Here is a 1,153,433-nt window from a genome sequence, read left to right on the forward strand (position 1 = left end):
AAAGTGGTGCTCACTTCTTTGTCTACATCTTTTCCTCATTATGACTATTTTCATATTCCTTAGGTCAGGGTGACTTGTGTTAACTTGTCGCCGCTAGAGTTCTTCCTTGGCTCTTGTAGCATTTGCCACTTGTGATTGTAACTGGTTGTTTTCAGCGTGTTTCCCCTTCAAAACGCTAAGCTTTATGAAAACAAAGACAAGTATGTAAATCTTTTGTTGTCCTGTCCCCTGGGATTGGCATTATCCTGCAGTGGTTGAGAGCTTGCGATCTTGGGAGGCAGACTGCTTGTTTAAGCTTACAACTCCGCTCCCTACTGTGGATGTGCATTTATTCAGGCAAGTTACTTAAATTACCTCTACTTCAGTTTACTTGCCTGAAAAATAGGTATTTTAATAATAGTGTTTACCTTTTAGAGGAGATTAAATATGTGAATATGCATAAGCACTTAGGCCAGTGCTTGGCACAGAGCAAATAGCTATTAAAATAGGTGCTCAATAAATATTTGATGGATTAAAAAATGCCACGGTAGGTCCAGCCATCAGTATTCTGTAGACATCATTTAATCAATCTGAATAGTCCAGCTGCTTTCAGACTCTCTTGATTCTTTTTTCACATATTTTTTTTCGTTTACTGCCTCCCAGGCTTTATTGTATTTGTGTCAAATCCACTTGTCTAAACATTTAAAAAAGCAAAATACTATTACATAGTTTTAAAAACCATTATAATTTGACTCTATGGATTTCTAACACTTCATATACAAGTACTTAATTGCCTCATTCGTGATTTTACATTGCTGATGAAATTCACTCATTTAACAGATACGTAGGAATGGGGTGTGTGAGGAGTAAAGGAGGATGCTAGGCCTGTGTGTGGTGTGTGTGTGTGTATGTGTGCCTGTGTATTTTTTTATGTGTGTATGTGTGTGTGTGTTTGGGTTGGAGCTGGCAATGTCAAAGATGAATAAGATGAAGTTTCTGCTCTACAGAATCTTAAAATTTAATAAAAGAGATAACCATGCAAACAACTAACTAAATCACAAAGCACAGTCCTCTGTGAGCCTCTGAGTGTCTGCATCCTGCTCTGGGAAAGTGGAATAATCTTTCTGCATGTCTATAATTTTACCCAGGCTGGCATCTGAGTTAAGATTGTAGGCTCCTAATGTTTCACCCTATCAGTTTGTACTGTGCCCCACAGCTCTGCATGCTAAAATAAAATGTTGCCATTAGTACAATGTGAAAACAATTTTATTTTTCAAAAACAGTGCTGCGAACCTATAGAGAAAGGTAAGTCTCTCAGTAAAAAGACTTTCGCTGGAAGGATTTCCTAAGGAACACTTGAAGATATTTAAACAAACAAACAAACAAACAAACAAACAAACAAATAAAATAAGACAACTGAGGAGTGTTTAAGCCTGTGCCCATTCTGTATCCTTCAATGCTGGTTCTTTGGACCTTTAGTGAATCACTTCTTTGAGTTATTTATTTCCACCCCCACTCTGTCATAACACTAAGAGAATGCCCAGAGGGAGACTATAGAAGTCCGTCAGCAGCAGGGTTTAATCTGGCAGGAAAACCATTCTATAAAAGAAAGAAGAAATGGATTTCCTCTCCCTGTAGTTCAATATTCTCCTCCTCTACATATTGGTTAAATTCCTCCATCCTATTTCCTCTCAAATGTCAGGGTTGGGTTGTCCCACTCTCAGACAGCTCTCTTCATTATGATTATCAGTGTTAATGCCGTGTCATTAATCCTCATGGGTATACGAGGCCTTACACTGAATGAATGGGGAAGGTCACCATGGAAACATTTGTCTCCATATCTGACTCACCGCAACCCCATAACTGCTGAACCACATCCTGTCTCCCAGTTGCGCTGGATGAAGCCACAAATTTGGCATCTTCTATAGGACCATATTCTTTTTTAAAAGCTATTAAAAATCTATGCCAGGGAAACGTTCCTTATGCGCATAGTAATACTACTATTTGCAGTGTGTTTAAGTGGGTGATGCTATGCAATTAGTTGTTAACACCTTTTAATAAATGCACACAGTAAATATTACTTCTGGTTTTTCAGCTCCTGGTTTCTGCGCAGTGTTGTTGTCTCTGGAGAGAGGCACTGGCAAGGAAAAAAGTGCCCATGTAGAAAATAAGCAAAACACCTGCACTCTCATATTTCAGAAATGATCCTCCTTAGGGGTTAGTGTGGTCTATCAACCTGTATCACAGTGAAGTGGAGGGGAATAAAACGATCTTTGCTGGATTTTTTTTTTTTTTTTTTTTGCTGCTTCGGTGAAAAAAGCAGGTAAGATAACCCATGTAGAAAAACTACACTTGAGGACTGCAGTATTCACAAAGCCTTATGAGAAGGCAGGATATCAGCATTTCCTAGATGGGAAATTAGGTCTATACTGGGGGATATCAGCATAGACCTTAAATAAAATCACGTGAGAACTACAGTGTACCTCGCAATCGCCTCAGCATAGCTAAACTGAGCAATCTGTCTAGGGTTGCTATGATTAGAGTTGGCCATAACTATGCACACCTAAGCTCAGCTGGAGAAGCAAGCATGGGCGTAAAAAAGGAATGGACAACTTCCCAAACAGTGTACATCCACTGGATCATCAAAGAGGCGGGTTTTCATTTCTTGTTTATACTTTGAATCCTAGATGGATAATTCTTGAGTGATAATAATGGTAGACATTTATATAGCACTTGCCTAAGCATATGCCAAGCTGTGCATATATTAATTAGCTCATTTGATTCTGTAACTGATCATAGGATGTAGGCAGTATTCTTTACTTTATTTGATTAGGAAACTGAGGCATGGAGAAATTAAGTGATTTCCCCATGGTCACATAGCTCTTAAATGGCGGTGCTGGGACATAAACCTATGCAGTCGGCATCCAGAGTTCATTTACTTAAACATTAAGCCCTATCTCTGCCTCTCATGAAGTCATATTTATTCATTCTCCCTACTCCCTCTCTGCTTTCTCCTCTCCTTCCCTTCTTAAGTCTCTTTCTTATCTTTTTCTTACTGCTCTTCCGTACCCGCCAGCCACCTCTCCTCTTATGCCCATGCCCACTTCCCACCTCTCTACTCCCTCTCTCCCTCTCTGGGCACACCTGGCCCCAGGAAAAGGAAGTCTGACTTCTTCCCAACTAACTCCTACTTGTAAAGCAGGAAAAGCTGCTTCTTTCCTCCCAATCTTCCCTTCCTATCAACCCCCCTTTTCCCTCTCCCATCTCCTTTCTTTTCCATAGGCATCTAGTTCTCCTGCACTCTTTAACAAAATTTTTCTTAGGAAACAATGGAACATCTTAAAGCCATCATATAGTAAATTCAATCTTTTTGTTTGTCTTAAAGTGTTCCCACTTTATGGACATTTGCTTTTTTTCCCCTTTTAACTTTGTTATTGAAGTGCACGATACCACAATAAATGGTGCTGTGGACTGAACTCTGTCTCCCTAAAATTCATATGTTGAAGCTTTAACCCCCAATGTGACTGTATTTGGAGGTAGGGCCTTTAAAAAGGTAAATGAGGCCTGCAGAGTGTCCCTAATCCAACATGGCTGGTGTTCCCATAAGAAGAGGAAGAGACACCAGGGATTTTCACAAATAGAAAACAAGCCATTGAGGACAGAGAGAGAAGGCAGCTAGAGATCTCAGGAGAAACTAAACGTGTACTTTCATCCTCCAGAATTTCATGAGAATAAATTACTGTTGTTGAGTAGTCTATGATATTTTGTTATGGCAACCCTAGCAGACTAATACATATGGTGAAACATACAAAAATACACATGTCTTAAGTGTACAGCTTGATGGATTTTTACACATTTATAAACTCCTGAAATCACTACAGATCAAGAAACAGAACATTTCAAGTATCCCAGAGAGCTCCCTCCTGCTCCTTCCCACTCACTTTAGCAACCTGTGCCCGTATTTTGAGATCTGCTTGCGTGCAGACAGGGTCCTTCACTTAGGACCTTTTTTGTCGTGCTGGAGAGCTCTGCTTCTGCAGGTGCCCACTGTGCCTGGGCCTGATGAGTGAGTTGATTTCTGGGGTCAGGGTTAACACGGCCACTTGGCCAAAGATCTCATACAACAGTCTCCAAGCTATTTCACAAGTGATAGGATGACATTATGATCTTTATCTGATTTTTGTGTCTATTTCTAAATCGTTTCTGAACTGGGGATGGGAAAAGGGTATTATTAGCTCCTTAAAACCTAACATCTTGGCTGAACCCAAGTTTGTAATTTAAAAAAATAGCTTACTATTTATATTATAAAATATTTTAATATTCAAAAATATAGATACTAATATAATGAACCTACCATCCGATTTTAATAAAACAAGACAATTTACTGTATTTGCCTCTGAAAAAAATTTTAACTTAAACTATTCTAGTATTAAATAAATCAGAGTTTCTTCTATTATTTTTGATATTTAAGAGTTCTGGGTCTTACAAACAAGTAACAGGTGCCTCTAACAGAATCTGATAAAAAACACAACAGAAAGTTCTCATAATTGTTAATCCTATTTTTTATCTAATGCACTTCCCATCATGTTGCATACCATCTGTTCATCTAATGAAATGCTCCAAGGCTCAAATTGATAAATTCAAAAATTTTTCTTCTTTTGATATGTGATTGAGGATTCCATCTTGATTTGGATTAGAGCTTCCATGTAGGAGTAGGGGCAACTGAAATGTATGCAGATTTGGGGCTGTCCTGAATCACTAGCATCATTTGTCTCAATTCCCAGCCTCCAGGCAGGAATGGGTTTTGCAATCCACTTACTTGCCCTTCCTTCAACCTTACAGATAGGAAGAGCACATGGTGAGACATACCTTGACGATAGGGCAGATACACCAAAAGGTTTCAGAAAATCTGAACAGATTTGAGAGGGGAAGAGCATCATAAATTCTTCAAAAAAATGGCTGAATGTGTTTAGAGATGACAAAGCTATAGTGGTGAAGAGTCATCACGAAAAGTCCTGTGTCCTGAGTAAGCATGCTCAAAGATGAGAAAATGGAGGCTTTAAGGGAAGATATAGACAAACTGAAGCATTCTTTCAGGTGTGCGAGGCAGAAGATTAAGTACAAGAGCGGAAGGGGTAAATTTGTCCATGTCGGGGGTGAAGTGAACAAGTTCACTCTGCCCGATGTCTAAGTTATAGTCTCCCATCACCTTTGTAAGTAATAAAGATGATATTTTGATGTTATTTGATCCCAAATTTGAATATGGAGGAAAGGAATTTTTTTTTGACAATACCCTCAGCAATATCAGCTTTATTCCATAAAGGATTTAATAGAATTAAAATAAATTTGTAATAATATACAAATATAAATAAATGAAGCATCAATAACAAATATATGAATTAGGATAGGACACATTGACTTGGGCAAGTTGGGAAACAGAATGTAAGGTCTCACATAATATGATCCTGTTAATGACTGACATTTACTAAGTGTTTATTCTGTCCAATTAATTTTGGTAACATTGTGAGCCTTATTTATTTATTTATTTATTTTTTTGACAAGGTCTCACACTCAGTTGTCCAGGCTAGAGTGCAGTGGTGTCATTATAAATCATTGCACATCAAAGTCCTTGACTCAAGCAATCTGCCTGCCTTAACTTCCCATGTAGCTGAGAGTACAGGTGCATGCCAACACTCCCAGCTAATGTTTCCATTTGTTGTACAGGCAGGGTTTTGCTATGTTGCTCAGGCTGGTCTTTAACTCCTGGACTCAATTGATCCTCCTGCCTTGGCCTCCCAAAGTGCTAGGATTACAGGCATGAGCCACCTCTCCTGGCTGTGAGCCTCATCTTTTGAATGAGGAAACTGATGTGTAGCAAGGGTAACTGATGACAGCCAATGACAGGTGGAGACTGGATTCATAATGAAGGGGCTTAACTCAGAGTGGGTACTCTTGACTTACAATACACTGGAACTTTATTAAAACAAAATAGTCTCTGAACTTCCTGGAAAATAAAACTGTTGTTATCAATGCTAACACTTTTTTCCTTTTAATACTCAAATACATTTTGCTAGGAAAAAAATAAGTTAATGAGCTGTTAGGACATCCTGCCAATGTATACTCCAGAAAGTTTCCCCCAATTTATCCTACCACTAAGAGAACATAAGTGTGCAATTTAAATCCACCTTGTAAAAAAAGGATGTTATCACTTTTTACATTTTATTTCAATCAGGATAGGTAATGTTATTTACCTACAGTAACAAGTAGCCCCAAAACTTCAGTGCCTTAAAACAACTTAGGTTTATATCTTGCACAAACTACACATCTTTTCCTGCCTGGATGGCTACTCTGTTCTGTATCATCCTTTCTCTGGATTCCCACTCAGAATAGCTCTGGAGGGTTTTGCAGCAGCTATTAAATGTTCTAGTCCAGAAACGAAAAATATCACTTTCACAATCCTATTAGTCATAACAAGTCATATAGCTTCACCCTATCACAAGTTGCCCAGGAAGCGCAAATCTATCATGTACCAAAAAGGAAGAGAGCTAGACAACACTTTGTGACCAGCATTAGGATTGCTACACATTTTTAAAAGTTTCATAGCTGAAAAATGGCAACTTGCCTTATTTGGCATTTCTACTACCTGAGAGGTTGAGCAATTTTCTCTTTTGTGAATTGTTTGTGCATGCCCTTTTTGTCTTACATATTAAAATGGGTATGTTGGCAGAGTCCAGTAGGAATGTTGCTTGAAGAATTTAAGTTGTTCTCAAGTTAGCAGCAAGGTTTATTCACTGCCTCTCCCAGCTACCACTCCCTGACCCCTCTGATCCCCAATCCATATAGGGAAACATTCTGGAGTGTAGTGACCACCTGATCTGCAACACACTACAAGTAACGTATCTTAGAATGGTTTCTGACTATTGGCACTGGGCACTGGGCCTACCAATGGGCACTGACCATTAACGATGTTTCATGACCTATGATTGATTCATAGGTAGACCAAGATGACATAATTCAGCCAATCTACTTGAAGTACTCTGTCAAAGATGCCTATTTTTCCAAGGTATATTTGCTAGACCTCTCTCAATTGGAAGTGACAGAATTCCAACCTGAACTAGTTTTTTAAAAAAATAAAAAGGTGCATCCTCAAGTAAAAGTTACAAGGGTTTTCTAGGTTTAGGCATGGCTGGATATGTGAGGTCAATAATATCATCAGAAATCTCTTTCGTTTGCTCCAGCTATCATGTCTGTTTTCTTCTGTTACCTCTGATCCTTGACAGGTTTTCCTCTCAGGGCTGTACAGAGAACCTTTATACCTCATTGGTAAGCTTCAAACCTATATCATAGTTATAACTAGGAATCTCAGAGAATAGGGTACAACTTTCTTTTACCACAGTTTTAAATTTTATTTTTAATTGTCAAATAATAATTGTATGTATTTATGAGGTACAATGTGATATCTTAACATATGTATTCTTTCTGGCATGATTAAGTCGAGATAATTAATATATTAATCACCTCACACACTTATTTTTTTGTAAGTGGTAGGGACATTTAAAATCTACTCCCTAAGCAATTTTGAAATATACATTATATTATTATTAACTATAGTCACATGCTATGCAATAGATCTGCCGTCCCCAACCCCAGGGAGCAGACCAGTACCAGTCTATAACCTGTTGAGAACCGGATCACATAGCCAGAGGTGAGTGGGGGGTGAGCCAACAAAATTTCATCTATATTTCCAGCCACTGCTCCCCATTGCTCGCATCACCGCCTGAGCTCCACCTATGGTCAGATCAGCAGCAGCATTAGATTCGGCATTATGGTGAGTTGTATAATTATTTCATTTACATTACAATGCAATAATAATAGAATTAAAGGGCACACTAAATGTAATTTGCTTGAATCATCCCTAAACCCTCTTCCCCCACCACTCCCGGTCTGTGGAAAAATGGTCTTCCATGAAACCAGTCCTTGGGCCAAAAAGGTTGGGGACTGCTGCAATAGATCTCAAAACTTATTCCTCCTGTTTAAATGAAACTTTGTACCTTTTGACTCACACCTCCTTATTCTTCTCCCACCCACCCCAGACTCTGGTAACCACCATTCTACTCTCTGCAAACTAGAAAACTAATATGTATCCCCGCTCTTGCAGTGGGGGTTACATTCCCATCCTGCAATGGGGTAAGTATGGCCCTTTGATTGGCTACCCAACCACAAATTCCAGAATGGGATACAGGCTGTCCTCAAAAGGAAAGGAGAGAGTCCATGAATTGAAGGAGAGAGGAGAGTCACCAATCCATGTTGTTCCAAAATGTCATGATTTCTCAGGACTATTCTGGAAGGAACTTTATTATTTATGATGGATTCCTTATTTAATGTTCTAAAACATTTTGCAACTTAACTTCAACAACCACAATTTGGTATAGGTTGGAATGGCAGCAAAACATAATGTTCACAAGGCTCTTGAGTCAGTCAGGTCTTAATTTGGATCCCAAACCCATCATTTATGCTAAGATTACCTTGGGAAGTTATTTGAGTCTCCATTTCCTCATCTACAAATTGGGGATAATGATTACTTTTCTCCTGAAGTCGTTGTGAGGATTCCTTAATTAATTCATGCAAAATTCTTAATACAATGCCTAATGCAGTAATAGAAATAAATATTGCCTACTATTGTTCTTGCTACATCTACTATTACTGCTATTGTTATATATATAGATTGTTCAATATACTGAAATGATCTAATTGCATTTAAGTCATTCAGAGATTTGAATATAGTTTTACTGTTATCTTTAGACTTCATCTTTGATATACAAATGAAGATGATGGATCTAAAAGATCTTAAATATATCCTACAGCAGATTTAAGAAAGAGTCTAGAAACTGAACTTGCCAGATCCCACATATCTCAATGTTGAATATGTTGAATTTGAAGTGCCTGTGTGGTAACAAAATGGATATATCCAGTTTACAGCTGGAAGTTTGATTCTGTAATTAAGGGGAGAGGTCAGGATAGTAAGCACTAATTGATGAGTCATTTGTTTATGTCAGAGATTGCAAACTAGCAATTTGAAGGAATGGGTTGTGTATATTTTTCCCTCCTAAGAATATTTTAACAATTAATAGGCTACTTTAATATCATATCACATAAAAATAAAAAATTGAGCTTTAAAAAATAAATCAGATGATCTAGGCACAGTGCTTGTCATTTTCACATGGCAAATATCAAAGTGAACTGAGGAGTAGCTGCTTCTTTTGGCCATGATTTCAACTCTTCACTCAGGGTATGTGTGCACACCTATTCCTCATTCATTCAGGCCACCTTCTTCCCATAAGGAGGAATTTGAGCACTGAATCCAATCAAGGGCAATTAAGCCCTTGATGAAGTACATTGTTAAGGCCAGATTTGTTGGTGAGCTTGCTATTTAGAAACAGAAGGAAAAGGGGCCTTCTGGAAGTGGGAAGAAGAGAAGTCATTCAAGGAAAGTGAGAAGGATCAGTTGATAAGAACACCATGTCAAAGTAGGAGATAGTGTTAATTAGAGTGGAATTGTCATTGCCACACCCCTCCCCCCAAATCTAATAGGCTGAGTAAAATAATCTACTAATTTAGTCAATTAGAAGATTATCGATGACATACAGTAATGAAAGCAGTTTCATTCTTGTGATGGGGCAGAAATCTACAATGGATAGTGGAGGCGAGGAATTCTTTTTTAAATTATTTTTAATTTTTAATTCTTCTGTCTAATGTAGTTATGAGAGGGTTGCTTTTAAAATTACAGAATCACAATGTTTTATTAACCAACTAGGAAGAAGTTTAAGGAGGAGATACTGCAAATAGAATGAAGGTGGAATCATACAGTATTTGTGTTTTTGTGACTGGCTGGCTTCACTTAGCATAACTCCCTCACGGTTCATCCGTGTTCTGGCATATGTCAGTATTTCATTCATTTTTCAGGCTGAATAATAATCCATTATGCACCACAGTTTGCTTATCCATTCATCGATTGATGGACATTTGACTTTCTTCCACCTTTTATCTATTATGAATAACGTTGCTATAAACATGGGTGTACAAATATTTCTTCAAGACTCTGATTTCAATTCTTTTGGGTATATACCAAGAATTAAAATTTATGGGTCATATAGTAATTCTATTTTTAATTTTTGAAGACTTGTCATACTGTTTTCTACAGTGGCTATACTATTTTACATTTCAGAAACACTGCAGAAGTATTTCTATTTATCCACATTCTTGTCAACATTTGTTATTTTCTGTTTTTTAATTGTAGCTATCCTACTGGGTGTGAAGTGGCACCTCATTATAGTTTTGATTTGCATTTTCCTGGTGATTAGTGACGCTGAACATCTTTTCATGTGCTTATTGGCTATTTCTATATCTTCTTTGGAGAAATGTCTATTCATGTCTTTTGCCCATTTTTTAATCAGATTTTTTTTGTTATTGTTCAGTTTAGTAGTTCTCTACATATGAGTTGCCTTTTTACTCTATTGATTTTCTTTAAAAATGTATTTATTAAAGAATTTCCCACCAGGTTTATTAAGGTATTATTGACAAATAAAATGGTATATATTTATGGTATACAACGTGTTTTGATATATGTGTACATTGTGAAATGATTAAATCAAACTAATAGACATATATATTACCTCACAAACTTAGTTTTTAGTGTTGAGAACATTTAAAATCTACTCTGTTAGCAATTTTCAAGTGTGCAATACTTTATTGTTAGTCACCATGCTGTACAAGATAATGTCTTCTAATATACATTTTTTTTTATTTTCATGAAGTTCAATTTTTTTTCTATTTTTTATTTTGTAACCAGTGCCTTTGGTATCATTTCCAAGTACTCGTTGCCAAATCCAACATCATGAAGCTTTTGTCCTATGTTTTCTTCTAAAAGGTTTATAATGTTAGGTCTTTCTTTTTTTTTTTTTTTTTTTTTTGAGACAGAGTCTCACTCTCTTGCCGAGCAGAGTGCCGTGGCATCAGCCTAGCTCACAGCAACCTCAAATTCCTGGGCTCAAGCAATCCTTCTGCCTCAGCCTCCTGAGTAGCTGGGACTACAGGCGAGCACCACAATGCCCGGCTAATTTTTCTATTTTTAGTCCAGACGGGATCTCTCCTCTCTTGCTCAGGCTGGTCTGGAACTCCCCCCTCAAGCAATCTTCCGCCTCAGCCTCCCAGAGTGCTAGGATTACAGGCGTGAGCTATTTCACCTGGCCTCAAAATATTTTATATTTTACTTATGTTATTGATTTCTAACTTCATCCCATTGTGCTCAGAGAAAATAATTTGTATGATATCTATCTTTTAACATCTATTGAGACTGAATTTGTGACATAACATATAGTCTATCCTGAAAAATGTCCCATTTGCACTTCAGAAGAATGTGTACGCTGTTAATGTTGAATGTTCTATATATGTCTATTAGATCTAGTTGGTTTAACATGTTTAAGTCTTCTACTTCCTTACTTATCTCCTGTCTGATTGGTCTACATTATTGGGGGGGGGAGGGCGTTGAAGTCCATATTATTGTAGAACTACATTTATCCCTTCAATTCTGTCAGTTTTTGCTTCAAATATCTTGATGGTCTGTTATTAGATGCATGAATGTTTATAATTGTTATATTTTCTTGCTCTATTGAAACTTTTATTAATATGTAGTGTCTTGTGAGCTATAGTTCTATATTTAAAATATATGTACTGTCATTCTTTGTCTCTTGTTAACTTTCTTGATTTAAAGTATATTTCGTCTGGTATTAGTATAACTACCACTGCTTTCTTTTTATTATTATTTGTATAAAATGTCTTTTTCCATCTTTTCATTTTCAATCTGTTTGGATCTTTGAATCTAAAGTGAGTATCTTGCAGAAAACATATAGTTGGATCATGTGTTTTTGTCCATTCTGTCAGCTTGTGTTTTGATTGGAGAGTTTGTTTAGTCCACATTCATTTGAAGTAACTACTGATAGAGAGAGACATCTGTCATTTTGCTATTTGTTTTTGTATGCCTGATAGCTTTTTTTGTCCCTCATTTCCTACATTACTGTCTTTTTTTGCGTTTAGTTGATTCTTTATAGTGAAATGTTTAAATTTATTTCTCATTTCCTTTTGTGTATATTCTGTAGCTATTTTCTTCATAGTTACCATGGGGATTATATTTAACACCCTAAAGTTATAACACTATAATTTGAATTTATACGAGCTTAACTTTAATAATGTACAAAAATCTGTGCCTTTACAGATTCATCTCTACCCCCTTTTTAAATTTTTAAAAAAATTTTAATTATTATGGGTACATAATAGTTATATATATTTATAGGGTATATATGATGTTTTGATATAGGCATACAATGTGTAACCATCAAATCAGGGTAATTGGGGTATCCATCCCCTCAAGCATTTATCATTTCTTTGTGTTAGTAACATTCCAATTCCACTCTACCCTAACTTATTGTATACTATAGTTTATTTGTTGTGTTATCAAATAGTTAAGGTTCATTCTATCTAGCTAACTATATTTTGGCACTCATTAACCATCCCCACTTTATTCCTCTTCCCTAATACCCTTCCCAGCCTCTGGTAATCATCATTCTACTCTTTGTCTCCATGAGATCAATTATTTTAAAATTTAGCTCTGGCATATGAGTGAGAACATGAGAGATTTATCTTTCTGTGCTTGGCTTATTTCATGTAACATAATGTTCACTTCCTTTCATGTTGTTGCAAATGACAGGATTTCATTCTTTTTTGTAGCTGAATAATATTCCATTGTGTATATGTACCACAATTTCTTTATCTATTCATCTGTTGTTGGACACTTTGGTTGATTCTAATTCTTGGTATTGTGAGTAGTGCTGCAATAAACATGGGAGTGCAGATATCTTTTTGATATAGTGAATTCCTTTCTTTTGGATATATATATCTAGCAGTGGTATTGCTGGTTCATATGGTAGTTTTATTTTTATTCTGTGGAATCTCCATATTGTTTTCCATGGTGGTTGCACTAATTTACATTTCCACCAACAGTGTACAAGTATTCTTCTTTCTCCACATCCTCGCCAGCATTCATTATTGCTTGTCTTTTTGATAAAAGCCATTTTAAGTGGGGTGAGATATCTCATTGTGGTTTTGATTTGCATTTATCTGATGACTAATGATGCTGAGCATTTTTTCAGATACATACTGTTGGCCATTTGTATGTCTTCTTTTGAGAAATGTCTACTCAGATCTTTTGCTCATTTTTTAAATTGGATTATTTGATTTTTTTTTCCTATTGAGTTCTTTGAACTCCTTATATGTTCTAGTTTTTAATTCCTTGTCAGGTGAGTAGTTTGCAAACATTTTCTCCCATTCTGTGGGTTGTCTCTTCTCTTTGTTGATTGTTTCCTTTGCTGTGCAGAAACTTTTTAGCTTGATAAAAACCCATTTGTCCAATTTTGCTTTGGTTGCCTGTGCTTTGGGAAATCATTGCCCAGACTAATGCCCCGAAGGACTTCCCCAATGTTTTCTTTTAGTAGTTTCATAGTTTGAGACCTTAGATTTTAGTCTTTAATCTACTTTTTAATCTCTTCAATGATCCACTTGTCATTCAGAAGCATATTGTTTAATTTCCATGTGTTTGTATAGTTTCTGTTCTTCCCCTTATTGACTTCTAGCTTTCTTCCATTGAGGTCAGAGAAAATACTCCAATTCTTTTGAAATTTTTAAGACTTGCTTTCTGGTCTCACATATGGTCTAATCTTGACAATGATCCATGAGCTGAGGTGAAGAACATGTATTCTGCAGCTCTTAGATGAATCATTCTGTAAATATCTGTTAGGTCCATTTGGTCTATAATGCAAATTAAGTCCAATGTTTCATTGTTGATTTTCTGTCTGGATTATCTGTCCAATGGTGAAAGTGGGATGTTTAGATCTCCAGCAATTATTGTATTGGGGTCTATCTCTCTCTTTAGCTCAGATAATATTTGTTTTATATATCTGGGTGCTCCATCCAGTGTTGGATGCCTTTATAGTTAGAATTGTTATAACCTCTGTGGATTGACCCTTTTATCATTATATAATGACCTTCTTTGTCCCTTTTGCAGTTTTTATCTGAAATTTATTTTACCTGATAGAAATATAGCCACTCCTGCCCTTTTTTGGTTTCCATTTGCATGGAATATCTTCTTCCATCCCTTTATTTTCAGTCTATATGTGTCCTTAGAAGTGAGGTAGGTTTCTTGTAGACAACATATAGTTGGGACTTTTTTTCCCATTCTGCCATTCTATGTCTTTTGATTGGAGAGTTTAGTCCATTCACATTCAATGCTATTATTAATAGTTAAGGACTTACTTCTGCCATGTTGTTATCTGATCTCTTTTTTATTTTGTTGTCCTCTCTTTCTTTCTTCCTTCCTTCCTGTCTTCCTTTGTCTAAAAGTGATTTTTCTCTGGTATTTTTTTTTAATTTCTTGCTTTTCTTTTTTTTATGTATCTGTTGTAGGTTTTTTGATTTGAGATTACTGTGAGGCTTGAAAAAACATTTTTGAACCAATTATTTTAAACTGATGACAGCTCTGCTTACAAAAAAAAAACAAAAAAAACAAGAAAAGAGAAATCTGAAAGAAACTACACTTTACTCCACCTCCGTGCCTTTTGACTTTTTGTTGTTCCCACTTATATCTTTTTATACCATCTCTCAAAAAATTGTTGTAGTTATTGTTTTCGATTGGTTTTTCTTTTAGTTTTCCTACTAAGTTATAAGTGGTTTATTCACTGTGATTATAGCAATAGAGTATTCTGTACTTGTGTACTGTTACTAGTTTTATACCTTCAGATTATTTCTTATTGTTCATTAACATCGTTATCTTTCATATTGAAGAACTATTTTTAGTATTTCTTATAGGACAGGTCTGGTGTTGATAAAATCCCCCATCTTTTGTTTATCTGGTGAAAGCTTTATTTCTCCTTCATGTTTGCAGGATATTTTTTGTAGGATATAACATTCTAAGGTTTAGGTTTTTTTCCTTCAGCATTTCTAATATGTCATGCCACTCTCTCCTGGTCTAGAATGTTTCCACTGAGAAGTCTGCTGTCAGATGTATTGGAGCTCCTTTATATGTTATTTTTCCTTTTTTCTTGCTTCCCTAAGACCTTTTCTTTATCTGTGATCTTTGAGAGCTTGATTATTAAATGCTTGAGGTAGTATTGTTTGGATTAGATCTGCTTGGTGTTCTATAACTTTCTTATACCTGAATATTGATATCTTTCTCTAGGTTTCGAAAGTACTTTGTTAATATTACTTTGAATAAACTTTCTACCCTGGTGTGTCTCTCTACCGCCTCTTTAATGCCAATAACTCAAACTTACCCTTCTCAGGCTATTTTCTAGATCTTGCAGGCATGCTTTTTTTTTTTATTTGTTCTCTTCTGACTGTGCATTACCAAATTGCCTGTCTTCAAGCTTATTAATTCTTTCTTCTGCTTTACCAATTCTGCTATTGAGAGAGTCTGATGCATTTTTCAGTTGTCAATTGAATTTTTCAGCTGCAAAATTTTTGGTTTTTTTTAATTATTATTTCACTCTTTGTTAAATTTCTCTGATAGGATTTTTTCTTTTTCTTTTTGTTTTTTTTAGACAGGGTCTTCCGCTGTTGCCTGGGTAGAGTGCAGTGACATCATGATGTCATTACAGCTCACGATAGCCTCACACTCCTGAGGTCCAATGATCCTTCTTCTTCAGCCTCCCAAGTAGCTGAGACTACATGCATATACCACCACTCTCAGATAATTTTTCTTTTTTTGCAAAGATGGGGTCTCACTCTTAGGCTGGTCTCGAATTCCTGGCCTCAAGTGATCCTCCCTCTTGAGCCTCCCAAAATGCTGGGATTACAGGTATGAGCCACTGCACTGGATCCTCTGATGAGCTTCTGAACTCCTTCTTTGTGTTGTCTTGTATTTCATTGAGAAAATCCTTCAGACCAGCTATTTGGAATTCTTTGAAAGATCACATATCTCTGTCACTCCAGGATTGGTCACTGATGCCTTATTTAGTTTGTTTGGTGAGGTCACATTTTCCTGGTGTTCTTGAGGCTTGTGGATGTTCATCAGTGTCTGGATATTGAAGAGTTAAGTATTTATTCTAATCTTCACAGTCCAAATTTGTTTTAACCCATTAGCTTTCTGAATATTCAAAGGAAATTGAGTGTTGTAATCTAAATCCTTGGTCAGTTCAGCTGTATCAGTACCAGGGATGGCCCAGGCCCATTAACGCTATGAGTTTTACAGACTCCTGCCTTGGGTACTGCCTTGGTGGACTTGTGTAAGATACAGGAAAATTCCCTGGATTACTCAGCAAAGCCTCTCACTCTCTTCCCTCACTCTCTGTGCTGGGCTGCTGGAGTTGAGGGAGGAGTGATGTGGGCATTCCTTAATGGCTACCTCAGCTGGGACTGTGCCAGATCACACTTGAAGCCAGCCTAGTCTTGCCCAAATCCCATGGTGACTGCTGCCTGGCTACCTCTGATGTTTATTCAAAGCCCAAGGCTCGTTAGTCAGCCAGTGGTGAATCCTGCCAGGACTGGTTCCTTCCCTTCAGGGCAGTAAATACCCTTTGGATCCAGGGTGGGTCTAGAAATGCAATCTAGGTACTAAGGCATAGAATCAGAAGTCTTCTTGGTACTTTATTTTACTGTGGGAGAGCTGGTACCCAAGTTGTAAGACAAAGTCCTTAGTAATCTTCCCATTTCTTTCCTTAAGTGGAAGAAGACTCTCCCCAACTGCACCACCTGGAGTTGGGGGAGGGATGACACAGGCACTCACTTGGCCACCACTGTTGGTGTATCACAGGGTCACATGCACCCCATGTCCACTGGCTCTAAGGCAGCACAGCCATAGGACTTGTCCAAAGACTACAGACTTTGTTGCCCGACTGCCTTTCAAATTATTCTAAGCCTAAGGCTTTTTGTCAGCAGTGGTGGAGCTATCCAGAACTCATGTTTCTACCTTTGGGGCAGAGGATTTCCCTCTGGCTGGGCTGGTCTAAATGCTCCCTCTATGGGCACTGGCAGAATTCTGTCCTGTGCTGTGTTCCTTTGTGACAGGGCAGCCCTGAGTTCCAGTGGAAAAGTCCCACAATCACTTCACTCTCCCTTCCCCAGGCACACAGATTCTCTCTCCATGCAGTGCTGATGTGGTGCTTCTGGGGGATGGGGAAGAGGTGGTATAGGTGATACAAGACTGTCTTTCCTGCCCTCTTCAATGCTTCTTTCCTTGATATAAAGTTAAAACCAGGTACTATGATTGGTCACTTGATATTTTGATTCTTCTGAAAGTGCTTTCTTGCATGGATAGTTGTTGAATTTGGTGTTCCTGTGGAGGGATGATTGCTGAAGGGTTTTATTCAGCCACCCCCACCATTTTGTTACCACAGAACCAGCCCAATCTAGTTTGACTTGCCTTTGTGTAATAAACTGGTGAGTTGTTTCTCAGTTGCCACAGACCCCCAAGTTGTAAGTCACATAATCTGAGCATGCCCAGATGAACCAAGTGTGTAACGATGGGCAAAACCTAAGTGCTTGGACTGAGAAATGGGGGCCAAATTAAGAAGTGGACACCACATAGCAGGATCTAGCATTCAATCTGTTCAAGCTGTGGTGTCACTCCATGACAGGATCCAATTAGATCATGCCTCCCACCATTACCTCACTGCAACATTCAATCAGGTCATGCCTCATTACCCTGAGTATAAAACCTGCCCCAAACCCCAGCTTGAGGAGACAGATTTAAGCCAGGCTCCTGTATCCTTCCTTGGCAGCCCTGCAATAAACTTTTCTCTCTATAAAAACCTGGTGCTTTGGCGTTTGGCTTTCCATTGCACAAAGGGAAATGGACCCAATTTAGTTCAGTAACACTTTCAGTTGTTGATATCACAAAATTACATCTTTATATCATGTGTCCCAAAACATAAGCCAATAATTCTTGGAAATGCATTGGTATTTTAAATTATGTAGAAAACAAAAAGTGGAGTTATAAACCAAAGTTACAATAATACTAGCTTTTAGAGTAACAATTGTTTTTTAAAAAAGTATTTGTCTCTTAAATCATGTAATAAACAAAAAGTGAACTTACACATCATTCTTACAATAATACTGGATTTTATAATTATCCATGTATTTACCTTTATTGAGATCTTTATTTTTTCATATGGCTTTGAATTATTGTTTAGTGTACTTTCATTTCACCCTGCAAGATTCTCTTGAGCATTTCTTGCAGAACAAGTCTAATGGTAATGAATTCCCTCATTTTTTGTTTATCTGGGAATGTCTTAATTTCTTCCTCACTTTTGATGAACAGTTTGGCTAGATATAGAATTTCTGATTGACAGTTTTTTCTCTTAGTACATTGAATGTATTGACCCCATGCCTTCTGGCCTCCAAAGTTTCTAACAAGAAATCTGCTTATGAGATTCTCTTGCTACTTTCAAGATTCCCTCTGCCTTTGTCTTTCAAAGGTTAGAGTTTAATGTGTTTCACTGTAGGTTTCCTTGAGTTCATCTTACTTGGAGTTTGTTGAGCTTCTTGGTTGTTTATATTCATGTCTTTCATCAAATCTGGGATGTTTTCAGCCTTTAATTCTTCAAATATTCTCTCTATCCCTTTCTCTGTTTCTTCTGGAATTTTCACAATGTGTATATTGGTCTGCTTGATGGTGTCCCACAGGTTTCTTAGGCTCTGTTCATTTTTCTTTGATATTTTTTCATTTTATTTCTCAGACTCAATTTTTTCTATTTTCCTATCTTCAAGTTCACTGATTCTTCTGCCTGCCAAAATCTACCTTTGAATCCCTCTAGTGAATGTTTCATTTCAGTTATTGTACATTTTATCTATAGAATTTCTTTTTGTTTTCTTTTTAGGTTTTCTGTTTCTTTATTGATATTTCCATTTTGTTTATATATCATTTTCTTGACTTCCGCAACATCTTCCTTTAGTTCTTTGAGCCTCTTTAAAGTAGTTGTTTTAAAGTCTTTGTCTAGTAAATCTGCCATCTTTCTTTTTCAGGCATAGTTTCAGTCGATTTATTTATTTTTTCCTTTGGTTGGACCACATTTACTGTTTCTTTATATGCCCTGTGATTTTTGTTTTTGTTGAAAACTGGGTAATTGAACCTAATAATGTGGTAACTTTAGAAACCAGATTCTCCTCCAAATCCAATGTTTGCTGTTTTTTGTGATTGCTTATTGGTTTTTGTTTTTGTTTGTTTGAGTGTCCTAGGCTGTGTCTGTGCCACGGATCAGGCTAAGATATAAACTTATCTTATCAGGTCTTTTCTGAGCCTGTGCCTTTCCCTGAGCTTGTATGGCTACTTTCTAATTTTCTCCGTCTCTGCAGGTGCTTTTGAATATCCCAGTATTTAATGTCTAGCTCCCTAAAATGAAAAAAAGAGAAAAAAGAAGAAAGAGGAGAAGGGACACTGGCCCTTTAAGTTCCTTGGACATTACTTCAGCTTGGTGGGGAAGAGGGGATGCAGCCTTGGGGGGAGGTGCAACAATAACATCTGCCTGCTTCTTTACACTTCTGAGACCAAAAGCAGCAAATCAGCAATTAAGCACAGATCCTGATATTTTCAGGGCAAGATCCTTATGCCCACAGTTCCTACAGCTGTATTTAAGCTACTCTAGGAACATTTGCATGTCTGCCTGCCAAGGAGCTGCATGTGGAGGATGGGTAGCTGCTCCTGTGCTAAGAGCTGAAATTGATGAAAACTAATAGCTGTTCATTGTACAAGCCTTCCTTTGGAAGCTACAATACTTCAGTAGACTCCAGAGTTCCAAAACAGTTACATCAGACAGATTCTGCCAGTGCAATTGCTCTAGGTGGGAAGATAGATTTCTGGTTCTTCCTACTCTGCTGTCTTCCCAGAATCATCATCAAATTATTTTTTTAAGGTGGATTCATAAAAAGTAGTTCTCATAATTACAGGTAACTAGATTTTTTGCACATAAAATTCTCCTATTGGGAAACACATTAGGTGTTAGTAGTCATATTTTTAGCCAGTAACTACAGTCAGGAGACACCCAGCTCTAACAGGTCCCAGCAGATCTCCTTTCCCTCCTTGTTCCTTGGCCCAATGGCCTGGGTCCTTACCTGAGGACACCCAGCTCTAGCAGACCCCAGCTGGCAAAGTCTCTCTTTTTCCTTTCCTCCTCCTTTTTTTCCCTCCTTACTTTCTAGGTGGGTGCACAGGGATAAAAAAATCCCTTCTAACACCCATTTGGGGCATATTCCCTCAAAGTGGGACAAGATTTATCCAGACACTCTAAAGAAGAAACATTTACTCCTCTTCTGCTCAACTGGCCACAGTACAAGCTGGACAGTGGAAAACGGTGGCTACCACATGGGACTCTAAATCACCCCACCATCTTACAATTGGAACTCTTTTGCAAAAGGAAAGGAAAATGGGCTGAAATACCATACATACCGTCTTTCTTTTATAAATCCTTGGTGGTACAAGGTGTGTTCCGAGCCAAGTAAGACCATGGTGTTAAGAGATCCTCCTCAGGTTCCCACCTGTTCTGAACTGGCCCCATAGCCAGGGAGGCCTGAAGGGGGCCTTACAAAGGGGGAGGTGGTGCTGTCTCTACCTCCACCAGGGGGAAAGGTGGCTCAGCTTCTACGTTTGGTGGAAGCAGCAGGGGAGTTCAGACCAACCCTGGTCCATAAGCCCTTAGTTTAGTAGATTTAAAACAAATAAAACAGGATCTGGGAAGCTACAGTGCTCACCCTGATAATTTCCTTGCTCACTTTGTTACTTTGCTTCCTGGGAATTCTAATATTGAGTCTGAGCCTCATAAATTTTGTAAATAAATTCATTTCATGCCCCCTAGAGGCCATCAAGCTAAAAATAGTCCTATGATCTCAACCAACCCCAGCACCTACCTCCTCCTCACACCTACAACCACAACTATCTACTGAGGAAATATACCAAAGTACCCTGGAGAACCTGCAAGAGGCCACCCTATTAGGAATCGTCATCCTCATTCAGCAGAAAGCAGCCAGATGAGCCAAAGCCCCTACCCAATGATTTGGGGCTCTAGAATAGAGTGTGGGGAAATGTTAGATAGATAGCAAGGGACCTGCAACACTCCTAGGGACAAAAGCAGGTGCCTCAGCATGATTCTGCCTAGAGCCATTGCCCCACCTGGGGAAGAAAGACAAAGGCTGGCCCCTGTCTTGGTGCTGTACCACCTTAATCCTGACTGAGCAACTGCCACTCCTGGGAATAAGGACAAACCCCTGTTAATTTGCAAAAGAATGCAGGGAATTACCCAGCCCAAGGGCCAGGCAGTCCAGGGAAATAGGATCTGGAAGGTGAACTAGAGTAACCTAAGGCTAATTATCATGTCATTAACTGTCCTTCAAAGTGGTTCAGTGCTGACATCTGAACCACAAGGAGGGCCCAAACCAGACACTATAAAACAAGACCCCAGACCATTACCAGAGCACTTTTATTATGACAGGGCAACCCATTAATCATCTGTGGTGAACGTATCTGCTCTTGCTCTGTGAACTTAATCTTGTCCTTCCTCAGTAAACTTTGTTTCATGCTTGAAAAAAAAAAAAAAACCCAAAAGGACATATTTTCAAATTCAAATGTTCAAATGTGGTTCTGAAATGTGTAACTTATTATTTATATTTTCATCAGTGCCAAATGCAATGGTAGTTTGTGCAAATTAACACTCACGGTAATACTATTGAATAATAGCAGTGTAATTTGAAAGGTAATTTCATTATGGCAAGCATCCTGGGAAAAACAAGTGGTCTGCCTGTTATAAAATTTGGACTCATTGTTAGAAATTACAAGTTCATTGAATAATAAATACAGTAGTCTCTTGGCCTTTAAAGATGAAGTTTTGAATTAGTGGTAAAAGGAAGGATTACCTTCATTGTCTCTTTTCTTCCAAATTATCAAAACTTTACTTGGAAATAAAAGTGAGTTTTGAAAGGATGAAAGGATAACTCTTGTTCAAGTACAAATAATAACTCTTTTAGTTCTTTCTAAGCATTTGCTTTGTTCCAGGGCAAATAAGATATTTTTTAGTCACTGTAATTATAATAAGTGATTGTTAAAATCATAAGAACATAAAATGCCATTGTTATTCAGGATTATTCTAGAAAGTAATCAGTACAAGTAGATCTAGGAAGTACTGGTTACTAAAATCCAATGTAAGGTCATATGAATATTATTGTTCATAGAACTTCATTTTTATTTCATCTTTAGAGTAATATCTCATGAATTTGAATTGACAATTATATAGAATTTATAAGTCAAACATTTTAAACTGCAGTTTGGTTTATTTCATTATTTTATAGAGTTGATAGTAGAAATAAAATTTCAGAACACTTGTTTACTCTACGTACACAGTTTACAGAAGAAAAAAAGGCATAGATCCTATTCATGGAGTTAATTCCAATTATTAATACAACAGAATCATAGTTCACCAATAATCAGGTTTATGTTAGTATACATACTTGCGTGTATGCAACTACATTTCTTTTAAAATATCATGGAATCTTAGTTTTCTTTGTTTTGTTAATTTTAAAAAATTAAACAATAAGGTGTAAGTAGATAGAATTTAAAAGATCAATCTTGAAATTTTTCTGTTGGAAAAAAATGCCTCCTTAAGTTAATGTGTACAGATTCAAAATAGGAGATTCTGGGAAGATAGCAACCTGAATTGGGTGCTCTTCCCTTCTACTACCTACCTACTCCAATACAACTGTCTGCCTCTCCTGAGAAAAATGGCTTCTGGGACCTATGAAGGGACTGAGAGGAAAGAAATTCCTTATTTCTCCCCCTTTGGTGGGGTAAGTGCCCAATAACCTCCAAAGAAGCTTTGGACTAGATTGTTTATCACTGGATCCTGTAGAGAGCCTGGCACTTAGAGTCTAGTGGAAACCCAGTGGAAGGTCAACATGTTTGTGGGCCTGGTTTTTCCTGGTTTCCAAAAGGGGAAAATAATTTTTTTTTAATAAAGGAGAGAATATTTCATAATCCTTAGACTTCCCCCATGTCTAGGCAAGAACGTCTCATGCTTTAACAAGGACTTACTTCTATACTCCTGGTAGACCATGAGAGAGCTCTCTTCATCTTTTAATATTTGTGCTACTGTAATCATTTGGGACTCTGCAACTAGCCTTGTCACTGAGCAGATAAGTGAAATGAAACCAAGAACATCTAAAGTGGTGCAGTAGCCAGGAGAGAAATAAGAGTCAGAACAAACAAAACACATGCTAATCAAAATTAAGCTCCTAGAGGAGATGGAAAAATAAATAGAGTGTTCAAGGATATTCAAGTCCTTCTCAAGAAGCCTTTTCAGAGGTAAAACAAACCAACCATCAAAAAATTCATCACCACTATCTCCCCAAAAAGAAAAAAAACAAACAAAAGAAAAACATAATTTTCTAACTTAACAATATACCAGAAGAATGAAGGCGTGGTGGTCTTTGGTGAATGTGACAAACAGCTATATGTTCCATCAAACATGGCTCCTTTTTTTCCCAGGGCATGTAGGTAGATTACATTCCCAGCCTCCTTTGCAGTTATGAATGCCCATACCATTGCATTCTTGCTAATGGACTATGAATAGAAGTAATGTGCACCAATTCCAGAGCTGACTAACAAACTTCCAGTGGCGCTCCTCCACTTCCCACATCTGCTGGCTGGATATAGATGCCCAAGATGACCTGGGAAGCCCTATGTTGAAGATAGCAAGTTTCCATTAGACTGAGTTGATTGAGTTACACATACTCTCCCTAACCTTTACCACCTACACTTTATGTGATCACAAAATATACTGCAATTGTGTTAAGAAACTGAGTTTATCTATTATATCTTAATGAGCTCACAATTAGTGGCTTGGAAGATCAAATGAGAGAAACATCTCAATGCACACATTTTATAAGTAGATTTATGGAAATTATAAGACACTTGGAAGGTAACTAATATGTGAACAAATGGAATTCCAGAAGGAGGAAAAAAAAGCAGATAGAGGAAACAAACTAATAGTAGAAAACTGCTTGACATAAAGAAAGACCCACAAGAACTTAATGGTGTTCAAGTATAACTGATGTGAAAATACATGCACCTCAGAATTTCATGATAAATGTTTAAAGTGAGATCCTTATAAGCATCCAGCCTGAAAAAAGAACACAAAGTATTAAAAAGGAAAGCAAATTTGTCAATGACCTTCTCATCTGTAAAAAGTAAATATAGAAGAGAATGAAATAACACCTTAAAGGTAAAAAGACTGCAAGCCAGGAATCCTATGACCACTCATAAAGATATTCATATTCAGACTGAAAAAAGATATTTTTGATTATGAAAAATCATGTACTATATACTGCATTGGAATAAAATAAATGAGAAAGGGTTGTATTCAAACCATAAGTAAAATAGAAGAGAGAGCCCGTAATAGAAGATGATTATAAATAACCATATAGCCATAGTTATATAGGCAATAATATCCCACTGGTAACACAAATGTTAAATATAGGGTCTTGAAACTGAAGGGCTATATCAGGATTGAATATTAGCCTACAAACAAACAAAAGTACTAAAAATTATTTGAGCAAAACCGTAGAGTTTAGAGTTGATTGTAGAGACAAAAAGTGGGAATATTTAAATAGTTTTATCTGGAGCATGCGAAAGAAGGGGAAACAGTACAATTCACTGGTGTGTTTAGTATGTTTGTACGTGTGTATGTGTGTATATATTTTTGTGTATGGTTGTGAGTAGGGGTGGGAAAACAGGAAGCAGGGTAGAATTAGAGCATTTTGGTTGAAGGAAGAGTTATTGTCTAATTTTTAAATAGTAGGAAAGAGTTAAGAAATAAAATATGTCTGATTAAGAATCTCATTAATGTAATCATTAAAAAGTAGGAAAATATAGAACATACCAATTCACATGAGTAAAAAAATGAAATGAATTAGAACAATTCAAGCAGAAAAAACAAGGAAAAGGAAAAAGAAGGAAAGATAATGTAAAATGCAGCCACTTCTACCATAACTCAATATGTCCATTTCTAAAAATGGTTGCCTTCTGCAAAATCGTGCAATTAAACAATGGCAGGGTGTATGAGGAAAATGAGGTTAGAAATACAACATTCAAAAACCTTGTCAATGACATATTTTAAAAGATAGGAACATGGAGGATGGGCATGCTTGTTGGGCCGTGCAAAGGCAATTATGTAAACAAAGCATCTGTACCCCCGCAATACTCTGAAATTAGAAAAAATAAATAAATTTTAAAAAGTTGAAATTTAATGTTGTCTGTAAGTGACCCTATTGTAGAAAAAAGAATATAGAGGAAAAAAAGATAGAAACCTAATAAAAACTGTAGGACATTTTTTATGTATGTTAATTGGTTAAAAATACATATCAGTAGAACAATAAATATGGCACTTTACCTTGAAAAAGTCTGCAGTTTGCTTGTGAAAGTGAGAGTTGGAAGGATTTCAGTTCCTAAGTTATATGAAGTGGTGGAAGGAGGGTTATCAAAATTTGCAATCTTTGCAGACTTAAATTCTGGGACAAGTTTGTTTGTTTTCTCTTTGAGATGCAGGCCCTTGGAGGCATGTGTTTATAATAGATACTTATTTCATAAATATTTAAAATTTGATTTAATGCATAGACTTCTCCTTCAATTTACTTCAGTATCACTGCTGGAAATCCTCTGTGGCTTTCTCATCTGCACCCACAGCTTTACCAACATGAAGGTTTTGGGAGTTGTAGTGGTGTTGGAAATCACCAAACCAGTTGCTAGTAGCACTGAGAGGAGCCAATTATGCAGGATTTGGTGATAAGGGTCTTTGTTTATAGATAGTGCTTTCTCGGTGCTCCTGATCTTTGCACTATTTGGTCTTGTATTCACATGCTCAACAATTTTTCAATTTCTTGTATTTCTTTAGTTCTTATTGACTTCATAGTACTTGAAATCGTTCCAGACATAGATATTTATTTTTGAAGCGTTGTCTCTGGTGGTCCACAATGTGGATTCCTTTATGTTTGTTGCTCTGGAGATATCACATATTCTTTTGTCTCTTTCAAAACACTTTAGTTCAAGATTCTAACCAATACTTATAGCTTTTGTTTCATATTCATTGCTTGCCGTTTTGGAACCCAGATGCTTAGATATGTTTGAGAAGTTAATTAAAAGAGTGTTTTTTTTTTTTTTTTCTTCACATAGGAAAGTTCAAAAGCATAGAAAAACAGAACTATGTAGGCTAACACACATTGTGGACTGAAGTAGCTGGTAGATGGTTCAGGTGTGAGTGTATGTGCGTGTTGTGTGTTAATTACCACATGGCTTCGTTGAGCCATGCAGTTTTCTGCCTTTTCCTAGTGTTTCTTGAGATGAAATAATTCATAAGGAGACACAAAATTTGTTTTTATGCTCAAATTTTTCCCTAATATGTCAATCATGTTGGAACAAATTCTTGTTTTAAAACAAGTGCTATAGCAGAACTGACTGTATGTGATAAAAAGAAAGTTAAAAAAGGAATAAAAAGTTGTATCTGTCACTACACTGTGTTAATTGACTGAAATCTCACTTTGCAAGGAGACCATCAGATTGAAGTAAAAAAAGCACAGCTATGTACTGCCTTAACAGGGAACACATAATAACAAAGAGATGAACAGAGATATATGTGGTAAATGCAAACAAAATAAAGCAAGAGTGGTACTGTAAATATTAAAGAAGCTGAAATGTATGGATAACAGCTCTAATCAGGATAAAGAAGGACATTATATATAATAATAAAATTACTATAGATGGAGATATACTAATTACAGACTTTTATATAGGAGGATAGAGGCAAAATGGCAGACGAGAATCACCTCCAGCCAGAGGGGCTCAGCAAGAAGAAAGATTTTAGATGAAAGTGAAAAAAACAAACAGGCAAACAGATCAGATGAGGGTTAGAAGGAAGGGTGCCTGAACCTACAGTAGACTCCAGGAGAAGATGATGCAGAGCAGAACTGGAAGGAGAAAGATACTGGCACGGTCTAAACCCTGAGAGACTTGGAGACCAGCGACAAGGGTAGGCGGAACAGTTAAAATTCCCCTCCCTTACATCTCAGACTGCTGGTGGGCTCCCGAGCTGCTGGAGAGACCTGCCGACACCAGCTGACACCAGCCCAGAGACAGCTGCTGCCAGTGAGCCGTGAGCCTCTTGCAGATAGGGCATCAGTCTCCCAGCTTCCTCTAGACACATCCCACCCCACAGACCCAAGCCCATCTGCAGGTACCAAATAGCTTCATTCTCCCCTTCCCCTCTACCACCCATGGCTGCAGAGAGAGACAATTTAACCACCACCCGGAGGCATCCACAGGGAATGGGATCTTTCCTTCTGGGACTCTGCAGTGGATTGAGGGGTACTCAGACTATGAATTTCCTGCCTATAGGCCTTCCCTGGTGCTGCTTGCCTGGTGACTCCAGCAGAGCGGGGCAAACCCCAGGACAGAGAGACATTGATCCAGTTTGGGCACCCCGTGGGTGACTTGAGACCAGCATTCTTCTCCCTAGCAGGGTCAGGGATTGATCTGATCTCCGGGGCCCAGGGACAGGCCTGCAGGCCAGATCCCGTACATCCAGGTCTCTATCGCATTGCCAAGGGGCATAGAAGGGATATTTGTGAACTAGTCTACTGAGGTGTGTGTGCCTTCAGGGACAGATCAGAGTGGGTCCTAGCTGCAGCCTACTCAAGGGGCAACCCTTCTCCCAGGGAGGGCCACGCTCCCAGGGAGGGCCTTCCTTGATCCTGGGCAGGAAACCTGGCTCGCATCACATTCAGAAAAGCTCCCCTGGCTTGAGGTCCTGCCTGCTAGCAGAGGCCTAGGAGAAACCATGGAATAGGGGAGGGTGGAAAGGAGCGAGGCTTGCTCCAGACTCCCAGACTGGGGGTCTCAGACGGCCCCACCTCCACACGCAGACTTTCTGGCTGAGTAGGGTCATTTCAGCCCCTCCCTGGCAGCTTTGCCCAGAAGCAGAGAACAGACCTTTGACCCCTGCTAACAACATTTGTGGAGCTTGAGGGCAGGCTCACCCAACCCAGCCCTGTATAGCCTCACTCCCCCACCTGACCCTGCTGAGGCGCAGAATAAGGACACACCTGGAAATCCCAGGGCCCCACCCACTACCTGAGGCACTAGAGTGTCTTTCCAGAGGAAGGAGAGCTGGTTACTGGACCCAAAAACAACATTGCAGCTTGCTCCTCCCAGCGAGCTCCACCTACTGACAGGGAGGTCAATTTGCACACTGTTTTACTGCATTTACTGACTCATCATACAAGGTGAGGTCGAATCTCACCCACAAACCTCTATGTACATAAACTTGAAAATGTGGAGGAAATAGAAAAATTCTTAGAGACAGAGTCTCTCTAGGCTCAATCAGGAAGAAATAGAATTCCTAAATAGACCAATATCAAGTACCAAAATTGAAGCAGCGATAAAAAACCTTCCTAAAAAGAAAAGTCCCAGACCAGACAGTTTCACATCTGAATTTTACCAGATCTACAAAGAAGAACTGGTGCCTATCCCACAGAAATTATTTTACAATACCAAGAAGGAAGAAATGCTCCCTAATACGTTTTATGAAGCCAACATCACCCTGATACCAAAACCAGGAAAGGACACAACAAAAAAAGAAAACTACAGACCAATATCCCTTATGAATATGATGCAAAAATTCTCAAGAAAATCCTAGCAAACTGAATTCAGGTGCTTATCAAAAAAATAATCCATCATGACTGAGTGGGCTTCATCCCAGAGATGCAGGAATCGTTCCACATACGCAAATCTATAAATGTAATTCAATACATAAATAGAAGTAAAAATAAAGACCATATGATCCTCCCAATAGACACAGAAAAAGCATTAATCAAAATTCAGCACCCTTTTATGAAAAGAATGATTAACAAAATAGGCATAGACAAGACCTACCTAAAAATGATGAAAGCCATATATGACAAACCCATAGCCAACATCATACTGATTGGGGAAAAATTAGAAGCATTCCTGCTTAGAACTGGAACCAGACAAGTTTGCCCTCTATCACCGCTTCTATTCAACATAGTGCTGGAAGTCCTAATCAGAGCAATCAGACAAGAGAAACAAATCAAGGACATCCAAATGGGGGCACAAGTGGTCAAATTATTGTTCTTTGCTGATGATATGATATTATATTTTGAAAACCCCAAAGATTTTGCCATGAGACTATTGGAATTGATAAATTTAGCAAAGTCTCAGGTTACAAAATCAATGTACAGAAATCAGTAGCATTTCTATACATTAACAGCAGTCAAACTGAGAACCAAATCAAAGACTCAATACCCTTCACAATAGCAACAAAGAAAATAAAATACCTAGGAATATATTTAAGTAATGAGGTGAAAGACCTGTACAGTGGGAACTATGAAACACTGAGAAAGGAAATAGCAGAGGACATAAACAGGTGGAAAACCATACCATGCTCATGGGTCAGCAGAATCAACATTGTTGAAATGTCTATACTACCCAAAGTGATCTACAGATTCAATGCAATCCTTATTAAAATATCAACATCATTTTTCACAGATCTAGAAAAAATAATTCTACATTTCATATGGAACCAGAGAAGACCCTGTATAGCAAAAGCAATCTTAAGCAAAAAGAACAAATTGGGAGGCATCAACTTACCAGATGTCAAGCTATACTACAAGGTTATAGTAACTAGCGCAGCATGGTACTGGCACAAGAACAGAGACATAGACCAATGGAACAGAACTGAGAACCCAGATATAAAACCATCCTTATATAGCCACTTAATCTTTGACAAAGCAGACAAAAACATACACTCAGGAAAAGAATCCTTATTTAATAAGTGGTGCTGGGAAAATTGGATAGGCACATGTAGAAGACTGAAACAGGATCCACGCCTCTCATCTCTCACAAAAATCAACTCACGGTGGATAACAGACTTAAACCTAAGGCATCAAATTATAAGAATTCTAGAAGAAAATGTTAGAAAAACTCTTATAGACATTGGCCTAGGGAAAGAATTTATTAAGAAGACCCTAAAGGCAATCAGAGCAACAACAAAAATAAGTAAATGTGACCTGATCAAATTAAAAAGCTTCTGCATAGCCAAGGAAATTATCACAAGAGCAAACAGACAACCTACAGGATGGGAGAAAATATTTGCACGCTACACATCCAATAAAGGGCTAATAGCTAGAATCTATGTAGAACTGAGGAAAATCAGCAAGAAAAAAATCAAACAACTCCATTAAAAAGTGGGCAAAAGACAGGAACAGAAACTTTTGAAAAGAAGATAGACTCTAATGGCCAACAAACATATGAGAAAATGCTCAACATCTCCAGTGAGAATGGCTTTTATCAAAAAGTTCCAAAACAATAAATATTGGCATGGATGTGGAAAGATAGGAACACTCATACACTGCTGGTGGGACTGCAAACTTGTACAACTTTTATGTAATATAATATGGAGATACCTAAAAGAACTAAAAGTAGACCTACCATTTGATCCAGCAATCCCACTACTGAGTATCTACCCCAAAGGAAAAAAAGACATTGTATAATAAAAACATCTGCACTAGAATATTCACAGCAGCACAATTCAAAATTGCAAAGATGTGAAAACAACACAAGGGCCCAACAAGAAAAAAATCAAACAACCTCATTAAAAAGTGGGCAAAGGACATGAACAGAAACTTTTCAAAAGAAGACAGAGTAATAGCCAAAAAACATATGAGAAAATGCTCAACATCTCTAATCATCAGGGAAATGCAAATCAAAACCACAATGAGATATCACTTAACTCCAGAGAGTGGCTTTTATCAAAAAGTCCCAAAACAATAAATGTTGGCATGGATGCGGAGAGTTAGGAACACTCACACAGCTGGTGGGACTGCAAACTAGTACAACCTCTGTGGAAAGTAATATGGAGATACCTCAGAGAGCTACAAGGAGAACTACCATTTGATCCAGCAATCCCATTACTGGGCATCTACCTAAAAAAAAAAAAAAAAAAAAAAGACATTCTATAAAAAAGACATCTGCACTAGAATGTTTATAGTAGCTAAATTTACATTTGCAAAGATGTAGAAACAACCCAAGTGCCCATCAACACATGAGTGGATTAATAAAATGTGGTATATGTATACCATGGAGTTCTAGTCAGCCGCAAAAAACAATGGTGATCTAACACCTCTTGTATTAACCTGGATAGAGCTGGAGCCCATTCTACTAAGTGAAGTATCACAAGAATGGAAAAACAAGCACCACATGTATTCACCATCAAATTGGTATTAACTGATCAACATCTACGTGCACATATAGTATTAACATAGTATTAACATTCATCGGGTGTCGGGTAGGTGGGAGGGGGGAAGAGGGTATGGGTATGTTCACACCTAATGAGTGTGGTGTGCACCATCTGGGAGATGGACACACTTGAAGCTCTGACTTAGGTGAGGCAAAGGCAATATATGTAACCTAAATATTTGTACCCCCATAAGATGCTGAAATAGAAAAAAAATGAAAAAAAAATAACAAAAAATCCCCAGAAACTTTTATATACCAAAGATAGTAATTAAGCCTATAAACAAAAATATTAGTAATTAAATTAAAATCTATTAAAATTTATAGTTATAATAAAACTTTAGGATACTACATTTAATTTTGAATAGGCCCACTAGGAAAAAAAAGATACTTTGAATAAAATAATATTATATATACAGAAACATATACAACACACATATATACATGTACATGATAGCAAATAAAACATTTTATATCACTTATCTAGAAAAAATATAGATCAGTCTTACATTTTAACGGATAGGTAAAAAATAGAAATTAAAGATTTTAAAAACAATCTTTTAATTCATCAAAAAATAACACATGATGATAGAGTTTTTATTTTAGAAATGAATCATGATTCATTATCAGGAAGTCTGCCACCAGAATTTAATACAAGATTTAATAAGAACTTAAAGAGAATAATAATATGGTTATAACAATAGATGATGACAATGACATTTAAAAAATTTATCAGGGATTTCTAGTCAAACTTCAAGGTAGAAAAAACAGAAACATTTTAAAATAAAATAGGCCATTTACCAAAATCACAGCTGATTTTTTTCTTTCCTAAATGCTTATATACTAAAAATTCCTCAAAAATCATTGAGGGAATATGTTTCCAAATGAAAAACTGGACAGAAAACATCAATGGGAAATTCATAGGACAACAAAACCCAAAGGCCAAATGATGATCAAATTCACCAGGAGTCAGGGAAATACAAACTAAATTGAAAATGAGATATTACTATGCACCTGGTTAGATTGGCCAAGATAAAAAGGGCCCTTATCTTCCTACTGTTTGTGGTGGTATAGAGAAAAGAGTAGTTCCAAATATTGCCAGTAGATATATGAATTCTTTTCTTTAGGACAGGAAATCTTGGAATGGGTATTACAATTAAAAAGCAAACCAACCAACCTCATATACCCTTTGACTCAGAAATTCCAAACCAGAGATTTAGGTCACAGATTCAAACCATCAGTAAGGATAATTATATCAGGATGTTCAATTAATACTTTAATTATTATTGTTCATAATAGCAAAAAAATGAGAAGAAAAATATTCTTTGTAATGGTTGAATTATGATACTTGCATATAATGAATTATTCTGTAGCTATTTAAAATGAATTAGAGCAATATCAAGGTACTTTGCAAAATTTCCATGAGGTACTATTTAGTAAAAAGGAAAAGAAGCAAAAAGTATGTATAAGATTTTATTTTTATATGCCAAATAATGAAAAAATGTATATGTTTATGCACGTATGATATATGCTGACAATATGGTAGAATAGCTACTACATTTTTAACACGATTTTCTCCGTGAAGAAAGATGGAATAAATATATAAAGTGGTGAAGGGGGAAGGTGGTGTCAAGAATAAAGAAAAACAAACAAATGATAACAGACTACAAAAGAAAAAATAAGATGTCTAATATATGACCACATTTATGCTTTTGTGTAAATTAGTATTCTGCTAGCCTTATGCTTTTTAGAAGAACAGAAAGATTGATATTTAGCAATAATAGGCTTAATTATAAATGCAGTAATGTGGGGAGCGGTCTAGGCCTCCTAGTGTACCCGCCCAGGACATGCGTAGTCAGGCCCTCCACCTATCCCTGTGGGACACGCCTGTGGGACACACCTATCCGGGGCTATAAAAGCAGCTTGCATTTCCTGTTCGAGGTCTCTCGCCATGTAACTGTTGTAGATGCCTCATTAAACTACTGCTGGAAGAACTCCAACTGGTCGTGTCGTACTTGCTGGCAACTGCGGCGCGACAAGTGGTGCCGAAACCCGGGAACTCTCGCACCAGGCGGAGACGACCTCATTAGAGGTGAGTTCAGAACCGCAGTAGTAGAGGTAGAGTTGGACCCCCACCTTTGATCGTGCTTCACTATGGGAAATTCCCCGAGCGCCCAGCTGCTCCGTGCTCTACAGGAGCTTTTGGCTGCACGAGAGTTGAAAATCCCCGAGCGTGTCTTACGGCATTTTATGCAGGAAGTAGATCGTGTGGCACCATGGTTTCTCCACTCGGGCTCTTTCACCGTTCCGAGCTGGGATAAATTAGAGAAGGACCTTCGCTGTGCCCATGCTACTGGGCTCCTTCGAGAGTGCGTCCTTCCTATTTGGGCATTGGTGCGCACCTGCCTAGAGGACTCTCCTTGTAGTATTCAAGTGCAGCAGGGGCAGCAGGCTCTGAGTGACTATCAAGATAGTATGTCAGAAAGGGATAAGGGTGGTCCGGACCGGCCGGGGCGTTCGAGAACCCGGTCGGAAGAAAAGCGGGGAGCTGCCCGCAAGGGAGGGCGCTCAGGAAGGCGACGGGGACGCCCGTTGCCCGGCCCGTTATCTAGGGAGGACGTGGCTTGTAAAATGGCCGCCCTCCGTCTGTCTTCGTCTTCTTCTTCTTCTCCCTCTTCTTTGTCCCGCTCTTCTTCCTCGTCTCGCGAGAGGGAGGCGGAGCTTTCTCCGGCCGATGAGGCGGACTTGGAGGAGGCGGTGACGTATGAGGCGGAGCGTTATCGCCCGCCTCCGTATGCCTCCGCCCCTCCCCCACCAGTTGATGGCGGGGGAGGTACATCTTTAATGTCCGACCGGGTTCGGAGAAAAGTCAGCCAGTGCTTTCCTGTATTTGAGGATGCCATCTTTGTCATTCCGACCCTTCATATCTTCACCGTGCTTATGCCACTTTGTGTGCCCATTTCTCTTCCTACGGGCTGCACTTAGCACCCGAAAAGGTTCAGGAAGGTGATATAGGGGAGTTTTTGGGGGCCCATATAAGCCCCTTGTCCATTCGTCCTCAAAAAATTACTATTCGGGTAGATGGTCTTCACACCCTAAATGATTTCCAAAAGTTACTAGGTGACATCAATTGGCTTCGCCCTTATCTTCGCCTGTCCACAGCACAGCTGAGCCCTTTGTTCCGGGTGCTGGAGGGTGATTCAGACATATTGTCCCCTCGCGTTCTGACTCCTGACGCACGACAGGCCCTTCGGCTGGTCGAGGAGGCGATACAGCACGCCCAGTTGGTTCGGATCCAGCCTGATCAGCCTTTTTCTCTTTGCCTTTTGCCCTCTTTGGAGACACCTACTGCAGTTCTTTGGCAGGAGGGCCCTCTGCTCTGGATTCACGCGCATACCTCTCCGCGACGGGCCATTGAGCACTATCCTACCGCGGTTGCTGATCTCGCGTTGTCTGCGCTTAAACTCTCCTTAACTCATTTTGGGGCCCATCCTTCTGTTCTCCATTGCCCCTATACTAGAGCTCAAGTACAGATTCTCTGTGCCTCGGTAGACAGTTGGGCAGTCCTTCGATGCTCTTTTTCTGGTGTTATAGACAATCATTTCCCCAAGCACCCTCTTCTTCAGTTTGCTCTGCGACATCAGATTATCTTCCCCCGTGTCACGTCTTCTGACCCTCTTCCCAATGCTACTACAGTTTATACTGATGGGTCCTCTAATAGTACGGGTAGTTATGTTGTCAATGGCCAGGCCTTCACCGCTTCTTTTCCTTACTCTTCCCCTCAGCATGTGGAATGTGCCATCGTTGAGTTGGTCCTCCGTACTTTCCCAGGACCACTCAACATTGTCTCTGATTCTGTCTATGTCGTTCAGGCTGTTCGGTTGTTAGAAGTGTCTCATGCCTTGAACCCACGGAGCACAGTATTCTCTTTATTCTGTGCTGTCCGGTCAGCCATCCACTCGCGCAGTGCGAGGTTCTTTATCACTCATATTCGGGCCCACTCGCTCTTGCCTGGACCTATGGCTGCCGGCAATGCCCTGGCGGATCGGGCCACGAAATTATGTTGGCTTGCTTCTCCTTTGGAAAGTGCCCGCAACTTCCATTCGTTGTACCATGTCCCAGCTTGTACTTTACGCCTTAAATTTGGTCTCCCCCGCGCCTCTGCGCGGGAAGTGGTCCTCCAGTGTGCGGACTGTGCACCTTTCCGCTCACAACCTTCCGTGGGCGTCAACCCGCGGGGCCTTCGGCCTCTCCAGGTGTGGCAGATGGACGTCACTCACATTCCCATGTTTGGTAAGTTGTCTTATGTTCATGTGTCCGTAGACACCTGTTCTGGGATTATCCACGCCACTCCTTTAGCTGAAGAGCGCGCCTGTCATGTCGTCATGCACTGTCTAGAAGCATGGGCTGCCTGGGGCAAGCCTGAGGTCCTTAAGACTGATAACGGCCCGGCCTATACTTCCCAGGCCTTTCAACAATTTTGCCGCCGTCTCGGCGTTACCCATCGCACTGGCTTGCCCTATAACCCCCAGGCCCAGGGCATTGTAGAACGCGCCCATGGCACAATCAAAGTCTACTTACAAAAACAAAAGGGGGAGGCTGGGGCTTTGGGCGGTGGCAGGTCTCCCAAATCTGCCCTATCTCTTACTCTATATACTTTAAATTTTTTGCTGCTGGATGACCGTGGTCGCTCGGCGGCAGATCGCCATGTGGATCCTGGCCCCCCCCTTTCCGAGCGGGTGATGTGGAAAGATGTGCTTTGTAATCAATGGAAAGGACCGGATCTGATTCTCAGCAGATCCAGGGGAGCTGTTTGTGTTTTTCCACAGGACGCCCCGGACCCTATCTGGGTTCCGATACGCCTCACGCGACGCCTCAGTCATCCTGCTGCTTCCTTGCCGGCTCCTGACGACGATGCTGTTGTGGCGGATTCTGCTTTCCCTGACCATGACCCTCCTCGCCCTGGGAGTGCTGTCCAGGGCGAAACGTCGTTGGGCCATCCTGCCTGTATTCCCGAGACCCCTGCCGGTGTCTCATGATTCGCAGATATTCCCCCGGTTCTTTATTACCAATGCTTCCCTAGGACTTCCCTACCTCCCGTGGTCCAACGAGTCTGGAGCGGTTCCCGGCAATGAATCCTATATCCTTGCTGGGTCCTTGTGCTTTACTACCATTATCCCGACTAACGGCAACCTGTCCTGTATACTTCTTGCCAACCAGACGGGTGCTTGGGTGGACCGGTCGCGTCCCCGCAACGGGACCTTTGCTAATGGGACTTTTGTGACAGGGATGTGGCCTGCGTTACACAAAACTGTGAACATTTGAGACCGCTGCGTCAGGCGCTCAGTTTTCCAACGTGACCTTCGGTCCCACGCCTGTTTGTCTCTGGCCTCCATTCATCTGGATTGTGGCCCGCCTGGAAAACCATACGGCCACCCTTAACTGCTCAACCGTAAACTGCACGTATACACGTTGCTGGAATGCCTCAGAACACAGGATGGCCGTGGTTGCACGCATGCCCCGGTACGTCCCCTGGCCGGTTGACGCACCGGATTCGTTGGTTCTCTTTCGACATCGTAGGGACTTTGGCGTGACAGCTCTTGTCTTTGCTATTGCAGCGGCCTCCGCTGCGGCCCTTACCGCCGCTTCAATCGCGGCGGCGGGCGCCGTACAAACGGCACAGGTTCTAAATAACCTGTCAGCAACGGTAGCAACTGCCTTGGACACACAAAGCTGTATCAACTCACACCTGGCGGGAGGGATTATGCTCCTAAATCAACGTGTGGACTTGGTTCAAGAACAGGTGGACAGTTTGGTACAGCTCGCCCAGCTTGGTTGCGAGCGACGACTGCCGGGATTGTGTATTACTTTGATCCCGTATTCTAACCTTTCCCAGGCGGCCAATCTCTCTAAAGAGCTTTCTCGGCTGTTACAGGGCTCTTGGTCTGCCAATTTCTCCAAGCTAGCCACTCAGTTACAACTAGAAATCACCCATATTAATTCTACCTGGTTAGATCCTATGCTTACTGATGGCCTCCTCCCCACCTTTTTGTCGCTTCTACACGGGGTTCGGGAATGGGCAGGTCTTGGATCCCTGGGCCTGCTGGGATGTCTTGCTTTTGGCCTCGTGTTCTGGATGCTCATGTGTGTCCGTTGGCAGCAACAAAGGGATCGAGTGGTCATGGCTCAAGCCTTTGCTGCCTTTCATGAGGGCTCTCCTCCTGGAGTGTGGATAAGCATGTTACATACGGACGGCAACTACCGCTTTTCCCCTTGACAGCATGGCGTGGCCCTTGCACCCCGAGGGCTTGTCCCCATTGCACCGGGAAGGGCGCGCGACCCCTGTTTTGTGGTCAGCCCTTGCACCTTCATGAGCTCTCGCTCATTGCACTGAAGAGTGGTGACCATACGCCCCTTGGTGAACTGTGACCCTAGATCCGGACTGGGGCTTCCATTCACCATGAGGCAAAAACAAAAGGGGGAGCTGTGGGGAGCGGTCTAGGCCTCCTAGTGTACCCGCCCAGGACATGCGTAGTCAGGCCCTCCACCTATCCCTGTGGGACACGCTTGTGGGACACACCTATCCGGGGCTATAAAAGCAGCTTGCATTTCCTGTTCGAAGTCTCTCGCCATGTAACTGTTGTAGATGCCTCATTAAACTACTGCTGGAAGAACTCCAACTGGTCGTGTCGTACTTGCTGGCAACTGCGGCGCGACACAGTAAAAGCCCCAATAATGGACAGCCTCACTCTGTCAGAATATCAGGTTCCAGAAATGTGCAATTACATGAAAATTTGGGATTAAAAAGGGTGTATTTTGTCTAGGTTACACTTACATCCTACAGACCAAAGAGGGCACAGGCAAGATGCTGACTTTACCTTGCCTTAAGAATAGTAGTGCTGGGTTGAGGCCTGCACATTTCAAAAAGAACCAGTGAGATTATATTTAAATGAGGGTCATATTACTCTGCTTTGCCTTCTCTGCTGATCACTGGAGCCAATACCTTTGAAGGTTAAGGCAGCAGCCTCTTCTGCATAGGAATATGAACAGTTCCTACCTTACAGAAAGTATCCCTAGGTCTAAAAAGAATTCTGATGCCTGGGTCTCAACTTCAGAGATTCTGATTCAATTGTTATAAGAGGAGGGGCTGGGTTTCTTAGCTAGTTAGAGATAGAGTGAGAGAGGGTGCTTTACCTTCCGGGTCATTCTATTGCTCAGTGAGAATCGTAATCCATTTCAAATCTATCTAAAGTCTCTGCCGTTACAAATGATTCCATGTTGGGCTTAGTTACCAAATGGAACAACATACAGCAAGAGCTGCATTATTTAATTCTCATCTGTTAGTAAACTAGGACAAAATAGAGTAATTAACTAATTATTACCCCAAGGGCACTAAAAGAGGGGATAAAAGGAAATGGTGATGTTTGTCATCAAGTAAATATATATGAGGTGGAACACAGACTAGAAGAGATGAGCCTTTGTGTGAGCAGCCTGATAGGACATTGGAATCACCTGGGGAACATTAAAAAATAGTGATGACCCCCAAATTCTGATGCAGTTGTCCTGGGCATAGGGATTTTAAAAGTTACTTATGCAATTCTATTATGAAGGCAGTATTGAAAACCACTGACCTAAAAGGAAATAGCAGTGAAAAAAAGTATTTGTGTAGCGGTGCAAAGACCCTTTGAGATGGACGTCACTCACTCATTCATTTATTTATTCAGTTTAGGTATTCAGTTTAGGCATTCTTTTCATCACATTGAATTAATTCAATATTTATTAAGCACCTACTTTGTATTTGTCACTGAACGAGAAGCAGAGATTCTCTACCCAATCCCCAACCTCACCACTTATAGCTAAAATGTGAATTTGTTTTTACTAATTTCTCCTTGTGCCTGGAAGGCATCTCCTATTTGGGCTCTGGCTTTATTAGAAAGAAAGGCAAGTTTTTTATTCTTTTCTCTTTTCTTTTCCTTTTTCTTATTTGGTTTTAGTAAAGTGGGAAAGAGAGGGGTACATAAAAAAGAGCCTAGGAAACTTTTATTTGGTTCCTATTCCATTAGGCAAGGGTTTCCTTGTCACAGTTGGAATCTCACAACTCCATGAAGGAGGCTTTATTAACTCTATTTTATAAATGAGGATACTGAGACTCAAAAAGATTAAGTAACTTGTTTCAGGCAAAAACAAACAAACAAAAAAAACCTACTTATTGCAAAACTAGGATATAAACTAAAAAGTGCTTCCCAAAACTTTTCATTCCAGTTTATCTAAAGTCAGAGGAGAGTAAATTATGTCCCCACTGGAAATTGTGTTTATATGCATGTATTTGGGGAGGTATCTGGGAATGTAGTTTCTTTGAAATTTTTTCTTGTATCTTTAAAATTCACTGAATTTTTATTTGACCTTCTATATGTTAATTAAAATATAAAAATTGTGTTTAATTTACTATTAGGAAAAAAATAATCTGTTTCCGTGTTAAAGGGTACAACTGCATTGAATTTACGATTTCAGAAAATTGTGCTGAACTAAAGAATACTGACTCTACTTAAAGGCTCATCCTCTAAGCGATTGCTCTGTTCTGGCTTGTAATCACTACATTTCAGGAATTCATACTAACATAAATCTGGGGACAAATGGCAACCGACTCTGTTTCGCTATGCTTCTGACTGACCAGTCTTGCTGAAAAGAGACCTTCAAATGCTGCCTGAATTGAAAAGGCCTCTGCATCCACTGGCCAATTTCATTTACTCACTGATGTAGATCTTTATTTTCCCCTACTGGCAACACTTGTATCCCCTTTATATTTTGAGATTTAAAAAAAAGGACTCTCCAGTGACCTATTATTCTCCAGTCCCTATTATTAACTCTCGTCATCCAGTTAAAACTTCATTTTCTTTGTAGTGATCCTATATATATTTCAACCATTCGGTTTCATCACTTATGTACTCTTGCAATTATTTATTTAACTCTTGTAATTACCTGTTTAATATGTCTATTTTTGGCTGGTGTAAGATCTAGGAAGGTAGGAACTTGGTCTATTTTTTTAACTAATATATCCCTGACACCTAGCATTTAATATTTGTCAAATGATTATATTATGGGTTTTCCCAAATAGTTTACTCCTAAGATATGCTTTTTACACATCAAGCTTCCTGACCTTGAAGAAAGCCTGAAGTAATTTTTAATTTCATTGATTGTACTTTTTTTACCATATTCTTCTATTCAGAATTTCTTTTTAGTTGCAAAAATTCTGAAATTTTTCTTTAGAGATTTATTTGAAATGTTGTGATAAGACTGATGATATACTGTTTTTGCCTAGGGATTTTTAAAAAAGTCTCACCCGATATTCAGAATTATTTATAGCTCTTGATAATAAAAATATAAATAAGCATCAAAATTTATCAACACCTTTAATATTAATAGCTTCTATGTTACAACCAATTCACAAGTTTGGGTTAGGAAAATGTCCTTTGGTTGCTCCTTATGTCAAGATCATCTTGGGGACATCTGAGGGATAATTAACCATACTCTCAGATTGCTATACATTCCCATTGCCTTGTATATGTCTGGTTTCAGGCTTATTTTCAAATTACTAGTTTTTAAATCCCTGTCAATACTGCCAGTTGAAGACATAACTTAAAAATTATTTCCCTTCTTGAAAGTAAATGAAAAGGATAATAAATTCCCTTAACTACCCACAATTATCAAAATTCTCATGTAAATGAGGAGCTCATAATATCAAGAACTAAAACAGTATCAAACTTGCCCTATGTGTACTAGTATCCAGATACATGCAACCACTGTATTTCATTTATGATATTATTTCATATCTATTCTTTATCACATGACATTGTGAGTGTACTAATTGAATTGTTCACTGTAAAATGGCAATCTTTGTTATGTGAATTTCACCTAAAAAGAAAAGTATAAAAATTAAAAAAATAAATTATGTAATTTTATCACACACACGTCTATATTATTTTTAGTAACACATGACAATTATATATCATTTCATGTTATCCTCACATTAACGGAGAAGATACTTGTTGGAACTTAAAAAATAAAACAAATAGCAAGAAGCTGAGAATACTGAGATTTAGTCTTGCCCAAGGTCACATACGGTCAGACAGAGTCAGAACCAGTTACAGGTCTGCACTTTGTCGGGTGCTGTCTATTCTGATTTCCAAAATAGTGGCTGCTGTTCACTCTCTCCTATTTTAATTTCAGAGTTCTGGCAGAATGGGAGGAATATAAAGAAAATGGTTCACTGCTTACTGTGGTATACACTTTATCTTGTGAGAATTTATGGTGGGTGGTGTTGGAGAACAGTGCCTGCATGGCAATTCTTGCAGCATCTCTGCTGCAGTATATCATCCCATTTTCTCATTTGCCACACTGTAAATCAGCTTTGCAAATAGCCACTCGTACAGGGAAGTAACACTTTAGGCCGGATAGTATAGTACTTTCCAATCTCGTATATGGTTTAGTAAGCTATATTTGCTAAATATGCCACATTTTTCATCACTGTCATCTCCAAACCACAATTAATATTAACCAACAAGTGGTGGATCAAGGGAACAGTCTCAAAACTCTTTTGGCAAAGAAATGATGCTATTGTAGCACAACTTTGTTAGATAGGATGTTACGTAGGTAATTAATACTTGTAGGGATTATCTAAATAAGTAGCATTTCTGTGGGGTTGAGGTAGAAAACTTTCACCAGCAGTTGGCCAAAAAAAAAGTAAAAACAATGCAGTATAGTAATATGCTGCTGAAAAATAACCTTGGCAGAAAGCAGAACGGGCACAAAGTATATATTTGGAGCTCTTTTCAAGAAAGTTTTGAGCTGATCCAACTGAATATAAAGTGGAGCTACATGCTCAGGGTAAGGTTCTGCAGAAAGCATTGGCTGTGTGTGTGTTTATGGTTTTCAAAGCTAAGAACTGGCTACCATGCCCATGGCTTTGACAGCTTCCGGTAAGTGGGAAAGAGCGTGAGTCATTGAGGGGGCATTGGACTGGCCAGGGCACCCCATATTGACTAAAGAGCTGACCTAGCCTCTTGCCTGGGGCTGGGAAGCTACAGCTGGCCTAGATCAAGATACTAGGGAGGAACTAAGCAGGTGGTTTGATCTGAAAGACTTGAACTGGCATAAGGTCAAGTGGGTCAGACAGGTGAGGCAGAGGCAGGCGTGGCAAGAGCTCCATGAATCTGTGGTTTTGAGGGTAGACGCCTGGCCTTGGTTCTTTTTGGTTAAGGGCTACTCTGTTGTTTTTTACCTTTTCTGCTCCCCCTCGGGTGGAATTTGCAGGTCTAAAAGGCTCAAAAGTTAGGAAAAGCCCCGTTACCTGGAAATAATATCATATTCTTTTCTGGGAAAAGTCTTTGTGTTCTGAATTAGAACTTGTTATCCATCTTTGTCTTCATTAGTAAAACCATTCCCTGGTGTTAGGGGAGGGGGAATTTGTTCTAGGGAAAGGGGGAAATCTTAAAGCCAAGGATGCATCTGTCCTTAAGCAGTGAAATCCTAAGCTGAGAGGATCTATAAAATCTGCAGCTCTCCTTACTTTGCCCTTGACTGTGTCAGCTCCCTTACTTTTAAAAAAGCAATGTGGGGCAGACTAAGATGGGTTCCCTAGAGGATATCCACCCCCTCTTCCACCTGACTGTGGGTTGGCAGTTTATGTAACACCAACTCTGAATATGTGGAACTGACAGTTGTCAAATTAATATTTATACAGAATTTGCTCCAAACGTGAAACCAGTCAGGCTCAAGTTTTAAACAGGGGACACTGGTTTTATAGTTTCTGATGCTTTAAATATCACCCTGGCATGATTGAACTTTACCTTGGCTTAGAATTGTGGTAGTATAAGTGCTGGGCCACTTTCAGTGCATAGTAATTGAGTGTCTCTTACAAGATAACTTTATTATTATCTCTCAAGATAACTACAGGATTTTTAAAACTCTTCTTCCTTTTCTCTCCTATCTAGCTCCAGCCACAAATTCTCACAGAAAGGAGTCTTAACTAAATGTTCATTTTCCCCAGAACTTTTGTACAACTCTATCAGAGCTTCAGCATTTGGAATAAAAGCTCCCTTTGGTCAGTCCATTCACTGACCAAGTTTCTCTTCTCTGTATTTACAAAATAGACGATAAGCTTATGGTGTCATTACTCCAAGAAATTGAACAAGCTGAAAATAGACCCATAATTAAAAGGCATATATAAATATTTAAAAAACATTTAGATATATCTGAGCAATGTCCCTGTTACTTGTAAACATTATGGAAGACAATTACTCTCATAGTATGTCTCAATGGCAGTTAAATGGTCAGAACCGACACACCTGGAACCATGAAGATGTCTGAGAAACAAGGCTTTGGGAATGGGCAGTTCATGAAAAATTTCTGAGCAGAAAAGTAAATAACACTAAGAGAAGTTAAGAAAGAGAATGCAACAGAACAAGGAAGAAAATTCTCTTTCATTCCTCATAAGATATCTTTATCATTTTATATATTTTCCCCTTATGATACTTGGTAAGTTTAGAATTATATATATTTGAGTCTTTGCATGAAGCCTATTTCCCCAAATAAACTATAAAATCCACAAGGTAGGGACATTGCTTATTTTCCTCATCTTGTATCCCCCATACACTGTCCAGAGATCCTGCACAAGGTGAATACTCAATATATTTTTATGAAAGAATAAATGAATGGATGGAAGAATGAATGAGTCTGGCAGATAATTAGAGGTAGACAGCAAGGAAGTAAATCTAAGGATGCCACAGAGAGTCAGAAGAGTTGACATTGAATAATAGACTGATGATTTTTTTTCTGTGCTCTGATTTATAGCCTGTTGGACACCAGTGGCCCTGAGTGCCCAGGTGTTGACCATGGCCAGGAAGCATTGTGAGACCTGAAGGTGACTCTTTTCTCTGATTATGTTGGTGGCACAGCAAGCTGTTATCTTACTCTGGATTCCAATTACATACTATATATACAGTAATTGTGTAACAGGCCAGGTGAGCATTAAACAAAGGCTGTTTTTATTTCTTAAATTCCATGTACAACTCTTTAGCATAAAGGATGGTAAACAATTTTGGCAGACAGTCAAATGTTTTAAACATATTTTTAGGGTGGTCATTAATACATTATTATTGTAATTCCTTAAAGTTTATGGTAACTTTTAATTGTATGTTCAATAGGAACAAATCCAAGCTGACCTGTCTAACTAGTTGGCTGTGTAATAGTTATTATACATAACAGAGACATTAAAGGACCATCTTAGCTTATAATAGCAAGCTTATCTTCCCTAAGTGGGCTATTTTTTTTTTCCACAACAATTTGCAATATAATTTATTTAGGCTAGTTTATGTTCACCAATTTTCCTTATATTCTGTCTACTAGAAGCAATTTGTCTTCTTTTCTTAATAGGCTTATAAATTTGAGTTTTAAAGCCAATTAAAGAAAAAAAAGGCACCAAATTAACTCAGCCTAATTTATTTAACTAACTGCTTTTACAGAATAAAAAATATATGGAATTTTATGTCTTAATTTTGTCATTAATGACTTTCATTGAAGTACCTTAGACTTCAGTGCTCCTGTTTCATATTTTTTTAGAATGGAATTAGTAATTTAATGGCTATCTAGAAGGTCCTCTAAAGACTATCAAACATGAAATGTTCCAAACCAACTTGTATTAAGAAATTTGTTTTTACCTCTTATTTATTAAAACATTTAAAAAATTGTTTTAGAAAACATTTATTCAAATACCAGGCTAGATGTTGAGGATATAAAGGTAAAACATATACTTTGTTCTCAAGAAGTTCGCTGTATATTGGGACTATAGATAAGGAAGCCAAGCATTTCATTACAGTGCAATGAGTGATATAATAGAGGCATTCACAGAATATTTAAGGATGAGAGCAGAGAATAGAGGCATGTTTTTTAACCTAAAAATTTACTTTGTTGTCAAATAAGTTATTCTAAATGCAACTATACTTGATCAGTTTCCTTTTTTTTTTTTTTTGACAGAGTCTCACTCTGTTGCCCTGGGTAGAGTGCCGTGGCATCAGCCTAGTTCACAGCAACCTCAAAGTCCTGGGCTTAATCAATCCTTCTGTCTCAGCCTCCCGAGTAGCTGGGACTACAGGCATGTGCCACCATGCCCGGCTAATTTTTTTCTATATATATTTTTAGCTGTCCAAATCATTTCTTTTTATTTTTAGAGACGGGGGTCTTGCTCTTGCTCAGGCTTGTCTCGAACTCCTGACCTTGATTGATCCACCCGCCTTGGCCTCCCAGAGTGCTAGGATTACAGGCGTGAGCCACTGTGCCCAGCCTTGATGAGTTTCTTGAAGGAAAAGAAGATACCGGCCAAGAAGAAATGTGTTTAGGGGTTTCTGTACGTTCAAGGGTAGTAGCTTGGGTATTTCAAGTACGTGCAAAGCACATGCAAAGACATTAAGCCATCAAATAGCACTTTCTCACTTGTAGTTTTATGTTGTATTTATGTTTAGTAACCATTGATGGAAGAAACTTGTAAATCACGCTAAACAAATGTCTCTTTAGTCTAAGTATAACATAGATTTGCTGAAGAATTTTACACAACTAGTTTTTTTCTTTTCTTTTTTTTTAAAGAGTACACGCTGTCTTTCAAAATATATATAAAGAATATGCCTCCTTTAAAAGATTTTGAAGTTCAAAATAAGCATTATTTCTAAGAATAAAGCAATTATAATCTCTGATAAGATTTTCCCAATTATCTATCATGAATATGATTTGCTTAATTAAAGAAATCTCCGTTCTTTTACCCTACTCCTTCCCAACACTTAGATGGGATTATTGTGTGATATACTTGCAGTCACTCAGTTGCAAATAACTGAAGATTCAGGATCAGTGGGGAAGGTGGATAGAGAAATCTCAGAATAAACTTGGGAGGTCTGTTAGCAGGCGGTTGGGTATTGCAGGTAAGAATGATGAGTGCCTGTGCTGAAGTTGCTGGGGTAGAAACTGAGAGAATGGGATTGGTGTAAGAGATACTATGGAGGTTGGATCAATAAGACTGGGGGATGGAAAAGACACAATGGTTAAAGTTGACTGCCCAGTTTCTGGCTCAGCCTATTGGGTAGATTGTGGCCCATATCATAATGTTTTGAAGGGATGAGTACAGAAAAGAAGTAGGAAAGATGGTGAATTCAATTTGGATCTATTGATTAGAGATGAATGATGTGTAACTAGCATATGTATATATGAACTGGAGCTCAGAAGGGAGATCTGATAAAAAATATATTAATAGATTTGAAACTTATTGCTGACTAGGTAGTAATGTAACAGCTTCCACTAACACGTTCCAGGACAGATAGTTAACTGGAATCAGAAGAGTACAAATAAAGAAACCTTGGGAAAAACCCATATTTACAGGGATAAAGAGGAAGATAAAACCTGGACAAGATTGAGAAACAGCAGCCATAGACACAGAAATTAAACCAAGACAGCAGAATACTGGAAGATGATGGAGGGAATAATTTCAAGGTAGAAGAAATAGTCACAGTGTCAAAAGTGACTGAGATGTCATGTAAGTTGAGGAGCTAGTGTCCAATTTTGGAATTAAAAAGTCATTGTTGGCCAGATTGCCTCATTTCTGAAAATTCAAGTGGCGTTTTAGAAATTTTTATTAAGCAAAACAATTTCTCTTTGAGAGATAAAACCAAAGCAAACCCAAAATACTCTGATATCATAAAAGCATTTCCTTTACTTATTTTTCTAAATATTATAAGACCTTTTGGTCATTTGGTTAAAAAAAAAAAGGAAAGAAAGAGGGAGCATTATATTTGCTGCATTAATATCCTTATTATTCCAGTCAATTGTTGATTTTAGTAAAGCCATATACTGAAAATGACAAAAATTGATCTCTCAGATCTATTTCTCTTTCTTTTCATGACATCACTTGTATTTCTTTTATAAATTAAATAATTCTGCGTGGTTTTCTAGAATAGCATTAATGATTCTACATTCATAATGTAGAGATCATAGTATGAAATTTAACATCAACTTTGGAAGGTAACTTTAAAAAGTATAACAAAAAACCATAGCATGCCTTATGAAGAGAGGCTGTGGGCTTTTCCAAGTTAATCAATAAATTAAAATCAAGGAAAATTTATTCAGGTTTTCTAGTTCAATCATTAAACACAGGAAACAATGTACATGAAGTTTGAATTTGGTGACAAGAAAGACCAGAAAGAGGAGGGAAATACAAAGACCTACCTTCATTACTTAACAGTATTGTTGTAAACAACAGGCAAACTTCTATTTCAAAGTGAAGTGATCACAAAAGTTCAAAATAGCCTTGGGCACTATAGGAGAGCAGAGAAAGCACTGAACTGGATGCCAAGAAGGTATCGATGAGAGGAAACAGGTGAGAAAATGGCAGCAGGAGTTACATTGTGGGCCTAGGAAAGACTGGAATGGTTCCAAGGGACTACTCACTCCCTGAGACAGGATCGTGTGAATTATGATTCCTAGTTATACAGCACCTGCAGTGTATAAAGTTAGAAATTTTGGAGTAAAATTGCTTATTTCATTACAGGTCAATGCAAACATTTCTCAATAAATAGAACATCTCTACAATGCACAAAAGAAAATTCCAGAAAATGTAGCACTGCCTAAGTCAAGGTCTCCTTGGTGAATAAGTAGTTCACTCAAGGGACAGAGACAGGACCCATGAAGAGGGTTTCTATAAATTTAGCAGAGATGGTTGGAGCCTTTGGTCTTCAGAATATCCACAGAGCAATGATGTTCTCCAAACCAGATTGTAGGGGATAGAAGAGCTCATGTCTCTCCAGAGTCAGAGGGCATTCTAGATATGCTAGAAGGTTATAGGCACAAAAACTTTCCAGAAATCCCCCATGGAACTGTATCTGGAAGTAGTCAATTCCTTTCTAATATGACTTAAAAATCTCTCAGTTTGGAAACAAATTAGAGTTTTTACCTAAATGTTTCAATAATCTAGCACTGTGCATCCCACATAAGATAACTTTGAAAATCAGTGTCCACATGAGCGCATGGCCACACACAAAATTTGGAGATTTGATTCAAGATATGACTCAGGGAAATGAGATTAAAATCTGCCATGGAAAGTTTTCAAGTTTTGATATTTGTATCAACAGCATAAATTTCATCTTGCTAGATGTGGGTAAATAATTTTTAAAATAATTATGCAACGGTGCTTTGGAAAAGAGGCACACTTCTCTAAAAAGGTTGTCAGCCAAATGATAACCAAATGTTATCAACTAGGAACAGAGGATTGCTCAAATTTCTATGATCTTGTGAAACAGCACAGGAATGACTAATTATTCCATAAAATTTATCTCCAATTTTAAATATGTGAGGGTTGCTGGAAACAAACAGTGTTGTAAGCATATCAAAATCTCTTTTTAGAAGGAATAAAATTTCCACTAGACATGTTGAGGCAGTTCCTTAGGTCCTGGTTGTCAAACCCTGACTTCTTCTGAGGGTGACATCTGTTCTATTTTTGTAATTTTTAAGTTCCTAATAGTTCTACTTTTATAACTTTTAAATTAATTTCTAAAAATTGATTGTATATTATAAAGTAAATTTCACTTTACAAAAATGATCTAAATTTTTTTTTTCTTAAATATACTATAAAATCATCTCGCAATTTTAGGTTCAGACTGATTCAATTTAGTAAGCAATTTAAAATTCGCTTATAGCTCCCGGTAAGGGTATGAAAAGGCAACATCTCCTTATTTGTTTATTTGTCCAGGTTATCAGTACTTCTTGACAATTCATGGAATATTTACTTCTATCTCATTTTAGTCTTGGTTAATTTCTCATTGGAAGAATGTGGGAGACAATGAAATCTCATTTTAGGAAAGAAAAAGAGAAACTAATTCTTATTCAATACCTGTGCCAACCGCTGTGTCAGATACTTTAATCTCTATCCTTTGAAGTTGCTAATTTGGTTTGTTTTTGCATTTATATGGTTGAAGAAACATAATATCAAAATGTTAAGTAACTAAGTTAGAAATAATCTAAATGACTCAAAGCTAATAGGTTCAATAAATTATAGTACATTCGTGTGGTACAATGCAAAAAATGAAAAATTAGTATGCTATTATTTGGTGACACAAAATACCTCCTAGATATTGGTAAATTTAAAAAAGAATACAAAATTATTTATATATCCGTGTTTACGTATATATGTAAACACACATTTTTTAAAAAATAAGTTAAAGACACGCAACACAAAGACTCAGAAAATCACATAAAGATAGAGAAAAAATTAACCTGGTAAAATTTGCTTTAGCACTTAGGGTAATAGATTACAGGTGATTTTCATTCTTTTGTTTATTTACTCTAAATTTCTGACAGTGAGTATATCTCAGTTTTATATTTTAAAAAAGCAACATATCAGTCAACATTCTTAAAAAGATACATACACAAATGTCACCCAATTGTAAATATTAGAGGTCAGATTTGAAATATAAGCTTATATTCTTTCTGCCATGATCGAAGACAGACTACCTAAGGAAAACACTCATACACTCTTGTCGGTGTGCGTGCGTGTGTGTGTGTGTGTGTGTGTGTCTGTGTGTGTGTGTGTGAGAGAGAGACAGAGAGACAGCAAGACGGAGAGACAGAGAGTGAGAATACTAGAGAGCTTGAGTTTACATTTGACTCTTCCTCACGTTAGTCTACCTTCACATTGTGCCAATGTAAAAATCCTTCCAAAATTGCCTTTAAGGATAGTTTTTGAGTTCTACTGGCTGCTCTTACAAAGTCATCAAGATATTTATAATTAGTTTCAGTCAGCTAAAAATCTACAGTTCCAGGGAAATATGGGTATAGATTCTTTTGGAATAGCTGGGCCAGCTGAAATTATGATGAGGTTAATATTCAACACAAGGGAATTTGGTTCTTCCTGTCCAAATGACAAATTTAACCAAGGTCCAGTTTAGAAAATTCCAAACCAAATCAATGGTTCACAGAGAAGAACCTGGAACAAAGAAAAAAATCAATTTGAACAGCAGACTAAGGGCAGTAATCGGGGCGAAGACCACAAGCCCAACAAACAACTACTTTGTATTACAAGGTTGTATTACAATGCCAAAATCAGCAATAAAAGAAAACGAAGCCAGGTGACTAAGTCAAGGTCTCGTATGACAATGGTCATGAATTAGCACAAATCATCTGTACGCTGAAATTTGAGGACAGGTTGACTAGAAGCAGGTAAGTGCAAGACTCAAGTAAGCTGGATGTGGTACTTACTCTGATCTATTCTCTCCTTCCTTCCATCCCTTCTCCCCTTCCTTCCTTCTTCTTCCCATCTTTCTCTCCCTCCCTTGCTCTTGTCCTTTTTTCATTTCCTTAATTTTTTTCTCTCATTTTCTTTGTTTCATAAAAATAGTCTCTACTATATGGCACTGTTTGAAGCACTTGCTATAATGATGAATAAGAAAGATGTGTCCCCTGCCTAAACAGAGTCTTCAGAGTGTGTGTTGAGATCACAGGTTAAAATATTTGTCTTTACTTAGTCTATCTTGAATACTTATTTGTAGTGTTCTAGTTGTCACCATCTAAAATATCAATCTAATACTGAACACACAGATCATGATGTAGAAAGTTATGGGTCTTTGGGCAGAAACCCCACCCCTGACCTTCCAACAGAAATGAATCTCCTAATTGATGTAATGTGTGTAGCTAATGATGTTATACAGTAGAATTCATTTGTAATAGTGGTGCTGAGGGACTTGGATAATGGCCACATGTAGACTTAGAGGTAAAATGAGAGAAATTCACGATGGAACTTTAAGTAAGAGGACATGATTTTTCTTGCAGTATAACTGAATCGTTGCTATCATAAGAAACACTGGGGTGAAATTTTATAGAATTACACAAAACATATTGAACTACTGTTGCAATCATATGAAGTGTGATATCAAAACCAGAGTTGGATAGAATACAAGCTTAAGCTTAAAATATATTATATTTCAAGTTGAACTTCATGACAGCTGAATAAGGGATATGATATTGCCTTTTAATGAGCTAATTTCTTCCCAATTTTGAGAATGACCAAAGGTCAGCCCTTTTGGATTGCACAGCACACACTTGTAAGAAACCCTTATAAATCATCCTTATGTTCAAGTATAGGGCAGCTATAACACAACTCCATGTATTAAATCAAAAGTGCCTTTCAAAATACGGGAGGGAGAAGCAAATGTTCACAGTAACAATATGCTGAGTGCTTTCTGAAATAGAAAATTAACCTTGGTAGTTTTTCTGTGGACAAGGCTTAGATAAAATAGAAGGTTATTCCTTAGAGGATACCAAACCACATAGAATAATTCTCATTTTCATATGAATATTGTGCTGTCTGCTCATTTCTGGGTGTCAGTACATCATCACATGTTAGAAAATGTAAGCTATTTACAGCATGGCCCTAAGGGATAAGGTTGAGAGGGGAAGTGAACACATTGGATCATTTCTAAATGTTTGGTTCAGAGAGACTGAAATACAGCAAGTGCCCCATCTGAAACCAGTACAGAACCTGGGGGTGGGTGGGCGGTCAGAACTTGAAACTCATCCTCAGACTTCAAAGGGGATTCAGAGAAGTGTTTCTAATAAGATTGTAGTTAAAAGGATATGGCAATGGAAATACCAGTTGGTATAATTATTTTGAATAGCAAATTATTATTAAGAATTAGCTAGCATTAATTTAGAATTTATATGCAAGGAACTATATTAAGTTATTTACATATGATCTGATAACTGAATTATTTACTATGTGTCAGGAATCTTAAAAGTGTTAATATTCTTGATATATTATTTCTACATCTAGGAACTTATAGTAATAATCAATGATTTATATAAAGAATTGCACACTAAGATCCTTGCCCCAGCATCCTTTATATAGTATAAAGTCTGAAACAAATATCTAACAATGAAGAATGCTTAAGTCAAATTACATAATAAGATATTATGCACTCACAGAAATCATGTTTGAAATGAATGCCTAATAAAAGGAGAACATGATCTCCATGCGATGTTAAGTGAAAAATAAAGTAGAATGCAAAATAGTATATATATAAAAGAACTGCAAAGTTACAATGAACAACAAACTTAGGCCCTTTGACATAAAGATTTAGAGGAAACACAGAAAAATATTAATTGTGGTTCTACCTGGGTGATGGGAATTATGAATAATTTTAGTCTTTTAAAATACATTTTCTGTACTTGCCAAGTTTTCTACACTAAATATATATTAAGTTTATAATTTGAAAAATAAGCTTAAAATTTTTGTTGCTCAATGTAATTCCTGGCTTCTCTACAGGAAGATTCCCTTCACATGGCTCCCTGTCCAACTACCTTGTCCATGGGACACCCTGCTCATCTGAAAATTCCTTTGTGCTAGTTTTTGGATCTCCAGAATAGAGTGATTTTCTTCTGGGATTTTGGAGCATTTAGTTTCCTGCCTCTTAGGAATTCACCACCCACAGCAGACTATTGATTTTGTCACCTCCCCTTGGTGAGGTGATCCTTGAGTTGAGGTGTTTTAAACCATTCTGTTCAGCCTACAGTTGCTCACTGCCACCCTGTCTGGCTTCATGCTTTACTAAGGGTACTCTAGCAGGACCTCTAGGGATATACTGAGTTTCCCAAAAGGTACTTAAAATTTGAGGATGTCAAGGGGGGGTGTATCTAGCAGTCCTTACCTTTCAAAGGCTTGGCTACACATCTCTACACATATGACTGTCCACATTGAGGACTTTACTGGCAATACAGACTACAAGAATGTTTTCATGAATGTGCTTAGGACTCCTGGGGACTTCGGGATTAAGAGTCAATTGCTCTCAGAGACTTTGGAGCATTATAGGAAGTCAAGAAATATTTGTTGAAGGAAAGAAGACTGGGGGAGATAAAGGTAGTCTTTAATATAACAAGCATTTTTATTAATCAAAAGAATAAATACTATTTTTTAGAGAACAGGGAGGAAGTGAGGAAAACATGACGGAAGTAGGAAATCATTCTGAGGTAGGAAAAATTGAAGGACAAGTGCCCCATCTTGGGACAGGTATTCAGGGTTAATAAGGTAAATTATGAGAACAGTTCATGGTGATATCATATCAATGAACATGGAGATACCTGATATCAATCCTTCAACAAAGGAAATTGTAAAGTGGTTTTTTTCTAAGGATTTAAAGAGGTGAAAATTTCATGGCCCAGACCTTCAGTGGTTGACTGACTCTAGTAGGTTGAATAATGGCTGCCCACAACTATCAAGTCTGAATCGCTGGAATTTGTAAACATGTCTTTGCAGATGTGACTAAATTAAGGATTTTGAGATGAATAGATTACATTGAATTATCGAGGTAAGCCCTAAATATCATCACAAGTGGCCTTATAAAATAGAAGCAGAGGGAGATTCCACACAGACACACAGAGGAGGAGACAAAAAGAAGAGGAAGGGGCAGTGTGACCATGGAGGAAAAGATTCGAGTGAAGCTGCCGCTACCAGGAAACATGGGAGTCGCCCAAAGGTGGAAGCAGCAAGAAAGCGCACTCCCCTAGGGGCCTCGGAAGAAGTGCAGTCCTGCTGACACCTGGATTTTGGACATCCAGCCTTCAGAACTCTGGGGGAATAAATTCCTGTTGTTTTAAGCAACCAAGTTTGTGATAATTTGTTACAGCAGCCCTAGAAAATACATATAGTGACTAAAATGATTTACATTGGAGAACATCCTCATTTTTATTGGTTGGGGAGAAAAGCGATTCTTAATAGCGTGCTTGTAGGCTGGTGGAAAATGAAATCAGCTTTGAATAGCCGGAAGCAGTGGTGTGGGTACCTAGGAACACAGTGGTGACAATAGCTTCTGCTATTGTAAGAGCACTGGGGAGCAAAGTGGGGAAAATAGGAGGGGAGGGGTCAATCTCTCTTGTAGTTGACACATCAGACCTAGCCACCCAGATGAGATGAAGTTGTTCTAGTTACAATATTGGGTGGCAACTGGAGCCAGATATTCTGTGGGGTTATTTACCCAAATCCTGGGTTATTCTTCAAAATTTCATGGCCGATCAAATAGGTTCATGCTATAGTTCATCAAGATGGAAATCAATAGAAGTAAAGTTGCCTGATAAATTTTTCTGGGCCTAAGGACAGTTCTCTTTAAAGGAATGGTTTAAAGTACAGATTAAAAAAAAAAAAACCACACAAAAGCCCCCAAATCCCTGGCTGCTACAAAACTCAAACTAGACCACCTCCAAAAGCATTCTTCCCTGAAAACTACCTTGTGGATGCCAGACCTAGTAAATTTACATTTGACAGACAAATGGGAAACTTTTTCATGTTACACAAAGGCAACATTATAATCCAGCTGTCAGGCCTTAGCTCCACTGATGCACTGAGATGTGGGCCAGATGGAGATAATTCAGGGAACCCAGCTCCAGCAACAGTCTCAGGGAGCCCTCCTTTAGTTAGCTGAAATCCCAAACGCTTATCACAAAAGCAGGAGAAATTTGATAATGACCTGGCAGTGGCGACCAGACTTATTCTTGCTAGAACAAGAAAGTGATATTCAGAGATTGACATACTCTTAAAACGATCAAAAGGGAAATGCAAGGGGTTTTCTTTTCAGCGGTTCCAATCACGCTGGGTTTGGTCAGATAGTGTGAGGGGCCCCGTCAAGTCACTTGTGATGATATGTAAAATAAAGTTGGGAAAGAAAAGAAAAGATGGAAAAGAATGAAGTATTTATTCACTAAAAGGACCAGTGAAACCTATCCCCTCTGAGTGTAAAAGGAGGAGTGGAGGTTACTCTGCCAGGTGTTTAAAATGTGTTCATAAAGGATTATTTCTAGATGACACTTAGTGGAGCTCAGCCATGTTATGTAACAAAGGCAGCAGAATTCTATTATTTCACTTATCTTAATAGATTAAAAAAATCAATATTGATGTTTCTGTTTTAAAAAGCAATACATATTCATTATTAAAAAAAAAATTAAACAAGAGCTGTAGTAAAGGCAAATAATATGGAGGGTGATGTTCCCACAAATGTCTGCTCCTTAGTGTCAGCCACACTTAAACAATTTGGTGTACAAAATCACAGAAATAAGAGCCAACAAGTTTGTAGACACCATCTAATCCAATTTGCTTATTTCATAGTGGAGGATGATGAGGCAAAAACAAGGTTTTTGGGTTGTTGAAGTTTGTGCAGCTAATCAGAAAAAGATCCTGGTTTGTGCTTAGATTACCCAAAGATACAGATAATTGTATTCACCTGTTTATTCTCTTAAGCTACCAGGGATACATATCTTAGATATATTTTTTTTCAGGATATTATGAGGATACAGACATTTTGGTTACATGTTATGATTTTGCCACACCCAAGCCATGATTTGAGGCATGCCCTTTCCCCTCTACAACATTCACTGTGTTCATTAGTTGTGAGTTTACCCACCCCCAACCTCCCAACCCCCAATGAATATTACTACCGTGTGAGCACCTTAGTGTTGATCAGTTAGTGCCAATTTGATGGCAAGTACATGTGGAGCCTATTTTTCCATTCTTGTGATACCTCACTTCAGAGGATGGGCTCAAGCTCTATCCAGGAAAATATAAGAGGTGCTAGACCACCATCGTTTTTTATAATTGAGTAGTATTCCATTGTATACATATACCACATTTTATTAATCCACTCATGGATTGACGGGCACTTGGGTTGTTTCCACATCCTTGCAATAGTGAATTGTGGTGCCATAAACATTCAAGTGCAGATGTCTTTATTATAGAATGTCTTTTTTTCCTTTGGGTAGATGCCTAATAGTGCTATTGCTGGATCAAATGGTATTTCTATTTTTAGTTCTTTGAGGTGTCTCCAAATTCTTTCCCACAGAGGTTGTACTAATTTGCAGCCCCACCAACAGTGTAAGAGTGTTCTTATCTCTCCACATCTTCGCCAGCATTTGTTGTTTTGGGATTTTTTTTTTTTTTTTTTATAAAGGCCAATCTCAGTGGGGTTAGGTGATACCTTATTGTGGTTTTGATTTGCATTTCCCTAATGATTAGAGATGTTGAGCACTTTTTTATGTTTGCTGGCCATTATTCTGTCTTCTTTTGAAAAGTTTCTGTTCATGTCCTTTGTCCATTTATTGATGGGGTTGTTTGATTTTTTTCTTGTTGATTATTTTGGGTTCTAGATAGATGCTGTTTACAATTATCAGCCTTTTAGCAGATGTATAGAGAGCAAGTATTTTCTCCCATTCTGTAGGCTGTCTAATCACTCTAATGATAGTTTCCTTGGCTGTGCAAAAGCTTTTTAATTTGATCAGGCCCCATTTTTGTTGTTGTTGTTGTTGTTGTTGTTGTTGCTGCTGTGATTGCTTGGGGGGTCTTCTTCATAAATTCTTTGCCTAGGCCAATGTATGAAAGAGTCTTTCCTAAATTTTCTTCTAGGATTCTTAAGGTTTCATGCCTTAGGTTTAAGTCTGTTATCCATTGTGAATTGATTTTTGTAAGAGGTGAGAGGTGGGGACCCAGTTTCAATCTTCTGCATGTAGTTATCCAGTTTTCCCAGTACCATATTGAAGATATTCTTTTCCCCAGTGTATATTTTTGTCTGCTTTGTCAAAAATTAGATGACAATGTGTGGATGGTTTCATCTCTGGATTCTCAGTCCTGTTCCAAAGGCCTATATCTCTGTTCTTGTGCCAGTATCATGCTGTTTTAGTTACTATAGCCCTGTAGTACAGCTTGAAGTCTGGTAGACTAATACCTTCCTTCCAGTTTGTTCTCTTTGCTTAAGATTGCTTTGGCTATACGAGGTCTTCTCTGGTTCCATACAAAGTGTGGAATTATTTTTTCTAGATCTGTAAAGAATGATGATGGTACTTTTATAGGGATTGCATTAGTTTTGTAGATCACTTTGGGTAGTATGGACATTTTAACAATGTTGATTCTGCCAACCCATGAGCAAGGTAGATTTTTCCATCTGTTTACATCTTCTACAATTTCTTTTCTTAGTGTTTCATAGTTCTCCTGGTATATGTTTCTCGTCTCTTTAGTTAAATATATTCCTAGGTATTTAATTTTCTTTGAGGCTACTGTACAAGGTACTGCGTTTTTGATTTGATTTTTGGCTTGACTATTATTGGTGTATATGAATGCCTCTGATTTGTGTGTATGGATTTCGTATCCTGAGACTTTACTAAGTTCATTTATCAATTCCAGGAGTCTCTTGGTTGAATCCTTGGAGTTTTCTAGATTAATATCATAACATCAGCAAAGAGTGAGAGTTTGATCTCTTCTGCCCCCATTTGGACACCCTTAATTCCCCTCTTTTGTCCAATTGCTCTAGTAAGGACTTCCATCCAGCATTCCATTCCATTGTTGGGTGAATTCCTATTGTTTTGTTTTACTCCTTGAGCCATCGTGGACTCTAGGTTCTAGAGTTTAACTCTTGAGTGATTTTAATTTGGAGAGTGTCTTTGTGCTGTTCAGTGTGTAATACAGGCCTGAGTACTTCCTGTAGGGCTGGTCTGGACTTCACAAATTCCATCAGTGATTGCTTGTCTGGGAAGGTCTTTATTTCTCCCTCATAGATGAAGCTTAGTATTGCTGGGTAGAGAATTCTAGGTTGGCCATTATTCTGTTTTAGAAGATTAAGGATAGGCATCCAGTCCCTTCTGGCTTGTAAAGTTTCAGTTGAGAAGTCTGCAGTTAGTCTGATAAGTTTTCCTTTATAGGTTATCTGCTCTTTTCGCCTCACTGCTTGAAGGATTGCTTCTTTCGTATTTACTTTGGTCAGCCTAATAACTACATGATGTGGTGATTACCTTTTCACGTTGAGTCTCTCAGGAGTTCTGTGTGCTTCTAGTATCTGGATATCTAGATTTCTGGCTAGGCCAGGCATATTTTCCTCCAGTATTCCATGAAATAAGTTTTCCAGCCCTTGTGTATTTTCTTCTTCTCTCTCTGGGATGCCTATGATTCTTATATTTGGCTTTTTTACATAATCCCACATTTCTTGTATGTTTTGGTCTTGTCTCTTGTTTCTGTGTTCTTTTTCTTCATCCGATTTTTTTTTAGCACATAGGCATTATCTTCAAGCTCTGAGATTCTTTCCTCTGTGTGATCCATTTTGTTCTTAAGGTTTTCCACTGTGTTTTGAAGTTCCTTGAATGCCTCCTTCATTTCCAAGATTTCTGTTTGATTTTCCCATAGTGTTTGAATTTCTTTAGAGAATTTTTCATTCACTTCCTGTATTGTTCTTATGGCTTCTTTATGTTGGGCTTCTATTTTCTCTTCAATTCCATCGAGTTTTCTTAAAATCCATATTCAGAATTCTTCCTCTGTCAATTTAGTCATATCTATTGTAAGTTGGTATCTATTGATGGAGATCAAATATTTTTCTTTGGGGTGACTTTTCTCTCTGATCTTTCATGTTTCCTGTGTTCTTTCACTGATTATTTCTCATCAGGCTACTTTGTCGAGAACTTGGGATGCTGGGGCTGGTTTATGGCCTATCTGTAAGTCCCCAAAGGGATGTCCCTTTTTTTTTTTTTTTTTCCCGAGACAGAGTCTCACTCTGTTGCCCAGGCTAGAGTGTCATGGTGTCGGCCTAGCTCACAGCAACCTCAAACTCCTGGGCTTAAGCAATCCTCCTGCCTCAGCCTCCCAGGTAGCTGGGACTACAGGCATGCACCACCATGCCCGGCTAATTTTTTCTATATATATTTTTAGTTGTCCAGCTAATTTATTTCTATTTTTAGTAGAGACAGGGTCTTGCTATTGCTCAGGCTGGTCTTGAAGTCCTAACCTGGAGCGATCCTCCCACCTCGGCCTCCCAGAGTGCTAGGATTACAGGCGTGAGCCACCACGCCTGGCCAAGGGATGTCCCTTGACAGTGCTAGGGAGATGTGCTCTGGTCCTGTATTGCCTTAGAGGTGTTTTAGCCCGTTGGATTACCTCTGGCCTGTTGTCTTCACCTCTTGCCAAAGGAGATTAGTGAGTTTGGACCCCTTCCTTAGTCTCCCAGTTGGTGAACCATTCTTGTGTGTGTGACTCTGCTGCCCTCCACTAGTTTGAGATGGAAGGCACTGTGTTGAGCTATGGGATTACCCTCTCTGTTGTTGCTTGTAGTTTGCATGAAGGAGTCAATTATCAAGGTATTCCAATGCCTCTGTGTTGGGCTCCAAACCCCTGAATGGGGTATACAAGTGCCCCAATCTTTGGGAAATGTCTTGTCACTCCCAAGGGTAACTTGAGCCATGTTGCCACTTTAGGTGAGGTAAGGGCAACAGGTACCTGCAAGCCTGAGCTTGTATACTTCTGTGGTTGCTTGATCTGCTGTTACGGGAGAGCTGCTAGTATGTTATTCAGGGCTCTTTCACCACACTTGTGAGGAAGCTCCAGGTAGACGGGTGTCAATTGGTGAAATTGCTGAGGACTCTGGCCAGGATTTTCCTTCCCAGTCCACAAGCCCCAAAGCGGGCAGTGGCCTGGATGCCAAGGGCGAGCCCTAGTGTTATGTTCTTATCAGATGATCAAAACCAACCCACTGGGCCAAATCAACTGCCTGCCCCTTTTTGCTTAGTTTCAAGGTCCCACAGATTCATGCCAGACACACTGAGAAAGTGACTTTTCTCCCTTCTCGCTGCCTCCAGGGGTGGAGTCTGCCCTGCTGGCCTGGGGTGGGGCATTTCCTGAGACTGCTGCACGTCCCAGCCCAAAAAACGTTTTCTCTTCTTTCTCCCCTCTTCCAATGGCCGGGTCTGCACTGCCAGAGAGAAAGTCAAGCTGCCGTGGTGGGGGAGGGGCGCTGCCTGAGTTCAGTGCCCTCTCAGCCCAGAAAGTGGCTTCTCTCCTTACTCCGCCCCTCCAAGGTCCGGGTTTACCCCAGCAACGCAATAGACAAGGGTTTAGGCCGGGAGAGGAACGTGGCCTGAAGCCACTGTGCATTCCAACCCAGAAAGCGGCCTCTCTGGCCACTCCACACCTCTAGGGGTGAGGTTTGACCTGCCCACGGGAAAAGGCAAGCGGCGGGTTGGGGTAGGAACGTTCAGAAGTCAGCTTCTCTCCTTTCTCCCCGCCTCCAAGGGCGGGGCCTGCTCTACCGGGCAGGGGCAGGGGCAGGGGCAGTGGCGTTGCCTGAGACCATTACCTGGGCTTGCCATGCTGGGCTGGGGAAGGGGTGGTGCCCAGAACCACAATGAGCCACAGCATTTCTAGGCTATGGACCCCCAAAATGGCAGCTGCCCACCCACAGAAAGCCAGCACCGGAGGCGACTGCTTCCGGAGCAGCCGGTGCTGGGTTTGGCAGGCTGTCTCAAGGAGCCCTCAGCTGTCCCCGCTGCTTCCCTTACCTAGTGTCTCACGTCAGTCCAGTAGAGGGTGCTGCACTCTGTGTCCCACCCGCCAGCCGAATCTTCAGCGGTTCCCAGGGGCAGAGCCTCCCTTTCCACGTTCACTTCCTTTGTTCTGGTTCTGGAGACCGCTAGAGGTGAGGTGTCCGTCTCCGAACTCCTTCCTGCGGATCCGGGAAGTGTCCACTCAGACCAGTCCCTCCCCGTCTCAGTGCCGACCTAGCTAGGAGCACTGGAGAGTTCAACATGTTTCCCGCTATTGTCTCTTCACACAGCCTGTAATCCTGTGCCACCACTTCGCACTGACTTCAGGAGCTTCCCTGCCTCAGTGGTTGTGGAGGTCGGTGGAGGAAGCGCCATCCTCCTGTGAGTCAGATCACACTACTCTGGCCGGCCGACGGGCGCGACCACACCACACTGTGTTCCCTATTGTATGTCTCGCACTCTCCAGACTTGGTGGTCGATTCTCCAATTCAGCTTTTTTTTTTTTTTTTTTCCCCAGAGCTGCTTGTCTGGTGCTGCTTCTCTGCAGATGCATGATGCTGCTCTTGTGGGAGAGTGATCCACTCGTGTGTAGTTGTCGCGTTCTTCACCCCCTATTCTGGGAGCAGAGGCCAGGAGGTCACCACTAATTCGCCATTTTTTCCCGAAGCCATCTTAGATATTTTGAACTCTCTACTAGGTTTACTAAAACAAAGCAAGGAAAGAAATTTGAAAAATAGCAGGGGGCCACTAAAGACAGCTGCCTAAGGTAAGCAAATGAAGAAGTGGTTTATTATTGAATTATTAGTCTCACTAAATTGAAAAGGGCCCCATTCTTATTTTCAAGCTTGAGATAAAAACACAATAACAACAGAGTATTTGCCAATCTCCAGAACTTTCTTTGTTGAGTATAGGAGTGTATTTTTAGCTCTTTCTCTAGGAAATCCACCAGCAGTTTCTGAAACATTCTGGTCAGTGTCTATTAATATATGCTTCCAATCCATCCTCTGCAGCATCCCCCAAAGCTGTTTATTTTATGGCAAACAATATCAAAGAATTGTTTAATTTTTTCTGAGATATTCAGAATTGCACCTAGTGCTGATGCTTTTTCTTCTAAAAGAATCCTTATGAAACTCCTTTTCTTATTTCTGTATCTTATAAAAACCACATTTAAAATTTACTTTCTCTAGGGAAGATTGTTTCAGCATATGAAAATCCCAGAAAAGTAATGAGAATTATTTTACCTATTCTTAACCTGTCTTATGCCTTTTCTTTCTTAACTATCTCCATTTTTTTCCACGATTGTATGCCTCTTTAGTTTTTCAAAGTATGGTCAATATAGCTTTCTTTCTCCCCATAGTGTTGAGCATGATCATCAAAATGCCCTAAAATATATGTATGAATGATAATCTAACAATATATGTATAAATATTCTGTAAATGTCTGTATATATGCACAAACACACACTTATGCACTGGTAAATATTTGAATAGGAAAGAAGCTTGGACTTTGAGATCAAATGCTGACTTTTACTTGCTGGTTGTATGATCTTGGTAAAGTCATTTAGCTTCTGAACCTTAGTTTCCTCATTTATAAAATGAGGATAACGATGACTCTCTTACGGTGTCATCACAAGGATTAAATAAGATAATGACATAATGGGTATGTCTGATACAATGTCTGACGTAGGTGTCAACAAATGGCAGTTATCATTATTTTCTCATATAATCACATTGTATTCTCAAACAACTAAACAATATTGCCTGAAAATATTCAGTATTTTTCCTTTCTGTTCCAATTTCTGTCCTTTAGAAAATGCTACTTCTTTGAGATCATTTGCAGATTGTAGCTTTATTCAGACTTTCTCCAACTTGTATTTTCTCCTCTGCTCCATCTCTGACAGCTATAGCTGCTCTCTTATTATCACTTTCTGGCTTTTCTCCTTGTTCATGCATCGTTTCAGATTGGATTGTAACATGTTCTGGAACCATTTCAGGTATTCTGCCCTCTGTGCAATTGCCTTGGAATCAACTTCTCCCACAATTGGTTGTCACTGGTTACATTTTTATCAGTTGACCAAAGCGCTTAGCTGAACATAGATTAGGTTGTCATGCCTCTGGAGTGAGTGCCTGCAGTTCAGAACTTTTTACTGGACACTTTCTCTTGTCACTTGATGCTAAGAAGAACATGTCAACAGTGAAACTTATCTGAAAGCTGAATATGATGTAACTGATAGATTTAGGTGTCACATTATATAGTAGACAGTAGTGTTGCTTGATAGAACATTGTTTGACTCTGTGCCAAAAGGCACATTGAGTTCACTGTAGCTGTCTAGCTCTTCCCATATCAGTATGTCATTTGCTAGCATGCTAAAAATGTAGCAAGAGACCAGGATTATTTTTAGTTGGAAAAGCTTCGTTTACTTTTTATAGGCTAAATAGATCTTTAATGAATAACTTCTTTAATTTAGTCTTGTTTTTAACACATAAAAATAAATATTCAGTGATTTGAATGATGGGTTCTCTGTAACAATGAAATATTTAAATGCTTTTACCAGGAGCCTTAATTGACCACAATGTTTCTTTTTGACACCACAAGTATTTTCTGTTAAGTGGGAGTAATCTTTTTTAAACATAAAACCACAGAGAGAGTTTTCATTTTTAGAAATGAGCCTTTATTTAGATTGCTCATGGAAGTATTTTCCTTATTTGTTGCATGCATAAGGATCTTCTAAATCAGCATTAATTTTATGATTAATTTTGAAACAGAAAACTAAACTGTAGTCATTGACATGAAATGTTTCTTGGAGCAGGAAACTGGCATTTGTTTTTCTTTCCCACTAAATCAGTCTGATATTAAATGCCGTATTTTCAATAATCTAAAATGATGGCTAATTTACAAAATATTTCAATCCTATTGTTATGATATTAAGTATGGTGGACTATATATGGTAACACAAGCTCGCCAGTAATGAGTTTGCTGAGATTAATGGTGAAATCTGGGTGAGAGATGTGTTTATGGAGGATTATTCTGCCTTGAGAGCGAGACCCCGAAAGGTGATTCATTCATTTGACTAAAGCTTTTGAGTTCACACTCATGTGGTAAAGTACTTTTCCTCCATTTCCTATCAAAATACGTGTAACTAGAGAAAAATAGTATTTTCAAATAATTTTATAGTAAAGTAAGTCATTAGCTGCTATAGTTTGAATGTTTGTCTGTTCCAAATCTCATGTTGAAATATAATCCCCAACATCGTGGCACTATTGGGAGGTGGGGGCTAGTGGGGGGTGTTTGGGTCATAGGGGCAGATTCCACACGAATAGATTAATGCTTTCCTTTGGGGATGAGTGAGTTTTCCCTCTTATCAGTTCCTAGGAGGGCTACTTGTTAAAAAGAGTGTGGTACCTGCCCTCTGTCTCTCTTGCTTCCTCTCTCATCACGTGACCTCTGCACACTCCTACTCTCCTTCCCCTTCCATCTGGTGGAAGCAGCCTGAAGCCCTTACCAGGTGCCCAGTCTTAAATCTTCCAGTCAGCAGAGCCATGAGCTAAATAAACCTCTTTTCTTTAAAAATTACCCAGCATCAGATATTCCTTCAGAGTAACACTAAATAGACTAAGACAATAGCTCTTCTATTTTCCATGCATATAACACTTGAGGTATATCATTAAGTAGCAAAAAGCCGTGATCTATGTGGCTTTACCAGAACTGATGTTGAGGTGAGCTTTTGTTGTGCTTTATTTTCTTCTTTTTAAATTGTCTAAAGGACTATTTATCAATCACTTTTTGACTATTTCAAACTTGGAGTATTTTCTTGTATCGGTAGGTTTCAGTCAGGAAATCGGAAGCCATGCAGGGTGTCTAAATAGGAAGGGTTTTAATACAGTAATGATCGGTGTAACCATTGTTAGGGCTGGGGAGTGAAGGTCAGGAAAGCCTACCTGCTGATTCCAGTGGCCAGTAGACCTAGACAGCATTTTCAAAAGTTCATCTGGAAGCTTCTGTGAATCTCAAGATTCTCCAAGAAGGACTGCTGATGTTCTTCCTGCCTGAAGCATGCAAAGTGGCTAATTTGGAAGCCCTTACCTATAGAATCTCCTGTCTGCCTGTGCATAGTTCTTGAATTGTTGCTAGAAAAGAATGCTTTTTTTCTTCTTTGCTAGTTTCTGCATCTTAGTATTTGCTTGCCATTTGCAGACTAATCTCTAACCCATCAGTTAAAGGGGTTCTGGGAAATGGAGTTTTGGCTTCCTCTCCTTTGAAGCAGATAAAAAGATAAAACAGGCACAGTAATGATGTCAAGTTGAACACAAATCTGACATAGTCCCCACTTTGTCAACCCAGCATCCATATACACTCTTCTATCCGTAATTTAACTTCAAAAACAACCACCACCCAACTTCATGCTTCTACATGATATAATGTAACTGTGTCTTATCCACCATATACACATGTAGCCATATATACAGTTCACCAGCTCCCCAGAGGAATGGACATAAATTTCCATAAATCACTGTATACTATCTTTGGGTGATGTCCACTTTTTTTCTCAGTTCCAATTCTCCTTTGATATCCTATAACTTATAGACTGAATTATAAGGTTAATCTTTGCTAATACACTTACATATATATGCAACTATGTATATCATAAAGCAGAAAAGGAAATAGGCTTAGCTTCTACGTGCTTCATTTCTACAAATGAATAAGAAGCCATCATTGGTATTTACAATTCCCTTCTCTCACTACCCATTCCATTTGTCCTCAGTGAGCACCTTATCTAGTCATGGTTATTTACCTGACGGGATTATGCAAAACTTCATTTTTAGGGACTAGAGTTATTAGTAGCCTTGCCCTTTTTGAGTTGCTCTACTCCTTTACTAATGTTTTACACGAGATATATGAGTACTAAGAGAAACCTAGAGAATCCTCTTTGCCTTTGTTATGTAGCAACCACTCTATTTTTCCTTCATAATCAGTATTATTTACTCCAGTTGGAACAGCAAGCCTTCTTTGCCTGTTATCTTAGTGCCATAAAGAATTCAAAGTGACAGGACATAATTTAAACTTCAGGTTCAGTGGAATCATTGTTAGAGCCACTAGTAGAAGCATTTATTTTTCAGGGATTAATTCCTCTAAAACTGGAGAGCCAAAAGGCTGGAAACAGGAAGCAAAGCTTTTGTGATTGGGTCTTTTAGGTTAATAGACAGAGGAATAACTCTCACTCCCACCTCTTGGTTCCTTGATCCATGTCTTCTGGCTATGGAAAAAGGTAGTATCATATTGGTTCCTGGTTCAGAACACATACAAAATCTTGTAGGACAGCACGTAGCCTAACATGGTGTTATTACTTACTCAGCACCCTAACTGGGTCTTTAATAAGGTATCCCACTGTTGTCTCAGGCAAACCAACTTGAGGAGATGTGGTACATGACAAGACCTATAAATTCTATGGGTGTGAACCCTTCCCCCATTCTTTGCTGGCAAATGTGTTCTTTGGCCAGAAGCAAAGTTGTGTGGGCATCATTGTAGAGAATCGGGCATTCCATTAGCCTATGGATAATGGTGCTTACAAAAGCAGAGCAGACAGGGAAAGCACATTCATATCCACTGTGTTTATTCTGGTAAAATCCGTTGCTTCTTCTTCCATGGCAGAAGCAGTCGACTGAACAGGAGATCCCCTTGAGAATGGTGCCACAAAATGGAATCAGACTCAAATTCAGCTGACAGCATGCTAGGTATTCAGCAAGAATGGTAGCTAGAATAATCTTGCTGAAAGGAAGACCCTGTGTTTGAGCCCATGCATAGCCTCTGTCCCTGATGCTTTGACCACTTTGTTAATGAGGCCATTTGGTCAAGCTGCAGTGGCTGGGAAAAATGTAATCGTCTCCACTTTATTATTGGGAAAATGCTCTGCCACTGATGCCTGTTTGTGAGTATTTACTTGGGGCACAAGCATTTTCAAAGTCTTACTCAGAAGTTTACCACTTCTTATTCAGATCTTCTTGTTATCAGTCCCTTATTTTGTTTCTTTCAAAATCCTGAGAAATGAGAAAACCATTATGCATTGTCCATTGTATTGTATAGACATGCCATCTCTTTCCAAAAAAAAAAAAAAAGGGGAAAGAAAGAAAGAAAAAAAAAAAACTGAATTGCAGTTTTGCCCACCAGGAGGATTTCTTTTCTCACTATCCTCACAGGCTGTTACACAGTGGAACTGAAATGCTACAAGGTGACACAAGATTATCACATGGACACATTTGTAAACCAGGATTGATTTGTTTTACCTCAGTCACTTAATCATGAACTCCTGAGGTCCAAAGTGTGGTTTGTGGTATAGCTGTCAATGCAAACTTTTGGTGGCAAAAGTTTGAATTCTGATGTCAATTCAAACTCTACCCAATGTCCCATTTTCTACCCTGGCTGATGTGAAAGGAACTATTGCCAAATCAACATGAGCTTTCTGAATTTTTCCCTCTGATGTGATTGATCTGTGCTTTCAGAACAAATTGAGCTCAGTTTCACATATAGGATTTAAGTTTGATAATGGAGTGCTGCTACTCTGTAAAAAATTAACTCAATTTTGTTCAAATTTAATTTACACACAAAAATGCAGCCATTTTAAGTGTATAATTTGATGAGTTTTGACAAATGTATATCGGATGTATGACCTCCAGAAAAACCAGTGTATACAACACTTCCTTCATTCAAAAATTACCCTGTGGCCCTTTGTAGTCAATAGCCTTCTCCCTGCCCCAAACACACACTGATCTGTTTTCCATCACTATGGATTGGTTACACCTATTCTGCATTTTCATATAAGTGAAGTCATGAAGTATAAGTCTTTTGTGTCTGTTTTCATTTTACTGTATAATGTTTCTGAGATTCATCCATATTGTTGCAGGTACCAGCAGTTGATACATACTGAGTAATATTTCATTGTATGACTATGTCACAATTCATTTACCCATCACCATGCTGGATATACTTGTAAAAGTCTTTCTGTAAACATATGTTATTAATTCTCTTGAGTAAATATTTAGGAATGGAATGACTGGTTCGAATGTTAGGTGCATTTTTCACTACATGAGGAACTCCCAAAATCTTTTCCGAATGGTGGTAGAATTTTCTCTTCCCATCAACAATATAGTGGAGTTTCCATTGCTTTTACATTCTTGCAAACATTTTGTATTATCAGACTTTTTCATTTTGGCAATTTATAATGGATATTTGGTGGCTTTAATTTGTATTTTCCTGTTCATTATTGATGTTTCATATGCTTATTAGCAATTTATATATCTTTTTTGTGAAGCATCAGTTCAAATCTTTTTTCTATTTAAAATGTTATTGTTTTTCTTATTGAGTTATAAGAGGTCTTTATCATATTCTGGAAACAAACTCTTTTTCAGATATGTGTATTGTGAATGTTTACTATCAGACTGTATCTTGCCTTTTTATTTTTATAAAGGTATCTTTCAAAGGGTAGTCATATTTAATCTTGATAAAGTACAAGTATTAATTTTTCTTTTATGTTCATGCTCTCTATGTAATATGTAAAAGCAATACACAGAAACAAAAAATAGTATACCAAGGTCACAAAGATTTTTTTCCTATGTTTTATAGAAGTTTTATGGTTTTAACTTTTATACTTAGGGCTATGATTTATTTTAAGTTAATTTTTATGTATGATTTTATGATTTGAGGTTAGCATTGAGACTTATTTTTACATTGCTGTTTTTATCTCTGCTTTGCTTTAGGTCTTTTTCATATCCTCTATGTCTCTATTTAAAATGCTTAATGTTTCCTCTAGCTTTTTGAATACCTGGATACAGTTGTAATACCTGTTTTAATGTCCTTGTTTACACATTCTCTCATTTTCATAATTCCTGGGTCAGTTTGACTTATTTATTTTTTTCCTCCTTATGAGTCTTATTTTCCTATACTTTTTATGTTTGTACGGCAGACTGCGAAATTTACCTTGTTGGGTGCTGGATATTTTTATATTCCTATAAATGTTTTTGAGCTTTGTTCTGGGACATAGTTGAGGTACTTGGAAACAGATGGGTTCTTTCAAGTCTTGAATTTAATCTTTGTTAGGTGGGATTAGAGCAGCTATTAATAATTTTGTCACACTACTGAGGAAAAACCATTATACACATACTACCCAATGCCCCACTTTCCACTCTGACTAGTGGGTAGAGGAACTATTCCTGGCACTGTGAAAACTTTGTGAATTTTTCCCTCTAATCCTTTTGGGTTGTTCTTTTTCTGTCCTCAGAGAGTTTCCTCACAGAAATGCACTGATCAGTATTCAGCCAAAGCCTCAAGGGAGGGAGGAATCCTGGGAAGGTTTCTGAATCTCTGTGTGTGCAACTTTCTCCTCTCTGGTACTCTGACCAGAAAATGTAGCCTTCTGTCCAAAGAGATCTGAGCAATGTGTCAGGGATTAGAGTATACTGGCTCTGAAATGGCATTAACTACCAACGAAGTAAACTGTTTTTGTGGTTATACCAAATTTTAGGGCACCATTTCCTCATTGTCAGAAATACCTCTCATGCAGGCAAGAAAGCTTATGCCAGCTGACCAGACATTCTCTCTCCTGGGCAGTGCTGGAGACCCCCTATGAATCTGGCCCTTTGGTATTCTTTTCCCTTTTGCATGCTGACATGCCCTTGCTTGATAAACACTCTTTTCTTTAGTGATAACTTTGTACCTCTCTTGGTCCCAGTCACGTTACAATCTTTGGTCATTAGTCATCTGACTTGGGATTTCCAAAACTTTTTATTCACAAATACTGATAGTCATAAGAATTATTCTCATAAATGAGTAATTCAATAGTTACGTGTTAATTTTTTACTAGTTTTACTTTTAGAGATCAATTCCATTGTAAAAGTATGACTACAATATTGTGAATTAAAAATTTTTGAATATATTCCTACTTTTAAACAAATTATCTTTACTGGGGCCTTCTATCTTATTTGTATCAGCTTCTTTATAATCTAGTTTTTTGGGTATTGCTTATTTGTTAATATTTTCTAGTTTGCTCTTAACCTAATTTTAGTTATATTTCATTGTCTACATAATTAAAACTCTTGTATAGTAAAAACTATAAATCTTTGCATTTACCTTCTCTCAGTTCCATGCATAAGAATGAATTAATCTTTAATCCAGAGACCTAAAAAACATTAACTTCTATTTTCTGCTAGATTTTTGAATATTTATTTTATATTTACAAACATGTTAGAGTGTTGTTCCATCTCTCATATTTTTCTCCCTCCTGACTGCTTCCCTCAGCACTTAGCTAATCCATAGCGTCATGGGGGCAGGTCCATGACGGCCATGGTGGCACCATCCGAGTCTTCCTCTTTGACGATAGTGAATATCTGAATCAAGATAGCCTAATTAGCATTATTTTCCTGGAAATTTTAAATCTAGGCTGTAAAATTTAAATTGAAAACAAGGAGAGCCACTTGAATGAATAAGATGTAATTTTATAATAGGACACTGTAGGATAAGCATCTTTGTTTAACCATATCACTGACGTTTTGAGAGAGAGAGAGAGAGAGAGGTGAATGAATGAAGTTAATGTTCAGCAAGAAGCAGAAGTGAGAGGAGAAATAGAATTTTCTGTGTTTTTTATGTCTTCCAGTTTTTAGTTCCAATGTTTCTCTAAAGCCACCCTATATTTCTGTCCTTGGACATTAATGAAATATACCTATATCTATATGGTAATTCACTGTCTTTCTCTTTTGCTTAATTTAGCTAAATTTAGTTTATAGTACTTCTCTTTCAGGAGTTCTAACTAATAAAATATTCAACTGTTTTTCCTTTTTTGTAATAATTTTGGTGTAAGCTGTCAGATGTGATATCCAACATCTACCTAAAGAGTAGAAAATAGATAAACTATATATCATCTTCTGGGAAACATATAAAGGCAGTTCACAAAAGCAAGATGCTGAGGTCAAGTCAGAGGCTACTTATGCAGATATCTATCAGATTTTATAATTTCTAAGACAAAAGGTATTAAAATTGAACTAGGTTTAAAAACAAATTCTGTGTGAGAATTTGGTTTTTTAAGTACCAACACTCTAGACCTACAGAAGGGGCAGAAGCAAAATGGAAGGGTGGTAAGAGCAGGCTAGAAGTAACATTTAGTAAGACTAGGCAGTCGAAGCAGGATCAGTCTAGGAAGATCTCACGACTAAGGAGTTTAGTTAATCATTTATTTTTTTAGTTAGCAGCTGTGTATGCATAAGGCACAGGACAAAGCCGCAGAAACCAAGGCAGACACTGCCCTTCCTTGTGGAACTCACATTCTTGTGGGGTTGGACAAGGAAGATATTAAACAATTAAGTATACATTATATATTCATACTTAACTGTAATGAGTAGAGTTAAGGAGAACCATTAAGGTCTAAGCTGAAGGAACTTGACCAGGTCTAGGTGACAAGGAATGATTCTCTGAGGAAGTGAAAGAAAGCGTGTTTGTGTATATTTTCTAGACCAGATGCTTAAAGTGGCAGACTTGTTCCAGGGAGCAGGTGGATTTAAAAAAAAATAACTTTATAATTACTTGTAACAAAAAGTGGAAGAAATGTAAAAGTACATGGATTTAAATTTCTGAGTTCTTTTTTTATGCCTTTGACATTAATTTTCTTATTGAAATAAGTGTTAGTCTTGTGACTTAAAATGCAGAGAATAATATGCAGCGTCTATCTTTGTCAGAAGGATGCAGTGAATGCAAAGAATTACCCTGCTTAAGAAATCTACCATTCTAAGTGGAAAGGCTTTAAATATCAAATAAACGGGATGCTGGTTTATTTGATATTTCTTTACAACATTTCAGTTAGGCTTTTGTTTCTCGGCTACCCAACTCACATGGCTCAGACTTTTCTCCAAATCTTCAGGCACAGGCAAGGAAAAGCAGGTAAGAGAACTAAAAAAAATTTTAAGCATGAGTCATGCATCAGATCCAATAGGAAGTGCTTGGCCATTTCAGCTGCTTGCTTCCTTATCCTTAGAAATCCATTGTTTTTCTCATTGATCTCTTTAATTCTCCATCAGAACAGAGCCTTTTCAGCAAGGCAATAAACTTTTGGAATTATTGCATGGACTTCAAAGTGTCAGTGAAAACTTAGAAAATTCACATGCCATCATATATTTCTGCTTTTCTGTAAATTACAATTGTATTTGATTGTTGTTCATAGAAATGTTTTATTTGTAAAAAACATATGTTTAGTTTAATGAACAATACATGTAAAATTAGTTCATTCAGGTTATTACCTAATATTCTTGGGCTATTTTGAAAAGGGACCTTGTATGTGTCAATTTCTTTTCCTATTATGTATAATTTAAAAAATGTTAGAGTTAGTAGATTAAATAATATTGTTTAACTACTCAATATGTGGTAGTCAGAATAATAGCCCCCCAAATATTAATATATCTACTTCCTGATCCCAGAAGCTGTGAATAAGTTATGTCAGGAACTTCACGGCAAGGGGGGGAGTAAGGTTGCAGATGGAATTAAGGTTGCTAATCAATTGGCCTTAGAATAAGGAAATTTTCCTGGATGATTTGGGTGGGTGTAATGTAATTACAAGGTCCCAAATATGGAGGAGAAAGGTAGATCAGAGTCTGAGTGATGCAATGTGAGAAAGACCCCCAAGTCTGTCACTGGCTTTGAAGATATTGGGAGGCCACAGCAGGTGTATCTGGCAGCTGGCAAAGGCAAGAAAACTGGCTCTCCCCTGGAGCCTCCAAGAAGGTACATAGTCCTGTGGACACCTTGATTTTGACTTAGTGAGACCCATTTTGAACCTCTGGCCTTTGAAATTGTAAGTTAATAAATTTGTGTTGATTTAAGTCACTGAATTTGTAGTAATTTGTTAGAGTAGTAACAAGGAACTTAATACATACTATCAGGCAGGAACATTAGATTACTTTTATCGTCTACACACTGTGGGACAAGTAATTGGTTAAGTACTTTACAATTTTTTCTTTTTTTTTCAGTTCTGACACCAGAATCTACGGTCTTAACCACTCTCCTACACAACTTCTTTATTAATCACTGAATAAACTATTGAAATAGGTAACACCAAGCCAGTGCACATATAAAGTACTCAGCACATGCTTATAAATAATTCTTTTAATAATTATAAATTGATTTTTCTATTAGAATTCAATTCTTAATTTTTCAAAGAGCAGCATTTTGGTCAATAGGAACGTTCAGGAGGCCAGAGTTATTCTATTCCCTGGATAGAGGTGTCAATGGCTGGAGCAATTTTGAGCTTAGCTCATTTTATTTTAGCTGATCATTACATTCATCATTTTAGATAAACTCAAGCCTTTGAGAATTCCTTTTCTTATAATTTTGAGAATAAGAAGATATATGAACCTCCTAGTGCACCCTGGTGAATCATCTTAATCAGGGTGTTTCCCTCAAGGTGTTCCAAACCAACATTTTTTACGGTGTGAGAAAGCGAAAGCATATTGAACCTAAGGCCAAGTTATAGATTCCCTAATGGTAAACATCATATAAAACAACAGATCCATTTTTTCCTTCATCTTTCCAAACTTGTTTTTATCCATTTGCCTGAAATGTTTTTTCTCTTGCTCTATAAGTACGTTATGTGGAATGCCTGATTCTCCCTATGGTATTTGCTTTCCATTAACTTCCTATTGATTTTCAGTTATGTGTACACAGTACTGCAGGAACATAAACTGCAAACACCAGACTTAAGGAAGTTCTGAACTATAACTGTTTTATCTTGGTGACAGCATATACAACGTGGATATTATTAGTGGCCTCTTTTAAAAAATGTATTTAAAGGCAGTTGTGACAAGTAGGGTCAAGTCTAACTGAGTGATGATGTATATAAATTACAGTAGGAAGATAGTTGGAGTCTGGGGATGAAAGATGTTCAAGCAGAAAGAACAGGTTGGAACACATAAAGATAAGTTTTTGAAAATATAGCATTACAGAAGGCGAGGCAAAGTGTAAATCATTACGAAAAGAAAGGTATCAAAAAATGAGAAAAGTGGAGAGGAGTGGTAAGGAAGTAGTACATGGCAAGCAAGTTGAGATGACACCTAAAAGGGAATACAGTTTTTGAAACAAGTGAAATTTAAAAAGCTATTGTAACTTAATATGATTAATAATGCCTTTCACATTTAAAAGCATTAATTTTTATTGTTTTGGTTTAGAAATCTCAGACACAGTAGTACACTTTCAAATCAGTGAGACTTGAATATCTATTGGGCAAAAACACTTAACTTCATCAGTGTCAGTTATGTCATCTGTAAGATGGACATTAAGTATTAACTCACCAAGTTAGTGAATGGGTTATTCCCAGGTCATCAGTTTCAGATTGGGAAAGCATAGAAGTTTAGCAATTGAATCCACTCCCTTTCTAGTGAGATAAAGCTTGGCTCTTTCACTGTGTTCATAATGTAAGCACTTTGTGTTAGAATTTAAGATGGAAGCAGAGTGGGGACATTACAATACATTCAACATTTTTTTCAGTGCCTTCTATGTGAAGCATGGTGACATGTGCTACCAGCACTGAGCAAAAGTTTTAATGGGAGGAAATACTAGTGTAAAACAGGAGCAGAGCAGTAGGATGTGTAGCCATCAAGATAGTACCTCAAGATAAGATATGCTTATATTTGCTACAGACAATACTTTTATGTGTTTCATGCAGACCATTGATGATTTAGGAGATCAAAATATTAGCTAATAGTGAAATAATTAAATGACATTTACTGGAAATTATGCTCAGTCTTTTTGAATGGAAGGAAAAAAAAAACTTACCTGGTCTTGTTCCCTAACTAAAGGGAAAACCAAAATCCAACAACAGTCTGAGAAACAAAAGATCATTCAAGAATAAGGCTAAAACTTATCCTATAACTTTAATAAGTAAAAGTAGAAATGTGAAAATAAACAGAAGTTAGGCAGAAAGAACAGATATAAAAATTGCAAACCTCAAGAGAAAAAAGAAAGTCTAGATCTTCATGAAACAAAGCTTTAAAAGAGAAAAGTTAATGTTAGAAACCACACAAAAGTCTAAAAGCTTAAAATGTTCAGCTCCCTAAAGAAATAAGGATACCATCACATAGATTTTATGAGACATTTTATTTTCACAATAGTTGATCCTGAAAGTTATTTTTTTCCCAAAGAGAATCTACCATATAACAACTTGTAAAATAACAAAAACAACAGGTAAAATTGGATAAAAGACTCCATTTTCTAGCAGCCCAGGAGTTTACCCTGTAATTTGTCTTTGAGTTTTTAACTTAGCCCATTCCTGACTGTTTCATATAACAATTGGTTTGTAGATTATCCTGTCATTGAGCAGTTTGACTGTCCCTGAATCATAGGCCAGGAAAGCTTATAGAAAGTCCAGATCAACAACATTCAAACTAACTTAAAAATGTCACTGTTTTGGCTCTTAAAAATCTTTTGTGAAGGAGTTAACACACTCTTCCCTTTATAAATTCTGTGGAAAGCATCTAATTGGTAGGCTATTGTTAGATACATCATCAAAAATTATGTTTTTTCCAAGTCTCTTCTCAATATGGTACTAGCACAGGATGCCAACAGCCCATACTATCATGTCATTCGAGTACTTTAACAAATAGACCACTGGGAATAGGACAATGAGTTTATTCCTTTTAAATGAGGCAAAGCTGGGACTTTGTCTTCAGGACAGGTTTCTTGGAGAGGCAGACCAGTGTCTTTGTCAGAGAAAATTCTGGACCAGGTAAACTGGGAACATTAATCTAGATTGGTATAGTACTTGAACATAGTGACTAGTACCTTGTAAATTGGCATGTCTGTGTTTTTTCTACTGTCCTTAGGAAGCTAACATTATATTTTAAAATATTCATCTGGATTTATCTGCTACTACATATCTGCTACTTTTGCCCATCTATTACCTTTCTCAGGTATAGCACCATTCCCCTCCCCACCTCCTTTGGAAAACTAATCTTCCCCCACTTTTAGGGCTTGTGTTTTGGAAGGACAGACCACCAACCTACATCCATGTGTAGCTGTGATCCGGGCTTAGCCAATGAGTTTACAGAATTCCTATACCTACAAAGCATGATTGATAGGAAAAACAAATCACACTTTTCAGAGACAATCCTAGAGTTGAATTTTGAAAAGGAGGGACTCTTTCCACTGTGGTTGATGAAAGAAGAGACACAGTCTGGAGCTGCTGGTGGCCATCTTGCTACTCCCTGGGATAAGTGGCTGAATGTGATAATGTGACTGAATGAAGTCCACACAGAGAAAAGCAGATCTGAGAGAAAGAGAGAGACCAAGTCTCTACTGATCTCATTTGATCCACTCCTTCTAGTGCTTTCTGAAGTTCAATTTCTTGAGCCTATAGATTACCCTACCCTACTTTGTTTCCCACAGGCCACCATGACTTGCCTTTTTCTGTTACAACCACAACATTCTTAGGTAATAAAATATGTCTGTTTTTCATTCACACCCATAGAGGGACTTGAGAGCATCTATATTTTAAAGGCTAAGAATTCACAGAATCCACTTGCCTTCTGTCTTGCTTTCCCATGTGAGGAAAGAACCAGGAAGGCAGGCATTAGTGAACAACCAGTCAGACACACTACATAAATGGCTGCCATGGATCATCTCTTTTGTGTTGACAGCATAATAATAAATAATCCCTTCCCTTCTTAGCAAACAAGGTGGGTTCATTTTAAATTATAATTTCTTCTGTATTGAATAGCAGTGAAAGACTGATATTTTAAAAGAGGAATTCCTACCAGCACCCTTTGGTAGAGCCCAAGAGGCTACAAGACAAAAGAAACAAAATGGCACTTCTCTCTAAGCTACACAAATAGAATATTAATGTAGAAATTGTTGCCTTATAACCTTCTTTCTATCCAGCAAGACTAGTGTTACAGAGGATTACAGATGCTAATCACGTGTTCTTGCTAACTTTTGAAGAGGTGGATAAAAGAAGAAAACAGACTCCACTGAAAAGGCATGATCTACAACAGTTGAAGTTAAGTTCTTTCCCTGGAAAATAACGTTATGATGAGACACTAGGATATTATAATACTGTTCTGGTGGCTTAAAGAAAAATAAATGTGTAACAGCAGACATTAATTATATTAAATGACATACATCATTTATAATACTGGGATAGGAAAAAAATCTTATTTTCTTTATTAATTTTCAAGTTGTTGCATCATTTTTTCCTTCTCAGTACTCAGCATGAAGGCCATTCATGTACTGGCAGATGAAATATCAAGTTGAGAAGGTTCTAAGTCATTTGACAGTAGGGAAAGTGTTGGGTTTTTAACTTGGCAGCAAATTTTATTTTTTTATTTTTAGGAAACTGTAAAAACTATATAACTTAAAATTGACAATTGCACTAGATTATAAATGGGGAGCGCCATAAATTCTCACAAAGGGAGCATGTCAGTCTACCAAACACCCAAATTAAGAGATACAATGTGATTAACTCCCCAACATCCTCTGCTCGATTACTGTGTACCCATTTCCCCACCAAGGGTAACCACCATCCTGATTTCTAACACTGTAGATTAGTTATTGGTAGAGATTTTGAAAGGCAGAATGTCCTACTGAAATGTGAGGGAAATTCCATTAATGGTTTTTACCTAAAACTATTAAAAACATCTTTTACAACACCTACTCTCCTCCAAACCACACAGAAGCCCACCCGTGCCTAAGCCACATTTCCTTTAGAGCATTTTTATACTAACTATTAAATCTTTGGGGTATGTAGGTCAAGTAGGCATCTGTGATAGTCATGGGGAGGAAGGGCTAAGGGGAAGGTAGCCCTGTGCTTTCCTCCTCCCTCTTGTCCTGCTCCATAACTACCACTGTTTACTCTTTAAATAAGAAAAGGGAAAGAAATAAGTGTCATTTAAAGAATTCCATTTTAGTTGTCTTGCTTCATTCTTAAACCCTGCTTAGTCTTTCTGATTTCTACCCTAAGGAGTACAGATCTCTTTTGGCTGCTTTGCTTTTCTTCTGAGGAACCCAGACTGAACACAAGTAAACAGGGTGAAAGATGGTCCAGGAGCACTGGCTAGTATGTGTCCTATGTGGCTGGGTCAAGTGGAGGGAAAAAGTGACTAGCTTTGGGAGGATGATGATCATTCCAGTGTCCTGCTGGCTGTTCTGGGGTTTGGCATGTGATATTCTGCATCCAGATGAAGTAATAATATCTTGGCCATTCACCACAGAGAATTCTGAATGATTACTAGAACCTAGTAACGGTGTGGATGCACCCTCCTCAAACTAATAGGTGTTACTCATCATGCTGGAATATTGGGAGAGATTTGACTTTTAGAAGCATAGAGAAATGACTTGGTTTAAAATTAGAAACCCTGGATTATACCAATTCTGATAGCATTAAGCAAATTCAGAATTAAAAGAATGTGCCTTCAGAGAGACAAATACCAAATGATCACTCTTATATGTGGAATCTAAAATGGTTAAACTTATAGAAGTGGAGTAGAATGATGGTTCCCAGAGACTGGAGGTGGTAATGGTGAATGGAAAAAGGGGAGATGTCAGTTAATGGGTACAAAGTTTTAGTTAGAGAGGAGGAATAAGTTCTGGTGTTCTATTGCACAGCAAGGTGAATATAGTTAATAATAATATTAATATATTGTATATTTCAAAATATCTAAAATAGTTTTAAATGTTCTCACCACAAAGAAATGATAAATATTTGAGGTGATGAATATGCTAATTAGTATGATTTGATTATTGTGCAATGTATACCTACATGTATCGAAATATAACATTATGTCTCATAAATATATGCAATTATTTGTCAATTAAAAGTAAAATTAAGTTAAATTTTAAAAAAGAATTAGCCTTAAATGATATTTTGTTGTCTTCTTTGAACAGTAATCTCAGTAACATTGACAGTGAGAATCTATGGATTTAGCAATTTTCAGAGCATTCATTGTAATTGGATTTATACTTTTTTTTTTTTTGAGACAGAGTCTCACTCTGTTGCCCCGGCTAGAGTGAGTGCCGTGGCGTCAGCCTAGCTCACAGCAACCTCACACTCCTGGGCTTAAGCGATCCTACTGCCTCAGCCTCCCGAGTAGCTGGGACTACAGGCATGCACCACCATGCCCAGCTAATTTTTTCTGTATATATTTTTAGTTGGCCAGATAATTTCTTTCTATTTTTAGTAGAGACGGGGGTCTCACTCTTGCTCAGGCTGGTCTCGAACTCCTGACCTCGAACACCCGCCTCGGCCTCCCAGAGTGCTAGGATTACAGGTGTGAGCCACCGCACCCAGCCTTGTAATTGGATTTAAATGAGACATTATCTGGGATAAAACCCTCAAAATGTTTTATATAGTAGTTCCATGGTTTATTGTGCAGAATTCATTTAAAGACACATATGTAATACATTAAAATTAGCTTCTTATAATCCTATATGCTACATATCTTTCTTCTTGTAGTAAGTAATTATTGAGAACAGTTGATGGGGCGATTTTAAGAGTTTAACAAAGAAGGTCTCTACCCTAAGAAATTTTCAGTCTTCTTGAAGATAGATGTTCTAAGTTTGTGTTTTGGTAAAGTGTCACCCTTGCCTGAAATAGTATGTGGAAACCACAATAATGGGAATGAGCAGTGTATTGGAGGGAGGAAGAGACAGATCAGTCCAACTGAATGCCATGCACGCAGGTGTGTGTGTTTTTGCACCACATGTAAAATAAAGTAGGATGCATAAAATTGGACATGTTATGGATAGTCTTGCATAGTAGTAGACATAATTGTTCTCCATAAATGTGGAATGAAGGAATGGAGTAACAAAAATCCTTGAATATCTAATTGAAGATTAGAGTCCTCATCTTCTAAGTAACAAGAAGATATACTATTTCTCTCTTTGTGACCAGAAAGGGTAGAATTCCTTGGATAGACAGAGCAAAGCTGCAAGTTCTCAAATAAATGAAAAGTGAAATGACTTTTCAGCTTTAAAGAGAAAATTCCACCTAAATTGTACACAAGCAGTGGAATGAGTCAGTCAAACAAATGATAAAGAAACTCAAAACATCTCGTATGTAAATTTGGTGGTTCAGTATCCTATAAACTATAATCAACCCATCTTTCCCAAAGCCTAATACCACATTTTTGGTGACAGTAAAAAGCTTTAAATTATAACAGCAAGATTTGTGACAATATCAAATGCCAGAGTGATAAATATCAAATGATAGAGTGATAAAACCCAAATGCTGTCATATATAATTATATGTATGTATACATGCATTTGCCAAAATGTTATACAAGTATATGCATTATACTACATATATAAGTACTGTACACAAACTTATTAATTAGGTCATTAAAAATTCCATGTGATAAGATTTTGAAAACTTAAAAAAGTACTAGTTCATTACACTTTCTGATAGGAATCCAAATTTTATGTCTTTCCTTGAAGTCAGACATACGACTTTTTAAGTATAAACTAATTATTTTATATTGTTTTGATTTGTTTTATTTTTATATTTTATATTTTTGGTAATTATTTCTAACACAATGGTTCACTTAGTTGTGCTCACATGCATAGCTGATGTCCTCATATTACCAGCCAGATCTTTTGATTTCTGGTCCCATCATTCCATTGTCACAACAACATTGTTACCAAGCATGAGATGGGTAATGCAAGTCAATTACTTTCTGACCCTTATAGTCTGCATAATTTGGTTATCCCCTAGATAAAATCTCTATAAATAGTGTTTGTTGGGTTCTGAAAATTGAAGTAGACAGATGGCATACGGAGAAATAATCACCAGTGTTACCCAGGTATGCAACAGAGTCAAATATACTATAAAGAAGGCTTGGATGTTGCTTGTGGTCAGCATCACATTTTGCTCACAAGTTTCCAACATAATATATTAATAAAATTAGAAAAAAAGTGGGTGAGAAAAAGAAAGCTTTAGGAATGTTTTTAGCTTGCTATTTTTGAGGAGCAACTGAAAGAGTCTGGTTATCATTCCATTTGGCATCTTTGAATTATGTTAATGGATTATGTCCCAGATGGATATTAGCGTATTGGTAGGGCCTGGTCAGCTAAGTGGTCAAAATTTTTTTTTTTTAAAAGCAACAGCTACTGGATTGGCTTCAACTGTTTCCTTAAAATGGCAGATTAGTTTTACAAGTGGTGTTTTTAATACAGCTTCACAGCAAAGCAGATTTGTGTAATTTGGCCACCTGCTATGAACATCAATTTTAATCAATCACGTATATCTTTGCCAATATAGTTTATCAGTGGTAAATGTTTGAATATTTTGAAATAAATTTCATGACAAAATTAAGCATCCATCTGGAATTATAATATAGATTTCCTCTAAATGGTTTGCAAGTCATAAATCTGAAACACTGTATAGAGGGAATATACACATATAAGTGTACATCCATTCTGTCCCTGTTTTGTCCCTGTTTACAATATTGTTTGCAAGGACATTTAATCGTGAATAATATAGAAAATTTACCCTCTTAACAGGGCCTGAAAGCAGCTATGGGCAGAAAGATGTCTGGGCTCTGCTGGTCTAGACCTGTGTGTTTACATAACGAATCCAGCTGCTCTCGCCAGGGCCGCTTAGTGATTATGATTCAATCTCTGTAGCTTTTCAGTCGGTGTAAAATTATTGCAAAAATCAAAACCTGCTTTCTGATATTTATCTCAAGTGATATTGCTTTAATAATGTTCTCCCAATCCAAATATAATTTATAGGAAAAATGTTTTCTTTATCCTGCATATGCAAGTGAGATACCGTTCCCCAACCACCATCAGAGCAGTAACTTCTCAAACTGTTTAGGAAATTCAAAGAATTTGCATAAAGATTACATTACAGTCTGGATCTGTGAAACCAAAGGTCTTCAGTATCTAAATTAGTAGTGATTTCTGTACTTAACCCCTTGATCCACTTATTTCAGCAGCATGGCTTATTTTTGGTTTTCTTTTCTCTACCTATTTTAGATTTATTGGTTTATTCATTACGAGTGGTGGTGAATGTGGGGGTTGGTTTTTATCTCCTCTGTTTTATCCCTCTTTTTATACTCTTATATTGCTCATTTTTAACATGCCACCTGTGGGGGTTCCTCCTTGAAATAGCTAGTATTCTTCCAGCTAAGAATATATTTTATTAGTTTTATAGCTTATCTTGCCTTTTACTCAAAATCATAGGTCTTAAAAAAGAATGGATGCAAATTAAAAATGTAAAATGTAAAAATAAACAAAGAAAAACATTAAAAAAAAAGGCTTGGGATTGCCAATATAAGACCTATTGTTAGCACTTATAAAGTAAAACTATTTTTTAAAACATTTGAAATGGGATGACATGCTTTACTTTTAATTTCTGTGGCAATATTGAAAATACTGTATATGGGACACATAATCTCTTATTTATAGAGATTAACTCTGAACATCTAAATAAACCAAGAATCATATAACCAATCTTGTGCATTCCAGATTTCATCTAAAATTAAAATATTTTATATATTTGAAGTGTATAACCTAGGTTATCACCTCATGTAGAGAGATGTGGAAGTCGTTTAACACACATAAAGTCAACAAAACAAATACAGTGGGCTGGGTACTTATCTACATCACTGATACAAAAACGCTATGAGATAACTGAGGCTGACTCTAGATGGCAAACTACTATCTAGAGACCACAGTACCTCTCATGTGTACAATATTTGTGACACAACTTGATTCATGGTATCACAGTTATGAATCCTTATCTGTTTGAAAAATACAGGAGGAAGCAACTCACTCTTCCTTGAATAATAATAATTTCACAGAGGAAGTCATATTTATACTGGGCCTTGAGGGATGCATAGGAATTTATCAGGCAGAGATTAGAGGTACAGAATATTCTAATAAAAAAATAGGATGCCTGTAATCCCAGCTACTGGGAGGAGGCAGAAGTGGGAGGATCACTTGAGCCCAGGAGTTCGAGGCTGGGGTGAGCTACGATAGTGCCACTGCACCCTAGCCTGGGCAACAGAGTGAGAACCTGTCTCAAAAAAATTAAAAAATAAAAAAAAAATTGTATGAGCGAGTACAATCAGTTAAGAGAGGGCTAAGAAGTTGAAGTGCGTAGTGTTGGAAAAGTGAACAAAATGGTGAAGAAATAGAGTAAGGGGCTTCAAACTCATCTAAGGTCAGGTTATTAAGGATATTAAGGGGTTATTCTGTAGGCATGGAGAGCTATACTTTAAAGCGGAAGACTGACATGAAATGATGGGCTTTTATAGATAGATTATTTATAATAATCTGCATAGTAATAGTGTGGCGGTTGTACCAAACAGGAACAGACTGATAGCAGAGCCAATTATATAGAAATGGCACTGCTCTGAGATTTTCTTTTATTAGCAGAAAATGAAAACATGGATTTTCCTAAAAAGATTTGGAAGATTTCTCATACATGTCATTTACTAGCACTGGTTTTACTGCTAGATTATAATAAAATATATAAAGATTAAAGAATACTGTGCATACTTAAATTTTTTAATTTTTTATTTTTTTAAAAAAGTTTATCCTCCTGTGATGATTTTAGTGCATCTTCATTCTTTTTTCAAGTCTTAGAATTTTTTTCATATGTTCAAGTTACTGTTACCCATGTTGCTCAGAGAGGTCCATAAGGTTGATGAATTAACTCCATTGTAGCCAAAAAAACCCAGTTTTAAAAAATAAACATATGTTTCCTCTACCAATGTTATGCAGATATCCAAAAACAAAAGCAATTGATTTGAGTTTTGCCTCCCTTACCAGACTCTTCCTCAAAAGCAGACACAAGGTAAACTACTAGAAAAATATCCAAAAGGCAGCTGATTGCAGAGAAAAGGTGAAGAAAGTATATAATGAGGAATTCATCAAAAGATAATTTAATTCTTGTGTAACTGCAAGTTGAAAAGACAAAATGTCATTGGCTTTGGAAAATAAGAACTTTTGTTATAAAGATTATTATTACTAGTATGTACAATGTCTTTTTTATTATTTTATTTTATTTTTTTTTTACAGTCTAGAGGAGAGACACCACTTTTTTTTTTTTCCTATCTTGTTTACATTGCTCAAAATCCCTACTGTGATGGATTATGAAACAGAGTATTCTTGTGCCTGGAATTGTTTGTCCATGTCAAATATTATTTGATGGTTTTGACTTGATTTGACAGGTCAGGTCAATCAAAACAATCAAAAAAGCCTCTATACCAGATCCAGTCTAATTATATTGTCAAAATTTAGATGTTTTGTAAGAGTAAAGCATATTAATTGTTTTGATGCAAGGCGTTTAGGGTCCTTGGCTGCCCTTCTAGCATGGAAAATGTTGTACACTTTAGTGAATATGTAAAGGAATAGTTGGATTAACTTTCAAGCAAAGCAATTTATTTCCTTACTTAATGCAAGACTAGTACTAATGATTCTTGTAACAATTGTCATAAAGATGATTCATATTTTTCTATGTGGCTTTATAAATGTACCATCTAGCATAAGATAGAAGATTCTAGTTTAATTGCTAACATTTATCTTTTTGGGTCTCATTTTCCCCCTGGAGTAACATTTCTAGAAATGATAAAAAATAAATCATTACTTAAAAGATTAGGCTTTAAAAATGGAATTCAAGGTTATTAGATAAAAGTTTATATGGGGGCGAAAGCATATGTATTATCCTAGTTTATATATTATTTGGTCTGTTAGGCCCTAGATATAATTAAACGGTTAATTGTTATGATTGTCTTTGGGGTTCAATATTTAAATTAAATAAGTGATTGAAATTTGCTATATTTTTAATATAAGAGGAGGAGAAGTTTGCTTTAAGGTTTATTCTTTTTAAACAATACCTTATATGAATAACCTTTTTATGATCATTCTCCCTCTCTTGTCCTCCACCTCCCCCAACTTTCATTACTTCCTCCTTCCTTCTTTTCCTCCCACAAATATTTATTGAGAGATTACTAAATGCATATAAAACGTGTTAATGTAATGGCAAATATGTTGCTGTACAAACAGATGCCAAAATTTCTTAGATTAAAAATACTGTTAAGATTACTCTTGAGCAATATTTGAAGAAAGACAGAGCCACTCTGTTGGAGGGAAGGCATCATGAGGGGGAAGTGACTACATCAAGGCAAATTGGCCAGGTAGGGCCAGGTCCAAAATCTGGTTAGGTAGGAGTCTTGTAGGTCCTGCAGATCTGGCAGACAAGAGGTTGTGTTCCAGCCAGCAGAAAGGAAGGTTCTATTAGATGATGACTCAAGTGAGATAATAATAAACAAATTGCAGTTCTACACGGCCTTTTTGCAGGCCCTTATGTGGGAAAAGTACGTGGTGCAGAAAAGGGGCACTGGCAATAAGGAGGAGAGGGGCACAAGCGATGCCTTGGGCTGTCCAAGAGGATGGGTTCATTATAAGAGACACCAAGTCACTTTGTTTGGCTTTAACTGTGAGCATTAGCTAGACCGTAGTGGGGATGGACAAACAGGGTGGACCCTTGTCAAAAATATTAATTTAAATTGATTGGTTAGCTGGCTTTGGTTTTATTGTTGTTCTTCTTTTGAGGGGAAAATATAGCTATTATGGAATCAAAATGGTATCTAAGTAGGATGATTTCAGGGAGTGTCGTGGTTAAGAGCATATGCTTTGGAGTCGCACTGGCTGGGTTCAATCCTAGTTTCACTGCCTACAAACTATGCAACTTTGGGCATAGTTTGTAAGCCTCAGCGTTCTTATTTTTTAAATGGAGAAAATAATGGTAGACACCTCAAAGGATTGTCATAAGAATTAATTGAAATATTAATAATATTTGTAAGCCCTTAGAATAATACCTCGCCAATAGTAAATGGTTGATAAATATATAAATATATAAAAAGTAAATAAAGGCTGTATGCATGAATAGCTCATGACAGAAATGTTAAATACTACCATTGTAGGGGAAAAACCCCCAAATGTATGGTAGTTAAGGTTTGGCTAGAAGTGTTGTGTGGTATGTAAAGGAAGGCGTGGATCTAGAATTTATTTCCTCTAATTTTATAAGGCCAAACTAGTTCTTTCCCAAACATGCCAAATTTGCCTAGATGTACTGTAAGTTCGGTCATATGAGTATTAAAAGAATCTAAAATTTCAAATCCCTACTTGAAGGGACAAAGGCTATTGAGATCCCAAATCTCCTCTAGAGTTAGGGAAATTGGACCAAATTTTTCTTTCCAAGTATCTTGAAACTATTCAGAGCTAGAAACCTTGAGGCTTTTGATGAAAATACCATATCCTGCAATGCACATGGTCCACATACTCTGAACAAATGGGCCAAACACAACAGCTGAAAGGATTTTTAGAATTGGTTTAGAGACTGTAACCTGTGTTTGGCTCATTAATGAATAGCTGGTCCTTGGGATTTGTATAGTTTTTTTGTGAGTAACACCTGGGCCTTTTTGACACTTGAAGTCTAATTTAATTTTTGAGTCTGTAAGGTATCCATTTGGAGAGTCCTAAAAATGTGGAGATATTTTTGTAGAAGTTTGAGAATGATGCAGATTAAGAAGTGGTTAATTATCCTATTGCAAGGTTGATTCATATTTTCCATTATTTTAGGGGAAGAGTTTTATTGATTACAAAAATATGAATTTCTCTCTATGTCACTTTATTTAGTCTGTGGGGAGCAGCAAAGGATTATTTTTACAGTATGTTTTCTAATGATTTGTCCAAACTAATTTTGTATTCTAGAATCACATATTGCTCTTGGGTTTTTCTCTCCACATTTCCCTCCAGTGGATTATTTATACTTTTAGCAAAATGATGAATGGTTCTTTGTATTCTAAATGTGTTGATTTCCTCTGGAGAATGTGAGTGAAATGAGTACAGTCTTGCAGAAGAATCCTAATATGGTTACCTATTCCTTTGAAATTGGCTTTATCTTTGACTCTAAAAATTCTCTACAAATTGAATGCTATATATTAAAAAGCAATAATATTTCATATTTTTAATAGCAGAGGTAAAATTGTAGAAACAAGTTATAATGGAGAAGGAATTTCAGTTTCTTCTGGAGAGAAGTATTTAATAACATAAAGAAGTATTTAATAACATAAAATAAAACATAAAATAAATCCACTTAGGAATTTACAAAATATATTCTCTATATTTTACTATGAAATTTAAGACATGAAGTTATGTTTCTTCTTCTTGGAGAACCTTTCTCCAATTCTCTCTCTGATTCCCTTCTCTAAGCTGAACCCCTTTATTGTACTTTGGGACTTAAACATTTTGACCTAAGAGACGTATCTGTTTGTTTCCATACAAATATGTAATATATAATATATAATAGATGATTTGGGGGAAGAAAGAATAGGACAAAGTAAAGATATAGAGCAACTAAGTCACAAAAATTCTCTCATGAATTGCTTAATTTTTTTGCTTCCCTATCTAATCAAAGTATCAAAATTTATATTTAAATTTTTGGAATTTCTCAAATTATTGCAGAATAATAGTAAATATCATTTAGAGATTTTTAAAAATGTAGTTATAAATACAACCATACTTAATTTTGTGGAATGTTGCATGAATAGAAAATATATATAATACATATTAGATATGTAATGTGTAATAATATATTAGCTGTCATTTACCCTATTGAAAACAATTTCTAAGATGGATTTCAATAAACTACAGATCTTTAAGTATTTAAAAATTTTGAGCTCTTATCAAGGCACTGTGACTGCATGTACATGACTTGGCCTGTACTCTCTGGGGGCTTATAATTTAGTTGAAGAGAAAAGAAGTAGACACCATGAAGATACCAGCTAGTTTTTGAGCAGTATAGATCTTAGTCTAGCTCAGAAGATTAAAGGTACTTTTGACCCCTTAGGAGGATGTTGGGCAGATGTACCTATGCATAGTTCTCTGGAGAAAGGATTTAAATATTCTATTAGCTTTTCCCCAAACTTTAAAACCATAATTTCTCTTATTGTCTAGGGAGCTGTTGGAATAATCAGGGATGACCTCTTGGAGGAAGTAAGATAAATCTGGAACCTAAAATTTGTGTAAGATGCCTATGAGTGAGTTCACATGTAGAGAAAAGGGAGAACATTCTATGAGAGGCAAGAGAATATGAATGGATGACATAAGGCAGGAAAGTGTAAAGTAAATTTATTCAGAAAATGATGAGGAGCCAGCCAAGTCAAATTAGAGCTGAATTAAGTTGGGCCAAATTATAGAAGGCTTTGGATTCATTCCAATTAAGACATAATCAGTGTTATGATGTCTTTAAATGTTTTTGAAAGTCAAAATTGACTGTGACATATAAAACACATTGGGAAGTGAAAAGAGATGAGGTTGCTGTTATTGTTATTATTATTATTTCTATACAGCTCATAGAAGTACATGTAAGATTTAACTGGAGGAAGAAAAATGAAGAAGAGAGAAAATGATTGAAAAATGGAAAAATCTTTTCAATTAGATATGTAACTACAGGAGTTATAAATGCACTCATTCACTCCAACAAAAAATGATTGAGTGCCTATACTACAAGCCAAGCACTGTTTTAGAGACTTAAAATACATCAGTGAACAAAGCAAAGTTACTGCTCATGGGGTGTTTACATTCTAGGAGATGATACAGGAATTCTTAGAAATTGGGACAATCATGATGATGCAACATGCTAGTTGTAGGAGGAGAAATTATTACAAAGTGGTGGAGCTATTTCTAAATTTTTGTGACAAAACAGTAGGTAAGAATTTTGATCATTGGAATTGGGAAGAGATGATATCATTTGTCATTAATATTCTATTTGAACTAATGAGTAAAGTAATTCAAGAATATTTATGTTAAACAATTGTTTCAGAATAGTTTTACAGCTCATCAGTGTGATGAAGAAAAAAAGAAAGTGAAAGAAAAAGAGGGAGATATTTAAAAAAATGAGAAAAACTGGAAATGCTTTGGACAGCCAAATAGCAGCATTGAATTAATTGGGTATTGAACATCATATAAACGAGAAGGTCTTCAATATATGGAAGTTTCCAATCATGTTTATAGTAGTGAGATTTAACTCTGAGAAATACACTTCAGAGTGTTTCTGTCAGTAAAGTTGACTAATTAGCATCTTATCAGGCAATGTGAAAAGATTGGAAGTAAGGAGCTACAATTCCCATGGGACACTAGTCTTATAATAATATTAAAAACTTTCTCTGCTTGGTGTAGATTTATGCGCAATTGAAAATTTTAAACTAGCAAATATTTGTTGAGTACTTTCTATATTTAAGGGACTGTAAAAGGCAATGGAAATAATTTTTTTAAAATAATTAAAAAGACAGAATCCATCTCTAAAAAATTTGCCATCCAAATAGGGAAACAAACATGTTAAATGATCAAAACAAACCAAACCAAAGCTTTTGTCAAACAGTTAAAGGAACTTAGAAAAAGAGTATCTAATTCTGTTTGGGGCTATCTGGCAAGCTAAGACCAGAGGAGTGAATCTCAAGGTAGACCAGGTAGGAACGGGTACTTCAGACAGAAGAAACTATACAGGTAAATGCCTTGAAGTGGCATAAAGTAGAGAATGCTAAGGAAATTGCAAACTAGATAGTAGAGTGCTGGTAGAGTTGTCAAAGGCTTGACCCTAGAGTGTGGCAAAGGCAGCCCATGAAATACCTTGTGCATTAGCTTATGGTAGAATGTTCTGAAGTAGAGTCCTTTGAGCCTTGCAGTGTTAGTGTAACCAGTCCCATGAACCAATTTCAATGATCCCTCTATGTTTTTTATAATCCTCTCCCTTAACCAACTACTTGATCTTTTGAGTTGTTTCCCAGAAGTGGTAGATTTTTTGTAAGACAAAGGCGCTGAGATTCTGAAGGCCCCTGGGCAAACTTCCTGATAAGATTCATCATCCCCCACAATCTGCCCCCAGTGCACAGAGACATCACAACCTTCCCCCAAGCATGTGGCCCCTCCTTTAAAAGCCCATGATCTCCATTAATTGGAGAGATGGGTTATGGCAGTTTCTCCCATTCTGCTGAGATGTCTCTTGTATTAAAAATTCCTTTTTTCCTTGGCAATCCCCACTGTCTAAATAATTGAATATCTATGCCACAAGCAACTGGACCTGGACTGAAACCTCCTTGTAGTTTAGCCAACAATTATGGGGGCTCATCTGGAATGGTGTTGCTTGTGGTTCAATGGCTGCAGAGTGGGGAGAGGCCAAAAACTTTCCTTATTAGCTGCTTGACCGTATTTGCCCAAGGACAGCTTTGGACTTTCCCGCCAGCTCCACCATTATCAGCCTCCATTTCATTGGTGACTACCTACTGATTGCCTCCAAAGAAAGGAATTCTGGATTTGGATTTTGACATTTGTATCTTAATGCATGAGTGCTATTTGAAGGTACCAAATGATGGGGGATCCACTCTCAATTTGGGGAATTCTGAGGGAATTCCTGTTTGTTTTGGGTTGGATAAGCCCCCAACCCCTGTGAGAGTGGGAACTAACCTGTTTTGATTTGGCACTCCCAGGGATTATTAGGTAACACTGCAGTTCATTTGTTTGGAACCTCTTGAATTTCTCCTTATGTTGAGTGTATCTGTACTGGTGTGTGGCATGTAAATGTGGAGTCTGTTAAGCTCTTTGTCTCCTTTGTGTTTGCCTACTTTAAATTTGCTGTTCATGGCATTATAACTCTAGTACAAGGTCTGGGCGGTTGAAAGACACCTCTGACTGTAGTTTCTCTTGCAGAAGGTTCTAAGATCTGAGGATCTGAGATGTTAAAAAAACACCCCCATCCTAAGGTCTAGGAGATTAGAAGACATCTCTGTTTTTGGGTCTAAGGAGATTGAAAGACATGTCCATCCATGGAGGCAATCTGGCTGAGATGTGGGGACGCCTGCTGTTGGACAGGGAAAGGAGAATGGAAACATAATGTATACAGTTTATGTGGAACTTCAGAGTATCTTATGGCTAGAGTTCTGAGATAAAAGCTATTGAAACTTGTTTGTGTGCATGTGTATGTGTTTAGATGTGTTTTTTGTGTGTACATGTATTACATGTCTACATGGTACCAAAAGTAGCTTTTAAATAAAAGGAGCTCTTGTAAATTAAGTAAATAAGACCAAACGCTTTTCAAGTTTATGTGAATTTAGTAATCTTTGCTAAATAAGCTGGTTTTTAAAAAATTATTGACAAAATAACAATAAAAAGTCTTCAAAATTGTCAGTATTCATTTTTGCCCAAGTTTACTAGTCATTTTTACATTCGAAGGTGTCAGGGTTTGAAACAAAGGTTATAAAACTTAAAAACCCAGCCAAAACAAAATGATCTGTGTTTATATGAATTTTGATAAATAAGACTAATTTAATATTGTCAGTTTAATAAAAATAGCTAAATCTCCTGAGTTATTGGCAGAAATATCCATGTATTTAATTTTAAGGTTCTTTCTTACCTAGGTAAAAATGTAGACATGCCTAAAAATAATTGTCAGTAAATTAGAATAAATAAACTTCTAAGTAAATGATAGCATAAAAACAGAAGCTTATAGTCAAAGATTATGAAGATATTTTGGTTTTGGTTACTTTTTCTGAGTACTGGTTGCAAACTAGCCTGTTTTGTGTACATTGTGTTGCCATAGCAAAGGCCTTTACCTAGATAATTTTAAAAAGAATCCCTGAACTGTTAATTTTTGTATATTAATTTATTTAAAAATGAACAAAATGGTCTTAGAATCCAAACCAAATCCCAAAACAATTTTATTCCTTGGAATTATTACATATAATTGAGTTTACACTTAAGTAGAAAAATGTTTTGAGACCAGTTAGATTGTTTTTGAAATAGCTTGATCTTGATCCTTATGTAAAAAATGTCATAACTTCATGCCATTATTTGAGATGTTAAGGATTAATGTTAGACATTTATTCATTCTACAGATAGTGTCATGTCAATAAATTTTATTTTGGGATATTGGTATTTTACAAAGATCAAATTAGTTAACATCTTTAAGCAGGATGTGTTCTAAAATTTCTACTGTATTTATAGAACTTAAAGATGTCACATTATTCAAAAGAACAAGTCTTACTCAAATACTTATGTTTGTTATTTTGGTAGATTTTTAGTTTAAAAGTAATAGTTAAAACGATATTTGTGATTGTTTCTTGGTCTATGTTTTAAAATTCATTTCCTTCTCTTTTCTCCCAATTTTGCTTATGAAAATATGTTTAGATATTAAATTTGTATAGGCCCTAAATGACTTTGTTGGGGGCACAATTAATCACATTGGTTGTGTATCTAATGTTCATAGGCTGTCAAAATGGTTAAGTAAACTGCTAAAATAGGCAAATGTAAATGAGAGAAATGTAATAAAATTGCAAGAGGTTTTCTATAATCTAATTCTTTTGAAACTTCTCAGGCTTATATCTCAGAAGTTCAAGTTTTGCTGTGTCTGACTGCTTTCAGTTTTCCTCCCTTGAGAAAGCCTGAGATGATAACTCTCTTTTTCAACCTTTTTGTTGGCTCTTGTAACTTTTTTCTCTTTCTGATTCTAAGTCTGCTCTTGAGGTCTGATGATGAAATGTTTACCTTAAAGGTCTGAAAAGCAATGTTTTTTCTTAGTTTCTTGATATGTCTGAATTGTTCAATATGTTAAAAAAACAAACAAACAAAACTTCCTATGCTGTTACTAAGAGTTGTGTATTCCCCTTTGCAAAGTCTTACAGTTTCTGGTTTCTTGTTTCCTTTATAACATATTGTTCTTCTTATGTCTGATAAATTCTGGTACCCTTTTCATGAGGTTTGACTTCCAAGTGTCTAATTGGGTTTCCCATAAGAAAAGCAATTGCACTAAAGAAGGTTTTCTTTACCTTTTGATAGATGGCCCAAGAAACAAAGATGTAAAGTTTTATCAAGATAATTCCAATGTTGTCCTTATTAGTTTTTTAATTACTTCGGAAAACTGAGCTTTAAAAAGTTAAGGTTTTTCTCTGTGTTGCCTTTAAAGTCCTCTGATTATCACTCTTGGTTAAGTGAATTGCTATTATTTTATAATAACCTATCTTTCTGTTTTGAACACATGTTTCAGCCTTTTAACATCTTTGACAACTGTCCAGATAATTTAAATGCTTAGCTGCCTATAAGCTTTCATTTTCTTGCCATTGTCAGAACTAGGCAGGACTTACAACCTTTTTGTTTAAAATGTTGTTTGTTCTTTCTGATACAAGACTCTCTAAATCCTTAGCTCGAGTGGTTTTAACAAATACTTATCTTTTATACAGTGAATTCCTATTAAGTCTGACAGTAGATTGATGCTTATAGATAAGTTAATTTTTAACCTAGTTTTTGGTGGGTTTTTTTTTTTTCGATGTTGTTGTTCTTGCTCTTATGTTGCATAAAATGTTTTAAAGGTTGATAAATCCCTGTCCACCTCCATTCCCATTTGGCCTAGAACATTTCACTGGCTATAGGCCTTTTGACTTTAAGCCCTTTGGCCACAGGGTCCCACTGAAGGACAGGATGGAAGGAACCTCAGCCGGTAGACACACTACCCCAGTAATGATGGGACAAAATAGAAGTGTGGTCATTGATGCTGCCTCTGGCAAATCTTAGCTAAAAGAGGAGAAATGTAAACTAAAATAAAATCCTAGGCACCTCTCACTGACTGAATGGACCCCCTCTTGGCCAAAGGGAACTCATGGGAAAAAACTTAAAACTGAGTTCCCGAGTATGAAGGGAAGGAAGGTGAGCCTCATTATACTCCCATTTTGTTGGTTAAAAAGAAAAAAAAAAACCCTGGAACTCAGGAATATCAGTTTGTTCAAGATCTAAAGGCAATAAACCAAATAGTGGAGGATATTCTTCCTATGATACCTAATCCTTACAGCCTCCTTACCACTTTATTTAGAAATTTTGTCTGATTTTCAGTAATAGATTTAAAAGATGCTTTCTTTTGCATTCCTATTTCTCCTGAATCCCAAGTACTATTTACTTTTGAATGGAAAGACTTAAAGTCTGAAGCCAAATGCCAGTACTGCTGGACTGTCCTCCTTCAGGGGTTAAAAACAAAACAAAACAAAACAAAGAAACTTCCCAACAATATTCGGAAAATTCTGGCCAGAAGTTTGAGGGAAATGGTTTTAGGCAAGGGAATGATTTTACAGAATGCAGACAGTATCCTAACGACTAGTGAGACTGAAGCTAAATCAAGACAACATGCCACTAAATTTACTGGCTGACAAAGGACATAAAGCATCTCAAAAAAGCTCAAATCTCACTGCCCATTGTCAGATACTTGGAGTTTGAATTGTCTCTTGAAGTTCAAAACCCCCTTCCAGATTGGAGAGAGGATGTAAATCAAATAGCCATACATACCACCCACAAACTGTTGCAAGGATTCTTGGGTATGGCCAGGTTTTTCTGGATTTAGATTACTAACTTCAGGGTAATAGAAAAATCACCCTGTGAAGCCTTAAAGGGGGGGGGGGGGAAGAACAACTTACTTGGACCAGGGAATGCCACAAGGCTTTCTTGACTATTAAAGAAAAATTAATGGCTGCCCCACATTGGGCTCCTTGGACTTATATAAGCCTTTTGATCTATTCATTCCAGAAAGGCAATGGATTGGACTCAGGGCATTGACACAAACTTTGCTGGATCATAAGCAAACTGTACCTTATTTTTCTGAGCAATTGGATGTGGTAACAAAAGGATGGCCCCCTTGTTTGAGAGTGGCAGCTGCTACTTACGATATTTTACAGTAAACTGAAAAGTTTACCGTTAGGCAACTGGTGATTGCTCATACTATGCCTTATGTATTACCCCTACTAGAAAAACGGGAGGCTTTTTGTTACTGGTAAGTCGCTGGATGGGTAAATGTGAAGCTACTTTGTTAGATAATCCTAATGTAACTCTGAAGCTGGTATCCACCTTAAATCCAGCCACCTTGCTGCCGATAGACACTCATTCCCCACTCTCTGATTATGTTCAAATTATTGACCAAATGTATTCTGGTCTCCAGGATGTGACTGATCAGCCCCTGTCAGACATGATGAGGAGCTCTTGATGGATAGAAGCAGTATGATGAAACGGGGACAAGGCAAAGCTGGGTATGCTGTGGTCACTGGTCAAGAGATATTTGAGGAACAAGCCTTACTCCCTGGGATGTTTAAAAACATAACTCATATGTCTAACGTGTCCTCTTGGGATTTTCATTTGCCTGGCAAGACAATGTTTTAGTTAAGATCTCTCAATCCATTGCCTCTTCTGCTACCCTATCTCACTGCTGGGTTAGCTACCTAAAACTGTTTTCATGAATTCCCTTTCTTGGGAATTTCAGGGTGGAGATTCCATCTGGAGTGCACTGGGCCAATATTTCCTGGGAGGGATAACAGAGGGGGATGCGTACTTCTTTTGATATACTTTATTACCTTGGTGGGGAGAAGGTGACAACTCAACAATATGCACTAAAAATTTCAGTTACAGGCCCAACATTTTCATCGTTCCTCATACCCTAACTGTATCCCATTTCAGCAGGAAGCAGCCAGATAGACCAACATCCTGATTCCCCAAGATTGAGAAAGAAATTGTAAAGAAGGGGGGAGTTGTAACCAACCCATGAACAAATTTCAGTGACTCCTATATGTGTTTTTATATTCTTCTCCCTTAACTAACTACTTGACCTTTTGAGTTGTTTCCCAGAAGTGGTGGATTTTCTGTCAGACAAAAGAGCTGAGATTCTGAAGGCCCCTGGGCAGACTTTGTGACAACCTGCCCCCAAGGATTGTAGCCCCTTGTTAGTTACACCATAACCTGCCTCAATGCATGTGGACCCTCCTTTAAAAGTCCATGATCTCTGTTAGTCAGAGAGATGGATTTGAGGCAGGTTTTCCTCTTCTCCCAACAAGACATCTGTCATATTAAAAATTCCTTTCTTCCTTGGCAATCTTCATTGTCTCAATAATTGGATCTTTGTGGGATGAGCAAGAGGACCTAGACCAAAACCCCCTTGTAGTTTTGACAACATTAGAAGAAATAATGCTGTCGTTATAATCCCCAAACATATTATGTCAAGCCATAACACAAATCTATGAAGTGTTGTGAAATGGGATTGTGCAGTCTAATGTGAAGCAAGTGGTCACTTTTGCAGGATGAATCTAGATTCCCTGGGGTGAAGGAGAGTCTGACCATAAATAGAAACAAAAGGTTTCATGAGCTTCCAAAGGCAATCTTCATCTAGTCAGAATGTAGAAGAGAGTCACAAAATGAATAATGCAAATTTATTAATTTAGCTATTAAGTATTTATTAACCGCCCATAATATATCACTGTGGGAGATGAAAGTCTTGCTTTTGAGGAGTTCATGAGGTACCACAAGCATCAAGATCTTTGAGTAATAGAATTGGCTGGGTGATGTTGTGGCTACTTCCCACCCCCTGGTATCTTGAGTAAATTATATTGCTGCTCTTCAAAGAGTAGAAAGGTTAATGGACAATTTTGTTTCTTAATGTGCTTGTAAATGCTTCTTGTGTGAACTGAATGTTAGCCTATTTATAAGACATGCCAGGAAGTAGTCTAGTGGGAACTCTTTAAGCTCATTCTATAAACTTGGGTTGTGAAAAATAAAGCAGCATTTTCAGTATTTAATGAAAGTATGGGAGAAAAAAATGAAAGAGCAGAACAAAGAGATAGCTATAACAACTATAACAGATTGTGTCATTTGATGGTCTATACCCAAACATTCATTGATTTTGTTCATACTCTGCCCTGGAAACTTGAGCATCAGGAGAATTTGGCTTCCTCTCCACCTCCAGGAGTGAAGCTTGATTAGTCCAAGCCAATTATGGTAATTCCATACCCCTGCCAACTGATTCATTCTGGCATAGGCATGTGACAGAATTTTGGCAAGGTAGATATGAAGGGAGATCAGTTGGGTAGCTTCTGAAACAGTTTTAGCCACTCTTATTTAGGGATATAAGGAAAAGAAGATGCCCTCTCTCCATTCTGAATTCTGGATATTGCTGTGTGAACATGTAATATTTGGGGTTTTTTTGTTTGTTTGTTTTTGAGACAGAATCTCACTTTGTCACCCTGGCTAGAGTACAGTGGTATCATCATAGCTCACGGCAACCTCCCACTCCTGGGCTCAAGCGATCCTCCTACCTCAGCCTCCCTAGTTGTGGGGAATACAGGTGCGCACCACCATGCCCAACTAATTTTTTTCTATTTTTAGTAGACACAGGGTCTTGCTCAGGCTGGTCTCAAACTCCTGAGTTCAAGCCATCCTCCCACTTTGGCCTCCCATAATTATAGACATGAGCCACTGTGTCCGGTCTGCAGATGTAATATTTGAAGTTGCTGCAGGCACTTTGCTGTCATGAAGGGACAAGCCAGAGGACATATGTCTACATTCTGATGATGGTAGTGTGGAAGGGATGGAGAGAAGTGGAGTTATTAAAAGTATAATGGACTGTTGAATTAGCCAACTAACTATTCCTGCCCTATCATAGCTCCAAACTCTTATATAACCTAGAAAATGTCTTGATTGAAGCCAATTTTGTTTTAATGGCTTTTCTGTTTCTTGTAGTTGAAAGCATTGTTGAGAATGAAAACTGTTCTTTACCTTCTTATTTGCAGTATCTGGGGGCCTGAAAATTAAACTGACAGAAGACAGATTAATAGGAGATAAGGCATTGATTTGTTTCCTTTTTTAAAAAACGATTTTATTGAAGTTTGATTGACATACAAAAATCTGTACATATTTAATGTATAAAAATTTGATGAGTTTGAAGATAAGTATATACAATCATGAAGCCATCACATCTATGCCAGAAACCTATCCATCATCTACAAAAGTTTCCTCCTGACTTCTTACTTATTATTTTGTATAAGAACACTTAACATGACATCTACCCTCTTAGTGTATTTTTAAGTACACAATATCTTATTGTTAACCATAGGCTCTATACTGTACAGTTGATCTCTAGGACTTATTTGTCTTGTGTAACAAAAACTTTATCTTCTTTGACTAGTAACTTTCTCTTTCACCCTTCCTCCGGCACCTGGCAGCCAGCATTCTATTCTCTGCTTCTATGAGTTTGACTTTTTGATTCATTATGTAAGTTGTATCATGTAGTATTTGTTCTTCTATATCTGGCTAACTTCACTTAGCATAATGTCCTCCAGGTTCATTCATGTTGTCACAAATGGCAGGGGCTCCTTATTTTCTGAGACTGAATAATATCCTATTGTATGGAATTTTATTTTCTTTATCCCATTATCCACTGGTAGACATTTAAGTTCCTTCTATTTCTTGACAATTGTGCATAACACTGCAATTAACATGGGAGTGCAGATTTCTCTTTAAGATTCCAATTTTAATTCCTTTGATATTTATGCAGAAATGGGATTGCTGGATCATAGTCTAGTTTTAATTTTTTGAGGAACCACCATGCTGTTTTCCATAGTGGCTACACCAATTTGCATTCCCACAAATAGTGTACTAGGGTTCCCTTTTCTCCACATCCTTGCCAGCACTTGTTGTCTTTTGTTTATTTGATAGTTGTCATCCTAACAGGAGAGAGGGCCTTATAGTGGTTTTGACTTGCATTTCCCTAATAATTGGTGATACTGAGCACCTTTTCACATGCCTGTTGGCCATTTGTATCTTTTTATTGGAGAAATGCCTATTCATGTCCTTTGCCCATTTTTTAATAGGGTTATTTGCTTTTTGCTATTGAGTTGTAGGAGTTCCTTATGTATTTTGGATATTAACCCTTCATCAGATATATGGTTTGCAAATATTTTGTTCTATTCCATAGGTTGACTTTTCATTCATTTGATTGTTTTCTTTGCTGTGCAGATACAGTTCTACTGGTCCACTTTTTCTTTTTGTTGCCTGTACCTTTGTTGTCATATCTAAGAAATCATTGCCAAGACCAATGTCAAGGAATTTTCTCTATTTTTTCTTCTAGGAATTTCATGGTTTCAGGCTTTTTTTTTTTTTTTTCATTTTGTGTTGATTTTTATGTGCGGTGTAAGATGAGTCCAACTTCATTATTTTTTTGCATGGATATCCAGTTTTCCAATCATCATTAATTGAAGAAACTATCCTCTTCTCCATTGTATATTCTTGGCACCTTTGTCAAAGATTAATTGACTGTATATGTGTAGATTTATTTCTGGGCTCTCTGTTCTGTTTCATTGGTTTGTGTGTCTACTTTTATGCCAAGATAAAACTGTTTTTATTACTGCAGCTTTGTGATATATTTTGAAATCAGAAGTGTGATGCCTCTAGCTTTGTTCTTATTCAAAATTGCTCTGGCTATTTGGGGTCTTTTGTACTTCTGTATAAATTTTAGGATTTTTATAAAATTTCTCTAAAAAAGGGCATTGGGATTTTGATAGGGATTGCATAGATTCTGTATATCTCTTCAGGTTTAATGGCCTCTTTAACAATATTAATCTGGTCCATGAACATGAGAATCCAACAATTTTCCAATCCATGAACCAGGAATGTTTTTCCATTTATTTGAGTCTGATTTAATTCTTTTTAGCTTACTTTTTGGTTTACAATGTCTTTCCCCTTTTAGATTAAGTTTATTCCTAAGTACTTTATTCCTTTTTGATTCTGTTATAGATGGGGTTGTTTTCTTAATTTCTTTTTCAGATAATTCATTGTTAGTGTATAGAAAGGCAAATGATTTTTGAAAATTGATTTTATATCTTGAAAATTTGCTGAATTCACTCATTAGTCCTATTTTTTCATGGAGTCTTTAGGTTTTTCTACATATAAAATCTTGTCATCTGCAAACAGAAATAACTTTACTTCTTCTTTTCCCATATGAATGTGTATTATTTCTTTTTCTTGCCTAATTGCTCTGGTCAGGACTCCCAGGACTATGCTGAATAGAAGTGCAGAAAGTGGACATCCTTGTCTTGTTCCAGATCTGAGAATAAAAGCTTTCAGTTTTTCACCATTGAGTATGTTGTTAGCTGTAGGCGCTTCATTTATGGACCTTATTGTGTTGAAGTAAGTTCTTTATATACCTAATTTGTTGAGAGTTTTTTTATGAAAGAGTGTTGACAAATGCTTTTTATCTGCATCTGTTGAAATGATTATGTGATTTTATCTTTTATTTTGTTAATCATATTGATTGATTTGTGTATGTCAAGCCATACTTACATCCCAGGGATAAATTTTGCTTGATCATGGTGTGTAATCCTTTTAATGTTATAACCGGCCCCATGAACAAATTTTGATGATACCCAATATGTTTTTTTTAATCTTTCCCTTAACTAACTACTTGATCTTTTGAGTTGTTTCCCAGAAATAGTCGATTTTCTGTAAGACAAAGGAGCTGAGATTCTGAAGGCCCCCGGGCAGACTTACTGACAAGGTTTACCATGCCCCACAACCTGCCTCCAATGCACAAAGACATCACAACCTGCCCTAATGCACATGCCCCTCCTTTAAAAGCCCACGATCTCCATTAGTCTGCAAGATGGATTTGAGGCAGCTTCACTGATTCTCCCAACAAGACATCTGTCATATTAAAAAAAAGTCCTTTTCTTTGATAGTCCTCATTGTCTCAATAATTGGATCTTTGTGTGACCAGCAACTGGACCTAGGTTGAAACCCCCTTGTAGTTTTGACAACAATATACTGTTGAATTCAATTTATTAATATTTTATTGAGAATTTTTGCAGTCAGTCTAATCAGGGATATTAGCCTATAGTTTTCTTATTTTATGGTGCCTTTGGCTTTGGGATTACGGTGATGCTGACCTTATAAAAAAGTTAGGAAGTGTTCCCTCTTTTTCTATTTTTGGGAGAGTTTAAGAAAGATTAGTATTAATTCTTCTTTAAATGTTTGGTAGAATTCCTCTGTGAAACCATTTGGTCCTGGGTTTTTCTTTGTTGGAAGGCTTTTGATTACTGATTCAATTTCCTTATTATTGGTCTGCTCAGGCTTTCTATTCCTTCATGATTCAGTCTGGGTAGGCTATATGTTTCTAGAAATTTTATATATTTCTTCTAGGTTGTTTAATTTTTTGGTGTATAATTGTTCATAATAATCTCTTATGATCTTTTTAATTTCTGTGATAATGATTGTAATATCTTCTCTTCCATTTCTGAGTTTATTTATTTGAATATTCTATTTCTTATTAGTGTAGCAGAGGGTTTGTCAATTTTGTTAGTCTATTCAAAGAACTAACTCTCAGTTTTATTGATTTTTTTCTATTGTTTTTTCTATTCTCCATTTCATTTATTTCTGCTCTAATCTTTTTTTATTTTCTTCTTTTTAACATGGGGCTTAGTTTGTTATTCTTTTTCTATTTGCTTGAGGTATAATATTAGGTTGTTTGAGATCTTTCTTTTTGATGTAAGCATTTATCACTATAATTTGCTTCACATAAGTTTTGGGATTTATGTTTTCATTTTTTTAATTTTAAGATATTTTCTAATTTTCCTTTTGTTTTCTTCTTTGACTCAATGATTGTTCAAGGGTGTTGTTTAATTATCATGTATTTGTGAATTTTTCCATTTTCCTTTTGTTATTGATTTCTAGTTTTATTTCACTGTGGCTGGGAAGATATTTGGGACATTTTTAGTCTTCTTAGATGTGTTAAGACTTATTTTATGACCTAGCTTGTGATCTCTTTTAGATAATATTCTGTATATGCTTGAAAATATTATGTATTCTACTACTGAGGGTGGAATGTTTGGCATATGTCTGTTAGGTCTTTTTAGTCTATATTGTTGTTCAAGTCTGCTATTTCCTTATTGATTTTCTGACTGGATGATCTGTCCATTATTATAAATGGGGTATTGAAATCACCTACAATTATTGTTATTGCTGTCTATTTCTCCCTTCAGATATGGGAACATTTGCTTTATGTATTTAGATGCTCTGATATTAGTTGCATATATATTATTTATACTTAAATATTCCTGTTGAATTGACTTTTTTATAATTATGCAATGACCTTTTTGTCTTTTGTGTCAGGTTTTGAGTTAAAGTCTATTTTGTCTGGTATAAATACAGCATCCCATGCTCTCTTTTGGTTACCATTTGCAAGGAATATCTTTTTCCATCCCATTCTTTCAGCTTATGCGTGGACTTAAATCAAAATTTGGTCCCTTATAGACTGCATATAATTGCATTCTGGTTTTTATTCTTTGTATCCATTCAGCCACTCTATATCTTTTAATTGGTGAGCTTAACCATTTACATTTAAAGTAATTATTGATAGATAAGGACTTACTATCTCTATTTTGTTAATTGTTTTTCTGTTTGCTTTGGAATTACTTTATTTCTTTCTCTGTTTCTTTTTGTCTACTTATGTGTTTTCTTGATTTTTTTTTGTGGTGATATCCTTTAATCATTTTCTCCCTCTCTTTTTTGTATCTGATACAGATTTTTTTCCTTGTGATTTGAATGAAGCTTGCATCACACTTCTTATTGTTATAGTAGTCTGTTTCGAACTGATGACAACTTACCTTTAACTGCATATAGAAAATACAATTTTACTCCACCCCTACTTTATTGATGTTGGAATTAGTAATAGTAGATAAGAGCTATTTAGTGTGGTTTGTTATGCAGGTAAGAGTCATTTTCCTCTTTCTGGTACAGGACAAGAAAATACCTTTACAAATGGAGATCCATGCCAATTTTACAAAGGAAAATTTATGACCTGATATTAAGTAGAAAATGGAGAGCAGAGAATTATTCCTGCTGCTTCTCAATTACCTTCAGGTCAAAGTAATACCAATGCCAAACTGAAATATTTTGAGGTGGCTTATTCTGATCACCTTCAGCATCCTACCTGGTACAATTACCTCACTCTTGTGTTCTTAGAGTTGGGCTTGAGCCTTTTGTTCAGGCTTGTGGGTACATTTTGTACTCTCTAGTAGCTAAAGCAGTTTGAGGGGTTAGTTTTTATGACAGCTACATTTGTAAATTATAATTTTTGTATCTATAGTAAAACCAAATTTTAAGCATCATTATAGCAAAGCTGAAGGTGGTAAATGAGTTGTGAATTTTTTTAAATATTGAAACATTAATAGTTAAAAAATCTATATGCAGATTTTAATTTAAGATTTAATACTTTAAATTAATATATATTTTTTATTTTTATGAATAATGATAGTAAAAACACAAGAACCTAAAGCAAATGATCAAAACTAGCAATGGACTGGGTAGACAGCTATTTTTTAGGTTTAAAAATAATGCTGTTCTGTCTGGAATTGAAAGGGAGTGGATGACCACCTTCCCTTCCCCCAACCCTCCAGCTATCCCTTAACATAGACATATAAGGAAGACAAAGTTTAACCCTTAATAAATAAAGCCTGGAATGTAGGAAATTCAGAAATTTGAATCATATGACCAATAAAATGTCTCTTTTTAATAATATATCACTATTACATTATTTGTGTAGGGGTTTGAATGACATTTAAGAACCCTTCAGTTATATGAAATTAAATTTCAGTGGAAGTAGGCTGTTATTTTGTGAAGTATCTGACAGCATTTTTTCTTTAGGAAGATATCATTTTAATTAGTGTATTTGAAGGTCGAGTTGATAGCTTTATTCTTTTTAAGTAGTGATTTTCTTCACAGACCTCAGTTCTATGTCATATATTACTGACCTTTACAATGTCTCTGAATTACTGCTGTTTTCCCTTCTTAAATTGGGAGAACTTTATTCCTGATTGAGAAGCAAGAACTGAAAATGTCACTTCTCTCTTTGAGGTGTGGAGGAAATATTCAGTCTCTAGTTTTAATGATGTGCAACTTATACTTGTATAGAATGTTAGATCAAAATTTTTCATCAGCGGCATTTTTCACATTCAAGTGTAAAGCCTTGATGCTCATGTAAATACAAGCAGCAGACCTCACAAAAAATCTCCACCTGTTTCAGAGACTTCAGTACCCAACTGAAAGCAATTATAGGCAATATTAACATGTTGGCAAGAAATGTCAGAGCTCAAATGGCCAGCCTGTTCGCTTTTTCCTTTACTTGCTCTGTGATCCTGGCTTAAGAACATTCTCTTTTTAAGAAAAGTTGTGACCTCACATGGATTTAAAGGTGGAAATAATGGTTCTTATCATATGTGTCATGGCTTCTGACCAAGTGAAAATTATTCACTCACTTGGAAAATGTCTGCAGTATGGGAATTGATGTCCTAAAATGCACTAAGTTTTGGATCATATGGTTGGATTGTCTCTAAAAATCAATCATAAAACTTAAAAAAAATTGTTCTAATATCTTCCTAGACTGCATGGAGAAAAATTTCATTTTCTTAGATTTTAACTGGGCACCAAATGGGACATGGATCTGTACTATGTTATTGATGGCCATAGATAATTAAGAATAAATACAGTCTAGTGGAATAAAATAGGTGTGTATATGCAGAGATAACTACAGGTAATGAGCTGCAGATGATATAGATGAGGAACAATTAGCTGCAGGTGATATAACTATAATACAATTATTGTTGAGCTCAAAGACAAAGGACAAAGATTAGGCACTCTTTGATAAGAAGAAAATCACCCATCATCCACACACAACTATCCACTGATCATCTCTAATGTGCCAGAGACCCTACTTTGTACAAGTGTTATGATGGTGAACAAAATAGACTTTTGGAGCTTATTCTTGGATGATAATATATTAATTAATAGATCTCTCTAATATTTAACGACAGCCTAGAGTAAGTATTTTAGTTGAAGTGTATACTTGTGTGTGGGGTGTGATATATCCAGGGCAGAGAATTTAACTTCTATATTTTGTTAATGAACTGGGAACCGTGAGGTGTGTTATATACTTAGATTTAGCTTGTGACTTTTTTGTGCTTTAATTTCTTCATCTTCAAAACTAGGAAAAGCTATATTCATCTTATCTTGTGCATCAAATTAACATAAATGTAGGAGCCCTGGAAAATGAAAAGTATGATACAAGTGTAAGTTGCATAGCATTACATGATAATTGTTAGTACGGAAGCAAGGAATATCCTTTGTAGGGAGAGGTTTGTGTTGACTTTTGAGAACAGATTAGTAGAATGTCAGATGTAGAAAACAGGTCACAGGAAAAACTCAGAGGGAAGGTGATTCTCTTTCTTTAGCAGAGGCACAAGCTGGTAGAAATAGCTCCTTATTAAATTCTGATATGTTTCCTCAGGGAGAAATTCTTTCCCCTCAATCTTCCTCTTGAGCGTTCCCCTGCCCTTTTGGCCAGAAATGTCTCATATCTCCAGTGGATAATTACGACTTCTCTGCAAGCTAAATAGGTAGAAGATCCCCCAAGAACCTGTGCCTGGGGTCCTTGCAGGTTTAGGTCATACTTGAAGACATTGCTCCTTCTTCTTTCAGAGTGCTTTGTATTGTTATCTACTCCTTTCATCTGTTCTGAATATTTTTCTCATTTATATCGTCCACACATTGTTTTTCTGCAGGTAAACCATTAAAGATGAAATTCTATAGCTCTTGTGCTTTCTTCAACCTGATTCCATGGCACACTGAAACAAGATTCAATATTACATGTTTTTGACTTTTTCCAGGTAGCCAGGGCCAACAGATGTCCCTAATAGTAAACTCATAACAAATCAATAGAAGAGGTAGCCCATGACTTCATGTCCTTCTCAAACCACTCAAATTTATAATCCATTTTAGGAAAGAAAAAAAATTTCTAGAGCTCCCTGTTACCTTCCTTTATGTCAGATAAGCATCCTGTCTGATTTCATAGTTTTTTAAGGAACATATCATTTAGAATTGATAGTTTTTTCTGATAGAATTACCAACTGTGATATTTATTTTATGCCTACATATAAGTCTCAGCAGGTCAAAAATCATTGCATTGTGAACATCTAAATTGGTTCTTTAATATGTTTATGTTAGCAGTAGCCCATCACCTGAAAAGCAACCCTTACATAGATTCTTATGGACATGAGGATGATTTGGCTTTGATGTCTGTCAGCTGTTAATAAGAAAGATTTGACTGATTTTATTTGTTTTCTGGCTAGCCCCTTTGTCTTCTGCTCCATTTTGTCCTTTACCAGGTTGCAATCTTGGGCAAATTAAAGATAGCTTCCAAGGTAAAAGTTTTCATGAAAGGTATGAAAATCTAGTACTTAAAGGTAACATCAGTTAAGTTCAGTTTCCAGGATATACAACGTCACTGAGTGTAAGAAGAGCTTTTTGGAACCCTCTGTAGAGGAACACTCCAAATTCATTAACATTTTTCAGACATTTAATGACAGTTTGCTATGTGCTAGGCACTCTCTATAAGATGTGAGCTCAAGCTGGGGACCAGGTGAGGGTGGGGGAATGGGACCTGCAGATGAACCTAAGTGTGGACATACACAAAGAAGGCACTTTCAGGCCTTTACTTTCTTATCACCTGCCTGTATTTCTATTCAAACGTGAAGAATTAAAAATAAAGTAAGGAGTATGGTCTTTCTCCAAACAGTAGGTTATTTTCCCCTTTGTACTTGCAACAATCTTTCCTGTAGTGTACATTGTCCTTGGACTCCACCTGTTTGTTTCCCAAGAGATTCCCACCTGATATAACCCTGTCTCTTTTCTGTTTTCCTGGCCATTTTTTTCTTTTCATGGAACATTGGAAGAAAGTAAAACCGGACAAGCCTGTATTACTTTGTGCTCTGTGTTATATCTCATCATTTTTTTTCTCTTTTCTCCACTACTTTAAAAAATAAAAAAACTTTGTCCATGCTTTTCCCTCTCTTCTGAACACCTTTTTTAGTTTTTTCTTTCTTCTCTTTTGTCTTTCCTGTCTTAGTTAACATTATAAGTTTTCTAGGTTTATCTAAAGTTCATTTTAAAAGGAATCCTATAATATTTGTGTAGTCCTCTAGTCATGTTCTCTGCCAGAAAAACTAGAATAAATATCGTCATTATTTCTATATAAATTATACAGTGTGAACAAGACTCTGTCCTTGTACTTTCCATGAAAACACACTTACTGTATATGTATTGCAATTCATGTTTAAGTGCTCAAACACTGACATAGAGCCTTATCTCAGCACTAGCACTTATGTACTCTAACTCTTCTTTATTTGAGTAGGGAATTCTTCTTGTGACTTCTTTTAGGGTATGCACATATTGGAAGACTAATTATTCACATGTCACCTGGGAAAAAGTGAGGTGACAAGTGTTGACATTTGCATTTCTAGAAGAGACACTTTGTTTTATCAGAAAAGAATGGTGCCAATTAGGATTTTATATGTGTTGTTTCATTTTCAGAATTACGAAGTTAGAGGAAAACTCAAAAGTGAAGATCTTCATGAAAGTGATCAGATGATAAAACTTGGTACCTATATAAGAGGTGAGACAACCAAAAATTTTTAATAATATATTTTAAAAAGAATAGAAGAAAGCTGATTTTAGCACTATTAGAAATTCTACACTAGGAATGGGAAAAATGAAATGAAGAGAAAGTAATTTTAATCAACGCTAAACTCCTTATTTGAAAGTACTGCATATTATATATCTACTAATCTTGATAAAATAACACTAATGTACATTTACCTGAACTCTATCGTACTGTCATTATCATTGTCATCTTCATCAACACTATCATTATCATGGAACATTCCCTCCATACAAAGTAAGACATTATGTGTTTGAACTATAAGCAGAGATTAGACAATAATATGATCACGAGATGCTAGAATAGAGAGTAGATATGCATAACAATGAAGGAATATTTGGTGGTATCTAAGTTGTATACATTAGCCTTAAAGAGTTTTTGCCCTAGGCCGGGCGCGGTGGCTCACGCCTGTAATCCTAGCACTCTGGGAGGCCGAGGCGGGTGGATTGCTCAAGGTCAGGAGTTCGAGACCAGCCTGAGCGAGACCCCGTCTCTACTAAAAATAGAAAGACATTATATGGACAACTAAAAATCTATATAGAAAAAATTAGCCGGGCATAGTGGCGCATGCCTGTAGTCCCAGCTACTTGGGAGGCTGAGGCAGTAGGATCGCTTAAGCCGAGGAGTCTGAGGTTGCTGTGAGCTAAGCTGACGCCACGGCACTCACTCTAGCCTGGGCAACAAAGTGAGACTCTGTCTCAACAAAAAAAAAAAAAAAAAAAAAAAGAGTTTTTGCCCTAATTAATAGTGATTTTCTCCTTCATGTTGTTACATATAATTTCTCTAACCATAGTGATTTGATTAATATCAGATTTTAATTTCTGGTTCATATAAGAAAATTTGTTATTCCAAACATTATTTGTCCTCTTTACAAAACTATTCTGGTATGAACTATATTTGACTCACTAAAGAGTACAGTATAGAAATTCCTTAAATTATTGATATCTGTATTAATCAGGGTAACTAATGCTTACTTCTGGAACAAGTAACCCTGAAAATCTCATGTGCCTTACCACAAGGTCTGACACGGGTTTTGGTGGGGGTAGGTGGCTCACCTCTAAGCAATGACTGAGGTACGTAGGCTCTTTCAGATGTATGGCTTTGCCATCTTGAAGTCTGTCACTTGATACCTCAGTTATAGGAAAGAGAAAGAAAAACCATCAAATGGGACTTTAAGGAATAAGTCACTTGTGCTTATGTTCGTTGGCTTGAATTTAGTCCTGTGGCTTCAACTTAATAGCAAGGGTGGTTGGGAAATGTAGTCTTCCTGTGTGTCTCCCCAAAAAGAGAAATGAATTTTGTTCGTACACAGAATTTTCTCTGTCACACCGTAGAATATCACAGTAGAGATGGCAGTAGGCATTTGGAAATTAGGAAATTAGGAGAAAGGACTGAATGATAAATGTAGCTTTAGAAGACAATGACAATGATATATTAGTTGGATATTGGATAATAAAAGCCATTACTCAAAAGAAAGAGGGTCACAGATGATTAAAAAGAAGAGTTAAAGAATCGTTTTAAAAATGAGGGATAAAGATGGAATCTTGGCATGGCACAGCCTTTTAATTGCCTCTTAATGTCATTTTTCCTTCTTCTTTTGTAATAAAACTCTAATTATTACTTGGCTAAAAGAGTATTTTGTACCCTTCCTTGTAGTAGGGTATAACCATGTGACTGATTTCTTTCCAATGATATATAAGTGAAAGTGCTATGTGAGATTTTTGAAAAATTGTCTCCAAAAACAGTGAGTTGCCTGTTTGTCTCCCTTTGCTCTTTTTGGAACCATGAATTGACCCCTAGAAGGGCAAGCATGCACTAGGATGGTGGAACAGGAAGATAGAAGAAATCTGGGTCTCTGAAAGCCCTGACTGCCTTCCTCTCAGAATTCTTTCCCATGAGAGAACATTATACTACTGTTTTGTTCAACTCACTATTAATTTTTGTTTTCTGTCTCACGTCGCTGATCAAAATGCTAAGTGATACACCAGCAAACATCAATGTTTAACATAATTCCATTTGGTAGTTCATATTTCTGATTCTTTCTTAATAGACATCAGAGTTTCATGATATCAGAAGAACCAAAAATCAATAGAAGATATAACCTCTGGTTTTTTGTCATTCTCAAACCACTCAAATTTATATTTTATTTCAGGAAGAAAAAAAAAACACCTAGTATTCCCTGTTATCTTCATTCTGTAAGATAATCATCTCTCTTTCTAGGTTTTTAAGGAAAATCACCATTTTGGAAAATCACCATTTAAGAAAACATAGACAAGGGATCTATTTTTAGGTCTTTATTGCTACATGATATGTAGAGATCCTATGGAAGGTGAAAAAAAGTGTATATGGTTATAAAAAATTTATTTGATTTTGATAAACCAGTTCTTCCTATAAGCTCTTTATATATAAGATATTTTGGAAAATTTAGAGGGCAGTAAAACTAATGAGCAATAAGTAACATGGTCTTATAAAGGATAAATCTTATTGAAATTGATAGCTTCATATAGAATTACAAACTTTTGAGAATATTAATAGATAAAAGACCATATATGCAATATACAGTTTCTAGAATTTAATAAACCATTAAAAATACCTGAAGAAAAATGTGAAAGATTAATTTGAATTGGCGCTGTCACTTTGGCTGAGAAACGAGTGGCATTGAATGAATTGGAAACTGTCCAATGGGTGATAAATACATAGTAAGATTAATGCATTGCATTGTATTTTGGCAGAGCTGTCCTGAAACAAGTCTGTGCTATAAAGATCTTATCTTTCTTTTCTTTTTTTCTCTTTCTTTCTTTTCCTTCCTTCCTCCCTCTCTCTCCCCTTCCCTCCCTCCTTCTTCCTTCCATCCTTCCTTTCATAAATTGATTGTTTTATTTTCATTTAATGCCTTTGCTTTTTATGAAGCTGCATTTCATGGCTATGGTGGTTGCAAGTTTCTTTTACACATTGTGATCTATATTGTTCTCCTTATTCTTAAAATTTTTGGAAGGGGCACAACTTTCTACTACTACCTCTCTTTCTTGCTCTATTTTCTTGAATGAATTTTTTCCCATCCATCTTCCCAATCTCCCTTGTTTCCCTTTATCTATCCAAAATGACATATTTGTAGCTTAATAGAGATGACAGTATCCAAGGCTTAACTTTACTATACCTCTTAAGTCACACTTTGCCAAATTTTATTCAATCAATGGAGCATTAGATTGCCTCTGAAAGAAAAGAAAAGAACAAACAAAATATTTCTGACTGTGAGTGTTTTTTTATTTGGCACACTCAATGTGAATTTAGGGGAAATGTTAGTGTTGGCTGTTTTTTGTATCATCTTGGGAATATTTTCTCGTTCCCATCTGGATCTCACCCTCCCACCCATTCTGATGAATGTCCTGGTGGTGGCAAGCATGGAGATGCCTAAAACATAGAAATAGTAAGAAAGAGGCTGTTACAGGGCAGGGTTTTGAAGTGGCTACCGTTGTGGGAGTTAACCATATTTTTCTCCTGCTGGAATTTATGGCCTTGGTGATAACTTCTAGTCAAGAGCAATGCCACCAGTGAAGAGGTAACAGCATTGACAGTGACTACTCCTAAAAATCCTCCTCTCTGCTCCTGTGGAAACTGCTAGTGCTCCCATCATGACATTTCCTCTCACTCATCTTCCTTCCTGAATAGACAACTTTCACTGGAAATGTTAAGCACCAACCCAGTTCCCCTCTCACCATTCACTCTCTTGATTTGCAACACTGCAGCTAATGATGAATTAGTTTATGTTTTCTTAACAAGTGATATTGTTGTCAGTTGAGCTATTATGTAGAAGGACATACTACTCAGTAGAAGGCAAGTTACGATTGTAGAAATTGGGTGTTTAGTGAGAAGTTGCTACTTAAGTGACTACTTAGGAAAAGAGGTGCAGAAATGCTTGACACCCCCAAGGGACCACAGACCCATTTCAGTTGACTGTGCTGCTGCAGGTGTCATTGTGAATATCTGTATTGTAAGTAAGTGGTAGAAATACAAAGACAAATCCATACTCTATGGAAGTAAGAGGACAAGAAATTTGTTTTCCTAAATCTGTGAACATACCCTATAAGTCCTCAGAAATAGCAAATTCACAAACACCAAATTGACAGAAATATGCAAAACTTTTCCAACAGTTTACTTTTGAATATATTACAAAATGTGACAGAACATAGTAAATTTCTTGTCATTTTATTTCCCAAGGGAAGTGCTAGGTTTGTAAATTCTAGAATATCATCAAACTCTGTTTTGAACTTCATCTCTGTTTGAGCTAGAATTTTAAAAGATTACATTTTTTTTTTTTTTGCAGAATATATTCATCCAGTTACTAATAACGATGCTGAAGGAATGGAAATGTAATTTCCAGAAATCACTTACCACTTTTTGAAGTTTTATAGTTTGTGAACTAGAATACTGAAGATTGAAGTTTGATTTAATATTTGGTAGAAACAGGAGAGTTTATTATTTATAACTCTGATATTAGAAATTATTTGAAATTTCTGCTACCAGACTTCATAAAATAAATTTCATAAAAATGATTCTTAAGTCAGGTTGTACATTTAAAAAAAGGTATGCTTACAAGAATTAGATCTTTAACATTGGAGCTGACCTAAATAAATTGGAGAAAGTTCTTAAACAATTTTGTTTCATTTTCCCATCAATAAATGGAATGATAATGATACTTAATTATTTATTGCACAGGAGTCTTGCAATAATTAATTAATGCTTTGAAGTACTTTGAAGATGAAACAATTTTATAGGCCTTATTATTAAAGGAAAATTTTTATGATAAATATTAACCAACCAAAGTCATTCGTTTGGTCTCCTACACTTATTTTTAAATGCTCTATTTGGATCCATGTGTTAATTTAAAATATTAAAAACAACACCTAGGAAAACACATATAAAATTCTGCTTCAATCTTTATACTTAGACTATGGAATCATGGGTAACTTGTTTTTCTGAATTTTGTTTTTTTCATGGTCATAATCTTCTCCCACATCTCAGTGAATGAGCAACTATTGCTCCCAGCTCAGTATTACAAAAATAGGTTTGCATGTTAGAGCCCCTAAGATTTGACTTTTTCTGAAGCCCTTTATTTAATGTAAAGAGAAAGTGTCACTATTTGATTACAGTTGTGCACAGGAACCACAAATTTATTCATTCATTTACACAAATAGATGTTGAGCATATGCTATAGCCTGCAAAAGATACACACACCACTAGGTAAATTGGGACTATAGTAATGTTCTCATTGTCATGGAATTTTTATCTAATGGAAGAATTCCAGTAATTAAATTCCAAGTAGAAAGTGATAGGTGCTACATAGAAGGTTAAAAGTTGGTATTACAGGCCAGGTGCAATGGCTCACGCCTGTAATCCTAGCACTCTGGGAGGCCGAGCTGGGAGGATCACTTGAGGCCAGGAGTTCGAGACCAGCCTGAGCAAGAGAGAGACCCCATCTTCACTAAAAATAGAAAAAATTAGACGGGTGTGGTGGTGTGTGCCTATAGTCCCAGCCACTCAGGAGGCTGAGGTAGGAGGATCGCTAGAGCCCAGGAGTTTGAGGTTGCTGTGAGCTAAGCTGACACCACAGCACTCAAGCCTGGTAGCCCGGGCAACAGAGAGAGACTGTGTCTCAAAAAAAAAAAAAAAAAAAAAAAAAGTCGATATTACAAAGGCTGAGACATTATATATAGAGAGAGACATGGAATGTGGTTTCAGGAAGCACTCAATTTTTGTGACGGTAACATCTGAGGTGCCTTCATATTTAATAGGAAAAGAAAGGAGTGGTATTCTAGACCAGTGGTTCTCAACAGGCAATCACCCCCTATCCCCAAGACATTTAGCAATGTCTGGAGACATTTTTGGTTGTCAAGGCTGGGGAAATGCAACTCACATCTAATGGGATGTGCTAAGCATCCTAAAATACACAGGACAGCTCCACACAACTAAGAATTATCTGGCCTCAAATGATAGCAGGGCCGAGCTTGAGAAATTCAGTTCTGCATGGAGAATACAGAACTATCAAAGGCACCACATGGAGAAAGTATAGCATGTATATCATGAATAGTTCGACAGGAGTAGAGAAATAGAGGTAGGTAGTATTGAAAATGTTATTAGGATAGCCTGATTATTAGATTAGACTACAGTATTGATTCATTCTTTTTACTCAATCACTCATGCACTCAGTCATTCGATAAACATTTATATCTCAGGCAATGGGAACAGAGAGATGAAAAATGCAGTTCCTGCTCTCAAGTTTACAGTATATTTGGAGAGTCAGGTAAACCAGCTACTGTATGTCTAGTGCTCTTTGACCAAAAGGATTTCTGTAAAACACCAATTCTACTGTGTCTTTAAAAAGAGATCAATTAAAAATAAATTTTGGAAAAGATTACCCACTATATATTTCCCCATACCTCAAGACTATGTAAAATTCTATTTTATATATTGGTTTGGCTTATTCTCAGCCAGCATTTCTTTTGCCAATGTACTTTTTCTTTCCTTTTATATAACAACTATTAACAAACCATGATGTGTTGGATAGCTTCCATTCCACCCTTCTCCATGTTGGTCCATGCCCCATGATACTGATCTTTATGAATTTCATGCTTGAATGGCCGTGTGTTTGGTTTGTGGTTGTGTTTGGCCCAACAGAGACATTTATAGGTGACGTCCCTCAGTTCCCTCTTCCAAATAACCAGGTCACCACAGATTTTTCTGCATCCCTCCACTGAATGCCACAAGTCCTTTCAGATGGCCTTTCCCATAGAGCTACTCTGTCTGGGTCCTTATGATTTCTCCCTCTCTTTACCCCTGCAGACCTAGGGCTGGCAAAGCTCCTCATCTGCTGTGAGCCTTGTGCTGCTACATTTTCCCTCTTTATGAAACTGCCTACACATTTGTAAAAACCCTTTATTAAGCACTCCTCAGATCACGCATCTAGGATTCTCGTTGTTATGTACGGAGCACATGACTTTGGAAAGCATATGGTAGCTGCTTATAAAAAGCTGCTTATAAAAAGTTGTACAGGGGAAGGAGTTCAAAAAGTTTAAATTTCATATTATGACCCATGCAAATCTATTGATAAATTTATCTGTTAGCTTATCTATTGATGTATCTATTTTAAAATACGGGTTAGCTATTTCACAGAACCATTCTGATGTTCTTTATGTAATTTAGTTTTGCAGAGAAAATTTGAGGTTTCAGAAGAGTGAAGTGGCTCAAAAAGAGCTGTGCTTTATTCCGGCAGATGGATTGCAAAGGAGGGAAGAAGGCAACGAGAGCAACAGGGATGCACATTCAGTACTAAGTAATTAATAATTTATTCCTCGTGTTTTCCTTTATTTTCTAGTTCTAAGGAAATAAAGACAATACATTAAAAAGGCAAGATAATGACTTGAAGAGAGTAAGCATTATGAATAATGCTTATTTGCACACACGTGTTTGTGTAACCGTATGTTTTCATTTTTCTTGGGTGGACACCTAGGAATGGAATTTCTAGGTTATATAGTAAGTATATTCTCTACTTTTTAAGAAACTACCAAGCTACCATTTTTCCAGTATTGCAGTAGCATTGTACATTGCCCCCAGCAATGTAAGAGGTTTCCAGTTTTTCCACATTCTTATCAATACTTGTAGTTGTCAGTTGTTTTGATTATAGTTACTCTAGTGAGTATGTCATGATATCACCATTTTCTTAATGATTACTTGTGTTAAACATCTTTTCATAAGATTTTGTATAGCCTTTTTTAAAATAAAGTGTCCATATATTTTGCTCATTTTAAAATTAGTTATTTTCTTCTTGGATTATAAGAGTTATTTTTATATTCTGGATACAAGTCCTTTATCAGATATTATTTGCATATATTTTGTCCCTGCCTGAGACTTGTCTTTTATTTTCTTAATTATGTCTTTTAAAACCATGCTTATATAAACATACATATCAATAAATATAAACATATGTAAGGGTCTTCTTGATTTTATTAAAATGGATTCTCAACTCTACATACCTTTCAGCAGCTTTATTTTCTTACTCAACATTACCTCATGGAAATTCATCCATGGTTTTTTTAAAAAATTTTTTTTATTTCAGCATATTATGGCGGTACAAATGTTTAGGTTACATATATTGCCCTTGCTCCACCTGAGTCAGAGCTTCAAGCATGTCCATCCCCCAGACGGTGCACACTGCACCCATTAGGTGTGTATATACGCAACCCCTCCTCCTCACTCCCATCTGCCTAACACCCAATGAATGTCATTACTATACGTGCACTTAAGTGTTTATCAGTTAATACCAATTTGATGGTGAGTACATGTGGTGCTTGTTTTTCCATTCTTGGGATACTTCACTTAGTAGAATGGGCTCCAGCTCTATCCAGGATAATACAAGAGGTGCTAGATCACCATTGTTTTTTGTGGCTGAGTAGAACTCCATGGTATATATGTAACACATTTTATTGATCCACTCATGTGTTGATGGGCACTTGGGTTGTTTCCACATCTTTGCAATTGTGAATTGTGCTGCTATAAACATTCGAGTGCAGATGTCTTTTTTATAGAATGTCTGTTATTCTTTTGGGTAGATGCCCAGTAATGGGATTGCTGGATCAAATGGTAGTTCTACTTGTATCTCTTTGAGGTATCTCCATATTACTTTCCACAGAGGTTGTAGTAGTTTGCAGTCCTACCAGCAGTGTATGAGTGTTCCTGTCTCTCTGCATCCACGCCAACATTTATTGTTTTGGGACTTTTTGATAAAGCATCCACTGGTTTTAATTCATTATTTTTAATGACTGCATACCATTCTATGGTCTGCATTTGGCTATTTATGAGTATTCAGTTTGTTTCTAGGTTTATTCTCCCATCTCTTGAACAGCCAGTGAAAGAACAACCACAATTGTATTTATATCTTTGTATCCTTAAGTACTGGTGTTTTTTATTTCTATAGCTTAGATCCCAGGAGTAAGATTTTTGACTGAAAGGCTGTATATACTTTTTATATTGATAGATGTTGCCAGACTGCTCTCTGAAATGTATGTGACAATTCATTTTTCTCCCAGATGTGTGAACATCCTTTCTCTCATATCCACATAAGTCAGAGAGGTGTCCATTTACAAAGGTTTGCCAGGGAGAAAGGTAAAATGTGACTGGGCATTTGCATTTCTATGATGACTAGCAAATTGGGGCATTTTTCATATATTCACTAGTTGATCAAATTTGCTTGTTTATTAGCTTTGATTTAACCCTTTATATATTTTTCCATTGGGTTGTTTGTCCTATTTTTTCAGAATATGAATATGTTTGGATATTATATATATTAGCTTTTGCTATGTGAATTGGAAATATTTCTTCCAGTCATATTGTTTGACCATTGCCTTTGCTTTGGGTGTCCTTTGCTATAAGAATTTTTAATTTTACAATTCCTAGTCTTGGTTAAGAAAAGCTTGTCTGCAGTCTTATGTAGTTTCTTGAAATATTTGCATTGTCTTTATGATATATTTTCTAATTCTTTTCTAATGCTTTAAGGTGGGTACTAAAATTCCTTTATTTTTGTCTTTTTCTTTTAATGTCCTGAAAGCAGTAACATCCCAGTATTAAAGACCTAGAGCCCAGATCTTGGTTTCTGAATGCCATTCACTTCCCAAAAGAACTAAGCGTCCTTGGAGAAATGGCTGATTACAGGTTGTGGTCAGGAGAAAACAACTGAGTCTGGATTATTTTGTGATTTCAGAAACAAAGAAATGCTCAGAGACTAATGAGGTCATGTTAAAAGGACTCTGAAATCAATTGAAGGAGCTCCTGCTGGTCTAATTTGAGAAAATTTGAACATGAAAATTAGAAAATAAATAATAATGGTAAATGATCATAAAACATTGAGATAAACAAACAAACAAAAAACCCATGAATCAGTAGAGCTATTCCAAAAACAGAAGAGAGAGAGAGAGAGAGAGGGAGAAATGTGGGGGGAAAGGATAAATCTAAAAATCCCTATTGCAGCCCCAATGTAAGATTAGGCAGGGACACGTATGAAGACTAAAATTTTTTTGCCATCAGATTTTTGGGGAATACAATAGTCTCACAGTGATAAAGTATAACTCCAAAAATTGCTTACTAACTGCAAAGGGGAAAAATACTTTCAGTATGGAAAGATCTGACAACCAAGCAATTTAACGTTGCTATTAATAGCAATAGGACAACCTGACAGTTTGTTTCTCCTCTGCTACGTGATATAAAGTATACAAATCGTCACCAACAAACTATTCTTGCCAAAAAAGTTTATTCTAAATTAAGCATCTACCTACCTTCTAGTTTACAAGAAGCATTGGAATTAGAGAAACAAGTTAAGTGGCACCATTATGCATCAATAAGACACATCTATAATTTGGGACATTCTCTAAGTCAACTGGTTTAGATGTTTTAAAAAGTTAAAGTCAAGAGAAAATAAAAATGTAGGAGGACTATCTAGATTAAAAGTGATTTCAGAGACATAATCTTTATTGTAGTATGTGAATTTTTATTTGGATACTGGAGTTGTTTAAAAGGTATAAGATATATTTTGACGACAATTGAGGAAATTTGAATATGGACTAAATTAGACGACATCAAATTATTATTAATTTTTTTCAGCTGTGATAGTGGTATTGTATTTATATAGAAGCATGTCCTAATTAGGATGTGTGTGCTGAAATGTAGGCTTTAATCGCTGGAAATTCTTCTTTTTATAGAGTCAAAAATCTTTTTCGTTCTGCCATCTGGAGTTGAAAGCATGAGTTGATACTGCCACAAGAAAATTATCTTCTTTGTTATTAACAAACAATTAAAATGAAATGTATATATACAAGAGATAAGATTATAAAAAATGCATACCCTGATACTATTATATTTATTTTATGCTACTGTGGCATAAACACTTTTAAATATATGATTCCTCCTAACAGATATATTTAGGCAGAGGTCTGCATAGCACTAAGTGGGGAGACAGGAGAAATTTCTCAAAGCTGTCTCCTGGATAATTTGGGAGACAAGGTTTTTAAAGACAGTTTGGCAGGCCAAGGATTAGGCAGTTAGGTTTGCTAATTGGCTTGGTGCAGGGCAAAATTATAGGGGTGTAGAAATCATGCTTCCGTTCCTGGGGTCACAATTCCTGTTGAGTCAGTTTCTTAGTATGGGCCCCTGGTCTGGGTAGGTCAGCCAATCCACTGGAATGCAAGACCTGGAAGATATCTCAGAAACTACCTTTAGGTTTCTAAAGGGTGACGTTTGTCTATAGAGAGAGTTAAGAATCTTTGTGATCACCAGCTATGTGACTCCAGAGTAGCAATTATGGACAGTGACTAATTAATTATTATCATTACTTTTAGCTAGGCCTGTTCCTTCACAGAGTTTTGGGACCCTTACCCCAGTTCTCACCTTGCACCCCTTTATTGATTTGTGTAAAGGGTGGTTTCAGAACTTGGAAAGAGAGAGAGAAGGTTAAATTTAGTGCGTTCCCCCCAAGCCCAACATTTGTATCACTGATACAAAGATATTTTGTATTTTAAGCATGTGTGGTAGTAGCCAAGGGGGAATCCAGAATGCTGTTGTTTATTTGCATTTTAATTTGATTCAGAATTGTTTATTTTAGGTCCTTTGATTGACTGTTAATTTAAATCACTTTCAATAGAACATTGTTTCTTTCCCTTCATGCTTTACAACCCCAAATAATAAAAGATACCGTCATTCACTTTAAAGTCTGTATTCTCTAGGCGTGATTTTTGAGATTGTGTAGGTTTAGAAGAAAGGCTGATGAATGGTAGTGATGCGATGGTTATAGAAGCAGTTGCATAGGGCAAAGAGCTTGGTTTTAAATCCAGCTGTGCTTTATATTAACTGTGTGAACAGGTTAAAATTACTTAATCCTTGGTACCTCAGCTTCCTTACATGTAAAATAAGAATAACAGTAGAGTAGTTGGGAAGATTAAATGAGCTAAGGCAGGTAGAGTGATTAGGATGCTACCTGTGTATAAGCCTCAAACATTTAGCTCTTGTTATGCTTATTTGGTTGATAAGTAGGTGAAGAATTAGGTGGGAAAGCTGGGAATTCATGATTACATCATGATTACAGTGTATGATGATCCATTTGCAGAGGTTGTAAACAATGCTGAGGAGAGAACGCTCCCGAAATAGACAGGGGCAATGACTGTGATGTCTGCTCTGGAGAATTGAAAACAAATGGGAACACACTTCATGAAAGACAAGGAAATCAAAATACCAAGGACAGAATTCTGAGGGGAAGGAAAGAAAAAGAATAGAAAAATTATCACATATGTTGGGGGAAAAGAAACCTGAAATGAGAAATTTCACAAAAAGGGACTAAAGAAACATAGAGGTGATTATTCTGAATTTATCTTCTCATCAATGGACTGACTAATCAAACAGTAGGTGTAAAGTTGCAAGGTGGAAGTATGAATTTTTCTTGACCATTTATTTACACAGTAGATGGATGCTTTTGCTTATTAATGACAACTATAGGAAGTGACTGGAAAATGTCACTTAGCCCATGCACCCACCTTGTTCTTTCTTGACTTTCCCAGGGAAAGCTTTATGTAGAGACCACATATTTTATTCTAGATACCAGACCGACAATAGAGGTAAGACATGCAGCACTTTGGAGTTTGTATTTTCCTATCTAATTTTTTTTGGTTACTACTTCACAGATTTGGTGAGAAAAACAATAGTGTTAACATATATTAAGATTCGGCTGTTACCTTTTTTATGTAAAAAAAATTCTGGTTTGAATTATATTTTTTCAGGTGTGGTCTACTGTTCCTATAGCATCATTTAATAGTAGTGTTTAAATGTCTCCAAGCCTGAAAGTTCACGTCAACAAATGTGAAGAATCATGAGCACTGATTTCAAAGAAGCTAATAAGAAGTTTAAGTAACAAATTAGCTTAATTTGAGTGTACAATAATCTAAAATTTTGGAAAGATTTATTTATTTACATATCCCAATGTGCTTTTTCATTACACGTTTCTTAGAATAACATGCTTATTTTCAAAGGCTTACAACAAGGATGTAATACACTTCATTCTGTTTAATATATATAATTGGGGATACATTTAACATTGAAAGTTTTAAGGACTTTCTTTTAGAATTTAGATTTTTATTTTTACCCTCTCTAGAAAGATAACTTTGAGATATGTGTGAGAAAAGAAATATAAAGTAGATGACAAAATAGAATGCTATGATATGAAGGAAAATTTGATGAAAATATAATTGATTCAGAGATTTTTGTTAAACAAGTGAAACCAAGGAGTTTTTCCCCAATATCACAAATTGCATTTCTTTCTGATTTCCTTGAAGACACACGTGGAATAAAATGTAATAAATACTGTACTTGTGTATTTACTTACCAGAATGTTCTCAGAAAAAGTAATGATACCCTTTCATTGACATCATCCAAGTGATAATATACTTTTGTTTCTGTCATTGGAGTAATAATAACCTTTCAACCACATCACTGCACGGTGCATCTTTCTTTTATTGTACATAATGCATAAAAATAAAAAGGCTATATCATTTCTTAAGGAAAAAGGTTGTTATTTTAAATTCATAGGCATCAGAAAACTACAGTTCCTTGATAATATGTACTAAAATTTCTATAGATACTTGTAACTTTGTACAAAAGTTTAATTTTAATATTCTTTCAATTGTCATGTTATACTTAACTACAGATCTCTGCTATTTCACATCTTAAAAATATCATTTAAAACTAGTTATAGTTGTTTATACCCTGGTGATAAGGGATTAGATTTTTTTTTTTTTTTTTGCCAAATCCTTCTCAGGCTAGGTTTCAAAGTCTGGTTTGTATAAAAAATTACCGGTAGATAAATTCTTTGATAATAAAAGACAAAAGTTTTGTTCCAGCTTATGATGATGGGTGAATTTAATATAATTCAATAAGTACTGACACTACTCACAGTGAAAATTTAAACTTTTTCTTTCAAAATTCTTTAATCACTTAAATGTAATGTAAAACATTTGATACATATTAGTAGTCTTTTATGCATTGCTTCCTACCGTGATAAATTGAATACAATGTAAAATAAATTGTTGCTTTGATTTCTTAATATTTCCCAAGATTGAAGAACATAAGTCCTTTCTGGTTTTGCTTAAGTTTGATTTACTTCATCATAAATTATAATGATACGATTTGTGCTGGATGAAGGAAATCCAAACATTGTTACTCTGTATAACCTGAAAGGGAACCATATATTGGATGTTTAAAATAAAGAACTATTCTTAATAAACTAATCGGATAGTTTGAGCATGCAGACGTGAATCTCAGGAAATAGATCTACTGCAATTTGACAGTAATTAATTATAAAAATTTTGCATGCTTTAAATAAATGTTTATTAAAGAAGTATCTATATTTGGTCTTGTTCCATGCTCCAAAGAGCTTCCTCTGAGCTCAGTAAGATTAGCTTGAAGGCCCACTAACAAATGGAGGGCAGAAATGTTACCACTGTGTCCTGATTTCTACTACTGCAAATAGTCACTAAGTTAATGCTAAAGTTGTTGTCTACTGGATTTTATTGGAACAAGGAAAGCCTAATTAGAGCTTTTTTCAAAATACATATTTATTCAACAGAACAAGAAAACAACTTCAAGATGATATTTATCTTGGCCGGGCGCGGTGGCTCACGCCTGTAATCCTAGCTCTCTGGGAGGCCGAGGTGGGCGGATCGTTTGAGCTCAGGAGTTCTAGACCAGCCTGAGCAAGAGCGAGACCCCATCTCTACTAAAAATAGAAAGAAATTATATGGACAGCTAAAAATATATATAGAAAAAATTAGCCGGGCATGGTGGTGCATGCCTGTAGTCCCAGCTACTCAGGAGGCTGAGACAGGAGGATCGCTTGAGCCCAGGAGTTTGAGGTTGCTGTGAGCTAGGCTGACGCCACGGCACTCACTCTAGCCCGGGCAACAGAGTGAGACTCTGTCTCAAAAAAAAAAAAAAAAAAAGATGATATTTATCTGTTCTAAAAGTCATCTTTGATTTTATTGTTGGAAAGAGAGGGATTGTTCATCAAATCATTAATAATAAGAGTGCTGAGATGACCCTGTATTTAGTTGGTGTGACTTAGTATGCCAGGTATTAAAAATGATGTGTTATTCTTAGCTGATATTGGTTAATAATTTTTTTGGTAACAGCTTTATTGAGCTGTTAATTCACAAACCATGAAATTCACCCATTTAAAATGTACAATTTAATGGTTGTTAATATATTCAGTTATATAACCATCACCACAACCAATTTTAGAACATTTTCATCACCCCAAAAAGAATCCCATGCCATTAGCAATCACTCCTCATTTTTTCCTAACCACCCCTCACCCACCTCCTAGCCATAGGCAACCACTAATTTATTGTCTATCCCTATAGATTTGCCTATTCTAGACATTTAATGTAATTGGAACTATGCAGCATGTGGTCTGTTGCTACCAGACTCTTTCATTTCTCATAATGTTTTCAAGGCTCATCCATGTTGTAGCAGGTATCAGACTTTTATTGTTTTTAATTGCCAAATAAAATTCCATCCTATGAATGTACCACATTTTTTTAGCCATTCCTCAGCTGAAGTACATTTGGGTTGTTTCCACCCTTTGGCTATTATAAATAATACTGCTATGAACATTCATGTACACATTTTTGAGTGGATATGTGTTTTCACTTTTCTTGGGTATATGCCAAGGAGTGGAATTGCTGGCTGATATGGTAACTATGATTAACCCTTTGAAGAACTGCTGGACTGTTTTCCCAAGAGGCTATGCCATTTTGCATTCCCACCAATGATGTATAGTGATTCCAATTTCTGCGTGTCCTTACCAACACTTTTAATTATCTGTCTTTTTTATTATAGCCATCTTGTGGGGGTAAAGTGGTAGGTATTTCATTGTGGTTTTGACTTGCATTTCCTTGATGAGGTTAGCATCTTTCAGTTGCTTATTGACCATTTGTATATCTTCTGAAAGAAATGTCTATTTAGATCCTTTGCCTATTTAAAAAATTGTGTTGTGTTTTTATTATCATTGTAAGAGATCTTTATATATTATTTTATCAGTTTTGCTTTGTGTAGTTTATTAACATAAAACCTTTATTGTGTGTGTGATTAATAAATTCAATTGTTAGCAAAAATATTAAAATAATCAACTATAATTTTTGGTCAGCCTGACATAGAGAAACTAATTTGACACAACTTTTCTTTCAATTGTTCTGGAGTTTGGTTGACTATCAAACTTTGTGAATCTTAATATGTTACCTAGTGCAAAGCTTATAAAATAATAGGATGTATTGATTGGAGTTTATTTTCGAGGAAGTAAAATTTTTTGTTGTGTACCTTCTGAAAGATTCATTCTTTTGGAAAGATATCTTATAAATAAAGAAGTACATTTTTATAGGCCTAAATTTTTTTAAAAGTGCATCTCAGTTATTTTTTAAAGAAATATTTAAAATATTAGCATTTGAGTACCCATCTTTCCTTTCTTCAAATTTTTCTCATAATCTTTTCCTTGCATATATTATTATTTATAGGTTGTAAATTAAAATTAAAAGAACATACACGTTTTTCCATTTCAACAAAAACAATCACCTCCAGTCCCCACTCCCTATCTTCAATTGAATCAGTAAGAAAAAAGTAAGAATTATGATTGCCGCCTGGACACTGCTGCTCTGACCCACTATCCAAACACAGTGTGGTAGAGATATAATAACCTGGTTTGCATGGAACATCACTTAAGAACAATCAACTCTTGGAGAAGACATCAGTTGCCACTAACGTGTCAAAGTATTAAGTATTTCTGCATGTGTACCTAGGGGAAATGGAAAAGACAGCACAGTCCTCATGGTGAGGCCCAAGGTCCTTGGCATTTGAAAGAAGGGTGACAGGTGTTGATAGTCCCTTCCTTTGAGTCTCTTTTCTTGGGTCAGGGTTGTACATGAAAGTTGCCTTTAATGCACTGGTCAGAAAGAACGTGTAGCGCAACATAAATATGACTTCCTTTTTATGAAAAGAAGAAATTCTTGGGAAGTATAGTTGAAAATTACCATGCCACTTTACAAACTCACTGGACAATATGAATTTCTTTTAGGTTCCTAATGTATTTTTGTTAGACAATAAATCTTCACCATGGAAAAAAATGAAATGTCTCATAAATATCTATAAATACATTTATAAATATATACAAATTCTTTTTTAAAGCAGATGCAATTCTTGGTCATAAACAGATGAAATCCTAAATATCAGAAAGTTTCTACTAACAAAAAGATGCAAATGAAAGTCATGATCCAAAACCTGCGCACAGTAATAACTTTGGTGTCTGGATTGAGTATTAGCTCCTTTCATCAGCTGTCAGCAAAATCATCCTCTGAACTTCTCACTCTTATGCCTGCCTGTCTTTATTTTAGTGCATAGACAAGCAATTGGAATTTTGCCATTTAACAGCCAAGCCCTGTGGCAGGATAATAAGTAACAGTCCACTAACAGGAATGTGGAGAAAGCATATGTTAGGCCAGGAGGGATGGAAATTGTCCACATAGAAGAAAAAAAAGTAAGTAAGAGAAAAAAAGAGAGGAAGAGAAATAAAACCTCAAGGGCAAAAATTTTCTATTTACTAATAATCTTTCCTTTAGCACTAGCTTTTGCAAGTGGGTGACTGCATTTTGTAGTTTTAGTAAATCATGGCTGCTTAACCATGCATTTAAAGCTACTAAATTAAGTTACGAACAGCCAATCCCCCAAACTTATATGCATGAAAAGGCGTAAAAATAAAATAAAACAATAAAGAAAATTTCCTATTTAAAATTTAATACTGATATGATTAAAAACATATATCAGCAGCTTAAAGGCAATCAGGCTTCCTAATCAAGGAGTAGTCTTGTTATAATAAAAACAAGCTTTATTGTCATTTCTGGTGCAGGTTTAATTTATTATTATTTTTTAAAAAGCTAAAAATGGTAGGAGGTGATTCATTTATTTGGATTGAAAACTGCATCTGGGCCGGGCGCGGTGGCTCACGCCTGTAATCCTAGCACTCTGGGAGGCCGAGGTGGGTGGATCGTTGGAGCTCAGGAGTTCGAGACCAGCCTGAGCAAGATCGAGACCCCATCTCTACTAAAAATAGAAAGAAATTATATAGACAGCTAAATATATATATAGAAAAAATTAGCCGGGCATGGTGGCACATGCCTGTAGTCCCAGCTACTCGGGAGGCTGAGGCAGGAGAATTGCTTGAGCCCAGGAGTTTGAGGTTGCTGTGAGCTAGGCTGACGCCACGGCACTCACTCTAGCCCGGGCAACAGAGCGAGACTCTGTCTCAAAAAAAAAAAAAAAAAAAAAAAAAAAAAAAAAAAAAAAAAGAAAACTGCATCTGGTTCAGAGTTAATAGTCATCTACAAGTAAAGTATCATTTGAGAATGCTTGAGGGTATGCCTGAAGTTTGTACTTCTAGATCATTTGCTAATAAGCTAGTTATCTGGAAGCTACTAAATTAGAATATTTGATTTTGCTGAGATTAAAAAGAAATATTGTACTCATAGTTAATATTTTGTGTAGAAAGCTTCCACTACATTCTCCAAAGTTTTTTTCTTTTCTTTTTTTTTTTTTTGAGACAGAGTCTCTCTCTGTTGCCCAGGCTAGAGTGAGTGCCGTGGTGTCGGCCTAGCTCACAGCAACCTCAAACTCCTGAGCTCAAGGGATCCTCCTGTCTCAGCCTCCCAAGTAGCTGGGACTACAGACATGCACCACCATGCCCGGCTAATTTTTTTTTTTTCTATATATATTTTTAGCTGTCCATATAATTTCTTTCTATTTTTAGTAGAGATGGGGTCTCGCTCTTGCTCAGGCTGGTCTCGAACTCCTGAGCTCAAACGATCCACCCACCTCGGCCTCCCAGAGTGCTAGGATTACAGGCGTGAGCCACTGCGCCCGGCCTTTCCAAAGTTTTTAAAATCGAATGTAACAGCCTGTTTTTATTTTTGTTTTTGTTTTTGGTTTTTAATGTTTCTCTATTCATTGTATATAAAATGAAATAAATATAAAAGTGGAAGCAGGATAATGTTCTGGGCTTATGTTTTACAAAGCTTTAAACTTTAGAACTATTCCAGGTTTAAGGAATTTTATGGTTAATATTTGTACTGTATAAACTCACTGATTCCCACTACTACATGCTAAATTTCAGAAAGCCTGTATTCTGTAGTTATAACAAAAGAATTTTTTTCTCTTTGGCTCTAATAGGAAGATCTGTACAATATAGGAAAATATGAGAATATTAGTGAACTACTTAGGAAGCTAAAATTGAGAAAAAAGTAAAAAGGTTAGAGGTAAGAGAATATCATGACCAATACAGGACTTAACATACATTTATAATATTTACCAAGTGTTATACGTTTTTTAAGATTGATTTTTTATTCACATTTGGTTTTCCCTTCATTCATCTTTCTTTTTTTTATTCTTTCTTCTCATTCTTTTATTTGCTTCTTTTCTTTTCTTTTCTTTTTTCCCCACTGGTATTATTTTCTGGCACAAGCAAGACATAGTTTCCTTCTGAGGAGAATTTTAGAATGCCAGTGTCTTTCTCTTTAGTTTCGCGAGCTCAAGGCACATATGTATGAGTGTATGTATTGGAGACATTTTTATTCTAAGAAAATTTTGAATATAAGTTTGAATTTATCACCTTTTTCCTCTGCCTACCATATTAAACAAATTCTGCGTAGTTTTGGAAACAAAATTCAGTGAACAGTTCACAATCCCTTTGATCATATTCTTTCCTTAAAATTCCTTATTAGAAATATCTAGGTTGATTTATTTTAACTACAATATAGTCACAAGTAGATCTCCCTATAATACTTTTCTCAAGTTTCCAGTTAAGGAACTGCAAATATGAAAATACCACAACAAATTTCTTCCACTAATTGTTAAACACAGTCTTCGGTTACAGTTGAAGATCAACTTCTCTGGAACAGGGAGTTTTGACTTATGAATGAAGTTTTAAAAATTTCCCTTATAAGATGATTATTCTGAAAATTTAGAAATAATTTTCCTATTGCAACAATATTAAAAGAATGGGACTTGGCCCAGAATGACCCCAAAGCTGGTTGTTTTATCTCATAATAAAGCTGAATTATAAAAATCTAGACTGTAATGCATTGTTTCTGGAAAAATAAATTGGATTGAAGCTCTCTTAATTTTCTGATTTACTGGAATTTTGCTTTCCCTGTGTAATGTGATTCTTATCTCTGGCTTCACAGCTCCATAGGGAAAGAGCAAGGAATTGTTTAGAAATTGTTCACCACAATTTCAGGCTTATTTTGACTGAGCCCATACCCATACTCTTCTATTTTTATGTATCTCTTACTGGTTCTCTAACAAAATATCCAAAAGAGTAGTTGCCATGGATATTTCATTATCTTTCCCCTTATATTTCCAACTCCACATTCCCTTCCTCCTCAACTTCTATCCTATTCTTCATCAAATGATTATTCTATTTATTTGAAAAGATCTAGAGCATCTTCCCTTCTTCTCAGCTTGTCAAATTGTTATTTCCTTTGATTTTAGAGAAAGAGATGATTCTACTATAAAACCAACCTCTTTGTCCTTGACCCAGGTTTTCCTGTCTTATAAGGGATATTCTGAGAGATATTCTTTTCTAGTCTTTACATACAGATTTGTTCCCCCATATGCCTCTGGCGACTGTCCTCTTTTCTTCTTTTCCTTTACTGACAAACATCTTCCATGTCCTTGTCATCTCTATCAACCTGGTCTTAAGTTCATTTAATTGTTTTCTCTTCTTTCCTTTTCTATTGGGATTGCCTTCTCAGGATCAATTTATTGTCAGCTCTAATAGCCATTTATTTGCTCTCAACCTGCCTAATTCTTTATTGCATTTCACTCCTTAAAACTGCTTTTCTCTTGACCTCTGGGAAAGTACATTATATTGCTCCACAAAACTCAAATTATTCTTCTCTTCCTACCCTTAAATGCTCCATCTTTTTCAAATATTCCTTTTTACTACTCTGTTGTTTTTTCTATTAAATTCTAAATCTCAGCTATTTCATCTTCCCCAGAACTCTAACTCTCTTTTCTGTGTGAAAAATTACAAAGTAACAATCATTTCCAGTTTTCAAAGAGCTTTTACTTGCATAATTATATTTAATCTTCAATATGAATCTGTGAGGTAGATATTAACTCATTTTACAAACTCTCAAATTCATATTTTCAGTTTCCAACTATCTGGCCATTTTCCAAAAGTTAACTAGACATTTATTGCATTTAGGCATTCAATATAGTGTAGTAATATACCCAAGATTAAATTTCTACTCTTTTTCTGTCCCATGCAGTGTCCCTTCTCAATTTTCCCATTGGGGATAATAATAAAACTATTGGCCAAGTCTGTTAGTTCAAAATCTTAGAAAGAAACCTGATTTCAAACAGTAAAGTCTTCCAGTGAGATTAATCTGGATCATCGTCCGTCTCTTGCTGGGCCCTCTCCATTGCCCCATCAACTCATCCTCTAGAAGCCCATTCAGGTGCTGACTTTCAATGAGTCGCCACCTGGAAGGTTCCTGGGAACCTTCTTGGTCCCTATCCTGATATTACTAAATAGTGCAGCTGTCAGAGCTCAGGTTCTTGGGTCAGACAGATCTGTACTCTAATAAAGCCGTCCCCAACCTTTTTGGCATCAGGGACCAGTTTCATGGAAGACAATTTTTCCATGGATGGGGGTGTGAGTGGGGGATGGTTTTGGGATGATTCAAGCGCATTACACTTATTGTGCAGTCAAATCTCTCTGCTAATGATAATCTGTATTTACAGCTGCTCTCCGGTACTTACATCATCTGAGCATCACCTCAGATCAAGCATTAGATTCTCACCAGGAGCACGCAGCCTAGATCCCTCGAATGCACAGTTTACAGTACGGTTCACGCTCCTATGAGACTCTAATGCTGCTGCTAATCTGACAGGAGGCGGAGCTTATGAAGTGATGCAAGTGATGGGGAGTGGCTGTGAATGCAGTTAAAACTTTGCTCACTCCCCAGACACTCACCTCCTGCGGTGCAGCCCAGTTCCTGACAGGTCTCAGACTGGTACCAGTCAATGGCGCCAGGGGTTGGGGACCACAGCTCTAATAGATCTGAACTCTAATCTTTGTGTTGTCACTCACGAACTGGATGACTCACTGCAAGTCACCTTTCTGAACCTTAATTTTTCCATATTGGTAAACAGTGTTCACAATAGTAATGCTTAATTTGTAGGATGCTTAAAAAGATTGAATGAGATAATCATTCATGTAGCTGGAATATATTAAGTGCTCAAAAAATTATTAGCTAACTCACCTCCTAAAGCATAATATTGTGAATGTATGCTGAACCTGGACTTTTAAGATCCAGTTCCTGGGTTTGTGTCCCAATGCTATGACCGGGTCATGATACATAAACTCGGAGAACTTTGATTAACTCTGCTATACAGTGGGATGAATTATAATTAAATGAGTATTTGTGGATGAGAAAAATTTCTGTAAAGATATTAATAAACTGTAAGATGCTTGGTAAAATGTAAACAATGATTAAAATCAAGCACCTGATCAGAGGAATCGGGTTTTGTACATCTTTGCTTGTAGTATATTACATAAGCCACAATACAGAGTGGCTTATATATAAAACTTTTAGATACTTGTTGATTGAATTTACTCTGATATCAACCTTCCACTTCTCGTATACAATTTCTAAAACCTATTGATAAAAAAAGAAAAAAAAGAAAATTGTCAACTCCATTACCCTGTAACCCAAACCACTTCTCTAATAAGACTCCATCTTCCTTTAAGAATAAACTGTCAGTGCCTCCTACTTGAACCTCATAACTTTACTTTTAACTCTATTAATCCATTCATTACAACGATATGGAATAAATAATTTTTCTTAATCCCTTCTTTGACCATCTCTTGCCTTCTTTAAGAACTTGCAATGGCTTGCTTTTTCCTAGCACAACAAAGCCAAACACTTCCTCTGAATTTTAAAGGCCTCCGTCTGTTTCTACTCTTCCTATGCAATGTTATTTTCCATTATTCCTTAACAAGCTTCCACTGTCCTACTGAGACAGGTATATTTTTTGTCTCTAGTAAACTAGGCCCTAAAGATAAAAATTTGCATAAAATATTCAGTAGCATGTTCCTTATTTCTCTCTCACCTTCTATGATTTTACACATGCTGTTTAAGTCTCCTGGAATGCCTTCTTCTCTCCCATCACCTTGCATAAATTTACCTAAACTCCATGACCCAACAAATGTTTTTTTCTCCCTTATCAAATCTTTTCTCATTAAACTCCTCCCACTCTTGTTATCATTATATAGTCTTTCATAATAGTCTAAAATAGGTGATTTAGTCATGTGGCATAAGATTCAGAAGGTACCATGGGACATGTAGTTAAAGTCTCTGAGCCCACGTAGCACCCCTCCCAATTTCCCTCCTTCTCCCAGAGATGTTCTCTATATTAACAGATATTATGAATATTTTCCCTCATCCCTCTCTCCCTTCTTTTTAATACAAATGATGGAGGGAGTGATGAAGCTGTCCCTGAGGAGGTCGCATTTGAGCCGAAACCTAAATGATGATTGAGCATGTCCAGTGAAGATCTGAGGAAAGAAAATTCCAGGCAAAGTGAATAGTAATTGCAAGTCCTTCAGGTGGCAGTAAGTCTCTTGTGCCAAGGGAGAAAGAAGCTGGATAGTGTCGTCTGAATGGAGAGTGAGAAGATTACAGCAGATGAGGATCAGGAGGTGTGAGGGACCAAATCCAGGAGAGTGATCTAAGCCATGGGAAGGAGTTTGGAATTTATTCTAAACTTGATGAAAATCTATTGTAAGGTTTTGAGCAGAGTGTGCCACAAACTTCATATTCTACAATGACCATGTGGATTCTCTGTTGGGATTTTTCAATAGGCAAGTGTAAGTAAGCAAGGAAGATATTTAGGAGTCTCAGAAAAAGATGAAAAGTTTCCACAAGAAAACTATCAAAACACTTTCCTAAATTGCCCTTGACATTACAAATCAACTGAAATGACAGATTTCCTAGAAATTAATGACATTAAGATTACTATATATTAAAACCTATAGGATATAAGTGAAGCGGTATTTGGGGGGTAGAATTCATAACAGTAGATGCATCCATTTAACGTGTTGAAAGTAAATAAACATCAACTAGAAAAAACAGAAAAGCTAAAAAGTAAGGTAAAATAATGTATGGAAAGGAAGAAGCAACCTATAAATAGGAATTAAATATAAATAAAATAAACCAAAAATTAAAATTGGCAAGTTTGAAGAAGAAGAATAAAAGAGAGGGGATACATTAATACCTGTTGCGGGTAACTCTTATGAGGGTGGTCCTGCTTACAATTCCACCTTTTCAAGGCTTGGCCTCCAATGTATAGAGATTGATGCTTCATGGCCCCATGTGTAATATGTAGTCCTATCCAAGTAACCATGATTCATTGAAGAAGGACTAGAGAACTTACCCAACATGAACCAATTATATTTTTTCCTAGAAATTTGACATTTAAAATTGTTAAAAAAAAAAAACAAAAAAACCAGCAAGTAGAGAGAGCATAGAGCAGAGATCTTCATCTGGGGGTGTGCCTCTGTGGATGGATATATGTAGACACTCCAAGTGTTATGTGCATTTATGGATTGTTCAAGGGAATCAGTTTCCATAGCCACATTATCCATAGGTACCCCTTCCTAAAATTGATCTGCCTGAAAAGAATACAATAAAAAATTATTTCATCTTCACAGTAACCTTTTTCTCCTTTACAAAAGGAAGGCATATGCTTCCCTCAGTCTTCTTGAGTATTACAATGGTGCATTGTACCAGTGTGTACAAACCACCAGGGTGCCAAGCAAAGGACAATGGAAATATTGATGTTGGTGTTGAGAAAGTGAATGCCTTCTTGCAAATCAGGAGATTTCTTTTTCACTGAATTAAATGCAATTTAAAGAGAATCTAATAGAATTTCCACTGATTAATCATTGAAAATAATTTTTGAAGAAATATCACCAAGTAATTCTTTTCATAAATCCAATAATGAGTTTGAAGAATTGCATAACATTGCTATATCAAAACTCCCTCTAGGACCTGGTTTTAATTTATATGAACAAGCTTTCTTAGCACTCATATCTATGAAAATGTAAGTAGGGATAATATGGATACAAATCCTATTTCATTCAACAATAATAATTCATCGATGAATATATGAATTAACAATAAAAAATAAGTGAGAAATCATAAAAGCTGATTTCATTAAAAAATCCCATCCATTTCATTAAAAAATGCATTTTCAAGGCCAGGTATGGTGGCTCATGCTTGTAATCCCAGCACTTTGGGAGGCTGAGGTGGGAGAATTGCTTGAAGCCAGGAGTTCAATACCAGCCTGGGCAACATAGTGAGATCCTGTCTCTCAAGAAATAAAAAAATTAGCCAGGTGTGGTGGGGCACACCTGTAGTCTCAGCTACTCAGGAGGCCGAGACAGGAAGATTGGTTGAGCCCAGGAGTTTGAGGTTATAGTGAGTTAAGATCATTCTACTGCACTCCAGCCTTGGCAACATAGCAAGACCCTGTCTCAAAAAAAAAAAAAAAAAAAAAAGTAAATATACACCCACGTAGTTTTCTTGTAGTTATTTTGTAATATTAAAGGATAATCAAAGATGATCAAATGTAAAAATATATATTACCTAATATAAAGTTTTATGGGTGCAAGTGAAAGGCAAATAACAGAAATTCTATAAAACTTTTACATATAAAGAAAAGGGTTTTAAAAAAATGGATTGTGGTGAGTGTCAAATCACCACACCCACCTGTTTAGAACTAGTGGAATCTAAATATGTTTTAGATTCTACTAGATACATTTTAAGTGACGTAACAGATTAATTTTTTAGTCACATATTTGCAACGAATAGAAAGATATCTTTTTGCAACTTCTTAAATTTATAATGATCAATTTTAATTGTCAACTTAAAAATTCTTACAGAGATACATAAGAAAACGTTTGAAGACTTCTGTTATAGAGAGAAGACCTACTCCTGAAAACTGTGCTGCATAGGTCTTACAAAAGAACTTCCTTTCACAAAGTAAGTTAGATTTACAACTGAAAGAATCTTAAGAATTGCCAGATTTTTGTAGCGTATGGGTTAGGTACACAGGTTTTGAGTTTGAAGCCTTGGTAGGTGACTTGCTTTCTGTATGATGTTAGACAAGTATTAATAACGTATTGATTTATGCCTCAGTTTCCTCATTTGATAAATGGGAAAAATGTGGTACCTATCTCAAAAAGTTGCTGTGAGATTTAAATTAATACAGTGCCCAACATAGAGTAGACATTCAAAATATTAGTATCATTATTATAATCAAAGAGACTTTAATTAAAAATATGATAAGCAGGGAAAATACTAGGGTAGCTTAAACAAATATTTGACAAAATAACTGTGAAAACTGAGTTAATTGGATTTATCTTTAAGAAAATATAAATTACTGATCTTGATATATATAAGGAAGAATATTTGAACAGGACAACAATTATAGAAAAAACCAGTACCTAAGAAAGTTACCTGGCATCGATGATTTTATGACCAAGCTCTTCTAAACTTTTAAGCAAGGGAAAATTCGTAGGTTTTAAAAAAATGCTTCTGAAAACAGGACAAGATGGAAATCTTATTGCTATATTAACGTTAGCATAACAGTTATAGCTAAACCTGTCATGTAAAGGAATCATTTATACACATGCACACACACACATTCTTATGACAAATCTCACTTATAAAATATAATTTAGAAATCAAAGTTTATTCCAGGAATACAATCATGCTTAAATATTAGAGAAACTACTGCTATAATGGTATGAAAAATCATTAACCACAACACACCACATCACATACTTACACTGACAGATGCTGACCTGAGAAATACAGGTATATAGGATGTTCTTAGATTGGAAAACAGTATGTTCAGCTGTCAATTATCCTTAAATTAATCTATAAATTAAATGTAATTCAAATAAAAATTTCAATATAATCTTGATTCTCAATTTCATCTGAATTAAACTAATCATCATGTGCAAAGAAATGGCCACTCTCACTCCTGCTTGGTGGGAGTGCTATTTGCTACAATATTTTGGGAGGCCAGTATGGCATTATACACCTAACTGCAAAATGTACACATCCTGTGATCTAGCAGTGAGATAGATATTTATTGATTGGTTGGTGAGAGTATTAGTAAGGGTAGAAAGCAAGTTGAAAAACTATGTTTTATATAATTTTATTTTACTAAAAATTCATATTTGTGTATTTAGGCGTATTTATATTTAGAGAGAAACATGTCTCAAAGATGTACATCGAAGCGTGAACTCATGATGCATTAAGAACTCTTATTATTTACTACATACAGTACTGTAATGTTAGACTTTTTTAAACAATAAGAGCAAATTTTCATAATTAAAATAAAAGTCAAATCTTGGAAGGAGTCACAAGATTGGCAGTGGCTATTGGCAAAACACTTAGCTTGGAATTACAGTCGAAGAGACTGTAGGCTGATGGGGAGAAGTCAGGCTCAGAAAAAGTATTTCCTTATAGCCTCTTCTCTATTTAGTAATTAGTGGCAGATTTGTGTTAGAAACTAGATTTACTCTCACTTCAGCTGAACCACTCTATCTATTTTACAGTTGAATATTTAGACTTAAGTATAAGACCTCACATTTATCTCATTTAATGTTATTTTTAAATTACCCAGTTCTCCTAACTTAATCCAGATGGTTTGGGGACTTTTGGTCAATTGAACAACACAGTTTCTTTCTAGTTTTGTGTCATGTTAGGTATTTATCTAAGTTATTCCCTAAATGTTTTCATCTTATAGAAAAAAGGGTAGGATGTAAGTCTGAATGCTGGTACCAAAGGCCTCCTTGTTTCAAGGATATGGATGTTAGAAAGATAGACTTTCATAAAACTGTGATGTCAGCATCTATCCTTGGAGTGTTCCCACATTCCTATCTTTCTTGTCATTGCGCTGCCTTCCAGTGATATCTTCCACTCTGAACCCACCCAGAAGCATTATACTCTCATTCTCCCCCAATTTTTCCCCTTGGCTGTCCCTATGTTCCCTACACAGCCATTAAATATGGTTGTCATCCTCTGTCAAAGTGCTCTCTCTTTCTCTTTCCCAATCTCTTTCTCTTATTAATCTACCTATCATCCATCCATCTATCCATCTAACAATCATCTGTTTTTTTTTTTTGTTTGTGCAACTCTTCTTGATTTTCACATGGATATGATAAATATACTTTTATGTTAACAGCTTTATATGTTATCTTTTCCAGGAGAGTCTAAACTTGAAAAGAGAATTTGACCTTAAAACTTTCTATAGATTTATTCCAAATAGAAGAATAAGAAGTCTTTATAAATTCAATGGACTTGGAAAAATAGCTTAAAGCACCCCAGCAAACTACTAAATGTATATATTTAGTATACATACTAAATATCTTTGAATCCCCAAGTTTTATCTCTATAATTCAAGTATTGCCAAATTCCACTTTATAGTATGTTTCTTTTGCTATAAAATTGTGGTTTCAAATATAAAGTAAATTATTATTTTGCCAAATTTTTAACGAAATTGATTCCCTAAGATGTATTCTGTTAATGCTATCACTCCTCAGACTTCCTTGCATAGCACCTCCCCAAAGCACAGTGCTTACTAAGTTAATGTTCATATGCATTTGTGTTTGGGACTGTGTGTGTGTGTTTGAGTAGGGTATTATTATTTGGTAAGGAGAGTTTGCCTTCTCCATGTTCCCTAGAGGATTGCTATGCTTGCTTGTAGGAGTTAGACATAAAGAAAAGCATAATGTGTGCATAATCTCCTTCCTAAGATTTCTGTGCACTTTGAAAGCTGAATTTCTAAGAGGCCATTTCAGTATCTTTTGAAATTAGTCACTGGAAGGAATTGATGGAGCTTTTAAAAGAAACAGAAGTTCCCAGAGAGTGCTAATGCTCTGCTAGAATGAGCATCAGTAGGCAGGTAAATCAGTCATACAAAATGAAATTATGTATGCACCTATTAAAGATTACCTTCTAGCTAAATAAATGAAAAATTTTATGATAGACATATTGCTTGTAATTGAAAGTCCTTGATTGCAGGGGTACAATGACAGCAGGGACTCAAGGCAACCTGTTTGAATAAATTCCTTTTTATAAAAATATTGAAAATGCACATTTAAAAAGTATATTTTGCTTTCTTCCAAACGTTTGAAATCAGAACTATGAAAGGAGTAAAATAAATCTCTTAGTGTTAAATAGGGTTAGAGAGTTTATTTTTTGTTAGAAATAAATACAATTCATTCAAAGCATCATTTTAAATAATTTAGCATGTGTGATCTGAATAATTTACAGTTACAAGGTAGATAGCAGATGTTTACTAGAAACCATTTACATGAAACAAAAAAGGGATACTGTCCTTGCTAAAATAAAGGTGAGGGGCAATAAAATAAAAAGGAAAGCCTACTTTGAGCAAAATTTAGGGACTTTGTTAAGGATTGGAGTGTTTCAATGGCTCACAGAAATTGTTTGCTGGTAGAACTGGCACTTATACAGCACAAGATACCAGCTGGGAAGGTCTCACCAAGCAAAAGATTCTCTTTTCATGGAGGCAATAGAACAAAATGAGAAAATTAATCCAGATCCTAAGAAGTAAATGTGTTGTATGGGTGATGGATGAGTGTCATCAGTCATTGTTAATAGCAAAAGTTCTATTGTCTTTTTAAGTTCTACCTACCATATTAAATTGGCAATTTCATCACCATATTCAATTTCCTTCTCATCTTTAATTCCCTCATCATTCTGTACTTTTTCTTGTTGCGCCCATGTGAGTAAAAGGAAGTGGCAGAGCTGTTCTCAGCACAAACTTTGCCTAAGTGACTCTTATGTCACTTTGGCACCTGAAACTCAAAAGGGGGAGCATTATATGTCTAATTTCTGCTTAGCTCTGTGCTGGTGCTCAGCCAGCTCCAGTCAAGAGACTTAGTAAATAATGGCAATAAAACTTAATAGGAAAGAAGTTCAGGACTTTCTTACATACCGTATATTTTCTCCAGGGAGAATTCCCCTTCAAGTATAAGATTTTCCTGTTCTAATATGTACTCTTTTTGCCAAAGTCTCTTCTTGCTGAGTGACAATGAGTTCAAATGATGCAGTAAGTCACTTTGACCTCTCATTTCATTTCATTTTGTCACAAGTGACAGGTGTTTAAGCTGAACTGTTTTCCTTTTTCTGCAGAACCAGTGACCTTGAGCTTGTGAAGGTAAATTTTTTAACACAAAAACTAGTAAGGAAGTAAATGATTCTCTCAAGATTTTCTTACTAAATGCTTCACATTAGTCCAATGCTGTGGCTTAAGTATAAATTGTCATCTTTGGTGCAGTGTGGAGTTAATGTTTAGGCTTTATTTTTCTGTTGGCTAGTTTTTTCTTTGCTCATTAGAGCAAATCTTGTGCCTTTTCTTCTTGTGTTATTCTTTTTTGATTTGTGTACTTGTAGTGAGTGAAAGGGAGTTTGTGTGAGAGGAAATGTTGTCATTTGAAAAATTCTCTTAAAGTATTTTAATTACATTTTAAATGATAGTGATTTATGTGTCTAAAGACAATTAAGGTAAATAAATTCGGTATTTTGACTTGTTTTATAATGCATACTACTGAACTCTTCCCCACATTTTTAGAGCTTTGTATGAATTTGGTTTCTAAAGGCCAACGCTAGGGGTCACCCTTCCTTATTTAAACGTTTTAGTCACTGCCCAGAACCCACTGACAGTCCATTAATCTCAAAAGAAAGTAAGCAATTTTTTAAAGGAAAGCAAAAGACTTTTGGCTTTAAGAGCGCTAGTAATGTTGCTTTTTGTCCTTGCCCTTTCGTGAAGCCCAAATTTGTAACAGAATTTTATGAATGAGGAAATGCTGTTGAGCTTTTAGGGCAAGCAAAAATATTTTGAGAATAAAAATTAACTCAGTTGTTTTGAAGCAGGACTCTTCAGAAAATTAACATTTTAACGTATTAATATGTGGGGTATTACCTGAAACAAATTTAAAACAAGTTTTTAATTTAATAATTTATTTATATTATAGATATGATGTTTTCTTAATAAAATAGTACAAATGTCTTCATAAAATAAAATGGGAGGAGTTAGGTAATTAATAATTATGCATATCATGACTATGGGCTTATACATAAAAGTTAGCTGAGGCTGGCACATTAGCTCTCGTCTATAACCTGAGCACTTTGGTAGGCAGAGGTGGGAGCTTCCCTTGAGCCCAGGAATTTGAGACCAAACTGGGCAACATAGGGAGACCTCATCTCTAAAACAAATGTAAACAGTAGCCCGATGTGGTGGCATGTGCCTATAGTCCTAGCTACTTAGGACGCTGAGGCAGGAGGATCGCTTGAGCCCAGGGCTTCAAGGCTGCAGTGAGCTGTGGTCAGGCCACGGCACTCCAGCCTGGGTGACAGAGTGAGACCCCCTTTCTAAAAAAAAAAGACAAGAAGAAAAGTAAAAAGTTAGCTGAGAATGAAATTTTAGATAAAAAGTATATGCTGAACTATATGATGTCTGTTCATGCTTTGTGAGGGGAGACGGGTGTATATCTGGTTGAAAGAATATTTCCATCTATAATAGTGCAAAGAATCTGCAGAGTAGAAATCACCAGTTCATAGCTTTGCTCTGCAGTTCAATTTTGAAGCTATGTCTTACAGTTCTATTAGGAAGCTTGCATCTCCCTGTTCCTATTGCTTCTCAGCTGGATTATTTCCAACATAATGAGGCTCAAAAAGAGACCGCAATTCTGTTCGACAGTCTTAAACCCTTTTTTTATCTTTCATTTAAAAACTGTTACCCCTGCCCTCTTTGCCCTTAAACTTTTTCTTTGTTTTGAATGTGTTCCTCTTAATCTTTCATTTCAGTCATCCAGATAATAAAGATAATAATCTCAGTTATTACATGCTTATTACGTGCTAAGCCCTGACTCTTTACAACATCTTCATTTTAGAGAGGAAGAAACTGGGACACAGTGGTGTAAGCAGAGCGCCAGAGATCTGAACTGTAAGAGATCCGAACTGAGGCTGAGAGCGGAAGTTCTTCAGCTCCAGGCTGTGCCGAGTTGGCCAGCTGACCACCAAATTGCATACTGGTTACGCAGCACACGTGGGTAAGCACGCCAAGAGCACATAGTTAAGCATTAAGTGGTAAATATACAATTACCAGGAACCTTCTGAAGACAGTGATGTAATTTCAAAGGAATGATTCTAATAAATGGCATTTTAGGAAAAGTAGTAGGGCAGCTATCTGAAAACAGTGAGGATTACACAACACACAGCACCCTAAATTCTACCCGCAAAGGGAGCCCCATCCACTTTGAGAGAAAAGCCTCATTTAAATGGTGAGCAGAGCTAGCAGCCTCCATGGCAACACTTGGTTGGGTGAAGCACTCCTGTTCCTTGTTAACAGCGATGTTTCGGGGTGTTGGGAAGACAAGGAGTGGTTAACTAAGGATTTAATGACATTTAATTGGTTCTTTAGGTAAGTTATTTTCCTTCTGTGTTGTGGCTTTCCTCCAAACCCAGAGGAACAATAAATTTCTCCTTCTACTGTGCTCCTGTAGCAATTTGTATATATATTATTACTGTAATTTTCTCATTACCTCATAATTATGTCTTTAGTTTCCTGCACTTATCCTAGAAGCTCCTTGAAGCTGAAACTATGTCTTGTTCTTTGTGGCCTATCCAACACAGATTACAGTGTCAGATGTGGGAGAAACTGATAGAATGCTTGTGAAGAAATGAATTCTTAATTTTAAGGGACTCTTTGCCATATTTTGCAGTATGAGATGAAAATATTGCTCAGTACTAGTAAGGTAGGGGTTGGGGTTGGGGTGAACCAGGATGCTGTGCTGGGCAAATGCTGCGTGTTAGAGGTGATTAGGAGAGAGAAAGAGAGGGAGAGAGGCTGCGAGGAGGAAGCTCTGTGGCTAGCTTGTGCTCAGGCGCAGGCTTCGGAAATGGGAAGAAAAAGCGAGTGGCAGCAGGCAGGTGAGACATGCTCTTTATTATTGGGGGGATACAGCAGTGGTGAAAAGCATGGCAGAGAACATGGTGAGCACTTATATATGGCTCTGAACAATAGTGGCAACACACCATGGGAAAGCATGATCAGATGAGTTCACAGGAGATAACACCTTGGTTACATGAGTGTGCTGACTCACGCCTCCCCAGAAGGCCACCTAACCAGGGGGGCTGGGCTGGAAAAAACACCGCAGCAGTCATCTTACTTTGGCCTAAGAAACCTGTTGCCTATACAAATGCAATTTCCCTTACAGAGACCCAAGCTGATTTTCCCAGAAGGGAAAAGGAGGGGAGGGCAAGGGAGGGGAGAGGAGTAAATGGGGAGGGAGGAGCGGGAAGGGGCTCACCTCATTCCTGGACCAAGGCAGCTGTTCTGTGTCAATTTCCAGGTGGCAGTCTATATATTGCACTGGAAAGGTTAAAATAATCCTTCGCCAAACTGAGTTTGGTATAGACTATTAAATCGTCCCTGCTGCATTTTCAGAGTTGACAGAAACTCTATTTGGGGGCCGAGGAAACATCCTCTTATAATCTAGATGCCTGTTGAGGCATCTGCCACTCTGTACCCACACCTGCTGCTTCTGTTTACGCTGCATCAATCTAGTTATGAAATCTGCCAATTTTCCATGTTTGCCCACAACATCCTCACGCACACTGAGGATTGTTGGAGTTGAGAAACTCTCTTTAAGACTTAAGAGGTCATGGGGCACAGTCACATACCCACCTCTATATGGGCTTTACACTGTCCATTTAACCCACCTCTATATGGGCTTTACACTGTCCATTTAACCCACCTCTATATGGGCTTTACACTGTCCATTTAACCCATCACGTCTCTCTCCTCTGAGCAAATCCTTCTCCATGCCTCGTACAGCCTCTGCCCTAGCTGGTGGAGGGAAGAGAAGAAATGAGCAGGAAAGTTCTTACTTGACTGATGTTTTCATGAGCTGGCATTGAGCTCTTGGGAACTTGATGTTTTCTCAAGCTACCTTTTTCCTCAAAAGGCAAATTTTCTTTGCACCTTTATGTTTAGACATACATCACTCTCTAAATGGTTTCTTCTAAGAACTGTGTTTGGCCTTGAGATAAAGATATGAGAACCCCTAATTCTCTTTCCCTTGTAGGGGAGAAGTGCAACATGACAACTCTCCAAAAATTCTCTACCAAATTCCTCCAATACTTTTAGACACTCAGTGTGGATGAGGTATTAAAGATCCCCCAAATCAGTCATCCCACCATTTTCTGCTAATTTCATTCGTAGTCTTACACCTGACTTTGATATGTAATCTTAAGGCTTTGGCTGAAAATTGAGATTCAAACAGTTCTATTTTAACATTCTGTTAATCAAGTTAGAACTTGGGCCAATATGCTGAAAAAGAACTAAAACTAAAATACTTGCCTAGTGTCATATATCCACTAAATGGAAGAATCTACTTTTTAAAAAAATTTATGGTAAAATATAACATAACGTTTACCATTTTAACCATTTTTAAGTGTACAATTCACTGGCATTAAGTTGTACCACTGTTAGCTATGTGCTAGAAATGAGCTGAAAGTTCATTAATATAGGACTGGTTGAATAAATTATGGTACTCATTGTGCAAAAATTTTCTGTAGCTATTAAATTTAATGAGGTATATTTAGATGTATGTGTTTAGGCATAAACAATATTTATCTATGTATATACCTATTTGCATAGGAGAAAATCTGCCTAAAAGTCTGACAAAAAATTGTTTTCTCTGGAGGTGAAATGCTGGCAGACTTTCATTTCTTTGTGCATTTCTAAGTGTTACTAATATGTTTTCCAAAGGACATGTGTTGTTTGTACAATCAGAATTTTTCAAATGAAGTATAAAAAAAGAAAAGTTATACTAATAATCAAAGAAACACAAATTAAAACTATAGGAGATACCGTTGTCTTTCAAATTGGTTGAAAAAAAGAAGAAAAAAACTAACACAATGTTGGCAAAGATGTGGAGAAGTAGACATTAATACATGGACATTGTATTGGCACCACTTTTTCTAGAGGATAATTTGGTAGGGTCAGCTACAACTGCCTGGCTAGCTCATGGCATTAGGCAATACTGCTCCCTAGAGGTCATCATCATTCTCTGGTCATACAAACTTTCAGACTTAGTCCAAGGGATTTAGAAATAGATGGCCTGCTGGGAGTCTAGGCCTAGGAGTCCATGCTTGGGGACATTTCTTAAGCATCCAGTAAACCAGCAATCTGTCCACACCTAATCCTGCATTTGTCATTAGAGAAAGAGATCAGCGATTTGAAAGAACTGTGTCATCAGAGGCCCAGAGCTTGTGAAAGAGCAAGGTCTTGGGATGTAAAGAGCTTTCTTGTTGTCTGAGAAGAGGAAAAAAAAAGTACCAGTGCTCAGAGTTCCACAAGAGGGCAGGGTCAGGCTCTGCGGGAAAGAGCAGGAAGGCTGTAAAATTAGCAGATAGTCTAGCCAGGAGACTGCAGAATTGCTGCTATCTTCCTCTACTCCTCTAGCCCACTACATTTACGAGGAATATAGTTAGGAGAGCAAAACTGGACAACACCAAGCCCCCTCCTAATTTGTGTCATCACACTGCATTGGAGTCATTTTTATTTTCTAGCAGGGAGGCCAGTGACAAAGATACACATACCAAGGACAAAAAGCATATCTGTTCACCTAACGATTCCACTTCTAGGAATTCATCCTAAGACAAAATATTTGGTATGACCACAGATTTATGCATAAGAATGGTTATTACAAGTAGCAGAAATAATCTAAAGTCTAATAACAAGAGATTGCTGAAATATGTTTATGACATTATCATGTGATTGGATACTTGGAAACCTTAAGAATAATCTTGAACAGTATTTACTGTCAAGGGAAATGTTGAAATATTTTAAGTGAAAAAAAAAGGACTACAAACCATATATAACCAATTTTGTAAGAAATCTAAAAAACATGAATATATTCACATGCTTGCAAGAATACATGTACCAAAATGTTAACAGTGGTTATTCCATATAGATGGGATTTTTTATTGAGTGATATTTTCTTCCTTATGTTGTTGCATACTTCCAAAATTTTTTATAATAAACATATATTACCTTTATAATTAGAAAATATTTAACCTAGGCAAGTATCCCTATGTGAATTATAGATACAACTCAAATTCTTCCTCTTGTGTAACTGTTTTCATAATAGTTTTTTTACCAGCTGAATTTGACTCAATGATTTTAGATAACCTAATGTGTATCTTTAAGATTGTCCTCTTCTTATTTAATCATGAAGAACATAATGATATATATCATTTGGTTTTTTAAAAAATATTTTTTTAAACTAAGGAGAATGGTATATGTAGGTTGGGGAAGTATCCTCCTCTACAAAATAGAGCTAATATCACTATCTATGCCATAGGCTCTTTTTGAGAAGTAAATGAAATTGATTCATGCAAAAAGCCTCACGAAGTGCCTGGCCCATAGTAGTCTCTACTTATTACCTATTAGCACAACAGCTCATGACTACTATATTATTGTTTCTTCCTTTGCTTTCATTGCTTAGCACTGGCCGTGTATGCTTTGCAGAGAGTTGTATATATTCCGTGTACCTCCAATTGTTTGGTTAGATACTGGTGAGCAACATGTTCACTATTCAATAATTTTTGTTCCCCATCCTTCTGAGAAAAATTCTTAAATATTCACCAGATTAATGAAATCTGTTGCCAAAATCCATATGGACACAACACAATTAAATGCGGTTTGGCTCTCTCTTTGTCCTCATTTTAATCAGTAGTTGAAGGAAAGTGCCATCTTCATGTCAAAACATTCTAAGTTCTGTTGGTTTTCATTCTTTTATAAGCTTCTTTCTTGACATAATTATACTTTGCTCAAATTCATCAACTAAGTAGAAAGCAATTCTGAAAGTGCTACATTCTACTCAAATTTAAACTGTGAATACCATGGGTAAATGGATTAATTAAGGGAGAGATGAGCAACTACAAAAGGTACAAATAACTACTTCATATTTATAATAAAAATGTCTCACACCCATACCCATACCCAGAAGATTCAGGGGAAGGCTGGGCTTTAACTGTTAACCATTTTATAATATTTCAACATTGTAATATTTCTAAATAATTATCATCATAAGATCCCTATTAATTCCTCTGTGACATCTTACTGCCCAAATGTGAGTTGAAAATAAAAAGGATCTCGAAAGTCATTTGAGATACATACTCTTAGTTTGAAAGATGATTGTTGTATTTATTTTTTGCAGTTCTTCCACATCAAAGAAAATCTGTGGATTGGGCAAGCCAGACTTATTACAATAGTACAAATATGTGAAGTTAAATAGATTTATTAAAATGCAAAGCACATACCCTATGTAATTATTAGCCTCTTAAACTGTAAGTAAGAAACACATAATTTTAATAGAATAAATTATTAACTGAAAAGTTTGTCATGGGAATTCAAATGACCAACTTTTTAGGTTATGAATTATTTATTAACAAGAAATAATCATCAAATGGCCCTTTTCTATTATCATGTTTATAGGGCCATGATATGAAAAAGGTGCAATATTTAAAGTGTCAAAAGAAGTAGCAAGATCAATTTAAATTTATTTGTACTGAGAATTCAGGACTTTTAGCTCTCAATTTTTCTGATTTAGCAGCTTTTAAAAATCAAGAAGGACAGGGAAATCTACTCCTGACTTGTGAACCCCAAGGTTATTAGACTATCCAAGCAGGGTTAGTCTCTCTTCAGAGGCAATATGTTAAAACTTGCTTACTGATTTTTTTATGCGAATTTATACTGCCAACTGGAACTAATATAGTTATCTCTAGAAATTTCACTTGGTCTAAATTATTGCAGATTTTGACTTACAAAATTTTAAGCAAGTTTTTACTGGAAGTTTGAGAAAATGAAAATAATAACTAATTGATCTCAATCATATTGTAGAGGTTTGCTGCTATTTCCAAAAATATTTTGGGTAATATTCCCTAAATGACTCTACCAAATAAAATAATTACAATGCTTTTAGAATATTTAAACATCTTGAAACGTATTGCTTAACTGACACAAAGGAAAGGAATTTAAACAGGACAAACACAATATGAAAATAGAAAACCTTAGAGTTAAGTAAGAGTCCAAACTTAATTTCACTCTGAAAGGCATAGAGAATAAGATGTAAAGCCTAGAACCATTGTAGGATGGAGAGTTTTGCAGGAGATATTTGCACAAAAATAAGACCCTAGCGTAAGGATTTAAGAGTTAAGAGAAAAGAACTCGCAATGCTGATGGGGGTAGCAAGGAAATTTTCCTCTATCAACTTTTGTTCTGAAATGGAGGAAAAAAGTAATATGAAAGTTCATTTCCATAATCCAATTCTTGAGTAAGTTTGAGGTCCAAATTTACACTGTGTTGTTCTAAAATATTTAAATGGAGAATTTAGCATACGGTTGTTGAAGGTTGGTAATGCCTCAGGAAATTTCCTAAAGCAAACACAATTCTCTCCAGTGAAATACAACTTCAAACGTGTCCTCATGAATTTGCTCATATCAGGTTCCCAGAATTGTGAGTAAAAAGTAAAAAAAAAAAAAAAAAAAAAAAAAAATCTTCTCTCTCTCACACACACACAGAAACATACACACACACAAAGAAATAAGAGACCATATGAAAGAGCAAGATGAAATAATAGACTTCACAAATAGACTCAACACTTTAGACTTTGTTACTAATGCATCTTAAATTACTGAGGATAACTAAAACAGTATAAACCAACAGAGTATAATTTTCAAACAGGTAGAAGGAAAAATGCTAAAGAAAACCAAACTCCAATCAAAAAGAATACAAAAAATTAATAAAAGTAAAAAAGATACAGGAAAATTCAAAAACCAAGTCAATAATGAGTACATACAAAGTTGTTATAAATAATTCCAGATACAGCAGTAATAACAATAAATATAAATGGATTAAACTCTCAAGTGTATCATTCCCAAACTAATAAGAGAACACGAGGAAAAAGACTAATCCAAAAGAAGACAAGAAATTAGTAAAAGCAAAAAGTAAACAAAAACAACAAAATGCATAAGAAGGTGGTGCAAATAAATCCAAACATATTTGTGATCACAATATATATAGTTGAACTAAACTTTCTCATTAAAACAAAATTATAAAATTATAGTAAAAATTATAATACATGCTGCTTATGTAAGATAAAGTTCATATTATAATGACACATAAGTAAAAAAGTGAGAAAAAATAGACTGAAAAATACTAAATCAAAGAAAGCTATGTTATTATCAGACAAAATCAACTTTTAAAGCAAAAAGCATTATTAATAGATATGAAAAAGTACTAAATTTGCTATAAAAATGATTAAAATGATAAACGAAAAACTCCACTGTTTCAGTAGAAGACTTAAAAATGCAACTTTTCAGGAATTGATAGTTCAAGAAAACAAAATGAATAGAAAATTACAGAACATTGATATGTTTGCTCTAATAAACAGAGAATGATGCTCCAAAGGTATCAGTGAAGTGAATAAGGAATATTCACCCTCACCAATGTGGATTCACATCATCGAATCCCTTGAGAGCCCATCTGAACAGACCAAAAAGGCAGAGGAATGGTGAATTCTGGCTCTCTCTCCTTGAGCTGGGGCAGCCACTTGCCCTGGGATATTGGAGCTCCTGGTTCTCTTTGGGCTTTGTGGGCACTTACACAGCAGTACTCCCCTCCCCTCACTGCCTTTGGCCTCGAACTGGGAATTGTACCACCACCTCCCCTGTTTCTCTGGCCTTTGGACTTGAGCGGCATTACACCACCAGCTTTCTGGGTTCTCTAGCTTGCAGATAGCATATAATGGGACTCCTCGGTCTCCATAATCAGGTGGGCCAATTTTTATAATAAATCCCCTTTTATGTATGTATTTCCTCACCTATTATAAGGTTCACAACCAACACTCCTATGAGAGAAGACAGGTTAACAAAAGAAAAGCATAAAAAATTTATTTAGTCTAAATTTTATATCACACAGGAGCCTTCAGAAATGAAGACCCAAAGAACTAGGAAAAACCAGTTTTATGCTTAGATTTGATGAAGAACGGATGGCCATGTAGAAATGTGATTGGACAAAAAGGATATGATCCAATCATAACAGACTGGGGGGAGAAACCCAGCAAGGACTCTGTCAGATTCTGCTTTCACCTCTCTGTGTAGCATTCCTTCCTTTGGGGTATAGGACAGGACTCCCTTGGAACAAAGTTCTTGTGACCTATATTATCAGACCAAATAGGTCAGAGAATTTCTTTATTGCCAGCTACTGCACAGAAAGGTGGGGGAAGAGTCAAATAATGTTTCTAGGTTTTATGGCCGGCTTTGAGAGGGAGGGCTTCTAGTTTCTATAACTTGCCGCAGGAAAGAGGAATTCTGGTGTCTATGATTCACTTTGGGAGAAAAGGTGATCTGGAGACAGGAAGGCAGAAGATCAGAGAGAGACTGCTCTGAAGCCTTCCAATCTTCTTTAGTACAAAGTACTCGGCATGCCAAAGCATCACACTTTGGTGTGTGATCTTCTGAGCCCTTCTACTCTATGGTAAGTATCAGCACATTGTTTATATGTGTAGAATTTACCAACAAATCAGAGTACCATAGCCCCCCTTTTATCCGAAACGCCCTGTGGATGCCTGAAGTGGCGGCTGATACTGAACCCTATATAAACTATGTTTTTTCCTATACATACATACCTATGATAAAGTTTAATTTATGAATTAGGCACAGTAGGAGATTAACAGCACTAACAATAAAATAGAGCAACTATAACGATACTCAAAATGGCATGCAATTTAAAACTTATAAACTGTTTATATCTGGAATTTTTCATTCAGTATTTTTGAGCCACAGTTGACTGAGGGTACCTGAATTATAGAAAGTGAAACCGTAGATAAGGGGGGACTACTGTACAGTTTTGACTTGAGGGCTGGCTCACGTTGGAGAATTCTGGAGAATGCTCAAGCAGTAATCTCTTCAAACGTTAACATCTCTAGTTATCTCTCCCATTACATAAATGTTTTAGCCTTTCACTCCATCCTCTAAATTTCTTTTCTTTTTTTTTTTTTTGAGACAGAGTGTCGCTTTGTTGCCCTGGCTAGAGTGAGTGCCATGGCGTCAGCCTAGCTCACAGCAACCTCAAACTCCTGGGCTCAAGCAATCCTACTGCCTCAGCCTCCCGAGTAGCTGGGACTACAGGCATGCGCCACAATACCCGGCTAATTTTTTCTATATATATATTTTAGTTGTCCATATAATTTCTTTCTATTTTTAGTAGAGACGGGGTCTCGCTCTTGCTCAGGCTGGTCTCGAACTCCTGACCTTGAGCGATCCACCCGCCTCGGCCTCCCAGAGTGCTAGGATTACAGGCGTGAGCCACCACGCCCGGCCAATCCTCTAAATTTCTTAACTACTTTTTCATATTTATTCTAGCTTCTCTGAATTGTATTCTAGATGAGTTCCTTCCTTATGTTCATCTTCCTAGTTATTCTAGCAATGGCCAGTTTTTTCCATTCTAGTTGATTCTGTTTTTATATTAATCACATATTTTGCATTTTATTTTAATGGCATTATTTTTTATTTTTGGCATATATAAGTAATCTTTTTGTATTGTCTATTTTTTAAGGATCTCTAAATTTTATAATGTGTTAAATTTAAAGGGACCTATCCCTCCATTTTCCCATGAAAATCTCCATATTTATTTTAAAATTTTTGCCCCAATTTTTTTTACAAGTTTAAATTAATAAGAATTAATTTACATTCTAATTGTTGATTTTCTCAACTGTGTTTTAATATTATATTTCTTTATGTGCTTTATAATTTCTACTGTCTCTCTCATTTCTTTTTCTCTCTTCTCCTCCCTCTTCTACTTCCTCCCTCCCTCTCTTTCTTTTGCCCAGTTGTCATACTCCCTCGCACTTCCTCACCCAGCATTTTGTATTGTTTCTAGCCCACCCTCTGATTCTCCAGTTTGGAACCAGAGCAGACACCATAGCAGATACCATAATCTGTAGTTACTGGCTGGTGGTGATATCAGGAATATCAGATATATTCACAAAGCCAGTGATTGGTTTGATTCAGCCACTTGTCACAAGATTGTGTATCTTTTTGTCTATTTTCTTGTCCTGAAACATTAGTGTCATACAATGTTTTACATTTATATTCCATTTCTGGTCAATGGAGATATTTACTTGGAAGTGGAGTCTGGCTATGTCATTTTGTTTCTCTATATTTTATTTGCCACTATCATGGAGCAGAGGAGTTTATCAAAGGGTATACCCTTTGTACTATTTTGACCTGAATATCTGTTTATTCACGTTAATGTTTGCTCTTCATCTTTTCCTGCCTTGATTCATATTTTGTCTTCTTGGTATTGTGATAATTTTTGAAAGTTGACTATAAGTCTTTCAAGCTCCTTTTTAATTTGTATGTTGTCTGGCTACTGAGTCATAAGCCTTCACCACCCTTCCAAGAGTAGTTCTATTATTGGAGCTGCCAATAATAGCTGCTCTAATAATAATTGCTATGCTTCTTGGTCCTCTGCACTTTAATCTGTGCTATAGTTTATTCATCCCTTAGACTCTTCTGTTATGTTCTGCATTGTCTCTCAAATGCACTGTAGGAGAGAAAAAGTAATATCTTTTCCTTATCCATTGCTAGGTTCGTGACTGAGGCATCCATAATAAAAGCCAGATTAACAAGAAAAAAGCATACAAATTTATTTAACATAAGTTTTATGTGACATAGGAACCTTTAGAAGTGACGACAGCTAAAACAGGCAAACCTGTGTATTTTTATGCTTAGGTTTGATAAAGAGTGGACAGTCGTGGGAAGTATGATTGGAAAAAGGGGGTATGACCTAATAGTAAAAAACTGGGGGGAACTTAGCAAGGCCTGTTTGTTCAGATTCTTCTATGCATCCCTGTGTCTCCAGGGATAAGGACATGTCTTTCCTTTGGGTATAGGGAGAGCACCTCTGGAATGAGAATCTATGACCTACTTCAAGGGAAGGTCATAGCATTATTTTATGGCCTACTTCAGGGTGCTATACACTGTGGGATAGAGTGTCCTGAACTTCATCAGCACCAGTTTTGATTTTTCTATTGACCATTTAAACATAGATCTTATTTTTAAAAATCTCAATTCTGGCCATCTGACAACAGTGTCTTTGAATTTATGGGATGTGTTCTTGCTAACTGTGACCAGTTCTCAGCTTGGTTATTTTTAACTTTGGCAGATGCTGTTGGTGCCTCATCCACATCCTGGTGGCATTCGTTCTAAATGCTAAGGTTTTCTTTTTGCAAACACATATGACTCTCCCCCTGAGGGCATTTTATGGCTGAAGTATAGTTTACTTGGTCCACATGCAGTACAAATCAGGAGTTCTGGAGTAGTGGTGCCTCCAGAAGCAGTCCCCAGAAATACTGGAGATGATGTGGAGTGTAACTATTAATATTACAGGTTCCTTGTGCCTTATTTGGGATAACTCTAAAACATATTTTACATCATCTCCCAGAGTTCCTTAGTGGGGTTTAGTTCCAGTTGTCTCCAGTGGTAACTTACTTGTTACCAGCATTTATTGGCTTCCTTTCCTTCTTTTTTTCCTCTACTCTTTTATAAATATTTGCCCGGATCACTTAACAAATTACTCATATTCTAACCTTTTCCTCTGAGTTTTGCTTCTGGGGCAATTCAGACTCAGATCTCACCCGTCTCATCTATATATTCTGTTTAACTAGTGTTCTTCCATTCCTATTTGGTATCACAACAGATTTTGGCTATTTCTTCTGAATGTTTTCATTTGCTCTCTATGTACATGTCTGCTTTTTCTATGTGCTGAGCTATGCATGTACTCTTTAAGAGAAATCACCTTATTTTTTCAACAGGTGCTAAGATTCCAGCAGTGCCTTCGAGAAAAATTCTCCCTTATCAACTCTTAGGGCCTTCCTTTTAGTCTTTCTTGTGCCTCTTTTGAAACACTATAAGCTGCTAAAAAAAATTGCCGGATTCACAGTATAGTCTTTACAAACAAGCATAGTTTGCAGTAGGCATAGGTAAAGCCTTTAACTTTCTCTTTCAAAATGGATACTATGAGTTGGTTGATTTTTGCACCAGCAAAGACGTGATTGCATAGTCTGCTGAAGGATAGAAAACTGGACTTATCTGTTTGATGTGAGAATTTAAAAGAGTAGAATGGAAGATGGTGTGATTGAAAATTTAGTTTATAGGAATTAGATGCAATGGTGTTTTATTGTCCTACTACGTCTCTCCCTCCTCCTTTTCTTTTTATATAGTGATAAAATTATTTAATAGGTAAAATGGTAAATCTCTGTAAATGTATTTTGGATACATAACTAACTTTTATAATGCTACAACTAGCAAGAGCTTCCTTGTTTCCCATTTCTTTGTCTCATTTCCTTTTTTTTGGGAAGGAAGTCATTGATTTCTGCCCTGGAAAGAAGGCTAAAAACTGCCACACACTGCTCTGCAGGGCAACTTAGTCTCAACAATCAGCTAGCTGAATAAATATCACTCAGAGGCAAAAACACCACCATGCTAATTCAAGAGCATGTAGACCCAACTTATTTTTAATCTCTCCCCAGTTGACAATAGGCAAATGTTGATACTGGGTACTAAAATCTGTAAAGCAAAAAAGAATGATTTTCATGGCTATTGAATAAAGCCACTGGAGTCAGTTGTGGCTTTTTATCTGCCAGTTGTTGTTCCTTTTTCTCTCTTTGAATTGGCTTACTGTTTCAGGCTTTGTCCCTCACTTAGAGGCAATTTATATAGCAAAGAGGTTTTATTTGCATATTCTGTTGAAGAATTCAAAGCATGTTTCCTTGGAAACTTTGGTTGTCTGAAACAGTTATTTACATAAACAATGTTTTCATCAAAGCTAATGTTTCCAAAGGAAGGAGAATATTAATAATTTGCCCCAAATAAAGCATGAATTAAGACTAAAATATTTTATCCTAAAATTCATTGGGATTAGCAAAATTTAATTGCCTTTGTCAACAACATGAAATAATTACAAATAAAACCTTTCATAGTATATAAGTGCTTATGTGTTGTGTACATTATACAACAATATCCCTCCTAGCCAATTCAAGACTAGTAGATGGAAAAGTTAATAGCTGTTTTAAAGCACAGTATCCGAAAAAAGGTAAATACTCTTGTTTTTTTTTTTTTTTTTTTTTTTTTTTTTTTTTTTTTTTTTTTTTTTTTGAGACAGAGTCTCACTCTGTTGCCCAGGCTAGAGTGAGTGCCGTGGCGTCAGCCTAGCTCACAGCAACCTCAAACTCCTGGGCTCAAGCAATCCTCCTGTCTCAGCCTCCCGAGTAGCTGGGACTACAGGCATGCACCACCATGCCCGGCTAATTTTTTTCTATATATATTTTTAGCTGTCCATATAATTTCTTTCTATTTTTTAGTAGAGATGGGGTCTCGCTCTTGCTCAGGCTGGTCTCGAACTCCTGAGCTCACACGATCCGCCCACCTCGGCCTCCCAGAGTGCTAGGATTACAGGCGTGAGCCACCGCGCCCAGCCAAAAGGTAAATACTCTTAAAGGGAAAAATATTCATGACACTGGTTAAAGATTGTAAGGCAGACTTTGTGCTAAGGGGACCATGGAGATAGGAGCCACTGCAACAGGATCCTGCAGTGAGGGAGAGAGATTGGACTCAACTCCCACTACAATAAGTACAAGTGGGGATTTATAAGCAAGGAGGGGTGGGGGTAGGGTGGGGGGTGGAGAGTGGGGGCAGTGGAGGGGGTCAGTGCATGGACAATTACAAGAAACATGAAGGATAAAGGGCATCTGACTAAACTGACTTGGTAGGATTATTGCTGAAGGCAGGCCACGGTGATTATGTTACAGCCTTACCAGGTTCATTGCCCACTGCTGAAGAGGAAGCTAATACACTGAGGCAGCAGGAGTTACAGCAGAGAAAGTGCTTAATATTGCAGTTACCATGCAAGGAGATGGAAGGAAGTTCTCAAATCCAACTCCCTGAGAAATTGGAAGAAAGAGTTTTTTAAAGATAGCTTGGCAGGCAAAGGGCTAGGCAATTGGGTCTGCTAATTGGCCAGGTTCAGGGCAGAACCATAGTGGGGTATAAATCACCGTTTGTGCTGAGTCAGTTTTTGGGTGGGGCCATAAGATCAGTTGATTCAGTTCCTTGGGTATGGGCCTCCAGTCTGGGTGGGTCAGCCGGTCCACCAGAATGCAGGGCCTGGAAGATGTCTCAAAAACTGGCCTTAGGTTTCGCAAGGGTGATAGTGTCTGTGGGAGCAATGGAGAAAGCTAGGAATCTTTATGACCATCAGCTATGTGATTCCTGAGTAGTAAGCAATTATGGGAAAGAAAGCTAGGGAAGAATGTCTGGTTATATATATATATTTCCCCTACCACAATTCCCACCCTGTGGCGCTTTATTAATTTTATAAAGGTTGATTTCGATCAGATATTGAGGGTGGTCAGATACTGATCCTGACAATGGGAGATTTTTGCTAAACAGACTTGGCAGGATTCTTGATCAAACATAATTCTGAGGACAGAGAGGGAAGCCTACGATTGGACCTAGTCAAGTAAAGGAGTCAGAGGAGACCACTAAACTTTTGGTCAAAGGACAAAGTCTTTGTCAATACATAATTCAACATTTTATTTATTTATTTATTCACGTATTTATTTATCCATTCATTTATTTATTTAGAGACAAGTTTTCACTCTGTTGCTGAGGCTAGAGTTCAGTGGTATCATCATAGCTCACTGCAACCTCAAACTCCTGGGCTCAAGTGATCCTCCTAAAGTGCTAGGATAATAGGCATGAGCCACCACATCCAGCCAACATTTCATTTTAAATTAACACAAGTGAATTTGTATTCATTTGCCAGTCTTTTGATGGAGATCCAAGACCATTACTTTGGTAGGTCTGCCGAGAAAAGTTCTACATCTTCTTTTCTATATAAGCACATCCATAATGCACTATGTAATTTACAATTTTTAGACTTTAAATTTAGACTGAGAGTTCATGTATTTGCAAAAAAAAAAAAAAAAAAAAAAAAAACTTGAGTGTAACTTCTTTCTAGATTTTTTTTCAAGTCTCTTGTCAATTTTTTTTTTATGGTTCTCTTGCCTACAACTTTATACAACAGAGAATATATATTAGAGAAATACATTTATGGAATCTTCAAGCATTTAACTTAATTTACATAACAAACCATTATCAATCACATTTCATCTCTTTAATAAATTAAACATTTATTTAATTACGTAATTTTGGTGTAGGGGTGGAAAAAGTGTGATACATTTGCTCGCCCATCATAAGGGTCACAGCATATACTCCTATAACAAAAGACAGGTTAACAAGAGAAAAGCATAACAAATTTACTTAATCTAAGTTTTAGGTGACACAGATGCCTTCAGAAATGAAGATCAAAAGGCCCAGGGAAAACTGTCCATTTTTGTGCTGACATTTGATGAAGAATGGACAGCCATGTAGAAATGTGATTGGACAAAAAGGCTGTGGTCTAATGGTAATAGACTGAGGGGGGAAACCCAGCAAGGTTCATCTGCTCAGATTCTTCTAAGCCTCTCTGTTTAGTATTCCTTCTTTCCAGGTATAGGGCAGGAATCTCCTATTAGACAAATTAGGTCAGAGAATTTCTTTATGATCAGTTCCCACACAGAAAGGTGAAGGAAGTTTAGAGTAATATTTCTAGGTTTTGTGGCTGGTTTTGGGGGAGAACAGTTCTAGTTTCTATGGCCTATCGTGGGGAAGAAAGAGGGATGAGAGGTGGGCAGGAGAAAGTCAGAGAGACTTTCCTTCTGAGGCCTTACAATCTCCTTTAGTTCAAAGTACTCAGTATGCCAAAGTGCCATCCTTTGGGGTATCATGTTCTGAGCCCCAACATTAGTAACAAGTACAGCTGATATAAACTGTTTAGGTAATTCAGTTGACTTTTAGTGAGCTTACAACCGTGCTAGTGGGAGAATACCCATTCAAAACAAAAACAAAAACATACTGAACACTTATGTATACGAGTCTTTGTGCTTTGTCATAGTGATATAAGAGTAAAAAACAGAATCCCTGCCAGCGTGGAGGGAGGGGTTAGTAAGCTAGTAAATAAAGGTAATTAGTAAATAACTATAACCTTTCTTATGACAAATCAGGGATGTCCTCTGCTTCAATACATTCCCACATTCACAAAATGCGTATGTCCTTTCTCTATCGGAGGTCCCTGATGCTGAAGTTAAAAGCCATCACTAAGACCTTTCCCAAGGTTGAAAAAGATGTACAATCTGGCTAAGGTGTGACATCTTTTCATTCACCTTTTCCATTCATCATGACTTTTCTGACTTTGAACAAGGTATGTATTCTGGCTGATGATTTTCTGCAGCACGTGCTGTCTGAGCAGAACTCTGAGGGCCCTTAAAGAATAGTTGGCAGCATTCAGGATGCAGTGGACATCAGTTAGTATTTTTCTAGTAGGAATGGGGACAGTAATGCACTTTGTTGAGTCAGTCAAGTAGACCGATTCTTCCTTATGTATTTGTCATTACATTATGATTTGGAGCATAAGAATACAAGTAAGCATGCCTGATTATCATTTTTTCTGTTTGGCATAATGAAAATTTTTTTCTAGAAAATATAAATAATGCTGTATTTACCTTATGTTAAATGTTAATATTATTTTATTATATTATCTAAAAAGTAATTTTTAATAATGAGGTATATGTTTGTTTATAACTCTTCATCAATGCCACAAACCAACTTTCTAAAACTAAAAAAAATTTTAGTGACTTATTTATTAAGTCTTTTTATTGCTTTATATCATATTATATCATAGTACTACAGAAATAAGTCATAAAAAATTTAGAACAAACACTATGTCTGGTTTATTTTACCTTGTAAAGAAAAGAAACAAGACGACTATGGCTCTTTTCAAATAAACACAAACATTAAACATATACAATGTCATCATGCATCCATTAGAACACTCCCACTATGTCAGTAAATAAAACACTTTTAGTTTTCAATTTACCCTCTTCCTATTTCTCCACCAAAACAAACTCAACTTAATTGTAGTTTTCTGTTTTATTTTTTTTTTTTGTGATTTCTTAAGGAGCAATTTTAGGCAAACCAGAAACATTTATATGTATGGGAAATAAGTGATGAAATGAACTTGGAATCTAAAAGAAAGAGGTATAACTTGCTCTCTCATGTCTCTTTTTGAAAAAATGATATTGTATTTTTATTTCTCTTGTTTTTCAGAAAATATTTTTGGTAATATTTTCAAGTTGAAGCTGAACTTTTAATTCATTCATTAGCCAAGCCTTTACCAAACACTAATTGGTAGGCACAATTCTAAACATTTGGGATATATCAATGAAAAAAACAGCCAAGATTCCAGCCCTCTTAGAGCTTTCCTTCTAGCAAGGAAGAGCAAATTGTAATAATAAACATAAGAAATAAATAAATTACATGTATGTTAGGTGATAAGCACTAGGAAAAGGAAGCAGAGGAAGAACAAGGAGTATTGGAGGTTTTAGGGGAATGGTGGAGGCAGAGTAGGTCCCATTTGGAAGGTAATATTTGGTCAAAAACCCGAAAGAGGTAGGGAGTAGTTTAGGCAGTCACAATGTGGAGAGGAAACTGATTTAAATTGTAAAGGAAGAAAAAATAATTTTCTCTGTACCCTCTTAAATTCTCTTCTGGAACCTCTGTAGCATAAAACAGATTAACAGGAGAAAAACAAACAGAACTTTATTAATATGTATATTTCATAAATACATGGGAGGAAACTCAGGGAACGGATAACTCTCATAGAGGTGGCTTAGAACACTGGCTTATGTAGCATCTTCATTGAAAAACAGTAAATATTTAGAGAAGTGACAAGAGGAAGGAAAAGGACTCTGTGTCTCTAGGGGAGGGAAATTGTGGGAAGGTAGATATATGAGAAAGTAATGGTTGGTAAATGTTAGCTAATAAAGTCTGTTATGTATATTTTTCTCATGCAGTGTCTAGACTGCTAAGAGTCCAAAGTTGTCTTAGTCCATTCAGGCTGCTATAACAAAACACCATAAACTGGTTTTTTTTTTTGTTTTTTTTTGTTTTTTTTTAAATCAGTTTATGCTTATAAACAACAGAAATTTGTTTCTCACAGTTCTGGAGGCTGGGAAGTCCAAGATTAAAGCAGCAGCAGATTTGGTATTTGGTGAGGCCCTCTTTCTGGTTCATAGATAGTTCCATCTAGCTGTATCTTCACGTAGTGGAAAGCAAGAACTCTGATTTGTTCAGGCCCTTATAAGGGTATCAATATCATTCATGTAAGCTCACCCTCATGACCTAATGACCTCTTAAAGGCGCCACTTCCTAATATCATCACATTTAGGGATTAGGTTTCAACATGAATTTTGGGGGTATCTAAATATTCAGACCATAGAAAAAGGATCTAAAGTCCATCTCTGGTGATTAACTTTTGTCTTTCTTAGTAGAGAGGAGAGAGAGACTCCTTTGTAAATTTATATCTTAATATTAGGCAAATGGGGGGAGAGTATCTTAAGGCAATTGAGAAGAAGCAGATACAAGGAAAACTTTCTTAAAGCTTTAAGAAAGTTTTCATTTCTTGAAACGTACTTATGCTAAAGTGGCTTTTTTTTGGGGGGGGGGTAGCATATTCGGCTACCTTTCAAAATCTCTGAGGTAGAAGTATGCCTGGGGTAATGGAGGATAGACAGCAAGGGGGCCAGGAGACAGGAGCTGAGTGACTGAAGTGACTATTAGAAAGAGAAATGTTGGAGCAGTAGAGAGGTGTGATCTCAACATTTTAAAAGGATCACTCCGGTTGCTGTGCTGAGAATAAAGGGTTTGTGGCCGCAGGAAGAAGTAGAAAGAACAGTTGGGAGGCTACTGAAATAAAACAATGAGCAATGATGATGGTCCAGACCCTGGGTTTTACATGGTAGGATTCTGGATATATTTTGAAATCAGAGTTCTTAACATTTATATTATTGTATATTTTAAAAATAGTATTCTGCTTCTTGGCATAAGATGGAAATCATATCTTGGAAAGATTCAATTATTGCTTTGTAATAATTCTAGACACAATTTACTACTCTTTCTTAACACTAAAAAATTTTTGAAAATCTATCTGGCTTATACTCACACACACACAAAATTATTTTTTTACTGAAGGTGATAGATGATTGGAGATATAGTTCCCAGATTGTACATAGATTAGTTTTTAAGATGAGCTTGCCTCTCTATGGTGTATCACTTCTCAGTGATTTGAATATAAAAATGTCTATTAATTATAGAAATACTGTAATTTATGCCATGTTTTAATATAGTTTATTTTCAAAATAAATGCTATAGTTAAGATGTAAAAATATGTATATATAAATAAAGATGATACACATATATATATATCACATATATTCTAATTTTTAAAATAGGAATTCCAAAAGTAATAACTTCATGTACTCTTTTTTTATTACCAAATTATTTGAAATGGGGAAGCTGACATTCTGAAATGTTCTCAGATGTATCTTATAATTTTCCTCTTTTTCTCTAAGTGGCAGTTCTGTTCAGAAATTGAAAAACAAATCAAGTATCACCAACCTATTTAACATTGTTGTCAAAACCATCCAACTTCACATATAGCTGTTCCCTAGATCTTTGGTTCCCAATTATGATGAGGTATCTAGTGTTTTGTTTTTCAGTCTCTTACCCTAATCTCTATTTTAGCAGCTCATTTTCTTTCCCCAAATTGAAAGTTATGCCATAACTAATTTATTGATTTTTTACTGACATAAAGCTATATTGAAAATTTTTATGTTGTAAGAAGTGATGTGATAATGGAAAAGACAGACTTGGAAACAACTAAAGTTAGTACAAGAATAGGGAGTAGATGTACCATAGTGGTAAAATCCAGTTATTTTAGATAGAAATCTAAATGTCCTGAACATTTTTTACATCAGCCTGAGTTTGGCAGCCTAGATCTTACTGATAGCTAAAAAATATGTGCTGAAAGTTTTAACATTTCTTGGATATCAGTAAGCTCATTTTTCCTTGCAAAACTAACATGTTCTTTATCGGAATTTTGATAGCTCTTCATGGACAACATAGCCTCAAAATCATGGTAGAAATGAAGAAAAAATGATTCCCTAGTAAACATTCTCAATTCTCAATTTGTTTCCGTGTCCTTAGGAGTTCTTCATGTTTTATTTAGATCAATTTCCATTGTCAAATGAAATACCACTCACAAATTTTTCTCTCTAGCCAGATCTTTCCCCTGAATAACATGTTTGTATATCTATTTGCCTACAATTAGTGAATCCCAAACTGAACTCCCAATCTGTCCTTTTTCCCATCCTTCCCAAACTCTATAAAAGTCATCTCCATCTTGATTAGCAGCCTGTAATTCTCTCAAGTGCTCCTGCCCAGAACTTGGGTTCATTTTTAACCCTTCTTTTTCTGTCTAATCCTATATCCAATCATCAGAAAATCCTGTTTGTTATAATTTCAAAGTACATACAGCACCTTAACCACTTCTCTGTCATCTAATTACCATGTATAGACTATAGACATCTAAATGTTCTTCCTAGACTTTCAGATGGTCTTCTTACCTCAAACTTGCTTCTTTCCAATTTACTCACATTAAAGCAACTAAGTGAACCATTTAAAACATAGTTTATTTTTATGTCACTTCTCTGCTAAAAACCTCCATTAGTGTCCCATTTCAATTGGCATAAAAGCCAAAGTTCTCACAATGGCCTATAACCCCTGCACAGCCTGGCCTACTGTTACCTCTCTTACACAGGCATCCTTTTCCACATCTACCAAGGGAAGGGGCCTTCGTGAACACGCCTGGATATCAGATGAAAACACTGAGGAGATTGCTACAGGAATGAGTTCAAACCAGAGGGGTCTCAACAAAACTGTAATCCAGACTCTACTTAGCTCAGTCTCTTAGTAGATGCAGATGACAGATAAACCCCTCAACTTTATCTGACAAGTGGAAAGAGGGGGAAAAACTTCTCTGAATGAAGTCAGTATTCTCTGAAGTCACCCCATTTTTTTACATATAATTCATTCTATTTCACTAAATAGCACTAGGCATTTTATGAGATAGGGGCATATAATCAGAAATACAGAGGAAAAACAGACAATAGAAGCAGATACAGAAGTGATCTAATTATTAGAGTTAGCAGATAGGAATATTAACATAACTATAATTAATGCATTCAATAACATAGAGGAAAATATGAGAAAAAGATGTAAAGTTAAAGAATATTACCAGGGAATTAGAAATTGAAAAACAAATTGACATTTAAGGCTGGAGTTAAGAACTCTATAAAAAATTAGAAACAGCAGAAAACAACATTCAATAGAAAATATCCAACCTGAATCCTCAAAAGAGAAAGGACATTAGAGATATATGGAACATATGGATATGATCTGAAGTTTCAGAAGTGGAGAAAAAAATGTAGCTTAGGCAATATTTAAGGAGATAATAGCCAACAATTTTCCAAAATTGATGAAAGATTCAAGACAGAAATACTCACAGAAAGACCGTACCTCAAGCAAAATAAATACAAATAATTCACAACCAGGCATATCATAGCAAAACTTAGAAAACCAAAGTCAAATAGAAAATTTTCAAAGCGGCAAAAATAAAAATGATACTTTATCTTCAAAGTCTGATAGCAAATAAATTATGGAGTCCAGAAATCAGTAGAATGATACTTCAGAAGTGCTAGACGAAAAAAAAAAAAAAGGCCTACTTGAATTCTATATCAAACAAAACAATCCTCCAAAAATGCAGATGAAATAATTATGACATTTTCAAGCTAACAAAATGTGACAAGTCACCATCAGCAGATCTGAATGAACACAAATGCTTGGGGAATTCCTTAGGCAGAAGTGAAATAATTTGAGATAGAAACATTCAAGAAGTAAAGATAAACATGAGGGTAAATTCCATCATATACTGTTCATACAAAACAACAATAATAGTAATTATTTGCAATGCTTAAAATATGTGAAGAATTAAAACAATGATGATACAAAATATAAGAGAGGTAATAACCAATTTATACTATTTATATTAACATTCTTGACTTTTTCTGACCTCTCTCCTTGGACCTACAAGCTGGATAACTTCCAATATATTGATGTTGACAGTTTTACCAAATATTTTATCATTGCATGTTACAGTCTTTCATCTTTTCCATTTCTAATTTCAGTTTCCTCATTGTCTACTGCCTGATCACCAAGCCAATCCCACACAAGCAAGGTATTTTTTAAAGAAAGTATCCCACTTGAAATTACCAATATCTATATTATCTATGATAATATCACAAGCTGTAAAATTAACAAAACAAAATTTTTAGTAGGTTTATATAACTGAAGATTATTTTTTGCTCCAATAGTAGTCCAGCACAGGTGCTCTTCTTGAATAAGTAGCCTTATATCCAGTGATTCAGGGCTTTAAGCTCCTCCCATCTCATATGTTCACCAACCTTAGGGCCTTGAAGTCCTCTGCATCTAGTTGGCAGGTACAACAAGAGTTGAGCTGTTGTTTTTTAGTGTGAGGTGACATATATCACTTTGACTGACATTGTATCAGTGTCCTTACTGAAAGGTGGCAAAAGATTGAAATTGCAGACTTTGAATAGACAGCTGCTTCCCAGTAGAAACTCTTACACTACTGAGAGAAATCATGAATTTTTGTTGGACAGTTAGCCAATTCTGTCACAAGAGGCTTTATGAATGAAAAAAAAAATAACCCAATGGTTTTAAACTTATAAACAAAGCTTACCTCCTATCACAATAACCTTATAACACATTCATAATTAAATAGACTTGATAAGGTATCTATGATGGAGAGGTAGAAATGTCATGTATTTTATGCCAGTATGTAAAATCTTTCAGTTAAATCATTTATCTGGGAGTACATATCACTAAAATAATAAGCATAAATTGAAAATCAATGCTGCAATCAATTATATAGCATATAAATGTTGCAAAACATATATTTTACTTGAGAGAAATATTTTTATATTTTAACCTATCTGTAATGAATTTAACTTAGTTAAAGACACTAGAAATTAAGAGAAGGTATTAGTGAGAGTGTTTTATTTTAGTAAGTTTCATAAATGATGACTGACAGGGTTGTTTGAAGTGAACTCCATTTACTATTCTCTTTCCCCTTTGCATTTAGATATTTGCTCTTTTCTCTGCAGATCTTGTGTCTATTAAAGCACAGGGTACATTCACTTGAGTTAAGTTCTTGTTCAAAAGGGACCTTCCAGTCTTTTAATTTTGCTTTTGATAGCAATAGAGTTCTGAAGCTACTCAAACTTTCCAGATTTTGATTAGTCTTTCAAAACTTATTCCTCTTCACCATAAGAGTACATAAAACAAAATGCTCATATTTAAAAAGATTGTGCTGAAATGCTTAATTTCTCAAAATTACTCATATCTCTACTTTAACAGTAAAAGAAACACATGAAAATTATGGTCCTCTCATTTGTGACCTCAGTCCGCACCTCCAGGTAATAGAGATCATTTTTTTTGACACTATAAATTCAAACTCACAGTCTATTGCATATATTAGATACATGCTTCAGTATCAAACCTATTTAACTGGAGAACATATTTTGTAAGATGCAATAACAATATAACACATAAAAATGTGTCTTATATATTAAATCTAAATTAAATATCTACTCTTGATTATTTATATTAACCATTTACTATAGAAGTACTACTTTTTATGTTTTAATTTACAAATAGTAACATTTAAAACAATTATATGTATCTATGGATATATTTATTTGCAGCTAAGAATCAAATGAGATAGCCATTTAGAAACTGCTCAATCTGATAAACTGAATTTATGCCTTTTATTAGTTTGCTGAGCCCATTTAGATTTAATGAAAATCTCCCACCAGTTATCGAATTTTTGAAATCCTTATTAAATTAGTGCTGAAAAATTGTGCCTATTAAGAGTAGGATTCATTCACTCAAGTTGAGTTCCTGTTCAAAAGGCACCTTCCAGTATAACACAATAAAAACACCATTAAAAAGTTTTAAACATCATATTAAATGATAATTAGATCCAGTTAAATGTATATTAAATTTTTATTATAGTTCATTTTGTCTGTGATTTATTATTGAATACGGCAGATGCATATTTTTTAACTTGGTAGCAAATGAATTGTTTTTAACTATACAATGATCATTAAAACTGCAAATAACCTGTTGATTTTCCTTTTGTTTGATTCAGGATTTTTATTTGGATTTCACAATGGAATTTTTTGAATAGACAAAGTAGAGGAAGACTTAACTTTCAGGTATTTATTTTGCCTTCAGGGCCAACACTAGAAAAATTAATATACATATTTCATTGCCAGAACCAAGAAAACTGTGGTCTTTATAAAGATTGTAAGTTACCTGAGGGCAACAATTATGTTTTAGAGTCTTATAGCCTAGAGCTGTGACACAGGAAGGGGTGCAAGAATGGGGGAGGGTGGGCAGGGGAGGGCAAGCAGAATCCCATGCTGCAAGAGCCAGAGTGAATAAGTCGCCTTGTGGCAGCCTCTCAGAAGATCAGTCTCCTTCACCAGCATACACTATCTTCCTCTACCCCCAGCATGGGAGCTGCCTGGGATTGTTGCTCCTTTATGTAAGGTTCATTCATTTCTTGCTGAAATTTAGCTCCTCAAGGCTTCCATGCATTGAACACTCTTTGATAGTCCCATACAGTATTATGTACAGTCGTGCACCACATAGTGAATTTTCGATCAAGGATGGACTGTATATACAACCATAGTTCCATAAGATTATAATGGAACTGAAAAATTTCTATTGCCTGGTGACATCATAGCTGTCATAACATCATAGGGCAACGTGTTACATGTTTGTGGTGATGCTAGCATAAACAAATCTACTACACTGTCAGTCATATAAAAGTACAGCACATAGAATTATGTGCAGTATATAATACTTGATGATAAAAATGACTATATTGCTGGTTTATGTATCTATTATTCCTATACTTTTAATCATTATTTTAGAGTATACTATTTTTACTTATAAAAAAAGAAGTTAACTATAAAATAGTATCAGGTGGATCCTTCAGGAGGTATTCCAGAAAAAGGCATTGTTATCATAGGAGATGACAGCTCCATGCATATTATTGCCCCTGAAGAACTTCCAGCGGAACAAGATGTGCAAGTGGAAGATGTGCAAGTGGAAGACAGTGATATTGATGATTCTGACCCTGTGTATTTTTATGTCTTAGTTTTTAACAAAAAAGTTAAAAAGTAAAAAAAAAAATAAAAATTTTAAAATAGAGAGAAACTTATAGAATAAGGATATAAAGAAAGAAAATACTTTTTTGTGCAGCTGTAGATGTTTGTTTTTTAAGCTAGGTGTAATTACAAAAGGGTCAAAAAATTTAAAAAGTTAAAAAATTTATAAAGTAAAAAAGTTACAATAAGCTAAGGTTAATTTGTTATTGAGAAAAGAAAAATATTCTATATATAAATTTAGTGTGGCCTAAGTGTACAGTGTTTACAAAGTCTACAATAGCGCGCTGTAATGTCCTAGGCCTTCATATCCAACTCACCACTCAATCACGGACTCATCTACAGCAATTCCCTGTTCTGCAAGTTCCATTCATGGTAAGTGACCTATACAGGTGTGGTGAGCCTCTAGTTTATAAAAATCAATAAATGGTTCATGAAGCGTCATTGCTATGTTTTAGCAAACCATGCAGGTTGTTAGCACCTTCTTTTTCCCTTTCTCTTTTGTCTCACTCACTCTTTTAGCAATCTTTGGGGAACTCCCCTATCCTCAAGTGAGCTAAGCTCTGCTTACAGAAGTCTGTTTTCTAGATTTTATCCAGCATTTCTACTGCTCTGTGGTTGGACAATATCTACTGTGCCATATTGACAGAAAACAGAAGTTACTTCTTAGGCTTTCTTATAGCTTTTAGCTTTCACCCACACAAACTGGAAATACTATTTTTCTTCCTTTGAAACCCTCTCATACTTTTCATGTTCTTTAATGACACTTAACATGTTCTGTGTTGTGTCATTGCTAGTTTGCATGCACGTCCTAGCTGTACTACAAGAACGTAAGTTCAATAGGGAAATAATTTTCTTATATTCTTTACATCATCTTTAGGGCTTGGTGCAATACATTGTGCTTACCGTGTACTCAGTGGAGGAACTGATACTTAAAGAGTGTAATAATGTCAATGAGTTTCTATAGAGAAAAAACAAAAACATTTTTGTGGCCAAGGAAAAATTCTGAAGCTATTTATCCCTTTAGCTGTAAAAGCAGACAAGAATAAATGCAAAGGCAAGAAGACAATGGTGCTTTTCTCAAATCAACGTTACGTTGCCTTCATTCTACAGTTGCCAAATTTAGCAAATAATCATATAATCACTATAAAACACTCAGTTAATTTGAATTTCTGATAAACAATGAATAATTTTTAAATATAAGTATGTATCCAATTATAATATTTGTTGTTTATCTGAAATTCAAACTTAACTAGATGTCCTATATTTTATCTTATAGTTCAATTCACATTACAACCAGGATACTCAGAACCCCACTATTGAACCTCCCAGATTTAGCTTCCTTGGACTGTATCCTATACCCAGAACTTCTCTCTGAATCTCACTTCTCTCATGAGGATAATTTCCTTAGTATTCTTATTTTTCAAGATAACAACTAGCAGATTGACAAAACTAAGCTGTGTTGCATGTGAATATATCCTGGATATATTCCTGGATGGTGGATATATCCTGGAATTTGTAGCTCTCATGTAACATGTGCTCAAGGTAATAGTGGTCTTTTTGAGTCAATGCCATAATATAAATAGATGATTCTATTAATGGAAATCTCAAACCAGAGACAAAGATATCAAAAAGCAAGGAATAAGCTTGTTGTCTTCAAAACAACTCAATAAGGTGACTGCTAATGACATCTGCATTTGGAGGAACACTTCCTGCTTGTTGGGACCCTTAGCATGTGGATGTTGTGATTATTAGCTAACTGGTCTTAATAATTGAAAAACATTTTTTTGTTGTTGTTTTTAAAAACTAAAGAATTTTCTTGGAATATTTAGAAATTTCAAATAATCACTTGTAGTCTTGTATTCTAAAAATTTAGTAAAAAATCATAATAAAAACATGATTAAAACCAGTCATAAGTAGGTCTTTCAGCCACAAAAGTATGCACACCACCAGTGTGTCTCTCCAAATCACACATCACAACTTCCCCATTGTTAAAGTAAGCAGTAAATCTGGAAATCAAACAGAACGTAATTGGAATTAAGAACAAATAAACTGCTACCTAAAAAACTCATCTAGTCTTTTTGTATTTATAACTAATGAGAACCCACTTATTTATAAATTTAGTTGTGAGGCTGGTCTTCTGAGAGAACATTATTATTAAAAGAAGGGATAGAAAAAAGAATTAAGAAATGCTTTCAAGTAAAATAAGAAGAATTTTTGAGTAGTTTAAGTACATATTTTGTTTTATGGGACAACAGTGATTTTAAATTATAGCAGGAGCAATGGTTGCATGGAATATAAGGAAATACTTGTACCTGGAGTGCATAAACCAGGAAGATAGCTGATGAGAGTGGACAATTTTCAGAGGAACACTAGCAATGCTCTTTCTGAGATGGATTATCTTCTTGATAATTTTGTACATTCTAAAGATTTCTCTATAGTTTATTTCTATATAACAAGTCAAACTTTAGGGCTGAAAAGGACCATTTTTCCTGTGGTTCTCACTCATTTCCCCCCACTCAACATACATGAGGTAAGCAACCAACTCCTACAGGTAACCACTAGAGTGGTTCCCCAAAGGGTGGAAGTTTATAATCTTGTTGAAAAACTGGAAGACTATAGAGAGGCATGGGTAGTTTGATAAAGTCCTCCAGATAATTCTGATATCTGTTTTCCTTTATTAAGGATCTTGTATCTAACATAAACTTTTTTTTTTTAAATGAGGCAATTGAAAGTCAGTTTTGTGCAACATTGTCCAGAAAATTAGGTGAGGAGACAGAATTGAAAATTATGTCTCCCATTTTCAAATGCAGGGCTAATACACCGGGTTTTATTACACTCTTCATAAACTTATCTTAGTGTCAGTAATGATTTATCACTTAGGTTGACAAATACATGTGGATTCTTTAAACTTTTTTTTTTAAAAACTGATTTCCTTTAACTGTTGTAAAACAGAGGATCTCTGTTTTACAGAGAAATATTCAAATATGAATTGCCTGAGTTATTCCTAGTTTGATGCTTCTTGACAAACTCAGAGGTATCAATAGAGTTTTACCTGTCTTTAAGCAGATCTCATCTTCATTTTATTAATTTAGGGTTTGGAACACATTGTTAGAATGTTTAACCAAGGATGAAAATGTCAGAGCTCTTGCCCTAATGATTAATTCTAATTAACTCATCCAACCAGTCTGGTTTACATTTCTATCCTGGGGTTTCACTAATTTCATAAGTTCAGACAGTGCTACTGCTAGGAGGGTAATCTCAGGGGACAGCACCAGTGATAGTGCACATTCCTTTTCCGGTACTAGAGACAAGTAGGTGAAAAAAGGCATTGTTATGCAGCTTGGATTTGTCATTGCCTGTTCAAGGCACCTGCTTCTTGGATGGGAATCGGAGACCATCTACTCAGATCAAAATAACTCATTCTGCTTACAATGTGAATTCTTTTACATCCATCAATGTAATTTCTAAACTTTGAAAGGTACTCTAATATTTTTTCATGTCTTAAACTTTCTTTTTTGTCTATTAAATATGTATGTATATAAACTCTTATCAGAATTATATTCTCTTGGTACAAATTCACTCATTTATTTAAAAAAATATTCATTGAGTACCTGCTATATGCTAAACATTGTCCTAGGTCATGAGCACAGAGCCATCAATAAAACAAAGTCTTTGCTTTCATGGAATTTATAGTCTGGTTGGAACTTAGAGATTTATAGTCTGGTTGGTAAAGATTTTATACACACACATATACGTGTGTGTGTGTGTGTGTGTGTGTGTATGTCTTCATATATATACATATATATTAATATATACATGTTTACTTGTGTGTGTGTGTGTGTGTTTGGTGGTAAGGGCTAAAAAAATAAAGTGAGAAAGGGGACAAAGAATTTCACAGGGTGCTATTTTAGCTAGTCAGGGAATGCCTTTCTGGTGCAGTGACATTTAAGTAGAGATATAGATAAAGTGAAGTGAACCAAGGCAATATTGAAAGGGAGAATGTTTCAGGGCAAGGTTGGAGCTTGCTTTGTATGTTTGCAGAATTACTGAGAAGTGATGTGGCAAGAGCGCTGTGACAGGAGAGTGAGAGCACATGTGGTCTGAGGAGATGTCAGGAGCCAGGTCAGATAGAGCTTTATCGGCCCAGTAAGGATTTCAGATTTTATTCTCTATAAAATGGGGATATACTGGAGGATTTTCAATCGAGGAAAGACACAATGGGCTTATGTATTAACAACATAGCGCAGTACTATGTGTGTGGTGTAAAAAATAGACTATCATGGAACTAACGTAGAAGGAGGCAAGAAATGATGTGATGTGGCATCTGTAGACGGGTCAGATTCTCAATACATTTCTAAGGCAAACCAGCTAATGTTTTGGATGTGGAATGTGAGGGGAAGAAAAGCTAAGATGACTCCATGAATTTTGGCTTGAAAAACTGGAAGAAAAAAAGTTGCCATTTTAGTAAGAGGGAGAAATAATATTAGCTAAGTAGTGACTTCCAAAATTTGCCCTAGTAATGTAACAGTTCTCACTGGCTATAAGTAAAAACTTGCCCAAAAGATTGAATTGGTTCAGTTCCCCTTTCTGTTGCTTCTTGAGCATTTTTCACACTTGCTAATGAAAGCTCAGGTTGGCAGCAGAGATAAAAATGATTGGTGGAGCTATTAGGGAAATATTCACAGAGGCTAACAACTATCTTGCTTGACAGGCAGAAACGACGATTATTTAAATGGCTTTTGAAACTGGGAGTGGCCTAAAAATCCCTTGCTTAAAGGAAAGCCAGCCTTCCCACAGCCATGCAGAGTCCCTGACTTCACTGTCTATGTGCTACTGCAAAAGAAATAGGAGTTTCCCCCTCCTTGGCTGGATTTCAAGTCAGTACTAAATGCTTAAATGCTAAAAATTAAATTAACTTAATTTTTCCTTTTTAATTAGAAGGAATGGACTTATTTTTTATTTGATCCCTGGGAGTGGAAAAAAGAAACGTGGGACCATTTAGTACACTGATACTTTTCACACGACAGAAAAATAATTAGACTAAAAGCATAATTGGAAAAAGATACTTAATAGAAATTTAAAAAATAATATATAAGAATAGTTCCTAAAATTTTTATAATGAACTTTTTTTTTTCTGGATACACACTTTGTAAATTTTTATGTGTAGATTTGATATAATCTAGGATATTTTATTGCTAGGGAAAGCTGTATTTTTAAAAAGAAGACACTGAAGTAGTAACTCAAAAAAAATATAAGAATGTACCAGAATGTAAACATCCCCAGTAATGGTACAATGTTTTCTGTACTATATTTGTATCCTACAGCTTCACTCCTATAGCAATCTGTCTTTTTTTCCCCCTAAAGACTCATGCTATGATCTCAGATATTTCAAACCAAATCCACCTCTTATTCTAAGAAAATAAACTGCAAAACCAAAAATTTCCAGGTTCTACAAAGCAGGAATATTTAAAAAATTTTTTTTTTAATTTTTATTTTGAACTCATTCCTGAAATGTACCATTTTCCAACTGAACATTTCCTTCCGTTCTTTGCCCCTCCTGATGACACTGCTAATGCTGTCCTAGAACATTGCCATCAGGTTCCAGGATTGTCCTCTTTGGTTTATAAACCATTACTCCGCTGGCATCATGTAAAATATTTAATACCTTGCCTTGTTTTGAGACCTTTACCATGACTCCAAGCCAGCTTTCTTATTTCTTTCACAAACAGGCTTCTCAGTCTTTCCATTCAATGAATACTTCAATATATGATTACAGTTTTCTACTTCTCACCATATTCCTGCCATCATTCTTGGTGACTGCAACAAACTTGGCTGATTTATGCAAAATTTGAATTTCTCAGTTTCTTGTGGTCTTATCCCTACCCATCTTCATTCCCTCAGTCATATTGTCATATCCTTAAAATGTTACCACGAAGGACTTATCCATCTCTGAAACATTCAATTCCAAATCCCAATTTCTGTCCTCAACCTCTTCTCATACCAACTTTCTCACTTACTACCTTGTCTGTTCTCTGTCCTCAATGGAGTCCCCGGCATCTGACTCTCTCATTTTCTTCCTTTGCCTGCCCCTGCCTTCACATGCATTCTTATTCAGGGTAGATTTTCTGGTTTATTACTTTACTTTCTTTCCAATGTCTTTAATCTCACATCAAATTCTCCTCCCATCTCATCTTCTGGGTAAAACATGCCTGTATACATCAGGAATCCTTGTAGCAAGTGACAGAAACTGCTTCAGACTCATTAGAGCAGAAAGGAATATATTAATTTTAGAAGGACATTTACCAAGTAGCTCACAAAATAGGTAGGAAGACAGGAGAATAAAGATCAGGCATTAGGCTGGCACCTAGGGAAGTTCTGTAAAGAACCTGTGAGTAGGATCAGACCACAGGGACATCTGGTTAGTACACTGACACTTTCTCAAGATTCTAAGTCTCAGGTGGGAGTGTATGTTAGACTGAACCTGGTTCAAACAATTATATCCTGGTTTTAAGCATGGGGGAAGGAAGTTCTCTCTTCTTCATCTTCTGTAGTGGGAGGTGAGACAGTGAGTACTATCCACCACACAAAATGAGAATTTTTCCCCAAATAGGAAAAGTGTTTAGAAGTTAGTTGGCCACAGTATTGAGAAATGCCTGACATGCAATCATGTATTAATTCACTTGGCTTCCTTATCTCACTTATATGTGGACTACCGAGCACTGTTAGAAAAAATCCTACAGCCCCAAATTTATATTCTTCAATCAAAATTAGACCCTTACCATTTCCTAAAAATCCCTTCTATAGATAGATTGCTAAGTAATTATCTCTCTCTTCTCCATAGCAATTATTGCAAATTTTTCTACTTTTCTCATTATTTTAATCCTTCCTCTTTTCTTTTTTCTTAGTAGTTAACTTCATCACTTTCTTTAGAGAGAAAAATAAAAATTCAGAAAAGTCCTTCAATTTCCTGCCACCATGCAAACAAATTCATCATGTCACATTCATATTTTTCTATCCTTTGTCTCAGTTATTAATCTTTCTATCTGAGCTCTAGCTCTGTGGTCCCCAACCCCCGGGGCCAACGAATGGTATTGGTCCGTGGCCTCTTAGGGACCGGGCTGCAGAGCTCCATTGTGCTTTTCACACCCCTGCCCTTTTTATTTATTTGTGTGTTGACATAAATATGTTAAAATTGCTAATAAAAATAACTTTTCTTTAACCCATTTTTTCTCAAGCTGCTACCTTATTACCCTATTTAATGATGCTAGAAAGCTTTTTGTGGTTGTACTGAAAGAATGTTTCTTTCTGGTAATTTCTGGGATGGTTTGCTGGAAACCAGATGGAAATTTTAAGTACTTTGTAGAATTACAAGGTAAGCTAAACACACAGACTTTCCAAGTCCCTGATTGGGAAGGAGTAGAACCCTAAATTAGGTTGACTTTAATGGAGATGAGAATTTTTCAGATACTCTTTGCCAACAAAAAGAGTTCCTGTTCCTGGGTCTGAGGAAACCATTCTCCTCTTTCCTGCACCTCCTCTAACATTCACACATAAGGCAGTTGCCTGGTAATGGGATGCTTACTCTCCTCACACTGAGTTGATTTCCTGACCATAAAATGCTATCTCAAATTTAGTGGCTTAAAACAACACAAATGTATTATCTTACAGTTTTCCAGGTTAGAAATTCAATACTGATCTCACTGGGCTAAAATCAGTGTCAGCAGGGTTGCATCCTCTTCTGGAGGCTCTAGGAGAAGATCCATTTTCTTGTCTTTTCCAGATTCTAGAAGCTGCTTGCATGTCATTGCTCATGGTCCCCTTCCTCCACCTTCCAAACTAGCAACAGGGGTCAAGTTCTTCTTCCATCACATGCTGACCTCCCCTTTCTGCCTCTCTTTTCCATTTTTAAGGACCCTTGTGATTACATTGAACCTACTAGAATAATCCAGAATAAGTATTTTAAGGTTCTTAATTTAATCACATCTGCAAAATCCCTTTTGCCATGTAGTATAATATATTCATAGGTCTGGCAATTAAAATATGAGTATCATTGGAGGGCCATTATCTTCCCTACCACACACCTCAAGCGTTCTTTTTTGCCACTGGATTTCTAACTATGGTCACTTAGCAGCATGCTCCAGAGTAATAGGTAAAGGTCTGCACAGGGAGAAAAATAGCTTATACACTAAAAGAATTGCAACATTTTTCTGATATATATTGCAGATACCTGATGAATAGATGTGGAAGTGTGTTCTAAGTTTGTTAGACCAAAGAGGATAGAATATAACGTATTGGACCGATTTTCTGAAATGATTAAAATTATCAGATGTTTTGGATCTTATATGCTAACTTATGCAGCTGGAAATAGCTTTTTTTGTTTTGTTGATGACTGAAATTGTAATTGAAGGAGGTTGATATGCCCAAACTTCCCAGCTTAGTGTGAAGGAAGAAATCCAAAAGCTTAAGGAAATGGGATGTTGGAAAATTGACCAGGTATGACCTGTGTGTCCCCATCCCTTATATATTCCAAGGAGACCTAGAGGATCCTCCTTAACGAAGGCATTGAGCACCAATGTCCTGGAAAGGCCCTATGGTGACTGTCTTCTGTGGGCCAGTGATGACAATATGAAATACTACCAGTGAGATAGGTTCCCTGATTTCAATAGGGGTACAAGAGCAACAGAAACTTAGCAGCTATGCGTTTATAGGACCAAGGACAAGGTCGGTACATTTACCAGAATGCTAAGTAGGGATGAGGTGGTAATTTAAATATTTTAACCCACAGGAATCTTTGGAGGAAACTATTAATATTTTTTTTTTAAATGTGTATGTACCAAAGGTGTATTTAACTTATTTTTGGTATAGCCAAATGATAAAACTGATTTAAAAAAAAAAAACTATAGAGTAGAAAGAATTTATAGCCATAGAAAGAAAGAATGCTGTATTAAGATTTCTAAATTATATACCAAAAAATTCCAGTGCTCTACAGGGCATGTGAGGTATTCTATGGGATAAAAATCCTTTGTGTATCTATAGGACAAAATTAATCTGCCCTGCTATAGAAACAAAATAATCTGCCTAACTATCAGTTTTCCACTCTTCAATACCTACCCTTACAGAGTTGTAAAATACTATAATCAAAGGTACATCCCTCTAGGGGGTTAGATAATCCTTATTAGATAAGCCTCTTACACAATACCCATGTATGACATTGAAAGGACATGCAATCCTCCATTTGCCTATTTCCAAGTGTTGCACAATTTATTTTGTTTTAACAATCCCTCCCTGGTAAACACAATTCTCTTTATCCCTGCCTGCAGACAACCACTGATGTTTTATGTCACTATAAATTATATTTGTCCTTTTTGAGATCCCAGAAATGGAATAATGCAGAATGTACTCTTTTAAGCCTGTATCTTTTGCTTATTATAATATTGTTTGGCTAGATATATTTTAGTGTTTATCAGTAGTTAAATTTTTTGTTGTTGTGGAATTGTATATGCATACACCAACATTTATTTATCCTCTTACCTACTTTTCATGTCTTTTAATTTCTCCAATTTTTAGCTATTTTAAATAAAGCTGCTAAGGATCTTCATATCTAATAAGTCTTATGTGAACATATGGTTTCATTTCAACTGGATAAATAACTCTGAGTGAAATTAATGAGCTACATTGAATATTTACTTTTATAAGTGTCAACCTAAATAACAAACAGATAAAGGTTCTCTAAAAGAAAATATATTTTTTTAGGAATAGAGCATTGCAATGGAAATACATGTGCCATAGTAAATTATGTATGCATTCGGGGAGGTAAGGGAAGACCAATGTTTTTAAAGGAAAAAATGAGGAGGATTACATAATTGTTTTGAAACAATAATCTTTGGCTGCAAAGATTGATAACAATGGTGATGCTAGTCTGAAGTTGGATAGGCACTTGCTGGGTAGATGTTCTTGCAGAAGTATTTTTGGTATAAAGTTGTGATGGCCTTTGTGCATGGTTATAGTTTTTGCAGCATCTTTTGTAATAGCTTTTGTTATCAGGCACACATGTGTGAGAACCCTCTCTTCATGGCTTTCCCTGCCTCTATTTTTCAGGGTATTTTTAACATCAGTGACTGCATTTTGATTCTGGCAACTTTCACATTTTCTCCTTTTGATAAAGGTCTTTCTTCAAAAGCATTACTAATCAATCATCCTGTAGTTAAATTTTGACGCCCTGTGGTGCCGGGATGAAGCTGTCCTGGAGCCTGGTCTCATGTCACGTTGTGGGGAATGACTGGCAACTAGGAGTCAGAGTCAAAACCCTTTTAGCCACATTTGAGCAACAGAGCAGGTTTGAGGGGAGAAGCTCTAGGCTAAGTCTACTTGGAGTCCATTATTAAGTTCGATTTTGTCTGTTCACAGTCTTTTGCTTTTATCTCAAATTTCTGGGTCAGCATTATTTTGTTAGGAGTTGTACTTCTGCAAAAAATTTTAACAAGCAACAGATACAAAGTTTAAAAAGAGAAAATGCAAAGTAAAATTAATAGTAATATGACAATTCCAGTTTGCACAATAGTTTTGAGCCATGAACCTGGGCTTAAAGACAACCCATTGAACCTAGGCAACCAATCGAAAATAGACAACCAATAGAAAACTAGGTGAGAACTGCTGTAACCATATGGCCTGTTTTCTTATTTCATGTATATGGGTCTCAAGTTTCACAGAGGAATTTATCTAAGTATAGCATGTAATATTAGCAATAGCACAGATTTTTTTTTTTTTTATTTAACCAATGGATACTAAAGGATTTCTTAGATTAGGTTCTGTTAAGTTGCCAGCAGAAGCTAGTGATTGTAAAATTTCAGTTACACCATCATCCTGTCAAGTGAAAAGGCAGCATAAGAGGGGTAAGAGTCTCATTATAATATCGAGTCTTGTTCAGTATCTTGGGAAAAGCTGTATACAGTGTGAAAACATCGACTTTTCCTCCTGGTTTGCACTTTGAATGTCTCTGGTCATGACACTGGGCAGTTTGGTGAACTTCTTGTGTGGCTCATACATTAGGCAGGAGGCTTATTCCTTAAAATTTATCTAAATTTTCAACTTACATGGTTATAGAAACAGAGCATTTTTTTGTTTTTAGTTAGAGAGTTGTAGCCAAATATTGGAAGATTAGGAGAATCCAGGACCTAGTTCTGTCTATAGGCAGATAAAGAGAACTTGAAAATAATGCATAGAGCTACAATCTAATAATAGATGTATTATAGTTTTTCTTTAGAAACATAAACTTTTCTCTTTAGTTTTGTTACATTGGAATCTCAGATTTCAAAAACTCTTGAGGCTAGAAAGTCAAAAAAGGCAGGTTTTAGATTTTACTTACAGTTTTAAAATTCTTGGGCCTGCCAGAAAGTGACAATTTTTATTTACTCATTGTAAGGCTGGGAACCCTTGAAACCAGGCATTCTGCACATTCTCAAATATGCTATTACATATTCAGTCAATGCCTTGGTAATACAACCAGTGTTTCCTATTGTACCTGATTATAAAGAGAGAGAGAAAGGTTTTTATTGAACTTATGTAAATAATCATATTGTCATAAGAAGAAGAATACTCCCAAATAGTTTTCTAATTTTGGAGGAATAAAGTAGGGAGAAGAAGCAAACACTTCCATCTTTGTTCACAAAAGTGTACTTTACCAAATTATTATAAACTATAGATAGCTCATGAGAGAAAATTTTTTCTTAAATCTGGAATATAAAACATTTAAATAAAGAAACAATGTTTTAAATAAAAATTAGAAAAAGATTACCTTTATTAATTACTTAATTTCATGTAATTAATTTTTTATTTTGCTTGATCTCAATAAGCAGTTTCATGAACCCATCAGTTTCATTATTAGATTCTGGAAATTTTTATTTAGCCCATTGCTCATAAAGTTATTAGAAATCCGTGTTGAAGAGTATTTGTTAGCTTTTCCATGAAATTCAATTTTGCAAATGCTTTTAGAGAAGAATTCAAAACAGTAAACTGGATAACAAAAACCTAGAATAGCCATGGTTAAAAATCTGATGAAAATTCACAATTGACAAGGAAGTTTACTTATTTCTATTACATGCAGCATTTTAAGATAACCACCAGATTCATGACTGGCAGCATCACCATCGGGACAATCAGATTTTTATAAATTTCATATAATCTTTAGAATACTTACATTAATACCATACCCATACAAATATAACTTTAGAAAAGATTTAACATAGCCAAAATTATGAGTGATAACATTAGAATTCTATGAATTTATATAATTTTTAATACATTTCTATCAATAACATACCCATAAATGTAACTGAAAGATCCAGTATCATTTGTTATTTGACAATGCCTCCCATATAATTTATGTGACATGCCTAATCATTTAATATCTTTACAAGATAAGAGATCCATTCTTTGAAGCCAAGTGGAAATTCCCAGAGTTAATTTTAGATTAAAATGACTTAATTTAAGATTTTCATTCTGGGGAAACCTGCCAAAGATGTCCACAGGCTCAAAACATTTGATCAGAAGAGAATCACAGGTCCTTGTAAAATAAGTCATTCATTTAACCAGACTGATAATCAAAAAACTCTGGTTACCAGAGGCTTGGAAAGGTGGTGGGGACGGGGGAATAAATATAGACTGGTTAATGGGTACAAAAATATAGTTAGATAGAAGGAATAAGATTTGGTGTTTGGTAGCACTATAATTAACAATAATTTATTGCACATTTCAAAATAACTAGAGTAGTGGATTTGGAATGTTCCCAATATAAAAAAATGATAAATGTCGAAGGTGATGGAAATCCTAATTACCTTGATTTGAACATTACACATTTCATGCTTGTATGAAAATATTGCATGTACACCATAAATATGTACCAGTATTATATATCTTTAAATTAAAAAAAAAAAAACTTCAAAAGCAATACAGAAAGTTACATGGAGGTTAAAACCTTAACCCTTTAAAAGCTCAGTTTTCCTAAGTAATCAAAAACCTAATAAAGACAACACAGGAAATTATCTTGAAAAAACATAAAATATTTGTTATATATTTTTTAGGCCAGTTACCAAAAAAATAACAAAAAACCTGCAGTGTGATTATTTCTTTTTATAGGCAGCCCATTTAGATAACCTGACAGTCAAACCTGATGAAAAGGACACTTGAATTTAATCAAACACAGCAAGATGTGTCCGAGGGTTATGTGTATGTATCATATTATAGAGGAATGTAAACAAGAAAACTAGTACCTTGAGCAGGGAAATATTAATACATGGCTCTTAGTATGGGAAGTTTTCTGGTCATATGAAACAATTCAGAAACATCAAGAAAATCCATGAGTACCAAGTTATTATAATGAAGGAAAACATGGCTTTTCTGGGCTTTTGAGATAAACATTTTAGCATCAAGCCATAACAGCAGAGTTAGAACCTGGAAACAAAGTTACAGGAGTTGACAAAAAGGTTGAAGGAGAGAGTTATCACCTCATCCAAGCAAAGAAAATATATCTTTTCTAGAGGAGAAATATCAGAAGGCAATGATGTATGACCTGCAAATCCCGTGCTGTGAGGTACAGCAAAAGTTGAACTTCTGAGACATAAATCTGAGAGGTTTCAAAAAGGAAAATTTTACCTTAAAAATGAAATTACCATTCAGAATGAAAAAGACAGCATTTTCAACCTGAAACTAGGGAAATTAAATAGATCTCAGGAAGAAATGTGTCAGAACTGGAAACTATCTAGAGTGCAGAAGATGGCTATTAACAAGACAGATTTCAGAATTAAAATCAAAACCTCTTGCAATTTTATTAAGAGAAAATCAATACTTTGAGAAAACCCATTTTTTCTAGTTTTATATAGTATGTTTTTAATATCAAAGCTCAATCTTTAGAAAGACTTTTAAATAATTCCCTTCTAATTATAGCCAGTTTGATCATACACAAAATTATTTTCATAAATCCTCCCCCCACAAACCTTTTTATAATTACTCAGACCATTGATGGCACCCTTGGACTTTTTACTTTGTCCTATACTTCTTCTTTCCTAAAGAAATAGTCATTTTATTTTAGGACAAAAATTAGCCATATAGAATTTTCCCCATATAAAATTATTTTCTTTCTTTTTAACTTACCAAAAATACATCTTAATATCCATAACTTTCTTCATATCTCTCTCTCCTACACACCTCCTCCTTTCTATTTTTTTCTAAATCCATATTTTGAAATAACTTTTAAATACCCTCTAAATTAGACAAAATTTCTCAATAACACATTTTTATGATTTACTTATAATTTTTTCAATTGAAAATACAGCTTACATTTTTGGGCACATTTTATATATAAAATTATACATATTAATTTGAAATTTTAACTCTTAGTAACCTTAATTTTTTGTGAAAACCTAAGAAGTAAGAAATCTTGAATTGTCTGTCACATGTCAGTATTTCATAGGTGAGAACCATTTTATAATTTTCCAATTTTAGTATATGTGCTGCCAAAGTGAGCACATATTTTGTAATTTTCAGAAACATGTTTCTCCATAACATAATTTTTAATGTGTATTAGTAGACCCAATTATATTTAATCTTTTCATAAAATTAAGAAGTCAAGAACAAATTTATATTTATGTTCAGAAATTTCTTTCAGTTTTAATTTTATTTGGAAATGAACTACACATTTAATGAGTGCCCATTATTTAATGTAACATAATTTTAAGATCTCAAATTATATGAAAACTTCATTTATAAGCATTTGTCCCATTGACATTTACATTTACAGTTATATAATTTATTTTTTTAAATAGTTTACCTAGATTACTTATGAAAACTGAGACATTACATAAAGCTAGTCATCATTTTAATTTGTTTCTTCATTAACAATTTTTTTTTAAATTGAGATAGAGTCTCACTGTGTTGCCCAGGCTGGTCTTGAACTTGTGAACAGTGGAGTTCTTAGTGGAGACCTTATGAACTAGAAGGGAATGGGGATACATTTTACCCTTTTTAAATAGAACAACTGTCAGTCAAAAATTTTGTATCCTGCAAAACTAAGTTTCATAAATGATGGAAAAATAAAGAGTTTTCCAGAACAGCAAACACTAAGGGAATTTGTCACTACTAGACCTGCCCTACAGGAAATACTCAGAACAGCGTTATACATGGAACAGAACAATAGATACCCACCAGTGTAAAAACACCCAAAAGTTAAAGCTCACAATTCTAAGAAAACAATAGTACAAAATGGAAAACAAAACAATAAGGTATCATTCAACATGATGAACAGAATAGTATCCCACATATCAGTACTAACACTCAACGTAATTGGTATGAATGCCCAACTTAGAAGGCATAGACGGGCTGAATGGATGAACAAATGCAACTCAAGTATCTGCTTTCTCCAGGACTCACATGGACTCAAGGCGGAGGGATGGAAAAAAAATATTCCATGCAAATGGAACCAAAAGAGAGAAGGTATAGCCATTCTCATATCAGATAAAACAGACTTTAAATCAACAATGGTAATAAAAAAGACAAATAGTCATTATATAATGGTAAAGGGAATAATCCAATGATAAAACATAACAATCCTAAATATATATGCACCTAACACAGGAGCTCCCAGATTCATCGGCACATGGGACATTCTCCAAGACTGATAATATTTTAGGCCACAAAAATAGTCTCAGCCAAGTCAAAATGATCAAAATAATACCATGTATCTTCTCAGACCCAGTCCAATAACAATATAAATCAATTCCAAGGGAAACACTCAAATACGTAAAAAGTCGTAGAAATTAAACAACCTGCTGCTGAGTGATCCTTGGGTCAATGATGAAATGAAGATGGAAATCAAAAGATTTGTTGAACTGAATGACAAACGGGACACAAACTATCAAAATCTGTGGGATACAGTGAAAGCAGCCCTAAGAAGAAAATTTATAGCCTTAAATGCCTACATCAAAAAGAGAGAAAGACCAAAAATTGACAACCCAATGTCTCATCTCAAGGAACTAGAAAAGGAAGAGCAAATCAAACCCAAATCCAGCCAAAGAAAAGGAATAACAGAGCTCAGAGCAGTACGAAACAAAATGGAACCCCCCCAATACAAAGGATCAGTGAAACAAAAAGTTGGTTCTTTGAAAAGATAAGTAAAATTGATGGACCTCTCACTAGATTAACCAGAAAGAAGAGAGAGGACAACCTACAGAATGGAAGAAAATATTTGTCAACTATATGTCCAATAAAGGGCTAATATCTAGAATCTATAAAGAACTCAAATAAGTCACTAGAGAAAAACAAACAAGCCCATTAAAAAGTGGCAAAAGACATGAACAGAGGTTTTTCAAAAGAAGATAGACAAATGGCCAACAAACCTATGAAAAAATGCTCAACATCACTAATCATCATGGAAATGCAAATTAAAACCACAATGACATATCACCTTACCCCTGTCAAAATGGGCATTACTAAAAAGTCAAAAAACAATAAATGCAGCATGGATGCTGAGAGAAAGGAATGTTTATACATTGTTGGTGGGACTGCAAATTAGTACAACTTCTATGGAAAACAGTATGGAGATCCTCAAAGAAATAAATATAGACTTACCATTCAATCCAGCAATCCCACTTCTGGGTATCTAGCCAAAGGAAAAGAAGTCATTTTATGGAGAGGACACCTGCATTTGAATGTTTATTGCAGCACAATTCACAATTTCAAAGATGTGGAATCAACTTAAGTGCCCATCAATTCATTAGCAGATTAACAAAATGTCACACACACACACACACAAACATACATGCCCCATGGAGTACCACTCAGACATAAATCGGAATTACATAATGTCTTTTGCAGCAAGCTGGATGGAATCGGAGATGCTTATTCTAAGTGAATTATCTCTGGAATGGAAAAACAAGTACCACATGTACTCTCTAATAATTGGGAGCTAATGAATGGGCACACATGGGCACAAAGACATGTAAAGGTCATAGGCGATCAAGAAGGGAGAGGGGAAGGAGGAGAGGGTTAAAAACCTACCTATCAGGTACAATGAACACTATTCAAGTGATGGGCAAATGAAAAGCCCCAATGTAAGCCTTATAAAAGGTATCTATGTAACAAAAACATTTGTACCCCTTAATGTTTTGAAGTATATAAATTATTTAAAAAGCCTTATGTAAAATCAGGAAGCATATGTGAAAGAGGGTAAGTTGTTCATTTGACTTTAGAAGGAATTGTTCAACTTTGCTCATTCATTAATTTATTCAATCTAAAAATATTTATTGAGCTTAGCACCTGCAGTATAATACATTGCTATGTGGTGAAGATATAGTTATGTAAGACCTCCTTTAATTTCAATGAGATCACATGCTCAAAAAGATAAAAGTTAATTTTGATACCATGGTAAAAGTGGTAATATAAATGTATAGTATGTATGCTCAATAAATAGATACATGAGCCATACATTTTATAATGTTAATAATAACCATGCTAATACTATAAATTATGTTATCCTATATTTTGTAGTTTCAAAAATAGTACTTTATTGTACTGGCATATAGCCCAGTGTTAGATCCCATATTTGCATTGAACACAGCATGTGTTTGGTCTTTCGCAGTCCTATAACTTGGGACACTAGAATTGTCATGACTAGAGTGAGTCTTTTCCAAAAGGTTCTGCAGTCAAGAGTTATAAACTTGTGCGAGACCAAAAGGAAAGCTGAAGAAGAGTGTAAATGTGGCATGATGACTTCATCTGACAGACTGGTTTCTAAGCATAACTACAGGATCCTTAAATACTTCCAGGAAAAAAAAACCCTAGTGCATAACATAATAGGGCAGCCTATTTCCTGCTTAGGCATATTGGAGAGAGGGTGATGGCTCATAATTAAATATCTCTCCATTTTTGAAACTGCAGGCTGTCAAGGCTTGGAAATACTGGATATAATTAAAATAAATCCAAATCAACTGAGATAACATCTCCATATTATATAATGTTTGTTTCAACCTGAATAAAACTAACAAAATTATCTGGAACACTTCTCACAAAAAGTGAATGCAGGCAGCAGTACTGAGAGCTTTTTTATTAAACTAAATTAATCTGGGGATTAAAAAGGCTGAGTTATGTTATTTTTATTTTTGCCATGTCAAACCAGAAAGGGTTGCTATCAAAGAAAAATCAACAAATAAAGAATCATGTGATGGAAATTCTGTGATAGAAAGAGTTGATTTATATAACTTATTAATATATTATCCACAAATACCATTACTATTATTTTTATTCAACTTTTTATTTTGAAAAAATTATATATTTACTAGTCATTTCAAAAATAGTATAGAGAGGGTCGATGTATGCATCATCCAGTTTTTGCCAACAGTAGCATCTTATGCAGTATATTATGCAGGTCAGATATTGATATTGGAAAATTGTAATTAAACTCGAACAATTTCTTAAATACTACAAACTACTTAAACTCGCCCAAGATGAGATAGATAATTTGAATGCTTTTGCAGCTATTAGAGAAATTGAATTTGTAATTTAAAAACTTCTGAATAACAAGTTTCATTGGATAATTTTACCAAGTACTTAAAGAAGAATTAATATACATTCTATACAACCTCTTCTGTAAAACAGAAGAGAAGGGTACATTTTCCAATAAACTTTTTGAGGCCAGCATTGTCATGACACAAAAACCAAATGAAGACTGTACAAAAAAAGCAAACTACAAACTAGTATTTTTCATGAACATAGATGCAAAAATTCTCAAAAAATATTATCAAATTGAATTCAGCAATATATAAAAGATTATACACCATGACTGAATGAATTTTATCTCATATATGCAAGTCTAATTCAACATTCAAGAATCTATCAAAGTAGCCAACATAAGAGACTAGAGAAGAAAATCACATGGTTATATCAATCGATGCAGAAAAAGCATTTGACAAAATGCAATGTTCATTCTTGGTCAAAACTTTCAGCTAACTGTGAATAAAAGGAAACTTCCCTAACCTGATATAGAGTACGTGTGAAAAACTTACAGCTGACATCATCCTCAACACTGAATACACTGGAAACAAGGCAAGGATGTTGCTATGGTTTGAATACCTGTCCTCTCCAAAACTCATGTTGAAATTTAATCCCCAGTGCGGCAGTTTTGAGAGGTGGGACCAGTAAGAGATGAGTAGATTAATGCATTTATGGATTAATGGGTTACCTTGGGAGTGGGACTGGTGGCTTTATAATAGGAGGGTGAGAGACCTGAGCTATCATGTTCAGCCCCTTCACCATGTGATGTCCTGTACCACCTTGGGACTCTGCAGAGAGTTCCCAGCAGCAAGAGGTGTTCACCAGATGTGGTCCTTTGACCTTAGACTTCTCCACCTCCAAAAAGGTAAGAAATAAATTCCTTTTCTTTATTAATTGTCTAGTTTTAATTATTCTGTTACAAGCAAAAAAAATGGACTAACACAGATGTCCACTCTCACCATCTATTTAACATAGTATTAAAAAAACTAGGCCGGACTCAGTGGCTCATGCCTGTAATCCTAGCACTCTGGGAGTCGGAGGTGGATGGATTGAGCTCGGGAGTTTGAGACCAGCCTGAGCAAGAGCAAGACCCCATCTGTACTAAAAAATAGAAAGAAATTATAAGGACAGCTAAAAATATATATAGCAAAATTAGCCAGGCATGGTGGTGCATGCCGGTAGTCCCCGCTACTCAGAAGGCTTAGGCAGTAGGATTGCTTGAGCCCAGAAATTTGAAGTTGCTGTGAGCTAGGCTGATGCCACAGCACTCTAGCCTGGGCAGCAGAGTGAGACTCTGTCTCAAAAAACAAACAAACAAACAAACAAAAAAAAAAACAAAAAAACTTGATGATGTAATAAGTTAAGAAAATGAAGTAAAAGGCAAGAAGATTGGAAGGAAGAAATAAAACTGCCTCTATTTTGAAAAGACATAATTTTCTGTATAGAAAACCACAAGGAACCTGAAAAAACTTCCTAGAACTACTAAGTGGGTTCAGCAAGTTCGCAGGATACAAGGTCAACGTATAAATTATTTGTATTTCTTTACACTAACAACAAACTATTGAAAACCAAATTTAAAACACAGTACCATTCATAACCACTCCAAAAAATATGGAATATTTAGATATAAATATAACATACATGAACAGAATTTGTATGCTAAAAATGTCAAAACCATTATAAAAAATAAAGAGACAGATCATGCTCACAAATTGTAAGGCTCAACATAATAAAAATGTTAATTCTTCTCAAAATAATCTATAAATTAAACACCAATTCCTGTCAAATTCCCAAGAAGATATTTGTATACAAATAGAGAGATGTACCTTGAAATAAATACAGAAAGGCCAAGAAACTATAATAGCTAAAACAATTTTGAGAAAGAAGAATAAATCTAAAGGATTCACACTAAACTTTACAACCATATGGTATTTGCAGCAGCATAAATACATTGATCAATATTAAAATATAGAGAAATAAATATATACAAATATGCCCAACTGCTTTTTGTCAATGACACTAATGCAATTCAATGGAAGGATTGTGTTTTCAACAAGTGGTCTGTGAACATTTGAAAACCAATAGATTAAAAAAAAAGAAAGAAATACAGAAAAAGAAAAGAACCAACCTTGCCCAAGACCTTATACAAAAATTTGCTCAAAATAGATCATAGATCTAAAACATAAAGCTATAAGCATTTAGAAGAGAATGAAGGAGAAATTTTTCATGACCTAGAGTTAAGCAACGACTTCTAGACATAACAACAAAAGTATGATACCCAAGAAAAAAAGTAGATAAATTAGACTTCATAAAAATTTAAAATGTTTGCTTTGAAAAGATTCTGTTAAAAGAATAAAATAAAAACCACTGACTGGGAGAAAAATGTTAATATTTGCAAATCACATATGTGACAAAAACTTGAATCCAGAATATAAATTTTCTACTCAATAGTCAGAAAAAGAAGTAATCTAATTAGAAAATAGGTAAATTCTTGAGGAGACACTTCACTTAAACAGATAACACAAATGGTAAATAAAAAGCATAAATGAAATATGTTCAATATCACTAGCAATTAGAGAAATGCAAATTAAAAGCCACAATGAGATGCCAGTACACATCTATTAGTACTGCTAAAATAAAATATGCTGTCAAGGGTGTAAAAAAATGGGATCTCTCATACATTATGGGTGCAAATGTAAAATGATATAGATGCCCTGGAAATCAGTCTGGCTTTTCATAAAAGTTAACGATGCACTTACCACACAACCCAGTGATCATAGTCCTGGTTTTTCATCCTAGAAAAATAAAATTTTATGTATACACAAAAGCCTGTACATAAATGTTTATAATAGCTTTATTTGTTATAGCCACAACTGGAAACTATCCAAATGTCTTTTAATAGATAATGGTTAAACAAATGATGGTATAGCTAAACAATGGGATAATACTCTGCAATAAAAATCAGTGCACTATTGATACCCCAAATTACATGGATCTCAAGGTCATAATGGTGAATGAAAAAGGCCAACCTCAAAAGTTTACATGCTGAATGATTTCTATCCATTTAAATTCATCAGTATTTATTTATCTTCCAGATTACAGTCTATCTTGGTATATGTTCTGTGTATTCTTGAAAGGATTTGTATTCTTTTTTGACTAATGAAGTTTAATTTCATGTTTAAAGTGTTCCATAAATGTCAATTAGGTGAAGCTAGTTGATAATGTTGCTCAATTCTTCTATTAAATATATTCTTCCTGATTTTCTCTCCCTTTATGAATTATTGGGAGTGTGGACTTGAAATCTGCATGTGTAATTATTTGTCTATTTCTCTTGCAATTCTATTCTTTTTACTTCATTTATTTTGAAACTCTATGACTAGGTGAATAAATGTTGGTATTGTGATGTCCTCTTGATAAATTTACTCTCTTATTTATGAATTGACTTCCATTAACCCATATTCTTTGCTTTGAAGTTTACTTTGATATAAATACAGTCATTCCACCTATCTTTTGATTTTTCCATCCTTTATATTAATGTTTAATGTTTGTGTATTTATATTTAAAAATCAATTTGTTACTCATGGAAGCAGAGAGTGGAGTGGTGGTTATGAGGCAGGGGCTGGTGGAGTGGGGTGTGGGGTTGAGGATATGTTGGTCAAAGGATTCAAAATTGCTTTTTTATTTGTTTCAAGTAGAAGGATAAACTCAGTTCCTGTAACCCCTGAGCTAGATGTGAAAGTCTTCCACCATTCTATTTTACCTGGACGTTTAAATATTTCTCACATTTCTCACATTTTCTCCCTTCTGCCATCTAGTATATTTCCTTTGTTACAATCATAGTGGTTCTTCTAAAATACATTGTTGATCAAGAAGAACTTTGTTTAAAAAATTTCAGGGCTTCCCGTAACATTTAACATGAAGAATAACATCTATTAAATAATAAAAGATTAATATGGTTTAGAAGCTTTCTGTCCAAATCTTGCCTCAATTCCAATCTAAAATCTTTCAAGTTTTCATTTCATAGCCTATACTTCAGCCACACTGGACTTTAAATGTTCTCCTTGTTATCTCCTATTTATCCTTAATTATTTCCTACTCATCTTTAAATGGAGAACATTTAAAGTACACTTCCTCTAGGTTTAACTCAATACCTACTACATAACAGGCAAATAATAAATATTTCCCTTTGCATATTGTTATTTGGGGTTGGAGAAGGAAAAATAGAGTAGAAAATAGAGAGACTAATTCTGAATATTTGTGACATGTTTTTAAAACTAAATGAGTTCTAAATAAAATTATGTTATTCATGCTCATCATCCCAAGATCTTTCTTTTTTTAACTAGATAGCTAAAAGTATGTTTGTTTTCAACAAGTCAGGTTGGCAGTAGAGTTTATCCGCCTGCTTCCTGTTCTTATCACTCCTACTGAGTCATCTGGACTTTCTCCACGTCTCTCCATTTAGTGCCAGATTTTGCCCAATTCAAGGTTGGTATAATCATTCAATTTATTCTAGGAAAGGTCCTTCTACTTCTTCCCAAGGCCAGCTGGCATCTTTTAAAAATCCTTTCCAATATTCATGGGCTATCTTATGTTCCAGATTCCTCTTGCCTTGGCTTTTTCTCATGACACCAGATTCTCTAATGAGGCAAAGGCTATTTGTCTTGACTGGTGGTTGGCAGAATTCCTAGCCCTATTACAAACCACCAAGCAGAAATTATTTAACTAGTGAAACAAGATAGCATTTAAAATTTAAAAAATTAAAGAATAGAAATAAAGGGCAAAATCTTATTTGTACACTTGATGAAGGTCCCCATGACAATATTCTCACATAATGTTTTAAATTATTCACATAAAACTGTACTTTGGAATATGTTTCAAAGGAATTTTTTTTCTGTTATATGACTTGAAAGTATGTGTACAATAATGCTTTTTTAAAAAATAATTTTTTCTTTGATATTAATTTTTTGAGCTCTCTTGAATATAGACTGGGTTTAATATTTGCTTTACATATTCATTTGTCATAAAATATTTATTAAGTACTGAAGTACACAAAGCACAGTGCTTGATTTTGGCGACACACAATCTATATGTGTTGTCTGCTTTCATGTACCTACATGTGACTAGATCACTAGAAGGCAAGTTACTGGTTCAGAGCTACACAATTTTAGAGCATCTACATTGCCTAACTATTTTATATAACTATCATATTTTGCAGAAACTGATATGTTAACTAAATTTGCCTTCCTTTTTATCTTGTTGTTTCTTCATACCCTAGGGATATAGAACTGGATTAATATTTATTTTATCACATACTCTCATCAGTGACTTTTGTGTACCTTATTTATTAGTTTTTGTTTATAAGTGATAATGTAACAAATACCAGTTACCTAACACCAAGTGTGGAAGCTAGAACATTTAATGATCTTGTCCTTCCCCTTTCTGTTCCTGACCTACTCTCTCATTAACTTCCAGTCGCTATTCTTCTGGATTACATATGGATATTCTCTTACTTTAAAAAAAATATGACTTCGTCATAGCTATGTTTCCTTAAAGAGTAGATTATTTTGTTTTATTGTTTTAAATTTTATAAAAATACATTATGCAGTATTTTAACTTTCTGAATTTACTTCTCCCACTTAATGTTATGCACCACAGTGACAACAGTAGAGCATTCTGTATTTGTGTCCTGACTGTTATCAGTGAGTTGTGTACCTTCACAAGGTTTCTTATTACTCTTAACCTTGCTTTTCTTTCAGATTGAAGAACTCCTTTTAGCATTTCTTGTAGAATAGTTCTGGTATTTATGAAATCTCTGAGCTTTTGTTTTTCTGGGAAAGTCTTTATTTCTCCTTCCTGTTTAAAGGATATTTTTGCAGGATAGAATATCTTAAGGTTAAGGTTTTTTCCTTCAGCACTTTGACTATATCATGCCACTGTCTCCTGGCCTGTAACGTTTCCACTGAAAAGTCTATTGCCAGATGTATTGGAGCTCCTTTATATGCAATTTTTTTTTTCTTTTTTCTTGCTTCCCTTAGGACTTTTTCTTTACCTGTGACCTTTGGAAACTGGATTATTAAATGCCTTGAGGTAGCCTTGTTTGGGTTAAATCTTCTTGGTGTTCTATAACCTTCTTTTACCTGAGGATTCATATCTTTCTCTAGGTTTGAAAAGTTTTCTGTCATTATTTCTTTGAATAAAATTTCTACACCAATCTCTCTCTCTACCTCCTCTTTAAGGCCAATAATGCTTAGATTTGGTCTTTTGAGGCTATTCTAGATCTTGTAGGTGAGCTTCATTCTTTTGTATTTTTTTTTCTTTTTTCTCTTCTGACTGTATTTTCAAATAGACTGTCTTCAAGCTCACTAATTCTTTCTTCTGTTTGGTCAGCTCTGCTGTTGATGCACTCTAATGACATATTTCTCTATTTGTCAGTTGGAATCTTAAGCTCTAGAATTTCGGCTTGATTTTTTTTTTTTTTTTTTTTTTTGGAGACAGAGTCTCGCTTTGTTGCCTGGGCTAGAGTGAGTGCCGTGGTGTTAGCTTAACTCACAGCAACCTCAAACTCCTGGGCTTAAGTGATCCTACTGCCTCAGCCTCCCAGGTAGCTGGGACTACAGGCATGCGCCACCATGCCCATCTAATTTTCTCTATATATATTTTAGTTGGCCAGCTAATTTCTTTCTATTTATAGTAGAGACGGGGTCTCACTCTTGCTCAGTCTGGTCTCGAACTCCTGACCTCCAGCAATCTACCCGCCTCGGCCTCCCAGAGTGCTAGGATTACAGGCGTGAGCCACTGCGCCCGGCCTCTGCTTGATTTTTTAAAATTATTTTATCTCTTTGTTAAATATCTCTGATAGTTTTCTGAATTCCTTCTCTGTGTTGTCTTGAAGTTCATTGAACCATCAGGAGAGCTATTTTGAATTTTTTGTCTGAAAGGTCACTTATCTCTATCACTCCAGGATTGGCCACTGGTAACTTATTTAGTTTGTTTGGTGAGGTCATGTCTTCTTGGATGTTCTTGGTGCTTGTATAAAAGGTGTTTGTTGATGTCTGGGCATTGAAGACTTGACATTTACTTTAATCTTCACAATCTGGAATTGCTTGAACCCGTCCTTCCTGAGAAGGCTTTTTAGATATTCATAGGGAATTGAGGATTGTGGTCTGGTTTTGGTCACTGTAGCTGTATCAGCATTAGGGGTGTCCCAAACTCAGTAATGCTGTTCCTCTTGCAGACTCCTGGTGGTATCACTTGGGTAAGTGAGCTTGGGTAAGATACAGGATAATTCCCTGAATTACCAGGCAAAGTCTCTCACTCCCTTTCCCCCACTCTCCGTGCCAGGCTGCTGGAGTTGGGGGAGGAGTGACATGGGCACTCTCTAGTGACCAGTGGCACAGCACGAGGTCGCACCCAAAGCCAGCCCAGTCTCATCCAAACCCAGTGGTGCAGTGGTGACTGTCATCTGCCTTCCTCTGATGTTTATTCAAAGCCCAAGAGCTGTTTAGTCCACAGGTGGCAAATCCTGCCAGGACTGGGTTCTTCCCTTCAGGGAAGCATGTTTTCTTCTGGCCCAGGTTGGGCCTTCCAGGAATGAAGGCCTGGACTCCTAGGCTTCAGGAGTCTGCTTGGTACTTTCTTTATTTTATTGTGGAGCTGGTACCCAAGTTGTAAAACAATGTCCTCTGAACTCTTCCCTTTCCTTTCCCCAAGTGGAAGAAGACTCTCCCTGAGTCACACTGCCTGTAGTTGAGGGGGAATGACACAGGCACTGGCTTGGCCATGGCTGCTGGTGTCTCACTGGGTCACATGTACCTCAAGTCCACTGGTTTCAAGCCAGCACAGCCATAGGAATTGCCCAAGGACTGCAGCCCTTGTGGCTTGACTGCCTTATTAATTTCTTCCAGGCCCCAGGTTGCTCTTTGCCAGTCTGTAGCGGAGCTAGTGGGAACTCAGGTTTTGGGGCAGAGGATTTCCTTCTGGTGGAGCTGGTCAAAATGCTCCCTCTGTGGACACTGCAGAATTCTGCCTGTGCTGTGTTCCTTTGCGCCAGAGAGCCCCTGAGTTTCAATGCAAAGTTCCACAATCACTTCACTCTCCCTCCCCTGGGCACAGGGATTCTCTCTCCACTTGGCGTGCTGGCAGAGCAATGCCAGGGGATGGGGAAGGGATGGTCTAGGCAAAGCAAGACTATCTTTTTTGCCCTCTTCAGTGCCTCTTTCCTTGATATAATGTTAAAACCATGTAGTACGATCACTGTCCTGATTTTGGGTTCTTCTGAAGTTGTCTACTTGCATGGGTAGTTGTTGAATTAGGTGTTCATTCATAGGGTTGATCACTGGAGGTTTCTATTTGGCCTTCTTGCTCTACCCCCTCTCCCCTACTTAGTTATGGATCACTTACATTCATTTGTATTGATGTATGAAGCATTTATTCATTCATTATTTAACATCAAATTTTGTGAATATAAACTAATTTATTCATCCATTTGTCTGCCAGTGTGCTTTTGGATTGTTTTGAGGTTTTTGCTATTAAATATTGCTAATATAAACTGATATTCTTATACAGATGCCTTGGTTTACCTATGCAAGCAATTATCTTTGATATGAAAGTGTCTAAATTAACCATGAGTTTCCTAAAATTTATCAGGAAAATAAGAATGTCTTAGACCAAACTTTGTTGTTATGTGAACTCATGTATTTCAGATAAATTCTATTTATTGTGAAGTACGTATGTTTAGAAATGTATTTTTAATACTTTTCTAAAGGTTAATTTCTTTCAGCAATCTCACATTTGCTGTTCAAGGATTAGATTCAACATGAAAATGTTTTTGTTTGCCCCACAGGGTGCTTTAAAATATTAGATGCTGACATCTATTTATTGAGGTATAAAATACAAATCCTAGTTTTTATATCCCCTTGAAAAATAGAACAATTTGGCAGCACTGAGCTTTCATTCCACCACAATTAGCAATAACTGTGTAGTGACAGACTCCTTGAAAATGGGTATCTGTTAAGAGGCATAAGGCTGCAAGTTACGGAATATCTGCCTAAAAGTGACCTAAAGAAAGGTAGTTTAATAATAACTCTCCCTTTACTCCACAGGTAGATGGTTTCAGCAGTTCAGCTTCTAAGTAACTCTCTTGAATTTCTCCTCATGGCCACAAGATAACAGTTACATTGTCAAGAATTATATCCTCAAATTACAATGTCTGAGGCAGGCAGGAAGAAATTAGCCTTCTCCTCTTTTGGTGGGAGGACAATTTTCCCAGCCATCTCAGCAGGTTCCACTGGCTAGGACTGTGTTCATCTTAGTCTGTTTTGTGTGGCTATAAAAGAATACCTGAGACTGGGTAATTTATTATGAACAAAAATTTATGAGCTCATAGTTGTGGAGGCTGAGAAGTCCAATATCAAGGTGCCAGCATCTGGAGGGGACCTTCTTGCTGCATCATCACACAGCAGAAGGGCAAAGAGAGATCAAGAGGGAGCTGAACTTGCCCTTTTATAACGGCACCAATCTCGCCCATGAGGATGGGGCCCTCAAGGTCCAATCCCCTCTTAAAGGCCGTCCTTCTTAATACTGTTGCAATGGCAATTAAATTGCAACATGAGTTTTAGAGAAGACAAACACCGAACCGCAGCAATGACAGATGCAATGGTCTAGCTGCAGGGGAGGCTGCATACGTAAACACGTGGGATTTTTAATCTTTCCAGCAGGAAGCAGGTTCTGCCAAACAGGAAGGAGGGTCCTAAATAGTTTTCCAATGTTTCTACCTAGACTATTTCACTGATATACAATTCATTCATGGCCTATGTAGGCATATGTGAACTTTGCTTTACATAATCATTTATCAGATAGTTTTAAACAGTCCTCAGGCTCATGCAAATTTGAACGACATTTCTATTGACCAGAACATAGAGCAGTCTCTCATTTCAATCCATGTGCTCCTACTAAAAGTGTAATATCTTTTGGCAATATACTGTGACAGTGACTTTTCTTTTTTATTTTTTTTAATTCAGGATATTATGCGGATACAAACATTCTGGTTACATGAAATGCATTTGCCTTGTTCAAAGCCAAGGCCACAAATGTGCCCTTCCCCTATACAGTGAGCCCTGTCTCCATTAACTATGGGTTTACAGTGACTTTTCTAATGCAGATCTCAATGAAAAGAAAAAAAAATTAACTAAAATGGAGTATTAAGAATTTCAGCCTTTTTATATAAGACTTGGGCAAAAAAGTCAGTAGTTATTTTCAGACGTATATTGATTCAAACTTTAAAATTCTGTTAATAGAATGTTTTGCTGAAACTTTTGTAGAAAATGTTACAAAGTGAAAAGGAATACAGGAAAAAATACTTTCAACTTATGAAGTCTTATTTGTCTGATTTTTAAAGGCTAACAGGTGCTCTTTTACCTAATTGGAAAAAAAAGCGTGTTGTTTCTCACTGGGTATAGCAAAACATCCATTTTTATACTGGACAAACATTTTTCATGTTAGCTAAAAAAGGCAAGGCAAGACTTTTGAACAGATTTGACAAATTGGAAAGCATTTGCCAAATACCATTTTTTTAATGTGAGAGAGCACATCAGTTTGAACAAGCAACTTGGAGTAAATGAATCCACTGATACATGTTCAATATGTTGATATTATTCAACATCTCTTTTAATGGCCTCTTACAAACTTAATTTGAGATTTTCGTTTTGTCCTAAACCCTCTTATTCCAACCATTTATCTTGTATCTCCTTTTCACAAAGCAAAACTCACACCAAACATTTTTTTCTGTGATCAGGTAGAACAATGGTAGTACTTTCTGAAGTTACTAAACACATGATTCTTATTTGCTTTTCTTAGGGCTGGTTTTGTGCACAGAAATTTTTTAAGGTTGCATTTGTAATTTATTACTTTACCACAAGGGTGCACTAAGAAGCCCTCATAAACACAAGAATCAGCTACTTAATTTGCTCTAACTCATCTAACCAGAGCAGTAAAATGTTTTTATTGGATTCAGTTCAAAGTATTCATACTCAACTTTCTTACATTGTTAGAGATACTGTACTTAGGAGCAAAAATGTATTCCCTTCACAAATATACTACAAAAGATAGAGTTTGTTTTTTTATGATTAATTATTAAGTCTTTAAAAATGTTTCATGGATTATTTCAGGCATGAAAATGAATCTAGTCGGGAATTTTTTTTCTTTATTTCTTTGGCAATTCAAAATAGTTTTCCCCTTGAAAAAATTTTTTAATTGTTTGGGAGAAATAGTGGTGGGATTTTGGCATATATTATAATTATGAACTATAAATCTCATATTTTGCTAGGACTATGGTCAATTTTTCTTCATTACATGAATTGTTAAGTAAAATTGTATATTGGGTTTTTACAAGCCTTACATAAATCAAGAGGCACTTCACATATTGCATATACTGATCTGTACTATTGGAAGTGAGTAGATTACTTTTTGAAAAATAAAGACTCACATCAACAATAGTGCCCCAAGCTTAATTATGTCTATATATTAGAAACACATCGCCTCTGTCATCTTATTGACAAAAAGTGGCTATCATTTTGCTTTTAGATAAAGCTTTGCAAATGATGACATATAGATCTGCCACATCCTTTATTCTCCAGTTAGCACTTATTAACTGCCTATTGTATGTCAGGCACTGTGATAGATCTTGCAGAATCAAGGATTAATAACATCAACAACAAAGTCCCCTTTAAAAGGCCTTCACCATCTATCAGGATGACAGTGGAGCTGGAGTTACTAAAAAGGAGTTTGAGGGGTCAGGGTTTTATTGAATATTCATTGAAGAGTTTGCATTAGCAGACTGGATTTATTTGTAAGGTACATTCTCCCATATTATGATTTTAGGTTGGGTAGTGGAAGAAGCACTAGGTTGAGAGGCAGAAGTTTTGGATTTTAGTCTGAGCTCAGTCAGTAACACCTTGGGAACTTCAAAAGATCCTGTTTCTTCCTTTGTAAAATTCAAGAGTTAGAGTAAATGATCTTTCAATTTTCTTTGAACTTTAACATGCTATGATTCCACTTATGTGACTACATAATTGGGAGATTTTCTCTGCTAAGATGTTAAAAAAAAAAAAAGACACTGGATTGCAAATTGAACATTTTGTAGTAACAGGACAATACATATATTGTGAGCTTTTAATTTCGAACATAGAGACATTATTCATTTTTACAGTTTAGTTCAGCAGTGGGCCTCCTGCCAATACGATAGGCACAAAACGACCCCTTACATACAAAATAATCCTTTGACTACCACAACATTCCAGTCCACTGCTATTCATCACTGTAAATTTCTTGGTAGGCTAATTGGCTTAATGATGGAAAAAATATAGAATGCCAGTCCAAGAAATTATTTTTAATACTGGAGATTAAGTACTGTGGAATTTTACTGAGGACTTTCTTATATCCCATCATACTTACTGTCACCTTTATTTCACATTTACATAATTTTACAAGCCTCCTTTTTAAATTAGGGAAAATGTCAAACATATAAAAATGAAAGAGAATGGTATAATAAATTCCCATGTATTCGTCACACAGCTTTAACAATTATCAATCCATGACCAGTCTTCTTTACCATATGGTGTCTACCCTGATTATCAAGTCATCTGTAAATACAATCACAAAGCCATCAACGCATTTGTAAATCAGGCTCAGGCTTTTTCCTAGTCCTTTAGCTGTTTGTGTTTGACCTCCCTCCTGCTGCATGGCCAGTGTGAACTGAGGTGGGTGATAGGGCATTCTAGGATGCCTGATGACATGTCTTATTAATATGCTTTAGTCTTGCCTGGGGTTGATCCTGGTTGACTATTTCTATCATATGATGGATTACTGCTGGGGCTGTCTGACTTTATGACTTAGTGGACCTAACAGAACACCGCTTGTGAGAGGGGGTTCCAAATCCATGGTCAAGTGTTCTATCTTTTCCAGGGCCCAGTAGTCCACCAGGAGCTGTTTTTAATACAGGTCTCCAGTGCAGATGGCATGGTTTCACTTTCAGAACCCGAGTTGCCTGCATTGTGATTCGCCTACTGGGGCTTGCTATGAATTCCTCACTATCTTTTTCCACCACTGCAAATTCCACTTTTATAGGGTCTACTGTCTTGTATAGCCTAAGCAACAGGCTTCTTACTCCCTGGTCTGAACCTGTTTCAGATCCCCAATCTGGTCTGACTCTAGTAAAAGATAGCAGCATTTTATGGACCAGATCAGTATTCCTAGGTAAAGAGTAAGTTACCTTCAGAAGCTTAAGAGAGTTCAGAGGCAATATGTTTCCTACTTTGTGGTTGGGGATACAAGGTCTAGTAATTTGTCTTAATTTGAAGGCGTTCTGCTATCTCTTGGACCACTGGACCTCTTGAAATTTTGCTGCTATGGCAAGGTGCTGAATCTTCATAGAAGTTTACTTCCCAGATGTTCCCTGGAACTCATGTGATAGATCTTGCAGAATCAAGGCTTACCAAGGCTTCCAGTGTGTTAACTGCCTTTTGCTCATCCTTCCCGATCAGCATGGTACAAGTGATTGTAGTAGATCTGTGATGTTCTAGGGGTTGTTCATGTGATTCAGGTCTCTTGGATTAAATTATGACATGGAGTTGGAGAGTTAACCTAAATTTGAGGCAAAACTGTGATTGTTGATTATTCTTTGTGAGTACAAACCCTTTCTGTTCCTTTTTCCTGATTAGGATAGAAACATGCATGCACACTCTCTCAATGCACCCCTTACCATGTACCTGAAGGTGTATTAATGTGTTTGAGCAAAAATACCCAGTTCAGCAGAGCAGCTGCAATTGGAATACTGGTCGGCAACCTACAGTCAATCTCCAGAATCCATCTTTTTTTTAGGAGCCAGACTGGCAACTTCAATGGATGTATATGATAGGGATCACCACTCTCTGTCATTCACTACCCTCTACCCACCTCACTCCAGAATTTGATTTTCTATCTTATCTCAGAGATGAGGGGGCCTAGAAGGTGACGTTTCTGAGGCTTCCTCTTGGTATTTTCCTCTGTGATAGCTCTTACCCCACAGGCCAAGAATCCAAAGCAAAGGCTAATCCAGCTATCAAGAATATCTATCCCAATGATACATTCAAGGACAAGTTTGGTCTCTCTATCCAATGAACCACTGTAGACGTTAGCTAGAACTCCACTTACTACCTCCCCTACCATTTATACTCGCTTTGAAAGGGAAGCCATGATGATTCTTTGGAGATCATTGCCCACCTAGATCCTCTGACCAAGAGTCCTCAAAATGTCTGTTTACCCTAGTGTACAGAGACTTGAGGCCTGAGAAGATGGCCATAGATACTCCTGGAGGAGGACAAGGAGAGTTATTACTATAGATACTTGTCATGTATTTCAGGGTTTATCCTGTGGAATAGTTGCTTTGGAATAATCCGACCTTTAAAAGGTTGGTATCGTAGAATTCTCTTGTGTGGTTTTTTTGTTTGTTTGTTTGTTCAGTCCCTGATAAACTCTAACTACTTTCTATTTCTTTAATGGCAAATGGTCATGTTTAAGCTTTCTATTTCTATTGGGGTCAACTTTGGTAAGTTGCCTTTTGTGGGGAGAATTATCCTTTTTATCTAGATAAAATACATTAGCATAGAATTGTTCAAAGTAATTTCATTACTTTTTAATATCCCTCGTTTTCAAGGAGGGATTATTTCTTTGCTTATTGCAGGTAATGTTGCATCTATTGTGTTGACAACTTCACAGATCTAGGCTTTCAATGTTCTACTATTTTTCTGTTTTATTATAATATTTATTTTTATATATTAATTTTTCTCTTCTGCTTTTGCTTTAATTTGTAATTCTTTCTCTAACTTTTTTAGATGAATTATCAATTACTTTCATTAATCATTTGTATTGAGAGATGTATGTAATGCTATTAATTAGCCCATGATAATTATTTTAACTATATCCCATAGTTTCTGATATATCTGTTATTTTCAAAAAAATTTTGGAGTTCTGTTTTGTATTTTTCTTTGTTTAATCATGTGTATTTAATTTCCAGTTGGATAAAACTTTCAAACAAAAGAATTAATATCTAGTTTTATTGCATTGTGGTCAGAGAATGATTATATTATTTCTATTTTATGGAATTCATTGAGGTATTTTGTGGCCTATATCTTTTTTATCTTTACTCATTTTTTTCTATTGGTCTGTCTTGATATATGTTAAAAATCTCTTGCTATTAGTTTATTGCTATGTCTTCTAAAAATCTCCTGTAATTTCTTCATTATCAAATATTTTCTTCTTATTATTTTAATAAATATTAATACTATTCTTCATTGCCAATTATAAACTTTACAAACTGTCCTGCTTTGTCTCTTTTAATTTTTTTGTTTGAATACCACCTTGTCAAAAATAAAGATTCCCTGAGTTTTTATTATTTTGGTTTCCTGATATAGCTTTGTCTATCCCTTTACCTTTAACATTTTTGAATTTCTTTGTTTTAGGTGTGACTCCTGAATATAATATAGTGTTAGACTTTGTTTTGTTAGTAAATCTAAATACCACTCTTCAAATAGGTGAGTTAAGGCCACTGACTTTTATCAATACAATTGATGATTGTCTTTAATCCCATAATATTATTTATTGTTATATTTATATTTAAGTATGTCAAGTCCTCAATCATATAGTCTTCAATGTTTTGTCTATTTTATTTGTGCTTTTTCTTTGACATATCCTTTGATATTTAGAAATATGTACATTTCTGTTCTTATGGTTATCTTTATACTAATGCCTTTATAAAATACCCTTATTCCTTCCCCACTGCTGTTTTGTTTTGTTTTGTTTTGTTATTGCCCATTGGTGTTCTGCTATGAATATTAATGAATTTAGTTAGTATATTTGTTTCCTAAGGCTGCCATAAGAAATTACCACAAACTTACTTGCTTAAAACAACAGAAATTTATTCTCAACAGCTCTGGAGGCCAGAAATGCAAACTCAAGGTATCAGCAGGGCCACACTCCCTCCTTGCTTACCTCTTCCAGCTTCTGGTGACAGCTGGCACTCCTCTGCTGAACTGCTCTAATCTTTGCCTTCGTGGTTACATTGCCTTCTGCTCTTCTGTCTATTCTACTCCACATGTCTCATAAGGTTCTTGTCATTGGATTTAGGGCACACTCACATAATCCAGGATGATCTCCTCGCAAGGTCCTTCACTTAATTACATCTGCAGAGACTCTTTTTCCAGATAAAGTAACAATTACAGGTCCAGGGATTTGATGTGGATATCTTTTGGGTGCCAGTTTTTGGCCTACCAGAATTAGTTATCTGTTCTACTTCCTTCCTACACCCAGTGTAAAATAATTATAGTATATGTATACCTCCAGATAAATATACCATTGAGACTATACTATTTTCTTTATGACCACCATTTACTTTTAGTGCTAAAGGCAAATATACACTTAAAGCTCATTTCAGACCTCGTACTGATGGCTCCTCCCGATTTATGTAGGTTGTTGAATCTTGCTCTCTAACCGATTCCTCCAGAAGTGCTCATGGAAGCAGTATTCTTTGTGTTCTTGATGTTCCTAATAGTTGAATGCTTTTTATGCTTGTATATAGAGTATGTTTGTCTGTGTACGTATGGCAGTTAGCCTGAATACAAAAATAATTGGCTTCCATTTTCTTTCATTGTGTTTTTCAAATCTGTTTCTTCATTGTCTTCTGGCATAAAGTGCTACTGTCACAGTCTAATAACAATCCAATTTCCTTTCCCTTTTAAGCATCTTGATATTTTTGTATAGATGCTCAAACCTCTGTTCTCCTCCACATTTTTTTTTCCTTTTTCTTAAAGAATAGTTTTGTTAAAATGTGTCTGGGACTTATCTGTTCTGGATCATTTGTCCATGTATATGGTGTGCCTTACAATAGTACTTTCAATTTTTTTTTTCAGGGTTTTTTGAATCATGTTTTTGCTATTCTTTCTATTTCATGATCTTGGTTTTTGCACGTTGGATCTAGTCTATCTTCTAGTTACATCTGTCGTTTTCTTTTGAATCCCCATTTGTCTCTTTCTTCATTTTATTTTGATTTTTAAACATTGGCTGCTTTCTATCTTCTATTTCTCTTATGTTATTATTTGTGCATGTGTGTGTGTGTGTTTGTGTGTGTCTGTGTGTCCCTTCTAGTTTAGGCTTTATTTCTGACATGCTGTTTTATTTCATTTATAATTCTAAGTTTTATCAGCTCTCTTTTTTAAATCATGCTTTTGTCAGTCATCTGATTTACAAATTTGTATAGTTCTTATCTAAGCTATTCATTCAGAACTTCTAGCATTTTCTTAATTTCTTGGGATTCCTTGTTTTACAATTAGGAAACTGTTTTGTGGGAATGCCTTCCTAGTGCCCCATCATTATCTATGAGGACATAAACTTTCTCCTTAATCTTAGTTTTATTTTAATAGTTTTATTTGTGATTTGACTGCAAACTTTTTCATTGTTCATGCTTGAGGTTAATTTTCCTGCAGTCTTAGGAGAGAAGAGTAAGATTACATTTCCTAGGTTCGTGATCTTAGATATTCTTCTGTTAGCTTAGTGATGTGTTAAAAACAGTTTGTTATTGTACTTGCTGGGATCTTACAGCTATTTTCTTCTCCCCTACATTATGTGACCTCTCTCTTTCTTTGCCTTATTGCCTATCTCCTGTTTAATTTGATTCTACTCCCCACCTGGTTTTAGAAGAAGCTTTGCTTCAGTTTTGTTTTTGTTTAGTTTTCGCTTTTTAAATTGTTTTTACTAAGTTCAAAGGGCTCAGACTACTCCACACCATATGACTTTACCATGTTTTCCTAGATTGTAGCCATAAATTGGAGACTGTCAGTCAAGTCCTTTCCCAGATTAGTTACTCTTCCTATATTTGCTTTCCAAGCTTTCCAGAGCTCGGAGGTTTGGATGTTTTCTAGGTCTTATGGCTCTCAAAACCCGAGTACCTTTTCCTCTGTTTCCTCCTGCATAGTCACACAGACCATTTGGCTCATGTTCTTGCACTGCGCATCCTCACCTCTGAGCATTTTAAGGTTTGTGAGGATAATCTGCCAGCTAGTATTACTGTAGAAGTTGTCTATAGTTTTTGATTTCACTACTCTGAGTGCTCCATCTGTTTTTATGGGAACGTTAGGGAAGATTAGAAAACTATTGGTGGCTGAGGCAGAAGGATCACTTGAGCCCAGGAGTTTGAGGCTGCTGTAAGGTAGGCTGACACCACAGCACTCCAGCCTGGACAACAGAGTGAGATTCTGCTCAAAAAAAAAAAAAAAGAAAAGAAAACTATGCATATTAGTTTGCTAGGTGGCCATAAAAGGTACCAGAGCCTGGTTGGCTTAAACAACAGAAATTCATTGTCTCCTAGTTCTGTTGGCTACAAGTCCAAAATCAAGGTGTCAGCTCCTAGTTCTTTCTGTGGGCTGTGATGAAAGTATCTCTTCTAGGCCTCTGTCATTGGCTTGAAGATAGTCATTTTCTCCCTTGGGGAGGACACAATTCAAAGGGCAATACAATGCAAGAACTGCTGACTTCTAATCCTTATTTTCTTGTTTAAATTTCTTTAATCACGAGTCAAAAATTAATCAAAGCACTTTATTTAATCCATAATATGTATTTATAATGCCTATAAAAGAAGACTATAGTCTTTAAGGAGTTTACAAACAAATGGAAGGACAGTTATAAGACTGAAACATATGAAAAATTGAGCGGTAAACAAATGATTTAATAGTTGAAACAAGAGAGCTCAATAAAGGTTTGTATAATCAGAAAAGATTTTCTTTGAACTCAGAGTTGACCTAGGTGTTAAAGAATAATGGGAAGGATCTGGATAAATTGAAAAGAGCATATTTCATATGTGATCAAAGGCCTAGATGTGAGAGAATGTGCATGCCTGTCTAAATTGTCCAGAGAAGACTTAGAGATTACAGTGTACCTAGGGAAGTAATTGGGAAATGGCTGGATAGGAATAATGTGAGCAGCTTTTGGTGACCTTGAAAGTGAGGCAAAGAAGCTAGACTACTGAGAAAAGAAACTAAAAACTGATTTTTTTTAGAGGTATATTGTGTGTTAAAGCAAATTTAAGGAGATTAGTCTATCAACAATATGCTTTGTGTATTAAAATTAAAATTAGTATATTAGTTTATAGTTTATAAAATATGTTTAAATCCATTTTCTCGATGCTGGTGGAAGATAGGAAATGAAGACTTATTTAGCTTTTGTAATTGTCCAGGAGATTTGCATGATTGCTGTCTCATCTACTCTTTGCAAAAGCACATTGATTTATGTGTTAATGTTCATATATTATGAATGATGAAATTAAGCCCAGAGTTGGAGTTTCTCGGAATTAACTTCCTCAAAAACATATATTTCACAAATGTTTAAGTTGAAATTTCAATCTAGGTCTTTCCTGCTCCAAAGTTCATGCTCTTTCCACTATCCTTCACTGCTTTATAAGAGGTTACTAGGTTTTAGAGGTGTTAAAAATACGCACACACACACACACTAGAGGTTTGGCAAAGAGAAAGGAAAGGAAGGAATAAGTATGAGAGATTTTGGAAAGTATGTTAAGTTAGTGAGTGACCATATTTTCTTTGAAGCCAGGGTTTATATCTAGCTCCTTTTTGCATTTCCTGCACTTAGTATATTGTGGCAACACCTTAGTCTCTTTATAAATTTTTTTATGCAAATTCAATATTGAACCTTATTCTCATTATTACGCAAGTCAAAATAGCATTATATGATCTTTTTTTCCTTATGAGAGTAAAAATAAATGTTTAAAAAGTTAATAGTACCTAACTAATGGTTTACAGATTTACTTGTTCTACATAATTAAAGGGAGACATTTCCTTAGTCATTTATCTTAAGTTAGTGGTCAACTTTCTCCTACTTCTTATGAGTGTTATGGTATATTTTAGGTGTTAACTTGACTGGGTTAAGGGATACCCAGATAGCTGGTAATGCATTATTTCTGGGTATGTCTGTGAGGATGTTTCCAGAAGAGGTTGGCATTTGACTCAGTGCACTGAGTAAGGAAAATCTATCTGCCCTCAGAGGAAAGGTGAATTCTCTCTCTCTCTCTCTCACCCCCTCCTGAAGCTGATATAGCCTTATTCTCCTGCCCTTAGACTTCAGAACTTCAAGTCTCTGGACATTGGACTTGGGACTTGCCCCAGTGGCTCCCCTAGTTCTCAGGCCTTCACCCTGGGACAGAAAATTACACCATCAGCTTCCCTGGTTCTCAGGCCTTCAGACTTGAACTGAGCTATGTTACCAGCTTCCCTGATTTTCCAGCTTGCAGACAGCCTATCATGAGACTTCTCAGCCCCCATAATCACAAGAGCCAATTCCCATATTAAATCCCTTCTCATCTGTTCTTCTTTATCTATATTCTATTGATTCTGTTTCTCTAAAGAATCCTAACCAGTACAATGGGTCTAAGATAAGTCTATTTAATAGTTGAAAATACCAAAAGAAAATTGAGAGAGGGAAGAGAAGAGCAGGAGTCACTTCTAAGTCTTATACTGAGGGGATAGTATTTAGCTCAATAGCAACTCAATCATGCCATTTTGTCTATCGTCCCCCAGGTCTGGTTCCTGGTCTGTCATGTTTCTACATTCTGAACAAATTTTGGAGCCCTCTCACTTATATCATATTATAGATAACGTGAGGATGTTACTGTGTTGTCTCTACAAAACAGGGTTGAGAAATAAGGGATACTAATTATAATGAAAACATGAAAAGAATGAGGAGTTTTCTGCATTAAATATTTTAAATTCTGTATAGTATGATGTTAAAAATAAAGAAATTATGTTAAAGTATTATGTTAAAATTTAATTGTTACATTTTTATGTTAAAATTATGAAATTAGATTAACATTGAGGAATATATATGTAAGCATTATTAATACTTATTGATATTATTTTAAAAATGCTTTTAATGTATTGTAAAATTTAAAACCTTACAAAATTAAACTCTAACAATTAAGCAATAAATAATCAATTTAAGTTTATTCTCATAATAAAAATATATTGATATATGTGCATCATGGGGGAGTTGCATTGTGAAACATTTTTTTTAACCAAAAGAACATTGATTAGAGTTTGATTCCAGTAAGGTGAATAACTTTTATCAAACTGATCCTCCTATTGACAACTATAATAACTCTGGATTTAAAAAACCCCAACTATTTGAAGATATTAGAAAACAACCAAAGCATCAGAAACTGCATGAGACACAATCTTTTAAACTGAAGAAGTGAACACGGTGATACTTTCAATTGGTTGGCTTTCCTGTAAGCATACTTCCAAATTTCTTGCAACATATGGACAAATAGAGGTCAAATAATAATTTGCAGTCTTAGGGGATTGAGAAGGCAGAGGTTGCAAAAGACAGGAACAGATGGAAATGGAGGGGAAAAATCTCAGAAAGGAGAGAGCCGCAGAGAAGGGATGCCCACTCCCAAATTCTGCATATACAGTTCTGCACACACATTTCTTTCAAGTCCTTCAGTGATTCTTAAGATATACATAGGACAAGTGAGACTCCTAAGAGCCAAGAGGAAAGGAGAAGCTGGGAGATAAAAGAAGCAAGAAGAGACTTCAATATCTTCTCCTTGCTCAGGAAAAGTTTTCCTTTTAAATGTTGTTAAGTTCTAGTCTCCAGAATTGTGAGACAAGTTTTTGCTGTTGAAGCCACCCAGTCTGTGTACCTTGCTATGGCAGCCCCTGAAAACCAATATAGAAAGCCAATTGCACGCAGCCAAGGATAATAAATCATGACCAAGTTCAGTTTATTCACTGAATGCAAGATTGGCTTGAAATTTGAAATCAATCAATATAATTTCACATCATTAACAAAAAAAGAAAAAAGGATCAATAAATGCAGAAAAATTATTTGAAAAAATTCAATACTGGTTTATGAGTAAAAAATAGATATCCCCGCAAACTAGGAATACAAGGAAACATTTCCAATCTGATTGAAGACATCTAGGAAAAACCCATAGTTAACATAATGTATATTAGTGAGTCACTAAAAGTCTTCTTCCTCAAATGGGGAATAAGGGACTCATTACTCACACCACTTTTATTCAACATTGAAATGAATGTCCTAGCCAGTATGTGAAACAAAAAGAAAAAAACCAAGAGGTTCCAAGCAAGTAAGAGGACAAGCCACAGACTGGGAGAAAATATTTACAAAAGATACGTCTGATAAAAAACTGTTGTCCAAAATGTGTAAGAAATCACACATTAAAACTCAACAATAAGAAAACAAACAATTCAATTATGAAACAGGCCAAAAACCTTAACAGACACTTCACTAAAGAGGAGATACAGATGGCAAATAAGCATATGAAAAAATGTTTCACAGCATATGTTATCAGGGAAATACAAATTAAAACAACAGTGAGATACCACTATGTATCTATTAGAATGGCTAAAATCCAGAACATTGACAATGTCAAATACTGGCAAGGATGTGGATCGTCAGGAATTCTCATTCATTGCTGGTGGGAATGCTAAATGGCATAGCCATGGTGGAAGACAATTTAGCAAGTTTCTTACAAAACTAACCATACTCATACCATATAGTCGAGCCATCAAGCTCCTTGCTATTAACCCAAAGGAGCTGAGAACTTATGTCCACACAAAAACCTGCACACAGATATTTACAGCAGCTGTATTCATAATTGCCAAAACTTGGAAGCGACCAAAATGTCCATCAATAGGTAAATGGATAAATAAATTTTGGTAATCCAGGTAATGGGATACTTTATTCATTGGTGAAAAAAAATGAGCTGTCATGGCATGAAAGGGCATAGAGGAAAGTTAAATGCATATTACTAAATGAAAGAAGCCAATCTGAAAAGGCTACATACTATATAATTCCAAATATATCTGACATTCTGGAAAAGGCAAAACTAAGGAGGTGATGAAAAGACCACTGGTTGCTAGGAGTTGGAGGAGGCAAGGAAGAGGGATGAAGAGGAAGAGAACGGAGGATTTTGGGAGGCAGTTGAAATACTTTGTATGATACTATAATGGTGGATGCATGTCATTATAGATTTATCCAAACCCATAGAATGTACAACGCCAAGACTGAACCCTAATATAAACTATGAACTTTAGGTGATAATGATATGTCAATGTACATTCATCAAATGTAACAAATGTACCCCTCTGGTGGGAGATATTAATAAAGTTAAAATCTCTATACCTTCCTCTTGACTTTTCCTGTGAACTAAAAGTGCTCTAAAAAATAAAAACTGTAAAAAATTTTATTTTTCTAAAAGTAGGAAGATTAGAAAGGAAGAAATAAAACTTTCTTTATTGAGGATGACACATTGTATACATAAAAAAAATTCTATGAATCCTATAAAAGAAAACAAAAGCAAAAGCCTACTGGAACTAATAAGTGAAATTAGCATAGAGACACAAACTCTTCCAGAAAATTGAAGGGGAAGGAATACTTTCCAATCTATTCTTTGAGGGCAGCATTATTCTGACAGCAAAAGCAATAAAATGCATTACAAGAAAAAAAATTATGGACCAATGTCCCTTGTTAACACAGATTCAAAAATTATTAACAAAATTTTAGCAAATCAAATAAAAGATACACCATTGATAAAGTGTTATGACCAGATGGTGCCTATGCCAGTAATACATTTGACTTGAAAATTGAAGAATGTGATTCACTATATGAATAAATTTAAAATGAAAGACTACATGTTTATCTCAATACATGCATAAAAACCATTTGACAAAATACAGCTTCTATTCCCATTAAAAACAGTAAACAGACTAGGAATAGAAGGTGTAACAGTCAGCAGCATTCTCCAGAAAAGCAGAGGAGATATAGATGGGTAGGTGGATAGGTGGATGAATAGATGCATGGAGGCAGAGAGGCATTCATCTGTTCATCCTAATTCCTTATTTTTAGGAATTAGTTCAAGTGATTCTGGTGGTTGGCAACTCTGAAATTTGCCAGGCCAGTAAGCTGGAATTTCTGGCAAGATGTTGCAGTGTGGAGTCTGAAGGCAGTCTAGAAGCAGAATTCTTTCTTATTTGTAGTTTTTTTCTCTTAAGGCCTTCATTGATTGAATGAGGCCTAAGGACATAGTGGAAGGTAACCTGTTTCACTCAAAGTCTACTGATTTAAGTGGTAGTCACATCTAAACAAATACCTTTACAACAATATCTAGACTATTGTTTGACAAAACAACTGGACACCATAGCCTAGACAAGTTAATACATAAAATTAACCATAAAGAAGGGAATGTCCTCAACCTGATAAAGATCATCTATGAAAAACCTACAGCTAACCTCATACTTGATGGTGAAAGACTAATGCTATCCCTCAAAGAAGAGAAAGAAGGCAAGGATATTCTATTTAATGTCTCACCACTTCTATTCAATATTGTATTGAAGATTTTAGCCAATATAATATGGCAAGCAAAAGAAATAAAAGAAATCTATATTGGAAAGAAAATTGCATTGTTTGTAGATGACATGCTCATAGACTATCCCATGGAACCCACAATAAAGCCACTATAACTGAGGTTAGCAATGGTGCAGGATACAAGATCAATATATAAAAATCAATTATATTTCTACATATCAGTAATAAACAATAGGAAAATAATATAATACTATTTTTAATAGCATCAAAATATGAAATAGGGATAAATCTGATAAAAAGGGAAAAGACCTGTATGCTGAAAACTACTAAACATCTCTGAGGGAATTTTTTTTCCCCCACTCCCTCCCGTCCCTCTCTAAGGAAAATTAAGGAAGAACTAAATAAGTGGAGAGATATACTGTGTTCATGGGGCAGAAGACTAAAGATTGTTAAGATGTCCGTTCTCCACAAATTGATCTATGCATTCAACGAATGACATTCATTTACATGTTGCTTAAGGTGCTTTAACACTGTAATAGCAGATTTGAGTAGTAGTTGTGACAAGAGACTGTATGGTCCACAAAGCCTAAACTATCTACTACCTAGCCCTTTACAGAGTCAGTTTGCTCTATTTTATTGTTCACACTACCCTAATTATTTTTTGGGCCTCCTCTCTTGTCACCTCCCATCCCTATACACCACCATGAACTTCTAATGGATTTATCTAATGTGCCATGCTGTCTCTCATCTGTGGTTTTTTTTTTTTTTTTTTTTTTTTTTGAGACAGAGTCTCGCTTTGTTGCCCGGGCTAGAGTGAGTGCCGTGGTGTCAGCCTAGCTCACAGCAACCTCAAACTCCTGGGCTTAAGTGATCCTACTGCCTCAGCCTCCCAGGTAGCTGGGACTACAGGCATGCGCCACCATGCCCAGCTAATTTTCTCTATATATATTTTAGTTGGCCAGATAATTTCTTTCTATTTTTTTTAGTAGAGACGGGGGTCTCGCTCTTGCTCAGGCTGGTCTCGAACTCCTGACCTTGAGCGATCCACCCGCCTCGGCCTCCCAGAGTGCTAGGATTACAGGCGTGAGCCACCGCGCCCGGCCCATCTGTGGTTTTGCACATGTAATTTTCTCTGCCTGGAATATTCTTTAACCTCTCTACTTCCCAACTCATTGCTTATCTCTTTTCACCCTTCAAGCCTGAGTTTAAGATATTGCTTCCTTCAGAGCACCTACCTGAGCTAAATTCCCAGGGAATTGCCCTGACCACGTGCTCTTATTAATCATTTTATGTTTTCTAGGGTATGGGGTTAACACACTGTAAATAATTGCTTCTGTTTTCTCTGAAAGATTGTAAGCATGAGGAAGGGATTTTGTCTAAATTTTTTACTGGGGACTGGCATTTAAGAGCTGCTCAGTAAATAATTATTGAATAAATTAATATATAAATGACATCATTGGATTAAAATAGCTTTGGAACTAGACAACATGGTTAAAAAAAAGCTTCCTGAATATTATAATGGCACTGACTATTGTTCTCTCCACCATGTCATTTCTCCTGGTTAGACTAGATTCTAATTTGAGACACAGAGTTACAGTTCTCTGACTCTAAAATTTAAAAAAAGTTGTGGAATCATATCACAAAGCATTCTTCTATAAACATTTGTGAAATTTCCTCTGGTATAAAATTGATAGAATTCTGCCTAAGACACACTGAAACTAGGTTCTTTTGGTCCTATCTTAAATGAAAAAAAAAAAAATTAGACTACTGACTGATATGCTAATGCAAGAGGCAAATTCCCTGGGTTCCTTTCTCAGACAAACCACTGACTTATTTGGTATTAAGAGTGCACACTTTTATTTGCAGCCCAGCTCTTCCTATCTAAAGTGGCGGGACAATTACTTTCCACTTAATTCCTTAATATGATTGTTGAGAGGATCAGTATTTCTGCAATATTTTAAAGCACAAAATTAGGAAGATCTCTGAGTGCAAGTTCAGGGTCCATGGAGGAAGAACAAGCACAACCATACTTGGCTGATAGAAAGGGTAGGTGTTAGCAGATGGATAATAAAAGGAGGACAAAAATTACACTTTTGTTATGTAAATAAATACTGTGCTAATATTCAAAATAAATAAGTGAAGTGCTTTAAAATAAAAATAAAATTTGAAACTGGTGTGTGATGGGAACAACCATATGATGTTGATAAGTAATATAGATGTGCCAGAGTTTTACCAGTGAATGTTACAAATGGAATCTTCAATGCAAATTATTGATTGAAATAGCTAGTTACCTAGTCTTACAATTAGAGAATTTGACCTAGGACAGCTGCATTTTGACTAGAGGAGAAAGGCCAAGCTGGCTTTGATACTACATGCTAAGTAGTTTGGATTAAATGCTTGAGGAGCAAACTCAGGAAGCTAGAAGGTAAGTGAGACATCTAAACAATGAAAGGTCTATATTTGGGAAGGAGATGCAGGTTCATTATTGAGATATTAAAAAGTTAAAAGAGGTGTTAGACATAGTGTTTTTTTCCAAAGATAAGGATTTATGTCTTAATCATTATTGGATTTTAAAGAAATAGCAAAAACATATTGCAATCTATGGATTTTAAGTTGGCTAGAAAGAATACAATATGACATCAGTCATGTTGCCACAGGAAAAAAATGTCCTAAAATCTCTATCTCTGTTTTTTGCACTGTGCATTTGGCTTCCACCTGTGCAGAAAAAAGGTGACGAGCAGAAGCTGCTATCATCCCTGCAGAACATTTTTGACTCGGCAGCAGAAAGTGACAGCTTAAGTTATAGAAAATTGGTGGAGATACAATTGGATAAATAAAAGTCATTTTTTCAGAAGTTAGAGTACATAAACTAAGAAATGGAAGTTTGTAAAGCCTAAAGATCCGAACCTTAGAGAAGTAAGCAGAAACTGTTGATTTAGAGTAAAAAATAAAAAAGGTAGAGAAAGAATGAACAGATAATAGTATTACTGCTGTGTTTTGTTCTCTCTGGGTCATCTCTTGGTTTCCAGAGACAAAGGAAAGATGTGTGAGAAAGTGAGGAAAACTATAGCAAGGAATAAAAACCAACACCAGCCCCCCAAAATGTGAATATCTATTTAAAAAAAATTACTTGAGAGAGAGGGAGACTTCAAATCAATTAATAAGTGTGAATTAAGAAATAAATTTTCAAAAGATTTATGATATTTATTGAATTCAGAAAGTATCTTCAGAGGGAATGTGTCCTTGGAAGAAAAACAATAAACTCTTTAAAGTTGCTTGCATTCAGGGGATGGTTTTTCATTCAAATTTGAATAATAACAAGCGCCATTTCTTGAAGAGGCGCTGTCGTTAAGATAATAAAAGTGTTAAAAAGCCTTTAGATATGGGGAAAAGTCAATTTATTTAACATGATTCCTTTTACATTGACAGGTGACAACACCGCCCTTGGATATTGAATAGCGGAGCTATAATCCACACACTCTGCTGGGCACTAGTGACCCTCGGGCGACGGTCACAGTTCCGGCTATTAAGCTGCTTATAGTGTGAGAAAGAGACACGGAAACAAGGAAGTGCAGCCCATGTACTTCTGGAGAGGTGCACGTGGTCCACACATGACATATTGAAGAAAGAGCTCTTATGTCTCAAATTGTCAGAATGGATTCTCAATTTGCAAGGGAGAGAGACCTTACCTATTTTATTTAGTGCTGTATTTCCCATTCCCAGGATAGTGAATGACATACATAGAAGAGTATTCAGAATTTTTTAAAAGAATGAAAAAAATTAAATCTGTCTTTGGGCATTAGGCTAAATTTCACAGTGGAGGTGATGCATAAACTTATTCATTAGCAAAGACAGGAAAAAAAGCACATCGAGATACCCAATGGCTGCTGGGCATGGTAGCTCAGGCCTGTAATCCCAGCACTCTGGGAAGCTGAGGCGGGAAGATCGCTTGAGGCCAGGAGTTAGAGACCAGCCTGGGCAAGAGTGAGACCCTGTCTCTACAAAAAATAGAAAAAATGAGCCGGGCATGGTGGCGTGTGGCTATAGTCCTAGCTACTTAGGAGGCTGAGGCAGGAGGATTGCTTGAACCCAGGAGTTTGAGGTTGCAGTGAGCCATAATGAGGCCACTGCACTCTAGCCTGGGCAATGACAGAGAACAAGACCCTGTCTCAAAAACAAAAACAAGCAGACAAACCCAAAACAACAACAACCCCCCCCAAAAAAAACAAAAAACCCAAACTAATACCCAATGGCACAGAAGGATAAAGCAGCTTGATTATCTGGTCAACAGCTGACAGTTCTGAGTGGCTTCTAGCCCTGTGGGGGAGATGAAGCCTCTAAAGGCTGAAGAGTCTGGAGAGGTGGGAAGGGGTCATCATTTTAGATGGGTTAGAAATTTGGAGGATATTGAAGATTTGATATAGACATTTGCTGAGATAATGGGAGAAAATCACACAGCTGAAATTTTCTTCCTGAAGAAAATGAGTTTTAACACCCTGTTAAATCTGGCTTGAATGAGCATCTCAATCAGCAGAGAAAGTTCTGAGACTTGCAAATGTCAGGAGCATTTCTGGGGCTTGGACTTTTTGTGTGTGTAGATTGTCTCTGGATGTGGGGAGGCAGCCCAGGAGAAGGAGTCCCTAGGGATGGACTAGAGCTACTCCTAATTATAGTATAAGTCATTTACTGTTCAGAATTCTGTTCCACTATCACAGACTGGTGATATCACCTGGTGGGACTTGTGTCCAAAGTTATCATCCAATCTCAGTTGACCGTGGGATATTAAGATAAAACCTTGGGATACTCACAGGGAGATGGGCCATGAGGCCTCGATGTCTTATGTAGTTGCAGTTTGATAAGACACATAGCACTTAACACATTGCTTGGACACAGGAAGCATACATAAATATTAGTTGCCTTTATCTTTTTTGCCTCATATTATGAATACACCCATCATCACAAGTATTTGTCTCTCACTTGTCTGTATTAGTGAGCATGAGAATTTAGTGTGTAATTTTTTTTTCTTTGTAGACAAATTTTATTCCTCTTTTTCCTCTATTTAAAATGCTTACCAGCTTTGTCTCCAATGAGCCTTGTTAATTACATTGAAATCTGGGGATTATCTCTGTCAAGATAATTAATATCAATCTAACCTTGTGTGTTTGTTTTCTATGCTTGAAATTTCGTTTCCTACAGTCCCACCAAACCTCAGCCAACCCTTCAGGCTCCTCAGCTCCCATCTTGTCCAAGGAAGTATCAACCCTACTGTGTTTAAATTCAAGCTACTAGGTCTTAATGATTTCGTGTGCCAGTGATGGTGTCAGAGATAGACTGTAAACTCCTTAACTATCAGGCCTTATGTGTATTTGTACCCCTCACAGTGCTAAATCCAAAGCTGAGCATATGATAGGTACTTTAAGTGCTTGCTGACTTAAAGAGAGCTCACATGTGGGTGGAAGAAAGATTCTTAAGTCTCTGGACAACATTAACATTTGTAGCTTTCTGAATAATCAGAGTGGGAAGGTGCCTCTTTCTCTACCCTTCCCTTCCAGACATCTTCATGACCTTTCTTCTGCCATTCCACTCTTTTTCTTCTGTCATGATTTCTTTTCCTTCAACGATTTGCTCAGGTCTGCATCTGAGATCTTTGTGATTATAAAATGACATGAAGTAAGCATGGAACGAATTTGTTGCAAATCACTGAATAAGAGATGTTGCTCTTATGAGGTAATGTGATATGGCAAGCCCCTAATCACTGGAATGTTCTGAGTATATTATTGAACACAACAAAAATGGAACAGTTACACCATGCACATATGACTTTACAAATTTATTCTCAGATTTGGTGAAGTAGTAACCATAAATAGCTGCTTATATTTGGCTGTGTTCTATATAAATGTAACAACTAAATATAGACTTGTCTCCAGCATCTGGTTTAGTCAACTGGTTATCAGATATTTAAGGATTTTACTATCATATAAATACAAAATAGAACCATGCTTGGTAAAACTTTTCTTTTGCACTCCATACGGGTAGAAACAATAAGCATGAATATTGGAACATTTCTGAGCAAAATAAATGGTGTACAAAAAAATTCTGTATAGACAGTTGGACCGTTGATATAAAATTGTCATCTGAATATTTTCATATCCTTTTCTCAGATCTTTTTAAAGATATAATTTTCTAAGTTATTCTAAAGAGTAAATGGACATTAGTGAACTGAACTACAGTTGTATTTTTCTGGTGAGTAACTTGGAATATTAGAAAAGGCAAGTTGATGTATTGTCTGCATTTGTTCTGCAGGCATAGCTGTGTTTTTACTTCTACTGACCATAACAAAAATTTTCTCCCTGAGTTGTAGCATGGAAGGGAAGAGTCATTTTTCTCTAAGAATATCTGTGGTTGTTATTCCCGAGAGAAATTGCCTAAAGGCTCTCTTCTCCAGTTATAAGCTTTCTCAAAGATGGAACAAAACAAAACAAAACCAAACCTAGTCTTTCAAAAGCCACAAAGAGCCATGAGCAAACTAGACCTTTCCCTGTGGGTTTTTCCATAACACTCCAGGTCTAACACTTCAACTATTCCTCTCAGCACCTTTCGACTGGTTCTGATTTTGAAATTGAATAGGGTTAGAAATTGTTAGTGCTAGAAAGACTATTTGGGAATGCTTGGTGAGAACAGCTTAACAGCCACTGGTATGCAGTCATAAGCTATGAATTATGATAAAGTGAGGCAGAACCCTAGAAGAAAAAAAAACAATACAGTTGTAGTACTGTTTTTGATTGTTCGTTGGTATCTTTAACAATGAAAAATGTGATGAAATGAGGTTTATGGATAGACTGTGTATGTGTGTACATACATATGCTTTGTTACTGTTAAGAGAATCGTTAGCTTCAATTAGTTACAGGCTGTTCCTTTTTTTTTTTTTTAAATATACTCACGTCACCTTTCTAATGGCTGTTTTCCTGTTTGTGGATGTACTTCTTGAAGCCAGGAAAGAGCTTTTCTGAAATGAGAGCCACAGTCTGTGAGAAATATGCTGGTGCTGATAATTTATTGCTAATTTTTTTGCCTTTCTTATTCTGTCCTTAGAAGTTGGACCACATGAGCCTTGGACATAACCTAAGTCTAGAGTAAGAGTTACAAAAGCATTAATCTCACTAGTTTTCTTATATTCCAAATTGCTCATCAGAAAATACTACCATCGTTCAGTTAATTAAGTCCCCACCTCACACTGTTGCCAGAGCCCCTAGTCATCACACTGGCTTATGTGTGTAAGTTTTCATCTTCTCATTCCCTGAGGGTCCAGGTAATCTTTTGCTGTGGCAGCTGCTCCCACCACCACTGAGAAGCTCCTGCAGGACTGTTGGCGCTCTTTCACCATGTCTATCTTTAGAATATTAATTCAAACTTATTTTTTCTCACCGGTACTCATGTTTTCCACTCATCTCTAAATACTACCACCGAATACTGTAAAGTCCACAGAGTTTTGTAGAGATTTTCTTTATTGATTTCAGCATAAGTGACCAAGAGTGAGTGGTTATAGTTCCCAATGTTTATAGCATTTTATCTCCAGCTTTATAGTCCTTTTCACTGACGTTACAAAGAAGAGGGGTAATCAAGTATAATAATTTTCTAAAAATCTTTTCCAAAATGTTCCTTTGGCAAACACGTAAGTGGGCTTTCTGAATCTCCTTTCATGAAAGAACTTGCTGTTTAACTGCAATTATATCAGTAACCTGAGTGCCTACAGCTGTGAGCACCCTCAGTCTCTGTCCCAGCTTTTGCTCCAAGTCCATGCTATTCCCAGACAGCCCCTAGTCAATGACTGAGCATGGTTTGGGTACTGGTCCTGGTGCATCTGCCCAGTACCAGGCTCCATTAAGGGACAATCTTTGCTCAACAGTTCCCTGTTGGTTGGATGAGATTTCATCAGATGTCAGAAGGCTGACCTGCCTAATCCTTTTTCCTCTCATAAGAGTCAGATTTTCATTGTGATCTCAAGCCTTTCTCTGCCTAATCCTGCTTCCTCTAACTTTTATCTTTCAGAGGCATTACTTCTCAGAGTTCTTGACCTCCTATTTTTGTCTCAGCGTCTGCTCCCCAGAAAGCCCAACTGACATGGTATTTTAACTGATTTGTTTAATGCTTTAAAACTTCACTGTAGTTTAATATCTAATTTCCCCTTTAACTCTCTTAAGTTCCCCAAGAAGCAGAGTTTGAGACTGGGGCTTACGTCCAGACAGCTTATCTTTCTAAGACATTCCAATGAACAGGAATGGGCACCAAACAGAATGAAACAGATAATCCCAGGGTAGTTAGATGATCACTGTGAGCTCCTGAGGCTAAGTTCTACTAAAGACCTATTGAGGAGGTTGGTCAAACCCACTCAGAATTGTCTGCTGGAAGAATGGAAACAGGGAATAGTTTTTATCAGCCTCTGTCCCTCATTGGTCAGGGGTTGCCCTTAGGATGTTAACGCCCTTGCACTGCTTGGTTTGCCCTTGTATCCAAATGGCTGATGGATTCCTCCTGGCAACTCAACAGTGGGATAACAGAGAATCCCTTTGCCAAGAAGTGAGAGAGTTGAGGAACAGCTGAAGAAAGATGCTGTCATTTACATCTCTTTATAGCTGGTTGCTGTGTTAATGGATGGAATAAAATGTCAGGTTAAGAGAAAGTGAAGTGTGGCCCAAGATGTGCCCAATACACCCCCTTTAGAAGACTTATTACCACTTAAATTTAGGTTAAATTCCTCTTAAGGGCTTATGGAAAATTTCCATCTTTAAGCATCTATTTACTGTATTGAAGAAATTTTGAAATAAGTAAAACTATAAAGGATGGTGTAATAGAACCCCATATACTCAGCTTTAACAACTGTCAGTCTTCTGCTATTCTTATTTCACCAATCACTCCCCCACTTTTTTTCTGGTGTACTTTAAAGAAAATCCAATGTAGCACATTAATTTTTACCCACAAGAACTTCAGAATATATCTCAATTAGATAAGAATTTTAAAACCTAATCACGATACCATTGTTAACTTAGCAAAAGAAACATAACCTAATATGGAGTCCATGTTCATTTTTTCCTGTTTCTAAAATGCTTTTTATAAAGTAGCTTTATTTGAAATAGCATCTTAATATTGCATTTGGTTTAATGTTTCTATTCATTTAATCTATTAATACAATGGTTTAGGAAAAAACATATTTGTATACTTACATAGCTCATTTATTTGTTGAAGTAACTGGACTATGTGTCCTGAGGAATTCCCTACACTTTTCCATTGACTATTAATAATTTCATGGTATTTATATAAAATATTCATCCACACCAGAGTTCTTAACCTAGGGGTCCTACACCCGTAGAATTCAAGTAGTTTGTCAACATGAACTAGGAAAGAAAAAAAGTATCTTTGTGTTACCTAACCTCTAGCAGAAATGCAGCATTTCCTTCATGTTGAATGTAGGAAACAAATAACATAAGTATTAGCACTACTACATAGATTTCTTTTCTGTTGTCATAAATAGAAATATTTATGTCCATATCATATTAGAGTAGTTGCAGATTCCTTGAAATATCATTTTCCTTCATCATTTCACTGATTATTATTATTATTATTTTTGAGACAATATCTTACTCTGTTGCCCAGGCTGGAGTACAATAGTGCAATCATAGCTCACTGCAGCATTGAACTCCTGGGCTCAAGTGATCCTACTGCCTCAGTCTTTAAGGTAGGTAGGCCTAGGAATGTGCACCACCACACCCAGCTAATTTTAAAATTTTTCTGTAGAGATGTGTCTCACTATGTTGCCCAGGCTTGTCTCAAATTCCCGGCCTCAAGTGATCCTCCCTCCTTGGCCTCTCAAAGTAGCTGGGATTATAGGCATGAGCCACTGCGCCCAGCCCCTACTGATAATTTTACATCAAAACTTTACTATGGTTATTAGATATTCCATTAGACTCCAAGTAATCACAGGGTTCTTGTCCAAAAACCTCATTGGCCAACTAGGAGGCAAACCAGGCCTAATAATTATTTAGGAACAACACAGTGACTTCATGTGGTCAGGCTAAACCACATGAGAATTGTCAACTCTCTGTGTTATAAAAAGGCAGTAGCCTTTTATAACACAAATTGTTGAACAGGCTATGAGTATAGACCAAGCAAGTTTAAACATGTCTTACAGTTGAGGTAAATACAATGTTTGCTATGTAATGTAACTTATTATTACTGCAATCAAATTGTGTACTACCAGCTGTAAGCTCTGTGAGTAGCAGATTCTTTCTTTTGTTTTTCCTTTTTTTCTGGTACACTTTGAATACCATGTTATAAAATAAAAACATTCACATACCGAAATACTAGCAGTGAAATTCAATTTTAGGGAGTCTGTTTACATATGTGAAAGAAATCTTGGATGTGTATGTGTTAAAGTTGATTCTAGCGTATTTCTTTTGATCAGTCTAAGTCAGTTAACAGTCATTGCTCCTAAGCTGTGTCACTTGAAGATGAAGAAAATAAAAAAAAGTGAAAAAATATTGTCTTAGAGATAATTTCTTTTTACTATTTTATTTGAAGATTTATAAAAATTCTTAAATTGTTGAGAATCCTTTATCAAATTACAGATGGCAAGAAAACATTTGGGATTTTTAAGATATTTAAGTATTACCTTCCATGTAGTTTAAGGTGAGTGATTTTGAGTGAAATAGGATTTCTACTATTGTTTGACAAACGTTACTAATGGTATGCTGTATAAATTTGACCTATTATCTAGTATATCTTTTGAAAGGCTTCCTCAATATTTTAAATGTTAAACATTAGATTTCCAAGAAGTTATAATTTATTAATAGATTATCAATATTTTAGTACTATAATATTAATAAGTTGCTATTTGTAACACTGCAAGATTTAGAATCCAAATGATACTAAAACACTTTCCATTTTGAGGTCAACCAGTAGTAAACTAATATCTGAAGGAAATAATTCAATTAGTTTATGAGATAAGGAGCTCTTTCTCTTCATACACTTTTTCAATGTCATTAATTTAATGTGGAGACAGATTTATAGTGATTATAAATCAGTGGTTCTCAAACTTTAGCCTGCATCAAAATCACATGAAGGCTGTTTAAACTCAGATTGCTGGAACCCAGAATTTTTGATGCAGTAAATCTGGAGTAGGATTAGGGAATGTGCCTTTCTAAGAAGTTCTCAGGGAATGTTGATGCTGATGATCCAGGAACCACACTTTGAGAATTACTACTATAAAATATATTGTGAATTTATTGAGTCATTAATTCAATAATTCTATAAAATTTAGAATGAGTACTGTATGCCAAAACCTAGGAATAAAAAAGTAGGGAAGCTGCATTTTCTTTACTGGAGGATATTATTCTGAATGAGAGTGTATGTTTACTTTATATCACAAAATAATTGTCAGTGTTTAGCTTCTGCCTGCAATTTCATGTTTCTACATCATTTTTACAGCACTCAATTTTTTTCCCATGTGGAGTGAACTAGTATTTTATTCGTCAAATCAAGACAATTAGGCTTAAATAAAAGGTGATGTAGAACTACCTCACTAAATATGAAAAGTGAGTTAGGTCAGAAGATCTTATATTTATAAATAGTGCTTGAGATACTGTATTAGCTTGCTAGGGCTGTCATAACCAAATACCACAGGCTGGGTGGCTTAAATAACAGAAATTTATTTTTCACAGTTCTGGAGTCAGGAAGTCTCAGATCAAAGTGTTGCCAGAGTTGTTTCTGGTAAGGCCTCTATTCTTGGCTTGCAGATGGTTGTCTTCTGCCAAAGGCCTCACATGGCCTTTTCTCTGTGCCTGTGTGTTCCTGGTGTCTCTTTTTTGTCTTATAAGAACATCAGTCATATTGGGTCAGGGTCCCATATTAGCCTCATTTTAACTTAGTCCTGTTTTTGCAGGTCCTATCTCCAGTGTGGTCACATGCATTAGGGCCCACTATAGGATTTCGTATAACCTTAGTTACCTCTTTAACACATTAACTGCCATGTGAGTTGTATTTAACTCATGCTAGATCTGAGCATGGTGAAGCATATGTAACTTACATGTCTCTTCACCTTGGAAGCCACGCGAACTATTTTTCAAGTTGCATATAACTCACACACAGAAAACAATAAAAAAATAACAAATTTTTCATTAAATTAGGAAAGATTGTTTTGTTTTTGAAGTTTTTATTCTATTTTTGTAACAAAACACCATGGCCTCAAGGAAAATTTTTTTTTTCCTAGTGTGGCAGTCAATGTGCTAAAGGCTCTATCTCTACATTTTGAAGTCCTAGAAGTGGGACTTCAATATATGAATTTTGGGTGAATGTGATTCATCTCATAACAGATATTTGCAGTTGTTACGAGGAAATATACAGCTTTAAAATTGCCCCCCCCCTTGAATTCCTTTCCAAAACATCATCTTTTCTTTTTCCTACAATCAGTCCCTCTATAACCATATATTAAGAGCCACTACATTTCCAGGACGACAGTAGGAGCAAAAGGAATAAAGGAAGCTTACTTTGCCTTCATTTCAAAGGTTATTTCCAAATATTTATTTGTGAAATTATCTATTTGAAAATTACAATGAATAGTTCTCTAGAAACAATATTTCGGTTAAGGGTCAATTTCTCAGAAGAACTCAAAATGTCTATTTAATTGTTAATGAGGTTGAACTGTCATACAACTCACAACATAAACTAATCTAATTTCAACTGGAGTAAGTCCAAATTTTCTTGATACACGTGGTAAAACAATTCACCCCAGATAGCTTAAAGGAAGGCTCCTGTAAAAAACAACTACTTAGGGAGATGTGGGCAGTGTGGAGGAAACAAAGAAGGTATAGTTAGGTCCTCAGAGCCTACCCATTACCACTCATAGATCTGAAGGTTCAAAGGCAGGAAATCCTGGCATTGGAGCCTGGTAAAAACTGGAATCATGGAGGAAGATCACTGAGTAATAGCCATAGATGGATGGGTGAATTGAGGTGTGGAGGGAGTGAGATGAGGATAGCTGCTGACAGAAATATAGCTCAAAGTGAGGAAGCAGTGAAAATAAAATGCGTCAACTTCTCTTTCCTTCTGCTCTATATTCCCCTGATGGTGACTTCTTTTATCCAAATCCCACAAGAAGCCAAACAACAAGGGAACTTGAGTGATGCAGTCTATCCAGATCAGCAGAGACAGGAGAAGAATAGGGTGGATGGGAGGTTCAAGGGATAACAGCAAATAACTAGCACAGAAACTGCAGTGGGGTTGAGATCCCAGTCAGAACAGCCATTTGGACACGTTATCTCCAGACAAGAATACTTGCAGGTGAAGTATTGTTTTTATGAAGTAAAACTTGTATTCTTCTGCCTCTAAAATCAAATCATGAAGACTAAGTAACATATGCAAAATATTACAGAGCCACAAACAATAGTAAACGATCATGAGCTAAGTAAGTTACCAAAAGTGGAGGCTCAGGCAGAGAGAGCTCTCTAGGGGTTATAAGTTTATATTTTAACAGAAATAAAATTTGATCAATTTATTTAAGGATGGCCTAACTAGTTTTTCCTGAGCATTTACACTCAGTGTCATGGTAGTTCCATGGCTGATGTGAAATATTTTTCCAGTCTTTGTGAGGCTTTGCCCTACTGGGATCTATTTCTATGAGAAGGTTTTGACAGTAAAGTCTTGACAATATTCCCGGGTGACCAACTCTTTCTATCTTTGGAAACAGTTGTACAATTTCAGAAATTACTATAGTACTGGATGGTACTTGGATTCAAAATGATTGAATAATATTTTCAGGATGTTGTGTGAGCATGAAATATATTAAGTGACAAGGTAAATGATTCTTGTGGAATAATTGGAAATTACCAAGTATTTATGTACACAAAACAGCAAAAGTTAGAAATAGCTTTATAAAATATTTTTACCTCATTTAACAAAGTAGTTGGAACAATTTTAAATATGAAGAAATCCACCATTTGATCAATTTACTCCCATCTCTGCATAGTTTCTTGGCTTTCTGAAATGCAAGATATTATCATAGATGATTAACTCCATCTCTTAAACAGTTGCTACAACTTCATCTCCTCTGACAAATATTTCTAAGTTCAATGTATCTAAAAATATACACACTAGAACTCATTAGTCCTTAGTGTATCCTTTGTATAAATCTATATCACTACTGGGAATAGATTACTTAATTACTAGATTTGATTCTATTCATATAACTGCTTGGTTATCATCTGTCTCTTCAAATATTTGTGGTAATTATTTTATTTTTATTTTGATCAATTTTAAGTTGCAGAAGGACAGCTCTTCTGGGAAAAATCATCCAGTGATTAATCCTGTAGGCTGAAGTTAGATTCTAGGGATTTGAGCCTCCCTTCCCTCCTTGCTAGCTTTTTACCTTGACCAAGTTATTGAACAAGCAAAAGTCCTAAAATGCACTTTTTAAAATTCAATCTCTGATTGGATCAGTTAGGATCACCTCCATACCTTTGGACCAAGGGAATAGAAATGTGCTGATTGACTTAGATCAATCAGATGCCATACTGTTAACTTTGACTTCCCTCAGAACACATGGGCTGCATAGTGGAATGGTGTACACCCAACCTGAAATTAATAATGCTTTCAGGAAGAAAAAGGAGCCAATAGGTGCTAACTAGGTGACCAACTAATTCACTACAGGCACTTTTTTCAAAGTCAGCGAAAGAATCACAAAAATCATGAAATCTCATCTTGGAGATTTTGTTAATATAATCACACATCTTAAATTATATCTAGAAATAAATAAAAAACAGATGTGTCTACACATGTCTACAAATATTACAGTAATCCTAACTTTTTTTTCCCTCAAAATGAATCTGTATTCCTAAAGGTAATCTATTTTTCTATATAGATCTTATCGAAGTTTTTGAAGTCTGGAGATACAAAAAAGTCTTAAATGACTGTGGCTAAGTGTGTATTGGGTAATGTGTTCTAATGAAGTGCCTTATTGGTTATGTAAATGGGACACTTGTTAAAAATGTATCTTTAAATAAATAAATAAATAAAATCTTCTAAAAATGTAGCCCTTAATGGCATCTGGAAGACACCTGTCATGTGAATCCATTATGCTCAGTTCAAATCTTTCCATCTGGAAGCATGGTAATATTGGATTTCTAGATCTGGTTGAATACTGGATGGTTTAAGAGTGCTAAAGTATAGCATATGTGAAAGTTATAAGTGATTTTATCTCTTCCATTTCTCTGGTGCCATCAAAAACCACACCTCCTATTTCAGATAGAATTCCAGGATTGACAATTATGTCTGAAGAGGGAAAGAAGAGTTAATATTCCTCTTTGTCTTTTTGGTTTTAGAAAAATTACTCTGGATGAGCTGAGGCAAAACTCCAGTTAGAAGGATCTTGAGAACACTAGACCAACATATGATATGTATTGGTTAGGATTCTCCAGGGAAACAGAATGAATAGGCTCTGAACCTGTAGGTATATTCAGAACCAATAGAATCTATATGTATTATAAGGAATTGGCACATGTAATTACGGAGGCTGACAAGTCCCCAGATCTGCAGTTGGCAAGCTGGAGACCCTGGAGAGCTGAGGGTTTTATTCTAGTCTGAGTCCAAAGGGCTGAGAAATAGATGAACTGATGATTTAGTTCCAGTATGAAGGCTGGTAGGTCCTTGACGCAGGAAGAGCTAATGTTTCAGTTTGAGTTAGAAGGCAAAAACACAAAACAAAACCAAAACAAAACAGAAAATGAATGTCGCAGCTCAAAGGCAGTGAGGCAAGAATTCTCTCTTACTCAGGGTGGGGTGAGCCTTCTTGTTCTGTTCAGGACTTCAGCTGATTGGATGGGGCCACCCACATTAGGGAGGGCAATCTGCTTTACTCAGTCTACCTATTCAAATGTGAATGGCATTCAGAAACACACTCACAGACATACCCAGAACGTCTGACCAAACCGTCTGGGCATCCCTTGTGCCAGTCAAGTTGACACATAAAATTAACCTTCACACGAAATAAGCTCAGGATAGTTTGTGTGAGAAGTTGACAGATGCTGTAAATTCTTTAGGGATTGAAAAAACCAATTCTGTTTGCAGTTCAAATGAACAAGATACAAAGCTTTGCTTCAAACCTTTTAAGACTTTAGGCCCAAAATTCTTCAGTCTGTATACATTTTTATCCACATATAATGACCTACACAGAACAAATAAATATGGGTTTGTATATGACTATATTTGGAGGAAAGGAATAGAAAAAATAAGGATATAGGCAATATTATTTAGCCCAGAAAAGAATTCCAGAAAGGATACCTTGATAATGTGCATATCTTCAGGCCAAACTATGCTTAAAACTTCCCAGAAATACTATGGTGCTAATATTTCTCAAAATCTCGGACAACATTTCAGTAGTCAAGGTATTGTGTATTATATGTAAAAGGGATTGCTGCTAAGTCAGGCCATATATGAGTTGATTTGCATGAAGAAGAAAGGGTTGAAGCTGCTTTTCCTTGGTTGGGTGGCAGGGTGGTAGAGTGCAGAGAAAGATACCCCTGACTACACCTGAGACTATGAGCAGAGGGGTAGCAGCCAGTAATCAAAAGAGCTATTTTTATAAAGGATTCCATGAAACAATGGAGGCTCCAGCAATGCCAGTTCAGGGCTCTGGTCTGAAATCTAACAGAGAAAAAGAAGGAGGTACATTCCACTTGTTTATTTTTTCTAAGCAACACAGCATGATGCAGACATAGTGAAAACTGAAGGAAATTCAGTGTCATTTTGTTCCCTAGTGAGCTTGCAGCTTTGTAAGCAACAAGAGAAGCTACCCTTATCTGGAAATAATGTTTTCATGGAGGGCACAGACAGCAGCTGCAGTGTGAGGGGGCCACCCTCCGAGTCCTTGGTAGATAGCAAACTTCAGGGAGATGCTGGACTAAGACCAGAGAATTGTTTGTAAGCTTATATGAGACAAAACAACAGGGGATGGAGGACTGGGTGACGACATTGAGTATTTTTTCTAGACAGGTGGAATCATAATCCAGTGGTATTTGAGTAGTTGCTATTAATAAGATTATTTCATATTGTTAAGGAATGTAGACAATAGCGCATTGATCTATGATCTTAAACAAATGAAAAAAAAAACAATTAATGAACCTCAAGGCAAAGAATGGTATATTTATGCTATGTATTCCAAGAGAACACTGTTTTCCTCTTACATTGTTTTCATGTCAGTTACTTGTAACTCCAATTGAATAAAGGACAGTAGGTTACTTACTTTCAATTAGAGGTTAGTTTGATCACCTGGGGCATAAAGAATTAAATGCACAAACGAAGACACAGGAGTCCCATTTTATATTGTGGGATGCTAGCATTTTATATGGAAACCTTCAGAGAGTAATTCCTCAGATTGCTTAAAGGTATTAGATTTGAGAAGTATTTACTTATGAGAATAACGGATGTCTTTGATGAGTTGGCATAAATGACTTCTCTACATTGCCCAAATTCTAATGTTTTTCAGCGTTTTAAGTAAAATTTTCTTGAGTGAAGTAAATTGCAAGTATGTGAGATTTATAATGTCTTTCAACATATTACTTGTTCTGTTTATTTTAGAAATGTTGGTTTATATAGTCAAACAACTCTGTGTGGTAAATGGATCATATATTTTCTATGGAGTTACTAAAAGACACTTTTATTTAGAGTACATTTATTTAGCTTTAACACTTTTATTTAGAGTATATTAATTGTTGACTTGGATGGTGTTGGGTTCAGACTGATTCTCTAGGCTCTGTAATTTTTCTTCTCTCACATTCATTGCCTCTTGACTCCATCAACTTTGTTTCCGAACTGGTTTTGACACAAGAGATGAAAGAGGTAAGGATATTTCGTTTAGCAGGTTGAGGCTCAATCATCACCATGACCACTAATCCAGTTCTCACCTTTTACCTTTTTTTCTGAAAACTGGGGTTCTGGCTTGCTCCATTAGTAGGATGCATGGATTAATTAAATGAACTTATTATTTTCATGGATGCAAATATGTTCTTTCTTCCAAATTCTCTGCTTCAATAAAACCACAGCATCCAAGTAAGAAATTTTGGAATCATCCTTAACTCTACCTTCTACCTCATACCTTCTATTCTACATTTAGTTGTTTATTAAGTGTGATTGTTTTCACCTCAAAAGCCTTTCTCATCTGTTCATTTCAACTCTTATGTTTTAGTCTATGAATTCTATCATGTTTCGTCCAGTCATTGGTATTGCCTCTTATTGATTTCCATTGCAACTAGACTTCCATTTATAATTTATCTTTCAAGCCACTCCCAGAAGAGTTGGAGTTAATATGTGCAGAGTGAAAAAAGAGTCTTGATTCTGCTGTCAGACTACAACAGTTTCCCTTTATTCACAGGGGACATGTTCCAAGTTCCCCAGTGGACATCTGAAACCTCAGATAGTATCAAATTATACTATATACTGTATGTACTGTTTTTTTCTATACATACATATCCACAATAAAGTTTAATTTATAAATTCGGCACAGTAAGATATTAACAACAATAAATAATAATAAAATAGCACAATTATAATAATGTACTATACTAAAAGTTATGTAAATATTGAGCCTCTCTCTCTCTCAAAATATCTTTTGTACTATACTCATCTATCTTCAAACTGCAGTTGACCATGGGTAACTGAAACCGCAGAAAGTGAAACCTTAGATAAGGGAGGACTACTGTATTTAGGTCCAAATTCTAAGTCTATCTTGCAGCCTGACCTTGGGTGCATTGCTTAACCACTTTTGCTTCAGGTTCCCATTCTATAAAATGGGGGTAGTAGTATGTATTTTGTGGATTTGTTTTGAGAAATAGGGGAGAATATTTACATAAGGCACCTAGAAAGAAAGTGTTCCATGAATGCTGACATTGTACAACATGGTTCTGATCTGGACCCTAAGATGTTTCTCCTTTAACCTACTGAGTCCATCTGTACCATGGCATGTAAGGATTTTCACAAGGATTTCCAGGTAATCTTTCCAGCTTTGTCTCTATGCCCCATAAGGTAGCCTTTGCTCTAAAGTATATGCCATTTAGTAGGCACATACTATATATTCCAAACATATCTCCTCATTTTCTCTCCATAGTATGATCTTGTGTTGTTTTTCTTGGAAAACACTCACTTGCATTTCAATGCCACAGTTCAATGCACTCTTGCTTGTAAATTTTTCTGACCCTTTCTTTCTACAATATTTGTTTTTGTAGTGGACATTACTGGCATTTTGCCCATACTCTCCTGGTTCTGCCTATCCTTTCCATGTACAATGGCCTGAGTTCCAATGGCCACTTTTGTCTAATGGCAGCCCTTGGGTTACTGAATCCACTTTGCCATCCTGCTACTGAATCCACTTCACAAAATAAGAGCTGGGATGAGAAGATAAGAAAAGAGGTTCCTGGAAATTAACATTCCTTTAGGAGTAGCTTAATTACTAAGTAGCATGTTGGCTCAGGGTGTGTTCTTAGGGGATTGCATTTTATACCTGTTCTCTCTATGTCTCTTAGAATATTTGATTATAGAACATTTATTAGTTTTTCTCTATTCTACCACCTTTTCTGGACCATGAGATGCTCCAGCAAAGGGCCATATCTCATCTACCTTTGCATTTCCATGATCTTGGGCTAGATTTGGCTCATGATGGACCTTCAATAAATTGGCTACTAAAATGAACCAGAATTATCCTTTGTGTCATCTAAATTCCTTAATCATTCTTTTTAGTCACATGACTCTACTCATGGCTTTTGCCTTCTAATTGATGATAGTTTTTTTCTTCTTGCCTGATTCTGCTTTCCTGACTGGTTTTTCTAGATAAAAAAGGAAGGAAGAAAAGAATTAAGAAGGAAGTGAGAGAGAAAAAAATGAAAGAAAAGGAGGGAAGGAACCCGCAAAATGAGAGAGAGAGATGCGGGGGAGAAGGAGGGCAGAAGTAAAATGGCAGGACAATTGAAATGGGGAAGAATGTTGAGCATTCATGTTAGATGTTGTTCCTTTTTTCAGTAAAGTTGGAGAGGAAATCAATTGCTGAGATAAAGAGGCAAGAAGATACAGGCTTCAGTGACATGGATAAGGCTTGGGAAACCTGTTGAGAAGAACAGTATAGATAAATAGTCAGTAGTGAGTCACAGCATTGGCATTTCTTCAATCAGTAAACAATTACAGAGCGCTTATTATGTAACATGTCCCATACTGAGCATGATTGATACTGTTGTATCTGACAAATACAAATCCATTCCTTTATATTGATATTTTCATTCTAACTTTTTTTGGCCAAAGTTACCTCATAATACATACACATAATACCATTAACCTAAAATATGAAAACACTCATTTAAAAAAAGTAAAAAAAGTTAAATTATTTAAGCCTTGAAAGTAAGCATTCCTTCATAATGTATAGCTGCTATCCATGTCAAAATCTATTATTTTGCTATTTTGTTGTCCAGTAAAGAGAAAAGCACCTCTGGCAATATCACTTTCTTTATTATCTTCACTGATGTTATCCAGAAAGCAATATATTGAGTCATTGTCCCAAAGCAAAAAAAAAAAAAAAGAAAAATTATGTGTACATATATATGTCTCTGCTGAGGTCTGTTCAGAGGTTTACAATATATTCTAAAGTATAATTTTATAACTAGAGTCTTTGACTCAATTTCACAATTCTAAGAACTTTTAGGCCTATGGCAAAAGTTTTAATCGAATGATTCAGGTTTTAAATTCAATCACAAGCTTACATTCTTCTTCTTTCATATGACATTTCCTTAGCACTTTATCAGTTTTCCCCAAGAAATAAAGCAATATTATACGTCAAAATTACTATATACTTTAAACCTTGTAAGAATTTAATTATGTAATTATAAACAATGAACATAATAGGTGAGAGTGTGGATTTCGAATAGACCTGGAATAGAATTTCTCCTGTCACTTATTAACTGTGACCTCAAAGAAGCTATATAACCTCATTATATTTTAGTTTCTACTCCCAAAATGGGGAAATGGAGTAATGTAAGAACCAAATGAATTAACATATATTAATAGAAAGCTAATAAAACAGTGTTTGGAAATGGCCAATATTTGATGTTAACAATTTATATTGAAATTTTCCTCTTAGTTTGTTTTAAGCTGTTTGTTTTATATACTTTTCTATATATAGGGAATTCCTGACCTAAACCCGTTAATTGGAGGGAATCTACTGCCCTATACACAAACTTAAGTGGCAAGTATTTATGATGCTTGCCTGTCTAGCCTCCTTTGCATTTAGGCTTAGAAACCAAGTGCGTGTGGTCTACACTTTGAATTATGAGATAATGCTGCAAAGAAATATACACAGAATCTGTTTGATGGAAGACAAAGACAGGCTTACCAGTGGCAGATAACCACCTTCTAGGGACAGCAGTAATAGGAATCCCAGCAGTGACATCCAGAATTGCTAGTGGTGCTTCCTGTAGCTTTGAACGTGTTTCAGCAATAGCAACAGTCACATGAAGAATGGCAAGTTGCTAGGGTATCATTTTGGCTGCTTCTCTAGCTGTGTGGCTTCTCATTCTGGTCCTCTAATGCTGTTGGAGTTTATTTCAAAATACTCTTTTACCTTGAATCAGCCAGTGTCAGCCTTTGTTGCTTTCAGTGAAGATCCCTTATTAATATAAAATTAGGATGGTGGAGTGCATGAGGATTGAGAAGTCTGGGATTTGTTAACTGGCCCAAAGGCAGAAAATTCCAGTGAATATTAAAGGATAGAACTTTGGTAGTCAATGGCATGTGGTACCTGAGCCATGAATTCAGTTATCTCCTGTGGTCATATACTATGAAATAATCAGTCAAAGAAAGGCTGCAAGAGACCAGTGGCTGTGACAGTGTAGTATGAAGAGCAATTCAGTGAGTATGAAAGATTTTTTTCCTAAGTATATGAACATCTTAAAAAAAGGGTGATTTGCTCAGATTCTAAAATTTTTGGCTTCAGGCACAGACTATAAGTAATAGAACATTTCTGTGTCTATGCTAAAAACAAAACAAAACAAAACAAAAACAAAACAAAATTATCTCTTTTTGCTATATAGAACTAAGATATTGAAAATGAAACATAATTTTGAGTTTGTGTATTGCTGTATTATGTTGGGTGAATTCTTTGTTAACACTTTTATTAACGCATGGATTACAAATGCAAAGCACTGCCTAGATAAAGAGATAAATAGGTCTTGCTTTTCAGTACATAGAGTCACAAACAACTTAAACATAGTTGTTTAATCTCCCAGATTATCCCATCTGTTTTCGTTAGACTTATATTTGCCTGCAAGTAGGAAAAATCCAACTAGTGTGATTTAAATGAGCAAGCATTCATGTTGCACTTAGACCAAGATGTCTGGAGGTAAGCAGCGGTCAATGCATTCAACAGCCCTGCATGCTGTTCCCTCCTAGCAAAGGATGGCCACTGCAACTCCTGCCTATACATTCATGTTCAAGGCAGGCTCAAGTTAAGGAACAAAAGGCTAAATCTGCTGCTTTTCTTTTATCGAGAAAGCAAACACGTTCCAAGGAATACCATCACTCTGACACACTTCTGCCAGCAGTGGCCCTCAACCTTTTTGGCACCAGGGACCAGTTTCATGGAAGACAGTTTTTCCACGGGAGAGGAGGGAGAAGGGATGGCTTCAGGATGATTCAAGCACAGTACATTTATTATATTTGCAGCCGCTCCCCAGTGCTAGGCAGTATCACTGCCTCAGTTCCACTTCAGATCATCAGGCCTTAGATTCTCATAAGCAGTGCGCAACCTAGATCAAGCGCATGCGCAGTTTACACTAGGGTTCACGCTCCTATGAGAATCTAATGCCCCTGCTGATCTGATAGGAGGCGGAGCTCAGGTGGTGATGTGAGCAATGGGGAGTGGCCGTAAATACCGATGAAGCTTTGCTAACCCCGCTGCTCGCCTCCTGCTGTGCAGCTCGGTTCCTAATAGGCCACAGACATGGGTACCGTTTGGCAGCTTGGGGGTTGGGGACCACAGTGCTAAGATACCATAGCTAGGACTGAGTCATATGTGTGCCCACCCTGACAATAAAGTGAAAAAAAAAAGGGGGGGATTTGTCATGGTGCATTCACCTGGGCTGCACACATTGCTCCCTGTTTTAAAGTGAGGGTGTTAGCAAGAATGAAGCAGAGAATGAATATTAAGTTGTTAACTAATGAGGTCTGCCACGTTACCCCGTATTTATTTTGCCAGCTCCTAAGTGTATGATTGGCATACATACATTCAGCAATAAACAGCACTTCGATTTAACCCATCTGAGCCATGGAATAAAGGTTCCTATGATAGGGAGAGCCAAATGGAATCTGTGGAGCTTTTTTTTTCCTAGCAAGATAATAAACTGAAACCAATACCTTATCCCTGGAGAAATGAATAACATCATCAAAGACTTGAACAAACCCCAGGAGGCCCACTAAGAACTATGCTTCCTTTTTAGTGTTGGGAGGTGTAACAGCGGTCCCCAACTATTTTGGCACCAGGGACCAGCTTCACGGAAGACAAGCCTTCCACGTACCAGAAAGCAGGGGTGGGGGGCCGGAACGCAGAGTGCGAGGGAGGGAGCAAGGGGATGGTTCCAGGGACAACCCAAGCGCACCACATTCACTGTGTAGTCACATCTCTCTGCCAATGACAACCTGCACTTGCAGCCACTCCCCAGCGCCAGCATCACCGCCTAGTTCCACCCAGGACTGTCAGGCACCAGACTCTCGCGAGGAGCGCACCACCTAAATCCCGCGCATGCACAGTCCACAGTAGGGTTCGGGCTCCTGAGAGAGTCCGCCGACGCTGGTCTGACAGGAGGCGGACCCCATGCGGTAACTGGAGCGATGGGGAGCAGCTCAAACACAGGTGAAGCCTCGCTTGCCTGCCCGCTGCCCGTCTCTTGCTGCAGCCTGGCCCCCAGTAGGCCACGGACCGGTGTAAGGTACAATTTGTCCTGTCCTTTGGAAGGGATCTTCTGGCCACTGACCTCTGCCCTACCTCCAATTTCACTGATACCCCTGAATCTCCGTAGAATATATTTCCTCCCTTCTGGAGCTCATTTGTCTTACCAAGGCTTCCGATGTAGTTGCTTTTTATTGCTTATCCGGCTTCTTCAGCATGATGCTGTTAGTATATAAAGAAACATTATACTGTTCTGTGGAATGTCCAGATGCTCCAGGTCCCCTCAAGTTTTATTATGAAAGTGTGTGTGAGACTTAACAGAGATGAAGGAGAAAATTTTCAGTGCATTTACCAAGAATCGGATCAGTGTCCTGACCAGTGCTTTAGGTTGGAGAGCCTGATGAACCACAGTCACGTGAGTGTGTGCATATGTGTGTGTGTGTGTGTTTGCAAAGACAACTCCAAGATAGGCACTGATTTTTTTAAGCTATATTTTTATAAGTTGGTTATTTGGACTTCAGATTATCATTCCCAAAGAAAAACATATTGTATTCTTAATTAGGATGATTACTAGGCTAGCCCACACCAGCCAACTTAATCCTATGAGGCTATAAAGTAGATACAGTATGATTATGCTAATGTAGATTTTAGGTCCTGTGAAAAGGAAGCCATGAAATACAGTGAGAGAAGAGAAAAAGAGGGCTCTTCCTGTTTTTAAGGCCTTAGGAAAAAAATAACCCAAATCTTTCCCAGCCTACTTATTGATCCCCTCGCACATCTACTTCTCTGCCTACAATTAATTTTCTAACCCAGTATTGAAATATAGCACTCATCCAACTTCACTGCAAAATCCAAAGAGATGCACATTCCAAAATTGTTGACCTCTTTTTAATGATTTACACCAATATTTGTACCTCTGTATTTGCTTGTAAATGTGGGGATGCTGTAAACGTGGTTTGATGAGCGACCATGTTAGTAGGCTGGCTCACCAAAGCTCTTTGGCTTTCTACAGCTTCCCCTTTTCTCCATTTCCAAATATACGGATGATTCAAAAAACTTAAAGCTTCTTCTGGAAGTTCCTTTGGTGGCACAGTTTGGCTTCTGAGGATGGAGAGAGTGGGGAAAGGTAAGTGGTTACATTTGGGGATTATCTGTAAATTGGGTTTTAATGAAACTGAGGCTTGTTCAAAAAAACATTATCTCCTTATTAAGCAGATATCGTTGTTAGGAAGTACCAGTTGTTTTATGCAGGGGCCCTTAAGGCAGTAGGAGTTTCCAGAAAGAATATCAGGGACCACTGCAAGGGAAAAGGAGGGAAAAAAGGAGAGAGCTATTGAATGGACAGGGCTCTAGCTCCCTTCTCCCCCACACCCAATTATCTACAAGGACTTCCATCTGAGCAAGTTATTGGTTATAAAAATCAGATTTTCATCTAATTTTATTTGAAGAAAGAGTTCTGTTGCTTAAAGGCTTGGGAAGCACTAGATAAGATGATATTTAATGTCCTTTCTAAATCTGAAATTCAGTGGCTCGATACAAACTAACCACTTATAAAATCTTTTGAAATTTTTTGAAATATGTGAAATATTTTTGTGTAAAAATCTTCCCTGAATTTCAGAAAGATTAAATAAAATATATTTTTAAGTTTATTATAAATAAAAATATAAAAATTAATAAATGAGTACATTGAATTTTAGAACAAAATAAAAGTCTTTTATTTTCTTCCAAGGCTTGACATATTAAAGTACAATTAAACCCCTATTCCTACATTTCCTAGCAATGTGAACTGGAAAATTGCCTTAAACTCTTTATTCTTCAATTTTCTCATCTGTAAAGTGAAGATAATGACAGTATCTATTTAATGGTAATAAAAAAATCACAAGACATTTAAAAGCTTTAGGAGAGTGATGGAACCTAGTAAGCACTCAATATAAATTACAATTTTTATTGCTTATATGAAAATCATCAACTCTATGTTACTTGACCACCGAACATTTGAATAACTAATTTATGCAATTGAAAAAAAAATTAGGACATCTAGAATAGCTTAAAGTAGAAATGGAAAGAGGAAAACAGATGGGCAATATCCAGAAAGAAAATTTTGCTCAGTATTGCCATCTGCTTCTCTCTGCCTGCGTGCTTTGCAGTCATATAAATTTTCAAACAGCCAAGTAATATAATCCTCAATCTAGTTTAATTTGTGTTTGCACTTCATTGGCTACTGGCAAGGGAATGGTTAGGTTCAGATTTGATGATAACGCCACATAGTCCTCATGTTTATCCCATGAGAGGCAAAGCTGTACAAAAGATTAAAATTAGTAGGAGGCAATTATTCTCCTTATTAATCAATTCTAGACACATTTGGCAGCTTTTCTCTTGCAACAGAAGTACTATTCAAATAAAGGTGGTAGAGACTCTTTTCAAAAGTGTTATTTTAATTGAAAGCATCAAGTTCTCTGCAGTAGGCCATAACCTTCTTTGCCCAAGAATTTGTTAAGATTAGTGTTTTTCATTTGTAAATTACATAGTTTTCTAAAAGCACCATCATTATTCATTCTCTTATTACTTTAAAACATACTTATTCATAGTAAAAATAAATAGAAGCTTGTTTGATTCAGGAATTAAAGAATAATGCATTTTTCTCCTAATGGAAGTTAGTATTATTTTGATTTCTTTTAATAAATGGCTGTTCACATAGATTCAGATCAGAAATTGGATGAAGGTTTTTAATGGCAAGACTAAAATAAATCTTCCATATTTAGTAAGCAGTAACCAGTTTTTATAGAAATAAAGATAGTGATTATGTCTATAGATTACTAGACCAGATGATCCTTTTTCTGTTTTAATAAAGCCAATTCAAGCAGGCACTTGGTAATGAAAAATAAAAAAGAATAATTTTTTCTTCCTTTTAATCCAGAAGAAGAAAGTAGACCAAATGCTTATTCTCTCCTTTTTCCTGGATCATTCTTGGTATCTGTAGGGATAGAAATGCTCTACTAAAATCAACAAATCCAAACTCCCAAGGTCTTATAACACCAAATGTTTATATCTTGCACTATATGTCACTTAGAGTGTCATGGGGCCCAGGCTGATGGCACTGGCTTCTCTGGACCATTGCTAGTCCCATGACAGAGTAGGGGAAAAGCATGATGAAGTACACAGAAGTGACACATATCACATTTCTTCTTTCACCAGCCAAAACAAGTACATGGCAAGCCAGAGTGTAATACAGTGGAGAATTGTAATGTCCTATTGTTAGGAAGAGTGAATGGCTCTTGCATCATTCACCACAAATATAACTAAAAGAAGTCTTGTCAAATCCCCCACAGACCAGCATCTGAAAAGTAGGCGGAGAGGAGAATTTTAGTTGTATAAGGTTGATCATTTTTCTAGTATGGGAAGAAGGAGAAAAATTCAAATAAAAGCAAAAACGTTAAAAGTGACCTTTTAGCTTGAGTATCACCTCTAGCCATCCCCAGATTACTCTGGTTAAGAGTGTTTTGAGATTATATGTCCTGACATGAAGAGGGTACTTAAATCTTGTAAGGACAATTTGCTCACTAACTTAAAATTAAGAGAGTCTGTCAAATCATTTTCTTTCTCAATACCTCTTTTGATGTAAGTGTTCTTTCAGTTGAACATTTCTGTAGCACTACACTTGTTATAATGAATCTACGAGTACTTTGTAATTCTTTCTATATTCCTTTTCTTAATTTTTGCCTCCATGTAGATCATGGATACATTTCAATCCTAATTAAATTATAGTATGATGTAAGGTAAAACAGGTTGGTAAGACATTTGGATTCTAAAGAATATTATTTGACACTTACGATATAAATTTCAACCCTATTTTTCTCCTTCAGAGGAGTGCTGATTCAGGGAGCTGTTCTATATTCTTTTTTTTTTTTTTTTTTTTTTTTTTTTTTTGAGACAGAGTGTCGCTTTGTTGCCCTGGCTAGAGTGAGTGCCATGGCGTCAGTCTAGCTCACAGCAACCTCAAACTCCTGGGCTTAAGCAATCCTACTGCCTCAGCCTCCCGAGTAGCTGGGACTACAGGCATGCACCACCATGCCCGGCTAATTTTTTCTATATATATTTTAGTTGGCCAGATAATTTCTTTCTATTTTTAGTAGAGACGGGGTCTCGCTCTTGCTCAGGCTGGTCTCGAACTCCTGACCTCGAGCGATCCACCCGCCTCGGCCTCCCAGAGTGCTAGGATTACAGGCGTGAGCCACCACGCCCGGCCTATATTCTTAAACCTCTAAGTCAAGGTTAATGTTAACGTTTTATATTTCACATAAGGGCTTGAAGTTTACTGCAGAAGTTACGTAAAAAATTCTGAAAGGAACAAATTTCTTTTAAAATGGTAGAAGCTGTTTTACTGTATACTTTAGCAATTATATTAATAACTAGGAGTTCCTTAATTATTCTTTGAAAGGTTTTCATCTCTTTGTGGTTTACTGCCCCTAATTACAAATTGAAATCTTTACCTACTCTTCTGGCACACCCCTGCCATTCTCAGTGTCCTGACTGTTTTTTGTCTATGAGAGGAGGAGTGAATTATCTGGTTGATAAGTTGGGGAGGAGGAATTGGACATATAAAGCTGTGGATTTTCTATTTTTGGTATTTGTCTGCTTGCTAAGGTCCTCCATTCCATAAATAAGTTCTCTTTGAGCCGGGCCCTGTGGCGGGGTAGGGTGGTGGTGGTAGTTTCCTGGAATTGCCTGTAAGTGGTGGATAAGTGGCTCACCCTGAAGTTTGGTATTGAGAAGTTCTCCTGGCTACATTTTCCAACAATGCTATGGAATATATGAATATTTTATTTCCCTTCTGCCTGGCTTCTTTGTCTGTCTTTAATTGTCTATATTTAATTTGTCTATCTGAACTCAGGCCAGGAAGAAATTATTCTTCTTCAATCACTAAACATCCATCCCTCCTCCAGCTAGCCCCATCCTTTGTTCACAGCTACAGATGAACTGGTCTATATCCCCTTGTTAGTCCATCCAGCTTTCCTGTTACTCTTCACTGGCTGAAATGGAATTGCTACAGTTGGGTCTGGGAATCTATATTTTTATAAAACTCCACATATTTTTGATGTGCTCACAGGTTAAAGAAGGTATTGATATATCAGCTATGTGTGTTGCACATGTTTTTCAAGCCTGTGTTTATCTTTTCATTTTATTTATGATTTTTGACATAATAAAGGTTTGAAATTTACTAATACAGGCTATTCGTATTTATCTTTTTACATTTCTATCTTCCTCTACTTTGAGAGCTAAACATGTTCTTGTAGATTTTCAGGGTTTGAATTTAAAGTAGATTATTTAAGAATCACTACATGAATGCATGCATATTGTTTTGAAAGCCTTAAATTGTACAGAAACGTATTTATTAAAACATAAGAATTCTCCACTAGTAACACTTCCATCCTTACATGTAACCATCAGGAACAAATTTAGTACATGCAGATATAATTTTATATTACTATTTTTAATGTTAAAATACATATTGCTTAGTAACTTTTAAAAATTAATATATTTTGGTGAAATTTTCATGCCTATACATCTATTTATTTTTGATAATAGCATAGTATTCTACAGAAAGGAAATATAATAATTTATTTAATCATTTCCTAATTGATGGACTCTAGGTTTCAAAGTATTTACTCTTATAGTCTGGAAATCATCATCCTTATACTCACATCTCTTCACTCACTTTTATAAGTACAGGCTTTCTTCTTTGAGCTCCTAAGAAAGCCTCATGTTCTTCAAAGCAGTGCAGTTAAGATAACAAGGCATAAAATTTGGTTGTGCAGACCACTCAGTACCTGTGCACCTTTGAAACTAGATCACCCACAAAAACAGAAAATGGTACTTGGGGAGATTGTGTGGACTGCACAGGCAAAGAGCACTGTGTGTCTGTAAGACTGTCACAATGGATATTAAAAATGTACAAAATCACTAAATGGAAATGCTGATAAGAGTCGGGCTGATGCTGCTGAAAGAGTGCATTTATAGTAGTGAGCTGGGTAGAGGTCATTAGGGTGGGCAGAGGTAGCTTTGGAACCTGCCATGAAATGAGCATTATTTAAGCCTGAGGGTGACCCATTATGCTTCTCAATGGAGTCCTGATACTACTGCATAAGGCCAGCTGTGGACATTTTTCCTTTCATGCTGAAGGTTGTATTTCTACTCATGCTTTCCCCACTTCCTTTTCCTGTAAAAAATTATGTGTAAATCTACATAGCTTCTCTGTGATATTTGTATCTATTACTCTATTTATGAATCAAGTATAAAGAATTCACACTAAAGAAACATGGACTTAGGTAAAATAGACTGTGTTTATGAAACGTGTTTCTACAAGTGGAATAATTAGGTGAAAGGAAATGAATGTTTTAAATGTTGCAGATTATTGTTGTTATCATCGTTTTGGGGAACACCTTGGCAGAATATCTATTTTCCTATATTTCCATAGGCATTAGCCAGGATTAACCTTTAACTTTTGTTTGATCAATTTATTTCACCCATAGAGTGAAAATAGATACTTTATTGTTAAAATGATATCTTATTAAGTAGTTAAGCAATTTTTATATCTTTTTTTTTTTCTGGTTGAATCATTGTTCTCGTGAATTATTTGCTAGTATTTTTTGCCTGCTTTTACATTGGGTTGTTTGCTTTCTTAGTAGTTCATAAAAACTTTAAAAAATAAATGTATATAAAGCATGTGCTCATTAAATATTGAAAAAATTCCTTACAGTCTGTGGTATGTAATTTAACTTTACATGTGGTTTCTTTCCAAAGGAAACATTTAACATTTTTATGTGGTCAATTCTGCTAATTTTTCTCTTGTGGTTTGGATCTGTATGATTTATTTAGGAAGAACTTTCCTACCCCTATATTGTTCACATATTCTCCTGTATTTTCATTTACGTTTTTGAAGTGCTATTGTATTGTTAAAATTTGAATCCATTTGGCATTCGTTTTTACGTAAAGTATGCAGTAGTAACCTAATTTCATCTTTTCCTCAGTTGATAATGGTCACAGTGACATCCTTTCTCCACTAACTCATGAGTACTGTACTTATACATCTAAACATATACTATTAAATTGATCTGTTTTTAAATTATTGAAGTGTTAATGTCTTCCCTGCTTCTTATTTTTTTTAATCAAAATTTTGTTTTGGATATTTGTAAACATTTTTCCCCCTAAAAAAATTTTAAAGTGACAAAAACTTTCTCCTTGACCAAATTTGAATCAGGCCCTGTGAGCCCTCTTCTCAAGGAGGCCTTGACTCTGGGCTTCCCTGTGTGTCCTTGCAGAGTCTAGTTTTTAGCAAGAATCCTGCTAAGTAAATTTGGAGAGAATCCTCAACCCTTGATGTCTCCTCTTACAAGTTTTCATCCACTGACCCTCATAACCTGCTCCTTGGCTACAAATCCTCACTCTTGTGATATTCAGAGTTGAGCCCAATCTCCCTCCCCTATTGTAATAGTCTTGACATATACAGAAATAATCTTCAATAAAGTCTTCCTTATCTTTTCAACAAGTGTCAGAATAATTTTTTCTTTAACAAGAGTCAGCTTATCAGATTTCATAATGAATTCTTCTAGGATTTAATTAGTATTGACTAATTTTGGGAATAATTGATATATATAATAGTTGATTCTTTCTTTAAGGCACATGGTCTGTATCTCTATTTCAAAAGGTCTTGAGGTCTTTTTTTAATGCCTATATAAAAGACTATTATTTCATTTTTATAGGTCTAGGATATATGCATACAAACACATATATGTAGTTTTAAGCTTTAGTAACATCAGAAATATAAGCATGACAAACTTATAAAACATTTAAAATTTTATTTAAATTCCTTTACATTTATTTACTTTTGAGATTTGAATAATAAATTTTTAAATCTTTTTAGTAAATGTTTGCCACCTTCAATCAGAAAGACTAAAACAAAATTAAAAATTAAAAATTTATGACTCAGTAAATTAAATACATGTATAGGATATAAACAAATAAACTTTCAAATGATTTTTGAGGTAGGTTTGTAGAATTTATAAAAAGGAACAACATTTCAAAATGGATGGAGGGGCAAGGCTTTTATTGGCTTTTTATCCTGAGAATAAGACTAAAATTACAAAAACAAATATTTCTCTTACTTTATAAAAATAAGAGATATCATTTTAGCTGCTCTTATTTTTGGCATATTGAAAGAATGAATTGAGAGTGTTTTGCAGTCAATTTTTCTGACAAAATTACATAAAACATGATAAGAAATCATTTCCCATTTGACTTTTGCCACAGGGTCCTAAAACAGGCCATTTTTACTTAAGTATGCAAACTCCGTTTGCTAAACACTTTGATCTTAAAACCTCATTTTAAAACATTAAGATTCTTATTTAAAGCATTCATCTTATTACCATCCTTCTTCATTTTCTGTTTTTTAATTGCTCACTGGACTAACTTCAAATGGTCTGATCTGTGCCTTGCATAGTTCCCAAGGTCACTTTCAATGATTTCCTGCAGTGTTAAAGTTTTTGCATGGTTTTCATTTTCATATTGCAAATAATTTGCATTGTATTTTATTATATTATGGAAAATAATTTTTGATAATTAATAAGAGACTGACAAATAATTTAGTGTGACACACAGGGATAGACGCTTAAGTTTGGGAACTAATTTTAAACTTGAGCTATTGAAATAGACTATTTTAATGTTATAATGACAATAATGACTTTATTTTTCTCTATTAACCTCACAGTTATGGGGACTGAGGTAATTTTTACTCAGGTAATCATCATACCATTTTATCATGCAAATATTATTATCCTGTGTATTTTTAGCCAAATTCCTTTTTGTGTGTGCTATATTAGGTATCTTTTCATGTCAGGACCTATAAATATATTTTATTCTTTTACCTGGTATATACCCTTTATATGTTTATCAATCTTCTGTTGGTAGAAATTTAGGGGACATCTGATTTTTCAGTTGTACAATGAAAATCGTAAGTAGCCTTTTTTAATTGATGTGAGAAGAATATTTCTCTAGAATAGATACCAAGTGGATTTGCTGGGTTGAGATGATAGGTATTTTACATTTAATTATATTTTATCAATTTTTTCTCCGTAATGTATTTGCCAATTAGGCACTTTTATAGATAGTATGTGAACATACCATGTTATGCTTTGTCTAATCTTTGAAAGTTTCAACTTCCCTTGTTTTTTTTTTTTTTTTTTTTTTTTGCTAAGCTGATTGATGAAAACTGGCACTTCATTGTTTTAATTTGTATTTTCTTACTAACTGGCAAGGTTGAGGATGTTTTTGTATGTGTATTACTCTTCAATTTCCTCTTTTGTGAATATCCTCAACATATTCTTTGCCCATTTTTTTATTGAATTGTCTTATTTTGTTCATTTCTAAGAGTATATTTTAAATTCTAGGTACTAAAATTTTATCCTTTATATATGTTTCACATACTTTCTACTTGTCTGTTGCTTATCTGTTACTTTTATTTATTGTAATGTTTTGAATTTGGGGATGTTAAGAAGGATTTCCTACCTCTGACTTTGTTTACTTTTAATGTGTTTGTGATTTTATTTTTAACAATTTTAACATTGCATTTAAAACTTAGCTTTAAGTTAAGTTTACGTTAGTATCTTAATCCATTGGAAATTTGATTTTGTGTGAAGCAAGGAAATACTGTGGGCTCTATCTTTAAAATATACCTAGTATCTGCCACTTCTTTCCACCTCTGCTACTCCTTTGGTTCTAGCTGCCATCACAGTTCTAGATTTCTGCAGTAGCCTGCTAACTGATCATCTTCTGTCTACACTTGTTCCCCTCAGGCTATTTCAACACAGCAGCCAGACCCGTCTTTTAAAAATGTAAAATAGCAATAGCTGCTGTTTTCACTCAGAATGAAACCAGTGTCCTCTAAATGGCTAACATGGTCTAGACCCATTTTCCCCAAACTGTCCCTTTGCCCACCTCTCCTCTGTCCCTCACTGTCTTCAAGTCTGCATTGGCTTCAATTTACAAACCACCCCAGATCTATGCACATGTCCTGCTTTCTACCCAAAGTAACCGTAAGGATGGCTTGATCTGTTCCCATAGGCTTCAAGTCAGGCTGCTGCTGCTTTAGACTGATGGGACTGCAATGCTTGCTGTTCCTGGTCCCTCTTATATGTATGAATGCAACTTCCCTCTTGCTCCTGTTTGTGGGTTTCTGTATTGCCCCTGAGTTTCAAGACACAGGATACAACTCTCCATTTTACTAAGCACCCAGATGTGCAGCTCAGAAGTGTGTGGGGCTAATTCCTAAATGGTGAACTTTGACAAAAGGGGAATGGAATCAGTGGATAAATTCTTTTCCCTTCTCTCTCCTTTTGGAGACAGAGTAGCTTCATGTGATTTCTCTGAAAATGTATTGCATGACCGAGCAATCAGCTTGCCATAAATCTGTGTCCAGCTAAGTAATGCTTTCCCTCATTTAGTTCTATCTCATTCCCTACCTTACTCCACTTTTCCAGCATTCCTGCTTCCCTGGGATTGTACTTCCTAATAAAATGTTTGCACAAATATGTTTCCTTCAGGGTCTGTTTTCTATAATACAATTACTAAATCAAGTCTTTCTGCAAATGTCACACTTTCATTGAAGCCTACCCCAGCCACCCACTCCCACGCCCCACCCCACATCTCCTTGACCTTTGCATTTATTATTATCTAATGTATAATTTACTTAATTATCATGATTATTATTTTTACCTGCCCTTCTTCCCCAGAACAAAAGCTTTAAGGTTGTAGAGAAACAGAGATCTTTGTTTTGTTGACAACTGTATCCCTAGCACCTAGGGCAATGCGTGACATATAGTAGGCCTTCAGTGAGCATCAGTCGAATGAACTGAAAGAAAGAGTGCTGGTATGAATGCTACTGACTGGGCGTTACCAGCACTGCCACTACAACACATTTGAACTTGTCTCTGCTTCTTTATATTACCACTTGTCTGTTCGAAGGCTGGCTTGTGTAGGAGCATCTGATTGGCAATCATTGATACTTTTGCCCTCATCAGCATCCAAAAGAACTGTTTGTCTTCTGTATTGGATGAGAAGGCCCCTCTTCCTCTCAAGAATCAAGTAATAGCTGGGTTCCCCAAGAAAGGACAAGCCAAAAGAACAAAAAAGATAAATGTACCTTATAGGATTTATAAATTTATAAATTAATTTGGAGGGACTATAATGTTGAATCTTCTTAAGAATATAGGAGAACCTTTTATTTATTTATGTCACATTTTTATGTTATTGGGATCTTTTTGAAATATTGTTTTACATATTGGTCTTATGTATTTCTTGTTATGTTTATTACTAGATAGGATTTTTCAAAACTAGTATGAGTACTCTCATTTTCTAATTGATTGTGTTTGTACATACCACAAATATTATTTTTATTTCTACAGTAACTTTGTACATATCTTCCTTGCCGTGTTTATCATTTTTAAAAATAATTTGTAATTTTTTGCATTTAATCATTAAATTTATTGGGGATTTTATGTATGATATTTAGTGAAGATCTAACTCACTTTTATTTTTTCCGATTGCTCAGGAAATTATCTAAGCCATTATAGTTGATATTCCTTTTTTCTCTTCATTAATTTATGATGCAAATGAGCATAAACTAAATTATTTTGTTTCTAGGCTAGCTATGTTTTCTAATTATTCCCTCCATACTCATTCCTCAACTTCATAGAGAAATCTATTCCCTTGACTCTGTGCTTTGCTCATGGAATGACTGTGAAATGCTTTGCTAAGAGCTAAAAATAACCATCTGGACATCTCCAGCAGCAATGACTTCAACATATCTAACTCACACCTGGCAGTCTTCCTCTAGTTCCTATCTCAGTTATTAACACTGCCAGACGGCCAGTTGCTCCAGCAAGAAACTTTAGAATAATCCCTATATCCGGTTGGTTAGCAAGTCTTGTCAATTTACTGTCCTAAACATCTCCAAAATATTTTCTCTCCTCTGTACTAACACTGCATTCATTGGAGTCCTGTCCTCTGTCAGATCTTAGCTTAAATGTTACCCCCTCAGAGAAGGTTACCTGACATCCTATTTAAAAAAGGCTTCACCTTATGGTTACTGTCATACCACCTTGTTTGTTTCTTTTATGAATGATATAATAATTTGTAATGACTCATTTAAAACATTTTACTAATTTATTATTTGTCTCTGCACTAGAATGCAAGTGGTATGACAGTGGGGACTTATCTATCCTAGTAACCAGTGTCTAATTTTTAGTGTATAGCAGATTCTCTATGATGTTATAAGAATGCATGAAAACAAGAAAGAATGAAACAATGTCCTCTTATTAGGTTTATTTGCTTCCATTTCCCTTATTTATTTATTTTTTCTGAACAATCCTCCACACTGATAGAATTTTTCTTTATCAAAAATAGAGATCTGTTATGATATTTCTCAGCTTATAAATCTGCAGTGTCTTCTTAAGCACAAGATGGACATCACTTTCCTCAGCCTATAAAGTGCGGTAGAACTACTTTGAATCTACTTTAAATGAAGTTTTGGGTAGAATTCAATGTATGATATTAACTCCAAATCATAAAATTATTCATATTTGGTCTTAAATTCTATATTTAAGAAAAACTGATTATATAATTTTAGAGGGAAAAATACCCATGAGTTTGTCTAGATTATATTTATCCTTTCTTCAAAGATGTTGCCATCTTAATAGTTTTCCATATATTAAATTCTATTATTTTTATTTTCCATCAGTTTCTATTATTTTTATATATTTGTTTCTATTAATATTTTCCTATATTTTAGGATCTTAATAGTTAAACATTATTCTTCCCTAAGTAGAGCTATAAAAATTCTATGGAAAACTTTGTATTTTGTGATTAGTCTGTGGGGTTGCTTTCTCTCATACTATTCTCCTTTCTATAGCCGATAACCAATACAGTATGATAAAACTTTCAGTGTCAAAGGAAATGTCTGTGTTTCCATATAGTCTATACTGTCCACATGTGGCTCTTGAACACTTGAAGTGTGGCTAGGTGACTGAAAAACTTGAATTATTAATTTTATTTTAATAAAAAAATGATGTGCAGCTAGTGGCTACTGAATTGGACAGTACAGGTCTAAACACTCCAATAAGAAGACAAAGCATATCAGCCTGTTTGGAAGAAGCAAGACAATTGTATGCTGACTGTATGAGACAATCTCTACATATAAAGGTAGAGGATGGGAAATATATGCTAAGTGAACATTAATTATCAGAATAGATATATGAGTATAAGGCAGATGGATTTTAGTAGATAAAATATCATCAGAAATAAAGAGAGACACTTTTTAGTAATAAAAGGTAAGATTTTCAAGAAGACATATCAATACTAATGTGTAGACACTGATAATGGAGCTTCATTATTATTAAAAATCTTATGATGAAGAAATGTTAATCTTAAAATGAGGAAAAATCTTGTAAGATGGTGGCAGTTTTAAAATATATCCACAAATTTTTTTATATTCCTTCCTATGTAAGGTGGAACTGATTTCCCCATCCCTTGAGTGTGATCTTTACTTATTGATCTAGTTTCATAAATAGAATTTGATGAAAGAGATGGTGTGTAACTTCTGCAAATATAATCCATAAATAATACTGTAGATTCCTCTCCCCCCGGCCCTGCCCCCATCACTTGCTCTAGGTAAGTCAACTGTCATGTCATAAGGACACTTAAGCAGCCCTTTGGTGAAGCACATGTGGCAGGGACCTAAAGCTTCCTGCCAACAGCCATCTTAGAAGTGAATTCTCTAGTCTAGCCCCATTTTAGCCTGATGGTAACCCTTGTTAATATCTTCACTGCAACCTCATGAGAGACCCTGAGTCAGAGCACCCAAGTAAACTCTTTCTGAATTCCTGATCCACAATAACTTTGAGTTAGGAAATACTTACTATTTTAAGCTAATAAATTTGGTGGTAATTTTTTGTGAAGCAACAGATAACTACTAGAAAGCCTGAAAAGTGAGATAGAAATATCCACAATTATAGTTGAAGATTTCAACATTTATCTATTAGTAATAGATAGAACAAATAAACAGCAAACAGATAAGTATGAGGAAAAATACAATGAACCAACTTAACCATTATAGAACACTCCATCCAAGAACAGGAGAATACGATTGTTTTCAAGTGAATGTGGAACATTTGCAAATATAGATCATATTCTGGAATATAAAATAAGTTTTGATAAGTTTAAAACTATTAAAATTATACAGAATGTATTTTTTGACCATAATGAATTAATTAAAAATTAATAACAACAAGATATCTAATAAAACCTCAAAAAATTTAATATTTACAAAGCAATTTAAGATGACACATGGGTCAAAGAACAAACCACAAAAAGAATTTAAAAAAGGTTTTGAATTGAGGCTAGGCACGGTGGCTCACACCTATAATCCCAGCGCTTTGGGAGGCCAAGATAGGAGGATTGCTTGAAGTCAGGAATTTGAGACCAGCCTAGGCAACATAGTAAGACCCTGTCTCAAAAAAAAAAAAAAAATACCTAGGACTAGCACCTGTAGTCCTAGCTGCTTGGGAGGCTGAGATGGGAGGATTGCTTGAGCCCAGGAGTTCAAGGTTACAATGATACTATGATTGGGCACTCCAGCCTGCCTCTTAAAAAAAAAAAAAAGGTTTTTAATTGAATGAAAAATTTTGAAATTTCAAATTTGTGACATGCATATAAGGCTCTGCTTAGAGGAAAATCCATAGCTTCAATATTTATATAAAGAAAGAAGAAAGTTCTATAATCAATGATCTATTCTTCACCATAAGAAGCTAAAAAGAGTGAAGTAATCACTAAGTAGAAGGAAGAAAATTTTAAAGATTCAAGGAAAATTAATGAAATAAAAAATGGACAAATAATTTTTAAAAATCATTTAAACCAATGCCAATTCTTTGAAACGATAAATAAAATTGACTAGCCTCTAGTTAGACTGACATAAAAAAATAGAGGAGACAAAATTTACCAATATCAGAAACCATTATTGGCAACCAATAATGGTTTTTAACCATTATTAAAGAAACTACAAACATTATAAAGATAATAAAAATATTCTGCATAACTTTTTCCCAATAAATTTGACAGCTTAAACAAAATAGACAAATTCCTTAGTAGATACAAATCACCAAAACTGATATAAGAAGAAATAGAAACTCCATATCCCTCTATGTCTACTTAAAACATTGAATTTATAATTTGTAATAAAAAAAACCTTTCAAAAAGAAAACTATAGGCTGAAATGGTTTTACTGGTGAGTTCTGTCAAACATTTAGGGAAGGAATTATAGAAACCCTACATAAAGTCTTTTCAGGAAGAGTTATATTCCAACTTATTATATAAGGTCAGCATTATCCTGATACGCAAACCAGGTAAAGATATTACAATTATAGATTGATATCCCTCATGAATATGGACACAAATATTTTTTAAAAAAGCTTTATTGAGGTATAATTGGTATACAAAATTGCACATATTTAATATAAAATTTGATGAGTTTGGACAATTCATATACCTGTAAAACCATTGCCACAAGCAAGGTAATAGATACATCCATCACCTCCAGAAGTTTCCTGTGTCCCTTTTTTTATGTGTGGTAAGAACACTTAACATGAGATCTGCATTTAAAAATTTTTAAAGTATACAATACAATATTGTTGAATATAGGACACAAAAATACTTAACAAAATATTAGTAATTTAAACCAGCAATATATAAAGGGATAATCCATCATGACTAATTGGGGTTTATGCCAGGACTGTGAGTTTGATTTAACATTGAAAAATCAGTCACTATAATTCACTATATTAACCAGACAAAGAAAAAAATAATGTTTATTTAAATACAGAAAAAGGATTTACCAAAATTTAATACTCCTTTGTCACAGAAACTCTCAGTAAAAATCTCAGCAAAGAAGGGAACTCCTTCATCTTTATATTGAGCAACTATTGAAAACCTGTAGTTATCATCATAATGATAGGTTATGATAATATAGGTTATGATGACATAAAGGAATGAGTGTTTTTTTCTTCTGATCAGAAACAAAGCAAAAATGTTCCTTCTTACCCCTTCTGTTCAACTTTTTACTAGACATCACAGCCAAAGTAAAATGGCAAGAGAAAATATAAAAGGTATACAGATTGAAAACATAGAAGGAATACTGTTATTATTTGTACATAGCATGATCTTGTATACAGAAAATCCTAACGAATGAACATATAAGCTACTTCAAGTGATTTTAACAATTTTCTTTGGGATTCAATGTATGAAACCTAAATCAATTGTATTACTATCAGTATGAAAAATGAAATTTAAAGGTACTGCTTACAATAGCACTCAAAAACCATGAAACACTTAAAGATAAATTTTAGAAAGTATGTTCAAGACATATACATTGAAAACTAAAAAAGCACTGCTTAGAATATTAAAGATGTAAACAAATGATAGTCTGAATTTGTGGAATGGAAGTTTCAATATTTCTCAGATATCAATTCTTCCACAATTAATCTATACATTCAACCTAATTGTAACCAAATTCCCTACTAGTTTTTTTTTTTTTTTTGGTAGAAATTACAAGCTGATTTTAAAAATTATGTGGATATTAGAAAACTAAACATATATAAAAACCTACACAATCAGCTCCAACCTGGTCAACTCTGGGTGGGGAGGAGGGACAAAAAAGGAGAAAGAAAATTAAACATACTCTTAGCAATTGTACTTCTGGGTATTTATCCAAAGGAATTGAAAACTTATGTCTACATGAAAACCTGCACCGAGATATTTATAACAGCTGTATTTATAGTGGTCCAAACTTGGAAGCAACCAAGATGTTCTTTGTAGGTGAATGGATAAACTGGTATATCCAGACAAGGGAATGTCATTCAGTGCTAAAAAGAAATGAGATATCAAGCCACAGAAAGACATCAGGGAAACTTAGATGCATATTACTAAGTGAAAGAAGCCAATCTGAAAAGGCTACTCACTCTATATGATTCCAACTATATGACACTTTAGACAATGCAGAACTAAAGAGACAGTAAAAAGATCAGTGGTTGCCAGGGTTTGAGGGTAGAGGATGGGGAGGAGGGATGAGGACGGGGGAGTACAGAGGAATCTTATGACAATGAAATTACTCTGTATGATACTGTAATGGTGGATACATGTCATAAATTTGTCCAAATAAAATGTATAACACAAAGATTGAATCCTAATGTAAACTATGAAGTCTAAGTGATAATGATGTGTCAGTGTAGGTTCATCAAATGTACCGCTCTGATAGGGATGTTGATAATGGGGGATGCTATGCATGTGCATGTTGGGGGAAGGGGGCATAGGACAGATCTCTGTACCTTCTGCCCAATTTTTCTGTGAATATAAAATAGTTCTAAAAAATAAACCCTATTAAAAATAAAAACTAAAGCATTCACTTTCATCAATAAATTAAAGAAATTTTCACCCAAAAATTATAGGAAAATTCAAAGCACTTAAAATAGTCAAAAGAATTTTGTTTTATAAAACAATATTATAGGATTTATATTACCTAACTTTGAGACTTACTGTAAAGCTGTGATAGTGGCATAAGGGGAGATATATATATATGTATATATATGCACATACATATACACATAGATATATGTCAATGAAAAAAGAGTCCAAAAATAGACCCACATGTGGTCAATTTATTTTTGCAAAAGGAGGCAAGGTAATCAGAAGAGGAAATGATATCTTTCTTAATAAATGATGCTGAAATGAGTGGATATCTGCCTGGAAAAAAGAAAACCCTCACCTAAGCCTTTACTTCACAACAAACATCAAATTTACTTGAAATAAATCATACACCCAAATGTAGAAGCTAAGACTATAAAATCTCCAGGAAAAAAAGGAAAAAAAAAATAAAGAAGGTAATGTTTCCAACTTTGATATAGGCAATGATTTCTGAAAAGGACAAAAAATATTAAACATAAATGAAAACTTAATGAAATGAACTTAATCAGAACTAAATGCTCTCGAAAGTAGTCAAGAAAATAAAAATCAAGCCACAGATTGAGAAAAATATATACTATATTAAATATATTTGACAAAGGACTTTTATCTAGATTATGTATTTAAATCTAAAAACTTAATGACTTATACATTATTAATAATATGGCAAACAAAGCAAATAGGAAAAATGAACAAAAGCTTTGAATAAACACTTCACAAAAGAAGATATACAAGTGCCCAGTAAGCACATGAAAACAAATATATTAACATGCCATCCACTAGAGGGGCTAAAATGAAATAATAGTTGATAAAGTGTTGATTAAAAGGTGGAGCATCTGGAACTCTCATGTATTGCTGGGAGTGGGAATATAAAATGATACATCTATATAGGAAAAACAGTTTCACAGTTTCTTATAGAGTTATTTATATGCTTTCCAAAAAAACCCAATAATATCACTTCTAGGAATTGAGAAATAGAAACATGTCCTTTCAAATAGTCATAGCAGCTTTACTCTTAATAGCCCCAAACTGGAACAATCAAAATGTATTTCAATAGGTGAATGTATAAACAAATTGTGATATATCCATTTAATAGGATACTATTGAGCATGAAAAAAAGGTACTACCCATGTAAACAATGTGACTATACCTCCAAAACATTTTACTAAGTAAAAGAAGCCAGACACAAAATGTTATGATTTTATTATTCTATTTATGTGAAATTTGAGAACAGCTAAAACTTAACTATATTGACAGAAATCAGATCAGTGGTTTCCTTTTTCAGAGGGTGGAAGTTAGGAGATTTATTGAAAAAGACAGAAAGGAAACTTTTTGGGATGATAGAAATAGACTATGTATTAATTGGGATAATTGTCAAATAGGTGTTTACATTTAAAAATGTATCAAATGTGAATAAGTTATACCTTAATTAGGTGTATTTGAAAAAAATTATAGCTTTGATTATACTCATTCAGCATCTTAATTCTGGTTAAATATTATACTTTTTAATTTTTTCCCATGTGTTGACTAAAACAAGTAGACTTGACAGTGGAGATCAGAGTCTTATTCTCAAGGCATTTTTATGTAAAATAGGATCCCAGGAAAGTGGAGTGACTTCAGAAGACTGGGTGCAAATATTGATTATAAAAGTTAATCTAGAAAGCTTAAAGTGGAAGATAATAGAGGGAAAATGGGTATATTTCCATTCCACAGTTAGTTAGGAATTGCACCATTCTGATTTTGCTTTTCTATTCATTTCAGATTGCCTAATTTGAGTTGAGGCCATGACATGGTTAAGTGAAAATAGTCATTCTCAGCATAGAAACAGGTATAAAAACTAAGTTTAGGGTGCCTCTCTGCTATTAGAGGTGCCCAAAAAAACTTAAAAAGCAAAATTAGAGAAAATTAAAAATATTAAAGTTTTAGTTATAGTAAACACTAAAATATAAATTTTATTATTGCTATACTATCATAATAAATGATGTAGTGTTTAAGTGTGCAAAATTGGGCCAGACTCCATGCTGCAAATTTCCACATTAAGGCAAAATTATTATAAATTTTCCTGGTACTAATAGTAACAGAACTAAGGAAGGTGGATAATATTGAAGGATGGATGGATTTTTGCTAGTGATTCTCAATCAATCCTATTAGGAACAATATCTCTTTTATTTTACTGAAAGGAAATTCATAGATAATATAAGATAATTTCAATATAATATTTTAAAAATCAACATAACTATAAAAGAAAAAAGCATCACTATAAAACAATATGTATTTCAATATATAAATGCTTGGGTAAAACTAACTGAATTAGCAGGGAAAATAAAATAGAAGTCTGCACCTATTACTAAGAGTCACCATCAATTTAATCAATAGAGTATTATTGTCCTGGTCATTATGTACTGGTGACTCAAATACCATGAGCAGGGTTAACAGTCATGTGATTTTCTGAAATGGCAAATAAATCTTAGTAAAGTCCAAAAACACAAAATACATTATTTCCTCAATTTTTATAGGTGCATCCTAGAAAATTAGAGCCATGCAAAAACATTTTATATGCAAATTAATTTTCAAATATAATGCAATTTTTTCTTTTTTTTGGACCTACGTGAATGCCCACTGGTTCATTCAGGGGTCTGAGAAGGATAATTTATGGTGTAGGATTGTCCTATCGATTGAGGGACAGCTCATGCCTTTGCACCCTTGACAACACCCCCCCCCCCCCCCCCCCCGTCACAGTATACTGCACTGATACCAGTAAATACCCCCACCCTCATCCCTGAATAAACCAAAAGGCACCCTGCCAATTATTAAGGAGCTGTTTCAAACCTTGTGAAAACCACTGACCTAGGCTGTAACGAACAAACAAGCAACAACAAAAAACTAGTTAGGATCTATCATCTGAACTGGGATGACAGAAAAAAGTTTCCTAAGTTCCGTTGAGTTAAAGGGAAAAAAACCCAGGACTGGGAGAGTTTGAAAGGAAACAAATGCAAAGGCCTTTATTCCCTTTAAGTAAATGTCTCCTTACTAAACTGAGTCTTAATTCTAACCATCGTCCTAGTGGCGCAAGGGAAGCTACTTTATTTTGTCCCCCCTTTGTTGCCTAGCCAACTGCCCACCAAGCACTAAGTCCCCTGCTCTGCAGTGCAGTGTCCCCAGAGGCCACCTTCCCTGCTCTGGTAACTTCTCAGTCTCCCTGGCCTTTGGGACAGTCGTGGCTCCAACGTGGATCACCTGGACACACGGAGTTGCACACAGTTTTGCCAGGCCTTTCTCCAGAGGTAAAAGTTCCTAGCTGTTTGGATTTCCCACAAATAATGCTTTCCATGTGTAGGCACTTTACAGATCCTAAAGTGCTTTCATATCAACGACTTTCTTTAATTTAAAAGTTCAGATAACAGGTCTTGGAATGATCCCGTCTCAGGAAAGACCCCCTCTCGGAGGGAAGGCACGCCATAGGGAAGGAGGACCCTTTAAGGGCCTTCGGTGGGGCCAGTGCCCGTGCAGAGGGAGAGTGGGGGAGTGTCCTCTTTCTCCCCCCACCCTCAGGCGGCGGCTGAGCCAAAGCCAGAGGGGGCTGTCTCCTCCTCTTCCCCAACAGCTGCAGCTCACTCAGCTCACACAAGCCAGGGCCAGGGGACAGGGCGGCAGCGACTCCTCTGGCTCCAGAAAAGTGGATCCGCTCGGGCCACTAAGATGCTGGGAGCCACCGGGGTCCTCCTTATCCTGCTGCTCACCGGGGGTCTCGGGGGCGGCCAGGCGCAGCGGACTCAGCAGCAGCAGCAGCAGCAGCTGCCGGCGCATCAGCAAAGAGGTACAGTCGAGGCACCCACTGGGCTGTTGATTGCATCCTTTGCGGGGCCCGCAGCTCCTCACTCCTCACTGGTCCCTTCTTGCCAGAGTTGCGGGCCGGGACCGCTTTCTCGCTTTGCCTTTAGAGTGCGCTTTGCGGCAAGAGTGGCTAAACTTGATGCAAGTTCACTTTCAACTCCCTGAGGGAGTGCTGTAGGGGGAATTACTTACGTCCAGCAAAAGGAACGAAAGTCCTTTTCATTGTTCATTCGTTTCTGAGAGGTCTTGCCATCGCTATACATCCTACAAATTGATTTCTGAAATCTTTCCAAGAGGCAAACTTTTTCCAATTGAAAAACAAAACAAAACAAAACAAGTTTCTTCAAATCAGATTTCATCCTTGCAGAGAAAGGTTTCCCAAGCTGTGGCTCATCTTGGAACTTTATGGAGGATAGTGGATGCAACTTTTTCCTTTTCCTTTTTTTCTTTTTTGTTTTTATTTTAAGGTACTTCATTTCCAGCTATTTAAACAGGATTTGTAAAGTACTTAAGTATGTGGATTTTTTCTTTTATGGCAATGGTGCTTCCAAGCCTCACCTTTTCCGTACCCACATACTATATTGGTATCCTATTTTATTAGAGTGAAATTTCTCCTTTTGCTTAAATACAGAGGATACTTCTATGTCATTTATATTTTAAGACCGCAGTGAGCAGATACACACTTCAGGGGACCTTGGACAACAGTTGTACTTAATGTAACTTAAATTATTCTTGTCAGAATGTCTTAATGTTTATATGCATATCATTTCTGAAACTCTTGAGAGTTTTTGAAGAATTATTTTATTATCATGACTTTTAAAAGAGCACATGTGAATTTTAAAGAACAATTTGTAATACACTATTTCAGCAAACATTTCTGTAAGTCGGAAAACCTGTATCAAAGTAAATAATATTTAAGAAATATTTAAGATATAATTTTAAATATTAAAATGTTTATCCTAAGGATACAAAATCTTGAGGTTCATACCTTTTGAAAGTTTTGATGAGACTGACTGAGTCTGCTAAAATTTTGAAATATACTTATTTCTCTTCTAGTTAACTAGAATAAAGTCATGTCTAATACTTCTGATAGTTGTTCTTACAGTCTAGCATTTTTAGCAGTACTGCACTGTTTTTTTTAAAGGAGTAAAAAGATACTCTAAGCTTCTTGCTGTAATAATAACTTCCTGATTAAAATTCCTAGAATAAAAATGACCTTGAGTATACTATATAACTTTTTTCTTCTATTTTTGCTTTTCCTTCTCTGAGAGGCAAAATGAGGCCAATGTGGCTAAATCAATAGAACTTATGACAGTGATTTTGAGAGAGTCTCTGGCAGCTCATTTTTAAAAACTCTACTTTTGACTATTAATCTTTGCTCAATTATATGATGTATTTTGATGATATAAAATACTTTAATACTGTTAGGCAGCTGGGGGAGAAGAGGGGCTGGGGATACCAACTTTTCTGTCCCCTTGGAATGGGACAGAAGCTCAAAGCATACAGAGTAGGGATCAAAAGGATTGTTCCTAAGATTTGCCCTAGCACATATACACACACTTTCTTTGCTCTCCACTTCCCTTTACTTTCTCTTTTAATTGAGATAAAATTAACTCTGATTTCTATGGTTCAAGCACAAGTTGAGGTGAATGCAGCAGGAGGGGGTTATACTGCCATTATGTTGAGAGATCACTGGGTGCTGTATATAATGAGGAATTTTATGCAGAATAACTATAACAAAGAGTCTACCATATACTTCTACAATCTGCATTACAGCATCTATTATTGACTTTGTTATATATTTGGAGGTTAGCTTAAGGGCAAATTGCCTAAACCTGTTAACAGTAAAAGTATATGTAAAATATACTGCATGAAACCTTAAAATTGTGTAGTGCTTTATAATTCTAAAATGCCTTGTATACATGATCTCTTTCACCTTCAGCTATTATTATTCCCATTGAACAAATTTAAACCTAGGCTTAGAATGGTCTTGACTTAAGTTTACCTAACTGATAAGAATTTAATTTTCAACAACTAAAAGCACTTTTAGTATTGTTTATGTTGAAATTCCCTTTTTATGGTTCCAAGGTTTATTTCCATTTATATTTTTGTTTCCTGTTCAATGTTGTTTCTTTAAAGCAAGTTCTCAGTGAAGATCACTGGATATGAGTTTGACTGAAGAAGTGTTTTCTTGGCTATCATCAGCTTTTCTGTTTTCGATTATACTAGCACTGACCTTTCTGGCCAAGCACTAATCGTGTAGGAGTTCTGTTTTCCCTGATAGTACATTGCCAATTTATTAAGATATTAACATGAAGCAATCATTTTTAGATGTTGTAATTGAGTTAGAAATGTAATCAGGCTTTTTGTTTATAATTTTTTTTTTCTTAAAGTCTTATGTGGTTTCTATTAGCATACTGAATTATAGTATGAATAGCATTGATTCAGCAAGTATGATATTTCAAGGAAATTCTTTAACTAGATATAAGATTGACAGAAATAGAAAAATGATGTAATGAAAGTGATTATGTATTTCAGCAAGGCAGTGGATAAAATCTTTTTTGATATCCTTGTGAATAATATGTGGAAATGGAAGCATAATGGTAGGTAAATTGCAACCGATTGAAAAATAGTTTCCAAAGAATATTGCATAGTGGATCAAAGTCAATCTGGAAAAAATTCCCTGATAGTGTGACAGAGGTTTCCTTAAGTTAACCTATCTTGGTAATGGCTTGATGGAAAACATAGAATACAAGCTTATCAGAGCTGCAGATGGTCCAAAATTTATTCAAGTGGCTAAGCTGGTGAATAACAGGCTCAGGAATTTTAAAGATCTCTAAAGCCTTGACCATGAATGAAACCCACATGGAGTTGGTTTTATTATCCATATCTAGACGTTAAATAATTCCATTTGTCCTCTCTTCTGGAAATGTGTTATGTCCTTTATATGTACAGCAATAAGTAAAAAGACAGGATGAGAAAGGCCAGTCTGAATTACAGCAAATTCAGTATGAAGATAAAGTGTGACAGGGTGACAGAAAAGTTAGCTTAGTTTCATATAAAGCTCATAGAAACAGACAGGTCTCTTGGTTAACGTACATTTGGGTACTTCATTGACAAATGGGTGTAAATTCAGAGAAGGGAGAGCAGAATAGTTATGAGTTTGAAAAGATGAGCTTTTTGATCTGAAGAAGGAAAGATTTAGGGAGAGGAAGTCATAAGAGATGGCCTCAAATTTTTATTAATAATGAAAGGGTTATTATGTAGAAGAGGGACTAAAATGTTTTTCCTAAAGGGATCCATAGGAGGATATGACGAAGAGGAATGTCTGAATTCTTTAAAATGGAGAAAACTACTTCTTTTCCCCATTCCCCCACTCCTCACTCTTCCACATTTTGAGCTGTGCAGACATAACTGGGTTGTGTATGAGTACCTTGCTTCTGGAAATGTCCAGGCAGTGGTCAGATGTGCAGCTGGTTAGGGATGCTTTAGGATGGGATGCCTCTGTGAGAGGAAGTTAAGACTCATGAAATCTCCAGTCTCCTTTTAATTCAAAGATTCTAATATTATAATCTATTGTTTTTGGAGGACATACTTGTATTTAAATTTCTGAATTCTTAAAAATGTCAAGAAAATGTTAAATATATATAAGTGCGTTTTTAGATGCCTTCTGGGATTTAAAATAAAAACATGTTTGAGACAATTCTCACACATTTTTGGCAAGAATACTTAAAAATTTAGCATGGAATTTCCACATCACTGTCAATTGCACAGTTCTAAAACATCCTCTGTTATAAAATGTGAGAACAGTTTATGAATTACCTGAGAAGTTTTTTTAGGGTATTTATAGTAGCCATAGCTCCCCTAAATTAATTTTTTTTGTATTTTCTTTTGCTACATATGTAACTTGTTGGCTTGTTCACTACATACTGAGCTAATGGTTTAGTAATAATGATTCATAACAGATAAAATGCATGGCCGAGAATAAGAACATATTCAACATTGCCTATTATAGATGTGGTAGAATTAATAAAATTTAAATAAATTTTATATTATATTTTATCTCACATATTAATGTGCACAGATTTCCAGTCTATCTTATTTTTAAGATTTTTCTAACCTAGAATTTCGTGCAAAGTAATGAACTGAATCTGTATTAAGAGTTACTGGGGTTTATGAAAAAACTGAGCATGTTTTAACCATTCTTCAATTCAGTTCGGTTACTTTAGCTCCTGAGATATGGGATAACTGTCACTTGTGCTATAATAGCTAAAGAAGTTTTCACCTTCTGCAGGTATAATTATTTAAAAACTCAGATAGGTATTCCAAGGGTCCTATCCAGATATGGTTGTAAGAAAAAAATGAGCCTATATTTTATGGGAGGGACTTAGTTAAACAGGAAAAGGAATTTCTGAGTAGGATTTGAAATTCTTACACCTTTCCACTATGCTACAATAGCTTTGACTCAAAGAAAGTTTTCTTTAGGTAGATTTCATGTCTCAATATTTTCTCAGTCCCATTTACCTAAAGCAGAACATTGTCACTATTTTTCTATTTAATAAATATTGATTATTTATTGACAGTGATTAATGTGCTAGACATTTCAACTTAGACCTCTGAGATGAAAGCTCTGTTTCTTTTTGTCCAAATAGATTTAGCAGTGGACCATTAAAAAAAATTCACTTAAACTTTACACAAAACATCTCCTTTCATAACCTGTTTTAGGATTATGGAACCACAATTCTGGCCACAATGGAAGGGGAGTAATTGGGACCTAGCCAAGTCCAGAACAGGGAAACTAATCTCAACCTAGCAAGATTAGTGGGGTGGCTAACGGGCTAAATTATAGTATCCAAGGGATGTTTGATTCCGATCAGTGTAGCTATCTAGTAGGATTCGACTTTGTGGGTGGAGTATGGGTGGATTATGGCTGGAAAAGTTTCCAAACAGGGTGAAGACAAAAAACAAACAAAAAAACCCACTAATCAACGCTTATGTGCACATATGGAAATAACATTCATTGGAAATCAAGCAGGTGGGGGGGGGGAGGAGGAGATGGATAAATTCACACCTAACAGGTACAAATGCACACTATTTGGGAGATGAGCACACTTATAATTTTGACTCAAACAGTACAAAAGCATTTATGTAACCACAATGTTTGTACCGCAAAATATTCTGAAAAAAAAAAAAAAAAAAAAAAAGGAGGGGTGACTGTAGGTTATCTGTCCACTTTGCAGTGGGTCCTTATTTAGCAGGTGGAGGACTGTAAAAAAGATCAGGAAGAAATGATCGTCAGTGGTCATACAAATTGTTTAGCTTCTAATCCAGAAGATTGGGGTTTAGGATTTCTGTATAGTCGCAACTTTAATCTGGGTAGCTAAGCAGGAATTTAGGCAGAAGCCCAGTTGCAGTGAATAAGAAAAGAAGGTAGAGTTTACAGAAAGACTGAAGTAGATTGGCACATGGCTCTCAAGACGCATACCAGGCTTGGCATATACCAAACACCCAGAAACAAAACTAATTCTGGGCTTTCCCAGTTGGTAAGACTGAATTTAGAGGTCAGAATTTGTGAAGGAAATTGGTGGGGTTGGGCCTATGTGTATTAGAATGTGATAAATGAATGAATGTGTTCAGTGAGTAAAGTAGACATCTCCCTAAAAAAATCCCTGCTCTTGTGGAGCTTATATTTAGTTAATATAGAGAGAGGGAGACAGGAATACAATGAATGTATGATTAAGAAGTAATATAAGAATACCTATATGGTATAGAATGTAGTAGGTGGTAAATTTCCTGACCAAGCAAATCCAGCAGGGTAAAGGCAGTCAAGAACTGTAGGAGTGGAGGGAGGTTGTTTGCTATTTTAAGTAGGTTGATAAAGGCTGACCTTATTGAGAAGGTTGCAGTTGAGCAAATACTTGAAGGTGGTATGAGTGATTCATACAGCTGTCAGGTAGAAGAATACTCTCAGCTCAGGGAACACACCTGTAAGGGTCTAAGGTTGGAGCATGGTGAGAAGGGTCAGAGAAATAATGGAGATCTGGATCATAGAGCATTGTTGACCTGGCAAAGATTTTGCCTTTTAGTCTGAGTGAGGTAGGGAGGTGTTAGGAAGTTTTGAGCAAAGTTAAATGAATGAATGAAATCATAGTTATACATTTTCAATCACTGAATGAGGCCAAAAGTATGAAGGAAAACATGAAGCAGTACAGTTGTCATTTCAGCTAGCTACCTTATCTCATTGGTTTGTTGAGAGGCATGTATAGAACACTTAATATAAAACATGGAGCATATCTAGTACAGCCTCAATAAATGTGAATTTTCAAAATGCCTCAAAAAATGAAGTAAGTCTAACAACTGCCTTGGTGCTATGAAATGCTCTATCTCAAAGAAACACTTTTCTCCAACACTGTGTGGTATACCAAATTCAGCTGAGGCTTTTTGTGAAGGAATTTGCTTATGTACTTTAAAACACCTATATATGAACATAAACCTTGTTATATCTTCAGTTTCCACATACATTTCTGTGCTCTGAAGGTAACTTTGAATAGTAGAAAAACTATGGACTTAGAAGGCAAGAATTGCATTAATAGCCAAGTTACCACTTAACTAAGAACCAAAGCTTGAGTCAATGGAGTTTATATTTCCTATTAGTAAAATAGAATTAAGTTAGGTAATAAATGTGAAAACACTTGGCAACTAGTCAGTAAATATTCACCCTTTTCTTCTTTTTCCTTTATTATATGAGCATAAAGCTCAAAAATTATATTTGCTTTGCATATAACATATCTCTATGCTTAAGAGGGGCAAATTATTCTAAAAGGTTCTTTGAGTACACTCTAAGACAGGGGTCCCCAACCTATGGTGAGTTGTATAATTATTTCATTATATATTACAATGTAATAATAATAGAAATAAAATGCACAATAGATGTAATGAGCTTGAATCATCCTGAAACCACCCCATGGCCTCGCCCGGTCCATGGAAAAATTGTCTTCCATGAAAATGGTCACTGGTACCAAAAAGGTTGGGAACTGCTGCCCTAAGAGATTATAGATGGCAAGCTATCTCATTGTAGAGGGATTGAATAATTCTGTCAAAGTTACACAAGTCAGTGACAGAGATAAGAAGAAACACAAGGTCCTATAATTAGCTAATGGTTATGTTAGAATCTCAGTGTGAGAAGTGATTTAAAACAGGCAACATGATGGAAATTTTAGCAATACTTCATGGCCATGTATACTTCAAATATGATACAATAAACATTTTTTCTCATTTTTGAGCATGCATTTATTGTGTTGATAAACTATTTTTGGTTTAAGTATATAAAGAAATATATAATAACATATGTAGATATGTTGTTGAAAAAGAGAGAAGTATTTTAATACCTTTTAAGATAGCTAAAAATATTCTTCTTTGATTCTACACCAAAACTCAATATGTGGTAGTTTTAAAGATCGGCTGCATTGTGGTATCTGAAACTGTATCAGTAATGTTTTTGTACTCTGTTTTGTTAAAATTCACTGATCTATCTTGCACGTGGAAAGAATTTTACTCATGTGTGATGTTATAACATCATTCCTTGATCATTTAGAAAATATTGATTCACTGAGTTATACAGATCACCTACAAGTTGACAAATTTCATTATAAAATATTTTTAAAAATCACATTTGTTATATTACTATTGATCTCATAAAAAAAGTCTCTAAATATTAGAAGCTGTTAACCTCACACTGGTAGAGACAAGTTTTCCAAACTAATTATTTTCATTTGCAAGTTCTAATGCAATTATTTACAAATTTTGCAAGTTATTTTTCTTGAATGTAGTTACTTTATTCATTTTCAAGAAAATGTCTATCAAATAAGTCTTAAAATTTATAATTTGTCAGACACTTTTTATAGTAAAAAGGGTATTCCATGAAAAAAGTGGCTAGTTTAGCTTGCAACTGAAACAATTGTACAAATGCTTTTTCTCAAATCAACCATCATATTTCAGTATATGGTTTTTATTAAAAAGATGTAGTAAAGGGTGAACAGTTAATAAATGTAATCATTGTTCCAGTTTCAAGGACATTCTTCTGTGAAACCAGCTGTTTATTTTTTTTCTTCTGGAAGTATGTAGTGACAAAAAGTAAAATGACCACTAGGATAGTTTGGTACCTCTGCCTTGATTTATACTAATGCACCATCACTGGTACCCACATTACTTTTGCACTATCAGTGCACATGTCAACACAATGAAAAGGCAAATAAGGATTGTCTTGTTATTAAAAGAATTTAAACTTTGTGTACCCATGGATAAGGTCTTGGGGACTCCAGGGATTCGCAGATCATTCTTTGAGTTTTACAGGGTTATACTATTGTTGAGTTCTTTACCACCTGCAGCTCTTATCAGTTCTTCAAAAGCTACAGACATGTGAAGGTAAATTTTACAATCAAAAAGAGCCAAAACCACTTTAGTTTTTAACCCAGGTCTAGTCTAGAGCAGTGATACCATTTCTTTTCAAGAGGGCAGAAACCCAGAAAAAGTTTCTTCTCTTGGAAAAGTAGGGAAGGGTTAAAACCAGAGATTTTGGAAATTCAAAATCTCTGCCGTATCATTTACCCTGCTTTCTTTCCTTTCACTTGCCCAAACTAGAAATAGAAATAGTTCACTTGCCCAAAGTTGGAAAGATTATGTTATCCCTAGTGGATTTATTAAATAAAAAGTGAATTTACAAGCAAAGTTTAACACAAAGGAAACATACTAACATTTGGAATCCTGAATATTAGCAGAGGAGATATTTTTTGAGCTTTCTTATTGAGCTCCTGAATTCATATCAAGAAGGATCCTCCATGCTTCTCATAAAAAAAAAAAAAAAATCCTTGTTGGAAGCACTGCATGTCATATATCTTAGAATATGGAATTTCCTTCATTTATTGCTAAACTTTGAAGCCCTTGTATTTTTCTGATTTCAGACTGTTCTCTTTTTCTGTTGTATTCATAACAGTGAAGACTTTTTCCATTTCAGGGCCTTTGTCCTTGCTGTTCTTCTGTCCAGAACATTGTTCCATCAGATCCCTCATGGCTGTCTCCTTAATATTCCAGACTGACTTCAATGTCACCTCTATAGAGGCATTTCCTGAGGACAAATTTAAAGTAGCTCCTGTCATGCACTCATCTCCCTGTTTTAATTTCTTTGAACAATTTAATGTTTGTCTAGAATAACCTGTTTATTGTTGTCTGTCTCCACTGACCACTGGAATATCAACTGTGTTGTAAAAGGACCTTCATCTCCAGAGCCAGTGAGATATAGAAATATTTTTCATTTTGAAATAACATGTGGCTGTGTCCAGCTTCTTCTGAACATAATTCCATGGAGTAGGTCAAAATTGGATTCATGTCTATAATCAATCTGTCCTGTTTATGATTTTCAGTTATGTAATGAATTAGAAAACCAATCCAATCATATTTCAGATAAACCTCAAGAGCAATTCTATTGTAGAAAACCAGAAGGACATTTAATCAACTAGTTTCTCTTCCAAAATCTTCAGTCCTTTAACAATTAGAAATCAATAACATAAGTTTCATAGTGATAGGACTTTTTGCCTTTTATTGCTTCTATTGCTTTATCTCCAGCTTCTAGTCTGATGTATGGTAGGCACTCAAAAAAACTTAATGAAGAAGCCACTTTTTTTGGACAGAGCAAAAGTGTTGCCTTAAATAAATTTATCACACTGCCCTGCTACTTCCAGGTTGGGCAACAGAGTGAGATTCTGTCTTTAAACAAACAAACACACAAATAAACAAAGCCCATGTACTTTTCTCCCCTGATGCTTTTATATTTTGGATGAATGTTTTTATAAGATACAAATTTCCACAAGTACTAACACATAGTATGGATAGATATAGGTTATTGTTATCAATACTATGTAGGTAATAAATAAAGTATTTTAGAAAATGGAGCTACCTTAAATTATTTTGCTTCTTGAGATATTTTTTTCCCCTTAGGATATTCCAGTAAGAGTTGAGCAGTATTTAAGGTTTGGACAAAAAGAATGCATATTTCTTGGCTTAGAACTTTTCTAGATGTGAGGCCTTGTCAGATGAGAATTATATTATATAAGATTAAAATGCTTATTTAATATGTAAATTCTAGGGCTAGAATATAGGTAACCCATATGGCATGACTGCATTGCCATCTTGTTTCCATTTTTCTTTATTTCTTCTTAGACATTACCAAAGTTCTTTCTATTTCAGGGAAAAAAAACACTTAAAAGAAACTACACATGAGGCCTCTACAATATGCCAAATGATGCATGTACTGTACCCTTAGGTGTGGTCTCTTCTCTGGAGTTATTGGCAATCAAAATGGTTACATACTTAAAGTTAATAAAAGAGATTTGTAGTTCAAGAAATACAGTGTTTGCACTCTTCTCCATATTTTAGGAATGAAACTGTATTAAAAAGCAAGGCAGAGGTTCTTTGCTAGTTTCCTTCCTAGCTCCTCCACACTTTTAAAGCTCCTCATTTGGACACAATTCCCTCTTTACTTTTCCCAAGCAAAGCTGTTTTCACCAACTTTTTGCAAAAAAGACAATACCCTCCTTTATCCTTTTACTAAGCTATTTGAGCCACAAAAAATACTCTCCTCTTTCCTTAGCTTATCCTATTTTGAACACCCTCCTCTTCTACTTTTAAAATGGGGCTAAAAACTTATTTCCTCCAGGTCCTCATTGATGAATTCACCTTTGATTACTTTAGCCCCAAAGATCATAATGCATAGTGAAAATTCTTCAATATACTATTAATATATATTTGAATTTTTTTCTTACTTTTTCTTGCTTGATCTATGTGTTTATGTATGGGAGAGGTGGAATTTGTCTCAAAATTATATGTGTTTTCTTCTTTTTAATACACATTGAAGCACCTAGTAAGTGAATTCTGTATGAACTTACCAGGCCATGGCAATATCTTCAATTGGAAATGTTTGAAGGGAATAGAAAAGTGGCATTCTGCTTTAATTTTTATTCTCTTGGTATGTATTCTTCATGAATAAAGAAAGATTAAAGTGATTGAAATGACAATATGAATCAAATAATTAAGAAACTCTGCAGTCAACTGTAGAATTATTAGCTAAATATTCTCCAAAGACTGGAAATTAATATTAAATTCTTTAAAAATTTCTGTGTAGTGATTAGCTAATATAAATTTCAAAGAGATCATATATATTAAATGTCTAAATTTCAGTAACTATATAACATAGTTATCATGATTTCCATGGAGATATAAAATCAAATCCTTTCTGATAGACTTAATTACATCTTCCTTTTCCACCATGCTGGTATCATATGCTTTACATTTGTGTAGTGTCTGGTATCTAGGAGGTTTCATTGTTTCACTGCCATTTACAAACCTTTGAGAACTGTGGCGTAGAAGGCAGTATACCTCTACCATTGTGGTAAAGAGGGATCAATGCTTAAAATGAATGGCTTAGTCTGATAAAAATAAGAAAGGGTAGAAATAGAATCCCAGACGTCCATTTCAGTCCTACATAAATCCCAGACGTCCTTTTCAGTTCTACGTAAATTCTTCTATAAGTTCTATATATAATTCTTCAGTTCAATGTGGAAAGTAGCATTTTTTAAAAGGAGAAAGCTAATATGAAAATTGCAGCATTGCAAAAATGTTTAGAGATGAGAGGGTTAGTTTTTGAAAATTGAATCTATAGAAAATCTATAACTTTTTTTTTTATATATTCAGTCAAAAAATGATGGTTTCTCATGTTTTCCAGAGGGAAACATCCATTCATTTTATCAGTGTGCTTAAGATAATTCTTATTCCTTCCTTCTTTTTACTAAAGTGTTTATTTTTATTTTTATTTTTTTTTGAGACAGGGTGTAGCTCTGTCACCCTGGCTAGAGTGCAGTGGTATCATCATAGCTCACTGCATCCTCAATCTTCTGGGCTCAGGTGATCCTCTTGTCTCAGTCCCCCAAAGTGCTAGGATTAAAGGCCTGAGCCACTGTGCCTGGCCTAATTCATTTTTGTATTCTTCTGTTCATAAATATGACCAGATGCAACTTAGAATATGTATACTGTATTATTTTATATAACATACATATTGTTCTTTCATGATAGATTTTTATGGTTTCATTAAATGTTGAATTTATTATAATTTACTTAGTAAAATATTGATGTTAAAAACTAGTATGTTTATTTGAGGGATATGGGAGACTCATAGTGAAATCATTCTTTCACCAAGATTTCTTTCTAAGAAGACATTCACTATTACTGGAATTGTGTTTTGTGCATTACATTCCATTGACGTAATTTTAAACTTCCATTCTACTTCAGAATAAATGGAATTTCATTATGTCTGACTCCACAATAAGTGGGTACCAGAATTGTTGACATGTAGTAGAATTACAGATATTAGTGTCTTTGTATATTTTGCATTAAAATGCATTATGTGCTCTTTCGTTTCTGTTTTAAAGAAACTACCATTAATTTACATAGTTGTACAGAAGAGTTCTGTTTAAACTCCATTGCTTGATTTCACAGTGACTGTTTTCCTTCTGAAATCATTTGAAAATATTTCTTAGTGTATTTTCTACTATTGGATAAAAATTAGGTAAAACTTATGAATTATAAATGTGTTTAAGTGAGTTTTCTCTAATAGTAAGTCTTTCTAAAAACCTTTGTGTATTTTAAACTGTAATTGTAGCTTTTTGCTTACAACTTTCTTTTATTTTATACTTTGTTATAAAAGCCCTGTAGGAAGTTAAGTATAATAATGCTTAGAACATCTTTCTCTTTTAAAGAGTGAAATCAAAATATAGAGCTCAATAAGAATAGGATCTTTTCCATATTTCTGAGGTTTGGGGAACTTCTGCTGTGGAGGCCAGGAAGGAAGGATCTGGGCTAAGACGGAGACAAAGACGGTGGACTTTGATTCTCAGAGGCCTGGTGCTGGGATATTCTCAGCTATCCCTAGAATTTCTCAGAAGTAGGCATCCGGGATCAAGTCATTGTTTTTGCTGCTCAATGGACCCGTTATGGTTCCAAACCCAAAGGGGCAATTGCCTTATAATAGTCTTAAAGCTGTCAGTTCCAGAACAACTGTATTCTCAAGGAGCTGAGACGGAGGGACCAATTCCTAGGACACATTTACTCAGTCCACTTTGATGAGAGGGACATTTTAAATTCATCCAGGTCAAGATACCCACTAGGCCTCTGCATCTCCTCCTCTTCTTTTCTGTCTGGACAAAAAGGGTCCCAGAGTTGGTAATCACCTCAAAAGACAGCTTTCTGATTCATCATTATAGCACCCGCAGTCTTAGTTCTTCAGCTTGGTTTGAGGGTATCCTGTGCATAGCTTACAGAAACAGATTTGGAGTAAAAATGTCCTAAACCAGCGGTCCTCAACTTTTTTGGCATCAGGGACCAGTTTCATGGAAGACAGTTTTTCCATGGCCTGGGGGGGGGGTGGTTTCCTGATGATTCAAGCACATTACATTTATCATGCACTTTGTTTCTATTATTATTACATTGTAATATATAATGAAAATTTATACAACTCACCATAAGTTGGGACCCCTGTCCTAAACAACAGTTTTAATAAGCATTTTTAATTCCACAATAAATTGATTCAGAGAATCATTTTCTTTTCTATCTCCCTGGATAAAAGTATGTAGAGGTTGGATTTCCTGCTGAGTTTCTTAGCCTTATTGCCAGGTCAGAAACTAGGCATATTAACATGAAAACATGTTGTTCTGCATCTGGAAGCCAGAACACAATAAGCATTGTTAATTTAGTTAAAGGAAAAGACAGCTGTTGAAGATTAGGCTTCTTGTGTATGTGTGGGAGTTAACAGAACAATGTCTCTTTTCCAAGATGTGTATGCTTTTCTTTTGCTTACAGGCAAATTTAAATTGATGAAGAAATTAATGTTAAATGAAATAATAAACCATTTTGTAATTAGTTGGAAATTGGTTGACCAGTGCTCATATGAATGAAGGTATAAAGTTCTAGAAACCAGATAACTTCCACAATCTTTCCATACTATGCATTATATTCTGGGTCATAGTTTTCTATAGTATAACTACTAAACCAGATAAGCAACTCTGTTTTCAAAATCAGCCTTTGTGCTATTATTTGGAGGCCTGGCCTAATTAATGGCATGCAGTTAAAGCACTGTAGTTTCAGGATATATATTTTGATAGTTACTTAGATTACTCATATTTATGTAGATGTGCATAATGAGGTTTCTTTGGTAAATACAGTGTGTATATTTAGTTTAAACCTGTTATCTCCATTTAGTTTTCATAGACTTTAATGATTTTTCTGTTCTATGGAAGGGGTAGTACCAATTATGTGTCAGGCATTTGACTCACTTTATTTCAACTATTCTGGAGATCCCTGAGGACTGGCACTATTGCAGTTAAGATTCTGTAACTGAGTAAAAGAGGTTCATTTGGACAGTAAGATATTTATCATATAAAGCTACAGTCTCTTTTTTCAAAACAAAATTGTTTAAGGTATAATTTATATAGTATAACGTTCACACATAAGTATACAGGCAGGTGACATGTGACAAATATATACCCCTGTTCACCACCACCCAGGTCAAGAAATAGAACATTTCCACTTTGCCGGAAAGCCCTCACTGGTCTTCGGCTATCTCCTCCCACACCCCTTAAACTCTTATGTGATTAGTTTCATGTGTCCTAGAATTTCCTTTATATGAATCATCAACTATGTACTTGTTTTGTCTGCCTTCTTTCACCCAGTCTAATGTCTAAAAAAATCATCCATGTTTTGTGTTCATTACTATTTTGTTTCTTTTAATTGCCAACATTTTCCAATGTGTGAATGTATCTCAATTTTTAATTTATTAGACTGTTGGTGACATTCAGACTGTTTCTAGTTTTTAACTATTATGTATAAAGGTGCTATTTATAAGTCATGTGCAAGTCTTTTTATGGACATCTGTTTTTATTTTCTATGTTCCTCTAGTAGCGGGATTCCTGTTTTAAATAAAAAATGTACATTTATTTTTTTAAGAAATGGGCAAATTGTTTTCCAAACAAAGGCATGATCTTGGTCTAATAATGTTTATCTACTTCTAGCAACATATGTATTTGGTAACCTAACTTTTTGGATAAGGAATGATACCATAATTGATACTTCTTCTTTCTTCTTCTTCCTTCCTTTCCCTCTCTCTCTCTCTCTTTCTCTCTCTCTCTAAGAGAATTTAAAAAAAAGGATAAACAGATCAATTCTCTGGTAAATTTAAGATTTCCATAAAATTCTGCATAGCTATATAAAACAGATTTTTTTCAACTTTTTTAAAAAAGTCACTTATTAGCTAATTGTTTTACATGTATTATGATCATGGTTAAGACCCATGTACAGAGGAAGAAAAGAAAAATCCCAATTTATTCAGGAAACAAGAATGCATTGAACATGTACTATGAGTAAGAAAAGGTGTTCTACTATGCTATAAATACAAAAATGAGCAAGACAATTTTTCTTCCCTCAAGATATGTATAATAGAGAAAAAAGTAAAAGTATCTATACAATGAGATTAATACAATCAGGATTATGTGGAAAGGGCTTTAATGAAGTTATTAAAATTGTTTTTAGATTCTAAGGAAGTAAAAAAACTTTCACCTAAGAGGAGTATGGACAATTTCACAGAAAAGATAGAATTTGAACGAGCCAAATAGAAGAGAAGAATTTTGATGAAAACTTACCTATCAAGTACAATGCATACTATTCTGGTGACAAGCATGCTAAAGCTCTGGTTTCAGGATTATACAATGTATTCATGTAACAAAAACATTTGCACCCCATTAATATTTTGAAATTAAAATAAAGAATTTTGATGAGGAGATCAGGAGAAGAGTAGTTTGGGAAGGAAATGGTGGGTTGTGGGATATGGGTGGTAAGAAGAGCAGATTAAGTTGAAACAGGGTTAGTGAGCTGGGAGAACAAAGAAATAAGGGACTTGAATTTAAGTTTAGTTTTATTAGTAGTAAAGGAAAAGGTTAGTTTGTGATGAGAGAAGGGAAGCTGAAAATTAAAATTTTGAAAATTTATCCACTCTTAGAGATTATGACAAGTAAAAATGGCGTCTACTACTGTGTTATTGAAATGGAATGCAGAAACGAGTCATTGGTGTTTATAAAGCCTAGAAGCTGTGGGAAATGTCATCACTATATTCTCAATTCTAAGCAGCTGGAGAATTTTAAAATTTCAAATTCTACATTTTTAGTAAATTTTCAAATTTGATAAATTTAGCCAAAGAAAAAGACACCCCATCATTGATTTAACCAATCATTATCATGATTTATTTGATGTGTGTACTTTTTCTCCATATGACACGTTACTATGAAAAAAGATCAGTTTCACTAACTACCCAGGCTTCTTGTTATGACTTTTCATGTAGGACGGACATCTATACAAATTTAAGCTATCTCTTTTTTTCCACTATTGTTTAGAAAATGTTAATAATTATCAACTAGAGGTATTTTAATATAAGATTCCATTTAAAAATTGTGTACTTGTAGCTCATTGCAACATAGTGACTGAAGCTACTGTATTCCTAACTTCTGGAATCAATTCGTGGGCATTGTTAACAGGGTATTCACAACTGCAGTAGTAAAGCAATCAGAGTTAAGCTCTCAGAGCAGATTAGAGGATGCTTATTAGCAATAAAATATAGTCCAAATATACCAGGCATAATCATATTTTTATGTAATGGAATTATCTCAGTACATAGTTAATCTAAATTAAATGAGTTTCTGATTGAGGTTTTTGTGCAAGGGAAAAGAAAATTCATCTGTTATGGAGACCTTCTCTATATTTTTAATATAACAACCAAAGTCTTAGATATCTTTTGAGAGTACCTGTAGGTGGCATTAAATTCAGCTGTCTTCTTCTTTGGTGGGTATGAAGATTTGGCAAACCTAAGCAAAAATTAGAAAATAAGAAAGGGACTGTGGGTAAATGGAAGAAATAATTGGAAGGGAAGAGGTAAGATAACTTCATCATCCATTTTTGTCCTCAAGGTTGTTAACTGAAATAATTTCCAACACAAATTGTTATGATGGAAAAATAGGAAGAGATTTTATTTTTATTTTAAAAATAGCTCTCTGTGGCTGAAAGTTTGCTTTAGTTGTTTTATTGTCACAACTCCCAAAAGCCACCTGGTTGTGGGATGTTATATCAATTTGATACTTCAAACCAATGGTTTGTACGGTTTGTGCTCATTAGCCCCCAGGTGCAAATAGGGAGCTTAATGCTACTTAAATAGTAGGTATATGTGATTTTGCATGTTAGAAAATGTATGCATGTTTATTAGAAATGAATGCTCAAATTGGCCAACAAAATGTGAAGTGAGCAACAAAGAACTACTACTTATGATAAAGAGCTGATTTGTATAATTTAAGTGTTTAGTCCTCTATAATATATGTATGTAAAAGTTCGAGTTCAACGTAGCTCCTGGGCCCAGTACATCCAAGTCCAGGGTCAAGCATGTCTAATTTGAAAATAGCTATGCTCACTTCAAAAGAAGAATTTGCTGTAGTTTTATTTTATTTTATAGGCTTTAGTTTCAAAGTTGTACCACTTAAGTAGATAACAAAGGTAGCTTTCATGGACACCTCCATTTAGAATAGTCTTATGAGCACTTTGTGAGATACATGGTGTGTGTGTGTGCTATCAGATAAGTCTTTTACTAGAGCCATGCTTTAATTTGTAATGTCTAAAACGTGTTCTTAAATTCAGTAGAATATTCATATTTATATAGTATTTTTTAAGGTTTTTATTTTACTAAAAACAACAAAAATATTATTTTAGTTCTCTCAAAATGTTCTTATACCTAATGTAGATTACTGATTTTAAGTAAAAGAATAATTAAATTAATTAGCTAGACCCACCAATAGCTATGAATAGCTCTAATTGGAGTGATTTGTTGCTAGACCCTATCTGATGATAGAGATAAGATTGAGATGGAAGAATAGTTGGTCTAATTTGAAATACTTTGTCTTCACATAGAACTTTGCCTGGAAACCATTGCTGTATATTCACTGTTTGGCCAAGTGCTGAAAATCAACATATATCTGCCTCTGTCAAAATGTTTTGTAAACATTCAACTCATATACTTACATGAACAGGAGAGAAAGTTAATGGAAAAAAATTACTTTTCTTAAAACACACACACACACACACACACACACACACACACACAGTTTTCCCTCTTTTAATTGCTAACCTGCTTTTTAGATTATTCCATGGTTGCTTTTGAAGAGTTATGGGAGAACGGGCAAGAGCTAAGGAAACAGTTCTACCCAGAGCATTTCCAATTCTCTTAAGTATTTTGTGGAACAGCGTGAGAGATGTCTTCCAATTGTGTAGGATAAGTACAGCCCACTGAATGCTGCTTAACAGCAGTTTACCACAAGCCAGTTATAATGTCAAAAACATCGGAACCTTTTCTTTTCTTCTATATTTGAATAATGATAAATGCCTTCACGCTGTGTGAGAACTATTGAAGTGTGTTTCTCTGCAGGTAAACTTGGCAGTGTCTCATATAACTTCACTTGATAGGAGTATTACTTAAACAGTGTGAAATACATTGTCTGACAAAAATTGTTTCTCTATTTGGAATGATGTTTATGCAAGTGGATAGTTTGCCAGTTATTTTATAGCCTAAAAATGAACCTCTGAGGCCACAATATAAAACCTAAGTCTTTATTTGGATATTAGCAGTGAAAACTTTAATTGTTCCTTGTGGGAGAATAATGTCAGCACAATCATTTGGCAATAGTCTATCAGGAATGTATGATGAGAGGTAACTTGCCTATTCTTCATTTATAAAATAAGATGTCTAATATAAGAAATTAATCACTATTTTTAAGAATTATTTAAATATGATTTTCACTGAAATTCAAGTATTAATTACATCTGTACCTAATGCTAGATTATTTGCATGTTGGCTGATGCTGTCTATTAATCTAACTCTGTGCCGTTCTTAACTGCTGCTAGTTTGTCTCCATCCATCTCCCTTGGTGATAATAGTCTACCTTTCATGGCAAGTTTCAATGATGATTTCATGGTTCTAAGTGGGCAGCATAATAGGCAGGTGACCAAAAGGCCCATTTGGCTAATTGGGATAAGGGAAAGGAGGCCAAAAATTTCACTCCTTGGTAAATTTTTGAAAAACTTCAATTCTATTGATTCATATTCCCATTCATTGGGGTTTGTAGGCACTCCAAATAAATATCATAGTCAGTGAGAGCACTAATTGTAGATGCCAATTTTGGCAACTGAAACCGCTGGTATTTGATTCACTGAGCTTCTAATGTGGGAACACCGGACTATTGTGTGGCTACTTGTGAAATGGAGTGTGCAGTGCTCTTATAATGGGGCATGCCAATGGAATATTGCTTCAATAAAATAACTGGCCTTTCAAGTCTTCCTTCTTATATGATTGCTTTATCTTTATCCAGTGATTGCTTTTTAAGTTAGAATCTAGTTGCATAGAGCTCCAAGGGCCTTTCCTATAGAGTGGTGTTTCTAAAATAGCATGGACATTGAGAAGCTAGGAGGCATCCCACAACTCAGAGATGCTGTTGGTGTCATGGCAGCAGTGGCTGTGAGGTCAGCCCATGAACTGAGGGCTAGAGTTGAATCAGAGCCTTCCCACTTATTAATAGCTTCTTTTCCATCTGAACATTCAAGTAAAATTGGAAACCTGTTGGCCCTCAAACTGGATCTTTTCTCTATCTTAATGGGAATATCTGGGTAAGTTACAGGGCAGATGGTAAGACTGGATCAGACGGGGTAGAGTTTGGGGAAGTGGAAAAATTTAAGCATTAGGTTTAAGATAGGTAAAAAGTGTTTGACCTCTCTTCCTCCCCACCTCCAACATGGCATTATCTTTACATTTATGTTTACTATTCCCCCTTATCTACCTTGACCCACCTCTTATTCTTTCTTTTCTTGTTCATTCTCTTTGTATTGGATCTCTTTCATCTTCTTATATCCCATGCTCTCTTATTGCCTCTTCTTATCCTTCCCATTCTACAAATAGGACATGAAATTGTAGCCTTTTTTTAAAAAGCTAAGTGTAGAAGTAATATATGCTTACTATTTATTTTCTACAATTAGAAACTATATATAAACAAAAAGAGAATATATCTCATCAATCCATGTAAGGAATTGTTGGAGTGCCTTGAAGAATTGTAATTGTATATACAGACGTATATGTTAATTTATTTTTCGTAGCTATTCAAAAGTTTGTTCCATGTTATTAATTTAAAAATTCATTTTATCTTTTTCTTTGCTCTTTTTTTATGCCACAAAATCTAAATTAAATTTTCTTTGTTTTATATATGGCTTATTAACCTCAATGAAGAAAGGCTCCTCTTGCTTGCTTCAGGATTTATATATTATTAATATTATGTTTAGTCTCATAGGTAAGTGAAACGAGAAGAGCTTGACAGTGGCACTGGTTCTTCCTCATGGAATTTTAATTTCTCCACAAGCACTTTACTGTATGTGTATAATTTTGTGTTGTTTCATTTTTTTAACATCTCTTTTTCTCTACCCCTCATTATTTGTCTTTTTCCTTTTTATCTTCTTCATATCTTTTCTATTTCCTCTTTATTCTCTTTCCTTTAAACTCATTGTTATAGAGTGGTATGGATCAACTAAGTGTGATGTAAAGGTTAGTTTTATTATTTTTTTTGTGAGTGAAAGGTTAGATGTAAGAAAATGCAATTATTTTCTGCAATGTGATGATGTTTACCAAAATAGTGGCATCATTACTATAAATATGATAAACTTATAATTCAATTTAGTGAAGTAGGACTTATGTACTTGATTTTAGGAATACTGAAAAAATACAATTCAGCATGTAAGGTAAACCTGTTAGAATGAATATATATATATATATATATGTTAGCATGCCAGTACTCATTGTGTCTATTTCTAAGCTTAATATATTTTTTATCATAAAAATACACATAATGCCAAATTATCTAAAGAAAGATTAGAGTTAATAAAAAGAAATATACAAATGTTGGAAGTTATAATTTATATTTATTATGTGTCAAACTGAATTTATCATCTTCCACTCCTGTGCTATCCTCCAGTAAACACTATCTAGAAAATCACTGTCACTTGACCCTTTGTCTAACCAGAAACCTAATAGTCTTGCTCACTTCACTTTCCTCATTCTCTTCTTTGCACCCAATATTCCCTTACAACAGATATAATATGCACAGTATTGTGCAAAAAATGTACATTTAAAATTTTTACTATGGAATCTGATTTGACTCTGAGACTCCAGTTTGCTTAGGGCAAACTACTTAGTCTGGGTGCTTTCCGTTAATTGTAGTCCAATTCAGTACTTTTTCCATTACTTTTACATTAAAACTGAGTCAGTCCAAGGTTCAGCCTCCTGATTGTTTTGATATGCAGTCTGGGTATAGCGGGGAGCATGTGTAATGTTATGGTGTCAGGACGGGCATTTTGGATCATGATTAAATGTGTTAACCTAGATAGGGTATCATGATTGCTGCAAATAGTGGAGATCAGAAATTCCTCCCAGTACAGGTTCAGTTCCCTCACAGTAACCTCAAAATTAGCTTCAACCATACATTCCATCTAACCCATGGTGTTTCTCCTTGCCTATCACTTTGCACTATGTTCTGGTGATCTCTAGCAAATGAACCCACTCCCACTCTGTTTCCTCAATGATGGGCCCATAAGAGCATTGTGAGAGTTTTCTTTTACCTCCTCCTTTGAGAACCATGGGGCACTCATGGGGATTGTGGTTCTGGGAGTGGTTCCGTTTTTGTGCCTATTTATGTATGAGCTATATACAATCAACGGTTCTTTCAGTATCAAGAAGTAGCAACTTTTAAGTGTTCTATGTTTTAAACTTTAATGTACAACCTGTGTTAGTCAATCTTGATAATAACACTCTCACTAATGATCATCATCCTTGTTGATGTCATCATCATCACCTAACAATTGTATGGTGGTTAATATTTGCCACCAATCCATCCTATTCCTGAAAATCTATTAGTTGAGCCTCATGAAACTGCCATTTTTGTAGGTTAAAAATGGTGAGTAGTAGCAATTTCATATGGTTCAACCTAATATTACTTCATCAATCTCCTTACAGGCTCACAAGCATTACAATGATACAGGCCACCATCTCACAAGTAGAAATCATTGCAGTGGTCTTTTAATGGATCTTCTTGCTTCCAATTTAGTCCTCTCCCATTTGTTTGTTGTACTTCAACTAGAGTAAGCTTTGTAAAATACAATAGTATTGAGCCACTCTTCTATATAAAATGCTATAATGGCATCTGATTGACCTTAGTGTAAAATCCAAGCTCCATTAATGTGATTTATAAGTCATGTAGCCATACATCCCAGTTAGTCTCTGACAGCCCTGGTTTACAACTACTGTCCCAGTCTAATTAATAATGGTACCCCCTTTTATTCTCAGAAGTAGCCTGGTTAGGATGATGAATTATATGATCACCTTATTTATTATATAAGATGCCTTATGATCTGGCCTCTGCATTTCTCTCCAGCCTCATTTCTCACCACTTTTTAAATCATAATCTGAGCTGTAGCCATTCTGAACTCCTTTGGATTTATGGAATATATCACATTCTCTTTCAGTTCTGAGCTTGGGCCCATGATGTTGCCACTGCCTACAATAGTTCTCTGTTAACCTGACTAATGCATACCAATTGTCATGTCTGCATTTATACACTTCCTTCAAGAAGCCCTTCCTAATGGTCTAAACTAGATTGAATTTCCCTGTTTTCTGTACCCATATTTGCTCTATTCTTCCCCCTAATCAAACCCTTTTCCCACTTAACCATGTTTGCATACTAATTTATGTGCTTCTCATTAGAGTGTAAGTTCTTGCAAGACAAGACTCTCTCTTTTTGTTCACCATTGTATCCCCAGGGCTTTCTAAGTGTTTGTTATATAGATGTTACTTATATATTTACGTCTATTTATATGTACGTATATTTACATATGTGTGTGTGTGTGCATTGAATGAATTAATGAGACAAAAAACTTTAGGATGCCTTTGCACTATGACATCTGCCCTTGACTTTTTACGTTAGGAGAGAGATGTTGAGAGAGTATAAAGCACCATGAAAAGGGAGAAGAGAAAGAGAGACCAGTAAGGACTGAGACTGAGTATCGAGAAGGAACAAATGGAAAACAACTGAGAGGCTTTAAACTGACAATTTGGATGGACAACTACATTCCATTTCTGATCATTTGATCTTGTCTTTGCACTGTTGCTTGCACTTATCTTAGCAGGAGTTCCTAAAAGCCCGAAACCCATTATATTTTGCCTGCAGTGTGCAAACTTATTAGAACCTCTTACATAGTAACATAATTTTCAGTTAGTATAGAAAGTAATTATGTTTGAATTTGAGGAAGCATTGGACTAAGATTATCTCTCCTTTTTAAAAAGTTGGTAAAAGTTATGTAAAACAAAAACAAAACAATTTCTGAAATTATGATTAGAAGTAAATGCTGTTTAAATCCATTTTATAGGATTTACTTCCAGAAGATGAGAGGGGGAAGCTAAGGTGGCATATCGCTTATAAGCTATTTTTGTGGGTTGAATTGTGTCCTCCAAAAATAAGTGTTGAACTCCTAACCTTCAGTACCTATGAATGTGACCTTATTTGTAAGTAGGATCTTTGCAAATGTAATCAAGTTAAAGTGAGGTGATACTGGTTTAGGGTGGGCCCTAATCTAATATGACTGGTGTTTTTATAAGAAGAAAAGAGATGCAGAGATACAGAGAGAAAGCCACATGAAGATGGAGGCAGAGATTGGAGTGACGCATCTACAAGCCAAGCAATGCCAAGGATTGCCGGCCATCACCAGAAGTTAGGAAGGAGGCATGGAAAAGATTCTTCTTCACCTCAATCAGAAGTAACAAACTTTGCCGACACTTTGATTTTGGACTTCTAGCCTCCAGAACTGCGAAATAAATGTCTGTTGTTTTAAGCCACCCAGTTTGTGGTAATTTGTTATGGCAGTCTTAAGAAACTAAAAGGGTAAGATATATACAATATATTTGATATGGAAAGGATGGGGACCGAGATAATAGAATGAGCAGAGAAATGAGTATTTAGGATTTAAACTAGGTATTGTCTTTTCCTACTGCTCTCAATATCACTGCTAATTCTTTTAATAACACAGTTACTCAATTCCTAATCTGCTGTAGTAGTCTGATCGATGCTAAGCCATGCTGCAGTAACAAATAAACTCCCAAATCTCAAAAGTTTAACATTACTGAGGTTTACTTTTCAGTGATGCAGTGCCCCATGTGGGTCCATCTGGTGACTCAGGGTCCCAGTTGTCTTCCTATTGTGATGTCTCCAACTTAGCAAATGGCATCTGTGGTTGCTATAGGAGAGGAAGTGAGGAGGGTGGAACTGGCAGTTCTTCCAGCTAGAAAGTCATACCCGTTACTGTGATCCGCATCTTTATTATCTAGAAATAGTCATATGCCCCTCCTAACTACAAGGAGGCTGAGAAGTGTAGGGGACACAAAGAATGTTTGGTGAGAACTACTATCTCTGCTTATGCATATGGCAAAATAAAATATTCTCCAAATCTATTAAAATCACACTATCTTCTCAAAGATTTTAGCTATTCCCTTAAATTGGTTTCTTTTTAACCCAGTAATCTTTTACAAGCTTTTTTTCACATATATATCGCTGTTACACAAGTCCTTCCACTTACATCGTGTTTTATTTGTCCTTACCAGAACTACTGACAATGTAAAATTTTTCTCTAACCAAAATCATTCCTATTTAAACATTCATTAGTGTTCAGTTCTAACATAATTGAACTACTTATAAAGAAGGGGACAAGGAGGAGAAGGTGGAGGAGGAAGAGGAAGAAGAGAAGTCATCCACTAAAGTTTTTAGAGTAAAAGAAACATCCTGACATGCTGATTATATTATTTTTTTGTATCAATTAGTTTATCAGTTAATAATTCAGGAAAATATGCCCCCCCCCCAATTTCCCCTATGTCACAAACTAAAGCTTTACTCAGCATTCTTCTTAGTCTCTTCCATGAAAAACTTGCATTTCCCCCTTAGATATTTGTAAAAGCTCAATGCACAGGTAGCTAGAACACCCTCTCCCCAATCTTCCTCTTGGATTTGTAGGTCCAGCTTATGAAGGTGGGTTATTTCCCAGCATGTGGATGCTCTATTTGACTCTACTATAGGCCAGTCACCCCTTCACATCAACCCAGTTGCAGTTACTTTTCACACAGTTGCATCCTCTTTTAGAGAAGAGAATTATTTAACCAGAAATAACATCAAAAAGCTTTTTACAGAATACACATGCTTAAGTTTTACAACACATTTTTGAGATATTTATAAGTGTTTAGTAAAACAGTACGTGAATATATTTTGGTTGTAAAAAATTCAAATGAAACTTTATACACATTAGGATGGCTGCCATAAAAAAAAAAAAGAACGAAAAATAGAAAGTGGAAAATAAGAGTTGGTAAAGATGTAGAAAAATTGAAACCATTATCCTGTTCATGGGAATATAAAATGGTGCCGCCACCATGAAAAACAGTATAGAGGTTCCTGAAAACATTAAAAATAGAAATACAATATGATTCAACAATTCCGTCTCTGAGAATATACCCAAAAGAGTTAAAAGCAGGATCTTGAAGAGATATTTGTACATGCAAGTTCATGATAGTATTATTTACAATGGCTAAAAGGTGGAAGCAAGCCAAGTGTCAACCGATGAATGGATAAACAAAATGTGGTATATACATACGATGGAATATTATTCAGCCTTTAAAAGGAAGGAAATTCTGACATATGCTACAACATGTATGGGGACATTCTGATAGATGAAATAAGCCAGTCACAAAAAGACAAATAGTGTTATGATTCCACTTATATGAGGTACCTAGAGACAGAAAGTAGAATAGTGGTCTCCAGGGGCTGGCGGGGAGAGAGGAATGGGGAGGTATTATTTAATGGGTACAGAGTTTCATTTTTGCAAGATGGAAAAGAGTTCTGGAGATGGATGCTGGTGGTGGTTGCACAACAATGTGACAGTACTTAATGCTACTGAACTATACACTTAAAAATTGTGAAGATGACGAATTTTATGTGTATTTACCATAATTTAAAATCATTCAAAAATAACATCCTTATTCCTAGTGATCTACTCAGAGAAAACCACTTTCTTTTTTTTCTTTTTTTTTTTTTTTTTTTAGTTATTAGGACTTTTCTTATGCATTTACATACAGACATATATTCACATAGCAATATGTGGTTTATTTTTTGATTAGTTTTTTTTTTTTTAACTAAATACTATCTTGATGCACATCTTCTTCTGCATGTCCAACAATGTTTCAGTCAGAGAGATGGAGCAGGGGAACTTCCTGGTCCCAAACTGAATAGGCCTTTTGTTTACCTCTCTGCCACATTCTTTGCAGCCTTGTCTCCATTGTACTGAGACTCTCCATTGGTCCTTCACTAACGAGCTGTTCTGGCAAAAATTTTCATGCTCTACCAGATCTAAGATTTGTACCTAGCCCTTCTAACATTTCCACATTGCTTTGCCTAAAATTTTCTGTTCTACTTGAAAATTGTGTCCTCTCTCTCTCTCTCTCTTTCTTCCTTCCTTCCCTTCCTTCCCTTCTTTCCCTTCCCTTTCTTCCCTCCCTTTCCTCCCTTTCCTCCCTTTCCTCCCTTCCTCCCTTCCTCTCTTTCTTTCTTTCTTTCTTTCCTTTCTTTCTTTCTTTCCTTTCCTGTCATCTCTAGGGGGGTGTAGAGTGATGAGCTTCAAATGTGATGATGGATCTTTTCAGAACTCTTCAAGCTTCTGTACCTATGAGTATGTTCTGAATTTCTTCAAGAAACTTTTTGGTAGTGGTGAGAATATGGGTTGGAGTATAAATATTAGCTCTCCTTTAGGCCTCTCTTCTTTACATACGAGCAGTTTACAGTCTGAAGGATTAGAATATATCATATCCCAGATTGCCAGCGGTTACTCAGATTATTTGTTATTCTCTAGTACTAATCTGATTTTTTCCTCAATATTTAGGGTGAACCCAAGATGAATTGGAAAGAAAAATTTCAAAACTCTAATGCTTTAATAGGCTCCCAAACTTCTGACAACTCAAATCTTATTGTTTCTTTTTTTGACAGAGAGAAATGTAAAATAATGGTTAAATAGTATTAACTGTTATTTTAATACTAATATTATGTCTTGGTTAATGAAAGATACTATAGGCCATATTTTGAATATTTATGTGCCTTTTTAAGTATTGGTAATGGTTTTTCTGAGATAAATTCAGGAAATCCGGTCTTTCTCCTGAGCCCTTTTGAAATAAAAACCATTTTGCCAATTAGAAATATTTAGTATAGTGCTAAAGCTCAGAGTTGAAAAGATGTTTTAGTATTCATCAGATGTAATGTTGCAGTAGTGTTGGTAAGACAGTGAAACAAATCCCATTACACGTAAGCTCTGCTAACAAAGATGAAATAGAGAATTAAGTAGGTGTATGCTGAATCTGATTAAGGTTGACATCCACTTTGAATACATTCATACTCTAAGGTATAGTTTTGGTATAAACCATCAACCAAGCACAAAATGGTGATATTGAGAGCAGCAGGACACATAGATCTGGTAGATATTAAGGAACTTAGAATGATCTATCGCTACTGAAATGGGGTGTGAAATGGGATCCATAGCTGATATTTGTCTTTAACTGAGAAAATGGCTAAAGCATTTCCTGGTTAACACACCAATCTCCCTCCTCTCTCCTCACTCCTCTAGAATAGTGACCTTCAAACTCTTTTCTTGAGAAGAAATTCATTTACATTGTTATAATTTCTTTCTAACACATGCACATGCACACATACTAAAAATGTCATAAAATGTCTTGAAGAACTACTTAGACTTATATTCAGTGCACTCCAATATTCTTATTCAATATTCTTTTTTCAATATTGGTTTTCACCTAAATTGTTTTCAAAATCTACTAACAGATGGTAATAATAATTTTAAAAATACTCTCCTGAGTGTTTCATTTTATATATTTGACTTCATTAGGAGAATAATTAAATGTGTGCTGATTGTATAATGAATCATTTCAAATTTACCTGCATAGACAGTAAAGAAATGTTCTGTACGCTGGAATCTTTGCTCAAGAAATTTACTTGAAAATCTTCATAAAGGATTTCAGTCACTAGTTCTTTACTAAAAATTCACATCTGTACATGTTAAGGCAAAGAGAAAGGAAGGCTCTCTTTTTAAAAATTGCAAAACTGTTACAATGCCTTTCAGAAGATCATCGTTAAGTATGTGCTTCTTTATTATCCCAGTGGAAATCAATAGTCTTCACTTGTGCTTACACGGTGACCTTCTGGGAATGAGAGAAAAGCTATAAGACTATATTAACATAAGACTCCTGAAGGATTCAAAATTCATAACTGTCACCAATTTTAATCCTTAAAAAGTACTGTTCCTTCTTTCTGAAAAACGTTCCAAATTCTGTCCGCATTATTTTTGTCATTAGTAGTTTATTTTTCCAGAAATATGAAGTCAGTAAAATAAGATCAACATTCTTTCTATTGGCTCAAGAATGTAGTAAAGTCAGTCTAATGATATGAAATTTGCATTCTCATCTAAGCTCATAGATTTAAACATTACTTCTATATGTCTATGAATCCAAAATCTTATTTCCATATTTGACCTCTTCTGTGAGCTCCATCTCCTAATTTTCAACTGTCTTTTGACTATCCTTACTCATATATCCCTGCCAGGACTTACAACTTAAGGTCGTTTAAACTTAACAACTAAACATTCTCTCTTTGAAGTACCCTATTGTCTACACAGCCTCCCCTGCAATCATCAACTCTTTCTCCTCTTATTTCCAAATTTCTTCTAAGAGCACCACCAGCATTCCAGACATAAACCCTTAGAGTCCTACTAGATCCTTTACTTTCCTCCCATATTATATCAATTAGAAAGACCTTGATTTTATTTCTAGAGTATTTCTCATACTTTCCTATTTCTATCCATTCCCTCTACTTACACCTTTGTTATCTTTAATCTGAACTACTGCAGTTACCTTTTAAGGTAATCATTGGTGCTGTTTATGGATACTTCCAGTTATTCTCCTTCTAGGCATGTAGTAGGATTGTACTTGCCCACCCTGTGAAGTTAGGCACAGCCATAGTCAATGAAATGTGAATGGAAGTGACTTGCGTTACTCTTAGATTGAGTCCTTTACAAGCCACTGCACAATTCACCATGCTGTAGAGACAAATGATCTTCCAGATGGATATTTGAGTGAGGAAGATATGGATCAGTGCCCACCCTTTCCTTCCATGGGCCCAAACGCACATAGAGCAGGAGCAAGAAATAAATCTCTGCTATCTTTGTTAGTTTAATCCAATGAGACTTTGGAGTTTGTGGTTATTCAGTATCCTAGCCTGTCCTGACTGATACAATCCCTTAACTGATTTCTCTACTCAAAATCTCTTCCCTCTCCATTTATTCTATATTGCTATCATATTAATCTTCCTAAAATATAAGTTTAATTATATAAATTCCTTACTGAAATCTTTTCACTATTCCCCCTTATCTTCACTGATCTTTCAGACCATCACAGGGTGCATCTCAACTTCCTTTTAAAACAACCCCTGTTGTTTCTTTACATGCATACAGTGAATACTTTCTAACTCTTTTGCTTTTCTAGTCCTGTGCTTCTAGGATCCCCTCCTCTTCTAGGCCCCTCTGTTGAAGTGCTACCTATTCTTAAGTAACAATTCAACTGCCATTGTCTCTATGAGGACTTTTCTGGATCCTTGCATAAAAAGGACAGGAAACTTTTTCATTTGAACTGCCAAAGTACATTGTATCTTTATGTAGTTCTCATCACATTTTAAATGGCTATTTTGAACAAATTTTTAGCTCTTTTCAGGAAGAAAATAGTCTTCTTTCACTTCCATATTAATTGCAAATTCTCTTGCATAATGCCTAGTAAATATCTTAAAGTTGAATAAATGAATGAATAAATGAAATAAAGGTTACATTTTACTTTAAAACTGCCACTTTTTTCTTAGAACACATGTGATTATTGGCAACAACACGGCAAGAATATTTAAGTTAAAAAATGTAAATGGCATGGTAGTCATTTTTTTTCAAGTGATCTGTGTAAAAATTATTTTTTTCTAAAATACACATTGACTTTTACTTTTTATTTTATTTTCAAGAATTTGTTTGTGACTTCAGTTTTTAAATAATTTAAAGGAATAAAAATTAAGTTAGAGAACTGTTACTTTCCACTTGAACTGCTCTTGTAAAATCTATTCTTATTCTTCTAATTTCAGATCTATTGTTTTGTTTTAAAAATAATAATTGTCTGTTTGTGATAAAACTGTATTAGATTGCCTTAAAAAATAATAATTGTCATTATATTTTTTCTCCAACTGCTTTAAATGAACCAACCATTCTTTTCTGGATAATTTAAGGATCCAAGTCAATAAATATTCTTTGACTTTGTCCTAACCTTGATTATTAAAAGTAAAAAAAATGCCTAAAAAGTTTTATTCTACAAAGTCATACTAAAATATTTAGTATTTTAAACCTGTATTTTTTGCTATAAAAGTAATTTTTGCAGTAGTAGGCAAAAGATCAAGACTGAGTTATTCTACATCACACATTGTAAGGGCTTTACCTCTTCTGCTGTGGGCCCTCTAGTGATATTGTCTCAAGTAAAGCTCTGTGTCATTGACTGCAATTTTGCTAATGAGAAATCTTCAGTAGGAGTGACCAGGCCTTATGCAAATCTCTCCAGTTGTTTCTTCCAGTAGCGATGCCTTGAAGCCTCTGAATCAGTCACTCAGTAAGTGTTTACTGAGAGCTTACTGATACTCAGGCCTTAAGCTGTTACTAAGGAGAATGCCAAATATGCCATATAATCCCTGCCTTGAGAGTTTATACTCAAGACAAGACTTAACATCTGTTACAAAGAAATGTAACAGAGTAAATGATTAAGCTCTAAATTGCACTGCATAGCCTATAAGTGAAAAGAACTGAGAAAAAGAATAAATCAATAGGAAACATGAAATGGTACAGGAGAATGGTCCTTAGGCAGGGCCAGATATCAGAGAGTGAGCTCTGGGTGACAGTTTGTAGGAATAGTAAGAACATATCTAGTCCTGGAATTAAGGTTTCTATTTTTTTCTCCAGATTCAATGAAGTATAACTGACAAGTAAAAATTGTATATATTTAAGGTATACAGCATAATTATTTAATATACATATATATTGTGAAATGATTACCACAATCAAATTAATTACTATGTTTATCACCTCACAGTTACTGCTTTGTGTGTGTGTGTGTGTGTGTGTGTGCGTGCATGCATGCATGGGTATTGAGGACACTTAAGATTTACTTTTGGAAAATTTCAAATAAACAATACAGTATTATTAACTAAAGTCATCGTGCTGTACATTAGATCCCCAGAACTTACTCATCTTATAGATGCAAGTTTGTACCCTTTGACCAAAATCCTCTCATTTTTCTCAGCTCCTGCCAACCACCATTCTACTCTCTGCTTCTCTGAGTTGGACTTCCTTAGAATCCATTTAGCAAGATCATATAGTATTTGCTTTTCTATGTCTGGCTTATTTCACTTAGCATAATGTCCTCCAGTTTCACTCATGTTGTTATAAACGACAGGATTTCCTTCTCTTTATGGCTGAATAATATTCCTCTGTGTGTGTGTATGTACATCCCATTTTCTTTATCTGTTCAGTCGTTGATGGACATTTAGACTGTTTCTATATCTTGGCTATTGTTATTAATGCTGCAATGAATATGTGTATGCACTATCTCTTCAAGATATTGATCTTTAAAAATATATATCCCCAGAAGTAGGATTGCTAGGTCATATTGTAGTATTATTTTTAATTATTTGAGGAACATCTTTACTGTTTTCTCTAGTAGTTGTACCAAATTACATTCCCATCAACAGTTTAAAAGGGTTCCTTTTCTACACACCCTCACCAACATTTGTTATCTTTTGTCTTTTTTATAATAGCCATTTAACAGGTGTAAGGTGATATCTCATTGTGGTTTTGATTTGCATTTCCCTGATGACTAGTAATGTTGAACACCTTTCAATGTATCTGTTGACCACTTGTATGTCTTTTTAGGTCCTTTGCCCATTTTTATTATAGTAGAGTTACTTGTGTTTTATGCTATTGGGTTGTATGAGTTCCTTATATATTTTGGCTATTAACCCTTTATCATATATATGGTTGTCAATATTTTATTCCATGCCCTAGGTTGCCTTTTCATTTTGTTGACTTTTTCATTTGCTGTAGAAGCTTTTTAGTTTCATATAGTCCTACTTGTTTATTTTTGCTTTTGTTGCCTGTGCTGTTGGTGTCATATAAAAAAAAAAATCATCGCTGAGAACAGTGTCAAGGAGGTTTTTCCTTATATTTTATTTTACAAGTTTTATGGTTTATGGTCTTCCATTGGAGTCTTTAATCCATTTCCAGTTGATTTTTGTATATGGAGTAAGATAAGGGTTCAAATTCATTCTCTAGCGTATGAATATCCAGTTGTCACAACACAATTTATTGAATAAACTATTTGTTCCCTACTGTGTATTCTTGGTAGCCTTGTCAAAGATTAGTTGACTACACACACACACACACACACACACACACACATTGGTTTATTCCTGATCTATTTTGTTCTATTGGTCTGTGTGTTCTGTTTTGATTACCATGGCCTCGTAATATGGTTTGAAACCAGGAAGTGTGGTGGCTCCAACTTTGTTCTTTCTCAAGATTGCTTTGACTATTTGGGGTCTTTGGTGATTCCATTTGAATTTTAGAATAATTTTTTCATGAGAAGGAAAAGTGGAGAACTAGAAGCAGCCTGCTAGCATGCTGCTCCCAAGGAAAGAAGTGAAACATGCGGGCAGCAGCCTACATATTGATTGCTCTTCCCTGAAGCAGCATTGTAAAATCACAGAGAAGCAACGCTGGATACTCAGAATAGAAAAAAAAAAAAAAAAAAAAAAAAAAAGGTGACAGAGTGATACATATAACAAGGTCAGAGAGCGAGCAGGAAACAATAGGAGAATAGAGCGCTGGGTTGCTGTACTCTGCTGGCCCAGTAAGAACTGAACTGCAAGACAGCTCCCACCACCCCCACAGACCTCTGTTTGGTCAGACTGGGGACCTGCCTGGTGTCTGTGCAGAGCCATTGCACCAGACAACAGGTGTGGTAGGGATCGGGCAGCAGTTTAAACCAGCTCTCAGGGGCACCGTGCCAGGTCTGCACTAGGTTAGGGAGGGAGTGGACTGAACTATGGATTCCCTGAGCCATACCTGGATACTTGAAGCTAAGAGCTTCTCCTCTAGAATGCAAGGAGAGCTGAGCATGGGAATTGACTGGGGCATAGCAGGCCCTGACTGGCATTGGGTGACCACTTTGGCAGGTCCTGGGTGGGGAGTGGAGAGTTCCACAGTCTCTGAGCTGCTGGAACTGACATCTGCCCACCTGACTTGGCATACAAGGGGTCCCTGAGCCTGAAAAACAGCCCGCCACTTGCTTGGCCCTGACTCTTTCCTCTAGGCTCCAAATGTCTCCTACCTGCTTGGCCCTGACTCTGCCCACCAGGTTGGATCAGCCCTGCCATCCACACAGCACTGCTTCTGGCTCCTTGGCCCTGCTCTGAACCTCTGCTTCTGACTCCTCCCCAGTCTCAGCACTGAGACTCTCACACTGGAGCTGGAGGCTCTGCCTCTGTGCCTCCAGAACCCCCACCAGGCCTGAAACACCATCTCCAAGTCTCTGGGGCTGCACCTGGACCCCAAGACCCCACCCACCCCAGACCCTCCACCACCACAGCAGGGTTGGAAGAACTGCTCCAAAGTCCAATGCCCCACCAGGGACTGCCTGCCCCTGCCCAGCTTCAGGCCGCCAGTACACTGCCACTGGGTCTGAGTAAATGCACACAGCCCATGAACCTAGGACAACCACACCCAGCTGCTGCTGTTACCTCTGTGGCATAGAAGTAAAGTAATCCCCACACCACCAGTCTCAGTGAAGAGGGTCTTACCCAGCTCCCAACTCTAACATCCTACAACTATCTGGTGAAACCCATCACCCAATCAAAACAGCATTCAGCACAGGCTTGAGCAGAGGTGATCACAGGCAAACAGAACAAATAAGAACAACCGCATTACAATCTTCTAGTGAGCACGCCCCTCCTCTGCCAGTCAACAGTCCAGCATAGGGGGAAAAAAGAGCGCCATCTAGTGACCTCCCTTACTCCAACCAAGCAGGAGAGTTTCCAGCAAGGAACAGAAGCTCTGCAAATCTATTACCTCTTAGCCGAGAAAAAAAGTTTCAGATGAGGAGAAACCAGCAGAAGAACCCTGGCAACATGAAAAATCAAAACAGATCTACACCCTCAAGAGATTACAATGGAGCTATAGCAGAGAACTCCAAGGAAATTGCCGAAATGACAGAAATGGTATTCAGAATATGGATGACAAATAAGATGAATGGAATTGAAGAAAAAGTTGAAAACCAACAAAAAGAAGCACAAACAATGTTTCAGGAAATTAATGAAAAAGTCACCAAAGAACCTGGAAAAATTAGGAAAGATATAGAACTTAAAGAAATGAGTCATTCAGGGATATTCAAAACATAGCAGAAAGTTTCAACAACAGATTAAACCAAGGAGAAGAAAGAACCTCCAAGCTTGAATACAAGGCTTCTTGAGCTAAGCCAACTATTTAAAGAGGCAGAGAAGAGAACAAAAAAGGTAGAGCAGTCACTTAGAGAGATGTGGGACTATGTGAAGTGGACAAACATGTGAATTATAGGTATCCCTGAGGGAGAAGAAGAAAGCACTAAAAGCATGGAAAATATATTTGAGGAGATTATTAAGAAAAACTTCCCTAATATCACCGAGATCCAGACATCCAGATACAAGATGGTCATCGAACTGCAGGAAAATTCATAAAAATAGGATATCTCCAAGACACATTGTAATCAACTTGGCCAAAGTCAAAATGAACGAGAAAATTCTACAAGCAGCTAGGTGAAAGCAACAACTGACCTACAAAGGAAAACCCATCAGGATAACAGCAGACTTCTCAGTGGAAACCTTACAAGCCAGAAGGCAGTGGGGCACCATCTTCAATCTTCTTAAACAAAACAACTTCCAGCATAGAATTTTGTATCCTGCAAAACTAAGTTCCACATTTGATGGAGAAATTAAGTCTTTCTCATACAAGAAAACATTGAGGAAATTTGTCTTAACTAGACCTGCCCTGCAGGAAGTACTCAGATTTGCATTATACATGGATCAGCACAATAGACAACCACCAGGGTGAAATCACTCAAAAGCTAATGGTTAAAGCCTAAATGCCACAATGGCTCAAGAAGTAAAACAAAGCAATAAAGTTATACACAGCAGGTCAAACAGAAATCCACCCCAGTTATCATTTCTCTCAATACATGTAAATGGCTTGGGCTCTCCGCTGAAGAGACATAGTCTGGCTGAATGGATAAAAAAAATATAAGCCAAATATCTGCTTCTCCAGGAAATGCATCTAACCCACAAGGACTCATTAAGGCTCAAGGTGAAGGGACGGAAAACAATATTCCATGCAAATGAAAACTAAAAAAAAAAGCTGTTGTTGCCATTCTCATATCAGATAACATAGACTTCAAATCAACGAAAGTAAAGAAAGAGAAACCTAGTAACTATATAATGGTGATGGGAACAACTCAACAAGAAGACATAACAATCTTAAATATTTATGGACCTAACGCAGGTGTGCCCATATTTATAAAACAATCCCTACTTGATCTAAACAAAATGATAAACAGGAGCATTGTAATAGTTGGGGACTTCAACACCCCACTGACAGGATAGATTCTCTAAGTAGAAAATAAACAAACAATAGACTTAAATGGGACTCTAGAACAAATTGGCCTCACAGACATCTACAGAACATTCCACTCCCAAACTACAAAATATATGTTCTTCTCATCAGCTCAAGAAACATTGTCTAAGATTGATCACATACTAGGCCACAAAACATGCTCCCCAAAATTTTAAAAAATAGAAATTATACTATGTATGTTCTCAGACAACAGTAGAATAAAATCAGAAATCAATTCCAACAGAAACTCTTAACTCTACACAAAGTCATGGAATTAAACAATGTACTGCTGAATGATTATTGGATCAAAGAGCAAATTAAGATGGACATCAAAAGATTCTTTAAACTAAAAGACAAAGGGGACAGAAGTTACCAAAATCTATGGGATTCTGCAAAAGCAGTCTTAAGAAGAAAATTAATAGCTTTAAATGCCTATATCTAAAAGACAGAAAGATTACAAATCAATAATCTAATGAATTGTCTCAAGAAATTGGAAAAGGAAGAGCAAACAAATCCTAAACCCAGCAGAAGGAAAGAAATAACTAAGTTTAGAGCAGAACTAAATGAAATCAATTCCAAAAAAATTAAGCAAAAGATTAATAAAATCAAAGTTAGTTATTTGAAAGGATAAACAAAATTGATAGGCCTTTTGCTAGATTAACCAGGAACAGCAAATAAAGGACACTAATAAGCTCAATCAGAAATGAAAAGGTGATATTACAGCTGATACTACAGAAATACAAATATCATCTCTCAATACTATAAAAATCTCTGTGCACATAAACTTGAAAATCTTGAGGAAATGGAAAAATTCTTGGAAATACACAGTCTCCCTAGGCTCAATCAGTAAGAAGAACTCCTGAACAGACCAATATCAAGTAATGAAGTTGAAACAGCAACAAAAAATCTGCCAGTAAAAAAAAAGTTCTGGACCAGATGGTTTCACAACTGAATTTTATAAGACATACAAAGAAGAATTGGTACCTATACTGCAGAAATTATTTCATAACATCGAGAAGGAAGGAATCCTCCCCAACTCATTCTGCGAAGGCAGTATCACCTTGATACCTAAGTCAGGAAAGGACACAACAAAAAAAGAAAACTATAGACCAATATCCCTTATGAATATAGATGTAAAAATTCTCAATAAAATCATAGCAAACTGAATTCAGCTGCACATCAAAAAAATAATCCACCATGACCAGGTGGGCTTCATCCCAGAGATGCAAGGATAGTTCAACATATGCAAATCTATAAATGTGATTTACCACATAAGTAGGAGCAAAAACAAAGACCATATTATTTCTCAGTAGATGCAGAAAAAGCATTCGACAAAATTCAGCACCCTTTTACAATAAGAATGTTTAAGCACATAGGCATAGATATAACATACCTCAAAATTATAAAAGCCATATAGGGAAAACCCCCACAGCCAACATCATACTGAATGGGAAAAAGTTGAGACCATTCATTCTTAGAATGGGAACAAGACAAGGGTGCCCATTGTCCCCACTTCTATTCAACATAGTGCTAGAAGTCCTAGCCAGACCAATCAGGCAAGAGAAGGAAATCAAGGGTATCCAAATGGGGAAAGAAGAGGTCAAACTATTACTCTTTGCTGATGATCTGATCTTATATCTAGAAAACCCGAAAGATTCTGCCAAGAAACTCCTGGAATTGATAAATAAATTCAGCAAAGTCTCAGGTTACAAAGTCAATGTACACAAATCAATAGCATTCCTACACACCAAGAACTGTCAAGCTGAGAATCAAATCAAAAACTCAATACCTTTCACAATAGCAACAAAGAAAATAAAATACCTAGAAATATATTTAACCAAGGAGGTGAAAGACCTCTATGGGGAGACCTCTACAGGGATACCTGTGAAACACTGAGGAAGGAAATTGCAGGGGATATAAACAAATGGGAAAACATATCATGCTCATGGATCAGCAGATTCAACATTGTTAAAATGTCTATACTACCCAAAGTGATTTATAGATTCAACGCAATCCCCATTAAAATACCAATGTCATTTTTTGCAGATCTAGAAAAAATAATTATGTGCTGCATATGGAACCAGAGAAGACCCTGTGTAGCAAAAGCAATCCTAAGCAAAAAGAACAAATTGGGCAGCATCAATTTACTAGACTTCAAGCTATACTACAAGGCTATAGTAACCAAAACAGCATGGTACTGGCACAAGAACAGAGACATAGATAATGGATCAGAGCAGAGAACCCATATATAAAACCATCCTCATATAGCCATCTGATCTTTGACAAAGCAGATAAAAACATACACTGGAGAAATAATCCATATTCAATAAATGGTACTGGGAAAATTGGATAGCCACGTGTAGGAGACTGAAATAGGATCTCCACCTTTCACAAAAAGTAATTCATGATGGATAATAACCTTAAACCTAAGGCATGAAACTACAAGAATTCTAGAAGAGATTGGGAAACCTCTTCCAGATATTGGCCTAGACAAGAATTTATGAAGATGACCCCAATAGCAATCACAGCAACAACAAAAGTAAATAAATGGACCTGACCAAACTAGAAAGCTTCTGCACAGCCAAGGAGAAAATCAGTAGAGCAAATAGACAACCTACAGAATGGGAGAAAATATTTGCATGCTATACATTAAATAATGGGCTGATAACCAGCACTACAAAGAACTCAAGCAAATCAGCAAGAAAAAAAAAAATCAAACAACCCCATTAAAAAGTGGGTAAAAGACAGGAACAGAAACTTTTCAAATGAAGACAGAATAATGGCCAACAAACATATGAAAAAATGCTTAACATCTCTAATCATCAGGGAAATGCAAATCAAAACCACAATGAGATATCACCTATGTCCAGTGAGAATGGCTTTTATCAAAAAGTCCCAAAACAACAGATGCTGGCATAGATATGGAGAGAAAGGGACATTTAGGACATTTATACACCATTGGTGGGACTGCAAACTAGTACCTCCATAGAAAGTAGTGTTGAGATACTTCAAAGAACAAAAAGTAGACCTACTGTTTGATCCAGTAATCCCACTATTGGGTATTTACCCAAAGGAAAAAAAGATTTTATTAGAAAGACACTTGCATCCGAATGTTTATCGCAGCACAATTCACAATTGCAAAGATGTGGAAACAAGCCACGTGCCCATCAATACATGAGTGGAGTAATAAAATGTGGTATATGTACACCATAGAGTACTACTCAGCCATAAAAAATGGTGAACTATTATCTTTTTTAACCACCTGTATGGAACTGGAGAGCATTCTTCTAAGTGAAGTATCACAAGAATGGAAAAGGAAACACTATATGTACTCATTACTAAATTGGAAACTATTGATCAGCACTTATGTGTACATAGGAAGTAAACCTCAGAGGAAATCAAGCAGATGGGAGGCAGGTAGAGGGGTTGGGTAAATTCACACCTAATGGGTACAATGCACACTATCTGGGTGAGGGCACACTTATAACTTTGACTCAAACTGTACCAAAGCAAACTATGTAGGCATAATGTTTGTACCCACAAAATATTCTGAAATAATAAAAAAGAATGATTTTTTTCTATTTTTGAAAAATGTCATTGAATTTTTGATAGTGATTGCATTGAATCTATAGGTCAGTTTGGATGGTATGAACATTTTAATAATATTAATTCTTCCAATCCATGCATACAGCATATCTTTTCATTTATTTGTATCTTCTTCAATTTGTTCCATCAATGTCTTCTTTCAGTGATAGATTGTTCATCTCCTTGGTTATTTTTATTCCTAAGTATTTTATTATTTTTGATGCTATTGAAATGGGATTGTTTTCTTGATTCTTTTTGGACAGTTTGTTGTTAGTATAGAAGCACAACTGATTTTTGTATGTTGATTTTGTATCCTGCAACTTTACTGAATTTATTATTTATAACAGTATTTTTGGTAGAGTCTTTAGGATGTTCTATATATAAAATCATGTCATCTGCAACCAGAGAAAATTTACTTTATTTCTTCCCAATTCAGGTGCATTTTTTTTCTTTTTCTTGCCCAATTCCTCTGGCTAAGACTTCCAGTACTACATGGTATAGAAATGGTAAGAGTGGGCACCCTTTTCTTGTTGTTGATCTTGATAAAGATTTCAGCTTTTCATCCTTGATAATGACTTTAACTGTGGACTTGTCATATATGGCCTTTATTATATTGAGGTACATTCTTTCTATACCTAATTTGTTGAGAGCTTTTATCCAGTTATTAGGTATAAAAAGAATGTTCAACTTTTTCAAACGCATATTTTGTGTCTAATTAGATGATGGTATGATTTTTTCCTTCATTCTGTTAGTGTTGTGTACAGTAGTCCTCCCTTATCCATGGGAGATAACACTCCAAGAGCACAAATAGTTGCCTGAAACTACAGATAGTACCAAACCCAATGAAAACTATATTTTTTCCTATACATACACACATACCTATGACAAAGTTTAGTCTATAAGCTAGGCACAATAAGAGATTAACAACAACTAATAATAAAATAGGATAATTATAACAATATACTATATGAAGAGTTATGTAAATGTGATGCTCTCTCTCTCAAAATATCTTATTGTTCTACTCATCCTTCTTGCAATGATGTGAGATGACAAAATGCCTTCATAATGAGACTCAGTGAGGTGAATGACATAGGAATTTTGCCACAGCTTTAGGCTATGATTGACCTTCTGATGATATGTCAGAAGGAGGATCATCTGCCTGGGATGATCTTGGATCATTGATCCATGACAATGTTGATGATTGGATGCCAGGAGCATATGATGTCAATGACTAGTAGAGAGGTGGAAATACAGTTTGGATACACTGGAAAAAGGGATGATTCACATCTTGGGCAGGATTTAGTGAGATGGTGTGAGATTTCATCACACTACTCAGAATGGTACACAATCCAAAACGTATGAATTATTTCTAGAATTTTCTATATTAATATTTTCAGAGTGAAGTTGACTGTGGGTAACTGAAATGTAGAAAAGAAAACTGCAGAGAACTACAGTATCACATTTATTGACTTATATATGTTGAACTATCCTTGCATCTAAGAGATTCACCACTTGATCATGGTGAATGATCCTTTTAATACTCAGTAGAATTTGGTTTGCTAATATTTTCTTGAGGATTTTTACATCTATGTTCACCGGGGATATTGGCCTGTAATTTTGTCTTTTTGTAGTGTTCTTATTTGCCTTTGGTATTAGGGTAATGCTGACCTCATAAAATGAGATTGAAAATATTCCCTCCTCTTCAATTATTTAGAAGAGTTTGGGGTACATTGGCATTAATTCCTCTTTGAATGTTTGGTGGAATTCATCTGTGAAGACATCTGGTTTTGAGATTTTCTTTGTTGGAAGATTTTTGGTTATTGATTTATTCTCCCTACTTATTGGTTTGTTCAAATTTTCTATTTCTTCATGATTCAGACTTGGTAGATCGTAGATGTCTAGGAATTTATCCATTTCTTCTAGCTTATTGAATTTATTGATGTATAATTGTTCATAGTAGTCTTTTATGATCCTTTGTATTTCTGTTGTAATGTTTCCTCTGTCATTTATGATTTTATTTAGTTAAGTCCTCCTTTTTTCTTGGTTAGACTAGCTAAAGTTTTGTCAATTTTGTTTATCTTTTCAAAAGACCAACTTTTAGTTTCATTGATCTTTTTTATTATATTTCTAGTCTCTATTTCATTTATTTATGCTCTAATCTTTATTATTTTCTTCCTTTTTCTACCTTTAGGCTTAGTTTGCTCTTTGTTTTTTTAGTTCTTTGAGGTGTAAAGTTAGGTTGTTTATTTGAGATTTTTCTATTTTCTTAATGTAGGCATTTATTACTATAAGCTTCTTCCTTAGAGCTGCGTTTGCTACATCCCATAAGTTTTGGTATGTTATGTTTTCATTTGCATTTATCTTAAGATACTTTTTGATTTCATCTTTGACCCATTGGTCATTTGGGAGTGTGTTGCCTAATTTCTGCATATTTGTGCTGCATATTTGTGCCATGCTGCCTATGTTCTAATTAAAACTTCACCACTTGCAAGATATATGTCTTTAGGTAAATCACTTAAACTCTAAATGCCTCAGTTCCTTATCTGTAACAATGAGAATGTTGGTGATAGTAATAAGAGTACCTATCTCATTGACTGGTTTTGAGGACCAAATGAAATATTAAGTAGTATGTAGTTATAATAGTTCATAGTATGTGATAAGCATTTGCTATTATTATTTATAACTAATGTTGTATGAAGCCCTTACAGTGCTAGGCACTGTTTGTATAGATTATTGCATTTGACTCTCACCACTATCTTATAAAGTAAATTTCATTGTCCCATGTTTTAGATGAAGAGACACTTTGAGAGGTTATAGTTTATTTTAGGCACCAGTTAGTATATGGAGAAGCTGGTATGCAAACATAGGATTTTTCATCTAGTACAAGAACCTGAGCACTTTACCACATCTGCCTTCCCAGTTGAGTATGATTAATTCAGTACCTCGATTCTATGAAAATAGAAAAGGGTCAAAGCATTGGTCATTAAAAATAACAACTCAAACTCCTCAAAGGATTGCTTTCTCAGAAGTATTCTTCCTCCTACTTACTTGAATTTTGTGTATGTTAGTTTGGTTTTGATTGTTTGTAGATTTCAGTTTGTGATTTCTTGTGTGCCACAAAGGAAAGAAAGAAAGTCCTGAATGTACCAACATTTACGAGTGAGCAAAAGACTAGAAGCCAGCAAAAGGGAGGGGATAGAATTCGATCATCTTGACTCCCAAACTGTTCATGCCTGATGGTCTTACTCTCAGTTAATGACCCCTGGTGCCTGATACAAAAACCTCACAGTGATCTCATTCATTTCTCTCCATCTACATTGCTGTTACCACTTCAGAGTCCAGACTTAAATACTTTCCACTTACACTTTCACTACTGACTTTTAACTCATCTCTTTGCTGCTGGACTCCTCTTATTTTGCGTAGTCCTGTACGGTACCTTAAGTCCAGAGTTATTTTCCCAAAAGTCAAAGGTTCTGCAACTTCTAATTTCTCCCCAATTCCCTTTCAGATTCTTCACATTCTCATCACCCAGTCTAGAAGGGTTTCATTCACAATTTTTCTTGGCAAACTCTATTTCATCCTTTAAAACTCAACAACGATGTTCCTTTTTATGAAAATTGGCACTCTTCCATCCTCTTGATATTAACAGTTTTTTATTCCTGTCTCTGAAATAGCCCTTATTATAATGTGTTACAAGTTACTTTCCTCCATTAGAGGAAAGCACCACAAGACCAAGAATTTCCTTTTTATTCCACTGCTCTATTCCTATGGTTGGTACATGAGAGGCATTCAGTAAATACATGTTGAATGAAAGCATGAGTGTGTAACATCTTTACCTTCACTTGACTTTAAGTTTTGTAAGGACTGACACTGCTTCTAATTCATTTACTTCCTTTTTAATTAGCAGAGTATCTGATACATAGTACAAAAGTTAAACATTTAAATGAACAAAAGATTAAGTGCATAGATATTTTAGAGCATTGGTCCCCAACCATTTTGGCACTAGGACCAGTTTCATGGAGGACAAATTTTCCACAGACAGGTGTGGGGAGTCAATGCTGGGGGTAGATGAAGCACTGCAGCCCAGTTTCTAACAGGCCACGGACCGACCAGTACTAGTCTGTGGCCCAGAGATTGGGGACCACAGTTTTAGAGAGATACTGAAAAGAAGATATCAGTGTCCCAGAATTCTGGGCAAAGGTGGGAGAGAGATGAGTGTTTGTAAGTAGGGAAGCAGAGAGGAATTGAAGAGAGGAGTAGGAGGATCAATAAGAAATAATGATCAAGGAGATTGAGCAGAGACTGGAATGGACATTCCTTTATTATCTTATTGGCCAACTCTTACTTCTTGTAAACTAATTAGCTTAAGCATTACCTCCTTTGAGAAACAGTATCTCTGCTAGGCAGATTGAGTTTCCTTTCATGGTTCTCCCTGAGCACTTTGAGCAAGCCCCATTATTGCCTTCTGGTAAAACTTTCCTTTTCCTTTCTTGCCCACTCCAATCTATTCTACTCACTGCATCCAGAGATGTTTGTCATTCCCCTTTTTTAAAGTTTATAGTGGTTTACTACTGTTTCTATACGAGAGATCAAAATTGGCTCTGCCATTCTTACCCATCATTGGTTTTGCCACTAGTATTTTTCAAGTTACGTTTTGTCCATATGGGGTTCTTTTGGTTTCTTGAATGTGTTCTGTTCTCTCCACTGCTTTAAAAAGCCATCTCTGAGTCTTTCTACTGCTTTAAAAGATCACCTCAACCCAGCCTACTCATTTTTCAAACTGCAGTTCAATATCACTTCCATAGGTGAGTCTCATCAGACTATCTCCCCCCTCCCCACCTCCAACTAGATCACATTTCTTTATCAGGGTATTAGTATTTCCTATGCTTTTCCTTTTTATCACTCATCATTGTAATTATTGACCTATTGAACGAGTGGATTAGTGTCCCTTCCTTCTCTATTGTAAGTTTTAAGAGGGCAAGGACCATTTTGTTTTACCATCTTTCTCTCTCTTAATGCTTACACATTGGTTGGCACATTTTAGATACCTAATAAATATTTATTGGAAGGAATGAATATTGAGTGAGAGAATAAATGAATAATGCATTCATGAGTGAATAAAGAGCACATCACATTTTTGTGGTAAATATTTTATTTGTCTCCAATGGCTAAACCTGAAAGAGTTTCATATCCTGAAATATGACCTGGAAAGCATGGAATGAAATGTTTGATATGCAGAATATTATTTTAAATATGAAAGAGAGATGTGTAGTATTTACAGGGGTCAGAGCCATATATTCCATAAAAGAAGAAGTTAAGAGCAATGACATGGAATAAGCATGGAGCTTTTAAGATAACTTGTCTGAACAGAGAATTTTCTTTGGATAGTAGTGGAAAATAAGGCTTGCTGGAATGGACCAATCCAATGGAAAAGCTTCACAGTCAGGAGGAGCAATTTAGACTAAATGAATTTATTTCAAACTTTCAACAAACATTGACTGAATATCTACTAGTTACCAGCCATATACTATTAGGTGCTAGGGAAATAGAGGTAAGTAGAATGAAGTGTGGGAGATTCATTGTGAGCTCTTGAAAAATAAAGTACATAATTAAAGTTTGAGTTAGCAAGACTAATCTGAAAACTTTTACAAGATGGATCTGGGATAGGGAGAAGGTTTGTTAAATGCATGAATCCATCAATCAAATAAATAAACTAATCATGCTTTTAGTGAATATTTTGTGCATCCTCACATGACTATGAAATTTGAATTTGTATTTCACTAATTCTTTGGTTCTCTTACATTGAATTAAAGAGATTTTTAAAACATAATTTTCAAGATTCAGAAACAAAAAATAAATGACATGTTGGAGAAATAGATATGCTTATGCCTAAAAAAAAAAAATGGAGATGGTAAATATGTAAGTGAGGAACATGATAATGATTTTCACTAACAAGATACACCATAAAATGCAAATATATTCTCATGTGGTAGATAGTAATTTTATTGTGTCCAGCATCCTATCTACTGATGGTGATTTTTCAAATGCATGGTACAGCTAGGGGTCATCACATAACCTACATGCACCTCGTCGCTGAGAAGTTCACAGGTAGAAGATGCAGGGGAGCAATGTTGGCCTCCATTAATCTTAGTTTGAAAAGAGCATCTTTAGGGAAGACTATCTAAATTTAGCTATCTCTAAAATGCTCCACCATAAAAGAACAGTAGAAAATAATCTCATTAAAACAAGTTCAGAAAAGAATTCCAAGATATATGATTAAAAGCAAACCAAACAACTGAAGCACAAATAGTATGACCTCTTGACTTCTGCTTGCAAAGGTCCACTTATTCAAGTTCTGTTTTGGACATTAGGTTTTTCCATAGCCATAACTTTTGTGGTTATTAATCTATCCCATCTATTCTTTTTCCCCAATTTTTTATTGGGCTCTTGAAGCAGAAACTTGAAAAAAAATCTTTACAAATCACGGTTTTCACTCAAGTGCTTTTAAAATAACAGTACGTCACCAATATCATTTAAAAGTATCTGTTCTATTGTCACTTAAGTTACTGTTTATTGAAATTTCTTTGAAGACTAGAGAAATCTTTTTCTTCCAGTTTAGCTCAAAAGGAAAATTAAAAAAGATGGACAGCAGCCAGAAATATTGAATAAATTAGTGCCCTTTTTATTTAATTTTTCAAACTATGAATTGACTCATTTAAATGAATTATAAAAGTTTTTTGTGTGTGTTTCAGAACACTGTTGTCATGGAGATTAAAACTTTTTTTTCCCTATTGTGTATATGGGGGCTGGCAGCTTTCTTCTAGCTGATGCTGCTGCAGAATAATAATAAAAATGTTTAGTTAGAGAAATAGGTTTTAATGGAATTGTTAATATTTAGTCTTATTTTGGATGGTATTTTAAAATCACTTATATTTTTTACCTGTTTATTGTGGCGTTTGTTGAACAATTGTCAAATTGCCTTGGTTGCAGTTAAGCCTAAGTACCTATGGAAGGGAACTCATTTGGGGTGGCAGGACTAGCTGCAAGGTGTGAGAGCTGCAGGGTTGTGCACTTGATGAGGAGGGGCACTGTCTGTGTGAGATTTCCTCAGATGTGCTCTGTGGGACTCAGTTGTCATCAGTTGTACATTCTCCAACATCATTTCTTCTTCTTCTTTTAAACAAGTCAAAGTATTCGTTTTTTAAATGTGTCTAGATTTTATTCTTGTGTGATCGAAAGTGTGTCTGTGGCAACTTCTACTTTTTGGAAATTAATTATGATTTTCTTTGTGGTTTTGTACACAATATATTTTTCTAAATGACATGGAAACAATGAGACGTTCATAAGTTTTGTTTTTTTTTTCCTACTCACTAGCTTATCAGAGAGAACTGGTGGAAGTGATATTAAAAAGAACTCACCAAAGGCTACTCCTGGATAATGTAGAAGAAAACACAGAATAATTTTATGACATAGGTGAAGAAGAGAAGAAGAAAAATGTCTACCTTGTGAGAGTACCACTGTAGGTCAGGCAGGAGGCACCTTGTGAAGACAGAGCCACTGACATTAATAAATATTTAGAGAGACCACTTATATATTTATGACAGCAAGCTCATTAGGTATATATAACAAAATCAAGATCTCACAAGATCTGCACAGGTTAGAGTGATACATCTGTTACGATGCAATTAACAGTGTTATATCAAATGTCTTATAATTTGCTCTCCAAAATTTGACAGTCTAATGCTTTGTAGGAACTCATATATGTTCCCTTAGGGGGTTTAATGGATCAGAAGTTTATCAGGTGTCAGTCTCTGATAGGATTAAGAAAAAGCTAATGGGATCTTAAACAATTTTAATAGGCATATTTCTCAAATAGTGGTCTGTAGTTCACCTGAGTACAAATCAGAAAGGTGTTGAAAATGCGCAGTCCAGGAACCTTACCTAAATTAAATGAATTAATCATAATCTTTGAGTTTGGGTCCAGAAATTTTCATTTTTACCAAACTTCAGTATAACGTTTGCAAACCACTCGTCTAAAATAAGAAGGTGATAGCACTGATCTATCTTTTGTTTACCAAGTTAAATTGGAAAATATAAACCTCAGGTGCAATACTTCAGAAAGATATAGGAAAGCTGGTTATTTTTGGAGAAAAGAGTGGATGAGGCTTTGAAGGTTTGTAACATCAACGGCATTTGAGAAATGGCTGGGGTGATGGAAAATATTTATCATATAGAATATCAGGCTCAGAAGAGATATACCAGTTGTCTTCAAATATCTAAGAAAATATCAGTAAGAAGAAGTATAGTCATAAGTGTGCCTCACTTGCCTAAAAGTTTTGACTAAAAATGCATTTTAGTAGATTTAATTATGATGTTTTCCTCTGGTGACCATCTGTTAGAATTTTGAAAACCTAGACCTATGAAAAAATTTGTCAGTAAGATACATTTGTTACACCAATTTTCTCAGTTCTGGACTTTTTAATCAGCACGGTTGCCGTCAGACTGACCAACCAGCTTGCCTCCTAATCCATCTGATCTGTGCCACACGAATCCAGCAGGGAGTGGAGAACAGCTGCTGTTCTTATTTCATTCTCTTTCTATCTGTCATAATATCCAGGTGCCAATAATTGGGGATAGGAATTTTACCAAGAGCAGTTATTACAAAAGCTTCAACTTAAATCCCAACTTCTCAACTTATTTTTCACAAAATAAAGTTTAGTGTAAACTTTAATAGTGGCATATAGATTAAATATTTGAACTATACTTGAACTTTTAAAATTGTGGTTGTTTTTTAAAATGACTGATGTGGATGTTTGAGGATTTATGTATATACAGTCATTTTTGTGGATTATGTAGTGTGGTACAAAGATTCTGAGACAACTTTCAAGTTTGCCAATCCCTGGGATACATGTCCTTTATGTTCTCCTCCCCTTGAGTGTGGGGAGGACCTGCAAATATGATAGGATATCACTCCTGTGACTAGGTCACATTTTATGGCAAAGTAGAAGATATAATTCAGATATAATTCAGGTCTCTAATTAGCTTACTTTGAGTTACTCAAAAGCAAGTTTATCATGAATGGGTCCAACCTTAAAAGAGCATCTAAGGCCCAAGAAAACTTTTCCTGCTGGCCTTGAAGAAGCAAACTGCAATGTGGTAGGAAGACCACGTGGCAAGAGCTTCAGAGGCCTCTAGAAGCTGAGAGCAGCCCCAGATTTATAACCAGCAAGAAAGCACAGCTGAGCTGACACGGAGACTGCAGCCTCTCTGCTGCCTGTGAGACCCTGAGCAGAGGATCCATCTAAACTGTGACCAACTCCCAGTCCTCACAAACTGTGATAATAAATGCATGTTGTTTTATGTCACTAAGTTTGTGTTAATTTGTTATATAGCAATAGAAAACAAATACATCCAGATTAAAAAAAATACGGATGCTCCTTGACTTAGGGTGGCGTTATATCTTGATAAACCCATTGTAAGTTGAAAATAAGTCGAAATGCATTTAATACACTTAACCTATCAAATACCATAGCTTAGCCTAGCCTACCTTAAATGTGCTCAGAACATTGCATTAGCCTACAGTTGGGCAAAATCATCTGACAACACAGCACACTGTAGAGCATCGGTTGTTTACCCTCGTGATCCCATGGCTGCCTGGGAGCTTTGGCTTGCTGCCACTGCCCAGCTTCTTAGGAGAGTATTGTATGGCATATTGCTAGCCTGGGGAAGATCAAAATCCAAAATTCCAAGTACTGAATGCATATCACTTTTGTACCATTGTAAAGTCTGAAAATTTTAAGTTTAACCATGGTAAGTGAGCAACCATCCCTACCACCAAATGATAACCCATTAATTAAACACTGAACTTTTACTCTATAATGCATGTAACTTCTATTTATATTGTCAATACTTATTGATTTTGAAAAAGGATTGGATTGTAACAATTGAAATTTGAATGATTATACTCATTATTATTTTTTTACTTGACCTACAAATCAGTATCCAGTTTGAAAATTGCCTAATTTTAGTTCTAAGGTTGTAAATTGTTGAAAGTTGAGGATATCTTATTGAATATACTTTGTTAACATTTGATAAATATGTCTCATTGGACATCACAATTAAACACAATTAAACTATTTAAGAAGGTTGAGAGACATACTGTTTAACCAAAAGGAAAAAAGGTAAATATAATTATAGTTTGTATTTTCCCCTAATTCATGGATATTGACTATTAATTTAATGGTCTACACTTGAACCTTGTTAAATTATTTGACATGTACTTGGAAAGTAAAACGTCACATCACAGATAGCTTTTCCAATTGCAAACCCATCAACTTTGTTTATTCATTTGTTCATCTGGCTTTGATTAGGAATCTATTCTGTGCCAAGAGGTATGCTAGTTGTGAGAATACAAAGATAAATAAATATAAATAAAACTCTTGACCTATGGAGCCTTTAAGTATACTGTGGGGGAGAGAAACATAAATAAATGTGTCTAAGTATTTTAGCTGCTGGTTTTGTGCATTTATATCTTTATGCTTCATTTGGATTTTTTCTGGCTTCAGTGTTTCCCATTTTTAAGATTAAACTCAATAGTCTACTCTTTCATGAAAATTAATTGCTCTTACTTTATGTCTCCATCATAAGAACAGAGTTAAACAATGGAATCTAATGACACTGAAAAGTGCTTTCAATGTACTGTTGAGTGGAAAAGCCATATTTTAAACTTGTATGTTCAAGGTGATCTCAATTTTATAATTCCACTCTTACTCCATATATGTGAATATAATATATAAAAATTATGTTGGAGGTAATTTAATCATGAGGTTAACAAGTTTTATCCCTGATGAGGTTGTGAGTTATTTTTAAAACAATTATACAAGGGCTGTCCGGGGAGTATCCAGCCATTGTTAATATAATAAGAACGGTTTACATGGATGGATACTTTCCAGACAGCTTTCATATTTATTCTATAAAATAAGCATGTGTTACTTTTATAACCATTAAGTAAACATTATTTTAAAAGAAGAAAGTGAATTTAAAGTGAGGAAATGAAACAGTAGTTGTTACATATTTTTTTGTGTGTGGAACTTGGTTAGGAGAGAAAGAGGGACAGAGATTGTGGGAGACAGAGGGAGATGCAAGCCTGAGGAAAGTTACTGTATTTTGAAGGGAGAGGTTTAAATATCATTCTCTCTGGGCAGAAGGAAAAAATTGCAAAGAGTTAAAGGCTAAAATGGAACGGAGAAAATAGCTTAGCAAGATTTTTAGGAAAGCAGAAATGACTCAGATTTGACATATAGGTGACAAGATTAGCCTTGAGGAGGAGAAAGAAAACCTCTTCTGAGACTGCAGGAAGGGAGGTGAGAGTTGATGTAGCCATAAAAAATACAGATATGAGCGGGTGAGAACTTAAAGGAGCCCATGCATGTAGCCTAAATGCTTGCTTTGAATTAGGAAGCCAGGTCATTAGCTGAAATTGAGAAGAATGAGATGGGGGTGGTTCTTGAGGAGGTTAAGGCTGGAAAAATTCAAGCAAAGCAGGTAACGAGAGAAGGACTTGATTTTGGACTGGTGAACATATTTGAGACTGGATCAGATGCCATCCTGAGTTTGCGGTATCATGACCTTGTAGTGGAAACTCTGTAGGAATACCAATTTCTCCTTCATAGGCAAAGATATTATATTGGTCTTATACAAAGGCTTAGTCATTTCCCAGTTTATATATTTCTAGGTTATCTTCCTAAAACATACATTTATTCAGTTTATTCCATAATCTGATCTCACTCTGCCTGCACTTATTCCAAGACATACCACTACCTCTAAATCGCTCCCACCACACAAAGAGCACGCTCTGCTTGAGTCATTGCAAATTACACACCTTCCTCTGAACATTAGTTTGAAATTAGGAAATTAGAGAAATGAGATATTCGATATCCCCCAATCTGGGATAAATGTGATATGAATATTTGAATGTTTTTAAGAGTTAATAATCTCATATAATTCTTACAGCAACCCCATTAAGTATGCCTTATTTTAATATCATTAAAAAGATGGAAGAGATAAGGCCAAGAGAGGGCTAGTGACTTCTCAAGGTCGCACAGCTCTTCATGTGAGGGCTGAAACTCAAAACCCGACCATGACTTTGTCAATATGTACTTTTGTTCCCACTTGGCTATTAGCTGCAGATCATTCTCTTCTTTACTCAGGTACCAAAGAACCTTTTTGTTTTTTCTCCTCTCTCTTATTCTTAGAACAGAACTGTTGCTCTCTCACTTCAGTACTTAAAGTGAGGTGGAGGGAAGACTGCTTCAAATGGACTGATGAATTAACCCTGCGGGAGATCAGAAAAATGCCAGATAACTTACAGGGGGTAAAAAGGAACATAAATGTCAAAATTAGGAAAACTGTTTTTTGAAGAAAGGCAAGAAAGAAAGGGAGAAGAGAGAAAGGAACAAAGAGGAAAAGAAAGGAAGGAAGGAAGAAAGAAGGGAAAGAAGTTTGATGAGCCTATGAGGGATGTTTCTTTGCAACTGTGTGTGTGAATTTAGGTGCATTTACTTAACACAAAACAAAATAAAACAAAAAAAAAACCCAACCGGGTACATTCAATAATTTAAAATGGAGTAATTGTTTCTGTTTTCATTTCATATGTCTCTCATAACTGCTTAGAGTTTTAAAAATTTTGTAGACATATTTAAAATGTTCAATTTTCACTAAAGCAATCACGTTTAACCTTAGGGTCACATATTTGGTGTGACAACCTAACATTTACCACCTAGTATTAAAGATGAACCAGTTTTAACTTTAATCAGAAAATTATAAACTTTTTTGATTGATGTATTTGAGGATTTTGGACTATGAAAAAAAAAAAACCCAAAATATGATCCTTTTAAAAAATTATTTCTAAAATATTTTGATCCTAAACAAATATCTGTAAATGCTGTGTGGAAAATTTTTTAAATTAAAAATTTAAGGAAAATATTGTTTAAAGTATTTACAATATGCCAGGGACTATACCTAATGCTAAAAGTAGCAAGATGTAATGATTATGGACCTCAAGTGGCACCTTTTTTAGATAGATTTCAGAAACGATAAATCAAAGTACAACATGATGCGAGCTTGTTCCACCAGTAGGTATAGGGCGCTCAGAGGAAGGGGTGTGTGGGGCTGCAGCCAGAAGAGAAGCTTTGGGTTGGACACTCCAGGAAGCATATGCTCAAGGCAAGAGGAGAAAGGGCATTGATCCTTTAAGAAAAGTGAGAATTCTGGGATGGGTCATCATTTCTGAAGCCACTCACCAAAAAGAAGCTAAAAAAGGAGAACACAAAACAGCACTATGGGAGATATGTGAACAGCCAGACAGAGAGAATGGGTAGAACTTGAGTATCATATTTCTCCATCTAACCTCTAGTAGTTCTAGAGTCTTATGGATATTTTGTTTACTTAACTTTTTGTATAAAGTTCTTAGATTTCCAGGTATTGTCCAGCTCAGTGACGTGTGAAGAGTCACCATCCAAGAGTGGTGTAGATGAGTTCCAGAGTCAAAATGCCTAGGTTTGAACCTCCATCTCCCACTTTTAGTTGTGTGACCTCAGTCAAGTTATGTGAACTCTTGTGCCTCTGTTGTCTTGTCTGTAAATTGGGGATCATAATAGTTATTATATACTCCTAGTTACCTCATAGGAGTATTGTGAGGATTATATATTATTATATTACATTATATATACACATATACATACACGTGTAAGGTGCTTAGCAGAGTCCCTGGTACCAAATAAGCACTGAATAAACATTAGACATTATTATTTAGTTTACCTGAAGCATTCAAATGGTATAGCACTAACGACACCAAAAATATTATCACATGTACCTCCACTGCTGAAACTTTATCAAATTTTGGGGTAACTAGGATAGAGAGGGGGAGGAAGGATCTAGCACAATATTTGAGAGTCAGCAAATTGTTTCAACAATATCATGATTGTATTTTTTTCATTTGTATGAACTTTCCCTGATGGTCATTTTCATAGAGCCAACAAAAAGCATCAACCTTGGAATTAGACAGACATGAATTTGAATTATAGTTTTTCCATCTGCTAGCTGTTTGAGTTTGTGCGAGTGCCTTTAACTCTATTTTTTAAATTTATAAAATAGGGATTCTTTTCTTGCAAGATTCGTGAAGAGGATTAAATGTGATGATAGGTGTAAGTGACTAGTAGGGGGCCTGGAACAGGTAAATCTTCAATGACTGGTAGCTTCTATTACAAGGAAGATATTGGAGGAGATATGGCACCACTTCCAGTAAAAATTCTGGTTTGATAATGGGTGGGACCACTTTAAGAGAAACCTTGTTTTCAAAATGATATCCAAAATGAAAAGTTCTCATTTACAATGCAAAAAAAGTGACTCTCTCTAAATAAATTCACTGACATATCAAGCAAATCCAATGAACTATAGCTTGCTTTGAGTCTGAATCACAAAGTAATCTATGGTGATTCCAGAGAGTGATGCAAAGCCCAAGGCAATGATTGTAGAATAAATTCTACTGATATTTTCAATCTAGTGTCATCAATATTAGTTCTCTTTTACAGAGGGAAAAGCTTCTTATTGTCCCTAAAGCTGTTGATATTCAGTATAAATCAGCATGTCACAGAAATGCTATTTATCCATTTTGGCTTTCTCATTTAAAAACTTTTTCATCCTTTTTGTTTATTTAAAAAATTTTCTATATTTCATAAATAATACCAAGCAAATCAAAACTATTTAAAAAACATTTCAAATTGAAACATGTTTTTCTGAGTTGAAAAAAAGACTTTCTTTAAATATATGGAGAAGTAAATGTCTTTCCTATAGTACATTATATTTTAAGAGCTCTTGAAAATTTTGTTAATTGGCCTAGTGCTTGTGGTTATCTGGATGTTAGCCAACAGGAATAGAAATTAATTCCATACATTACCAACAACAAACAATTTTTGAGCATCTACCATAAATAAGGCCCTATTTTAGAAGCTGGAGATCTAAATATGGTAAGATATAATTCCAGCTCTTGAACATCTCAGTTTGCTAAGAAAAATAGATATCGTAACAAATAAATGTTCTTGAATTTAACAAAATTAAAGCTTGACTCTTCAGAAGGCAATTTCATCTATGGTTGGGAAATGTTTGCAGGTGTTGAATTTTAAAATGTAAATCTGGGTGTGGCAAAGTCATAACATGTAACCAAAGTGTTTGTACCCCCATAATATCCTGAAATTAAAAAAAAAAGTAAATTTGGGCTGTTTTTACCAAAGAAGAGTCACCCTCTTCTATTAATAGTAATAATTATTAACATTGTTGGATGCCTTCCATGTACTGTCCTAGATACTTTATTTATTCCTAGAATTATTAATATATAAAATACTTTTTCTTATGTTAGTCTTTAATTGCAGATGATAAAAATCCAAATTTACCTTCTTTTTCTCCTTTATTAAACTGTCCAGAAAAGTGCAAAGGAGACCTGACTTAGCCATTTGTTGACCAGAATCATATCATCAGGATTTTTCTTTGTTTCCTCTCAGCTTTCCTCTTTGCTGTCTTTATTTTCATTAGGGCTTTTTCCACAAAGCATCTAAGATGGCCATTGATAGCTACAGGATTAGGTGGTCCTGAGCACTTTAAATCTCAGAATGAAAAAGACCTCCTACTCTTGACGTTCCCATTAACCTCTGATGGCTTGTGTGGGTCATGTGCCCAACTGTGTGTTCACAAGGAACAACAGGGTACCTTGCCAACTTAGGGCACATTTCTATGAGTATCACAGAGGTGAAATTTCTTGATATGTATTCCACAGCTGTGAAGACAACTAGGACTGGAATCCATGCTCCTTCAGGACGATCACCCTGCATATACCCGAAGTAGTTTCCAATTGAAACTGTTTCCTGGTTTGTGACTTTAACTTTGTGTGAAAAACCATCATCCTCAATTTTAAGTAAAAACAATGAAAAAGGCCCACTAATATTTTTTTTTTTTTTGCAAAGAAACTAGCTTTTACATATAGTGGACTTCACTAGTAAATCTAAGCTTTAAGGAAGAAAAACATAGTTTGTATGAAATGCTAGAATATCCTTTATTATTTAATGCATCCTGGATTCTAACATAATTGACAGCCTGTGTGATCCACTTGCCATTCTCCAGATACACCCTTTGTTGAAAAACAAACAGTATCTGCATTTGTGCATTTGAATGTTTGTCTCTATAGATGTGTGTGTGAATGTGTGTTAGTGTATGTCTGTGTACGTGTGGTGTTTGTGTAAGGGGCAAGAAGAGAAAAAAAAGAGTATGATGTTAGTTTATCAATATAGTATGATGATTTTGTTGCCTAGTTTCCTTTTTATTTCTTTTCCAAACAGAAAAAAAGGACAATTTTGGGTGGGCTGTTTAATGGAGTTGAACTTTCCCCCTAAACTGAAGGCAATTTTAAAAGAAGCTCATTTCTTAGATGTTTCTAGTCAAAATGGCAAACCTACAAAGTACATTTGCATTATTTTAGGTATATTTTATTGGCAGTGTCCTTTAAATGTTGAATCCCAGCTGATTTTTCTGGATCTTCAAAAAGTTCAGGGACCAAATTATATTCTGCAGATTGTTGTGTTAAATTTCATTTTTCATCTCTTCTTCTGCTTTAGTTCTACAGAGATGTTTGGCCGAGATTGTTTGAAGGTAAAACTTGAGTTTGTCTCCTTGATCGATGGATTATTTACCAATTTAAAAAAATGTAGCATGCATATGGAAGAAGATGTATATTTTGAGTGTCAGTGTGTTGTCATTATTAGTAGCAGAGCACATCTTTAAAAGAAAGGAAATATAAACTTCATAATGATGCCTTAATATTATTCTTGAAGATGGCTATCATTTTACCTGTTATGAAACAGGAAGAAACATCACGGGGCATTAAAACATAATATCTATAGTCATAGTAGCACACCATTAAATAAAGTGAATGCATGAATATTTAAATTAGAATTTGTTTTTTACACTATATTATGGCAGGGAGAAATTGCAAGCTCTGGAAATTCTTTGTGTCTTAGTGAAAGAAGATTCTGTTTTTTATAGCTCTTTTAAAGAAATATCTGCATCAGCAGAAGATTGCTAACAGTCATCATATTTGATTTTATTTAGCATTTCTTAAACATATAACAGTTGTTTTTATGTGGGTGTGGTATGTTGGCATTTTTACGTTACCGATTCCTTGATTTAATTTTTACTCTGTGCTGACCTGTCATATGGGATAAATCTACACTATTTCAAAGCTCTGTTGTACTTAAGGATGTAGCCAGATATAATACATTTGAGTGAAAAAATTACAAAATCCTAGAAGGGGATCTTTTTAAGAGCTTTTAAAACTATCCTTTGGTTTAAGCCAGAGAAGTATTCTACCCTCAAACACTAGATTGCATAAGATGAGGCTGTGCATGTTCCAACTTAATTTTATTTATTCTAAGAACTCTTCACATATATTTAAATTTCAGCAATATTAGTGGGCATTCTTCAATGTGTCAGGAGAAGGAGATTATGATTTATGAGCTTGATAAACCTGTAAGACACAGGTGTGAGCAAGGAAAGTAGTAAGAATCAATTTTCATAAGGAAAGACTAAGTAATCATATTATTATTGAGAAAATTCACATACCTTTTTTATCTACAGTAATAAGATCTACTTTCTTTAGAAAGAAAAAAGTTCGATCCAACAATCATTGGAAATTTTCTATTAAATGTAGTGATAAATCTTGTGTTTGTATTATTTTATATAAGATCTGAGAGATAGTCAAAGCAAAGGCTTATATGGTATTTATTAAACACCAGGAAATGTTCTGAACTCTTTACATATAATTCATTAATTTTCTCAGTAATGCTATGAAATAGGAACTACTGTTATCTCCATTTTATAGAGAAAGACACAGAGACAGAGGTTTAGTAACTTTACTGAGGCCACATAGCTTGTAAGTGGCAGAGCCAGGATTGGGGCCCATATAAAAAGGCCCTAGAATCTGTGTCCTTAACCACTAGCCTATATAGCCATTGCAAGTGAGTTATAGAAAGATGACAGTGCTTAGCTATAGATTCCTTCACCAAAACTCAGAAAGAAAATGTCAAAATACGTGGAAGCACTCAACATTGAGTATATTTTTTCAAATAGAATAAAATTTAATAGAAAAAACACACTTAATAGTTTCATACTTATGTTACTTTTACCATTCTTATTATGGGTATTTGGATACAGTTTGGGTTTCTAAACTTGTTTTTTATAAAATAAATAAATCTATCCTCTATGAATCTATTGTGTTTTTCTCTCTTTGCCAGTTTTGTCTAATTTGAGGAGCAAAAATAGAGCTACCCATACAAAGACTGAAGATTTAAAAGTTTTAGCATTAAATCAAGCCATTAATTAATCATTGCAAAAGCATTTTAAATGTCTCTATTTCTTGGATGAGACGTACATCTTGAGAATGGGATGTAGGTAGGGTGGTTGATCAATGTTATGTAAATAGACTATAGTGCGCAAAAAAATTCAGGAAAAAATATTCCTTGAGCAAAAAGAAAAAATAAAGACAGCTGATTGAAACACATGAATTCATATGGCCCAATAATCCTATTATCATAAATTTTAATACCACTTTTATAAAAAAGAATTTACACAGTTCACAATGTGGGAAGCCATTACCATCAAAGATACATAGTGATATGCCATGGAGTGCATAAAGCCACAGTGTGAAAATGGCAGGTTTTCTTGGGCCATCAATTTTACTCAAGGGCAATTTTAAACAATATTTTAATATTAATGAAAACATACCATGCAGTAGAATAAAATTTATTTGAATGTTTGAAATATCCAGCCTGAATTTTCAAAGAAATTTCAGTGGTGGCTGTTAAATTGGAACTATGCCACCAGACCCTGGGGTATATCTATTTATTCTTCTCTGCCTTTAGGGAAATTTAAAAAAAATTGAGAAGCACTGACATAATGTAGCTTCCCATGGTTATTCTATTTGTAGATTGGTAGTAAATTTTTGATACTTATTATGAACCCAAGAGTGAAGGTGAAATACAGTATTGGATATTTTTACTATGAATTGGTTTATGTTACTTAAATAGGATAGATAGATCAATAGTCTTGTTAGTGAAAGAAAATAAGGAACAATTAATATAAACAGAAACTAAGGTTACATGATATTTTACACAGCACAGGAGTGAAAAATATGTGTGTTTAGCAATTTATTTCACCTTAGCAATTATTGCTACCTTTTGTAGGTTTTTCCGGTTGTTCTCGGTAAAGACACTGTGGCATGTTTTAATCATTATCATCAACTGCTTCTATTTTATTTGTCATGTTATACAAATTCATGTTTGGTTCTCAACTAATACAGTTTCAAGAGGTCACAAAGAAGGCACATTTTTTTTTAAAGGAACACTTAAATTGAATGATAGCATGATGAATTTTATGTGTGAGCTTGTGTGGAGTGAAGAGAAATTCAAAATAAATCGCTCTATGAGACACACTGCATGGAAATATCAAAGCAGTGCAAGTCCTTCATAAATTAAAAGTTATACTCTCATTCTATTTTTGGCCTATCCAGAACATAATAATATTTTGAGAGCCACAATTCCTCAGGGCACTCTTCTGTTTTTGACTGTGAAACTTGCTGGAAAGAAATAATTTGCCTTCATGGACTCAATGTTATCAAATTAGGGATGTTTTCCCCCAAATATTTTCAAATTATGGAGTGCTCATTATGAGTATTTATTATGTGCAAGGTGCCAGGCTAATTGATGGTTAGATATAAAGGTATTTGGACTCTGGCAATATTATTTAGGTTATTTTTTATTTCTTGTTTGTGTCAATTTATATAACATTGAATCTTATAGGTTTAATACTTTGAAATTCCTTTTTGTCTTAAATTTACCTACCCCAGGCTTTAAGGGGTTATTTCAAATACTCAGTTGGAGTTTGATATGCTGTTAGTGTTTTTTGTATTTTCATCATTATATATATTTCAAATGTATAGTTCCCTTTTTTTCTTTAATTTTTCTAGGCTGAAATATTTATATTTTAAAATCTTTCCTATAGCAGTTGCTCCATTGCAATAATCACTTTTGCCTTTCTCTGTACCATTAGGTGTTCTCGAAGGTGTACTTACTATAGATGTGTGAAGGGTGCGATTTTTTTTGATAACAAGTATAAAATCATAATTTCTCTTTTGTTTTTAATTGTTTTAATTTTCATTGTTTTAATTTTCAATGATGTCCAGTGTTTCACTGATCTTGTTGGCTGTCTCAGTGGTTAAGATGTGCTGTCTTCAAGGAGCAGTTTACACTCAGTGGTGACTAGGTCTTTGAGAGCTGGTAGCTCATCACCTTTTAAGTATAATTTGGAATATTTTTCCCAGGATTTACTACTTCATGCTAATGTTCTGTCTATTGTATTGAAAGTTTTCCCTGAAATGAATATCTCTCTATGTATTTGATTACTAAGAAGAGATGTGTCATCTGCAAATTTGAGGTTACACTTGAAAATCCTCTTAGCCTATACTGGGAATAATTCCCATTCTAGTAGGTTCTCAATAGCTTTTTCTGTTTCTAATTCATCTATTGCTTTTTAAAAATTACCATATATTTTTTCTTAATTATAAAATATTGCATATTCATATTAAAATTTGGAAAATGCATAGAGGCAGAACTGAGTAATCATGTTAGTCAAAAATAATGTCTGCTAACATTTAGCATATGTTATAATCTTTTTATTTGCAAATATGCAACGTTACATACTTGATATCAACATTTACCTACTATTTTACATGTGCATTTCTTTCTTCATGGCTTTCAGTCTCTAATCAACCTTCTTTTATTATCTGAATGTGACTTTATTTTAAGATTATCAAGTGATCTTCTAAGATTACCAGGTGAATTTTAAAAAGTCTTTGTAATACTTACACAATTTATAAAAAAAATCCCCTTTCAAAATTTATTGGCATTTTCTCATTGTTACACAATTGTTAGGCTTCAGAAAGATCATTCTTTTTTGGATTTTCATCTTGGTTAGGTTATTTTCTCATTTTTGAATAAGGAATACAAATTATTGCATAGAAAACTTTAAAAATGACATATCTGTTATTAAAACATCTATGCTGATTATCAAGGTAATGTTCCTTAATTACAATTATTCATGTGTTTTGGTTTTAATTTTCAGCAACTGATCTTCTTAATCTGTGGCACACAGTTTTCTATGACTTCCAAATGATACTATACTGTAAAGTCTCTGGGCTTCTTAGAGCAAAAGTTTTTAAAACTATCATTTATATGTTTAATATATTTTTATCTCTTTCTACATTTATTTTCAAGGCAAAAAAAAATACAACAGACTCCTGGGTATCCATAGTATTTATTATATTATTAAGAAATAAAATATTACCTGTACAGTCAAAGCCCTACCAGCTTATCCCTTTTCTGTCCATCAGAGGGAACCAGTTGCAATTTGCGATCATGAATGATTTCAACCAATTGTTATGGTATTTATATTTATTCTGCAACTTCGCCCTCATTGTCAACCTTATAATAGGCTTTTTAATCAAATAACATATAATATTCATATGTTCTGAATTTAATCACTACCTGCCTCTTGCTTCAGCAAATTTTACAATGTATTTTTAAAAAGATTATATGTATTTTCACTCAATTTAATTGTATCTAAGTAATACCCCTTAAAGAGTCAAATAATACTGAAAAGCTCATAACAAAGTTTCAATTCCTGTATCCCTCCTTCACCCCCAGAGACATGACTGATCTATCTTAGCTGTTTCTTCTAGCATTTACCTCCAGATTTTTAAATAATGTATTTAAACAGCTATAACTTGATTTAAAAATTTTAGACATTATCTGTTCCTTTCCTAGTATGGAAGACAAAGATTGAGCTCTCTCATCCAACCCTCACACATTTCTACCTACATTATCCAACACATACTTACGTTTAAAATAAATATTTAATGTTAGTATTATTAAAACTATATGAATATTACTCACAGCTGAGCTCTGTGGTATACTGTGTCTACCTTTTCTTTTTTATACATTGTTGCCTAGCATTAATAATTGTACTTTAAAAAAATATTCTGTTTGATATATACATATATCTCCCCAATTCTAAACTATAGTCTCTGACAGAATTAATAAATTCCCCTTCATCTGCTCATTCACATGTCGGAAATCTATTTATTGAAAGTTTTTGTTTTTATTTTTAAGAAAATCCTGGAGCTCTTTATTCCCACATTTTTGTAGCTTCCCTAGAAAGAGTGAATAAAAGGCAAATGTCTTTATGGATGATTTTTCTCCTCTTTTAAATATCAACTGGTTCTAGAATTCTAGGTGAAAAGCATTTATTCTCAGAATTTTGAAGGTATTGCTTTGTGGCTCTCACCTCTTCACTCACGGCCACTCTAGCCAAGCTGGCACATCTTTTCTTCTCTTGAGGACACGAACCATGTTTCCACTCCACTTCCTTTGCACTGATTGGACCTCTGTCTGGAATGCTTCTGTCGGAGACATCTTCATGGCTAACTCCCTTCCCTTCTCCAAAAACTGCTAAAATGTATCATTCTCCATGAGCCTCATCTTATCTTTTTATTTATTTTTACAAACTGCTCCTGCCCACAGCCATTCCTGATCTCCCTAAATAAGTCCTGGTATTTCTTTCCTTTCTCTTATCATCTCCAAATACACTATATAGCTTGCTTATATGTTAGGTAAACTCTCTGTACCCTGTTCCCCATGTTCTTCCTTACCCCCTGCCAAAATGTAGACTCCATGAAGGTGTGGATTTTGTCTTACTTTTGTTTTTATCCAAGTAAGTGACATATCCAAAGTGACCAGATGTTTCCTCAGCTCCTAGAAAAGTGCTTGGTACATGTTAGGAATTAAAAAGTATTTGTTAATGAATAGTGTTCTCATTTTTCTATGTTGAAATTGAGGAGTCTTGCCTATTTTCTTCATCTTATATATGTGATCAGATGTTTGCCTTTGTAAGCTTTTAGGGTTTTGTCTTGATCCCAACATTCCATAGTTTGATGACCATATGCCCTGTGCTATGCATTTTTTGACCCTGGAAATTCATAGTTCTAAATTATGGATTTTAATTTTTTATTATTATATATTTAATATGTTATCTATGGGGCTCTTCTTAGTTGGCTGTTAAATTTCATGGATTGATCCTTTAACTTTTTGTCTCTTCTTTATTTTGATTTCTTTTTTCTTTTTATTCTACTGCTTCCCTCTAAGAGACTTCCTCACCTTTAACTTAAAATAATTTTGTGTTGCCGTAATTTTATTTTTACTAACTCTCCTGTGCTTTCAATAGCCTTTTAAAAATTGATGTATCATCCTGTTCTTATTTCATGCATGCCATATGTTTTGCTGGTTCTCTGAGGATATTGAATAATTTTTGAAGTTTTAATCTTATCTTTGTCTTTGTTATCTCTGAGTGCCTTCTTTCTATTTCTCTGTTTTATTTCATATCTTCCATGGTAGATATAAAATTTCTGGGGAAATTTAAATGCCCAATCATATCTAGCTGAGACACTGAAATTATTAGATCTCTGCGTTTCTGAAAAACTTGTTAACTTAAGCATGAACAAGTGGTCCTTTTGTTAGGAGACTCCCAAATACCTTATCTGTATACTGTTTTTATGAACAGGTATTTTCCAATCTGTTTCTGCCAGCATTTCTACTGGGAATGAAGTAGGGTTAAGGATTAGAACGATTACACTATTCAATATGCAGATTTTCACTTTGTTTTTACTATGGAATCTTATACTATCCCTTTCCTCCACTGCACGGAGACTGGAAATGTTCTAATTGAATTTCTCTAGAGAATAAATGCCCTGTGTCCTGCCAGGTCAGCAATGGGGCAGTAACTAGACTTTATGGGGTTGGTAAGGGGACCCGAGTACCTAACTAAGACAGATTTTGCAGCCTTAACGCTTACTCCTGCCTTATATGTTATTTGGTACCTCAAATTTCACAGATTGTGTGGGATTTAACAGCTCAAACTGTCTTGCTGTGATTTGCTCCTTCCCTTTGTAGACACATACTAACCCCAGCTTTCTCTGCTCGGGGTTAGTACCACTTACTTCATCTACTTTCTTTCCATCCTCTATGAATTTTTTGGCATTCTTTTTCAGCTGTCATCTTCTGTCTAGTTATCTGGTGACAATATATCTTTTTAATGCTTAACTCTTACTTCAGAAGGTTTTATAGGTAATAGTAGAATTTATGTGTTTGTGTTCATGGCCATTTTTAACCAAAGTCGTAGGTTTGGATACTTTAATGTGAAGCACAAACAGAATATAATATTACTTTCATCCCTCTGCTTTTGAGGGGCTGTGATTCTGAGCCCCTCTGTGCTTTCAATCAAATTACTAATGATATGAAACTATTCAATTTTATATGCATTACATTAATACAGAGAATTATATGGTGACTTAAGAGATTTTTCAACTGCATGACTATTGGGAGGAGGATGTTTATGAGTTATTCTTCATTTCCATAGGAACAAACACAATGAACGTATAGTATAATTACATTAAGAGTTTTGTTAGAAGTTAGGTAGTGGTTTTTAATTATTAAACAATAAACTAATAACATTTCTGTTTTAGCATGTGCTTATAAAATGATTTAATCCGAGGCTTTGCCATCCATGTGATGTGGACCTCTGGGTGCTAAAGAGGTCTATAAACCTCAGTCACAGCCATGATTAATTTAAAAAATCTTATGTATGTATTTATTTAGCTGATTGCAGGGGTAGAATCAATTAAAAATTAATTCAAGTCCAATGGCTCTATTTCCCTTCATTTGAAAACAGAATCTTTTGAAAGGCAAAGAGGAAGTTTGTCGTTTACATCTCTTATTAATGAAAGAAAGGGCAACAAACAAATACCCACATTTCCTTCTGAATAAAACAAACTGCTGATGAAAGATTAAGCTAATTATTTTTAGTATATTTGTTGTCTTTTAAATATTATTCTTTTAAAAAACAAAACAAAACAAAACATGGTGGTGTTGGGGGAAGAATATTGACCTGAGAAGTAGATGGCTTTGTTCTGATATAGTTCTTTCACTCACTGGTGGTTTTAGTCTCTGAAGTGTGATCAAAGATAACTGATCACAGTGCTAGATAAAATCTTTAAATAGCCTCCCTTTCCGTGTTTTTGCCCTTCTTACCTTCCTGATACTAAGACATAATTCTTGTTCTCGACTGACTCACATTCTAGGGGTGAAAGCGATGGTGCGCATTGGAGGCAAACATACAAATAAATACCATGTGGTCATATTACTGCTGTGAATGTGTATGTCCAAAATGCTCGGGTAATATGGACTATTTTAAAAATAATCTTATTTCTTACCTCGTAGACAGTTAACATTTCCAATCATGGAAATGTAATTGAAGTAGTGTCTCACATGACTGAAATCCTTCACATCTGGCAATCTTTAGGCCCTATATTATGCAAAATTCACTTGGTATTTTCCACTGAGTGCCTTATTTACTGTTGTAAAATCTTAAATCAAAATTTCACATCAAAGGAGAAGTTTCATCAAAAGAACCTCAGCAAAAACCTCAAAACAACCAAACACTCCATTTGTCTGTTTAAATCATTAGGAAAGGCAGCACTGTTAGTTATAAGCTAACTAGACTCATCATTTGGCCTTTTCATATATGCTTTTCCCATGGCCAAAATGTCTGCAACTTACTAATAAATACTGTCAAAGAGAGAGGTTAAAAACAGGCAAGCAATTGCATTTCAGTTGACAAAGCATTCATTGAAATGCTGTCTGTGCGAAGCACTCAGAAATTCATCATCTGAATAGTCAAAATTATAGTACGTGAAGAATGCAAGCTACTTGGGGGACATACCTTCAACATCCTTCTAGGTTAATTTAAACCAATGTACAGATGTTTTATACGCTTCATGTGTGGTATCCCAGAAAGTTGTGTTTTTCCTTGCAAGCTTTGAATATGTTGATCACCTTTCATAAACAGTGGCATTCAATACAAGTTGGAAAAAAATAATCTTTTCCTTTGTAGGTAAGTGGTGGGAAAGAGAAATCATTAAAGACTAGAGTGTAGAATTGTTGATTTAAAAGGTGTCGAGTGAGTTGAATGCCCTGTATTTTAAAAATGGGAGTGGGCTCCATTATTACCAGGAAAAAGCGTTTGGGGGGGGGATGCTTGATGAGTAGCAAATGATGTTGAACTTGCTGTATTTTCCAACTGACTTGTTTTTCTTATGAAGGCAGCATTTTAGTAAAATTGTGTTTGTTTTTCTTTCTGATAGGTTCTAATTGAAGTTTGAAGGTTCATTACACAGTGCCTGGGAATATATTGTCAAATACAATTCACCTCTCCCATAGTGAATGTTAGCATAATGTTATAGGACAGGGGACTCCAGAGGGCTCAGCTGTCATAATGTTTGGCTCCAATTTCATTCATCATAGATGGAATATCTATAGTTTTGAATCTCTACTTTCAAATGTCAGTACACTGACACAAATATTAAAGAATGGGTTTGAATCTAAGTGGATAAACATTGGCATTCAAGCAAAATATTATCAGCTAAACCTCATGTCTCCTTTAATTATGTTGAAATAATGCAACCTTAAATGTTTCACAGATAGATCACCTGAAATCCAAAGAACATACTACTTCATCAAAGTCATTTTTATTTAAGTTTAATAGTAAAAGTAAAAACTAAGATATTTACACTTCTTACACACACATTTTTCATTTATCAGGACATTTTTTATTTTACTTGGGAAATTGTATATATGTCGGGTAGGATTGGGTTGCTCAGTAAATGAGTCTACTTCAGTGTGAGGACTGTTTTTATTAACAGATTTTATAAACTGGTTTGATAGTTTCCAGTTCTGTGGCAAGAACAATCTATCATAATAAACCTGTAACATAAATGTACAGGATACATTCCTGTTTCAAGAATCTATAAGAGGAGTCCCCTCATGAACAATTTATATGAGAGGATCATAAAATGAAGTTCAGCAATTGCACAAGCAACTGCAGTGAATGGTGTGTTGTTAAGGTACTTTAAATCATGAAAAAAATATACTTTCGAGGATTTATTAATCTTACTCCAAATACATATTTTTTGGTAAATATCAATTGGAAGGAAGAGTTTATATTTTTTAGAAGTACTGAGATGACCAATATATTGAAGAACTAAATAAAGCAGGGCAGCCATCTCTGTTCTGAGTGAAATATTTTGCTCTATTTGATATCTGGGTGCAACGATGTTTGTGCCAGTGTCATTTTAATTTTCTCTTGTGAAATTTTGATAAAACTCTTTAAATATTAATATGTATTTTGGAAAACACAAACTCTGTCATATGAGGAAGAAAATTAGCCTTAGGATACAAATCAGATTGGATAACATGATCATCAACTGAACTATGCTATTTATTTAATTATTCTAAATAGATAACATAGCAAAAGATAATTGGAATTTTTCAAGTTTTATTTTACTCTCATCCTGTTTCTTGTTTACTTGAATCATTCATTTTATTCTTCTTTCTGTTCAGAGGGGTGAAGCTCTCAAAAGAAAAGGAGAAATATTAAGTGCATAGGTTTCTGGGTGTGGGAATTTGTAAACAAACAAAAAATTATTGATGACATTATTACTTATGGCATATAAAACTATATTTAAACAGTTAAAAATATCTCCTGGTGAGTTACATTTATTTTATAATGTTTAAAAATGACTCTTCAGAGTGTCTCCCAATATTATTCCTCTTCTAGATAGCAGTATTTGAATCTTTTCTAAGTCATCTTTTATTCTAGTTTTCCTTTTTTTCAGTGTAAAGACAATATATTAAAATAAAATATGAAAGCTTATACTCCTATAGTTTCTCTTTTATGTTGAAATATAGCTTTCTCTTTGGAAGATTAGCATGTAAACCTGGCTTTTTTAAAAATGTTTAGAACAATCTGACTCTTCTAAAATACTTCAGAGGATATTACTAATTGTGAATGGGGAACATTGAGGTCCACAGAGAAACTTATAAGGAACACAATTTTTGCATGAATTTTTAATATTTAAATAATTTTAGATCAGAACTAGGTATTTTTTTAAAAGACTTTTTCAATCTTTAGGACTTCACATTGGGTTCAACCTAATTCTGAAATGCAAATGCTTTCTCTTTTTCACGAAGCAGTGTTCTAAGCGATTAGTCATAAGTTTGAAACTGTGGTGACTGTTTTTATGTTCCATGTTTGCATAAATTTAGAGATTAGACACTTGTTTAAGATTCTTGAATATGTGAGGTAAATTATATTTAGGAAATACAAGTTTCTTCTATAATTTCTACCCTCTGTGAATAAGTTCTCGAGGTCTCTTGTGTTGTTTTTGGTTAATACATAGGTCTTTTAACTAGCATTTTACAAATTAAAAAAAATAACACATACATAGACTGGAAACAAAAGAAAAATAATTTAAACTCAAGAGATTTTATGAGACCAGGCCTCAGAGAATGTGCCAGCTCTTCTTAAGAATGGCATTGTACATAAAGGCCACGTTTAGCTGAATAGATTGAAAAATCCTTATTATTTTGAGAAATGATTCAATTGTTGTCTTAATGCTAAATATTCATAAAAAGTATCTATTCATTCACACAATCCTTTTAAAAATGAGGTAATTAAAGAAAAAGGAGGTCAATGTGCTGAGAAATGGGCTTTTCTTTATCAAATGGTTAATTCTGTATTCTTTAAAATAAGCAAAATTCCCCTCAGCAAATAAGATACTTGCAATAAGGAAAGTACTATATGCAGGAAAACTTTTTGTTTTTAATCTAGAGTGGATTAATTAAATTTCATTGTAGATATATTGCATAAAACATATTTCAAAGACAATTCTTCCTCATTATATAACCAGTGAAAGTCTAAATTTCAATGATTAACTCAAGTTTAGGTGGGAAAAAGTGCTCATGAACTTTATGCAGACTGTTAGAAAATCTTATGTAAGATCATTATGAATACAGATCAGGAATGTGCCCAGGAGTCAACAGGCTCAATTCATTCATGCTGCTACAAAGCTTTCAGGCCTAGCCTCTTTGCACTGAGACATAGAGCAGCAACAGGGAAGATTTGGTTATCACTTGTACCCAACATGATTTGTCCAACTGCTAGTGGACACAGGAAAATTAAACTATTATTCCCAAAGACATACAAAATCAAACATTGATTTAAGTGGGAAATATGAAGGAAATAAATTTTAAAAGGAAAAGGAAAAGAAGAAATTTTTTTTTTTTTTTTTTTTTACTAACACACCAAAGAAAAACACAAAGAACAGTTAGTATCAATTATTTCATTAAATATTTATTGAGCAAAATATTTGTGCCAGACAATATTAGACTGGTCTCATGTGCTTTACATGAGCACCCATTTGCTATATGTCAGGCTTGGAGACATACTTCTGACCACTCTTCATGCTAGATATGATTCCTGTCTGATATGGTGCAGAAGGGTGACCAAAAACTGTCCTGACTCATACCAATATATTTGCCAGACACTTAAAAACTATCCCTGCTCAAAAATGTAGGGGAATCCTTACTAATCAGGTGCACAGGTTTGCATGGGTTCCCAGGAGGAAGAGATCAGTTTATGCCTTAAGTCCCTAACCACTCCATTCTTTCCCTGGGGAAGTACAGATTCTACTATTCAGTGGATGATGAAAATTTGAGTCCAAACTCTACATCTTACATCATTTGTAAGTTACTCAGTCTCTAAAAAGTATAAGATTCCCAGCCCAGATCCATGGTTGTTCAAGGATAAGATCCCAGACCTAGTGACTGCATTATTTCCCTCCAGCCCAAACTGTGAGGACTAATTTTGCTCCTTAAAGATTTGCATTAAACAAATCAATGCCTCCAGAATCTTTCTACTGATAAAAATGGGTTTATTCAATCAAACAAAAGGAAATTGATGCTATGCAAGTATTCAGGAAGGGTTTTTCCTCCAGATTGTGCTAGCTCTATTCTTGGAGGTCTTTATAAAAAGATGTAGCAATACTGATACCCTGGATATAACATTTTCTTCTGGGGAATATGGCTTAGTGAACACATTGCGTTAGAAAACATTCATTTCATTCACTTATTCATTAATAATTCATTTATTCAACATATATTTTGGAGCTCCTATTATGTGCCAGGCACTGTTCTAAGGAATGGGAAAACAGGCATGAACAAAATCTTTGTTCTTGTGATGTTTTTATTGTAGAGGGGATGGAGAACAGGGTAGAAAGCCAATGAACAAGGAACAAATTAAATCAACAAGACAATTTCATATCACGTTAAGGGATGGGAAGAAAATAAAACAGGTGGAGTGATAGGCCAAAGGTTGGGAGTTAATTTGACATGAGTGGTCAGGAAAGGCTTTGCTAGAGAAGTGATGTGTTAGTTAGAGCCCAGCTGAAGGACTTTTCAGCTATTGAGGTGGATGCAGATGGACAGAGAAATGCAGAGAACCTAAGATGGGAATGATCATCTCGTGGGGATTAACTTCTCATATTTGAGGAACAGAAACAAGGCCATAAAAACTCCAATATTTTGAGCTGGGGTAAGGGTGGCAGAAGGTAAAATCATGAGACAGGTAAGAGGCTAGATCATGTAAGACCTCGTCCTTTGGTGCTTTGTTTGAGTTTTATTCTAAGTGTATGGGAAATCATTAGATGAGTTTAAAAAATAATACTTGCTTAATACTGTTTCACTCTGTTTACTATTTGGGAAACAATTGTAGGGAGACAAGAGTTAGAAGCAGGCAATGTATCCAGTCAAAGACGCCATGGTAGACTTTACCAAGTTCAGTTTCTATAATTACCAAACTCTGAAGGAGACCACTACGGGTTGTTCCTTAGTTGCTCTTATTTTTATGGGCCAAAACCCCTGAGTAGATAAAATTTGGCTTCAATCACACTATCAGTTCTGGTTGACACCTTGGCCAGTTGAAAAGGGTTAATGTAACCAGAGGGAAGATGACAGATGGAAAACCATTTTTTTTAGCTTCGGTTTTTGGTCTCCACAAGATGACAATGACACTTTATAATAATCACACTTATGTAATTTACCAGAAGTTTTGAAATCTTCGATTTCCATTGACATTCCAATTTCTAAAGGCAGTTCACTTGAATTCCCACAGCCCTTTGAGGATAGATTGTAGCTATTATAGGACAACTTCCTGTGTAGTTTTAAATACTTGAGTTAATATTTTCTTTGAATTTAAAGAAAATTAATACTATATGTACAAAAGCCATGACAACAATCCTGCTATTAATATTTGTATAAAACAGGGAAAATTAAAAGTCTTCTACAAATGGAAGATATCACATACTTTAGGAATAACTTTGGCATTGGAATGCAGGTAGGCTCAGATCTAATGTTGTGTGAAGTTCAACACCAAATCTAATTATAGCTTCTGTTATAGTTAATTTAAGGTCTAGAAAGGGATAACAAATATCTATAATAGAAAACAGAATCTGGGTAAAAGTCAGTGGAAATAATTTTTATTTCAGCAGGATTCAGTAAATTGAGTGAAATGGAGAATCTTGCTCTTAAGGGAGAAATATGATATCTTTTTCTTTAAATTTCTTTCAAATTTGTAAGTTATGAACTGCACATCATTAGCATTGTTTACAAATTACTAAGTTTAATTCTTATAAAAATTGAAAAATCTCCTGAACCCCAAGTCATATTTTAGCTACAGGATTTTTTTTTGTTTCTTTAATCAATAATTCTTGAAAGAATGAAAACTTATGTGACTTTTATTATGCTACAAGGTTTAAAAAAGTTTTTGCTTGAATAAAACATTGTGGAGCCTGAATTCAAAGCATAAAGGGTAGAAAGTAAAGTGTGAAGATCCTTCAAATGCCTGTCACTTTTAGTAGTCCTGTTTTATCTTACATGACCTATGAATGTTAAGAGTCTGCAAGAGTTTTTTCAGCTGCATTTGATTTTATCAACACCCTGTGGGTACAGTTAAGATGACTTATTTGGGGCTTTACAACTGAAATTGAATAAGATTTAAAGGTTTAACAGATATAAATGCACTTTAATTAAATAAATAATATATTTTTTAATAAAATTGCTCAAATGACTTTTCTCTAAAATGTATTCCTGAACATCAACAAATAAATTTACATTACAAAATGGAAAATTCAGTCGTTGAAAATCATATTCTGATAACTCGTTTCTCTTAACTTGTAAGGAAGCTTTTTCTTAAAGTGTGTTTTATGATTTTTGATAGAATTACTATCACTAAGTTGAACATTGCCCATTGGTTAGTCTACATTAGCTGCCTCATAGTGAAATGAGTTAAGTTCTAATTTAGAAGGCGAATAGCCTACAACAATGCACACTGATAGCTGAGTGTGTCTCTAGTGAGAGGCACTGGCCTTCTTTTGCATGTTTCTTGAATGTCTCAAAGCAGGATTTTTTGGGATAGAGCCATTTTTATTGGTGACCACGTGGGAAGGTGAGAAGAGGAGCCCAAGCTATTCCTTTCTATTGCCGGCTCATGGTATCTTCTTTTCCTGCTTTTCCTTCTATCATTTGACTTGAAAGGATTGGGGTGCCCATAGCTTTGATAATCAGGAAGAGCCCATCTCCTTTTTCCTCATGTGCCTGGTACCTTAAAGACCTAGTGAACCCTGAAAAAAAAATGTTTATTTTCTTACATAGTAAAAGCATTTTATTACATATATCTATTATTTAACGTGATACGTATATTGATCATTTAAAGTTCAACACATTATTTCGGCAAGTAATTATTAACAGTTTTTATGTGTTTAGGGTTCTCATAGGTATAAATGAAGTAGGGCACCTGGCTTCAAGAAACTGTATAAGGTTATTAATGGATTGAAATAAGAGATGAGTGTTTTCACAGGGAAGAATTAATAATTAGACACCAGTAGAGAGAACTCAGGCAAACAGGTAATGTGACAATGTAGAGGAGAATGGGAATCATTGCCAGTAAATAATCAAAGACAGTACTCTAGAAAAGGTGGTACTTGTATTGGGACTTGGAGGATGTGTTGAGATTAAAAAAGAGAGATTAGGGAGAAGACAGCCAGATCTTCCAGGCAGAGTGTCTAGAAGCAGAACCTGCAGCAGGGATTTTAGTGTAGGTAATTTACTGAGGGAGTAAATTACTGAGGAGATACCTGTGAGAGAGTGAGGGAAGCTGTAAAGGGTAGGGGAGAAAGTGGACAAAGATGTGGTTTCAGGAGAAGGTGAGCCTCAGCCTGATATATGGTGCGGTTTGAAGAGAGAATTGCACAACAGAAGGGGTTTTCCCCTTAAGGAATGGATGCTAGGGTTTTATACCCCATATCCGTCAGTTATTGGCTGAAGGCCCAGAAGCTAGGGGGAGTGCAAGTCATGGATCTTGCTAGGTGTCCCAGGGTAAGGGGCTCTCATCCAAAGAGGTAGGTCTCTGTAATGACGCAGCTGCAAGCCATTAGCAGCCAACCCTTGCGGCAGCTGAGAGACGGGCGCTCCAGCCTGGTAAAGGTTCTGGCTGTGGCACCAACAGAATTTCCTACACTGGGGAAATATTAATATATGTTATGTGCCTAAAATGTTAAATGTGAGAGAGGAGACTGGTTTGATGGGACGTATTCACTAATACAGATTTGTCAAGAATTCTAGTTGGTAATACTTTATATTAGACTTTAGATATTGCTACTTTATGTGTTTTGAAGCAACAATACTTTTTCAAAAAACTTTGTTTTGTAAAAGATCCACTCTTTCTCATAGACAGGATAGTTTATTAATTTAAGAGCACTGGATCTCTAGTCAGACAGACTTGAACTTAAACCCCAGCTTTGTCCTTTGCTGTATAAATGGCTTTGTGTGTTACTTAACCACAATGAGCCTCAAATTCCCATTGGTCAAATGTGGATTCTACTGTCTGCCTCATGCTTGTTGAGAGCATTAAATGCAATAATTCATGAGAAGAAGCATTTAACACAGTGACTGGAGCACAGTAAACATTCAGTGAATGGTATATATTACTTCACTCTGAATGAGTAAACCGTCTATGCTTTCAATAGCAGTTATTTGCCGCCATTGTTGATTCTTTTCTGGGGATTATTGATAGGGCTGGAATTAGGGTAAGGCAAATGCCATTACTAGGCACTTGCATTTGCAATATCTGAGAGTGAGTGCTCCCTTAAATTTTGTACCCTTGGACACCTCCTTTGCTTCATCATTAAAAAGAAAATCTTTGTGCTGCATTAGAAAAAAATTGCTATTGGAAAGGATGGTTTATAGGAATGTTAGAGCAGCCATAAAATCCATTACAAAGGAAAATATATTAATAATGAAATGATTTTAGTAATACCTTGAGAACTGCTCTAATTCCACATGATCTCTATGTCCCTTGTAATGGCTTTCCAATATTCTTTGAAAAATATTGATACCATTTTAATTATGATACTAGTATTTTGATTTAGTTGAAATAGCCTTTTATTCTTGAGATATAAAATTTCAACTGAATGGCAACTACAAGTGAGTTGAAAATACACAGAAAAATAAATTACAAATTAATCAACTTATTAATTTAAAAGCAGTTACTAGCAAGTTACTATATTGCAATGGAAAAAAAAAAAGATTCTAAGATTGGTAATTCAACAATTGCTGCCCTAATAGCTGAAGTCATTATTATTTGCAGCAATCCTAAATCAAAGGCATCGTAAGATGCTACAGACCTCTTAATAGCTTGGCTCTGGTGCTAATGAGCCCAGGACATTAGAGCTCATTTGAGAGTAGGATTCATGATTCCTCTACTATGTAGTACTGCTACCTCTGGCTTTGGCTCAAAGACATAGCCACACAGAGAAAAGGACACTGATAATAAGAGAGTTTGACATTCTTTATAATTTTTCTTTTGCCAGGATCACTTTATGAATCTTGAATCAAAAAGATTGAGGACTTTATTTTAAAAAATAGAAGCTAGATTTAAAATGTATTATTTTGTGGCTTTTTCTTTTGACATTATTTTGTTTAGAATACCTTTAAAAACTCCACTGGTGAGTAAAAAATTGAAACCGTAACATTTTTATGGCACGATTTTTAAATACTTCTTTTAATTATATACTTCTGTAGCTATATGACTTACTGTTCGGTTTAATTTTCTTTAGACAATATTAGTTAGGAGAGTTTGCTGAGTTTCCTCATTGGAATTTGAGAATAAAAGAAGGGGGAAGAAGAGGTGAGTGAAGTGAAGATAGAAACTCTGTTTTTTTCAGTCTACGGAAGGAAACTTCAAATGCTAGAAGAGTCACAGAGACAAGGGACCATTTATGCATAGGGTTATCCCTATTGCTTTTCCTACTCCTATGAATAAGTAACTAAGGCAGCTCACCACAAGTGGTTAGCCACCCTGGGAGTGGACAGAGTTCTTGCTTTGTGGTGGCAACACTGTGGAACCTTAATACTCCCTTCTGTAAGGGAGGACATTGCCTTCTAGCACAGATGCAGACTCGCATTTGAAATAAATGTATTTCCCCCCTCAACTGCTTCTTAAGCTTTGCACATTAACACTGACCTACTGCACCATTTAAAAGTCCTAAATACATCACACAGTGGCCAGCCCAATCAAGGTAAGTAGTTGGCAACCAGCATGCTGTGCACAGTATGTCAGCTGGCCTTTTGTATAATTCAGGGTATCCCATTTATGCCCAGTTAACCAGGTGACCCTCCACTTGCTTTATTAAGCACAGGCTTGACTGTTAAAGAGGTCACAATGGGGACAAAAAGTGTTCCTGAATCCTATAGAAAGAGTTACTTGCTATTATTTGTTAATGTCCAATTTCCACATAAAGACATGCCTCAATGGCTTGTGAGAAAAGTTAATTCTGTAGGTAGGTGGGGTCTCCAACTCAAATACTCATACCTATTAGGGGATTTAGCAGCATACCAGGAGATAGCAAAAACCATAGAATAGATATAATATCATCCTGTGGAATATAAATTTTACTTAAATGTTTTGATGGAGTATAGGGTAAGGAAAGCACTGTTTTGTATTAAGATACATTAAATTATATCATGGGATGGCACAGGAAATTCACATGCAGTTTTCAGATATACTTTCAAAAGTTAATATTTCCTGGGTACTATTCACACTCTTCTGCCAATGGTATTAATGCCTTGGAAAAGTTTGAGAAGTGCCGTCCTAGTGGAAAGGAGCCTGTGGATTCACTGATTCATTCATTCATTCATTTATTCATTCATGCAATATATACTTAACAAAGTCACTTTTGTGGATTAAACATTTTGTTGTTAACTTAGAATATCAAAATCAAACAAATAGGCATTATATCTCTCTTGTGACACTTGAAGTCTAATGAGAAAAAAATTTTAAACTAAATAGCATTCAGTGAATTAAATACAACAATAAATAAAATAAGATGCTATAGGAGCATGTGGCAGTAAAACAACAGGATGAATGGTGGAAGAGTTAAGGAAGACTTCCCTGAGGAAGCAAAAATTAATCTGAGATGTTTTTAGGTTGAGCAAGAGAATTTCAGGAAAATAGAATTCACAGTGGGATTGAGGGTGAGTGGATGAAACATATTATTCAAGGCAAATAATTTAGCACTTTAGCTTTTGAGGAGAGCCCTAAATGAGAAAGTGTATGACTTATTCTAGGAACTGAAAAAAATTTGGAATGCTTGGAATATAAAGTGCAGGGAGAATGATGGAGAAGGAGGAAGCAGAGACCAGAGGGAAAGAGTAGGGAGAGGGATGGTTGCACTACAAGCAAGAATCAGATATGAGCCACCTCGTGAGCCTTGTTAAAGAGTTTCAGAAGAGAGATCCCTCTGACTGCAACGTGGAGAATGAATTGGAGGGGTCAGAAGAGGAAAATTCACTAAAAGGCTATTAAAGTCATTAAGGTATTTATGATACTTGCCGGAACTAAGACAGTGGCAGTGAGAATGGGCAGTGTGAGTGGACCGACAGATTTCTTTAGTGTTTTGACTGAAGAGGAGTTGGTAACATTAGATGCAGAGTATGAAGAGGAAGAAGGGTTAGGCATGATGCTCAGATTTCTAATTTGGTTAAAAGAAACACAGTAAGATAGATTTTAAGAGGGAACAAGGCTTCCCACTTGGAGGGGATTTTTTTTTTTTTTTTGGTTTTGTTTTTGTTTTTTCCATTTCCTGATAGACATTCACACTCAGGTGTCTAAGTGGCAGTTAAATATTTAGAGTCAAAGCTCAGGGGAGAACTCTAGCTGGTAATAATGATTTGGGAAATTTCATCATAGAAATATTCATTGGAACCCAGGGGAATGGGGGCTACTTCCCGGGATAAGTTTGTGGAGTGAAGAAGAGGTGTAGTAGGAACACTGAAAGATATTGGCATGGGAAAGGAAGAGATGCTTTGTTTGAGGGTGTAGCCGGCATTTAAATTTTCTCGTTGAGAGAAGCATCATGAAAACAAGAAAAAAGAAATTTAATTTCTTCAATATTTTACTATTTTTAAAGTGGTATCTTACTAATAATGAAGAGTATATGATGTGACTATTGTTGACATTCATGAGGAATGTATCTTAGGTCCTTCAAATGCATAAATATCATTTTAGTACATATGAATCCCAAGAAATTCTGTGAGGCTTAGATTCTTTGTTCTGTGTTACAAGGTATTTCCCAAATTTAGTGGGATCATAGCACTAATGAAACTGATCCATACAGTGCCCTTGTGACCCAATATATGGAAATATATGCCAATATATGGAAATATATTGCCAGTATGCCAATATAACATGCCAATATATGGAAAATCATTACTATTCTTGTCCTTCAAATTGTGGTTCTCAATATAATAAGGCAAGATTACCATGTGCTACCAAAAGAAGACATGATCTATATTATATCGTTTTTTCCTCTTTGGATGTTTATACATTCATTTTATTCTGCTGATATCTATCTGAAATGAATGCCTTTTCTGGTCTTTTTTTCCCTATGAATACCTTTGGTTAGAAATCACTTCACATGGCTACCTGGTCAACTTTCAGCCTCTCTTTTTTTTTGGAGAAAGAGAAAGATATTTTTAAATAATGAGGACTAAACTTTACTTATGATAATTGCTGGTTCATTAATTTCAACATTGCTTTCAGCCTCTGATGTTTCAGAGAAATAATTATATATACTTTACATTTCACCTGAATCAGGTTTCTGTTGAGACAAGTATTTTCTGAATATAGCCTCACTTCACAAAATTAATTTATTTTCAACTTCTCTCTAGATTTACCACTGTTTTAATAAATAGTCTTATAATGAAGGAAGACATATTGAAATAATTTTGTGGCTTTTCTTGTTTGTTTGCCTCAGAGAGTATGGTTAATTCATTCTCTCCCTAGGTTGGAGCCATTGCAAAATCAATGTTTTACTTTCAAATGAATCCAAAATGCATAAATTCTTAAGTACTCTAAGCACTATTACTTGTCTTTCTTTTAAATGGAAATTCTTTTTTGAAAAGAATCCATTAAAAAAGTAAATTCCATGAGTTACTTTCTAATATCAGTATGGAATAACAAACCTACAATAAAATAAATATCGTAGATGTCCAGATTCACTGACTACTTTAACTGACTCACTCTTATACCTTAACCAAGCAATTCTGAGATTCAAAGCAGGGCCTAAGGAGAATTATCAATGAATATTTGTAATGAATTATTGGGTTTCTTGTGAATAGCCGAAACTTGAACTAGTAGGCCTATGTATGCCAAGAATCCAATATTCTTTTAGCAAGTTTTTTCTGATCACCTACTCTGTGTCTTAAACATAATTACTAAACAAAACAGACCTTCCCTCTCTGAAAAGGCACTTGCATCCCATGGGGGAGATAGACTTTAGTCAAATAATCAAGTTAACATAAGTATCATTTGACGTGAGATAAGGTAAGAAACCGCCTCCTCGATAGTGTGGTCTACAGAGGGACGGTAGTCAGGAAACACTTCTCTGAGGAAGTGACTCTTGGACTGGTTGGGCAAGTTGGGGTTAGGCAAAAGGTTGAGGAGCATGTTCAGAGAGAAAACTCCACAGGAACATAGTTCCTCTCCTTGTATATTCTGGAAAAGCATCAAGCCCCAAGATATCTAAAAATGTCATTGTGGCTAAAGCACAAAGATGAGGGGGAAGGAGTTTGAATTGAGGAAGGGTCCAGATCATGCCAGGCTTTAAATGTTATTTTAAGGATTTGGTGCATTATGCTAATTAAACAATATTGACTACCTGGGTCAAGAGACATTCTGTAAAGGGCCAGATAGTAAATATTTTAGCTGTTGGAGGTGATACAATCTCTTGCGACTATTCAACTCTGCTGTTGTAAGGGAGAAGTAGCCATAAACAACACATATGTGACTGGATGTGTCTGTGTTTCAATAAAACTTTATTTGCAGAAACAAACCATTAGACAGTACCATGCCTACCTCCCTAATTAGGTAAATTCTAAAGTTACTGCCTTGTTTCCAAATGTTTCCATTTGAATGGGTGCAGGAATATTTTGGGGACTTTAGCAATGCCTAGTCAGCAAGCATCAATGAACTTTATGCATTGAAGATTAGGTCAAGAAAAAAAAAATGAACTCCTTTGATTGTCCTTTGAAGTAATGTCACAAGAAGAAAGCAGCAGGCTAGTTCATCTGCCAAGAGGAAGAGCATAAAAGACAAAATGAAATGCCAGAAACTGGATACTACAGGGAGTGAGTGCTAAGGAAATGTTAAAAAGGTTTCTTGAAAAGTAAGGATCATTTGGGAGGTGAACTTGTTCAAAGCATGCATTTCCTTGCCTCTTGCAAGAACAAAGCATATTACAGGGCTCCGCTCCAGCTTGTCTGATACAGCACCTGTGGTCTCTGTAGACAACAGACTCTGTACTTGAAATACATTGAGTTTTGTGTTCATGCTGTAGCGAATGAGGTACTGTCATAAAACTGTTCAGATGAGATCTAGAAAAGCTTAAAAGACATTAAGGTGGGTTTTGCTGCCCCTTTTAATCACAGTACTAATTTCTTTGAGTAATTGCATACAATTTCTTTATGCTAAAGTGATCAGTTTGTAAAATTCTTGTCAAAATCACATAGTGTTTTTAAAATAGTTTGAAATTTTAGCACCAGACACAGGTGGAAGAAATTTATTAGTCAGGATAGGCTAGGTTATGCTGCAAAAATGAATAACTCTAAAATCTTAGTGACTGTAAACAACAAACTCCCTCCTCCACTCACCATCCATGTTGATCATAGTCAGCAGGGAGTTTTGCTAATCATAGTTGCTGATATAATTATGCTAATGAAGCAGTCTCCTTCTCAGTGTTGCTGGTGGCCATGATAGGAAGAAAGAGATAGCTCTGGAATGAGTAAAGGCTTGACTTGGAAGTGACAAATATTAATTTTTCTCACAACGACTTAGCCAGAACTAGTCAAATGGCCCCCACTCACCCCCATAGGGCAAGGATATTCAGTCTTAGCATCCATGCTCCCAGAAGGTGGCAAGCTGGGAATATATGGCAAACAGCACTGAAGACTACTACAGACAGTTTTATATTTGTGTGTATAATTGTTTTACTAATGCCCATCTCTTTAACTGATGGAGAGCAACATGAAAGCAGGGACCTGTGATTGTTTTTGCTCAGAGTTTCCTCCACCCAGTGTCTAAAACAGTGCCTGATAAAATGAGGGGCTCAAAAAATATTTGTGAAGTAGATGAAGCTATCTATCTAGTCTGCCCCTTGGACTCTAGACCGTGAAAGGCAAGTGTCATTTTGTGTCATCAAGATTTTCAGGCATTTGGGTTCTATGTAATATTATTTTTGAAGTAGATGTGAAATCACTGTTGAAAATTATAGCCAGAAAATTTGTCTTTAAATTTATATGTGGTTTAGAAGGAACCAAGGATAATTTTTTAAATGGCCACATTTTCCCCACTATAACAGGAGAAATATTTGAGATGTGACACATTTCATCTTGAGGTTTACTCAACTGGTTCATATTAATCAAGATTATTCTACTGTAATAAGCAATCTCTAAAATCTTGGTTGTTTAATACAAAGGAGTTTATCTTCTCTCAGTTGTCCAACCAGGGTTATCAGAAAGGTAGAAAAGGGCTCTGCTCCATGTAGCCACATTAGGAATGAAGCTAACGGATGTTTCACTATATGGAAAATTGGTGGTCACCTTGACTAAGGTGGAGACAGCTGGAGGGTCCCACTTATCTCTTTTATGTTTGGCCAGGAGAGTGACAAACACCACTTCTACCTATAGCTTATTGGCCAAAACTCATCATATGGCCTCACCTAACACAAGGGATCTTAGCAATGTGGAAGAGCAGATGAGATGTTTACTGAGTACTAGTTTTTCTGCCACAGTGATAATCTGGACAGAGATAGTTGAAAAGCCTAAACATTTATACATACATATGTAAAAGAGCCCCTTTGCAACTGTGTGGATTTTATTCTGGATCTGGAACTGACTAGAAAGCAAAAGTATGTTGAGACTATCTGAGAAAGAGTAGCTTAGTCATGGTTTGCAAAAGCTATCAATGTAACTGATTTGATGATTAAATAATAGAAAGTATCAAAGAAGAAAGATTAGAGTTTTAGTCATGTTTGGGCTCAATAAATGTAGGCATAATAAATGTAAATAAATTACTTCTGTTGTGATACAAAACAAGGAAGGGTCTACTAACATACTGTTGGGAGAAACATCTTATTAATTGGTGTCAAAAATCACTTCTCATATCAAATATTAGAACAATTCAGGAGAAAAATGGTTATTTTGCATCCTAAATCAGTATCACACACTAATATTTGATGTGCATTTAAAAATATTTTTCTGGTTGCCCTGTAAATATGTCAACTTTCTGCACTGTGTACAACTTGAAATGCTACTACTCCGCAAATAAGAACAGTCTGATAGTAACCCACCAGGTTCTAGACTTTCATACTAATTGCTGTTAGAAGAATGTGTAGATTGAATTTTTATAGGGTACGCATGATAACATTCACAGAAGGCCAGAGGTTCTTTTTGGGATGTAATTTTCTGTGTGAAAAAGAAATCACTTTTTGTTTTTCTGTGGGACATTTCTCAGGGTATAATGGGTCATATTAGGTTAAGTTTAGGAAACTGATGTTTGTTGAGCTGTCCCCATATCTACTAAAGGAATTTCACATCTATAAATAAATAAGCTTATTTTTCCATGGTGCCAGAGAGATAATGAGACTTTGATATAAAACTATTTCTACCAGCTGAAATATCATGATTGTTATTCTAATATTTCCTCCACAGATACTTAGTGAACTGTGTGTCTGTTTTAGAAATTTGGAGTACATATTTTAATTTTTTCTTGCTTCTTGAGAACTACTTTCAACACGAACAAAAAATAGCCTTGATTATAATATGTATATCTTAAGATATTAAAGTGAAAATAAATCTGCAATATCAATCACTGGGCAAATGTAGGATTTCTGTTTTAATTTATACTTAAATCGATGTAAGATAGTATTTAGAAAGTCTTAGTCCCTATGTTTCCAGGTACAATCATCATTGTCACTAGCCCCAAACCAAGCAAACTGACTCCTCTATTTCCTAACTTGGGGAAGGACATCTTAATCATCCAGGTGCCTACGTCAGAAACCTGGGAGGCATCCTCTCATTATTTCTGTCCCTCACAGTCACAAATAATTAGTCCTGTGGTTTTCAGTCCCTAAATACTTCTTATCCTTTCCCCTCTGCCTACTTTTCTCCCTAACTCAGATAATCACTTCTCACCTAGCCTATTGTAAGATCAAGCTATTAATATTTGGTCTCCCTGCAATGATTTTTCTATAATCTACAACTGATAGTATCATGCCCTAATTAAAAGTCTTTGGTGGCTCCCATCACCCCAGATAAACTTGAAACTCTTGAGTATTGGATCTGTTTTTCTTTCTGTCTCACCATTGCCTGCCTTTCTAGCCTCAACTCTAATAAATCCTTCACACATCGCTAGGACCCCAGATATTGAAAGTGAATTCTAGTTCCTCCAAAATATCATGTTCACTCTTGCTGGCTTCCTTTTGTAAGTACTATTCTAACTTCCTTCAACACAGAAACCCAACCCCAGCTCCCAGTTCATGGGCTCCTACTCATCTCTTAATTGCCAGCCCCTCCTTTGGGACGCTGTTCTCCAGTTCCTAGTCAGGCGCCAGCTTCTCTGCTCTGGTAACATGCAGTCTATTCCTCTAACATAGCATTAGTCACATACTAACAAAATGGTTGTTTTACTTGCTTGTCTTCTTTACTGCATTGCTCCTAGAGAGTTGCAACTGTGTTTCTTTATTAGCCTTTTTATACTGAGAAAACTTTAAAAATGCAGAAAATTAGTGATAAAATATATACCTATCTCGAAGAAATAACTTTTCACATTTTATCATGTTTTCTTTTTTTTACTAAAGAAATAAAATGCAGTTAACTTTTATGCTATGCTAAGTCCTACTCTTTTCCTGTCTCTCTTAGAGGCAAACATCATTGTGGGTTTGTTGTCATTTTCCTTTGCATTGAAAATATTTTTACATACATGTTGTGTGTCCATGGCCAACATATTGTATTTTTACGTGATGTTTGTGGTTTTCCAGTTTTAGAAATGGTTTCATACCTTCCTTAACCTACCACTTCTTACAATTTTATTTCAAAATTATACCAATATGTATAGATCTCAAAAACTTAATATTGAGTGACTATGTAAAGAGATAGAATGTCAGGTGAAGTTTAATTTTTATCAATTTTCCAAGTGAAAATGGTTGCTTTTATTTGTCCTTTTGGTTAATAGTGACATTGAACTTTTTCCTATTGCCTATTCAGATGTTTCCTATTCTGAATTTCCAGTAAATTCATGTATCTCCAGAGAATGAAAGCCCACAGACTTGAGGAAATGGGAGAATTTTAGATGCGTAGACAGGCAGTGTAGCTAGTATCCACTTTATTGTGCAAGAATGGTAGGAGAGGAAGGAGCGGAAGATGAGGAAAGAGCTTGGATGTTATTTTCCAGTGATAGAAATTTACTGATGGGCTATAATCAGGGTTGCAACTGCTTCAGAGCTGAATTTAAAGATTCAGCTTATAAAGGATGCCATGGAGGTCAAGGCAGTAGGGAGGAGAAGTTTTAAAGCAGGAAAATGACTTAGAAAACTGCAGTGGACTAGACAAGAAATGGTAATAGTTTGAAATGAACAGAGAGAATGGAGTGGAAGAGAAGTGGCTGCCATTTGCTATTTATCTGAGAAATTGAATTTCAAGGATTTGGATTGGGTGAAGGTATGTTGTGCACATAATGCAAATGTTAATGATGAGATTTATTTAATATGAACCTATGATATTAGTTTTTTTCCTTCACTAAACTGAAAATTAAGACAATCAGACCCTATTAAAACACTGCTGCAGTCACCATTGTATGCCCAGTGTGAGTATATAAAAAGTGTACAATGAATTACCACAATTGACATGTGTCCACTACTGCCTGTGTTTTGTAGAAAGTGGATATGCTTGCAAATTTTACCTTCTCCCTTCTTTTCAGTCATTTTTGTTTCTCCATGCCCTGGATATCATTAACCATCACATCTTTTTGTTTTATTTTGTTGCCTGCTGTGATGCTGGTGCAATTCAGAACTACTAGCGAATTCTCATCTTTAGTCAGATGTGATCTTTTCCTGCTCATAAGCTGCTCATGTGCTTGCTGTGCTGTAGTCACTCTGCATAACTCATTTGGCTAAGGCCTCCTCATTCATCAGAAATGTTTGAAAACTTACCTCTCTCCTTGAGGACCCATTTGTATGTACTTAAACAGGAAGATCATTAAAGATGCGTATCCAGATGTGAACTCCCTCAGCTATTCTCTTTTTCCCTAAACTTCTCATTTTCTCTGTTCAAAACATTGCCATCTTTCAACTCTGTGGACACCTCTGAAGAAAAAAAAGCTGTGTCTTACAGATTTTGTAGAACTGAATTACAAGTTTCTCATACTAAAAGGTATTTTTTTCTATGGAGGAAACAAAGTTTCTTTGTAGAAATGAAAATTTAAATGAATTTTTTTTTCTACAATGGGAAAGGATATTTCTCACCAGTCTTACTGGTTTCCGTTTGACTTTCTCTATAGTTTAAACTTGATAGTCATTTAATGGCAGCAAACACAGGTTAGTTAAATTTTACTCCATTCCTTAGTTTTCCTGGGGGAGTATCTGCTGCTGTGTTTGTGTTAGAAAACAACATAAATTGCATGTCTACACCTTAGGAATCACTTGACTGCATTGAATCAGGATAGGAAATAAAGATTCATGAATATTTCACAGTTTACTAGAAACCATCACTTTCTTGCTCTTCCATATAGATCTTCTACAAATTAATTACTTGGTAGGTCTAAGATACATGATTTTTATTATACATTCAAAAACTGTATTACTTTTTATTCCTTTGAAATAAATCATAATATAGTATCTTGTAAGTACAGCTTTTTAAAAACTCCTTTCATAGGCTGCCTCATTCTTTTTAGATTTATGTCCATGATGTGCATGGTACTGAATGTGGAATGGGTCTCTGTGAAGAAAAGTGGGTCAGATGGTTGCTTGTGCAGATTGGAAAGAAACTGATAGCTTCCTGGGCTCTTTTGAAGGGCGCTGTTTTAAAATACGGATTAGTCAAGGTTTACAGTGCTGTTACTAGCCTGAACACTTCAAACCACCATGCAATTTAAAACTATTCAGCGCTTATGGCAAAATTCTGGTCTTTTGATGTTGGGGCAGGAGTAGACATTTTATTGGAATGTAAGGCAAAAATAGAGATAAAAACATTGGATGATTTTTTTAATAAGAATTTTTGACACATTTAAGATCTAGAAATGTCAATAAAATGGCAAACGGAAAACAAAGAATTCATTTTAGAGCCAACTTAAGAATTTGATATTAATCTTGCAATGCTTTTAAAAATGTTTTATTATGAAAAATTTCAAACATAAAAATGGAGGAACCTTTCCAGTGCATATAACTTACTTCAGTAATTACCACTTATCAACTAATGTTTTTCATCTGTAACCCTACCAACTGTTCTCTTTCCCCACTGGATTCTTTTGAAACAAATCCAAAATATACAATCTGTAATCTGAAGATATTTAAGAATGCATTTCTAAAAGATAGAATTATTTTTAAAAACACAATCTCAATACAATAAGATACTAGAAAATTGACAGTAATTATCTTGTTTCAATTAGTGATGATCTCTTGTTCTTTTTTTAATATATATTAGCTAGAATACTTATGTAGGGTAAAGTCTTTCTATCATTGACAATTTGTTTACCTCCAGGTAGAATTCACACAGGAAAGCTGATCAAATACTTGATTCTTCCTCTTTATTTTCAAATTTTTGGAAGAAATGAGTTTGTTCAATAGTATCCTTTAATGGTGCCCAGCTTGCTTTTTGTGTCTTTACAAACTCATAGATTTCCAATATATTTTATATGTTTCAATTCATTGCAGTTATGATTCTTTTCAATAATCAAATTGTTCCGTCTTTTGCTGGTAGGAGTAACTTCAGCTTGGCTTCTTAGTCCTTTAAACTCAATATTCCTTAATAATTTCCATGCTTTCTGACATATTAAGATGTTGTAGCATTGTCTTGCCTATTTCCTGCACTGGTCTTAGAAACAGTCATTTCACTGAGGAGCTTTGGTTCCTTTTAGTGGGAAAGGATACTTAAAGATCACAATCTGGGCCTGTGTGGCTACTCACTGTTAATATGTTGGTGGTTTCCAGGTCCTTTCATTAGAACATGTGAGAAATATATATTTTTTAATAGAGAAAATACATCATGAGTTCATTCTAACATGTCCATTTAGGAACACAGGGCTTACATTTAAATTAATTAATTTTGTAATTGTATTTCTTTTCTCATCCACTGAAAAGTTTTGATTCCTAATAACTTATTTGCTCTATCATGCTCTCTCTCTTCATATATCATTTTGGAATAATGGTAGCAATATTATCATATACAACATCATTTCGTTTCTGAAGTGATTTTTAAAGATTTCCTAGCCATTATTTTGTATTACTAAAACATCCCACTAGGCATGTACAATCAAACTACCTTACTTTTTTAAAAAAAATTCACTTAAAAAAATCTTCTATGGTTATGCCACCAACTCTAATCACAACTTTGTTTGTTTCAGGTGACTTTTTGCTTTAAAAGATTTTAAATATTTTGCTTTATAATGATGTAAAACTTTCACATAGTTCTGAAGTCAGATTTGCAAAATAAGGTGTATTCAGAGAAGAATAGACTCCACCTATATCCATCTATCCTGTTTTCCTCCCTAATGCGTAACCATTTGCTTTAGGATCATCTTTCCATTTTTTAGAAATATATTAAAATAGTGTTTTCAAATAGTCACTTAATATTTCTCCCAGTCTTTTGCTACTAAAAGTCATCTTGCAATCAATTGTTTTGTGCATGAGTCTTTGTGTTTTTGTAAATGTATCTTTAGGATAGATTTCTAAAAGTGATTATTCAGTCAAAGGGTAAAAGTAGATATAAATTTATTAGATATTGCCAAATTCCTCTTTATGGAGGTAATGCCATTTTCCTGTCTTAAGACCAGTGTGTTTTCCCACAGATTCTCCAACAAATTATGTTGCTAAACTTTATATTTCAAAGCTTTTTGGGAGTATGTCTGCTAGTTGGTTGGAGAAGAGAACAGGGAAAGCTGAGTATGAAGGAAAGAATCCTGGCCTTGAAATTAAAAGACCCAAGTTCAGTTTTGACCTGTTAATGATTACTTGTTTGACCTTAGACAAGTTAGTCAATTTTTTTCATGTACTCTGTAGACCTGTGGTGAGGATTAAATGAGATGACATCCATGAAATATATGACAGAATATTTTGCCATAGTAGTTACTCAACATGCAGTTTTTAAAAGGTAAAGCAATTGAGATTTGTAAACCATTTGGAAATGTCCAAAAGTCCTTTGATGACTACAGACAAGGGGATATCTCAATGTCCAGTGATATTAAGATTGCCCACTTGTTATTAACAAAATAGCTTTTCAAATACCAAAGCAAGACACAAACTAAGAATATGTGATCTTGGGTAAATAAAATTTTAATTTCTCTATCAAATGTGTTTTTGGGTAAAAAACAAAATCCACAAAGTAAAAAATATTTTTATGGGCAAATGTTTTACTAAATGAGTTTTCATTATTTTCCATTGAACAAAACCTGCTAAGCCAGCACAAGACTAAGGCGCTGGACTACAGTACAGCACAGATAATACTATCGGCAAGACTGGGAGACAGGAAGCCCAATCCTGTGTAAGCATTACCTGGCCAATTAAATAGTTAGTTATTGGGATTTCCAAAAGTTCTTAGAATTCAGACCCACTTAGGAAATTTTCTTACTTTAAGTCTTAGAAATCATATGACTTAAAGAAATTTAGTTCTTCACTTTTATTTTGTATGCTTGATGGGGATTAAATTTCATCACACATGAGCCCAATAAATTAAAACTGAAGCATTTAATTTAGAGAACCCAGAAATTTCTTCAGGCTAAAATTGTTCATTTAAACAAGTCTATTAGATTCGATTCAAATTAATAGGATACTGAATAAAAATGAAATTATTCTTTCCTGGACAATTAAATAAAAAACAGAACAAAACAATTATTTTATAAGTATTAATCATATAAATTGAGTTTGTAGAATAGTGAAGGATTATTGGTCTTCAAGAAAACATTCTATGAAGAATGGTAATGGTAGTGGTGTGTAGATGTAAGATGCTTAAAAATAATGATTCTCTAAAAGATGTTAAAGATGTCATGATTATGTTTGAGTCTGTCTTCTCTAATTCTGTAAATTAGTTGAACAATTTATTGATACTTTAAAAAATAATTTTAAAGTGGCTTAAAATGAGACTCTATCCTTCAAAGTTATAACAATAGAATTTGTAGTAAAGAATACATCTGTGAAACATTTTTTCTTTATTTATAAAAAATCAAATCTACAATATGAAGACAGAGTAATGCAGAGAAGCTGAAGAGGAGAAGGGTTGATTGATTCTGAGTCAGGTGAGCTTTAGTTTCTTTTGAGTAAGTGAAATCATGCATTCTTCCTATATGTGCCAATGTATAAAACATCAATTTAAAGACTAGCATCTGAATTACTTGCATAGGCTTTGCAAGCATAGACCTTTGAATTTGCATTGAACTTCTTGATAGACTTTTTCTAGCTGGGCTATTAGAAAGCAATACAGTTTCCTTTTAGTGCCTCAGGTGCCCCATGTGTTCAGTGGAGATTGCAATATCTGCCTCATCCAGCTGTCCTAAGGATTAGAGATAATGTGTACAAAGGGCCTGGCACATAGTAGGTGCTAGTAAATTGTAACACTATTCTTCACATCAGGCTTTGTTTATATTTATAAAAGCCAGTTTTATAGATAATTTGCTGAATAGAACTAAGAGTAGTTATAAATATTGTCTTAGTCCATTCGGGCTGCTATAACAACATGCCATAAACTGGGTGGATTATAAACGGAAATTTATTTCTCATAGTCTGGAGACTGGAAAGTTCAAGGCCAACGCAGTGGCAGATTCACTGTCTGATGAGGGCCTGTTTTCTCATTCATAGACAACATCATTTTTCTGTAAGCTCACATGATGGAAGGGAGCAAGGGATCTCTCTCAGGCCTCTCTCATAAGGGCACTAATCACCTCCCAAAGGCCCTGCCTTCTAGTATGCTCACATTGGAGATTAGGTTTCAACACAGGGTACACAAACATTCAGAGCATAGAAAAATATATATTATTTTTAAATGCTTTCTTTTTCTTTATTATGGCCACTATTAAAACAAAACCAGACACAAAGCTGTAGAACCAGCGTGGATATCTTATATAGCTTTGTTTCAGAGGAGTGTTTATCAAGCTTACGATATGTGGTTAGCTTTTTCTTGTTTTTCCGGTCCTCGGCGTGTGCTATTTCAAAAAGAATATTATTCTCTTCTGTATTTCTTATAGGTTTCCTGAAGGAATCAGTTATTTTAATTATTGATTATTTGTGGTTTAATGGAAAACCATTTTATTCTAACTCACAGGAATAAAACAACAAATGGGATGCATGTGAAATATCTCACAAATGTATCTAACAAAGAAAACATACATCTTCAAATATGAATATGCATTTAGAGCTTGTCTTGCTGTCTGAGCTCTTAACAATTTATTCTGTACTTGAACTTTCTACTATAATAGATCCTACAAATGGAAGCTCATGGTCCACAGCTAGAGGTAATAGCACCCTATAGAGTTTCGTATCTGGGAAGAAGTGGACTTCTTTGTGGTTAGGTGATTAAATATTTAAAACTTTGCCTTAAGCCAACTACATAGTAAGTCTAGTTTGTTTTTTACTTTGTTTTCAAGTAGGCCACTTTCACTCTGATTTATTGTGCCTTAATCAGAGAGCTCATTTTTTATTAAAAAGCTTTAATCTGAAATACTTCCATTGTGTGTATGTGTGTTACCTAAACCAAATCAATTAAAAATGTTTTTAATTGAGCTGCAAGTGATGACTTCTCAGCACATAAATTGCACAATATTATATATTTCTTTATATGCATAAAGACGATATTTTAATCAGCATGTATCCCTGTATTTAAAGATTAAAAGAACCTCTATAGAGCTACAAATGAAGGTATTTTAATTTTTAAAAATTATTTTAAAGGGGAAAATTCCACTATTATTTCTTTAGTGTTGGGTGGAAGATTATGATCTAATAAGTTTAAACAACTGTAAACAGAGAGATGATAATTTAAGTTGGATTTTGACTCAAAGAATAAGTTCTTAGAATTTGGGGTATTGCACAAGCTGTCCCATACAGGGGGAAAGAATCATCTTGTGATTTTTACTTATTTTTTTTTTTCCCTGAGAACAGCATCCTGCTGGGAAACTTATTTTATTCTCTTAGGTTTGCTTCCTCCTTTATTTTTTTTTCTGTGCTGAGAATGATGACTAGTTTACAAATAGAAATTTATATCAACTGACACAGTCCTTTTTCCTTCTACTGTTCATCTCAAAACTGTTCTGCAGTCCTAAAATATGAAACACTATTGCTATTTTTTGGTACAGCTAGTGCTTCTCAAAAATGTAAATGGATGAAAGTGCTTCAATCTATTACAGAGGCAGAAACATCTTCATATCTGCTTTACAAATTTTTCTAAGTAAAATACAGTCAGGTATGTAACAATGCATAAAAACTCATTTTAGAATTCTTCACAATAAATTGAATAAGATAAAGCAATCTGCTTTTCATATTAAACTGTGAAGTGAAAACCATGATTTTAAAGAACTCTTTCTGTTTTGTTAGAGTACAAAATCTGGGATATTTGCTAATTTCTCTAAAAAACCCTTTAGGTGAAACTTATGGTTGGCTATGAAATCTATTCCAGGACAAAAGAAAATGATATTGGAATTGCATGTCTAATTGTACAATGAGATATTTAGACAAACTAACCATTCACATTTTAATTTTTATGAATACTTCCTATATACTCCTGACATTTGTATGTGTGTTTAATTTTCAGTGAACTCAAAATCCTGCAAATGGTCTCATTTGAGTATTAACTTGGGAAATACACAGTCTGGCAATTTTCTTTTATGTCCACATTATTTTAAATCAGAACATAGGTTTGCCCCTGTGATTTATGACTAGAAAACATTTATTTGCAAATTATTTAACTTTTTATATTATAACATATGGTATAGTACTATACCAATTGATACAGTCAACTGTTAAAAGATTCTAATGCAATGATAGCACCTTGGCATTTATACAATTAGCATTCACAGTCACAACTCTTTCAGTTTCAGACATTTGTGAGAAATTTCATAGGTATGTAAATACAATTTGAAATTTGTAAAGACAGGAATTTGTGCTCTGACTCTGGTTATTGACAGCCATTGATGAAACACAGCTGACTACCCAGTATCAACATCGCAATGTGGTTGTTTACTAATTGATACCTTATATTAACTTTTATGAAGTAATAAAAACTATACTTCATAGCAGGAACTGGTACCTAAAAAGAAGTTAAATTGCTGGTCCTTTAGGGTTTTTATGTATTTGGAGATTTGTGATCTCAAGACATATCCTTCAATAAAGTAGTGGTTTTGCTGAAGTTAAAGGTATTTGTTATAGTGTGATCAGATTATTTAAGTAGTTGAGATATAATCTCACATTAAATAAGAAATGTTGCAAATTATAAATGGTTACAAATAGAGAAGCATTCAAGTAACTGTCATCTGTGATAAAAACCTCTTTTGGAGTTCAAGAGAACTGGATATGTGGCCCAGTTTAAAGAGACCACAAGTCATGCTTTTCGTACTTAAATTTAACTCAAATATCTATATTCTATAGTATCCAATTATCTTCATTGTCGAATTTCTAATTAGCTAGATTAGGGTAGGAGGACACCAATTGTTTATTTATTTTGTCCTACAACATTTCAGTTTTCCCATGTGGCTTTGTCCTTTCTGTCTTCACTTTTTATTGATGCTTTTGTTGTAGGCACTTCACATGCATCACCTCCTTGAATCTACTGGTATGAAGAGAAAGCTATAACTAAAGTTGAGACAATGCGAAAGTAAGGTCCAATTCTCAGTTATTTACAGGGCTACCCAAAAGAAAAGTGGAAATTTCACTTAAAGCAGCTGAGTCTTTTAAGTAAAAATAGTTTTGGTTATCATATGCCAAACACATCATTGGTGCTATTTAGTTTATCTCTCTCAGTGAGAACCATCCCTGAGATACATTGCAAAATCTTTCTGTGGATGAAATCATGTAACCCCAGGATTGCCTCAGTGTATTTTAAACTACAACCACATTTTTGTGCACATACAGTGACCATGCCAAAAACATTCTGACTGAAAAGCTCAAAAGAAAATAATTAAGTCCTCTCTGTTCCATATGAAGACATTACTGACCAGCAGAAAGTGGAAAATTTATATACAATATAGATAGATACTGACTTAACAATGAGTGAGCACTTACTTCTCATGAATTTCAGTAACATTGTCTTGACAGTGGTTCATGGCACTTTTGTGTTGCTAGGCAACCCAAGAGGGGACAGAGAATTTAAATTCAAATTTACTTATATAATGTTAGATTTTTATACATATTATATTGACAGTGTATAACACATGACATTACAGGCTAGTTGTGTATTTCTATTCTATCTTCTACGTGTGCTTCTCAGTATGTACATGAAAGATACTCTGCCTGCATCCTTGCTTCCCATTTTTTGAAAATTAATCATCCTAATATATGCATTGCTGTGGTTGACTATTGTGACTATATGAGAGAAAACATGTAACCTTTATTGATGCAGAAAGAATAGATTTTTTTTTTAAAACACATAAGCTGTACATGTGTCTGTGTCAGAGAAAAAGAGAGAGAGAGAGAGAGAATGGCAGTGTTTCTGAAACAAGAGAGCTATGAAAGAAAGGAATAGTCTCTTGGTTCCACCTGGTTATTCTCATTTAATTACTATAATTAATAGATGCAGAAGAAAAATTAATAGGGCCCTTAAATCCAGGGAGATAGTAAATGTCAAAAGTGTGGATATTTGAATTAAAGACTAATCAACTTGAATACACTATGATGTGTAAGTAACTGGTAGCATATTCATTTCAAGTGTGAATTTAATACTGGGTAACTGCAGTGGTTTTGTGAATCCAATTTTAATAGTTAAATGTTATGTCAGTGCCACAAATCAGAGAATTAAATATTTATAACAAAAGAACTTTATGGGATGGAATAGTAGACTGTGATGCTTGAAACTGTTGCAAATTGATAGTCTAAATCAAAAAGATGAATTAGGAATCTTTGTTGAATGATTACACACCTATTGTTTTATGAGAAGGACAGGTAAGAAGAGCAAGGAATATCAGGGACTTTTATTTCAGGGAGGACTTTGAGAATTTGGGGGTATAACTTGTTGTATTAGCTTAGTTTATATTATAGCTAGTTAAATGGTGGCTATATGTGAATGAGGATTTTTCAGGATATAACATCAAGATCATGACACCATTCCTGGAGAGTAGGTGGAGCTTTTTAATCTCCGTGGTGTCATATACAAATCCATGTGTGGGAACACTAAAGGGATAGAATTTGATACAGTTAGAGTCTGATTCACTTTGAATTCCTTATGTTACCTTGAATCAATATTTAGTTGAATGCTGTTTGTTCATTTCTTTCTATTATTCCTGTGAGATTGACCTATATGGTTTCTTCTTTGAAACTAAAGATTAAATTGAATAGAAGTTCTACTGTATATTTTATCAAGATTATTTTAAAAATAACATTTATTACAGGAATTCTGATCATATATCTAATATAATCTTCTATCATGTAGAAATTTAGAGAATGAAAAATTATACTCATGGGTTTGATTTTCTGGGCACACACAATTAAGAACTTTAAACATGTATCACATTGAATTATATAATCAATAGAAATTATTTTGTGGTTGAAAATTCTTGTATGTCCGATGACATAGCTAATTAACATTAAGTCTATCATATTTTGCATGATACCATATATACCTGGGTGAGTAAAGACTTCTGTTGTATGAGTCCAAGAGGTGTTGATAAGCACTATTAATAGTTATTTAGTAAAGAAAGCCCTTTATTCCTTAGATTTGTGACTATTCAGTGCCATACTTAATTACTTAATGCTTTTAGAATATCAGAATTCTTTGTAAATATTATGGCTTGTCACATTTTTATTATCTAACAATTTAATTTTGATTCTCCTGTAGGTGAGTTTCTGGGTTCTATCCATCTTTCCTGCTGCCTTGAATTCAGTTTTTAAAAATTGAATTTAAATACTATATTTAATTATTATATGCTATTAACCAATTTTAATGATTTGTTTCCTTTTTTAATTAGTAAATTTTTATGTCATTAAAACAAGCTTTTGCATAGATGAGCCTTTATATGACTTAATTTATTTTATTTAAGTAAAACAAAACAAGAACGTAACCAACTTGGTATATGTTGATTTTTTTGTTATGGATAACTAAATAAATACTGAACTTTTTCTTTACTACTTTTAAGCTTTTTTGACAGGCATATAGTCAAACCTTACTCTCTCCTTACTTCCTTATTATTCACTCTGATAATTTGTATACAAATTCATTTTTTACTGATAATATAAACGTGAATAAAATTTATAAGGTCCTTGTCCTCGTGGAACTTATAAATCGAATGCAGGAGGCAGACAATAACTAAACAATACAATTGTATATATGGTAAGTGCTATGAAGGAGATAAACAAGATGACACAGTAGAAAGTAGATGCGTCTGGTTATTTTAGATGAAACGGTCAGAGAAGGCTGTGAGTAGAGGTGACATTGCAACTGAGACAGGATGGTGAGAAAGATCCTAGCCTGTGAAGAATTGGGGACATAAGCACATCCGGCAGAGTGAGGAAAACGTGGAAAGGCACAATGGTGGGAAGGATTTCATGAGTTCAAGAAATTGGCTAGCCAGTGGGACTTGAGTGAAGAAAGGGAGGAGAAGAACTAAGAGTCAAACCTGGAATCGAAGATACGAACTGGCTGTTCAAGAGTTTATACCTGTGATAAGAAGTTCAAATTTTCTGGTGTTTTTTAAGTAAATGATTGAAGCAGTTTTCTAGACAGAAGAAGAAAGGAGTTGAGGTTTGTGATGGAGTGATTTTAATGATGGCTCACAGAATTGTTAAGCCAGAAAGCAGGGAGAAGGTGACAGAAGGGAGAAAGGACCCTGAGTTGTCGTAGCAGGGCCCAAAAACAAGGAAGCTGAAAGCATGGGGTAGGTGGAGTGGTGAATGCCAGGTAAAGGGAAGAGCCATGAAAGTGGTTGCCTGAGATTGGGAGGAGGGAAAGAGGCCTATGAAGTCAAGGGCGGCTTGAACCCAGAGTAAGTCATGTTGGTAGGTTTTGTAGTTACACAGCAGAGGTAGGAAGGAAGATGGTGAACCAGAAACTAAATCCTTAATAACTGACTGGAAGGTGGTTTTATGGGGGATGTAGTGGGTATAAAGCCCAATGATAGAGGCTTCAAATAAGCTGATATTTTTGGCAAAAAAGAGAGGACTAATTAGGAATTAGCAGCAAAGAGGAGCAAAGTCGACATAAAACAAATATCTGGGTCTTAAAGAGCTATTATAATATTAAGTTTCCAAATCAGAAGTATGATTGTGGTGGTGATTTTCTTTCAAGTAAAATCATGTCTCAGTACTCACTGACTGGCATCTATATGTATTTCTGGGCAATTTACCATGAATTTATCCATGAAGGCAGGGATATGTTTTGTTTTGTGGACTGTTGAATCATCAGAACCTAATATTTTGCCTTCTCAGTAAATACATGTTGGAGTAAATTAATTAAATAAATTGTAAACTCAATTGCTTGTTTTTCTTATTTTGATTTTAATCATTTGATTTTAATTTGCAAATGAAGAACAATGTGTTTTTATTATTTTCTGGCCTTGTTTCCAATTCCTTTTGTTATATGCTATTATGTTATAGCATATACTTGTATGTTGACACTTTCTAATTATTATCAAGTTATAAATACCATTAATTAATATCTCCTAGATTCTTCATAATATTCTACTAATCAATATTTGACACCTTTCCACAAAACACATCAGGATATTTTTATAGTTAGTGCTTGTTGGCACTCTTTCATCCTGGTTTCAATTTATATGATCCAAAATTTCAAGTAAAACTTCATGGAATTATCAGATTCTTCACTAACATTCAAAACTGTTATTAGACATCTGCTGAATTTTCAGACATTTATTTTGGAAAGAAAAATATGTTGGGAAGAAAAACTTCACATACTCTAATGTGTTTTATGTTGAATAAAAAGGTCTAAAGGTTATGATTTTACTGTCCTCTCTCTTTTTTTTTTTTTTGAAAAATGTTAAGTTTTCTTTCCCTGAGTTTATTAGTTTATTGTCAGTTTTTATATCAGCTAGTGAGGTTAGAGTATATGAGGCAATAATTTTTAAATCCTCCCTTTTTGCACCCCCTTCCTTTTTTTCTTTCCTTTTCTCTTTTCTTCCTTCCTTATGATTTTTTGAATGTACATACCTGTTTCCTTAAGGGGAGGTGTAGACAGTGATTACTGCATTCTTATACCAGTCTACTGTCTCACCCTTGACATTTTAAAAAATGATTTACAAACATTGTCTATCACGCTTTTTATTATACAAATAATATCAAAGAAGACTTGCTTATTTTTAACATTTTTATACAAGTATTTTACCACATTGGTGGATATTGATAACTTTTTGATTTCTCATTACTTTCAAATATCAAATATTACATTTCAGTAATTTAATAGTAATTGTACAATTTTAATTGAATTCCAGATCCTATGCTAAATGCATAAAAACTAGTGAGTTGATGTTGAGGGAATAAGTCACAATATTTTCATTCTGGAAAAGTTTTCCAATTACTCTGAAGCTCAGTAGATTAACCCAAAGATGCCTCTACTTGAGGGAAAAAAATATACATGTGTAACTACATAGATACACACACACACACACACACACACACATATATGCACACATATGTATAAAATTTTTAGCCATATATATAATTTTGGGGTTTTTCTGTCTATGTATTTACGTACCTATCTGTAAACTCCAGTGTTATTATCTTTTTGTTTGGGAAACTAATATTTTCAAGGTTTCTCCTTTGTTATCTTTCTTATTCAGAACTATTTGTTGGAGATTTATTATGATTTTAAAGAAAATATATGTAAGTTTGATATAATTAAACTTAGTTTTTGATAAACAACAAAGCAACAACAAAAACTCTAAGACTGAAAAGCGTCCATCAGTGTCACTGTTGGGCATTTTTTAATAAAGATTCAATCAGTGTTCAGTAAATCTAGAATTAAATAAATAACATTAGCAGCAAATATCACAGCCTGAATCAGGACCAGCTTAAGAAGTCCTTAAAACATGAGCCTCCGTAATTGGGTCCAAGTAACATTTCATTTCGTGTTTATTGCAATATACTGCCTAAGAAATAGTATTGCTCTCTGCACAACTTTTTAGCATTTTATGTGAATTTTGAAGTGCTTTCTAATAGTTTAATATCTCTTAATGTGTGTCAATATTTTTGGTAAGAAATGTGTGATAATTTTATTTTACCCAATTTAAACCTACTTGCCTCATTCTTAGAGGCTGGGGAATGGGCAGCATGACCTCTCATCTCTTCCTCTATTTCCCTGATCTTGGTGAATGGTATCCCATTTGCCCATCTGTCCACACCACAAGCCACACTGTGGAGCCCCCTTTCATGGTTGCCATCCTCTCCGCAACCATGTCCTACGGATATTGCCTCTGACGTTTTTTTCTAAAATCCATCTGCTGCTTTCCAGTCTTACAGCCAGTGCCTTCACTCAGAATCTAAATATTTCTTCCCTTGATTGCTGAATTGCCTCGGCAGTTGGTCATCTGCTACCCTCTTCTCATTCCTCCCATTCTCATATTATTCCTGCTAAATATTCTCTTTGGGATCTCCATGGTCATCAATATAAAATCATATTGAAACTTGTAATAAGGCATGCATACCTTTATAGTTCAGTCTTCATCATCAGTCCCACCTGATCTTTGACCTTCTTCCCTTGACACCAAGCCCCTGTCATGCTGGATTCTCCGCATAGCTGGGTGTACTTGTGCTCTTTCCTCGGGCTGTCCCTCCTGCCTCTCCTCTCTGACACCTCTTGCTATTTGCATGGGTAATATGCCCCCACCTTTTAAGAATTTCCTGAAATGATCCCTGATAGCCTGATCCTTGAACAATCATCCCTTTGTGCTCACAAAGGTCTTTGTACATATATCATTTATCACACAGTATTTCCACTCAAGGTTTAAGCGCTTGATCCCCATCATGGCTCCTGAGTAGCTATGCAGAAGGCGTAGGCGAAGCAATCTGGAGGAAGGGGGCCAAGGAGACTTGTCTCTAAGCTACATTGGCAAAGCAATGTTTTACTTAGATGAGATTTATTTAAGATGGATTTATGGAGGCTCAGGGAGATTATTGAAGGGAGGGAAAATATAAGAGACCTGAAGAACCTGTTGGCACCCCTGCTGTGTTTCCTTTACTGTGGAGTGAGCTTCTGGAAAACAGGGACTATGTCTGCCATCAGTGTGTCCCCTGCGCACCACATGGTGTTTGACAAATAGAATATGTCTGGTACATAGTAGGCTCTTAATAAATATTGAGTGATTTGAGGATTGTAGATGCTATTTGTGTGTACCCATAATAAATTGCTTTCAAAAAGTAAATCCTCTGTGGCATTGAAATTTTTTTAAAATAATACTCTTTTTCCAAGTATGTCTGATCTGTGCAATTTGATTAATATGTGTGGGCTCAAACAGAATTAAACCAAAACATTGCCATATATATACGTATTGCTTGAGTAACTAATCTAACATTTTATTTGCTAATGGAGACTTAGTCAAAGGAATGAATCTCTTTGTCCAATATTTTCTGATGAAGGAGTAAGTCAGAAATATCAAAAGTCTGTTTCCTCCATTTTAGGCTGCCATTTTTTTCCTAATTGCTGTTACACATCAAGCATACCTAAATTGCCTTTCTGAAATACGAGAACACAGTGTATTGTCAGTAAAATGGTCTGTGTTGATTAGTTTGTCTTTGGGGTGTAGTTGATTCATCAGATGATGGAGATCCTGCTGGCGTTTTGTGCAACCTGCTATGGTATGTGGGCTTTATTGGCTTCCCAACAGCGACACTGACACAAATTGTCAGATTTTATGGGCAGTTTTAAACCTAATGAAATACATCCTCGAGAAACTTCCTTCACCATTTTAGTAGCTGTACAATTTGAAAGAAAAAGTCAGTTGTACGCCACACAGGGTAGTTCAGTATTGAAATCATGGAGGACGGTGACAGCATGCCTATTTTGCTCTTGCACATGGTGTCATTAACTGCATGCTGGGATACTGATGCTGCCTCAGAGGCTGGTATTAATCTTTGTGCCAAACCTTGCAGAAACCCTGGCTGCCTTTACTGACATAAGCGTTGCTGTCCATCTTTTTGATCTTAAGATTGCTCCTTTGGAGTAGAAGGTAATATAAGACTGCTGAACTTTAAAAAAGAACTCAAAGTTAGTTAAGGTAAGAGATGTTTATTTTCTTCCAGTGCTGAAAATTAAGAGTATAAAGACACGTGATGCTACACAAGAGAAAGTAGTCCTATCAGAGCTAGGTAATTTGCATACATTATCTAATTTAATCACAATCCTGAGAGAGTGGAAATATTGTTATTCCTATTTCACCAGTGAGAGACTAAGTGATTTGCTGGTATTTTATCCAAGGTCTACATGAATCCAAAGATAAATCCTTAATAATCTATAGAGTCTTTCATCAAAGTAGTTATTTTACTAAATTTTTGCTCTTTACTGAACACAGATGCAAAAAAATATTTTCATGAGTAAAAGAATGTTGACCAAAATTTATGCTCAAGATTATCTAATCCTTTTAGTTTTTTCTACCCCTTTAAATATTCCCGAAATGGTAATACAGTCAGGATTAGTATATTGCCGGGAACTTTGGCAAGATGAGAGATTACTTTTTGGATAGAATCACTTGCAGGAATTTTCCAAATGATTCACACAGAGTCAACTTAATCTTCTGGAAAACATTTTAGGGACCACAAATACATATTGTACCCAGGATGTAGTGGGCTCACTGCAGTGTGGTCTATGATTTTTCTTTTGGCATGCATAATTCAAAGACCTCGATAGAAATGGCTGATTTTAGCACTTCTAGCTATAAAACAAATACTTTCCTACAGGAGAATATCTTCATTCATATTAAACATGCCAGTATCTATAATAAATACAGTCAATTGAGAAAGACATCATGCCACTGGGGTCTCACCTGGTGGTCATAGGGAAATGGTCCTCTTTCTTGGGTGTCTTTTGAGAATATGGATGTTAACTCTTTAGTCAAATTAAGATTCATTTAGTATTAAAAAAAGATCTATAAAATGCTTGAGCCACCTTGTAGAAATAAGTTAACTGTTTTCCCACCCAGGCTAGTCTTAAGTATTAGGAATTCTCTTTTTTCTTCCAAACACTTTGGAATTATGGTTCAAAGTCTTTAAAAACTGAGTTTTGTGATTGTTTGTTCAAAAACCTCAAAATGTTGATGAATATTGCACATTTTCTTCCAATTCACATAATTATTTTAAAAAGTCACAACATGCTTAATCCAAAAATCCAGGCTGAAAACAGAAATTAGAATGGGTCTTTAGGAAAATGAAGAAATAATCCTTTATGAAAAAGTGTGGAGTCATTTATTAAATATTTGACCTTTTGTGGCTTCACAAATGTCCATTTTTAATAGATGGAAGTAGTTAGAAGAAAAAGACTATGAATGTAGATTCAGGGCCAGAGGACAAAAACAGGTGAAATTGCCTTGATATAGATTAATAGATTGCAAATGAGCAATTTTTAAAATTTAAACCCTTGAATATGATATTGCAGGCATAGAGTGAGTTCTTTATATATATAAAGATTCTCACTGACTACCAGCTGTGTTCAGATTTCAGAAAATGACCTTCTCTATATGTTTTATACGAAACTCATAAAACACATGGCTCTGGAGAACAATTATCATGACGGGAGTGTGCTTTCTTGATTATACGGTGGGGTCCTGTTTCCCACCTCTGTTTTTGAAGGATATTAAAGGTAAGATTAAAAATGCTCCAGTTGTTCTGCTCGCCTGATTGTAACAGTGAAAGAGACAAAATTGATTCTAGCTTATGGTTCAGTGTTTCAATGTTATTCTGCAGCACCTGTTGGCCAGCAGCTGTTGGGGATTATTGCAGGTTTCTTTGTCAGGAACAGTGTGGCAACAATAATAAATCAGATTTAAACTGGCTACTGAAGGGGTTTGTTTAAAAGATTTAAAAATCTCTTTTATAGTCAAAGATGTTAATTCTAAGTGGTGAACCAGAATGATCCTGTGTATATTTTGGGACTGACTTATATTTTCTAAATCTGGGTAATGATCAGACGTACACCAAAGCCAGGACAACCTTCTCCCAGAAATAGACAACATTGAAAGATTCTCTGCCAAACATGCACACGAAGATAGCAAGGATACAATATTTCTTTAATGTTTTTTTTTTTTTCTCTTTGGTTTAGGTGAAATGGAGGGTACAGCTCTGATAATTAGAATTTCATATGGCAAATGCTGACACACATAGTGGATTTGAGGAAATCAATTTTCACTAATCTAGAAAATTCTCTCCTCAAGAGAAAAGGGATTTAGAAACTTTCATGATGTATTTAAATTCAACATATCTTTCACTTACTTTGAATAGGGAAAAAGTGACTTTAAGGTCATAATGTGGAATTGATTTTACCCTTTCTGATATAGAATGACATTTCACATTGCAGCAAACTAGGGAGAAACATTCAAGAGTGAATGGGGAGGAGAGAAATGTACTTTATTATTATATTATTTGTCATGGCAATACATACTTTATACAATCCATCATTCCTGCTTGCCTATGTGTTTTCCCTGAGGTAGAATTTAAAAAAAATTCCAGAAGATGTTTTGGAGGTTCTGTGGAAGAGGTGAATAGTCGAGAGCTAAAGCAAATGTTATATGACTTTTTATTTAATATATTTATTTCCTATACCTATTACTTTTACCTATGCATACATACATACCCATATCTGTGTGTATTCAAGGGGTCATTTTTCATATTCAAATTTTATTTGTGAGAAAAGCAGGTTTATTCTTAATCCCATTTATCTATGTGGAGAATAGCTCCTTGCTCGTTTTATTTTGCAAGCCCACTTGCTATTTTTTTTTTTTTTTTTTACCTCTTCCCTTCTGTTTCTTTTTATTCTGTCATTAATAGAGCCTTTAGCTACTAAGGCACACAGGACCACTTTATGAAGAGAAGCCGAAATTAACCACATACATCGTTTTGGTAGCAAATCTCACAGCCACCAGTCATTTACAGTATGAAGTCCCTGCTCTTTGGGTAACAGTGGGTAAGAAATACTACACAAGCTCCTCATGTGGAGAAAAGATTGTTCTCCTATTTGGAAGACTTGTGCCCACACCTGTGCCCTTTGCACATTTATGAAATCACAGTTTTCCCGAGCATTCAGGTAAGTAGGTTAGGTTCTAACTAATGGAAGGAATTACTCTTAAGGATCCTGTGCACAGGTGGCTCGCCCATCACGAAGTCTTTTCCAGCATCAAAGGTAGCAGTGGTGTGGCCCGCATCAAGGCCGAGCAAGAAGAGAACTTCCCAGAGATTACTCTTAAAATCTTCCATTCTGAGAGCACCTGTTTCTCCTAGTGCTGTTTACTTCAGGACTTTCAGGGTCAGTAGGAAAGCTTTTCCACAAATTTGGTTTCTCTTAAAGACTATTATTGGTAGTTTTGTTACATGTGCCTGGTAATTCAAGTGGAAAAGGGATGGAGATAAAGGGTAGGTAGAATTCTAAATGTCCTGAGGCTCATCCTAATTTTTTTTCCATAAATTTTATCTGGTAACATACAAAAGTTGTAAAAACAGGAATAGGTTTAATGTTACTGAATGAAGGAAATTTATTTAAAGGGGACAAATGTGGCACGAAGCTTCTCTACTATTGTGCATGTTCTTCACCCTTGTGCTCACCTCTACTCAGGACTCAATTGTAAACTCTCAGGATTATTTTTTGTCATTTCATGCAATTTCATACTGTACCTTGTTTTTCTGCAAAGCAAAGATAATATTGTAGTTCAAAACTCGGCCATCCACAAACCTTAGGGAATATGTTTTTATTATTTTTCAGCAGGAACATTTAAAATTTCTTTAGTGATATTTTTGACTTACCTGGATTCCTAAAAATAGCATATAGAGAATAAATTTTCCTATTTTTGTGACTCACTCACCATTATTCACCATTATTAATATAGTTCTGATTTGAATACAATGATAACTTATGCCCTGTTAAGTTATACAGAACCACTTACCTCTATCCGCAAATAACCTCAAACTCCCATAATGTTATCACCCTTCATTTGTTTCTTCAAAACTGCTGTAATTTGGAATCACAATTATTATAATTGTATAATTATTTATGATATAAGAAGCCTTCTCCTATGGATCTTATATACATTTCTTTTGGATATTTAGATGACTTTTTGTTTGTTTTTGGCACACTTCCTTTTACTTGACTGTTTGCAGGAAATAGCCAGTTATAATTTTTACCTAAGTCTCATTAGAGATAATGGATTTTTGTCCTAGAGGAAAGATGCTATGTAAATAATGTTTGCTCACTGAAGACAAGAATATAATGTAATTGGTTTTTTTGTTGTTGTCATTCATTGAGGTGATGGTTCATAAAGAATAAATAAATGTTCCATTGACAAAGTTAGCTATGTATTTTAGCTTGTTAAATGAATTTTAGAACAATGGAGAGACAATTATTTTCAAACTTGCTGTGCTCAGTCCTCACTAATTTTATTTTTGCCTGTGGGATATAGATTTTGGAGGTTGTATGTGACACATAAACCATTTATATATTATAAAATATAAAATGTTTATCTTAAATAGGGAAGTGCTGTGATGTCCCTTTCCCCCTTCAACATAATTATATGATACCCATCTTTTAAAGACCAGCTGAATTTCCATCTCTTCATGAGGTATTACTCATGGCCATCAGGCTGTGGTATGTGACCCAATTTTAAAGATAAAGAAAAAATGCCAGACATCACCAATTATTGAAACTAGGTGGGTAGATATACAGGTTTTATTTGAACTAGTCTTTCAATTTTTCTGTAAGATTGACATTTTGTTAAAAATTTTTGAATAAATATAATAATGTGATAGCAAATGACAAGGTGGATATTAAGGTAGTTAAGGAAAACTCAATAAAGGAAACCAGCATAGTATGGTGTAGGAGCCAAAAGAATTCTGCTGTGACTGGATCACTGAAAGTGTGGGTTAGACAAATAGAATGTCTTTATTCTAGAGGGAAATTTCATCCAGGTGGGCAGGGACCTGAACTTGTAGTGTCTTTAAGCCAGGAGAGACATTTGCATTTTATGTTGATAGATTTTAAGTAGACATGTGGCTTGCTTCTGATTTCTACTTTAGAAATATTTCCTTGGCTACCAAATAGAGAATTTATTGTTGGGGTGCAAGATCTGAAATAAGAAGACAAGTTAAGAGACTGTTGGATTCTAGGTATAATAGTGGTGTGGATAGAGTGGATTTCATGGAAATGGGAAAAGGAGACATGCAGGATTTTTTGGCAGGTGGAATTAATAGTATTTACTGATGGACTGGAGATGTAAGCAGTAAGGGAAAGAGGAATAAGTTTACTTAAGGTAATCAGGGAAGGAGAAGAAGAACCAAGGATAGAGCCTAGGTTTTGGTTTTGAGCAATTGCATGGTGGTGATGTCATTAAGTATGATAGAATAGATTGAGAGGGGTGCAAGAGTTTTCAGGGAGGGAATGCCAGGGAATAAAGAGTTTTGCTTTAGCCATACTGAATTTGAGACACCTTTTAGACATCTAAGTAGAGCTACTGACTTCATATTTGGGTATGTAAGTCTAGTGTTCTAGGGAGAGTATTATTCTGCAGATAGAGATTTGAGAGTCTTTGGTGTCTAAAGTCATAGGACTGAGATAAAGAGATTATGTCATGAAGGAAGACTGAGCATATGGAGAAAAGGAGGGTGCCCTTACCAAGCCATGGGGCACTCCTACATTTAGCTGTTAGGAAAGAAACAGGAAACAATAAATGAGACCACTAAAATATAGCCATTTAGGCAGGAGAGAAACCAGGAAAGTGTAGTTCATGAAAGTCAAGAAGAGGATATGGTAATGTTGTCAATCATTGTAGAGGATTCAAATGAAGTAGGAACTCTAAAATGGTCATTGTATTTGGGAAAATGGAGGTCTTAATGCCTGGGAAGAATATTTTCTGTGGGGTTGAGAAGATTGGATGAAGTTAAAAAGGGAATGGGAGAGGAGAGCAGCAGATAAACTTTTTCAATAAAGTTTTCTCTGAAGGATCAAAGAAAATGAGGCAGTAGGCAGGGACAAGAGTAAGTAATTTGCTTATGTGTTTGTATAAGGTATGTATTGTAAATGATGTAAGTGATACAACAGAGGATAAAATGATTCAGGAAAGAAAAGGGATAATTGCAGCAGCAAAGTGCTTGAGAAGGTGGGAGAGATTGTGCTACAGACTTCATAGACCACATACAGAGCATGTGGCCTTTGATATGAAGAATATCGTTTCACCTACAGTGATAGGTGGGAAGGCAAAGAGTGTGCTACAGATGTTGCTACATTGGTATACTGGTGTTCCACACATGAGAAAGTTTCTGTCTCATTGCTTCTAGTTCCTCAAAGGGATATGAGGCCAGCTGTGGAAAGTAAGGTAGGGGAGAGGGATATCTACTTCATTTGAAGAGCAAGAAGAAGGTGTGGCTATCTTATCCATATAATAACCTTTTCCAGTTATCTGACATTTGGATTCTGCATAATTTTTATATTAGCCTGGAAACCTAGCAAAACCTGGAACAGCATTTGTCCCCTCTGCACCTATATCATGTCAGTTGACAGGTCTAATTTTAAGTTCCACATTTTCATAGTTGATCATTCATTTATGCACTAGTATTTATTGTCAGTTCATTGAGTACCAGAAACAGCATTTAGTCTTTCCAAGCTTTACTTTTCCATCTTTCCATTGGATTTTGGCTACGTCAGAAAAAGCCATATAAAAGCTGCGTTCAAGGCCAGGCGTGGTGGCTCACGCCTGTAATTTTAGACTCTGTCTAAAACAATAAATAAATAAAAATATAAAAGCTGCATTCAGATGATCCATGAGATGACCGCCAAGATTTTCAAGTTTCATTTCTGAGTACAAGGCAGAAGAAAGATGGCCTTCATTCTGTGTACAACTTGCTACATTGTGGTATAGTTTATTATAAAAGAGCATCAGTGGGCCCGGTGCGGTGGCTCACGCCTGTAATCCTGGCTCTCTGGGAAGCTGAGGCGGGTGGATCCTTTGAGCTCAGTTCGAGACCAGCCTGAGCAAGAGCAAGACCCCATCTCTACTAAAAAATAGAAAGAAATTAGCTGGACAACTAAAAATATATATACGTATAAAAATTAGCTGGGCATGGTGGTGCATGCCTGTAGTCCCAGCTACTCGGGAGGCTGAGGCAGGAGGATTGCTTGAGCCCAGGAGTTTGAGGTTGCTGTGAGCTAGGCTGATGCCACGGCACTCTAGCCTGGGCAACAGAGTGAGACTCTGTCTCAAAAAAAAAAAAAAAAAGAGCATCAATGAAAAGAAAAAAGTACGTTATTTAGGTTTGGATTTCTAATTTTCAGATTAAGTCCCTTTATGCCACGTTTCTTTGAAGTCAGACATTTATTCAAATCTCAGCTCTCCCACTAACTAGATATTTGATCACGGTAGAATTACTTAACCTGCCATTTTAAAATAAAGAATATAAAATCTAACTAATAGAGCTGATAACATGATTATGACAAAGTAAGGATATAAGGATTAAAATATTTAATGTTCAATATTGTCATTAGACTCAAATCAATCATGAGTGTATTAGGTATTATATTTTGGCTAGAAGAACTATCTAGCCTTAGTGCTTTGACATATAACTCAGAAATCTATTCAAATAAGAAATTAAATATGATTTATTCCAAAGTAACCAATTAATGCTTTTCCAAATTAACTGAGAACACTTTGTCCGAAATTGAACTCAATATAGCTAATTTATCAGTAAAAATATAAGCATATTAACTTATATAACAAACTTAGAGGTTAAGAAATGAAGGTAATCTTATTTGGAGGTACAAACCAAGAACACAGACTTTAAAGAGAGGTTGTCATAATTAATTATATCTAATATCCGCAGTTCCGCACCCCTCTTCTCCCTCAAAACACATATAATACAAGTTTAGGCTGATCGGGATATCCGTGTCTTTGCTCTGAGATCATCAAAATCATGCGTCCAACCTAAGAAGTACTGATGACAAATAAGAGTATGGTAAGGGAGCCAGAAAAGGAGGCCTCATTTAGAAGCCCAGAGAAAGGAAAAGTTACAGCATTTCAACAAGCCCTTGCCTCTCCAGTTATCTGTATGATGGATTGTAAAGGTACTTAAAAAAAATTACACTTGATAAAATAGTATCCATAAGCATTTCACCGCAAAAAACATTGAACATTTTAAATATGTAGCATGAAATGCACCACCTTTGACTATTTTTATTGACCATATTTTTGCCAACTCTAAAGTACACTAACACTCTAGAATTTTAAACTTGTTCTATTTTTTATTTTTGGTATGACTGTCAAAGTTATTACTTTTGAGAATTAGAGCATTTCTCATTATTCCTAATCAAAGAATTTCTTGTTATGTAGCCTGCACTAGGAATTGGAAATGATGCACATAAAATAACATCTTTTTAACCTGCAAGGTTGTTTATGCGTCTTGGGTTTGCTTATTTTTGCAATCGTGTGCACTTAAAAATCACATTTGTGTTTTGTGCTCTTCTGGCTCTTGACTGTAATGGAAATTTGGATGGAGACAATGGGAACTGTGATGTACAATATATAAACTTACACCCAACTGAGAAAAACCACCACTCTTGTCTACACTTCAATCAGCAGGAGGTTTCCTTTTAGTTTGTTTAGAGCAAGTAGGGCCTGTCATCTGCATGGCGTACAATATTTGACAGGGAGATTTTCTTCCTTTTTAAGGCCCTTTCTGTCTTAAATATTGAACGCTACAGAAACTTCTGTCTAACTGTAGAACAGTTGACGGTATCATCTATGACAATGTTAAAAATAAAAACAAATAAAATTTTATGTTATTATGCATAATAGACCAAGGGCCATTATCTGAATACCAAACAGAGCCAAATAATTCTCTATGATTCAGAGTAGACATAAAAATGTTTAAAAACCAAATATGTGGCATAAACCACTTTGGAAAACTGCTTGGCATTATCTGCTTAATTGAACATATGCATATTCTATGATGCTGCAATTCAACTCCTAAGCATATATCCAAGAGAAATATGTGCACTTGTACACCAAGACACATAAAAGAATGCTCATAGCAGCACCATTAATAATACTTAAAGCTGAAAATAACTAAATGACATTGCTATAGGCATGGATGAATATTTTGTGGTATAGTCATAAGGAATACTATAAAGCAGTAAAAATGAACAAACAACTGTTACACCAAACAGCATGGGTGAACTCAGACATAATGGTAAGGAAAAAAAAAATTAATGTATAAGAGTACATACTGCCTGATTTTATTTATAGAACATTCAAACATAGATACAGTTGAACTATTATGTTAGATAGAAGTCAAGATAGTAGTTATTTTTATGGAACATGGATATACAAATCCAGAGGAAGGAGTCTTAGTATGGGCAATATTCTCTCTTAGTCTGGATGATGGTTGTAGGTTCTTAATTATGATAATACATTGATAATATTATGTGATAAAACATTGAGGTTTTTATTTATGGTGATAAATTGATATTATTCAAAGATAATACATTGTACATTATTCTATACATACATTACATATGTCATATATTAATATATAACATATACTAAGTTGGTATATATTATATATCAATTTTTAAAATGCTTTACGTGAAAAAAGAAGAAGAAAATTTCAGGAAATAGAAAATACCCCGTTTCCTCCTCACTAGACATAAATAAATTATGTACAAGCATATATGTAGTATATTGTGTATATGTTAAAATATGCTGAACAAGCAAATCAGCAGCTCTGTCTAGAAGTTTCTTGTGGTGCACAAAGCAGAACTACATTTAAATGCATTTTATTTAGCCACTTAAAGAATTTTAAAAAAAGCCTTTTATTCTGAATAACCTTCAAGTATGTTAACAGTAAGTAAATTTCATATGAGTCAATTATTTTAAATGTTTTGTAACTCAGAGTCTGTTGGATTTATCTTGACTTTTATTGAGTTCAACAATTCATTTCAATTTCAAGCTAAAACATTTTATTTTGCTCCTATTCTTTGTGAGGCACTATGGTTTAGTAAAAATGATACAGATACTGCCTCCCAGTTAGAAAATTTTGTCCATGAGAGTACTATTGATTTTAGCAAAATTTACATATTTACTTATGTAAATCTATAGATTACTTACCTACTGCTGAAAGATAAAAGACTTTTATATACATTCTTAGTATCTGACAGCTGAACTTTGGTAAAATAATGTCTAGAAAATTTTATTACTCAAATGTATATATTTTTTAAAAAACTATTTTTCATAATCCCTTGTGATGTATCATCCAAGAGAGTGATAAAGGTGATACTAATAGCTGCCATTGACTGGGCGTCTGCCACCTGCCAGATGTATCACGACATGGCTGATGATACCTATGATATGTATGTATCCAGAGAGAGTCAATTTAAACAAGGTATTTTTTTCTGCTTTCAAATTAATTCTTTTCCCTAAAACCATTATTTCATTTATCCTATTAAAAAGAAAATTGGCATTTTTAAAGAACACCATCCTTTGATGGCTGTCATCTGAGATACTTACAGTTTTTTTTAAGTTGGCATCAAGGGGGAATAAAAAAAAAATACAGTTGTTTTACACTAGCTCCTATATGTAGATCTAAATATATGTATAAATATACTTAACATTCTGAAACTTATAGTTTTGCTTAGAATAGCATCTCTTTCCATTATGTGATCTGAAAAAATTTTAAGGAAACTTCCTGTCTAGTTTGCATGGAAAAAAATAGATTAACAGTATTTGTTTGTCAAATCTGGTTTCCTTGGAACAAGAATGAAAGAGAGATGATGTGTTGGGCATTATAAAGTATTTTTGCTATTTCAAGTTAGAAATGATTTTGAAATAATATTAATAGTTTCACATTGAGTAAGAAATTTTTTTGGGAAAAAAAGTGGAATATTTTTAAAAAAGATTTATTAAAACAGGACATGGTGATCTTGTGTGTTTCTTTAAGAAGCATATGCAGTAGCTCTGAGGGGTTTGAAAATATCAGGAAGTCAATCTAAAGACAAATCTGCATGTATGAAATGAATCAGAAATGATGACTAGGATCTTAAGAAAAAGGAAGAAATAATAGAATATGTTTAAAATGATATATAAGTCAAAGGAAAAGATTGGTGAGATTTATTTTATGAGATTTTGAAGTTTTTTCTAAACTAAAAATACAAGTTACAGAGAAGTTAAATAGTATTGAGAAGCTTGAGATTAAAAAAAAAAAACAACCCAACAACACGTTATCCCACCCCTACCCAACTGCCAATCATGTTGCCCTCTTAGCTGTCTCATGATAATACCTCTTGGCTATTTCCTCTGGTATTTCTAAATGATAGGTTTCTTTTCATATTTCTTAATTTATTGATTTTAGTATCAGTTGACATTCTTTTTTTATAAATTGTGATTTAGCTTTCTTATACTCCATCTTCTATGCTGATCCTTCTATATCACAATTTTCTTTAAATAGTATATCTTTTATGATGTAGATATTGTCCAATGTTAGAACATCTGCTATTTCATGTTTATATGTCCTATCTTGAGAATTTGTTTATTTATTTATTTTTGAGACAGGGTCTCGCTCTGTTGCCTGGGCTAGAGTACAGTAGCATCATAGCTCATTGCAGTCTCAACTCCTGGGCTCAAGTGATCCTTTCTGCCTCAGCCTTTTAAGTAGTTAGGACTACAGATGCATACCACCATGCCAGCTAATTTTTAAATTTTCTGTAGAGAGAGGCTCTTGCTCTTGCTCAGGCTGATCTCAAATTCCTGGCCTCAAGGGATCCTCCTGCCTTGACCTCCCAAAGTACTAGGATTATAGGCATGAGCCACCATGCCCGATGAGAGGTTTTTTCATTCGTTTATTTTTCCTGGGTTTCTAGTTCTTCTTGCACTATTTGCCATTATCATATTCTTTTCTGCTCACAAACATTTCAACATATTAGTTAATGTGAATAGTCCCATTTTTCTTTAGAGCTCTTTGCTCAAAGCCCTCTGTGTTCTGCCTCAACTTGTGTTGGTTGCTCCCTAGATCCACCGTTATGTATTCCTACATTGGACCTACCTTGTCTGGGAATCCATATATTCCTCTTTTTTGGTTTACTTTTTCATTTTGCAGGAGTGCATCCTCAAATAGCTTCTTAAGAAATGTTATATGGACAGTAAATTTTCTGAGTCCTGTGTTTAATTCATTGTAATGTGCAAAATGTTAGGCCCTTTTAGATTATATACTTATTCCTTCAAGTTTGGGTAATTTCTGTGTGTTACTATTATTTTTTAAAATATAAATTCCTTCTATATAGTTTCTCTATTTTATTTTTTGAAGCTCCTACTAGTCAAATTTGGCTTTTTTGTATTGATGATCAATGTCATATTTCTCTCATATTTTAATCTATTTTTTGTTTCTCTTTCATGACAATCTCTTCAACTTTTTCTTCCAAGAGTTGTATTAAAACTTTATGTTAAAAATATTTATGATTTCTTCTTATTGCTCTATTCTTTTTCTCTTCTTAAATCTCTTCAAGAATATTAATTACAAGTTTATTTTTTAAATGTTATTATTAGTTCTTTGTATTAAATATAACCTTTTTTTTTCTGGATTTTTTTTTTTTTCCTGTTCAGTCTTGCTTCTTCTTTTCCATCAGGGACCCTTTACACAAATATCTGCATATTCTTCATTCCCTATTAACGTTTAATTGTGAGGTCCTAAAAGAAGACTCCATTAAGGAGTTGATCGAGAGGATTGGGAGCTCTGTGTGAAGCACAGGTGATTTGGTAGAGAGCCAGCTGTTTTAAAGCATCTAATGCAAGACAGTGTAGATATTTTTCATCTGGGATCCTATCATTTCTCCAGAGACGTAACTTCCATACTTATCACTGGGGGAGAGGTGGTTACAAGTATTCTGGGAACATCTCTGTTCTTGGCCATGTAAGGGTGAAGCTAATTTTCCACTGTCTGAAGGTTCAATCTCTGGAATAAACTTGAGAGTAGACAAATTAATAGGAGAAAAGGGATACAAATTCATTACATGCACATGCACACAGCAGCCATGCAAAGTATGAGACTCGTAGAAGGACCAGAATATTGAAATGTAAATGGCATTTTGAGCTACAGAAAGAAATAGGGGCTTACTGGCTCCTGGAGTGTGGTGACAACAAACTATGGAAGGATGAGGAAAGAAACTGCACTGCGAACAAAGGTCGTCTTATTATACAGATAAAGTCTCTTAGGTAGCAGAAGAATAGGTGAAAAGTCTGTCTGGGGTTGGTGTCCTGGGTGTGGAGAAATTTAGTTTCCTCTCCTTTAATAAGAGTTAATCTTCTCTGGTTAATGTAGATTCCAGGGAAGGAGTTTAGGACAATTGCATTCCTTCTGGAGGAAATTCCCTTAGTCAGGTAAGGGTAACTTCAGAGAAACCCCCTCCCTGTGCTTCTGCTGAGGCAGAGAAGCCAAAAATGGGGCTTAGGGGGGAGTCAGAAAGACCTTGGTTCTGAGACTGCTTCTTCAGTCATACTTTGGAGTATGGTTTTCTGAGCCCCAACAGCCAAAAGTGGAAGAAGTGTCCACCTATACAAAAAGTTTCCATTACTTTTGTTAAGGTTTCCATTACTTTTGTGATGTCTTAATATATCACATCTTATGAAAAAGTTTTATTTCACATATCTGAAATAAAACTTTACAATTTTGATTCCTCAGCAAATCCTTGAAGCCTCTCCTTTTTGTATTTTCATTTTAATGTGTAGTAGGCTTAAATCCCAGTGTTTGAGAAAAACTCCAGCTTTTGAATCACAGTCCACCTGATTATAGTAGAGCCTTGATTGCCAAGTTACAGTATCTTATGCACTGGGCAAAATGTTGATTTGTTTAGGACATTATATCACCTATTTATTCTAAAGTCTTTCATCTATGAATTAACTACTCTTCCATGTAGACTTTTCTTTATACAAAAGTTAAAGTAAGTTTGGAAAGGCAAATTGTTCTTATGCTGAAATTAGCTTTTCATTGATTTCAAGTAGATTATATGTGGCTAGAATTAAATATGTACTTTATGGAATACAGCTTATTTCTTGAAATTATACACAAAGTGCATAATTCTGGAAATGAAAGTGTTCAAAAGCTAAGAAGCTCGCTCCTATTATTTTTCTTCCATTTGCTACAAACATATATAAAGTGTAGTTACTTCTCTAGCTGCAAGAATTAGCCGTAGCTTCAGAGAGAAAGGGTAGGAGAAAGAATGCCCTGAGTATCCTCTTGAATAGCTCAAGCAAGAACAGGTTCTATTATCCCAGGAGGAAACGGTAAGTGACTTTTGTGTAATTGGGAGTGTGTCCTGCCCTGATAAGAATTTGTGGATAAGGAAACAAGAGACTGGTAAATAGCCCAAGGTAAGAAAGCCAGAAAAGCTTGCTGTGTTCCTCCACTTAAATATATGTCATTTCTTTAGGGTCTGCAGGTTTTACAAAGAGATGAAGACTAATTTGGAATGCTACTTACCTCTGCTTCCAAAAAAAAAAAAAAAGAAAAGAAAAGAAAACTCTAGAATGTGGTTTTAAGTAGGCCATGGACTAAAAATAGGCCATAAGGCATGCCAGGCAGCTTTATGAACTTCAAGATTCTAGGAAATTTCATCTGTTGGAGAGTTCCCGAGTGCTTTAAACAGTATTAGAAAGGAAATAGCAGTAAAAATCAACCATGCTGGTAAAAATCTCTGCTACAAGAGATTATTGAGTGGTGTAGCCTAAGTAGTTTTGCCTCTGTTGTCGTTTTGTTGGTGGGATGGTTTGCTCTGGATATTTGCTTGCTTCTTTGCGTGTTGATTTTTTTGCATATAAATAAAATTTGTGAGACCAACAAAAGAAAATAATCTTTCAGGAGGCTTTAAGATAGCATCATACATTTTTGAGGTTTTTAAGGCTGAGATTTAATTTTGTTTTACTTAAGAGGAATGTCACAATGCTGAAACATTTTTGCTTATTCTACATTTTTACTTATTCATGAAACTCAGAAGAAATTCTGTCCATTGACAAGCTTCTCATTTTGTATTCATCACCACACGAAACCCTCATTTACTCTAAAATTAAGTGTTCAATGATATGCATGTTATAAATTCATTCACAGTTGCAAAATTTTTGTGGTGCTTAAGAAATTGTACTTTAATTACTTCTAGCCAAAAAGTTTAGCAAAAATAGTCCTTTGACATGCAATGGCAGCCTGTTCTTAGATTTTGATAAATGTGGACAAAATCAATAGGTAGATGCATGAGGAGTACCCAAATAAAATCATCATATTTCAAAAGCTTTTCCTCACATAACTCACAGCTGTAGCCTTTTCCTTTCAAAAACAAGTGAAAACAGTTTTCATAACTAGAAACCACCTACACAACTTTTTATTCAAAGAAAACTTCTTTGCAGGAGACAGAGTAATAACTCAAAAAAAAAAAAAACCAAATAGAATCTCTAACTTCAAAATACTATTATAGTCAAAAGTAATGTGAATTTTAGAAATTATTTAGTGTTTCCAGTTTAGATATTTGAGAACACTACTTGCCTCTATATGTCATTATGGACTGACGCCTTCCCCCAGCCACCATATCAGGCTTCCACTCCATCCATTATCTTTTCTTATAGTTACACCTTTATATGCCACCCTATTAGTTCTTTTTTTTTTTGCAGCATTTCACTTACTTAATTTTCCCCTTTTAAAGATAAAAGAAACAAAAATTTATATACCACCCTCCTTGCATCTGTGTCCACACCTGCTGCCTCATATTCACTCCTCAACTAGTGACAATCTGCATTCAGTTTCCATCTCTGCATCAAACTCTTTTTATTTTAAGTTCACCAATAAGCCCTTCACTTCTGAATGAAGATTTTTCTCTGTCTTTGCTCAGTTCTTTGTGCTCAGTTCAAGTTAACTTGTTTGCACCCTCCCTCTTTCTTTGAGGATCCTTTTCCATTGACTTCTAAACAACACTTTTTTCTAATTCTCTTCTACCCTCTTAGGTTTGTCCTTGTGGGTAACTTTTATAGATTCGCCTTTATAATCTGTACATACCAATGTTCTTCTGAATTCCATACTGCTCCTTTTTACCCATTTTCTAGAGTTTGGTTATGTATCTCCAAACACTTCCATGGTGTCTATTTCAAGTATACATGTGTGATTGTGTGTGCAGATGTGTGCACAACAAATACATTTCTATGGCTGACTCTGCACTCCCTGTTAAGTGCAGTAAGATTGGAAAATGATTCTGAGCTAAAAAAAAAAAAAAAAAAAAGAGCCAGACTTTCAACTTGATCTGTTTTTCTTGCTGTACTCCATATCTGAGTGTCAGCACAGACACCTGGAGATTATCCTTGATTCCTTCTTCTCTCTTACCCCCACATTTAATGAATTACCAATCTCATTGATTTCACCTTCCTAATATCACTTAAATGGACCGTCCTTTCTCTATGCTTAATGTCAGCACCCTTCAGCTGTGGTGACATCTTGTCTGCAGTGGGAGCATTGCACCCAGTTTGCTATCTTGTCCCCAGTTTTGACAGCCCCACTTAGTCCATTCCTCAGATTTCTCTCTCTTTTTGCATTTATCATACCACCTATCAATTTGCATTATATATTTGATTTTACTTATTTACTTATAAGTCATACTCTTTGTTAGCTCATTAGGTACCAATGCTATATGAATATTATTTTTGTCTTTGCCATTCATTCCATACCATAGTACTTGTTATAGTGCTTAATTAATTTTTTAAATGAACTGATAAATGAATAAATACAGACTGAATGCGCCTAAGCCAGATAATAATGATCAAATGAGTGCTGAGGCAGTGATGAGAGCTGGTCACTGAAATAGGAAGGGTATTTTAGCAGCTGCTTTAACAAGAGTCTGGGAGAAGTTCTTAGTCTCTTCCTTGCACTTTTGAAAGTTGATCTGTATTAAAAGCAGGATAAGGCAGAAATTTTATTTAGAACTGAAATATAACCTCAGCATTGGATCTACTTAAGTACTGTGTTTTCTATAGAGTACATGAGAAAAATAAGTCAAATAGTATGTGAAAAAAGTATGAAGCATGATAGAATTATTTCTTAATTTGTAGAGGAAATACAGTATGACCAAGGAAGAGAGTCAACCCAATTTACTGTATGGCTGTAGATTTGTCTAAATAAATTTACATTATGTTATAACAGTAATAGTATATCCAAATATCTATCCATTTTTTTTGATTAGGCAAAAATGTGCTTAAAGTCAGTCAAAATAAAAAGCTGGGCACAACATTGTGCACCTGTAGTCTCAGCTACTCACGGGGCTGAGGCAGGAGGATTGCTTGAGCCCACAAGTTTGAGGCTGTGTTGCCCTATGATCCCACCTGTGGATAGCAACTATGCTCCAGCCTGGGCAACATGGCAAGATGTCCTCTCATAAAAAAAATAAAATAAAAAAAAATTCAAAGTCCTTAGGAAATATTTTTTTCACCTCACTAAATTTAAAAATTAATTTAGAGCTAAATAGTTTGGGGTTCACAATGTGTAGAACTGAACTTTGCAATAGCAACAATTCCGCATTACACTTTGTAAATGTCTATATCTGAGTCAATCTGTTGAGAAGTCTGATTTCATTTTAATTATCAGGAAAAGAGATGATTAAGGTATTATAAAATATGAAAAATCAACTGTGTATTTCTGCTATTTTTACATAAAGTAGACCTTCCACTTCCAATTACAAAAAAACAAGACTTTTTTTCACTTTTGGGTTGCCTGTTTATCTGTAGTAAGTAAATTTATGAGAAAAATGAAAGTACTCATGTACAGTGTCTTTACATTTAAAAGAAAAGAATATGTTTTCAGACATGCACTATTTTAAAAAAACAGAAGCTAAAATCATGAATTTTGCTTGACTTAAGGATTTTTTAAAAAATAGTGGTGAAAATAAATAGATAACAAAAAACAAAACAAAACAAAAAATAGTGGTCTTAGAATAGTTATTGTTCTTTAATAAAGGTGGAGATATCACATTTTGCTTTAATATAGCTGTAGGCACCTTTTTCCATCAATAGTTTTGTTAGTAGGTCAAGGAGAAATCATACCTAAGTGGAAAGGTCCGTGGAGATAAGAGACAAACCATATCAGAATTAAAATTAAATTGAAAAAATTTAAATCAAGGGCACCATTTTTCCTTCTTTCAGTATGATGTGCAAATTCATGCATTTAAAATGGGAAATGCTAAATTTCATAGCTACTGAATAGCAATGCTGTGAGTGCTGTGGTCAGAGTGGATACATGGTACAATATACCTATGGATGCTTTTGCTCATTTAAGGAAATTGCATTTGAAACATTCTGACTCCATTATGGAGCCACAAGAAAATTTACAGTGATTTCTTTTTAGTGAACAAAGTACTAGCTCTTTTTTTTTTTTTTTTTTTTTTTTTTAGCTCAGAATCATTTTCCAATCTTACTGCACTTAACAGGGAATGCAGAGTCAGCCATAGAAATGTATTTGTTGTGCACACATCTGCACACACAATCACACATGTAAGGTTTTACTAATCAACTATGTATTTCTTTATGTGTGTCAAACTTACCCATCAACTGGCATTTGTGTTTTAGTTTGAATACTAATTTACCCCATTAATAAAATGCCCTTCACGTAATCTCTTTACATATAGACAGTTTTCCATAAGATGTGTTAGTGATTTTATATTTAATATAGTATGGAATGGAATGAAAAGTTTGAAATTAAAATCGTATCAGTTATCTTTCTATCACAAACAATAAAATGAGTGCTTTGACCAGATATAAAAAGTATCTATGGTAATTAAATACATTTGTACTGCATCAGCTAAATTTGTAGAATATTGATTTCTTTATTAAATTACATAACATATTAAAACAAATATATTGTCAAGCTGTGAGCAGTACGGTGGTAAAACTATTTTGCATGAAGACAATTGCATAAATGTGCACTAAAGTTGAGTCTAACTGCAAAGATGAATACAGCAGCAACACATTTAGAAAGAAGCTCTAAGAATAATGCTGTCTGCAAGCTAATAGTATAGATGTGCTTTGTTATTGTGAGTGGGATACATTAACTCTTTCAGATATAAGGATTCTATTTCCCAAATAACTCCATTCATGTAAGCAATGCACTTCATGTGAGTCAGGTTTCAGCTTCCAGCTGTTTTCTAATGTCAGAAAGTGGGTTTGAAATGGTTCTGGGGACACAGCCTTTCCTGTCAGGGATTCTAGCAGATGCTGATATAATTTAATATTCGTGGAAGACAGGGCAAATATAGAATATCATCAAATTGATTTTTCAGAGTTTTCAAGCCAGATGTCCCTTGGCATTTACATGGAAGAAGTCTACTGTGTACCAAGTTGCATATTTTTATGTGTAAATTCTCAGCCATGGTATGTAGTCATTGGTGTTTTGACAGCCATCTGCTCAGACCTTACTTTCTCTATTCAGCCATAACTAAAGTTTAACATTTTTCAAAATGGAAAATTCCAGGTAGTTTTGATTTTAAAAGAACAGAGAAGAAAACTTATATTCCATATTAAAAATAAAAGCAATACTATCAATAACCCCTGAACTGAAAGAGAATTTCTTATAAATAGCCATGAAAATAAATGAACTCACTAAGAATAGAAATCTCATGATTTTATGATTTGAGTTTGTTTTAATCATGTGCAAGGCCTCAGCTAGGCACTAGGGAAGTTACAGAAATGAGTAACTCCAAGGTGACTGGTGCAAAGATGGTCTTATAGATAACAAGTACTCCATAAATATTTGCTGAATGAATGAATATGTTAGAATCCATATGTAATGACTTGTCTGTTTGTATATATTTTCACCCCACTGGTAGGTTTTAATATGTGGAGGTATGAGCATGCACACGTCTCTGTGTGTTTGTGTGTGACATATGTATGTTTGTAAGTTGTAAGTGAATGAAAGTGTGTTTGATAAGAACTTTGGAGCATTGGCTATGCACCTATTTATAACCAAGCATTCTGGAGATTCAGAGAATTATGCAACATTGTTTCTAATTTCATGAGGACAACTCCATCTACATAAAAAGAACAAAATAAAATATTTTTAAAAAATGATAAATTGTATGATATAGAATGGATAAAGAACATGAAAGGATGGGAACTTTCTTTATGAAGAATATTGATTTTGAGCTGATTTTTAAGGAAATACTAAATTTAGACTTATGGAGAATCATTCAGGAAGGTAAATGAACACTACCCAGGGGAAGTGGGAAGTGAGATGGTATATTCAGAGTAAGATAAGGAAATCATTTGACTAAGGATGGAATTTTAATTGAGACTATTAGGAGATAAAATTAGAATAAATTTAGGGAAGGTGTATTAGAGTGAGATTATGGAACACTGTACTTGAAATATCTAGATGAAGCATTTATATTTAATCTAAGAATCAAGTGAGAGTTATTAGAGGTTCTGGAGTGAGGCAAAAACGTGAAGAATACAGACTTCTGTGGAGCTTAATGTACAGTAATGCACAGGAATCTAATAAATTACTGTAATGTAATCTCTGCTTTTAATAAAAATGAGGATTTAGAGTACATCAGTCCTGATGGAGAAAAATGTGAAATTAAAGCATACTTTGAAAAATGAGGATACGAACTGATGATTAGAAGATAGAAAAGAAGGATTTGCCTCAGATAGCTCCAAAACAATGCAAATGCATACTCATATTTTAAATTATAAACTATTTTTTTGCACTCCGCTGTGTAAGTTTTTCTGATTCATATTGGAAACCAGCATTATATGTTGTATTCATGTGTTAATTAATTGACTTATTTAACCATCTCTTGAGCACGTTCTTATGTAGGACATTACATTAAGCAGGTATGTTATTAAACAAGGTTTCGATTTAGTACAGAGAAAGAAAAATGATAAATAAGTATTGTTATTACTATCTAGATATCTTAAGGCCCCAAATCCATCCATCAGTTTTATAAGCATGATTTTCAAACCTGCTTTATTATTGACAGGGTAGACAAAATATATATCTCTAAAAAATAACACTTTATTGAACATGTTTGTTGTAGCCAAATAAATGCATAGTATTCTGAAAATATTGTTTATATCTTTTGTTTCAACATTCTTGGGACAATTTAATGTTTACAATTTTGTGAGTGAATAAATCTATATACTGAGAACATTTCATTCAATAAGTTGACCTTGAGTTTTGAATAAATTTTGGAGCCTGAGGGAATCAATATGGTTCTTCAGTTTAATTTTCTAGATATGCCTCAGTTAAACTTTTATTATAATTATCAACTCTTTATTATTATTATTCTAATATTTCATTAAATTAATTACCTTTGGAATATTTTACTGTAATTAGTAACTTCTAGCCATAAAACACTCTGGTGGTAATCATGAAATTCCATATTAATAAGAAAAGAAAAAAATGACTCTCCTTTGTCTGTCTTGACATGCCCAAATCCACCAAATACATATTTCACTTCTAAAATAATCTAAAGATATATTATCTATCTATAATTTTAGATGATGCAGTATATTGCTAAATTAACAAGTAGTACAAAAACAGATAAAATGTTACTAAAAATACAAAGAGAGTAAGAAGTTGGAAAAATGGGCAGACAGAAATCAGAAATTCATATAGAAAATTGAGAAGTAATTTACTTTAGAAGCAAAATTCTCATGACATTAAAACAAGATGACGAAGAAATTACTCTGTGTGCAAGTGCAGAGAAAAAATAGCTTGTGATTCCATGGTGATCTTAGAGCTCATTATACATCAGCAATGAAGAGCTCTAACTACCATGCAATTAAAATACTAGAGAGTATAAATAAGAGTGTACCATGTGTGTGTGTGGCAGCATATAAAAAATCAGAAGTGGATGAATTTTAGTAGAGTGATGCTCTTGAAAAAGCAAACTGATTGGGAATATTTAATTGGAGAACAGTTACATAGATACCTTCTGTAACCTCTTTCAAGTAAGAATGTCTCATTTTGAGCATCTTACTAATAGTAAGATTGATTCTCAAAATCCTTTTCGAAGGTCTGGAAATATTTGCAATGATATTTATAATGGGAAACACCAAAGAAAATTAGAAAATTTAAAAGTTATTGGCGTTAGGAAAAAATATATAATTGGTGATGATGATCATTTTTCTTAATGCCTACTATTAATTGGAGAAAAGAGATATGCTCCCAAATATATGAGTTGTGAGAAAAACTGGGGAGAAAGACCCCACAAAATATATGGAAACTATGGAAATGATCTTAAGGAGCAGTAGCAAGCTATTTTGGGTTGCATTTTGAAAGCAGTTTTTAGTAATTTCTAATTTTGAAAATCTTAAATTGATTTTTAGGAATGGTGTGGCCATTTCTTTCTCAGACTTCTAGAGCAACCAATTGTAGAGACTTCTAACCTCTACTAATTGTCTCAGATCTGCTTGCATAGCTGAGTGCTTGGAAAGCTGGAGGAATTCAATGAATATGTGTTGCATACAGTTTAAGAAGAACTGGAATTGGATTTAAAAACACGTTTTGTATTTAGGAAATCATCCATCATTACTGATTTTCCATTATTTTACCTATAAAATTTAGCAAATAATACGTGCCTGTCAACATGATAATTTTGTTATGAGAGTCAAGAGATAAGTGAAAATACTGTGTAAAGTTCAGTGCTACACATTTATTATGGTCAATGAATTGCATTACCTGAAAAAACATTAATAGTACCTACCATGTGATAAAGAAAGGTTTGTGGTTTGGGGGTTTGTTTCTGTTTATTTGTTTTAGAAAATCAGATAAATTAGAACAAATATAGTTCATGCAGAATTTTTTTTAAATGTTAAAACTGGTGTGATTGATTTATAGACTCTGAAGTCATTCATTCATTTTATGAATTTTTTACTGAGTACCTATTTGGTATCAATGACTCTAGTTTTCTCTGAGAATAAAAAGATTAATAAATCATGGTCTCTGCCTTCAAGAAACTTAGAGTTTAGTGGTCACAGAATGTTGTTAAACAGGCAAAAATAAAATTCTGACAAAAAATTCATTAAATCTGAGGTTTATATGTGCTTGGTAGATGAAAAGTATTATTAACAGTACCATGCTGAATGACTATAAAATGCTGATTTTTTTACTTCAAGTATTTACAAGAGGAAACAGAATATTTGTGAATTTTCCTGCATATTTATGTGTGTGTTCAAACAGCTGCTAGAGAACAAAGTGTTTTGCTATAAACACTGTCAAATCTCACTTCAAAAAAATTTGTCTGTAAAACAAGTATTTTCATAGATATGCTAAAGCTGCATAGAATTTGCTTTTATAGCATAAAACAGAATTAGATGCTTGAGTCAGCTATGAAGTATCTTTTCATGCAACTCTCATTCTGATGCCTTACTCTATGCATTAGGCTGAGGCTTGGTACATTTGAAAGTGATAATGCAATACAGAAGTTCCAGAAGCAATCTCTTAGTTAGTGTGACTTTAACATCATGTTTATTAGAGCTGTGCATTTATGTCATCCAGTGTTTTTTGAGGAGTGTGGACCTGGGTATTGGGAAATACATCAATTAGTGGATCAATCAATTAATCTCCTGATTTATCAAACAAACCCACCTAATCCCAGATAAGATTTAACGGAACTCACAAAAAAACACAAAAGACAGAAAGTTTTGCTTATTTTCCAAGACAGATAGGAGTATCTAATTAGGAAGACAAATAACACAATAAATTTTGAGGAAATATTGGTGTTAGCTTTTGATGCTAACATTATTTCTGCACTGCCAAGTTACTAAAACAATAAATGTGTCTCTGTGTGTTATTTTTGTTGTGTTTTATTTTGTGTTTTATTCTTTTTATTTTTGGCAAGAGGAAGTTTGCCACTTTTCCAGAACAGGCACACAATTTATGTACTAAATTCTGATAGGAATTTCTCATTGGAGAATATTTTTCAGTCTCTTTATGTGTCCAGCCCTGTGTGAGGTTCAGAGAATACAGTGATAAACAAGGTCAACAGAACGTACTTGATTTCTTCCATCATGAAGGTTATGTTCCAGCAAGGAAGTTAGATAAGTAATAATTATTTAAAATTACACCTTGGAATCAGTGCTACACAGGAAAAATAAGGCACAATTAGGGATTATCATGGAGGGGGCCTGCTTAGAAAGGGTTAGGAAAGACCTCATAGGGGGATGTAAGATATAAGTAAGAAACACTGTGAAAGAGAGGAAGGTATGGAGGGCCAAGGATGTTGAGGAGCAGGGAATTCTGGCAAAGTCCCGAGAAAAGAAAAAGCAGAACTTTGTTCTAGAAACTGACTAGAGGCAATATTCTTTGCATGCGATGAGAGAATATGTAAGCCAGAATAATTTTGAATTTTTAACCTAGGTGCCATTAGAATCCACTGGGGGTTTTAAGAAAACGGACCTGATCAGATTTGCATCTTAAGAAAATCCATTTAGTGAAAAAACAACTGAAGAAAGGCAAAGGGTAATCAGGAGTCCATTCAAGAGGCTATTGCAGAAGTCCAGATGTTACAAATGCTGTTGACGTGGCCCCAAGTGTTGGCAGCAGTGCTGGAGAGAAGCAGATGAATCTGAAATTTATTTTGGAGTTAGCATAGTATTTAGTAATGAAATGGCATCAACAATAACTCCCAGCTTTCTCTGTGGACACTGGGTGGGTAAAGTAAAATGTGTTGAGCTTGAGAGAACTTGGGAGTAGCTAATTCTAGATGTCTCTTGGGATGGGGGTTTGGAGCACTAAAAACTACAAGTTCTGCTTTGGATAGATGAAGTTTGTGATGTTCATGAGACAACTAAGTGAAGGTTTCACCCAGGCATTTGGATAAATATTAAATAGGTCTATACCTTCAGAAAGTTATCTGGCCTGGAGATATAACTTAGGAGTTATTGACTCTATAGGTGATATGTAAGTGGATTAGAAACGATGAGATTTTGGGGGGAGGAGAATGAAATACAGATCCAGGATCAAGCCCTGAAGATCTCTAATACCTACTGATTAAAGCAAATGAAAAAGAGCAAAGTAAATGAATGTGACTTTTCTTTTTCATTTTTGTCTAGGTTTTTTAAGCGAGGGGAAACACATGTAGAACAGTGTTTGTTTGTTTTTTTTTAATTTCAGCTTATTATGGGGGGTACAAAAGTTCAGGTTACATACGTTGCCCATGTACCGCCTATCCCCCCAAGTCAGAGCTCCAGGCGTGTCCATTCCCCAGACAGTGTGCATTGCACTCATCATGTAGGTATACACCCATCCCTTCCTCGCACCCCCCCCTCCCCGAGTCAGCACCTTCAAGCGTGACCATTCCCCAGACGGTGCGCAACGCACTCATCATGTAGGCATACACCCATCCCCTCCCCCCACTCCCCACCTCAGTCTGATATCTGATTGGTATCATTCCCAGATGTGAATTTAGGTGATGATCAGGGAAACCAATTTTCTGGTGAGTACATGTGATGCTTGTTTTTCCATTCTTGGGATACTTCACTTAATATAATAGGTTCCAACTCTCTCCAGGAGAACCAAACAGATGTTGTATCAGTGTTATTTCTTATAGCTGAGTAATACTCCATGGTATACATATACCATAATTTACTAATCCAGTCATGAATTGATGGGCATTTGGGTTGTTTTCCACATCTTTGCGATTGTGAATTGTGCTGCTATAAACATTCGGGTAAGTGTTTTTATGTGTGTTTTATTACTAGACATGAGAAATTGTCGAACAGTCCTTAAGGAGCAGGGCCCATGGGGAACAGTGTCAAAGTGTATGATTCTCTTTTGATATTTTTATTTGAGGGACATAAATATAAGCACATGCTACTAGCATATCAATTAGTTTAAAGGTTTATCATATTTTTATTTTTTTTGGATCATTAACTGTAGACATAGCCACAAAATTTTTGATTTGTCTTCTGTATTACAAACACCTTTGTTGTGGGGTAATTGCCAGTTTAAGGCGCTAAATTTCATTTTCAATGACTTACAAGTGCTTTTCATTCCCTCTCCTGTGCTTTTTTACTTCTCATTTTGAGTTTGCACACAGACCTGCCAAAGAGACATCTAGTTTATGGGCTTGATTTTGGAAGGCAGGCAGAAGAGAGCAGATACTGAACATATGTTCTGCTGATATTGATGAAATGAGGTTGGGAGAAGCTTGGAAGCAGCCTATTTCTCTCCAACTGCCACCCCCTCAATGAATATTTTGGGTACCCTTATGCTAGAACATTCCAAATAAGTGCCCCATCTATGATAATTATTTTTTATCATAACAATTTTGAAAGCCTTTAGAATGATTTAGAACTGTTCTACAAGTGGAGCACAATAAAACCAAAACAAAGCAATTTGTGGACTCTAATTTTAAATGAGTGGTAGGTAAGATTTCCATGCAAATTGCAAAGACTGGGAATGTTGTGCCCAGAGCATCACCCGCTAGGTAGAAGGCACTTGATAAATGATGGAAGCAGGGTGTAGCGGGACCTGTTTCTTGGGAAGATGGATTTAAAGTTAGACAAAGAATTTATTCAATCTAGAGATGATGTTTTGCTAAACTTGATTTTTTTTTTTTTTTTGTATTTCAAGGAGTTTTTATTGATTAGAGGTAGTATGGTCAACTCCAATTTACCAAGCATAATGTGGTTGGAGTAGGTTTCAAAAAAATATTTGGAGGAGTTTAGGGAAATTTGAAGTACAAGTACATTATTTGATGTCACTGTTATAGGGATGCACTAGTATGACCTTCATGCTGTATCCATTGATTTTCCTACCAGAAATCTGGATTATGATGACAGTTATTTTCTTAGGTATGTCTAAATTTTAATCACAGCAAATTCATGATATAATCCTGTATTAATTAGATGAATGAGGCCCTTTGTCAGGAATTTAATAATATCCTATATTTTATAGGACTGGCTGGGCCAAGTGGCTAAGGTGGCGTTTGAGTTTATAGTGGCCCAAGTCGTCCTTATTTTATTTGGGGTATCTACTAGATAGAGTAAGCACTGGTGTTCCGTAATAAATACCTGCTTAAGATCTATTGGAGTATGTATAGGTTATCTCTGTTTATTTCATTTTTGATGATAATAAAAATACTTAAATTTTCATCTTAATCTGTTTGGAAAGAGCAAACAATTTTTAAAGTGAATTCCACAGAGAAACATGAACTGCTTTTTCTGATTAAAAAAGAAGAAAGGAGCCCAAAGCAGCTCAAAAGCCTCCAAAAATATCCTTTTATTGTGAAAGCTAAAAAGGGCAGAACTAAGTACAAGACAAATTTGAAAGTCCTGTAAACAGGACTAAAATACGTGCTCTTTTGGGTGTGTTTGCTTCTGAACAACTGGATTCAGCATTATTTTTTTTTCCAGCTTGCAAGTGGTGTTGTGTCTGGGCAGCTATTAGTTCAAATTGGACTGATTTTCCAGTTTTATAAAACTCTTCATCTGCCTTGTGGATCAAGTGCATTAAGTTACTTCCTGTAATGCACAGCTGGAAATCATTCTTTTCAACATCTTGTTTCATCCCAGTTTTGTTTTATACCAATGTGTTCCTACACACCCACATAGCTCAGGATTTCAACAGACAAGTTTCTCCTTTTCTTCCTTGACACATCTTAGAACATTTTAAATTGGTGTGTTCTCTTTTGTCTTTTAAATACTGAATCACTTGCAAACAGCTCTGTTTGCTTGCATGAATATTTTTATAAAATGCTCCATAAACTTCGAAACTGAAATGGAAAGTTAGAAACGTTCAAACAGACAAGTTTTATTCTCTTGAGAGGTAATAGGTACTTGGCATGAACTAGCAGGAGAAATATTGTATACCAAGAAAAACAGAGGCAGAGACAGAGTAAATGAGAAACTGCCATGTATTCTTATAAATGACATATGATGAATCTTAAAAGTTATTAAAGATGAATATATTGAAAATAATTGTTTTATTGAATGACTTTTTATCTAATATCAATTATATTAATGGTCTTTACAAGCTTGACTACAAATGTTAAGAAGCAGTATCTGAGAAATTAAAATACACATGTATGTATGTATCTGTATATGTATCAATTTATATGTATCTATTGGTATCTTTGAGTGTTAACTACAAATAAAATAAAATACTAGGCACAGTCAATGAAGAAATTTACTTAATATAATGGGTTCCAACTCTCTCCAGGAGAATCAAAGAGATGCCATATCACTGTTATTTCTTATAGCTGAGTAATACTCCATGGTATACAAAAAATAAACACCACATGTACTCACCAGCAAACTGGTTTCTCTGATCATCACCTAAGTGCACATTTGGGAATAACACCAATTGGGTATCGGACAGAGGTGGGGGCTGGGGGGAGGGGATGGGTGTATACCTACATGATGAGTGCGATGCGCACTGTCTAGGGAATGGACACGCTTGAAGCTCAGATTCGGGGGCATGGGGGGGCATAGGCAATATATATAACCTGAACTTTTATACCCCCATAATAAGCTGAAATAAAAAAAAAAAGAAATTTACTCCACAATATTCATTTAGTTTAATATTTAAGCCAATGAAACAAAAAAAAATATTTGGAAATTTTTATGCCAGACTACATTAGAAAGATTTTCTTTAAAGATGTGAGCTAGATAGAAGTTATTTTAAAATAATGATTTACCAAACTTTACACAGTTAATGGTAATGTAAAGAAAAAGCACAGTGTACAAAAGAAAAGCTAGAAGGAAATTTTCACTGTGAAACAATTTTTTAAGTGACACTGTGGCTATTTCTGATCATGGTCATTGTATAATCAGAGTCTTTGTGTAAATCGTTATAATTAGTGTCACTATTACTGTTCCTTCACATTTTATCCTATAGATGTTTAAATGAAGTAACTGTATGCATACTTATTCATTTTTAAGTTATAATAAAGTTTTTTTTCTTGATATTGCTATCTTCACTGTGTATGTGTGTCTGGGAGTGTGTGTATACATAACATGTGATCTTTGTATTCATCTGGCTTCTTGTCCAGAAGCAACAGAAACCACCAATAATGTTTAACTTAAGCAGAAATGTATTTGAAATATATCACATAACTTGCAGAATTGATGGACATATTTGAAAACCAGCTTAGAAGATGAGAGACATCAAGGTCGTCCGTAGGTTTCAATACATAAACAGTCTAGTCATTGCTTTGCAGCCATTGCCATCACTACCCCTCTTCTACTCCTGGTGGTACTATTGTCTCTGCTACTATTATTATCTGGTTTTCCTTATCTCCCCAGTCTGTGTTTCTTATGCTCAAGATTCAGATCCCTAGGTCAAAACGTGCACATGTCAAGAAATGATGAAGGTCTACACATTTTTCAAATAGCTTTGCTTTTTCTTTGAATTAGTTTGCTTAGCTAGGATACTAACACAAAGTTCTACATTTCCACTAAATCATGGGTCTGATTAGTTTAATGGTCTTTTTTTTTGCCAGATTCTTCACGAGAAAGATCAGACCGTGCATATATTTATTCTCATTCAATAAATTCAAACTTGAGTGGCATGATATGCCAGCTAGTGTTATCCATGCACTCAGCAATTTTATAGACTAGAGAGCCACTGTAAAGGGTATTAAAGTCATAGCATTATGCGAGTTATACCACTATGTGGACACCAAAATAGAAACAGCAAATTCTGTGTGTCAAGGTCAGGAAATGCTTTCACAGAGCAGAGAATATTTGATCTAGGTCATGAAAGATGACCATGTAACAAAAAAAAAAAAAAAAAGAGAGAAGCGTATTCTATGTAGAAAAGACAAGAATGTCATGACAAGAATTGTCAAAGTACCTGTTTTATTTGTAAACAGGAAGATGTCAGTACACTAGATGTATAGGAAGGAATGAAGAAAGCTAGAAACAGATGAGTTCAGAGAGGTGACAGGGGCCTGATTTTACATGTTCAGATTACCAAGGAATCTGGCTACTGTGCTATAGGCAACAAGTAAATCACAGAGGCCTTTAGAAAAAGAAAATGACGTGATCAGACTTAATTTTTAGGAATATAATTTCAATGACAGAGTGGAAGATGAATGGAAGTGAAGTCATGTAGGAAGACTAGTTTGGGTGTCATTGTGATAGATAAAAGGTAAGGATAGGACATCTTTATATAAAAGTTTATGTGTTATTGCATATATCAATAGTTTGATGTATGTTAATGTTAAATATCATTCCATTGTATTTATACAGTTTCTGTATGAATTCTCCCATTGATAGAAACCTGAGCTATTTTCAGGTTTGGCTATTATGATAAAAGCATCTATGAATATTTTTGTATAGTTGTTTTTTTGTGTGTGTGTGGACATTTACTGTTATTTACCTAGGCTGGAAAATGTGGGTTAAGGTTTTTCTAAAGTGGTTGTACTAATTTACACTCCTAATAGCGATGTAGTAGAGTTTCACTTGCTCCACAAACTTTTTAATATTTGGTGTTGTCAATCTTTTTAATATCACATCACTTAATGTAAAGCATAAGAACCTTACAAATATATTGATCCATTTACCATGATCCCCCACCACCATTCCTTTGTTATCATTATTAGGTCATTAAATATGAAATGTCCAATTTCGAATCAAAAGTTTAGTTTATTATATCTCAAACAAGAAGCAGTACAATTAATCAAAGCAATATGCCTAAACTAATGATACAGTTTTGTCATCTTTAATGGTAGCTTGTTTATACCAGCAGCAAAGAAGCCTGTAGAGCCAGTGGCGATGAAATCGTGAAAGATATTTTTCACAGCTTGTTGAGAATTGAATATTTTTTCTTGAAAGAAGTGGTCCATATTACTTTTGATAGTGGGGCAAAGGCAATATATGTAACCTAAACATTGTACCCCGTAATTTATGCTGAAATAAAAAAAAATAATAATACTTAAAAAAAAAAAAAAGTGGTCCAAAGCCTGGAAGAAGCAGTAGTCAGTTGGTGTAAGGTCTGGTGAATACAGTGCATGACTCAGTTTCTAAGTCCAGTTTCTGTACTTTGAGCAGTGTTTGTGTGACATATGGTCAAGCATTGTCTTGCAAGAGGATTGGCCTGTCTCTATCGACCAATCTTAGCTGCTTAATCACAAGCATCCTCATCATTTTTTCCAATTGGTTGCAGTAGACATCTGCTGTAATTGATTGCCTAGGTTTTATGAAGCTGTAATGGATAATACTAACATTGGACCATCAAGCAGACGCCATTAGCTATTTTTGATGAATATTTGGTTTTGAACTGTGTTTTAGCACTTTATCTTTATCCAGTCATTGTGCTGAATGCTTGTGATTGTCAAAAAGAATCTGTTTTTTATCACATGTAACAATACAGTGTAGAAGTGGGTCACCTTTATGTTGTGACAGCAAAGAAAGGCAAACTTTGAGACGATTTTTCTTTTAACGTTTGTTTAATTTATGTAGTACCCATCTATCCAGCTTCTTTACCTTGTTGATTTGTTTTAAATCATCTAATATTGTTGGAATAGTAACACCAAACCTTGTTAATTTATGCGTAGGTTGAGATGAATTCACTTCCACTACAGTTTTTAGTGTATCATTATCCACCTTGGTCTCAGGTCGTCCATGTGGCTCACATTTAAGATTAAAATTACCAAAATGGAAATTTTTAAAACATCAACATACTGTGTGTTCATTAGCCACAACCTTTCCAAACACTTTGTTGATATTTTGAGCTGTATATGTTGTATTGGTTTTCTGATATAACTCATATTTGAAAATAATATGAATTTTTGACTTATCTGTGGTTGTACAAAAATTGTTCTAAAAATTTGAAAGATAATCACAAGTCAAAGTGTGCATTTGAAAGAATGAAGATGTACATTTACAATAAAAATAAAACCAGAAGTGTCAAAATGAAATGTCACAGATATTGTCAAACTTAGTACCTAAAGAAATTGGAAATTTCGTACTTAATAACCTTAGTATCATATGTATTACACCTACAAACATCATAACCTTCCCAAATCAATGATATAATTTTTGTTTGAAGTATTCATATGCATTTTAAAGAATTTAAGAGGGAAAAACAGTCTATTGATTTATCTTCCAGTTTACTTATACTTTCTTTGGCCATTTCCCATTTTCTGTTAATCACATGCAGTGGATTTTTTTATTCCAGATACTGTGTTATATTTTTGAGGTCTAGAATTTATTTATGCTTGGTATTTTTATAGTTGTTACTTACCTGATGAGATTTACTAATTGTCTTTTCATTCAAGCATTTGCGTATGTGTGTGTGTGCTTGAGCATAGTTAAAAAGTATTTGTCTCCATTGATTTAGTTTTCTCTTAAATATGGATTACATTTTCTTGTTTCTTTGTATGTCTAGTATTTTTTTTTAAAGAGATCATATCCTGGATGTTGTGAAGCTAATGGTAGAAACTCTAGATTTTGTTATGTTCCCCTGAAGAATACTGATCCATCTTCTTTTGTTGTTATTGCATCAGTTGTTTAACTTGGCTGGACTCAAACTCCAAGTTCTTGTCTTCCCTGTGTAGTGCAAAAGCTGTAATCTCTGTTCAGTTCTTTAAGTTCTAGCTGGGGTACTTAGAATCTGCCTAGGTTATATGCGGGTCTGGCATCAGTGAGTGATTTTGGCAGAGTTTATGCACAGATTTGAGGCTCCCTTTCTGTGGCTGTTTCCATTCCAGTATTTCCCCCCCTACTTTACAGCTGCTGTGGAAGTTTTTAGTTTGGTTTTCTGGTTCTTCAAGCCACTAAAACTATGAGTTTCTATTTTAATTTTAGCCACCCCACATTGTGCAGTCTGGGGATCATCCAGTGTCTTTTCCTTCTTCTAAGCACACACTTCCCTCCTGGCTTACCTATTCTTGGGTGCTCTCCAGCTACTTGGTGCATAAATACACACGCACACGCACACACAGGCACACACACACAGACATACACACACTCCAGAATTTATAGCTGTTATCTATAAATAGGGCCAGGTTTTAGTTCTTTATGCCCTGTTATCTGTGAAAGCTTTGCACCAATAAAAGCCACTTTGCAATTATTAAAAATAGAACCTCTCTAAGTAGATTTTAGAATGCTTCTACCATTTGGAACCAGAATGTGAGATTTTGAGAATGCAGATCATCAAAATCATGCCAACCTGTACAAACATACCACATTATCTAAGTAAACAAATATAGTATAAACACATTCAAATGAAGAGTGAAAATTTTCTAAATGTTTGCCATATTGTAGCAGAATTTCTAATTTTCACATGATGTATACTTAGCCTTTTTCTAGATTGCCTATTTACCATATATATTATAGAGCAGAATATATTATTCTATATATAGTATAAATATTCTAATGTCTAAGAAAATATACATATAGGCAGAATATTGTTTTTTGTTCAGATTTTGTTGCTTATAATCATAAATCCAACTAAATTTATTTAGCCTAGTCATATTCAGAAAAAAAAATGCCAGCTGGGTGTAGTGGCATGCACCTGTAATCCCAGCTACTTGAGAGGCTAAGGCAGGAGGATTGCTGGAGCCCAGGAGTTTGAGACCAACCTGGGCAACATAGCAAGACACCATCTCAAAAACCAACGTCTATCACAGTTGTATGGATAGTTATCACTGGCTTTTATGTAATTAGCATTATAGGACCTCAGATTGAATTAAGAGGCTGTAAGTCAATACTCTATAAAGGTTCATCAGCTATTTACAGTTCATTTATACTCCTAGTGTTTATATAATCAAGTAGTACATTGAATATGGCAATAAATATTCCTTTGATGCTTTTCAATAGGAATAAATAGGCAAGCCTAAGAGAATTAACATATAATGAAAATGGGTTACAATCTATTATACAACATGCTGAAGATTCAATAAAGGCTCAGATATTGACCGATTCTTCAAATTGCTGGTTAGTAACTAATTGGGGACCTTCCCTGACTAATACACTTCCCTGAAGTGTATTTCTTTAAATAAACAGCAAAATCAGTGGGAATGGTTCTAGTTTTTCCACATTCAGTATGATATTGGCCATGGGTTTATCATAAATGGACTTGATAATTTTAAGGTATGACCTACTTATGCCTATTTTGTTAATAGTTTTTATCATAAAGGTGTGCTGGACTTTGTCAAATGCTTTTTCTGCATCTATTGAGAGAATCATATGGTCTTTGTTCTTGCTTTTATTTATGAAGCGAATTGCCTTTATAGATTTGCGTATGTTGAACCATCCTCGATCCCTAGCATAAAGCCCACTTGGTCATGGTGAATTATTTTTTTGATATGCTGCTGAATTTGATTTGCTAAAATTTTGTTGAGGATTTTTGCATGTATATTCATAAGGGATATTGGTCTGTAGTGTTATTTTTTTTGTTGTGTCCTTTCCTGGCTTTGGTATCAAGGTGATATTGGCTTTGTAGAATGAGTTATGAAGGACACCATCTTTCTCAATGTTGTGGAATAATTTCTGTAGTACAGGTATGAGTTCTTCTTTGTATGTTTGGTAAAACTCTGAAGTGTAGCCATTTGGTCTGAGACTTTTCCGTTTTGGGAGGTTTTTAATTGCTGCTCCAATTTCTGAGCTTGAGATTGGTCTATTCAGAAATTCTGTTACCTCCTGGGTGAACTTAGGGAGGTTGTATGTTTCCAGGAATTTGTCCATTTCCTCCTCATTATGTAGTTTTTGGGCAAGAATTGGAGATACCTCAAAGAGCTAAAAATAGAAATACCATTTGATCCAGCAATAGCACTATTAGGCATCTACCCAAAACAACAAAAGACATTCTATAATAAAGACATCTGCACCCGAATGTTTATGGCAGCACAATTCACTATTTTAAGGATGTGGACACGCCCAAGTGCCCATCGATTCATGAGTGGATTATTAAAATTTGGTATAAGTATACAATGGAATATTACTCAATTATAAGAAACGACAGTGACCTAGCACCTCTTACATTTTCCTAGATCGAGCTTGAGCCCATTATCCGAAGTGAGGTATCACAAGATCGGAAGAATAGGCTCCACATGTACTCGCCATCAAATTGGCACAGACTGATCAACACTATGGTGCTCACATGGTAGTAATAGTCTTCAGGGATTAAGGGGTTGGGGGAGGGTAAACTCACAACTAATGGACGTGGTGAGCATGGTAGAGGGGAAGGGCATGCCTCTAATCCTCGCTTTGGTGAGGCAAAGACATGAAATGTAACCAAAATGTTTATACCTTCATAATATCCTGAAATTAAAAAAAAAAAGTGGTATATATACATAATGGAAAACTACGCAGCCTTCAAAAAGAAAGAAATACTGTCATTTGCAACAACATGGATACATTTAGAGGACATTATGTTAAGTGAAATAAGCCAGGCATGAAAGACAAATACCATATAATTTCACTTATATGTGGAATCTAAAAATGTTAATCTCATAGAAGCAGTGTAGAATGGTGGATACCAGAGGCTGGGGAGGGGGAGGCAGGGTTTTGGGGAGATGTTGGTCAAAGGATATAAAATTTCAGTTAGACAGGAGAAATAGTTTCAAGAGATCTATTGTACATAATGGTGACTATGGTTAATAACATTTTTATTGTATTCTTGAAAATCTCTAGAGTATAGACTTTAAGTGTTTTTACAAAAAAAAAAATAAGTATGTGAAGTAATGCATATGTTAATTAGCTCAATAAGCCATTTCACAATGTATATCTATTTTAAAACATCCTGTTGTACACAATAAATATATGCAATTTTTATTTGTCAATTAAAAAACTAATGAAAAAGAGGAAAAAAGAAAAAAACAGTAAAATTACTGAAGAAATTTTATAAAGCAACTGTTCCCTGTCCACAAGAAAGGCAATTAAATTGTAAAAAGGTTAATTTTGAGCACATGACCAGTAAGTATAATAGAAACAAATCAATGGAAAGAACTAAAGGATGCTAAATGTAAATTTTATTAGTATCTTTAGTTTTATGGGTAGAAATCTCTATGCAGCAACAATGGAGTGTGAGCAAGTAAGTTATATCTTTTATTAAATATTTAAATTGATAAATTTTGCCAAAGACCAGGTTTTAGTTCTTCATGCTCTGATAAGAAGTTTTCTGAGCTTCTTAAAGAGCTAAGTTCAAATCATAGTTATTAATCTTACTAATTCCAAACTTTGTACATATTTTTTGTCTTCTCTGAACTGCACTTTGTCCATCTCTAAAATGGAATTGATAAAATTTACACAATGGGATTATTGGAGGTTAAATAATATGAAGAATAAGAAATAGCTTCTGAATCAATGTTTCTTCCACATCTATAATCCTGTCATAGCTATATCATATTTTCTGTTATTTTGTTCATTTAATCCTGTGGAGAAACAGGGATGTAATACAATTCTATATTTTCTGAACATACAGTATGCAGTAAAATAATTTTGCCTGCAATCTTCTCTTTTTGGCCCATTTCCATGATTACCCAGGCCTGGGAAAGTAGAAGCCTGTTCAGTTCAAATCTGTACCTACAAGGCTGCACCAAAGCAGGGCATGGGGAGTCTTATCCAGACCTGCAAAACAGGACCCAAGATGGTCATGGTCAGTGTTGAAGGAGGACACAAAGATCACGGACTAAAACAGACAATGCCCTGGGGAAGTTTTAGAGATGTTTGCAATAGCTTGAGATGGCTTTTGTGTAAGCTGTCTTTCTTTGTAGGGGCTGGATGGGGTTTGACTACCTCCTAAACTCATCCTGCAGGTTAGCATGATAAGTAGAGTTTTGCCCTCCTGAAAACAGAATGCCCAGCATGTCTCTTCCTTCTGACTATTTTTCTATGTTATTAATTAAATTTTTAAAGAACTAGAGAAAACAAAAACACTAAAACACATTACTAACAGTGACAAATAGGCAGTAGTTGCGTTGATATATATATGAACCATTATGTATATTCTATGTGTAATCTATATGTATCTGTATCTATATATACACCTTTATCTGTACAATTACTTAATCTTATATATTCGAACAATTATAGATTCAAGTACTCTGATAGCCACTCAATATCCACATAAGCTTTTAGCATAAAGTCCATACTCATGTTCTATTCCCTCTGCCTAGTATGTTTGAATTTTTCCTTCCTTTTCTCTACCAGATAAACTTCTATTTCTTTTTCAAGATTCAGCTCAAGATCACTTCCTGCAATAAGCCCATCTTAATAATCTTTTCATTCCCAAATCTTTTACTATCTGGCAGAATATGTGCTCAAAACATTGCATAGTTAAATGCAAAATGGTGACGAATGGTAGAAGAGAAGATATACAGGAAAAACCTTATTTGTTTAACTCCATATCATTTACCAACCTAGAGAATAAAATTTTTAAGATAGAAAATTCTCTGGAGACAATCTAAGTATTTTTATATTTGTAACTTGACAAACTTCATAAAATTATTAGCAGAGTTTCCAATAAAACCTTATATACATAGAAAAGGTAAAAATAAAAAAGGTAATAAGTAACTTTTGTATAGTACTTGACCTTTTATAAAACACCACATTATTTCATGAAATAAATAATTGTTTTATGAATGGGTAATATTTCTCTGACCAGTGATCATTTTAGCTGACCTTATGTCACGTTGACAGAATGTCTCATTGTGTGGGAGCCAGAGAGCACAGAGATGACGGAATGGAGTGGGGGAGATAAATTTATCAGGAACAATGAATGAGATAGTGACAGCAATTAAATAAAAAAAGTACATACTGAACTCCTGGCAAACCAGGAAAAATTGGAAACCTCAAATTACTATTAGCTGGAGAAAAACACAAAGCAGGAGGGGCAAAAATCAGAGGGGTTTTACAGATTGGTGAGTATGGGGAAGGCGGGGAGGGAGAGAAGATTGGGTACAGCTGTTTGGGAAATCCTGAGAGTGATTGAGACAAGAATCAAAGTATCATCTGGTCTTATGAATTCACTTACCTTTTTGGAATTTTGAGAATGATTAAAGATTTAAGTTACTGAAAATTATTTTTTATTTGCTGTACTATCAGTTTTTGACTGAAAAAGTTTATCGAATACAATAAATAGAATTCTAACATTTAAATAGTATAAAAGTTCTTTTTGATTTACTTTTTTATTTCTTTTATTCTTTCTTTCAATGCAATTCTCAGGTCAACCAGGACTACAAATTAGTACTAGATTTATGTCCATTTCATACAACTCACTCTAGCCTTCTATTTTAATAAAATCCTTTTATTTTCATTAATATGTTTTTTTGTCTTTTATATTTTTATTTTATTTTTAAAACAAACCTAGGATTTGTTTTGTAAAATTAAGATTCAGTCAAAAGGCCACACTTAGTGGCCTAAAAGGCCACACACATGTGTCAAACACTTCTATTATAATTAAGAGATAATTTCCAGTATATGATCATAGACTACTGTGATGATTTATTACTTGCAAGGTATTGCTATATAATACTCCTGGATAACATAGAAAGCAGTAAAAAAAATGGTTTTCCAAAATATTTTATCACTATCTTCTGCAGTCTGAAGATAAAGGAGTTGTAACAATCATATACAATGCATGATAATGGAGCATAAAATGAACATGAGAAACATAGCTACATAGTTTTCAGGAACTTTACATGTGATTAAAATTTAATACTAGATGTATAATAGCTGAAGTGGGAAAAGGAAGATTCAGTTAAGGTTGTTTACCAATAATGTCAACCGAAGATTTTTTTTAAGTGTATGTTAGAGACAGGAGCTTCTTTCTTTCTTTTTTTTCTTTTGTTTTTTTTCACTTTTTTAATTTTTTTTTTTTTTTTTTGTAGAGACAAGGTCTTGCTATGTTGCCCAGGCTAGTCTTGAACTCCTGGTCTGAAGTGATTCTCCTACCTTGGCTTCCCAAAGTGCTGGGATTACATGTGTGAGCCACTGCACCCAGCTGAAACAGGACTTTCTTACTAATTAAATATTATGGGCTAAAAATTAAGAAGATAGCCTTAGACTCCATATTTAAGACCCAGAAAGAAAAAATAATGGTCTTTTGGTAACACTAGTATTGATGTATAGTATTGAATTAAGTCAGGCATTTATCACTAATTATTTTATTTTGGATTATTTTAATGCTCTGAAAAAATTCTATCTTAACTGCATTTTAAAGTACAGCAAAATCATAACTGTTTCTGGCTCAAACATTTCATTTCTCCTTTTTTTTAAGGTTTATTCCCTGCTGTCCTGAATCTTGCTTCTAATGCCCTCATCACGACCAATGCAACATGCGGAGAAAGAGGACCTGAAATGTATTGCAAATTGGTAGAGCATGTACCTGGGCAGCCTGTGAGGAACCCCCAATGTCGAATCTGCAATCAAAACAGCAGCAATCCATACCGTATGTATTTTAGTATTGATTTGTATGGCACTGGGTAGGATCTATAATTGAGAGATTTTGAGGGCCAATTGCATTACATTCAAAGGGCTCGTGATCCTAAGAATCTCCAGAATTTTTCTTCCACTATGAGCCTCTTTACAGCCCCTCTCTTTCATTCAACAAACATTGGAGTTCTTTATATGTACCGGGTATAGTGATTGGAGAAGGTTCTCCAGCTTAAGACCTGGGACAGTCATTAGGTTTACTGCTTCCAGAATGGTATCTTATGATGTGGTTATTAACTTGGGCTTTAGTCATTCATTGGTCACTTATGTGCCAGGTCCTTTGCTTGAGATCCAAGAGAAATAAGGTCGAGTATGGTCTTTGGCCTCAACCAGTGAGCTGGTTATTGCTATATAGTGTGGTAAGTACAAAGGCATGAATGAGGAGAGGGACCTGAAGAATAGAGGGGAAGGTCACAAATTCAGTCTTGGTGTAAATGAAGGCTTACCAGAAGTCCTGTGTAATCTGATAACCAAGGATAAGTACCAGCTGAGCAGGTAAAGAGGTGAGAGAGGGGAAGAGAAGGAGACATGCCAGGAAGAGAGATCAGAATAAGACAGAAAACCTTACTTGCTCAGGTAGCTACAAGTAGTTAGGTATAACTAGAGCTGAAAGTGTCAGAGGGCAGAGAGTAGAGAGGGGTATGATACAGAAGGCTGGAACTAGATTATGAAGGTTTCTAAAATCCCCACGAGAAGCATGCTAGGGAGAGGCACTGTGCAAAGCCCTCTTGCTGGCCTCTGGACCACACTGATATCCAGACTCTTTTGTGTATTTATTCAACAAGCGTTTGAACCCCTACTTCTAGCAATGCATTGTACTGGAGCATAATGTCAAGTCCTATGTAGCCCTTGATTTAAGGGACCTAGAGGAGAAATAGAGGAAAGAGAAGAGTAAACTGGCAGCTAAGGGAACGTGTGGGTTCCATGTAGATGCTGTGGTCATCTAAGCTTCCTGGGAGAAAGTGATCTATATACTGAGAAAGTATGAGTTAGTAAGATTAAAGGGCAGAAAAACATTATAAAAGGAAAAGCACACATAACTATTTAAGGTATAAAACAGCATGATATATTCAGAGAACTATAAGTAGTTTAGGTTAACGAGGATAGAGTTTGTATGACAAAGGGGAGAATGGTATCAGATAATTTTAGACATGGAGGTTGACTTAGAGAAGTACATTGAAAAATCATTAAATATATACCTATATATTGAGGAGGTTAATAAAGTGAATATTAATGCCAATTGAGGTGAGTTATCATGAGGATAAAGCTTCACAATTATATTATTTTTAAATTTGCTCAGTTATCCTTTTCTCACGCTCTTTCTCTCTATTTAATTGACTTTATTTTTTAGAGAAATTTTAGGTTCACAGCAAAACCAAGAGGAAGGTACAGAAATTTCCCATGTAGTCCCTGCCCCAACACATGTGTAACCTCCTCCATTATCCAATTCCCTCTCCAGAGTGGTACATTTTTTACTATCAGTGAAACTACATTGACACAACATTATCACCCTAAGTTCATAGTTTACATCAAGATTTACTCTTGGTGTTGTATTAATACATTTTATGGGTTAGGACAAATGAATAATGATATGTATCTACCATTATAGGTCATCCAGAGTACTTTCATTGATTTTTTTTAAAAAAGTCACAAAACTAATAAAAGGAAGAAAGATTTCTCTCCCAATTTATATCTTTTTATCTAAAAAAAAATGGAAGGCATTATGCATTGTTTTTCTTGGAGCTGGTTAAAGGGAATGTATAGTCCCTATATTATATAATTTAGGGATGTGGAAAACATTAATATATTTTGGGAATTGGGACTTTTGTGATTAAGACTAGTGGTCTTGAATATCACAGAATGTTAGGGGAAAAAGTTAAAATACCACAGAAGGCAACCGTCACAAATCTTTCTTACCTATTAATGACTCTGGTTAATTCCTAGGATGTAGGTTACTGTGGAGTGGGTATAGGATTGGGGAGTGCTGGAGTGCTGGAGTGTTTGCTATTTTCTATACAGAATGATGGGAGCAAAGGACCTGTCAGAGCCCTGGGGAAACAATAAAAGCTAAGGGAGTTTGGGTAAGTAGAATCAAAGAAGGCAATGAAAAACAGATTTTAAGGAAGGAAATCAGGAAATGAGGCATTATGCATGTGAGGCCAGAAAGAACTTTCAGGAAGAAAGAGTGAGCAACAGTGGTAAATGCTTCCAAGATATTGAATGTGAAAAGTGTAAAATAGATTTCCCTTGATTTTGATGATATGGGCATCCATTGGTCACCTGGTTAACACAGTCAGTGGATCAGTGATGATAAAAGCCGTGTTGAAGAGTTGATAAATGAATGCTGAAGAAGAGGGGAGTATAGGAATATTCTCTCAAATATCCTTGATGTGAAAGAGAAGGGAGAACTTTGACAGAGGAGGATGTGGTGTTGCTAAGGTTTTCAAAGACAGAAGACATTTGAGCAGGTTTAGTTGCAAAGGGGGAAGGCCAGGGAAGTTGAAGACAAAGTGATGATGGGGTGATGTCTCTCCAGAAGTAAAAAGCTGTGGATCATTAATCAAAGGTGAAAGGCTTAAATTAGAAGATACGTACCTTTTAACTGGCCAAATCAGAAAGAAGGGAGGATGAGTAGGGGCAGAGAGAAGAAAGTATTTAGGACAGAATTCTTATTTGATGGTCTTGATTTCCTCCTTAAGATGTAAGTCTGAGTTATCTACTGAGATTAGCCTCAGAGATTTAGATTAGCTTCTTAGGAGAATAGGAGGAGATCACTGTGCCATAATAAGAGCAAGGTGAAAATTCCATATGGAGTGAAATAGAAGAATCAAATGTTTGGACTGATCCTCATGGAGCATTACAGAGAAAGTGAAATGGAAGGATAAGGTGGCAAGAAAATTGAAACAAAGTCCAGAGAATAAATGAATTGATCATTTATGAGTTTTAGGTTCCTTAGGGAAGAAGATGAAGCCTGAGGGACAGCCATTGGTTCAGAGACTGGTAGACTTGATAATTTCCTGGAAAACGTGAGAACGGCTGGAGGCATGGACGTGGTGGTGGGTGGGTACACTGGAGTGTGCAGAAGTATGTTTAGCGTGGCTGGGCAGAGAGGAATAATTAGAGTTAAAATATGTAAAATCATATATGTGTGTATATATATGCATGTATATAAATATATGTTTATATATTAAATAGATATTAAAAAATATATTATATAATATTATATATTATAACATTAAATATATTTATGTAAGTAAAATATATATTTACACATGTGAATATATATTTATACAGAAAAGGAGAGAAAGAAGTAAATGTGTACAATCATAGAGATAGACTGGAAGGATAATGGGAAGATTAGGGTGGAAAATAATTGAGTGGAGACCCCCAGTTGGAAAAATGGATGAGATGAATTTGCCAAATTGACTTCAAGAGCTACTCTGTCACTCATCTCTTCAAAGTTCTATATTCAGGGTCTCTTGTATCTCAGTGGAAGACATCCATATTTAGGCCATCTCACTCCATGTTTTCACACTGAGACCAAAAACGACTAAATTATTTCAGTAAAGAAAGATGCATATAAGGTATGTTTTGTATTTCCTCATTTTATTTACTTTTAGTGTTTTTTTTTTTAACTTGTCACAGTCTGGATTTATTTCATGTGATCAATTTAAATGACCACCTTCATTACATTTCACAATTATGTTTTGGTACTACAAATTTAGAAAGACTAAAATTCCACAAGAACAAAAATCTAGCAGTAAACCACATGAATATATTTTAGTAAAAGCTGGAGCAACAGACGATCAAATTCTACAAATTCAGTGAACTCCTAGAATAAATCTGGAAGGTCTGCACTTAATTACCATGCAAAAAAAATGAAATTTGAACTTTCTGACTGTTAATAGATTGTGCTTCTCAATTAAAAACTAGCAATTTGAAAGGTTTACCTCATCAATGACTCCCTAGCCAGTTTTCAGATGCAGTTAGCCCTTGGATTGACTTGCACAGTTATCCCCTGTTGAGGATATTATACATTTCTATCTCCTTTTAAATAAGGGAAATATGCCAACAATTCATCAGTATTTGCAAATTAATTATGATTAAACTTTCATAATGGGGATTATGGTTAATTGTTGATTCATTTCCCAGTCCTTTTTTTCATGACTAATTCTCACATCAATTTGACCTGAGGTGGCAGATATCAAAATTTCCAATTAGACAGCTTCTCTCACAATTACTTAAGAGCCATGAATTTAATTTGAAAATGTGGTTGTGTTTGTGTTTTTCTATCACATATTAAATACACAATCTGTAAAGAAGATCCAGGGAGACGTTTGGGGAATGTTTTCTGTGATATTTATTTTTCTTTAGAAGCAATGCCAGTAATATTTCATTTATAATTCTGATTCCTAATATGCCAATTTCAGCACCTATTTACGCCATCAGGGGCATTTATTTGATATTTAGTTATGCTTCTGGTATTTGCTGTCATTATAAAGACCTGACACCTTCCCAGGCTTCAACAGAACAATTTAAGTAACTCTAATTATTAAATATATTCAGCAATTTTGTTTTTCATTAATGAGGCATCGTGCCTCATCTCGGTAGACTACTATGTGACAAGACTTGGTGCAAAGTCCATCCAGCTGTTTAGTTGAATTAAAAAATTTACCAATATAAATGGAATATTTTTGTCATGTCCTATATGCTCATATTAAGATTTAGAAGAGGAACATCCCTATTTAGAATACTAATATCATACTAAGTAACTCAAAATCATAGCACGTATGTTTTCAGTTAAAAGTTATAGCAGGCTATGTAAGTAAAATTAATATGTAATACAAATGTTCACAAATTTGAAAACGGCAAATTTAATGAATATTCAGTTTTTAATAAAAATTTTTGTTTTAAAGATTTTTCTTTACTATCAGATTCCTATCGCATTAAGGACTTAGTTTTTGTTTGATTTGTATTATTTTTTCAAATCTTTTATTAAGTGCAATTTGTCTTAAGATACAGGACAGTGTACATTTTGAACAGATGTATAATTTATTTTACATATGTGCATAGTAATAGAATAATACTAGTTGTGATGTTCACTGGTAACCCTGTGAGTAAAGGGTTACCATCTAGGATGTTTTCAATGGTCCATGGCAAATTAGGAAAATGAGAACATTCCATATTTTTCATGAAAATAAAAAGGACACATTTTGAAGAATTGTCCTTCATTTTGATGTTATGGTTTTTAAAAACTGTTGTTGACTTTTAAATGTCCTTTATTTTATGAAATAATAGTGATGGTATATAAAATGATAGTAAAAGTAGATTGGAGGTTATAATTACTTGGAAAAATGAAAAGCTAGAATGCCTATAAGCAATTCTACAAATCCATCTCACACAGGTTTTTTTTTTTTTTTTTTTTTTAAATTTCAGTTTTTTTCTGAAAGTTAGAATCTGGAAGCCACTGCTGTGGGTGGATTTTTTTATTCTTATTTCGGAGATGACACACAGAGTTTAAGTGATTTGTTCGTGGTTAGTTAAGTACCAAATGGTAGAGTTAGGAGGAATATCTATCTCCTCATAGGCCAACTCTTCATAGTCCGAATCTCTTTCATTACTATCGTATTAGAATACATGGCTAGATTACTGTATTATGCAGGTAAATTTAAAGTCCATGGTTCCTCAAAGTGATATGATTTATTCGTTATTTGAGGTATTTTTTCAATTTAACAAAGGGTTATATTCTAATCTAAAAGGTTATTCATAGTCCATTCATTTGAAACATCTTCCTAGAGAATTAGTTTTAGAAAGCTCTGAAGACTGACACTCAAAGTGTACTTAATCCATAACAAATAGAAGAACACCAGGGAGGGTCACCTCCACTTTGTTTACATTCCTATGGGCAGATGTGCTGACTTCTTCCAAGTGGGATGTTAGGAACCAAAGTACCCTCACTGCAGCACTAGGAGTAGAAAGAGAACATCAACAACCTCCCTTCCTGCCATTCTTACCCATCTGGTGAGTGAGGCCTGCTTAGAGGAGGAGAAAAGAAACAGAACTTGTGTTACTTGGAAAATGAGAAACAAATATTTCCTACAAGAACCAGTGACTAGAAACCAAACTGTACCGAGAGCTCTGGCAACCCAAGGGTGGCTGTTGTAAGATACATGGAGCTGAGTTGGAAGAGGTGAGAATCTGTGAGGTTTGAGGACTATAAGAAGGATGGGAGCTATAACAAAGGTCTGTGGGCGTGGCAATGACTGTCCAGGCCCCTCTTTTCTATCTTCAATCAATCTTCCTTTGGATTCTCACAGTATCCTGTTCTCATCCACCTGGGGTAAGGGTTAGGGAAGATCCATGTTTTGTTGATAAGATGGGATGTTGTACCATCATCTCCCTGCTTGTCATTATTGTCCAGATTCCTAGAGTTAGTGATTATGGGAACAGGCAAATGCTGGATGGAAGGTTTGGGATATCTTTCATTATATCATTAAACAGTGGTAGAAAATTGGCAAGTTAAAGACTGGCTGCAAAAAGCCTCTGTAGGGGCCAAGCGAAAACTTCCCCATCACACTCTGAAGGTTCGCTGAAAAAGCAACTGACAAAAGACAGATTAATAGAAAAGGCATACCAAATTTATTTTGATGTGCAAAGCAAAAGGGGAATCACAAGAGGATGATTATCCTATAACCCAAAGGGGCACAGATGCTTATATAATATACCCTTCTTCAAAGAAGAGATAGAGGAAATATGGCAATTTGGGGGATAGTAAATGATTTTTAGGGCAATTCAATGGGCTTGGAGAACATACAGTGGCCTAGGACAAATTCTGTGGGCCCACAGAACAGATAATGGTTTGTGATAAAAGTCTGTCCAAGTGTATTGACAGACTTCAGTCTCTTTTCCTGCACTATGACTTAAATTGATGAAAACTTAGGGAAAGGACCAAAGGTAACTATTTTCTTCATGGTGGGTCCAGACTTCAGGTGGATAAGGGAATATCAGAGTAAAATTTCTTCCAGCGTCTGCTGCTCTTCAAGGGCCTTTAATTTAAAATAATCAGCATACCAGGGTGCCATATTTTGGAATATTGGTTTCCAAGTCCCAACAGCTCATAGGATGGATTTAACGGTGTTTTATATTAAAACCAGATACATATTGGATTGCCCAAGCCTTGCTAATAATGAATGTGTCAGAAGGGCAAATCTTCGAGTACCTTTCAGCCACAATTCAGGATTCTATGTTTCTGTTAACAAAGTTGATGGAATACTAGTGTTGCCTGAAATAGTTTTTAGTTTTTTTGAATGATTGACACATCAATTAGATTTCAATATAATTTCTTTACATTTAATTTCTAGAGTTATCTTTGAAGTTTCCCATTTCAATTGGTGGCCAGAGTGCTGAGCAGCTTCTTCTCCTGTAGCCTAAAGCATTTAACCATTTCCTACTACCTGGTACAGGGCCAGGAAAAAGTTGTCACTGAATAAATTCTGTTGAAGCTACAAATTGCTCTCTTTTTATATTATTTTAATGTTTGATGTCCACATGATGATTGTTTTAACTTAGTTTCATTCTTTGGCTTTAATGAACCAGCTATAAATTAGTTACATGCTCTTTTCTCCTCCTTTCACATGATGCTGCTGACTCAATAGAGAGACACCCGATTACAAATGCTATTGATGGAAAGAACACTTGGTGGCAAAGTCCCAGTATTAAGAATGGAATCGAATACCATTATGTGACAATTACACTGGACTTACAGCAGGTATAGTGCCTCTTTTTTGTAGTTTTCCACTTTTGAAATTGTATCTTGCATTTGCTATTTGTTTAGTCAGTAGTTCCTGGGTGAAAGGATATTCTTTCTTGTCACTCTCCGTTATTTTCTTGATCCAGTGAATAAAGGGTCCTATTTATCTGGCATATCGTCATTTAAAAATACTTGGCATTTACTTCTAAAGCACAACTAAAATGGATGTATGTGAAGGATTTAGAAGTGTATTAGCAGCTGACTCTGTTTTAACTAGTTGGAGTCAATGAAAATACTGATCAACAAAGTTTTACATAAAGACAATATAATAGTATCATTTTTAACTTTTAAAATAATACAGTGCTCCCATTCTGCTGATGATGTGTGCATTTAAAGGTTTTTGGATAATAAGGCTCTTGAGTAAATTGCCTTTTGTTACTGAAAGTTGAGCAAGCTTTGACAGTTGATTTCAAATTAAACTTGGGCCGCTAAATGAAGTAACAAGCCTCGTAGTTATAAAATTGATGTTGGAAGTTGTTAGAGTTTGTGTTGCATAGGCCTGAGTGCCTTCTTTGCTTAATTCCTTTCTTCTTTCTGTTCACAATATTCATCTCAGGCTGAAGTTATTAATCAAGAGTCACCATCACCCTAAATTATTTAGGCTTGCAAATACGATGACATCCTGGACACATGTTCCTATGTTTTGCTGTTATCCCCAACACAAAGGCTGATTTAATTGGCTGGAGGCTGAGACTGGGGCATTGAACTTAAATGACCTCTTTAATTCAGCCTATTTCTCTTTCGCTTTCTGGATTCAGCATGGTAAAGGCCCTCAGCCACTTCTCCCTGGGCCAGCGTGTAGACAGACCAGCAAGGGAGTTTAGGGTTAGTGCAGGGGTGATGGACAAGATAGGTGATGATGTATACTATACACTTTAGAGGTCATGGTTTTCAGAGGCTGCCATAATGTGGGGAAGCACCAGCCAGTGGGCTAGATAGGCAGCAGACATTTCCCTGATATACAATGTTTGTCATCAAGAGGACAACCTCCCTCCCCCAGGGTCTAGATCCGTTTTGGTGAGGGCTGCCTATATTCAAGAGCCACAGATAGCTGGCTGAGGAGCAACCAAGCTAGTGGGGCTCACAGCAGACCTGCTTCTGTCCGCCTATGACCCCTCAGGACCTGAGCAATGCCGTGGCATCAGGGGGTCAGTGCTGCAGCTTAAATTGCCAGGTGGCATGGATTTACTTCTACCCAGTATACAGCAGCTCTGAGTTAATAGTATTTCCCAAGAAGTCTCAGAGCACTATCAGGTAATGGTAGGACAAACTACCACACTGATCAATCATGTTTTAGGTCAATTAATCCTGTGCACGAATTCCCTGGGGATCCTGGCCTTAAAATGGACTTCATTCTCCTCCTGATAAAAACAACTTGGTCCTTTATCAGTCACAGCAGTTCTTCCCCTTCATATGATCACTGAAAGCTTCCCAATCAAGAGGGAGTCTGCTGTCCACTGACTCAGGTCATCTGGGATAGGGAATCAATAAATCGTGATGGTTTATTGCTCTGTTTTACTCTCCATTTATTCTTTTAGATTGCACATAGAGCAAGGAGTCAATTATTAATATAATTTGCACAAATCATTTATATAACTCTTTGAGTTCAACGACAATATTATTTACCTGTTATCAAATATAGCAGCAATTTTTCCTTCTAATTTACAACTGGATAGTGCAATTGCAAGTTTTTACTAAATCATTTCTATCTAACTTGCCTGTTATTAATTCAGCAACTCAAAGAGTTCACTTGAAAGCCTATTTTTTAATAAGGCTATTTGTATTTTCCTGAGTTTGTTTTGCAGCCCCCCTTATCCATTTCTACACAGTATCTTAAGAATTAAGTGGATTTATTTTCCTGTTTTCTCCTCCTCCCATTTAGTTGAATAAAAAGTAATACTATAAGGTATTTTTTATAGTTCAGTTATCAAACAAATGACAGAATTCTGTTTATAACCCATGTCCACTTGACTCCAAAGTCTGGAATTCACCAAGTAGAATTGGTACAAAGGATATGTGCTCAAACAGTCCCATATTCCAGGATGGTGTCCACCAATATCCTTATTTATTTCAACCTTCTCCTATTTCCTGAAATCAATCTACTGTGTGTTTAAGAGAAGTGGAGTACAAATAATCTATAAAATGAAATGCATCCTTATTTCTACCTGACTCATGATTTTAGTTTAGTCAATTATTTCATGATATAAAACGTCAGAAGGTTTTGTAATCAGGTCCTGTAATGAAGCTCCTCAGAGAAGAAGAGGCATCATATACTTCTCATTTGACCTTGGGCTTTGGAATAGCAAACTGTAGGTCATGTTCATAGTACTTATTCAGCTATGGAAGGTATATTGTCATGCATTGGCAACAGAGAAACTGTGGACATCTTTATTATGTCACTTCTCACAGTAATCCTACAAGCCAGCTAGTACTATTATTTCTATTGAATAGTTACGGAACACTGAGACTTAGAAAAGTTAAGTGACTTGGCTTCTTTACAAATCTTATTATGGGCAGGGCTGGGATTTCAGCCTGAATAGTGTGAATCTAGACCCCAACCTACACCAGTCTTGCTTAAACTGGGATCTGAAGACTGAAGCCGAGGGAGATCATGAGAATGTTATATGATTTCAAGGGGACCATAGGTAGTTCAAGTTCAAGAAATACCACACTATGTTCTCTTGGCTTCTATGGGAGAATATAGCTCACATCTCTTTTGTCATAAAACTGAAGTACATCTCTTATTTTCTAGTATACTCTAGAATGCCTCTAAAATGATGTAACTTCTATCTTTTCCATCTACAGCATGGAGGGTTAATAGGTCATTCAACATAATAGTTCATAAGATGAGCCAGTATCCAACTGAGAGTAAAGGGCAGTAACGTTATAGTGCATGGGTAAATATCACTGAATGTTTGTTTATCATTGATTCAGTAAGAAGTTTTTACCATTTATTAGTTCTTTTTATTTTGAGATGTATGAATTTCAACGAGTGCCGGTATTTTTGTTCATATACGAGGGCTGTCTGGAAAGTATCCAGCCATTGTTAATATAATTTTTCACATTTCTTGGCTGGATACTTTCCAGATAGCCCTCATATACTTGGTTCCTCTGTGAAACACTTTTGATAAATTAGTATCTTAGATATAACAGCAACCATTGGATTTTGTGGATTGAATCACTATGGATTACACTGGGAAATTTTTTTTACATCTTAACATTCAAGGTAAGCACTAGAAAAAATAACTATTTATTTAGAAGAAAGTAGCTCCTTATTTTATAAGTAGATTATTTTTAGATGTTTATTTCTAACTTTTCTTAATTCTGTTTATTCATAGCATATCTTAAACAAATGATTTAATCATGCTGTGTCTCAACTAGATTAGCAGAATAAATATTACAATATCTTGTCAAGATGTTTGAAATAGTGGTAATAGCAATATAACAACTAAATTCTATGCGATAATTAGAGTCTAAATATTCAAAATGTCCTACCTGGATATACCTTGTTTAATATAACAGAATATAATTAAAAACACAGTTCTTCATCTGTTTTAATTTTTTTTTTTTAAGATAATTGATTCAATATCGCAAGTAGGATCTGTGGTTAATTAGAAATATGTTCTCCCTTTAAATGAATTGTGCTGACTTTTTAATCATTAATGAAGATGACAACCAGTGTCAGTGTCTATCTTGTGCAGAATATTAGTCCTGATTGGTTTCCACTCATCTCCCCTTTGCTCTGTTTCCAATGTAGCAGTCATGGCAATCTCATTTGTACAAAATCATGTCACATCAGTCTTTCCACTAAAACTCTCTAATGGCTTTCCATCACATTCAGTGGGAAAAGCACAATGACCCACAAGGCCCTTTGGACCTTTTTCTCACCCACTTTCATCTGCAGATCTCCCTGTCTCATTTGCCCCGTTAGTTACTTCTCTGTGTCTTGAACACTCACATCTGGCACTATCCTGCCTCGGGGCCTTTGCATCTGCTATTTCTTAAGTCTGGAATTATCTTTCACAATTTTCACTTAGCCTGTTTCCTTACCTCCTTTAGTTTTTCAATCGTCACCTTCTCAGCAGGGACCTCCCTGATTATTTAAAATTGCAACTCCCTCTCCACTTCCTAAATCACTTCCTTACTTTATTTTTCTTCATAAAATATATCGCCACCTAACTTACTATGTTTATTTTACTATATATGTTGAATATTATTTACCCTTTCTAAATGCAATTTTCAGGAAGGTGGAGATGTTTGCTGTTTTCTTAATTGCCATATTCTAAACACTTAAAATAATGCCCAGTGTATAGGAAGTACTCACTATATAATGATTGAATGAATGCATAATTTAAAACATTAATCTGTAGTATAAACCTATTGAAACTGAGAAGTAAAGGATTAAGTGATCTCGTTGTGTTTCTTATGATAAAATATGCTGCGTATTTTTTTAATTTATGAAATTTCCTTTAAGTCTCAGGTTTAATAACATTATCTTTATCTGTTTGGGCTGCTATGACAGAATACCCCTAGACGGGGTGGTTTATAAACAGCAGAAATGTATTTTGTACAGTTCTGGAGGCTAAAAGTTCAAGAACAAGGTACTGGCAAATTCGGTGTCTGTTGAGGGCCTTCTTCCTGGTTCATAGATGGCCATCTTCTTACTGTAGCTTTACATGGAAGAAGGGGCAAATAAGCTCTTTGGGGTCACTTTTTTATGGGCACTAATTCCATTCATGAGGGCTCTGTCCCCATGACCTAATAACTTCACACCTCCTATCATCATTACATTGGGGGTTAGAATTTCAACACAGGAATTTTTGAAAGACACAAATATTCAGTCTGTAGAAAACACAAAGTAAATTTTGTCACTAATCCTCTTTCTAAGCATGTTATAAACTCCAGTCACATTTGTCACTCTGTAAGTGACTTTACCACATTTATAGCTTTATTTGGGAAAGGAGGTTTTAATTATTTTGACTCTTTTTTGTAACTGAGAAGTCTGTGACTGTAAATTTTTTTTGCTTGATATTTTGTTGTTTCATAGTGGGAAAAAAGTAAGTGTAAGAAAGGAAAGAAAAAAAAAGAGCCATATCATGATGCTATTTAAGCAAGATTGCAAACATAGGATATGTATTTTGATTTAAAATGCTGATAAACTAAGTTCTAGCAACATCATGAAAATGTAAACATTTTGTAAATGCAGATCCTATTTCAAATAGAATCAAGATGTCTGCCCTGGGAAATGCTTCTTGAAGCCATGGAATAAATTAGAGGATTGTTTCTTTAAAAACAAGAACAATAATACATAGAGAAGAGATCTGTTAAAAATCTGTGGAAAAAGATCTGTTAAAATGTTTAAAATCACAGTAATTCTGTTATGGAAAATTTGAACGGGACTTTCTAAAATAGACTGAATGTGGACAATTTTCACAGCTGCCTGATGCCTCCCACATATAAAACAACTGCATTTCATCACTTTGGTGAAATAGTGTGCATTTTCCCATTATATTCTTAGAGCTTAAGTTTTTACTTATTTTATATATATATTATACTTTTATATATCTTAAACTTGTTAAAAATATATATTCTATATATAATACATATAGTTATATATTAGATATACATAGTTACTTATATGGACATGTATGAGAGATTTTTTTCCTAGAAAATGGCTTCATATTTAAGTAGTGGGATAGCATGTGTGTTTTAATTCACATAAGACATATTTTCAACATTACTCTCAGTCTCTAAAATATAAAACTGTTGAGAAAGATTAGTATTCAGCTAAGGAGAAAGGGGGAGGTATAATTGTGCCCAGGTTCCATTTCCTAACATACCACTTAGCATGTAGCAGTTCATTTACCTTAGGTAAGTTGACCCACTTTTATGTTCCTCAATTTGGTCATGTATAAAATGGAACTAATAGTACCATTTCCTTATTTAAGACGGTTATTATAAAGATAAGTAATGTAATGTAGGCAAATAACCTAGCACATTGTGGCACATTAGTTGAGACTGAATAAATATCAGTTCATGGTCTTCCACACTGAAAACAATGCTGAGCAGAAAACAAATGGTCTAGAGTTGTAATGGGAAGAACGTAAAACGGAAAAACAAAAGCTCAAAAACAGTTTAATTACTGGGATACTCAGAGAGAGACAAGATGGCTGACCACAAACACCAGCTGCCGGATTATCTCTGAAATAAGGAAAAGTTTTAGATGAAAAAGTAAAAACAAACAATCATAGATCAGGTATGACTCCAAGGTGAAAGTGCCAGAACCTGTAAGAGATTCTATGGGAAGAAGTTGTGGAGTACAAGAAGGAGTAAGAATTCAGCAGAAGATAACCCCCAGGGGGCTTGGAGTCCAGTGAAAAGGATAGGTGGAACAGGTTGCTCACATCTCTGGCAGTCAACAGGCTCCTGGTTTATAGATGGCCATCTTCTTACTGTAGTTTTACATGGAAGAAGGGGCAAATAAGCTCTTTGGGGTCACTTTTATATGGGCACTAATTCCATTCATGAGGGCTCTGTCCTCTGTCCGAGCTACTAGATAGTCTTTCTACCCTCAGGAGCCCAGAAGCTACTGCTGCCAATGAACTGGAGCTTCTTGAGGACAAAGCACCTTGGGGGACTTCCTGTCACCACAGACCTGAGCCAAGATGGCAGGCACTATATTGCTTCTCCACCCACCATGAACCTTTGTCCTTCCCAAGTGGCTTCAGCCCCTCAATTTTCATCTTGCTTATTCTCACTCAAACATTTTCCAACTCTGCCCCAGACTGCAGCCACAGGGGGCTGGGGGGTCTTGGGAGTTCTGCCTGACCCCAGAGCCTGGACATTCTGGGTGGGCTGCCTCCCAGAGAGAAGGACAGAGATGGCAAGAGTGCTAGCTTTCCTCCATCCAGACTCTTTTCCTCCCCTTCCTCTCCCTGACCCATGGTTCCAGAAAGTGATGATTGAGCCAGGGTTTTCAGGAGCTGCTGCTTCCCCCCTGTTGGTGCATCCACCACACTGGGACTACCACAGAGAGAGGGCTCAAACCTTTCCTCTTAAAAAATTTCGGTGGACTAAGGGGTGCTCAGACCGTGAGCTCCCTGCTCACTGGCCCTCCCCAGTGCTGCTTGCCTGGCTACTCCATCAGAGCAGGGCACACTCGGAAGCAGGGGGGCGGGCATCAAACCTGCTTGAGCACCCCAAAGGCAACTCAGGACCAGCACACTCCTCCCTGGCATAGTCAGGAGTGATCTTTGGGGACTCAGAGACAGGCCCACAGGCCAGATCCCATAGAACCAGGACTTGATCATGTTGCTCAGGGGCATGGAGGGGAAATTTGTGAACTAATCTTGGGAGGTGAGGGAGCCTGCTTGAACAGAACTCCCTTTGAGAGAAAATGGGTAGAAAAATTGTATTTATTTTGTTTATAGTTTAAAAAATATCAGAACATATTATCAGATAAAGTTTCTATTTTTGTGAATTTAAGGAACATTCCAAATTATTTATTTAATATTAAAACATACTAATTATTGGAATATTTTGATGGATTATGAAGAAATCAAGAAAAAATATTTAAAATCGAGATCATCCTGGAAAGTTTGAGATGCATGAAATTGTCATCTAAATTTGGCCTAAACAAAGTTGGTGCTATCCTTAGTAGGAAGCACCATGCCCTTTGTGGTATCAGCCCTGTATAATACATAAGGATACTAATTTAACAAGAATACATTTGAAAAATATGTATTGATCAACTACAACTTAATAAGCACTGTTCTAAACCAGAAGTTCTGGCCATGAAAGAAACAGGAATACTTGCTTTCCAGGATTTTGCATTCTCATTCGGGGAGAGAACTGGGGTGAGACAAAGGACATGGGAAATCGAGTAAACAATTTAGAAGTGAAAGTGCCATGAACAAAACAAAACAGGATTATACTATAGGGAGTGATGAAAGAGCTACTTTATTTGTATGTTCTATCTATGCATTTTTGAGGAAGTGATATTTATTTGTGCTGAGAATTAAATAACAGAAAGTGCTAGTCATAGAAAAAGCTGAGTAAAGTTTATTACTAGCAGGAACAAATGAGGTGGACTGAGGAAGAGAAAGAGGCCAACGTGGCTGGAACACGGTGAGCAGGAGCAAAGATAGCATGAAACGAAGTCAGGGAGGTATCAGGTCTTCTTAGGTCCTGTAGGGAGGAGTAAATCATGACAGGGAGTTTAGATTTAATTCTGGGTATAATGAGAAACCTATAGTGGGATTTAAGCAAGGTGCAACATGATTTCCTTTATTTTGAAAGAAATATTATTTTGTCCGCTAAATGCAGAATGATTGTAGTCAGATGGGTGAAAACTAAGTGGCATTTAGAAAACCATTGTAATTTTTTGGCAAAGGGATGATGGTGACTAGAGCTTGGTTGATAGTAGCAGAGAGGAACAGAAGTGGTAGGTTGGGATTTATTTGGAGGTTGATATGACCAGATTTGATGGTGAAATGGGTGTGGAGAGTTGGGCAAAAAGTTGGCTCCTAGGATGTTGGCCTGAAGTAATTTATCTTACTTAGCTAGTATAGACTGAAGGATTAGCAGATCGGGGAGGCTGGGTGGTAATTAAGGGCTCTATTTTAACGTGTCATGTTTTAAGTGTACTTTAATCATTCAAGTGGAAATATTAAAGAGACAATTGGATTTATGAGTCTGGAGGGTAAGGGAGAGAGAGTAGATTAGTGACAAGAATTGGGGTATCAATGACAAAGACATTATATTTAGCACTAAGGCTTTGTTTAAGATAATCTAGAAAGAAAGTATAAAGTTAAAAGGAAGGTGTAGAATTGGTTCCTAGCCAGCTCAAATTTAGAGACAATAAGAGAAAATATGTCAGGAAAAAAGGAGTAGTCAACTATGGTAATGCAGCTGCTGAGAAGTACATGTTAAACCACTCAGGCATTGGAAATACCAAAGGACAGGGAACAAAACACCTAAATTTCAATGAGTAACATTTTTTTTTTAAATTACAGAATCTTTAATAAAAGTGAATGGCTCAAGCAGTGAGATTTAATTTGGAAGCTCCCAACACAGCAGCACTTACCAGTGTTCAGTTTGTTTATTTAAACGCACAAATGTTGACTGTGTAATTTTTCAATTCAGGTAATAGCCAATAAAATTGTACAAAAAAATAGGGGTAGTGGATGATAGCATCTTTTACTAACTAAGCAGTTGTATCCAAATATTAAAAATAATATATTCCCTTGTCAAAATAACTCACTTTTGTTTGTGTTTAAAAATTCTTTAATGTGGCTTTTCAGCCAAATTTGCTGTAGGAAGGTCATGGAAGATTAATCTCAAATTAGCTTAAACAATGGACATAACTAAAACAAAATCAGTCTTGTGATATAATACAACCGAGGAGATCAGTCCAGAACACTAATGAACAGTTGCCTTGTAGCACTGGATCATTATGATTATACTAATATAATAAGTCAGGTTCAGGTTAGGAAACAAAGGTGAATAATCTTCAAAATGCAGAGTAAATAATCAATTTAGCTGTCCACGTTCATGGTATTTACTATTTCCATACTAAAATCTTGCCGTATTGGGCTGGAATACATGATTTTCTCAGTCATAATATTAATACTTAAATTGAATTTCACTTTTTGCTTCATCATCATCCTCACTGCTGCTGTCCTCAGTGAATTTACTTCAAATGATAAGCTTTTCCATCCATCAATGGGAAGAATAATTTATTTACTTAATGATCCTGGAAATGTGCGATTGTTTATAAAATGAAGTATAAAAATTAAGAAACAGAGTAAGAAAGGCAAAAGATATTTCCCCACTGATTTTAGAATATACTCAGGAAAATTAAATAAAATAGATTTAATTAATAAGATAATTTATAAATTAATTAGAAATTTTATTCTGATGCACATCACTGAGATTTTGTAGAATATTTTATAAGTAGATAACATCCTGATACCATGATTTATAAATAAATAACACCCTGATACCATGATTGACATACTTCCACCAGCCATATTAGATTTCAAGTGGCCCTGCTATCATTTTATATATGCATCTAGATAAATATGGGTATTTACTGAGACATAGAAGAGAAGATATGGAGCAGTTGTGTTATTCTGTTTGGTTATGTGGTGATATAGAGTACCCCATGTGGGTACGATATCATCTTTTAAGAGAACCCCTTATACATCTTTTAAGAGAACCCCTTATACATCTTTTAGGAGAACCTCATAAGGCTTCCGAATTCATCACTGAAATAGTTCCCACTTATTATATTACCTTTTGATATGTCAGAAAGTTTCTTTTTCTAGAAAATGTTTATATGCACATCATTGCACAAACTGACAATCAATAGTAATATTTTTTTGCTTTCTTTAAGGGATGGGTGTATACCTACTTGATGAGTGCGATGCGCACTGCCTGGGGAATGGACAGGCTTGAAGTTCTGACGGGGGGGGATGGGGTGGGGGGAGGGGATGGGTGCACACCTACATGATGAGTGCGATGTGCACTGTCTAGGGAATGGACACAATCCAAGCTCAGACTCAGGGGGATGGGGAGGCATGGGCAATATATATAGCCTGAACTTTTGTACCCCCATAAGGAACTGAAAAACAAACAAACAAAAAATAATAAAAATAAATAAATAAAAAATAAAAAAATAAAAATAATAAAAGTGGGACTCAAACTATGAGTAATATGATCATACAGAGTGGGATAATAGACAGCAAAGACTTCAAAGTTGGGAGAGTGGGAGGACGGTGATTATCTATTGGATATAATATACACTACTCAGGTGTTGGGTACACTAATAGCCCAGACCTCACTGCTATAAGATATATCTGTGTAACAACAACACTGCACTTGTACTCCCTAAATATATTGAAATAAAAAAAAGAATTTCAAAAAAAAAAAAAAAGAAAGAAAGAAAGAAAAGAAATCAGGGGTTAGGGCAGGAGGTAGAGGGATAAATAGGCAGAACACAAGGGGTTTTAGGATAGTGAAAATCCTCTACATGTACTATAATGATGGATATGTGTCATTATACATTTGTCTAAACCCATAGAGTGTACAACACCAAGAGTGAACCTTAACGTAAACTATGGGCTTTGGGTGAAAATGATGAGTCTCCAGTGTCCATTATACCACTCTGTGTACCCTTGTGTAGCCATAGTTTAGTTCCCACTTATAAGTGAGAACATGTGGTAATTATTTTTCTTTTCCTAGGTTACTTCACTTAGGATAATGGCCACGCGTTCCATACAAGTTGCTGCAAAAGCCATTATTTCATTTATTCTTATTGCTGAGTAGTACTCCATTGTGTGTATACACACACACACCCCCCCATACAAGGGGATGCACACATAAACACATACACAAGGGCTGTCTGGAAATTATCCAGCCATTGTTAATATAATGAGAACATAGTACATGGCTGGATACTTTCTGGAAAGCCCTCATATATCATGTTTTCTTAATCTACTCACCAGATGATGGACATTTATAGTAATTGTATCTTTGCAATTGTGAATTGTGCTACAGTAAACATACAAGTATAGGTAGCTTTTTGATGTAATGATTTCTTTTCCTCTAGGTACATACCCAGTAGTGGGATTGCAGGATCAAATGGTAGATCTACTTTTAGTTCTTTTAGAAATCTCCATACTGATGTTCATAAAGGTGGTACTGATTTACATACCCACCAATAGTGTATAAGTGTTCCCTTTTCATTGCATCTGCAGTAACATCTTTTGTTTTTTTGACTTTTTAACAATGGCCATTCTAACTGGAGTAAGATGGTATCTCATTGTGGTATTAATTTGCATTTCCCTGATGATTAGTGCTATTGAGCATTTTCTCTTATGTTTTTTAACCATTTTTGTATCTTCTTTTGAGAAATGCCTGTTCATGTCATTTACCCACTTTTTGATGGGGTTGTTTTTTTCTTGCTGAGTTGTTTTAGTCCCTTATAGATTCTGGATATTAGTTCTTTGCTGAACACATAGTTTGTGGATATTTTCTCCAATTCCATACATTGTCTACTTACTCTTTTCATTATTTCTTTTGCTGTACAGAAGCTTTTTACTTTAGTTAAGTCTCATTTGTCTATTTTTTGTTTTTATTTCATTTGCTTTTGGAATCTTAGTCATGAATTCTTTGTTTGGGCCAAAGTCCAGAAGACTTTTTCCTAGGTTTACTCCTAGGATTTTTATAGTTTCAGCTCTTATATTTAAGTCTTTAATCCAATGTGAGTTAATTTTTGGATATGGTAAGAGACAGGAATCCAGTTTAATTCTTCTGCATATGGCTATCCAATTTTCCCAGCACCATTTATTGAAAAGAGTATCCTTTCCCCAGTGTAGGTTTTGTTGACTTTGTCAAAGATCAGTTGGCTCTAATTGTATTGCTTTATTTCTAAGTTGTCTATTCTGTTCCATTGATCTATGTGTGTATTTTTTATACCAGTACCATGCTGTTTGGGTTAGTATAGCCTTATAGTATAATTTGAAGTCAGGCAATGTGATGCCTCCAGCTTTGTTCTTTTTGCTTAGAATTGCCTTGGCTATTTGGGCTTGTTTTTGGTTTCACATGAATTGTAGAATTGTTTTTTCTAATGCTATGAAAAATGACATTGGTATTTTGTTGGGATTTGTATTGAATCTGTAAATTGCTTTGGGCAGCATGGTTATTTTAACAATATTGATTCTTCTGATCCATGAGCATGGGATATTTTTCCATTTGTTTGTATTATCTGTGATTTCTTTCATCAGTGATTTGTAGTTCTCCTTGTAGAGATCTTTCACCTCTTTGGTTAAATTTGTTTCTTCATATTGTATTTTTTTTGCAGCTATTGTAGATGGGATTAAGTTCTTGATTTGATTCTCAGCTTGGTCGTTATTGGTGTCTAGAAATGCTATTGATTTTTGTATATTGACTTTATAAACTAAGACTTTGCTGAATTCATTTACCAATATATAGGAGTCTATTGGATGAGTCCTTAGGCTTTTCTAGGTGTGAGATCATGTCATCAGCAAACAGAGATAATTTGAATTCTTTTTTTCCAATTTGGATGCCCTTTATTTCTTTCTCTTGGCTGATTGCTCTGGCTAGAACTTCCAGTACTATGTTGAATAGAAGTGATTAAAGTGGGCGTCCTTGTCTTGTTACAGTTCTTAGGGAAATGCTTTCAATTTTTCCTTATTTAGTATGATGTTGAATGTGAATTTGTCATATATGGCCTTTGTTATTTTGAGATATGTTCCTTCTATGCTGAGTGTTTTGAAGGTTTTTATTATGAAAGGATGCAGAATTTTGTCAAATGCTTTTTCTGCATCTATTGAGATGATCATATGGTTTTTGTTTTTAATTCTGTTTATGTGGTTGATCACATTTATAAACTTTCATATATTGTACCATCCTTGCATCCCTAGGATGAAACCCATTTGTTAGTGGTGAATCATCCTTTTGATGTGCTGTTGGATTTGGTTTGCTAGTATTTTGTTGAGAGTTTTTGTGTCTATGTTCATCAGAGATACTAATCTGTAGTTTTCTATTTTTGTTGCACTCATTCCTGGCTTTGATATGAGGGTGATATTGGTTTCCTAGAATTAGTTAGGGAAGATTCCTTTCTTCTCGATCTTTTAGAAGAGTTTCAGTAGAATGGGCACCAGTACTCTGTACATCTGGTAGAATTCATCTGTGAATCCTTCTGGTCCTGGACATTCTTTTGTTGGTAGGTTTTTTTATTACTGATTTAATCTAGGTACTTGTTATTGGTCTATTCAGGAGTTCTATTTCTTCCTAGTTCAAACTCGGGAGATTACATATTTTCAGGAATTCATCCATTTCCTTTAAGTTTCCTGTTTTGTGAGCATATAGTTGTTCATAATAGTTTCTGATGATGTTTTGGCAGCAGAATTACTTGCCATTAGTTGTAATATCTCCTTTTTCATTTCTGATTGTAGTTTGAATCTTCTCTCTTCTTGGTTAGTTATCGTTTATCGTTATATTTATCTTATCAAAGAACCAACTTTTCATTTTGTTGATCCTTTGTATTTTTTTATTCTCTATTTCCTATAGTACTCCTCAGATCTTTGTTATTTCTTTTCTTGTGCTAAGTCTGGGTTTTGTTTGTTCTTGTTTACGTAGTTCCTTGAGGTGTGATGTTAGGTTGTTAATTTGTGGTCTTTCTGCTTTTTGATGTAGACATTTAGTGCTATAAATGTCCCTCTGGGTTCTGCTTTTACTGTATCCTACAGGTTTTGGTATGTTGTATTTTCATTTTCATTCATTTCAAAAGATTTTTAAATTTCTGTCTTTATCTCTTTATTGACCCATGATCATTCAGGAGCATGTTTAATTTTCACATGTTTATATAGTTTCTGAAGTTCCTCTTGGTACTGACTTCTGGGTATGAGGTGGCAATGATTTATATTTTCAGCCATAGTTCTCTTAACATTTCTTGAGAAAATTTTAGCATAGCCTGATATATATATATATATATATATATATATATATAAAAAACTTTTGAATCATATGCTATTGGAAAGAATAGCAGTGAAGAGTGCCCATGTAAAATTTAAGAATCTTAAAACAAGACAGATACAACATTGTGTTAAAGGAAATTAAATCCTGGACAATTTTGCTCAGCTTGCTGAAAGAAATCATCAGTGAAAGGCCTGTGATAACTCAGAAAAAGTCAATTAGTAAAACAACTAATTTATTTGTACAATTTATGGTTTTTATAATATAAATATAATATATTAGTACTCATATCTGGAATTGCAATGGAGGCATTTTTCCTCTAGGAAGTTACTACTGCACTTTTTGAAAACCAATTTTGTCCTAGACACTGGACAAAATGTTTTACATGACTCATCTAAGGAATATTTTTAGCTCTATAAGAAAGATACTATTACAGATAAGAACATTTTGTATCAGAGAAATTAAGTAACTTGCTCAAAATTTCACAGCTGGAAAGCAATAGAGCAAGAGTCCAATTTCAGTTCTGTCTAATTTCAAGGTGTGCTCTATATACTCCAAATAGACTCCAAATGAACCTTAGAATAAGTAAGAGCATCAGGGCTTTTCTGCTGTATACAAGATTATGTTTGCCTATAATCAGGATAATCTCACTAAAGCAATACTAACTTAATACAAAAGAGTATTAAAATGTAAAACTCCACCTTTAACTATAATTTAGTATTTACCAAAAATGTTACTAACCTCTAATATATATATAGAACTATAACTTGAAATATTAAGTTGACCATTTAAATATATGTATTCTTCATCTTAAAATATTTTGGTAAAAGTTATTGTATTATTAAATTCTATCTATTGTTCAATTAAAGTATTTTTCTCTTAAGGAATCGGGCAGAAATTGTAGGTCTTTGATAAGAATTCCTTGGGCAATTTCCACTACAATATGCTAAACACCGTGCTAGAAGATTTAAGAAGGATTATCATTGATCCATTTGATCGAAATCATTTTCAGAAATTTAAATCCTTTCTTCTTCATTTTTTGTGTGATTCATTGATTTTCCTAAGGAAGGGCAATTAACTTCTCTACAATAATCACAACAAAAGCCTGACTGAATGTTTATATATCAATACAGAATTTAAAGTTCTTATTACTTGTAGACATTAAATAAAATTCAATACTCTAAATTTTATAAAAGAAGTATTTCTGAAGACATAGAAAATAAGAATAATTTTAAACACAAGAAATTACATGCTTTTTATATTATCAAATGTAGAAAATGAAGGTTATGATGCTGAAACAATTTACTAGAAAAAACTGGCTTATCATAAACTTGTTTAATCTATAGGTCAAATATCTGGATTTTTAAGTCAGATAGCACAATCAAAATATTCCTAAAAACACATTGAGAACTTTAAAAAAACAATATTTTATACTTGAAGTAAAATTAGTCATGGACAGTTGGATTAAAAGCCAGTAGAAATTGTATACTATCTTATTTAAATGCAGAACTATATTAGTTCTTTGTAATCCTTTTTTATGTTACACTTTCCAGCATCTATGTAGATACTGGTGACTGGCAAATAATAGTTGCCCAATTAATAGATGTTGAATAAATGTACTGTTTTGCTGAACCTTCTTATCTCTGAGCTTTCCTCTCTGTGTTACTATTACATTATTTTCTTAATTATATTCTCTCCATCCTCTATAATAATATTATATAAGTTATTCCCGGTTTAGGAATACCATAAATTGCTAATACAATCCCTCGGACTTAACTCAGGTTTTTGGTGATCTAATATTTTAAACATCTAATAAAGATACAACATGTTACTTCCCCAGTAGGTGCCCACTTTGAAGTTTCCAAAAGCATTCAGTTTCAACAAAAGTACTTGTATATTTCTCTGTTGATTGCATGATATGAGAATTATGTTTTGGGAATGCACTTAAAGTAGATGATGTCCTCAACTGTAACAAAATAAGATTCTAATTTATTCACAGTTCTTTCCAAATTTGACTATATCGTCAGTTTCTAAGAAAAACCTTATCTTTACAGCCTCTCTGTATATTGACAGTATTAAAGCTAGCTTTAATTCTCTTGATTTTTATTAAAACTTATAATTCCAAATTTATTAGTGAACTACATGCCTATATAAAAGTGCATTTAATCCAACATCTTTTTTCTTTATCTCTTTAAAATCATTACATTTTACTATTTCCAGTATGGTTTAAAATTAATGCTTTTAAATTTTATTCTTGAAACATTTGGTTTCCCCATTGGTACTTATATTGATAAGTTTTCCCATATACATCTTGAGATTTTTTATCTAGGTTTCATAACAAGCATAACTATATTTACAGATTTTTTATAGACTTTTTGATATGGATTCTGATTTTTGTCTTATAAAAATTATTTAACAACATTAACATTTGGATTTATTTTTTTCCAGTTCTCTTCTACAAACACACACACACACGCACAAACACATATATGTACACACAAACACTCATATATTTTAAATTGATAGAATACTGTAGATAAATTTGTGCTGTTTTGTTAACTGTATATTATATTATGAACATCTTCCCTCACGTAAATACATAGTCTTTGAAATTTAGTTATTTTAAAAGTTAAAGTGAAAACATATGATCGTATAGATTACATTTCTGCTTCCAGACCTCCTTGAGGTTGTGGACTCCCGGAAATGTGAGGGTAAGATAAGTGAGAAAGAATAGCTAGCAGAACCTCAGGAAAGGCTGCTGACTTTATGGTTTCTGCCCATATCACGGACACCAGCAATATGACCTTTCAGACTAGGTGATACATTTCTATCAATAGGTGAATATATTTTAAAATATATTCTGGCTTTGCATTTACAATCACAGATGGGACAGATGGGAATGAAGCCAGGTAGACTTTACCCCCAATTAGAATATGATTACCCACTAATCTAATTTCTCAGTGTCTTTCGTTCAGTTAATTGTTTCAAAATAAATGTGAGTTCTCTTGTCAACTAGATATTCAATGTTCCTTTCCTTTCAAGATTATATAAAAGGTATAACTGAGATCCTATGTTTAAAACTGGAAATCAGTGAAAATATCACCACTGATTATAATAACTAATATTTAATGAGGCTTAATATGAAACAAATACTGATCTAGGCATTTCACGTGTATGATGTTTTGTAATCCACTCAACTTTATGAAGGAAGTATATTATTATGTTATTTCTATTGTCTAGATGGAAAAAAGAATGAGGCACAGAAAAGTTAAGAAACTTGCTCAAATGATTGAGCCCATTTAATACTACACTGCATCTTCTTCTCAACCATCAACTCCACTTGAATGTCTAATGGAGCATCACAAACTTCACAGCTCAAAACAGAAGTCTTGATTTCCTTCGTTAAGACATGCACTTCTCTCAGTGAATGGCACCATTCTTAATCCAGTTGTTCAGGCAAATAAAGAAAAACAAACAAAAACCCAAGGAATAATCCTTGATTATTCTTTTCTCTTCATGATTCTTATTCAGATTCCTGGAAACACTACTACAAAATATATCCTGAATCAGACCACTTAGCTGCACTACGACCACCCCTCATCCCTAAGCCACCATCATGTCTCTTACCAAGACTGCTAGAATATCCACATTTCTGGTATCTCTTTTTCCACTTTCCCTCTCCATAGCCCACTGATCAAACAGCAGCCAGAGTAATCTTTTAAAATTATACATTAGATGTCATCACCTCTATGCTCAAAATCCTCCAATAGCATCCCAATATACGTAGACTGAAATCCATACTTACCACATCCTGTACAGACAGCCTCCATGGCCTGGCCCTTCTGTGCTTCTCCAACATATAACTGACCACAATCTGTTGGTCCTATTTCATTCTGGCCACGTTGGCTTTGTTGGGGTAAACCAAGCGCATTCTCACATTAGAATCTTTCCACTTGCTGTTTCCTCTACTTTAAATGCTGTTTCCCAAGATCTGTAGGTGAGTTTATCTCTGAAGTCACTAAGGTCACTGCTGAAATGTTACTTTCTTAGAAAACCCTTCCCTGACCACCATCTGTTATAGAAACCTCTATCTAAAATTGCATTATTTGTTCATTTACCTTGTTTGCTGTTAAACTCATACCCTGGCAAATGTTTAACAACTGGCTCTCCAGGGGATAAAAAAAAGCCTTGATTCAAAAACATTAGCCAATGTCCATGGTGTGAATATTCCCATCATGACCAATTTCAAGTTACCAATGTGATGTCATTGAACAAGAAGTTGAGATGATATATACAATTGGCTTTTGAGAACTAGTGCAAGCTGTCTCCACCACACTGCTGGTATATGAATATTTCATATTTTTCTAAAATATAACCGCTGTGAGAGAGCAACTTTTTCTTGATCACTGTATTTCAACATCTAAGTTAAAGACTGGCACAGCAAATAATGTGTTGCTCAATAATTCTGGAAAATAAATGAATCAATGAACTAATTAACATATCAGTCTGTGGGTCTTTGAAATATATAAAGAAATGCAGAATATTAGAGTCTGTAATGTGAATCCTGGAAAATAAAGATGAGGGTAATGCAAGCTAAAGTGGATTTGACTGTAGGTACAACTGTCCTTCCCACCCTTCCTAATTGAGGAGTCACCTCAATTCCCATTTGAATGTTCTCTTTTCAACCTCCCTAAAAAGATTACTGAGGATGTAGACATTTAAATATATTCTGTTCATATTTAAATAATTTCATTTATGTTGAGGCTACAAAAATTGATCTGAAGTTAGTTCAGTATATTGTATACTTTAAGCATTGGATGCATTGCTAAAATGTTGTTCATGTCAAGTACATCTCCAATTCAAATCATGACCTTCTTTTGGTTTGTATTCTAATTCTAAAGTTTCTGACCTAGACACAAAAATGATTAACTCAAGAATTTTAATAGTCAACTGCTGTTCTTCACTTCTATCGGTGATGCCACTTGATAGTGTAATGTGCCGAATGGGCAAACAATGGAAGATTCTCCTGCGCGCAAAATGTATATAAAATCAGCTTTCAATAAGTGACTGTATTTACTACATGCTGTTTATGGTCACTATTTGCAATACCATTCTTATAGTCCCTGTAGATGGGAAGCCTCCATTCTTCATACCTCTTCTAAGGCTTTGCTAATAGTTGCAGTTATTTCACCACCATCCACTGGACATTAAGCTTTAAGAGAGTCTTGGCTTCATAATGGAATGCCTCATTAAAATATTTTTATGGTGTCTCTGTTCACAATTATCCCTCCATATATGTGTATGATAGAATTGCATGGGTATTCTGCTGTCATCCATTCTTTGCTGTTTACACAGACTTAGTTTATAGTGCAGGTTTTGCTACTGAAGATCTTCCAGCTTCACCATTTGTAGTCAGTTATTCAGACTGCTCAGGAAGCCCTATGGATTATGTTTTATAGTATGGGTATCACAGATGAGGTAAAGCTTGATTCCATATTGGCAAAATCCTACTTCTACTTTCCAAAGACATGTTGTTCTTTAAGATTTGTTTCTAAAGTTTGTGACTAAATGCTTTATTTGACAGTGATTTCAGAATCAGAATTTTGTGACATTTTGTCCTACTTTAAATGGAGGTGTGTATGGGTTTTTCTAGTAAAGGCTTTTACAAATCACGTTAAGTGCTGATTGAATGCTCACAACAGGACACTTAGCACCACAGAAAGTCTCCAAAATTATTTGCTCTTTTTGGGGAAAGCTATAGCTATGACTTTTTGTGACACCCATAACCTGTTGAAATGGAAAGATTTCAATGTTAGAAAATTGTTCTCATGTAGCTTTTAAAACTTTTTCTTTTTTCCTCCTGCAGCATAAGTCCTAGTTTGATTAAAATAGACACACTTGATTTTTTCCAATGGTAATATTAAAAAAAAAAAGACTTTTTACTCTGATGCAACCAATTAGGCCTACATGGAGGACCTTTGGAAGAGCCATGAACAGTCAAACTTGCTAACAGCAAAATGCTTGCTTATGAAGGCAACAGAGCAAGGACAGAGATGTTCTCTAAGTGTCATGTGTGCCATGGATCCTTTTGAGTTTCAGAAATCCAGCTCTCAGCACTTCATAAATCATTTTTGACTTGACCTCTGAAGTTATATAATGATTTGATGAGTTTCTAACCCAGAAAGAATCAGGAGAAGTCTAGGTAGAATACAAAGTGTGAAGAATTTGCAGGGTGATCCTTACAAGAATTTTTATCACGTCTTCTTAAAAATGGTAGCCTTTCAGAAGTATTTGTTAACTTTCTGGTAGTCAATCTTTAGAAAACATTTATACAGTTATATATGGGTGTCATAGCCTATCCTTGTTTTGAAATTGCAGCCAGAATGACATCAGGCTGTGCACATTCTCATTTTTCATTTCATTTACATTCTTCATGCTTCATTGGCAAGTGAGGTCACCTCTTTAAAATTTGGGGTAAAGGCCAGCTTGACAAACCATGGAAGAATGCTCTCTTTTGTAAATTTTCATTTTAGCGGGAGTATATGTGATGTAGAAATGTTTAAGATTGTTACGTTGGGAGAATTTTTCGTCTGTCAATAATGAGGGGTGTGACATCTGTAATTATTAATGTTATGTGGTGGTTAGGTAGGTTCATCCTTTAGGTACTTGTAAAAATCACCTCAGAGGTCCCTTAAATTGTCTCACAGTTGGTATTCCATTTTTGATCATCTATTCAATTGAATTGAATTTTAAAAATAATTGAGTATCTATTATGTGTAAGACTTTAATAGACATGTATAGAGTATTCTATAGTTTCTACTGTTAGAAACTTGTAACTTAGTTTTAGTGGTAAAATAAAGGCAATATTGTTTCATTACAAACCAAAATTAAATTATCATAAGAAATATCCAGATGTTAGTTTGAAATATAAAATGAGACATGAGAATAAGGTTGGGCTAGACACTGAGATGTGGTAAATATCTGTATCAAGAAGTTAGTTAAAATGTAGTCATTAATGGTATTATTATGCAAAAAGCAAAAATAGACATAACTGTATCTGTAAACTTGCTCCATAACTTACTAGTCACGTAAAGTAGAACAAGTTACCTAGTGTCTTGGTTTTCTATTGCTGCCATAACAGATTACCACAAGCTTAGTGGCTTAAAACAACACAGATTTATTATCTTGCAGTTTAATAGGTTGGAAGTCTGACATCAGTCTCACTGGGCTAAAATTCAGATGTGGGCTGGATTGTATTTCCTTCCAGAGGCTCTAGAGTAAAATTAGTGTCCTTGATTTTTCCAGCTTCTATAGGTTACCTGCATTCCTTGGCTTGTGACCCCTTCCTCCATCTTCAAAGCCAGCAACAGGTTGAGTCCTTCTCATGTTGTATCACCCTGACCTCTTCTTTTGCCTCCCTCTTCTCTTTGCAAGGATCCTTGTGATTACATTGAGCCCACTTGGATAATCCAGGATTATCTTCTCATCTAAAGGTCTTTAACTCAATGATACCTGCAAAATCCCCTTTGGTATATAAGGTAACACATTAACAGGTTCCAAGGATTAAGATGTGGACATCTTTGAGGGACCATTATTCAACCTACCGCACCTAGCTGCTCTCATTTTAATTTTCTAATCAGTTACAGTCTATCTCATATAGTTATTGTGAGCAGAAACAAATTTCTGTATGATGGAGTGCCTGCCAAAAAGTAGGCACTAAATAAAATATTATTTTCCACAATGAAGAGATTATTAGGAACTAGAACATTGGGACACACCTTTGTTTAAAAAACTCTAATTAAAAAAAAAAAAAACCACAGCAGGAGTTACCATACAGAGCTTGGAGGGAAATTCAGGTTAGTGCTGACTTCTGAACACTCTTTCTGTCTTCACTCCCTCCTCTCCGATGGTTTACTTTTTATTTTAGGCAAAGAGATATATTAGGAAAATGTGGTTTTCTTTTCTTAAAAAAAAAATCCCTACATTGTAAATAGATAGCACTTTTCCAAAGAGAAAGACAGTTTCAGATAGGGGGAGAACAGCACAGTCAAAAGCTTTAGGTACTTCAAAGAAGATGAGGATGGAGAAAAAGACTATGAATTTTCCAACCAGGTCACTGGTAACTCTTCTGATGGTGATTATGATCAGATGATGGGGTGATACATGGCCTGCAGGGGATTAAATAGAAAGGAGTGGTAAAGTAATAAACAACAGAGGTCACAAACTACTCTTAAGAACGTCTCTAGAGAAAGACAAGAAAGTGGGGCAATATATAAGCATGAAAATAGCTGATGCTATTTCATTTGTAATAGCTAAAATTGAATAAATGTTAAGTGACTCTGATCTATTGAAAGAATTCATGAACCAAGATCAGAAACTTCCTTCTGTCTTTGATTTGTTATTCTACACTGTTAACGTTATATTTCTAACACTTCTCATCACTACAAATCTTTGCTATTATTTCCCAAATGTTTTGAACTAAAGTGATTCATTCATGACTGTAATGTCATAAATTGGAGAATGCATAGGTTCTTCTTAACCTGGTAACTACAGAAGCACAAAAACAAAGGCAATGCTGGGTATTTCTCCAGGGTGAATAATTTTTAGAAGGCAAGTTTACACTGTCACATTTCTGATTGTCTGTGATTCACACCATTGTGCTCTGTGATGGTTTCATTGAAAGGACTGTCATGTTCTATGGGGAACTCAGCCTACCTGCTCTTTTACCAGTAGCTGGTGTGAAAGCCATGCTGTGCCAATGACTTATTCACAGGAGACAGGTCAATCTTTTGAAACCACAGATTGTTTCAAATGAGAGAGAAATACGTGAGAAGAAAATAGATGTCAAGGGTAGTGCTAAAGACAAGGAAAATGCTTGCCTGAGTTTTCCCTGCAGCTAACATTGTTAAAAATGATAGCAACTTAATGAAGCATGGAGTACTAAATGCATTAATGAGCCAAGGGGGGACCTTATTCAGTCCAATTTGGATTCCATTCACTTGTGTTACTAGTTTTCTTAAGACTGGACTAAAATTTTGAGACCTTATGGGCCAACAGTGCCCTTTAGAGTTGATAATTAATTTGCAAGCATTATTAAGACATATTTCTTGAGCTCAGAATGCAGTTTAGTCCCTGTAAGAAGCAGAGTTAACCATTTATCAAGATAATTAAGACAATGCATTTAAATGCTTGCTCTTTAACAGCAAGCACTAAATTACTGGTAGTTGTTAATATCATTATGTGAAGGAGAATTGTTTGTTTATTAAAATGAGATGTATTAGTAAGCTTTTTAATTCTGATTGTAAAAATTTTCAAACACACACAAAAGTATAGAGACTACCATGGACTCAGGTGTACCCAATACCCACCTTAAGTATTAATTCATGGTTCCTCTTGTATTAGTTTCAACTCATCCACATCTTACTCTGCACCCCCCATCCCCAGATTATTTGGAAGCAATTTCCATAGGCATCACTTTCTCCATAAATATTTCAATATACATCTCTGAAGGATAAGATTCTTTTGTAAATGAAACCATTGTTGCATTTTAAAGTTAACACTATTACTAACTACTTCTTAAATATTAACAAATATTCAGTCAGTATTCAAATTCATCACACTTGCTTCCATTTGTTTTTAAAATTGGTTGAATCAGGCTGTACATGAAGTCACATATTGCATTTGTTTGATATATCTCTTAAGTCTCTCTTAATCCATAATCATTATTTTTTATATTCTTGCAATTTATTTTTTTGAAGAAACCACATTATTTGTCCAATAGAGGGTCTCACCTCCTGCATTTGCTGCTTGTAGTCCCATAGTGCTGTTTGTGTGCTCTTCTGTTACTGTATTTCCTGACAACTGATCATTAAATTGAGACACTTGCTCTGATTCAGTTGACTTTTTTGGCACAACCACTTTATAGACAGTGCTGTGTGCTTCAATCACAGAAAATATCTGTGTGTCTCTCTTTTGGGGATGTTAATGGCCATTAATGAATGTTAGTGGCCACCAGTCCATCATTTCCGTACAGGTCACCTTCATACTAAACTGCAGCATCCTGTGTACTACAGCAATTTAACCCATGTTGTTTTTTTCATTTAACAATAGATCCCTCCATTCATTATTCCTACATGTCAGAGTTTTCTTGCTTATTTTTGCTTGTTAAAAGTTCTTCCAAATCAAATTTATAATCATCTTGTCTAGCTCTAGGGAAAAAACACTAATTTTTTCGTGAAAAAATGAAATTGCATTACATTTATATATTATCTTAGGAGAGGTGAAAATTAACTCTTGCTATTTTTCAGAGGTAGACATTGAGATTTGCTTTCTTATAGACTGAGGTAGAGAAGTCCTTCAAAAACTGTCCCTTGAAAAGTAAGGCATTGATTTAAACCCCTTTAAAAAATAATTTCAACAAATAATTGAAAATTTTCTCTTCAAAGGATTATCATTAGTCATCCAGTTAAATTATTGTTTCTTAGGAATTCTGGGGTGGTAGAGTAATTTATTTTCAAACGTATTAACTTCACATGAGTTTAATGTGAGTGTAAAAAAGTCTGTTTAAATTGGGGGCAGTGTGTTTCTGTTTCTCTTGCAACATGGGAGCCCCTTACCCTGAGGTTCAATGGCACGTTTGCTTACCTGCAACTTCAGGAAGTTCATGTTCAGCAATTGCAGCATACATTGGAGTGGGGTAGATAAGTGGGCCGCACATTATCATTGAGTGACAATTACAAATCATTTCACTATGTGAAAGTATATTAAATGAATTTGCTTGAAGTAGAAAGTGTAGGTGGGCCAGCTCCTCCTGAGCTCCCCACCACATTATTCTAGGTTTATTGAAGTCATTGGAGATTGACTTAAAATTAAGTCTAGTTAATAGTATTCTCAGAATCTGTGTAATTATCCTCCAGAGAATTTTTAAGATAATAGTGAACAACTAATTTTCTGAGATTGCTCAGAAATTTTTCCTGGGAAGCAAGAGCCTGGTTATTATGTGGCTTAGGTGGGAATGGGGCTTTGAGTGAATCCTCTATAGTACACGGATTTTCTATAAATTCTCTATATTTAGCCCACTTTTCACATCTGCTTCCCTCAGACCTACCTCTATGAGGTTCTGGACATCAGCCCAGGCTTCAGCGACTCTGAGTACTTTAGCTTATGAGCTTTGCACTCCTTCATCAGTGACTCTCACTGATCTTCTAGAAAAATGCTGAACACCCCTCATCCTTTTCTCTTTATTGTTATTGGTTTCTATTTTATTTCTTCCTTTTCTCTTTAGAGATCACAGGTGGAAGAGATGATAATTGTGTGAACTATATTCATCAATTCAAATAGAGAAATGTTATCTGCATTTCTATAAACCTTCCCAGATTATTTTAATGGTCACTGTGCTTGAAAACTCATGATTTCTATGATCATTTCTGGTTCTGATATTGAACCAGAAATCACTTAACATCACTTAATGAAAGCCAACATGCCTATATGGATAAATGAGAGAATTTGACGAACACATGGTTAGAAATAAGAATACAAATGAGTTTTCCAAATATATTAGAGATGAAATCACTACATGCGGAAATGTTAAAGTCCATAACATGGGCAAGAGCACATACTAGAATATTGCAGAGCCTCTTTAGAAATGAAGCAGCTTTGTTATGTGGACAACTATTTGCTGTAGGAAGTTCACAGATAGACAGCAGTGTGGGAAGAAGGTAGAGCTCAACATTCAGCTTCTGCCCAATTAGATGGCCACGTGCTGTTCTCTTGAGACATTAGGAAAGAAATGGAAGAAAGTAGTTCAGGTTAAGTCCTAGAAGAAGGATGAGACACCATCTTCCATAGAGAGTGGGCTTTGTTAATATTTTTATGTCTTTTGTCTAGATTAGCCTATAGTAAATAGAAGTCCCATGGCCATGTTGCATCATTAAGGAGGCAATGGTTGGGCTCTCTCAACTGTGTAATGGTGATACTCAAAAGTCTCAGTAAAATCTCCAAAACACAGTACTCTTTAGTAGCATTTCCTAGATTTGTTGTTCTTCTGGGGACAAAGAATCTAGGATAAAATAGGTTCCTGAGAGTCAGAGCATAGGCTCTTTCTAAAAATTCCAGACCTGGCAACACATGTGCTAGAAATTGGTTCTGGTTTTCAGACATACCCACATGGGTTATAGGTGAGCTAAGACAGTCAGCCGCAGAGCAGTGCCTAGAGTGGCCAAAGCCCTTAGGTTGCTCACTTTTGCCCCATTGCTTTACAAATGCCATTTTATCTTAGCCATGATGTGAAAAATATTGGGAAGCATCACTCTATGTGATGATTGTTGTATGTACTTTGGGACTGAAGGATTCTTCAGAAAGACCCTATTCTCCAACTCCACACTAAATGAGATCAAGGTCTCAATACTCTGCTTATTATAGAAGGAATACCTGACTCAAAAATACATCAGTAAAGTAATTAAATGATATTTTATTAGGTAACATACAAATGAGGAACAAATGGAATATAAAATAGATTGTTCCCTTTTTATAGTAAAATGTCAAATATTTGATATTACTTCAAATGTTATTTTGGACTTTTTTTAGGCATCAAGTTTGTAAAATGTGCCCTCCAAAAGAAAAAAACATTTGATATCTTACCAGTCATAACATTTTAGTATTTCTTATAATGGGCGTGTTTGCTTTCCTTGTTGCATACCACAACAGATTGGGGTTATAGTCATCTGGAAATAAGGTATTATAACTATTTATCTTGAAGAGTCTTTATAATGAAAATACATGACACAGTTAATAAAAGTACCATAGGTAACATTAGAGGGTTACTCTATTAGGGCCATTAAAAATTTGGAGCATAGTACTTAGACTATCACTGTTAGAATTTTTACAGTTACTCTCTGAAGCCTGCAAAGAATATTTCTGCTATTTATTGCTTTTCAATAATGCCATTTACTACATTTAAAAAAGTTTACTCAAAAACCACATGCCAGATAATTTAATTAATTTTGCACAGAATGTGAAAGAAACCATAGTAAATAAATGAAAGATGAATAATATTGTTTTGAAATGAGACTCCTTTCATATTCTCTAAGGCAATGACTGCTTTTCTATGTCCCATAATGCTAGATGTTATATTGAATTATAGAAAGAGTCTGTGGGGTTTCTAGTAGAACTTTTTTCATGGATTATTTTTCATCCATTATTCCAGAGCCAATACAGAAGCTGCGAAGTCATAAATCCATATTGTAGCTCCATGAGAACTTGGCCTCTTCCTATATTGGCTTGCTGGGCTGCTTTCTGAGGAAAGTTCTTTATCTGTAACCTCAGTGTACTCTTATTTTTCTTATTGAGTACCTGTAATCTCTTGTATGCTTTGTTATCTCTCTTCTTGTTTTCTATCTTTAAAAATATCTCTGTGTGATTTATTTTTCTGGAAGGAAAGATGCTAACAAAAATTTTTATAGATTCTCCCTTCCAAAAGAATATGGAGTGTTTTGTATTCATTTTCTTATTATCTCATCCATGGTAATGGATGAGATAATGTTTCTTTGGAAAAGTTTAAAACATTGGGAAACAGAGGGCAAAAGAGTTTAAGTAATTTCCTCAGCTCGTAGAGACTGGCTGAACACCCAAGCAATGCATGCCTTAGTTCCTGCAAGTGACAAAGTATGCTAGTGTCAACTGGGATTCAAGCTCTAACAAACAGAAAAGACCAGTGTTAAACTAATAGCAGTAACATGGAAGCACATTACAGCGACTTGGGTTATTCAACTAAATATTGAATATAATATTGATATTAAATATAAATACTGAATACTCACCATTTCAAAAGAATTATAAGAAGAACTGTAGCACCTTTAAAGATGTAAAAGCTATAGCCCCTGCCTTCTGGAAACACACAATTTAGTTATTCAGATTGTTTATCATTTTAAGACCTTGTCAGGAATACTTTGGGATTATCAGCAATTAGGACCAGAGTATTTCATATTTGATAGTAGAGACAACTCTGTCTCTTCATTCTATAATACTAATCAATTGGCATTTTGGAGTGAATTTCTATATAAAGAAGTTCCACATGATGAGTTGTTGAATATGAACTGTCTAAAAGAAATAATCTCTTATAAAACCAAAAAATACATAAATAGCAAATATTTTGTATAATGGTTGATGGAATGTGATCTATCTTACTCTCACTTTTGTCCTTTCTCTAATACCTATTTTATTGTAATTTTTCTTTCTTTTAAAAATAATTTTATTAAGAAGACACTTATGTTAATACAAATAATATAGCAGAATGTGAGATGAAAAATAAAAGTCCTCCTCTTTCTTTCCTTGACTCCTCATTCCCAAAGCCCAGAGGCCACAGCTTTAACATGCTCATGTATGTCCTCCCTGCAAATGTCTAAGCATATTCAAGTATTTATATGCACTTACATAGATATGAGTGTCTATCTGCAATTTAAATATTTGTAAACCTTTGTAAGTACAAATCTATCAATATTTCCTACGTGCAGTGATACTCAGTACAACAGAATGATCAAGGCCCAAACCAATCAGAACAGATGTCTTGGCTGTTTCCTGCTATGCTGGGATTAATGTGATGGTCTCAGAGTAGAGGAGGCATTTGGGAAATTGGGCAGCTGTGGTTTGCCAGCAAGTAGAGAAGCAATTTCAGTCTTTTAACCACCAGTGTTTCCACAACTGGGTCTAAAGGGCAAATACTAGCCCTACTTTTAATCATTTGATGGGCTGCGATTTTCCCTGCACTGCACGCAAGCGTGCCTGCATTATGGTAAAGATCTCAAAGGACAAGCATCAGAGCCACTTGTAATGTCCTTCTATACCAACTTTTGATATTTTTAAATTCAGTTCCTTAGAGTGTACCATAGATGCTATACATGTATTCATAAAGGTACCATGCCAAAACTATAAGGGAGATAAAATTTATTTCTAGAACATTCCTTTCAGGTTTCCCTCTGTAGCTCAGCAGGTTCTTTAATCACATTGTAGTGGGCCTGTCCTCCCAGTTGTGCCTCACCAGTGACCTCCAATCACCCAAAGCTTGGAGCTGTCAAGCTCTTCATGTCTCATAGCATGTACTGGTCAAGAACATATACTGCTTTATTGATATAGTACTTTTCATATGTAATAGTGAGTTATTACAATATATTAACAACCCATTGATGGTGGGACAGTAATTTAAGCTAGTTTATATCTATCTTACTGCCCAGGACATTGGACGTAAATGTCATTCAGTAATGTTTGTGCATTATTCTTTTGGACTTTTGGATGCATTGGTAAAAACAGAGATGTGCACTATTACAAAATATCCAGAATATTTCTTTTTTATGTCTTCAAATTCTATGCCAGTTTGAAAATAAAATATTGCTACATTCCCTTCAATTGTCACTCTGTTGACTTACAATAATTATGCCTCTTCCCCCTTTCTTTTTTGTACACATTTGTCTCTTGTAAGGAGATGGCTACAGAAACCCTTCATTTAATGTATTCTAGTTTCAATCAGTTGTCTTCAAGTCACTGGAATTTCTTTACCATTATTTTCTATTTTAGGATGTAGAAGAATTGACATTTATTATTTACTGCTAAGTTCTTGGCCAGGTACTTTGCATACATTATCTAATTTAATCCAGACTGTCTCTCAGTGTTGTGCTTATTATTGACCTTAATTCACAGAAAAGAAAGACAAGAGTTAGAAAAGTAATCTTCTTAAGTTCATATAAAGGCTAGGACCACAATTTGAACATAGGAGTATGCCTATGTTGTTTTGGTGTACCATACTAACTCCATCTAAATGATACTTTTTTGAGGATTAAGTGAAATAAGTGAACATGTTTTCTAAACTATCAAGCTCTATTCACACATGAAATTTCCTACTCATGTTTTATAGTCACTAATATAGTAAGGTGAGTAAATTGGCATGTAATAAATAATTTAGATGGTAATTATTATAATGGAACTTTAAAAATCAGGTGAAATGATGTCAGTGAGTAGTTAGAGAATTAAAATCCAGTCTTAATCCATTTCTTTTTAAAGCCACGGCTGTCAAAATGAAACATTTCTTTTTAGCAAAAAGTTATTAAATATGAACATGCAATAGTTAAATCATTTCAGAGAACAGAACAGGGTTATAGAACAAAATCTGAAATATAATCTACCATAGCATTTAGCCTTATGTTTGACATAAAGTGGTGAGAATACTTTGGAATTCAAATTTCTGTTATTGTTTTGTTACTCTTCCCCAGGTGTTCCAGATTGCGTATGTGATTGTGAAAGCAGCTAACTCCCCTCGGCCTGGAAACTGGATTTTGGAACGCTCTCTTGATGATGTTGAATACAAGCCTTGGCAGTACCATGCTGTGACAGACACAGAGTGCCTAACCCTCTACAATATTTATCCCCGCACTGGACCGCCATCATATGCCAAAGACGATGAGGTCATCTGCACTTCTTTTTATTCCAAGATCCACCCCTTAGAAAATGGAGAGGTAAGATGAGAAAACTCACCATTTAAGTACATTTAAGATGGCAAAATAGGCCTGTCAGAAAGACCTGAATATATCAGTAATTAATGTCAGGGAGATTTTAAAATAGGATTTAGCAAAAGTACATTTAAATGAGTTATTAAATAAAAAAGAAAAACCTGAAGTGATTAGAATTTTAACTACCGTCATGTGTCTCCCATCTCCAATAAAGATCAGAGAGGAGGAAATGGGTTTAAGTTGGAAAGTCAATGATTAATTTTACATATAAAGAGACTTTCTCAACAATGAGGATTACTAATGATTAGAAAAGGATTGGAGACCTTAAAGGCCGCTTTACATTTGTGTGTACTCTGGTCTGAAGATGGAGACAAAAGAGATGAATTTGTGAAGACATATAATCCTCATGAAAGACCCAAATAAAAAGTGATTCTGTCAGTTTGGAAGTTTTTTGCTGTCACCATATAGAGCTATAGTGAATCTTCCTCACTGGGTCAGGCTTTGCAGAAGAGTAATATGCAGGAAATCTTAGGTTCTCCGTATATACAAGCTAGGTTATGTGCTTAATTCAAATGTGTTCTGCTTCTCTGTAGTGTCTTTTTTTCATGTGGTTAATATTTTAGATTCATTCATTGGTTTTAAGCTACAGATTCTAACCATGGCTTTACCTGTTATTAACTATTTGCTCTTGATCTAATTACTTAAGTTTTCTGTGCTAAATTATCAGTTCCATTTCCCATAAATTGAGAACATTAATAGTTTTTATCTCATATGATTGTCAAGAAGGTTAAATGAATTATTATATTTAATGTATTACAACAGTACTGACGTATACCTAAGCACTCTGTAAGCATCAACTATGACAATAACTACTATGATTATTCTTATTTTTATTCTTAGTCTCTTCTCAAATACCCAAACATTGACTTTATGATTCTCTTGGACTCTCTAATGCTTCTTTATTATCTTTCCCTAACATGTCTCCCTTTAGCATATGTGTCTGTTTATTCTACCTCTTATATATTAATACATCTCCATTTATACTCATGTCTGATATTGTCTCCTCACTATTCCACACATTTGAAGCTGAAATCATATATTCACATTTTTTGGAAAACCCATATTCACGTTCTATCATGCCCACCCCAGCCAATCTAGAGTTACCTCTGAACACTTCTGGGGGAAAGTTAGGCTTTTGACATAAATCTATCAGACTGCCTTTGACACTGTTATTCTATGCATGTATATTGGTGCCATACTATATTTCAAATTCCATGTTTGAAAATGCCAGTTTTGGGGAAAAACATTACAAATGGTACTCTCAGCAGAGATCTCAATCTGCCAAATGACAAAGAGTCAGATGCAGGGACTTGAACAGCTGTTCAACCTGCTTTGTGCCCAGAGGCATCCAATTCCTGGCCAGTCTGGCCTGAGGATATGGGAGTAGGAAGTGCAGAGAATATATTTGAGTTGGATTTTTATTATTTTTATCTTGGATCCAGTGTTTACCCAGGACTAATAATTCTCTAATATTTTTAAAGCTATTCTTTACCTTTTAAAAGGTAATCCAACTCAGAAATTGGATGAGCAATATGAAATATAACTAGGTGGGTGTGTAACATATGAGTTAAATGCAAATCCCCTAACCATGTTCTCCCTACATTAATGGTGGTTCTCTATCCTTTAGACATCAACCTGCCAGCATGGAACAAACAGATGTGTTGTTTGTTTGTTTCTTTTTTAACTGACTATATTATTTTCACTCCTAAACAACATTCACTACAAACTGCTTATTGATAGTGACTATTAAGAGCAATTAATTCAACTTTCTCTGTGATATGTTTCCCAATTCTATTTGTCTCCCATGGGTAGTGAAAAAAATGATGAAGAGAATGTAATTCAAAATGTTGCTTTTCGGAATACACAGACCCAGAGAAAGCAAGCGATGTTCTCCAAGACTCCCAGCTCAACTGGTAACAGAGCTAAGAATATAGATCCTATGATCCCCAGGTTAATGTTTCTTCCATACTCTAATAAAGACTAGAAGTTGGTTTTTAAATGTTGGAAATTTCTAAACTCAAAAATGTTTCAGAGGAGATACAGTGTTTCTGGATCCAGTATAAGTAGAAAGAGCCCTAATTCTGAGATATAGTAGAGGAAAGCATATATGGAATTAGAAGACCTGGGTTCTAGACCTGACTCTAGTTCTTTGTGGGACCTTAGTCAGGTCAATTAATCTCTCTGAGATTGAATTTCTTTAATAGATGAATTAGTTTAATACATTAATTGTTCTAAGGCATCTTTGTGTTTTAAAGTAATATAGTTTTGTATGTCATAAAACATTTGAGAATATTCTGGACATTTTGGATGCTTGTCTCCAACATTTCCCAGATAGATGACAGTGAAATAAATCTTACTCTCATTAGCTTTTAGTTTTAAAATGATGTACTATTGGGTAATCTCTGATATATAACTATTAGGTGGTTATATTCAAAACTTTCCAGAGAAGTGACAATCAAGTAACAGAAACAAACATAAACTAGTAAACAAAACATAGGTGCTACAACAGAAATGTGTACAGAGAGTAATAAATCTCCCCCATAAGTGAGTGGAAGGAGCCACGTTGAGAAGACAACTTCTCAGAATACAGGGAAACCAGTAACAACTCTTAGTATCTCAAAAGATTCAAAGCCAACATGCAAATTCATCTCCAGTAATGTCTATGTGTTAAGCCAGGTATGTAACAGAAATCACCTCAGTTGTTGAAGAATATTATTATTAGGTATAGAATTCTAAGTTTGCAGTTATTTTGTTTTGACACATTTTGTTTTTTTCTAGTTTCCATTGTTTATGTAGAGAATGTAGTTATCTAATTACTATCCTTTGGAATATCTTTTCTCTGATTTCTTTAATCAGAAATTAAAGATTTAATCAAAGATGAAAGATTTTGTCTTTCCTTATTTTAACTATGATACTCCAGATCTGCACTAATACAATAGCCACTAGTCATATGTGCTTATTTAAATTTACATTCCACTTAATTCAAATTAAATTAAAATTCAATTCCTCTGTTGCACCAGCCACATTTCAAGTACTCAGTAGCCACATGTGACAAGCAGCTACCACAATGGATTGTGCACAATAGAACGTTTCCATCATTGCATAAAGTTTTGTTGGACAATGCTACTCTAAGTTGTACCTTTTTATTTTCTGGGTTGGGATTCATTTGGTTTGACATATCTGCAGAGTGATGTCTTTCATCAGTTTAGGAATAATTCAGCCATTAGCTCTCTGAATATTGTTTCTTCCCCATTCTCTCTCCTTTAAAATTCCACTTAAAAATAACTTGGAACTTCTTACAGTGTACACTATGTCTCTTTCACTCTCTTCTGTAGTTTTCATCCTTTTGTCTTTCTATATCTTCATTCTAGATATTTTCTTCTGTCTTACTTCTAGTTCATTAATTCTCTCATTAGGTATATAAAATATGCTATTGAAACTATTCATAGAATTCTGAATAGTTTATTATATTTTTCAGGTTTTAGAATTTCTGTGGTTCATTTTCAAATAGAAGTTTAGAGTTTCTAGTTTTTTATTGAAATTTTATATTTATATTAAAATTTTAAATATCATTTATTTTAAATATCTCCTTGAGTATAACCTAACAATTATTTAACAGTTTTTGTTTGATAATTCTAATATCTGGCCTTTGTGGATATATTCTGTTATATGTTTCATTTGCTGATTCTTTTTATTTTGTCTTATATCCTCATATGCCTAATTATTTTTGTATATATAACAGAAGTTGTATTTGAAAAAGTATTTGTAGAAATAATTTGAGGGCTAGGATATTTACTTCATCCTGTGAGGACTTTCTGATGCTTCTGCCAGGCAATGGCAATCTAGATCATCTTTATCCAATGTCAAGGATTCAAATTTCTGAGACATTCAGATGATTCAAAGCTTTGCTATAACCCGATGACAGCTGCTTTAATTCCAGTTCACCCTTATTCGTAGGCTGCCTGTCTTTGGAATCCAAGCCAACGTGTGTGGGATTTACCAAAGTCCCATGCATACATGTCCTGGAATCCAACTTTGGTCTTCCTAATACAGCAAAGCTGTCTAAAGTGCTGCTCAATGTCTCAGCTGTGTCTCTAGACAGGGAAATGCCTGCAGGACAAAAGCTGTCATAATATACCAATCACCTCTCTAGACATCTTTCTTCTCCTTGATATTGAGAAGGTTATTGTTCACTCTCTTGATAGCTCTCAGGTGGCTTTAAACAGATGTTTTTGTGTATTTTATCCAGTTTGTCTAGTTATTACTGGGAGTATTGACTCTAATTATATAATCTACTATAAAAAGAAGTAAAGTTGCATATGCATTTAATTTTTTTTAAATTTGGAGTCATGTTAAATTTACATAAATGTAGGAAGATTACAGAGAATACCCCTATCCCCTTCACCCAGCCAACCCTAGGAATAATATTTTACATAATCACAACACATTTGTTAAAACTAAGAAGTTAAACATTGGTACCTCACTATTAACTAAACCACAGACTTTATTCAGGTTTCATTAACTTTACCATTAATGTCTTTTTTTTCCCTCTCTCCTTTCTAGGATCCAATTCACAATACTATGTTGCATTTAGTCATTGTGTCTCCTTAGTCTCCTCTGATCTGTGACAATTTTAAGAGATATTACTACTCAATTTGGATTTGCCTGTTGTTTTCTCATGATAAGCTGAGCTTTTGGGTTTTGGGGACAAATACTAAGGAAATAGCTTTCTTATTACATCACTCATTTATTTTTATATGTACATCTCTTTTGTTTATTTCCTTTCTGTTGGTTTACAAGTCTTATTAGGCTACAAGATAAATTTTTATTTTAGACAACAGTGTCTAAATATTTATCATGATTTCTATTAATAATGTATATTTTTAACTAAACATCAAATGATTATTTCCTTGCAAACTTTCAAAATGTCCTTTAGATATGTGTAAGTTAGAAAAAAGAAAAATCAGAGTATTTTAAGGCCCACGCATGAAGCAAGGCATCATAAAATAAACATGTCTCCATTATAACACACTAATTAGACAACAATGTTTATGTTTTAGGCAGAGGGCATGAATAGAAAATAGTCTCCTTGTGACTAATGCCAAATCTACTGAGTCTAAGGTATATTACATCGTCAGTTGTCTGGAGAATTTTAGAGACATATGCCAACATTTTTAGAACATTCTAAAATATTATATTTCAGGTGAAAAGTACGTCATTTTAAAGCCAAAAGATACCTTAGGTAATTTCCTCATTGATCTATTAAAGGATATTGTAGCCCTAGACTTCAGCCTCTATATCCAAACTTAATACTCCCCTGTGTGCATAGTATCACTGGAGAGGTCTAGCTTTTCTTTCTGTCCTCTTTAATCCTAACTGCATCAGCTCTGCTTATTTCTTCAGCTTTATTATTGCTCCAGCCACCTCCATCCCTTCCCTCCATGGTTTGGCTCGGCCCCTCCCCTGTCCACCACCCCACATTGCCTTCAAGTGCTCCACAAAAGTTAATCATGTGGCTTTACCAGAAGGGTATTTTAGGGCATACACCCAGTCTCCTAGATAATGCAAGGTTCAGCTACCACCAACAAAGAGATTAGCCCTGCAGTCTAGCTTCTTGGCCCTGTACCCAAAGGAAGAAGAGAGGCTCCCTCTGAGCTATAAGATAATCATAAGGTATCAAGTCTCAAGGCCTGCCAAAGGGATAATGAAGGACAAAGGAGAGATAATAATATGGCCCTGTATGCTGTTATCCAGGCTGCAAGCAGAAGGAGACTTTGAGTAAAAACCTGAAAAGGGTTTCATTTTAGAAGGGCAATTCTGTATCATCAATGGCAAGAGTTGGCTCAGCAGGAACCCTGCTTTGCCTTGCTTTGAAAGAAAGATACTGAGCTCCCTAGTAGGAGCTTCAGGGTGTACAGCAGCAGACGGCGGGGCCTCCGTTACTTTGAGGGCAACCACAGGAGAAGCTCTGGTGGGAACAGCCACACAGACACGCCTCTCCAGCAGTGCTGCCGGGAGCCCACTCATCAAGGCCTAATCTCAGAGCCTGAGTGTTTGTTACCTCTGCCCGCTGCAGTTGCCCTAGATCCTATTGAGAACTGCTAACAAGAACTGCCACTTGGAGGCACCACTGAGCACTTGGCTTTTCTTAGAAATCACCTAGGAATGTTTATAAAATAGCTATTCCCACAAGAGCTTCAAATTCAGTAGATTGGGGAGGAGCTCAAGAAGCCCTATGTATATTTTAAACCAGTATATCTGATGATTCTTATGTCTCTCCTCTTGGCTTATTCTTCAGCTATTTCCAGCCTTCTTAAATCTTATAGAAGAAGAACAGGGCAGCAGTTATTTAGGCAAAGAGTATTGATCGCTCTAATTACTTTCAACTGAAAAAAGAGGCTAATTTTTCTGTCGGGAAACTTGATAGACTTTTGGTTGATCTGAGTGGGTTTGAGTTGAGTAAATAAACTTTGAGCTATAACTATATTATCGATGGTTGAAGAGGTGGCTGAGAGAAGAATGACAGTCATAATATTGAGGAGGATGGGCTATCTAGATGGGACTGCTTTAGGGATGCTAGAATTAAAATTATAAATTACATAATTTATAAATGTTTTTCTGTTACATGAGATTCTCCCTTTTCTTTAACTAGGATTATTATTTTTGATTTCTTTGGATTGTCACTAGATTGCTAACTAAATATTCATGGTTACCATAGTGATTTGCTTCAATTTCCTCATACAGAGACCTTTAAGTTATTTACATATGATTTCCTTTTCTTTTTACCACAACCTTCTCACTCTTCTGGACTGCAACTCAATGGAATTTAGATTCACTTTGATTTTGCTTTTGAAACATGGCAGGCTTGTATAAAAATCCCTGGAGAAGCCATCATGAAATCTTGAAGACACTTTTTTTTTTTTTTTTGGTAAACTGTATGTAGAGCTTTGATATTATTTTGATTTCCTATGTGACAGAATTTTATATATACAGACAGAATATTCTTCTTTCTCTTTTCATCACCTGATATTGCGGTGATCCTTAGAATTGCAAATACTGGAGAAGAAAGACATAAATCCAACAACATATTAAAAAATGTTTCAGAGATTCCCTTTTGATATAACATTGTTAAGGCCATAGTGTGATTTCATGTGTGAGTTTGTGTAGAAATGGAAATGAGGAACTAGCCTTTCTCAATTACCTTTGGAATTTCTCCTTAAGGGAGAAGCAGCAGAGCATTATTAATTTGTGTCAGTTATGAATAGAGATTTAGGTAAATAATTATTTGGGGTTTCAGACTTCCTTTCTCTAAAAATCATTCTGGCATTGTCCAACATGAGACCAGTTAGTACCTGGAGCAACAATATCAAAGTGTCTCCTTCAGTGAGGTTTCATTTGGAGTCCACCAAGAAATGAAATGTTTTGACTCCAGCTGGACTACACAGAGCACTTGAAATATTTTGGAATCACACACACACAAAATATATAATTTGTTTAAGACAATTTATTATATTTAAAAAATTCATCCTTGTAATAAAATAAAGGTAAAATTAAGAAGATTATTTTCCTCCTTTTTCTCTGTTGATCAGTTTGATACTCCTCTCCCCCTCCAAAAAATGTTGTACCTAGAGTATATCAGCAAATCCTTATTAATACAGTATTGTTGAAAACCAAAGATGGTTGAAGAAACTAAATAAGAATGGAATCTTGAGGAGATAACACTAATATTTAAGAGACCTGGTTATCTCAGTGTTGTGGAATAGGACCTACTCAAATGGAATAGAAAGGCAGTAAGCTTTTATGAAGCTAAGTAAGGAAGTCCAGGGTTGTGGTAGAAGGCACAAAGGCTCTGGGTGCTCTCTTTTGGGGAGTCCACTAGATTTGACTTTCAGAGAGCTCTGCCAATGATTCGCAATGGGTCTTGGACAGACAAGTAAACAAACTATCTGTTAATAATATGTGCCCCCCTACCAGTTCACTTGGCTATAATGAAGATCAAATTAAATTATTTATGGCAATGTCTCCTTGCAACCTCTATAATATGATAGCAAATGCTCTAGGTTCAATAGTTAATATTGGCTTAAGCCCACCCCTAATCGTGGAATGCCTGAGCTGGCTCAGCCTGGAATGGGAGTGGGAAGCGTGGAAGGTGCAGACCCTGCAGTGTGGGGTCATCGCTAGGGGAAGGGGCTATTAAACAAGACTGAAGGAATAAATGAAGCAAAAAACCATGAGCTTGCTGAAATTTAAACCACCAGAAGGAGGCCGGGCGCGGTGGCTCACGCCTGTAATCCTAGCACTCTGAGAGGCCGAGGCGGGCGGATTGTTTGAGCTCAGGAGTTCGAGACCAGCCTGAGCAAGAACAAGACCCCGTCTCTACTAAAAATAGAAAGAAATTATATGGACATCTAAAAATATATATATATAAAATTAGCTGGGCATGGTGGCACATGCCTGTAGTCCCAGCTACTCGGGAGGCTGAGGCAGGAGGATCGCTTAAGCCCAGGAGTTTGAGGTTGCTGTGAGCTAGGCTGACACCACGGCACTCACTCTAGCCTGGGCAACAGAGTGAGACTCTGTCTCAAAAAAACAAACAAACAACAACAACAAGAAAACCAACCAGAAGGAATAGGTGAGGGTCTCAGTGCTGATATGGGGTTAATCCAGGGCCAGGGAGATAATAATAGTTATAATGGCTAACATTTATTACACATTTATTTTATGGCAGTGTTATTCTAAGAGTTTTACAAGCATGAACTCATATGTACTAATACTCATCCCATTTTACAGCTGAGGAAAAAGTGGTATAGAGCGGTCAAGTAACTTTCCCAGGGTTCCATAGCTAGTAATTTTCAGAGCTGTGATTTGAACCCAGACAGTCAAGTTTTCTTCTGTTTCTGTGGTTTTTTGGAAAATTTGCTGGGCACTGCAAGCCAAGGAGTGCCACTTGCTAGCAGTTTCTGATTTCTGTCTGTGTGAGGTTGCACAGGCCTGGGTTTGGATTGCTGTTTATTTTTTCGTTTCTGGGTTTTAGTCTTTTTATGTTTTATGTTTAAAAAAAATTCTTTATGTTATTTTTTTTTCTTTCTAATGGGTAAATTACTTCTTTTTGTATCTAATTTTTTTAAACTTCACTTTAACTCTTATTTTCTTAACTTTTTTTCTAATTTATTTTTCATCTCTTTAATGATTTTACATTTCTGATTTTAAGAGTTTTATTTTGGCATGTTTACATTTATCATATTGTTTTTCTTCTCAATTTTTATTCTGATAAATTATTTATATTTCTTTGATGTTTTTGTAATATATATTTTGTTTTGGAGTTTTATGTGTTCTAATTGTGTTATTTATTTGTCAGAATTTTTTTCTTTAAACTTATTTTTAATCTGGCTTTTTTCTCAAACAAATTTTTCTCCTAATTTCGCCAATTTTTTTACAGCTTAAATTTTAAGGTATTTTGCATGTTTTGATCATTTTACTTTTAGCTTATTTTGCACTTTTGATATTTAAATATAATCCTAAGTATTCCATGGTGCGTGTCTGTGTTTGTGTGTGTGTGAGTGTGTATAAATATATATGAGCCTGGCCTGATTTGATTTGGATGAGAATCATATTAGAGGAGATCCAGTGGAAGCTTTATAAAAAGGGTTTTAGAGGCCAGGCATGGTGGCTCATGCTTATAATCATAGCACTTTGGGAGGCTGAGGCAGGAGGATTGCTTGAGGCCAGGAGTTGCAGACCAGCCTGGGCAGGCAAAAGAGTGACACCCCATCTTGAAAGAAAAGAAAAAAGAGAGAGGGAGAGAGAGGGAGGGGAAAGGAAAAGAGAGAGAGAAAGAGAGACAAAGAGAGAGAGAAAGAAGGAAGGAAGGAAAGGAGGGAGGGAGGAGAGAGAAAGAGAGAGAGAAGGAAAGAGAGAAAGAAAATAAGAAAAATTTAGCCAGGGGTATGGTGGCACATGCTTGTAGTCCCAGCTACTCAGGAGGCTGAGCCAAGAGGATACCTTGAGCCCAAGAGTTCAAGGTTGCAGTGAAGTATGATCTCGCCATTGCACTCCAGCCAGAGCAACAGAACAAGACTCTGTCTCAAAAAAAAAAAAAAAAAAAAGGCATTACTATTCACATTTGACTTCTTTCCAGGTATGCTTATGGAATGAGCTATTGATTTTAACTGCTTTCCAGGCATGGTTATGGAATGAGTCTGCTAGTGTGTGCGTGTCCCAGGGGCCACCCCATATTAAATAGGCTAATGATAAATTAGGTAGGACAAGGTTTCTCATCAGGAGCATTTTAAGGACAGAATCTGTTAATTCTCTGTAAGTGTTGGGAAATAGAGAAATGAGAAGATGTTGGACAATGTGTTACTCTCATAAGTGAATAACAGAACCTGTGTGGTGTGGCTAAATTGTACTTAGAACTCCAGAACATCTCAAGCATCGTATACAGGTTTCAGTTTTGACCACAAGTTTTAATGCCCCACCAAGAAGCTCTCTAGCTCTCTGTGTATAAGAATTTTTTCTTGTCCATTTCCATAAGAAAGAACACGATGCTGTGTGAGACATAGTTGAGCCCCATTATAATATCATTACTTTTAAAATAAAATTCTCAAATGCTCTAATATGTAAATCCTTTTCTGAAGTCTTTAAAATTGGCTGCCAATATCAATAATAAAATTATATTTTTATAACACAGATAACTATTTTATGCACATAATAAGTGAGGCTGTAGAAATTAGGGTTTTTTGTTTGTTTGTTTTTTAGATAGGGTCTTGCTCTGTTACCCATGGTTGCAGCTCACTGCAACCTCAAACTCCTGGGCTCAAGTGATTGATCCTCCTGCCTCAACCTCTCGAGTAGCTAGGAAACCAGGGTTTTAAATAACTTAAAAGAGATTTATTTCTCCAAACTATAGGTAATTATATCAATATTATATTTGACTGAGATATAGTAATTCTCCATCTTATAGTTAGTTTTATTCAAAATATTGAATAAATCAACAGGTGAATAGATTTTTGGTTCAGCAAAACTAAAAATGTATGTTTTTCTTTTATTTTGGCTCAAACTAATTCCTTCTGTTGTTATTATTATTAATTAATCCCTTAGGTAAAATTCTCTCTGGACTGAATTGACATCATTTACCCTACTGTCAGAAAAGACAGCACTCTATACTCTTTAATTTACCAATTTGCTAGTCTTCTGGACTTTTCTTCAAAACTGTCCGTTTTTATCTTAAATAAACTTCAGATTTCATTTTTTTACACTGGTTGTTTGTGTACGAAGGACACTTATGTTTTCATACACTCCACTCTTGGTCATTGCTAAAATCACTATCATCTTGTAAGGAAATTTGCAAAGGACCAAATAAGACCTAATATTATATAGACTATTTACTCTAGCATATGTATCCAATAGCACTTCTTTTCCACATTATAGAGGGAGACATACAAGTGTTTAAATATGCTAGCACCTTATTGCAAAAAAACTGGATAAAATAAGTTCTACTTGTTACATTCATTGCAATCTATCATAGAAAAGCCTATATTAAAGTTCTCTGAACTGAAAATTATAAACTATTGTCAATAATTCACATTCCAGTTCTAAAGTGTATTGAGATCACAAAACCATGAAGCACTAACAATATTTGTTATCTACAGAAAGAGGAAGAAAAATAACTATTAAATGAACTGGATATTATAAGAAGCATTTAAAACTGTCAAAAATCACCTTGTGGCATTTATAATCAAGTGTAAAGTCCTGAGCAAACATGTCAGGAGGAAATGGCAGGTCATGCCAGATCTGGTGGGTCTCATCGGTCATATTTTACATTATCAAGTAGAATCTAAGCCCTTCTGTTAAAATGTGAATCCCAAGCAAAGGAAAAAAACAGTGGATTAATTATTGTTTTTGTTGTCAATAACACTGGCAATAACCATTTTGTCTATGGTGCTGCATCAGTTTCAAAGCACTTTGCCATGCACCCTTCCCTCTGATCCTCACCAAAGCCTCGGATACACTTGAAGCCAAAATTTTTATTATTCTCTTTTTACAAATGGAGATTAAGTAACTTGTTTGAGGTCATGTAATGGTAAATGTTCAACATTGATCTCTGGTCCAGATCCAGTCCAGATCTCCTGATGACAAATCTCATATCATTCCACTTCATAAACTGAACCCTTAGGTCCAATCAGCCATTTCTAAATGTGTATTTACCATTGGTCACAAGGGCTTGTATGATACCATGTGGATAATTAAGTGCCATCTACCATCTCTACTGGGAAAAACCTGAGGTGGTATCAGTTAATCAGTCTCACACAGAAAAGATAATGTACTATTATCCTCATTGAAAAGCTATACTTGAAAACACAACAAAGGATCTTGAAGCTATTAAAATAAGCTTCTGATCCTTAGGGAAACTATTTCAGCACTAGAGCTATTATCAAAAGTCCTTGAGACAAGTAACCCAGGAGTGGAATGGTTATGATTACACTTTATAAGCAAACTTATAAAGACATCAGGAGCTGCTTTCCCAGGTCCCCTGCTCTGAAATGAAAACTGGAGAAAAATCTACAGCAAAGAATTCTAGCATGAAGGTGTATACTATTTTTCACCATAGCAGACCAACTTCAACCAAATATTTTCATTGGAAAAAAACATAAATGCATAACTACTGATTTCTGCTACCTGGCGAGTACATTAGAGATTAGAAATCAAATTCTAATTATGGGAGCAAAAATCCTGTGATACTCCTTTTGCAAAGGAGAATGGCAATCCTGGCAAGATTACAAGTTTGAAAATTATATTTCCTTTGTGTAAATTTGTTCTTTTGCTTCATTCAGTAATAAGAATTATTTATTTTCTTATTCAAATGGCAAGTGCCTCCTAAAACCAAACCTAGTATTAGGTCGAGCCATATGAAATTGCCAATATTTGACTATTTTTAGTCAATAAAAATGCAGTTTCATCTGTTTTAAACTAACATATGCCAAAACATAAATAGAAATGCAGAAATTTAGACTGTCCTAAATATAACCTTGGTTGTATGCAATATTTTAGTGAAAGCCCCAAAGGGAAATCAAATCGTTTCACTGAAACAATAATTTGTAAGCGTAATAATTTACACTGGTTGTTTTGCAAAGGACGTTTCCTTACTGTATTAGTAATATGATGAATATTAAGCTAAAATGAGTCATACTGCACTTATTTTTTTAAATTTTGGGGGGAGGGGAAAGTAGCAAATAGCATTTTTCATATGAATAATCAGGCGCTACCTCAGGTAGCCATGGGGAACTGCATGGAAGCTGAAGGTATATTGGTTACTGGTTGTAAGTTTGGGAACTGTGTTGTTTTAGCTCATAAAATATAAAGCAAGTATGTGTATATCTGTGTTTCCATACAGACACATTCCTCTACCCTAATATCTGTAGCATAACCACATGTGTAGATGTTAGTTGTATCAGGAGTGACAGCTGCCACCTTTTTAGAGGTATTTCACATATTTTTAAGACTAACATCCACTTATAGCAGTTATCTACTATTCTCTTCAGGATGAATTACCTTATTGAAAGACTGCTGGTAAAAATTCTTAAGGATTATGTCAAGGGAGAAAAAAAGCCTGTATAGCTTTTTAAAGAAAAAAACAGAGTAGTGATTTAATTTTGCCTTTTTCCTTATCTCCACGTAGTTTGCTATTTCAGTGGATGAAAAACATTTTGCCCTTCCTTCTTACAATGTGTTATGTTGCATCCATTTCTCTTATAACAAGATAAACTTTCGTGTTGAGTTAGCTGCAGTAGAGCAGCTCACACATTAATCACTACTAAGCAAATGCACTTCCAAAAAGATAGGACACCAAAAATATGGCTGGGATACAGATTCAGTGGAACCAACAAATTATTTGATAGTATGAATAAATTTCATGGGTTTACATAGCCAGGGAATAGTCCTCAACATTTAGCTATTTTATTCAATTAACAAATACTGAGCACTGCCTATGTGGCAAACAATGTCTTAGGTGCAGAGGATAAAGGGCATTGTATATTGCGGTGATTAGATAAGAGATGAAATAAATCATAGAAAACATGTCAGAGTCTGGGAGAAGGAGGTAAAGGTGTTCCTAGCACAGAAAAGGCTTGGTTCCAGGGTTACTGAGAAAGAGAGGAAGTAGAGGTGACCTCTCTGGGGAACTGCATGGTTGCCACCTAGAAAATGTGGGAGGGAGTGATGGGAGATAGGCTGTGATTCTAGCAATTGCTTTGACTTTCCATGATTATTTCGGCCACTGAAAAACTGAATAAGTTGAGTAGTGGGGCTGCCTGTACTCAGCTGTAAAACAGTTTCAGAATGAGAAAATTCTGTCTTAAACTTATGCTTAGGAAAAAACAAAAACAACCAAAATACCTGCCTTGCAGAAACATGTCACAGAAGCAGATTTTAGGGGAGCGGAATTATGCCCTGTACAATAATTTTGGTCAAGTGCTTGTTAAAATAAAAAGAAGTGTCACAAGCCTTAGCCCCTTAACAAAATTAAAAATAAATTTAAAAAAATAAAAATAAGGATGTTTATCAGCATAAGGCATGAAAACATTTGGAGTTTTTGCTTTAGTTTATAAAATGTGAGTTGCTTTAGAATTCTCTTCCAACACTGCTTACATAATGTGGGGTTCACTCTTTAGCATGAAGGTCTCTGTCACTAGAGTTGCAATGTTTTATCCACTCTTTCCCTCCAGTGTTTTTTTGGTCAGTCTTTCCATTGAGAGATAATATTTTAATAATTCCCCAATCATAGGGTAATGTTTGAATTCTAAGTTACTGTCACAGATAAATCAGTCCCATTGACAGAAGATGTACATACTCTTTTTGCTGGGCTTCTGTGCTAAGAAAAGCATATACATTTTTCTTGAGACAGTGGCTACCTGAAAGCATCAGAGAACTGATGGAACCCGAAGGTAGAGAGAAAATCCAAAACAAAGCAACTGGTTTTGTCTTTAGCACGTACATGGTGCCTTGTGGATGTTATGACATAGTCTCTACTTTTTCATTCCATTAAGCATAAGATACTAACAAGGCCAAGCTACTTACATGGGCCATTTAAATATAGACAAAACAACTACAACAAAACAAAAAAGAAACCAAACAAAAAGCACAGAAAGAACATTTAAACATGGATAGAGGACTGCAAATGCTCTTCACAGGAAGATAAATCATTAAGACAGCAGCAAAAGAGGGGAAATGGTGTTCTGGGCAACTGAAAGTGTTTATACCTGTCTGATCCACAGAGCCAATCTGCTAAAACTTGCCAAGGTTCACAGGTGTCTTTCAGACCCCCCGGAGAGGGGAGCCCAGGGATATCAGTCACCCTCAGCCCTGCCCTGGTCAAGGGCCTGAATTAGGACTGAGAGGAGAGAGAGTTCAGAACATTTTATCTTTATTGCCAGAAAAATAGCACAGTTGGTGCCTAACATTCTTTTTTGAAAATAGCACAGGTAATTTTTCAGCCAAATGGGCTTTTTATCCAAAGAGGAAACACAGGCAGAATGTGAAAAGGAGCTGATGTCAGTGCTTCCAATGATACTCAAATTTCTTTTAAAATAATAAAAGAAACAGCATCTCCAGGTCCTTTAAACTCCAAAATTGGAAGTAGATCGAATAATGGCAAATATGATATTCATATATTAAGAAAAATGAGAGGACTTGTACAGAGTAAGGTAAATGCAAATCAAGGTGGTGAAGATATAAAATAATTAGGTCAAGAGTAATCAGTAGAATGTATGCCTAACCAAACAATACTTTGATATTCTGATCTGGAAAGAGGATTTGGGGTTATTTTGAAAAATAACGTCACTATAACTCTGTCCAGAACTCACAGCTGCAGAAACAGAAGTAAACAAGCTATCCTAGTAGAAGACTGCAAGGTTAAAAAACAGCTAAAGACCCAAAACTAAATGAAATTCTTGTTAGTTCCCATTGATATGATTATAACTCAGACAATTCCCTAAAGGAAAAAGGATGTTTCTTGAGATAGGAATACAGATAGGGTTTGCTTGTTTGTTTTGTTTTGAATCTGATAACAAGAATGAATGTTTTCTGTATTTTTACTTTAAAAAGTATCTCTATATTTTATATCTAGATATTTAGCACAAAATCTTTTTGCAATATCTTTTCATAGGTGATTAGGTAGTTGAAAGATGCTACTGTTTACTAGGCATCGCCAATATGTTCCAGGCTATTGAGTTCTATGAAGAAGGGGACCATGACTTCTTCCTTTTTGTATTTTCCCGTTCCTCAGTTTATATAACATAAACATATGTGTAAGGTCTTCCACATTGTCAGCCAAATCAGATAAATCAAGCCTGGGAGTAGAAAGTGGATACTTACGTAGTTTGACTATCCTGGTCAATGAATCAGCTAGTTTTCCATTATCTATTAAATTTGTGACAAGAAGATAACACCTTAAAATTAGGTAGTATTTGCATTTGCCATTCATTTATGTGCTAGAGCTACACCAAAATCCCAGGAAATTCAATAACAAGATGATAACTTATTATTCTGGATTCAAATGTAAACAGCCACACAGGAATATTAATAACCTCAAATTATTTGTATGACAGTAACTTTTAGTTTTTTGTATTTTATCTCTGGAGTGCCTAAGAAATCAATACTTTTTCAATCCAAAAGCAGCACATAAGCAAAATGTTACAGGGGCCCCAGAATGTTGCTCTGAAAACTGTGCATTAATTAATCAAGCCAGGAAAACTTAATTTTGCACTTTATTCCATCATTTAAGAGAGATCTTCCCACGTGTGTGTGAAGCAGAGAAATAACCAGTCTTCTGTAACTTAGCAAAAAAGCAAATTGGTGTCTCCACTTTGATTTCTCTTTTGAAATCAATTTTCAGTTTGGTTTTCTTTTGCCTCTGGTATTCTGGGTGAGCATTTTGTAGCATCTGGATAATTTTACATTAACATCTGGAGTTGAGTTTTTTATTTGTCTGATGCATATAGAATACTTCTGTAAGAAATGTATTTTCCCAGCTTCTGTTTATTCATTTTGAAGAGACATGGTTAAGTGAATGCAATAGCTTCTAAAATTCCTTAGAAAACACAAACCGTATTTAATCTGAAGTCCTGCCAGTCTATTTTCTCTCCTGTCACCTTTTCCCGTGGCAGAAGTGGTTGAGACCTATACATAAGAAGAGACTTTAGAATGGTAACAGGTGGTGTCCTGGAGTGCAGGAGCCTTTTTGAAATTAGGCCCGGTTTGGTCTGGCAGTCATAGCTCTGTAACCTTGGGCAACTCTTTGAAGTTTAGTTTCCTTATCTCAAAATGGGGAAGTATAAATACATATGTGCCCACATTGGTTATGTTAAATGAGATGATTTGTATGAAATATCCAGCTCAAGGTGTAGACTCAATAAATGGCAGCTGTTCTTATCATTCATTTCAGCACAGAATGCAACTTAGCATTTCTTCCTTTTCTGACCTCCTAGGTCTTTTAATGCATGCAATTAGCAGTTTGGGATTTGTACAAGGTTTTTCCAGAGTACAAGATTTTTGAGAGCTGCAATTGAATCCTGTCCTTTAAAAACACGCTCTTTGAGTTTTTATTATCTCCAGGAAGGAATGAAGCTGGCTAATAACATTATAAAGGAAGCCAGAGAGTGAATGCCTCCTTTCTGAGCTTCCGTAGCACAGGCCATGAAGTGGCTAGCAAAGTAAATTCGATATTTAAGCAAACTTCAGAATTCACAATAAAATAGTCTATAAGTCCAAGGTACTGTCATAGAGGGATAAGAGAGCTCTACAGTCATTATAATAAATGCAGTGTTGTTCAAAATGTTTTTGGAACTCTTGTTGGAGTTGATTGTTTTTATAATGATAAGTTATTCACCATTCTTGACTCTAAATTACGTTTGTTCATTTCCCCTCCAAAATTATTCACCTTCAAAGATGAAAATGTGTAATATTCAGATAGTCAAAGGAATGTCCTGAAGCTCTGATCACAGCTTTGAATAGTTCCAAAATCTCCTGAGTGGTGTTGGGATATGTATAGAACTAAGACGATTTGTGTAAAAGTTTTTTCATTTATTTAGTTTTATTATTTTTGATATATTTGTTAAAAAAAATTAGCAGATTCATTTTATATTCACAGATTAAAAGGCACTTTTCAGAGGACCATAAATTAGAGTTACAGAGAAATGATTTTAATAACATGTATTTCACACATTTATTATGAAAGCTCAATGATTTTCTTAAATGTAATCTCTTATACTACCTTAATGAAATTGAAGGTTTACAGATTGTCTAGATTTTCATACTTTTTCTAATACAGAGTTGGTGCTCAATAATGCTAGATGAGCAAATTACTGAAGAAATTACAAAAATAAATGAATTTATTACTATTGTATATTAAAGATGTGTTCCTTTTAATTATCAACTTATTTTTAAGAAAAGTGTCAAGGTGGTGTATATAACAAAACACAACTTTAAACTGACAACAGAAATGAAAATTTAACTAAACAAAAAAATTATAGAAAAATGCACCTTGCTCATCTGGGAAGTTAGTGCAGTTAAACTCTTCATGTAATGCAGAATTTTTGGACAATTAGGGTCAAAAAAGGAAAATGTTAAATTATATAGTCTCTGACAAAAAAGAACACTTTCAAATTTTCAAGACAAACATTTTCTTGGCAACAAATTCTTAGAGCAAATTTTAATGGAGTCCTTATGTAAAGACATCATATAGCAAAACGTACCGGGCCTTCAAGCATAACTAGTACAGAGGACAATATTACTTGTTTATTTACTACCACAGAAGAAATCTAAGGATATAAACTTAAACTTTTCATTCAGTAATGATACATGGGTCTCTGAGGAACTGAAATAATATAATTCAATCCCACATTTTCTGAGAGTCTAACTTAATCCACGGAGGACCCCTGGGGCTGAATGGTTAGTGGGTCAGTTTTGTTGTTCCTCTCAAATGTCAAATGCTCAGGGAAATTCTCAGGGTTGAATTATTTGACAGGAACTTAAGTATCAGTATTCATTGCTCAGTAGTCTTCTATGTGATTAACATACATAATGTACTCTTACTCAAATGGAGAGCCAGCCCACTGCCACACAGACTTGCTTTTTTTGGATGGCTTGTGGTGAGAACCAATATATTTTCCCAATGCACGCTTTGAGTGATAATAGCTAACATTTATTGATCACTTCCCATGTGCCAGGTACCATTCTAAGTGCTTTGTACTTCTTAACTCATCAAACCTTCACAATAACCCCATGTCATGGACACTATTATTGTTCCCATTTTATGTATAAGAAATCTGATGAGCAATGTTACCTTGCCCAAGGTCATACAGCTACTTACGTGGCATAGCCAGGATGTGAACCCAGGCTGATGGTATAGCCTGTGTCCTTAGCCACAATCATCAACTGACTCTTAAACTGCCTATGAATTCACATAAGCATGTAGATACTCCAAGATGGAGACTTTAGCCTGTTTTTTATAATATAGAAAGAATAGTGACATGAATACCTACAGGGGAGTAGTAACTAAAATTTGCTTGCCTTACTCATGAAAGAACATCGATGAGACTCCCTGACAAATACCTCATAATGAAAAGAATTGTGTTGTGTTCAGCAGGCTAAGATGAAGAAAGTCAAAAATGTACTCTGAAGTAGCTGAAAGAATGAATTAACCTATTTCATAGCATCAGGTTGGAAAAGAATGTTTGTCTTATGTGGGTGGTTGTGGTCTAATGGAAAGTGCATTGGATTTAAAGTAAAAAAAATAAATAAATAAAAACAGGATTTAATTTCCAATTCTACCGCTCATTGTCTCTGTAACTTACTAGCCTTCACCTTCTCTGGGATCTTTGATGTATCTTCTTAGAAGCTAAGTTTTCTTATCTGTAAATTGGTTTAAGATTCCTTTTCCCTCTAGCTTTGTTGTGATACCAAATAAGATACTGTATGTACATATCCTTGGAGATTTTAAAGCAATCTGAAAATGTGCAGTATTCAAACATACTGGACATAGGTCAAAGACATGCATCTGATGAATATAAAACCTCTACCAAGTTTTTATTAATCTAGTTAAAAAGACAAGTATCTTATCTATGGGCCCATTTCAAGGCTTTTAAGTTGGAATTTCACCTGTTATATGTCTGTTCATAACTACTCTGATCCTGCCTTTAAGGCAACTTTAATAGACTCGAAGAAAATACATTAAGGGGACAAAAAGTAGCAAAGCTACTTAAAGTTTTGCTTTAATATTTTAAAAATGCCAGCTAAAGTATAAATACTACAAAATTATATAAAGCAATTGTGTTGTTATCAGCAGAACAAGATAAAGAAGAGTCAGTCCTCTTTTCCCTTCACATTGTTTCCACTACTAACAATGATTAGTAGCTTGGTATATATCCTTCTAGATTTCACTTTCTATGCATATATGAACACACATTTATGAAAGTGTATTATATATACCTTGTTTTTACACAAATGGAATTATCATCTACATGGTGTTTATGATTTTCATTTTTACTTATGATATTGTACATTTTTTTTTTCGATTTTGGTATCAGTAGTATTACTTTGTTTTTATTTTAATGTAGTACTCCATTGATATGTAAGTATCCTACAACTTATTTATCATATCTCCACTAATGGTCCTTTAGGTTATTTCTAACTTTTCATGATTATTAGCAACTCTTTAATGGTGATCTTGTACAAATATATTTATGCTCCTAAATGAATATTTCTGTAAATAGATCTGGTAGGGGAAATTGTAGGTCAAAAGATGTATACACATTTTATTTCTGTGCACTGACAGAATTTAGTGAATAACCAACAAATAAATGTGTCTAGGTAATATAGAAGTTTTCATTGTCTTAATTACTAGAAAATTATCTCTTACTTACGTGGGCATATGACCAATTTAAGAAACTTTAAAATATAATTTTTAGTACCTGAATACTAATGTCAGAAAGAGAAGTTCTATTTATATTATCAGAAATTGTTAGGTCCACAAGCAAAACAAATATGTTGAGAACATTTTTAAAGTTGCCAGAGCAGACTTCAAGATCTTCCAGCCTGAGTCTCTCAGATATATATTTTGGTGCATTCACAAAAGTAAAAAAATGATTTAAATATCCAAAATGCCATTCACTATATGTGAGAGTCATCAACATATTATAACATTAAAAATAGAGTTTTAAATATTTTGGAATTTCTGAAAACAATTACTGAAAATCCATAATGGAACCATTGGTGAAGTTTTTAAAGTTTATCATTAAAAAAATAGTGAAAATCAAATGAAATAAAACAAAAAAGCTTTGTTCCATGGGACATTGTCACTCAAAAATTGACATAGCTGGAAGCTAATAAATATTTGAACCTACAAGGTTTTATGAGGACTAGACTGAGTAAAAATGTGTAATTATTTTGTAAATAAGAATGTTTTTGGATTTCAGATTCAAAAGTCAAGTTTGTGCCCCCATAATACTCTGAAATTTAAAAATAAAAATAGAAAAGGTAAATAGTTTTACAATATTTAAAAGAAAATGATTAGACCATAAAACATCTAAACTGTAGATATGATTTATATAATCTTAAAAGTCAGACCTTTCTTTCCCTGCCAATGACTTTTTGTCTCCAGTGCTATTTTGTTTAAAGGCTTATTTATGTGCTATTAAGTGATCTTTCTATGACTTTCATCATGTCTCTTCACATTGGGTAGAGAAATCTTCAAGGAAATTAGTATCTTTGAGTCTAGACAGTCTTTTGCTATTGTCTTTGCTCTGACTTGGAACAAAGGCAAAAAACACAAGAAATGTAGAAGTGAGCACGGTAGAAGAATCCAAATGTCTCAAATGTCTTCTCATGCTACTTCTTTATTGCCTTTAATAAAAAATAGCTTCTGAATTGCAAGGATATTTTTAAGCCACATGAATCAGTATGCCCCTTCAGCTGGACTTTTCAAGGAGACTTTTTGAATGCTGAAATGATTAACATGATGTGAAGCTAAATTGCACAGAACCATGCAATAGTGGGTAGGAATACATATTAGTTTAAAGGCCCCTGCTGAGTGCAAGACAAAGACTCCCTTCCCCATTGTTCCTCAGTGATGGTGGGCTTGGGATGTATTTTCAGAAATAATTATTTACAGAGAACTTATAAAAACAAATGAGTCACTCTCATCACTGTAGTTGTCCCTTTTGGGGATGTTTGTCTACTAGGCTTTCTAAATTGGGAGATTTAGAAATTTAATATGAAAAACATTTTAAAAATTTTTTTTGAAGACGTCAGATTCTTCTGCAAATACACTTTCGATTTTTATTACAAACCTTCTTAATGCTGTTATTTACCATTGCATTTTTATTTAATTTGAATATTTTAATTTATCATGAGTCATTCCCATGGATTAACAACTTTCTATTCTAGTTTACCTAGTGGTATCTTCTATGTGTTTTCAGTGGTGTGTTTGCTACTTCAAAGATTTCCCTGAATTTTACACATTAGAACTGACTGAGCCTTGTGACACCTTGGGTAAAGCAGGATGCTCTGGAAGGAGGTGCTAACAAATAACCTCAAATCTGGAAAGTGTATGCTTTAGAAAAATAAAATCATCTTGTTAGTGAATTTCTAGATTAGATCTTTTAATACTGTTATACACAGGTTTTAAGATTAATGGTATTGGTAGCCTTTAAAAACCATGGAAAAGGCTGTGGCTCAAAGAAATTACAAGGCAGTAGCAAACTATAAACAATATATTTTGAAGTTATAATTAAAATTAACTACAGTCAATTTTCTGAGGCATTGAGCTATTAAAGATTTATGAGTTACCTCAAATCTCAATTCTTTTTTGAGGTAATCACTTCAGTTGAGATAAAGGGAAGGTATATTATTTGCTACTTTACTGCTCGAACCAGCATGAAGAAATAAAATTTATGATTATTACTTATAATTATGTCCCCCATTGCAAAATTACAGCTAACCGTTAAAAAATTATGTAAAAAAAAAATCACTAAATGATATTTTAGTCTTTCCTTAAAACTTGCAAACAAAACTTACAAGTTGCCTAAACTGATTCATTTCTACTTGTGTGTGTAGCTAATTGTTCTATGAAAACTTTAGGCTTAACTCAGTGTAAATCTTTCGTCATATCAACTGTTAATTTATAAATTATTAATAGAATAGTGAAGGAAAAATCCTGTATCAGAATTTATTTCTTGTATGCCTAATGTTCCTTTGTGGAATAGCACCAGCACAGACTTTTTTGCTTTTATTCTGGGGAGTTTCAGTGTGTAAATATGCTTGTTTTAACAACACAGTTTTACTAATACTTGTGATCCAAGATGAAATTAAAGCAACTATGACCCAGAGAGACTTCATGCCATTCTTTCCTTTGGAAAATCTGTGGGAGATCCTGTCTCACTAGACAGAACACTGGGGAGCGGGATTATATATGAAGTTTACCACTGATCTTTCCCCAATGCCGTTACACAAATATTTGTAACTTTTCGCACACACACGTGTGTGTGTGTGTGTGTGTGTGTGTGTATTGAATGATCTCCACGTTTGCTGCGTGGGGTGGTGGAGAGCAGATATCCCTAACTGAGCACATTCTCATTGTGTCGGTGTGCTCTGGTTCCTCCACATTGCTCCACACCTTCACCTTCCCACCCACGTAGCTCCACTACACTGTTGGACTTGAATCCCAGGTCTGCCACTCCTAGCTGTTAAGGCAAGTTCTTTAACCACTCTGAGCCCGTTCCCTTATCTGCAAAAACGAGAAACATAGTAATACCTTATTAACACTAAACATTAAATAAGATAAATTATAAAATCAGTACGTAGGGAATGTAAATTGGTGCAACCACTGTGGAAAAGAGTATGAAGGTTCATCAAAAAATTAAAAATAAGCCTACCATATGATCTAGCCATCCTATTTCTGGGTGTACATTCAAAGCAATTAAAATCAGAATCTCAAAGAGATATCTGCATTCCCATGTTCATTTTAGCATTATTCATGATAGCCAAGACACAGAAGCAACTTAAATGTCCATTGACAGATGAATAAATAAGGAAATTGTGGTATACACATACAATGAGATATTATTTGACCTTTAAGAAGGAAGGCAATCCTGCCATTTGAAACAACGTGGATCAACCTGGAGGACATTGCATTAAGTAAAATTAGTCAGATGCAAAAGGGTAAATATTACATACCACTTCTATCAGGAAGCTAAAAAAGCCAAAACTCATAGGAACAGAGAGTAGAAGGGTGAGTACTAGGGTCTGGGGTGGAGGGAAACAGGAGGGTATTAGCCAAAGGGTACAGAGTTTCAGTTATGCAAGATGATTAAGTCCTAGAGATCTACCGTACAGCATGGTGCCTTGAGTTAACAGTATGTATTGTATACTTAAAAATTTGCTAACAGGGTAGATCTTATGTTGTGTTCTTATCACAGAACAATAATAATAAGAGGGTGAGAGGAAACTTTTGAAGGTTATATATATGTTTATGGCATAGATTGTAGTGATAGTTTCACTGGTGTTTATCTCCAAACTCATCAGGTTGTGTACAGCTCTTTGTATATCAATCAACCTCCACAAAGTGGTTTTTAAAAAATCAACATATAAATGCCTATTTTAAAAATTATTACAACCTAAAGCCATCTAACTCATGTGGTGTTTTTTTTTTTTATTAAATAATAGCTATATCTTGGTTAGTAGTTGAGATATAAAAGCTTAGACTTAAATTCAGATAGAAACCTTGGGCAAATTGGTTATAAATTTTAAAACCAAGAGCACAGATTGTCTTTTTTCCAGACTATCTTCTCAAGGGTGTTTGTAGAGTGAATAGCCTTGTAAAGTAGAGATAGTATCTCCCTGTGAGGCAGAGCACATGTTTGCTTATAGCTTGGGAAGAGAGAGATGGTATCTCCTTCCAGAGCAGGGTCAAACATGCTCACCACCCAGAAGAAAAGATTTGAGTTCCTTAAGCTCAAGGTTCCTCTTCTGTAATGCCACCCACTGTGAGTGCAGGCATCAGCTGGACCGCTTTCTATCTCTCTGTGGGAAGTGGAACACAGGGAACTGGCACCAACTATGCTAATGCTCATGCTGCTTCCTGGGCTGTGAGTAAGAAAATCCTTTTTCCCTGTTTTAGGAGTCTCATATGTTCTGCCAGCAGCCATGAAACTGTGTCAGGCTGACTTGTCTCATAAATAGAATAAAATCCCAGACCCTTCAAATCTTTTTTTTTAAACAGCCTTATTAAGATATATTTTACACACCACATAATTCACTAATATACAGTGTACTGTTCAGAAGTACTTAGTATATTCACAGAGTTGCGCAAACATTACCGCAATCGAATTTTAGATCATTTTCAATACTTCAGAAAAAAACCTTGTACACGTTAAGACTCATTCTCATCCTGCTCCCCGCTACTCTGCTTGCTCTAGCTGTGCTGGGTTTATGTCAGAGCATAGGAGGGAAGGGCAGACACAGGAGAGCAGTGAAGAGGCTTTTGCAGTAATTGAGGGGACACATGATAGTGCCTTGGAGTGTAGTAGCAGCAGTGAAGGTGGTGAGAAATAGCTGAATAGAAGATATATTTTCAAAGTAGAGCCAGTAGGATTTCCTGACCAATTGCCTCTGCCAAGAGGATGTGCTGATGGATTTTCCACGAGGTGTGAGAGAGTGAGATGAGTAAAGGATGAGTCTAAGGTCTTGGCCTGAGCAATGGGAAGGATTGAGTTGCCATGAAGAAGGTTGGGGGAAGAATGTGAGTATAGCAGGTTTTGACAGGGAAGAACAAGAGTTCAATTTTGGATATGTTAATCTTGAAATGTCTATTAGACATTGTGGTGAAGTTAAAAAGACAGTATGCAGAATTCTGGAATTCAGATGAGAAATGCTGCTAAAGATACGAATTTGGGAATTTAAAGCCATGACAGTGCATGTGATCACCAAAGAAGTGTGTGAAGAACAAAACCAAAAACAGTCCTAGAACTGAGCCCTGAGGGATGTCAACCTTTAGAGGTCAGAGAGATGAGGTAGACCTGGTAAAATCAAAGAGCAAACACACACAGTTTTGGACAGAGAGATTTCTCAGGAGAACATTGAAAGCATTATGTATTCTTTTTGTTGCAGGATGTGAAAATAATCTGTTGGGAAATGTGCGCTTAGACCTGTGTGTGATTTATACAATAAATGATGGACAATTTACTAATTCCATTTGATTCCTGAAAAAATGAAAGTGTTATTAAATAAACAGTGTCAGGGGAAGGGGCTCTAGGTGCATAAAAGAAAACTTGACCAGGCTTGTCTAGATTTGGTATACCTTAAACAAAGGCAAACAAATTCGTTTATGCTGTTTGATGTCCCTCAGGATCCTCATTCTAAATTATCATCTCAGATCCTAAATATTGTATATTCAAGGATATATCACAATGGTACATTCTGGAAATAACATCTGAAGGATAAACTCTGAATTTAGAGACTTACTCTGAAAAAAATGTTACAATAAAAGATATATTATTTTCAGTTTCTCATAGTCACATTTAACACTAGCTATTCAAAATTAAGTTTTGATTCTGGATTTTGGTTGTATTTGTAAAATTTTGAAAGACATTTATTTTTAAGAGCAAATTTAATTATGATATTTAAAAAGTCTCATCAGTAGAATTGTACATCTTGAGAAAAAAAATGGAGCACTCACCACTTCATTCGTATCAGTTTGTTCTCCTTTAGGATGAGCCAGACTCAAGAAACATTTTATTTTTGTGTAAAACTAAGGTGGTGTCTTATGTGATGCCAAACATCTGGGTGAAACTGAAAAATATAGTTAGTCATCAATGTTTATGACTATCTGGATATTTGATGTCATGGAAATGATAAATCATAATTAGCATTTCAATTTGTCAAGCAGATGTTCACTGAAAAACAAACATAACCTATTCCACAAGCTGGAAGGGCGTTTTAGATGACCCACCTAACCATAATTGTTCTTCTGTTTCTCAAAGTTAAAAAGAAACAAAATTTGGCAACATGATCCATTCAGTGATGTGTAAAGATAGGATATGTGATGTTATAAATATAAATATGAGACTTTACGCTAAGATAATAATGTGTTTAAATTTTATTTAACCTGTTGTGTCTTAATGATATTAATGACTGAAGATAGCATCAGGCTGAATTATAAACTTAAATATAATTTATAGCATAGGTATATATATAGGTATAAGCATATTGCATATTTTTCCCAAGTGTTGTTTGATGGTTTTGCATTTTTTCTTATAAATTTACAATTGTATAAATTTATGGGGTACAAAGTGAGGTTATGATTATGAATATAATGTGGAATAATTAAATTAAAGTAGTTAACATACCCATCACCTCAGATATTTAACATTTTTTGTGATGAGAACATTTGCAATTTACTCTTTTAGCAATTTTGAAATGTGCAATGCTCTATTATTAACTACATTCACCATGCTGTGCAATAAAACTCAAAAAATAAAAACTATTATACATTCCTCCTAACTGAAATTTCCTACCCTTTGACCATCATCTCCCTGTTACTCCACTCCTCCCCCCAGCCTCTGTAACCACCATTCTACTCTGTTTCTGTGAGTTCAAGTTGCTTTAGATTCCTGATACAAGTGAGAACTTGCAGTATTTGTCTTTCTGAGTCTGACTCATTTCACTTAGAGTAATGTCCTCCAGTTACATCCATGTTGTTGCAAGTGACAGAACTTCCTTGTTTTTTAAAGCTGAGTAGTATTCCATTGTATACCTATGCCACATTTTCTTTACCCATTCATTTGTTGATGGACACTTACGTTTATTTCATAACTTAGCTACTGTGAATAGTGCTGCAGTGAACGTGGGAGTGCAGATCTCTGTTCAACAAACTGATTTCACATCTTTTGGATAAATACCCAGAAGTGAGATTGCTGGGTCATATGGTTATTCTATTTATAGCTTTTTGTGAAACCTCCATACAATTTTCCATCATGGCTGTACTAATTTACATTCCCACCAACAGTGTACCAGGATTCTCTTTTCTCCACATTCTTGCCAACACTTGCTATCTTTTGTCTTTTTTTTCTTTTTTTTTATTCTTATTTCAGCATATTGTGGGGGTATAAAAGTTTAGGTTACGTATATTGCCCTTGCTCCTCCACCCCGCCCCTCCCCCCAGTCAGAGCTTCAAGCGTGTCCATCCCCTAGACAGTGTGCATCGCACTCATTATGTATGTATACACCCATCCCTCCCCCACCCACATCTGTCTTTTGTCTTTTTGATAGTAGCCATTCTGAAGTGTGAGATGATACCTCATTGTGATTATAATTTGCATTTCTGTAATGATTAGCAATGTTGAACATTTATTCACATATCTATTATTCATTTGTATATCTTCTTTTGAGAAACATCTATTCAGTTTTCTTGTCTATTTTTTAATTGGGCTTTTTATTTTCTTGTTAGTAAGTTGATTGTGCATCTTATATAGTTTGGCTATTAACCTCTTAATGGATGTATAGCTTGCAAATATTTTTCTCCCAATCCCTAGGTTGTCTCTGCACACTATTAATTTTTTCCTTTGCTGTGAAGAAGCTTTTTAGTTTGGTGTAAACCAATTTCTTTATTTTTGCTTTTGTTGCCTGTGCTTTTGGGATCAAAACCAAAAGAAACACTGCCCAGACCAATATCCTGTAGTTTTCTCCTATATTTTCTTCTCATAGTCTTAGAATGTCCCATCTTACATTTAAGTCTTTAATTCATTTTGAGTTGATTTTTCCATATGGTATGAGATAAGGGTCCAATTTCATTCTTTTGCATATGGATATCCAGTTTTACAAACACGGTTCGGTGCAAAGACCATCCTTTTCCTGTTGTGTATCCTCGGCACCTTTATAAAAAATCAATTGACCGTATGATCATGAATTAATTTCTGAGTTCTCTATTCTAATGCATTGGTTGATATTTCTACTTTTTTTTTTTTGCCAGTACCATGCTGTTTTAATTTTTATAGCTTTGTAGTATTATTTGAAATTAGGTAGTATGATGTCTTCAGTTTTGTTCTTTTTGCTCATGATTACCTGGATTATTCTGGTTTTATTGTGGTTCCATATGAATTTTAGGATTCCTTTTTCTATACCTAAGAAAAATGACATTGGAATTTTGATAGAGATTGCCTTGAATCTGTAGATTGCTTTGAGTGGTATGGACATTTTAACAATATTAATTCTTCCAATCCACGAATGCAGGATATCTTTCTTTTTATTTGTGTCATCTTCCATTTCTTTCATCCACGTTTTATAGTTTTCGGTGTACAGAGGTCTTTCACCTCCTTGGTTAAATTTATTCTTAAGTATTTTATCATTTTTTTAGCTATTGTAAATGGGATTATTTTTTACCACTAAGTCTTTTTTTCATAAGTGGCATTGATATAGTAAAATTTTTCCATTGTGAATAATTATTGGCCTTAAAAGGATTTGATTTTAGAGAAGGCACAAAGATTTCTTAAACAATCTTTGGTTGTCAATGTCTTTGTCAAATCTTTAATATTCGCTAACAGCTTCATGTGGATGATTCTTAAGGAATACTGAAACAGAAAGGAGACCTGGAGTTCTGGGTGGTAGAGGAAATATGTGGGCAGGCTCCACTGTCTGTACCTTCCTCCTCCATTTTCAGCGTTAATTTTCTTTTTCTTTTCTTTTTGTTTTTTTGTTTTTTTGAGACAGGGTCTCATTGTGTTGCCCAGGCTGATCTTGAACTCTTGAGCTCAAATGATCTTCCTGCCTCAGCCTCTGGAGTAGCTGAATTTACAGGAGCATGCCACTGCACCCAGCTGTAGCTTGAATGTTCAATTTCTATTCTGACCTTTAAGTTTTGTGACCTATTTTCCTTTTGTAATAACCTTTGTTCTTGAAATAGTCTTCCTCCTACAACTTAAAGAAAAAATCCAGAAATAAAGAAAAACACAGCAGTATTAAAATGGCTGGAGAAAAGTCAATATTGTTACACAGTACCCTGAAATTATTATTTTGAAAGGGCAACACTCATTTGGATGGGTAAACTCTGGAATTCTTATTTTTAAATTGTTCATTAGTTTGTTGACCTATGTACATATTTGTATTTTTATCTGAGGAATTCCAAATTCCTCAAATGTTCGTGGTGTATATATACTTCTATATAGATTGTATAAATTGGTGATGTTTGTGTCAGAAGAAAATGCCTCCCTCTCTTTTTTCAGTGCCATTATGCCATTTCTCAGACCACTGCAAAGAAATAGAGACAGATAAATATGAGCAAAGAGATCCAAGTAAAGACAGAGTGGTGCATGTCCTTAGAATTGAGAATAAGGCATACTTTATGTTTAAGAATAACATACTTTAGAGACTCAGTCAAAGAATTTTAAAGAATCTGGAATATAGATGTAGCAGTTAGGAAGAAGCACGATTTCAGCTAAATTATTGGAGGATAGAAAGGTCAAGAGATATCCCAGGGAAAGAGCTTAGTTATGATAGAGAAGAAAGGATTAGACACAGAAAAGAAGGTGGATTATTAGGCATGAAGTCACGAAGGGACTGAACATTAATCAGATTTTTAGACAAACCTACAAACAAACCACAGCCCACGCTTACACCAGTTATAGGCCTGAGATTTATCAAAACCAGCTCTCTAGGGGTGCACTCCAGTTCACTGTGAATAAAGGTAGCCCATGGAGATGGCCATTGTGGTCCCTGGCTCTGTGCTATGGAGTGAGGTGATAGGGATAAGAGACACATCACCTCTCCACATAAGTACCAGAGCCCATCAAGCTGCCTGTAAACAGGATTTCAAAGATTCATACGTCTGTTTCTCAAAAGACTGCCATACCTAGCCATCTGATAGGAAATGGCATCTGTTATTAATGAGTCTATGCCTTTATTTGCACCTTATCAGACTGAGAGATACTGAAGATGGCAATGATGCTGATAGTGTGGGACATGGAAGACATAGAGAAAAGCTGCAGGGAACACTGAGATGGGAGAGAAAAAGTAATTTTTGAAATAGATTAGAAATTTCGCATTCTGGGCTGTGAGTATTCACTGGACTTACAGTGTACCTTTTTTTCAAGGAACCACATTCACAGTTGTTAGAACTACGAGAGCAACATCAGATAATCATGACATATGCTTATTTTTAATTTTTATGGGTGTCATTGTTATGAACTATCTCAGTAAAGAGATTAATGTTAGCTTCTTATTTCTTCCCTTGAGAAGGAAGAAAAAATGGAACAGTCTTATTGCCACTTCTCACTGGAGCCAGTTTAGAATAAAAACAACCGAATGAAAAAAAAAATCCTCTTAAGCCCAATAACAACATTCATAACAATTTTCCTAATTTAACTCCTTTTCTTTTTGCTAAGGAGGAACAGTTGTATTTTTGTCATTAATAGAAAAGGGAACATTGCCTAAACAACCTATTATAAATTCTTCTGGGAAAGCATATTACGAATAATTGAAAACAAACCTGATTCTGTGAACTTGGCAGCAAATGTATAACAGAAAGCAATTCAGCCCTGGCCCCTGGATGATTGATTAAATGTTTTATTCCTTTTACCTTTCGCTCACACTGTGTTTGTCAAGAGGAAAGAAAGTAAGAATGTTGTGAAACAAAGTCCACTTTAGACAAATAACTCACAATAATGATCAGTGACCTCTAATCAGCTATTTATTCATTTTTCTTAAGTTTTAATGTTTCTAAGTATTAACTATTCTGCATGGGTTCCTGCAGAAACTGAAGCCCTGAGTTTCAGCATGTCCTCACTCCCCGCCAGCTAACCAACAACACAAGCTGTATCTGAGCTTCTTTGAGGGCACGGCCCTGCAGCTTCCTGTGGTCAGTTATTAGTCTGAGTCCAGCAAAGGAACAAGAACACTGTGTACTTGGTAAATCTACAGAAAACTTCATCTTCTGGTTGTGTGGGAGGTGAGGTCCCTTTGTGCACCCTGTTTCTTTGAAGGGACTAGAGACCCGTTGGTGCTGTACAGATGTCGAGGTGCACAGAGCCAACATCCTAGAAATCTAGTAAATAAATAATTATGATTGAACTCTGTACAGAATAATGGTAGGAACCTAAACTTAGGATACTGTTGACATGTATCATAATTGTTATTGTTCTATAAAGCATGTAAAATTGACACTCAACCTTTTCAATGAAACACTTTCTTACAACCTTGATATTTTTCAATGATGTCTAGCCAAATGTGTACATCACAGGGGTGAGCCGCAAATCTGGTGTCTCTAACAAAAGTTTGAGTATCATGTTGGGTTTATAGAGGGGCTCTTCTCACTTCACATTCTTTTCTTTTTCATTTTTCTGCTCTTAGAAACTACTCCCCAGATGTCAGTAATTCTACAACCTCCTCTTCCTGCAGCCTTTGTGTTGGGACTTGATCAGCTACTCTAATCTCAGCTCCAAACGCCATCATGGCAGGGGATGAGACTATAGGCCATCCCTAGAACAATAGCCTTAGCACAGAGCTGCAGGGATTTGAGCTTGGAAGTCCTCTGATCTTCCTTTCTCTTAATTGTTGATGGGAAAATTGGGTGTGGATAAGAAGACAAAACACAAGAACATGTCCTGCTGCCTTATTGCACATTCTCCCATTGACATTCAACCACCTTAGCATTTCCAAAATTATCTCTCGTCTCCATTGTGGGTGGGAACTTTGTTACTGCTACTCATGTTGTCTCAGGCTGTCCAGGTTGCTAACAGGTAACTGCTATAAAGGGTGGAGCACATCCTGCTTAGCAGAGAGACATAGTCATTTGCATTATTTTTCGTACTCTTTCAAGGCGATGCGCACTGCCTGGAGAATGGACACGCTTGAAGTTCTGACTGGGGGGGATGGGGTGGGGGGAGGGGATGGGTGCACACCTACATGATGAGTGCGATGTGCACTATCTAGGGAATGGACACACTTGAAGCTCAGACTCGGGGGGATGGGGAGGCATGGGCAATATATATATATAACCTGAACTTTTGTACCCCCATAATGAGCTGAAATAAAAAAAAATAACCACAAATAACAATAGTTTTTCCTGTGTGGTAGATATTATTCTAATGAATTCACATAAATTATTTATTTTAATATACCAAACAGTACTATAAGATAGATATTATTATTTGCCTTTTACAGAGAAAACTGAGGCACAGAGAGATTAGGTAAATTTCCTAAATTCACAGACAGTAAGTGGCAGAGCCAGAATTTGGACATAACCAATGTATCTCCAAACCAATATATGTGATCTTAAACTGTGGTTAATTCTCTGCACACACACACACAAACACCTGCATACAAGCAATTATACGAAGTATCGGGCATACAGGTATAGTCAATATTAGAACAGTGTACCTATATAAACATCCTTGCAGCCTTACACACAGACTCAGTTTTATAAACCCATAAAATGAAAACTCATCCATTTAAATATAGAATTTTATTTGTAAAAACAAATTTAATGTTTTTGTTTATTTTTTTATTCCTTGTTCAATGAAAAAAATCATAAAATTGAAGAGCTAAGACCTGTAGTTTCCTCTTACAAAGATGAGCTAGGGGGTCATATTTAGAGTAATAGACCACATGATTTCTCTTGAAAACATATTAATAGAAACTTGACCAACTATGGATATTCAATTTCACTCTAAAGATGAAATTAAGTAGGACAAGAGTAAATAAATAAGAAATAGATGAAGAATAAGTAATGATATGGAAGGAGACATCAGAAAATTAATAACATGAAAACAAAACTAAGAGTAGAGATGGCAAAAGAGGGAACATTCAGAGAATGTTGATATATAGGTGAGAGTAGGGAGTCAGTAGGCCAGTGTCAGAGGGTGGGAGGATGGTGACAATCACTAGGGACACTAGTTTGCACACACACAATGTTAGGGACATTAGAAGTATAGTTAGCCTATGGAACATGCTCAATCTTGAGGAGCTTGTGTCTATGTTCAAATTCTTCTCTAACTGCTATTAATAGTATGACTCCATAATTTAAAGTCTCTGACATCTTGTTATTTGAATATGAACCTTTCTGAACATTAAATCACTTGAGATTTCCAACAGCCATCTCAAAATGCTGCTTCTATACAATTGGGAAAAAATTCAAATTAATGTATTTATTCAGCTTTTTATTTATATACTTGTAAAATACACACATATACACATACACAATTTCCCTCTGAGGAAGCCTTGAGTCAGAGAATGAGAATGAAAGAGACTGAATTTCTCTTTCAAGTATGTGTCTAGGTTTTATTCCAATCTAATGACACAGGATCTGGCGTCCGCCTGCTCCAAGATTTTATTTTAATTTTAAACAAGTGTTCCCACACAGGAACTGAAAACAAAACAGGAAAATGTTGCTTAAGTTTTCCTTTGTGCTGTTATTATATGTCTTTCAAGTGTACTGATTGTTCTGTCTCACCGATGTAGGTCATTGTACTCTCAGTGGCTTTTGTTTTTCCTATCAGGACTTTCTCTAATAGCTCTCCACATTACGGGATATTATGTTAGTTTCACAGTTATTTATTTTTGATATTAAGACATTTTCTTCTTTTCCCTATAATTTGAAGTTTTAGTACTTCCTACCTTGTAGGTTTACTGTGAAATATAATTTTTTTGAACACCAGTGAATGGTTTTACTTACTAAAATACTTAAATACTAAAGGTGACACAACCAATTTCATTTGTCATGATGTTAATAAGACTTTAGGAGTTGTTGGTTCATAAGAATGCTTTAGCCCATAGCTCTTAGGCATGTTTCACTTCTGGTTTTGGTCAGCATAGAGCTTTGCTTCCACTTACCAGAAGGGTCTTTACTGATATGGATCAATGACTAGAGGTATTATTAGGTCTGGTACTCTCCTTTGGCTTAGTGGTCATTTGTGCTCTACTGTGCCTCACTCCTGTCCCTCCCAGAAGGCCTGAGCACCATCCGATCCAGTGGTGGGTCCTGAGTGGTGACCTGGGGGCTGGTAAGCAGCCTACCCAAGGGAGTCTAGAACAGATAGAACAAGTAGGATAAATTCAACACAAATTCATGAAGAGAAGCCAAGAGCTAGGGAAATAAAACAATAAAGATAATTCCAGAAGATCAAGAGCAGGATAATAAAGAGAAAATGGAGTTAAAATGCTGGATCTATCATAAAGAGGATTGGAATAGAAGCCCAAGTCAGATGATAGGATGAAGAGAACGTGCATGAACTAGGCTCTCTCACCAATGGTGAGCTTCCTTTTCTAAAAGTCGTCAAATAATGCCTACATGATCAGCTGTTATTTATTCGACAAATGCTTACTGAACCCCTTCTCTGTGAGGTAGTGTAGTGATGAGTACGTTCAATGAAGTTAGGCTAGCACTGGAACACATCTTAGCTGTATGAACTTAGCCATACTTGTTAAAATGTCAATGTCTGTTTTCTCTTCTTAAAAAAAGGAGATAATGATAACACCAGCCTCATGAGGATGTTGTAAGCATTAAATGAGTTAATATTATATGAGTTAATGTTATACATATAGATCAGATGCAAGAGTATCTGATATCCAGTAAGTACACAATAATACCCAGTATTATTTTTATGTGCAAGGTCTTGTGTATTATAAAGGGATTTCTGAAATAGCTATGAAGTTGGAATAGATGACTAATAATTCTATTCTCTTAGGCTATCTCTGGTTGGGGCACACCCAAAAAAATGTGGAGCAATGCAAATGTTTAAGGAAAGTGAGATACTTCCTTCTGGTGATTTTCCTTAATGACTTGCTCTGAAGCTACTCCACTTAGATTTGTTTCCTGGCTGTGAATTTCAGATGATGACTGTATTCCTGTATAGTCTTAGGTTGACAGCATAAAGATTTAGCAATGACATTTGTATTTGATAAAATGCAAATGAGAAACTCCCTAAAGAGATTGAGAAAATCTATTTTGACAACTCTGCTTTTTATCTATGTAAATATTATATACTTGAACTGCAGAAAGAAAACCACAAAGATAAATGAGATATTTTCAACTTGGAGTACTTTTTTATTATTATTTGAAAGCATTTTAAAATATATGTAAAATGAACTCCTGTACATTAGGGTCCTTTCAGAGCAAAAATGAGGGGGGGGACTGAGATTTGCATTTAGTAATGATTTTCTCCTTTTAAAAATTCAAGCACTTGGTGGTCAGTGTTCCTTTTATAACCATGACCAGTGGAAATGATACCAAGCTCTTCCATTCAATTATGATGGATTACAGGACACCCATATGGTCATGTTTCAGATGAAACTAACCTAAGCTTACCTTGAATAAGGGGCTTAGAAGTAAATGCTTTGCTGGATTGGTTTGAGTGATACAAAGCAAGAAGACCACCAGAAGCTTTTTGAAAAGAGGGACCATACCAATTTTGAGACTTTGAGAAAATTGGAACTCCTAAAGCAGCTGAGACTGTTTCTATTTTTGATCCTTCCTAAAAACTTAGTCCTTCTGCGTGTTCAGTAGTTCCACAGTAGTTAGAATGCACGGCCACATGAAATCTACAAAAAAATGTTGCAACTAACTCTAATATAGCCTGAGAGAGAGAGAGAGAGAGAGAGAGAGAGTGCAAGCAAAATACACTCTTCTTTGACCATTAGAAAAGCTACACAAACCTTTGATGTACAATTCTGCAACCAGTTTCACTAAAAGAGAAAAAAATAAAAATCTAAGATGACAAATTCTCTTTAATAGAACTAATTTTCTTATTATGCTGCAATTTATTGATGACTATTGCTTTGACAGTGAAGAATCTGTTTAAATATTTTGTGGGAGGCAAAGCTTTCATTCAAGAATGACAGTGCAAGAACTATAATTCTAAAAAACAGGAGAAAAGCAATTTTAAGTTTCAGGGGAATTGGAACCAAGTAAGTATCAAAAGCAAAATGCCTTTTTATAGGAGAGTGAAAGACCTGTTAAGACTATGCTCAGGGGTAGAGTTGTCAATGGTACAGTCATATTTGTTAAACAGTTCATTAAGCTGACATTTCCCTGCATTCTTGGAATAGGTTACTTAAAGAAGTTAAGGTTGCACAGTTCTTGACATTTTATTATTAAAGTCTTACTTTTCAAGCATCTCAGTAGCCATGAACCATGTAAAAGTAGTTCTTTTGTTTGGGCTTATAAACTTCTAATGATAGTGGGATATCTATTAAAGACCTTCCAGTTAATTCTGTGCACTACATGTTACATGAAAAGAAAGTCTTTCTACTTCTGGTTAGTAGTAATATTTAGGTACTTGAAGGGATATATCCATTTATACAAATATATTCCATTTTATTTCTCTTTAGAAATGGCTCTATTAGTGTTTTTAATAATGTTTCATTGATTTACCCAAATATATAGAGTACCCATATAATATTTTTATATGTGCTTAAACTATTGCAACTCTAAAATGATGTATTATATGATGATAAATAAATTCACACTAAAATTTATTATGTACATTCAATACATGGAATTCAAAATGTAGGTAAACATAGTTAAAATATATGCAAAGTCAAATTCTAAATGATACATACGATGCGCGAATTGAGAATGTTTGAGGAGAAAGTTAATTCATTGGCAGTCCTAGAATAGTCTATAATATTTGAGCACTGATACTGATTTATTCATTCAACAAATAATTATTGAGAATCTATTATGTAGTGCTCAATGTGTTAAGCACTGAAGATATACTATAAATAAGACAAAGTTATTACTCTCATTGAATTTATAGTCTAGTAGCAGACACAAGCAGACACAAATAAATAGGCAATAGAAATAGGGGAGAGTCAAGGGAGCTTGGAAAATTTATAGGAGGAACTCCTAGACTCATGGAGGTATGCATGGAAGGATGGAATTGGCATCGTAGCTGAGACCTTGGAGATGTACAAAGTACATCTGTGTAAATGGGGAACAGTAAGGAAACAGAACGGTGTTTGAGGGAGAGGCCCTGCAGTGTTGGGGAACCTGTGGCCTGAAGGCTACATATGGCCTTCTAGGTCCTTAAGTGTGGCTTTTTGACTGAATCCAAATTTTACAGAACAAACCCTTTTATTAAAAGGGGTACAGCAGAGAAAGATGAAGGCTTTCTTGCCTCTTGTGGTGCTTAAAAAAGAACAATCTTGAAATCAGAAGGCCACAAGTTCCCTATCCTAGAAAGAGACCACATAGTAGGCATCCAACAAATACATTTGAATGAATGAGTGACTGACAGACTACTTGAATGAGAAATATTGAAATGTGAAGAGTAGGACCAGAGATGAAGCTCTGAAAGGTAAGCATGTGTTTTAAGCCTTCAGAGCACCTAATTTTCTGAATGTGCAAATAGCAGTGCTTAAATTTATAAAAATAATTCTAAAAATGACAACTGTTAGTTGAAGAAAATCACAAAATACAGAAAGTGAAAAGAAAATTTCAATAAACTGTGCCTGGTATGACATGAAATAATGTCCAGGAAAATATTGAGTCTGTGATCCTCTGTTTGCTCATTAAGGTCCTAAAGATTTTTGATGGGAAAATCTATAGACTGAAGTGTTTAAATATTTTAGTAACCTGTATTATAAATGACATGTTGTACAACTTTTATTATTTATCCAGTGTGTTTATATTACCCATGCATTACTGTTTCATGAATTCATGTATTTTCATATTTTTATAACATTTTAAGATATCCCAATATTGCTTTGATTTAAGATTTTAAAAACTACAATGAAAACTTTCCGATAAGGTAAGGTTATTTTTCAACAACTATTCAGTTACATATAATAAAACTAGTAACAATTCATAAAGATTATAATACACTTAATACCAACCTTTCTGCTAGAAGCAAGGTAGTCTGTAATTATTATAATAGTTACTTATTGATGGTTACTGATTATCCATAGGGTTTAAGTAATGTACTTATAATCCTATATAGTTTATTTTTTATTCACTCTTATAAATAATAGCATGTCAAATTTATAAGTTGGACAATGAAATAGCCAGGAAATGATTTGCCCAAGGAAGGAACTAGCCAATGGATAAGGTCCACTCTGCTCTGATTAACAAAATTAAGTTGAATGGTTCTTAAGTTCAAATCCAATCTGTGCTTCAGAAAACACATTTACGTGTTATTCTCAGCTAAAAACATCCTGTCAAAATGAAACTTCCTTGTAATAGAAAATAAAGTTAACTAATATTTAACTATTATTAACAAGCATAATAGACTTAGATGTAAGGAACTCATGGATCAAAGCTGTTAATTTCCTAATTTTCTCTAAATCAACTTAACTCAAGTGCTTGGGTAGAAAATTCTATGAAAGATTACTGAGTTTAATTTCATTTTGTGAAAATAGCACACTCAAAGATTTACTCCTATAATAAGAGAATAATCATATAAATTATATGAATATAATAAAAGGAAAAAAATGTGATTCATTATTCTGTGAAATTGCTTTTTAGATAGAAAGTTAGTTGAACTTGCTGAAGATTTAGGAATTACATAAATTTCATTTATTCAAAGGTTTTTATTTAGCACTTAAATTTTTTACCAGATGCTGTCCTATGTGCTGGGGATTATGTCAATTAACAAAACAATAAAAATCCCTGAACTCCTGGGACTCAAGTCCTAGTGGGTAGAGAGAAACAATCAACAATAGTGCCCCAGGTGGAAGGTGAGGCAAGCTTGGCCCAAGACAGTTTTAATGGAGATGGTTGTTAGGATGCTTAAAGTAGAGCCAATAAGATTTGAAGATAAAGTTGATGTAGAATGAAAGAAAACAAAAGGAGTCAAGCATGAGTCTAAATTGTTGGTCCCAAGTAGCTGAAAAGATGAAATTATTTAGTGAGATTGAGAAGACTGGACATGAAGAGCAGTAACTCAGTTCGAAATGCGTATTCGACAGCTGAGTAAATTTAGCAAGCAGGCAGTGGGTTTCGGCATTCTGACCTTCAGAGAAGTCAGGCCTGGAGAATTAAATGTGAGAGACATCAGTACAGATGGGATTTATAGGCCTGAGGTTTGATGGTATTGCTAAGTAAATATGGGAAGAATAGAAGAAAAGACCAAGGACTAAGCACCGTGTGGTGCTCCAATATAAAAAAGTCAGGGAAGAGCCAAAGTAGTAGTGAAGGAGACTGAGAGGGCATACCTGGAGACATAGAAGGAAAATAAGGACAATGTGTTCTGGAAGTCAGTGGAGTAATCAGTTGTTTCAAATGCTGCCAATAGGTCCAATATGGCAAGGACTGAGAGTGGGTCATTTTAGCTAGTAATGTGAAGGACGTTGATGTATTTCCCAAGAGCAGTCTCAATGGAATGGAGAAAGATCAGTGGAATAATAGGAATATTGTGAAGGAGTTGGCCAAAATGTACCTATTTACCACTCAAAGCCAGACCCAGAGCTTTCACTCTGTGCTAGAAAAACAATAACACACTGTTGCACTATCCACTTTCCCTAAGCTTCCTATAGCTCACCTCCCTTCCCCAAGCATATACAGTGAGGCTTCCAGTTCCCTAGGTTCCACACTCATGAATTCAACCAACCTCAGATCAAAAAAATTAAACAAAAATTTGCATCTGTACTGAACATGTACAGACTTTTTTCTTGTCATTATTCCCTAAGAAATATAGTATAACAATTTTTACATAGCATTTGTATTGTATTAGATGTTAGAAGTAATGTAGAGATGATTTAGAGTATACAGGAGGGTGTGCACAGGTTATATGCAAATACTATACCATTTTACGTCAGGGACTTAGACATTCACAGATTTTGGTATCCAAGAGGGTCCTGAAACCAATCCCCAACAGATGCAGAGGGACGACTATACTTTTTTTTTTTCTTTTCACACAGTCTAAAATAAAAAAGATTAGGCTCATTTTTCAAAGTTATCTTCATAATCTTAATTTCTTTCCCTGAACTAATACTATTAAGCATGATTGGATTTAAGAGGTTTCCAGATGTCTCAGCCACTCACTTACATACAAATTCTTTGACTACACCTATAGATAGCTAATTTCAACCTGCACATAGGGATTTATTGTTCTATCTCCTGGGGTCAGCTTACTTCAACTTGTTGTAGTAAGATTTTAAAATGTCCTAAGAGTGCATACTACACATAATATTGTCAGCTGTCCATTTCTGCTACTCATTTCAAAGTTTCTGAGACTTATTGATGATCTTCTAGCAGCCTTCATTCTCCTATCCATCCATTCACTCAACAAACTTCGATCAGTGCAGAGGGTATTAGGAGTATAGCTCTTCCAGCCTTCTGAAGAAAATGCAGCAATACAAATAGAAAAGCATAATAATAAGGGGCAATTGCCTATACTAGAAATATGAGTATTTGCTGGATAAACCACTTTTAAAATGTATTCTAAGGAAAAATGCCTTAGAGGCGCAAAGGTCCAGCTTCAAGGGAAACATAATTTAAATGGTACGCTTGCACTAATAAAAATAGAATTATATGGGTGAATAGAGTATAATATTGATTTAGTCATTTGGTTATAAAATGAGTTTTTTTCCCTTTACTTGCCAACTAATTTCAAAGAAAAGTGTAATTTTAAAATGCAAAAAACCAGTTGATAATCATAGGCTGATATTTTCAGTTGTAATGAATTCCTGTGACAGCATGAACATACACCCACCAACATGTCTGTAATAGAAACCATTTCAGGAGACACTAGATGGCCACAGATTTCCCAGGGCCTCACAGCAAGACAGTGGTGGTCTCGGGGATTGATACTTTTCATCTTCCTTGAAGAGAGACATCCTCCAGTTGTCACCCTGTAGGAAATCAGGAAGTATGCTAAGCTATCCAGTGGACTTGGAATTACACAGCATTGTGCCAGTGAAAATATCCTATCCAATATTATGGTTTATTTTGAAGGAGAGTGGAAAAAAATTTAAAAAAAAAAAGTTGGAAGGAAGCTGCACACAACATGGCCAAACAGCTGGCTGGTTTTATATCCCAGAAACAGCTTGGGACTAACTATACTCACAGGATCTCTTGGCAGAGTAGCTTGATGAAAATACCAAAGCTGTGAGAAGTGTTCTTTTGCTGAATCCTTCATGTAGCTATTATATGGTTTATTAACCTAAATTAGAATACACACACCTTTTTTTAAAGGAAGTCTTTGTATGTCTAAGTGAGGAACTTACTGATTCCTTATACAACACAAATGTGGTTCGCCACAGCATTAGTACCAAATAAACCTTAATAATTTTCAGAAACTATAATCCTAGATGCATAATGGTTTCCTCCTTCCTTTCAAATAACATTTTTGGGGGCAGTCAAGGGAAAACTTGATAGAAATTTAAGCATGAATTCAAAGGCACTGGTGACTTTTTTGAATGCCAAAATTAACCTCCAAGGGAAATAGGTTGTAGTGACTTTATATATCTATTTATTCAGTCTTTTAACATTTAACTGATACCTCCTTAAGCAATAGAGACAACTTAATTTTAAGCATATTTCTGGCTCATTTGCTAGATTCCATAATTGTGGGATACACAAGATTTATTTTACTATTTTAGAATTTCTTACATTAGAGAGTATTCAGTATTTTGAAATTCAGTATTGTGGGAGACCTTGCATTCTATCACCCCAAAAAGGTTTTGATTAAATGAATTTATTCTTTACTAAGTATCCAAGGTAGAGTCAATTTCATATTTTTATCCTGAGGCATTTTGAGTTTATTCTTTGTGACATCAGAATTAGTTTCTCATCTCAGAGTTTGCTGTATTTCTCTAGTGACTCAAGTAGTTATTGGCAGTCAGTTTGTAAAAAGCTCTCTGGGATTATCTAAATGCAGGATGTTAGGAATGGAAATACATATCATTGCTTCTCCTGTCAAAAAATGTAATTAACACACATGAAATATCATCTAGCAAAAGTGTATGAAAATTTTGGTGGGTGACCTCGACTCGTATCTCCCCAGTGTAAGCACTAACTGCCCTGTCCCTGAACATCTTCCACCCCAGCACAGGACTCTCTTCTTGTATTCCTGTCTCTTTAGCCCTGTGTGTGTGTGTGTGTGTGTGTGTGTGTGTATGTGTATTTTCAGTTCAAAACCTACCACTCAATTTTAATTTCTTAAACAATTTTGATTTGATTCAATTTATTGTGCAGGTAATATACCATTTACATAGTGCAAGAAAAGTGAAAGTATGTACTTTTTCCAATCCGGATATTGAGAGATTTCCTCATTCTTTTTTATGGTTACATGTAATTCATTATATAGATGTATAATTTATTTAACTAGTCCCACACTGATGGACATTAGGTTGTTTTCTAGTCTTTTGCTATGACCAAAGAAATGCTGAAAGAATAATGTTGTCTTTGTCATTTCAGGCTGCCACAGCAAAATTCCATAGACTGGGTGGCTTATAAATAACAGAAATTTATTTCTCACTGTTTTAGAGGCTAAAAGCCTGAGATCAGGGTGGCAGCATGGATGGGCTCTGGTGAGGACTCGCTTCCTGGCTTGCAGACTGCTGACTTCTCATTGTATCCTCATACAGTGGAAAGACAGCTAGGTAGCTCTCTGGCCTCTGCTTATTTGAGCACTAATCCCCTTCTTGAGGGTTGCATCCTCATGACCTAATTACCTCCAAAGGACTCACCTCCAAATATCATCACATTGGGATTAGGGTTTCAACATATGAATTTAGAGGGGACAAGTCTATTGGATATATTCAGTCCTTATGTAATATATTAGTAATATCTATATTATTTTCTGTCTATAGTATAATTCTCAGAAGTGGAATTGCTAGGTCAAAATCCTGTGCATTCCTAATTTTAATATTAATAGTTATTGCTACATTGACTTTCTTAGGGGTTTGTGCCATTTTACACTTATACCCATGAATGTAGGAGATATGCCTATACCCCTTAGTCTTGTCATTAGAGAATATTAGTGATATTTGGAGGTTTTGCCAATCTGAAAAAATGGGAAGTTTATCAGTGTGTTTTTAATTAACATTTCTCCTATTTTGAGTGAGATTCAGCATTTCATCAGAAGTTTAATAGCCATGTTCATTTTTGTCTTTCAATAGTTACCTCATTTATTTGTTCACTTTTGTGTTATGGTGTTGTCCTTTTCTTTGTTGATTTACAGGCGTTCCTTAGGTATTAGGGACATATTTCCTTTATCTGTGATAGGAATTCTGTTTATCAGTTTGTCCTTCATTAGAATTCTCTGCTCTTGAGAAGTTCCTGAGAAAGCATGTCAGCCTTATGCACATTTGGAGGGCAGTTCCTTGGCAATTTTTCCTTTTTTTTTTTTTTTGCATAGAAAATGGTTTGATTCAATTATTCTGGTGTCAATTGTGCTAAATTATTTTTCTAAAAATTTCACCATTCTATCTAGGGTTAATGTATTTTTCCTGGAGTATGTTATATTCTTGGTAAAATTTTGACTTCTTGGTCTATCAATAACTAAAAAAGAAACCAAAAAACAACAAAATACAACCTATTGAAATCTCTCACTGTGATTATACATTTGTCTAATTTCGTTGTAATCTGTTGATTCTGCTCTCTATATTTTAAGGCTATATAATTTGATGCTTTCACATACAGAATTATTTTAAGTTTCTGATAGATTACTGATTTTATATGATATTTTATAACTTTTTTTAAACCAAGTTTTCTGATTTCCTGCTGTATAACAGATTCTTAAATAATTCAGGTCACAATACTTTTCAGAAAAGGAATGATTAATTTAATAATTTATGTGAGAGGTGAAAGGTGCAGATCCTGTTTCAGTCTTCTACATGTGGCTGTCCAATTTTCCTAGCACCATTTATTGAATAAGGATTCTTTTCCCCAGTGTATATTTTTTGTCTGCTTTGTCAAAGATTAGATAGCTATATACATATCTGATAAAGGACTGATAACCAGAATCTATATAGAACTCAGGAAAATCAGCAAGAAAAAATCAAACAACCCTAACAAAAAGAGGGCAAAGGACATGAACAGAAACTTTTCAAAAGAAGACGGACTAATGGCCAAAAAACATATGAAAAAATGCTCAACATCTCTAATCATCAGAGAAATGCAAATCAAAACCACAATGAGATAACACTTTTCTCCAGTGAGAATGGCATTTATCAAAAAGTCCCAAAACAATAAATGCTGGCATGGATGCAGAGAGATAGGAACACTCACACACTGCTGGTGGGACTGCAAACTAGTACAACCTCTGTGGAAAGCAATATGGAGATACCTCTAAGAGCTACAAGTAGAACTACCATTTGGTCCAGCAATTCCATTACTGGGCATCTACCCAAAAGAACAAAAGACATTCTATAAAAAAGACATATGCACTAGAATGTTTATAGCAGCACAATTCAAATTGCAAAGATGTGGAAACAACCCAAGTGCTCATCAATACATCAGTGGATTCATATAATGTGGTATATGTATACCATAGAGTTCTACTAAGCCATAATAAACAATAGTGATCTAGCTCCTCTTGTATTATTCTGGATAGAGCTGGAACCCATTCTACTAAGTAAAGTATCCCAAGAATGGAAAAACAAGCACCACATGTACTCACCATCAAATTGGTATTAACTCATCAACACTTAAGTACACATATAGTAATAACATTCATCGGGTGTCAGGCAGGTGGGAGCAGGGAGGAGGGGATGGATATATTCACACCTAATGGGTATGGTGTGTACCATCTGGGGGATGGACGTGCTTGAAGCTCTGACTTGGGTGGGGCAAAGGCAATATACGTAACCTAAACATTTGTACCCTTGTGATATGCTGAAATAAAAAAAATTAAAAAATAATGATAAAAAAAGAATTTACGGAAATCCTAGGAAGGTCAAGTTGATGCAATGCCTTGGAACAGAGGAATACAGGTATTTGTAGTATATAGAGAACGCCTAAGGTACGAGCAAATGTATTACATGTAGACATATTAAAAGTACCATAACATACCTGACTTATTTCACTAGATTCCAGTGAGTAAACATGAGCCTGAATCTACCTGAGAGAACGGGAACTCACCTTTATTTTTCCAAGAAAAAAGAAACAAAATCAAATATTTAATTCTTGGTACACTTAATTGTTATATTATTTCCCACATTGTGTAGATTCACATCTCTTTAATCAATGGAAGACCAAGTGCTGATGATCCTTCTCCTGAACTTTTGGAATTTACCTCTGCTCGCTATATTCGCCTGAGATTTCAGAGGATCCGCACCTTGAATGCTGACTTGATGATGTTTGCTCACAAAGATCCAAGAGAAATTGACCCAATTGTCACAAGACGAGTAAGTTATGATGAAATATTGGAGCCTGTGACTGATATCGCACCTATCTTTGTAATTGTCTGTTAAAGAATTTAAAAAGAAGTCTTTCAGTGATTTGTAGGAGTGGCTATTCTCATTATTACTATTTAATTTTAAACTTTTTAATTATTTTTATTAATAATAATTATTATTTAAAGTTTGATAGATTTTCCTTTGTTCAAATCCAAGCTCTGACACTCATTGGGTGTGTAACACTTATCAAACTTTTTAAAATTCTTAAATTTTAATTTCTTTTTTTATAAAATGATGATCATTATGTCCAGTTCATAATCTTATTTTTGAGGACCATATTAGTTTTTGTCACTTTAGATAATCTTCATGACTATCATAATTAGCTTTGAGGAGCTACTACAGGAAGTTCAGGGGCTTTGAAACATTTTTGGTTGCAACCCACATGGAGAAATACATTTTATATCATGGCCCAGTACACACACACACACACACACACACACACAGAGCAATATGTGGTAGTATCAGCTGGTGATCTTGTGCAAATACAGATTCTGAATCAGCAGATCTAGGGCAAGGCTGTGATTCTGCAATTCCAGAAAATTTCCAGGTGATGTCTGTGTTGCTGGTCTGTGGACCATTTTGTCTAATCAAATAATTTGGTTTTATGCTTCATTAATGAATCATAAACCACAGTGTAAAAAAAGCATTGCTATAGGGGAAAACTGATTCTACATACTGTTTTATTTTTTTTCCAAATTAAATATCAAGGGAAAAAAGGTTAAAGCATCTTTTCAACAGATCTTTGAACACGGAAGCTAACAAGTGCTCTCTTTCAGTGTTAAATTGGAATTTGTGGGATTATGATATATACGTGATCAACCCAGCTTTCTATGAGTGATAACTGTGCTTCCTACTTACTTGCTACCACGTTTACTGGTTTCTGGCACCTCCCAAACATGCTGCTACGCAACCAAAACATTATTACCAAGGAAGTCAAATCAGCCATAAATCCATAAAGCAAATCTGTGCTAGCAGAGTATCTACCGTATGACTAAATGTATAGGTAAGAAAGAGGACTATAGGGAGAAACTAATATTGTGGGTCAAAGCATTTTTTTCTAGAATGATCCTACTAAGGTCAGACTACTGCTACCAACTGCCAAGTTGCTAAACTAGTAGGCTGAATATTCACAGTTCCTGAATAGTCCTCATACATTTTCTCTCCTCTTACCTAACTTCCCCACATCTCACCTCTCCATCATCATAAAATAGCATTTAAAGTTTTAGTTATTCCCATACAACATATGTCAGATGTTTTAGTGCCCTGTATTTTCCAAACCTGAAATAATGCTACCTTGACTTATATTTCAACATACTGCAAATTGTCTCATGCAGAACTAATCATTATTTTATAGGAATGCTTAGATTCTTCACTTGTTTAAAAAAACACTTTTAATTTTAATTTTGCCATAACTTAAAAATATACACCAAGGAAGACTGAATAATATTGAAGTGAAATTTAATCTTTCCTGACAGTATATCTATCAGAGAGGAAAAAAATCAATGAAAATAAATTAGTGTTCCTTTTATCATCTTTTGCAGGAGGCAGAGTGGGGGCTGGTGTGTACATCTATTATTTATAACTTTATTATACATGAGCCTCTAAAACGGTGCAGAAGTCAACATATAAATATGTTATTTTGAAAGTACTCAAGTTCAATAAACACTACATGTAAATTTAAATATATAAAAATAGGATATTGAATTTCAGCTCTTCATGACTCAAAAGCAAAGCATTATACATTTATGTTTAAAATAGATACGCCAATTTTAAAAGCACATACAAATACTACTGTATCAGCTTTCTGAGGCAATATCTCCATTTGTATCTATGTTATTATTAAGTGAAAAAACAAAGATTTTTACATTACCCAACTTCCTAGCAAGTTCCATTAGTTCAAGGTCTAGGTATATCAAATAAGGATATATAACAAAAAAATTTAAAAGACACTGTATGTACATAACAAAAACAAAAGAAAGAAAGGAGAAAAAATAAGTGAATTGAAAAAAGTGGATTTGTAGTCAGGGAACTCAGGTTTGTGTCTGCCTACTTATTCTTGCTAAATCTGTTTTTTCTTTCATGTGTATAATTGGAATATTAGAACTATCTACCACTGTGATGGTTATTTGGATGTGATAATGTAAGGTGCTCTGACAATTATAAAATAGTATATACACATTAATTAAAATTTTAAAAATACTCTGGCTTTGTAATTATAAATAATCTTTAAAAAATAGCTGAGTAGATTACAATAATAAGTAACATAGCCCTATATTGACTTCATATGAGTAGGTAATTATGTGGACTTTTTAACATAATAATATAAAAAAAGCAAGTGTTCTGTACAACAAAATTACAGTTAGTTACTTTTAATTTTTTTCTTCTGTGGTTAAGGAGTATATTATTATGAGCACAATTTGTTTCTAAATTTTGTTGGTTCTTTCCAAATCCATAAAGTGAAACAGTCTACATGAGATTTGTGAGTACTGAGGTTCCTATAATCACAATAGAAAAAAAGGTATTCTTGTAAGAAACCATGTATAAGTTTTGTGAAGAATTGTTGTGCTTAGTCCCAGATAAAAACCACTTTCAACAAGTACTCCAGCATGGACTTTGTACTGTCTGTGAGAAAGAAATCTGTAAAATGCTCACCTGACATAAATTAAAGGCATTCCTGGTTTGGGCTCTGATTACAAAGCTAGGAATTACTTCATTCATTTTGTGAGCTCTCACTTGTCCTCAATAAACACAAACATGCTTCCCACTAAGGATAAAAATGGAAAATAAAGTTTTTAAATGAGTGTTCCCTTTTGTTACTTTCACCTTGCAGTCATCTTAACAGGATTTCTCTCTGGATTGCTTTTTGCAGTATTACTACTCGGTCAAGGATATTTCAGTCGGAGGGATGTGCATCTGCTATGGTCATGCCAGGGCTTGTCCCCTCGATCCAGCAACAAATGTATGTATATTTATAGGATGCTCAGGCAAAATGAAGCCCTGAACTGTAAAAAGTTTCATGAGAGTCTTTGCTGACATGCAACCCTGTGAATGGGTGTCAGGTCCCCACTTAGATGGTGTAACAGAAAGCCGTGCCAGGGTGAAATAAGATCTGGCAGTTAGGATGATAGACTTTGAAATCAGCCATCATGGTATCAGAAAACACATTAGTTTTTTTTTTTTCTCCAAAAAGGTTCTAAACTGGTCTATCTATTTTGAAACCTCTCTAGCTATGACAGCCTGCTGCATGATTTAGCTTTAGAGAATGCCTACCATCAATCAACCTGACCATTTCTTTTAAAGTTTTTAATCAAAAAATTAATGCAAACAAATGAAAAATGTACATGGAAGTAAATACGTAAACAGCCATGGACCAAAAGGCTAAGGTGGGGCAGGGGCAATAAGGAGTGGGGTGGAAGAGAGAATTCTTAAGAGGACATTGACAGTGCCAAGCCAGAAAATGCTGGAATGCTTTGGGGTAGAATTTTTCATTAATGACAGTGAATTAAGTGAACATAACCTAAAGGAGATGATGAATGAGCATCTGTTTTTCCTGTCATAAACAAACTGGTGAAATTCAAAATCATCTACTTTACAGTCTATGGAAAAAATACATTGAATAGTGAGATCAGTGAATATAAGTAGGGCTATGGATTTTTTTTTTCCTCAACTAAAATTGTGATACAAATGACATTACATTCAAAGCTAGTTTTCTGATTAATGGACAATAATGTTATCTCCTAGGAAGATTCAAGTACCCTGACATATTTTTATGGCAAAGTTAGAGTGCTGTTCTCTGCGTGGTGCAAGTATTCTGTATCAATTGCACTGATGGGCAGTGTTTCCTAAGCTTTGAGAGCCCACAAAGCACTGCTGGCGGCCCAGTTCCATGTGGTAAATGGAGACTATACTCAGAGCACACACAGACAGGAGATTTAGTCCTGGGAACATTAGGTTTCTGTTCTACCTATGGCCCTAGATACTTAGGGATCAAATCCTTTGCCACATCCCAAAATGTTAACAGCCCTTTAAGGGAAGCCTTAAAACAGGCACATCCGACCCCAAAAAACATGGAGATCCTAAGCCTAAACCCAGTGATTCCAAAACCAGCCTGGACCTCCCTAAGCTGATGGTGATCAGATATACCCACCCCAAGGCTAGCACAGTTTCCTTCCCTGGCTGAAGTAGTTATACATTTTGGTACATAGTCTAATAGTTTTTTCTTCATACTATCTTTCAGAGAGAGCCCCTCCCTTAGGGTTCTAACTAATGCTAACTATGTGCTCCCCGCTCCTTTTGACTAGAAATCTCACTGTGAGTGTGAGCATAACACATGTGGCGACAGCTGTGATCAGTGCTGCCCAGGCTTCCATCAGAAACCTTGGAGAGCCGGGACTTTTCTGACTAAAACCGAGTGTGAAGGTATGTTCTTGAGAAGCCAGCAGAATGTGTTATTCTTCCTTTCCTGGGGCACAGGTAATATCAACATGTGGTGATTTTAGGTAAATTCATATTTCCAACTTATATATTTTATCCAAGGCAAGAGCTGGTAAATTCTTTACCCTGCTTAGTTACTCAGCTTTTCAGGTTTTTTTTTAATATGGCAAATATTTACCAAATATCTATGAATTTACCATTGTGTGAGGATTATGAGAAATAGATATAAGCATAGTATATACTTATCATTAGGGTGAACCTGAAGTTTATAGCATAATGTATATATAGACTAATAGAAATGTAAATAAACAAGGCAAAACCTAGATTATTTTGACACTAGCCTTCTAAACACATATATTTATGAAATGATTCTGAAACATGTATTAGCTCTAGCTTCTAGAAGAAGAAGCCCTACAATTTACCCCCCTCTGTGAATAAATAGGCTTGAAATACCCATCATCTAAGAGAAGGAGGGCAATCAGAGGTGAGAGATTATACCCCACATGTTAGAGCCAGTTTATTACCTGGAAAAAAAAAGCCTATATGCTTCATTAGTTATAATTATAAAGGGTGGTTTTGGGGGGCAGGAGCTGGGAAGGATACAAGAGTAAAAGGTGACAGAGAAGTCAAGAGATCAAATTTGTGGAGAATAAATACTTATCCTAATAATGGGCATGAATATTTTAAATATATGGATTATCATTAATGACAACAGTATAGAGCTGGTAATATAAAAGTGGCATCAGGGATAATCACTAGTATGAACTAAGCTATAGCAATTATTGGACAGTGACCAAGAAAAAAGCCAGTAACAAAAAATAGTAAAGGGATAGGCTATGCAAATGTGTCAACAAATACTCATTTGCACTATCACTTTGAAGACAACCCATATGTCTAGTTTTTACTGAAGGGAGATACCTAAGAAGTGTGGCAGATGATTTTGTAGACTAATATAGCCCAATATGGTGACAGGGGTACTGGAGAAACATGTTTCTGGAGATTTTCTCAGGCCAAGAAAAGACTTAAAAATAGACTTGTGCTGAATGTAAACCCAAACTAGTCTGAAGCCCAGTTCAACTGAATTCAAATATTAATATTTTCGTGAATCAGCCCTAACCACATTTTTTTTTCAGTTCATTAAGTATATTTGACTTCAGACAGACTTGGTAGACATTTTAAACTAATACCAACTCTATACACTCATTGAATAACTAATTAAACTCATATTTATCATATATTACACCTTACACATGACAGATCTTTAAAACTATTGAATCACAACACACATTAATCATAAAATATTCCCCAATCATAAAATATAAAATCGGCCTTCCATATCCATGGGTTCTGCATCCATGGATAAAACCAACTGTGGATCAAAAATATTCAAAAAAAAATTGAATCTGTACTGAACTTATAGAGACTTTTTTTCTTATCATTATTTCCCAAACAATATAACAACTATTTACAAAGCATTTATATTGTTTTAGTATTATAAGTAACCTAGAGATCAAAGAATATGGGAGGATATGCACAAATTGCATGCAGATACTACACCATTTTATATCAGGTACTTGAGCATCTGTAGATTTTGGTATCCAAGGGAGGTCCTGGAACCCATCCCCCACAGATATCAAGGGACAGCTGTATTTTCTTTTCAGTTTTAGATTCTGCATATGCTATCAATGTCTTGAGTTCCTTCATTTTCTGCACTCACCTCATTTGCTTTTTGATTTGTGTCTGCCTGCTTGTAAAGATATTATGGATTAGAAATATCCCATCATCACTGAGACATATTTGGAGGTATGGTCCACCATTGGACAGGCACCCACCATTGTAGGGGACCACTGGAGGCCCAGCCTTTGTTTTTGTTCAACTACTTCTAGCCTTGTTCTGTCTAATCCCTCAGTTTTCAAAGCTTCTCCACAAAAAGCAGACATTCTTTCCTAAGAGTGACTTTCAACGAAATGCCACCCAGGGATATTTACTCTCAAACTTCTTTAAATTTTAATTAAATTTCTCTTACGTTTGTGGAATATCAGCAATCACAAGTGGGAGCAGAACTGCTATTGAAGGTAGGGATTCTTCCTGTTTCCACTGACATCCTATCATACAGTTATAATTATGTGAAGTAGATCTGTGAAATCCTTTAACACTTGTGTATTTGTGTGTAAACACAACACAAAAAGAACAGACCAACTTGTTAGTAACAGAGGTAGATGAAGCAAAGCAAAAGATTGCCACTTGCTACCATATATATTTTTTAAATAGTGGGATTATGAAACAATTTTTTGCTTTGTTTGTAGAGGAAAATGTATATTTTCCCAAACTGAATAATAAACATTTTAAAAACCTAGAAATTAATGATGAGGGCCTCAACCATAAAACCTTAAACATCACACTTTTGTCAATATATGCATTCCCATAAGCCTATATAAAAATTTTCTTTTCCAAGTTGAATTTTATTCCAATCACCTTAATAAAAATCCTTCTGTGACATGACAAATCCCTCCATAAAATGAATAATTGCCTTCTAATTCAGAGTTTAATTTGGATTTTCATCAATCTAGCTTACTTAAGGGAAGACATATCTCTAAAGATATGTGAGGAATAGTTTTATATCATATGCCTTGGACATTCTGTGAAATAGTAAGTTGCTGATGACAGAGCAAAATAAATGGCTCTTTGTGAGCAGGTACTATCCATGTCCTCTGAGGCTGTAGTCAGAGCTGGGCTGGAGGCAGTGTATAGACAGCAAGCAGGGCCATCGGCAGAGGGTCCTGGCTGCATGCAGTGTGAGGACTGTTGCTGAGGCATCAGTGTTTTACTTACATCAGCTCATAGTTCTAAATACTTGTGGTAACACTAATTCTAAATAGTGTGAGAATAAATTTGTATTATTCTATATTTCTCTATTCTGTTGGCAGCAGAAAGTTTGACTGTTTCTTGCAATATGTTTTTACTAAAGAGTTCTTAAGAATTCGTATCTGTGTGGTGGTGCATATCTATAATCCCAGCTACCCAGGAGGGTGAGGCAGGAGGATACCTTGAGTCCAGAAGTTTGAGACCAGCCTGGGCAACTTGGCAAGACTCAGACCCATCTCTTAAAAAACAAACAAAGAAAAGAACTCTTGTGTATTGTCTTGGATACATAAAACTGCTTATAATGCCTAGTGATTTATATTTTTTACTTTGTGTTTCCTAGAATAAAGTTTGAAACTCTCTATTAATATAGCAAAAATATTATATTCTAAACCAAAATTCAGCAGATTGTATAAGGTATTTGCAACAAACATTACAATAGGGTAATATCCTTACTGTATTAAGAAATATTACATATCATTAAAAAAATTCAGTAAGCCTTTTAAAAATGAGCAAAGATCAAAACGGATATTTCTCAGAAAAGAAATAATTTATAACCCTATAAAAAGATGATCATATTCATAATTGAGGAAGTATAAATTAAAACAATGAAAATATTATTTTTAACTTATCAAAGTGTTTATTTATCTACTCAACAAATATGTCCAGTTGAGTAGTACCCTGTATGGCCTTAGGGGATACATATGCTAATATGGAAAGAGCTCTGTGATTTACTATTAGTAAAATGAAACAGTTCGAAACAGTATATAAATGCCCCTCTCCCTTTGTGGAATAAATAAAAAAATTGGACTATATGCATACATGTGTACCTATACACACACACACACACACACTCACATATGGAAATCAATGTAAGGACATGTAAAAAAAATCAACATGAGTTAAGAATGAGACTGCTTAGATATCTTCCCCTAGTTCCCATCCTAATAAAACCTAATATAATTTTTTCATATTTTTCAAAGCCTTACCCAGTCCTTTCTGGGGAAAGTGATTTTTCACTTCTTTGAATTCCTCTAATGGAATATGAAAAAGACAAGGAGGATGAAGAGGAGGAAAAATCAATTGAGAACTTATTTATAAGGCATAATGGTAATGATTTTACATGCATTATCTCACTTGGTGCTTTTAAATATCCCTGTCTGGTCGTTACTATTGACCACCTCATGTTTTATATGGAAACTGAGCCTTAGTGAAATTAAGAAGTTCCCAACCTCACATGACTAAGTGCAGAGGGCACCCAAATCCAAGACTGTGATGAAAATAGCGTGATCTTAGCCACTAAGCAAAGTAGCTCTCCGTTTGTCTTGATTAGTTGACACCTTTCTTGTGTCTTATCTCACTTGCCAGGTAGAAGGTGAAGGGATTCTGGCAGTTTTTAGCAGTGCAGACTCTACACCGCACTGACTTCAGAGTTTGGTTTCCAATACTAGTTAGGTTACCTTTTGCCAGTTATTTCACTTCTCTGTCTCAGGTTTCTAATATGACAAAAAGGTTAATAATACTAATTCATAAAGGCATTTTGAGGATTAAAATCAGTGGTAGTAAATATGAAACACTTAGAACAGAGCAGAGCTTTGCATGTAAGATAAACAACTAAATAAGTTTTAGTTATTATTCATAGTAAAAGAAAGGAATTGTATCCTACATGTTCTTTTTTACCCATAGGATCTAACACAGAGATTCCCATATAGTAATTACAGATTACCTGGCTGTTAATCATTCAGTGTCATCATTCAATAATTCATTATTTGTCATAATAGGAAGATACATGTTGAACTGTATAAAATTCCACTTTTTTTTTTTTTTTTTTTTTTTTTTTGAGACAGAGTCTCACTCTGTTGCCCGGGCTAGAGTGAGTGCCGTGGCGTCAGCCTAGCTCACAGCAACCTCAAACTCCTGGGCTTAAGCGATCCTACTGCCTCAGCCTCCCAAGTGGCTGGGACTACAGACATGTGCCACCATGCCCGGCTAATTTTTTGTATATATATATTTTAGTTGTCCATATAATTTCTTTCTATTTTTAGTAGAGTCGGGGTCTCACTCTTGCTCAGGCTGGTCTCGAACTCCTGACCACGAGCGATCCACCCACCTCGGCCTCCCAGAGTGCTAGGATTACAGGCGTGAGCCACCGCGCCCGGCCATACTTTTGTAAATCAAAATCAATCAAATATTGGCAATTTCATATGAGTCAGCTTAATTGATATATTTTAATTATTTCAAATTTCATTAAAATATGGGAATTTGTGAATACAGCCAATAAATTCAGATACTTTCTAGATCCCTTTTTGTGTGTGTGTATACTAAATGAATGTAATTTCCTATATAGTATAAAAAATCTATTATGTATAACAAAAAATGATTTTTAAATATATCTGAAACCTGGAATTAATATTCATTATTTTATTTTTTCTAATGTAGCATGCAATTGTCATGGAAAAGCTGGAGAATGCTATTATGATGAAAATGTTGCCAGAAGAAATCTGAGTTTAAATATACGTGGAAAGTACATTGGAGGGGGTGTATGCATTAATTGTACCCAAAACACTGCTGGTATAAACTGTGAGACATGCATTGATGGCTTCTTCAGACCCAAAGGGGTAAAGTATTCCTTTTCTTTCATAAAGCATTATTTTTTATTTTTTATACAAAGAGATATAATACAGAAAAGTAATTTTGAAAACTGCTAAAAAGTTGAACTTCAAATTCTAAACAGTGACTAGGGATATTTCATAGTTGAAACTGATATGCATCTTTGAAGCTATATACTGATATATTTCCATCACTCCAGAAAGTTCCATTGTGCCTCATTCCAATCCATCCCCACCCCCAGGCAAACTCTGTTCTGATTTTTAGAGCATAAATTAGTTCTGCCTCTTAGTGAACTTCATACAAATTAAATTGTAATATATACTAGTCTTTGTCTTCCTTCTTTCACTCAACATGTTTCCATGTTGTTTGTACATCAGTAGTTCTTTTAAAAAGAAAAATAGTTGAGTAGTATTCCTCCACATGAACATACCAAAAATTTTAATCCATTATCCTGTTGATGGATATTTGGGCCGTTTCTAGTTTGGAGTTAGCTCCTACAAATTATTTTATACCAATCTTTTTGTAGTTAGGTTTTATACTGGTCTTTTTGTAGTCATATATTTTTCTTGTGTAAGTGTGTAGGAGTAGAAGGCTTGTTTCATAGGATGGGTATATGCTTGACTTTATAAGAAACTGCCAACAATTTGCCAAATTAATAATAATGTATAACATCTTCACCAAAATAGCATATGAGTTCTGTGATATTATTAAAATTATTACCTTAAAATTTGATTTTAGATTTATTTACCAAATACACATAGTTAATTTATACATGCATGTAAATTATGTATATAAGTATAATATATAATACAATGTTTACTTAGAGGATTGATTAATAATCTGAATTATTTTAATAAGATTAAAAATCATGTAAAGTAGATATGTTTGTGGAATCTCATAGATTAGATTTCCTGAACAATAATCTAATTTGGCAGATTTCCCTAATTACCACGGGGGGGGATAATGAATTATTAATAGAAGGCTTTGTTTATCATCATTGGGATCATAAATCATATTTCTAAGAGTTAAAATTTTATCCAAAATAAATTTTTTTGCAATAAGTCCAGAAAGAGTTTTTGTTTTTGTTGTTTTTCATGTCCTGGTGGTTTCTCTGGGTAGAAAGTCCTTCTTCCAATTCGCTCTCAAATTACTACTCATACTTCAAGCTCCAGTTTAAATGTTACTTTTTCTGTGAAACATTGCTTTGCTTCATTGTGTTGTGTTATTACCCCTTACTCTTTTGCCCCACAATGCTCTGTCTGTATGTCTGTTTTATCACTTGGCACATTCTCTTTAATCAACATCTTTTAAGTCTATTATTATTTCTATAAGCTTGTTTAAGACAGAGACTATGCCTTACTTATGCTGTGAACAGTCCTTACTTTGTAGTGGGGGATGAATGGATATGTCTTAGACAAATGATGATTTTGAAAATGATCTGTGAACTTAGTTGATTTTTTAAAATCATATATAAAAATAACTCTAATTTTAACAGGCTTATTTATATTAGTCAACAAGTTTTGTAAATTAAGCCTAGATATATACACATGAAAGTTCTATTTAATAAGGGGGTAAACATATATACACATATGTTATATATTAATATATATACACAAAAATGAGTGTGTATATGTATGTGTGCATATATACACACAGATATACATACATATATTCTACAGCATTTTCTAGGCAAATAATTTAGGTTCTTTTCCTATTTCATCTGGAAAATAAATATTGTATATGTAGTGTATTAGCACAGTCTAGATTTGTTTAATTAAAATATTCTAACAGTAAAAGCTACGAGTTATATGCCAGGAATATGAGATGCTTTATATGTTATTCTTTTTAATTTTAACTTATATAACATCACTTTAGTTGCTATCATTATCCTCACATTACAAGGAAGTAAATAAACTCTACCAGGCACAGCCAGTAAGTGGCTACATTGGGATATGAGCTCAAATTTTCCTAATTACAGAGTCCATGTTGTTTCTTCCCACGTTATGCTGTCTCCCAGAAAAACACATTTTTAAATATTTTAAATATTTAATATTATCTTTTTCTAACTGTTAAGTATACCTTTCTATTTAATTAGTCATACCATAATTAATATGAAAAAAGGTTCTGAAAAATAAATTTGGGGAAAACATTTTACATTGCTAATTTTGAACTATGTTATAATAAAAAGCAAAGCAACTAGGAAGACTTTATTATGAAATATGTATTAGAGCATACCAATAAAATATTATTTTTTTGGCTATGGTAATGACACTGTGGTTTCAGAGATGCTTCCTGAAATGTGTAAGTACTAATGGCTTTTTATATAGGATTTTCTTTATTTTTCCATGGATTTTTTTAATTTTTAATTTTTAATTATTTTGAGTACATAATTGTTGTATATGGTACATGTATATGGTACATGTGATGTTTTTATACAGGCATACAGTGTGAATTAATCAAACAGGGTAAATGGTGTAGTCATTATCTCAAGCATTTAACATTTCTTTGTATTAGGAACATTACAATTCTACTCTTGTAGTTATTTTACAGTATACCCTAACTTATTGTTGATTATAGTCACTTTGATGTGCTATCAAATGTTCATTCTATCTAATTATCTAACTATATTTTTGCACCCATTAACCATCCCCACTTTATCTCCCCACTTCCACTACCCTTCCCAGCAGCCACTGGTAACCATCATTCTATTCTCTGTCTTTGTGAGATCAATTTTTGTTTTTAATATTTAGCTCCCACATATGAGTGAGTACATGAGAGATTTGTCTTTCTGTGGTTGGCTTATTTGACTCAACATAATGTTCTTAAGTTCCATCCATCTTGTTGCAAGTGACAGGATTCCATTTTTTTTTTTTTTTTGTGGCTATATAGTGTTCAATTGTGTATATGTACCACAATTTCATTATCCATTCATCCATTGATGGACACTTAGACTGATTCCATATCTTGACTATTGTGAATAGTGCTGCAATAAACATGGGAGTGCAGATATCTTTTTGATATACTGAATTCCCCTTCCTTTGGATACATACCTAGCCATGGGATTGATGTGTCATATGGTAGTTCTATTTTCAGTTGTTTGAGGAACCTCCATACTGTTATCCATAGTGGATGTACTAATTTATTAAATACATTCTCACCAAGGACAACCAAAGTACAAGTGTTGTCCTTTCTCCACATCCTCACCCTTAATTGTTATTGCCTGTCTTTTGGATAAAAGCCATTTTACCTGGGGTGAGATGATATTTCATTGTAGTTTTGATTTGTGTTTCTCTGCTAACTAATGATGTTGAGTGTTTTTTAATAGACCTGTTGGCCATTTGTATGTCTTCTTTTGAGAAATGTCTATTCAGATCCTTTGCTCATTCTTTAATCAGATTATTTGATTTTTTCCTATTGAGTTGTTGGAGTTCCTTATATATTCTAGTTATTAATCTCTTATCTGACAGATAGTTTGCAAATATTTTCTCCCATTCTCTGGGTTATCTATTGACTGTGTTGATTGATTCCTTTGCTGTGCAGAAGCTTTTTTGCCTTATGTGACCCCATTTATCCAATTTTGCTTTGGTTTCTTGTGCTTTGAGGTATTACTCAAGAAGTCCTTGCACAGACCAATGTCCTGAAGTATTTCTTTATCTGCGATTTTCTTTAAAAATTTAGAAAGGATAAAGTGTGATAAAACTTTTATGGGAAAATCTTGATAATTGTTGAATCTAAGTAGCAAATATATAAGTTTATTGTACTATCCTTTTTACTTTTGTGTAACCATTTAGAAGAAATAGATTTTAGAAATTGTAAATATATATTAAACGTAATTACTTATATTACAATTTTGTCAAAATAATTATTACTCTGTTATTAAAACTAATTTGTCTGAAAATTTTGTAAATTAAAACATATTGCTGTTTTTATTATACTTAACTAAAAGCATTTTGAATATTTTTGTTAGGTATCTCCAAATTACCCAAGACCATGCCAGCCATGTCATTGTAATCCCATTGGTTCCATACATGAAGTCTGTGTCAAGGATGAGAAACGTGCTCGACGAGGTAAGAGCTGCAATAGAATGTCACTGCTCTCATGAAAGGACAAATAAAGCCAAATATGATGATTTTCAGAAGAATATTTTGCAGTTGGTGTCGTTAAAGTAATAAATCAATTCTTACATATATCAGTTTATTAGTGTTTCCTCCAAGAAGCAGTTTTGTATTCCTCTTAATAATTAACTTTCATGTTTAATTATAATGCTTTAATAGCAAGAAGAGTTGAATCATTTGTTTGAGATATATGTGTGTATATCTCAAACAGAGAGAGAGAGAGAAACAGAGAGAGAGAGAGAGAATCACAAATCTGTGGTGTATGTAATTTTTTCATGTCTTACTAATTTTTAAATTGTTTTGTAGCTTCTATGGATTCTAGCATAAAGTGACAGCAGTCATTAAGGGGGTTATGTGTTGAAGTGGGAATAGCAAATAGAAGAGATCACACATTGAGATGGAGGAAGTAAGAGAGAAAGCAAGAAGTGCACATAAAGGACTAAAGAAAGTAGTAGTCATGAGTTAATGAAGGGAAAGAGCCTGACACAAATTTAAACCAAATACTTTCTTTGAATAATGAAATTCATGATGAACTCCAAACATAAAGGAATCAAATACCAACCTAACGCCTTGATATAAAACATTTGGGAGTTACTTCCAGAGCAGTTGTTTGCCAAGATCCAGTAGGAAATTCACAGAATGTATCTGAAACAGTTTCTTTATATTTCTGAAAGTGAATTTTCTTCTTTGGAAAGACTAAAATAAATCATGGCAACAATGTAGGCTTTTTCCTCCAATGACTTTAGAGTCAGAAGATGCAATGTTTCTTTGGCACAATTTAGCTTACCTGCTCTCTTTATAAAACTGTAAGATTATCAATTTGAGCATTATATACAGTCTTAAATCTTCAAAGACTAAAAGACTAATGCATTTTAATATTTCCCTGATGAATTACTGAGGTCATTTTTCATCTAAGCCCCCTTTTCTTTCTTTGGTAACAACTAAATCACATTATTTTCAGTAATGTCATTTAACTCTCCTCCCCCCACCTTTTTAAATGGTAAGTGTATCATTTATCACTGTAAAAGTTATAAAAAATGAAAAAGTAGAAAAATAAATATATAATTCAGTGGTAATTCAGCAGATACCACTATTAACATTTTTGTATATTTTCTCATAATGCAAATTTTTGATGTTGCTCCTTTTAAATTTCCCTGATGCGTTTCCCCCAAATATATTAAAAAAATTCTCTGAAATCTGGTTTCAGCACCTAAATAATACATCATTATTTGGTCATGCCATAATGATTAACATTTATCCACTCAACTTTATGTAGACATTATGATTGTTGCAAATTTTTATTTATTGTAACCAGGGCTTTAATGAAGACTATTCCATATAAATATTTTTCAATTATTATACAAACAATATATACTAAAATAAATGTTTAACAGTAAGAAAGGGAATAAAATAAATAACAATAGTGTCCTCTTCGATCTATTTACCCTAGCCTCATTTCCAAATTTAAACATATTGAGCCTTTTCTCCTATTCTGTTCTTTCATTAGTTGTATTTAATATCTAAATAATATTATTATCAGTATATTTATCACCATTGTCAATTGACTCCATCTTGAAAGAAGAAGAAATGTTCCATTCATGCCACCTCCCTCTTTGTCTCCATACATTTTTATTATATATTTCTTCTGTGGTATCTTTATCATGTTAAATAGAAAGTTTAAATCTCTATTTAATGATGCTTTTTATTTTTATTTTTTTATCTCTTGTAGAAATGGGGTCTCACTACATTGCCCAAACTGTTCTTGAACTGTTGGGCTCAAGCGATCCTCCTGCCTCAGCCTCCCAGAGTGCTGGGATTACAGGTGTGAGCCACTGTGCCTGGCTCATGATCTAATACATTTAGACTTTCTCTTGAGGTCCTACTATGCAAGACAAGAAAAAGACCATCCTTACATTCCCCACCACTTGGCAGTGTCTGTCAATCATATATTCATCTTTTCAAAAATTTTAACAGTAATATTTGGTTCTAAACCAATAGTTAACTCTGATAACTTTAAAATTGAAATCTAATAATCAAGATGGAACTGGAGACTATTCTCCTAAGTGAAGTCTCTCAGGAATGGAAAAACAAACAGCACATGTACTCATTAAATTGGACCTAACCGATTGACACTCATGAGCACATACAGAAGTAAAACTCAATGGAAATCAAGCAGGTGGGAGGCGGGAGGAGAGGATGGGTGAAATCACACCTAATGGATACAGTGTGCACTGTCTGGGTGATGGACACACTCATACCTTCACTCAAGCTGTACAAAAGCAATCTATGTAGCCAAAACATTTGTACCTTGGTAATAGTAATATTCTGAAATAAAAAAAGATTTTAATATTATAATTAGATACATTTTGTTCAATATAGACCTGAGTTGCAAAATTGGATACATACCTGTAATACATTTTTATCTTCATGCATAGTCTGGTAACCTCTTTGGGAAAGAGTCTTATTTTGACTTCTTAGTCAGGTTACATAACCAGATAGTAGAAAATGATATTCCAGTGTCTTATTGGCATTAACTTGATTACTAAGGAAATACAAATGTATTTATTTTGTGAATTTTCTTTTTGTTTTCTTCATTTTCTTTTTGCATAAGGTAGCTTTTTACCCTGTAGATGTGTAAGTTTTTTAAGTATTAAAAATAGTAATATTAATAGTATGTCATATTCATTATAGAGAATTTCCAGATTTGCTTTGTGTTTAACTGTTTTTGATAATAATTTCTAAGATATAGAACTTAAAAATTGTTATATATTCAGCCATCAAAATTCACATAAAATTCTTTAGCTATAATAATGACACTGTGCTAAGATTATTATATATTTTAATATTTTTCTATTGGATTATTTATATGCCTTTATAATTCTAGAACTCTCATCTATCCCAAGATTAGATAAATGTATTTTTTTCATTTGTGATTTTATTTTATGATGTTTAATTTTTTAATCCATTTTGAATTTATCTTGTCTTATTTTATATAGAAGATTTCTAGCTCTATTTTGTTTTCCAATACTCTCTTTTTTATTCATCTATATTTAATATTATTTTTATCTCTTTAAACCTATTAAATATATTTATTTTATATTCTGTATTTGTGAGTATCATTCTCTCATCTATCTGAGTTTTATTCTGAATTTGATTTTCTGCTAACTCTTACTCACTGGATCCTCTTTTCTTACGTGTTTCATAATTGTTTGCATGTTTTATGTGTGTGTGCATGCATGTGTATGTGTTTCCTAGTTTACCCTTTCAGAAGCCTTGAATTTATATAAGGTTCTCTGATTATGATCTCCTAGCTTGTGTAGGACCTAGGATTTTTTGTTGTTGTTCCAAGAAACCATGCTCCATGAACTCTAGTCTAGTTCATCAGAATTTGCCAGTCAACTCCAGAAGAGACACTGGCTTAAAGTCTGACTTACCTCTCTGGAAGTCAGTTTTGTAGTTTCTCACCTCTAAAGGTTTTCTTATTTCATACCAGCACAACTATTCTATGTCTATATATGTCTCTCTATCTATCTATCTTTAATTTTATTCTACATCTTTAAGTGTTCTGAACAGGAGGGGGTCTTTTGATATCCAGTCCACAATATTCCCAGATACAAAAGTTAGTATGGAGATTGTTTATCACATGGATAACCTCTATATTTAATCTAAATTTCTGTTAATAGAAATTTTAATATCAGAAGTAAATGTTAAATTTTTTAATGCTTTTGCAACATTTATTGAAATTATCACATTTCTTTTCCATTTGATCTATTGATGTGATATATTTTTCAATGAACATGTTAATATCAAACAATATTTATATTACCAGAATAAATTCTACTTGGTCATAATAGAAGATCCTTTTAACGTACTTAGGATTCAATTTGGTGTTTATTTTATTTATTATTTTTTTCTGGATTTATAAGTTAAATTGGCTGTGGCTTTGACACCAGCCAGTCGTGCTACTTTGGCAAGTAACTTAATAACTCTGTGATTTATTTTCCTCATCTGTAAAATGGGAGAAATAATAGTGTCTATATCTCATATTGATGTTTTGAATGTCAACTGAATTAGCCTGTATATAATGTATAATGTTAAGTATAATGAGTAGTACAAAACAAGTGCTACTTAAGCCTTAGAAGTTATTATGTTTATTTTTACATTATCTTTGTTACATTTGGATATGAAGTTTTTATATGTGAAGTTTTTATTAACTTCGTAAACTGAATTATATAGCTCTCCTTTTTTTATATGCCCCATAAAAGTTCTAAGTTCTGAAAAAAATCTGTAAAAATTAACTAGCATTAAAACATTTTGTAGTAATTATTTGATAAATTGTTCTCTTTTAATATCCTTGATTAGCTTTGTTTAGGGTATCTTTTTGCTTTTCTGTTTTTCAAGTCTCTCTTCTTTCCTGTGGTGTTCATTTTGTTTTGCTGATTTTTTTATAATTACAAGAATTAAATTTTAATTAATTCATTCTTTAAAATAACAGAACTATTTAAGCCTGTAAGTTTATTTTGGCTACAGTTTTTCATAGCCAATAAACGTTGCTAAGTAACTTTCTCACTGCCATTACATTCTACTTAGATAACTATTTAATTTGCAATTAAAGTCTTGGTTTTTCACTTTAACTCAAGAATAATTAAGGAGAGATATTTATTTTTTAATTTTTAGAATGGTTGAATTTTGTATAAAATTCTATATTCATGCTTGATATTCATAATTAACTTAATCCCAATTTTTTTGATATTAATCTAGAAGTAGTAATTTATGTTAAGAAAATAAAACTTAGATAATTTCTGCTTTGATAAATTGAACATTTTTGTGTATTAGTAAATGCTGGGCTGTGGTAAATATAGTTATATACCATATAATATATAATTCAACACTATTAGATTATTCAAATTTTCTATGATTTTTTTCCCATCATCTGTAAATATTTAAGATGGGTAGGTTAATGTCATTCTCAGCCATTGATATTTGAACAATTTTTCTTTGATTTCCTATACTGTTGTTTTCTATATATTCTTGTATTTATAATTGGTGCTTAATTGAAGGGTAAATATAATAACTTCAATCATGTTTTATTGCATCTTTGTTAATGTAAAATGAGAGTTTTAATCTATTTTCTTTGAATTCACTTTGACCCTAATTAATACTACTGCAACATTTTTTCTTCTTTCTGTGCTTCCTAATATATATTTATGTTCTTACATTTTTAATGTTTCTGGTCATTTTGTGTATCTCTTATACACAGTACATGTACATGTTTTTAATAAGAACAGTAAGACTGTTTAACATCATTTGTGTATATTTGGTACGTATGTTTGACACCATTTCTGTCATTCTGTTTTATGCTTTCTCACTACAATGTTTCCCCTCCTTTCTTTTTTTCTGCCCTCCTTTCCTTTTTCTGATGGATTATGTTTTATTGATTTGCCCTTATCTTTACCTAGATTTTGAAGGTCTGTATCTTGTATTCATTTGTCTTGATTTTTTTTCTATTTTTCTAATCAAAGACATGAATAAAAATTGTCTTTTGAATCCCTATGTAAAAAAATGTAAATTTAAACTGCTTTCATTTCCCTGCTCTATTTTTCCCTATCCCCAAATAACCACTCCCATGAACACCTTTTGCTTTTTCTTTAGTAATACTGCCAGTGATGTTGTCCTTAGATTATTGTGGTTAAATTGTTTTAAGTAATATATGTTTATTTCCAAGGCTCTTTTTCATCTTGTGATAGTCTGGTGGTACAAGCTTGTTTTATGAGCCATCATGCATACCCAGCTACTGTTTATGATTCTCAATGTGGTGTCATCAGCCTTAGAGTTTGTGGAAATTACTCCTTAATCATTGTTACAATTTTCTGTAGTCTTAGTTTGGTAGATGCTTCGAATAGAAGATGCTATGTTAGCATAATCATAGCAAGCTTCTAATTAAACCCTATACCCTTTGGTTTTAACTTTTCTTTGTTGATGTACATCAAGAATCTAAGTTTTATATCAAAATAGGCCTCTGGAGGTTACTATAATTGAAACTTTAAAAACTAAATTATATATTGTTTTAAAAGTGTTGCTATGTGGCTCATCTTCCCTTAGGCCTGGCACCTGGATCCTGTCATTGTAAAACTGGCTTTGGAGGAGTGAGCTGTGATCGGTGTGCCAGGGGCTATACTGGCTACCCAGACTGCAAACCCTGTAACTGCAGTGGCTCAGGGAGCATAAATGAGGACCCTTGTTTTGGGCCCTGTTACTGCAAGGTACATTGTTTATTCTAATAATGTCCCACTGTCAAGGCAGAATATTATTTTCCTTGGCTTCTCTGTTATGTCTGCTAGCATTAAGCAATTGTAACAGTTTCTCCTGTAAATATCTACTATCTATTCTGTCTGTGGTATTCCTATAAGTGTCTTTAAATGCCTACCATGTTCACTGCAGCACGACGTTTATAAGGCACTGGCCATTTATCTAAAAACCTACAAATTCACAGAGGATAAATCACTTTAAGAGTCTGTGACATTTTATGGCAAAAACACTTTTCCCTCCATTGCCCAAGTAGTCTGTTAATTAAAAAATATACAGCACTAAAAATAGAAACCCTTAAAGCTGTAATACCCTCAGATTTATTATACCTTTCCATTTAATTCTGAAAAGCATTCTGTCAAGAGTTTCATTCTGGATTTTAAAATAATCTTCAGAAGTTTGAATCCAGATAGATCTTAAAATACTCACCATATTCAAACTCTTCTGTTTAGTTACCAAAAATATATGGAGCCCTACTGAAACTGATTAAAGACTCAATATTTTCTCCCCAAAATACTTTTAGAAATGCAACTTCATTTGTTATGCATGCTCAGCTAATAGCACATCATGTTAACACCAAGCAATGCATTACACCTGCAGATAATACACATAGAGAAAAACAGAGGTATGAACAAATCTAAAATGATAAGACTGATTTACTCTAGCTATAGTAATCAGCTCCATAATGTTTGGATCAGACAGTGGATATCTACATTAGCTGAGAAAAGGAACAATTCTTGGAAAATGTTGGCATGCCATATTGACATAAACATGAAAATCCTTTCTTTTTTCCTTCATAGGAGAATTAAGATCGAACCTTATTAAAAAATGTTTTTGTTAAATCATTAGTCTTATCTAGACAGCTATAAAATATTATGTGCTTATAGTTGATACATGTGGGCTCATGTGTGTATACAAATATTAAGCCATAAGTAGCAAATATTAGTTTCAATGTTAAGTGCATATGTATTAGTATTAGAATGTCTGAAATATCAAGTTTGTTATAATAGTTTCATAATACGTATATATTACATCAGGGGTAATTTAGGTACCTATTTTAAACTACAGAAACAATAAAAATGTTTATCTACACAAGCAAACAAAAAGTCTGTAAATCCGTGGTAAAGAGTTGTCATGTGCTGAATATAGTAAATTTTCTAGATCTAGTACATTTCATTCCAATATTATCTGAAATGAAAAATTGCTCTGGTAGACCAAGATTGTATAGCAGCCTGTGAATGATTGCTTGCTTAAGGATACCTCCCCTCTCCATCCTGAATGTCTCTTTGAGCAATCCTGCAGGCTCTTAGTACATCTTCTGTAATATTTATCAAAACATATTGTGTGTGTGCTTTATCCTTTTTCAAAACTCCCTGAAATCTGTAACCTTTACCACTCTCTCAAATAAAGGACAGGCAACGCTAAGCTTAAAATGGAAGTGATACCTCCAAAGTCTCTAGAATATAGGAAATCAAACAGGAAGAAAAAAAGGAACTGTTTTTATACACCTAGCATTCAAAACATGTGTGGTATTTGCAAGGAAAGAGTAACAAACGAGTTCATTCTCTTTGGTAAATACAGCAGGTAAGACTAGAACAAGAAAGCTGTAGTGATTAGCAGAGCTCCGAGGGGAAGGCCCCTGGAGCTGCCTACTGCCTGCTCTCTGCCTGATGCAATATTGCACTGAGAGTGATTATAATCCTGAAAAGAGAAATACCTCCTGCAAAGACACTTGAAGTTCTACATAGACAATTAAAAGCGCGACAATAAACAGCAATTAAGAAATCATAAAAGAGAATGAAAAATTAAGTAAATAGTGTCATTAAAAGAAATGCCTTTCAACCATGTGATATTTTAAATAGAAAACTATAAGTTCTTATAAACTAAATTATTTTAGGATAAAAACCTTTAGAAAGCAATTTTCATAAATTTTTTAAATTTTCATAATTTAAAAATCACAACTTATGTGCATATAATGTATGAATTATATCACAAAATTATATAATATCACAATAATTTCACAATATATCACAATGAGTTATATCACAATGTACATACAATGTACTCTAATTAGGTGCCTATAATCTCTTTAGAAGAATAAAAATAACCCAGTATTTCAACAAAATATGCATCAATTTAAATATAAATACTGGAAAGATGCTTATTAATATAGAGATAAATGTAATAGTTTATTCTATTTCACAAAAACATGATTTGACATAGATGGATCAACTGATTATTAAAAACAGTATGCATCAAAATGCTATGTAAGAAGCAAAATTTTATTGAGAAACTAAGATACTAGAGACATAAATTCAAATAAAATGACAGATTTTTTGATGAATAGGAAGAATATATACATACATGTCCATATATTTATATCAAAACTAGTAACTTTGAATATATTTATCTGTAAATAGAAAGAATATAAATTACATGTAAAATAATATGTGTATTAAGTATTCATCTCCAAAATGCATATTAAAAAAAAAAAAAAACAAAATGCATATTAACCTTAAACACTTGTACATTTATTCCCTTGTACTATAATATATGAATTTTTCATAATTTTTATTAGAAAGAAGTATCTCACTTCCTGAAGGCTGAAGACATTTTAAAGCAGTGCTTCTTTATGAAGTCTTGTGCCCAAATTTTCTTCTATTATAAATTTTAAATGACTGGTATTCTGGTAAAATGCCATACTGATCTGATATTGACACCACTTTTCTCATTCTATTACTTCAAAAACACAGATTTGCGGGATAAATGTAGCAAATGAATTTATGAACATTTAGATCCAGGAAAGAAAGGGAAATTCCCAGGAGTCAGGACAAAAAGAGAAATCTAATTTAAGCATAAGCTCAAGAAAACTGAGCAACCAGAGTCATGGGAGGTGGGGCAGAGGCTTGTCTCAGTTTTAGGATTAGGGCTAAAGTTTGGAGTTTTAATGCCCTCACTAGGATTTGGACCCACAGAGGGAAATTGCAACTGAATTCACTTAAGCTGGGACTCTAGAAATGCTTTCTGACAGTGAATGGGGGCTAGAATATTCTTCCTGCAAACCTGGAGAGGCAGACGGAAAACTTTCTCTTTTCTTTGGGACTCTGGGTGGGGAAAAGCTAGTACCTTGTGCAGGACCAAATTCCCAAACCTGTGTGTTCACATGGGAATAGGGTCAATTTTATTTTCCCTTTATGTACTAGAATTCTTCAACAAGTCAAGCAAACAGTATTCCTACAAGAAAAAAAATATATATAGCCTCAATTGAAAATGAGGTCAAAGTAAAGCAATGCAGTGCACAAAAGGAAAATAACTAGAAGAGAAATCAGTAGCCATAAATATCACAGTATTTGTACACGAAGAACTAAAAAGGATAATCTTAAAGAAATTGTGTAATAATAAAAATGTGATATTTTGATATATAAATCATAAAAATGTTTAAAACATATAAAAATATGATTCAGAGATTAAAGAATAAAAAAGAAGGAATAGGAAAAACAATATAAAACAGCACTGTATTAAAATAAAAATAAACAGGTTTGGAAAAGAAACTCATATAATTTACTTCTAGAATTTTATATATATATAGTCATTGAAATCAGAAACCCAGTAGATGGGTTAAACAAGAGGTTAGAAACTCTGGATAGATAATCAGAAATATAGACCTGAGGAAATTACCTATAAATTAGCATAAGGAAGTAAAGAACTAAAACATGATGCTAACTGACTGATAGAATTGTAGCATAAATTTCAACAGAAGTTTAGCAGGAGTTGCCAAAGAGGAGGTTAGATGAAATTGAGGAGAAACAATGTTCAAGAAATAATGAAAGAAAAAGTAATGATAATGAATTAAAGAAACTTGTACATCCTCAGTTTGAAGAACATAAAAAAGAAGTCCACTCATAGTTGAAAACCTGTCCACCCGCAAGACAAGGAGGAAAATACTGAAACTAAATGCAAATATCTTTATTGTGAGTGTTTACCACTCAGTCCAACTTCATTGAAAGAGACATTAAATGATGTATGTAATTTAGTAAGAATATTGTACCTAGAAGACAGTTCTACTAGACTGCAGTCTGTAAGAATCAATCTGTAAAAAGCAGTAGCATTTCTACAGTGGCAACCAAATAGAAAATGTAATAGAATATTTAAAATGGCAACAAAAAATTTATGAAACCTAGAAATAAATGTTTTTAAAATGGCAATAATTTTTAAAGGCTATTGGAGACCATAAAAATTTAAATGAGGAGATAGCTGATCATTACCAAGTGCCACTGAAAATCTGAGGCAATGGAAATGTTTACTATTTCTGTTATTAGGGTGAATTAGTACCACAATTTAGGAGGGCAATATGGCATTATCTAATATCTTTGAAGATGACAAAACCCTGTCAGCCAGCAATTCCACATCTAAACATTTACCCTTAAGAAACACTTACATACAAAAAGTAAATAAAAGACATTCAACATAGACCTACTTACTATAATGAAAATGAGAAAAAATCTAAATATCCAAATAAATAGTAAAAATAAATTATAATATTTTCACTTAATCTGATAAAAGAAACAGCTAAAGAGAATGAAACATGTCTATGTGTATAAACATTTATAAATTTCAGAAACTTCAGGTAAAGTGAAGAAAACAAAGCCATTATGTTACTACTTATGTCAAGCTTTAAAACAGAAAATAATTCTATACTGTTTGTAGACACACACATACATAATAAAAAACTTAAATACACTTATATAATATATACTAATTTCACAATAGTAGTTGCCCTAGAGAAAGAGGAAAGGGAATAGCACAGAAATGAAATGAGATTTAATTGTGTGTAAGTATTTATCTGAAGCAAATATGTAAAATGTAAATTTTTTACGTCTAGGTTGTGGATAATGGGTGTCATATCATATGTACTTTTCTGAGACTTTAAAATAATTCCTAATTTAAAATTTCTTTGATTAAAAGGAAAAAGGAATTCCAGATTTAAAAAGAGGTGAATGAAATTCTTAATACAATATCAACTGAAGTATTGTTACCTTTATACATAAGGTTTTTACTTATAGCCTTATTTAGACAATGATACTAATGAACATCATCCTCAAATATTTTAAAATATTAAAACAATTCCAACTCAAGACAATAAAATGTATACAAATATTTTTGCATTATTAAAAATTTTGACATTTCTGCCTTTTCTTATGAATTACAAGGATCAAGCCATTCTCAGATATATGACAAGTCAATTGAATGTAAATGCTGCCTGACTCTTAGTATTTGTTTATTTCAAGTACCACATACTAGATATTGACTATTTTGCAGTTTGATGTCACGTTACTCAGTCAATGTTGGTTTGCAGGATTTCATAAGTAATATAAATTGGCCTTGATCTAGGCAGAAATATGTGCTTTTATTTTTATCAAAGTCTTATAATGGAAAGATAAATAGTGAAGTAAAAGATCAGAAATCAAAACCTGTACTTTCATCTTTTTGCTTTGTTTTTATTGTACCTTCTATTAAGTCCTTACTGACTCACAAGATGATGTGGTCTGGCCTTGGTTTACCTCTCCAGAATGTTCTTGAGCTTCAGTCATTGTCTTCCAGCATTACTTAAATTCCTTGAGTCAACAAGTTCTTTATAACTCTGCAATTTTACGGGTTCTATTAAGACTGTAGAAAACCTCATTTCCAGCTCTCTCCGTTTGCTTAGAGAGGCCTTTTTCAAGGCTCAGCTTAACTTCTTCTTTCTCTGCAAAGTTGCTCTGGATCCCCCTAATATATATTATTCTCCTTCCATAATCATTTTTCACACCTTTTTCTTTCCTTTTATGAGCTTTTTACAATTTGCAATTCTGTTTTATGTCTGTCTGACCTCCGGTGATGACATGGACCCTATATATTTTCTTCAACATTGCACAATAGAGGATAACACAGTGACTCATACATAAGAAAGAGGGAAAGAAGAAAACTAAAAATTGTGAAACTTTGACAGTCAGTTAACCTATCTGACTCCATTTCATAATCTATGGAAATGGTGATACAGAATTTTCCTCTAACTCTCAGTGTTATAATTATAACATTGAAGCCCTGGGATAAATATAAAGTATAATCATAACTACCTTCTGGATTACTTTTTTGTTGTTGTTTTTTATATTGCCTTTCATAAGTAGAGGTAAGTTTTCATTCTTTTTCTCTAATAGAATTTTTATGGTGCATTAATATTTTTTATTGGTTTTGGATTTCCCTACTCTTTTTCATTTGTTTACAGGACTGGTCACCTCATCAATTTGTTAGACTTAATCCCTGGACATTTTACAAAGAGACTTCAATTTATACATTTGATCCCGAATCTAAATTACAGATGTAAAATTTTGGCATAAAAAGTTCATGCAGGAATTGGTCTCTTACAACAGCTACAGTTCAAATATTATGTTAATCAATTTTTACATTGACAAAGTCTCTCTCCTTGACCAAACTTTAGTCAGACTCCTCTGAGCCCTCTTCTTGACTAGGCCTTGTCCTGTCTTCAAGCCTAGTCCAGTTGTTGCAAGAATCCTGCTAAGTCAGTTTATTGAGAATCCCCCACCCTTGATATCTGGCTTACCTTCAGCAAAAATCCTGTTAGGCTGGTTTAGCAAGAGTCTTCCCTAATGTTAACGTTTCCTCTCAGTAATTGTCCATCCACTGACCTCCCTCCCCCTTAGCTACAAATCGCCACTTGTTCATGCTGTACTTGGAATGGTGCCCAGTTCTGCGCTGAGGTCTTTTTTCCCCTTTTGCAATAGTTTCTGAATAAAATCTATCTTTACTACTTTAACTGCTATCCAGCTGTAGTTCCCTTTGACAATATTAAAAGCTAAGCTTGTGAAAAGTGAGAACTAATTTTTATTTATTTTCTTCTCTCTCTCTCTTTTTCTCTCTCTAACCCACCAACTATTTATTATCTAGCTTTGGAACAGTGTGTTCTAAGAGTAAGCATTCAACAAATGCTACTAATTAATTCATTAGCCTTCCTTTTGTTAACTTCTTTTAATACTAGGATGCATTAGTATGAAGGCCATAATAGAAGAAAACCTGTAATTGACTACAAACACCCAAACAACAAAGCATGACTGCAAAATTCCTAAAGTAATTATCACAAGAAATAACTTAAATGTCACTGGAGATGTTCCTGGTAACTTTGTCAATAGAATTCCCAGTTGACTAACAATCACAGTTAAACATGTACTGCCAAAATTGTACCTAATTTATAAGGAGGCAGCTTCATGAGAAGGAATACAGGGAAACTACTGTGACTCTATTTCTCCAGAGAGAAACTGTACTGAGGAAACTATACCAAAAAGAAAATTGATGTCAACCCCATAGTATCTGACTTTAAGAAACCAAAAATAAAAGAACTTACTAAAGTTCTTCCAATTCAACTTTGTTATTAGGGAAAATGGGCACTAAAGAAAAAAAGGACAGCCTTTATAAATTTTTTGTAGGGTAGGCCACAACACATTTAATTAGACATTCAGCTAATATGTTCAATGGAAGTATGTGTTGTTTAAAGCACACATTTCTCCCTATGGGGATGAAAATTGGTTCTTGAGAGGCAAAAATATCATAATTCATTTTATATATAATATGAAGCAATCATATTCACACAGTGCATCTGAACATAAAGTGTATCTGTAGTATTTAAAACTTCATGGTAGGGATGATTATGAAAAAAATGACTAAACAGGCTTCATAGGGACAAAATAATGAAAACTAAGTAGAATAGGTTAAGAACTCTGCCCTAAAGTGAAGTGGCACTTTTTAATATCACAATATATAAGAATATAAAAATATTTATTGTATGAATTATTTACAATGCAAAAATAATTGACTATTATTACTTCATATTTAATTTTTGTTAATATTGTCAATTAGAATAATGATTTAGAAAGAGTGAAAGTAGAGTATTTTGAATATTTGGTTTTAAAAAACTGTAGTGATATAAGGGAATATTAATCTCTAGAATGAAAGTCTGGTGCATTCTGAAAAATTACCCTATTTCATAGATTTCAGTTCTCACTTATAAGTGAGAGCTGAATGATAGATATATATAGTCATAAAGTGGTGTAATGGACATTGGAAACAAAAAAGAGGGGACAGAGGGAGGGAGGTGAGATGTACCTATCCAGTACAATGTCCACTATTCTAGTGATGGGTACATTAAAAGCCCGGATTTCAGTATTAAACAGTTCATCCATGTAAAAAGAAACACTTGTACCCCTTAAATCTATTGAAACAAAGAAAATTTAAAAATTAAATTTGCATATGGAAAGAAATGGATTCACAAATAAAATATTAAAGTAAACTTATTGGATTGACAGTAGCTGCCCAGAGGAAATGCTGAGAGATTTAATATGATTAGAACTCATTTTGTTTAGATAAACTGTTAAAGCAACTTTTACAAAATGTATTAAATTATATGTTAACTCTTTCAACAGTTGATTAGTACAAATGAGTGATAAAATAATAAAGGAAAGAGAAATTGCATAAGGATTAAAATAGCATTTGGGCTGGAAGTTGTAAATTTTACCATTGTTATTAGATATTCAGGATCAATTAGGTTCTTATCTATGTTAGGGAATGAGTTCGGTGGTAACAATACCAACCTTATAATATAAATGGCATGAAAAGGACAAAAACAATGATTTTACTGCTTGTATCTCCCTCTCTCTCTGTGTCTCTCTGTCTCTGTCTGTCTCTCTCTCTGTCAATATATGGCGTTTAGGAGATATCCTTACACATCTGGAAACATTCCAATTGAAGAGAACAATACTATTGTAGTCTATTCTAATCCTATCGTGAAAATCTTGGGATACATCTTTTTTTGCTCAAACCTATGGCTTTTCTGACTTATTTTTCCTTCAGAGGCATGGGGAACTCTGGTGATAAGTCTAGTGTCAGACCCAGGACATGTTCTCTGTTTCCATCTTAGGGCAATGATTTCCTTCTACTTTATTTTATACTATCTGCACACTTCTCTTACTTCCTTTGCTATAATCCTCTTGAGGGCATTTTTATATTTTCTGTGATATCTCATATAACGCCTTGTATAAAGTAGCTCAACTATGATTTGATGAATAAGTAATATGAAGAATAAAAGAACAATGAGAAATAATGTGCAGAACATTTATTAATAATTTGATATTGATAGCAAAGGAAATTAAATTGCTCAAAGAGCTCACTCATAAGGCAAATGGTTTACTCTCAAGCTGGAAATAAAAAAAATTTAAGTCCTGGACCATCCATATCAAGAGACTCTTCCAAGAATGAATCAGGAACGTAATCAGGGGCCAACTCATGGTTGATAATGGTTGATGAGTCACAGGGAAGTTTTGAAAAAGTGATAACAGAAAGAATTGGGACCCAGGCTGCAAAGATCATGTATATTAGCAAACTCTAATAGAAGGTGGGAAACTTTTGTGTCTATATAGGTGCAAATGAAAGTCCTGAGTCACTATACTTCTGTGGTTGAATTGTGCTAACCTAAATTAAAAATGTACTGAACATCAAACTTTGATGTTCTCTAGTAATCACTGTTTTAACAATATTTTTTTAAAAGAAAACTTTGGAGACATAATTCTCTAAATAAACAATTACTTAGAGATGTACTTAGATATATACTCTCTCAAGGGAGTTTGGAAAAGGAAAAAAGTAGAACCTGATATAACTAATTTGTTTTCTACATGTTGAGACATGTCTAGAAAGTAGAGTTCTAGTGAGCTAAAACAGTTCTTCTCTCTGCATCTCCATCTTCCTAGCAACCTCAAAGGATGCTTTAACTAGGCCATAACAATAGAGAGATAAGCAAGTACTAATATCCACCATATTTACTATTTTGTTGTGGTTTTATATTTATCTGCAGTGGAGCCTGAGAAAAATCAAAGCCTAGAATTTTCAGATTGAATGAATCTACCTCAATCTGATTAGGAATGTTAAAAGAAAAACTTTTGACAAATTAAATTTAACTTAGTTTCTTTGAGGAAAAAAAGATTTATGAATTAGGCAGTACTCAGAAACAGAAGATATTCAGAGAGCTCTGCTCCCTGATGTGGACAATGAGTATTTATAGACAGAAAACAAAAGTAAAGTACAGAAATATCTTGATTGGTTACAGCTAGGCATTTGCCTTATTTGGACATGGTCTGATCACTTGGCAGTCCGTGATTGCTGAAGCTTGGCTGCTTGTGATTGGCTGAGACCCGATAATCTATTACAAACAAATATACTCCTAAATTAGATTTCAGTTTGTTTACATATTAAGTTAGGCTGCAGATCATTACATAGGGCTAAAGATACAGAGATGGCCTCAGGACAAATTTAAGTTAATTTAACAGGAACTACCACTTACTAAAGAAAAAGTATGGTATAGACTCAGGAATAAAAAGTGGGAATCTAGAATCTTAAAGTTGTGGCATTTAACAGGCTTACTGTGCAACCTTATGAAGGTCTATGCAAATGTTATGAGACAACAATCTTTTCTGAAGAGGACTGAAGTGATTTGGACATGGGGGAGATAGAAGAGGAATAGCTTGAGGCCCTGTAACAGGGTCTAAAATGTTTTGGTTCAAAGATTTGTCACCATAAGCAAAACAAAATTGCCACTTGACTAACATGTTTTTATAGGTGTAGATATCCTACACCAAAACTCAATAGGTTTGGAGTGCTCAAACTCTGCAAATTACAAAGAATGTTATAATGTTCTAGGGAGATAACCTATATGCCCTTGGAATATCCTGCCTGATAAAACTGTCTAACAGAGGTAGGATAGGATATCCTATATCCCTATAAAACCAGTATAGTAAGGTGTGTTGGGGATCCCCAAGACAACCCACAGTTTCAGTGATTTTCTTGAAGGACTCACAGAACTCAGAAAAGCTGTTATATTCATGTTATGGTTTATTACATGAAAGGTTACAGATTAAAATCAGCAAAGACAAAAAATACACAGAGTAGAGTCCAGGAGAGACCAAGCACAAACTTCCAGTTATGCTCTTTCAGTGGAATCATACGGAGTACTTAATCCTCCCAGAAACAATGTGTGACAACAGGATGAAGTATTGTTAACCAGGACAGCTCACCCAAGTTTTGGTGTTCAGGGTTTTTATGGGGGTCAGTCACATAGATATAGAATGTTTATATGACTGACCTTAACTACTCTGCCTCTAGTATACCCAGAGCTCAAACTGATGAGGCATGGCCCAGAGCCTCTAAGAGAACAAAACCAGGCATTCACCATAAATCACACTGTTAGCATAAAATATCTGGTGTGACCCTTGGCCCCAGGTATAAGATAGTTTTATCAGACAGGATATTCCAAGGGCTTATAGATTATCTCTCTATAACATTATAATATACTTTGTAATGTGCAGGGTCTGAGCACCCCAAAGCTGTTGAGTTAACTTTTTACTACACTGTACAGTAACGAAAAATTTCTTTGTTCCAATGTCTCACATTTCATAGACATTTTACCTGCTACTGCCAACTTAAGTGACTCAGGTGTTATTCTGTTCATTTATCTCCTGCTAAGCAACCGTTAATGACTTACCAGTTAGTTCTCAAGGGAAAAGGTCCATACCTCTTTGGGTAGCCTTAAATGTTCATTATCTGAGGGCAGGGTCCCTGGATTTCAAGTACCAGGTGAAGTTCCCAGCCTATAAAAGTACTAAATACAGACTGAATATCCCTTACCCAAAATGCTCGGGACCAGAAGCATTTTGGATTTTGGATATTTTCAGATTTTGAACTATTTGAAGAATACATATCTGTTGAACATCTCTAATCCAAAAAATCTGAAATCAAAAATGCTCCAATGAGCATTTCTTTTAAGTGTCATGTCAGTGCCCAAAAAGTTGGATTTTAGAGCATTTCAGATTTTAGATTTTGGGATTAGAGATGCTCAATCTGTACAGTTGTTTTGAAAGAATAAATAATGAATGAACCTTTCACTTTTAAAATTAATTATTAGATCTTTGCTAACATAAGTCTCTCATTCTATCTCTGCCAACAAGTTGAATTTTTAAACTACGGTTCAAGGTTAGGTCAAATTCCACTCCTGTCGTAAAGCCTCCTGAAGCCTTCACAGTAGGAACTGATGTTTTATCTTCTGTGTTCTCATAATTTAATTTATTTCTGAGATGCACTTACCATATTCCACTTTGCATTATAGTTGATTGTGAGTGTAGCTTTTTACCAAACTAGACGTTGGCTTTTAAAGACAGAGACCTTGACTCACCCATCTTTACAGTACCTAGAATTCCTACCCTAATGTGTTGCTTCAGGTTATGAAATAAAATTGAATATGCAATTACTTAATCATAATTTCTGCAAGGTCATATTACCAGGCTAAAATGGAGCCAAAGAAAATGTAACTAATGTCTACAAATTTCTAATTGTTAAACTCTGTCTGAATTTCAGAATACTGGTATTATAAGCTTTCAAATTAGAGTAAATGAAAAGTAGATTAGACCAAGCACACAAGAACACAGTGTACAGAACAGCTGTACTGTGTCCTCAATGGGATAAGCTAAATTATAATTATAGATATGTTTCATCTTTCCTGCCTGTGTACTCTTTTGAAGATGCTCTCAGCTTCAGTGCTTGGGGATTTATTTGTCACTATAAGTCTGAAATCAGTTTGATTAGTTTTGCTGATCTCAATCATCTCAAAATATCTGAAATCTACCTTAAAAGTGAAAACTGTCAAGAATGTTAGTGGCAGTACCTCAATTTGTGTACACATTAGGATGCTAAAGTTTAACACATGAAGCAGGACTAGAGACACCCCGTTTACAAAGGCTCCCACATGTATAGAAGTGGTTGAGGATGTAAATGGGTCACAGAAATTAAGAGCCAAAAAATTAATTTCAAATATTCTCTTGGTTATAAGGAGAACCTCCTTGCTTATTCTTACAAATTCTTATCTTTTTGTGTCATTTTTCTCTCCTCTCCTGTTTTTCTTTATATGTTCTCAGATTTTATCATCCTTACCTTCTGCATAATCTGGATTTATTAAAAATATTTTTAGTAAGCATCCACCATGTGTATAGCACTTTTCTATGAATGGAAAACACAACCACCAAGAGGTTTATTTAAACTTAATAAAACTTCATAAAGCTAGCACTTGGGGTTGTACTAGGAACACTGTTATTTTCTTTAACTATAAAAATAAGTAAGATAGAGTTTCTACTGTATAGCTACAGAGAATAACCTTAGAACTATGCTTTTTTATGGTTATAACAGGGCAATGTGTAAAGGGCTATGGAAACACAATTGGGAAAGAAGTTAGTTTTCCAAGGGAAAATAAAAGCTTCAGAATTGAGGTAATAAGGGAATTCAAGGAAGAAAATGTGGAGTAACAGCATGTTTAGGGAATAGTGCACAGTGTTTACCACAGTAGATTAGCATCCAATAATCTTTCTCACCAGCGCAGTTAGAAAGGATATAGCTTAGTAAGGAGCTTTTGAGCATATTTTTTAAAATATCATTATACATTAAATATGGTTGAGAAGGTAAAATGAATAATACGCAGTTAATGTTTTCCTCATACAGACATAGATAAAACTCTCAATTTTGAAGAGTACCTCTGTTGGTAACACCTCTCTATTTACAGGAGAATGTTGAAGGAGGAGACTGCAGTCGTTGCAAATCTGGCTTCTTCAATTTGCAAGAGGATAATTGGAAAGGCTGTGATGAGTGTTTCTGTTCAGGCGTTTCAAATAGATGTCAGAGCTCCTACTGGACCTATGGCAGTGTAAGCAACCGCTCTTTCATTCTGTATGCTGCTTCACAGGCCTTCTTTGTTGCTGCTATTATATGAAATTTTTAAAAACCTTCATTCTCCTAGTGAACGTTTACATAAAGTTATCATGTAGAAGTGATGGCAGGTTCCTCAAATACTATTTATGTGTTTATGAGCAAAGCCTTTGAGGTTTTATTTGTACCAGTGTGTAGACTGGAACCTCCTAGAAGTAGACACTAGCATTTTCAGTGTCCATGATTAGTATGTGAAACAATAATGGATTTAATGTGGTTTCGACCCAAAGGGCACATGATTTAATAGAGAAAACATGAGATTGTGATATGAAGAATTGCATTTTCCATTCACTAATAGTTTTTGTATACAAGTTAACAAAGACTCTTTCATCGTTTACATACATAATACATATTAACCCCCAGGGTTTAGTTACTATTTGATACTCCCTGGGCTCTTTCATTGTTAAAGGGGAAACTAAATTTGAACTTTACCTTCATTTTAAGTTGATTTGAAAAATTCTAAATTATTATCTAAACTAGGTAAGTAATAACTGGGATTTTCTGCCTTTCACATAAACATGTTTACCTTTTTATCTCCACTGCCCACACTCCCCACTGCCTCTTCAACTCTGCAGAGAGCAATTTTGTCTCCCTATAGAAGAGATGTGAGAGGAAAATGGGACCTTCAGGGAACTTCAGATACACCTTTTGTGGCTGGACTTAAGAGTGCAGAGTGGTAGGAAGCAGGGTGGACAGAGAGAAACCTAGAGGGGGAATGAGAAACTAGAGCTTATAGGGTTGAGTATGCTAAGAAGTTGGGATATTCTACCTGGAGAATCTTTGAAGGATTTTAAGCAGAAGAGTGACATGACCAGAGTTGTGTTTTACAAAGACTGATATTTCAATAAACTATCTCCCAAACTGCTTCCTTTCAGCTTTAATCAGTTAACTAATCCTGAGCCCAATAACATAAGATTTTCTCTGCCTATATTGCTTTTCAATCAAGTCTGAAATATTACAGGTAGTTTCTGATTGTACTCTCATGTCTAAATTTGAATCTATGTGCATACTTTATCAAGTGTATTGCTTTTGGAGCAGATTTCAAAGAATCAACCACAAATAGACATTAAATCTAACTTCTTCATTCTGTTTATAGAGTCCCATCCCACCCTCAAGACCGCTTATTGATATATCAGAGTTTCATAGCCAGCCAAGGGGCAGAGCTGGTACTCAAGCTTTGGTCTTCAGAAAGTAGGTCCACTGAATCTCATTCATCTGTCTTAGAATGCCTGATGGGTGATGTTGGAAAAGGAAGCAGAAGAAGGAATATATTACTTATTGTCTAGCAAGCCAGTAAGTTTTTACCTGGCCTCTATTTCTCCTTTGACCAAGGCAATCTCAGTGATTTCATAGCTTTTGGACAAGCAGAATCAAATAATCTCCACATGAAGAAATTTTAAAAATATCTCAGCCACATATTGTCACCATTACCATTCTTCTCCCCATTACCCACAACACCAAGCAGCTCACACATATCTGGCAGCTGGCAGCTGGTAGCTGGCACCCTAAAACCTCAGTAACCAGTTCTGTCCTGACCAGGTAGGATGGTTTAAATTAGAAATATAGCTGTATGCCTGACCTCGGCTGGAGTATGAAGATGTAGAAACAAATCATTATTCATTCCTTTATTCCTCCTTTAAGGTTCTTTCTGTTTCTGGGCCAGAGATCTGGGCTATGGGTGCTCACAGCACTTATGACCCTGTTTGAAGAAATACATACAGCATTATGAAGTGTTGTCATAGCAACAGGCTGGTGGATTCAAATGTCCTTAAGCCTCAAAGTTGAAATTTTAAAAAGTGGGAGGGGAAGAAATATTGGTTGAAAAGCCACCTTTCAGGTGCTTGCATATTTCATTTCTTTTTTTCCCTCTGCTTTATAAATACATATGTAACTGTTTTTGAAATAGTTCTTCCATAAGTAAAAAGAAATTACTAGTGGAATGAAAAATAGGAAATTCAAAGTCCAACTATTTGATAAACTGTATGATATAACCATTGTGTGACTTTGAATGAATTTCTATTTTTAATAAAGTGGTATTTGGAACCACAATTTTTTTAAAAAAAGCATAGGATCAATAAAAAGAGATTATTATATAGTACCATCGAAACTGCTGGAAACATCAAGAAAAAAATGAACAACGGGAGCCTATGTGAGCACTTATAATTTTAATAATATTCACAACTCTCATGTTTTTTTCTAAATGTTTATGGTTTTGTTTTGTTTTAATTTCCAAAAATGAACAATACAAGAAATATGAAAAAGAAAAGAAACTGATAGTTTTTTTTTCCTAATTAATGATGATTGTGTTTATTCTCTAAGATCCAAGACATGAGTGGCTGGTATCTGACGGACATCTCTGGTCGCATTCAAGTGGCTCCGCATCAGGACGACTTAGACTCCCCTCAGCAGATCAGCATCAGTAACGAGGAAGCCCGGCGAGCGCTGCCGCACAGCTACTACTGGAGCGCGCCAGCTCCCTACCTGGGAAACAAAGTAAGTCCACGCAGCACTTTGCCCACTGCTCTGCTTTAACTGGCAGATCATGAGAATGGGTCTTATGTATTAGTAGTATTTCTTTAAAGAAAGAGGAAATCAAATACCTTCTGTATTGTATTGGCAGACCCAGCTAAATCAGATGGAATTGAGCATCTCTCCCCATGTTGCACAAAACATTAATGGGCCGTGGCGTCCCTGGCACACGACTTCATATAGTTGGTGAACACTGTATAATGTAAACTTTTTGAATGGATGAAGCCTCTAGGGTATTTGCCTAAAACAAATTATAGATATTGGAAGAAACTATGTTGTGTTTATGTGAAAATAGCTGTTTTCTAGAGTTGTCTGGGGTAGGATACTTACTTAAGTTTTCCTCATCTGTTTCTGTTTCATTTCAAAACACATACTCAAGAGATTTACTTTTTCTTCTACCTGGTATGAATGTTAATTGGAAAAAGAAATGTATTACATGACTAATTTAATGCTTGCCATGAGGCTTATGTAAACAACATATTTCCTGGAGCTCAGACAGAGATACCCTGAAAGTGCCAGACTGGAAGCACGCATTTGTTTTAAAGCCCACACGTATATAAAAACATACACAGATAAACAAATGTAGTAGCTTCATAAATGGTGACACTTTTTTTTTTTTCCTGTTATGGATTATATCAAGATAGGTGTCCTGGTGTTTAGAATTTATTTTATTTTGCCTAATACTTTGTTGGAAACAAAATTGGGTGGCTTAATTCTAAATATGAATGCTTGCTTGTTCTCTGAAAGTTAATATCTTGTCAACTGATAGTTAAATTACCTTATCACATCAGAAACTGTGATGAAAAAATCCCTTACTGATTTGATGCTATTTAGGACTAGTTTTCACCTATAAGAATATAGTGCTATTTATGAAGAAATCCTCATTGATTAAACAAATAAAAGTATATTTATAGTTGCAGTTCTCTTGCATGGCATGGAAGTACTGAAATAGAAAAACTTAGTAGTTCTTCATATGCTACTCAGTAAATGGGAACTGGTGGTTTTTGCTGATTGAAAAATTTCAGCTCACGGCCAGTTTCTTATTTTTAACAGGCTTCTAAATGCTATTACAAAAAATGTGTAAATGAATACAATACATTTTCAATGAACATGTATTTTAAGAGACAGCGTATGTTGCATAAAATTCAATAGCAGTAATAAAAATCTAATTAAACTTTTATTTGCAAGGTCCTTTATGGGAAGAAGTCGTTTTATCCTATTCTATTTAGGAATCTCCTCTATTCTCAACAAGAATAAAATAGCACATAAGGCTTGAATTTCTACTACTTAAAATTGCCAAAAAAATATATTATACACACACACACACACACACACACACACACACAGTCAATTTGTTTTTTACTTCTCCAAGATCTTTGGGTCAAAATTGGGTGAGTTTCAGAGGTCTTATTTTTTATATGATAGTAAAATTTAGTTAAAGATAACTTATAATAGAAATATTCTTTGCCATATTTTCCATCATTTCTTCTTTGCTCATATGCTTTTTCTTTCTGTTGGCTGAAAATCAAACTGACAGAAGGAATGCAAGCAAATGGGATATTAAATAGCATCAGAGCAAAGAATTTGGACATCCTGTTCATAGTTATTTGTTCCCAAAGATAACTTCCCTTATCCTGGTTGAACCGTTTCTTATAACCACCCACAATGAAGCACTTCATATTCCCCTACAGATCATTTTCACATCAAAAAGCTATGCTTGCCTGTGCTCCACTTTCCATTCAGCAAACAAAATAATGGTAACAGGGTGTGCAAATTGTTTGAATATGGAAGACATTTTTTAATGTAACGTGGAAGCCCTCAGTGGTTTACTGTCAGGCATCTCAGTATGAATGAAACAATTTGCCTTTATAACTGAACCATATAAATTTTTGATACTACAATAATACTGCAAGCTCTCAGAAATTACCATAGTACATCTTTACTGTCATGTCACATCACGTAAATTATAGTCATGATGACATGCTTAGCTTGGTTGATTTAATATCTAGCTAAGGAAATGGAAAATTGTAGGGCCCTGTTTGTAAATTCAATAAAACCACTTTTCTAAATAGTTGAGGCTAAATTTTTTTTTTTTTACCCGTAATTGCTGTTCGAATCAGAGCCATTGCCAGAAACTGACAGAAATAGTATATCAAGATACTAGTACATCTGCTTAAATACTGTATTCCATCTACACTCACAGGCCAGGAGGCTGTGGGGACATAATTCCTCCTCTGTTTTTTTAGTGTTAATTCTTAAATCTAAAAAATATTTGTGAGATGCTATTAGCTTTTCTTAAATATTTATATACCAATTTTTAAATATTTTCCAAGTTGCTTGATTATAAGACTCCTTGTAACAGAAGGAAGATACGCTGTGCATATTCTTTTAGAATAGAGATGCCACATGCTGCTCTTCTTTTTTTAGGAGCCTAATCCCAGATAATAAAAGTGCTCCCACATGGGACATGCTTTGCTAGCATAAAAGTCTGCCTGATTGTAATAAAACTCAAGAATACCAACCAGTTTAGTAAATGAGTACTTTAGATCCCATGAAATATTTTTACATTTTTACTCTTTGGAATAATGAAGTATAAGTTAGCGATTATGAGTGTATGTGTGGATAATGGAAGAGGCCTAGGAAAACTTAACACTTTTTTTATGCTCCCTACTTAAAAATCTCCCACAATCTCAACTATAAATTAATTCCTCAATAGTAATCTTGAAATATTTTTTTCTCATATGTGAGTGAATATTTGGCACAATTGGCACAATCAAGTGTTAATTTTCCTGCCTCATTCTAGATAGTCAAAGAGAATTAAGTCAGGCACCCACAGGGCTATGCCAGACTCATTTCATTTTCAAAATGTTTGGCAAATGTTAATGCTTGGTTTTAAGGCATTTGTTTAAGCAACCAGGCAGGAGTGGAAAGAGCTAGAGGACAAAGAATCCTGCTGGTTTGCCACAGGCTACAGCTATTCAGAAACAGTTTGGGAATTTCAGTGTTGGGATAATTTACTGCTTTAGTAAACTAAGTGCTACTGGAACATTGAAATAGTCATTTACTTAAGGTTACCCTAGCGGTCTGAAATAGTGCAGCTTCCAAAAACAATTCTCTTTGCATCTGTAAAGTTCTTAGAGAGGCTGGCTCGGCTTATCTACTGTTCCTGCATTACCACTAAGGTTTGAATTCTGTCTCTGAACATTATTAAATTAATCTTATGTGATTTGTTATTTATCCCAAAAATGCTTATTTTTTACAGCATCATACTGTCTTTCTGTTTTCTAGCTTAGTGAAGCTTTTAAATTGTTTCGTGTAGTTGCCAAGAATACCTATAGCCTAGCTTAAGATGCACATTATGAGAGTCTGCTGACATAATAGCATCTGGCTTCTAAAAGAAATCTCTGGTAAACTCCTTTGCTGTACTTGCTTGACTTTCAGTTTTACCTCCCAGATCCCAAATTAAAGCTGTGGATTTCAAGAACAAGATCGATGTTTGAGATTACATAGGACAGGGTAGTTCTTGTCACATAAGAAGAGCTCAACAAACCCTTTGTGATTGATCCTACATTCTTAACACAAATAAGCAAAAATTTTAAAAAATCATTTTGATTATGTTGCTCAGAAATGACCCTTGTGTTGGAATTTGTGTGTAAGTTAAAAGATGATTTCAATCTTGCTAAAACAAGTCAAAACTCACTAACAAGTATGATCCACTCTCCTTTTAGCAGCATAATTTGTAGTGGTGATTTTTTGCTCCACATTCCTCAAAATTATTCAAAAGTGGAGTTCAAAACCCTCTTCCTCATCCAGAACTCCCTTCAGTTTAAGTTTTGGATTAAATGGATTAATTAAGAAGATCATTATGCAAGTGAAGAATGGCATGGCTATAAAAGTAAATAGGATAGATCAACTGTGCATGACTTTTCATTCCATAAATCAGATCCTATCAAGAATGATTTGGCAATAGAGTGGGACCAAGAAGATTTTCTGCTTAAATAAGCCATATGAATTGTTAAGGGTAAATGAGAAAATAAATATTAAAAAATGAAAAAAAAACAAGGATTCATTTAGTGCCTGTGGTTATGATAGAATCTACTATGCAAAATTAACCCACCTAGGAGGGCTCTAGGTCAAACATAGAAATCTCTCAGTCTTACATATTCTTGTCATAATATTATGTTGATATTTTTTCTAATTAAATTTGTAAAGCACTACTTCTAATATTGTAAATTATGATATAAAATATATTTTAACATTCATTGCATTCTTCTGTTTAGAGTATAATTTTGTTTATAATTGATCAACTGAACAAGTGCTAGATAGGGAACATTCAATTTAATAACAATTTATGGGAAAAATAAAGGAGTTTACTTAATAGTCATTTCACTATGAGTTGGTATGTGGTATGGTTGACAACACTAACAGAATCTAGGGCTACACTGAAATAGAAAAAAAATCCTATTTACTGGTTAGGACAAAAGAGTTAATGGTTATATAGATTCTGCACAAAATGTGTGTCACCCAAAATATTCAGCTTACTTGTGAATTTTCTGTTTTCATCCATGTTAAAATACGTGACCAAAGTCATCAGCTAATAAACCAAGGTATCCTAAGTAGGAAGAAATCAGAGCCAGGATTGGAATCCAATCATTTTTTCAATCAATTAAGTTTATTAGCTCCTGTGAGACATTTATCTTTGGAATAGAGATGCTGAAGCAGCTTATCCAAAAGAAAGCATAAGAAAGGAAACAACAAAGATATGAATTTATGTAAATATAGATGAATGAGATAGAATACATATCAACAGTGAGGACGCAAACCCAATGACTTGTTTGTAAAAGGATTACAAAGCTCTGGCAAGATTAATCAAGCAAAAAGAGGGTAAAGGCACACATGAAACAATTTTAGGAATGTAAAAATGGTCATAACTAAAATTACTTCAGAAGATAAATAAGGGAATATCAGAAAATAAACAAATTGAAGTGTATTATGAAAACCTACACTCAAGAAATTTGAATAAAATTTAGAAAAGTGAATAAATAAACTACTAGAGAAATGTAACTTACTAAAACTGACTCAAGGGAAAAAAATCTAAAAAGTGATATAAAATTAAAATAATTTAATCAGTAGTCAAAAAAAAATCTTCTCATAAAAATAACACCTAGCCTATTTTGTTTACAATCAAAATTCGAACTTAAAAATAATTTTCAATCTTATACAAGCTTTGCAGAGATTATAACAATGGGATCATTCCTCAAGTAATTTTATGTTGCATGATACCTTGATATAAAATCTTGGCAAGAGTATGGAAAAGGAAACTCCTATCCAAATTCACTCATGAAGATAGATGCAAATATCCTAAGCAAAACATTAACAATCTGAATCCATTGATTTATAAAACTAGTAAGACGGAATTGTCCAAGCTGATTTTATCATCAGTGTTTAAGGTTGGTTTAACATTAGAAAATTAGTTTAATTGACCATGTTGACTGATTAGAAGAGAGAAAAAAAACCTATTATTTCAATAGATACAGAAAAAGACATGGATAAAATTAAATAACCATTCATGATGTTTGAAACATTTCCCAAACCGGAATTAGAAAAGCACTTTAACTGATGAAGGGTGTCTACATAAAAACCAGTAGCCAATATCTTATTTAATATAAAATGTTGAAAGAATTCTTTAAGATCACTAACATGAAACAACTCTCACTATCACCATTCATTCGTATTTGTTTGAGTTTGTTTGAGTTTACAAAGCAGATAATCATAGCATCTGTAAGTGACAGTGTTATTTCTTCCTTTCCAGTCCCTATATCTTTTATTTCTTATCTTACTATACTGTCCAGATCTTCTGGTACCTAGGAGTAAATCTGTATGAAAGCAAAGAGCCAAGCATAATCAAAGGAAATCCTAAAGGAAAGCTGGATATGTGGTTTTAATCATATCTTATCTGATATAAAGACTTAAGTCTTATATTAAAAGGTATAATGATCAAGGCAAAGTGCTGTTAGTGTGAAAAACAAACCAATGGAACTGAAAAATAGCCCATAAACATCTCATGCATATATGGATATTTGATTTTTAACAAAATAAGTATTGTAGATCAATGACAACAGGAAAGGCCATACCGTAAATGGTTCTTATACCATTGATTTTCTAGAGAAAAAATAACAATTTCTGTATCCCTGCCTCACATTATATATAAAAATAAATTCCAGTTGAAACAAAGACTAAAATTTTAAAAAATCATACTAAAAAAGCTTTATAAAGACAATCCATTTGATTACTGCTTCTAACCATGATTGAATAACAATATCTAGATTCACCCACCTACCTTAAACAACAAGAAAACTTGAGGGGAAAAAATGTGAAACATCATTTTTTTAGACACTGGACAATGGATAGCATAAAACTGTGACCCATGAGAAAAGATGATTGCCTGGGGGCAGTTTCCAGGGTGACGTGCATTAGTGTATTGAGGGAAAACCCAAACTAAGCATGGTCTTGCCATGTTGAAAAACAGAGATTGGAATTCAGGGAGGGGGAGGCCAGGCCAAGGCAGCTAGAATTTGTAGCACAGAATGTAAGGGAAGAGGAAGCTTCAGAGAGAGAGAGAGAAAGAGAAGAGAGTGAGCTGCAGATTTGTGTAGAGAGAAATAGAGTATTGAGCTACAATGCATGAGAGAAAACTACCTAAAACTGATAGAAAAACCACCAAAAACTAGTAAGAGAAACAATTCCTGAAGCTGACACAAGGCTGGTAATATTAATAGTTTATTTTCCCACCACCCCAAGTGGAATGCTTTCGTAACAGAGAGGGCATCAGGTAAATTATTCAGAGAGTATTGTCTTAATACAGGGGCTAAAGTAGCCCAGACCACAGGCTACTCTAGGTTCACTATAACAAACCTTAAAATTAAGCCTTAAAGGAAGCCAACTTATTCTAAATAAGTTAATTGCATGCCAGAACAAAGTCTACTATTACTTAATTACAACAAAATCCAAAACTCAACAATGTAAAATTCAGCATGTCTGGCATTGAATCAATAATTACCAGGTACATAAACAAGCAGAGCATATGAACCATCCCAGGAGGAAAATTGATCTAAGGAAACAGACCCCGAAATTACAAGAAAATCATGCCAAGGTATGTCAGAATCAAATTATTAAAAAGACAAAGAAGAAATCATAAAAGCAGTCAGGGAAAAAAAATTACACATGTCCAGTGGAACAAGATAAGAAAGATAGGAGACTCTTATTCAGACACTACTTGATGAATGTTGGTGTCTCCCGAAATTTATATGTTGGCACCTAATACCTAATGTGACAGTATTAGGAGGTGGGACTATTTGGGAAATGATTAAGTCATGAATGCAGAGCCCTTATAAGGGATTAGTACCCTTATAAAAGAGGTTAAGGAAACTGCATTGTCCCTTCCTCCGTGTGAGGATGCAGCAAGAAGGCGCTATTCGGAAACAGAGCAAGTCTTCAGCAAACATCAAATTTGCTGATGCCTTGATCTTGGACCTCCCATCCTCCAGCACTGTGAACGCTAAATTTCTATTGCTTATAAATTACCAGTCTGGCATTTTGTCACAGCAGCCTGAACAGCCTAAGACACTATGCAAGCCAGAATAAAATACAGAGATATTTTAAAGTTTTGGGAAAAAAACAACAAAAGCAAGCAAACAAACGAATACTATCAGTCTAGGATTCTTTACCAGGCAAAAATATCTTTCAAAAATGAAGGCAAAACAAAGACTTTTTCAGAGAAATAGAAGCTGAGAGAATTTATCACAGACTGATCTACACTAGAAGAAATGTAAAAAGTTCTTCAGGCAAAAGGAAAATGATACCAGATGGAAATTTGTTCCTAAAAAAAGAAATTAAGAGTATCAAAAAAGGTAAATAGCAATGCTTTCTCCACTGGTGCTAGCTAACACAGGACCTCAGGCCAGTCATCTCTTTAGCCGTAGGGCCTAACACAATGGTTATTGAATGAATAACTAAACACAAAAACATAAAATAGAACTTCAAGTACTCCTTGTATAAAATTTTCTCTCTGAAGTTGTAAAAAAGACTGTGCCATAAGGAGAACAGAAAAACGGCTTCCTTCTCCAACTCCATTCCTGATCTCAAAACTAAAGAAAGAAAACCAGTATCTATTTGAAAGTGTTTCAATCAACTCTTAATGTAAAAGTTTACAGTTTTTCTGTAGGCAATAACTTTTTACACTCATGTTCCATGTGCAGCTCAGTGGAAAACTATTGGGAACCAGTGGATTGTTGGTTCTGATGCATTAGCCCAAGTCCATGTGTAGCAACCCAACAATACTCTGACTTCTTCCATTTCCAATAGATCAGCCCCACCAATTGTATTTTAGTGGGGCAGATTCACGCCACTTCTGAACCTGTCACAGTGAGAGTGTCCTGTAAATACTGGCCTTTTTGTTTATTGTTTAAATGTTGCTGGTGGTGGGAGAAGATCAAGGCAGTAGGAAAGATGGGCCACAGACATGTACAGAGGGAAGACAATTGTGAAGACACGGGGAGAAGACAGCCATCTATAAACCAAGGCGAGAGAGCTGGAACACATCCATTCCTTACAACCCTAAGAAGGAACCAACCCTGCTGACATCTTGACTCAGACTAGCAGACTAATACATTACTTTTGATCCTTCTTTGCTTTCATGAGAATTGGCTGCAAGCTTTTATTTATGTAAGAGGATGACCTGGTTCTGTTATCTTTGTGGTTACATTTGATTAGTGTTTTTGTCTTTATGCTTTTCACAGACCTGATTCAAATGCTGGATCTCTACTTATTAGCTTTGTGATCTTGAACACATCCCTTAATCTAGTTGAGCCAGACTTTCATTATCTGCAAAATGAGGGTTCTAGCACCCCCTCAGAATTATACAAAGCTCTCAGAAATGCCCTTAGCACACAGAAGCTGTGCAACAAATGTCAATTGCTTTGTGAATTTCAATAGTTGCATGCTGCAGTAATTTGTATTGGAGCTAATCTTTATATCAGTAAGAGATATTTGCTAAAGAATACTTTGTCCACTGCCTATTTATTGCTATCTGACATAGTATCTGGTGGTGGTAAGGATAAGATATCATTAAAAATAAAAAAGGACAATCATAAAGAGTTAATTTTAGCAAGTAAGTAGATTATATGACTTAAATGCCAGCTTGGCTGCAAAGTGAAAAGAATAAATAAATCAGTTAGTAAGCTTTTTGAAACACCTGCAGAGTGTTTTTTACTTTATTCTGAAGGTACCAAAATGGAACTAACATACATTGCTTCATGTCTTCCCAAGCAAATGACATGTTAAGTATCTCACTATCCCTGCCTCACTGAACAACTAGCAGTTAAGGGAATTTGAGATGTCTACCCATCAGTAACTGATTAGAGGAATAAATTTTATAACTAGTCAATATCCTATAGCGATAATGTGGCAAGTTAAAATGAGGTCATTAAGGTGGGCCCTAACCCAATGTAATTGATGTCCTTATTAAAAAGGGGAAATTTGGAGACAGACATATACAGGGAGAACCCTATGTGAAAATGAAGGTGGCCATTTACAAGCCAAGGAGAGGCCTGGAATAGGTCCTTTCCTCTCAGCCCTCTGAGGGAACTAACCTACCCCACACCTTGAATTCAGACTTATAGCCTCCAGAACAGTGAGACAACAAATTTCTGTTGTTTAAGCCACTCACACCATAGTATTTTGCTATGGCAGTTCTAGCAACCCAATACAAATAATAAAATACTAATTATTTTTAAAATTCCATAATTTTCATTCTTTATATATATATATATATATATATATAAAAAACACACAAAAGGGAAATCTCTCTAATGTATAAAGAGGTTATCAAAATTGATAACAGAAAGGCCAGCAGTCCAACAGAAAAATAGGTGACAGATATGAATGAGCAGTTCATAAAAAGGGAAATACAAATGGCTCTTAAATATATGAAATAATGTTTAACCTGACTCATAGTATGATAACTACACTGGGAAATAATTTATCATCTATCATACAAGGAAGACAACAAAATGGATAGAACATTGTCTTATTGTGGCTTTAGAGAAAAAGATCCTTATCAATTGATTGTGCGGATATACATTGATGCAATCCATGAAAATCAAAGTTACAAATGTACAGAGTCTTACATACTTTTCTTCTGGGAATTTATCCTGAAGTATACATAAACATGTACGAAATGACATATATGCAAAATTATTCATTCCAGAAATGTTTATGATAGCCACAAAAATGTCTCTCACTGAGAGGCTGATTAAATGAGTTTTGGCACATCCATGTAATCAAACACTCTAAAACTATAAATAAATAAGAAAAGAAGATTCTTTGTATAATAATATGGAATGATCCAAGTTATATTTTTAAATGATTAAATATGACTACCATTTGTTTTTTAAAGTGGAGAAAAAGAATACGTATTTGTAATTACAAGGTGACTTAGCTACTCAGAGTCACATCTTGCATTTGAATTGAGCTGAGTTTGTCTCAAAGCCTCTGTCCTGCTGCCCCACTAAAGAACAGAATATTGTCAAATTTGTAAAATATTTTAACTAGAACAGCCTTTATTTTTATTTCTAATTTAATCTACTACAAGCTATCACTTTTCTATTCTGGACTTTGTTGTAAAAATTATTGCTTGTGGTTGATCACTTATTAAGTGTTGAATGCTGTAATCCTATCCATTAAAAATTGGTTGACATACATGATTAATCACAAGGATTCAGATAGCACTCTTATCTTTACAGACATCTTCAAGAAATTCAGCAGGGCCTGTTAGGGAAGCATAAAGCTTACATCTTAATTCCTGATGTTTTCTCATCACTTCCAACAGTAGCCGTTGAGTCAAAGCGGGTACTCACTTACCTTACTTTTTCTAAAACTCTCTCTGTTACCTAGTTCTGAGATTGCAAGCAGTTAAAAATCCAACATTTGCCACATTGAGAAAGGAGCTATGTGATAGGACCCCAATCTGAAATGTGATGAATTATTAAACAGGTAGTTTGTTGGGTGATTGAAAAGTACCTGCAAAAGAGTGCTTATCTCCTCAAGGCACATCGAAAGCTAACGGAATTGAGCCAATTAGACTGACTGTCTCTTCAATGAGTTGTGACCTATCAATGGTAATGGCTTATTATGATGATAAATGAACCCATCTCTCAAACTGAAGCCTGAGTACACACTTCAGCAGTTTCCTTGAATCATGAGGCCATTACCTCTCAACTTCAGATCGACAGCTGTGACAGCCACGGGAGTAGAGAGCATGCATGACTAGACACAGATGATTGTTTTACTCAGATGAATATATTTACAGCTATTTCCAAAGAAACAGGCCCTCCTTGTGCATTGTGTGTTCACACTTGAAACACCATATGATGTTTCGTTCGTTAGGAAGAAAAGCCCTCCTTAGCTGTAGCTTTCTGAGATAACTGGATTTGGGATTTTTTGTTTTAGGGTATTTTTTTTTTTAGTTTTTGTTTTTTGTTTGAATTCCTCATTCTTGTTGGTCTCATGGCTGAGTAAAATTCAGAATAAAAATATTTTCTTACCCTGAAAAGGCTTGTAATCTATGGACAAGTGTGTTTTTTGAAAATTAATTTCATCCTATTAAACATCACAACTTATATTTGATTTCGGTTGGGAGAACCAACTCAGCTACTCCTTTTTGTTTATAGAGAAGTTTAGTAAAGATCAATAGTTTAAGAATCACACAGTGTAAATACCTTAATTTGGGGCTTTTTTTTTTTTTATTTTAAGGAAATGTCAAAAATTCTTTACCTCGGTAGTTACAGAAGTTTGATAATTTCCATATGCTGCTACATTGATATCTTTCGCTTTAGGAGAATTAGGGGAGTAGGGTTATTTTTAAAACAAATCACAATCTTTTAATGTCTCTGAACAATAAGTAGTAAACAGATGTCAGCTGACAACTTCCCAAAAAGATCCCTGAAGAAAACCCTTTGGTTAAGCAAAGCTAAATTTATGAAGTTACTACAGTAAAGAGGAACACCACCTCGACAGAGTCTTAGTAGCATCTCCAAAGGTAAAGATCTGAGGAGGATATTTATGAGTTTTAGGGGAAAGATTGGGTAATTTCAAGGCCAATCTTGCATGGCAGGGAATTGGTTGGGATTAGGCAGAGTTTATGACACAATAGCTTTGGATTTGTCAGCAGAGTGAGGCAAAGGTCTTGAATCAAATGTTGAAGAACATGCTATTAGTCTATAAGTAAGCTGATTTAGATGGATCACAGTCTAGGAACAAGGTTTTCTTGGAGCTTGCTCACAGCATGGTTTAAAATAGGGATTGGAAATGATCCTTGCACCCAGCATTGTTTAACACAGACAAGGAATTGTGTTGGCTTTAGTTCTTACAGACAATAAATGTGTACTTGCACGATAGTTACTTCATTTTTCCTTGCCACTGTTTCATCATGTGTAAAATGAAAATAATATCAATACCTACTTCATAGAGTTATTTTGGGTATAAATTAATTAAAACATATGCAGCACTTAAGACTGCCTAAAAAATAATAAGTACTTGGTATTAACTATTATTATTAAGTCCACCTGAGCCTAATTTGTGGTCAAACAGTATTCCAATGACACTTTAGGAAGGCTCTGCACACATATATAAACACACAGAAAGAAAGAAGAGAGAAAGAGAGAGAGCCACATACACACATAAGCACACAGAAAGAGAGGAAGGAAGGGAGGAAGGGGAAAGGAAAGAAGAAAAGAAAACAGAATGAAGAAATAGAGCAAGAGAGGGAAAAAATAGGAAGAATCTGCTCATATATATTTAATTTTGGGGGTGTTTTGATTTACAAAGTAACTGTTGATCAGGACCTCTCTTAGCGATGAACTAGTTGGAGAGTAAATGCATTTTCTCTCCAGTTTTCATTTGGGGCTGGGTTTGAAATGGTCATCAGCCTTAGGGCTCTAGAAATCAGTTCTTTATAATGAAATGGAATTGGAAATAACCCAAGACAAAAAGCTTTGCAGACCATGGAAGATCCCTAGGGCATTTACTGCCTTTAGCTTGATTTTACTCATATCACGGGAAAAAAATGAATAGGGCATTATTTTTATCACATCAAATAATTTTAAATTAAGATGCGGTGGATTTGCATAAAAGTCAAAATGCTTTATTTTCCTTTTTTCTTCAAAATATGTTAAGTGTAAAGTAAATTTAATTATGTTAATATCTAGTCTTGATATTGGTTTTGGTCAGAAATTCTTTTGAAACTTTACACAAAAAACAATAGAGCAGTTTAATGTGTTTCACAGTCTAGCAGATACTTGGAAGATGATGGATAGAACAAGTGCTTAAAACAAAAAAATAATTTCTGTTGTACCAAGCTCATGAACTTTATGCCTGATGAAAGATATTGAGGCTAAAGATGTTAACTGTGCTGGAAATGAAACCCATGAGAGCTTGATCCCATAAGATTCAGCCAGGATGGGGTTTGGCTCCATGTCCCTGACTCCTATGGTAGAATATTTTTACTTAAAGGAGACAAGCCAGGTTAAGGGGTTCAGCAAAACCATTACATTAATGCATTTTAAAATCTAGTTATAGCTACAACAGTCTCTCAAGTGTGGTGCTCAGGCCACTTTGCATCAGAGTCATCTGTAATCTTTATTTAAAATGGAAATTTTTGACCCTTATTCTGGATTTGCTGACTCAGAAGATCTGGGGTAATATGTGGAAATCTATATTTTTAACAACCTCCCCAGTGATTCTTCACCAAGGAGATTTTTGAAGGCCACTCCTTATGATTACTTTTTAAAATTATTGATGATTAATTATCTGTAGATGTTTCTAGACTTTCCAAGGCTTAAAAAACAAAACAAAATTGAAGCATGCTTTAGTCTGAATTCAGAGGTTTACTTTCTTATCCAATAGTTTAGTCTGTAAAATAGCTACTTAGCCTCAACAACTGTGTAAATCCAAAGTCATCAGTCTCCTTTATAAACCAAAGCATGCATGTACCCACACATAACACACACACCCATTTACTTAGGACAAAATAAATCTTAGAAAGGAGCTGTTTTCTTTTTTTAAGAGGCAGTCTAATATGTACTACTATTACTATTTGGAATGAGGAAGAAAGGAAACCTGACAGGACAAGAGTACTGCGTAGGGGCTGGGGACAATTTCAAATTCAACAAGTTTCCAACTCTTCCTAAATATGTGTTAACAGTTTTGCTGTTTGAGCTCTGCCACCCAATAGCCAGGTGTAAACAACACAAGACCCCTAACTTCATAGGGCCTCAATTCCTCATTGCTTGAGTTGAGAGGAGGTTATAATTTCTTAGTGACAGAACCTATTTTTCAAACAAAATCTTAATTAGAGCACCCCCAAAAGTGCTGCTTATAGTGGGTGATAGGAATGGTGATGGTTACAGTGGGCAACAGAGAGCAGATGCTGGTTACAGTGGTTGACAGGTTGGTTTGGGTTGAAGTGGGAGATAGGCTGGTACTTGTTACAGTGGCCAACAGGGCTGGTTTTGGTTAAAGTGAATGCCGGAGTTAGGCGCTCTACCTGCATTAGATCCTGTGGCTTCATCTATGCTTTCCCCATAGGAAACCTAGGCTTTGGAGAAACATGGGATGATAACAAACAGATCAGGTGAACTAGAAGGTCTGCTGCAGATTTAAAATTTAATGATTTTTATATTGAGCAGAACCATACACTCAGTAGACTACCAACAAGGAAATAACAACTGTACACAGTATGGTAAAGTGAGTACATGACAACAGTTGAAAAGAAAAGAATTTTACTCAGCTGAGCTATTGTCCATATCCAGGTGCATTGATGATAGATAAGCCCAGCCATAGAAAATGTGGAATGTGTCAGAACTAAGCAACTAAAATGATTCAAGACACTGAGCAGTTGGTGTTCAGGCTATATCATTTCTTATCTGGATTGCAGAAACAGCCATCTAATTTTTCTTACCTCTAGCCTCCCCATTCTAAAATGTTATTCACGTGCCTGATGGAGGAGAATCTTTATAAAACTCAAATTTCATTACCTTGGTTCCCTGTTTAAAATCTCACTGTCTTAAAGACACAATGAAAGCTTGGAATGTCTTAAAGACACAGTGAAAGCGTGGAGACCATTCCAGACTTGAAGCTGCCTTGTAGCTCAGGAGGGAATGCTGAAGTCCAGCCATTAAAATGCCCATAATTAGCCAATGCTCTCTCATGCTTTCCTATCTCACAGTGTTCCTCTGTCTAAGATTTCTTCCTACCATTTTCTGGAGTGATTAACTTCTATTCATCCTTCAAAATGCATTCAGGCATTGACTTCTGTAACTTTTCTGATCACCCTATCTCCCAGCTCTGGCTGAGTTAGGCCTTCCTTATGCCATTCCCCTGAGACCACCCACCACCCAGCATGTGGGAATATTCCTGTTTGACTTTCTCACTAAACTCTGAGTTCCTGGAAGGTGACAACTTGATTCTGTTCTCCTTTGTACCTCTAGGACCCAGCAGATTGCTTTGGACAGCATAGAAACTTAATAATTCCTTGTGGAGTATATAAATGGTTGCTCTGTCTGAACAGTAATTATTTCGGTTTGCATAGAAGATGAACAAGAGAAAATATAGGTAGAATTTTCCTAAAACTAATAAAATAAAATAAAATAAAATTGAAATCTTACAAAAAGTACTTGGTTAGAATTTCTTCTGAAGTGCCCGTGTGGATTTTCTAAATTTTTTTTCAAATATTTCTGGGATCATTTAAGGCCACATCTGTTCAGAACCAAGGGGAGGGCCTTAATAGTCTGCCAAATTCTTTTCTAGCCCTCAAATTTTATAAGCCTGAGCAGCATTGTTTGGGTAAAAGTCTTGTTCTTTGTGGATCAAGAGGAAGTTAAGACATTTGGATATTTACATAGAAACAAAGAATCTGAAGAGTGGAAGGAAATTGAGCAGGATTCTAGGAAATGATTTTCACACTGTGTTCTGTGTGGTCCTTCCATGCTAGGGCAGGAGGTATGATGGAATAGATAAGGAGTCCCTTTCCCTGTTAAGCCAAGGTCCGTTTTTATCTATTTTTTCATGTCGTGAGTTCATGAAATGAAATGTGGAAACTGAGACCTTCGGAGATTAAGTCACTTCAGCAAAGATATGCAGCTTCTCCAGAGACTAGGCAGACATTAGATTTATGATTTCCTGACTTCCACTGAAGATCTCTCTCCATTTTTCTATGTAAAACATAAAAAAAAAATAAACTGTTTACTTTATGGTCAAGATACGTTAAAATGAAGACACTTGTTTTCAAACATTAATTTAGAGTTCATGTCATCAAATTTAAGAATTTGGTTAACTGAGTTTGATTTGCTTTCACTTAGAGCTGCCTTTCAAGATAATAAATAAACAGATACGAGAATATTTGGTCAGCTGTGGCTTTTAATTTAAATGTTTGATTTAGTGCTGTTTAGTTTGCTGAATTGCAAAATATTCTCTGCAAGAGAAGCATGTGCATTTTAAAGCATTTCAAATGTTTATTATGATGTCTTACACCCGGCTATCTTTCTGTTTCGGTGCATCCCCTGAAAAGATGTGACATTGCTTTGCCAACACATATTTTCCAATAGATACATTATTCTCATAATCTAAGATTTTTCAGAAGTGACAAAGATGAGATAGGCCATTTTCTTTTTGCTGTCCCCATAGTTTTGCATTTTCCAAGATGTCACATAGTAAAAAACATATAGTGTGTAGCCTTTTCAGATTGGCTTCTTTCACTTAACAACATGCGTTTAAGGTTCCTCCTTATGGCTTGATAGCTCATTTCATTTAAGCTCTGGATACTATTCCATTGTCTGGGTGTTCCACAGTTGAATTATCCATTCACCTACTGAAAAACATCTTGGTTGCTTCCAACTTGTGTTAATAAGAAAAAAGCTGCTTAAAAACTCGTGTGCTGGTTTTGTATAGATATAAGTTTTTCACTTATTTGGGTAAATAGTAAGGAGTGCCATTGCCAGATGATATGGCCAGAGTATGTTCAGTTTTGTAAGAAACTGCCAAACTGTCTTCTAATTTGGTTGTACCATTTTGCATTCTTTTTTTTTTTTTTTTTTGAGATGGAGTCTTGCTCTGCTGCCCAGGCTAGAGTGCCATGGTGTCAGCCTAGCTCACAGTAACCTCAAACTCTGGGGCTCAAGCGATCCTTCTGCCTCAGCCTCCCAAGTAGCTGGGACTATAGGCATGCACCACCATGCCCGACTTATTTTTTTATATATATTAGTTGTCCAGGTAATTTTTTTTTTTAGTAGAGACAGGGTCCTGCTCTTGCTCAGACTGGTCTCAAACTCCCAAGCTCAAACAATCCACCCACCTCGGCCTCCCAGAGTGCTAGGATTACAGGCGTGAGCCACCATGCCCGGCCCCCATTTTGCATTCTTTTCACCCACGAATGAGAGTTCCTATTGCTCCACATCCTCACCAGCATTTGGTGGTCAGTGTTTTAGACTTTATAGCCATTCTAATAGGTGTGTAGTGGTATCTCCTTGTTGTTTTAATTTTCAATTCCCTAAAGATATATGATGTTGAGCATCTTTTCATGTGCTTATTTGCCATCCGTCCATGTATAATCTTTGCTGAGGTGTATGTTTAGATTCTTTAATTGATTTGTTTATTTTCTTGTTGAGATTTAAGATTTCTTTGTATATTTTGGAACAAGTCTTTTATCAGATAAGTCTTTTGCAAATATTTTCTCCCAATCAGTGGTTTGTCATCTCATTTGTTTGTGACAGTGTCTTTCACAAAACAGATAATTTTAATTTTAATAAAATATGATATCAATGTTTCTTTAATGGATCTTGCCTTTAGTACAGTATATAAAAAGTCATTGCAAATCCAAGGTCATTTAGATTTCATCTTATATTATCTTCCAAGAGTTATAGTTCTACATTTTATGTGATACATATTGAGGTCTATGGTTATTTTGTGTTAATTTTGTGAAAGGTGTAAAGTCTCTGTCTAGATTTATTTTTTAACATGTTATCTTAGTCCATTTTCTGTAGCTATAACAGAAAACCCGAGGCTGGGTAATTTATAAAGGAAAGAAGTCTATTTTAGCTTACAATTCTGGGAGCTTACCTTGGAGGTCCAGGTTAGGGCATCCCTACTGGTCAGCTTCTGGTGAGGGCCTAGTGCTGCATCATAACATGGCAAGCAGTGGAAGGAAAAGTGGGCATGAGCAAAAAGACCAAACACAAGAGGAAGCCTTGCTTTATAACAATCACACTCTCCTAAGAAAAGCATTTATCCCTTTTAACAATCTCATCACCTCCCAAAGACACCATCATCCCACTGGGGACTAAGCCTCAACATGGGTTTTGGCTGGGATAAACCATATTCAAACCATAGTACATGTGGAGGCCCAGTTGTTCTAGCATCATTTGCTGAAAAGACTTTCCTTCCTTTCTCTATTGAATTGCCTTTGCTCTTTTGTCAAAGATCAAGTGACTGCATTTGTGTAAGTATATTTCTGAGCTACCTGTTCTGTTCATTGATCTATTTGTCTTTTTTCTCACCAGTACTACACTGTCTGGAGTACTGTAGCTTTATAGTAAGTCTTGAAGTTGGATAGTGTTAGGCCCCCAACTTTGTTCAGTATTCTTCAGAGTTGTGTTGGCTATTCTTGGTCTTAGTCTCTCCATATAAAATTTAGAATAAGTGTATTGATATCCACAGAGTAATTTACTGGAATTTTGATTGAGATTGCATTGAATCTATACATCAAGTTGGGAAGAACTGGCATCTTAAGAGTATTGAGTCTTCCTATTTATGAATATGGAATATTTCTTGATTTATTTAGTTTTTCTTTGATTTCTTACATCAGAGTTTTATAGTTTTCCTCATATAGATCTTATACATAATTTGTTAGATTTATATCTAAATATGTTTTTAGAGGGTGCTAAGGTATATTGTATTGTGTTTTTAATTTCAAATTCCAATTTTCATTGCTGGTATATAGGAAGGCAGTTGACTTTTCTACCATTTTTTTTCTTTAGACAGATGGAATCAAGTAACTTAGAAATTAACTATGTTGTTCTAGCTAAGATGAGTATCTTAAAAGTTCTAAACTTCCTTCTGAGAACCATAACCTACATATCTCAAAGTTATGGATAAAATGCTGCCTACAAAATCCTTGTAAGGCTTATGGTCTGAAAGACTAAATAAAGCTTTAAAAGATGATTAAAAAATCAGAGTTTTTGATTCCCAGTGGATTCATAAAGGGTTATATACAGTATCTTAGCTGTAACTCTAATTCAGTATCAAAGCTTCAGACTTCCACTTCCACATATCTGGCTGAGTTCCCCCTCCTCCCAATAAAAAGTAACTAGAGATACTGTTCTGCCATTCTATACCACAATAATGAGTTTCTTGAGGATGCTACACAGGGATATATATTTCTTAAGCCCAGACCATGTATAGTTCTCAAAGTTGTGTGGTATTATAGAAAGAATGATGGAATCAAATAGACCTTATTTTGTTTTTTAGAACTTAACAATAGCTGTGAGATCTTAGAGAAATTCCTTCACCATGTATTCTTTGTCACTTTATAAAGTGGAGATTGGAAATGCTACTTCATAGAATTATCACGATGACTTAATCTAGTAACACATAGAACATCTGATATATAATAGCAACTGGATCATTATTAACACTCTTGCTTTCTCTTGATATTTCCAGAAGAAAACTCTTGATTCCGTAATGAAGGTTATATGATAGATTCCAGTAGACTAACTGAATCGGGGGAAGAGGTATTTGTCACATTTTTTTCTCTCTTCTTTGGTTTTCAAAAAGTACCTATAGAAATACATTCAGTGACCATAAACAAATTGCTGCCTACTGATTCAGTGTGGACTGAGACAATGATGATTATGCCTTAACTGTACAAGGCAAAAATGAGCTCAATATCTGATAGAAATCATGAATCAGAAAGAAAATTTTGTTTTACAAATGATAGGTAACCATGAAACAACTAGGAAACACAGTTTCTGATTATACAACTACAGTAACCTATAGCTACATTCTACACAATAAACACCATCATAGAGGTGGAAACTTTATCGCTTATATTTTATAAAAGCTGCCCTCCTTTGTTTGCATGTCAGTTTGAGGATAGAAGAATATCCTTGAGGGCAAAACATGCCTTTCATACATTAGGGCTGCCTAGAGCATATTCTGTCACATTATTTAAATATTAAGTAATCCGTATAATTAAAATGATGTTCTTTGGAATGAGGATGGAGACACATGGTTATCTGAATTGCCTTGAGCTAATTTTGCAATAAGTAGATTTTTACTTTTCTAGAATATGTAATGAATTATACTATGTTGCATGTAGGTATTAATAAATGATTGAAATACAAAAGACATTTTCTTTGGATTTTGTGATGATACACACTACAACTAAAGGAATTTATCATTATAAATGCTAGTCAATGTTGAATCAGAGAGGACTATATGGTATCTATTTTCATTCTTAAAGAAAATTATTATTTCTTGTTAATACAGTGAATATAACTTAACAAATAATGAAAGAGCACTAACATAAGGTATAATTCTTAATATTCTATTTATGATATGCATGATTTTTGTTGCACAATTAGAAAATAAATTCATTGAGAATACTTGAAAGAGATTGTAATTATCAGAAACACATGCCTAAGTATGTAGGAAAGTTTTTGTTTTGAAAATCAGATTGTGGAGCAAGAAAGTAAGCAGTATAATTATGCTCTTAGAATATAGGTAAATACAAGGAATGCATTTTGAATACAAAATATGTATTTTTGGAATCTCATACCCATACGTTACTTCTTTCCATATACAAGTTCCAACGTCTGGTTTCTATAATCAGTCCACGTCTATTAGGTTTACAATTACATTAATTATGTAAGTGCACTTGAATAGCAAATATTTTGGTCAATCTTCAGATTCCTTTTACTGATTATCTCCTCTCCTTGGGGTTGAATTCAGCCTTGCCTTTAAATCAGAGAAATGAGTATCAACAGGCTACGTTCAGTGAGACCATCAGAAAGCTACACATCAGTCTATACAAAGCAAACGATCCCATAGTGCTTTCAAGGGAGATCATCTGTTACCATGTTGTGAGTAAATTCAAATCTTTCCTCTTTTGAAGTACTCCATTCTTATTAAAACAAGACATGATTCTTCCTTTGAAACAAGATCTCTAAAAGATCCAGTTGAGACTCTTTTAAATACTTCCCACATAGAAAAATGAAAAAAAATTTAAACAAATGTCAGAGTTTCTGGGAAGCCCCAGAATCTATTCTAGACTGTCATTCATGTACAAAAAGATACCTTCCTATTTATAGGCTTGGGCCAATTCAGCCTCTCTAACTTGAAGAAATATTAAAATAATTCTCCATCTCAGACATAAATGGATCTTGTGAAGTTTCACAAAATGTTTCTCAAGGTCCCTTGAGAAAAATAAGTTTGGCCAAGTAGCTAATAGTTTGTGGCCCAGTAGCTAACAGTTTGTATTCCAGCCAACTCCTTTCTCCCTTTGTTCCTTAGAGGTACATGAAGGAGAAGACAGTGTCCACTTGAAAGCCAACTAGCACTGTCCCAGTGTCAAAATCTCTTGACTCACATCACCAGAATTCACCAGAATTCATAGACCCTTTTTTCAAGTACAGAAACATCAAATTTTCCTTGCCATAGAGGTCATGATGTATTTTAATGTAAGTGCAGAAACTGTGAGTAGTGAATGAATACTTAAAACAGATAACATTAAGAGCAGCTTTGCTATTAACACAGATGGCATCATAGTTAACTCTTAATATATCAAAAATATATTACATATGTTAGCAATAATAATGATATTCCATAGAAACATCTTATTGTATGGTGAAAAAGATTCATTTTTGCTGTATTTCTCCTTTTCTACACTTTAACATTCTTGATGGAAAGAACAGTATTTTATTCATCTGGTGGTAACCCTCCCTCTACATGTTGCCTTAGACGTAATAGCTATTCAACAATGCGTATTGTATTCGATAGAAATGTATAAATCTTGGTTTTAAAAGTCTGATATACATTCAAAATACTTGTGCAAATTATAAAGCCTTTCCTCTAAACTGGCTAAGACATATTTAGTTGTTAAAATTCTGGTGGGAAATTTTAAATTAGATGTGAACTACCTCTCTAATATAAAATAGCAGTAGGCTCCAAGTTAAAATGATGATTTTTCTCATGTTTCAGTAACATTCCTTAAATGCCTAATACAATTCTATACTTTCTGAAAATTTACTATAATGAAGAAATCTTGGCCATTATAAAATTGTCATCTAGTCATAGGTAAAATAAATGAGAGAATTATAGTCATCCAAATATAGAAAGTGTTTAAATTGGAGAAAAGATGAAATTTTGCCTCTAAAACATCTCAGTGTTGTTCATTTCCTATATTTTTTGTTGAATAAAGTAATATGGAAAGATAATATTTTCATTTACAGATGCTTAAATTTAGATACATGTTTAATACTATAAATCATTATTATTAAATATTTATGTGTAAGACCTCAAACATACATCTACTTTAATTGTGGTATAGTAATAAAAGTGCCTTTGTATCATCAAGATTTGCCAATTTTTTATATGTTAAAGAATATATGATAATTTGCTGTTTTTTATGAGTTTGTGTTAAGACTCCATAACACCTTGAAGCATATATGTCAAAATATATGGGTAAAAAAGACACTCCAAGTCAGTAGTCTCCAAGAGCCCAGGAAGTATGTGATCCACAGGAATGTATGTAGGGGAATATCAGGGCTTCCATAAACATATTTTATTTAACTTAAAACATAAGAACAATTAAAGGCTTTCTAAAAGTTTAATGTATGGATTGACACTGGCCTACTCACTTGGTGGGGTACCATGCTCAAGATGGTTTGAGGGAAAAATTAGCACTTACCACGTGGGAAAATTTATACTGGGGACCTCGCATGTTCATTAATTTTGACATATTATGAAATAATCATATTTTATTTTTGCCCAAGTTGACTTTTGAGTTATATCACCTAGATTTTTAACTAAATGAAGCTTCACCAAATAAATACATGGTTTAATATATCCCTTCAAAAAACTTGTAGTAATATAATATTAGCAATGCAAGTGTAAGTAAAGAACAAGGAAATGCAGGTGCTTTTCATTACTCTTAGGAGGAGCATTTCCCCAATCTCAAAATGAGGTAAAAGTAGTGACAACATCAACCCGGACAAAAAGTTGGTCAACAAGTGAGAAATTAACTGTCTTGCAAAAGCAGTTTTTATTATACAGAAACCATTTTGAAAGCAGTTATTTGGAAAGTTTCTATCATTGTATGATTCTGAGGCTTCAATTAGCATTGGTCTATTAACCACAAATACTATTTTCTGCATATTGCAACTAGAAAATAGACTTATCTAACCTATCTTTAAAGTCTTCTGAACACAAAGTTTCAGTGAGCTTTGAACCTTTTTGTTAAATATGTCAAAATGTCACACTTTCCAAATAATTTTCAAGTATAACCAATTAGCATCAGGAAATTTATTAGCCAAATTTCAACCACAACCTAAAATAATTGGTGAGAGGATTGAAAAATGAGTATCATAATTTAGTTTGTTCAGTCATTGATGTAATTCTTCTAACGGGACCTGTGTATTTTTTGTCTGTGTGGTATCTCTTTTCAGCTGTGAAAATCTTTAATACTATGTCAAAACAAACTGAACCTAGAAATAGACCTTCAAATGTCAATAATTAGTACTATTTCTAAGTATTAAACCAAGATTTTCAAAAATAGAAAACCATATTTATTTACACTGCTCTTTCTAAAAAAGATAGTAATATACTGTTGAGAGTAAAAAGTTTTATATCATTAATAATTAAATTAAGTATCTTTAAAGTATTTATTTTATTTCTCATACTTTTAAATATTTATATTTTAATAAATACATAATATGTTAATATCAGAGCACATGTATATAATATATAAGTAGATATATATAACATACAAAGAGAGAATATATATACATATTTATATATATACACATATATAGACTCTGAAAGCATTTTTTCTGATAATGTTTAAAATCAAAATCTAGAGACCTGTTCTAGGTAACCGAATAATGCAGTAAATCCAGCATAAGAAAAAATTATGAAACATGAAGTTTATCTTCCATGAACAAAAACATCTTTCTCCACCTGTGAGTCTCACCAGCCTGATGTTGTCTAGGATTTGTTACTGCTCTCAATATATTATAAGGTTTTAAGCACTTAAGATAGACACTGAAGTGAATAACTATTGCAAAAGTAATTTTAAGAGGAACATTTGATTGACTGATTTATGTATTCATTTATCCCAAATATATTTGATGATTTGATTGGTGATTTGATTCCAGATTTATTAATTTGCCAGGAACTTTCTAGTTTCCAGGCAATGAACACAACATAGAAAAATTTGACCTCAAGGAGCTTACATTCTAGTTAGAAGAGAGACTATTAAGATAAATACATGAAATATATAGCATATTAGATGATAATAAATGCTAAGGAAAAAAATAGAGCATGGAGAGGATAGGAAGAATGATGGTAGATGACTAGTGCTTTAATTTTATACAGAATATTTGGTCAGAGAACTGAAGGTGACTTAGAAACAAACCATGTGGGTATTTGGGGCAAAAGGGTCTTAGGGTAAGAGGGCAGCAATTGCAAAGGCCTTAAGACATGAATGAACCTGCATGTTCAAAGCACATCGAGGACTGGGTAAGGGAAGGGGAGACTAGAAGGAGATGGGGGAGGGACAACTATTGTAGACTTTTAGGACATTTTAATTATTGTATACATTTTTCTTGAAGTGCAATGGAGATCCACTAGAGTGCTTTGAGCACAGAAATGTAATGATCTGACTTATGTTTTAACAGGGTCAATATGATTGTTACCTTGAGAATAGACTGAAAGGGGACAAGAGCAGCTAGATAGACCAGCTAGGAGACTTTGCAATCATCCAGTCATTAGATATGATGGCTTGGACCAGATTGGTGGCCATGAAGGTAATGAAGACTGGTTTGATTCCAGATACATTACGCAGGTAAAGCCAAAAAGATGTGCTGATAGTTTGACTGTGGAACATGAAAGAAAGAGAAGAGTCAAGGATGATTTCTACTCAGTGATAAAGGATGACTTAATGTCTTTTGCAACAATTTATGTGGAAATGGAGACAATTATCCTAAGTGAAGTATCTAAAGAATGGAAAAACAAACTCCACATGTACTCACTATTAAATTGGAACTAACTAATGAGCACACATGTGCATATAGGGAAGTAAATCTCAAAGGAAATCAAGCAGGGGGGAGGGTGTGGAGGGGATGGGTGAAAACCTACCTAACAGATACGATGAACACTATCTGGGTGACAGGCACACTTTTAACCCTGACTCAAACATTACAAAAGTGATCCATGTAACCAAAAACATTTGTATCCCCTTAATACTTTGAAATAAAAAAAAAGGATGACTTCTAGGTTATGGGCCTGAGTAGCTGAAAGAATAGAGTTGCCATTGATTTAGATGAGGAAGACTGTGGGGAGGAGCACAGTTTTGAAGGAAGATCATAGGCTCAGCTTACCTAATTATATGAGGTTAGAGATGCCTATTAGACATCCAAGTGGAAATGTTAAGATGATAGCTAGTATAAAAGCCTGAAGTTCAGTGGAGCAAGGACATCTGAATAGAAGATAAAAAATGTTTGAATCACCAATACTGATGTCATGTAAACCAGGAGCCTAGATGTGATAACCAAGAAAATGAGTAAAGATAGACAAAAGAAGAGATCTGAGGATTAAGCCCAATGTCATGCCAACATTTAGGTGTTAAGGAAGTGAGGAGGAACCAGAAAGGAGACTAAGAATTAGTGGCCAGAAAAGTAGGAGGAAAACCAGAAAAGTAGTGTCTTGAATGTCAATTGAATTAATGAAGGGTGGCTAACTTTGTCAAATACTATTGATGGGTCAAATAAGGTAAGGAATGAGAACTGACCATTGGAATGAGCGATAGATTCTCTTGATGACCCCGAGAAGTCCATTTTCAATGGAGTGATGCAGCAAAATGTTAACTGGAATGGATTTAAGAGAGAATAAGAAGAAAGGATATGCAGATAACATGTATAGATGTCTCTTTCTAGAAAGAAAATAAGGACACAGATGCTTGTAAGTGGGTTGAAATGGTGCTAGGACATGTGGAAGTCTCTTCTGTTGGTCTTTATATTCTTAGAAAATAGAAAATAATTGAACATGAGGATATGAGGGGAGGATTCTGAAGCTGTGAGGAGAAGGGAGAAAGTATGAAACAGTATCTAGGAATGTAGTAGGGAAAGAAAATGAACCAGGCAGCTTTAAGGAACTATGTGAGTTTAGTAATCATGAATTTGAAGCAAAGTCAGTCAACAGGTAATATGTGTTTCTTCAGACATGTCCAGCTCAGCAATTGCAGGTACAAGGAAGATAGAAAATTGGATTTAACTGAAGTTATGGTTTAGCCAAGGGAGTACAATGGAACTAGAGATTAAAATGATTGACCATGGAATTTAAAATCGTGATAGAACACCCTCAGACCAGAGCAATTTCCCCTTTTTCCCTCCTTCTAAAATGCTATTGGTACTTCAGGCAAGACAGTTTTGGGGACTATAGAAGGCCTTGGAGGATATTTGGTATCCTTGGCCCCAGACACTAAGAATCAGTTGCACTTTACTATGAATTAAAGGACCAGTGTGTGATCTTTGACAGTTTTTTTTTAATTCCATTGCATTTCCTCTTCCTTAGAATGGAGTTTTTCTCTGTGTCTCCAAAAGCAAGCCTGTTTATATAACATTAAAGTACTTATGCAAACACAAAAATCAATCTGATCATCTATTTGTTGTATCCAGTACAAAACATGCCAGCAAGGAAAAAGTAGGTTAATGTTTTCAAATTATACTTTATTAAACATAAGAATTTCCTCCAATCATTAAACAGTTGCTTTATTTCTTAGATATATTAATTATAGTAATAATTGAAAGGCATACATGTATATCTGGAATGTGCTGAGTGTTAATGTGTATATCTGGTACAGTGCTAATTATTTTGCCTGCATTATCTGGTTTCATCTTCACACAGTGCTCTGAAGTCTGTATTATCATTATCTTCATTATATAGCAAACAGTACAAAAATGTGCCTATTACTTGGAGAATGGAGAAATGCTTTTCATACTTGGTTGTTCATTTTTCATCCATATATGTTGACAATGAATGGTTTCAGGCTGCTAAGGCAGCACTGTCAGAACCCACTCTTTTTTCTAGGCATACACACACCTTATTCCTTTGTTCTTTAGTTCCTTAAACCGCTCATGCACTTTCTTCCTCTTTCTTTTTACATTGATGATTAAAATTCAGAGCCCAGATTTTTTTTAATAAAAAGCCAGCCAGTGGAACATATGCCCTCCAAAATATCATTTAGTGCATCTTCAACATAAAATGATTTAACTGCTTGAAGAACATTTTCAGCTTCTGAAATAGCATGCCACTAGATATTAGTGACATTTATTTATAAACAAATAAATGTCTTCAGGCTTTATGTAGCTACCATCAATATAGCCACACAGTATATATGGAGTTCCAAATATATCACAAAAAAAAGATATAGTTATAATAGTGGTCACTTATGTCCTCTTGATTGAAAATGTATTATACAGTGTTCTTTCCTCTCATCTCAATAACCTGAAAATATAGCTGTCTATTTAAAGAAGACATTTTCTTGTTTGGCAGAATATTATCATCATACAGCATATGTACAATATGGTCCTAATTTGTGACTATATGTGCTAGGCTTAGAAAACTCACTTTAAGTTTTACTGAATTTATTTTGGAGTTTAACTCTTACTTTTGACATGATTTATATTCTAAGGAGATCTCATCTTCTTCCTGTTTAAAACTCTGCAAAATGACATTACATAGATAGAAAGGTATATGCTCTTATTATAGCAGCGTCTGCCAGGGCTGCAGTCCTGTTGTTAGAAGCCTGTCAGAATTTTCAGCGTAAGCCTTCCTTTTCTCGGTGTTGTGATTTAATCTGCTACCTCCTATTACTCTCTGAAAACTGTGCAGCCATCCTACATCTTAGAACAAAATCTATATATGTGCATTCCTGGTTTTCCTCAATACCTACCTTCCCCATGTTTTAATTTTATTATTTCATAATTATAATCACAGCAACTAATTCCAAATTGAAATTCTGTGTCTGTTTGCAGAACTGGTGGCTAGTGATCTCCTCAGAAATTTCTTTATATTGATTGATATATATGTGGTAGGCTAAATAATGCCCCTGCCAAGATGTCCATATCCTAATCCCCAGAACCTGTAAATATCTCATCTCACATGGTAATAGGGACTTTGCAAATGTGATTAAGTTTAAGGACCTTGAGATGGGAGGATAATCCTGTATTATCCAGGTAGAACCAATCTAATAACATGAAGCCTTAGAAGGGGGAAAGGAAATAAGAATAGGGAGTCAGAGTGATGTAACAGTGGAAGAAGAGGAAGGAGAGATATGAAGTATGAAAAAGACTGCATGTGCCATTGCTGGCTTTGAAGATGGAGGGGCCCATGAACCAAAGAATGTGGGTGACCTATAGAAGCTAGAAAAGGGTGCTGGCTGACAGCCAGCAAGGAAATGGGAACCTTACTTCTACAACCACGAGAACTGAATTTCTTCAACAACCTGAATGAGCAAGGAGATGGATTCTCCCATAGAGCCTCCAGAAAAGAAAGTGTCCCTGATGACACCATGGTTTTAGCCATTTTAGCCCAGGAAAACACAAGTTGGAATTCTCACCTGCAGATCTGTGAGATAATATATTTTGTTGCCTTCAGCTGCTAAGTTTGTTATGGTAGCAATTGGAAATTAATACAATATACAGCTGACTCTTGAACAATGCAGGGGGTAGAGGCACCAATCCCATACATAGTCAAAAATCCATGTATACCTTTTGACTTCCCCCAAAATTAACTACTAATAGCCTGCTGTTGACCAGAAGCTGTAACGAACAGCTGATTAACACATATTTTGTATGTTACATGTACTATATACTGTATTCTTACAATAAAGTAAGCTAGAGAAAAGAAAATGTTAAGAAAATCATAAGGAAGAGAAAATATATTTACTATTCCTTAAGTGCAAGTGGATCATCATAAATGTCTTCATCCTCATCATCTTCATGTTGAGCAGGCTGAGGAAGAGGAGGAAGAGGAGGGGTTGGTCTTACTGTCTTGGGGTGGCAAAGGTGTAAGAAAATCCATGTATAAGTGGACCCACACAAGTCAAACCTGTGTTGTTCTAGGGTCAACTGTATGTGCATGGTTGCCTCTTTGGACAGATGGAGATGGGAGGTATCTTGTGGACAAGATTGGGAGGAAATGATGGGATTGAAAAATCATGGAGAAGATTTCATGTTATTTGTCCCTTTTTCCCCGCTCCCCTTCATTGAAGGCCTTGGAAAAACTGGTTTGAAGCTTTACTCCAATAGAGAAAAGGGAAGACTGAAAGTGAAGGAGAATTTTTTTATGAAAAATGTTGTGAGACAAATTATGACACAGGTTTGAGGAAAGGCCTATTTCTCCCCACATCTGACCAAGATTAGGTTTGATATCCTGAGGGTTAAGGACAGCTTTGCCTGAAGCTAGATTCCCACTGTGGAAACCGACAGGAACGAAGAGATACCTTGATGGGGGGCCAGACCAAATTTGCTTTGGAGATATAAAGGGGCCCAAGAACTATCCTTATTGGACACCAAAGTCAGTGAGACTTTATTTCCAGCCATAGGTTTGTGAGGTGTAGAGATAAGTGCATTATATAAAAAGACTGTATTTATAATTAGAAAAGCCTCAAGTATTCAATGTCCAAATATTTAACCAATTTCAATGATGTCCACATAATGCTACACATAGATGAAAACCTAAAGAGTGATTCATTTTAATAATTCTTCCAGTATCATTGTTTGTTATTTTGTAGAAGGCCCTCAGAGGACACTTGGTTCTGCTGAGTTTTTACTTATATCACAATACCAGAATGTTTAAAGTATAGCAAAAATGAGAGGTGTGTTGCAAAAAGAATGCAATAATGGTATTTCTTCTAATATACACATATTACATTGGAGTTATTTTTTATAAATAAGAAATCCATTAGCGTGAATATAGTTTAAATTGAATTAAAACAACAAAATGTTTGTTTATTATGAACAGTTGCAAAATCAAAACTGCATTTTTAAATTAAGCCATATTGGTGCAACTAAGTCATTAATATGCTCATCGTTAACTGTGTATGTGCTTTTATGTTATTTAAAACATTTAATTACATAGATGGTGTTTTAAATATTCAACAGGTAAACCATCTAGGTAATATACTAGGAGACATGAAACAAATCATCAACTCTATGTCTTTGTGAAACTAGATAAAGGGAAGAAAAATTTGGCAATTACTCAGCCAGGTTCACCTTAGTAGTCTACTACAAATTGAGGCCTGTGAGTTCGAGTGAATGAAATTGAGTAAATTAAGTTAATCAGGTCTTATTCTAATTTATTTTAGGCATAAATGCATGATTTAAAAGAGGTGGAGGTAAAATCTTCAACATATTTCTGAAATGTTAAAAAGATAATTTCACAATTCAAATCTTTACAAGAACTTAGTTGACCCGTCTGAGCATGTTTTACAGTCACTATTGAATGCTCATGTGAATGACAAGCAAGAAACTTCCAGGGACCAAGACGCTTAGAAGCAACTGAACTAGAACAAAATAAACATTAGGTATTTCAGTATATAGAGTTTGTCGACAAAAAGAATAGGTTCTTATCAATTATTGTGCTACTAGAATATCCAGTTTTGCTTTGTTTTGGTTTGCTTTTACCAAACCTTAGTGAGAAGCAAATGAACTCTAACCAGAAGTCTCAGAGACACTGGGGTTCCTACTTTCTCCGCTGTCACTGGCCATGCGTGGTCTGTACCTCTTCAAAAGAGCAAACTTCGCTTCACTTCACCTTTTCCATTTGTTGACAGAACTACCAGGTTTTTCTGTCTTTCTACCAAGATATAAAAAAGAGGTTTATTAATATAATTTTATGAATTGAACCAAAATAGAAATACATAGATTCTCTTTGCTATATCTTTAGATTTACACTCATGTTGCATAGAGCCAGACTTAACACTAGGCCATATATAAAAATATGCTTGTTGAATTACCTAATAATAACTAAAAAGATGACAGAATTGTACTTGGTCCAGAAAGATGATTAAATTTTCTTGAATGTCAGATATATAAAATAAGATATTAGAAAATTTAATAATATGATATATATGCTTGCCTAATGATTATTATACACATTAACATTTCTTTAGTTCTCATTAACTAAATATAATGTAACCCTAAAAATGTCTATTATGGCATTAATCTGCTGAAAATTTATTGTGCAACTTACCTTGCATAAAGCATATTTTGCCTAGATGTTCGTTTCTTTTCTTTTCTCTTTCATTTTTGAACTTTTATTAATGAATTTAAAGTATATTGCCAGATTTGATCACTTTTTTAGAAATAGTGAAACTCTTTGTTTTGTGTTATTTAATTTTTTAGTTCTTAGTTAATAATTTTAAACAAACACACGATTATATTGGGAACACTTTTATAAGAAATTTGACCAAAAAAAGTAATAGCTCAAAGCCACTCTATTCTGGGCTCAATAAAATAATATATAAAAAGAGAGAATAATTTTAGGTCCCAAAGAAAGATCATCAAGGAAAACAAAGCTATAGATCAGCACAACTTTGGACTGGTGGTAGCTGAACTTAACAAATTAGCCAGGTACTCAACCTCATCTGGGAGAAACTAAGACCTAAGAATGTTCTAGTAATGAATTGCTAACTGGAATCATGGACCACATCAAAATTAGCAGTGTAAAAAACTTATTTTAATATGCTTGCAAATTTTGCAGGTAAGGAATTTGAACAGTATGTTGTAGAGATGGCTTGTCTTTGCTCCACAATATCATGGGTCTCCACCAGGCAAACTTGGATGAGTGTGAGTGAATTGAATGGCTGGGGGCTTTTTGAATTACATGTCTGGTTCCTGGACTGTAATAACTCAAAAGTGGAGCTCAGCTGTGATAAACAACCAGACATCTCACATGACCTCTATATATAGCTTGGGCTTCCTCAAAGCAGGGTGGCCCCAGGTAGCTTCCTTCATGGCAGCTCAGAGCTCCAAAGGAATAGGTACCCCCAAAACAAAGCAAAAGGCCAATAATCTTTTATAACCTTACTTCAGAAGTTGCAGAGCATTACTTCCACAATATTCCATTGGTCAAAGTAGTCGCAAGCCCATTCAAATTCAAGAAAGAGGGCAAAGACCCCAATGACACCCACTGGGATGGATGTCAAAGAATTGGTGACCATATTTTAAAACAATTATAATCAAATAAAATAGAACATAAATCATGTTGTCTCAAACAAATAGTATCTATGAATACATATAGAGACACAGAACTGAAAGCTAAAACCCAGAGCTTCTGCCATGATTTGCAATTTGACCTTGGGCAGATTATATATCTTCCCCGAGATCATTTCTTCTTAATGATAAAATAAGTGGTTTGGGGTTTTAAAACATCTAAAATGCTTCGACAGCTGAGGAAATAAATGTAATCAATAAGATTTTCAGGCAACTTTTTGATGCATGATTACTTTCAGAAATTAAGCTATACATTCTGAAGTGATAAAAGGTGGCTGATATTATCAAACTACTGCTTATTCATCATTGAATAAATGATTACCAAAGATCAGACAATGGTACATATAGGTTTTCTTTATAAATTAGTGAATTTCTAAGAAATTCCTGGTATTTTAAAATTAAAACTATTGCTCCTAAGAATTACATGAGTGGTGTAAATTGATTTGATTTAGGAGGGATTTAAAGGTTAATATTTTATGTCTTAGCAGTTATGGTATGGATTAACTCAAAGAAATGTTTTCTTTCTTCTCCCTTAGTGGGAGGAGAAGTTTCTGTTAAATGGACCAAAAAGCTTATGGAGCTTTGAATTAGGAAAATCTTTGCTGTTGCCATTTCCACATAAGTATATGAGGTACTATGCATTTAATTGGAAGTATTTTATATTAGTTGTTAGTAGCCAGTGATAGCCTTCTCTTTTAACTGATAGCACAAGTCCCATGCATTTCCATATACTAAGATCTAAATGGTGGCTCAAAGAGAAAAATTGATGAGGACCCTGAAAATTAATGAGACATAAAAGCTTTGACTATGACTTTGAGATGCAGTTTGGTATTTATGATGTTAAATTACTTGCCTTCTTTTAAATAGAGAAACAGCTGGTCTATGTGGGAGAGATGTTCAGTTATGATTGAGAAGAAAGAGAGAAACAACGGAAATTTAAAATCTTTCAAAAATACCATATAAAATAAAGTACATGCTACAAAATTCGATGTAATGTGTTAAAGTTCACAGGATGTAGGAAGGTGCCCCCTGCAAGAAGTATACAATTGCTGCTCTGATGTGAAAGTGCATGAAGAAAATAAGTGTCCAAGGCTGCATAAATATTTGCGCCCCTGTGAGAGTGTGAGAAAGTGTGTGTTTTATGTTGTGATTGATAGGATAGCTTTCATGGCCCACTTTGAACTCTTAGCAGGAACTTTGGAATGTCCTTAGGGTCTGTCTCTCTGCCTTTGTGTGGCAGAAACTCTGTTTTCTTAGAAAATAGTAGAAAACAGTTTGTACTCCCTTTGTTCTAAAAGAGTACCTATAGTTTAGAGAATGGGGGAACTTGGTAGAAAAATCACAAACTTTCTTGTATACCTTATGAAAAATTCTCAGCTTTATTTTGAAACTGTGGCCATTGTTTTCTTTTTCTCCTTTTTCTTGTCCTTCTCTTCTATTTCTTTGTTTTGAGCTATGGAGGCCATCATAAAAATGAATGTATGATAAAATGTGCAAATCCTACCGAGGCTGTTTTATTCTAATGATTTATCTACTGAAAAATAAAAAGAAATGAAGCGAAGGCAAATCTAAAATACTGTATCATATATTTACTTGAAAGCAATAAGTTCTGCTTACTTAGAGAATTTCCCTATTAAGCAAAAGGTCTTGAACACTTCATTGAAGTAGTGTGATCAGATAGGCATCAGATTTCTATTCTCATTTAAGTCAGGAAATTTTTAGAACTAAAGGTGTCAAATAACAAAAATATACATAGGTGTAGCCTCTAAAATGTGTTAAACATTACTTCATACGAATGTCAAAATAACACAGTAAAATAAGCAGAAAAATTGTTAAAATTTGCACAGTAGAGATGATGATTTTAATGCTCACCAAGGTAAATTAATGTGTTCAAAGTCATGCTGCTGTGAAACACTCAAACTGAGACATCATTCTGGCTATTTTCACTTCCATAGTCTATATTTTGGTTTTGTTCTTAAGAAACAAATATTTTTAAAGTGAAGCATCTGTTTTGAGCAGTGCTGGGTAACATTCAGGAGTCCTTTTCCTTATTTTTCTCAATGTTACCCTTCCATAAACCTCTCTGAATTTCTGACTAAATGTTAAAAGCACTCTTTATAAAACGCACTTTCAGATTGGTTACCAGTGACATTTTGCAAGTGCTGAAATCAAAAATATTTCACTTCACTCAGATATTCCAGGTAGCGATGCTGATTTTTTCTATTAGAGTCATTTCATCTGATAAAATTAAGAATAAATAATATTGAAATAGTAACTACCATGTATTTTAGGTTTAACTCCTATTTTCCCCATTTACATGCGTTTATGTTTTAATAGATAATATATACTCATATGTATTATATGTATGCACATGTACACTCATATATATACATAGAGGCATATATGTAGTTATTTTTCCTCATTTTGCACAAATGGTAGCATCCCATACACATTATAAAAGCACATTATAATGTGGTTTTATTTAATAAAATTTGAAGTCAATTTCATAATAATGGATGAAGAGTTACTCCTTATATATAATTTATGTTTATATAATATGTGTCTGTATATATATATTTGGTTAATTGTATGCCATTGAATGGGTGCATTCAAATTTGCTCTGCAATCAGCATAGAGATTGAACATTGACTTTAGTGCTAGACTGTGAGGGTTCAAATCGTGGTTTCACCACCTATCATCTTTGTAACCTTGAACAAGTTATATAATCACTTGATGCTTTAATTTTCTCATCCTTAAAATGAATATAATAATAATGATATTATTCCTACCTTATAAGGCTGTGTGTATTGAGAATTAAATGAATTGATATATGCAAAGCCACCTTGCAGAGTGCTTAGCAGTTACCAAGCATGATATAAATGTTAACTGTCACTTCCATCATTATCATTATTAGTACATCTATTAGTAATCCCTATTGATGAACATAAGGGTATCTTCATTTTTTTTTTTTTTTTTACTATGAACATTGTTGAAGTGAATAGTCATGTGCTCAGCTATATCTCATATGCACCAGTACAACTGTTGGATAAATCTCTAGAGATGAAATTGCTATATAAAAGTATATATTCATTTGTAATTTTAACAAGTATTGCAAAATTGATCCCATAGACTTTATGCATGCTACTGCCAATGCATGAAAGGACTTGTTTCCCTAAACCCTTCTCTAATAGAGTATGTTATCAAGCTTTTGGGACTTTACAAATCCAAGGAGTGAAAAATGTTTTATGTTGTTTTTCTCTTGTTATTAAGGAAAATGATATATTTTCATGTTTAAGAAACAATAGTATTATCTTTTCTATACAAGCATTTAAAATCAAATTCACAAAACCTATTTTGAACTTACTGAATCCCCAGAATTATTAGGAGAAGAAAAGAGATAATGTTTAAATAAATTCTGTCTGATAGAGAATATGAAAAATAGGTTTTATGTTCCTCTCATGAATTCCTTATAAAACCCCTTTAAAGTAGGTATTTTCATTCCCTGTTATACATAAAATAATTTATACTCCACATTTAATTCGCCCCAAATCACACAGTAAATATATGGGTTAAGATTAGAGAGTGGGTAGGTCTCGTTCTTAAACACATATCTTTGCATTATAGTCACCTCATGCATACTGAGAGGGTTTGAGTATATTTGTGTGTGGTGTAAGGGGTGGGGGGAGAGAGAGAAAAAGAGAGTCTTTATAGGGGAACTGTTTAAAAAGGTAAACATAAATCAAGGATGCATCCCAATATAACTAAAGTAACAGTGTGAAACTGGAACAATTTAACCTCTTAGAGTCACAATTTCCCCATCTATACAATAGAATAATAATGATGATAAACCCACACTATACGATTTTGGGGAGATTAAATGATAATGAAGAGTACTATAGAAATTCTAAAGTTCCATACAATATAATCAACATATAATCAATGTTGGCTTTCATTATATGTGGTTGGGTAATTGGGTCCCCTTATTTTTTGATGCCTATTATATTTTTGTATTATCTGTATCTCCCTAAAATAAAGCAGCACATGCTTTTGTTTTCAAATTTAAAAAAAATCCAGATCATACTAATTTGTTGCAATGATATGGTAGTCATAGAATCTTGCTCTCCACAGTTACAAAATCTTGGACATTGTTTTACACAATGATAACAATAACAAGAATAATGATAACAGCTAACCTTTACTAAACATTTACAAAATGTCAAGCACTAATCTAGGTTACTCAGCTGAATCCTTACAACAGCCCTATTAGGTAGTTACTGTTGAATCGTCTCCATTTCCCAAATGAAGATTTGAGACAAAGAAAGACAGTAATTCACTCTGGTCACACACAGCTAATAAGTGGCAGAGCTGAATGTTTTACCCCAGGCAGTCCAGTTCTAGAGCAATACTTTTTTTCACTACACTATACCCTCTCACTGATGCTATCTGTACAAGGAGTTTTCTCTTAATGAAATGTGTTGCTCTGTCCTATATAAGCTTTAGCTCTAAAATCACAGAGGAGGGAGCAGGTGGATATAGAGCTAATTGCTACTTTGGTGCTCTACAATAGAAATTACAAAGTAGCACAGTGGAATTACAAGTTGCCTGGTGAGATAAGATCTCATCCAACCTCTTAGCAGATGTAGGAATTCTTTTTCCATTATCCCTGACAGATAGACCTCTATTCATATATCTTCAGAAATATGAATACCCTACGATGTAGCTCATTCCATTTTCAAGAATTCTATAATATATATTAGAAGTTAATTTTTACATAAGATAAAAAATAATTCCTCCTCCAACATATCCTTATTTAGGTTCATTTTTGTACCATAAACAGCAAGATTTCTATTATACTTGATAGACCTTCAAACGTTTCAAAAAAAAAAAAATCATGTTTTCCCTAGGTTTTCTCTTTTAACATTAAATGCTCCTATTACCTTCCCAAACCTTTCATTCAGCTGTTGCAACTATCAACATCCTGGTTACACCTCTTTGGATGAACTCTAATTTGTCAACCACTCTCTTAAATGGTGGTGTCAAGAATTGATCACAGTACTGTGGATGTGCTCTGACTAGCTATGATTACAGTTGTATCACTGTTTCCTTTAATCTGTACACTATGTGTCTTCTTAGTACGGAGAGTATGTTGTTTACTTATATATCACAACATATTGAAAATGTATTTATGACTTATAAAATATGTATTACTGGGTACTGGAGTTTACACGAGTATCCTAACATATAGAAGCTGGCAAAAAGTAATGCCATATAGTTGATTTATGGTGTAAATCTCTAAATGACTTAAATATTGATTTTTCCCCTTCAACTGCAGATCAAACTTCCTAAATGCTAAAGGTTCCTTATTTTAAAACAAATGCATTTGTGGTTTACCAGTCAGCAGTACAGTAAGCTTCTATAAGTAAGCTCAAATCACGAAAAACCTCAAATAGACACATTTCCTTTGGTCTGTTTTTAGGACTGATAAAGATAAGAATAGAAAAGCCAATAAAGATATATTTTAATGACTGCAAGTTATCTCATATGGGTAGTACAAATTTATCCCAGTTTTTTATGCCTTTTCCATGTATAATACATTGCAGTGATATATGGTGTTGAATTTGATTAAAATTCAGCAGATATTTATGCAGGTTCTACTATTTGTAAAATGCTTATGCAAAGCACCATAGGGAAACGTTAAGACATGAATAAGATCTGAATTCTGCTAGCACTATGATCTCTACCCAAAATCCTAGGATTTTAAAGTGCACTTAGAATCATGAAATAAATATCATTGTCATTAGGCTTTTAGTGTGAAGTGTTTATGGTACTTAATTTTGAAAACAATACTTACTAAAAAAAGTATTACTGACAACATTTTTGAATATATAGAATGTGCTGGGTACCAGGTGAAAAGTTTTATGTGTATTTTTTTCATTTCATCTTCAGAACAAACTTCTGAAGTAGGTATAATTCAATGCATTTTAGTGAAAATTCACTGATGCTCTGAAAGCATAAATAACTTTCCCAAAGGCCATATAGCACTTAAAGGCAGAATCAGAATCCAAAACCAAGTCTGGAAAATCTCCAGGAATGAGCTTAATCTTTTGTGTGATTTACATGTGACTCCAATATTAATATACGTGTCACATAACTAACACAACTCTTTTATTGTTTATTCTGGAAGAAGACACTTGAATATATTTTATTGCCCTGTTGATTCTTTGGATTGTGACTTAGTATCTACTACACCTTTGGGGGATTCTTACCTTCTAGAATTCACGACCAGCTTCTCCTGCTATAATAAAGAATCACTCGCAGAGTTCAGGAATGAGGGAAGAGAGAAAAGGGAATAGTGACTGATCAATAACATTTAGCATCAAATCAAAAATAGTTTTCCAAGGTTGGTGTTCTAGTTTCTGCTTTTGTGAGAAATAAGTTGACTGCTATTTCAAAATGCCCTCCATCTGAATAATGCAACCTTAAATTAATTGAACTTATTTAAACATACAGCATTTCAGGCTGTATTCAGGGTTGCTGAAGGTGTACACATTGAGGATTGCCTACAGGCAAGATGAGAACTCTGACACTCTTGTCAGAGTTTGCAATAAAGGGGGAAAGTTTGGTACAACAGCCATATACTAACCGAGGTAACAAATATCCTTAAAAGACAAACTCTTTAAGCAGTGAGAGAAAGGTGGACTAAAATTCTCACTCAAAAAGAAAATTACAATGCTGATATCTCTTTTTCACAGTGTTTCCTTAAATTTTCCACAAGGATTATACATTTTATCTTTATTCATTTGTCATTTACGTGACAATAGTGTGTTTCTCTTTAAGTTAATGAAACTTGGATTAAGATGTGTCCTGTTATTTTAATGAGCATCAACATCATGAGTGTGCAGTTTTCCATTTTCTTGGCAGAGACCTTGAAAAAGTTTTAAGCCCTAGTCAATAAGAATCATATATATATATATATATATATATAACACCCATAACTTATGGTTTGTTTGAATAGATCAATGTTTAATTATGCATTACATGTATTTTTTGTACTAAATATATACGCATAAATTAATCTAGCCCATAGGAAGAGTACTAATGGAATGTTCCACCCAAACATAAGCAAGTAAATGGAAAACAAACAGCTGTTGCAATGACCCTGTTTTTGAGTCTGGGCCTAATAACACAAAGCAGTTTAGAGAGTTTGGCCACTACCATTTACTCACATCTGTTGACATTATACTATTTCAACTCAAGATTTTATGAGTGTATGTCACAAAGTAGCAAGTAGTTCTCTAAGTTAGAAACCTTAAAGGAAGCATTAAATACTAATTAGCTATATGGGATGTTGTCTTCCAAGCAATTCATCATCTTCTATGTAATGTTTAGCAAATCTTTTCAGAGGGTGTATATATTTTTAAGTGTCCCCAAATGGATCTAAGAGTTTGTAAAAGATAAATGAAATAGGAAAAAAAAAAAAAAAAGGAAAAGCTAATCCATTTGTTGTATTTTAAAATTTGGCCTGCTTCCCAAATTTTGTTGGACTTCTTGTTATGTGAGAACCACTAATTGTGTGGTTTTCTGTTGCAACCAAAAGCGTTCTTAACTGATGAAACTCTTCAAATTCTATTTGCTTTGAAACATAACTGAGTATATGGAAAGTATAATTGGGCCGTACTTTGTTACAAAGCAGACAGAAAACATATGCTGAAGATAGGTTGGTGCTATTCAAGTGAATAAACAATTTAACAAAAATTCGTGTAAGAAACTCATATTGGTCTTTAACTTTGTGTATGTCTCTCACAATTATTCTTTTCTCCCTCTGCCAATAAAAACACTACAATGACCTCTTGGCATTATCAACATGAACCATTGTATATAAATATTGAATAGGAGGTCGTTTGTGGGAATTTGGAGTGTTATGGTAAGATGTGGGAAGAATAAATATGAGTGAATAGTTCTGTGGGCAGTCGAAGGGCTGATCTGCAAGGACACCATTGAGTCAGTGAGTGCTAGTTGTGCTGAGGGAGTATTTCTGGTGGTCTGTCCCGGCACTCTGTCCTTGGCCCTGTCATATTCATACTTTTCATCACTACTTTGTATATTTCTGAAATTTAGATGACATTAAATACAGAGGAATGCAAAATTATCTTACCAGGTTGGTCTGATTGTGGTGGTCAAGTCTAAAAGGAAAACATCCCAAACTTAGGCTTTTTCTCAACCAGTTCTAATCTAATTATTGCACGTGTGAAAAGGACACAGTTACTGTAAAAATAAACACTATTAAAAACTGCCTAATGTCTACCAAAAGAATAGAAGAAGACAAAGACAAAGACGAAGAAGAAGAAGGAGAAGGAGAAGAAGAAGAATGATGAAGAGGAAGAGGAAGAGGAGAAAGAAAAGGAAGGAAGGAAGGAAGGAAAAGAAAAAAGGAAGGAAGGAGGGATGGGAAGGAAGGAAAGGAGGGAGGGAGGAAGGAGATGGGTAAAAGGAAAGAAAGAAGGCAGGAAAAGTAGGCAGAAAGGGGAAAAAAAGGAAGGGAGAAGTAAATATAGGCAGGCAGGATATTTCTTCCTCCATCTTTTCTTTTTTGTATCCCCTGGACTACCCAGTCTCTTGCCTTTTAAACCAACATTTCTAGGATATATTGTCTCTGTTTGACACCCACAACTTATAGGCCATTTTCTATGCATTAAAGGTGACGAAACTTTAAGACCTCTCGTGTAAATTCTGCCTGTTCTCTAATTCTACGTCTTCTTTCTTCTGTTCTGTACTAATAATTATCAAGCTTTGGGAGTAGACAAACATGCTCTTATCTCAATGTTATAAATGCACTGAAGAACATAACAAAACCTTGAAGTGGAGTACTGTTTCTGTGTTAAAAGAGAGCTCTGTGAATAGATACGTTAATAAACACTTTTATGGGAGGGATACCTTTTTAGAGTATAAGGCTCTGGGGCTTTGGAATCTAGAAAGATGAATCACATGCCCTGTTTGTGATACCAAATGGAAATTGACAGATATGTTTAATTTATCCTGCTTGGTATTACAAAGCCTTTTCCTCATTTGATTTTAGTATATCCCTCCTGAAATATTTGCTCTGGTAAGCAAAAGCAAATATTAAGTTTTACACTCCATTTAGTGGAATAACAGTGATGATAATATGGCATCAGAGAACCAAATATTCTAGGCTTATATTATAAAAAGAATTTCCTCTCCAGATACATCGTCCTCAGTAGGATATTCTGTCCTTCACTCCTCAATTCATATTTCTTGAGATTAGGAGGAAAAAAAAGAGGCTAGAACACAAGTAGCCGAATACTAAATACTCTTATAAAGCTTACTTTTATGAATTACCTTTAGCCTTTTCCACTCATGAGGGAAAACTTTCCCACCTCATTAAATCTTTAATGCAATGTATTCCATGCACTCTATATTATTATGTGTGACATTAGGTTATATATTGCATAGTAACTATAATGTTATTTGCAAACAAGCTGTTTCTTTTCCCTGAAGGTAGAATTAAAACAGGTACTCATGGGAAGCAGCTACTTGTGTTGTTCTTTTCTTAATGGGGTGAAGCTGAAGATCAAGAGAGTGAATGGCTTAGCCCTGAACCATCTCCAGGAATGAGGGTGCTTTTTCCTTGCAGTGCTGTCTCCATTTGCTATCTGAATCTCCCTGAAGAGAATTTCCCTTAATAGATATGGAGAAAGAGGTAAAAGGGCAGGCCTCTGGGGACCCTTATGGAGTGGAATGAACTATTCTCACTAAATTCACTTTCTCTCTGTATTGAAAAGGAATACAATTTTCATCTCCAGTAAATGTAGTCTAATCCATCCAGAAAACATAAGAATTGCCTCAAAATGAACTGAAATTGCCCTTACTTCTACCTCTGGAAAATCATATTTCTCTAGCCAATAGAATGATGGCAGTTTAGTTTCTAAATAGCAGAAGAAAATAAAATGTTCTATTGGCCGAACATACCACGCTTTGTAAAATTACAGAAATCAATATTGTCTTCAAAATGAACTAATTTGAAAGTCTCAAAAATAAAATTAATAAATTGAGTCTGCAAAGTCCAAAATTGTGAAAAATTAAATTATAAAAAGAATAACACATAACTTACCAATATCAGTTATATTTTATTACAGTTTTTCAATGAATGTTAATGGATAAATTTGTTTATACAGAGCTCTCTGTCTGTTCTAGAATCCTTTAGATCTCTTATTCACTGTGGTGGCCACTGACTCATCAGAGTTTGAAAATATCACTAAAAACCCTTTTTTCCTCAATTGTCTACCTTGTGAGATATCAGTGAAGCAAACAAAGAAATCCAGCATTTAAACAGTAAGAGAGATGCAGGGATGAAAATTCTAGCAGGAAAATTAGTTTTAAAAAATTTAAGTAGCAGAATGGATAGATATAAAAAGAGGATAGATCAGAAGTTCCCAAACTTTCTCAGTTTATAATACTTGTAATGTCTCCCTAATTTTTTCAAGTGCCTCCTTGACCAACAGAAATATGCCACAGTTCTACTTATTAAGTGGTTAGGGCCAAACAACTTAATAAATATTCATGTTTTAACAACTTAGTAATTATTTAAAAAGAAAATGTACATAAACTCAAAGACACTGTTAGAGTTTATTTTCTTCTTAAATAACCACAATTACTTACTAATGGGATCTGATGTCTGTTGGGCAGTATACAACTTCTCAAACCTGAATATCAGATTGGACAAGGCTACGCTTACTTCCTGTTCCACATTGATTTTTATACAGTACTTGCTCTTTTTAATTACAGTATCCACTAAAAACCTTGTTTAACAAAGATATGACATGGCCAAAAGTGCAAGTAAGTAGAAACATGCCTCAAAATTTTGAGAACATCCTTAAAAGGAATGGAGCATTTTCTAATGTTAAAATTGTTTACTATTTCAAGCTAGTTGTTTGTGCAGTGTACAACAGATATTTAGTGTAGTTGTGTTTCCTTCAAACATTTACAATACCCCACAGTGCTTTTGTGAGTTCACTGTAGCTCTCTGGGGTATCTCTATACACAGTTTGTGAACAGGGCGCAAGATAGACCCTAGAGGGTGTTGAAACTACAGAAACTTGAATGATATTATGGATCTCAGAGCCACTAGAGAATCTTCGTTAGAGAAGTGCAGCAACAGAAGTAAGAGTTGAAACTTTCCCCAATAAGAAGACTAAAGTCAGAGAGATAAATTCAAATGCTTAATGAGGATCTACTAAGTGTGATAGAGCAATGGGAATGGAAAATTAGATAAGCTTTTCAAGAGAATAGATTGAAGAACTAATCAGAAATAAATAACAAGGTAAAAAAATACTATGTTGTACATAAGATTCCTAATTTAAAATAGAGAAATACATCATTTGGTTTGAATCAATCATGGAATTTGAGAAAATGATCAGGTTTGGTTCCTGGAAAAATTTGGAGAGTGAGATTAACTTTGGGTATGTTAAGTGTCTGAGATGCATCCTCTCAAAAGTCCTTTGTTGAAGTCCTAATCTCCAGTAACTCAGAAAATGACTATATTCAGAAATAGGGTCTTTTAACTCATTTAAGTTAAAATGAGGTCATTAGGGCAGGTCTTGATCCAATATGATAGGTATACTTATAAGGAGAGGAAAATAGAGCACAGGCATATGCAGAGGAAAGACCATGTGAAGACACAGAGAGAAGACAGCCATCCACAAGCCAAGGCGAGTGACCTCATAAGAAACCAACTCTTCCAACACCATGATCTTGGCTAGCTTTCAGCATTGTGAGAAAATAAATTTCTGTTAATTAATCCACTCAGTCTTTGGTACCTTGTTATGGTGGCCTGAGCAAATTAATACAGGGACATAGCACAGGCAGGACAATATGGATTGAGGAACCAGTTATAAATGTAGTTCAAGCCATAAGAGGGGAATCCATATGAAATGATAACCAAAAAAGAATGAGAAAGCATCTTAGAGATATCCACTCACTGAGTATAGATTAAGACCAAAAAAATTGTCTCTATAAGTGAGACAGAGGTATGACCCAGGCAGGAGAAGCAGTATCAGGAAAGTTGAGTGTACTGGAAGACAAGAGAATCAAGAATTGTAAGAACTATCATATGTCATGTAAAGAAAGATTAAGAATGAAACTCAACAGAAAGGCCGTTAATGTTGCCATACCCAATTTATAACTGACCTTTCAAGAAGTACCAAGGGTAGACAGTAGGATGCAGGAAATAAAATTTGAAAGGATGCTTGGATAGGAATAAATAAAACGAGTGTAATACCCCATATCTCAAAGTTTAACAATGAAACTAATAAATAATCATAAATGAGAGTTAAAGGATATACAACTATTATATATCCATAATACTTAAAAATTTAAAAAAAAATTTAAAGAGCTAGGGAAAACAATAAAGTCAATTGATGATTGGCATCCCTGTGCACATTTGATTTACTGGAGAAAGTGAAGATTGGGATCCTGAAAAGGTTATAGGAGAGTGCAGAGCAGGGAAGGGAGGATCCAAGCAAAGTTGGCATCTGGAATATGGAGGCTTAGCTGGATGGAGAAGAGGCAGAGAATTCTCCATCTAAAGCTACAGGAAAGGACAACTTGTACTCTGAATATTCTCAAAGTTTTTCCCTAAAAAACAACATGCCTTATAAAACAAGGTGCTGTCTTAGACTCATTACAAAGTCTCTCATACAATGGTATGTACTCTCTGGAGAAGACATATTAACTGGAAACAACACCAGGAAAAGCTTATGAACAGATAGATTACTTTATGAAGCTGAAGGAAAAATAGAAACAAAGGAATTTAACAAAGAATAGGTGATTCTTAAGGGTTCAACTTCTAAATTGCAAGATGATATCTTAAGCAATCCTTTTAAAAATTATTTAAATAAGTACTTGACTAAGTAGTTATTTAGATGTGATCATAAATATACACCTTTAGGGTGAATGAAGACATTAACTCTAATATTGTGCAAATGGGTACTTGTGGCTTGGGGAAGAACATCTGGTAACAGTATCACACCTATTTTTTTAAATGGTCTGTTTTTCACACAACTTAGGTGGAAATAAAATAGATTCACTCATGAAAATTTTTAGGTGATTCAAAAAATGTAATAATGCCAAAGCATGAGCATCAAAGATGCATGAAAGAGTTTGGAAAAAATCATTTTACGAAATATGAGTTAACACAATTTTTCATTATTATGACTATTACTGGCCCTCAGCAGAATAGGGTAGATTACTTCTACTCCTTAATTCATATTTTATATTATCACTGACCTACATAAGGCCCCTCTCTTTTTCTGTATATTTATTTGCTTCTTCTTCCTCATTTCCTATCTCTAATTCCTCTCTCATGTTATATTATCTTATGTATTATATGACTTTATAACTATTATAAATAGGTATGAAAACTGCATTTGCAAACCAAATATTATAAGTGAACGTTTTTCTACTTCATCTGTAGTCTTAAAAGCTTGGACATTCGAATTACGCAACTTTGACTCCTTTTTTTTTTTTTTTTTTGAGACAGAGTCTCACTCTGTTGCCCAGGCTAGAGTGAGTGCCGTGGCATCAGCCTAGCTCACAGCAACCTCAAACTCCTGAGCTCAAGCGATCCTCCTGCCTCAGCCTCCCGAGTAGCTGGGACTACAGGCATGCACCACCATGCCCGGCTAATTTTTTCTATATATATTTTTAGCTGTCCAAATAATTTCTTTCTATTTTTTAGTAGAGATGGGGTCTCACTCTTGCTCAGGCTGGTCTCGAACTCCTGAGCTCAAACGATCCGCCCACCTCGGCCTCCCAGAGTGCTAGGATTACAGGCGTGAGCCACCGCGCCCGGCCTTCAACTTTGACTCTTTTTATTGACAAAATGGAAATTACCCTTAATTCAATATTTCTTTTATTTGGGTATGTACAATAATTTCATAAATTAACTTAAGTTTATATTTTTCTTTTATTAAAGAAACATATTTAAGGAAAATAATAACATGTCATACAAATTTAAAATAATCAAATATATTTGGAAGCTCAACAGTTTGGGAATGTTATAGGCCTGTGTCCCAGTGTTCTTACGAAATTTAATCTCTACCTTCTACTAAATATTTATATTAATTTAGAAAATTCTAAATGGTTCAGTCCCCTTTGAAATATATAAAACATTTTTTTCTTCTGCCTTTCTAAATTCCTCTTATTGAGAAAATGTATAGCTGGTTTGAACAAGCATGCTATGTGAAATTTTGAATGCTTATCTTAATAGAACCCAAAATCTTTTACATAGGTTCACTCCTCATTACTCACAATAATGCCAAGCGCTATAGTCCAGGCAGATATTTATTATTTTATATATGAAAAGACATTAGAGTAGGGCCATTTCTCAGTGAAGCAGGGGAATAAAAGTTTTCTGAATTTTAGTTTCTTATAGAGCACCATGTAATGAGCTCTTAGAAGACATTGTGGAGCTGCAATTTAAAATCCTGTTTAATCAGCCGTAGCGAGCTGTGTGTCATTCCCCATGGAACAACTCTGAGTGGATTCAGGGTTCCTCCTCCTCCATCCAGTGCATTGCCAGGAATTGCTTTCTGGTCAGGGTCTGCTGTGAAAGGTCACAGAGAGCCAACCCCTGCAAAGCTGGGTCCCTGCGTGTCAGTATGGAGCAAACAGCAGAATACAAATCATCAGCTTTGTTTTATGAATGTCTTTATTTACAGTGCTGGAGTGAAATTTTTAAAAAAAACGACTGCAGCATTTGCATTGACTGTCACTCACAACTTCAATTTTGATTCCTGTCCTATAAATGATCTTGCTCTCCCATGTTTTAAAAAAATTTTTACAAGGTGACTGTCAATGTCAGAAAATGCAAACCTCGAGCATACATTGTATGGGGCTTGGCATGTGTGTTAGAAGGAAAGAAGTTTGCTTAATGAAAGGGGGATTAAATTTATTCCAGCTAAGCTTATTTGATTGCACAGGGGAAAGTATACCTTCTTTGACAGTTTGGATTGCATTTTAATATAATATAAAATTTACTGCGAACCTTTTATTTTTCTTTGGCCAACAACATTTCTCAGCTTAGCTTATGGGCTATGTAAACCGTCTGTCAAATGGAAGGATGTCTTTGTTGAAAGCATTCAGACTCACAGAAAGTTGGGTGACCCTCAAGGGATGGGTAGAAATCTCCCAATTTTGATAAAGATCCCCCTCTGCTTGGGATTTGTACAGCTCAAATATGGACTAAAAGGATGACAGGAGGGTCTGTGTTTGGTTTCATGGAACTTAACCTATTTCAGCAAGCCTGCAATACTGAGGGAAATAATACATGAATTTATATATATGGTGGGCTTGCAATTGATGGGTAGGATTCGTACAAAGGTTACTCCTAAAGAAATGTCTATCATTCCCACTGTGCACTCCAGTGATTTCTGCTTCTTCCAAATACTTCCTCCTAGAACAATAAAAATGTTTTAAAATAATAGGTAAAATGTGATTAAATAGCCCATCTCTTGTCATGTAATAATTCTGTATCTTCTCTCTTGTAGCTCCCAGCAGTAGGAGGACACTTGACATTTGCCATATCATATGACCTGGAAGAAGCAGAAGAAGATACAGAACGTGTTCTCCAGCTTATGATTATCTTAGAGGTGGAGTACTGAGAGCATCATTTATGTTCAGCTGTGTTACACCTTATGTTTCTTGAGGTTACCAGTTCTGTTTTTCACCTGCCTGGTTTGACATGAATTTACATACTACTAAAGAAAAATACACCTTAGGAGTTTTTTATGCCACTGCTATGTTTCACTCTGAGATATGTATAGAAGACTATGTGTATTCATTGGGTTCCAAGGATAAAAGAGACTTTTAGACCTTTAGACTTGAAATTTAAATTTAAAACATAATGACCATGTCTCCAAGAATGTGAATACCATAAAAGTGTTTAGGAGAACATAATGGCCATGTCTCCAAGAATTGAATACCATAAAAGTGTTTAGGCGATTTATGTAGTTGTATTTTTTCTAGCTGCCCCTGTTTCTAAGTAAATTTTATTGTTTACTTCCTTGTTTATATTAGGCAGAAGTAAGTGAAAAAGGAAACCTGTTTATTTAGCTGTAGTGAAATCTTGACTTCAAAATCCGAATTTAAGTAAGAAAGATATAGGAGAAACTACTTTCAGGATTTGGAGGGCCATAGGCAATTCCAAAATGCTTGCAGCCTGCAGTTATCTTAGAGGCCCTCTCCCACTCTTTCTCATGTCCTTTCTTTCCAATAACGCATACCCCCCCCCACATTCATACATACTCAAAGGCACATACCTGCATGCATGCTCATTATTCCAAATGGGTACATGTTGCTTTAGCACCTGGTTCTACTGTTCTTTGTCCTGAACGTTTTATGACAAAATTCATTCATTCAAATGAATATTTTCCAGCATTAGATGAAGTGGTCTGGATTAATGTGTGTGTGCGTGTGTGGGTGTGTGCATGTGTGTGTGTGTAACAACTAAACAAAGAGATGTATACCTTGGAATTCCTTATAGATAAAAGAGGTTCTCTAAATGTAAAATGTTAAGAAGTTATATATCATTAATATTAATGAACTAAGATTAGAAGAATTACCTAAATGTCATAGGTCAGTTGATATATTCATTATTATGAGGTCATTATCCTATTGTAAACATTAGACTACAGGCTTTTTTATTGTTTCCCCATACAGAAAAGTCTTTTAAAATAATAGCTTGATCTGCTATATTGCTTCTTTATCTATTATTCTACACAACACACCTCCATCATAAAATAATATATTTGAAATATATAATTTTTGTGCACTTGTATAAAAATATATATTTGTAATCACATATATGTTTGTGAATTTCCAAGTATCTATTATTTTAGTGAATGGGGAAAATAAGGTCTTGCAAACCCAAGAAGCTTATATGTTGTAATGCATCTGGCTAAGGCTAATACTAAAATTGCATTGCCTTCCCTTCATGTATACCAGAAATATGCTAAATGACAGGGAAAGTCAAGCCTAAATTAAAAGCCTACTGAGGATAATCCACAGGCTGGAGAATCTAAATACAGATATATTTTACTTTTTTATGCCCTCTTTTCAGTTTTACTCTTTTATATTAATACTTTCTTTTTTTCCATTAGGGAAATGACTTGAGAATCAGCACAGCCCAAGATGAGGTATATCTACAGCCATCTGAGGAACATATTAATGTATTGTTACTGAAAGAAGAATCATTTACCATACATGGCACAAATTTTCCAGTAGGTAGAAAAGAATTTATGACAGTGCTGGCGAATCTGAAGAGAATCCTCCTACAAATCACGTACAGCTTTGGGATGGATGCCATCTTCAGGTAAAATCAAGAACTGCACCTCCTGTGGTCACACATTTACCTGGGGGCAAACAGGAATGTGCCAAAAGAGTGAATTTTAAGGTCCCTGGGCTAAGAACGGAGCCCTGGTTTTCTGAAAGGTGTTCCTATTAAACCTTTAAAATTTTAAATACACAGAATAAATTTTCCTTGATTTTTTATATTATTAATGATTCCTTGGCAGTTCTGCCAGACCACATGATCCCTATATTGAAAAATGCTATACTGGAAAACAAAGCTTCCTTTATGATGGCTCAGACAGTGGGAAACTAAAGAAATGTAATCCCAGAGTACCCATATTTGGAAAGTGGTTTGTGAAATATTTTCTTTCATTAATGAACTAGTTGCTGACTTTATATAGTTTGTAATTTAAAAAATGTAAGTTCCTTCATTTTAATAGCAACACACCTCTTTATAAAACCCTGGAAGATGATAATGGCCACTTGTATAAAGGAAAAATTGTGAGCTTTGGAACCAAACCAAGTAGGAATTAAATAAACTTCATGGCTTAGTGTACTTGTGACCTTTGGCAAGTGCTTGGGTCTTGTGGAACCTTGCTTTCGAGTGTGAAGTAGAGATACTAATGCCTACTTTTCAGGATCTTTGTGAAAATGATATGCACTAATTACAAAAGTACTCATTACCTAGAACACTTTCAGTTCCTTCTTGATCTCCTTTTTTCTTTTTAAAGAGAGGACTTCCTGACTTAAACAAAACAGGGCCATATCTGACTAATGGTAGACGGCTCTATTTACCATTTTTGAAATAATGACATTTTTGTCTGACAAAATTTTAACTTCAACTGGGTCTGAATGAGCTCCTTACCTTTCTTTTTTCTATTCTAATAATAAGAGCACAAGATATCATGGGAATTTCCTTCTAAATCAAAGCAATGTCTCCAATATTGGATTTTTTATTGCTGATACCACCCCCCCATATCCTTTGCTTGTGCTGCCTAGTTTGTCTTTCACTGGTAATATTTTGACTAAGTGTAATCATCATTACCATTTCCCAAAGGAGAGCACTGCAGATTTATAAACAGAACCGTTGCCAAACAATGTACCTCTCTTGCATAGGCAATTCTGCTAGAAGCTGGGTTAAAATGCCATGAAGTTGAGAAGCAGCACTTAGGAATTAATTATGTTTTTCTCATTTAGTAAATAGAGATTGTCGTGATGTTTAAACAGTACAAAGAGATGAGTCCTCTAGCTTTCAAAATGAATGACAACCAAATTGACAAAAAAGTGACTGGGGGCTTATTTATTTTTGTCAGCATTGCTTCTCAGGCTAGTTAATCCAAAGACATTTCCCCCGATTTATGTCAGACAGTTTCAGTGTCTACCCATCTTAAAATCATTGGTTTCATCTGAAGCCTTCTGAGATTTTCTTGTACATGAGTGATGCATTCACAGAGCGTGGCTATGTGAACTGACACGGGAACTAATGCAAGTAAGGTGGGTGTTTTCTGCCACCTCTATTACCTAAAGCACTGTGGTTCAAGAAGCAAAAGCTGATGTCAGATTTGAAACCCCTACACATTTCAGGTGAACTGAAGGTCAGCATGAATCTTGAGTCACTAAACTTGTTATATTTTATTTATCTCTGATCTACTAGTAGACTGAGTCATATTTGTAAAACACCACTTAAATTGATTTCAACTTGTCTTGCACAGTAGGCTTCTGACTTGGTATACTGTTTGTGTGCAAGCACAGGTAAATTGAAGCTCAACAAAAATTCATGTTTAGACTTATTTACAGTGGATTTACTTCCATGGTAGTTCTCTCAGCAAATGGGGCTTCATTTCTTGCAGTTATATGATTAGATGGAATTGTGTAGCGGAAGGAGGAGTGGGCTGCAGGTCAAGGATTTTGACTTTTGTTTTCAACTCAGCTATTTAGTAGTTGTAAACATAAGTATGGCTTTGACCTCTTTGGACTTCAGTCACTTCATCTGTAAAATAAGAAGGAAGACAATTGCCCTGCAACTTCAAAAGGTCACTGTGAAAATGGGATTAGAGGGCTGCAAAAGCACTTTGCTACTGGCAAATCAACACACAAATATGAAGTATTTCTATCTTACCTACCTCATCCTAAGAGATCCCACTTTGTTCAAGTACCATTGCTTGCTCTCCAAGACTTGGAGACCTCCAGAATAAGGCACGTGCTGATATTTCCACAATTATGATGGTTCTTACTGTCATTCTTTTCCAGAATGCTGAGAGACCCACTCAATAATATTAGTTGACTTCCTTCTCACTAGGAAGATGAAGACAAAGATAGAAAACTTTTAATTCTTTTAAGAATGGAAGACAAATCAAACTAACCTAACTGCACATCTTTCTCCTTTAAATTCTCCAAACCTTGCATTTAGTAGCAACCTTGGTCCTTAACTCAAGCAAGGCTTTTCTTAAGCACCTATTTGATACAGAACTCTGCACAAAATATACTTACGTTTCACTTTACAGTAGACATTACAGTTCACCAAATTTCTAATCTTGCTCTTTGGGGACATTACATTTTCCTAACCCTTGAGGGTAGATGTGGTTATATGACTTGGATTAGCCAATGAAATATGGCAGAAGTGATGTATGTATTTTTTTTCCCCTGGGGAAAACACCGAATTGCCAGTGAGAGACTCTCTGGAGCTTATTCACCACCCAAAAGATCAAAACAGCCTGGAATACTGACAGCACATGGAGGTCAGATGCCTGAACAATCACCCAGGCCTATAGAAAATTTTACATGAGTAAGCTGTTGTTTTTTAATAAGTCACTGAGGATTTGGAATTATTATTACAGAATAACCAAACCCATCATGGCTTCATCATGGTACACCTCACGTGTCTTTATTGCTTGAAAATAAATACAAAATCTTTTCAAGGCAAGATATTTTCATGTGACTTTTAGAGTACATTTGGGGATTTTGTATCAAAAAAGATTATACAGAAGTTACATAGCAAATAATATAGAAAAATCCTTGTAAATAGTATTGAAGAGTGCATAGTATGCTTCTGCCTTTTGAAATTAGTGGTTCAGGTAATTACATTTTGAAGAAATTATACTGATAAGGACACAAGGACTTAAAAAGATTTACACAACTCTTAGCATCAGGCTGTTGGTAAGAGATGCAGCCAGGATTTTAACCCATATGTATTTCCTCCCCATTATCTTTGACTACTTCCCAGTGATATTCTGTAAATATTGGATTCATTCAGTCTGCAAACATTGACTGAGCACCTTCCATTTGTATCTCTCTAAATCTCAGTTCCTCTTCTGTAAAATGGTAGAAACAATATCTAATTTTCAAGATTGACAATTGAGAAAATAATGTCTATAAAACACCTGACATAGTATCTAGCATATGTTGGGAGGCAATGTAGGCTAACAGAGAGATCACTGGTTTAGGAGACACACTTGGGTTTGAATCTGTGCTGTACATTTGCTAATTGGACAAGGCACTTTACTTTTCTTGGCCTCAGGTTCTTCATTTGTAAATGTGGATAAACATGTGACTATGACATTGTGCTCATTGAAACTTAGATGAAACATCTTTCAAGCCCCCATTACAGGACACAGAAAATAGTAGATAGTAGTAATTATTAACACGTGGTACTTACAGGCTAAGTGAAAAGGATACAAAGCCAAAAAAAAAAAAAAAAAAGATCATTGAATTCAAAGAAGGCATGGTACAGTAGGAAAGGCGATGTATATACTGTGCATTTATGATAATATAATGAATAATGTGATAGAAGTGTGCACAGCGCACACTGGTAGGACTAAGAATGAAGAGATGAATTCTTATGTTAGCATTCAATGTATTTTTAATAAATGGCTGCAACCATATTATATTCTGTCAGTTATTTCTCTTAGTTGATGTGGGATTAAAAATATTTGGAAAAAATGTCTTGCTTTTTCCCTGATGGCCCACCCAGACATTGACTGGACCACAGAATGATTCTGTTGCCTACTTAGGAATGAAGTATAAACTATCCAGCTCTTCTAATTGTGTAGTATTTTGTGGAATTTTCTCAAGACAGAGACTAGAGGAAGTTCTGAGTAATTATCTTTTGTTTTGACAAAAACAAAACAGAACAAAATACTTTAACAGCAATAAAATCTTTATATATGGTAGTTAACCCAAAGTAATATTCTTTTAAGTCGAATGGTGTAGAATTCTTCAATATTACAAAAAGGTAGATTAAAAAAAAATTATTTAAAAGAGTTTTAAGATCAAAGGTCTTTTGTTGTTTCAAAGTATAATGATTTGTGGTGGTTGCTTTAGTGTAGTATGGCATATCTCACTCTGGTGGGAAATGTAGTAAAACAAAAATATTGAAAATAATCTTTAAGGCAGTACCAGGACAATGTTTCTGATATGATTGCAATATTTTCCACAGTAGCTTATATAATTGTGTCTTTTCTTTTCATCCATCATCTCATGTGTATTTTTAAGTCATAGTGATAGGAGAATAGTCAGCTAAAGCATTTGACTTAGTTGACAATCTTTGATAGTTCATGCATCTTCAAAATTTATTACTGCCAATATTATGTATTTAAATAAATGCAGCCTGGTATCAAGGAAAGAAAATGACCATATTGAAGAAAAAAAAATAAACTGCAGCCTTCTTCATGAGTAACACTAAAAACTGTTAAACGCATTAAAATCCCATTTAACAAATAGCAGAACCTAATGAACATTGCTCAGTGAATACTAATGTGGAATATTACTGGGAAAGATGTTTGAGTATTGAAATTCCTCATAGCTCAAAATGGTTATACATATTAAGGAGAGGAACATCTGTTCTTCAAAAGAGATGAAATCTGGCTGTTCATTGAAAATATTTTTGTTTTCTATCTTTATTTTTTTTAATTGTTCCTTAAAGTAATCAATTGCTCACTCTTTTATTTTGGAACCTCCAATACTCTTTCTTTAAGTTTTGCATATCAATTTTATACTGGAAATCCTATCTACATACAGTTGACCAATCTGCTGTTTAGTAAATTGTGACTATCTAATGTATGATAATCAACTAATATATCGACCATGAAATCATCTAATTCTGAAATTAAAATGATCAGAATTATAGGTTTATCATGTGACAGTCCATTAATTCTAGGCAGTTAGATGTCACAGTACATTACAAGTTCTTGTCTCTGGCCTCAAGTTCTAACTCTAACATTTTTCCATTTATTTTCTGTGTCAAATCAAACAAGTAATTTGTCTTTTACTTATCTGATTTTAATCATCTGAAATGTATATGATAGGCTTTATTGTATCATTTGTCATGAAGTATGTTAGTCATTGTTTGTATTCTAACTACATTCCATTCATCTTTTCATTCATTTATGTATGTATTTAGTTAGTTACTCTGGCATCTATCGATCCATCCATCCATTTGTTCACTCATCCAACTACATCGTACTGCTCATATACTGAGACAGTCATTCTGTGTATATAAATGTCATGGCAGAGTTTCTGTTCTCAAGAAGTAGCTTATAAGCTCATGTTAACAAATAAGTACTATCTTTAGTAACTCTTCCAAAGCCTGCTGTGTTAAGAAGACTTGCCAGATCCAGAAATTCTACTCTTAGACATATAGCCAAAAGAATTGAAAACAGGTATTAAAAAAATACATGTTCATGAATATTCATACCAGCATTATTTATGGTAGCCAAAAGGTGGAAAAAGCCAAATCCATCAGATGAATGGGTAAACCAAATGTGGTATTTACATTCAATGGAATATTACTCAGTTATAAAAATGAATGAAATACTGATACATGCTATGATGAGATGAGAATAAACCTCATAATAGCATAAATATTATGCTAAGTGAGAGAAACCAGTTGCTAAATTCACATATTATATGATTCCATTAATATGAAATCTAGAATAGGTAAATCCATAGTGGCCAAAAGCAGCTTGGTAGTTGACAGAGGCTAGAAGAAGAGGAGAGTAGAGAGTGACTGCTGTATGGGTTCAGGGTTTTCTTTTGAGTTGATGAAAATGTCTTGGAACTAGATAGATGCAGTAGTTGTACAGCATTGAGAAGATACTAATGGACACAGAATTGTGCAATTTAACATAGTTAATTTTAGTTGATGTGAATTTCATCTCAGATAATAAAAGGAAAAAGAAATGCTTGTGGCACTGTACCTTTTCATGTCCGAGGTTACTTGGTTAAGTGAAAAAAGAAAAACATTTAGTGATTTCAAGTGACACATGTAAGCTAAACACTATACAACAGTGATTTTTTTTTTTAATGCCTACCAATCTAGGATCTTCTACCTACCAGATTGTCTTGTCCTAGAGAAGATAACATTCAAGAAATAGTGTTGGATGAGTTTATCTGCAGTTAAAGATAATTTGCTTATGTTTAGAGGGTGCCAGCTAGCACCGAGCAGCGAGGCTGATTCCATCCAACTGCCTAATTTTGGAGATTTCAGGGTTACTTTCCTTTTCTGCTTCTTGATCATATATGAACTCATACATATTCCAAAGTACTGTCAGGTGTCTCAGATTAGTAAATTGAGGGATAAAAGCAATAAAATCTTTAGAAACTTGTTGCTAAAGAGCTTACAACTTGGTTAAAAGTTGTCAGTTTTGAAGATACATTTAAGCCTTGTAATGAGCCCTTTAGCTTTGCTTTCAGGCTCCATTACAGACTAGATCCCCAAATCTGGCAAGCACTTGGAGAAGTGTGAATCACTGATCAATAAAAAGCTACCATTCCTCCTGAGAAAGGAACTCAAAATGCAGGCTCTAGCAAGAGTCAGTTGAGCCTATCTTATGGTTAAAGAATGGCATATTATGTGATATAAAGGTCCATGGATAATTTTTAAAAACAGTAACTATTATTATGAGTCAATAGAAGTTATCTAATTTTGTACTCTTAGAGTTTATTTAAAATTTATTTTCATACATTAAAACAATTTGGGGATACAAATAGTACAAATAGTATTCCTTTTACTACTCAATGTAGTCTTTTTTATTCTGTTTCAACAATGAAAATATGATGATAAAGTGTCTAATATTTAATAATCACCTATTATGTGTTATTATATTAAGAATTTTATATTCATTTTTTAAATTTAATAATTTAATCAAGCTCATGATGTATTAACTATTATGTATCTCTATGTATAGATGAGAAAATTGAGGCCTGGAGAGGATAAGTAATTTTTTCTGGGCCACAAGGCTGGTAAATATCAGAGACAGGCTATGACTCCTAGCCTATTTGACTCCTGAAACTGTGGTCTTAACAATTAAGCTTTTTAGATTTTCTTTTTTAAAAAAGTGGCAAAATCCAGTAAGAAACCAATAGCATTTATTTAAATTGTGAATGTATATTAAGGAAGGAAATGTATATACATATTATTTGTTTATTTTAGGTAACAGTATTTTTTTTCAGATTTCAATTTGGCCAACATAGCTTTTCTCTAAAATGATGAGTGATGCCAAATCACTCTGCAAAAATTACCAGATTGTACAGGCTACCAATAAAATGAAGCCCATAGATACAAAGAACAATGAATTTAATTTAGGCTCAAAACACATAAAGGAAATAATTCTAACTAATGCAATTGAGCATTTGAGAACATTTCACTTATTTCTATTACTAACATGCAAGTTTATCTCTGATAAAAAGAAACCAAAATTGTGTCCATATTTTCTTTCAATCTAAAAGCTGAGATTGAATATTGTCTCCTTCTGCTTTTCTTGTTTAAATGTTAAAATAAATAAAACAGTCATGGGATTATTTTCTGTTGACAAAATGCCCTCAAGTATATGATTTTAAACTGTCTATCTATCTCCAAAAAATGGAAATCCAAAGACATAGCCAAGAACCAACAAAGGAGGAAGAACATTCTCATATCCTTTCAGTATTTGAAGCAGTGATTCTCAGCACTTTAACCTGAGCAGACTTTGCCTAATACAATAAATGACAGAGTTTCAAGTTATGAGTAGTCATCAGCCTTCTTTCTCAGCATAATTTGTTTATTTACGTCTTTGTTGCTGTAGTAATACTCCAGTTATATAATACCTAAGAGCTCATTTACTCATTTACCGTATTTTTTCTCTTTGCCCCAGGTTGAGCTCTGTGAGCCTTGAATCCGCTGTCTCCTACCCTACTGATGGAGGCGTAGCAGCAGCTGTGGAAGTCTGTCAGTGTCCACCGGGGTATACTGGCTCCTCTTGTGAAGTAAGTTTGCAGGAATACGTCCTCAGTGTTTTCTGAGTTCCCTCCACATTGCTTTCAATAAGCTGTTCTTATTGAGTTGTTTTTTTCCACCAATAATTACACAAAAAATTGATAGTATATTACTTAAAGAAGAAAATTGAATTTCTACTAAAAGTCATGGCTTTCAAATAGCGTGCTAAGCACATAATGTCATTTTGAAATTGTGTTTCTTTTGGAAATATTTTGCCTAAGTACAACTGAAAATCTGATGTTTCGGTAAGTGTTAGTTCCCTGTTTAATCGAGCTCATGCTGGATGATAGCAGAATAATATTTCAAAATATTTTCACTTCATTTTCATGTTAGTGATTGTCCAGAATTTAGCACTATTTTTTAAATTTTCTCTGATTTTTAAATTCTGTATATCACATTTTCTTCTACTTCATTTCCAAGAATACAACCAAATCACAATCATCTGAAGCATACAATCTTTAGAATGTCAACGTTTTCCCATATATGGAAAAAATACCTTGACCTAGAAAATTCCCTATATTTGTTTAGCACTTGATGTTGGAGATATTTATTGTTGTCTCAATATCCTAGATTTCTACTTAGGTTAACGTTTCTCACTTAATACCAGTGTGTCATCTTAAGGTAACAATTTTTATTCACTTCTATGCATTTTCTTTTAGGTCATGTGAAAAATGGTTTTACTTGAAACCTGGTCAAAAAATGTAAACACCATTTCCCTGATACAAGGCATAGCTTGCAGATAAATAGGAATTTAATTTCTTTAAAATGGTGCCTTGAAGGAATCATTTGAGTGTATCAAGATGTTCCACTTCAGAAAACTACCTCATTATGCCATTTATAGAAATACTCTAGGCATTGCTTTGTCAGTTCTCTTGTACTTTACAATAATGCATGCTTCCAGAGATATACAGGGCATAGAGTCATATTTGTGACAAATGTGTTTTCTTTAACTGGACTTAGATTTGCCTCTGTAGAAATAAAACTAAATGTAATTCATTGAAGTGCTTGCTTTTCTAAAATTCATGTAGAGAAGAGAAAAATAATTGTGGTATAAATTAGCTATGTCAACTAAATTTGATTTTCCATACACAATACATGCTGTATTTGATGAAGCATATTATTTTATTAACAGCCTTCCAGTTTTGATTCTAAACCAGACTTTTTGAACTTTCAAATTCTTCTTTCAATTGGAATAATAAATGCCTTGATTCTACTCTTGCTTTGATACTTATTTCCACATTACTTATTCTCAATCCTCTGCATTATCTTTTGTACATGTTACAAATGCCCATTGAATATTAATAAAAATGTCTGAATATTAAAATTATTTAATTGGCTATGCTTATTGTCTCTTCCTTCTCTATTTCAAAAATATTTTTGATAAATTCTGTATAGATTTGATAAATTCTATCAATTTACCTGTATAAATTATTTACATGTATAAATAAGTATGTACAGAATAATCCCTGTCCTTACGGAGCTAACAATCTGTTTAGGGAGACAGAACACATACCTATGAAAAATTGTATCACAGCACTATATAATTAAGGGACCAGTACGTGGCACAGAACATACGTGCAATAATCATTTAAAGGAGTGAGCTCTTGCAGTGGAGAGAGACGTCTTTTATCCTGGAGTGGAGAAACCTGAAATTGGATGCTAAATAATGGTAACAGATAGGAAGAGAGAAGCATGAGAGTGTAAAAAAGAGAACAAAGAAGCAGAGGAGGGATAATAAAAGCTTCCTGTAGCTCTCACACAATAATTGTTTGATAAAAAAGTTACTTTGAAATCCATGAAAGTATTCAATCAAATTAGGAGACAATGCATTCTGTAACTTTGGAGTTTCTCTCTGACTTCCTCATTTCTCCTACTCTCTAATAATTCCTCCTTTTCTTTATCAAAATTTCCTACCCTTAAACTCACTATTATCTAGTTTTATTCTTTCCTGATCTCATTTGCTCTTTTATTGCGTTTAGTTCATAGGCCAGTCACTGTAGCATTGTTAACAACTCATATCCTGGGATCCCATAAAAGCTGAGTTAACTCCAAAGACCTTTTAGTATCTTAATTCCAACTTGCTGAGAACCTCTAGCCAAAAAACAGATCAAATGGCTCTATTGTAGACATTCTCTTTTACTTCATCTGGGGCCACAGTATTGATTCAGAATCTTTTTTCTTATTTCTATTTGATTTCTTATAAAGTGCTCCACAGTTAATCTTGCAAATATTTTCTTACCATTTGTAGTGCTATCGTCATTCATTTCACCTGACAGATGAGACAGATAGGATACTACAAAAAAAAGAGTTTTAGACCAAATCTCAGTTTCTTCTTCTATATAATGAAAGTTAATATTAACTATCTCATAGAAGTGTTCAGACTTTCATTTAACTAACAAGTATTCGATGAGCATGTATTTTGAGGCAAACATATTTTGAGAATAATGTTATGAACAACACAGATATGTTCCCTGCCTTCAAGGACGTTGCATTTAGTGGTGGGCTAGACAGTCTGCCAATATGCCAAGAAGCAAATTTAAATAAGTGTGACAAATGCCATGAAGAAACTAAACAGGGTGCTAGGAAAGAGGTATTGTGAGTGGGTGTCCAAAGAACAGAGAGCCTATTTTATAAAACTTTTTCAAGACAGACTTTCTGACGTGGTGATATCTAAACTGAGTGTTGGAGATGAGGGGGCGGTGATGTAAAAAGAGCTGGTAAGGAAGTGCCTTAGAATTTTGAGTCTGCAAGGACTTGAAAGAAGGCAAGTATGGCTGGAGCTTCGTAAGCAAAAGGAAGAGTGGCACAAGATGTGATTGAAGGAGGCAGGCCATTCAGAGCTTTGCATGTGTGTTAAGAACTGGAGATTTTATTCTAAGTTCCATGGAAAATCATTAGAAGTCTTTTAGCAAGGTAGTTCCATGAACTGAGTTAAATTTTTGAAAATGCCATTATGACTACAGTAGGAAGAAAGTCATAGGAGGGCATGAAGAGTAGGAAGGAGAAGGGGTTAATGTGCTATTGCAGTAGAACATAGCAATGATAATACAGAAAGACGGGTATATTCTATATATATTTTGGTAGTAGAATCAATAGGACTTACTGATAGACTGTATGCCAGTGGGGAAGTATGGCATAAATGAAGAGTTTAAGAATGAGTCATAGGTTACCAGCTTGAACAATTGGACAATTGAATGTGTTGTCATTTACTAAACTGTGAAAGACTGGGAAGAGTGGGGGATGGGGAATGGACTCAACAGTCCATTTTAGAAATTTTAGGTTTGAAAAGCCTGTGAGGTGTAGATGTCAACATATAGTTAGAATATTCAGATCTTAAACTCAGCATATCTGTCTGGTCTAGAGATACATTTTTGGAAGGCATCATAAACTGTGCAACTGAATAAAATTACCTGGGAGAGAGTATGATAACAAAGAGAAAAATCACCAAGCCCAAGCCCTGAGGAGCTCCTGACAATGAGAAAAAGGGTTGAAGCAGAGGAGAGAGAAAACAGATAGGGTGGAAATTTGGGAAGTGTCATGCCATGGAAGTTGAGAGAAAAAGGCACTTGAGGGAGAAAAAGGTCAAATAGTCCAAAGATTGATGAGAGGTCAGGTAAAATGCAGTCGTAGGCTTGTCTATTGGATTTGGCTACCTAATTTGATGACGAGGACAAGAGTAGTTTTAATTGGGGGTGATGGCACAAGACAGATTAGAATGGAATGAAGTATAAAAGGGAAGCAAGGAAGAAAGGACTTTTTAGAGTAGTGTTACTGAAAAGAAAAGCAGGTAGATGACTGGAAAAGTTATGTGATGTTAGGAGAGTAATTTTGTCATTTTTGCTATTTCTGCTAGTTAGTTTTTGATGGAGACACTGGATCATAGTTTTGAGTTGATGGTAATGATCCAATAGAAAAGAAAGTTATTACAGATGCAGCAGGGAGAAGGAATATTGAGAAACCAACATATACCGGAATGCAGATTACACATGGATTAATATTCCTTTGAGAGGAAGGATCCTGCATGCCCCACTGCTATTGTTCCAGAAGGGAATATAGCTAGAATGTGTGGAGATAGATGCTTATGTAAAGATGGCTTCTGATGGCTTTAACTTTCTCTGTGACTAATGAGATAAAATCGCTGGCTAAGAGAGAGGTGTAAGGAGTTGGGAAGTTTGAAGAAAGATGTGCTATGAGTAGTTCATTTGCAGAGTATTAAAATGAAAACCTTGTTAAGGAAAACTCCATGAATATCTGCCCTGAAAATAGCAAATTAGTTCTCTCCCTATTCTCAACAACCTTAATTTTTACCCCCTTCTGGATATGTAGCTTCACCAGTTTTTTAAAAATATGTATTACAGGAGGAAATCACTACTATGATGAATCTAGGGAGACAAAAATTTTAATAGGGAGAAATTATTGGAAAGGGATAGAAAATTGACACTTTCTTTTCTTGTTCTGCCCAAATTAAGGAGAAAATTGATTTTCTTTTCTTTTCAGGTATGAAGTATCAACACATCATTTTTTTACCTGTTTGTTATTGATGTTCAAATTTAAGAGTCCTCATATCCCGAGGCAGTAGGAACATTTCCAACAATACACAACACAATTCTATATATTTTATTACTTCAGTGGTTTTACTCTTGTTTCCATTTTCAACTGAAAAAAGAAGGTCTTTTCATGATCTATAATGTTGTACTTAACCATCCAGATAATACAGTAAATAACCCACAAAATGCAATTTACTTAAGGGGCATCATAACCTCTTGGAGGGCAGCAATATTTGCCTTGCATTAGTTTGCACTGCATTCACTTTGTAGTAATCCCCACAGAAGGGAAATTTAATTAAGGTTGATGGGGAACTTAGAGCAGACCCTGACACACAGGCAATCTAAGACCCAAATATCCTGTTATATTCAGAATTCTGTTTTTATGTAATAAAGCATTTCACATTTTACAAAAGAAATGATGAATATAAGCAAATTTAGAGAAAAAGAATGCCATAAAACAAACCATCAATGAAGTATATGATAAGTAAATCATAAACTATTTTGTATAAATCCGAAGAAGCATAATTGGATGGAGGAAATTTGGAATGAAATACATGAATTATATATGCATAGAAGTCAGGTGTGCATGTGGTCAAATACAAGAGTGGGGTGCTACCTTTCTTCCAAATGACGTCAAAGATTTTCTGGAAGTGAAGGAGCTAAGGGCAATGAGTCTGTGAGAGAGAGAACATTCCCAAAGAATCAGAATTGCTTGGGATGACATGGGGTGCTCTCTTAAGCTAAGATTCTCTGAAGAATCCTATTATATCAGCTGCTTTTTTTTCAGTACTTTTTCTTCTATTAATATTTTCCTGTCTGTGCTTTTTACTTTAGACTGTCACATTTCAATTCTTTCTACCTCTGCTTTACTATTTCAGAAGAGACACCAAGCTAATGCTTCTTCTAATCTCACACCTGCCAGTAACACTAAGGTTAGTACGAAGCCCCAATGTCAGGAGGAATAGATCTGTATGTAACAATATTTCAATAATGGCAATGCTTTGACAAGCACATTTGATGAATTTCCTAAGTTATTTTCTATTATCAAAAAACAGAAACAAAAAAACCTTATATTTTAATCTCCACGAGTGACACCTTTTCTTTCTTTCAGTCTTGTTGGCCTAGGCACAGGCGAGTTAACGGCACTATTTTCGGTGGGATCTGTGAACCGTGCCAATGCTTTGGTCATGCGGAATCCTGTGATGACATCACTGGTGAATGCCTGGTAAGTGCTCTCTCCTTTGGGGATGCTGATTGACAAGGCTGAAATCAGCTTAACAGGCCTTACAATTCAATTGCTACCTTTGGGACCTTAAACACTTGAGTCAAGAAGTGATTTGACAAAGACCTTTATATTGAACTAAGTTGGAAGCTGAGAATGATTTTTCAGATGTGATCTCTCCAACGAATATTAGGAAGTGTTTATTCATATTAGTCTAAGGATTGAATTAGGATCAGATACATTATTGTAAAGCATAACTAATGATGGAATACATATCTACCATGAATATATATATATTATAGTTTCCCTCCCTTCTATAAATTTACCAAAGGCAGAGTGTACTTTTAAGATAGAAAACAATTTGTGTCCCCATGATATGAAAAGTGTAAAATACAACCTTTTCAATAAACAAAATTCATACTTTTTCATATTGAAAATGAGGAGATACTGCACGTTTATTTAAAAATTTCACAATTTAACTAAATATAAAGTTTCATATGTAGATTAAAAATAATAAGTATATATAATACATATCCACCAGAGCTACTGCTTCTTCTACAATTAAGTCTATACTTTTAACCAGAAAATAAGCTCTACAAAGTGCAAAGCACTTTCCATCCTGCTAAGAAGCCTTTGGATTGGAGAATTACGCTGAATAGACCATTCTGATTAACTCAAGGGCATGTTAGTTTTATATTGTCTGACATGGCATGAAGCTTGAAACAACACTTCTCATTTCATTAGTCTTGCAGAAACACAATTTGAAACGGTGCCAATTTAGAAGGATATCATACTCTCATTTCCCTGCAGAATTTCAGGCAGACTCTGTGATCTGTAATTCTTAATGTTCTGTCTTTCTCTTGCTCATTTTTCCCCCTTTCTCTTCTACTTAAAAGCTTCTGGGAAAATTCCAAAATGAAAATTCAGGGCTTTTGTTTCAATGTAGTTTGGCATTTAGTTTTATTGATGCTCTTTCTGTTTTCTCTATATAAGATTTTGTTTAATTGCTTTGCAGTATAAAGCATGAGAGCCTTAATTTGTGGATCAGTAGATTTTTCAAATGGTATTTTTATGAATAGAAAGACTAAGTGATTTTCATTTTAATTATACCATAAGTCTTTTAAAATGTGCTTTGGGAAAAATATTGAGTTACCTATAAATGCTTTACTAACATGCAGTAGGAAATATTCAGCCCAAAACTGATGTGGATTTGTTTCACTCACTTAAGACAAAAATAAATACCTCATGACACCAAATTCATAATGTTCTCTGTAGTAATATTTCATGTGGAATTCATTAGGATAAAATTAAATCATGCTGCTGGTCCATTTGGTGATATGATATTTCTAAGAATGGAAGCCTTTTTTAAAAAAATAAAATAGTGTCATTCAGCATAATTTGGAGAGAAAGAAGAGAGGAAGCTGTGATAGCTGAGGCCTTCTACTAATTAAGCTTAGTCTATTGACTCTGTTTCATGGACAGGGAGATAGGAGGCCACTTTCCAATAACAGAGGGATCTTGGGGCAACAGTGGGCATCTTGAAGATAAAGACAGAATCTGGTGTTTCCTGAGTTTTCCATTGTAGCTGGTAAACAGGTGATCATGAAGGATATATTCTGGAGACTTTCAAGTGCCCTGTCTCTGAAATGGTATTGATAACTAAGTGCTGATATCTCATTTTGAGAATATTTGTTCTGATATAATCCACAAGAGAAAAATAGTTGAATGTTGCACATCAGAGGCATCCTTACTATTCAGTTTACGCTGCATTTTAGCTTTATTATTTGTGGTTTTTTCCTAGCATTAAATAGATAATTTATGAACTTTATGAATACACTGCTTTTTAGCTTAGGTTGGCTTTGAAATCTGATCATAAATTAACTGAAATATATTTTTGACATCAGAACAAAATCCAGACCTCTGCAGTAGTGTGGGTCAATATAAAAAAGCCATTTTAACTCAAAATACATTTGAAGTGACCCAGGAAACATTCAAAGCCATGTAAGAAGGTTGCACGCTTGCTCCATCTCACCATTCTTGTGATACATGATGTGAACAAACATTTGGAAAGCACTTTATAACAAGACACCTGTAAAAATTACCAGCCTATCAGAGTGAAACTTCCATCTTTTTCAGTTTTGATGTCTATTATATGGGTTGTCTAATGCTGTTTTATAGTTTCAATTGCAAAAATACTTGTTTTAAGATTATTTGTAATCCAATTAATGAAGCATGATATTAGGAAATGTAAGAAATTTCTACATGTTATTTCTCTTTTAAATCACTAGTTGAAAAACATGGTCTCTGAGTTATGCAAGATTTTCAGTTAAGTTTTAGAAATCCCATTTCAGCCTATTTAAGGCATAATCAATTTTATGATCCTGTGTTTTTAAAACCCTAAATCTAATCCTAGCACTCTGGGAGGCTGAGGCGGGAGGATTGCTCAATGTCAGGAGTTCGAGACCAGCCTGAGCAAGAGCGAAACCCCGTCTCTACTAAAAATAGAAAGAAATTAGCTGGACAACTAAAAATATATAGAAAAAATTAGGCAGGCATGGTGGCACATGCTTGTAGTCCCAGCTACTCGGGAGGCTGAGGCAGGAGGATTGCTTATGCCCAGGAGTTTGAGGTTGCTGTGAGCTATGCTAATGCCACGGCACTCTATCCCAGGCAACAGAGTGAGACTCTATCTCCAAAAAAAAAACCTAAGTATTTGAACACATAATTTTAATTGTGTCAGTATGACAACATGTGAAGAATTTTTCAAAAAACAAACAATTCTTTAGTAATAGATAAGTTTATCTAAACTTAAAAAGTGAAAGGAAGTAATAAGACGAAATCAAAGGGGTTTGCATTCTTCAAATTAACCCATGTTTTGCACGTTACCTCCCAATATGTTGTGTTATTTAGATAACTGTTAATAGTGAAGTTAACCTTTCTGGTATTTTTTAAAAAGTTTGCTAAATAAATTTGAGAAAGAATTCAAAATAAAGGAAAGTCCATTTTCAACTATCACCAGTTACTCCAGAAATACCTGTTCATTTGTAGTTGATCAGACTGGCATGGAATTTCAGAGCTTTAAAACTTTATAAATCATCACCTTTAGCTCCTTATTTCACAGGATATAAACTGTGGTTCAAAGAGTTAAATGATTATAATTTAGATATCTTCTACTCAATAAAGAAATCTGCCCTCCCCCAACTAACTTTAGTAAGCTATGTTCAAAATGTATATTTATTTATGGTTTTTTTATTAAATATGTTCACTAAATATAATTGAAGTTGAACTTATTTCAAAATATATTAAAATAAATAATTCAGAACTTTCATTAACTTAGTCTGACCATTCCACTGATCACCCAGATTAAAACATTTTTACCCTATGTTTAAAGTTAACATATAATTTAGCTATTTCCTTCACAAATTTGGTTATGGATCATAAAAATAAAGGTTGTGCACCCCTGAACTCTGTTGAACTCTTTTCGACATGGAGAAAAATTATAATTGCATATGCTTATTAAATTAAAAATGTATATCAATACCAATAAATCCATACTGTATAATTTTAACAAGAATTAGATACACTTTATTGTACTATTAGAAACTGAAGTTATGCCAAAACATCATAAAAATTTATCAAATTGTGCTATTTGAAGCTTAGAGACAATTCCACCACTTGATTGAATTTTTCACCTTTACACCAGTCTTGATGAGTTTTAGAAACACAGCCTGAGTTGAAGAATGTACTTTAATTAATTTGAAGAAATAAAGACATAAATTATTATATTTTGATTTTTTGTTTTTGAAAAAGACCTGGGTTTAAAAATACTAATTGGCAGAAAAATGCAGTTTCAGCTTTCTTTTAAAAATATCTGAGGGAAATTGTTATTATTGTAATATATGCCTTGTGGTTTCATTATATATTACTATATGTTCAAATTTTTTTCAGTTTTCTCAATGTTTAATTGTGAGTCAAGCAAAGCGCTTCACAGAGGTAATACAGTAGTGCATTGTCCAAACCATCAGAGTCCACTAAGGTCAAAATTAATGTCTCAGCTAAGAGAGCACAGTCCCAGAGGATTTGTTGATTAGCCACAGTTCTCATTAAATCAGCAATTTCAAGCTTAACAATTGATTTTTACCTAGAATCAGCTACAATTTCTATTAAACATATGTTATTAGGGCCCTATGACTACACATAACACACACACACACACACACACACACACAAAATCATATGTATTTTCTTAAAAAAATAAAACCTAAAGAAGAAAGTAAGATTTGCATAATGAAAAAAATTGTAATGAGTATCAGTGATCTTTTTGTTGTACATACACATGTGCTAAAACTAGCGTGTAGTATGTAAGCTAGATATTAAATTAACTTTCAGTGCTATTTCCCTGCTGTAAAATTGACCATTTAATGTGGAAAAATTATTCTTCCTGGCAGGGAACAAACTAATGACTTTGTAGACCTATTTTTGGCGACATGTTGATGTGTGAGAACAAAATAATAAAGTCTGATGTGCATTTCTTCCTCAGAACTGTAAGGATCACACAGGTGGCCCATATTGCAATAAATGTCTTCCTGGTTTCTATGGCGATCCAACAAAAGGAACCTCTGAAGACTGTCAGCCCTGTGCCTGTCCACTCAATATCCCATCCAATAAGTGAGTAACCAACTTACCTCACAGATGAGTCTGGTATTTAGTTCTGCAAGTGCACTTTTGATATCAAATGTACACTTTCCCTTATCACACATAAATAAATAATAGGCATTTGCATTATTTTTTTCAGGAAGGCATTATGGGTTTTTCAAAATGTAAAATATTTAAAGTTATGACTGTTTCTAAGAATTTTTAATATTTTGGCTCTAGTTTGGTGATTGAATATCTCTGAGTGTAGAATAGAATTTATAAACCAATTCCAAAGAACAGAAATATTTTATACAAACACATACAGGTGCATGCATGTACACACATACACACAGACACAGACATATCTTCATACTTTCATAAACGACCACTGATATAAATGCAACTCATTTGGGTCTTAGTCTCACTCTATTTATTTATGAATATTGGGTAAGTCACAAACCTCTCAAAAGGTAAAATGACGGGATTAACTGACCTTTAAGCACCCATCCTATCCCTTAGTTACCACATAATTTCTTATATTTATATGCTTACATTGTATAACTTTTATTAAAGTTGTTTTAATAAGATGGTGCATATTATAAATTATATGAGTATTGAACTATGGGTGATAATTACCATCTTACTTTATATAAACTATTTAGATCTTGACAAAGTTCAATGCAAACTCCGTTCACTTTGTTTAGTCATCCAGTTTTCTTTCCTTTTTTTTTCTTTCTAGTTGTTTACCTAGAAAAACACCCTCTTAAAGCAGACTTAAATAACGAAAACACTCTGACTGCCTCTTCCCCTTACCTTTTAGGGGAATGCTCTATTCCAGATGCTCAAATTCACATTCCTTCAGGGCAGTCATCTCTAAGTAAACAGCTAAGCAAGACCCTGAAACCAAAATGTTTTGTTTTGTTTTGTTTTATTTAAATGGGGCATACTGTGTTGAACAAAAACCAACAGTTTTTACTAGTAAACAACAATAATTCTAAATGGAAGGAATTTTTTTTTTTTTTGAGAACCCTCTTAAAGGTAAGTTTAGTGTTTGGTAAAGTTCATATTATATTATGCACTTTCCAGCTATTTCTAAGCACTGTGATGATGCTTGCCGAGTAGAAATTTTCAGTGATTTTTAAGTGAAATCTGTCAGCTATGGTCTTTTAATGTGAAGGCGTGATCAGGTAGGTCATACTCCGGGCTCTTACCCAAGATTCTCCTAATTAAAATGGTCTTTTGTTAGATTCAATGAATGCTACAAACTAAAGACTTTGCAAATAATTCTAACATTAAGTTGAAGAGTCCTCCTTGGAACTGTACTTCCTACTGTTCAGCCCACTTGAAATCCTTATCCTCCCAACAACCCTCCTCTCTCAGAATTTTTTCCCTTTACTCATTGTTTGGAAAAGAAGAGAAAGAACTAATATTTAAAAGCACTATATTTGATATTATTTTACCTTCAAACATAACCCAATAAGATGGATATTATGTCAATTATATAGATTAAGAAATAAAGGCTCTGAGTAGGAAAATAGCATTATGATACCAATTCCGGAGCCAAATTTTTTTTTTTTTTAAATGCTAGATTCCACACTTCCTAGCTGTGCAACTTTGGACAAGTTACTTAAACTCTCTGTGCTTCAGTTCATCATTAGTTGTGATAATAGCACCCACTCATAGGGCTGCTATGAGAATTACAAAACAAAAATATGTAAAGCACCAAAAACAGTAATTGGACGTGGTGACCCTAATGTAAGTACTGACTGTTATTAGGTAACTTACTCAAAGTCATAAAGCATTAAAATATCACAGTTGGAATTTTCACTTTAAAGTATATGTGCTTTCCAGTTCCCTACATTCTACAGTGAGGACTTCTTTTTAAAAATACACATTGCTTTTTAAATGGTAGCACTAAAAGCAATTAATTGATCAACCGGGTTAGTCAAATTCCCTAGCAAGGCCTTGAAAAAATAAGAAATTGGTTTAATGTACATTAGCAATCAAAATGTTTCCAGAGTTTAGAGCATGAACTTGGATGGGCTTAAAACTGAAGATTCTTTGACAACCAAGGGTGTCAGAGAGAAGAGGAAGAAGGCAAGAGGCAAACCTACTGAAAAATAATGAATGTAGGATAAATGTAGGGGAACAAATGAAATAAATTCCTTCATAATTAATGGCTGCTCAGCCCTATGGGCCATAACATGACACCAAACTTGCTCTCTTTGTACATATGAAGTGTTAGCTCACAGAATGGAAGACCTATTCATTCACTGTGGCTGAATGGCATTCTCCAAGCCATCCACATATACGTAAAACTCATTGTTCAATACTAACCGACACTGAGGAAAGCAGAGGGATTGCCTCTGGCCACTCACATTGCATGTCCTTCTCAGCCAAAATGTCATGGATATTAACACAGCTACCAATCCAGCAGAGCAGGCCTCTCATTGTACCATGTGGATCCTAGCTGAATACATTTTTATTAAATTATTGATTGACTATGTAGACCTTACATATTCACCCTTAAGTCTGACCAACATTACTATAAATGCAGAGGACTCATTAGGGAGAGAATTTTACTTGGGTAATTGTAGGCATTTATGACCCGTTCTTGTCTCCATATTTGCTGTGCTTCTACTTTGATAATGGGTTCTAATTGTGTTGTTACTGAAAGAGAAAGAAAGTCAGCAAACATTAAAACACCATCCAGCAGTGCCAAAGGGATCAGGGTTCCAGTGTTCAATGATAGTGTTTCCTAAAATATGTGTATTCCAATTTGACATAATTATGTTGAGCCTGATTTTTTTAAATAAAGACAACACAATGATAACAATACCAATAACTTCAAATATTTAAAGATTCTTCAATTTTCAAGGTGATTTCACTTACAGTAAATATTAAATTACTACTAATAATTTCATCTTTAGTAGTAGAATTAGAAATAGAGTAGTAACCTATTTTAAATTCCCATTTTAAATGTGGTATCTTTATAAGTAGAAAGAGAGGTCCATGATAATACACTAGGTTTATAAATCCTAGAAGTTTTGTGGCTAGAGCAATGAAGTCTTTTAAATTTAAAACAATTTAGAAAATATTCATAGTTTAACTGCACAACTGTGATGGGAAAAATCCATTTTTATCTAATAACCTGGAATATTTTTTTAAAAAAAATCACTAAACAATTAGATACTTAATGACTTAGAGAAACTATCCTTTTTTAAAAGTATTTTAAAAAACATTACTGTTATAATCTAAGTTAGAAACTCTGAGGTATAAATTGAATATTAGCATATGATCCTGAAGATGGGATTTGATTTTTCACAGGTTATTCAGAAAAAAGAGAGAGAAAGAAAGAGGAAGGGAAAGCTTGCTAAAGGTCGCCATAACCTTCATGTGAAGTGTAAGGCTTAGTGATGGTTTTACCTTGGTGATTTATCTATTTAATCCCTGGTCATAAATCTTATAGATCACAAGCATTTTGGCTCCAAATTTCTTAGATAATATTGCTAAATAAATCAAATATGTAGGAAGATAGAGATAGATTGGTATAATTATCATGATGTATGAATACAGACAAGCATATAATATTTAAATTATACATATCAACTTCATCATCTATTTACAGTGTCCACTGTTTGCTTGGCCTTCTCATCTCGGTGATGTATATATTCTAGCTATAGCTTGTAACTAGGTAGTAAAATTTATCTCTAGAGAAGCAAATAAAAATGTAAATATTTCTAGTGTTTCATATTCATTAATTTCTGGCAGCATATAGCTTATAGGTTAAGTAAAATATGAAAAGGGCACAATGTCTGCCCTCAAATACTTAGGATGTATTTAAATGGATAATATTATTGAAGTTGTTACAAATTTTCATTAGTTATATAATAAAATTAAAGATATTCTTGGCACAAGGCTTGGCAGAGGTAGGCTCTCAGTAAGGTCTATCTACTAATATCATTATGAATATTACTACTTTGAGTACATCAGGAATGCTAAAAATTTAAATTTTTGAAAGAATGGAACACTTCTAGAGCTAACTTTCAAGTTCATTCAAGAAGTCATATTGGGTTATCATCATTGTTAAAATTAGTACTTATGATAGTAAAATATATTCCAAGATGAGAAGGAAATTTAAGAAAACATTCCCATTCATTCTTTAGAAATTTGAGAATGCTTTAGATATTTTAGAGCCCTTTCCTAATCATTATTGTATGTCCGCATGGGTAATTATGATGGGTCTTCCTAGTTACGTATACTAGGGGAGAAAAGTCAAGTCCAGAAAAATTAAATGCCTTAATAGTGATCATACAGCCTGCTTCTGGCAGAACCAATATTAGAACCCATATATTTTGACTCACCTCTCTGTGCTTCTTCCAGCGGGGCTATAAAAATATAAAAAATTACAGAAACATTGAGGAGAAGCAAAAAAAAAAAAAAAAAAAAAAAAGAATCAATAGAACTTAATGTTAGACAAACTGTGAATGTTCACTGTAAAAACCAGTAAATGTGCATTTATTTGGCATAGTTATGTTAACTTACAGTTATGTTAACAGTGATTTTAATGTAAGGTACTAGAGTAGGATAACAAAAAGCAGATTTAATTATTTAATCATTAACTAAATATCTTAAACATTCAAGAAATCAATATATCTAATATATCTTAATTTGTTATGAAAGGCCTTACCAGATCAATCATATTATTCTGTTTTGCAGAATGGGAAATATGTTTAGAGAACTACAGTATCCAAAAACATACTTAGAAAATAAATCAACTCTAATTCCAAAATCCAACTGTGGAGATTAAATCAGATTTCATAGTATTTAAAGATAATTAAAGAAATAAGTATTTGCTTAATGATTCTCTTGAGAATAAGTAGAGCACAGATCATTGAACTGAAGAGGAAAAAATTAGGGAGAAATGTCAAAAATTCACGTAGACTAAACCAAAAACATGAAGTAAATGAGTTTTTCCTTCATTCTCCTCTTCCTCTCAGTGCTCTGTCCCTTCCTCAGTTGTGCTTGGACATACACACCACCCTTCCCGCTGCTCCCTCTCCTATACTTTGCCACAACACATCCCTTTTTGGTTTCTCTGTCCTTACCCAAGTGTCTGAGGTAATAATTTGTTGAAAGGAGTCCTGATCCCCTGTTGTATAGGCAAATACAAAACATGCTCTGATTGTCTAACCCTAATGATGGAAATTTTATGCCAGTAATGAAAGGAGTGGTCATTTTATATCACATCACAGTTCCAAGAAGCAATTCAGGATTTTTTATTCCAGATGCATGACAGTTAAAGAAATGCAAAATACTTTCACACGTTCACTTAATGTGTGCTTAATTTTATTTTAGGGTATTGGATTAACTCTCTGTGGGAGCATTTTACATTAGAACTGAATTTTAGGACCCACAGGAGAAATTTTCCTATTGTCTGATTATCAAGAATAGTTGAGCTTCTATTAAGCAATTTATTTTTTTCTTAGCTTCTGGATGGTCTGAATCATTTATGTGATGGTTCCCTTTTGCATTAGTTGTGAAAAAGCTCAGCCATATGTTGATCCACTACCATCAAATGAACATTCCTTATAATATGCTTGTTGAACTCTAAATATGCCCTTGATTTTATTTTAATTTTTAGCATTTTTTTCTCTTTAACCTTACTATATCATTTTATTTAATATACATATCTTGATAGGTAGAATTAAACTCTCTTTGGAACAAAACTAATTGTATCTGTATGTATGCATTCACATACATAAACACACATATGTTCACGCACATACTCATACACTTTGTATACACACATATATACAAAATTATAAATGGATCATTATTAAATAAAAATGTATGTTCAGCCATTAAGAGGGCCTATTCCATTTGCAGATCCTTACTATTTATTCCAACAGTAGCTTCCCTTCTTCCCCCATTTGTGGAAAATGTCTGCTGTTCTTGGCTTTTTTCTGTTTTCTGTGGCATGGGTTAGATAATCCAGGAAGCAAAACATTCTCTCTGCTGGTGCGGAGCTAGCCAACTAGAGTTAAATGGTATAATTTTGGAATCACTTGAAGTCAATGATGATCTTACAGTTCCCTCTTTGTGTCACAAAACAATTAGCTTCCTGTTTTGGCCAAAATCAGTGTCAAGTTGCTACATTTGCCAATCCAAATTCTGTAGATACTTTTTGTTGTGCATGTTTATTTCTTATTCTAACTTTATTTTTGTTTTTGAATGTCATCTTCTGTCATAACTCTGACTGCAATTACAGAAGTAAGGGAGTAAATCCTCAGTTTATCTTGTTTAAAGAATATCAAACCACAAATACAGATATATTTTATGAGAAAATTTTATTTGAATGCATCATGCCAAGTACTAGAAGTTTAAACTCACTTAATTCTTACCAGTAGGTTTGAATGATAGTTGGTTATAAGAAGAAGAGAGCGTCAAATTAAGAATCTAAAGTCCTGGATCCCATGCTAAACTCTCCTAAAAATTAGTATATGATCCTGGCTGGACAAGAAAAATTATGCCTGCCCCAATCAACTCATAAGATTTTGTGAAAATGCTGTAAAATTGTTTGTCAAAGTACTCTGAAGTGTAAAGAACTAGTCAAATCTTGTTATTGCTCAGCTTTTTTCCTAAAAAGTTTTGATATTTGTCAGTGACCACATTTTACTTCTACTCCTGTTGGTTTTAACTGACATGTGGGTATATTTACAAATTTGAAATCTATTTTATAAATAGTTTTAAAGTGTCAGAAGCCTTGTCAACTGCCTTTGACATGACTTCTGATAAACTGATTTAGGATTTAAAAAAATAATTGGCATGGTTTTCTTTCAATCACTGTAGTCCCACAGGGAGGGAAAACCAGTGCTTCTAGTTGGAGTCACTTCCTCCATAGCTGATGAGATAGTGATAGAATACAGATTTTCAAAGAAGGCATCCATGCACTCTGGAGATTGTTAACATCTTAGTCCCCTCTTTTGTGTCTGAAAACAATAGCAAATCACTGGTTGAGGATGGGAGAAAATCCTCTTTCTTTCCATTTTATTTAATATCATGTGCCTCTTCTCTTCAGTGAAGTCATACCCCTGCCAAGAAAATCACCCACAGTGAGCTCCCCTTGGGTCCTAGGTGGCAAGGCACAGGCTGCTCTCTAAAGGGAGGTTTTCGTCTCACAGGGCACAGGCTACATGCGTCTTGATTCAGCTGTTTGTGACAGCTACCAGGATCCCTTAATGTGGAATCTTTTATCTGGATAATATTTACAAATTCAAGGTATCCTAGACCAGACCTTTCCCCCTAAACCCAATAGATTCCTAATTTACTTCAGAGTACAATTAGAAATATTTGCAAAAAGAGAGAGAAACTTTGGAATATACCTGTATGACATGGCAAGGTTGTTTTGGTTTGACTTGCTTTATGATAAGTTTAAGTAGAATATTCACACTTGCTCTCTCCTGCAAGCCGTCCTGAGGATTCCACGGGTGTGGTGGCAGCATTGGGCCGCAGCCTGCACACATACACCCCATGGTAGCAGGACTGGAAGTAGGAACCCCTGCAGCCACCACTGCCACCACCACTGCCATCTATTGCATTTTCCAAAATCTCTAAACAGATTCCTCTGGGTTGCTTCAAATTCAGAGGGATCTGGCTAGAGAAAAAGTGTGTGAGGCTGTGTTTTGCCAGGCCCAGGAAATCCCTAAAAAGCAGATGTGCATTCCCACTTGTTCTGATGAGCATGACCCAGAACAGTCAAAAGTCAGTTAATAACATGTCACAGGGATACTGCTCTCCACTGGACTATATTCTCGTCTGCAGAAACAGCAATGTCATTTCATCCTCCTTTGGCCTGACCCTCATCTCCGTCTGTGAGATGAGAATGACCAGCTTGTACCCTTTTGTCACAGCAGTAGTGGAGAGAAAGAAATGAAAATATGTTGCTAATGACTTTGTGTATGTGCTTCTTCCTTGTCCCTGTTGTTCTCCCACAACATCAACATAGCTTTAGCCCGATGTGCCATTTAGACCGGAGTCTTGGACTGATCTGTGATGAATGCCCTGCCGGGTACACAGGAACACGCTGTGAGAGGTAAGCACATGCCACACTGTCTTGCAAAATGATTTCTACCTTGGGAGTTATAAAACCACAGGCATTATCATCCTTTGTACTGTCCCGGAGAAACTGCCACACTCAATGAGGTGAAATAAAGTTTCTCACCACACTTGTCAAACAAATGCATTATATTTTTGTAGCTTATTTATTTTCTAGAAATTGCTCTATAAATCTTCATTCACTCAGAGAATATCTGATTAATGTTTTAATCTTAAAGGTTAAGCATTAACCCACAATCCTTCTAGAAGGCATTGCTCAAGTGGAAAATCATACACTTTAAGATTTATCTTACTGTCTATGTAGACACCATTTATTTTTCATAATTAGCTTTTTGTTCTTAAAATGTGGCTTAAATGCATAGTTCATAGGTCAGCAAGTGGTCCATAATTTACTTTAAATATATTTGAAAATAGAAAACAAACTGTAATTTATTATCATGATTTATATCCTCTTCTAATTACTCCTAAACCAGTATTTTAATTCTTATTGATTTTACTAGGTTGCTTTCCAGTGGAACCGTGGATATTATTTTACATAATTTGTGTGATCATATTTCCTCCTGAAATGTTTTTGAGGAAATGGTTCTGTATATTCAGTCTAAGTATAAAAATGGTACAAACTCCCCCCTTGACAGCATTGCCAAACACAACAGCCTCCCTTTGGTTTTAGCACTGAAACCACTCCCTTTGCTACCATCGCTGGTGGCAGGGAGCGGGGCTGCAGAGGAAGTGACCTGCTTTCACTCATAGGCACCAAGGCACACTCCAAAGACGGCTGTTTCTGCCTGTCCTAGCCTGTCTTCTTGGCATCCATCACCCCTGTTTCAACCAGGATGCATAAAGGTAATGAAGCATGAGCCTATCACCCAGAGAGAATGTAGCTACCAACTAGCAGTCTGTGGACAAAGTGCCAATGACACTCCCTAGCAGCAACAAGTACCATTTGTGAGTATGGAAGCATCTGTATCAAAAACCTGAAACAAGGAGGATTTATTTGCCATCAATAAACTGGAAATCTTTAATTGTGCTTTTTTAAGAAACAAAAAGGCGTATGAGTATTACTTATTATATAGTAATAGGAGAACGTATCATGCCAAGCCAGATTTACATCAAATGCCTAACTCCTCAGCTCACTACAGGCAACCTTTTTTTTTTAGCAACTGGAAAATGACAGCTGCTCTGTCATACAAGGCCATTGAATGCACTTATCTAGATGAGCATAGTCTCTCATGTATTTATATCGCTCTGCTTCATGCACTATATTTTCTATGTGTGTTAGACAATAGTTCTGAGCCATCGAAATTTAAAATGCTACATTTCATTTAACAAACATCTCTTTAGCAACTACCACGTGCTAGATATAAGGCTAGATGTTGGATATAAAAAGATGCACTATACCATCCTTGTCTTCAGCAGCTCACATCCTTCTTTAATGCAGGTGAGAATGGTTCCATGTATTCTCGAGCAAATTCTATTTGAATAATAAAAAATCACCAAGGAAAGAAATACCTGACAGAAAGCATGATTTCCTGTCTAAAATCTGTATTAATCTCATTCAAAAGAATATGGTGACAGGCATACACAGTATAGCAGATGGCATATCTTATCTCTAGCTCAAGTTTTTTTTTTCAGTCAAAAATAATATTAAACTGTTATTATTTAGACGAAAGGATGCTATATTTTTCTAGCCGAATTTGGATTAGGGTTTTCCAGGAATATTTAGGATTTATCATTTGACTGTATATATATAAGCTAAAAAGCCCATTAGATGGATCCAAAATATTAGCAGAAAAATTTTTTTTTTTTGAGATGTGCACGTTGAAGTCGAAGGGAAGGAACACAAGGATGGGTTAAGGAGGAGATACTGGTTGCACTGAACATCTTATAATGAAAACCATTCTCTAAGTGATGTGCATGATCAGCTTCTGCGCGTCATCTACAGAAAACCAGCATTTAAAAACTAAGGCAGCATTTCCCAACCTGTAGATGTTCCTAGAATGAAGACTTCTGTGATCACATAAGTTTGGGAAGTATCCATTGGCATGTTAAAAGTTGTGGCATGTCCTGCAGTGTGTAGTGAAGAAATCTGTTCATTTTGTTTAGCTCAGCATTTCCTAAACCTATGTGGCCATAAATTTTCTGCATTTACTATATAGCAAGAAAATATCTCAGATTACAGCTCAAGTGGACAAGAATTACAACTTTATGTTCTTTATCACAATTTAATTTCTATTTTGAGACCCCTTTCTGTATATATGGGACCTGTGAGGGCTTAGAAACGTAATCTCAGCCAGTTTAAAGTTTGTTTTTTTTTTCTTTTCCTCTTCCCACCTTCATGCTTGAATTAAAGTTCTAACAAGCTTTCCTAGTACCCAGGAGCTTGTATGCATGAGTAGTGGGGTGGGGGAATGGATGTGTATACATTGGGCAAAGAGACATGTCGTGGGGCCAGCCGGTCCTGAGTATTTCATCTGCCATCTTTCTGCTGACTCATTCCTTTTCCCCATCTTCCTAATTACCTTTCTCTTCAGGTCTAGCAAGTCTCTCCACTACTTTCATCCCATTCTTGGAGATACAGGAATCATTCAGATTCTTTTATTCCACACTGGGACCCACCAACATCTCTCCCATCACCATTTCTCCATCTGCCTTTCCAGTTTCATCCCATTTTCTGTTTGGGGAAGGAGGTGCCACACTCATAGAAATGACAATTTCTAGAGCCCAGAGTCCAGAAGATTCCTATGTTTCTAATTTCTGCTCAGTCAAATCCCTTCACTCAAGCATGTTGCACAGGATGGGCCTTGCTTCCTGAATTGAGGGAGTGGAGAACAGTGAATGAGTGGATGGCAAAGCGAGATACAACAAAACATTTCTGTCACATATAGAACACTAGTCACAGCTTGAGAAACATTTAGTTGGGGCCGCTGCACCCCTATTTTGAGGTATCACTGCTTTGCTGGGGAATGTTTTAAAACAAAGAAATAGAAGAGAGTCAGGGAGTAAGGGGAGAAGGTATTCATCATGGCACTTTGCTAAGATTCTAGGCTTTTATCATCTGGACAAGAAGGGAAAAATTAAAAATTAAAAACTGAGAGACAGCATCTTCGAGGGCTAAACGGGATTAAGTAAGCATTGGAGCATCAAGGAAAATTAAAAGGAATACAGAGCAAAAATGAGTTAGATGCTGATGACACCCGCCCTTACTAGACGCTAAGTCACTTTCAGAGTAAGTGTGTAGCCTCAGCAACATATCATACCTCAGGGAGAAAGACACTTAGAAAGACTATGGCAAGTTCACCTTGTGGATTCTATAGGACAACATGAATCGTAAGGGGATACATGGACTTTTGAAACCCTACGCCCTCCCTAGCTGGCAAATTTTTAACAACTCATCCCTAGGTGAGGAGAGAGAGGTCAAAAGTTAAGACTAATTTCACAATTTTCACTGAGAATGCAGAAGTTTGAATCTAATTGTTTAATATTTTGAAAAATCACCTACAATACCATTTAGATACTCTCTGCTTCAGAAATGTCTGAATTTGGATCAAGTCTAATGACCCTCTGGTCACTGTAATCACTGGTGAGAACTTCTACTCATATCTGAGTCTCCTTGCACCCTCGGGTCCTGAATATAGAGCAAGGGGTTACAGAAATAACAGAAGGGAAACAGTTATACCTATTTGGTAGTATCATTAGCAAAACTGTGACTCCAACTGACGTTTCAAGAGGCCGGTCATGTGTGATTGTGAGTCTTGTACACTGCACAAAGGCACTCAGGGCAGGGGCAGTTTGGGAGCGTGAATCCAGCGTGCCCTCTTCTTGTCAGGACACCTTCTGTGCTGTGCCTGGTGTCCATTTGTGTCCCTCTGTCTTCACTTTTTCTGCATATACCTAGAGAGGACACTTTTTTCCAATTTTAGAAAGGCACCCATGTAAGCAGACAAACTCCCTCAGTGCTTTGTTGATTATGTCAAATGGGAGGAAGTGCAAACACAACGTCACAGCACGGCCACTCCTCCTTACACTCCAGCCTTCCTCCTCTGTGCCTTTGCCAACACTGTTCCCCGTGCTTGGAAGACTGCAGCCCTTCCTCTCCTCCCCCTGAGGTTAACCCCTCTTCAGCTCTCAAAATTCAGTTCTATCATCCTGAAAGGGTCCTTGATTAATCCTAATCTAGTTGGTTGCCCTTTTCTGTGCTTACATATAGCCTATCTCCCATTGTTGTGCTGCTACATTTTTAAAAGTGTATTTCTTCTCCATGGACTGTAGTGTAAAGACTGTGCCTGATCATGTAAAAGTGCTCAGTAGATTTTTTTTTTTTTTCCCCCCCCAGGAAGGGAGTTGGGGGAGGGGGAAGCAAGAGCTTTTCTAATTTGCTTAGAGACATTGAAACTAGCATTTTATGGTTTCATTGTTTTCAGACTATAGATAATGAAAAAGTAGGCCATGGATTTTAGCCAAAAGTTGCTGAAAAAATGCTGGGGCAGAATGAGATAAGAAAAGCCCCATCAATGCTGTCGCATTGTTCTCATTGCTGTTTCTCTCCACCTCTGCCATTTTCTCTCTGTCTTCCTCCCTCGGTTCCTCCCTCCCTCCTTTCTCACTCACACTGATATTGTTCCTAAGTTATAAATAGCAGCTACCGTAACTCATAACTGCATATGTTTGCTGGGTATCTTTCCAAACTATTGCAATTTGATTTGAAAAAGTTAACAAATGTGGAAAGGAACAATGACTTTGTTATGTCAAGATGCCCATCTCTAGCAAGGCATTCAATAAACTATCTTTTTTTTAAAAAATGCCCTCATTCTGCCTTGCATATGAAAATGAGAGGGCTTGAGATTTCACACCACAATTCATTATCGTAAAGTGAAAGTGTGAGAAGCTCGAAAGGTCCAAAGGACTGTGATTTAAACTAATTTTAATTAGGTGAATTTAACTTGATCAAACTATAAAATGCTATTATTATGAATAAAAGTTTTATGATTAGCAGTTTTGTATTCTCTGACCCTAAAATTACTTTATAATTCCAAATGGAACATTTTTAGAAATCTCTAAGAATGCTATTCTCTGCATAGAAATGCACACACACATACACCAGCAATGTGCTGAATGTGCTGCATAAAAAGGTCCTGCTTTCAATAAAATGGTACATGAATTTTTTGTCGTGTATATTCACAAATTTTCCTTACATGTCCTGCAACAAAAAATAAAAGACAGATGCTTCTTCTGTTACTTTATTTAATTATAGTTATTTTCTCCCTGGAATGATGTTTTTTTATTATGGGAGAATTTTGGACTTATTAATTGGTATCTATGTTAAAAAAATATTCCCAGATCTTGTTATGTAATGCCATCTCTCCTGAGGGCAGTAAGTCATTTTGAGGAAAGTGAGCTGAAAATAATAGGTTTTCGTTGGCTGCGATAATGATCATTGTATATCCTTATTCCAGTGGAGCAAAGCCACTCTCTTAGTAGTAAACACAATGAGATGTGACTATATGCGGATGTGATCATAAGCTCTGAATATTAAATAAAGCGAGAAGAATCAAGTTAAAATTCAAAAAGATCTTCCTTTTATCTTTATTGAATACTGCTACTGAAGGGATTGTGGGGAAATTTTATGCACTAAAATGTTATTACATATTTATACTAGAGAATTAATAAACAATTATGTTTGTGGCTGGCAGTATTCTTCTAAGCAATATTTATACAGCTTTCATAATTTTATAAAGCAGTTTGTGAATGTAAGTAATCTCATTTTTAAAATTATGATAAAATATGAAATCTAAAAATTATGGCACCTATAAATTTTCTAGAAAACTTAGAATAATAAATGTATCTGTACCCTATGACCTTACCCCATAATTGTGATGTTATTAAAGTATCCTCAATATGAAGTACTGGATTTAAGCCATTTGTATTTCAAATGGTAGGGAGCCTTTCTCTACACAATGACTTCTGTATCTGTGAGTAGATAAGCATAAAAGTAGTATATTATTGAAGAAATTACATTCTCTTACATTGTTTTGCAGCAAGGGTCAAAATTGAAGGGCATCAAAAACAATGTAAGAGAATGTAATTTCTTCAAAATTGAAGGGCGTCAAAAAGACTTTATTTTGATAAGATGGCATAGATAACAGAGCTAGCCTTACCATAGACTTCAGGTGCCCTGTTCTGTTTCTCCTTTGGCAAATGTGGCTTAATACAAGGCTTGAGCAAGTGTGACTGAATGAGAAGACACCAGAATATAAACAGGCGCTGCCTATAACGTTGTATCTGTGTATGTGTAACATTAAGTTGCATTTTAAAACATAACATTTGGGTCAAGAAAAATTTGATATTGTAATTTTTTTCAAAATCTTCTCTGATATGCCTTATAAATAAATAAACTTTTATCATTTTCCAATGATATATAAAGTAGTTTTTGGTTGTTTAAAGAAAAAAAAAAAGAAGACCTAGAGTGTGTTAGTATGAGTTGTGGGCACAGTTTGGCATCACCTTATGTCATGTTCCCATAATATGCAGGCATGCCTTCTCACACTTCTCTTTAGAAAGGAATCTTCAATGAAAGTCTGCCCCTGAATGTGTATGCAAATGAATACAAACCGATTATTAATTCAGAGATACCCACAGTCCCCACTCAATTAATAAGAATCTTCTGAGTCACGATTTCTACTTAATAAATTCGGAACTCTCATTACTGCATTTCCTCATGAGCCTGTTTCCTCATAACAAGCTCTCGCTGCAATAACAACAAAAAAAATGCGAACCTTACATATTTGTAGAGAAAACACCAATTGGAGTAGAGACATCTGATGTGTTGTACTACAAAGACTATCCAGCATGGACCTGGATTCCCTAGAGTGCCAGCAGCAGATTTCTTATTATGCTTTGGTCTCATCTTCAGTGCCAGTGACAAGATTTTTTTTTTTTTTTTTTCTGGCTGAAATCTAATTACTAGTGGGCTGGCAGGATTTCATCTTGTATCCACACTGTAGTTGTAGAAAAACATTTTTTAATCACCTTGCATTTGAGAAAAGGAACACTTTAAAAGGAAAAACCATCATCCTGGGGGAGGTGTAGAGTGAAAAATATGTAAACATTGTCTCTTCTGAGTTTCCCCCAAATACTCACTGACAAAATTTCTTGCCTTAGGTGTGCAGAGGGCTATTTTGGACAACCTTCTGTACCTGGAGGATCATGTCAGCCATGCCAATGCAATGACAACCTTGACTTCTCCATCCCTGGCAGCTGTGACAGCTTGTCTGGCTCCTGTCTGATATGTAAGCCGGGTACAACAGGCCAGTACTGTGAGCGCTGCGCTGATGGATATTTTGGAGACGCAGTTGATGCAAAGAACTGTCAGCGTAAGTCCTGAGCTATTGATGCCCCTGACAGAATTGATGCATTGTACCTCAAAGTAGCTGATGAGTTCTTGAGTGGGGATTGAAGAACAGGAAATTTTGTGTAATACGTGGATGATCGATGTGCAGCATATACACAGAGTCTGCATATTCTAAAATATTTCTTTGCACTAATAGAGTAAATCCTTTTAAAATTGCTGCATTATTGAAGTGTCATTATTTTTCAAATGACACACGTTTCTGTTTACATATGGAATGAAGATTTTAAAGTGAACTTATGTCCACAACAGGAAAGCAGAATTTGGAAATTAGGTAGGCCCTATCTAATCATTTGCTTGAAATAAATTTATCAGCCCATATTGTTTCATTAAGACCTGTCAGAAGGTGTTAATCAGTTATGCTTTTATATGTGAAGTTTACAGCCTTGTATTTCATAATAGGTGTAAAATTCTGACAACATTTTCACACATTGGCATTTGTAATTGTTAAGTGACTAGCCTAATTTTAATTTTCTAATAGTCATTTTAGGACTGTTCATAGAATGCTCTTTCTGTGTTTTCCTTCCCTCAAATTAGGGCTTCATCCATGTTAGTACAATACCTTCCTCCTCTCATCTGCCCCTCCTTAGCCACATTATTCAGTATTACATAGAATTTACAAATCCTTTTTATTAGTGTTCACATAATATGTAAGGGGAGACCTTGTTGTTGAAAGTCAAATGCAATGTAAGTCCATGTTAGCACACAACTGTCATCAGCTTCATCTGCTGTCACAATCTTTAGACGGAACAAGTTGTGAGACCAGCCCAACAGTTCATTCTTGCCGAATTTATGATGTAAGAAGATACTTATAATTATTCAGGTGGGTCCCAGGACCTACAGAATTATAGAAACTACGAGAAACATAGTCTATCATCATCTCTGCTGTAAGCACCAAAGACCCAGTAGGGTACTCTATTTCAATAAGAAATGTGTCTCTCTCATCATGAGTTTAAAAAAATGCTAATTTGTTGAATCAAAACCAAATTACTCTCTAGACCAGTTGGCACCTATTAATATCACCTGTAAATTGATAATTTTTTAAGGCAAAATTTCCAGCAGGCTCAGAGTGCCTTTAAACACTGTGGATTTGGAGCATATGTATAAAATTATAGGGAACTTAAGAAATTCTTCCACTCGAATGTATTTTCTAGCTCTGTGACCCTGGGCAAGACATTTGACCTCACTGAGACTCAGTTTCCCTGTCTACAAAAAGGGTCATGTATTTTGCATGGGGATTGAAGGATCTGGCACATAGATGGTAACCAGTGAGCCCTTGGGGCCTGGAGATGCTCATACATGGTAGCTCCTTTTCTTTGGTAGTAGCGTAGCAGTTATGAGTATCAGCCTAATTCTAAGGCTACATTAATCATTCAATGACTATTTCTTTCCCATCTTCTAATAACCCTCTCCATAAAATTGAGGATATTGTTCCACTTCTTTTATTATGGTAAACTAGGGATGTGTGTGACAAGAAGTCCTAAGAATATATAGAATAATGTGGAAATAAAAACATTTAGCACCATCACCAATTTTTATGCCACTTGCTGTAAATATAGAAATGATTATGATTTTTAATGTTCTTTGGCATATAATTACAATTAAAAGTATCAGAACACATTTATTATCAACTCTTATAATTTTTTATGGATACAATAGCTCTATCATGCATAGGTGGTAAACCCTCAAGAAAAGAAAGTTCATGGAAAAAACTTTATTTTAGTTGCCTCTAGACTTGTGAGAAGTACACTACTGCAAAGAACTGTATCTTGCTTTTTAAATTTACATGTATTTTTGTGTCATACTTTTCCATTAAAAAGGCACTTTTGTAGAATTTTATATTGCTTTTATTATTTTTAGGATGACAATTAATTACCATAACATTTATGATAAGTTTAATTTTGTAGTCCTAACTTCAAAAAAAGTAACTTCTAAATATTTTGAGATTTTAAAAATTTGTGTTAACATAAGAAACTTACATAAACAAATAAAAGTATATACAATTCTATTGTCCAAGTGAAAATGGATATGTAAAGAAAGTATTTTCTTCAGCCTTTTCTTACACTCTAGCTATAGACTATCCTTAGGCTCTTGCTAGTTTCTCAATGGCCCCCACACTAACTATCAAGTTAGCAGACACTGAAAGCCAAACGTTGCTGGAAGATAAATCAAGCAGTTTTTAGAAAAGCAGCAAAAAGAAGTAGAACCTGAAGCCAGGTAAACAGAATAATAGCTTAGGCTAATAAAGTAGCTATTTTTAATGTAAGTTGTGTTCAAGTCAAACTATTCAGGGACATTGTACAAAATTTACCAAAACCATCTAGAAATAGCCTAAATTTCTATGTCATCTCTCCCTCACATTTTTATTCTGGTATTAATGTAAATATATGTATCATTAAAACTATAAAGAGTAAGCAATTTATTACTATTGTATTTGTGAGAAGGCCATTTAAGTTTTAGACTGATTTATAATATTTTTCAGAATAACATCAGACTTCATAACAAAGTAGAAAAAGACAAAAGATTAATTAAACCAAATATATTTTCTATCTTTGGAGATAGTATATAAATTGAAAAAAAGTGATGTCTAAATATTATATTAATGCTATACTCCTAACACACTTGAAAGTGTTTTTGTTATCGTATATAGTTTTCTAATCTTAAAGTTATATATATTTATTTTACCTCAAGCTTATTTTTTGAACTTAACCCCAAAAAACTGGCCCATAGTGTTAATAAATAATCATTAAATTGAAAAAATTAATTAATTAAATGTTTCTTGATTAATAGCAACATTATAATTATTCCATGGGTGCTATTCATTTTGATAATTTCTCAAAATTGTTTTAGTCCTGAAGTCAGTAAGCATTACTTAGCATAGGATTACAATATTTTCAACGTTATCCCAATGCTTCTACGAAGATATGAAACAGAATTGCCCCCGAACTCAGGGAACTCTAAGTCTCATCCAGGTTCTAGACTCAATTCTATGGCCTACTAAGCACATAACCTTGTATAAGTTATGGTTTCCTTGAATTTCAGTGTCTTCATTTTTAAGATGGGAATAATAATGATGACATTAATATTTCAATAGCACATGATAGACCAGGCACTGTGCTTAAAGCCTTTATATGAATTATCTGTACAGCTTGTAGAGATCAAATGAGAGAATCCCTAACGATACTTAGCAGATCAGAAAACTGAATTCAGGTGTCCGTGTTACCATGTGGGCTATATTATTATTTAACAAGCCCATTAAGACTATTAGAAAGTTTTTTCCTGGCCACAGATCTCTCTTCTCGTTGCAGCCTGTCGTTGTAATGCCAATGGCTCCTTCTCAGAGATTTGCCACAGTCGAACTGGGCAGTGTGAATGCAGAGCTAACGTGCAGGGACAGCGATGTGACCAATGCAAGGTAAGGAGCAGGACCTGACTAATGAATTACCTCCTCCTTGAAAATTGTCACTGGCTTTCAGTGACATGTTTTGTACACCTTAGTATATTGAAAGAAGAGCTCAGGATTATCTAAATCTACTGGTAAAATTGCTGTGATCAGTGAAATACTTTCAGAAACTAGAAAAAAAAGTGCTGTACATTAGCATTTGACCTTCTACCTACATTTCTTAGGCAATGGAATTTGTATCATATTTGCTGTAATTCAGATATTTTTCAAACAAATAACATACAAATTTAATCTTAATCTATAGAGAGTAAAATACTCTTTCTTTTGCCTTCATGGTTTGGAAGAGTAAAATGTCACTCCTTTTGCTTTTAGCAAACACTTTCTAGTTCCATCTTTTAAAAGCTAGTTCCTGCAAGCACTCTATTTAACAAACATTTTCAGTAGAGAAGCCAATCAAGGTACTTTTTCAGACACACCATTTTGGTAAAACGAAATATGCAGTTAAAATACAGTGTGTTGCTCCCAGTCCCTGAACATGCCGACTGCTCTGCCTTCAGTATGGTGAGCACCTGGAGATTCCGCCCTAAGAACACCTGCATTTGGGCTGGCTCTTTCACATCCTTACATTCTATTCGTGATAAAGAGTAGTAAGCAGAACCAAGCATTTCTCACATGTCAAGCAGGCCTTTCTGTAGGAAGTTTGAAAATATCATCTCCTATCTCTTAAATAATACTGTATGCTCTGTTTTGTTTTCATTTTATTTTTCTGTTGGCTTTTAAAGCCCAATATGTGGTGGGACCCAGAGAAGCGACTCTGTGTGCTCTGTGACTGCGATCCCCGTGGCTCTGTGTCACCGCAATGTGGTCTTACAGGAAGATGTATCTGTAAATCAGGCTTCCTAGGGAAACAGTGCAACCTCGGCAGGCAGGTGCACCGGCAGAAGGAGGAGCCGCGGAGAGCGCAGCGGGTGTTGGGGTCTCGCCAGAGGTGGGGCATCAGCAGCTCCAGTGGGTGCCCTCGGGGAGCCTATCGGGCCCCAGCTCCGGTAATCCCAGAGGCGCTGCATGGCTCGTGCCTCAGCATGTTGTGTTCCGTGTGCTGAAGTTCCCTCTTGGCATTTTACGAAATAACGGTTGCTAAGTGTGCAAATTGCAAATGCAAAAATTAGACAATTGCTGATTGAACCCTTGCCTTTTTAAAAATTACTATCCATATGCTTTAAAAAGTATATTTAAGTTCATAGCTTCATAAAAGTTTGAATTAACCATGGATATGTAGGATATCAAATAAAAATTTATTTGTGGGAACCTATAATCTTAGAAATGAAAGGGACCCCGGGCATCGTTTAGAGAAAACTAACTTTTATGCATGAACAAATAAAGGGAAATCTAGCAAAGAAAGTGACTTCCCCCAAAAAACTCAGCCCATTTCTCTGACATTTGTCTGACATTTCATCATAATTAAGAATTTGGGTAATTTCCACATCATAATTGTGCTTATGTGTACAACAAACACAAGAAACATTTTCATGCACTATAAATGCACAACACATACAAAATGAGAAAGGTTGTTTTCAATTACAAAAGTGAGGTCCCCCATCTCCCAGGCAAAACAAAACAAATGCTGGGGAAGAAGGAAGAAAGGAAGGGAGGGAAGAAGAGGCCCCAGGCTGAGTTGTGAAGGAACAGGAGACAGCCTTGCCAGTGTGGATTCAGGGCCTGGTGGGGAGTTGAGGGCATAGAAGGAGAGAGTAACAGAAAAAGTAAAGGAGAAGAAACAAACAAACAAAAAAATTCATGGCTTTATCTCTCGGCTCATTATTGCACGTTTTAAGAAAACAAATTCTGACATCAGAACGCCTCAAATCCCGGCCTCACCACTAGCTATAAGTTCCTTGAATCTTTCTGTAATTCAGCTTCTTCATCTGCAGTAGGACCCACTTCAGGGGTTTGTGACTGCTTGGATCCTCCAAGAAGCAAATGCGAAGTGATTTCCTCGGGGAAATGCCTATGAAGGATGAAGGGGGAGAGAGCATAGCATGCCAGAAGCCTTCTACTACAATGGGGTTCTGACTCCTGAGAAACTAAAGAGAAGGAAAGATTGTGTAGGAAAACCTCATTTGGTGCATTTTGCCAAAATCCCAATTTTTTTGGCGAGGCCAATGAGAAATGCCCAGGCAAATTTTGCCCATTAGAAGAATCCTGGATTGGGCAGGAAAGTTTTAGTACCTTACTATAGTGAGCCATTGACTGGGAGAAGCCTGGAAGCAGCATGACCTTGTGTGAGGTCATCTTAGTACACGTGGGCTGCTGTTAGAAAACAGCATAGGCTGTTGCTCATAATCAACAGAAATTTATTCCTCACAGTTCTGGAGGATGGGAAGTCCAAGATCAAGGCATTGGAAGATTACCTTTCTGGTGAAGTCTTGCTTTCTCTAGATGGCCATCTTCTCATAGTAACCTCATATGGCAGAGGAATCTCTCTGAGGGCACTTCTATAAGGGCACTAATTCCCTTCATGAGGGCTCCATCCTCAAGACCTCATTACCTCCCAAAGGCCCAACCTCCTATCTATACTATCTCGTTGGGGGGATTAGGATTTCAACATGTGAATTTCGGGGCACATAAACATCAGTCCATTGCAGAACTCCTCTGATGGATCCAAAGACTGAAAACTGGAGGTTGTCAGTCGTCAACATTTGGCACCACGGGTTCTCTTGCAGGTAATCTGGTGATGCACCTCCAAGGCTGTTTTGGGGAAGAAGTGAGAACAGCACATAAGGCAGAAACATGGAGAGTTCTTAATAAATGTTACTACTGTAACATTTATTGTTGTAAATAGTAATAAATGTATTATTACTATTGCTATGAAATGAAAAAAATCTTTAAATTTTGTTTTTCAAAAACAAATGCATAAATTTAAAACAAAAGAAAGGGATATTAACTCATCAAAATGTCTCCAGAATATAAATTTAGCAGAACACACTCATTCTTGCCCTTTTCCTACATGTCTTACAGTACTGTTATATAAAGCAGTGTTTTTATCCTGAGACTGCTTTTCCTCTGAGGCCCTGTGTGTGAGAGTTAAGAGCACAGACTCCGAGGCCAGCCTGGCTGGTTTGGAACACTGCCCCCACGGTTGGCTAGCTGATGACCTTAGGCAACTTACTTAACCTTTCTGTGCCTCAGTTTCACCACTCCATAAAAAAGTGATGAAAATAACAACTGTCTGCCAGGGTTGTCCTGAAGAATAAATAAATTCATATTTGTGAAATATTTTAGAACAGTACTTGGCACAAAGGAAGCACAATATGACAGTGCTGGTTTTTATCTTTACCCCAGGAAAGAAGAATTTTGGGGAGCCCATCCAACTTCTTACTGAGTCTGGACAGGCATTCTCTTCCATATGTGCTTTATGTCATTAATCTCAATTACTGACAAGGAACATTTGCTCCTGAAGTTTGTTTACTAGTGGGGTTTTCCTTAGCCTTTGAAATAAATTTTTGAACACTAAATTTATTAACAATTTATTACTGAAATTTGGTAGTATTTATTTTGCTATAACTTAGCCTTTAAAACTATGTTATTTAAGGATTTTAAAAGTGTGGTAGACACATTTCTTCTTGCGTATTTCCTTACATAATCAACTTTGGAATGTTTAAATAACTATGATTTGGAATTTCATTTGATATTGATTGATTTACCCATTAAAGGGTGAGTGTGCATGTGTGTGTGTGTGTGTGTGTGTGTATAGTGAAGAAAATTTCAGACATTAAGATGAATGCAAGTATTAGTTCTACAATTAAGAAATTTTAAAAAGTTTTAATATCTTATGTTCTAGTCTTTGGTGTATGTATTTGTGTTTCTATTTGTGTGTGTCTGTGTGGTATATGTATCATTATAGATATGTAATTGGAATCATAGTATTTATATAATCTGCTTTTTTAAACTTTTATTTAATGCTATATCCTAAGCATGTTCATATCATTAAAACTACTTCAAAATTGGATTTTAATTATTGCATATCATTTTGTAGTGTGAATTTAGCATAATTTATATTCAACTATTTCTCCAACATTGAACATTGAAGTGCCTCTGTAGGTATTCACTATGATAAATAACATTGTAATGGGCATGCTTTCTCTTGAATCATTGTCCCAATTTCTGATTATTTCTCTAGGCAAGGTATCTAGAATTTTCAGTGAAATTACCATTTTGAATAAAAATATTATATGTTTTAGTTTTTCTTTATATAGGTGAATTCAATTTCAAAATCATGTCTTTCACTGGAGATGTTATGCACTTTCTTCTTTAATCATATAATGAAATCTGAATTAGAACTAGAAATAAAAATAAAGCTAGCAGTAAACATAAAAATTAAAATTCTTACCAAGCTCAATCAACCCATTTTGCATTTAAAAAATAAAACTATTCTTAGCTACAGTCATTTTAAAAGTCTAATTTTCTGTGTGATTTTGTTTTCTAGAACTTATTTTTAAAACTGCTAACTGCTAACAATAATTTAGCTAAAACATATAATAAGGCTTATTCATTTCTCTTTGGGTGGCTCACATTAAGTGGCAAGATTTATTTTTACCAGGAAGCAATTATTAAGTCTAATTTTCCAAAATAAGAATTATTTTTACAAAGAAGTAATTACTGAGACTAATTTTCCAGATTAAAATATCATAATAATGTGACATACTTTATATTTAAAAAAACCACCCTGAAGTAATTTAAGTAGGATATATGCTTTTCATTTTTTTTTTACTAGGAGTGATTTTTTTTAATCCACCAGCATTTTCTAGCCTAGTCACTCTAGGCCTGATAACATACATTTTCAAAAAAGTCAGCCAAAGCCAGTAATGCAAACTTGACCATAGAAAACAATGTTTTACAAATAGATAAGGGATATGCATATGAATAACTCATCAGAAAATGAAAGTTCTCTTTAACTTGCTTATTCTTTAATATGTGTTCTCACAAATCAGTTTCGATTATTAGAATGAAACCCAAGAAACCAGATCTTTGTTGAACCAATTATTTGGTCAACTGTAAAATTATATTAATAATGTGAACACTATAGTGATGATGAGAAGTATTTATGAATATATAAGAAAATTAGATCAAACAATAGAGGAGAAAGATTATTTTAAATTTAGGCTACTGGTAAATAATGTTGAAAGCATTTTTACCAAGTAGAAGTTCATAAGACCTAAAAGTAATCAATTCAGATTATTAGGAATAAAGCAAGTAAAATTTTAAATTAAAACTAGAAATACCACCCACAGCTTATTTCCACATTGCTATTATAACCTTGGGAAATGCAGGGAAAGGCTGGTGAAAATATAACTGAAAAAATGGTACCTAATTGTGCCATTAATTTTTGGTGAAATCCCAGAATAATTGAACTTTTCTCTTTGGATATCATAGAAAAGGTCCATTTAGTTAAATGACAGCCCAATTGTCTGAACATCAGTGAAGAACCCTAATAGCTCATAGATTCCTCTTTTCCCACTTATTCTCTTGATATTGTGCATCTTGTTTCACTGTGAGTTAATTGATTTAAGTTTTGTTTTTCTCATTCCTGTTCTATGCCAGCGTGAAACCTTTGGACTGCAATCAGCAAGGGGGTGTGTTCCCTGTAACTGTAATTCTTTTGGGTCTAAATCATTTGACTGTGAAGAGAGTGGACAATGTTGGTGCCAGCCTGGAGTCACAGGGAAGAAATGTGACCGCTGTGCCCATGGCTATTTCAACTTTCAAGAAGGTGGCTGCACAGGTCTGTAAAAAGGACTTAAGTCCTATATATTCATTCTCTGGTTTTGGTGTCTTAGTTTCTGTAACAGTTTGGTTAAAGGAAGTGCACATTCACAACCAATATATGATACAAAATATTTAACCTAATGAGTAATATAAATTTATTTTATATTATTTCACAAATGAAATGCATTGCAGTTTGAAACACTGCTCTATAAATAACTTTGCTTGCAAGTCCTCTATAAAAATCAGCCAATACCAGTTCTGTTGTGTCCTTCCCTGTCTGTGACCTCCATTTAGCCAGTCACTCAATGACTGCTGCAGCTTGAAAGTAAAATGTTCAATTTTTCCTGGTGCCAATGTTATCTTAGTTTAAACTCTACTCCAAAGCCAATGCATTTCAACTTTTCCTATTGCAATATTGGTGTAGGAATCAGGAAGTTAATATTTTTTCTGGTACAAAAAATATGTTTCCATCTACTTTCAGCTGCCTTGAAAATTGTGATGTACTGAGAAACAGGTTGGCTCTGGATATTAGTTCATGGGAAAATCTAACCATGATTCCTTGAGGTATTAACAGTATTCTTATACATCCAGACACAGACTTCGCACAGATCATGATCTAAGAAAATGGCGATTAGCACAAATCTTTCCAAAAGCAAAGATTGAACATTACCTTTGATTTATATGCCACTAATTTAGAATTGACTCTTATTCTAACAATCACTAAGTTGAATATTACCTTTGCTTACTAAACTCATTGATTCAACCTTGATAAAATGCCTATACTCTAAAGCATCATAGTAAAATTTTAAAACATTATTACTCACTATTGTAGCAAATTTATATGAGAAGCAGTGGAAATAATATTTTAAAATATTTAGAGAACCAATATCTTTCACACATTCTCCAACACTTTAGATATATGTGGTTTTTATCATAAATTAAGCCATTATAAGTTATTCTAAATGTTATAATTGTAGATCCTTGAAGAATCTGTGTGTGATCTCTAAGCCAACATCTGTATATGCTAAAAAGTTATAAAGCTGCATGTTAAAATATACTGTTATTCAAATCCAGCACTCACATTTTTACTTGATAAGAATTAATGAGATAGTACTATAAATTCAAATATATCTACTAATAGAAATTAAAAATGAGACCAAGGGTATTATTCAAAATTATGAAATGGTGATAACATTTTAGAAATGTAGACTTAGTAGCATTCTAACCAAGAGAAACAGAATAGGGGAAAAAAGCACAAAATGAGCAGGATAGCATTATGGTTGAGAGCATGACTTTCACCAGACAGCTGGGATTTGTCCGGTGGCTCCATCAAATCAAGTTTTGTGACCTTGACTGAGTGATTTGACCTCACTTTTCCTCTACACAGTTCATCTATTAACCTAAGATAATAATGGTATCTACCCCATGGAGTTTTTGTAACAATCAATTGAGTTAATGGCTATAAAATATTTAGAGTGATGCCTGGCACGTAAGTGCTATGTAAGTGTTTATCATTATTATAATTCTCTTTATTATTATTAATTGTGGTAAACATCGTGCTATGGCAGAGGAAAATGAGCTAATTATCATGTCTTCTTCCTATTCATTGTTATGATTCCACTAAAGAACTACTTAGAGAGTTTCTATTTGCAAGTAATGATTTGAACTGTCCCAAGACACTTTCGGCACATAAATTTAAACATAATGTTAACTATTTTTCTTACTAATGAATGGCACATATAAAATAAATGCTTTAGCTTAAAATTAGCAAGAACAATAATATAACAAAAACAACAAAAACTAACATTTATTTAGTGTTTCCTATATGTCACGTATTTTGCTGAATATTTTTCACAGCTGGTATAGAATGCTGTGAGCGATGATAATTGTGATCTCATAAAAAGTAAGCTTAATCAAGTATTCTAAATATGTTCAGTTAAAATGATTTAATCATCATATAAACAATTAAAACTTTCTCATAACAGTAGTCCTTCATTTGAATTCCAGTATTTACTGTTTCTTCTCTACTCTCATTTTTTTGATATGAAATGTTCCATTAAAATATATTCAGTAGCTGAGTCAACTATCACTAATATGTGGCATACATTCTTTCTCTTGGATGGCTTTGAAGTTCTTCTCAAACTTTTGCATTCTTTGAAAAAGTGCAATATAGGAAATTTGTAATTTTCCATATGTATATTGCATCATAGCAAGGAAAACGAAAAATCTATTTTTAAAAAGGCAGGTGGTAAATAAAAATGAAAATATACTAATATTTTGACAGTGTCCATAACTCAACTATTTTTAAATATTTGCAAAACTGGAATATCCTGATGTGTACTATTTATAACTGTATACATCATATACTGAATTCGAGAACTATTAAGCTTATTGGTTTTTACTGCAAATCGGCATCATCAACAGGAAGGAAAAATTAATTTATACAGCATATAAAAAATTTAAATTTTATAGTACCTGGATATAAGGTATTGCAGATAATATAGAATCTGATAACACCAGTTCATTCCTTCCTTAAACTTAATAGTAAAGCAAAAAATGCCTTGGCATTCAATATTATTATATGAAATACAATATATATTTATTGAACAATTCCTTTCTGAAATACACTGTACTATGTTATAAAAGATGAATAAGTGTTTATTTCTAAGAATCCTTAAACATAGTATAGAAAAGAAAATAATACAAATCAACACAATATAAAGCTCAACATTTTATATCTAATTTTTACTATTTTTTGTGTGTGTTCTTTGTTTCTCCTCTTTCACTTGTGAAGCTTGTAAATGTTCCCATCTGGGTAATAACTGTGACCCAAAGACTGGTCGATGCATTTGCCCTCCCAATACCATTGGGGAGAAGTGTTCTAAATGTGCACCCAATACCTGGGGCCACAGTATCACCACTGGTTGTAAGGTGAGTGAATCACGTTTTTCATCTGATAATTTTTTTGTAGGGTTGTTTATTTTGGTATAATTGTTTGGTAGAATTGTTTAATTTGGTACAATTGAGCATTTCAGAATCCAATATTGTATTACAAAATACTACAGAACTATCACTATAGTGTGATTGCAGATATTGATCAGTATCTTACATTTTATTTGTGGGAAACGTGATGACATAAGTACACATTTATGCAGCTGAATTGGTGATAACTCTAAAAACAAAAAGAAAAGGAAAAAAGGAACAAAATTCTATAATAAAACCAGGAAACAGCTATTACCTCATAAGTAGACAATGAAATATATCTGCAAAGTATAAGTAAATGAGAAACTAATGAAAGAAAGTTTCCAGAAATCTATAAGAGTTGCCCTCTATTTATTATTAGGTTTTAGTTTTCAGGAAGTAGTTGACAAGATTCTGAAGAGTCATATTAACAATGTTTACTTAGAAAAAAATCCTTATTTTTTTTCCCATGAGTGGACCACAGAAAGTGGCATGGCCAGACTCATGTTTAATCTCTCCAGCATCAGCAGGCAAGGAAATATTAAGGAGAGATGCCAGGAGCCTGGATGCAGTCAATAATCCTCCATGAGAATATAGGGGTAGGCTATGTTATAGAGCTCAAGCTGATGTGGCATGGTGAACTCAGATTTAGGGAAAAAAAAAGAAAAAGCTTAAGGATGCCTCCCAGATTTTGCTTTGCAACAGAATAGATGATGATATGTACCATTTAGGGATTATAGGAGGAGGAGCAAGTTCAGCAAGGAAAAGTGATGAGTTCATGAATTTTATCCACTTTTTGTGAGGTATCAATTAACTAAAATCAAATTCACTTATATAAAGTGATTAATTTTGACCAATAATTACAGTTGTGTAACCACCCCTTGTACCCCTTTGCGGTCAACTCCTTCTAACCCCACATGCAACTACTGTCTTGCCTTCAAGCACTGGAGTTTTGCCATTTCTACAACTTTGTATAAATAGAATCATACTCTATGTTGTTTGGGGGTTTTTTTGTTTGGCTTCCTTCACTTAGCGTTATGCTTTTGCAGTTCATCCATATTGTTGCATATATTAGTAGTTTGTTCTTTTTAATTGCTTAATAATATTCCATAGTATGATGTTCTATTACTTGTTTATATTTACCATTTGATGGACATTTGGGTCATTTCCAATTTGGGGCTATTGTGAATAATTTTGCTCTGAACACTAGTGTCAAAAGCATGTTTGTGGGGATACGCTTTCATTTCTCTTCACAAGAACCCTCCACATCTTTGCCAACATTTGGAATTTTAACTTTTTAATTTTAAACATTTTGTTGGGTGTGTATTCATATGTTTTGCATTTCTTTAATGCCTGATGATGTTAAGAATCATTTTATTTCTTTATTTGCCATCCATACATCTTCTGTGAAGTGTTTACAAATCTTTTGCATATTTTTATTTTGGGCTGTTTTCTTAGGAATGAATTCTAAGAGTATTTTATATATTCTGGATACAAGTTCTTTAACATATGTATGTTCTGTAACTTTATTTCTCCCAGAATATAGCTTGCTTTTCACTTAGTGTCTTCATCTAATTTTCGTATACACTAGTTTATTATCTTTTCCTTTTATGGTTCATGCTTTTTATGCTCTATCGAAGAAATATATATTTGCCTAAGTCAAGGTGCAAAGATTTCTCTCCTTCATTTTCTTCGATAAGTTTTATAGTTGTAGCTCTTAAATTTAGGTCCAGTTCCATTTTGAATATTAATTTTTGTATATGGTGTGAGGTAATGGTCGAAATTCACTTTTTGTGGATATTCAATTTTTTCAACATTTGTTGAAAAGCCTATTCTCTCTTCCATTTGATTACTTTGATTCCTTTGTCAAAATCAATTGATCACATATATGTTCATGCCTTTCTGAACTTTATACTCTGTTTCATTGGTCTATATGTCTACCCTTATGCTAACACCACACCGTCGTGACCACAGTAGCTTTGTAGCAAGGCATAAAATCAGTTCTTGTAAGCTCTTCAACTTTGTTCTTCATTTCCAATACCTTTGGGTACTTAAGATCCTGTACATTTTCACATAAATTTTTAATTCATCCTGTCACTTCTTTACCAAAAAGTCTGCTAGGATTTGATTGAGATTACATTTAATCTATAGATCAATTGGGGAAGTATTGACATCTTAAGAATGTTAGATCTTCTAACATATGAACATGGCATAACTTTGCATTTATTTAGGTCTTTTTTTCTCAGCAATGTTTGATAGTTTTTGGTGTGCAAGCCTTGCATATATATTATTAAATTTATCAGTGCTTTATACTTTTGATGCAAAGTTAATGGTACTGTTTGTTCTATTTCAGTTTCCAATTGCTTGTTGCTAGAATAGAAAAATATAATTATTTTTAAACATTACCCTTGTATATTATGCTAAATTTAGTTCTAGTTGCCTTTTGGTAAATTCATTGGGATTTTCTATGTAATCATGTCATCTGCAAATATAATTTTATTTCTTCCTTTCCAATCTGGGCAAATTTTATTTCATTTTCTTATCCTATTGCAGTAAAATATTGACTAGAAGTAGTAGAAGCAAACACCCTTGCTTTATTTATTATGTTAAATGGAAAGCATTCAGTCTTTTATAGTTGAGGATGATGATTTTGCCTATAGATGCCCCTTATTGGTTTGAGGATGTTCCCTCATATTCCTAGTTTGCTAAGAGCTTTTATCTAGAATGTGTGCTCAATTTTGTTAAATGCCTTTTCTGAACTTATTGAGATGATTATAAAATATTTTCTTTTAAGCCGTTAATATGGTAAATCTTATTGATTGATTTTCAAATGTCGATCCTACCTAGCAATCCTCAGATAAACCCTGCTTGGTCATTGGGGATTATCCTTTTTAAATTATGTTGGATCCTGTTTGCTAGCATTTCGTTAATGATTTTAGATTTATGTTCATAAGAAATATTGGTATGGAGGGTTTTTTCCTTCTAATATTGTTGTTTGGTGTTGGTATTGGAATACTACTGGCCTCATGAAATGATTGGGAAACATTTCCTCTTCATTCCAAAAGAATTTGCACAATCAATGAAATAGAAAACAGAAATACTTTAGAAAAAACCAAAACCTGGTTCTTTGAAAAGATTAATTAAGTTGATGATATTCTAGAAAGATTGATCAGGAAAAAAGGAAGAAGAAACAAATTTTAAAAAATCATAAATAAAAGAGGGGCTATCACTGTAGATCCTATAGACATTAAAATAATAATATGGTAATATCAACAATTTTTACCAATAAATATAACAACTTGTATAAAATGGCTTACTTCAAATTTAATTTTCTCTTATGTAACAAGTTTCTTAACATGGAAGCTTAGATAATTGATTTGTGATTTTTCTTCTTTACTAATATAAGCATTTCATATTATAAATTGCCTTCCAGGCAGTACTTTAGTTTCACCCACATATTATGATATATTGCATTACAATTTTCATTAAGTTTAATATATTCTTTAATTTATATTTGATTCATTGGTTATTTCATAGTATGATGTTTAACTTCCAAATATTTGGAAATTTTCTAGATAAAGTTCTTTACTGGTATCTAGTTTAGTTCTGTATTGGTCTGAGTACATAATTTGTATTATTTCAGACCTTTGGAAATTTATTGAGATTGGTTTTATGGCCCAGAATAGGGTCCACTTTGATTATTACAACTTGTGCACTTGAAAATAATATGTGTTTTGGAGTTTTTGGGTGAAATCTTTTATGAAGGTCAGTAATCCTTAATAATTTTTATGTCTACATGTTCTCTCAATTACTGAGCATATTGAACTATAATTTTGATTTATCTAATTCTTCTTTCAGTTCTCTTAGATTTTGATTCATGTATTTAGGAGCAGTGATATTAGATGTATGCACATTTGAGATTATTATGTCTTTTTGAAAAATTGATGCCTTTGTCATTATGAAATGTCCCTCTTTCTCCCTTATCCAGAAGTGTACTTTTTTCTGATATTCACTCAGCCATTCCAACTTTCTTTTCATTGGTGTTTGTGTGGTATATATTTTTCCACACTATCATTTATTCCATCTCTCTTTTTAATATTTTGATGTATTTCTTTTATATAACATATAATTAAATCTTTGGTGCTCATATGAGCTTAATACTTTGGCCTTTGATTGGAGTATCTAAATTATTTCCATATAATGTACATATTGGTATGTTGGATTAAGTCTACATTTTGCTACTTGCTTTTGCTTGCCCTAGCTGCTCTTGCCTTTTTTATTTCTTCTTTATCTGCCTTCTTTTGAATTGAGTCATTTTTTAAATAACATCTCTTCATTTTTACATTATTAGATATACCTCCTATTTGTTCTATATCTTTGCCGTTTGTCTAGGGATATATATCTTTATATTTCCAGAATGTACCTTAAAATGATATTATGCCACTTTATATTTAGCATAAGGACCTCACAACAGTAAACCTCTGATTCCCTTTCCTATCTTTTATGCTATTGTTATCATATATTTTACTTCTATATATTATATATCTTATATAATATGATTTTGGTTTAAATAGTCAATTATCTTTTTTAATAAAATAAATTTATTTTCTATTGTTTCATATGTGTATTAATTCCAATGCTCTTAATTCCTTTGCTTACATCCAAATTTCCATTTCATATCATTTTTCTTCCTCCATTAACTACCTCTCTAATCTTTATTATTAATATTTCTAGTATTTCAGGTTTGCTGACAATGATTCTTTTCAATTTTTTGTTCAAAAAAGTATTTTTCCTTATTTTTCAAAGATATTTTTGTTAAGTATGGCATCCTAACCTGGTTTTCAGCACTTTAATTATGCTATCTTTTTGCAGGTTTATTTTAATGTTTACTTTTCATAGGGTTAATTGGATCTGTTGGCTCTGTGGGATTATAGTTTTCATCAAATTTGGAGATTTTTCAGCCATTATAATTTGAAATATTTTTTAATCTTCACTTCTATTGTCACCTTCTGGGAATCATCATGTGTATGTTTGGCCACTTAATATTTTCCCATATCTCACTGAAGTTCTGTTTATTTTTTTGTTGTTGTTCTTTTTATCCCTATTTTTAAATTTTTGATAGTTTCTACTGTTAAGTGTCTAAATTCACTGATTTTTTTTTCCTGTAGTTTCTAATCTGTTTTTAATCCAATTGAGTATATTTTTTTATTACAAACATTGTATGTTTTATCCTTGAAATTTCCCTTAGGATCTTTTTTATATCTTTCATTTCTCTCTTCATTATACTCTAATTTTTTTATTTATTCTTGAAAGTTTATAATATTTATAAATACCTGCACTTTTAAGATAGTTGCCTGCTAATTTCATCATTTCTTTTATTTCTAGACTGTTTCTATTGGTTAATTTTTCTCCTGGTTATAAGTTATATTTTTTTCATTCTTTAAATGTCTGATAATTTTTATTTGAATGCTAGACATTTTATATTTTTCATTGTTGTCTATTGGGTTTTGTTGTATTCCTTCAAAAAGTGTTGAACTTTATCCTGGCAAATAGCTTAGTTATTCATGGATCACTTGGATCCAATGGCTGGAAACAATTGTTTCTTGGTTTTTGTCTTTGGATTTTTGTTGTTGTTGTTGTTGTTGTTATTGTATAGTTTAACAGCTTAAAAAAGAAGTAAATCATGTAAGTGCTCTAAAAACCAAGAAGAGACTGTTCAAAAAAAATAGGCTAGGTGCTCATGACTATAATCCTAGCACCTTGGGAAGCCAAGGTGGGAGGATTGCTTGAAGCCAAGCGTTTGAGACTAGCCTGAGCAGCATGGGCATGGTGGTGCATGTGTATAGTCCCAGTTACTCAGGAAGCTTAAGCAGGAGGATCGCTTGAGCACAGGAGTTTGAGGTTTCAGTGAGCTATGATGATGCCACTGCACTCTAGACCAGGCAACAGAGGGAGACCCTGTTTCCCCCATCCCTCCTGAACAGAAGAATATTCATTAGTACTAATTGCAACACAGAGGTCAAGTAAGATTAGGACTGAACTGTGTTCATTAAACTTAAGAGCGATAAATAAGGGCAATCTTTATGTTGGTGGAAGTCATTCTAATTGATCACATTGGAATATTAGAACATGATGATCAAGTGTGGTCCTGTTTGACCTGTGATAATAACTTGTAGAGATGTAAATCATTTTTTCCTATGAGTTATCACACATAAAATAGTAGACTATAACCATATTTACATGTATGATAAAACATCTAAACACTGGTCTAGAATATACTGTACCTAGAGGAGAACTAGAGTATTGGTGATTGCTCAAGACAGTTTAGATATCTGACTTCAATTAGACATGTGATTAGAGAAAACAAAAACTAGACAGGACACTCATTTTTTCTATTCCCAATGGCATTATTAAGTTTGAAGTTCCATAGAGCCATAATTTTTGGAAAGAAAACAAAAATTTCTCAAGAGTTTCAAGTTTATTTTGAAGACTGAACAATGCTATGAGTTTCTGTTACCAGCTTTTACATATTCAACTTTTAATCCAAGCATCCACTCTATCACTGAACTCATGAATAAGCCCTAAGTAAACTTCTGAGAGTTCCATTCTACCCACAAACTACTGTCAGATCGTCAAACTCTAATGAAACTCCTGAAATCAAAACTGATACCTAATATTCAGGATATAAATCAGGATAAAATTGCAGTACAAGTGTCTACAAAAATGTAGTTATATGTTTGGTACTATCATTTTTACTGATCATTGGATAAACTTTATCTTGATAAAAACCTGATTGAAATTTTTTTATTGCTATAGAATCACTATTAAAATCTAAATTTTTGAGTAGCTAGATACTTCATCATAATGAAGAACTATAAAACTGAGAACCTTCCCAAATACTTTATTTATGAGCATGCATTCTACTATTTTAGAAACTTAGATCACTATAATTTAAATGAACAGTGATTTGAAATTTATAGCTTCCTTTTCTTTGTGTCATGGATAATTTCTCTGTGCTGAGGTGTGAGCACACACATCATTTGAGCTGTTATTGAAATAGAATACAAAGCCTGCCATCTTTCACTAGCAGGGGAATAGTGAGTAAATCCTCTACTGCTAAACAAACATTACATCTAATTATGATTTAAGTTTGATGTTGGCTATAGTGCTATCTAAACATATGGTTAATGGTCTCATTTATTCTCCACTATAACTTCCTGAATTAACTTCCTGATTTGGAAAGGTCCCAGTGTCTATTTGTACTGTCAACTATTTCTTAAGAATTAGTGCTTTGGTTTTATACAATTATTTGGGTATCAGACAAGTCATACTTTAGTTATTTAAAGATAGGTATGTCTCACGGGACTTTGTAAATTTATTATATGATTATCGTTTCCATAACATATTATAATTTTCTATTTCTGAGTATAGCCCATTTTGGTTCAGTGAGTAAATATATACTCAAAGTAATTGGCAAAGAAAAAATATTTAAAGGAATAAATATATCATCCTAATTTTGAAATTTTATGCCACATCTGATGTTCTCTTAGGGTAAGTTACTTGGGGTGACGGTAGTGAATTATTCCATGCCTTGGAAGTTATATCCATGTTTGTAATATAACAAATAATCACATCTTAGATCATTGGGTTTAAGATAACTTCTAGTAGCAGTACCTACTGTGGCCTTTTCTTACTGGATATCAATGAAGAAATAGAAAAGCACTTAACTATAAAGACACCAAAAATAAGACTTGATGATTATTTTAATGTCAGAATCTGGGAAGATTTTTCACCAAAAATTTGGGCAGGAAAGAAACAGTAAGAGGAGAAACCAGTGATTGTACATCGCGTCCTACAAAGACTCACAAGTAAACTACTTTTGGCAAAAACAGAAGCAGGAATAGCCCTGGTAGTGGTGAATGTAAGAATTAAGCGGAGCAAGGAAGCTGTGAGATACACAAAGTAAGATCCAGCCAGACTTGAGTCTGGGAATTTGGCAAGGTGCTGCGCATATGAGTCTGCCATAGAACTGTAGATCTGAGAAGGAAAATGGAACAGTAACAAAAAGAGTTAAGTCACAGGCAAAGTACAAACACTATATGGTGGCAAACTCAGAAACAGAGAGAGGTGATAGCCACTTGGGTACCAAATCAGGCCCCGCTTGGGAGACAGAAACCATACAGGCTATTTAAACAGGGAAAGTGGAATATAAAAAACTGTTCACTGGTAAAAAGTGGTTAGTTTCTTAAAAATGATAAAAGAGAGCTGTAAGAAGTCCTGAAGTCTCAGGTACAAATAGCAGCTACTCCCAGTAGGCTGAGGGAGGGGAGTCAATGAAGGAACGAAGGGGTCGGAGGGGGCACACTCCCTCTCCCCACCTGCATCAGGCCTGACATTCAGGTTTCTTTGAAGAGGGTGTGGCCACCACAGGAGCACACAGCCTGCTCGTGGTAAAACAAAATCGAACACAAACGTGCCACAGTTCATGGGCAAGTGCTGGTCTAGGGAAACTGCCCATTGTTACGGGAGGATTTGAGCATGCTGGGGCTACTGAGAAGCAGCCTTCAAGGTCAGAGTGTGTGTGCAGGCCACAGCCAGTTAGAAAGATGCCCATGGGGACTGAGTGTGCCCTCTTGGCTGAGGGCACAGCTGGGATTCTTTCTGAGCTGCTGGGCTCCTGTGTTAAATAATAAGAAAAAGATATGATGAAGATACTAATGAAGAACCAGAACCCAGCATGGAAATGTCATGGGCCCACCACTATGGCGTTGTGTGGTCTTTCCAGGGCCCTCGATTAACTAAACCTAACATTCTGCCAGCTGGCCATGGAGAAACGTCTGTAGGTCTAACTACAGGATCACAAAGCAGGGAGAATTTGGATCACAGAGATAGTAGATTGATAATTGGCACAGCTGGCCTCTGAAAATGATTTATTCCAAGAGCCTGAGTGATATTTTATAAACCTACTTGATATTTTTATTAAATTGCAAGCAGATATGAGCTCTGTAAATTAATTGCAGAAACCCTTAAAAAGAGAATATAAGACAAAAAGACAAGTGGATAAGCAGAAATTTAAAATGACTCTCTTCTCTTTCTTTGGGATGCCATACTGTCTCTCTGGTCTCTTCTCTCTCTCTCTCTCTCTCTTTCTCTCCATCCTTTTAAAAGATAAAATAAATTCTCTACTTTTGTATCTTAAAAAAAAAGAAATTGAAAATAAGTGAGAAGACATAAGAAAATTATTCAAAAGAAGCTAAAATTGCAAAATAAGCATTGGTGGTAATATACATACAATAAAACTTTCACTGTAAAATAGAGAACAAATTTGAGAGGCAAATATAGCAAGAAAGGTAGAGCAAAGGAAAATGATTGCAGAAGACATTAGGATATTATAGATGTGGCAGATAGACAAGAGTGATGAATTATAGGTGATCCTGAAGAAGAAAATTGATAAATTAGACCAGATGTCAAAATCCAAGACAAATCTGAAGAAGAAACAGCATTGAACCAAAACACAATTATGTTCCCAGACTGAAAGAACTCACCATGTTCCAGTAAATTAATGAAAACCGGCTCAAGTTTTTTAAAAATTCTAGCAAAAATTTGAATTACATAAATAGAGAAAATCCTGTATACATCCAGGTTGAAGAAAAAAGGTTACCAGCAAAGCTCAAATGCCAAAATACTATATATTATTATAATTCTCCTCTAAGTCCCATCTGGCTCCCCCAAGTCTGGTTTGGTGCTCCTTATATATTCTTATAGCATTTTGTGCTTATTATATAATTCCTGTTCTATCATGTTATATTTACATATTTACTTGTCTCCCTCTGCTAGACTACAAGGTAGTTCTCTGTAGAACTTTTTAAGTGCTACAATTACAAGATGATAAGGTAAATTGACTTTGTCTAAAGTTTAATCTTTGAGACAAAAACTGTTTGAAGAAAACCAATACCTAAGCCCTCCCTACCACAGAAAGTCAGAGAAAACATATTTTCTTTCTTATGCACATAGCATTATGATTTCTGGACAATCTTATATTTTTATAAACACAGGAAGTAATTTTAATGTTTATGTTCACTGATGTTTCCCAAGTGACTAAACTAGAATAGTACAAAGGGTATAATAGATACATGATTAATATGTGTTTAGTGGAAGCATAGAAACATTAGAATTAAAATTTTAAGATATTTCCCATAAAGCTGTATTAATGGTTGCTGTTTTTATCTCCTCCATAGGCTTGTAACTGCAGCTCAGTGGGATCCTTGGATTTACAGTGCAATGTAAATACAGGCCAATGTAACTGTCATCCAAAATTTTCTGGTGCAAAATGTGCAGAGTGCAATCGAGGTCACTGGAACTTCCCTCACTGCAATCCCTGTGACTGCTTCCTGCCAGGGACAGATGCTGCGACCTGTGATTCACAGACTAAAAAATGCTCCTGTAGCGATCAGACCGGGCAATGTACTTGCAAGGTATGTGCTACTGAAATGCAGTAAGAGAAAACCTCACTCAGTTCTGTTTCCGCTGCTCAGGTTTCAGTTCATTCTGTGTTCTTTATTCCTGCTTCATTAAGCTAAACAAACAGACAAAATGTCATTGTGAGATCCTGAGTTTTCCTTGATATATGTTCATTGGCTTACAGATAAGCACTGCTTTTCTACCTAAACCCGACTTTTTTCTAGTTGGTAGAGATGATGCATTTTCGATGGTAAAGGCAAATTATTTTTCTTTATATATTAGCTTTGCCTCAACAAGAATAATCTGGGAGGGAGGGCTGGGAAGACAGCTCTTTTAAGCATGATCAGAGAAAATCACAGCTAAATAAGAAAGCTTATAAAAAAAACCATTTCTCCTAAAGTTAATCTGCAATCACCATACACTGGAAAATATATTTACTGCTGTGGAAGTTCAGTAAAATTTCATCACGTATAAACACTGTCATTACAAACAGTGACTATGTGCAAATTTTAGCCCTCATTAATATTGTTAAATGGTGTAGAAAAAGACCCAATTAAAAAGGATAAAAGGGATTTTTCTCCTTACATATTTCTGAGAAATCAATCCCAGGATAAGTGCAGTTAAAACTCTGTCAGAGGTATTTTTTCAAGATAAAGTCTACGCAAAGAGGGACAGAGGAAACGGGGGATGAAACCGGGGCAGTGCTTGTTACTGTAGTCTTGAGGGTTTAGGGCAATGGCAGCTTCTACTGTCAAAGGCCGCAGCCAAAACAGAGTTCAATGCTGCATTATTACATCTTATAATTGAGGTCCCATATTATATTTAATACATGTTATATCTATGTATATACATTACGTTATAATAATTATATAAATGTACATTTTTAACCTCCTGTCTGATTTTTTACAATTTCGAATAACAGCACTGTGTAGGAATCAATATTTTTATTTTGTTTTCGAAATTCTCATGAGTCTTTCATATTGCTTGCAGCAGAATTGTAGGAAATGTGCCGCTTAGATTTAAAAAATAATATACAATACCTTTAGGAATGTACTTATTTATAAAGAAAGCAATTTGGAAAGACCCATGAACAATGAGATTCAACTACATATGCCTTTTGAGATATGAGTCTAATACTCAGTGCTCTTTTGTTTTCATTTTTTTTTTTTTTTAAAAAAAGAGTATGCTCCTATTTTTCGTTCTCAACCTGATTTTCCCCATCTCTTTGCCATGATGGACTCTGAGGGACTCTCATCTTTCTTCAGGTGAATGTGGAAGGCGTCCACTGTGACAGATGCCGGCCTGGCAAATTTGGACTTGATGCCAGGAATCCACTTGGCTGCAGCAGCTGCTATTGCTTTGGCGCTACCACTCAGTGCTCTGAAGCAAAAGGCCTGATCCGGACGTGGGTGAGTAAGGAACCGCTGAGCCGTGTAATGGTATAATGTTAGTTCCTGCTGGTGTCTTTTAGTCAGGCGCTGAGGGGTAGTAGGAAATGGCAAAACATTTAAGTAACCTTTTCCCCTGTGCACATTTAGAAATGGGAAAGGGGCCACGTGCCGTTAGACAGCTGGAGTAAATGCCTTTCTTATTCTTTCTTAAAAATAGTTCACGTATTGTCCAAAAGGAAATAGATGCCAAGTGGGAAAGGGAAGCATTACGAGAGAACCATTTCAGTTTGCGATGGGAAGAGTCAGAGCACCAGAGCATGAATGTTGATATTTGCTAACACTGCCATGAAAACCAAACTTTTGAACATTTATTCCAACCAGCCTTAGGAAATCATCAAATTTTAGGGTGGGCGCCTGTTCATTTTTAATTCTACTTTTATTAGTGTAAAAGACTCCAATTTTCACAGATATTGTGGCTTTCACTGTGCAAACTAGTCAAAAAAACTTTATCTCCTGCCTTGCCAGCCCACTGTGTGAGTTCTCTTTCTTCTGAGAACGCCTCATCAGAATGTGGACAGGGGCTGCAGGTTAGACATGCAGTCCATAACTTAGTTTTAAAGGAATGTCCAGAAAACTTAAACAGCCTCCTGCTATACTTTGACCCCGTGAAGGTGACTCTGAAGCCCGAGCAGACCATTCTACCCCTGGTGGATGAGGCCCTGCAGCACACAACCACGAAAGGCATTGCTTTTCAGCATCCAGAGATTATTGCAAACATGAGTCTAGTGAGACAAGATCTCCATTTGGAACCTTTCTATTGGAAGCTTCCAGAACAATTTGAAGGAAAGAAGGTAAGAACAAGAACTTTGAAGTCACGTGACAAGATAAAATATGTTTTTTGGAATCATGCCATTTGGAGATTCATCTAACTCATCACTCTCCATTTTATTTTGTCAGTTGATGGCCTATGGGGGCAAACTCAAGTACGCAATCTATTTTGAGGCTCGAGAAGAGACAGGTTTCTCTACGTATAATCCTCAAGTTATCATTCGAGGTGGGACTCCTACTCATGCTAGAATTATCATCAGGCATATGGCGGCTCCTCTAATTGGCCAATTGACCAGGCATGAAATTGAAATGACAGAGGTAATATTATTAGTTGTTGAGTACAAAGATGCCAATGGTTTTGTATTCAGTTTTGTCAGAGTGGTTTCTTTTCTTGCCAACAGAAAGAATGGAAATATTATGGTGATGATCCTCGAATCAGTAGAACTGTGACCCGTGAAGACTTCTTGGATATACTATATGATATTCATTATATTCTGATAAAGGCTACTTATGGAAATATTATGCGACAAAGCAGGTAAACTCTAACAGAAAATACCCAAGTTCTTCTTCTATGGGGAAGTCTATAGGAAAGGTCAGTAAGACATCAGATAAGAAAGATTTAGAAGTGGTTGGTTTTTGAGTGTGATGATAGTAGATAAGCCAAGGGTGGCTTCCATGTGACCTGAGAGAAGCTACTACCAGTCACCAAAAAAAAAAAAAAAAAAAAAAACAGGAAAATAGCATGAGAAGCAGTTTATGGGGGAAAAAATTGCATTTACCTTAGACATGATGAGTTTAAGATGCCAGTCAGAAATTCAGAAAAACATGTATTGTAGGTCATATGCAATACACTGTTGTGCTGTCTTTGGGTTATAAGAGTGCTGAGAAAATGACTTCCTTTTCCCATCAGGGGAACTAGGCAGGGCCAAGTTGGTCCCACCTCCTTCAACCCTGAACATTCTCATGTCTTCACCCCAGTGTGCCATACAATATTGTCATTTTCCTATGCATCATGATTTTTCCATACATCATCGGTAATCACATTAAAAGAAAAACCACAGAAGATCAGCAAGAATGAACATGGTATCATGGAACCTAAATGGTGGGAATACTTCAAGGGAGTATCCATGGTTTTTATATGACCCAAAGAGTCTAATTAAAATGAGCCTATTGGAACTGACAGTTAGGACCGTACTGGTGACAATCATGATACCAGTTTCAGTGGAGTCCTGGGGCATAAATAATCTCAAATGTTTAAAGGATGAATGAGACATGTGAACCTAATACTGTGAGTGTAGACTATTGTTTTCCATGAACATAAACGTAAAAGGAAGCAAGGGCACAGTATACAAAAGTCAAGGGATGATTGATTGTTTGTGAGAAAAGTAAGCATGTTTATAGACCATGGGAAAGGGATTAGAAGCAAGGAAAATATTAGCAATATAAAAAAAAAAGAGAGAGAGAATAACGCATGGAGGATCCAGGAGACTTCAACATCATGAACACACATGGCCTTATCCAGTGATATGGAATGAGATATCACACATATGTAGATAAATTTTATACCATGGAGGCAGAGAGTTGAGTTCATACACATAATCTCAATTTCTCTTTCATGTCAGTTTATGTTATGTTCTTTAAGAATATGGAATCAATATATATTCATAAATAATCTCATTTTATAAATTATTAGACCAGCCTAGGAATACAAAACAAAAAAATTATGAAACCTCTCAATGGGAATCTAATGAATATAAAAATACGATACTTTAAATGTTTATACTGTACTAAGCACATAATAGAGCAGAAAGTCCTTTAATTAATATTTTCTACAGAGGATCCATACTGCTTTTCTCATTGATGTGGAGACTTTTAGTAAAAGAGTAAATCAAGGACCAAAATTCTCTTTTAAATCTGTATTCCTTTGGTTTCCTTTTGATATTTCTCACTGTAATAGGAGATTGTTTTTGTATGAAATAAAAAAAAGCATGTACTTTAAAAATTCTGTCAGCTATATTGTTAATTATTTTAGAATATCAAATCAGGTGGCAGGCAGAAGCCATAGCAGGTTTGTATGTCATAGGAGATACCAGGTAATTTTGTGAGTATGCAAATAGATTATTTTGCAAATTGTTCTGCACTGCAGTGAGAGTCTGGTGGTACACAGAACATCTTGTTAGTGGACTTGATGGAAACAATGTTGTCATGCATCTTTCATTGTACCTTCTCTGCCTCTCTCACGCTGATTTCACCTGGCTACACTGTGACACTTTGTGTATTTTTTTTTGTCCCCATATGTCTTTTTCTCTGATCACACTATTTCACATACCTCACTAAATGAGATTTTTTGGTTTAAGTGACCTTTTCTTCAAATTTTAGAATAAATAAATATTTCACGTTTCAGCTCAATTAAAAACTAGAGTCATTGTTCAGCAATGATCACAATAAATAATGCAGATCATCAGCACTTGGTTTTGTAAGACAGTAGAACCATGACAAGAGTTAAAAAGATTTGAATATTCCCCCCGAAAGTAATTGAGACATAACCCTGCGTCTTTTTTATTCTGTTGCAAATTTTAGTCTCAGAAGCAAAGAGTTTAAGAGTTAGCATGTGGTTTGAGATTTGAACTTTGTACATTTTGCCAATGCTGGCATTTTCTTTTCTGTTTTCTTTTTTTCCTTTGTCTCCTTTTACCTTTATTTGAAGAAAATAATAAGTTTTATATTTCAGTATTTATTTAAATAGAAGCCAGAATGTGGCCAAATCCCTGATGCAGTCGAAATTGGTGCTCTCTAATCCCCTGAGAAAAAGGGTGTAGTGCAGAAATATCTATTGTTGCTGCCCTTCAAGCTTCACTTGATTTGTAAACACTTGCTGGTGTGCTGTATGCATGCATGTGCAAGAGAAGGGAAGATGGCACTAGTCGCTCCTCGGGCTATAAAATACGATGGAGATGCCAGTGGCCAGGACTTATCAACAAACAAGTTACCTTCTTACTCCCACAAAGAGTCTCAGACAACATAAAGATGGAGTCTTTCTTGCAGGAGGGGAGTGGATTGTTTACAGCTCACCATCTCTGTGTGTACTGTAAGGAGGGGAGAGTGAAACCTGAATTTTAACTGAATGTGTGTTTCATAAAGACTGACTGATTTTCAGAGTGCAGATTACAATGCTAGCAAAGCCAGAATGTACATTCATAATTCAGTTTCAATAAAACCTACCTATACTTGTTATAAAGTTTATGATTCAAACTCCTTAAGCTGTTGGAGGTGCCTTTTATTGAAGCAAAACTATTCATTGTCTCATTTTAAAGTTTATTTGCAGAACATTTTTGTGTTACCAGTTAGTCAGTCATGAAATAGCCTGAATTTATGGAGTGCACATATTTTTTAATGTATACTTTCAAATTAATGAAAAGGACATCAATATTTTAACTGTGAATAATTTTTTTTCAATTATAAGGACTTTTCCAAGAAGGGTGAATGAAGTTACTTAAAGGATTTATTTAATTAAGTTAACAAATTATTAATTTGAAAGGTTCTTTATCCTCAGAAAGAAATCAATATTATTAGATTATACTTGATCATTGTTTTCTAAGTGGTTTTCTAAAGTTCGTGAAAGGACATTCACAGGCTTTAGAGGAAGAAATCAGGAATGGTAGTAAATTAAAAGCAATGTCACTAGTGACTACAGGAGATATTATATGGGAAATGACCTTGGGTTGTCTGTTTGCAAAAATATAAATGTTTCATTAATTGGCCATGTCAACCTGAAGCCACTCATATTTTAAGAAATGGGAAAAAACTCCTTATAATAACTTCTCAACAGGGTATCGGACATCCAATTTACTAAACTTCTTATGATTTATGTGAATATTTTACTAATGTGTAATCATAACCTTTGAGGAAGCAAAAATGCAGTAATAAGATGTGGCACATGAGCCCCTAGAATTTAAGCAGCTTTAAAACAATATGTTAATTAGCTTAGTTTAATTGTTCTACAATGTATCCACATATCAAAACATTGCATTATTGTTTCAATAAATACACGTGATCCTTGAACAACACTGGGGTTAAGTTGTTCAAAAATCCATGTATAACTTTTGACTCCTCTCAAAAACTTAACTACTAATAACCTACTGACGATTGGAAGCCTTACTGTTAACATGAACAGTTGACCAATGCATGGTTTATATATGTGTTATACATTGTATTTGTACAATAAAGTAAGTTAGAGAAAAGAAAATGTTATTAAGAAAATCATATGGAAGAGAAAATATATTTACTATTCATTAAGTGGAAGTGGATCATCATAAAGGTCTTCATCCTCATAGTCTTCATATTGAGTAGTGAGGAGGAGGAAGAAGAGGAGGGGTTGGTCTTGCTGTCTCAGGGGTGGCAGAGGCGGAAAAAAAATCCATATAAAACTGGATCCATGCAGCTCAAACCCATCTTGTTCAAGGACCAACTATATATACAATTAGTTGTCAATTAAAGACAAAAGAAAGACTAGAAAGACATTGAAGAAAACCTGAGAAGTTTCTTCTTGGAGGATTGTTTACTAGATGACCATAACTGACTGGTGTGGTGATCTAAGTATATGCTTGTTCTCCTCAGGATTTCTGAAATCTCCATGGAGGTAGCTGAACAAGGACGTGTAACAGCAGTAACTCCTGCAGCTCACTTGATTGAAAAATGTGACTGTCCCCCAGGCTATTCTGGCTTGTCCTGTGAGGTAAGCTAGCTCCTACTAACCTGCTTAACCTCAACTCACTTCAGGAGCCAAATGGATATACTCCCAGCACTAGGGTTTTGAAGTTGTAAAATTCTCTGATTTGACACTATTATTTTGCTGTAAAAGATATTTATTAAGTAGTCAAGGTTGACCTGTAGATATCTTGAAGAGAAAGTTATTACAGCTGTGTTTTTCCTACATTTATTTAAAATAATGCTGTTCACTTAGGAACGAAAATATTAGTAGGGTAGCAAATTATTTTAATGCAGTCCACCTTCCATTACAAATTTTAAATGTGAAATACCCTTTTTATTATGATTGATAGGCTTTTCAAATAGTACATTCTAAAACATGCTTTCCCATTAGTTTTAGTCATTTTCCATCATTATATGAAAATATAAATTAGCACACATAAAGCAAATGATAAATGAATAAAATCAAGAAAACCTATGAATATGTACAAACTACCATCTGTATTGGTGGCTTCGCCTTTGTACCATGACTTTCACTTAAGCTTCTATTTACAGACAGTAATTACAGTAATATCTTAGTGGAGAGATTATGGAAATAAAGGCCTATCTCTCATAATAAGGTACCTGAGGTGTTCTCCACAATCCATTGCCTCTAATCCATTATACATCTTATTTATAATTCATCTTGATTCTAAAGTGTAATTACCCAGGCATAAAATCTAATCATCAAAGCAAGAGCTAAGGACAGTTCTGAAATAATACATCCCATTCCAGTAACATATGCTTTGGGTCATGAATATACAAAGCAATCCCTTTACAATATTTTTACCAAATGTGTGGTATTCTAGAGACATCTGCATCTATAGGCTATTCATTTCATGTTTTTATCCACAATGTAGTTGCAAGTAAACGAGATTAAATATTAGTTACTTCTAAAAAGATAGCCGGTTATAAAGACATTTAGCCTTTGCCTATTACCTATAGTGTTATGACACTGCAGCCTTGTTCATTAAAAATGTTAGTTTTAGAAATGCCTAATTATTTCAATTTATGATTTGAAGCAGAGACCAGATTACCTTTAGAAGTCAAATAAAGGACACTATTTTCTTACCAGATTTGTTGGTGTTAGAGCCATTGAATTTATTATACTTTACATAACCTGATCATTGGGTTAGATTAGGTTCAGGTTATTGCCTAAACTGACCAAAACTGAATTTAGTTTGTATGCAGATACTATTCTTACTTTTATGACTTTCTTTTTAAAAAATGTAAAATATTCAGCATTGAATATGTGGCTCTCTGCAATAATATCATGAAAATCAGAAATTCATCCATGATCCCTGGGTCATGTTTTGATAATTTCAGCTCTTTCCCTTCCCCCCTTATTTTAATAGGACTCTGGCTCACAGCTGAATGGCTGATGTCTATTGGGTCACCACTCAGAAGCTGTCCCTTATAGTTATTAAAATTGATTTTTTAAAATCCCCAAACAATGCATACCTATTATCAACTTATGTAACCCAAAAGGCAAAATGTGGAAATAGACTGGTATACTTACATGTGCATTTCTCTATCCTTTATCATTTCTGTTGCACATGGGAGACCCAAAGACTCTGTTTTCATTTCCATACAAATATTGAGGGTCACAGTGTGGGTAAGTGGCATATGTTACAATTTCGTTTCCTAAAACAATCATGGTTTCCTTTATTTTTAGTTTATCCTAAGCAATTACATTTAAAAAATTATTTGGGATAGAGACACCTATGTCAATATATGATATGTCAAGCATTAAACATATATTATTTCATTTAATCCTCACAACCACCCTATAAAATATCAAAAGTGTTTACTATCTACTCTGCAATCCCAAGTACATTTCCTAATACACCTAAACCAACATTGTCAAGTATGATTTATGATCCTCATTTTATAGATGAGAAAATTGAGGCCCATGATCACATAGCTAAGCAGCAGTTTGAACCCCAATAAGTTTGTTTCCAAAACGTAAATAAACTTACACTTAACTATTATGTTATACAGTCACACAAGGATATGTTCTAAGAAACATGTTGTTAGGCAATGTCATTGTTACGTGAGCATCATAGAGTGTACTTACACAAACCTAGACGGTATAGCCTACTGCATACCTAGAATATGTGGTATAGCCTATTGCTCCTAGGCCACAAACCTGTACAGAATGTGACTGTACAGAATACTGTACACAACTGTAACATGATGGTATTTGTGTATCTACACATATCTTAATGTAGAAATGGCACAGTAAAAATATAATATTATAATCTCATGAGACCACCATCATATATGTGGCCTGTCATTGACTAAAACATCATTATGTGGTGCATGACTGTACAATATTCTTATGTTCCCGGTAAGGAAACTGAGACCCACAGTATTCAAAACCTGCACAAAATCATATGTAGTATGTGATACCAGCACAAGTATCTATTTTTATTGTTAAACTCTGAGGAAAAAAGGGAATGCTTTATGTGACCCTGAGCCTGGGGCGTGTTAACTCTCTAATCTCTTTCATTCCCTTCTCTCTACCCTCCCACATTTTTGTGGGAATTTGAATCTAACATTTTGATGAGACACCGTATAATGAACATAAATTAAAGGTAGAAGGATAGCAGAAGAATATTGAGCTCTGAACAATTTCAGCACATGGGAAGAGAACTTTGAGTTAGAGAAAAAAGGGATAAGATGAGCTGAGGAAAGTGTTTTGCTTTTATTTATTTGCTTTTCTTTAATTCTCCATTATGTTCTAGAAAGGACTTTAGATAGGACTCAAAAAATAGCTCTTTTGTTCCCAACTCAAACCTAATCATTTTCATGAATTTTGTCCCAGTCCAACAAGAAGAAAATAATCCAACATTGAAGAACACCCTAAAAAAATTTTAAAATATAAAGAATAAATAGAAAAGGATCTAGGAAAGAAAAGGATTAAAGAGGAATAAATAGGTCCCATTCTGTTTTTTAAAAAATGTGTTTTAAGTTTCTAATTTTTGCATTATATAATAGTCTTTTTGTTTTTGCGAACTCTGAGAAATTTAATTCATCAGGGTACAAAATAAATCAAAGCTAATCTAAATTAATTTAAAACGTTAGAATTTAAAGAAACCTTAGAAATTATCTGAGTTACTACACCTGCTCATGTGCAGGATGGGGAAACTTTGTCTCAAAGTAACTTGTCCACATCTCTCAGACAAAAATAACGTGTAAAATCAAAGCTTCCATATTCATTCATGTCATAGAACCAAGGCGTCTATATACCCTTTTACAAGCACACATTCTCAGCAAAGAATGAAGAGCATTCCAGTGGTTCTGGATCCTAACTGCTTAGTAGACCTTCTTAGAAGTTTTAAAACAAACCCAGGCCCCAACTCTTCCCCAATTAAATTGACCCTAGATGATGACTAGACCCACGGAGAAAGGCCTAGAATGTTCTACACAGAGCACAACTTGGATCCCAGGCCATAGACTCCCACCATGGGTGCTTTTCTACTGCATCAGGCTGCCTGTCCAGGAAAGAGCCACAGAAATAGGAAACATTTGTTGTGCATTACAGATTTCACCTCAGTGCTCACCTTCACATTTCAGTGTGTGACACTGAACTGCACATGACCCTCGATGAAGAGTATTGCTTCTTAACTTTATTTTTCTTCTGAGACTTGTAAACTTCTGTTTGGGGTATAAAGTGAAGCTAGGAACTTTCTCTCAATTTGCGTGATTTTTGCACACACGTACATACACACACACATACACACACCAAGCAAATATACTAATAAGATAACAATAATTATAAAGGTATCCAAGGATGAAATCCATGTAAAGAAAATCCAATTTTATTCAGCAGTCAGCATGATAAAGAATTAGAACAACCCACACTGTGAACCACTTTTAAATACAACTTGAATTGTTTCTTCAGTTACGCTTAAATGAATTCCTTAACTATAATTTCCAGACCTTATTCAGTAATAATGGCAACAATGAGCCTTGATTTTAAATAATATGAACAAACTTTATTAAAATATATGATTATGTCCACCATAAGACAAAGGAGACTCAAAATATTTTGAATACTAGTCTCGGTTTTCTTTATCAGCTTGCTGAAAGCTGGGACATTATTAAATCTCATTAGAATTTCTTATAGGCTGTGATAAAACAGAGAGTCTCTTAATTAAGTGCTTAATTGAGGTACTTTCACATTATCCAAATCAAAATAAACAAGGAGAGTACTGACTTTTGATCTTTTTCTCTACCTAAGGAACTTCTTTATATACTCCACTCTGGAATACCTAGGCTAGAACCAAAAGGACGCAGAGGCCCACAGAAGTTCTTAGCCCAACATTTTTTTCCTTCTTTTTCAGCAATCACTTTTCTTTCATCATGGAAGCAAGATGTTTAAGTAAAAAAAATCTTTACCAAGGGTGTAAAACAATCTCTTTATAATCTTCAGTGGGATCTGAGAAACTGCTACCTTTTACTCATAAATCAAACAACGTCTGCAGCTTTGCAGGCCAAGAGTGCTAAGCTTGGAATGCAAGACTGTTCTCATCCCCTCTCCAGAGCTGTGGCCTTCTTCCAGAAAGCCAGAAACTTTTGTTGATACATTTACATGATAAACTTGAATGAAGATGGAAGTCTGGGTTTTGCATGTCAGCTTCACTAGCATTTTTGTTTGTTTTTAAGTTTTTATTACAAAATAAAAAAAATAAATAAATCAGAGAAAGATAAATTTTATTGGTGGCCTAATAGTTCCAAGACATGTAGAGCTTTTATTATTTTGAATTTCTTACTTTTATAGCCTTTAAATTATATTGGTATAAATAATGCATCCATGACACTTTTTTATTTATTTTTTTGCAGAGTTTCATTGGACATTTGTTAGTTATCCATCAAGCACAGTAGCAGATTTTAGTTTGTTAAGGATATTTGAATTCTCTCTTTAGCCCATATGACAATGTTATTTAAAAACAAACCTCTTTCTCAGGAAAAAGAATATCTTAAGCTTTTGCAGGTTGAGTTGTATGTGAAAATGAACGCTTTCCTTGGCTAAAGTCTGATAACACATGGATGTTGCCTGCCCACCTTAGGGACCAGGCAGAAATGCACATTAGGTATCAAAATTGTCACTTGTGTTTATAAGTGGTGTTGCCCCTAACACAGATGGGGTAAAGAAGTCTGTCTTTTTAAACACTGAAGAACCAAATGTTGCTAATGCAAGATTTCTAACTTAGTTGTCCTAATTGGCCTCCTTTTCTTTCAGACATGCTTGCCAGGATTTTATCGACTGAGTTCCCAGCCAGGCGGCCGCACCCATGGACCAACCCTGGGCACCTGTGTCCCATGTCAGTGTCATGGACACAGCAGTCTGTGTGACCCTGAAACATCCGTATGCCAGGTAGTCCCCTGATCCTGTCTTCAATAAGGTTCATGTGCTCCTTTCTCCTTACACACGCTCAGATAGATGCTGCATGCGGAAGCCAGCTAAACTGCAGAGAACGTAACTCTGCATAACTCTGTGTGTGTGAAATAAAATGTGCGGGGGGGAAAAAAGACATTCACCACAGTCTATATTTTAAAAAGTAACAAAAAAATGATAACTGGGAAAACTACTGCTTGTGTCAAGAAATAAAATATTAACAGCATCTTAGAAGAGCATCAGAGGATACAGCTATGTGAAAATTACATGAAGTTTTTTTTCTGATTACAAACAAAAATAAGCTTTTTATAAGAAATTTGAAAATTAGAAAAGAATTAAGAAAAATAATGAAGAAAGACATAAAAGTCACCCAATATTCAGCATAAGATAAAAGTTTATTATTTTAGGTATTTCCTACCAATTTTATTCACGTGTTTACAAATAAGACTTATATTTAATATAATACCATAGTGCTCTTTTACATTCTGCTTTTTAAATTTACCTATCATGAGGGTATTATGTTGCTAGATAGTCTTTAAAATGTTTACAGTTTTTGAGTAGATGTCCCATAATTTATCTATTTCCCTTAGAATTGAGGTTGCCATTATTTTTTATGTTCCTGCTAACACCCTGCATTCTCTACCACCGCTGTCTGCCTTGGAACAATCAGGGCTATCACGTATCTTGCCCTTTTTGTTTCAGTCACAATAAGAAATTCAGGTTGCCCCTGTCACCACCTGTCCCTCAAACTGTAACCCACACAGCTCTGGGCATCTTTGCTGAGCCGATCTCCCTCCTCTCCTCATCTGAAACCCTTCCGCTGTGCCTTGGAAACTCACAGTCCGGCTTCAGCAAAATCCCCCAGAGAATCCCCCTCTTCCATTCATGTTCTCTTTGTCTTGCTCTTACCGAAACCCCGGCTCTCCCCTGCCTGCTGCCACCTTATAGCCCTCTCCAGTGGCAGCCACTGCTTTCACTCTCTCCATACCCTGAGCCTGAAGGTAGGGGGTGTCCCTGCCCCGCACTGCCAATTTCGTGTCATCCTCACGTTCTCCTCCGTGACACCTAGCTTCGCCCACTACACCTGCTCGTTGAAGTCACCTACCAACCCTCAGATCGCTCACCTCATTCCTTGCAGATTTTTCCTCCTTGGTATCATTGCTGCTCCCTCTAGCACTGCTCCTGTCATAATGATTTTAATGTCCACAAAGTTAACTCTTCCATACCTTTAACTCTCAGTTTCTTGTGCCTCTGAGGTCTCTAAGTGTCCTATTCTTTGACCACCCTCTCTTTTCTCTCCAGTTCACATCTTAATACTTCAGATTCAACATCTATGCTTTCACCATTCATGCTCTCTCACACTTTTTCTTGTTATTGTTTTTCTTGCACACACCCTTATTTTCTCAACCAGCTTAATATACATGACCCTTCGTTAGTATCACTGCTTTGCAACTCCTTTTCCCTGCCACTCCCTTACTTCATCTTACTCAGCTAACTCCAGCACTGTGTAAATCCTCCTATCTCCTCCACACCTGCGCCCTCTAAGCTGCATGTGGCTGTAGAAAAAGAGGCACTTGTGCCATCATCTATTGTCACCTTGAATTCATGATCACTCTCTTCAAATGGATCCTTTGTGCTGCTCTGCGATAGTGCCACCTTTCCTCTCCCACGTTCCTGAATGACTATTTCATACCTTCCCCTCTCTCCTCAAACCCAAACCTCTCCTCCCACCCCTTCTCATCCTTACTGTCAGTTGATGGTGTTGCTTCTTACCTCACTGAGAAGTTACAAGCAATCCGAAGAGAAGTACACGAGCTCCCACTACCACATGCAACCACCTTGCTGCATATGTGCCCAATTATTCTGACTCTTTTCCATTGCTTGGGATAAGCCATTCTTGTTTCTAGAAAAGATCACGCCTTCCACATATGCTCTAGATCCCACTGCCCGCCCACTCAAGGACATTACTCTAGCTGGTCTCCCCTCCCTCCTACATTATCACTTTTTGTTTCTTCTTCTATCTTAAAAACAAAACAAAAACAAACTCCACCTCCCTTGTAGCTACTAACTCATTCTTCTCCTTCTATACAGTGAAGAGTTGTCTATACTCTATCTACAATTTCTCTCCATCCATTCTCCGTGGAACTAATAAAATAGGCTGTTGCCTCCACCGCTGTACTGGAACCAATGCTGATACTAGGCAACTAGTGTTCATCTTATTAGATCTATCGGCAGTGTTTGCCACTGTGAATCACTCCTTTCTTCTTGAAAGCGTCTGTTCAGTTTGCTTCCCAGGTCATGAAATTCTGGGAATTTTCAAACTTAGTGGCAGCTCTGTCTCAGACTATTTTGCTGTTTCTTCCTTATTATCCTGAAATCTACATAGTGGTGCTTCTGGGACTCAATCTTTGGAGTGATTTCCATCGCTAACTACACTCATTCTGATGGAAATCTTACCCAGCACATGGCTTTCAATATCTATACTGGGATCCCATAGTACTTACCCTTATTTTTATGATTTCATTTTAGATCCACTTTTTAATCTTTCTGGAATTTATTGTGGTATGGAGAGGTAATCTTTCTTCACATATAAATTACGGTAAAGAAACATTTATTGATTAACATTTCCTTTTCCCCTTGATATATCATCGTATCTGAATATATGCAAATTTATTTTATCCATATTAAGATATGTTTAAGGATCATCCATTTTGTTCTACTTACCTTTTAGTGCTTGTTACAATGTTTTGCTTACCTTTATTTTATGGTAAGTTATAATATCTGGTAAATCAAGACCCTTTATTACTCTTGTTTTAAAATTTTCTTATCTAGATGCTCTTACATATTTTTCCAGCTGACATATTTTTCACTATTTCAATCCCTTTCCCAAAAAATGTTACTAGAATTTTAATTGGAATTAAACCTATTTGTAAAGAATTGCTATATTTACACTACTTAGTTATTTTCTCTCATCCCAGGAATATGATAGTCTTCTCTATTCAAACATTTTGTGTCTTATAGTAAACTTTTAACATTATCTATCTGGAGCATATACTTCTCATATTAAAATTATTTCTAGGCTGGGCGCGGTGGCTCATGCCTGTAATCCTAGCACTCTGGGAGGCCGAGGCGGGTGGATCGCTCAAGGTCAGGAGTTCGAGACCAGCCTGAGCAAGAGCGAGACCCCGTCTCTACTAAAAATAGAAAGACATTATACGGACAACTAAAAATCTATATAGAAAAAATTAGCCGGGCATAGTGGCGCATGCCTGTAGTCCCAGCTACTCGGGAGGCTGAGGCAGTAGGATCGCTTAAGCCGAGGAGTCTGAGGTTGCTGTGAGCTAAGCTGACACCACGGCACTCACTCTAGCCTGGGCAACAAAGTGAGACTCTGTCTCAAAAAAAAAAAAAAATTATTTCTAGTATTTTACATTTTCATTTCAATAGTAAACATTACATTTTTGCTTCAACATAGTTTATTCACAAACTGGTCATTATTGGTAAACATTGACAAAATAGATGTTTTGTACATGTATTTGATATTCAATTACTTTTGTTTTGATTCTAGAAGTTTTTCAATTGAGTCAGTTATTTTTTATGTTTAAAATAATATTATTTACAAATAATTATAATTATTTTTTTTACTTGCCAGAAAATATGTTATAATAATTTCATATTTTTACACTGATTAAGTCTTCTAAAAAAATGTTAAACAGAAGAGTGATCAGCTTCCTATTTCTTCCTGATTTTAATATGAATGTCTCAAGTTTTTCTCCATAAGGTATGATGCTGGTGGTTAGTGTAAGAAAAATATTTCTTGTCATGTTAAGAAAACTTTTTTCCATCCCTGGCTTCTTAAAGGTATCTTCTTTCAATAAGGATAGGATATTGAAATTTACCGCATGCTTATTTTAGAGAGTAGAGTGAGGATTCAGATGCACTTAAGAGGTGATCATATATACTTTTTCACCTTAGCAGAATGGTAAATGTTATTATGGACTAAATGCATAATTAATATTAGCCATCCTTGAATTCCTGAAATAGTTACTATTTGGTTTTGGTGTAGTATTCTTTCATCATTGGCTTGCTTATAAAATTCAGGTAATTTGTGGGGAGCAAGTTAATTTATATATTCATAAGCAAGAATTAAATACATTTTTTTTTCTTATGCAATCTTCACTAGTATTTTTTAGCAGGGCTATGTTTGTATTATATGATTAATTTAGAAGCATTCATAAAGGATGCAATTTAATTTCATTTTTTTAGGATAAAAGTTATTGTCTTTATACTGTGCTCTGTTGACCAATTGGCTATTATAACATTTTGTTCCTTAACAATCCTAAATGTTGGCCAGCCAGAGTGGTGGTTTGTGCCTATAATTCCAGCTTTTCAGGGGACTGAGGTGGGAGGATCTCTTGAGCCCAGAAGTTCAGGACCAGCCTGGACAATATAGAGAAACTCCATCTCAAAAAAAAAAAAAAAAGGAATCATAAGTTTAGGTCTATTTTCTGAGAAATCCCTAGATAAAGTAAAAAATAAATAAAGACTTCCATCAAATAAACACAGTATAAATTGTTATGCTCTGAATTTTTATATTTTCTTTTAGAGAACTTACAATTTTTTGAATTTAGGCAACTTTGTTCAAACTGAAAACAGCCTCATGAGGCAAATAGAAAATAGCTACTATTACTCCCATGCGGTAACTGAAGAAACCAAAGCGTACTGATTTCTCTTTTATTTTATATGTATAGTGGCATGGTGGTACTTTGGTATAATGGCAAGCATAAACTTTACAGTCACATTGCCTTTATTCAAATTCTGTCTTCACCCTTTACCAGCTGTGTGAACCTAGACAACTTTTTTTAGCCTTAGTGGGGTCTTAATTTCCTCATTTATAAAATGAAAATAATAATAGTGCCTACTGATAGAGTTTTTGTAAGGATTCAATGAAATACTAAATAAAAGGCTTGAATACTACTTAGTACATGGTAAGATCCATCAAAGCAATTGCGATGACAATCTGCATAAAGATGGTAATTACCATATGTTATCTACCATTTATAGTCTAAAAACCAATCAGTTGATAATTAATCAAAAACTATAAAAACCATTTTTATGTCTAGCATTATGCTAGATTATCTTACTGTCTTAGTCCATTCAGGCTGCTATAACAAAATATTATAAATTAGGTAGTTTGTAAACAACAGAAGTTTATTTCTCACAGTTCATAGGGCTGGGAAGTCCTTGATCAAGGCTCCTGCAAATTCGGTGTCTGGTGAAGGCCCATTTCGTGGTCATAGATGATACCTTCTTTCTATGGCCTCCCATGTTGGAAGGAGCTACATAGCTCTCTGGGGTCTCTTCTCTAAGGGCCCTAATCCCACTCATGAGGGCTTCACCCTCATGACCTAATCACCTCCAAAAGACCCCACCCCCTAATAGTATCACATGGGGGATAGTATTTCGATGTAGGAATTTTTGGAGGACACAAATGTTCAGATCATAGCAAGCCCTAACCCCGATGTGGTAATGTTTGGAGATTGGGCCCTCACTTATATATTTTTTTCTTTTTCTTCATATATCTTTTTAAAAATATGGAGTGGAGAGGAAATATAACTATAGAAAATGTTATAGGCTAAATATTTCAAAGAAACCCACTTGGTAACTGTGTTCTTCATTTGACATTTGCAAGAGAGTAATGACATTTGCAAGAGAGTTGTGCCTTCATCCTAGGCATTAATAAATCCTACACATAGACATGTTATTATCAATAGCTAAGTCACTGTTACCCCTTAAAGAAATTTTTTTTCAAAATGGAGCAGTAAAACCTATGTGATATTGAACCTCAAGGAGGGCAGTGAGGGAGGTAAACAAACTAATACTAATTAGTATACACATACACAGTCAGATAGACAGGTGATAGTCCCATTTAATCATCACTATACCCACGGTCAGAATTACTTCTCCTGTTTTGTACCTGGGAATATTGAGGCCTCAGCTAGCTCAAAGAGCTTTTTAAATATTAAATTATTTGTGAAAATTAACTCTATCATAATTCTTATTTTAAAAATAAAAGAATAAAAGGCAAATATCTGTCATTGATCCGCTCTGTTGCCTAAAACATTATCAGTTATCTGTGGGTAAGCAATTAGCCCTATCTGCAGTAAATAGACAGATTTACTGTGAATCTACAGATTTGCTAGAATCTGCTGTGTTTAAGGTGTGTCATAAACCTTGTTTAATCTAACAACATTGCCAAAATAGGGATTATTAGCATCTTATTACAACTCTGAAATTAATGCTAAGAAAATTTAAGCAACCTATAGTGCCTTGGCCAAAAAGTATGAAAAGCAGGTTTCAAATCCTCTACAAAATGCTTTCTCCAGATTGTGAGAGAGTAAACACACTCTTAGCTGATTAAATGAGTTTGACTTTGAAAGCTGAAGTGAATTATAACCTAGAGTCCTGATACAATCTGCAATAGTGATTAAGGGCCATGTCTGAAAAATATTTGAGAAATCATGAGAATATGATATTTGTCACAAGATAGAAAGCAGTGAAATGTTTTTTCCAGGTTTATAAAGGAAAATAAAATATAGGAAACAGATTGATTTTGATCTCCAATGAAACTCAAGGGTTGCTTACTTAACCAATATCTGTCAACTGTAGAAAAATTAAACAATGCTCATTAGGGATTAGAATAGGCTCACACAAAATAACACGTATCACACTAAGTGCTAGGACTACTATATACATAATATATAAGACCCTAGTTTCCTGAATCACAGTACAATATCAGATTTATCAGACAGTATGATACATCATATATCAAACTGAGCAAAAATAATAACAGCTACCCCATGTCCAGCCCTATATGTGTACCAGGACCAGAACTGGCCACTGTACATAGATTTTCTCATTTATTCTTGCAATAAATTTATAAAGTAGACAGGATTATTTCTTCTTTTACAGTTGGTGAACTGAGGCTGAGAGAAATAATAATTTGCTTAAGTCATAAAACAATAAAGGTCATACCTATGATTCAAACCCTGGTTTGTTTAAATAGGCATTTGATGGAATGGTTCATGCTATCCTCACAAATGAGGCTGAAAATATGGGCTGGATGTTAACCAGCTGGAAGGTTGATGGGAGTATAAGTTACTAAAAAATGTGACCCACAGTAAGCATCAAAGATGTTTCCAATTATGAGGCATACACTTGGTATTTGACCCTGTTGTGCTCAAAATATCTGTCAATGATTTGGATGAGACCTATCAAATATTCAGATGACATAAAACAGGAAGTGTTACCTAATGTGTTGGATGGTGGGAAAAGATTGCAACAGTTAGAACTATGAGTTACAATTAACAAGATGAAATTAGTAGAAAAGATTTGAACTTAGGTAGGCTTACTTGTTCATTCATTCTTGTGGCATGAATTATCATTGCCAATATGCCGGCCTAATGGTAGGTGCTGGGAATGTTAAGATGTGGACTGCATGGACCTTGTCCTCTACAAGCTTATTTTCTAGTGTTTAGAAAAGAAACACTAGTTAGGAAAAGAACAGAGGAAATGACATTTATTAACAATTCATGTGAAATAGGAGTTTTACTTGATTGCAGATTCGCTAGGTGCCAAGACATGGTATTATAATACTATATGTGCAAGATTCAAATCAAGGAAGAAAGTACATTTGATGTATTTGCAAATTGCAGCTAGAGACTTATAATCTACTATATTTTAGAAGTAATTCTTAGTAACTAGGATTGTTAAATATTTAGCTTGGAAAAAAAAAAGATTTAGGAAGTAATAGTATTCTTAGATATTTGAGAACCCTCCCTGGGAAAAGAGAATTAGACATAATCTGCATAGCTTCAGAAGGCAGAACTTGGATTATTGACTGAAAATTAGAATGAAACAAATTTTCATTGAGCTTAAGGAAAAACATCGTAGCTTATAGTTATGCAAGATGAAAAGGGCTGCCTTATAAGAATTTACGCATTTAACAATATCTCAAGGAAAGAATAGAAGGCATCCTTGTATGGGAGAAAGGTTTGGTTAAGTAACTTCTCACCTTAGGTCTTAGATACTATAATATTAATGTTATATTCATTTGACTTAGCAGAAGGAATATATACCACCAGCTTTCCAATGAGCAAAAAAAAAAAAAAAAAAAAAAAACCTATGAATCTCATATATTCTAATCTATTATTGAAAAGATATTAGCACATATCTCTCTTGATAATATAATTAAACTTCTCATTAGGCATCCAGAATATAGAAATTTTCCCTAAAGTCTAATTTCTATACAAGAGAAAATATTATGTACACTATCTCAAAGCAGACAGGAAAGTCATATGAGCTATGTCAAAAAGTTTCAAAAATAGACTCATGATTTATGTGTTGTGTTTGCAGACCTAACCGGGACATGTGTGATTCAATTAACCAAGTTTAGTATGTCAGCAACTCTATGAAATATTTGCTTGCTCTGTGAAAAAATTATATAAAGTTGCAGGTATAAAAAAAATAAAACCATATTGTTAAATCTCTATATTTTTAGTAATGATCATTCTCTTTAAGTATTTTGATTCAATTATTAATGTTACAGGTAGGTTACATAAAATAATTCATTATGCAATGATTTTATTACAGAAGCAAAATGCTACAAATTATGTTGAGGATTCCATGTATTTTTGGCACATGTTCATTTCTGTAACTATAAAATATGTTCTTAAAACACTCCCCAGTTAACACTTTTTCATCAGTATGACACCTTGCTGAATGATTTGAGATTTGAACTCATAGATAATTATTTTATCTTGGAGCCATTATCTCTTACAATGCTACTGTTAAATATGGAATGGCTATTTTATTGCTAAAAAATGATGGTTCTTTTGGATTGTTGAATAAGGGAGAGTTATGGTGCTTAAATCAATATCAAAATATGACAAATCATTTTCCCTTGCTAACCACTTTTCTGTAATTAGACTTGAAACTGGGCCTTCTTCATCTTAAAAAGCCTGGCCAGTTTTATCTATACTGCCAAGAACATGCATTCATTCAGTCATTCATTCAAAACAGTCATTGAAGGCCTACCACGTTTCATACACTGTGTAGAGCTAAAAGGAGCATCTAACTAAACCAGACTTAGGGAATCAGAGAAAGTGACATTTAAAATAAGAGCTGAAATGAATAAGTGCTAGCCAGATAAGAGGAGGACAAAAACATTCTAGAACAAAGGGTTTGCACCCAGAAGTGAGAAAAAGCATCCACATAATCTGAGAATTTCGAATGGTCCCGTATGGCTACCGCATTATGTGCAAAGGGAACAGTGGCTAGAGGTACACCTGGAGGGGTAAGCAGGGGCCAATTATGATGGTCTTCCTGGCCATGCTGGAGAGTCTGTAATTCATCCTGACAGCAGTGGGGAACAAGTATAGGCTTTCAAGCAAGAGAGGGGATGGTATGGTTTGCTGTGTTCTGTAGGATGAGCACTCCGATTGCAGTGTGGAGAGATCCCTGGATGAGAAAATTTGGAAACAGGATCTTTAGCTAAGAGGCTGTTCTAATAATCCAGAAAAAAAGATGATAGTGGCCAGATAAAAACAGTAGCAACAGAGAAGTCAAGAAACAAAGAGTAGTAAAATCATGGAACCAATGATCAAATAGATATCTGGGTTAAGAGAGGCCTCTAGGTTGCTGACCTGAGGAATTGAGTGGATGACAGTGACCCCAAATGACATGGGAAATACAAGAGGATTAGCAGGTATAGAGAGAGGTGAGCTTAATTTTTGACATTTCAAATTCAAAGTGCTTCTTTGTTGTACATGAAGATCTATCCAAGAAACAATTAGAAATGAAAAGTCTGGAATTCATTAAAGATATCCAGGCTGAACGTATAAAAATGTATAGAGTTATTGGCACACAGTTAGCTGAAATCATAGTAATAGATGAAATCGCCAAGGTAAAATGTGTAGGAAAAAAAAGAACTGAGAGCCAAAGTTAGAATTAAGGATATCAATATCACTAAACAGATGGGGAAGGAAGAGTTCACGAGTAAGAGTAAGAAAGAGTAGCCACAGAGGTAGGAGAAAAATCTACGGACTTGCTATTAAACCACAGGAAGAGAAAATTTCAAAGAAAGAGGATCTAGAAATATCAGTTTCTGCAAAAATTTCACCTATCATGAGAATTGATTATTGTCAGTAAATTTCAATTTAGCAACAAAGATCTGGAATTGTGTCAATGGTGACATTGGAAGAGTGTTTAAAGGATAAATGGAAGATGAAGAAGGAGAGACCAGGAATGTAGGCTTATCAAAAATAGGATAGAAGTTGCCAAGCAACTTGAGACCCCACAGATGTTTTTTAAGATAGGAAAGGCTCAACCAGTTTCAAATGTTGATGGCAATAAGCCAGCAAAAAAGGAGAGAATGAAGATGCTAGAGAAAATGAGCAGGTAGGAAGCAAGGAAACCAGTTTAGGAGGAGAGTAGCTTTAGACAAAAAACAGAAATAAATGTCAAAAGGATAGAAAATAATGCAGGCAAGATAGTGAATTGTTTGGTGGCAGGAAGCTGAGGGAGCAACCAAATGAGAGAGCTTGCTTTTCTCTGAAAATAAGGGGCTATCATCTAGTGAGAGTGAGGCAGAGAATTAGAAGATGTGAGATTTGTACGCTGTCATGTCAGAAAACTGGATCCATTTTATATTAAGTTATAAAATGCATCTATAAGTGTCATAGTATATTTTCAACTATAGCACCAGAAATGTAAAAAAACAATAGCTTAAAATTCATTGTGGCAATGTCCTGGTTTCACTGCAGGCAACAACATAAATACCCAAAAAGAGTTAATAGAAGTTCTTAAAAAAAAAGAATTTTTTTTTTTTTTGAGACAGAGTCTCGCTTTGTTGCCCGTGCTAGAGTGAGTTCCATGGTGTCAGCCTAGCTTACAGCAACCTCAAACTCCTAGACTTAAGCGATCCTCCTGCCTCAGCCTCCCGAGTAGCTGGGACTACAGGCATGCGCCACCATGCCCGGCTAGTTTTTTGTACATATATATTTTGGTTGGCCAGATAATTTCTTTCTATTTTTAGTAGAGATGGGGTCTCGCTCTTGCTCAGGCTGGTCTCGAACTCCTGACCTCGAGTGATCCACCCGCCTCGGCCTCCCAGAGTGCTAGGATTACAGGCGTGAGCCACCGTGCCCGGCCAAAAAAAAGAATTTTTAAAAAGATTAAATTGCATGGCAATCTCTGTGGTAGAAGTGAGTGACTTCAGCTGTTGTTTGTCATGAACGACTACACATACCATTCCAGACATTGCATGAAACATAAATACATTCTTCTTGATTGATTGAATAAAGCAAAGAGTCCAGCATGTGGGATGTCATCCAAGTTCGATATAGAGCCTGCAGGCAGCTCTGTGGCTCCAGCTGAGTTGATCAGGAAATCAGTTCACTAACATGTCCATCTATTTTGTTACTGCCTTTTTGGTTTCTCAACTTTTCTTTTGATAAACTTGTTTATAAAATGTAAGTTACTGTTCTGACTACTCCACATCCTGTCATAAAATCAAGCTAAAACCCAACTCTCAATTCCCTCTATTTCTTCCTTTTTCTCAACTCCCAAAGTCAAGTGTCACATTTCCTGTAAACAACATTCAGTGGTGTGTTCTTGCTGCCATGTTTGTTATTTGTCATGTTTCTTCTTTTTTATTTTGCCAAAGCTGAAGTGAGTCCTAGAAGGTAGGATATTATTTTACCTTTTTTCCTCACCTGATTCTCTCAGTGCCTGTTTCAGTGCCTCGCATGTAGCTCTTCCTAAGTCCCTATTGCATAATTGATTATTCTGTTTTAAATATAATTCTACTTCATGAGAATTTTTTTTTTTTTTTTTTTGAGACGGAGTCTCACTCTGTTGCCCGGGCTAGAGTGAGTGCCGTGGCGTCGGCGTAGCTCACAGCAACCTCAAACTCCTGGGCTTAAGTGATCCTACTGCCTCAGCCTCCCGAGTAGCTGGGACTACAGGCATGCGCCACCATGCCCGGCTAATTTTTTCTATATATATTTTAGTTGCCCATATAATTTCCTTCTATTTTTAGTAGAGACGGGGTCTCGCTTTTGCTCAGGCTGGTCTTGAACTCCTGACCTTGAGCGATCCACCCGCCTCAGCCTCCCAGAGTGCTAGGATTACAGGTGTGAGCCACCGCGCCCGGCCGATGAGAATTTTAATTTCAAAACTATTTACGTACTATTCAGAAATTGTTCTCATTTCCTTATGTAAATGGCTTAAAACGTTATCACCCTGATGTCTCTTATTGTGCAACCACTAAAAAAGAAAATATTGACCTGAGATTGCTAGTTTCACATTGAGTCCTCTCTATTTCTGAAGAACCACCAACATGTGAAAAGAAATAGACGAATAACATTCTTAAAGGTGGTTAACTGGGCTGACCTTTTTTGCTCTTGTTGCCTCTTGAAACATTATTGCTTTCTGCCTTGCTTTAGTTTCAGGAAGCCCAGTGATGGGCAAATGCTGAGGTCCCAGTATTTTTAGCATTTTTTCTGGCGTCTCATAGGCCTAAAACCTGGATGTGAAAAAACATAAATGGCCAGAAGAAATAATAAATGTTAGAGATTCTTGAAGTCTATACCCTAATGTAGAGTAACAAAAATTGACACAGAGATTGATGTAGGGAAAAGAGAACAAAATTCTTATTGTCAGTATAGTGACAATAGCACACTATAAGTTTCTCAAATGAAAGAAATTTTTAAAAATATGTTTATATCAAAAACTGAGCTCTCTGTCAATGATAAAGTGTATGTGCATGTATGTATGTGTATGAGAATGACAGTATATGTGTTCATAGACACACACACACTCATAGATGGGGAGCTATATGAGAAATTACATTCTCTCACTAAATTACAAACAAACTTTTTCTCCTTCTACCTTTACAGAATTGTCAACATCACACTGCTGGTGACTTCTGTGAACGATGTGCTCTAGGATACTATGGAATTGTAAAGGGATTGCCAAATGACTGTCAGCAATGTGCTTGCCCTCTGATTTCTTCCAGCAACAAGTAAGATTGAGAAATATAACCGTATTTCCCGATCAGTAATGCCATTTGTCTAGAGCATGGGCTATCTATGATTTGGCTATTTTTTCCATGTAGACAAAAATTTTAATTTAAGATAGACCTTTTTTAATAATATAAAAATATGACAGAAATGAGTACATAATAGTCTATGGTTTATTTTTCCTTTCAAAATCCTGTTCCAAGTAAATAATACTTATTAATTAAAATGTAAATACCAATATTTATAGGAGATATATTTACAAAATCAATGATATATGTAAAAATGTGCATGGTTTCATAAATATACAGGTCTAGTGCTTGTATATAGTTTTGCCCATAATATCAGCCATGAAGGATTGTTTGGGTGCATATTATATCACTTTTGTGGTTGTTTCCATTTATTTTATGTGTTTAATTCAAGATTGGGAAATAATTATCAATAAAACTATTGAAATATAGCACAATTAAAGCAGGATGACTTGTTACTATGTTCCAAAAAAGTCATATCTCCCAGATCACAGCCCCCTTTCTCTTATGATAGTCTGAGCTTGGTACCATGGAAACACAGCCATAAGGAGAAACAAAAGCTGGAATATCTTATTTCAGTGCTGTCTGAACATTATGCATTAGTTTATATATTGATGAAAACCTTAGATGTTTTCATCTACCTTTTTGCTAAGACTACCCACACTTTCTGTTAAATGATTTATAGACTTCAATAAGGTGGCATAGTTTTACTCTAAATTTCTTTTTGAAAAGAATGTATGTCAGTTTTGTTCAGAATTAGAATTCTGGACACCTTGCCTCTATTATTAAAGAACCACAAAGCAATTCAGGCAAAGTGATCTTTCCACCTGTGGCTACTCACTTTTCTTCATCTTTGGCTGAAAACTAAAATGAAAACATTTTCATGTAAATTGTCTTCTTTTCCTCTGTAAGTTCCTCTTTCTTATTGGCTGGAATCATAAAGCTTTTTAGGGTGTCAAATGTAAATTTTTAGGTGAGTTGGATATTGATGAGGATAATATACATGATCTTACTTTTCATCCAGGCACCAAGTGGTAAGTGTATAAAAAATAATATTATTCTCATTTCCCTTTCCCTAATCTCCCCTCATGCCCAGATTTAAACAAGAGAATATTATTTGTGCATTTGTCTATTAAAATGTGAACCATTTGGATTATAAATATTAAGTAATTAACTGATACTTTCTGGTGGGTACACTATAATAAAAACTACAGGGCGTATACAAGAGAAACGTGCCCTTTCTTGGAGAAGCTGACTATAAAACCTATGTCTTAAGGAATGTCAACTTAAATGTAAGGAAAATTCAAAGGCACAAAATACCACACTTAATTTTGAAAACTTCAAGAACATATTAAAAGAAGTAGTAATATTTATGATAGATCTTAAACAGTAGACTGAAGGATTTTTACTGGTGAAGATAGGAAATTATATGGGCTTGAAAACAGAAAACAGTAGGAATGTTTCAAAACTAGTAAGTAACAGAGTTTGGAGCATGGAGTTCATATAGAATTTCATAATTGTAGATGAAAATGAATGGGAGAATGGAGGCCATATTGTAGAAATTCTTAAATACCAGTCTAAAGAATAGCTATTTAATTTTCCATGTAATAAGGAAACACTACAACTTTTTGTTTTAAGAAAAAGGTTAATATGATCAGAGCAACACTTTAGGAAGACTACTATGATAGAATTAATCATAATGAATTGAAACAGGCAAAGGAGAAAAGCAAAGAGACCAATTAAAAGGCTAAAGTACACTAGCTTAGGCAAAAGATAATTAGAGCCTGAAGGTAGGTAATAGTAACAAGAATGGTGACAAGGAGACAAATGTGAGAAAATTGTTTAATACCACCCTACAGAAGTTGATAACTAATTAGATGTAAGGGGTGAGGATCCAGGCAGGCATTGAACACTGAGTTTTTTAGCTAGGTTGTCCTCCAAAATGGTGGTGCCATTAACTGAAACAGGGAAACCAGGAGAGAGTTGCTGCGGAAGAAAGACAATTTATGTTTCAAATAGGTTCAAATTGATGTGAAGTATCTGTCTGAATGGAAATATGCAAATAGCTGCTGGAAATGGAAATCTGAAAATTGCAGGAGCAGATGAAGGAAGAGATATGTTAATAAATGAATTACAGTGGGATAAGATTTCCCAGGCTAATGTTACCCATGGGAGTATATAGAAAGAAGGAAAGACAGGACTTCCTATATTGGGAAAGCCAGAAGAAAAGGAAGCATTAAGGCAGGAACAGTCAGGAGATGTGGGAATGCAGACAGCAGTGTCACTGATACCGAGGTAGAGAAGAACAGCAATGAACAGCATCACACGCTCCTCTCACACAGGAGACGGAGTAAATACGGTGCCAATTAACTATGAGGGTCATTGGTAAATTTTGACCATCCATAGTGGAAGCAGACAATAAGTTACAAGGGTTTAAATTTACAGTTTTAAGAAATTTCAAGAATAAGGAGAAAGAATACTACCTTGATTGGTTAGAAGGATCAATAAAAGAGTACTTTTTTTGTTTCTGTTTTGTTGTTGTTTTATATTATTTGTATAGTTTGAGTATATTTTTATACTCAAGAAAACCCGCAAAGAATCAAAATATCAAATTAAAATGGCTAGTTCAGGGGTTTCAAACTTTATTGATTAAACCACCGTTAAGAAACACTTTTTTACATCATAAGGCAGTACACAAAAACTTGTTTTATGGATACCATACCATTTATAAATTTTATCACCTCACACTTTCAGAAAAAAATCTTGGTCAAAACCCACTAAATTGATTTCATGACTCACTAATATCACCACTACTTGGAACATATTAGGCTAATTAACAAAGCAAAGACCTATATATGAATGAAAAGAGAAGGACTGAAGTGTGAGCAAAGAAACCAGCCAGGGCAAAGAATAGAGACACTTCTTTCTGAGGTATAAAAATGGATTCTAAGGTATAGATGGAGGAGGCTGAAATATCTCATTTTTGTGACTTCAATCTATGAAATCTGTGAGAAACAAAGGTAAGGTGTGGTGTCTCTTACTAAAATAAATATGGTAGACTTTTAACAGCTGTGACGGAGCAGCAGTGCTTACACTCTCCAAAGTTTTCCACTGCCTACCCAAGGAAAGGTCAGACATCTTGGCTGGAAATCTCCAATCTGACTCCCTTTCTGGCCTCAATGCCCTCTATTCCCTTCTATAATACTTGATGCCAAGTTCTGAGTTTTCTTGCTCTTCTCCAAACATGCTCAGCAATTTTTGCTTTTGCTCTTCCCTGTGACAATCCCTGTGAAATCCAATCCATTTTTAATGCCCCATCCAGACCCCACCTCTGCCACGAAATCTATCCATAGCTCAGCATATATTTTGTACATTTTACATACAACTAACAATTTTACCTTATGTTATCATTTCAATCAAATGTTCTTTCAGAAATTGAACATCTACTAAGCATATAATTTATTCCAACACTGTAAATAAAAGATGAAAGATATGTGTCCTGTCCTTTATTTGTACATATCAGTCTCTTATGCAGAATTGTAAATTCCTTTAAGATAAAGATAGTATTTTATTTATTCCTTTATTCAACAAATATTTAATGGGGGCCCAACTCTGCTAGACATACTTCATCATGCTGAGAATATGTTTAAGTGAAAAAGCAGTCCAAGTTTCTGCCTCTGGAGTTTATATTTTTTTCATAAGAGAATAAAACAATAAACAAATATATAATGTAGTATCAGGTAGTGACAAGTGCTATCAAGAAAAACAAAGTAGTCTCCATGAATATAGAGTGACTGGGGTACCATTTTAGACAGGGTGGTGAGTGATCGCCACAAACAGATGAGACGTGCCTGAAGTGAGCCATGTGAATGTCTGCAGGCAGGGCAGTCCAGCCAGAGGAAAAACCAAGTGCACTGCCCAGAGACAGGCCCACACTTGGCCCACACTTGGCAGACAGCAAGAGGCCAGGGTGGCTGGAACAGAGTGGATGGGAGGAGGGTGGTAAAAGGTGAAGCCAGCAGAGTGCCAGTGATTAACTAAATGTCCTAAAGGCTTAAAATTTTCCAGTGGCAAGAGGTGGCTTGGTAAAGGATAATCCAGTGATGTTATTGATGGTAGCACCAGCAGCATATGAGGATAGAGTACATATGGAGTGTGAGACAGAGGGATACAAAGTTGACTTCATGGTTTTTGGCTGAGCAAATGGAAGCATGGAGTGGCCATTGACTAAGATGGGGAAAATTATAGAAAGGTCAAGTGTATTTTTTTAGGGGCGGAAGCTTAGTTTTAGATCCATTAGGGTAGATACAATATTTAAATCCCTTAAGACTGAATGAGATCATTTAGAGGAAATGAGAGGAGAAATCTGAAAACGGAACTGTGAAGTACATTTGGAGATCAAGGACATGACATAGATCCAGCAAAGGAAACTGAAAAGGAACAACTAGTGAAATGGTATAAAAAACCAGAAGGAGGTGATTTCCAGGAAGCCAGTTCATCTCTGGAGCATCCACAGGAGACAACACAGAGAACAAACTCTTAAAAGTCTGTGGAGGGGAGTTTGGAATTATCAGCTGTAGAGAAATGTAAAGGATGGTCACCAAGAGAAAAACACAAGGATTTCTGAGTGGTCATGCAGACAAAAGGAGAATTGAGAGCAGATGAGGGAGTTGTAAGCAGAAAGAATGGCCTTGAACTTCAAACAAGATGGAATTCCTCCTCCTTCCTTCAGAAGTTCTTTTATGTGATATAAGGAAATCCACCATAATATCAGAATTCAAAAAAGTTTATATCAACTATTTAAGGAGAATTACTACATTCCTATGTAGTACTTTGAGACATTTTATATATTGAGTACATTATTGACTTCATTATTTCATTGTAAAGGAGTATAATTTGACCACGTTGGCTCTCTGGAGTTGCACTTGAAATGTCTAAAATCTGGTTCCTAAGGCCCAGATATGTTTAAGAGTTTGTGTGTGTGCATGCGTGAGTGGGTGTGTGTGTGTACATGCAGGCAGATGCACTCAGCGTCAAGCTTTAAATTAAAGAGCTAAAAACTTGGCAGAGTGTGTCAATTATGAGTTTATGGGTCTATTTTTTTGTGAAAGCAAAAAACAAATTTGTTGGATAATGAGTTTGTGAGTAGTAGATCAATTTGTTCACATAATTTGCAAAAGCTAGAGTTTATTACTCATTCATGTACTATTGATTTAATGCATTGGAAGACAGTTAAAATAGGTTCCTAATGGCACTTGACCAAAAGGAGTTGTTGCCCTGGCCTATATTACTTATTGCTTTTTCAGCAGCAACTGATTTAGCAGACCTGCAAAAAGAAAAATGGTGTTTGCAGCATTATCATTCTGCAACAAATATGTTTTCTCTTTCTAAGTTTCCCATGCATCATGCAGTTTTATCCAGTGGGAATGTAGTCCTGCTTACATTTGAGAGAAGTTTGTAACAACCCCAACCTACATGCTATTATAATATAGTTTAGTTTTCAAGTCTTGTCAAGTCTTTCTTTTGTAAAGTAAGCTAATCAGAAATCCTAGAGCAAGACAGACTGGCTGTGGTCTACCAGCATGGTAGAGAAAACATAGGGCAAGTTATATAAGTCCTAATTATTAGAAAAGACCATAAAATAGCCAGGAAATCTTATTCATTTTCATAAAGAAAGCTTTGTCCTCTTCTCACACTAAATCTTGTTACTTCGGGTTTAAAGTAAAATGTAGTTTGAAATCTGGATATAAATTAGAAAAGGCACTCTTTTATTCTAAAGGAAACGTTTATTCACACTTCATGTTTTGAAGTGCCAGTGGCCATTTGGACTTAGTTTTCAGGGAAAAAAAAAATATATATATATATATATCTTTTATGTCCTTTTTTTTAAACCTAAATATATTCAGTAATACTTATTCTGCTATCAGACAAAATGTGTGTAAATTCCAGGCATATTTTTCTTGTGGTTAGTGAACAATAGGACATTTTTTGCTAGATGTTTAATATTTTCATGGCTGTCATGTTATTATTAAAATTCCAAAATATTAACATGTTTAGTGTGATGCATTGTTAATTCATCAAAAGCCAACCAACATTTATTTGTTGACTATTATTAGTAGTTTTTAATTGTGAAATACTACCCTTAAGAAAGAATTTCATCAGTAATTATGAATATGGCACTTATCACCATCTAAAAATATGTCCCAATCACCTTGAAAATACATAGGAGTACTTATTTTACAAAATAAATGGGTTAAAACATTGTTATCATCCTTTTCTTTTCTGATTTCAGTTTCAGCCCTTCCTGTGTCACAGAAGGCCAAGATGATTACCGCTGCACAGCCTGTCCCCGGGGATATGAAGGCCAGTACTGTGAAAGGTACCAATAGTCATGACACAGAGAGAGTAACGGTGCATGGAGATTATAGGGTAAAGGGTCACAGTAGAAAAATGTTCATTATTTGAATAATTTCATTATTTTCATATTCTGTAGTAGTTTATTTTTTTTATTTCAGGATTTTATAGGGGTATAAACATTTTGGTTACATGTTATGAATTTGCTACATCTCTAGTAGTTTAAATTATATGCTTTAAAACTTTTTGTGTCTTAAAGTTTGTCCAAAGAAAGTTGTTTACTTCTATCTTATGTTTAGACTTTCTTAAGGATTCCAAATTATCTCACAATTGTCTAATTTATGTTTTAGTATACATATATAAGTTTATATATAAAACTATAATTTTATAATAACAAATCAAATCAATTTCCAAAAGCTTATCAGTAGTTACGAATGATAAAAAGCTGGCCACATATTTCTCATTTTAATTCACTGGAAAATATTATCTAGCAATAACCACTTGCATGGTGCTTTCTATGGCACTATACCGGCAAGTGTATACGTAACTCAGAATATAAATGGGGACAAGCATTTTTAATTAATATAACCCAAATAATGAAGTGTTTTTTATTCAGTTCTCCTTCTCAACAGGCAAATGATATTATTTAAATGTTTACTCTTATCATATTTCTTACAAAATCTCATAATGCATGTATGTAGCTATTAAATTGAATTCTAAGTATAGTACAAATGGTAAATTAAGGAATACAATTCCAGACTGACTCTCTAGTAAGATTGTAATTAATATCTTCCAGATATATATTTTCTGTAAAATCAGTATCCTGGATATGCAAACTTGTCACCATCACTTTTAGTACATTTTAAGTATTATCTCTAACGTAATGAAGAGTAAGTCTTTTTAACTATTAACAGTATACACACATGATAGTCTTAGCATAATTGATAGCATTATTAAAGCTTTATGAAGATCTGTGGACTTAGCTTAGTCCAACAACTAAGCTGGGTTCCGTTTTTCTCATTTATAATCTCAGAAATACCTACACAATGAGTGCATTGCGCACCGTTTGGGGAGTGGTAACACTTGAAGGTGCTGACTCGGGAAAGGGGGGGTGGGGAAAAAAATATGAAACTATTGTTTTTAACTTGCACTGTTCACTTAATAATTTATCATGAACATTTCCCATATTATTTCATATCATTGTACAAGAAATAATGTATACATTATGAGGACATACTGTATCTAACAAGATATACTGTTAGACTCTTTGATTCTGTAAAATTAAATAAAAAAAAAAAATAAATAATCTCAGAAATAACTGATGGGCAACGTACTTTACACTAATATTGTGATAATAAGTGTGTAAAGGACACTGTTAGTGCCCTGCCAAGGCACCTATACAGAAGTCTTCTCTCCAACAAGAGGGGCAAAAAGGCCTGAGAATTTACCCCACCTTTCTTCAGCGATCCATAGCCAATGAGCACCTGGTGTGAAAGTACAAAAGTCTAGCTCTTTTGCATCAAAGCAGAACAAATTTGAGATGTTATGTATGCTTCAGAGCTCTCCATGGAATTAGGCTAAGACTGGGACCTCACCTGATATCACACCCGTTCTTAGATTTTTTTCTCTTCCATAACCTGCTTCACCCATCCCTTTGCTAGATTACTCTAGGAACACTTCCTTAAATTGTAAATTTCTTTGCAAATATAAACTAATATTAATTTCTATCATCACCCACTTAAGAATCTTCTTTTACATAACCAGCAACAACTGTATTAATAATGACAATACGTAACTAATTAGACTTAAGTTTTATAAATTCCAATGCAGTTCCTATACACTTGTAAAATATATTTCCAAATAAATCTGTATGTGGTAACTCGAAACACAATATCCAATATTTGATATATATAACCATGCATTCAAAATTTCCATGCCAACAGAAATTGGCAGCAATTAAATAACTCAAAGCAATACAAAATCCAAATATTTCCACTTATTTTGAAGATACATACATCATTTGGATATAGGTACAGGTATAGTTATAGATGATGTATTAATATGTATATTTTTTTAATGTCTACCAGTGTGCTTTGGTATTTATGCTTAGACTAATATTCATTTCTTGCCCTTTAAACACCAGTAGATGGGGACTAAAAGCATCCCTGGACACCAAGGGGATTATCTGCAGTAATTTATGGAAAAAATGTTTTACAGTATAGCTATATTTATAAATTGGAGTTACCACTATCTACAAAAGCATGTGTATAGAAAAGACAGGAAGGGTACACTGAAGTGACAGTTATTGTCTTAAAGCAGAGTGATTACAGAAAATTTATTTTTTAATATCCATTTATGTTCATCAATAAGAGCTGACAGTTCATATAGCATATAGATGAGCAAGATCCTACACTATCAAATGTGAATAGCTTGAATTGTTTTTCCAGTTCTCAAATGTTGTTAAACCTTTACATTCATCATCTTTAACATATAAATGATCAGGTTATATTTCCCTGAAAAATTGCTTTTATTCAGCTAAATTAAACCAAAGTTCTTGGTTAAATTTTTATTGTAACTTTCCAAATAAATTTGTTCCACTGCTGAGAGCTTCTTAAATCATTTAAATCATCTTTACACCTGCCCAAACTCATCATCTCAGGTCTAAAACTGCTTAAATTTCCTGAGTGTCCCTGTAATGTAGAAACCTCTCCCCATACTTTATTTTCATTATGTTTGTAATAAACTCTTTGAGCATTTAATCAATCTGACCCTGCTTAGAATACAGTTATTCACCTGTAAATGTTAAAAAGCAATTTAAGTGGACTTATTTAAATGATAGTTTTATTGAGCATTTGTAATCTTACACTGAAAAGAAAATAACCAAAAACATGAAACTGTAAAAGCCTAATGTTACAAATAGTTTTCTTCATGCTTGTCTTTTCTAACCAGCACAGGATGAATTAGATTTCACAATCAGCCATGCAAATTTTCACGATCTTAGGCTGCTAAAGATGGTCTATCATTATCTTGCCAGTATTTATAACTTTTGTTCCCAACCCTGTACTGTCTCTCAACTTTCTCCTATACTTGCCCTCTAAACAAAAATTCTAACTATTGGTTGTATTTACACTGACCATATATATAATTTGTTGTCCAATCTGACACTCCAATGAGAGACAGAAAGTATTTTTAATAATTAAGCCAAAACAACAGGTAATCCGGGATTATCCTGAGCAAACCAGAATATCTGGCCCTACTAGCATCTTATAAAGTTGCCAAACTTCAAGTATCATAAGCGATACTGAAATGTACTTAGGTGAATGGATGCATGGATAGATGGAAGAGTCAATGAATAGATTGCATTTGGGGTTCATTCAGTTGGACTTCCTTTTGAATTTTTCAAATCAGTGTTATATATTTTATTTGCATATCATTAACCCACTTCCATAGACACTCGTGAAAAATCCATCTTGAGGAAGATGTGGTAGAAAGGAAAGATGGATAGGATTAAATAGAAAATCTCAGTAGTTTATTGCCACTTAACTTGCCTCTTTTTCTTCATTAGTAAAATTATTAAGTTGTATTATTTGGTTATTTTGATTTCTAAAATGCATGAGTATAGGAAAGCCCAGGAATTAATGTATAAATTATATTCCTCTCTAATTATAAAAGAGGACTTAAAAGTTTATGATCTGGAGCAGTGATGGGCAAACTACAGCCCTCAGACTAAATTTTCCCCCTTGCCTGATTCTGTATGGCACTAAAGCTAAGAACTGTTGTTACAGGTAAACATTTATGATAAATTCGATGATAGGATGTACTATCATCGAACATTTGAACCCCAACTAAGTAAATTTGACATTTTAATACTTCAAAATAAATCCTATTCTTCTCATTAGTAGATTGGTATTACACAATAATTTCTGCTCAATTACTATTATATCATTATTGCTGTTGTTACTGTGTATTGAATTTCATCAGCAACAACCAAAAAACCTTGAAATTTTATTTCTCTCTCACTGCATAATCTTGATTTTGCCTCTTGGCCTGCAAAGCCTAATATTTACTATCTGACCTTTTACAGGAAAAGTTTGCTGACTGCTGACCTACAGACAATTGATATCAGTTTTGTTTCATTCAAGACAAAACACACACACACACACACACACACCCCCCAAACACAGAACAACTTGGAGACATGACTTGCTATTGACCACCTTTGCTTTGTCACTGTTTAAATTTAGGTGTGCCCCTGGCTATACTGGTAGTCCGAGCAGCCGCGGAGGCTCCTGCCAAGAATGTGAGTGTGACCCCTATGGCTCACTGCCTGTGCCCTGTGACCCTGTCACAGGACTCTGCACGTGCCGACCCGGAGCCACGGGAAGGAAGTGTGACGGCTGCGAGCGTGGGCATGCACGCGAGGGCAGAGAGTGTGTTTGTACGTATACTAACTTAGCTATTAGTTTGGGGGGCTTTGGTTCCATTTCTGTCTCAATCCAATGAGAAAGACTGACTTTTTTTTTTTTTTTTTGGCAATAGCTAGTTCTACTGTTCACTCTTTCTGACACGATCTATCCACCTTGTGCTGTTCGCCTGCTGTTTTTGTCTCCATCCTGCTGAGCCAAGAACAGCTGAGAAAATCCTCAGCATGCTTTAGTCAGTGCATTGAAGACCTACAACAGAGGTCCTGAAGGCATATCTTATTCCATTTATTTTATTTGTCCATCTTGGGATTTCCAGCTTGCCTCAAATTGGCATTGCCTTTGTGACAGATTAAAGATTCTAGTATATTAAAATTTTTAGAATATTCCTGAATTTGTAATCAGCTGGACAGACGCTTTAAGCCTTGAATTACAACTGAGTTTTTGTTTTTGTTTTTGTTTTTGTTTTTAATGAGAAGGGGTCTCACCTTTGCTGAGGCTGCTCTCAAACTCCTCAGCTCAAGCAAAACCTCCCGCCTCAGCCTACCAGAGTGCTAGGATTACAGGTGTGAGCCACCGCGCCCAGCCAACAACTGGGTTTTCATTTCCCTACTTTTACGGAAATCCATAGGCATACTGCTTCATCTTGAACTACAAAACCTGGAAGCAGTAGCAATGAACTCAAGTATTTTTACTCACATATAATAAATGGAGAACAAGTTGCGCGCGCGCGCTCTCTCTCTCTCTCTCTCTCTCTCCCTTTTTGTTTCTGTTCTGATTCTGGATTCAGCAGTGCCATATTGAAAGTACATTGAAATAGGGAGTTAAATATAATTCTTGGATCTTACATAAATTCTAATCTAAAATAGGTTATTTATACATTTAAGGAAGGAGTGTTGTACTACAGTATTCTTTTCCTTAAGGAAATTTATTTCAGCATCTTTTATTTCAACATTACCTATTTTAATGTATTTATGCATGCCAACATTTCTTGTTTTAACATCTTGTGTGTAAATCTTAATAGCATCGTAACTAGAAGAGTTTTTGTGTTCTAGTTTTATAAGAGTTACCTCTGAAGCTAAAGCTGAATTTTAAAATATGCCATAAAGTTAAGACTGGGTGTGTTTGGGTAGAGAGGTTTTTAAATCTTTTTTTTTTGTATTTCAACCATCTTTAATGAAAATATATTATATTGAAAATAACAGCAAATGTGAAGGTAGGTGAGAGGAGATAAATTAAATGTAATATTATGTACATTTATGTTATCATATTTAGTCATTGGTATATACATACTCACTCTTCCCAAGTATAATGACACAGTTCAATGATAATTAAAGAAGTGGACTACCAAAGTATTTCATAATATTTCTTTCAAGTTAAATTATTAGCATGGATATAATTTAACTAGATAATACACAGATATTCCTGACATAAACACTAATCTAAAGTCCTTGAATTATAAGTTATCAATTTTATTAATTATCCATAAGTAAACTTGAAATAAAAAGATAATGTTTAATATCAAGCACAAAAATTAAACAATAGCACATTAAAATCTGGGAAAGACAAAATAATGGCATTATTTTCTGAACATTTCTTGTAAAGACAATTTACATTCTGCCCATCAGCAACAATGGTTTTAAGTTTTTGTTGTTGATGATCAATACTTTATTTACATTTTAAATAAGTTTATCATAAGAAAACTTAACTTATCCATCATGAATGTGGATTTCTAATCTCCATGTGTCCCATGTGACATTAACAACAGCACCAATCCTCCAGTTACAAAGTTATGTCAGTTTTAGTGTTCATTTGCATTATTCTTGTCCCACAAGGAAATGTTCAGTTCAGTTGCTGTGTCTGGAAATGTTTATATTCTTCTGGAAGATTAAATAAGAGCAATTTTTCTTCTACAAAAATATTATTATTAATAAATTTGGGGGTTGTTTTTGATATCTAGACCCTTTTCCTAAAGCGTTTATAATTATTTTATAATTATGCTATATAGATTTTCCTCATACTTTTCTAAAGCTTTAGTGATTTCCACTTCTAGGAATGTTTTCTCTTCGCTCTTCATTAAGTTAACTCCAGGAATTGTTACACAAAGCATCTTTAGATTTTTGTTCTTCTCCTTTTTTAAAATTTCTCTGTTTATGGAAAAATATGCCATGATTCTATGATATTAGTCTTTCCCAGGACTCCTAGGTTTTAAATCAGATAACAAAACAGATCACAAGTATGGCCATAACTTTGACTTATTCTCAATTCTTTTTGAAATATATTTCTGTATCCTTAAGCTAAAGTAGGGCAAAATAGATTCACCTGGCATGTTTGATCTGTGGGACTGGTTTTGTCACATGCGATCATGGTGGAATTGTATAAGGCCCGGAGTGAGAATAAGGAAGGTAGCCTGGCTTGACAAGGGAATGTGTATGTAGTAGGAGAAGTATCTGCAGTGCTGGTTGTTAACATGGTTCTGACTACAGAAAATAAGCTCCCTCCTGTTAGTTATAATATGTAAATACTCGAATAGTAGCATGTATTATACAAGAGTTAATTTTGCTCTCTTTAGTTAATTCTCTAGAAAACGTAATTTAAATTGGCTCCCCTTATGGATTTGCATGTTTCTTAAAATGCATAATCAATGGCCTAGGCATGATCATTGCAATACCTCAGGTAAGCTGCATATTGGTGGAAAGAATCTATACACTCACTATACATTTAGATTAAGCTGTTATTTACCAAGGTTATAAAATTCTGCTGAAGAGATCAGGCAACATAAAGCAAATATAAGAATCATGGGAGAGTTTCCCTTGACCACTGAAGTCCCTAAAAGAAACTTGTAGCTGCCGAGGACAATTGCCAGTGAGCAAGCTAGGATTTTACTGGATCCAAAATGGAATCTCTTGCTGGACAACAGGCCTTTGTACCTGGAGTTTACATTACTATCATGAATAATTCACACAAATAATCTGTTTCCATATTAGGAAATATTTAGATACCAGAGTCACTCATAGTTAGTCAAATTCAGTCCCACCAAGGTTACCAACTCCACTAAACAAAAGCAGTGCCTGGGCATGACTAAGCAATATATCTACCTTCAGATCCTTGGCATTCCCTAAAGTCCCTTTCACCATACATAGGTTTATTATAACAGTAATTTTTTTAAAGGGTCACCTTGACTGAGAGGTGACCATTTTCCAGATACTATTTGAATATTTTATATGTGGTTCTTTTATTTCTGGCACTGTCCTTGTTCCTTATTATCCCCACTGTATGATAAGAAAACTGAATTTAGGTGGGCTAAGTCACTTTCTCAAGGCCCACAGTGACTTTTCAGAAGAGCTATGATTGGAAGCAAGGTCTGTCTTGCAAATCTTATTTTCTTTCTTTCTTTCTTTTTTTTTTTTTTTTTGAGACAGAGTCTCGCTTTGTTGCCCAGGCTAGAGTGAGTGCCGTGGCCTCAGCCTAGCTCACAGCAACCTCAAACTCCTGGGCTCAAGCAATCCTTCTGTCTCAGCCTCCCGAATAGCTGGGACTGCAGGCATGCACCACTATGCCCGGCTAATTTTTTCTATGTATATTTTTAGCTGTCCATATAATTTCTTTCTATTTTTAGTAGAGACAGGGTCTCGCTCTTGCTCAGGCTGGTCTCGAACTTCTGAGCTCAAACAATCTGCCCGCCTTGGCCTCCCAGAGTGCTAGGATTACAGGCGTGAGCCACCGAGCCCAGCCTAAATCTTATTTTCTTAACTTCTATGCTGGCTATAATGCAAAACACAGGAAGTGAACATGGTTTACTCAATATATCAACATTAGCAAGTTCAGTCCTTTATTAATTTACTTCTGTGTGTAGAGCCCATTCTGCCTCAATGAAAAATAAAGATGAAATGAACTGAAATACAAAATGAAAAATTTTTAATACATATAAAGACATATTTTTTTCTGCTAACCATTGAGACTCTCTCCTCTAAAATTTAAAACATTATCATGTTTATGATAAATTCTTATTCATCATAAATTGTCAAGTAGAGATTGTCTTCTGTACTGGAGAAAAGATGCACTAGCTGGGTGCTCAGACTAATTTCACAACCTTTTTGTTTGTTTCTATTTAGGAATTATTTGGGACTGCTCTACAATGGGTTTTTTCCCCCCTTATGTATATTGGTGAGTTCTGAATAGATATTTTACTGATTTCCCAAATCAGGATTTCTCCTCAGTAAGTTAGGTTAATACAAATCCATTCTCCTCTTTCAACCCTCATTCATAATTTACATTTCATAAAATGAGAACAACTTCCTGCCCTTCTGAAATTTGAGAATGAGCAAGAAAGCCATTAATAGTAAAGTTTTGTATTGTGAAACACAAAACTTGGATTTGTTCATGTCCTATTTTATGTAAACTTGGAGTTAACACAGAATAACTCATGTGATGTTCAAAACAGATTATGAGTGGCATGGTAAAATATATTACTCTCCTAGAGAACAGAAATTAAAATTAGTAGCTGTTGGCAAGATATTACTCCATAAAAGTGCCTGAAATAACATTTTATAAATATCAAATTGATGTTGGCTACTTTTAATCACTGCATATGAGGTATTGGGGATATATCAGCATTTATTATTTATAGTCACAATTTATTTAAAATATAATATATAAGAGAATGCTTTGCTTGCTAATGTTGCAAAAGAAATCACAGTGTGTTTTTTTTACTGCCAGGCTGAGGTAAGCCTAGCTAAATGTGGTAACTCATCTTACTCTGTAAAATATGCACCTTCCAGCCACTTGGTAAAACCTTAAACATAATGTTTTATCCTATCTTGACACTAATCTCAAGAGACATGATCAAGATTATAGTTTTTAGTAGCCAGTTGCTCCCAAAGATCTTATCACAATAATGCAAAGGCCCTTATATATTATTACTAGAACGTTGTACACTTATAATCAAAGATGATTACTAATGACACTTATTGCTCACTATATATGGGACAGGAATAAAATAGTAGAACATGGTTATCACCATAAAGAAAGTAGGACTTTCTATTCTAAAAGATATTGGAAAAACATCAATTGATCTCTAGACGCTGTTTATTAATCTGTGACTTTGTTTGTTGTACATGTGATGACAACACATGTCCTAAAGTCCTTCTCTTTCTGCTCTCACTTAGTCCTCAAGTAAGTTCTTATTCAAAGGTCAGAATGTCTGCTGTAGTTTTCTAGAACTCTAAGCTATGACATGTTGTTCACATTCAGTTGTTGAGCAATCTATAAAAGAAACTTCTGTTCACCACATTTATACCTTCTACTCATACTTTGTTACTAAAAGAAGTTTGAGTTTCTTCTTGTCAACCTTCTTGGTACTGGTCCAGGCTAGCCGTGTATGGAACACAGCTGTCATTCTGATTCTAAATAATTTTTCTAGTTGTTTGGATCAGCCTCAGTGGTTTGTATGTCACAATGAGAAAGCTGTTCTGTTGGCACATTAAAGAGTTGCACAGTTTAATTGTCACTTACAGATGCCTGATCACTATTGCCTTTATTTTCAATCAAGCTTTAAGAGTAAACTAAACTCATTTTGATTACAATTTTCACTCTGCTAGGCCCAGGAGGTTCACTGACATTGAAGAACGATAGAATTGCATGATCTTAAAGTTGGAAGAAGTCTTAAATGTACGGTAGTCTAACCTCTTTTTCTGTGGCATGCCCAAAACAGACAGTATCCTGATTCAAGGAAGCATGCTGTTATGAAGGTTTGAATCCTAGTTTGCCACATAGAAGTTGTGTAGCATTAGATTAGTTAACTTTTCTGAACCTCATTTCATCATCTGCAAAACGGAAATTAAATACTACATTCATGTATATGAAGTATCTAAGCATAATAGATGCACAATAAATTCCAGCCATTATTATCATCGTTATGTGGCCATTTTTTGATGTTTTGTGTGCTCATCAGTTTCCGGTGAAATATTTTCTTTAAATTAGGCTGAATTCTTATTTTCCATAATTTATCTCAAATTCTACGCTCTTCAAGTCACTGAAAACCACTTTTCTGACCACCTTACATTTCTCTTCTAAGTTCTTCACATGCATTATTTATAGATTCAAAAACACCCTGATTGTGACTTTTTCTCATCTGTAAAATGAGGATACCAATGGTGCTTACCTCATAGAGTTGCTGTGAACATTAGGTGAGATGATGATGGCAAAACACAATACGTTGCCTGCCATGTAGTGACTATGGTATAGATAAAAGCTACTGTCTCGTTGTGATTTGTAGTACTTTCAGTTTCCATTTGTCTTTTAAAAAGCTACACCATCCTTGAACCATATTGAACTTGTTTTTCATATGTATTATATATAGAGTTTTATTTAATTTTTATATATATATTACATATATAACAATGTGGTATGTGAACAAATTCATCAGTCTCAGCTAAAATCTACAGAATACCTTTCCTTCTATCGAAGAAATAACTGGGGGGAAAAAGCCTTCTTAATGAGTATGAAATCAAATTTTTATTTTAGAAGGTATTTATTTAAAAATAATATAGAATAACCGAATAAATTCAAATAAGCCCTAAATATATGATAATCTAAATGTTTCTTCTTAAAGAAGATAAGGGAAAGAGAGAAATATAAAATTCAGATTCAAGGAACCATCAATGTCATTCATTTAGAAGAATTAATATAAAATATACATATTAAGACATAATTTTATCTTAATACTGTGTATTTACTCATTTTATCCCTATTTGATTAGAGCAGAAAATTTATATATCTTTTCCTAAAATTTGTTAGTAGGTTTGACCTTTTCAAAAATACTCAATGTACTCATTTCAGCTTCAGCTTCTTTGGTTTGGATGTAGTGTGTGATTTTTTTGTGACAGTAGCCAGTAGTTATTATGTGTGGGGGACTCTGGTAGAAATGCAATATTTTGCACTAATTACTAACAGAAAGATCTGTAATATTGGCTGCATGATTTGCCCCTTACATGTGCCTAGCTATAACGATCTGAATTTAGTACTGCATTTGTTAATATTAAACACAAATTTATCCTGACACTTTTATAGGCAAAGCCTCAGAAACATTTAGTCATGTAAAATATAATCATAGTCTTGAAATATTTGCTTTTGTGCCCATGCATTTTTGGCAGGATCTCACTTTATAACCTTATCTGTATTGCTGAATTAGGAGAATGGTTTGGAGAGGTTCTTTGGGGCTCCTGATTATAAGATAGGTGTTAATTTATACTAAGCCGTTATTGCACCTTTATCAAAGAACAGTTGTTTACATAATGTGAATATTCCATCCCTATACACTCTTCAGATCTTTCCTATCATAGTGAATTAAATTTGGTTTTAATTTGCATTCCATTTCCAGTGTTTGTTGCCAGACACTTCAGACTTTTTGAGGGCAAATAAAAGTAGCTTGTGGTGTAAGTAAAATATTTTGTGTCAGAATAAAATAGCAAACCATTATGCAAAGGGCACATTTTCTCATGTGTTTACCTTATAGCTGCATGAGCTAGACTTGTACAGAAGCTTTGAAAAAATCCCCATGGCTGTCATATTCATAAGTCTTTCTGACCCATTCAGACAGATGTTAGTATATTACTTGGAGCATACTATAAAACTTACCTTTCACTTATGGAAATGTGCTTGGACTTTGTTCCCCAAAAAGCATATACAGAGACCATGAGACATGGGATAATAATAGACCTTTGGACATAGAGACATAAAATGGAATGTATGAGTCCTTGAAAGAGCAATTAAATACATTTTCATTTTAACAACTGAAGATGAAGAACCAAAACAGATGGACAGGGGGTAGAATAAATGAGAGAAAAATCAGTATTCATCATGCCTCTTGGCATTCTAGTGTTCCAATTTACTCTGTAGTACATTACAGTAAATCAGATCTAGTTCCGCATTCCAGTCCCTGGTTTATTCTTACATGAAATAAAAACTGAGAAAACTGTGGGTATTCTCCCTGGTAATTTCTAGGACCATCTAGTAAGGAGCATCTAGCCATACCGTTATCAACAAACTGACTCAATTCCTTCTTGGAAATAGGTAAGTTACACATTATAAATAAATTGGGGAAAGGGCTAGCAAAGGGACACACAGCCCTAGAAAGCATGGTGAGATAGCATATCATCAAGTATGTTTCAAGATCTTGAAAGTGAAAAAAGAGCAAATTGCTTGCTTCCATCCTAAGAACATCTGCCAAAAATACATCTTCACCAGAAGTTGAGTGGAACTTTTTAAATGATGGTGAACTTGGGCTCAGTGGGAAAGAAACCTTTATATTCTTCATAATTTTTAATAAAATTAAGAATTGTCTTGTTTTTAACCTATGAATTGCAACTTGAGAGTCTCTGATCTGAATCTGCATTCTAAATCACACCTGCAGAACTTGGGAAAGTGTGTCAATTATTCTGTTGCTGCCATTCCAAAATTTAGTAGCTTAAAATAAGCATATATACATCCTCATGATTCTGTAGGGTGGCAATTTGGGCTGGGCTCAGCTGGACAGTTCTTTTATTGTCATGTCTGGGGATCCCAGATGGCCTCATTCACATGTTGGGGCTCCAACTTCCCTTCTCTGTCTGACTCACGTTACCTCTATTCCTTAAGAAGGCCAGCCTGGGAATGTTCTCAAGGCAGCAGGGTTCCAGGAGTGTGAAAGCAGAAACTGCAAAACTCAAAATATCCCTCTGCCACATTGTGTTGGTCAGAGTATGTCACAAAGACAACCCAGATTCAAGGGGAAGGGAAATAGACTCCATCTGTTAATGGGAAGAGTGGCAAAGAACTTGTAACCATTTTTAATTCCCCCCAGAAATGAGCATCTCTTTGATCTGGTCAATATCTGTGTTGTTTCTTTCCTCATAATATTCCAAACCTATTTTCTTCCCCTCCATCCCCCCATTCCAATATCTCTTTCCTGGGTCAAATCTGAATTACCCCAGGCAGGCATCATAACTGGCATCTTTCTTGATTTCAGACTGTCTTCTGCCTCTCCGATCACAATGCAGTTTGCTTTCTCTCTCTCTAATCATTGTTTTTATCCTGTCCTCCTGTTCCTCACACCTCTGTAAGGTTCTCTGTCTCCTCACATTCAGATGTTTTGTTTGGCCCAGCCTACCTCCTCTCTCTCCCCCTGTCTCCTCTCCTCCCCTAACATTCTTCGTCCCTGATCTTCTCACCGTCTCATGGACCTGGGTACATGCCATGTGCAAATATTAACCTCTGCTGTTCTCTTAGTCCAAAATATTTTTCATCGCATCTTCCACAAAGATATTAGCATACAAATATTTACTAAATGTTTGCTGTGTGCAAGGTACTTTCCTAGGCACCATGACCAAGATGTTTAAGGTCCTTTCCTTAATAAGGGAGAAACAATATATGAATAAATAAAGTAATAAGATAGCCAGGAAGTAACACTGGAGCACTTGACGTTGACTAGGAGCAAGGTGGGTGAAGACGGAGAGAGAATGTTCCAGGTAGAGGAGACAGCAAGCAAAATGACCTCCTTCAAATCCTTGCTCTTTTTGGGATTGAGCATCCCTACAGTTTATCATCTGGTACAGTCGTTCTAATCCCTGACTGCATGATAGAATCTTCTGGAATCTTTTAAAAATAATGTCCGTGGACCTTACCACAGATCCATTAAGTCAGATTCTCTGGAGATGGTGAGGGGAAGGACTCAGACATCTGTATTTTATAAATCCCGATATGATTTTCATGTGTAGCCAAAGTTGAGAACCACTGATCTACAGCAGTGCTTGTCAGACTTTAATGTGCATAGATCACATGGGATCTTTCTAAAGTGCGGCTTCTGATGTCCTAGATCTGGGGTAGAGCCCAAGATTATGCATTTATGATAAGCTCCAGATAATGCCAATACTGCTGCTCCAGTTGTTACTCAAAGTGCGGTTCACAGACTCCCAGTATCGGTATCACTTGGAAGCTTGTTAGGAAAGCACTTTCTCAATCAGAGAATCAGAAACGCTGGGGGCATAGCCAAGCCCTCTGTGAGCTCTGACAGTCCTACAGGTGATTCTGAGGCCCACTAAAGCTTAAGAACTGGTCTGTGGAACTTGTTTAGACATGGTCAATTTGGCACTTAATTGTGTTCTATGAAGTGCTTTCTATAATCGTTTCATGTACACAGGTCTGTTGAAGCTTGCATTGAATGAGGGTATAAAGCCAAAGTGATCTCTTTCTTTTACTTAGTTTCCATGCAGTGCAAATTCTCTTTCATTCTGGTAAAGAGTAAAAGGTACAGCTCTAGTTACAGACTTCTGCTCCTGCCTGCAAAGCCTCTATTCACTCAGCTTGTAAAGCATCAGGAGCTTGCAAAGCCCCTGCAGATGATGCTCTACGGTTGCAGGTGTCACCTGCAAGGAGCTGATTTATTAAAAGCCCTGCTGGGGCAGTTTAATCCCTGTGAAAGGATATTGTAACTCACTTCTAGCTGCTGTCCTATCAAAAAATCACCCTCTGTATTCCTTCTCTTTGTTTACAAGCTTCGTTAATGGTTTTTTCTCCATTAAGCAGCTCAGGGGAGTGCTATTTAGAGAACTAATTGAATTCTTGCCAATTCTGGGCATGATCCAAAGCTGCTCCAAATCTCAGTATTTTCCATGTTATGTATTTTCCTCTATTCTAATGTGTATAGTTTTGATACCTCAATCTGCAGCATATAAGATAGAAATTATAACTGTATACATGAATGCATATTATAAATATGTCCGTTTCTGCTCCTTAGCATGAAGATATACCTCATTACTCTGCCATGCAAAACTAAAAAGTTCAAACTGAAATATGCATATTTTTTAAATCATCCAAAAGAATCAATGTACATTAATTTTAGAAATTGTACTACTATTTATGAGATTAATTTGATAATGAAGAGACAACCCATTTTTTTCTCTACCAATTCTACCAGCATCCCTGCTCCACTACCACCAATTTTTTCTGATTATTGAAAATATTATAGGTAGTTAATGAAAGCTCAGGGAAGTGACTAGAGGTTTTCTTCTTTGGTAGGTCCAGACTTTAGGCGGATAAGGGAACTTCAGAGAACAACTTTATCCCATGCTTTGGGAGAGATGGTGGGGTGCAGGGGAGGCCATAGGAACCCTGAGGCTGCTTTTTCAGTTCAGCAGGTACAAAGCACCATATTTTGGGGCATCAGTTTCTGAACCCCAACAGTCTTAAAGGAGAACTTTAATCCTTCTGAAATACACTCCCTCCCGCCCAAATCTGTCTGTTTCTCTTCTTTGGTCTCTCAGTTTACATCATCATCTGTATTTCAGGTCCTAGGCGACAGGCATATCTGCTCTTTTGTTGTTCTCATCTTTTTTCAACTGTCATCCATTCGACAGCATTAATTATCTGAGATGAGTAGCTTCATCTTTCACAGAATTATTCTTGGACCATAAACTCTTTCATAGCTGAAATCTTTGAACATCTGCCTGGGATGTTTAGCAGAAGTAAATATTCTCTGTCGCTTCCCTTTCACAGTTTGTGGAGATGAATGCACAGGCCTTCTTCTCGGTGACTTGGCTCGCCTGGAACAGATAGCCATGAGCATCAACCTCACTGGCCCGTTGCCTGCTCCGTATAGGATGCTGCATGGCCTAGAAAACATGACCCAGGAACTAAAGGTAGGTTGATGCAGCAACAGCAAGAGCCAAGGACAAAGTGACAGAAGCTTCCCAACGAGTATGGGCCCTAATTGGTAAATGCTCTTTCCACTGCCCCAAATCAAAAGACACAGTTATTAGAGAAGTTCAGAGATTTTCTAAACCAGTGTTTTTCAAACTTAGGAACTATAACATACAGATTGCTATTAAGGGAAAAGAGCCTCATGTACGCCCTTCCCTCCAGTGTTTGGCCTAAATCAGTTTTATGATATTACTTAAATATGTGCAAACATAAAATCAGGTATGAACTCCTTATAGCTCTATAAAATCAAAACAAATTAATCCTAACAGAAGCCTACAAAACCAATAAAATTCAAATTAAAAACATAATATAAAGTAATATGATTTTGGCTGAAAAGGAGTTGCTGCTTGCAAAAAGAATAGGATACTGACTACTTCCACACGGTTCTTCCATCAGCAGGTGACATGGGGTAACTCAGTCGTCCTGCCTTTCCACATGTGAACCAGAAATTTCCTTGCAAGGGGTCTTCAAGTGACCTGTGGCATCACTTGACAAGTTCACGTGCCTTATGTGCTCAATCTGCCACATAATCAAACATACACCTCGATGTAGGCACTGAGATGGGGTGGCAGTATTCATCTCTCGGAGGCCTAGCCTGGGATCCAGAAATGTTTGCATTAATATTTGAGGTTACTGTCACAATGAAAACACCAAATTAAAATTTTGTACTAGAGAACTAGTAGAACTTTGAAAGTACTTCAACAAGCACCAATATGAAAAACACTGTATTAAAACATTGTTGAAGCTTTTGGTAGTTAATAGGATAGGAGAAAATGTTAAGGAAATTGGGGTGGTTTCACCTGATGGAAAAAGATGAGAAGTGTCAACTTATTATCAGTCCATTGTCAGCTATTGATTGAGAAATCATAGAATGCCCCAGCATTGTACTTGGTTCCCTGGGGATTTCATGACTCATATAATGCCTTCATTACCCTCAGGGAGCTTATATTCTATGTAGTTTAAAAATAATCATTAAACAGACAGGGCACGGTGGCTCACACCTGTAATCCTAGCACTCTGGGAGGCCGAGGCGGGTGGATCGCTCAAGGTCAGGAGTTCAAGACCAGCCTGAGCAAGAGTGAGACCCCGTCTCTACTAAAAATAGAAAGAAATTATCTGGCCAACTAAAATATATATAGAAAAAATTAGCCAGGCATGGTGGCACATGCCTGTAGTCCCAGCTACTCGGGGGGCTGAGGCAGGAGGATTGCTTGAGCCCAGGAGTTTGAGGTTGCTGTGAGTGAGGCTGACGCCACAGCACTCACTCTAGCCCGGGCAACAAAGCAAGACTCTGTCTCAAAAAAAAAAAAATAATAATAATGATCATCAAACAATGATCAATTAGCAAAAATACATAATTACCACATGCTTTATAAAGATTTTAAGTACAATAGAATACAAAGATTGGAGAAGTCAGTAAGATTAAAAGTAACCAGGGAATGCACATTAATGAGAGCATAATTTGTGTTGGAACTTGAAGGGTAGATACCATTTTAGTAGGCAGACAAGTATTGGCTAGGACTGGGTGAAAAATCTAAACTTTATTCACTAGGCTTTGGTAGATACTTCTCTAGGGAATATATTCTTTAACCCCCACCATAGCTTTTAAGGTAAGTATTATTATTACTATTTTCCAGAATATGAATCCTATAATGCTGATGATAGGATTATCACACATAATTCTTATAGAAAATCCAAGTAGGAAAGTTGTCTTGGAATGAATGTTTATATCCCCCTAAATGCATATGTTGACGTCCTGTCTTAGTGTGTTTTATCTGCTATAAAAAAATTCCATAAACTGGTTAGCTTATAAACAACAGAAATACATTTCTCACAGTTCTGGAGGCTGGGAAGTCCAAGATTAAGGCACTGGCAGGTTCGGTGTCTAGTGAGGGCCTGTTCCTCATAGATGGTGACTTCTGGCTGTGTCCTTACATGGTGAAAGAGGATAGATAGTTCTCTGGTGTCTCTTTAACAAGGGCACTGATCCCTGTCTTCATGACTTACTCACTTTCCAAAAGCCTCACCTCCTAATATAATCATGTTGAGGGTTAGAATCTTAACATGAATATTGAGTTGATGCAAACATTGAGACAACAGCAAGCCCTAGCCTCCAATGTGATGGTATTTGGAGATCTCCCTGCCATGTGAGGACACAGGGAGAAGGCGGCCATGCTTAGGAGAGACACCAGAGGCAGTCGTGTGAATTTGGCCTGTCCGGCAGACATTAAAATTCAGACCTGCTGGTGAGAGATAAGGATGGAGACTTCAGTGGGACAGGGTGATGTGAAAGAGCATCGAAAGCCAGGCAGAGGAATCTGAGTTTCCCTTGCAGTCCCGGTATTCAAGGATGTGCAGAGTTTTAATAACAAGAATGCAGACCAGTTATTTTCCTTGTATATGGAGTGAATATAAAGAAAAGAAATTAAACTAGAAAGGCAAAGATTTTAGTTGAATATAAAACATTTTAAAACTAATACAATACTTAACGCAATGGACGGTGAAGTACGGAGGGCTCTGTAGATGAGGCTCCAATCTGTGGACGTCATCTAAGCCAATAGATTCAGCCACGTACCCCTTATGGCTAGGTGTTGATCCAAGTGATCTTGATTTTCCTTAAATTCAAATCTTTCTTGATTCTGCCTTTGTGTTCTTCTTTCATAATTCATTTAGTATCTGAGATCACACTTTGATATTATACAGTGTTAATAAACAAGTTATCTAACCTCTTTGCTCAGTGCCTTTACTGTGTCCATGCTCTCTAGGTTCCAGCCAAAGGCCATCAAGAACACACATGTGATGGAACACAATTGGGTTTATTAACTCATTGCGACAAGGGACTTTGATCACCCAGGAAATTGCAAAGTGTCTCAAGTGTGTGGGGAATAACTTACAGCATTTGGACTTAGGCAATTTGAAGGGAAGTTCAGGGAAGCAGGGGTTTGTGCTTTATTGGATGCTGGTAGGAAGTGAGAGTAATTCTATGATTGAATATTCTGATAAATCTTATCTAAAAGGAGGGGACAACAGAGAGATTCTAAAGCTATGATAAGTAAGGAGGCAGTAGTCACTCATCTTACCCAGGAAATTGGTGGTTGGAGTATTTTTGTGGTCTATACAGAGACCATGTTTTTTCTGTGCTTGAACAAGATTAAAGAGTGGTATCATTTTTTGTTTCATTCATCACTGACTCAGAGTGACCCTGTGTAATGTTAGTGTCCTGTGAAATTATTTATGCTCAACAGGAAAAGAATATGGCCCAGCTGTGACTGCCAGGCCAGTTAGTTAGTGCCCAGCCAGGTCCATGGGTCAAAGGCCGCTGTTCTCTTTCTTACCTGTAAACTGTGTCTCTGTTAATTGGCATGAGAGCCTTGAAGAATCAAAGAGTTCATCTTAACTCTGCCCCTTACTGGCTGTGTCATCTTGTGCAAGTTTTTAACCTTATTCAAGCCACAGTTTGCTCAACCACAAAATGGAATAACGCTTACTTCATAAAGATATTGTGAGAATTAAATGAAAAAAAAAAAAAGCCTGGCACATCATAATTTCTCAGTAAATTATTGCAATTTTTATTATTTATCTGAATATTTGGCATGGTACTCAGTAAGTAACTGCCCAACTGAAATAGTTTCTTTCTCTTTTCTTTCAAGGTGAGAAGGCTGAGTTATTTGAGGATATAGGAAAAATGTGTTCTGTTAAATGTTCAACCCCATGATCATTGCAAGACCATTTACTAAAATATATATGGAATGAAATCTTTTTCAGCACTTTCTCTCACCTCAGCGGGCCCCAGAGAGGCTCATTCAGCTGGCAGAGGGCAATCTGAATACACTCGTGGTGGAAATGAATGAGCTTCTGACCAGGGTAAGTTGGCAAAATCAGGAATCTTTGGAAAGCAGATAGATTATGTAAATTAAGGAAAATTACTTTAAAGTTCTGAAATGCAAATCTTGCTCTTGCTAAGTCCCAATTTGCTGTATGAAATAGATGTATTATGACTTGCTACTTCTAATTCAAACCAAGTGGTAGAACCGAGTTGCACAAGGTAAAAAAAAGGTTGGGATACTTAGGAAGTGTTGAGAACAATTGCTAAAAATACCAGAATGACAGTGCATTTTGAGAATATTACTCAGTAGCCTCCGTGGTAAAGTTTTTATCAATTTGGAATTCCAAAAGCACTGTCTTCAATTATGTAAAGAAAAAGAAAAACAAATGAAAATACTTGTGGTCTCTTTGATCGCATCATGGGATTTTTTTCATTTGTATAGAAACAGCCTAAATCAGTATTCCTACACAAAAGAAGAAATCTTCTTTATTGTGAAAATTCAAAGCATTTAAGACATTTTTAAAGTCATAATGTAGAGTCCATGTTGCATTTATCAGACTTTTTAAGGAATTTGTAGTTTTAAATTTTCAAAACTGCAAGGGAGTTAAAAGTTCTTTTTGTTGTTAGAGAATGAAGAAAACAACATAAAGCCTGCCATCTTGTGGCCAGAAAAATGCATGAAGTGGGAAACTGGCCTGCAATGTAGAGATGTAGTTTGAGTACCTAAGAGCTTTAAATGATAAAAAATATTGGAGCGAGAGGGTGCTTAGAGTTATGTAGTCCATTTTGTATTTTAAAGAAGAGGCAATATATACAACCTGAACTTTTGTACCCCCATAATAAGCTGAAATAAAATAAAATAAAAAATAAAAAAGAGCTGTCTCAAGCCATGACAGTAAAATGAATTACCAACGGCCACACAATTTGCTAAACTCAGGGACTTAAGCAGGACCCCCTTTCCAGATTCCCACTGGCCCAGTTCTTTCTCCATGTAACCTGCTGTTGGTTTAGGAAAATTTCCACAGGGAAATCAAACAGGCTTCTGAGCACATAATGCCAAACAATAGCCCTGATGTTACTTTTCCAGAATCTCATACCAGCAATATACAATGTGCAGATACAAAACAGTTTCATGCCTAATGTATTGAGACATTGAATTAAATTAATGAGTTCATGTATCTTATATTAATTTAATATTTAACAATTTGTATTTGTTATATGACTACTACTAAATAAGAATTTTTAAACAGGTCATGGCAGAATAAATTCGATTCAAAAAGCAATATGAATGGTGAAACATACAAAGCTCAAGTTAAGCATTGGCAGATGAAAAATATTAATGAGGCTCAATCTGTCTTCAAGGAACTTTCAGTTTGTATGTGTGTGTGTGTGTGTGTGTGTGTATGTAAGCATTTACATTTAGGAAGGATAATATGAGATAATTGCTTGCAAATATATAATAAAACATGCAATAAAATAAAGGAATATGAAATATCTTGAGAAATACATCAAAATGGGACAATTTAATCAGGCTAGGAGTAATTAGAAAAAATTCCATGAAACAGGTGCGATTTCATTCATTTATTCATTTAATTAATACTGATTGTTGTCTCCCCATAGTATTAAATCAATGCCTCCCGTAGGCACTATGACAGACACTAGGCATAGAGGTGTAAGCAAAACTGACACAATCCTTACCCTCATTGAGCTTATTATAGACTAATGATCTGAGCCTAGAGAAACGAGAAATATTTTGTTAGGAGTGTCAGATTTTTTTTATGTCTTAGCCTACATCCTTTCATCTTTCTAGCAGGCTCTCTTATGCTATGTTTTTTTTAAATAGACTTTATTTTTTTGAGCAGTTTAAGGTTCACAGCAAAATTGGGTGAAAAGTTCAGAATTCTCATATACTCCCTACCCCCCCACCCTCCCCTCACATACCTACTATTAACCTGCCCCACCATAGTGATTCATTTATTACAATGAACCTACATTGATGCATTATCATCACCTAAGTCCATAGTTTACATTAGGGTTCACTCTTGGTGTTGTACATTCTATGGATTTGGACAAATGTATTATGACATGTACCCACCATTACAATGTCTTACAGAAAAGTTTTACTGCCTGAAAAGTCCTCTGTGCTCCACCTATTCATCCCTTCATCCTCTCCAACCCCTGGAAACCACTCATCTTTTTACGGTCTCCATAGTTTTGCTTTTTCCAGAATGCCATATAGTTGGAATCATACAGTACATAGCTTTTTCATATTGACTTCTTTCCCTTAGTAATATATTCTTGAGGTTCCTTCATGTCTTTTTATAGCTTTATAGCTCATTTCTTTTCAGTGCTGAATAAAATCCATTGTCTGGATGTATCATAGTTTATTTATCCATTCACCTACTAAAGGATATCTTGGTTGCCTCCAAGTTTTAGCAATATGAGTGAAGCTGCTGTAAATATCTATGTGCAGATTTTTGTGTGGACATAAGTTTTCAACTCATTTGGATGAATACCAAGCAGCACAATTGCTGGATTGTTTGATAAGAGTATGTCTAATTTCATAAGAAATTGATGAAATGTCTTCCAAATGGGCTGTACTATTTCGCATTCCCACCAACAGTAAGTGAGAGTTCCCATTGCTCCACATCTTCACCAGCATTTGGTGTTGTCAGTGTTCGGGATTTTGACCACTCTAGTGGGTGCGTATGGTATTTCTTTTTTGTTTTAATTTGCAATTCCCTAATGACATATCATGTTGAGCATCTTTTAATATCTTTATTTGCCATCTGTATATCTTATTTGGTAAGATGTCTATTCAAGTGTTTTTCTATTTTTTAACTGAGTTGTTTTCTTATTGTTGAATTTTAAGGGTTCTTTTTATATTTGGATAACATTCTTTTATCAGATAAGTCTTTTGTAAATATTTTCTCCCACTCTGTGGCTTGTCATTTCATTCCTTTGAAAGCATCTTTCACAGAGCAGAAGTTTTTAAATTTAACGAAGCCCAGCTTGTCAATTATGTTTCTCACGGTTGTGCCTTTGGTGTTGTATCAAAAAAGTCATTGCCATACCCAAGGTCATCTAGATTTTCTTCTGTGTTCACTTCTATTGCTGTGTAGTTTTACATTTTTACATTTAGGTCTATAATCCATTTTTAGTTAGTTCCAATACTATATTTTAAGTAACCTTTTTATTTTAGAGTAGTTTTAGATTTCAGAAGAGTTGCAAAAATAGTACAGAGTCCCCATATACTCTGTGGCTCCCTGTTGTTAACATCTTACATTAATAGCACATCTGTCACAACTGATAAGCTAATATGGATACATTATCATTAACTAAAGGCTATACTTTATTCAGATTTCCTCGGTTTTTACTTAATGTCCTTTTACCGTTTCAGGACCCCATTCAGGGTATCACATTACATTGAGTCATCATGTCCTCCTAGGCTCCTCTAGACTGTGACAGCAACTCAGACATGTTTTGGATGACATTGACAGTTTTAACAAATGCATGTGTTTTATAGGCTGTTCCTCAAATTGGGGTTTGTCTCATGTTGTTCTCATTAGTAGAATGGAATTTGAGTTTTTGTAAAAAAAAAAAACCCACAGAGGTAAAATACCACTTCTATCACATCATATCAAGAATCCATGTGACCAGTATGATTTGTTACTGTGGATATTGACTTTGATCACCTGCCTGAGATAGTGTTTGCCAGATTTTTCCACTCTAAAATTACTTTTCTCCCCCTCCTCCAGTGCCATTTTTATCTGTCCATTCTTCAGATTCAGTAACACAAAAGACCTAAAAATAAGGCTTCTGAAAGCAAAGATCTCCTTGATGGGTTAAGGATAGAAAGGAAATGTAAACTCTTATTAATTAACTTTGTCCCTATCATATTTATAATTGGAAATATAACTTTCATGGAAACCACAAATACTCAAGTCAACATATCCAATTCTCTCTTTCCCTGTGGTCCAGCTATATGATAATCAAAAGGCAAATTGATATACATGGAATCATAACTAGAAGGTTAGATGACTTAAATAACCAATAATGTCAGGCTAAGACCACTAATGCCTCTATCTCACAGTCATGAATAATCCTGCAAGTGGGACCAGAATATGATAAATGCAGTGACCACAACTTTCTGTTACTCATGACTAATTAAAAGTGATGGTGCCTTATACTAGGACTGCACATTGGAATTACCTGGGCCCAGTCCCACACCCAAAGATTATGATGCAGTTGGTCTGAGGTATAGTTAGAGCTCCCCAGGTAATTCTGATATCAGATATAGAAACTACTATGGTTCTATAGTTACCTAATGGCTAACGCTGGCTCCCTTTCCTCTGGAGAGTATTTTGATTGGTACTGCCAATCTTTGTGATACTCTTTTTTCTCTACTTTGTAGGCTAACTACTCACTTAATAAGGTCTCTAAATTTTTTTAAGACACATGACAAGTTTCACCCTGCATAGCTGGTGTAGAAGCTGCCCTCTCTTCTTTGAATACTTTTATATTTTGTGCCCGTCTTTTAATGGATAAATCTAGTTAAATGTAGGGAACTAACACTTAACATGTATTTTGATATATTTTAATTAATGTATAAATATTAAGAATATATTATGTAATCATATATCTCAATATATTTTGATTTATTTCCTCCATTGGAATGTAGGTTCCTTGAATATGAGAATCATATTTAACACATTCAAACTGCCTTACAATATGTGTAGAATATTGAGATGCTTTTTGATGATGACTTTATACATCTCTATAGCTATTATCCTTAGCTCCCTTCTTTTATCAGAGCCAAATTTTTTGAAGGGCTCTGAGACAGGTCTGTATTCATTTCTCTCTCCTGCTTTATGGATTTCCATTCCCATCCCACTACTAAAACTATTTTTACAACATAACCAACAATAAGCTAGTAACTAAATCCAATGGACACTATTAATTTTACTTGAACTCCCTATAGCAGTTGGCAATTTTGGTCCTTTCTTTCTTGACATACTCTCCTCTCTCTGTTTCTCTCTTAATTCTCTGACCTTTCATTCTCAGGCTCTTCCTCTGCCCATCCCTTAAATGTTGGTGCTCCCCAGAGTCTACTTCTCAGTCCACGTTTTCTCTCACTCCATAGACTCTTACTTTGGGCTTTAGTTGTCGTGTGTAAGCTGATAATTCATAAATCCACATGTTCAAAGCAGACTTCATTGTCACGCTTTGGTCCTTGGTATGTAAGTACTGATTGGACATCTGAAACTAAAATTATCATTTCCTCTTAAAACCCACACTTTCTTTTATTTAGACCATCTCAGTGATTTATCCTCCAGTATCTACCCAGTCTCCCAAAAGAGAAATTAACAGGTTGCCCTTCATTCTACCCTGTCTTTCACCCTTAACCCAATTCCATTCCCTTCTATGAATGCTCTTTCTAAGCCTTAGCCAACTCTAAGCAATTATTATTCATCTGGCAAAGTGAACATTCCAAACCACAGATCTCATCATGTCACTCCCTCTTTAAATTGTACAACAGCTTTCCACTTGGTTCAGGATGACATGCGATGCTCCCCCACCGTGATCTAATCCCTGCTTATCTCTCGTCTCTCCCCACCACTCATAGTCTGGTCATCTGAACCCCATGGATTGGGCAGACAAACCAGAAACCTAGGAATCCTCCTCGATTCCTCTTTCTTCCTCGTCACCCTCCCACTTATCCAACTCGTTACCAAGCACCATGGGTTCCACTGCTGTGCACAGCTTTCAAATCCACTGTCCCACCCTCATCCGGTCTCTTAATCCTTAGTTTGGGATCACCAGGTTAGCTTTCTAGCTAGTCTCCCTGCTTTTGCTCTTGTTGTCCTCCTAATCTGTTCTCTACAGTATAGCTAAAATAAACTTTTGCTATTCCAAGTGTGAATATGTTACCGCAGGGCTTTAATTCTTCCTCTGACTTCCCTTAGGCTCTTAGGATAAAGGCCAAAATTCTCCCATTATCCATATCTCCCATCATTTGTGCCCCTGGCCATCTGCACTCTAGCCATACCATCCCTCAGTCACTTCATCCCACCGCACAGCCTTTCCACACATTTTTTTTATTGATATTTTGTCTGAAAGGTAGCCTGCCTCCCCCTACATTTTGCTAATTTCTGTTAAGTCCAATTCGCCTTTCAAATCTCAGCTCATGAAAGTCCTCTGTGACATTCCAGGTACACTAAGAATCCTCCTATAATTATCTTAGACCACTGTTTTTTCTCCAGTTTGTAATTATAACTTTTTCACATGATCATTTGACAAATAACTCTCCACTTCACTGGACTATAAACTCCAAAAGGATAAGAAGAAGGTAGCTGTTCAATCGTAGTAACTATTCAATGCTTGTTTAATTAATTAATTGTGAATAATTTAAATAATAGCATTTGAACAACCAGATGAAAGATAGACAAGCCCAAAATAAACACTGATTTTGGATTTCTCTAAAATGCATTAAAATCAGGCATATATTTATAATTATATTGTTGGATACTGTGTTTTCTTTGATAAGCACCTCTTAAATGTTTGTACTCTGTGGGAGGACAATGCTATGTATTAGGCTAATAAACTATACAAAACATCAAAATTTAGCTTTATTGATATTATATTTTACTGCCTACTGAAAATCAAATTTAATGAAGATGAAGGATTTCCAAAATGATGAAACTAGTTTTTAAATGATGTATGTGCCGATAATATTATGTTTACAGTTTATAGTTTTTAAAAGATTTAAGTTGCTGACGATGTCATTTATCTCTGCTTTTCTAGTCTAAAAGAGAGAGAGAGAGAGAATATATAATAAATCATATTTGTTTGGTTTGGAATTTTTAAAATTGGCACCTGAAATATTTAGGAAGAAATTATGCATGAAACTGGCTCATTCCATGGGGTCAGCGACTGCTCCCTATCTCTTTCCTTGTGTGTTGTTGGTCCTAACAGCTTGCCTGAGGAGTGCTTCACTGCCACTTAGATGTACAGAATTGGTAGTGTCTGAAGATGACACTTGAGAATATCACGTAAATGATTCCATCTGAAATTTAATTTTAGCAGGAAACCGTAGAGTCTGCAAATGCAAAGGTGGATGGTATCTAAGCAGTGCTATCTATTCAGTGGTTAGCTTTGCTCCATTAGATTCTAGTTTTAACATAAAAAAGGCAGAAAATAAAAGACACTAGCAATATCCAACTAAGAAAATAATGTGCAGATTTCAAGAGGCACACTGAGAACTGCTTGAGCTAAAGCAAGAAAGTAACAGCTACATTGTTCAGAAGTAAATCAATGTGCACCTAATGGTAATGCATGTTGCCTAGATAGAAATACTTTAAAAAACAAAACAAAAAGAAAAGAAAAAAAAAGACCTAGTTGAGTGAACTTCTACTAAAAAAAGGTAATCAAAGCAAAGAAAGATACATACAAGACACTATGTAAGGCATCATTTACAAAGAAACACTGGAAAGATTGCAGAATAGAGGTAAGAGGACATAAAACTAAGAAAATCAAAGATAGAGAATGAAAGGAAGATTGTACAACATATTAGGATAAATGAGAAGATATCTGTCAAATACTCAAAGGACAAGATAATAGTGAATAAGAAAGAGGATGACTAAGAGATGGGGATGGTAATTTAATAAAACACAGAAAGAGCCAAAATGAATCAGAGAGATAGTTCCTATCATGCAGTATTTAGCATTCATCTGTAACCTTATCAATAGCTTTTCCTGGCTGAAATTGATTTTTGTGAATTTGGCTTTTACAATGATACCACTACCTATCACCATTACCCATGGGTGACAGTGCATTTGTCATGGGCTTCCCTACAGAGTCCCTCATGGGTAGTTTTGACAAAAGTGAGTCTTCAACTTAATTTCTATATAATGAGACATAATTTTAAAAAAATATATCTAGATAATGTTATGATACGGATTTTGAAATGTGTTAATTTACTAAAAGCCAAAGCGTGTACACTTCAAGTACTATCAATACGTAAACTGGAGCAATGTCCTCCTCCCACCCAGAATGCTCAATTTTTTTCATGTATTTTTCTTGTCTTCCTGGATGTTAACCAAACAACAAATGGTGTATGGTACAGACAAAATAAATATAAAGCTGTAACACAAAAAAAATTGTGTTTTGTCACCAGTTCCCTATATGTGTGAGTTCAGATAAGTCACTTAACCTCTCCATACCTTCATTTTCACCTGTGTAAAAATATGGATTGTGCCTTCTGTGTATCTCTAAACGCAGAAAAAGTAAATGAGACACAAGAGAGTGTTGTAAGCCCTTCTGAACATGCACATAAATCTGGCGCACAGCAGAGCCTCACTGTGTAACTCATCTCTTAGAGTGCTAATTCACATAAGTCAATGCTTTTAGTGTCAGCGACCTCACATCTCCTCCTCTCCTGGAGTGTAGCCCAGAGAGCAAGCTCTTCTTTTATGTACAGAGGGAAGGGTACTTCTTCATTAAGTTCTGTGCTAGCCCTGAAGAGTTCTTCCCACCTCCTCTACCCCCACTGCTGCCCCCACCGTCACAGAACCCAGTGTGTAATCACAGGCCCAGTTTTGAATTACCATGAGGCCAGTGGCTAGAATGCAATGTAGTTGGGGCTGGAGGTTCTCATGCCTGGCTCTCCTCCCAAGCACTCAACTGCAGCTCTTGAACAGCAGCTTACTCTGTGGTTCTGAAAAATGCCCAGAAAACTGCCCAGCTGTCCACATTTGCTGGCAAGCATAGTACCAGGCCTATGGTCAGTTTGAATGGTTTTGGGAATCCTCCAACAGATTTTAGAACTTCAAAGGTTTGCTTATCATCATATTAGCCAATCACCCAGCATCTTTGACCCACTACATCTTTCCTGGCACTGTGTCTGGCACTCTGAGGAATAAAAAGAGAAAAGACAGAGCCCTAACCCCCAAGGATGGAGATTAGATAGATATGGCAAAACACCTAGCAAAGTAACTACCCATTGTAGTCATGAATGGTGGTAGTAATAGCTGTTTTGAAAATCTAAGCAAAGGAAGAGTGGGCTGGAATAGGCAGGGATGGGTTTACTGAGAAGATGGGGTTGGAACTGAATCTCACAGGCTGGATTTATTTTAGATAAGTAGAGAGGAGTTAAGAAAAAAATCTTTTTTTGAGAATGTTCAAAAAAATGTAGGCAGGAATGATAATAAGATTGGCAAGATGGGTTAGGAAAATTGTTTAGTCATGTATATAATAACATTCAGAGAATATTTGCTATACATAAGGCATCATACTAGGAGCTGGATATGAAGTGATGAATAAAACTGACCAAGTTTTTACCCTTTTAGAGCTTACCTTTTAGCTGGGGAGGTAGTCAATAAATAGGTAAACCAATTACTTATGTATTACAACTAAATAAGTAATTCTAATATACATGGTGCTATGAAGGAAGTATTTTTCTGCACGAAGTACAGAAACCTAGATAGGTACCCTGGGATTGGCCACACTAAGAAGAAACAAATTGAAATCTGATGGATGACAAGGACCCAGTCTCTGAAAGTATAAAGAAGCTCACTCTAGGTAAAGACAACAGGATACAAGAAGGCCCCAAGAGGGGAAGAGTTTGGCGTGTTTTATATACTAAAAGGAAGCCAGAGAGGTTGATTACATAGGGCCTTAGAGATAACTTTTCTAACTTGTCTCTCATCATGGGTCATGTAGTATTCTTGACATCTTAACATTGAAATACTCATGTAATCAGTACTAAGAATAAAATGTGTGTTAATGAGGACAATTACACATTACCACATAAATGCAATAGGTGAGCAGGAAAAGTCAAGACAATGAATATTATTATCTTGATCATCCAGAATTTAAAAGAGACAATGTATCCATATATACTTATATTCAAAACAATTAGATGTTTTGAGTTATTAATAAGAATTGGTACACTTGATGTTGTGAATACTTATGTCAATTATAATCTTTTGGTAATATAGAAAAGATATTGATAAAGCAAAAAATAAATTTTTAGTTCAAATTATAATGTACGTTTTCTATATAGTGAGAGATATTGGTGTTGATACATTAGTTTTTAAGGTATTAGAAAATGACCATGATGTTGACCAGGTTTCTTATTATGGTGTTCTGTGATATGTGAAAATAGGAATGTTATCATAGGGTACAGTCAAGTCCAGACTAAAAAACACATAAAGCAGTTTAGACTGTCAACATCTTAAACAGTTGACCTTAGCTAAAGATTCAAAAGTAATATTTAAAAAATTATGTGTGTGTGTGAGAGTGTGTGTGTGTATGTGTGTAAAAAGTTATTAGACCCATCAGAGCCTTGAATGCAAACATATGCAGGGAATCAAGGAAATTAATGGGACATAATTGCAGTGCCCACTACAAAAGCAGGGATTTCGATAACTTAGGGATTGCATGCACAGTTTATTTCCAAAAAGAATTTTTAAAAATCTCAAAGTGAAAATAATTCCATTATTAATATTTTAGAAGAGTAAATACAGACCATTATAAAACACTGATTAATTCTCTTCAAATCATTGTATATATGTCCTGCAAACCATAAAGAAGAATTTTAAAATAAATTTTCCAATGGATTATCCTTTCAGTCTTCTATTTGTGATGTTAATGCTTGTAGGTTGAGAAATTAGATGATAATAGTTGGACTTTATATACTACTTTTTATGCAAAACCTTGAAAACTTTCATGAATTAAACCTCTTACTGCCCTGGGGAAATTACAAAATGCAGTACAATTCCTGTAGCATCTCTTAACCATGTTCTGTGCTGGCCAGACATTTAGTTCTATTTAAAATCCACTTATGTACATTTAAAAAATTAATTCTCTGGCCATGCCTAGTATGCAAGCACTCTGGTACAAGATTGTAGAGTATTAATACTCTGCCAACTTGGACCTTATTCAAAATTATATTGACACAGTTTGTGATTCTCTGATTCATTATCTGTAGTTAGATTGTCCATGTCTTTTTAGTAAAAGAGAAGGCATATTTATTACCATATGCATACACATATAAAAATAAAGTATAAACCTATTTCAGGGTGCTTGTATCTTTAAAAAAAACATTTAATGTTACACACACCATTTTTATTTGACTAAATATGGTATATCTTAACTATGAACACATGAAATGTATTCCACTATGTAATATGATATGTTAAATGTGAATAAGGTGAATTTGTGTGAGGATATTCTTTGGGAGGTAGGTCTGTTTGAGGGTTCTGTTTTATTTTGTTGACAGTAGTATATGGTTCTGTGATTAACATTCATATTTATGGCATTGTCATATAATAAAAGTTAGCATTTATTCTCCCTTAATGTTTTACTGGCATCTTTAAAGTGTTATAAAACAAGCATTTACTACTGAGTAGCTAAGCGTTTCACCCTTTGTTTCTTTAATTAATGTATTGATCTAAACCAAATCTATAGGATGAAGCTTATTGAGACAGACTGCCTGTTCCTCCTTCAAGAGATCATTTCTTCACTCCACACTTTTTCAGTAAATAAAATATGGACAAAACTGCAACATGTGGAAGCTGAAGATTCCATTAAAGACTTTTGGCAATAGTACCTTAAAGATATTCCCAAAATAATTGCGCTTTATCGCTTCTTCTTTGCCATTGCATATAATGAGAGTTTTAAAAAGACCAAATACAGCTCTCTGATTTCCATTTAATGGAAGAAGTAATAAAGTTTAATTGTATATTTGAGCACAGGGCGTCATTTCCAGTACATCTGATCAATAATTCATCGATTGCCTTTGGCTCAAAGTAATATTTGAAAGAAAATGTAGCCAGTGGGAGCTTAGCTGTAGCTTAATCATCTCTATTAATTATGCTTTTCCCGAATTTGGATCATTAGGCTACCAAAGTGACAGCAGATGGCGAGCAAACTGGACAGGATGCTGAGAGGACCAACACAAGAGCAAAGTCCTTAGGACAATTCATTAAGGAGCTTGTCCAGGATGCAGAAGGTATTGGAAAAATCATGTCTTAATAATGATTTCTCCCAACAGAAAAAATAGAGAAAAAGATTACATAGGACTGGAATTTCTCTTATAAAAAGTGACACTTCTAAATTCAAGGGTTAAGTTTCAAAAAGTATTTTGGCAAAGATATTCAAGGGCATTAGCTGCTGACAACTTACAACCTACAGTGTTAAATTAGTGCCAACAGTTAGTGAATTAGTGATTATGAGTGCAGAATAGCAGTAAATTCTTGAGGACTGGCTATTATGATTAAATAACTAATTGGCAACTTATGCTTTGGTATTGTTTGTATTCGAAGCTATATAAAAGAGTTTCAATTTTTTTAAAAAAGCTAATTTTATCATTCCACTTGGTACATTAAAGCAGCTCTTTAATTTCTCAAAATGGCTTTCAAATACTTAGCACTGGTTTTTAATGAACATCTGTTGCTTGGGATTTGTATTTGCTACTTTACCACAAGCTCTACTGCATTTAGTCCACAATTCTCTAGGAGTTAGTTCTTGGCATCTTCCAATATGATTGAGAATCAAAGTGGAAGCCATTTTTGGGCAAAAGCCCAAATTAAGAAACTCATAAAACAAATAATACCCCCTCTCCTCCCAAAATACCTAGTTCTTAGGCATCTATTAATATATAATAAACATGCATGCATGTTTAGAAAGTAGGGAAAGGTGAAGGTTTTTTATGCTTTAAAAAGTAAAACATTTTTATTGCTCTATAATATTATGCATTCTACATAGTTTGCTTTGAAATATAGCCAAACAAATAAGGATATGAGATTAACTTCAAGACAGATTCCGACTGATAATTCTTAGGTATCACTGGCCAGGAAGAGACAGAAACTCCCAAAGATTCCCCATGCAAGAAGCAACAGAGTTTTAGTCTGCGACCTAATCTGAGGCAAAGCATGTCAGGACCTGAAACAAAAATTACTTCTGCTAGAAGAATCTCAGTTAACTCATTGTGGTTTATCCTCTGCTAGTGTAGTTGTTGGACTTTCTCTGGTGTCATTTTCTATTTATGTGACTTGAAAATACCCCCCCTACCCCCAAACAACAATACCAACAAATCCCACTGCAGGTAGAGCAGTTTCACTCTGTGTAGATCCCTGGAGGAACTAGACAGTACTCCAGAAACTTTCCTTTTCTTTCCACCTGGAATCTCAAACTCTCAACACGGAGCAGCCTATCCCTGAGACTCATTTTTAATCATTTCGATCAAATATTGGTATGTGAGAATAAACGCTAATACATGTTTTAATAGACTCCAGCATCAGCACTGTCTACTTTCCTTTCTACATTGAGCCCTCCATATCCAACCACAGAGAGACACATATTTATGGCTACCCCTTTGGTCAATATGGATTTTTTTTTTCTGGACATCTAGGGCCTCTGCATATAGTTCGTGCACTACACAAAAGCACCAGCAGGGGGACAGAGTGGAAACGATATTTAACCCAGGTTTTGCTCACCATCCACAAGCCCTGGCCTATCTGTCCACCAGAGAAAAAGATTACCTATTGCCAAAGGTGTCCCTAAATTGTGCATTGATCAGGGGGTCTGATTGTGTCTATCAAGATGGGGCACTTTTACCTACTTCACGTGAAGTGCGGCATGGGATAATTGTACCTGAGGAAAATAGGAACAATACTCATCTTTGCCTGCGGGCTCTGTTTGGTAGAATTAATCCAACTGTTTAAATTTCATGAAAGTTTACACTTGAATATACCAAAGTTGCACTGTATCCTCATTGAGATATACAAAAAGGCTTGGCAGTTTAGGGGAGAAAGAGAGAGAGAGAAAAGAAGGGCTCACCAAAACCTTTAAGTAGGTTTTACAACATATGCACACCTCTTTTTTTCCCCTCAAAACTATAATAACAGGAAATAATCATCAGTACTTTTACATTGTATTATTTGCAATAAATTGCTGTAGGGAAAGTGAACACTGTAGGCTGACATTTGTCTATTTCAGTTTTATGTTTAGATAGATGGAATACTCATCCTATCTTCCATTGTAAGTCATGGCCTCTTTATAGATAATCAACTTCTATTCATCTAAGGCATTCTTATCTCACTATAATTTTATAGTATCTACTGTGCTATGACTCCTGATTAGATCATGAATAAACTATATTTTATTCTATGCATTATTAGAATTAATGAGTGGACATAGATAAGCCCTTTAATGTTTATGTCTTGACATATAATATGACTTAATAAATGCTAGACACCCTTTTTTCCTGTTTCTCAGGGCAAGGCAGTATTTTTTATTCTTGATAAATTTACCCATCAGAGGATTTTTTTTCAGATTTAGTCTGAAAAACAGCTTTGCTTCTTCTAAGGAATTAATTTCTTTTTATTTTACGGTATACCTCTTAAGAATGCCCTTTCTAATAAGCACCACCTGTTCTCACCATTAAATTGGTTTCACTGATATCACCTAAGAGCACATTTAGGAATAACATTAATCGGGTGTCAGGCAGATGGGGGGGAGGGGATGGCTGTATACATACATAATGAATACGATGAGCACAGTCTAGGGGATGGACACGCTTGAAGCTCTGATTCTGGGGTGGGGGGGCAAGGGCAATATATGTAACCTAAACTTTTGTACCCCCATAATATGCTGAAATGAAAAAAAAAAAAGAATGCCCTTTCTGTTCCCGCCCACTGGCTACTAACATGCTTAGAGCTAGACATACAATGCACTGCATCGAACAGTATGACATGCTTTTCTGTCTAGTGATTCTTTCCCTGATTTATAGTAATACCTCTATCCCTATTTCCTTTTATGTTAATTTTATCTCATTTTAAAGATATTTTAAAATTACCATAAATCCCTACTTGAAATAAGGTGGAAATAAAGAAGTAAATTCAAAAGATATACTTATTTTACAATTACTTTTAATACTATGGAAAAGAAAATATATTGAAGTGGTAATATAAACCTTTGAATAAAAGATTAAATAGCACATTCATCTATAGTTTAAAAATGCTCAGAGCATTTCCAAATGCCATGTACATAAGCAGTGGAGCACTCAACCCTCTTCTATTAAAATGATGCTTTCTTTCTTAATACATTGCACCATCATTTTACTAAAGCTGTTTTTGTGTACCCTAATAATTTCTTCTAGTTGTTTACAAATTGTTTTAACTTAGAAGAAATGAGGTATGTGTTCCAAAAGATACAGCTGTCTCCTCCCAAAAGCTCCACCTCTAAATAACATCACATTAGGAATTGGGTTTCAACAGAAGAATTGGGGAAACATAAACATTCAGTCTATAGCAATGACTATCAGGAATAAGGTGTTGACTGCACAGACTTTCACTTATAATGAAAAGGAAATTATAAAGATGCATTTTGGAAAGGCTAGAATCTGAAACACAATTTCTTCTACTAGCCCAGTGTTTCTCAAACCTAGTGTGCACCAGAAGCTTCTAGAGGGCTTGTTAAAACACAGATTGCTGGTCCCCACGCCCAGAGTTTTTGACCAGTAGGTCTGTGGCAAAGCCTGAGAATCTACATTTCTAACAAGTTCCAAGATGATACTGATGCTGCTTGTTGGGGACCACATTTCAGAACCACTGTACTAACCCACCATCTCACACCCCACTTTGGCTGTTCTCCTTGCCCTGTGTGCACCTGTTTCAGGAGCTCTGAGCAGCACAAACCAGGAAAATCTCTCCAATAATAGAAATGGATTTTCAGGATTCTTTGTCTTAAAGGAGGTCTCCAGATGCACCCTTGAATGGTAGACCATGTCTCTTGGCCATCCCAGACACCTCATTTTAGAAGTTTTCATAGGTAATATTATAGAAATAAGTATTCAGCAGAGAAGAGTTTGAGAAAGCGTCTCTCTTCCACTCACTAAATAAATGCCCCAGAGAACACAGTCCAGGAAACTTCAGTCTACAACTCATGGTAGAACTGTGTAAATGTTTCAGTTCACCAGTTTTTCAAACTTATTTGACATAGAATTCTTTTCTCAAATGAAATCTTGCCCAGAACATCAGCCTATAAAACCGATTCTTGGTGGAACAGACATCATTTGTAGAATACCTGAAGTACCTGGAGAATCCCAAGATTCCAAAGAGCATAGTTTGAAACCCCATTTAATGCATAATAAACACGGACTCTTGCGATGGATGTTCTTGCTTTGAAGCCTAATTTATAACGCTTGTCCCTAGACCAGTGCTCTTTTCCTCACTCCTTTTTAAAAAATGAGCACCAAAGAAGTGTGTGGAAATGCAAGGACAGGTTCCTTTTCAGAGATCTCATCGCTGAGAAAATTTCCATGCTCAGTATTTTAAAATTGACCTAATATGACTGTCTTATCAGCAATGCAGAGCTTGTCTTTTCAGCTTCCAAGTGTTATGCTGTATATTATATTTTTTGCCTCTTAACTGAATATGGTTTGAGCCACTTCATTATTTGTGTTTTTTCCTTTTGAGTTCAGAAACACCATGCTTTAATTACTGTGCCCCCCTCAAAGAAATATAATACAGAGAAATATGTCACATTTCCCTGTTTGTTACTGACTGTGGTCTCATCTGCATCTCTGTTTCCCAGCAGGAACACTCATGGCAAAATACATTTCCTTTGGAAATGGTGGTAAAGAGCAGATGCTCAATGCCATGTATGCATGTGGCATTTTTGTTTACTAATTTACAAAATTTGTTTTACCCCCTGCAGCTGTAAATGAAAAAGCTATAAAACTAAATGAAACTCTAGAAACTCAAGACAAAGCCTTTGAGAGAAATTTGCAAAGGCTTCAGAAGGAGATTGATCAGATGATGAAAGAACTGAGGAAGAAAAATCTAGATACACAAAAGGAAGTTGCTGAAGATGAGTTGGTGTGAGTAGATGCTCTGTCGTTTATTCATGTGATGAACTGAGATTGCCAAATAATTTACCATTTTCTAAAATTTCATTACACATATGAACAGAAGATACTTTGTTTTTATGACCTGGAGAGGTTTGCTGTTTGTTTATTTTCATTTACTTATATAATTATACTTTATCTTGCTCCAAAATGAATCAAAAATGTGTTCTTGCCTGTATAAATAATCACATAAATGGTCTTTTCTGGTGCTGTCCCTTCTATAATTAGGCTAATGGGCTTGCTTTATTAATCACCTGTATTAGGGACTTGTAAACTATCAGTAGTTTTTTGTTTTAATAAAAATACCTTTGGATAAATAAAGTTATAACTTTAGCTTTCATGTATAGGTCAGCCTATACATTTTATCATCTTAAGAAATGCTAAATAGAAGAGTTATCAAACAATAAACACCTAATACCTTGAAATAAGGGTTGAGAATTTGAGGGTTGGGAAAAGTGATAGTGATTTTACCAATGCCAAAGAGCCTTTATGATAATGCACTCAATAAATAGATACATGTTTACATTTATGGTCAGCTAACTTCTAAGTGCCAATGTTATTAATACTTCAATAATATATACTAAACCAGCAATATCAGCAACACCTGAGAACTGGTTAAAAATATAAATTATCAGACCCCATCCCAGACCTCTACTGCATGAGAAACTTCGGGGATAGGGCCCAGAAATGTGTTTTAACAGGCTCTTCAGGGGATTATGATGCATGATAGTTTGAGAACAACTGTTTTTCAAATATTTAGCCATTCTTAAGGGCTCAGATATTATCGCTTTGGGATAAATAAGTAAGTTAAACCCAAGAAACTCTAAGATCAGTTGGAAGTAAAAGAAAAGTAAATCAAAATAATGAAATTACACTAGCATGGCAATAACATAGAGTTCTGTTCACAGTTTCTAAGCAAACATATCAATATCCATCCCTTATATTCAAAGTAGTAGAGAAAATATCTCATTCTGGTGAAAACAGGTGAGGTTTTTTTGTTTGTTAGTTTGTTTAGGTGTATGATGTGAATTATAAAACTCATTTCATCAGTCAGATCTTGGGAATCACATGAGACCCTTTCCAATTGAAATTGTTGTCTTACAAATAAATTTAAAATATTTTTAAATCTTTTTTGCTTTAATTTGAATTATAAATGGTTTTGCCACCTCCACGTACCAGTTTTCAACTTGATTCAGTACGTAGTGAAGCTGCTTTGCATATTTTCTTATTTTTTCATTCTTCTCATATTAGTATCTCTTTATAACACAGTTTAATACCAATAAACCCTGAGGCAGTGACATGTGTTTATTGTCTATTATTGGGCTGGGGGTGGTTGCAGAGCTGCAGAAAGCCTTCTGAAGAAAGTGAAGAAGCTGTTTGGAGAGTCCAGGGGGAAAAATGAAGAAATGGAGAATGATCTCAGGGAGAAACTGGCTGACTACAAAAACAAAGTTGATGATGCTTGGGACCTATTGAGAGAAGCCACAGATAAAATCAGAGAAGCTAATCACTTATCTACGGCAAACCAGAAAAACATGACTGCTTTGGAGGTAAGCCTTAGGGGCATTTTCATCATAATCTCAAGGTGGGGGACAGTCTTGAGCATGGCTGGACTAGTCAAATTGATGCGCATTCACTAAGGTCGAGAATGACAATTCCAAACAAAGACATCTAAGAAGCAGAACAGGGAATGATTCTTTTTTTTTTTTTTTGGTCCTTAATGACCATTGCCCACCAAATAAAATTTAGATAACTTAAAATATTAAATATTTTTAAGGACAGTATGATATAGTGGAAGAAGCTCTTTCAGGGGACCTTGGTCTCAATGACAACTGTGCCACTGACTAAAGTGCAAATTGGGCAAGTCAATTAACATCTCTAAGCATCAATTCCCCAACTCTATAAGGAGTACATTGTACTAGAGCATATAAGGTATTTTCAAATACTAATATCATAAGATTTTGCGATTTATCCAACCTAATCCACAAACCTGGTTCAGAGATCCGGTGCCAAAAATCACAGAGGTTCCCTACATTTTCAGATCCAGAGACCAGAGCTTGGGAAAATTTTGATACCCCTTTTACTTTGCAATGAATTCTATGCAATTGGAATCTTAAAAGGAACCAATATGAACAGATCAGGTCTGGGTTATGTTCCCCCTTTTTCCTCACAAATGAGGTGTTGCTCTCCTCTGAAAATTGTGGGCCGTCTCTGTCTTTTTCAGAGTGTTGATGGGTCTAGAACTAAAACAGATTCCTCCCTTATTTTTTTCTTGCTTTCTTTCTTTTTTTTTTTTTTTTTTCCAGTTTCTTCCTTAATCTTAGTATGGTAAATGATCCCTTTTCTAGGAGTAAATTCAGCACATATGACATCACAAACCTGTGTTTGGTATTTAAAGCACAACAACTTTCTCCCCGGAAACAAACCTACCTTTTCTATTTCAGATCTGAATACTACAGATCTGAAACCAACAGCAGAATTATATCTCTTCTAACATACAATTTCACCTTCAACAATAACTCAATACTTTGGCATATGTTATGTTCTCAGAAATGTTGATTGAATGGCAATGATAGTTGAATAAAACAAACCAGGATTTTTTTTTTATCCACTCATTTTTCTCCATTTTCCTTTGGGATAAGAAGTAAAAGGATGAATTAAATTTTTAAAAATATTTTATTTCTGGGCCCCTCTTCTTGGACTTAGCCTTGTCATTCTGGTAGAAGACTAAAGAGACTCACTTTTTTCTTAACTGATGCACCTAATCTTAACCAGTTTGGAGTCTACGAACATGCTAGCAGTACTGCAGAAAAAGCACGGTCTTGTGAGGCAGGATGCTGGGCCACCAGCCTATCACAGGATCCAGCATGATTCATCCTGCTCCGTGACACACCGGCTGTGTGACTAACCCGAAGGTCCACCTCTCCGTTTTATGGCAACAGTTTAAGAAATTAAAATTACCTGTGTGGAAAGCATAATAAGCATTTGAGAAGTATTTCAGTAAGAGTTATACAGCACAGTAAATAGTGCCTTAAGCTTTTAGAGATGTTTAAAACCAGGAGCCGTCATTCTTGGGCACCCCTACAAATGCCAGGAGTTTATGTAGTCAGTATTGAAGTTCTAAGCAGTTCTTTTTGTATTTTCATTTTATATGCTGTGCTTAACTAAAGGCTCCTTAAAACTTACTGAAGGAAATAGATAAACTAACTAAATTACATGAATAAGGGATAGATTATTTAAGGTTGCATAAGTCTACCAAGGAAGTGAATGCCAGATTGGCTGAAAAAAAGAAATCACCTGAGGCATTTGTTAAACAGACACGTCCCACAGTGTTTTATTGAGACAGTCTGAGCAGGTTGGTGTGGGGTTTGACCCAGAGTCCACGTTCTGAAGCTCTCCCTGGGTTAATCTGATGCTCATACGGGGTTTGAGAACAATTGATATGTTGTACTCATTTAATTGAATAATGAGCTGTTTTTTAAATAAGTGACTCCATTGTATCTGTGCCCACAAAGAAGATGATATAATTAAGACCTAACACAAATGTTTTCTATTTATTTCATGGTGGTAAGTGTATAATTTTATTATTAAAAATGTTTGTCAAGCCCCTACCGCATTCAGGGAGTGTGCTAAACACAGACATTGATTATATCAAATACTGCTCCTCATGATGTAGTCCTTGGAGCAGCAGCAGCAGCATAACCTAGAAACTTGTTAAAAATGCAAAGTCTCAGGCCCCACTCCCAAACTATCAACTCAGAAACTCTGAGAGTGAAGCCCAGCAACCTGTGTTTTAAAATCCCTTCAGTGATACAGATGCATCATTAAGCTTGAGTACCACTGAGACTTAACAGATGAAAAAGACCTGAACTCTGTAAAATAGTTTAAAGAAGTTTATTTAGAGCCAACCAGCCTAGAGCACATGGCCTCAAGAAGTCCTGAGAAAATGTGTCCGTGGGAGCTAGGTTACAGTTTGCTTTTATACATTCATGGGAGACAGGAATTACATGTTAGACCCTAAGTCAATATGTTGAGGGCATACATTGCTTTGGTCCATAAAGGCAGGACATCTCTAAGGGGTGGAGTGGGGAGTGTCTTATAATTATAAGTGGGTTTAAAAATTCTTTCATTTGTAATTGGTTAAAGAAATGAAGCTTTGTCTAAAGGCAAGAAATGTTTTAAATTAAGACAGGGATGTCTGTTGATTAGACAAGAAGGGAGTGCAAAGAAAATAAAAGATAAATTGCTACATAAAGGATAGACAGAAAGACAGTTTTTTCAAGTTCCAGAAGAATCCACCACACACACTGGAAACAAACAAAAAAAGGCGTTCAACTTGCAGAGCTCTGGAAAAAATTAAGTTGTAATTAATTAGAAGTTAAAAGTAGAAATATAATCAACCTTGATATCCAAACAGAATCATTTAACAATTATGTTTATGCCATACTTTTGAAGGATAATTCTCTCTATACTTAAGCATTTCTTTTTGTTCCTTAAACACTCGAAGCTTCCTATCTTAGGCATTTTATAGACTACACCATCCTCTATCCATTCCTTCTCTGTATTTATTTTTATAGCACTCATCTCATCATTACTTAAAAATACATTAATTTATCTCCATTTTCTCCTTCCTCCAGACAAGCCATGAGGAACATGTCTTCTTCCTCATGTATCCCCAGAGGCTAGAACAGTGTCTGCTACGAAGGCAACACAGATGTTTTTTCAATGAATAAGTAAAGTTCCATAAATCACACACAAATAAATGTTATCTCCATACTTTATCAATATTTGGGAGCTCCAGATTTTCATCTTTCCTCAGTTCAAAGCTGTCTGCCATCAGTATCTAATCTGAAAATTAGCCACCCCTAAAATTGCTTTAATCTCTCAATCATCATGATCATCATTTCTGCTTTAGTATGAAAGAATACATTTTGATCTTTGCATGACAATTGACTTTTAAAGTGACTCAATCAGAGCTTTTACAAAATATTCTAATTCACTACTTTATTGAAACCAAAATGTGTGTAGCTCTTCACTTAACACACATGTGGAAGTATTCCCCTCCCTTCCATTGGTGCAGCATTTTAAAATATCTTGGATTCATTAATACAAACAAGCCTTGGCAGAAAAAAAGATTTTTGAATTTCTGTGCAGCTGAACTTTAAATGAGTTCATATGAAAGCTAAGGGCTAAAACTGCCAATCATTTAAAAGAACATCAGACTCTTGGAAGATAAGATATGACTTATAACCAGGGATGTCAGGACTGCTCCTACATTTGTTGCCTGTGAAGAGCAAATGACGTAACAAAACTTCCCCTGAATTAGTCAGTGATGGGATCAGCCGGATGAGCCAAATGTCACCAGCATAGGACCCAGGAATGGACTCCGTTTTCATTTATTTATTCAAAAATATTTATTGAGGAAATTCTTCTAGGTATTAGAGGTAATGGTATATAAGACTGTTTTTATGGAGTCTGTTATAGTGAGGGAGACAGTCAGTAAACCAAAAAACAAGCATATAATATGGCGATAATGTCTGAAAGTCTGGGCCGACATACATAATAAATGGTTTATTGATATATAATACATGACAAGTTCCATGATATTGCATGATACCATCAATGTGTTGTCCTTCATCAGCAATGTATAGTTCAATAGGCTGTGCTTTTCCACTAGCTCCTGTACGTGCATCTGTGATGCCTTGATATCTCTGATTTTCATTAAATAATCTGTCCTTTTAGCAAATCTCAGAAAATGTCATTGAGATGGGTCAATCTATATTAAAAAAATAAATAATATTATCTATGTATGTTAATGGCCACCCTATAGAATATAATTTAGATAAGTGAGTGCCAAGAAGAAGAACAAAATAAGGTAATAATATTAATGATTAACAGTTACAGTGTTGTTGTGTGCCCAGCAGTGTTCTAAGCCAAGTTTTCTCTAATTTTACTGTGTATATCAATCCCCGACTTTCTTGTTAAAATGTAGATTCTGAGTCAATAGTTCCCAAGAAGGGACTGTTATTGTACGTTTCTAACAGGCTTCCAGGGGTTGCCAATACTGTTGGTGAACAGTCCAGATTTTGAGTAGCAAGGGACTGAGCATTTTACAGGAGGCTAAATTACTTGCTCAAAGTTTCAAAGCTTGTGAATGAGCAGACTGGGATCCCAACCTAAGCAGGCTGGCACTGAATGCAGTTTTAATCACTGTGCCCTAGTATGTAGAGAATGATTGGGATAGGAATGGATGCTATTTTAGATACATGGCCAGAGAAGTGACCATGAGCAGAGGATGGAGGGAAGAAGCAAGCCATAAACAGGAAGAGCACATGGTGGAAGGGACTGCAAGTACAAGGGTCAGAAGCAGGAACTAGATGTATGTACCTGGCAACATATTGAAGTGGCTGCTGAAGAGAAGGATAGAAGGGTATGAATTAGCGCTATCCCGGTGGAAATAAGCAATGTGATTTCTATAATAGCAGAGACAGCCTTTTCATTGTCTGAGACCCAAGATCTATCCTACTATTAGGTAGATCGAGGTTTAAATCTTAACTACACTGTACTAACTATGTGACTCCAGGTAAATCGTTTAATATCATAGTCCATTTGGGATGCTAAAATAAAATACCAAAAATTGGGTGGCTTATAAATAATCAAAATTTATTTCTCACAGTTCTAGAGGCTGGGAAATCCAAGATCAAGGTAATAGCAGATTTGGTGTCTGCTGAGAGCCCAATTTCTCATTTATAGACACCGTGTTTTCGTGTCCTCACATGGTGGAAAGGTGAATGAGCTCCCTCAGTTCTCATTTGTAATGGTAGTAATCCCATGTATGAGGTCTCTGCCTCATGGCCTAATCACCTCCCAAAGGCCCTCGCTCCTAATACTATAACCTTGGGAGTTAGGATTTCAACGTAGGAATTTTGGGGGGACACAAACATTCAGACCACAGCACCTAACTTATTCAATTCCCTACTCATTTAAAAGGTGGTAAATACAGGACTAGAGCTAGTTATAATAAAATAAGAAAAGCTTATAAACTGCCTAACACCTATTGAGATCTAAATGAATATAAATTAACATTATTATTTATATAAAACATAAGTGATCTAAGCTTAAAATTATAATTGATGCAGTTAAATCTATAGGTAAAATGGTGGTTGGAAGAGTAGGAATGAGTCAGAAATGTAAAGAATAAAATAGCCAAAGGTATGCTCCAAATGGAGAAACAGCAATATTTCTCTCTCATCGATTTTACTCTCCTAGGCCAGGAATGAGTTTCATGTAGTTTTAAGACAAGCTGTAAGTTTCAAAGAAAAATTAGAATCTACTCTTTTCTTATGAAACAGTCCATTAGGTTTATCCTTGCCTATTATAGTTTCTCTTTTTCTTGAGGAGTACTTCCCCTAAGTTCCCTTTAAAATCCCACTTTTTTAATTTTACAGAACTCTCATTGAGTAAATCTGTTTTATGTGTATGCTCACAAAGTACTTATTTGTAGATAGAGCCTGGAATTCAATATGGAGTTCCATGTAATTCAGTGCACTACCACCTGTCCCGTAGTATATGTTTGGCACTTACATTTTAGTTAAAAATGGATGCTTCATTTTGCTTTAAAAATTGTTTTAATCCCTCAGCTACTATCACATAACTTTTCTTTGCTTGGATGACTTCCTTATAATGGGAAGGAGAAACTACCTGTAGAGGTCTCTAAGTAGAATAACTCTGGGAGGACTGACTAGCTGGGTAGTTTATATCATTCTCACCTAGCTACATTGTCAATATGATGTACCGTGTTTGTGAAGCTTTTGTTTAGACAGCTCAGGAAAGTCAGGAATACAAGGGCTTGATTGGGTTTTACCCAAATGGGATTTTGATGTCTTGTTCATATCACACTATAGAAAAAGAAGGAGGCTGTTGAAAGTGGCAAACGGCAAATTGAGAACACTTTAAAAGAGGGCAATGACATACTGGATGAAGCCAACCGTCTTGTAGATGAAATCAACTCAGTCATAAACGTGAGTATTTGGTAGAACCCAAAGTTAAAAGAGAGATGATAATAACATAGGCTCTAACAAATGGGAACAGATGAGAAATCTCAGTAATATGAGCAAATGCTAATATTTGTTTTCCTGTGGAGGTAAAATTATTTTTGCATTATCCTATTGTAACACTGCCTACCTGTTCGTGACAATTAGAGCTTCATTTTATTCTCCCACTCACAAAAATCTGTATTTATTCCACAGTGATGAAGGCATTTCTTTTTCTTAGAGAAGCACTTAAACGATCTGCTTCAATATTTATATAACATTAGTTAAAAGAGAAATGTAAATCTATAAACAAGCTTTTAACATATTGTCTATTGCCTTACACAGAGTGATATATGGTAATAGAAATGCAAATGGTCTAAAGATCCTAATGACTATCATTTATGCATTTATACCTATGAAGTAGCATTTTTAGAAAGATAAGTTCTTCTTGGTATAAGCTGGCCTCATAAATTTCCTAATCTGTTATTAAGTAATAGTTTTTATTCTAAATTCTCTTTTTGCTATGTTAGTAAATTTGAAGTTTCATTAAAAAACCCTAAGCATGTGTAACTAAGTCTCATAGAGAAATTAGTAAGTAAGAGGAGGTTTAGATTCACTTGCTTAAAATGTCCTCTCTTTTCTACATATCAGTATGTTGAAGACATTCAGACTAAATTGCCACCTATGTCTGAGGAACTTAAAGATAAAATAGATGACCTCTCCCAAGAAATGAAGGACAGAAAGCTTGCTGAAAAGGTGTCCCAGGCTGAGAGCCATGCGGCTCAGTTAAATGATTCATCTGCTGTCCTCGATGGGTATGTCATTTGTTGTTGGAAATGTCTGTGTATTTGGACTCTTGTTCAAAAGTTTTGACTAGCAGAAATGGTAGAAAATCACTTTCAAATCTTGATTTCTATAATTATAAACATACTAGCTACATGGCCTTTCTGTGGAAGGGCCTAATTAGGAGAGTCTGGGCCAACCTCTACTGGAGCAGCATCAAAAGTGTGAGTTAAAAGTAGATTCAAATATGGCTTGGTAGGAAGTGAACATAGCCCTAAGCTACAGTTAGAAAAAAATATTTTCTGTTCTTTATTGGGAAGCACAGCAGTTGCCTTATTAGCATTTTAAATAATATACATATAAACACATTCTGCTTCAAAGTTCAGTTTTATATTTCTAATGGAATCAAAACAATTTATTGTTAAAAGGGTAGCTTTTGAAAATGTGTCACATACATAGCCTTTAAATCTTTTTTTCTCTTTTAAACCCCAGGGAGACACTATCTACAGCTCCATAAAATAATAGTTTACTCTAGCTGGGATTATTACATAGGCCAGATGAGGGAGGGGTAAGAGGGAAGGGTATGTTTGACTTGTAAACAGCCCTCTAGATTTAACTGATATGCTTCCCCTACAATTTTGAGATTGTCATAATAAATAGAAGTGCTCTTAGCCTCGAGAATAATTTTCCCAAATAAATCTACACCACATGCAAGACTATATTCCCATATTTAATATTAATTATTACCGAGGAAAATATTAAGTTTTGAAGACCCTAGGAATTATATGCACAATTCATTTTGTAACAAACTTTTGCCACTTTATAGGGAAGAGTGGTAGATGAACAGTAAGCTAACGTCAGCAGACCCAGACTCCAACTCCTTAATTAAGGCCATGTTGGTCAAGTAACCTGAAGCAAGCCATTTAACCTGAGACTCATTTATCCTCCCCTAGGAAGTGCACCTGCCCCAGGAAATTTTGTGAAATTAATTCCAGTACTGTAGAACAAGTGCTCTGAAACCTTTAGTATGCTCCAGAAATAATATAAAGGATTGTCTCTCTGCACATACTTGCCTGTACACATGGTTGCAGAGGCTTTGGGAGGATGCTAGGGATATTTAAGATATGTATTTCATAGCTGAATTATTTAGAGATATGAGTTTAAGTTGAAAACTACAACACAATACAATAAGTGGATATCTCACTATGATTTGGAATTGTCATAATTATATTGACCACGATCATTTGAAAGCCGTATTTGTTATAATTAGGTTGTTCTTCACTGGAGTACCATTGAGTGCTCTAACATTTGTTTCTTGGGTCATCCCAACAGAATTCTTGATGAAGCTAAGAACATCTCCTTCAATGCCACTGCAGCCTTCAAAGCTTACAGCAATATTAAGGACTATATTGATGAAGCTGAGAAAGTTGCCAGAGAAGCCAAAGGTCTTGCACAGGAAGCTACAAAACAGGTAAGAAACAAATAATATGTGTGCTGAGAATGGAGATCAACCTTTTTGAATACCTAAACCAAATTTTTCAAATTTAAGTGAGCTCTGGAAAATATTAGTAAATTAGTGTATTTGTTTTGAATTATATTTGAAAGCCTCTTTTAAATTTTATCCCAAAATTCTTAGTATGCTGTTATTGTACCAGAACTCTTTGCTCAGTCATCTACTACTTACCACTGTCAGGGTGTTGAAATTATAGCAGAGACCAAGGAGGTTTGTGCGACCAACTCACAAAATAAAAATAGGTAAGCAGAACACTCTGGACATGGGAATTTATCACCATTTATGCCAAATGTCAGTTAAAAAAAAAAAAAGTGCCCTGGGAATTAACACCATTACTTATAATCACACACAAGTTGTTTATATATGAAGTTTGCCTATAAAAATGCACATTTTGCAAAGTACATCAGATCCTATGCTTCTAAACTCTGCCGTTTTTATGAATGGAAAAATCTCTTAAACTTTGGCTGTAGTCATTGCTGAAAAACATTTGGAACCAATTTTTTAGAGTTTTAAGATGCCGAGTTATATCACATTATTTGAATATTTTCAATAGTGATGAATTCCCATTATTTATATGTAGAGCAACATTTTATAAATAAGCTGTGTGATAAACCTTGGTAATACTATTTTAGGTTAAAAAAAATCTCATAGGGAGCATGCTGTAAGTTAAAATGTTCAGAACCATCATTTACTCCTTTTGCTTCACACAGAATTTTGAAAATACATCAGAATTTTGTGGGGTGAGGGAAAGCCTGATTGGGCATTCGACTGTGAATGAAATATACATAAATAATGGCGTTAAAGAAACGGATCAATATTTTCTTTGGTTCGGTATGGGCAAAAATGCTCTCTTGGATTTCAGGAATATTAGAGATATTTACCACAGTCTTAGGAGGTTAATTTTGTGGTTATAATGAATGCATCACATTCTATGAGCAATTACTGCTGTATTTGGCTTTCTGGAATGAGTTCTAATAATGCCATATGTTCTGTTTACTTTTTATATAAAATAGCGGCATGATCATCGCAAAAGCTTTCCTATGTTCAGTTATCCTTTCATAATGAACCTATTTTTCAAATTTACACTAAATTTTAATCCATCTTCTTTGAGGTAATTTTTTATAAATTTAAAGACCTTAATTTCCAATTTCACCATTTCCATTTAACCTGTTTTATTGGATGATCATTTTCAGCCTCTAGCACAGTGTGCGGCAAATAGTAGGTACTCATGAATGAATGAATGAATTTCATTATAATTGACACCTTTCATGCTATTTACCATCTTTTTTACCAATAAAAATTTTGCTATTGTCATTGCATCATCCTTATAAATTTCTTCTAACATTTTATGTTAAAGAGCTGTTTAATTTCACTCAAATTTAAAACATCACTTTACACTTAAGAAACTCTAATTTTTATGCGGACATGAAATGTGTGCTTACTGCTCCTTACCACCGATGGTAGGCTAACCAACCTCAAACATAGAGTTTTGGTGAGTTGCAATGCATTACATGTCCCCTCTTATTATTATTCCTTATCTCTTTCATTAACCATGTAAAAATAATTAAATTGTTGAAAAATGACAAGATAAGTGCTATGGAGAATCACTGATTTATTAAATGGTTATCAGAAAATACAAAGGGGGCTGATTTGTCCCAGAAAGTTTACTAGACTGTGTTTCATGAACAGAATATATAATGCTTTAATTTTAATAGGTTATTAAAATATAGTTCTGTAAATATATTTGCCAAATATTAAGTTGAGCAATTACCTAGATAGGATTAATCTCCTATAAATATAAGATCTGATATTACTGCTAGAGCTATAGATAAACACAAAAGGATGAGACTGTTTATATTTACCTATGAAGGAATTCAAAGAATGACAATATAGAAGAATCCTCTACTCATTTGAGTCTAACCCTACAAAGAAGGAAAAATGTTTTCAATAAATTAAAAAGAAAAAAACAAAGAAACAAAGTGGGCATTTCCAGGAGGAAATAAAAAAGAACAATTAAAGAAACACTATAACAATCAATTAACACTGTGAAGAAAATGGAGGTGAGATAATTTGAGACCAAAAAAAGCATTGAAAATACCATAAGAAGAGAAGCAAATGAATGGCAGAAGTAACCTGTAAGCATGATTAAGATAGTATTTTAAAAACAACTTCACTCTTTAAAATTTAGTTAAGTCTACCTATTTATAAACACACAGAGATAATCAAGAATGGAATTAAAAGGAAAATATGAGTGAGAAGAAAGTTGATCCCTTATCAGCAGGAGGAGACTGCATACAATAAGTTTGTAGTGCAGTATTCTTATGTAAAGAGTAACAGCTACTTGTATTGCATTGATAATTTCTTTAAATCTCAGGATGAAATACTTTAAGAACGTAAACATTATGAAAAAATATTATTTTTCTATTAGTGTTGGGTGAGAAAAAAAACTATAAACATTTGGTTTTCCATGCAACCTCCAAGGTAAAATCTCATTTAGGACCTCTCTGATGGGTGCAAGGAAAAAGAGAAAGGAAATAAGTCACTTTTTAGAAAATGGAGTACAAAGATCCAGTCCTTTTTTTCCTAATGTTAATGGCTTGGATCCTACTTTAAAAAGACTCTAAAACAAATGAGAATTAAGAATTAAACCTTTTAAAAATTTTTTCCAAGTCATAGGTGAACTTGAAACCTACATTATCTACCAGATCAGATTTCACAAGTTGGTGAACAAATAGATTTGATATGCTGTTGGACCCTTGCGATGGCCACTAGAGACAATAGGCACACTTCCAGTGGCAATAGGATATGAGGACCTCCACTGGAAAGGTCCTAGATGCTGTACACTTCAATCTGGTATATTCAAACAACAAACAAGAGAAGGCTAATGTGGAATGAATTCTATAGTTCAGGTTCTTAATGAAGAATCGCCACACAACTATCGTTACACATTCTTTAACTGATCTGAAATGTCATTTTCCTTCCTTTCATCCATTTCTCCTTCTTTTTCTAAGTCAATGAAATGTGCTAGTTTGGTTTATATACTTTGATGTGGAAAATTTAGGCAGTTCTCAACTCTTCTAAGTATGTTGCATTAAAAAAAAAATGAATCACGCTTTCACTTCCCTTGGCAACTTAAGATTTCCTTTCTTCTGTCTCTCTTCTTCACCTTGCAGTCACTGTCATTGTCTGAAACTTTCTCTGTCTCTCTCTCATACACACACCCACACAATGTTGCGTAATAGTCTCTAATCCTGAATCTTCTTTCTCAGTTTGTCTCAGTGTTTGTTTAGTTAGATCTTCATTAGGAATGAGTATGAAAAATTGAGAAAAACTTGTACTGCCTGTATTAGAGTTTTTCAGAGAAACAGAACTAGTAGGAGATAGGAGAGATAGATGATTGATAGATAGATAGATAGATAGATATAAAAGGAAATTTATTATGAGGAATTGGCTCACATGATTGCAGAGGCTGAGGAGTCCCACAGTCTGCCACCAGCTGGAGACTCAGAAAAGCCGACAAGGCAGTGCAGTTCAAGTTCAAAGGCCTGAGAACCAGAGAAGCTGGTGGTGTAAATCCCAGACCAAGACATTCTATAAAAAAGACATCTGCACTAGAATGTTTATAGCAGCACAATACACAATTGCAAAGATGTGGAAACAACCCAAGTGCCCATCAATACATGAGTGGATTAGTAAAATGTGGTATATGTATACCATGGAGTACTACTCAGCTGTAAGAAACAATGATGATATAGCATCTCTTGTATTTTCCTGTATAGAGCTAGAACCCATTCTACTAAGTGAAGTATCCCAAGAATGGAAAAATAAGCACCACATGTACTCACCATCAAATTGGTTTCACTGATCAACACCTAAGTGCGCATATAAGAATAACGTTTATCGGGCATCAGGCAGATGGGAGGGGGGAGGAGGAGATGGGTATATACATACATAATGAGTGCCATGAACATCATCTGGGGCATGGACATGCTTGAAGCTCTGACTCGGGGGATGGGGGACAAGGGCAATATACGTAACCTAAACATTTGTACCCCCATAATATGCTGAAATAAAAAAAAACAAAAGTACTAATTTAAAGTGAATATATAAGCATATCTGAAGTTAATATAATGTTGAAAATGAGAAAAATAACAAGCTATGACATTGTCATTTAAAACATGTCTTTCTAATAGTCTCTTTCTTTCATATTCTTAAAGGCTAAATTCTTTTCAATGATATATTTTGACTTGTAGTTTCTTTTTCAAGTTATATACAATGCCAGAAAATTCTGGGAGAATTTTTAAATATCCATCTTTCTTGAATGATACATAATAAATAATTGAATTCAATTTAAAAAAAAAGATCCAGGGTAGAGGAGAGGAGATGTCCCAGCTCAACCTGTAAGGCGGGGGGAAAAAAGGGCGAATTCCTCCTTTCTTTGTCTTTTGTTCTGTTCAGACCCTCAACAGACTGGGTGATGGGCAGTCATATTGGAGAGGGTGATCTACTATACTTTCATCTAGAAACACCCTCACAGACACACCCAGAAATAATGTTTAATCTGGGCACCAACGGCCAGTCGACACATAAACTTCACCATCACACTGGCCTCAACTCCAGTACACAATGTGGTCTTTATATTTATTCTCCAAATTCAAATTCTCTCACTTGCTACAATTACCCATATTTCTTGGGAGTCATCATTCTAAAAATCTTTGGCAAGGTCTTTCTCAGGCATTTCTAGGAAAAATAACATAAAATACAGAAGAAAGTGAGGACAATTTGAAAATATTTCATTTTCTCGTAGGAACAAAAATAGTGGACAGTAAAGAACAGTGCTGGGTAGGCAAGATGTAAGCTTTAGGCAAACTGAAGAAAGGGGTGGGGAAGCCTAGGAAAAAGGATACTATACAGGAGGAGAATATTCCTGAAGATTAAGCAATCTTAAAGCATTAGACTCTTATATCCCAATAAATACATGAACTACTCTTATAAGTAACTTCTCAGTGTTTAATCCCTAATATGAAAAGCCTATAAAAACTTCAAAAGGAGTTTTTCTTGCTTTAGGGTCAAGTGTCTAAGGAATAAACTGGATTTTTGAAAATTTACTCTCATGTGGCAGATCAGTGAGGGGGAAAAACCCTGACAGGAAGCGCTGAACAACTATAAAATACACCATAAAACACACTTCATTTACTGTAAAATACACTGCATTCATTGAACTACTATAAAATACACTTCAAAAGGAATGTCAACAAAATCAAAGAACATGGATATTAAAGAGATGAAAGTGAACAAAAAAATAGTAAATGTGTACAAATCTAAATAAACATTGTGAAAACCATAATAAAAATGTGTGGCATTAAAAGTAGACATAAAAGACAAGAAGCTAATAATATGGGAAATGGGTCAGGTAGTCAGTTAAAAATTTTTAAGGTCTTTGAATTTTGGGGAGGAGAGTAAAATGCAGTTACCTTTAATCTTTGTTAAGTATAGGTATTAAACATTGAGGAAAATTATAGAAGAATGGCAATAACAGTTTTAGAGTTCTACAGAGAAACAGAACCAGTAGGATATATGTGTTTGTGTCACATAGAGATATATATTTTAATTGATTATTTTTTTAAGTTAATAATAATTTTTATTTCAAACATTAAGGGAGTATAAGGGTTTTGTTACATGGATGAATTGTATAATGCTGAAGTCAGGGCTTATAGTGTGCCCATCACCAGAGTAGTATACATTGTACCTAATAGATAAGTTTTTATCCGTCACCTCCCTTCTTTCCCCCCCGTTTTTAATTTCCAGTGTCCTTTACACCACTTTATGACCATGTACACCCGTTGTTTAGCTCCCACTTATTAGTGAGAACATGTGTTTGTTTTTCCATTCTTGAGATACTTCACTCAGGATAATGTTATCCAGTTCCATTTAAGTTGCTGCAAATGGCATTATTTCATTCCTCTTTATGGCTGAGTAGTACTCCACGGTACATATATATATATATATATATACACCATGTTTTATATATCCACGGTATATATATATATATATATACACACACACCATGTTTTATATATATATATATATACACCATGTTTTCTTTATCCACTCATTAGTTGATGGACCCTTAGGTTGATTCTCTATTTTTGCAATTGTGAATAGTGCTGCAATAAATATATGAGTACAGGTATCTTTTTGATATAATGATTTCTCTTCCTCTGGGTAAATACCCAGTAGTAGGATTGATGGATTGAATGGTAGGTCTAGTTTTAGTTCTGTGAGGAATCTCCATACTGTTTTCCATAGAGGTTGTACTAATTTACAGTGCCACCAACAATATATAAACATTCCTTTTTCATGGCATCCATGCCAACACCTATTTTTTTTTTATTTTTTAATAATGGCCATTCTGATAGGGGTAAGATATTATCTCATTGTGGCTTTTATTTGCATTTACCTTGTGATTAGTGACGTAGAGCATTTTTTCATGTTTGTTGGCCATTTGTCTATCCTCTTTTGAAAAAAACTCTGTTCATGTCTTCTGCCCACCTTTTAATGGGGTTATTTGTTTTTTTCTTGCCAATTTGTTTAAGTTCTTTGTAAAGTCTGGATATTAGTCCTTTGTTGGATATATAGTTTGTGGATATTTCTCCCATTCTGTAGGTTGTCTGTTTACTCTGTTAATTATTTCCTTTGCCATACAAAAACTTTGTAGTTTAATTAAGTCCCATTTATTTGTTTTTGTTGTTGCTGTACTTGCCTTTGGGATCTTACTCATAAATTCTTTGCCTACACCTGTGTCCAAAATAAATTTTCTTACTTTCTTGTCTAGGATTTTTATGGTTTCAGGTCTTACATTTAAGTTTTTAATCCATCTTGAGTTAATTTTTGTATATGGTGAGAGATAGGGATCCTGCTTCATTCTTCTACATGTGCTTATCCAATTATCCCAGCACCATTTATGGAATAGGGTGGCCTTTACCCAGTGTATGTTTTTGTGCGCTTTGTTGAAAATCAGTTGGTCATAGCTATTTGGTTTGATTTCTGGGTTCTCTGTTTTGTTCCATCAGTGTCTGTCTCTACCTTATACCAGTACCATGCTGTTTTTGTTACAATAGACTTATAGTGTAATTTGAAGTCAGGTAATGTGATACCTCCAGATATGTTCTTCTTGCCTAAGATTGCTTTGACTATTTGGGCTGTCTTTTGGTTCCATGTGAAGTTTAGGACCATTTTTTTTCTAAATCTATGAAATATGATGTTGTTGGTATTTTGACGGGAATTGTGTTGAATCTGTAAATCACTCTGGACAGTATGGACATTTTAACAATGTTTATTCTTCCAATCCATGAGCATGGGATGTTTTTCCATTTGTTTGTATTATCTATTACTTCTTTCATCATCATTTTGTAGTTCTCCTTGCAGAAATCTTTCATCTCCTTTGGTGAATATATTCCTATGTATTTTATTTACTTTTGTGGTTATTGTAAATGGTATTGAGTTCTTGATTTGACTCTCAGCTTGACTGTTATATTAGTATATAGAAATGCTACTGATTTGTGTACATTGGTTTTGTAATCTGCAACTTTGCTGAATTTATTTAGCAACTCTAGGAGTCCTTTGGTGAAGTCCTTAGGGTTTTTTTGATACAAGATCATATCATTGGCAAACAGGTGTAGTTTGACCTCCTCTTTCCTGATTTGGACATCCTTTATTTCTTCCTCTTGCCTGATTTCTCTGGCTAGGACTTCTAGTACTGTGTTGAACAGAAGTGATGACAGTGGGCACCTTTGTCTCGTTCTAGCTCTTAGAGGAGAAGCTTTAAATCTTTCACCATTCAATATGATGTTGGCTGTGAGTTTGTCATATATGGCTTTTATTATTTTGAGGTATGTTCCTTCTATGCCTGGTTTGTTGAGGGTTTTTATCATTAAAGGATGCTGGATTTCATCAAATGTTTTTCCTGCATCTATTTAGATAATCATATGCTCTTTGTTTTTACTTTTGTTTTTGTGGTGAATCACATTTATTGATCTGTGTATATTGTATCATCCATGCATCCCTGGGATGAAACCCACTTGATCATGATGGATTATCTTTCTGATGTGCTGTTGAATCCTATTTGCTAGTATTTTCTTGAGGATTTTTATATCTATGATCATAAGGGATCTTGGCCCATAGTTTTCCTTTTTTCTTGTATTCTTTCCTGGCTCTGGTATCAAGGTGATATTGGCCTCATAGAACAAGTTAGGAAGGGTTCCTTCCTTTTCAATGTTACGAAACAGTTTCAGCAGAACAGGTGCTAGTTCTTCTTTGTAGGTCTGGTAGAATTTGGCTGTGAGTCCTTCTGGCCCTAGGCTTTGTTGTTGTTGTTGTTGCTGTTGCAATATATTTATACTGTTTCAATCTTGATGCTTGTTATTGGTCTGTTCAGGAGCAGGCTCAAGATTGTGTGTTTCCAAGAATTTATCCATTTCCTCTAGGTTTTCTAGTTTGTGTGTAGATGTTTCCGTGGTAGTCCCTGGATGGTATTTTGTATTTCTGTGGTATCAGTTCTAATGTCTCCTTTTTCATTCCTGATTGAGTCCTTCCTCTTCTATTTCTGGCTAATCTAACTAGTGCTCTTTTGTTTGTCTTTTTAAAGAAACAACTTTTTGTTTCATTAATCCTTTGTTTTTTTGTTTTGGTTTTTTGTTTGTTTGTTTGTTTGTTTTTATTGTTGTTGTTGTTTTTTGGTTTCCATTTCATCTAGTTCTGCTCTGAGCTTTGTTCCTTTTTTTTCTGCTAGGTTTGTGTTTAGCTTGCTCTTACTCTGTTTCCTTAAGATGTGACATAGGTTGTTAGTTTGTGATCTTTGTTTTTGATGTAAACATTTAAGGCTGAATTTCTGCCTTAGCACTACTGTTACTGTATCCCATAGATTTTGGAAGCTTGTGTTGCCTTTGTCATTCAATTCAAAATTTTTTTTTATTTTCATCTTGATTTTATCGTTAACCAATGGATCATTCAGCAGCAGCTTGTTTAATTTCCATGTATTTGTGTAGTTTTGAGAGTTCCTCTTGAAATTGATTTCTATTTTTATTCCACTGTGGTCTGAGAAGATAAATGGTATGATTTCAATTTTTCTAAATTTATTGAGACTTGTTTTGTGGCCTAACATATGATCTATCTTGGAAAATGTCCCAAGTGCTAATGAGAATAATGTATATTCTGTAGTTTTGGGGTAGAATGTTCTGTAAATGTCTGTTAGGTCCATTTGTTCTAGAATCTCTTTTAAGTCCAGCCTTTCTTTGTTGATTTTCTGCCTTGGTGATCTGTCTAATTCTATTAGTGGAGTGTTGAAGTCCCCAGCTATTATGATGTTGCTGTTTATTTCTTTCTTTTGATCTAATAGAATTTGTTTTATGAATCTGGAAGCTCCTGTCTTAGATGCATATATATTTAGAATTGTTGTATCTTCCTGTGATCTCTTTTTCATTATATAATGACCCTCTTTGTCTTTTCTTACCATTGTTGATTTAAAGTCTATTACATCTGTTATAAGAATAGCTACTCCTGCTTGCTTTTGGTTTCCATTTGCATGGAATATCTTTTTCTACCCCTTTACCTTGAATCTATGAAAATCTTTGTGAGTTAAATGGGTTTCTTGAAGACAGTGTATATTTTGGTTTGTGTTTTTAATCCATTCAGACAATCTACATCCTTTGAGGGAAGCATTAAGACCATTGACATTTAATGTTAGTATTGATGTGTGAGTATTGATATGTGAGATATTGCTCTCCAGATTTTGATTGTTACTTAGTTGCTTTGTGACTGCTTTATGAGAGATGTGAGTTATAACTTTTGGGTATTTTACACTGGTCAGTATCAATTGTTCTGTTGCATGTATAGAGCACTTTTAGGCATTTCTTGAAGGGCAGATCTAGTGATGACAAATTCCCTTAGCGTTTGCTTCTCTGGCAAAGACTTCATTTCTCCTTCATTTATGAAATTTAGTTTTGCAGGATACAAAATTCTTAGATGGAAGTTATTCTGTTTAAGGAGACTAAAGATAGGACTCCATTCCTTTCTGGCTTGTAACATTTCTGTTGCAAAATCTGCATGGTGACCCATGGGTGGAGAAGCAGTATGGTGCCTGCCACGGCAGCTCAGATCTATAGTGACAGGGTGTGGCCCTGAGGTGGCTGGCAGCCTAGTGTTCTTTTCTCAAGAAGCTCCCAGTTCACTGATGGCAGCAGCTTTTGGGCTCTTTAGGGTAAAAAAGCTCTCCAACACTTTGGGAAGCTGTAGTCTGCCAGAGGTATGAGGGGAGAAAAAAAGCCAAACGCCCCCACCTACCTTTCCACGTGCTCAAATTCTTCAGGGGTCAATCTCTGCTGAAATCTTGCTCCTTCTTATTCTGCTCTGCAACTTCTTCCTATGGAATCTCCTGTAGGTTCTGGCCCTTTTCCCTCAGAATTATAACTGTGATATGTTTTTTTCATCTAAAACTTTTCCTTCTTTCTGAGGCAATCTAGTGACCAATGTCCCTAGTCAACTATCTCGCCTCTTCCTCCTAGATATATATTATAAAGAATTGGCTCACACAGTTGTGGGGGCTGGCAAGTCTAAACTCTGCAGGGCAGGCCAATGGTCTAGTGTCAATGTTGCAGTCTTGAGTCTGGAGGCAGAAATCCTTCCTCTTCTGGAGACCTCAGTCTTTCCTCTTAAGACTTTCAACTGATTGGATGAGGATCTCCCACATTATGAAGGGTAATCTGCTTTATTCTGAGTCTACTGATTTGGGCCGGGAGCGGTGGCTCATGCCTGTAATCCTAGCACTCTGGGAGGCTGTGATGGGAGGATCACTTGAGATCAGGAGTTTAAAACCAGCCTAAGAAAGAGTGAGACCCCACCTCTGCTAAAAATAGAAAAATTAGCCAGGCATCATGGCGCGCGTGTGTAGTCCCAGCTACTCAAGAGGCTGAGGCAGGAAGATTGATTGAGACCAGGAGTTTAAGGTTGCTGTGAGCTAGGCTGACACCACCATGGCACTCTACTCAGGGAAACAGAGTGAGACTGTCTCAAAAAAAAAAAAAAAAAAAAAAAAGATTCTAGTGATTTAAATGTTAACCACATCTTAAAAAATATCTTCACAGTAATGTCTAGACTGGTGTTTGACCAAACAACTGGGTACCATAGCCTAGTCAACTGGACACATAAAGTAAAGCATCACAAACAGCTGTCCATTCCAAATAAGCAGAGAGAAAAAAAATGTTTGAAGAGGAGGAGAATTTTCAAAGAATCCTATAAAAGGCAAAAAATAGAAAAACAAAAATTAACAAACAAAAACAACCATGGTAAATATAAAACATAAGATACAGTAGTATTAAATCCAAATACAGCAGTCAGGGTAATTATCACTAATTGCCTCAAGAAATGACTCCTGAAATCTCAGAGGCTGAACACAATTCAAGTTTATATCTCACATCACAACACAAAGTGAGTCATACAACCCTCTCCATCTTTTAGTTACACCATACCATGTAGCCTCCACAAGCGTCCTAGCAGGGAAAGAGAAAGAAGGAAGAGACATGCTGGCTCTTACCATGTTGGCTCATGTAGGGCCTGGAACACATCTGGTCTCAGTCCATTGACTGGAAGTAGCCAAGTGACCCAAACTTACTGTAAGAGAGGCTGGGAAAAATAGGAGGCACATAGAATATTTGATGAGTGCTAACTGTCTTTGCTTCAAGTTGTTTACATAATAAATGAAAACAGACTAAAAATGCCAGTTAGGTAACAATGATTTTCATATTGGATTAAAAAGGCAGCCATTTATATATGATTTACACAAAATACCACTAAGCCATAGGTACACAGAAAGACTGAAAATGAGAGATAAAAACAGATACACCAGGGAAACTCTAACCAGAAGAAAGTTGATATAATACTATTATTAGCAATCAAAATAGGCATTACATTTTTAAAAGGTGTTATTTGGGATATAGAGAGTCATCACAATAGAATTAAAGGAATAAGTTAGCAGGAAGATACAAAAATTGTGAACATGCAAGATTGTAACAACAAAACGTAAGAATAGACAAATGTGTCATAATGAGAAAATTGACATATAACTATAGTAGTGAGAGATTTTATCATATTGCTCTTAAAAATTGATAGGTCAAGCAAAGAGATGTAAGGATGCAGGTTTTAAAAGTACCATAAACAAGATGTTTTCATGGCTTTATAGAACTCTGTCAACTAGATAATTAATTCTGTGTGTCCCATTAAATAAAGTACTCATGAAACTTTGAAAAAAAAGGACTATAAACTAGATAACAAAGCAACTATCAGCAAATCCTAATGATCCAATAGCACCTAAACTACATTCTCTGATCACGGTGCAATAAAATTAGAAATTGATGCAAAACAATTGCCCAAAAAAAAGTTTCAAAATAAAAAACATACTTTAAAGTAATTCATGACTCAAAGAAAAAATATAATTTATATTCACAAAATGTTTGATAACAGAATGGAAAACTTCTCATCAAAATTTGTGCAATGCAAATAAAGTGACACCAACAGGAAAATGTACTGTTTTAAATGCAGATATAAGGAAAGGATAAGAACAGAAACTAATTATCTAAGGTTTCTGCTCAAGAAGTTAAAAAAAGTACGAAGAAAGAAATAAAAATAAAAGCAGAAATTAATGACCTAGAAAGAAAGAACATTAGACAGGGTTGACAAAACAGAAAGCTGACTCTTAGAATAAACAGGCAAATAAACAGAGAAGACAAGATCAAGCACACAAAGAGAGATGACACATATGAACAGAATTTGTAATGAAAAGGGGAATATAATTATAGGTACAGTATAGATTAAAAATAAATATGAATGTACTAGAGTATGTGAGCAACTTTATTCAAATGAATTTCAATACTTAGGTGAAGTGAACAATAGGTCTAAAGACCAAAATTTACTCAAAAAAAGTAGTAAACCTGAGTAGAACTAAAATCATTAAAAAATTGAACTAATAGTTAATACACGAAAACAATGTCTACAAAATTGTAAGGACTCATTATACAAAACATCCCAAAGATTAGAAAAAGAAGGAAAAGTTCCCCAGCTTAGTTTGAGGCCAGTATAATCTTGATGGCAAAACTGTATCGAGGACCATATTTAAAAAGAAAAACTATAGGCCAATCATTTAAATAGAGATAGAAACTGTAAATAAAATAATAGCAAACCAAATCCAAATAGTGATATTTTAAAGATTTGGACAAATACAGCAAAAAGTCAATATTTGTCAGATATGGATGATGGGAATTCAAATATCTGTATAATTTCTTATCTGTATGCTTAAATTATTTTCTAGTTAAATGTTCTAATAAAAATTAAGAGGAGATTAAAAAAATCAGTCCTACAAGGGGTTTTGTCCTAAAAAAAAATTTTAAAGTAGGTTTAAAATGGGTCTGGAAATGAAATAACAGCCCTCATTCTTTAACAAGGGACCCTAAATTTCTTTCGTTTTTTGATTCATTATGTACACATGTTTTAATTTCTTTTAAATTGAAAAAAAAAGGCTGAGAATTTCAAGCAACAACTTATAACCTAACTTGTCTCACTTCTAAGTTCACACCCTCAGGGGCAATCACTTCTAAGTCTTTCAAATATTTCTTCTCCTTCTATATCTCTTAGTAATATTAATATCATGCCATTACATATTTCATTAATATGTATTAATATGGGGCATTATCTATTTAATTACTGCTGTGATGAAGGAGATGTAGTTCACCTGTAGTTCATATCACATTTCCCTCCCATCCATTTCCCAATATAGATACATCACCACTTTTAGATCCTTTACCGTTTGTTTTTTAACTTAAGTAAATATACTTAAAGCTTTATTTCCTGTTTCATAAATGATGGACTCCACACTCTGTAAGACTATTTATGCCCTCATACTTCCCTTTAGCTCCCTTTCTTCCCTCCTCCTATCAAGTTCTACCACTTTAACTTTCATATTGTGATGGCCAATAACATTTGCATTTTATCTATAACCATAATTTTCCATGGCAGAATGCAGAAGTCTTTTCTCCTGAGCCAGTCATTTCCCAAAAGACTCTCTCTGATTTTTTTCAGTGGGGGACCGTTGATTGCCTGGTTGCCAGTTGTTCTGTGCAAAAGAGAGGGGGTACTGCATTTCATAAAATAACTTGCAGTGAATTATTCATTTTTATTCTCACAACTGATCTCTGCACTCCCCAACTCCCAGGCTATATACCAGTACTGATCCATGGCCTGTTAGGAACTGGGCTGCACAGCAGGAGATGAGTGGTGGGTGAGCCAGCAAAGCTTCATCTGTATTTACAGCTGCTCCCCATCACTCACATCACTGCATAAGCTCCTCCTCCTATCAAATCAGCGGCAGCATTAGATTCTTATAAGAGCATGAACCCTACCATAAACTGCGCATGCAAGGGATCTAGCTTGCACGCTCCCTATGAGAATGTAATGCCTGATGATCTGAGGTGGAGCTGAGGCGGTGATGCTAGTGTTGAGAAGCAGCTGCAAAGACAGATTATCATTAGCGGAGAGGTTTGACTGCACAATAAATGTAATGTGTTTGAATCATTCCAAAGCCATCCCCCACACCCCGTGGAAAAATTGTCTGCCAGCAAACTGCTCCCTGGTGCCAAAATGGTTGGGGACCGTTGCTCTGCCTTACCTGTTGTTTCTGAGCCTGGCCTTCTCCAGATTCTGTGTGCCTCCTTTCTGGTATATACCATGTGGTGTAAGGTGTGGATACAAAAACTGCAAAAGATTGAGGGACAGGAATTATGTAAAGACCCATGTAGGTGTGGTCAGAGAAGGGTGTCCATCCTGCCAAAGGGAAGATTCCTCTCCTAACGTCATACACGTGCCTTGATCCACTTCCCTTTATTCCATCATAGTTTTATTCCCACTATTATTCCCTACAGTCACTCCATTTTAATCTCCTGATACCATTTTCTGAAAATGATCAGTCTTTTGCTCAGAATTCAAAATACATTTTATAATCAGTTATTTTAAACATATTACAACTCTGTTTACAAACAAGCAAAGAGAATTAACTCCATCCCCCCTGCTTTTTAATTTTTTGTTGGTTCCATTCATATCTATATCTTTTTATACTATCTATCTCTCAAAATGTTGTTCTAGTTATTTTGGTAGGTTTGTCTTTTAGTCTTTCTATTCAAGACATAAGTGGTTTATACACTGCAATTACAGCAGTAAAGTATTCTGTATTTGTGTACTTATTGTTACCAGTGAGTTACATACCTTCAGGTGATTTCTTATTGTTCATTAATGTCATTTCTTTCAGATTGAAGAGCTCCTTTTAGCATTTCTTGTAGGACAGATCTGGTGTTGATGAAATCCCTCAGCTTTTGTTTATCTGGGAAAGTCTATTTCTCCTTCATGTTTGAAGGGTATTTTTGCACAATATAATGTTCTAGGGTTAAGATCTTTTCTTTCAGCATTTTGAATATGTGATGCCACTGTACTGGTCCATGGCCTGGGGGTTGGGGACCGCAGAGGTAGAGGATTCGATCAGTTTTGAGAATAAAAATGAATAATTCACTGCAAGTTATTTTATGAAACACAGTACCCCCTCTCTCTTGCACAGAGCAACTGGCAAGGAAACAATCAACTGCCCCCTACTGAAAAAAAATCAGAGAGAGTCTTTTGGGAATTGAATGACTCAAGAGAAAAGACTTCTGCATTCTGCCATGGAATAATTATGGTTGTAGATAAAATGCAAATGTTATTGTCCATCACAATATGAAAGTTCAAGTGATGTGGGCACTCCCTCTGGGCCACCAGTGCCAGGTCACCCCTGAAGCCCGCCCAGTCTTACCCAAAGCCTGTGGTGACTGTTGCCTGGCTACCTATGTTTATCAAAGCCCAGGGGCTCTTTAGTGGACAGGTGGCAAATCCTGCCAGGACTGGGTCCTTCCCTTCAGGGCAGTACATTTCCTTCTGGCCCAGGGTGGGTCCAGAAATGCTGTCCAGGAACTAAGGCCTGGACTCAGGGGCTTCAGGAGTCTGCTTGGTACTTTATTTTACTGTGGCTGAGCTGCTACCCAAGTTGCAAAATGAAGTCTTCTAAGCTCTCCCCTTTCCTTTCTCAAGTGGAAGACGGCTCTTCCTGAGCTGCATTGTCTGGAGTTGAGGGAGGGGTGACACAGGCACTGCTTGGCCACAGCTGCTAGTGTCTCACTAGGTCACATGCACCACAAGTCACCACGTTGTACACTAGATCTCTTGAACTTCTGCTTCCTACCTAACTGAAATTGTGTATCCTCTGGACATCTGCCAGTTCTACCTCTCAGCCCCTTATAACCACCATTCTATTCTCTGCTTCTATGAGTTCAACTTTTTTAGATTCCTCATATGAGTGAGATCACGTGATATTTGTCTTTCTATGCCTGGCTTATTTCACTTAATATAACACCCTCCAGGTTCATTCATGTTGACTTTTTAATTTCTACATGAAGCACTGTATAATATTAGAACAATATATATTGCATTCAAAAGGTCCAATGAAGTATAATATTAGCCATGTTGCAAACTGTAACTCACCTATACCGTCTATGTTATTCTGTCCACCATTACATAGCAATCATTCAAACAATAATTTTGGCTTCTAGTTTATATCTATAATTATTGGAACTTACATTTTATACCAGTCTAGTGTTAATGGGAAAATGATATAAATGATATAAAACCATAATTGATATGACACTTCAATCTTTGACTAAAACTGGTGACCATTTTTTCTTCCTTATCAGCAATTCAGCAACTGTCTGAGAATTAAGTGGTTTGCACAGTAGCAAATATAGAAAAGTCAGTGAGGGTCTAAGTTACATAGAAAAATATTGAATCTGTGTGTGAAAATAGTGTTCATTAAGCCATCCTGACTTTAGTAACTTTCTTTGTACATGATACTCTCATTTGACTCAATAATGAAAAAACAATCTATTGGAAGGAGAGAAGCAAAATTTTATTTTATGACCTAACATTAGACATATTAAAAAATTTAGAGCATAAAATGATAGAAATCAAAGAGTTTGTGTCATCAATCAGAAACACAAAATCTCTTTGGGATGATGCTCTAATGAAATATGTTTGACCTACTTCTCTTCAAGGAAGAAATGTTCTTGGTGCCATTCCACTTGCTCTTTAGAATTTCTACCCATAGGTGGAATAATCAAGAGGTGAAATTGCCACGTTGTGCTTGACTGTGGACATTAACTGGAGAGAAAACTCTAAGCCCTCTGAGAATGGTCTCTATCTCAGTAGACACCCCTTCATTGCCTTTACTCAAGATCAAGACCCCAGTTAGTGTCCACCCACCCTACCTCTAGTGCCCAGCTGGTAGCCCAGTGCCTACCTCACTGCAGCAGACTAGTGGCATGCATAGGTGCTAGAGCAATTATGGCTGTCATGCTGTAATTAGGGAAAACCAATTCTTACTCAGTTATATATTTTTAAATCCTCCTTGATATCTTTCTTGGTGTTCCCATCAAGCTAAAATTTCAGTCACAAATTTGCAATTCTCATGAGCAAATTTGGGGATTTCCAATTTCATCTCCTTTGTGTGCTCAGTTGATTTCAATCTGCCACAGAGACTCGTCTGATTCTTCTACCATCCTAGGGTATATTAGTATTATGAAGTGCCAGGAATCTACAACCTTTTCCACAGATTTCTGACCAAGGCTATCTCTTTGGGTTGTTTCCTGACTCATTTTTGATTCACTATTTCATTTTAATATTCTACAGTACTTAAAACTATATGTTATATTAAAACACCTTTAAAATTGGTACACAGTGATTTCCTTATTTTAAAATTGTATATGATCTTTTCAGTTATTACAAAGCAGTTATGTTCATTACAGAAAAATAGGGAAAAAAGACAAGCAAGATGGACAAAATATAAAATGTGCATAATCCCATCAACCAAAAATAATTACTTTTATAATATTGTTGCATATATACCCATACCTTTTTTGTGGAAACAGTTTTTGCACAAATGGAAGATTTTTTGTAACTATTTTGTAACAATTATCAGTTAACATCACATACACATTTTTTTAAAGTATTCTCAACAAATTACATCTTTTTAAATGTATATAGAACTAGATTCTACCATTCCTTCTGAGAATTTACTTTATTATAGTAAAAACATTATCCCCGATTTTTAACAGTAGTCTAACATGCCAGAATATAAATTTCTTCTGATAAATATTCTACATAAACACATTGCAGCTAATCACCAACCATTATATATATCCCTGCACATTGTGGACAGTTTTCTTTATTGAAAAGACTTTAAATTTAAAATCATTGAGTTACATATTATCTTGGCACATTAACCCCTGTGGAAATGTGCAAGACCTGTCTTCTAAAATAAATCATTTCATAAAAAGAGAGAAATGGAATAGGTCATAAACCATGCTGATGAATTGTCAGTTGCTATTTTCTTTAAAAAAAAAATAAACAAAAACAAAAATATTCTGCATCTTTCCTTAGAGCCAACTCTTTCAATGAATTCAGAACATTTATCTCTAATAAAGAAGTTATTTGAGGAACATTTAGAAAAATAATAGAAGCATAATGTAGAAAGCAATGTAAATAATAATTTAAACTTGTTTAAGAAAAGAAATCAGTGGAGTACAGGTTTGCGAGCCTGATAAACTAATTTACATTCAGGTCTCACCATACGTTTTTCTCCCCTAATACAGCCTCCTCTGACAGCCAAACACTTAGGTAGTTTCTGGGCTCCATGATGGCAATGAGCACCTTTTTTTAGGAGTGATTTTGTTTGTCTCTCCCTCCACTCCACTCCAATTCCATTAGAGAAGGCACAGTCTTTCCATTTTTGAATATTCAAAGCTTACTGTGGTGCTTGAGACAAATGAAAACTCTTGTTAGGTAAATAAATCAATTCATTCGTCTATTAGTCAATGACATTATGCTTTAACAAGCATCATTAGGAATATTTAACAAAGAGTAGGAAGAAAAAAACTAACATGTATTAAAATGCAATTAAATGCCAGGCTGTCTATTAAGTCTTCAAAGATTTTATCATTTCATTTTTTTCCTACTCTAATGACATCTTAAATTATCTCACACTTTCATAAATAATTATTAACTAATAAAAACATGCAGCAACTTATATGTAATAATAGATTCTTTTTGGATGATATAATTAAAATGTTTATATAATTTTTGCATATTCAATATGCATGTATATACATATACACAGAGAGTACTGAGAAGTTATTATTTATAAAAATACCTCTAAAAAGCAAGAAACAAAATATCTTGCAACTCTAAGAATCTAATTTATATTTCACATATGCTGTAGACACAGCTCAGAAACTCAGATTTGATGCTTATGAATATTTATAAAGTATAATTAGCTTGGAAAATGCTGCTTCATCACCTGTTCTGATATCGTTGACGTGCTTCAATAACTTACTAAGCAATGCTGGAAAAGGGTCTCTCCAAATTCCAGTGAGTCGAAACTATTCTTTTCATCCATAACATGTTAGTGTTTTCCATTCCCTTATCATAAGAAAAGGCTGTTCTTGAAACCTGAATTGTTGGCAGACTGCTTATAACTGACAGTTGTATGCCATCAGCTCTTTACTAATATTTTAGAGAGCTTCTTCAAACATCGAGGCCTGTCTTATTCCTCCATATCTCCTGAATCCAAACTTCTCAATTCCACAGCCCTTGCCTGAGGTTACTGCTCTCTTTTCTCTGACCTGTACTGTTACAATAGCCAACTGATGGCTCCTGTTTGCCCACACAGCTGCCCAGTTCATGTTCCTGGACTGTGGCTCTGACTGAGCTCTCCTGCTCAGGGACTTTCAATGGAGCCAAATTGTTTGCTGCCCGATTTCCTTATTCTAACATTCCAACCTTCCAGAAATTGTCTCTGACTTACCTAATGGCCTTACTTCTCCACATTGCCCTTCACAAACCCTATAGTCTTATAGAACTGAAATACTTCCTCTCCCACCAGTTCCCTGCCTTCCTCCTGCCTTTCCTTACACTGTTTATACTATACCTTCTACATTCACACATATATCCCCTATCTCTTTATATCTGAGCAAGGAGTGGTTGACTAAGGATCCGGGAAGAAATCACTGCCTTCCTGAAAAGCAGGAAAGAAAAGATGCCTGGAAGCAAAAAGCAGGTGATATTCAGAAATGCAAGAAGCTAGAAAACAAGCAACAAGGAGGTCTAATCAGTATATAGTTTTCAGTCAGGACACAGTTGTATTGCTGAATGAAGGTGTATGCGTCCAATGGAAGATAAATAAGTTGACAGCCATCCAGCCAGACTAATTAGAAAAAAATTAGAAAGGTCACCAATTACCAATATCAGGAATAAAAGAGGTAAAGTCACTACAACTTTTTCAGGTAGTAAAAGACATTAAGAGAATATTATGAACAATTTTATGCCAGTAATTCAACAATCTGGATTCTTTGAAAATCATAAACTACCCCAAACTCATTCACAAATAAATAACCTGGATAGTTCTATATTCATTAAAGAATTGAATTTATAGTTAAAAACCTCACACACAGCCACACACACACACACAAATTCAGTTGCAGATGACTTGTGAATTCCACCAAACATTTAATAAAGAAGTAATAAATTCTCCCAGAAAATTGAAGGTGAGAAAATACATCCCACTTCATTCTATGAGGCCAGTATTATTCTGATGCCAATACCAGACAAGGATATTTCAAAAAAACAGAATTATATACCAATATCCCTCATTAATATAGATGCAAAATTTTTTTACAAAGTTATAACAAATCAAATCCAACCATTTATTAAAAGGATTATACATTATCACTGTGAGGTTAATCCCAAGAATGTAAGATCAGTTTAATATTTGAAAATCAATCAATATAATTTACCATATTGAGAAACTAAAGAAGCAAACTATACAATCACCTCAGTTGATGCAGAAAAAGCATTTAACAAAATCTGACATCTATTCCTTAAAAAATTCTCAGCATACTAAGATTAGAAGGGCATTTCATCACCTGATAACTATAAAAATTGATTTTTTTAAAAAAACTTACAGCTAATATCATACTTAATAGTAGAAGATTGAATACCTTCTTCTTAATGTAAGGAACAAGGCGAGGATGTCTGCTTTCATCACTTCCATTCAACATTGTACTAGATGTGTTAGCCAGTGCAATAGACAAGAAAAAAGAAATAAATGGCATCCAGATTGTAAAAGAAGTACAACTGTCTTTAATCACAGATAGCATGGCAGTCTAAGCATAAAATTCAATAGGATCTGTAAAAAAAGCTACTCTAATAAGTGAATTTATACATGTTATAGGATATGACATCAGTATGTAAAATCAATCATATTACATACTGGCAAAGAGAAATCGGAAGTTGAAATTACAAGAATGCTATTTATAATAGCATCAAAAATATGAAAGACCCATACACTGAATAATACTGAGAGAAATTAAAGAATACCTAAGTAGATCAAGATATATACCATGGTCATGGATCAGAAGTTTCAATATTCTTATAATGATAATTTTATACATATTGATCTACACATTCAATAAAATCCCAATAAAAATACTAGCAAGCTTTTTTCTAGAAATTGACAGGTGTATTTTAGAATTCATATGGAATTGAAAAGAATAAAAATGTTGGGAGAGTTACACAACCTGACCTTAATACTTACTATAAAGCAATAGTAACCAGACAGTGTGGCATTGACATAAATATTAACAAATAGATCATTAAAATGGAGCAAATAGTCAAGATATAGATCCGGACACATATGGTCAATTGATTTCTGACAAAAGTACAAAAGCAATTCGTCTATTCAACAAATACTACTAGAGGAATTGTATATCCATTTGCAAAAAAAATGAGCTTCAGTCTGTATCTTGTACTACATTCCAAATTTAAAATAGATAATAAAGTTAAGTGTATAACATAAAAATATAAAACATTTAAAAATATATGAGAAATCTTTGTGATATTGGGTAAAGCAAAGATTCTTAGATACAATACCAAAAGCATGGTCCTCAAAAGGAAAAAATTTGATACATTAAACTTCACCAAAGTTGACAGTTTCTGCCCTTTAAAAAATACTTTTGAAAAATGAAAAGACAAGCCACAAACTAGAAGAATATGTTTTCATATCACACACCCGAAAAATGGCTTGTATCCTTCAAAACTCAATAGTAAGGATAACCCAATAAAAATTAAAAGATTTAAGCAGATACTTCACCAAAGAAGATGGCAAATAAGCACGTGAAAAGACCATTAGTCACTAGGAAAATTCGAACTATAAACCAAAATGACGTCTGCAATTTAAAAAGACCAACTGTATTATATATTAGCAAGGATGTAGGCAAATGGAATTCCCATATACTGCTGGTGGAAATTTAAGTAGTGCAAATACTTTAGAAAACACATTGGTAACTTCTTAAAAACTTAAACACATACATACTGTATGATCAAGGGCAATGATGGCATATGCATGCCAAGATGTGTACACATCCATATGATGAAATACTACTGCCAATAAAAAAGGGATCAAATGTTGACAGACACACAACATGGATAAATGTCAAAATTACATTGAGTGAAAGAAGCCAGAGGAAAAAAAGGGTACATGTTAAATAATTCCATTTATATAAAATTCGATAAAATGCAGACCTGTAGTGATGGAAGGCAGACAGGTGTTTGTCTGGGGATGGAGGGAAGACAAGGAAGAATGAGGGAGGGATTAAAAAGAAATGATGGATGTGTTCTCCACCTCGATTGCGGTGATGGTCTCATGGGTGTATATATGTCAAAACCTATTAAATTATAAATTTTAAGTATGTGCAGTTTATGTCAGTTATACCTCAATAAAGCTGTTGAAAAAGTATGAAAAAGTAAAAAAAGTTAACATTGGTCATCTCTGCTCTTGGTCCCTCAATTATTTCCACAGCTCAGACTTTAGCCTCTTACAGTGTCATGTGGCCCATCTTCCTCTTTTCTCTCTCCCTTCTTCCCTTTACTGTCTTATTCACAGTAAATCAACTCCTCTCCCTCCCCTAACCCCAGGTCTCATTTTACACATCCAAGGTTAGCTTTAAGATTGTGATTTTTAAATGCTTGTCAGATCAGGTTTTATAAAGTAATACATATTTTATAAGAAAACAAATATGTTTTAATATAAAGTAATTTTTATTGAAAGGTATTCACACCCAGAGGCTATGGGGAAAGCTGTTTTCTTTTTTCTTTTCTTTCTTTCTTCTAGTTTTATTCAGTATTATAAATAATCCATGTTATCTTGATGATGCAGGAGTACCAACCTTATTTTCCTACAATGATGTTAACATCCACTGAGCCCTGCTTACTCCTGTATATTTTACCCCTAAATTGATTTGGACTCCTGAACTTTACAATTTTTTCTCTTTACTTTTTAGAGTTTTCTCTTCTCTTTCCTCGTTGTCAGATAGATTGTCAGCTGACACTTCTGCTGTGTTCATGTGTCTATTTAGAGAATCTTCACGCTACCTTTGTGGTTTCCTGTCTCTAATCTGTTTTGATTTAGAAAAGCTATAACCAAAGGAGTAAGAACAGTGTGTAAATTTGGAACAAATATAGAATCCGAGTAGGTAACCAGAGGCTTACTTTCCTAAGTAAAGTGCACTGGATTTGTGCCATTAATTTTGACACTGTTACTTTTTTTTCTAAAATAAATGACACATATGTGATATTACTGTATCTAATTCCCAGGGGAAACGATAGGACTAAGAATGCCTGTGTTCCCAGTGGAAGACATCATCAATTTTCCATAGAATAATTTGCCAAGGTTGTCTTTTGCAAGAATTATGTACAGTATCCCTTTTTATTTATGTAGATGTTTGCAATATGTCCTTTTGTAGATATCATAGTATTGTACGATCAATCTATTCTGTGAGCAATAGATTATTTAAATGAAAGCTGTTGGGCTAACACATTAATAAATTTGACCACAGCAGTACCAAGTTTTGTAATCTCTCCTAGTTTAATGCTCAAATAATGTGACTGATAAAAATGATGTAACTAAGGCATTGCAGATGTCATTAAAGAGTGTTATGTCTGGGATAACCTGAGTTCAGATTTATTACTTGAACAGTATTTAGCATTCTCCAGCCCTTCTTGCACCCTGCAATAATTTTCCAATTTAAAATTTACACATAAGATCCTGTTTGATTTATCTCTTGGTATACATGACTTATGTAATGATTGCTGAGGAGCAAACACTATTAAAATGGGTAACTAGACATTCAAGTTAAACATTCCTTTTCCCATATCATTCTATTATCTTTGTGTCACCTTTTTTAATCTAAGCCTCGACAAATACATCTTTGCCAGGAGATGATTGTGGCTCAGAGATTGTCATTTACAAGATTGTGTTTTGCCATAGTACTTTGAGATGCATTTTAAAAAAGAGCAATGTTCTTTCTCATTTCAACCCCCAAGGGGATACAGGAAACACTCCCCACTCCACAACTAGAGTGAAGGTGCTTAAGGATAAAATCAGTGGATGGAAGTTTTTAGTTCTTAATTTGCTTGACTTCTGTAGCACTTGATAATACCAACCAGTTATGTCCTTGCAACACTGCCAGCCATCATGCATTGAGTCACTTCTGTGTCTCTTACTTTCCATAATGTCATGCTCTCCTAATTTCTCCGTTTTCTCTCTGGAGTCTCAGCCACCTTGCCAGTCCCACTTTCTCTGCCTGCCCCGTAAACATCGAAGTTCCTAAGGATTCTGTTTTGGACCACATTCTCATCTCCCAATAAACAGTCTCAACTTTAATTACCAACTATGTGCTGGTAATTTGTTGATAATTCCAAATCTGCAGCCCAAAACTCTTTCTGAAGTAAACTCTGTGTACCAGCTGCTTTCTGGATATCTCCAACTCATTTTTCTATGGTTTTAAATATGTGACGCTTTTTTCTGTCCACAGGCAATAGGTCCTCAGGGTTTATTAAAGGAAGATGCCAAAGGCTCTCTTCAGAAAAGCTTCGGGGTTCTTAATGAAGCCAAGAAGTTAGCAAATGATGTAAAAGGTTGGTGTGGCCAATTTTTTTCTAATGTTTAGTTTAATTGCATTGTAATTGGTAGGATATTTTATCACACTATTGGAGAATTTAATTGTTTTAGCATAATTTTTATGATCATTCTGTAATCTGGATTTAATACAAGTAAACTTTCTTACCAGTTTTACAAAATTTTGTCTTCATATCTCATTTTGCATTGGGTATATTTCATAATTTTTAAGCCTAATTTCTATAGCATCAGTTCACTGATTTCTAAAGTATAGTAACTCTTAGTGTGAAAAGTTTTTAAGAATACCAAACTCCACTGTTTTTAGCTTCAGAAATGAAAGTTACAAAGGAATGTGTCAGGCTGGTGTGGTGTAAATGTCATTGTTAAACTTTCAATTTTGTTAGTGGGTCCCATTTTCTGAAAAGTTTCCAGATCTTTTTAATACACTTTTGTCTTAAATTTTATTCCTAATTTAAGTATCAAAGTACATAAAATATCCACCCTGATATATTATGGGTTTTGTGTTAAGAATATATTAGTGAACATGACTGCTCTCTATACAAGCTGTTATGTTTATTATTTCGTTCAAGTATCTCTCGTTTCTCCTTTGAATTGCCTCCTGTTTCTCTCTCCAGTTTCATTTCTTACCATTTTCTGGCTTGTATCCATCTCCCCCACCTTACCTAAATATTCATGGTCCCTCCAAAACATGCTACTATGTTAAGATTAATTTTTTCAGTGTTACTCCTTCTTCTTAGAATGCCTCATGCTCCATCCCTCTTCTTTATCTATCTTCTACCAGACCTTCTAGGAAACCTAATGCTACATCTGATTTATATGCTCCCTCTCTCTGTATACCTTTCTCATGGATTTTTCAAACCACTACAACCATGGAATACTTAATATTCTGTCTTCTTTTACTTTTATTTTTTTTACATTTTTTCTCAATACTACTAGATGCACATATTTTAGGTATTCCATCTTCTTGAAAAAAGACACAGGATCTTTTTAACTTGGTATTTCTAGTACATATCTTAGTGACTAGCTCAAATTCAGAAACAATTATTTTTTAAATAAAGGAATGATGTTGGTCTTCACTTACTTTACATTTCTTAGAAAAAGCAGAGGTTTAAAAATCATATGTATTGGGGCCAGGCATGGTGGCTCACACCTGTAATCCCAGCACTTTGGGAGGCAAAGGCAGGAGGGTCTCTTGAGGTCAGGAGTTTGAGACCAGCCTGGGCAACCTAGCAAGACCCCATCTCTGAAAAAAATGTTTTAAAAATTAGCTGAGCGTGGTGGTGCACACCTGTAGTCCCAGATTTTGGGGAGGCTGAAGCAGGAGGATTGCCTGAGCCAGAAGTTTGAGGCTTCAGTGAGTTACGATCACACCACTGCACTCTAGCCTGGGCAACAGAGTGAGACCTTGTCTCTAAAAAATAAATAAGTATTAACTAATTAAAAAATGTACATTTTGTGTGCTTTGGTCTCCACTAGAGGCTTATATGGAACTGTAAGTTCTATCTCCATTATAAATGGCACTTTGATAGTAAAATGCTTTGGACTGGACTATCTATTGCAGGTAAAATAAAACTTCCCACATACATAATTCTGCATAGGAGGTAGCTCTTATTGTAACCTGAAGAGTAACTCTAAAGAGCCAAAAGCTATTTTCCTATTGTACAAGTGGACTTGATCCCATTACTCTGTGGTCACTCCTTCCTCACTGATACACTTGCCCAGAGCTAGGGCTAGGAAGTGAGTGAGGTCGGTCATAAAAGTACAGGGGCAGATCCTGCCTTTAAGATTTTTTTATTTTGTTCATTGTGCATCTTATTTTATGCATTAATTTTGATTTTTACAAATATTACATTAAAATATTTTCATCTTGACTACTGAGTTTTTGTGTGCTCCTTTAAATTTCATACCTGAGCTGAGCACCTCACTCATCCTATGCCCAGCTCTTCTCTTGCCTCTATTTCCCCACAAATAGTGGAATTATGAAAATGAAGAAAGAATTCCGTTCTTAGGTATTTTTTCCAAGGGAAAAAGAAATCTAAGGACAGGCATGGTAGAAAGGGTTAGGAAACAGAAATGTTCATTAGTTTAAGTGTCTTTTTTTTTTTTTTTTTTTTTTGTAGTTAAGGTAGTACATTATTTAAAGTAATGAAAACCCACAAACTACTCAGGTAATAATTCCTCCAGAAAACCAAGCCAAGGCTATGACGGAAATGGGAATGTTTTCTTGCTACATTATGACATTCCTCTGATTTGTGGCCAATTACACAGGTTATAAAATGGCTGTTAATCAGGGAAATGCCATATATTACCATCAGGAACTGCTGAAATAGGCCCTACAGAGCAAAACTCTTGACAGCAGCTATTAAAATAGAGATTTAGTCATTTCTCTCTCTATGGTGCCTGGAGTTAGAAGGAATAAAAATGGTGGGGCCAGTATCCCCTCCATATTTCTAATTTGTTGCTTGGTTCAATTCAGTACAGTTCAGGCAGTCCGTGAGCTTTAGTTATGAATGACTTAGTGCTGCTCCCTGCCATTTTTATGCTGTCCTTGCCTTGAGGGAGTCTGAACTTGCCAGGAGCAATTTGTTTTGCTTTTTAATTTTTGAATATACATCTGTTAAAAGTAAATTTGCCCTTGTGCGAGTTCGAGATTTGAAGCCAGTCTACATTGTACTGATCGAATGTCTGTGGAGATAAAAATCATTTTGTTGATGGATATAAGGCTTGCTACAAACTGATGATGGAAAGAGTTAGAAGATGAATTGATACCACCAGGTATTGCTACTATTTTGCAGAGGGACAAGACATTTTTTCAGTAAAAATAGCCAGTTGAGGTTCTCATGGAATGTGTGCAAGGCAAGGAAGAAGTAGAGGATGGCACATTAAAAGTCTGAGAATACTAAGATTTTAAAATTATATACCTTATCTCATATAAAATAAGTTTTCAATTCTATTTTCTTCTCAATTTACCCCTAATTTTTGTCTCTGCTCAAGATAAGTGAAAGTAGATAACATTTCTATAAAATGGGTAATTTACGTTCACATGAAATAAAAAGGTCTATTCCCAAGCCCAAGAATAATGAATCAGTGTATTGCTTGACATATGGTGCTGTCTAACACACAGAACAGTACCAAGCATTCCTCCAGTCACTAATTTTTTTTTTTTTTTTTTTGAGACAGAGTCTCTCTCTGTGGCCCAGACTAGAGTGAGTGCCGTGGCGTCAGCCTAGCTCACAGCAACCTCAAACTCCTGGGCTCAAAGGATCCTCCTGTCTCAGCCTCCCAGGTAGCTGGGACTACAGGCATGCACCAGCATGCCCGGCTAATTTTTTCTATATATATATATTTTTTAGCTGTTCATATAATTTCTTTCTATTTTTAGTAAAGATGGGGTCTCGCTCTTGCTCAGGCTGGTCTCGAACTCCTGAGCTCAAACGATCCGCCCACCTCGGCCTCCCAGAGTGCTAGGATTACAGGCGTGAGCCACCGCGCCTGGCCCAGTCACTAATTTTGATCAGACCAGTTGACACTTTCCTTCTATACTGTGGTCTTTTGAACAGTCAGTCATTCAGCCCAGAGAAGTGTATAAGAAAGTTTATGAGATCATGGATATAATATAATTGCAATTACTAATCTGTTGAGATTTTATTAGTATTTTATATTAGAAAAAGAGAATAAACAAGAATACTGCAGTGCTATTAAACCAAAGTATGATACAAGAGTTAAATTTTGATTAAGGCATTATTTTATCATTAAAGATATACTCCTTTTGAATTTACATGCTACCTTTTGTCTGAATCCGCCTTTCCATAGACAGGCGTGTGAAAGGCAAAGTCTGCTCCGTTGACAAAAACAACTTGAGGCTAAATGGATGAAATTAAGCCTGAGTCCCCTGGCCTACCGTGGTCTGGCAAACAAACCAGTCTTTTCCCATTGAAACTGCTGATCATTCATGCAGAGTTTTGGTTCCTCCTTTGGAGTTGAACAGTGAAAATCAAGAAGATAAAACTGGGGTAGATTTGAATTAGGAAGAAAAATGGCAAAATAGTGGCAAACATAGAGGGGCAGAAGATCTTCCCTAAGAGTGAGACGTAGCTTGTCTTATCCAACCCCACCGTGTGAGCAGAGGACAAGAAGCAAACTTCAGAATGTTCCTATCATCTTAGCAAAAGACAAAGACCTGTGTGATAAAAATGGGGGTTGCAGCTATTTAATATAAACTCATCTGGGCTTTGTTGTGTGTCCAGAATCAGAATCTGTGATTCCGTGGGTTTTTATACAAGTAAATTTGTCTAAATGCAAGATAAACATACATGTCTTCAAGAGCTTGGCAGATAACATAAGGAATGGTGACACCTGTGTTAAACCAGAGAGCACTTGTCTCATTTAAAAGTATTCAAATTCAATTTCCTTTTTAGCCCAAACAAAACAAGTCTGCAGGCCCATGGTCCGCTTATTCTGGAGGAACCAAACGTGGGTGTTGCTGTCTGGTCATTTTAGTTTGTCACTCTACCGGCTGCAGAGGAATAGCCCCTCTATCCCAATATCCTAAATCTTTGAAGAACTTGCTACCAGACAAGAACCCCTTCCCTCCTTTCCTGAGGCATCTACTGTGACCCTCCACCAGGAGAAAGAACGTATGCAAGCACTGTGCCCATTGCAAACAAGATCTAATCGGGCACTTTCAGATCAGAACGGAATTGCTCAATAACCTGCCTCCCTATAAAACACAGTGATCTCTGAGGTTCCCATGCATGGTCACTCTAGTATATATGTCTGTGCGAAACAGGTAATCGTATATAGGACACATCCCAAAAGTGTGACAGCTACCAGGTAAAGGGAGGCATGGGCGTAACCATCATGAAAGAAGGCTAGAAGTAAAAAAGGTTAAAGAAATGATGTCATCCCTAATCATTGTCACTAAACTCAGTGATTGCCTACATAATGCAAAGAATTGGAAGGATTTAAAAAAAAAAATGGAAACACTGGGTGTAGCAACCTCATCAAATTCAATTGGCTGGAGACCTAGTAGAGGAATACCATTGTAGATTTGGCCTCCCTTTCTTCCTTGCTCAAGTGCACTTTCTTTTTTTTTTTTTTCAGGATCTCAAGATCCTCCACTGGGTATTTGGGTAGACTTAGGGGACGGGGTCTTTAGAAATCTCAATATTAAGAAGACAAAAGATTATATAAGTGGATATAAAAGTAAAGTGACTTGAGTGAAACTGTACCTCTTATGTTCTTAAAATATCCAAAGATGGAAATATAATATTTAATATAATAAAATTAATGCAATAAAATGTATAGAGTCATCATATATTATATGATTTAGTAAAGTTGGCCACCTCTCATACAAAAAAACATAATCATTTAAGTGAAACATTAACAATTTGAATAAACTATTAAATCATTTTTTATTTTACTTCTCTCATAAAAGTGATAAAAATTGTACACAAGATTATAATATAGTCATCCAGAATGGACAAAACGGCAAATCAATTATTTTGTTCATCTTTATTTCTGTCTTTTTATCTTTTGTTTTGCAAAATACTTTCCTCTGCTTCACAACTTTGTTATTTTTGACTCCTCTCTCTGTATCACCTTCTACATCCAGTTTGTCTCCAAATCCTGCCAAATCTTTTTTTCCTCTCATTTTTCAGATCTGTCCTTTTTGTTTCCACAATCACTGCTACTTGCACATAACTAATCTGCTCCGCATTATAATAAGTTTGTATGAGCAAACTCAGAGCTAGTCTTCTCTTATGCCTACACACAACTCCCAGAATGATCTTTTTCGAAGTATCAAATCTGCCCCTGCAACAGAACATAAACTGACTCTTGTTCTAGGGCTGCTACTTATGGTTGTACAGGTAGACCATAGCACAACTCCAATGGACATCATTTACATGTGGTGTCATTGTAAATTTACTATGAAAATTTTCCAGCAGATGCTTGCTAGTAGAGTCTTGAGGAATGGATGGAGTTTTCAAATGTGCACCAAGATGCTATGTGACCGAGGGTTTATTGCTGTATAAAATCTGGACACTTGATTGCGCCTTAGGCCAGAGGTCCTCCATGAACTTCCTCCCTCCCAGTGAGCTACTCAGGGACTCCAGCGCCATGCGTACACACTCCCCTCTCCACCCTTATCCCCTGCCATCCTCTACTCCAGCTATACATCACGTATGGTTTCTCCTATATGAAAGGCCCATGGCTCTCCTCTTATTAATCCCCTTTATTATATTATTAACTAATAATATGTAATGCCTTTGCAAGAACCAGTTTAAAATGGGGTTTTTTTCATTAACCACACCTTAATCACATTTTCACATTATATTATTTCAACAGAGCATTTGTAAAAATAAATGCATATACTGAATCCTTTGATGGTAAATTATGCTGTGCTTCTTGATATATGACTTTGTAATCGCTCTGGAAAACCTTCCAATTCTATTTCTCTCTGTCTTCACTAAGTTATAAATTCCCCAGCAACTGGTGCCATATTTTCTAATTCTCCTGTATTTCTCCACCTACTGAATAAGTACTTTCTACATTCATCTATGAGTGCTTTGTAAATAACCTGGAAATATACGAATACTGACGCATATGTAGGTCCCATTTTCTTAGCTATTAATAATTTCATCAGATCAAGGTTTCACGAGAAACAAAAATCAATACTTTAGATTTAAGGGAAATCTTTTGTTCAGAAAAACCAGAAAGTAGACTAAGATTAGGTAGATCAGATGGATTAATTAATTGACTAAAAGTAAGATTAACATATGCAGATTGTGTTAACACTTTAGAGGATGATCAGAATCTTGGGGATTTTGTGTTGGCTTTCCCAGCCCACATTTCAATTTGGAGTTTTAAACCATTGATAATTGTTAAAACACCCTTAGAGGAAAAATTTTAAAAGAAATATCAAAGAAAATAGAGTGGACAATATGCAATAATGATGTAAACCGTGAACCAGGGCAATGTATTAATAGAATGTTTACCTTGATTTAAGTAAACAGTCAACTATATTGAAAGGAGGGGTTAAGGGAGTAGGCATATAAAAAAACTAAATCCTCACCAATTATAATGACATCAAGAGATAATTTATTAAATCAAAGCATCAATAAATAACATTATAAACATATTTTAGTTATGTAAGGAAGATACATTCCAGCAGGGAACAGCTATAAGGGTTTAGAGTGAATACCTTTAGGGAGAGGCAGGCTTTGATGGGGCTGAGACAGCAAGCTACCACTTTTATTCAAAGTCTTTTGGTATTAATTTCATTTTGAAACTTTGTTCATTGTTTTGCAAAAATTGCTTAAAATTAAAAAATAAATAGAAACACAACACTCTCAGAGTCAGAAAGGTCCATTGTGTCTGATGTGTCAATTGCTTAAGACCAGTCACTGAGGCAACTGAGGAGACAAATCTAGATTTTTACACGGAGAAGATCCCCTAAATCTTGCCCCCAATAGCAAGCTGGGACCCTAAATAATTATATATGATATAATATTTTTTCCTCACAACTTCTCCATGTGATAGGCATCATTATTTCCACTTCACAGATGATAAAAATGAGATTCAGAGAGGTTAGATGACTGTTCCAAGTCCCACAACAGGTGTATAGTGGAGTTGACAGCTTAGCACAAGGTCATCTGGCTCCAAAGCTGATGCTTTTATCCACTGCTGGACAAAAACACTGAGCTTCTGCCATCGTCCAGAAGGTGGCCCTAAAAAATGCTTGATAAATGAATGAGTGAGTGAATACTTAAGAATAGCAGAAATCACTCATTACCTGGAAGGTCAAAATCAAGGTTTCCACAGGACCCCATCCAGATGCCAGGTCTATTTTAAACTTTCTGCTTCAGAACCACAGATAGAAACACTGCAGAGATTAACCTACTCTGTAATTCAGAAGGAGCCTCTAGAATGAAAGATGAAGCACATTTGTAGAAAATAGTAGTTATATGGACTAAATTTTTTCTGCAAGGAAATTGTAAAGAGAGGATATTCTTTCATTTTTTGGAAAAGGGACAAATGAGAAATGATAATGAGTCTGAACAAGTAGTAGTTCATAAGATGAACGTCATGAAAGTGAGAAAGTCCTTTGCAAATGTTATGTATTAATAGGTGGCAATTTAGCAGTAGACTCTATTTAACTAGATCCCTTTGAAAGTAATAGCAGTTCTATTAACTTCACCCTTGTGGATGGGAAATTCACTCAGGGCATTTATTTGTGCCCTGTTCATATTAATAAAAACAAAAATTATATCTGAGGAATTTAACTGGATGGAATTGAATAGTCAAATCAAACATTTTCATTAAAATTTATAAAATCATTCTGATATTTAGTTGGAAAGTGAGGGATATATATAATACATATCCTTAGGAAATAGGAAAAGGAAATAAACTTGGGTTCTGAACCAAGTAGTGTAAATGAAGAAGAAATAAAGTCATAAATAACATTATTTAAAACTGGTGAAACAAACCAGCACAATTATCAAACCAATGTGAATGCATTACCTTCTACTGACTATGACAAATCCAGTACTGTCTTATACATCTTCCAATTAAGTTCTTATATCAGTCATATGAAGGATGATGTTATTTTCATTTTACACATGTAAAAAATGGACGGAAATGACAATTGAACCCACATCTTCCAACTTGGAGTCCTATAATGATTTCACTTCACCACACTACTTTTTAATGACTAGAATTTTACAAAAGAAGGCATTATTAATGATCAAAGAAATAATATGTGAGAGCTATATTTTGAGATTTTTCATAGCATAGTTCAATGTTAGATGGAAGTTCTAATATAACTTAAACCCTAATTTAGATTAATTTTTAGCACCGTGCCAGGTACATGGTAAACATCAATAACTGCTTGTTATTAGTAGAAGTGACATGCAACTCTGCCTAGTGATTTTCATTCTCGATATGTCTATCTTGTACAGTTTCAGTGGGCATGTGACAAGGGAAATATTTGTCAGCGTTTTTGCAGTCGACCCTTGCTGCTCTGTTGCTTCCCCTCTCTCACTTTATGAGCCCCATCTTTCTCAAACTCATTCCTGGACATTAGTCTTCTACTGTATGAGGAGAAGATGAGAAAGGGATAGCTGGAGCTAAAGAAGTATGTGTGTGTAGACTTTGAGTTTTGGTGGATGTGATGTTTAGAGAGAAGATAGAATAACTAGGCTACAGCTATTGGGTATGAGAGCAGAAGGGTTAAGGAGAGAGAATCTACAAAATGTAGCTATAGATTATAAATTGGATCTTCTTGCTCTCCAAAACTTACAAGTAAAGAATTAGGTTGGATTTTCTTTCAATTATCAATAGTACTGTTTCTTCAGCCACGTTGTAATTCAAACAGGACCTACATTTTAGTTATGGATACACTATGCCTTTTATTTAAAACCAGCCTTGGAATGCTTATTTTTCTGTTTTCCTTGCTATTGTTTTGTAAGTTTTCCATTTTAAAATCTGCAATTCTTCTCTGAACGCAGTTTCCACTCACTTAATTCTATTGCCAAAGTTACAAAATGTTTAGATTTGGCTCGAGAAATTCCAGAAACTACTTTAGGAAAATAATGATCAGTGTAGGAAAGGGTAAATTAAGAAGGATCAGAGGCAAGTAGCTGAAACATAACAATCAGGATAGAGCCAGAATATACACATTTTAACTTTCTTGTACAGAAAGCATTGAGAATTGAAATTACTGCTTTAGAACTTCAGGGGCAGCAGTAAAAATATTCTTCAGGTCAGTCTTTTTTCTGAATAATTGGCCTGATTGTTCAACCAGTATTTGCTATCAGAATGTAGAAAATAATATAAGCCCAGGAATGCCCTTTAAATTAATGATTTTCTCAATGTACATGAATATTTAGCTTGCCAGAACATTTGAATGCTTCATTATTTAAAAAATCAAATCCAGTCAAGAAGCTAAGAAATGAAATTTCTACAGTTCCATTTCCTTAATTGATGAAGACTTTCAAGTTAATATCAAAAGAGCAGCCCTTTAATTATTCTCAAGGAATTTGTATAGATATCACAGTCATAATCAAATTGCCTTTATTTCAGAAAGTATACTTTTGGTAACCTATCCAAAGATTTTATTTTAGTGAAAACAGTAAAAATAACAGAAGTATTAAAAGAAAGATGAATTGTGATTGACAGAGGAGAAAATTCAATTACTTGGCAAGTATATTTTGAGGAACTAGAATTGAAAATAATAATATATTAGTTCCTGAAATGGACATATTGATGTTGCTTTGCTGGAATATTTTATGCTTTGTTTTTCAGTGATGTCAGATCTTTGGCTTGAAACTTGGAAGCAGACACTTTAAACAATGTTATGTGCTTATAAGAGTAGAATCTGCAGTATAATGGTGGTTTAATCAGTCTGCCTATAAAACCCTTTATATGAAACAGAGTGGATCATTAATTAATATGTTCAGTACTCTTCTTCACATCCAGAACACTGATAGTTCAGAATCCTCCATCTATCTGCCTTTCTCTTTGCTATTCTTCCCAAATGCAGGCCAACAAAGGCAAGGGGTCTCCAGCTGCCAGTGTCCTGCACAACTCCCCTGTGGAGCCAGATGCTACCTCTCAAAGGGGTGGGCACCCAATCAAATCAAAACTGTTCTGGCTCTATTGTGGGGGGTACCTTCTCTCCTGATCTGCCCTGTCTGGGTACAGGGAAGTGATTCAAGTAACAGACCTTGTGTTGGCAAGTAACAAGATGGCAAATAATACTCTTCCCCAGTTCAGGGTACTTATTTTTTTTAAATAAAAGAACATAAATACATACACAGAGAAAACAATTTAACCAGCACAGCCAGGTATAAAATGAGAGGTTTTAGTACATCGTCCCTCATGCCACCATCAACTGCCCCATTCACTTCTAGTTCCTACCCACCATAATTACTGTAAAGGCTTTCCGGTATTTTCTTCTCCCCCACGAGCTCCCACCAAGCTCCTGCCCTGCCTAGTTTTTGTATATCTGTCAGCATTACATATGGTGCACCTTGCTTATTTTCATGGAAAAGTTTTAAGGATCTTTTCCTATCCACACCTACTTATCTAATTTTTTTAAAGATTGTATATATGCCATTGTGTGGACATGCTATATTGATATAAACAGTTCTTTAATGTTGGGTATTTTTATATCCTGTTTTTTTCTATTACAAATAAAGATCTGGTAAATTTCTAGCAGTAGAATTACTGGGCCAAATACAAGTCCATTTAAAATTCTAATAAATTTATTAAATTGCTCTTCAAAAAAGGGCTTAAATTTGCACTTCTACCAGCACACTTGTGAGCACTTGGTATTATAAGACATTTAACTTTCCCCAATCTGACAGATGACAAATGATATCTCACTGCTCCTTTGCTTTGTAGTTCTTTAACTATGATAACATGGAGATCTTTATTTTAATTTTACAATTGGTTATTTCTATTTATTTTATTGTGAACTATGTATTTTGACCATTATCCTTAAATATATGGAACACTTTGCACATTTGCCTGTCATTTTTGCATAGACATTTCTAATCTTCTCTGAATGATTCTAGTTTGATTATATATGTTGCTTAGGTGAGGCTCCTCTAATTTCTGTAACTGTGACCAATTTTTTTAAGACAACAATAAAGAAAATGAGAGGGAGACAAAGGGAAGGAGGAAGAGAAGGAAAAAGGTGGAGGGTATGGGTGGGAATAAGTGTAGCACTGCTACTTAATATACTCTACTAATCCCTGGTTTTGACTACCAGTCCTTAGTAAAATGCAGTAGTCAGCATAACTTCTGCAATGAGACTGTGTGTTATTTGAATCCCAACTCTGCCATTTAGTAACCATGCGGCCTTAGGAAATTTACTTAATTCTCTAAATCTCAACTTAGAGATTTGTAAATTGGAGATGGTAATAGTATACAAATCATAAGTGTTATTGTTTACATTAAGTAAAACAATCCACTGAAACTGACAAACACTAAATGTGGCACATAGGGCACGCACTCAATCATTGTCACCCATTACTATTACTAAAAATTGGCAAGTCCTGTCCAGGAGGGACTAGAGCATCCTCTCTTTCTGGGTACTTTCTCAATGCCCCTCGTTACTTTTATTTACATTTTGTATTTCTGTAAGGCTAATTTAAACAATTAGCATGATCTCTCAAAGGAACAAATATTTTGGCAAAATAAACTATTAAAAATATATTCAAGAAATGATCTGCTTTATCCAGTCAAGAGAAGGCAATAATATGTGGGACACATAGGATTTTATATATTTTATTTTTTCAATTCCACTATTCACTAAGTGATGTAAGAAAAAGAAGATAGATGAACTCCATTTCGATCTTAAGGTTACGTTTGCAACGTGATGCATACCTAAGTAAGATTTCTAAACTTACGTTCTTATTTCAACAGATTGGATCTTTATTTTCTTTCCCCTTAATGACTTTTACTCTTTATAGTGTTATACTGGAACTATAAACTGCTTAGTTACAATAACAATATAAACTAACCTAAAGTTTAGAGAATGTTAAAAACTAGTGGAAAGAAGCTAGAAGATTTAAACCTGTCATATTAAATTATCTATAGCAAATGGTATTTTTGAATATTAAAGAAAGCATACCAAAGTAACAAGGAAAAAACCTTTGTAAAGTCTATGTGATGCAATTTGCACAAATACTATTTTCTCTATGAAAAAAATGACAGTTTTATCAGACATGTGCTAACAATTGCTTTTCCATTCCTTCGATTTTTGTTTCTGTTTAAATAAATATTAATAAGTGGTATTTACTGAAGTTGGGAGATTCTGCTTAATAATCATATCTGAGATTTGGAAAAGCTAATCCCACAATCCTTTTTGGTAATGACATTTTTTACGTAAGTGAAATTATTGAAATGATGTCAAGAGGACATCATTACAAATGTAAAAAGACTGGTTCTTTGGAGGGTTCTTGTCTATAGAAAGCCATCAAATTAAGTCAGATAAAGATCAGATACCAAGAAGAAAATATCATTTTTGACCATTTTCAAGTGTCTAATGGTCATAAAAACACATAGTTTATATTATAATTAAAAATATACTTATGGATAGATGCCAATAAATTAAATACATTAAATAAATTTTCTTGCTTTTTCTTAATTTTATATTAAAATAACCTGAAATTGCACTGCCAGGTGTAAGCTCATAGATTATTAAAATTGTTTTATCCTTTTTTTGTTTTCTATTCACAGAAAATGACGACCATCTAAATGGCTTAAAAACCAGGTTAGAAAATGCTGATGTTAGAAATGAGGATCTCCTGAGAGCTTTGAATGACACTTTGGGGAAGTTATCAGCTATTCCAAATGGTAAGCGTTCAGGGCACGGCAAACTGTGAGTTGACCTGAAGTTTTGAAGATTGTTGTTAACTTTTGCAACTTTTTCTTTCTTTCTTTTTTAAATACAAAATATTAAGGGGGTATAAATGTTTTTCTTACATGGATAGATGTTATAATGCTTAAGTCAGGGATATTAGTGTACCCATCACCCGAATAGTGTCCTTTGTACCTGTTAGGTAGGTTTTTCCTCCTACCCTCCTTCCCCCTACCCCCTTCTTGATTTCCAATGACTTTTACTTCTCTCTGTGCCCATGTGTACCCATCAATTAGTTCCAAATTATTAGAGAATACACATGGTGTTTGTTTTTCTATTCCTAAGATTCTTCACTTAGGATAATGGTTTCCAGTTTCATCCAAATTGCTGCAAAGTCATTAATTCATTTATTTTTATGCCTGAGTAACACTCCATGGTATATATACACACCACATTTTGTTAGTCCATTCATGAATTCATGGGCACTTAGGTTGAATCAACTTAGGTTGATTATTTGCAATTGTGAATTGTACTGTGATAAACATTTGAGTTCAGTTGTCTTTTTGATAAAATGACTTTTTTCCGTTGGGTAAATACCCAATAGTGGGATTGCTGGGTCTAATGGTAGTTCTATATTTATTTCTTTGAGAAATTTACATACCGTTTTCCACAGACATTGTACTAATTTGCAGTCCTACCAACAGTGTATAAGCATTCCTTTCTCTCTGCATCCACGCCGGCACCTATTGTTTTCTGACTTTTTAATAATAGCCATTCTGAGAAGGATATCTCATTGTGGTTTTAATTTGCATTTCCCTGATGATTAGTGATGTGTAGCATTTATTTATATGTTTGTTGGCCGTTTGTCTATCTTATTTTGAAAAACTTCTGTTCGTGTCTTTTGTCTACTTGTTAATGGGGTTGTTTGTTCTTTTCTTGCTGATTTGTTTAAGTTCTTTGTTGATTCTAGTTATTAGCTATTTATTGGATGTATAATTTGCAAAATATTTTCTCCCATTCTATAGATTGTCTATTTGCTTGGTTGATTATTTCCTTTGTACAGAAGCTTGGATGCTCATGTACTTGATATAAAATGGCATAGTATTTACATATAACCTATATCCATCCTCCCATATACTTTCAATCTTTCCTAATACCTAATATAATGTAAATGTTATTTAAATAGTTGTTGTACTACATTATTTAGGGAATAATGACAAGAAAAAAAGTCTTTACATGTTCAGTAGAAATTCAACCATGCTTTTTTCTCCAAAAGTATTCAAATACCTGAGGGTGGTTGAATCCACAGATAGATGCTGAACCCAGGGATATGGAAGACTGACTGCACTTTCTTCTGTGTTTTAGCCCAAGAAATCTTGTATTATTGGGAAAGAATAAGCTCATATAGACGTTATTCTCTAAAATGCTGATATACTGCCCCAAAGTCACAGTTTATTATAGTACCTACAGTAATACATAAGACCAATTGCCCTTCTCTCTTCCTTCACAAAGTTCAATTCCTTAGTTCCTTAGCTATTTCAACTTTCAAAAATGTAAGTGGTCAAGCCATATCTGTAATATCTTCCTACCTATTAAAACTGCTTGAAATTATTGCCTGGTGCTAGTTCCTGAAAGCATGTATTGTTTTAGGGATATTGTTTTTGCTATTTTTATATTTTTAATAACAAAGATTACAAGCACTTATAGAGTGCTTACTTATTATGCTTATGTTAAGTGTATACAATCCTCATAGTAATCCTACAAAGCAGGTAGCGTTATTATCCCCATCTTATGGGTGAGACACTGAGACTCAGGGTACTGAAGGCCATTGTTAAAAGTGGCATATATGAGATTGGAACCCCGCAGTTTGACTTCAGAGCCTGTGGTCTTAACCACTAACCTGCACACAGTAGTAGGCATCTATATGTACAATATATGTTCTATACACGAATTATGATTAAGAGACAAGTGCACACATTTATCCAACACAGGTAGTTTAAACTTTAAATGTTCTTTACTTTTCTAACATTAAAAAAACGTGAGTAACTTTTTAGATTTTCATTACCTCTTGAGTAGTAAGTACATTGAAAATTTCCAGTGCTGTAAATAAATATAAATACACAAACACATTGTCTAACATATTTGAAAAAGTCTATCTGAAAATGTCAATGCATTCATTTCCCCCACCCCTGCAGAAATGCAGATTAAATCTTAGGCCTAGTTTTGATGATGCACACGTGAATAAATTTCTCTCTTTAATATGTTCAGCAGCAAATCACAATATGCCCTTACACAATGAACATTTCAAATAATCACTTTGCTACTTTAGGAGCTAATCAGGTATTCACAGCAAAAGTCCCTGGGAAAATTTAATTTAGCTAAAAATTTTGCTTCATTTGCAACACCTGAATGAGACAAAGTTCAGCCTTTTCCCTCTGTAAATGTGTCCCTAAGGTCAGCCAACCGCAGCCCCACTTGGGTAAGCATGGATTAAGCCACTAACTCCAGACCCATTGTTTTGTTTCTCACACCCTCATCTGCTGACAGACACAGTTGCTAAACTGCAAGCTGCTAAGGACAAAGCCAGACAAGCCAACGACACAGCTAAAGATGTCCTGGCACAGATTAAAGTGCTCTACCAGAACCTTGATGGCCTGAAGAAAAATTACAATCAACTAGCAGACAGCGTAGCCAAAACGAATGCTGTGGTGAAAGATCCTTCCAAGAACAGTAAGATCTCCTTTTTCGCTGTAATGATGTCATTTATTTCCTCACACTATAAAAGGATCCTAGACTCATAAATGTTAGAGCTGGAAAAGACCCTCACAGTAGTGTAGTCTGCCCTCCGCATTTCCTGGACTGGGCTCAGGAATTGGGGGTCCTGTAGTTCCAGGACTAGCATCCAGGTCTCCCAGCTCTGTTCCAGTGCTTTTTTCATCTGAATTTTGTCTAGTCAAAGGGAGATGAGGAATTCTTAAAGTCTGCATGATATTTAGTATAGCAATGCCCAATACTTTTTAATCCGTTAGTGTAATTAAAAATACAGTTGTGCGTGAGAAATTATATTTTCAGAATTGGCCAAGTTTCATGGAACATAGAGGTTAAGGAGCACACTCATTAGCAGGCCTGTTAGAACAGGGTATGAAAATAGGATGGACTTGAAATGCATCATAATTTGAATACCTTGCTATTTTGTTATTTAGATTCCAGTTATGGAACATTTCCAGAAAATAAAAATAAAGCATTTAGTTTATAAAGAAGACCATTTCTTCACATCAAATTCTATTGACTGAATAAGGATCTACTGAGAAAATCTGGGAGAACTTACTATAATAACAATTTATAGTGGGAGGCCGAGGCGGGCAGATTGTTTGAGCTCAGGAGTTCGAGACCAGCCTGAGCAAGACCGAGACCCCGTCTCTACTAAAAATATAAAGAAATTATCTGGACAACTAAAAATATATATAGGAAAAATTAGCCAGGCATGGTGGTGCATGCCTGTAGTCCCAGATACTCGGGAGGCTGAGGCAGGAGGATCACTTGAGCCCAGTAGTTTGAGGTTGCTGTGAGCTAGGCTGATGCCATGACACTCTAGCCCAGGCAACAGAGTGAGACTCTGTCTCAAAAATAATAATAATAATTTATATAATTAATTAAATATAGACAATAAACATTAGGATTCTTTTACATATTTTTTTCTATCAAGTGATAAGAAGTTATCTTGGCACATGGTTTCACCAAAGGAGATGCTTGAGTTTTTGTACTTTTCATTTTCCAAGAGACTAGCCTTCTTTATATACCAACATTTTCAGTGAGTGTCAAAATATCAGTAGAGTGTAAAAACAAAAACACTGATATTGACATTAAATGCTACACAATTCAGATGCCATTTGACTGAGGAGGGAAGCCTGATTTCAGCATTCAAGTCTCAAACCAAATGCTAACGATGCTATGATCTCATAGACATTGTTAGTATGATTTCTTTCTGAACAAAGGGGAATGCAAATACATATAACACGTACTTTAGAGCTAGGAAGAAAAAGGATTCATTCCTTGCCATTTCTTCAAGGAAGAAAAAGGGGGGATACAATGTTTTTAATTTTCTTTACTTTTTTTTTAGTCACTATAGCACTCAGATCTTATTTAACTTTTTTTAATGTAAGCCCAGAGATAGCTTCCCTCATAATTCAAATATTTCATAAGAACAATTTCCTCTGATGCTCTGATGTATGCCAAATCACAATATTTTCCGTGAAAAATGAATGAAAAAATTTTAAGTAAATGTTACTATTTTCCTTATTTTAAAATTTAAGATATCATTTAATTCTATTTTAGATCTCAACTAAAATAACATTACATATTATCTCTGTTTTTTATACTATCCTCTATTAAGAGAAATAGTTACCTATAAATATTAATTAAATTGGGTCCATTTTCTGTCTTATTAGAAGATTATAATAAAGTCTCTTTTAATATGAACAATGGCTGCTAAATAACATATTTTTATGTACTTTTATTTGATTACCTTTGTCTGACTTAAAATGGGGTGTATTTGTAATTAGTACCTGTTGTGAAAAGTACCATTTTTATAGTCACTATTTTAAAATATCTCTAGAAAATATTTCCTCATGATTTTTCTAATTGTTTCTAATTTGTTTTACTTCCATATGAAATTACCTGCAGAAATCAGTATGTATATGTTTACTTGCATATTTTTTAGTAACTCGTATGCTTAAAAGCTTCAGCTTTGCATGTTACCATGTTTTAGCACTGCTTTAAACATTACATAGCTATTCTTTCTGCTGTCACAGCATTAACGCTAGGTACATAAAAGGAATCTTCCTATATAAGCAGATAGAATATGGATGTATTGGATAGAAAGTGTTTTTAATAGTGCAATGAAAAATTAGTGTAAAATCTGTATGATATCCACATAAAAGTGGAAAACTAAATTCCTTCACAGACTGAACTAAATTACAATGTTTCTGGTAACACAAATTCAGCCACTGCCACTGAAATGACTTCTTTGCAGTAGGATTAATATAAATAAGGTCTATGTGCTTGTTGTTTTTCCTTAGACACCCACTTTTTCCCCTCCTTATAAGTAATTATTCTCAACTTCTAGAGAATTATATTTAGAAAAGCACATTATAAAATTAGATCTTAACAAATATGTAGCTACTAGGATGTAAAAATATTCTCTTTTAAACATCTCATAAGTTACACTGAAAGTCAAAAATAAAACTGCAAAATAGCTAGAAAAATAATAATGAAATTCAACATATCAAAATCTGAAAAGTGTGACCAAGGCTGTCCTCAGTGAAAAATGAGAGCAAGTATATAACTAGACAAGCAGTGAAATAAATTTTAGACAACCAATTTGGTGAGTTAGAAGAAGTAAAATTAACTTAAAGGAAGAAAAAGAAGAAAAAAATGAAAAAAAAATTAGGAATTAGAAAACAGTAAATAATAGACCTGATAAATTCAAGAGGTGAATCCTTGGGAATTAAAGATTAAAAATTGAAAAATTGGTAGGTTTAATCATGAAAAATAGAGCACAAATAGGCAAAGTTCTAAAGGAGATATAATTAGATATGGGAGGAAATTTAACACATAAGAAATTAATTGGCAAAACTCTATGCTAATAGATTTTAAAGCCTAAATGATATAGATAATTTTCTAGAAAAACATCAACTAAACAAAATCTATCATCAGGAGTGATTTAAAAATCTACACAGTCAAATAATTATGGAAGAAAGTAAAAAAAGTTTTCAAAAACTACAAGAAAGCATGATAATATCACAGATGATTTATTTTTCAGACCTTCAAGAAGATAATATCCATATGGCTTAGACTGCTCCAGAAGACTGGAGGGAAAAAAGGGGGAGGAGGTGAACCTCCATGTTCTATTTTGAAGCATTTGATAAAAACTTCCGGGAGCTTTAGACGAAAAGGATCTGTTATCTGCCTAAGCCTAAGTAGTCTTTGTTTAACTACTTTTTCTCTTCCTCATGAATCTAAATCTAAATCATATTTCCTCGATTCTAGAGTAATTTGTAGAATTGCATTAGAGAATTAAAGAAAGGAAAAAATTATCAAATGGTTCATTAAAAGTGTACAAAGCAAAGGGGTAACTGTGTTTATGTTATCTATACAATTATACAGTGAGGGCTTTGACCCAGAGAACTTGCATTTGAGAAAGAAAATACTGTACTCAGTTTTGATCTATCAACTCTACTAGTTTACGTTAATAGTAGACCTATATTCTTCTTAAAAACCACTAACAATATAATTCATATTTATGAGCATGAATTCAAAATACCTACTTTAAAACCTAATTTAAATATAATAATTTATTTTCATTTGAGCACATTTGATTCATTCCTGATGATTAGTTCTCAGTGGTCATGTGTCAGCCAGAGAGCAGATCATTCACAGTCTAACAGAGCATGTAGCCTTGGACCTTAGGCAGTTTAACTTTTTCATCAGGGTCACAATGACAGAAAGCTGAACAATACACACTCAATCAGATAATAAATGGCATAGTTTGGATAAGATTGCCAGCATCCCAGAGATAGAATAATTGGTTTTCCATGTGTCATCTGCCCTCCTTTGAAAAGCACATACTGAAAGTCTATGGATCAGTGATAACCTTCAATGTTTTAGGGTTGAAACTTTTGAAATTGCCAATATTCAATCTTTTATTTTTTTTTAGCTTACAAAAATGGCAGTTTAATATGGGTCAACCTAATATATAACACAGGATAATCAACTATTCTTCAAAATGAAATTGAACTGCAGCATGAAAGATTTAATTAAAGTATAACATAGGCCTTAAATCTAAGGGTTTTTCAACATCAAAATGTTCTTCAAAAGACATTTGATAGCTTCTCTTTTTAAATGTGTAAAGAAAGACAGTGAGAAAAAGAAAGAAAACTAATTGTGTGTTAAGAACCCTGATTTAAATACAGTTCTGGCTTGGACAGACTAAGTGACATTTTAAAGATGCTTTCATTTCCTTGCTTCTAATGACTAAAGTTCTATTATGTAAAGGTTAACTTTTTGGCTAAAGCTAGAAATTAAGCATTGAATTAAGTTCATCATATTCTCTATCTTCAAAGCTTATTTTCACCTTAATCACAAAGCCAATATGGTGGCTGTCTCTCTCTAACGTCTCCTCTGGCCTGCTTGAGTCTCAACTAAAATACTCTCATTTGCCATCACACACTTTGCTTCAGCAATCGTGGCCTGCCTTTGTCACATGGATAAGATGAAATTGTTGAGTTTCGCATACTGCTATTCCCATTCTCTGTATGTGTGAGCGTGCGTGTGCATGCACATATGTGTGCGTGGTAATTTTGTTCTATGCAGTTGCAGATGCAGATGCCACTGTAAAAAATCTAGAACAAGAAGCTGACCGGCTGATAGATAAACTCAAACCCATCAAGGAACTTGAGGATAACCTGAAGAAAAACATCTCTGAGATAAAGGAATTGATAAACCAAGCCCGGAAACAAGCCAATTCTGTAAGCTTTTTTTGTTTTCAGAATTATTCACTAATCACAGTTGTTGGGGCCTGACTGTATTTGTTGGATTATTCCCAGAGCAAACATCTTTCCCCAGTGTTACTTGTTGAACGATCTCTGGTTGTTTCCCTTTAACTTGAGCTATTTGGGGTAGGATGGAGGGGGGAGATTAGATTTTTTTTTCATAAATTTCAAAAGACATTTCATGAGAACAATAATCACCACTAATTGTTTTAGAATTAGGAATTCTGATATATAGTTGTTTGAATAGAGTAAGATAAATAGCAAGAATGAAAACCTAATATTATATTCTAAAAAGGCATGGATAAGAGTGCCTTGCTCTTGATAAAAATGAAAAAGACCAACTTAGTGGGGTTGTGGCAGGAATAAACAAACAAGGTTACACAGAGTAATAGCAAAGAGAAACCATTATTTTATATATATTCTCTTGTCTGAGTACAAGCAACAATAAAAATGACATTGGTTACAATTTCTACACTTTTTTACTTTGGAATAAAAATAGGAAATACCTTACTTATCTCAAATTTTTGCTTATTTACCCAATTAGAAGTTAACTAGGATAGAAGCAGAACTTTCTAGAAGGGTGGCGTGTTAATGAACCTGGACAGAACTGTTAAGTGCCAGTGTGAAACTTTAGCTGAGGAAAAAAAAAAAAAAAAAGATAATTTTCGTGTTGTCAGGGTTAAATGCAAACCCTTTTAGATACGTAAGTCTTCCATCTCAAAAATTCCGTTTTTTTGAACAACTTTAGAGCTAGGATGATCAGAAAAGCTTTTTCTTAATCCATCAATTTATATTTTTTAGTAGTAGCTGAGAATATGATGTTCGTGTGACAGTATATGCTTTTTCCTTCTTATGCACATCTACCACCTCTAAACAAGGCCAAGACAAAAAGTTCAAGGTAAACCTTGAAAAGGAATCCATGATTGACTGAAGAAAAACTTAGAAAACAACGAAAAGATCAGTGGAGATGATGTTACATAAGATCAGAGTAAAAGAAGCAGTGAAAGGGTCTGAGAAGAACCTATATCCAGCTACAATATGAAAACCATGTAGTAAGGTTAATAGGTGATCGTTATATATGTAAAACACAGGATTAAAACAACCAGATGTTACTCCAAGGTTTCGAGTTTTCTCTAAGATTTAACCAATGTAGAAAAAGCATCTTCTATGTTCAGTGCTACATTCTGTGAGGTACATAAAGATGAATGATGTAGTTCTTCCACTCACAAAGTTTATAATGTAGTAGGAAAAATAAGACGTGTTCACAAACAACTCTAAGATAATGCAGAATATTATGCCACCTTACATGAGCCATGGGGAAGTGCTTTAAAAGTTCTAGAAGGAGCAGTCACTTCTAGTATGACCACAAGATTTCCTGAAGGAAAGGATTTGAGCCAGACTTAGAAGTCACTTAGCGCTAGATAATGGGGGGCATTCTGAGAAGGGGGAATGGATGGAGCCAAGGCAGAGAAAGAAAGAAGTTTCAGTGCCAGTTTATGAAAGAGAAGTCTGGATTGCCACAAGTAATTGGTAAAGCATTAAACTTGAAAGGTCAGTGGAAGACAGATCTTGTCAGGCCTTAAATACTAACTTAAGCAGTTTCATTTAACAACAGTTGTAGCTGGGATAAACCTCACTGGTGAGGATAAGCTGAAAGTTTTTGAGAATGAAACATAGTATAATCAGAACTGTGCTTTTTAAAAAAAATAAATCTGGGCCGGGCGCAGTGGCTCATGCCTGTAATCCTAGAACTCTGGGAGGCCGAGGCCGGTGGATCGCTCGAGGTCAGGAGTTTGAGACCAGCCTGAGCAAGAGTGAGACCCCGTCTCTACTAAAAATAGAAAGAAATTATCTGGCCAGCTAAAAATATATATAGAAAAAATTAGCTGGGCATGGTGGCGCATGCCTGTAGTCCCAGCTACTCGGGAGGCTGAGGCAGGAGAATCGCTTAAGCCCAGGAGTTTGAGGTTGCTGTGAGCTAGGCTGACGCCACGGCACTCACTCTAGCCCCGGCAACAAAGCGAGACTCTGTCTCAAAAAATAAAAATAAAAATAAAAATAAATAAATAAATAAATCTGGAAATAATTTGTGGAGTAGATGAGAGAAACTAAAATGAAGGACCCAACTATAACTGTAGCAATAGGAAGTGAAAGGAAGAGAGTAATATGTCATTCCTATATTTTGCAATGTTAACTTGGTAGGAGCAATAATAGTAAATATTCTTTGTGAATCTCACATTTAGCCATACTTTCTGCCTTGGTCATCAAGTGGGGAAATCTGGACATTTTTATAATTTTTCATCATAAAGATATCTAAAAATATATCCATATAATTTTCAGTTGTGAGTGCTTTTCCCTTCCATTCAAAAAGATAAAATTCTGACATATAAGCGTGTAAAACCTGTCTCAAAGTACAAAATGAAAGAAAGGTATAAAAGTAATAATAGAAAAAGTAACCATTGTTCATGCCTTTCAAGAAAATTTCCACTTACTTTTGGAAATGGAAGTCGCAAGAAAATGCCTTATTTTTTGCAAGATGTTAGAAATACGCCAACCGCCAAAATTTTTTTTCAAGTGAGTTTTGCACTAACTGAAGTTAACATTCTGATTTGTAAGTATATTTGTAACCTGGCATGGATATTTGGATGTGATCTTAACACTTACTTAATAAGACCAAGAAATTAAAGACATTTATTTTAAAGTAGCTTTCTTTCGGTTTGTTGATTCTGAAATTGAGTGGCTGATACTCTTTTAGATGAATGACCCACTTACTGGATAAAAAATGCAATGAAAATCCAATAGAGATAATGATGGGATATTCAATAATGTTTAACTGAGTTCATGATGATTAACTGGTGAATAATGTTGTATCAGAAATGCCTTAGAGATACTTAATGATTTTTGTTTAGAAGTCTTACTAGGATTCACATTAGAAATAACAATACATCCTAAGAAAATGTGTACATTTCAGAAATTTCTCCCCTTTTACAAGAGAGAAGAGATCCTAGAGATCTCTTCCAGATAAATTTATAGATACTGTATTTTGATTTACTTGTTTTATGTTGGTTAAAAGAAACACCTATAATTGGAACTTAAAATATGAAGTATTTAAAAGGAGAGATTACTAGTTATGAATTGATTATCAACAATCTGGGCTGCCTGAATTTTTCAGGTACTGAGGGTATATTCAAAACCATAAGCCAGAAAACAGAAATCCAAGAGTGTTTTCCATATAACAGTTGAGCAATAGGTTACTGTCTTAGTCTGTTTTGTACTACTATAAAAGAACACCACAGACTAAGTAATGTATAAAGAAAAGAAATTTGTTCTAACAGTTCTGGAGGCTGGGAAGTGCAAGATCAAGGCACCAGCAGGTTAGGGCACAGTTTTTGTGCTTCCAAGATGGTACCTTGAATGCTGCATTCTCCATAGGGGAGGAATATTGTATCCTCAAGTGGCAGAAGAGCAGGAGAGAAAACCCACTCCTGTAAGCTCTTTTTATAATGCCATTAATCCATTCATGAGGGTGGATCTCATAACCTAAATAATTCCCAAAATGCCCCGCTTCCCAACACTGTTGCTTTAGGGATTAAATTTTTAACACATGAATTTTGGGGGACACATTGAAACCATAGTGGTTACTTTACAAGATTAGTTGCTGGCATATTGGGTATAATAGCATCATTTTTTTCAGAGAATCACATTTCTCAAATATGTAAAGGTTGCTATAAAGTGGATTAATTGTAACTTCTAGTGGCATTACATACTCTTAGTTTTAAAATGGCTACTCTCTTAGACTTTGAATTCTCTGATGGAGTTTCATCAGTTCAGTTGGATTTCAGTGCTGGAGCTCTGTCTTCTACTCTTTGGCAACTCACTTTTCAACACATGTAATCCCATATTATTAATATTTCTACCAGGTTGATCTAAGCAAGGACTGAAATTCATTCTGTGACCAAATGGTCACACATTCTATTATTCAGTCATTTCTTCTCTAAACAATAACTGAGGAATATTATTTGTGTTTTTTAAATAAAAATTACTTATTAGTGATTAAACTAGCCATAATATGGCCCTATGGCCAAGTCTACAAAGCATTTACAAAGTAAAGATTAAATAAACTACACATAGTCACTTTTGACTACTAATCCAGCCCCATTAGAAATTTGGACATGATTTCTTGCCAGAGATAACTCAGTCTGTAATTCCATTCTACTCATGAATTCCAGTCAGATCTTGATTTCTTGTTCTCTTTGATCCTCTCATGATGTCAATGGCACTTATAGCCTGCCTCAGATATTAAATTTACTCGGTGCCAAGGTCTTCTCTGATGACAATTTTGGTTCATGTGCTACAGTTTCCTAAAAACTCACTATATCCTACACTCTTTCCTGAGCATTAAAAATAACTGAAGAGTGCATTTTCTCTACCTGCACTCTACTATATTGTCTTTCTCTTACTTTGATTCATCCTTTTTATCTCTAATCCTTTGGATAATCCTTCATTTAGCAGCCATTCTATCATATAACACCCTTTGCCAAATCCCATTGCTTTATAGTATTAGCATCCATAGTAAAAATTGTACATTTCCTACTTCAGTTTTTCTGAAATTCATTTTGATTCACCTACCCTCAGCTCTGTACGTAGGAGGATAATTCCATGACTTGTGAAGCAAAGAACTAACTTCCTGACTGAAAAGCACTCTACCAGGATGACTATCTCCCTAGGACACAGAGCAAACATTCTGGGAACCGGAGTTGACTTGTAGTCCTGCACCACCCTTAGAGAGGAGGCAAGGACAGGGAAAGCAGTCTAAGCAGTAGGCTTCCTAGAGCGTTCCAGGCCCAGGCCACCACACACAGGCTTCCAGGAGTCACCCTCATCCTGGTGGTGGAGAAAACAGCCCCTGTTTCTTTCCAGAACACAGCTTGCTCTGTATGGAGATGCAACTTGGTTAACAGATCAGATGAGGCAACAACAGCATACAAATACATGACTTACACAGGGTCTGTAGGAGATACAGCAGGTCTGCTGTATCCCTAGCAGTTCTCAAACACATATAAATTTATCTATTTGTCAGAACCAAAAATCCTTCTTTCACTTTCTCTTTTGAATCCAACCAACTTTGCACCCAGGACATTCACGGTATACTCTTCACCACCTTTGCAAAGGGGCCACAGTGCTTACTACATTCACAGACAAATGAGACTCTTGGAGACACCTCCTGGTATCACGATACTGTGGAGACTGGTTTGGTGGCCTATCTTCTTTGGAGTCTACATAGCACTTCCATGGGGGTAACAATAATGCTAGTTGGTTTTCTTCCAAATGTGAAAACTATATGAGTAGCAAAAAATGCTAGATGAAGTGAGAAAATGGAAATTCACTGGTAGTGAATCTCAGGCAGCTGGGAATTTGAACCAGTAGCAAAGAGAAGTATTACATCTTCCCCTCTCTCTACCTCCCTCTTTGCACATTATTGATGAGCAAAGTAACAGATTCTCTCTGCGTCCAAGCAACTATATTGCTATCCTGAAAGTACCTCTTTGATGGAGATTTTCCACCAGACCCAAAGGAAATTAAATCAGATAATCAACTAGTGTTATTTGTGATTGAAGGAAGGCTCCCTAAAAGTAACTAAAAATAGATTTGAGCAGTGTCATTCTAGTCATATAGGAATTCCTTTCTTAGCAATTTATAGTAATTTTCAAGGTATTCTTCAAAAGAAAAAGGAGCTGTTAAATACATTAGAAGTGATAGCCATTGGAAATTATTTCCATTTCATTTCCTGGCAACTTAATAAAAAGGTATAATTTATTCTGAAATGTATGTTCTGAGTAGAATGATTAATAGTCTTATTGTTAGAACATCTAGAACAAAATCTATTTGTCCTCTTTCAGCTGAAAGAGCATGGGAGGGTAGGTAATTTCTTCTTGAAAACTAAAAGGAAAACGGTTTCCTACTTTAAGTGATACCAAAACTGCTGAAATTTGAATTGTAAAATTTCATTAAGAAACCTTAATGAAGATCATTCCTGTTAGCTCCATGTAAAAATCACCTTTTGAAAATGTTCCAGTATTCATAAAGGAGAAAGGTATGAAGGAAAGAATTTTTTAGTTGCGTGCTTCAAAAAATAGTAGCATGCTAATAAGACATGGAACTGTGAACAGCTCATTGTCAAAATACTCGTGGAAAACTGCTCTTCTGTGCCCTCATTAGTGACTGTAATGGCGTCTGCATATGGGCATTTAATGGTACTATTTGATGGTAGAAAAATAACTTCAAAGAAGAAATGATGATGGCTTTGTGGTTGTTTGGAAGCTACTTTAAACTTTCTGAGAGATTTAGTTTTGGTTCTTTGTACCTTGTTTTTCTTAAAGATCAAAGTATCTGTGTCTTCGGGAGGTGACTGCATTCGAACATACAAGCCAGAAATCAAGAAAGGAAGTTACAATAATATTATTGTCAATGTAAAGACAGGTGTTGCTGACAACCTCCTTTTTTATCTTGGAAGTGCCAAATTTGTAAGTCTAATGTTTGACTTTTCTTTATACTACTGTACGTGTTGTAGTTGAAGATTAATCCTAGTATTGGGGAAAATGTATCAAATCTAATAATATGGTCCCCAAATTGTCTAATGTAGACTTTCAGATTTGATAACCACAGAATCTCAACTCACAAAGTTCTGAAGTGTCAAATTAAGTTAGAAGTCAAATGAAAGGAAGAAAACTACAGTATTTAGGAACATTTGTTTTCATTGGTCAGTATACCAGCATTAATTTTGAAGTATATTTTCAGATTCAGCTGTTTAAGAGAAAAGGTTAATAGGAATAAAGCTTTTTTTTTATTTCAGCTTATTATGGGGGTACAAAAGTTCAGGTTATATATATTGCCCATGCCCCCCCATCCCCCCGAGTCTGAGCTTCAAGTGTGTCCATTCCCTAGACAGTGCACATCCCACTCATCATGTAGGTATGCACCCATCCCCTCCCCCCACCCCCATCCCCCCGAGTCAGAACTTCAAGCGTGTCCATTCCCTAGACAGTGCGCATCGCACTCATCACGTAGGTATACACCCATCCCCTCCCTCCACCCCCATCGGAGGGGATGGGGGTATACCTACGTGATGAGTGCGATGCACACTGTCTGGGGAATGGGCACGCTTGAAGTTATGAATGGGGGAGAATAAAGCTTTTATTTACTCTTCTCAAACTGAGAAATACAATGACCTTTCATGTTAATGAAATGAGAATAGCAAATTATATACTAACTTCTTACCAATGAAACTCTTCTAAGTCTTATTGAATTCATGACTCAAACTGAAATAACATAGGCTGTATCTACAAAAGCTCATCCATAAAGGTCTAATTCCATCCATCTGAACCTTTTGACTTTTCATGCATGGGGATCTTCCAAAATGAATAAGACTTCTTAACAGATCAGTCATGACATAAATCAATTTTTGCCATTCAGGTAAGGAGTTCTGGATCATTTTGAGTAAAAAGAATCATGGCTGCCCCCTCATAAATGTCAGTGTCCTTGGTAAAAACAATAGTGAACTCTGAAACCAAATATTTCCTTTTCTCTCTACCACAAGTATCAGAATAAAAAAGGCTTTTGTCTCAGAATTATATCTAACTAGAAAGAACACATATGCCTCAGCGGTGTGGACATTATTTTTTGCCTTAAAGTCATTATACAATAATAAACTGTCATTTTAATCATACATAATAATAAATCCTATGATTTCAGAAGTTTTATCATGAGATTTCACATTATTTCACACATTTGTAAATGGCACTTGTCTAAAAGTACTCTGTTGGCCTCCTTTTTCAGGGTGTTTTACATATGATATCTATTGTTTTTGTATTTCTCTGAATTTAGATTGACTTTCTGGCTATAGAAATGCGTAAAGGCAAAGTGAGCTTTCTCTGGGATGTTGGATCTGGAGTTGGACGTGTAGAGTACCCAGATTTGACTATTGATGACTCATATTGGTACCGTATTGAAGCATCAAGGTAACCAAATCAATAAAGATTAAGATAATTAAATGATAGAACTGTGAAGTAGTATATAGGAAATAGTTTATAAGTAGTTTATAAGAAAGTAGTTTATAAGAAATCTCCTATTTCCATTTCTATAAGGCAGCTGTGTATGCATGTATACATGTGTATGAATTTTATATATTATTTGTAAAAATGCATGGAAATAAGTATTTTTTCATATCTGTTAAGACCTGACAAACCTTCAAGGTATTGATCAGAGTGACCAGCCATTTCTGACACCTTCGTCTGGCGTCCAGTAGGAATTTCGGGGTTTATCTGTGTTCAGTCATGCTACCTCACCTGACAAAAAAAAAAAAAGTACTGACATTCATTCTTACAAAATACAAACCAGAGCATAAGAGCTGTTATCATTGCCCATCTTTGGTGTACACAGCTCCCCTTCTAGTCCACGTACTGACCTTCCCTGCAATCGCATGCAATATCTAAATGCTGGGATCCATATGTAATATGTCAGGTCACACTACTTAAAATGGGAAGTAATAGGGAATCGATTCATTAATTCTATCTTTGAAGCTTTAATTATCAACTTCTAGCAGCATATAGAGTGCTTGTAGAACCATTCTTGTCCTCAGTACTTCCCCTTCATTTTCTCTTCTTTGTTTTCTAATTTTCAACTTCCTATTAAACTCAAAGAAGCTAACAATTGAGAGGTATGGTTGAGGGACTACGGCTAGAGATGCAGCTGATCAGAGATGGGTAGAGAAGACGTAAAGAACTTGTAATTTCTGGCCGGGCATGGTGGCTCGTGCCTGTAATCCTAGCACTCTGGGAGGCCGAGACAGGAGGATTGCTTGAGGTCAGGAGTTTGAGACCAGCCTGAGTAAGAGCAAGACCCCGTCTCTACTAAAAATAGAAAGAAATGATCTGGACAGCTAAAAATATATATAGAAAAAAAAATTTTTTAAATAAAAAAAGAACTGGTAATTGTTGAATCTACGTGATGGATAGATAGAGTTTCATTCTGTTTATATGTGCTTAAATTTTTACATAACAAAAAGTTTAAAAGAAGGAGCTGAGCACAGTGCCATTCACCTATAGTCTCAGCTACTTGGGAGGCTGAGGCAGGATGTTCACTTGAGCCCAGGGGTTAGGGGATGTAGTGCTATGATTATACCTATGAGTAGCCACTGCAGTCCAGCCTGGGCAACATAGCAAGACCCCATATCTTAAAAAAAATGTAAAAGAAAACTAAATGAGAAGCAATATTTATAGTTCTTTTTTAAGATTTTCAGCAAGAGTCTGTGTGCATGTGAGAAAGAGAAAGCGTCCAACAGACAATGCGCTGCACGTGTGGTGGTGCTGGGGGGATTAAATACTTTACTGAGTTTAAGGACATTTATACTCACAGGTGCAATTCTTCTATCAGAAAAGATACATTCTACTAAAGAAGGTAAACCTTATTTAATAAATTCCTTCTTTTGTTGCCATGTGTTTCACTTAACACTGCACCCTGAAAGATAAAAAGATTACCAAAATGAGACAGCAGGGAGAGATATGTGACACTGAAGTTTTGTTATGACTGCTTGTCTCTGAACAGAGACCAGATTTTCATATTTAACAAGTCATGGAAATCAATCACTTTAAAAAGGAAATGAAATAAAATGATAACAGCTTTCAAAATTCTGTTAATTGAATTTAAAAGTTAACTTCTAGACAATTTACATGTACAAATCTGAGCACTAGATATTGTACTATACACATTAAGATGGTGTGTCAAACAATAAAAGACAAACAATTCCAGGAAGACTGCTTCAGCAAATTTGGATCCAAGATATTACAAAGAATTTTAGGAGAAATTATGCAGCTTTTATTATAATACAGAAGAGTGACTCATTTGGGGTCCACTTGCTGCATTAAATTAGACAAAATGCTAAATGACTTGATGTAAACTTGTTTACATTGAATGTGTTGGTAAATAGCAAATTATTATGTAAAGCAATAGGAAAAAACTTTTCCACGTAACTCATAGCAATTCCATTAGTGAATTGCTGCTCTGTCATTTCATATCAATGAACACAGACAGAATGAGGATGTGGTGCTCGCTGGTCCTGGTTGAATCTGACAGTAAATATTCAGCAAAGATCAGACTCTGGGTGTTGATTTGCGATTCAATGAATCTGGAACATTTGAAGCTAAACACCCGGTTATTGCTTACATTTTTTAAAACAAGTCTTTGCATTTTATAGCTTTCAAATCTGAAGTTACCTGAAATGTGATACATATTTCATTTCCTGTACTTTCTTCTTCTTCATTTCAACACGTACCTTCGAAGAACGGGGAGAAATGGAACTATTTCTGTGAGAGCCCTAGATGGACCCAAAGCCAGCATTGTACCCAGTACGTACCATTCAGTGTCCCCTCCAGGGTACACTATTCTAGATGTGGATGCAAATGCGATGCTGTTTGTTGGCGGCTTAACTGGGAAATTAAAGGTAATGTGTTCTTCATCCTGTTTATTTCATCTTTATAGACAACTTCTGACATGATTACTTTGGAAGAAGGCATAATAAATAAAGCCCTGCAAAATTTGACCATTTTTTTACTTAACTTGTGTTTATGAAAACATGAACTTATTCTGAGTAAGAATTTTCTTCCTTGAATATGCAATCTGGAAACAAAATATTTAAGCCTATGTGTACTTTTTAAACAATTGTAGTTTTGTCCTTATCTGTGGTATCAGTTTTTTTCTTTATATTCTTGTTGTAGTTGCCTCAAGAGCAAAGTGTTTTTTAAGTATATCTCGTATTCTGAATCAATTTATGATTTATAGATATGAAGTGCTATAAAGTTCATACTCACATCTAATTAAAAGATTTATGAATACCTTGGGAAAAATCACAGGAGCCATAAGCTTTCAAATCATGATCCGGTTTCAAAACTTTTCAAGTTGCTCTTCTCATTCTTATAGGGTAATGCACTTAATATTCATAATTGCTTCATGACGGGTTCTTGTGCATTTCAAATTGCAAAGTGCTCTCATTTTAAAGACGGTTGTGTTGATTAAATGGAATTAGGTGTTGGAAAACGACTGTGGGTGAGATGCAAGAGCACAACCAAATATAATGGATAATCCTGGGCTTGTCAGAATCACCCTGGGATGGGATTAGTCAGAAAATGCGAAAAGCCAGGGTGACCCCAAATTTATGACAACTCAATCTTCATGTAGAGTGAGGTTGTTTTATTTGCTTTGTGTACGAGATGTGACTCTAAAGTACAAGAATTGATTCCACAACTACACACTAAAGTCATCCTCACCTCTTAGAACCACATATAATATATATAGCACATAGTAATATATAGTCAAATTACCAACTTTCTCTCCTTCCCAGAAAGATAAATATAGAGGTAGCACACAGTAGTATAAAAGCTATGAATTTTGAAATCAAATCCAGGTTGCATTTTCTCCTCTACCACTTACTGAAATATGACCTTAGGAAAGTCACTTAGCCCTTTTGGGCTTCAGTTTTCTCAGCTAGAAAAAAGCGATAAAAATATCTACTTTGCTTGCATATTGTATGATACAATCATAAAGCTCTATAACATTTTTATAACCCTTACCATGTATAAGTAATGTTCTAAGTAATTTACATGAATTAACCTATTAATTTTCACCAAAAGGTATATCTTAGTCTATTCAGCCTGCTATAACAAAAATGCCATAAAACTGGGTAGCTTATACACATCTACTTCTCACGCTTCTGGAGACTAACAAGTCCAAGATCAAAGCACCGGCAGATTCAGCGTCTAGTGAGGGCCTCTTCCTCATAGAAGGCACCTTCTTGCTGTGTCCTCGCATAGTAGAAGGGATGACCAAGCTCCTTCGGGCCTCTTTTACAAGGGCACTAATCCCATTCATGAAGGCTCTGCTTCACAATCCAATCGCCTGTCAAATGCCCCATGCCCTAATACTGTCACTTTTAGGGGTAGGATTTTAACATATGAATTTGGGGCAGGGTGGGGGGAAACAAACACACAGATCATACCAAAGTAGTACTAAGATTCTCCTCATTTTATAGTTAAGGAGTTTGAGGAAGAGAAAATCTAAATGTCTTGACCAAGGTCATACAGTAATTAGTACAGAACTGGGATTTGAACACAGGTTGACAGGCACAAGAGTCTCCATTCTTATCACCTTGCTTTACTGACACAATGAATAGTGAGCTTATGAGTATAAAATATCTGACAAATGCCTAAGATATAGTAGCTGCACCTTAAATTGTACATTACACAATTATTATGCAGATGGCATTGGCACAAAGCAACTTTCTGTCAGTCTCAGAGAAAAAGAAAACATAGACAAATGAACGCTATAGAAAATCTTAAGAAATAATTTTGGCCAAGAGTTTCAGGGCTCCTGCCACACCAGAATATGAACTGAAAGCTGAAAACAAGTAACTAAATGAACTTGCTGATGAGAATTCAAATGAGCAGGAAAATATCTCAAGTGTAGCTTTTCAGGATGTGAGGAGAAGCGAAAAGCAAGTAGAATTCACAAGTAGGATAATCAACCTCTAGAAAATTAAGAGGCTCTAACTGATGACGGCGCATTCCAAGGACCACTCTCACTCGTAAATGTCAGGGGTTCTGATCAACATTCTTTCTACGTGGCTATGCAGCAATGGGAAGATGTACATGTTGATGGGTTTAACCGAAAATTACAACTACAAATTTTTAACTATTCAGTGACTATCTTCTTACATTTGTTCTAAAACCCAAACAAGTTAATCCACTGCTTTTCCCACATAGTTCAAGTAAATGTGTATTAGCTTTGGCACAGTCTCTAAAGTGATAGGCCCTGGAATATAGTAGAGTCATGCATCGCTCAGTGACAAGGATATGTTCTGAGAAACATGTTGCTGGGAAATTTCATTGTTGTGCAAACATCACAGAGTGTACACAAACAGAGAAGGTATGGCCTACTGCACACCTAGGCTATATGGTATAACCTATTGCTGTAGGCAATATCTAAACATATCTAAACATAGAAAAGGTACAGTAAAAATACAGTATAATCTGATGGGACCACTGTTATATATGCAATTGGTCGTTGTGTGGTACATGACTGTATTTATTTGTAATTTGTCAATCACAAAACAAACACAGTTGTTTAAATTACAACAAGGTTCTCTCTAGAATGGACTGGGTCATTCCCCTCCTTAGTGATGGTGGTATGTATCAAGCTAAGACCTCTCCCAGTGACAATGACACCAGGATTGGAATTCAACAGATACTTCCTGAGCCCCTGTTAGACGTGAAGCTTTGTGCTGTACCAGCAAACAACACCAACATGATCCCTTCTCTTACAAAATTGCTTTCTTTTTCTTCGTTCTCTTGAACTGGAAACCTGTTATACAGAAATGAAAAATGTAGTGCAGCATTGTCATAGGCTAATTGTTATGCATGCGTTTAAAATCTCTTTTAGTTCATCAGTATGTACCCTTTCTTCTGATCCCGGGGGAGAAATCTTAGTGTATGTGCGGCCCAGCTTTGCCCAAATTAAATGGTGTATGGTGTAGGAGCACTAGCATTTATTTTAGCATTTAACACATTTACTGCCACACTAGGAAAAAAAAAAATTTCCCTGGGGCCACAGTGTTTTATTATGAAAATAAAATAAAACCTTCAAAAACAAAATAATCCTTTCTAATTTAATGAAAAATTTGTTATTTTTTATTGTTTTCTGTGCATGAGTTATATGCAACTTGAAAAGTAGTTCTTGCAGCTCCCAAGATAAAGAAACACATGAGTTACATATGCTTTGTGAGGCCCCGGGCTCAAAACTAGTGTGAGTTAAATACAACTCACATACCAGTTAATGTGTTAAATACTTTCTCTGTGCCAGGCACTGAGCTTGATGCCATAAATAAATTGTCTAATTTTATTCCCACAATAATCCCATGTTACAGATTAAAAAAAGGAATCACAGAAAAGGAAAGTAGCTCACTAGAGGTCAGAAGCTTGGAAGTATTTATTTACTAATGGAAATAAACTGATAGAGCAAAAAATAAGCAGAATCCATTGATGCAATATTTGAGCTCTGGCTTCTGCTGATAATGACTCTCATGGATATTCTGCAAGATTATTTGGGAAATTCTAAATTCTAACAAATCTAACACTTCTTTCTACAGAAGGCTGATGCTGTACGTGTGATCACATTCACTGGCTGTATGGGAGAAACATACTTTGACAATAAACCTATAGGTTTGTGGAATTTCCGAGAAAAAGAAGGTGATTGTAAAGGATGCACTGTCAGGTTAGTTGAGATGAGAACTCTCCCGAGGTCTGTCCTGTGCATCAGAAAGGCTAATTTTATTGTGCGATGTTCTATTATCATGTGATGTTGTGGGGCAGGTTTGAGATGATCACGCTCAGAGGTGGATTTACCATGAAGCTAATGAAACTTCAAGTCTCTGCCCACATAGGTGCAGGCGTCTTCTCAGGTCCTGGGAAGTGCCCCAGAAGGACATTTTCACGGTCATATGTTTTCATAAAATTTGCAAAGGTGATATTTTAACCACACTTAGTTAAGACTAATATTTCTTTCTACCCCAACGTCCCTTCGTGTTCAGGGGATTTTGTGTGTCTGTGGGTAGCTTGTAGTCATAATTTCTTTTTTCTTAAAGAGATTTCTCCCCAAACTGATTAAGCCTCAGACCTCACTGAGCATGGCTTCATTCCACTTATGTTTATAAGACAATATAGAACCACAGCCCAGGCTTTATCTCCTACAGGATTTTAAAACAGACACGTAGGGTCCTCCAAGTGGTTCAAGTGGAAATCTTTGGGGTTTGAAGATTCTGCTTAAGGAGAGAAGGAGAACAAGAGGCCAAGATAAGCCAGGAGAAAGTGCTATGATACATATAAGCAATTATAGGTAGAGGTCAGAACAAATAGGAATTTAAAAATATTTAACATCTTAGCATATAAAGCATCTATAGAGAATAAATATTCATGCATAAAATGTATCTAACATATCTAGCACACAAAGCATATATAGAGAATAAATATTTTATATAAAAATTAATAGAGGAAGTAAAGAAATTATCTGGAAATAGAAGTTTTTTCAGCATTAAAAATCTTAGAGCCCACTAATCACCTGAACCTAAAACAATTTTAACTATATTAAAACTATAAAATATAAATTAAATACCTGGAAGCTTAATGTGCCATACATAGCAGGTCAAAAACCATTAGTTGCTCAGAGGTTTGTATTTATTTTCCAATTTAAGGGGCACACACACATTTTTAGTGCCCAAAGTCCTCACTAATGTAGCATAGTACATTTTCACATTTAATTCTCAACATCTCTAGAGTTTCACAGAAGTAACCCTAAAATATTCTCTCTGTAAAAGTTTTAACTTCCAACAATCTCTTTCTTTTTGGTAGTATGTAACTGTCAACATGACATTGAGGATAATTTGAAAGCCTGGCTCATTCACAATTTAAGATAGTTTTGTTAATAATCTTCAATAAAATCTAATATGGAAGGTTGTCTGTAAAATTCTTTCAACATACCAAAGACAATGAAGTCCACATTAATATTCTGCTACTCACAAACAAACACCAATTTTCCCTAGGCATTTCTTTCGTAAATTTCTAAGTAGGATTTTTCAAAAGCCTATTATCAACAAAACATCTTAAGCATTTAAATATCCAGTCAGCAGTGCATGCCCGGGAAGATTGTGACATCACTAATTGTCAATTCTGCAAAGATCTTGCACTTTCAACATATAAAGTGTCATGCTAATTAATATAATAATATTCCTATATATTCATAGGTTGTTTTGTAGGTTACGGATATTCATGCTTACAACGTCCTGATATTAGCATGAATACAGCCTAGTCCCAGACACTGAGACACCTGGCTGGAAAGGGAGGAAAAGACAAATACTAAAATAGTCAAAGTATAAGACATAATAAAATTCCCTTTGAAAAGGTACACTCAAGGCATACTATGATTATTCACATCGGGTTAAGGCCCTCGATATCTGCTTCATGGATGAGGTAACATTTGAGGTGGGCCTTGATGTGGGACGTGAGTCCAATGAGAAGAGCTAGCAGATGGAATGTGGACAGATCTAGTCCCAGAGACCAGAGAGAGCAAAAGGAGGAATGTTGGAAAGCAAGAGTGTTTTTAGAAAAGAACAAGTGTAAATCCACTCATCCAGGATTGGCAAATGGGAGAATGATGTGGGTAAGATGCAGTGACCACATAGATTCATACACAGTTATTCTAGCATAGTCATGTTTTACACCAACGAGTAAGGGTAGCTGAATGCAAAGTAAACCAAGGCAGTGAAGCCCCCAAGCTTGACGGTACTGTACCCACAGCACAACCTGCACACAGTGTCCATTCACCCATGCCTTTCCTTCAGCTTGCTTTGGCCAAGCATGCCATGTTGGCCAAATCAAGATGGCACATTCATTGCCCAATTCTCTTCCATCATGCTGCATCTTTGCCACATTTCCATCACTGAATAGTGTCCATCCTTCCTTACACCACTTGTCATCAAACTACCTTCACTTTTTCCATTTAAGGTGAAGTTCTATGTTTACCACAATAATTCTATATTTTTTTAATTTTTTAACATATCTTTTTGAGCTATGCTAATATTTTTATCAGGATTGTTATTGTCTTTGTGAGTGCTCTAATTCCGTATTTGTATAAGTTTTGAGTGACCTGCCCCAATACAATTTTCCCATAAGCCCTGTTATTTGTAAGAATAATTTTTACAGAACTCCTGGTGTGTGTTTGTTTTTCTTTTCTTTTCAGGAAAACATTTATCACATTTTAACATAAAGACCAATCATTCCAGTTAAAGAGCAGGAGTGATTTTTATGGGGAAGATGTAAAAGATGAAGCTAAGAGATAGACTGGGAGAATTTTATACGAGATCTTAGAATGGCAGCTTTAGAAATTTACATTTATCAAGTAGTCAGTAGAAGGGATATAATTGTCATTATGTTTTAGAAAGAGCAATCTGTCAAAGATATTTTTTAAAGTGTACCTTATTTTTCTTAAACTTCTAAAATTTACACTAAGATTAAATTAGACAAAACTACTACAAGTAAAATGCACTTAGCTGAACATTGAAACAATGATGAAATTTTAACAGACTAAGCCCCAAAATACATCTAGTTCTATAGCTAACAAATTACATGTGGAAGAACGTGGCTGTTCAAAAATAGCTTAATTAATCCTTACTAACTTGATCAGACATCAAGGTTCAAAAGAGAAGGAAAATTCAGGTTAAGAGGCTTAGCACTTATTAGTTATAAAGGAGTATTTACTTTTTTGGTAAACATATTCAAAATTAATAGGAAAACTCTAATATAATGTTAGATATTGAAATATTATAAAGTATACCTGGAAAGACTCATTCTTTTGCTCATCCCAAAGTCACCAATTCAAAGCCAGACATAACTTGTTTGGGCCAGTATCAGCTAAGTGAAGTAGGCTGATCTATATCTCTATGTTTAGCTACTCCCAGCACACAACTCTTTCCCACACATAGCCCCACAGTTGAGACTTCCTCTAAAACAACAAGAGCTAGATTGATGATTGATAGATAGACAGAGCATCACATTTGAAAAAAATATTTTAAAGGTTGTATTCACAAGACTTATCTTAGATATTCTTTAATTATTCAGCCAGTATTGATTGAACATACATTCTTTGTGAGGCAATTTGCTATACTAAAATCTGTTTCATCCTACAAACATTTACTGGATTCTATGAGCCAAGTACTATTCCAGAGTCTGAGTTTTTGCCTAACATAGGGACTGATGTATAATCTCTAGACGGTGTCATAGAGCTTATATTCTAGTGAAGAAGACAGATAAAAAACAAATAAATACAGGCATCCTTCATTGTCTGAATTGAATCTGTTCTAGAAAAACCTGTTGGAAGGCAAGTATTCAGAGTGTAGAGGCCTATATTCTATTATGTTATGTATATAGGAAATGTAATAATGTATTCTCAGCCCACCCAGAAACCCCACCACTTTGTACAAATACCACTAAGACACATTTAAACATCAATATGACTATCAAGTACTTCTGCAAATCATAAAATATTTAAAACATCAATGACCTAGTTGTTCAATACCTAATTAAAGGTGAGAGATGGTGGTTACTCAGTCTAGGATGGTGGCAGTGAGGGTAGAGAGAAGTAGAATAATTGAAGATGTGTTTGGAATTGTCCCTGCCCTACAATAGCTTGCAATTCAGTCCCAGAGGATACTTAGATGCATTGAATAATGACAAACCAAGTGGACATGCTCTGATTCGTGGGAAATGTCTCTCTCTTCAGTCCTCAGGTGGAAGATAGTGAAGGGACTATTCAGTTTGATGGTGAAGGTTATGCATTGGTTGGCCGCCCCCTTCGCTGGTACCCCAACATCTCCACTGTCATGTTCAAGTTCAGGACATTTTCTTCAAGTGCTCTCCTGATGTATCTTGCCACACGAGATCTGGTAAAGATCATACATGCAACAGTTCTTTCGTGATTGAAAATGTGTTTGCTTCTTTTATGTAGACTTCCAATATAAATACCAGTTATTGGTAAAATTATCAATTATTGTTAAAAAAAAAATTCTGAGATGGCTGTGTAACAGCAAAAAATGGATGATATAGATAGTACTTGTATATTTTCATTGATAATTTTAATCACATATGCAATTTAATTACTATATATTTTCAGTGTAACTCTCTATATAATCCTTTAAAAGAAACATCCAGTAAAGATTTTCCAAGTGTGGAATTACACACCAACAAAACTACTTCCTTAATCATCTTCTAGATGCATAAGTTAAAAGGTGACTCTAAATATTCTTTGGCCTCATTTTTTTCAAGCCAATATTTCTGAGCAAATTCAGGGAACATACTTTTTGGTTGATTTAATATGTTTTCAAAGGAACACACTTTTTACTACTGTGATAAATGGACGTGTCCTAGAAATTTGGTTGTGATCATTTGCACCATAACATCACATCCACAAAAATTCACAAAATAGAAACACCAATTCTATCTTCAAAGTATTATTTCTGTAGCAGAACAACACATTCAGCAATTTAGCCTAAAGGCCCTATTATGAACTCACAAAAAAGTGAATACTCATATATTTCTCTGTGTATCTAATCATGGTGTATTTTTATTCTATTAACAGAAAGATTTCATGAGTGTAGAGCTCACTGATGGGCACATAAAAGTCAGTTATGATCTGGGATCAGGAATGGCTTCCGTTGTCAGCAATCAAAACCATAATGATGGGAAATGGAAATCATTCACCCTGTCAAGAATTCAGAAACAAGGTGAGTTTTTATAATAATAATGCAGTATGGGTTTTAATCATGCTATCCAAAGTGCACATGCACCTGATCAGGAGGAAGACCCTGTCTGTAATTTTAGCTACTCACAAGTTCTGTGAAAAATTGATATAGTCATTTCTTTGGCTTAGATTATAGGTGATTTGGATTAAACGTGACTGATTGAAGAGCCAAATGGTTCTGTCATTTTCTTTTGAAACTGAGAGCTTAATTTGAAAGCATAAAACTGTCTTACAGCTTGTAAAATTATATCCTGTAATAGGTTTGAAAAATGTTGTGTGCTTTTCTTTTTTTCCTATTTTTCCAAGATGTTTCCTTTAAAGCAGCCCACAGTAGAATTTGTAGAAGTGGTAGGGCATAGCTACCAGTTCTTTGCTTTTTAAAAGTGCCAAAAGTTTGCATGCAAGTAAATAATTGATTAATAATAACATGACATTTTTATCATTCTGCTACATTTCAAAACACTTTCACAAACATTATTTTATTTCATCATATAAGCAGGCATTTTGTTGTAGTGCTAGAGAAAGTGAAATGCGTGCTCAAACTTACACGTGATTACAGATGTGTATATATGTGTGTGTGTATGCATATATATATATATTTCACAACCAAGACAGAAATCCAAGTTCATTATTACCTATTTTAGTACAATTGCTATTTAATTCCCCTAATTCCTTGTGCTGGTAATGCAGATATAGCATTACCAATATCTGCAAATGAAACTTTGATACTTCTGCTAATATAAATAAACTGAATTAATGTTTATAATACCAGTGCAACATTTTATGAAAATTTGGATTTAACTTTGTACCATCTTTCATTCTTGCATTTAACACATATCTGCCAAGCACCTAAATGCTGTACAAGAACTAAGTGAAGTTCTAAGACAAGTCCTTGCCTTCAAAGAACTTTCAGTCTAATGAGGGAGATGGTTAAAGGATAGAGAGCTAATTGCTGTGATAGAAATGTGTATTGTAGACTGGTGATCTCAGAAAAAGAGAAACACTGAAGTCAAACAGAGAGGTCAGCTCCCAGGGGAGTGGCCCTAAGGCACAAGCAGGAGTTGAGTTAACTGAATGAAAATCACGTGTGGACATTTCAGAGTGGTGAAAATTGCGTGAAAGCCCTGAGCCACCAGACTGCATAATACATCCTTTTCCAACAGCACTTCCTTGAAACATGAAACCCTGGAGAAACTCCTCACTTAGGACAAAAACTGGTTTTGTGCTTCTGTAAATTGGAGTACTGCTGCATACATTGTGCCCATGTAAAAGAAGAACAATACATATTTGCATGTTAGAGGTTCTGTACAGATGTTCAGTAGGAACATCTTTAACTCTGACCCAGCATTTCCCAAACTTCTTTAATCACAGAAAGTCTTCCATTCCTGCAATACTAGAATTCTGCTGAACACATTTTTGGAAATGCTTTAGTAACTACAAGTAAATCCATAGCTTAAACCAATGAATGTTGGCAAAAAAATATCAGATAAGGCCTAGTGTTAACAGAGCCAGGACACACAGGGCTGTATGAACTAAGTGAGTTTCAACTTTATCATGAAAGCTATAGGAAACTATAAGAGTTTTAATCAGGGGTGTGACACCATCAGATTTATGTTTTCGTAAAGTTTCCTTAGCAGCAGCTTGGAGAGTGGATTTGTGACAATTTAGGATGCTATTTCAGTGTGCAGTAAACCAGGTAAAGAGTGAGGAGAATGGAAAATAAGTCAATACCCATGAGAATGGGGAAGAAAGAATGGAGTTGAAAGATATTAAGCATCTTAAAATTGAAGAGCTTTGTGATATACTTGATATGGAGGCTAAGTTTAAAAAAGAGACAGAAAGATCTAAAATGATTTTTCTTTTTGCTTAAATAATAATATTTGAGTGTCAATCACCAAGCTAGTGAATACAGAAAAGAGAAGAGGTTTCTGGAAAAGATGCTGAGTTCTATTTTGGACATGTTGTACTAAAGGTACTTTTAGTACCTTTAGCAGCCTAGGGAAGCTGTAATTTGGAAGGCAATTAGTTATTTGTATCTGAAGATCAGCAGAGTTTTGGAGAGAAAAGGATAACTAGGAATTACCGCCATATTCTAAATAGTTCTACCTAAATAAGGGTAAGGAAAACCAAGCAGTCATGTCTAGAACAAGATGATCCAAAGCCCTGGAGCACACCAATATTGAAACAATATAGTAAAGGAAGACCCCAGAAGAGAGGCTGTGAAGAAATAATCAGAGAAAGGAGAAATAAATCCTTGAAAAAGTGTAATATCACAGAAGCAAAAGAAAGAGTTTCTAAAAGAATGAAAAGTTTAACTCATCATATGTCAAAAGATGCTCAAGGAAAATAAAGACAAATTCTTTGTCTTTGGAAATACAAGGGTGACTGGAGGCCTTGGAAAGAACAATGGCATGGTTACAGTGAGAACAAATTACAGAGTATCATAGAGAAAAGCACTGTGGGAAAGCTGACCACGGTGAGTGTGGACTGATTCTAAAGGCAGTTTGGCTCTGAAATCCAGAAGAAAGAAACAGAAGTAGCTAAGAGAGAGGTACAGAGTTGGAAGGCATGGAGGGCAGGGATCATGAGGTGAAGGACCATGTTGATTTTCTCCATCAGTTCCTAGCACATGGTAAATAACTGAGTAAATATTTGTTGACTGAATAGATGAAAGATTCTTGACCATGTTTGTAGGCCGTGGATAATGTACATGTAAAGGGGAAGTGATTGGAAACACCCACAAAAAAAGGAGTAATAGATAATACAGCAGGGACCAGGCATGGTGGCTCATGCCTGTAATCCCAGCAATGCGGGAGGCTGAGGCAGGGGGATTGCTTGAGCCCAGGAGTTCAGAACAGGCCTGGGCAACATAGTGAGATGCCCATCTCTACAAAAAAATTTAAAAATTAGCTGGGTGTGGTGGCACATGCCTGTAGTCCCAACGAGTCTGGAGGCTGAGGCAGGAGGATTGCTTGAGTCTAGGAGTTCAAGGCTATAGCAAGCTATGATCATATCACTGCACTCCAGCCTGGGTGACAGAGCAAGACCCTGTCTCATAGATAGATAGATAGATAGATAGATAGATAGCAGGGTCCTTAGAAATACTGAGAGGATGGCACCCAGACTAGCACAAAAAGCACCCAGTCTAAGACAAAGAGAGAAAACCTTCTTTCCCAAATAGCATGGAAGGAGAAGAGGGGCAAGTGAAAGCAGAGGCAAATTTGTAGGTATGGAATGGGATTTTGGGATAATTCTCTCCTAATGCACCAATTTTTTTCATTGAAGTTAGAAGCAGAAAACTGACAGAGAATAGGAGTGGTTGAGAGGTAGTAGAATAACAAGTTTGAAGAAAGAAGTAAAAGATTGATATGCATTGTGAGGACATCACAACATAAAAGAAAAAAAGATACTAGGAACACTGGGCTAAATTGACTAGTGCTATAAACTCTAAAGATAATATGTTAAGCAAATCTATAATGTAACAAACAAGGATAGAATTCATCCACTTAGGAGAACAGTTTCCATAAATCGTCACCTTGGAAATACCAATTTTAATAATCAGTTTGCTATCTAGACTTTTATTCTGCCTATTATTAATAAAACAAGTAACCAAAAGATCTGTGCTCTGAATCAATGTTAGTCAAAGGTCAAGTTATAGTACTGTGTAAGTAATTAAAAATATGTTTTGAGTATATTGCAACTCAAGCATTCTATCAGTTCAGAAAGTTCTTCCCCCAGTTAGTCTAATTTTTCCAAATTTTACTAGAACTACATTGTTACTAATCTGTGGTCCAGAATCAGAAAGAACTTTCCTTTATGTTAGCCCATTCAGTATCTTCTGCTTCATTTCCGTTCTCTAATCTCATCCCTTTGCAGTTGGCTGATATCTTCTCTTTCATAAATCTCCACCCTGGCCTTCAAATTCACTCTAGACTCACGTTGCTTTTTGCCTTCCTGAATGCTCCTGTCAAAGGCACCAAGAAGCCATTCTCACTTTTATTTTGGGTCTTAATGACATGAGTCATTCTTCTTCCTTTTCTCATGTGTCTCTACAGTATCACCATTAAAAAAAAAATCACTAGGATTAAGCTCTATGAGGTTTACTGTTTCAGAACTTTGATTCTCAGATTAGGCTGGAAAATTCTACCTTCTGCCCATGGTTGTTCTTCATTCTCTGTTATCTCTGAGGTCTCAGCACCAACTTCTCAGATCAAATAGGTGAAATTTTGTTATTATATTAAGACTATAGTTGTTCTATTTTTCCACATGTATTCTCACATACCCAATATATTTTCTTTGCTACTTTTAAAGCTTCTTATTACTCTAACAGGTCAATTAATATGTATTAATTTTTCTAATAAAAAGAAAAGCATTGAAGCCACAATATAAAAAGAAGCAAAGGTTATAAACTATTCACAAAAGAAAAACAAATATAGACTTCTTATATATAGCTGAAAATGCAATCTCAATAGAATACAAGAATATAGTCATTTACCTTTAAGAGCAATATTCAAAGATTACATTTAAATCAGTGAAATATAAATTAAAAAGTAAAAGAAGAAATGCCTGGAAAGATAACCTTACTACCTGCTCAGGTAAGATATTAGCTCTTGTAAGACACATTTATCGAATGCCAACTATGTATCAGATGCTGCACTGAATCAGTGAAGATGATGAATACAGTTCTTACTCTCGAGTAACATACGCTACACGAATAAATAAATTCTTTAGGAAGTAGTAGACACTAAAGCAGATACTATGGCAAGAAAGAGATAGAACACTGAGCCCTAAAGCATTTTCTTGGAGTAGAGGCAATTGCACAGTGATCCAGGCCAAGGAGTATCACATGAAAAGAGGATGATATTTAAAAGCATGGATTCTTTAGGGAGAAATTATAAGCTTGAATAACTGGAGTTTAAATTTCAATGAAATGGTGAAAGACAATGCCAGGCATGTTGGCAAGGGCCAGATCACAGGAAGTCATTTAAACTATGTTGAGAAGTTTGGGTTCATCTTGATAATCCATTGGAGGATTTTAAGTAGAGATGTGGCATAGTAATTTCATTTTAAGTTTAATTGTCTAGGTGTCAATGTGGAAGATATATTTTTCAGAAGACCAAATTAGAGACAGAGTAATCAATTAGGTTCAATAATAGTCTAGGCAGGAGATGAATGATGCTTAAAATAAGAGTTGCTATGGAATTCAATGTTGGGAAAATCCAAAATAAGTCCACTATGTGATACCACCACACAGTTAGTAGAATGTCTCAAATTAAAAAGGCTGATCATACCCAATGCTGGCAAGGATGTGGAGCAACTGGAACTCTTATACCCTGCTGGTGAGAATAAAAAAATGGCACAACATTGGAAAATAGGTTGGCAGTTTCTCAAAAGATTAAATATGTGCCTGCCACGTGAATTAGCCATTTCATTCCTAGGTATTCACCCAAGACACATGAAAGCATATTTGTGTATAAAGACATATACCAGAATGTTCATATTACTTCTATTTGTGTTACTCAAAAATTGTAAACAACATAAACATCCATCAACAGGTAAATAGATATACACACATTATGATATATCCATACAATGGAATACTACTCAGCAATAAAAGGTAATAAAGTATTAATATACATACAAAATGGATGAATGTCAAAACAAGTATTGAGCAAAATAAGGCAGACAAAAAAGAGTGCATTTATAGAAAATTACTAGAAAATGCAGACTAATCTACAGTCACAGAAAGCAGACAGAGGCTGCTCATGAACGGGGTCTGTAGGGAAAGGCAGGAAGGAGGGATTATAAGGAAGTATAACAGGCAATGGTGCCAGGAGTCTCGTGGATGAGGAGCCGTCACTCGCAGTCAGGCGGCGCAATAGGCACAGCGCACAGCGCGCCATAGCAGCAGCCACAGCTGAGAGACAACAGCGGAGAGGCCCCCCCGTCCCCCGTCGCAGTCCCTGCGCTGGTGCAGCCACCCTGGGCTCTTCCTCCCTTCGCTCGCACCATGGCTGATCAGCTGACCAACGAACAGATTGCTGAATTCAAGGAAGCTTTCTCCGTATTCGATAAAGATGGCGACCGCACCATCACAACAAAGGAACTTGGCACTGTCGTGAGGTCACTGGGTCCGAACCCAACAGAAGCCGCATTGCAGGATATGATCGGCGAAGTGGACGCTGGTGGTAATGACACCATTGACTTTCCAGAATATTTGACTATGATGGCTAGAAAAATGAAAGATACAGATAGCGAAGAAGAAATCTGTGAGGTGTCCCGAGTCTTTGGCAAGGATGGTAACGGTTACGTCAGCGCAGCAGAACTATGCCACGTCATGACAAACTTAGGAGAAAAACTAGCAGATGAAGAAGTAGATGAAATGATCAGAGACACAGATATTGATGGAGACGGACAAGTCAACTATGAAGAATTCATACTGATGATGACTGCAAAATGAAGACCTACTTTCAACTCCTTTTCTCCCCTCCAGAAGAATCAAATTGAATCTTTTACTTACCTCTTGCAAAAAAAAAGTTCATTTATTCATTCTGTTTCTATATAGCAAAACTGAATGTCAAAAGTAACTTCTGTCCACACACACAAAATCTGCATGTATTGGTTGGTGGTCCCGTCCCCTAAAGATCAAGCTACACATCAGTTTTATAATATAAATACTTGTACCTTAATGATAAGGACTCCTTAAAGTTGCATTTGCTAGTGATTAATACACTGTTTGGGCTGGCCACTTTTTCATGCATGCAGCTTGATGATTGAGCACAGCTAGGCATTTGTATTAAAAATGAAAAAACAAATTCAAGACCTATTCAAATGTGTTCTAGTTCAATTTGTTTAGTATAAATTGTCATAGCTTGTTTACTGAAAACACATTTAAAATTGGTTTACCTCAGGATGATATGCAGAAAAATGAGTGAAGATAAACTGTTGAGACATAGCCCCACTGGTAGGATGGTCCTCTTATACTCCATGTGCTCCTACCTGCGGTGACGGTGACACACCCTGGGGTGACATGCCCAAGTATGCTGGTTTAGCATTGTCTACATGGTACTAGAGTGAAATGGGTGTTAGGCTGTCATTGTTCACACAAATTTTTAATAAGAAACCTTTACCAAGGAGCATCTTTGGACTCTATTTTTAAAACTTCTGAACCATGACTTGAATTCAGCAGAGTAAGCTGTGGCTGTGGACTTCAGCACAACCATCAACATTGCTGTTGAAGAAATTACAATTTCTGTCCATTCCAAGTTGTAAATGCTAGTTTTATTTTTTTTCCAATAAAGACCATTAACTTAAAAAAAAAAGAAGTATAAGAAAACTTTGGGGGTGATGAATATGTTCATTTTCTTGATTATGGCAATGGTTCCTTAGGTTTATACATGTCAAAACTGGCTAAATTGTGTACTTTAAACATGGGCAAATTATAGTATGTCAATTATACCTCAATAAAAACTGTTTTAAAAAATAAGACATACTAGAGTTATTTAGGAGAAGAATTTAATATGTCTATTAATTGATTAGATATTAATGGTAAGGAGAAAGTCAGGATAACTTTCTAGTCCACTGGATGAGAGTTATATAATACCACCAAATAAAATAAGTAACACAGATCTGGGAGTAGAAAGATAATCATTTCCTTTTTGGTTGGGAATATGTTTAGTTTGAAGTACTGAAGGAAAATACAGATGATCAAGTCTCACCTGTTGAATGTGGATTTTTAGGCAAAATTATGTCCAGGCATACATATTTTTGAGTCATCAACATATTGTACATAGATATAAACTTGAATTTACCCAAATGGATAAAACCTGAGAAGTAGGCAAAGGAAGGGATATTAAGGAATATAAATATTTCAGAAGTGTTCAAAAAATAGGTCTCAGGAAAGAAGATTGAGAATGAGAGGTAGGAGAAGCCAGAAAACTTGGCATTATGGAAGCCACAAGAAGAAATTTCCTAGAAGAAAGAAAACGCTAACAAGCATCAAAAACTGCATAAGTATGGGTTAAAATAAGGACTACAAGGACTCCATCAAGTTTGGATATAGGGATGTCTCTGAGGGGTTAAGCAAGATCAGAGTTCACAGAGTAGTGGGATGGGAATTTGAAATAAGGTCCCTGTAATGAGGGGCATCTCTCCTTTTCAGTGACCAGATTGGTTGCTTTACATGAATTATTCTCAACTAGTCTGTATGAGAACTATCCCTTGGAATTCAAATATAATCCTTCAAGAGGGCATCTCACAGTCACTAATAGGAAGTATGCCATATCCCTCAAGTGCATTGTTGTGAAAACAAAGTTGAGAATGATGATTTTGATTTTCAATAGATTAAAAGACAGAAAAAAAGAACTACCAAGTAAAAACAATTAGCTTATAATAACTCAGCATTGATTATAAAATACTTGTTAATCCCCTATTGTGTCTATTATTTAATAAAACCCTTATTTCCTTGCTTGACCATACATGACGTCTGAACTCATCAACTCTGAAATCTTGTGTTAATAGCTTACTTTTCTATTCTGTTAGGAAAAGAAATAGGGCAAAAAACAAAAGCAAATTTTAGGATTTCATACTGGAAGCCACTTCATCGCTATCACTTACGAAGAATAGAATAAAGCCCTTCCTTTAAGTCAGTGAAAATATGCCATCCATCCTACATCTCTCTGCCAGAGTTAACTCTTGGGCGCAGTGAATTTCAATTCAATTGTGTTGCTGCTCTTTAATCATTTCTTTCTTAGAATTATTTCTCAAAATGCATATATTCACTCAGGGATAAGGAGGAAAACTACCTCCAGTCACTGGCTTGCCTGTGATAGGGAGGCAGAATTTCATTTTCAGATACCATTAAAATACCCACCAGGTCTGCAGAAAGAGTCTATTTTCATGTTCCAGGTGACAGCCCCATGTGAAAACATCTTCGCTGATCTAGATTAAAAGGAATATGTATGAAAAAGTCTTGAAAACAGTTTTACAAATCTATTTTCTTTTAGCCGCCAGTCCAGTCAAGGAAATATATGGTATGAAACTAATTAGGTATATGAAAGTAATTAAATCTGTGTATGGAATTAATATGCATGAAAGTTCAATTATTTTGAAATCTTAACTTGCTAAATATTTTTAATAGGACAATTATTCCTTTTAAGTGTTTTTGTTGCTTATTTTTTATAAAAGTCTGCTTTGAGAATTTAAGGTGTTAATAGGTTTGGGTATTTTTGATTTTGGCCATTTTTTATAAGGCAGTTATGTTTGGTTTTATTGAAGATTAATCTTTTTAGAATGGTAGAACTATAAACTACAATCAAATTTTGGAATTTGATATTTATATGTTTTCTAAAAGACACTAATTTTAAAAGATGACGAGTTAAGGGAAAAAATAATATTTCATGGTCAAATAAATTTGGGAAGTACATCTTGCTCTGTGTCCCTCTCTTGGAGAGTGCATTACATATTAGCATTGCTTATTAGTTGAAAGATCTTGGCAGGCACAAAATTAAGATATATGTTTAACTTCATTTTACCCAGTGTTTGTCGTATTTATTTGAAACAGGAACATCCAAGAAACCAGCATTCCAATGAATAAACACAAATTCCCTTATAATCCATTGGTTCAAATGTCCATTTTCAAATCCTTGCTAATTCAGATCCTACATCAGGCAAAGATCTAAAGGCCAAATCTATCATGTTAAGGAACTTATGTCTCAATATGTATCAAGGATGCATGTGACATAGTTAAAGTCTGGGTCTAAGTAAATGTTATGTGAGAAAGCATGAATTCAGAAAGAGCCTAGCTCAACCCTTAAGGAGGGGCTAAGTGGGGGGGGGGGGGATCAATGAGATAGGAGTCCCCATCTGCTTTCTAAACAAAGCAGTTTAAACTGAGAAGTGCCTCTTCTTTCCTTTTCTCCTGTTTTCTGAATTTTTGTATTCATCATATTAGAAATACCTTGAAAGACCCAAGAGAATAGCAAGAAGGCATGAGGACTGTGCCTCTTTCGCAACCCTCAGCATCCCAGTCTAGTATGTAGTTTACAGTGGACTGTAGGTCCCATCATCTTGCAGAACCAAACATCCCCATCCCTCCACTTCCATGTACAACTGTATTATGCAAAGGAGTAACACTTTGCAGACGAGCCTAAACCCCAGTAGTTCTGTGGAAAGTGAAATTTACAGAAAGAGCTGCAGATTCAGCATGTTTCCAATGAATTACCTGATTCCTCATTAGATATCTGTGTTAAGATTTAATTATTTTATCTTACTTTATTTTCTTACTGCTTATCTATGTTACAGAGCACTACATCAAATGGATCTTTGATGTCCATCTAAATTTCTCTATTTTATCTTCATTGGTTTGCCTTCATTGGTATTCAAACTATTAGTTTCATGCTTTTTTGTGGGTAGTTTAATAATGTATTTTATTGATGTTATTATAATTTCTGCAACTATTAAATGTTCAAATACAGTACAAGTGCTTGAGAAAGTCAATGTTAATTTTAGAATTAAGTGAAATTTATCTTAAGGTAATAGTAATGATATAGATGTGGTTGATATTGTTCAAATAAAATGTTAAAATTTCTATCTCCTTTACAGCCAACATATCAATTGTAGATATAGATACTAATCAGGAGGAGAACATAGCAACTTCATCTCCTGGAAACAACTTTGGTCTTGACCTGAAAGCAGATGACAAAATATATTTTGGTGGCCTACCAACGCTGAGAAACTTGAGGTAATTTAGAGTATATTTAAAGCTAAGGATTAAGTTTTAATTAAATGGCCACTATGCTCACTAGAGTTCTGAAGTTTAATTATAAGAGGAATGTCATATAACCTTCAGTTGCAGAAAGGCCTCATCAAAAAAATCATGTTGCATGTTAAAACAACACCAGAATTTAGAAACCAAAGGATTAATTTGACATCTTTGTTGAAGAGATGAATTTGAATCACTGTTTCCCTTATATGCACCTGCTTTAAAGAATTATGAAAGTAATTAAAGGTGGAAGCCAGAGTTGAATGCGGATCTTGTAATTGCTGTTCTTCTTGCACATTCACTGGAGATAATGGCACTCTGACATTGCTTAGTGTTCTGAAAATTACTCAGTGTTCCAGGATACTGTGAGTAGAACCTATTTTATTGCTAAGCATTAGGATCATAATGGCATATTGGAGCTTTCCCATATGTCCAATACTAAAACTGTATTAGTTGTTCTCATACCCATGCCAATGTTTTTTTTTTTTTTTTTTAATTTCACATATGCTTTTTAGCTAGCAGGATGGGGGGACATATTTACTTCATAATTTAGTTAATTCAAAAAATAAAGTAACTAAAAAATGTCAGAAAATATTTCACATAGCATTTAATTAATTCACTGCTTGTTAGAAAACATAAGAAATAAAGCTTATAGGGTACTTGGTGTTCAATAAACATTAATTGAATTTAATTAGAATGGGATTAATTGATTTAGTTAAACCTTAAGAGTTTATTACAAATACAGACTACCTTGTTTTTAATTTTTGTTTTGTTTAATTAGTCTGGTAGTTCTTAATGGATATAAAAGTCTCAGTATTATATTTCTGGTCCAAAAAGACAAATTATGTGTGGAAAAATCTCAGAATAGCTGAAAACTATGATGCTTAGTTATTTCCATGTTTCCCAAATGAGTAGTGGAACTTCAGTCTCATGTTACGATAGCTAGCATGCAGGCTGAGATTTCCTCTTCTTCCCAAATCTAAATTCATAGACGAGGCAACTGTCTAATTACCAAGCTTTCAAGGATATGAGTTGACAAGCTTCCTAGTGCAAATAAACTGGCTCTGCATTTATCTATATTATAATATATTTGTGTTGGGAATATAGATTTAAAGTGTCATGTCAGAAAAAACCATTACAAATTGAATTTATTTAAATAGTGGCATAGTTATTATCAGAAATCCATTTATCAGTCATTCAAGTGTTTTTTGAGCACCTATTATGTGACAGGCACCATACTAAATACTGGGATCCAGTTGTTCAAATCTAATATTTTACTTTGCAAGATCATTAACTATATTCTAGTGACTGAATTAAATATAGCCAAAATAAGGCTAACCAAACCTAGCTTCATTTATTCAAATGATTTTAATTATCATAAAGTAATTATTAGGAATTATCTACAAAGGTGTTCTTGTTAACTTCTCTGAAAAGGGTTTATGTCTTGGCTTGGAGACTATATATATGAAATGAATCTTTATCACTAAGATGTTTTTACTTTCACAGTAGAGCATTTCATAATTATAGTATAATATTGCTGTAGTATAGCACATTACCTCAAAATAATCTCTAAATGCATATTGTGATTGATAAAGGAACCAAGCACTCATACTTACCTGTTATTTGCCCATAGACAGGATCTCCATATGATAAAGTACAAAGGATGTAGTAAACATAAATTATTTTTGCATGTATTGTTAAGCTCAAGTTCTTTGAAAGGCAATATTTATAAGCTACTCATGAATATTACAGAATAGTGACATTCATGTATTTTCCCATTGATTAGATTGATAAAAATAAGTACTTTAAATTCATATTTCAAAATTAAAATTTTCCGAGAGTAGTGTGAGCAATGGTCATATTTGTATTTTAATTTCACTGGATTTTAATTTCAAGGACATATGTCTGTTTTGTGTTCATCTGTTTTCTGTTGTGTCATTGTTTTGCATGTTTTTCCTTTGTAGATCCCTGTAAGATGATTTTTTTAAAGATTTATGATTGAAGTTTATTGTTTTACTAAATGAAATACAATTATAAATAAATTGTTTTTGTTTTCTCTTTCCTTTGACCTAGTATGAAAGCAAGGTAAAATTTAAATTTATGCATGCCTTCTGCAAGTGCATGCGTTCAGTAAATGTGGCTTCTTAGGTAAAACAGCCATGCAGACGCAGAGTGCCACCTATGCAGCTTTGTTCATAGTACATTCCATGAGCAAGCCACGCATTCTGAGAGTTTCCATGCTGCTCCCGCTTATGAAGATGCTGCTGCTTATCCACTCTCAGTCGAGCTGCAATTTGAGTTTTCTGACCAGCAGTGACGATAGATTTGCTCTGCTTACTTGTCCTACCACCTGCGCACAGCGCCCCTGGTGACCAGCAGCAGTACACACTCAAAGGGCAGCTGGGCAAGGTTTTGGGCACAGTCTAGTCTGTTGGGTTGAACCCCAGACTCTGGCCTACCTAGTACCATGCTGTCTGCCGAACGATCAACCCCGTGCTCTCGAACGCTTACCACTGCCTTGTTGCTTTTTGCAGGCCTGCAAATACGCAAACATTTACACGGCCTTTGCACCTCTCATCAAAGCTGCTTATTTATTGCCATGTTTATTTAAAATTAGCTATGGAGCCAGATGAAAGGAATGTCTGGAAATACTATGTTTAAAACAAGTGTTTTTGTTAAAGGTGAAGAAGTTTGCTAGTTTCCCTAGCTTCTCAGGAGCACTTTAATACTCACTTGCAGACAGGCATTAGCATGAAAACTATGAGTGGCATGCCTCTGTAAATGGCTGATCAAATCCCAGAGATGTGCAGGGCTGCGTACTCTGGCTAGAGCTAAAGCCTGGTGTTTTGGCATTCCAGAGCCTAACCATGCCAAATTTCTTGGAAAGAAGATAATGAGGCCGAACTGATCCAAGAAATTTTTAAAGCAAAGGCTAGATTTTCAATATCAGAAACTCGAATACATAGAAATGAAAGTGGGGGAAAAACAAACCACATTGTTTTATCATGATATAGTTATGAGACCAGTCGTACTATGTTTGCTGAGATGGCTAAAAGGCAAAGGCTGGCTTTCATGGAAATATATGGTAATGAAACTGAGATGGCACTGTGTAGCTTGGTAATTTAGCTTTTGAGTGGTGACCCTCAAGAAACAGAGACCCATGGTTACCATTAGGAGTCCAGTCATTGGATGTGCGTATTTATCCCCTGTGATTTTCATAATGCTGAGCTTGCTAAATCATTATATTTTGAAATGATTCTTTGCATTTTCATGAAACAATGAGCTATATAATTTGTAGGAGTGATTTACTTTATTGATAGGACCTCTGAAAAAAATATGATAAATCTGTCTTTCCCTAAAGCAGGGGTCCCCAACCTATGGTGAGTGGTATAATTATTTCATTATATATTACAATGTAATAGTAATAGAAATAAAGTGCACAAAAAATGTAATGTGCTTGAATCATCCTGAAACCATTCCCCACCCCCTGGTCCATGGAAAAATTGCCTTCCATGAAAATGGTCCCTGGTGCCAAAAAGACTGGGGACTACTGCCCTAAAGGAAGATATGGAAGCAAGTGAACACTGAGAATGAAATTCACCATTCTCTTTGCTTTAAACAAAAACAATATAAGCAAGATCCTCACCCTCCAGTTGGGCATGTTCTTCGTAATAACCAGCTGACTGAACATAAGGAAGACTTTGGGAACAAGGGAAAATTATCAATGAAAATAAAGAAGTTCCGTAAAGAGAAAGAGAGAAGGGGAAAAAAAAAAAAAAGAGCAAATAACCTGACATGAAATAAATCACCTTATACACACTGCCAGGGTCTAATTTGCTTTCCCACCTGTTTTTCCTCATGCCATGTGTTTTTCATTAAGATAAAAAAGGAAAACTTGGCATCATGAGACAATGAGGAGAGAATTAATCATTACCCTATCAGGTAGAATATTTTGATGTTGATTAGACAGTTTTTACAGATGCTTATTAACACCACACAAAGAATTACCTTTTTATTCCTATATACTTTCACTGTTCAATAGAGTAGCCAATATATAGTTCGATATAATTCAGTAGTTCAATATATAGTTCAATATAATTCAAATGTAAATTAAATACAATTAAATAACAATAAATATGCAGTTTCTCATTTCAAGGCTCAATAGCCATGTGTGGCTAACAACTACTGATTTGGACAGTGCAGAACAGAACTTATCTATCATCACAGGAAGTTCTATTGGACAGCACTGTTATAGCTAAAGAAGTATCATCATCTTTGGCATCCTGCTACCTCATGTTTATTGAGCACTTACTGTGTGATATGCTATTTATGAAATTATCCAAACATCACAACTTGATAATGTAGATACTGTTGTTATCATGCCAATTTCACATATAAGGACTCTGAGTCTTTGAGAAGTCAGATCACTTGTTTAACGTCATATAATAAACCCAAGCAGTATCTGGGCTCAAGGACAAGAACTTCGCTTTCTAATCTGCTGGCATGTTTGCCTCATTTCAAGAAATAGTGAGCAAAAAGTAAACATTCAAGTATAGTTCGGGTGTAAAAGCCATTTTTCAATCTTATTGGAAAAATGAAATGTATGTTTTTTGCATTTGGTAGCTAAATTTTGTTATGTTCCAATATAGAATACAGACTTTGGTGTCAGTCTGTAAAGGCAATTTAAAATATTTGTTTTTAGATTATGCAATCCAAAAGAATGTTCCTTGAGTTTTGTTTGACTTAAAAGCTTTAAAGATATATATGTATATATAATCTTTTTCTTCAGCTGCCCCCAAAAAACATGTCAATGAAAAAAATATTTTCTTTTCAAAATAAGCATTTCCAGATATTTTTTTCTAAATCTTAAACAATATTTTTAAAAACCTTTTTTTATGTCGTTTGAGTATGCTGCCTACACAATTACCTGCTGTTTGGTGGAAAAAAGAAACGCTTACTTCATTATGCATATGAAGTGTTAATAAGAAGTTAGTTAATTCCTGTACCTTGTGCTTAAATACTGTGGGTGGGATTATTTATAAAGAGGAGAAGAACTATATAAAGACTCCTGCTGCCGGATGATGTTAACATCCACTTAGTCCAACCAGTAAATAATGGAAAGCAGAGTTTGCTGGGTACATGTGTGCACAGTTTGATGTCTGTGATGTACCTGCCTGTGTGTCTGCTCCATGTGGCTTCTTCCCGGTAGTCAGAGAGTACACTGCCATCACCCTAATGATATTGCTTTTGTTCTCCATTTGACTATTCAATAGGCCAGAAGTAAACTTGAAGAAATATTCCGGCTGTCTCAAAGATATTGAAATTTCAAGAACTCCATACAATATACTCAGTAGCCCTGATTATGTTGGTGTTACCAAAGGATGCTCTCTGGAGGTCAGTCTGTTTATAACGGTTTCCTAAATACATTTATATCAGCTTTCACTTACATAGTGTGGGTGCTCTTACGGGGATCAGTCTTTTGTTAATATATTTTAGATTTCTCCTGAGCCTAGTCTTAGCTATGCATAAATGATAAAACAAGAGTGAAGCATTCTATAAATTACAATGATGGAAATGATATTATGAAGAACCAAAATTATGATCCACCTTCCCACATGGATAGCCCTTCATAGCATGTATCTTTAATATTAATCTCTTTTCTGTGTCTCTGTTCCTTTCCAACACTACTTTCCCTTTTCCTCATTTTTGTCATCTACTTTAAATTTATTTTACCATTATGTATTGTATATGCTTTATTAGCAACCTTATTTTTTTTTCTGGAATGTGTTGGAGTTTACACAAATAGCAAGGAGTACACCATAACCACTAGTGCATGGCATCCTGTCTGCAGCTTTGGACTCTAGCCCTCTTGTCTTTGAAATAACATAGACTGGGACCTGTGGTGTCCAACTCTGCAAAGACTCATGTCTCATATGACTGTAAAGTCCCTTGTTAGCTGATATCCTCAGTATCTCTTCTTTGTTGCTAACGCAGCTCAGCAGCATTCTGATCCTACCTGACTGTTTTGTACTGACTCTTCAATCGAGTCTACCCATATGTGAGAAAAACTCAGGTCACGGCTCTGCTCTCTTAAATTATCTATACACAAGAGCCAATGGTCAACAGCAAATATTAGTAAGAATTTTGTGGAAACTCAACAGTAATGAGCTTATTTTAAAAAGAAAATATTAAATCTATCATACTTATTATTTTTAATTACCTTTTTTTTTTTTTTTTTGAGACAGAGTCTCACTGTGTTGCCCAGGCTAGAGTGAGTGCCGTGGCGTCAGCCTAGCTCACAGCAACCTCAAACTCCTGAGCTCAAGCGATCCTCCTGTCTCAGCCTCCCGAGTAGCTGGGACTACAGGCATGCACCACCATGCCCGGCTAATTTTTTCTATATATATTTTTTAGCTGTCCATATAATTTCTTTCTATTTTTAGTAGAGATGGGGTCTCGCTGTTGCTCAGGCTGGTCTCGAACTCCTGAGCTCAAACGATCCGCCCACCTCGGCCTCCCAGAGTGCTAGGATTACAGGCGTGAGCCACCGCGCCCGGCCTATTTTTAATTACCTTGCTATGCTATAATTATTCATTTGGCTACTTTCTCCAATTAACATTATCTTAAAGCATTCCAGTAGAATTCAGGGGAATGAAGAGAGAATAGGAAGAAAGAATCTGCCACCTGAGTGATGAGGTTTAAAGACTAGAATAGAACTTTCAGGATCGTCATTGTTCATAACTATAGGCTCCAAGTTGGAATTAGCTATAGACACACACCCTAAGAAGCTTGGGAATAAGGAAAAGGGAGATACATAAGAATCGAAACTCTGAGAACCCATACTGGCTTCTTAAAGAAAGTTTAAGTGAGAGTTTTAATCTCCAAAGCCCAACTCTCATCCACATTCAAAAGACATATACATGAGGATAGAAAACTGTCCAGAAAATGAATAGCCTCTATGCATGGAAATGATGATTCTGTAAAGGCACTTTTCAGTAACCAGGAATTATTTTGCAACTAAAATATGAGGCAGAAATTTGACACGGATAAATACTGAAAAGTCTGCACAGTGGTTTTATCTAAACTATCTAAAACTCCATGATTTGCAAATTGGAATAGGAAAATAGATTATACATTTTACTAACTCTTGTGTCATTCAACTGGGCTTGAAACACTGTCGGGGGAGGGGGAGGGGAAATAGCCTACAATAAAGGATTCCTTGCTTTTACTCCAGCAAAATCCAGGACTTTAAAAATGAATACTTTAAGCACTTTAAATGCTTAGCTATATGGGCTTACTTAAATAAATACTAGCACATTCACGCAGTGGAAAGTCCTGCAGCCATTAAAAGTGATGATGATCTATGTTTACTGACAGAGATATCCTCCACATATGTAAGCAAAAGAAAGACGTTAGAAATGAACATGTCTATCAAGATTCAGTTTAAATATAAGAAAGAAGAGGGCAATGTTATGAAAGATAAAATGAATGGGTGAATGAATGAATGATAGAAAGCTATATGCATTGCAAAGCTTTGGGATTGTGGTAGTGGAGGGTGACTCGCTCCCTTTCGCATTTTGTTACTGTTTGCAATGTAACTGTTTAACTTTATAATCCAACAAGGACAATGGTATTTTAATTTTGAGAAAGAACTGGACTATGAAATGTTTGGTTTATTTATTCTTAAGGTTTAGGTTTTATCTTATTTTTCTAATGTATTCTAGAGTATATGTATACTTTTGTAGCAGTGAACAGGTTTACCTTGGGCTTATTGCTGAGGAAGAATGCAGACATAGACCAATGTCATACTCCTCTGTAAAACACAAACAATTAATTGACAGAGTGCATTCAAGGGATTAATTATAGTGTTTTCAAGGGAAACTTAGGGAGATTGATAGACATGTACCCGCTTGTGTGTCAGTTTGGTTTAAATCTTTGGTTTAAGCCAAAAGAAAATATTATCTATCAATGATAATTTTCTATATTTTAAATGAAAAGTTCTAGAATAAAAGAAGAGGCCATAATTTTGATTTTAACTCAAACTGTTCAGAAGATTTGAAGTTATAACTGGAAATAGTATTTCTTCTGCTCTTAAGCTCTCCATGTAACCATGGGGATTTCATGCTTTCTGAAACTACAATGTATTTCATAATCACATTGAGGAGAGCAAGTGAGATGGCTAAATTAATTTAAACTTTCATTTCTAATGATTCCTTCTCTTCTTTCCTTTTACCTGCAGAATGTGTACACAGTTAGCTTCCCCAAGCCTGGTTTTGTGGAGCTCTCGCCTGTGCCACTCGATGTAGGAACAGAAATCAACCTGTCCTTCAGCACCAAGAATGAGTCTGGGATCATTCTCTTGGGAAGTGGAGGGACCCCAGCACCACCCAGGAGAAAACGAAGGCAGACTGGACAGGTACGCCCACACCTAGTTGATAATGCGTTTTCCCTAGTGCTTATATAAAATACTTAATTCTGCTCTCATCTTGGCTAGCCAGGACTGAACATTCCGTTTACCCGTGCTGGCCTCTTTCTCTCACATCATCTTCCTAAAACAATTGTCCTCACTAGCATTTTCCTGTTGGTCAGTCAATTCCAGTACAAAGTCATACTTGTACTTGCATCTATATTTTATATGGACTTAACATATGCATATATAAAGACGAAAGCTTAACATATATTCATATTATATTAATCTTTTTTTGTCTCTCTTACCAGATCTGTAGATATTCAGCTAGGGTTCCTTAAATTTAAATTTCAGTTCCTTCAAAGATCAGTTTTCCAGTTGTGCTAGCCAAGGTGATGCAGCCTGTTGGAGCCTGATTTGTCCCACCCTCTCTGGACACAGAGAAGGGCAGAGAATGGACCTGGGTGGGAGAAAGCAAATAGAGCACAACCAACACAATAGCCTAATAGCACTCAAGGATGGAAAAATAAAGCCTAAAGAATAGCTACTTTGTAAGGACGTAAACTTGAGTACTTATGTCCCTCTGATTTTGTTCAAAGCAGTCTCTCAACTGTCCAGATTTAGGCATCATAACTCTTTACTACCTTGATATTCCTTTAATATCTTCAATCACATATTTTAAAATATAATTTCACATTTAATCTAGTTTTTCTCAGTGAAAGGGTTTATAGGAATTACTTAGTAAGCCTGCCATGACCAAAAGAACAGACTCCTTTACAAATATGTAATGTGCCCTTGTAAACCAGGTCGTGTTATTTGTGTTTATAAAATCAATTTTAGCATGTAACATTTAGTGATCAATATTATATAATAAATCTTATTCCTTTTCCTAAAAAATAGAAAGCCTACACAAAACATTAGCAAACAGAGTCCAAAGATGTACAACCATGAGTAACTTCAGCTATCTCAGGATGCAGGGATTGTTTAATATTAGAAAATCTAAAAATCATACAATCATTTCAATAGATATAGTAAAATCATTTGGTAAAATTTAATACCTATTCATGATTTTTCAAAAATACTTAGTAAACTAAGGAAGGAACTTCCTTAGCCATCTATAAAAAAAATGTAACAATTATTCTTGACAGGAAAACATTATAAACATTTGGTACAAAAATCAAGCCCAAGAAAAGGATGACTTATAACTGCACTTATCTTAGCCAGTGCAGCCAGTGCAAAAAAAGAGCAATCAAATATAGTGCAAGAACAAGTATAATATAAGAACACGTATATAATTTAAGAATAAATATAACAAAGTAGACATAAAACCCATAGGGAGAAAATTATAAAATTTTATTAAAAAGCTGTAAAGTATTCTTCAATAAATGGACATAGTCAGCATTTTAATGGAAAGACTTAATACTAAAAATATGCCAATTCTACCCAAAATGATAATATATAGATTCAATTTCAAAAGAAACATCACCTTATCTTTTTGTGAATCATGACAAGCTTATTCTAAAATTTACATCAAAGATGAAAAGCCCAAGAAACTTCTGAGATACAAGAATAAGGTGTTGGAGCTGTCTCACAGAGATCAGCGCATTAGAAGATAAGAGTTCTGCATTGTGGTAGTTCGGTGTTAATCCATGGACAGCACTGTGCAAGTGGAACAGAATAGAGAACCCTGACTATATCCAAGCATAGGTGAAAACAACCTTTGGCAATAATTGGCATTGCAGATCAATAAAAAAAAACAGGCCGGGCGCGGTGGCTCACGCCTGTAATCCTAGCACTCTGGGAGGCCGAGGCGGGTGGATCGCTCGAGGTCAGGAGTTCGAGACCAGCCTGAGCAAGAGCGAGACCCCCGTCTCTACTAAAAATAGAAAGACATTATATGAACAACTAAAAATCTATATAGAAAAAATTAGCCGGGCATAGTGGCGCATGCCTGTAGTCCCAGCTACTCGGGAGGCTGAGGCAGGAGGATCGCTTAAGCCGAGGAGTCTGAGGTTGCTGTGAGCTAAGCTGACGCCACGGCACTCACCCTAGCCTGGGCAACAAAGTGAGACTCTGTCTCAACAAAAAAAAAAAAATAAAAAATAAAAAAATAAAAAAAAACAGTGGGCTGTTCAGTGAATGATTCCAGGGCAATTTTATTATCCATATAAAAAAATTAAACTGAATTTCTACTTCACATCAAACTAAAAAATAAATTTCCAATGAATTAAAATCTTAAATGTGAAAGAGAAAAATTCTTTAAAAATTTTAGAAGAATATATAGAGGGATAACTTTTGACCTTGGGGGAGGGAAGGATTTATTGAACAAAACAAGATTATAAGTTCAACTGCATTAAAACTGAAACTCTTTGGTCATCTAACAACACAAAAACAAGCCTCATCTTGGCAACTTACATAACACATAACCTACAAAAAATTAGTAACCAGGATATAAAACTAACTCTTACAAATCAAGAAGAAAAAGACAAGAAACATTAGATAATAATGGACAGAAGACTTTAACAGGCATTTCACAGAAAATGAGACATGATTGACCAAAAACATATTTTTAAAATGTATATTCTCATTTGTAATGGGAGGAATGTAGTTTTAGACAATGCTAGATTTTATACCCAATAGAATGATGAAACATGAAGAAATATGATAATACCAAGTGTTGGAAAGACATGAATCAAAAGTAACTCCTAATCATTGCTGATGGAAAGAGTAAATTTCTGTAGCTACTTTGGAAACGTTTTGGCACTGTCTTGTAAAACTGAATATGTGCATACCTTAAAAGCCAGCAATTCCACTCCCAGGTATAAACCCAAGCTCTCGAACATGTGCCTAGTGAGACACATACAAGAACGTTTATAGCAGTATTCTTTATAATATTAATAGTAGAATAACTAGAAACAACCCAGATATTCACCAGCTGGAGAACAGATAAGCACACTGTGGCATTTTCACATAATGAAATATTAAGCAATAGTAAGAAGGAATAAATTAAAACTAAACATAACAACATGGATGAATAGAAAATAAATAGAAATGAAAAATGTACTGTATACTATATGATACCATTTTTATAGATTTTTAATACAAGTAGTGCAAACAACATATATGTGAATTTTTGAAAATAATTTTTAAAAAGTGAGGGAATGATAAACATAAAATCCACATTAGTGGTTACCTCTGAGATGAAGAAACAGAGATGGATTATAAAGAAACTCATAGGAGATGCAATGGTATTGTTTCTGAAATCAGGTGGTAGATTTACAGCTATTTGTTTTATTGTAGTGTTGACATAGCTTCATCATTTATATGTATGTCACTTATATTGTGAGGAATGTATCAAATAGTCAGAACAAAAATATTTTTTGAAGAATGGAGAAAAGTGTTATTTCATTTCTTACTGCATATAATAAGCACTGAATAAATATAGAATATAAATCCCTCTTAAAGTCTTTGTCCTTTAATCCTGAAAAATGGTATTATTTTCTCACTATTACAAATAGTAAGCTAGTTATAATAAGAGGACCAGATCAAACATTGTGACATAGATTTCCACTAAAGGATATTTGATTCCTTGGTCATTGCCAAATAATTAAGCAGCACCCACTGGCTCTAAATTTCTCCTCATCAGGACTAAAGAAACAGATGTGAATCACGAGCTTTCAGGATAGTTTTTAAAATAAAACAGTTTCCTATTAAAACAATTAAAACAAGAAAATGCTAAGTACTATAGTACAAAGTAAGTTAAAATGCTACTTTAATGTTTCAACATTTTAATGATAATGAATATGTAGTTTTTAAAATCTCTTAGTAAATGCTGTCTCCAAAAGGAAACAATGTTTAACAGTTTGTGTCTGTTACAGAAAAAATGCTGGTTAAACTGACATAGTTTATATTTCAAGTTAACAGTTCTGATACCCATAGGGTTCATTGTGATTATGTTCTGCAAAATGGGTTGGAGATATCAAATGGTCAGTCAGCTAAGAAATTATTAATTGAGTGAGTAGTTTGCAGTTGCCCCTTTGACAAATGGTGAGTGCTAGTCCACATCTTCAGCACGTTTTGTGGTGGACAGGTAGCCACATAGATGACTTAGTAAATTATCGGAGACATGATGATGTTTGATCAAAACCGTCTCCACCACCATAGATGACTCGTGGAGGACTGAGCGATCACTGTGTAGCCATGCACTAGCACTCAACCAGAAAGGGAGAGCACGCGGCATCCGCTTGGGGGACAAGGACTGCATTCAAGCTCCCTGGAGTTCATAATCGGATATCAAAACCATACTGGTTGCTATGGTAACAGTAGCAAGAAGAGAGCAGGCATGTTTGTGGATGAAAAATTGTCTTCCTTCTTTCTAAATGTGGGAGACAAGTTACATGTTTGTGATAGCAATCTATTCCACCAGCTCAGAGAACAAATTGAAGACAAACACTCAAAATGCCATAAGTTTGAGAGTCAGACCTGATTTCCAGAAGCTAGCTGTCCACTTGTGAATACAAGGGAGAGAGATTTTGTTGACACCCTTTGTTTCCTGATAGGTTTTGTAAGTTACAGGACCAATGCAAGCACAGCTGTACTGTCAGCATCGCAAATGTGCTTTGCAGAGAACTGCTATACTACCATATCCACTTTCCACATCGTCTAACAAGCACAAATGGTAAATGATCAAAAAGCTATTTCTAGCTGCTTTAAAAACTCTGTGTGAGAAAATATTAAGTCTTAACTTCTCAGGAAAGGTCTCAGAGTAGATGAATCTGTGGTTGTGTCAGGGAATCTCTAAAGCTAAGTCATAAATGAGACTCCTGTTTAATCTTCAATAACCATTTGCCGTTGCAGGCCTATTATGCAATATTCCTCAACAAGGGCCGTCTGGAGGTGCACCTCTCCACAGGGACAAGAACAATGAGGAAAATTGTCATCAGACCAGAGCCAAGTCTATTTCATGATGGGAGAGAACATTCCGTTCATGTAGAGAGAACTAGAGGGTAACAATAGCACTGGAGTACTTATTGCTGTTCCTAACATGAACTTCCTTTGCTAGCATCAGTCTCTGCCTGAACCTCTGTGTGTGTGGACGTACTATGCATTGCAAAACGATAAAGCGTTAGCTTAATCTCCTCTTCTTTACATTTCATACTTCAGGAGCCTCATTTACCTGGGCCCTTAGGAGTTCCACTCTTAACATTTTTATTCTGTGCAGTTCTCTCCACTTTTGGAAAAACCAAATGCATCTTCTGAAGCTATAGATAAGAGAAATCCCTCCCTCCGCCCCTCTCAAATATTCTCTTCTCAAATAAGGTATGCACACAGTGAAGCGCACAGAATAGCTCAGCTGGAGCCGGCAGCCTTTGGCAGCTGCTGTTTCATTCAGGTTCCAAAGCAGTTATGACAGCTGCTTAGAAACCTGTCACAGATACGGAGCATGGCTACAGCTGCAGGACCTACTGAGCCTGTTAAGTGCACACCTTGTCCCTGTCCCCCTTCCCAGGGTGTGCATGGTCCCTGCAGAGTGGCTTCATGAAGGAATAGAATCAAAGGAGAAAAGGGAAATAGCTACTGCCCTGAGATCAGCTCATGGAGGTCACCTCTCTACAAGTCCACCACAGCACTTGCCCCCAGCCCTGAGCCCGAGAATTGGCCTTAATAGTGCACAAACTGATTTCTCATTTCTTTAGAATGTTGCAATACTTTATACTTGCTTTATTGGGAAAGTCATCTGTATTTTTCATCAAAATATTATATGACAACTCAGAGAGGTAATTAGTTTAGTAGGACAATTAGAAAAAAATGAAAACAGGAGCCCAGAGACTTGAGGGGCCTCAGACCTCCAAGCCAGCAATCCATTTATTAGATTGAAGACACAGAAAAGGACTGGAAATCAAATTTGATGAAACCTCAAAACACAGAAAATACTTGTAAATGCAACGAATATGGATGTGTAGCAATAGTTCCAGTAGGCAAATGCTGTTCTTTAGTTAAAGATCTATATCTTCTAATTATCCTCAAGTGGATAACAGATAAGTAATAAAAATTTTTCACCTTCTAAGTAAATAGTAAAGCTTTCCTCAGATCATTGTTTTGTTATCATAGGGAGTATCAGGTTGTGGGCTGAATTGATACTAAGCACTCATGCAGAGTGTGTGCTAACTGAGATGCTTAGAAGCCATGATTAAGACAAATGAGGGATCAATATTTGGACTAACTAAGAACTTTTACTAATCTAATAGCCAGATATTGTAGTCATGGTCTCTGAGGAGAAATGCAAACTGAATTTTCTCATTTAAATCTTAGGGAATGCTGTAGAATACTGATTTTACATGTCTTTTCAACTAGATTTTAGGCCCTTTGCCAAACTTTAGTTCTTTTCATTGTGGAAAGGACTTTTTAAAAGACTTAAACTTTAAGGAATTTCAGTAGAAAAAATGCAGATTTGAGAAATACAGTTGACCAAAAATCACCCAAAATATGTTATTTTTTAAAGAAAGAATTAAGAAATTCCCAAATGCATTACAATGTTGTAGTAAAAGGTGTCCTTTGAACAGGTGTTTCTTCAAGAAGGGCATTTTATTATGCCAACTTCACAGCTGTTGACCATCAATCCAACCTTTATTTGATTAAGCTCAGTGTATAGTACATCACTGAAAACTGGTCATTCAGTTAATTAGCCATATAAACAAACAGTTTTACCATTCACTGTTAATTACAGGATAATGTATTGGACATATTAGCGTGTAGACACTGAGCTCTGTGCCAAAACAAGAACACATTTGCGACTATAATGGCTCTTTCAACACTCTGAGGTCAAATGCAATCACCATCTACCCCATAAGCAAGTGCTACATTAAACTGATTAACAAGAGATCATAAATGACCACAAGAACTTCACCCAGAAACATTTTAATGCTTCATGTGCCTATTCCATGGCCTGACCTATCAAATTATAGACAAAGATTATGCCTTTTAATCCTTCTAAATGTATGTGAGATCTGCATTAATATTCTTTCTTCGCAGATGAGAAAATATTAACCAGCTTGCCCAAAATCACATACTACAAATAACAGAGCCAGGTTTTAAATGAGATATATTTTACTTAAATACCTTCATCTGTGCACAGCCAACTATTAATTCTTATCCTTTTTTGTAACCCTAAAGATTTATATTACTTTATATTGATTGTGACATACTGTTACTAATTTGGAAATATTTGCTTTCTCCCAACGCTTTTCAGAGTATACATGGTATCATCATTTCTTTTCCTAAAACCCTAGATAAGAAGGTAAATTTAATACCATCTCACAAAATCATTGCACTTTTACCAAATTGGGGGCCAGATTTCTCAAGATGTTCCTTCTGTCTCGCCCTCTGCCTCTCTTTACCCCTCTTCTTTATTCTTTCTCCTTTTCTACCCCTTTCTCTGGAAAAATCTCTGTTCAGTCACATTGGTATCTAATTTCCTGGTTCTCTAGTGACTCCTGCCTTCTATATCTGCTTTGCCCTCTGATCTTTCTCCTGGAGTCCACCTCAGTGGCCAGCAGTCCTAACTGGACAAAAGCATCAAACCCTAAGAGCCTGAAATAGTTGCTTAGGCAAATAGGATACCAACAGAGTTGAATTTCTCCTCAGTGAAAGCATTCTTCACACAGGTACAGAATGAGGCTACAGATCATGAAGTAGGATAAGATGTTTTAGCAGTAATGTGAGTTTTCCAGAATGAGATCATAATTTGGACACTGCAACAGAAATAGTTTCTTTCTTACCATCCAAAATATGTTCAATCATAAAAAGTTTCAGATTTTATTTTTTGTATAAATTACAAATGTCAGGGCACCTCTCTTAATATCTTCTTCCACATATACAACCCAATTGATTGTGGCTTAAAAAAAAATTCTTGAACTAATATTCGAAACAAACAGGAAACAGAATGTAAATAATAAGATATTTCATTACGAAAGAATCAACCATTGAAATTGTAAAAAAATACATATATGTACAACCGACCTATCACAATACGAATAGTAATGCAATGTTTAATATACTGTTTTGCACATAGCAGAAAAAAAAAAAACAGGAGACACACCCCACCAGAATCATAATGGACATGCTCATAATGTTTTTCTCTACAGAAGAACTAAATGAATGATCTAGATTTGATGCTCCTAGAATGTAAAATACAAAGAGGATTCAGCTATAGTTCTCTAGCAATGCCCATATTAAGTAAGATAGCCTCAGGGCAATCCCTTAATTAATGTTTTCCTCCACTTGAAGTAGGTATTTTTAATCTCCATTGTATAAATGAATGAAATGAAACTGAGCATGATTAAATAACTTGCCCAAGGTCACACAGCTAGTAAGCTTCCAAACTAGAACTGAATTCCAGTCTGTCCCTTCCGAAAGCACACATTCATTCTATATCACCACCCTGTGAACCAGTAGAGAAGGACCACTGTTGCGGTCCTTGAGCAGAACCAGGCTAACAAGAGAGTCTACACCAGAAAGAGGAAGGCCCCTGGCTCTTTAAAATTCTAATCAAGAGCAGAGATTTACTCTCCTTAGACAGTCTTTAATAGTAGTTTAAAGCCCTCATGAAAACCCTTAGCGCTGTTACATCATGTTAGTAAGGGACTACTTTTAACCAAAGGGGGGGAGAAGGTGTTGAGGGGAGGGTTTTTTCAGTGAGTCATACATACCTAGAAGTGAGTGGTTTTCTAAAAGTCTCATAAAACCACCAACACTCTTAGCAAGGAAGCTGAACCTCCTGATATTTGCCAACACATTTTTCCAGAGTCTGGTAAAAACACACACACACACACACACACACACACACACACGGTATGTCCTTTCCCCCTGTTTCCCCTTTGAAACGAAATCTGACCTGTTCCTTCTCCTCTGCCCCCTGAACGGTGACATTTTGAGACATAATGAAATCCATCTTTTGCTCCATTCTCTTACTTTTGACGTATACCAAAGTGGACCAGTTTCTCAGTGCCAATTCAGAGCGTCTTTGTCCTGGCTTTTTGTTTCCAGTTCTACCTGTAGTTTTTCTTTATAAAATCAAGTAAGATGGCACTTTAAGACTGAGTTTCCCACTCGGTACTTAAAGTACTTTGGTTTTTTCCCCACATATGAAGTAACTTTTCAGTAATCCATTCATGATCCTCATTCGGGCTAGTGACTAATACTTATGACTAATAGCATCATGATGACTGTTGGAACTGAAGCTCAAAACCTACTTCTACAACAAAAGAGAAAATTCCTTTGGTCACTTTTACCATCAGAACCCTTCGTCTCCTTCTGAGTCTTTGCTCCAGGATCTAAGGATGTTGCGAATAAGTAGCTTGAGGTTCTCAATTAGCAGTGTGTGAGGTATCTCTCATAAGCAAATTAGGGAAATTAATGAAACAGCCACTAAGGAAAATCATTGCAGGGAACAATTAACATGGTGTTATTGCCTGCCTCTTCTATTCAAAAGCCAGCAGCTACATTCTTTATAAAATCATGTTGTAAGTGTTTGCTGTTGATTCCTGCAATCTAAGCTCTCAGGAGTACAGTTTGTCCCCTAGCAAGAAGATAATAGCCAGCACAAACCAAGAAATAAAGAGCCAAACAAAATGTGACCCCATGCTGTGCTAAACCCACTGATCCTGATACGATTAGACATTATTACACAATACAGAAGCCTCAGTTCTTACAGACTCATGTGTTGGGCTACACATTACTGGTGTCACCTCCACCAGAGGCTAATGTTGCAGCTACATCATTGCCTGGTATCAGTAAACTTTCAGGGAGCGTGAACCAGGGAGGCATGGGACAAGATCCTGAGAAACAAGAACAGTTGCTTAGTGTAGAATTCCTAATCACCGAATTTGGGTTCACTTAAAAGCTACGAGAGGGAGGGGAGAAGGGTGGGAGAAAAGAGTTTGATTTCCAACTGTATTGAACGTGATGTGATTCTGACTTGTTTATTTTAAATGTTTTATCAGCATCTTGACCGTTCAAGTCGATGAAGACAAAAGACATACGCAAAACCTGACGGTAGAACAGGCTGTTGAAGTTAAAAAGCTGTTCGTTGGGGGTGCTCCCCCTGAATTCCAACCTTCCCCCCTCAGAAATATTCCTCCTTTTGAAGGCTGTGTATGGAATCTAGTTGTCAACTCTGTGTAAGTGAATTGCCTAAATTTTGTTTGTTTGTTTTGGTATGAGGATCACCAATGCATCTCCCTTATCCAAAACCACAGGGGGGAAGAAAGGAATGAAGATGTTCAAATTAGATTTAGAAAATTGCACTGATGGTCTTAAAAGGGGTAGGGTATCTGATTTAATTGTAAGGAAGCAAGACAATGAGAAATTTTAAAATATATTTTATTTCAATTATTTATCTTAGGCTTATGGACTTTGCACGGCCTGTATCCTTCAAAAATGCAGACATTGGTCGCTGTGCCCATCAGAAACCCCGTGAAGATGAAGATGGAGCCATTCCCGCTGAAATAGTTACCCAGCCTGAGCCAGTTCCCACCCCAACCGTCCCTGCACCCACCCCAGTTCTGGCACATGTGAGTCTTTATGTCCCCACTGCTTTCTAATTTTTACCCAGCATTTTGAATCTTTTCAGAAGGGAAATTACTCAGGATATCTGGCATACTCTCCTGCTACAATTAGAGGAAGTGTAACCTGTCTATAAAAACCTATTCTCACATCTTCGTTGGATTACTTTTATTTACATACATATATGTTCTCCTTTAGTTTTTTTCTGTTTATAAAATAGTACATTTCCAGTTGAAAAGTCAGAAAGCACAGAAATATCCAGAATCAAGACTAAAAGCCACCTATAATCCCACTGCACAGAGGCAACCATATTGATCTTCAGTCACTTTCATTTGCATTTGACGTAATAGATCACATACCACATATACAATATAGTATCCCCTGTTTTTATTTTTTTTTTATTTTTTTTTTTTTTTTGTTGAGACAGAGTCTCACTTTGTTGCCCAGGCTAGAGTGAGTGCCGTGGCGTCAGCTTAGCTCACAGCAACCTCAAACTCCTGGGCTTAAGCGATCCTACTGCCTCAGCCTCCCGAGTAGCTGGGACTACAGGCATGCGCCACTATGCCCGGCTAATTTTTTCTATATAGATTTTTAGGTGTCCATATACTGTCTTTCTATTTTTAGTAGAGACGGGGTCTCGCTCAGGCTGGTCTCGAACTCCTGACCTTGAGCAATCCACCCGCCTCGGCCTCCCAGAGTGCTAGGATTACAGGCGTGAGCCACCGCGCCTGGCCAGTATCCCCTGTTTTTAAAAACTAGTAATACACAATTAAAACTGTTTCCAAATATAGTGAATTATATGTCTAATATGATTTTATATTACATATATACACATGCAAGCAAACACAGAGACACACAAAGTATTTTATAATATTGGGGGTAGTATATCCTTGATTAGAGTGTGGACTCAGAGTCAGACTTCCTATGTTCAAATCCCAGCACTCTAACCTACCACCTATATGAATTTGGGAAAGCTACTTAGCAAATTTATTCCTCAGTTTCCTCATCTGTAAAATGAACACATATATCAAAGAGTTATTATCAGGATTTTAGAAGATAATGTTTATTAAATGCCTGGCATAGACTAAGCACTTAAGAAATGGCATAATTACTATATAGGAATAATAATAATTACTGCTTTCAAGTGCTTACTATGTGCCAGCTACTGGCTAAATGATTCCCATTCAATGTATATGTCATTCTTATAACAAATCTGTAAATATAAATTGTCATCCCATTTTTAGTTGAGTTAATACGAATTAGCTAGCGTAAGTAACTAATCCACTCACGTAGCTAGTCAAGGGCAGAGTGGGAATTTGAATCCAATGGGTCTGACTCCAAAGTCTGGCCCCTGATCACTGGATCACTCTGCCTTTACAATTTATTCTACTTTTCTTGGCTCATTCTGGGCTATTTAGAGTGTTTTCAGTTTTTCTCTATTAGAACCATACTCTGATGAGTACCTTTGTGCATCAAAGTTTTTCATCATTTCTGCTTATTTTCTTAGAATAGATTCATAGATTAATTATGAGGTCAAAAAATGACGATGTCTAAGCTTTTCAACACACATATCTGAATTGCTTATTCCACAAGTTACGCCACTTTACGTTCTCAACACCAACGTATCAAAGAGAGCCAGTCTCACTACACTCTTTACACATGCATCATGTTTATAATACATGCCAGCAATGGGTGGAACATGTTGTCTGGAGTGCAGATTTTGAAAACTCTTGAATATCTCATTGTCTTTGTTAGTTTCCATGATGGAATTGGTTGTTCTGTAGAGAAATGTGCTCCTTGCCACTAAAAATATTTATTAAATGAGAAACCAAACAGTCATCATTCAGGAAAACTAGTGATTTATTCCAAGTATCACTTCATCCTCTGTAAGATATAGATATTATACCCTTGCCTATCACATGGAGTTATTGTAATAATCAAATGAGGTAATGTGTGGTAGTTCTTTGAAAATTAGAAGAAGCACATCCACATAGATACTGTGAGGAATCCCGGCATTCACTGAATAACTAGTATGGGTCCAGTACTCTGCTAGGCATTTTATATCCACTATTTCATTTGATCCCCACAAGCTATTGTTTTATTTACATTTATTTATACTCCTGGAAGTATTATTATCCCCATCTCACAAAAGAAAATACCTAAGATCACCCAACTAGCTAGTGGAGGGCTATCAGTCATGTGGGGATTAGTTCCCAAAGTTAATTTCCTCCTAAGGCATCCCTGAGATCTGCTGCATGGATTTCAAAATGTCTCCTCAACTCTTTCATAATGTGGCCTTGGGCTGAGTCTTTCCCCGGCAAAGGGAAGGTTAATAATCTTCCTTCTCTTTCCCCTTACATCCTTTAAAAGCATCTGTCTCCTAGCCTCAAGAATGTGTTTTCAATGGAAGAATTCAAAAACATTATGAGTTGAACAGACTTTTTTGACCTTGGATCCTAATTTCCACTTATAAAACTGTTTCTAGAAGAAAACAGAGCCAAATTTCTAAACAACTAGCTTAGAATTATAAATTATAATTGGCAAGAGCTCTAGAGATCATGTGGTCCAATCACCATCCTAACACATGAATTCCTTTTATATGATACTTGGCGTGGGCTTACAGCCTTTGCTTGAATACTTCATTAATGAGGGTTTTCCAGTGTTACAATGAAGCAGGCTCTAGTTGCTAGAAAACCGTTGTTTATATTAAACTATGTCCTTATAACTTCGACATAAAGATTGTGTTTCTATAACCAAACACATTACATTTATATCTTCTGTGTCTAATGTCCCTTCAAGGATTTGAAAATATCTAAGTCTTCTCCTTCCCTAGACTAAGTATTCCACAAGCTCAGGTATTCTTCACATAACCTAATTTCTAATTCTTGTAACTCCCGGTGATTAATATTCTTAAGTTTGAAATATCCCTTTCAAAACATGATACCTAGAATAGACTATACTACTTAAAATGAAGTGATCAGTTCAGGGGACAGTACAACCCCTTCCTCCCTTAGTCTGTTAATGTTTCTATTAATGCACCTGAGAATGCTTTATTGTTTTTAGCAAAATGCATCATGCTACTGACTCCTAATCCGGTGCCATATTTGGTCAAGCGAAACCTAGGGGACCTTCTTGTCACTAGAACTTCCTTCAGTCAGGTCTCTCAGCCTTTCTGTGTTGGTTTGGTTTGGTTTTTAGGGGAGAACCCTGCTGTCTTCCACTGAACACCTTACTTTTCTAAATGGCCACACAAACTTTGTTTTATAGGGCATCACAAATGCATCACATTGTTTCCCTTTTTTCTCAAAATAAAGATACTTGCCCATATGGGACTGGAGGTTTTCACTCATTTGAGGTTTTTTTTATAACCTTCTGTTCTAATTCCAATTTCCATTTCCTCTCAGCAGTGTAGGTTTTAACTTTTCCGAAAACAGAGCATTCCCTTTAGTAGATGAGACAGAAGCAAAGGAGTTGAGTAGCAGCTCAAATTGATTGGTTTAGAAAGAATTGCAGAACATTGGAGCTAGAAAACACCTTAAATATTCCAACTCTTAATTTACACATGAGGAAGAAAAGCCCTAGAATGTACAGCATGGCTCGAGGTTACACCCATGAGTAACAGTTGGCACTAAAACCCAGATATATAAATTGCAACTGCTGTCTCCCCTTCTCTTGCACATGACACTTATTAATGACTGTGTGGTCAGAATTATATTTCTAGAACTTTCCATCTCTATTGAATTACGTTGCACTTCAGAGTTTCCAATCTTCTCTTTTAATTTGATTTCTTTCTTATGTTCTTTCTTTTTCGTGTGTGGGAAGAGGTATCTTCTTTTTAAAGGTTACTAACAGTAAGAGGCTTGACAATTTATTTTATAACAAATATTTATTAATATCCTACTAAATGCAAATATGAGTAAGATATCATCATTGCTAGCCAGGGGAAAAGAAAGAGAGAGAGACACGCTTCTCCTGCCATGGCCCACCGACCTTTCCTCAGTTAACCCTGGCAGGTTACTTGTCCTCTCTAAATGTAAGATAACCCACTGAAATATAAGAATAATAATATCTCCCTTCAAGGATTACTACTATGAGGGAATAAACTATACATTGTATACAAAGCACCTAGCAAAATTCCTGGCTCAAAGTAATACTCCATCGCTTTATTAATCCTTCTGTGTTAGTTTAACTGTAACTTCTGTGTTAATTTAATTCTATTAATTCTTCTAGTTACTTTAACCTTTCGCACTTTTAGTTTGGGGACAAGTGCTAGGAAAAAAGGAGTGTGGTGAGTATTCTATTTTTAAGCAATTACAAACTCCAGCATGATATGGTTCTTAGATCTCAAGTCTCCCATAATTTTTAATTCTCACCATTTTCTTTTTCTCAATCAGAATTTATATTTTTAAGAATTATTTAAGAACTAAGACTTAGGTTCTTAAGTTCAAGTTAATTCCTTTGGGGGGACTGCGTCTTTGTGAGCCCATGTTTTTCTAGCACAGTTGACAGAAATGACCTCCTGGTCTCAGTGCCTTCTTTTTCTCCTTTCCACCCATCACACCCAACCCTGCCAGCCACTTATGGCAGGAAGACAATACTCACTATACTGTAGAGCAACATAGGAGTGCCTAGAGAAAGCCCTGCCCTGTGAAATGGATTATGTCAATCTTACGATTAATTCATGTTAGAACATCATATTATAGATTAGACAGCATTTCATGCATATTATCTCATTTGATAATGTGGAAGCTTAGCTTCTCGTTCTGCTTCTGCCTTATTCTTTAGCCCATTTAGAACTGGAGAAAACATTTCTACACATTACATTTTTGGATATTTCTCATGGAGGATGGCAGTGGGTGGGAAGAAGAGCCTGGACTTTGAGTATTACAGATATTTGTTGACATGTTGAAATGTAGCAAGTTCTCTACAAGTATGTACACTGTTTATACCAAGTCTTTATAACAAGCAGGGCCTGTGTGGATTTGTGTGCAATGAGCTGGCTGCTTTTTCTTTCTAAACTTGAATTTTATTGGAAAGTTGAACTGTAAACCTCAAAGTTTAAAATTTGAGAACTAAGAAGAGCAATACAAGAGGCCATAAAGTGTTCTAGTGCTGATAAGGGTTCTTTGGGAGTTGGGGGAAAGAAGTAGGCAGAGGAGGAAAGAATAGAGGGAAAGAAAGTGATTTCTCCAGCAGCTGTAACACTACAACTTTAAAAGCTAAGTACAGTTAAGGCCAAAGGATAAATTGATTGCATACTGATATCTATTTAAAGAGAAAGCAACATTTTTCCACACTTCAAGAAATCTGTTTAGGAATTAATGTGCCAATATTACTGTAAAATACCCTCTACCCACCAAAAGAACTCAACTGAACATAATTCAGTTTCTCAATAAACAGCTTGAGTAGGGATTGTATGTTTCAGAACATTAAAGTCAGTGCTGTAAAAAGTATCTTTTGCTTATTCATCCATAAAGAAGATCATCACAAATAAGCATCAGATGTGATTTTAGCCCATCTTTATTAGGGGAATTATTGACTCATGAAAGACAAAAATTATGCAATTTTATGATGATTCATCGTTTGGTGCTTTTGAGAACAAAGATGCCATTTTTGATAAATGCAATTTAAATCTCTGCTCAGGACCTATCTAAATTCAGGGGAAGCTTACCAACGAGTCATATGCTATCTTGCATCTAATAACTCATTTCCAAATGCCAGCCACCAACCGGCAGTTAGAATTCACTACTGCTTATTCTGACCTGAAATTAAATAAGTGCTCTAATAAACAGGTGCACTGTCACGTTAGACTCCCTGCCCAAGTCCTTTCTGCCTACAACTTGTCACCTGCTAAGCAGAGACAAATAAAAACCAAGCACATTTTTTCCTTTCATACCGCATGTTCCCCATGTGTACTTACAGTACTTTAAAGAGTTCCCACAAGGTGGCAGAATTGTAACATGTGGAGATTGATGAGCTTCTACTGAGACCCTGATTTTTTTTTTTAACTGTTGTTTTAACACATTTCAGAGATCAGTGTTTCCAAAACAACACAGGTGAAGCATCACGTCCATCAGAGTGATGACTCCTTCAAGCTCATATTAGCTTAGAGGAGGAATATTCATCTTGCAATGACTATTCTTTAAAGATTCCTTAAAATTACCTCATTAGAAGATCTCTCCTCCTACCCCTTTTTCCTCAGCTTAGATTTCTTCGGGAAGCAGGGTTGAAAATGTCCTTACTGACAAGCTCATTTCATTCCTGTGCAAAGCACAGGGCACTTTCTGTTCCATCCTACATGTTCCCCTTTAAAATGCTCGAAGGAAAAAAGGTTGAGCAGCAGCTTGAGCAGCTCCTCCCACCAGGGGACGTGAGGGCGGAGGATGAGAGGACAATGACCACAGCAGGCAAACCGAAAGACTGGTGCTGCCCTGCACCCATCATAACATCAGACCCGGCTTCAGTTCACCCAGGGGAGAGTGATGCACAGAAGGCATGATCCAGTCTGGTCTCCCTTTAACCAAGCAAGGGGAGAGATTTAGATTTGCACCAAAACATTACCACATTAGTGGTCGGAGAATTTTCATCTCATTTAAAAGCTAAAGTACAACTATACAAAAACCCTCTTACACCAGCACTTCTCAGTCCTTTTCCAACTGCCAATTGTACAAAGGAAGGTGATCAAGGTTATATTAAAGCAATACCCATAATATCCATCCTGTTGCAAATCGATGATAGTAAACATCATCTTGGATGTCCTCAAAGAAAAAATTTACCTTAATGGTTTTATACTTTAAGGTTACCTATTAGAGTGATCAGCTTGTTACCATTATCTTTTATACCATTGGCCGGTCTAAGAATAACGTTTTATTAACCACTGCTTCTGTCTGCTACTTAAGATTTACTCATTGCCAAAGCAAAGCCGGATCCCCTCCAGGGGGCGCTCCTCTTTCTAAGTCTCAAGTGCATGTGTCATGAAATGATTCTTAAAAGGACCTGGACAAAGTCGCTGTCCTTTTCTGGTCATAGTTTTTTCTAAAAAATGGCATAAACAGGGCCTTTCCATCTAGAAAATCTTATAGAATATGACAAAGCACTGCTGCTCAACTCAGAACCAATTTTGGAAACACCTGTCCACTCTACCAGCAAGCAAAGTTATTATGGTGTTTGGTCCATGGGACAAAAACTCACCACAACATACAGCTGCTGCCAATAAAATAATCTTTACAACTGCCACCTTGACAATTTTAAAAATTATATTAGAAAAGTTATTTTATATTAACAGCTATTTATAGTAACTGGACCAGTGACTGCAATAATAGCAATAATATGGACGTAACCTACTGGTGGTTTTCTTTTAGGCTACACATTATTGTTTCCTAATTCTTCAGCAGTCATTGACCTTTTCAGTCCCTCAGTTTTCAGAGCTGAGGGTTTAAAGATAAGTTTTAGTGAAATTCTGCCCCCAATGGACTCACAGCAGCTAGGATTCTCTTAGAAATTTCTGAGGAAGACTGCAGGTTACGTACGTTTGTTGAGATGGTCCTCTGTACAGGAAATGTCGTGAAAGGTTGATAAATGATCCCAGTTCTATTAATAGCAGCATTCATAATGGAGAGATTAAGGTACCAAAGCCTCTCCATTTGGGCTCTTTTTGCAGGCAGGGTAACAAGAAAGGTGCCACACGTTGATTCCAAAAGAGGCCATTCAGCTGTGCAAATGAATAGCATTTTCCTGTCCTACCCACTGGGTTTTTGCATGGCTGTGTGAATTTCAGCCACAGTCTGCTCTTTCTAACTGACCATCTCCTGGGAAGCAAGATGGGAAATACTTCCATGAAGACCAATTTTATAGCATTTCAAAACACTTTAAGCCTTTTACCTGCTGTGGCAGAGTGTTCCGTTTGACTGAGATCAAGAAAAAAGAGAACAAGGCTTTCCCTCATCAAGTCAAAATTTCCTGTGTGCTGATGAGTCATCTCTGAGTACACTATTTGGGAAGAACACTCTGCATCAAAAGCCTGCCTTGGGCTACTCGAGAACCTCTGCTGACTCAGCGCTCAGTGGGGCAGTGGCCCAGCCAGAGCTATTAAGTGCAGATCTTAAAAACAGATAGTTAGTGAGAGAGAATGTCCAGGTTATTTATTTTCTCATGCACTGTGTGTTCTAAAAGACTTCCTAAGCAGCTATCTTGTATGAATAAAAATAGAGAACAGGGAAAGGAACTGTGGCCTTGGTAATTTAAGGAGCTTTGATTATTTATCGAGCTATGCGTTAGAGTAGTCAAATATGATCCACTTAGCCAGGACTGGCTGTATTATTTGCAAGGCCTAGTGCAAACTGAAAATTCAGGGTCCTTGTTCAAAAATTATTAAGAATTTCAAGATGGTGACAGCTGAGCATTAAACCTTATTGGCTGCACGGCCGTGCACCTAGCTCTCCCCTCTTAAGCACCCTAGGAAGCTGATCTTTGAACAGTGGCAGTTGAAATGGTGTACAGTGGGTTACATTTTTAAAATGTTCTGGGTTGCCTAGCAACTGGCTGAGGGCCTGAATGGGCTGACTTGCAGGTTTAGATACACCATCTTGAAAGTCTAAATTCATGGAAACCTTCTAGTGGACCGATAATTTTCAAGGAAAAGTAATATAGTGGGAGATGGAAGTGGGGAGGGCAAGAAGAAACACATTTTCTACTCTTATAACCTGGGTGGCTAGCTTGTCATTTTCCCTGTTCAATCTTCTAAGAATAAAACTTCATAAGTGAAGTAAAAGTAAAAAGGAAATTCCAGCTTTCTCAGAAATATAAACAATATTTTTTCTTAGATGATAATGAAAATGTTAATAAATATTTTTGATCACATTCATTTAGCAATCGAAGGGTATGATATAAGAAAACTGATTCACATTCACTGATCACTTAATAATAAGTACCTACTATGTGGTAGATTACAGAGATGAATAAGAGACAGTTTTTATTTTTAAGTAATTTAAGGTTATATGAGGACATTAAGCTAATATATAAGAAACAATTAGACAGCATTTCGTTTTTAAAGAACAGAGTCCATAATCTCCTCTCTTTCTCTTTTTGGTATTTTGCAGGGTCCTTGTGCTGCAGAATCAGAACCAGAGCTTTTGATGGGGAGCAAACAGTTTGGGCTTTCGAAAAACAGTCACATTGCAATTGCATTTGATGACACCAAAGTTAAAAACCGGTATGTGTTATTCTGAGATATTGGCAAAGAACTGATAAATGAAGAACTGCGTATTCTCACTTAATCAAGTTTAATCAACTATATTTATTAATTAATGAGGTTAGATTTTTTTTTTTTAATTCACTGAGTACAACAGAGAATAGAATTCTATTTTTCTTAGCCTGAGGAACACAGTTTAGGAAATCAGTAGCCTTGGAAAGTCCTCGTCTCTGAGAAGGTTTTACTTTCCTGTGTGAAAATACACCCATGATCTGACACCAGATTCTATTTTAGCATAAGTATGTTTTTATTTTTCTGTTTTACTTTGCATGCTTTTGTTTCACAGTCTGACGATTGAGTTGGAAGTGCGAACCGAAGCTGAATCAGGCTTGCTTTTTTACATGGCTCGGATCAATCATGCTGATTTTGCTACAGTTCAGCTGAGAAATGGATTTCCCTACTTCAGTTATGACTTGGGGAGTGGGAACACCAGCACCATGATCCCCACCAAAATCAATGATGGCCAGTGGCACAAGGTAATAGTCCCCCAGATGTTGGCAGGATGCTAAGAGGGGGTTCCTGGGTGGTGGCCATTCAGCATTCCCCTGGTGCCAGTACTATTTTGCCAGTGCAGACACTGACTCTGGTGTGACTGAATGCAGCAGAGCTTGAGAATAAAGCAAGTATTACAACAGTATACAACTGCCACAACCTTGGAAAATGTGATCAGACCTGGGTAGCTTTATCTTTGACCACTTGTATGCCTCATCACTGTACTACAAGGCTCCATCATTGATTTAGGGCTGTGGTTCTCAAACATCCATCTACAAACTAGGGCCAGGTAGTTGAAGACATTTCCACTGTTCTAAATGAGAAACACGGGACAACAGAATGTGTTAATCAAATCATAAAGCCCTATGTATTCAATTAAAGGGAATAATATTTACTCTGAGATTATATTTTCCTACTTTTAAGGTGCCAAAAAGGCCTCTCTTTTATGAAATAATATTTGTCCAAAGTAAAAGTGGGCACTACTAAAATGAGTCCTAAGACTTATCCCCCAACCTCAACACACACTAGTCTGTGAAAACCAGGAGTCTGGGAATGTCTGCTATAATGTGCTTAAAGGGCTCTAAGGTATCATTTCCACTGACAGTCATTTGGAACAACTTTTAAAATATTGGCCTTACACCCAGAAACTGGTACTGTTATGGGCACAGAAGGCTCGTTTGCCAGCCTACTGTCCTCTTTGGCATGACTGCAAGTAGATAATATACTGCCTGATTAAAACAAAAACTCAACATTTGTCTCTGCACCTGTGATGGCCTATTAAAGTAAAGCTTCCCTAGGTAGACCAATAAAATTTTTAATTTTCAGAGTAGGATATTGTTGGATGTTAGATTTGATATATTAACATACTTTGGTTTGTCATATCATATAGAAAGCCAAAGAACCTTAAAAAAAAATGCAGACTCAAAGTCAACCAATTTGTTATCTAGAATCTTCATATTTAGGTTAAGTATAGAATGTCCAATTTCCTTAAATACTAAGTTTGATAGTTGATATCTCTGACATTTCACCTTGACACTTCTTGTTTTATTTTTATTGCAAAGGTATATCCTCAGTCTTGCAAAAGCACATTTTGGCTTGTGATTATCTCTCAAAATTTTTTTTAGAGCAATTTTTGTGAAACCATAGATAAGTCAAAAATCCACTTTATTTTCGAATATGAGTTCGTTGTGGAACCAATGCAGTGCAGACAGCTTGAAATATCAACGAAGTGTTTGGGAAGGATGTGGCTAATGGATGCACAGTACCATGATGGTTTGAGAAGTTCCATTCTGGTGATTTTAATCTTGAAAATAAGTCACGTGGGTGATCTGAGACCAAGGTGGATAATGATGAGCTGAAAGCTGTAGTGGAAGCGAATTCATCTCAACCTATGTGTGGATTAGCAGCAAGGTTTGATGTTACTACTCCAACAATATTGAACAATTGGAAACAAATTGGCAAGGTAAAGAAGCTGGATAGATGGGTAACGCATGAATTAAATGAGCGTCAGCGGAGAAATCGTCTCGCAGTTTGCCTTTTTTTGCTGTCACAACATAAAGGCAAAACATTTCTGTACCGTATTGTTATGTGTGATGAAAAATGGATTCTTTCTGACAATCACAAGCATTCACCACAATGGTTGGATAAAGATGAAGTGCCAAAGCACAGTCCAAAACCAAATATCCATCAAAAAAAGGTAATGGTGTCTGTTTGGTGGTCCAGTGCTGGTATTATCCACTACAGCTTCATGAAACCTGGTCAATAGATTACAGAGGATGCCTGCTGCAAACAATTGGATGAAATGATGAGGATGCTTGTGATTAAGCAGCCGAGATTGGTAAAGAGAGATAGGCCAATTCTCTTGCAAGAGAATGTCGCAAAAAACAAGGCTGCTCAAACTACAGAAGCTGGGCATGGAAACTCTCCATCATCCACCATATTCACCAGACCTTGCACCAACTGACTACCACTTCTTCCAGGCTTTGGACCACTTCTTGCAAGGAAAAATATACAATTCTCAACAAGCTGTGGAAAACGCCTTTTGTGATTTCATTGCCACTCACTTTCCAGGCTTCTTCGCTGCTGGCATACACAAGGTGGCAAAACTGTGTTGATAGTTTAGGTGTATACTTTGAATAATTGTACTTTCTCTTGTTTGAGATGTTACAACTACACTTTTGCTTCGAAAATGGACATTTCATATTTAATGACCTAAATATTTACTAATATTTATGTACTAATATTTACTTGTGAGCTTATGACTACCAAATACTGATCCTAATGAAGGATGAAGGAACTCTCATTAAGGTTTCTTCTCATCTCTGGCTAGTAGAATAATAAATATGACACATGAGAAAAAGACATATTGTTGGGCCACAGTGAGGCTGGGATTGAGAAAGGAGCTTAAATACTGTAATGAGCCAAATTAAGGACAGATTTTATTTTGGAAGGTTTTTAAAAATTACTTCCCCAACCAGAATATTTAAGTGTAAAGCAAGGTGTTAAATTACTCTAATCCTGATCCAGACTCATTTTTAAACCATATTGTACTCAGCATTTCTTAAGCTTACATGCTCCTTTTCCTAAATTCAGACTCAAGGTTTTTATATTCAAGCCAGTCTTCACACCCCTTATTTCATTCTGTCTCAGAAGATAATTCACTCCACTGCCATAATTTCAGCATCAGTCAGGTTTTCATCTTCCTCCCTGACTTTGTACTGATCAGCTGCTGCAGAAACAGCATGCAGTCAGGATGTGCTGCTCTTCCTTTAATTCTGCATGAGGGCCTGTTAGGCAGAGGGACATGGCATATCTGAAATTGTGTTGAGAGCCCAGGCTTTGCTCAATCTGAATAATGCACTTTTAAAACTGGACATGTATACTCTGGTTTCTCTTCAGATCATATAAATCTTTTGCCTGTAAAACCGGACATCAATTTTACAGCCCACTTAGTTTGTGACAGAGTTATCAGCATGCAATTTCGTTATGACACGCCTACCTCTTGATACATAGGCACATTTGGCAACCTACAGAAGAGACTTCAACCTAAAACTTACCCAGGAAAATTTTGCATTCTTTTGGCAATGGTAGTCAAGGAAAAGATGGAGTTTGAGCTATTTTGTAAAATAGGTTTACTTTCATTTCTATTATGAGTTTAACTAGGCACTCTGTAAGTCATTTCGCTTTTTCATGGAAATATCCTAAAAGTTCTTATATCTTGTACTCAGCATATTTGGAATTTGTTCAATATTGGCATTAATGCCAGCCTAGAATCTTGCACCCTGCAAAACTGAGCTTCTTATAAAAGGAGAAATAAAGACTTTCTCAGACAAGCAGACTGAGGAAATTCATCAAGACAAGACCTCCCCTCCAGAAAGTACTCAGAACAGTGTTACACATGGATCAGCACAATAAACATACACCGGTGTAAAATCATCCAAAAGCTAAAGATCAAAGTTCAGATACCACAATGGCTCAAGAGAGAAAATAAAGCAACAAAGTTCAACTCAACAGGATGAACGGAAATCTGCCCCACTTATCAATTCTTTCAATAAATGTGAATGGCTTGAACTGCCCACTAAAGAGACACAGCCTGGCCAAATGGATAAATATACACAAGCCAAGTATCTGCTGTCTTCAGGAAACACATATCACCCACAAGGATGCATTCAGACTCAAGGTAAAAGGATGGAAAACAATATTTCATGCAAACAGAAACCAAAAGAAAGCTGGCATAGCTGTTCTGATTTCAGATAACTTAGCCTTCAAATCAACAAAACTAATGAAAGACAAAGATGGTCACTACATAATGGGGAAGGGTACAATTCAACAAGAAGTCATAACAATTCTAAATCTTTGTGCACCTGACTCAGGTACACCCAGATTAATAAAGCAAATTCTACTTGATCTAAACAAAATGATAAACAGCAACACTGTAATAGCTGGGGACTTCAACACCCGTCTGACAGAATAGGACAGATGCTCCAAACAGAAAATAAACAAAAAAAAAAATGGACTTAAACAGAACTCTAGAACAAATGAGCCCGACTGACATTTACAGAACATTCTACCCAAAACCACTGAATGTATGTTTTTCTCATCATCCCTTGGGACATTTTATAAAATTAACCATATCCTAGGCCACAAAGCATGTCTCAACAAATTTGAAAAATAGAAATTGTACCATGCATCTTCTCAGACCACAGTGGAATAATATTAGAAATCAACTCCAACAAAACACTCATCTCTACACAAAGTCATGGAAACTAAACAACCTTCTGCTGAACAATTATTCTGTTAGGAGGAAATTAAGATGGAAATCAAAGGATTCTTTGAAGTAAATGATAAAGGAGACATAAGTTAACAAAATCTGTGGGACACAGCTAAAGCAGTCCTGAGAGGAAAATTTATATACATAAATGCCTACATCCAAAAGACAGAAAGATCACAAATCAAAAATCTAAGGAATCATCTCAAAGAACTAGAAAAGGATGCACAAACCAAACCCAAACCCAGCAGAAGAAAAGAAATAACAAAGATCGGAGCAGAACTAAATGAAATTGATAACAAATAAATCTATACAGAAGATTAATAAAACAAAAAGTTGATTCTTTGAAAAAATAAACAAAATTGACATGCCTCTTGCTACACTATTGAGAAGGAGAAAAGAAAGGACTCTAATAAGCTCCATCAGTAAAGGAAAAAGGAGAAATTACAACTGATACAACTGAAATACAAAATATCATCTATGAATAGAATAAAAACCTCTATACACATAAACTTGAAAACGTGGAGGAAATGGACAAATTCTTAGAAACACACAGCTTCCCTATGCTCAATCAAGAAGAAATATAATTCCTGAACAGACCAATGTCAAGTACAAAATTGAAGCAGCAATAAGACACCTTCCTAAAAAGAAAAGTCCCAGACAAGATGGTTTCACAACCAAATTTTACGAGACCTAAAAGGAGAACTGGTGCCTATCCTACAAAAATTATTCCATAACATCAAGAAGGAAGGAATTCTCCCCAACACATTTTATGAAACCAACATCAACCTGATACAAAAACCAGGAAAGGATGCATCAAAAAAAAAGAAAACTACAGACCAATATTGCTTATGACTATAGATTCAAAAATTCTCAACAAAATCCTAGCAAACTGAATTCAGGTGCTTATCAAAAAAATAATCCATCACAACCAAGTGGAGATGGATTCATCCCAGTGATGCAGGGATGGTTCAGCATACACAAATCTATAAATGTAATTCACCACATACTTAAGAAGCAAAAACAAAGATCATGTGATCCTCTCCATACATACAGAAAAAGCATTCGACAAAATTCAGCACCCTTTTATGATAAGAATGCTTAACAAAATAGGCATAGATGGGACTTACCTAAAAATAATGCAAGCCATGTATGACAAACCCACAGCCAACATCATACTGAATGGGGAAAACTTGAAAGCATTCCCCCTTAGAACTGGAACCAGACAAGGCTGCCCTCTATCACAACTTCTATTCAACGTAGTGTTGGAAGTCCTAGCCAGAGCAATCAGACAAGAAAAGGAAATCAAGGGCATCCAAATGGGGGCAGAAGAGGTCAAGCTATCACTCGTTGCTGATGATATGATCTTATATATAGAAAACCCCAAAGATTCTACCATGAGACTTCTGGAATTGATAAACAAATTCAGCAAAGTCTCAGGTTACAAAATCAATGTACAGAAATCAGTAGCATTCTTATATGCCAACAACAGTCAAACTGAGAACCAAATCAAAGACTCAGTACCCTTCACAACAGCAACAAAGAAAATAAAATACCTAGGAATATATTTAACTAATGAGATAAAAGACCTCTACAGGGTGAACTACGAAACACTGAGGAAGGAAATGGCAGAGGACGTAAACAGGTGGAAAACCATACCATGCTCATGGGTTGACAGAATCAACATTGTTAAAATGTCTATACTATCCAAAGTGATCTACAGATTCAATGCAATCCCTATTAAAATCCCGACATCATTTTTCACAAATCTAGAAAAAAATAATTCTATGCTTCCCATGGAACCAGAGAAGACCCCGTATAGAAAAAGCAATCTTAAGCAAAAGGAATAAACTGGAAGGCATCAATTTACCAGACTTCAAGCTATACTATAAGGCTATAGTAAGTAAAACAGCATGGTACTGGCACAAGAACAGAGACATAGACCAATAGAACAGAGCTAAGAACCCAGATATAAAACCATCCTTATATAGCCATCTGATCTTTGACAAAGCAGACAAAAACATACACTGGGGAAAAGAATCCTTATTCAATATATAGTGCTGGGAAAATTGGATAGCCACATGTAGAAGACTGAAACAGGATCCTCACCTTTCACCTCTCACAAAAATCAACTCACAGTGTGTAACAGACTGAAACCTAAGGCATGAAACTATAAGAATTCTAGAAGAAAATGTTGGAAAAACTCTTGTAGACATTGGCCTAGGCAAAGAATTTATGAAGAAGACCTCAAAGGCAATCACAGCAGCAACAAAAATAAATAAATGGGACCTGATCAAATTAAAAAGCTTCTGCACAGCCAAGGAAACTATCATGAGAACAAACAGACAGCCTTCAGAATGGGAAAAAATATTTACATGCTACCCATCCCATAAAAGGCTGATAACTAGAATCTATATAGAACGCAGGAAAATCAGCAAGAAAAAAATCAAACAACCCTTTCAAAAAGTGGACAAAGGACATGAACAGAACTTTTCAAAAGAAGATAGACTAATGGCCAACAAACATATCAAAAAAATGCTCAATATCTCTAATCATCAGGGAAATGCAAATCAAAACCACAATGAGATATCACTTAACTCCAGTAAGAATAGCCTTTATCAAAAGTCCCAAAACAATAAATGTTGGTGTGGATGCAGAGAGATAGGAACACTCATACACTGCTGCTGGGAGTGCAAACTAGTACAACCTCTGTGGAAAGTAATATGGAGATACCTCAAAGAACTATAAGTAGAACTACCATTTGATCCAGCAATCCCATTACTGGGCATCTACCCAAAACAAAAGATATTTTATTTAAAAGACATCTGCACTAGAATGTTTATAGCAGCACAATTCACAATTGCAAAGATGTGGAAACAACCCAAGTGCCCATCAACACATGAGTGGATTAATAAAATATATATGTACACCACGGAGTTCTACTCAGCCACAAAAAACAATGGTGATCTAGCCCCTCTTGTATTATCCTGGATAGAGCTGAAGCCCATTCTACCAAGTGAAGTATCACAAGAATGGAAAAACAAGCACCACATGTACTCACCATCAAATTGGTATTAACTGATCAGCACTATGTGCACATATAGTGGTAACATTCATCAGGTGTCAGGCAGATGGTGGGCGGTGGTGGGGGAGGGTGGAGAAAGAGATGGGTATATTCACACCTAATGAGTGTGGTGCATACTGCCTGGGGGATGGACACCCTTGAAGCTCTGACTCAGGTGGGGCAAAGGCAATATACGTAACCTAAACATTTGTACCCCTGTAACATGACAAAATAAAAAATTTAAAAAAAATGTAAAGAAAGATTGGCATTAATGACCCCTCCTCTTTTTTATAGATTAAGATAATGCGAATTAAACAAGAAGGAATTCTTTATGTAGATGATGCCTCCAACAGAACCATCAGTCCCAAGAAAGCTGATATCCTGGACGTTGTGGGAATGCTGTATGTTGGTGGGTTACCCATCAACTACACTACCCGAAGAATTGGTCCAGTAAGTTTCTAGTTCCTTCTTTGTTGCCTAAATATCTGGCTGAGTCATTTATTTATGTATTTTGAATTATTAGGCTACATAGGCCCATGATTACTTGTAGGTGAAAAGGAAATCATCTTTTTCTGAGAAGTGACAAAAGGTTTTCCAGACAGATCTAACTCTGAGAGCAGTATCACAGAATGCTGAGTGTGGACCCTGGAGCCAGAATCCTTCAGTTTGAATACCTGATTACCTATTGACTAGCTATGTGGCCTTGAGCAAATTATCTTTCTTTGGCAAAATTCTCTCTTTTGCAAAACAGGCTAATGATAATACCAAACAAAGTTGCTGTAAAGGTTAGTTGAGGTTATATATTTAAAGCATTTCAAGGAGTACCAGGCATATAGAAAGCACTAGACAACAAGGAAGATGAAAATGATGGTATTCATGGTGTTGTTTTAGGACTACAGATTTATCAAATATTGAGAGATAGTATTTAGAGCACAGTTATCCAATTTTGGATTCAGAATTTAAAGTCCTCACAATGTTCTGAATCAATATTCACAAAATAAGTCTTTGTCAGACCATGTGTCCTAGTTTGCTTTAGAAAGTATTATTTTGAAAAGCACAGGGGATTAATGTTTTTAGAGAACATGCTAGATATAAATGTGATACATTTCTATACTCAAATTAGGACACATGATAACATAAATTTGTTCATTCATCAAAGACAATTGACAATTATAGTTGTAATTCTCAGCATTTGGCTTCTCTTGTGGATGATTAGTATTACTCTCCTTTCATAGCTATTGGATATGCTTCCTAGGTCTATCAAAAACAAGAGTCTCTGAAGTGACAGTGGCAAAAGTGATTAAGTTAATTTCCTAAAACCAGATATAATATAATGGAGCAGAATATGACTGAGTTATTTCTGAATTCCTTGAACCCCAAATATTTCATGCCAACTTTCAAGTTTTATGTGTACGTGCATTTTCTTAGGGGAGGATCCACTGCTCTCATTAGATTTTCAAAAGGAAGAAGCACTGAACCAAACCTAATTACCTTTTCAAATAGAAATTGAACATAGATTATGACAAAATGTATATATAGTAAGGTTAATAAACTATTAATAGAAATGTGGAATCAGGGACATAAGAGAGCAATTAAAACTTACAATACCCATAGAAGGCCCATAGCTATGTCAAACCAGTGGAGACATAACGTGCAGTAATTAGGATATCGGAACAATCACATTCTAGGCTAGATACATCCTAGTTGAGAGGCACAACACACGATTTGCTGCACCCATGCTGGGAAGTCTGGTGACAGTACAGAACCCAGGCAGCTTTGGGGGATGTCCCCTTTGGGGGACAACCAGCTGATGACTACATGCATAGAGTACCCCCCAAGTGATTATATTCCGCATAAAGAGCAAAGTTCTGCTAAAATTTGGCATCTGTTTTTTCTGACCTGAATATTTAGGTGACCTACAGCATTGATGGCTGCATCAGGAATCTTCACGTGGCAGAGGTCCCTGCTGATCTTGAACAGCCAACCTCCAGCTTCCATGTTGGGACATGTTTTGCAAATGCTCAGAGGGGAACATATTTTGATGGAACAGGTTTTGCCAAAGCAGGTAAGGCTCTTCCATTTCTTTCCTGTTGAATATTAACCAGGGTTCACTTCTTGCTTGTACCAAAAAAGGAAAAGTCCCCAGCATCCTAAGCTACCATCGTTTATTTAAACCAGAAATGAACTTATAGAAGTAATTTAAAAATGCCTTTTAAAAATTCATGTATCTGATTGTGATGAGAACTAATAGAAGAAATAAAGTAAAAGCCTATTTGGAGAGTTTATTCCATATCCTTCACTGGAGATCAGTAACAACAAAATAAATGTCATTCTGCAAGAAGGCTCTTAGGTTTACACTACATAATTTTTCTACCTTCCAGTTTTCTCTTACTACCTTTCTGGAAGTGATATACCATTTTCCTTTATTCATCGTCAATTCCTTGCACAGCTCCATTTCTTGGTCTCCTCCCCCTCAACACACACACATATATACCATGCACACACAATGGTGACCATTTCTTGTTGGTAGTAATGGTGAATGACACCATTCCTGGCTTTCTTTAAGTATTTCCCTCACTCTCTTCCAAATAAACATTTCCAGTATGGGTCTGGATCACTGATCATGAATGTAGAGTTTGGAAAGTAAAATTAGAAATAACCTCTGCGTAATAATTTTTAAAATCTGACAATATACTTGAAGATAGAACCAGTCCTATGGTTACTATAAACACGTGTTTGTTCATTAGAAAGAAATTAATGAGCACATAATATGTGAAGATAATTATGGGAAAAAGAAAAGTAAACGAAATATGTTTTTTTCTTCAAGAATGTATGATCAATAGTTAAGATTCTGTTTGCTCAGAAATCACAAGAAGGCAAGTAAAAATGGTTACACACTGCAAAAGACATATAAGCAAAGTTCTGTAGATATTTAAAAGAAAGATTAATTTTGGTTGGGGAAATCAGGAAAGGTTTTGTGGAGGAATTGACATTTGAGCTAAGATTTAGAAGATGATTTGAATGCTCCCATGCAAAAGTTGTAGGAGGTGAAACAGTAGGACCCTTCAACAAAGTATAGGCAGGAAACTTCAGCTATGTAGAAGCAGAAAACTGAAAAACACAGGATATGTTAAATATTGAAACATTGGGTTATATTGAACCCCAGATTCCATGTGCTGTGAAAGTCCAAAGGCTTCCCCAAGATTTCTGCAAATTCACAGATGGCTAGCATTCTCTTAGTCATATCTGACAGCAAGCTTCAGCTTCAGACTCTGCAGTTAATGGATTGACTGCCATCCTGCCTGGGCTCTTTTGGTTCTGGATCAAACTGGACCAGAAAATTAACCACTTCCCCAATTTCCAACAACTCCTGCCATCCCCCACACAGTGCAATACAATCTACATGAGACATGGATGGTCAGAGAAGATTGCGTCACTGGAAAACACAACTTCTATTTAATCTTTGACATCTTTGTTCATAAAAGCTTTCTGGCCCTGATCACTGGCATTTTTATTGGCCTTTTCATTCTCTCTGTCCTCAGCTGAACTTCCGCATGTCATTCTTCCCTTCTCCTTACTTCTCCCTTTCTGTTTTATTTTTCAGAACAACTCAGCTTCTTATACTCTTTATTTTCTGTCTTTTGTTAATGTTTTTTTGTTGTTGTTGTTGTTGTTGTTTGGAGTCAAGGTCTCACTATGTTTCCAAGGCTGGTCTCAAACTCCTAGGCTCAAATGATCTTCTTGCCTCAGCCTCCCAAGTAACTGGGACTATAGATGCTCACCACCACTGCTGGCTACCCTTTTCTTAAAGTCTGCTAAAGCCACCTTTGTCTATGCAAACCCATCAAGATTCTCATTAGAACAAAAAATCTTTCACATAATAAACACCGTCCTTCATTGGAGAGCTGTAGTTATACATAGCATTTATTTCTTACCCACTAAATAGAAGACATGGGAAAATTCCCATGAGCATTTCCCTAATACTCCATGCAGCTGATGTGGTCTAGACTGATCTTAACAAATCACCTTGTTCCTAAGAGGTATATTTGAAATACTTGCTCAAAGATTAAGTTAATCAGTGAGCCAAATATAGAAAATTATAGAGAAAAGAACTGGATGAACTAGAGAAGTCTATTTTTGTCCCAGAATTTTCCCATCAAAACTGAACTTGCAATTCCTCTATTTATTAATAAAATATTTAGCAACCTTTGAACACTTTCAGATGATTGTATTATTTAGAGTGTCCCAATAAAATCTTGCTGAATAATCACTGAAATGCTTTTCTTAACCCAACAGAGAGACTTCTAACATAATCATACTTGGCTGGGAGATTCTTTGAGTCAATTTCCGTGTGTATACATTTATTCAACAAATATGTATTAAACTTGCATGATATGTCAGATACGTTGGTAGGCACAGGGATAAAATAATGAGCAATATAGACAAAGTCCCTGTCCTTACAGAACTTACATTCTAGGAGGGAAGATGGCCAAGAAAATAAGCAATAACTATAGAGTGTGTTACATGACACAATGGTGGAAGTGTAGGCCATATGGGAGTCTGGAACTTACAGCTCTCATCAATAATTATAAGTGGCTAGCATCTGAATTAAAATCTAGTAAAACCATTGCATTGTATAAATCTGAATTAACAATCCCCATATTCTAATCTGCAATTTTAAAAAATCTTCATTTTACAGTTGGTGGATTCAAAGTGGGATTGGACCTTCTTGTAGAATTCGAGTTCCGTACAACTCGAACCACTGGAGTTCTTCTGGGAATCAGCAGTCAGAAAATGGATGGACTGGGTATTGAAATGATTGATGAAAAAGTGAGTGTCAGTCATCCCAACCTTTCTGATTTCTCCTGACATTGTTGATGTGTAGAGAACTATATTTTGCAACCTGGCTGTATTCTTTGTTGGGAGAAAGGCCAGTTGTATCTTTTCCTCCTTCTGGATTATCTCAATTTGTGTGTGTTTTCAGCACAACTATTCTGCGGACCAGTATCAACTTTAACCATGTTAATTCTACAGCAAGCCAATGTGTTAACTAATAAGGGACCAAATCATTTGAGATCTCAAGCACTTACTGTGTTGCTATAAGTACACTGTTATTCTCCTCTGTAAGAACACACAGACTCTGAAAGCAGTGATTCCAGTGGTAGAAAAAGGAGGAGACTTGGATCATCTAACATCAATCAGCCTCTTATAATAGGGTAGGCATCTCTCAGAAGTCAGGGTAGCCAGCTGACCTATATCAGCTTCTCAATTTTTATTTAAAAGTATCCAGATACTGTTTCAAAAAGAGCAAATTTATAAGAATCTTGCGTCATTTTGCTTATAATTGTTAATCTAATTCTAAACACCTATTTGTACTCTAGCCCAAGCAGCAGAGCGAGACTCTATCTCAAAAGTAAACGAACACCTTTTTGATCCCTGCAGTGAGAGGACTCGTTTAAATGTACTTTGTACTACAGGGAGCAGGTAAAATGAGAAGACAAAGCAGGAAATTTCACAAGTTTCCTCTTTGGCTACTAAGTGGGAATCATACTTCAACTCTGTTCATATTTCTACCCTTAGTGTGCTATTGCCTCCCAAGAAGAAAAATCACTTAGTGACCCAAAATGCCCTTTCCTTGCCTCTTTCCTCCTTCCCCTCAGTCCTCAAACCATCCTCAAAGGCAATGTTGAGGGAAAAAAAAAAAAAAAAAGATCCAGGACCTTAGAGGCCCAAAAGGATGAACAAATAAGCAGCACTTAATAGTTTTGTCAAATTTTTAAAACATACTTTTACTATACCTTGTTGAAGTAAGCTTCATTCTATCACCTGCTTATAACCACAGTTACTATCAACATGTCACTGTTCAAGTGCATTTCTCACCAAGCTCCTCATACATGCAAAATCCTGTCGTGATACACGCCACCCAGTATAGTAAACTCTCCACTAATATTTACATCACTACAGAGTTTACAACCTTTTCATCTATTTACTTGCACTTTTAATTTTCTTTTTAAAAACCCCATTTCTATTTTTTTACCTTGTCAAATGTGTTGCCAAATTGACTAATGGTTTTAATGTTTCAATATGTTTCTTTTCTTCATCAGCTTCAAAAGAATTCGGTCATCTAAAATTTCAGGGGCCTTTCCACATTACTAGAAACAGACTTTTCTCATTTAGGCAAGAACTTCTAATCTAAGTTCTTGATTGTTAGGAATTTAACTGGCCTTCTGGTTCAGGTCTTTGGCACCTGAGACATGAAACGGGGCCCCCAAAAGTAATTTATGTAACTCTCAATTTTGAAATCCATGAAGTAAAAAAAAAAAAAATACAATTAAAACATCAAAAGTTTAAATTTAAAAAAAAAATACTTAAAGTGAATTTGTAAACCTAATTAATGAGTCACTTTAAACAACATTTTTTAAGAAAATTTTATAAGGTTCACTAAGAACTCTCACACTCTAAAAAGAGCTGTGGTAGAATTTTTCCCTATGTACAAAGAGGTTCTTTTCTTGTCACCTGGCCTCAAATTTTCCTGAAAGCAGAATTATTACTAGCTTCACACATTTTGCCTATTATTCCCAACAATGCCCAAAAGCAAAGAACATAATTTGTGACTTCTGGTCATTAGATTTGTGTTTTAATTTATGTCAAGTTTTTAAAAATTTTTCAATATGTCCCCATGATGTTTACTTCTAATAATTCTAGTTGATGTCTTTCCTAGAGACCTAGTAATTTTTCCTATGTGAACCATTATGATACCCCAGTAATGAAACCATCTGTGACCATTCACTTTCCTACTTTCTAGCTTATGTTTCATGTGGACAATGGTGCCGGCCGATTCACTGCTGTCTATGATGCTGGGATCCCAGGGTATTTGTGTAATGGACAATGGCATACAGTCATTGCCAACAAGATCAAACATCGTGTTGAGCTCACAGTAGATGGGAACCAGGTGGAAGCCCAAAGCCCAAACCCAGCATCATCCTCAGCTGACACCAATGACCCTGTGTTTGTTGGAGGCTTCCCAGGTCAGTATTGGCTACCCCAGCATGAATATCTTTGCTCCGTTATGTTAGTGGTTTTGAAAACATTTCTATTTATATAAGTATGTCCAAGAATATGTGTTTAAGTGTACTTGCTTCCTAGCTTTAGCATCTGCTCCCATAAATAACACCTTACCTAAAATTTCCAGTGTGTAAAATGAGCATATTACTTATATAAACCACATGGGACTGAACTTTTCATGATAGCCCCTAAAGTTTCATTCATGGAGAGATTGAGCCCAGAGGAAATGAATTTGGCTTATAAAAGATATGAGGCATTTAACAGCAATTCTAGCCAAAGTTGCTGTTCTTTTTGATTTTTTAAAAAATTAGTATACCAGAGGAATCATAAAATGTTATGGAACTTATTTCCCCAAGTTCTGGAAATCATTGGGTTAAATGTAGCTAATTTCCCCCTTAGGTTATTATAGAGTTTATATTTATATTACAAAGAAACCCAAGCAATAAATCTACATTCAAAAATCCTTCTCCAGCACATTAAATATAGCATGTGAACCACAGAGAGTTACCTAAAGTGCCCATAAACAGGAGTGGCCACCTTGATGGGAAGTAAGCCAAGTGCCTCTTAATAATACTGTAATAACACAGACTCCTGGAATGATCTTTCATCATTTTGTCAAGAGAAATTTTGGCCCAATTTATATAAAGCTCCTCTGCTTAACAAAACAAACAAAATGTATATTCAGCAGTGGGTGACAGAGCAAAAGATAGAGAAGTAATGGGGGCCAATTGAGAGCTCCTCTTTCCAAGGTTTCTTCTGGGTTTTAAAAAGATCTTTTACCACAATCAGGATAAACCCCAGTATTTTAGGAAGGAGATAATGTACTTCTCCATTCGGTTTATGAAATGGGAGCCCAGTTAGCACCTAGTAGGTCTGCTGAAAGAAGGGCCTCCTTAATAAAAGGAAGATTTTATGTAAGTTTCCAAACAGCTTCATCTTTGGGGATTTATTTTTACAATGTAAGGAAGTGATAAAGTCACCTTTAAAAATCCATGTTCTAACTCAGTATTTGATCAATTGTTTTGTTTCATGAAATAAAATTGTATAGTTTTAAGTCCCAGTTCTAAATTTGTTCATTCCAAACCAAATGGTTTGATGTCTTAAAAGGTATCATTCTAGATGTTTTCATATTTCATAATACATAACTATTTAAAAAGTTGATTATTTCCCTACAATTCTGTTAGTAAAGCTGAAAACAAAATCACTAACTTCACATTAAGACAGCATTCCAGTGTAATCTCAAACTAACAGTTGACTTTGAAACATGCTTCTTAACATTCAGTGCAGCAGTGTTTCAAAACTGAGCCCTCTTGCGTTGTTTTTTCAGATGGCCTCAACCAGTTTGGCCTGACCACCAACATTCGGTTCCGAGGTTGTTTCCGATCCCTGAGACTCACCAAAGGTACAGGCAAGCCACTGGAGGTTAATTTTGCCAAGGCCCTGGAACTGAGGGGTGTTCAACCTGTATCATGCCCAGCCAACTAATAAAAGTAAATGTAACCCAAGAAGGGTCCATCAAAACAAGTATATCCAGTAAAAGAAAAAAAAACATATTTTACCTATGTATGATAATAAAACTAATTTGTGCACATATATAGAATCCTTTCTGTATTCAGTTAGTGCTAATTCAGACCCCAGACTGGATTTTAATTCAAGGTCTTTCTCAAGTCCATAAATATTAAACCAGTTATTTTATTCTAAATAATTGCTTGTTTTGTGTGATTTTAAGGATAAAAGGCAACTGACCAGAAATTGTTGAATTTGCAACATGCCCTGCAGGCATCTCAAGGAAAAGAGCTCAGATGTAATTTACGAAGGCAACTTTTTCTTTAAACTTACTCCTATTAATATTTTTATCATCCTTTTCCATGTATGTTGGCTTTGGCTTTCTGTCTAAGCCACTGAAAACAAGTAGATTTGGCATGTGTGATTGGGAGGAAATCAGTTTCCTTACTCGCTCTGTTTGTGAAAGCATTAGCAAATCATTTTCCCGATCCAAGTTCATTATTAGAAAGTTTAACTAGCCATATGAGTGAATACCTTTTTATGCTGAAGGTAGAAAGTATAGATCAGATTCAGGCCAGAGAGCTTAATTACTTGATTTTCTTGTTTGATAATGATTTATAGGCTTTGGGGAGATCCAAGAACCAAGCTTCTGGATGACAATTAAGCACACATTTGATACTACAGTACTGAGGTTTTGGGCTCTTTAAGTTTACAGTGATTATCACAATCTACAGCTAGGTGGAGAGGAATAATGCTGAAATGTATTTTTGCTTTCCAGGAAACAATAAGCCAGAAACTTAACACATTGACTACCACAGGAGAAAAAAAATTTTTTTCCTTGGGGCCACAATGTTTTCTTACAAAAATAGAATAAAAACTTTAAAAACAAAAGATCCTTTTTAATTTAATGAAAAATTTAATGAAAATCAAAATTTATTGACTTCTATTCATTTAATTCACGTTTTTAGAATTAATTTGTCAATGTTAATTGTAACAGTAAGAACATCAACAAGTAAGATTTTCACGAACCAACTGCAGGGTTTTGCCCAAGTTTTGCTTCACAAGGCCCCGGGCTCAAAACTAGCGTGAGTTAAATACAACTCACATGGCAGTTAATGTGTTAAAAGGCATACTTCATTGAGTCTTTTTGAGTTGTAATTTGACCTAACAAATTCATTTTCTAAAAAATTCCCATGTTTTATTCTCCTTTTACCCATGATTTCAATCGTCTTCCAAGGGGTCTGTGAGAAGACTAGCCTAGATTTTATTCATCAACTTAAGAAGGAAACATTTAATTTGCCATCTTTAGTAGAAATGGTTGCAGTCTAATAATTCAGAACACTTAAAACAACAGGAGACTTCCCACAGTATGGAAATTTTAGCCAAAGAAGAATCCTCTCTGACAATGTTATCCACTAGGGTAAGGAAGGTGCTGTCTCTAATCACGGTGATGGCTAACGCACTCGGCATTTCACTGTTCACCAGTTGCTCAATACAATTTGTCCACACAGCTTCATCCTACGGAAGCAATTCTCAACCTTGATGCAGTTTTGTTTTTTTTTTTAGAAAATTGCCTGAGAAGTTTTTTAGATAACTGGTGCCTGATCTAGCAATTCTGATTTGGTCTAGGATATAGCCTGGGCATAAAAATTTTAAAAACCCTTCCAGATAATTCTAATGTGATGCCAAGGATGAAAATCACTATTCTAAAGAGAAAAGTTATCTACCACGCCAACAGAGAGTTTTATACTCATTTGACAATCCTACTGTTAGCTTTGTCTTAGCCATTTCCCCACACATTAAAAAAATAATATTATATTGAATCTAGTGAATGTCTTTTAACAGAACTTTATGGGATAAAATTATTTGAAAACCAATGTGTTTTGATAGTAAAAACATTACTTCTGCACAGAACACTGACCTGACTTTTTGGGCTTATTCCGAACACCGAAAAAGCTAATGCCTTTCTTTCCTGAGTCCTGCGTAGAAAGAAAGATACACAGCAAATCTGAAAGCAGAGGTACTTATTGGCACTCCTGTCCGTGTCAAGTCCTGCCGACCTTGATTTGTAGGTAGGTGCCTTAGAATGGTAGAGTTGGAAGCAAGCTTTGAGATCAGTGAATACAGTGATTCTCAACTTCAGCTAGACATTAAAAGTGCTTTGAGTGCCTAAAAAAGAAATCTACATCTGGGTATCACCCCAGTCCAGTCACACTCTAATCTCTGGTAGGGCCCTGGCATTGGCATTATCTAAAGATCCCCAGTTGATTCCAATGTACAGCCAAGACCGAAACCCTCTGGGCTCAAACCACCTCCACATTTTGTGGGAAGGAATTTGAAGGAACCCTTAGTTTTGTGTCCAAGTCCCACGTTAGTAAAATTTTCCCACATAGTCCCAAGAAAGTCGCACCTGGACCCAAGGAGAATTCACTGAATCAAGTTTTGATTAAACTTATCCCATACAAAATCCATATTCTGGAATGGCCCATGAATTTGTAAGAACAAAGCTTGTCCAAACTTTAAGATCATAAATAAGGAAATTTTATTAAAGGGAAAAGTTTCTCTAACATATTTCAAATTCATTTTCTACTTCAAAAATAAAATTAATTTTTATCCCAAAACAAGATGAAATGTTTTCGTCGCCCAACCTTGTCCCCTCAATGATTTCCTCACCTCCTGCCACCCACAGCAGTCATGGAGAAAGCAAAATACTTTTCATTTATTTTCCAAACGCCCACTCCTGGGTTGTCAGCCTTCTTCTTTAAAAAGGTGCTTTACACATTAGAAGAAAAACATTTGTGAGGGGACTTTTACTGAAGTTGCCATGGTGAACACCACTGACAAAGGAAAATAAGAACAGAGCAGATTTCACCCCAACTCACCAGAACAGACAGACACTTAACGCTGCAATTAGTGGTTTTAAAAATCGTAACTGTTTTCTCTCACTTTGATTTAGCCTATTGTCCTGAACTACAGAATTCTTCTAGATTTTTTACTTAACAACGGAAGAAAAGAATACTTTGACAAATTGAAAAAAACTTTCTTGATTTTGTGTGAATTATTTGCTGAATTATTTTGTGTATAAAATTAATCTACGATTAACATGAAAACAAAACATAATACGGTAGTCAATTTTTGCAAGTCCTGGGTATGGTCTTTTTCACTACCACATACGAAGGATATGACTTACTGGTAACGTGAATTTTTATCTCATTTTTATATGTTTTTTAATCAAGAGAGATATGAACATCTATACTCTTTTGCTTGACTGAGATTAGTACGACCCAAAAGGCAGCTGGAGGGAAGTGATGCCCCAGGGCTGAGCCCTGAATTACAACACTATTTTGCAATCTTGATAGGCAGAGTGGTAGCTCAGACTCACTAGTTGGCATTTGTTCCAGAGACCCAAGTAAGCAAGATATTCATGCCCATTACTGATATTAGACTGTTATGGCCTGAATTATGTCCCCATGAAATTCCCATGTTGAAGTTCTAACCCCTAGTACTTCAGAATGTGACTGTCTTTGGAGATAGGACTTTTAAAGAGGTGATTAAGGTGAAATGAGGTCACATGGGTGAGACCTACTCCAATATGATTGGTATCCTTCAAGAAGACGAGATTAGGACACAGACAGGCATAAAGAAAAAAACCACATGAAGATGCAGGAGACAATGGCCATCTACAAGCCAAGGAGAGAAGCCTCCAAAAGAATCCAATCCTGACAACACCTTGATCTTGGACTTCTAGCCTCCAGAATGGTAAGAAAACAAATTTCTGTTATTTATGCCACCCAGTCTGTTGTACCTTATTATGGCAGCCCCAGCAAACTAATATAGAGTATTTCCTCACTAAAAATAAAATTTTAAGTTTTTTTTAAAACCCAAAGCTTCAGCACATATCAGGTTCCCTGAGGGGTGACATGCACATCATAGAAATCAATTACTTTAAACAGTGACTATTATGACTTAAATAATGATTAGAAAAAGTTGGAGACTAAAACATAAAAGCATATTCACAACATACTTAAATCAAAAAGGGTTTTTTTTTTAATATACTCTTGGTGGTATTAGAAATAGCTACATAACACTAGGAATGAGAGAAATATCACCACTTTTTGAACTTTTCAATAGCATGGACTCTCTTGAGAGCTGGTTTGTATATTTAAGTTTGGAGAACTACTCGTTCACCCTTGGATGGGTCAAGGCCCTGCTTTATTTAGGAAAATTATCTCCCTGAAGCTCAACACTTCCACAGGACCACACCTAGTAATATAACAGGTGGTAGCAGTGGAGGTAATGAGAAGTAATTAGACACTGATATCTTCTGGAGATGGACTAGTGTTTCCCGAAGGATTGTCTATGGAGTATGAACAATAAGGTACTGATAGCTTCTAATCATCTGAAAGGACAGAACAGACATTATTGAGGGATGAGGGATATAGGTAGACTAGGCTTTTTTGTGGAAAAGAAAACCCAGAGTTTAGATTTAAACATGTCAAATTTAAACTATTAGGTCTCTAAGTGCATCGTGCCATAGTTGGATATATGAGTCCAGAGTTCAGGAAAAAGACCTGAACTATGGATGTAAATATGGGAGTCGTCAGAATATTGATGTTATTTATAGCCATAATACTGGGTGAGATCACCAAGGGGGTGTGTGTAGAGAGGACTATGGACACACTTACCCATTAAGAGCATTAAGAGTACAGGTATCAGAAAAATTACCAAGAACTTCCAAACAGGTGAAATAAATTTCTGGATGTCCTTTCAGTGCAGTATTTACTGGGCTTGACTTTCTGTCTGCTCCTCTATTTTACAACTCTGTAGGGGCAAAGGTTAACTTGTAGGCTTTTTTTGTCTCATAGAGATGTAAATAAGTTCTGCCTGGTGGAAGAGATAGGACCAAAGGTAACAGTTTTGCATCTAACTGAGAAATCGTATTCTAATATTCCTTTATGAAATTAAATGCCTGCGTATGTACGTATAGCTTCTCACATTCTTAGACCAGTTTTAACGTCTTATTTGTTCCCTCATGAATTGAATGAAATAAGATCTTTGGCACGTGTTCACATTATATTTGCCTGAAAATCATAAATTTTTAAACTTTGAAAACTATAACAGGGGAGAAGGGGAAAAGGCGTTACCAGCTGAATTTGCCCAGGTTAATTCAAAACTAAAAACCAGTTCACAAAATGTGTTTACTTATGAGTGAATTTTCTCAGCTCCCTAACCCTATGTTTCCATCACTGCATTTCTTGTGAAGTAAATATTACTTCAGAAAGTTACTTTCATGCTAAGGGGAAAAAAACTTTAGAATTTTGCCTTTTTATTTCACATTTATTGACAATTACTCTCTCCTCCTTTTAGTTCAGCCTCAACATTTACACACACACACACACACAAACACAAATCCAATCTTATCTGTTTGGTAATGCTGGAGCCAGGAACAGATTATCTGTAACCAAATTCACTATTGACTTTTATATTTCTTTTTTTTTTTTTTTTTTTTTTTTGAGACAGAGTCTCACTCTGTTGCCCAGGCTAGAGTGAGTGCCGTGGCGTCAGCCTAGCTCACAGCAACCTCAAACTCCTGAGCTCAAGGGATCCTCCTGCCTCAGCCTCCCGAGTAGCTGGGACTACAGGCATGCGCCACCATGCCCGGCTAATTTTTTCTATATATATTTTTAGCTGTCCCTATAATTTCTTTCTATTTTTAGTAGAGATGGGGTCTCGCTCTTGCTCAGGCTGGTCTCGAACTCCTGAGCTCAAACGATCCGCCCACCTCGGCCTCCCAGAGTGCTAGGATTACAGGCGTGAGCCACCGCGCCCGGCCTTGACTTTTATATTTCTTTACAGAAGTATGACCTGACCTTTTGACACAAACTCTTGGATAGTAACACACAATCACAAGAACACCTATAGAATTTTTTAATCATTTTGTTACTTTTGAGTTTCATAAGACAAACCAATGATTTTAAGGAAAAAATTTGTATTGGCATATTATTTAAGATCATTTGATAGAATTAATTTATATAATATTTTTAAATAAAGTGCATTATCTTATATATAACTTAAATAAAATTATTAACTTAAAAAATCACAAAAGAAAGAAATATCTAAATAGACTTCTACCAAATTTGGAGAGCATGTTTTGGATTGGCTGACTTAAAATGCAAACTATGCAGCCTTCACGGAATTCATCAGGGATGCCCTAATGGGCACCTCAGGGAGATGGGCAATTATCCCTGAAACTGAAATATCAACGTTAGAGACTGTTGACTGCTCATGGAGGAAAAAAAAAAACATATGTACTAAGACATGGTGAACAGAAAAAAATGATATCAAATATGACCTTCAAATCAAAACTCACCAAGCAGATGCTAAAAATTTTATTTACTGATGAATCATTGAGCTATATTTTGCATTGGGAACTCTATAGAGTATGTTCCAGGGTTCAAATAAATAAATAAATGATGGTTTGTAAGTCTTTCAATAGGCATAGGATAGACCAGCTAGCCTCCTTCTATATAAATAGATGGAGATGGAAGAAAGGAGGGAGGTGTAGAAAAGAAAAAGAGAGATTGATACTTTTCTCATTTTAAAGGTGATGTCCACTTTAATTTAAATAAGTAAATAAAAGCAAATGTATTATAAAATTTTTTTTGTTTGGTCTTATACCAAATGTTTATTAATATTTTGAATGAAATTTTAACAATGTGCATGAAATCAAAAATGGACCAAAACTAACTTTATGATCTGATGTTTGCAATTCTTATATTTATATACTTTAAAATGTCCATTGGTTTATTTAAATACCCTTCATTTTTTTACTCTCAATGACAATTAAAAGAGAAATTTTTACACCACCATGGGCTGGCACTTCTCAAAAATAACACATTGTTGCTATAAATAGTTTAATCCCAGTAAATTAAAAGTAAACTGGATATAATTTAAAATTTTATTTTCTCTTACAAATTGGTTTTTAATGTGTTAGTGGCAATCATGATGCCTCAGGTAAAATTTTTTGTCAGATGCATATCAATTATGGGTTTGATGAGGCAGACGTGCAGAAATTGCTTCATAGCAGTCAAAACAATCAAGGTGTCAAGCACCACTCCCTTGGGTAATAAACCACCTGAGTAACTGAATCATGGCTATGATTATCTGGCTTTTATTAGTTGACATGCATGCTCCCTTGATGTGCTCCAGTGGGCTCTCAACTGCGCAGTTATTAAGGGGAAACTTTTAATAATTATTTCATTTTGTATAATGCCTTTTTAAAGGGAAATGGGAATATTTGCCATTTTTGCCTTATAAAGATAAGAACTCTCCTGAACACAAACATAAAACCCTAGGGGCACAAAATCACTAGTGAGAAAGTACAGCTTTCGCAATAATATTCAAATTGTATTGTTGAGACACATCAGTGGGTCCTAAGATCAAATTACAGATTTGTAAAAGAGCAACTTATGTAATATAGTAGAACGGAAGGAAATAGAGTAGAACAGAATAACATCAAAGTGCATAGTACAGAGTAAGTATGGTTTTGTGAAATTTGTTTTATGTATGTATGAGCTTACATATTGGGTCACAATGCAAAATGTATGTAAAATGTATTTATTTTTGTGGGTTACATTTTTAAAAGTTGAAGTAGTGGATATTAGAAATAATATAGGAAAAATAAAATGGGGAAAAGAATTGGATCAATAAAGAAATTATTTTTTTTTTCTTCAGGGAGATTAGAATAACAAATTTGTAAAATTTAGCTACTATCCTAAATAAGATTGGCTTAGTAATGTAATATAGACCATAAAGCTGAATTCCCAAACTGCAGTAGGATGTTACATTTAAAAATGTAGCTTAATTAATAGCTTCCCAATCGTGATGGCTCGGACTCTACCAGATACCAAGGGCTTCAATTGTGTCCAGAAGCTCATCTTTGAAAAGAACATAAAAAATGTGGTAACAATAAAGACGAGTCATAGGAGAACAAAGCTTTTGAAGGAATAATTGAACAGGAATATAATAGGAACTGAAGACATTCAGATCCAGCACACTAAAACTAAGAGTTCTTTTTTTGAACTAAAACATTGCCAAAATCTCATTTCCTTAGCAGACTCTGAAGAGAAGAGCCCTCATAAAAGAATGTTTTAAAAGGCAAATAAAAGACAAAGAAGGATTTGTTCAAATCAACCTTTGAATTAAGAATAAAGTATTTCTTAAAATCCATTTCTAAAAATCTTATTGAGACATAAACTAATAAAACTTATGTAATAATTGTAAAAGCTCATACATAATAAAAATATTGGAGGAAACATGTTTTGTGTGGGTTTTTAAAAATTCCTTTCTAAGGTATAAGAAAGGTACATTTACTGAATTTATTGCACTGTAGCAGACAGACATCTACCCCAAATCTATTCCTCTTCCTTCTGGGAAGAATTCCCTACGTTTCCTTTAAGGACCTAACCCTCCCACCACTCCTACTGCAGAACTGGGTGCTGTTAATTCAATAAGAGAATCCCCTTCCATTCAGCTGCCTGCAATGCCTGGGATGATAATGAATCCAATCAGAACCAATGAGTTTTGGGTAAGGCCTATTTGAATTGATACACCCCTATCCTCAGCTAAAGCATTGTGCGCCTAAGGATGTAACGAGGGGGCTGTTGTGCCCGATTCACTACTAAGTGGGGAGAGCCCGGATCTGCTGAGGACCCATCAGGGATGCAACCTGAGAAAGACGATGACACTGCCAAAGGCGGAGTGGAGAAACTATATTTCCAGGTAAAACCTTATCCGAAGCCTGTCATAACTCTGGCCTTTGCAACTACATGCACCTGAATTGTTCTTCTGTTGTTAAAGCCAATGTTAGAGTTTCCTCTCACTTGCAACATTTGGCTCCCACAGACCTGTGAACTATGTGCTGGGCACTGTACACACAATTTCCTGGTTAGTCCCCTCAGCAGTCCTTTGTGACTGCACTGTTATCCCCATTTTAGATAAGGAAAAACAGAAGCTTAAAACAATTAAGTGACTTGCTCAAAGTCACCAAGCCAGGAAGTCCTGGAACCATAAATTTTAAATTTCAAACATTCTCGTTAGGTTGCATAGTTTCCAAAAGTAAAATCCTAGATTTTTTTATCTTACACTTTAATTACTTTTAAAAAGTAGAACTTTCAGGATTCAGGCTAAGTAATGACTGTGTGCAGAGTGCTGTTCTCATTGCAAAGTGAGGTAAAGCCATCATTTCTGATCCTTCTTTCCATGTATAGTTATTTCAACCCTAAAATATACAGGCACTCTTGAAATAAGAATCACATATCCACAGTTCTTTAGTTTATAGGTAAAAATCTTCAAAGAGAAAAGCAACACACAGGTGTTTATTATCAGAATACGGGGTTTTTCCATGAAATCCAAACAAAGAACAGAAGCCTGAGCTCATAAGGACTTACAATCAAGGACTGAAAACTATCAGGTTCTGCAGCAGCTATTCAGCCTCTGTCTCTGCTTCCCACTGTGTTGCTGCTTCAGGCTTCTCTCTCTCCAGATGGGATGCCCTGCTTTGGCTGCATGTAAATAGACAACCTCTGACTGTAACAGTTATTTTCAAGGGGCCCACGGAGAAGAACCAGCTGCTCTTGATCCAAATTGTAAATTCTCTAAAAAGCAAGCATGATTGGCTGGGCCTGAATCAAGTGTTGACCTCTTGTGATCCAATCAATATAGCCATGGGCAGGATCCGGTGGTACAAACACACCAGCATCTGTTACTTGCCCTGTGGCCAAGAAGTGGGGGCAATCTTAGAGAGGAAGGAGATTGGCTTCACAGAAACCCAAAATGCTGTTTGACTGTAGTATAGCAGCAAAATAAACCAAGACAAAGTCAGTGCTGAATTTAGGATGCATAGAAGTTCAGGGGAGGAGTTCTGTTGGGTCATCAGGAGAAACTTTGAGTCCTTGGTGGTACTTGAACTTGGTCATAAGGGATTTGGGAAGGAGAAGGGAAGGTAATCCAAAAAGGGAAATCTGATCTGATGAATGCAAGTATGCTTTTTAAAATAAAATATGTAACAACAGAAACAGACATTGAAAAGAACTGAACTGACATGTTGAAAGTAGAGCTTTTTTGATATCCCCAAAGAGGTATTAATAGTAAGAATTATGTGGTGTCTTTTCAAATCCTTCCAAAAAGACAGACAATAAATGAATTTCTCAACTAAGTGTTGGTTTTGAAGTGAAAGCTTTATCACCACAACTACAAAATATGTAGTCATTGATTAAATGATAATGAGTTTTTAAAATCTTTCTTCATTCTCTCCCTGATTCTAAACAACCTCATCTGCCTGATAAATCAATCTAAATTGCTCCATAATTTAAGGGCCTGCTGTCTATTCAAAATGTTTGGTTTGTGTGTTTATTGCAGTCCACATAGTGTAAATATGAAAAAAACTAATTTTCTTAATGGAAGGTCTATAATTGACTCAATCTAATGTATTTCTGAAAGATTAGTAAAGCAACTTTTTCTCATGGCAATAAGGCAGCCATTAAGTAAAAACTTCTCTCAAGAATTAATAGTAATCCCAGTGACCCCTTCTCATTATCTGCAAGCACTTTATAAACACATGCAAGTGGGATAAGCCTGTTGGATCCATGGTCATCTCTCCTGAACTAAACTAGATTGTTTCTCCCACTCAAGTGCCATAAAAAAATGTAAAGCTCATATAATGACCTTTATTTCTGCTTTCTAGATCAAACATTATGATTCTCAGAAGTGAGTTGTCAATTAATTCTAAAACAAGGTGCTAATATGAATAGCTGGATAAATTACAAAATGCCTCTTCCAAGTCTTCTCCCTTTTTCTCTGCCTTTCCATTATGTCACTCTCTTGTGTAAAAAACAAAATCTAATCTTGATGAATGCCAGATTGCTATCAATAGATATGGTTATTAAAAATAAGAAAAAGAAAAGTTATCACACATCTTTCATCCAGCATCTAAGTTTGAATGCCTTGACTAGGTGCTAGACACACGTTTAATAAGACAGAATCCCTTGTCTCTTCCCTTTTTCTGAGATAGACAGTTAAGTAGAGCAGTAAATAAAATAAAACCTTGTTATAAGTTCTATAAAGGAAACAAACAGGGGACTAAAACAGAGAGAAACAGGGGTGGGGGACCGCCGTTAGAATGGGTGCTCAGGGAAGACTTTTCTGAGCAGGTGACCCTTGTGTGCATACCTAAAATGAGAAGAACCCAAATATGTGAAAGTATGTGCATGTGTATGGGAAGGGGAGGGTGTCACCTGTCAGAAGGCAGTCGAGCCGAAGGACTAGAACACAGATCCTGAGGTAGGACAGAACAGCTATATTCTAGGAATGGGGAGAAGAGCACTGTGGCCAGAGGTTAACAAGCCAGGAGGAGAAGGATGGAGAGGCATGAACTGAGTTGGACAGAGTGACAGGGCCACATCATGCAGGGTGTTACAGGCCACGGGGATGAATTTGGGTCTTGGTTTTAAGACCAATGAGAAGCTGCTGAAGCACTTTAAACCCAGGGCCTGATGCAATTTCTGTTGCTGCTCTCTGGAGACAGGATTGGAGGGGCACAAGAATAGAAGCAGGAGACCCCACAGGAATTCTGGCAAAAAGATAATAGTGGCCTGGAAGATGGGGTGTTTGTAGAAATAGAATACATTAAAAAATATTTTGAAGAAAGAGTTGGATCTAAGATGGATTGGGTGCAGGGGAGGTGTCTAAGGGAGCAGGCAGGGAGGGAGATATCAAGGATAACGTCTAGATTTGGGGCTTGCGTGACCTTATCCTAATGGAAGATGATGATATCATTCACTAGACCAAGGAAGACCAGGGAGCTGACTGGAGGGTAACAACTACCATGCTTTTGGCTAACAGAAAGTCCAGACTTAATTTGCCTTAATTCTTATAAAAATGTGTTATCTAACATAACCAAGAAATACATAGAGCAGGATCCAGGTGCTGGACTTTAGGGCTCTGGGGCCACTTCTCTGTGGTCCTTCTAGCTCTGCCCTCTCCCATACGGGTCTATCCTCAGGCACAACAGCTGCAACAGTTTCTGGCATCAGTATATCCAGAGATGGGAATGGCCATCTCAACCAGTCTCCTTCCTAGGAGTGAAGAAAGATTTTCTAGAAGTTTTGCAAAAGTCCCTATTCAGGTCCAATCGGCAGGAAATGACCACACCAACCAACTGCATGCAAGAAGAAAGAGATCTCCATATTTTCTTTCTTTCTTTTTTTTTTTTTTTTTTTTTTTTTGAGGCAAAATCCTTCTCTGTCACCCTGGCTAGAGTGCCGTGGTGTCAGCCTAGCTCACAGCAACCTCAAACTCCTGGGCTCAAGCAATCCTCTTGCCTCAGCCTCCCGAGTAGCTGGGACTACAGGCATGTGCCACCATGCCCGGCTAATTTTTTCTGTATATTTTTAGTTGTCCAGCTAATTTTTTTCTATTTTTTTAGTAGAGACGGGGTCTCGCTCTTGCTCAGGCTGGTCTCGAACTCCTGAGCTCAAACGATCCACCCACCTCGGCCTCCCAGAGTGCTAGGATTACAGGCGTGAGCCACCGCGTCCAGCCCTCCATATTTTCTTGTTTCAATCAGGATATTTTTCTGAAACTAAAGATAAAATCTTCCCCCTAGAAAATGTCAGGAAGTTGCAAGTAATAAAATCAAATCAGGATTTAGGTGTTAACCCAAATGTATTGAAAATGTATGTCCACCAAAAACCTTGCACACAGATGTTTATATCGGCTTTGTTCATAATTGACAAAAATTGGGCGCAAACAAGATGTCCTTCTTGTTTGAATGGATAAACCATGGTAAACCCATACAATGGAATATTATTCAGTGATAAAAAGAAACAAGCCAGCAAGCCATGAAAAGATATGGAGGAAACCTAAATGCACATTTCTAAGCGAAACAAGCCATTCTGAAAAGATCACATACATATGATTCTAACTATATAACATTCTTAAAAAGGTAAAACTATGAAGATGGTAATGGGGTCAGTAGTTACTTTGGGGGTCAGGCAGGGGAGAGTGGAGGGATAAATAGAGGGATTTTTAGGGCAGTGAAACTAATCTGTATGATACTGTAACGGTGGACACGTGACAAATGCATCGGTCAAAGCCCGCTCTGTGCCACAGTGAACCCTAATGTAAACTATGGACTTTAGTTAATAATAACTCATCAGCATTGGTTTATTAGTTGTTACAAAGGTGCCACGCCAAAGCAAGATGTTAATACTGTAACAGAGGAAATTTTGTGGGGGTCAGAGGTGGGAAGGGAGTATGTGTGAACTCTCTACTTTCTACTCAATTTATCTGTAAACCTATAATTGCTCTAAAAAAAATAGTCCATTAAAATAAAATTAGGTGTCTGCCAACAAGAAATATAGGATAAACAGAGTTGCATGGGTGGCTAACAGTGTCTATGATGGGTGAGGGAAAGAATGAGTGTTTCTCTTCAAACATTGTATTTGAGATGTGAAGTATCACGTGAATGTGTCAGGTGGGCAGTGGATGTGAAAATCTGACACTCAAAGGAAAGATTTGGCCAAGAGATATGAATTTTGGAGGCAAGGACTCAAGAATCCATGGAAATTGAAATTAGTAAGATCCTTAGCGGGAGAGATTAATAAAGAGGATTTCAGGAGCAGACATTTCCAAAAACAAGTTCTTATATATGCATATTACCAGACTTTGGTTTCTACCATTTAGGCATGTGACTTTAGGTGAATCACTTAAACTTTCTGAGCCTCATTTGTACATAAAAATAATAATCTCTGCCTTGCCTGACTCAGAGACTTCAATTTTGCATCATTTCCCCTCCTTTCCTACATTACATTAAATAAATAATTTCCCCATTTTTCTCAACAGGTTTTACACTTATGCTTTCTATTTTTATTCTTTTAATTTTCTTAAATTAAAGTTAATTCTTTACCTTAAGGACATACAGCTTAAAGTCTAGATTTGATTGGAAGGTCTAAAAGAACTTAGAGGACTTCATCTTCATCCTTTCTGTCTTATGTTATTTCTGTCTAGTGTTTTCATCCTATTAAACTAACCATAATTGGTTGTTGCTGGCTTTGGGGGGACTACTTTTTCTTCTTTTTTTATTTTGTTTTGTTTTGTTTTGTTTTATTTTTGTGTTTTGGTGGGGTTGGTTTATTTTTTATTTTTATTTTTTGAACAATGTTTTTGAACTTGTTTCTGTTTAACAACTTATTTTTGTTTACTGTTGTTTCTTGGATTCCATATTTTCCTCCTGGATTCGTTTGTTTTTCTTGTTAAGGAATAATAGTTAAGTAGATCATTTAGTGAGGGTAAACATCTTGGTTTTTAAATGCCTGGAAATGTGTTTGTGTAGCTATTATTCTTAAATGATAGTTTTAGGTATAGAACTCTAGGTGAACATTTTCCCTCAGCACTTTGAACGTAGGATTCCATTGCCTTCCTGTATCAATTATCACTAATGAGAAGTCTACTTTTATTCTGATTGGTATCTTTGTAGAGTTTCTTTCTTTTCTCTCTAGTAGTTTTTAAGACTTTTTTCTTTGTTTATGATAATCTGTAGTTTTACTACAATGTATTTAAGTTATAGTTTGGTTTTATTTGTGCTGTTCAGAACTCAAAGTACTTTTTTCAATTTAAGATTTAAGTCTTCTCACAATTTGGGGAAATTTTCTAACATATCTCTTCGAATATTTCCTCTTCCAAATTCTCTCATTCTCTTTGTTTGAATCTTACTTAAATTGGAGCTTCTCATTTTATCTTCCATGTGTCAACCTGTCTTTCATACTTCCAGAAACAGATCCAGGTTTTTTGAGACCTGAAATTTATACAATCTGGGAGTCTTTAAACTTAGACTACCAGAAAGAATCCGGGAAAGAATACAGAAGTATGAATAGAAAATTAGACTTGAAATGAAACTTCTTTAGAATGCAAAAAGTAAGTCACACAAATTATAAATTTGAACAAAACAAATTCTATAAGCATAATAAACATAGCATAATATGCATATTACCTGCTGGAATACCTCAGGATACATTTTTTCTCCTTTATATTTGGGTGCATATTCTTCTATGACAACAATTATGTAATACCTTTTTCAATTAAAGGAATAGAAAAATATTTCAGTCTCTTCTCTAGCTTCATTCTTATTATTGAAAGCTTTTTTTAAAAAAACCACAACTTGTCACTGATTACATATGTAAGTTTTTAGGATTGTTGCCAAATATGCAGGAAACCTCTAGCAATTTTCTTTTGTATATAAACTGTAAGACCACCTTATGGCTCCGTTCATATCAATTCTTATTTCTTCATTGTTTTTACTGTCTTAGTGCCAGGTGCTGTAGGATATTTTCCTATCATGAAATGACCTCTGGCTCTGCCATTCTGTGACATGATGCCAAGCATTTGGCACAGTAGAGGTAGAAGTATTCCTGGAAGCCATTTCTACATTAGGATGCCTACAGTAACCAGCTGTGCAGAGAACTTATTGCAGACTACACAAATACATCCCACCAAACCCAAACCAAAATATCCCCAAGTCAACTTTTCCAAAAATGTACCTGGCCACTCCAAAGCTACCCAACAGATGTGGCAGAGGCCAAGTGGAATGGAAAGATTTAGCAGTCTTCACCAATTGCAGTTAAAAAGCTCACTTTTATAAATTTCATGGAAAGGTATAACAAGACAAACACGTTGCTAAGGAGTGGCATATTGCTAGAAGGGATCCATGGAAGCAGGGGCCTAGGGCTTAAACATCATTACTTCATTACAAATCTAGTAAATCTGTCTCTGTATATTTCCTGTTTCTTTATTTCTTTCTGCTATATTCTAATTTCTTTACTTCTATTTTGTATTTCATTAATTCTCTTTTCAGTGGAGTTAATCTACCATTTAGCCCATCTATGGACTTTTTCATTTTAATAACTTTTTATTTCCAGAATTTCTACTTTTTTCTTTTTTACATCTTCCTGTAATTTTCAAAAAATAACTTAGTATCTTATGTATTCAATTTTTTCTTTTTTTTTTTTTTTTTTGAGACAGAATCTTGCTCTGTTGCCCAGGCTAGAGTGAGTGCCGTGGCGTCAGCCTAGCTCACAGCAACCTCAGACTCCTGGGCTCAAGCAATCCTTCTGCCTCAGCCTCCCAAGTAGCTGGGACTACAGGCATGTGCCATCATGCTTGGCTAATTTTTTCTAAATATTTTTAGCTTTCCAGATCATTTGTTTCTATTTTTAGTAGAGACGGGGTCTCGCTCTTGCTCAGGCTGGTCTCGAACTCCTGACCTCAAGCAATCCTCCCACCTCAGCCTCCCACAGTGCTAGGATTACAGGCATGAGCCACCACGCCTGGCTCAATTTCTTCTTTAGACATTCTAAAGATACTGATATTCTAAGTTGCTCTATTATCTATAATTCCTTGAGTGAAAACGCTCCCAGTCATGTGTGGCTCACCATCTCAGGGTGGCAGACTGCCTTGTGTGATTTGTAAGTTTTGCCTTTGAGCTTATGATGTGAGTCCCACATGTGCCCTGGCTTATGAAGGTTCTCGCCATGGAGCACTTTCCAGTTTACCTCTATGAATGGAGCCCAGATCTGACACTGTCACATAAAGGGCCTGCAGCCTTGACACCATCTCTGAACCAGTATTTAAACCCCATCCCCTTGATGCAAACAGATGTAAGATAATTGGTCATTCGGCAAATAGCAGATTTAGAGGGGTAAATATTGTTATCTTCCTGTGGGTAGAGGTAGACAGCTGTTGATACCACTTGCTGATACAAAGACACATAGAGCTGGAAAGATGGAAACCAACAGCTTCATGTCCAGAGTGAAAAAGAAACTTGTATCTTCCAGTTGCAGCTTTAAAACTCCAATGTACAATGCTCCTCTTCAATATGGTGTTCGGATCCAAACAGCCTGATGTGAGCCAAACATCATCAAGAAAAACATAACTCTTACACCATTGAGACAGACATTCTAATTCTGTTTACATGATTGCAAGGTTTTTTTTTTTTTTTTAGCAGCTATTGGCTGATGTTGAGTTTTTAAATTACCTGTTATTTTTCCCACATGCGTCCGAGTACTCAGTGTAGGAATCCTTTATTCTATAACTGTATGATTAATTTTTTACACCTAAATTTAGGGATTATATGTATCCCTTTTACATTTAATCTTACAACTTTCCCTACACAATGTCCAAGGTTTTTTTTAGAATATTTATTCTGCCATCTGGGTGAACAGATGGATGGGTGGATAAAACGTCTAACATTACTCCACTCAGCAGAGCTGTTTTACAGTCAGCAGTGCTGTCCTAAAACTATTTCAAGCTCTGGATCTTGCTTCTATTATTTCCCTATCATTGCCCCACTTTCTCACTTTTTTTTGATATTGCAGTCACCACTAGCAGCCAAGGAAATTGCAACTGAAGAGAAAAGCTTATCATGAAGAAACATAATAGTAATTTATGAAGCGGTACCCCAGTGGCCTGGATTAATACAGGCTCCCAATGAGCCTGACTCCCTTTGGGGGTGCAGTTTATGCAGTAGGAGAAGCTGATTCGACACATTTCTGATTCTGTACCTCTCTTGGTACTGGGTATGTTATAACCAACTCTGCTAAGTGATCAAGTTTCATGGCACATGTAATGATAGCACAGCGGGAGTTCAGTAAACAACAAAAATTAGAGTTAGCCAGGGAAAGCAAACAATTATGGAAGAGAAAAGCCAAGGATCGGGGAGAGGCAGCTCCTAAGGCAGCCTGTTTCAGGCTTGCGTCTAGGGGAACGTAAATACAATGGTCTATTGTACAATCATCCAGTAGTAATGGGTTTTGCCCACTGCCAGCCTGAGAATGTTCATAGCAGGCAGTCCTAAAAGAAATTGGGCTGGTTATTAGTCCCTGAATCCATCCTGTCATTCCATGCTAAATAATAATAGTAATAATAATTTCAAAAGTCTTGCATACTTTGAGCTTTTAAAAACTCAATTCACTCATTCGTGGCAAAATACGACGTGATAAAGGCTTTGGAATCATGTTACTCATGTCTCGAAAGCTCTGGAGGGTTACAATGTTATCCCATTGGATATCTGAGACTATAGTTTTTGTTAAATGAATTATGTCCCTGGAGATGAGTTGAACAGGTACAGAAGACTTTTATTCAATGATTTTTTTTTTTCCTCAAAACATTAAGGTCCCCTGTGTATATATTTAAACCATAGAATTGATTTCACTTCCCCTTATATAATTGCCCCAAGGGGATTGAAATGCCTGTAAACCTACCAGAGTTCTCTTTTTGGAGTTTTCACATTTGATGTCCTTTCCGCATCTCCTAAACCTCCCTTCCCATCCCAAACTTTCCTTTCATTTTGCTAAATATCTTCATTTTATATTCACTTATTCATACAAGGAAAATCTGTTTCTTGGTTTCCTGGTGGTGCTGAATCCCTACTTTCTTTCAATAAGTGAATATTTACAATGAGAAATTATTGCAGATTGTCAAATGCTGACAACACCACAAACATCACAAAATCCAGAAGAAGAAAAAAAAAAAACGTTATTATTAACTGTTTGGCAACCACCACAATACTTTTTGTTTAGCTGCCTACTCTTGATTGTTGCTGCTCCTTTTTTTTTTTTTTTTTTGTAATATATATATACAACTAACTTTACCATACTTTTAGGTGCTAAAGACCAGCATTTGTGGCTCACTATGGGCTGATTATTATGAAAAGCTCCCTCACGGGGCCTATTTCATGTTTGAAAGATGCTAGCCAAAATCCTTTGTGTGTAAAGAGGAAATTGCTTCTTCTGCCTTGATTCTGGATTATCTTCCTCATCTGCTTCAGGAATAGAGAAAGCGCCGAGGCTGCACAAGTCCATCCCTGCGTATAGGCCAGAAAATCTCAATTCATATGTAGCTGTCAGCGCCAGCTCTGACAAAGTCTCCTCAATGTCTTTCCTAGGGCTCAGCTGAGCAGGGGCTGCGCTGGGGCCCCTCCCTCTGTAGCAAATGTCTGCCTGTGCCCATTTCTTGTCAGGGTAATTACTACCCCAATAGTGATTTCATGCACAGGGTGGCTGCAGTGTTCTGTGAATATATGAGTATGTTAGGGCAGGGTGTGGGGGAGGAAAGATCTTTAACTCAGAAAACGACAAATCAGCAAATCTACCAAAGAAGTACCCAAGTGAGTAAAGAAGCATAGGTTCTGGTCTGATTTTAATTGACTAGTATCCTATTTAAAAAGACAGATTTCAGTTTTTCTGTGTTAAGAGTAAGTGCCTTTATTTACGTTGTCTGTTAAGAAATATACACAGAAAATAAATACACATGAAAACTATGCTGACCTAGATAACTATTTGCCTTGTCTTCTGTAAATGTAAGTTGAAAGTGCTGATAAAGGAACTGGGGCTCTTCAGAGGCCTCCATGTCATTACAAAGGAAACACACCAGAAAACTAAAATGGCAAATTATTTAAGGTAATTCCCCGTGAACAGACTTCGGTTGCCACCATCCATTTTGTTATTGCTTTTCTAAATTGCTTTCTTGCTGTTCCCTACCCGAGCCTCCGATCAATCTCTAGGTATTGTTGTGAGAACTTGTCCAAAGTAATGACACCTGGCACAGAGCTGTAATTGTTTTGTGGGCAGGGCACGTCACTCTGTGCACTCAGTCTTTTTCTTCATTAAGAGACTTTGACTCCCATAGTAAGTTTTAAGCACAAAAGAGGGCACCTTGCAGCAAACATTTTAGTTTAAATAGAATTTCTCCGGAAAGCAAAGATCACAGGGTCACCTGCCTTTGGGCAGTGAGAGGTGGTGGGGAGACACCTAGAGCACAGTGTGTTACAGCTTTATTGCCTCTCAGCTCCAAATCCACCTTCCCTCCCATGCTCTGAAATAATGGAGCTGAATTCTGTAAATATCAATATCTCCCCATCCCCAGCTGGCCCAATGTTTGGCTCTGTCAGCCCAGGGACCCTGGAGGAGGGAGCGTTCTCTCTTCCTCATTCCGCTGTGCTCACCTTGTTGGGCTCCTGAAGAGAGTGTAGTTCTTTCAGCAGTGCCTAGGATAGGAGGCCCCTACGTGTGGCAGCTCCCCCAGCACACCCTGCAAGAGATGTCTCAGTGGAGTGCCTCACTGTGACTGGCTTTCCAGCACATTCTCCCCCCATGTAGTTTCCTAGGGGAAGGCCACGCCCCTTAAAAAGTTTCCCTGCTCACATCCCTGAGGAAGCTTCACGGCAGGGTGCCAGTGGTCATGGCTTCACTCCAACAACAGCTGCCCCAGCTCCCCACAGCCTGTGGAGTTCTGGGGCAAAACACCTCCATGAGGTTAGTTTCCCCTGGAACTCCAAAGAAAAGCTTTCCAGCAAGTCCCACCAGAGCAGCGTTACAGCAAATGTCACATACTCAGAGAGCCATGGCCACGCCTCTCCAAGATCTATGTCTCAGCCCCAGGAGGGGTGGCCTGTTTCCTTGGGTGCTCATTTCAGCCCCAAAGATAGTAGCTGCTCCCTGTTTCTGCTATTCTTGTATTTGTTAGCACTGTTTTTATTTGTATCAGCCGATCCCTCATTACTAAAATCCCCTATTCTTTTTTTTATTTCAAAATACTATGAGGATATAAATGTTTTTGGTTACATGGATCATTTTTGTAATGCTTGAGTCAGAGTGTTCACTGTACCCATGAGGTAGGCTTTTGCCCTTCCCCTCCTCCACCCTATGCTCTGCTTGATTTCCACTAAGTTTTACTTCCCTCTGTGCACATGTGTGCTCATCAGTTAGTTCCAATTTAATAGCGAGTACATGTGGTGTTTGTTTTTCCATTCTTTAGATACTTCACTTAGGATAATGGTCTCCAGTTCCATCCAAATTGTTGCAAGCGGCATTAATTCATCCTTCTTCGTGGCTAAGTAGTAATCCATGGTGTATATATACCACATTTTCTTAATCCATTCATGAATTGATGGACACTAGGGTTGATTCTACATCTTTGCAACTGTGAATTTTGCTGCAATAAACATTTGAGTGCAGGTGTCTCTTTGATAAAATAACTTCTTTTCCTTTGGGTAAATACGCACTAGTGGGATTGCTGGATCGAATGGTAGGTCTACTTTTAGTTCTTTGAGGACTCTCCATACTGTTTTCCATAGAGGTTGTACTAATTTGCAGTTTCACCAAGAGTGTATAAGTGTTCCTTTCTCTCTGCATCCATGCCAGCATCTATTGTTTTGGGCACAGCTAAGGAAATAATCAACAGAACAAATAAACAACCTACAGAATAGGAGAAAATATTCATGAGCTATACATCTGATAAAGGACTAATAAGCAGAATCTGCAAAGAACTCGAGCAAATCAGCAAGAAAAAAAACAAACAACCCCATTAAAAAGTGGACAAAAGACATGAACAAAAGCTTTTCAAAAGAAGATAGACAAATGGCCAATAAGCATATGAAAAAATGCTCAACATCACTAATCATCAGGGAAATGCAAATTAAAACCACAATGAGATAGCACTTATCCTAGTTAGACCACCTTTTATTAAAAAGTCTGTTAATTCTTTATGTTAAACTTTCCCTATTAAAAACTGTTCTGCATTTTCTGTCTTGTTGGGGCTCAGAAAACAATCTCCCAAAATGAAGGCCTCAGAAGCAAAGTTTTTCTCTGACTTTCTCCTACCCTTCTTTCTCTCTGTTCCATTCTCCCCCCAGGCTAGCCAAACAAACTAGAACCCCGCTTCCCCAAAGTGGGTCCTGGAAACCAAAACCCCTTTTCTTGAATGCCAGTAATTAAATCTTAAACCTAAAAATATTCTGTGTAAAAACTGGCCATAATAAAATTATCTGACCTACTTTGACTGTAGGTCATAAGACCTCCATTCCAAGGTGGGTCCTGCCCCACATCCAGAAGGAAGGAACTCATGCCCAGAGAGGCCAGGAAGAATCCAGATAGGCCTTCCTGGGTTTCCCCACTCAATCTATTAGCATTAGATCATATCCTTTTTGTCCAATCATGTTTCTAATTGGCCATCCATATTCTGTTGAACCTAAAAATAGACAACTTCCCCTGTTTCCTTGGATCTTCATTCTGAAGGGTCCTGTGTATAAACGTTAAATAATTTTGTATGCTTTTTCTCCAATTAGTCGTTCTCTTGTGAGTTGATTGTTTAGAGAACCTCCAGAGGGACTTTGCCCCTGCAGTCTCCTGTTGGATCCTGACTGATAGAAGTCCTCAGTGGGGAGGAAGAGAGAGGGCTTCTCAGTGCTTCACAGAAAGAAGCGCTGCCCGCCCCCAACCCCCGAGCATTTCTGCTCCACTCCTTCATCTTCTCGCAATGCCCTTGCTGGCTCTCTGCACACAGGCTGTCACTGACTTGACCCCATTGAATATTGTCCCCATAAAGTCCTCTACCTCACTCACTCTGAGAGCTTCCCCACACCTCTGCCCATCTTAGACACATCTTTGGGAGGGTAAGTAAGAAGAATCACTTTCATTCCTCCAGGAAATGTAGTGAGGTACAACCTGTACCCTGATCTTTAAAAATATCCCCAACTTGATATTTTGTAAGAGTTTCTTGAGTAGGACACTGACTTGATCAATATTGCAAATTGTCATGTTAGTGAAAGTCCCTGAAAATCATGCTGAGATACAGCAGAAATTTGTTTCTAAAGTGAAGGTCAGTCAGGAATTTCTGAATTGCATTGGGCAATATCAGAGTCACAATGGCCTGGTTTTGACACCATAATCTATCTCAGGGCTCATTATATAATATTCCAGTGCATGACCAGAGTAGTGACAAATTGACTTCCCATGACGATTATAAATAAAAGAAATGCACTGTAAGACTCGTCATTCCATATTATAGTATAGAGACCCATAGTTAAGTTAAAGTTAGAGATTTTGAAATGTACACTACACACATTTCTTTGATCTGATTCCTCTATTGTCCTTTATTCTCTTGGCCCAAATAGACATATGCTTCAATTATTCCTCTAGGTGGAGGTACCTTTAATCTCAGCTTAAAAAAAAAAAAAAAAAGAGTGATTCATCTGAAAATTTAAAATCTAAGTATAAAATGTGAAACAAACAATGGACTTTTGTCCAATACATGGCCAGATTCTATTTCACAAGCATGCTGCAAAAGGTATGGAGCTGTCCATTTTATATTTGAAATTCACTCATTTAAGAGTATGACATAAAGCCTAGTTCCTGAAATCTGCACAAATACTGTACTGAGGCCCAGCCTAGGCAGTGCTTGGAAATACAAGGTTCATTTTGGTATCCATTATATTCTTGTTGACCCCTTCAACTAGCCTCAGAGCTTGAAGACATAGGGGACGTGTTAGTCCATTTAGTACTGCTATAAAAAATTACCTGAGGCCAGGTAATTTATAAAGAAAAGAGGTTTATTTGGCTTGTGGCTCTGCAGACTGTGTAAGAAACATGGCACCAGCATCTGCTTCTGGTGAGGGCTTCAGGGAGCTTCCAGTCAAGGTAGCAGGCGCAGGAGCAGCAGGTGTGTCACATGCCCAGAGAGGGAACAAGAGAAAGGCAGGAGGAGGTGCCAGGCTCTTCTAAACAATCAGCTCTGTGCGAACTAATAGAGAGAACCCATTCATCACTGCCGGGAGGTCACCAGGCCATTCATGAGGGATCTGCCCCATGACCCAAACACCTCCCACTTTGTCCCACCTCCAACAGTGGGGACCAAATTTCAACATGAGGTTTGGAGGGGACAAATACTCAAACCATAGCAGGGGATTTTTCTCTTGAAGCACTATGAATTCCAGAAGCTTTTTAATTTGATGTAATCCCATTAGTCTGTTTTTGCTTTTGTTGCCTGTGCTTCAGGGATCATTGGATCCGTATTGGTCCTTTTGGAGATCACACCTAGTTTCTTCCTTTAAAGGTGCTGATGACCCTCAAATTTACATCTTCAGCCCAAATTTCTTTCCGGAACTTGACATTCACATACCTTAATTGCCTACCAAGCACCTCCACTTGAGGTCAGATAGACATCTTTCTTTTTTTTTCAGCACCTGTTAGGTGTGAATATACTCAGCCCCTCCTTCCCCCTCCCATCTGCCTGACACCCGATGAATGTTATATCTCCAAACTGAAACATGGTCTTTGCTACCCCATTGCCATCCTTCTCTCTCTGAAGGCTTCCTCATCTTAATGGATGGCAAATACATCTTTTCAGTTTTTCAAGCCAAAATCTTTGGAACCATCCTTGAGTCTTATATTTCTTTCATGCTTCATATCCAAATCCAAATTATCAGAAAAGTCTATTTGATCTACCTCCAAAATATGCCCAGTGTTGCAGTAGGCCTGTTGCTGGTGAATTTTTACTCTTCAGTAAGTGGTGGCTGTGACGCTTCCCTGGTACTTTCTTTGTTTCAGCTTGAGCATTTTCAAAATAATAGAGAAAGAGAGAAAGCTAATGAATAAAAGGTTATGGTGTGGGTGTGATACTCTAATTGCTTCTTAGAATTTCTTTGTTTTTAAGGAAGTTGTGCTTTGAAACACATACACTGAGCAGGAAGAAAAATTAGAAGTAAAGTAAAACTATAGCTCTTGTACAACGTTTTACATTATTTTCTGTACAGCCTCTATCACATTCAGTGCTTAATGATTGCTCACCCATCACAAATAATACCATCTCACATTTATACAATGGCTTACACGTGCACAGTATTGTATCTAATATGAATCTCATTGAACCCATCTACTACTTCTTATTTTTTTTTTTTTTTTTGAGACAGAGTCTCACTCTGTTGCCCAGGCTAGAGTGCCGTGGCGTCAGCCTAGCTCACAGCAACCTCAAATTCCTGGGCTCAAGCGATCCTCCTGCCTCGGCCCTCCAGGTAGCTGAGACTACAGGCATGCACAGCCATGCTCAGCTAATTTTTAAGTTTTTTTTAGAGTTGGGGTCTTGGATCTTGCTATGTTGCTCAGGCTGGTCTTGAACTCCTGGCCACAAGCAACCCTCCCACCTCAGCCTCCCAAAGTGCTGGGATTATAGGTATGAGCCACTGGGCTGGGCCTCACCTCTATTTGAATACTTCTCCAACCCAGCCCACTCAAGGTTGGAATTCTTCATTGTTATAAAGATATTCCTGACTTAGCATAACAAATATCTACTGAGTTCTATCGGTCTGTGGGAGTTTTCTACTCAATGGCCTGAATTCTGTTTTTTGGAATAGTACAGAGTATATCTAATCTTTATCTGTCCCCCATACTTTAAATATTTGAAGACTGCTATCATGCCTACCCTAAGTGGTCCCATTCCATCTGGGTTATTTTCAACGATGTTCCATGTGACATCATGTCCACATTTCTTGCCATCCTGGTCCTCATCCTCTGAATACAAATTAGATTATCACTAGGTTCACCACTGGGAAAGCTACATAAATCCTCTGAGCTTCAGTTACCATTCCGAAAAGCAAGGTAATAATAGAATTCCATCACACATGAGTCTTCATCAGAATTTAATGAGAAAATGCTTGCAGAGCGCTAATACAGTATATGGCCCAAAGTACCCAAATAGTTGTTACGGTTATTACATTATTTTTGCAGTAGCCCCTTTTTTTTCCCTTACGTGTTTACCAGTCCATTGCTTTTCAAGGAATTGTGAAATGGCATCCTGAAAGTTAAGGGAGACAGGAAAGAGACCAGTAAGGAAGTAGCAGAGTGAATGTCAGGGTCAATACCAAGTCATCTTTACCAAACACGGAACACACTCGCCTATGACTCAAGCAAGGACGGGGAGCTGTGTTGCAATGCAAATGTGTTAGCAAAGAGCAGATTAAGAGCCACAAGGGAAGATGTAGGCAGGAGCCAAGGGGAGAGAGAATGACAGTATCTTTACACCAAGAAGAGGTCATCTCCTCGAGTGTCTGGCTCACTGTCGCCAGGAATCCGAGGGCACACAAGGAGGAGAGGATAAACAGGAACACTGGCTGTACTCTTGGGCTGCAGCTGCCTCCTCTGTAAAAACACAGGCACATTAACCTTCCTTAGATGAAACGAGGAAAGAAGCTGTTTGTTTGCAGCCTATTCTGAAGAGCATGAAGTGATTCCTATCATAGAATGAAAAAGAACCACTTAAAAACAAGACTGCTATTGTCAACAAATAAAATTTTGAAGACACAATCTTATTAGATACTATTGAGACTGAGAGAGCCTAGTATTTCTGAGCTTTCCAATGGATTTGGACTGCCAAGGTTTATATTAATGAGTTGCATATGGCTTAGGGAAAAACCACCAGATAATTGAATTTTCCAAAAACCAAGGGAGTAAGTATGAGTCAGGCACTGCTTTGTTGTCAGTTTGAGTCCTGGCCTAGCCATTTAGCTGTGTGACCTGGTGGAGAAGGTTCCTTTCTGGTAAAATGGGAGATAAAAATATCACTCTCTTAGGTGCATTGTGAAAATTAAAAGGCAATATATGTAAAGCACAAAGTAAGTGCCCAATGAAGGCGAATAATATCATTAATATTCATTGAGGCAACAGTCAGTATCTTGCTGCTATTTGAATATAATGCCTACACCTAAGAACAAAAACAATAAATAAATAGAAAAACGGCCACTCCAGGGCCTCCAACCACCTGGCCCAGAGTCCTCCCAAATGCCTAACGTTATGAGCCAACCTGTGACAGAACTGGGCAAATCTTCCCTATGATAACTTTAAACATGACAAAGATACCAGCTTCTTTCAGCTAATTATGCCTCAGTGGTGGCCGAACCTGCCTTCTTTGAATCCTTTTAGAATCCTGCATAGTCCATGTGGGTAAGTCCAGGTGTTTACTAGCCGCAAATATCCACTGAGCACTCGCTATGTGCCAATTACCGCATTTTGACTCCTGGAGTCGCCAGGTAAGAAAAGAAAGGCCCTGTTCTCAAAGTGCTGACAGTCTCCTTCCTGGACGCGTTAGCGACTATAACTCTTAGTTTAATGTTCGCTGCACATTCACCAATCCACGATGAACACGACTTCACGGTTTGTAATGACCTCGCCTCCCAGGTTTCACATTTCCAAGCTGGAGCAGCGCGGTCTTTCCCAGCTGACGGCATCCCTCATGCCACTGCTGCCAGCCCTGCGCTGGCTCTGGTCCCATTACGACAGCATCACCGCCACTGCTGTCACATGACCAACGTTCACAAATGATGGGGACGTTTACAAAGTATGCTGGTGTGAATTACCTCGTTTACTGTATCCAACTTCACGTGTGAGTTGGTTTACTATATCCCTATAGGGCACAGTCTCCGCTGGGTTTGAGTATCCCTTTTATTTTATTTTATTTATTTATTTTTTGAGACAGAGTCTCACTCTGTTGCCCGGGTTACAGTGAGTGCCGTGGCGTCAGCCTAGCTCACAGCAACCTCACACTCCTGGGCTTAAGCGATCCTCCTGTCTCAGCCTCCCGGGTAGCTGGGACTACAGGCATGCGCCACCATGCCCGGCTAATTTTTTCTATATATATTTTTAGTTGGCCAGATAATTTCTTTCTATTTTTTAGTAGAGATGGGGGTCTCGCTCTTGCTCAGGCTGGTTTTGAACTCCTGACCTCGAGCGATCTACCCTCCTTGGCCTCCCAGAGTGCTAGGATTACAGGCATGAGCCACCGCGCCCGGCTGAGTATCCCTTTTAATAAGCCTAGATGCTTAGCATGCTTTTTGACCACAGCAGGTTACAAGGTCCTTGACTTCATGGAACAACCTACATGGTATCTACTAAGATTTTATGCTAGGTTTGGACTCGGGGTATTTCATTTTGTGTTTTAAATTTGAATTTGTGTTTCTCCCAAATCTGTGGCTTTGTACTTAACTATCCTTTAAGGTCATCTGCTACCTTTGTAGCCATTAAGAGTATTTGATCGTTCTTATAGTGTGAGGTCAGACCCCAAAGCATCTTTGTTCTGGAATAATCTTATGCTGCCCTAGGACTGAAAGAATTTTTTTTTCCAGAGAGCATTTATTTAATAGCATTTATTTATTTGTTTGTTTGTTTATTATTTATTTTATTGATTTATTTATTTTTTTTTGAAGAAAGAATTTTAATTTAACTTTGTTTCATCAATTTTTGTTCACTAAACATATATCTCTAGAATCTTAGTCATTACATTTCTCTACCTAGAGAATTTTTCTTATTATTGCTTCTATAGGTGGTTCCGTAACCAAATGACTCTGACAGTTTAATAAAAATTTCACTTGTACTTACATATATTTTGGTGTGAATGTTTTGAGAAATCACTTTTAAATCTCAAATACATACACACCAGTTTCCCTCTACCTAGATGCCTCATTACTCTCACATGGGATGATGTGATACCCACGCTGTGGTGAAATAGCACAGCCACTCCAGTGGGTCAGCACTCACGCCACACTAGTGATTACAATGTGACTACCATGCCTGTGTCCACAAGTTTATTGTGTATATTTTGATATAGACCAGTTTTAAATATTGCCTAACTTCCTAGAAGAAAACTGATAGAAAATCTCAAGTTGAATGGAAAATGGCTGAAAGAAAACTTCATTTCTCTAGCAATTCCTAGATTTAAATCAAGTGAAAGGAGAGGATAAGGATAAATGTTATTCTAAACACCAACTTTCCAAGGACAGAGAGTTCATAATTTCTAAGGAAGCCTTCTGTGTTAGTCAGCTCAGGCTGCTATAACAATGTCACCAACTGGGTGGCTTACACAACAGACATTTATTTATCATAGTTCTGGATATGAGGAAGCCCAAGATCAAGGTGCCGGACCATTCAGTTCCTGGTGAGGACACTTTTCCTGGCTTGCAAACAGCTGCCTTCTTACCATACCTTTCTTGGTGCATGCAACTTGGAGAAAGACAGAGATCTCTACTAATCCCATCATAAGGGACCCACCCTCGTGACATCATCTAACCCTAATTAACTCCCAAAGGCCCCATCTCCAAATACTATCACATTAGGGATTACGCCTTTAACAAATGAACAAATTAATTTTGGGGAAACACAAACATTCAGTCCATAACCCCTTCTGTATTGAGTAATGATCTCTTAGTTCAGAAAAACTCTGGAATATCAAGCCAAAAAAAATGAAGCTTTATGTTAACAAAAATCAAAATAGGCCAGGCACGGTGGCTCACGCCTGTAATCCTAGCACTCTGGGAGGCCGAGGCGGGTGGATCGCTCGAGGCCAGGAGTTCGAAACCAGCCTGAGCAAGAGCGAGACCCCCATCTCTACTAAAAAATAGAAAGAAATTATCTGGCCAACTAAAATATATATATAGAAAAAACTAGCCGGGCATGCGGGTAGCGCATGCCTGTAGTCCCAGCTACTCGGGAGGCTGAGGCAGTAGGATCGCTTAAGCCCAGGAGTTTGGGGTTGCTGTGAGCTAGGCTGACGCCACGGCACTCACTCTAGCCCAGGCAACAGAGCGAGACTCTGTCTCAAAAAAAATAAAATAAAAATAAAGTCAAAATAGAGGAACTATTTCCTATTGGAAATATGGAAATGCATGATGATGCATAATGATGCTGCTGAGGTTGATTAACTTACACATTACTTACTATGTACCAGATGCTCTTTTATAACATGTATATCCCTATTATATATACTCATTCAATATATAAATATAAGTCTAAGTATCCTAAACATATAGTTTATAAAGTAGTTAGACAGTATATATAACTAACATCGTAATAGAGAAACAAAGAATATAAAAAGACATCTCTCTTCATTTTATGAATTCAATAATAAACATGAGACATTATTAGCCTCATTAGTTATCCATGAAATGCAAATTAAAACAGCAAAATGTCATTTCTTCACCCATGAAATTAATGAATATTAAAGAAGATGGTGAGAAGACATTGAGATCATCACTCAACTGCCACTGATGGAAGTATAAATTAGTACAATTTTCCTAAAAAACAATTTGACAAAATATACAAAAAGAGCTTTAAATATTTTTCTACTCTTTGAGTCAGTAATCATTTTCTGGCATCCTTCTCAGAATGTGAAAAATGAATGAGCAAAAGAGCTGGGTAACAAATTCTTATATAATTCAGATTGTTTCACATTATTTGCTTCCAAAAAATACAAAGGATCTATTAGCTGGTAGATCATCACAAATAATTTTGATGACAGATATATGTGATTTCTATCATATAATGAACTTTAAAGGAGTTCAAAAACCTCAATATTGCTGCTATAACTGAAATATTTAATTACAATTTACATTCATGTGTGAAAAAGTTTCTCAGCATCTACACAGAAAAAGGAACTAAATTAATGCTGAAATTATTAGGTAAAATCTCTCTCCACTGACTATTAAATTGAACAAAAATTTAAACCGTATTCTCATTAAGAACCCCATTTTCAATAAAATTTAAATTCTATACAGGGGATAGCCAGGGATTGGCTATAAGGTGACTATAATTTACAATTTAGTGTATATTCTCAAATAGCTAAATGAGATTTTAAATGTTCCCAACACACAAAAAAATGATGAATGTTTGAGGTGATGAACATGCTAATTACTGATTTGATCATGACACATGTATACATGGAATATCACACTATACTCCATAAATATATACCATCATTATGTTTCAATGCAAAATAAAAAAAGAAAATATATATTAACTATCAAAATTTGTGATATATTTTTGGTTCATCAGCAATAACTTCAATGTATATGCTTATTTTTGTTGCAGAGAAATGTAATCACTTTGTACTACTGAATATATTACTTTAGGATAAACTTCTGAGGAGGAAGTACCATGGAAATAGAAGTGTAAAGAAAAAAATAATGTAAAAGCTTGCTATTAATGAGAAGCTTTCACACATTTTTAAAAACAGATAACAGGGTATCAAATCACATTGGTATTGATAGTCCACTTGAAATATGTTAAAGTATCAGAATGTCTTTTGCAGTTGTTTAAAATTATGATGAAAAATTTTGGATTTCAATGAAAAAATATGCAAGGTGATACATTGTAATGACCATTTTGGGGGGGGTAGATAAAAAAGCGGAAAACCTTGGAGAACAGATTTATAGGGCACTCAGTGCATTGTTTACCTTTTAATAAGTAGGATTTGGAGACAAAGCTTCCCATAACACTTGTCCTAAATCATGTTTTATTTTCCAATTTATTAGTATATGTTCCTCAGGTTTTGCTTTATAGATTATAGTGGGCAGAGCAAACTTACTGTATCTGGCAATGCAGAAAAGCAGCGGGACTCAGGGTGCCACCTCCCAGCCAAGGATATTTTCAAAGGAGCCGCTAACATGGGACAAGCTTTAGCGTCTCGGTGTCATCAGCGCTTCATTCACACTAGCTTCCAAACAAGCTTATTTTAAAATCATTTGATGTAAGCTCAGAAAAGATCCTTAAATGTAAAAATCATAAAAATAAAATGTAATGCTCTTTCTTAAGGACTGGCAGAATTCTTGGAGAATTTTTTACCTTTAGCACTTTCTTCAAAAGTTAATCATTTTGAGTGATATTTTCAATCAGAGGATCTAAGAAGCCCTTAAATTAATTAAACATAGAAATACAGATAATTCAGATATTAGGAATTATGTAGGAAAACAATTGTATGATAAAGTTTTCTTTCTGCAAAATATCAGAGAAAAAACAAAGAAAGCCTTGATAAACCTTATTCCTCTGCCTTTCCCCCCAACGATTCCACCTAAATTCATAGCTTCCGATTCCCACCTATATCTTTGCCTATTGCAATAGGCATCTGTTTCTATATCACTCCAAAACACTGTAGACCTGTGCTCTAGAAGGTCAGCTCTGAGCTCGTAAACTTCAGCTCCAGTGGTTTCTACTTTATTTTCATCTGGCTCATTTCCCTCAATTGTTTGACACAGCTGATCATTTCCTTTTTGTTAAACCTGCCGTTATCCCTGACATCTATGATTTTTACTCTTCTGACACACTATTACTGTGGTTTGAACTGCTCTTTCTAAGGCAGGGGTCCCCAACCTATGTTGAGTTGTGTAATTATTTCATTATATATTACAATGTAGTAATAATAGAAATAAAGTGTACAATAAAAGCAATGTGCTTGAATCATCCTGAAACCTCCCCTCCACTCCTCCACCCCACTCCCACCCCTGTCCCCGGTCCACTGAAAAATTGTCTTCCATGAAAATGGTCCCTGGTGCCAAAAAGGTTGGGGACCACTGTTGTAAAGCTTCTATTCCTTTATTCATCGTTAGGTAGAGAAAGGCATACCTGAAGGTTGTTCTTAGCCCTCTCTTCGTTCTACACTGTTAATGGACCAGCCTTTTGCTTCTATGGCCTTAACTATCACCTCCCTGAAAGCATTTTCTAAATGTATACTTTCCAAAGAAAGCGTACCTCAAATAAGTTTCCTCTCTAACTGTTCAGCCTCTTCACACACCTAAAGCTCAACATATCCTCATTTTCACACCCATAAAACTCTCCCCTTTCTTGTCTCAATCCCATCATCTCAAACCAATACCTCCCCCTCTTCTGGGAAACAGCGGAAAGCACCACTGTTTTCTTCCTGGGGTCTTTAACATTTCCTGTCCTCACTTCTCTGCATCCACTGTAATCGCCAGGTCTTCCTGACCCCAGGTCTGCAACATCAATCTACCCCATTCTCACTTTTCACTGCCACCAGCCTAATTCTGCATCTCATCACTTCTCACCTGCTCTGATCTTCGGCATTCCATACTAACTGGGCTCCCAGCTTAAATAGCACTGTCTCCACTAACAATTACCCAATTAACAGCATCCTTTCTCTATGTTCCCACTATATTTTATCCATACAGTACATTGTGCCCATGTCTTCCCCCCTCAGAGTCCACTTGCTGAGAATACATTCCTTGTCACCAGCCTCTATCAATCCTACCCACACATCTAAAGCTAATCTCCTTGTGAAAATGCATCCTACGATTGATTTTTACATCATCAGAATATAAACCATGGTACAGCACATAGCAAGCACTGAAATGCTTAAAAAGAAAAACAAAGGAGGGGAAGGAGAACAAGTGGATAGCCGTTTTTCCTTCTGAACCTTTAAAATACTCCTTATTATAATAACATTATCTAATGAACTCACAGTATATTTCAAGGCACTCTCTCGTTATGCCTAACAATTTCATAAGACATAAAGATAAGCATGAGAATGAATGATGCATGTCCTAGAAGGTGTTTCAAGATTCTTGGACAAAAGGAGCCACACAAGAACAACAGTCAATTCTTCCTGTTCTCAGAATTCTTTTTTGCCAAATACAAACTGGGTGACACAAGTAACCAAAGCTAAGATGCCCCAAGATTTCCCCCATTGAAATGAGAGTTGTAAAGGCACAGGTAAGACTTATATCACTCCCTTTTTGGAACAAGGCTACAGACAGGTGAAAGAAAGAACATTTTAACTGATTGCTCAGAATTGGGCCACTGTCTGTGACTCTCCTTATGAACTTCCCTCTAGGGGAAATTCCCTGTTCGCTTTGGCCCTAGCCAGAGGAGATGGTGACTTCAGGCAGAGATTACATGAAAGCTGTCATTTTGTAAAGGTTATAGGAGAGGAAACAGGAGGCAGCACTCAGCTGTCGGGGTGGAGTGAGAGGTGAACATCAAAAGAGGAGTAAAGACAGCACAGCAGAGAGTGGGGCTGCTTTCTCTGAAGCTTATCTGAGCTCTTTCGGTTGGGAAATCAAGACTTGAAATCTCAAGATAAAAAGCTGGCTTGAGACAAAGCCACAGCGTCTTGGCTTTAGTTGGAAATACCATAGAAGCAGCTTTTCTAGCAACCAATCTGTTTCTCTTATGCAGTCTGCAGCTACATGGGACAATAAGGCATGAAACCCTTCAAAGAAATCTTAAGGACGTGAAGAAATGGTTCCACGGAGGGAAGGGTTTCTAATGTTTCATACGAAATCCTTTCTACCAGAGCCAGGCAACCCCATACAAGACTTTAGGTTGCAAGTGAAAAAGAGAAGCTGGATGCCAAGTCCAGATTCCAAGATGTGAGGCCAATTGAAATAGAAGGGAAATTATTATTGCTATTTAATAAGAAATATGAAATTTGAGAGACCACAGACCCAGAGCAACCAGGACAACGACATGGAACCCCTGCCAGCAGGAGCAGCTAACCCCAAGGGAAGGGGCCCAGGATCATCCCAGGGGCGAACAAAGTATCGAGATGGAAAAATAAACTCTGGAAAGGTTTGTTTTCTTCCTAGACCTTCTGGTTTGAGATGCAGGGAGAGAATTCTGTCCCTGTGCCATTTAGATTACCTAAAATAAAATTAATAATATTTAAAGTTGAGCTGAGCTCACTTGAAGTAGGGAAAAGGTGTTCTGGAATTATTTCTGTGCCCTTTATGATGCCACAGATCTTCCAGGAAGAGTTACTGCCACTGATTTCCAAGTGAGATAGTGTGGCATAACCTCACATGAGATAAGGAGGGACATTCCTTAAATACTCAAGAAACCATTCCTACCTTGGGGAGAGGAATATTCATGGAAGATGCTATCAGAAATGCCTGGGGGGAGGGGCTTGTTATGCTAAATATAGTTACTGCCCTCCCTTCCCCCAGTCTCTCACCTGCTTATTGTGATCTGTTCCTGATGGATCTGTTACATAAAACAGACAAAGAATACGGCAGTAGAATAATGTTTTGAGATAATTCTTAAGGTACAGCTCCAATAACATTGATCATAATAACCAGTAATAAAATATTATTGAGTATTTACTGCTAGGCAAGTATGCTGCCGAGCACTTTATATGGATCATTTAATTCTAGTAAGCTGCTAAGTAAATATTCCTATTACTATCTTTATACAAAGCAGAAAATGAGGCACAGGTGAGTAACTTGTCCAAGGTCACATTAGTTAACCCAAGTAGTCTAGCTCTAGAATCCACGTCACTTCTCAAAATGTTACTTAACTGCACCAATTCGAAACACTCTTTCACCCAGCATTGAAGGCCCTCTAGAGAACACCTCCTACTCCTTCTTCTGCTAGTGTCTCATTTGCTCCCTTGTGTAGCAGCAGAACTTTGTAAGAGCCGTCCATTCTTACAGTCTTCAATAATTCTTCTCCTGCTCTCTCTTAACTCCACTGTAACCATCCCTATCACTTTGTCAGGTTTCTGTGTGAAAATGTTGTTTCTTGACACACTCATGGCCAAAGAATGACCAGATGCACACCATATTAAGGCAAGCATGAAAATGAGGTTTACTGAGGAGAGAAAGGTAGGATTACAGGGCAAGAGCAAGATATAGCTTTACAGAGCATGATACATAGGCCACAGATAATGACCGGACCCATTGTCACTGCAAAGGGAGAGCAAAACGGTGTAAAAAGGGACTTCGTTACGGTCTGCGTCTTGTTTATAGTGTCTGGATTGGGATCTCCCTTGTGGTTCAGACGACACCATGGAACCACTTTGATTGAACAGTTGGGAGTTGCATTACGACGCATGCCAGTTGTTCTAGGTTAATTTCCGGCCCCTATGGTACCTAAGCTGCTTGGCCCGTGGGCTAGTCCTCTGCATTCTTTTGCAGCTGGCGCGCTAAGTTACAATTGGCGAATTCATAAGGTGTTCCCTCCTCCCCCAGGTATGGCAGTCGCTCGAAAGATTAGGGAGGGGCAGGACCAAGATGGAGGCCATCTACCAAGGGAACAGCACCCACTTTTGTCCCTAGGAGACCTGGAATCCCTCGCTATCTACCTAAAAACTTTACCTAAACTGCTCAGCAACATCAACAAAGACCTCCTCCTAGATAAATCCAGTGGTCAATTCCTAGCCCATAGCTCGTTTGACCTACGAGTAGCCTCTTAAATTACAACCACTCCTTTCTTCACTTGGGTGAGGCACAACACAATCTCTTCGTTTTATCTCAAAGGTTGCTTCTTTTCAATCTCTTTGTTAGTGCCTTCTCCTCTTCCTAATGTAACTGCACCAGACCAATCTGCCTTAACTTTTATGTGACAAAGTTGTGAGTTGTTTTTCAGTTGCTTTGGACCCCCAGGTTGAAGGTCACGTTAAGTTGAGCATGGCCAGATGAACCAAGTGTGCACCCATGGGCGGAACCTAAGTGCCTGCACCAAAGAGCAGGGGCCGAATTAAGAAGCGGACACTGCATGGCAGGATCCAGGATCCAATCAGATTGCGCCCTGGCGTCACTCCATGGCAGGACCCAGTCAGAACACGTCTCCTGGCATCAGGCCATTGCGAGATCCTTATCAGATCATGCCTCATTATCCTGACTATAAAACCAGCCCAACCCCTTATTTAGGGACACACTGCTTTGGGAACTAAGCCCAGCTGTGCCAAATAATAAAACCCCTCTTGCCATAACCAGCTTGGCTGTGTCCATTGACTTGATAACCAAGTACCTTGCCTCTTGTCACCATCCTTCTGCTTGAAATAAACATTGCCAAAAATCTAATTTTGGCTCAGAAAAACCTCCTTTCCTCCCTCCCTTCCTACTCAATGGGTTAAGGATAAACAAATAGACTGAACAGAGAAACTCTGAAATTATTTACAATTTCAGAATTGGTAATCAAAGCAAGAGAGCCACAGTATTCCTAACTACCTGGCTGCACATGCCTGGCACTGAATCTCTGCTACTTACCTATGAACTCGGTTCATTTTAAAACTTCCCATAGTTTCGATTCAAAGGAATCCCTGACCAATACTGCCACCTACTGATGAGTAGGTGAGAAACCAGGATGATCAGTTAGAAAGTGCAAATGGATTTAATGAAAACTAGGACAAACAAACAATGAAAAATCCCATGAAGTCAGTAAAATAAACCGCTTTTCCCAAAGAATTGACATTGAATTGTACAGCAGCATTAAGCAAATATGGGGTAAATGCAAAGAATTACAATGGCCTCTTTCAGAAAAGAGGAAGCATCACAAATATGTTAACTGGGCAACCAGTCTTTTATAAATCCCAACTCTTTCACTTTTCATCAGCAGCTGCCTTAAGAGTTAAAGTGTTTGTGACTCGGAGCAAATATATTTGTTTTTATTTTCTCTCTCACAAAAATAAAAACAAATCTATCCTGAGATTTGAAATTCACAAGGAATAAATAATCACAGCAAAAGTATTTGGATTAATACCAGGACATTTATATTCGAGGCTCTACACTAACAAATTTTCCTCTTTAAAAGTGTAGATTTTTTTTGGTATTTAAATGCAATATTGTTTCAATGTCACTGAACTTGAGTCATGAGTTGTAAGAAGGGCTCAAAATAAAATGACATTTTCATTTTTCTTTACCAAGATCTGGTACTTGTGTCTCTTGTGTTTCCCCACCCCCTCCCAAGTAGGCAGTACGTGTGGTGAAAATTAGTTGACATATGCTTTAGAAAACTTTTTATTTAAATCATCATACTCACTGCTGTCTTTTTTTGAAGTTGCACACTCCTAAAATGTTTTAAGCACTTACTTTTTCTTTTATAATGTTAACTGTTTTCATCACACCATTAATAAAGCATCATTTTGCTAATTGCAAAATTAATACATATTGTCAAAACCAGAAACAGTAAACAGTGTGTTTTGAAATTCCTAATAGAAATTTGCGTAAGGAAAAAACTAAGGAAGGAAAATTTATATCTCCACACGTGTTTCCACTTTAAAAATACAGGAGAAATAGAAGAAATGAAAGAATAGAAATGACTTTTAGCAACAACAAAAACAGTCCATTTGTCAACTAAAAATATTATTAATGAAAAAAGAAAAAGCAAATATAGACTCGTGAACACATAAGATTAAAAGTAATGATTCCAAGAGAAGATAATTTTGAAAAAGGCATTTAATTACAAAATTTCTTTTTAAATAAAAAAGCAATGGCACAAATCACCACAAAATTATTTAAGTGATCATATCCACAGGCTGGTCTTGTAATTATATGCTAAAAATATATGACTGTTCTCATTAACAGCATTTTCTCTCCTAATTAGACTGACATCAAGAGCTGCTGAGAATGTGTAATTTTTCCTAAAGTACTACTAAAAGTATCATAAACACGGTTTGTGCAGTATTCACCTGCATCACCTTTTATTTACTACACTCTAAACTCATAAAATATTTAACATTTCTCTCTTACTTCATTTCTCTTATTTACAGTACAGAGGCTCATCTCTTGTCACAATATGGTGTGTGCATTAAAATCCCTGGGAACAGTACTTTCCACAACATTTTAATAAATTTACTCTGATTAAAATAAGTACACAAAGAAAAGCTTGTTCACATGACCGTGTCATACCCAGAAGAATAACTCTTCCAGGAGACTTATTCAGGAGTTTAAAAAAAAAAAAAATCTCTCTTTAAGTAGAATACATTCTTCAACCATTACTGGATTATGCTATCATGCATATTTATAATGCTCATATGACAACAGGTAAAGCCAGTGATGACTTTTTCAATTCCGTTTGGAAGAGTATAGCATGCACAGAGTGATCTGGCTTTTACTCTCTTTTTATCCATAATCCAGTTATTTCACATGGGTATATTTTATTTATTCTCAGTATATAAGTATCTAATGGTTCAGTAATAACTGGCAGCTTCTGACAGTCCTATTTTCTTGATCGTGGATACAGTTCTGTGCACATATGTCAGATGAACTGAAAAAAAATGCAAATCACCTCATGTGATACAGCAGGAAGAAGCAGAATGTTATTATTTAAACAAATGATTCAAAGAGATGAATACTAACATTCCAGTGATAGGAATACTAGGAAATTAGGTATGTTTTAATATGTGCTGTCTTCATAACTTGCCAGATCTGGTATTTATCTTTTTGGTTAAACAGCAAACCTAACTGGGGGACGGCAGAGGTGAGGAGGAAATAAAGGTGAGGAAGCATGTATTACAGTATATATGATTTCAGGAGAAAAAAGTGAGAAGAGACTATATTTTCATATTAAAAAAAACTGTCACATCTGGACACATTTCACAGAAAATATAAAAATAGCACATAAGTTAATTAAGCCTCTTTCGTCCTACTTCAGAAATATTTTTTTGATAATAATATTAATAATAATTAACATAATTCCGGCAGCAGCATAAATCTACGACTTTTTAAGGCTTGAGAGTGTCACTTTTTAATAGTTGGGTACAGTTGAATGAGAGTCCTGCCATTTCTTTTATTTACACTCTTGACTCAGCAAGAATTATCACAGAAGTCCCCACGGTGGTTATCTGCAGCTTGTTAAGTCTTCTATGATGGCTTTGACTTTATAACCCATTCAGCATTTGGATTGAGCTGATATAAGTCCTTCATGTAAGTGTCATCATCGAGGCAGCGTTCCCCTATTAAAGAGATGTATTGGTTTAATACAGTGGGTAGACTGGGATGCAATTTTAAACTTAAGCCTAATGATTTAACTCTTAAGTCTTAGACTCCACACTACTTCTCATTGTTTCCTGTTTCTCATAATATCATAAGAATCAGCCAAAATATTGCAAAAGTCCATTTGATAGTCTTTCTCTAAATGAACAGGTTTCACATTAATTTAGGAAACTGAAAATAGTTTGTACGATGGGCTTTAAATGGTTTCTTAGAAGTTTATTCAACTTTATTAATCTTGGCAACGGTTTTGAATCCACCTAAAAAACTACACTTAATTTCCAAGATCTAATAGTAAAATGAAGAGTGAAATATATTCATATTTACATAAGCTTAACTAATAGAGTTAACAATTCCAGGTTTCTAGTGGAGTTGTGGTTTATTTAAGAATGAGCCTTCATATTCCTATATTCCACTTTCAATATTTACTAACAGTTTTAAGTCCCAGAAAAAAATTCAATAAAACTGATCTTAAAATTATTTCCAATTACTATTTTGAATTCAACATTATTTCATTTATTTCTTAACGATTTTTCCCTTACCATTTTCAGAGTCAAAAAAAGATAAAAAGTTTCCTTTAAATTTTAACAAAGAGATGAGTAAGACCCACTGATAATTACAAAAGGGCAAAATAAATTATAGAACACAGTTTAAATTACTTCACTTATTCTATTTTCATTTCCTAAATTTCTAGTGTTAATGTGTGTGTGTGAGAGAGAGAGAGAGAGAGAGTATGTGTATAAAATTTAGCAGGAAATCAACTATGGCCAAAATTATTTGTGTTTTTACTAAAAATATCTAACACTGTACCTATGATAAAGTGTTATCTTAGTCTCAAATAAGCCCAACTATTTCCTTTATTATGTGACATGAGTGTACAAAAAAGAAAGAAGTTTCAAAAAACTTGCATCATTAACCATGCTAGAAATTACTCCTATCATATAGGGAACTTGACTTGGCTGAGGTTGAACACAGATGGGCATTTGTACAGAAGGAGCTCAAATAGAGCCTGAAGAGAAAGGTCAGACCATTAAACAAGCCCACAATATCCAGTATCTATAAAGCATGTAACATTTTACTTCTGATTTCCTTTTTTTCCCCTCCAAAGATATAAATAATAATCGCTGGCAATGTCAAATCAGCATATGGAATGCAAAGAGAAAAAAATGCGCTTACCAATATTTCCTCCAATTTCATACAAAAAAACTTCCCCTTTCTTGAGTGTCTGGGCAACCCCACTATTAAGGACAAAACAAACTGATTAGTTGTATCATCAAACAGCTTGCGAGTAAATCACTTTATCGTGCTTGGGAAATTCTGGCTGGTATGGAAAATTCATAACTTAGACACACCGTAATTATCTACACATTTGTATTTTCCCATCTGTTAAATACGCTGAATAGGTAATAAAAGTATCACACCTGTAAATTAAAATAAACAAATGGAATCATATATCTGAAGGCAAAGTGATAAATCAGTATCTAAATTTGGACAATTAAAAAGTTAACATAACATTTAGCTGTCAAATTATTAATATGATTATCTACTATGCATAGGGGCCAAAATGGTCTTCAGAAAACTATAAAAAGAAACGTTTCCAACTTAGTTTTCACATTGTGCTTATTCAATAAGTATTTACCATGGGTTTGCTGTGCTGACACCCTTAATAGCGTGTAAGATGAATGTGAGGAATAAGGCATGCTCTGTGTTGGCTGTTCAAATGAGGGAGGTGCAAACACTGACAGCAGAAGTAAATTATGTTATTACGAAGACTTTACCAAGCAGGTTGTGTTTACAGATTTACACTCTTCAAAGAATAAGCTCTTCTAGAACATTAGGTTCAAACATAAAAATTGGTCAAACTCAGTGGGTGTCAAATCTTTCTGTAAAAGAATCACCTGAGAAACCTGCTAAAAATTCAGATATAGAGCTTTGGAAACTGATTTAATAGGTCTAGGATGAAGCCCAAGAATCCGCTTTCAAATGCTCTATGGTGGATTCTGATGCATGGAAAGGTTTGCGAACCACCACTATAAGGCCCTGAAGACACTCTCTGGAACTGAGAAGAAAAAACCAGGTCTGACTTGTATTCAAGCTGTTAGGAGAAATACGGTTACAATAGCAGCTTTCCTAACCAACCACGGAATGGCTCATCTGGCCATCTCCCCCTTCTCTACCACCCTGTGTCCCTGGCACCCTGGATGCTCAGGGCTGTACATGCCCTCACTCTTAAGTTGCACCTGCAGCACTGCATCCTAGCCAAGAGTCAACTCACTTTGTTTCCAACCAGGTATAGGTTTATTTTTTTAATTTAAATAATTTAATAATGGTTCTTCTTATTTATAACATAGTACATAACCTAATCAACCATGAGTATAAAAAGAGTCGCTGTTTCTGTGAAAACCAAGTTGAACATTTCAGGATAGTTGATTATAAAAAAAAATAGTCAGATATTGCTCTCAGATTGATTCTCAAGAATCTATGTTCTTGTTCCACTTTAAAGAAATCTGAACTGAATTTCCTGGTATATGAAAGCTTTTGCACAATACTAATCAACAAACTCATAAATAAAGAAAAGGCAACAACCCTTTATCAAAGACTGGTGGATGAATGTGCAATTGATTGTACATTTATTTTTCGTCATTCGTGTGTTCATTGGCTCCAGTTGAGAAAGTGGGGGAGAAAAAGAATGGGAGGAAATAGGGTTTCCAACTGCTCCAACACAGGTGGAATACAAATGGGAGAAGCATGGCAATGTGGTAGAAGAAAAAAGATATATATGAACATCTACTGAGGATTTTACTTACTATGTGGCCCAGACAGACAGTGCTCTGTGCTTCTTGGTCATTTTCCTAGTTAATTATCGTAAGACTCTAAGGTAGGTCCTATTGTGGTCCACTCTTACAAATGAGGAACTTGGACTTAAAGCAACCACAAAACTAGCCTAAGGTGAAACAGGAATTGCTAGCTTTTGAATCCACATTGAATGTCTGTCTCTGGCATCCCCAAGCATAAGGAAAAGGAAAAAAAGACGTAAATGGAGAGAGGAGTTTCCCAAACTTCCCTCTAGGTGGAGGAGCACAGAAGGAGAGAGGAGGTAGAAGAAGGAACCCAGAAGGCAGCAAGTGCTTGTTTAATAAAAGCACCACAAGCAGAAAATCCAGATACATGAAGAGCAGTTGTCACAAGCTGATGCTTTCTATAACAATATATCTACTATTGTTTCATGCGATGGCCTAAATATTAATATTAGTCACAGTTGAAGATATGATGCAGCTTCATAGTCACATCTTATATTATCAGCAAATAGAAGAACAAAGGCACAGACTAAATCGAGCACTTGAGTAGTGAGAGTAAATACTGTGTAAGTTAACTGCGCTAGCTTGGAAGATGGAAGAGCTGCTTAAATCTGAAGTCTGGCCAGATCTTCAGGTACACATTCTGGGAGAGGACGGGACTTCATCCCTCGTGGGAAGAATGGCAAAAGCTGGTACCTACGAACTGAAGACGGGGAATAGGGAGGAAGCGGATGGACTCCAGTGAAGCCGAGAGACGCCATAGGGAGCAAAGACACCTGAGAAATTCTACCGCTGCCAGGACTTAATGTCAAGGAACCATCTCATCCCAGACTCTGAACCAGCAGCCCCCAGGTCCATGATACTCTCTAAGACCCTGCCACCAGTGTGGAAAGTGGCAGGGACTGTCTTTGGAGACAGAAACCACAGATTTAGAATTCCAGACCTATGAAACAGGTGTGACCTTACAGATCTCAGTTTTCTTATCAGTAGAAAGTAAGTAATGACAGTACTTACATCAGAGTGTTATTGCAAGGGAAGTTTATGCTGGTTTACTGAAAGCCCAGATATTACCAATAAGCCTCTCTTCCATTTCAACACCATCTGTTAGCTGCACAGACTCATCCCTTCTCCCAATTTACAAACCCTGAGGGAAGGTACTTTAAAATATACGTTTATACTCCTTCTTCCAGTACCTAGCAGAAGGCCTTAAACAGAGTGGAAACATATTAAATACTTGTGATACTGTATTAAAATTGGAGAGGCTTTGGCAGAAAGCTTGATTGAAGCTCCCAAATATTAGAATGAGATTAAATTCAACAAAAGGCCAAAAAGAGAGTATTCATAAAGCAAGATGTCCATGCCTCAGATTTCCCTCTCCTTTTAAATATTTAGATTAGTTTGCTTCCATGAGTGAAAATGGGAGTAGGGAGGGCAGAAAAACATGACTTTAGCTAAAAACAAGAATTCAAAGGGTAAAACCTGAAAATTCAATGTACTTGTTAGAACCTCTAAAATTCAAGGAAAGATACTGCAAGATGTTTTGGAAAGTGCGTGCTCTGGCATAGACAGAGGGAGGCTAACAGCTTTCAAAGGACTCTCCCTGCCCCACCCATCCCAAAATAGAGGTGAAGAACTTGCCCTTAAATGAGGACAGTACGTTCTCCCCTTGGGACTTGAGAGCTTGAGGGACTGGCTGTCCTCTCTCAGTTTTTCATGGAATTTTGTTTTCAAATTTGAGTATTTTTTATTCTGTATATTTCACATATTAAGCTGTGCCTTTTCTTTATTTTAATCCCATTGCATGCTAATTAGTAATTTTCCTTACAGCCTACAAACAGTAGCTAACCTCCAATCAACATATTCTGGAAAGAACACGGAGTGGCCTCCTTTGCCAAGCCCGTCTCAGGCCCACTGAAGGAACGCTCGAGAGCCTGTCTGAATCAGGCTCAACCTGAACACAACTACATCAAATGAACTAAGCTCACTCCAACAGTCTAATTGTTCAGTCTGCTCTGCTATTCTGCTGAGAAGACAAAATTTTTAAGCACTTCATACCACCCCATAGAGAAAGAAAAAGAGGGAGAGGGAGAGAGAGAGAAAGAAAGGAGGAGGGAGAAGAGGAGGAGGAGGGAGAAGAGGAGGAGGAGGGAGAGGAGGAGGAAGAGGGAGAGGAGGAAGAGCAAGTGAGTTATACCATGGAATAATTAACACAAAACAGGCCTCTACCTTTCTTGGCTGAGAAACCTGGCAAGTACATCACTGGCTTTTAGTTCTTCAGTTAGCTGTATTGCCATGGAAACTTTCGAAAGATGGGGAGCTTGCACTCGAATCACTCCCTGAGGAACGTCAGCCTGCAAAGCAATAATGACACTGGAACAAAGCTGGCAGCAGCTGGAACATGTAACTCTGTACAATGCATTATATGGCAAGTGTGCTTAACTACTATGCATTTTACTTCACTACATAAAAACCTTAACTACTGTATAATGTAATTTGCTAAATTACATCAAACCTCAAATATCCTCTTAATGGTGATAGGGGAACTTTATAATGCCTGTGTAGTAATGCTTAATTATTTTTAAAGATGTAAAGAATGACAGCAATAACCATTACTGCCATATTAAGTGCTGATTTCTGAGTATTACCTACTAGAGGGTGCTTCTTCATGTAGCAATTTATGAAATTGAAGCAGGGAAGTTACTTTGTGCACATTTTAAAAAATCTTCCTGCACATTCACAAAATTTCACAAAAATTTTTTGTCCCAGAGTGTTTAAAAAAAAAAAAAAAAGAAACATACTTTCCTAATCTATTTGCATTGTGTCTGCTCCCCATTTGGTTAATGAGCTTACACTTTTGACTATATACTTTGAACTTACAATGACCGATTCTAAGCCCGTTGCCCATGGAGGTGAAGAATATTTTATGAATTTGCGGATATCAGTGAAAGTTTATGAGGTTTGTAATATCTAAACGTGAGCTATAGCATTAAAAATATTAAGCTTAACTAATTCCTAAATGGTTCTGATAAAACAAATACTAATTTATTATTTATAACCATATGTCTTAGATCTTAGAACAAACAGTATACACAAATCATGTTTTACGACAATGCTTTAAATACTACAAATACGTTGTTCAATTGAACTAAAATTTACTAAGTATCTACTGAGTACCAGATATTGTACTAGGTCTACTTACCGAGTAGATAAATAAGACACAAATCCTTTATTGCATAATATTATTTTTGTGCCTAAAATATGTCTTTTTTTTTTTTAAATGTACATGGTCTTGAATTGCTCTTGATTTTTAAACATCAAACACAGATATACCACAGATGCCATTAATGTGCTTTCTTTCAAAGTTCAACAAAAATAATATCCCTTTAGAATCAGGCTGCATAAAACTGTAGGTGTCCCCAAAAGATTTAATATTGCTTCTCAGTAATATCAGAGACTGAGTGTCAGAATAACAAAGAAAAGAAGCAACACTATATAAGACTGTATTAAGACTGTGCAGTGAGCACAGGATTGGGTCGTCCATTGACCACCGCGAGCCCTGTGAACATAGCAGAGAGGGGCTGACCGCCAGCCTCAGAAACCCCACCCCCCTCACCTGAACACTCAGTGGAGGCCACAGCACACACTTACTCCAAATCTAGACAAAGACAGTCTTCTGGGGCTTCCCAAGGGTGATCCTGCTGGGTGAGGAACTGTGGTCGTAGTGTCCTCACCTAACATCCCTTCCAGGGAGTGATGTTCAACTCAATCCTTAAAGGACACCCTAACTCCAACCTCCCAATTCCAAACCCCCAATTCCAACCCTGCTCAGACCCCTCGATTCCTGTTCAATTTCTCTATCCAGCCTGGCCCCTTAGCTTGGTTCTTTGACTTCTACTTTCTGGGTCACATAGTTTGTCCTGATACCTTAGTCTAGTCTAGGGCTTTGACCTTGACCTTGACCTTGACCTTGCTCCTAGGATCCCAGCACAGTTTACCTTTTTCTTTGATTCTGTGACAGGTTTTATACTCATTTGTAACACTTTGGAAAATACAATGCTTCTTACAACGGATGGTGCATTTCATGTGGTAGTGTTACCTTTTTCCTTTCAAAAAAGTTATTAAATCAATGGTGTAACTAAAAACCCAGGGGCTATGTAATGTAAACTACTATATGAACTTTCCTTTTGGGTTTGATCTCTAGCTTATTTCCTATGGTGGCCCTTCTACCTGCTGGTATGGGCTCACCTGTTTCCTCATAAATGGTAAAAAAAAAAAAAAAAAAATAAGCTGAGACTCTGACACTTTAATGTTACAGTGAAAACTGTAACAGCAACATTTGAAGCACTGAGACTATGCTCATAAAACCCCTTTTTACTCAGTAAGGGCTACAATATTGGCAACTTTGGATTCTGTTTATTGTCATCATCATCATCATTAGTATTATTTTGTGGAGGGACCTGAATGGCAGGCCAGGGTTTACAGATAACCATATGCTTTATGCTGATGTTAAAAAGTTAGGAAATCCTAGGTCAAGTCATAGTGTCAAATATCCTTACACATAAGTTTTGTTTGATGGCAGTAATAGTGACAAAAATTGTTCCTATAATTACATCTTGCCCAGCCCTAGAATTCAAAAAGGCAGCCAAATCTATGCTGACATTTAAAGTAAGATGATATGATTAGGTTTTTATATATAGAAGGTCCACGACAAATGAGTTATAAAACCAGAATGATCCAGAAAAATAATGTACTACCATAGAGAGCTCAGGGAGATGCCAACCTTAGTCTGCTCCCTGCCCTTCCCCCCACTATTCCTTGTGGCACCTTCTACTGTTTAGATTAAGAAAAGGCCAAATTTTGCTATGAACACCCTACACTTCACCCTACATCTCTGTGTATGTCCTACTCCCCTTCTGAAACATCTCTCTGCTATCCATTTTTCAAAGCCCAGCTCAAATACCTCATGGAATCTTCCATGATCTTCAGGGTGAAAAGGAATTTCTTTGTTCCACTGAATCTGCTGTATGATGGGGTCCTAATATATGACACCTGTATTCTAGTTACATGACACATGTCTGTAGCCACCCATCAAGGTTACTGATTAAATGAATCACTGAGAAATATTTTTTTACTAGAAATGATACATTAATGACAGAAACATTTCTCTAAAATAAAGTATATCAACATACATTTCCGTAATGGCAAAAAAATAATCTTAGGAACACGTCTAAAAGAAACAAATTGCTTCTATTTACCACATGTTATTCCCTCTACTGTCAAGACAAGACAGGAATTGCCGGGCGAGGTGGCTCACACCTGTAATCCTAGCACTCTGGGAGGCCGAGGTGGGTGGATCATTTGAGCTCAGGAGTTCGAGACCAGCCTGAGCAAGAGCGAGATCCCGTCTCTACTAAAAATAAAAAGAAATTAGCTGGACAACTAAAAATATAGAAAACAATTAGCTGGGCATAGTGGCGCATGCCTGTAGTCCCAGCTACTCAGGAGGCTGAGGCAGGAGGATTGCTTGAGCCCAGGAGGTTGGTGTGAGCAAGGCTGATGCCACAGCACTCTAGCCTGGGCAACAGAGTAAGACTCTGCCTCAAAAAAGAAAAGAAAAGAAAAGAAAAAGAAAATTCATTAAAAAAAAAAAAGTTGTTTCTGGAAAGTTTTTGCTGGGTATCTTGACAAGGAAGGCCAAACCAATATTTTTACATAAAGATGATAAACAATAAATTGATGCCCGAGATCTCATTTATATGGTATATGACAACCACTATTAAGCTCTAGAATCATGCTGTATCAAACACTGAAGCTATTAGTATACTAATTACATTGAGCTGCCAAGCTTTGAAAGACATAACACGCCTGATCATTAAGCCAAACAGTCTGTTCTTAACTTGAGCCATAATAATAGCCGAGTCTGTGCTCAGTATAATCTTTGTAACCTATTTCACATTTTTTGGTTTAACAGCTGTGACTCTGTGTCCTACATTTTGCGGGGGGGCAGTGGTACTTGTGAACTGAAGTTATGTGCTGTACAGCAGGGCTGGAGAAGAGTAGTATTTGACTAATATACCATTACAGTTTAGTCACAGAGGATTTTACAACTTCAAGAGTGTTAATTTCTTATGCATGCAAAATTATTGTAATAGAGAAAATGATCTCATATGGTCCGCACATGCTTTACATATTAAAGTATATTTTTTTAAATCTGACTTTATTTATTATCTGATTAAATAATTTTAGTTTTTTCCTATAAAGTGTGTATAAACACTGCATTGCTCATATTTTTACATTCTAAAGATTAGAAATTTAATGTCAGAACTTTAGAACAGACATTAATTTCTTTTGCTTTTTCATTAAAAGCTAATTTAAATGTAAAGCTGACATTTTTAATGCTACAGAAAACCCTTTTATCTTCAAAAGGGCAAATTGGAAATACAGCTTTTTCTAAAAGGCAGCCAGATATAACACATAGTTTAGAAAATTAAACAAGGACATTTTAGCAAGGTATCTTAAACTGAAATGGCACATTCATCACTCTAGTCTGAACTGACAATACTGGGAGGTGGTGATATAGAAGGAATTCTCTACTATCTTCAACTGTCTGTGTTCTGATTATAATTGGGTCTTTGTTATCCAAATGCCTTAAACTTATTATCTAAGTCACAGACTGAAAGAATTTTAAAGAAGGGCCTTCAATAACTTCCATAGTTAATAACCATTTAATTTTAAATAAAATAAGTTCTGATATTTTTTCTTTTAATATGCTATTTTTTTACACACTATAAAAAAATCAGAGAATGTCATAAAAAGAAATAAGATTTTGTGCTTGACATTGTAATTTGATTTTCCACATGGGTCCCTAAGTAAATCCAGACACTGTTTCCAGACCTGAAGCAGATGCTTGAAAGGATACCTGGGACAATGGTCTGGAGTGAGAGCTGTTAAGTGAAACCAGAGATGCGATTCTAAATTCGAGTTGTAGCTAAAGGCATGTAACCCTGGCCACAGCTGACTCAGCATCTAACCCGCACTGCTACCAATTCCAGGATTCTTCTGGTGGCAGCAACAGGTTTCTTTTTCATGTCCAAAGCCCTAAACCTGAAAATGTCACAAGATCATTCAGGAACTTTTAGCAAGTCACGTAAGCTCTCTAAACCTCGTGTTCCTCCATTATAAATTAAGGATGTGGCACTAGGTCATCCCAAGTTAACACTGAAGTTCACCCTACGAGAGATACCGTCTCCTTGACCAGTGAGGCCAGATGTGGTGAGCAGCGTGGCATGTTTCACAAAGTCTCACAGAGCCCCACACTGAGCCCTCACACCCTCATAAATGTACAGCTTCCCTTGGAGAGGTGAGCTTGACGGGCAGAAGAAAGATCATACAAATCTAAGTCACAATGACCTTGAAGCCTGGAGGATTCAGCAATTCACAACTAAGTGCTCATCAAAGCTGCCCCTACATCGTTATTAGGCAGAGATGCAGTGTGGGGTAATTGGGGGAAAATGATGGGATATCTGGGATTTCCTTAAACATACTAAATGGAAAAAAAAAAAAGGTGTGGGAGACAGGATGGAATGAGATCAGAAAAATGTGTCTGATTGTTGGCAATGAAGGTTTGTGGGGGGTTGTACACTATTCTTTCAACTTTTGTGTGTGTTAAAAAAATTCTGTGAAAAAATTAAATACTTGTGTTCACTGACATATACATACACACCAAATAGGGGTGGGGGCCCTACCCCACCATTTTATAAAAGAAAGTGAAGCCAAGAGAAATAAAAATGACTTGTCATACTCATTAATGGCAGGGCTAGGTTTATGTCCTCAAGCCACATGACTTCTGGGTGTGTGTGGGGGGTGTGTGTGTGTGTGTGAGAGAGAGAGAGAGAGAGAGAGAAAGAGAGATTCTAACAAGTTAAAACCTAACAAAAAATAATCATTTTAATGGTCTAAAATTTTGTTATTTTTTTCCCCAATTGTTTCTTCCTACTATAATTAATAGATAAGACTTATTAGTACTTAAGAACATCCACATTGGGACTGAACAATTAACATGCTGTAGTCATTAAAAAATTTGTCTTATTAGGTAAATTAATTATGTCCTGCAACCTGGCTCACACTATTAATTTACCTAGTCAAGCAAGTCTTAATAATATGAATTTTTGATTATATATATAGTTAGCTCTAATAGCACACAGAGTGTTTTAAAAAATATTACCTTAATGAATTTTCATAATGTATAAACTCTGTTTTTCACCCTCCAATCCCTGGCAATCTGGCTTTTTCCATCAACAACCACTAACCATGCTTTGGAGAAGGTCATAAAGTGAACTTCAAATGCAAAAACCTTTATCTATCGTCAACCTCACCCAGCATCTCTGCAGCATTTAATACTATTAACTAAGCTCTCTTACTTACTTGTCTCTTCCTGCCTGGGCTTCCAAGACACTACACATGCTTCAACTTCCTCTTACTTCCTATTATTTCTTAGCCTCTCCAATGGCCCACTACTTATGTATCGGTATCCCCCAAAGATCTGTCTTTGCCTTTTTATTTCTTACACTCCCCACCTTCAACTACAATCTCCATGCTTATCCCAAAGGTGCACCTCCAACCCTGGATGCTCCTTGAGCCTCAAGCCCAAGGAGCCAACTCTGACACAGGCATGTTAACCCAAAATGTCAAAAACTGACTCTTTATTTCAAGTCTGCTCCTTTTGCTTGATGATTTACTTTGATGATAAAGTCACCCAGGTCAAGTCATTCTAGATTCCTCCTTCTTCCCCACTGCTCACATCCAATCACTGTCCACATCTTGTGTGTCCTACTGGGTCACATATTCTAAACCTTTTTCCTTTCCCCCCGTTGCTCTGGTCCAGGACTGTTTTAAACGATATGTATAAAATATATTTTATCACAGCAATAATCCATATTCATTGTATTACCACCCTGGTAAACCCAGGGTTTTGGTATCTATCCTTTTTAGAGTTTGCCTGTCATCCATGGGGAAATAGAAGATAATAGTAAAGACTCCATGAAGTTAAAGTCATATTGATTTTGTTTCAAATTCTGGGTCCACCCCTTCCTATCTAGATAACTTTAAGTAAGATTGCCAATTCCCACTTTTCTCATCTGAAAAAAATTAGACAATAATATACTCCAACTAGATTACCATGAATATTAAAAGAGATAATGTTTGTGAAATGATTAGCACCATGCCTGACCTCTGGAAAGCATTTGAAAAAATCATAGTTATTATTACTCCTTACAAATACAGCAATATACTATTCACTGATTTGGAACTTCTGTTTTCACATAGTTTTATATTATGGGTATCTTTTCATGTCAAAATATATACTCGTACATTTTCATGGTATTTAACTATATAGATATCTCATAACATATTTAACTAGCCACCTCTATTCTTTTGGATTTTTTTCTAATTTTTGCTAGTATAAAGGAAATGGCAATAAACTTAACCATAAATATTTGCATGCTCATCTTATTATTCCCTTTGAATGAATTTCTGAGTCCAGTGAGGACCATGTTTTCAGGCCTTTGCCACATGCCAACTGTTCTCTGGAGAGATTCCAATTGATATAATCCCAACAACAATGAAATTACCCAGTGTCTCCAACCTAACCTCCTATCTTACAATCCTCCAATCTGACTGTTCTAAAATGCAAATATATAATATGTAACTCCTGAAATCACAGCCTTTCAGCAGTTCCCTGCCGTACACAGAATAGAAGCTTTGCTTTTTCTTTTCTTTTTTTTTTTTTTTGAGACAGAGTCTCACTTTGTTGCCCAGGCTAGAGTGAGTGCCGTGGCGTCAGCCTAGCTCACAGCAACCTCAAACTCCTGAGCTCAAGGGATCCTCCTGTCTCAGCCTCCCGAGTAGTTGGGACTACAGGCATGCGCCACCATGCCCGGCTAATTTTTTCTATATATATTTTTAGCTGTCCATATAATTTCTTTCTATTTTTAGTAGAGATGGGGTCTCGCTCTTGCTCAGGCTGGAGAAGCTTTGCTTTTTCTTAAACCCCATTCCTGCTTCCCCTCCGCCCCTTTCTCTCTACACACCTCACAGGCCGGTCAGTGTGACCCAATTTTCCCTCCAAACACCCTCAAATATCTCCCCTTAGAGATCTAATAGACATCTCACACTCAACAGTTGCCAAATTGAAATCGTGACCTTCTCTATCTGGCAATTCCATCCTTCCAATTTCTCAGGCCCAAAACCCTCAAGTCACTTTTGACTTCTTTATTTCTCTTACAACTCACATCTTTTCCATCAAGAAATCCCAATGGCTCTAACTTGAAAAGAATTACCCAGAATCCAACCACTTCTCTACTTCCAATGCTGATAAGCTGGTCTGAGCCACCATCATTTCTTGTCTGCCTTATAAGAACCTCCCAAATAGTCTCCCTATTTCTATCTTTGCTCCCCTGTAATCTATTCTCAACACAGTTACAGCCCAAAGGATCGTTTTAAAACAGGGTATAGGTTTTCAAGCCTTTGCTTCGAACCCCCACGTCACTCAAGGTAAATCCAAATTCCCAAAGATGGTCTACGAGGCCCTACGTGATTTGGTCCCATTGCCCCTCTGACCTCATCTCACACTGTCTTCCTCTTGTGGCTTCACTCCAGCCACATTCACTCCTTCCTAGTCCTCAAATACCCTCAGCAAGTCCCTGCCTTAAGGCTTTTGCACACACTGTTCTTTCTGCCTGGAATGAGCTTCCTGAGACATACACACAGCTCAACTCCCTGCCCTCCTTCATATCTTTGCTGGAATGAATGACACCCAGACTACCCAACCTCATAGTGCAAGAGGTTCCTCCTCTCCATTCCCCTTTTTCTGCTCTGTTTTTATTACTTTTAGACCACTGACCAAACACTAACACATTATGTAATTTACTTCCTATTTTTATTTTCATTTGTAGAATTCAAGCTCTAGAAGAACAGCAATCTTTGTATGTTTTGTTCAATAATGTATTTCAAGTGCTGAAGAACAATGCCTGGCACACAGTAGGCACACATCAGGTAACTGTTTATCAAGTGAATAAAATATCCCAGGCAGTTTCATGCCCTATATTTCACGCTGCATATCCAAATGATTTGCAGGGAGAGTCAAGAAAGGAAAGCAATAAAGGCAGAATGAAGGAGGGCGAATGGCTTCTAGCAAGGTAGACGGCCCCTGCTCCGGCCAAAGGGAACAGCTGCTACTCAAATCCACAGGATTGTTACCCGGCTGGAAAGTAGCCCCCGCTACTGCCAGGGGGTGAGGGCTGCACCTACATCCACGTGTCATTAAGCCGGTGGTCCAAACTCTTACATTTAATCTTTCAGTTTTAGAATTCTGGCAGTTGTCAGATGTAAGCAACGGGCAAAAAACTGATTACGACCACATCCATCCACAGCATTTGAACTTATCTTGAACTTTTATGTGCTGTTCTGTAATTGTTTTCAATGCACATTTATGTATATGTATATTTATTCTCCCTAACAAAATGACACCAACTTGAAAACAAAATTCTGGAAATTGATTAAAAATTTTTTAACTAAAATGACAGGCCAAATGGGCCTCCGCTGTGGGCTGTGATGTCAAAGAGCTCGCACTGCAGGTTAGGCTAGATCTCTCTCCTCTAGGGATACCTGAGTAACACAGACTTGTCTTTCACATCGCGTGACTCGCCAGTGAAGCATCTCCGATGCCACTTCCTGTGTCATAGCCCACAGCACCCTGGGCAGTTTCCAGTCACACACCTCTGGCATCTCCAAGCTACGCCCCTTCTACAATAGTGCCGAGATAATTCTCAGACCAGCTTATGCCTAATTAACCCACAGTGCAAACTAAAGACATCCGAGTTAATGCTGTTTTTTTTATAAATGACAAAATTACTTAAATATTCCATCTCCAAAAAGTAACCTTTTAATTTTTATCTAAAGAGTTATTAGTAAACATATACACTACACATGGCTCTTTGAATAGATACTGACCTTCAGAGTGCCATGGATAAATGGCTCATAAAAAAAGATAAGGCCATAAAGTCTCAAGTTAATCTGAATAAGAGGGGCTACAAAACAGACGATATTCACATATTTACAAGGGTTTAAGAAGTGATAGAACATTCTAAAGTTAACAAAAAATGACATCTCAAAAAAAAAAATCCTTTCTAGCCATATGATAATATTAAGCCCTTTGTCAAAAAATATAAATATTATTTACAATTTCCCTTTATTAAATTTTCTGTTTTTAAAGATACTTTAAAATCGATTTAAAATTTTATAATGCCAAGAAAGTATTATTTTTTAAGAGTGAAAACTATCAATACAGGAGAAAAAATTATTTTTATAATTACAGGATCCCTAAGCAAACCAAAGCAGAAATATCAGACAAAGGCTGATATCTGCATTTTCACATGATTCCACAAGATGTCAGCATGTAACTGAACAACTTCAACAGCGGTGGTGGTGGGGAGGGGGTGTATTCACTTAAACAGAACAATAGAAACCCTTTCGTTTCATGATCTTACACTAGAGCTTTAGTAACTCACTTCCTGAATGTATTTTCATGTGTATTTCAATATTGTAAATCCAGTTCTTAATATATTCTTACAGTAGTTTGTAAATACTGATATTTAGATATTTATTTTTTGAAACATCTTAATTTTCTTTTTCCTAACACAACTCTCCCTAAATCCTTCTGATCCAGTTAAGAACCTTCAAATACTTATTGAAGTCCAGGAATGATCCTAGGCACACACAACCATTAGCTTATTTGCCTGTCTGGGTTAGTTATTTTTTGCCCATTTTACAGATAAGAAAATTTAAGGAAAAAGATCTGTGGTTCACACACAAGGAATTCTTTACTCACTACACATTACACATTGAGTGGGCAACTAGAGTCTCTGCAGAAGTCGTGTGTGTGTGTGTGTGTGTGTGTGTGTATGTTCAGACAGTTCTGTCTTGTTATCTTCCTTTGTTCCCCATTAACAACTCACATACTGAGTCACCCATACCTACCCCAACTGTTAATACTGATATTACCAAGTGATAGAGATTGCTATTGAGATTGTTATTGTTATTGATGTCTTTCACTTACAAGTAGTACCACCATCTAGAAAGTGCTAGAAAGTCATACTATAAAAACATACAAAAAAATTGGGGGGACATTAAAAAAATACTAAAGTCTGAATCAATGCATATGTGCAAAATTTTCTTACATCATTTGTATTCTTATCTTGCTTTTCATATTTTTCTCGGTCATAAGCCATTTTCTTCAGCAGTTTCTTCATGGCTTTTTTATCCTTTTTATGATTTTCAGTGTTTTGCTTCCTCACTTGGTTGACAATAAACTTGGGAATCTACAGAGAAAACAAATTAAGTTTGGGGCGAAAAATTAATGGCATCATTTTAAACTACAGGAATAATTATCTTTATTTCTGAAATTTCGAGAAGAGTAAAGGGTTTGTCTTTTTGATAAGAGACTGCCACATTACATGTACTATGCATTAAATCTGTGAAAAGAAAATGTATATTATTCATTTAGCGGGTGTACAGAGCAGCCACGTGATATAATTTACCACCCACTGCGTACGGTTCCAAAAGAGGCTTTGTGAAGTTCAAGGACATGGTGGCCATCTTCCATGCCATGGACGTCCAGACTGGAGACCCCCTGAGGTGACTGGCAGTAGAGGCCACCACCTCGGCAGGCCTTCCCTTTTGCAGCCACCTATCGACAGCCCTGCTAGCTAACCCGCAGTCCCTTTCTAACAACCAGCTACCCTCTGCTGTCACAAGAGGCAGAACAACTCCCTAAGAAACAAGAGCTGACAGGTAGCTAGGCAAGAATCCAGGAAAAATCTATCCTAAGAAATCACATTAGCAATAACAAAATATTTTAGGTTGCCAAAATGTAACCATGAGATAAGTTGGCAATTCAAAAATAGAGATTTAATAAATGGACATTAATTTAAAAAAAAAACTACATTTGAAATCATTTGCATCAGTTGCCTTTTCATAGGATATAAAAATAAAGACTTCAGAATCTAGATATCACTGCTCTTTTTAACAAATTAATATTTGGAGATTCTTCAAATAAGAGATTAAAGTATTTAATATTATAATTTTGCTTGGAATTTCTTTAGGTCATTTTTCTAAATGTCTATAAGATGCCTCTTTGCAAAATTATAAATTCCACTGGAAAACGAGAACTTAATCAACTAAGCCTCTCCTCCACCACCATGTTCTGATTATCTGTCAAAACTCAAGCTCAAAATAAGGGTAAAACAGAAGAAACCATTGTCAGCAATCAGGGTACAAAATGTATGCAGCTCTTTAAATAAAGAGTCTATGAAAAATAACTGTGAATGATCAGAAGCCAAGACTGCATGAGCTTTTAAAAAGGCAACAGACCTAAATACTGAAAAAAGAGAAAATGGACAAAAGTAAATAAATAAGGAGTACTTCATACAAGGCATGTTTTCTTGACATAATTTGATTTAAAAAAAAAAAAATTTACAGGCCCTACCTTACCTATGTGAGTAAAACACCCTTAATATTTCTACACTCACAAATTTCAAATGCAATTTAATAAACCTGGTAACAGACGTGCAATGTGTTTTCTAAATCATTAAGAAAAAAAGCACAGTACATTTTTATATCAGCTTTATAAAATTATGTTCAAAATCATTATAAACAATTATGTCAAGAAATTATAGGATTGTTAAGAGTTTAAAAATATAGACTTACCGTCCACAGAAGTTTTTGATACTTAATCAACAAGTGCATGATATTTGCTGTTCCAGCGGCCATTACAAATTCTTGCGGTTCACTGGACTTCAAACCCAACGCATTACACATAAAGAGATTAGGGGCCATGACCATTGCTACGTTCTTGACAGTCATTTTATTCTTCTCTTTATTATCTATTACTCTTTGGAGAAATTCAAGCAGGGCCTGAAACAGAAATGCCTCTTTGAGATTTGTGTTGTACATGAAGATAAGAGATTAAAGCCCTAGCACAGAGAATTTTTATTTCATTTAAAAAATAAGTTGTGCATAACCACAGTTGGCCAGCTACATCCAACAGGACTTGTTATCAAAGTTTCTCCATTTGGTTGGTGCACCCTGAGATGGTGCTGTGCTTCCAATGAGGACCACGGCACCGGGGAGTGAAGCAGAGAGGGCACACATCTGAACTAGGTTGCAGGGAGAGGAGTGGAGTGTCAGATGTCAGACCTCTTGCCTACAGGAGCCATGGAGCACTGAAAAGTAGTTTAAAATATCATACAAACACACTGTATGTTTGTACTTTTCTCAGGACGTAATATACTTTTCAGAAAGTGCTGTACTTTTCTCTGTAGAGATTAAACAAAGAAAAAAAGAATGCCCTTGAAAAGACTCATTCAACCTCCATTTCATTTGCTTAAAGCACTCAGGAGTTGGCTGGCATGGAACCTAAAAAGAATGAGCCGGTGCAGTTGCGTACACCTGTAATCCCCGGGAATCAGGAGGCTGAGGCAGGAGGATCACTTGAGCCCAGGAGTTCGAGGCCAGCTTGGACAACATGTGAGACCCCACCTCTACAAAAAATAATAACAAATTAAAAAAAATTTTTTAAATGAATATTGTTACAGGCAGGGAGGATAAATGAGAGATCAAAGAGAAAAGACTTTTTAAAAAATGAGTGAAGGAATGAATGAAAAGGCACTTTTTATCAGAACAGGCTCGATTATGCTCTGGTTGATGCCACCTGCTTCCACCTCTATGGCAGATACTCACCAACCTCGGAGGCCACCCTCTACAGAAGCCACAGAGACCCTACTCCGAAAGGGTTTAAGGCTTCCAGGTACTCTTTTGGTTATTACTTAAATTAATTTGGTCTAGAACACTAACAAAAACTGCACAGGTATTCAGTGTTCTCTCTGGGTGAGAGAGTATATTCAGCACATTATAGAGATTATCTTACTTAATCCTTACTGGAGGCAGATGCTATAATCACCCCATTTTACAGATGAGAAAACAATGTTTTAGAGAAGGTAAGTAACTCACTGGAGGTCACAGAGCTAGCCAATGGTGGGAAAGGAATTTAACTGCAGGTCTGTCTGGCTTTTGTTTCTAAACTCATTAACTACCATAACAATCACGTTTTCTTATTTAAAAAATCCTATCTGAAAAAGGCCAAATATACTACACCAAAATAGAAAAAAGGAAAATCCAACAGCATCTATTTTTCAAAGAATTTCAGAAAAAGGACAATTCCTCTAAGCGCTACCAGGTTGATCTTGAATCAAATTTAGCTGCTATATAGACCTCGAAAATTTGAAACAAACTAAAGACAGAGCCTTAATATCTAACAATGAGATTTATGTATCTAATTTCTGGTACAGTGCTCAGAAAGTTAAATTGTAATCCAAGCATAAAGTTATATAAAAACAACACGTTCTCAAATGAGGACAAAAGATTAATTGGTGAAGTTTGAAAAAAATATTTAATTTTGTTCCACAGAGACCAAAATAATTGTTCAGGGACCAGTGTATCTCTTTCTTTATGAGCATAAATTACAGAGATTAGGTAATAAACCATTTTTATTATGGTGTGCATATGCAATAAGGTTATTCAAAATATTACTATCAGAATATAGAGCAACAGAAAGAGAGTGGATATGAAATTAATAAGATGTTAGCCTAGCTCTTGCTGAAAGAACTGCATTATTTTCTCTTCATCTGAACTGTAAGAACTTCTCATATTAAAAAAACGTGTTTACTTTATCGCCAGCCAGCCCGGTGGTGTAGACGTATCACTGGACCCAGTGGAAAATCCAGGCTTGACTCCCAGCATAGTCAGTTACTTATTAGCTATGTGTAATCTTAGGGTAAATCTTTTCATACCTTTGTTCTTTAAAGTTTTCTCATTTGTAAAATGGGAATACTAATCTCCTAGCCTGTGAAGTCTGAGACAATGTATATAATGAACTACTTAAAACTACAAAAAGGATAAATGTCAGTAATTATATTAATATGGATCTTCTCTTGATATCTTAAAATCAGTCTTCATTATTTCTCCAAGTCAAAGGTAGGTACCATCATTGGTCCAAATGTATAAGAATCCAAAGTAAAAAAATAATTCTGGTTAAGCAGCTTGTCCAAAGACACCTGTCACTTTACTCTCAGGCCAGGAGGTGGTATTTATTATGGTGCCTCCTAAATCCTACTTGGGCTTGCCATAGAAATATTCTACACAAGTCATACATCTGATTCTGTCCTCCCACATGGCAACCGAAGGGAGTGGTGCTAGCACTGGATAAATTGGGGAACTTTGCGTCAGGCTTCCTAAAATTATATTAGGATGGAGTTTCCCTTCTCTTTTATAGAACTAAATTTAAGGTTTATTCTTTGTACATATGGCATTCTTCTTACAATGTTTCTATTATTAAAATTCTTGTTTGAGACCTTCATCAGAGCTGGCTAATTAAGTCACTAAAGCTTACGTAAGTAAAATTACTTGTTTCCATCTCCCAGTTTTTGACCAAAAAAAAAAAGGTATTTCTCCCCTTAATTACAAAATTATGCTTCCAGTAATATCACATGCAAAAAAAATTGCTCTAAAATTTTAAAAATATATTTTTAAACAGTTTTTTAGAAGAACATGCCTGGGACTTGGAGGCAAAGTCCAAGGAAGAGTTCTAGACCAGCCTGGCCCAACAGCAACCATATTGGAATAAGTGTTTCCGCTTACAATGATGTGAACTCATCTGAAGACAGGTATATTTTAAGTAAATCATGTATCTTTCAATTCCCATCATGTACTGCTCATTCACAGGGCTGTCACCCAAACAAGAACCTTCATGTGAGTCAGAAAAAGATGTTCCTTCCTCTTTCCAGGTAGTTGAAGCCCTACTGTCAAGAGCATGGCTGGCAAGCAGAGAATAGATTGGATGATCAGCCCCACCTTGTCCTGGGCCATGTGTCCCTGTTTCAGCCACAATCTAGACAACCTTACACAGCACCCTGGGTCAATGTTTGAATGTAACCCTTTCTGGAATTGGCCTTTGTCTCAAAAACAAATCAAAACAAAACGTAATGCTGCCTTCTGGGTTATTCATTTGACAACCAGTGAAGCAAAAGATTTTTTTCCGACTTAGTAAAGGGAATAACTCTTTGGAAGTTCTCCTGTAGCGGATGTGGCACTTTGCCTCCAGTAATCCCCATAAGCTGCTTCGTCCAGAAAAGTTGAGTATTAATATTCATTCCATGGGCATTAAAGAACTATCACTCATGTAGTTACAATTCAAAGAGTTTTAATGAGTTGCAGGAAAAACTTTCCAAGATTTACCAATTGGTGGTTTTGTTTTCTTGACTTGAAATGTCTTGTCCTGAGATTTCATTTTAAACAGAAAGAAATGTAGGCGGTACAGAGGCAAGGGCCCCACCCTACCTATTTTTTTAAAAAAAAAAGTTTTAAGGCAATGGCAAAATGTAAGATAAATACTTTTCTAAATTAGGTATTAATTCTTTTCCTTTTTCTTTTATAAAAGTTTATAATTAAACCTTTACAACTAGTCTATAAACTCCTGCCATTAAGAAAAATAAATCAGTGAGCAACAATCCACTGATTATGATAGCCCTCTGATAACACCTACCATAAACAGTATTAAATCATATAAATATTAGAACAAATCACTCCAAAATGATGATATAAATCAGAAACTGAGGATAAGCCCTTAGAGAAATAATTGGAATTTGTTTGAGTTGGTCTATCTTTTGACTAACAAACATTTCAAATCACCATTATGACTTATTTCAAACTCTACCACTTTGAACTACCGACAACTGTAATATCTTTAGGCAGCAGTGGGTTTATGTTTAATGAGCCTTAGGATTTTTGGTTTAGACATTTATATTTCACCTTACTAACACATGTTGATTAAATAAAATTTGGAAAATGCAGAAAAATAGAAGAAGAAAATTAAAAAGCAACCATGTTGCCATTAACCAACAAACCTCAACCATCTGCTTTGGAAGAAGAAATGCTATACTAAAAATTTAAAACACAGAAAAAAACCAGTAATATTAATAACATAACAACCCAGTAAATAAATTAATAAGGAATCAAAGACATGCTCTCACCCTCTGTCCTTAAAAGTAAGCTTCTTCTTTGTAGACTTTTATTAACATCCCCAAGATAAACATCATCTTGTTTTGCCACAAATAGAGGAAATTACCCTCCTTAGTTCTTGGGGATATTTAATGTAAATGAACTGAGCTGACCTTCAGTGTGTCCCTGTTTGCATCAGGTAGGAGGATGACAAGAAGGTTCAAAGCCTGTAGTTGTTGCTTCCTGGTTGGAAGACCTGCAGACAGATTAAATAAATCTGAACTCTTTTCTTTACTGAGCATTTTCCTTTACTTTCTTTCTTCATTTTTTAAGAAAAAAGTTATCTGGCATAAACATTATCATAAAATGTAAGACACAACGACTGAGCAGCAAGCCTTGTTGAGAGTGTGTTTGTGGGAGAGCCGTAGAAGCAGCTGCTAAGAGCTTCCTCTCTCTCAGAATGCTCACTTCCAACTGTGATCATCTGACGAGCGGCCTTATGTTTGCAGACACACAACAGGGCTTTAGAAATAATTTTAACTTCTGTGTGATAATTATTCCCCAACGGAAAGACATAAAAGATTGGACCTTCCATGATATGGTATCAGGGGGCATCTGTAACAATGAGGTTTCTTTCTTTTAATGGTGGGTGAAAAAATACAAGGTTAGAGTCCATTAATTCCAACAGGAATGTGTAAAGCAGGGCCTGGAACACAATAGGTGTTCAATAAATGTTTGTGGAATAAATGAGAACACCAAGCAACAATTACAAAAAGGTCTAAGAAGTACATTGTTATCATTAATACTGTCATTTTCAGTAGCCCTTACCCCACTTAAGTCATATTTGTAGATACTTAGAATCATTCCAGTATTTCATTTTCAGTGATAAATTTGGTCCTTTAATCTATATCCAGGAAATGTAGGCAAAAACGCACAATTGAACCATTAAAAATATTTTAAAAAGAAGATTATTTTTTTTGTTTAAAAAAGAAATCTGTTAAAAAAAAAAAAAATACTTTACGGCCTGAGCAAGAGCGAGACCCCATCTCTACTAAAAATAGAAAGAAATTAGCTGAACTACTAAAAGTATGTAGAAAAAATCAGCTGGGCATGGTGGTACATGCCTGTAGCCCCAGCTACTCAGGAGGCTGAGGCAGAAGGATTGCTTGAGCCCAGGAGTTTGAGGTTGCTGTGAGCTAGGCTGACACCACGGCACTCTAGCCTGGGCAACAGAGACTCTGTCTCAAAAAAAAAAAAAAAAATACTTTATACAGAAGACAATTTCAGCCATATCTCTCCTAGAAATTCTAAAGAAATGTGATGATACTAGGTGACTCATGAAATCATCTCAATATTGCATGCTTTAAGAATAGCCTGGAACAGTTCTGGTTGACACTCTAGTTCACCATAATCATACAATAGCGCCCCTCTTTCACTCTCAAAATGTCCCACCTGGGAAATTAAAGATATGGTTACTTGAATGTGATGATGGCATTTTACCTTTTTTGATGGCCTCTAGGAGTAAAAGGGATAGCTATAGCAGTACATAAACTTTATAAGATTTCTGTGTTCACCGGAAAAAGAATCAAGAACAACTAGAGACGTTAATTTGGAGCTTGCCCAAGACCACGAAATGGCAAGACATAAAAAGTTTGTGACTTTCCACCAATGAGGCAGCAAAATGCTTTGTTCCATGTTTCCGCATGACAATCTCAGAATTTAATTTTTCAGGAAATGCTCACAGACTCTACCACGTCTCCTTGTGCTTTTATGATAACTGTTAATCCACAGCTTCTCCAGTAAGTGTTGCTTTTAACACTTGGCAAGGAAACTGTATCAGAGATCTTATGCGATTCATTCTATTGTAAGAGAAGCGTGGAGTTTCCAGGTTTTAACGCTATAATGCATTGTGTTTCTTAAATGCCATGCAATTAATCTGTACCTGAAGAGAACACTGTGTTATCTATTTATTCAGAGATGCATGTTTATAAGAGAAAAAGAAAACAGTGCATGGCCTTTGAGCACCAGTTGACATCAGCAAGTCAACACGGCCATCCAAATACATCTGGTTATGTTCTTCATAAGGCCAATGTCATTAAAACAATTAATATGAATGGCACCAGCACAAGGACTGCTTCAAAGAGGAATAGCACTTACTCTGGACAGCCTGGAAGGCTTTGAGATATTCCACACTGAGCAATGGCTGGGGCAGCTCCCGGATGAACAACTTCAGCAGGCTGGCTGCGTCGTGCTGTTTGACACTTTCCCAATTAAAAGTCCCTTCATAAAACTTTGCTTCTAGTTCTTGGCAAAGATTCTGAAAGGCATGGAGGGGAGGGGAAGCTATCAGTAAGTACATTTTTTTTCCCCACTGAGAGTGTGATACATTTTCCACTTTGTAAGAGAATCTACTCTTTAGAAAAGACATATCAAAGTACCAAAAGTCAATACTTCTCTGTTACTCAGAAAAAAATACTCCCTCAACCCCTATAGTATTTTACCAATAAAAAATTATACCATAGGCCAAAAAAAATTTTTTTAATGTATACTTTTTCCTGGACACTTAACAAACCTTTAGTAGTAAAGGTTTAATTAAGAGATTGGTTAAAATAATCTTTTCCTTTGGGGGCTTCACCTAGATACTATAAATCTTCATTAAATGAAGAAAAAAACTCATTGAAAAAAACAAGCCTATGTTTTAAATTATTTAGAAGTATATTATGTAACAAAATACATAATCAATCTCAGTGTCAAAAACAGAAAGCTACCTCTGATTAGTCACCTCTGGGAAATGGAAAACCCAATTCTATAGCAAATGAGGCATGAAAATACATCAATATACCTGTCTTACATGCACAGCCATCCTGATGCCAGCTACACGAGTCCATGTAGAATTAGAAATACCGATTTCATTTACCTCAAGGACTCTACAAAATTTGCCAGGCAAATTATTACTAATAAATCAATTTAGTTTCATAATTACTATTTTCTGTATGCTTCTTTACTGTGACATACATAAATCCTATCGTGTTAGAAATCCTTCCAAGTTTCTGTCACTTCCTTCTATCATGTGAAACTATTCTCTCAAAGACTGTTCTTTGTTTTTCTTGTAAGGTGAAGGAGCACATTTTCTCTTCCCAACACTACCCCTATCCTCCACCCCAATTATTTTTGTAATTGGTAAGTTACATGGAGGTAAACCTAGAAATGGGGAGTGGGGAGAGTGGGGGGGGGAGAGAGAAGGAGGGAGGAAAGGAGGCAAAAAGAGAGAGACTGAGAGAGAGGGAGGGAGGGAGAAATAGAAGGCAGAGAGGGAAAGAGAAAAAGGGAGCGAGATACAGGGAGAGAAGGAGGGGAGAGAGAGGCGGGCAGGGAAGGACAACCAAGGGAGATGGAGAGAGAAGTGGGGGAAGGAAGGAGAGGGAAGAGTACAAAGAAATTTGGTGGGGCAGGGGAGAAAAGAGACAACCAAAATTTTTGCACGTTATCTTTTAAATTATTTATAATGGACCAGCTGCTGCATAATTTGGCATATGACAACACGCTGGGTTGAAGAGTTGAGCCAGCTGAATCCACTTAATTGGCCTTCTTAGAAATTACACTTAGTTAAACTTGTCCTTCTGCCAGCCTTCTCATCACAAAGTAAAATCTGCATTATATTCACTATTCTGTACTAAAGTAACGTGTTGTCGACTCCTGTAGTTGGCCATTGTGCTCTGCGAGTGAGGGCCCAAGTGCTTCAAACAGTGAGCACAGCAGCACTATTCTCGCCGATATGGGTAATACGATACTACGTTACATTACATGTTTCTCAGGGATTCTTTGTAAGAGAACGTACTTCTCAACAAAATTATCTCAGAGTCTCACACACTCTGTCCATGAGTGACTGGTGATGAACACGCCATCAGTGCCAGTACATGAAGTGAGACAATGGCAAGTTATCAAACTTACAAACACACCAGAGAGAGTTTCAGGGACCTCTATGTACCAGACACCAAACCCAGGGGACACAAGCGGAAATCTGTGAGCAGGGTATATCGGTTTACTAGAATCCTATTAGAATGAGATCACTATGTATTTAATAGCAAGAGCCAAGGAGGCCGAAACTAGTGTCCTAGATTAAGGAAACTAATCAAAACAAGCAGGTGATGCAAACCACGGAAAGTCAGAAGAATAATTCCAACCCTGGCAGCACCACAGTCCGTTGGTCACAGGCAAGAACAGTGTGCACCCACCAAGAATCACTCCATCCTGAGGCAGCTCTAAAGACCTCATATAGAAAAGATCTTAAGGAAATGAACAGGGAATATCTTCTCCCTCTATCCTATTTCCTCTTGGATTTTCAAACTCAGGAAGCCAATAGATTGTATGTAGGCAGTGACCTGTGCTATCTCAGTGGAGAGCTAAAGCCCCATTTGGAGGACAGGGTAAAGAAAGATAATGGATAATGACTGCTAACTGAAAACTTTTTCTAGATAAATTTTCCAGATAGAGCTGCAATTCCAAGTATAAATCCCCTTTAAAATGCAAATTCCCTGGGAGACAAATGTGGCATGCCTTCCTTCAGGGGAATTCCATCTTTATCAGGCACTCATGGAAGGCATTCTCTCGGCTGCAAGACTTGGGGCACAAAGATGGAACCCTGGGGTAGCAGGAAGGAAATGCCATCCAGACAGAGAAGAAAGGGTAAGGGGGAAAGAGGCACTTATACTGGGATGTCTGGGAGTCCCCTCACTTTCACCGGCCAGACTGAGACTACCGACCCTGTGCTATTGTGAAGGCCCCTAATCTGCTCACCTGCTAGAGTCTATGTTCCTGCGTTAAAAAAAAACCAAAAAACCCCCAAAACTCAATTGTTATTACTCATCCTGAATAAATCTATCAATAGCCCCCCTATTAATATTTTGACTCACCATATTCTTTAATCATAATATTACAGGTAATGTGGTAATTTTGAAAACAAAACAAGACAAAACAAATTTACCAAAAAAATAGAAGTAACTGTAGAAAAGCTAATTATAAAATGAATGTTAAGAGATTTTAGGCCAGGCGTGCGTGGTGGCTCATGCCTGTAATCCTAACACTCTGGGAGGCCGAGGCGGGTGGTTTGTTTGAGCTCAGGAGTTCGAGACCAGCCTGAGCAAGAGCAAGACCCCGTCTCTACTAAAAATAGAAAGGAATTATATGGACATCTAAAAATATATATAGAAAAAATTAGCTGGGCATGGTGGCGCATGCCTGTAGTCCCAGCTACTTGGGAGGCTGAGGCAGGAGGATTGCTTGAGCCCAGGAGTTTGAGGTTGCTGTGAGCTAGGCTGACACCACGGCACTCTAGCCTGGGCAACAGAGTGAGACTCTGTCTCAAAAAAATAAAAAAAAGAGAGAGATTTTATTGTTTTATCTTATCTACTCTACTAACAGGGGTAGGGAGGATAAGTTAGCTTTTAAAATGCAAAAGTGTAATTACACAATAAAATGTTTACATTGGAAGAACCAAGAGGTTACCTTGATTCTCATGGCAACTCCGGGTATTCGTAAGAGGCCTTCGGTTCCCAAACCTCCCTCTTCAATTCGAGAAATCAGCTGTGTATAAACAGAAAAACATTCTGATTTTGATATTTGTAACAGGTGCAATTCCGAATTTAGCATCTGTTTCACATATGAATAAATGAAAATGATTACAATGATATGTAAACTGGATTGTATGAGGTTGTAATGCTATTGCACTTACCACTATCCTTTAAGACAATAAATCCAAAAACTTTAGTTACGATTTAGAAAAAGTTGGGTCTTATTATACTTTGAAACAGAAGGGTATAATTTCACACAACAGCTGTGGTACTCCAAACAGGGAATGAAGATGTTTATTGTTTAAAAGCAACTAAGAAGATCCCTTTTTTTTTTTTTTTTTTTACTTTTCTACAAATTCCGCAATCAAACAAATGCTATGAAATTCTAGTATCTGCATATTTATATCTCATTTTTGGTTTATTCCAAGAAAGAATTATTTATGATATGAAGAAAGAAAACTGTTTGCAAATATTCATTTTTAAGCCTTCAGTGGTAAACTTAAAGAAAATGTTCTTGGATATAGCTTCTAAATCATACCTGGTGCCCAGTGAATACATACAGATCTCTGTATCTCCAGAACCCCATCAAGAAGTTATTACTTTTTTTAATAAGGCAGAAATCCACAAAAATAAGGCAGAAATCCACAAAAATAAAGCAAATGGAGAAATTACAATGACAAACTGTTAGAAGCTAAGAAGAAGATAAAAGAGTGGTCAATTTCCTGGCAGAGCGATCTTCCAATTAGACTATGCATTCCCTGAGCAGTACATAAATTTACAGAAAGTATTCTACTGTTTTAAGGAAATCAATTTCCATGTTCTTAGTTTAAATATAAGACATGTCCTAGCATCATATAGGTTTTCTTTCCTACCACCCACTCCCCATTCGCAATAGCCTTCTACTTTATAAAACACAGATCTAGTCCTCATTCACTGAAATCATACTATAATATTCTCTGCACACCCTAAGGCATAAAATCTTCCAGAGTGCCAAAAGAATGTAAAAAAAAAAATTTTTTTCAGGGAAGCCTTTTTTAATGATTAGCCAAGGCTAATCATTATATACTATAATGATTATAGTATATAATCTATACTATAAACTACACTATCACTATAAACTACATCAAGCTTACTGTTTTTCCTTTGCATATAAAAGTTTCTGTTAGGAGCAAAGCACAACATCATAAATGCAGTCTTTTGACCTTTGTCTACATGTTCTGAAATCAGATATACTGTACCATGTGGACACTGGAAGAGATGGCAGTTTTTTAATGACCTCACCTCTTCCATCCCTGGATTAGATTATGGCCAAATGCACTGATATTGAGGGAGTCAGGTAAGAATTAAGCAAAGAATAGTCTAAAAATTCTCCTAAGGATTTATTATTAGGAAAATAGAAACATCTCAGACCAAAGCACTACATGATTTTTTAAAATTCAACTGGAATGTTTTCTAAGACTACATTGTTCAAGTGACACTGCATAAAAACCCACAGCAAAAAATTCTACATGAATTATTTTAGATTAGATGGACATTAAATAAGCTACTTAAAACCAAATTTAAGAAATATTCAATGGATAGCCAATTTTCATTTTATTTCATCTTATAAAATGTTTAAAATGCTTCTGTGTCCTATTAACAAAAAATAAAATTATATGCTAGCTGCTGGAGCAAACTAGTTTTTAGCAATATATGCCTTTCACTTTCACTAAATACACAGGAAAAATTGATTGTGACTTCTAAATAACTGAATGAGAGTAATTTCTACAATTTTATATTTGAGCCCTTTTTATTATTCTCTGAGGCTGAATACTGGCACTCAATAGAGTTATGTATATATATTGTCTGAAGGAATGCTGTATGTTTGCTCCTATTGAAAATTAACATATTTTTAGTTATCACATTATATTACATTATTAAAATATAAATAATAAGAAATACTTTATAGCTTTCCCTTTATTTTCAAGACAAAATAGAGATGGAAAAAAATCACATTGATCTATATATTTTAATAATGCTGTTTTTCCCAATTTATCTTACAAGATATGTTCTGTAATTTATCAGTAATATTCATACCATTTCTCAAAATATATACATACATATATTATATACTTATGTGACTTGAAAAATGAAATGAAAATGAAGTCAGACTTTTTGACACAAAGCGTAGTTGATTTGACTGATTAGTTTGTGGGAACACTGGATTTGCTAATTAGGTTTCTAAGGCAAACTTTTTCATTGATTAAAATTAACAATATTTCTATTTCCCCAACCCTTTCTGAGAATATGGTCTAAATAAAGTGTCTCTGAGCAAAACAAAACAAAACGAAACAAAACAAAACAGATACAGTTCACAGATATTAAATAAACTTTAGTACCCTTTTTGGGTATACATTCTCAAAAATTAAAGTATAGTCCTCTAAAGACTGGTAATGAATCTTTTTGCAAATCAGTGGTTTCCAATTCTTTCCTTTTTACAAAATTGAGAGATCTAACTGAATTGTCAGCCGATAAATCAAAAAATATTTTTCATAATAGATCACTGTGATTTTTTTCTTAAAATTCAGAGGCAATGTAAACAGATTTTTTTAATTGCTCTATCACAGGTGTATATATTTGGGGGTACACGTGATATTTTGATACATGTATACAACATATAATGATCAAATCAGGATAGGTGGAATATCCATCACCTCAAACCAGACAAGCGTTATCTGCAAGTAAATTCTTTTTATTCCCTTTTATTTTTTATGTATACAAAACCATGTTAGGGCTGTAATCTAACACTTCAAACTGGCAGGCAGTGAGAGTCTTCAGCGAATGCTGAAGAGACCAAAAATGTAAAATAATAAATAAATAAGAAACAAATTTCAAGAGAAAGTGACCCAGGGAGATTTATCTTAATGGACTGGATACAATCCTCAGCCTGGCCAGGATGCATCATCGAACCTTCACGGGAACCAAAGGCTCCTGTACTTCCGTGGTGTGATGGTGAAATCTGTGTGTCAACTTAGCTGGGCTATGGTGCCCAGCTGTGGAGTCCAACACCAGTCTAGGTGTTTCCGCGACACTGTTTTTTAAGATGTGATTAACCCTTAAATAAGTAGACTTTGAGTAAAGCAGATTACTCTTCATGACATGGTGGGCCTCATCCAATTAGTTGAAGGCCTAAAAGATGGAGGTTTCCCAAAGCGGCAGCAATTCTGCTTCAAGACTGCAACATAGAAAGCCTGCCTAAGTCTCCAGCCTGCAGGTTTGGGACCCAAGACTGTGGCATCAACTCTTGCCTGAGTTTCCAGCCTGCCAGCTGCTCTGAATGTCTCAGACTCACCTGCCTCCACCATGGCATGAGCCAATTTTTTAAAATAAATCTCTCCTCTCTCTCTATGTATATTTTAATATTCGTTCTGTTTCTCTGGAGAACCTTGTCTAATACACCTAGAAACGATGCTGCTGAGATCTCTGCTTTGTATAGCCAGCTGTGTTTAGTAACTTGCACCTTTTATTGACAAAAGGATTGAATATGTAGCCTATATTTTGTGGTCTCTTTCTGTTAATCACAGGTGCTGCTGACAACTTCCCATACAGATACAGGTTCCACAGGCTGGCAGAGGCTGATGAGTGGGATAAACTGTTTAGAAAGTTTGGCCGGGCGCGGTGGCTCACGCCTGTAATCCTAGCACTCTGGGAGGCCGAGGTGGGCGGATCGTTTGAGCTCAGGAGTTCGAGACCAGCCTGAGCAAGAGCGAGACCCCATCTCTACTAAAAATAGAAAGAAATTATATGGACAGCTAAAAATATATATATAGAAAAAAAAAATTAGCCGGGCATGGTGGTGCATGCCTGTAGTCCCAGCTACTCGGGAGGCTGAGACAGGAGGATCGCTTGAGCTCAGGAGTTTGAGGTTGCTGTGAGCTAGGCTGACGCCACGGCACTCACTCTAGCCTGGGCAACAGAGTGAGACTCTGTCTCAAAAAAAAAAAAAAAAAAAGTTTGTCAGGAGAAACAATGAGATCCAGGTTTGAATGTAATGGTGGAGATGAGGAATAAAGGCCCCAAATGTTAGTAGGTAAGACAGCGAAATGACTGGTTTGGAATAGGGGAAGAATAATTGCCAAGTAGACTGAATCTTAGTATCGGATGAGTTTGCTGAGCCAATTAACTGCAAATCAATTTCTGCTGTCCCCAGAAACGTCAGAAACTGCCATATACCTGGGCTGTAGGAAAGAATCTACAGCTTGGGTAGCCCATACCTGATTTGACCTGCCTTCCTCACTGTGAATTCCTTAGCTTTTATCAAATGTAATCTGTGATGCTGAACAATGATGGCTCAGAGCTTGGATAGAAATTTTTATATTGCCACAGATAATCCCCTTATGAATAATTGAGTGTTGACTACACAAGTGACTTAATAGTTTAGCAATCATTTTCTAATTCTACTTTATGGTTTCTTTGCCTACTTTGTAAATAGGCACTGGTAAATTAAATTGGACATCCTCACTGTAAATAGGAAAGCTTAGGAAATACATACAGGCATGAAATATTCATGAGGATTCAATTCCCTAGAAATTTATAAGCAGTTCCCACTCCTATGTGTTATAGAATTGAAATCTCAATTATACAAAGCCAGCTAATATAAGACAGGAAAATGATGCCAGGTAATCACAGTTACAGTAATAACACAGAAAGCATCACCATGAAATAAAAATTATGAGCCCTTGGAACAAATTCACTTCCTGAATAGAAAATCAAAGTACAAAATAAAAGAGCATATCAATTGGAAAACTATATTATAATGATATGAATGCAACAAACCACTAGTAGATCAAGCATGTTCTTTCTACTCTGACCAGTTCAGTCCTACTTACTTTTTGAAAGATCAGGGGTATTCGAGTTCCTGGTACTTTCCTCTGATCTTGTTCTAACAATACTGCCAATGGAACACCAAAAAGACCAGAATCTGCAAGAAGAAAACAAAATTTCTTCATTTCCACCAATCCATAACATATTAATACAAAAATGTTAAAGCATAAAATTTCTGACATTGTCGTTCTATCAGACAATTATTTATTGAGCACTTACTAAGTGAATGATACAATCTAGCCATTAAGTACACACAGGCCAATCAGCCTGCCTTATAGAGCAATTTGGCAGGGAAAGACAACTAAACAAATGATGGCAAATAATCACCAAAATGATTAGAAAAGTACAAACTATGACATAAAAGAAATAAAGCACTGTGAGAATATATATGCAAAATATTCAAATAATTTTGCTAAATGTAATCAAATTAAAAGTTCTGACTTAAAAGCAAACATCACTTATCTCTTCCATACTACACTGACATTTAACATTCTACAATACTGGCAAATATAAACACTTGCTTTTTGAGAAGTCAGCCAACATTACGACCTTATTCTACGAATGTTCCCCTTTGGAAAACATAGTTGATACTTGGTATTCTTGAATTTAAATTTGAAGTTTAATATAGGAATAACTCCAAAAGAAATGACAAGTCATAATTTATAATTTTTCTAAATGGAACTCATAGGCCTTGAGTCTGGTAGGAACATAGCTTCTACTAGCACCTCCCTCCGCACAGAGTAGATAGTTAGCATCAAAGTGACAATTTTTTCCTTTATGACGCACATCATCAGAGAAATAAAATTCATCTGTGAACATGGAAAAGGGGATTACCTTGTGGTATGAGGACAGATATTGGATGCTGTGACACTTAATCGAGATGCCATTCAAAAGAAAGTCAGTAACCCAGTAAATAACTTTTCCGTTTCGGAACTAAGAAAAGATGCAATCCTTAAGAATGCCAAGGGTCTAGCGTAAAATATAAGATAAGTATCTTGGCTATGATACACATATTTTAAAAAGATGGAAAGAAATTCTATTAACAATGAAGGTCTTAATGTGAATAACTTAATATTTCTCTGCTAGGATGCAATTTTAAAACAAAACAAAATTAAAAACAAAACCTCTCTAAGCTCCTTGAAAAATCCTGGGCACTGACTCTCAACTATTTAAATTATATTTCTCTGTTGTATTTCGGGAAGGCTTTGTGATAAGCTTCTAAAAAAGCATCTGAAGTCTTCATTATCCATAATGGATTTATGAAAAACCAGAGCAGCACTTAACTCAAAAATTCACCATCCTAGGCCTTAAGCTAAAATAGTCAAAGGAACTGAGCACAGAATGAGGTCTTCTGGGGCCCAGCATGACAGAGGACCTGAGGGGAAGGTACACTTCGGTCCTATCGAGTAATTGCCTCTAAAACCTAAATCAGATGAATACTTGTCTTTGCTAATGTTACCATAGCAACTCAATAACCCTCCTTCTTGGTTTCTCTTCGGGAGATACCTTTAAGATTAAATAAGCAGACGAAGATTCCTAAACAGCTTTGTCAATAGAGAATTATCTGGATTTCTGGGCTGCTAAAATCTTGTAGAAACAAAAACTAAAGCAGTGTCTGTTCTCCAACATATTATAAAAAATAAATTGTTTATGTAATGGGTAAAGCAAGCTGCTTACAAAAGAAAAACTACACATTTCCATGATGAGTACAATCTAGTGGTATTGTGTGTCACAATGGCATTATTTTCTTAATAGTGGAAAGAATGTTTTTCCAAAATAGTTAAAATGAGAATGTCAATGAACAAAGGGTACAGACCATTAACTATCCTCTGTATTTCCAATAAGCAAAAGTAAGCATTCAGAATCAATCACCTTAATGTTATTTTTCAAGATTTTGGAAATAAATGTGTACCAAATGTTTCTTTTTAAATATATAATTTTCAAAGGAGAAAGCACAAGTTAGGATTCCTTGATTCAGAATTCCCTTCTATGAGAATCAACTTATTTGATTATGCCTTTCCTTTCTACAGTCTAGGACACAGTATATTTTTATCAAATTATAAAGTTCTTGAAGGCAATCTTTTAGAATCTGAACTTCAGAAGTATTCAAGTGTTGGTTTATTTTGTAGTTGTTCTCCTGTCCCCCTGGAATACCACTAAAAAGCCAAGTCCATCCTTGCTACTCTAGAAGTAAATCCAACTGTTTTTTCATTTCATGATTACCTTTCATTTTGATTTTCACAGCTTTTTGTTGTTTCAGTTCAATACCCAATACATCATAGAGGGCCGTCAACTCGATTAGGGCTAAATGGCAAACTTTCTTCATGTCTTGGGGCGCGAGGTCACCAATCCTTGTGGTGCCTGTTTTGTCTTTTGGCAATCTGAAACTCTAAAATAAACACCATTAATATAGTAAAGGTTTACTGTACCAAATCCCTTTTGTAATGCAAGAAGAAGAATAAATGTAACTATAGAAAGAAGTTATACTCAGAACAAATGACTACAAGCCATGGTAGAACTTCTCCAGGCAGACTGAAGAGGTATCCTGTCATAAAGATGGTCCCCAAAGCTGTGAGGAGTTCAAAAGTCAACAACAAAAGTCTGAAAGACAATGGAACCAGACCGTTGTGCTGGGAGTACCAACATCAGTGGCTCAGAGGACCAGAGAGGCAGTGAGCCCAAAGGAGAAAAAGACTTCTAGGTCCCCAACCTTTGAGAACCAAAATCAGGGACCTAGTCAAACACTAAAAGTCAAACACTAACCATGATGGGGGTAGAGGAGGAGGAAGACTGAGGGGAGGTGAAGGAAGAGGAGGAAGAGAACACACCAAGACAAACAGGAGGAAGAGAAAGAGGAATAGTAGCCATGAATGTGTGCTGAGAATGGACCAAGTACCGTTTACATAAATTACATATCTTTTATTTGTCACAAAAAAACCCAAGTAAGAATGGTACAGAAGGCTGCATAGCACTGGGGGAGGGGGAGGGGGACAAAGGGGCAACTAAGGGCAGGGACTTTAGAGCCAGAATGCCTACCAGTCATCTAGCCACTTACTAGCTGTGTGACTTATGGCAATTACCTAACCTTTCTTTCTGTAAAATGGGAGGAGGAGGAGGCCACGTAATCCAGAGGGCTGCTGTAAGGTTTAAATGCCCAGCACTTCCCAAGAGGTGGTTGTTATTACAGGTTGAGCATCCCTTACCCCCGAAATGTTTGGGACCAGAAATTTCAGATTTCAGATGTTTGAATATTTGTATATGTATAATGAGATATATCCTGGGGATAGGACTCAAGACTAAACACATAATTCATTTATGTTTCATATACACATAGCCTGAAGGTAATTTTATAAAATATTTTCCCTAATTTTATTTCATGCATTATAAAAAGTACTTATGTGTGGAATTTTCTACTTGTGGAATCATGTCAGTGCTCAACAAGTTTCAGATTTTGGAGCATTTAGGAATTCGGGTTTTCAGATCAGGGATGTTCAACCTGTATTATTACTTTTACCACTGAATAAACTGAGACTTAAAGATATTACTCAGGATCACAGGCAAAGAAGTGGTGCATTTGTTTTTTGCCTTTCTCAAATACCATCTACTACCTATTCAGTCTCTTTTAACATTAAACACATTAAATATAAGAAAACAAACCACAGGGTAAAAACATGAATTTCTCTAACATATGTAATACAAATTACAGTCCTATTGTGTTTACCCACTACTGACACAATGATCATTCTCTAGTAGTTTGGGTTTGTCCTTGACTTTCTCATTAAATTGCTGATTAACTGATTCAGCTGATTCCATTTTGTTACCTTTGCTTTGCTGACTTTTGTACCATGTCATTAACACCTCATGGTCAAAACACTAGGGAAAAAGACATGTCTAAAGCAGTAATTCTCAAAATGTCCCCGAAGGGACCCACGGGAGTACTCAATACCCTTCGAAGAAGTTCAAGAGATCAAAACTATTTTAATAATTAGCACTGAGACATTATTTTGCCTTACACACTCTCATTGTCTCGTGAGTGTACAGAGTAGTTTTCCAGATGTGGCATATGCTATTGCAACAGAACGAATTCAGAAGTAGATAGGAGACTACAGCTGACCTCCACTATAGCCAGACATTAGAGACTTGTTAAAATTAATTTGTGTTAACTATTATATTATTACTTTATTTATTTATTTATTTATTTTTGAGACAGAGTCTCACTCTGTTGCCCGGGCTAGAGTGCCGTGGCATCAGCCTAGTTCACAACCACCTCAAACTCCTGGGTTCAAGTGATCCTCCTGCCTCAGCCTCCCGAGTAGCTGGGACTACAAGCATGCGCCCACCATGCCCGGCTGACTTTTTCTATATATTTTTAGTTGTCCAGCTAATTTCCTTCTATTTTTAGTAGAGACGGGGGTCTCGCTCTTGCTCAGGCTGGTCTTGAACTCCTGACCTCGAACGATCCTCCCGCCTCAGCCTTGCAGAGTGCTAGGATTACAGGTGTGAGCCACCGCACCCGGCCATATTATTACTTTAAATGGATTATTTTTTTTAATTGCTCAATTTTAATTTCTGATCTGGTAAATATCCATATTATAACCCATATACACAAAAGCTTTTTGAGGTCCTCAATAACTTTTCAGAGCATAAGCATTGTGAGAGCAAACTATATGGGAGTTGCTCTCCTAAGCAATTCCTTAAACCTACCACTTTCGGTAAATGAGCAGCTAATTCTTTTAAGCTAACTCAACTCCAAGAGAGTTGAGCCTTCAAGTCCACTGTAAGAGAAAAGGTGTCTTTCTTAACTTTTTGTAATACATTTTTTTTCCTAGAGAACATTAAATAAAACAGCAATAGACATCATTGAAGATGGAGCCTCAGTGGATTTCCAGCCGTGGTAGGGGTGACCTCTGTGGCGTAGAGCACAGAAGCTAAAGTGGAGCCAGGCTGCAGGGGGCAAATCCCGTCCTCAACACTGTGTCTATGTTTCCTATGTCACCGTCTGTGCCTCAGCCTCTTTGGTTGTGGTGAGGACCAAATGGCACATAACACTCAAGAAATGTTATTATTACTATATTTTTTCACAGAGCTTTTTAAATAATTTCAACATTTTGTGGGTTCCCTTTTCTCCTATATACGATGGGAAAGAAAAAAATAAGGATAATACTCATCTTTGATAAACGGTTTCACATTATCAAATGTGAAAATGCAAATCAAATGCAAAAGTCACAATAGGTTAAGAATTATTATGGCATATTCTAGGTGGGGAAACTGAGGCTCGGTAAAGAGGCTTCATCATGGCCACAAAGGCAGTGATGTAGCAAGGATACAAATTCAGATCTTCTAAATCCTAAGTTCAGTAACTGTTCTGTTCTACTCCATTTTCTCCATCCACCACAGTAGCCAGGGAGAAATCTATCTAGGTTGATGGGTATTGATGTGGGCCTGGGCCACATCTTAATCACCTCCGTAACCCCACTGCACCATGGACCTGGCACACGACAGGTGCTCTGGCATGGTCCACTGAATGAACATCCTATAGGGACAAAAGCACAGAATCAAACTCAGTGAGGGGAAGGGGCCACTGGCTTGATGTTCTCTTGATTTTCTGTGATTTGTACTGAGCTGTACAAACCACATAAAACTTAGCACATTTCTCTTATGCTTAGCCAGATATTTCTGCTAATTACTTTGTTTTCTGAATGGCCGAACCAACCATATGTACCATATATTTTTTTAAAGAAGTCCTCAACGTTTCATTAAAATCTGTTGCTTTTGGTCTAATAAGCCAAACACATGTAATACAATCATTGAAAGCATTACCCAAGGTAAATGTTTAGAGAAACCTGAAATATTACTAATTCAAACATTTGATTTACCTAGCAATATATGTCATGAGCTTATTTATTTATTTAACATTGTGCTTAATGAAGGAGTTAGTTCTTTAACCCAATGTTTAATTCATAGCAGCAGCTTTAAATATTTATGAAGTTTCCTGTCGTTTTTTTTGCTTCGTTAATAGACTGAATGGTTCAGTTCGTTGGCTAAGAGAAGGCAGTGGAATTTCAGCAAGAGAAAAGCTCTTTACCTTTTGAAAAATGTGTTTAAAGAATGAAATAACGTTTTTCAAAAAATATAAGGTCATTGGTTCCCTCGTGTTACCATAAATTAACTAGGTAGCTTTTCTCGACTACACCCCTCTATTATAGGACTTGCAATACAAGGAGGAGCCCTCAGGAACTTCATCAGTAATGATGAACTTGATTTTTTTACTCATCAAATCACTCTAGCTTTGACTTGAAAAGCAAGAGAAAAAGCTTCAATAGCTTAGTCATTAAAGTCAAGCCTCAGCACGTCATGTAATCTAATTCGTTTCCCTGTATAAAAAATAGGGTTAAGAATATCTACCCCATAGAGATCATTTGATAAATAAATGAAATAATTACAGAGCATACCTTCTAAGCTATAATGTGTATACAATAAACAGTAGCTAAATTTTCCAGCTAAAGCACACTGAAGGTTATAAAACCTGCTCTCCAAATTTAAGAGGAGAAACTTGAATCCACTATGAAAGATCATAAAGAATTAACAAAGACTACCCAATGGCCGGGCGCGGTGGCTCACGCCTGTAATCCTAGCACTCTGGGAGGCCGAGGTGGGCGGATCCTTTGAGCTCAGGAGTTCGAGACCAGCCTGAGCAAGAGTGAGACCCCACCTCTACTAAAAAAATAGAAAGAAATTATATGGACAGCTAAAAATATATATAGAAAAAAAATTAGCCGGGCATGGTGGCGCATGCCTGTAGTCCCAGCTACTCGGGAGGCTGAGACAGGAGGATCGCTTGAGCTCAGGAGTTTGAGGTTGCTGTGAGCTAGGCTGACGCCACGGCACTCACTCTAGCCTGGGCAACAGAGTGAGACTCTGTCTCAAAAAAAAAAAAAAAAAAAAAGACTACCCAATGCTGTAAGAAAAAGGAAGTGAATATGCAATGAGATCAACAGAGAACGATGTATTACATAAAGCCTACTGCTTATTTACAGAAGCGGCAAGCATGGAGTAGAAATGGAACTTAAGGTTTTATCTGCTTAGACACCTGCCTCAGAGTAGTGAATACAAATATTCATGTCACCAACCAGATGAAGGACTTGTAGAATCTTTACAATGTTCCCATGCCTTCTAGAAGACATAGAGATTTTTTAAAAATGCTATATAGATGAATAGATGCATATATACATAAACAAATAAGTGAATAGATTGATAAGCATCAAAAACATGTTACTTAACAGTTCAAAAGGTGATTTTATATATCTTATCTAATGTAAATTCACAATCAGGAACTACGTTATAGGAAAGTTGGACATCAAGCTAGACTCGGAAGGATAGATTAAGGTTTCCTTGGCAAATATGGAACAACAGAGGGGTGGAAATGAAGAGGTCATTTTACACCTGGGGCACAACAGGAATAAAATCAAGGAGGCAGGTGAACACAAATTAGTTTGTTAAATAGAGAATAAAATGGCAGAGGCTAGGGGCACAGTGGCTCGTGCCTGCAATCCCAGCTACTCAAGAGGCTGAGGAAGGAGGATCATTTGAGGCCAGGAATTTAAGACCAGCCTGGGCAACATAGCAAGACCCCATTTCTAAAAAAATAAAATACTTAGCCAGGTGTGGTGGTGTGCACCTGTAGTCCCAGCTACTCTGGAGGCTTCGGCCCAGGAATTCATCTAGCCTAGGAGGACAAACAAGACACTGTCTCTTAAAAAAAAAAGGCAGAGGATGTCTTGTTTTGAAACTTCTTAAGTGGAGATTAATTATTCCATTGTTTGAGTCAACAACTTAAAAGTCAATAATGTCTTCATTCTGTTTAATTACAATCCACTATCCTTCAATTTAAAACGTTTCCATCTTTTTGAGATGAAGACTATCATTTCAAAAGCATACTTTCCTAAAGATTGTCTGGAGTGTGGATCATCAGTTCAGGCCAAATTTTGCATATCCCTTTACTTTTTCCACCAGATACAAAAAAAGATTTTTAAAAATATATGAGAAATCCTGAAAACAATTCAGATGTCCACCATTAGGGGATTGATTGAATAAATTATGATACATCCTCATAATGGAGTACAATGTATCTATTAATATAAAAAGGAATGAGAAATATTTCTCTACTATTATGCTATGATCTCTGGAATACACTGCTAGGTCAAAAAAATGAAAAAAAAAATCAAGGTGGAGGAAAGTGTGTATAGTGGGCTACCATTTATCTAAGAACAGAAGGATAAACCATAATATTAAAATAAATAGAAGTTTGCCTCTAAGAGGAGGAATTGGATGGGATAGAAGCTAGACTTCTAATATGCTCTGTTTTTAGATTTGACTTTTGGACCATATAAATATTTCACATGCTTAAAAAACAAAATTAAATTTCAGAAAAGCAATCTCTAAAAATGGAAAATAAAATGAAAAAACTAACCCAACCACGTACCCAGTTGGTGGCTTAACCATACAGAGAACAACAATCCTCAGCAACCTAAAGCACAATCATTTTGCTGTATAAAATCCCCTTTGGGATATACCCCAAGGACACAAAAAAACTGAAAGAACACGTTCAAACCAGTTTCTAGTAATCATATTGTTGGTGATAGTGTTAGCATAGTTGTTCTGAGAATGCTGTGCATTAATGCAGGAGAAAGCAAACAAGCAATTATGCGATATTCTAAATATATCATCTGCCATTTCCTGAGGACTGCAATTCTCAGCATGGAAGAAAGAAGACACAGATGTACTTGTGTCCTCTGAAAAGGCTTGAAAGCAATGACCAACCCAGAGAAATGAACACTCGTAATGTCTTGATCATAGTCACGAAAGTCTATTTCTACTAAATGGAACCAGGATTTCTTGCAGAAACAGGTAAGTCTAGGTCTGGATACCAGATAAGCCTGGGAAATTTCATCTAGAGTCACACCGAATATGCACAAATCCATGAGTTAAGACTATTTGCACAAAATAAACAAAAATATTAATTGTTCACTAGTGAAAGATGCTAAGGAGCCAAAAGATTTTAAAAACTTGTAAGTAAAAGGGAAAAGTGACCAATTTGAGAAAATTTTTCTTAAAAAGAAATATCTACATTAATAAATGGAAAAGAGAAGAAAATATTAGATCATCATTTGGTAATCATTAATAAACTAATGGACCCAGGTATTGATTGGCAGCTAATTTCACACACAAAAAAGAAAGACAAGCAGATAATATGAGTCTCCTGACAGAGAACACACGATCACGTATCTGAAGTACTCTTGACTGAAAAAGACTTAAACCTAGGCCGGGCGCGGTGGCTCACGCCTGTAATCCTAGCACTCTGGGAGGCCGAGGCGGGTGGATCGCTCAAGGTCAGGAGTTCGAGACCAGCCTGAGCGAGACCCCGTCTCTACTAAAAATAGAAAGACATTATATGGACAACTAAAAATCTATATGGAAAAAATTAGCCGGGCATAGTGGCGCATGCCTGTAGTCCCAGCTACTTGGGAGGCTGAGGCAGTAGGATCCCTTAAGCCCAGGAGTCTGAGGTTGCTGTGAGCTAAGCTGACGCCACGGCACTCACTCTAGCCTGGGCAACAAAGTGAGACTCTGTCTCAACAAAAAAAAAAAAAAAAAGACTTAAACCTAAATCTGATAAAGTTAAAGTCAACCAAGGCTCTCCTGTATGTGTGTGTGAGAGAGAGAGAAATGGAGGAGGAGATTAAAAGTCTTAGAAGACTTATCAACCAACTTCAATCAATATAATAAACCTTACTTAGATCCTGACTCAAACTGTACGAGATCATGAAATTTGTGAAACAACTTGACATTTGAACACTGACTAGATATCTGAAATTTAAAAATTTTAGTTTTTAGGTACAATAATGGCAATATGGACATGTGTTTTTTAAATCCCCTCTATCTTTTAGATATGCAAATATTTATAGATGATAAAATATAATTCAGAGACATGTTTCAAAATTACACGGAACAGGGAACTGGGTTGGGGCAGGGATGGGGTAGATTGGCCATGGCTAATGAATGTTGGGGCTGGGTGTTGAGTATTTGGGGGTTCACTGTACTATTCTCTTTAACTTTTTCATATGTGAAATTCTACAAAATAAATGTATTTCTTAAAAATATAAGATATTCAGTAGTAATAAGAATTCTCAGTACACAGAGCTTGGTTTCTAAATATTAATAATATAATTTGCTGCTAAAAGAAACCAGAGCTTATTAAAGACATGGATGCCTTCAAGTCCAAGCAGAGAAAATCCCAAGGAGAGCCTGAAACATCTTGTGCTAGAAAGTGAAGTAGCAATCATTGTGGAGGATTCCCAGCCAATAAATGTAGAAAGAATAATAGAATTAAAAAGAACGGCCGGGCGTGGTGGCTCACGCCTGTAATCCTAGCTCTCTGGGAGGCCGAGGCGGGTGGATCGTTTGAGTTTGAGACCAGCCTGAGCAAGAGTGAGACCCTATCTCTACTAAAAAAAAAAAAAAAAAAAGAAAGAAATTAACTGAACAACTAAAAATATATATATATAAAAAATTAGCCGGGCATGGTGGCGCATGCCTGTCATCCCAGCTACTTGGGAGGCTGAGGCAGAAGAATTGCTTGAGCCCAGGAGTTTGAGGTTGCTGTGAGCTAGGCTGACACCACAGCACTCTAGCCAGGGCAAAAGAGCAAGACTCTGTCTCAAAAAAAAAAAAAAAAAGAATTGAAAAGAACACCATTTCTCAAACACTAGTTTAATTATTGTTTCCAACAAGGGTACAAAAGGATGGGGAAACCACTGGGCAATAGGTTATTATTAACAAACAGGATATTCACTCAGATTCAGGGATCACAAATTAATATTAATTGCGATGGGAATGTTATCTTTAAAACGAGGAGATCTAGTGAACATCTCTTTTTAGCCAAGTTGGTGATCAAACTTTTACTACCAACAAAGGCACCATCTGACACTACGCACTTCTGAAGCTGCAATCAATGGCATGAACATCGTCTATACAACAGTTTGGCCAAAAATGTTTAACTTGATTCCAGTCATGGGGAAGTAATCAGACAAAATCAGAAAACTGATTTGGACTCTTTAGAAATATTAAAGAAAAAAAAAAAAGCAAGAAACTAATTTAGATTCAAGGAAACCCAAAAGACATGACAATAAATACAACATATGACCTTTATTTGAAACCCAAATGGGACTGGAGAAGGGAGCAGCTATAAGGGACAATATTGTGACAACTGGGAGAATCTTAATATGACTGTATATTAAATATAATTATCACTTTAGTTTCAATTTCATAAGTATTATAACTGTGTCTTGTTTTGCATGTCTTTGTTCAATTCAAAGAAAAGTGAGTACATATCTGATAGAACATACCTAGAGATACATAAATGTGGAAAGACAGAAAGAAATGTTAAATAATGCCTGAGTCAATCTACGAAGGTTGCATGGTATTTGCCATACTAGTCTTCCAACTTTTCTGTGGGTTCTAAATTTTCAAAATAAAAAGCTGATTAAAAATATACATATATTCTTGGCCAGGTGTGGTGGCTCATGCCTATAATTCCCAGCACTTTGGGAGGCTGAAGTAGGAGGACTGATTGAGGCTGGGAGTTTGAGAACAGCCTAGGCAACATAAGGAGACCCTGTCTCCACAAAAAATTTAAAAATTAGCCAGGTGTGGTGGTGCACACCTGTAGTCCCAGGTACTCAGGAGGCTGAGGCAGGAGGATCACTTGAGCCCAGGAGTTGGAGGTTATAGTGAACTCTGACTGTGCCACTGCATTCCATTCTGGGTGACAGAGCAAGACTCCATCTCTCTCTCTCTCTCTCTCTCTCCCTGCTCCCCCATATATATATATATATATATATACATATATATATATATTCATTCTTATGTTAATGACATCTATTAATAAATAGTGTATTACGTACAGGTGACAGGGTATCGTTGTCTGTGCTCTTCTGGGTCTTCTCCTTGGAGTTCTCTTTCTGACTGACTGCTTGCTCAGCAAATGACACCTCCAGGTTGATGTCTGTTTCAGAGGCAGGTGCATCCTCAGGTAGCATCAGTTTCTCTTCACCAACAATGAGGTTGGATGCCTGGTCTGAGATTGGGGCAGAGGAAACCCAATTCATAAAATTCTTTTTTTTTTTTTTTTTTAATTCTAACGCATTTACTACATAAAAACCTTTGGGAAGAGTACTATTTTCTCTAGGCAATAATTAACTGTTATTTTAATAATAAAGTAATAAAGAAAACAGTCAAGAATCCTATCAATGGTGCATGGGAAGAGGGTAAGGAGATGTTGGTGACCAGAAATTCACAGTTCAACTATGGAACCTTTCTTTGAAATAACAATTCTTGTTTAGACTGAGTCCAATTCCAAAACATGGCTGGAGGATATCACACACTTAATGAAAAACCTCATAGAAGTTTAGAAGACTTCTAAACTTGTTGTTTTACTCCACACCAAGGAATTAAAAGCAAAAAAAAAAAAAAAAAAAGGAGAGAGGTGATTAGCTATAATCTGTTGTAGAGCTAGCGATATACCATTTAATTTCTTCACAATGGATCAGTGGATCAGATTCCTAAAATAAACCTCTTCCACACCCTGAATTTCCTTTCTGGAATGTTACCTACCTATCACGGTAAAAATTTGAAAACAACAGTTAGTGCCAAAAACTTATCACTATGAGAATGATATGGGAGTCAGGCCTGGAGGTACCTGGTACAAGAACCATTAGGCTTTGCAACTGATTAAATCAAACTGTATAAAAGTTCCTACAATTATAAACACTAGTCAAATAATTTTCAGATGTTTACATCAAAATTTCAAGGATATAATAAGTCTAACTTATTTTTGGCTTTTTTGGTTTGTTTGTTGTTAACCCTCCAAGAAGGAATTAACATCCAAAAACCTCTTTGCTGAAAATACCAGCTTTAAGCTTTGGAGAAAATACTTCTAAATTTTACTATTTCATAAATTTTTGGTTTTAAAGAAACTCACGTTAGAAAAAAACACTAGCACCAATAACCAGGATTACTGATATTTTCTCACCGTAGACTTTTGATTCATAGTAAGAAACTGAAATTACAAAATAAATTTACACAGTGCATTCACACGCTTACATACTAACATGCTTACATACGAATACAACAAAGTGATGGAAGGTAAAGTTAAGGTAAAGATGTAGTAAATATGTCATAAATACATACATATATTAAAAGTCTGTTATTCAAAAAAATACGTTTATAGTCATTTAAAATCAAATCAAAATAAAACTGTTTTAATTAAAAGAAAATTAAGAAGTAAATATGAATCTAGTCTTATTTACTCCCATTCAATACGCAGGGTTGGGCTTAGTGGGCGTGTGACCCAGGCAGCCACATGGGGCCACGAGCTCAAGAGTTCCACGATGGGTTTAATGCCCTTCTGTCACTGTCTTGACATGTGAACAAGAGGCCCTCCATTGTGAGTTCCCTGGGCCCTGCAAATTACATAGCTGGTCCTGGTAGCATCTCACAGTTAAGAAAGTAAGCATTTACCTATGCCAATTCCAAAAATGAACATAAATTTGAAGCTCCTTGGTATTACTAGTATTTACCTGCTATCTATGTTACATTTAGTTTTCTAACAGTCTATGACCTTTTTTAAAAAAAAATTAAGATACTTATACATTTCACAATTAATTTTTTAAAGTATTAACACAAATGTCAAAGCACAATTTTATTTTCCCACTGGTTTATACTCTTCTGTGTTTTACTGTGACTAGCTAGGTAGGTTGGTTTCCTAGGAAACCATTCTAAGAGGAAAAAAATGATTAGCCATTTTCTTAAATTAGAATCTACCTTTATAGCAGCTATTTGTGGACAAGAATTTGAAAACTACTCTCTCTTTTCAACGCCTCCATGTCAGAGTTACAATAAATAACCCCCCACACATACACCCAAACAAATAGGCTGTGCTGAATTTAAAACAGGGTAATTAATAATTAAGTAAGAAGAGCCGAGCACAGTGGCTCATGCTTGTAATCCCAGCACTTTGGGAGGTTGAGGTGGGAAGATTGCTTGAGGCCAGGAGTTTGAGACCAGCTTGGGCAACACAACAAAACCTGTCTCCAAAAAAAAAATAATTAAAAAAAAAAAAATTCAGCCAGGCTTGGTAGAACATGCCTGCAGTTGTGGCTACTTGGGAGGCTAAAGAGAGAGGATATCTTGAGCCTAGGAATTGGAGGTTACAGTGAGTTATGACCAAGTCACTGCATTCTAGCCAAGGTGGTAGAGCGAGACACTGTCTCAAAAAAATAAATAAGGTAGAACACATTTAAGACATATGAATTTTCTCCGAAACTATGGCAAAAATTAAAAATATATGAAACCTTCAATTTAAAGGGAAAAATCAAGTCGAAGCTGATAGCAGAAAAAACAGTTTCAGAGGTATCAGGGGACACTGCTATAAAAAATGGATGGTTAATTGACTAATAAAAGTGATGAATCATTTACTCTCAATAAGAAAAATTAACAGAGAATGCTGAGATAAATCTTTTGGCTCTTAAAGTCCTAATGTGTAAATAGTATTCCTTTAATCTATTTTCCTTTGAGTTTGAAGTGCACAAGAGCAGTGAATTGCAAATATTTTACTAAACTCTTTCAATTGTCCAAAATATTCCGAAATGCCTGTATTTAAAAAATAAAAGATTTTTCCTTCCTCCATGGAAATCCAGAAGAAAATTACAAAGTATACATATCAATATGAAAGTATAAAAAAATTATTTGGGCATTATTAATATTTCTAAATGTATGTAATGAACACTGGGACTTTCACAGAGTTGCATGATTTGGTCAAAAGTTAACATTGATACTTAGCAGTACATTGATTAATTGAAATGTGACAACCCTTGCAACATTAAAACTTTACGGCTTTGTCATTTAGAGTAAGTATCATTGATTGAACATATTTCAAAACCCAAGTGTGGAGAAAACACTTAAAAGAGACTATGTCACCCAAGCCTTTGAATTTTAATCACACACAACCCCACTTCTGAACCCCAGACAATGTTTCTCCATGCATTTCATTCTGAACTTTCCAATGTTTGCATAACACTGGTTAATTCACTGCCTAGTGAAAGAGCATGGCCTTGCCCAGAACAGGTGCAACAGTAAATACTCAGTGACTTGGACGGCGTTAGGCACATTCCCTCGTTATTCTGGTTGGAGCGCTATGCCCACTTCATAGCATTCCAGCAAAAGCAGATGTAAATCAGGCGGCAAGTTTGTCACATTTCCCTGGCCTGCTGCAAGCTAGGCTGGAAAGTGCTCACACAATGAACTTGTCTTCCAGAACTTGTGTTGATACAGCCTACATCACGATCTCTGGCAAGGGAGGAAAACACCAAAAAAGGACTATGTTTTCCTCAGTATCCGTAAAACAACTGCCAGTCACTCTTCCCCGAAACCCAAAGCATGTTGACATTGGCACAAAGAATTCATCTGTCTCTCCTGATGACCCAGCTCTCCAGCAGGCCAGGGCCGGCTCTGCCAGCTTGCTTGCCGCGTCAGTGTTAGCTGCTACATCGAGGGGAGGAAAACCCAGTGATTTCATTCTGATATAACACATGTAACTAAGAAACCTCCACAGAATAGTAAAAAGCAAATGCTTTTGTAGATATTAATATATATATGTATGTGTATATGCACATGCATACACACATATATACATGTGTGTGTGTGTGTGTGTGTGTGTATGTGTATACATATATTTTTTTTAAGGTAGGTAGGAATGCAGGAAAGAAGTTCTGGGAAAAGTATGGAAGGAAAATTAGAGATATGGATGCCCCAAGATTCCAAAATGTCCCATATAATCTTGGCCTAATGTATGATTTTTAGAGGAAGGTTGGGAACACTTCCAATCCTTCAGTTTGATACTCCTCCCCTCACTACGTCCAAACCAAATGCAACACCATTAATGGCACAAACAACCCAGCTGCTAAATCTTAAGAAGATAAACACAGATCACCTTCATTATAATTTATTAAATAACAATTAAGGACTAAAGTTTTGAGCTTTAATCTATGACCTTAATTTAGAATATTTTTCCCTTTTGCAAACAAATGAAATAGCCACAAATTCTTTCTTGGTAAGTACTAATAAAGCCTTAGCATGTATTTTCATCCACGCTTTGAATTTCTAATTCATTTCTGAAACACATATTAGAAAGGTATGAAAAAGAGAATTATAATCAATTGCCAAAACAACTATTATTTTACATTTTTCTAAAATTTCTACAAATTAATCCACTTATAAATTAGGAGGTGGTGATTTGAGAACAATGTTCCAAATTCGTGGGCTCCAATTACTAGATGTATGGTCTTGGAAAGTGACTTCACATCTCTAAACCTCAGTTCTCTCATCTGTAAAATGGGTTGAGAACTGTACCTACTACATAGAATTCTTAAGTGTATGAAATGAGGTAAACATCTCATAGCACCTACCACATAATTAGTGTTCAGCAAGATAATGTATATGGATGTTGGATCAGATAGGGATGCACATTAAAAACAAAATCCAAGGCCAACTATATGTTCAACCTCATGTAATTATCCACTTGGGACCTTACATTAGCATTTTAATAGAATTTGCTTACAAGAACTGAAGGTGAATGGTTTCAAAGGTTGTATCTGTTTGTTATACTAATTAAAGGGAAAAAAAAACAAAGGAACAGGTTCAACATACCATCTCTTCCTTGGTATTTGTTTTCATTTGTTCTGACGGATTGCGATTCAGGGCCATCTGGAGCCTAAACATAGAAAACAGGCCATTTAGTCATCTCCACTCACAACCAGAGAAAATGGTATTGTAAATAATTCCGTTACTAATCTTTAGAGTATAAGAAATGTACTCAGAATTATAACAATCACAGTGGAAAAAAGCACTATGGTTATAATCAACAAGCAATCAGCCAACAAATATTTGATTACCCAGAACTGGTAAGCCCGGGAGGAATATGAAAAATAGTCAAGAGTGTCCCTGCCATCAAGAATGCCACTATTAAGGCCAGGTGTAGTGGCTCATGCCTGTAATCCTAGCACTCTGGGAGGCCAATGTGTGGGAGAACTGTTTGAGGACAGAAGTTCGAGACCAGTCTGAGAAAGAGCGAGAATCCATCTCTACAAAAAAATAGAAAACTTAGCCAGGTGTGCTGGCACGTGCCTGTAGTCCCAGCTACCCAGGAGGCTGAGGCAAGAAGGATCGCTTGAGCCCAGGAGTTTGAGGTTGTAGTGAGCTGTGATGATGCCACTGTAATCTAGCCAGGGCAACAGAGTTGAGACTCTGTTTCAAAAAAAACAAAAACAAAAACAAAAAAGAATGCCACTATTTTTATTTAGTTGAGGGGAAAAGACAAACATGTTAAGAAATTAGTAATATCTGTTATCTAATGAGTGGATAAGCACAATGTGGTCTATCCATACAAAGCAATATTATTTGGCTATAAAAAGAAATGAAATGCTGATACATGCTACAACATAAATAAACCTTGAAAACAATACACTAAGTGAAAGGAACCAGTCACAAAGAGCCACGTATCCTATGATGCCATATATAGGAAATGTCCAGAACAGGCAAACCACAGAGACACACAGTAGACTAGTGGTTGCCTAAGAGTAGGGAGGGGAACATGGGGAGCGACTGCTAATGGGTACAGGCTTTCTTCTGGGGATGATGAAAATGTGCTAAAATTGATGGTGGTGATGATTGTACGACTATGAATATACTAAAAACCACTGAATTGCACACTTTTAAATAGGTAAATTGTATGATCTGTGAATGATATATCAATAATGCTGTTATAAAACAAAATTACAAGCTGACATGTCAGTAACAAAATAGAAATTCTTCAAACTAAAAAAAAAAAAAAAAAGCACAAGTAATAAATGTGAGATAAGTGGAGAAACTAAATTACCAAACTGGCAATAAGAGCTAAAGTGTTCAAAGGAACTCCTGTTTTCAAGGGGATGGGACAGTGACACCTAAAGAAGGTGTCAAAGGTTCACAGACGTTGCAAACCATGGCGGGCTCTGCTCACCAGTCAGTGTGGCCAGACAGTACTTCCTCCTTTCCAGGTATGGCTTTGGAAAAAATTCAAGAATCAGGAAGGGAGTCTGGATCAACCACACAAAGAGGCCTCTTTGAAGGAATTATTTTTAAAATAATCAACCTATCGGATTTCATCTCTATAGACAGAAAGTGGCCTCTGCAGTCTCACCACACATTTCTTCTCCAACCATTATCCAAGAAGGACTCCCCTCTCCACGTGCAGTCTAAAAGAGTCTGGAAAGGCACTAGGGCAGGGACATCTGGGACATTAGTGTGCGACTGAGAGAGGGGCAGCACCCAGGACAGTGTTCAGCGACTACCAAATCACTTAAGTGGTAGGTCCGTGCCTGGCCACACTTTAGTCCCCTGCAGGACAGAGCAGTACCATTCTCCTGCACCTCACTTTGCCCACAAGCCTGTCGAGGGCTGGCCCTCCACGACACAATGATCACAGTAAGTGATTCTAATCTTACAAAAGAACACACATTTTGGAGCATGTGGTCGGAATTGTTTTCCTTAGCAATTGAAGATGGCAGGGCAGATGGTATTCATTTCTGTATTATATTTCCTAGTGTCAGCAGGGGCTTCATGAGGAAGCATTTAAAAGGGAAGGGCTGACTGAATACGCACTTACTCGAAAACAGAAGAACTGCAAGTGGAGATGGCTGGCCCAAGTTTGCTTGAGGGATGCGGGATGCAAAGCGAAATTCTGAGGGGTGGCAGTGTTCCAATTAAAGGCATGCAGTGTAAGCACGTTAACATTATTTTAATTTACTTCTGCAACTTATCTCTTAGCGACTCCATCAGATGATACAATCCACCAATTACCTTGGACTCAAACCATGTGGTTTAGACACTGCCAGAAATTTGCTGACAAATGTTGCTTCTAGCAGCAAGTAGCAACATCCTCTTGGAAACTGGCAAGAATCTCACAATAGATATATATTTTGCTTAAGCTCAGCTTTCTGCCCTCTCCCCCTTTTCACTCCCTTAGGGAGGGTTCTTTAATTAGGAAGAAAATGCCGCAATACAGTATTTCCTTACCATTCATTTTTCTACGGCTGGAAACCTAGTCCAACACTAGTGGATGTTCCAAATGACCACTGAGGGAGAAGCAAGCTTTCAACTTAAGCAAGTGCCTGGAGCAATCTAGTGACCCCCAAACTCCTATAAAATGTATTGGACTTGATCTACAATTGGTCATGCAAATAGAATAATAATCTGCAGCTAGAAAGGCTGTCTTGGAAGAAGGGAATGTCTACAAAGAGTGAAAAAAGAAAAGAGAAAACCACCCTCTACATGACAGGAAGATACCTTAAATAGAAGCCCTTCCATTCCATTTTTTTTTAAAGAAAGCATCATAAAATTTTTGTTACCCCTTATTTATAGTGTAAATAGAATCTGATATTCAGAAAACTTAACATGAGGATCATGTATGAAAATGCAAATCTAGTAGGATAGAGCGTGGTTGAAGGCATGTACTTCAGAGTCAGACAAATCTGGGTTTACTGCGTATGGGACACTGAGCAAGTTACTTAAAGTCTATGAGCCTCAGCCACAGAATGGCAATGGTAATACCTCACTCACAGGACAGCTGCAAGGATTAACTGAGATAAAGCATGTAAAGCAGTTAGCACTGTGATTGTTCAGTAATGGGGCAGCAATTGTTATTGTTATTATTATCATTGCAATCATTGTTCGACAATGCCTTTGTTTATTCCCATTCCAACCATACCACTGGGTCTTCCGGGCCACAGCCAGTATATAAACCAACTTTGATCCTGAGAACACCATTTAAGTCAGCTGATTTTTTTTTTTTTTTGGTAGCAAGACTTTCTTGATGAAAGAATGATAATTTACATTCTGCACAAGCTCCTTATGTCCTTATGGATGAGTAATAAGTAATCCACCAACTGGCTTTTTCAAGTAGCAATGAAATGATCCAAGCCATATAGATCTAGCACTTTAACCATGCCTTCCACGGTATCTTTTCCTTCAGCGGTCCCATCATCTCTACCAGATGACTCCAACAGCTTCTGCTAATAAATTAATCATCTGGACAAATATTTACTCAACCCTCTATGTGCCAGTCACCACACTAAGCGCCAAAGGGGAAGTTATTTCACGTCTCAGGGTTCCTACTTTGTAATTCAGCTGCAATTAGTTCTCTCACACTCTGCTTCCATCCATCCACAAATGAATCTAGGGAAAATCAAATATTCCTACAAGCATTAATGGATAAGGAAGAACACCCTACCTCCTACTTTTCTGTAAGTGACAACTTGTCTGGGAAGCTGTTCCTGTCACCCCTAATGGTGTTAGAGTCACTTCTAATGCTCCAAGGACACCTTCTTCCCCTAACACGAGGATTATCACACAGAATTTTAAGTTGCTCAGTTTTCTGCCCCATCAGTATAACTTCCAGAAGAGCAGAGATCAAGTTCTTCTTGTTCACTGGCAGCATGGAGCTTTGGTGCCTGGCACGGAATAGGTGCTCATTAAGGTTTTTAATGATTTGCATGAAACTGGGTTGGTCCAGTTGATTCTAAGCAATTATTCCTTTGCCTTAACATCAAAAAAGAAAAAAACCTACTTTGTCTTTTGACTCTCTCTGTTGAGCAAATATGTCTCTGACGTCAGGAATCTGGTACTGTTTGTTTTTTTTCCTCAAGGTCTGGGAGACTGTCTCTACTCGTTTCTGAACAGCTGCTGCCTGGGTCCGGGTCAGTGTTGATAAAAACACCATGCTTTCTTGGGGATCACCAGCAGATTCTCCGAAGAGATTGGACAAACCAGCCTCTTTAAGCCACTCTTCTTCCAATTCTCCCTCTGAAACAGTAGAGAAAGATGGTATTTAAATCACAAATTATAAGAAATTTTACATTTCTTAAGCTGTTAAAAACTCGTGCGGACCTCTTCTATTATAACCAAACCACAGTGCTAAGAATCATTAGCTGAAACTTGGAAGACTGCCATACACTCCAGCCACAATGATATCAAATTTTAGATCGATTTCATATATACTCAATTAAAATTTTTAAATGGCTTCACATGTAATTAACCTCTATAACTTCCCTGCAGATTAAGTCAGAGGCTGATACTGTTCCCCTTGCAGAGACGAGCAAGCAATGAAAAGATAACTTACTTCCATCAAGTTACACAAGGAAGTCGGTGCTGGGGATATACATTAAAGCCCCATTTCTTGGCTTAAATTCAGCACTACCTCGGAGTCCAACACTAATTTATTGAAAGCCTTGTTTTCTCTGTTCACTGTAGCTGACAGGAAGTGTAGCAAAGATGTACAGAACACCTGAACATGGGGAACTAATCAATTTCAAATTAATTTTTCTAATCCCCCAAGTCAGCACATCAGATTATGTTATTTTTTACAAATTAAAAAAAAAAAGGCACACTATCTTCAGCAAAAAAAAAAGAGAGAGAGAGAGAGTTTATCAGGAATATAATTAAATAGCTGACTCAAATCAAAACACTGAGAGCAGGAAATAAACCTCTATGCATTGTATAAGGTATAATGAAAATTATAGAAAAACAGAAGGATAACTAGAATAGATTCACTCCGAGCACCATGTTTATAGAGGGGAAACAGGGCAATGACTTAGGACACAAAAGACCTGGATCCATCGCCCATTTTGGCACCTTGATAGCTACAGCACTTTGGACAAGTCACTTAGCCTCCAGCCGACTCCATGTTCTCATATGTAAACTAAAGGACAACTGTCCCAGCTCTGTCATTACCAAACGTATGAGAAGAGCTTTGCAAAGCACCAGGATAACCTGTATCACATGGTGTAGCACTGACTGACCTGCCTATCCTTCCATACTGTATAAACTCCTTGAGGGCAGAAATCAAGTATTAATAATTTTAGCTTCCAGAAACATGATCCAGCTAGGCACTCCACATGACAGGCAACAAAAACTGTTTACTAACATAAAAAGTCAGCCAGCCATTATTAATATTACTATTAACGCTATTAAGGTGGAACTCAGTATAGATGCAAAAAACCAAATAGCCAGAATAAATCCGATATTGCCACGACAAGGAAAATAAACAAGATTACTATATAGAGTGACTTGTTCCAGTGAAAAGCAGAGAGAAAACTCAAAACAATTTTAAAGTCTAAGAAAAGGCGTGGGCAGGTAGAACTTTCCCAATCTCCTTGATGATCACTTGTGCACAATAATTATAAATCTAATTTAACTTTGGAGAATTATCAGACAGCTAATAACACACAGGCTTAAATGCTGCTTTCTCTAGCATATTCTCCTCTTTTATTTAGCACACTACTGATAAGCTGTTTCTACCTTGAAACATTGGGAGAGAAAGGTTGAGAGAAGCTATTAATTATCACAAATAAGCTTGACTTTACTGGTAACATACTGGGCAAAGAATGAGAGAAACATTTATGAGAAATCAAAGAATAAGTTGATTATAGTTTTCTTTTATAAATTTAAGAAATGAAATAAACTAAGAAAAATCTCTAGTTTTTCTTTTGAAATTATTATTGGTAGATTTTTTTTCAAGCAATGTTGCAAAGAAATCTATTTATATAGATTTTGCTACTTGATCCAAAGTCATTTAGTTAAAAAGTCATTCCATTGAGAAGGAGGTCTCCATTAGTGGATAACAAGACACTGATGATGGCTCTCACATTTTGCCATTTATATATCAACTTATACACCAAACATACTTACAAATTTACAGATGACACAAGGCATAGAAAGAAAGCTAACATAACAGATTCCAGAATTGGCATCAAAAACTTGGTGACTGCTTGAATCTAAGAGATTAAAAGAAAGAGTATAAAAAAATTTTTTTTAAGTTTTATATATTTCTTCCAGAATATCTGATAAGTTGGACAATAGGGGAAATATGGCTGGAAAGAGACTTGACAGAAATTATGGACTAAATACCAGAAAGAAGCAAATATGGAAGCTAAAAATGCTAATCCCATCTTCCACTGCCCAAATCTGTATTCTGAGATCAGTTGGCGAAACACGGGGCATTCATTGCATTGAATCTGGAGTACTAGACTTTGAATGATAAAATGACTGAGACCACAAATAGGTCTGAAAATCACCCACAAGGATTACTAGTTTACGTGAATTTTCCATTTAAAAAGGACTTGTCTAGGAACAAGATAACTATCCTCAAATATTTGAAAGGCTATCATGTAAAAATAGAAGAGACTTGCTCTGTTCTTTCCAAAGGCAGAACTACAGAAAGTGTATCAAAGTTAAAGGACAGTAGATTGTAAATCAATAAAATAAAAATGAAAACAACTCAAGCTGACTGACCACTGGGAAAACAGTATCACTGCAAAGTCGTGTGCTCTCCGTCACCAGCTGCACTTGGTACAGACCAAATGATCCTGTGGCTAACATATTACAGAGGAATTTAGAAAGATGTTAGATGATTTCAAAGATTTAGTCTAACCCTAAGAGTCTATGATACAATGAGCTTAGCCAACAAGATTCCAGCCATATCTACAACTACGTGAATTTATTCATGCCCCTTCTATCTGGCAGCTGTATCCATAAATCTGCCACAAACAAGTAATTTTCAAGTTGAAAAGCTACTATATAATATATAAACTCCTTGAGGGCAGAAATCAAGTATTAATAATTTTAGCTTCCAAAAACATGATCCAGTGCTAGGCACTCCCACATGACAGGCATGTCCTATCTTTAATTTTCTTATTTGTTCTCTTCCTCTCCACGAATTCATTTCTCATAAATACACATAAAAATAGCAAAAGTTTATTTAGTTATTACCATCAGGCTCTTTGACAACAACCACCTCTTGGTCTTCTTGTCTGTTCTCACTGGATTTCTGGATGTTTTCTAGTTCCGTCCAATAGTCCTCCATAGATAGTTCATCCAAGGAATCCTGGGAACTTGATCGATCAAATGGAGGCCTCTCCGTAACTTTGGTGGCACATTCCTGGTTCATTGTGTACTGGCCATATCTGCGACTATAAATTCAAAAGAAAACATGTTTTATTTTAGTACACGACAAAGTAGTATCATTTTTAAAATACCATAGCACTGAGCTGGAGAATTTGTAAACTTCTTAAGTTCTCCTTAATAAAATCAGAGACATATTTTAAAACTCTTTACCTTAGGGTGCTACTGATTATAATATGCATGTAGAATGAACAGTTTCATGCTCTACATAAAAGTATGGTGAAGAACAAACAGCAACATGGTAAATTATTTTTCCATTTACATTACACTCGAATTATTTTAAGATTCATTTAAACCTGAAACTTTGTTTTTAGAAAGCAACAGTTTTAATATTGATTACAGACTATTCATTCATTAAATTGAGAATGAACTTTACATAATACTTTCCATTGATCATTTCTATTTATAAACTTAGTCCTCTCTAATATAGCAAATACCTGCAACCAATGAAGTAGTATTTGAATTTCCATTTCATTTTTGGAACTGAAATATAGAGGAATGATTTACTAAGTTTGCTGCTATACTCTACTGTAGAAAGCAATCTCTAATCTTTACTTATAAAGTATTCATGACTTATTATGTATTAATAATTTTTAAATATGGCAAAAACTCAATTATTGGCAATTCTGAATAGCTTGGATTACCACAAACATTTATCTCTCAAATATTATCCATAATGAAAAGTACAAATTGAACAAATGAGAGTATTTTTATCACTTCAAATAAACTATATTTTTTCATTATAATTCACACCTCACCTACTTCTAAAATTGAATTAAGGAGCTTATAATAAAAACCCACATATAATAGAAATATTAAACTCTTGTTTTATTATTATTTCCAGATAGAGGAAAAACATGCCTAATTACTTAAAAGAGGAAAATTTTCAGCTATGGTGAAAATTTTATACACAATTCCTTTATACACAATTTGAGTGGGGACAATAGCTGGTGAATAAGTGCTTTGATATTCTAATTTTGACATATTGTTTTGTCTTCCATGAAGGAGTTCTAGGAGGTAATACTTTGTTGGCTATGTTGGCTTTATTTACCATACATATTGAAAATAAAAAATACAATAAAATAAAGTTCCTTAATAGTGTGTGAATTATTCTCACATTTAAACTGGCCTTTCCCATAATTATTTAAAATAGTAGGATTATAAGTCTTAGACATATGATGAAAAAAAAGAAAAAGAAAAAAGAAAATAGTAGGATTTTAATACCACGTAAGAAAGAGGGTCACTAAACTCTGGGCTGTTTAATTCCAACTAGTTTGTTAGAAAAAGTCAAAGAACTTAATTGTCTATTGCTACAAATAAATGTAGTATAATTGAGTGCTTAGTTGTAATATGCTAATCGGCCAGTTTTATTCCTTTAAAGATAGCTCTCTCTGCCTTTATTATGTATTTTATTATTGCTGGTTGCATGACAGAATAAACAATCCCTACACTCTCTCCCCAGTGGCAACCTTGGGGTGGTGATGGATGGGTGTTAGGACTAGGGCCAAGACATGTTTGCGAACCTCTTTCCTCAAGTCTCCATTGTTCATTGTTTGCCTCCTCCATCCCTTAATTCAAGGGGTACTTCCTCCCTCCGTGGCCCCAATCATCCTGTTTACAGCTCTGCATCCCATCCTGGTCCCCTTGTCTGGTCCCAGTGGTCATGAGATAGCCAGTATTATTATTGTAGCATTTTCACTCCTGATTCTTAAATTAAAATGTAAATGAGCAAGTTATCCCTCTCTTAAAAATGAAAAACATATATTTTTAAATTTCTGGGATCAGCAGCAGCTCAACTTATCTATACGGTTCATATTTCTTAATCCTGCCTTACTAGAATAGCTAAAGCTATTTACAGATGTCTGCCAGACTCATTTTTTTGTTTATTTCATGTCACACATATAGATGTCCTATCCTTGCTTTTATCTCTCACTATAGTGTAATATGGGCCACCTCATTCCTGTCTCCCACAACTCTTAGCCCCCATGGGAGACAACAATAAGTACTGTGAATTATGTGAAGGATAATGACTAATGCCAAATAATTTGGTTTATCTGCTCACGGGAAAGAGGTACAGTTGAACTAGAAGTGCGTTAAGCTTTTCAGTCCTGAAGGAATGTGTTTATTCTGGCAAGAATTTTCCAGTAAATTTCCATTAAGATAGCATGTGCAGAAAAATGCAAGGGCATTGAGTAACACCATTGTTACATAAATATACCTTCTATATCAAGCCCTGCTTTCAAAACATGCATAAAGCAAAAATCTAATAGCTTAGTGCTGATGAATTGACTCAATATTTTGACTTTAATAAGATTCAGAAGCTGAATATGTCTGTGATAACCTGAAAATACTGAGTCATGGAAAGGAGGAATTTTCTTGCTGCTTCTTTTTTTTTGGGGGGGGGGATCAGTAAATATTGCAAGAAAACATGAAAACATTTTCATTTTTAAATATTAGGGGATGAGGAGAAGGCAAACATTCAGTGACAGACCATCCTCCTTTGTCAACCTGCCATGTATTTTTTATTTTCTCTAAAAATGTAAGTGAGTATTCTTTTAGTATATCATTAAACATTCTGTCTCATTTTTTTTTTTCTTCTTCTTAGACCATAGTCTCCTTTTGTACTTTAGACAGGCAATGGCTAAAAGTCTGGACCTGCTTAAAACTGTTTTGGTAAGAGGCAAGTTATTATAACTGGTTTCCTCTTTTCTGTGCTTAGGAATATGTTATATGATACCATGTTCATTCTGCAAATTAGGTTCAAAAACATAAAGCAACATCTGCTAGATGTAATGAGGTACAGAGCAGAAACATTTCCTATTTCCAAAACATCCAAGCTGACACGTGGTACTGAAACCAAAGAAACGCACAGTTTATACCACAGGCAGCCAACGACCCCCACCTGACTTACTGGCAAGTGATTGTTCCAAGTTCTTTCCTGCTCACTCTCCTTCCAGAATCCAATGTGCTAAACCATTCCACGGCCACGTTTTGAAACTCCCATATTTCTCACCTTTTACAACTGTCATCACAGAACTAAACACTGTCCTCTAAAAGAAGTTGCCTGTGTTGCTCTATGAAGAATCACTTCCTAGCTTGCTATGTATAAGCTAGGAAGTAATTGCTCTTTCCAACACACCAGAGTATTATCATTTTGCCTTTTCTTCGTGGACACTATCACTAGCAAATACTCACTTTACAGACCCTTATGGGCTTTCCTGGAATATGTCTTCTTTTTCATCTTGCTAGCAGGTCTTCCATGCTGTATTCATAAAAATTAGGGCTTTATTTTCCCCTAGTATATGCTATCCCATTTTTCTGTGATACTTTTTCCACCTGGTCAGTGAATTTCAAAGATATTGATATCATTGAGAGTGTAAGAATGCCTGTTACTTATTTTGTCATAGAGAATATTAAACTTGCCTGACACATTTTATTCTTCACAAGGAGGTGGGGGTTGCCATTTATTATACGGAGGTCAACTAGAATGCAGTACCTAACCTTTTTGGCACCAGGGACCAGTTGCACGGAAGAAAATTTTTCCACAGACCAGGAGCGGGGGGAATGGTTTCAGGATGATTCAAGCACATCACATTTATTGTGCACTCAAACTTCTCTGCTAAGGATAATCTGTATTTGCAGCCACTCCCCAGCGCTAGCATCACCACCTCAGCTCCACCTCAGATCATCAGGCAGTAGATTCTCATAGGAGCATGCATCCTAGATCCCTGGCATGTACAGTTTACAGTAGGGTTCATGCTCCTATGAGAATCTAATGCCGCTGCTGATCTGACAGGAGGCGGAGCTCAGGCGGTGATGCGAGTGATGGGGAGCAGCTGTAAATACAGATGAAGCTTCACTAGCTCACCCGCCACTCACCTCCTGCTGTGTGGCCTGGTTCCAGTTCCTAACAGGCCATGGACAGGTATCGGTCCACAGCCCAGGGGTTGGAGACCGCAGAACTAGAAGATTGCAAGCTGACTGATGATACATTCTAGTATCAATGCAGTCAGCAAAGTGGGCAAAATGAAATGGAAACACATGGAACTGGGAGTTGTAAGTATCAAATGATTCTAGCTCTACTTAACTATCTTTGCAAGTCACTTGACTTCTCTACTCCTCACTTTTCCTATCTATAAAATGGGAAGAATAACAGTAACTTTTCTTGCTTTGATTGTTGTGGGAATTCCTACTGAAGTGCCTCATAGGTATTAACAACAATGAAAAGGCCACTGCAGCTAGTAGCTTTGCTGACACATGTACTGTATTGCTAACTATATAACTGCCCCTCCCATGGCTCAATAAGGTCCAGAAGAATCATTTATCCTCTGGGAGAGTTCTCAAACTTTTTGGTCTCAGGACTCCTTTACATAATTAAAATATTTCAAGGACACCCTCCACATACACCAAAGAGTTTTTGCTTATATAGGTGATATCTATTGATATTTACAGTATTAGATATTACAACGAAAAAATATTTTAACTACCATTCATTTAATCAGAGAAATAAACATTTTAACCCAAATAACATTTTAAAGAAAAAACTATTTTCCAAATTAAAAAAAAAATAGTGTGATGAGTAACACTGTTCTAAATTTTTGAAACTGCCTTTAATATCCAGCTTTATAGAAGACATCTGGCTTCTTGCTTCTTGCATCTGCTTCTGCATTCAATCTTTTGCAATACTGCAGTTTATGTAGTCTCTGGGAAACTCCACTGTATTCTCATGAGAGAATGAGTGTGAAAGAGGCAAAAAACATCTTAGTGTTATTACGAAAACAGTTTTGATCTCCTAGAACCCGAAAGGGTCTTGAGACCCTCAGGTGTTCCCAGACCACACTTTGAAAACTGCTGCTCTAAGATTTCTCAATCACAATACCTAATGGATCTGAAAATGCACTTTTCAATTCCAGGGACAATGCTTCAGAAGGCCCTACTGAAAGAAACAGACATGCTTTCCTAGTGACTCTTGACCTACTTCTCTGTTTATTTTCATTTTGCAGCCTTTCATAAAAACTGGGACCTATTCCAATGATATATCCATACTTAATTTATACCATAATGACAAAGAATAAAAATGTCATCTAAAAACCCCAGCCTAGCCAGTATCTTTAATGATTTACTTGTGTCTATCATGAATAAGGGGCAGAAGTTCTCTCTAGGCTTCCCCTTTTGGCCAGTGTATTTGGACGTGTGTATTTCCCTTAATGCTCCTTTGACATCCCTAACCTCTTCCTAGGACCCCCTCAAGGCAACTTTATTTGTAAATAGGGTGTTTCTCTGGTCCACTTCCTTCTTTTTGTTCCCTGGCCTGTCAAGAGTCCCACTGTGACCCTTTATATCCAGTCTGTCTTTTGACCCTTCCAGAAGCATTTTTGTGGCCCAAAGTCTGTTTTCCTAAAGTCCTCTGATCCTACGACCTGTTTGTTTTATTTTCTTACAAGATCCTTTCATAAAAGGCTATACTTTCTTTCATGTTCCTCATCCTACCTTGATTTTTATACAGGACAAGAAGTGACTGGATTGGGATATACAGTACAAGACAGAAGAATAAAGTTTATTTTTGCTTTGCTTTTGTTCTGTTTTTAACGTGCAAAAAAAGGGGGGTGGGGTTTCTTAGATCATGACTTATCAGTCATAATGACTAAGTGTACTTTAGAAAAAGTCATATATTTATTCAAGTGTAAGCATTAGAGTAGTATTGGACCTTAGAGATTTAAACCTAGCCTATCATTTTCTAGACAAGGTAATGTTAGGTAGATAGTGAGGGATTCCGGGTCTCCTAGCAACGAAAGTCGATGCTGTTGCCCCCATCTTGGTCCCGCCCCACCCTAATTCTCCATACCTGGGGGAGGAAGTAATACTCTACAAATCTGCCAATCAAAACTTGGCGTGCCAGCTGCAAAAGAATGCACAGGACTCTCTAGCCCACAGTCCAAATCGCATAGGTACCATAGAGTCCAGAAATTGACCTAGTACAACCTGCATGCATAATTGAGAGTCAGGTCATGTGATTCCCAACTGTCCAAAGTTGCTCCATGGTGACCTCTGAACCACGAGGGAGGTCCCTATCCAAGCACTATAAAATAAGACGCAGACCACAGCCAACCTCTCTCTTTGACCTTCCTTTTGCCTGCCCTGCTGTGATAAGGGGTCCAATTGTCATCTGTGGTGTACGTACCATGCTCTGTAAACCTATATCTTGCTCTTGCTCTTCCCTATAATCCTACCTTGCTCACCTCCCCCCCCCCCCCCCCCCCCCCCGCCGCCAGCAAATAAACTTCACCTTGTGCTTGCCTAACTTTGGCATGTCGGGTCATTCTTCAGCCGTGAGCGTGTCAAGAACCGACATTTCAGACTGAAACCTAACAGTAAGAAGGTTCCAGGGTTAAGACTTCCTCAAAGTCGTCCCACAAAAGGATGGCAAAACTAAGATTAACACTCTCATTTCTTCTTCAGTGGTCACTTTGTTATACCAAATAGACTAAAAAGGGTAGAATTTACTTTTTTTCTCATCAGATGCTTCAGTCTTTCTGAGTATGTATTACATATAGCCAACCCAAAAGTGATCTTGTTGACACAGTCTATAATTACCATTTTCTAACGACCATTACACTTAACAAGGAAAAAAAATACATTTGAAAATCAAGCCACATTTCTTGAAATAGGCAAGAAAAGGCATAAGAAACCTTTTCCAATGCACTTTCTGAAATATGCTTTGTGTCATCTAGGCCATGACTTCAAATATAAACTGGTTTTTTTTTTTTTAAATTGTTTTGTCAAAATTTAGTATTTTTTAAATGTTTTAAAATTTCACTCTGCTTCCTCATCTACACTATCTCTACGTTGGAGGGAAAAAAACGTGTTTCTGACGTGCAGATTTTTCTCTTTCATTTCAGCAACGACATTACAGAAGTACTGTAATCACTACCATGGTGAGATGGTAAAGCTAGTAATACCCATAATGGCCCTGTCCATCAGCATACGCTGAATTTGAATGACTATGAAGAGTTGCAGCCTATGAATGGCCCAAGTCATATGTTTTTTCCTTTGGAAGTGAATGCCTACTATTGTTTAGCTGAAAGCAGTAATTATTAGAAGTGGCTCTGGCATTCAGGAAGAAAGCACACTTCACAATGCCTCAAGGCAGTGAGAAGTTGATTAGAAAGCAATTCCTCCTCGCCCCCACCCCACACCCATGCAGCCATCAGAAGCCAGAAAGGATCCCTAATCTCTTCTACCCAGCCCAGTTGCTATCGTTTTAAGGATGTACTCATTCATTTCCACATTTTATATAAACTTACTTCTTTTACTCTTTTCATATCTTGTCTTTTCATTTTGGGGGAAAAATGTATTCGCTTCTTTCAGCTTTTTCTTTGAAAATATAACTCACTGTACATCTTGCATCTTGTATAGTGCTTTGTAGTTTTTCAAAGAGCATCCACCCACTTTTTGTTTTGTTTTGTTTCCACCTACTTTTGACACACAGCAAAACAATGAGCAAACAAACCGATTATCCTCTATTTACACAACATTATCCTAAGCAAAACTGAGCAGAGAAGCCCATTGGTGACACTGTTGAGAGCTGGCTTTGAAAACTTGGCTTTCTCAATTTACGGGAAAATGACAAAACCAATTTATGTGTTGTTTGTTTCTTGTTGCTGTTTTCACTACACTTCCTTGACATCACTAAAAGCATAGAGACATGGGCAGCAACCACCACCAGGTCTGGCAGAAAGACGGGAAGGAAGGGACAAGACAGCAAGCAAAGTGGTGGCAGGAGGCAGCCAAGGCAAGTTACAAAAACTCACTTCTGTTTTAGGTCCAGACACAGGGAACATGAATGTGACAAGTGGGGCTATCACTGGCCACCAGATGTAGCCCTTTCTTGTTTCAGAGCTCTGCTTCTGGGGAGAAGTGAGATCTTCTGTTTCTGAGCTTGCAAATGTCTCTGAAGAGGTAGTTTTCCCTCCTCAATTGAAGGCACAACTACTCCACAAGTAGCCAAAAGGGAACTGCACGTGATCTTAATGTCGAGATCATCTCGCAAGAGGAGGATGACAATATCTGTAGTGGAACTTTGACATAAAACCTGAGGATCCTGGAATGTTGGTTCAAAGCATAGTAACCTGAGTTGGCATATCCACTTCATTCAATCATCTGTCACCATGACTTGTGTTCACGTGACACCCTGGACCTGCTGTTCTGTCTCCAGAACTCTGTCTTGCTCTTGTTTTGGCCAGCTGGAGAGCCACCTGGAAATTAAACACCAGTAGCTACTTTGCATTCTGAGCATCGCCTCTCCAGTTTGAACTGTTTTCCAGCTGTCATTACTCAGTTTCGTATCTCGGTACCTGTCTCTGTGGGGATTGGAATAACTTCGCTTCTACAGCCCACGTCCCTCCCTACAGCCCTGACCACATCCTGTACTGTGATGATCTGCCCACCCTTGTGTCCCCACCATTCCTTGGGGCAAGAATCCACATAGCTTTTTTTTCCATCTTGGTATCCCTGTGTTCAAGCAAACTGCTTGCCATAAAGATGTTTGTGAACTGTTCAAGTATTAATTATGAAATTATTGCTGCCTCCAAAATAACCACCTCTTAATTTCTAATGTGTTTTTATTTAATGTCACAAAACTACAAAGAAATAAGATAGGCCAGGCGCAGTGACTCACGCCTGTAATCCTAGCATTCTGGGAGGCTGAGGCGGGAGTATTGCTGGAGGTCAGGAGTTCGAGACCAGCCTGAGCAAGAACAAGAGCAAGACCCCCGTCTCTACTAAAAATAGAAAGAAATTAGCTGGACAACTAAAAATATATGGGAAAAAATTAGCCGGGCATGGTGGCACATGCCTGTAGTCCCAGCTACTCGGGAGGCTGAGGCAGGAGGATCGCTTGAGCCCAGGAGTTTGAGGTTGCTGTGAGCTAGGCTGATGCCACGGCACTCTAGCCTGGGCAAGAGTGAGACTCTGTCTCCAAAAAAAAAAAAGAAAAGAAAAGAAATAAGATAGAAACATGAACAGCAAGCAGTAAAGAAATCAGTCTTCAGGGAACCCTAATATTAACAAGGTAATTATTCTATGTCTCTGGGACTCTACTTTGGATGTTTAGTCTAAAAGCAGATTTCCCAAAGGGTAGGGAAACATACAAAAGGAAGGGCTGATTTCATATCAGATTGTACCTAATATTAAATTACAAACAAGCTTTGGCTTAGTTTATTAAACATTCCACGGTTCCATTCTGTCACCTCAATCTCTAAAACAAACAAATATTTATTGACTGCCTTACTCTATGCTGGGCACCTTATCAGAGATGTCTGTTCAACCAAGCTCTTCAAACCTTGAGTGTGAGGTAGATGATAAAAGACACCAGTATCAGTCATGAGTGGAATTTTCCAGTTCCTCATTCTCACTGAACTAGTGGCCCAGACAACACTCCAGCACTGGTCTTGGGGTCACGACCTCTGCGATAGCATGGTCCCTAACATCAGGCCCAGCTGTGGCTCACCGCTCCCTCCCCAGGAAGAATTTCACTTCCTCTCTGGCTGTTACTGCCACTGCTATCCACTCACCCTCAACTCAGCCCCCACTCGATCATCTCTCTAGATTGAGAACAATAATTTGAGGTTACCTCCATAGCCCCTTGCCATGGTCTGAATGGTTGTGTCCCCTCAAAATTCGTAAGTTGAAATCCTAACCTTCAAAGTAATAGTATTAGCGAATGGGGCCTTTGGGGAGGGGATTCGTGCCCTCATAAAGGAGGCCCCATGGAGGTGCCCTGCCTTTTCCACCATGTGAGGACACAGCAAGAAGGCACCATGTGTGAGAAAGCGGGCCCTCGCCAGACACCCAATCTGCCAGGGCCTTGATCTTGGACTTCCCAGCTTCCAGAACTGTGAGAAATAAATTCACATTGTTTATAAGCCACTCATTTATGGTTACTTTGTTACAGCAGCACAAACAGCCTAAGATGCCCTTCAAGGAATCCCTCCCTCCCTCTTGCTCTATTTCCCACCGTCCTCCTGGGCTTGCCTGAGGCCCACTCACTGGTCCGTTATTAAGGCTGTTCTTCCCGAGACCAAACCTGCTTCCTCACAGCTGCCTATGGCTTCAAAGGTAGCTATTACCATCCCAAAATTTTGTTAACCTCTTATCCATGTATTTCTATTGCTCTTGGCAAATCAAATTTTTTGCCTTTTCGGTTTCCTTCTGAGGAATCTAGCAAATTCTCCACACATTTTCAGAGGTGAAATGAAGACAGATTCACTAACAAAGACCAAAGGTGTTTCCGCCTCCCCTCACATTCGTGAACTTGTCACTCAAAAGCCTCCATCATAATTTCTATTAATTCAGACTCTCATTATTACAGTTTACCAATATGCCTTAAATATGCAGTAACACAAAGAGATAAATTTGCACCAAGATGCAAATTCCCTTGCATACAAGACTGAACACTATACTTCAAGATCTGAGATCCAGGAAAGGTATTTAAATGTCAGCCAGGAATTTTTATTTTGGGTGCTGACCGACTACAGATTTAGAATTTATAATATTCTGATTCCTCTGGTTCATAAAGAAGGTTGCTATTGATTCATAATGCCGGCTATGATATAAGCACTAACAAAATATTGTGGACACAACATAAAATTATGAACAATAATATTTTTAAATTTAATGTTAGAACATTGCTAAAGATAAGAGTACTGAATATAATATCAGTTTTGCTTATTTCTTATGGCAAATCTCTTGCCCTCCAGTAGGACTTTTATATATATATTAACATCAACTTTCCAATGCTAATAAAAACATGGTCACAAGGCAAAATTGGATTTAAAAAAAAACTTTTGATAATAACTAGAGCTAAATACATGGGAACTATTGTAGAAAAAGTATGGGCATTATTATTCAACTCTTCTTGGTTCTTTGTGATTATCTATTGCAATAAGGTAGAGAAATCATCTCGTATCTCAGTGAGGCTATAGAGGTATAAATCCAACCTTCCACCAGCCAGCAAAAGGGAGGCCATAGACAAACACTGAAAGAAAATCTTACAAGTAAAAAGATATCTGTGTTTATGTTGGAAAATAAAAAGGGAGAAGATATTTATAAAGTAATGCTAGGGAATACTAACAGTAGGACAATTAAAAAAGAAAGCAGTTTCCCTTAGGCAGCAAAGTACAATTTTATGGGTAGCTTCAAATGACCTGCAAACATTCTAATGCTCCACTGATAAGTATAGAAGGCCAGGAAATATTTTCATAAGCCAGGTGCTTGCTAAAAGTCACCTCTCGTAGGGAGAGAGAGGGTGGAGAAATAACTTCCAGCTAGTCAAGTAATTTAGTAAAGCCTAGAAACAATTCACCCATAATGTTTTCTATTAAATGTCTTCAGCAGTCAGTCACAAAGTAGAACATGTGAATATTATAAGACAATTTTTCCTTTTTAAAATGAGATTATCTAAAGCCACTTTTTTCTTAGTCTGTTTTAGACTCTGAGCTAACCCAACGCAAGACAGTTGTGCGTGCAAGTAGCCTAAAAGATACACGAGATATAAAATAAGAGCATGAGAAACTAAAGGCAATTTCCAATTGCAAAACACTATTTGGGGTGGGGGCAGGGACTTGAGCCTTAATATTTGAAGGGAAGAAAACCAAAACAAAAAATCTCACAAAAACAAAAAATCAAGTGTTTTCAGTAAAAGCCACAGAGCTCTGTTTGGAGGACAGGAACAGGGCTCACATGGTTGTGAGACCAAAAGAGACCACGAAGGGTGGGCAAAGGGTTTTAAAAGAAGTGACTGTGGGAACCTGCAAGGGGTTAGGGGAGGAAATGCAGAAAGTAGAGAAAAAAATTGTAATGAGGAAATATAATTAATGAAATTAATGCTATTCTTGGGCATTACACTACGTTATCTAGCACAATATGGGCACCCTGAGTTCTGGCAAATGCCACCCACAGACACAACAAATTCAAGGAGGATTAACCTCTCCAAGTTGGAAGATTATGAACCTGTCTTAGTTTAATTCCTACCCTGGTCCTCTTAGGAAACACCCCCACCACTGCTCCCTCCTCCCCGAGTTTGAAGCTCATTGCCAGGCCTCTGTTAGCCTACTGCTTACCTCTTGTTTACCTCGGGCAGCAAAATTTCCTCTTAACCACAAGCAATATGGCAAATGGTGCCAAAATGCCATTCCATATGGGGATCTGAAGCAGGTTAAGAAGTGCACAAGTAGTTCTCGCCCTTGAGAGTTCCCTCCCTAGCCACAGTTGGCGCTCTATGAAAAGCTGATGTTGAATCAATGGCCCATGCAAGAACTTCCACCTCTAGTCTTCCATTTCCATCCCTCGGGTTTTCCTCTGCTTTTCCCATTGCTCCACACCTGGATTCTCCTCTCTGCCTGGTGCTTGTAAGGAAATAATCCAGGTCGATTGATTTCTATTTCTCCCCAAAATGTTGCTTACTAGATCATCTTCCTGAGCTCTGAATTCTGCACTGGCCAAGCTTCCCAGGACCTGGCATTTCAGCCAGGTCATGGTACCCATGTTCCCTGCTTGTTGGGAAAGAGAGGTGGAAGAAAGAATTGTTGTCTCTGAAAGCCATCACTTCAGAAGAGATTACTTAATGAGCTACCGAATAGAGATCAGAGCCTCTAGAGACCAGAATGGTCTGAGTAAATTCTAAAAGGAGAGGATCAAAGGATTAAGAGCATGTCATACCCACCAGGACAGAAGTTAGTATTTATGCAGTGGGTGTGACAAGCATGGAAACCAGCTTAGATGACTGAATCAAAGATAGAGCTTCCTTTACTATTTTGCCAGGATAAGTCTACAGAAAGATCTAAGTTATCACATACTCTACAGTAAAGATCTAAGACTCAGAACTTTTTCCTGTTCTTTTTCTTTTTTTTTCCCCCCAAAGTCAGATGTTTAAGGGCCAACTGTTAAAGCTTCCCACCTCATAAATGACTTTAGTTATTTGCTAAAGTCAGTTCTATACAGTAAGATGCAGAATTTTTATAAGACAAATACTATAAAACTCTAAGCATACTTTCATATGCCAACCAATCTGATATCTATATGTCAATTTCTTAATCCAATAGCTTTATGAATAGAAAGTTTCACTGAACTACAACACCTACATTTATTCACTGGTCTTCCTTCATTACAGATCGTAGACAGAATTCTGTATTTAGGTTTTATTTTAAAAATCATTGTAGTTATGGTTTAAAAATGAAACTAATCCACATAATGTATATTTTCTACATCAAGTAATACAGAAGACACTGAAAAAAAAAACAGTGGAATTGGAATGAAGTCAACATTTCAAATGTTTTGGCAGAGTGATATTATAGAACTTGGGCTCCTGCTTGTTAATAATAAACAGATCACTAAGTTGTGCTTCATACATTCATTCAACAAATACCCCTCCCCATTAATTGCATGGTGTTATACATGCTGATTTCCAAAGTCCAAAGAAGCACAGGGCTTCACCTCTGATCCCCAGCCTACATTCTGATACAGATGAAAGCATGTCACGTAGGACAAGAACAATGCTGGCTTCGTGTTACAGGAGTGTGACAGGTGTTGCAGTGCTCACTTCTGGTTACACAAACATAGGCAAGGACAAGATGCCAGAAAGTGTAAAAAATGTTGGTAGCACAGTAAGGGGAGGTAAGAAGGGAAATCCCTGCCTCTTCCTATGCCTCATTCTAATTTTATAAAGCTCTCCCCAGAGCCAACAATGTTTTCCTGTTGTTTGATTCAATTTTACTTCCCTCTAATTTAAGCCCATTTCCTCTGAGCAAAGAAAGAATTAATCAGTGTACTCTTTATAGTAACTCCTTTGCTGGGAATAGTTTTACATCGGTCGTTTACTATACCTTGAGTTGGCCAAGGAATATTACCCCTTTACTTTTTCCTCCTATAATTTAAAAAGCAGCATCTTAGAAAGACAATCTATAGCATGCATTCTTATTGGCATCCAAATCATGAAGATATCTATAAGCAACAGCATATCATCTCTGTTCTGAAATTTTTTCCTTTGGGCCTTTTCCAGATTAGCTCTTGGCTCAGCAAGTGAGAGCTCCAAACTGACACTGATTTTAGAAACAGGTACCTGTTTAGGCCCCAGTCGGAGGTCCTTGGCATTGGCATGAACACCAAAATTAGAAGCCTAATCATAAATGTTTTTTCTTCCTAACTGAGGAAATTAGCACTGTTATTAATTGCTTTCCATGGTTCTGCTTTCTTTTTAAAAAAGCCTTTGCTGATCATTTGCATTAATATTATGCTAATAAAAGTAAGGGGATGGTAACTAATTCAGTCTCTTCAGTAGTAACTACGAATCAGAGAAAGAGGTAATTTGCATGTCTTCTTAATTGGAGTGAAATGGCATTTAAACCCTCATTGTCACCATTTTCAAAAATAATATGTGTTGGGCCAGCCTGGACAGAAGTAATTTCTCCAGTGGAACCATCTAAACCCAAGTATTTCAAGAGACATTTTGCTTCTAAGCTTGAATCTCAAATGACAAGGATGAGCATTCAAACATAGGGCAGCCATCTGCATCACAAATACATTTCAGTTCCTCTCTGCAGAAGGAATTCATTTACTGTTGAAGGCCATTCACTTCCACTTCTGAGTGCTTATTCCTCAAAAAGCTTCCAAGTATTGTGAGAACAATGATTAAAAGAGGATCTTTCCATCTGTGCTGCATTAGGCTGCAAGACAGCCTCTCCTGCAGAAACAGTTTTTGCATAATTCATTATGCCATTTTAAACCCTAATCAGTGAATTGCAATAAGCGATGGAGTATGCACAAGAGAAGAGAGACTGACATTTATTAGCTACCTCCTAAAGCATTCACCTAATCCTCACTTTGGGCTATTGCTCCATGAATCATAGTAAATGCTCCCTCATCTTCTCTCCAATAAGTTTTTACTCATACCTGAAGTGTTGTCATCCTTCTTAGCCCATACTAATGGTTCCAAGAAAAAAAGTATTTCTTATGCTATTATCACAGTATTGTGTGGCAAATAAGATTCTACTGGGAAACAGAAGAACTTGGTCTATCTCCAGCTCTATTGTTCACTGCAGGAGCATAACAGATACATTTACCCTATAAAAGCAAGGACAATACTTCAGGTCTCTTGCAGTTCTAAAAAGTATATAACTCTAACCTGTTAACACTGATTTTTCACCTATAAAGCCTTAATTTAGCCTGCCGCTTTGCCTTGGAGGTGGTAGGGAAGGCACTCTCTGGGTCTCCATTTACCCCTCAACGATAGCAGCTTTGTTTTGTTATATACAGATCTGTTTAAAGATGTACTGGAAAAGAATTCTATGCTTATAGAAAATTTAAGAAGCAACTACCTTAGGAACCTCAAGTTTAAAAAAAAAAAAAAAAAGCTTTTAAAGTGGTAGAATCCTTAAACTTTAAACGCTGAAAATTTGATTAAGCAGAAAAATTGATTAATGATAGCATGCAATGTATTGATTTTGAATCAGCAAAAGTAGTGAGAAACTATGTGGGCAGCACATTTGAGGATGTGGATTGCAAATCTTATACTAAAATTTTTCACTTTCCATTTCTTACTATTCCTTAGGTCATAGTAAAAGGAAAAACAAAATACAAAAACATTTTTAGTTTTATATTTATAGATATGATCAATATTTGACATATATATGGTAAAAGTTCTTGAGAACTAGTTTGGTGATGCAGTAAGAATTTAAAGAATCATCTCAAAGACACAGCATGAAAAACTGAGTTCACTGGTGGTATCTTCAAATAAACAAATTTATTTTTAAATCAGTAACTCATAAGAATTGAAAACATAACTAAACATAAATACTTGACAGAATCTCAGCACAGTTGTGGGGGTGGCAGAAAACCTTCCTGAGTTATTTCAAATACGACAAGTAAATTGTTATTTTAGAACAGTGCTGGCCAAAAGAAGTAAAAGGCAAGGGTTGGCACAAAAGTAACTTAATATTTTCTAGTAGCTACATTTAAAAAGTAAAAACAAACAGGTAAAAATTAATGTTAATAATATACTTTACCCACCCAATATAGCCAAAATATTATCATTGCAACATATAATAAATAAAAAAAATTATTCATGAAATCCTTTTTTAAGATTCTAAGTCTTTACAATCCTGTGTGTATTTTACCCTGCCATCACACTTCCATTTGGAGCAAATTTCAAATGCTCAATGGCCACAGGCAGCTGTTGGCTATGATACGCACAAGGCAGCTACAGAATGGAATGAGGCAGTAGCCAAGCTCTCCTTGCATAGCCCACTACATACAACTGATGGAATTCCTTCTTACTGCTAACACATAAAAGCTAATGCCTATCTATCTATAGAATATTTGATTTTTCATTGACTCAGCAAATATTTAGTTAAAACCTACTTTACCCCATACCCGTGCTAAAGTGTGGAACGCAGACGTAGTTCAGGCAAGACAGGCCTAGAATTTTAGAAGGCGACAAAGAACAAGTGCAACTCCAACACAGTATTCTAAGTGGTAACTGCTATGGAAGCAGAGATTAGGGAAGTCACAAGATCTACTTGCTTAAGGCTTCACAGAAGTCATCTGAGCTGGATCTTGAAAGCTGAGTAGGGGTCCACTAGGTAGAATGCGACCAGAAAGGCATTTAAGGCAGTGGCAACCATTTGCGCCAAGAGAGAGGTGCACGGACAGTGATTCTGAGAACCATGAGTGGAGTGATGGAGACAGACTGCGCTTATTGTCATGGAGGTACAAGCCTTAGGGTATGAGGGAGACTCTGCGGAAATAAGGCCGGGAGCCAAACGCCGCAGGATCTTGCTTGTCAAAATTGAAAAACTTGGAATGCAGGCAGTGCAACAGTGGAAAGTTTTTAAACCGGCAAATGTCACTATCAAATTCGTGTTTGAGAAAGATAACTCTGAGAAGCACAAATTCTGAGACAGCCTGAGGCCAAGATGTCCAGGGGTAAGCAGATCCCTGAGAGATGATAAGGATCTGAATCCAGAAGGCACTGGTAGAAACAGAAGTGAAAGGGCAAATTCAAGAATCTTTTCCTCAATAGATTCTCAAAATGTCTCAGTGACCAATTAGATAAAGCAGATGAAGGAAACTGAGGAAACAAAGATGATGCCACAGTTTGTTCTTGGACAGGAGGGTAGATGGTAAAGTCATTAACTGGAAAAGGGAAGAGAGACAAAAAGAGCCAGTTTAACAGTGAATGTGATACTTTCAGTTTGGACCCGCTGAATTCGAGACACATTGGAGACCACCGCCACAGTGTGTTCCACGGACAGGCAGCATCAGGCATCAAGCTTGTCAGGAAGGCAGAATCTCAGACCCCACCCCAGATTTGCTGGATCCAAATCTGCATTTTAACAAGGTCCCCAAGTGACTCCTATGCTCAGTCAACTTAGAGAAGAACTCATCCAGGCATTTGAAAATCCACAGAGCTCATGAAACAGTCACTGGCTGGAGGATAATTTTGGAATCATTAGCATATATGTGAGAGTTAAAACTATAGGAGTGAAAGAGCCTACAGAAAACAAATTTAAGATAATAGAATCTGTGTGAACTGTGAAGGAGTTTGCATGTTTGGAATTGAAATGAAGAATCATCATAAAGGTAAATAACGGCTATCTTGTTAAGTGCATTAAATAAAAACTGACCCAAGAAGAAAAAGAGGAAGAGGAGAAAAAGAGGAAACACATTCTTTAAAAATAACAGAAGAATCACAATGGTGAATCCACATTAAAGCTACAAAAAACTAATTGTGATTAAAACAAACTTATATTAATGTTCCTTAATATTCAGGGATGCTGGACAACAAAAACTAATTTGATATGAGTGGAGGCAGAAGTAAATGGAAACTTTTTTAAAAAGTGGAAGATGCCAGGCATGGTGGCACGCACTTGTAGTCCCAGCTACTGAGGAGGCTGAGGCGAGATGATTGTTTGACTCCCACGAGTTCAAGTCCAGCCTGGGCAACATAGTGAGAACCTGTCTCTCATTAAAAAAAAAAAAAAAAGGGAGGATACAAAATAGGGATAGTATGTTTGCTAATTTGTAAAAAAAAAAAAAAAAAAAAAATCTGTTAATATGAGAGATGATGACTATAAAAATATTAACACTGGTTGCTTTGGATGATTTTGTTATTTCTTCTAACTTACTGTTTCTTTTCCCCAATTTTGTTTAACAAATATGCACCACTTTTTTCTCTGAAAGAAAAACAAAAGGCTACTGCTAGCTGGGGGCTGAGGTAAACAATCAATGCCAGGAGGGAGTCAGAAGACCTAAATTCTAGGCCAGTTTCACCAAGCAGCTAGCTGACCTCAGGCAAGCCATTTCACCTCTGCTTGCTGTAGTCTCCTCAGCTGTATAATGAGGAGCTTGAGAAGAAGATGTTCTCTCGTAAGAAGATTTCCAGCTGTGATTGTCTATGACCCAAATTGGCAGCAAGGTGAATTCATTTGTTGCCTCCAAACTCCACCTTGACAGCAGCGGGCAGGATATGCCGGGCAGCCCTTCCATTACCCACCCCCAGCCCACCCCAACCTCTTCATCCCACCAGCTCACCCAGCAAACGATTTTCCTGAAGTTTTGTTCAGAACCCAAGAGCTGTTTAGAGCTGGTTTCAAGTCCACGAAGCAGTCATTTGTGTCCTCTGTTTCCCAGGTGACACTGTTGTCCCTGCCCAGGGTTGCCACACACCCCCCACAGGACGCAGAAGCCTTGCAACCAAGAGCCCCTCCCAAGATCCATGCAAGCTGCAGCACCCTCTGAATGCCTCTTGCTTGATGCCAAATGATTACAAACCACTGTACATAATTACTATTCCGTGTAAAAAGCTTTAAAATATATTTGTTAATGGTTTTATTTCAGGTCACAGAAGCAAAGGCAGGAATAGCAAGCTGTGCTCTTTTATGTGGGGAATAGTGCACATGAATACAAATATGGCAGAATATAAAAGTGCAGCAGACAAGGACAGGCTGCTCTTTCAGCACTGATGGCAGCCCAGAGGGAAGGGCCCACCAGGGCACGCTGCCTGCTTCTCGGCTCCTCGGAACAAATAGTGTCAACCCGCACTCTCCTTCTAAAGTGGGGGCAATTTGTCTATTGTCATCCTCTCGCCTTAAATTATGCTCCACTATGGATCTGGGGAGGTGTTTTTGTTCTTCCAGTGCTGAGGTCCTTTCACATTAGGCAGTGGAAACTACTAAAGCATCTTCTCGTGTAATAAATGCTTCCCTTTACAGCAAAGTTGCAGTCAGATGGTCACCTCTGAGTGATATCCGTGTGTGATCCTTCTTTCTGCTCACTATGCAAAGATTCATGGGTACGACTATCCAGTCACATGCGCAAAGTTAGCTGTTTGCTTAAAATTAGGATACCGACAGCTCACACTCATCTGGTACAAGATTCACTGGTCTCTGCACCTTAATCGGTTGGTTCTGTTCAAATACAGAGAGACATACTAGGCTAAAATGAATGTATTATTGAGGAACAGCCAACTTTCAACTCCACACGCATCTCAATTCCCAATAAGAGCTTTAAATGCCTAAAATCTGTTGAGAAAGGGAGAAAATTCTCATGCCGCATTTTATATGTAAATGTTAATTAAAATTTTATTATTTATACTGCCCAGTTGCTCATTATAAAAATAAAAGGAACATTTTTGATATTCAGCCAGGAACAATTACAAGACTGGGAGGTAGTTACCACTATTACCTCCATATTAAGGATGAGGAAACTGAGGCTTAGAAAAATAAATCCACATGGCCAGGAAAGCCTGGATGCAATGCAGGCCAGGTCCCTGCTCTTAGCCTCTGTGTGATAAAAGGCTTTGAGATCTGTCCTCAGAAACGGTAACTCACGTTATGATGGAGTTCAGAGCTGAAATGACACTAGAGATCACTAAGTCCAATCATTACCAACCTATCTAAGCTTCCAGCTGGCTCACCAGGGGAAGAACAACAATTACATGATTATCAATGTGCTCAAGGACAGACGTGATCGAAACAAACGATCCAATCCCTATCTTTATCTGACAACACAGGGTTTTTTCCCCCCAGAGACAAAAATAAAGAACCAGGTTCAAGTCCTGCACAAAATCCTCTGTGTCCTTTATTTCCCAGACCTCATAAAGTCCAGCCCTTAATTAGTCAAACATGAATACGGCAGTGCAGAAAATTTGGGTGATTTGCCCAGTAACATCCAGGTAGCTAATAAATGCACCAAGCCTCTAAGAAGGTCTGATTTCCAGGCAGGAAATAGCATAACCAAGTATCCTGCATTAGGACAGATGGTATCATGGCAGAGAAAACACATTACTCTTCAACTTTATCACCAGGGTAATAAAGATAGGCAATAAATACTCTTTTATTGATAATTATTTTCCCCCTGTGAACTTTGACAGCCCAAGCCACTGATCTTTTGGCTAAAGAACAGTTAACCACAATGATACCACTTCACATGTTCCCCACCATATTCCCACTTACCGAAATTTACTCTGGAGGGCGGGGGTGGGGAAAGAGCTGTTAACACTAAGACTTCAGCAGTCACAAACTAGAAGTCCGCAGGGGCAATCTGGCAGACAGAAGTGCTTTGTTTGGCCAGCAGGGTATTCCAAACATTTTTAGATTGGTTTACCGTAGTTTTCTCATGTAACGTGTGTCTCTGAGCAGTCAGCAGGTGCTGTGGGGCTTTGAACAGGGGATACACTTCCCTGTTTGCCACAGGCCTCACCAGCCCCGTTTGAAAGTTACACTATCTGCCAGTCCCTGTAGGCATTTAAGTTTGCAGCCTCTGTTTTACTGCATTAATATTACGGCATTAAAACAACATGACTCACTATTGCAAACTCATCACCAACGATTGATATCTGAACTCTGCATTAAAACAAGGCTTGTTTTATCAAGAAGAAAGTGAACACAGGAGGGCATAAGGGGACAGGATTGACCTAGGGAACACAGTAGCTTGATTCTGGTCCTTCCTCCATCAGTAAATAGCATGACTTCGGCCAGGCGTGGTGGCTCATGCCTGTAATCCTAGCACTCTGGGAGGCCGAGGTGGGCGGATGGTTTGAGCTCAGGAGTTTGAGACCAGCCTGAGCAAGAGCGAGACCCCATCTCTACTAAAAATAGAAAGAAATTATATGGACAGCTAAAAATATATATAGAAAAAATTAGTCGGGCATGGTGGTGCATGCCTGTAGTCCCAGCTACTCGGGAGGTTGAGACAGGAGGATCGCTTGAGCTCAGGAGTTTGAGGTTGCTGTGAGCTAGGCTGACGCCACGGCACTCACTCTAGCCTGGGCAACAGAGTGAGACTCTGTCTCAAAAAAAAAAAAAAAATACCATGACTTCGATCAAGTCACTTACCCTCAATGGATCATAGTTATTTTCACATTTTTAAATTAGGAAAGTTGGACTGGCAATTTAAGATTTTTCCCCCCAACTTAAAAAGCTTGTGAGATGATTCTTACCCAAATTGTGTACACATGTAGAAATTTTCCCAGGCAGAGGGACATCAGGGAAGGGGGTGTCTTAGGAGTCACAGAGACTATAATTTGAAACCTGGTTTCATCATTTTCCATGAGATCTTAGGCAAGTTATCTAAAACTCTCAGAGCCTCGGTTTCCTCACATTCATTCGTTAACTCAAAATAATTTACTGAGCATCTACTATATATCAGACACATTCTAAACACTGAGGATTCGGCAGTGGGCAAAACATAGTGTTCTCATGAAGCTTTCATTCTAGCAGCACAGAGACAGAAAAGAAACAAAAAGATGTATAACTCGTCAGGTAAGAAGCACTATGACAATAAAGTGAGTTAAGAGAATGGGTGGGGAGCAAGGGGTAGGCTACTACGGATAGGAAGAGAAGACCTCTCTGATAAGATGCCACTTGAGCAGAAGCCTGAATAAAGTGGGAGTGGAAGGTGCGGAGGTTCAGCTGTGCAGGTATTTGGGTATAGACTATTCCAGGCAAATACCCAGTGATGTGAAAATTTAATGAAGTGACAAGCAGACCTCCTGACAAGAGTCGTGGGCACTTTTTAGCAGTGTGATAAGCTCCTTTCCTCCCACCTCTTCATTCCCCACTTTCCCTCTTCTAATCACCTGTCTTATCTTCAAGTCTACTCTCTGCCTTCACATCAGCACCAACACAACACAACAAAGTGGACCAAGGGTTTCATCCCATGGTCTAACCAATGACAATCTACACCTGTCAAATCCTATTTTTGACAATCAAAAGAGCCAAATCCTAACATTATGTTTTGAGAAAAATCCTTTCATAATAAAATACTCCACAATACAGACAGGCAGTTAATAACAGAGCAGAGCAGAGCAGAAGAGCTTATGATCATCGCCTCCATATCAGAAATGCCTGGATCACATCCCAGCTCTACTGCCTGTGTGACCTGTACCAAGTAACAGAGCCTCTCGGAATCTCAGTTTTTTCACCTGTGAATTGGAAACCAACAATGTTACCTCTTTACACAGTTGTGGTGAGACTTAAATGAGATTAGGTACATAAAACATAATGCAACTTTCTTGGCCCAAAGGAAAGTGCCCGAAGATGTGTATCTATTTCTCTCAGGGCTTTTAATTACAAGTTACAGAAATTAACCTGATCAAATAGAACAGAATTTTATTGAAAGCTTACTGGGTTGGCTCCCAGACTGTCCAGCAGCCATGAATAAAGCCCAAAATCGTGCTACAGAGTGGTCCAGGAGCACCGAGGAGCAGTGAGGATGCTGGTCATGCCACCAATGCCTGTGGCACTGGACACTGCCCTATTTTTCAGTGTGTGTGTGTCAGGGGGTGGGGCGGGGGGGCCAGGGTGCTCTGCCTGCCACAAAGCTCAGAAAGTCGGGAATTCCCCACACCAGAGTGGTTGCTCAGATGCCGGGCAGCCCACAGAATGAAAGTGTCCAACCACATCACTATTATAATACAGTCCTTTCTAGGTATCTACAGGGATTGGTTCCAAGAACCCTCCACCCCAGATACTAAAATCTGCAGAAGCTCAGGTACCTTAGTCTGCCCCTCTGTATCTGCAGGTTCTGACACAGAGGGCTGACTGTATACAGTATCCTCACCAACCCCCCTTTAGAGCACTAATTTGCTTACGCTACTTCCCTCACCAAGATTGCCCTGCCCCTCTCCTCGTCCTACAGCTGCATCCTGGAGGCCCCCACTCTGGGACATCTTCCAACCTAACTCCAGAACCCGCTTCCTTCCTTCCCCAGCTAATTCTCTTACAAGGCACCTTATTATAAACTGATTTACATCCTGACTATACCTACCCATATACAGGCAGACACAAATCCTTTTGAGAATACACAGGGTAGAGATTAAAAACAAAAACAAAGGCACATACAGTTATAAATAACACTGCCTGGTTCCCTAATCATTTCCTGTGTGTGTATCTCATCCCACAAACCAGGTTACAAGTCCTTGCCGTCTGGGAACACCATTCTTTTCTCCTGTACCTGTTAGAAGCCTATTTCCTGTTCTTTGCAGATGCTTAAGACTTCCACCTTTAAATCTGGAATGAAGCATAGTTTTTATATCAAAGGTCAAATATTTAATTTATCTACAAATACTCCTTTGTTAAGAAAAATAAATGCAAACTCCCATATAGAACGGGGAAAGTAATTATTGTCGATACATTTCATGATATTGAAATACTTGTAAATGATAATAAATTATCATTGTATGAATTCATTTTTACTACTTATTTTTAGATCAAAAAAATAAAACAAACTATCTTCCCCCTCTGGAAAGTGGAGAATCCTACACCGCCCCAATTTTTCTAAGAAAAAGAGGTTTTTTTCCCCATGGAATAACATCCCCATCTATTGAGCACATCAGTGGATGTGGGTGGACATTAGTGGACATGAGTGGACATGAGTGGATGTGGGTGGACGTGGGAGCACTATTGCTCAATGTTTTCAAAAATCATAGAGGCATTTTCAGAACAGTGACATCCCTTAATACTTTGCAGAGATAGACAGAATTGAACTACAACCCCTATTTAGCCCATAAGCCAGAAAAGTTCCCTATGTCTTCAATAAATGACTTCTTCATAAAGCAATTAGAAACTTAAAATAATTAAAACCAACAGTAATGAATCAAGCATCAACCAGGTTTACACAAAAAGATAAAAAGATATATATTTGGATTCACAGGTACCTAAAGAGGAAGTCCTTCCATAAAAGGATTCGCTTCAGCCATGAGTAATGAACTCTTTCAGGAAACATTTATTGAGATCCACATGCCCCTTGGGTCAGGATCTGCCAAGCAGAAGGCAACGCATACATGGAGGGCAGAGAGAAACTGACAAGGACCTCAGTGGTTCCCAGCAGGCTCCTGGCCAAGGGCAGGAGGCTGATAATATCTGCCTGGGCTCTTGGCCAAGAGGAGGAAGGTTATTGGGCATTCAGAAATATGCATGTACCATAGAGTTGAAAAACTAGAAGGGAGAGGAGGGTTAGGAAACAATGGAACAATGGGAAAGTAAGGGAAGAAAGCATGAGTGGTATCCTTTTCACCACGGAGAAGGAAAGACATGCACATCTATCAAAAGGAAATAAAAATGGAAAGTGAGGAAAGAGGCTGACAACAGTTCCCAACTCTCTCCTCCCTCTGTATTGCAAATGCCCCTTGGAAATGCAGGTAAATCTGCAACCTAGAGATACCACAGATATTTAAAGTTCCCTAGGCGCCACCTGTCATGCTTTTGGAATTATGCAACAAGCTTATCTGGTCTTGTTTATATTCACTGGCCTCATTCAAGTAGTCCTTTTCTAGAGATAGAGGGAATGTGTTTCCCAAGCCAGGACATGATGTAAACCCACTGATTCTGGCTGTAATTTATTTCAGAATGACCTTTTTTATTGAAGAAGGTTATCACTGCAATGATGCAGCACATGTGCGGTATAAATGCAGCATCCTCAACCATTAGTCCTCAAACCATCAGCTTATCCAAATAGTCACCAAAAAAAAATGTAAAAACATTCCACAGATTCAGCACATCTCATCATCATCCCCAAATTCCTGTTAAATCTTTCTAAACTATCAGAGCAGTCAGTACAGGCAGGAGCAGCCTGGTTCATTCAGACCCCGGACTCTTCAGTCTGACCTTCAAGCTCCATGAGCCCCAGTTTTTCTCCCTGTTCTGTCTCATATTCTCCTCCTACTTCTCCCTTCAAGCACCCCACTCCTGTCCAACAGCACTGGCTTGCAGAGCCCACTGCAATCCAGGCACTTTTCCTACATCAAGAGCCTTGTCTGCCTAGGTCCCACCATGTCTAACACCCACCATGCTTTCCCTAACCCTGCACACGACAGCGAATGCTGTCCTTCACTCCATCTCTAAATTCCCACCACATTGTGCATAATGACCCCATAATTATGATAGGACCCCTTTAGTGACAGAGTCTAGTGTTGCAGGGAGAAATAGGTCTTGGAGTCCAACAACCCTCGTGTTGACTGGATGCAGAACTTTGGGCAAACCATCTAAACTCTTCGAACATCCATTTCTTTATTTGTAAAATGAAATAACACCTACCCTGCATGGCTATTAAGAGGATTGGAAATAATTTACGTAAAGGGCCAAATGCTACATAGCAGATGCTCAATAAACGAGGATTGTGACTCAAAATGAAAAACAGCATGACTGCCTCAAATCCAGAGAAATAAAGCAATTATATGTGTCGCTGTAGTATAAGCTATGTGCTCCTTGAGAGCGGGCCCAGGCCTCACTCTCCTCTGTGGACTTGATACTCCAACCACTGCGCTTAGCATCCAACAAACACTTTCTAAGGAGCAAAAAAAAAAAAAAGGCTAAAATAATCTGCACCAAAATGTTAACCATACTATATTCTGGCGCTAGCTTTGTAGGCAATTTATTGGGTTTTTTTTTTATTTGTACTTTTCAATATTACCTTAATTTTCTAGAGTGAACAAATATTATAAAAGTCACGCTACATATATTCACTATAACAATTTTGACACCCTAATCTCCGTTACAATTGCAAGTAGAAATTACATTAACAATTTTTTCCTTTTCACTTGACTTTATATCTAGTTTTTCTCCCCAAGTACTTATGCTTACATGAAGCAGCTTTTTATAGACTGAAACAAGGACAGTTTTTATTAAAATTCCGCTTAAATTCAACTCCAAAATATCCACTCAGAATTTCATTCGTGATGATAGTGTTAATGTTAGATATCAAATTCAAACTTTCAATGGTCTGAAATCAACCAAAAATAAATGAATAGACCTAAGAAATGCTACATTAGAGCTTAATGAATGTCTCATTATTTTGTCATTCCTACTATTTCATATGGAAGATACCTCCAGTCACCTACAGTTTTAATATTTTAAATATTCTCTAATATCTCATACAAGCTTACAAGGTAGAGAAACTCTCTAATTCAAAATGAAGTGGCAACTGTATGTCTGATAAAAAGGAAGAGCACACAGCATGGGTAACATTTTTCCTGTATTTTTGGTAGAGGACATTAATATCAATGATGGATGACGGTGCTCTCTCATAATTTAAAAGCAAAATAAACCGACAGAAGAGAAGGATACGTTGATGGGTAGCTAAATTATCTCTGACACTACTGATTTCCCATCAGAAGGTGAATGAACCAGGCAAGGTGATGAGTGCCTATAGTCCCAGGTACTTGGGAAGCTGAGGCAGGAGGATCACTTAAGCCCAGGAGTTCAAGGTTGTAGTGTACTATGATTGTACCACTGCACTCCAGTCTGGGCAACAGAGCAAGATCCCATCTCTAAAAAGAAAGAAAAAAAATTTTTTTTTAAAAAGAGAATCATCCAGAATCAACTAAAAAATGTGTGAAGTCATAACTCCTATTTTTTTTTTTAAACTGCCCTCCGCTGCCAGGTCCTCTCCTTGTTGCCTGCCAAGCCAGAACCCCCTTCCCTTCTCGGTCCTCTGCCTGACATCAGCTGGAACTCAGCTCTCCCCAACGGCCCATCATGTTCCTCCCCTCCAGATAGATGTCAGCTCCCTGAGTCCTTCCTGGATTCACAAAAAGTAGCTGTTTTCTACCTAATTCTCAAACTGATGTCAGTTTTTAACATTTTCCAGTGTTAAGCACTTCCCAGTACAGAAAACCTACCTCTTTCAAGTCACAGCAGTCGTAGAAAGGCCGCATTTCAGAGATGTCAGCAGTTAGAAACCTTGGAGACCTTCTAGTTAAGTGATTCTCTACCGTAGAAGACTTAGGTGCCACTAACATAAAACATACTTTATAATCATCACCTTTACTATTCTGAAGTGAAATTCAGAATGGTATGTGTATGCTTATGTCCTCTATCATAATATTAAGGAGAAATAAAGACAAATAATTTAAAATATTATGTATTTCAATACGTGCCTAGATACTAAAAGACATAAATTGAAGCGGTCAGCTGTTTATATCTACTTCTGAGTGAGTTCAGATTTGGAAAAAAATAAGAGCAGAAAACACTCCGCATGAGAAATACAGAAAATAATAGGACAAAGGGAGAGGTGGTGTGTGGAGCAAAACTTGAGTTAGGATAAGCAAAGGTGAGATGGATTTATATGTGACATCCTTCAGGAATGCCAACCAGGTCATTCTAAAATCATGTAGGACACAGATAATTCTTTGTTTGGCAGGTGTGTCCTGAAACCATAAAGACTAGGTCTAACACAACTAGAACCTGCCCTGCAAACAATGGGACAACATAAAACACCCCCACAAATTTCCAAAATGCCCAATACTGCCCCCACCGAGAAGTCCTGATCTAGTACAATTCTTATTCACCCCCAGTTTGCCTCAGAGAACACAGAAGCCCTGAGAGGTTAAGTGATTACACTCACAGCAGGAGCAGGTGACAATGACAAAGCCAGTTTCAGAAACAAGTCTCATAATCACTACGGAGGGGGACACACACACTTCATCTCCTCCCCTCCTCTCTCCTACTCCTTGCTCATATTTTCTACCCCTGCCCTCTGCAATCATCACCTTTCAAATTGAAACATCTGTGTCCCTCCGACCCCACCCCTGGCACACTCTTGCCTGATTGTGTATGCCAACCTGAGTCCCTACTACTGCACGTCAGGTCTCACTGCCACGGTCACAGCCTGAGCCTTATTGACTCAAATCACAAAGATGTCTAATGCAGGTGCCCCTTCTGGAACCACAACCAACCTCCTTCCGGTCTCTGGGACCTTCCAGTTCCCAACCAGCCCATTATATGTCAGTTCCTTCCTTCCCACTTCCAACTGTCTTGATTAGCCATTGCTCCCTTCACATTGTTCATCGTATGTATCCTGAATCTTGGTTAATTACCCACTGTTAGCTTTTTCCTTAGTCCTTACTGCACAGAAGTGTGAAATGTGTTAAGTTCTGCATCTAAGCCTATGACGCTTCATATTCATCAGTGATAGTATAATTCAATTCAGTGCAGTTCTAGCTGCTTGAAAATGTCTTTCAATGACCGTCCCAAACCTGCTGAGCCAATCCCTAATTCAATCCACCTATAGGAAACAACTTTGCTTATATAAGAATGAGGCAATTAATTATGAGGATGCTCTTTCCAATAATGTCTTTGTTCATACTCTCCTTCTAATTGGAATGTTCTCTCTCTGAAAAACCAAATCTTATGTTTCCTTCAAAATCTGGTTCCTGTTAATATCTTCAAGAAAGCTTTCAAGCTCTTAGCCCATCTTGATCTCTGAATTCTCAAATGATTAACAATAACAGATTTGCAGAGAATAAAGGAAACTTCAGAGCATCTAGTCAAGTCATTTTATTTCACAGATGAAGGAACAGGGACTCAGAGATGTGAGCAGTCTCTGGTGATCTAACTGCTTGTCTGCAGACAAGGCTGCAACTTAGGTCTCTCCACTTCCTGCCCAGTTTCTTTCAAATACACCAGTGAGTCATTTCATGACATTTACAGGCCTTTCAAAATAGCAGAAGAAATTTTTCTTTAAAAACATGCTTTTGCATAATTGTTAATAAGGTTATTACCATTATTCTATTATGCTTCAGATTGTCCTTCATTCAGTACTTAAAAATGGACATGTTCTTATTTGCCACATATTTGCATGCTACATGGAAATTTAATACAAATATCCAGTTCCTATTTCCCTTGTTAATTTCATTTTTTTTTTTCAAGTCAAAAACCATCTGCATCATGCTTCCCAGGACAAAATAGACATGCCAAAAAAGAAAAAAAGAAAATCTTAAATGAAGTAGCCAAATTAATGTTCCGAATGAAGGCTTTTAAGTTTTAAAGCATTTTGGTTTCAAACCAAGTTTATTTCACAAGTGTTTTTCCTCTTTATAGGACGGATGAAGCAAAGAAAATCACTATTTAATCTAAAATCATTTCTTAAATTTCTAAAGTGTACTTGCATGCCTTAACTACCGTTAGTCAACAATGATTCACACATGTTTTTAAGCTCATGATGTCTGTCTCATTTTAACTTCTCAGATCTTAACTACTTAACATTGTCAACGTCTTCAATGACCAGATTAGATTACTTCCATTCTTTTCACTCAGTTATTTTTACTATTTGCTTCTTTTGAATTAATGTACCATCAATTAACTCTTTTTCATAGTATCTGCAGAGAAAAGCACAGTCAAAATCCAGAATACCAACTCACTTCCCACCTGAAGGTACATGTTACTGTGCTCCATGAACTTCACCAGATTTGAAAATATGATGTTTCTATCCTTTGAGGTTATTTTACACTCTATTTTAAATCTAAGGCAACCAAAATGTAGCAAAAAAAAGTGAATATATTATCCCAAATCTATTCAATTGAATGACAAAACGGGAAGTTTTCAAAGGCACTGGCTCAAATTTTATTTTCTTAACCTCTAGACTAGACCCACAGAATAACTCACGCACGCGAGTGTGCTCGAGCACACACGTATATGTCCCTCTCTTTGAAGAAGGTGATAGTCACTGATCTGTTTTGAGCTTTTTCCCAACTCTGCCTCAAGCTTTTAATCTCTTCTTCATCATTAAGGAAATATACTTTATTGAAGTATTTTACAAACTGCCTTAAAATTTCAATTAACTATTTTTATCTACATGAAAAGTGTTCCGTGAAATTCTCATTACGACCATCCAGTATTGAAGTAAAGTAGTGTAAGATGTTCGCAAGGCAGGAGGTACACGTGAAGATTTGTAATACATGTCAATGACTTAAAAGAAAGAAACCATAGGCTGCCTTCCTGGCTCTATCATTAACTATGTAATCTTGAATATGTCACTTAATCTCTCTGGCCTACTTTCTTCCTTGTAAATCAAGGGAGTAGAGAATATGAACATGGTATCTGTTTAAACTTTAAAATTCTATGGTTCTAGGAAATTATAAAAAATGTACTGAATTATTTTTCCGTAACATGACTAAATGAAAAGATTACACAGTCAGTCAGCCCTCTGTATCTGTGGGTTTCGCATTTATGGATTCAACCAAGCGTGGATTGAAAATATTCAGAAACAAAAATTTTTAACAAAGTCCCAAAAAGAAAAACTTGAATTTGCCATGCACTGAGTACTGTGTTGAACCTACGCAAATGAAGTGATGTATAGACAGTGTACTAGGTATTGTAAATACTCTAGAGATGATTTAAAGTATACAGGAGGATGTGCAGAGTTTGTACTATGCCCTTTTATATCAGGGATTTGTGCATCCTCTAATTTTGGTCTCTTCGGGGGCTGGGAGGTGAGTTCTTGAACCAATCCTCCTAAGGATGCTGAGGTACAACTGTATATATTTAGTCATTCCTCTCAATAGAGGCATTCCCTAAGAGTTAAACTCTGAATCCCTGATGTTTGTAACATCAGTTCATTATCACATATTAAGTGTGGTCAATTGAATGTATAATTAATTCAGAAATTTTATTTTCATAAGGTGTCACCTCTACTCTTCATTTAAAATATTTTGACAAAATTGCTAGTGAAAGAGCAAAAGAGCGAAGAGGGAACAGAATAACAATGAAATGGTACCAGAAGCTTACCCTACTGAGCTCTCACCATCTGCCAGGGACTCTTTTAAACATTTGCACAGGTATTTTTGCATTTACTCCTTACAACCTTACTATCCCAATTAGTCAGTTGAGAAACAGAAGGATAAGTGGTGAAGTAACTTGTTCAATGTCACACCATAGTGGGAGAGCTGGACTTGGGCCCCAGGTGATGCACCTTTACCTGGCTCAGGTGGCTAACCCCTTCACCTGACAGCCTGTAATTAAGAGGCTGAGTGGCAATATGAAGGTTAGCTCAGTCTGACACTGACCAGCTACATAACCCTGGAACTCATTTTCCACTGGAAGTCCCTGGAACTCATTTTGTAGATAGAAAAATGGAGGTGCTGGAGGAGCTTTAACATTGTACTATCTGGTGCTGTAATCTGGAAGGCCCACAAGAGCAATTACCACCGACACCTAAAAAAAAGACTGGCATTTCTCTCTGGAGCACCTCTTAGAACACAGCCACCTGCCTTCTCCCTACTTAATGGACATAAAGCAAGGAAATACCCTGGTTCCCAGCTCTAAGAGATTATGAGGGAGTATCTCAGAAGGAATAAGAAACAGACTTAATTGTTTTTCCTCATCCCTTTTCCTTGGGATTCGTGTAATCAATTCCCCTCCCTATGTCCCTATGCCTACCTGTGCAACCAAAGAGCTACCAATCCCAGACCAACTCCCACTCCAAGCTTAGCCAATAGCCACCTCACTCCATCCACCCTGCTCTCATGCTTGCCCACAATTGGAGGAGCAATTGAATCACATGTAAGGACTAACCAATAAGGGGCCAGGGGTCATTTTACATGGTAGCTCTTATTTCTACTGAATGTATAAGACAGATCCACCCCAAAAGCCTGGTTGGTGTCAATGGGGTCCTGCACTTGATCCATTATAGCAAGTGTCAGACTCTGATTCTTCCCTGGCTGTGTTCCAGAAGAGGTTACTGAATGGTGAGAAAAGTGGGAGAGAACAGGGAGAGCTGATGACTGCACAAGATTCCTCACATCTTATATAAATGGTCAATGTTCCTCTACCAGATGGAAAAGCAGTAATCTGTGGCAAAAGTAGTTGATGTCTCCTTACAAGCAAATGTGGTAAAGATTGTTATTTCTGCTTTCTGACCAAGCATAACAGTTAGATGACCTCAGTGAGCTGCAGAGAGGGCAATGGGTCAAATACTGCCACTAGAACCTACATCACAGGGTATTCCATTAAATGGTGTGTAAGGGGTTTAGTCACTGAATATTCACTAGTATATGAAACCACCAAACTATCCAAAATCAACCACTGATGCTCTATCAAGAGGTGTGCTTGTCATGCACCCTGTAGGTGGTTGCTGAGCCCTTACATCCTTAGCATCTCCATAGTTAGAGATTGTGTGAAAAACATTCCTTTTCCATCCTGGTAAAAATGGAATGAAAAGACTCAAACCACCCATGGAGCTTAATATAAATACTACACTTTGTAGAGCTTCAACATAGGATTGTGGCAATACTACTCTTAAAAAATGCCCGGAAAGTAAGATGCATGCAGTAGGCACTTCACTGAATGACATTCATCAGGGATTCAGGTTCTGTTTCTTCCATCACCAGCTGGATGTGTGACGCTGGGCAGTCACTGTACCTGTCCAACCTGCATTTCCCCAATCTGGTGTGAAAGGAAAGAGACCAAATGACATTCAAAGTCCCCTTCTACACAAAAATCTATGGTTACAAGGTTAAAGTAATATCCTTGAAAATTATCTAAGAATCAGTGATTTATTTATCTAAAAACAGACGAAGAATTTCTCATACATTTTTTAAAAAGGAAGGAAAACAATATTCAGGGACAATAACACCATTAAATTTTTATTATTACTGAACGTAGATAAGATAAGTAACAAGGCCAGATCTCAAATTGTAAATTAAGAGAGATTGTCAGACTCCTGTGCCAAAGGTCAACTTTAAATAGTTACTTTTGTTAATTAACATGCTTCTCACTACCCTTTTTTGTTGTTCATAAAAATTACAGTTCCTTATCATTATGGCTAGCTAGTCTTAGCCAGTTTGGTGAACTCCTGCTTTCACTAAGCATGCCAATTTAAAATTCTGCTTCTAAAAGAAATAAGGCATTTTTTTAAAAGTATTTAGATTTTATCTCTTGGTTAGATCTGTATGTCCTATTCGGCAAACTCCTGGAAATGTCCTAAAATTGAACACTGATGCTTACAGAATGTTTAATGACAGACACAAAATAAGAATGGTTAAACTATTTGTCAGAATTTTGTCACCATTAAGAGTACCTTGAAAGGCTGGTTGGCTCCTTCCCTGGACACACATCCCCAATCCTCTGGGTCTTCTAGAAACACCTTTCACAAGTCACTTCTTCCTATCATCATTTTTCCTTGTCCTTGCAGAAACCTTTGCTTTCAAACTTCAACATTCCCACCATCGGCCAGCATTTAAGCTTCCCATACAGTAATAACACTACCATCAAAGCTATGAGTAATTTTAATGTGTGAAGGGGAAAGGAAATGCAAGATAGCAATAATTGAAAGGTAAAAAAATAAAACTAGTGTATGAATATCATCCACATTTCTTTACCAGCTATGCCTTACATTTCTACCAAAGTAGAATTAATTAAACCTGTTGTAAAATAACAGAAAGATGATTACATGCATGTAAGTTATACTAGCTCACCCTGGGGGAGCAGCAACCTTCAAGTGTGTATTCTTTCAAACTGTGCCCCACTGAACCCCAGGGGTCCATATGAGAAGGCCCTTTTGGATCTCTGAGCAATGTTTACACAAAACATGAAATGAAATTCCCCCTTACATTTCTGAGCACATATTTGAACCTAAATGCATTATGGATTAGAAAGTTACAGTTCTCCATTGATCTCTTCTCTAAATCCACGGTGATACAACATTTGTGCTCAAGAAAAGCTATACAGACAAAGACATCACTCAAATATACACAACATGCTCAACAGATGCTCAAAGTGCAGGAGCCATTGATTAAATGCATCCAATCTACAAATATTTATCCATCATTCTGCACCAGTCTCTCTTTGAGGCACTGGGAATATATCTGCCCTTATGGAGATAGAGCAACAAATAAAAAACTGATCCCTGTGACTCATGCAGGATTGAGACTAATTTGTCTGGAGTGTGGCCTGAGTTTCAGAATTTTCCTAAATTTAAAACCTTGAGTCCAGATGTAAGATTTACATGTATTCATTAACCCACTGTAAAAACATTTCTAAGTGCTTAAAGTTTTCAAAATAAAAAGTTGGGTCAACCATCTTATCATTTGATCACCTTAGATAAGGTATTGTCTTAAGTACAAAATTCAGCCCATCACAAGCAGAAAACTACTTTCAGATGCTGGAAATGTTTATGAATTCACTAAGTAGTTTAATTTCAATTTATTAAAATAGTTTACTATGAGCTCTTTTTGTTTTGATACTCATTTGAAAATGCTTTTAAAAGTTGTAGTCTAGTGCCTTACTGACATTATTCTGAATATCAATTGCCTCTGTAGAATACTGCAAGCATAGGATGCATTTGGGTTTTATCTATACTGACCCTAAAAACACTAAAGTACATTTTAAAATAAATCCTTAATATACACTTGATTTGTCCTAATTTCTCTCTTTCTCCTAAGAGATGTTATAAAAATGTTCCAATTAATATTTATTATACAATCAGTCTATTCTAGTGCCATCTGTTGTCCGGACAGTTATTATTCATAAGGGAAATTGTAGTTATTATTCATTATTTCTATCTCACCAACTTGATATTTTTTCCCTGGCAAGAACACAGAAAGATTTGCGAGAAACATAGCTGAAAAAGCAGACTGGAGCCCTGACTTGGCAAATAGTCATACTTAAGCATGTACTCATTTGGAAAATATTTACTGAGAACCTACTATGCACCAGACAATGTGGATACAATTATACACAGGCCAAACACGATCCCAAATTTATGGTCATGTTGGGAATACAAGCATGCATGACACAATTAGAGGGTTGCATTTGGAAAGCTCATCTGATAATGAGAATTAAATTAAACCAGGCTCATATTAAAAGTGTGTATCATGAATAAATAAGAGGGTTCTTTCATGAAAATTAAATTTGGTGGTAGAGTCCTCCTGAACAAATTGCTTTCCATTTCATTTTTATTTCTCTTCCCTCCTGTATTGGTTTCCTATGGCTGCTGGAGCAAACTACCACAAATTTGGTGGCTTACAACAACAGAAATTTATTTTCTCATAGTTTGGACACTAAAAATTTAAAATCAGGATCGTTGGACTGCAGGGCAGTATACTCCACTCCCTCTGGAGCCCCTAGGGGACGCATTCCATCTCTTCCAGCATCTGCGGGAAACGGCATTTCTTTGCTAGGGACATGCAACTCCAATCTCTGCCTCCATCTTCACAAGCTTCTCTCCTGCGTACGTGCCGGTTCTCACTCTGCCCCCCAAAAAGACATCTGTAATGCATTTAGGGCCCAACTGCATAATCCAGGATCATCTCTCATTTCAAGATCTTTAACTTAATCATATCTGCAAACAGCCTTTTTCCAAATTAATTAAGATCTCAGGTTCCAGGAATTAGGACTTTTTTATTTTTGGAAGCCATTCTCATACTATCACACCTACACAGAAAGCCTAAGAGTGAAGAGGAAAATAATAACAATAATAATAATACAACTTGTCTAAACCAGAGCTTTTACAGTTCTGCTCCAAACACATCTGAGGAGTTTATCTGCTTCTGAACAGCCCCCCCCCCCCAAATGCAAGGTAGTTTACTCGTCTGTTATTTCATATTTATGATGAGAATTTAATTAAATGAGGCTGGAAAGCACCATACAAATTGAAACTAATACCTTTTTTTTTCTTCTTCTTTCTCCTCAGTTATAACTAACTCAAATTTCCTTGCAAACAGCTCCCATAACTTTCACTTGCCCACTTCAGAACTCTGGCTTGATATTTCACTATATTAAACACCCAGCTAAGTTCAGCAAGGCAGCCCTACGCAGGGCCAGTTCTCAGGAGTCTTTAAGATCAGAGGTAACGTGGGCAAGGCCAAGGCCTGGTCTGGTGGAACCCTGGAGCTAGATCCTTTCCAGAACCGGAGGAGTGACATGGCATTCACCTTGGGGACAGTCTAGTTACAGTCAATTTGCTACAGCTACAAAAGTCAGTCTTGGCTAGAGATGCTAAGAAGCCTAAGGCCAAAATTACATGGATGTGAAGAATAGTATGAAGAAATCTCAAGATTCCAGCACAACACTGAGGAGGCATTATGCCTGTTGTACTGTAGCAATTACAACAGTGGAGGCTGGGCCACATCTTTGCCTTCCTAACCAACCATTTGAGTAAAACGATAACATAGACCACCATAATCCTGACTTGCCTTTTTCTTTAGTTGCCTAGATATGGAAAGCTGCTGCCATTCTATTAACAGAATCCATTTGCTAACATCCTTATTCAGAAGTATTGCTTAACACTGTTAATATCTAAGGGTGTCCTCCAAAAAAGAAAACATCCTGATATAGAAAATCTAATATGAATCAATAAGTCAATAATTGCTCATATATAAGCCCCATCTACTTTCTCCCCATTCCAGATCTGAACTAGTATATAAACTCAATCCTTAGCCTCTCAAGCAAGAATAAAAATACCACCTCATATACTATGATGCCATTACAAATATATTTCCATTTTATTTGGGCCATTTTTTTTTTGCTTTTATAAACAGAATAAATAAAATAATTCATTATTGTATTGGCTTAAAAAGTATGGTAACATGCAGGCAAATGCAAAATAAACAACAAACCAAAATCCAAGGGATATTAGACAAGGGTTGTCTGTGAAGGGCAAAGACTTAAAACACTGAATTTCACATTCTTGTTTTCCAAGTGTAAGGTGAGCAAGCTCACCAGATTAGGTAATACTTCATCTCCTCTTCCTCATTTATTGGCCTGCCTTCAGATAGCAGAAGTTCCATAAAAAGTCTATTGTTTCCTTGCCACTGTATCGCATCATGCAATATCTTTCCACTCTAGTGAAAAGCCTATATTCTCTTACAGAGCTCGTTTTAGCTTATCAAATTTATAATTTAACAATTGTGCCAACAGAACACATTGTAATTACAGGATCATAGAATTTTTAAAAGGAACAGTCACTGGAGATCCAGTGTACAAAAGCAGACATTGCATCACACCCCATCAGACCACCTGAAGAAAAAGCCCCTCCACTTCTCTGCCCCACCCCCCCGCCCCGTTCTGGCTGAACCAAGGAAAGGACAATATTGGTGACTGTTAAGTATGAAGGCATGTCAGGGTCACAGAAGAGATAACTGCAGCTCTGGAACATAAAACAACCCATGCCATTTTTCTTTCCCAAGCCTGAATCCTGACGTGACCACTGAAGCTCGAGTGTCTCATTTCCATGTGGCCTCAGGCTAGCTTCCCTTCTGGCAGACCCCAGAACAATAGGTGAGGTACTTAGTAGCAGTACAGATCCAAGAGGAATCAAACCATAGCTGTCACCAACACAGGTTGCAAATGGCATCTCCTCGTAGACAACTGAGTGTTGTTATCTGTAGATAGTTACTGAAACATGGATTTCTGTCTGACACTGGTGTTAGTTAAATTCTGAAGTATTATTTTGTTTCAAAAAAAGCTAAAATCCTAGAGATACAAAGAAAGATTGTTTTGTCCCAAAGCATTGTCACATAATAGGCAAACATTTATTGACTGTACATAGCACACCTGGCATTAAGCAGATGTGGGGATTCAGAGATAAATGAAGAAGAGCTGGATGTGGTGACTCAAGCCTGTACTCCCAGCAACTTGGGAGAACGAGGCAAGAGGATCGCTTGAGGCCAAGAGTTCGGGGCTGCAGTGAGCTATGATCACACCACTGCACTCCAGCCTGGGGGACAGCAAAACTCGGTCTCTTAAAAAAAAGGAAAGAAAACAACATGTTCAATGCTTTTATGGGTTTATGTTCTAAGACGGATACAGTAACTGGACAGATGTAGATGAGAAGAAATAGAGACTAAACAATAAAACAATATTTTTGAGAAAATTGCACACAATGCATTGTTATCAAAGAAAAACATGATAATGCATTTTTACCAAAGAACATAGCTTGATAATATTACTCTATTCTACTGACTGTTCTATTTCTTTCTCGCTCCCCCTTGTATACCTCCTTTCTTTTTTTACTGTTGTGTTTTCATGTAATTATTCCCAAACTTCCAAAAAAAACCATTTTTTTAGAAAATTAGAGGTGACCAGGCATGGTGGCTCAAGTCTGTAATCGTAGCACTTTGGGAGGAAGAGGCAGCAGGATTGCTTGAGGCCAGGAGTTTGAGAGCAGCCTGGACAACAGCAAGACCTTCTACAAAAAATAGAAACAAAACCCTTCACTGGGCGTGGTGGGAAGCCTGTAGTGCCAGCTACTCAGGAGGCTGACGTAGGAGGATGGCTTGAGCCCAGGAGTTTGAGACTGCAGTGAGCTATGACGATGCCAGTGCATTCTAGCCTGGGCAACAGAGAAAGACCCTGTCTCAAAAAAAAAAAAAAAAAAAAAAAAAAAAAATGGGGGGTAGAAGGAACCAACACAAGGTTGCACACTTTTTTGCCAAATAAGAGCATTTTATTTTGAGAAATGAAAACCTGCATCTACTTGCATTAGCTTCATTTCATTAAAATACTTAAATCATATAAAAGAATTTGTCATCAAATTCATTTAAGTATAAACAAATAATATCAGATCCTTTCATATTTTGATTAGGAATGTGACTTATAGAGCAAGAATGATACCAATTGACAAAGAAGAGAAGGGAAAAGCCCTGATGAGTCAAAAATGTAACAGAGAGAGAGGCTGGAGACAGCAAAGAGTCTCATTTCCCACTTTCTCTAGGGCCAGCCCAATTTACCTTTAACAACACAATTACAAAGAACCAAGGTGTATCTCCGCCTGGCGTGGAGTGGAGAAAGTGAATGAGACCACCACCAAGAATCACAAAATGATGCAGGCACACCTGGAAAGCAATGCGGAGGTGGAACCACGGGGGACTTCGGCTAAGGAAGGAACAGCGAGCAAACACTTAGGAGAAAATGACTTTTTAAAGCGTGGATTGAGAAAAGAAGAAGCTCAAGGCCAAGAAACTGACATTGACAACAAGAGATGACCAAAGTGCAGATTAGGGCTGAGTCTCTACAGTTGAAAAATAAAATACAAATATGAGAAATCTCAGAGAGAAAAATATAACAGAGCTCAGTAACGGGCCCCTTGAGCAGGCCGGAGGAGAGAGATGTCAGTGGTGACTCAGACGTCAGGAGTGGGCCAGCAGCAGGCCTGCCAGCGCCAAGGAGGAAGTAGGAGAGGAAATGATGCATGCGATAGCTAAGAAACAGTATAAATGGTTACATATCTGTGGTTTCTCCAGCAAAAACTCATGTGTGAAATGTTCTGTATTCTACACCCTGGTTAAAATGTAACCGTGAGGATAACATATTAACTACACAAACTATGGCTTTAAGATAGCAGGCTTAGGAATGTGCCTGTGAGAAAACACGGAGGGAACGTACAATTCAATGGTGGCTCGCTCTGGGGTAGTGTTATAAGTGACCTTTGTTTCCTTCTTTGCACATTTATTTATTTTTTCCAAATTTTCTCTAATGAGAATGCTATCTTGTAGGTAGTTTTGAAATTCCATAAGTGAATATGTCAGAAGTCTGTGTTTATGAACCTCACAGACACACACAGAGAACATGTTCGCCAACTTTAAGTAGCTCACTAATATACCCATAGACGCCAACGTGGATCGTCACGGTCTGCCATCTGGTGACTTTCACATATTTAATGTATAATCAGAACTACACAGATTGACCACACTGTGGCCAAATCATAAAGGCCAAGAAATTTCAGCCCAATAAATAAATTTAACCTAAAGCCTGACACCACCACATGGAATTTTTCACTGAGATCTGTGAAAATCCCTCTAGAGTTACAGACGATGTCTGCATTTAGATGTTCTCATATTAAATACAGCATTTTATGATCATGAAGAAGTAGAATGCGTATTTCCAAAGTAAACTGGGCAAATCCAGTATGCAAGGTCACTGGAATATTACTCCTTCCTCAAACTCAGGCTGTGGACAGTGGACACAGAGCACTTATAGACAGAACAGATTCCGAACCAGACTGTCAGGGCTTGAAACTCAGCTCTGCCACACTCCTAGTGTGTCACCTTGAACAAGGTTCTCAACCTCTGTGCCTCGGTTTCCCCAACTGTAAAACAGAGACCACAATTATACCTCCCCTCACAGTATTGTGGAGTATATACAAATCAATACTCAAATATTGGAAGGATATTGTAAAGCACATAGAACAGTACCAAATAGAAGGTACTGTATGAAGGTTAGCTGTTGTTATATACTTTTCATCATAAAGCAAGATGTTGAAAAAGCCCAGCCTTCTCAAAATTCTACTTAAATGCAACCATAAATTGTGCCATGTGATCATTTGACATAGTTTTCCATTCAAAATTACAAGTTGCTTTTTTCCTCTCCCCACTTCCTCTTATTTTTCCCTCTGATCTACATACGAGATTAATATAGTTGATACTAGAGTTCCTCAAAATAATGGCACCTCAGGAGTGAGGGGCCTAGATGTTTTTATCCCTGGCTCAAGTCCTCCCTTAAGAAACCAACAAATCTTATTTATTCAACAACCCCGTATGTTGGCAACTCTCAAAATCAAAAGCAAATTGATCCCACTGTAAAAGAGAAAAGCTGAACTGAAGGAAAATTAAGTAAATGTATATTTTACAAAAGGCTATAAGAACCAGATCTCCCACAATGCCGCACAGCTTCTCGGAATCGAGCTCCTATTTCCTCAGGTCACCTCTCTGGATAAAGAATCTTATCCCAGCGGGGCTGCCCCTTTGTGTGACAAGTATTAATACCAGCAGAACATAAAGTACCAGCACCCACGACTCCCAACGCCCCCACCATGGTTGCCCTTTGTCTCCCTCAGCTGTGCCCCATTTTCACTGCCCTCAGTGGGCTGAGCTGCTCATCCCCTGGTGAGCTTGTCCCACAAGGGTCCCTATACATTCTACACATCATCATCAGGGAGCACCGGAAAGCACCTTCCGCCCAATGAGAGTAGCTTCCGGCCTAGCACTCGCCCAATAAGATTCCAGTAAGCTGGCAAATGCCAGAGGCTTAACCACAATTCCCTCAGCTGCTCTCGGGTACCAACCTCTCCAAAGCTCAGTCTCTTCTCTGGGCTACTGAGAAAGCCACCCACCCACCTAGATACTCCAGAGAAATGTGGGCTGAGCTTCCTGAATCCTCAGATTTGTAACCACAGGAGTGTTTATGCAGACTTCTGTCTTTCTTCAGATTCACATTTCTTTCAGGAGTCAGGGGAGTCACCTTGTCAGTTTTCATTGAATTCTCTCCCTAAAATACCGTTCTTTATAAGCACACAATTTCATTACTTCAGGACGATACTTGGCTACAGGTGCCGAGCAGGTACTCAGGGACCAGCTTCTAAGATGTACCAAATAAACTACACCCTCAGGACCTGTAACTCCAGTTCATGGGTCTCAGAGAAATTGCAAACTACCAGTTTCCAACCTTCCAAGTTGCTGCAAATGGCAGAAACCACAAATGTTTGGAAATGCCATGAGTCTGGGGGTCCACTGACACAGCACATAGCTGAAACCTCTTCTGCACAGAGTCAAGAAAGTGTTTCCTGTCTGTCTGGGGCTGACAAGCCACAACCCCTTTCCTCGTGTCAGGCTCCAAGCCTGCCAGAGTAGCCCTGTCCTGAGGACGTGCCTTCATTCCCCTCCCAGAGCAAGGAAAACAAGGTGAGTGAGCATCTGTGTTCTAGGAAGGCAGGCTTCACTGCAAAAAATGGCGACTACTCACATTTCATACAAAAAGCCATCATTTCTTCTATTAATAACACACCTTTAGCTGTGTTGACCATCTCCCTATCTCCTCCTCACACTGCCTATCTGCGGATTCATCCACAGAGTTACTGAAAACCATGTTCATGACAGGCCAGAGAAGGAAACTGCCCCAGATGGCATAAGATGTTCAGTAGTGGCCAAGTGTTCTTTTGCAATGGGCCTGTAGGCTTTACCTCATTTAATCTTCACAACACCACTGAGGCACAGAGAAGTTTAGTAACTCGCTCAAGGTGAGACAACTAGTAGGTGACCAATCCAAGATATGAAACCATGTAAACCCATCATCCAACCCATCCCTCTTGTCAGCACATTCTCATTCCATTATAACAGCCCCAGTTCAGTAGATCCAAGCATCCAAGATGGAGCAGCTGGGCATTCTGAAAAACAGGCAGGTCATAAGCAGATACTGACGGAATGCCATTCCAATTCTTTAGTCAAGATTGACCTTTAAGGCCTGCCACAGGCCGGGCCTGGTGGCTCCTGTCTGTAATCCTAACACTTTGGGAGGCTGAGGTGGGAGGATCACTTGAGGCCAAGAGTTCAAGACCAGCCTGAGCAAGAGCAAGACCCCATTTCTACAAAAAAATAGAAAAATTAGCTGGATGTGGTAGTGCACATCTGTAGCCCCGGCTACTTGGGAGGCTGAAGCAGGAAGATTGCTTGAGCCCAGGAGTTCAAGACTACAGTGAGCTATGATGATGCCTCTGCACTCTAGCCTGGTGACAAAGTGAGACTCTGTCTCAAAAAACAATAAACAAAAAAAAGACCTGTCACAAATTGGTCACAACCACCCCTTCCAGCCTTACCTTCCCTCTCCCTTCTGCCCAAGTCAGCAGCCTCAGAGTATAAACCCCCATCCAAACTTCCCTCTCCTCTGAATGCGTTCCCCTTCCTCCCCTAAAGCTCAATCCTATCCAACCACTCTAGCAAGACAAAACCTCAAACTTTCTCTGATCCTTAGTTGGATGTAAGAGGTCATTCTTCTGTAAACACCCATAGCAGTATTCTTTTTACATCTGTTATAATTATTGTAACTTTCAGTCTTGTAACACAGATACAGGATAGAGCTCATCATCCTTAGTAGAAATTTTAAAACTCTTTACAGGAGTTTATCTCTGCATAGCACCATGCAGCTAGTATGGACAGTATACAAAGCACCTGCTCAAAAAGCTCCAAGAAGTTACTATAGCATAGTTTTTTAAAAAATATGTCTCCTCATTAATAGCTGCTACACTGGGTAATGAAAACTAAATATAGCTGCTACCAGTAATAATGATTCCATCTTTTAGAGACTCAGTAGACTGATGCTAAGAGTATTGCATCTAACTATTGTCTAATATAAAAATCTTTATTTTCTGTCCTCTTGAGAATCTCAATGTCACAGGACTAAAAAGAGGCAGATTCTAATATCCAAAATGTACATGCTGTTACTACTCTTCTTTGTCTGGAATTTAGTGAACAAGCAGAAACCAAGGGGTTAAATCTTAAATTTCTAGAGGAATAAACCGGGGCTGCCACTAATGATCATCTCCGAGGCCTTTTCAAGAGCTTGGAAACAAATTTCTCAGTCTCTAGCATGAAAGACAAAAAGGAGAAAGCTGATACATTTGAAAACTTTCCTTGAAGATAGTAGATAGTAGAGGGATGATGATCCGCTTACATATTATAGTTTTGGTTTTGGGTTTTGTTTTGTTGAGACAGGGTCTCACTCTATCACTCAGGCTAGAGTATAATGGTGTTATTATAGCTCTCTGCAACCTCAAATTCCTGGGCTCAAGTAACCTTCCTGCCTCAGCCTCTCAAGTAACTGAGACTACAGGTATACACCACCATGCCCAGCTAATTTTTCTATTTTTTGTAGAGACAGGGTCTCGCTATGTTGCTTAGGCTGGTCTCGAACTTCTGGCCTCAAGTGACCCTCCCACCTCAGCCTCCCAGAGTGCTAGAATTACAGGCATGATTCACTGCATCCGGCCCACATTATAGTTTTGCATTAAAATGTCCTTTCAGCATAATTGGAGACATCCTTGTGAGTGTGAAGGCAGAACGCATACATATGGACAGCTTTCTATTCCTCTATTTCATCAGTCAGAATAATTATCCATTTGCTTTTCACAGGGACTCTAGAAAACAGCATCCCTGGGAAAACAATTCTTTCTATACCTGCCCACACTCCTGGCATCCCAGACTTCAAATTTCCATTCTGAATTCCAAAACTACAAAGAGGTTTTGTCATTTAAGTCAATTTGTCATCTAATTTTAAAAGGAGGCTGATTCATTCGTGTTTTAAATAATTACCTAAATTTAAATTATGAGTCTAAAGTTAGTAAAGAGTATACATACAAGTGCTTTGGCTGAACAGTCCATTTTTAACATTTTATTCATTACAAAATCAACATAAATGTCCTGCCTGTGTAAACATGTGTAATGATTTGTTTAAAACTCATAAAAATGTACCAAAATTTATTCATAATACTAATGTTATCTTCACACATATGCAGTGCCTAAATTGGTACAATCCACAAAAATGAATAAAATCACTGCTGAGCTAAATATATGCTCATCAGATATATTCCTACAAATGCTATACTTAAAATGCTATACTTAAAATACTTAAATATCTGATATAGCTTAAACAAAAGTGGTAGATTTTACCCTCATCTCTAGTCATCTGTCATCACATACAACATATAAATTCTCCAAATGCAAAGTGATTCATGTTCCAAATATAGCAAAACATGACAACTGAGATAGTAAAGAGGTGATTGTCTACATTACTCACAAGTAACCTATAGATAAGGTTCATTTACAAACAAATAATATCTTCCTTATTTACTTTTTTCTGAGATGTAATGCAAATATTAAATGGTATGAATATTCACTTTGAAGATATTCATGCATAGAGGATACATACCAATAATACAGCATTTTACAGATTTATAGCATTTCATATTTCTCCCCCCAAAAAGAAATACACTTCATACTACAATTTCATGAGCTTAACACCATGTCACAATCTAGAAGATTCATGAGGGGCCAAATAAGTTTTATATGTTTTCACAATATTAGAATGTTTTCTTAAAATCTCTGAAATTGCAAAGTCCCCTCAATGCTATCATTACTTATTCAACACAAACTACTTTTGAGTAATTTTAAAAAGATGCTAGATGTATGCAAAATCACCACATAACAATTGCTTTGTATCTTAATCATTTACATATGTGCTCAATGTAAGCTGATCCTTTAATACAATGCATGTTATAACACTGTACAAAATTCTCACAATTTAACTGGATACTCGATCTTTAATTTAGCCCACTAATCAAGATGAGATGGGGGAAGAAGGAGTTTGTATGTGTAAGGGAGAGAGAAGGAAGTGAATAACGCAGAAATGGTCACCTTCAACATAAATACACCAACACACTTTCCCTAACCCCAGTCCTTGATAAAAGATTCAGACTTTGGCCCCAGCTCTTATCAGCATGGGGCCCCTTAGAATTCTGGGGAACTTGACTTAAAGAGCAAGAAAATAGGAACTGGGGTGTGGGGAGATAGTGCAGATCCTTTGCTGTAGTCATCTCCATGGAAAGATCTATCTCAATCTAAAAGGAATTCTGCGCATACTTTGACATTTTGCTGAGTAAGCTGGTTTTTCCTTATGAAATTCACTTGCAATCATTTCTTCAAAGTGCTTAGACTATTACGATTTCAGGTGGGGATTTGAAAAGTAGCTCTCTTGAAGCATTAAAACTTACTGGCCAAGGGTTCACAGAAAAAAAATTTATAAGCGACATTTGTTATTTCAGTACTATCAATGAACAAAATGAAAGAAGGTACGTCTGAACAGGTGCCACCGCTCCAGGAAGCATAAGAGAGGGGGTATGAACTAGGTCACAATGGCAACAAACAACAGGTCTCTGGCTGAGACGCCAACCACATAATTGCAGGGGTCCTCTCCCGCCCACAGTCTGTTTTCAGGTTCCCAAGAGGCTGCTCAGGGACTGTGGATACTCTTCTCGGCAGCCACGAACTCTGGTAACTGCTCTGCTCATGCACCTGATGTCCCGGTCAGCCCGCAGTGGCTCCTCCAGTCCTTGGCTGTGCTGGCATGCCACCTCCATTGCCATAAGCATGTCAGGTGAAGTCTCCTCTTATGGCCACCTAAGCCTAACCCAAGGCTGCCTCAGCACTGACACACACCTCTCTAAAGTAACAGAAGCAACTGTCCCTTCCTTCCATAATTATTCTCCTCTCCAGGCTCCTGCCTATTTTTCCATTCTAGACCCTGAAGCCCAGAGAGCCTCTCTTCCTTTAGAATGAAACCTCTAGGACCACTGGCCCAAGACAAGGGCTGGACAGCCTGGGCATTTCTATGGATTTTGTTCTTACACTGTGAAATGTTTTACTCTTTAAAAAATGCATGCGTCCCTTCCTTCCTTCTCCCCAAAGAGGCAGGTTGTCCTGGAAGTTAAGCTTGCCTGAGTAGGCCCCTTTCTCAAAACTATTTCATTATTTCTGGGTTCCTAGGTGACACACGGTTTGTATTTCCCTTCACTCTCCCTGTCCTCCCTGCACTGGGTCTGTCAACTTGGCAGTTTTGGAAGCTCCCTCTATGCAAACCCTTTGTCTAAGTACAGAGAAATGATATCACGTCAAGGAGCTTAAAACAGCACAGAATTTCAGGGGACAAATACAAAAGCATACAGACATCACCCAAATAACTCTACCTGGAAAAGGCAACACACAGATGACATCCTAAGAAAGCAAGAACAGTCTGAGTGGACACAGAATTCTATTTTTGCTAAGATTTGCAATTTGTGGCAGCAGGACATTTATGGGAACATGTCATGCAGGGACACCTTGGCCTGGAAATTACCTATTTATAGGACAGGTCTAGGTTTAAGACCAAGAATAAGGCAATCCTCATACTTTCAACTTTCTGACAAATTTCACATTACTTTGCCTAAAAATGGAGAAGATCTTAAAAGAGCTGTAGTGAGTTGATCACTTGGTGAATATTTATAAATCAAGAAAATCTAAAATGCTATGAAAGAGATCCATGGTTAAAAGTCAGCCAGCCTTCACTCAGCACCTTCTTAAATATTTTCAGTAATTTAATCAAAAGAGCTTTTGAAACACCAAATAGGTCATTTTATTTTGAGACCTTTGGGTCTGTGGTAGGCCAAGACTTTAATGTCCTTGTCCTGAAGCATTTGAGTGACTTTACGAGGTGAAAAAGGGCTGTTCAGAGGCAACTGTGAGAATTCCAAGCTGCTTCACAGCCAGAGCACTGCACGTTTGGATTCTCCAAATTGGAAGTTCTCATGCAACAGAAAGGGTGCTGAAGCCATCTAGGTTGCTAGGGGAGACCTGGAGATAATGGAGACTCACAGCTGCCTTATCGGCCTATATCTAGGGCTAAGGAAAATCTGATTATTCAGTCTTTTTTAAAAACAAACAAACAAACAAACATTAATGGCCATGATGATGGTGATGGTGGCAATAGTGTTTTAAAGGATTATACCTTGTTACTGAATCACACTGGTATCACACTGGTTCCGGGACATTCTCAATGCATTTGAAGAGGGTTTCCATTTCACAACTGCTCACTGATGGAGAGAGAAGAGAGACCCCAGGCCAGGGCTTTCTCCTCAGCCCCATCTGCAGGAACCCTCACTTCCCCCTTGGCCCCACAGCCCCCACCATAGCCACGGCACATCAAACTGCTACTTTGGAAGATCAGATCACAGCCTGCCATACAAGATGTTCTCCCCGAGAACTGAGGCCCCACTGCCACTCAGACACACCTGCTATTTATGTATTTATTTATTTATTTATTTTTTGAGACAGAGTCTCGCTAGAGTGCCATGGCTAGAGTGCCGTGGCATCAGCCTAGCTCACAGCAACCTCAAACTCCTGGGCTTAAGCGATCCTTCTGCCTCAGCCTCCCGAGTAGCTGGGACTACAGGCAGGCGCCACCATGCCCGGCTCATTTTTTCTACATATATTTCTAGTTGGGCCGCTAATTTCTTTCTATTTTCAGTAGAGACGGGGTCTTGCTCTTGCTCAGGCTGGTATTGAACTCCTGATCTTGAGTGATCCACCCACCTCGGCCTCCCAGAGTGCTAGGATTACAGGTGTGAGGCACCACGCCCGACCTCACATCTGCTTTGAAGGGAGAAAAATGACAATTCCACTGACTCTACACCTCTCAGTAGAATGAAAATGGCCAAGGTTCAAATCAGAGTTGATCTACATGTAAGCTGTGAGATCTGGGACCAGGTGTTCCATGTACCTGTGTTTTCTTTAAGATGAAGATGATAATTCTCACCTTATGAGGATGAAACAAATTCTACTTTAAAGTACTTGGAATACAGAGAGTGTTTAATAATTATTTATTTTTCTTTTACTCTACGATACAATTTGCCCCAGTTACATGAACAGCTGACCATGAAATGCCAGGAGACCTCTCAAGGCTACACAAAATGATTTACTAAATGGCAGAATTTTGTAAAATTATTTACTACCTCAACACAGTAAATAGTACCTTGGCACCTGAAGGCAGTTAAGGTGATTTCCCAACGTGCCTATTTTACTACCAACGAATTGCCTAGAATCCAGGCTGGCATAACCTTCTCTAAAGACCAAAGCGAGGAGCTTTTATTATGAAAACAAACACAAACGACCACACCTTCAAACATTCCATTGTCTTTCCACTTTCTCTGTACACACTTCTAGAAATCAAATTCAGCTTACAAAAGTTGGAAGCAAAATTATTCCTCTGAATGGCACAGTGGTGAAGACCCTGACAACAAACTGCCCCGGTCCAAATCCCAGCCCTGCCACTTACTAGCAGGGTGACCTCAGGCAAGGCACTCTACCTCTCTGTACTTCCGTTTCTTCATCTGGGAAATGGGATCATACCCCCTGCCTGACTGGGCTGTTAGGAGGATGAAATGAGGTGAGATGGCCTCTCCAACTTAATGGGAGTGATCCTTACCTGAAAGTCAATGTTCTGCAAGAAAACACTGAGATTGTCCCATTCTTTCAAATGCAAAATCTACCCAAGACACTAAACCAATTTTTTTAAAACAGAACACACAACAAAACCCCAATACAGAATAAAGAAACTATCATGTTAAAATGCAAAATGCTGTTAACTGAAGACTAAACAATTAGTAAGTGTTCCTTCCAGGCAGTGCCATGGCATATAGCCTCTTAGCTGACACTGTGTATGTTTTTCAACATGTCTACATCACACTAAATATGCCACTTGAGATAATTGCCCCCACATTTGTATTTAAAATGTCATATTTGGTTTGAGAGCATGAATATAAACTTTCCCTAAAAAGACATAGGGTAAAAAAATGTTTCACTAAAATACATGTGTTCGATGAAGCTTTGGTATGAAAAAGCAAGAAATATTCTTACTATGAAAATAAGTTCATCAAGAGGAGTCTGCAGAGCATGCCCGTATCTATAATACGTATGGTGGCCAGCAGAAGAAAGGCAGTTTAAAAACTACTACTATTGTTATAAAAGAGCCCCAAATATTTTACTAATTCCAAAATATAGAATGTTTAACACTTTTCCATATAAAAAGAGATAGCAATATTTCAGGATTTCAAGTTATATTTCCTGGAACACTGGCAGGTGTTCTGCAAAAAATAAGAGCCCCTACCTAGGTCAAGTGAATTTGGAATATGCTGCTTGCTACAAAGTTTCTGCATCTATCTTTTATGGATTTAAAATACTCATTAGCACATTACACCTTACAAGAGGTCCTGCAGTCAACTTTGTTTACAGCAAAATATTGGACCACAAAACTCTTTTTTAATGGAACACCTATTAACAGTGTTTCACACACAATTTGGGAAACAGGGATCTAACACCAGTTTATGGAAGAAATTTTGCTTTAAGCAGATTAACAAAGTATTAGTCTCTCCTGAGATGTGTAAATAGCTATTAGAACAAACCTTTCATTTTATGAGCCCCTCGCCTGGACTTTGCCTTCAAGCTTCAGGCTTCAAACAAAGCTCAAAAAAGCATTGGTCTCTTTCCTTTGCCTACAAAATGGAGATGATACGATTTCCAATCTATAGCATAGGGGATGGGGAAATTGGTGAAAATTTATTTCTCTAAATGACATTAAAATCTTAGCAATTAAGTGATCTGACAAAGTATCTCCATCATTTCTACAGACAAATAAATTTATGTATTAAGTTCCCACAAAAAAAGTCCTAAGCTGAAGATACAAAATATTTTTAAAGAGATATAAACATCTTAAAGTACTATTTTAAAAAAACCCTCATTTACAGGAAATACACTTTTCCTCCTTATAGTTCAGAGGGCTGCCTAGTCATTTTTCTTTCTGTGAAGGAAGTGTGGCAAGAGGCGAATAGAGCTTAGTAATAGGTACAATAAAGCAAAAGTTTCTAAACAAGAAAGGAAGGAAGTCCTACAGTGATGCTATTTATGTATGTGGCGGCTCCGTGATAACAGTCACTGGATGACTGCTAAATGTAACTATTGTACTGGGAGTAGAAAAACCAAGTAACTCAAATACTGGCAATTAATTTTTATATAGCCTCTGGGATGTTTCCCATACATGATATGTGATCTCAAAAAATATTATGTACTCCAAAATACTACATCTGTGTCCAATAGTCCCTTAGAGTAAATATTATTGGATGTAAACAAACAAGGGCTTTTGGCAACTTAGCTGCCAATAAATGAAGGGAACAGCTTAATTTATCATACTAAAAGGATAATAGCTAGCTAATGTTTCACGAGAACTTACTATGTGGTAGACCTTGTCACGTTCTTTCAAAGGAGTACCTTATTTCTCAGGACTCCACTCTTCCCAAATGCAAATTGGCACTCACGTCCAAAATCAAATCTGAATTTAGATCCTTTGTTAGAAAACATTTTTGAGAATCAAGCATAATTTTTCGGCAGAAAGAAAAAAAAGGCTATATAATAAATTGTCTTGCAAACAATAAAATCCCAATCCTTCCAAATATCAAATATCAGTTCACAAATATAGTTGAGTCCTATTATATGCAGGGCATTGCATCCATCTAGTGCTTAGGATAAAGAAAAATTAATACCAGATCCCTGCTGAAGGCATTTCTGTTCTTTACGAACAGAAAAATTCTCCAATATAAAGTTACCAAACAAAGCAAGGCAGAGGGAAAAATGCACATAAAATATGCATTTATATACTGATGAAAAATATTAAAGTCAAGCTCCAAGAGAGGGATTTTTGTACAAGAGCAGTGGGCAATAAGACCATGAAAGGAAGGTAGGGCCAAATGTAAAGAGACTGGAATAACAGAGTAGCTTTTTGCCAAAGATGGCCACCATCAACCGCATCCTCTCCTTCTGTGTGCATGTCATTCCCCCATTGAGAGTGGTAGCCTACTCCTCCATGCTTTTTTTAAAAAAAATAATAAAAATTATAATTATTATTATTTTAGAGACAGGGTCTTGCTCTGTTGCCTAGACTGGTGTGCAGTGGTGCAATCATAGCTCACTCACTGCAGCCTCAAACCCCTAGGCTCAAGTGATCCTCCTGCCTCAGCCTCCTGAGTAGCTCGGGCTACAGGTACACGCCACCACACCCAGCTAATTTTTTTGTTTCTAATTCTTTGTAGAGATGGGGTCTCACTATGTTGCTCAGGCTGATCTCCAACTCCTGGCCTCAAGTGATCCTCCTGCCTCAGCCTACCAAAGTGCTGGGATTACAAGCATGAGCCACTGCACCCAGCCTCCTCTATGCTCTTGAATTTGAGTTGGCCTATGATTAGCTGGACAACAGAATGACGCCTAGTGACACTGAGTAACTTCAGAGGCTAGGTCCCAAGAAGCGTGGTAGGTTCCACTTAGACTTGTTGGAATGCTTACTCTGGTGTAAGCCAACAAGAGTGTAAGAAGTATGAGTACCCTGATACTGCCATACTATGAGGGAGCCCAAGTTAGCACGGGGAGAAAGGGATAACCTACTAGCCCAGGCACCAAATAAGTATGTATAAGAAAAAGCCTTTGATGACCTCACCTTGGCCCATTGTGTTTAATGGACTCCCAAAAAGATTGTGATCCTCCAGAGTCATAAGAGAAAGCTGTTATTTTTAGCTCCTAAGTTTTGGGGTGGTATGTTATATAGCAACAGATAACTGATAACCTTGTCCATTAGGAAAAGGGTCACAAACTGGTGATGCCTGGGTCAGATCCAAACTGCAGATGAATTTTTTTTTTTTTGCTTACTCAATATTTTTAAAATTCTAGCTAAAAATTCTAGCTGACATTTTCTACCAAATTCAAATTTTTGTGAGGCCTACACTTTCTAGTCAGCCACTTCATTCATTTATTATATTATCTGCCAGGCCTCTACTGATTCTTTAGTATATAAACATTGCTCTTCAAAAGCAGGGAACAAGGAATTAATACATTTATATAATTATCTGAATATATCCGGTATGATGACAATGTACAATTATGCTATAATAGAGAATAATTCAAAAATTCTATAATTCTATATTTCAGTCTGGAAATACTAAAGTATATATCCTCATTTTCAATAATAAATTTAAAAACTAACAATCAATGATACAGCTTTGACTATATTATTTGAACAGAGAGAAATGAACAGGCGCACACTTAGTAACTCTAGTAAAAACATTAATTATAGAATAAGTTGATCAAGTTACATGTCTCTAGACCACCTATAAATAGCCTAAGTCACTTTCAACTTCCAGTTGCCAAGTTACTTTTTCTTACTCAAACTTAATCTCAATTACTCAACAACAAATTCTTTTAAAGTTTTATACCTCAAAAGAGAGAACCACGCCAAGGCTTCCTAAATATGATCTGAAGAAGTTGTTTTAAAATCCATTTGAATTTTATTGCAAGCTCCTTCAGAGCAGGAATTCTTATATTTATTTTTTCTAGGCTTATCATTTGTACCCAGCAAGGACCTTCACAGTAGTTTAGTTGAAATATCCATTAAAATTTTTTCAAAAAATTTTAAAATTTAAGATATTCCATATTTACATATCCTTAAAGCCTTTCTGAGTTACTCAGATCTCTAAGTATGATTTTAATTTTATGCTTTTCATCAACAATATACAATTCCTATTATTTTCCTCAAATAGAGATGGCATCTGATAGTCACTAGCATTCAGAGATAAAGCAGATCTCTACAGCCAAACCACCAAAATTTCAAAATTATTATTAATGTGAATCCCAAGAGTTTTCTACAGAGTTCTAGTTTTATAGCAGCATGGTGTTAAAGCATTTCTCATTTTACTAAATTAATTACATTATACAATTCTAATTTGATTCAACTAGGGTCACAAGAACGTATGTCAATTTTCATCTTCCTAAATCTTCCAAAATAAATGACAAATCTAGACAAGTATATATATAACCCATATATATAACCCCTAATGGGAGACAGACACATATTTAGAAGATGTGGAAAGACATCTTTATTGGGGTTTGCAAAGCTCCCATGTAATACAGTAAGATAAAATTAGAGGCAGCAAAAATCCAGCACATTAACTTCTCAATTCACAAAGGTCCTGAGAGGCAACAGAGAAACACTGAAGAGTAACCCCCAACTTAGTTGAAGATTTTATCTGGGTTTGAAAAGTTTATTTCTAAACCTGTGGTTGAGAACTCAGTGTCCCATAGCAACAATGCTACAAACAAATAGCACTTTCAGTTTTCTGGCTAGAAAAAAAGAAATCTATTAATCCATAAGGTAGAATTGGACAATTTACAGCTCTATGGAATTTAAGTATCATTTATGTTATTTTTGTCCCTATGGAAAATGCCTTCTGCATATCTAATTGGCATAAATCTCTACTCTCCCTCCAGTTCAACCTTCCTATAGTTACTTACCTCCACCTCCACCAAAAAAGTCTCCAGTCTCTTAGAGGTGGAAGCAAAGCAGCCTGCCCTTGTGAGCTATTTGTAAGCAGGAACTACTAAATTGTTAGAAATTTGAAATGGAGGAGCAGGGAAGGATGTGAGAAGAACTGTCTAGGAGGACAAAGTTTCTAGCACAGTAGGCATGTAAGTGAATTTATTAGGTAGACAGAGAGGGAGAGAAAAACTAACAGCACAGTTTTCAAGTTTTTGCATTAAGTGGGAAGGAGGATGGGGCCCAAGGCTTAAGAGGAAGTGAGGGAGACATGCCCCCTAGATCTGTGCTGTGGGTATCATACCCTCAGCTTAGCTCTGCTCCATGAAACAGCACTTCTGGGTTATGAGATCAACAGATGTTCATAAAGCACATAAACATATTTTAAAGACAAAAAAAAGTATAAAAATTAGTTTTTTCTCAAATACTTGTGCTATAATGATACATTCATACTTTTACCTGCAAGTATATAGATAACCTAAAGTCAATTTGCTCTTTGAGGAACATGTGCAAATAACTTTTCCTGCTTTACACTACATGATTTTCCATCTTATTAAGAGTAACGAATGCTTTACAAATTACTATCCCCTCAAAATGAAGCATTGAAACTATTCAAAACAGTCGCCTGGGCCTAACAAGAATTCAACAGCTCTAAGCTTTTTTAAGATTCTTTTTTGATATTCACAGCAGTTATTAAAAAATAGTAATATGCCATATTTTATTTAACTTATCTCATTGTTTTTAAAATAAACAAGTTATATTGCCTGGGTATCAAAGCAAACATTTATTATATTTTCTAAACTGCTTACAAATTGATGTCAACAGTGCTTGCCAACACTATTTCCAAATTAATTCACCAGTGGGTAACCATGTCTAAGTGCTCGTCATCATCATAGAAAGCGTGTGGCACTTTCTGTCAAGCGCTCTTGTCAGTATGTTACATATGTTAACTCCTTCAATTCTCACAATAACTCTTGAGTTAGGTATTACTATCGTCAGTTTGCAGAAGAAAAAGGAAAAACTGAGGCCCTGAGACACTAAATAACTTGTCTAAGGTCACACAGCTCTTACATAACAGAACCAGGACTTCGCCTCGGGCAGTCTGGCTCCAAAATCTGTGAATGCAGTCACTACACCTCCTCCCTCTCACATTCACTCATTCACTCATTCAAAGTTTTATTAACTGCCTAGAGTGGACCAAGCATTTTGCTGAAGCGTGGGTATAAAGAGACACACCCTAAAGAAGCCCCCAAAACAAGTAAGGTTTCCACCCTCAATAAACTTACAATTGAATACGTAGCAAAAAAGTAAAATGCAAATTACATTTAAAGGTTCAGTATGACAACTCTGGTTAAATGAAACGTCTGGGGAAAATTTAAGATACTGTACTGAAAAGGATTTAGTAATAATGCTCCTCATCTGTCTAACTTCTCAACACTCTCCAAAGCTACACGTTTGATCTTTATAATTAACTCTGCGAGGCAGGCAGAGCATTATTGCACTGATTTCATAAATGAGCACACAGGTAAATGTATTATGTCCTCAGCATCTTAACAAAGATGCCACTTCCTTTCCCCAGGAAGTCTGCCCTACCCACAGACCCTGCTTGTCTAAAAAAGACCCAGAATGGCCAAATCATAAGCTGCCTCAGGATCTACTACGGCCTGTTCAAAAAGATTAACTGGGCAAAGCTGATCCCTTCTAAAAATGTAAAATGAGAAAATAAAGACATGGGTCACTGAGCTGCTATCAGATGTAAGAGGACAGAAGGCAACAAGGTCAGGGCATCCGTTACCAGCCAACACGCTCAAGCTGAAATGATGAGATTATAAAGCCAGTGGGTAGAAAAGAGTAAGAGTCTCAAAGACAAAGCAGAAATGCCACGAGTGTCACCACATGACCAGTCACTGAGGGCAGAAGAGAAGAGATGCCTTTATTCCCTATGACCCAGATTCCTGTGATAAACCTCATTTCCCCTAAAGAAACTTACGAGCTCTTTGCAGCCAAAAAGCAACTACCAAATGCATGTGTAAAGGAGAGGAGAGTTCATACTCTCTTGCAACACAGAAATTCAGATACTTAGTGAACTTGGGTATGGAAAAAAACTCCAGATGTGGTAACTGGCCGTGTAGGTCTCCATGGTTTCTGTTTATTTCTTGCAAAAAAAGAGGATAAACTTGGCCAACTCAGAGCACAAACATGGAAGTCAAAAGAATGTGCCTTCAGAATGATCCAGATATCATCCCTTGCTCCTCCTGCCCTAATCCACGCCTGACCCCATGACACATCCCCACTCTCCTCAAATAATGAGACTTCTTGTTCTCTATCTCCTTTTATCAAAAGAAAAAGAAAAACCCATTAAATATCACACTGAAATAAAACTTTTACAACAAACCATCCCCTCTCAAAGTATTCATATGAAATGAAAAATTTGGATTAGGACAGAAAGCACTTAAGGAGAGTTCAGGAGAGAGTTGTCATCACACCTGGTCTAGCAACAAACACCAAACCAATGGGGTGATCACACTGTTAACAATCTCCACTAAGACCAACTGCCTGGACCTCCAGTTCCTGTCACAGTGATATCACAAGGACGACAAGGAGAAAGTCTTCTCAGGACTCTTGGACACAGCCAAATCAAGAAGAGGCTGGAGAGAGAAGACAGCCAAAGGGAGTGAGACCTCACGGATTTGTGAGCAAGGAACACAGGGAACTTCTACTTTGGCTAGGAGCAGCCTTGGCAACTAGGATACTAGGTTCTTTTTCTAATGCATGTGTGAGACTGATGTTTACAGCTTAGCAGGGAATTAAAAAATAAAAGAAAAATAAAGATAATTTGTTCTGGTGGTTGGTCCAATTATTAAAAATGATCTAAGCCTAACTGTCACACAGTCCAATAGCAATCATGCATATCATTAAATGCATCATTAAATGTTGAGATCATTTTGCTTCAATACTCATAGAAGTATGATAAATACAAATAGAACTTAAAATGTTTTCAAAAATAAAATATAAATGACAGCAAGCCTCACTCAGAAGAGACAAGGGTATAGAGTGCTGTTGTACAAGAAGAGAAGTGACAAAAGTGTCATGGAAAACAAGGCAAATTTTCAGCAGGTTTTTTAAGGGAGGAGGATGGTGGCTCTTGTGATTTCTTAATCCTTATATCTGAAAGGCATAAACCTAATAATAAGTTTCATAAAGACAACTTTAAACAGGCCCACAAAAATCACAGGTCTCCTCAATGAGGGCAATCAAAAGGCAAATCTGACAGATCTCTAGATGAAGGTAAGAACTGCCCAGTTGGACACTGGGTGTGTCTTTTAACAATTTAAGAGAAAATCATGGATAGGGCTTCTAAAGCCCGGTAAAGAAAATAGGTCTTTAAAAAGTACCCTTATGCCATGAAATTGAGGACAAGGTTGATCTAGAAAACAATTATCCCTATAGACAGGTTAAAATGCATTTGGTCACCAAATCCTATAAAATTAGAATGAGGAAAACTACCTTTAAAAGCTCAGGTAAAGAAAAATAAAAGGAAATGTTACTTCGTATAGTACACTAACTGCATTATAAAAACTCATTACTATCCCTTTTTTCACCAAAAACTAACTTAATTTCAGAGAATACACAAATTCAGAAGGAAGGAATGTTATTAATGGTATAGTACATAGTTTTTTACAATGCTGTGCAGATACATGTAAAAAATACTGAACTAATCAAAAAAGACAATCACATCCTTCTTAATGCTTCTCTCAAAAAGATGTTTCTAAGTTGTATCCCGAAACTGAGCTTCAGGTCTGGCCCGACCCCTCCCCCTTACACACCTCTGGAAGTCTTCCCTATTTAAATTCATGGCAACTCTATCCTTACAAGTTTCTTAGGCCAAAAATCTTGCAACCATTTTTAATTATTTTCATTTGCTTATACACTACAACTATCAGGAAATCCTACAGCCTGTACCTTCAAAAGACTTCACTGCCCACCCTGTTCACTACCAAAATGATGGAAATCCTGGTCCAAGCCACCACCGCCTTAGGTTCTTGAGTAGTGTCACTGCTTCTACAGTCTATAATCAACAGGGCTGCCAGAGGGACCTTTTAAACTGCAATTTGCTCTCTTCCTCCAGTGCTCAAAACCCTCCCCCCCGCCCCACCTTCCATGGCATCCCATCTTATTTCAAGCAAAAACCAAAGTCCTCAAATGCTGTGCAAGGCTATCAGCTTCCACCTTGTTTTCTTCTCCCTCCCTCCCCCCCACCTTACCTCCATCCCCCAGCCAGGTAGGGCTCTGTGCTCTCCGGTACTTGCTCTTGGACTTAATCTAGGATCGTTGGCTTCTACACTCCCTACCTTCTCTCTGCCATGAAAGCTCTTCCCCTAACTCTTGCCCCCAGATTTCTGTGGGGCTTATCCCCCTCACCTGCTCACACCTTTATTTTCTACTCCAGGCTCCCTCCCACCACACACAGGTGTTTGGTTCCCCATTAGCCCCAGCACCTAGATGATGCCTGCCATGCAGTAAGAGCTCAGTGATTGGAGGATTATGCTCATAGAACCAAGGAACAGGTCAAACTTGAACAAGTCAAGAACTGATATAAGCACATGAAGATGACAGCCCTCCCCCACTTGGCTTGCTGGTAGTGGTGGCTCTCAAAGCAGAGGAGAGAAGCATAGAGGCAGTCCTGCTGCCAAATGAGGATCTACCCACATCCCATCTTGCCATAAACTCAATGTCTGCAGCTCTCAATGCCCATCCATGCCCAAAGACAGGCCAATATAGGCCACTGTTACTAGTTCAAATCATTAATGATGTTATGGATCAAAATGACATTTCCAAGGTCTTTCAAACTTCAAAGGCCTAAACTTTTACATTATGGTTCATTTTCCAATATGTCATCCTTAAGTCACACACATGGATCATGCCCATGTTTCTTAACACATGACAAAAATGATATTTATGAAAATGTTTCTGAAATGAGGAAAAATATTCTATATGCTGCAAAGTTCAATATTTTTTTTCCTTTTATTTACCTAGTGGTAAGTAGTAGCTAGCTATGAACCAGGCACTGGTCTATGAGCTGCACGTGGATCATTCCACTTAATTGTCCCAGGGAGGTGAGTACTATGAAGTTCAATTTACAGGTAGAGAGCTACATAACTCCTCCACGAGCACACTCCCAATGGGAGTTGGGATGTGACCCCAGGCAGGTTGGTGGTAGAGCCCAGTGTCACCACACTGTAGTGCCTCTTGGTCCTTCCTTCCCAGTACCAAGGACAAATGAGTCAACAAGACCTTAAATGATGAATGCCATACATTTATTCATGGAAGACATAAAAGTACCTCATTCTTTGACCTATAGAGGTAGAGTCAAGTGGTCCAATAAGAAAAAATATCATTTAACATTAATATTAAAATATTAGTCAAAAGATGATACAAAAAAATCAGAATCATTTTTCTTAAAATGATGGGAAAATCAAGAGAACAGTAAGAATACACAAAATGTAGTATTCTTTGAAAAATTGCTTTTCAAAAGTAAATATTACGTGCCTGCTTGAAAAACAAGTCTTATAAATATAGCTACTCATAAAAAGTAGTTTCCTTTGGAAACATTTAACTGTGTACAAGTCAGCCTGAAAAACTAATGTTAACATATTTCTTCAAATCCTGATGTTTTGAGGAGGAAACATTACAAAAGAAATGAAAACAGGATGCTATAAATATTTGAGAGGCTCTACCCAGGAGTGGGAGGAATTCCTTTATCTGGCATCCAATGACTGTGTTCTGATAAAGAGGGATAATGGAATGGAGGGAATTTTAGACTAACAGATCACTTAGAAAAATATTAATTCTCTAATATCCCAGGTTTTCAAAACACCAAAATAATAAAAAAAGGACTTGGTAAAGTTAGGCTAAAAATCAAATACTTTCTATAAATATTCTAAATCACACACATAGCCCTTTATACTTTTGAAATGGCATTATTTATATATACAAGAGTTCATCTTACTGAACTGTTTGATTAAACAGTTCATCAAAGTACATATTTTTTAAAGAGACAAAATCTTGTGATAAACTTACACTTCTGTGCTCCCTTCTACAACTTTTAAATAGGCAGAAAGGAATGCAGCCAATTGGGCCTCTATTTAAGAGTTTTAAGTTTTTGGATAACTTTTTAAAATAGGCATCAACCATCAACCTTATACCTTGGAGCAGCTTCTCAATGCTTAAAACACCAGTTGACCAACCCAGCCAAAGCCAAAGTCATATGCATCCCCACCCCACCATTCCTTAGGTGGTCACTACTGACCCCATCCCACCCTCAAATCACCCTTCTTTCCATCTGTTCCCACCCACATGCCAATTCTAGTATCTCAATCCTTCCAGGCTAAACAGGGTAACTCCCAAAGTAACAGTAAGCTTATCTGATTAATTATCCCATGCTTAAGGGTAAAAGCCAATAAGCACTATCCCTAATCTCTCCTTCTGTCTTTTCTCCCAACCCTCCCATCTTCTCCAGCCAATTTCAATAACAATCCCTAGGACTAATTCAGTGGTAGGAATTTGGACCCAGTCTGGGAAGGCGATATGGCAGCCAGTGGGGGAGACATTTGGGAGCTGACTGGGAGCTGTGGCCCCACAGACAGCACTCACTGTGTGGGCAGTTGCCAACCCTGCCACCTTACTACCTCTTGGTTCTGCTTCTGCATAGACTGAGAATGACCTGTTCCTCTCTTGTTCTCTCAGCCCACTCAAGGACAGACCGCCCACAACAAGCTGCCAAACTGCAAACGCAGGAGGAGTCTCCAGAATTGGATATGCAGCCACAGGCAAAGGATTAGAACCTTGCAACCACTTAACTAACCCCTGGGGTTTGAGTCCCCAAGGTAAAACTGAGAGGTTTGGAATCCAGGCCCCTAAGGTTCTACCCACTCTCACAATCCAGATCCAAGATTCAGCTCAGATCCCCGGGCCACACAAGCCTAAAAGTCACTGGAGAATTCGCTGAGCTTGTACAATTCTGAAAATTTTGTCTGTCCTGTGGAATCCAAGTTATGGCCAGTATGGGGTTGGTGTAGTAGGCTCCTTACTACTGAAAGATTACTAATACATCACTGTTCACCAGAAAAAGGGATGAGAACGCTTCATGATCTCTCACAGAAAGTACTTACAATCACAGAAAATAAAATGCTAAGACATCTAAAGCACAAGCAGAAAATTCCCTTTTATCTCTGGAAATGAATTCATTCAATGAAATACAGCCTGCAGATGCTATGTAAGAAAAAAGTTCTGGTCAGTTTGGGAGCCCAACACAGAGTATTACAACCATTCCTTTGATTTTTCTCCCTCCCTCATATTTGGGGATTTTAAAACAAATGAAAGAAAGCATTCTTTCAGCTTAAGGCATAGGCATAAGTCACATAAGAACAAAGAAGGTTTTATTGCCACATTAAGCATCAAGGAGGAAATGTGCTTACTGATAACTAATTTAGTGTTCTGGGCTATTAGGTTAGCATTTGCTTTTTGCAATCTTCTAGGCCAATGTGTACAATTTATATCTAGACTGGAGGTAAAAAAAAAAAAATGTTCAGCTAGTTAGAAGGTCATTAAGAAGAAAAAAAAAAAGCCCTTGGAAAACAGAACAAAGTACACAGATAGGGAGAAAGGTACTCTTTGCGCCTGAGTGGTCTATAGAACATTTGCCCTCCCTGCCTATAAAGTGATTTAACATTAACCACATTTCATCTGGCAGCAGAGTACTATCTCCTGACAAAAACTCCTTTTTGAATGCCTGAAAAAAAAAAAATCCACATACACAAAAGAATGTGAAACATATTGCCACAGGCCAGTGTCTTGGGCTCTTTGCCTAAGAGATTTGCTTTCAGTGAGAAGAGGAAAAAAAAAAACACACACGCTCTAACAACAACAGCTTGTGCAGTGAACAGCTCCCTGCTTTTTGGCAGACTCTCCCAATTCACAGTTCCAGTGGCAGTGCCTTGAGCCCATTCAAGAATTCCACCTCATGAGGTAGGTTTCAAATATAGTTCTTTGATCGTTCAGCATTTAGCAAGTGCACCTGCTAGGCAACTAGTCCAACAGCCATACAGCAGAATCCCCAGCTCCTTCTCATCCCTCTTCACCATTCTTAATACGGGCTGTTTCACACTTGGACTGGATGAGATGAGAAGTACATTAAAAAACTACGCCAAACATTTCTGCTGCTGCATGAGGTTAGGTTAGGTTCTGTTCGACGTGCAGATGTAATGCCCTTCTCCCCGCTGCCAACTTCCCTGTCACTTTTTTCCTGGAGCAGGTAAGAGGGTTTTGTTTTTGTTTTCTGGCTTCCAACTGCCAGGGCTTACCTCGAGGTGGCTTCCTCCCCTGCCTTTGCATGGCTCCCCCCCACGGCCTGGTCCTTGCCGCTGGGGTGGTAGGCAGTGAGCACAACTCCCTGGGAACTGGAGAGCCAGCTCATGGTGAGAGAAGGGGCATAATTTCTGCGATCCTGACACAGAAACGGGGAAATAAGTTCCTGCCTCGCCCGGCAACTCGGCTCATTAGCATCGGCCAGCTCCGCCCCCCGAGGCCGGCGATTCACACAGGAGGGGCGGGGCCTCTCATTGAAGGGCTTCCTGGCCGTCCAATCAAAAGCTGGGACTCAAAGAGTATTGTTTAGACTCGGGGCAATTCCAGCCTGAGCGGCCCTAGTGCACGAGGGGAATGCTGGTGGCCCCCATGCCCGAGTTATTCTGATCTGGTTAAACTGCTAGGATGTGCGCTCAACTCATCAATGTAACTACAAGCCGTCTTGGTTAGGAAACAATGAGTTGTTGCGGAGCCTTTTTTGTCCCCTTCCCAATTCCTGTTTCCATCTGATAATTTCTGCTACTTCATGTAACATGAGTAAGGGCATTTCTTAACCACTTCGCGTTCAGCGTTCAAATTAACCGCAGCAAAAACCAATAAATCTGCAGCAAAACTGTGCAATACAGCAGACAAAAAGGTCTGTACCTCTTGTGTCAGGTTAAAAACGCCCTTATAAAAATTATTGTGTGCCCTGGAATGTCCTTTGCTTTCACATAAAAGCCAATGCCAAATATACCTTTTGTTTTATCAAAACCCTCTTCACTGCCAAAAACACACATATCTGCCAGTGCTCTATTAAGTTTTATTGATGGGAATAAAAGAAGTACCTACCATTTGTTGAACACTTGCTATATGGCAGGCTCTGTGACAGGTGTTTTGCATGTATTACCTCATTCAACTCTCTCTCTCTCTCTCTCTCTCTCTCTCTCGCACACACACACACACACACCCACACAACCTCCCCCCACGCACACCTCTTGCAAGATAGGTATCATTATCATCTACATTTTACATAGCACATGGAAAGTAAAGGTGATAGACAGGTTAAGGAATGTAAGATAACACAGTTGCTAAATGCCAGAACTGGATTTGAACAGAATTCCAGACTAGATTCCATTCTTTTTCACCAGCAAGCTGTTCCTTCTTTTGTAGATTAAGAAACAAGCTCAAAAGTTACCAACAAACACAAGAGACAATTGTGTTCTTTCTCCTCTAATAAATTCTACTCTCTTTTATATGCCTGGTAGTATGAATTGAAGTTTTTTGTTGATCTTTATAATTTATTGGTCTACCTATCTAAAATTCCTCACTGAAGTTTTTTGTTGATCTTTATGATTTATAGGTACACCTATCTAAAATTCCTCATAAGCAAGCTTTCATCATTCCATAAACACAGTGTTTATACTTCCTCATTATTTATAGTCGTGAAAAATAAGTAATTTATTCATAAATTAAAAATTTATTCATAAATTTTTCATAATATTCTTTCATAAAAATGAATGAATCTCTAAAAATATTTTTTTAACAATCCTTCTCTTTCATATCTACAATAAACTCTCATTTACAAATGTCTCCCTTAAAAAGAGCTTATTATATCTTCTTCCCTCCCCCTCTACAATTAGTTACTCAAGCTTTCCATTTCCACCTCCATAGGTCTCCACCTGCTGTCTCCTTCCTATCCCATGACCTCAGCCACCTCTGGGCCCTATAATGAGGTCTAAACTCCAATCACACAACATCTCTTTTAGCTTATCTTCTTGTTGCCTTCTCTAAATTATTTTGCACATTATTATCACTCCCCAGCACAGCCATACTGATGTTTCTCCTTGCTTCAAAACCTTCCCTGGCTCTCCACTGCTAACAGAGCCAGTTCTAAACTTTTGAGTAGCACACTGGACATTCCGGCTACCTTACCCATACAAATCTTTCCATCTCATCTGCCAGACACCACTCCCTCGGGTCCCACTGTCATTCTTTTTTCTTCCTTCCACATCTAACTTAATTTTTCCACCTACTGGGCCTTCAGTGAATGATGGAGGAAGAATTGAATGAATTTAAGTTGTCCTTTAAAACTCCAGTATATTTTTATATTAAAATTGGTAATATCAGACAAGTGGTTACTTTGCACAAACCAGTGCTAACCTATGATGAAATTTCACCAGTTCAGGCAAAAGGAAAACTGTAAGAAGAGAGAAGCAAAAGGTGAGTAAGTTAGAGTATGTGAGTTTTGTTTTTTTAATGTCCTTACATGGAAAAATGGTTAATACCCCCACATTCACTCCTCTTTGTTGTTGGTTTTTTGAGACAGGGTCTTACTATGTTGCCCAGGCTATCCTTAAACTTCTGGGCTCAAAAGATCCTCCCATGTAGCTGAGACTACAGGCACCTGGCTACACCACTCTTTTTTTATGTAGATGCCCTGAAACGCAAAAATATGGGAATCGCTACCTTATGCAATTATGGGTGGTAGTCACTACACTCTATCTGTTGGAAATTCTTTTCTTCTCTGTTTTCCTCTCCACCCCAACCTTCCCTTTTTCCTACTTCCCTGGACCTCCTTTTGATCTTCTTCCTTTATTTCTTTTCTATATTTTTCCTCGTTCCCTTGCTATATCTTTGGGCTGTCTTTTTCGTGCACATATACTAGCAGCCATAGACACTGCCAACTCTCATGAGACAATTTGTGATAAAGAGAGATTTTGTCCAGTTGTAACCAAAACAGTGATTATATTTTTGGCTAATTATAGTCTCTTCATTTGTTTAATAACAGATAAATAACAACGCACAGGTCAAAATGTAACTATTTTACACATTCAAAATAATATTTGGGTTCACAACAACCATACTTTTTTAATTTCTGTGAGGCAGAAAATAAAATGTGATACAGATTGATTTACGTAGCTTAGTACATAAAATTTGAATCCTACTACTCTAATTTTCAGGTACATGGAAATCCACTGGGATCCTTTCCTCCCACTGAGCCCTGTTGTTACTGGTCTGAGGTGTTGCCCATCACAGGCAGAGAGCTGGTAGCTTTGTGGCCTAGTGTACGTAGCCTCAGATACAAACTCAAGAAGATGAAAAATGGTTTTCAGAATTTCCCCATGTCATCAGGGAAGCACAACTAAGTACAAATATGGGCCCTGAAAAGGCTGTTTTTATTTCATACCCTAAACTCTACCAAGATTTAGCTAGGGTCTATCCCTTATACCATATTACTTTTTGCAGAGAGAAATATATTATGAAAAACAAAAACAGAACACTCTTTTACTCCCTTCCACAAGCATTTTAAACACACACTGAGAACCTCATGTCCTTGAAGATGTTAATATTCCAAGCTATTGAGTGCATGCCAAACACTTTCCTTTATAAAACATCTTACAAAGTAATTAACAACATCAAGACAGTTTAAACATTCATTTCATTCATTCCCTTTAGATGGGGTATGCTGACAATGACACAGGAAGGAAATGACAGAGGAAGGAAAAAGGAAGTATAATTTATGTACCCAAACAGATTATTGAAAATAGGGTAGAGATAGTACTGCAGCCTCTGACAATTTGACACTCATGTTCAAAACTAATGAAAAAATTTTTCGTAGATTTAGTGCTAGTAGTAGCAAATCACTTATTAACTAGTTGTCATATTTTGATTTAGAAGCCTATGTAGTAATGTGGAATTGTATTTGAAGGATTCCAAAATTGCAATGGAATCAACATATAATTTATCAAAATTTTTCTCCATCAATTTCTCTTTAAAAGGAATTAACTAAGAAGAATGTACACACTCCAACAAGCACTATAAAATGATCAAAAGCCTATATAGGGACACAAAGTCATGTTGAAAAATGACCTTTCAAATGGCAAAGTTAAACCCAATTTATAATAATATAACAAGAATTTGAATAAATTAATCATCAACTGTAGTTAAACTTTTACATAGGTGATAAAGCCTAGATTTATAAAGTAGCATTGACTAATGAGGAGGGTGTGTTCTAACATCCCCTACCTGAAGTTCTATCAGAGGTTTGTATGAATAATTCCTGCGAGCTTGCAAGCTAGCCAACTCTGTGCTGGAGTACTACGACTGAAAATTATTCAACATACAGAATCTCAACCTATTTCCTTGGAAATTACACTCATTGTTACTAATACAGCCTCTGGAGCAACAAGGAATAAGCCTTTTCCCTCTCTCTGGACAGCTCTAAGAATTTCTGCATTATTCTCAGTTATTTTCTTAACTATTCCTCCAGGGAGAAAATACTAGCCATGGCTGAGATAATTTGTAACTGCTATTGCCAAAGGCTAATTTAGGCTTTCTGACAAACATTTAGGAAAGATCTTTCTTACAGCTAAAGAGCTATTACCAATAAATAATAATAGCTAATAATTGAGTGCTTACTCTTTGCTCGACATGTTACACATGGTCTCTCATTTAATCATCACAACAACCCATAAGAGATGGAAAATATTAACAGAATTATGCCCCCTTCAGAGATGAGGAATTAGCGGTCACCCAGCTAGGAGTGGGTAGAACCAGGACAGGTAAACCTAAGTCTATGTCACCATCAAGCGTGAGGTCTCAAACATTAACGGTTACAACTGTCCTGGGACTGATACTATTTTATTTATGAAAAGCACTGTACGAATAACTAACAAAGTAAAATGAACTACAGCCAATCTGAAATCTTTAACCAAGTGGAATATTGATATGAATGCAATGATATGGGGATTTACATTCAGAGAGGCACAAATGCATTACATAGTTTTGTATTGTTTTTTAAGGCAAGCACAAAAATGAGGTTTACTGAGGAGAGAAAGATAGGATTATAGAGCAAGAGCAAGATATAGGTTTATAGAGCATGATACATACACCACAGATGATGGCCCATTGTCACAGCAGGAAAAGCAAAAGAAAGAGTACAAAAAGCTACATAGTTTCTTTTCTGGCACTTTGAAACTTGTTTTGTTGTTGTTGTTTTTTTTTTTTTTTTTTGAGACAGAGTCTCACTCTGTTGCCCAGGCTAGAGTGAGTGCCGTGGCGTCAGCCTAGCTCACAGCAACCTCAAACTCCTGGGCTCAAGCGATCCTCCTGTCTCAGCCTCCCAAGTAGCTGGGACTACAGGCATGCGCCACCATGCCCGGCTAATTTTTTCTATATATATTTTTAGCTGTCCATATAAATTCTTTCTATTTTTAGTAGAGATGGGGTCTCGCCTTGCTCAGGCTGGTCTCGAACTCCTGAGCTCAAACGATCCGCCCACCTCGGCCTCCCAGAGTGCTAGGATTACAGGCGTGAGCCACCGCGCCCGGCCTTGTTGTTGTTGTTTTAAATTAGAGATGGGGGTCTATATTGCCCAGGCTGGAGTGCAGTGGCTCTTCATAGGTGTGACCATGGTGCACTCCAGCCTCAAATTCCTGGCCTCAAGCGATCGTCAGGCCTCACGCTTTCAAGTAGCTGTGACTACGGGGCACCACCATACCCTGAAACTTATTTTTCATGTCAAATTACTGGGGTAGTGTGGCACATAGTATGCATTCTGCCATCATATCTAAAATTGTTTCCACTGATAGAAATGAAAGAAAAGCACTCTGACCATAATCATTATGAGCATTCTTTTTTCTTTCTTGTCTTTTTCTTTTCCTGAGACAGAGTCATGCTCTGTCACCAAGGTTGGTCCAGTGGCACTGTCATAGCTCACTGCAGCCTCCAACTCCTGGGCTTGAGTAATTCTCCCACCTTGGCTTCCCAAAGCACTGGGATTATAGTGTGAGCCACCAAGCTCAGCTTTCTCTTTTTTTAATATTAGACAGATTAGATTTGTAGACTCCAAAGTTTATAGAATTTGTTAGCTATGGGGCTTTGGAAAGGGCCTGTGCAAGAACAGGACTCGGAGGTTCAACTTCATTTAACTTCACAGTAAATCCACCCCTAAACTGGAAATTATCCAAGAAAAGAAAGTGCAATGACCCTAACTGTTCCTTTGGTTTTCTCTTCTTTGCTGAATAACAGTGAGATTCATGTTGCAAATGCATGAAGTCAGGAAGGATGAAGTACATTCTGGAGGCTAGTACATTCCAGGAAAGTAGAATTTTGCTTATGAATAAAGGCTCAATTAGAAAAGCCTGGGATTGTATCTTACATTTGCCCAAACACAAAAGCACTGGCCAGAAGTAGATTACAAAAGGGTGCTTATCCTTTTGGCATGTAAAAGAACCCACTGTTATTGGAGATGACTTATGAAGCTGCATATCTAAGGAAAGGGATGAGGTGGTTTGTGGCTTGGAGAAAACAAAAAATGGAAGCCATGTTTCTATTTTTAAAAAATGGTGATTATCCACTTTAAAATGAATGCAGTTCTTCTAATGTTTTAGAGTAGTATCCTATTTTTCTTGTGCAAAATACTTGATAAAACTGCACAGACAAATGCCATCAGAGAAGAATTTCTATTTTTGTGAGCCCTTTGGGAAGTTTCTAATGCTAGAAATGTCACAAAAATGGTGAAGCCAAAAATTTTCCTGGGGAAAAAATAATCCTAGTACTCTACTTACAGATGGAGCACCCTGAAATGTTCAACAGCACACTGATTTTGCTTCTCTAGTGAAGAAATTAGATTCACATGTCATCATGGATCTATGTTCTCTAGAAATACAGACATTGGTGGCCAAAACAACTATAATGTTTTGGGGCTATGTAAGCTATCAACCTTATCACAGCTTGGGCCTTTGTCACTGACTTATCAAAATAGGGTTATCAAGAAATAATAAAAAAAAATTAGTATCCTTTTTTATGACACAGAGCTTTACTAGTTTTCTACAGTATGTCTAGATAGGTTTGACTATACTTCATGGAGAAGTTGCAATTTTTAAAAGAAAAGAAAAACCCATCCTTCAAGATCATTTCAAAGAGGAATTTAATGAAGGAGGGGTTTGGCTTATTTACTAGTAATTTTATCTGGTCAGTTGAATGACTAAATTTTTTCATTTTTAAAGATACAGAACAAGAAGGGTTGTTTTACACAAGCAGCCACCATATCAGCAGAGGTTAGAAAATGAAATACTAGACAAATTTTTTAATGCCACAATTGAATGCTGATATAGAAAGAGAAAACTTCTCAATGTCTCTAAAAGCAAAACTCTCAGGAAGGTGAATATAACTGTTTCAAGTTTGCTTCTACACAGACAAATGGGAGAGTAACAATTCTTGACTTCCTGGTGTGACTTCATCTCATGGCCCTGTAGGATAGCAGCCCTCACATAGGCATATCCATGTTTAGCAGAGCAAGTTATGTAAATTCTAACTTCCTCTGCTACTACAGACCTCTGAGAATCAGGGTTTTCAGGAATTATCAAAATGAAGGCAAAATGAATTGTATTTAAAAGAAAATATATGCATTACTTTGTGGGAAAATAGCTTTTTTTATTAAAATTTATTTTGGGAAGAATTTATTTTGTCTCTTGTTTAACCATTAGGATTTTGTTTCCTGGAAATAATCATTAATTTTTTTTTCAAGTAAGACATCGTTCTTGGTTAAAAAAAAAAATTGACACCACATTCCCTCAATTCTAAGAAACAGATTTTAACATTTTTGAAATTAGTATATATTATCCTGAAATATTATTTGATATAGGGGCAAGATTTTATTTCTCAAAAATCTATTAATTTGATTCATCTTACAATTAATAGCAACCTAGAATAAGAAAATATTCTATCTCTGCAAAATTTTGGTGTAATATACTTACTTCAATGGGTATAATGTATTGGCTTCATTGGTTATATATTTTTACTCTATGAAAGAATAAATTGCCAGTAAAACAAGTAAATTACATTCAAAATTTTGAGTATAATTATTTATATCAATTTTTTTGAGCCAAGATCTGTAAGTTTCAACAGATTCTCACTGTGCCTCCAGAAAAATTGAAGACTCATTTGCTCCAGATATTACCATAAAGGATTTTCACCTCCAAGTGCCACATATCTCACTCTGAGAAAAATTTCCTTCTATAATGATAATGTCCTAGCACCAGAATGGTTTGTGCTCCTGAAATATGCCCTGAAAATAGCTAGAAAGGTTATTTTCCTTCATTCTGTTTAATAATTTGGCTAGTTTGTTTCAGAGGCTGAAAGAACAACACAGCTATAATCACAAGGATCTTGGTCTCTAAAATTTTAAAACAGACAGCCTTGAAATTACAGGGTTGAGATTGTCCAAAGTTCATCTATATCTAGTCCAAACTACGTCTTTTATTGAAACAGCTAAGGAAAGAAAGGTTAAGCAACAGCTGGTCAGGCAAATGGTTACTGGGTCAAGACTGTAAGAGTTGAGGAAAGCTCCATATCGTGGCACCGAAGTCCTTTCTTGCAGTATTAACTGCTCAAGTTCAGAGACGGCCTCAATACACAGTCCCTGGCTCAGCCAAAGTATCTATGATGAGAACTGATGTCAAACTCTTACAAATCATTTCTAAATAATGTCTTCAAAATGTCTATTCCACCTCCCACTCCAATAACCCCACCAAAAAAAAAAAAAAAAAAAAACCTGAAGGTTGTCTATAATTCAAACAGTGAAAAAAAGATTGAATTCCACTACATAGTAAAAAATATATTATTTTCCATTAACCTGTCTTCCCAGTAACTATATTTCATCTTTGTATTTTTCTTTAAAAGTATGTAAGATATATATTTTTCCTTTCCCAATAACGAAATTACATTTTTAATATCACATATGTCACATTCCTACAGGTAAAGATTAATAAGTAACAATAAACATAATAAAATTCCACCTAGTTGTCATCCTTCCAAGCATGTCACAATACATTTTCTGCATACAGCAAATACCCCCAAACACTGTAGACTAGATATATTCATAAAGAATAGTTTTTATCACACGTTGGCATGAGAGAGAAGAAAAAGAAGGAAAAGAAGTGCCTTGGTGTGAGAAAAGTAGATTATTCTTTCAGAGTTTTCACAAACATGTTATATCATACTGCTTCTTCCTCTTAAACAGAAGTCGTTTTTAAAATTTTTCCAGAAGGTGAATATAACCTTCCAAGTCTTTGAGTTTAAATCACACTCTATGATGTTCTTGGAAATTTATATCACTATAAATTATCAAGGATTCAAATCAAGGCGTAGAGCCATATTTTTGGTCCCCAAAATGAGACATACATCAGAATTCTCCTTACTCTAAGTCTGCCGGGCTCGGAAGTAATACTGTCTTAACCTTGCAAAGATCATCAAAATAAAGCTGTGCTGAGCAAATGAATACATCACTTGGAGAAAACAGAGTGAAATGGGCAGAGCCCTATATGATTTCATTTCTTTCAAGAGAGACTGCCTTTACAGTGTGCGGTGTAGTCTACTGGGAACATTCGTGTATTAAAGGAATATAAAAAGAAATTCAGTAGAGTTACCATCAAACATAAGAAAAGACTTTTTCAAAGGTTTCAGTCCAGAGCAAAAATTTGACCATCTCACTGTGAATGAGAAGCACAAAATGAGCCTGTCTGAGGCTTCTTACCTGAGCTAAGAGCAGGTACGAGGCACCAGCAATGGCCTCCTCCACGTGCTTTGAGAAGGACAAGTAGGTCTGCCCCTAAAACAAAGTATTTCTCCCTCAGCCCACGGTTCCACCATTCAAGTCACAGGTGGGGTCAAATTGAATAGCACTGGCTCACTTCAGACAAATACCTGGGAGAGGTTATAGATGAGTCAGATAAAACAACACAGCCCCCAGGAGTTTATTTTCAGTTAGGACGGACAAAAGTGTATCTATTTATCAAAGCAAACATTGTATCATAAATGCAAAAATAAATAAAAGTATACTCCACTGCCAAGGGAACTAAAAAGAGGTAATAATTCCAAGATCCTATTAAGGTTTCAAGGAAAAAGGTACAATTAAAGTAGTATGCGTATGTGATTTCCCCACAAGCTTTCCATGTTAAACATTTGCTATTTTAAACCTAGAGAAAATGTTAGTAAACACACTTCAAATACTAATAACATATTAGGCCTTGAATAGGGAGGGTAGAGCAGGGCTTTCCACAAGGAGAGGGGAACAAAAGAAGCTAAGGCCGACTGCTAACACAAAGTCAAGGTGTGTTCACAGTAGACGCGCTGTGAGCTATGCAGGATGGGAGGCAGGATAGGGAGATTCAACACAGAAACACATAAATTTGTACCAGATGTTTGGGGATATCTAAAGCCCTGCAAGTATTTCATCAATATTCCACAGCAGTGGGGAATAATCCAAGGTGACCGAGCAAGATGGTAACGTAATCAGATCTGCAGAAAGAGAAATGGCTGTGAATAAATGGCCACGGATAGGAGAAGATGGAAAGGGAGGTCAGTTAGGTAGTCTCTACAGTGGAGTCTAAGAGTTAGGAGGATGTTACGATGGTTGCCCGTGCTACGCACAGCAGGTACAATGCAAAGACATATTGCAGCAATAGAATCTTCAGGACTGGGTTAGATACATGGAAGTAGGAATGGAAGAGGAAGTCCAAAATTATCCCATGGTTTCCACCCTACATGAATGGAGATGTCTAAGAAATGGTTAAAAGTCAAGTCCCGATAAGTCCCCACAATCGGAATACTTCAGGCAACACACCGTTTTGAAGTACGTGGTAGCAGATGGAAGTTTCGTTCAAAACGTCAATGAAAAGTTTTGAATCAAGGATAAAGGGTTAAAGAGGGGAGAAGAAAGATCAGAAAGGTGAATTAGTCAGCATCTATCAAGTTTCGGGCACTTGCTAGGCCCTTTAAAATATTTTTTCTCTCTTAATCCCCCATTTGACACAGAGGGAGGCTGAAGCTTTCAGATGCATCCGTGACTTAGGCAATACGGAACAGCCAACCTTCGGCAGAGCCTGGAATCGGGCCGGGCTCTTTCCGAAGCCCAACTATAACTTCTAATAACAGGCACCCATATCATCTTTATTTAGGTTTGATGTTATTTTTTATTACTGAAATGTTCCTTGTTACTTGATCCATTTGCAGCCTAATTAAAAATGTGGTTACTGAATAGGAAAAAAAAAAGCAATCCTAAGGCTAAAAAAAGGGGCAAAATATCTCAAAATTGAATATTTTCTAGCTAGACCAAGAAAATATAAAAGCAATTTCCACAGCACTTACCAGTGATTCTGCCTTGGATGTTTAAGGCCTGAAGGTCTAATATCCACTGTCTATTGCTCTATCATAGTGTAACACTGATAACTTTCTTTTAGGTTTGCACCAAGCTCTGAGGTTTTAGTATTGATCTTTAATTTTCAATCCATCCTCATAGTTTTGTTCTGTCCAAGCAAAAAAATAGTATGAATTGATTTATGGATCACAGGATTTTTTTTACCATTTGGTTTATACTATCTTGAACCAATTTTCTGTGAACAATGAGAGAAAGGAAAACATCTGCTCCCAAAAATGCTAGGCCAGGTGATATAATATCCTTTTCCCTCTTCCTTTTCCTCTTCTTTAAATAGAGGCCCATCCTTGTTTACAGGATGAGGGCAAGAGGTAAAATCCTTTCCAAAAAGGATGTAGCGTATGATATTGTTATTAAGTGATCATGTAAAACTGTTACATTGGCTGCCCAAGGAGATTTATCAACAAAAAATAGCTCAGCTCTCACCTGTATCAATAGTTACCTGTAAGAAGCCTAATGGAACATTGAGGAATACTAGAAAATCAAAGGCTCCAGGGAGGTTTCTCTCTTAATTCATTTGTGCTACTAAGCCTCTGTCTCTGAACCTGTAAAATGGAAATTATGTGTTCCTACCTAGCAGTGCTGTTGAAAGGTACAAATAAGCTGGTTAAAGGGCTAGAGAGAAAGAAAGGAATAAGTGTTCACTAGATTTTGTTCACTGAATGTCTACACAGTGCAATATGAATGCTTTTTCCCCATCATACAGATCAGAACACTGCAACTCAGAGATTAATATCAGGGCAAGCTCTTTGGGAAGCCAAGACTGTAGGCTTGCTTGAAGCCAGGAGTTCAAGACCAGCTTGGGCAACATATCAAGACCCCATCTCTACAAAAAATTAAAAAAAAAAAAAAAGGAAAACAGCTCAGCGTGGTGGTGCATGCCTGTAGTCCCAGCTACTCAGAAGGCTGAGGCAGGAGGATCATTGGAGTTCAGGAGTTTGAGGCTGCAGTGAGCTATGATTGAGCCACTACACTCCATCCTGGGCAACATAGCGAGACCCTGTCTCTTAAAAAAAAAAAGTTCATTTGATACAAAAATCCATGCTTTTCCCACTATTCTATTCTGTGTATAAAGTACCATATGCATTATTAAGGTAAGTTTAGTCTTGTTATTGTAGTTTACCAAATCTAAAAAACCTATCCCTGTTAGACCCACCATTCATCATTTTGCAAACCACTGTAAGGAAAAACATTGCCAATAATATTATGAACACCACCAATTGTAAGTTGCACCCCAATTTCGGAGAGATTCAAAAATGCATGAAACAAGTATGTATCAAATACAGAAATAGAATGACCAAGCAGATGCAATTTTTTAATTTTACCAAAAAGTTACAAATTTGGTTCTTTTAAGCTTTACCATGCATTTCAAATCTTTAATAAATGATACTACTAGAGTCATTTATTCATACATTCAGACAATAATTTATACATTTATTTAACTACTATGTGTGTAGCACTGTCTCAACCTTCAAGGATGACAGACATGTTATCAGAAAATAGTAACCAAGTGCTCCAGGTATGAGGACAAAGGTAAGAGTGTGCACAGAGTAGTTAATTCTTCCAGGGACAGAACAAGCTGTCAATCTTTTCATGAACACAAAAGTTGAGTTAGTTGTAGGTAGTTACTTACCTCCTCCTCATCTTTATTACTCACAAATAACTGGCTTCAAATGCAAAGCACCCATTTTAATATGAAAGCCCCTATACTGGATTTATCTGTTTATCCTTCCTCATTAAGAAGCCTCATCACCTTTCAGAGTGGCACAGAAGTCTTTGTAATGGGGGGATGGGTTATTGGAACCTGCCCAGGCCTGGATTCCTCCCGACTTGCACGTCACCACCTGTACTGGTCACGTTCCTTGGCTTGCTTTTTGGGCTCCTGGACAGACTCTGGGACTGTCCCTTGGCTGACCCATACTTCAGCATTTTTACTGAAACAGTCCGGCTGGGACGAATTTCTGTGTTTTCTAGGAGCACACGTGAAGCCCCGAAGAAGCCCTAGAGACCACCTGATATGCCCTGGATCACTTGGCAAGGACTCAGTTTACTTCCTTTAAGATTTGTTGTACACCAGCCAATGCATTTATTGTAGCCTAACAGACTTCTGGTAGAAACACAGCCATTCATTGCTGAATATAAAAGCTGCTTACTTACCTCATTAATCAATGTAGCAAACTTTAAGTTAATTAATAAACGAAGAGAATCCCTAACTATCTTTTCAAAGTTGTGAATTTTCTCATAACTCTCCATGTCCTGGATTAATGTAAGGGTCACTAAATTGGCCCTAAAATATCACTCATAGCATAAATATTGTTAATTCATTTATTTATTATTTTATGGAGATGTGTTCCTTGCCTACTCATCAGTTTATTCATTCAGCAAATACTCCCGGCATGTACCTAGTAGTGAAAGGCACTGTATTAGCTCATAGTAATATATTGATGAAGAAGATAAAATGATGAACTTGTGAAAGGCTAGAGGGCCCAAATTCTTAAATCCCCCAGTTGAAAAAATAATGCATTTATTAAAATATCAATTTTATACTACTCTGTGCTATTTTTCATTTCTGTTATCTCTAATAATTTCCACCTCTTTGCCTCTGTTTGACAAATGAGGACAGTGAAAGAATAGTCAGAAAGATTAAGCAATTTACCAAAGAGAGCCAGCAGGGCGTGGATTTGAATCCAGGTCTCTTAACTCTAAATCATTCATTTGATCTTTTTACGAAAGCATGCTGCTCCTGACATCTATTCAGAAAGAGGTATTATGGTGCAATTAGAAGTTTTAGGCTCAGGCAGATTTATGTTGTGCTAGTGTGAGCATTGTTATGTTATTAATGAAACCTTAGAGCACACAACTTACTAGCAGCTAGAGCAACAGTATTTTTAATATTAGTAAGTTTTTCAGCTAAATAAGTAGACAAGATACCCTCATGTTTATTTACATTTCATAAAGGAAATACCATGGATCCGTATTTTAATCATACAAATGTTCCATACATTTTCTCTGTAAGAAGCTAGTTTTGGTTTTTTTTAAGGGAAACATTAAGCAATTAATATTTCTCAGACTTTGTATTTGTTAAAGTTATAATGTTGTCACCTCGTTGTCATGAATTCCAGGTCTCTAACAAAGGATTGTTAGTGACCCATTCTTCCATCGAGATAACACTTGGTCCCAATAACTAAATCCCCATGGATCAGATTCAGCGATGTTGCTGACGTCTTGCTTACTTTCCTTCTGTCTCTGTACTCTGTTCCCCATAAGAGAGGTATGAGGCTGTTCTTTTAGGTATTTTAGTTAAACGTGTACTGCTAAAATACATACATAGACTAGCCTTTTAAAAAACGGAAAGCTTTTCTTTCTTTTTTTTTTTTTTTTTTTTTTTTTTTTTTTTTTTTTTGAGACAGAGTCTCACTCTGTTGCCCAGGCTAGAGTGAGTGCCGTGGCGTCAGCCTAGCTCACAGCAACCTCAAACTCCTGAGCTCAAGCGATCCTCCTGTCTCAGCCTCCCGAGTAGCTGGGACTACAGGCATGCACCACCATGCCCGGCTAATTTTTTCTATATATATTTTTAGCTGTCCATATAATTTCTTTCTATTTTTAGTAGAGGTGGGGTCTCGCTCTTGCTCAGGCTGGTCTCGAACTCCTGAGCTCAAACGATCCGCCCACCTCGGCCTCCCAGAGTGCTAGGATTACAGGCGTGAGCCACCGCGCCCGGCCAAGCTTTTATTTCTTATGGAGAAAAACTAATTATTAATTTAGATCTCAGACATCCTCTAGAAAGGTCCAATTATTGAAATATGAACAACACTTCAATGTATAATAATTTGACCTGTACTATGTTCCCATGGAATATGTCTGGCCCCCTATTCCACCACTATCACGTTATCCTGGAGTTATTTATGTTTCTGACAACCCCTTCTCCTCGACACACACACACACACACACGCACACACATACACACACTCCATAGGACCATATGTTCCTCGAGGGCAGGAAGTTCCAACCATCTCCCTACTCTCAATGTATCAGCTGGTAGGTACATGGTCATTCATTGGTATTTATTGACCAGATGATATGCTGAAGTGCCACTGATCTGGCCAAGGACACAAGTAGATGCTTCGAGAGCCCTGTTCCCCTACAAAGAAAGTAGATGAATCAGAGCAAACCCAATGAGAAATGAATTAGTTCTGGATCCCTGCTAGAATAGTTTTTTGGCTGATAAGATAAAATGTTGGACGTCTGTGGCAAGAATAAGCTGTTGTACTGAATCAGTCACTGTTCATACAACCCTATATCATCTGTGAAAGAAAAGTACCGTCAACCATACATTCTGAAATAGGAAGGAAAAATAATTGTTTTCAATCTATTCTTTTACCTCCCCTCTCCTAAAGAAACCAGAGTCACTACCACATTAGAATTGACTAATTTATCAATAGTCACAACCTATCTTTATCTTCCTGAGCTTCAGAATACATAATAAAAATGCATCAAGAACACAAAGTCCATACTACTCTACAGCACAGCATTAAACTCACTTTAATTGCTAATCAACAGCTATAATTTAGACTAATTATAAATTACAAGTATCTAATTTTAGAAGACCTTTGCTTTATAAATCCTAGATGTTAGAGATGTTATTAACTTAGCTCCTTAAAATTATTCCGGGGCTGGAAACATCTCTTGTACATTCTTGCCTCAAGTATCGGGCCTAGGAATAGTCCTGCAATCAGGATCTTTTTCTCAGGTTTACAGAGGTCAGAGCACTGATCCATTTGGTATGAGCTGAGCGTCTCTCTGAGAAGGCAACTGTATACTACCCACCCAAATCTCTCTTCTCCTTATACCGAAACATCCCCTGGTTTCAGATTTTAATTGCTCCCCCACCCCAGCCCCGAGGTACTGGCTTCAGGAATTGTGGTCAATTCAAGCCCTATTAGTTTTACAAAGACCTGAGACCCCTGAAATGGGAAAAGAAGTCTCAAAAAGGAAGAAACAAACTTGTTGCAGAATAGATACAAATGCATGGCAGAGTACATAGCCCCTTGCTTCTAGCTTTGAACCACCATTGATTATGTTTCTGTTGGGTATTGAACATTTTCAACTAGACTTGAGACAACCAAAGTTATTATCTTTGCCAGGGATAAGTACTGGAATTAAAAAAGGAAGGAAAAAAACATTCTGGTCATTTGAGATGTGACGGCCCAGTGACAACCTGCTGAGTTGTCTGACTTGTAAAATGGGAGGTTACACTGTCCTTGGGGACCTCCACACTCCAGCATGATGGGTCTATGGTATATCTATGGCATGAATTTCAATGACAGCGTGATGGACCACACTTCGCACATTGGCAAGTTACGTAGATATGACAGTGACAGTTGCTGACTGACTGAAGACACAGCGTCCCCAAATCCCTGACCCCTGGAGATAGCAGATGGCCAAGAATGGCAAGAAGCAAACAAAATGGGGAAAAAATGTTTGCTCCTCTGGCCTCCTGCTCCTTGAAAGGCCTTTTATAGGAAACTGCAAATCGTTAAGAAAGCTGCAGGGTAGCAGCTTTAGCAAGTGAGCACTAGAAACTCTTCTCCCTGGAACGTGGCCAGTGGTGGTGATTATTAGCCATTCCTGGCAATCGCATGATATCACATATCAAATGCAATGGCTAATGGGTATGGTCTTCCTGTAGAGAGAGATGTGGCTTAGCAGGGACTTGCTTTGGAAAAGGAAGCTAGTATTAGGGGTTTATCTTTCCTGTTTAGGGTTGACTTTATTTCAAAGGATGTCAGCAGCACATGTCAGATGACAATGGGTGGGTCATGACATGTCTTCTAAATGCAGTCATCATAATACCTGTCACACTCACTACCCTGCCCACCGTCCCTAGAAGGAGGGTAGCTTGTCCTCGACAGGCATGCTCTATACCAGTGGTCCCCAACCTTTTTGGGAACAGGGACTGATTTCATGAAGACAATTTTTCCATGGACAGGGGTGGGGTGGGGGGGTTGGTGGGGAGGTGGGGGCTGGGGGGTGAGGCGGAGCTCAGTGATACAAGCGATGGGGAGAGGTTGTAAATACAGAAGAAGCTTCCGCTCACTCACCCACTACTCCCCTCTTGCTGTACAGAACCCACTCCCCAAGTTTCATGGAAGACAATTTTTCCACAGACGGGGATTGGAGGGAGGGCTTAGAGCTCTGCAGCCCTGTCTGTAGGTGAGGGTTGGGAACCTCTCTCAGTTCTATACCATCCACCTCCAGCCAGAGGTAACGATTAACCCAGGGGTATCCGTATGAAAAGACCAGTGGCTTTAGCAGTTTTGGTTTCTAGAACTGATGTTGATATCAATTAGCTCTGCAACTTCATGCAAGTGAACTTTTCTATGGCTCCACTTTCTCAGCAAACAATGAAAGAGTTAGTTAGATCACATGGGCTCTCAGATCCCTTCCATTTTTGGTGATTCTGTGATAATAATATAAATTATCTAAATGGTACCATTTATTATGCTTACTTACTGTGTGTCATGCACCATACTAAGTGCTTGTCATGCATGTCTACTTGAATCCTTACAATAGGAGGTGACAATAATATTGTCCCCACTTTACAGATTAAGAAACTAAGACTCAAAAACAGAGTTTACAGAGGGTTCTACCCCGTTAACACCTTTTTAAGTCTTTTAGTCAAAGGATGTGCTTTAAAAATCACACACAAATTCAGTGAGCAAACCAAAAAAATTCACATAAAACCAGATTGAAGATAAAATGAAATAGTATTATTATAACCATTCTATTTTATCAACTGATGACTTCACTTTTTACTCTGCTTTTTAAACTGCCAAATCAAGTGAATAGATTCATTATTTTAAACACAGTGTTGCATAAATCTGGATGATTCCTCTGACAAGCCTCTAAGAAGGTGTATGACAATGATCCGCAGGTATTGAAATCAAAAGCAGCCTTAGGAAAACTAATCCTGTGTCTGGGGCCTAGTGTTAAAAATGCCTTTGTCAGAGGTGACTTCCCTTCACCGCCAAATGTTTTGCATTCACCTGTCATTTCCATCAAGCATTAATACGAAAAAGGCAATTTTTTTTTTTACCTGTTATCATAATGAGGTGAGCTTTTAGCTTTAATTTGGTTGCCACCTGCTGGCTAAACAACAAAATCTTCCCTCTCTAGCAAAAACTGCTCCGTAACTCTGAAGGACAAATGCAAACAAATGAAATCCATATCATTAGCAAAGCAAGAGTTACCTTCTATCAGGTTATTTTCTAAAGGGGAAGAGAACTCATATTTAGTGTGCCTATCATATGTCAGGTGCTGTGCTGGGTGCTTGAAATGACAATATGATTACATTTAATCAGCTCCAAACCATGTGACATCCCACCATTTTGAAGAAGAGAAAACAAGCACTGGCTTCAGATAAGGTAACCAAAGAGTGGCAACAATTCAAACCCAGATCTCACTTAGACATCAACTTTTCTTCCTCATCAACACATCCTCATTCCAGTAGCCCATGATCCTTTTCTACCACAGTGTGTCCCGGTGATCTCATGCTATACAGAAAATGCTGGTGAGCTGAGGCTTAGGAGCAGAGCTGTAACTCGCTGCAGAGACACAAAGCCCTCCTGAGGTTTCATAGGGAAGCAGAAACAGGACAGAGAGGTATTTCATAACTTTGTCAGGGAGAGCCAGTGACAATTAGTCAAAGTAAGGTAGAATGAGAATACTGTGAGAGCCATCAAAAGAAGCAATTTCAGGGAATCAGAAAAAAAAAAAACAACTTTTAAATGACAATTATGAACATTCAGTTCTTTAGCAAAAAAAAAAAAAAAAATTGTAAAGAAGGGTGTTGGGTATCTTTCTTTGGTCCCTTTAGGAAGCACTCACCCGTTCACCCATCTCCTCGTGGCCTCCAGTGTACCTGGTGCCGTACGCAGCATGGACATGGCCCAGTGCCCGGCCTCAAGGAGCACTTGGCCTGGTTGGGTAGGCCCTTTCTCATCTACTGACTTCTTTTGTCTCTGAGAGGCACTACCACTGGAAAAAAACAATGGCTAGTGTTTGAGTGATAACTGTGTTCCAGAGAGTGTCTTAAGCACTTTATATTAACTAACTTAATCTTCACACAATGGTATGAGATAACTGGTATCTTTCCTCTCTCTTGTACAGATGGGAGGGTAAGCAGCTTGCCTAAAGATCACACAGATCTCTTAAGTGATGGAACTGATGCTCAAATCCAGGCACTTTGCTCCACAACTCGTATCTTTAAAAACTAGGCTATGTGGCCTCTAAGAGAAGTACGATTGTCCTGATTTCACAGAAGAAGAAGAGGAACAGAAACGTCAAGTGATTTATCAGGGATGTGGCACAGTTAAGTAGCCAGCAGAGCCAGAAGTAGAACTAATTCTCCAACCATTAGTCAGTCCAGTTGTCTACTACTACCACCTCATTGCTTCTGAAAATAGGAAAAACGACACAAGAATCAGGAAGAATATTCATACACATCCTCTAAGGGAGTTCAAGGTCAGGTTGGTGGGAACAGAACCTGCAGCAATGATGACAGTGGAGTGGCCTTTTTCCAGGCAAGGCTGCTGGAGGCTGTGAGTTACCAGCCCAGCCCAGCAGGCTGTGAACTCCTCCTCTACCTGGGAAGCCAGCTCTACTCCCTGCACAGAGGCCTGGCACAAAGAAACAATTCTGAGAGAAGTGGTTAACTAGATATCTCAGATAGCAACTGTACTTTGCGGAAGCATGTGAACTTCCATTTACATGGTTTATGAGATTCGAATGACCGTCAACTTCTCAGGCTAGTTCAAATGTCAGCACTATGTTCTACAGTGAATTGGAAAGATGAGAATTGCAATCCACTCCCAGCAGCCCTCTGAAAGTAACACCTACACAAAATCATTATCTTCAGATGAAATTTTACTTGGAAGTTTTAAGATGAATAATCATTTTTCACATTTGTCTAAAATTACTATAATTGGAGAATATAGTTATAACTAGCATTTACCACCAAACAAATTATCGACACTGAAGGCAGTGTATAATGAGACAGATCAGGAAATTAACCTGTCCAGAATTAAAAAGACATAAAATCATGGCTAATGATCACCAGTAAGTAGACCTAATGGAATTTGATGAAGATTTCTTCTTTGATTGATTCTTCGTATTCAGGTTGTCAGGGAATTAATGCTTGTATAGCTCCATGTTAGTTTTTTCCCCCCACCATAGAATGATGTGTTTGTTTTCCTTTATGGGGGCTATGGAACAAAGGGGGAAAAATGCAAGTAAAGAAAGGAAAGAAGTACAATGGTAAATGCAGGTGATTCCACAGAGAATTTTACAAATGAGTTAGAATTTTCATTGTTGTAAAATGCTTTATAATCATTGCCAATAGCTTAAAGATACATATATTATGCTCTGCCCTGAGCTAAAAAAACTGAATTTTTTTAAGCTCTATAACATTTCAAGAAAACTGTGTATCTAGAGAGAATGATTAGGATGGTATGAAATTCCCAAAATATATATGGGAAAAAGTGGAAGAAAATTGGAGGAATGCTTGTCCTTGAGAAGGAAAAAAACATTCAGAAATGATAGCAAACATTTACTGAATGTGTATACCAGACATTGTGCTAAGTAATTTACATGTATTATCTCATTTAATCCTTACAACAATCACATGAGGTAAGTATTATTACAATTTACAGCTGAAGAGTTGAGGATTGGAACTACTCACCACTCACCCAAGATCACAAGGTAACAAATGGGGAAGGTAAAACCTATCTGCAGGGCTGCGTAACATTAAAGCCTAGCGTCTCGTTCGACCTGCTACAGTAGCTGCGATGTCAGAGACAACTGCGCGCCTCTGTTGTAGTGCTGATAGGCAGGGTTCTGGTGCCACTGTCGCCACCATCTGGGAATATGACTTTAGGTAAATTGTCATCTCAATGAATCACTGTCCCCTCATCTACAACACAAAAGTTTGGATGATCACTAAAGATTTTTATAGCTCAAAATCTACAACTCCAAATATTTGAAAGTGTATTGAACAGGGAATGAATTAATTTTTTGTTGTCCCAGATGGCTAAATTAGAAGAAATGAGAATACAGAAACTGTTTATGTGTGGATTTTTCTGGCACTGCTCAAGAATAAAATGGAACAAAGAGATATGCAGAATAAAATACATAACTGAAAATAGAGGTCTCGAATTCATTCAATGTTGGATTTACATTTTAGCAACATTTTTACATATTTCCTAACAATGGTATAGTAGAACCAAAAGTCGACCCTGAATTCAAATTTTATAACATAAAATTCTAAAATTTTACTCTCCGCATCTTCTAATTATTATTTTCCTATCCTCGAGGCAGTGACTTTTAAAATAATTAAATTCTGAACCCCTTAAATGCTAAAATGATTTTAGCAATTTGAGACAGTTTAGATATAATTTGGCAGCACTAATAGAAAATGTTTTGAAACGTCCATAATGAACAAAAAACTTCATGTTGACAGTATTTATCAGAACAGTCAATTCTGAAATATAAATGTTTTAGATGACATATTTAATTATTTTTCTATCAAAGTAAGGTTATAATAAATTAAGATATTGATAGAAAATTTATGTTGTAAAGCCATTCTACTCTAAAAATTGTCACTTCTACAGAGATGACTTGCAGTCTTGAATTCTATTCTCGATTTATCTCCATTTTAATGCCAGTTCTTGCACTTCTGACAGCCCAGAGGATCTCTCTACTGGGCGTCCCTTCCACATCTCGACTCTCCATGCACATCTTGTCAGTCTGTGGAAATTACGGAAAGGTGCCCCCAGAGAACTTTATAAAATGACAGCAATGAGCAGTCTTCATTCTCTGATCCAAAGTAACATGAAGGATAGACACAGCAACTATCAGGACAGCAGGATCATGCCGGCGGGTTTATAATCCCACTGAGTTAACACATTGAGAGAGGAAAGATTATGTGGATCAAAGGGGTGAGGGAGGGCAAGGGAGGGAAGAAAGGGATGGGAGAGGCAGAGAAAGCAAAGAGATACATAAGAAATGGCAGAATCTACCCAACTGATGTCCAGGAGGCCAAGAGCCTTACCAACTGGACCTTACTAACTAGATCTCATCACTGAGAGAAACATCCCAAGTCTGTTGCGCCTAATACCCCTTGTTTTTGCTGATAAACTATTTTTATTATTATTAACGGCACGGCTTCATATGTTGGTTTGCCTAGAAGTAGATACAGTACTGTGCTAATCAGACAAACTTTAAGAATTTCACATTTCTTTGTCACTGATCCCAGATAATGTATCAATAAAAAGGCTTCTAACTTACTTGACAGAGTAGGAATTGACCATGCCTACCTAAATACTCCTGTCTTGTGACAAGCCAAATACAACACATGAGGAAATATGTACAGAACAGAGATATTTAGCTCCATGATTTATTACAATGCAAACACTCAAGTAACCACGACCCTGATTAAGAAATAGGATACTGCTAGCCCCACAAACCTTGCTCCCCTTCCTTCTCAATTACCACCCCCTACTATCTGAATTTATATGATGATCCATTCCTTCCTTTTTTCTTTTTTTTTTTTTTGGTAGAATCGCCACCTACGCAAACACCCCTAAAACCATGTTTTAGCTTTACCTATTCTTTGAACTTTTTATAAATGTAAAAATACAGTGTGTTCTTTACTGCCTGGCTTTCATTTTCTTTTTTTTTTTCTTATAATTATGCTTATACAATCCATCCACATTGTTCAAATAAGTGGAGTTTATTCATTCTCATTTCTGCAAACTACTCCACTGTATAGATAGAACACAATTTATCTACTGTAAATAGAAGTTAGGGTTATTTTCAATTTGTATCCATATAAATAACGTGCTATGAATATTCTCGTATGCCTCTTGGTACGCTTGTATTTACTTAGGAGTCTATACCTAGGAGTGTAACTGCCGGGTCAGAGTTTGCATATCTTCAACTTCAGCAGGTAACACTAAACAATTCTCCAAAGGGGTCATTCCTATACATTCTCTCAGCAGCATAGGAGAGTTCCTACTGTTCATACCATACCACTGTCAACACTTGGCATTGTCAGTCTTTTGAATTTTAGCCAATCTGTTGGGTAGAAAAGCTGTTAAAATCACACATAGAGTTGAATTTTATCAAACATTGTACGCATCTATTTAGGCAATCAAATAATTTTTCTCATTTTTTTCTGTGGTTAATGTGGTAAATTATAAGGATTTTTTAAAATATTAATGCAATGCTGTATTTCTGGAGTGAGCCCAATTTGGTCATTACATATTATTCTTTTCATATGTTGCCAGAGTTTGTATGCCAGTATTTTGTTAATGACTTTTGCATCTAGCCTCACATGTAAAATAGGAATATATACTATGATAGGCAGAATAATATCCTTCCCCCAAAAATGTCTATATTCTATCCCTGGAATCTATAGATATGTCATATTACACAGCAAAGGGAAATTAAGGTTGCCAATCAGCTGACCATAAAATAGGGAGAGCGTCCTAGATTATCCAAGTGGGCCCAACGTAACCACAGGAGTCCTTCGAAGTGGAAGGAAAAGGTGGAAGAGGAGGTAAGAGTGATGCAATCACATAAGGACTTGACAGCTGTTGGTTTTTTTTTTAGATGAAGGAAGGGGGCCCACAAGCTAAGGAATGCTGGCAGCCTCTAAAAGCCGGAAAAGGCTTAGAGCTTCCAGAAAGTAATACAGCCTCTACTGACACGTTAGTTTTAGCCCAGTGAGATTTGTATTGGATTTCTAGCCTAAAGAACTGTACGATAATAAATTCATATTGTTTTAAGCCATTACATTTGTTTTAATCTCTTAGAGCTACAACAGAAAATTCTGATGTGCTTAGGTGGCAATTCTACAAAGAAAAAAAGAAATTGATTATCATATCAATTTCTTGTAATAACCTTTCCAGTATTTGATATCAAGGTTATTCTGGTTTCATTAAAAATGTTGAACGGCTCTTTTTCAATGTCTCAAAGAATTTGAAAAACATTTTTTTTTTAAGTGTTTTGTATTATAGAATTCAGCAATGAAGCTATCTGGGTGAAGGGTACTCCTTGAATAGGTTTTAGTCACAAATCCAAGTTATTTAATACCCACAGGATGATTCCAGTGTTCTATTTTTTTAATGTCGCTTTTGTAAGGTTATATTTACAAGGAATTTGTTAATTTCAACTAAATTTTCAAATATATTGGCATAAAGTTTTCATGATGTTCCTTTATTCTCTTTCTTCTGTCATTAAGATTTATAGTGATGTCACGTTTTCTTCCTTGTTGTTGGTATTTGTGACGCCTTCTCCTTTTGTTAATCTAAGTTTTATCAAAAGGTTATCCATCTTATTTGTCCTTCGAAAAAATCTGTTATTTAGGATATGATTGTTCTTTATTATATTTTTTTATGTCATTAATTTCGGTTATCTTTATTTTTTCCTCTATGTTTATACATAAACTTTGTCAGTCTTTTTTCTAGTTTCTCATGATGGATGCTTAGCTCGATATTTAGACTCTCTCCTAACATTTAGCTGTACATTTCCTTCTAAACAGGGCTTAGGTTTAGCTATATCTCACAAATAGTAATACACAGTATTATATATTACATACAGAAAATATCAAAATTTTCCTAATTCTAGATTAGATCCAACAGTTACTTAATGCCAAACAGTTATGTCTTTATTTCCAACCATATGGATTTTTTTTAAGGTCTCCTGTGGTTGATTTCTAGCTTATTTGAAATGTGATCACAGAACATACTCTGTAGGATTTCAATCCTTTGAAGTTTTTTGAGACTCGCTTTTGGCCCAGTATATAGTCTATTTTAAACATTTTGCACATGCTGAAAAGAAGGTATATGCTGCAGTTGTTGGGTTCTACATATGCTCATCAAATCAGGTTTGCTAGTCACGCTGTTCAAATTTTCCACATCTTTGCTGGGCATTTTCCTCCCTACACGGTCTATTAGTTACTCAGAGTGGTATGGTAAAATCCCCACTATGGTTGCAGATTCTTCTGTGTAGTTCTGTAAATTTTATGTGACAGTTATTTCTTATTGCAAATTAATGAACTGGCATTCTGAACTTTAGCCTTCCATGAGTGTTATTTAAATAGAGTGAGTCAGGCTCTGAAGATATGATGGCCTCCGGATACCCACAAATGTCAGGCAGGGGTTCTCAAACTTCATGCCCTGAACCCTCTTTGGCAGTTTGGTGAAATATGTAGACACTACATTTTTAATGCATAAAACAAACAGGATAACAGATGAAATCAACTCCTCTAAAATCGTTATCAAAATGTTAAAAAAAAATGGATATTTTAACACATGGGTTTCTTTACTGGCACATTCAACAAGAAGCTCTACTGGTCATTCTTATTAACCTTGAAAATTTTAAACTAGTGATGAGCACAGCAGTTTTTCAAGATATTTGCAACAACTTCTATGTAATATGAAAATACCTGTGGTCTCCATTGGTGACACTGAAACAGGCTCTGCTAATGCCACTGTGCTTTCCTCAATACATTCTTAAAGGAAATGGTCAATTTCAGTGACGTATTAGTGAAAATAAACTTGTAATTTTTTTCTGTCCATGTCCACAGGCACCCTGGACTTTATCCATTAAGGGGTTCATGTTCGTGGACCATGTGCTAAGAACCTCTGTTTCAGGTCATCAAATCAGAGGTCAACCTTTTAGAAAGTGCTCTAATGGTGTTCTCACCTCTAGCTTGCTAGCTCCTGTTCAGTTCTCATTCTTACATTTTCCCCCCTTTATCACTCTTGCTATTTCTTATTTAGTTTATAATAAAAACAAATTCCTGGCCGGGCGCGGTGGCTCACGCCTGTAATCCTAGCACTCTGGGAGGCCGAGGTGGGCGGATCGTTTGAGCTCAGGAGTTCGAGACCAGCCTGAGCAAGAGCGAGACCCCACCTCTACTAAAAATAGAAAGAAATTATATGGACAGCTAAAATATATATATAGAAAAAATTAGCCGGGTATGGTGGCGCGTGCCTGTAGTCCCAGCTACTCGGGAGGCTGAGACAGGAGGATCGCTTGAGCTCAGGAGTTTGAGGTTGCTGTGAGCTAGGCTGACGCCACGGCACTCACTCTAGCCTGGGCAACAGAGTGAGACTCTGTCTCAAAAAAAAAAAAAAAAAAACAAATTCCTAATCTTCCTCCTATTCCTCCAGCAGCTTTTTTCATAACTTCACTATTTCAGTTGATAATATAATCATTTTCTTAAGAAATATGATTGTTTCCTTCTCTGAATACCACAGCAATCTATTTCTCTGATTGCATTTCTCATATTATGCTTTGCATTATATTTGTATACTAGCCTTATCGACATTACTAGATAATAAATTTGTTCAGAGCTTTACTCATCTTTATATTTCATGTAGTATGAATACAATAGATGTTCAACAAATATTTGTTGAACTTCTACAACTTTGCCTCTAAAAACTCTTACCTTCTAAAATTTTATTTATCCTTTAGAGATCAATTGAGTGAATGAAGAAAACTGATTATTTCCTTCATATTGTCCTATTTCTTTCCTGAATAATGTAAATCTAGATGAGATCTTGATTTTACTTATACTAACCAAAACCTAGAAATCATGTGAATGCCTATTGATAGGAAAATGGACAAACTGTGGTATTTTCATACGCTCAGCAATTTCTCAAAAACATCATGAGAAAACTGATACACACAAAAAGTCAGACACAAAAGCATACATGTATTTCATTTTAAATGAAGTTCAATAATAGAACAAGAAAATCTATGGTGATAAAAATCAGAATGGTGGGAATATGGGAGCAGCATTTGTCTGAAAAGGGCACAGAAGAACTGTCTAGGACAACAGACATGTGCCTTATTTTGATCTAGGTAGATGGTTACATTGGTACGTACATTTGTATACATTCATCAAGCTGTGTACTTAACAAGCCTATATTCTGCCACAGATAAATTATGCCTTGATAAAGGTAAACAATAAAGAAAATAACTGTAGCATTTAGGAAAAAAGCCTACTACTAGGCACTATTCTAAACACTAAAGATACAGCAATAAACAATACACAGTGACATGAAAGAGAAAAATGAATACTATATTGTGATTGTAAACTTCTTTTGACCATTGTAAAATATATGGCTAGTAACATAATTTGAATTGCAACTTTTCAGAAGCACTCTTTCTTGTTGGTTTCCTATTTTTATTACATTTTAATGTCTTTATTAATACATTTTCATAATGCATAGCAGCTAAGTGTTCATTGTAACAATGAAAAATAGAAAATCCAAATAAGCATAAATAATATTAATTATCCATAATCCCACCATAGAGAATATTTTCTTTTTATAATAGCTAAATAAATTATTTGTTCTACTATTGGACTATGTCCAAGGTAACAAGGAGTTTTTAACTATAAATTCCAGGATCCCTTCAACACTGAAAATATTCCTTTCTAACTGATTCATCTCTCATTAAACAACAAAACAAGAAATAGCTGGAATATGTTTTATTTACAGCTCTTCACAATAAAGGGAATATGGATCTATGTAACATTATAATGTTAGTTTCAATCACATTAAAAAATATAATAAATCTGATGAGACTTGCGTGGGCTTGAGAATCCTTGATTTTAGTCATTGAATGTCATCAGGAATTTTGGAAATTTTCAATACACAAGGGATCCATAACCTTATAAAGAGAGTGGGATGGAAACAGATTCAGAGTATTAAGTATTCTAAATGGGTCCTTCCCAATGAGGGGTGAGGTGGGGTGAGGGCATTGTTGGCAGTTCTGTGATCAGTACATTTAGGAAACTGTTCATATCTTTTCTCACCCAAGGAAAATCACAGTTCACATTTAGTCAAGTGATCATCTCAGAAGCCCTACCACCAGAAAACCACCTTGTTTTTAATAAATATTCCCCAAGACTTACTTGGTTACTACCTAAGCTGTTCTCCTCTCACTCCCAACCTTAGTGACAACTAAGAACATCTCAAAATAAGGCTATACTTGGAAGCAACAGCCCCATCGTGATGGTCCCAAGCCACCCACTAACCTCCTTGATACCCTTTTCCCAAGACACACCCCTGGTGGCCCCAAACACCACCCCCAATGCAGCTGTTTCCTGAGCATGAAAACTCTGCTCCCCCTTAGACCTCCCTAGCTGGGGATGCCTTCTTGCCCTTTAAGTCTAAGTAAAACTTGCTCTGCTCTGGCAGGAGACAGGCAATCTCCCTCTAGGCCTCTATTTTACATTCCAATCTTCTTCATTCTAGATATTTCCACAATATATTGTAATTGGTTGTCTTCTTGTGTAACGCCCTACACACTAGTCTAAAAGTAAGATCCCTAGATGGTAGGATTCTTCCTTTTCATCTTTTACTAAGGAAGGCTAGCATTGATTCCTAAATATTGGTTAAATGAATAAATGAACAGTAAATTATGATACAAGCTTTTATCAGGAAGAGAAATCAAAATGAAATAGCAGATGAAGGTGTCTGTATTCTTATTTCATCAACTAATGTGTGCTGCTAGAAGTCTTACTTAAAGTGTATTTCTGAATAATTCCAGATATCCCCACTTATTATTGAGTGAAAAACAAATGGACTAAATGGTGCTGAATTGTACACTTAAAAAATGGTTAAAATGTTTTATGTTATGTATATTTTACCACAATAAAAAAGCAAATGGAAACAAAAAGTATTTATCTGATTGTTGTGAGAGAAACACACTTAGCAGAATGCTACAGTACCTACAATGCTACAATATCTATAATTTTTAGACCAATTTCTTTAAATAGATTAGGAATTTATTTATTTATTTATTTAACAACCACAGCAGCGCTGTGTCCTATAGACCAACAATCTTTAAATGTGTTAAGCTGAAATTGAAAACAAAACTAAGGATAAAAACAAAGCAAGTGAAAAAAAATTTAAAAGCAAAGATGCATGTTTTTATTATAAAATTAAAACACAAAAAGCTCCTTAATTAGAATAGAGAAGCATCTATTTGCTATAATGACATCCCTATTAGTACCACTTAATTGCAAGGCACACCCTACAGCTCACATGTGACTATGAAGTAATTTAACTGTCTTACAATAAAACACATTCTAACGCCATATAAGAACTGTCTGAGAGAGAGATTTTTATGTGGTTCTAAGCCTATTCCAAAAGCTATCCCAGTAGAGGGGTTCCTAGAGTACTTTGATACCTGTGAGACGAGTTGTAATAACACATCCTTACGCCATTTACTCCTCATAAATTTTCTTCAAAGAGGAAACCATTTCTGGTTTGGTTTACACTAATCAGTAGGGACTTTATAGGGAAACTTCTTTATTCTAGAACTTTAGTCAGAAGCACTAATCTTTACAATATATGCAGAAAAAACAATATTTAAACTTGATCCAAAATTCACATGACTTATAGATACCCAGATCAAACACATTCTAATTCTTTTATTTTTGTCATTCTTAAAAATAAAGTACTTTTAAAACTGGTTTAACGGAGATTTTTCAGGTTTCCCTTATAAATTAGGTAACATGTAACGCTGATGAAAAATGATCAGTAAAGAAGAAATAAATACAGTTAATCACATAAATGTGTTCCTGACCCAACAATAGAAAAGATACTTTCCTAGAAACAGTTACAGCCTAGGAGGTAAACAGCAGTAAAAACAACTTTCTAAAACAAACAAAAATTCTAGAATTTTCTCTGTTCACCTCTTAGGGCTGTTATTTGTCTTAATCAAATGTGAAAAAGATAAGGAAAAAAGCATTATCTGTTTACTTTCATAATTTGGCAGGAGACAATACATTTAGTATTTTCTGTCACCTTTTTATTGAGATTGAGGCGAGGAATCCTGTACTTTTACAATCTTTACCCCACGATCTGCTACAGGCCACACAGAGTTAATGGATTTATTTTTCCATTCCTTTTGCAGACACATTACCCAGGATCATAAATGGGAAGAAACCAGCGCATCTAGAACGAGCACAGCCAAGTGGCCATCAGCGGCTGCTGCTTCCACTCCGCAGAGCAATTACTCAACAGTGGCGCTCACAGATGCCAACCGCACATCGTCACCACCGCTCGCTCCTGTCTCTTGCAGCTGACCCCTTTAAAAGTTTGGATCAAGTAGGTGAATTTTATAGGTGCCTAAATAATTTATGAGAGGAGTACAAAGTAAAAGCTATTTATCAATTCTGCATGACCTGCCATGCTCTTTCACTCATCCTGGGGACATAACTTCCCCCAAATGACTCGAGTACCAAATACCATTATTTTGGCAAGCTGGGCGTGGTGGCTCATGCCTGTAATCCTAGCACTCTGGGAGGCTGAGGCGGGATCAGGAGTTTAAGATCAGCCCGAGCAAGAGTGAGACCCTGTCTCTACTAAAAATAGAAAAATTAGCTGGGCGTGGTGGTGCACGCCTGTAGTCCTAGCTACTCAGGAGGCTGAGGCAGGAGGATTGCTTGAGCCCAGGAGTTGGAGATTGCTGTGAACTAGGCTGATGCCACAGCACTCTAGCCCAGGTGACAAAGCAAGACTCTGTCTCAAGAAAACAAACCCCCCAAAAATACCATTATTTTGCTGTTTGATCTACTACCAAGGCCTAGTGTTTGGATCCTGGCATAGAAATTCATCAGACAGATCTTCCATCCTCCTCATTGTGCAACTTATCTACCTAGTTCCACAACCGTCTCTCCACGAGATTCTAAACTTGAATTTCTGACTCATTCCTCTGTTGTTTTCTTGGGCTGTGATCCCACTCCATCCCTTACAACATTGGCCAACTTCCCTTAAACTTGACTTCTGACATGCCAGACTTATGATACCTGTCAGCCTACTTCCTTGCTGAGCAAATTCCAGACATTGGCACCCCTGGCCTGTCACTTACATTGTAATTTTTAGCCTGTATAATTTATACAATAAAGGGTAGGAAGTTATTTTGCAGTAATGCCCAAGCTGTTTGGGAAGGTAGGAGAAGAGACACATTTGCATGGACACGGACTGATAATAAGGACTCCGATTCAAGAACAGACATATACCAAAGGAAAGATCACATCTTGTTAGCAAAATGTGAAACATGCAACTGATTTCACAGAATTGTGATGCATAAAATAAGGCTTATCATCAAAATGCAAGTAAAGAGAAACTGAGGACTGGTATCAGAACATCCTGTAAAGAACATCCTGTGCAAAATTAATAGAGAGTAAGTTAGGCTGTTTTCAACAAATCCGTTTGTTTTCTTCATATGACTACAAATATAAAAGAATCTCTAGATAATATCACATAGGCAATAGTGAAGGAGACAGAGAACAGCATGTATAGTGTCTACCATTGGAATAAAAATAGCAGAAAACAAATATGTACATGATAGTTCTCCCAACCCTCTGTAAAACCCACGGACAAACAGAATGCTTGAAACTTGCTATGTGGGTCGGTGGAGCTCTTCTCTCATCATTTGAGTTATATATGTTTACCAAGAATTGGTAAGTTATTCAGACTGGTTGGACCTAGTATTTCACTTAGGTAAATTATATAATATTAATTATATAGTCTTCACTACTAGTAATCTTCACTACTCTTCTAGAAGAGAGGAAAGACTGTAGTGAACCACCTCTGCCATCCAGTTCCCAGAACCTAAAGATCCATCCTTCAGGGAACCAAGAGATCAGCTGTTTCAAACCTCTCACATGCTTGGCCTTTAGCACGACACTTTCTTGTCCATGTTTACCTACAGTATTTTAATAGAAAATTAACATTGCCTGTTTGTATCTATAGCCCATAGACCTATTTGTAATTCCAAGTCAGCTTTCCTTCTGTGGATTTTCAATATTTAACTCTGGGCCAGTGCTTCATTCAAGCAATGCCTGCCACACATTATAATCTAACCGTAGGAGCAATGCATTCATTATCCTTTGTCTTCCCACTAGATGGGGAGCATTAGATTGGAAGGTGCTTTACTTTGTGTTAATTGCAAAGGATGGAGGTCTTTGACGTTAAGGTCCAATGATGCATTTCCAAGTATATAAGAGGGAACAATCTAAGAAAATCTTGATTTTTTAAAAAAAAGTTCATTTAAAAGGAAAAATGTGATAGGGAACAAATTCTATAAGAAAAATCATAATTTTTTTACAACGCAAACTGTAATTCAGGCCGGGCGCGGTGGCTCACGCCTGTAATCCTAGCACTCTGGGAGGCCGAGGTGGCGGATCGTTTGAGCTCAGGAGTTCGAGACCAGCCTGAGCAAGAGTGAGACCCCATCTCTACTAAAAATAGAAAGAAATTATATGGACAGCTAAAAATATATATAGAAAAAATTAGCCGGGCATGGTGGTGCATGCCTGTAGTCCCAGCTACTCGGGAGGCTGAGACAGGAGGATCGCTTGAGCTCAGGAGTTTGAGGTTGCTGTGAGCTAGGCTAATGCCACGGCACTCACTGTAGCCTGGGCAAAAGAGTGAGACTCTGTCTCAAAAAAAAAACAAAAAAAAACTGTAATTCAACAAGATCTGGGGCCAGAAATAAGAATCCAGCTCTATTTACAATGTCACAGAAATTTTTCAAGATCTTAAGAAGTGAACATTTGTGTATTTTTTAATATTTTTTCTAACATTTTTCCCTTTCCAACAAATCTCAACCCTTAAACTTCAGTACAACTTAAAAAAAAAAAAAATCCACCCACCTCACAGTCTATTCTTTCCTCTCTACTAATTCAATTATTTATTAGACAGGCTAGAATAGTAGCTACCATTTACGTGTCTAGTGTCTACTGTGCATCAGGTACTACTTTACCTAATGTTAACTCATACATAGGGGGAATTCAGCATCACAGAAGTTACTGAACTTGCCTATGTTTCTATACAGATAGGAAGTGGTAAAAGTGGAATTCAAACATTTCTAGAACCCCCTGGATTCCAGGTGAGAAAAGGTACAATGAGCCCAAGACAGGGACGTGAATCCGCCAGCTTTCCGTTTTTGCTATTAGCTCAATTAGTCAAAATCTGCCTTAGGAGTAGATTTTATTAGGTTTACTTAAATTAAAAAAAAAAAAAAAGAAAAGAAAAGCAGCCAGGTGTGGCGGATGGTGGTACACGCCTGTAGGCCTAGCTACTAGGGAGGCTGAGGTGGGAGGATCTCTTAAGCCCAGGAGTCCAGACTGGACAACACAGGGAGATCTTGCCTCTTGGGGGAAAAAAATAATCAGGTGAATTAATCTGTACCGATCTGGAACCACTGAGTAAAAAAGTGCTGAAAAATAAAGTTTAAAAAAGATTAGGTTTACTTTGCAGGGGTCTCATCATCTTGGTTGTGCTCTAGAACTATTTGTCTCCATATTTCTCCAGGACGATTCAAGAAATAAAAAATAGAATATTCTAGAGCTACTACAAACTGGCATCAATTTTTCAGGTCCACTGCCAAAACACCTCCACTCACTCTGAGCCAAAAGGACCATGACTGGGAAGAAACTTTCCTGACACTTAAGTTCACACCAGACTGTTAGGGAGGCTACCCACAAAAAGGTTGCTAGCGGGAGAGATCGGAGTGCAACCCAGTGCAGCTGCCTCGGGCTTAGGCAAGAGTCCTGGCAGACACTGGTCCAGCCTGTTTCACCTCATGGCTCTTCCCATCCTGCCTTAGTAATTCATTTGGCTTTACTTTCACACACACACACACACACACACACACCTCACACACACAAATGTATCACTAGCAGTTATTACTGTATCTAACAGTATACTATAGTATATCTAACTAATTAGATAATAATTATCTAATATTAATGTCAAGAGCATGTGTTCTGAGCCTATCCAAATATGCAAATATTTTTCTCTGAGAAGAAAATATGGTTATTTCCACATATCTTTTCTTCTCAAAATAACAATTAGATTGTTCAGATCCCGTACACTCTGTTATGTACAAAACCAGACCTTTAAGTCTGATGTCAAAAGTGGAAGTCAAACACAATCATCAACTAATTTGATTAGCAGATGCCATAGTTTGCAAATTAGCTGCTGTTTTCCTTCTCGATGTCCACTTACTGCAAAAATAGGCAATATGGTACAGTAGAAGAATTATGAACTTGGGCATCATGAGCCCTGGATTCTAGTCCTGGCTCTGCCACTACTCTGTTGTATGACCATGGGCTAGTATCTTAACTTCTCTGGTCTTAGTTTCCTGATATGTGAAAAAGGAAGAAAGAGGAACAGATAACTTCCAAAGATGACTTCCAGTCTAATCTCCACTTTGGAGACTACTGATCCAGCCTATGACAATGCTTCCCTACTTTGAACTTCCACTTGGACTAAGTGTGAACTTTTATTATCATTAACTTTTATCACCATTAGAAAAAAAAAAAAAAGAACCTCTCCATTACAAGACTGACCAAACATCTGCTCTATTTTTGCAAAAAAAAAAAAAAAAAAAAAAACAGATATAGAGATCTGAGGAAGCAGAATTGTTGTACTACCAACTTCTGGGTGAAATGAAATTTGTGGTTATTCAATGCCACTGACAAAGGTCGTTATTAGACTCTTCAGAATTACAAATGAGGTTGGAGGTACTATGAGATATTAAGCAGGTTCTATTTCATGATAATTAACAAGGACAGAAAACGACACATACTAAATCACATCAGAAATTTCTCTGGGCTGTTTTTCAGGCACGCCAGGAAGAACTGGAGTAGCTTTTATGGCTCCTCCTATGCCTGTGCTCCTGACGGGGGAGGGGAGCAGCGGAAGAGCATTAGTCATCTGCAATTAATTACTCACTGAATTTGCTAAGCCATGATCATCTTTCCTTTTGAGCTTTCCTCTTTAAGTATCTCTAAGAACTTTTGAGTATTAATTATAATAACACTGTCTTGAAATAATTTTTGGCTTTGATTAAAAATCGTGTGCCCTACTTTCTGTTACTCTCTTCAGGTGTGGAGCCTGAAGAATTCTAGGTTAGAGCTGGGAAAGCTGCTAAAGTACAGCAAGCCGCGCCCTCACATTCTACAGACAATTTTTGAGATTAGGGAGGTTAGGGGACTTGCCCGATTCCACACAGCTTGTCACTAAGCAGATTTAGCATCGAATGAACCACATCCTGTTCTCCAAGGCCTCACTTGAGCTTGTGCCAAAATAACATATTTCATAATAATCTTTTACTCACTCACCTCCTAAGTTACTAAAAGAAAAAGTAGTTTATGGATAACTTTCTTAGACATAAGGCCAGCATGTAGATGGGAATGTCTGCTGCATTTAAAAATGATGTGAGAACTTAAAACATTTCACTTCTTGAAATTTTCAACATTTGTGCTACCCCTTCATAATCAGGGCAAGCAAGATTAGGTTAATCATCTGTATATGATAAATTGCATACAATTGTGGACATAAATGGAATGAACTGTGTTCAAACCCAAGAAAGCAGCACCAAACATTAAAAAGTCCACTTTACCTGGTTAATAACATTAGAACCTGGGTTCAAGCATTATGCTGTCTGTAAGGGATAACAAAAACAGGTGAATTAGCTTCTTGATTATTTTCTTAAGTCACCTATAGTGCCCAAGTTTCTCTGGGGCCACTGGAGCAGGAAGGGAAGGACACTGGAGTATGAATGGGAGAAAGAAATAAGAGAACACTGAAAAGGTATCTAAAGAATTTGCAATTAATTCACAATATGGCATAGGTCTGGTTTTCGAATGCCACACTTATCTAGGGGAAGACCATACTGATGTAGTTCAAAGTTGGGCCTTGAGAGTCAGACAGAGCTGGCTCTTCCACTTGGTACCCAGGAGACCTTGAACTTAATACTTCACCTCCTTAAGCCTCAGTTTTCTCATCCATAAATTGGGATAATAATCACCACCCCTGCCCCAGAGCTGGTGGGAGAAGTAAATGAGATGATACAAATAAACAGTTGCAAATGTTAGTCACAAGTAAGCAGTACTCAATAAATTAACTCTTACATTTGCTTCAAAACAATCGAGCCATCCTTACTCCAAGTATTTGGCCTTTAATGGTTAGTGTAGTTGTGAAGAGCAAAGATACTCTTTGGACATCCTCTTTTTTTTTTTTTTTTTTTTTTGTTGTTGTTGAGACAGAGTCTCACTTTGTTGCCCGGGCTAGAGTGAGTGCCATGGCGTCAGCCTAGCTCACAGCAACCTCAAACTCCTGGGCTCAAGCGATCCTACTGCCCCAGCCTCCCGAGTAGCTAGGACTACAGGCATGCGCCACCATGCCCGGCTAATTTTTTCTATATATATTTTAGTTGTCCATATAATTTCTTTCTATTTTTAGTAGAGACGGGGTCTCACTCTTGCTCAGGCTGGTCTCGAACTCCTGACCTCGAGCGATCCACCCGCCTCGGCCTCCCAGAGTGCTAGGATTACAGGCGTGAGCCACCGCGCCCGGCCTGGACATCCTCTTAATGATGCTATTTTTCTTCTTTCCTTTCCTTTTTAAAGCTGTCTTTAAAAATGAATTTTTTGTTTGTTGAAGGAATTAGAGCTTAAACTAGTCTTTCTGACCACCACTATTTTTATTTCTTCAGAGACATTCAGAAAATGAGGTGAAATTATACTGACCTGCGTCACATTAGAGTATCTAATCTGAATACTTCATGGTCTGTACCCTGTAGTATCCTTCGTTTCTACCTTTGCTTCCTACCTTTCACGCTACCTCACTGGGCTCTGTACCTCAAAGGAAGCACAGGTAATAACAAGTGATAAAAAAATTATGAGTACCAGTTGAAAATACAAATAAGTTGAGTTAACAGAGCCCAAAGTCTAGAGTCTCATGACCTAAAAACAAAGACCTCCAGAGAATAAATGTGTGTGCTTTCTGGTTCTGTTCTTTGTGCCTTGCATGTCACAAACCTGCATTCCTGATTACATTTTAATCCCCCAAAAGCATAGAAGTTCATTTTACAGAGCTCATAAGAGTATTCCTTGACTCTATCATCTTCTCCAAATATTCAATTTGCTTTAATTTTGCTACAGTTAAGGCCAGAATTATTTCACAGAAATGATGCCAGGAGGTCTGTCTGGTTAATGTTCTGCCAAAAATAAAGAATTGGCTTTCTGCTTAGATTTACCAAAGTTCTACTCCAAATGAGAGATGAGGTAAAGTTTTATCCTGGCGAGATATTTTATAAGGTCAGGTGTTTCTTATGATGGTTATCAGTAGCCTGAAATCATCAATGATTCACTTCAGAAAATAAATTCCATCACAAATTGAAATGAGGGTTGAGTGTATCCTAAATGTCCTCCATCTCTTTTGTTCTCGCGCGCCATCTAGTGTCACTTAAGGGAATATTTAGCTAAATTCCCTGGCTGGGAAGAAAGCCTTAGTCTGGAGAGAGATCAAAAGTCCAACCATTCTGCCTTCATTTTTCGCAGAAAGCCAAGTCACTGCTTTTCCAAGATGAAACACAGATAATCACTGATCGATCCGGGATTGGATTTTACTCTAGGGTACCGGGAACATTCTTCATTATACCCTGTTGACTTATTTTATTTGCTGTTTATCACCGTCATCATTTGTTAATAGTTTCAGTTGCACAGAATTGAGATATAGACAATGTTCATTAAAGAAAATTAGGTATTAGAGTGGTTTTGGAGTGAGACAAGTAACTCTGATTTTGGTGCAAGTTATGGACTTCACTCAGACTCAGCTCCATCTATAAAATGGGCATCATCATATCTATCATCATCACCGTATCTATCTCAGAGGGTTGTTCTGAGGGGCAAACACCAAAAAAAGAATGTGCAAAGTCCCTGGTAGAGTTTATGACCCACAGAAGCAGTCAATGAATGGCAGCCATTTTTAGTATTGCATGAGTATTCTGATAAAACGGAGTTCTCAGAAGCCAATATTCCATCAGATCAGCATCCATTGGGATTAATCGGATGTGGTTTGCTCAATAACTAGAGTATTCTTTCTTTCTAACAGTTCTTCCCCGCAATAGGCAGCTGCAGTGGCTCTAGTGCCGGCAGGTGGGGCTCAAACCCCCTCCTCCACTTAACCAGCCGAGTGACCTCAGGCTTTGCACACTTGACTGCTCTGTGTCAAGTTTCAACATCTGTCAAATTGGGACAGTGATAACAACTATGTCACTGTTTTGGGGGGAGGATTAAACATGCTGATATATGTACCTGGCACAAAAACAATAGCTAAATTATATAGCACTTGATAAGTAGTAGCTGGAATTTAAAATAAAATAAAAATCATTTACTTGATACACATACTAATAACACTGTTGTAGAACTAAGAGATATTTAACAAAATCTAAATGTTCAAGGAAAAGATTGCTATAATATAGAGGTTGATAGAGGTTGATTTCCTTAATCAGAAATGACTACGAACACTTCTCCCTTTTAACTGTTTCTTTTTTTTTTTTTTTTTTTTTTTGAGACGGAGTCTCACTCTGTTGCCCAGGCTAGAGTGAGTGCCGTGGCGTCAGCCTAGCTCACAGCAACCTCAAACTCCTGAGCTCAGGCGATCCTCCTGCCTCAGCCTCCCGAGTAGCTGGGACTACAGGCATGCGCCACCATGCCCGGCTAATTTTTTCTATATATATTTTTAGCTGTCCATATAATTTCTTTCTATTTTTAGTAGAGATGGGGTCTCGCTCTTGCTCAGGCTGGTCTCGAACTCCTGAGCTCAAACGATCCGCCCACCTCGGCCTCCCAGAGTGCTAGGATTACAGGCGTGAGCCACCGCGCCCGGCCAATCTTTTAACTGTTTCTAATGTTATTTTAAAACGCCATCTTGAAAGATCTTTTTGATAGAAGTGTTTTAAACAATAACAACTTTCCTTTATAGCTTTCTCTCTGCCCCCTACTGTCTCATGTGCTTCCACATATTATGTCACTTAATCCCCATGACAACGCTTTGAGGGAAGAAGGCATGGCCATTTTCTAGACTGTGCAGATGAGGAACTGAAGCCTTAGAGAAATTAAAGAACTTACCCAAGAGCTAGTACGTACAAGAGGAGAAAAACAAAGCAGGATCCAAGTCAGAGATGTTTATAATCACTATGTTAAACAGCCTCTCCACTTATAAATGGTTGAAATGGTGTCCCGCAAATGTGTCAAAAATAATAATAATAATAATAATCCCTAGCTTCTAGAGCAGATTGCTTAACTTCTCTAAGTATCAGACTTCCTTAGATGTAAAATGAGACTGAGTGGATCAGATGGTCTAAGATGCTGAAAACTCTAGAATTTAAAGCAAATATTTTTGCTTTATAAATCTGATGGGTAAATCTAGGACTTTATGTAGAATTTAAAAATAGGTCTACTAAGGATTCATCTTAATTCATTTGAGCTGCTATAATAAAAATATCGTAAACTAAGTAGCTTATAAACAACAGAAACTTCTCACAGTTCTGGAGGCTGGAAAGTCCAATTTAGTGCCTGGTGAGGGCCCACTTTCTGGCTCACAGACAGTGCCATCTTGCTGTGTCTTCACATGGCAGAAGGGCTAGGCAGCTCTCTTACAAAGGCACAAATCCTAATCATGCTGGCTCTACCCTCATGGCCTAATCACCTCCCAAAGACCCCACCTAATACCATTACCTTGGAAGTTAGGATTTCAACATATAAATTTGGGGGGGACATGAACATTCAGACTATGGCAGGATTTTTCTGTTGGATTCTCTAATTGGTGTTCTAAAAATTATAATTCATCTATATCAGTGCAAGAAATGGTTAGATTTGATATTATCTAATTAGGAATTCAAAAAGAATAAGGACATCTATTCTTATGTAAATAACATCAAAATATACAATATGTTAAATTTATATTAATATAGGTAATATCAGACAACTTGCTTAATTCCACATATCCTTCTCTTATTCTATAATATTTAAATTACCATCTCATCAGTTACTCCTCAGCCCATCCCAGTTTCTTATTTTAGCAAATATAAAACAAGGGGGAAATCTGCCATGAGTCAATCTAAATATTAGCAGAAATAGACATTGCTAGCATTTAGTTTTTATTTTTTGCAATTCGGCCAAACATATTTATAAGAAATAAGAAGACAGTAATATTAGTGTAATCTTACATTCTTTAAGCGTTCAATTAACACACATCCAACAATTGGTAAGGGGCTACTTGCTATTATAGTACTGACAGTAACAGACAGTACTGAACTTAATCTCAGCCCCCATAAATCATCCTATACAAGCAAGTCTCTAATGGCCTGGCCAAGAATGTGAATTCTGTAATGGTTCCTGAGATAAGGGAACTGAGCTCTTGACAAATTAACACGTCAGTGTGGTAACAACATGTAGTGTAGAAGGAAGGAAGAGGAGAACATCTCCGCATCCCTGACCACCCATTTTAAGGTCCATAGTCTTTCACATAGCACTATTTTCATTCTCTTCGCAGGACTCATAACTCCAACGTATTTATTTATTCCCTAATTTATTTTTTAGTTGACATATAAAATTATATATATTTATTGAGTACATGTTTTAAAATATGTATACATTGTGGAATAGCTAAATCAAGCGAATTAACATACGCATTACCTCATATACTTACCGTTTTTTTGTGGTGAGAACACTTAAAATCTACTCTTAGCAATTTTTAGGAATTTAATACATGGTTATTAACTATAGTCACCATGCTATACAATAGATCTCTTGAACTTATTCCTTCCATCCAGCTGAAATTTTGTATCCTTTGATCAACATCTTCCCAACCACTCTCCTTCAAGCCCGAGGGCCCTGGTAACCACCATTCTGCTCTCTACTTATGATTTCAAATTTTTTAGATTCCACATACAAGTGAGATCATGCAGTATTTGTCTTTCTGTGCCTGGCTTATTTCACTGTAATATAATGTCCTCTAGGTTCATCCATGTTGACACAAATGACAGGATTTCCTCCTTCTTTAAGGCTAAATAGCATTCCATTGTGTATATGTACCACATTTTATGCATCCATTGATGGACACTTAGATTGATTCCATATTTTGGCTATTGTGAATAAGGCCACAATGAATATGGGAGTATAGATAATATTTTTGACATTCAGATTTCATTTCCTTTGGCTATATTCCTGGTGGTGGGATTGCTAGATCATATAGTAGTTCTATTTTTAATTTTTTGAGGAATCTGCCTACTGTTTTCCATAATGGCTGTACTAATTTTAATTTATATTTCCACTATGATGTGTTTAATTACCATCTCTCTTTTTCCCCATCCGAATTCAGCCTCCATGACATCAGGAAATAACCTATCTTCTAAACTGCTTTATCCCTAGTGCCTAGAATAGTAGTATCGAACACATAATGTTTGTTCAGAGCATATTTACTGAGGAATGAATGAGATGATGCAAGTGGTTAAAAAAAAAATTACTTTCTCTTTCTGGATAATTTTTATCCCTAACCCCTTGCTGCTAGTTATTGTCCTTTCTACCTCCTCATCCACTACGATCAATCTCCTCCCACCTTTGTTTACAAGTGTGTCTTAATCTGAAAACTATTCTAGACCATGACAGACAACCGATGGTTTGATTTTGAACTGTTAGCAACCTGCTCCTGAGCTCTGCATACAACCCTCCTTCCAGGCAAGAGACATTTTAGGGCGGTTCTACCTCTCCTTTTGAAACTTCTTGAGTGTCTTCTCATAGACCAGACACTTTCATTCAGCAACATGACCTTTGCACATCTCCATTATGTTTAGAGTTACAAGGATTCCTTTTTTTGTTTGTTTTTGGTAGAGATGGGGTGGGGTCTTGCCATGTTGCCCAGGCCAGCTTCAAACAATCCTCCCACCTTGGGATTACAGTCATGAGCCACCACACCCAGGCTAGAGTTACAATATTCTTTGTTTTCAGAGAGCTGTGTCTGATAAGCATCTTCATTTTTCATTAGGAGATGCATAATCTGCACCATGGTGTATGTAAGATGTACTCTTGCACCAAATCCTTGCTCCTCGAATGAAAACCTGGGCATCATCTGGTACTGTGAGAGATGGACAAGCCCACATCCACAACTCACTTTAGGGGTCCTCTACCCCCTGAACAAACCTGTAATAGTTCTGGCAAGGCCCACATCCAAACTACACACGAAGGTACTAGGCTGACCATTGGGCCTTTCCATACTACAGTCCCCTCTGTTCACTTCCACTTGTAGGTAGATTTCATTTTGCTAAATCTGTGAAGAGGAGAGTGGGCAGCAGTCTGCTGGTACTTTATGCTGCAGCATGCTTTGTAAGGCCAACCTTCACCTCATACTTTGGGATTTGATGGGCATAAGCTGCACAGTGTCAATCCCCTCCAATGGGGCATGAGCAGTTAGACAAATGGTAGCCTGGCCTATTGCAATAGCACAGGATCATCCCAGACTTGGGTGTGTTGTACTTACTCTTCACTTAGTTATCTATTGTCCCACCCATCATATCCTAAATTTCACTTGATATCCTTTGAAATAGGCCTTTTTCTTGACAACTTGGACAAATTCCATCCTGCCCAACAGAAACCCACATCCAAGGCTGGGCACAGATCTGCAGGCCTCGCAGAGCTCTGTGGGAGAAGACTGACCAGGCACACTACTACCTAAGGAACTTTTTAAATACAGATTCCTAGATTCCAGTCTCAAAAAATTTTGACTCAGGAAGAGTGCAGGAGGGCCAGAACTTTCCTCAAAAGTTCATTTGCAGCTGGGCACAGTGGCTCACATCCGTAATCCCAGCACTCTAGAAGGCTGAGATGCAAGGAACTCTTGAGGCCACGAGTTTGAGACCAGCCTGGGCAACACAGTGAGACACTGCCTCTACAAAAAATAAAAATTTAAAAAATTAGCCAGGTGTGGTGGCTCACACCTGTAGTCCCAGCCACTGGGGAGGCTGAGGCAGGGGAATTGCCGGAGCCCAGGAGTTCAACACTGCAGTGAGCTATGAGCACACCTCTATACCAAAGCCTGGGAGACAGAGCAAGATCCTGTTTCAAAAAGAAAAAATAAAGTTCATTCACTTACTGTCATTTCTACCCAATCACCACCACTCAACTATCCATCTCATTGTGTCTGAAGTATATTCATGTTGGGAACCCATTGACCTAAACCATATACCTATGAGCAATGCAAAAAGCAACTGTAAATACTTCATCTTCCTCTCAGAACAAGGGAAGGAATCACTTATTCATTCATTCATTTTTGCATCAGACACCATGCTAAAAACCTACAGGGCAGTAAAGATGAATAAAATACAGTTACTGTGGGCAGGGCTGACTACATAATTTATGGAGTGTAGTGCAAAATAAAAATATGGGGCCCCCTTGTTAAAGAAGTATTAAGAATTTCAAGACAGCAAGATCAGACCATTAAACCAAGCATGGGGCCCACCTGAACATGGGCAAAGCATATTCATTTTGGGAATCCACCAACATAAACTATATTCCTATGAGCAATGGGAAAAAAAAAAAAAAAACCCAAGAATAAGGAGAACCCTCAGTACTACACCCATGATGCTGGCCCAGCCTACATATGAGGAAGGGATCTAGAACATTCCCACCTAAGAAATGAAATTCCACTGACAGACAAAAAGTGATGAGCTAATTAAAATATTTATGATCATTAAGAAACAATCTCCATTTCAATTTTTCTAGTTTGATAAATAACTAGTCCTTGTACTTCTAATGAGGATACTGAAAATAATAATAACAGAGTAATGAATAAACATTGTTCATTACTTTGGGGTTTTCCTGGGTATTATTGCTTTTCAGAAGCTATAAAAATAAATCCTTACGAATAAAAGGCCCTCTTTGTTGAGCTGACCCGGGCATATGCAAGTGATATCCATGGGTTCATGAAAAGGAATAACAGGTCTTCATTTCTACATAACTCGCAGTAGCTTCTAAATATCCTTTCCAATCTTAACAAAATTCAAAAAAAAAAAAAAAAGGTGTGAAAATTTTCACTCACGACAGCCAGGTTGAAACTTGAATTTATCCAAATGCACTTAATAAATGAGCTCTTCCATACTACAGAACATTATTCTTGTTAAGCCATTTGTCAAACTCATATTCTGACATTTCACATTAGTAATCATCATGAGTCTATAATACAGAATTATGTAGTCTAAGAAGTTGATGGTTATTTTGTTGTATGATTTGGGGATCTATAAACCCAAATCTTGGTATTTATTCCTATTCTTTTTAGACCAAAGAATTAAACAATGTAAAGTGTGCAGGCCAAAAGCATGACAGAAATGCCTTCCCTTCATAAATATAGTGTGCTTAAGAGGTTTTTGTATAGCTCAAGATTGTTGCAGTTACTACATTAGTTGCCAAAGTGCCAAAGGCTTGGTTCTTCTACGTTTGCTATTTCATTGTTGTTTTGCCTTATTTGTATTTGGACATAATACTTGGCTTCAAAACATTACAAAGAGCAATCAACAAAATTAAAATGAACACAGCCAGCCATATGGAATGCTGAAATTGCGGTACAGGGGAAATAAGTTCTCTAAACAAAAGCATTTACGAGCAACTAGGGCTTTATATTGTTTAAAAGACACCTTACTCAGACGTTAAGGGCTGTTTTTTCTCCACGGAGTAGAAAGAGCCAAGAAAGAAGATCTCGCTAGTGCTGCAGCCAGGACTGAAAGGCACTTGCACATCTGAACTTGTCACTGTGACAGCAGGAAGAGCAGCAGAACGCGGGCTGTTCATGCCCCCCTTCAAAATAAAATCTCACTCACTTGCAAGGAAAAGTAGAAAGGGAATTATCAGGTATGGAATCACAATTCATTTTACACCATGAACACAAGCAAATTTATAAACTAATACAGCACTTGTCAATTTACTAAGGAAAAAAGAAGTTTTCTGAATTAAACACAGTGTACTTTTTGGACTAGTTTTATTGCAGTCCACTGATAAATAAATGTAATATCCATAAACAAAATTCCAGTTTATGATTTTTCTTAAAACTGAGAATATAATGAAATCTGTATCTAATTGTTCTTCAAACTATTTAATCAAAATATCTCATACACACCTTAACCAGCAAAGACTATATGATATTTCTAAAACCATGACAATTAAATAAGTGTTCTTCAGAATCATTTTTTTAAAAATACAGACCAGTCCTAGGTATTCTAAGTTGGCAAGTCTGGGGTGAGGCCCAAACGTGTTTTTAAAATAAAAAATTTAAAACTCCCTAGGTGATTCTAAAACACAGCTAGGGCTCAGAACCAGTGTTCCAGACCAACAGTTCTTAAAACGTGATCCCTAGACCAGCAACACATCTGGGAACTTGTTCCACATGCAACTTCCGGAGCACCACCCAGAGGTACTGATTAGAAACTCACAGGGTGGGTTGGGGAGGAAGGCATAAAGTTTGTGAATGGCTGTTAATTCAAAGATGAGTTAGATCGAAATCATCTATCTTGTAATTATTAAAACAAAGCTACCAGACCTTTCACCAGATTTTCTTTTATATTAATAGTTTCTGTATTCAACACACAAATCAATATAAATCTTAGACACTGATTACTACATTTAAGGACTGAACAGCTGCTACTTTGGAAATGTTCCTACCAGCAGTTACTTTTGCCACCCTGATCTTAGCCTCCAGCTCCTTCCCTGGGTTACAGTAAAGGTCAGGTCAGATTGGAAATGTCTTCAACTTTGCAGGCCACGTGGTCTTTGTCATAGACATTTAACTCTGTCATATATAGTACATACATGAATAGGTGTGGCTGTGTTCCAATACAACCTTACAAAAACAGGTGTCAGGCCAGATTCAGCCAAAGGGCTATAGTTCAGAGATTCCTAAGTTTAAGAAATGATGGGAGACTAGTTGGGGAAGAAGAACAAAAACAAAACACAACACACCACCCCTCACCCATGAATGCACACTCTCCTGTGAGCACAAACTTAATCTGGAAGGTGTTTCCCATAAGGAAGAGGAGAGAAAGTGTTGTGTTTTGTTTATTCACTTATCACTTATTCACATAGTAAACATTAATTAGGTATACACTAAACATCAAATCTGATAGAAAATAAATTAGAAATGGAAAAAAATAATGTTTTAACATTGATCAAATTTCTCTGAGAATAGAGAAGGGACAACTGACAAACTCTGAAGCAGTAGCCACAAAACAGGTGACATCAGGTCTGGATCTCTAGGAACGAATAGGATTTTACCACTGGAGGAGGAGGAGGAGGAATACTTGGGGAAATGGCAGGTGCTGAGGCATAAACCTCACGACCAATACATTCAAGAAGCAAAAAGAACAAAACAGCTAGACCACAGGGGAAAAAATGGTAAGAAAGGGAAGGAGAAAAACTTAGAAAATAGGAAGATTGAGATGTACCTTGTCTTTCTGAGAAGTTTGGAGTTTATCTGGATATGTGATTTTGTATTTTATAAGCTGGAGACCATCATAATCAAACCCCCTTTTTAAAAAAATAGATCACCCTGGCTGCAGGGTGGACCAAATAAGGGAGTACTGCAACTTCCTGCAATATTAATTGACTAAATATAGGTCAACCTAAACAAAGAGAGGCTCCCTAAAATATATTTATTTGGGAATAGAACATTGCAGTGGGAATACAGTGCCATAGTAAACTATGTGCATATTCAGGCAGGTAAAGGAAGACAAAGGTTTTTTTAAGGAAAAAAATGAGAATTACATAATTTTTTTGAAATAATTATGCTTGGCTACAAAGATCAATACAAGGGTGATGCCAGTCCAAGGTTGGACAGGCAGTTGCTGGGCAGATGTCCTTGCAGAAGTATTTTTTTGTGAAGGTTTCAACGGTCTTTGTGCAACCTTGTGATTTCTGCAGTCTTTGTGATTCATTTTTTTTTTTTTTTAAATCAGGCATACAAGCATGAGAACCCGCTCTTCCTAGCCTTCTTTTTTAATTATTTTGGGTACATAATAGTTGTATATTCTTCATAGCCTTCTACGATGCTTAATAGACCTGGTGAAAGAGAGGAAGAATTGATTGAACCAAAGTAGGGACTGGGAGATAGATGGGAGGAAAAATTTTTTGAGGCTTTTCTGAACTTGCATAGACATTGTTTTCTAAGGGATGGAAAAGAAAGAGCTAAAGAATTGTTAGACATTCTATTATGAGGAAAAAAAAGAAAGAGCTAAAGAAGATTCTCCGTTTTCATTTGGGAGACTTTAGAAAAGGTAAGACTCTTAACTGAGACAGGAAATACAGCAAGAGGAGCAAGCTTGGATTACAAATATAAACCCCATTCTGTTGTTTGTTGAATTTCCAACATCTGGGGACAGATAAAGAAGTGTAGCCTTCTGCTGGTGGGACTGTAAACTAGTGCAGCCCCTGTGGAAAGCAATGTGGAGATACCTTAAACAGATTCAAGTAGACCTACCATTCGATCCAGCAATCCCATTACTGCGCATCTACCCAGAAGAACAAAAGTCATTCTATAAAAAAGACACCTGCACCCGAATGTTTATAGCAGCACAATTCACAATCGCAAAGATATGGAAACAACCCAAATGCCCATCGATTCATGAATGGATTAGCAAAATGTGGTATATGTATACCATGGAATATTACTCAGCTATTAGAAATGATGGCGATATGGCATCTCTTTGGCTCTCCTGGAGTGAGCTGGAACCCATTCTATTAAGTGAAGTATCCCAAGAATGGAAAAACAAGCACCACATGTACTCACCAGCAAACTGGTTTCCCTGAGAGCACATTTGGGATTCACACCAATTGGGTATTGGACAGAGGTCGGGGCTGGGTGGAAGGGATGGGTGTATACCTACTTGATGAGTGCGATGCGCACTGCCTGGGGAATGGACACGTTTGAAGTTCTCTCTGGGGGGGATGGGGTGGGGGGAGGGGAGGAGGGCACACCTACATGATGAGAGTGATGTGCACTGTCTAGGAAATGGACACAACTAAAGCTCAGACTCGGGGGGATGGGGAGGCATGGGCAATGTATATAGCCTGATCTTTTGTACCCCCTTGATGAGCTGAAAAACAAACAAACAAAAAAAAAAAAAAAAAAAAAAAAAAAAAAAAAAGAAGTGTAGCCTTAAATGTTTATTTCATAAAGTAACATATGAAATTACTCTAAAAGCTTGAAAATATAAACAAATGAAAACCATACTATTTTTAACAATAATAGAGACATGACACACCTATAAAATGGCATGTATGTGAAACCAGACCAGGAGGTGAAATGGATACATTCTCAGAGTCATAAGGAGACTTCTGCAAGACTTGCCCCATCCATGTTTCAGGTAGCCACCATCTGGAGGAAACCCACTTCCTCCTTACTGATAAGTACCTCTGGAAAGATAAAGACTTAGGAGCAAAATCCTAGGGAGAAAATGTTTGGTCCTCCCAACCCTAAGACCTCCCTTTGTCTACTCCAGGCCAGAGTCCTACCAAGTTCGGCCTCTTCCTAGGCTACCTCTAGTGAAAAGATTCCAAAAATAGCATGAGAGTTCCAATACCCAGGTTTCTGCTACAGCAAGATAACGAACAAGTACAACTTACATATTAGGACAAGAGGGTCAAATTCAGCTTTCCTAACCCCAAGGAATGCAGTGCTACCAACATGTGATGTGGGAGGGATGGTTAATCGAGAAAGCAGAAACCACAGATCATACAGCCCCAGCATATGGGGTACAGTAAAATATTTAATGAATAAATGAAGTGACTCTGTGGAATGTAAACTTATCTTTTCATCCAGTCTTAGCGCAAGATGTTTTCTAGTTTATTTCAGCCAAAAGGTGTTTTATCAGAATATTCAGAATAAACCAACTTCAAATTATATATTGGCTTCAGAAAGGGTTCACAGGATACCAAAAATATTACCAGTAAATTTGGGTGGTAAGATTATGAATATTTCATTTCTTTGGGGGACAGGTCCTTGTATTTCTGAGTTTTTTATGGGATACCAAAAATATTACAGTGATTAAGTTTGGGTGGTGGGATTATGATTTAATTTCTTTGGGGTCATGTCTGCATATTTTCTAGGATTTCTACAACAAAAGTACATTATGCCTGTAATCAAACATAAAGTATAATTTATAAGAGAAAGAAAGTCTACATGCTGGCTTCCACCTCCACTGCTACCTCCTTAGTTCAAGTTATCAATAGCTTCTGTTTACAGCAATAGCACTTTCCCTGATCTCTCAGCTTTCCCTCTTGACCCTACAGTGCATTTTCCATAAAGCAGCCATAGTGTTCTTTTAAAATGTAAAGCCCAGGAGTTCGAGACCAGCATGGGTAATACAGCAAGACCCCATCTCTATTAATTAAAAAAAAGTCAAATCCTTCAGGTGGGTTCCAATGTGCTTTAAAACTCTACTCTCTTAGTAAATTTTACTCCCTTGCCTCTCTGACCTTATCTGCTATCTCCCTGCACCTTCCTATTCTGATAACACTGCTATATATCCATCACTAGAACAAACCAAGCACCCAGGAACACGTCCCCAGACTTAATTCGATTCCAGGTTCAGATCAAATGTCATCTCTTCAAAGAAGACATCCCCAAGTGCCCTACTTGAAGTTACACTCTACACTTTCTCTGTCTGCTCTTCATAACACCAAGAAATGCAAATATTCAGATTCCAACTGGACTTGGACATTTGAAAAGTCGTCAGCCATGGCCCTACACTTACCCTCCACTGCTAAGTGGCAGAAACAATATCACAGAGAAACAACAAGCTTTTCCTCAAAGCTCAGTATGTGTCTTTATTCTCAAATTGCACTCCTAACAGTGATAATCTGAAAGTCACTGGCTTGGCCAAAAGCAAATTATGCCCTTGAAGACAACACAGAAACCCTGGAATTTGGGGCATGAATATATCAACCCTAGAACTAATTTGATATTTCTGGCTTCTTGTCTAGAATCCAGTTAATGTTTGAGTATTTCCAGTTCTGTGTAGATACAATTATCCTTTCATTAAATTGCTCAAACCGCCGTTAGGAATCATCTAAGTAATGGAAAATTCATTTATTAAATAAAAATCAATCAGTGACTAGCTCTAGGACTAAAACCTTGCATGCTATACAAATAGTTGATTAGCACTTTTTAGACTGTAACAAAAAATCTGATGGGGGGATAGCTTAGAAAGTTCTGTATTTCATTATTAAAATAAAACATTTCTGATCATGTGGCCTTCTATTGAAGGTACAGAGGATTTATCCTGGACCAGGTTTTGAGGATGAACAAGCTATAACTGAACTATGTTCTAATTCTAAACATTAGTTGTCCATCTCAAAAACTTGGTCAAGAAATAAAAAACAAACACACAAAAGTTTTAACTTAATGAAGGAAAGAACAGGGAAAACACCTATTATAACGGAATGAAGTTTTAGTACTATTTGACTGTTAAAAGGGAAAATGGAATGCATTATATTTCAAGCATTTGCTTCACAGACTAACTTTACAAAATCTCGCTTTCTACCTGACATGGAAGAGACACCAGTGGTGGTTAGCAGGGCCTGGGACAGATGAGGGACAGAGGATGGGATGGCCCCCATCACCATTCTTACCCCTTAAGATGGGAAACACAGGACTTACACTGAAACAGTTCCACTACTCATCATTTGTCCTAATTGGGGGAGAGGAGGAGAGAAAGGAACAGAGCAGCCTACCTTTCCTCAGTATTCAAGTGTGGAAATAACCTTTTGCCTGTTTTCTTCACACTGATCATTAAGGCACTATCCTAGGTGATTGCTGATGGTGCTACTTAGCATTGGAACAAATTTTATGTCTTACTAGAATAGGAATGGTCATTGCTGGTTAAGGACTTACCATTCCACAGAATAATCAAGCCCAGCCAGGGCATGGGAAGCAGTTTTTTCAGTAAAATTCTGGGTCTTTGGGAGCTTCTGAAAAGGACCCTTCTTATGTTAATGCCCCTGAGGTACTCCTGGCTGGGGATGGTTAGCTCTACGGTGTGAACAGGTAAAAGTCAGAGGCCGAACTTCATAGATCAACACCAGAGACCCAGGCAGCTTTTGTCTTGCCAAGAGTCAGCTGAGAGCTCAGAGAGTGGGGTGTTGCTAATGCATAGAGCCAGGGTATTTACACCAAAAAAGAAAGGAAAGAATGGCTTTCTCCAAGCTCCCTGGCAAGTAAAGAGACTTTTGAAAACTTCATCCCTTTTGTAGAATAAAGCTTGTTCACTGAATGCAGCTGGGTTCTAGTCCCTACAGAACAAAGCAGAAATACAAATTTCTAGCTCTGTACAAGCTCGACCCCTCACCCTTTCTTACTAGAAGCTGTGTCCTCAGGTTTGTCTTTCTTGTCCCTTTTATCCAACTTTGTTAGAATTTGTTGACCAGTTCCAATTATCATCTTTTATTGCCCCTTTCCAGGGCTGACACCTCCCTTGCATTACGCACCTGTCTTAATTTCACGCACCAGGCACACATTCATAAACTTTTACAGCTCTCCTGTGGAAAGCTATGGAAAACAGCAAATCCTTCAATAAAGGGTTGGATTACCATTTATAAAGCAAATTTTGAATGTATATTCCAGTTTGCCCATAAAGATATTGTCACTCATTCACGGTAAATGGGCCTGCAAGGGAATGCATCACAAATACTAAATTATGTTTAAAAGAAGGCTTTAAAAGCAACCATCTGTCCAGAAATTTCAACTTTTTTTTTCAGTCAAGTATTTACCACTTAATATCAAGTATTTCCTTGTTCTTTTTCCTCTTTATCACTGTAAGATTTGTATTTTTTTGTACTCTGATGGCCAATTAATCTCTAATTACTAACATTCCTCTATTCTTGTATTACTTATACAACCAATAAATCAAAAACTTATCAATTTAGCAGATACTTCCTCAAATATTTAAACATCGGTTGCTGTATTCTTTTTAGTTTTTATGAGAAAAAGATCCTTTGATGGCGTAGAGAAATAACACATAGCTACTATTTTAAATGAATTGTTACTAATAGGTTTATCTTTAAGCAGAAAATAAAGAAGTCTAATATCTAACTAGAAAGAAGACATTTTTCTGCCCCATTTGATTACAATTGCTAAATGCTAAGCAATACTTGTAGACCTACTATTACCTTATTAATTTGTGATTTACTTGGAAAAGTGCTCTCAAAACCTCCAGCCACATTAGTAGCAATTCAAACTGTAGCTATTATTACATGACATTTTATATAGTGTTTCTTTGGTAGCACAGTTAAATGTTTATGCAACTGCTCTTGGCTTAAGTTCCTAAAGCCTCCTCTGTCTTTTTTTCTTTTATATGAGGAGCCATCTGAAGATGTTGGTCCCACAAGTTCCATCAAAAATGTTAATTTGCAAAAACAAAACTACATTTTGAAAATGTGTCTTTACTCTTAAACTGATTCTTCTGTGGGGAAGCCATCCTGCTCAACACCCAAAGAATATGATGAGTGCTAACTTTTAATTTTTGTTTCAATTTGTGGGCTATTTATTTCTCAAGAGTAAAATCTGAATGCTTGTTTTGTTTTTCACAAAAAACCAGATAACTGTAGTATGAATATTTCCTCTAGTCAGCCTAAGTTCAATGCTGATCAAGGCTGATGGAAATTTTAATGTTATTAATTATTTTCTCTTGGCTGTAACTGAAATCGTAATCATCTCAAAAAGGCTATTATCAAATCAGTTTACCTACGGGGCAGAAAGTACCTTTCCAAAGAGTATCTTGGAAATCTTTAAAAACAAAAACAAACCCTCGTCTTGCAAACGGAGACTTGATTAAATGGTAGCTTCCATGCAAACTGTTACCAAGCAGGTAAATTTTAGAGTCAAGAATGACAGAGGTTAGCAAGCAAACTAGTCCTTGTCTTTAAACCCCAACCTGAAAGGGTGTTTAAAATCACACAAAAAGTCCTTTTCCTCGGTCTTCAAGAACAAACTAGTAGCGTGAGAACAAGGCTAATAGTAAACAAACAAACAAACAAACACACACAAAAAATCCTTTCCCAGCTAAAGATGTCCAAGCTGATGAACGCACTGGAAAGAGAAGAAGCATGCAAAGATCCTCACCTGAGGTGAAAGCAGTGTACCAGCTTTGTGACTACTGTCACCATCTTTCCCAGGTCAAGCGCAGGGGACGCCAGGGTCACAAGAAGTGAAGAAAAGCGGCAACTAGAGCTCCTGCAACAATCTTCCCTAAGTACTTTCTTCCGCGACACACCTCCTCTCTGTGGCTCTCACTCGCCCTTCACAGTTAACCACAATCCTGTCATTTCTGCCCAATAATCCAGCAGCTGCCAGCAGGACCGGGCTGCGGCGTGGGCACGAGGGGGAGGAGGACGGGTGCGAGCGCCGGGCGGCAGAGCGGCTCCAGTCGGCGACTCCCGGGCCCCGCGCGCCGCCGCCGCTGAGCATCCGAAAGCCGCACGTCACTGGGCAGAGATGGGCTTTCCAGGAACGAGCATCAGCTGCGGCGCGAGCCGGGCGGCTTCCCGAGCCTAGTGCTGGGCGGTGTTGGTGCAAACCAAGGCTTGCTGTGCGCTGGGAGAGCGGCCCCAGCTACTTACTGAGCATGCTCCACTTCCCAGCCGCTCTTCCCGGGGCCTTCTGCCGTTCACTTCTGATTTGGGAAAGGGAGAATGAACAAGTGGGCACCAGGGTGAGAGTCAGGGAAGGTAATTTCTTAAACTTGGAGATGGCCTCCTCCCCATCCCCCGCTGCAAAAGGAAAAAAGGACCAAAGCACGCATTGCTCTGCACTTAGCAAATATTTTTTATTGATAGGTTGATAGTCATGTTTGGAAGCTCACAGTAGCTTTAGTTTTTAACGCTCTACTTGCACAATCAAGTTACCTCAGGGGTCAGGCACGTGGTGTAGGCTGTGAAAGGGTTTAATCTGAAATCACTGTTGCTCGAGGATTAGAATTGCCTATATTTGAAGGTCTAGGCAATGTGCCACAAATTATGTCTGTACAAACATAATCTGTCTCCTACTAGACAACAACTTTCTTAAAACAAGTATCTTATAAAGTAATTATGCAGGTTTTGAAATTTAAATGTTAACCTATATTATAATAATGTACATTTTGAAATTTAAGTCTTTCGGAGGGCAAGCTCAATGAAAGCAGACAACATCTGGCTAATTCATGATTGTAAACACAAATCTTTTCGGGGTGGGGGGCATGGGGGGCGGCTTGGTAGATGGCCAGTATTCCATAAGTGTTTACGTAAGAATAAATTGATGGTTTTGTTAGATAGTATGTAAATGGAACTTGCTGGAAAGCTAAAGTTCTTAAATTTGGTATGGACCCATATTCCAACTCTGACCTTCCTAGCTTTCTATTTGGGCTGGTCAAGCATTTGAAAATAGAAATACACTACACATGAAGTGTGCAATGCATAAACATATTGGCTTTTAAGTACTATTGACATTTTAATGTTTTCATTGTAGCCCTTTTTCTTCTTGTTTTTTTCAGCCCTGTAAGATGCTACTAGCCAAGTTGGGCTACGTTCAGAGCATGTTGTCTCAGCTACTACTGAAACCAATGACATTGACTCTTCATGGTTTGCATATAATGAAATTATTCCATTTTGAAAAATGTCTATAGCCTGTTATCGCTGCCAAGTCTACGGAGGGTGAATCCGAGAGGCTTTCACAGCTGAGAGGGAGACTGAGACAGCCTAAAAGCTGGGCCTGTGGAAGTCCATTCAGAAAGCATGGGTGTGCTGGGAGTCAGCTGTTGCCTCTGTCTTTACCAGGTGTCTCCTTGGCGCACTAATCCAGTTCCTTAGGGCAGGCAAGTCCCGCTTTCTCTCTCTCCGACACTTCCTCTGGCTCATTCTCTCCTTAAGACTCAGGTGCCCCCCGAGTCCCTCCTGAGTCCAGGACATTCTTGGACGCCTTCCCCTATGCCTTTCCGGTGCATACTTTTATCACTGCCCTTTCTGCATGGTCTATAGTTGAATCATGCCCTGCCTATCAGCAGCTTTGAGTCTGTTAAAGGTACTGAGATGTTGGTTGTTTGCATCTATACAATTGTATACATCTGCACAATTAATGATTTTCACGTGTCCAGATTAGATGAGGCACAGGAGGAAGTCTTTCTATTGTAATGACCACTTAGAAAATTGGTGTACTTAGTCTAGGGATTGTTTGTAAAGGAAGTGATTCTCACACCTGTAATCCTAGCACTTTGGGAGGCTGAAGCCATAGGATCACTAGAGCCTAGGGGTTCAAGACCATCCTGGGCAACATAGTGAGACACTGTCTCAAAAAAAAAAAAAAAAATTAGCCGGGCATGGTGGCACAGGCGCCTGTAGTCCCAGCTACTCAGGAAGTTGAAGTGGGAGCATTGCTTGAGTCCAGGAGTTAGAAGTTGCAGTGAGTTATGATTGTGCTACTGCACTCTAGCCTGGGCTGCAGAGCAAGACCCCATCTCTTAAAAAAACAAAACAAAACCATTTTAGTATAACCAAATCAAAGATTTGATAACTGGAAAGGAAGATGCAGACCTATTTGTGCAGACCTGATAAGTACAGATAACTAGAGTAGAGCTGTTTTATGATATTTTAATCGCTGCTTCTCTGTCCCTGACTAAAAATACAAGTGGAAATACAATTGCTCCTGCCATGGACCCCTTGGAATTATTCAATTTCATAGCAAAGATTCCTTATTCCATCTCCCACATTCCCCTCCTACATTTTTCTTTTTCTTTTTTGCTGTTCATTATATAGCAATGAATCTGGTTTTCAAGGGTTGCCCAGGGTGTCCTCATCACTAAAGCCAAGAATTTCTCAGTTTTGATGACAGAATCATAGCTATCACTTATTTGCACCTCATTCTCTGCCAGACACAGCTAAATTCTTTACAAACATCACATTTAATTACCAGAAGCATTTTTTAGTAGTATTTATCACAATTTTACATTTTGAATTTACAGTATATATTAATAACGTTTGCTAATGTCAAAATCATACAGACACACAAACAATAATTGGTAATAGTTGAGGACAGAGATTATCTGCTGATGATGTAACCAACACTGTGGGAGTCCAAGGTAATGTAGCTAATAGGTAGAAAAGGGTATGAATTCCATGCTGTTTGGCACCAAAGTTCATCAGTGCTTAACCAGTCTAGATTATAGCCTCACTCCTCAGGAGTACCTTCCACAAAGAAATATGGCAAAATTTGGAGGCAGGGGCCAAGTCAAGTTGACATGATGCTATTGCAGCTCAGAAACCGATACCTCAAATATTGCACTTTGGCATGCTAAACTGAAGAAGTCTCGAGGTTGCTTGGACCTCTTCCCCTCTCCTCCCATCTCTCCCAAAACACAGGATGAAATTGAAGTTCCTTTATCTGCCTAAGATCAGGACCCACAGAGGAGAACAATTGTTTTTTCTTCTCCTCCCAATAAGACCAAGAGTGTAAAACCACACCTGAATAGACCCTCTCAAGTGTGCTTACCTTCTTGGTAACAAGAGAGAGACCCTGTCTGTCTCTCAGCTTTTTCACATTTCAAAGAGAACTATCTACAAGTTCATCGGTGTTCCAGGTCCATTCATTTCCCCCTAATAATCCTTCATTGCCCCTCAAAAGAGTCCCTCTTCTACCTCTTCCTATAACCTGTCTTGTGAGGATGGTATATAAGCTTCTTAACCCTGTTGGGGAGCGAGTAATCACTCTGTGCTTTACCCTGTGTACGTGTTAATAAAGTTTGTATGCCTTTTCCCCAATTAATCTGTCTTCTGTGAGTTAATTTTTTAGTGAACGTTCAGAGGGCGAGGGGGAAGTTTTCCCTTGGCCCCTACAATGCCAAAGCTTCGCCTTCAACCCTGCTGCGGAGTCCTGCTCATCTATAAAATTCTCTCTTTTGAATCCGATGACATTCCATTCTCTGATTCTATTCATTTCTTGTTTTTTTTATTTTAATTTTTTTATTAAAACTTTTAGAGACAGGGTCTCACTCTGTCCCCTAGGCTGAAGGCTAGCTCACTGTCACTTCAAACTACTGGACTCAAGTGATCCTCCCACCTCAGCCTTCTGAGTAGCTAGTACTACAGGTATGTGCCTGGCTAATTATTTTTTATTTTTTGTAGAGACAGAGTCTCGCTATATTGCCCAGGTTGATCTCAAACTCTTGGCCTCAAATAATCCTCCCACCTCAGCCTCCCAAAGCACGGGGATTATAGACATGAACCATTATGCCTGGCTTTCTTGTTTTTTTTTTGTTTTTTTTTTTAAAAAAAAAGATTTCTTTCTTATTCATCCATTTATTCCATTGTCACGACCTGGTTGTCACTTCTTGTGACTGCTGCATTAGCTGTCTAAGTAGTCACCCCATTTTAATCTCCTCCTCTGTCATCTTTTTGCCATACAACCCCCAAAAGTATCTTCCTAAAATTTCCTTTACCATTACAATAAAAATTATTATCTTGAGAGAATCCTCCCAATTTTCTAATAGATCCCCAATTGAGATTCTTTATCCATTCATACCCCTAATAGTCCATTTGCTCAAGGAGCAGTTGACTAGTCTGATTAATTTTATGACAACACCACACCCTTGCCATTCATTGGTTAAAGAAAGGGTACGCCACCCAATTTTAACAGATGAAGAGAGGCCAAGCAGGTTGGTGGCAGGCTTCAGGAAGGTTCTTCTTTTTTCTTAAGAGAGAATCACAGAAATCCATTAATGTCTCATATTTAAACAAGGAAGCATGCAGCCCCTACTGCTACTAGGAACCATCTCTACACCTTGAAAAGATCAGCTGTGAAAAGTCAACATTGTACAAAATGAAAAGCAGAGATAAAAACTTGGGTTATTGGTGACATAATTGAACTGATTACCCACCCAAAGGCTTATGACTTGATTTCTTGGAATTTGAGACAATAAAATATGTTTAGAACCACTTGAATTGGGGGTTCTACTTGCAGTCAAAAAACCTCCTGAGATAAACTTTTTCTACTTTCCTATTCAAAATGTTAAAATGATTAAGAATAAACTTCATTTCATAGCATAGCATTTGAGAGCTTCCTGCTGGCACCTTGTGTCTTTATACCTTTGTCTTGCATTATGTTCTGCTATGTACTTTCCATTCCAGCCAGGCTGGGCTACATGCTCTAACCATGTCATTTGCTATTCCCCAGGCCAGCTTGCCTTTGTCCTGCATTTTCTCCTACCAAAATCCAACTCTTCCATTAAGGTCCAGATTAAAAGATACTTCCTCTGAGATCGATTTTCAAAATTAATATTTCTTTTATGTCTTCATACATGTTGCTTATACCCCTGTATATAAGTCTGGGTCTTCCAAGAAACGGAGCAGCCAGAGCAGCCATTGTTAAACTGCAATGACTTTATCAGAGGAAAATTGGAGAGGGAGCCAGAGGAAGCTGGGGGATGCATGTGAGCCTGAGTGGAGGAGAGAGAAAGGAAGGAAGGAAGGAAGTTGGGTGCAGTATAATTCTCAGGAAAGTTCAGCAAGACTGGTGTTGAATCCTCAATTCAGTCTTCTATCAGAGGAGTCCGGCTTCTTCTGGAAATGGGCTGCCCTAGTATGGCTGCCACTCCTAGTCATTGCCTGGGAGCAGCCTGCAGGAAGTGTGGTTTCAGAATGAAAGTGCAGTGGCTGTCAGCCCAGAAGCAGGCCTCAGTCAGTACACTCCCTGCAGCTGGAGGGGTGAGAGGCACTTGCTCCTGGCTGCCATATTCTTTATTTATGACTCATTCAGTTTGTCCTAAATTCTGCTTGTCATAGACATGAATGTCTTCCTTACTGGCTTATAAACTCCTTAAGGGAAGGACCCGGGTTCATCATTGTGTCCCACTGTGAGTTTCCTATAGTAGGAACTCAGCACAGTATTGCTGTGTTACTGAATTCTATTACAGAATATATGGCCTCGGACATCTGCATTTGCAACACCTTACAAAAAGGAGTAGAGATAATACCCCCTAAAGTCAATGAGAACTTGCTTCCAGAAGACCTAAGAACCCCACTCCATGATTAATATTTTTTAAAAAATTAATTCAGTCTCACTCACCTGGCTACTAAACTGCAAGCCAATGTGTCTTCACAGAGAAGTTCGATTCTGAAACTTCAGTGTCCATGAGGTAGTAAAGTAAAGCATTTGCTGATTAATACCCCATTTTTCACAAACTTAATCTCCACAGTGAGTGGATTATTGAATTTTGGGGTTAAATTTATTATGCACTTTGGCTCTTGACTGGAGAAATAATTTTCTCTGGTATGATATGCACTGTACTATTTCCTTAACATTCATTGTTAAGTGATATGAAAATCATCTTTCAGGTACATTTTTCATATAAAAGGAAGATTAATAGTGGTCACTAGGGAAAAGAGATTAGAAAAATCCGTGATTATTTAAGGTATAATGTGCATTATTAAGCAAGGAGGAAAAACATTATAGGTATTTTGGCATTTCATTATGGTCCATATAAATAATGTTCTATGTATCATTAATTTAGGGTGAATCAGTTTTTCGATGGTTAGGGTATAATAAATGGTGCTTGTATCAGTCAAGGTCCAATAAGGAGACAGACATCTCACAGTAAAGAGCAGTTAATGTAAGGAATTATTAACAATTTATAGGGAAAACTGCTAAAAGAGAATAAAAGATAACACTAAAAAATAGCCCCAGGCTAAGGAGGGTACTCAAGGAAGCAGCATCCTGTCCCCTCCCCCCGCCCCGCCCCCCAAGACTGGGACTCAGAGCTCTTTGGAGCCGTTGCTGCCCACTGGATGGTGAAGAAGTTCACTGGCTTGCCCAGGCCAGTACTGGTTCACAAGCAGAGGCCAAGACCCACAAGTTGGCAGCCTCCTGCAGAGGTGCCAATGGGCTGAGGTAGTTGGCAGAACACTGTCTGTTGCAGTGCTGATATTTACTGGGAACCTGTGTGCAGGGATTGCTGTTGAACTGGCTAGGAAGTTTTGGCTGGATACTGGCTGGAATTCCCAGAAAATCTCCAGGAAGTCACCTGCAAAAGGTTTTGTTGAACTCTCTGGGTACCCACAGAACTCACCAGAACCTACCTGTATGGGTGTGCTACTGAATTTACTGATGTGAAGTTAGCTGGGGTGACTGCAGAACTCATCTAGACGCTGCTTCTGGGGGCTGGGGAAATGTCACTGAATTCCTGCCTGGAGAGCCAGCTAAGATGACTGCAGAACTCACCTGCAAATTGCACTCACTACTGGAAAGCCTCCTGGGGCCCTTTTGGAACTCAATGCAAGGGCTTCTATAGTGGTGCTGCTAAAAGTCACTGGAGGTGAGCTCTACTGGGTGCCCTGTATGCCAGTCCAGTACTTTAGGAGCAAGAACTCTGAGCAGCACACTGGAACCAGGAATAGACTTCCTTCCTCCTGCAGTGTCCCTTCAGCACCCTCTACTGACAACGTGTAACATCGTGCCAGTTGGTAAGAGACAAACGTTTCAATACCAGAGAGGTAATAATAAATGGATAACTAACTGGCATAGTGCTGATGTCAAAATCACTACTTTGTATTGAAATTATTTCTTTGCTCATTTGTCTTGTTCACTAGTAGAAGATATGTGTTTCAAAGTTAAGGATAATTGTTATATTTTATGTGTAGTATAGTACCTGGCATACACTATGTGTTTACTAAACATGTGCCAAAATGTACTGAATATATAAATATTGCATCCTGTGCTAAAAGACTCACGCTTGGTCTGACAAGCACTAGGTTTGCCCAAATTTAGTTGATATAAAGGGAGGCCACTATTTTCATTGTGCCCAGAAGGAAAATGGCGATAGTGATGACTGACATATTGCACATCTGTAGAGTCACTATTTTCTAAGAGTGTGATTTTTGAAGTCACTTGGAGTTTTGATTGGGCTTGACTGACCAGAAATTCTCCATAAATCACTAGGAAGTAAAAAAAAATCCTTCCTTCTTTTGAGAAGTAGATTATTCTTATTCAGAAATTTACTGAAAAAATGAAAACAGTTATACTAGTAAGCTGAATGATGTCCATTTCACATAGGCTTTAGTAAAATGGAAAAAAATAAAAACTACTCAAATATATAACAAAAGTTCATTGTGCTTAAGTGTATACCAACAAGATCAATTTCTTTGACATTCTGATTTGAGAACTGAGTTTTATATGTTGAACTTGTTATCTGTATTGAACGAGAATTGGAGAATAGAGAGATGAATCTATTTAGTCAATATCAAGTATCAAATAAATGCCTCATGTAGAATAAAAATCAAAGAGAGAGAGAGAAATCTATTTTAAGGAATTGGCTCACAAAATTGCAGGGGCTGGCAAGTCTGACCCTTGCAGGCCAGCAGGCTGGAGACTCAGGGAAGAGTTGATGTCTCAGTGTGGAGGCAGAATTCCTTCTTCCTTGGGGGACCTCAGTGTTTTTCTCTTAAGGCTTTCAACTGATCGGATGAGCCCTGCCCACGTTATGGAAGGTAATCTTCTTTACTCAAAGTCTACTACTGATTTAAATGTCAGTCATATCCAAAAAGCAACATCCAAATTGATGTTTGAACAAATGTCTAGGCACCATAGCCGAACAAAGTTGACACATAAAATTAACCATCATGACATCTAACTTCATTTTCGAAAACACAATAGCAATGATAACACCAAAAACTGACAAAGACACAGAGAGAAAGAGAGAATGTTAGTGTAGAAATTGCAAAGAAAATATTAACATTTAACAGAGCGTTAATGGTATAAAATATTGTGACCAAGTGGAATTCATTGGATAAATGCAAAAATAAGTCAATATAAGCAAATATGTTTAAACCCATTAATAGATGAAAGGATCAAAGGAAAACAAATGTAATTCTCTAAGTAGCAGCTTAATAGAACCATTTTTCAGGTGAGAGGAGCCAAGACAGGGGGACTTTATGAGCCTGAGAATGTGGGGGAATCCCTAAAATGAGCGAGTGGAGGAAGGGTACTCCCTAATTATATGTACAATCTGACATGAGTCCCAGGCTTATGCCTGATCTATGCGTGTACACAACAGACCCAAAGAAGCACAGCAAAGGCTTTGGTAATTCAACTACATATAAAACAGTACCCAAATCTCAGACTGGCCCATGAGTGGCGTATGCACAGGATAGACACACACAGCATAGCAAAGCTTTGAAAACTGACCTGACAGCAGAACTACAGCCCAAGATAGAACTTTCAGGCTGAATGTTGACCAATATCAGCAATCAGTCAAAATTCTCCACAGGGTTTTAACAGGACCCAAAGGTTCATAACATAATATTCCAAATGCCCGTGATAAAATACAATTTTATAGAAAGTACCAGAAAAATCTAACCAGTTCTTATAGGAAAAGATAATATACAGATGCCAAATATGAGAAGACCAGATGTTGGAATAAGACAAAGACAACTATTCAGGAATAAAAGTGACTGAAATACTGGTGTACACAACATGAATGAATCACAATTGCATATGTTATGTGAAATAAGCTCGACTCAGAAGGGGACATTCTGTATGATTCCATTTATATGGCAGTCTGGAAAAGGCAACACTACAAGGATGGTGAACAGATTGTGGTTGCCAGGGATTAGGAGTTGGAGGAGGAACTGACTACAAAGAAGGCGCACGAAGGAATTTTTGGGTGATGTAAAGGTTCTGTATCTTGGTGGTATGATTACATGACTCCACACACTTATCAAAACTCAGAATTGTACAGCAAATAGAGTGAACTTACTTTATGTAAATTAAAAAATTAAAATTAAAAATGTTGTTTTAATTTCTCTTTCCTGTTTCTGAAGAATGTTTTAACTCTATTGATCTATCTCCTGTCTTGCATATTAATATTGCCCAGTATTTTTATATTACCTTGTTTTGATACCTACAAATTAGTCACCATATTTATTATTGTTTTATCTATTTAATCCCATGTTTTTAAGATTTGCCAAAACATAAAAAGTTATTTTATCCTTTTTAGATCTCATTTCTTTCTGAAATTAATGTTCTCCTCTCTTAATAATTCATTCAGCAGCATTTGTAAATTCCTTCAGGTTTTGTTTATCCTAATAGCCATTCATTTTGACCTCCCCCAGGAACACTGATTCTGTCTCCACTTGATGTGCTGGCACAGCACTGCTGGGGGATAAGGGAGGGGTTGCATAGGCAATGCAAGACTTTTCTGCCTTCTTCAGTGGCTCTTTCCTTGATATAATGTTAAAACCAGGTAGTATGATCACTTACTTGATTTTTGGTTCTTTTGAAGGCGCTTGCTTGTGTAGATAGTTATTGAAATTTGGTGTTCCCAGGGTGAGGGGGCCATAATGGCTGGAGGTTTCTATTTGCCTATCTTACTCCACCCCCTCTCCTTTCTCATATTTTTGTTTGTTTAGGTTATACTAGTTTAATTATTTAAACATACTTATTTTATAATTTGTACCTGATAATTCTATGCTTGGAGGTGAGAACTAATCATATCTTTTTTTTCTCTGTTGCCTCTTTTATTGTAGATTGTTTCCTTGTGTGCTTTATAATTTTAGATTGTGAGCTTATCTTTCCAGGACTTTATCATGGGACTTCTATGTGATCTAATTTGTTATACCCTAGGATTATAACTAATCTAGGACCAAAATTTATGTTAATTTATTAGTATGTAGCTCCCCGACTATAGAGATGATGGAAATTCAAACCTAAAACCTTTGTGATTAGACTTATGATTATAAATTTACAGGGAATATTTTTGTTAATTTTTTTCAACTAGACCCCTGGCTGAGACTAGAAGTTTACTTGTCACCTACCTGGGCTAGGGACAGATAATTTTTAGTCTATCTTTCTCTATTTGGTATATAAGTTCAATTTATTATCTTTTTATAGGCCCAATTTCTTATGTGCTATCTCAGCACAGATTTATGGTCAATTTTCAAACCTCTAGTTTATCAAGACTCACAAACCCCTCTTAGAAAGCTGAAATATCAACTCACACTCATTCTTGTTGTATTTAGTTCCCTTTATATTTTTGTCCTCTGGAGATTTCTCTTACTTTCTTGTTAGTATAGTGACATATTTTTAAATTATGTTTGCTATCTTTTATCCATCATTTCTATGTATTTTTATATGAAAGATTTTCAGTCTATGAAAACGCCTTATTTTCAGAAAACCTTCATTTCTTTTTTTACATTATGTTAAAACACATTCATTTACCCAAATCTTTATAAAGTCATCAAAATATTTTTATATTAATTTTGAAGGCATTTTAATAGCTTCAGATCAGGACAAAATTGGCCATATTTGGCCAATAAATGGCTTATGTTAGAAGCCTAGAATGCTGATCATAAGTTAATAAACAATATAGTAATCTAGAATTTTTGCAACTGATTTCTTTTTTAAAAAATTGGGCAATGCCCTCAAACCAGAATAGGTTTAAAGAGACTCCCACAACTGATTTCTTTTAAAGAAAATAATGAATACAGAAATGGTCAGGGTAATTGTATACATAACTTTTCTTCCCAAGCAAAATCTTTTATTAATAGATCCTAATTCTAGCAAGAAAATTGACATAAAATTTTAAAGGTCTAGCATGCAAATTAATGGTTCTGATGTTTGCTGTTCATCAATTCTTAGAGACATAAAAATGATTTAGCACAATGTTGGCAGGCATACAGGAAATGATTAAATGCTTTTATGGCTGATAGTAATATAAATTGGTGCCATTTTTCTAAAGAGCAAAAGGGCAGTATGTAACAAGATCTTAAAAATATATTTATATCATTTGAAAAAAGTTCTACTTCTGATTATATAGATTTCTTTTTTATTCATTCACCTATTTTTTTTGTTCCTTTGTTGATTGACCAACAGTATTTAGTGAGCCAGTTATGTGCCAAGAATTATGATTATTCTATGAATAAAAAGATAATTTAGGCATGAGTCTTTCCCTTGATAAACCACAGGGCTAACTGTCTAACATACTTCCTCTCATACTTTCACACTCCTACCATGCCTCCTAAAGACATGCATTGTCTACAAATCTATTTTACAATAATTTATCACAGCACAACTTTTTTCCATATAAGCTCCTCCAATATTCATACAAAGGAAAACAATAACAACAAAAAAATGAATATGTGGGATTCTGCTTCTTCTATGAGGGAGTAACACAGTTTATAAATAACTTCCAGCCATAAATATCTAAATTATTGAGAGCTATAAAGAAAAACTACTTCTATTATATATTTTTTTAATTAAAAAAATATATATATTTATCAGGTACAACATAATATTTTGAAATACATATACATGTGGAATGGAGGTAGTTAACATATGTAATACCTTACATACTTATCACTTTTTTATGGTGAGAATCCTTAAAATCTACTCTATTAGCAGTTTTCAAGAATACAATATTAACTATAATCATCATGTTGTACAATAAGGGAAAAGCTATTTTTCAACATTGGAGAACTTGCCACACAGGACTATGAATTCCGAAGTGAAAAAATTGATGGTAGGCCTACTATCACCTACACTTTCTGCCCAAAGACAAATTCTTTATGGTATAGGTAGGGGAACCTAAATAGTCTGAGTAATTCCGAGTTGAGTAGACCAAGGTTGAAGGTATAAGAGGATGAACCAGCTGAATTCATGGGGCAGATTACTCAAAAGATGGGAGGTACCTGAAGAAAATTCTCAGAAATCAAAGTAGGGAACCCTTGAATTTTTACCTGAATACCAAAGTATTTTTATATAGGGTGAATGTTCCATAAGGGCAGACAAAAATAGTTTTCAAGGAAATAACAATTACTGAGGACTTGTACGACAATCCCTAGAGTTCACAGAACCAGAAGTTGTTTACCCTCAATCCAGAGTAGAGAGAGCTCATTGAATACATGAAGCTCAAAGGGCTATACCTTAGAAGTGGAGGAACATTGGTCCTAGAAGAAAGATTACTCTAGCTAGACCCCACTTAAAAGAGCTTAAAAACAAATCTCGGTCCTAGTTCGTGGAGAAGCCACTGCGTTGGTGATCTGGGACTTGGACCCTAGAAAAAAAATATTATTTAAAACAAAAAACAACAACAACAACAACAACAACAAAAACAAATCTCAATAGCAATAAGCTAATCCAAAGAAACTTGGCTGCTTTCCAGAAAATAATCAAAGAGTATTTTAAAATACAACAAAATCCAGCAGGCAACAATGTAAAATTCTCAACATTCAGCATCCCATCAAAGCTCACTAAATATGAAGAAGGAAAATATAATTCATAATCATAAGAAAAATCAGTCCCTAGAAACAGAAATGAAACATGATAAAATCTATAGAAAATGATATTACAATGTCTATTATAAAAAATGGTGCATGTAAAAGAAAGTAGAATCATGATGAGGAGAGAGATTGAAAGTATAAAAATGGATTGTATTAATAACTCCTAGAGGTAAAAAACAAAATATCTGAAATGAAAAATACACTAGAGGGGGTGAACAGTATATTAAACAGTGTAAAATAAAAGGTTAGTTTATTTGAAAACCTAACAATGGAATCTATCCAAAATAAAGTGCAGAGAGATAAAAGACAGAAAATAATAAATGGGACACAGTGACATGTAGAACAGTATCAACCAGGTTAAATACACATACTTGAAGTTCCAGTAAGAGGGAAGCAGACAAAAAAGTCATCAAAAAATTTCCAAATTTGATGAAAACGATTAATCCATAAATCCAAATAGTTCAACAAAACTAGAGGGAAAAAAACATAAAGAAACTTATACCATGGCATATTAAAATCACTGAAAATGAGTGATAAAGAGAAAAATCTTAGCAACTAGGAGAAAAATGAGTCCTTTTATACAGAGGAAATGATAATTAGATTTTTTGCAGATTTCTTGCCCAAAACAATGTAAACCAGAAGAAAATAAAGAGACATTTTTAAAACATAAGGGGAAAAGTGATACTCTCACCTAGAATTTTTTACTCAGTGAAGATAGCTTTCAAAAATGGAGATCATTTTTCCACAGTTTGGTTCTCTGAAAAACTTCCATCTCCCAGTGAAAGTCCAAGAGTGAAGCAATCACATGCCAGAACCTCAGGGCCAACTGGAAAGAGAGTATGAACACTCTCTCTCATGAGTTGATTTTATTTATTGGCACAAACTTGAAAATGCACAATCCTTGAAACCGTGGCTTCTCGTGAACATAGGTAAGATTTTTTTTGGTAGTTCTATTTTTATTTTTTTTTTAAATTTCTTTCACATTTCAGCATATTACAGGTGTACAAATGTTTAAGTTACACATATTGTGGTATATGTATACTGTGGAGTACTACTCAGCCACAAAAAACAATGGTGATCTAGCACCTCTTGTATTATCCTGGACAGAGCTGGAGCCCATTCTACTAATTGAAGTATCACAAGAACGGAAAAACAAGCATCACAGGTAATTTTTTAAAAGGAGAAGGCAATAGGAAAGGGCCTGAAATCAGCACAAAGGGGGCTGTGCACCCCAAATCAACACAATGAAAACAAACAATAATGAATAATGAGCACTAGAATTCAAATGACCAGATGTTTTAAAGAGATGGGTTGTCAGTTTTCAATTTTGTTTTGAACAACACATTACAATAGAACTATTTTTAAAAATATAAAAGGATTGAGGGAAATAAAAAAAATTTTTAAGAATTCTAAACCATTGATTGAGCTCTTCATTTGTTCCTTTTTAAAATTCTTTTAATGATACATAATAGTTGTACATATTTACAGGGTACATGTGATAGTTTAATACATGCATACAATGTGTGATGATCAAATCAGCATAATCTGGGTATCCATCACCTCAAATATTTATCATTTCTTTGTATTGGGGACATCCTAGATCTTCTCTTCTAGCTACTTTAAAATATACAATAAATCATTTTGAACTATAGTCACCCAAACGCTAGAACATCTATCTAACTGTAATTTTGTACCCATTAACCAGCCTTTGTTCTTGATAAAGTTCAGTCACTTCTTTTGTGACCATATATTCCCTGTTCTTTTGCAGTAAGATTATCAGCAATTCTGTGACCTTCAAAGAGAAATCTGAGTGAATTCATTGGAACGCTCTATCTTGGCAGTACGATTATTTGAGTTTCTTGAGATGTGTTGCGTGAATCTCACTGCTATTTGAATTTAACATAGTCTCCTTCCTGCTTATCCTCCAAGACCTTGGTTAAAGGTTTTGCTCCCTGTTCAGACAAGGTGACAGTGGCTTCACCTGGGGGTCTCCTCAGCACAGCAGCAGCTTAGCATAGGCAGAGCCTCCTTCCAGGGTTTACAAATATTTCTCTTCCTCAGCAGAGCCAGAGAACTACTCTTTTGAGGTGGTCACCAGGACCCAAGCTAAGCTAGCTAGACTCTTCCTGGCACATGTTTGCATCAGCAACGGAGCTGCGACAGGTAGGAAAGGAAGTGCCATGAGTCATTTCAGATACAGGTGTCCGTGAATTGCTGCTAGAATGTATTACTTGTACCTGCTCCCAGGAGTATACAAGCTTCCTTCATTGATACTTTCCAGATGTGTTCCCCTTGGTTGTAGTCTAAAAGTTTGCCAATTTCCAAAAAATTAGAATAGGCTACCCTCTTAACTAAAAGTAATATTATACCACCATTTGTTAAAAATTTAAAATGTAAAACAGGCCATATACACAACCTGTAATTAGTATAACAACCCTGCAAAGAAATTATTGTGACCCCCCCTTGCGGCAGAATGCAAATACTTCTTCCATTCAGCGTCTTGAGTCTTAATACATTCTCTCTCCCTGTGTAACAAACTTGCTGTTCATTCTATCCTCTGTCCCTGTGTTCTTGGTTTCATCTGTGCTGACTCAAGACTTTGGCACACCTTTATATTTTAATGTCATAATCTTGTCTTGACTTATTCATAGATTCTCCTCAGCCTCACCCATCCCAGGTCAGGCTAGCTAGCCCTTTGCTATATTTTTTCTAACTGCAAGGGGCATTAAACCACCACAATGTGCTAAGGCAGCAGTGAGGAAAAGCAGATCCACGGCCAGTACCGTGCGTAACTTTTCAGAATGAGCACTCCTCTGGCCAAAGCCAAGCCTATTAGTGAGCTCGATGAACTCAACTTAAGTGGGCAAGAAAAGTGCAGCAGAATGGCGTAACTGAGAGAGAAAACTTCAATGACAGCTGATCTGAGCATATGCTTTGGTTCAGTTCTAATTTACAAATATTTATGGAGCATCTAGGCAGAAGTAGGAAATGGGAACTTGGTGGTGAGTAAGGCAGAGAAGATCCAGGCCCCACTGTAACATACACTTAGCGAGGCAAATGGAGACTAAGTGTGTGATGAAAATAACATAAGTTGAAATGGAGGCCACTTACCCTGGTGAGCAGTGAGGGAAGATGATTCCAGGCAAGGGAAACAAAACTCACCATGACTCAGAACTGAGCAAGAGCTTGGAGTGTTGGAGGAACTAAGGATGGAGGGAGGTTGTTGTCTGGAACAGGGATAACAGGGAGGGGGCTGGGGAGGGGTGAGAAACAAGTGGAAAAGTGAGCAAGATGCTGAGCCAGAAGCCATCTGGAGCCTAGTTAAGAATTTCAAAATTTATCTCGAAGAAGGAGGGAGTCTTTAAGGAATTTTAAGCAGGTGACATGATTAGATTTACATTCTTAACCTAACACAGTGGATAAAATAAGCAGAATACGGGATTTTTTGTTCAGATACGGCAGATTCAACATGTACAGCTCTACTCACTCCCCCGATCCTTTCTGAAATGATAGTAACAATACTTTTTGAGAAGGCATAAACTGAGAATGACAAGGAGCATAGTAAACGTGATCCCATCAATAAAACTTGGGAAGCAGGAAAGCAGATGGCCAGGTGGTAAAGATTCAGCAGACCCGAGAAAACTAAATCCCAAACCAACAATGAGAAAGCAGAGAAGCAACCTTGTTTATATAGCAGAATCCCCAAAAGCTCAGCAACTAGTGCCACCAGCTGCCCCTAAATGTGGCGATGAGAGAGGACAAGGGGAGACTAGGATAAGGAGTACTGAAATGAGGCACACTGCTCTAACATCTGTTTAAGAAGCAGTCAAACCCTCTCCTCTCTTCCAGGTAGCTGGACAACTGTCTCACCCAGGAAGACTGAAGTCTTATTCTCTGGAGAGGAGGTTTCTAGACTGGGGGACACTCAGGCATGGCCAAGAAGAAGGGGTAAATTAGATGATGTCACTAGAGTGATACTGAGACCTGGCAACTTAATTCTCCATTCCTGGAGTGCCGACAGCCAGGCTGTTGTTCATAAAGTAGGAACGTGCTATGGTCTCCTTTAGTGAAACTTCTTGGCCCAGGAAAAGTCCTAAAAATACCAACATCAAAGGCTCCACAATTGCTGGGATTAAAAATTATCTTATTTTCATGAAAATATTTAATGAGATTTTATTAATGTCCCTCAATATAATTTCAGATTCCTTTAAATAATTTTATGTTAAAATTTATATTAATCATGATCATTTTATTTGCATTTTAACTTTTATCTATCATTTTGAATATTTTAGAACATAACTTTTTTCACAACATAGAAACAAAATTTTACTTTACATATTTAATGAAAATACAGTCAAATTAAGTTCACTTTGAATATAATTGCATTTTATTTCTTAGTCCTTTAGGTTAGTGAGAATGAGTTCAAGTTGAGAAACAGAAAACATAAAAGTAGAGCTTGAGGGAAAAAAAAGTTTAAAAGCATAAGAAAATAGGAAATGTTCAAAGAGGCAGCCTAATTAAGTTTTTAAAAACTGAAAATGACAAAAATGAGATTTATATTGAGCATTGACCCAGATAAAATTTGTAAACAAGACATTGCAAATTCTTTATTAAATAAAGATTTATTATAATTACTGACTGAAAGAATAAAAATGAACAAAAATTATTTTTATCAAATCCACAACTTGGACAAGTCAAAGGAATTTTATATAAATGAAGATATTACAGTAAGAGACGGTGAAGATCACAAGATAAGTGGGAGATATTTATATAATGAAAATAAATATTTCATAGAATTTTCTATAAACTATGTTTAAACTTGGCAAAATTTTTGTTTCACTCCCAAATATCCGTATTGTGAAGTTTATTAACAATTTCATTTGGCCGGGCGCAGTGGCTCACGCCTGTAATCCTAGCACTCTGGGAGGCCAAGGCGGGCGGATCGTTTGAGCTCAGGAGTTCGAGACCAGCCTGAGCAAGAGCGAGACCCCATCTCTACTAAAAATAGAAAGAAATTATATGGACAGCTAAAAATATATATAGAAAAAATTAGCCGGGCATGGTGGTGCATGCCTGTAGTCCCAACTACTCGGGAGGCTGAGACAGGAGGATCCCTTGAGCTCGGGAGTTTGAGGTTGCTGTGAGCTAGGCTGACGCCACGGCACTCACTCTAGCCTGGACAACAAAGTGAGACTCTGTCTCAAAAAAAAAAAAAAAAAAAACAATTTCATTTGCCGAAATTCATTCAGCTGAGCAGCTTCTCCAAATGTAAATTAATTAAAGAGAGTCTAAGAACTGCAGTGACCTAATTTGGCATTAATGTTATTAGAACACAAATTATGAGAAAATCCTAATTTTAATGTAAGTAGTATTTTTTAATGTTTAAATGTTTAGTTATTAGATAGCATTTGGGCCTCCATGTGTACTTTGCCACAGGCCAGTTTGTAGTTAGTAATGGACTCGAGACTGGTGAATATTGTTAAATCAGAACACATTAACTTTACCACGTGTGGACTCATGAACTTAACCAGGGGATTCTATAAACCTGCCTGATAACCACCCTTAATACCTCGCTGAAATCATTTGGCACGTAACAACGCAAATAAATTAACCTGAAGAGATTCAGCCAGGGCAAAAGACATCAAAAGGGATGGAGTAAAACGATCACTAAAGCAGGCTCACATCAGAATCACCTTCATAAAACATGAATAGAGTGGACAGGGCCAATTAAATTTTTCACCTGGAAAAGGTTTGGCCAAACTGGTTTTTTTGTTTGTTTGTTTTTATTTATTTGTTTATTTATTTTTGAGACAGAGTCTCACTTTGTTGCCAGGACTAGAGTGCCGTGGCGCCAGCCTAGCTCACAGCAACCTCAAACTCCTGGGCTCAAGGGATCCTTCTGCCTCAGTCTTCTGAGGAGCTGGGACTACAGGCATGCGCCACCATGCCCGGCTAATTTTTTCTATATATTTTTAGTTGTCCAGCTAATTTCTTTCTATTTTTGATAGAGACAAGATCTGGTTCTTGCTCAGGCTGGTCTCGAACTCCTGAGCTCAAAGGATGCACCTGCCTCGGCCTCCCAGAGTGCTAGGATTACAGGCATGAGCCACCGAGCCTGGCCTGGCCAAACTGTTTTTAGACTATATGCAACTCTGGAGTGGGAAAGAGTTGCTTGTTGACTTTGACTATTATTTTTTCTAAAAGAAAATTCTGGTGTATGGCAGCAATTGCAATAACGTATGCTAGACATGACTTAGTGGTACCATCTTCTCATTGAAAAATACCCCAACTTCATCTTATCTGTAATGGAAATGGAGTATTTTTTTAGTGCATATAATGGAAAAAAATTATAGCTGTCAGAAATGATAGGTTAGACTACTTTTATAAAGCGCTTCCTTAAAGCTGTAAATCACCAGTGTTAGACAACCTTGTTAAATTTTCTGTTTATTCCTATTTTATTCTTCTCCCTGTTTATATTTCTTCTCCTCTTTCTTTCTTTTAATTGTTTCTTTACAAATGTTTACCCAGACTGACACTTTGAATAATGCTTGTCATTAAAAAAATTTAAATATTTTTATATTATTGAACATATTATGAGTCAAAAATTTGTGGTCTTTGTGATATAATAATTCCTGTTTACATTTATGGCATATAAGGGAATAAGATACTTTTAGTTTTGACATTTGAGAAAGTTTTTACCAGTATTAAAACATATGTAATAGTAGTCATTCGGATTAATTTTAATTTTAATTTTTTGTGGAGACAGGGTCTGACTGTGTTGCCCAGGCTGGTCTCTTACCCCTTCCTGGCTTCAAGCAGTCTTCCTACCTCGACTACCCAAAGTGCTGGGATCACAGGCATGAACCACTGCACTGAGCCTAGGATTTTTATTTTAACATGAAAAATATCAGCAAGAAAACACAAATAGCAGCAACAGTTAAGAGCATTGGCATAGGTCAAACAAACCTCAGTTTAAGCTGAGCTGTCCCTTTACCAGCTGCATAACATAGAACCACTGGCTTAGCCTTCATGCGTCTGAATTTCCTCATCTGTCAAGTGAGTGTAACAGTAATTTCTATCCCCTAGAGATGCGAGAATAAATAAAATAATCTGCATAAACTACTTGGAACCGTGTGAGGCACATAGATAAGCCTGTGGACATTATTGATCCCACTGTTTTTATTATTAGTTATTGTTTTTAACTGCTTCTAACCTTCTTTTACAAAATAAAATAATACATGCCAACATAAGAAAAATGTACATTGTAGAGAAGCATAACATAAAGTGAGAGTCTTCTTTCCTTGCTGCTATCATCCCCTCTCCGTTAGTGGCTTCTTATGTGTCCTATCGCAAATTATTTTGGGAACCAGCATATATATGGGCCTTTCTGAAACTTTACACTGAGAGATCAGACTTGCCCCCTTTCTTGCACTTTTGTCACCTAACAATTTATCTTGAATCTCTTCCTTTAGCCACACACACATCACTCTCATTCTTTATAATAACGGCGCCATGTTCCATTGTATACAGGTACTATAATTTATATAACCACTCTTTTTTGCAGTTTTTGTTTTTGCAGTTATGCCTTTAAGGAAATTTCCTAGCAGTAGAATTTCTGGATTAAAGTATATGTGCTTTTTCTACTTTGATATATTTTGCTGAATTACCCTCCCTAAAAGTTTGCACTGATTTTGTTCAGAAGTATTTAATGCATTTGAGTATGGCCCTGAAAACATGTGTGTAAATAATTTGTTTGAAATTGATTTTTACATTAAATTCACTAGGGATATGATTTATGTTTTAGCAGAGTTCATGACCATTTTTGATAATTTTTGAAAGATGTGGACTTTCAGGCCGGGCGCGGTGGCTCACGCCTGTAATCCTAGCACTCTGGGAGGCCCAGGCGGGTGGATCGCTCAAGGTCAGGAGTTCGAGACCAGCCTAAGCAAGAGCGAGACCGCGTCTCTACTAAAAATAGAAAGACATTATATGGACAACTAAAAATCTATATAGAAAAAATTAGCAGGGCATAGTGGCGCATGCCTGTAGTCCCAGCTACTCGGGAGGCTGAGGCAGTAGGATCGCTTAAGCCGAGGAGTCTCAGGTTGCTGTGAGCTAAGCTGACGCCACGGCACTCACTCTAGCCTGGGCAACAAAGTGAGACTCTGTCTCAACAACAACAACAAAAAAAGATGTGGACTTTCATATTTTTGATGGTGTGCATGCAAGAAAGTGCACATATGTACATATTTTTAGAGGAAGCCCATATGTGATAGGCTGAACAATGGCCCTTCCAGGATATTCACATCCCAATCCTTTGATTTTAGCCCAGTGAAATCCATACCAGACTTCTGACCTCCAAAACCAAGGTAATATATTTGTGTTATTTTAGACCACTAAGTTTATGGCGATTTGTTATAGCAGCAATGGGAAACAAATGCATCATACAGGTATCCCAAATGAGGGTCCAGCTGTGTAGGCACAATCCTTCTATAAGAATATATGAGAGCATAGCTTTAAACCGAAAACTTGCAGTACACAAATCAGTTAAAAGTTGAGCTGGCCACATTCGCAGCAACAAGGATGGACCTGGAGGACATTATGCTGAGTGAAATGAGCCAGATATGGAAAGACAGATACTGTATGATTTCACCTATATGTGGAATCTAAAATAGTCAAAATTCATAGAAGCAGAGATCGGAAGGGTGGTTGCCAGGACTGGGGAGGGAGAGGTAAGTGGGGAGGTGTTGGTCAAAGAGTACTAAATTTCAGTTATGCAAGATAAATAAGTTCTGGATATCTGCTGTACAACATAGGGCCTTACGACAATATTGTATACTTAAAAATTTGCTAAGAGGGTAGATCTTATGTTAAGTGCTCTTATCATAAAAGGAACAACAAACACCAAAAAGAGCAGGAGGAATTTTTGGAGGTGGTAGATGAGTTTATTGTGTTGATTGTGTAATGGTTTCATCAGTGCATCCTTATCTCCAAACACATCAAGTTGTATACATTAAAAACCTACATCTTTCTAGGCCGGCCGCGGTGGCTCACGCCTGTAATCCTAGCACTCTGGGAGGCCGAGGTGGGCGGATCGTTTGAGCTCAGGAGTTCGAGACCAGCCTGAGCAAGAGCGAGACCCCACCTCTACTAAAAATAGAAAGAAATTATATGGACAGCTAAAAATATATATAGAAAAAATTAGCCGGGCATGGTGGCGCATGCCTGTAGTCCCAGCTCCTCGGGAGGCTGAGACAGGAGGATCGCTTGAGCTCAGGAGTTTGAGGTTGCTGTGAGCTAGGCTGACGCCACAGCACTCACTCTAGCCTGGGCAACAGAGTGAGACTCTGTCTCAAAAAAAAAAAAAAAAAAAAAAACCTACATCTTTCTGTATGTCAATCTTATCTCAATAAAGTGATCTAAAAAAAACAGTTGAGCTGGCCACTCCACCTCCCTTGTCCTCCCACCGCCATAGCCCCAAGCATCTCCATGGAACTTCTAGTGTTCCAAGAAACAGATTAAATTAATCGTTAAAAAAATTAAATAAGCTTTCTTCTATGATTTCAGCATGCATTTGTCAACCTGGTCTTTTTAAAAAAAACAACATGCATTATCACTTAGTAAGTATTTATTTCATTGGCATTTACTTTAGGGCAGCTATGGTGCTAGGCTCTGGGACACAGCAGCGAACAAAAGAATGTAGCCAATTCCATCGTAACATGACACATGCTTTGATGGGGAAAGACCAGGGCGCTGTGTGAATGCCCAGAGGCGGGACTGTCCACGGTCTAACAGGAGGAAGGGTTAATAGGGACGGTCCTGAAAGAACCCACAAGCTGATTCAGGTGCCAAGCTGAGACCGAGCAGAGCTACCCAGCAGAGGATGAGCCTGGGTAGGTGTAGAAGAAGGGTAAAACGGTAAAGTGTTGATAATTATTCCCATAGAAGAAACAGCATTTCCAACGACTTAGAAGTGAGAGAGTAGGGTGAATTTGGAAAGCCAGAAGTAGTCTGTCACAGCAGAAGCATAGAATGCCATGGAAACATGCAAGGAAACAAGGCTGAAGCTTCTGAGGGCCTTGCTGTTTCTGTGAAGGCACTTCTGTTTTATTCTCTAGTCCTGTAGGCCTGGGGCGGGGCCCATTTGCATGTAGAAGAACGACTCTGCCCAGCCTGTGGAGGACGGAGGAGAGAGCAACACTGGAGGCAGGAAGCGAAGTGAGGAGGCTGCTGCAGCATTCACAGGGAGAGCCATAATGGTGGCAGACTCAGACCTAACGGAATAACCTGATGCGGTATTTAGGTCACACGCTTGGCAGGGCCTGGTGACGAGTGGATATACAGGAAAAAGAGGAATCCAGAAAAGCACCCTGAGTCTTGGCTTGACAAGGAACCCAGGAAGCTTCCATCCGACAAGTTTCAAGTTTGAGGACTCGGAGGGTATTATCTCAGAGAGGTCTAGGAAGCAGGTGCATAAGTAGATCTGAAGCCCCAGAAAGTAATTTGGGATGGAGCTAGAGGCTTGTGAATTATTATAAATCATACTTGTTATACTTGTTACAAGCTTGTACTTGTTAAGTACAGCAAAAGGAGTGGATTAAAGCACCCAGGAGAAGGGTGTTGAATGGGAAAAGGCTTTAGGACAGGGTGCTGAGGAAACAAGACTTAAACAAGTAATAAAAAAAAGAGAAGCCACCATGAGGCTGAAGAAGGGCTGCCAGGGACGGGGAGAACAGGCAGGCGACTGTGAGGAAGTGGGTAGCAGAGCCGGACGCGGTGCCCCGGAGGGGTTATTAAATAAAATGATCGCCAAAAACGTCTCTCAAATGCCATATTGAACGTCTTGATCTTCACTGGAATAGTTCCAGCACTGTGCAGGGGGCAGCAGTGTGACCGCAACAGGTTGGAAAGTGACTGGGAACTGAGGCTGGGTGGGAAGGATGCGATCCAGAGCACGGGTGGGAGGACTAACCTCGGCCGAGGGAAGAGAAACTTGCTCCATTGTAAGAGGAGAAGAGGAAAGGGTGGATGCCTTTATGTTTTCATAAAGACAAAATTTCGGCAAGTCTCCCAATATTAGAGAATGATCATCTGATATCTAAATTATAAGAAAGAGCAATTCGAATTCTTGAGTTGTCTTACATAACAGAGACAGGACCAAAGAGGAAACTACAGGAAGATTAATTTTGGCTTTACCCAAGGAGGAACTTGGTAATGACGATAGCTACTCAAAATGGATTTTTGTGTCAGTAAACTGCGAGGGCCCTGTCTCCGGTATGACTGAAACAGAGGAGACAGGTACTGCAAGAAAGAGTAAAGGGTGAAATGGGACATGGGAGCAGGAAGCAGGGGATTCACTATGCGCTTTCTAACACCCGCTCCTGTCCTTGACACTCAGCTCCGTAAACTACGGCGAGCATGTTATGTATCCAGTGACACCTCTCAATTCCTTTTTGCTGAAGCACTGCCCAACCGATGGTGGTAAAAATTTCATCTTGCAGACTCAGCCTTCGGATCCAGAAGCAGTCTCAAATAAATTAATATCAGACCTAAAAACTGCATAGTTTCCAGAGTGGGGACTGGAATTAGTGTCTGAGTTGAGCCCTAGGATGCTCCCTGGGTGCCCACAATGCTTCAGGCTTATCTCCCAATCACTGCAAGTGCCAATTGCAACTGGCACTGTCTTGTTCATTACTGAGCACCTACTGTGTTCCAGGCACTCTAAGTGCTGATTATATGATAACGAAAGTACATTCCATAAGGATACAGATTTTTGTCTGAAAACAGTTCACTGATGTATTCCCAGCACCCAAAGCCTGGCACAATGTAGGTCTCAATAAATATTAGTTTAATGGCATAGGCTCTGCCTGTAAATTGCTTGAATCTAATGTATAAGACAAGGGTATGTACTGACAATTCCAGTATAATGTGGCTAACATAATTGTGGGAGGTTCACAGGAAGCACAGAAGCAGGGAGCACCTTCCTTAGCCTGGGGTTTCTGGTTTGTATTCTGGTTCCCAAGTAGCACGGGAGCCCAGCCTGAATCCAAATCTGGCTGCCAACCTGCCGGCCTTTGCCATGCTTCTCTACTTGTAAAGCTGGACCATGCCACTCTACCTCAAGCCACTACCTTCAATCAAGGCAGCCCTCTTGGGTGCCTTGGGACCCCTCTGCCATCAAGGCACTGCCACCATCATGACCATGCGTGAATGCTGCCCCTGACCAGAGGTAGGCACTTCCATGCCAGGTCAGAGTTCCTAGAGAGGAGAATGCCAGTCCCAATTGTACCTTGTTAGACATTGTGTCTTGGACAGCTGGATGAGCTCTTCGAGGGTAAGGCACACTGCCAAGACGGTGCCTCTAGCACCAGCCACACTCCTGCCCCTGTGCTGGCTGCCTCAGGGTCCCAGTGTGACTCATAGGATGTTCAGGCAAGTTCTTTAGGAATTAACAATCCAGCCACTAGCCCAGCTCACTCCCTTTCCAACATGTGTTACTGCAATACTGAAATGTCATCACGGAGAGAAGTGGGGAAAGAGCATGAGTTTGAGCCCCAGACAGCCACTTTGCCTCTTTTGCAAAACTTTGGGCAAGTCACTTAAATTCTCTGATTCCTCCTTCTCTCCTTTCTTTTTGTATTTTGTCCTATTTTGACATACAGACATATTTTGACATATTTTGACTTACAGAAAATTTGCAAGAATAGTACAAAGAATTTCCAAAAACCCTTTATCGCGATTCCCAAAATGTTAAGTTTCTGCAGTTGTTTTACCCTTTCTCAATCGCTGGGTCTGCCTGTATACACACACTACACATATCAATTTTCTTCAGAAGCACTTAATAAGATGCAGACAGCATGCCCTCTTTCCCCTAAATGCTTTCGTGTATAGTTTCTAAAAAATAAGGAATTCTTTAACTTACCACAGTACAATTTTTAAAATCAAAAAATTAACATTGAAACAAATACAATGACCTAATCTACAGACCTTATTGAAATTTTGTCAATTGTTCTAAAAATGTCCTTTATAGCAAAAGAAAATTACAGATCATGCATTTCATACAGTTGTCATGCTTTTTAAAGTCTCCATTAATCTGGAAAAATTTTGAGTCTGTTTTTGGATTTGATGATATTGGGATTTTTGTTAAAAAAAAAAAAGTTATTTTGGAGAATGTCCCTAAATTTGGGTTAGACTGATGGATCCTCAAGGTTAGATTCGGATTATTTGCTTTTGGCAGGAAAGCAGGGAACCGAAGCCAAATAATTGTCGGCGCACCAGGCAGGAGGTACAGGCCGCCGCTGAGTCCCGTGACTAGCAACGCTGACTTTGAGCATTGTCTAACGTGGCATTTTCCAGGTTTCTCTACTGCAATAATAGTTTATCCTTTGTATTTAAGGAAAGATCTCGTGGGGATATCCATTTTTCCCTAAACAAGATGAATTATTTATTATAATTGCTGGCAAATGTTGATTTTTACAGTTCCAACATTCTTTCTAGATTTATGAGTTGGCATCGCTCTGTCAGGAAGAGTTTCCTTTTTTCCCCAATTTGTCTGCTTGTTTGTTTTTTTTGTTTGTTTGTTTTACTTGAGACTCATGCAATCTTATTTTATAAATAGTGTAAAATCCTTCAATTTACTCTTTCTTTTGATACTCAAATTGTCCCAGGTTTTGCCAAGGAGAGCCCCTTCAGCCTGGCTCTTTTATCTTTTTTGGTATGTTCCTGTCTTCTTTTGGTTACTTTCTTACTTTTTGGTACGACAAGATGTCCCAGGCTTATCTTGTTCTTTCTGTGATCCCTGCCCCACCCCCCGTCAGCCATTTTCCTGAAGAAACTTGGCTTCTTTTAGTGAAGAATGGTATGTAGCAAACAAGATTTGGTGCTAAGAGGTGAAACCCATTGCTGCTGGCGTTTCATTTCTTCTAGGTCTTCTCAGAGGACAGACCTGGGGGGAGGGTATTGTATATATTTAATATATACAGTGTGCAGCTATAGGCACAAACACATACATACACATATACAAACCCACATCTGTCTATATCCGTTTGTATCTACTTGTCTATCTATGACCACGTGAGTTCACATTGATATTTCCAATTTCAGTCTCCTTTCCAGATTTACCACCATCTTTTCCAATCGTCGGAAATCTGGTCCCCCCGTTATCAACAATATATGTATTTATTTGTTTGTTCAACCCTAGAATATATAAAAAGTAGTTTAAGAATTACTAACCTATGTTTCTGGAAAAAAAGATGAGAAGAGGTCTACTATTAAATAATTAGAGTTCAATATTTGTTTAGAGGTCCCTTTGCCTTTAGCATGAAGGGAAATAATCTAGATACTGTGTCCAAAATTTGCTTGAGTTAATTTCCCCCCTTGAGTGTATTATGTTATTTATTTAATTTCTGTAGTTCAGTTCATTTATTTCCATTTGTATTCAGTTTTAGGGTTCCCCTCCTTATAAATATCATTTATTTTCCTTTTTGAGTATGTGAAACATTATGTGTTAAATAGTGGCTGCCCTCCCCACTGCTTCATATGTCAAATTCCTCACTCCCAGCAGCTCAGAGTTTAACCTTACTTAGAAATAGGGTCATTGCAGGTGTAGTTAAATAAGTTAAGATGAGGTCACACTGGAGTAGGTGAGCCAATATGACCAGTGTTCATATAAAAAGGGGGGATTTGGATATAGAGACATCCACACAGGGACGCCACATGAAGACTGGAGTTTTGCTGCCACCAGCCAGAGAACTACCAAAGCTAGGAGAGAGGCCTGGAACACATTCTTCCCTTGTGCCTTCAGAGGAAGTGTGGCCTTGCCAACACCTTGATCTTGGACTTCTGGCCTCCAGAACTGGGAGACAATAAATGTCTCTTACTTAAGCCACTTAGTTTCAAAAGGCTTTAAAAGTCAGTTCTATTGAATAAAAAGTATATTCAGAAAAATGACTTTCCCCATTTTCTTTATACTTTCTACCCAATTCTCACCATGGCCAGTAGGTACCAACATTTAGTTTCTGGTTTTTGCTTCCTGTGTTCCCTTTCACTCAAGCTAGTAGTTAAATGTATATATTTTTATTTTCTCTGGAAATCACTCCATATTAGTTCACACAGATCTTCATTTTTTATAGCTGTGTAGTACTCCATTATGTGCATGTACTATAGTTTATTCAACTAATCCTCATATGTGTGGACATTTAGGGAATTTCAAGTATTTTCAAATGAAAACAATGCTGCAATGAATAACCTTCACATTTATATTTTTGTGTTGTTGAAGGTATACCTTTAGAGTAGATTCCTAGAAGTGGGATTATTTGATCACAAGGTAAACGTATTTGTAGTTTTGTTAAGTATTGCAAAATTCCTCTCCAGAAGGCTGCATTCCCTTCAGCAACATATGAGAATTCCTGTTTTGCCATAGCCCAATCAACAGTGCGCTATATTTTTTTGATATTTGGTAATTTGCTGACAAATTATATATGAATATAGTTTTAATTTACTTTTCTCTTATCGTGAGTGAAGTTAACCATCTTTTCATCCATTTTTATATCCTTTTTGTGAATTTTTTCTATATTACTAAAATTACCCCTTTTTTCTGTGTGATACATTGTAAATATTTTCTTCCAGTTTGTCAGTGACCTTTTGACTTTGTTTGTGATGCTTTTTGCCATGCAGAAGTTTTTAAATTTTTACATAGGCAAATTTGTCTATTTTTTATGACTTCTGGATTTAGAGTCTCAGAAGGCCTTTCCTGGGTTAAAGATGAGTTCACTCATACTTTCTTACTGTACTTGATGGTTTCATTTCAATTTGGAATTTATTCTTATGCATCATGTGAGCTATGGATCTAATGCTACCTTTTTTCAAGTGGCTACCTGTTGTCCCAGAACCATTTATTAAAATTCACTCTTTGCCTTAGTGATTTGAAATGCTCCCTTTATCATACGCTACAGTTTCATATATACTTGGGTTTCTTTCTGGATTTTCTATCCTATTTCACTTGTCTATCAACATCCACTATAACTTTATAGTATGTTTTAATATCTGGTAGAACTAGTGTTCTCTCATAGCTTTTTTGAAGTGTTTTTCTGGCTATTTTTGCATGTTCATTTTTCTATATGAAGTTTGTGGATTTTTTTTAGTGGGATTGCATTAAATTTATAAATTTTCTTGGAGGACTGACACATCATCATTTTAGTGATGTTGAATCTTCCAATCCAAAAATTAGGATGTTTTTCTGTTTACTCAAGTCTACTTTTATGTCATTCAGCAGTGTTTAAAGTTTGCTCATACAGGCTTTGAACATTTATTGTTTAAATTTATTCCTAAGTACTTTATCTTCCTTGTTGCTAATGTAAATGGGGCTTTCTCTGCCATTATGTTCTTTAACGGATTATCAGTTGTGTAAATAACTGCTACTGATTTTGGCATGTTAATTTTATAGCCTGCTATGTTACTAAATTCTTTGATTGTTTGAGTTTGCCATTGATTCTCTAGGATTTTCCAGGTAAATGATCATAAAATCTGCAAATAGAGATAATTTTATTTATTCTTTTCCAAATCTCATGCTCCTACTTGATTTCTTTTGTCTAATTGCATTGGCTGACATTGCCAGTAGAATGTTGATAGTGGAAACAGTGGCCAGCCTTGCTTGGTTACTCTTCTTAGTGTTTTCTCATTAAGTAAGATGCTGGCTTTAAAACTAAGGATATATGTTTTATCATGTTAAGAAAGTATTTATCAATGCTTATTTTCTCGAGTATTTATTATTAGAAAAGGGTATTGTGCTAGCAACTAATATGTCATAGAAAAAAAAGAAAAGGGTATTGTTTTTTTTTTAAGGGCTTTTTTTCCAGCATCTATGGAAATAATCATACTATTTTTCTCCTTCAAAATTTTAACATGGCATATTATACTAATGAATATTCTATTTTTGAAACAGCCTTGCATTTCTGAGATAAATCCTACTTGATCATTTGGTATATTTTTAAATGTGAAGTTGGATTTTTCCTATTATTTAGAACTTTTTCATCAATATTTGTAAGTGATATTAGGCTGCAATTTTCTCTTTTTGTACTATCTCAGGGTTAAGTATTAATGTTATTCTTGCCTCATAAAAAATGAGGATGTTTTCCTTCATTTTCAATGCTCTGCAACATATAATAATAGAGCATTCGGACTGTCTGATCTTTGAAGGTTTGGTAGTGATTTTCAGTCTCTCTAGCACAAAATGGGAACAGTTATAAATTCTACAGAGTTGTCAGATCAATTAAGTTGATGGACTTGGTAGTGGCTTACAAACAGCACGTCTCTAGTCACGTGGTGATTATTATAATAGAGGCAAGAACGAAGTATGATGCAGAATGGGTAATTAAACCTCTCTCAACTGGGAAACAGGTAGATACCTGAGAAGTTTTCATAGAAATTACTTTTAGTTCAGTTTTGAATGAAGAGTAAGATTTTACTGAACCAAGAAGTAAATAGTGCCGATAAAGGAAAGAGCATAAGAAATTGAAGCTTATGATTGCAAAATTTACCATATCCACGTAATGATATCCAGTTGACACTTTGACATAAGTTAATTTGTTTGATTCTTTGAGGAAGGTAGGGTAAATGTAATTTCCATCTTAAGGTCAGAGAGGGTAATGACTTCACAAGTAAGTGACAGAGCCTAGCACAGGCCCTGGCACAGAGTAGGTGCTTGATAAATATTGGAAGCATTTTCTAATGATATAAAACCACAATAGGGTTTTGTTTCTTTTGTCCTTCCTTCTGTTCCTCTATTATTTCTGTGTATTATGCAATTAATCAATTATTACCAATGTATAGTGTTGTTTTATGTAATATATTACCCATTCATTGTTTCATTTGTGTTCCTCTTCTCTTCAAAACTGCACTGTAGCTCCTTTTGGTAGGTAAAGTGGGCGTTTGCTGCTTCGACTCCTTATTGACAGAAACCCAGTTTTCTTTCTTGTACCTCCTTCTACAAGTAGCTCATGGGTTTAAAGGGAAGCTGACACCCTCTTCCATACCCCATTCCTCTCCTCCACCAGTCAGGGGCTCAGACTGTCTTCAGCTGACCAGCACATCCTGCTGCCCTGGCCACAGGCATTGCCTTAGGATCCAGTGTGAGCCAAGAAAACTGGAACCTTCTGGGAAAGAAACAACCTTGCTCTTTCTCACTGGATCTAACAAGAAACATGAGCAATGAAATAGGAAACACAAAAGGCGAAACTTGCCAAAAATGGAGCCCCTACAAGAGAACAGATTAGAAAATAGAAATAAACCAAATCTTGAGCCATCATTTTAAGCCTCACCGAAAACCAGCAGACTTCTAAACTTTTCAAATACAGAAGCCAATAAATGCTTTTATTCTTAAAATCAGTTTCTGCCATTTTCAATCAAAGATGATAACTAATAGAATAAAACAGATAGTGCTAGTTATAGTAAAGAGGTAGGCAAAAAAACATTCATTGAGTGTTTGTGAGAGTATAAATATAGAGCAATGTATGCATTCATTTCCTCCTTCAACACACATATACTGAGCATCTACAATGCCACAGGTAGTTAGTTCTATAGGCAGAAAAATCATGTGACCTACCAATAATATGATTTTAAGTTTATTTTCCTAGAACTTTATAGGAATGATAATTTATTCATTCATTTACTCAATTCAATGAATATTTTTGAGCACCTACCATGTGCTGGTCCAATATTTCTCAGAAATGATCTCCCCTGTGACTAGCAGGATTTGTTTGTGGGAGAAACATTGGTTAATAACTATGAAAATGAACTCACATTACCAGTCCAAATTACAAAGCTAAAACTTTGCACCATTGCCCAATTCTTTTTACTATGTAAATGGAACTACAAAAACAGAAAAATGAATGTATTAAGTTAAACTTTCATACAATTATCAAGTCAGATTCAATCTGGATTTTGTAAGTGGTGAGAAAAACAGCTGAGTCTTTAAACATTGTTATATTTCCGTATTATGCAAATACATCCTGTAGAAATTGAAGTATATTTAAACCTGACTTCATAAGTCTATGCACATTGGTCAACAGAGCATTTGTCCTCACAGCACAAAAGGATCACACAAAGATGACTGAGCTTGAGAAAATGAATCTTACTTATGTTTGTTTCAAACAGTATGATATATAATCTATCTTAGTATTAACACAATATTTTGAAGCTACATTTGGAAAGGAAATTTGCAAAGCTTAGAATCTTCAGTGAGTTTATAACCTTAATAAGTCTTCAAATGATGACAGACACCTGTAAATTGTCTTTTTATTGTAACAGTTTGATCAGCGATTAACTTTAGCTTCACAAACAGCATTAGAGATCTTCGTTAGAATAGGTTGCCTGAGACCTAGTTTCACAGGTTCTACTGCCAAATGGATATTTCCATTTGAAAATCCTATTGTCAGCTCAAAATCAACATGCCCAATACTTAAATTAATCTTTCTTTCTCAGTTCCATTCACAGCCACTCTCACCCTTCCCCCAGGCAATCAGTATTATGACCTCAATGCAAATCACTGCATCATGATGCCTGTCATGCGTCTATGCACCCATATATAATATATAGTAATACTCATGTGCATGTTAAAAATCTCCATAAGGACGTCAACATGTATTTTGATTTTTTCATCAACAGATTTTTGAGATCTATCATGTTCATTTATCAGCCTCTTGTTAATATCTTTAAAGGGCTGATAGAATTTCACCTATCAATAAATTTTTAAAATCCATATTCATATTGATGGACATTTATGTTGCTTCTAATTTATCTTTATTAGAAATAATGCTGCAGAGTATATTTTTGTATACTTTGTCCTTGAGTTTCCCTGGGGTGTTCATACACAAGTTGACTTGCTGGCCTTATTGGATATCATAGAGGCACACTTACTAGATATGGTTTTCCAAAGACGTTATTCTAATTTAATTCTATCAGCTGAGTTTGAACATTCTCTTGTCTTCACATTTTTGACAACATTTAGTATTTCATTTACATTTTCAACTTGAAATTCCCTAATCTCAAACCACCTTTGACAAATCTCCAAAATATTATTTGCAATATAATTTGTTATGCCACTAGATGCCTCAGTATTCTTTAGCTAATTTCTACTAAAACCGTGTGCTATAAGACACCTTCATGACACACAATCCATTTTAGTGAACTAAAGATTCTAATCACATAGCCAAATACTGAACTCCCTCTCAGATTCCCATGATCAAAATTTTGGCAACTATTTCAGTCCAACATCCTAAAATATAGCCACTAAGAACTTTAATTAAGCATGTGTAACCTCTGGTGTAGGCCCCCAAACATCATTCCCCATGGGACACAATTAACAGAATGTGGGGACACGGTCACTTTTATATATTGCTGATGGGACTGCAAATTGATTGATGCATTAACTTTGGTGTGTCATTTGACCACATCTAATAAAATGAAAAATACACATTGATTGTATTGAGTTTTTGTTTCAGCCAAACTCATTTGGCAAAAAGTACTATTATATTTTGTAAGCATTTTAAATTAAATTTCTTTGATTTTTAGTGTGGCTGGACATCTTTTCACAGATATATTAGCTTTCTGTATTTCTTTTTTCTTTTTGTTTAATTTTCAGTTTATATCTTTTGTTCTTTTTTCTTTTGGGCCATTTCTATTTCCTTATTCATATGTAACAGTACTTTCTACATTAAGGGTACTATTCCTTAGTTTAATTTCCATTTTATTTATATAAATTTTGCAAATAACTTCACACTATTGCTTGTCTAACTTTGGTTACAATGTCTTTCTTCTTTTTGTTCTCTAATGTTGTTCTTATTATAAAATATTGTTTAATTTTTTAAAAAGTTTAGGTTTCTAATCCATATGGAATTTTTAATGACATAATGAAGAACTCCAATTTATACTTTCCATATGGAAAATAATTTATTGAATAATATGTATTTTTTCCTACCCACTTTTAATGTTACCTCGGTCTCATACTAAGTTCCAGAAACTTCTTGGTTTTGTATACAGTTTATTCTGTCACATTGATCTATTTATCTGTTCCCAAATCAATATCACAATGTTTTAATTACCATAGTTTAATACTAAATATTGATATCAGATATAGCAAATCCTTCTCTTAATCTTCCTTTCAAAATTATCTGGGCTATCTTGGACTTCTACTCAAATATCAATTTTGGAAATAATTTGGTAGTTTTTTTCATTGAAAAAATGCTGATTTTAAAAATTAATTCGGAGAATATTGACTTCTTTACAACATTGCCTCTCTTAGTCTGTTGACATCTATTCAATGACTCAGTGCCTTTTAATGTATTTCAACATAGTTTGACACATTTTCCACACATAATGGTTTTGTTTTATTCCTGGTAATTTAAGATTTTTTTGCTATTTTAAGTGAGATCTTTATTAGTTTGGAATATTTTCTAATTGGTATTGGAAAGGGATACTATCAATTTTGTGTATTTATCTTACTTCCTACAACTTTGCTATATTCTTTTATTGATTCTAATTAGATGGGTGTTTCTTTTTATTTTATATGTCATATCATCACGTAATCTGCCAAGAATAACCTATTAACCTTTTATTTGTTAGTTTAACTCTTGTTCAATTGGTTAAGACTCTCAGTAGAATATGGAATCACGGGCAAGGTGTATTGTCATGATTATTTGCAAAGCAGTGTCTAAACATTAAATATATTATTTACGTTAGGATTTGATTCTTACTAGATACATAGATTTCCTTTTGTTTATAGGTCAATATTTTTTTTAAAAGCATGAATTTTGAGGAGTCTATTATTTCCTAATTTCTATTAAGAAGATCAGAGTTTTCTCCTTTAGTCTGATACATTGTGATTTATATTGATAGATTGTCAAGTTCTGAACTATCCTTGCATTCTCAGAATAAATTCTATGATGATAAATTGATATTTTTAAAATGCATGATTGGGATTAATTTGGTAATATTTTATTTTTAAATATATTTTTATAAGTGAGATTGATCTGTTATTTTATTCTCATTTATTATATTTGCCCAGTTTAGGTATCAATGTCATGCCAAACTGGAAAACTAATTGGATAGCTTTTCCTCTTTTTCTATTCTCTAGGACAGATTATATATGATAAGGATTATCTGGTCTTTAATGGTTTCATGCAATTTACAATCTGAACCAGATGTGCTTTAGGGAAAAGATTTTTTTGTTTTTACTGCCAGATTGTTTCTTTAATGATTATTAATTTATTTTCTTTCTATATCTTCTATTTTTCTTTAAAATTGTCTATTTATCAAATTCTAAATTTTTAATCACATGATTTCTAGAATCCTCTACTGCATCCAAATTATATCTATTATTTTATTCCTAACATTGTTTATTTGTGTTTTCTCTCCTTCTTGGTCAGCAGTAGCACTTTCCACATAAGGTAGAGGTTTTCAGATCTGGAAAGATCAATTCTTTTGCCACTCTCATTTTGTATTTAGGGATTTTAGTTTACTTAATATAAATTTACTCCAACAATCTATAAGCTTCCTTTAAGGAAATTCTTGTAAACAACAGGCTTTCTGTTTTATTAACCAAATTCAGTGTCAGCAAGGCCAAATCCTCACCTGTTCATGGCAAAGTTGGAATATATAGTGTTGGGAGAAGACAGAGTCAATACCCAGATATTTCTGGACAATATCTCTGCCTCAAGGTGACCAGCGTTCTGATAAGTCCCTTTTCCTACATTAGGTAACCTATCTTTTATTTCATTTTGATTTTTAAGAATTTTATCTTTGTCATCATTATTTTTCAATTTCTGTATGTTTTGTCCAGGTTTGGGTTACTTCATTTATCTCACTTGACATTTGCTAAGCTCTTTAATCTGGAAACACATATGCCTCTGCTGTTCCAGAAACCCTTCAGTTATTATATCCACATATTTTCTCTTTTTTTTTTTTTTTTTTTTTTTTTTTTTTTTTTTTTTTTTTTGTTGAGACAGAGTCTCACTTTGTTGCCCAGGCTAGAGTGAGTGCCGTGGCGTCAGCCTAGCTCACAGCAACCTCAAACTCCTCGGCTTAAGCGATCCTACTGCCTCAGCCTCCCGAGTAGCTGGGACTACAGGCATGCGCCACTATGCCCGGCTAATTTTTTCTATATAGATTTTTAGTTGTCCATATAATGTCTTTCTATTTTTAGTAGAGACGGGGTCTCACTCAGGCTGGTCTCGAACTCCTGACCTTGAGCGATCCACCCGCCTCGGCCTCCCAGAGTGCTAGGATTACAGGCGTGAGCCACCGCGCCCGGCCCACATATTTTCTCTTCTTCATTCTTATTGGTATATATATCCTTGTAGACTCTGATTAAATGGGTGTTGGGGCTTCTCAATCTCTTTCATGTCTCAACTTATCTTCTGTATTTTCCATCTCTTTTTCTATGGTGAATTCTCAGTGAGTTTCTCAATTCTTTTTTTATGTCATTAATCTTTCTCTTTAGCCATATTTAGACCACCAATTATCTTGTCTACTTAGCTTTTTATAGCAATGGCTGTATTTTTCATTTCCATGATTTCTAAATCTGTTACATTTGTATGATTACCAACTGTTCTTGTTGCAGAGATGATGCCTCCTATTTTTCTATTGGAAGGAAAATATGGAATATTTATATTTTTGTTTTAAAAATTGCTGCCTTATTTTCTATCTCTGTGGTTGAAATTCTTCCATATCTTGAATGTGCCATGTTCCTTAGAGATCTGTATGTTCAATTGACTTGTCATTTTTGGAAGAGCTATGTTTTGTAAAAGTTTTTTGTGAATGCTTTGCTCTGATTTGTGGGTTTATGTTTTCCTTGGACCTTCTCTCGATGTTGCATAGCCCAGACCACATCTTCCGTTAGAGCTTTTTGAGAAGGCTCTTCTGTGTTGGGAAGGGTGGGGGGTAGCACTGAAGCAGAGAAAGGCAAGGGGATGCTGCTTAGAGACTCCTTTTCCACAGAGCCACATCTGGGATCTCACCACTTCCTGTAGACTCCTATTTTCCTCCCAGCTGTGTGGCTCCTGGAAAATGCAAAGCCCTTCACTCATTTTAGGTCCTTGGAGAAATCCTAGATACCACCCAGGGCCTGGGCCTGGGGTGACAGGATTGGGGGAAGCTAGATTACCCCTCCACAGGACTGAGCCAGGGAGGTAGGTCAAGGCCAGCGGAGGCACTCTGCCTACAGCAGCACATGGTGGCCCCTCAGAGTGAGGCTGTTGAGATGAGCGGCAACTAGATTCACATCAAATCTTCCTGTGACCTTCGCCAACAAAGACTGGTCTGAGGGCAGCTTGCTTAAAGGTCTGCTTCCGGTGATAATATCCTCTTTTGTGAGTGGAAACTTCATTCAGGTGGCTGGGATCTGCTGCTGGCTTTGGCACAAAGCTTCCCAGCATTTGGCAAGACCAGAAGCAGGCACGAAACCACCTTCCAAGGAATAATCTTGCCCAAAGACTTGGCACAGAAGAATGGAGGAAAATGAGAGGAGAGCAGTAGCCAAATAAAGATAATTCTACATTGGAAGGATGCTAACAGTAGGGACAGAACCACCACCTTTGTTCTTTGTACCTGTCTATAAGCAAATACTTGTGTCTCAATTGTACAATGACATGCTGTACTTATGCAGGGGGTAACATATCATACCATACTATGGTTATTAGAAAAATTTCTGAGTTTTTCAGAAGGTACCAAATAGTAATTTTTTTTTTTTTTTTTTGCCTAATGCCAGCCCTCATTTTATTAGCATCCTAATAATCTTGTGATAGCAGGTTCCTAGAAAGAGATGCTTATAATTCACAACCAGGTACCACTGATAAACTCGTTAGAAGACTTGCTGACTACTTTGAATTTGCGAGAAAATAAACTGCAAGTCCAATGTGGCAACCCCTGTATAAATCTTAATTTACTAAAATTATTTTTTAATGTCAGATAAAAGACTGAAGATCTGAAATCTTCAGGGAATAAAAGAGCAGCAAATTAAGAAAAAATCATAAGACGTTTTGGAGGAAAGCATACAGGTAGCTATTATAAGATTAAACATACTATTAATAATATTTGACAGTATCTTCTGGAAATGGCCGGTTAAAACCTAACTCAGTCTCAGAGTTACTGAGAGTCAAAAGTTATTCTTAAGCTCCCAAACCATTCAATATATAGAATGGTCCTCAGTGGAGAAAGCCACTGTGACTATAAAAATCGTCATATGACATAGTAGGCACTGCCTCAGATTCCAATTTCCATGTTTCTTTCTCCTGGACTCCACTGACCCACTGGATGCGGACGGTTTGGAATACACTACCATGTAGTGGGCCGCTTTGACTGCACAGGTGGTGTTAGTTATCCAGACAACTAGGAGGCGTATCAAGGAAAGGCAAAGACCAGCTAGACTGCAAGATTACAAATTTCTGTGATTATCTATTGTTTGTTTTTAAATCATGGCCAGCACATTTTCACATTTAAGATCCATTGATACTAAACACTCATGAAAGGAAAAAAAAAAATCAGTTTCAGTCATAGCACCAAGGTAGAAATTACATTTTTTTATATGAAAAGAAAAAAAGACACCACCATAGCATGCATTACAGGACAATGTACACACAGCCTTTATGCACCATGGCTTGGATGACAATCGCTGAGTTTTCTATGCACTTTTTCCTTCGGAGTATCCGGAGTTCCAGCAAACTAGACTGGGCTTCATTCCTATCCCCACTTAGGGTTGTGTCCATCTGACAGCCCCCTAGAGAACATAGTGCGTGGCAGACGATGACTTTTGACAAGCCACTTGGAGATTGTTCACGTGCTATGTGCCGATGCCAGGCCATGCTAGGGAATAGATTCGCCCCTCATCACCCACAGCCACCAAGACAGTGTCCAGTTTGTGCATCTCCATCTGGATTCTTTCTGTCACTGTGAAACTGGTGGGTTTTTAAATCCTTTCATTTCCCACTGCAATCAAATAGTTGATGCCCAGAGAAGACGGGAGGTGAGATCTAGTGAAGACTCTGGAAAGAAGCACGTCCATCACCTCTAATGCTTCTTCTCTAGGGTGGATCGTCCTGCCCCTAGGAACTCAGCCTCATGCTTAGCCTGGTTGGGAATTCTAATATCTGCAGGTGGTTCTATCTTTTCTTTGTAAATGCAAAGGAGATCCCCTAGATCTGCATTGTTCAATGCAGTAGCCACTAATTTAAATTTAAATTGATTAAAATTAAATTAAATTAAAAATTCAGTTCTTCAATCACAGTAGCCACATTTCAGGAGCTCAATGGCCACACGTAGCTAGTGGCTACTGCATAGCACAGCACAGATATTATAGAACATTTCCATCACTGCAGAAAGTTCTACCGGACAGAGCTGTTCTATGACGTACATAGAGCAGTTCCATTCTAGCAGCAAAATTTGGCCCCGAGAAGAGACATGATGTCTTTTGACGAGGTGAATATCTTGGAAAGTCATTTGAGACGGAGCAAGGTGATACCGTGAAGGGACAAGATTGGACAACAAAGGACAGTTGTTTTTCAGGCAGCTAAGAGTTTGCTTTATTAGTATAAGTTAGCGGTGGTCTGAATCTGATGGGCTTGGAACATACAGGGGATTTTTTTAGAGGCTGCGTAGGGAGAAGGTGAGCAAGAAGAAAGAGACCTGGTGATGAGCAGCAGCCAGGGGAGAGCCAGTCTGTCTAAAGACGGGATGGAGCAGTGTACTAGGATGAGTGCAATGCCAGCCTCTCCATCTTCCAAAAAAAGCCTTGTGTAAAATACACTTTACTCCTAAATGCTTCGGGAGTTTAAATGTTTTTGCTGAGTTTGTGCTCAACACCAGCGTGGGGAAAGTACAGTGTGTCCAATTACATTCAGTGTAAACATTTCACTCCCTTGCTACTTGGTATCCTCCTTCTCCAAGGCAATCTGTGCATATCTTTTCCTTATGACATCAAAGGCTTTGATAGGCTGGATCAGTTCAATGATCAATCCCTTCCCAGGCGTGCCAGTGTCTGACACTTCCTCAGAGTCTTCCAACTTGCAACTAATTTGGTGGATTGCAGCTTTGAAACAAGGAAAAACAAATTTGTTTTTTCTCCTCATTTAATAAATATTTGTTGTGCACCTAATATGTCTGATATGTCCCAGACACTGTTCTAGGACTGGCTATATAGCAGTGAACAAAACCATATTCCTACCTTGAAATAGCTTAAATCTCTTCTCCTTTTATGCCCTATAATCTATGCAACAACAGTTCATTAAAAATACATTAATAACAACTACTAGACACATTGCTTTACTTTGGTTACACTTGAACATGCTAAACATTATTTAATTTAATCATTGCCATTTATTTATAAGGTAGGGTAAAAAGCTTTCTCTGGGTCACAAAGTTAAAAAGAGGCAGAGGCAGTGTTCCAATAGAAACTTCCTCCTTTCTGCCTTCCTTTTGCCCTCTCTTGAGGAATTAGGTGCTTAGACAAATCCGAGAGTGGAAGATGAGAGAAAAATCAGACGTGTCCTTTGCTTTTGTATTTTCCATAGTGCCTAGCATGCTATCTCAGAGCCTAGCAAAATTGCCTGACACACACAGTAGGCACTCAATAAATACTTGTCAGCTGATTACACAAATGGCTAGATAGATGATTGGGTAACCGATGTCCTGTGCACAGTAGGCACTCGATCTGTGTTTATTGTTAAAGGCTACTCCAGAAGCAGGATAAAACTAAATGTTTCTAAATTCAAATTAGCTTACTGACCACCTTAATTTAGGTTTCAATTATACAAATCATTTTGTTGCAACAACTTAGGAGTTGATGTGCATTGTAAAAATATAATTAATATTAATAGATGCTTATTGATAGTGTAAATGCCAATTCTTAGTGCTGGAGGGCTACAGTAACATAGGTACTCTCAAACGTCAGGTGGAAGAATAAATGGCTAACAACCTTTCTGAAAAGCAATTTGGAAATAGTTTTCAATAATCAAAAAACAGTCAGACTAAATGACCTAACAATTCCACTTCTAGTGATCCATTTTAAAGAAATATCTGAAAATTCAAATGAAGATCCATCTAATGTGTATCTACTGAAAGTGAGAAAAAGTATAAAGAACTGAAGCATCAATAATAAGGAAATAAATAAGTTATAATTTATTTATATTTACAGAAAAATGTACAGCCATTAAAAACATGTTTAAAATATGTTTAATAAAATGTATAGGCGATAATGTTAAGTAAAAAAAAGCAGAATTTAAGACCATAGTATAATCCAAAGTAGTCAAAATATGCACATAAACACACACACACACACACACACACACACACAATGACCCCGAATTGTGAGATTATGAGTTATCTTAATTTTCTTCTTCATACTTTTTGCATTTTCCTATTTTTGAACAATGAAGAATTTATAACTGTGGTAATCTGCAAGAGTATTAATATAAAGAAATACACAGGAATAGTAAAGAGATGTGAGCCTAGTTTTAAATCACTAAATATAATATTATACCAGCTTTTAAAATATCAGCTCGATTAACACACTGATGTTTTGTAAAGATGTCATTTAAAATGATTGGTTGGAATATTTTTGGTTTCATCTTGCTTGCATTATTGGGCACATGGGGACAGCGGTGGTGAACGCTCATCACCAAGAAGAAAGTCAGGTGGTCATTAACTCTGTGTTTTCGGATATGTCTGGGTCTCTTGTTACTGAACTACCAGAACATTTATAGAATAAAAAAAAATTAAATAAACAGGCAAGGCAAGTAAGAAGCAATAAATGGAAAAGTTGTAATCTTATTGTTCTCTATTAAAAATATGCAACATTCCCAAATTTTTACATATTTTATAAGGACAATTTTTACAGTAGAAATTTTATTTGAAGAATTACATTATCTTCATATCCACCAAATTGTATTTCCTTCCTTTTCTGACCATTTTTACCACAGCCATATCTATGGATGCTTTTGCATGCATTTATTTACCTAGAAATTCATGTTTCTAAAGTTTATACAGCAACCACTTTAGGAAGTGCTTTTATTTTTCCTTAGATGTTTGTCATAAGCAAAAATCTCTATCTTGTAATATATGTGTTCACACTTTTATAGGATAATCTCTACAGTGCTAGTGATACTGAACAGCTTTAGAATTTACCGGTTCAGCTACTAAGGTAAGTTTGTTGAACAAAACCCATAAAATTTTAAATAGGAGTCTAATCTTCAGACTGCAAACGCGAAAATAGTACTCGCATATTTTGGAATCATTGTCAGCAAAAGTAAAGATGCTGTTCATTCATTTGAGATATAATTCTTTTAAGAAAAACATTATTACAGGAGTATGCAAATGGATTTAAACTGTAAAATAACACAATGGTATAATAACTTTAAAGCCTATTTATGAAAAAGTTATGCAGAATATGAAAGTATTATCTTTCTTAAAAATATGCATCAAAATACTGGGTACCATTCTACTAACTTATGATTTTATGTAGGACCCTGGAAAAGTTAGTTAAATGAGCATAACTCTTGGCCTTTGAGAAGATTTTATATATCATTTAAGGCAATAAAAACTAAAGTGAATATTTAGTTGATAGGTCTGATATACATTTTTTTGTGCTAAACTATGCATTCTCATTGAATTTTTAATTTTGTGTCAAGAGATGTCATCAAATAGATAATAGTAATCATTTTAATGAATAAAAGAGGAAAACCACAGATTATTCTTGTGATTAGGAGAAAAAAATAAAGAGGAGGAACACAATAGTAATTACCTGAACAGATGGATTTCTAATCCTAGAAATCAACATGCTAATTAAGCTACACTACAGAATGACAAGATATTAAGGTCTTCTGAGTCTGGAGAGATTGTTATTCTAATTTACTAGTGGAACTTAATTCTCATTATATTAAAAAGTACTTAATCAACCCAATCTTTTTTAATTAACACATTTATTTAGGCAGTTTTAATGTTTCTATAAATTTCTTCCATAGGTATGAGTTTTATAGGGACACTTCCTCATCAGTGTATTCATGGTTTGCTCAGTATCTGCATTTTTCATAGAGCAGAATTGAGTTTTGTTGCATCTTTAGCAAGATACCCTTTCCTGTGTGCTGTCAATGGTGTTTTCAGTAGGGAATCGAGATCAGAAAGCTGGTGCTTTCGTAGCTACCCTATGCTGCCTTCCTTCAAAGATGACAAATCTTCATTAGTAATCAGAATTCACAGTCCCTTGACTGATCTAGGTGGGCTACATGTTTTGTTACTTCCATGAACAAACATTTTGAAAGAAATTAATGGGAAGAATGGGAAGAATGGATGGGGTATAAAAGTTTGTGGGAATAAGTAATGTGAGAAAGAAGCAAGAGAGCCAAGATCATTATTTTCATGCTTACATGTGTATGAGAAGTTTAAATTTTCTAAACCAGGAACTGACCAATACAACAAAGTTTTTGGAAGGTCACCTGGAATACATAAAATTAGCATAACATTTCTTAGTGGGTGAATGAATGTATTTATGGAAGAAATCTTTTTTTTTTTTGTAAAAAAACTCACCTGGGAGAGAATTCTAGGAGATGGTTTAGTTTGGTTTCTAATTGTTCCCCAAAATATTTGGGGGAGTAGGGGAGTCTATGCTACTTTCTTGCCCTTTTCCTGTTTATATTTTAGTTGTAACCATGGTATGCATTTATTTTACATCAGGAGATATTTTTACTCTATTAAAATGTGGTAAATATTTAAGATAGTTATAAAAATTTAATTCACCTTAGTTTAAATCTAATTCAACAAGCATTTATTGAATGACAATGATATAAAAACCAGGATTGGTGATGCAGAGCTATACAAACTTAAAAAAAAAAAAAAGACAGTCTCAACCACTTAGTCCCTTGCTACTCAAAGTATGGTCTATGGACCAGTAGTACTAGCATTTCCTGGGAATTGCTAAAAGTACAGAATCTTGGCCTTCACTCCAACCTTCTGAACCAAAATCTGCACTGTAACAAGATTCCTAGGTAAATAAAATTCATATTAAATTTTGAAAAGCACTGTGTTAGAAGACTAGAGTCTAAGGAAAATAAAAGATACTGATATTTTTTTAAAAGGCAGTGGTTTCATAAGAAATGCTCTAACACAGAGCAAATATTGTGGGACAACAATAGAATGTAATTCTGCTGCAGGAATTCACAGCAGTTTGAATCTGCCCTCTTCTACCTTATCCTTTCCATGATATATCAGCATCTTCTAAAGTGTGTCCCTGGTTAAGTACATCTGAGAAACAGCACATAATGTACATTACAGCTTAGAGATGCCTTGTTTACAATGATATGTTAAAGATTCTGAGAAGTCCTGAAATAAATAAGTCTGTTTTACTTAAACCCAGGATTCCACAGTTATACTTAAACACGAAGCTTTTTTTCCCTTCCACCGCAGAGTTACATCCATTAGAACCAGTGTTTTAAGGAACACACTTTGGGAAACACTGCATTTTATGAGCTTGTAACATTTTGCTCCTGAATTCTTTACTAGGGCTGTCCTGCTCTCCATTAACGTCTCTTTTTCATTTTATAGTTATAAAGTATGATGAATAAATTTAACCTTAAATATAAGTATGAACAAAAAATAAAATTTAAGCTCTGACACAATGCATGTTATAGTATAGAAATTCGGAAGCAAATTAATCCAGATGTTCTGTTAAAAATCATCCAGATCTGGATAGATAAAGTTATCTTTGAACAAGCAGTATGCTAATGTCTGGCCTCCACATATCATTGAAATTAAGCCGGATCCTGCAAGTAAATGAAAGGGAAGTTTTGGTTAACTATCAATAATGAATAATTCATTGGTGAGATTATGAATAAGAACCAATTGTCATGACTAAAATAATGTTTCCAAAACTGACATAGCATTTGAAATAGAGTGGTTTATAGATTCAGCTAAGAGAGTGTAGGTATATAGTCTGAGGCTGGTAAATTGTTGAAATTTAAAACTTCCTTCAGGGAATAGGTGCATGGTTCTGTCAAATTAATAGTAAGGAATTCTTAAAACTCAGAAATTCAAAGGCAATGAAGTCAAAGCACATGCCAAGGTATTCGCAATTCTCAATTCTTTTAGCACTTCAAACTGCCATTTGTTTGTGTTGTTCCTATTTAAATATATATTTTTATACGATGTTTTCCCTCTAATTATAAAAGAAAGCGTGCTTACTAACTTGGGAAATATTTTTAAGTGTAGGAAATATTTTAACAACCAGAATTTCACCTACCTGAGCTAGTTGGTTTTATGAAAATGTAGTAAGTTATGATTTTATTGACCCAATGACGCTTGTTTGTTTTAAAATACTGATCTGACTTTCCAGAGCTTTCATAAATATGTTGTGTCTTGTGTGGCAGGAACAGCATAATTCCCATAAGAGGTCTGAGGTAGGAACCCTGACAGGACTGCACAACTTCCTCACACCAAGACGTGTGTCCGATGTGAGACCACAGGATAGAATTTCCCAGATGTTTAGCCACTGTTCTCTTATATCGAAATTTTTTACTCGAATAAAAACAAAGAAGGCTATCTCAAATGCCACGTGGCCACTGTCTTCTGAGTAATACAACCTTGGATATTGAAACTCAAATAGTCACCGAACGATTTTAGCAAATTCTATTGGCCATTCTGTTATGTCTAAGTCAACTCTCCTTGCCATCAAGGTGGCATTTGCCATGTAGTCACTGGCTAAGGCACAGTGAATTTTGTGGTATTGTGAATAAAATCCAAAAAGGATAAATTCTTGTTTTCCAGAGAGAAAAGATCATTTCCACGTATGCTTATAGCATACTTATAGCACCTTTTTTCTGATTTATTAAAAATTTAAATCTTTGAAAGATTTATACAAAATAAAACATCAGTACTTTCTACATGTGTTTTCAGTATATACCAAACAATACTGGAGAAAATTACACATCTAAGATTTAACAGACATAGGAGGTAAGTGGAGAATTAAACTCTAGCAAAGGGGGCTAATAGGAAATAGAAATAGAAATAATACTGGTACTGTAAACAGCTAACTCGACAAGATATTGTAGTCGATATCTTGCTTATGCTAAAGAAAAATCTTTGGAAAAGTCTACTTTCACTTGGTTAATTTTCTTACTAGATATATGATTGGTGAATTTAGTTCAATTTGCAAGCAGAAAGAAAGTAATTGAAATAGTTTTCACTGCTCCTTGTACTACTACAAAGACAGTAATGCCATGCATGAAGAGCAGATAATGTGCACAAATATATGTCCAGGGCGTTATTTACTATAGTTTTAGAATGATAAAGTCTTTGAATATTCTTCTGATCCAATTACCTGACCCACATAAAAATATTTTTATGCCCCCACCTTATTTATAAGTCTATATTTATATTATATAAATATCATGTAATATACATATTAATATATTTGTAATATCTGTATAATATATAATACTGTGTGTATATATATAAAATCACCTGTAACAAGTAATTATCTATATTCCTTTTTAACCCTGCAAGGGTAAAAATTAAACAGCCTCCCTTGGTAGTCCACTGGAGTGTGTTCTCTATCAGCAGCCCAAATATACTCATTACATGCCAGGAAAATCTCTGATACTTAATTTCATCTAATTTAATTCTCACACAAAAAAATATTTATTGATACTCTACTTTGTGTCAGCCACTGTGCTGGGGACTGAATATTTTATTATGAACATTTTAACTCTTAAAATTTTTTTTAAATACTTGAAAATGAAAATTAAGCTGTTCTATAATATTCTTTTCAAAAGGCTAAGCAACATTTTTCTATTTTCCAATTGAGTTTAGAAATAAATACTTTTACCATTTGAATCTTCTTTCCTAAGTCATGTCTTGTATGTTTGCATCTATTTGATTTGGAAGCAGTAGTTATGGAACTAGAAAGTGACAGGGAAGTCCTATCAGAGCTTGTGATAACAATTGATCAGTCTGTTTTCTTTTACTCTTCCCTTTGCCTAAATGGTGTTCGTCTCCATAAATTTCTGTAAGCTCTGCTTTTAACCTTGTATATTCTCTGTCTTAGAGATCATACCCACTGCAGAGCCAGCAACTATCACATCTTTGCAGTAGTAGCTTCAGGATTTCTATGTGGGAGTCTCTGGGGTGGCCGTCTATGTTGCAAGAAAAGACTGGTTAGAGGATTCACTTTAGTGGCTGTGAGAATTCTACTAAATTATCCAATTCTAAAAGCTGCAGTTTCTATATTTGCAAAATTGGAATAGAATACGCATCTCACAAAATTGTAATAACGGTTAGTGAGATAAATGCAATGTCCTTGGCTCATATTATGCAGATCAATAAGTGGTAAGTACTATTAATATTGTGTAGGCCATTAAAGTTGAGTGGCAATACCAGAACATATTCGGGTATGCTTGCTGTTGTCAGAACAGATTGACGATATTAGACAAGATTACTGCCAAATCAATAAAAGCAATTTTTAAAAAATATTATATGATCTTTATATTTGAAAGCCAGATATAACAGATTTAGAAGTAAATAGTTTCCATACTTGACAAATGTTGAAATCTGTTTAGAAGCATCCAACTTTGCTTTATGTGGCAGTTGATTAGCACAAGTAAATGTTAATATTGTGATGTTGCATTTCTTTCCTAAATTTCTAATTATTATTACATAATGTGATTAGGAAGAAAATAAAAGTGAAATGGTAACAATCTCCTTTTCTATAGTTTGCTGTTTTATATCTTGATTTTCCTATTTCATAAAATAGAATTCTATGGAAAATATATTATTTAGATGGGATTATTTAAAACTAATAGCTAAATGTAGATGACTACTTCTAGAAAATGATGATATTAGAATACAACAGGGGAGAGTAAAGTTAGACACCTTGAAGAATTTCTCAATTGTAAGAACTCGAAAATACTATAAAGGCATAAACTGTATTGACCTTGTTTCAAGTTAGGGGTTGCATAAGAGAATAAAAAAGGTTCGGAATGTTCTGTATGCCATTGCTGCTCAAAGTATGGGCCATGGGCCAGCAGTGCCACCCTTACTTAGACCCTACCCAGACTAACTAACTTTTGCAAGATCCTCAGGTGATTAGCATGCATTAAGTACATTACAGTTTGAGAAAGTCTGCTGTAAGGGACACTTTGAGGCCCTTTATACGAATAGGGGGGAAAACAGCAGAGGCTAATTTACCTTTGTATAGTCTTACGTTCTTTGTGCAATACCCGGGAGCTCTTTTCACACTTTACTAGTTTCAATATACAATCATTTCTGTTGTTTTTTCCACTACCTTCATCATGCTCTGGTCTTTACAGAGATATATCTCACGTCCTGCAGGGCAGTTCCCTCCGGTCATCTATAAGTCAGGTTTTAGGCTCTTAAAAATTTTCCTAAAAATTCAACCTTTTGAGGAGCCATGCATGTTAAAGGAGGATTTATATAGATTAAGTTGTGGACAAAAAGAAGTTAGAGGAAGCTGTGTCTTGGGACGTAAGAATATATAAAATATAGTCCCATGATCGGATATGTGAGAGCATGAAGCTCTGTGAACAGATGAGGAGATGTCAGAGAAGGAAAGAGGAGGAACTGTATTATTGGGCATCTCATACTGTTGCTGGGTCTACCCTGGTGACCCACTTGTACAGTGGAACATTTGATGCACCTGTGTGCATATGAGCAAGAGTCTGTATATGGATTTCACTAAAAGTGCAAAATTTGTCCCTAAAATACTTTTTAAAGAAAGTTATATCTGCTCTAGTTTCCCTACTCAGGGTAACTCAGTCCTTATCCTCTGCCATGAGGGAAAATAGGATGAGGAAAGAGAGAAAAAACTATTGTCGATTAGACTTGGAGGCAAGATAAGTAAATCTGTGGCTTAATGAAAACTTTTCCAGGATGTGGAATCTTTGATGGTGTTCACTCACTTCAGCCTCTCCTCCATTATTGCTCAACGTATAAAGTCAAGTCTATGTCATTTCTTTATAAATTCAAATTTTGTTAAAAGGAGAAGTAGAGTATGCTTTATTTCTTATATGTCTATTCACTGACCTATTTTTGATTCCAAGTACATGTTAAGATGGCACCTTCTCTAACCTTCTCTAAGAGTATATTTGGTATACACCTTCTCTAAGAGTATATTTGGGCCAAAAGAAACAACCAGTGGAGTCTATCTTCAGTGAAATGTATGTTTTTTCATTATTTTAGACATGATCATTATTATTATCTTAGATAATACTATTACAAAATCTGTCTGAGATAATAAAATCTATTTCCAAAAGTTGCTCTATTTAACATTATTTTTGTGCATTAGAGAATTTAAACTGGAACAATTCCAATATACCTAAGGCAGCCCACCAATGTGATGTCAAGGGGAATTCCGACATAACTGCAATAGAGAAAAAAAAAAGGTGTTCATTTTTTTAAAACATACTTTTTTTTTTTCTTAACTCATGAAGAAATACTTGTTTGGTCAAATCATACCCACATAACAAGGAGAAAGTTTATCCGCGTTAACAAAATCAGGTAGCCCCAAAGTTATACTTAAGTCATGGTCTAAAAGGTTATGTATTAAGTCAAATAGTTGGAACTCGCTCCTGGAAATGATGTGAATTGTCGAGTTCTTACGTCAGCAGTGACGGGCCTAAGAATGAATCCTCAATGCCTGAGTCCCCCTGGAATCCTAACCACTTCACTCCGAACCCAATGCTCTCCAGCAATCATTTGTTAAGCACTTTTGATGTGACATATGTTAGATAATTAACTCATAACTTTTCTGGGTCTAGAACCTATAGCTCATCTCAACCCTGAAGATAAAACCACCTTATGCCCCCAGGCCCTTTTACAAATATCCTGTGGCTGACTTGCAGAAAAACGTAAGCCCTAAAGTGAAATAGAAAATTTGAGATGATGTCGGGGTGGGAGTGGGGACTGGCTTCAGGGGAGGGGCAGGATCCAGTGATTCTCCGAATTACTGAGTGAGAGTTTGTATCTGAGGAAATTGATGCTAGGGAGTTAACATACTGGTATTCTCAAATAGCATTGATGCTGGGAAGTTGCAATTTATTTGGAAATTGTGTGTTCCTAAATTGGAGACAGATTTACTCTAGTAGAGGAGTAAATTCTGAACGGAGGGATGAATGAATGGATGAAAGGATCAATCATTTACTGAGTGATTATTATATACTAGATACTGTCAGACAATTTCTCATTGTCTTGCTGAAACTTCACCCCATCTCCTCCACTTTGTAAAAGAGGAAGCTGATGTGAGAGATGTGACTTGTGCAAGACCTTGTCTAACACCTAGTAAAAGGTAGAACTGGAATTTGGATCCACTTTCTTTTGACTCCAAAGACCACAGGTAGAAATGAAAACCCCTTAGTCTAAAATAACTATTGTTGGACGTGTTTCCTTGGGTCCCATTTTCCCCAGTTTCTGCCTCATGGAAGGACTTAGGAGGAAAAATAAGTCTTACAGAAACAAACACTGTACAAGCTGCTGACAAGTTGAATGTGAAAGGAGAACAGGAAACACCTACATTCTAGTACAGTTCTGAATTGGAACATGGAGCTGTAGAAGAACTTGACCAGGAGGGGAGGAGTGAAGAACTTTTATCATCACTTATTATTTAGCCATCATAGGAGAATATGCATACAACAAGAGTCTACTCAGGAAGTGATTTAGGTACAACATCAGATTTAATACACTTTCTGGTACTTTATTTTGCTTACCAGTTGACGTGATGGCAACATGAAGAATAGTTACTAAAATAGCATAATCCCAAACCCATTCTTCCACAACCAGAACAAAAAGCAATCCACAAACAAAGTAGGTGACCTCTGTTGAGATTAATAGAACTGCAAATAAAAGAAAGAATATTATCATTTAGAACTAGAGCAACCAACAATTCTGAAATACAGCTAGTAACAAGACCGTGAAAACTTTCTCTGCGAAGAAATTTAACTTATGTAAGAATTTTTAAAATGCTCCATCTCTTAACAATCCTCATATTTGGGTAAAAACTTTTAACACAGTCCATCTTTTAATAATTCTTAGATTTATAGAAAAATAACAGTGTGTAATTTGTATTTCATATTCTTTGTACTCAACACTTTAGAAGGTGAAGTACAATAAGGAAATGTTACAATATAACCAATGCATGCAAATCTGTAATTGGATTGCAAATCTCATTTTAAGATGAATTAAAAACTAATGAAAAAATTCAGTTCTAAGTTTTCAGAAATGGAAAAAAATCAAATGTAAGAGTTTACTGAACTATAACATTTCTTTGGTACCAAGCACTGCCTAACTTGAAAATGAATTCCTTTGTGTCTTTGTAATAAAATTGTATGTTCAGGTAGTTATCTGGGAAACATAACTGATAACCATGGATGAAAGACAGCCTCATAAATGACAGCTGTGAATGCAGATACTCTTCTAAATCCACTGAGTCACAGAGTAGTTTCCCTGAACATGTATAAACAACTAGATATTTACAGGTTAGGACCACAAATCTCTAAGAGCCCTGAACATGTGATGAGTGAGCCATTTGCCTCTTGTCTTTGATATGGATCTTAGGACTACAGTGGTATCAAAGGAGAGATTCATCAAACATCGAAGTGGCGAATCTATGTGATATACCACCAAGGTGCCTTTGTAAATTATACTTTCCATACAAATTACCTTTCTTTACTTTTAAAACACAGGAAACAGTCGTTATGTTCATACAATTCAGGAATCAATAAATCTAGGCAGACAAACTCTATACTTTTCAAAGCAAAAATACAATAATCACCTTCTGTCCTATTGTGCAGAAGTAATTCATTATCCAGCAAGCCAGTGATTGTCTAGTGGGTAAGCAAGACACTTAAGTCAGCAAGTCCCAGGTGCAATCTTTTTAAAGGACTCACACTTATTCCTCTTCAATTCTATTTAATTTAACTCAATAGGTTTCAAAAGTTGAGTGGAGAATTCGTACTAACTCTTTTTCCATTGCACAGGAATTCCTTTGCGCAATACAGATCAGTTCAGCATGTCCTGCCACCTAAAATCGAGGAAGGAGCTGTCCTGTTGTATCAAATTGATCATATTGACACCACCTTTTCCCATCACACTTCACTCCTTCCTCCACCACTGGCTTACAGAACCTCCACATTACAAAGGGAGATAGAGCTGCCTCTTTTGTCAAAATTTAGAGATTTTATAGGTTAACTTGCAGTTGCTTACAGAAAGTGATTTTAGTCTTGCACAAGATGTACTGGTATATATTGATAGAGAATTATGCTTTGTTTATGATATGAAAGAAAGCATGGTTTAAAGGAAGTAGTACAGGCCGGGGGCGGTGGCTCACGCCTGTAATCCTAGCACTCTGGGAGGCCGAGGCGGGTGGATCCTTTGAGCTCAGGAGTTCGAGACCAGCCTGAGCAAGAGCGAGACCCCGTCTCTACTAAAAATAGAAAGCAATTAGCTGCTATATATAGAAAAAATTAGCTGGGCATGGTGGCTCATGCCTGTAGTCCCAGCTACTTGGGAAGCTGAGGCAGGAAGATCGCTTGAGCTCAGGAGTTTGAGGTTGCTTTGAGCTATGCCATGGCACTCTAACCCGGGAAACAGAGTGAGACTCTGTCTCAACAACAAAAAAAAAAAAAAAAATAAAGGAAGTAGTACAAAATTGGAAGTCAGGATACCAGCATTCCAGCCTCACCTTTACAGTTCAAGAGTTATGAGAGCGGCCGGGCGCGGTGGCTCACGCCTGTAATCCTAGCACTCTGGGAGGCCGAGGCGGGTGGATCGCTCGAGGTCAGGAGTTCGAGACCAGCCTGAGCAAGAGTGAGACCCCGTCTCTACTAAAAATAGAAAGAAATTATGGACAACTAAAATATATATATATATACAAAAAAATTAGCCGGGCATGGTGGCTCATGCCTGTAGTCCCAGCTACTCGGGAGGCTGAGGCAGTAGGATCGCTTAAGCCCAGGAGTTTGAGGTTGCTGTGAGCTAGGCTGACGCCACGGCACTCACTCTAGCCCGGGCAACAGAGTGAGACTCTGTCTAAAAAAAAAAAAAAAAAAAAAAAAAAAAGAGTTATGAGAGCTTGAGCAGGATTTTAACCTCTACATCAGTCTGTTTCCTTCTCCATAAATTGGGAAGTGTAGTACTAGTTTATCTATCTTAAAAAATTACTGGGAGGATTTTAATTTAAAAGAAAGGAATTTGCAAACTATTCTCTGCAATGCAAAGGAAAGATGTTAGGAACAAAATGTTTTAACTGGACCCACACTTTCCAGTGTCCTTGCTAAAAATGAAAAAGTGATCTCCTGAGTGACACAATTATTGAAACAAATGGGAAACCTGACCCTAAATACGTGCCCAAGGCTCTGAGATTACTCTTACATTTTATCTCCAAGATTAAACAAGTCTTGCTTCTCAAAGCAACAACTTTCAAGAGTTATGGCACTTATCTCCCCAAGTCCCAAATTAAAGATCTAATAGGCTAAGGGTTTATTGATATCTTTGTACAAATGTTCATGTTTCGTGGGAAGAAAGGACAATATAAACTGTGCTAGACATCCTGGGGATCTTCACTAATCTTAGCTACGTAAAAACATGGCCTTCCTTGACCAGCCTGTGACTTTGTCTTATCTTTATTGACTAACCCAAAGGCAAGAATGAAATAAGAACACTCACTTGAGTTTTAAGTCTCCCCCCACTCAAAACATACCACCCCATACTTGACTCTTTACTGTGACTATCTTCTTATCATTTGTGAATTGTCTTGGTAAAAACTAGGGAAGTGCCCAAAGAGAAAGTGAAGATAAAATGTTAGACCTCTTGTATCTCATTAGAATAAAAATCTCTTGTTCTCACATATTCTTTGTTATACAAAACTGAATCAATAACGGCACAAACAAGAATACTCACTTGAAGAAGCTGTTCAAAAGCTTTTCATTTGGATTCAGTAATTCTAGCTGACCAAGTCTCCTATACAAATTATATTTTAAACCTGGTTTCTTTGGCCTCCAGCAGTTTTTGTATATTTGCATATTTTTCCCCAAAAAGATTGTCTGATAGTATTCTGAAGAATTATAATGTTTAAAGAATTGACAGTACATTGAAAAAAAAAGTGTAGGGAGAAATTTAACAAAATGTTAAGAATAATTACTGTGTATAGAAAGTAAGTTTGTGATTTATTTTCTTCTCCTTTCTACTTGTACATATCTTCTAAGCTTTCATTAATAAATCTTCCTTATTTTATAATAGAAAATAACATTAAAATTTTACTTTTCTAAAGATGGGACAAACTCACCATGAGTACCCCCAAAATGAGTATATTTGACAAATGTTAAATAAATATAGGTATGATTATTGTATAAATACATAAGGTCTGTGAACACACTAGGTATTAATTAATAATTACTTATTCAACAAAAATGCCAAATTTAAAAGGGATAACTTTTGTCTTAGTATATTCTTTCTTACTGTTTTTCCTCTGTAACAAGTTCTATACTATTTGGGAAGAAAAATAAAACAAAGCAGAAATGTGCGAAGTAGAAAATGAAAGTTCTCTGTCATTCCAGATGGGAGATAACAGTTTGTTGCATAATTCTCCAGACTTTTTACAACTGACATCATGTATTTTACTCTGTTCTACAAAAATGAAATTATACTATACAAACTCTTTTGTAGTTTTCATTTTCTATTTCAAACTTCAAGAACATTTTTCTACATCAGTACATTAAATTATTCTTCCTTTTCTTTAAAAAATATTTAATGCACAAAAGATTCACTCATAATACCATGAAATAAAAATTCACATAAGAATTCTAATTCCCTTTCTCTACCTATTCCATCCTATTCCACCTCCTAGGAATAGCCATTTTAAAATTTTTGATGGCACTTTTTCTAATTAATTTTATAGTCAGACATAATATGCAGATAACTCAGGGGCAGACTGGATATTCATAAAATTTTTATTTTTAAAAAAATTTTGATTTTTGGAGGCACTTAGTTTACTAATTGGCAAGGATTGAAAATTAAAAACAATTACCTTTATAATTTGTGTTGAGCCATGAGGGATTTGTTTTGAAATCAAATGGTGCCAGGACATCCAACTCATATACCCTGAAGATGTTAGAAATGAAAATAGTTTACTCTGTAGGAGACAATTCATAGCTGTTTCATAACTGCACATAAAAGCTCTGCACATCACTGTTCACATGCAAGGGTAAGTCATTAGATTTACACACAATGTGGCATATTTTAAAACTGGCCTACTTGGATGGCAGCCAAATAACATCTTGTCCACATTGTCTTCTTTGTCCAATTAAGTTCCACTTTGTCCACAAGTGGGCTTAATTGTTTTTGAGGTCTCAGCTGTAATCTTGGTACTTCCTGCCATCAAATGTGGGAAGAGAACTTCATACCAAGCAGAGAGCAGGCAAAGGCTTGGAAGCAAAAAGACTCAGGTTCAAATCCTGGTGGGGTTGTAACTGTGAACTTGGGCAAGTCACTTAACCTCTCCAAGCTTCTATTTCTTATCTGTTAATTGAAGAGCTTAATTGCTGAGATCTCTTCTTGTACTAAAATCTGAATCTATAGACCATACATTTAGACTTTCTACTATGCCTGTATTTGCAGTTCTGTGCATCTGGTCAACCAGTTAGCTGCCTCCCAGAGCTTTAAGGTCTAATTACTTCAAATTCCTCGCCTTCAACTCCCATTAACTACAAACCTTTGAAATCTTGTGCTGGACAAGACTGTGTCCGGCACAGTTTTGCCTATTCCCTGCCCCAGGTGTGACCTCACTGTCTCCTGTCCCAGGCAGAGGCTGAGACTCTGTGTGAGCACCAGATTCTTCCTCAGTGGGTTTGCCTGTAAGCATGCTCAATTACATTCTTTCCATTCCAAAAATTGGTATAATTATTTCTTGGTATTAATTTGCATATTGAAATAAAATTTCTTGCTTGCACAATAAAATTAAATTGTACAAACACTCAACTTCTAGGGAATTATTTGTAAATATGCATGATATATTTTAAGGCAATCAAAATATCAGCAACCTAAATCAGTAGGGACAAAATTCAACCATTGCAAGACAAAAAATTACAAGAAAAATAATGCCTCGCATAGAAATGATACCATAAAAATACATGTATTATCTCATTTCATCTTTATGATAACTCTTTTTGGATTATTATTTCCATGTGACAAATGAAGACACTGAAATAAGAGAAGCTCTATGGTTTGGTCAAGATGATTCAGGAAGGTAATAAAAACTTGGGTCAGAATGCGGATCTCCTGACTCCCAAAAGCTATTTGCAGGGTGTAACAGAAATTATTTAAATTGGTTTTAGATTATCTCCAAGCTCCCTCCTCTGATTCAATACCAGCCCAGGGAGTAATATTTTCACTTCCTTTGCATGACCAGCCTCCAAAGAGGTAAGAGGGACAGTCCTGCCTGGTGCTATCCAATTCATTTCATGACTGTTACCTTTATCATTTTCAAATATAGAAGATTTGCTTATTTTTACCTAAAGAAGCAAAAGGTCATTAAAAAAATCCACATCCTCTAATCCATAAAGACATGTCAAGTATTAAGTATACACTCCTTTCATATTCAATGTTAGCTTTTAATTCTGTTTGAAGACAATGTGCTACTTACTTGAGCATCAAGCAGCCCATGCTCAGAGACACGTAGTACACAGCGTAGAACAGGATGACACACATAACAAGGTTCTGCAAAACAACCTGTGGAGAAATCAGGCGTGAGGTCCAAGAGCCTGGGCTTTTTCACATGGTTGCTGGTTACTAGTTTGACAAACAAAAGATGACGAATGAACGCTAGTGTTGGCTAGCCTTGTATTGCTCCGAGACCCATGGGGTGGGAAAGACTTCAAAGCGCAAAGTGTAGGTGTTGCTGACTGAAGAGCCTGGCATATTATCCATTTGCACCAAGCATTAATGCAGTATATAAATCCATGTCACCTATCCTCCATCCACTAGGATGAACGTCCTAAATGCCAGTATTTCTATTTTAACTGAACAAAATGATTCTAAATCTCAGCTGTGGTAATAATAAAAATCTGAGAACAGTAAACTTCAAAAAACATGAACCAAAATCCCACATCATAACATAATATTAATAATTAAACCTGCATGCCAGAATTTATAGAGCAATTGGCTAAAACACAATAGCTGGTTCTGAAATGGACTCTTCCACATCTGAATCTTAAGAAGGAAGCATTGAAGATAAATGGGATTCAGATGGATTATTCAGCAAACGGTACTGCGAAAATTGTCTAACTTCTGAACAGGAAAATCCCATTAGATTCCAGTCTTGTACCAGACACCATAATAAGTTTCAAGTGGATTAAAGGCTTAAATGCCAAAGAATAGGTTGGGAGAAAATATTTGCAGCATATATCACAGGCAAAGGATTGATATCTATAATATATAAATTCACACAAATAAAAAGACAAACCAATAGAGAAATGGACAAAGTATATAAATAGGCAATTCACATGAAGAAATACTTAAGCCAATAAACAATCAAAAATGTGCTGAACTTCACTATTAATCTTTTAAAATATATTCTTAAGAATATAAGAAAAATTTCAGCATTTCACATGGGAAATGCTCAGTTTATCCAGTTTATTCTTTTCCCTTTTGAATCTTTTGGAAAGTCATTTTTGTTTAGCTGACACTCTAACACTTTAGGATTATTAATGTTCTCTAAGTGACTAATTCATCAAGTTTATCAAATCTGTCTATTGGCCTGGGTACAGAGGAGCCCTGTGTTCCAGGCAAGAGGATGAGGTGGGTAGCATGGAGCATACACCACCCATTGGCTGAATGGACCAAATGTACAGGTTTACCATTCAAAGATGGGTGGGCTGTCAGACCTAAGAGGGCCTGGGAAATGAGGACTCCAAGGCTCTGGGACACACCATCCCCATCCCCACCCCCACACTCTTTACCTGTGTCCCCCTCACCTGCTAAGTCTCCTCTCTCTCTGCTTCTCCTCCTCATCCCCCTTTGCCCTCAATGTCTCACATTCCTTGGCCCGTTATCTCCCCTCCCTCATAGCCCTCAGTTTCCCTTTCCTCAACCCTTGGTCTCCTCCTATCCTCAGCCCTCATTCTCTCCCTAACACCTGCATAGGCTGTTGTTCCGCGATGGCTGACACAATACTTTTAAAAAAAAAAGAAGTAAAAGGACGGGTGCAAAAGAGACCTTCTTCCCACAGCTGTTTTTCTTTTATTAGAGAATAAAATCTTTCCGAGAAGCCTCCAGCAGACTTCCCATTGTGTCTCACTGACGCCCACTGGGCCATGTGCCCACTTACTGCACAGTCACAGGCAGAGAGAAAAAGGGTTTCCCAGGGCAGGTTTAGAACATCAGGGCTGCTCCCGGGGATGGGTACCCACTGCCTCGATGAAATATTAAAATAGAAGTTGGGATTCTATTAGCAAGCAAGAAGGAATCAGGGTGCGCAACAGTGTCTCCCAGATGGAGAAATCAAAATGGAATTGGCTAAAAGCCCTCATTTTGTAGAGAAGATTATGCAGAAGTCAAGAAGAAATGTGGAGGCTTTACCTGAGTTGAAGGTCCAAATACAGTGTCCACCCATAAACTGGCTCGATTCCTTCCCAAGTGTCAGGATGAGAATCTGCTGGTGGGAGCTGGGTAAAAGCTAGGGAACAACTTGGAGCTTCTTCAGCCCGCTAATTCTCTTAAGAGTAGTGTGTCTTTGCATTTGCTTTACTCTTTATACTATGTATTAATATCAATTAGTTTTTCCTTTAATAGCCTCTCATTGAAATATTTCTAGTTGATTGCATTATTTCATTTCAATCCAAAATAAGATGAATAATATACAGTCTCTATACTAATACATATTTTCAAACCAAAACTATTGTTATTTCTGTTAATATTGAAATTTATCTATTTGTTATTTATTTATTTTTATTTCAGCATATTACGGGGGTACATATGAAGGTTACATATATTGCCTTTGCCCCACCCAAGTCAGAGATTCAAGCATGTCCGTCCCCCAGACAGTGTGCACATTGCACCCATTAGGTGTGAATATCCCCATCCCCTCCTCCCCCCTCCCATCTGCCCGACACCCGATGAATGTTATTACTATATGTGCACATAAGTATTGATCAGTTAATACCAATTTGATTGTGAGTACATGTGGTGCTTGTTTTTCCATTCTTGGGATACTTCACTTAGTAGAATGGGTTCCAGCTCTATCCAGGATAATACAAGAGGTGCTAGGTCACCTCTTGGCTGGCTGAGTAGAGCTCCATGGTATACATATACCACATTTTATTAGTCCACACATGTGTTGATGGGCACTTGGATTGTTTCCACATCTTTACAATTGTGAATTGTGCTGCTATAAACATTCTAGTGCAGATGTCTTTTTTATAGAATGTCTTTTTTTCCTTTGGGTAGATGCCCAGTTTAAATAACATTTTCATTTTTTCATACATTCTCTTGCTATAAATTTTTACTTTTATAATCCTAACAAGAGGATTGTGCTACATACTTAGAAAATCCACAAATACAAAATCTCTGTAAGACATTTAGAACTGTTTTTTTTTTTGAAGTTTAATCATAATTTGTGGGAGAATATATTCGTTGACAAATTTTACATATAGATATACCTACTTTTCCTGACAAATTTACAAAACACTATGTGTAAATATCACAATAATATATGTTAAAAGGATTTTGTAAAAAACTATTTTGAAAAGCAAGGCATAGTTTTTGTAAACACTTTTTTCTATCTGAATTGTAAATCTAGATTTTCAAATAATGATTTTCTTACAAGCAAATTCACTTGCCTCTAATAATTTCTTCCTTTATACTTTACACCAGCGGTCCCCAACCTTTTGGGCACCAGTTTCATGGGAAACGGTTTTCTCCACAGACTGGAGTAGCAGGGAGGTCACAGAGCTCTGTACCGAAGTTCCTAACAGGCCACAGACGGGTACCGGTGGCGGAGGTTGGTGATCACAGCTTTCCACAGCCTGTAGAACTTACAACTTCCTAAAACACAATTGTATCCTGACATTCTTCTCTTGATATCCTTGTATGACATCACACCATCATCAGGATTTATTCATACACTTTTTCATTTGACAAACAGCTACTGAGCTGGGCGGCAATGCAAGAGGAATTGGGTGTGGTCTCAGCCATAGAGGCCCAGCCTCGCAGTTCTCAAAGGTGCAAGTATCGGACAACCTGCAGGGCCTGTTCAAACACTGATCGCTGGGCCCAGCCTGAGTCTCTGATTTAGTAGGTCTGGGGTGGGCCCCAGGAATTTGCGTTTCTAACAAGTTCCCAGGGGATACTGGGTCTGCTATATCTATTACCACACTTTGAGAACCACTGATCTAGAGGCAAGAATGAGTAAACAGGTGGCTACAATACAGAGAGAAGAGGTATGATTGAGGAGTGTACAGAGTGCCATGGAAGCCCGAGAGAGAAAGGGGAGGATAGGGAGAGTGTGTGTGTGTGTAGGGGGAGTGGCAAGGAACATTTCTCCAGGCAGTGTTCGACAATAACATTTATCAGAGATTTTACTGAGTCAGGTACCACATGGCCATTACCTCACTTAATCCTTATAAAAATTCTGAAAGGTAGATTCCTCTTTTAGAGAGAAGAAAAATGAGGCTCGGAGAGGTTTAGTAACTTCTTCAGTGTTTGACAATAAATTGCGGAGCCAGGACTCAAGCCCAGCTCTGACACGTAACCCTTGTGCTATGTGTGACAAGCTGGCCTGGGGGGCGGGGCTGCTCCAGGCAGCGGGAGATGCGCTTGCAAGGACGGGACTGGAGCTAAGCTTGCAGCGGTGGGGGTAGGAGAGTGTTTAAAGAGCTGAGGGCAGATTGTGAAGGGAATTTTATGCCTTGATGAGGAATTTTGCATCTCTACGAAGGCTGTGGGGAGACTGAAAGATTTAAGGAGCAGTATAGGTTGGAGAAGAACCATTAGGTAGAGAAAGCATTTAAATGGGTTTGCAATATCCTAGGCTAGCAGTGGAAAGGGCGAAGAGGACAGACGTGCAAGCTATTAAGGAAATGTAATCAACAACTTGTGGAGGTTAAGGGAGAGGGGGCCACTGATTACATCTCCCAATTTTCCAACCTGGTTGACCAGATGGACCATAGGAGAGGGCGCAAGATCAGTTAGAAAAGGTTGGAGTAGCAATTGGTGATCTAGCCTGGTGCTGTCCAATAGAAATATCATTCAAGCCACATATATAAGTTTAAATTTTCTAATAGCCATATTTATAAAAATTTTTAAAGGGTGAGATTAATTTTAATAACATTTATTTAACTTAATATATTCAACATATTATAATTTCAACACAAATTAATAAAAGTATTGAGATATTTTGTGTTGGTTCTTCACACTACATGTTAGAAATTTGGGGTGTATTTTATTTACAAGATATCTCAGTTCGGACTAGCCATGTGTGGCTAGTGGCTACCGTACTAGACAACACAGTTCTAACCTCTGCCTGTCCTTTCAGCCTTCTCCCCTCATCCCCTGCTCCAAACAGTTGATAGTCTAACCATATTGACTGTTTATTGAGGGATTACTAAGTGACAATCACTGTACCCATTATTTTCTCATTTTATTCACCCTTCCCTGTGCACTACCATTATGTGCATACACAAAAAACTCTCTGGGTTTGATGGACTATCATCTGCATTTCACAGATTTAGAAACTGAGGCAAAAAGAAGCTAAGAAACGTATCCCCACTCATAAGAGCTGTATGTGGCAGGGCTCCAGTCCAGATCTGCTGATGTCAGTGCTCTTGCTCTTAACCCTGTGCTGTTCCGCCTCCCACCTGGTAGGGTCACGAAAGCATGGTGAGTGATCAATTCGAGTTCAACACTTTCATTTTAAAAGTATGGAAACTGAGATGTGGACAGGTTAAGTGAATGGCCCTAGGACGTGCCTTTAGTGGCAGAGCTGAGGTTAGGGGAACAAAAATCATACTGAATTACCCACGTAAAGGCACTTAATGATGTTGTCCAAATGACTGACCACATAATTTCATTATGCTATAAATATTATTATTGCACTCTAGGAAAATCCAGTATATGAAAATTTGTAGCAGTCTAGATATGTAGCTACTGTCAAAATTTTTATTATTCTTTTAAAAATATATTTGGATCCTGAATCAAACTATAAAAAAATTATGACATTTATGAGCCATTTGGCTATTTAAACTTGACTGGATATTTAATGACGTTAAAAAATTATTGTTAATTTTTTAAGGTGTGATAATGGTATGTTTTTTTTTAAGTTCTTATCTTTAAAGATACATTGGGACATATTTGCAGATGAAATAATATGATATTCAAGTTAGCTTAAAAATAGTTGAGAGAATAGTGGAAATATAGACAAAGCAAGATTGAACATGAGTTGATAATTGTGAAGCTGGGTGATGGATAAATGGAACTTATACCATGTTTTTAAAATTTGCAAATGTTTATTTTTTTCCTAATAATTTTTAAAATCCTCAATAAATGTATTCAATCAGTGAGCATCTTTACAAGTACATTTTTATTAATGAAATTTTGAGGAACGTTCGTCCCTATTTTTTAGGGGATGGGGTAAGGATAACCTTTGTTTAATACCTGTACATGCAAGCACCAAGCTAGCCACTTTGCAAACTTTGTCTCCTTTAATCCAAACAACAACACTGCCAGACAGGAAGCATGGTCCATATTGATCGTAAGAAAACAAATGTTGGCGCTTTGCCCTCTGTGGTGAAGGACACACAGTTTTAGGGGGTTTACAAGTACTCTGGGCCATTGAGATAGGGTGGGGGGGAAGAGGGATGCTTAGCAGTTCCGTGTACTCAGCAAAGTCCTGGGGACCAGAGGGCCTGTTGTTGTTCTGCTGGACTATCCAAAGGCGACAAAGAGACGGCCAGCTATGCCCACCAGCAAGGAGGAACATAACTTCTACAGCTGCACAGTGCACTCATGGGGATCTGGAAGGGATCTGTCCACAGCCAATGGTTCACCTTCCTTTCGGCCCTCGGGCCCCAGCCACAGAATGTTCTAGGCAGGACATGTCTTGCTCTACTGACTCTGCTCTTCTCCGTAGGCTCCAGCCCCTGCAGTTCAGTCTTGGGCTCTTCCCTGACCACCACCACCTCCTCACCATCTGCCTCTTCTCTCCCTCCAGATCTGGTTCCTCAGCTATATCCCTGTGGAGGGTAGTCAAGCTACACTCTCTGGGAGTCCCTTCAATCTATTGTTGGAGCTTATTATGGAAGTCAGGAGAACAAATAAGCACCCTTAACATTGAATGCTCCTTTTCATTACATTCCAGCAACAGCAAACCTAATTCTCCTGGACAATGTCACCTCCAATGGAGAAACTGGTGGACAAGAAAAGTGCAAAAACAATTCCCAACATTATCTTGTGTGTATATTAATATCACCCCTGGGTTCTACTATTTCTTTCGGGTTTGCCCTCCTCTTTGGCGCTGTAGCCCTGCTGAAGTACTTCTATTCCTGGGAACGTTCAGTGCTGCTCACCCTGTCTAGAACTAGCTGCTCCTCTCTTTAGAAAGCTAAATCTCGTTCATCTTTTCAGGTCTCAGCTGACCCCTCACCTCTCCAAGAAGTTTCCATGACTTATCATTCTCTACTGGGGGCTCTCTACCCTTCTCTTCTCTCCCTAACGTGGACCTTATTAGTCTGACTGTGGATATAATTGACTGTTCTAATACAGACCATTATAAATGCAATTTCTTTATTGAAAAGCTTCTACCCTTTTTTTGCAATACTATTCTGAAAGTGAGTTAAGTCTGCAAATTGAAAAATTTAAGATATGATGAATGCTCTGCAAGATGTTTTCAAAAAACCATCTGATACAACTGATCTTTACATTACATCTTCTTTGATCAAAATATTTTGATGTCAACCTTCCTTCCACTGCCCCAAACAATAAAGCATTTTTTTAATAAGATGAAATTAAGGAAGGACTACACCTACATGAAAATGAATAGAGGAAAGTTCCATGAATTCGAGGTCTCAGAATCTCCCCAAACCAAGAGCCGTATCTTTGACAGGGCGAGGCTGGGACCAGGACAGAGTATGAGTATGTGCAGGTTGCATCCCTGGTGTGGGACCCAGAGTATGACAGGGTGCATGACTGCATGACTCACTCAACTGTCTTGTCAGTGTCTACACTGGCTTGACTGGGCATAATTCCAAAGGGAAAGCTGCTATTTCATTCCTTTCTCCCAGAGTTGATAGCCACCTCTTTTCATTTGTCTCTTGAATTTTTCTTGTTGCATTTAATAACACCCCAATGGAATCTCTTCCACGTATTGCTTTATGGTTCTTCAAGTAATTGCTAAAACATGTAAGATTTAATTGTTCTTTAACATCCCATTTTATCTAAGAAGGGATTAGGAAGGAAGAAATGTGTCCACTTTGCTCACTAACATATGTGTAGTGTCCAGTGTTGTTCCTGGCACATAGTAGATACTCAAAGAATATAAGTTGAATGACTCATTACAGTTTTAGAATTGCTAGAAGCACAATCCTGTAGGACATTCTGGTTATTTAAGAAGAATCCGTTATGATTGGTCAGCGTCCAGGCCACACTGAACACCACCCAGATCAAAGCAATTTCTGCTGTAGAATGAGAGAGTAATCAATCTGCAGATAATTATCAAGAGTTGACATTCTATTCAAAGCTGTTTCAGACTTCTTGGGGATAAAAAGGAAGAAGTAAGATGAGACCAAATAATCTGCCGAAAACAACTAGAACAAGCAAGTATGTCCAACATTATATGTTCCTTCAAAGTGTACTGTGTAGGTTAGCTCACTCCTCAAGATAAACAGATGTGTTAGGAGTACAGTCACCTCTGTGTAGATGAAGAAACAGAGACCCAGAGAAATCAGGTGATTTTCACAAAGCTGTTCATTGGAAGAGTTTCAATTTTATATCAAGTTTATTGATGCCCAGTCAGAAAGTAAACTTTGTGACTCTGATTATAGATGGTCTCTGACTGATGTATAAATTCATGTATTTATTATTTATCCATGATAACTGATGGCCTTTTTAATTTTCTATGTGTCATAATTCATTAACAAGATTCCTGTTGTTGCTAAAATTATCCCAAGTTTGACCAGTTTTAGCACCTACAAGACACTGCCTGTGTTCTTTCTACATATCCCCCTCTTTTTTGGTATTTCCTTGATTTCTGACATTCCATTGAGATACTACCTTTTTCATTACTATATTTCCACATATACTTTTGTCCATTTTTAAGCATTCTATCCTCTTCCATTGATCTTTCTATCTATTCATGAACCAATAACTCTACACTATTTTAATTATAGAAACTTTATAGTACGCTTTCATATCTGAGAAGGCATTTTTTAAGAGGATAGAGCTCATGTTAAATGTTCTTACCACATATGCACACAAAACCATCAAAGGGGCACAAGAAAACTTTTGGAGGTGATGAATATGTCTGTTACCTTGACTATGGCGATGGCTTCACAGCGGTTTGCATACGTCCAAACTTGTCAACTTGTATACATTAAATATGTACAATTTTTGTATATCAATTTACTCAAAACTGATTTAAAAACACCTCATAAGGCTACTTACCTCTCATTTTTCTTTCTTTTTTGTTTGTAAAATTCTCATAGCTATTTTATGTTTATTTTTCCATATAAACTTCAAAATGTGCTTGAGTAGCTCCATAAATCAACTTTGTTATTTTTATTGTGATTATGCTAAATTTATTGTTAAGATGGAAATAAATGATAGCTTTATAATGTTTATTCATGCTATGCAAAACCAAGAAAAGTCTCCAAACTTACTCAAGTCTACTTTTGTATCTTTGTATATGTTAATTTTTCCTCATCTAGATTTTACACATTTCCTGATACATTTATTATTAAATAAATTCTCCTTTTGCTACTAATATAACTGTAGTTTTATCTTCCATTACACTATCTAACTAGCTATTGTTTGGGTATAGAAAGGCTTCTGATTTTTGTATTTTAATTTAATAGTCTATTATCTTGCTTTTTTTTTTATTGTTTGTTAGTGTTTTCATTGATTGTCTTGAATTTTCCAGGTATACTACAATATCGCCTGTAAATAGATATAGTTTAACTTCTTCTATTTCAATTCTTTTGTTTATTCTGGTCTGAATTAATTGACTAGTACCTCTAATATATTCTTAAATAGCAGTGTAGTTAGTGGGTACGTTTGCCTTGTTCTTGGCCTTTCTATGAATGCCTCTAGTATTCCCCATTAAGTAATATACCAGCTTTAAGACTGTAATGTGTGTGTGCATGTAGTTGTAGATGTATATTAACACTAAAGAAGAAATCATCAGTTCCTATTTTATTTAGTGTTTTAATCAGGAATAGTTGTCAGTTTTTGTCAAAGGTAGTTTTAGCATCTATGAAGATGATCATATGATTTTTCTACTTAAATTTACAAACATTGTAAATTATGTTACTAAAGAACTTATTTTTGAATCATCCTTAGATTTTTTAAATAAATGTCACTTGGTCGTGATGTTTTATTTTTATGATGAGCTCTTGGGTTCTGTTTGCTAATATGTTATTTAGATTTTTACCTCCATATTCGTAAGTGAGGTTGATCTGTAGTTGATGTTTTGCACTATCTTTATATGGTTTAGGTGACAATGTAATTCTTGTTTCATAAAAATATCCTGTGGCTTTTCTTCTTCTTCTATACTCTGAAATGATTTAAGTAGCATTGAGAGTATATGATCTTTGAAAACTTAGGAGAATTCCCCTGTGAAATCTGGGCCTAGTCCTTTAATAATAACTTTCTCTGCTTAGTCTGTGAAAATTGGAAGCTTATGTGGTTTTGCAAAGCAGAATGTTCCCATTGCCTACAACAGCTTTACTCTTCTTTGCAGAGCAAACAGCTGTATATTCTCTAGGTCTAGCTCATATGTCATCTTCCTACCCCACCCTACTATACTGGCACCCCCACTCTCCTAATCCCTCCCCACTTTTGGTCTAAGATACAGGTCTCTCTCTGTCGCCCAGGCTGGGGTGCAGCGGTGCCTCCCAAATCTCTGGGACTACAGGCATGAGCCACCATGCCTACCTCCTCTACTCCTCCTTTTTTTTTTTTTTTTTTCTTTTTCTTTTTTGCTTTTATGGCATTATGTACTACAGATCTGATCACCTTGGTGTTGTAGCATATTTATTTACGGAGGATGCTCATTCCTCCAGCCTCTCAAAGACAGAGACACTGATTTAATAATGTCTAATTCTTCAGACCCCAAAATACCGATTAGCCCTTGGTAGGTATTCAGTTAATAAATTTTGCATAACAGTGATGGAAGGAAGGAAAAAAATAACGAAAGACCCCTCCAGTGGGAGCCCCCATTAATAAGGAATAGGGACTCTAGGTCAGGTACACTGGGGTTTCTCTCCCAGCTCCTCGCTGACGAGCGTGTGGCACTGGCTGGTTACTTTCTGAGTTTTGTTCTATAGGTAAAATTTCACAGGGGTTTTGTGTTCAGAACACGTTGGGAAATTTCTGGTCTTAAGTACCACATGTGCTCAACAGATAACACTTTCCCTTCCATTTCTCCCCGTGGGAAAGCCTGCTTTTTAGATCTGTGGACAAGCCCTACAGAAATCATGAAATAATGGCTCTCTCACCTGTAGGATCACAGCACAGGGTCTAGCCCACCGATAGTAGTTCCCTTTGAAATTGCCTGTGTGGATGAAATTCTCTAGTTCAGGTGAACGATTCCAAGAAAATGCAGGAACGTGTTGTGCATCTGACATTTTTACACATAGAGGAAAGTTTATATTAGTTTACTGTAGTTAGGAAACATGTATTCTACTGGAGTAGAATATATTGTATTCTGAACAACAATTTAGCAGTCCTCATACCTGGGCTTTCTTCCCAGTTTTTGTGCTATTTCCCCAGACAGAAAATTAATTAAATGGCCTTTGGCCATAACTCTTTCCCTTGAGTCAGCTTTTCTCTCATTTAAAGTATAGAGATAGGGGGATTTAATTAGCCCACTGCCTGGCACTTTGCGTGCACACAATAAATGTTTGTTGAGTCTTAGACTTATCTTTAGATGAAGGTCACTTTTGCTATTACTATTAATTTATGAGCATATCCATAATTCTTGTGCTGATAATACTGACAATGAACAAGGACTTAAAAGGAGAGTTAACGAATAACCTACAAGGATGTATCATGAGAATTGATTCTCAACAACTCACCTATTTGGAACATATTCACTATTGGTCTAATGTTCTAAGGCTGTGATTCTACATACAAAGCTCTGGGATTCCCAAATATTGAAGAACTGCGGCAACTATCTGGATATTTCTGCTGCAATGAGTGTGTGTGTGTGTGTGTGTGTGTGTGTAAGACCAGACTAAATATAGAGTCCTCATTCTTTGTGTAAGCTACTTAAGAGAAAGGATGTTATCTTTTAATTTTTATCTCTCCAGCAGGAGTTATTATTGCTAGTTCAATCCCAAAACTATATATAAATTATGAACAGTTTAAAATCTTCTTAAAAATAAGTTTTTAAAAAATATCTTCCCTGAAACAATGTTTTTACTGATTCTTCCTTGAAAATTTTTCTTAGCTATTGCCATGCTCAACGTTTCTTACTGATGACATCTGGGGTGATGATGGCAGTGCACAAAAAAGCTTGAGGAAATACATACAGTGCCGATATTTTACTAAAATGAATGTAGCACTAATTCGTAATCATAATTTAATTTTTAAGTAAAAATCTGAGTTTCCAATGTCATTCCCTTAAGGCTGGCTTGTTATAGGTCCAAAGCCTGTGTGAATTTACACAGCTGCTTTGAGGCTTTGCATATTTCCTTGTTTTAGGTCCTTTGATTTTTTTTTTTAAAAAAGGGATATTTTTACACTGAAATAAAACACAACTATTAACACTAGCCTCAGGGGGAAAAGAAACTAACAAACCTACAGCTTAAAATGTTTCACTACTCTGCCTTTAAAATCGTGCACACTCTTTAGAAGTTACAAAAATAAAAGCCACCCCCTGCAAAAAAAAGATTGAGAACAAATTGTTATGATTTCAGAAAAACCATAGGAGAAGCGCAGGTGTTAATGCTAGAGAGCTTAGTTCTCTAGTGAAATGGTACCTCCGAAACAGCCAGTATTTAAATGTTTTAGAATCCTTTCTTGGGCATAGGCGCCCCTACATTGCCACATTACCACAAGATGCAAGCAGTGCGGCAGAATGTTTTCTGTGGGGTATCCAGCCAAAAGTGAAACAAGTTGCCCACTGACAAAGAGGCCATTTATAGAACATATTCATTTACGTTAGTGCTAGGCAGCAAGTGAAAAGCAATGCAAAGAAGAAATTTCTTTTTACCTTGCTTGGAGCAACTCTGACCTGGAGAGCCATGTACACATCCTACGTCAAGGAGGTGATGAAAGCCCCACTTCTTTATATCGAGGACATCTGGAAGAAGAGACAATTGTCACTGTGAGCTTTTCAATTACTCCTGGAGACTAAGTGTGAGACGCAGTAGTGCAGGATAATTGGATTACACAAAACGAGACAGAAGCCATCTGTGAGCCATGCGTAAGCTGCTGAGTGCCAAAATGAACATCCTTATTAGACGACAGTTCTCATACCATTTGTAGTTCGGTCAGATTTGAAAGATGAGTTGATTGTTTTAAGACAGTACTGCAAGTAGGCAGGGACTTGGAATTCTCCCTGGCTGTATGAGTAATTACTGTCTCATACTTAAATTAGAAGCAAGGGTTTTCGGTTAGGAGGTCTTGAGATTGTTTCCAAAGGATGCTGCTGCATTCATGGGGAAGCATGGCCTGCCCTCTCTGTTTCACTCGCAAGGGCCACAGACTTCTGGAGAAAGAAACCATTAATCCCTTTCACGTCATGGAAAAGAAATATAAAAATTCTGGCTTTTGGTTAGGAAGCAAAAGGGTTCCCATGCTCTAAAATATGGCCACAATACAGTCAGTGAAATGTTTTCAAGAACTGCCAGGATGTGGTATTGGAGCTCCATCTCTCTCTGTGTCCCAAGGCTACAGAACCAACCCTTCATTTACCACAATTCATCACCTCATCTTTTGACTGGCACCAACTTTCGATGGGAATGTAGCTATGCTCCCCATTACAGCAGCTTAACCTCCATAAAGAACACATTCTGCAATACATGCCCCCATACATAAAAGCATGGGTCTGGTAAAGGTACAACGAGTGTCTTCAGCAAGTTCAGGGCTTGATAGTTTTCATGTGGATATGTTATTAAATTTGCCATTCATAATGCATAATAATGTTATCAAAACTGCAAGGGGGTTTCAGCCTAGGTCCGTTTATTGCCACACAGATAGCCAATTATTGAGACAACAAGGATTTCCTAGGAGGAAAGGAATTTTTGATATGAAAGACATCTTGTTGGGAGAATGGGAGAAGCTGCCTCAAATCCATCTCCCTGACTATCGGAGAGTATGGGGGCTTTTAAGGAGGGGCTACGTGCACTGGGGCAGATTGTCGGGGATGGCCAGTCTTGGTGTCAGGAAGTCTGCCCAGGGGCCTTTAAAATCTCTGCTCCTTGTCATGCAGAAATTTCATTTTTCCTGGGAAACAACTCAGAAGGGTTAAGGAGTTAAGGGTTCTGGTCATCACGCCTTACTGGCCTGAGAATCTAAAATGTGAGAGGGAGAGAATTATATAATAACAAATATATAGGGAGTCCTTGAAATTTGTTCATAGAGCTGGGTTACAATAACACTATCAATGGTCTTTTATTAATATACCTTAGACGACTCCTTTAATATGTGGTTACCCTGTTCTCTGCTTGTAAGTTCTTGCAGAGAAGGGCTCTTCTGCCTGCCAGTAACTTTGTAGCAGCTCCTAGTGTCTACTTCAGATTTTGGTATATGGTGGACCCTCAGTAAATGTGGATTGTCTAAATTTCACGCATTGCCCTGTTCATAGCAGCAATGGGTCAGCCTTTCTCCTTAAAGAGGGCAGGTAGAGCTCCCTGGGCGTCACTGCCCAGCGTAGAGCAAAGGACGTGTGGCTTATTTGCTCTACTCCCAACACACAGAGAGGGCTTTGTGTACGACTCAGATTCCTTCCGAATTATTCAGTTAAATAGTAACTACCCAAAACCTATCCTCTCAGGAAGTTGGCACTATACATTGAGAGCCAATACAAATTTTATTCCAACAACTGTACTGGATAAAATATTGAAAAGTCCTAGTTTTCCATAATAATACTGGAAAAATTAGGTGGCCAATAGAGTATATTGGGTGGAGATTGTATGTGTGTGTGTGTTTTTACATCTACAATAGCCATCTTTACTATGATCTATTGTGAGAGTAGGGTATGATGCACATATACACATGCATGTATGCATTTTATATGTATATGTGTGTATAAAAACCTCATATATATATATTTGTACAGCAAACTAATATGTTAGTTAAGGAATAAAATACATAAAAATCTTCACATTCTTTTTTTTTTTTTTTTTTTGTAGAGACAAGGTCTTGCCATGTTGCCAAGGCTGGTCTTGAACTCCTGGCCACAGGCAATCCTCCCCACCTAGGCCTTCCAAAGTGCTGAGATTATAGGCGTGAGTCGCCACACCCAGGCCAAAATTTTCACATTCTTAAGTTCTGAACTGTGCTCCTTGACTTTCATCATGTTTTGAAGTATTTTCAGTCCCTTTGTATAATTTATACCCAGAGTTGTTCTTTTTTTAAAACCTAACCTTAGCTACTTCCTTCATGGTAGAGACATTCAGAAACTACAAGGTATTAAAGAAATATTTTCAACATAATAGTACATAATTTAGAATGTCTTCCTGATAAAATCAAAGGAGCAAATGAGATCAGATCCACAATTACTAATCCCAAATCTTTGGGTCCAGATATATTTGCAATTTCAGAAAATTTTGAATTTTAGTTAGATTACAGGATCCATATAATATATAATATGCCCAAGGGGTCTAAACTTTAGCCCTGTATTCATACATTATTTCAGCAGAAAAATGTATGAATATTTACTACAAGTGGGATAAATAAAAACTAAATAATTTTGTCAATTTGGTTTTGCAAGCAAATTCATTCAGGTTAAGTTAGGTAATATTCTGCCACCAAGGGTTATAAAAATAGTTTTCGCAGCTCTTTAGATTTTTGGGTTCACAGATAAGGAAATGTGGACAAGCACAGATTTAATCATAAGAATCTACAGATTGGTGTTGATGACAGAACTCCTGTTAGATTGAATTAAATTTAGCATAAAGCTGCTTCTGTATGAGCACACTGCACCCTAACTTAGTATGTAAACAAACTGAAAACTAACTTACGAGTTAGTTTACAGTCTTACGGTCTCACTCTGTTGCCCAGGCTGGAGTGCAGTGGTGCAATCATAGCTCACAGTAATGTCAAATTTCTGGGCTCAGGGAACCCTCCCACCTCCCCCTACTGAGTAGCTGGGACTACAAGCCTGTCCCACTGTGCCAGGCCAACAGTATATTCTTGTAACAAGTAGTTGAGCCTCAGCCAATCACAACAGCCAATCACCAGCTGCCAACTGATCAGAGCATGCCTATATTGAGCAAATGCTGAGCTGTAACCAATCAAGTTGGTTTTGGGCCGGGCACAGTGATTCACACTTGCAATCCCACCACTTTGGGAGGCTGAGGTGGGAGGAACACTTGAGGCCAGGAGTTCAAGACCAGCCTGGGCAACATAGTAAGGCACCGTTTCTAAAAAAAAAAAAAAAAAAAAAAAAAAAAATTAGCCAGGCTTGGTGGTACATCTTTGTAGACCTAGCTACTTGGGAGGCTGAGGTGGGATGACCACTTGAGCCTAGAAGTTTGAGGCTACAGTGAGCTATGATCTACCAATGAACTCCAGCCTGGGAAACAGAGTGAGACTCCCGTCTCCGAAAAAAAAAAAAAAAAAAAAAAGAAAGAAAAAAACAGTTTTTGTATGTTATTTGATTTTTCTGTCTATAAATATTGCCTGCCCACATTGTTGGGTGGAGTTCTCTGAACCTCTCCCAGTTCTGAGGGATGCCCAATTCGTGAATTGTTTCTTGCTCAAATAAACTCTGCTAAATTTCATTTGTCTAAAATATTTAACACTTCAAATACAATTTTTAATGCCATGGTAAATATAAAGATGATGCTTTAACAAAGTCAAATTACCCATAAGAAATAAAAAAGTAAAATTTCTTTGCCCCAGTGCCAGGATGAAATGAAACAGATTTCCCCTAATGCTTTTTGCTCCTTCTATTATAGCTGGCTTTGCTTTGGAAGCCTGGTAGTGTATAATTTTAGTTTTACTGATTCTCTCTAACCCATTTCTCCCTTTCAGGGCCTTATACCACATCTGTTGTTCACTGCCTTTTTGAAATTAAAATATTCTACAGGACATCACTAAATCATAAAAAAAAAAATTAAGAACAAACAGACTCTATTTTATTTCAAGGAGCCTTGGAAATAATGATCAAAGTTGGGGCAATTTTTTTTTCTGTTTACAGCCTTAATGGAATTTCCTTTAGCTTTAGGCCCAAGTTAAAGAGAAGATACATGTATACACACACAAGTACACACTATTCCACTGTCTTAGATTTGTTGAGTAATAAATTATGTTGTGAAAAATAAAGGCACAAAAAGGGCAGAGCCCTAACTATTAGTGGCACAGCATCACAAAACAGTTGGCACAGATGACTAGCTATGAATATCCAAACCCTTATTAGGTAGGAGTTTTCACACTCCCTCCCATAAACCTAAACCGGGGCTACTAATAACTGCAAATGTGGACACTTGAGTTTCAGCATCTCATTTTACCTACTTTAAGTCACTGGACCATGTGCTGTGTCTTATCTTAGGCATTATAGACTGAAGGAGCATTAAGAAGATACAGAAAAGAGCTGGTGAGTATACACATTGCGCCAACTTGAAATAAAGTTGGGAAAGAAACATGCAAGTTAGAGCAAATTCAATACAGGGACGACAGAGTAAAAATAAATATTGAATCATAAAGTTAGAGTATTACTTCAAAGAATGTGAATTGGATTTCAATAGGAAGAGAATATAGAGTGGTGGGGAGGAGGGAGAAGGCATTCAGATAAGAGAAGCACAGAGTACAAAGGAAGTGAGAACAAGCCAATGAGATCTGCTTGGCTAGAGAATGGGGACTAAGGCTGGCGCAGCGGGGAGTGTTGATTGGTGGAGGGCTGAAAGGACAAAAGGAGCATTGTATTTTGATTCAAAAGAAAATAGCACTGTTCTTGAGCAGCAACGTCAAAGACAAAATTAGCATATAAAAGTTATTTTAACAGCAATATAGGGTTAGAGACTACAAAGAGAATATAGTTGGTTTATTGGAGAAGGCTTGGGATTTGGTTTTGTGGCCTAGGATAAGTGACAAGGATCAGATTTTTAAGAACACCTGGGTTACAAAATAGGCAGTCTTCTTGCTGAGGGACTGAAAAAGAAGACAAAATAAAAAACAAAAATGACTTTGAGATTTTTAAAAAATGTTTAATTTAATTTAATTATTTTGCTCTGAGCCAATTATCTTGGGAGTGCAGTGGTGTCGTTATAGCTCACTACAACCTCAAACTCCTGGGCTCAAGTGATCCTCCTGCCTCAGCCTCCCGAGTAGCTAGGACTACAGGCATGTGCCACCACTCCCAGCTAATATATATATATATATATATATATTTTTTTTTTTTTTTTTTTTGTAGAGGTGGGAGTCTTGCTCTTGCTCAGGCTGGTCTCCAGCTCCTGAGCTCAAGCAGTCCTCCTTCCTTGGCCTCCCAAAGTGGTAGGATTATAGGCATGAGCCACAGCACCTGGCTGACTTCAAGATTTTGATGCCAACAAATTAAGGTGATTGTAGCACTATTGATAAGAATAAGTTATGAAAATAGGAAATGAGAAGCAAGATGTTCAGTTAAACACATAAAGTTTCATGCAGGGCTAGTTCATACTTCAGCAGGCGTCATAGTCACCTGGAAAGTCACCTCCATAGTTTCTGACTCAATAGGTCTGGAGTGGGCTTAGTGTTCGCATTTCTGAGTACCACGTTTTGAGAGCCACTCATTTAAATTACGTCCCCTAAGACAATTAATGATAGTAGAGATGGGGATGGGGGTCTGAGCCAACAATATAAGTGTGGGAATTATCCATAGCCAGGTCATTGCTGAAAACGATGTTGTGGAAATTGCTGGTTTCCAGCACTTTTCATCATTTTGGTACCTTCTATCATCTGTTTCCTTAATTATATGCTGGCATTAAAGTGAAATAAATGTTCAGTCTCTGGCAGTTGGGAATAAAAGGGACTGAAAGTTTAAGAAATAAAAAACATACTGAAAATAGACAATGAGTGGATAAGGGAAGATCAGGGCATAGCTTTTGAAGGGTGCAACAGAAAGAGATTCAGGAGGGAGTTGCAATCAGGCATTATGTGGCAGTGGGAAAAAGGCCCTCTAGGTACTTGACAATCTACTGTAGAAATTTCTTCTCACTCTCTGTGAAGATGCAAAAAGGTGAAGATTTAAAAGGAAAAGTTAATAAGTCTACTTTGTATTTTAATTATTGTCAAGTACCCAGGTGCTTAAGTGAAGAGTTTCATGTACATATAAATTATTTCTGTGCCCTAGCATATTTGTAGAAATCTAAATGAGATGTTGTTCCATTTAAAATTTAAATAACTCCCTTGAGAAAGTGCCAACCAGACTGCTTCAACTAGAAGCCAATGCATAAACATGTATTTGCTATTTACTTGTTAATGTGTTCAGTATCTTGACGCATTTGGGGTTTTTGCATGAAACCTAAAGTCCTCTGTAATGTGATTTGATGACCCTAAAATGATGTTTAGAAAAGTAAACAAACAATGTTGTGGTAGATACAGAGTGTACACCGTTCATACAAAGGCTTTTGTTCCCCTTTCGGAGATAATGGTTACAAAAGGGTTCAGACGTGCCTCAGCTCGCACTTCTGACAAAATGGCAGGTTCAGATCCACGCACGCACGCACGCAACTGTTTTTAGTGGTGACTCAGTGGAGGGAAGTTCGCCTGAGACTCCAGAGCGCTGAGAGCGATTAAGGGGCGAACTTGGCTTTGTTCGGCCGGCTGGAGCTGATTGAGTCAGCCTTGGTTCTGGCAGAGCAGCTGCGAGCAGAAACGTGCAGCCATTTCACATGCTCTCTGTCCTGATGGGAACTTACCTCTTACAAGACTGATTTGAAGTTGAAGTGAGGGTGGGGAAAAGTTCAAGTAATCTTTAATACTTGAAAACACACAGCCTCCACGCTCCAATTGGAGAGAAATCCGACTAAAAACAGATTTTATATTTACATGTATATGTAAAATGCCCATAGGGTTTCTTGGACGTAAAATTGTTTTTTGAAAACAACAATATGATGAGTTAATAGTGAATGAATCAGAAACATACGGATTAAATTTTCCCTGAAATTTGCATGGATTTGGAAGTCGTAGAAGAAAAGGGCACTTGGCAAGATGCATTTGGGATTTTGCTGAACCAAAAACATTCGAGAAATCATCTGAGGTACTTTGGTGGACACACAGCTGTGCCAAATTCTTTCATTTCATAAATTGCACTACAATTAAAAAAAAAGAATAAAAATCACCTCGTTATAATTTAATGAAGACATGTACAGCAACTCTCAAGCTTCATAGATAAGCACCAGTTTTCTAAGGGATGGACTAAGGGTGTTTAAGTGCAAATCTATTATAAATCAAACAGGTACTGTAGTTCTATAGACTACAAATGCTTAGTGCCCACAGATATGGCAGGAGTACAACCTGATACTGACAAGAGAACGTTTTATTTGCTGGACATTTTTCTCCCTCAACTTAAATGAAATTAATGCATTAACTGTCATGTGAGTTGTATTTAACTCACGCTAGTTTTGAGCCCGGGAGCCTCGTGAAGCAAAACCTGGGCAAAACCCTGCAATTGGTTTGTGAAAATTTTACTTGTTGATGTTCTTACTGTTACAATTAATATTTAGAGTTTAATTGCGCATTACTCACAAAAAACAATAAAACAAATTTTTCATTAAATTAGAAAATCATTTTGTTTTTGAAGTCTTTATTCTATTTTTGTAATACAATACCGTGGCCCCAAAGAAAGTTTTTTTTTCTAGTGTGGCAGTCAATATGTTAAACAAGAACAATAACTAAAACATTACTTTAAGAAAAACACATAGTGAAGCTTATCATATGCATTATTAGGTTGGTTGGTTTGTTTTAGTAAACACCAAGTCAATAATATGATACCCGTGGGGGTGAGATTTGCTCTAGCAAGGGCCTTCTGATACTTCTAGTATCAGGTAAGACAGAGCCAGGTTTATACTAACTTTGGTGCTTTAGCAAGTAAAAACAAGCTTCAAGTTGCTTTATAAGCATTTACAAGGTCACGAACAAAATGATATATGAAGAAAATATATAATTTTTCAAAGCCTCAGTTCTATTGTTTTCATTGTACTAAATATTTTTTAGCCCTAGCAAAGATCTTAGTGTCACTTTTTTTTTTTGCATGCTTTTTTCTGGAGGATCAAAAACTAGCATCCTATTCATAGAGGATTCATATAGGATCCTATTCAATAGCTATATCCCTGTAATAGCTTAGAAAATAGCTATAAAGACAGACATTTTCTAAATTGTCACTTTTTAGTGTTTAGTTGAAAAGAGAGGTAGAGAAGAGGAATGGAATGCTCGGCGAGGGCTTTGATAGGGATGGAGACCAGAAAGTACGATAATCTTTGTAGTAGTTAATCCATAGACCTAAAATTGAAACTTATACCATGGACACAAGCTAGAGTATCAGAAACTTCAACTTACCTCAGATTTTCCCTTGACCCTGCATCAGGGAAATTCTCTCTTTTTAACTTTGCAGATGAGTTCTAGCTCCTCGAAAGGAAGGTTCATGTGAGCATAAGATCTATCATAAGTGCTTTGCTTTCTGGCTAATGAGCTAGTGATAAACGAAGGTTTTAAGTGGAATCCAAGAGGAACTGGAAAGTCATTTATAAAGCAGATCCTGCTAGGTGTGCACATTATTACTTGGGCAAACTAAATTAGCTGTATAAATACCATTTGAAATATCTGAAAGTCAGTCCCTCTGACTTCCTACCTCTGGCGACACCATGTAGTGTGCAGGGGAAGGGACCTTGGAGAGGACAAATAGCAATGTGAAAGTGGGTGGATTTATTCAGAAGATGGTAAAAGAGACCCAAGATACTAATGCTGAATTTCTGCAAGTCTTTCTTTAGAGAAAATATCATATCCATCTGAAAGGATAGGCCTACATGTTCTCAGGGAGGAGGTCCTGAGACTTTTATTAATGCCCAAATTTGTGAATTCCACTGTAATATACTATTTTCCTACAAAGCAAAAGGAAAAACACAAGTGAACATCTATACCCCTCTTCAGACTCATAATGATTTATCTTGCTCACTTATTAGTACGTTTTTACTGGCTCTGGTACTTGCTGTAGCAGTTCTACAATCTGCTTTTACTTACAAAGGGGAGCTCAGTTGACTCATAGAGCAGAGCCAATGTAAAACTTTTCAATAAATCAGAGATTTCTATTTTTCGGGCTAAAAGCCATTAATTTCTTATACCAGTTACTTCATCTTCACTTCCATCTTTAGCCTTAAAAAATGCCTTGCAGGTGGGCGTGGTGGCTCACACCTGTAATCCCAGCACTTTGGGAGGCTAAGGCAGGAGGATCACTTGAGGCCATGAGTTCAAGACCAGCCTGGACAACATAGTGAGTCCTCATCTCTACAAAAAATTAAAAAAAAACCTAGCTGGGCATGATGGTGTGTGCCTCTAGTCCTAGCTACTCAGGAGGCTGAGCCAGGAGGATCACTTGAGCCCAGGAGTTGGAGGTTGTGGTGAGCTGTGATTATGCCACTGCACTCCAGCCTGGATGACAGAACAGAGCAAAAAAAAAAAAAAAAAATTGTCTTTCTTTTCAGGCTTTGTTTTTTAAAATAAGCACAATTTTGTCCCTTCACCAGATTTCCTGCATGCACCATGTTGGAGAGAGAAAATCTACTGCACCAAGGTGTGGCTGCTGAATGAATGAATGGCAGCACTCACACCTTAGTGAGGTGACCAGTTCTTAAGGATGATCTCCACAGCATATACAGCTTAAACCTGGGCATCCGCTTGGATGTTACCTCCTTTAGGGGTGTCTTCCAATACTCTCCCCAACCCCAACTCATTTGCCTTCTTAGTTATTGCTTCTACCTGTGTGTTCCTATGGCATCTTGTACATTGCCCATCATAGCTCTTGATTTTATATTGTGACTGCCTGTTTAATTATTTTTATATTCACTAGATTGTAAGTGCCTTTGAAGGGAAGTATTGTGTCTTACCTGGTTTGTTCATTTCTATAACTGAAGCACTTAGAAAAGTGCCCAGGACACACACACGCACTCACACACACACAGAGATATTTGAATACATGTATTATGGGTTACATTCAGATATATACAGTCCTTTAGTAGAATGCAATATCTACTAAAGGACTATATACATTTCAAAGCATGAAAACATGAATAGTATCAAGAATGTGCAAAAGTAGAACAAAAGTAGAAAAGAATAGACTTAAACATGGTAGATTTCCAAATCAGAGAGATTAAAAAAATTTTTTTTAAATTTAAAAGTACCTTTCCGGCCGGGCGCGGTGGCTCACGCCTGTAATCCTAGCACTCTGGGAGGCCGAGGTGGGCGGATCATTTGAGCTCAGGAGTTCGAGACCAGCCTGAGCAAGAGCGAGACCCCATCTCTACTAAAAATAGAAAGAAATTATATGGACAGCTAAAAATATATATAGAAAAAATTAGCCGGGCATGGTGGCGCATGCCTGTAGTCCCAGCTACTCGGGAGGCTGAGACAGGAGGATCGCTTGAGTTCAGGAGTTTGAGGTTGCTGTGAGCTAGGCTGACGCCACGGCACTCACTCTAGCCTGGGCAACAGAGTGAGACTCTGTCTCAAAAAAAAAAATAAAATAAAAAAAATAAATAAATAAAAGTACCTTTCCTTTGGAAACAATACATTCACACATTTTACACAATCTTTAACTTTCTTCTATTCCTCAACGTTGAATAAACTGTTGACTGTGTTAAATTTCATTGAGAAACAAACTGAAGCTAAAACTTGTTGCCTTCAGCATGCCAATGAAGTCCATCTTTGTCTTGCGATATCACATTTATGACACCCATGCATTTTATCACTAATACCAAGTTTTCATTTTTCCAATTTTTATTGTTTTATAAAATAAGAAGGGAAAGGGCAGTAAAGACTAAAGTGAGTGTATAAACAACGCTGTGCAGGCCAGAAAGGGGACAGTGCCAAAAGAGCTGAGGTTTGGCAGGCAGCTCCCCACATGCAATCCATCAAGTTCCTCTGGATCCTCCTCCAAAGCGTACCTTGCATATGTCAGCTGCTCTCACTCTCTCTTGCTGCCTCCACAGTCGAGCTACCCTCATCCCTCCCTGTACAGCCATCTAGTCTCCTAACAACTCCCGGCTTGTATTTTTGCCACCATGTAATACTCCATTTACCACAAAGCAGCCAGAAGGATCGTTTAAACTCTAAGTCAAATCACTGGTTTAAAAATCCTCATTGGCTTTTCATTGCTTTTAGAAAAGAGATTCTGGTTTCTTATTCTATCGCACAAAGGCCTCCCTGACTGGGCCGGTCTACCTGTCTGACCTCACCTAGCACACGTTTGTGCGTTCTTCTCCCACCCGTTGACCTTTGTGTCGTTCCAAGTGTGCCAAGCTCTCTCCCATCTTGTGGCCTTGACTCTCTGCTCCTTCTGTCTGTGACACTCTTCCTTTCATCTTTATCCCTTCTTTCAGATTTCAGGCTATCTGTCCTCTAAAACAGATAGCCTGAAACAGATCCTATTTTACATCTCTGCATAGAGCTTACTGCTTTTTAGTTTTCCTCTTTTTTGTTTATGATCATTTTCCTCACAAGAATGACACTCTTTGAGAACAGGGGCCTTATGTCTCTTGGGGGGGAGTTGAAGCTCTCAGTTAATGGATAGTTCTTGGATTGTTTTTTATACAAACCAAAAGTTGATTATATCCTTAACAAGAAAATCGTGTCAGGAAGATGCTAAATGCTAACAAACTCCCCTTGTCCGTGAGATTCCTTTTTCTCTGAATACGCAGGCTAATTGGGAAGATCAAATGCATGTGAAGTACCGCAGAAAGCACTGCTCACATACAAAGTAACGGGAAGGGGAACCCAGAGCATGACATGTGCGAACATTTAACACAGGACCTGACACATACTGGGCACCAAAATTTGTTCATTGGTTCGTATATTTATCACTCATTATTCATTCATCCCTTTATTTGTTCACTCACTAGATCTAGTTCAATAAACCCAAGGGGCAGTGGTGGATATTGATTATAAAATGGGCACGTCTTCAGAGAGAGGTGAGAGGTAATCCACCAAAGTCTAGAAAAGCCGGACCAACCTGGAGCCTGCTGTTTTGCAGCCTTCTGATGTCAAATAGTAACGAAGCCAACAAGGAACTTAAGTGGCCCAGAATTGAAAACACTCAACATAGAAAGTTTCCTAAGAAGAGAACTTTGATAGAAGATTATTGGATGGTTAAGCGTGTGCTTGATCTTGGAATCACTGATTTTTCAATACCCTTAAAAGTGATCAATCTATAAATTTGCTAAATAAGTATACATTTAAATATTATTCTAGTTACTATGGCTATGTAACAAATTACCCCAAAACTTGATGGCATAAAATAATGACTTATCATGCTCACAAATTCTAGGACAGCAATTCAAGAACGGCACTGTGGGTTAAGTTCTCACTTAGGGCTCTCTTGTACTTGTAGTCAGATTTTGATTAGAGTGACAGTCATCTGAAGGCTTTGACTGGGATTTGAGGATCATTTCCAAAGTGGCTTCTTCACAGGAGCGAGAAGTTGATCAGGTGCCTCAATTTCCCTCTCCAAGGGGCTGCTTCAGTGCCATCATACTATGATGGCTAGCTTCCCCAGCAGTCCAAGGGACCAGGTGGTAGGTGCAATACCTTTTACAACCTTGAGGTCATACACAGTCTCTTCTGTATTCTCTTGGACCCTCAGTGCCAACCCTGATGCAGTGACTACAGTTAAAAGGGAACTACATAAGAGTGTTAATACCAAGGAGTGTGGATCACGGGGCACCATTCTGGAAGCTAGCTAACACAAATTTCATTAAGTATTAGCATTTGGGGTAAGCAATACAATTAGAGGATGCCCAAGGACCAAAAAAGGATTTTTCCATGACAAAAATTAAGACTAATAAATTGATTATAGCAATCAGTAACATAGCAGTATATTTTTAAATGAAAATAAGTAACTGTAGCATATTCATAAGAGAATATAAAAGTTTTAATTACAGAAAATTCCAATTATCTTTTTAGACAGGATCATTCACTCATTCATTCATCCACACATTTATTTCACTGAAATTTATCGATTGACTGCTTTATACATGGTCCTGTGAAAGCAACTGTGGGAAAAATACGAATTTGCGATCCTCTTTTCAAATGTAACTTAGGCCAATAAAGGTATTGGCTCTTTGACCAAGAAATTACAGAATGGAACGACTCTTTGCATAGATTGCCGCCTTAAAAAAATAATTCCAAAAAATGTTTTGGAACATTTAGACCCATTTCCTCATAGTTTTCCACTGTTCCTTCCAGTGCAAACCCACAGTCAGCACCAGGAAGGCGGGTAGGAACCTTAAAACTTGATTTAAATAATCACTAGTTTTAAATGTATACCTTGTTTTTTATTTAGAGACACACATGCGAGCCCATACGCGTGTGCACACACATCCACAGACATCCCACAAGCATATGCACGTTGCTATAAAGTATCAGTTTGGCAATAAGTTGTGCAGCTGATTTTTTTATTTTCAGGTTCTTCTTTCTGAAAATCAAGTCCAGATGATCTAAAACAAGCTGACAGTAAGAATGCGAGAACAGGTTTTACCAAATTTAGACCCACTCAAAGCCTCATGAAATCTAAGTTTAGAATAAACAAAATTTTCCAGATCATTCCAGGTTTTGCTTTGCCTAGCACTAGTGAGTGCCTCTTTCCAGCAATTAAAAGAAGGAAGAGAAGGAGAAACAGCAATAGCAGTTCGTGAAATAACTTCTGCAACTTTTAGGAAATAAACGGTGTAGGTAAAACAACACTGTGATGACTTAATTGTTAATTTTGCACATATTTGTAAAAGAATTCAGTTACCCTTTAGGGCATGAACAGTTTCAAATGGGTAAGAGTAGAAATAGGTTTGGTGAAGTTCTTTTGAGTTTGACCAAGCCTGAAGTATTTGAAAGCTATCTGGAAATAAATGAGCATAAACTACCACTGGACTAATAATAGATACTGTGTTACAGAATTGAGCATTTTCAAAATTTATGAAAAGAACCATTCAATAATACCATTTCAGACTGCCATGATGCATACAGGTGTTCCATAAATAAGTCCGTAAGATACGTATTTACATTTCCAGCCTGGTGTTCTTGTGAAATTCAATCATAATGTCTTTTGAGTCTAGCGATTCAACTGAGCACAGTTGAATATAGACCAATTTACATAGACAGTTTTGTGCCAACATAGGATATTTATGTTTGCACATAGCAGTGGCATTCTTAGAAAATCTGAAGTTTTGCATAAAAACCCCCATGTGAGATAAGGCCTGATATATTAATAATTACACTAGCTTGAACAAATTGCTGTGATACAAACTGATATAGTTACTTATGAGTTAAAAAAATAATGACCTATTGCAGGAAGTGAAACCTAATTACATGAAACCAAACCCACGCAAAACTGAAGCTACTCAGATAAACAGTTTCCTCCAAGAAAGCTCTAACGTGCCCTTCTCTAAGACATTAAATGTTTAGTGCTGTATGTGAGATTTAAACTTACCAATAAGATAGTTAAAGAATGAGTATTTGTCTTGTAAGAAGCTTTTCGTCCTTTCTCTTTTCACATGATTTTTTCTTTATGTCCCTTTACTTTTGGGAGCACATTTATAATGTAAGAGACTTAGGGGAAAGTCTTGTGATTATACACACACCTCCCTTAGTCAATGTTTATGTAAATGTCCATTCACAAGGCTGCTCACCCCAGGGATTATTTACCATAACATAAATAGTATTAGCACAATTAATTGAAGAAAAATTCCCCTCATTGTTAGTTACTCCAAAGTTTTGCTTTGAATAAATTAGCCACTTATTTCATAGCGACGAGTAAGATGCTCAAGGATTACTAAAACGAAAAAAGGGTTTCTATCAGGCCTCTCCCTTGACCTTACCAACAGAACCTTGATAAAACAAAGGCAAACAAAATCAGAACAAAAGAGGCCAAACTGACACCAGGGGAGAGACAGATGGAGGGGTCACCATTACCTAGGACAGATACAATGGAAGCAGCACCTGGCCAACGTGAGCACCCAGACAAGAAATAAACCAGATTTAGTGGTAACCCGAAGTCAGTACTTAGAGAGAAAACCAGGAAATGTGTCAAATTCGCTTAGGAAAATTAGGGGAATATGGAAACTCATAAAGAAGAAGATAAAGTCTCACATAATTTCACTTATCAGATACTATCCTTGTTAAATTTTAGGCTAATATAACATTTTTTGTTATTTTTAAAAAATAGAGACTATATTTTATAAACTTTTTATTGATACTTCTGTGTACTAATAACTATTCTATATTTAGAATGGCTGTAGAATACTACACATATGGAAATATCATTTTATTTAACAAATACCTTATTGCTGGACTTTTACCATATAGAAGTTTGGTCATAATTGTTGCTGTTGCTTTACTAATTTAAATGATGCTGTGGTGTAAATTTTTAATAAGCTCACACCTGTAATCCCAGCACTTTGGGAGGCTGAGGCGGGAGGATCGCTTGAAGCCAGGAGTTCGAGACCAGCCTGGGCAACATAGCAAGACCCTGTCTCTACAAAAAATAAAAAATAAATTATCCAGGCATGGTGGGCATGCACCTATAGTCCCAGCTACTCGGGAGGCTGAGGTGGGAGGATTATTTGAGCCCAGGAGTTTGAGGTTCCAGTGAGCTATGATTGAGCCACTGCACTCCATCCTGGGTGACAGAGAAAGACACTGTTTCTGATTAAAAAGAAGAAGAAGAGGAGGAGGAGGAGGAGGAGGAGGAGGAGGAGGAAGAGGAAGAAGAAGAGGAGGAAGAAGAAGAAGAAAAATGTTCCTCTAGAAAGGTTATCCTGTTTGATAAGCAGCAATGTAGATAAGGTGAGACTCTTTTCAAGGCTTCAGTCCCAGCCCTTGCAATCACGCCTTAGTAAGTCTTAAAGCGTGGCGCCCGAGGCCTGGGATTTGGGAAGGAGAGGGGAGAGCCTTGCGTGTGCAATTGTGTTTCTTCAGCTTTATCTGCTTATTCCATATAATCTTATAATAAGGGGAATACATTACACATAGGAGAATTGTTGGGCAGTGCTAAGTGGCAGAAAGCAGTATGAAATTAAGCTTCATGACTTTTATCTTAAGACTGGGAGAGATTTATTGACTTTCTGAAGGTTATATAAGCAACTCAAGACATGACCTAAGAATAAACTGCAGGCTAGTGACTATTCAGATAATTGCTAAACCAATTTTTCTTCCTAATAAAAGTAACTCAGTTTAATTTCTAGGTTAATTTAAAATTAATAAAAGATGTCAGATGAGTAGCTCAGAAGGCTCCTACCTTCTTAATCTATGATCCAAACAATAGCACGCTTACTAATAACATCATTCACAAATGAGCTAAAACTGTGTGGTCTCCAAGGCCATAACTCAGGACAATGGCAGAATTATATGTGTCTAAGAAATTCACTCAGATCAATTTCCTGAGGCTTCTTAAAACGCCCTGATGAATGGAAAACCTCGGCAAGGATCAGGGGGTACCTAGACAAGCCACGTAAATTGAAATGATTAAATCACTTTGGTCATGTTTAATTATTCTGTGGTCATTTTGCAGCAGATTCTCTTTCAAAATTTACTTTCTAGCTTTCTTAGCATATTATATAATTAGGAGGCAGCATAGTTTGGAGGAGCATGTTGGACAGGGAAACCAGGATTCTTGGCTTTCCTACTAACTGAATGACTTGGGATAATTTCCTTAACCTTTCTGGTTTGCACTTACTTAATTTGTCTTGTAATGACTTATATTTATAACAAGCGAATACCACTAATAAAATGTAGCTAGGAGCCAGCTGAGCCTGTATGGTAGTTAAGATATTTGACTATGGAATCTGATTACATGTTCAAACTCTGGCTGCATACCACTTAATTATCACATAACTTTGGGAAATTCCTTTTAACCTCTTTGTGTATCAGTCTCCTCATCTGTAAAACATGAATAATAATAACAGCATCTACCTCTGAGAGTTCATGTGGGGATTCAGTGATATAGATTTTGCCCAACATGCAGGAAGTACCCACCAAATGTTAGCTGTCAATAGTATATGCTCATCACAGCGAAGTAGAAATTTATTATATGAGACCCTTCAATTAATCTAGGATAGGAATCCTTTGGATTAATGTTTTTATTGCATCTGTTTGAGTACTACTTAATCTAGCTCAGTATCTTCACTAGCAGTAATGATTTGTTTTTATGTCTCATGGTTAAATTTGCTTCATTTTCTAAGTAACTTTTTCCTACTTAGGCCTTCATTTCATCTTTATCTTCTTGTTTCAGACTTGCTTTCAGAAAAACACGGAGTTGCTTATATTAATGTTATGATTATATTCAATTAACTTGGAAAATATGCTTCAAGTTTCATGAGAGCCTAAAATCTATACCTTCGTTATTAAAAATTATTTTGAATCACACCAGTCACTCTGTTAAATAAAAATTTAGACTACACAATCAATTACAACGTTGAAATTTGGCATCGTGTGGATCTGTCTTGGTCTGCCTCCAAGAGAGGTTAGTTATCAGAGAGGCAGAAAATCCTTGTGCAACATGACTCATCCTAAGGAGGTCCTTCAGCTGTTTCCAGAGGGCAATTGAACTAACAAGCAAGGCTTTAGTATAAAAAGAATTTTTATTAGTGCAAAAAAGAATTTTTATTAGTATCCAAAATTTAATATCCCATCTTAAATTACTTCATTTCCCATGTAATAAAAGTAAAATTAAATAAGCAATCAATGTAAATGTAGAGATATGGTCCCACACAGATTATAATAATTTGACAGCAGAATAGTTTTTCATGTCAAGAAATATGTTAAAACAATAGAAGGCGTAAAAAGACTCTATTATTTGAGCTGATGAAAGAATGACAAGTAATAAACCGGATGCAAAAAGAAATCTATGTAATTATACCAGAGATAAAAAGATAAATCTGTCAAGGTCCCAAATTTGTGATATTTTAGGAAGGTGTAGTTTTTCCTGGATTTTATCAACAAAATAAGCAAAACCACTCTTGAAAAAAATCAATCCTTCCAGCCCCCACTTTGTTAAGAAAGAATAGATTTTTCTTCAAAATATTGTATGTTCATTTTTGAGAGGGGTTACTGAAGTAGTTGAAATTTATGATTATTACATCATCCAACCCTAATGTAAAAAGGAGGTGATTTTATATAACTTTAATTCCCCTTTTGTCATACTTGAGATTTATTTTAAATTTCAGATTTAAAACACACAATGTAGGGAAATCAGAGCAATAACTAAATTTTAACATCAAACATTCTGATGAAGATAGCACCTCATCAATTTGAAGTGTTTTCTAAATATGCAAAGTGATTGGAAGACCTAAGTTAAAGGAGCATTTCAACCCCAATTTTTGACAGTAAAGTGTTTCTGAATATCATGCAATAAAAAGGATCTTAACTTTAATGTTTTCTCATAAAGCCTTATATAATTTAAATTATCAAACTAATTTTGTCCAAACTAAATTTTAAAATAAATTGCATTTGAAATTCATATATTGACAGCTAAAGATGAAAAAGAATATGTACGTGGCATATAAATTGCCAAATGCATTACATGTGAGTATAGAAAAGAAAAATAGAAAATATGATCTTTGTTCTCAAGATAATCTATACACACATGAAATTTACAGTTTAAACCAATTCTCAATAAGAGTAGAAAGATGCAAGCATTACTATGAAGTTGCAAAATGTTAATTAAGTGGTTTCTTTGAAGGAAAAGCAATGTCTCCATTTCACTATATATTCTAATTCTAATCATGTCTGATCATCCAAAAACCATGTACTTGGGCCATGTTGTTTTATTGGCCCACGAAATTATCTTAACTGGGTTTTATTACCTTGCTTTTCACTGAGAGGCATTTCAAGAAATGCCCACATGAATTGCCATTTCTGAAAATACTGCCTCTCAGTGCTCACTTGGCTAACACAGATTTCCTCCAACCTGAGAAAATATATATGCACTACATATGACAGACAAAAGCTAATATCCTTAAAAAACAAAAAGCACTTGGTAATCAATTTTTAAGGCTTACTAGAGAAATTGGCAAAAGAGAAAAGGCACAAACATCAGCTCTTAGAAGAAAACATAGAATTATACAAAAAACATATAAAAGTATGCTCAGTCTCACACTTAATTTTAAAAATGCAAATGAAATAGTGAAAAAACCAGTCTCAGCTTCCTCCATAAATTGGCAAGCAAAAAGCATTTGGGTATGAGGGAAATAAGCACTCGTATGGACTGCTAATAGAGAAAAATCGGTATAAACTCCTGTGAAATAATTTGGTATTATTTATCAAATGTTTAAATCATTTTTCCTTTTTATTTTGCAACTTCACTGCTAAGCATTTATCCCGAGATTATATTTCACATTTACACAGACATAGATGATAAATGCAGTGATGTTTTTAGTAATCATTTTGATAATAATAAAAAATTGAAAATAACCTAAGTACTTATAAATAGATTAGATTAATAGATTGTGATCATTCATACAAGAGAATATCACTCAGCTGTTAAGAAGGATGACATCTATGCATCCACCTAGATGTATATATACTATGCACGCCAACCAGCAGCCCAGCTGGTTGATTGTGGAGGCTCAGTGCAGACTCTGGAACAATACCTGGATTTGAAACCTGGCCCCACGACTTATAACTAGGGTTATCTATAGCAAGTATCGTAATCTCTGCATGCCTCACTTTGCTTATCTGTAAAATGGACACAAGAACAGTACACACTCAAAGTTGTTATGAAGATTAAATGATACAAGATTTGCAAGATGCTTAGATGAGGGCTTGGCTCATAGAATCTACTCTAGAAGTTTTTGTGAAATATAATAAATATTAACATGGAAAGTTGTTTAAAGAACATGAAGTAGAAAGTAAACTGCATAACAATGTAATTCTATATATGTAAAAAAATTATTGAGGTGAGATACATACTTCATAAGTATAAAACATTTCTGGAAGCCACAACAAGAAATGTTGGCCTAGCACTCTGGGAGGCCGAGGCGGGTGGATGGCTCAAGGTCAGGAGTTCAAGACCAGCCTGAGCAAGAGCAAGACCCCGTCTCTACTAAAAATAGAAGAAAATTATATGGACAACTAAAAATATATATAGAAAAATTAGCTGGGCATAGTGGCGCATGCCTGTAGTCCCAGCTACTCGGGAGGCTGAGGCAGTAGGATCTCTTAAGCCGAGGAGTCTGAGGTTGCTGTGAGCTAAGCTGATGCCACGGCACTCACTCTAGCCTGGGCAACAAAGTGAGACTCTGTCTCAAAAAAAAAAAAAAAAAAAAAAAAAAAAAAAAAGAAATGTTGGGTTTACCTCTAGGATATGGCAAAGAGGTAGATAATCTCAGAGCCCTTTTGTTTTCACCCTTCTGTACAGTTTGAAGTTCTTTTATTTTTATTTCATTGGGAAATAGGAAATACAGTAGCAGTAGCAACAGCTCCTGAAAGATTTCATGGGAGGCGAGAAGTTGTTTTGCCCTGAGCTCACTAGTGACCTCTGCAAGGATGGTAGGTTTACTGCCGCAAGCCGGGCTCATCTTGTCTCTCACTCAGCCAAAACTCGCGCGCGCTCGCTCTCTCTCTCTCTCTCTCTCTCTAGTGCGCGCGCGCACTCAGGCACCCACACGTTACAAAATTAGGATCATGTGCTAAGTACAATTTTTATTCCTATTCTTTTTATTTAATGATAGTGTTTTCTCATTTTATTAAATTTTCTTTGAAAATATGATTTATTTATTTATTTATTTATTTTTTATTTCAGGATATTATGAGGGTACAAACATTTTCATTACATTTTATGTCTTTGCCTCACCCAAGCGAGGATTGGAGGCATGCCCTTTCCCTCTCTGGAGCGCATAGGATAGGGTCAAATCACTGAATTAAAAGCTAGGAAGAACTTTCTTCTTTGTCTCTGCCCTGACAAACTATGGCCTCAGGGCTAAACTTCTGAATTTAGTTTTTCATACCATATCATTCATAAAATTTTAGCAGATGACCCAGACTGACATTCTCTCCCCTCTTTTAAGCTTCTACCAAACAATCCATTAGGCTTATTATTTTACACTCCCTTATGATATTCTGGTATATGTATACCATGTGGTATACGTATACCATGGAGTATTACTCAGCTATAAGAAATAACGGTGATATGGCATCTCTTTGGTTCTCCTGGAGAGAGTTGGAACCATTCTATTAAGTGAAGTATACCAAGAATGGAAGAATAAGCACCACATGTACTCACCAGCAAACTGGTTTCCCTGATCACCACCTAAGTGCACATTTGGGAATAACACCAATTGGGTATCAGACAGAGGTGGGGAGGGGATGGGTGCACACCTACATGATGAATGTGATGTGCACTGTCTGGGGAATGGACACACTTGAAGCTCAGACTCGGGGGGACGGGGGGACATGGGCAATATATATAACCTGAACTTTTGTTCCCCCATAATAAGCTGAAATAAAAAAAGGAAAAAAAAAAGAAAATATGATTTTAATAACTCCATAATGCTCTACCATGTACACGTACCACATCCTTTCCTGAGGAGAACAAAATGGGCCAAGTGGAGCAGAGAATGAAGTTAGAGTGTCCTATGAGGTTGACCTGTGCGACGTACCCACAACCTTCCTTTGCACTTTTTACTGCTCTGTGACATCTCTCCTCATCATTATAAAAATGCAGGAGACAAGGACCTGGCAAGCTAATTCACTTTAAGTCACAAATTACTGATATAGGGAAAAAGTTTTATATTGGTACTGATATGGAAAAAAACACTCTGCCTTTTAACAAGGAACAAACCATTAATCCAAAGATTTAATTTTCGATGGTAGATTTTCACCAATGGGCAACAAGAGTGAGTAGGGTGGAAGAAATATTTAGATGTAGTATTTGCAGTCTGGACTCAGTAAATGTTGGCTAAATTAAAATATTTGGAAGCTGGCACAAATAGGCCTCCAATATATCGTCCCTTTATTGTTGCAAATTGCTACAGCATACAAACCATAGGAAGTCACTCAAGTCACAATAATAACAGGAAACCACAGAGACTTTTGGAATATAAAATACTAGTTTTCCAATTTTGCCCACTCATGGTTTTTGGCTTTGCTGCAACCTTGGGCAAGTTTACATAATGTGCCTTGCTTTTGTCATCTATGCAATATGATCTACCCTAGAAAGATACTGTGAGAAGTCAATGCTCAAAATATGCAATTCCGTGCTTTCATCCTTCCCTCGCCACCTCTCACAGGGAAGGTTGCATGTCAGAGTAGGTAGAACACAACACCCTTGACAGGTCAGGCGCAGTGGCTCACGCCTGTAATCCTAGCTCTCTGGGAGGCCGAAGCAGGAGCATCACTTGAGCTCAGGAGTTCGAGACCAGCCTGAGCAAGAGTGAGACCCTATCTCTACTAAAAATAGAAAAATTAGCCGTGGGCATGGTGGCACACGCATGTAATCCCAGGTACTTGGGAGGCTGAGGCAGGAGGATCACTTGAGACCAGGACTTTGAGGTTGCTGTGAGCTAGGCTGACGCAATGGCACTCTAGCCCAGGTGACAGAGCAAGACTCCATCTCTCAAAAAAAAAAAAAAAAAAAAAAAACACCGTTGACAAAAAACATGCATTCAAGTGTTGTGGGCAACACATACCATCTAGGTGGGCAAATAATCTTAGCCCACTTTGCCAATCAATAAAAATAGGCTAAAATATATAAATTCATGTTTTAACTTAATTGAGTATTAATGTCTATTTGGCCTATTCCCTGACACTTTCATTGCCATTGGGAAGAGGAGCAGCAAGACAAAAAACACATCTAATATTTTTGAGAACATAATATGAGTTAGCTTCTTTGGTTGCCTTCCACCTTTAATCCTCAAAATAGCTGTCTGAGGTAGATACTTTAAACAGAGAGATTAAAGCTTAGAGGTTGCCTAAATGCACACACTTCAGAAGTAGTATAGCTGGAATTAACATTCTAAGTCCTCTATTTGCCGCTGCACACTGCCAGTATGATCTTTAGAGGTCTGTAGAGGCACATACAAATGAAGCAATACTATTATCATATTACTAAAAGGTTATAAAACCAAAGTGGCATGAGTCACCAAAATGGGGGTGACTCACCAACATCTCTATTGTGAGAACTTTTTGTTCTGCAAATCTTCCCTCAATATGGAAGGAACTAATTTATGATGAAGTGTTTCATAAAATAAAATCATGATATGTCAGTGCCTATATCATAAATAGCAATGATAGCTGGATTTTTAGGCACAGATGATTAAGCTCTTAGAGGTGTATAAAAAGCATATGATATATACTTATATAGATATTACATATATAGAATATGTGATAGATACATATGTGATGGAGATATGTATATGTGTGTGTATATAAAGATTATGTAGTTGGACTCGAACTTTCTACCTGATCTATTGATAGCAAAGATTGGGTAAAACATTTGAAAAATGGGAACATTCAATTCCTTTTCTTTCACGTTGTAAAGTGAGCTGCACACCTTCCAGCCACTCTCCTGGTGAATCATCTTAGAATTATGTCCACTCACATTATTTTACCTTTCTCATTCATGTCATTCCCACAGAAACCAAGAAAGTGAATCTTACACACCCGACTTCTCTTCTCCCTCGAATATGGCCACATGTCTTACCATCCATCCAACACACATTTCTGCGCCCCTGTTCTCACGCCAGTCGCTGTGCCAGGGAGAGCGACTGAGGCACTGCATGCCCAAAGGCAGCAAGTCACTCTTTCTGCTCTCCAGCAGCTCACGGTTGAATGAGAAGCAGCTCGGTGTGGGTGGTGGCGCTGGTGAGGCCCAGAGGACTGGCAAAGCAGGAGGCTGAAGAAGGGCAAGCCTCCCTCCTCTAAAGGTGGAGTTGGGGGAGCACCAGTAATGCTTTTTTGAGAAAGTGTGAGAAGGCCGATCAGGAAGTGTAGAGAAGGCACCAGGAAAATGTGAGTTTAAAGGATGTCAAGCCACATGGTTTTGTGACATTCTTCAGCTGGCTTTAGAAGGAAAAAGATTAAAAACCAACCTCTAAGTTCAGAAAAAGAACATGGCATTGAGGCATTTTCCCCACCTTGTCAGTGACATCTCCCCGACCTCCTACGCTACCGAAAGTATCAGTCATCTTGCACGAATGGCTTGTCCTGAGTCATGTGGTCATGCCACGCCCCGATGTAAGAGTCACCCCAGCCTCTCACCTGTCTGTGCACCGGGCCCTGAGCTGTGCAGTGACAGTGAGGCCCGCCTGTTCCAGGCAGACAAGGCGGGCAGGCAGCATCCAATCCATGGAGGGCTCAGATCGAACACAGTGGCAGAGGAAGGGTCGATTTACTCTCTCTGCTGGAGCTGGGACATCTATCTCCTGCCCCTGGACACCTGCACTCCTGGTTCTTCAACTCGGGCCAGGACTTACACCAGCCTTCCCAGCTTCCCAACTCCTGTTTTAGACTCAGACTGGGACTTACAACATTGGCTCCCCTAGTTTGGTTCGCAGGCTTTTGCGTTTGGACTTGAACTACAACCACCGGCTTTCCTGGGCCTGCAGCTTGCAGAAGGCAGATCCTGTGATTTCTCAGCCTCCATAATTGCATGACTCAGTCTCTTATAATAAATCTTTTTCTATATGTCTCTTTATATATGTATATCCTACTGGTCCTGTTTCTCAGGAATACACTATTTTTAGCATGTGTGTGTATTTTTAAGGAAATTGGTATAAGTTATAGGCATCTCAGGGACTCTGGGGAAATGAAAAATGTAGTATAAAACAGAAGGATGGCAGTGGGGAGTCTGCCAAAACTAGTGTTTCCCAAAGTGGCATGGAAGGCTAATATTGCACGATGTTAATGGCTTTCTTTTATGGGAACACAGATTGCTGGGTCAAATAAGTCTGAGAAACACTAAGTTAGCTGTAGTCAAACAGATTTCTTTCTTTCTTTTTTTTTTTTTTTTGAGATAGAGTCTTGCTCTGTCACCTGGGCTAGAGTGCCGTGGCATCAGCCTAGCTCACAGCAACCTCAAACTCCTGGACTCAAGCAATCCTCCTGCCCCAGCCTCCTGAGGAGCTGGGACTATAGGCACACACCACCATGTCCAGCTAATTTTTCCTATTTTTAGTAGAGATGGGGTGTCACCCTTGTTCAGGCTGGTCTCAAACTCTTGACTTCAAGCCATCCCTGCCTTGGCCTCCCAGAGTGCTGGCGTGATAGGTGTGAGCCACGTCACCCAGTCCAGTTTATTTCTTTAATGCTAGTTATCTCAGAGGCTTTAATGTGCTCATACTCTCTGTGAGTCTGCAAACTCAGAGAGTAGATGGTAAACATGTCCTCACGACACCATTCTTTTCTAAGGAGTAATGTCCAGCATCGGTTTTTCATGGGAGAGGGAACACCCCAAATTTGAGAATTGCTGACCCAAACCAAGTGGACCAGCTATTTCTCTACTTAAAATCTCTATTCTATTTTATTCTCTCCCTACCAAGTATTTGTATCAAGCTCAAAATGTCCATTTAATAACTGTGTATTCAAAATCCCAATGCTTGGTGAACTTGAAATATAAATAACTTCAGGTCATTTACAATTAGCCTAAAACAAAAATCATACAGTTAAAATAATTATCTCTTGTACTTGGAAGAAACACTCCCTTTGCTTAGGAGAAAAAAGTTTGGTTTTTAAAAAAAACTTTCAAAGTTGACTCTTAAATTTGAACAGTCATCATTAGCATTTGAACTTCGCATTTGGAGATTGAGTTGATCATCATCACTGAGTTCTCAGTTTAAGGCACATTATCATCATTGATCTCATTTAAGGCACATCATCAGCTAAACCCCTTCCTGTTAGCTTAGTCATCAATTCATTCCTTCACTTGTTCCCTTTTATATCCATTGCCTAATTCCACATCTCCCTCCTTCAATCATTCTAATGTATTTAAATACATCAAATACAGAATTTTGGGATTTTATGGTTTTGTAAAATGTGGACTGTTGTTTTATGTTATATTTGTAAGAATTATTTCAACTCTGCTGCCCACAATGTAATAAGATCTTGACTGTATAACTTTTAATAAAATATTAAAAATTAAAATTTGACTACTAGAAATAATTGATTAACTTTCTAAAGTCACATAGGCCAAAAATGTGCATATGATAAAGCAATGAATTTAGCAACTGTGTGTTTATATTTTGCCAAGCAATATTGAATGTAAAACAGAAAACCACCACATCCAAAGAACATCCTAGTATTATCTTCTAAAAATTGAAATGTTCATTTTATCATTCTGTACATTCTTCTTTCAAGAGGAAATGACTTCTGAATACACTGCCTCATTTGTCATTGTCAAGGATTAAATATGAACCAAATTTGCAAGGTATTTTTTTCTAAGTTTGCTAGAGCAGAATAATGTCATTGTCAACACTTTTAAACATTTTATGACTTTGGAATCTTTCCTTAAAAAAAAAGCACATTGCCAAACTAATTAGAATTGGTCATGAATATTAATGTTTGAGTTGAAAACAACTGCCACTAGGTGGCAAACAATCTACACATAGACTTATACAAAAGAGAAAATTATAAATACACTATATCATATATGCATATTAAACTAGACAATGCAAAATATCTGGTTAACACAGTATCTTCTCATATTGTTACCAACATTACCACTTGGAAACATAAGCCTAACAGTACAAACGGTAAGAAATGCACTTTTTGAGAAGTTGACCTTTGTTTTTTGGGTTTTTTTTTTTTTTTTTTTTCTCTTTCTAAAGAGAATGAAGATAGCAGATATGTAGCCTTAAATTCTAACATTTGTCATGATGTGGAACTGGGGTATGGACATATATGAGTTATCTCATCTGTGCTCTCCTGATCAGGAACGTCTCTGCGACTGAAGGGACATTGATAATGGAACACTATGGCCCTGCGGGACCTTGAACTTCTTGTCCTAGGGCTTCTTGTCTGGCTTCATAGATTCTGTATGGTCATCAATTTTTATACCATGTTGGATGTAGAAGGGGAGAAAAAGCACTGCTGAGATTTTTCTTTCTCCATTTGATTTAACCTTCTTGGGAATAAGACGTAATGTGAACATGGCAGACCCTGGTGCTAGACTGGCAGGTGTGGATGTCAGCACAGTTACTTACAAGCTGTGTGCTGCGGTTTGACTGTGTCTTCGGAGTTCATGTGTTGGAAACATCATCTCCAAAAGAGTATTAAGTGGTGAGACCTTTAAGAGATGATTAGGTTGTAAGGACTCTGCCCTCATGAATGGATTAATACCGTTATTGTAGGAGTGGGTTAGTTACTACTGGAGTGGCTTCCTGATAAAAGGGTGAGTCCATTTCATCCCCCCCCTTCCCTTCCTTCCTCTCATGCTCTCTTGTCCTACCTATTCTGCCATGGGATGGTACAGCATGAAGATTCCCATCAGATGTGGCCCCTCTACCTCAGACTTCCCAGTTCCAGAACTGTAAGAAATAAATCTCTGTTCTTTGTAAATTACCCAGAATCAGGTATTCCATTAATAGCCACACAAAAGGGACTAAGATGTTGTGTAACTGTGGCAGACTGTATTATTGTCCCCAAATAATTGTTTCTTCTTCTTATAAGAGGATGACAGATCCTCACCCTATTGACCTTGGGCTTGGCTGTGTGTGCTCTGGCCAGTGGCTTGTGAGTGAATATGATGCACATTATATCTTGCAAGCAGCTTCAAGAGCTGCTGTGGGTTTTCACCGTCTCTCTTGCTCTTACCCTCTACCAAGAAAATGATGTGTCCCTCATAAGAGCTGGCTGCTCTTTCAGCTGAGGGCCTGAAATGAGAAGATCCATAGAGAAGAGCAAAGGAAAGGTATATGCAGCCACCGAAATATAATATGAGTGAGAAATAAGCATTTGTTGTTATAAGCTACTGGAATTTTGAAGTTGCTTGTTATCACAGCATTACCTAGTACGAACTGACTATTACAATGACTTTCAGCCTCAGTTTCTTCACTTATCAAATGAAGCTAATAATATTACTCACCTCATAGGACTTTGGGGATTGAATGAGTTAACAGACACAAAAAATGTAAGGCCGGGCGTGGTGGCTCACGCCTGTAATCCTAGCACTCTGGGAGGCCGAGGCGGGTGGATCGCTCAAGGTCAGGAGTTCAAGACCAGCCTGAGCAAGAGCGAGACCTCCGTTTCTACTAAAAATAGAAAGAAATTATCTGGCAAACTAAAATATATATAGAAAAAATTAGCCGGGCATGGTGGCGCTTGCTTGTAGTCCCAGCTACTCGGGAGGCTGAGGCAGTAGGATCGCCTTAGCCCCGGAGTTTGAGGTTGCTGTGAGCTAGGCTGACGCCACGGCACTCACTCTAACCCGGGTAACAAAGCGAGACTCTGTCTCAAAAAAAAAAAAAGAAAAAAAAAAAAGAATGTAAAACAGTACATAGCATCATAGAGGTTAGGTGTTATTACTAAAACAGTCCAGATGCATATGCAGTAAGGGATTACATATATTGAATGACTACTAGAGTCTAGGAATGTTTTACTCATGATTTTATTTAATTATACAATATCTTCCTTAAAGTATTGACATTCTTGTTTTATGGAACAAATAACTGATACTCAGAAAGCTCCTTGTTCAGTGATTCTGAAATCACCTATGGCTAAGGACTGGTTTTTTTGTATTTGCTTTTGCCTTGAATCATTCATGAACTAGTAGTTTTGGAAAATACAAAGAAAAGTGTTTATTAGAAAAATAAATAAAAGGAACAAATTTTAAAAGACATATAAGATACAATTCCAATTTTTATTATTAGATGTGATAGACATAAAATTATATTCTAATTAATACCATTGGAACAAACATAACATTAAAAATAAGAGAATTATAAAAACTGTCTACATTATTCAGTGAAAATATGTATATTGACAACTAATATAGAAATCAGTTTTACCTATAACTTTTTGCCATTTCATAATTTAACTAAACAAAAAAGACGAATGAAAAGCAATTTCTCAACTTAAACACTGTATACATACTTTAAGCTACATACAGTTTGTAATGTAATGAATAAGCTTGCTTCTTACTTGTTAACTTATCGGCTTTTATTTTAATAAAAATAAGTAGAGAAACAAGTCTCACAGAGCTTTGTTGATGGAAATGGAAGAAAAGATTTGAAAGCAATTTTAGCAACCACAGGATATTCATTTTTAACTTTTATCAAAAATGAAGCAAATGATGCTATGTATTTGGAATTCATATTTTATCAGAAGCCAAACCCAATAATTTACTCCGTAAAGTTATAATTAAATTTAAATTATTTTTGATGAAGGAAATAAATTCTAAATTTAGCACTTTGGGATTATAGTTAACAAACTAACCTTAAAATATTACGTTGTAACAAGGCCCTGCTGTGCACAATTAGTAAGCATCCTTGAGTCCATGTAATGTGAGTCCTTGTAAAACTCATCATGTGATTTCAAGAACTCATAAATTGTTCTATACCCTTTTTTTTTTTTGAGACAGAGTGTCGCTTTGTTGCCCTGGCTAGAGTGAGTGCCGTGGCGTCAGCCTAGCTCACAGCAACTTCAAACTCCTGGGCTTAAGCAATCCTACTGCCTCAGCCTCCCGAGTAGCTGGGACTACAGGCATGTGCCACCACGCCTGGCTAATTTTTTCTATATATATTTTAGTTTGCCAGATAATTTCTTTCTATTTTTAGTAAAGACAGGGTCTCGCTCTTGCTCAGGCTGGTCTTGAACTCCTGACCTTGAGCGATCCACCCGCCTCGGCCTCCCAGAGTGCTAGGATTACAGGCGTGAGCCACCGCGCCCGGCCTATACCCTTTTAACTGAGATGAGTCAACCAATCCCGCGTGGATGTTTCAGCAACTTCCTAAACACTGAGCTCAATTTCTGAATTTCTCTTTGCAGACCAACAACAAGCAATGTGCTGACACCACCATTCTGTGAAACACACCTTGAAAATCACTGCAAAAAAAAAGTTAGTAAGTGGCAGAAACAGATTTCAATGCCAAGTCTGACTGATTGTTCTCCTTCAATATGTAAGGTCCTTTCTCTACTGGGGTTGCTACTCTGTAAGCAGATCATCTGAGGTATGAATTATATTTGTTCTACTACCTACACTGCCTAGCAGGACCAGCTGGCTTATAATAGCCTGGAGCCAGGTATAGAGAGGATAATTGGTTTAATAGATAACATACAGTTGACCCTTGAACAACACGGGGGTTAGAGGCACTGCCCATCCTACCTTCATCCCCACGTGCACAGTAAAAAATCCACATGTAATTATTGATTCCCCCAAAACTTAACTACTCATAGCCTACTATTGACCAGAAGACTTACTAATGACATAAACAGTGGATTAACACATATTTTGTATGTTATATGTATTACATACTGTATTCTTATAATAATGTAAGCAAGAGAAAAAAAAATGCTATTAAGAAAATCATGAGGGAGAGAAAACGTATTTACTATTCATTAAGTGGAAGTAGATCATCATAAAGGTCCTCATCCTCATCATCTTCATATGAAGTAGGCTGAGAAAGGAGAAGGAAGAGGAGGGGTTGATCTTGCTGTCTCAGGGACGGCAGAGGCAGAAGAGGTGGAGGAGGGGAAAGGGGAGACGAGAGGCTGGTGCACTTGGTGTAACTTCTGAAAAAAATCCACATGCAAGTGGACACATACTGTTCAAACCCATGTTGGACAAGGGTCAACTCTGTGTGTGTGTGTGTGTGTGTGTGTGTGTGTGTGTGTTGTGTATACCTACAGATTAAAGTGTGTATTATACTACACAAATATTGCTGTCTGCATTTCAAACCCCAGTAGTGGCTTCCAGACCTCGCTTCTTTGAATTGTAAGTACAGTTGCCGCACTGTATTGTGTGCTCTTTGATGACACAAATAAAATTTTAAGTGGTTCTAGAAATTAGTATACAAGTATAATCAATTGACTGGTGAGTTCGCTGGCTTGTTGGATGCCTTGGTTGGTTATGGCATTCGAATATTTATTGGCTACTTGGTGTAAATAAGCTCAAATTGTGACTTAATTTGCAGCACGGGAAAAGAAAAGATGAAGTTTTTTAATAAAAAATTTGACACCTATGAGATTCTAGGGATTAACCTGCAAGCACAGGCAGAGGAACTTGGGTAGAAGCAGAAGATTTCAAACTTAGTTCCTTATTCACAGTTAGGATTAGGACATTGTTTTAAAAGCCTCAGTTCTATTGATTCTGAATCCTATTTGAAAATTCAAGGATTTTTATTCCAAACAAAAAGTCATTAAGTTGAAATAAAATTTGTATTCCTCATTCAACATGTAGTCAAGGGAGTTTGCTTGTTTGTTTTTTTTTTTTTTTTTTTTTTTTGAGACAGAGTCTCACTCTGTTGCCCAGGCTAGAGTGAGTGCCATGGCATCAGCCTAGCTCACAGCAACCTCAAACTCCTGGGCTCAAGCGATCCTCCTGTCTCAGCCTCCCGAGTAGCTGGGACTACAGGCATGCACCACCATGCCCAGCTAATTTTTTCTTTATATATATTTTAGCTGTCCATATAATTTCTTTCTATTTTTAGTAGAGATGGGGTCTCGCTCTTGCTCAGGCTGGTCTCGAACTCCTGAGCTCAAACGATCCGCCCACCTCGGCCTCCCAGAGTGCTAGGATTACAGGCGTGAGCCACCGCGCCCAGCCTGTTTGTTTGTTTTGATCTTATATTCTTTTTACTTCCCAGCTAATATAATGATTACAAAGCTATACATATATGTAAATATTTTTATTCCTCAACTGAAATCACCTAATAATACTTTATTCCATTTTAGATTTTGGTTTTCTTTAAACACCAAGTTATGTGGGGTCTAACCTACATTACCCAACTATTTGTAGTAGTAAATATTTAAAGTGCTAAAATATTTGTAGTATTAAATATTAACAGCTTGTAATAATAGAATAGATTTAAAGAACATATTGATTATCTTTTTCTTTTTTTTTAGTCACAGAAATAAACAGGTGCTACAAGCTGGATTTGAGTCTGTTTTCTTGGAAATATGGTACCCTTCATCCCTGTCATGATTTTTCCTGGGAGCTGGGAGCCTACTGAAGAACAAGAGGCAGAGATACTTTATTTTAGTCCTTAAAAGAAGGGAGAATTTTTGTCTGTTAAAAATGTGAGGCCTAGGATGATAACCTGTAAACGGCATCTAGTTTCAGTGTCTGGAAAGCTCGGCGTTCTCAAGGTGAGGTAGGCAACATGCCGGGAGGCAGCCTTCGCTCCAGGGTCCTAAGAGTTTTCGCTCATGCATGTCCTTAACCAATTTGGGAAATTTTGTATCCTTTCAAATATTTTTAATTTGTTTTCTTACATTGGCCATCATAAGTTTTAAAAAATGGAGAGTATATAATACCCATATATTAAAAACATTGGCATTTTAAAATAAAGCAGTTGTTTCACTTTTTAAATTGTATCAAATTGTTTTGCCATAGCAATTTTATCTATCCATAGAAATGTAAACATATATACACGCATATATTAATATATAAAAAAACCTTTTTTTAACTGTAGGACATCTAAAATCTTTCCTTTTTCTCTTCCTATGCATATTTCTAATCCATTCCTTCATGAGAATTTTAACATATAAATTTATGATACATTTTTATGTTTGAAAGTCGTATATTAGCCTATACTACTTTCTGTATATAATTTGAAATTATAAAATTTTGTAAACATGAGGCTCTAAGTGCTAAAAGAAATTCCATCTGGATTGAGTTATCATCATTATTACTAGGGTACAATTGATCAAAACATTTATTAAAACTTTGATAAATATGCATTAAGTAAAATTTCTTAGAAATGCATCATTTAATGAGACAAATGGGGCTGTATCTATGTATGAATATTACTTAGTTCTAAAATTAAAATTGACATTTCCATTTCTCAGTTTTATAGATGTATGCACTGAGAAACACAGTTCACCTAAATAAGTAGATGAAACAGGATGGAATTTCTTGTGTCTCTGTTATTCAATTCTATGAACTCCTTCTGAGTTATATAAGAAAAATTCCACAGTTATCTATCATCAAAAATTAGTTTTTAATAATCTATTGGTTAAGAACTCTATTAGATCCTCACTGGATTTTGATGAAAATAATTAAAAAAGGAAACTATCAGCTAAGAAGGATTTGAGTTACTCATTTTCTCAATACTTTCGGCAATAATTGGAATCTCCTCCTCCCTTTTACTGGTGCCTCACAAGTTTTTTCAAACAGGGAGAATATGATGCAGTAAAATTCAACTCAGGAAAGGTGAGCTGTTTTCTTTTCTCTCACATATATATATTTTGTTTGCTTATTTGTTTTGTTTTGTTTTTGAGATAGGGTCTCATTCTGTTGCCGGGGCTAGAGTGCAGTGATGTCATCATAGCTCACTGTAACCTCAAACTCCTGAGCTCAAGCGATCCTCCTGCCTCAACCTCCTGAGTGCCTGGGACTACAGGCGCACGCCATTGCACCTGGATAATTTTTCTATTTTTTTATAGAGACAGAATCTCACTCTTGCTCAGGCTGGTCTCAATCTCGTGGCCTCAAATAATCCTCCTGCCTTGGCCTCCCAAAGTGCTAGGATTACAGGCATGAGCCACTGCAACTGGCCTGCTTTTCTTCTATAAAGTGTGAGAAGAGAACTTATAAATAGAGATGTGGAAAATAGGAAAGCACAGAAGACAATTTTAGCAGCTTTTGAGAGTGTACGTGTGAAAGTCGAAGATCTGGAAGTTGATTTCCTTAAAATCTTGGTCCGATGAGGCTTTGGAAAGGTTCCAGGTGCTCCCAGGTGGACATAAACCTAAATTTGAAGATACTGCTCTATTGTCAGCAGACTCATTCTTTTCTGGAATAGGTAGAAGGTGTTTTGCTTTACAAGTTTATCATAGTCCACTTCCAGTCAATAGTCTTAATAATACCATTATTTTATAAGTTGCTCTTTTAAGACAGGGTGGACAACTCTTCATTAGTTATTGTGTGTGAAAAGAAAGCTCTTGGCTAAATTAAGTAATATAAATGATTATGTTCTTGCCAAAGGACAAAACCATTTTTAGTTCTACAATTACCTTTCCTGCTACCCAGTTTAATCAGAGCAAACTCTTCTCTAGACTCTAGGGATACTGCACTGCACAGAACCTGCTGGAAAGGTGCTGAGGAAGCCCTCCATGAAATCCCAGGCTTGGCTAAGTTTCCCTCTTTTGGGCAACTATAACTCTCTGTGTAGACCTTTAACGAAAAACACATTAAAATTATTTTCTTAACGTCTATCTTCTTCTCTTCCTCACGAAACTATGAAGCCCTTGAGGTGAAAGGATCGTGTCATATTCATTTTTGGACCCTATCCCCAAAATTCCTATGCAACATTTGATATGTAGAGCTCAATAAATGAGTATTGAAATGAACTGCACTGAACGAAGTAAAAACAATTACATTTGCATGGTGTCATGTGAGAGATTTTTAGAGAAAACTCTTTTGCTCTAAAATATTAACTCTCAAAGTCATTCTTAATTTCTTTGGTAGAGCCTTTTTCATCTCCTAGAATTCTAATATTAAAAAATGAAATATGACTAAAATTTAGCTGGGAAAATAATAACAGAGAGGAGAGAAATTGTTCCCTGCAGTGGGAACAATCTGCACCATTGCAGTAGTATGGCAGGAAGTTGTGCTTGCAAGAGAGAATGTTCTAGGAGAAAGAGGATGAAGAGTTTGATCCAGGGATGATCACCAGGGTCAGGAGTAGGATTTGGGATTTGATCATAAGTGTAGTAAGTAGCCATTAGCGAGTAGTAAGTAAATACAGACATGATTTGATTTGGTTATTAAAGGATCACTCTGGCAAAGACTTCCCTCACTAATAAAGTCAGGCTGGGCTAATTACACCAGCCTTCCCACTAAAAACAATCAAAACTTCTAGAAAACGAATTTTAAAACTATCTTTAAAGCATGGAAAAGCAAAAGTGAATAAGGAACTTCCAGACTAAAACCAAATGGAAAATAGAAGCCTTGAGAGATGCAAGAAACCAGATGAATTCCAAGCAGGAACTATCAAAAGACCACGGTTAGTTACACCATAGTGAAGCTGTAGAATACCAAAAACAGAGAAAGACAATTCTTAGAGCAATAAGAAAAGTAAAAGCATGTTAGTTTTCTAAAGCTGCCGTAACAAATGGCCACAAACTGGATGGCCCAAAACAACAGAAGCTTATTCTTCAACAGTTCAGTAGGCAAGAAGTCCAAAAGTAAAAGCAAAATCTGAAGGAGAATCCTATGCACACCTGTCTCCTCGCTTCTGGTGGTCACCAGCAATCCTCGATATTCTTTGGCTCTTAGGTACATCCTTCAAATCTCTGCCGCTGACTTCATGTAATGTTCTGCTAAGTGTGACCCACCCTGGAGCAAAATCCCTCTCCCTCTGTGGACCTGGGAACTAGAAAGTAAATTATCTGCTTCCCAAACACAATGATGAAACAGGCATAGGATAAACACTGCCATTCCATAAAGGAAAAAATAGAAAAAAATAAAGGAGTCATTAGTTGCAAGAGAGCTCCCAGCAGGCAAACTCCACTAGTTTTCAAGGCCTGAGAGGAAGCTTCTGTGGCTCCACCACTCTCTGGGCCTGTGGAGGCCGCAGTGCCCACTTCTTTGGCCCCAACCTCTGCAGCTATAGCTCTGCTCTCAGAGTCAGTTTTCTTAAAGGGAAGCACGTGTTTGTAGCTGAGTAGTTCTGTCAGCCTATTTCCTGCCTACAGAGTCTCAGAAATACAGCAGCTTTCCTTCATTTTATCCAGTCTCTATCTCTCCTAGTCTAAGCTGGTAGCATTTTTGCTGATATAACATTCTCAGATACCTTGTTGGTCTCCCATATATTTCAAAGACGTCTACACCACTAGACATGAGTATTCTCCACAGATCTTTCCTGTATAATTTCATCTCTATTTCTGATTTCTGCTGAGATGGCTGACTAGATCCGTAAGTCACACACCTAATTTCTCCAGCAAAAGGTTGCCAGCCACACCTTTGGTGTTTTATTGAGCACATACTATAGCATTTATTTTACAATATGGATAGGCTGAGAATTTTCCAAATCATAATATGCTCATTCCTTTTGCTTAACAGTTCTTTCTTCAATTTATCTCTTTCTTGTTACGTTTTACAAAAGCAATAATAAAAAACCAAGCTGTACCTTCCACACTTTTCTTGGAAATCTCCTCAGCTAAATTCCTAAATTCATCACTTACAAATTCTGCTTTCCACCCACCCATAGAGTACAATTTAGCCAAGTTTTCTGTACTTGATAACAAGAATTACTCTTCCTCCATTTTCCAATACATGTACCTCATCATCTCCTTCTAAGACCTAATCAGAAGCATCTTTAACATGCGTACTTCTATCAGTTGTCTTTTCAAAGCCAACAAAGCAGTCTGTTTTTTTTAATCAAGCACCTTAAAATTCTTCTATTCTCCACCAATTACCCAATTCTAAAGCCACTCTTCATTTATAGATATCTGTTTACAGGATTTTAGAAAATCTGTTACAGCAATTGGTCCCTGGCAATCCTTGGCATTCCTTAGTTTGTAACTACATTACTTAAATATCTGCCACCTACTTTATATGGCATCCTTCTCTGTGCCTCTGTGTGTCCTCTCCTCTTCTTATGTGGACAAAGGTCACTAATTTAAGATTCACCCTAAATCTAGGATGATTGTTTTGAGATACTTAAGTAATTACATCTGAAAAGACCCTATTTCCAAATAGGGTCACATTTTGAGGTTCTGGATGGATATGAATTTTTGAGAGACACCATTCAACCCAGTACAGATAGATTATCTTCTAAAGAGCAACAGTAGATTGATTTTCAATAGCAATAATACAAGCTAAAAACAGTGAATGATGTTTTCAATATGCTGAGAGAAAATGACTTCTAACTTAAGCCTAGTGAAAGCATATTTTTAAAACAAGGTCAAAATAAACTCATTTTCAAACAATTACAGAGGATAAGTTTGCAATTAGTAGATACTAAAGAAAATTCTGAAGGATGAACTTCAGGCAGACAGAAAATAGGACTAGATGTTGAAAAGAGTGAAGAATGTAGAAAAGGTAGATGTAAATAAATCTAAATGAACACTGACAGTATAAAAGAGTAATAATAATAGTGGAAATTTAAAAAGGTAAAAGTAAAATAAATGACAACTACAATATGTGAATCAGGAGGGGGTAAGTTGAGTTAAAAATATTTTAAGGATCTTATAAAAGATAAAAATAGTGATTACTTTTAGATTTTGTTGATTTTAAGTACACAGTTTAAAATTTCTAGTGTAACCACTAAAAAAAAGAAAAAAATATATAAATTACAAATAAGTAACTAAAAATAATACACCATGATTTAAACATACAATCAGTCAATTAATCCCAAAGAAAATATTGAAAAGAAAAAGTAAATGGAAGAGAATAGGTTAGGAAAATATAAAGTACCAGATATAATGCTAAATTTACACAAAGTAAATCTACAGTATATCTACATTAAATGTAAATAGATTAAATGAACCAGTTAATGGACAAAGATTGTCAGAAAGAATAAAAAATACAACTGCAGGATATTTGTAACAAATGTAACTCAAATATAGGTAAAGATTGAAAATAAAGGGATGCAAAAAGAAATACCATGGAAATCCTTACACTATGAATTTTTAGGCAAAATGTGTTACTAAATAAAAGGGTATTACTATAGGTTGATTAAGAGATTTCACTTACCAGGACAATATAATAATTTTATATTTGTCTCCATATAATAATACAGCTTCAAACTCTACCATTCAAAACAATAATTAAATGAAATAAAGACAGAAATAGAGAAGTCATCTATAGATTTTAAATTTTTATTTCAAAATATTAAGGGTGTACAAATGTTCTTTCTACATGGATACCTTGTATGAGGCTTAAGTCAGGGCTTTTAGTGTGCCTATCATCAGAATAGTGTTCATTGTACACAATGGGTAAGTTTTTACCCCTCCCACTCTCCCCCCTTTTTGTTTTACAATGTCCTTTATATCTCTTTGTGCCCATGTGTGTCCATCATTTAGTTCCCAATTGTTGGCAAGTACGTGATGTTTGTTTTTTCCTTCCTGAGATACTTCACTTAGGATAATGGTCCCCAGTTCCATCCAAGTTGCTGCAAAAGACTTTATTTCATGCCTTTTCATGGCTGAGTAGTACTCCATGGTGTGTGTGTGTGTGTGTGTGTGTGTGTATGTATATTAAATTTTCTTTATCCACCCACGAATTGATGGACACTTAGGTTGATTCCACATCTTTGCAATTCTGAATTGTGCTGTAATAAATATTTGAGTGCAGGTGTCTTTTAGATAAAAACAATTTCTTTTCCTTTGGGTAGATACCCAGCAGTGGAATTGCTGGATCGAATGGTAGGTCTGCAATTATTTCCTTGAGGAATCTCCATACTGTTTTCCATAGAGGCTACACTAACCTGTAGTCCCACAAACAGTGTGTAAACATTCCTGTCTCTCTGAACCCATGCCAGCATCTATTGTTTCTTGACTTTTTAATAATGGCCATTCTGACAGGGGTAAGGTGGTATCTCATTACAGTTTTAATCTGCATTTTCCTAATGATTAGTGACATTAAGTATTTTTCCATATGTTTGTTGGCTTTTGTCTATCTTCTTTTCAAAAACTTGTGTTCATGTCTTTTGTCCACTTTTACTGAGGTTATTTGTTTTTTTTTTTTTCATGCTAATTTGTTTGGGTTCTTTGTAGATTCTGGATACTAGCCCTTTATCAGATGTATAGTTCGCAAATATTTTCTCCCATTCTTCACTTTGTTGATTATTTCCTTTGCTATGCAGAAGCTTTTTAACTTAATTAAGGCCCATGTATTTATTTTTGTCATTGCTGTATTTGCTTTTGAAATCTTAGTCATAAATTCTTTGCCTAGGCCAATGTCTAGAAGAGTTTTCCCTACATTTTCTTCTAGAATTTTTATAGTTTCATGCCTTACATTTATGTCTTTTATCCATCCTTAATTAATTTTTGTATATGATGAAAGATAGGGGTTTTGATTCATTCTTCTGTATGTGGCTATCCAGTTTTCCCAGAAGCAGGGGCTGAAAGAGACAGAGCAATAGCTGGAAAGAGAGGTGAGGCCAAAGGGATATTGAAGGATGTGTTTGTGTGTCTGTGTAGATGTTTCCAAATGGGAATACTGATTCCTCTCCCAGCTCAGTAAGCAGCAAAACCATGTACCCACTTGTGAAAACCAAAAGCTTAGGAATAATGCAAGTGTACAACCTTTCTTTTACCCCCATAGCCAATCTGTCAGTGAGTCCTGATGTCCATCCCTCCAAAATATAGCCAAATACAATCACATCTTACCACTTCCATTGACCAGAATCTAAGTTGTCAACATTCTTCACTTGACCACTGCAGTAGCCTCCTAACTTGTCCCCTTGCTTCCATTACTGCTAGCCTTCTCCCTCTCCTGCCTCCACCCCAATCTAGGTCCATTCTTCACACAGCAGTCAGAGTGGTTATTTTAGAATATTGTCCAGAGCTTGTTCCTACACTGCAATAAGCCTCCCTGTGGCTCTCCTTTGCAGTTACTTACCATGGCCTACAAGGCATTCCTTCATCTGGCCCATGCACCAACCCATCTTCTATCTTTATGCTCCAACTAATATGTTCCTTACTCTGATCCTTGAACATATCAAACTTCTTCCCCTCTCTCAGTCTTTGCCCCTGTCTTTGCTCTGCCTGGAATGCATTGCCCCACTGGACCCTTGCAGGGCTGGCTCTACCCTTCTCATCTAGTCTCAGCTCACATGGCCCTTCTTTAGAGATGTGTCCCTCACACTCCCCCTCGCTCTCAATTATGAAGTGTTATTGCCTTCATAACACTTATTGCCACCTGAAATTATCCTGCATACACACATAGTGTATTATCTGTGCATTTTCTTTCTCTCTCCCACTATATAATAAACTTCCTGCAATCTAAGACCTTGTCTGTCTTTTTCATACTCTATCTCTAGAGCTAAGAAGAATGGCTGGCACATAATAGGTGCTCAGTGAATATTCGTTGATTACAAATGAATGACTAATTCCCAAAGGAAAAAGAGAGAGAGATAATACAACAGAGGTAATAATTTATGCTCTTAGGTTGCTGTGCTAGTTATTCTCCTCCAGATGGGCTGTCCACCCTGCATGTTAGAAGGCTGACCCGTGTGGACTTCAACACTCTGGTCCCTTCCTGGTTGGTTTCTGGTTGGGTTGGGGCAGTAGCGGGACACCGGCAAGGGATCAGAGAATAGGAGAGACTACAGCATTCCTTCCCTATTTCCTGGTTGCTTCAGGGCCACAGCTCTGACAGGAATGAACTTTCCCTAAAATGATAGTATTTTGTTCCTCCCTTTCCCTGCAACTGCAATTCTCACAGAATTCCAGGGACACTATTTCTCCCACTTGTCCCTTCAGTTCTAGGGACAGTAATTCCTGATGTGGCTGGTTCCTGGGTGCTCTAACATCTCTCTTAGGTCTCTTAACCCTGCCCAAACCTCTGTAAGTGGTCTGTCATCCAAAGTCTCTTTATTAGAACCATCTGAAATACACTGGATGTCTTCTGCCTGCCCTTCAAGAGCCACCCTCCGCCCTTTTCCACCATGCTTTGTGCCCCAGGAAGCTGAACCATCCGGACTTTACTAGTGCAGTCCCCTCACCAGTGGCTTTCAGTGGGCTTTGGCTTTCAGCCAAAAGCAAATACCAGCAGGAAATTGGAAGGTAAAAGGAAAGCAAAGTCAGGGTATTTATGCCCCCTCTAGAGTTGCCAGGTTGTCTCCAACTGAGTGCCTTTTCCCCCAAGTTTCTTAGCTCCTGTCAGGAAGTTCATCCTCATACCCAGAGTGTACTCTCCCCCCTGGTCCCTTCAGACGGAGAGGTGTTGAAGGCTCCCTGCTGCTGCAAGTTGCAGGGTGTTGTTCCATCACTTGTTTTTCCTAAACCTTGTGCACATCTTTGCATATAGTCCCTTTATTAAACCCTCTTCCAATTACTCGATTTGAGTGTGCCATATGTCACCTGCCAGGGCCTCACTGGCAAATGAGGTGAAGCTCCACCATCGCCATATCAGCTCATACCTCCCTGCTTGAACTGTCAGCGCATGTCAGTTTATTTCGATGCAAAGGATTGTGCTTGTTATTCCAATACTTTTCTCTCTCACTAAGCAGTCGTGGCTTGATCAAATTCAGAGAACACAGACCCATGAGAAGAATGGGGAGATGGGGCAGCTCTGCCTCATATGGGATTCAACTAATCCAGATACTGGTCCTTCCCTATCCACCAACTTTCAGTGTGTGTATCACACCGTGCTACATCCTTGTGCTCTATCTGCTCTGCTGTGCTGATGGAAGGCATTTTATAGACCACTAGTCTGTGTTGGATGGCCATTTATTGTTATTATGCTGAGAATTCTTAATCTCTTAGTCTACAACTGCTCAAAGTTCACACTCAGTGTAGCCATCAATCAGAAAATGAGGCCACGTTGTGTAATGCTGGGATAATGGGATTCGGACACACCTGAGTCTATGTCCTGACTTTCTCACTCGCTGTGGATATGCTAGCAACAAGCCACATGCCGACACCGATGTTGACTCTGATGAAACAGAAAGACACCCACTGTGTGACAGGCACATCACAGTTACCTGATGTTCAGGAATGACATCTCTCTGGGTTTTCTTTGTACTGTATCTGTTCTGCTGTCGTGATAGGAGGGGTTTTATAAACCAGGCTGAATTTTGTGGGGAAGAAGACAGCTTCCAGGTAGAATATTCCTTGAAAGTGTTTCTTCCTTTTGGCAGCAATCTCTGATTCTGTTACTTCCTGTGTTACACTGTGGAACAATATCCTCTGCCCAAAGCAACTCAAATTGTTGCTGATTAACATTCATACACATAATCCAAGGGCTGTACTTAGACATAGACTCAGGGTGTGAAAGAATGTATGTCATGTACATTTAATATATATTCTTCCACATTAAAAAACAAAACAAAACAAAACAAGGTCATAAGCACAGCGGGGCCTGGGTGGCATTCCAGAACAGAGCCCACACAGCTAGCTACAGCCCATCAATAAATGGGTGCATGGAGAATAAGGAGAGATAGTGTGGCATGTTTCAGTTTTCTTCTGAACCCTGACCCTGTCTGTTTTTAGCCAAGGTTTGAAAAGGGTGTCTTATCCTATCAAGTTAATGAATTATGTTTGTTTTATTCAACTGGACCCTCTATTCTAATCAAATGACTACTTTACTCTGGTGCATATACAAGCTTATAAAAAATTTTATTTGATAATTCTCTGCATCTCAGCTTAATCATTTCCCATGTTTCTGCTGTATTTTGTGGCATTTATTAAAACAAATGATTGTCCACATGAAAGTGCAAATAGTTTTACCATTTCCCTATCAGCCATAACATAGATATATTTGGCATAGAGAGGTTTTGGTGACCTATACCACTCTTTTCGGAAAAGGCAGAGTCAGAAAAGTGAGAAAAGTCAGCAAAGTCAGTGTTGCTTAGGATATTCTTAGATGTCTTAATGCCATAAAGCGGCCAATTCCTAAATGTTTATCAAGCAAAGTTATCAGTGCATTGGTGTTATATTTTTCTTAACCTTTTTTCTTACAACAGGAGAGCTCATCTGAGAAGACAGATCAATGTTCTCATTCAAAATGATTAAACCAGAAAGGATTTGGGGCACTCTTTCCCTGATCTGTCATTTAACTAGAACAATGAAACTAAAGTGTATGTCTTCTAAACATTTATTTAGCTTTTATTTTATAGGTAACACATTCAAGTGATTTTTAATAACTTTTTAAAAAAGTTTAACAAAGTAAACATCGAGAGGACTCCCTCCTGACTTGCACCGTCTATCTCACTCTCTACTCCCTCCTGCTAGAATCAACCCCTTGTATTAATTGCTCTTGTTACTTTCTCTATTTCTTATACAAAATGTAGCTTGTCATATACTTTATTCTGCACCTTGAGTTTTACCTCTAACAATATTTCCTGGAAATCTTTCCTTATCAGTACATCTCATGCGTCCTCATTGTTTTTTATAGCTACCTAATATTCCGTTGTGTGCATGTACCATAATTTAGTTAACGGCTCCTCTCCTGATAGCTACTTGGATTGTTTCCAGTCTTTTGCTTTTACAAACAATGCAGAAGTGAATAACCTTAGACATAAATCATTTTGATGTGTGCAGATGTGTCAGTAAGATGCATTCCCAGAAGTGAGATTGCTGGGTCAAAGGGCAAATACATTTATAACTATTAAAAATGCCACCAAAATGTCCTTCATAGGGGTTATATCATGGTGTCCTCCCACTAGCAATGCATGAGAGTATTTATTACCCCATAGCCTCAGAAGCAAAATTTTGTTCAACTTTTTGATTGTTGCCAATCTGATAAGTGAAAGAATGGTATAGGTTAATAAGTCTGACTTTATTTTTTTTCAGTGTGATAAAGACAATTTATTTTTATTTTCATAGCAAAAAAATCTAATGAACTTATAAAAGACAAAAATAACATATGCAAAAATTATCAAGTTGGGTCGTTTTATGTTTGAGATATCTATGTAGATAACATTATCTTTTAGAAAGCAAATGATGAAGTTTTCCGTTATATTATTGTATAAAAGCATGAGCTGAATAACAAAACACATTTAAATTGGATTTCTGGCTTTCAGACAGCTATACTCAAATAATATAAATTAATGACAAAGTATAAACTTGATGAGAGGCCTCAAATATAGAGTCCTTGAATATATTCATTTTAATGCTTATGGTTGATATAGATTTTTTTTATTATTATTTCAAATTATTATGGGGGTGCAAATGTTTTTGCTTACATGGATTGCTTTTGTAATGCTCAAGTCAGGGTTAAAAGTGTGCACCTCACCCAGATAGTGTTCACTGTACCCGTTAGGTAGGTTTTTGCCCATTCCCTGCTCCTCACTCCCTGTTACTTGGTTTCTTTTGAGATTTACTTTCCTCTGTGCATAAGTGTGCTGATCAGTTAGTTCTAATTTAATAATGAGTACATGTAGTGTTTGTTTTTCCATTATTTACATACTTCACTTAGTATAATGGTCTCCAGTTCCATCCAAATTGTTGTAAAAGGCATTAAGTCATTCTTCTTCATGGCTGAGTAGTATTCCATGGTATACATATACCACATTTTGTTAATCCACTTATGAATCGATGGGCACTTGGGTTGACTCCACATCTTTGCAATTGTGAATTGTGCTGCAATAAACATTTGAGTGCAGGTGTCTTTTGGATAAAATGACTTCTTTTCCTTTGGGTAAATACCCGGAAGTGGGGTTGCTGGATAAAATGGTAGGTCAACTTTTAGTTCTACATACAGGAATCTTCATAGAGTTGTCCATAGAAGTTGTACTAATTTGCAGTCCCACCAACAGTATGGAAGCATTCCTTTCTCTCTATATCCACGCCAGCATATATTGTTTTCAGACTTTTTAATAAAGCCATCTGACTGGGGTAAGGTGATATCTCATTGTGGTTTTGATTTGCATTTACCTGATGATTAGTGACATTAAGAATTTTTTCATATGTTTATTGGCCATTTGTCTATCTTCTTTTGAGAAGCTTCTGTTCATGTCTTTTGCCCATTTTTTAATGGGGTTGTTTGATTTTTTCTTGCTGATTTGCGTGAGTTTTTTGAAGATTCTAGATATTAGTCCTTTATCAGATGTATAACTTTTGAATATTTTCTCCCATTCTGTAGGTTGTCTATATGCTCTGTTCATTATTTCCATGGCTGTAAAGAAGCCTTTTAATGTAATTAAGTCCAATTTATTTATTTTTGTTGTTGCTGTGATTGCCATTGGGGTTGTCTTCATAAATTTTTTGCCTAGACCGATATCTCACAGTTTTTCCAACATTTTCTTCTAGAATTCTTGTGGTTTCATGCCTTACATTTAAGTCCTTTATCCATCTTGAATTAATTTTTGTGAGTGGTGAGAGATAGGGATCCTGTTTCATTCTTCTGCAGGTGGCTATCCAGTTTTCCCACGACCATTTACTGAATAGGGTCCCAGTGTTTATTTTTGTCTGCTTTGTCAAATGTCAGTTGTATGTGGATGGTTTTATATCTGGGTTTTCTCTTCTGTTCCATTGGTCTCGATTTTTGTGCCAATACCATGCTGTTTTGGTTACTATAGCCGTATAGTATAGTTTAAAGTTTAATAATGTGATGCCTTCCAATTTGTTCCTTTTGCTTAAGATTGCTTTGGCTATTCATGCTGTTTTCTGATTCCACATGAAGTGTAGATTTATTTTTTCTAGATCTGTGAAATATGGTATCAGTACTTTGATGGGGATTGCTTTAAATCAGTAAATCACTTGGGGTGGTATGGACATTTTAACAATGCTCACTTGTTTGTATCATCTGTGATTTCTTTCCTCAGTGTTTCATAGTTCTCTTTGTAGAGATCTTTCACTTCCATGGTTAAGTATATTCTTAAGTATTTTATTTCCTTTGTAGCTATTGTAAATGGTATTGAGTCTTTGATTTGACTCTCAGCTTGACTTTTATTGGTGTATAGTGATGCTACTGATTTGTGTACCTTGACTTTGTAACCTGAGATTTTGCTGAATTTATTTATCAATTCCAACTCATATTTGGAATTCTTTATGTATCATTTCAATATTTTCATTTTGGTTGATATCCATTGTTAGAGAGCTGGTGTTCCATTTTGGGAGTATCCTTTCACTGTGATTTTTCATACTTCTGGAGTTTTTTCACTGATTCCTTCTCATCTGGAGCAGCTGTTTCTTATTTTGTGATATTCTTTTGTTTAGATTGGGCTTTTCCCCCATCCTCACATGTACAGGTGTGTTTGTAACATATGTTGGATAAGAACCTTTGGCTTTGCTTGTGGGTGCTTTGACGTAGATCTACATTCTGGATGAATGCCTTGGTTATAGATATCCCTAGTGTGGTGGCTTTCTCAGTTGCTAGTTTTTTGTAGGCTGCAGGAGTGGTAAGCTATGTGAGTGGGTAGATTTCTTGTCTCTCTTTGATGAGGGAGGATAAAGGTCTTCGAAATTCTTTCTCTTTCACCAGCCCTGTGGTCTTCTTAATAGTGTAAACTGTAATGGCATGCCCAGTTTAATCTCTGAGACAGGAGGTGGTGATTATTGGTTAGAATCCATCAGACTCTGAGGCCGGGCGCGGTGGCTCACGCCTGTAATCCTAGCACTCTGGGAGGCCGAGGCGGGTGGATTGCTCAAGGTCAGGAGTTCGAGACCAGCCTGAGCGAGACCCCATCTCTACTAAAAATAGAAAGACATTATATGGACAACTAAAAATCTATATAGAAAAAATTAGCCGGGCATAGTGGCGCATGCCTGTAGTCCCAGCTATTTGGGAGGCTGAGGCAGTAGGATCGCTTAAGCCCAGGAGTCTGAGGTTGCTGTGAGCTAAGCTGACGCCACGGCACTCACTCTAGCCTGGGCAACAAAGTGAGACTCTGTCTCAACAAAAAAAAAAAAAAAAAAAAAAGAATCCATCAGACTCTGTATGATTGAGTCAGAAATGCAGTAAAGGGCTTCCAAATTGACTTGTCAGTAAGTTGCACTTGCCAGAAGGAAAAAGATACAATGTTGTTTTTGGGTCCTATGATCAGCTCTAACCCCTCAGGAAATGCACTCAGATGCCCCAGGTGGTGGGTGGGGCCCTGGAACTTGCAGATGAGTCCTTATTCTCTGCCACAGCAGAAATTGGGGGGGCTGGAGGGCTGGCTCAGCTTGTCTTTAGTTTCCACAAAAGCTGGCAAGGTAGCTGTTTCAGCAGGGATCAAAGGCCTGCTCCCAGCTTCTGGGTAAAGCCACCAGGGAGGGGATGAAGTGGCCCTTTCCAATCAGAAGGTCTGGTTCTGGAGATGGGGCCATCTGAGATTCAAAATCTGACAGTCTGGATCAGGCCTCGCTCCTCTGCCCCCTCACCTGGTCCACAGTCTCCCCCTGGTGTCTGCTGCTATTCAGGAGCTCAAGCCAACCGAATTCCCCCACAACTGCACTGTAGGCAGGGAGGTTCCTTGTCCAGGATCCTGATGTAAGCTGAGAGCACCTCCCTCTTGTGGGGGGAGGGATGTTTCACCAGCAAACTGCAGCTAGGACCCACACTGCACTCTCCCCTCAAATCTGCCCAGGCAGGCTCCCTCCTCTCCTGAGACTAGTTCACAAATCTCCCTTCTGTGCCCCCAAGAAACACAAGTGAGACCTGGGGGTACAGGATCTGACCTGCAGGCCCATTACTGGATCCCCAAAGATCAATCCCTGACCATGCTGGGGAGAAGTGCACTGGTCCTGAGTTGCCCATGGGATACCCAAGCATGTTCGATGTCCTTCCACCTTGGGACATACCCTGCTCTCATGGAACCACTGAGCAAGCAGCACAGGGTGGGGACCAGTGAGCAGGGAGCTCAAGCAGCACAGGGTGGGGACCAGTGAGCAGGGAGCTCACAGTCTGAGCAACCTTCAGTCCACTGCAGGACCCCAAGAGGAAAGGTTTGAGCCCCATTCTTTGTGGAAGCCTCAGTGTGGTGGCTCAATTGTCACCCACAGCAGTCAGGAGTGGGGAAGGGGAAGGTAAGGAAAAGAGTCAGAATGGAGGAAAGCTAGCACTCTGGTCATCTCTGTGCCTCTCTCCAGGAGGCAGTCCACCCAGCATGTCCAGGTTCTGGAGTTATGCCGATCACCGGGGACCCTCTGGACCCCTGTGGCTCCTGCAGTCTGGGCCAGTGTTGGGAAATGTTTTTGTGGGAATGAGCAAGACAAAACCTGGGAAGTTGAAGCCCCTTGGGGAGGATAAAGGTGCACGGTGGGTAGAGAAGCAATATGGTGTCTGCTGTCCTGACTCAGGTGTGTGGTGATGGGAAGTGTCCCAGAAGTGCTGAGAGCCTGGTGCTTTGTCCACAAGAAGCTCTCAGTTCACTGGGGGTAGCAGCCTCTGGGCTAGTGTGGGTAGAAAGTCTCTCCAGCAGCTCAGGAACCCACTGACTGTCAGAGATGCAACGGAAGGTGAAATAAACCCCTCTACCTACCCTTCTCACTAGACTCCAAGCCTCTTGGGGTCGATCTCTGCTGATACTTTGCTCCTTCTTGTTTTGCTCTGCAACTTCTTCCCATAGAATCTCCTGAAGGTTCTGCTACTCTTCCCTCAGACTTACACCTAATCTATGTTTATTTGTTTGTTCATTTTTTTCTCTTCCATCTAAAACTTTCCTTCTTACTGAGGCACTCTGGCAGTTGGTGTCTTTGGTCATCCATCTTGCTGCTATTGGCATAGGTTTATTTTAAAGAAATAAACTGAAAGATGGTACAGCTTTCTCCATATATTCAGCAAAAGTCTCAAGAAGGGTTCTCAAGGACGTGGCCAATAAGTCTGACTTTAATTCACAGAAATATTTAATATGCAATTTTGAGTCATGCAAAAGAGATTTTGCTGTTGTTGTGTTGTGGTTTTTAATGCAATCTGTGTCTTTGCCACACACTGTCCTCAGGTCTCATGTCACAAAATCACTAATGTAAGTGGAACTGTGTTAATGAGGGCTTTCAGGATTTATACTGTAGCTCATTTCATATAAGGCAATGGGTTTGGTGGCAAGAGCTCTTGCATAGAAGCCAGGAGAAAAATGCAGGCGCAAGGAGTCAAGCCCTGGGTCTGCCTGTAACTGATGATGTGCTTTGACCCACTCATTGACTCACTAAGGGTTCAGTATCCTCATGTGGTGAGAGTAACAGGAAGCAGAATAATGGGAAAGCAGAGTAAGTTTTAATGACTATTGCTGAGGAGGCAGAAGTATGGGAGAAAACACTAATTTAAGGCAGCAACAATGTGCCTTACTAATACCATCAATTAGAAATATTGGACTAATGATCTGGGGGGAATAAAATATTTATACCATAGAGTCTATTTCAGTACCAATATGGTGAGATGTTCAGATGTACTTGTGATATTAAATTCTGGTTACAATGGGATCAAATTCATGTGAAAGTTAAAAAGGGACTACTGTTTGTAAATACTTTGCCTTAAAACCTGTGATTGGATACAAATGAAATTTATTTTATTTTGGAGATCATGCATATTTTATAACCATAATTTGAATTAAATTTAAATTTCAAGATAGCCTGCTTAAAATTATGTATTAGTTTTCTGGCCACTGACGTTTATTAAATAATTATTCCCTAGCTGCTAAATATTTAACTAATATATAACAGACAGATTTCTGAAACATTTAGCTGAATGTATAGTATAATCCTATTTTATTTGATACTTTGTTTATTAGCAGACATTTGTATAGAGTAATATTGGAGAGACTATACATTATAAGCATATAGCCTTCCAAGCCACCCTATCCAGGTTACAGAAATTCAAGTAATTTTATTTTTTTACTTGCTTATATGTATTTCTATAATTTTTCCACAATGAACATTTGTTATCTTTGAAAAATAATTTTATAAAATCAAGAAAAAATAATTTGAGGTTAAAAATGGGGCTGGGGGGAGTCTTTAGTTATCAAAAGTTGAAAGAATTCTCATATCTAGTCAGTGCTGTTAAACCAACCAGAGGCATTTTAAATGAAGTAGGTAACAACTTGTTGGGTGCTTCTTCCTGTATTAGGAATCTCTCTAAACATTCTCTGTACTATCATTCTTTCCCTTTTTACATTTTTTTATTTGAACACAAAGTAGAGGAAATCACAGAGCCTGAAGGTGAAACAGCCTTTCAGTATACCTATTTGGTATGTAAACATAATTTTTCAACCACTTTGTTTTATGCCTCTCATGATTTCCAACAGATATAATGGGTCTTAGTTTCATTTTCTATTGGATTATAATGGTTATGTTCACAGGACGCTGTTCACACTATCTTTTTAACTGGTCTCTGGGCAATCCTTCTGACATACAACCAGATTGATAGGTTCCTAAAGCACCACTTTCATTATATAACTTTCCTGCTCAAAAATCTTCAATAGTTCCTCTTATTTATAGTCATGATTTTCAAGCTTTTAAATAGTGGAACATTTTTTCCCCAAAGAAAACTTGATGTTGAATCCCCATGTATACAACAAACAGATGAAAGTAGTATTTTATTAATATTATAACTTAAGATAAAGTCGATCAATAAAAACCATGAGGCTGTTTTGATGCACATAAAAAGGCAATTGAGTGTTATAGTTGACACGGAAAGTCTTCAGCTTTCAATATATTTCTGTGTTTCATTCTAGTTACATAGATCTGGGGGAAATCTTGATTTATAAAAATAAGTAGATACTGTTAATGAAAGGTTTTTTAATAGCTGAGCTTTCAATCATAACGAATCCCAAATTCCATCAAAAGTTTACTGCAGGGTTTACAATGAAAGTTAATGTGTTGGTGGAAGTCACTGTGTTAAAAATGTGATATTTCACACATTTGAGTGTGGGTGCTGATTTGCTTGTCTGTCTGTTTCCTTGTTTCTTTTAACTACAGGACTTAATGTTCAGAAAATAAATTTTAAAAATATTTAAGATCAAATTTGTCTTATAAAGCTCCTTAGTTCATGGAAAGATTTTCACCGTCAAACATCTTTTTCTAAAAATAAAATAAAATAAAATAAAGACCAGTTTTGTCTATCCTGAAAACCTACTGAGGTGGCAAACATTCCTCCTTGTTGATTTCAGCAAACGTAGGGAATTGTTTTTGCGGTATTCATACTCTCTTCACTTTGACATTGTGCAGATTTCAGCTTGGCCTGGAACCTATGGACATATATCTTTCACTGCAGGTTTCAAGAACATCTTTTCATTGTACTTGGCCTTCAAAACCTCAAGCCCTAGAAAATCATCTCCTGAATAAACATCAGGATCTAAGGGTAGAAGGCTCCGAGATTGCTTCTTTAGCTTCAATTTCACTTGTTGCATGATTCATTATTAGTTCCTCTGAATCAATCCCTCTAACAATTTACCCCATATAAACAAATAACAAGTGTATTTTCATATCACTTTCACTTTTTAAAATTATTTTTACTTTTTGTCATAATCATACTCTGCCTTTTGTTACTTAGCACTTTTTAACACACTCATTGTCTTTTTGTACTTATTGGTCTTGATAGGGTAACTACTGTGTGAAAACACTGTAAAAGTAAGCACACATTCAGCAAACACACAGGTCCAGTAGTTGAGAATAAAGAACAGCACGACTGTGGACACCATCTGTTGGTAGAAGGCAAAACTGATTCACTACTGCCCCATAGAGTGGCTCTGTT

General features: G+C 36.1%; 4 protein-coding genes across 5 annotated transcripts; 2 read left to right on the forward strand and 2 right to left on the reverse strand.

The window, feature by feature from the left end:
• The first annotated feature begins 252,735 nt into the window (after window positions 1-252,735).
• On the forward strand, window positions 252,736-821,021 carry LAMA2 (laminin subunit alpha 2). 2 transcript variants are annotated; one of them, XM_069489233.1, is made up of 65 exons: window positions 252,736-252,962; window positions 392,028-392,198; window positions 399,898-400,010; window positions 430,814-431,056; window positions 477,260-477,439; window positions 480,360-480,449; window positions 481,792-481,909; window positions 487,226-487,404; window positions 491,364-491,463; window positions 497,614-497,774; window positions 511,463-511,603; window positions 513,985-514,158; window positions 562,361-562,462; window positions 563,972-564,183; window positions 572,291-572,402; window positions 578,071-578,184; window positions 582,722-582,849; window positions 590,825-590,911; window positions 598,093-598,304; window positions 601,648-601,754; window positions 607,344-607,524; window positions 610,303-610,439; window positions 620,708-620,944; window positions 622,196-622,339; window positions 622,993-623,172; window positions 623,279-623,467; window positions 623,551-623,684; window positions 627,767-627,884; window positions 633,144-633,278; window positions 646,259-646,383; window positions 652,700-652,786; window positions 657,006-657,199; window positions 668,715-668,857; window positions 672,684-672,782; window positions 684,646-684,757; window positions 689,467-689,629; window positions 690,996-691,206; window positions 697,561-697,677; window positions 698,341-698,504; window positions 699,805-699,943; window positions 725,032-725,134; window positions 738,384-738,500; window positions 741,052-741,234; window positions 743,188-743,193; window positions 745,876-746,030; window positions 752,435-752,578; window positions 753,939-754,072; window positions 756,393-756,552; window positions 760,249-760,373; window positions 764,433-764,595; window positions 765,288-765,432; window positions 776,052-776,190; window positions 778,285-778,296; window positions 781,485-781,605; window positions 784,451-784,627; window positions 789,476-789,624; window positions 794,620-794,796; window positions 795,021-795,189; window positions 804,280-804,392; window positions 804,718-804,907; window positions 812,549-812,704; window positions 814,166-814,319; window positions 816,954-817,084; window positions 819,060-819,282; window positions 820,647-821,021. In XM_069489233.1, the coding sequence occupies exons 1-65, from the start codon at window positions 252,845-252,847 to the stop codon at window positions 820,802-820,804; spliced, it is 9,375 nt and encodes a 3,124-aa protein (XP_069345334.1). In that variant the 5' UTR covers window positions 252,736-252,844; the 3' UTR covers window positions 820,805-821,021. The 2 variants fall into 2 exon arrangements, with proteins under 2 accessions (XP_069345334.1, XP_069345336.1); XM_069489235.1 differs by lacking the exon at window positions 778,285-778,296.
• On the forward strand, window positions 771,436-771,918 carry LOC138395497 (calmodulin-1-like). Its single transcript, XM_069488348.1, has one exon. It carries the CDS (start codon window positions 771,460-771,462, stop codon window positions 771,907-771,909), a length of 450 nt encoding a protein of 149 aa, XP_069344449.1. The 5' UTR covers window positions 771,436-771,459; the 3' UTR covers window positions 771,910-771,918.
• A 37,004-nt stretch (window positions 821,022-858,025) lies between the features above and the next one.
• ARHGAP18 (Rho GTPase activating protein 18) lies at window positions 858,026-979,144 on the reverse strand. Its single transcript, XM_069488196.1, has 15 exons — window positions 978,992-979,144; window positions 916,459-916,658; window positions 913,259-913,494; window positions 909,304-909,367; window positions 904,503-904,675; window positions 894,763-894,928; window positions 892,545-892,636; window positions 887,612-887,689; window positions 884,264-884,423; window positions 882,280-882,362; window positions 877,760-877,966; window positions 876,232-876,372; window positions 865,223-865,347; window positions 861,375-861,436; window positions 858,026-860,161 (listed from the first exon to the last, which is right to left on the reverse strand). The coding sequence occupies exons 1-15, from the start codon at window positions 979,102-979,104 to the stop codon at window positions 860,070-860,072; spliced, it is 1,992 nt and encodes a 663-aa protein (XP_069344297.1). The 5' UTR covers window positions 979,105-979,144; the 3' UTR covers window positions 858,026-860,069.
• A 102,529-nt stretch (window positions 979,145-1,081,673) lies between these two features.
• Window positions 1,081,674-1,102,027, reverse strand: TMEM244 (transmembrane protein 244). The gene is made up of 5 exons (XM_069489181.1): window positions 1,101,867-1,102,027; window positions 1,089,090-1,089,175; window positions 1,087,476-1,087,549; window positions 1,083,160-1,083,285; window positions 1,081,674-1,081,817 (listed from the first exon to the last, which is right to left on the reverse strand). Exons 1-5 carry the CDS (start codon window positions 1,101,897-1,101,899, stop codon window positions 1,081,726-1,081,728), a joined length of 411 nt encoding a protein of 136 aa, XP_069345282.1. The 5' UTR covers window positions 1,101,900-1,102,027; the 3' UTR covers window positions 1,081,674-1,081,725.
• Between the last annotated feature and the right edge of the window lie 51,406 nt (window positions 1,102,028-1,153,433).

The sequence above is a fragment of the Eulemur rufifrons genome, chromosome 15, assembly GCF_041146395.1.
Source record: "Eulemur rufifrons isolate Redbay chromosome 15, OSU_ERuf_1, whole genome shotgun sequence".
NCBI classification, from domain to species: Eukaryota; Metazoa; Chordata; class Mammalia; order Primates; family Lemuridae; genus Eulemur; species Eulemur rufifrons.

Bases quoted from the DNA above. Each gene is read 5' to 3' on its own strand.
- LAMA2 (XM_069489233.1), top strand. From the start codon at position 252,845: ATGCTGGGAGCCACCGGGGTCCTCCTTATCCTGCTGCTCACCGGGGGT. The intron at 491,464-497,613 runs GTAAGAGCTGCA...ATCTTCCCTTAG, and splicing joins TGAGAAACGTGCTCGACGAG to GCCTGGCACCTGGATCCTGT. The intron at 746,031-752,434 runs GTAAGCTTTTTT...TTTTTCTTAAAG, and splicing joins CCCGGAAACAAGCCAATTCT to ATCAAAGTATCTGTGTCTTC.
- LOC138395497 (XM_069488348.1), top strand. From the start codon at position 771,460: ATGGCTGATCAGCTGACCAACGAACAGATTGCTGAATTCAAGGAAGCT.
- ARHGAP18 (XM_069488196.1), bottom strand. From the start codon at position 979,104: ATGAGCTGGCTCTCCAGTTCCCAGGGAGTTGTGCTCACTGCCTACCAC. The intron at 887,690-892,544 runs GTAAGTAGGACT...GTTTATACACAG, and splicing joins TACCCCTGATCTTTCAAAAA to CTGATTTCTCGAATTGAAGA. The intron at 861,437-865,222 runs GTAGAGGCCTGT...TGTCCTTAATAG, and splicing joins AGGTTTCTCAGCCAAGAAAG to TGGGGTTGCCCAGACACTCA.
- TMEM244 (XM_069489181.1), bottom strand. From the start codon at position 1,101,899: ATGGCTCTCCAGGTCAGAGTTGCTCCAAGCAAG. The intron at 1,087,550-1,089,089 runs GTAAGTAGCACA...TAACATCTTCAG, and splicing joins ATGGGCTGCTTGATGCTCAA to GGTATATGAGTTGGATGTCC. The intron at 1,083,286-1,087,475 runs GTAATTGTTTTT...TTTTATTTGCAG, and splicing joins GCTCAACACAAATTATAAAG to TTCTATTAATCTCAACAGAG.